The sequence below is a fragment of the Emydura macquarii genome, unplaced genomic scaffold (assembly GCF_026122565.2).
Source record: "Emydura macquarii macquarii isolate MOO-44397 ecotype Brisbane River unplaced genomic scaffold, CSIRO-AGI_Emac_v2 contig_1477, whole genome shotgun sequence".
NCBI lineage: Eukaryota > Metazoa > Chordata > Testudines > Chelidae > Emydura > Emydura macquarii.
The window spans coordinates 1970933-3124365 of NW_027131614.1; the positions used below are offsets into that span (position 1 = coordinate 1970933).

Below are 1153433 nucleotides of genomic sequence, written 5' to 3' on the forward strand. Positions count from 1 at the left end.
CCTTTCTCCCATTATGCCTCAGCTGCACTGAGGGTGAACTTGGCACAGCTGAGAATTGCGCACAAAACATTTAAATCAAAGTTTCATCCCCCAAGGCCACTCCAGACAATCTACTGCCCTAGGCAAAACTTCAGCCTGTTACTTCCATCCTACTCCCTGAGAAGTCTGTGGAGGAACTCCAGTGACTCCCATGCAGCTGCCATCCCTACCCCCAAACTTCCGGCAGCCAGCTCTGAGGCTGATGGGGAAGACCCTGGACTGGGGCTGCCAAGGCTGCTGGGTTCTGGTGACAAACCCCATGGGATGGGAACAATCCAACACCGGGGCCCTGGCATGAGTAGCTCCCAGCCTGTGGGGTGCGGGTTAACGGGCAGCACAGAACCTCTGCCTGGCACAAAGCCACCCAAGCTAGGAGCACTGACCCCCCTCACAGAGGGGGCAATAGGTTCCTTCCCACTGAACAGAGGGGGAGGGTCTCCTCACCTTGGCCCCTGAACCCTCAGTCTGGCCATGTCTCACACCTTGGCCCCCCCACCAGCCTCCAGTCTGGCTTCCTGTACTCCACACCCCCAGTCCATCCTAGACTGCATCCTTTGCCCAACCACTTGCACCCCCACTCCATCCTGGCCTGAACTCCTCATTCAGCGACCCAGACTCCACCCCCCCAGCCCAGCCAGCACCTCTCACCTAGCCCCCCGCACTCTGCAACCCAGCTCGCACCTGCAGCCCAGCCCACCCCCCCCCGACATTCCACACTTCCAGCCTGCACCCCCTTACCCCCATCAGGCTGGTGGCTGTCCCTTCCTGCAGGGAGTTCTGCCAGCCTCATCCCTTACCACCACTAATCAACCACCCTGGACAGCTGCTTAGTCTGTCTATAGCTGGAGCAGCCTCTGCTCCTCCCTCCGCCCCTCTACCAAACTATGGTTCTATTTGAGAACTTCATCCTGCACTTTTCATAGATTCATTGATTCCAAGGCCAGAAGGGACCATTGAGTCGTCTAGTCTGACCTCCTGTATATAAGAGGCCACAGAACTTCCCCAACATAATCCTGAGAGCAGATCTATTAGAAAAACATCTACTCTAACAAAGCCACGGATAAGAGGCAGAGGAGGTCTATGTTTTAGCATTGCCTGTTCAATTGCAGCAAGTCTCAGCAATTAATTGGGCACCACAATATTTTCGACCCATTGTACTAAAATAAAGTGTACTAACTATTGGATGACCTAGATTGCCCAAGACATTTCACTTAGAACCTGCTAACAATATCTACTCCAGACTTATTTTCAACTTCTTTGTCTTCAGATAGATTGCAAACTAGAGTTGAAAAGCAAATGCTAAAACTGAACCACAAGCTTGGATGTAGGCATCTAGGCAAATCTGTAGGCAAACTCCAGTCTAGTCAGTGGAAAATACAAGACACATTTATAATATCTGTTTTTATTTGATAAAATCCTTACAAATATCAAACAACTCTATCATCTCCACTATTCATTTTCAATGCAGGAAAAACATCTAAAACTTTTTTTAATTTCTAATATGAACACACACAGCAGTAACCTCATTATTCTTGTCCTCAGGCAAATCAATTCTTTAGAGCCGTACACACTATGTGTAAACGTTTCATTCGTGACATTCTGGGTCAAAAAAAGGAAGTGAAAATACACACACACCAGCAATTATATTCTACACACATACATGGCAAAAGTCCACATTTGAACAGGACCAACCTAAAGTCTTTTTATATCTGAGCTGGGTCCTCCTGCCTATCCTGGTTAGCTGGGACTGGAAAAAAAAAGTGCCTGCAGGTTTTACATTTGATCATTCTTGTCCGCAGCTCCTGGTGCTGCTGTACTGCCTCTCTTGCTTCTCCCATGCCAGTTTTCTTTCTCTCACTGCTCAGAATACTGTATTGCAGTGAGAGGACCTGCCGCAACAGAAGCAACTTACGTTCCCCTTGGGAAGAGACACTACTGGAGCTGAGGAGAGGACAATGAGACTTAACTATCTATATTTCTATCTAAACTAAGCTAAACAATCTATTTCTTTATAGAGGAGTACAAGGGATTCGGGAATCCCTGGGTATGTCTACACTGACAGCAGCAATGTCGCCGCCGTCAGATCTGACCTTTCTGGATCGATTGAGCGGTCAGTGAAGACCCGCTCAATTGATGCAGAAGTCAATACTGTAAAGCCACCCCCTCAAATGGCATAGCACTGCATCGACAGGAATGCGGTTCCCGTTGGCGCAGTGCAGTGAAGACGCCACGCAGAAGCGAAGCACAGCAGTTGACAGGAGTTACGCAAGCTACTTTGCGTAGCTTGCATGAGGTTGACCTTGCTTGTGTGGTATCCCCTCAATTTTCCCCTCCAGAGGATTGGTCAAAGGACCAATGCAGGAGACAAGAGGTGCAGCCTACAAAACCCACAGTCCTAGGAATCTCAGAGAAAGAAATACTTAGTCCCATGGAATGGTGGCTTTTCCTCCAGGTGCTGCTCTGGCCACTGGCTGATTCTCCCTTGGCTTCACATTTGCAACCCTGGAGAGAGCCTGGGGAAGCTATCACCATTTCAAATGGCATTAAATCCTGATGGGATATTTTAGCAGAAATCCACAAGCTCAGGAGAGAGGTTGCTGTAGAGAGTGGCTGGTCCCTTGCTCCGCTCCCTTCAACATCTAGCTCTGTTCTGAAAACCATGCAGAGCACCAACTCCACAGAAAACCAGTGGAGAAGTTTCAACAGGGTGCTGAAGGAAAAGGAGAGGAGAGGAGAGAGCTACTGGCTTTTCAGCTCCTTTTGCCTGAAGAAGAGGAAGCGCCAGTTTAGGCCATTATTTTCATATTTTGAGGGCAATTGTATATAAACTGCATTCTACAGCCAGTTCATTAAAAGCAAAAGAAGAAAATTGACATAATAATGAAAAGCATCTGAGAGAAACACAAGCTCAAGTTAATTTACACGTAAAAGCCTAAACTTCCAATACATGGGCATTATGGGACATCACCCTAATGTATCCTGTTACTGGAGGGCTAATTTTTAACTGGGAATTGCCTTGATTTTGTGAAGGCAGGGTTTTTTTTGTCATGTGAATTAAATGTAACTTTGTAGGGCTCCTCTGTGTCTGACAGAGAGCCCTGAGCAGGGGCATGCACAGGAATTTAAATTCCAGAACTTTTGGAGGGGCACATTCTGTGCCCCTGCCAGGGCTTGGAGGCCAGAGGAGCATGCACTCCTCACGCCTGGGCCCTAGGGGCTGGAGGAGCTCTATGCCCCTCCCTCCCTGCTGGAGCCCCAGGAGCCAGAGGAGCATGTGCCCTCTCTGACGGGACCTAGAGGAGCTCTGTGCCCCCCCACCCAGATTATTGGGGGGAGGGGTTCCCCTGCTTGCCCCCTCCCCCTTTTGGACAGCCCTGTCCCTGAGCAGGGAGCAATTACACATCAGAGAAGCACAGAGTCTTCTGCATGGGAAAGCACAGGGTGTTCTCCTCTCTAATAAGGGTATATAGTACGCTCTGTGTCCCTGGCCCAGAGAGCTAGCTAGTACGAAGCGAGGTGGGGCAAGAGGCGGCACTGCATCTTTTGAAGTGGCTAGCGCACGTACAAGTGTTAGGAGCGCACTCAGTGAGCAATGTGGAATCATGTTAAATCGATTCTACAGACTTGCATTCCAGACCATGATCACCTGCTGGGTGAGGGAAGCAAGGGAGGGAAACTTCATGGGTCCTTCACCCTTGCACGCCCCTTAGATGCCAGAAATTGTCTGTCCTACATGAGATGGAATTTGGGCATACAGAATCCATATGATATGATCACATATTGCTTACTAGCATGGTATTTCTAAACCATGGTGCAATATATTAGCACTCCTATGACACAGTCCAAACAAAGGGATTGTAACACATTTGTATACCTTATGGGTTAAATGTCATTAGCAGATACTATATTTTTAGTAAATCTATCATGGCCTCCTGGCTTAAACTGGATCACTCTGCTTATGGTCAGCAATGAAATCCTACCAGCTTTGAAATATTAATTTATCCTTGAAAATGAAAGGGAAGAGGCCAGTCTATCCTAAAGAAAGAGTAATGATGTTAATAAAATGGGCTTAGTCCTGCAGGGGGCAATGTAGCCTCGACTCCCACTAACATCAAAGAGAGTTGAGGGTGTCTAGTACCTTGCAGGAATTGCTCAGCACTTTGTAGGAGCAGACTCAATATGTCGGATTCCATTCACATGCATAGACTGAAACGAAATTGTTCGGTAAGTTCTGCTGCAAACATTACCACCACAATGCACACATACCAACAAGGCCAAAACTCACTCAAGCCTGTTAAAATTGGCCCAACTGCTACAAGTTCGAATATCTTTGTCTTCTTGAAATGACTGCATTGTAACTGAATGATAAAATAATACCTATTCATTAGGCACAAAGCATATTATTATTATTAATTATTATTATTATTATTAAAAACTAATTCAGCCTCCTAAATGGTCTCAGCAACGGCCGATTCTTGCTTTACTCCTTTAATTCCTTCTGACTTCCCGTCCCTTTAAAGGCTGTGGTGGGCGGAAGTTTCTCAGCATGCAGCAGGCTGCCTCCCCCTCGGCAGTACACAGAAGGCTGCGGAATTTGGCTAGCTGCAGATGAAAAGAGGTATAAGTTCAGCAGAGAAATGTCATGCTAATACTAAATGAAGAATTCTAAATAATAAACATGAACATACTTGCCACCTTCATTTCGCCAAGAAGTATGGGGCTCATATTTTCTAGGACATGCGTGGAATGGCAATTTGGCCATTTCAGCCCTTATTCCTGTTAGCTACTGTTTTTCATTTGCACTTTGTAAGTGCTGTTTCAGGCATTGTCTGGATATAGCCTGGTGTTCACACTTGATCTTTCCTAACCTGAAGCCTAAAAAGAATTCTCTTTTAAGATTTCTGCACTTGATTTTGCAGTCCGAAGGCCACTATAATTCCCACTAATTATTTTGTCCCATATGGATTGCCTGGGAACCAACATAAGCAGGCAAACAAAATCTAATTGTATGCCCTCATAGTGCAGAAATATCACCATTAGCGAAGAATGATGGCCCCTATGCTACAAAACACTCCTCTAGCTACCATTTTTATATCATCCACCTAGCACATGATACAAAGCCAGTAATAATTACTGGAGATGAGCTCAAACCAAAATATCTGATCCAAACTTTCTTTCTCACACACACACACACACACACACACACACACACACACACACACACACACACACACACACACACACACACACACTTGGAATTAGGAAACATTTAAATCTCAATCCAAACTTCACAACTTGGATTTATCGCAATAAGATGACAAACTGGAATGCCCAGCACAAATAACCATGAGCGGTGAGGACATTTAGATCTGGATTCAATTTCAGATCTGATCTTTGCTACTCTGACCCATTGGGAATAGATATTAGTTTTATACACTAGCTTGCTTCAGATTTATTCCCTTTATTTAGTTAACATTAGTAGGGCAGCACAAAAGTCATGATTCTGATTGTGGACATATAATACATTATGGCATGGTCACTGTCCAGGGGCAAAAACAAGCTTCTTTCCAAAAACCAACATCCAGAATAAAGTGGTTATTAAGATAGTTATCTGGGAAAAACAGCAGATGGTAGGAAATCACTGATGATAGGATTCTGTCACCTTTCCTCGGACCTTATTCATCAAGCACTCCCATTGATTTTAGTGGGCTACTGTCCTTTGCTTTGGGCTGTGCCTCAGTAGTACGATTTAGCCCTAAGACAGTGGAGAATCATGCCCACAATCAGAGCCCATAAGGCTTTGCAACTGGACAGGAGAATCCCATTCTTAGGGTATATCTACACTACTGAAACTACACCAGTCTAGCCATGTCGTCAAAGCTCTGTTGGCATAACCCCTTGGTGTAGACGCAGCCTTACACCAACGGAAAAGGTGTTTCCATTGCTGTAGAAATACCACCTCTCTGCATGATGGCAGCATATCTGAGAATAAATGAAGTTTCATTAAGCAATTAATTACCAAAATATTAAAATACAAAATAACCCTCCCTATGAAGTTATTATTTAAAAAAATATGGCATTTTTTCCATATTGATGTTTCTGGTAACTCACTGGAAGCTTGAAAATGACATTTGTTTCTTTATTTTTAAAATATTTCCCAAGTGGAAAAGGATAAAATCAATACAGGAAGAAACTGTATTTTAAGCTTCTAAGAAGAAAATATAAAAATGAAGAGTTAACAATCAAATTGCAAAGTAATACCAGTCAAGGCACGAATTCTGGCTTCCCTTATGTTTGTACAGCACATAATACATTGTGGGTACTACTGGAAACAAATAATAGGCAATAATATATTTTTTTGTATTTAATTATAGAATACATAAAATATCACACTGAACAGGATAGATAGAATTTGAAATAATACGTAGTAAGAAATGAAGTAATGTGTTGCATCATACACTGATATTTCATTACCTAAAATTGGTATACATGTTCCCTGTTCCATGCAGCATCTCACTTTTAAAATATCTTAACTAGAGATTATGCCAAAGCAAAACTTTGGATCTGGGAAGTTTTGACCTAGATGTGAACTTTGGACAGCAGTAATAATCATTATACTGAATACTTATATAACACCTTTTCATTTTAAAGAGCTTTGCAAAGCCCAGTAAGTATTATGCCTATTTTACAGATGGGGAAGTAGAAGTACTGGGTGGGTAAGTGACTTGTTTCCAATGCCAGCTGTTCCCAGAGTTCAGCATTCTTGACTGCCTCATAGGTGCCCAATCAACTGAACCACATGGTTTGCATTTTGAGCAAAGATTCAAGCCAGTTCTTATTTCTTCTGAACTGGTTCTTTCATTCCTAGTAAAATGCTACTCAAAGAAAATGCTACACATAAAAAGAAGGCTACTCTCCACATGACCTTTAGACTTCCCAGCTCTTCTTTTGAATACTTGAACTCCCCTGAGAGACAATGCTTCTAGGTTGAAATCCTGGCCCATTGACGTCAATGGGAGTTTTGCGTCTGACTTCAGCAGGACCAAGATTTCACCCCTAGAATCCTCCAGCAAAGATATTCCAATTGAATTACAACATTAAAACCTTAGCAGCTACTAATTATAGCAGGCCAGATTCTACCCATCTTAATCATACTGAATAGCAGAATCGCTTAGTGGGACAATCTTATTCCCCCCTTAAACTCCTGCTGGGGATTTAGGCTAAGTTTCAGTCTGACTCAGTGAGGCTATTCATTGGCAAGGTTTGCAATGATAGCAAGAGTGGCATTATCTGGCCCAGAACAATTAATGTTACTGAGCTGTTTATAACATAGAACAGGTAAATTATGAGGTGTGATAAGTCCCAAGTTTTTAATGTGCCGACTGGAGCAATGATACTCACCAACGGTAGCACTGGTTAAATTTCTAATGGTAGAACCTGGAAAATCATATTACTTTTAGCATCTCGACTGCATAAGAAAGGATTAACTGCGGTAACCATTGGATGTCACTGTTGGTCTACATTTATACAGCCAGAAGCTTAATTTTTCATTTGTAAATAACATGAGAAATGTAACGGGCAGGTCCAAGTGATGTGCTCATCCCTCTTTTACATTCATTTAGCCTGACTGATAGAAACTATTTTTTAGTAGTAACTAAAGTATTCAGATTCACCAAATTTCATACTCTTGGTATCTCGAAAAGGATCTGTATTTATTTGGCCATTTGATGAACTGGAATTCTATAATGAATAATGAATGGGCATGTGTTAAATACAAAGAAATAATTGAATAGTGGTGATTTGGAGATGGTAAAATCTATGGAATAAAACTCAAGTGGTTTTTATCATCACCAGAACCCTCAAACGAATTAACTATCAGTTTCTTTCTTGTGTCTTTCCCAACTTGTAGCTCCCAAGCCATTTTTCAAAATTTCAAAACATTTTAATAATAATATAAGATTATTCTGATGCTCAAAGGAAGTCAACAAAAATTCATGTTAATTTCAAATTTCTCTAGAAACTCAAAACAAAAATGTAAAGCATAAAATTTGGTAGGATAAGAAATTGCACAATTAATTAAATATATAAAGCTATAAATAAAATATTATTGGGAGCCCCATTTTAAATTGTAGTTCATTTTAAAAAACATTACAGTTGAAGGGTTGGGGAGGCAGATCAAAGTGTACCTGCTCAGAGGAAACACTTATAGGCTCTCTGAGAATTATCCAGATGACACTTTCAAGAAGAGGTGGAACTGTAAGAGAGCCAAGATAAGTCCAGTAGTCCAGAGAGTGAGGAAGCAAACAGGAAGGGTCAAAGTCTGTGAACAGTGCTTGTTTACCCTGCAAAAAGAAGCATGCACATTCTAACCTAGAACCACTACATTTAGCAACCAATTATTGTGCAGTCTAGTTAATTTCTTTATGGTGTCATAATATTTTGCTTATTAAAAAGCAACAAGTAGGATCTCCCCCACAAATCAGGTCAAAGGAGAATTATGGGGAGAAAAACTGTAAGAGATTGTTCCACTCGTGGAGGCAAAGTTTGCATGGTTTTGAAGGATCGTGGGGACATATCTACACAGCGCAGGACAGTGAGCCTCCCAGACTGGGTCAACAGACTTGGCTGGCGCTAGCATGCTAAAAATAGCTGTGTAGATGTTGCAGCTCCGGCTGGTGTTCAGGCTCTAAAATCTAGGGAGGGGGATGGGCCAGAGCCACCCAGGGGCGGTCCTATGCCTCTGTAGCAGATCTGCACGCAGGGTTCCTTCTGGCAACAGCAGGATTCCCCATGCTATTAGGCACTCCTGTTGCCTGTGAATAGCCTAATGATGGAGGACCTGATGTAAAAATAATATATCATTTGGATGTATTTTCCTTTACTTGTAATATCTGTAATGCTGGTGGGATGGCAGTGTGTGTTTTCTCCGGCCTTACACCAGACATTCACTCCTCCCTGGCCTCCCCTCCCCACGTCGATTTTTGGACCAACAAATAGGCCTCTCCAGGGTTTGGTGTCACAGAGATAAACTGCTCCCCTCATAAATGAAGGGCCGATCAATGCATGCAAAGCCACCCCATGTGTTGATCGAAGGTGAACATGATCATCCTCTCCCCCAATAAAACAAGTGAGAAAAGATGTAGAATCTCCATATTCTTGAAAAGAAATCCCACAAAAATAAAATGGGCAATTATTCAGCGTCATTGATCTTGATGATAATGGGATCTGTCAGGGATTAAATTGTTGCGGCTAATTAATGATCTTCTCCCCTCCCCCCACATTGTACAACGGAATAATTATAATGTGCTGGCTTGCTTCGGACTTTTTTATCCAACAAGAGTGCCCCTGAACTGCCCCAAATCAGAGCTAATCCTTGTTGACCAGCTATAAATACCTAAGGAATGTGAATATGAAGCATGGAAGAAAAAGAACAGCAGCAGAAGTACTGGAGAATTTTAGGAGAATTACATTACCTTGGCTCTAATTGCATCCAAACGGTCAGTAATTTTCTTCAGCTGAGAGTTACATTCCCCAATCTGTAAAGGCAAATAGTCAAAGATCAGGCTCTTGAGGAAAGAATATGCATTCACTTTCCACTTATTAATGCTTATTTTAAAGTTATTCACATACAGCCTGATCCTGCACTCAGTGAAGTTAATGGTAAAACTCTGATAAACATCAATGGATGCAATATCAGACCATTATTAGTTAAAAAAACCTGGAGCAAATGCTGATTATTCAGAAAGAGGGATATCACTCACTTGTTGAGGCTATTTTTTCATTAGCCGTGTCAGGCTGAGGAATTGATTTTACTTTTAATTCACTTTTTATAGCAGTAGAATAAAAGTTATTTTTCTTAACAGTGCTTTATAGAGAAACTGTAAGAACTGCAGGCTGAATACATGTGAATAAGTCTACACCCTTTTTAAGCTTAAGTTCCTTAAAGCACACTGGAAAATTCACCAAATGACTTCTGTGTAACTCATGCAGAATCAGGTTTCTCAGCACACATAAGATGTCCACTGGTCAGGCGGATGTAAACTGGGAAGGTGACGAGAAGTATAAAGGAGTGGCTCATTAAAAGAGTACTTTGTAATTAGCTGGCAAGAGTGGGATAAGTTCAACATGAACAAGCAGCACAACATGTCAAAGACCCCGATGACACTGATCTCCAGAGGTGTAATATAGTCACAGAGGTGAAATTCACCAGTCAGCACGGGGACAGAAGGCTCCAGGTGAGCAGAACCATTGTAGTTACACAGTGTGGGAAGAAAGTGAGGAGAAGGCAGCTATGCAGCAGGCCTTCAGGCACACTATCAAGCAAAGCCTGGTGTGCATTTGCTGTGCAGAGTGAGCTTGGGTGTGTGTCTATTGCATAGCCATGGGACCTGCAATTATGTAGATGCACAGGCCACAAAATCCAGTGGACGTGCAAGGGTCACACTACACCAGACCAAGACATTAGCATTTCTAAAGTGGCCATCATCATATTAACATGACACCGAATTAGGGTCACAGAGCTGCTCAGCATCCTGTCCTCTAATCACAAGTTAGATTTTGTGTCTTCTCTCTGGTTCCTTGCACAAAGTCAGTGAGGCTGTGGGAAGGGGTGATTTTTTTATGCTAGAATGAGCAGGTTATCAAATGTATGAGGCATTATCTTGTTCAGAGATTTTAAGAAATCTCTAATGTTTGTTTTCCTTTTTAGACAAAAAAGAAGCAATTAATTTGTAATTAACTATTGGAACATGCAATAATTCTCCATCTCTTGAAGTCTTCAAATCAAAACTGGTGCTTTCTGGAGGATATGCTTTAGAAAAACACAAGTTATTGGGTCAAAAAGGAGTGAATGTATGAAATGTAATGGCCTGTGATATGCAGGAGGTCAGATTAGATGATCTAATGGTCCTGTCTGGTCTTAAAATCTATGAATTTTTATGTCTTCCAGGTGGCACAACAATCTATTATTACAAACACATTAAAAAATTAGGCATGTGTTTTTTGCCTTCATATTTTTGCTGCTGCAGAATTATGGATAAAGAGATATTTGCTACAGAATAACAGTTTGTTGTTTAAGCTTATAACATAGATTTATTAAAAGGGATAAAGCAATCTTTTCTTACCTTTAGAAATACTGCCATGACAGCTAATCCATCCCGCTGCCGAGCAGCCTCAACAAAAGTGGAATATTTGTCCGAGTTCCAGTGAACCACATGTAGCTGAAAGGCAAAAGCGCAAGTACTGTCAATTCCCACTGAACTGGAGCAGTTACAATTAACATACAATTGTACTAGTGTTGAGTTTTCTACTTCACCTGTTTATATTCAGACGCATTCAATTTTCCAGCGGCAAATATTTATGTTTATTGATATCTGGAAATATATAATAATACAAAGGCCGACAACAAGCACTGAGTGTGGCTGGGTTTTGAATAGATACAAAAATGACACAATTAACAGTATTGTCACCTTCCAGGTACAGCAATTATTATTAAAATCAAAATTTAGCAACAGTTACCACCCAGTTACTCACTGTTCTAAACACTGGGAAATACTGCAATTTCTTAGGCCAAAGTTTTCAAACATCAAAGGCTAAAGTTAGGCTCTTGAATCCACATTTAGCTGAGCCAGTAAAAATAAGTGGTGGAATAAAATCATGAAAATTTCATCAGCATTTTCCCTATCCTTGCCCCTATTTCCTCAGTCAAAATTTCAACAAAAACATTGATCAGCTGTACAAATTTAAAATGTTTATGAAAATTTTCAAAGAAAATTTGAAACTTGGAAATTTTTAACAACTTTTTTATTTAGGCACCAAAATAAAAGTGGCCTGATCTTCAGAGGTGCTGAGCACCTGCATTTCCAATTGATTTCTGACTAGCAATGTTTTGTGGTAGATTTGTAATGAGCAACTCAATAACACCTCCCTTGTTTGATGTGTAATTGCTTCGCAGCTCCACGTAGACTGATCCAAAGCTTGGAAGATCCACTCTGGCCAGTCCTAGGATTGTCACAGTTTGGCCAGGTAAAAAACCAAGTGAGTTCTGCCCCACTCCAGCACCTCCCACCAAACCATGCTCTCTAAAGTCATGCTCTTATTCCCCTGTCAGGAGTCCTCAAGTCTCTATAGAAGGAGCTAAGTCACAGAGTCAGATGTCTCTCCTGCCTTCTGCAGAGTACTGCTGTTCTCTGCATTGCTATGCTGTTGAGAGTACATAAAATAATTCTTAAATAGCACTTAATATTTTCAAAGTACTGTACTGTACAAACATTATCTAATTAATCTCAAAGACTCTGGGTGAGTTAATAAGTCTTATCATCCCTATTTTTCAGAAAAGGAAACAGAGTAATTGTAGAGCAAATTTTTCAAAAGAGGCTTCTAACTTTGGGTCCATCTTCAGATTTCAGAACCTGATTTTTAGAGGTGCTGAGAATCTGTCACTTGCAGTGACTTCACTTGGAGTGCATGTTGAGCACCTTTGAAAATAAGGCTCCAGGTGGACACAAAAACCGGGGACCCCAAAAATAAAAGGCCTCCTTAGAAAACATGGGCCTTAATGACTCTCCTGAATGAACCGCATGGGAGGCTGTGTGGTCTTGTGGATAAAACAGGGATCTGGGAGATCTTGGTTCTAGATCCTGCCTCAGACATGGATGTGGCCTTTGGCAAGCTGCTTAATCTCTATGGCCATAAGGTTTCCCTATCTGTAAAGTGGGGATAATAATACTTGGTGCTGTGAGGCATAATTCATGTTTGTTAAGCTCTTAGGCCCTAAATTGCAAAGTACATAAGCATGTGTTTACCTGTAAGCATATGAAAAGCCCCACTAAAGTCAATGGAAATACCCTCATGCTTACAGTTAAACACATGCTTAAGTGCATCACTGGATTGTGGCCTTATGACTTGTCTACACGGGGAAATAGCCCAGAATAGGTACTGCAGAATAGCTCCTGTGTGGCCAATCTTATTCCACACTAAGGGTGTCCTAGAGTCGTGAAGCTTAATCCATTTTGGAAGTAAAGCTAAATTGCACCAAGGTATTCTCTCAGTGCAGAGTAAGAGTGTCCATTTGGGGAGTTAATACAGAATAGCTATTACTCTTTAAATTCATACCCTAGTTTATATAGCAATAGCTTCCCTGCATAGACAAGCCCTTAGATATCCACATAAGTCCAAAGTATTATTATTAAGACCAGAAATAGAATATAGGAGTTCATACCTCACTGCTCAGTCCAATAGACCATTCTGTGTGCACGTGAATGCATATTAGTATTCTGGAGCTTACAGTGTCTGCATCGGACCATTCACAATTTTAGGTTCACAAAAGCTAGATTGAATAACTTTTAAAATGTTACATTTTCCATACACAAAGAGGAAACAGATACTCTCAGTCGGAATGACTTTTATTGTGAATTAATAAAAAACAACAAACAAGAAAGGACAAAAAGTAAAATCCCCACAGCTGAATAAACCACACTGCCCCACTGTAATTTTGCAAAAAAAACCAAAACAAAACAAAAAAACAAACAAAAAACAGAGCTGTGAAACATTTTGGGGAAGAGCCCCATTCTCAATGGCTTGTGACTTCTCTTTTAAGGGATGTATCCCATCTTACCACCGCTCCTGCACTGCAGCTTGTTGAAGAGAACTTGGTCCAGTCAATGCGATGCCACAACACAGCAGGACCATGGATCCCTTCTGTTTCCTGCTGTCATCTGACATGGGGCGAGCCATGTAGTCTTCTTTGCTTGTGAACTCTCTTTCTTCTTGCATGTGCCAATTTGGCAGAGGTGCTTTCTTGATTTGTTAGAGCATTTTCTTCAGGGAGTTGAGCACTGAAACTGCATTCACGTCTCCTTCCGGGGCATTTCTTCTGTATGAACAGTGCTCAGCAGCCTCGCTCTTAATTCTGGGTTCCTTATCCCAAAACCAAAATGACGTCTAAAGCGCTTCTTGCAGAAGGTTACCAAAATGACAGGTAGTGGGAAGCTTTTTAGACTGGCTAGAAATTCAGAGATATTTTCTCCTTCCATTTGGTGTCTGAGATGGAACTTATTTTTTTTTTTTTTCAGCTAGAAATTTGGTTTTGGTACATAATGTTTTTAAGCACCTCTATTAATTCTTTATACTCCATCTCACCTGGTTCCTGTGGAAAACATAAGCCTTTAAACACTGCAAATGTCACTTTTCCCACCAGTGGTAGAAAAACTGATTTTTTTTCTTACCACTGTCTTCTATAGCATTTCCAATAAAATACTGATCAGGACTTTGTACATATATTTCAAATTGTTTCTTTTTTGCATTATAGTGAAAATCTTCCATCTTTCCATAAAAATTGATTTTTACCCTTTTCTATTTTCCTTTTTTACCCAGAAAAACTCTCACTTTCTCTGAGCTATTTGTTGTTTGAGATCCCATTTTTCTCACTAAAATACTTATTTTATTTTTCCCATACGCAAAGAGGAAACAGATACTTTCAGTCTGAATTACTTTTATTGTAGGTTAATCAAAAGCAAGGAAGAAAGAGCAAAAGTAAAGACTTCATGAGAGAGCGCACTGTGCGTTTCTCCTCTGTGACATTCTGCACTGAATGGAACACACATAATGGCTGCCTATCTCTGTAGACAGCATAGTCCGTAGAGATTTAAAGGTGCAGTACACAGAAAACAAAGGCATAACTGTAACATTATTACTATACACACCACAAAAATAACCACCCAACTCTTCTGCAAATAGTAGAATGCACAGGTCCTCAGTAAGGCCGATCAAGAAAACAAATCTGCAGTTTCTAGGTCAGGCTTATTCTGAGATATAATGATCCCAAAAGAAAAAGTTAAAAAATAATAATAATTTTTAAAAAGATTAAAACAATTCTCAAACAATTGAATTCTTCTAAATTTTCCACTTATCATATCTTATGTACTTCTTGTCTTATCATTTGCCAAGATTTCCAAATACATTCTCCTTTGGCACAGGATCACACATGAAAAATTTCAGGCAGATTGCTCATGTTTTGATAAAGTTAGGGAGCCAAAATCAGTCTTATAATGGAACTCTAGTTACAGACTTAACTAGAGAGAGACTATAACCTCTATATAATTCAGTGCAATGCCTTACCTCAGCTGCATACTTCATTCCATCCACTGCATGCTCAGAGCCAACATCATCACTGGGCCCCCAATGAAAGTGAATTTGGCGCAGCCTATAGCTTCCAGTGAGTGGTCCCCCTCTCAGCACTGTAATTCAAATAATAAGATATTTTAACTGTGCATTATAATAAAACCTTCTGACCTACACTTTCATGCATCCAGCACATTTCAGGATCCAAACTTCTCTATTTTTCTCCAAAAGGCATCTCAAATAGATTGCTTTATTCTTCTTTTATTATTTTTATCAGTAACCTGGACGCAAATGTAAAATCATCACTGATAAAGTTTGCAGATGGCACAAAGTGGTAAATAATGAAGAGGATAGGTAGTTAATACAGAGCAATCTGGACTACTTGGTAAACTCGCTGTAATGAAACAATATGCATTTCAATACAGTGAAATGTAAGGTTATACACCTAGAAACAGAGAATGTAAGCCATTCTTGCAGAATGGGTGACTCTGTTGTGGGAAGCAAGAGAAGCTTTTGGAGGTTATGGTGGATAATCAACTGAACATGAGCTCCCAGTGCAATGTTGTGGCCAAAAGGATTAATGTGATCCTTGGATGCATAAATGGGAATATCAAGTAGGAGTCATGATGGTGTGTTAGCACTGGTTCAATCATTACTGGAATATTGTGTCAAGTTCTGGTGTCCACACGTCAAGAAGGATGTTGAAAAATTGGAGAGGTTCAGAGAAGAGCCACGAGAATGACTAAAAGATTGGAAAACCTGTTTATAGTGAGAGATACGCAGAGCTCAATCTATTTAGCTTAACAAAGAGAAGGTTAAATAAAGAGTGATTTGATAACAGTCTATAAGACCTATATGGGGAATCAAAATGTGATAATAAAAGGCTCTTCGATCTAGCTGACAAAGGTAAACAAAAATCCAATGGCTGGAAATTTGGATTAGAAAAAACAAATTAGACGAATTCAGATTAGAAACAAAGCACATTTTTTTTAAACAGTGAGGATAATTAAACATTAGAATGATTTACCAAGAGCTGTGCTGGCTTCCCCATTGCTGGAAATTTTTAAATCAAGATAGGATAGGGATTTTGGGTTTTTTTTTGTTTGTTTGTTTGTTTATTTTTAAATATATGCTCTTGTTCAAACACAACTATTGGATTTAAAGCAGGAATTAATTCAGGGACATTCTATGGCCTATGTTATGCAAGAGGTCAGACTAGATGATCACAGTTGTATTATCTGACCTTAAGAGCTATGAATCTATGAATATGGGCCTTGATCCTCAGCTGTGCTGCATATATGCTGAGCGTAGCTGGGGGTGGATGGCATCAAAGGAGAAGCCACAAAAAAACCATGTGCAGCTTCCACACTCTGAGCTGTTTCTATGCCAGCTCAGTCCCTGACCTAATTTAAAATAGCCTCTGGGCTGATCTAAACTATGCCAATTGGCTGTGGCCCCAAGGGGCTGGTTTGTCACAGGGCAGGGATCACCAAAGCACATTGGCACTTCAGCCATGTCCCCGTATAACAGGACCCAAGAGAGGGTATATAATGAAGGAGCTGGTTACATCGGATCCACTTCTAGGATTCCCACACTGAGGGAATTCCCAGCTGGTTGGATTAGCTGACTTTGAGGCCACAGTATTGGAGAAAACCTAGCCCATGGAGTCTGAATACAGGTTCAGATCTCAAGTTTGACTTGGGCCCATTTCTAATTTTTGTCATGACACTTTAAATATGAAACATATTATTTCTATAAATAAGTTAGGTCAAAAGAGTCCATCAGAAGTATTCAGTACAGGAGTACAGCCATCGCTGAACATGTTGAGATATGGACCCTTATATATCTAAATGTATTGTTTGAACACACACCTGTAAACTTTAAAAACACAGTTTTTAAACCAAAAAGAGCAAACTGGAAAAAATGCTTTGTTCAAGGAAATGTTCAATAACACATCAAAAGTTCCCAATAAAATGATCTGTAACCCTTTTTGGATAAAAATGTCTGCTGTGCCAGAACCTTCATATGATTAGAGCATCTGCGTAAGTAATGTAGGCATACACCGCCGTCTGACTACATTGCACATAAGGTAAAGTGTAATAATGTTACAGGAAGTTCAGAGCAGCACTTTCAACAATTTGGAAGATACAGTAAATGCAAGGAAATGAAACAGTTGCCTAAAGCAGTTCCTCATTCCTCGGTAATGTAGGAAGCCAAGAGCCTCCTGCTCAGCTTTTTTTGTAAGTCTTATTTTGTCCAGGCTCATTTTTCCTAGCTAGCCTAAACTTTGTAATACACACAAAAAACCTTTGATCTTACAGCACTTACTAATGCAACTGGATTAGTTACAAAGCAAGGTTTGAGAATATTTACTCATACATCCTGACAAATGGCAAACAGGAAAATCAAAACACTTCCTACTAGCTGGGGTTTATTTTTTCATTTGCTTTTATAACAAAGGCTTCTCTCACCAACCTGCTCCAAGGGATGAGGCAGTATCTGAAATTAACAGATCAAACACAAGTGGCTTTTCAGGCTTCCAAAGGGCTTGGAGTTTTGCTGTTTCAAAGAGAGCTTTCTGCAAGTGCAACCTTGCCTCTCTGCTGTGCAAAGGAAGCATTCTGAAAGCCCAATGTGAAGGCAGTCAATATAACAGAATTTTTTTTGGACAGGACAACCTCTAAGCCTGCATACTTGTTTGTAAAAGGAGAGTCAATGGGAGTTGGGGGGAAAAAAAAAGAATGGAGTAATGATATTTCTTAAAAGGAAAAAGGATCACTTGACATATAGTTTCTGAGTTCTTCATTGATCAACTCTTGACATGAGTTCAGAGCTGTAACATAAATCATGTAATACCCACATTTAAACACAGATAAGAGATTTGAGTGGACCTTATTCATTTGAATGGACCTGAAATGAGAGAGAAAGGCTACACCCATACTGTGGAAAGCAGTGTTTGAAAATGTGTTAAAACACAGTGCAAAGTGAGGATTGGACATTGGCTTGATATCTCATCTGGATGAGACCATAGCATGTGGGAAAAATTAATGGAATGTGAACCCAGGCATTTTCTTAGAACTGTGATTTAGAATTTCTGTAAGAAATAATCTCAGAATTGCAACATATTGAAAGGCAGGAAAAAGTATCTCTTTTGAACTCAGAGAACTACAGTGTTACTGTTCATGTGACAGGATATAATCTCCAGTGAGAAATACCCAAACTGCACTCCATTCGCAAGAGAGGGAAAGAAAGAAAGTACAATACAAACAGAAACAAACCTGATCTACTTTCTGTGTCATCAAATTCCACACTGGTGGAGTGTCCATTGTTGAGGATGACTTTAGCAGAAGTTGGATCATAGCTAGGGCTAATAGGACGCAGAGCAGGGTCATATTTGGTTTCTTCAGTTTTAATATCAATGGGGGACTGACGGTCTCCATTAGCAACAGGGAAAACTTCTTTCCAGTGAGCAGGCCCTAAAATGCATTAAGGGAAAATGGGGAAGAAGGGGAGAGAAGGAGTTTTTAATTATTTATTTAAACTGTGCTTGCTATTTTCACGGAAACAAAGGACTTGTCAAATGAGGAAAATCAATCACAAGAACCCACCTGGATCATCTTAATTAATTTTATTTATTTATTTTAAATTCAGAACAGAAAGATTCACCAAAGAATGGAATTTATCATACAGCTGACTCTGCTGGGTCATGAGACAGCTCTCTGCTCTCAACACAGATCCTTCTCCATTCTAACTGATTAAACACAGATGCAGATTAGAACATTAGTTTGGCACTTTTTGGCCTTTTCCTAGGTACTTCTAGCCAATAGGAATGCAGCAGGCACCTGTACATTCAATAAGCTCAGAGATACGTAACTCTTTATCTGCTGAAATAAAATATGAGCAACACCACTGGAAGTTTCCCTTCCAGTCCATTGTCCTGCCTCTGGGGTACTGTGTGTCTCAGGTTAATTTTCAGGCCAACAAAGACCATGCTTTAGTCCAACAGAGTGTCTCATCTATCTATATCTACTACATTATCTTTCCTCAAGCCCCCCTCTTTAAGGGGTTCCTTCCTGGTAGCCACTGGTGGCAGACGCCCTGACAGCATGACCCCAATGGATTTACACTGTCAGAGAATGGGGGATACCAAGAGAACCATAGGGCTTCCACAGAGAATTTTCATGTTGGGATGCTGGATTTGAGGGCTGCCCCTGAAGCCTGAATACTGCTATCGATTCTAACCCCAAAGCAGCCTTCCCACCTCACTGCATGCACAGACCACCACAATTCTCACATGATGTGTAACAGAAAACACAAGGTGAAAAATGGGTTAGATTCGGTTAAAACGAACACTGCCATCCCCAAACCCACAGTTTGCTACTGACACGGTCAGATACAGGAACAGCAACACCCCTGGCAATTACGGCCTCCCTCCTGTGACTCTGACTGTGTCTACACTTGCCATCAACTTCCTAACGTCTACTTACCACGGTGTCTTCAGTTCGCTGCACCGACAGGAAATGTCCTCCCATCGATGCAGTGTTACTCCACTTGGAGGAGGTGGATTAATGGCGTCGATTTCTGGGTCGATTGAGCAGGTCTCCACTTCCACTCAATCGATCCGGATAAATTGATCTGATGGCGGCGAATTTGCTGCCATCAGTCTAGACATAGCCTCTGACTCCTATCTGACCTCGTTCTTAAAAATAAATAAATAAATAAATAAATAAATAGAGAACAACCGGGAGAGATGAATGCCATCTCCTTGCAGAGGAATTCACCAGAAGTCTAGCAAATATTAAAGAAACTATCACTCGCCGCTAATGATCACCCAAACTAACCTCCCTTTTCTAAGCCAATGAATCAAGAAGTTACCAAAATAAAAGTCAAAATCCCTATATGGAAAGAATGAAAATGGCTAAAAATGAATCCAAGCAAGATTGAGGTGATGATACTTAGAAGAGAAAATCATTTTAAAGAACTTGATTCCGCTATAACCCCATCCTCCTCCAATTATTAAGGGCGTCTGCTCTCAAATTGTTACGTCTGTCTGTTGCTTGGGGTCCTTTAGGACTCCTCAGTGCTACCATAAGCCCAAATAAAAATTAGGGAATGGCTGGGGAGTGGGAGAGGAGAAAGGGGACCAGAATTTTATATCCCATCCTTTCACTCTCAGAATTGGGTACAATAATCCAATCAGTTATAATCTTCAGTTTTGAATATTACAATTTGTTATATAAAGGCATGGCAGAATTTGATGTTATATATAACGTAGATGGATAATATCATTGTTTATTTTTAAGCTTTTTCAATTTGTATTGATTTAAATTTTCAGTTGTGCAAAATTATGGGGTGGGAGGCCAACATCACATGTAAAAATATACAAATAAATATCCTTACATCAAACTCTAATAAATTCTCAACCAGTATTTTTCTTACGGTGTCTATCTGTAAATTTCAATTATTATGGATGAAAATATTTTTTCATCAGTATGTGTGTATATGGTGAAATCAACATTTACTGACATTTAATGATAGAAACATAATTCCTTCCCAAACTAGTTATATACAGGTATAATGTCTCGCACACTGAACAAGGTCCAAATGGTATAAAATGCAGCAACCCATCTATTTAATAACACAGGTCACGATATGCTCTCTACACTGGTTGCCTACTGAATACAGATGAGATCTCTAGCATGAGATCTCTGTCCCAATAGTCAAGTTTCTCTTCAAGACTGGACCTAGCTTCTAGAAACACCCTTTCTTTCAGTCATCAAGACCTGCCATGACAGCAACATTCCAATGAAACAACAAAATGGTTGATCCGTAAGGGCAAGTTCATACGTGCAGGAGACAGTATGTTCCCAGGCGTTGGGACTGGATCACAGAGTTCTTTCCTGTTAATAATAAGACTGACCATGGATCTCACAGCATTCATAACTAAATGCCAAGCTCTTCTCTTTGATTTATCTTTTATTTAATAACATCTTCACACACCTCAATAACAATCACAAACAAATCTATTTCTCATACAGACTGGAAACAAACGCTGCTTTGAATGATTCCTTTAGCTCTTGTTAGGCTGATGGACTCAGATATGGGCATCTGACTTTTGATGTATTTAAACAAGTTCTACTGATTTGTCTCACTCTGCATATTCCCTGGCTTTCCACATGAATAATAATAGTAACAACAATAATTTGTGCTTCCTTCATAAGACTGAATGGATTTCCATTTTATTTTGTTCATACAGGGTTAGAAAATAATGCCAAGCAAAACAAAGAATTTTGGTATAAACCTGTGATAATCAGGAAACAATAGTGCAAGAGATATCCTGAACTGAGTGCAGGATTATCACTTTTAAGAAGACACAAAAGGAATGTATTTGGTATTGGGCAACATTTATTGGTAACAAGTTAGCTATACGGGGCCAGATTCTGATACTTTTGCTTATGTTGAATAGTATTTTATTCTTTGAGTATCCCCATTTGTACTTAATATAAGTAAGAGTATCAGAATTGGCTACATAGATTTTAGGGTATAAACTAAAAGCAGGAACAATATTAGAAGTAATGGTAAATCAGATGCAGATTCTGACACCCTTCTCTTGCTGAGTAGTGTGTCACTGTGCAAGTAGTCCCACTGAAATCAATGGAATCACTCAAGGAGTAAGTTACTACCCAAATGGAGTATGAGAATCTTGCCCATGGTAACTTGTGTTAGCACTACCATTATCCTCTGATAAAAGTGCAATTGACTTGTCACCTCAGAACTAGAAACGTACCAATATCACAGTGTTTGCCCACTGTTACACTACTAAATGCATACTGGGGATGTTATTCAATACTCTTGAAACTTCAACTTCATTCACACCAGGCTTAGTTGCCTCCATCATTCAAACTAGCTATACTCTTTCTTCAGCCATTCTGGCTCCATCTTTCCCTAGCATATTCTGTGCTTTATGACTAACAGCCTAAATCTGAGAGATGTTGAGCACCTTTCACACTCATCGATTTCACGTGGATTGGTTGGCACTCAGCAACTCGCTGGCCTTAAAATAGCTTCAGTATGTCATGTCAGTGTGTCCAAGAAATCTTACATGAGTTTTAGGAAAGCAATTCTCTCAGAAATCTTTCTCCTGTAATCACTTTCATAAAGAGAGTGCAGCTCTCCTGAACAACAGAGGGAAACTGCACTGAACAGGTCTCAGAGAAGAGCAATAAGTTACATGTCAGATAAGAGCTTGGCTGTGCAGCATTGAGGCAGGGGCTTTCAGTCTGTGATTCATCTGAGTGTAATTTTTAGTCACTGAGATGGAAAAAAAAATCTATTAACTGAGCAAATAGCAGGAATACACATTTTACTAGCCTGAAATGTCAGAACAAGAAGTCAGTATAGCTTTATACTTCAAACTCAACCATTTTCAAGTCATAAATTGACCGTCAAAAAAAATCTAATGTTAACAATCTAATCTAATGTTAACAATTTGTAACCACACTAAATATTTTGTAGTCAAATGCCTGAAACACAACAAAACCATATCAATAATTTATTTTCAATTCTTATTGACAACTAGTTCATCCTTAAGTAGGAAAGAATTTTCTTGTGAATTATTGTAACAAAGACAATTTTAGCTTCTCTGAACTTGTGACCGATAAAGTAGGCGTAGAGAGGTCATATTACCTCTGTATTTGGCATGGACTCATTCTAATTGATGGAATATATACATTATGGCCAAATTCAGTTCTGTGCAATCCTATTTAAAATCATTGGGATTTACTGCATTGTTAATTACTACAAAATCTGATCCTTGACATATATGCCTCCACTGTGCCAGGAAGATGCCATTTGCTTCCATCATTCTAATGTTTCTTAAAGGAAAGTAGATACACGCTTTTACAATATGCCCATATGACTTGCCTAGGAAACTCAAAGTAATCTGTAAATGATATACTCATTTATTTCCTTACATTTCTGGATTTGCTGAGAGAACTTTGCTCTAAAAACTGTTCTTTGCACTCATGCCTTTCCTTTCTGGTGAGGGTTAGTGGGAAAAATACTGTGCTCTTTGCTGGTGAAGATTGTCTAAACTTAAGGAAGGGCATAGTGCTGAGTGCTCTAAAAGGAAAATGTGTAACAGTGGCTCAAGAAACTGTCACTTGACACTGACAGTCTGGTGAAATATTGCACTGTATCTACTTTTGCATTTTTGGTTAAGATTATGGATAAGGTTGTAGCAAGATAATTCTCAGAGTACATGAGGAGCATTCAGATCTCCTTGACTCTTGTCTGTCTGACTTCAGACCTTGTTATTGTAATCGGACTGCACTACTGGCATTCGTCACTAATCTCTGACCAATGTAAAAAATGTGAGTTGATGTCCTGGCCCTATTGAAGTAAGTGTCAAACTCCCATTGACTTCACTGGAACCAGGAATTCATCACAGGTGTTCATGATAATATTACTGAATCTATCAGATGCCTTCAAAACCTTGCAGACCTGAGTGCAAGTAGATGGGGCTGCCTTGCAGTTACTGCATTCTTTTCTGAGGTTTGGCCTTGGTCTAAACGAGGAAATTATGGAATCCGCATCGCTGAGTGATGCAGTTATACTGTCTTAGTCCCAGTGCAGACAGCACTATGTCGACGGGTGGGCTTCTCCCATCGACATAGGTACCACCTGTTGGGGACATCGATTAACTGACCCAATGGGAGAAGCTCTCCCATTGGCATAGGTGATGTCTTTTCTAAGTGCTACAGTGGTGCAGTTGCACAGTCACAGTGCTGTAAGTGTAGACAAGCCCTGATAGACAGATTCCAAAGAGTATCTTGTTAAGAATCCCAGGGACTGTTAAATGACCATATAACAATGATGACCAGGATGTTTTTTCTCCATCTGAAGGTCACATTCCTTTATTTTGGATGCAGAGTTCACTACACATCACCCACGTCTTTGTCACTTCAATATCAGACTATTACAATCCATTCCAGATAGGGCTACACCCTGTATCAACTTGGAATCTGAAGCTCATGAAGCAGACAGCAATGCATTTGATAAGAGATGCAATTCGCCATGATGAGCACATGATACCAGTACTCCAAAATCTCTATTGGCTGCCTGCTGATTTTCAGGTGGAGTTAAAGGTGGTGGTATTCACCTATAAAACCCTAAAAGTCTTGGGACCTGACTATCAGAGATATCATATGCATGTGGGGGGCAGGTTTCAAGTGAGGGTGTAGATTTATATTTGTGGAGATGGATTAGTGTTTTGCCAGAGCTAAGTTGAGGACATTTAGTGTGTAGACTGACTTCTTTTATGCATAATAAGGTTGTTGGTTTGCTGTCTGGTTTGTTGTTGGATTACGTCTTTGAGTATTTGTAAAGAGCATGTAAAGCATTGTTTTATCCCACACAAAAAACTTTAAATTGAAGTTAAGGTTGCTGGCACATCACAGTTCTCTGAGTAAATATTACTTCACAAGAATGTTAGTGCTAAATAAAATAAAAATTAGAAATGCAGGAAATGAAGAGTTCAGCTTCTACTTCTCAAACAAGACACTGAAATTATCTATGGAGCACAGGTATGCCTTGAGAAACTCAGACACTCTTATTACTTTATGCACAACAGACAGAGATCAGTGATCATAAAAATAGTTTAATCCTATAGTAGTTGCAACAGCTTTACAACTTTTTTTTTTTTTTTTTACAGTTCATACACAGTACACATATAAGCATTTTCCAGATTCCTTATTAAAGAAATAGCATAGTAAAGGTAACCATTCCCCATTTGTCATTAAGAGCCCAATCATGTCTAAAAGCACCTCTCTCTTTACAGGAAGTTCTCAGCAGCTTACAAGACTGAGCCCTATTCCACATGGCAGCAGTTTTCAAAGCATCACTAGTGTGTCTCTCTATATTAATATCAGATGCCTAGGCCATGAAATAGGAGCACCTATAAGAACAAAGCAAAGATTAGTATGGTGACAAAGTAACACTCTTAGTATTGGTGACATATATGCATTGGACAATCTGTGCTGACCATGTCATCAAGTGGGAACCAGTGAATATAGCATATATCTGTAGTTATATGGCATACCAATGAGTATAGTGTATCTCTATATCTATCTACCTATTTATACACAGGGACAGATACACACAAATACAGTGTGATGCTTGACAAAATTCACTTGCTCTCTCACCAGTGGTAAGCAGAAAGCATTCCCTGGCAGGTGGCATTTAAGCCATCAATTTGTGCAGACATAATTTATGGTTGCAAAGATAACATTCAGAATGTGAACTGAATGTAAATCAATGCAGTTTTACCTTCCTGAATCTGCAGGGAGAAAGCTTTAGTGTCTTTGCTGTTCTTCAAAGAACAGCTTTGCCAAGCAGCAGTGCACTGCTATTTGAAGAACAGCAATGTACTAAGGCTGACTCCTTGCATTCTCAGGAAGTTAAAGCTGCACTGGTTTATAGAAGACACTCAGAATCATGAAGAGCAGTGGAACTGTCAAGAATCACATCAATTTCATACTTCTGCAGCTTGGTAAAGTTCTGAGCAAGAGCAGAGACAGGCAATGGAGAATCCATAAAAAGAGGAGGAATAAAAATAAATATTGCTGGGGAGAGCAGAGTAGCAGATACCACCTCCATCCCCACGGAGGCTAAATGGATGGACCAATGAAGATCTGCCTGCCTAGCAACAACTGGGGACTCTGAAGGGGGGGAGAGAGAGAGAATGTTGATGGGGTTAAAGGGTGTGTAGAGTTTCAAGTTTATCAGTCACTAAGCAGAGCCTGATATGAGAGACTGGGGGCTCAACAGGGTCCAGGGACAGAAACCTGATAGAAATTCCAACACCCTCCCCTTTCCCAGAAACTGGGAGGGTGGCGGGGGAGTGCATCTTATCTGGACCTTGCAGGTGGCGCCCAGAACCCTTGTTTTTCAGGTTTGGTGCTCCAGCAAGGAGGTTCTGTCATACATTATTCAACCTGGGGGAGGGGAGAGGGACAGGGTAGAGTACAATTTATAACAATAGATAACAAATCTAATTATTTCAGCATTGCCAAATTTCAACATCACCCAACCATTCTGAAAATTATATTCTCACAAGTACAGAGAAAACAGAGGGAGGTAGAGAAAGAAGGAAGAGATTTACATAGCTATTCCTTCTGACTCCCAATAGAAAAAAGACAGTCTCCATATAGCTACATATTTACATTTCTCATTTTGCTGCCTATGTGTTATGTTTTCCAGTGGAACAATTTCAGGTATTTTATGTTTTATTTATTTTATTAGGGCTACCTCTCTTCATTAACTGACTAAAAACAAAAGTTTGAATTCTCCTTTCACTTACACTTGTGTCAATCAGAAGTAACTCCACTGACATCATTTGGAGTTATGTCAGTGTAAAATAGATGAGAAGTAAAACAGTCCCCAAGACTAAGAACCAAATAAATAAAACCTAGGAGTTCAAAAAAAAAGAAAGAAGATTGAAGGAAATACGAAAATGTTTGGGGAAAAAAATCACTTGTCCACTCACCAGTCATGAGCAGAAAGAGGTCAAATTCTGCTCTTAGTTACAAAAGTGTAAACCCTGAGTAACTCTGACTTCAATGGAAGTATTTGGGATTTACATCTGTGTAACTGAGAGCAAAATTTGCAGACGTCAGTAAGAAACTCCTTAATACAATAGCTACAATTAACTCAACAATTTAAAAATACAGCTGATGTTGACTGTCCATATGCAAATTAAACAAGCAACATTCTAAAAAGGACATGCCTGAACAGTTTTGTAGGAACAATTATATTATTTAGCCATTAACCAATACAGCTTTCTCACGACCACAGTATACACTAAACACAGCTCTCCAACTTTCAACATTCTGTCATTTATCTAGATGCAGTTCAACCTCCTGCACAGTCTTTTGAGTTATTATACTCCAGATAAACTTTCTTTCAAACACAGCAAAAGTTGCCAAAGTCATTTTTGAGATTTAAAGTCCTCCAAGAGCTCAGGATACATTTTCACTGTTCCTGTATCTACTTTTGACAACGAGCAGTCACTCTCAATCTGTCAGCACATCATCAGGATAACTCTTCTTTTATGAAAGAAACCGTGACTGTCACTGAGTCACCATACAAGATAGTTATTTATTTTTATAAATGTAGGGCCATATTCTTCCATGCCTTACTGCACAAGTAGTCCCATTGATTTTAGTGGAGATATTCACAGAGAAAGGCATCACTCAACTGGGATAAAGGTGGCAGATTCTGGCTCTTAGAATTTTGGTCCTTTGATACTACACTCATTACAAATATGATCAATCGATCGATTGATCGATAGATAGATGGATAGATAGATGCAAAAAGCAGGCTGTGGGGAGCTAATATTTATTTTACAAGCACTCTCTTAGCAGGGTTAAGCAGGAGAAAAAAATTAATACAGCAAAAATAAAAAGAGGGGGAATCAAATTCCTACTGAATAGTTATTGAATTGTTTACCATTTGCTGATATATACTTCGAAGTGCAAACACATTGCCATTAGCAGTGAAGAACTACTGTAATTAAAGCCAGTTGATCTATTTCTCCTAGCAGCTATCACAGAGCTTTGTGAACAACAGAATAGTTCTCATCAAGGGGTGAAGTCCCTTATCCCCCAAGAGCACAAATGTTCTAAGGGCGAACTATTTGGCTGCGTTGAGAGAAAAATACGACCTATTTCACAGCTCAATCTTTGACCCAAAGGCTCTGCCGCAGCGTTGACACTCGGTGGCACCAGGATGCCCCCTCCGGGGAAATGGGCAGGATCCACCTCACTCACCCGGCATGAAAGAAAACCCTCCCAGGCTGTCTCCTCCTGCAAGGGACTCCCTGGCATGACACCTGTTTGCTCAAACCGGTTCAATAACCGGAGGAGCGAAAGACCCAAGGCCCATTACTAGGGCAGCAGCCAGCTCCAGCGGGGAAAAGCTCTTTCACCTGCCTACTCGGCTCAGGCGTGAGATTTCCCCTGCTCTGCACGGCAGCCCCCCACTCCGCTGCGCCCGGCGAGCAGCTCCCTCGCTGGAGAGGGCGAAAAGTTGGAACCAACTCTGGGGCACCCCCTGCCGCTGCCCAGGCTGGCTCCTCCGGCCGGGGCTCGCCCCCCCGGAGCTGCCCCTCACCGTTGTGCTCGTCGTATCCCCAGTGCAGCATGGTCACTCCCCGGCGGGCTGGAGACAGGAGCGGAACGCGGGCTTGCCGAGCGGAGCAAAGCACGGGGCGCTCTGAAGAAGGCAGGCGGGCGGGCGGCGCCCAGATGCGCAGGGACAGATACAATCTGGCGGAGCCCCCGGGGGCGGCTCGGCGCCCCTTGTCGTTCCCACCTTCCGCCAGCAGGGGGACACGGCCGCCCGCCCGCCCTCTCTCCGGCGCGGAGTTTCACTTGGAGCAGATGACATCGCTCGGGGAGCACCGGCCAGGGCTGGGACCCCAGCTGCTGGCGGGCTCATTTGTTCCTATTCAGCGGAGATGAGCCTGAACACAACCCTGCCGGTCCCGAAAGGCCGAGGCTGTGACGAGCTCAGATCCGAGTCCAAACTTGCGCTACTCCCATCCCGGTCGGTTATTAGCAGTGACATTTTTACCAGGGGAGGTTTGTTTTGCGGCTCAGTGTTGCAAGGGGGTGGAGTAGCAGCTGAGCTTGCTCAGCATTTTGCAGGATCAGGCTCCTCCGCCCATGTATCTAGATAAGCCCCACTCCTGCAACTGGATCCAGGCAGGTGCAGAGGTCTAATAGCTCCTATGGCACCGCTGGGATTCAAACAGCACAGGCTGTGCAGCAAATTGATGTCATGGCAGTTAAAGGGTTCAAAGCCTCTCCCCTCAAAAAGAAGAGAGAGAATCAAGAAAACACCTAAGTTTTATACCACCAGGGAAAAGACCTTGTCAATATCTATGTATTTCTATGGCCCTGATCTCCAGAGTAGCTGAACATATCCCAAATATTTAACAATAGAAATAATTTGTCCTTTCTTTCCAGGCCTGTAGGGGAATAAAAAGTTTGATTATCTTATAGGGTTTTTTGTTTGCTTTTAGCGTGTGTGTGCGTGTGTGTGCGTGCGTGCGTGCATGTCTTGGTATTGCCAAAACAAAGCATTAAAAATTATGAGTTAGGTTCAAATATAATGAAATTGGCCTAAAAAGCAGGAATTGTGCTTTTGTTTGTTTTAAATAGGGGTTATTTCTCTTTTCTTTTTGAGAGTACACTTCATTGTGCACAACTGTGGTAATGATATGCACAAATTACCAGTTCCATGGTTAAATGTAATTTGCACAAACTATTTCTGCAACAGTACATGTACAATACTGAAAAATTGGGCCTAAAAGTAAGTAGTTTTTTATATTTTGTTTCTTGTTTTCATTGTAATAATTTTTAAAACAAAATAAAATTATTATCTAGACATCCAGCTAAATGCTTTCAAGTTTTATGGGAATATTTCACATATATTTTAAAAAATTAGAAAACAAAATTAAACCTAAATCTATTCCTGGAGATTAAGTGACTTCTTTCCAATGTAGAACAAAATGCACATATTTTACTAATGACTCTAAGTTCTACAAACACTCTAATTATGAATTATGCATGCCATTTATTTATATACTACTCCATTTCCTTTTTCTTGCTGGTTTTGTTTACCTGGTTTACTGCAAAGAGATCCCTTGAAGATGATCTTCTTGTAAGGATAATTATTAAAGATCAATGTTTTTAACTGGATTCAAGAAGGAACATGTTTCCAAACAAACAACCCAAAGAAAACCTAGAAAGTACTTTTATAAATTAGTTTTAACCTTGTATTTAAGCATGTTACAGTCCATAAATATCCATAATTTAAGAAGAAAGCTGATTTTTCCAGTATTTACATAAAAGACTGAAAAATAAGAGCCACAGATTATATAGAATTTAAAAGAACCCACTTGATACTTTGATGTGTAGCATAATCAGAAACCCCTCAAGCTGATGTCCTGAGTAAAACAAAGTGCTGTCAAATGCAAATTGAACAGAGAAAAATGTTTTTTCTTCAATCTTTCAGTTATAGTTTTTCTCTAGTAATTCAAGGGGTTGCTTGTAAGAATGATAGGTACAAAATTTTCAGATGAAAGTGAGATTTTCAAGTTGATGGCGTCCCTGTAAATTACTCATTTGGGCCTGTATCCTGCAAAAAACTTTTGTGTGTGCTAAACTTTACATGCTGTATGACCATATGACTGCTCACTGTGCACGAAGTTAAGCACCTGTTAATCTTTGCAGTATTGCCTTGTATTTGAAAATCAACCTTATCCTGTTTTCTACTGTAAGAAAAGCTGTAGTTCTTTTCTAATGAACAAAGAGTTTGAGACACTGAAAAAAACTTGCTTTTGGTACCTATGGCACAGCAAAACAAAGCACTGTTTGATGATATTGCACTTTAAAAAAAAAATTAAATGCATCCATAATGCTATCATTGGTTTACCCTGCAAAATATTTTTCCATCTTTTTCTTATTTGGTATTTCTAAATGACTTGTGAATGATTTGTTTTTCCACAGAGATGGAGAACAAATACATGCTCTCCAAGCTGTATGTAATATACATATTGTCTTTTTTCTATTCATAGTACTACGCATTTTTAATTCATATTTAATTAATGCCACATTGAGTGGGAACATGTCTTGATTTTGCCCCTCTCTAAAATAAGGATAGCAGTAAACCTTACCTACCACAAAGGGGGATTGTAAAGCTTAATTTATTAATTTCTATACAGCATTCAGAGATCTTTACGTGCTACAGACAGCACTTATAAAATAAAGGAGCAGTGGATATTGACAGCAGATATTTGCTTTTATATGCTAATGTCTTTTGGATATCCCTGATGGGTGTGTGATGGTATCAGATGATTCATGATCAGTATAGATCCATGACCATTAGTATCAGAAACTAGGACCTGATCCAAAGACTATTAAAGTCAAAGGCGGTCTCTCCACTGACTTCAAAGGGAATTTAAATCAGGCCCCTAATAACAAACACATGGTTAAACACAGGTTTAAAATGTCTACAACTTTTTCCATTTTCTTCCATCCGGTTCTTTTACACAGTTTTTAATATATTGTTTTAAAAAGGCTAACAAATTAGCTATAACATAGAGCTATTGAGATATACATATATAGTACCTTATTTTCAGTGCTGTCCTGCTGAGGAGAAGAAGAATGATGCAGCAGCTTTTAATAAAAATATGTTGTAGACATTTCTAAGCTAAGGACCAAAATATGCTATTACCAAATCTGAGAGCATGTTCCCAAGTTTTCAGAAATCTATGCTTTCATATAACATACCATGCACAACATGCCATCCTCCATTGTGTTCTGCTATTCAGTCTCACATCTTAACTGTCACCTCCACAGTTCAAGACAATGAAAGAAATAAAATTGCTGAATAAATCAAGGATAAATCTCAAAAAGATTACCTAATCATTTCCCAAAAATATGCATAAGCACACACTGGCTATACCCATGAATTACAAAATGTACTGAAAACATTGTTCTAGTCTTATGGCAGTGTTGACTGGACTGATAACTGCCAGACTTGTATATTAGAATATTGTTTTAGGAAATAACTGTGCAGGGTGCAATGATGCCTGAAATGCAACACACGGAACATAAGTATATTGCTCCAACTGTTCTCCAGACAGTGAACCCAGCCATTCTCACATAAAATTCCCATTAACAGGAGTCAGTGGGAGTTTTGAGTGAGTGAGGATTGTAGAATCAAGCCCAGGAACCATAGAAACATAGAAGATTAGGGTTGGAAGGGACCTTATGAGGTTATCTAGTCCAACTCCCTGCTCAAAGCAGGACCAACCCCAACTAAATCATCCCAGCCAGGGCTTTGTCAAGCTGCACTTTAAAAACCTCTAAGAATGGAGATTCCACCACCTCCCTAGGTAACCCATTCCACTGCTTCACCACCCTCCTAGTGAAAAACGTTTTCCTAATATCCAACCTAGACCTCTCCCACTGCAACTTGAGACCATTGCTCCTAGTTCTGCAATCTACTACCACTGAGAACAGCCTAGTTCCATTCCTCCTGGACCCCCCTTTCAGGTAGTTAAAGGCTGCAATCAAATTCCCCCTCATTCTTCTCTTCTGCAGACTAAACAAGCCAAGTTCCCTCAGCCTCTTCTCATAAGTCTTGTGCTCCAGCCCCCTAATCATTTTGGTTGTCCTCCGCTGGACTCTTTCCAATTTGTCCACATCCTTTATGTAGTGGGGGGCACAAAACTGGACACAATGCTCCAAATGTGGCCCCACCAGTGCCGAATAAGAGGAGAATAATCACTTCCCTCGATCTGCTGGCAATGCTCCTACTAATGCAGCCCAATATGCCATTAGCCTTCTTGGCAATAAGGGCACACTGTTGACTCATATCCAGGTTCTTGTCCACTGTAATCATCAGGTCCTTTTCTGCCTCGTAAGTCAGTCCACAGTCCGTAGCTGTGCATGGGATTCTTCCGTCCTAAGTGGAGGATTCTGCACTTGTCCTTGTTGAACCTCATCAGATTTCATTAGCAGAGGTATTAGCCTGAGCTCTGGCCCCATTATCAGCACAGTGGCAAGTATGACTACTATTATGCTATGAAGACTGAGAGAGGCTTCATTAGCAATGGTAGTGGACATCCACTATGGTTTGTAATAGTGTGGATGTGCTGGTGCTAAACTGTTTTTTCCACAGAGATCATCATTTATTTTACAGCACCCAAAAATATGTGAGCCATTTTACAACACATAAAAATTAGAAGATCTCAGCCCTGAAGAGCTTACATTATAACAGAAATCTTATTGCTACATTGCACGTTTCTGCCAAATGCTGTGTTATGAAGGAGGTGGCACTCTGTGGTAGGTGTCATTGTAGAATATTCTGCAGCCTTTACCATAAACAAACTTTTTCAAGGGCCTGCTGGAGTAACTGCTCAGGTGCTATACACAGGTAAGGTGGGGAATAAGGAGGACAAAGAAGGGATATGCCCACTCTCTACCCGAATCCTGCCCATTTTGTAGCTTGTCCAACCCACACCACTCGGCTTTTTTTAAGTGGTTATACCTGTGGCTCTGCAGGCTGCTACTAAATATAGAATTGCTTTTTACACCACACAACACAGCTGATTTGCTACAAGAAGCATTGCACATCTTCGCCTAGAGATTTTACAGCTACCACTGCTGCATAAATGGGGCTAGATTAGGCCCAGAAATATGGCCCAATCCTGAGAGGTGATGCAAACACCTCACAACTCAACATTCAGGTCAATGGGAGCTGAGGAATGCTGGGTGCCAGGAAGTGCTCAGCATTTTAAGCAAGCTGTAAATTCCTGTCCATACACTTAATCATACACTTAGCTAGAACAGGTGATAAATACCCAATATAAACTGGGAAAGGAGAACAAAATCATGTCCATGACATGACATGTGAGTATTGCTGTTAATGTTTTTAAAGTCTTCAAGAGAAAGGTTCATTTTTGAAAAAAAAAAAAACCATACACCAAAAGTGAGGGCCTGATCCTGCAAAACACCAAGCCCTGGTTGCAATGGGAGTTAAGAAGGTGCAGAAGACCCTAATCTCAGGCCCTTTATTTAGCCTTGTGTGATGTTTCATTTCAAAACAGACACGGACCTTTGTAAAACCAGTCAAAAGCCTATTTCCCTTCCCTTTGATTGATAACATTCTTAAACCTAAAACCCTTTCATCTAGGAAGTAACAAAAAGCATGAGAATCACACCAGTGAGGCAGGGAGATGTCCTGTACGTCGGTATCAACGTGTCTAAAGCCATGTGCAGTTACAGAGTGGGCAGGGAGGCAGAGAAAAAGCACTGATCAGCTGGATAGACTCAGCAGGCAGCACTGTCTGCTACCGTATGTTTGCAGGACAAGGGGGGATTTGCATGACCGCAGGCGGTGCCTCCAGGCGTTGGGTGTGATTCAAATAAGGTGTTAACATCCTCGCTGCAACAAACGCCGACTTCAAACACACCAGGCCAATGGCGCCCCCTAGAGCTTGCTCCCGGAATGGCGGGTTGTAGCATTGTTAATAATCTCCGGCCGGGCCACTAGAACCACTGATCTCCTTCTGCCGCCTCGGCCTGCGTTAGCCAGCCCCTCACACCAGCCCGTCCTCCCTCCTTTCCACGCCCCGCGCCACTTGCAACTCCTGGAAGAGCCAGTGGGCACCTGGCTGCTCTTTGCCGAGCAGCCCCAGCAGCGCCTTTGTTTTCTCTCCAGCTCGCCCTGCAGGAGCCTGACAGCGGCCCAGGCCGGGGGCAGAAGGAGCAGGACGCGCCAGGAAGGCGGCCCCGTCGCCCCGGCCGGGGTGCTTCCGCTGACCGCCCTGCAGGCGCAGCCCAGCCACCGGGAAATGCGCAGGTTGCGCGCGGCGGAGTCCCCGCGCCAGCCACCCTCCCCCCGCGCCGCGCGGCGGGGTTGACGGGCTGAATGAGGGCGCTCCTGCTGTCTCGCGCCCGGCTGCAACCGTAGCCTGGGAAAACCGGGGGCGGAGCCTCGAAACCAGGGTTTCCCTCCCTCCCTCCGGGACACACGCACGGCGGGCGCGCGCGGGGATTTCCCACAAGGCGCGCTCCTCCGATGACGCTCGCGCGCAGGCGCCCGCGATCATCTGACGTACCGCCAGCCACAGCCAGGCCCACAGCGGTGAGTGGTGCGCGAACCGGGCGGGGGGAGACGGAGCCCCCCGTGCGCGTGCCGGGGCTTGGCCCGGGGAGGGGGAGAGCGTGCGTGTTGGGAGGGGTGCAATGCCTGCTGTGGAAGCGGGGAGCAGGAGCAGCCCGGCCTCCCCGGCGCTTTGGCTGATGGCGGGTGTTTGCCCTGGCCGGCGCCCGGCAGCGCTGCGCTGGGTGGGAGGGATTCTGGCTCGATCCTGGCCACAGTCACTTGCAGGCGGCTGGCTGCCGGGAGAATGGTGGGGGTGGGGAGCAGGGGCAAGCGCTCAGTCCACCAGCTACTCAGCAGGCAAACATCATTGTCTTACCGCATTTCTAGGCCATGGGCAAGAACAAAGCAAAAGGGCCAAAGCCGAAGAGCGTGTTCCACGTGGCCAGCTCCAGACTCCTGAAGGCTAAGAATAAAGCTAAGCCCGTCACCACTAATCTGAAGAAGGTTCGTACCGCTCCAGTCAGCCAGGCGGCGGGGAGGGGGGACATTGGGATGCTGTTCTTGAAATCTCTTCCCACCACACACCGTTTAGTAAAGAAACCAGGGCCTGGACCACGGGGGCGATTTAGTGTCACTCACCAAAGACTGGCCAAAAGCCTTGAGTTTCTCACTGTGTAAAACATGAATGACAGTGAAGCTGGAGAACTAAAAGCAACACTAGCCCTTTCCTGATAGAAATAAGGGACCTCTTTGGAACTGGTTGCCTCTTCATAATGGCCAAAATAAACTGAATGTGTGACTGATTTTTCTATTACGTGTTCCATATCCAGAAGGAAATCTTTCTTCGCTTTTGAGCCCCAACATAATTAGTAGCTTTAACATCTTTGTTAGATTTCTTTACTAGTGACCATTTATATGAAATTTCTATTAAAGATTCACTATTTATAATATTTACACATTCAAACAGTAGTACAATTAAAGTATAATTTAAAGTATGTGCCCCATTCCAAGTAATTTTAAAAGATAGCCTATTTAATATACATATTTATAATGGTTCTATGAATAAGCTTTAGCATCATATTAAGATATCTTACTGCCTTTAACTAACTTCTGCATTTTTTCTCCTCTAAAGATAAACATTGTGAATGATGAAAAAGTTAGAACGATAAATAAAGCATTTACTGAAGTACAAAAAGAGGTCAAACAACTATCAAAAGGCATTTCTTCAAAATCTCAAAAGAGGCATCAGGTAATAATTTTATGAGTCCTATTTAATACATCTCTTTGGTAATGAGGGTAGCTGCAACTTCAGATTAGCGAGATTCCAAATTTAAGGTTTAATTTTAGTAAGTTTTTAGCTCTTGACTGAAAAAACAGTTGTGGCCCCATGCAGACGTGTCTCAGGTTTGCAGGCAACTTTAACAATTGTTCTAAGGGGGTAAACTCTCTTAGTCAGAAGAGAGGAAAGAGTTGAGCCTCTCTAGTTTGTTTCCAGAATGGATTTTTCATTTAATATCTGGATGTTTTAGTTGATTTTTACTGGTGAGCTTTAAAAAAGAAATAAAATAGATTTCTAACTGGAGACTAATTCTTCAAGGGTTGACCCTTAACACGAATAGGCACAGAAAATAAAGCTGGTTGCTTTTGTCAAGGCATCCTGGATCTCTTGGCTGAAGTGTTTGATGACAGTGTCGATATGAAAAGATTGACTATTTTTTCTAAAAACTGTGCCATTGCAGGTTACTCATCAAAATATAACATTTTGAAACAAAATTTCTCTCTTTTTGGAGCTCTTGTAGGGCCCTAGTAATAATTCAAGTGGTCTCCCTGGAACAATATAGACAATGTGTTAGTCTCTTGAATGCTCTAGTAATCCCCTTAACAATTTTATGTTTTGTTGACTAGAGCATTCAAGCCTATCTCCATTTTGGCCATGTATGTTATGGGCAGTTTTTCTGGCATTCCTCTGAAGCACAAAAGTATTGACCACTGGTTCATTTAGTCTAGCAAATCACTTATTTCCATAAAGTGAATAAGTTATAAGGAATGTAGAATGTTTTGTAGTCTAGTATACCAAGCTAATCAATCTTTCATTCAGCAAGTATTTGTTAGCTTTATATCTTCCATCAGTGAAACATTTTATACACAATCAGCTTCCTACTTTATGTAATTTTAAAAAAAATTATTTTCAGGTTTCCAAGCTTCTGGAAGGTGAACCAGCTAATGTGGATGCAGCTGCAAGCTTATTATCTCAGTTGTAATGCACAATGAAATATCCATGAATTCCAAAAGCAACATTTACTGGCAAATCAGTGGATGGCACATACTTAATACTTTGTTTGTACAGTTTTATTAAAAAAATCTTGTTAATATACAAGCATTGGCACACTTTAATACAAACTACAAACAGACCTTTCCTATAATCTAGGAAAGTGGAATGTCAGAAGTCAAAATGTGAGAAACTTAAAGTGCTAAAACAGAAGGCACTTCACAAAATTGGTTCACTGAAACAATTTAACATAACTCATTTAATGTCCTTCACTTAAAAATTTGGCAGTGAAATTTTTTTAAAAAATTGGAGTGAAAGTTATAAAAATACAGAAAGCTTTTTGGCAGTAAAGCTTCAGAAAGAAAATTTTGCTAAGTGATAAACCTGGGTCTCCCCCTTTTTTTCTAAGCAATTAGAAGGTTACAAAATATTTTTCACTTTTCTTCCAAGAGAAAAACGGGGGGGGGGGGGGGAGGGGAGGACAGGACAGGACTGGACTTGGGATCCCAAATCTCTGAATTACATGAATGTAACTTGTGGAAAAAATACCAGAGAACATTTTGATAAAAGCCCTTTCTTCTGGTTTTGAATTTAAGGTGTTTTGTGAAGTAGTTAAGGAAGCAAAAGGAAATACACTTCCAGAGTCAGTGAACTAAGAGGTTATACATTCATTATTTAAAATACTTAGATTATGAAGAAGTCTAGAATGTTATAAAGTTAGAGGTAGATATGACAGTCTGGTTGCCACAGAATCTAATAATTTAGTATCTGCACATCAAAAAGATCACAGACTCCTTCATTATCATCCAGATTAAAGTTGTAGTCATCTCCGGGAGTAGGAGAGAGTCGTAGAAGAGGAAAAACTGTAAAACAAGAACAGCTTAGTTAATCATAGAATCACAGAAATCTATTACAACTGAAATTTTGCCTTGTAACATCCAGTAAATTTCAGATCATTTCCTGCAGAAGGTAAATAAGTTTTGATGTCCAGTCTCAGTAGTCCAAATGTTACAACTACTTCGCTTTGGCAGTAGTTGTCTGCAAGCACTGGACTATGCATGGGAGATCCTGTGCAACTCCACTAAAATAAGATTTAAAATAATTTAAATCTGTAGATGCAATTAATTTACTATGGATTTCCTTTGCCATTTTACCTGCAGCAGAGCCAGTGCAATATAACAGATTAGTTGTCTCTGCTGCAGCAAAGCAACACTAAAGCAGCCTTTGTGGTTGGTCCTAGTAGTGGTCTATTGTATTATATGACCTACGTTACTGTAGTATCTCTGTGCCTCACAGTTTTCAAATGTATTTGTCCTGTGAGGTAGAGATGTGCTATTATCCCACTTTACAGACTGGAAACTGAGGCACAGAGAGACTAAGTGACTTGCCCAAATTCTCACAGGAAGCCTGCATCAGAGCAGGAAATTAAACCCAGGTCTTGCCAAGTTAGTATTGAATTAGGCCCTGAGCTTGAAAAAAAATTAAACACTAGCATCACTTCATGCAAGTGAGTAGTGTCACTGAATCTAAACATATTATGCATGTATAACATTACTCTCACATGTAAGTGTTTTCAGGATTTGGGCCTTAATATCTTCACAGTGACAGCCAGTCAGGAAGGGAAAACAGAATAAGGGTGGAAAGAGGGAGTTGCAGCAGGAAAGAGGTGGGACTGAAATAGGTCATGCTTAAAATGGTGCTGGCAGCTGTTTTAAGATCAGATATTTGTAATGAATTTTGGAATCAGATTTGAACAAACATCTAGCAAACTGATTAATTCAGATACAAATGATAATTGACTGCAGCAGCAGAGGACTAGACTCAATTAGTGAGGAGGTCCCTTCTAGTCCTATGTCCTATGAATGAGTCACATTCTTAAAATATAACCCTGCTTTAAAAAAAAAAATCAAAATGGGAATGCTAAATCCTTACCATCTGAAGACATCAGTTCGTCAATGATATCACTACTAATAGTTCCTGTTAAACACAAAAGCATTTATTTGTGAAAGTCTGTGCATTAAACAGCTACTGAAATGGAGAGTGTTAACTCTTAACTGCTACATTTGTAACTTAATGCTTGCAATAGCAGTAGAGATAGTCAACCAGACCAATATCCTACTGGGCTAAAAATAACCAAGCCCCTTAATTTTTAATTCTAAACAGTTTCTGGTGCTATTCTTAGGTTGCACAAACACTTATAACTACAAAGGGAACACAACCATAAGCAAGGTATCAGGATGGAGCAGCTTTGTGAGGGATGCACTTTACTCAAGACCAGATAGTAACCACAGAGCTGCATAAGGGAGAAGGCTGGCCTCTTCTCCTATGAGAAATCTGCTTCTAGCTTTGTCAGGAAGGGTTAAACTAAAGAGAGTCTTCTTACCTGTGGGCTCATCCATCTTTGCTGTATCAAATGAGTTTGGCTTGAGAATACAATTAACATCCAATGGAAGCAAGGTCTGATAGTCATTTGAGCTAGCCGTAGTTTGTGTTGCATCTGTTGTAAGGCTCGTGTACAGCAAGGAATCTGGGAGGCTAGAGTAAGGGATTGCTGGGGTTGTATTGTTCTTCTGCAAACTTTTGTCTACAAAGGCAGGAAAGTGCATATTACAGAGTTTGTTATTGTAAACTACATGCAGTGTCCTCTCTATCTGGCTAAGACTTACTAGTAGAACATGGCTGGTATTTGAGATGAGTCATTTCCTCTCAAAAACCAGGCACAGCTTTTGAGGCCCTTCAGAGATTTAGTTCACAATGTCTGTAGTATGTTGCTAAACAGCATTTGATTATCCTAAAATTTGTGATAAAAACAAGTTCAGGTTATCTCCCTCAGTGAGCCTGCCTTCTCCCATAAAACTACCTTTTGCAACAATAGCAGGGACTCCTAGTACAATCTTGTCAAAGGTAATGTTCAAGCTTTATATTCCACTAGAGGTTTGCAACTTTTTTCATACACCATGGGCAATCACCTTGAAAAACAGCCTAGGACCCTTTTGTGGGCTAGTTCCCAGAACATTGCACAGGATCACTGCTGATATGTTTCTGGTATAGGATGATAAATTGCAAGTGGAAAAATCCATTTTAGAAGAAGTCTGAACACAGAGCAGGAACAGGCTAGTCACCTCCCCCTGCAACCTCCAGCCAGTTGCTAGTAACCCCACTGGGGTCAGGTCTCAGGCTGGCAGCTGCTACGTTATGCAAACTATTGATTCCCTTTCTGTACCCCATCTTCTTTAAACATCTCTTTTGGGAGTCGGAACAAACCAGGGACCCACCTGATGGCGTATCTGCAACTGGGGTATGTGGTAAATGCTGCCCCTGGTTAATGCCATGATGCTCTGATAGATTCTCAGGAGGTGCAGTAGGTTTTGGGGGCGTCACTGGAGTTGCAGGTTGAGATGGTGGCTGTGCAAGGTCATCAGGTGGAGGAACTGGAAACACCACAGGTGTGGAGGAACTTGATTCTTTATTAATAAGCAGCACATGGATAGGTCCTGAACTACTCTTTAGACTGATCTGGTATTTCTTTTGTCCATTTTGTCCCTTTAAAAGTGGCACATTATAACAACAGTTACAATTCCTTGTGACTGACAATTAAGCCAAATAACTGCATACAGTGATTACCATAGAAAGTAATGGAAATGCATAATAGCATGGGTAGAATACTTTTATTTAAGAATAAAATTCCCAAGGTGCAACTGCAAAAGGTGATGTCAGTTTACATATCAGGCAGAAAAAGTGATTTAAAACTAATACAAAAGACCCCATTACAATATTATAACCCTTCTACATTCTCACATGATCAAGAGCTGTCACATGGCACTCAGATACAGAATTCTGTGCAATGCTCATGTAATTGAATTCAAGCTTAGCTCCTTTAAAATAATTCTCTCATCTGCAAAATGGCCTTAATTGGAACTAACAGTTCCCCCATAGCTGAACCCACCTCCTCACCCAATTCAGTGAACACAGGACAATTAGTCTTAATGGGGACAATTTCCCAGCAGAACTGTCAACATGAAGTCTTCATGTTAAAGAGCTAGTTCTTGTGATTCAATCTAGGGAGTGTAGTGCCACTATCTCTGGCTAGTTCATGGGATTAAATAATCATCTTTCTATTTTGGGGACAAGCGAGAAGGAGAAAGATGAGGAAAAGTCCAGTCTGAAGTTATAGATTAAGTGAGTTTTATAAAACTGAGCTAAACCCAATTTAGAAGAAATCCAGAAATTAAAAAACACCCCAAAATATACTTAGTATCTGGCACATATTTTAGTCACAGAGACAACTCTAATACAAGTTATCTGTGTCCACCAGTACCAAGTACAGAATCACTAGATTAGCATTGCAGTTCACATCATGGCACTTTTTAGAACCTTATTTAGTTACTTTTTTAGTGCTTTTACTTATTCCTTGCTCAGGTTAAAATATGAAACTTGTCAAATGGAATCACTATCCTTCTACAAGTACAACTGCAAAAAAAATGTTTGTCACTCTTTCCCCACCAATGTTGGCTGCATGAAAAGCATTGCATCATAGAAATTAGAGATGACAAGGTAAAAACAAGAAGCCAAACTGTGTTGCCTATTCACCTCTCTTGGCCAAAGCAAGATTGTTCTCTCTATTCTCTGTTGCTCTATCTGGTCTAGTTCTTAATGAAATCTGTTTTTCTATCACTTCCTCTGAAAGACTATTCAATAGTCGAACAGACGCACTGTTCTATGGGGATCTGATCTGGGTTTCCAAATTCCTTGGCCCAGCAGGGGTTGGGAAGAGAGGAGCTTGCCACTGAAAGACCAGCCCTGACAAACTCTGAAGGAAGCACCATTGCTTTTTACCTAGAGGGAAACAGCAGCTATTGGGCCTTTGCAAATGGGAGAGAGAAGTGGGAAGGAGAAAACCAATGCATCTTGTTTTAATGGAAAGGTCAAATCACTTTTAGTCTGTCTAGATGTGCAAAAATGCTATTTATCCAATGTCACTCCACATCCAATTAGGTGAATCCTAATTTTTTTCTCTCACACAGACAAAGAGACAAACATTCCCAGCTGCAACACAGGCATGCTTTCCCCTCCCTCACCACACATATGTAAACAAGCAGTTCGAACATACCATTTCAGGTATAGGTACTTCTAATTGTGTACCACAAGGTGCTTGAATTGCTAGAAGTGTGTCTCCTGGGGAAGTAGTAATTTAAGAAAGTGTTAACAATATATAATTTTACACATTCTCAGGTTGTGTACACTCAAATGGAATACTGTTCTTCTCTAATGCCACTTCAGCATCAACTTGATACAAATCCTGCACGTTTTGATGTACTTCAGGAACTAATTCTAATATGAATTATAGCAAGTTTGAAGAAAACCTGTCTATCTATGTATTCATAGCCATCATAGCCCCACACTTAGCTTATATGTCCCCAGAATTCCAGCCTCTAGCATGTACAATTTGGCTGTAGTTGCCTTGCATAGTGCACTTGGACATCACTGTTCTTTCTGTAGCTTACTGACTATTTGAAATGCCCTGGGAAAGTCAGTTGACTTCTCCATGCCTTGGTTTCCCATGTATAAAATTTGGATAATGCTTCTTTCTCTCATAGGGTATTGTGAAATATAATGTATGTAAAGTACTGTGGGAGCTGACAAAGAAGTGCTAAGTATTTCCATATTTTGTAATTAGTGCACTCTTGTAATATTTTTTTTTTGTTAAACTCTATAGTACATGGTAACAAAGAACCTTATCTTGAAGTCCTTCCTCAGGAAAAATCCCTAGAGAAGTTAAATAAAATAAAGACATTTTATGTAATCTAGCATTGCTTCTAAACTTTGGACAATATTGTCCCCTCTCATGGAAAAACCAGAAGGGAAACTTGAGGGGGGTGGAGGGGCGTGAAATCTCTGCTAGAGGTCTTTGCAGAGTCCCCCACATCCTCCTGTGGGGGAGAGGTCCCAGTTTTTCACCATCCTCAAACTTGGTGGAAGTGAGGAATCCATGGAAAGACAACAGCCATCTGTGCAGATGTTCTGTGCTTATCCCCCAGCTCTTGGCTTCAGCTACCCCCAGTAGCATGACTCTACGGGAACTGTACTATCAGGGATTCCCCCTGGCTACAGCGGTCCCCAAAAAAGATATGATGCCTGGGCCTGTGTTGTCTTTTCTGGTGGGTCAGACCAACATGTCCTACCCTGCCCACGCCCCACCACAGTCTCCTACCAGAGAACTTGGGCAGGTCCTGCTGAGTCTGCATTATAAAAATCAATGCCCAAAGGCAACCAAGTTCCCTTTCCATACATCCATAACTGCAGGTGGAAAAGACATCAAATAGCTCGTGTCACTTCTGCCAAAGCATGTAGTTTCAAAGCATCAAGCAGCCATGTATTGTAAGTTCCATTTCTTATAAACATGATTACACTGCAAACATTTTCTAAATTCAAAGTAACTATGGGAAAAAAAACAGGTCTAATGTTATAGTGAGGTTAACGTAACAGTATAATTAAATACAAATAATGATCAGCCTCATGTTATAAGAGCTCTGCTCAAGACTAAATCTTCATAAAATAGCTATTTTGTATTGTAGGATGTGTGTTTTAGGGAACGGGGTGAGGTATTTGAAAAGATCCCATTTCTAGAAGTTTCAAACAGCAAACAGAGAACCGTTTTCTTTCTAGTCTGATGGTTAATGCATGAGAACATAAGAATCGTCATACTGGGTCAGACTAATGGTCCATCTAGCTCAGTATTATGTCTTCTGACAGTGGCTGGTGCCAGGTGCTTCCGAGGGAAGGAACAGAACAAGGCAATTATTGAGAGTTCCGTCCCATCATCCAGTCCAAGCTTCTGGCAGTCTGAGGTTTTGGAATACCCAGAGCATGGGGTTGTGTCCCTGACCATCTTGCGGATCGTCTCTCATAGCCCATGACTCCTTACTTTGCTTAAGAGCCTTTGGTGAAGAACCCTGTCAAAGGCTTTCTGAAACTCCAAGTACACTATATCCACTGGGTCACCCTTCTCCACATGCTTGGTGTCCCCCTCAAAGAATTATGAAACATGATTTCCCTTTTTGAAAGCCATGTTGACTCTTCCTCAACATATCGTGTTCATCTCTGTGTTTGATAATTCTGTTCTTTACTATAGTTTCAACTGATTTTCCTGGTACTGAAGTTAGGCTTACTGGCCTGTAATTGCCAGGGTTGCCTCTGGAGCCTTTTTTAAAAATTCACATTACGTGAGCTATCATCCAATCATCGGGTACAGCGGCTGATTTAAGTGATAGGTTATATACCACAGTTAGTAGTTCTGCAATTTCATATTTGAGTTCCTTCAGAACTCTTGGATGAATACCACCTGGTCCTGGTGACTTATTACTGCTTAATTTATCATTTTGTGCCAAAAACGCCTCTATTGCACCTCAATCTGGGACAGTTCCTTAGATCTGTCACCAACAAAGAATGGTTCAGGTATGGGAATCTCCCTCACATCCTTTGCTGTGAAGGCCATTGCGAAGAATTCATTTAGCTTCTCCACTATGGCCTTGTCTTCCTTGGTTTAACCACCTGCTCCAAACACCTTACAAAAATACAGTCTAGCAGCAACTTACCATTGAAGCAATTACAGATGTCTTCATGAGTGACATATGAAAATGTGATTTATGTCAAGGAAATTTTCAAGACGTGACAAGCTGACATTTTTGCTTAAGCAAATGTGAAGTTGATATTTAGTGCAGTTTACAAAAGAAGTTTGTGTTCCTACCATGTGTTGTTTAGGCCAGGTCTACACTATAAACTTTTGCTGACATAGCTAATGTTAGTTAACAGTGGGATCTATGACTGACATAACAATGCCAGCAAAAGGCCTTATGCTGGATGCAGTTATAAAAACAAATGCAGAATTTTGCCAACGTCAGTTATGACCACATTATAAGTGCTTTGCCAATACTGTATACCGATATAAATAAGTCAACAAAGGCTTTCAAGCGTAGGCTTGGCCTTAGACTACCATTAGAAAGTTTCCAAAATGTTACTTAGACGTATTTCACATATACTACTATCCTCTCCCTTTTTTTTTTTTTTTTTAAACTGATAAGTCTGGTTAATATCACATCACTATGATACAGGATGTCCAAAGCCACCATAGATCAGCAGCACTTTTTCAGCATGATTTCCCAGCATGAATTCTGCCAGTGACAGCATACCCATAAAGGAACTAGATACAGACTACAGAATAAGTGAGGCAAGCCACTTTAAAAAGTTTGTCCTAGATTTAATTCATAGTCTATGGGACTTTCTGTGCTACAAATCCTTATGTTCAAGGTTTACTTGTCAACCATAAAAATACACACAGGTCAGCACTGGAGCGTGGAAAGAGAATTTTTTCCTTTACTGAAAAAAAATTCCTTTGGCTGCTTTAAGTATAATTAGGAGAGAAGTCAACAGAACTGAAAGTTATGAGATGTTTTACTGTTTCTGTGTAAAAACTACGGCAAAACCAAGACATTATCATTATTAAGAGACACAAAACTTGTTCCCAGATCATCCTTATTATTACTTAAGTTTTGCTTCTAAACAGTTTAGAAACAAAATGATTTAGTTTTAATAATTTTTTCTGCTGGAATTTGGTGCAATCGAGTGACAGTTGCTAACTCTGCCACCATTAACATACAAGTTATTTTGTAATAAATGTAAATCACTAAAATATAATTTAAAATATCACCACCCAAAGAGGAACCTTGATGTTGAGAAGTAGGACAGAGAGCTGTGAAAATATCTTAATGCAAGGGCATGGTAGGGCTTCCAAAGATGTAAAGCAAGTTCTATTTTAAAAATGTGTGTGTACACCCATATCCTCATCCATTTACAACAACTTTGAAAGCATCTGCTTTCCCTTTCACCTACAAATGAGTCCTAGTCAAAACTGCTCCCAGAAAAAACAATTTTGGGTTTAATCCTGTAATCTCACCACATACAATTAATAATGACTTCAAACTGAGTACTGTACATGACGGTTTTTAGGGCTTGACTTCCCTGAGAGACCATTCTGAGATAGAGAGACAGGGCAGTGTATTTTTATAAATTATTTAAGGTTCATTTAATACATTCTTAGTCAATGTTTCACCCAGGTTATAACTAATCACTGCAGTTTTCTTTCAAACCTACCCTTTTTCAAATGTAAAAACTGTTTTCTGAAAGCCAGTTAGTGTTTAGAAGTAGAGGCCAGGCACTCAGGGTCTTGTTTTGCTTACTAGATATTCAGTTTGCAGTGTTACACAAGACAAAACTTAACCCTAAATTGTTTAGATGTTTAATTACATTCCAATTACTAAATTATTTTGTTAACAAGATTTGGTACACTATTCACTATTAGATCTTCACTAGTTGCTTGGGGTGCTTGATCCCACTCTATTCCCAGCGCTCTCTGCAAACTCACTCCACTCAGAGCTTTGCAAAACTGGACTCAAACTGTGCCTTTTCAATCAATAATTGGTTTAAAAATAGATTGTTGCACATGCAGAGTAATCGCCCTTTATTCAATGGAAAATTTAAAATTTCACAGCTCATTTGGGCCTTAATTCAGCACTGCACTTAAACATATATTTAATTGCTTTGCTGATTAGGGACCTTACCTGTTATGTTAGCTATATTGACCTCAGAACAGCTGTAGTTTATCAGGCTAATGGTCTATGAATTTAAGCAGGCCCTGATGTGATAAAACCTCACTGATTTGATTAGAGCAGTTTTTACTGAATGATCATAATACAGTGATAAGTGCTTTAGAACTACTTACAGATAAGAGGGCACTTTCCCCCTCCCCAAAATCTCTAGTAACCTATTTTGATCAATAGCCTGTAAGAATGCTAAACATGTTACAAAGTAAAGAGCAACCATAGTTTAAACAACATACTTATTACCTGTTTACACACAGGGTAATTTCAGTTCCAGTTCCAAAAAGCCTCAGGAGTTTGTCAACTTACTTATCTTTTCAAAAGATTTAAATAACTAGTCTATGAACAGCCAAAGAAATACAAACCATAAAAGAGTATCCTGGAGTATCCTAAATCTAACTTAAACTCTTGAAAGCAATGAATTTCACAGAGCAAAGTTGCTTTTATTTCTTTAGATCTGACCATGTATTCCACACCCTAATGGATCTTGCTATTGTCTCACAGCACTTGCGTCACAAGGTGAGTTAATTTCACTAACAGTGCAAAAGAAAACTGAAATCACATTTTAACAAAAATATGCTTGAGATGAATTCCATTTCCTCTAGAGTTAGTAAAGCCTTCCAAGGTCATAGTTCAAGTCTCTCTTCCTCGCAGGTCATATTATGTGGGTGATCTTTTAACATATGACAAGTGCTTTAATTCTATTTCACAAATGCACACAATGTATGTCCCAAAGGATATTGGTTGTTTGTGGAGTCATCCTTAACATTTTTGATGCTTTGCTGCAGCCACAATTTCTGCTGATCCAGCTCTTTTTCTTTTAGTTCCAAATCTTCAATTTCTGCTTCAAGATACCTCAGTCTGTCTATGACTTCTTTTGTATTGCAGCCAGCACCTACACCTCTTTAAAAAGGTACAATATTTTATGCAATCAACATGTGCTATGGTAATGTAATATACTACAGGACAACATATAGTTTGAAGCATAGATCTTGCTTTTTTTTTTTTAAACCCATTAAAATAATTATATCATGATATACTAAGAGGTGGTAAAATCCCAGTTGTTTTTTTTTTTTAAATAGAAAATAAATGAACAATAATATTAAATGTGAGGCCAACATTAGGATTCTCCCTGTTAACAGTTTCCATTTTCATTTTCAAGGCAGGCGGTGTTTTCTATGTCAGAGCTAGGTTTCTGTACTCAGCTCAGTTCCCCCAAGCTGGCTCCTCATTAGGAAGATGGGAGGTGAAAGGGGAGAATGTAACTTGTTTTCTTAAAGGCAGAATCCTAGGGTAGGACACTGCCTGCCTGGTCTTTGGCATTGCTCTGTTCAACTCTACCACACTCATCACAGCTCCATCCCCAATCCCAGCCCAAACTCACCTTGAAGTTCAAAGTTTTATTTCTTTTAAGTAGCAAATTATATACATTTTAGTGCTCATGAAAACTGCCAGATAGACAGTCCTGAAAAGTGAACACTTGAATCCAGAAATGGTACAGTATGAAAAACAGCAATGCTAGATTTCCAAATTGCCCCTCCAATATGCTGAAAGCCTCAGATTTCACAGCCCAGAGAACTTCAGTCTCCAACACCATTCAGTTCTTGGCCTTTCTGAAAACAAGGATGCTAATTGCAGTGAGGACACCTATTCATTAGAAACTGGATTGAAACCACTGACATATTCTACACAGGCTACCAAGGATTACAAAATGAATTTTAATTATTGTTGGATATAGCCAAGGAAAAAGAAATAAGGCCAACTTTTTTCCTCCTTGAGAATGTGAAAATATGCAGAATTAACACTTCTTACTTCCACTGGATGCTGTTTTTTGACTTTTTCTCAATTAAATCTATGCCTTCCAAAACATTGGTGATGTCATAGATTCTCCTTTTTTGTCTGACAGCAAGAGTATCCGCAGCCTGTTAAAAGAAGAGAGATAAATGTCAGAAATCTGCACACCAAGGCAAAAGGCGAGGCCTATCAGGCTGTTCACCCGAAGCTCAGCAAGCCTCCTGAGTGCTACAGACTCTAGGTCCATAGTTTCTCCACCTGTATGTCATGACCCAAAAGTGGGTTGCCAGAACGCGTCGAAGAGTCTCAGGGCTGGCTGGGCTTGGCCCCTCGCTCCCTGTGTTGCGACTTGATGAGCAGGATTGCAGTGCCACTTAGGTCTGGCCTCACCGCCCCTCCATCACAACGATGAGTGGCGCTATGACTCCATGCGCCAGCTCCCAATGGCACTCACACAAATTGGGCCCCTCCGGGGGGGTCAGGCTAAACCTGAACAGTACTGCGACCCTAGTGAATGCAACGCACGGGGTGGGGAGCAAGCCCAGCCAACTACGAGGTCAGGAGCTGGGAGGAACAGTTGGTGTCACATTCTCCAGTAAGTATTGGCCTTCTGATATGCACCCAGCCCCACAGCTAAGCAACACTCTGTCTTCCACACATCCTCCTCACTAAGCTTCCCCCCCCCCGCCCCTCCCAATTTACCCCTCTCATTCAGCCAGGTGATTTCCCCGCCGTCATGCTATCTATCCTGGCCCCAGTACCTGAGATCTTCACCCAACTGTATGTCCCTCAACTCCTTCCCTCATTCCCCTCATTTTACCTCCAGGACGTCAAATTCCCCCCACCCCTCTGCTGCCTATGGGTGGTGCGTGAGGCTGTGTTTTTTTGGGCAACTAATGGCTTCCCCCAGACTACTCTGCCCTATATCCTTCCCCCCAATTCCCCATATCCCTCTGCCCCCCAATTCCTTCCCTAGGCTCCCCAGTACATCCCCTCACCTCTGACATAGCCAATATGGGGGGAGGCTGTGTTTTCCGGGGAGTATGTTGGCTCATCTCTGCCCCCCACCCCCCAGATTGCTGGTAGGGGGGTTTCCCAGCTGTTCACATCTGGTTGGAGCATCTGGAATCTTAGTTCTGACCCCACGGGGGGGAAAAGGGAAGCACCCTCTAAATTGCAACAGGACATAAAGGTTTACAAATGACCCTGCACTTAAAAAGATTGAGAACCATTGTTCTAGTCACAATTCTGAAGGGAAAAGGTTCACTATTCAACAGTCACAGCTGCCCAATCACACATTTTTAAGACCCCTAGTTTTCAGTTTTTAACCGATTTTTAATAAAAAAATATTCACAGATTTTACAAAAACTATTATTCAGTTCTCATGGATTTTCACCCACATTTTGGACCATTTAAGTACATGAAAAGTAGGGATTATGTTAAAAACATCTACCTAATAGACTAATTTATTATTAACATAAGAAAATCCAGTACAAGTGTAAATGCAAGGCTGTTAAAGTAAGGCAATGTAGTGGAAGATACACACATACACATGCATATAGAATCAGAAGATTAGGATTGGAAGGGACCTCAGGAGGTCATCTAGTCCAATCCCCTGCTCAAAGCAGGGCCAACTCCAACTAAATCATCCCAACCAGTACTTTAAATCCCAGCATCCTAACATCCCAGCTGGATTTGTCAAGCCGCAATTTAAAAACCTCTAAGGATGGAGATTCCACCACCTCCCTAGATAACCCATTACAGTGCTTCACAACCCTCCAAGTGAAAACGTTTTTCCTAATATCCAACCTAGACCTCCCCCACTGCAACTTGAGACCACTGCTCCTAGTTCTGTCATCTGCCACCACTGAGAATAACCTAGCTGCATCCTTCATGGAACCCCCTTTCAGGTAGTTAAAGTCTGTTATCAAATTCCCACTCATTCTTCTCTTTTGCAGACTAAACAAGCCAAGTTCCCTCAGCCTCTTCTCATAAGTCATGTGCTCCAGTCCCCTAATCATTTTTGTTGCCCTCCTCTGGACTCTCCCCAATTTGTCCACATCCTTTCTGTAGGGGGAAGCACAAAATTGGACACAATACTGCAAATGTGGCCTCACCAGCACCGAATAGAGGGGAGTAATCACTTTTCTCAGTCTGCTAGCAATGCTCCTACTAATGAAGCCCAATATGTTGTTAGCCTTCTTGGCAATTAGGGCACACTGCTGACTCATATCCAGCTTCTTGTCCACTGTAACCACCAGGTCCTTTTCTGCAGAACTGCTGCCTAGCGAGTCAGTCCTGAGTCTGTAGCTGTGCATGGGATTCTTCCATCCTAAGTGCAGGACTCTGCACTTGTCCTTGTTGAACCTCATTAGATTTTTTTTGGCCCAATCCTCCAATTTGTCTAGGTCACTCTGTACCTTATCCCTACCTTCCAATGTATCTACCACTCCCCCGAGCCTAGTGTCATCTGCAAACTGGCTGAGGGTGTAATCCACCCCATCCTCCAGATCAATAATGAATATGTTGAATAAAACTGGCCCCAGCACCAACCCCATGAGCACTCTGCTTGTTTTCAGCTGCCAATTAGACACCGAGCTGTTGATCACTACCCGTTGAGCCCGATGATCTAGCCAGCTTTCTATCCATATTATTATAGTCCATTCATCCAACCCATATTTCTTTAACCTGCTGATAAGAATACTGTGGGAGACCATATCAAAAGCTTTGCTAAAGTCAAGGTATATCACGTCCATCGTTTACCCCACATCCACAGAGCCAGTCATCTCATCATAGAAGGCAATCAGGTTGGTTAGTGATGACTTGCCCTTGGTGAATCCATGCTGGCTGTTCCTGATCACTTTCCTCTCTTCCAAGTGCCTCAAAATGGAGTCCTTGAGGATCTACTTCATGATTTTTCTGGGGACTAAGCTGAGGCTGACCGGTCTGTAATTCCCCGGTTCCTCCTTCTTCCCTTTTTTGAAGAAGGGCACTATACTTGCCTTTTTCCAATCATCGTCAGGAACCTCCCCCAATCGCCACGAGTTTTCAAAGATAATGGCCAATGGCTCTGCAGTAACATCAGCCAACTTCCTCAGCACTCTCGGATGCATTGCATCCAGCCCCCTGCACTTGTGCATGTCCAGACTTTCTAATTAGTCCTGAACCTGTTTTTTCAGCACTGAAGGCTGCTCACCTCCTCCCATTCTGTGCTGCCCAGTGCAGTAGTTTGGGAGCTGACCTTGACGGTGAAGATAGAGGCAAAAAAAGCATTGAGTACTTCAGCTTTTTCCACATTATCTGTCACTAGGTTGCCTCCCCCATTCTGTAAGAGGCCCATGCTTTCCCTGACCTTTTTCTTGTTCCTAACATACCTGTAGAAACTCTTCTTGTTACCCTTCATGTCCCTTACTAGCTGCAACTCCAATTGTGCGTTGGCCATCCTGATTTCACCCCTGCATGCTCAGGCAGTATTTTTATACTCATCCCTAGTCATCTGACCAAGCTTCCACGTCCTGTAAACTTCCTTTTTGTGTTTAAGCTCACCAAAGATGTTTCTGCTTGTCGCCTGCCATATTTGCTATTCTTTCTGCACATCAGGATGGTTTGTCCCTGTGCCCTCAATAAGGTTTCTTTAAAATACAGCCAGCTTCCTTGGACTCTCTTCCCCCTCAGGTTAACTTCCCAAGGGATCCTGCCCATCAGCTCCCTGAGGGAGTCAAAGACTGCTTTTTGAAAATCCTGGGTCTGCACACTGATGTTCTTCTTTCTTCCTTTTGTCACGATCCTGAACTCTACCATCTCATTGCCACTGCTGCCCAGGTTACCACCCACTTCTACTTCCCCTACCAATTCTTCCCTGTTTGTGAGCAGTAGGTCAAGAGGAGCACGGGCCCTAGTAGGTTCCTCCAGCACTTGCACCAGGAAGTTGTGTGCAACAATCTCCAAATTCTTCCTCGATTGTGTGTATGTATTGTTAATGTACAGCTAATGAAATAAACCACATCATTAAACTGCTTTTACTTTCAGTACTCTTCCCTTTCTATCTGTTATGTTTTCTTTCCTTCCGTCTCCTACTGTTAACTGCTATTTAAACAGAAAACAGCGAAGTTTTCTTCACTTTTCACGCATTTTTTAAAGTTTTGTAACAAACAAATTCCTGAGAAATATTAAACAAAATAAAAACCAAACACAAAGAGCCTTCCACATTCTGCACGATTGTCCTTTAAGAGCAGAGTCCCTGCCTAAGTCCAACCAAACTGCATATAAAAATGGCATAGAGGGCTCTACAAATCATGCTCAGAGACTCCCCAGTTACCTCAGCAAAAGGTCCAGTTCTTCCATAGTCAGCTGGGTATATGCCAGGCAGGAAAGAGGACAAAGGTACTGCACATGTCCCAAGTATTAAATAACCAACCCCTCTCCTTTCCCCCACCGCATAAAAAAAGCTTGAAATTTTCTTTTTGGAAGGTGAAGAATGGAAATATGGAAGAAGGAGGACAGCACCTTTCTGCAAAATGAACCAAATAAACTCTCAGAGCAGAGGAGGCTAGAATGAAGTCTAACACCTCTGGTGATTCTGAAAAACGAATCCAGTTTTATGCTGGATTAACTCATGTTCGCTCTAGAACCACACATCACAGACTAGTTAAAGCCTCAATAGCCAAAAAAATGTCAGTGCCTCTTGTGTAATATAAAACAGAGCAGCTACCTTTTGTTAATACATTTCTGGACCCCACCATTGGACCTTCTCTACAAATCATGAAGGAAACACTTACAGAGTGACAAAGCAAATTGATTCTTCATGTGTTCCATTAGAAATCATAAAACAAAGTGTAGTAACTTTATAATTAGCAATGCCTTTAATACAGAATGTAAATACTCAATTAGAATTGGGTGTAGAACTGATTTTGCTTTTATATAGCATGTTCCATACTAAAACTATCCAAACACAAAGAAAGAAATGAGACAGAAACATAGCAAAGCAACTTCAAGAGAAAAGACCATTTCACTCTAACTGAGATCATCTCTCCTTTTGCTCCCTCCAAATTTTTCACATTTGAAATTACTCAATAAAATATATTTAGTGGAAAATAGCTGCACAATAGTCACCATTTCTAGTAATTCCTCACATTTTAAATAAGTATGTAACCACGGCAAATATTACTTGAGATTTTCCTGTAAGAAGGCTCTTGACTGGCAGACAAATACACAGGGTGATGCATGGATTCTATGAGCCATTTAGACTGTGACCCATTTTATGCTTCCAAGGAAGTTTAAAAAAGTGGTTCATTGCTATTTGGTTGAAATTAGAATCCAGGCACATTTATGATATTTATCAAAAGCAGAAGCAGCATCAGCACCCCACTAGTTACGAAAAATAAGGAATATGCTGCTTCCCTACTCCTTAAAAAAATATAAACCTTGTCTTAGGCAACTCAGCCCTGCTCTATTTGCTCCTTGTAGCACACAATGCATGCACTTGCATTTCTGCAAGCATTGCTGTTTACCTGACTGACATGAAGCACCATTTCTGGTGTGATTAATTTTGTTCTCTTTTCTTGTTTCTACTTTTCCAGTGGGATTTTTTTAGTTTAGTGCCTCCTTTCCCTTCACTGATACTTTTATTTCATCTCCTTGACCAGGCTTGTCTTCCAATTATTCTGGAATAACTCCACGTATGGACACTTATTCTGGAATAAGAATGTCCACACATGAAGTGACTGGAAAATAACTGTTGCGCCTTAAATTCACACCCTACCTTAATCCAAATTAACTTTTAAGTGTAAACAAGCTCTCTGTTCTCCTCACACAGTCCATCTACCACTAAATGTTAACAATGTATATGTCTAATGCTAGAACCATTGCCAATGACAGGCATCCAGAGTCAACAGTGCTCCTTGCATCTAAAGAAAGAACTGCTGCTAGTGACCACCAATGGGACAGTACACCAGGACCTCCTGAGGGTGGAAGAAGGAAAAAGAATGATAAGACAACAACTGTGCAACACTGAATCAGTATCACATGCCCCAAACCATAATCCTACAGCCTGTTTAAGAGTCATTTTCAAGCTGTAGTCCATGGATCACGAATGGTCCAAAGGGGCACTTGCTAGTGGACTATGGGTAGATGGACCAGCTCCTCCTACTCTTCATTTTCTGCTGCTAAATAAGGAGCTAAAAACACATTTATTTAATGCTTTCTAAGTATTATTTTCCATGTAAACAACTTTGTCACAGAAATGTTACAGAAATGGTCAGCAATTTTGAATGGGAGGATAGGCAGTTCACAAAGCGATCTATTCTCTCTGCTAAGATGTGGAACTCCTGCCTTATAAGGAGACCTGCTACTGGAAGTAAAATTGATGAGTCACCTGCCTACAGAAATTCTGAATCTGGACTATGCCGCTATAGCTGCCTGAAAATGTAACCATGGTATGCAACCTGGTTTCCATTTTTCTTAACAGAGACGTGTAACTGCTTTACGGTTGATACTGGGCTAATCAGATATTGGTCATGAAAGTACTAAATATTTATTCACTACAGACTGTGCTCTAATAAAGTTTACTACAATCTTCTACTCATACTTAACAGTTCAGCAACCAAAATGTATAACAAACCTGTTTCTGACTTAAATCTAGAAAACTTGCCAGGATGGAATGAAAGAAGAAGTAAGATTTACACCTGAGCCTTAATTTTCATCCTTCACTCAAATTTTCTTTGCTTTTCTAGGTAAAAACAGACAAGCTTTAAATATCAATCATTCATCACTACTTCTATATCACCATGCCACTGAGAGACCCTACATACCCATGAAAAAGTGGACAACACACAGACAACTCAGGACTTGTCTACACATGGAGTTATTCTGGATATCTAATGTGAAATAACTATGTGTGGACATACTTATTCAGGAATAAGAATGTCCACACATGGAGTTATTCCAAAATAGTTATTATGAATTTAACGCAGAATCTACCTTATTTCAGAAAAACTTTATTATGTAGACAAACCCTTAGGTACTATGGTGATAAGTCATAAATACTAAATTAATTAACCCTAATATTTTCCACTTCTCAAACTGTCTCAGTGGATATCAAAGCACATGACAAATAATAAAGTAAACTTCACATCAGCCGCTGAGACACGTATGTTCTATGCTCATTTTACAGATGAAAAAGCTAAAGCACAAAAAGGCTAGTTGACTTGTCCAGGATTACATGACATAGGAAGTCTGTGGTACAACTAGGGACAGTACTAATATCTACTGGCTTCCCTCCAAAGTTCCTCTGAAAAGTTTCATAATGTCAGATCGGCCACTTCAGTCATCAATGCTGATGCACAATACTATAAGCCAGTGTTTCTCAATTGGTGTTCTGCAGAACCCTGGGGTTCCATGGGAACTCTGTTAGGGTTCCGCTAGCAGCTATTCTCCGCGCCGCCGATCGCAGCTGTTCTCCGCGCTGCCGAAAAAGGGACGATGTCCCGGATTTTTCGGCAGAGGGTATCGAGTGTAAGTGTAATTTAATTTATATTTAATGGAGAAATGCTGAGCTAGTTGTTTGTATACAATTTGCTTATTTCGACATTTTTTTTGGCCCCATATGTAAAAATATTGTTAAGAGTTTGGGGGGTTCCGCAATTATTTATCGAGTTCAAAAGGGTTCCGTGGCCAAATTTAATTGAGAAACACTGCTATAAGCTAAGAAAAAGTACGTGTTCTTCATCATAAAACTCCAATAAGAACAGTTAGTGTCTATTATGAAATATTATATAGGAGCACAAAATTTTCAAGCTAACCTTGATTGAATTTTGCATTAGAAACAGTACACGAGATCTCAGTCAACCTGCCAAAATCCATTTTCATTGCACATGTTATTTCCTAATTAGATAGAGAAAGTGGGTGAGGTAATTTTTTTTACTGGACCAACTTCTGTTGGTGAAACAAGAACCTGAAAAACCTTCAGGACCTGAAGGAGAGCTCTGAAAGCCTGTCTCCTTCACAAAGAGAAGTTGGTCCAATAAAAGATATTACCTCACCAGCCTTATTTCGCTAATATCCCAGAGCCAACACTGCTACAACAACACTGCAAACAATTACTTAATTAGGACAGATCCAGCAAAATTATCCATCCTCTTTCAAGAGATTCATCTGTAGGTAATATGAATTTTCCATCATCAATAGTTCTTCTGTGTCCACCTTGCTATAGGGATAAATCCTGTTTCCACTAAAATTCTGTTACTGACTTGAGTAGAATCAAGATTTCATGTCTCTGAATATCCTGGTTCTACTCTCTGAACATTTTCTTCAGTAAGTCTCCAGTTCTGTCAATTCCAAACACTGAATATTCTGGACCATTTAAAAGACCTCATCAAACCCTTAACTCTTGTCCAGCAATGCATCATGCAGCAGACAACTTCTCTGTAGGACATTTAAATTCAGGATCTTGAAAAAACTTCAAGTATGAGATGTCTGGTACTAGTTGGATACATCTGATTGGGTCTCAAGACCACTCCTTTATGTCACACCATTTCAAAATCACTTCAATTTAGGAAGCTCATAATTTACACCCTGAACAAGCATTGAAAGAGTTAAAGGGATATTATCAACTTGAAACTGAATATATATTTTTTTAGTTTCTGATTGAGCACCATTGAAATAGTATGTCCTAAAAAGTTTTTGTTTTTTTGTTTTTTTTTTTTTGTTAAGGAGTCCCTTTGTTTATTTAAATGTAAATGTTTTTCTGCTCCCCTGTTGACATAAGGGTCTTTTCAACAAGGGAAAAACTGTTTATATAGGGCAGTGGTTTTCAACCTGGCGGTCCACAGACTATACCTAAGATGTCCACACTTCCATTTGAAATTTTTGAGGAGTCCGCAAATGAAAAAAGGTTGAAAACCACTGACATAGGGAGATAGTGAAAGTGACAATACACAATTCCGTCAAATGCACATTGTGAGCAAACTAAAAGGAAAAAATGTTCACTAAATACTTTCAGTGCTGGTAATCTTAGATATTACTTATAAAAAAGTTAATACATTTTTAAATGAATTAGATGGAAGTCATCAGATTTTCTTCTGTGCAAATGCAAAAAAAAAAACCCAAACAAACCAAAAGACAGGCAAAGTCAAGAGTTTGCAAGCACAACATAACATTTCAGTGTGCCACACAATATTCCCCTATTTCCAATGGAGGATTTAATTTACAGAATAGAATCTTCCTTTTACACAAAGCTTTCTAGTGTCTCTGTCAGTTATAGGTAGACAACAGGCAAGGAAACTTTAGTCTCTCTTCAGTTCCTGAAGAAATGATGCCAATAACTGCTTTTCTGATGTTCTGTGAACATATAATCTGCACTTGCCGATTAAATTTCAGTCGTTACACAAGTGCTTCCATTAAAATAGCTACAATACAAATGAGATACATAAACTGCCTTTTTTTCTAAAAATGGAAGTTAGAAGCACTAGTAATGCTTAAACATAAACCCAGAGTAGCCAAAGTGTGTTCTGTAGAGCTCTACAACATGGCCCAAACTATGGAGACTAGAGATCCAGTCCATCTTGATCTGGCAGGAGACCTCACCATGCCCTCTTGAGCTGAATGGGAGCTACACCTTATGCAGAGATCTGTCTTCATGAATGCACCTCCAAGGGTAAGATGCCTACAATCTGTTCCCTTCTGTACTTATTAAGAGAGGCCTATGGTCTCCTGAAAAATTAAGACCTCTTGGCTGGTCAAAAAAATAGCCATCCAATCCCTGAAATAAACAGTGCTACAGAGAAAGCCTTACAGGTAGAGGCCAGCACAGACATATCACCATCTCCCATCCCACACCATCCCTTCCCCATTTCATGCCACTGGCTGGGGCTCCACAGACCAAGGCAACCTACAAGCCAACCCCATTATGCTGCAGGGGAACTGGAAAAGAAGAAAACCCATGCCCTTACTTCACTCTCCCTTGGAATACAGAGGATCCTGCTCATGTTCCAGTCCCTGCCAACTGCAACCCTTTCCCACTATGACAGAGAAAAGAGTCTTGTATATACCTTTTAGTTTCTCTTTGGAAAGTGAATGGGGTAAAATGATAGTTTGTATAGGGCTACAGGAAAGAAAGTGTGTGTGTGAGAGAGAAACCTCTTCATTCCTAACACACACATGCTACTTCCAGCTCCAGATCCCTCCATGCCTTTTCCCATGTTCAACACCCTACACACACAGAGACCAGCTCCAAACCCCCAAAAATTTGCCCTCCAATGATGTTCAGCTCCCACCACACGACCTTCATTAGAAAGACCCCCTCCCCCCAGATCCACCACCACACACAGGGACATCCCTCTCACAGATCGGGAGGGTCCTCCCCCAGATACTCCTCATTACAGGTGTGTGCCCCTGCCCACCCACAGGGACCAGCAGCAACACTACACCTCCTTCACATTCACCCCTCCGCTCACACACATGCTACACGGGTTCGACCTCCCCCTCCTCGACCCCTTCCCCACCCGCCACCCTCCTCACGACCCCCTGGCAGGCCAGCCCCCCACATTCACATGGAGAACCGCCCAATCCATCAGCCCCTTCCAGATCCCAGCCTAGCCCAGGAAACCCTTACAGACCCGATCCCCTCCCCCCGCAGACTCCAGCCCCATTCCCCCATCACCCCCGACCCCGCTGGGGCTTTCTTCCAGATCCGACCCCCATAACTCCCCCGCGCAGAGCCCGCCCCCATCACCTCGTCCCCCTGCAGTCAGATCCCCCGCCCCAGGCAGATCCGGCCCGGCCCGGCCCGGCCCCCCCGCGCACGTACCGCTTTCAGGTCCAACACGCCGTCCTTGGCCTCCTGCAGCAGCGACACGAACTTGGTGGTGAGCAGCCCCAGGCTCTTCTCGTGCCGGCTGCTGCCGCTGCCGCCCGCCGGGCCCGCCGCGCTGCTGCTGCTCACCGCCTCGGCCAGAGCGGCCATGCTGCTGCCCGCACTCCCCCGCGGCCGGCCAGCGAGCGGGGCTTCCCCGGCGGCGGCGGCAGCAGCGGCTGCGGTGCGGCACCACGTGTCCCGGGCGGCCCCGGCCACAACAATCAACCCTCCTATCCCAGCCCGCCCGGCAGCAGCCCCAGGGCCGGGGGCGGGGAGGCCGCCGTGCGAGGGAGGAAGTGACGCTGCCCAGCTGCTGTTGCCTGGAGACGGGCTGTTCGCCCCCCGATGTGAGGGGCTCCTCTGGACGGCCCCGCGGCGGGGAGGGGACGCTCCGCCCGCCCCGCTGCCGCCGGGCTGGGGCCATGAGGGTCATCCGTGGGGCCCTCCTAGATCCGCTGGCGGAGGCGGAGGGGGAAGGGTTTGCTTTGAACTCACGCAGCAACCCCTTCGCCTGCCGGGGGGGCTCGTTCCTTAGTCCCTCCCCAAGAGGGGGAGCCCTGTGGACTGAACCACACGTCCCGTGCCCAGTGCCCCACTGTTGAGTGTGTGTGTGTGTGATTTTTTTCGTAGCAGTGAGTGAAGGCCCGGGTGTGGCAGCATGGACACCCACAGTGGGAGTGCAGGTACCAACGTTCAGATTTGTCTCCAGCCGAGGTAAGTGCCCCAGTACAGAAATGCAGCAAAACCACTTCCCGGAACTGTGTGATCAACCTATTGAGGTTAACACGCTGCAAATGTACACAGGGCATGACCTGTGTAAACCCTAACAGTCCTCTGGCAGCTGTCCTGCGCTGCACCACTCCTTCTGGCAGTGACCATTCTGGTCGTAATTCTGCTCAGGAGTCACCCAGACCAGAAGCCATCCCTTTCTCCCCTTTAAATGCTTTTTCCTGTTTGCACAGCTTTGCAAGAATGCTTAGCAGCTCTCCCTTGTTGGGGCAACTGACCATGGTGGCTCCATGTACCTAATGCACTCCTGCATGGTGTACACAGGTGGTATTAAATGTCCTGGGCCTGGCGGAAGAAGATGCTGTGCACACACAGCTAGGGACCAGCAATAGAAATGTGGACATCTATAAACAGATTGTACGGGGGATACAGTTAGGGACCAGCAGAAGTGCCCCGTGAAATGAAAGAACTGGTATACCACAATCAGTCTGGTGTTGAGCCACATTTTTATTAGTTCACAACACATTGCAGAATGCATATCTGTACTCATATTGTTCAAATGTAGAGTACCACACAACTCAGAAAACACCTAGTCATGTTATAACTGTAAAAGAAGCATCACATAATTCATAGCTTCAGTAGTTCTAAATGTATAGCAAGCACTACACAATTCCTAACAACACCTAAAGCTTCAGAGCCAGAGAGCAGTCCAACACACAACACACTGTGGGTAACCATTAGCATGTTATTTTCAAAGTGTCCCTCAACCGCATAGCTCCACATTAGTGCTTGAACATAAGAACAGACATACTGGGTCAGACCAATGGTCCATCTAGCCCAGTATTCTGTCTTCCGACAGCGGCCAGTGCCAGGTGCTTCAGAGGAAATGGACAGAACAGATAATCACCAAGTGATCCATCCCATTGTCCATTCCCAGCTTCTGGCAAACAGCAATCCCTCCCTGTCCTGACTAATAGCCAGACGGACCTATCCTCCATGAATTTATCTAGTTCTTTTTTTTGAGTCTTTGCCTTCACCACATCTTCTGGCAAGAAGTTCCACGGGTTAACTGTGTGTTGTGTGAAGAAATACTTCCTTTTGTTCATTTTAAACCTGCCTATTAATTTCATTTGGTGACCTAGTTCTTGTGTTATGAGAAGTAATAAATAACACTTCCTTATTTACTTTCTCCACACCAGTCATGATTTTATAGACCTCTGTCATATCCCCCCTTAGTCATCTCTTTTCCAAGCTGAAAAGTCCCAGTCTTATTAATCTCTCCTCATATGGAAGCTTTTCCATACCCATAATGATGTTTTGTTGCCCTTTTCTGTATTTTTTTCCAATTCTTATATATCTTTTTTGAGATAGGGCGACCAGATTTCCATGCATAATGTAATGTAATGGCCCTTTTGTCTGGCTGTTGAAAATCAGAAGACAGCCACTCCACCTCTGCCCTCCATTTTGGTGGTAGCTTTTCCCCTTTGCCTCAAGGTATGTCTACTCTGTACACTTCTTTTGATAGTGTGTAGAGTACATATGCTACATGTCCCCCTTGCATAGGTATAAATGGTAGAGTAGATGATGAGGCACTGCTTAGGTGAGTAAAGACATGCCTGAAACCTGTGGGTACCGTACATGGCTCTCTACTTGCCCAAGCAGTACTTCCCCTCTCTACACTACTATTTTTAGCAGGGTAGTGTCCCACTGCTGGAGTCTTTCCTCATTGCAGGTAGAGGCTCCAGCACAGCAGCGGGGAAAGGCTCCTTGCTCTAGCGCCTTTCCCCACCACAGAGAACTGCTAGAGTATTTCCATGCTACAGGAGAAGACTGCCAGCAGGGAAGGGCTCCAGCAGCTCCCTCCTGCCAGACCTTTTCACTCACACTTGTGGCTACACCACACAGGACGCAGCATGCTTTTCACTGTGGCGTGTAGATATACATACCCTCCATGCTCCTGTAAATGGTGTGCAGTGTGCACATAGCCACAGATTATGCAGGACACAACAGGCAACTATAACCATTGGGATATTTTTCTCACTGAGATCCAATCATGTGAGTAGACTGCCAGCATCCCATCAATCTATCAAAAGCACATTCAATTGTCATTCTGCACTTACTGATCCAGTAGCTGAGTATTTTCTTGGTGCTGTCAAGATGGCCAGTGTATGGCTTTATGAGCCAGGGGAGCAAAGGGTAGGCTGAGCCCCTGGGATCACTATTGGCATTTCCATATTGCCAATTGCAATCTGGTGATTGGGAAAGAATGTCCCTGCTTGCAGCTTTCTAAACAGTCTTGTGTTCTTAAACATGTGAACATTGTGCACCTTTCTTGACCAGCCCACACCCCACGCTGATATTGGTGAAGCATCCCCAGTGATCCATCAACACTTGCATAACCATAGAAAAATAGCCCTTTTCATTGAGGTACTCTGTGGCGAGGTGGTTTGGGGCCAAAATAGGAATGTGCATGCCATCTATCACTGCAGCTCAAAAACCACATTGCTGCAAATCCATCCATTATGTCCTGCACATTGCTGAGAGTCACAGTCCTGTGCAGCAGGAAACGATTAATGGTCCTACACACTTGCAGGACAATGGGCCTCACTGTGGATTTTCCAACTCCAAAATGATTTCCCACTGACTGATAGCAATACAGTGTTGCAGGCTTCCCAAGTGTGATTGCCACTCGCTTCTCACTGTCAATTCAGCTCTCATTCTTGTATCCGTGTAGTGGAGCGTTGGGGTGAGCTTGGCACACAGATCCAGGAATATGACTGTTTGGATCCAAAAGTTCTGCAGTCACTGCTCCTCATCCCGAACCTGCATTAGGATGCAATCCCACCAGTCAATGCTCATTTCTCGGACCCAGAAGCTGCACTCCATCATCTATAGCTGCTCTGCGAATACCACCAGCAACCTTGAATTGTTTTTCACTATGTCCCTTAGCAAACTGTCTTCAAAGGAATCGTCATGTGCTCTTAGTTGCAGTACTTCCCATGGGGCTGCAAACACAAACATGCTGTATTTGCAGTACTCATGAGAACAGTGCAAAATACAGCAGACTTCATGCTTCTGCCATTGATAGCAGACATTGAAAAATGACACATGGATCTGTGAAATTTTAAAAGGGCACAAAAATTATGGGATGTAGGATCCCATGCCCCAATGGGATGGAGAATGTTGTATGCTGGGAACTTGATCCCTAGCTCCCAGAGATCCTTGGGCAACTCATTTCTACCCCTACAATGCATTGTGAAATTTCCCATAAGACATTGTGCCCTGGGATACCTTCTCATGGTGCATCGCACTTTGCATCAACACGAGCACTCCTGGTGAATATGTGCAGTGCTGATAAAAGCAGCCAGTTATGCAGGCAAATGAGAAATTAACTACCTTTGGTTGCTGTACAGTGACATAACTTTTAGCAACCAAAGTTTGTAGTGTAGACATGACCCTAGACAAGCCTGGATAGGGCTATATGATGGAATCTTCTCCATCCCTATCCCCTTAATGAGCAAGATTTGAGGTACATAGGATGGAGTCAGCTGATGAGTGATCAGATGTTAAACACAGAAATTCCTCCAAGAGAAGACAAAGTAAACTGTCCTTTTACAGAAAGCATTTCATCCATAACTAACACCAGATGTATAGAATATTTTCTTCTAGTCCAGGGTTTCCCAAAACTTTGCCCAACCAAAGGGTAAATTAAGGGGAGGGAGGGCATGGAGATCACAGCAAATTAGCTTCAAATGAAGCAGATTTTATGTACAGCAGGTCCCATTTATGAATGAGGCAGCCTCCACTAAGATCATGATAAAGCATTAAACACTGGGAAATGTAAGCTCTACAGCTGCATCCCTGCATAAAAAATGACAGCCATAGACTATTATAGAATGCAGTGGGCTTCCCTTTGACCACCCCTTTTTCTGTCCATGATCTTTTTCTTATGACCTCCAATCCTGCCAGAACTTAATCACATGTGTAACTTTACTCACATGAGCAGCCTCATTGAACACTATACATGTTCTTAAGTATTTGCAGGATCTGGGTCAAAGTTTTCTATAGGCTAAGAAGCCAGGTATAAATGCTAACTGCAAGCCTTTGTATGAAATATTGCACCACTAAAAAAAAAAATTGAGGAAATTCAGACTCCCTCTCAAGGTTGTTCACGGCAACCACTTCTCTTTCAGTTACAGTTTAAAGTCCAAATCAAAAGGAGGTGGGGACTATGTCTCCAACAAATCAGGTCACTGTTACCATGCTGTTGGTCCTCTGATTTAACCATTGCTGTTTTGCTTGGGGGAGAGTGTAACTTTTAAAAAAGTAGAGCCTTTTATTATGGATTTAAAAGGATATGAAATAGTTCTTAATCAGAGATAAAATCTTTTAATTATCCTAAATCATTGAATGTTAGATTTATTGCATTAAAACCTAAATATATTTATAATAGTGTGAAAAATCAAGTTATCTTTAAGTTACCTGCCAAGACCAAGTTCTGGGAGTGAAATTTGTTCTTTCCTTTCCGACTTCTTCAATTGGCTCAGTGTAATTTTGGTGATGATAGTACTCAGCCTTTTGTAAAACACTGAGATCTGTGGATCAGGCTTAGACCACAGTTACGATCAGAATTAAGGTTGTGTTTGAGTAACATTATGAGGAATTAGATAGGTATATTGTGATGCGCTTGGGTCTGTCCCATACAGCATTTGTCCCTTTGTTCCCTCATCACACCAGGCAGCAATTGGGAGTGCAGTCAGAGGCTATGTTTCCCACTGTACTGCTGTCTGGTACACTATGGCAACAACACTGTAGGGAGCAGACCCATCATAATGTACATATCCAGTTTCTCATAATTACAGTCCAGGATCCCCCACCTCACAGGTGAGTGCCCTGACCACTGGACTTCAGAATTATTCCCACTCTCTCTCTCTGGCCCAGCTTTAACAGGGGAGATTGAGAGAGCCACTACCACCATCACACATGCATCCAAATAGCCTGATGCTTAGTGGATCGAACATGCTCCAGAGAAGTGGGAGACCCCAGTTCAAATCCTTTCTTTGCTAGAGGGAGAATTGAACTGGGGTCTCCCACATCCCAGGTCAGTGCACTAATGACTGGGCTAAAAGTTATAAGGTGGGTGGTGGCACCTCCTTGATTTTGAATGGGATCTGATCTCATAGGCTTACAGGCCATTTACCAGTCTGGTCCCCAAATGTGACTTAGGCAGCTGAATGCCTATATTCCCACAGTTTGTGACTTGCTCTGGGGCTTAGGCAGAAGGTAGGTGTCCAAAGACTTAGAGTGGAACAGCAGGACACATGCCTCAGGGTCTAAAATTTAGGTGCCTAAGGAATTTTGCTGCAGAAAGTTAAGCTTGAAGTGAGTATAGACACCTACAGGCGTAGGCAGAAGCCAAGTGGGAGTTTCATGGATCAAAGTGGTGCCATGCATGGGGACTTTCATGCCTAAATGGAATTTAGACAGCTAAATTGCTTTGTGGATTGCACTGTAAGTGCCCATGTAATGACCTTAGATGGCCTTTGACTTGTTGCCTCAATCTAAAACAGCAAATCCCTATCAAATATATTTCAAAATGAATTGAGAATGCCTTCTTCACTCTTGGGCCTTCCCTCCCCCTACAATCTCAATCGAGGTATGTCTACACTGCAAAGTGAAGTCGATTTAATTTCAGTTGACATCCAGCTGCTGCACTAATGAAGTCAGTCAGGTGTGATCACATCATGCCTATTGTGTCGGGAGTGCGTCTTTGCCAGCTGCGCTTGTATCGATGAACAGTGCAGTGCATCGTGGGTAGGTATCCCACAGTGCAACTAGCTGGAGTGGCTTTTGGGAAGGGCTTCGGCCACCCATAATGCAGTTTCCTCCATTCCTCTCTCCCCTGATATCAACAGCAACCAAACCAATACTTTTTCACGTCTATTTTTGAAACCCTGCCTCAGCCATTGCGTACACCATTGCCCGAGAAGCATGGAGCCTGCTCAGCTCTGCATTTTCATTATGAGGATTACAAAGTTACCCTGCAGTATTTCCAGGACCAAGAGAGGAGCCGCTGTGCAGAAAATTGCAATGTAACTCAGGCAGCCCTGCTACAAGCCATACAATGAAACAATTCCCAGTTGCTGCTGGCTGTCACACAGCAGCTGAACACAGTGGGGTGCTGTTTCTGGTCCCAGGAAACAAGCATTGACTGGTGGGATCGCATAGTTATGAAGGTATGGGATGACGAGCAGTGACTGCAGAAGTTTTCATGTGTAAAGGCACTTTCCAGAAACTTTGCAAAGAGCTTTCCCCAGGCCTGAAGTACAAGAATATTACCATGAAACCTACTGTGACAGTGGAGAAGCGAGTGGCCATTGCTTTGTGGAAGCTAGCAATGCCAGACAGCTACCAGTCAGTTGGGAATCAGTTCAGAGTCAGTAAATCCACCGTGTGATCTGCTGTGATACAAGTGTGCAGCCCCATTAATAGACTTCTGCTAAGAAGAGTAGTGAGTGCGGGAAACGTGCAGGACATAGTGGATGGATTTGCTGTGATGGGGTTCCCTAACTGCAGTGGGGTGATAGATGGCACACACATCCCCATCTGAGCACTGGGCCACCTTGCCAAAGAGTACATAAACAGAAAGGGATACTTCTCCACAGTGTTGCAAGCACTGGTGGATCATAGGAGCATTTCACAGACATCAATGTGGTGTGCTTGGGAAAGGTGCATGACGTGTGGATCTTTAGGAACTCAGGTCTGTTCAGAATACTGCAAGCAGGGATTTCCTTTTCAGACCAAAAATAACTATTGATGATGTTGAAATGCCAGTAATGATCCTGGGAGAATCAGCCTACCCCTTGCTCCCATGGCTCATGAAGCCATACACCAGGCACCTGGACAGCTATAAGGAGCAGGTCAATAATAGGCTGAGCAAGTGCAGAATGGTGGTGGAATGTGCCTTTGGATGTTTAAAGGCTCGCTGGTGTTGTTTGCTCACTAGGTTAGACCTCAGTGCAAGCAATATCCCTATTATCTCTGTCTGCTGTGTGCTCCATAATATATGCGAGACAAAGGGAGAGAAGTTTCCGCTGGGTTGTATCGTGGAGGTAGATAGGCTGGCCGCACACTTGGAGCAGCCAGATACCAGTGCAACAAGGAGAGCCCAACAAGGAGCTCTGTGTCTCAGGGCCTGTTATGTTTCTGTTATGAACCACAGTGATGTGCTGCACTTATCTGTGCTGTGCTTTCCCATAGCATCCCCCCATTGCATCACTGTCCCTGCACCTCCCCTACCTCCACAACCCCCATGACTGTAATAAATAGAGTACTTCAATACACAAACAGAGTTTTATTGCACAACCGTAACAGTAAAGGGAAAGGAAAATAATTTATCTTTGTAATAAATTTGGAGGGGAGAAACAAATGCAGCTTATCCGTGCTGCTTGCACATTTACAGGTTTTAGAATGGCCTTATCTTCTTACTACCCTCCCCTAGTGTTGAGTGGAGCATATATTGCACCCTGTCCACTCTCCTCCTGGAATGCTTGGAGGTGGGGGCTTGGGAACAGGGCGATTGTTGCTGGCAGTTCGGCAGAGGCTGCAAAGGGAGTCTATCCTGCTGCTGCTGTTCTTGAAGCTCAACCAGACACCTCAACATGTCTGATTGATACCTCATTATCCGCAGCATCTCATCCTGTGTGACATGCTCATTCATGCTCCTGTGCTGCTCTCCACGTCCATGTCCTTGTCCAGTTTTTTGGATAATTAAATCTTCCAGGCTCTTAGATCCGTGTCAGCTGTCTCAGATGCATTCATTAGCTCATTGAACATGTCATCCTGAATTCTCTTTTTATGCCTTCTAATCTGTGACAGCCTCTTCACAGGAGTGGAGGATGCACTGAAGGCCATGCTTTCCACTGTAAGGCATGCAAAGCACAATGGAACCATTGTCAGTACTTACCATGGGTGAAATGCAAGCTTGATATTTATAAATCACTCCCCTTATTATGGCCAAGTGCCCAGTACAACTGATTCACAGTCCCAGCCTATTCCATAAGCTGGTCTGGTGTTCTAGCCATGGTGAGTAGAGGACTAATGCTTCCAGTTTTGGGAAATCAGAATGTCTTGTGGACAAGACCCCGACTCCTCCAGCAACATGAGTAGGGACCAGCAGAAAGCCTCCCAAAATACAGTTTTTATCCGATGCAACTTTGGGAGTGGCTGGGGGAAGAGTCACTCAGGAGAAAACACATTAACACCCATACCCAAATCCATGCCAACCATAACAGCCTGATGTTAGGGAAACTGTTGTTGAGGGGCCCGGAAACCACCCTGGGTTGGGGAGCACATGCATTATTTTTTGCGATGTGAGCACATGTAATGAAAAATTCCACCATCTCCCATAGGTGACCCTATGTGATATTAGCCTGCTGAGGGTAACAAGCAGAAAGGGAGCAGATGCTACAGCTTCTGGGTATAGACCTGGTGTATATGTTGCTATGCTGTGTTTTGCAATTATTCCAACAGATTGAATAATGGAGTGGCATGGGAAAATGTCCTATCATGGTGGAAGAAATAAGTCAGCTCTCCTCAGAAACCTTTTGCAAAGGATTGCAGAGTACCTCCATGAAAGTTTCCTGGAGATCTCCATGGAGGATTCTTGGGCCATCCCTTTGCACATAAACTGTCTTTTCCATAGCTGGAGCATCTACAGAGAAGCTGATACCTAATATTTTATTTCATATTAAACAGAACCCATTAGAGAATGTAACCCAAACTCCTTGAATGAAATTCCATACTCACCAGAGGCACCTTCTCCAGCATCACAGTCAGTCATGATGCTGTCCTGCACCCGGCTGGACTGCTCCGGGGTTAAAAACAGATACTGGCTGTTGGGGAGAATAGATCCCCCACACTGCTGCTCCCCCGTTCTCCTCTTCTTCCTTGTCCACAGTCTCATCTTCAGTGGTCCATGTCCCAAATTCCCCAGAGGTATCCATGCTGCATCTGGGGGCAGTGATGGGGTCGCTGCCGAGAATCACAGACAGCTCATTGTGGAAGTGGCATGTCATTGGTGCCGAACCAGAATGACTGTTCGCCTCCTTTGTCTTTTGGTACACCTGCCTCAGTTCTTTGATTTTCACATGGCACTGCTGAGTGTCCCTGTTGTACCCCTTCTCTAACATGCCCGTGCAAGATCTCTTCGTAGATACCTATGTTTTTTCTGCTGGATCGGAGCTGCGCCAGAACTGACTCTTCTCCTCACAGACCAATAAGATCCAACGTCTCAGGTCTACTTCACACTGAAGCACATTTGGGTCATTCAGTTGCCATGATCAGCTGTGCTGGTGAGCACTCCATTCTGAACAAACAGAAAATGGGAATTCAAAATTTCCCAGAGCTTGACCGGGGAGGGGCTTTTTCCTGTGTACGTGGCCTCGGTGCAGTGGAGTTGAAAATGATCTCCAGAGCAATCATAGAGGAGCATTGTGGGCCTCCTGGAGGCCAATGATGTCGATTTAAGCAACATTCTGCCTACATTGCCACTCAGTCGACCCATCCACTTCGATTTTTGCACTACGCCTCTTGTGGAGGTGGATTAATTAAGTCAACATTTATGGCTAGGTAGCTCAGTGGAAGGGACCTGGCAGTGGAGACGCATACATTATGTGGTTGATGGAAGGTGGTTTCCATCGACCTAGCTTTGCAGTGTAGACCAGGCCTCAAACTCCTTAACCTAAAAATCCTCCCACTCTAGAACACCAGCTTCCCATGGATGCTCGCTGTTTGAAATGAAAACTAAGAACAGAGAAATCTAGTGCTGAGTCCAGCTAACAGAAGTGAACTTTTGGGAGGGGATACAGGTAGAGTAGTAAAATATACTTATCTTGCATCTGTGAAGATGAGATGAAGATGTTCAGATTTGGCTTAGGTGCTCAATGAAGTGTTTTTGATGGTTTCCAGTTGTGATGATGTGTATAAGAAATGTGAGACTATTTATATCACCGTTCTTACCACTGTTACACAATTTCCATCAGTCTTGTACAAAGTATGTCATGTAAGATATCAATAGAAAAGTTATGAATTGTTAAGTATGAGTACCCTGCTTATATGCATATATCATCTAAGTATCTGAAGTTATGAATATTGGCTATGTATTTGTATCTCAAACATTCATTTTGTTCCTTGGTGACACCCCTCCCACCCAGATAACTGTCTAGCCATGATGTAAATCTAAGTGTTGATGACTCCTAAGGACACTCCACTCTCACAGTGGTCCATTGAAGAATCTCATCCTACCCAGTAGGCCTTTCTTGTGGCTGCTTCAGACAGCGCGGAGCCAATGGCCACCCCCTGCAAAACATGTAGGGGCATGTGGTATGTTCATGTGACCCTGGACTCCAGCTTGAGCCAATAACTTTCCATACACAGGGGCTGTGGGCTTTGTTTGGGACAGTAAATTTCCATGCACATGGCAGAGGATATAAAGGACACCTCGCACATCTCCATTTTGCCTCATTCCCACTGTAATTCTCTGGACTGTGGACTTACAACTGAAAGGAGTGTTTTGAACTATGACCTGAGAACCTTCCAAGATTTTGGAAGTTACCAGAGAAACTTTTGTAAGCTAGCAATCTATTCCATTACTGCTACAAACCTGATCTCTGAGGACTTTGCAATCGCTTGTATGTATGATTCCTTAACCATTGATAAGGATAAGATTTTTGTCATGGAGGTCATGGATCCCGTGACTTCCAGGGATCTCTGAAATTATCCTTTTCAGCTTTTGGGGGCTGTGGGGACCAGAGCTCTCAGCTGCCACATGTGGCAACGGTCCCAAAGCTCGGGGGGGCGGGAGAAGGGAGGCAGTCTCTCTCAGCCACAGCTCTGAGCCCCCATGGGCTTCAGGGGCTCCACTGTTGTCCGCCAGAGCAAACGGTGGGGATCTCCAGCAGTGCAGGCAGCAGAGACCCCTGCAGCTCTAAGTCGCAGCAGGAATTCCTGCTGCTGTCCACCAGTATGGTGGTGAGACCCCTGGCTTTGAGCCACTAGCAGCAGCAGAGACCCCGTGGCCCTGAGCTGCAGGCACTGGGGGAACCTTGGAGCTCTGGGGTCTCTCTGCCACCCATGGAGGCTTTGAGTTGCGGGGTTCTTACCACCTGTGGTGGTTGATGGTGGGGGTCTCCAGAGCGCTCAACCGCTGCAGGGAGCCTCACAGCTCCCAGCCATGGGGGGTGGACCCTGCTGCTCCCAGCCATGGCAAGTGGTGGGGGAACCCCGGAGCCCAAGCTGGTGTGGGTGGTGGGCCCCGCAGTTCCAAGTCATGGATAGTGAGGGGATATCAGAGTTCTGGGCTCTGTCTCTGCCCACGGCAGCTCTGAGCTCCAGGGTCCCACCACCCATGGCGGCTGACGGCAGAGGGCCCCAAAGTTCTCAGCCGCTGCGGGTGCTCCCAGTCACAGCTCCTGGCCATGACAGGTGTACCCTGCAAACTCAAGCAACCATGGGGGGGGACCCTGGAGTGGGTGGCAGGCTCCCAGTTGCTGCACACCGCGTCCCTTCTTCCCCACCAACAGCTACCTGTTATTTTTAGTAAAAGTCACAGAGAGGTCACGGGCTTCATTGAATTTGTGTATTGCCCGTAACCTGTCCGTGACTTTTACTAAAAATAACCGTGACAAAATCTTAACCTTAACCATTGAATAACTTTCTTCTTTTCTTTTATTAATAAAATCTTTAGTTAGTTTACTAAGGATTGGCTGACAGCATGATATTTGGGTAAGATCTGAGATAAATATTGACACTGAGGTAAGTGTCTGATCCTTTGGGATTAGTAGAACCTCACATCTGCTGAACTGGGTTTTCAGTAACCTCTCACTATATTAGACCTGTTTGTCTGGATGGCAGTCAGGGGCTACAATTTCTAAGGGGACTATGCTCGGCTTCTGGTTATCTAGTGTGGTACTGCAGAAGCTCTTTCGTTATTGGCTTGGTGAATCTAATTATAGAATAAATCACCAGTTTTGGAATCCCTGCTCTGTTTCTTGCCGTCTGCTCTAAATGTGGCACTCTCAGTGTGGTCCATCCCCTGCAACCATAACCTTTGGTAGCAACTTACTGAAACATAGAGGCTCCTTGGCAAAGAGTCCCCTTTTATTCTTTGCAAACATCTCACTGCAGACTGTTGCAGCATAGTTCCTGCATATGGCCACCCCTCACCATCCATTCGGGCTAACAGTCAACCCACGACCTGACCTTATTAGGGCGTAACCATGGAATCGGCTGTACCTTTGGCTCCCACATCATATATGAGGAATGTAACTGACCATGGGAGACGAAACTCCTAAGCAACCAGGAAAACTGCAAGTGTCCCCCGGCCAATCCGGTGCTGGCACGAAGCCCATATCCCATCCCTTGGCCAATCAGTTAACCCTTCATGTCCCATTTAGTCCACAAAGAGGGGTCTTTCCCAAGCCCCCACTGAGAGCCTCATCGCAACCAGCCTGATCATCTGGGCCCGACTCTCCTGCTCCCGTGTCCCCCCCCCGAGCGCGAAACGTCTTTTTGCTGGCCGAATCGAATAATGCTGTGGATATTAGCCTGTGTGGTGAGGAGTTAACTATCAGTCTATATTCTACAGCTGCGTTGTCTGTTTAACATTCCTTTGTATTAGTCTGTGCCTTAGAGTTAACTGCCCGTTTGTGCCTTGCAGTTAACTGTCTGTGTGAAATCTGTGTGTCTGTGTAAAATCCTTCTGTCGTGCAGTTAACTGCTGGTTTGTGCCTTGCAGTTAACTTTCTGGGTGAAATCTCTGTGTGTCTGTGTAAAAGCATTCCATCTTGTAGTTAACTGTCCTCTGTGCCTTGCAGTTAACTGTCTGTGTGACCCCCCTTCTGTGCCCTGTAATTAACTAATTGTCTGTGTAGTATAGTGGTAAGTGTCCCTGTCTACTACCTGGGAGACCAGAGTTTGATTCCCAGGCAGGGAACCACTGTCTGTTTAATATTAGTTTAGGTCTTTATAGTTAGTTGCCTGTTTAATACTTTCTTATATCAATTTATGTTTTGTGCTTAATTGTTTTTATATTCTTTTATATTAGTCTATATTTTATAGTTAATTGTTTGTTTAGATGAGTATAACTAGTTAAAAATCTATATTACTCCTGTTTTTATAATAAAACTCATTTATTCCCTAACTGACTCATTATTGACTCTGGGGGATCATTAACCTGTCGGAACACAGACCCGATAAACTCAGTAAACCAAACACGGCTTACAGGCCATAAAGAGTAACCTATAAAGTATCTACAGAAAGCTCTTAACTCATCAAGATTCATAATCACTGCGAGATATATGTATGGGTAATATTTAAAGAATAATGTATTTATACTGAATTTATGTTTTATGGATGTGGAGTAGAAATTAGTCATCAGGGGATAATGTGTCTTGGTGAGCCCATTCGGGCAAGAGGCAGTGGTGACCCTGCCCTGTTTGGCCAGTGATGCAATGCAAAGCTTAATAGTTTAGCTTTATGCAATACTAAGATTTTGAATGGGAAACCCTCAGAGGCATTGACAAACAATCAAAACCACTTAAAGGTAAAAAACATTTTACAACTAAGACAGGGGTTTGCCCAGTCTATGAATAAAAACAAAAGATCCTTTTCAGTATAACACAGAGAAGGGAGAAGCACTCTGGTTCTGTTCACTGAGGAAACCCCTTGTAGGGCAAGAGTGCTTTTATGAACATTTGGATCCGGGTTATGGAGAAACTAGCCAGCTCTGCGACATACTGAACTTTGGGGGGTAAATCTACTTTGTAAGATAGAAGTAGTAACTATTGATAAGTATACACTCAAGTTCACATTTGATTACTTTGTTTTGTATTGTAAATCTTCGTTTCCACCACACTTATTTCTTTTAAATCTTTGTTCTTTCTTATAAAGAAAGAAAAGTGGACTTATTTAAGGCTGTGTGGTTTACAGGAGTGGTGGTTTAAGGTAAAACTGGGGTACACCGCACTTTTGGGTGTAGAGCAGTCGTTCTCAACCAAAGGTACGTGTAGCCCTTGGGGCACGCTGAGGTCTTCCAAGGGATACATCAACTCAGCTAGATATTTACCTAGTTTTTCAACAGGCTACATAAAAAGCACTAGCGAAGTCAGTAGAAACTAAAAATCATGCAGACAAAATGAGAAAGTAAGCAATTTTCAGAAATTGTGGGCTGTGACACTTTTGTATTTTTGTCTGATTTTGTAAGCAGGTAGTTTTTAAGTGATGTGAAAGTTAGGGTAACACAAGACAAATCAGACTCCTGAAAGGGGTACAGTAGTCTGGAAAGGTTGAGAACCACTGGCATAGAGCATCTGGAATTTCTCTGAGCAACCATTGTCAGGGGCCGGGTATTGCAGGGGAATGTTTCAAAGGGACACTCAGGGCCTGGGTGCACCTATTGTTACCCTGCAAGGTGAAGTTAAGGCAGGTATAGCCAGAGGACTGAACACGAATGGCTGAAAGGATGGTGATGTTAGGGAGCTAACACCAAGCTCGCATTAAAAAAAAAAGACTCCCTCATGCTGGAGGCGGGGGGTAACAAAGTGACTCTCAGTCCTGGGTACTTTGAGAACAGTCATATTTTCATACATGGGCACTGTAAAATTTGGCACAATTTATCGAAAGGAAAGACTGTCATGGAGAGGCAGGAGCTCTTGCATGTTACTGAAATGCAGCAGCAAAGCTACATTAAGGCTTGTCCAACAGGAAAGTAGTTAGCCTATTTGCAGTTTGAACACACAGCAGATTTCTTTCCCTCCTTTTTCCTGTAGTCACCACACTCATAAGAAAAAGACTGTTCTTGTAACTGTTCTTCAAGATATGTTGCTCATGTCCATTCCATTGTAGGTACATGTGCCCTGTGCACAGTTACCGGAAAACTTTTCCCCTTAGCAGATCCTATAGGGCCAGCTTCAGGACCCCCTGGAGTCCCGCGTGCATGGCGTGGTATATGAGGCGCTGCTGGCTGTACGCCCCCTCAGTTCTTTCTTGCTGTCAATTCCAATAGGGAGGGCGGGAGGTGAGTCATGGAATGGACATGAGCAATACATCTCGAAGAACAACAGTTACAAGGTAAGCAATCATCTTTTCTTCGTCAAATGCTTGCTCATGTCCATTCCATTGTAGGTAACTTGCAAGCAGTACCTTGGAGGCGGGTTCTGACCGAATATGGCATCATCCCTAGCCTGTTGCACAATAGCATAGTGGTACATAAAGGTATGACCCGATGAGCACGTAGCTGCTTTGCATATGTACTGCATAGGCACCCGCACCAAAAATGCTGCAGAAGACGCCTGCACTCTGGTGGAGTGAGCTGTGACATTGCCCAGTAGCGGAACCTTTGCCTGCTCATAGCAGAAGTGTATGCAGGTGGTTATCCAGGAGGGGATTCGTTGCGACGAGACAGGTAAGCCTTTCATCCTTTCAGCCACCACTATGAACAGCTGCATGGACTTACGGAATGACTTCATCCTCTCCAAGTAGAAAGCCAGGGCTCTGCATACATCCAGCGTATACCATCTCTTTTCCTCAAAGCATGCGGCTTTGGGAAAAAGGCTGGCACAAAAATGTCTTGGTTGGTGTGGAATTGTGATACCACCTTGGGCAGGAAGGCCGGGTGAGGCCTCAGCTTGACCATATCCTTATAAAAAATCATATAGGGCGGCTCTGAGGTGAGTACCCTGATTTCAGACACCCTTCTAGCCGACGTGATAGCTACTAGGAAGGCCACCTTCCATGACAGTAGCAGAAGAGGGCAAGTTGCCATAGGCTCGAATGGCGCCTCTGTGAGTCTAGAGAGGACCAAATTCAGGTCCCAGGGCTGGTACAGGATTCCTGACCTGTGGGTAGAGCTTTTCTGTGCCCTTCAGAAATCTCACCGCCATGGCATGAGAAAAAAACGATCTCCCGTGAATCGGGGGATGGAAGGCTGAGACAGTAGCTAGACCCTGAAGCTTGAGGTGCAACAGGTAGTCTAGGACCACCTGGATCGGTGCCTGCGGCCCAACAAGTGAACCTCTTCCACTTGGCAAATATGATGACTTCGTGGAGGGCTTCCTGCTACTCATCAGTATGGTTTGCACTTGAGACGAGCAAGCTTGTTCCTCCAAGCTCAGCCATTCAGCCTCCACGCTGTCAGGAGGGACTCCAGGTCTGGGTGCAGAAGGCACCCTGGTCCTGGGAAAGTAGGTCGTGCCATCTTGGTAGCTCAAGGGGAGGGGCGACCAACAGCTCCAGGAGTGTCGTGCCTGGGCCACGCGGGTGCAATAAGAATGACTCTCGCCTTGTCTTTTTTGATCTTTAATCGGACCTTGTGTATTAACGGAATGGGAGGGAAGGCGTACAGCAGCCCCCCCCCGCCGCCCCACCCAGGGAATGAGGAAGGCGTCTCACATGGCCCCCTCATCCCGCCCTTGAAAGCAGCAGAACTGGATGCACTTCTTGGAGGTGAAGAGATCCACTTGGGGAAACCCCCACCTTCAGAAGATCGTGTCGGCAACTGACGGGTGGAGAGATCACTTGTGAGAAGGTACCTGCTGAGCCGGTCTGCTGTGGCATTTTTAATACCAGGTAGGTGAGAGGCCACCAGGTGAATATTATGGCCTATTGCCAGATTCCAGAAACCCATCGCCTCCAGACAGAGGGCCGAGGAACGACCTCCTGTATGTTGATATAATACGTTGCGGTGGTGTTGTCCATTAGGACCTGAATCGCCTTGCCCTTCAAGAATGGGAGGAACTCAGTGCATGCTAGCCAGATCGCTTGGAGCTGCCTGATATTTATATGGAGACCCTGGTCTTCTTCCAACCAGGTCCTCTGAGTACTGTGACCGGAGCTGATGTGCACCCTCCACCCCAGGTCTGAAGCATCTGATACTAGAGTCAATGCAGGGCCCCTGTCTGCAAAGGGCATTCCCTCCATCACCGTTCAGGGGTCTAACTACTACTCTAGAGGTCAGGACCGTGGAGGCACTGTGACAACCCTGTCCATAGGGTGCCTGCTTGGGACCTAAGCTGAGGCCAGCCATAGCTGAAGCGGTTTGAGCTTCAGGCGGCGTGGCGGAGCACATAGGTGCACACTGCCATATGGCCCAATAGCTGTAGGCAGACTCATGCTGTTGTGAGGGGGAAGGCCCGGAGGTTCCAGATCAGGCCAGACATGGCCTTGAACCATGCCTGTGGCAGGAACGCTCTGGCCTGCATCAAGTCAAGGACTGCCCCGATAAACTCTGTCCTTTGCACAGGCACCAGAGAAGACTTCTGTTCATTTACTAGCAAGCCCAGCCTGTGACAGGTGGCTCACACAAGGTCCAGACTGGCTTGGGCCTGAGCCATCGACCTATCTCTGATTAACCAGTTGTTCAGATACGAGTAGATCTGTACCCCTCAATGCCTGAGATACGCAGCCACCACTGCCATGCACTTTGAGGACACCCTGGGGGCTGACGATAGGCCAAACGGGAGGGCTGTAAACTGGTAGTGGGAACCCCCAACCACGAACCTGAGGAACCTTCTGTGACCTGGAAAGATTGATATGTGAAAATATGTGTCTTTCAAATCGAGGGCAGCATACCAGTCTCCTGGATCCAGCGTGGGGATAATAGAGGCCAGGGAAACCATGCGGAATTTTTGCCTTCTGATGTACCTGTTTAGGCCCTGCAGGTCCAGGATGGGTCTGAGTCTTCCTTTGGCCTTCGGGATGAGGAAATATCAGGAGTAGAAACCTCGTCCTCTCATATCCAGCGGGACCTCCTCTACAGCTCCCAGTATGAGAAGATGTAAGAGGAGTTGCTCATGAGAGGGGTCCCTGAAGAGGGACGGGGACAAGAAGGTGCAGGGAGGAGGAGAGGAAAATTGGAGGGTATAGCCTATTCCAGTGGTGCCCAGGATCTAGCAGTCCGATGTTATATAGGCCCAGGCCAGGAGGAAAGGAGCAAGATTGTTTAGGAAAGTTGGGGATGCAGGATCCAGGTGCAAAGCTGGAATGCTGTCCTCATGCGCACCATCAAAATGGGTGTCGGGAGATAAGAGGCTGCACGGTCAAGGAAGAAAGCGGGCCCTGCCTGCGCTCCTAACATTCCTGTCTCGTCTCCTGTTGGTCCTGAAGCACTGCGCCAGGAACCTGGGCTGCTGCTAGCTCTGCTGGGGCTGAAACTACCTCCTGGAAGTTTGCAGCATGTACAGAACCAACAAGTGCAGAGTTGTCTGAGAGTCCTTAAGCCTGTGGAACTTTACATCCATTTGCTCCGAGAAGAGTGCAGCCCCATTGAACGGTAGGTCCTGTATGGACTGTTGTACCTCCTGGGAGACACCGAACAACTGGAGCAACGAGCAACAGCGCATGGAGATCCCCGATCAGCTGTGTCTGAGATGGCCACTGTCCTGCCCTCCTCTAGGACAATCATATTTTTTCTATTGTCATTACTTACTTAAGCTCCTGAGAGTTGGCAGCCATAAGGGATTTTAATGTCTTGTCGGCTAATGGGCACCCGGAAACACTACGGAAAACAGATGTGAAATATGTTTTCTTCAATACACTAAAATAGAAAATGATTTTTCTAGAAAAGCATTAATTACTGAATGGTCCCCCAAAACAATTGCTTTTGGAAAACAAAACTGTGGAGAAGTCTTGGGCCTGATCCAGAGGTATGGCCTCCCCAAAACACTTGAGGGAGTCCCACATGCTATAACTATACGTCCCTAACAATACTTGTTTGTTGGCGACACAAAACTGGAGGCTGGGGGGGTAGAATAAATTTTTTCTCCCAAACAAGTTCAGTTTCTTGCTTTCCTTGTTTTTGGGAGTTGAGCCAGGCTGACCCTGCCTGCCCCTTTCATTTGCTGCCTCCACCACTAGGGAGCTCCACACAGAGTGGGTGAACAAGTATTTGAACCCGTTCGCGGGAACATAATATTTTTTCTCCACCCTCTTCGAGGTCAGGGGCAGGGAGGATGGAGTTTGCCAGACTCCTTTGACCAACTTTAGGACCCTTTCATGCACTGGCAGGGTGACCTGGGATGGTGCCGCCACTGCCACTACATTAAACAGGTCGTCCGTCTGCTCCTGCAGCTCTTCTCCCTCTAGTTCAGTGTTGGAGGCCACCCTTTTTAGGAGCTACTAGTGTGCCCAAAAGTTGTCCAGGGGAGCCAATGGTCCTGCCACCAGTGCATTGTCTGGGGAGGAAGAGGATGACTGATCTGGTACCGGAGGGGCTGGCACTTCTGCTGAGTGTGTGGGAGCCCCCGCAGATGTACCTTCCATAGGATCCGACTCCTCCCCTGACTCGGAGTCATGGGCCTCCACCAGCAGTGCTGGGGCCCCTGATTGCTTCCCTGACAAGACAACGGAGTAGGGTCCCGAAGTCACCTGTAAACCCCAGGGGTTCCAGTACTGCCACTGGGGTGGCCATTGGCCCTGAGGACGCCCTGGAAGGGCCGGGCAGGGACCTTTCCCTTACCCCTCAAGTCAGAGAGGCTAGGTGGGGGGAGCCACTGGGTCCTTTCCCTCCCTGGAATCACCGGACCCTCCTGCTGGTGACCAGTGTTGCCCGGAGCTCAACCATCTCCCCATCTCATGGTACCGAGGGGATGGGGAGCAGTGTCTGCGCCTCTTATCCCGGCACTCCCTTGACCGACATCTCGAGGACTGGGAGTACGAGTTTGGTGACCAGCAGCATCGCTGCCTGCACCGATTTGGAGAGGAGGACTGCTCACCAAGAAGAGGAGCAGGAACGGCATCTGGGCAACCAGGAGCCATTTGGTACTGAAGCCCGCGGTCAGCGGGATTTTTCTCTGGGTGAGTGCCACGATGTTGGTGACCGAGTTCTGTGTCGCCCATGCGCGGGCGAACTCATCAGTGCCGGTGACCGAGAATAGTGTCGGGCTCCAGACAGGGAGCATCTGCTTGATACCGAGCGGGACCTGCGTTGACTCATCGATGCTGCTTCCCTTGGTGCCGGCAATCGTGAGTGATGCTTCGGGCTGTTTGGGCTCCTCCGGTACTGGTGTTTCAGCCCTGGAGACTGCCTTGGTGCCGGAGAACACACTTCAGGGGATCAGCCTCTCGGTGGGAACAATCTCCTCCACAGTGTCCCGTTTTGCGGAGATGTGCAGCCACGGTGGGCGAACCCATTGGAGGTTTTTCCCTCAGTGCGGGTGCCCTACACCCCTCACCCTTTCCATCCAGACCGACGGGGTGCGTGGGACAGGCAGGGCCAATAGGTCGGCTGCCGCCTGAAGTGCCTCCAGCTTCGACAGTACCGCAGGGTGTAGCGGTCCCCTTCCACACTTCAGAGTCAGGGGGTGCTCTGCGGAGGGGCTTACTGCCCCAGGCAAAACCTGCCCTTGCAGGGGTTGCTCGGTGCACTGGCTCTGAGCTTCCTTGGAACTCGACCTCGCGTCCTTCGCCTTCTTCCACGTGGGGGAGTGGTCGTCTGCTGGACGCTGTTTTCTAAGCTTCTTCCTTTGTGGTGAAGAGGAAGCCCAGTGCCGCGATAGAGTCGGTAGCGGTGGAGCACTTTGCACCAACCTCGTGCTTGATGCCGAAAGGGAGCGGGACGGCTCTGACTCCGGTCTTAAGACCGCCTCCATTAACAAGGCCTTCAGACGGATATCTCAGTCCTTTTGAGTCCTCGGTCTGAATGCCTTGCAGATGCAGCACTTGTCCTTTCGATGAGACGCCCCCAGGCACTTTAAACAGTCTTCGTGGGGGGTCACTAATCAGGAAGGCCTTCCCCACAGGATTTACAAGGCTTAAAGCCCAGAGATCAGAGCATACCCCGATGCTGGGTGGAGGTCCCTAATGGGACTATCTAAACTACTACAACAACAGTAACTAATAACTATCTAAACAACTACTTAACAAGTACTTATAAAAACAAAAGACTACAGCTAAGAGACACTCACCGAAGCAAGCAAGAACTCAGTTCCAGTAATCGTCAGTGGTGGAAAGAAGGAACTGAGGGGGCGTAGGGCCGTCAGTGCCTCATATACTATGCCATGTACGTGGAACTCCAGGGGTTGCCAAAGCCGGCTCTACGGGACCTGCTAAGGGGAAATGTTTTCCGGTAACTGTGCATGGGGCATGCACACACCTACAATGGAATGGACATGAGCAAGCACTTGAAGAACAGGCATGTTACTACATATTCTTATTACATTAATAAATTTGTGAAGTTATCTAAGGAAAGAAGGGCCCAAGTAATTACATTTTAAAAAAAATATTAAAATAGGCAAATATACAAAGGGAAAAACCCAATACAATGACAGAAAAGCAAAGCCAGCTAAGTGGAACTATTAGAAGGTTTCACAGGATGAGGTTATTGGGCTAAATATCAAGAGTAACAAGGAAAACTGGTGAGGAAAACGGGCAGTAAATACATACAATTGAAACTTGGTAGGCAATGGTCGAGTGGAAATTATGGAAGCACAGGAACTTGAAGGCTGCCCATGCAAATAAACTGAAGGCAGGATGACACTGTTGAGTTGCTTAGCTCCCTTAAAGGACTTAACTCTTGTATGCTGCTGCAAGAATTCACCAGGGCTGCAGCTGACTCAAAGTGAAAAAGGGAGATAAAGAAGCAAGGCTCTTCATTTTTGGTTTTTACTTTGTTTAAAATTTTCCAGGAATGTATCAATGTTTATTACAAAAAAATAAAAAATGGGAAAAATTGGTGTAAAGAATTAACTATGCAGTTTTCTTGGTGAATATTAGGGTTAATATTTGGGATGGGCACACAGAAAAAAAAGCAGCAATTCAAGAAAAGTAGAAGTACTGAAAATAAAAGTAGTTTAATGGTATGTTTTATTTCATGAACTGTACATTAATAGTACATACACACGTTCATATGTGTATCTTCTATTACATTAAACAGCCTCACATTTACATTTAGACTATCTTATTAACAAACACATTTATCTAATGGAATGCATCAGATGTTCTTAACAAATCAATTTTCATGTACTTGAGGGTCCAAAGTTCAGATAAAAAACTGGAAATGAAAAGCCATAGAAATATGCCAGGAGAAGTAGAGTTGGCTCGCGATTTTAAATGCCCAATTTGGTGTGCATGTGTTACAGGGTTCAGGGTGCAATCCAGACCAATAAGGGGTTGTGTCACCACTTTCCCTGCAGCCCTGGGTGCCTCACCGTGCTTTGCGCTGCTGTAACATTCACCCTGGGATGCTCAGAACCAGCCTACAAGCATGCAAGTCACATTGTGAGTGTGTACTAGACAGCTCTAGTCAGCAGCTCTGACCCCAGCAGCTTGTCCACAGCCCCACTCTGGCTTCTGTCAGCCTTGATTACTATTTGCAGGGTGAACCCAACAAATTTTCCCCAAACCATGTGCTCTGTAATATCCAGCCCTGTCCTGGACAGTTCAGAGAAATGATAAGGTTCAGTTATTCCTCTAAAACAGGGGTTTTCAAACTTTTTTAGAAACTGTACCCCTACAATCTCAAGGTTTCACCTGAAGTACCTCCTTCATGTTTTTCCCGCCTGGCTCCAGTGGCATACCCTGGGTCTCCGGCACCTGGGGGTCAAGCCTACATTTGCCCCTCAACCAGGCAATGCCCCCTGCCCCCCGCACAGGGCAGGAGGGGTGAGTCAATCGCTTTCAACTTAGGAGGAGAAAGGAGATATACTCACCTCGCCACTCTTCACCCGCACATTCATCCACCAGACCAGGGCCATCTCACCATTTGGGCTCGGAAGCACATAGCTGGTACGGACATCCATGCTATGCCCTTCCCACCACAGGCCTACTGAGCTGCATACAGGGCACAACATCACAAGCCCCCTAGCCCACTAAGATCGAGAGTATGACGCTCCCCATCACCATTCATACCAGGACCTTCAGAACTCCAGGAAGAGGATACTGAGGACACCTCAGACCAGGAAGCCTTACCACTGGCCAACCTATTATCCTCATCACCTGATAAAACAACCGTGCCCCCACCTTGGGAGATGACATCAAACTGTTCCAGGAACTCTTCAAAAGAGAAGCAGAGTCCCTAGACATCTCATTAGAAGAAATAACCAAGTCCAAGCACAAACTGCTGGATATACTTCAGACATCAACCTCATCTAAGACAGAATTACCAATTAATTATGCTGCCATGGAGCCTGCCAAAACCAACTGGCAAACCCCAGCAACAGCACCTCCATCATGTAAAAAAGCTGATAAAAATATGTACCATCTAAGGGAATGGAATTTCTCTTTTCCACACCCCACACTGTAACCTGGTAGTAACCATTTTGTTTTACCATTCTCAATCTTTGTTTGCTTTCTTGTTGTCTTTTTATTCGATTTGGTGCTCTTTTTCCTCTCCTTATCCTTGACTGGATAAAGCATAGCCCTGATGTCTGAAACCCCATGCTGATCTGTCTAGCAACAAGGAAATATCAGGCAGGAAAAACTTAAAATCTGTCTAGTAACTCAGAAGGCCTCACTTGATTCTGCAGATACAGCAGCACACTCCATCGCAACAGCCATAGTCATGTGTCATGCATCATGGCTCCATCTCTCCGACTTCTTGAGAGAAGTCCAGTCAACAGCTGAGGACCTCCACTTTGAAGGCCCAAAACTATTTGTAGCCAAGACAGTATCCTCCAGGATGCATATTTCCACATAACAATATACCCTTCACATAGGAGATTCCTAAGGTTCATCCTGGGAAAATACCACTTCCAGTTACTACCTTTCGGACTATCAACCACCCCAAGCATATTTTCCAAGGTTCTGGCAGTGGTGGCAGCACACCTCTGCAGACACAGGGTCATGATATTCCCATATCTGGACGACTGTATAATCAAAGCACCAATGCCAACCAGAGGCAATAGATGCCACCTAGCACATAGTGACTCTTCACAAATTTAGGGCTACAAAAAAAAACACAAAAATCAACACTCAAACCCATCCAGAAACTGGAATTCATTAGAGTCTACCTCAACTGCCCAAAAGCTACAGCCTCTCTACCTCATCAAACACGGCATGACCCTTATTTAACCTAATATTGACAGTAATGAACAGCCTACAGACATTGGTCAGGACGTGCCTACAGCTATTGGACCACATGTCAGCAACAAAGTTTGTCATCAGACATGCCAGACTACATGAGATGTCTGCAAGCCTGGCTCCAGACAGCGTACATACCACACATTCACCGACTAAAACACCTCACAAAATGCCAGACAAAATAAAGGACTCCCTAAAATGGAGAACACCACCAAACAACATTTGTGCAGGAGTTCCTTTCGTACAAAAATCTTCAAATGATAATCAGTATAGATGCCTCCTTAACAGACTGGGGAGAACATCTGCTCAATCCCACAGTTCAAGGCTGATGGTCCCCATCAGAATCCAATCTACATGTAAATTTACTGGAGCTAAGAGCAGTCCACAACGTATGCATCCATTTTCTATCCCTAATCAAGGACAAAGCAATAAAGATCCTCACAGACAATGCAGCTTGCATGTTGCACATGCAACCAGCAAGGGGATGGAGGGGAGAGAGGTAAGGCACGATCACATTCCTGATGCACAAAAGCCATGCTGCTCTGGAACTGGTACATGAATCACAACATAGACATCTCAGCATCCTACCTTTCAGGATGTCAAAACACTACAGCAGATGCACTAAGCAGAAGATTTTCCAGAATCACAAGTGGAAGATGAACCCCAGAGTCCTACACAGCATATTCAAACAATGGAGGTTCCCAACTATCGACCTCTTTGCAACAGCACAGAACACCAAAGGCCTGCAATTTTATTCCAGAGTGGGATAGGGACCCCGCTCCTTAGGTGACGCTCTACTCACCAAATGAGATGCGCCACTAATGAATGCATTTCCTTTGACCCCTCTCCTAACCTGGGTCATACACAAGGATCAGCGCAGACAACTCCAGAATAATCCTCATAGCTTCTACATGGCCCAGGCAAACACGGTTCCCATACCTATTAAAAATGGCAGTGTGTCCACCTTGCAACCTTCCTCAACTACCTCATCTCCTCTTCCAAGATAAGAGACCAGTCCATCACCCCAACCTGGCAAAACTTCACCTCAAGGCCTGGCTACTCCATGGCTCCAAGAAAATGAAGAACCTGTTTGAAGAAGAAAGAGACATCTTACTAAAATGGAGACGATTCAATACATGATGCCAGAATAAATAAATCAAATCAACATCTCCTCCTTTGCCAATGGTATTGAAATACATATTAGAACTTAAAAAACTGGGACTGTCCACAAGCTCGATCAGAGTACACCTTGCAGCCATTACAGCAATCCACAATAAGATGGAGGAGTTTTCCATATTTGCTCACCCAACAACCAAATGCTTCCTTAAGAGCATCCATAATACTCACCCCGAAATATGGACTCCAGCTTCCACATGAAACCTCAGTCTAGTCCTGCAGGCCTTATCATAACCCCGTTCGAACCACTAGCAATGTGTTTTCTACTCCATCTGTCAATGAAGGTGGCCTTCCTCATCGCCATCATGCCCACTAGATGTGAGGTGGGAACTAGGGGCCCTCATGGCATCCCCCCCATATACAAACATTCTTGAAAGACGAAGTCACTCTAAGGCCACATCTCAGGTTTCTACCCAAGATTGCCTCCCCATTCCATTTAAAAATCAATCCATTCACCTACCTGTCTTCTTTTCAAAATCACATGCAGACAAATGAGAAGCAGCACTCCACACCTTAGATGTTCTGCTAGCCTTCTACATTGAGTTACAAAAAATTTCAAGGGGGAAAAAAATCACCAAAATTATTCTTCTCTATCACAGAATGATCAAAAGGGGAGGTCATATTTAAATAGAGACTATCCAAATAGATATCCGGGTACATCCATTTCTGCTATCAACAACAAGAAGCCCCAATTCAGACCCATACCCATTCTACTAGAGTGCTGTCAATGTAGATAGCTTTCCTCAACAGTGTCCCTATTATGGATATCTGCAAAGCAGCACCTTGGGCATCAGCCTATACATTCATAAAGCATAATGCTATTGAATAGATCATCTGATGAATGTTATTCTGACTTACGGTTTTATCAGCCAACATGACTGCAACTCCAAAGCCCCTTCCTTCCAGTTAGGGGCACTGCTCTAGTGTCATCTAAGGTGGAGCACCCGCAGGGACACTCCTTGAAGAAGAGAAGGTTACTTACCTTGTGCAGTAACTGAGGTTCTTCGAGATGGTTGTCCCTGTGGGTGCTCCACTACCCCCCTTCTCCTCTCTACTTGTTGTTTTTCTACAATTGACACTCTGTAATAGAGAAGCAATCGAGGGAAGGTTGGTCACACAGCACTGTATAGCCACCTGATGTGGTATGAGATGGGGATGGTGCATGTGTGGCCCAACCAGGCACTGCTACCACAAATTTCTGATTATAGGCATGGGGCACATGGATACACTAAAGTGGAGCACCCAGATGGACAACCATCTCGAAGAACCTCAGTTACTGCACAAGGTGAATAACCTTCTTATTTCCGTATCAAGTCTGTCCAAAGTTGCCATTCCCCTCTTCAGGGAGCAGATTTGAAGGCCCTTTCACAAAGAGAAATAGAATCATCTGAGCATGAAGGAGTGGTAATCAAGAGCAGATTTATTACTAAAAGGTTGCACAGTGCCCAGAACAACAGAGCTCCAATTCTCACTGGGACTTCAGGTAGCAATTGCATAGCTATTAATAATAAAAACTAAACAATGGATTTTTAAAGAAATGCAACAGTGTAGTCCAAGTCATATCTGAAGCACATCATTCAGCATGAAGTATGTTTTCAGCACCGCTTGTTTGTTGAGCATCAGTGTGCCTGACCTTACATTAGTAAATTTCTGCAATCAGGAATTTTCTTATTTAGCCCCTGATCCTGCAAGCTGTTCTATAAGGATAGATCCCTGCATGAGAACAGGAGTGGGGCCTTCAAAACAAACAGCTTAGTGCTGTGGTTCCCAACCTTTTTGGCTCGAGGGCCACAAATATCATTTTTTGAAACCCTGAAGGGCCACCAGTTTATCAACTCATAAAAAATGTATTGAGGTATACAGTGTATATACATCATTAAGGACTACAGATCACTACATATTTAAAGGAAACATTTATTTAGTGCAAAGCAAATTAAAAAAATTAAATTGTTAAAAACAGTTACAAAGTTATAACGTATGTGCATTTCATGCAACTGTCATCTAATGCGACTTCTGTGGCTGAAGACCAGGAGCTAACTTGTCGATGTCTGGCTTCAGGTTAGTGGTCGCCAGTAACATCAGACCACTCAAATTTGTGTCTGTAAGGCGGGCACGATTTCTGTTTTTGATCAGTTTCATTGCAGAAAATGCTTGCTCACACTGGTAGGTACTCCCAAAGTGGCAAACATAACACTGAGCAAAAGAAAGCAGATGTCAAAATTCATTCACTGGAAGCATTCGCCAAAATGAAATCATATCTACTGCAGTGGGAATGGCTGGAAGTTCAGTAAATTGGCTCTTCAGAGCAGTGTTGCACTTCAGATTTATAATTTCCAGTTGCAGTTTCTCCTGTAATGAACGGTCTTGTCATTGGGAAACATAAATGGATTTGTAAAGAGAGCCACGTTGTTCTCCTCTGCTTCAAATTGACTAGATGGGACTGAAAAATTTCCAACAGCGCTTCAACTCTACTCTTATACTTGTCTGCGTCAATTCCATTGTCCACTGATCTCTCTCTCCGATACTCAAAATTGTCAAACTTTCTGTAAGCTAGCTGACCAATAAAAGCTGCAGCCGCATTTTAAAGGAAGCAACATCATTACACATATTTGTGAAGAGTTTGTTGCGTCCCTGAAGCTTCAGATTCAAAGTATTGAGGTGAGCAGTAATATCGACTAAGAATGTCAAGTCATTCAGTCAGCCACTGTCTGCAGGACATGCACGTTCCATAGGCAACTCATCAATTTGTGTCAGAAACTGAAGCACATGATTCTTAACTTCCAAGAAGTGAGAAAGAGCTTTATTTTTTGACAGCCATTGGACCTCGCAGTGTAGCAAAATAGCTCACCATACTCTTCTTCCACGTCAAGAAGAAACTGTTTGAATAGTTGCCTATTTAAAGCCCTGGCGTGAATTTTATTCACACATTTCAGCACTATGTCCACCACAGGCTTGAGATTCAAACTTTTCCCACACAATGCCTCTTGATGAATGATGCAATGGTACTTTAACAGTGGTCGTTCAAGAAACTGCTCCAACAGAGAAAGACACCCAACATGTCTGCCTGTCAATGCAGGTGGACCATCTGTGCAGATGCTATTCAGCTTTCGCCAGTCGAGATTATTTCTTTCTACACGATTTCAGGGTAGCAAAGAAATCTGTCCCTTTTACGGTGCCGTGCACTGACTGAAGCCCAAGCAGCTCTTCAATGACCTCAACATTTTCACTGGCAGCTCGAATAAAAATTGTGACCTGTGCTGTGTCAGAGATATTAGATTCATCCATAGCCAGTGAAAAGAACCTGTACTTTGAGGCATGAAAAGCCACTTGATCCTTAACATTCTCAGAAAACTGCTCAACATGTCTTTTCATAGTGTTATTTGACAGAGGTATATCTTTAAATTTGGTCTCGACGTGCTTGTTGCCCAACATTCTGGCTGCTATTTTTAGGGCAGGCTTCACGATTTCCTCTCCATCTGTAAAAGACTTTTTTTTTTTTGGCCAACCATAGAACTACCTCATCGGAAGCAACAATTGGTCTTCTGCTTTGCTCATATTTATTCACAAATGACTGCTGACTGCTCAGTGCACTTTCTTTCCTGGCAACATACTGCCACTGTACATTAGAACCAATTGGATATTTTGCCTCAAGGTCTGTGTGATTAGTGTTGTAGTGCTGTTCCAAGTTGTGCTTTTTCAACACAGAAACACAAAACCCACAAACTAAACAGACTGGTTTTCTGCCACATCCCATCATAAACGTATTTTTCTTTCCACTCACTATTAAATTCACGGCAAGATACATTTCCAGCTGCACGGTCCTCTGACTTTTGCTCTTTTGATGGTACTGTGCTCATTTTTACATTGACTGTTTTATATCTACAGATTATGCACAATATGTCACACACTCACAAAGCACCACTGTAGATGAGTGACTATCACTACAGAAACACAGGCCTGGAAGCTAAGTCCCGGTGCATGGTCTGCTAAGTGCAGGCCAAACTGGAAGGCATGGATTTTTAGAGTCCAGCCCCTCCTCAGGAATGGTGGGTACTGGCTGCTCTGTCAGCAGCCCCCAACTGCAGCCTGAGGGAAGGAGTTGACCAAGGAGGGTGCTTTCTTGCTGACCTCCTGCCCCCTGGCTGCAGCAAGGAACCTGCACCATCTCGTAGCCCTGCAGCAACACACTCCCCTGGGTCCTTAGGTAATGCTCCTTGCTGCAGCCAGGGGACAGGAGTTCAGTGCTCCCCTCCGACTCTGGCAGGGACTCCAGCACCTCAGGACCCAGGCCAAGCACCAGAGCAGTCCGGGAACGGCCAATCAGGGCAAATGTCCAGAGCTCCGCTTTCAGGGGCCCCACGTTTTGTGCCAGGACCAACTAGGAGGCGGGTGGCTGCAGCTCACCTCCCAGCTGTGTTCTGGGACTAGGTGGGTGGCTGGCTGGCAGCTGTAGCCCATCTCCCTACTGGGAATGGACACTGGCGGGAGACACTTGGCTGTCATCAGGATCCCGACTTTGTGCTGGGACTGGCCAGGAGATAGGTAGCTTAGGCTGCCTCCCAGCTATGTGCTGGGACCGGAGAGGTGGCTGGTGGCTGTAGCCTGCCTCCCAGCCAGCGGGAGGGGAGCACGAGCCATTTTGAAAACCCCTGCAGGTCACTTTTGGCCTGCGGGCCAGCGGGGAACCACTGGCTTAGTGTATGAAAGACATCAAGGAAGAGTATCAGGTTTGAATGGTAGTGTCTAGGAGAGCTTATTCAACACATTCAGCAACTGCTGAAGTCAACAAGCTCTCTCTCAGTGAAAAGTCACTGAGTGCTACCTCCAAACCTTAGTGTTAACTCCAGATATGCAAGATAGTCACGTATTATGTGCACTATTAAAGTCCCTGCACTGATTATAGGTGCAATTTATTTTTAATTTATAGGACATGAGATCTATGATTTATTAATTGAAAGAACCCAAGCTCACAGGAAAGGACATCCCCAACCGTTTGTGTGTCCTTACTTCATAGTTTTGCTTGGAATCTGACTCCATCTGCCATGCCCCTCTACCTTTAAGAATAATTCTTAACTTATACAGTGCTTTTTTTCTGTAGATTTGTTTTGACCTATTTCTTTGACAGCTCAGACATAAATATTAACAGACACATACATCAGATAACTAGTATGAAAAGAATGTACATAGCTTTAATACATATTTAATTCTTGAACTCTCAAAATAAGATCACACTAAAATAAAAATTACTCCCTGGGAGTAAGTGTTTTAAAGAAAACCAAAAATCACAGCAATGAGCATAATGAACTATATAAATAAACTATACAGTATCTTTGTTAATGTATGTATTTTACATTATTTCAACAGCTTCTTTTATTAAAAAAAGGAGCAGGATGATCAGATTTAATTCATTACACATTCATCAGAGATCTTGCTGAATGTCACTCAATGCACTTGTGAGTCGTCTTATTTTCTCTTCCATGGCCTTTTTACTGTTTGCGGTTTCTTGCAGAAGCTGACGCATTTCTTCTTCAACATGGTAAACCTGAAATGATAAAAAATTCAACATGCCTATTAGTATAAAGAATAGTAATCTTGCTAATTTTTTTAATCATTCACTGATCCTCCGCCCCCTGAGAAATTATAAGAATAGCAATAAAGAGTACAACTGCTTAACCATTGCTTCATGTTGTACATTTTACATTACATGACAGATAGGGCAACAGCAGTAGTTTGAGGTAAAATAACTTTCATGAGGAATTGTGAAAGCCAGTGATAAAGGAAGACAAGATAGGATAAACAAAGTTCTGAGCTAGGAGAATAGCAAACTATAGAATTTCTCACATCAAATGTTTTTATAGGGACACACTACATGTGGCAGTATTGGAGTCGTAGGGTGATTGGCTCTTTAAAGGGATATGAGTCTCAACCCCACTTGTGACACTGCCAACTCAATTCCCCAGGTGGGGAAAAGAGTTGTGATATTAAATCCAGAGATTGAATCCTTTACCTATCCCACAGGCCTGGGTAGTGTGAAAAGGAAAGACTTTAGGAGAGCCTGGAGAAGGCTGCTGAGGACTGCAGAAAGGAGGAGGGCCTCCTGCAGGAGACCATGAGACACCAGAGGAGAAAAGACTCCAGCTAGGCAGGACTGGGTGTGGCTTGCTAAAACAGGGAGACTCCAGGCACAAAGGCATGGGAGGGAAGGGAGAGAGGGCTGCTTGGGACGGAGCAGTGAGCAACCCAACCGGCTAATGGGAAACAGTGAAATTTAAATTTAATTACTATTGCACAAAACCAGCATTTTAAATTTTTTAAATTAAATATAAAGGCAGAAGAGCGCCTAAGTTATTAAACACAGACAAGATGAGGTCCTCAAAAAGGATGGCCTGGGCTCAGTTTGAAACTGGTATGTGAATTCTGTGTTTTGTTTATTTTTTGACTTGTCTACCCTGGATGGGATGGATTCGTTATTAATGGCTTAGCTGAGGGCCAAGTCACTGAGGACAAATGGAGGCAGAAATGCTGCATGGCCACTCTGTCATGAAGGGGAGATCTGGAGGCAGTGACCCTGTTATAATCTGCAATAGCAGCAGATTTTTGCTAAACAATGGCTCTACAGCTAGTTATTTAATTCTTTGGGAGAAAAGACTATTCCAAAATTGAGAACAGTATCAACAACAAGCATGGAGTTTCAACAGCTCAAAAGAATATTGGTGGGATTTGTCACAGTTCCAGGGTTACCTGCACCTCTGCCCCCCTTTGGGGTCTCCTCCAGCTATCACCTCTCTGTGGGTGAAGATTTAGTGTTCCTCTCACTTCAGACTGGAGATTTAGGCTTGCAATCCCCCTGCAATTCATTGTGATTATTCCAGCAGGTCTGACTCATTTCCAACCCCTGTGATTCTCTCTCTCTCAGGGACAATGACATGATTACCAGAAACCAGCCAGCTTTCATAAAAGTCCAATACATTTATTTTAAAACAAAAGCCATTGGAGAAAATATGTCAAAACCATATACACACAATCTTGACACCTGATAAAGTTATCAGATGTCACCCATCTTCCACATGGAGATCCTGGCAGGTTCTAGGCCTTCAAACCCTTCCATCTGGTTCTGCCCTCTTGGTTACAATCTCATGTCAGTTTTTGGATCAAAATGAACCAGATGGTTTTCAGCTCATTCTGACCTTTTTACCAAAAGCTCTTTCTATGTCTCTTGGGCTTCCTGAATCCAGTCTGAACCAGTATATGAAATTCACCCCAGGATATGGTACTTTTCTGGAGTTGTTCACCTGTCCCAGGATCTGGAGTAATTACTCACAACCAGGGTGGATTTAAAAGTCAATGATTTAAAAAAATCAATCCATCCTGCTCCCAAATGACTTTTGTTCTTGGGGGAAGCTCAGTAACTCTCTGCCATGGAGCCAGAATACAATCCCTAGCTCATGAAGATTTGTACAAACCAAAGTTTATGACTAATCCCATGGCACATCTCTGTATAGAAAAGTTAAGAAAGGTACAGTGTTTCATAAAATATCTTATCACCATTTTTCTTGCTAGTCTAATAATTAAAGGATGTTCATGCACTGGCTAGTGATTGTACTTTCCTTGAACACAACAGACTGAGTCTACCTACTCTCTATGCACTTTTAGTGAATCCATTATTGGGCAAAGATTAAAAGTTCAATGTCAGCAATGCTTTCGTTAATGGTGATTAGCCAACACTCCTCCCCCCCCCCCAAAAAAAAAAAAAAAAAGTCCTTACAGCTGTCAGCATATAACAATGCTGAAAGTAAAAATATAGATTTTAAGGTCTGGCAACATTTTATTAAAATACATTACCTTTTCATTTGCTGCTTCAATTTGCCGTTGTTTTTCATTTGCCACCTGCAGTAATTCTGCCTGATGAGCTGCTAGCATGGATTCAAGCTGTCTTCTAAAAGCATCATCCATTGAATGAAGTTTTTCCATTGCAACCCTAAAATAGGATGCAATATGTTAATTCTTATGTTAATTCATGTTCTAGTTCTGTGCTCTACGGACAAGACTAGCAGGATTCTCCTAGCTTAAGTGTTTAATCACCAGCCAACAGCAAGAAGATTAATGCTTGCCCTTGTTAATGGTGCTAATGATCCCTAAGGCTTTCAACCATTTATTTATGCTAGCAAAAGAAACAACATATAAGGGAGAACAATAAGTATTATTTCCACCATTTCTTTGAAGCAGGTTGGGCGAGTATGGGTCTGTTACAACACATTTTCTGAGAAGTAAAAGGGTAAATCTTGTAGCAGATACTTATCCTGTGGACTCAGTAGCTCCTGTGATGTCCCAATATAAAACTATAATATGCAGTTACAGAGCGCAACAAGTCTTATTTCAGACACTATGACTACACAGCCCTACAAAATTTCACACTTTTTTTTCTAATGATACATTTCAGTAACACTGAATTTCCAGCACTGCTCCCAATGCTTAGCCCTATCATCTATTTCACTTTGTTTTGGAGAATTTGATCATTAAAATATTCCTTTGATCTGCTGGTCAGATGACCAACATGTTCCCCCTCTCTTAAAATAATGGGCGAAATCCTTACCAAAGGAAAGAACAACATTTTACTAGTTTTAGTGGGGGATATGCAAACAAAATCCGTAGCAGAAAGATGTAGTTCATCAGTAGTTATATCTTAGTGAGGAAAACTAACAGAAGAGTCCTAGCAATGAGAAAGGAGAAGGAAATTCAGATACAGCTTACTTATTCTTTTTCTTTCAAAATGTATTAGGCATTAAAGGAAAACCTAAATGCTGGCAATTAATTATAACAGTTGTCTGGTACTGCACCAATACATAAACACAAAGTCATACAATCGGGCGCACACATTTACCCTCTCAATGAATTTACATCAAATGGGCCTTCTATCTGTGGATTACAAATTCGTGTTTTATATAAATATTAACCCTTGTTTAATCTCAATGTGGTCATAAGAGCTAGGCTGGCCAACAGGTAGTAACTGTATTTGTGTACTAAACATTTGGGGGTGAGGACGTGGGAATCTAAAAATATTCAAATAAACTGTAAGTGCAATTAAAAACCATGGGGAAGATCCTGCAAATACCTACTTTGTATAAATAGTCCTTACTCACATAAGAAATATTTGTATACATAAGAGAGTGTGTGGGATTGGACCTATAGACAGTACTTGCATCTTCATTACGCATTCTAGTATTGTGTACCAAAATTTCAACTGTCCTGCATGGTGGAATATGTACAAATTTAACAAGGCCACAAAGGCAAGCCATTATTAGTATTTTGTTTTTACTTCTGAGTTTGAAGACTTTTGTTTCTCTCTTCGATCAGCTTCTTTTCCTTGATATCGAAGTTCTCTTTCATTTGTTTAACTTGTGCCTCCAGGTGGCTTAATAGTTCTCCTTTATCTTGCCACTTCTTATTCATTGCACTGAAAATAAAATACACATTTTCAGAGTGCGTACAGATTCTATCATGTTTTAAAACTGGGGGCAGAGGAGGAGTGATACTTCTATATTTCTCCATTTTCAAGTTTTAACAGTCAAAAGCGAGACTCTAGTCTACCCACGTACTCTTCTCCCAACCAATCTGAACACAAGATCTCACTTGAAATTTCAGTGTGGGTTATAATGTTTCATTATGCTTATAAATTCTATACATCACCTGTATACTTTCCTAATATCTTCCAGTTTTGTTTCTTTTTCTTCTAGCAGTTGTTTTAATTCCTCTTTTCTTTCGTTTTGCCTTTCTAACTTTTCCATTAGCTCTTCCAATTGTGCAGCTTTTTCATCCAATTGTACCTGAAAAGTCTTTTGGATTTCAACATTTTCTTCACGCTGTTTTCTGATCTGTTCATCTCTTTCCTGTAAACCCTATAATGACATCAACATTTGTTTTGGTAGAAACTGGCCATGAATAAATTTAGAAAGAAATTAGAAGATAGTTTCTAGCCATCAGAGCAGTGAAGTTCGGGAACAGACTTCCAATACAAGTAGTGGGGGCAAACCACCCAACTAGTTTTAAGATGGAGCCTGATACATTTATGAACAGGATGTGACAGTGTTGCTAGTGATAGCAGGTTACTGCACTTGAGGACCCGCAAGGTCCTTCTAATCCTGTGTAAGGTCCTAGTCCTTCTTAACATAATTGCAAGGAAGTTTGATGTTATCTTATAGGATACACTAGTTGCAAAAAATAAATTAATTAATTAAATAAAATAAAAAAGCAACAACTGGTTAATTCTCTTTTTTTAGGCAAAGGAACCTCAATTACTTTCAAAGCTAACTTTATATTGCTTTACTACCAGAAGTATCCTTAAATAGATTAATACATTGATTATATAATTTGATGGAAAAATTGTAATGAAAGAACACTGGAGAGTTCAAACTCTGCTATTTTAAAAATATACTGTATATAGTTAGTGGATAATTTGTCTATATTAATCTACACTAAAAGCTTGTTTGCAGCAACACCTTGTAAGAGCAACTGCTGCTTATGGAGCAACATTTCCCCTCAGAACACTTTCCCTACTGTGAATTGTTAACACTCCCCATAACAGCAACAGCCCTTTAGAAGCAATATAGCAAACTGCATCAATATGTTGCTACTAATGAGTGTCTACTGTACTTAGACAAAACTCCTCCAAAAGTAACTGGGAGTTTGGCTATGATAAATGAGGTAAAGGTTTGAGGCCAACTGGAATTTATATTACTAGTTTAACTGTACGTGTGTTACCCTATTGCTTCCTGAATGCAAAAAGAACAGAATAAAGGAGAAAATATTTTATACTTGAATATAAAATTTCAAGCAAATTCAACTGATAGTGAAGCAAAACACTATAAATTAGAATAAAATAAGTGAAACCTTGTCCTATATTTTTCTTCTACATTTCAGGTAATGATTTTTATGTGGGGTAAATGGAAGTAAGCCTGTACTTAAATGCACAGATAAGTTTCAATGATATGATAATCATATATGGCCTAGTCCTGCACCCAATGAAGTCAATGGGAATGAATTTTCATTAGACAGACATGGCACTGTCTTCCTAATTTTATTCAAGTCACTGCCACAATTTTCACTCCAAATCTATTTACTTTAAGCGTGTGCACATGCACATATCCACCCCCACCCCCCCACCCCCACCCCACTTACTTCTTTTAATTTCCTAATTGTTTCTGTTTGATCTTCCACTATTTTGGTCTTAATTCTTAGAGCATCATTGTCACGTTCATTTTGCTTTTTCAGAATCTCACTTTCATTAGTCAGAACCTCAATTTTTGCCTCCAGTTTTCCACGATCTTGAGCAAGAGAAGCTCCTGGATAATAACATATCAACATTACAGCACTGCAGATCTTGAAAGCATTTTTCTAGCAAATTTCAGAAAAGTCAACATTTTATGTAAGTGTGGACATGTTTATAAGGCCTGCATGGAACCAACTGCAGGACTGGGACCTTAATTTGTAACAAATTAATTTTTTTGGAAAAAGTGTTATCAGTGGCAATTTAATGGTATTAAACATCACTTGCTGTTTAGATCTTCGGGCAATTCTATAACAAATGATCAATAATAATTCTTTTAGATCTAAGCAATCTCAAAGAGACCACCAGATGGTGCTAAATCTGTGCTACTAGTTATGGTGCAGCAGAACAAGGAAGACACTAAAAGCCACAACAAAACACTTTTCACTCCAACATTTAAGTTAGTCATTTTCAATGACATCTGCAATTTGATTCTCACTTTGGATGTTAAAGGTGGACAAGTGGCATTATGTGATGCAGATATTAATACCACTAGGAAATGCAGTAAATAATGCTATTTATTTAGTACTGATGGAATACTCTCAAACTTGAACCTTCTTGCAATACTTTATATAGCTTTTTATGTACTACCCCTCCTTCTGGTACAAGCAGTAAGAGTCAATAAAAGTATAAGATTGCACATTTGTTCTCTATAATTTGATCTAGCTACCACACAAGGGGAGATATATATATATATTACTCAATACATTAGGAGTACTAGAGGACCAATTTTGGTACATCCCACCTGTTCCACAAAAATGCTTCTGGCCTTGTGTTTGAAACTCAATTAAATAGATTTTAAAAAAGCCTCAATTTTAATATGGCAAGCATAACATTTTGCCAAATCTAGAAAAACACCTGAATGAAAAATGAAGGTATAAAACCTCTACTGCAGAGTCAGAACAGGGTATATACAGAAAATTCTTTTAAGAGTACCACCTTTTAATATACTGTGATACTATTTCTTTTCTGAATAGCTTTACACCACTATTTTTCTAGACACTATTCAACTCTCAGTGACTCCAAGTAGTTGCTTGTACAAAGTAATGGCCACATCCCAGCAAATCATCTCCACCACTGGGTAAAACGAAGTGACAGTAAATTGTGACACTATTTCCTTTATCCTGTTGCAATTCATATCAATATATATGGATGAACTGTATAAAAAAGGATGACAGTAAATAGCAGTATCCCTCCTAACCAGTCATCCGTAAGTAAAAACCAAAATGAAGTCGCAAGGTCAGGTGTTCTGAAGTGTCCCTTATTGGGCCCACACACCAAGAAATATTTTCCTTGCATAAATAATCGAATGAAGTATTAAAAAGCAAGTCAGTTCATTGAGTTAACAGAATACCACACAAAATTATAATCAATAAAAAAATAAGCTGTTATTCACGGTCTTCAGCTCTCTTACATTCTAATGCATTTTGACATTTAACTATGGTAACCTGATATTATAAACCTATTTTTCACTTAATGACCAAAATAAGCAGCATTGTGTTTAGTGAAACGTATGAGCTCAGAAAGTTAAACTGTGTATGGTTTTTCTCACAAGATTTTTCTCCTTGGGATTTTATTACTCGTTTTTGCAGATCTTCAACCTCTCTCTCTATTTAAAAAAAACTAAATATTTATTCCTTTGTGACAGGATGACAATACCTTTTAAGTGGGGTTTGGGCAGAAATATTTTAGCTTCAATGTGAATTTCCATCCACTGCTTATTGACATGGCTCTCAAAAAGAAAATGACATGAAGTGCTATGAAGAGATGGTCATGTAACAAAATACTACCTCTTTCAAATTTCTTAAATATATAGCAGGTAGTGTAGGCTAATTTTTAATAATACGCCACTTCTATAAAAAGTAGTCCTTTCTGTCAAATAAAAGAAACTAGGGTTCGAGATTATTTGTCTCAGACAGCACTATGGTGCATTCTGGCACTACAACTGGCGAGGGAAGAAATGCAAGTGAAATATCTATTTAATTGTTCTTTATGTTATCAATCATATTCTACCACAAAAATGTTGAATTTTACCCTGTTGCGCCAACTCTTGTCCCCATATTTTTCTTTCCACTTTTAATCCATCAATTACAGATTCTTGGGCTGTCAACTGAGAAATAAGTTTTGATTTTTCCTGTTTCAGGAGTTCAATTTGAATAGTCTTTTGTTTATCCTCCTCAACCATGGTTTCAAGTGCTCGGATTCGACTCTGTATACATGAATGAATAGCAAAAAAAACCCACACACACACACACACACACCCACACACACACACACAGTTAAGATTCTGTACAACAAATTTTCAGGAATTCAGTATAATTAACACCACTTTAACTTTGACAGTTAATACTAACTAGCTATTTAAGTGACTATTCCACTTACACACAAGGTTTTGTCTGATAAAAATTGGCATCTTTTACCAGTAACAAAGCACAAGCACTTGTTTCATCAGTAAACACAGTGTATGCATTTTATTCACAGCCAAACCTAATTTTAATAAAGTTTGTTTGCATACAGGTATGCACAATTTAAGAGGAAGTTAGTATAAACTTTGTAATTAAAAGAAGTGCAAAAAAGTCTAAAAAGTCTAAAATGAGGAAATGGAGAATTTAGGTTGCACAGCTGAGTTAATCCAAAGGAAACAAATGGAGGCTGAGCTGGGGTCGGCTGCCACCCCTCGAGACATTGGGTCTAACCTGAAACATACAAAGTTAATTTTTCTTATATCTTATAAATAAAAAAAGCCTATTTTGTACTTTTAAAAATAGTTTTAAGGAATAATCAAATTTCCAACAGTTATTCTCTGACAGATTCCATTTGGTTTAATAATATATTAAACATTATGCCCTTGAAAACTTATTTTCTTCTTGCAAAGCTGACTTGACATTAAAAAAAGTAACTTGCTTTTAGAGACTGCAGATTTCTACGCATACATTTCCACTGGCCTCTTGGAAAAAGCTACAAGATAAATATAAGTCCAGCTAGAACTTGTTTAACAGCTAGAAAACTTGTTAAATGTGATTATGTTCCTAATATTTAAATGGTCATTTGTGGATATTATAATATTGTAGATAGTATCTACAGAAAATGTGCTGCATACCAGCTAATGCAAATTATATCTAATTACTGCAATAATGCTTATTATATAAATTTCAGTAAGAGTACTTTGTACAGTATTGTATACACGTTAATCAATTAATCCATGTACAATCATTTTAAAATAACTGTTCTGCAGCTAAAGTACTGTCATTTCTGAGTTTACAAAAGATCAGAGTCTTTAATACTCAATCTTAGTTTCAAGCAGTTACTATCATGTACAGCTTACTAACATCATATAATAGGAGTGCAATTGTGAGGAACTGTATGTGTGTGTATTTGGCTAAACTGTGCATCTGAAAAGTCTCAAAGTGTTTGAGTAGTTAAGACATGAGAATTGAGATTGCTGTGAATATTAACATGGACTTAAAATGTGATAAGGAAATGCACAATGTTAACTTTAAGATGAAATATATTGAGTGGGTATTGTTAATGTTGCAACTTCTTGTCTAAACTAAAGTAGTGTATAATTAAAAAAAATATACACACACACACCTTTAGATTTGCTGTTGTTTCTTGTTTTGATTTTACTACTTCTGTAATCCTTACTTTCTGTTCTTTCACCATGGATGTCAGCTCTTGAATCAGAGCTGCTGACTGCTTTTCCTTTTGCTGAGCTTGAAAAAGGGCACACTTATGTTCTGTTAACTCAGCAGTAACATTTTCAAAACCATCCTTAACCTGTAAGATAAGCACAAGTTAATAAAAAGAAAATTAGCTCTCTAAGTGCATGTGTGTAGGGTACAGTGGAATTACAATCTGGTAATTTGAAATAATGGAAGCGAGATTAATTCCATCCATTCCAAATGCATTTTATATCACCTGAAGTTATTGTTTTCCATTTATTAAATTATGAATGCATGGAATTTACTCAGTCAAACCATATTTGAAATAGGATCTCAAAAGTTTAAATTAATTTAAGGCCAACTGTTACTTTAACACTTAAAATAGTCATTTTTGATTAACAAGCACGGAAAGAAAAATATTTTTAAGCACAGAGTTTGACAACTTCCTCAACTCCACACATTTTGCAAGATACTGTCTTAATCTTACCTCTTTATACCTTTTGGCTTCGATAGTTAAAGCAATACGAAATTCATTTTCTAACTCCATATATTGCTGGTTTAACATATTAATTTTCTCCTGAAATTCTTTAATACGTTCTTCATGCCTCTGCTCTTCTTTAGCAATTTCTTTTGACAAAGCTTCTTGGAATTCAGATCCATTCAAAGCAACTCGGGTTTCAAGTTCACTCCTGGAGTTAACAATCAGATGTACATTAAATTCAGAATGGCAGTATCTTTCAATACTATATCACTAGCTTTATTTAAAAAAAATTAAAAACAGCCTAATTCAAAGAGCAAGATAGGAACCATGTATTTACAACATTGCTCTTCAAGTGATATTTAGTTTTTGTGAGGGTCAAGGAGAACAGTGGATAGACAATCAATGTATAATTCCAACAAAGAAGGAAAAACAAAATCTATTTAGTGAAAAACCAGTTATGATTGCTTAAGGGAAATACCCATCTGAACCCTTTAGCAGCAAGCATTAATTAATATATACCTTCATCCTCACACTCCATATTCACTAATAATCATTCAACCAACTATAAATAAGTCCCACGCACATCACATCCCCTACTCGTTTAGTAACACAAACACACACCACAGACTCCTTGTCATCATACAAATATGTAAAATCTTAATCCCAACCTTGTATTTCTTTGTGTGAGAACATCACATCACAGAATTCACAGTACAAGGATCCGATCAGATGTGCTTCTTGATGTTGCCAAGGTCAATGTTAAGGTTTTGCACTATAGTGCAATGGCAAGGAATAAATTATGGTTATATATTCTCTCTCCCACCTTCAAAGAACGTTATGTTGACATTGCTGAAAACCAACAGCTCTGTTTTGATGTCATTTTCAGTTGAGTGGAAATTGTCAATTTTAAGACTAAAAGATTTAAGAAATATGGTGTTTGCAGTTCAAATGAGGGGGATGTTTACATTCGTGAATTTAGCAATTGGTTATCTAGAGTTTTTTGTTTGTTTGTTTGTTTTTTTCATAAAAAAGGTCCAAAAATTTGGAGAGATTCACTTGGCAAAAAATTTCAGGTGAGTGAAAATTCTGGTCACTGGCAAATAAATAAATGGTCAAAATATCCTAAAAAATTCATATACTTCTCTTATTTACACCCTTCTATTGGTTGTTTTTCCCACTACAAACCCACACCTGCATCTGTAAGTTACACATGAATGTAAAAAACTTACAGAACCTCTGAATTTGTCCTCTATACATATAATCCATAATATTGTTTTTTAAAAAGATAGCAATAGAAGGGAGAAGAAGTGTGTGTAAAGCATGAAATGGTAATGTAAATAAGACATTGTCAGGAAGACACAGATTAGGAATATTAGTCCACTACTTGAATATTCTAGGGTTATGAAAATTTTCAAAAATGTTATTTTAAGAAATTCTGCCAGGATAGACCAAATTGCAATATTGATAGCACATGATAACATTAAGCTCATTTCCACCGAGAGTCCTGCACTATTTTGTTTGTATTTTACTGAAGTAGGCTTATTCTTATAAGATTATATGACTGTATCCCTCTAAAAGGCCATTTTATAAGACTCTGCTATTCAGCAAAAGTTTCTTGCCCATAATTTGTCTTGTTTGCTGTGCTGAGCTATCCAAACTGCACACGTGTTAAAACCTGTTTTCTCAAAAGCCAGCCCAACCATAATCACTGACAAAAGGACAGTCTGCTTGGATTTACCTAGAAGTGAGATGCTGCAGGACTTAACTAACTTTTAATGCTTTAGAGTATGAAAGATAAATTGCTTTTAATGCAAAGAAATTTTGTGTAAGTTTTGATATGCTTTTATCCAGGAAAGAATATAAGGTATCTTTCATTCAAGACTTTGATAGTTTTGAACAAATGTCAATCATTGCCTTACCAGATGAAGAAAACCAAATCAAAGAAAGATCTGAGGAACAAGTTTATCTGCATGGAAGTCTCAGAGGAGGGAAAGTTGCTGCCACATACTTCCTTCTCAGAGTCTACTCTGGAGCGAATGAGAGAATGGCTATCTACTATCCTCCCCCCCAAAAAAAACCCTCAAATCTGTCATTTTAGCAAAAGGCAGAAAAACAAGGTAGAACTTCTCAAAATTATATTTTTTTATATTATATATATATTTTCAAATACATTGGCTCAGATTCTAACAATGGCAGAACATCCTCAAATAAACAAAGCTTTTGTAGATTCTGCAGTGTTAACACACCCTCTCTGGATTGTCATAAAGGAACACACCTGTGCTCTTGCTCTCTTAACACGAGAAGTTCATGTAGTTGTTGCACCTTCTCTTTCTGTTGTCGAAGGGATACTCGAAGTAACTGTACTTCTCTCTCAGTTGCTGAAGCTTTAAGTTCTGCCTCTTGAATCCGCTTCATCTGTATAAAGTTTATAAAATGAGAGGAATTAGTCTTAAAACTGATGCCCTCTCCTAAAACTTTCAATTAGGATAAAAATCAACAACAGTTATTAAAGCAGTGTATTTGTCAGGGCCATTATTTCTGTGGCAAACACCATGACTGTTAGGATATTTTAATAAAAGGTCACAGTTTTGATTACCTCACCAGCTCTATGAAATATTGATTAGAGAGCCAAATTTGCAACAATCTAATTTATCCCATATTAAGTGAAACCGTGTTAACTGAAAATCTTCAAAGCGTTTTGGCACTTTTTATAAAAAACAAGGGATATTTATTTACTCATTTACAGAGTAAGGATTCAGAAAGAAGTATCTTTACAGAATTATTTCCCTCAATTATAAAGTTAAAATTTCAGACAGAACTTTGGAGAAGCAATGCCACCTAATCTTTAGAACACTTGTTGCAGTCTATAATGTGGACCAATAAAGTCTATAGCTTACTGATTTTGAGTTAAAGTTATTGTCACCAAAAAAGCAACTACATTCCACTGTGGATAAATAAGTAAAGAGTCAGTAGGCCAGAAAGAGAACAAGCATAAAAATAACTGTACCCTGGTGGTTAGAGCACTCATCCAAGGTGTAGGAGACCAGGATCCAGTCCTCCTGCTCCAATGACTCTTTAGTTATTGATCCACAGCAGAACAACTTCAGTGGGAGAAAATGAGGGCCATATGAGACTATGCCACAGCTCAGTGGTTAGGTCACTTATCTGAGAGGCAGCGAATCCTTGTTCAAATCCCTCAGGCAGGGGGGTACGAGGGTGCTTGAATCAGGCATCTCCCACATCCCAGGTGAGCAGCCTAATCACTGGGAATTTTGAGGGGGAGCACCCACCCACAAAGACAAAATAGGTCCCTAACTCCAAATGAAGGTTTGTAGATAAGACTCTAAAGTAGAGAGAGGCGCTTCCCTGCAGCCCAGACTTAGGCACTTATTTTGGTGAAGGAGCGGAGCTTAGGAGCATCCCCTAATACATAGCATTTCCTATTGGGGTAGTTTAGGCAGGGAGTCACCTAAACTTGCTGGCTTTTGTGAATCCTATTCTGAGGCATCTACTTCCCTACATTCATTGTATAGGGAGCCTGAGCACCTAACTCAGGCTTTGAGAATACAGTGATTTCCTAGGCACCTAGAAGTTGGGTATGGCAAAGCTGAGTCAGGAGTACTAGAACTAGGAGTGCTGGGGGGTACAGCAGCACCACTTTTGTTTGACATAATAATAGCAACCGAAGACCCAGCTTACATCACATGCAGGGCTTACAGTTTTGTTCAGTGGCTTTCAGCACCCCCACAATAAAAATTGTCCCTGTGCCCCTGTGCTGAGCGTTGCCATGCCTAAGCTCCTTTATAAATCTAGCCCAACATGGCAAATTTATTTCATTTGACACCATAAGCTTTGTGGTGAATTCCATTTTACTAGTTGAAAAAAAGACTAACCTTCCGTATTGTTGTTCTTCGAGATGTGTTACTCATGTCCATTCCATGCTAGGTGTGTGCACACGCACACCACATGCACTGGTGCTGGAGATTTTTCCCTTAGTGGTGTCTGCAGGGCTGGGCTCTAGCTCCTTCTGAAGTGGCATGGGTATGCACTGATATAAGGATGCTGCCGGCTCCCCCGTCTCAGTTCCTGCTTCCCAGAACTCCAACAGAGGGGAAGGAGGGTGGGTCATGGAATGGACATGAGCAATACATCTCGAAGATCAACATTACGGAAGGTTAATAACAGTCTTTTCTTCTTCAAGTGCTTGCACATGTCCATTCCATTCCAAATGACTCACAAGCAGTACCTCTGGAGGTGGGCCAGGAGTTCACAGATGTGCCGACTGCAATACCACCCTGCCAAAGCCTGCATCGTCTCGAGCTTGTTACATGATGGTATGGTACAGTGAGACATGAAGGTGTGAACCAAAGACCAGGTTGCAGCCCTGTAAAATGTCCTGTATCGGGACCTGGGCTAGGAAAACCGCTGAAGAGCCCTGTGCTCTCGTCGACTGGACTGTTAAAGAGGCAGGAGATATGACCTTTGCCTGTTCATAACAAGTATGGATGCAGGAGATGACCCAAGAGGAAATCCTCTGCAATTAAACTGGCAGACCTTTCATTCGTTCAGCCACCGCAATGAAGAGCTGGGTGGTTTTCTTGAAGGGCTTTGTTCTTTCTACATACAAAGCTAGCGTTCATCTGACATCCAAGGTGTGTAGGTGTCTTTCCTCACAAGAGCTATGTGGTTTTGGGAAGAACACTGGTAGGAAGATGTCCTGGTTGACATGAAAATCTGATACTACCTTCGGTAGAAATGCAGGGCGAGGCTGCAGCTGAACCTTATCTTTGAAGAATACAGCATAGGTAGGCTCTGACGTTAGTCTTGACTTCAGAGACACACTTCGTTGATGTAATTGCCACCAGTAAGGTGACTTTCCAAGGCAAGTGGAGAAGGGAGCAGGATGCCATGGGCTCAAAGGGGGGCCCCGTGAGACTGGACAGAATAAGGTTGAGGTCCCATGGAGGAACTGGGTCTCTGACTTGCGGGAAGCATTTCAGGAATCTACACTGTCATCTCATGAGAGAAGATTGGACTGCCTTGGCTATGCGGGTGAAATGCCAAGATAGCCACTAGGTGTACCTTGACTGATGATAGCACTGGGCCTTGGTGCTTTAAGTGGAGTAAATATTCCAAAATAAGAGGTATCAGTACCTGGGATAGGAAGAGACTACATTCCATCACTCAGCAGAAGCATTTTCACTTTGCCAGGTAAGTCGCTATAGTAGAAAGTTTCCTGCTCTCCAGAAGGACTTTCTGGAGCTGGGCGGAACAAGCTTGTTCTTTCTGGTTTAGCAATGCAGCATCCATGCTGTCAGATGCGAGGAGACAGGTGTAACAACCAACATGATCCTGTGAGACCAAATCTGAACGGACTGGGAGTGTCCAAGGGGCTGCCACTGCCAGGTTCAACAGCATGCTGAACCAGTATTCGTGACAAGAATAGAAAGACCTGCTGAGGAGATCTGCTAATGTGTTCTTGGTCCCAGGGAGACACGATGCTTCCAGGTGGATCACATGTCCCACGCAGAAGTCCTACAGGCTGAGCGCTTCTAGGCACAGAGCTGAGGATCTTGCTCCCCCTTGCTTGCTGACATAGTGCATTGCTGCAAAGTTATCTGTCAGCACTCACACTACCTTTCCAGACATCTGGCAGCTAGTGAAACAATACGGAACTTCAGTTTCTTGGGCTATTTGTTGAGGCAATGCAGGTTCAGTATGGGTCGCAGGCCCCCTTTGGCTTTCAGGATTAGAAAGTAACAGGAGTAAAACCCTTTTCCTCTCAGGTGCAGCGGAACTTCCTCTATGGCACCTACCTGCAGGAAGGCTTGTACCTCCTGGGCGAGGAGTTGCTTGTGAGAAGGGTCTTTGAAGAGGGACAGGGATGGGGGTGGGTGGGAAGGAGGAATCTAAGTAATTGAAGGGTGTACCCCACTGCAACAGTATTTAGAACCCACCTGTCTGATGTTATAGCTGCCCATGCAAGAAGGAAGGGGGAGAGGCGGTTTGAAAGGAAAGACAAGGTTGGATCCTGGGTCGAGACTGGTAGGTCACCTCAGGGCACACCCTCAAAAGGTCTGCCTGCCGCTTGGTGAATAGTGGCCTGGGCTCAACTGGGCCGTGACAGCAATAGGTTGACCCAGATGGTACTTATAGCTCCTGTTTCTCCTCTTCTGGGGCTCACTCCTAGCCTGGCCCACAAACCGTTGTGTTTGGGCCTGAAATATTTCCTGGAACCCAATGAGGTGTATAAACCTAAGTGGAGTGTGGCCCTGGAATTCTTAAGGCCGTGCAGCCTGGCATCTGTTTGGTCAGAGAATAGACATGCACCATCAACGAGGGGGTCCTGGATGGACTGTTTGGACCTCCGCCGATAAGCCAGATGACTGCAGCCATGAGGCTCTTTGCATCAACACTGTGGATGCCATTTTTCTGACCGCTGAGTCTGCCGTGTCAGAGACTGCCTAGAGTGAAGCCTGGGCCACTGATTCGCCCTCCTTCAGAATGTCCCGAAACTCCTGCTTAGGCTCCTGGGACAAGGAATCAGCAAATTTGGCCATGGAATGCCACACATTAAAATCATATCTCCCCAGCAAAGCTTGCTGGTTTGATATGCAGAGTTGGAGACTCGTGGTTGAATACATTTTTTGCCCCAAAAGGTCCAGCTTTTTCACCTTATTTTTAGGGGTTGAGCTTGACTGCCCTTTGTCTACCTTTCTCGTTGGCTGCCGACACTACTAAGGACCCCAGGGATGAATGGGAATAGAGATACTCGAACCCCTTGGTGGGCACATAATATTTTTTCTCTACCCTTTTAATGTAGGGGGCAGAGAGAAGAGGTTTTACCATAAGGCCTTGACCAGCTTGATGACTCCCTCATGGATGGGAAGGGCCATTCTGAAAGGGGCTGCTGCTGCCAGAATATCAAAGAGCAAGTCAGCTGGCTCCTTGAAGGCCTCTGCTTCCAGGCCTAGATCTGCTGCTACTCTCTTGAGCAGCTCTTGGTGTGTCCTATAGTTGTCCTGTGAAACTGTGGCAGACTGGCCTGTTGCTGCCTCATAAGGTGATGATGACGAAGAGGCCGGTAGAGGAGGAGTGGCTGACTGTTCCCCCATGGCTGTGATAGCCTCTTCTTGGGGGATCCCTGAAGCCCCTTCTACTTGGCCCAGTTCCTCATCTGAATCTGGATGTGTGTGTGATACCGTCGCTGAGCGTCTCTTGGCACCTCTTGGATGTCTCCGAGACAGACTGGAGATACTGCGACCTTGAGACAGTAGAGAATCCCCATGGGTTCCAGAATAGCCATGGTAAGGGCTATTGCATTGGTGGCCATGAACCTGATGGTAGAGCGGGGTGGGAGGGGATCACGCAGCTGTAGTACCCAGGGGTACTTAGGTAAGGTGCTCTCCTCTCCCTACAAATCCGAGCCTGATGACTACAGTAGTGCTGACCTTGTTTCCAGCTCCTTAGAACACCAGTGGGTGCGGCGTTCCAGTGCCCCACCAATCAGTGCCAGGGCTCCCTAGGTTCCTGTTCTGGTGACCAGTAATAATGCTCCAGAGATTGATGCCTCGAACCCAGGGATCGGTGCCGAGACCCTCGAGCCCTACATCAAGGCTCTGGTGACCAGTTTTGAGGGTCCAGAGAGTGGTACTGGGAGTCTGAATGAGGATGGCGGTGCCTCAGGGACCAATGGGGGACTGGCGCCTGCTCTCAAGGCATAGGCTAATTTGTTCCGAATGTGTATCTCACCCAGGCACTTCAAGCAGCTCTGGTGACGACTGTTCAAGGGCATAGGCTTTTCACAAGAACTGCATGGCTTAAAACCTGGGGACCGAGGCATGCCCGTCTCTGGGGCTAAGTCCCATGTCAACAAATTCTACTTAGGGTATGTCTATACTGACGGCGGCAAAGTTGCTGCCATCAGATCGACCTTTCTGGATCAATTGAGCGGTCAGTGAAGACCCGCACAATCGATCCAGAAGTTGACACTGTAGCACCACCCCCACAAGTGGTGTAGCACTGTGTCGACGGGAACATGGTTCCTGTTGGCGCAGTGCAGTGAAGACGCCGTGCAAAAGAGAAGCACAGCAGTCGACAAGAGTTACGTAAGCTACTCTGCGTAGCTTGCGTAACTCCTGTTGACTGCCGCCAAATCGCCATGTAAGTGTAAACCAGGCCTTAAACTACTAATTCTAACTAAATGAACTTGATTAACAACTATATACACTACTACACAAAAAACCACTGGTTAAAGGCTTGCCACGGCAAGGACCATCACTGGCGGTAAGAAGGAACAGAGGGAGGGGGAGCCGGCACATATGCCCACTACTTATATCTTATATCGGCACATATGCCCACTACTGCAGAGGGTACTAGAGCAGGCCCTACGGATACCACTGAAGGAAAAAAATCTCCAACATTTGTGCATGTGGTGCACACACACACCTAACATGGAAGAGACATGAGCAAGCACTCAAAGAAGAATAAATTTTTCCACACACCAAAGTATCTCCTCTGTACCCTTTGATATGAGAGAGAAAAAAAGATCAGGATATACTAAAATGTATCCCAACTTGATTTTGCATAACTAATTCACTCTAAACCAATATATCTACCTAGAAATCTCTCAATGAAAAAGTTTCAGGTCAGGATATGGAGGAGGCTGCACAGGTGGTGTTGACAGATCTCATTGTTTATCACTGGTCTAATGTGGTGCATCTTCCATGATATACAGTAGTATAGACTTCTACACTGCCCCCTTCCACTTTTTTTTGGTTTTGTTTTTAATTCTCTCTCCAAGTCACCTCCTACACTATCCAGCAGCAGCAGCTTCTCAATCCTTCCGTCTCTCTACAGAGCAGGACACTCTGACAGATCGCTCTTCAGCTTTTATATTTTATTCAACTCTAATCTCTGACATTTTGCTTTCCTGGGAATGCCAACATTGTTAATAGTTGTTGATTTACAGACAGAGCACTTTCTCTGAGTATCATTCTAAAGGAACAACAATTACAACATTGACTTAAAAGTGAAAGCTGGAAGTGAAACAAAATCAAGCAGTTTACTTTCCTGCTCTCAGAAAAGCAAAACAGAGAGCAGTTTTCTCTGGAGTTATTTCACCATCTTCCCAATGAAGACTGGATTATCAATCAGAAGGTCAAGGGACATTTCTGATATTGCAATGCTGCAATCTGAAACTTGTAGTTTTGGGGAAGATAATCTCAATACCGGATGTCCTGTGTCAATATATAAAAAGCCCTGCATTTTCAATGGTACATCATCTCCTGCATGAACATTTAAAAAAAAAAAAAAAAAAAAAAAAAAAAAGGAGGTACAGGGGCATCCTCAGTTAAGGTTTTATTTTAAATGGCAATGCATTCCAAAGCTACCTAGGATAGCGTCTACAGACCAAGTAGCTCAGGCTAACCAAGTTCTTTGGATCTATTTATTCTCCACAATAAAGGCATTATTTCTAGTTCTTCATTTTAGAAAGGACATGCCTCCCCATGAGTCACATCTAACAATCTATTTATTCCAATTGTCATTGGGGCTGAAATGGGGCACAATCAAAGGTTTTTTTGGTTGTTTTTTTTAAATTTTCATTAAACCTGGTGACTTATTTCAGAGTAAAAGCCTCAATAAAGACTCTACAATCTAAATGGGGATATATACTTTAAGATGAAAATTAGTCACACAGTGAAAGTACAAAATTAGATTAATTTATAGTATGTCACAAATATCTCATGTTCATATTAATAGAATAAACACGCACTATTCATGAACCAATACCAAACTAATACCCTTTATCAGTGATTCTCAACCATCATGTTAACCACCTCAAAAATCAAGCCAACTCCCCACTGCATTAAGGAAAAGAATTCTATAAGTATTCTAGAAAATATCTATTCCTTGAACTGAAAGACAGGGCAGAATAATAATAAAGCTGAACTGCTGAGAAGATAATGGATAGGATGACTTTGAAACTAAATTATCTGAAATATACAATTATTAAAAAATGCAGGTCTATAAAACTTTTAAGAACCAAACAGATAGGTATTCACCTAATAAACTGTTCTTTTTGTAGGCAGTAAAATGATGTCACCACTGCTGCCAGATGGTAAAGGATTTATTCAAGGATCTTCCCACCAATTAAAAAAATAAATAAATAAAATCAAGGATTTATGCACCACTAAATAATTACCTATCCAAGCCAAACAAACAACCCACCCCTCCCCAAACCAGACCCCAAATCTGTACATATGGGCGAGTATCACTGGCTTTAGTTCTTTCCCTTTGTAAGTGAAAGGCAGGATACATACTTTGGATTTGAAGGTCACTTCCAGACTCTCAGTAATCCCAGACTACTTGTAGAATAATTTAATGAACAATACAAGTCTTACATCTACTCTTTGTGCTGTATAAAAACCAAAAAGATCCAATGCCTCTTTTGGCCATAGCATCAGCATGCTTTTCTACTTAAAAAAATCAATACATTTATTTAATACACTATTGCCTATTTCTATTTTGTTCTGTATAAACTTACAGGCATGCAATCCATTTCTTCTGTCAAACAGACACAGGAGAATTACAAAAATTGTTTAAATTTTGCAGTATAACCACTAAGGCCTGTTTTATCAATTTAAAGGACATATTTTTAGATTTACAAGCCTCTTTTCATTAATATATATTGTTGAAAAATCCCACTGACTCAAGAAGTGATTACCCAGGTTTCTTACAATTCAAGTTTAATACTTTATTGCCTGCCCATTCTTTAAATTTGAAAGAATAGTAATTAAAATGCATATTTAATCAAAGGTTTATTTTCACAGTAAAGACAAATTAAAAACAAAGTTGGGCTTATGACATTTTAAGGGCTCATCAGTATTTATAGGTGCTTATTAAATGTCATTCCATTATTATACCATTATTATAAGCAACCAATGCGAAACATACCTCTGTTGCTTGTTGCTGTACTCTTTGTAGCTCCATCTTGGATAATGTTTCTTCTAAGGTTTGTAGAGCCTTTCGTTGATCATTCTCTTTATTTCTTGCTTGATTTAACTCATTGGTAACTTTTTTGGTTTCATCTTTCAAATGCTGGACATCAGCTTGCAGTTTCGTTTTTGTATTTCTCTCTCTCAAAATCAGTTCCTTTAACCTAAGCATTAGTGCAATAATGCAAATACATTTTACGGTTACTAAAATATATATTTATAATACTTATCCCATCCCAAACAAACAGATTTAAAAGATTTTAAGAAGTTTAATTGTGGCAAAGAACAAAATGCTTTGGTCAGCTTTATTAGGCATGTTGATAAGATTCAGCGTGGTAATGTTACATGTTCATATATTAAATACAGATGCATGAATATAAGACTATGTAGTGTTTGGTGCCACCATATTGAGACATTATTAATTTGAAGACAATCATGAAAACTAAGGCCTTCAAGGAAATGTTCCCTCCAATTTGATCTGTAAATCTTACTCCACCTAGCATTGGTTGCTATGTAGAACAAGTGTTTGGGTTGGTTTTTTTTAAACAAGCATGGTAAGTAGGCATTTAGAGAGCACTGATATGCAATCTCCAACTTGAGTTTTCTTTAGGTTATTTTAAAAGAAAGGACAACAACAACATCTCACATTGAAGTTCTGGAATCAGGGTTATAGGCAAGTTTGTATTAGGGTGACAGTCTAATTAGTGGAAAGGAGAACTGCTCCTGTAGTCAAAAGACAAGGGAGAAAATCTTCCTAACCAAACACGGATGTTCCAATTTCAGCAAATCTTTTTGCCTCATTTTTCTTGTGAAGCATGGAAATGGGCCTATTGGGGGGGGGGGGGGGGGGGGGGGGGGGGGGAGTATCCAATGAGTGACAAAAATCCCAACCAACTATAGAAGAACAATCTTCACACAACTGTGATAGCACTCAAGATTCCATTAGGAAACAGAATTTATGAAGATAAGTCCAACAAGAAACCCAAAGTCTTACTGATGAGATGACCTATTCTAGTCTAGATGTTCAATGTTAAACTGTTCAATTTGAAGTAGCTAGGTGTTTTCTTTCATTCAGGACTAGCACAGGGAGGAAAGAACTGAATGCATATAACTCAGAATTACTTTGTCCATTTGGAGGACAGAAAAGACTGAGTAATACACTTTCAAAGAGGGGATTTCATTGTAAACCATTAATTGAAGTCCTGAGATCACCATTTTTATCCTATATTTTATATTATTTTGAAAGTTTACTGCTTAACTCTTTCCTCATTTCTCTAAGCCACATAAGTAGCATGCCTTGGATTAAAAGTCTTTCCTTTACCTATCTGTAGTATACACAGCCATGCTCTGAATATCCTTTTCTTCTTTTGACTGTTTCTGCAGTTCTTTGATATATTCTCTCAGTTTCTTTTCAGCTTGTTCAGCTTTCCATCTCTTCTCTTTCTCCTGATCCAGTTCTTGAACTAGTGCCTGAACAAAAATATATTAAAAACTCACATTCTGAAACCTTCAAGTTTAATGAACTGTTTGGCTCCTCGAGTTAATTATGTTAATAGTTCTTAAAAAAATTACTTGTACTTTCCGGAAGCTGATGAAGACCAGGTTGAGTAAAAGAATATGGGGTAAACAGAACACAGTAAAACATCTAGCCCAGCCAGCCAGATGAGTTGCATTCAACTGCTCGAGGTAGGAAAGCTTAACAGAATCACCTGCCAATTCAGCTGACTTAGGCCTGGTCTACACTGCTGGTGAAATTCGGCAGCAGTCGACGGGAGATACGCAAGCTATGTAGAGTAGCTTGCGTATCTCCCCTCGACCTCCTAGATTCTAAATAGCGCAGCATCCCCACTACGCTGCACCGACAGGAAATGCCTTCCCGTTGACTCAGCGTTAATCTTTTTGTGGGGGTGGATTTATTCAGTTGACTTCCTGATCAATTAAATGGGTCTCTACTGCTGCTCACTCGATCCTGCAAAAATCAATTCGGCAATGCCGACAGTGCTGCTGTCAGTGTGCACATACCCTTATAAAAAAAGGAGGGTTAGATCATTAAAGCTTTGCTTTTTCTTGTCTTCTACTTAGCTGTACAAGATTTATACTCAATATCTTTGTTAATCGTCACCTCTGCCAGCAATGTGTGTTGCAACACCAAATGCATAGTAATCTATTGTTAAAAAGTTTGTTTTGAGTTTTTGGGTTTTTTTTTAACATTACTGTTATAAAACAGTTTAGCAAAATTATCCTATCTTCATCTCATTTTAGAATTTTCCTTGGGCAACCTTTGTATTCACACTTGTTCTACTGCAGATGAAGATTACATTTTCTTATTTACTTTATTGCAAGTAAAAACATACCCTGTAAGTGGATTCCTCTGCAGTACTTGAATTCATGTCTTCTGTTTTTCTTATTTGTCTTTTTGGTCTTCCCATCAATTTCTTGGCTGATTTGCCCACTACTTCCAAATCTGGAGTTTCTGAAGCTGAATTTACACAAGAAGAGTTCTCTTTCATTTCAGAATGCAGATGCTTCGACTTTAAGAAATTCTGCTCCTCTCCCCTGAAGTGATAAAAAAGTTAATGTACATAAGAAGTGTACAAAGTTAAATATCTCTTTACATATTAATGACATCAAGTGTTGGAAACTCCTATATCGGAAATTGGAAGAATTAACTATGTTGAACTGCACATCTAAATTTAGGAGAACAAGTTGTAAACAGAGCTGGAATGACAATTATAATTAGAAGGTTAACTTAAAAACATGCAGTACCCAGGGAGATGTTATTCTGAAAGACATTTAATGGTTGGCTATAGAAACTCGGTCATTATCTAAATGTAACATGGGAATTTCAGGGGTTTGACTTTAAGGTCAGAACTTTGGTATTAACTACCTTCTAAATTTAACGTTTTGTATCTCACAGTTAGCAAGCATGTAACTGAAACAAAGACATAATTAAAAAGCCCACAAGCACAACCATAAAGTAATGTGATCATCTGACATGAAAGATAGTTATTATCCAAGAAGACAGGCACATACTCTGGGCAGTATGCACCTGTCGCTGCTCCCACTACTGGTGCTACACTCTTCTTTTAGTGTGCTAGCTCAGAGCTAGCATGGGTGAATTTCCTCAGGCTGGGAATTACACCCTGAGCTTGAAGCGTGGGCATACTGTTAGACAGGTGCTTCAATCCAGCAGCTGAAAGTGGAAGTGTCATTCACTCAGGGTGGAAACAACTGGGCAAGGACCACAGCAGCAGCTCAGCAGCCTTCCATTCCATAAAGGTATAATGGATGTTTGGGTTAAATGCAGTTCAAGCAGGGGATACAAGAATCTTTTGGGATTGACCATGGTCCTATAATGGGGATACTCAATGGGCAAGGAAGAGAAAGTTTAGTAATTGACAAGGACAGAAAGACCAAAAAAGTGAATGGTGTCCTAAATGAAAGAATCACATGAAGGAGTCTAATAATTTGTTTCTTCATTCACAAAGATAAGGAGGTGAAGTTAGAAAAAAATCCACATTTCTATTTTGTAGAGTGACCCAAGGAAAGGTTTTGACACAGTAGCAATGTGGGTGTTTTTGGTTTGTTTTAAAAACAAAAAAGAAAAGAAAAACAAAACAAAACAAAAAACAAAAACAAACATCTCCTCTTCCTTGGGAAGGAAAGAAAAAGCAAAAACATAGGATTGAAATGTGTGATGATAAAGAAAAACTAAGGACCACAAAGTGTAAATAAATTTAAGTACACATATATAAAGGTATACAAGCAGTCCACTTGAAAGCTCAGTAGATAGATAAAATGTTAGGAATTGAGTTATTACAGAATATTGATTAGGTTCTCTGTGACCTTTTGGTTAGTCAGTATTCTGGAAAGAGTTTTGAAATAATCTATTCTTAGTCTCCAAAATAAGAATGTATTGATTTTTAATGAAATCCAAAGAATTAACAACTGTGGAAGTTATATTATTCATAAGCCAAAGATGAATCAATAACCAATTTTGTTTTCAAGATGTGGATATGCAAATACCATGGACTAAGAGAATATGCTCTCTTTTAAAAAAAAGTAAATTATATAAATTAAAACATGTTGTTCAAATGAACCAGCTTACTAAACCATATAGGCTGTTCTGTATAACTGATTAGTAAATAAGAACTAATTTTCGTATCATCTGCAAATTTCACGAGCAGTTTTCTTCCAAATAACTGATATACTAAACAACACAGACAAGAAACAAGTCTGTGGGAGACCTTGCTAGTAACACATCCACTGGATGATTTTTCTCCATTTACTTTCTTTTTGAGATTTCAGTTAGGCCAATTTAATTGATTTTCTATAGTAATAATTACCCCTACACAGACATCAGAATGTTGCATAATATAAAGTTAAATTTTTCACAGTTTGTCAGCAGTTACATTTATCAAACTTGTAGATACATAAAAATGCTGTGAAGTTTGAGAAGACCTCTTCTCCATAAGGCTATATTGACTAGCATTAATCATGATGCCATCCTTTATCTATCTTTATAAATTGACTGCAACCTATACCAATCTTTCCCTGGGTTTTGCCTGGGATCAAGCATCAGACACATTAAAATCTACACCAATCAACCTTATCATTTCTTAAAGTGGAGTGGCGGAGTGGGGGGGCATGAAAGACTAATACTCAGGAAAAAAGAGGCAGAAGATTTTTTTTTTTAAATTTCACACACAAACTCCAACAAAAACCAAACCAAACTCCAACCATGGTGGTGTTACAGAAAGAACACAAAATTGGTTGCATTTTCCTGAAGAGGAAAAACTTTTAAAAGTTTAGGAAACACTGTACTAAATCAATAAAGATAATACAAATGCAATTTCTAAAAACTGGGAACTTCATTAATGCTACAAAAATCATCACAGGTATCAAACAGCTTTATCACCTCCAATACAAAATTTCAAGCTAAAGCTGAAATAATTCAGCAAGTATTCAACTTTCTAATATGACTTTGGGTTTTTACTGTGGCAGAACTGAAAGTACCTGTCAGTTATTTTGCCTTTCAGATGATTAGCATGATACTTAGTAGACAAAGTAGCTTTACAATAATTAGGAATCTTGCTTCTCTTAGCCACCTTTCTGTTCTCTTTTCCACTATCACACTCACTCTCAGAAGTCAGATCCGTGTCTCTCTTTGCTTTGAGAACTTTCAGAGGAGTGCCTGTTCTTGAACCATTAGACACCTAAGAACCAAAACAAAGTAGTCAAAGGAAAAAAAAAGCAATTTCTAAAATGTTTTTTTCAAATGTTATCTTTGAAGGATTACGTTTATGAAACGGCTTTGATAGAAGTAGATTATCTAATGAAAATTCTACAGACTGTGGCTAATTAGCTACATTTCTCCCTGCTTCTCAGCCAACCATTTCATTATTTTAAGATTTCAGCCTACCGCCATGCAGGAAACCTAGCTATGTTGGCAGAACAACACGTATAATTGCTTACTCATTACTCTTTGAAGCTTCTGCAGTTACCAAGTTAAACTTTTGTTAAAAAGTTGTTTATCTTAAGAGTTTTTAACTATTCCTTAGGTATAGCGAAAGGATTTCCAGTTCACATCAAAGGAAACAAAAATTAATTCCCCAGTATAAAGTTATTTCAGAACAAGGTACAAGGTTATGAACATGGGAATAAATTATACTAATAATTTGCCCCCACAAGAGGATGGAGGCTCTGCAAAGCTGAAGACCCTCTACCGTAGCCCAGCCCATCTTCTGAGGATTAGGGCTCACCTTGTACAATAGTGTGCACTCCCAAATCATGCCCCCTCCCATCCAGTGAAACTATACTGATTCAACTCTACACAGATGTAGGTGTCAGAGAGCACTTCAAGTATAAAATTTTAAAATTAGAAAGACGTATTTATTTCTTTTACCAAATTTGTTAATAACGAGATATCATAGAAATGTAAGGCTATAAGGAACCTCAAAAGGTAACCTAGTCCATCCCCCCCACACTGAGGCGGGATTAAATATACCTAGACCATCCCAGACAAAATGTTTGTCTAACTTATTCTTAAAAACCACCAATGATGAGGATTCCACAACCTCCGTTAGCAGCCCGTTCCATTGCTAAATTATCTTTATAGTTAGGAAGGCTTTCCCAACATCTACTGTTAATCTCCCTTGCCGCAAATTAGGCCGATTACTTCTAGTCCCACTCTTGGTGGATGTAGAGAATAATTGCATCTATTATTTGTGTGCATTTAGTGAAGACCCTGTAAATATGTTAGGCACACCATGTACTGCCACTAAAAACACACTGGGAAATGTGGCCAATAAATAAATAAATAAAAAGGTAAATTCACACTGATTAGGCCATTATTTTGTAACATTAACTTCCATAATGCTAGATGTTACAAATTTTCATATTTCTTTCTGGTTTATGGCATGTGCCAAGGAATTAAAGAAAAAATATTAATAACTTTATACCCAATACAACAGAATCGGATAACAGACTGTATAATGGACTAGATGAACCAGAGTTTGATCCAGTAAGCCAATTCCTATTATCTGTTGTAAGTACTGTCTACAGGTTTTTCAAGTTTACCAGTATTCTTATGTGGTCCCTTCTCACATGTGGTGTCTGATTACCTCCCAAATTAGTGCACACATTAATATATACATTTCTCTCCTCACACTGTCACACCCTCACAAGCCAGCAAGAACTGGATTTTTCCAGTATCATCACAGATGCACAACATAAAAAAGCCTGTTTGTGTAAATCTGATGAATGTTAAGACGAGTTACCTTCTGCAAGAGCTGTGAAATTTGATCCTCTAGTTTTTTTATCCTTATCTCACTGTGTACATCATTATCACGCTTAGCCCTTTCTGGTTCTGAAGAGGAGACTGCCTCTGAAGAATCGAAGGTGCTTTGTGTTGGTATACTTGCATGTTGTCGAAACTGAGCTAACACCTTATCAATATGAGGTGTAATCACTCGCAAGTTAACACAACTCTTTAAAAAAGAAAAAGACATTCCCAAATCATATCCAACATAGCAAAAATGAAATTAGTACATTGATTTTACACTTGAAAATAGCAGTCAGAGCACCTGTTCTTCATGGCAGGGGGGACTGGATGAAACCAAACCATCCAGAAGACCTTCTAAACACTGCAAATCTGATGAATCCTCTTCTGTCAAGTTTACTGGTTCACCAAATATATTCCTTCCATCTAGGACCGTTAGCTGAGGCAAAGTCTGAAGAATGATCTCTCTGTAACCTTTAGGGATGAATTATTCATAAATTTATTTCAATTTAAAGAATACCGCAAAAGATGCCTGCCAAATTCTACCTTCCATTAGAAGTAAAATATAACATTAAAAGCAAGAAGAGCCACAAATGCCTTCCCCCAGTATAAAGCAGCCAGTCAGCAGGAAACATTACAGAACAAAATATTTTAGGAGGCTGATAGTTGAAACCTTTTAAGTACACCGGGCTTTTTTTTTTTTTGCACCGTGATGTAGCTGCACTGGACGAGCCCCCAGTGTACACATGCTACACCAATGTTTTCATGAGGATTGAAAAACTCTCTCGTATGGATACATAAGAATTTTTTTTTAAATACAAGACATGTTTGATAAACCAACTGATTTATTAAACAAAAGGAAGTATTATCTGTAGTTAGAAAACTGAAGTGATGGTGACAAAAAACAGTCTCCTTCAAGATTTCAGACCTAGTGAATCTCATCCTCTCACATCTAGTTTTTATTCATACATTGGAAGAGGAAAACAAGCTTTCCTGCTTGTTCAACTCCCAATACATTTCTTAACTTTCAATAAATCAGTCATTGACTTGAACTAGTTGAATAAACTGAAATGAAGAAAATATTCTGTGTGATGGATACTGCAACCACATATGGTATCTATTAGTTTATATTAAGTTTGTGACTATTCTTTAAGTGTCAGAGTTTCAAAGAGTAACTCCACCTTCCTTTTGGATTCAGCTATCGGACCTGATCTGTAGTCCAAGGGATGACCCAATCCTGCTGAAGAGTTGGAAGAATTAAACCTGCCATGGTCCCCATAAGACTGATGTATGACATCTGGTATGGTTAGTATTAGTCTACATCTCTTATTGTTTTGTATCTTTTCTCTGTAGGCTTTTGTTCTTAAATAAATGCATTCTGCTTTGAAAGAGCTGTTTTACTAGTAACCAATCACGGTCATTGTCCTGGGAGAGAAACTAAGAGCAGGTGCTGGATGTTTGTCAAGCCTGTGTGGAATAAACACAGTGAAGTGAAAGGGGACAGCAGCCCAAAATCCCTGCTCAGAAAGGCGTGGGACGTGGGTTCCTGCCCAAAGAGAAGTGACAGAAAGAGACCTCAGAAGCATTCCTGGAGCAGACCACAGGAGGTGGAGTTACTCTTTGAAACTCTGACACTTAAAGAATAGAAGAAACTACAGAAGAAGAAGAAGAAACTACTGCAGAAGAAACTACTGCTGAGCTGGTTTAGCACTTGAACAAACTGGTTCCAGGTGCTTAGCACCCAAATACAGTTCTATTAAGGAGCTGAAGAGGAATTTTTTCAATTCTCAAATTTTGTCCAGTGTGATCCACATTTTAATACAGCTGTTTCACAGACCAACTCCATGCCCATTTGAAACTGACTAAAATGCCTACCACAGCAATTAATGTGTTTAGATGTCTTAATGCTATTTAGCAGCTGAAAACAAAAAAGACAATACCAGATGACTAGCCAGTTCTCAGTTGACCACCAGTCAACCTGGAACAGTTTGACAACCACTACTCTTGAAAAGCAACAGTTTACCTTGAATCAGGCTTTAATGTTTAAATGTAGGAAAAAAAGACAACTTTCAGCACATATGGCACATTGCATGAATAGAAAGGAAGAAAAACTTCAACAGTTTTGACAGCATGAATCAGGAGTAGAAAGATTTTATCAGAGGTCACCACAGTACGAGACAATTTAAGTTTCTGATGGCTGGCCAATTTATGAATCAAGCTATTAGTTGCAGAAACTAGATTGCAGGTTTACAAGACGCAGAAGCCATTGATATTTGGACAGTAAAGAGTTCAAAGTAATTATCTAGTATATTATTCAGACCTGTTGTGTCACAGACTGGATTGCCCTTTCCATTTTTTTCTAAAGACAGATTGGTCAAGTAGTGCAGTCCCATCATGCACTGGAGTAAATGGTTAATACTGCTAATGCAGTTGCTGTGGAGATCAATGTTACTAATTTTATGACTGGTTCCATGAAGGTCCAGAAATCCTGTAAAAATTTAGAAAAATACAAAGCGGTGACTTCCATTATGGACATGTATTTAAGAACAAACATTTCCTAGGTTGGTAAAAGCTTTCCTGGAAAATGCCAATCAAACAACAAAAATACATTAAAATATTTTACATCCTGAAATTATCCAACAACATTTGCTCCACTCCCCTCCCAATGTGTATCCATTATAAGACAATACTGCATCAATGTTAATTTTGAGAAGTAACTTCAAAAAGGGATTATATTGTCAGTAGGTTTAAAAAAAAATCAGTTGTTTAAACTTAGAGCATGTTTTGCTTGAAGATTTATTTTAGTAAATGCAAAGTGCATTACCAAGACTGCAGTTTACATTCTAGTCACCTTTCCCTTTATGAATCCCTCCAGTTCTGTTGCATAAAAATTTAGTTAAGGCCAGCATTTAAAATAAAAGTTACATTTATTATGGAAATGAATCCTTAAAGAGATATACAGATTAAAAATGTATCTAAAAAGACAAAAAAAGGAGTTCTTGAAAAATCAAGCAGAGGATATAGACCCTTGAAAAAGCCTAATCACATCTTTTATTTTGGAAATAGTTCACTGAGAACGTTTTTGTTTTAAAAAGCTTATTGTACTTTTATGGACATTGTAAATGGTACAATAATAGAGCAGCTCCAAAGAGGCTACTTCAGCGGATGTTATCCTTCATGGGAATTTACATAGCCATCTCCAGAAGACAGGTAGAATCCACATAGTCGTAGATCCCCTTTTTCCACCTCAACCTACTCCTCCTCCTCCTCCCTCCCCTGCAAGCACTGCCACACAGGGAACTTACATAAAACAAGGCTCAGCACTGTGCAAAGGGTGCTTGCTCCCTCCTGTCTAGTTCCCACCACCTCGAATTCTGCTGCACGTGTATCCTCTGCAGCCACTAAGAAGTCTGTATTTGCCTCACAGTTGTCAAAATTATGTCATGATCCTGCAAAGTGCTTATGGGATTAAACCCTGAGTCAACTGACTGCATATTAATTCATGGCTCCATCACTGGACTATATATTTCAGTATTCATGGCCAAATCAAGTGTGAGGATTACAAATCTATAGACTTAATTAAAAAGAGAGAGACAGTAAAACTGATAAGAAGTTCATTAAAAGAATGTTAAGCATCTGACAGAAGACTACAAAGCTATTTCTATAGTTATTTGCTATACTGGTAAATTTCACAATAAGATGAAATATTCTCCAGTGGGATATAGATTTGTAAACAGAATAAAAGTGAATGTTGCTAATGAAGCAAATATACACAATTTACATAAATGCAATATCTTAGACTTCGGATCTCAGTGTCTAAATACTGCTCACTGATACAAGCACACAATGCAGATAATCACCTACTGTGCTTATGTTCCTGCCTAGTAATATCTCAGTTGCTGTGGGCCTGCTGAAAAGAGGACAAAACTATCCCTAGCTGTTGAAAGCTGTTGAAAATCACTACAGCACGGTGATGGGAAGGCCAGTTCAATTGACAGGGCTGCAATGTCTGCAATTTCCATATACAATGGCATTGCATCGCATAGATTACATCACTGCAGACAAAAGTAAGTGCAAAGATTTCATGATGGTGCTTTCACAACAGTAATGGCAACACACATAACATGTGTAAGTGCATTCGTGTGTTGATGTCACGCTTGGAAGCTCTGTAAATGATAAACTTTGCAAGCACCACTGGGAATATTTCCTCTACTTAGTGCCATGACTGCTTGATATGACTCATTAAATCGCTGTGTATTACTGCTGATAGCAAATACTTTGAATTTGCTGCCTACATGTTGTGACCAAAAGTAAAATGTGACTAATGTTTCAGGAAGCTAGCCTAAAAATTCATTTGCAGAGAGGCTTCTCCCTTCTACTGTTCAAAAAGTACATATAATCCATAAAACGAAGGACACCTACCTCACAGGAGTGTTGTGAGGACAAGTGATTAAGAGAAGTTATTTGTGAATCTCAGATGAAAGGTTTTACATAACAGAATTATTTCTATAGTAATCCCCTTGTAATAATATTCTGTATTTGGATAAAACAATTCAGAGTACCTTGAAGCACTTTACCAAGTTGAGAAGAATTTGTATTTTAGAGATGAAATTAACACAGCAAGACTGTGGCAGAATTGAATATAAAGCCCAGGCCTCCTTCCTGCTGGAATATTTCTGAACTCTCCCTTGTTTAAAACATTTTGAATTTGTTTTTCTAAAAGTGAATATAGTGCTTATTTTACGTGACAGATTGACAGCACAATTACAGCACTAAGCAATTCAAGATTCCCATTCTACTTCAGCAAAAATATCTAAACATCTCTACGATTTCTCTTCTGATACTACTAACAAGAAGAACATACGCCCATTGCAAATGATGGTTCATGTGACCATGCATCCTTCTTTTAAGGCTATTAATACATTTCAAATTAGACGCCTAACTGTTAAATGGTAATTAATTTCAGCCAGTAGTGACCTGCTCAGGAACTGAACCTGTGATCTAACGATTAAAAGCTTCATATTCTGGTACTAAATTCCTGAACTATCCAATGGCCTGCATTTCTTATCTTTAGTTCTTTGCAAATACATTTGGTCAGATATTTTATACTGTGACAAATCAATGCCAGATCCACTTACCAGTAAGATCATGTATGCGGTTGTATGACAAATTCAATTTAGTTAAATTATGTAGCTTTTTCAGTCCTAAATAAAGAGGGGAGGAGGGAAGTTAGTGCAAGAGCTTAAAAAAAATACTCAGCGATAAGCATATTTGACTGGTATAATAAGGAAGACTGTCAGACTAAATACTATAAATGACAATTACAAACTATGTTTATTATGATACAAACACTGTGGTTGCTATAATTGAAAAGGAATGCAGATCTAAGTTTTAAAATTAACCTTTTAAACCCATTTTAAACTGCTGGGAAATATTGCTATGCTGTCCTTTAGAATGATTTGGGTACTATTTCTTCAATGTAATCCAGTATGTAATATGGAATTTTGACTTCAATGGGGTTTAAGCACTTGCTTAATTTCAAGCACATGCTTAAGATCTTTCTTGAATCAAACAGAACACAACTTTCAGAAGAGATTCATAAAAGTATTCAAGGGAAAGAAAAAAAACACACACATACTAACCCTCTACTTTTGTTATTAAATTACAGGATAAATTTAAAGTGCGCAGATTAGTCAGGGTACTTAGTCCTTCCATTTGACTTATTTGATTAGATGACAGGTCTAAATGCTGCAAATTCTGGATATGGCCAAGCCCTTCAATCTTGGATATTTGGTTACAATGCAAGTTGATTGTGTGAAGTTCTGTATTTAGAGTTATCTCCAACAAACTATAAATAAAAATACCTAATATTAATTAAGATGTCTTAAGACAGACATGTTTTATAACTTAATTAAACCTCAAATTAACCAACATTTTAAGGGGTGCAAATCACAAACTTTACATATCACCATTTAAAAAATAATATTTTTATTCACGTAGAATAGTGTACTATAGCAAATCAAAATAAGCTGCCTTACATTTCAGGTTCTCAATATTTAAATTTGAAAATACTCCACTATACTTACCAGTATCTTTAGCCTTCCTTCCCACAAAAAACTAAAAATAAGTAGGCCTTCTTTGCATCTCTGACTAGGAGTGTCAGTTTTCACACTGAACACTGAGAGTATCACACCAGACAGACAAGAGCACATAACAAAAATACTTCAGAACTATAACTAACAGACAAGACCTTTTGGAAAGCATATTTATCAGAGGACACTTGTGATAACATCTGGCAAATGCAACACCAAAGAAGACATAACCACAGTCTAAGGGCTTTTCTACATTTAAAATACTAAGTGTAGACACCACCCATGCCAACAGGAGTGATTCAGCATAGGTAATCCACCTCCCTGAAAGCAGTAGTTAGGTCAACAGAAGAATCCTGTGTCGACCTAGCACTGTTTATACAAAGACATAACTCAACTTAACTACACTGATCGGGGTGTGAATTTTTCACACCCAACCAATGTGGTTAAATCAACCTACTTTTTTCATGTAGACCAAGTCTACTGCTCACACCCTCTCTCTCATAAAATCCACGCTTAAAACAAACATTTTCTTCTATCCAGCTACATTAACTATAACGCTGTCATCTTAAATGTGGGGGACAATTAGGAAAACTGCAGGGTTTAATTAAGGTACACTTGCCATCTTGGTTTTTGTCCTCAAAGAGCAAGTTTCTGTCTCTGTTCAAAAGCTTCTGTTTGAAAACCAGGTTATTGCCCATGCTCAAGGAAGTACAAGGATTTAGGTCTTTTTATACTGAGCATTTTTTTCTAAAAAGGTTTTAAAAAGACCAAGAAGTCTGAGAAGAAATATGCTATTATTTAGGATATTTAATATGCACTTTATGCCCATCTTTGTAGGCAAAGTGATTTAAGAATTGCTGATCTATTTAAAACAAAAACAAAAACGAGAGTCCAGTAGCACCTTAAAGACTAACAAATTTCTGAAGGCATAAGTTTTCGTGGGCTGCAACCCATGTCAGATGCAGCCCACAAAAGCTTATGCTTGCAGAAATTTGTTAAATCTTTAAGGTGCTACAGGACTCTCGTTGTTTTTGCTGTACACAGACTAACACGACTACCCTCAGCGTGAGGGAGACCCTGGTGCACGTCTATCCTTTTCTGGCTCCTCCAGAACCTCCTGCTGAGGTTCTGGCTGCACTTCTCCCTGCACATGTTCATTTATGCACACCCCATCCGTGGCCTCACGAAGTCGCGGGACCTCCTCGTCAACCTCCTCCTAACCCTGGCCAAACTGGCCATCTACAAGACCAGGGAGAGGAGGTTGGCCGGGCGGGGGGGAGGGTTGCTCTGCGACTGCAGGGCCTACTTCCATTCCCTTGTGTATTCACGCATCCGGGCAGAGTTCCTCTGGGCAGCGTCCACTGGCTCCCTTGACACCTTCTGGGAGCAGTGGGTGCTGTCCGGAGTTCTCTGCTCGGTGTCCCCTTCTGGCTCCCTTCGTTTAAACCTGTAACCCTCACGTCCCTTCCTGTTTTTTTCATTAGTTGTCCCAAATAATCAGTTGCGTTCCAGGCTCAGTGGCTCCTCCCCTTAGGCTGGGGAAGGGGTTCTGGTTTGCAAATAAATGGAACTGATCTATTTTAGAATCTAATTTAGTTGAATACCCCACTATAAAAGATTATGGAGTAGTTTGGGTAACCCTGACAACAGTATCTAAGTGAGAGCACAGATCAACTGGAGTTAAAGCATTCAACTGAAAGTGCAGCATTTCTGATACACGGCCTTAGTTTCTGGAGGTCACACAATGAGTACTACGGAAAACTCTTTAAAATACTGTCCAGGAAAATTGATCACATCATCGCTATAAGTCACAGACCACATGTAGTCACAGTAAAGGGCAAGGGGATGTGAAAGGGATGCATGAAGAACTGGAAGGGCAAACTGAAATAGGGCTCTTCACAGCCCTGCCCCTGCCTAACCCCGCTCTGAGTAAAAAGCTTGTAGAGAGAGCTCTGAAAATGGGGGGAGAAGGGGTCGTACATATTCAGTGGGGTCCTGGGTCCTCCCACACCCCGCCCCGCCCCTTCTTCGTACTGAACGCTAAGTACTTCTAAGGAAGGCGCAGCGGACCCGTCCTTGTACGCAGCACCGTGTCTGTCTCCGCTCTCCTCTTTCCGAGCCCCCTTTGCCGAAACAGCGACATCGCTCCCGCTTCTCGTACGATCCCCTCCCCCCCGCTCCTGGGGGGTGCCCCCCGCCCCGCCCCAGTGACTGCTTCTGACTCTCTCCCTTCCCTTCGGGCAGGTGCCCCCGACCCCGCATCCCACAAGCAGCGGCGGACCGACCCTCCCCCACAGCCCGCGCACTCCTCCCCGCCCCCGCCCCCCCAGCGGCGGACTCTCCCTCACATCCCCCCGGCTCCTCCCGCTCACCCGCCCGGCAGCGGGGAAAACACAACCCCCGCCCGGGCGGCCGGGCTCCCCACGCAGAGCAGCGCCCCCCGCCACTCCCTCACCTCCCAATGCCTTTGTCCATGAGGCTGAGCTCCCCGGGCAAGGCGCCGGCCCTCGCCATGTTCCCCAGCAGCTCCCCCGCGCCACAGGACAGGAGTCAGGGCGGCGAGCGGGCGGGAGCCAGTAACGGATTATTTTAATTTCTGGCGCCTTTCACTTTAAATCGCCCAAGTCCAACGACATCGCTGGGGGTTGGGGCGGCGCCCGCGAGTTCCATTCTTTACGGCTGGGTCAGAGGCTGTTACGACATATAGAGCCGTAAAGCAAAGCAAAGCAAACCTTCACCCCGAGCCATGGAGCTTCCCCTCACAGAGAGAGGTCAGCTGCGCGCCCGCAGCACGTTCCGCTCCCGCTGCCTTGTGTAGCTTCTGAGCATGCGCATTAACAAGTGGCTCAGCTAGCTATTGCTATCGGTCTCCGTCTTCCCCCTTTGTCTAGCTGTCTTGGACTGCGGTGCTGGCGCTGCCTGTTGGGCGGGTCCGCGCTGACCCGTAGGCTGCAGCGTGACTGGGCGCTCTTTCGCCCTGAACGCCAGCGGCGCCCCCGGTTGGCATGGCGGCTACACGCCTCTGTAATCAGGCTCGTGCAAGGCTGTGCTGTGGTGCTCGCAATGCAGGAGGTCAGCATTGCCAACCCGCAGAGTTAACTTCAAACACCAGGGATCGGACCCCACATCAGATGGGTTTTCTTAGTGACTTTGGAGAATTTTTCCATTTGCCTTTTGTATCTTGGGACATTTTCTAGCTTTCCTGCACAATCACTAGCACAGAAGCTTACCCCCACCCCATGCCAGTTCAATTTTCATGTAATCACATGCATCCAAGAGCTGAGGCTTTAGGAAAAACACCAAACTTTATGAGGTTTGTAATAACATTATGAGAACTCGCACCCCAGCTGAGTTATGCCCCAATACAAATATTTGCACATTCAAAAAAAGACTGAATGCTCACAGAGGTTTTTGCATTCTCAAGGCTTGTACTCTGAAATGCTTGATACAGTCACACATCTAAACAAAGAGTTCCCTAGCAACCCACAAAACTATCAGAAAATTCCCTGACCTCCGGTATGCTGCTGGCCAGCTCCACCTACTTCTATGGATCTGGATGGCCTTGTTCAAGCCTGGTCATACCTGGAGGCCGGGATGCATGTTGGGGATCCTGGAGTGCAGTGAAAAGCACTGGTCATTATAGCATAACTCAGGTGTAGGGAGAACTTTGGTTAAAGATGAGTTTTGATTAACTATGAGTTCAGCAAGTCTGGGTTGTAGTTGCTACCAGATTTTTTATTGAGCCACAGCCCTGCAACTTTTCTGTTCACAATACCATTGCCTTGTTAGTGCCCTTTTAAAATACTTTCTTGGCAGATGCTAGACCACAAATGGTTCTTCACTTTGAAAATTTCAATATCTCGATATCCTTACTGTGCAACATAGAAATATCTGATGCAGGAAGTGTACATCTCCCATCAGATTTATGGGGCAGGTTCACAAGTCACCAGTTTTGTGGATAGTACCACAAGAGGGTGCCTCATTTTTCTACTGGCTTTACACAGTGTGGCATAGCAGGAATTTATGGGATAGCTCTTCTTTACAGCAGCTCATGCAAACTTTCATTAATATTGTACATAATCTGAAGGCATATGCTTCAGAATGACAAACCTGCAGAGCTATCCTGTAGGATTGGGTATGTGTGTCAATTTTGTTTGAACTCTGTAGGATGTTGGCTTTGCAGATGTTCCCTGATTTATCCATTAGCTAAGTACCTTGATGTCATATTTCCTTCACAGCAATACGTATAGAAAGACCCACCTGACATCTGCCAAGAAAACATAATGTTTTTTAAGTCACTTAGTAAAAAGGCAGATGTGCAGTAATTTTGGCAGAGCTCCAAGAAAAGAAGCAAATTGCCAATACATTGGCTTAAATGGCATGTGCCCTCATGATACCATTCAATTTTTTAAATAAAACAGTTTTGAACATACTACAGAGAACAATGTGGCAGATGGTAAACTGACTTCTTTACAATGGAGAGCTGTGGAAATCCTGGAGGTGCTAGTGAGTTGCTTTGAGGTCACTCACTGAATCAGAAAGGAGATTGTAAAGCTTTAGCATTGTATATTACATATAAGAAATGAGCTGAAAATGGCAGGGGGTGGGGGGGAAATGAGAGGGATGTAAATATTTATTCCTTTCTGACAGGTTTCTGGAGAAAACTAACCGCCCATGATTCTGCACTGAAGACCGAACATTTTCTTCTACATACCCTTTTCAGTCCTTCCTCATTCCTTGTGCTCTTGTATCCTTGCTGAATTACAATAGCAGCAAACTTATTTACAATCACTGTACAGAAATAAATATTCATTAGACCTTGGAGCTGGATTCTGTGTTGATTTACATCCCATCCACTCCCATTAAAATCAGTGGGATTGCTCAGAAGATAAGTCATCACAAAATTTAGCCAATACTATTGTTAGCTGAAGATGAATATGTAGATTAAAAAGCATATATTCTGCATAGGCAACAACTTGTGTTTTTCACATGCCTCGTCTATGTAACCCCACTAAGCAGAGCTTGGACCGGAATGTCCAATTTAGTACATATAAAAATGCCATGAAAAGCTCTAAAGTGAGAGAGAAAACTGTTGGTCTGAGTAGATTGAAACACAAGTACTTAAAACTAAGGCACAGTATCCATGCTTCTCTTTGGGTGACAGGAATAGTTACCTCCCCCAAAATTTAAGATAGATAGATAAGATAGAGTAAGGCCAGTATATTAAATTAATTAAAACTATACTATTAGAAGGGTACAGTTATAACAAGAAACTAGAATTTGATAGTAAGGAATTTCAAATTTAAGCTTAAAATGTTTGAAGGTCAGGAATTGAGAAGTCTAGTTCAAAAAACTTAAAAGCCAGGAAAACTGAAATTGCTCAGTTAAGGTTCCAGTATAAATCTTAACTCTACTACATAAAACTCCCATGACCTAGTTGGCACTCAAAGAAATGTAATTGTTCCCTGTTGAGTATAACAATTGCAATAGTCTGGCACTTTGTTTCAATGATGATGCATCCTTTCAGCCCACACAAAATACTAAGGGATACTCAGGCTTGTATTGCAAACATGTAGTAGGTTATTGTAGTTGTTTATCTTTGTCCTGTATCTGGGGTGTGAAGTCTTTGGGCAGTGCTGAAAAGGTGAATGTGATAGAGCTGTATATCCAGTGCATAGCTGAGTGATAGCCAGGTTCAGGATTTTGTGGGCATCATCTGGGAAGAGGAACGTGAGATCTTGGATTAATGTTACAGACAATCACTTTTGACAGTCAGGGTTATTTTCTCAGCCAGGGCAAGATGTTGCTGTAGAAACTGGAATCTTGGCATAAATAACTACTCTCTTTAATAGGTAATGATTTTTGCTTCTATAAACACTGAAAAAAAAGGGGAATTTGGTTGCTTGATCCTTTTAAAAAGAATGTTTTTTATAACCTATTGTACACTCACTGAGCTCCACCAGTAGTTATGGTTTGTGTCTTCTGAAGTCAGCAGTTTCCAGAATTTCAATTTTCATTGATTTTGTAGACACATTCTCATTATCTTACCCCTTACTCTCCATCTCCTACTATGACAACACACTAAAAAAAATCACACACTTTCCGTGAAACTTGAAAAAGTTTCATTAAAAATTTAGTAACAAGCATTTATCTGAGTTAAACAGAAAAAACAAACAAACCATGAAACAAGATGATCTCAGTGCAGTTTTCTGAAGCCAGTTAGGGGGATATGTTAATAAATAAAATTCAAATTTTTGCTAGTATAAAATGTCATTAAAGAATTCACGCCACTGACCGATATTACTATACAAACAAACATTTCTTAACATACTCACAAAGGATTTCTCTGTCTGTGGATACATATCCCAGGTGGATGTCTCTCTCCTTCAAACCAGTCAGTCCAGTTCCATGGGCCTCACAACTGCAACTTCAAATATGGTCTGTAAAATTCATGCTCAGCTATTGATGTAGTGGTTTTGATAATGCCTGGACCATTATGTTTTAATGGCTGTATTCAGTGTGTTTGGGAAATATGTTTACCCCATGTGTCTAGTCTGTCTGGGTTTAGTTACATTCTAAAACAAACTTCACTCCATTAGCTATCATTTGTAGTGGGGCTGGTAGCACTGCCTATTACTGAGGTTGCCTGACACTTTCCATTATAAGACCCCATAATTTTTGCTAAATTTAAACTGTTTGTGTTGAAATTTTCCATGCAGGGTGTCTGCCCCATGCTGAATTTTTTGGGAAAATTTCAGCTAAGATGTTTCAGCCATTTCCACGAACAAGGCCAGGGAAAAAATATGTTGTTTTGTCCATGTCAAGATATTTTGGCAATCTTTTCTTTGCCAAGCTCTTGCATCTGCTCCTGCTTTAGAGCAGTGACTTGAAATTGGCAGATAGGTGGCCTTTGTGTCAGTGATGTGTCTTTTGAAGTCCCCTTGAAAAATCTGCAGAAATTTAGCCAAGTTATAAAAATTGAAGTGCATATATCCTAAGTAGAGACTATGCACTAAATGAGGCAGGGAAAAAAAAGTAAGGGATGATATAATTAAAGACTATCGTAATGCACATGCACAAGGTGGCTGAACTAAGGTTCCACAGGCAACCTTAATTCTGGAATTTATTAACTTTGGAGTGCTTGACTTTGCAACCTTAATACTGTTTTTAAATGTGGTTGATGTGTAATAGATTTTATGAATGAAGGACAGACTTTCATATTGTTATAGGAACACTTCACATGTGACACTGGGTAATTTATTTAACTTCTCTATGTTTCATTTTTCCCATCCAGAAAAAAACAATTATTTACCTACCACACAGAGTAGTTTTAATAGCGATAAAATGTTCTGAGACCCTTTGATGGAAGCCACTTTACAAAAAACCTAACAATCTGTGAAGTACGGGTTATACTGACATTTGATACGAGTTGTTCTTGCAATACTTGGTTAATCATCTTCACACATTAAATATCAGAAAACCAAAGAAGGCTTTGTCTTCTGAATGATTAAGCCAATATTCCTGAAGTGTTTCACTAGCGAGTAAGGTCAGGTCAACTTACTAACAACACAACCATGGAATAAGGGAAATGAATGCTTCTCAAGCCCCTACAATCATAGATCTTAGCTGAGAACAGATAGAGAAAATGGGGAAAGGAAAGCATAACCATCTCAAAGAAGAAGTGAGAAGTAATGAAAATGACAGGATGCAGCTCAAAAGAACTATAGGGTATTTTAATGGTGTAAATTTTATTATAGGCACCATAGTAGGTGCAGGAATATTTGTGTCTCCCACAGGAGTGCTAAAATATTCCTTACTTAATGTGGGTGTTGCACTAATCATCTGGACTGCTTGTGGAGTAATATCACTGATGGGATCCCTCTGTTATGCAGAGCTCGGGACTTCTCTACCATTATCTGGAGGAGAATACAGTCACATAAAAAGAGCTTTTGGATCCCTACCTGCTTTTATCTTTATCTGGACGTCAATGTTCACCAAACCAGCATCAAATGCTACTCGAGCCTTGTTGTTTGCTGAATACGCTACCCAACCTTTCTATGGCATATGCCCTGCACCAGAGCTGCTAAAGAAATGCTTGGCTTTGGCAGTTCTTTGGTCTCTGGGGATTCTGAATGGCCGAAGTGTAAAAATAGCTACTTGGATTCAAACTGTTTTCACAGTACTGAAGATGATGGCACTATCTGTAATTGCCATAGGTGGCATTGTCCTGCTGGTTAGAGGAAGAAAGGAGAATTTAGCAAGGTTTGAGAATGCATTCAGTTCAGAGATTCCTGATGCTTCACAGACTGCAGAAGCTTTTTTCCAGGGATTATATGCATACGGCGGTTGGTGGTCCCTCAATTACATGGCAGGTATATCTCAGTTTTTTACATTTAATTTTGTGGCCAACATTCTAACATGCTTCAGATAACATTAATAGAGCTTGTCTCTCAATAAGAACAATTTAGTTAGTAAAGACATTTATATTAAGACACTGGCTATATTCAAGGTTGGTGTTTGATTGTGTTCTAAAGGTGCATTGCCCTCTTTCATGCATCTTGTTTGCTTAATGTGCATTTAATGTCTCCAGAACCAGATGCATATTTAAAGAGGACTAATATGGAAAACAAAAGATTTTGTTTAAATCTATATGCAAATAGAATTTGCAGACCTAAAACAGTGATTTTCCTCTCTCTGAATGCTATAGCAATTATTTACAAGAGGGTATGCAGAGCAGAGTGCTGATGTCAAGAGTGAGTGCATTCAGCCACTCAAGGGACATACCAGAAACTTACTAATGCACACCCTTGAATGGCTTATTTTGATGAGTGCATGGACTATTTCATTTTGCATGGCAGTTAAAAAAATACTTTAAAAATATCAATTTTGATTTGTATAAGAGGTAATCATTTTACTGGAAAAATAATTATTAAAGAATAAAGAGCTTAGCTTCAAGACTGAGCGTGATAAGTTTATGGAGGGGATGGTATGATGGGACAGCTTAATTTGGCAATTAACTGATCTTTGACAACAGTACTAGCGATAAATATGCCCAATGGCCTGTGATGGAATGTTAGATGGGTGGATTCTGAGTTACTACAGATAATTCTTTGCGGTTGTCTGGCTGGCGTATCTTGCCCCCATGCTCAGGGTTTAGCTGATCGCCGTATTTGGGGTTGGGAAGGAATTTCCCCCCAAGACAGATTGGCAGGGGCTCTGGTGGTTTTTCACCTTCCTTTGCAGCATGGTGCACGGGTCACTTGCTGGTGGATTTTCTGTACCTTGAACTCTTTAAACCATGATTTAAGGACTTCAGTAATTCAGTAATAGGTTAGAGGTCTATTACAGGAGTGGGTGGGTGAGGTTCTATGGCCTGCGTTGTGCAGGAGGTCAGACTAGATTATCATAATGATCCCTTCTGACCTTAAACTCTATGAGTCTATCAGTAAGAAAAATGTTATAAACATCTTTTCTGTGCCCTTTTTTAATATATTAATTTTTAAATATTAAAGAAGTCCTCCTGGTTTTTGGTTAGTCATTTGGTTATTCCATTTTGTATGTGGTATTTAATAATATGAGCAATTATCGCAAGGTTCCATGATAGCTGCATTATAGGTGTTCATGACAATGTAGCCTGTCATGAACACTGGGACTACTCACATGAATAAGGGTTTTGCAGAATCAAACCATGCACATCAGTTTTTGTCCTTTAGTCTTTAGCATTCCCTGTCACCTTTGTCCTTTCCTATGTGTCAAATGTTAAACAAAACTAAAAGTAACCAAGGGATGGTGGAAAGAAGAACATGAAAAACGAGTTAATGTTTTAAAAAACCACAGTGTCGAAACTGTTACTTCTAGTTTGAGAATATGCTGTAGGCAAAAGCCTTTTTTTTTTTTTTTTTTTTTTTTACCAAAAAAGTTAGTAGAAATTTAATTTAGAAAATTCCATTAGAAGTTTTTTAGCATTACAAAAATCTATACATTTTAACACCAGAAAATGCAATTTTTTTCATACTGTACTAATTTGTTTGGATTCAATTACTACTACTGCAATACAACATATTAGACAACAGTTATAAGCTGGAAATGTGTTCTCTTATTTTTTAACAATGATTTCTACCCATGTCTGTCATGAACCAATGAATTCGATCTAAGATGAATGCCAGGCCTGTTGCTAATGAAACAAACATTGGGAGACAAAAATTAAAATTGGGGGCACCAGGCATTTTGCCCTTCCATAGTTTAAAATATCCAGGGCAATTTCCTACATTTTAGAAGATTTTAAACTAGAGCCTGAATCCTCCGACTGACTGTGCCTGAGATTTGCCCTCAAGATCTTTGAAATCAGTGGAACTATGTGGCTGGCAGAACTTTGTGCAGTATTGGGGTCTAAGATTTTATACAAAAAAAAATCAGGAGAAGGTTTGAGGGTAAAAAAGATAACTTATCCCTCTCCTGCCACTGTCACCAATAGGCCACCTTCACTTCTTTCACCCCTATTTGGTCCTTGTGAGTTGCCTGCTTACATGCTTTTTTGCAGCTCACTTTACTGGGAGTGGACCCTTCTGTCCATGCCCTTTTGACTGAGATGAGAATGAAATGTCTAGATTCCAGAAAGTCTTTACCCTTTAAACCCTTCTTAACAAGGTTGCCTGGGTGGTGCTTATTTCAGAGATGGGACAGGGTGAAATCTGCATACACAGGACAGGTCTTTCAATAAAACAAGATTTATTAAAAATGAATGGTTTTCTCAACATACCCAGATTTACACTTGGGTAGGACTTGGTAAGGCTTTTCAGTTTGTTCACTTTGTGCATTTGACAGCACTTTGTAAATACTGTATTTAAAAGTAGTTACAGGTGTCACCATGTACCTCTGCCAATTTTCATGGTTTCACAGTCAATGTTTCTTTCTCCGCTGTTACCTTATGAAACATTGCCACAAATTTACTCCTTACTCCTATCAAGCTTGCCAGGGAAGCACTCTTTCAAAAGCTATATTGTGAATATGTATGTTTTATTAAATAATTTCCTAAATTATATTTTTTCAGAAGAGATGGTAAACCCTAGTAGAAATATACCCTTGACTGTGATGACTGCGCTTCCTGCAGTGACTTTGTTTTATTTACTGGTAAACATCTCGTACCTGACAGTTCTGACACCTAAGGAAATTATCTCCTCAGGTAAGGATATCTGTCTGTTTGGCTGATGAATCAAAGGAGAGGTAATCATTACAATTATTTATCTGTGTCCTTCCTGTTGGTATCACTTGGGTCCAGCTGAATTCAAGGTTTACATATAGCAAGGCACTGGACTTTCAGTCAGGAGATCTGGCTTCTGTTCTGAGCTCTAAGGATATGTCTACACTGCAACTGGGTGCGAGCCTCCAGTCTGGGCAGAAAGACTTGTGCTAGTGGGGCTCAAGCTAGCACCCTTGAGTTGTGGCTTGGGCCGGGGCTTGAACTCTCAAGCCCAGGGTGGTGGGTGGGCTTGAGACCCTGAGCTCCAGCCTGAGCTGAAATGTCCATACGGCTATTTTAGTGTGCTAGCTTTAGCCCCTATAGTGTGAGTCTGGACTAGGAGGCTTACCTGGGCTGGGAGGCTTGCTTGCAGCTGTAGTGTAGACATGCCCTGACAGAGACTTCCTATGTGATTTTGAGGAAACTCCTTGGGGCTTGTCTATGTATAGAAGTTGCCACAGTTTAATTTAAATCTGTTTTACTAAACTGTTGTTGTAGCCATGTCGGTCCCAGGATATTAGGGAGAAAAGGTGGGTGAGGTAATATCTTTTATTGGACCAACTTCTATTGGTGAAAGAGACAAGGTTTCCAGCTACACAGAGCTCTTCTTCAGGTAAGAAGACCAGGCCTTGTCCCTCCATGCTTTACTCACTACCTTTAATATTAGGACTATACTCTCTACCTCAGAGATGTGTTATGAGGAAAAACTCAGTAATGTTTGTGAGCAACAAGCACCATAGAAAAACCTCTACATAAATAAATAAATGAAACAAAATGGTCTTAATTAACAACAAATGTCCTCGTTCTTTAGGATGCGCTGTACTAAAAGTCCTGTGCAATGGTGCACCTATAGTCTTTCCTCTTCATTTGATTGTAGCTGCTATAGAAAGTCCAGGAAGAACTGTATTCCTCTCTGAGATTGTCCTAACAGTGTGTTTAAGACTGCTTTCCAAATGAGGCTGACCTGTTACTCCTGAAGGGAGGGGCTGACACACTGCATTTGGATGGGGCAGTTATTTTTCCTGGTCTGCAAAAGTAGCTCAGTAATCATGCTGTGGGTGCGATAGATATCACTCAGCAAGTCAGAGCTTCTAATTTACACATTCTTCTGATACTACAGGTTATCTTCTGATAAAGTAGCAAACAACTATAAATCAATTCAAAAACCAAAGAGAGAAATCTGACATTCAAATTTATATACTGAACACCAGATCCTCAGCTGGTGTAAATGGGAGTATGATGTCAATTGAACTGTGCCCATTTACACCAGTTGACGGTCTGTCCCCAAGGTTTTTAGTCCTTCTCTCAAACTTGTCTGTGCATTGCTGCAATTCTCGTGAATACACTAAATGCACTTTTTCTGTGCTGATCAGCTTCTTATGCCATGCACATCACTATAGTATCTGAGCACCTTATGTCCTGTGGTTGGTGACCAAGTAAATAGCAGTTCCTTTGCACTAGCACAGACAGTAGCTGATTTTCAAGAGGTGCTGAGAAGTAGCTCTTCACGTTTCTTTTTGGAATCCTGCCATGGGATAGAGAACTAGAGCATCTGTGCACTGATGAATCAGCTGGCCTGTCCCTGCCCCCACATCCAACCACATAGGGAGCTCCCACTCTCATAGCAGTACATGTCATATAGGGGGTGAACACATTTGTTCTCCCCTTCCTGCCCCAATCCCATCGCCTGCTTCTGCACCCTTGTATACAGTATGATTTTATTATTCATTGCCAGGGAATCCTCCCTACCCTCTAGTTCTTACTCTGACAAAGTAGTTCCATCAGTTCAATAAGACTGTTGGGACACCACACCCACTGTTTTAATGACATTTTGTTTCCTTGCAGTTGCCGTGGCAGTCACTTGGGCTGACAGAGTGATCCCCTCCGTTGCTTGGATCATTCCTCTCTCTGTTGCTGCCTCAATATTTGGTGCCCTCAACAGCAGCGTATTTACATTAGGACGATTAAGTTATGCTGGAAGTCAGTCAGGACACTTGCCTGTTTTAATATCCATGCTTAATGTCCGTTACTGGACTCCGGCCCCGGCCATGATTTTTTCAACCATCATTGCATCCATTTTTATTATCCCCTCCGATCTAATTACTTTAACAAATTACTTTGGATTTTCTGTGTGGCTTATGATTGGACTGACTTGTGCCAGCCTGATTGTACTCCGATACCGGGAACCTAATCTACAGCGACCATACAAGGTAAATGGAAAAAGAGTTAAAATGTGTAACATTTCATCTTGGGTCATGTTTAGCATTGGGAAAAAGTTCCTAAACATCTAGATTATGAATAGCAATTGTAAATGGATAGTTCACAGTTCATTTTTAGATTAAGCTTTGGGTTACTCCTTTTGCTGGCATAACCCCAGGCAAAAGGGGAGATTGTGGCAGCGCATATAATTGTCCTTGCAATATGACAAAGAGTGCTTTTTTATCTTGCATATAATGCACAAAATGACAATTGTCTCTTTTTGTTTCCTCTAAGAGTTTATTTCTTTTACAGGTGTTTTTACCAATTGCATTTGGGATGGTGGCAGTTTCTTTGTTCTTAGTTTTGGCTCCTATAGTCTGGTCTCCCAAGGTGCAGTATATTTACGCTCTTCTCTTTATGGTGGGGGGCCTTCTGGTTTACCTACCTTTTGTACATTTTAAATTACATTTTGATTTTGTTGACAAAATTACTTGTTATTTACAGTTACTTTTGGAAGTTTCTCCTGCTGATGGTAAATATGAGTAACAGCAAATGTTTAAACCCTCTACTGCTGACAGCCAATAGAAGTTCTCTTTTAACTCAAGTTGTTGCAGTCATGAAGTTAAGCATATGCTTAAGACTCTGATTCAGCAAAACACTTAGGCCCATACTTTTAAAGGTATTTGGGCAGTGCTGACTGCATCAATACCTAAATCCCCCCTTTCAAAAAGGATTTAGGCTCTTAAGAGTCTACATACCATGGACTATCAATGAGATTTTGAAAATAAGATTTAGGGCTTGTCTATGTGGTGCATTAGTCCACAGTAGAGGGGTGTAAATTCTAATGGACATTAGTGGGATGTGCACTAACTGGCTGACGTGGACCCTGCAGGCAGGCCTTAAAAGCTCCTTAGTGTTTGTTAACATAGTCTCCTTAGAAATGGAATTTACATGCCTCTACTGCAGACTAACAGTCTAATCAAGCCCTTAGACTCCTAAATCAGCGTGGCCTTGCAACACTGAGTCACGCAGCAACAGCTAACTACTTTTAAAAATCTGAGTTGTAAGCATGTGTTTACATTTAGGATTCTGAATAGTCCCATTGGAATTAAAAATTATACTCTCAGACAAGAAGTAGTCTCACTGGATTTCTCATATTCTTAAAGTTAAATACGTGTCCGAGGGCTTTGCTAAATTGGGATCAGAGCACTCAGCTTCTCACAGGATTAAACCCTATAGGTACAGAGAATCTCTTTCAAAGTGATAAAATCTGTAAAAGCAGGGGAAAGTGTTTATGTTTGCCCACTGTAGCTGTAGTAAATCTGAACTACCCTATTAAGTGTTAATAGTTAACTATTAACATGCCAATATGATCATATACACTTTAGGGTTCCAGTGTAGAGTTAATTGATGTTTTGATTATTTTTGGTATTCTTAAGTACTTTGTATTCTAGAGCTTCTGGGTTTGAAGACTTTGTAGTTTTTTCATCTGTGCTTGTGTGAATTGATAAAAACTTTGAAGAATCTAATCTTCTTGCCCAACACTATTTGTTTTAATCCCAGGAGGAACCCACAAGGAGTGCTTGGCTGTTTTAAAACAATACATACAGATGTACAAATGATATCTTATTAAATATCAGATAAGGCAATAAGAGAGTTGTTTGTATTGTTCAATGAATATAATTTTGGTGTACCAGGTGAAGTCATATTTCATTGGGAAAAAAGGAATACTTTTCTATGATTATTTTTAGACCCCAAGCATATGAGCCCACGAATTACTTTACTCCCATAAATGGGCCGTGATGCACCACAGTCTCCCCTTCTGGTGGAGTGAGGCGGTTGCATTATGAGAGTCCCTGGCTCAGAGTGCTGTAGTTCACAGTGATGATGATGCATCACCTTAGGTGTTGTAGTCCAGTTGGCCCATATGGGAGGATGGGGACGTGAGGAAACCAAAATACAATTCCCATGAGTCACTGCAGGAGGATATCCAAATCAAAATATTTCAATTTTGGGGAGTTTTGATGACCCTCCCTCCCTCAGTATTTTACCATCAAAAGCGGACCCTTCACAAAAAAATAATTTTGTTGAAAACCAAATGATCTATTGAAAAACAGTTTTGACAGAAAAATTTCAAACAGCTCTAGGCAAAACACATACCACAGCATCTGTAAAACCCAGGTTTAACATCCAAAAAGAGGAAAAAAATTCCAACAGCATGGTATAGATAGCTTAAACATTAATGTAGTTACTGAGAAAGCAACATAGCAAAGGCAATAGTCTCTTTTCTGAGTGGTAACACATTTGGGGGCTTTTAGGTCAGTTTTCCATTGAAGGAGAAATCAATGGTGCAGAATCAGGGTATTTTCTTAGGGCTTGCCTACACTATGGGCTCCGCAGCAATCGATGCAGCATGGTTGATTGAGCAGGTCGTGTAGACCTGCTCAACTGATGGGAGATGGGCTCTCTGGTCGACACCATTAGTCCACCTCCCCGAAAGGAGTAAGGCTGCATTGACAGGAGGGTGTGTCCCATCGACGCAGCGCCATAAAGACGCTGCGGTACATCAAGGTATAATACGTCAACGGGAGATACGCAAGCTACATCATGTAGCTTGCATATCTGCAATCGACGGCTGCCACCAGTGTAGACCAGCCCTTAGTACAGCTTGTTCATTTACAGAATGTTCACACCTCGTATTTCTTGGAACAGAGGTGTTCACGAACGACACACAGGCAGTGCCGATTTACAGAAACCTCATCTAAGGTACCACTGCCAATCACCAAGAAGCAGCTGCCTTGGGTTTCTGTCTCACATGGACTTTATTGGAATCTGCTTGCTTAAATATACAGTTCCCCTTTCCTGCCTCATCTGCTGGTTTTACACCTGGGAAACCCCCCTAATCCAAAGCTCCTGACCTAGGGTCACATGGCTACAAACACTCCTTTTGTGCAGCTCCTCTGCAACACAAGGAAACCTCAGAAAACATTTGTTTGCCCATCCAGAGGGTGCTTTAAACCCACACAATCCCCAGAGTGACCATCTGTGTTTGATTATTGCACAGGGTTCCTTTAATTCTTTCTATGGAGAGTTTAATCGTGAGTGCTTATACATGAATGACTCATATCATGCACATTAGCACCTGTTGTCACAATACTTTTCTTTCTTACATAGAAAATTCAATAAAAATATTCCCTAGACTAGAGAAAGCAAAGTAAAATTTACTTTAAGTATTCAAATTCAAGTCCCACATGAAAGAGGCAGTTGTCAGCATTTTCTGAAAGAAGCTGAGATCTCTGTCTTCCTTGGGCCTCTACCCTCATACCTGATCTCACTAAGGAGATAAAAGACCATGTGTACCTAGAAAATCTAGAAGATTAAACAAGAAGCACACAAACAAATCTGAGCAGGAAAGAAAAAAGATCTATCCCCTGAATATCTGAGAAACTGGGGAAAACAAAATCATTACTTACTTCAGATAAATAGCATTACCTGTTCTTAAAATCAAATGTAATCTTTTAAAATCAGGAAATAATGTTACATTTTTCTATGTTTGGGAGGTTAACCCTAATGTTTGAGATATACAACAGCCATGTTGTCTTTGTCCACCACTGTGCACAAAGACGTTACCACTGACCATTAGGCTTCAGATGACACTGCAGAGATGTCATATCTCCTACTGAATGTTTCACGTGCATCTGCTTCTCTGAATGAACAGGCCCTGTCATTAGACACTTAATTATTAAGTATTATTTCTACAATATCACACGTGCATGGAGTTTTATATTTATATATGAGATATGATTCTTGCCTCATAGAAAAAATTAAGCTTACTTTTCCGTTCAAGCAAAATTCCCTTTTACTTGGATATGACAGGCCTGCTTGGACCTAGTGCAGAAACAAACAGGGTCTCAATAGCAACCTTTCTATTAGAAGGGCTCTCACTATGTTATTGAACACTTCAAGTAACACTGTTTCCTGGATTTTCCTCGTGTGTGTCAAGATACAATAGAACAGGATAAGGATATATAATCTAAATGAATTTTAGTTCTTGCAGAATGGAGTGATTTGTATATTTTTAGTTTTCATCTTCCATTCATTGTTTAATTAAGAGACTAAGTTCTGACACCATAGGGGACCAATATAATAACAACAGCATATCAGTTTAGTAGCTCAATCCATTGAAACAATGGGAACAACAGGTACTCATCGCTTTTGACAATCAGGACTCTTTTTAGGCACCTAAAGATGGATTTAGGAGTCTAAGATTAGGCATACATTTTAAAAAATCTTGGCCATACTTTTTAATAGTGGCAGTAAATTTACTGATGACTTCATAATAGCTAGATAGTAAATTTACTCTCATTATTATAAACTATGTCTTTGCAATGGTTTCCGTGTTCCCTGTTGTTAAAACAAAACAGGTTCTCCTAGTGAAACCAGTAAAACCAAAGATGGCTTCTTTGGGATTCTTTGCTGAATCATATGGCTGTAACTAACAACTCCTTTTGCAGAATTCCTTACTTTGCTTCAGGTGTTAGTGACAAACATCTGCTCTTGCCAAGGAAATACTGAACCCTATACAGGGTCTGAATAAGGAATAAAAAAAGGTTATTTTCAGCTAGATTATATATAGTTTGTTACTGGGGTATATTCAGACCATACACATTCTAGTAATAATTTGGGATTTCAAACCTTTTGAAGAGCATTTCAGAACATATTTAAGTGAATAGATTTTAGGTGTGTATGTGTTTGTGTGCAGTATAGCTGTGTCTTTAATAAGTTTTTATTTTACTCTTAAATAGTTCTCACCAGTGCATCCACTAGATGGCTCCATCCTAACATATCTGTCATTACAGGATGTGTTGGATTACAGAATGTGACATTACCTAAGAGAAATAGCTTTACATAGTATCCTATTACAAAACTTTACACTCAGTTCTCCATCAGATAAAAAAATTTGAAGCCAGAATGAGATAGAATTGGCTCTGTGCAAAGCTACTTAAAATACAAGGAACTGTTTGCTCAATCTAGAAACCATTCAAAGTGGTCTTTGAATAATTTAACTGTGTGCTGACAGAGGCCAAAAATGAAAATGTACGCAGAAAGGCCCCCACTGTTTCCTTATGTAAAGCCCAATGTGTGCACAAGGAGAGGGCATGAGGCATGGGTAGCAGATTTTCAGACATTGTAGGAAGAAAAAATCTCATACAACTAAGAGGTGAGAGAAATCTGTTTGAGGGTAGTGGGACCTGCTGCTGCTTAACAATAAGACAGGAACAAACAATTTCATTCAATGGCAGGCACTAACAGAAGAGTATTTGCTTTCTTATTATTTAATAAAAAAATGTATTTCACTGGCTCATCTAAACTTTATTTGGGGTAATTTTTATTTTAAGGATTGAACCCTGGTGAATATTAAAGGAAAACAAGCATGACCTTGTGGTCAAAGCACTGATGTGGCAGTTTTAAAATGTGGGTTTAGTGCCTGGCTGCGCTACAGACTTCCAGTGTGTCTTTGGGGAAGTCACTTATTTAACTCTGTGCCTCAAATCGCCATCTGTAAATTGGGGCACTGTAAGAAGAAAGAAAAATAATGTTTATGAGGTGCTTTGATGCTATGTCAATGAGAGCCATATAAGTACAAAAATGGAGGTTAAGGCCACGGCTCACCAAGACACTCATGCATATGTGTAATTTTAACATATAAACAGATCTTTCGTAGTCAATGGAGATATTCCTGTGCTTAGATCTTATATGCCTACTTAAATAGCTTAATGAACAGGGAACTAAGCAATTAGATATGCCACCCAGTCTTCTTTCTGGGTGACCATATCATGTATCAGTTAGCATTACAAGCATGAGCCTGGAAGCTGACTGATTTCAACTACCTAAGAAGTACAATACTCATTCTGAAATGCTGTGCCTGAAGTTTATTATTGCTAGTATGAAATAGAAAGCAGACATAAATATAAACGCTTCACCTTCCTGGGCATTCTCAATGCTAGAATCAATTATTGATAGACCTGTGTGTGACTCTCATCACTAACCTCAGCATCCACATAGCCCTAGTACTATAACCACTGCACACCAGGTCCTTCTAATCTAATTGTTGTGTTTTTTACCATCTTTTATTCTGTATTGTCTTACATACTGATCTCGACACTGATTCTGTATAGGTGGATACCTGTGACCATAATAGAATCTGTTGTAGTTGCAAGGTCAGAGCCTTAGATTGTAAATTATTTCTGAGATGGATGTTGTATTTTATTTCTCTTTAGAGCACCATATGGTACTGTAATACTAATAAAAATAGATTTTCATTCACATGTGTCTAATGGGACCAATAATACTTCTCTTCATTGAGACTGCAGGAAACTGCAGCCCACTGATACGTCCATGAAAGGTCTAACAAGAGATTGAGGCTTCTGAGAAGAACAACTGAAGTTATCACTCCCACCTTTGCTTCTTTCAAGATCTCCTGTAAGGTTGCCCCGCATTTCCTGTTATAAGATCTTGCTTTCAGTTGTTTGTAACTTTGCCAAACTTGAACTGTTTGGGCTAAAATTTTCCATGCCAGCTATCTGCTTCAGCCTTATTTATTTATTTTTTTTTTTTGGAAAGCATCAGCCAAAATGGTTCAGTTTTTTCCAAGGATGATACTAGGGATAAAAATACATTGTTTTGCAATGTTAAAAAATTCTGGTAACCTTTTCTTTGAGATGCTCTAGCTCCCCTTTGTTTTGGGGCAGGTACTTAAATTTGGCATCTAGGAGCTGGTTCACACTGACCGCGCGATTCGGCGGCAGTTGACGGGAGTTACGCAAACTACGCAGAGTCGTTTGCGTAACTGACATCGACTGCTCAGCTTCCCTTCTGCGCGCTGTTCACACTGCACTGAGCCTACGGGAACAGCGTTCCCATTGACTCAGCGCTATGCTACTTGAGGGAGTGGACTTACTCAGTCGACTTCCTGATCAATTGAGCGGGTCTCACTGACCGCTCAATCGATCCTGAAAGATCGATCTGGCGGCGGTGATTTTGCCGCCATCAGTGTAAACGTAGCCTGGGTGTCCTTTGTGTCAGAAAAGTGTCTTTTGCTGTGCCTGTAAAAATCCACCCAAATTTGGCCAAGCTATAAGCCTTTGAAAAATCTCAGTTTGCACATGCTGAATAGAGACTTCTTAGAATTCTTTAGCTAAAATCTCAGAAGTCTCTGCTCAGTGAGCACGCTCCATCCCCTCACTACTGCTAACTGGAGCTGGGCAAAATTCTTCAGCTGAAACATATTTTTTGGACAAAAATGCAGATGTAGTGACACTGAAATATTTTGCAAATTCATTTAGGTTATGCAGAATTGTTCATGTAAAAAGAAATCAGAAAAAGATTAAATATTTCATTTAGGATTTTTTTTAAAGTGAAATGTTTCCATTTTTCAGTTCAAAAGGACTTTTGTTCTGAAATGTCCTTCAATTTTATTTTCAAAATTAAAAAACATGTAAAAGCCCAGAAACAACATCCCCCAACTTTTTGGAATTGTGAGCAAATTGAAAAATCCATTGTCTTCACGGCTTTAGTGCTGACCACATTGCACATCAAACATCCCTGGGGTGAGACCCAGTACAGGAACTGAGAGCAGGAAGATAATAGCTCCTATGCTCCTTGTGTTTCTCCCAACCTCAAATACAGATGGGGAAAGAGCTGGTTCGAGAGGAATATTCCTCAGGGAATTCTGCACCACGGCACAATGCAGAATTTGCACAGAATTAATGTTCTGTGCAGAATTTCATTTTTCCTCCACAGAATTGGCACTGCAGAGCTGCTGGCCACCTCTGGGGGACATTGGCCCCATCAGAGCTCGCAGTGTGCCTGTGTGGGAGGCACGGGTGGGCTGTAGTTCCTGGCATGTCCTGAATGAAGGAGGTGGTACATGGGCTGTGGCCCTGCAGTGAGCGGAACACCCAGCCTGGTGGTCATGGAGACCGTATGGTTCTGCATAATCTTGTTGCCAGGTCTGATCCTCATCTGCCTGGAGACAGGAGCGAGCCTGGGAGACCTGGCTCTCACAAAGGATGAGGAAAGGTGGGGCTGCACCACATCTTCCTGCAGCAGAGCAACATGGGGGAGCACATAGGGTCACATGCCCCTCCAGATTTCTGCCAGGGTTTTCTGGTCCTGCTCAGTCACATGCTGAAGCTGTGCCCCCCTCCCTGGATGGCAGCTGCCAGAGCCAGTGAGCTGCGCCCCATGGGGAGAGGCAGGAACAACAGCTTGGAGCTGCAGGGAGGGGCTGCTGCTTTCCAGGATGGGAGACTGAGGGTAAGGGGGGCATTCTGGAGGGGACATGACTCGAGCTGTTCCGGGGGCAGATGACCCTTTAAATTGTGCCCCCCATTATCAACAGGTATGGATCGTCTCTGCCTGGTGGGACAGTAACAAAGCTGTGCGAAGTGGAGCTTGCGGCTGGGCTCTGGGGTGTGTGGGCATCTGGGCTGGGGGCACCCCATGGCTGGGCTTTGCGGGGAGTGGGTGAGGGTGTTTAGTGCCATGGCTGGGCTCTAGGAGGGAGGGGATGTAGGTGTCTGGTTTGAGGGGGAGCCCGTGCAGCTCCCTCCAGCATCCACCAAATGTAGCCCCCTGCTCCAACTCCCTCACCTCCCAGCAGTGTCCTTTATTTGGGAACTTGAAATATGGTAACTATGGGGAGAAAAAATGAGAATAATCTAAAAGACCAGAGGGGCAGAGTTTTCCCCAACATGTGCCCACCTGGCACATGTGTCAGTCCCAGACGGAGGCGCTCGACAAAAGCATAACAGAGAAACAGGAACTGAATTATCATAAGGGTTTGTTTAACTCTCTACTCCTGGGAGAATCTTTTTTGTTCTCTATATTGTTACGACATACTTGCTGACAGGTACTTTGAAATAAATTACCAAAATAATTGAAACCGGCGTGATTATATTGTGTTATTTTGTCCAAAAAAATACACAGAATTTTGCTGAATTTTAATTTTTTGGCATAGAATTTCCCCAGCAGTAGAGGAAGGAAAGGAGTCAATTGGGAAAAGGAGCCTTTTGAGGCTGGGACCGGACCAGTGGTGGTGGTGGTGGGTGACTGGGACTCAGAGCCAGTGGGGGGGGGGGGGGGGGGGGGGGGGGGGGGGGTTGAAATTGACCGAGCAAGGAAACCAGTGGGAATGGGAGAGACTGAAACTGGATGAGAAACCTAGGGACAGGAATTAGGAGTCTGTTGAGGGTGGGTAGGTAATGGGGTAGGGACGGACATCTGCAGAGGAAGGGAGAGACATATTGGACGAGGAGCTGGGAGGAAGGAACTGGGACTGGCTTGGCAAGGAGACTGAGGACATGGAGTTGGGGCAGGGTGAGAACATAGGAACTCTCTGGCAGAGGGATGGAGAAAATCCAATTCTCCAGGACAGCATTCAATTAACCATGAGATTATCCCAGAGGTGGTGCTAGCCCATTGGGGGCCCTAAACAGGAATATTTTTGCCCCTGCCTCCCCCCCAACACATAATAAAAAGCAAATAAGGGGCCCCCTTGATCTGTTCGGGGCCCTAAGCAATTGCTTAGTCTGCTTATGCCTAGCACTGGCTCTGGACCATACTTTATCTTCCTACATTCCCTTGCCTCATTCACTGCACACCTTTCACCTTCTCTAACAAATGAAGCAGGGGTCCTATAGACAACAGTCTCCTTCACAACACAGCTCTAATTCATCCCCAGAGCACTGTTTATCCAGTGTTCCGAATATGGCATGGATCCTGTGTGAAAAAAATAGTGTGGACTCATGTAATAAAAAACTATCATACTGCATATGCACAAGGGAGTTGAATTAAGGTTGCACAAGCCACCTTAGTTCTGGCATTTCGTAACTTTTGCTTGACTTCACAAATTTTATAATATTCTTTTAATGTAGTTCTTGTAAGTAATATGTATATTATGTGTGTACAGGGAAATGGTCTATTATGCTAAAATACAAGGAAACAAATACTGTAGAAGTCTTATTCTCCTAGGCTCATTTTATGTTTCCCAGTACTCAACACAAAGAATGAAATTAAAATTGATAACCTTTTATTAACTACTATGGCTAAGAAGTATTTCCTTTTTTATATTATAGCATTTGTTCAATGACATTAACTGGGCTCAATGAACTCTTTCATACTTCAATTTACTCCCCACAAGTGCAACTGTTTCAGCACTCTGGACATGGCCAGCCCAAAATAGCACAAACAAGTATCTGTACTTTCTTTTTGTCTGTTTACTTTTAGCCTGTACTGCGTATCTATGGAACGCAGCTTTGCAACAATCATCCTCACAAGAACTTTGGCCATGAACTTCCATCATTCCATTGGAATAGGTGTTCCCACATCAAGAAAGCATTTGATTAGCACCATAGTTTGATTTGCTTATTTATTACAATTTCACACTTTTTTATTTAACTTTGATTTTGCAAATATTCTGAAACCCATACATGCTTCAGTAAAAAATCTTCAGACCAATGGGCTTAAATGTTGGTGCTTGATTTCCAATCTTATTCTGTCCACATTTTGCAATATGTAATTTCTCCCCTTGCATTTGTATCTGTGGCTGCATTGCTTATTTTCTGCAAACATCACCATTAACAAATAAAGGCTAACAAAACTGTAAGCAAAGTTTAAAAAAAATTGTGTCACAATAGCACCCAGTCTGTGCTAGATGCTCTCCAAACAATAACACACAATTTAAGCTGAAAAGCAAGAATCGTAGGGTGGGGAAGCGGGATAAAACATACAACCAATTTGTCTTTAGATAAATATATATGTTATCCTCCCAACTAGCTGTCTACCTGGCTATTGGTTGTTACGCCTGTAAGACGTTAACCAACTAATAAGATATTGTAGTACATCTTTGCACTTTTAAGTAAGTGTGGGGATTTTTACTTGCATACATGAGTTTCCTTTGTATGCAGGGGAGGAAATATAAAGAGGCAGCTTTGGGTTAGCTATGGGACTGGATCCCAGAAGATCTGATTTCTGTTCTTGTCTCTAACACGTACTGTGTGTGTGACCTTAGGAAAATCATCCAGTCTTTCTGTATTTATATATATATGTATATGTACATCTATCTATCTATCTAGATAGATAGATAGGCAGACAGACACCCCGAACCTGGACCAGATGTAATCAGAATTACCTGGACTTTTTGTTCTAGATCTATATTTCTGAAAACAAATGGAGATTATCCTCTATCTTAAGTAGTAGGAACATCTAATTCAATTTTGAAATTCTGAAAGTCAAGTCCTCTGTGTATTTGGAATAGGAAGGTTTGAATTCTAACCTTGCTTCCTCAGAACTTCAGAGTGACCAGGGTATGCAGCATAGTAATTGACATGTCTTAGATTGCTCTGGATTTATTTAAGTAATATTACCCACCTCCTAGAGGGGTTGTGAGGCTTACTGTATTAATGTTCTCAAGCTCTGCAAGATCCTTGGGGAAAAGGCACTATATGAATGCAACATGATCATCTACTCTGGTTTTGCAACTGCCCTCAGAGGGCTTGTGGTCACTCTTTGGACTTACTTGATTTAGCTCGTGTGAAGATTGCAATTTTCCTCCTTCGCAAAAGAGGCTGAAATTCTCCTGAATATTTAGCTCTTGAATAGCCATGAAAAAATTGTGAGAGTGGCTGAATTTCTAGGATGTTATTTTGCTGGGCAAAACTTAAATTAATTGAACTACTCCATTTCAGTTTAATATTTTTCCCCCCAAGGGAAGAATGCACAACTTCTATTCCTGTTGCTATTACTTCTGAGTCCCTTTGTGTAATAACAAAGCTGTGGCATTTTCCACACATTCTAGCAGAATTCTCTGTAAAATTAATTCCTATCAGTGTCTCAAGGTTTCCCTTCTAGCTCTTTTTGTGAGTTCTCCCATTTCAAAATCATCTAATCATTTCACACAGTAGTCTTGAGCCCTTTCTAAGCCAAAAATGGTTATGGGCTCATTCTGAATTTATTTCTGAAAACTACTGAAGATAGACAAGACATCTGCCAAAACATGTCAGTTAAATTTTATCATTTTTCTTCCATGCCTTGTAAAGTCTGCCTTCCTTATCTGCAGTTTATCCTTATTGCAATGTCAATGGTTGGATTAGTTTGGCAGAACAGCCCACACCAGTGCTTGTAAATATTCATGAGAAACCGTAACATGTAAAGAGGCATAATCAAATTGTGGTCTTGGGATTTTTCTCAGAGTTCTTATTCCCAACACCAGAAGTTTCCATATAATCGGTTGTCCGAAGCTGCATCTTGTAGCATGTACTACTTGCCACTCCTGTTTACTACCATGTTTTCAAATTTTCTGCATCTGAGCTGCACTCCCCACAATTTAAAAGTCTCCTCCACTTCAGAGAATGGAGAGGAGCACAGTCTCGGCAGTTAGGCTGAGATGGTGAGGGCTGGCTCCTTCAGAAGTTCCACCATGGGAGCTCTGTAGAGACTGGGCAGGGGGAAGCTGGAAGTGGAGCTGGAGTAGGGCCACTCTGAGAAGAATTAATTCCCTCTCCTTAGGTCCAAAAGCCATACTGGTGAAAGTTAATACCAACTGGGCCCCCATTAACTTGTTTCAATCCCAGCACTGTAGGCACTGAAACACCCCCAAAACAAAGGCTTCAGGTCACAGGCAGAAAGGGAGACCATGACATCTTCAGGAGATATGCTGCTATGGAAGCAGGAGGACAGAGGGACCAAGATAGAGACAAGTGCCCCTGTGTAGGTGGATCTGGTCTACTACATATTCCCTAAGATCTGTACAGATCTTTGGGGATCCCTGGGTTGGGAGAGGTGAACCCTTTGACCATATTATGATCCCCAGTGGAATGTAGGAACTTGTTGCGTTTCCATTTACCTCCTTGTAATAAATATTGCAAGGGACAATTTGGCTTCATAGGGTTAGTGAGAGGAACTCTGGTTCCACTTGTTTTTCTAATACCATCTAGGTGTTTTCATGCAGACTTCTTTAGGACTTTTCTTATATCAAGTTGTCCCTATTTGTTTTCAGTGAAGGAACTATTAGATTTCTTCCTTGCTTAATAGTAACTTTATCACAGCCTTTTAAATGCTTTGGCATACTGACTGGAAGATGATTTTGGCAATAGTCACCATGATTGTAATCTAGCTTTGTTAGCACATGTATGGGTGGAAGATAGGAGCCTTCATGTAGTCCACTCTATTAAGTAAGAAATCATGACTAATGCCATCAGCTTGGTGATTGAACATTGATCAACCATCTCCCAGTCTTCAGAGCACCAACTCTTCAGGGCCATGTAACATACCAGATAGGTTCTGGAACAAGGATCCTCCAACTTAGCATTGAGGGACTTTCCCAGGTAAAGTGTGAGTATCTTGCAAATATGTTGAAGATGCACAACACTGGCATCTTTACGCTTCAAGAAACCCATGTCTCCATTGACCAACAGAGTAGCCGCTACCGTATTCATCGTTACAACCTCACGACTAGCCACTACCATTCGAAATATGGCCTGGCCACATACATGAAGAACACCATCACAGATTTTGACATCTTCCCCCCAACTGAAAAAGAAGTCATCTACACCACCACCCTCAGAATAGGGGAGCTGCATATCACCAATGTCTATAGAGCCCCTAATTCAAAATGGCTGAAGCCAATGTTCCCAAGTGCACCAGTCCTGACCTTGTACATTGGTGGCTTTAACAGCCACCACACTATGTGAGGCTATGAAGTAAATGAGGCCAATGGTGAAGACCTCAGAGACTGGATGTCCGCTGAAGATTTGCAATTGGTGCTCGATCCGAAACAGCAAGCTACTTTCCACTCTGCTTACTGGCAAAGTGATTACAACCTAGACCTTATCATTGTTTCCAAAGATCAAAGCGGGAGTATGCGTCATGCATTCCACAGAATACTTCTCAACTTCCCCAACAGCCAACACATGCCCATCATCACCCATGTCGGTATCGAAATCCCTGTGATTTTGTCAAAATGATTCCTATGGTGGAACCTGGCCAGAGTTGATTGGGACTGCTATAGGGAAGCTGTTGAAAAAGTGGTGATCTGAATCCCCACGACACCAGATTATAACCGGTTTGTTGACCTCCTTACTGCTGCTGCCAAGAAGAGTGTCCCCTGAGGCTTCCAGGAAGAACACACTCCCTGCTGTGCAAAAAAGACCTAGGACCTGCACTGGCAGTACAACCAGTTGGGCAATCCACAGGTTGCAAAGGCCCTGGTAGAGTCTCTAGACTCAGCCAGACACCAGCGATGGATTGAATGTGTTGGTCTGAATTTCACACACTCTAGTCGCCATGCCTGGGCCTTACTACGACATCTCAGAGCCACTAATCTGATGGAATATCGGACCTCAAAAGTCCATTTCAAATCCATAGCTTCCAAATTGGTGGAGAGCACAAAAGGACCACTAAAAAAAAAAACCCTTATGAGAAATCTATCAGCTACATTAGACAATGACCTAAGCTGCTCCACAAGACCCCATTGCCATCAGAACAGATGAAGTTGAAAGAAGGTTTAGCCGCAATGAAGAAAGGGAAGGCGGCTGGTGGAGATGGTATTCCCCCTGGAATTTCTTCATCAGCTAGGTCCCAGGCTGATGAAACTATACACCAAAACTATGGAATCCGTATGCATCACAAAAGCCTGATGAGAGGCAATAGGCATTGACGTACTTAAACTGGCCGACCAACGATCCCAGAAGTTATAGGCCAATATCACTCCTGTGTACTACCTATAGACTCCTGTAACATATCATCCTCCAGAGAATCAGTCCCCTTGTCGAGTCAGTGATCCCTGAAGAAAAAGCAGGATTCCAGCCTGAACGCAGTTGTTACGACCAAGTTCTGGCCCTTGTAACGTACATCAAGGCTGAATTCCAGAGGAAATCTAAGGCCAGCGCAGCCTTTGTAGACCTGTCATTGGCCTACAACACAGTCTGTATTAAAGACTTAGTGCTGAAGTTCTCAATCATCATCCCCTGCAACAAAACACTACATCTGCTATGGACAATGCTGAGCAATAGTCAGTTCACTCTGGTTCCTCAACAATGGACTGCCACAAGGCTCAGTACTTGCGCCAAGGCTATTCAATGTTTACATGAGCGACATACCTCCAACTAAGTCATGCAAATTTGCGTATGATCATGCCCTGGCAATGTAAGTAGCCACATTCAGTGACATCGAGTCCACCTTGAACGGGGACCTAAACACCATGGAGGAATATTTCCAGAAATAGAGGCTCAAGCCAAATCCTCACAAAACAACAGGAATGCTTGACAACAGAAACACTAAGCGCACCCTGAAAGTGACCGTCTCTGGCAACTCTGTGGCATGACCCCACTTTGACCTATCTTGGATTGAAGCTGGATCACACGCTAACTGTCCACAACCATCTGAAGAAGGTGGCTGCCAAGATGAAGACAATGGTCAAACTGGTCCAGAAACTGCCAAGCATAAGCAGGGGGGCATCAGCATCAGTGCCATGGACACCAGTAATTGCCCTGGTGAACTCTGTAGCTGAGTACTGTGCACCGGTATGGACCAGAAGTAGCCATACTTGACTTGTTGATGTCCAACTGAACACTGCAATCTGGTACATCACTAGACCCTTCAAGTTAAACCCAACACTTTGACTGCCGGTGCTGTCGCAAATCTCCCCCATCCATTTGCCATGATGCCGCAGGTCTTTGGGAATTCCAGAGTGTAGAAGCGATCGGCATGGGCCAGCTGGGGCGTTGCAACCCTTCCTCGGTCCCAGGCTCGGAGGAAGGCCACAGCGCCTCTGCTGAGAGGAATTAGCAGCCGGTTTAGGAGTCTATAGCCCCGACCTTCCCACGGGCGGGCTGTTTACGCAGTCAATTGCCCCGGCCCTGAGGTGGGGCGGGCAAGCAAGCAGTCGATTGCCCTGGCCCTCAGGCGGGGCGTGCAAGCAAGCAGTCGATTGCCCTGGCCCTCAGGCGGGGCGCGCAAGCAAGCAGTCGATTGCCCCGGCCCTCAGGCGGGGCGCGCAAGCAAGCAGTCGATTGCCCCGGCCCTCAGGCGGGGCGCGCAAGCAAGCAGTGGCTCAGCTGTCAGTAGCGATAAGGGAGAGCACGTTCGCCCGGGGTGGCTAGGGAAGGGGGGAGGGGGACGCAGGCCCACCCGTCTCCACTGCGTCCCAGCCCAGAGCCCCATCAGTGGCAAAGGCGTTTGCCACTGAGTCAGCAGGGCTCCCGCCGCAACACGCTGATGGAAGGGTTTCGCTCTGAACTCAGCCACTGGCTATGGCCATCCCTGGGCCACTTCCTCCCACCCAATCCTGGAGTACCTGCATCCACGTGTCCCCCTCGGGGTCGCGGGTGGAGATGGTGAGCCAGCATCCGGTCAATCCCTTGCCGTTGACTGGCGGCAGGTCCAGGAATACCTGAGGATCGTCAGCGAGGGGTAACTCCTCCAGGTCTCAGGGTCCCAGGGGTTCCTCCAGTCTGGTAGGGCCAGTCCATGCCGGTGGGTCCTCCACGTCAGGCAGCTCTTCCAGGTCAGGGCCAGCCTCCAGGGGTTTTTCCCATCTAGCGGGCGGGGTTAGCTTTTCCCAGCTAGGAGGGTCCGGCGGCCCTTCCCAGTTAACAGAGTCCGGGGGCCCTCTCCAGTTCTCCAGGCCGGGTGACCCTACTCAGTCCACAGGGTCAGGCAGTCACTCGGGTCGGGCAGATCCAGCCAGGGTTGGAGGCTCCGGTCGGCAGGGCCTAGGCTGAAGCCTCCATGAAAATACGTCTGCCTCCTGCGGCAGCCGTCTCCCCACTGAGCTGCTGGGCCTGTCTTTTATACTGCCAGCCCTAGGCCTGGCTCCACCCCTCTGCTTCCGAGTGACTGGGCCTGCAGGGGCTGGTTCTGTCCACCGGGGACAGAGCGACCCTTCCTCGGTCCCAAGCTCCGAAGAAGGCCACAGCGCCTTGCTACACAGAGGATAATGGAAAACGAACATCTTCTATCCACCAGGAACTTAACGACGTCCCTCACCACTGCTTGAAGTCACATAAGCCCTTTTGGACCCACACCTTTAATGATGCAGTTTCAACCCTGATGAAGCTTGGAAAGCCGAATAGAGTTTACAAGAAGTTACAAATAAACACATAAAAGACCTGACACAGAAGATCCCTGGCTTCAATCTCCCACAAAGCATATGGGCAACCCTAAAATGCATCCGCACAAACCATGGCAGATGCAGATACTTGCTGAACAAATGGAAAATTAGACTCTCCAGTGTGCAACTGTGGTCACCTAGAACAGACCATGGAACATAAAACAACTCAATGCCCAATTCACAAATACAAAGGAAGCATCACAGCAATACATTCTGCTATTCCAGACACAATTATCTGGCTTAACCATCTGAATGTAAAATTATAGTGGTTACTCTATGTTTACATCAGCCATATGAAGAAGCAGCACATGTATGATCGATTCATCCATCAATCCACAAAGATAAGCTTGGCCATTCTCTGACTCTCTTTTAAAAAGATGAAGCTAGGGTCCTAAGTCCATATTTCAGTGTCCAGTGTGTGACCTTATTTTCTAAAGTGGTGGGCACCCAGCAGCTCGCACTGAAGTCACTTTAGAAAATCAGGTATTTGGGTGCCTAAATGTGCACATAAGGGCCTAATTTTAGGTACTTTTATTTTGTTTTCTTGTTTTAAATCTTGGTCTGTGTGTAATATAGATAAACAAGTTCACCCACTTCAACAATAGTTTAAGTAAACTAACAACTTAGAGAATTTACATACAAAATAATTAGCCACAACTTGAACTTCTTGAAGTGTGCAACAAATGAAAGAAGACAAAAATCAGGCAGTGTATGTTTCAAGATCAGCTACTTCCAGCAATAACTATTCAATTCCATTACATGTGTCTGGTGTCCTTTTCAGAACTTTCTATAAAATCACGTTAAAACACAGACAAAAAATAATGGAAACAACAAGAAATCCAAACACACACCTTCTTCCCTTCCCTGCCCCCAACTCTAAAAATTAGGACATGAAATCAAACAAAATAATGTGCCACTGCAAATAACTCACCCTACCCAAATAACAGAAATGGGATGACTGCTTATATATTCACTGAAGACCAGCCTGCAGAATAATACAGCTCAAAATACGTCACATGTTAGTATGTACTGTAGATTATATATACATACCAGGATATCCAAGGCGTAAATTAATTGCAGAGCCATGTGGAGAGGAAGATCTTTGGTTGAGACAGTGGCGTGGAACTCAAGTGATGTATTCAGTTCCTGGCCTTGCCACAGACTTCCTGTGTGACATTGGTCAAGTCATCTGGACCCTGATTCAGTAAAACTCTCAAGCATGTACTTAAAGTTGTGTGTGAGTTTAAATGCTTTACTGAATTGGAGCACCCTCTCTTTAATGCCTCTTTGTTTCAGTAATTTAAAAGGTAAGGGCCAGATTCATTCCTGTAGGCACAGGAGGTATAAACAGCACCTCCCTCTGCTATTCCAACCTACTGCATTCTAAAGGGAATTGTTCTAAGGGAGAGCAAGTGGCAGTACTTCCATCTGCCCTTCCTAGGATTTTCTGCCAGGGGCAGGCAGTTTATCCTCCACCAGGACTTTAGGGGAGGCATCTGGGGAAAGGGGTAAGGAACCAGCTGTTATTTATTGGACTAACTTCAGTTGATGAGAGAGACAAGCTTTTGAGCTACACAGAGCTCTTCCTCCAGTCTGGGAAAGGTCTCAGAGTGTCACAGCTAAATAAGAGGTTGAACACATAGTTTAGCATGAAATAATTAGCACATATTCTAAGGGACCATTCAAGGTGAAGTGGCCTGTAAACACTGCTGTTGTCATAGAGAAAAAAGGGAGGTTAGTGGGTTACAGATTGTTGTAATAAGCTATAAATCTAGTGTCTTTACTAAGACCATGATTTTTAGTGTCTGGCAAAGTTAGGAATGTAAGCTCCCAGGCTCATCTTTTGAAAGTGTTGTGCAGGTTTCCTTTGAAGATATAGAGTGCTACAACACTGCATAGTCACAAAGGTTGACAGGTGAAGGGTTAACTCCACAGAAGATAGAAAACTTTTCCACTTTAAGCCAGAGTTGGGGAGCACGGAGTTCAGTACATACTATCAGTACAAATTAGAGAGCCCACAGATTGCAGGAAGAACAGGTGGAAATTAACTACTGGTAATTGAAGTCTAATTATAATCAATTGGAAACTTCCTGTGAGGTGTTCTGAAACACATAAGAAGTGAATGGGAAATCAATGATGGGTGAGACATTGTTTTTGTTTATAGGGTTTGGGGGTGCAATTAGAAATATTTCTTTCTAGGATTGTTTTTAAATTTTAATCAGGGGCTTGAGTCAAACCCTGATGAAGTCAGCAAAATGACTCCCAATGGGTTTATTTCAGGCCCTAATAATATTGACTTGAGCCATGCATAGGATGTATGGATGCTATTTGAAATTTCATTTTGCATCTGCTAATGCATCTTTCTATATTCTACTTCTGGGTTGTCTCGTGGGTACAGTTTTCTCAAGTTGTTAAAGCATATTCAATAAAATATGTATTGTAAAAATAGACTCTTTCCTCATAAGAGCATAAAGCAGCATTTGTACCTTCACACTACAATAATCCAGTACCCTCATTTAAAGTTAGCTTCCTGCAGTCATCTGTATTAATTCTGATTTTCAGTATTTGTTCTATAAACATTTCCTTCAAAGGACATTTTTACTTCTTTTGGGTATAATTGTTCCTTGAGTTTTATTCACTTTATACTCAGTGGAGCAGATTAATCCCCACAGGTACAAGGATCTCATGTCTGGGCAGTGGAATCTTTGAGTGATTGTTTTATTTTTACTCTCCTTCAGGAATAATCATTCTTGAATGCTCATTCACATGTTTTCCTGTCCCCTCTCTCTCTGTTCTTGCAGTTTTTCCATTTCTAAAGTGTCCCTCCGTTAGAGCCTTTAGGACCTTCAATATCTGCTATATATGCCTTCCATTACAGCTTTTACATATTAATCAGCGAGCTAACAGATCCTTTCTTAGTATTCTCAACATCCCCACCCACTATGATTTCTTAGCCATACCCCTTCTCAAAGTAGGACCAACCCCAACTAAATCATCCGAGCCAGAGCTTTCTGAAGCCAGGCCTTAAAAACCTTTAAGGACAAAGATTCCAATATCAATCAGGGAGATCTGTAGTGTAATAGAACATAATAGTTATTAAATAAAACTAATGTCTACATATTGTTCATGGCTACATACTCTGTAATTCACTTCCAAAAACACTCTTTTAGTGCTTCGTATGGGGGAGAAGGAGTAAAATATATTTTGGAATTCTACACATATTTGGCATACTCCATAATTTAATATCCCATTAGTACAAATACACAGAATTGTAAATAATCCCCTCCCTCCAACAGGAGAGTAAAACAATCTACAGCAAATTCTCATATTAGAAGCATAACAATTGTAGTAGAAAGAGAGAGCCTGAGGTATACTATAAAACGCCTAGTGTAAGGCCTGAGGCACAAACAGAGCTAAGTCCTGCTAATACAAAGTAGAGTTAGCAAGAGTCGGGCCAAGTCAGACCCTGCCCTGTTACAAAGCAAATGCCTGCTTGCAGGTTCACTATCCGATACATAAACTTGGCAAGAACAGGGCTGATATTGCAAAATCACAAACATTCCTAAGAAGTACTAGGCACAGGACACTCCCACAAACACATTCCAGAAGCATGGTAACAGAATACCCTGATACCAAGTATGGCATAAACACACTCCCCGAAGATAACAAGGACACATTGACCCCTCCTAAAGAAAAGGTCAGGATGACAGTACGGATAGAGATGTTTTGATCGAACCAGCATGGACAAGGTTAAAGGTGGCAACCAACCATGTCAAAGGGGGCAAGACATAACTTGTTTGTATCAGTGTATAAAAGATGGTTTCTGAGTGTCTTTGTCCAGCCAAGGGGGGAATGGAAAGTCCTGCCATTCACTGAGCTGGTCCATTGTAACAAGCATTCATGTGTTAGTGGTCCTGTAGAGTCTATGGGATACTAGGACCGTGCTTCGTTGACAATAAACCTGGCTGAGTGCTTTTGCTTTGGAAACTGAGTCTGTGGTCTTCTTGAGCAGTTCGATCGAAGCCTGCTGTATGGGCTACCTGGCCAGAGCCAGAGCTAGTGCAGCATGCAGAGAGAACACACACAGCTGACACGTGACAACAACAATAAAGTCAGTTTTGTATTTGTGTACTGAGCCATGTCTGTCACTACTCAGTGTACGGAACTGTCTGGATTGTTTCTTGCTCTCTTAACCACATATACACACCAAGTTGCTACCCTTTCACCACATGTGTATTTATTCTTCAATTATATAGTATAACAAAATGCATTGCAGACTGGCAGGCAGAGGAGACTGCCATGCAACCTTCTTTCCTCAGAACATTCATTGTTCCCTCCCACATCCCAGTCACTGAGCCCAGCAATTGACACCTAACTGTGAGTAAAATCCAAAAAACTGATTAATTGACTTGAATTAAGACTGCACTCTTCCCAGTGCTGCAGCAATCTCAGTGACCAGGGTGTTACTAATAGTGCCCTGCCACACACCTCTCCCCTTATTTCATTCATAGCTTTTCTTGCCTCCAGAAGAGGTCTTCTTTGCTGCCTGTGCCCTACCCCTTTTACGGGGTTGGAGTTTTACTGGGGGCTCCTGTGCCCTTCTACAGACCACCAGTGAGGGTCTCCTGTCTTCTACCCAAAAGGAACATTTAGAGGGTGGAGGTTTCCCCCGCAGCCCCATCTCAGCCCATTGGTCACCCCATGATTCACACTCCATGGATCTTTCCTCCAGTTTACTTTGCTTCTGACTTGTACCTACCCATGTGAATTGTCCCTCTAGAGCCACAATCTCAGGATCTCCCACTTCCCTGGCTTATCTTGCCCCTGGTTCATGACTTGAGGTATATTCAGTCATCAAGGCTCCCTTCTTAGGACCCCTCTCTCTCTGTGCTTTATCCTGTGCCTTGTCCATGGCATGCTCCTTCATTTCCTCTAGATGTCCCAGGTCTAGTGCTCCCTGCTATGCTGCCCCCTTCTCAAATTTTCCTCCTCCCCCACAAGTCCTCCAGTGTGTTGGTTCTCACCAAGCTTGTTACACTAGGCCTAGGGTTATTACAAACTGAGCCTGAAGGACTACTGGAGCTTCTACTTTGTGACCACTTCACACAGACCCTCTGGTTGGGGTCTCACCCTCCACTGTCTCCCCTTTTTACTTAAGGGAAATGGGGTCCAGTCAGTTCCTAGCACTACTGAGTAAGGCAAAAACTTTACTACTCCGACTCTCTGCCATTTAAATTTCCTGTTTACTTCTAAGGGAACAACTGCCACTAGATAAGTGCTCTTCTCCCCATGTACACAATAAATTGTTATAATGACCCCTTTTGTCACTACTGCTGACTAATCAAGGTGCTCCATAGAAGGGAACATACTGCTGTTGAGTCCACAATACCTGTTGTTGTTCTTCGGCCTGCTTTGACAGGAATAGTCCTTTTCCCAGGTCCCCCTTTTATACCTGTCCACCTCTGCAAACCCCCTAATCCATCTAGGTGCAGTCCTTCTTTATGTGCCCTTCTCCCCCGGAGGATTCTTTTTCACTGGTGGGTCGATTCGCTCTCTCGAGGTTCCCTCCCTCTCGGCCGTTGGGCTTATGTTAATCACGCTGAATGAGAAGGGAAACTTATCCACAACTACTAAGGGATCCCTTCATGGTCACAATCTCCTCTAAAGGCTCCTTGTCTGCTTTTGGCTTCTCCTTGTCATAGCTCCACTGTGCTGCCTCTAGAGTGGACAGCCCCGAGCCAACTGTCTTTCTACTATATATAGGCTCTTTTTATTAGGCAGACTCCAACTTTTTCCCGCCCTACTTTTCCCATCTCTCACCCAAAAAGAGCGGGAACGGTTCACAGAGAAGGTGTCCAATATGGAGCCTCGGTTGTCCTTTTTACCATACAAGATGGCAATTGACCTTAATTTTAGCAAACCCGTTAACCTGTGTACATTACCAATGGGGGGATATAGGGGGAGGGAAGGATTATTAATAATAACCAAGGCAGGGAATTGGATTGTAAACACAAGCCCTAGCCAGCACCGCCCCCCTCACACTGATGGTAAACCATTGAGCGGGTGGTCAGGGAACCCTTGTTAGTCTTTGCGTCTCATTTCTGGGATTTGATGAATGAGGTTCCTCCACATTCTTTCCCTCCTCTCTGGTGGAAGGGGGTTGGAGAGCTTTCCTTGGAAAGTCCACTTTCACCTATTTCTCGGTCAATTTTACATCAGCTTCTCATGAGTCTGGTTGATGCCTCTGGACCCAGAACCTTATAGTCTCAGGGAGGCTCTGAGTAAACTGTTCAAGAATAATTGAGTCCATTAGGTCCTCAATGTCCTGTCTATCTGGCCTCACCCACCAAGTGGTCCAATCTGTCAATTTATGTGGAGAAGCCCGGGGACATATCCCACTGTTCCAAAAATTGCTGGTTGTACTTCGCCGCCAACAGGGCCCACCCTGCTCAGAACAGTGGCCTTCAGAGTATCATAGTACTTGGCTTGGTGCTCACTCAGGGCCATATAGGCTGCCTGATCCTCACCAGACAGATAAAGGGCTAGCCGAAGTGCCCATGCACCCTTGTTCCGTCCAGCACTAGTGACCACCCTCTCAATGGTTAGTAAAAAGGCACTGGGGTCATCTCTCAGGGCTATCTTACATAGTCCCAGGCCTACCGTCTGATTTCCAGTTCCCTCATTCGACGTCACCAGCCTCTGCAGGAGCTGTTGCTGTAACTGGGCCAGCTCCATGATGGATTCTTGATCCCTTCTTAGCCCACTTAACAGGGAAGACAAATAAAACTGACATCACTTATCAGCATAATGCAAGTGTATGCAGAGGCTAGTCATTATAAAATGGAAACTTTTTTTAATAATCAGACACAATTCTGCCTTGAGAAGCACAAGATTGAATTCTGCTGCTACAATATTTTGTTCTCCCCACTGGTTTTTTTGAATGGGCAATTCTATGGAGTGTCCCCAAATACAAGGGTGCTATTCAAATACATATTTGTTAACATTGTTGTAGCAGTTGGAGAGAGAAGAGATATATATCCAATCCATCTGCCTGCCTGTTCAGGATTATCCCCAAGAGTTTATTTTATGGTTTAGCTTTACATTACATTGTGGTTTGTATTTCAGCTTCAATAAAAGGCTGTTGTATTTCAAGCTGGAGATTCTGTTAAACGCCTACAGTGTCTTACTTAAAAAAGAACATCAGCGCTAAAGAAGTGAACAGAGAGGGACATTCAATGCAATTAAATGGTGGATAATTCAAAACTGATACAAGGAAGGACTTTTCAACACAACGTGAATAAACTGGAACTTGCTATGACAGGAAGTCAGTGATGTCAAGAACCTAACAAGATGTAAAAAGGAATTGGATATTCATATGGCTAGCAAGAATATCCATAATATTCATAATTAATGGCAAGAAATATTTTGTAAGGGTTATTAAGCCTCATGCTTCAGGGCTAAAACCAATCTCTATTAGAGATCAGGATGAAACAATGTGGGAGACAGATTCTCCCACATGTGCCTACTGCAGGGTTCTTGCACTTTCCTTTAAAGTATCTAGTGCTGGCTACTGTCAAAAGGGTTCTGGATTTGATGGATTTGTATCTGATTCGGTCTGGCAATTCCTAGGTCCCTATGATTTTTTATAATATACAATTTCCTCGAGGAGTGAAGCTTATTTATGATATAATTCAGTGTTTTTCACTTGCTGAAAACAAACAGATCCCAAATAACAAGTTTTGTCAATATGTGACCCAGCCAGAAACATCTTCAAAAACTGCTTAGAGGAGAGGTTCATTAAGCTTGATTCTCTTTTCACTTACACCAGTCTGGTTTCAATGGAATTATTCCAAATTCACACTAGTGTAAGTGAAAGGAGAATCAAACCCTTCATTTTCCCTATTTCCAGCTGACCAAGGCCACTAGGGACAATGATGCTAAAAGCTGTTTTAACTACAAGAGCTGGCTTTATCAAAGGCATTCTACAGTCCAATTATTTATTTCACACATAAGCAGTTCTAATCCCTTTTACAAGAATAATTGTAATTGCAATGCTTTTCTTGGCTGCTTCCGGAGCAGCATTTTCCAAGGAAGAAAGGCTGTTTAGATGTTCAGCAAACATTAAAACTGAAACAGATTCTGAGACTGGTTTGATGAACAGAATGAATCCACATGAAAATGAAAGAAGGAAAATAATCTTTACTTTTAGGGAGTTGATTATTTTTTTTTCATTTCACGAAAAGGCCCAATCTCATTTACAACCATGCTAGCTCGTCATTTTCAATTTCCTGGTTGTAAATGAGCTCAGAATTTAACATAGTAGAACGATAAAAAAAAAAAAACAAAAAACCAAAAAACCCCAAAATCCTTTTTTCAGGTAAGTGGAAATGTAACAGGAGAAAGAAGAGGTACAGCATGTTCAGCCCTCTCCAGGAATTCTACAGGCTAAAGGCAATTGTATCTGGAACATTTATTAGGCAAGCTAGGAGAGCAAAGAGAACAAAGTACTGTGCTTTACATTCACACACATACACATAAGTTTTCCTTTATTGAACTCAGGCTGCAAGAAAACTTTAAAGTTAAAAGTTAATAAAGTTGCAGCTTTCCCCCTTAAAAGCCATCCTCTGGCTGTTTCATTCTTCTGTGTCCTCATCAAAATTCTGCATCAAGTTTCTAACTCTCCTTTTCTAGGAAAAACATTAATAATTTATAATATCCAGACTCATATCTATAATGTTAAAAAAGGACAGGAGCTAAGACACACCCCTGTTTCACCCTGTTGTTGATGTCAAAGGCATTTGATTCCATGTTTTCATACACTACAGTTGCCCCCATACATTGATGTAATGAACAAATTATACTCAACAATTTGGGGAGGACAACCGAATTTCTTCAGAACAATAAAAAAGCCCTGTCTGTGACCGCATCGAAGGCCTTTGTCAGATTGATGAAGGTTATGTACAATGGCATTAATTTTTCTCTACACTTCTCTGGCAGCTGCTTGACTGAAAATATCATATCAGTGGTGGAGCGTCATGAGCAAAACCGCATTGACTTTCAGGATAGATTCTTCCCCCTAGAGATTGCAGCCTTGGGAGCATAATGCAAGTGACAACTTTTCCAATGATGTTCAACAGGGAGATACCTCTATAGTTGTCACAGTCACTTCTATCCCCCTTGTTTATGTATAATTGTACAGTCCGAGCATCTTTGAAATCTTGTGGTACTGCTTCCTCTTTCCAAGACCGTAGTATAAGTTCATGGAGCTTTCAGAATAATTCATCATTAGCACATTTATAAATTTCAGCAGGCAAGCAGTTATTGTCACATACCTTGTTCCCAGGAATCAATTCAATGGCTTTCTGCAAATCTTCTAATGTAGGCTTATTGTCCAAATCCGTCATAACTTTGAACTGTGGTAATCTTTCGAGCTTCTTGTGTTTGATTTCAGTCTCACTGAAGTAGAGAATTCCATAGTGTTCAATCCAACGCTCGAGTTGTTTTTGTTTATCATTAATTATATTTCCGTTGATATCTTTCAGTGGAGCTGTTTTCTTCTTGACAGGACCAATTGCTTGTTTGATGTTTTCGGACATTCCACGGCTATCACCTGCATCAGTTGCTTTCTGAATATCATCGCAGAGTTTCAGCCAAAAATCTTGGACACACCTCCTCGTCTCCTTTTGCAGTTCACTTTTTTTTTTTTTTAACATTTACTTTTCATTCCTGCTTTTTCATGCATTTAAAGACAGCAATGATGGCATTTATCCTGGAACCAGATTAGATGGAGGCTTGTACAACATTACAAGGTTTAAAGCGAAAACCAGGGTGAAAGCTGGTTCTTAGAAATTTCCTGTTTGCGGATGATGCAGGCTTGGTGGCCCACAGTGAATCTTCCCTGCAAAATCTCTTGGGTAGGTATTCTGTGTCATGCAAATGCTTCAGGTTGGTAATTAGTTTCAAGAAGACCGTGATCATGTACCAAGAGGTGGAAGAACCAAAGCCTGACATTAATCTGGAGGGTAAATCTTTTGGTATTGTTGACAGCTTTTGCTACTTGGGTTCTATGATCAGCTGGAATCTTGACCATCAGATTGAACTGACTAACAGAATTGGTAAAGCAGCTAAGAATTTTGGGCTATTAGAGATACGTGCATGGAATAACAGCAAACTATCAACTAAAGTGAAGATGTGAATCTATGAGACTTATGTGCTGTCATCCCTGCTTTATGGTTCAGAAATGTGGACTAAAATGGTAGGTACATCAGGAGACAGAACAGCTTCCCCATGAGATGCCTGATCAAGATCCTGAAAATAAAGTGGGAAGACAAAATACCAAACACAAAAGGTGCTAGAGCACTCAAGACTGACACTTAGAAATCACTATCAAGGAGAGGAGGTTGCTATGGTTCGATGTCATGGGGTAAGCCCCCTCTGTCCTCCCAAGTGGGGAGGTTTGGAGGGCGAAGGGGGAGTAGGGCATCCCTGCAGGCACAGTCTACCAGACTGGTTCCTTCCCGAATGTATATCTCAAGGGTCCAAGTCAGGGTGACCACCCTTTGGGCTGGGCAGCACTACCTAATGGTCAAAGTCAATAGTCACCCTTGGGTCAGGGCTGTAAGGCCAAGCAGCCAGAGTCAACACTTGTTCTTGAGTCAGGACTGTGCGGCCTAGCGGCCAGTGCCAATAGCTGCCCTCGGATAAGGGCTGTATGGCCTAGCGACCAGAGTCAATATCATTGCCCAGGAGTGTAAGATAGTATGCAGTCTGTAACCTTGGCACTCAGGCAGGGCGGGGCAAGTAAGCAGTTTATAGTGACGGCAGGGTTTTGTGCACCTCTGTAGTCTGAGGCTCAGGTAGTGGGTGGCTGTCATCCCAAGTGGGGTAGCAAGAGGGGTAGAGAGTCGTGGGCCCACCTGACTCCATCATGTCTCAGTCCAGAAGTCTGTCCATGATGGAGGTGGTCACCACCCTGGCTAGCGGGGATCCCACTGCAACATGTTGACCTGTGTTGGGCAGGAGATAACACTTGCACTGTCCTCCTGGGCCATTTCCTACCATGCCTCTAGATGCCATCGTCCAGGTCTCATCCAGGCCGTCAGGTTCCCTGGTGTCAGTAAATCCCTGGACGTCTGACTCTGGGCAGTCGGCTGTGGGCAGCTGGTCTCCATCTGGGTCTCCAGGGCCTCTGGTTCACTCAGCTGGGGGCTGAAGTAGCTCCCTGCTTGGAGCCTCCACCAAGTATCCTTCCTCCTCAGTGGTCAACCTGGAATGAACTGGGCTGCTCCCTTTTATACTGGAGCAGCACTTGGAGCATGCCCAGAACACCCTAGGGGGCGGGAAGTGTATAATAGTGTCTTTTCCATCTTGAGCAGCTTCAGGTTACAACTGTGTTTGAGAGATTGTATAGCAGGATACACACGAGCATAGCAATTGGTGATATGAGACTAGAGCACAAGTATTTTAATTTTAAATAATCAGTTATCTTCAAAAAATTAAAAACAGTGGGTGAGATTTTGGAGGCCCATTGAAACAGCCTCTAGCTGATTTCACACATCAGCACTTAGAAAGATTCATCTTCCTATTCACTTTATATGATGTTTTTTCTGACTAATGTGGCCTTTTCAACATTCTGAAAAAGGAGATTGGAAGTTCATATTTTATTGCTTCATCCTGGATTCCCATGTTTGAAAAGATTGATCTCATAAGGCAAACAGTCAGTACTCTATTGCACTATAGAATGGCCTTTTCCTTTGCTAAAATTCTGATTAAATGAGTTCTGACCTATATTATTTTTTACATCAGTGCCCTTTCACTGAAAAATGGAAATAGCCATAATTAACCTCAATGAGGCATGACTTAAAATAGGAATAAGATTTTTATAGAATACTGAGTTTAATATTCTTTTAAATATTTAAAATTCTGGTGGCTGCTGCAGTGTGTTGTATACCCAAGGTCTCAGAGTGGAGATTAGATTTAGAAATATGGTTTTTTTTCATGGAGAAAATTGAGGCATATGGGAAAGTATTTTACCCAATAGCTTAAAGATTTATCTTTATGAACCAAATGTTTCAAGCACCTTCGGTTAACTTTTCTTGCACTGTTAGTCTAAAGATACATTCACTATGGGCTGAGCTCATTAAACCACCAGATCTGGCCACCTACAAGTTATGAAGAGTTTGGAAACCAAAGCTGAACTTTGCAAATGCTTCTAATCTTTATCATATAAAAAATCCCACACCTGAACATTGCCAAACTGGATCTGGGGTATTACAAGCCAGCTCTGAATTTTCTGGCTTGGGCCCCATCTCTGGTATTTATGGCTGGCTGGTGAAAGCACCATCTGGAGACAATCAAATTCAGATAATAATGATTTTTTTCTCTCTCTTGTGTTGTTGAAGAATAAGCAGTTGATTTACTGCAGTCAATTTGGCAGCTGGTTCTTGTCAATATATTTTAGAGGAGCTGACTGCTGGGAATGAGTGTATCAAATCAATTCCTGACGCATACTGACTGTGCCATTGATCTGCTGGGTGACCTTTGGCAAGTCATTTCACTTCCCTATGCCTCACTTTCCCCATCTGTACAATAGGCATAATAATTCTGACCTCCTTTGTAAAGTGGTTTGAGATCTATAGAGAAAAAGTTCTATGTACGAATGAGGGTTTATTATAACATGGAAAAGTACAGAAAAGATGGAACTACTCAAGAGTGCTTGTAAAAGACTGACTTTGTCAGTTTTCAGTCTATTGGAAAGGAATTCCTAAAATGAGCCTGGGGACAAATGAACAGGGAACAATGTGAGATTTGGGCATATACCAAAAAGTGACGTATATTGACCTATAAAGAGCCTGGGGGGAAACCAAGGTCAGGGGGAGGGGCAACTGTCCCCCCATAGCAAGTGATGCCCCTGATGTCTAAGCTTGGAATGCGATATAGTGGCAAAGAGAGCCTATGAGAACATTTGTGGATGTATGTGAATCCACATACTACACCTGAGAAGAGGCAATATCTTCACCGGATAAAAATGCTTCCTGCTCATTATTTGAAATCCTAAATACAAAGAAAATCTAGACAATGCAAAAGACAAAAGTCATTCCTTGTACTTAGCAAAAAGGAAATGAAAATATCTTAAGTGTTTCTGGTTGAAATTTGTGGAAGGGGAGGGCTATGCATTTTTGTTTGTTCGGCGTGTACTTTTTTTCCTCTATAAAACAATGGACTAGAATGTTATGTTTTAGTCCATGTCTGGAGAAGTTGATAAGACACAGTTTTGCAAATCTAAACATAAATTCATGTGGGCAAACTTTGGCCTTTGGTAATGGAGTATCCACACGCCGGGCCACAGCAGGAGCCACAGAGGATGGGTTAGGAAAGATTAATCTTTGAACAAAAACAAAATAATAGTACTCCGACCCCAAGTTTGCAGGTATCAAGGAGAAGTCAGCCCCCCAAGTCAGGTACTGATCAGTTTCATTCTTCCCTTGAGTCCATTCTGAGACCTCTCTAAGGGAAAGGGGCAGTCCAGACAGTCTCTCCCTTTCAGCAGGCTTGCAAACAGTGTGCAAAAAGTACACATTCATGTGATGCATGCTGGTTGCATAATTTTGCTCAGGAATGCCATGACTTGTGAATAGTGCTTTTAAGCTTATTAGTCATAGATGCATTTATAGCAATGTGTGTGGTGTCTCTCTACCTCTGATAAACAGCTGGTCAGTGCAACCAAGTCCTGGTTAATTGCACACAGAGTCTATAGAACCCCTACAGATTCTTATTGTGAAATCTCATGTGAAGTTACCAGCTCCTTGCCTTTTTCCAGAACCTTTTGAGGTATGAGAATGATCCTACTAGCTGCTGAACTTGTTTACTCAGGTTGGACAGAAGCAGAATGTCAGAGGCTCTTTTCTTAAAAAATTTAAAGCCCATTTAACTGCCTTTTGGTTTTCTATAGCACTCTTCACCATAGTATCCAATTACATATGACTGGTGTGCACACGTGACAGCCTTTCCTAATGCTGGGCATATGGAATGATTAATTTTCCCTTTTGACATTTTCTATAGGAAAAATTTTCTCTGTGGTTCCAGTATTCAAGAATGCTGTTGGGGTGGTGCATTTTAGCCCCAGCCAACCTGCCAGCACAAACCCCCTTTAATAGCCACTCATGGCCATTGTTGTTAAAGGTAACCTTCTTGTTAAGGCCTGCTCATTTGCTACACCTGGTTATATGACTGCAGTAACAAGAACTGTGTGGGTCAACTCGCCTATACATGGTGCCTGTGATAAAGCAATCTCAGTTACAGGATAAGATCACCTGACTGAGCCTCTGACAGCAATGGCCATCCAGCCAAGGGCTTGGAAACTACATACAAAAGGAGGCATGCATGTGTCATGCTATATGTATGGTTGTGATCATTCTTGGGGTACCCAGGGCGGTGAGTCACTTTATTACCCTCTCTGCTTTTAACGAGAAGGAGACTTGCTTGAGCTTAACTGGGTGTCAGTTCCCTGACACCACCAGCTTGTTAGCTACCTAAAAAATCTCCTCTGAGCTCTGCCAGCCCTTACTTTGTCTTGCAGGTTAACAACAGGTGTACCCCAATCCGCAAGCCCGTTTGAAACGTTTCCCTGTAGTGTCCAGACCCTTATCTACTGAACACTCACAGAAATACAAAGTGTGCTGTCCCCAAGGGAACAGCATATACACTAGCTATGCTTCAGGTCAGGATCAGCTCCTAGTTGAATACCACTCCACTGAGATTTATTGTGGAAACAATAATTTTACTACCAAAGATTAAAGAGTCAGTAAGTAAATATAATGGAAGCAAAAGGGTTACATATAAAACAAAATCATAGCACACTTTCTAGAGACTAATCTTAATTTAACTGGCTAACCTCCTTTCTAAAGAAGTCTTATCTCACCCAGAGTCATTTGGAGCATCTTCCACCACAACAGACAGATTCTGTTTTCATGAATATAAAAGAACTTCTATTTACTTCCTACATGTAGGATAAAGCCCGGGGAGGTGGTCATCTTACCTTCTCTTAATCTCCCCCAAAGATCATTGTCTGTATGCAGAGTCAGGTTAACCCCACATGGCTTATTCCCTGGTCTGTTGCCTCCCTTTTCATTTCAAATCCATTACTTCATATGTAAATAGGACTTCCATTGTGTTGGCTTACAGTGCTTCCTTACATGTTGACAGAGAGACAGGTGAATAAATATATTTTGGTTTGCAGAACCTGTTTGTCAATTCTTCCTTGATACAGACTTTAGGAACATGTTTTTAATGTACACACATAACCTTCTTCATAATATCTGTAGATACCTTTCACAAAATTAATGACCAGTGTGACTCTGGCTTTTATTTAAGACTTCACATGGCATTCTTTGGTGAACCAGAACATACGTACCGGAATCAGGATATTCTTGTAACCTCCTCGTCAGTTGGCATTGAGGGGTTCACAAGTAACAAAACCCTAATTGTACCTTTCTAACATATTTGTCATATGTCTAGGTTCTTCTGGTTATATTTCAATGGGTTGACACAGAGATGAAATATTATTGGCAGCCAATTAGGAATCTCTTAACCTAATTGAGAGTCACCTCTAACTATTACTGTTGCAGTTGTCTCTCCAGTTTCTAATTATCCACAGTGAGCTGTATCATCCTTAGAGTTTGTGCTGCCATGGCAACATTGTGGGAGTGGGAGAGAAGTTTGGATGTCAAACGGTATTCCATTCTCTGGTTATTTAGACACATCACTTGATGATGAACCATTGCAAAATGATGATGAACCATAGACAAAGAGTTTTCATTCTTGCCTGTGAGCTCCTCCTGGCTCTCCCTGTTTGAACGGAACAGTTTATCTGACTCCAAGCTTACTCTGATACATATCTTGTGGCTTTCATCTCTCAAACTTGCTGCAAGAGAAAAGCCTATCTCTGGTCTTCCTTCCTTACTAATCTCTTATGAATTAACTTTCATTAAATAAAAAAGTTGTATTAACAAACATGTTTTTTAGAATGTGAAAACATGCAAAAACATTTCCACAGCTTTCCCCATCCGCTGTTATAAATAAAAAGCAACATTCATCATATATTCATCAAATACTGCTCGAACATGCAGGAATGAAATCAGGAAGGCCAAAGCACAATTAGAGCTGCAGCTAGCAAGGGACGTGAAGGGGAACAAGAAGGGTTTCTACAGGGTTACCAACAAGAGGAAGATTAGGGAAAGAGTGGGCCCCTTACAGAATGGGGGAGGCAACCTAGTGACAGAGGATGTGGAGAAAGCTGAGGTACTAAATGCCTTTTTTCCCTCTGTCTTCACAGATAAGGTCAGCTCCCAGACTGCTGCACTGGGCGGCACAGAATGGGGAGGAGGTGAACATCCCGCAGTGCTAAAGGAACAGGTCCAAGACTATTTAGAAAGATTGGACATACACAAGTCAATGGGGCCGGATGCAATGCACCCGAGGGTGCTGAGGGAGTTGGCTGATGTGATTTCAGAACCATTGGCTATTATCTTTGAAAGCTCGTGGCAATTGGGGGAGGTCCCTGATGACTGGAAAAAAGCAAATATAGTGCCCATCTTCAAGAAAGGGAGGAAAGAGGATCCAGGGAACTACAGACCGGTCAGCCTCACCTCAATCCCTGGAAAAATCATGGAGCAGGTCCTCAAGGTATCCATTTTAAGGCACTTGGAAGAGAGGAAGGTGATCAGGAACAGTCAACACGGATTCACCAAGGGAAAGTCATGCCTGACCAACCTGATTGCTTTCTATGATGAGGTGACTGGCTCTGTGGATGTGGGGAAAGCGGTGGACGTGATATACCTTGACTTTAGCAAAGCTTTCGATACGGTCTCTCACAGTATTCTTATCAGCAAGTTAAGGAAGTATGGGTTGGATGAATGAACTATAAAATGGATAGAGAACTGGCTAAAGCATAGGGCTCAACGAGTAGTGATCAATGGCTCCATGTCTAGCTGGCAGCTGGTCACAAGCGGAGTGCCCCAGGGGTCGGTCCTGGGGCCGGTTTTGTTCAACATCTTCATCAATGATCTGGAGGATGGGGTAGATTGCACCCTCAGCAAGTTTGCAGATGATGCTAAGCTAGGGGGAGTGGTAGATACCCTGGAAGGTAGGGATAGGATACAGAAGGACCTAAACAAACTGGAGGATTGGGCCAAAAGAAATTTCATGAGGTTCAACAAGGACAAGTGCAGAGTCCTGCACCTAGGACGGAAGAATCCCATGCACAGCTACAGACTGGGGACCGATGAGCTAGGCATCAGTTCTGCAGAAAAGGACCTGGGGGTGACAGTGGATAAGAAGCTGGATTTGAGTCAGCAGTGTGCCCTGGTTGCCAAGAAGGCTAATAGCATATTGGGCTGCATTAGTAGGAGCATTGCCAGCAGATCGCGGGAAGTGATCTTTCCCCTCTATTCGGCATTGGTGAGGCCGCATTTGGAGTATTGTGTCCAGTTTTGGGCCCCCCACTACAACAAGGATGTGGAGAAGTTAGAGAGAGTCCAGCAGAGGGCAACAAAAATGATTAGGGGGCTGGAGCACAAGACTTATGAGGAGAGGCTGAAGGAACTAGGCTTGTTCAGTCTACAGAAGAGAAGAATGAGGGGGGATTTGATAGCAGCCTTTAACTACCTGAAAGGGGGTTCCAGGGAGGATGGAGATAGGCTGTTCTCAGTGGTGGCACATGACAGAACAAGGAGCAACGGTCTCAAATTGCAGGGGGGGAGGTCTAGGTTGGACATTAGGAAAATGTTTTTCACTAGGAAGGTGGTGAAGCACTGGAATGGGTTACCTAGGGAGGTGGTGGAATCTCTGTCTTTAGAGGTTTTTAAGCTGCAGCTTGACAAAACCCTCGCTGGGATTATTTAGCTGAGGTTAGTCCTGCTCTGAGCGGGGGGTTGGACTAGATGACCTCCTGAGGTCCCTTCCAACTCTATGATTCTATATTACATCCCATCTGATCGCTATCTACAGCTCTCTATTTAGAGAAAAAAGGGATTATTGTTGTTCTAAAGTTTTGGAAACCAACCAGCCAATCTAAATACAGACACAGACATTACTAATTTCTAGGTATTCAAATAAATAACCTTTCGACAAATAATTAAATGTTAGCATATTTTGAGCAGTTGATTTGCTGAACAGAAGGAAAAATGCATGTGACTGTAGCAAAGCATAAGGCATCAACAGCTTTTTAAAAAATGCCTCAGCAATCAAACATAATCCATTGCCACAATTTCATTTGAATTAGCAATTTAATTAGAAATTATACAATGACCTCTATTATTGTGTTCCACAAGATCCATTTAATTCCCAGTTGTAGAATTTATCTCGCTCCCTGCTCAAATACCAATTAAACATTTAACCTTGTTAACATTTAATCAATAAGATATATATGATACTTCAAAATTGTTATTCAGTGCCTGAGCTGTAGCACTGTGTTGCTCCTATGTACTGTGATGTTCCTTTTTGTTTATGAGGACTCTAAGGTTGAGTTCAGCTGCTCTCATTATAACATGACAATTCAACAATACTAACTGGACTCTTGTATGCTCAACTGTGCAGCTTGCTTGATAGTAGCTAAGGGAGAATAATTTTAATAAATTAAAATAATTACACAAATGTGGTGATTTTTCAGATAAAATATTCATAGTTTTTCCTTCACTATTCCTTAAGCTCTACTTGGTAGGTATTTATTCTTCCCTGGGAGTGAGTATGTCACGTCTTCTGCCTCAGGCTATGTCTAGACTGATGGTGGCAAATTTGCTGCCGTCAGATTGATTTATCCGGATCGATTGAGCGGAAGTGGAGACCCACTCAATCGACCTGGAAATCGATACTATTAATCCACCTCCGTCAGGTAGAGTAATGCTGCGTTGATGGGGACACATTTCCCCTTGGCGCAGCAAACTGAAGACACCGCAGTAAGTAGGAGTTAGGAAGTCGACGGTCCTATATTTGGAAACTGTGATACTATAAATGTGTAATCATTTTACTTCGAATCAATTATAAGTCTGCCTCAGAAAATGTTAGATTAGTGTTTTTAATAGGAATCATAGAAATGTAGGTGTGGAAGGGACCTCAAGAGATCATCTATTTCAGTGGCCTGCACAGAGGCAGGACCAAGTACACCTAGACCATCCCTGACAGACATTTATCCAATCTGCTCTCAAAAACTGCTAATGATGGAGATTTCTTGGAAGGCTATTCCAGGGCTTAGCTATCCTTTATACTTAGAAAGATTTTCCTAAAATCTAACCTAAATTTCCCTTGCTGCAGACTAAGCCCATTGCTTCTTGCCCTACCTTCAATGGACATGGAGAACAATTAATCACTGTCCTCTTTATAACCGCCCTAAATATATTTGAAGGCTATTATCAGGTCCCACCCCCGTCTTCTTCTCCCAAGATTAAACATGCCCAGCTTTTTTAACCTTTCCTCAGAAGTCAGATTTTGTAAACCATTTATCATTTTTGTTGCTGTCTTCTGGATTCTTTCCAATTTGTCCACATCTTTCTTAAAGTGTGGCTGTATGAACCGGACACAGAACTCCAGCTGAATTGTCACCAGTGCCAAGTAGAATGGGCAATCACCTCTTATGTCTTACATACAACTCTCCTGTTAGTGCACCGCAGAATGATATTGGCCTTTTTCACAATTGCATTTCACAGGTGGTTTATACTCTATATACAATCCACTATAAGCCCCCAGATCCTTTTCAGCAGTACTACCACCTAGTCAGTTATTGCTTATTTTGTAGTTGTGCATTTGATTTTTTCCTTCCTGAGTGCAATACTTTGCACCTGTCTTTATTGAATTTCATCTTGTTGATTTCGGACCAATTCTCCGATTTGTCAAAGTCATTTTGAATTCTAATCCTGTCCTCCAAAGTGCTTGCAACCACACCCACCTTGGTGTCATCCACAAATTTTATAAGCACATGCTCCACTCCATTATCCAAGTCACTAACAAAAATATTGAATAGTACCAGACCCAGCAAAGATCTCTGAGGCACTCCACTAGATATGTCTTTCCTGTTTGACAGCTGTTCATTTTGTAGCTATCCTTTTATCAGAGCACATTTTATGAGCTGTGCCTTCTTTAACTGCTTGTGACATCTTCCAATACTAATATTTATCATATTATCCTAGTGCTCCGTCCATCACCATGGTGCCAAAGTGCACTGCTGCTCACATATTTATTGTAAGTTTAGTTTCCCCCTCTACAAAGGTACCTATCTACTTCTGGATCTGCTTGCCTTTAAGGTCTGATCCTGCCAACAATTTTACTGCAATGTAAAACAATAACAGTTCTCTCTTTTTCTCCTGTAGATAGAGGCAGCTTGTTCTCTTTGATGTGATGTTTCACAAATTCTAGTCTGACCTTCTGTATAACACAGGCCACAGAATTTCTCCAAAATAAATCATAGAGTATATCTTTTAGAAAAACATCCAACTTGATTGAAAAATTGTCAGTGATGGAGAATCCACCATGATGCAAGGCAAATTGTTCTAAATGTTAATTACTCTGACTGTTAAAAATGTACACCTTATTTCTAGGCTGAATTTGTCTAGCTTCAGCCATTGCATCATGTTATACCTTTCCTCTGCTAGACTGAAGAGCCCATTATTAAATATTTGTTCCCTGTGTAATTACTTATAGACTAATCAAGTCACCTCTCAACCTTCTCTTTGTTAAGCTAAATAGACTGAGCTCCTTGAATCTATTACTCTAAGATGTCTTCCAATCCTTTAATTATCTCATGGCTCTTCTCTGAACCTTCTTCAATTTATCCACATGTTTCCTGAATTGTGGGCACCAAAACTGGACACAGTATTCCAATAGCAGTTGCACTAGTGCCAGATATAGTAGGTAAAATAACCTCTCTACTCCTACTCGCGATTCACCTGTTTATGCATCCCTGGATCACATTAGCTTTTTTGGCCACAGCATCACACTGGGAGCTCATGTTCAGCTGATTATCCAACACGATCTCCAAATCTTTTTCAGTGTAGCCCACAGAGCTACATTAAAGTACTTTATGTAGCAGCAATGCAAGAAAACCACAGGTCTACATTCTGTAAGATATTTAGCTTCAGCAGTTAACGTAAGGCTTTGAGGCCTTTAAGCCTTAGCATAAGTGAGTTACTCAACAGTGACCCTGAGTTATTGGGGAACTGGGAATATTACATTAGGGGGATTTTTGTAAAAAATGATACCAGGTAACTGCAGGAATATGAACTGATACCATTTTTTGGATATTTTAGGATATGAACATCCACAGATGCATAACCACAGACTTGCCTTGGCAATGAACTGATGTATATGATAATGAATTGAGATCATTAATATACTAACCTATAGGATAAGGATACCCCAACATTATTAGGGTAAGGAAATTAGTTATGGACAAAGGAGGCTGGGCATTTATATGAATGGTCATGGTAGTCATAAAGTCCTATAATAAGCCAAACCATCATGTAAACCTGAAGATTTTGACCATTGTACTCATTTAGCATGCCAAAGGAAGGGTAGGACCCTTGTGGAACACCCCTGTCTCCCACCACTAGGTTTCCATAAGAAGGCATGCATACATGTAAGGAATGATGTTGGACACGATCCTAATAGTACATTATAGCTATATTGTCTTTTGGGATAGCTTATTTGTGTTTTTACTAATTATTCTAATAAAAATATTTAAAGCTTTGGTTTGCTCTCAGTATGAATGTCGTTGGTTTGCACGCCAGGGTTCCCAGTCAGATATTGAACTTAATTCTGTTTTATCTGATTCTGGGATTAGAACCTTTTAAAACCCTCAGAAATGTTAATCCGTGACTAATTGGAAATTCTTACAATCAATGATCAATAACCATTGAATAAATCAGGCAACATTAGAGTCACTGTAGTCTGGCTGCATGTTTGTGTGGCCTTTTAGAATCAGGATTTTCATTTTAATTCTGCTTTGTCTTACTGCTTTTCTCAGCACAGGCTCAATAGTCTCATCACCATTTGTACTGTATAGTGAAAAGTAAATCCAGGCACACACACAGGAGTTGGTTCTAAAATTAACATCCTTACAATTGCTATAGCCATAAACTTCCACTTTTCCCACAGAAAAAACAGTCTTGAGGAGGTCAGGTTTACTTTTATGCTTCAGTCTTTTAAATCAGAATGGCTTCTTTGCAAGACAACACAAACGTGCATGACCTGCATTTAACTTCAAAGTTTTAAGAACGTAATTTCCAATATATACATATCTCCTTGCATATTATCCACACATACATTTGACAATGATTATGATAACCAGTGTGACACAGGCTTTCATTAGAAAACTTACATGACATTCTTTGGTGAACTAGAATGTACGTACCAGACCCAGGAGTTCCCTGTAAACTTAATGCACCCTGGTGTCCTCTGCTAGTTGGCATCAAGAGGACCTTGGGTCACATTCCTGAAAACATTTGGTTTTCTTTACATTACGAGGACAGGATGTCAATGAGCTTTGTGTTAGCAGCAGAAAAGTACTGCCAGATCATTTTGTAAATGGTAGGTAATGAAGTCTAATCATGACAAGACCCTGGTGACTGGCAGGATTTACATACAATACTGTAATATTTTTCCATGAACATATAGATTGCAAAAGCATCATATAGATTCAGCTTTAATCCTATTTGGTGTGCAATGCCTCTAGCAAGGCAAGATAAGGCCTCTTGGCATCATTGTGTAATACAGTTGGCATTAGTTGTCCACTTCAGTGATTTAAATTAGATGTCCCTTTTTTTTGGTTGGGGAGGGGGACCTGGAGGGGAAGAAATCAGCCACACAGCCACAACTCTGCTGTTTTCTGGCCTAGATCTCCGTGTTGCTGAAGCTTGATCTGCTCTTTCATATTAAACAGTTACCTGTGCCAAGTAGAATTTGTGAGTCCTTCCAAAAATATATTTTCCTGCCCTGAAAGGGCCCCTAGGCTTCTGACTGTAGGGAGGGGGATGGGGGATCTGAATACTCTGGTTCTACACATGCCAGAGGAATCTCTAGTTAGGGTGAGGTGGCCACTTTCTGCTCCCTTTGCAATGCTTGAGTGTTGCAATGGAAGTGGAGTGGGGGTGATTGGACAAGGGGCCAGAAATAGGCCCTACAGTCACAGTGCACTTGGAAGATATGTAGGGAATGAGGCAGGGAATTGCAGCAAGAGAAAGAATAATCTCATGGTTAAGGCAGGTGAATTCTGCCTTAGAGAATAATCTTCTATCCCTGCCTCTGCCACAGAAGTCTTGCATTACATTTTTCCCAGGTGAAATCAATGGGAGCTGTGCTTTGAACACAGAAAGTGCTGTATAATGCTAAGTACTCTGAAAAAGTCAGATCCTAAGTGTCTCAAAACTGGGCACCAAAAATTAGTGGACATTTTCAGAGGGGGTCTTGAGAGCACAGGAGAGGCATTCTGTCTGCTCTTAGTTCCTGTGTCTGGCACTGCAGTGTCCCACAGCAGTCAGAACAGCAATTGCAGGGAAAGTCCTGCTCAGTCCCTGCAGCCATGGTTGTAGAATGCTTAATGCAGGCATAACCTCCAGATAATTTAGCTACCAAATTCTAACAAGTGTGACTCTGCACCCGATGTACACCATTAAGGTGTGATTGTGTATCATTCATGTTCACCTTTGTAGTGTAACTGTGTAGTGTTAATGCAAAGTATGTCATGAAAGGTGCTTTTGGAATGCTCATGCCATGCTGAACATTATTGTTATAGTAGTATGTTTGTTGCAATGTCATATGTGTGGTTATGAAGCTCCGCTATGTAGTATTCCCAAATGTGTGTCTCACAGGGCTTGAGGCAGATCTAGGCAAACATGAAAAGCACAGAGGTAGTTCATGCCTTACTTAGGCCTGGTCTATACTTACTGGTAAATTTGGTGGCAGTCTACAGGAGTTACGCAAGCTACATATAGTAGCTTGCATCACTTATGTCGACTTCCTAAAGTCTGCTCTGAGTACCAGCTCTACTACACTGTGCTGATGGGAAATGCGTACCTGTTGACGCAGCATTACTCTTTTTTCGGCGGTGGTTTTATTGAATCGACTTCTGGATTGATTGAGCAGGTCTCCACTTCCGCTCAATCAATCCGAATAAATTGATCTGACGGTGGCGAATTTGCTGCCATCAGTGAAGACATACCCTAAGGCATGCATAAAACAATCCATCTCTTCCAGGAACAATGGACTAGCCTAAGCAATTGATAAGGTGATGCTCATTGACTCAGGACATGGAGAAGACCATGCAGATATACGTTGGTCACCTTACCCTGAAGGAGGGAGGTGAGGCCCTAGAGGGGAGTGCAAAGACATTTGAAAAGGGGGGACATTTTGGCCCCTCTCTCACTTTCTCTTGCAACCCAGCTACGAACATGAAGCAACTGAAGCATTGACCACTAGGGAGAGCCTGGTTGGAGATCGACCAACCAGTCTGTGATGAGAATCATCTAAGACTTTAAGACTATTGAAAAAGTTAAGTTTAGTTTAGAATGTGATTTGCTTTTTGTTTACTTTTGGTTAAATCTGACCTGCCTTCCTCTGGCTTATAATCACTAAAAAATCTTTCTGTCCTTAATAGACGTATTTGTTTGTTTTATCTAAAGCAGTGCATGTGGTTTGAGTGTGTGTAGAGACTTTATTTAGAATGACAGAGCTGGTGCATATAAATTTCTTTGATAAATTGACGAATACATGAGCTTGCAGAGTTCAGTGGGCAGCACTGACCTCTGTAAAATGGCAGTTCCTAGGGTTGCATCAGGGTTTGAGGGTGTTTACTGGGGTCATTCTATTGCATAATCCCATGAGTGGCTGGTCAGAAGCACTCACTCACTAAAATAAGAGCTGCTGGCTTGCAGGACGCTGTGCATGGGCTGACCCAGGACTGGGGTGTTCACATAGTGGAGCAAGTGCTAGTAGGTCTCTAGGAGTGAGGGATTGGGGTGACACAACTACACACCAGTCCAGATTACAGAGGGGAACATCACAACAAGTCTCTACTCAGTAGAGACTGAGATTTTTCATAGGTGCATAACTTGGCCAAATTTGGACTATTTTTTACCAGAACAACAAATGGCACATCCCTGACCAAAAACCAACCAAACAAAAAGTTTCAAGTCCGTGCTTCAAGCATAGAGATGATAAACCTTCTCAATTAAATGGCTGCAGGTTTGTTTTTTTTAAGCATGGGAAAATTTCATTCACCTAATTTCATTCTTGATCACTGAGGAACTATTTGTTGAAACACTCCAAAAATAAATGCAGCCCGAGGCAGACACCCGGTATGGAAAAATTCACCCGAAATGGTTAAAGTTTGGCAAAGTGACAAGCAGCTGAAAAAAAGGTCTTGTAATGGGAAGTGTAGTAGGGGGTGGAAGCTCCCTGTGACTAGGGGGGCGTAGAGATAGGAGGAGGAACAAGGAGAAGTACTGTAACTAGTGGGAGGTAGGAAGGGCAGCTGGCTCCAAGCTGGTAGGGGCACACCAGTAGTTCCTTCTGCCATTCCTGGGTGGCTGGTGCTTGGTACTCTGTGTTCCCCCTCCCACCCTTTGGCGGCTGGTGCCATGTGTGCTGACATTCCCTTCCCTCTGCCCAAGTGACGGTGCTCTCTCCTATCCCCCACCCACAGTGTCACATGTTTGTGCTCTGCCCCTCTCTCAGGCTGCATGTCTTTTCTAGGAACAATGGTGGCTGGAAGGTGGGACCAGTTTGGGCCAGGGAGTCTTACCTGCTCCTAGGTGGTCAGCCTGATCTTGTGAACTGTGGCAGCTTCTCCAGCCTCTCCCCTGTGTCCCATTCTGGTTCCCTCCTTACCCCAGGCATGTGCACATGGGAGGGAGCCCAGTTGGGTCCCACTCTCATCTCTGTGAGATACTGTGGGAAAGGAAAACGTGGACAGGAGGGAAGAATCATAGATCTGTCTCCCCAATATTTCCATTGTGGCGGTGCTACTCCCCCCTGCCCCAGTTCTGCCACCCCAGAATGTCAGGCAATTTTAACTACAGGCATCATTACAAGCTCCACTGGGGGGTTGGACTAGCTCACATCCTGAGGTCCCTTCTATGATCTGCATGTGCTTGTCTGAGGTGGGGTTTACTGCTATTTCATTTATTATAGGATTCATTTCCCTAAAGACCATTCTGAACAAAAAGAAAAACAATGCAGCAAAAAATAAAATAAATCACACTGGGAACTGGAAGATGGGATGGACATACAAGTTGGTACATGTAAGGCCCTGATCTGAAGCCCTTTGACCTCAATGGGAGAGTGTCTGTTAACTACAGTTGGCTTTAGAACAGGCCGTTAGATTTGGGGACTGACTGGCTGAAGTTCAAGCAGCTCAGGAGAATTTTGCCCTGTTAATTCTAGTTTCCACTAGAATTTCACAACTTTGAAAATATTCACTCATGTTTTACTTTCCAGAAATACAACAGAAGTGTAATTTGTAAGGCAGATAATAAAACTCCATGATTCAAGTGTAAATACAAATGCTACATATGTTAACTTCTGCACAAGGCTTTTCTCATTTTACTATGGATTTGTACATTTATAATGTTATGTACTAGGAACAACATCAATCAATCAATCCTCTTTTTCCCCAAATAGTTTGAAACTAAAGTACTTCAAATCCCAGAGAATCTGCCTCTTGCAGAAGAGACACACACAAAGACATGTTCCTTCCACTCAGGGATTTACTTTTCTCACCAGCCTTCCTAAATATGCTATATCACATTCTCAAAACATAAACCAGCACTTGTTTATGGTGGCCATAACAGATAGAGAACCCAAAGGTGGCTAGAGTTGTTCCCTTCAGCACTCCCCATTGTAAACATTTCCACTAGTAATAGCTTTTAGTTTGGAATAGGTGCTGTAGTAATTCCAAATGATAGGACACTCTTTTCCTGGTATAAAATAGCTGGTTACTTGTCTCTGTCCTGCTCAAATTTTGATCTAGGCATTTATTGGTATTCATCGTTTTATTATACCATCACCTGGAATATAGAGGTATTCTGCAATATAAAGGCTTTAATGAAATACTCTAATAAAGGTTCCTTCTTGTATGAAAAATGCATACAGACAATGGAGTTATGGGTTTATTGTTGTATAAACTGTGAGCAATATTAATTTTATCAACATTTGGTTTCTTTTAAAAAGCTGTGTAAGTCTGCAGGTACATAGGTTAAAGGCGCAGTTGGCAAATGAACTAGAGGATCTGATGATTACAACCTGTATTAGGCATTCTTCAAAGCCAGACGGATGGCATATATGAATTTACTAGAGAGGGATTCAGCTTGCTGTCCCTTAAGTTCTGTACTGTGTTTGAGTTTCTGCTTAAGGCGTAGCATTTAATTTTATAAAGCCACTGATACTGGATGACCTCAAAATTTCAGTCAGAACTATTGATGGGTCATATGATAACGACTAATGACTTTGTTGTAATGATGTAGGATATAAATAATTTGCCCTTTAATAAAGTTGCTGCCTCTTGACAAAAACAGTACGTATTTCTTTGGTAAATAGTGTATCTTGTGTCAGAGTTGCCAGTACTATAGTGAGCAACTCATGACATGTTTATTCTCTGTCTCTTCATATGTTGCTAAGAATCATTTTATAAAAGAACAAATTTTGTTCATGGTGATTCTTGATCTTTTGCAGAGAAACCACTCCAGTAGAAATATATATATTTCTTATATATATATAAGAAATCATTGTTACAAACTACAGTGTACAATTTACAGGAGATAGTACATGAAATCCATTATTAAGTAATAAAGCATGTCTAAAAGCTGTCATGAGCTAGCAATATATTGTGGTATTTTTTTTATACATTTATCTAAAATGCTGACAAGAGCTAACTTGATAACCCATCTTCAGATGGTGTTGGTGTCACTGTAGTGGAGCTAAGCATTTATTCCAGTCTCCAACACTTAGGTTTTGACATCTTCCATTACCTTATTTTAAAAGGATGATACTTTTTGAATTAAGCCCATTTTAAAAATCTACTTTTATGCCTTTATGAATTTTGGGGAAGAGACATTTCCCTTTAAAATATGGAAGCAACATCACTCAGGCAAAGCATAGTATGTGCAGTAAGACAAGAAGCAGAAACTTTAATAAGATCACAGTGTTCATCTTATATTGGATACAAGTGCTACGTATTTTAGGAACTTGGCTTTCACTGCCAGCATTTTATATTTACTGTATACGGCACCTTTTCTGGGTGAAATACTTCTGGAAGAGGAGCAGCTAGATTGCCATTGTACCTCACAACATATAGCATAGCGGTGAGGGGAAGAGGACATTTTGTTAAGAGCACAAATCCTGACTCTTTTGAACAGCGATAGCTACACAGAGCAAACCGGACAATGCGTTTTAAGATCTCATCCAAAGAATCTGTATACAGAGCTACATGGAGCTCATTTAATCTGCCTCATAACTAGTAATTAGGGGTAGTTTTAGCCTCACAATGGAGTGAGGGTATCACATTTTGGGGCTGCCATGTCTCTCTGGGAAATGCCCCTATAGGAAGAAGCTATCCAAGTCATAAGGTCACCTCCCATTCACCCAACTGTTCTAAGATCCAGAGCTGTAGGCAGAATTTACAGGAGCTGGGACTAGAAGTAGGGTTGCCACCTTTGAGTTATAAAAAAAACCAGGACAATCAGGATGATCCTGAGCCCATAAAACTGGACAGCTGGCAGTGTAATCTGAGCAGTTTTCCTGGGGCAGCTACCTCAAAAAAGGGATGATGCTGGGAAAACCTGGAAAGATGACACCCCTACATGGAAGTGCTACTTTATTCTCAAATCCCCAAGAGAGCCATCCTGGGGACAGCTTTATTTTTCACACATTCCACCTTCCTCTGTCCTCTACTGACTTGTGTTCAACTATCCTCTTTTCCCACCTTCCAGTGGTTCTCTCAGGCTCTCCAGCCTTCACTGTTTTACCAAGGCTTGTGGTTTTTTCCCCCTCACAATGAGAACTCTTACAGTTTTCCATCTGTTCTTTAGTCTGTTTTTAAACCCACTTGTTATATATTCCATTTTGACATATTTTATCTTACACCTCTGAAGTGACATGAATGAGGCAGTCAGCAGGATAGGTTCACATAGTTCAGGGGTATGCCTCCTGGTTGCCAGGAAAAAGGGAAACAGCAGCATCAAGCCCATAGGGGAAAATAGTTCTGGAAACAGGCACAATGACGTCTTAGCAGAGGTTTCCATAACTAGCAGTCACCTTGGGTGAAATCCTGGACACACTGAAGTCAACAAAACGTTTTCCATTGAAATCATTGCCAGAACTCCCATTGATTTTAGTGGGTCCAAGACGTCACTCCTTCTGCATAACCTTGTTGTTTTTGCCATTACTGCTCAAGGCAAACAAAGCTTGTGTACATATTGTGAATAAAGCAGACCAGAAATATCCTGAGTCTTTGTGTCAATAATGTCTCTTCCAGAAAGAAATGGGCCCACTCCAAACTGCCATAACTCTTGCTCAGCAAACAGGCAATAGAGGCAATGCAGTGAGAGGTAGCACACAGGCCTGTGTTTTTATTCACAATTCTTTTCTTTTCTTTTTAAGAGACCATTTTAGCATACATTATTTATTTGTTATTGCTAGCTTTTTTTTATAGATTGGTTTATTATATTCCAGTTTTAATAGGGTTCATGTTTGTTTGAACAACACTTTCAAAAGTCCCCATTAAAATATATGAATGATGCTCTATCCAGAGCTAAATTATGGACCAGAGAATGTCAATTAAACAGAATCACTTGACAGCTGACGGGCACTTTTGAAACTAATTGCTGAAATATAAACTATTCAGAACATGCTTCTGAGCAGCAAACTTCACCATGGTTTTCATATGAGAAATCAATCAATCATTTAAAAAAAACAAACAGAGATCATTCTTGCAGGGTCTTAATCTGCCAGCTATATTATGCACTATAATTGCAATTGAATATTGCAGTACCTTGAGTCAAGAATATTGAAAAGTTTTTTGTCATATATACCCCAGTTACTATTCTATTATCGCTCCCATTCATTAAGTGTTGCCAACAATTGTGATTTTATTGTGAGTCTGTTGTTTAATGTTTTAATTATATCCCCAAGTCCTGGAGAAAAAAAAAAGAGATTATGTGGGAATCTCAGCTTTGAGTCTTGATTTATTTTTAAAGGTAAGTTACTAGACCTCAGAGTTGCAAAGAAAAGTTTGCAAATGGGCCTGAGCGCACTCTAATCGCTCAGGAAACCAGAAGTCAAATAACATTCTCCCCATTTTTTTAAAATTAGAATTTTCAAGTCAACCTCATGATTTCTGGGGACTCAAGTCATGATTTCTGAACATTTGGGGCTGACAATTCTGTGTACAGCTTGAACCACCTCTCTTCTCTTTGAATCCTGATACTGGGTCACCCTCACCTACTAATGCAAATTGAAGATGCATGTCCTCGTTTTCAAAGCTCTGAAGAACTGCCCCCTTAACCTAATGCTCTTGTTTCTTACTGAATCCTGCCTCACCTTCTTTACTCACATAGTAACAGCTGCCTAACCTTTATCTGTCTTGGGAGCCAGCCCAGGACTGTGGAATGAATGACCACAGGAACTAAGGGCTATCACAAACCTTCTCACCTTCTGTTCTAAGTGCAAGGTGCATTTCTTTGATCTCACCTTCTCTAATAAACTTATAGCTTGGTGTGTGTACGTATTACAAAAAGAGTTCCAAACCAAAACAGTTCATTGCACAAACTTCTCCCCCAGGGTGAGGAGGAGGCAACAAAGATGGGACAGATGTTAGTCATGTTGGTTCCTGCACTACTGGAAGGTGCTTGGATGTGCTGCATTTTCAAATTTCATAGCAATATGAGATCTCAGATAACAGGCTCAAGAGAAATTTAATAAAATATTATTAGTCAAAGATTAATACAACACAATACAGAACATAGAAGGCTATACATACCAGTCTGGACATTGGAGAAGTGACCTTGTAGCTTGATCGACTCCTAACTTAACTCCCCAAAACTTGTTCCTTATATTGTGTTTTCAGCAAAAATTCTTTTTCTGTGATTGATCTGAGTTCTGTCTTAGATGTCTCAACTTACCTAACTGATAAGTGAAAGACATCTGTAAGTAACCATTATTACCAAAACCATTCATGAAAACAATTTAACCCTTATTGACTTATATCCCAGTTACTATTGGCTCATTATTCAATCAATTACAGAACACATGTGGAGGATTAAGGAACCTTGTCAATCACCAGTATTTGTCAACCTCAATGCATATCTGTAGCAACAGGCATCTTTTGTTAATTACCAGTGTTTCAATCACAGAACACCTGTGTCATAACGAACATCTCTTGTCAGTTACCAGTGGTCCCTCTGTGGACACAATTCTCCACAGGTCAGGATCAGAGTAAAAGATTATACCCATTCCATTATGATTACATACAGTTCTTCATTTGGTCACTCTCTAACTTTCAACCAAAGTACAAAGAACTTTTCAGTTTAATAGGTACAGAACACTAGAATTGTAGACACTAACAGGATTTTTATAAATATATTTAAGAATTGTAGGGGTTTTAATATCTTCTAACAGATGCTATAGTGATAAGTGTGGTATAAGAACTTATATAGAATCAAATATTCCCACTCTAGCTTTTGTACCTTCTTTCATGTTGTCCTCAACGGTTGGAGTGACTTTTCTATCCCAGTTTGCCAACCACCCATTGTTTTTTCATTCACATTCCTCTTGCAAAACTCATTTCTTCTATGTCACTGAGCTGAGATTTTGAAATTTTTTTTATTCCATAGGGGGAACTAACCACCCAGCTCCCCAAGGAGCTGGAGAGGCAGGCAACCAACTACCTGCTCCCTGTGGAGCAAGGGGTCTCTGGTAGCCCCTTCTCTGGCAGGCCACCAAAAGAGCTACTGGAGTACTGGGTTTTGCTCCATGGGCTGCCCCAAAGCCAGAGACCCTGGTAACCCTGGGATCTTACCTTTTTGTGCACTGTTGAATCTGGCTCTGTGTTTTTCTTCTTTCTTGAAAAGACCTGTTTGAAAGATAGTAGAAAAAACTATGGGTGTAAAATAGCTGAGGAAATATGTGTGTTCTATGGGCTTAATCTAAATCCCACTCAATCCAAAGGGAAATTTTCTGTTGACTTCAGATGGCTTTGGATCAGCCTACTCTATCATTTCTCATTTAAACCATCAATTTGCTGCTGTTTTGGGAGAACAGAAGAGTGACTAAGAACGTTATATAAACTCAGGCATAAATGCCATTTCATGATCAAACAGCCAATCCCTTTTAATAACCTCAAAGGTAAAGAACAAGAAGGCAGGTCCTTTCAGTTGTAATCATGAAATAATGTCTCGATTTTTAAAGGCAGAAAACAATCTCGCTTTTGAGTGCTACTTGGCTGCAAGTAAATACTTTTACAGTTTGTAGGAATTGTACCTAGAGCTTAATTATGATTGACCTGCCTTAGCATTAAAATGATTACACGAATTTGCTTTGCCCTTTGTTAGGGGGAGAATTTGATACACATTTGTATGATATGAGCAGTTCATTCTTTTATGGATTTGTACATAGCAATTATTAAGATGTAATGATCAAAATGGAAGTTGCCAGAATCAGTGGATTCCACTCTGCTCAAATTTCTTATTGACCCTCTATGCTCAATCATTTTTAAGGACTTAGAAGCCAGTACTTTCAGAAACAAAAGTCCAGTGTGATGATGGCTGTGATAGTTTAAATAGATTTCTTCTTGACGAGGCAGGGCACCCATCTGAGAGAAAAATCAGATTGCCAAACTGCAAGTGCTTCATTCATATTTACAACTTGCAAACATTTTGCAGCCTCTTTTCGTATTGCATTTCAATACAGTACTTTTACTATCATTACAACAAAAGCAGCCTTGGTATAAAGTACAAGGCAAGCTGTAACAAAGAAGTCATGAATAATGATTGACTCAGCCATTTCAGTGAACTTTGGACACATTAGAACCTGAGGGCACCTGCAGGCTCCTGGGAATGACTACTTTATATCTTTCACTCAACCACTTAGGTTAGCTAGTTTAGAGCAGTTGTATAATTTCTCTGAATTGGACATGGATGAATTATCATGGGGGGGGGGGGGGGATAATGCTCAAATAAATGCTTTCTAAAATGCTATCTTAGTTTTTACTTTGCTGTAACTATTTGAGCAAACAACTTCCTGATGGTCAAATGAAATGGTTTTGAAATACTAAAAATAAACAAATCAACCCTAATAATTATCAAACATACTGAAGAAGATTTTAAGGTGGTCAATTGTATTGGGAAAGAGGGGGTTCTATAGAGGACAGGGAGTCAGTTCTCCAGGGTTCTTTGACTGACTCATGGTACCAGACAATAAAGTCATTTAATTTCTACCTCCATTTACCCATCTTTAGAATGGGAATAATATTTATCATCTTGTGCCTCTATAGGTTGTTGATGCTTAATGTTTATAAAGTGCTTTCATGAAAAGTACCAAGAGTTCCAACATGATTTCTAGCTCGTGCTATTTATAATTTATAGTTATTTCACAATTTAAAGAAAGGATACCGTATTCAGTAAGGTAATACAATGTGGGAAGTACTAAAAAAAATAATAGATCAAATGATAGGTATGTCTAAGAGAGGAAATATATTATTTTAAAGTAAAATATATTTTAATAGTGTATTTGTAAGGAATAAGAGTTGTCAATATTACGTATTCATCTGTTTTAAAAGTTTGAAAGCAGAAATAGTATAATGTGATTTTGGTGATTCATCACACACCATAGTCAATTCAGATCGAGCACCACCATACCATAACATTGTTTGTCCAAACTATTTGGTACAAGAAATTAATACTTTCACCAAGATCGACATCTATTTATGTATGATACCTGAATAACAAAAGGGCTAAATTTATCAGTTTACTCACAATTAATATTTAAACTAGTGCTATTGTGTACTTCTTTATTCTGTAACCTCCTTTAAATTACAACCAAGTGCAATAGTTCATTGACTAAATATAATGTTGGATACTGCAGGTTGAAATAGGAAGAAGATGTCATCCACTGTAATGAAAAATCAAGTGATCTGTTCCTTTGTCACTGTTTGGGAGAAGGTTTCAGATAAAGAGAGCTCTTAACTTTAATGGCGCAATTGAGAAATATGACTGAATATCAGTTTGGAGACACGTCTTCTCATAAGAAAAGAGCAAGTACAATAGCATGAAGCTTCCTGAGTGTGTCCTCCTGATATATGACATTATTTATATATATTTGGAAGGAATCACTTCTGTGGGTGAGAGGTTAATTCATTCTCTGTCCAGTCCTGGATGATCACAAGTTCCTTCAACTCCCTCTTATGGGTGAGAATGCTCATCACATCACAGGATCAGGCCCCAAGAAAGTACTTCAGGATTGGACCCAAGTTATTGTGTAATGAAACATACTATTGAAATATACTGAGGCTTCAATGAATTGAAACAATTGCTAGATTAACAAATTTCTTGATTCAAAATTCCTTAATAAATGAATGATTTTCCTTTTACTCAAATGCCTCAAGTGCTTTATAATTGAATGCCTGATTTTAGAAAAAAGGAATTACAAATGTATTATTAATTATACAGCTTCAGTATTTTTAAACCAGCGAACAATGGCTTTTTTCAGTGTCCATATTGCAATATGATCTCGTACAAGACAGTGGATAATCTGACAACAGATAATCCACAGCATCAGTGAGTTTTGCAAATAATTTTAGGTAGCATACAATTAAAATTACAGCTAATTTACCACTGTTATTCAGTTCATTTTCTACTCCTTGTTCTAATGATCTCTTGTTTCACTGTGCTATATTGACAGCATTCTACAGAAATTGAAGTATCAACAAGGAGTCCATAATGCAGGAGGAAATCATTGTTCTCCAATTTGTTTTTCTTCCCTGTGCTTCACAGATGTATTACATTATTTGTGGAATATAAAACATGCCTTACAGAAGAAAATTCTGTAGCATTGCTAACCAATGTGAGCAAAATTAATTGGTCATCAAAAGGCAAAAACAGACTTTTTTCCCATTCAAAAGCAAAAATATCAATATATAAATGTATTGGCTTGTTCCTTGTTATGTTGAAAACATTCAATGTAAAAGATTTGAATTCCTAACGTTCTTGATTTTATAGGAAACCCACCCAAGGGAGAATTTAGTCGAATATAAAGTGACATTCATTTTATTTTTTCTTATGTATCAAATTATGTAAAGCTTTTATGACACTGTAGCTTAATCGAGATTAAATAAGAACCTCACTAAATGGTCTTTTTTATGTCTGTTTCTTTCCAGCCATTGATATACCTGGTAAAAGCTAAAATAGGCTGAAGGAAGAAGCTATTCTTTCACTAAAGTTACTCAAAAGTGTTATAGCAGTAGCAACAGCTTACTAGGTGGTAAGACATGGATTTAGTTGGAAAAAAGTTCAGCCCAATTTTTGTCTTTGATTTGCTTTAAAATGAAGTTATAGGCAACAAAACATATTTGCTTTATTTTTCAGTATCATTTTTAATGAAGTTACATACATTTTGAAGACTGCTTCCAGGGGTAAGACAAGTGTGCAGGGAAGTGATTAAAACAGAAGTATGAAGTACCCTGCATAACAGAGAGCTGTACACAATTCAGACAACTACAGAGCAGCTGCCCAAAATTCCCTGGCCATGTTCTATTTTTAATCATATTATAGTCCATAACCTAAGCAGGGACAGTGAGACATGAAGATTTAAAGCTTGTCCCTCTTGTGATGCTGCTGTATTGCTCAGTGATGGACATTCTATGTGACCCTTCTGCCTTTGCAATGGACATATTCCTGATTAATCACCAATCTGCTGCTCCTTTTCCAAAAGGATACATAAAGACTGGGAAGCCCATCTCAACTCTTCCTTCTGGATTGCTCAGTGAGAGCTTCAGAGTCTGAGGTTAAAAATCCCACCATGGCAGCTCAATTATTTGCCACTAGTGCTCCAGGAAGCCCTGGCTCTATACTGGACTCTTGGGCTTGTTCTTCATGAGAGACCAAACCCTTCGACTAGTGAATCAGGCACCCCAGCCACCTACCCATAATCAGAAATAGGTAGGAAGAAATATTGTTCCTGGGGTGAGCTATTCAAAGGTCATCTTCCCTGTGCCCAGTAAGATAAGACAGAAGACCCATCGTATCTCAGTACCATTTCATGCCCCGCAGCCAAAAGACAGTTCATGGTCCTGATTAAGTTCCTCTGAAGCTTTAGTACTGTCTGATCACCAAGTAGTCACGTTACCACCTGGAGCTGGTGTGCACTTCCCCAGTACTGACTCCTCAGTACTGATGTCAGCACCAGCCCACTTTGTACTCATAACCTCATGACCGCGGTAGGTCTCCATGGTGCAGATGTTTCCAGAACCAACTTTTCTCAGTGCCCAAGACATTCTGATACCAAATGATCTCTGTGACTGCACAATAACAGTCAACCTTACTTTCTTCATCTGCTTTCTAGGTGCTACTGCCTCAGTATCAATTACTAATACTATCACAGTACCCATAATCCCTCCTATTAAGACTATTACAGAGTTTTGGGAGCTCTCTAGGACACCTGACAGGGTAGCTTCTCCCACCTTTGAGGAATACTATTCATTTTCTTTCCTCCCCCATCCAAGCATAGCATGGAGATATCCCCTGTCCATACACCTCCCTCTTACGAGCTACACTGGTTTGATAAGGGGTCCAGTGGCCACCCTTACAAGCACAGACCCTGAGGAATCTTGTGGGGAACATTCTTCTTGGTTTCCACAGTCATGGTTTCCAGATCCATACCCTTACAGCATGCAATCTTGGCCATCTTGGACTTCCTGGGGTATGCCATCATCTTGAAAGCCTTCCTCAAATGCACCTCCTCCAGAGTTAGATGTCCCTGCCCTATAAGGCTCCGTAGATATACCCAAGAGGTTCAGTTAGTACAGTCCCACAGCAGATGCCAATAAGAACATGATATCAAGGAAAAACAAGTGGGAGATGGGAAATCAATTGTTTCCAACAGTAAATTTGCAGTGAGGAAAAACAGACAAGATTCAGCCTCAGTGACCCTGGTAGGCCCAGCTTGGCCCAGACAGTTCTGGTACTCTGATCTGCTGAACCTGTCGACTCAGCCTTGTTCCTTAGCTGAGGCTTCAAGATCTGACATCCCCTTGGGCAGCACTGTCCTGCAATCATTGTTTAAATAGGACTCCTAGTACCCACCTCCAGATGATGAGGTCCTGGCTTGCTAGATACCAGAAGTGGAATCCTTGCGGATAACACATCTCAAAGACCTACGGATACCAAAGAGTAAGTAACCATTCTTTAGTTATTGAAGTTAAGACAGAAAAGGCCTATTAGCCAATGACAGACTTTTCGTTATAATAATATCTTCTCCAGAGATTTGTCCAGTCTAGTTTTAAAGGAGTCAAACTATGGGGCTTCCACTCTCCCCTTTGACAATTATTCAGTAGTCTAGAAGGCCACATCAGTAGAGGAAAATGCTCATTCACCTTAAATGTAACATGGCTCAGTTTCATCTCATTTACTACTAATTATACCTCTACATCAGAAGGCAAGCTCGTTAGGGCAAAGACCATGCCTTTCTGCATAGTCAGCACCTAACTTGTTGTGGGCTCTATTTTAATTTAAATAAATAATAAAAACACCACCACCACAATTCCCCTTCCTTGCTTACACCCTTCTAATACTTGTGTAACTTGAAAATGGCAGCACTAACCAGAAAGATAGAGAATATGGTAGTACAGGTAATGGCTGGCTTGCCATTTCTTTGTGATCAATAGATGGAGACTTATCAACAGTTATTGCTAAGGTTGCCTAAGGGTTTCCATTCGCTCATAATTTTCTGAAATTTTCACCTTTCAGGCTAAAATTTTTCCAGATTGGTCTTTGCCTAAATACTTTTTATTCTGAAAGTTTGAGCAAAGATGTAGGATTTTCTTTACAGCCCTATACTATACATGATACAATTCAATCAGTAGGCATGCGAACATACCTCAATGAAAGTAAAGAAGCCTACATAAAGCAGCATACCTTTCAATGCCATAGATTTTGAGTCATCTCACTCTTTCCTCAGAAATAAATATACTCTGACTTGGAGCTAATTGAATAATGGGAGTTATTCATGAATAATTATTGAATGAGAAATTGCCAAACTTCGTAATAAATTTTATTCACAATGGATTATTAGACCAGCTCTGCTGTGCACTGCTGTGAATAAATTTTTGCAGGCAGTTAGATCACCTCATATATGAAATACACATCTCAATGTTATTAAATTAAATTAAGCATTTCTGCAATATTGTTCATGAGTCACAGTAGCGAAAGAAATACTTTATCTGAAGCAGCTTTTTATGGTGATATAAAATATTTTGAACACCTTTAAAACTATCAAAGGGTTGCCTTGGGATTTGTCTGCCATTAAATCCTCTCTTTTCTGCATTTTCAGTGCTTGTGTTTTACGGTGTTCAAATGACAGTAGTCAATATATTGCTTGATCTATAAATCATTTAGTTTGTGTATTGCTTCCTGATTGAATATCTTTTGGAATCAGGGCTTTTGTTTTACTTTAGACATATATGTAGTATATCTTCATTATTTACTAATATGTTCTAACACCTTTCAGTCTGGAGAATTCTAAAGTATTCTGCTAATGAGTGAAAGGATTTCAGTCCATATAATATAGTGTGGGCTTTTCAAAAGCACTTATGTGACTTAAAAGAGCTAGTCCCACTGAAAGTCAATGAAACAGAATTGGAGGTAGAAATTGGGTAATTTTAAGGACCAAATTCAGATAAACTTACTGACACCGCATAGCTCCTTTCTCTGCAAACAGACCTCTTTAAGTCAATGATACTACTCCTGGAGTTAGGTGCTCTTAAATCCACCTAAAGGATATTACATTCCAAGCCCTCAGTTGGAAGTTTCCCAGGACAGTAAAACTAAAACATGGACTCTTGTGAAAAGAGTGCCATCAACTGTTCAATAACACATATGATCAGAATCTTGGTTTTAGTGCAATCTGAAAGAAGACGTGACCTCTCCTCAGGGAAGCCCAGAACTGTAAGTCACTGTATTTCCTCTCTGCCTTAGCAAGAGTGAGTTTTGCTGGAGGTTAGACTGTCTGTCTGCTTCCCTAGTAAACTTCTCAAGACTCTGCCAGTCTTTACTTTGCCTTGCAGGAACCAATCAGTCAACCCCAGTTCCCTAGTTCCCCTGAGATGTCGCTCTGTAGTGTCTAAATCCTCTCACTGGACACTCACACAAATGATTAAATATGCTGCCTCTAATGCGACAGTACACACACCAGTTAGTTGGTTTAACTGAGGACTCACACATAGCTCAATATAACAGCACTGACATGGCTTACATCACACAATGATATTCCTGACCAGTCCATCACTAGTTTACATACAATACCTTACAAGATACCTTTTGGATATCTATTATGATGACAGTGTGTTGGGGACAGTACATGTGGCAGGCCTGAGATGAGTTACGGTGTAGTGGGCCCTCTACCACTGGGCACTGGGGTACTGTTAGGGTCATTCCTCCCATCTTACAATATTGCAGTAGAGTCAGCCACTGGAACTGTAGAAGAGGTTCAAAATCATCTTTCCTGAACAGTGCATCTGCCATTAGATTTTCTTTCCCTTTAACATGCACAATTTCAAAGTCATATTTCTGCAGCGTCACTCCCTGTATGCGAGGCATAGTTTGATCCAACTGGGTGTCTTTTGGGGCGGATTGATTACTGCTTGAAGATTTTCTATTTTTTGTTCCCATATTTTGAGGTCATGCTGGCATTGCTTCTCTTTCTCTTCTTGTTATAGTTTGATTGAAAGGGTTTCCAGCTGCAGTTTCTCGGTCTCTAGCTGCATCTGTTCTGGGATCATCTGGAAGCAGGAGGTTCTGTCTCCTCTCATCGCTGGAGCCTCTGGGACCTCAGATATACTCTGGGGAGGCAGCTGCACTCCATAGAGTCTGTCATGCTCCATGATGAGAGTTTTCAGCTCATCCATCTCTTTTCCTGCAGAGAATATGCAGTGCTCTGCGCACAGGTCTCCTAACTGCTTTCTGGTGTATTTGGCATGTTTCTTTGTTCATCCTACCATTGCTACCATTGTTCCATTTACCTTATGGTTTCATTTGTTCTCTTTTCTTTACCCAAAATAAACAAACAGAAGCCAGCAAACTGTAACCTTTTCTGACTATTCCCAGCTTTCTTACTCTGAATCACTTAAAAAACTAGTTTACCAATGCTTGAGGTGTGAACCTCTGTCAGCCAGCCAACTGTGTGTAAATCCTGCCAACTACATCGCTGTGACATGCTCCTCAGGGCAGCCCAGAACTGTATGCCACAGTGTTACTGCTCTGCCTTAGCAAAAGTGAGCTTTGCTGGAGATTAGACTGTGTGTCTGCACCGTGCCACACCAGTCTGTCTGCTTCACCAGCAAACTTTGCCTTCCAGGTAACCTTTACTTTGCCTTGCAAGTAACGACCAATGAACCCCAGTCTCTGAGTTCCCCTGAGACATCTCAATAGTCTCCACTCCCTCTTTAAGATCACAGAAGGTACTTCAACAGTATAGAGTCCTGAACAGCATGCTGGGAGTTACAAGGAAAGGAAACTATTTTCTGTTGAATATACATGGGTTTCCTTAATGCTGGCATGCTTTTCTGGGATAATGGGTGTTTGAAGATATATGGTCCTATGTCACTTTCCTAAAGTGGCATGAGATGATGTGTATACAGCAGGACAAGCCACCTGGGAAGAGATGTTGCTAATGTTTTGCATCTGCTTTTCTCTGTCCACTAGTTGGCAGTCAGAACAAAACTCAAATAACCGAGACACAGAGAAGCACAGCCTTGATCGAATAATTATAGACATAATTACCTGCACCACTTATAGTTTAGGTTGCCTGATATTTATTATAAGACCCTGTTTTTAGTTGCTTATAACTTTGCCAAACTAACTGTTTGGGTTGAAATTTTCCATACCAGGTGATATGCTAGTCTGAGCGTTTTTTGGAAAATTTAAGTACAAACAATCCAGCTGTTTCTCAGAATGAGGTTAGGGCGGAAAAACATTGTTTGTGTGTGTTTAAAAAGTTCTTACAATCATTTCATTGAGAAGCTCTAATGCCTCATTGCTTTGGCACAAGGAATTGAAATTTGACAATGGGGGTTTGGTCTGGTGTCAGGGATGTGCCTTTTGCCATTCCTGTAAAAATCCTTCCAAATTTGGCTAAGCTATAAGCCTTTCTAGTTTCCACATGTTCAGTAGAGACATGTTAGAGTTCGGCAGTTAAAGTCACCAAATTGTCCATTTACACTGAGCAACTGGAGCTTTTCTAATAAAAGGAAAAAAAAAAAAAGGATTTGGAGGATTGTTTCTATGTTTTCTCATATTATTCAAACAATATTCTCTTGTTTTGGAGTTCCCAGGTTTTGATTTTTTATGTTCAAATTGCACTCCCAATATATAGGAGTAACTGGGTAAAATTCTATGGCCTGTGTTATGCAAGAGGTCAGACTAAATGATCCAATGGTTCCTTCTGATCTTAGAATCTATAATAGCTTGTGTCTCTTTTTTTCTTTAATCGTCTATGAAGCAGAATACCCATCTGGCAGTGAAAAACAAAAAAAATTAAGAGATGCAAGGAGGAAGAAAGTCAGTTGAAAGCCTCTAACTTAGCGCCCAACCTAGTTGATAAAAAGAGTTTCAGATGGCGAATTGCTGTTCAGAACCTGCTGATGTGCTATTGTGATGAGGCTGTGTCCTGGAGGAAAAGCTAATGAACTGCTGTCCTGCTGTGCCTGGATGCTAGAGTAACTCTAAAGTCTCATTTATTAGAAGACAAGAGAACTTCTTTTGGGGTGCACTATAATTATCTGTGTATTTCCTATTATTAGTTTGTTCCACTGAGGAAACTCCATCGCGTGCACTTCTTGCTGTGAAATATTTTCCTATAAGCTCCACTCCCACAAAAATAAGTCTGGACTATGAAACAGAAGTACCTTTTCCCCAAAGGCAATAGAACATACAAATGTATTTATGGGAGCATAGGAAGTGTCACCCAGAAGCAGTCCAGTGGTCCATCTAGCCCAATATTCTGTCTCCAACATTAGACAGAACCAGGAATAAACTGTCCCACCCCCCACTGTTAGTGGCTGTCTTAGATCCTGAAGCATAACATTCTTTTTTTATCTTATCTAGTTTTAGCCCAAAGAGCTAGCTTTAGCAATTATTTTATTTAGCAGTAACACAAGGAACCTACAGGTCTGTATCTTGTAAGACATTGGCTTCAGCAATTGGCATGAGGCTTCTGAACTTTGGCACAGATAAATGGCCAGACGGTCACCCCTAAGTTTTGGGGCACTGGGAATAGAGTTTTTAAGGGATAAGTTTGTCCATAATGACACCAGCCAACCACAAGAACATGAGCTAACACCAGCTTTTGGATATTTTAGGATGGGAACCTCTGCAGATGTCTGACCACAAGAGCACCATGGCAATTAGCTGGTGTATAAATCATTATATAATAACCTATAGGAGAAGGGCACTTCAACATTAGTAAGGTAAGATCAGGGGAGAAACCTCTATTGAATAGGCATTAGGCATGGTGGCATCAGTGTAACATATTATTAAAGTTTTATCCCAGCCTGTGGGCAGAGACAGAGAGAGAGATGTAGCCCCCTGGGACGTGCCAGAATGATGGCCATTAGTGATGATGGTGGTGATGAGGAAGATAAAGGCTAACATTTCAGGCTGCTCTGCATGATGAGTACATGGCTGGTCAGATATACATTCTGTATGATCTCTATCTACCTTGATGAATTACAGTATTTGGGACTTTGCTAATGTATTAATAAACTATTATAAATTCAGAATGGTTCCTCAAGTGTCAGTGTTGCAACTGTGCACATTGGGGTTCACCAAATGAATAGGAACTTTAATAATGTTTGGCCTGATATTAGGACAAGAACCAGTCCACCCTCAGCGTGATAACTGGGAATTCTTAAGTAATCAATATAATTAATACACAATCTATAGATCTGGCTATATAGTGTAACTGTCTACTCTTTTTTTTGGAATCTCATTAAGATATTGGACTTGATACCTTGTGGCAGCAAGTTCCACGGGTTAATACATTTTATGTAAAACCTGTTCTGTTGTGAAATGTATGTAGTTTATATATGTGAGTAATTGAAGTGGTCTATTATGATGGTTTCATTAGATTTGCTTATCTCTGATCTCCTCAACATTTTGTGGACGCATTAGTCTTTCCCTGATCAGAGGGTTGGCTGTATGTCCCTATTATTATATACGTATTCTTAGGATTTATGTTCATATAGATACAAATCCTACAGTCCTTTCCACTCAATATTTATCCCATTGGGTAAGTTACAAAATTCTTGTCAACATCTCTGAGTTCTGCACTCTCCTCATCTACTTTAGATGTTGGATTATTAAAAAAAAGCTGCAGCAATTAATAGGAGGAACAATGTTGCCAGATCTCATGGTTCCTATCAAGAGTTTTATAGTATCTACTATTTTTCTTAAAATTCCAGTTCCTGGAATTATGTGATTACAACAGAATCTCAGCTTTCATTTGTTAAAAAAATGTACACTTCTAGCACTCCTTGTTGCAGGACAAAGCTTGAAAACATGTCTGGACTCATAAAGGCTCATAAAAACAAAAGATAAAGAACAGGAAACTTTTTTTTAAGTGCACATTTTTAAAGTAATTCTAATATTTTTGGGAGACTGCCTCATGATTTTTGAAGACTCTGACTTAACACTACTGGAACAACGAAATGGTAAATCAAATTAATTCATTGCAAGAGGATCAGATTCCTCCAGGGATCAGAAATCTGAAAAATATTTTTCAGAAGTAACTGAAAATGAAGAAATTGTTCTTATGAAAAGAACAACTGGGTACCATGATGTAATAGTGAGATATTCCAACACACTAAATCTGAAAGATAAATGAGTCTCTGCGAAAAATAAAATAAGAATTAGAAATCCCAGAATGGGGAGGGTCCCTTCCTCTTTGACCCTAGAATCCGTACAAGTTATTTGAAATACTGGGCTGATGGAGACTCTTTTGCATCTCAAGAGATCTCAAGAATGATTCAGAAAGAACAAGCTGAGATATATCTCTTTGTATATAAAAAAAGGTGGTGAATTTCAAATAAAATATTAGGCTAGATGATCCTTAGATTGTGTAAATTGACCCAGATCCATGGAAATCACTAGCTATACTGACTTAAACCATCTACGGATTTGGTCCATGAGACTTTAACTGTTCATACAATAGAGCTGGGCAAAAATTTTTGGCCAAAATGTTTTTCACTAGAATATACAGATTCAGGTTGACTAAAACGTTTCATGAATTCCATTTTTGGCAAATTATTAGTAAAAGAAAATTAAAAATTTTTGGAAGTGTCAAAACAGTCCATTTAAACATTTCTGAAATGACATATTTTGATTTTTCTGGCTAGATTCACAAAGGCATTTAGGTGCTAGTCACAAAATCAGAGGAGGTTATGGTGTTTCCCCCACTTTTACCCAATAACTCAGTGGTTAGGGCATTCATATGGGGGAGGGGAGGATATAGATTCAAGTCCCTGCTCTGGAGCAAGGATTTAAACCTGTGCCTTTCAAGTCCCAGGGAATGGCTTGCCACTAGGCTATTGGGTAAAAGGAGGGTGACCTCCTCCAGTTTTGCGAATCTACTCAAATTGCCAAAAACACCAAAAACGTTAAGTTTTGTTTTGGCCCAACCATTTTTTTTTAATTTCTCAAAACTGACAAAGAAACAAAAAACTAGTTATTCATACAGCTTTAGAGTACAACCAAATTTGCCCAGGACACTTTTCTGCAACAGATATAAAATAATCTGCTGTGTCAAAACACCAAGACTCTGATTCAGCAAAGCACTGAAAGACATTCTTAAATCCCACTGATTAAGTGCTTTCCTGAATGGGGGTCCAATATGCTTTTTAAAAATCTTGATTATAATTCTTCTTTCCTTAAATCCTTCCACAATCTTAAAAGTGGCTGAGAGATTTAAAACAGGATTATGCTAGATTTCACTCAGGAATGCTTCCAATTAGCTTTTAAGGCAAATACTCATATTTTTAGTGTCCCAGAGAAAGCAGCAAAATTTATAGATTAGGCCAGCAAAGCCAAGTCGGAAATAGTAGCAGATACTTTGGACTACGACTGAATATTTACTCAGTTAATGTTCTGTGTTTATTATTTGCCACTGTTTTAATAATCCTGAAAAATAACTCTTATTTTGTCATTTAATCTTATTCCTGTATTAAATCTCTGATATTGTATGAAAAACGTGGATCATTACACACAGGATAATGAAGGAAGGATCACTTTATTTTTCTAGGTTTTCATACCATACACTTTATCTGAGCACCCATCTTAAATAGGGCTATTTGCCAGAAGGCATAAAATCAGCCTGGCAGAATTTATTATTATTTATTTATTTACTATTATAATTATGGTCATGGGTGCCTCACAAGCATGCATTAAATTATATTTCCACCTTTGCATTCTCTTGAGGAATGATGAATTATACGCAATTGTGGAGAGACCATATGAATGAGATAATATATTTTACTGGACCAGCTTCTGCTGGTGAGAGAGATGCTGTCAGTTGGCTTGTGCATGTGTGTTTTTTCCATGTGCTTTCCAAGATCTGTGCAGACAATTGGTTTAGCAGACCTCAATAATACTACCCAGAGTGGTTAAGTGCTGGAGGCTGGAATGTTGTTGCCTCGGTAGCGCTGATTAGGCTGCTCAGTGCTCCTGTACTTGAAGTTTCAATGTTATTAGTAGATAGTGCAACGTATTAGTTCAGCGGGCTTCAGTGTTATTCATAAAAGGCATGGCTCAGTGACAAAGGCACTTGGCAACCCTAGATACAATCTCAGCGCCCTGGCTCCGTGGTTAAAGGTATACTGACACATGAGTGCCTAGTAGCAAGGAATGGCTCAGTTGGCAGCAGGAGCTTCTATCGTCTCCGAGGCCATGCAAAGAATTAAGGTGAAATACTCTGACATGTATAGGCTAAAACAAACAAATAAAATACACAATTTACACACCACTTTACATATTTCATGACATCTATTTGTTATTTCCCCTTGTTCCTGATATCTTGGACAAAACATCCCTATTCATTATGTTGTCAAACCATCTTATGGTTGTATTAGACTGGGATATATCTATACTAGCTAGAATATATTTACGTAAATATCTAGTGCCTAGTACACTAGCAACAACTTTGCCAAGTTAATGTAGTGGACATGTGCTTTAATACATGGCCTGACTTTGGTTCATAGCCTTGGGTTCAGGCCTCAGATATTGCACCAGGCCCAGTGTTCCAGGTTCTCTCTCTACTACAAGAGACAAGCTCTGAAGGGCTCAATATAAGCTGGAAAGCTTGTCTCTCTCACCCACAGAAATTGGTCCAATAAAGGATATTACCTCATCCTTACCTTACTTCTAATATCCTGGGACCAACATGGCTACAACACTGCATATGTGCAACTGTAGGAAGTTGTATTCACTCCATTGATTTTACATTTCATAAGTCTGATTAAGATCTGGATATGCATTACTAGTTATCCAAATTGCGAGAACTAACTATAGACGTTTTTTTACTTGATAATGTATAATTGATGAACTCATCTTGGATTTTACTGTTTCCTATATTCAATGATTGTGAAATTGATTCCAACTGACTACACCAATTTTATACCTTTGTGAGGTCTTGGGCCATGATCTTGGAAACCTTTATATACATGCTACATGTTAGTATCTTGAGTAATCCATTTGACATCATTGGGACTATTCAGGGTGGTAAAACTGAGCATGTGCTTAAGTGTGTGCAGGATCAGGGCCTTGAAAATTATTATTGTGGGTTGCGTTAAACCTTCTTGTTATGGGCTGGGTGTAACTGCTGGCTTTCATTCAGGACAAATATAAAGAAGCCATTGTAACTGAGTGACTGAAACAGCGGTATCACCCAAAACAGAGGCACAGCCTACTCACATGCTTCCCTTAATGAAAACATAGCTGTCAAGATGCATTTTACAAAGACTGGTAGCCTTTGCTAGTGGGTTTAATACACAACAAAATACTCTTCTTTTGGATCTCCCTGTGTGTACTATCATATGCTCCTGTTCTCAGGATATGTGAAAGCTCTATGAAGAAGCATAAGTTAATGTATATACCAAGATGAGAAGGAAAAGTGCTGAGGCCTAAGATATGGTAATGCAGTAGTAGAAGATTACACACTATTTAAAACCTTCTTCTGTAGGACCATCAATAGCAATATCATCTGTTAGTGTAGGTAGTGGACACTAAGATTTTTACCTCTACATATTACACTGTCTCTACAGCATCTCTAAAATACCTGGGACCATCCATAGTAGTAGTCAGTCAGTCAATCATGCAGTCAGACACGTGAGCACACACCAGTTTCCATCATTGATTTCAGTATAGTGCTGGTCTGTTCAGGCTTCTGATTGTCATGTTGATTTATTTGACTTATCTCTATTGTTCCACATGTTTCTCTAAGTTGCCCTTGTTTCTCATGGCAGGTGGTGTCCATATTATCACTTGATAATAGAAGTTGAGTTGGTGGCATTCTTAAAACATGTCCTAGATACATCCATTATTGCTTTCTTATCATGTTTGATGCTTTGGGTTGGTTTGCTCTCCTTAGAATTTTTGCTATTTCCAATAAACTCTGAAGATCTTTCATAGCCATTTACTTTGGAATGAGTTGGTCTTAACAATTTCTGTTATGGATTTCCGTGACTCTGCTCCCTTAAAAAGGAGGTCAGATGCTATCACTGTTAAAAATTAATATTTTTTTTGTCAGTGTCAATTATGCTACTTTCAAAATCTTCAAGTCTAAGAAAGTTCCTTGCTGCTTTTAATATTCATTGTTTGACAGCTAGCATAGTATCACCATCATTGCACATCTTATTCCAAAGGAAAGCAAAATGGCTTACTTATACTAGTGCTTCTCCATCTACTCTGATGGCTGCTTTTTGGGGTATATATATATATCCACCAATGGTTGATGAAAATCCCAGCTTATTTTGCTGAGTCTGCCAAAAGTTGGGTCTTTTCTTCGATTAAGTTGAGTGTTGAACTAAGCAGGACAATATCATCAACAAAAACATGGTAATCCAATTGTGCTTTATCATTTCTCCATAAAATTAATTGGTTACCTTCTATGGTTACTTTCCTCATGACATTATCAATGATCAGTGCAAACAATAGTGGGAACATAATACACCTTTGCCTTATTCCAGTTGTCACTGAAAGCCATTGGCTTATGTTGTCACCATCTTGGACTGCACATTCAGCATTGTTACAGAGATCTTTCATGATTCTGATTATTTTTCCTGTAATTCTGTAGTATGCCCTAATTTTCAGAAGTCAGCCTTTGTGTACACTCTCAAAAGCCTTCTGGAAATCTATAAAATTTATCAGAAGAAGTGCTTGCCACTCAACACTTTGTTCTATTCATTATAGAACAATGTACATTCTTCAATGGACTATAACTTGTTTGTTCCTCTCTAAATTGGTATTGTGTTTCTTGATATGTTCCAGGATGATTTCATATATGATTTTCCCAGGGACTGAGAGGAATATGATTCCTCTCCAGTTATTGCAATTAGTAAGGTCACCCTTCTTTGGCAATTTTACTATAAGGAGTCTTTTCCATAGGGTTGAGTTGTTTTCTTTACTCCATATTCTACCCAAAATCTCAAGGAAAGTCTGGAGAGCTGTTTGTCACTTATGTTAAGCATTTCAATAATGTTATCCACTCCAGCTGAATTCCCATATTTAAGTGTGCTGATGACTTTTCTATCTTATTCCATGGTAATATTTCCTAAATCAATATCAAGTTCTGGTAGTAGGCCTTTATCATGCATTTTTAGTAGTTTGCTTGGCCTTGATCTATTTAAAAATGAGCCTGAAAATGTTCTGCTCATCTTTTCTTTTGTTTTTCTTCTGTACTAAGAGACTTTCCATTTGCACTTATAATAGGGCCCTCAACACTGTTACAGTTTCTTATTAGCTGTTTGATTGCCTTACATAAGGTTATAAGGTCACAGCTTTGGCTAGTATCTTCAGCCTCTCAGCATTTTCTAACAATATATACCTTTATCTCTCTTCTAGCACTCCTTTTCACCTCTCATTGTAGAGCTCTGTTTTCTTGCTACTAGCTTGTCTCTTCATGTTTTAGCATTAATGATCTTGTACTTTCTCTTGTACTCTTTTTCACAGTTGCCCAAGTATCATTGCTAATCCATTCTTCCCTTCTAGATTTCATTAGTATTACTCTCTTCACACTTTCTAGTTAGCACTTTCTGATGTTTTCCTACAGAATGTCACTATCTTGATTTTCTTCTGTTGTTGCCATCAGGCCACTGAACCTGTTTTCCAATTTAAGTTGAAAAGCTCTTTTTTGTATCTTGGACTTTCAATTGTGTGCAGTTGATGCACAGCCTATTTTTAACTTTATTCATCCTTTTTATTTTGATCTTCAATTTAGCGATAGAAAGGTTATGGCCACTGCCCACATTTGCTTCCTGTATATATGTACTTCTGCCAATGAGCTTTAAATCTTTTTTGAAATTCAGAAGTGATCTAGCTAGTTCTTTGTAGGATCATCTGGGGAGTTCCATGTCACTTGATGGATTTCTATACAACGGAATATTGTTCCACCTATCACTAGATTGTTCACATTGCAAATTTCTACTAATTTTCACTATTCTGATTCATGTCCAAACCCTTGCTGCACTGGCTCATAACTTTATCCAACCTTTGCGTTAAACTCACCAACGGTCACTATGATATCATGTTTTGGGACATTGGTTAGCACATCTTGTAACAAATCATAAAGAGCATCTTTTTCCTCATCTGGCTTTCCATTGGTTGTTGCACAGAGTTGTCTGAGTGTTAGTCTAAAGTATCTGAAGAAAGAGCGCTCTTATATAATTCTTTCATGGACTGATTCCCAGTCAGAGCTTGCTCTGCATTTGCCATTAGAATTACTATGCCAGCTTCATGTCTACCGTCCACATCCCAGAGTAGGTGATGCTCTTATTTGTTTCTCTGAAGTGTAGTTTGTTTGAATCTGTCCATCTATACTCACTGTCTACACAAGGATATCAAGATGTCCCATTTATTTAATTATTGGAGAAGTTTTATGGTTTCGTACATTGTTCTTACTTACCAAAATTCCGATTTTCTTTACTGATCTGGCCTTGAGCAAGGGACTTTTCAGAACATGGACTTCCTGCTGGGTTTGACCAATATCCATCATATTCTTCATATGAAGTTGATCCCTTTTTCAAGCTTGCTGCACACCAATATGACTTTTGGTGTTCATTTCTACAGTCAGTTTGTTTTACATGATGGGGTTACCAATACTATGCACAACCTTAGGTCCAAGACCCTTATTCATTATTTGGAGCTGTACACGTGGACACTCCCCCATCCACTACCTGGGGGACATGCTTGAAAGACACTCATTACTTCAAACTAATTGGACACAACATAATAAGTTGGCCAGGTTTGACCATGCTGCTTGGTTTATACACACTATTAAATAGATTTGGTTGGAAAATTTTAATACCAAAAGAAAACCTAGAAAGTTTTGCATATTCAGGTTCACCAACACTACTTTACTTCACACAAGACCTTATTTTATTCTACAATATTGGATTTCTGTGCTCTAGCAAATTTCTGAGCTATGGAAGTATCTGTAAAGGATAAATTTACAATATAGTGTCAGCCATGCAGAAAAACATATCAATAACCCAATAACTCAAATAACCCAAATGTTATAATCCTTTATAAAATGAGACCCTGTGTATAATTAAATCCTTAATTTCTGTGAATTGAATATATTTACTGGGAGAAGGAGTAACTACAGGTTTTTATCATTTCTCATAAAGCGCCCTACTACAAATTAACAATTTAAGAAGCGGACTTCAGTATGATGAAAATCACTGACTTTGATAGCAGCCTTTAACAGCCTGAAAGGGGATTCCAGGGAAGATGGTGCTAGGCTGTTCTCAGTCATACTGAATGACAGAACTAGGAGCAGTGGTCTCAAGTTGCAGTGGGGGAGGTCTAGGTTGGATATTAGGAAAACTTTTTACTAGGAGGGTGGTGAAGCACTGGAATGAGTTACCTAGAGAGGTGGTAGAATCTCCATCCTTAGAGGTTGTTAAGGTGCGGCTTGACAAAGCCCGGGCTGAGATGATTTCATTTGGGTTCGTCCTGCTGTGATCAGGGAGTTGGACTAGATGGCCTCCTGAGGTCCCTTCCAACCCTAATCTTCTATGATTCTATGACATGCCTGTGAAACTTGGTCACCTTGATATGTCTCTTGTCACTTTGTTTCAAAGCTCTTGCAACTGGTCATAACCATCAAATGTTTGTTTTATAAGAAAAAAAAATCAAGGTAGAATTATGTTTCTAGTTTTCTCCTGACTATTTCTTTACATTTTATTTTCTAACTTAACATTATGTATGCAATATTTTTAAAATCTAGAGGCCAGTTCATGACCTAGGTTACACAGAGTCATCTAGGCAAGTACAAGCCCCCTCCACCCTGACCCAGCTGATACCATTCCCTTCCCTCCTATCCCCCTGTGCACTGGCTTTCTGAAGCTGGGGTCTGGCCACGTAGGAGTAAGCAATCTCTATGCATGTGGTATTCCCACCCTCATCTCCTCTAAGTAGATGGGTGACGAGGGGTGGAATTTAGACTCCACCAGTATGGGTATGGAGGTATGATCCTCTACTGGTTGAGGCCAGCAGCACACCACTACTCGTTGGGAGCAAGAAGCAGAACCATGAGACAACTCCCTCCCTGTACTGTCCCTGTGGTTAATTCAGCTAAGCACTGCCCTCTGAACAGGAGAGATTTTAAGTGCCAATGTAGCCTTATAAAGATAAAATATCAAGAACAAAGGCTATTTCACTTCAAATAATTTTGAGCATGTATCTTTGTTCTCCTTTGTTTTGTTTTTGTTTTTAGTAGATATTGGTTCAAGGAAAGCCATTCACTACAAAATGAATATTTTGTGTCTGCCTTTGTGAGAGATTTGGATGCGCTATCTGGAATGTCCTAGCACTGAATAGAAAGGCCTATTTCCTCCTATGAGATCTCTGTGGAGGGTGTAAAGCAATAGAAGAGCTGGTGTGTCTTAGGGCCTGGACAAGAGCCAAGTTCAAACATGGTTTCAACAAAACCCTTTTTATATGGCACTTTGAATCAACACCACATGCATAAACATATTACTATGCAAGGTGCTAGCTAGTCTGTAAGACTCAGACCTGCCTGGCATGCAGGAGGAGAATCTGGAATTGCTTGTCTAACCCTACTGGTGTGCAGTGATTTGCTGACTAGTGAGATATCTGCACACACATTTCCATGACAGGAGCATATATTGCAAAATATAGTATAGTACAAGCTTACTAAGATAGTTCCACCACTGCACTTCAGTTCTTGCAATCTCTGCTATTCCAACACTTGGCCTAGCTTGGACAGAGGTTGTCAACAGAGCACAACTGTATGCGTGTGTTTTGAGATAGACAAGACGTTTGGTTGAAACCAAACAGATTTCACTTTTGAATTGAATAGATACCAGTAACTAACTCTGACCCAAAATATAGCCACTTAGTTTCAGTGCAATACAAACCATGACCTGCAATGTGGTTAAACATCATACCAAATCTACTGTACAACATAACATATCCATCATTCAGAGTAATTTTGGGTTGATGGGCCTCAAGAGAATATTGTCTGTCTGCATGATGTATGATTAACATGGCTCAAAGAAAAGTGAGTACCATGACCAAATAACTCAAAAATGAATAAATTCATATACACTTGAAAGTATGCTATAAATATCTCTTCCAGACAAGACCATGCACCTGTGGAGCCAAGGATTTTAATAAGAAAGCTTCATCCTTTTAAAAATAGTCAAATGCAATCCAGTACTAGCAAGGGGGATTGGATTACTTGAACTTTGATGCTGATGATTTTCTGAAGGTCAACATTTATTTCTGTCATATCATCTTTTAAAATTAACTATCTTGTTTAAATAGGCTTATTTCATTTCCCCTCTCTGCGCTATGAGTTTATTTGAAAATGAATTAGTCATATTATGGAAGAAGTTATTTATTAAATTGAAGGAATCAGAATGTTTTAGACTTTGACATATATTTTATTATGTGTTTTATAGTCAGGCAGTTACCTTTGCTATGTGCTCTGTTTGGAGCTTCATGAGCTGCAAGTAATGCAGCATTTTAAAGAAACTGGAAAAGAAAAATAAGACAAAACAAAAAATCCCCAAACCTTTTCCCCCGTAACACCTGACACAGAGGATTGGAGTTGCTATTTTAAATGTTTACATTTCAGATTACAGTTAAGTGAATAATTAATTATTCACCTAGGGAGTCAAAACAAAAAATCAGGGGGAAAAAATTCATTCAGTTCAACCCCATGCATTCCCCCCATTCCCTGTTTTTGTCATTTAGTTTTGTTTTGTCTGGGAGTATTTTATATCCTTCTGTATTTTTTTAAAGAAATAGTCAGCTAAATTTCAAAATAAAGAAGGGACAAGACAAAACTGTTTTTATTTTTCAAATTTTTTTCTTCTAATTTTTCTTTTTGGCTGAAATCATTCACTGAATTCAAATTGCGCTTGCAAATAGTATCAGTGCCACTGCCCCGCAAAAATGCATTTTTGGCAACTGTACTATTTGCTGAAATTTTTGTCACCTGACTGTTACAGATATTATTTACAATACATTGTTACCATATGAACACTGTGAAACTTCCCGGTTCATTTGAATACTGTTTTCTCATTTACTTCGGAGCTCCCAAATGTTCACCTTCAAATCTAGCGCTTCAGGGGGAAATGGGTGTGGTGACTTTACAGGACTAAGGCTGCTAACAATACCAGCCTCAGAAGACTTGGTGAAGTCAACCTTCCCAGACACTGACACTGGTTTATTGGACTGGAAAATGATGATGTAGGAATGGGTGAGGTGACACAGAAGTGGTCACTTAATACAAAAACCCTGGTGGCTCATTGAATGTTGGACTGCATTGACATCAAATTATGTGCTTGTAGGAAGGCGCAGTGGCCTTCCTCTGAGCCTGGGCCTGCGGAAGGGCCGCAGGCACCCAATCAGACGCTAGACTGGCCGGCAGCCCAGTCTGCCCGGCAACCAGGCCGCTGGGCCCCGATAGGCCCTGCCGAGCGGCCAACTCGACAGCAGAGGGGCGGAGCCTTGGGGAGGGCGGCAGCCATAAAGAGCAGGCCCTGCAGCTCAGAAGGAAAAAGGCTGCCGGCAGAGACAGACGCGCTGCCTCGCCGGCTGCGGCAAGGGGCTGAACCACGCCCGACTACTGCCGCAGGTAACCCCCTCCCGGCCTTGCGGCCCCGGCGACCCGCCTCTAAGGCCTGGGTTGGGCCTCCGGGCCCTCTGGACTGGCCGAGGTCTCCAGGCCCAAGGCACCGGGCCCAGCCTCAGGCCCGTAGCGGCTGGGACGAGCCACCTGAACCAGAGGGCTGGGAGTTCCGCCCAGAAGCTGGTCCGGACCTGGAGGAGCTGCCAGAAGCCCAACCCCAGGAGGCGGGATCTGACCTGGAGGAGTTGCCGGAGGCTGAACCGTACCCACAAACCTGCGATCTGGAGGAGCTGCCCCTCGCTGAGGAGCTTCCCAGTCTGCCCCCCGTGGACGCGGAGGGACTGACTGGACTACCCCGTGCAGTGTACCCCGACGACCCCGAGGAACCAACGGACATAGGTACCGGGGAACCAGGGGAGGAAGGAGCCCAGGGACAGCCGGAGGCGTGGCTGTATTAGGGGCAATGCCCAGTCGGCGTGTTGCGGCAGGAGCCCCGCCGACTGACTGGCAACACCCGTGCCACTGCTAGGGCCCTGGGCTGGGACGCAGTGGAGTTGGGTGGGCCTGCGTCCCCCTCCCCTCCCCCAGGATCCTTGCCGATCCCCAAAAGGGAAATAGCCTCTACCGCCCGCTAAACTCGAGCCACTGCTCATTGCTTGCCCGCCCTGCCTGAGGGCCGGGGCGAAAGACTCCTTGCTCGCCCGCCCTGCCTGAGGGCCGGGGCGAAAGACTCCTTGCTCGCCCGCCCTGCCTGAGGGCCGGGGCGAAAGACTAAAAGAATAAGATTCCCCTGTTGTGTAGGAAGGCGCAGTGGCCTTCCTCTGAGCCTGGGCCCGCGGAAGGGCCGCCAGGACTGGACCGGGCAAGAGCCCGTCCTACAGTGCTCCATAACTGATCCCATTGACTTTCTGCCCTCTTGCACCAGACTCCTGTAGGGATCTAATGGACAGCAGTGGAGACAGCTGGAGAAACTTTAAGGTCCTCATGGCCTCCCAGCCCCACATGAGGCAGAAATTCCAAAGAGGAGGAAAGGGCTTGCATAAAGAGAAGAAGCCAGCAGCCTGAGAGAGTGGTGGGGACTGTGTGTATAGAGAAAGGGGAAAAAAATAAGAATTTTGCTCACTTAAAATAAGTTTACAAGTGAGTGCAAATAATTCTGAATAATTAACAAATTGAAGGAAAACTCAATCTGTCCACAGCTATTCTGCAAGCAAAAAAGAAGGCTCAATTCACTGGATAAGTTATTCACTTTGGATTATTACTCATGCTTAGCTCATCTACACATTGAACATGAGTGAGAAGATGGAAATCTGAAGGAATTTGCATGTGGCAGAACTCAGAAGGGATGAGCAGTTGCCCATCTCAGCTCTTCAGGTTCTCCCTGGAAGGCACAACTGGAGATTACAGGAAAGCAACCCTAGCCATGGCAGGTCCTACAGGTAGATCAATAGCACCTCATGATTAACTGTAAAGACAACTCAAATATCTGATGAAATAATCATAGGTAAGTGACCATCGTGGGCAAGGACATAATCAACCAACAACAAAAGTGCAGTCTCCACACACCTTCACCTGAAGCATCTGGTCATCATCAAACACAGGATGCCAAACTAGAGGGACCACTGGACCGACCCAATATAGTAATTGTACCTACCAGACCTCACTGTACCACAGATAGGTGAAGGATTACAGGTTCTTATTTTTTTTCTGAAGAGTTTCATTCATCTTAGTTTATATAAAATCACACTTTTAATAAAGCACTTCAGGAAATCTATTCTTAAAATTGATTGCATAAGGACAGAGCACAGGAAAAGTTCACTCACTTAAAGAATAAAACAGACTCAGACTGTCTTAACACCTGCTCCTTGCTATCCAGTAAGTTACAGGAGTATTTTTCCTTCTTCTAAAGGTTCTCTAAAAGCTCAATGGTGGAGACATCACTCATCCAATGCAGATATAAATACAGGGTGAGTCAGTTTCCACAATCTCTTGATTTTTCCTAGTTGAAGTTCAACTTTTAAAATTGATGCAGGTTGTGGAGGGATAAATATACCAAAGGAAAAGAAACCCTGGAGTGTCTGTCTGAATGGGCAAATGGCTTGGGCAGCCATTTTACTGAGAAAGCTCCAAACTTTCTAAATTAACTCTTTACTGTAAGTGCTGGCACAGTCTATCTTGCACACCAAAAAGTCACACTTTTATACGTTTGTATTTATCTTATAAGCACTCACCACATAGGCTCTGGTTTAAAATGAGGCATAGCCTGTGCTCATGTTAGTTGATGCAGCTCCATTGAAATCTATGGATTTGTGTCAATCTGCACCTGCAAAGATTTGGCCCAGCAAACGCTGAAAATTGATCTGCTTCCCCTTTGAAGGCTGGGTCACCACTGAACTGTATTGCACACCCACAATCAGCCCCATGAGGCAAAGATCTTATGTTGAACCCTGAAGGTCAACAGTCTAAGGCTATAGGTACATGACAGAGCTTCCAGTGCTGTTGTAGTGCTGCTAGTGCAGATGCACTAAGCTGACAGGAGAGAGCTCTCCCATCAACTTAATTACTCCAGCCCCCACAAACGGCAGTAGCTATGTTGGTGGGAGCACTTCTCCCACCAATATAGCGCTGTCCGCACTGGCACGTAGGTCAGTGTAACTTACATTGCTCAGGGGGTGGCTTATTCACAAAGTATCATGTAGACACTGCGCTTGGTTATGTCACTGTAAATGGCCTCTGGAAGGTGTCCCAGAATGCCCATCCTGACTTCTCTGGTCAGCAATTTGAAATCCGCTGCCCTGCACCAAGGTACACAGCCTTCCGCCCCTCCCCCTTTAAAGGCCCAGGAATTTTTGAAATTCCACTTCCTGTTAGATTGCTGTGGAGAGCTCACATCACATCTTCCCAGCTGACCATGGCAACTCCATGCAGCCAACGCTCTCCCGCTTGGAGCACACGGAGCTGTTGGATCTGCTGAGTATATGGGGAGAGGAGGCTGAAGAGTCCCAGCTCCGCTCCAGCCGTAGGCACTTCAATACCTACAATCAGATTTCTTGTGGCATATTGGAGAAGGGCTACAAATGGGACATGCACCAATGTCGTGCAAAGATAAAGGACTTCAGGCAGGCGTACCAGAGGGCAAGGAGTCAAATTGTCGCTCTGGTGCTGCACTGAAGATCTGTCGCTTCTATAAGGAGCTGGGCACCATCTTCGGCAGTGACTCCACCTCTAATTGCCAAGAGCCCGGTGGATACTTCAGCAGATCTGGAGAAAGTGGACAGCTGGACTCAAACCCGAGGATGAAGTTGTGGATGATGAGGTCAAGTGGGAGGACAAGATGGGATAAGCAACAGGGTTGTCCAGTACTGTGGTGAGCCAGGAGGGTTCGAGCCGGTCCCAGTACTCCATCTCTGGCGTACATGATGCAGGAGAGGGGAGCTCTGGTAAGTGATCTTTTTGAGTTGATGCTGCTCAGTTGTGGGAGGGAGAGCTGTCTTTTGCTGTGTTATATTCTACAAATGGGTGAAGGGATAGAAATGTATAAGACCAGCTGTATTTTCATGTGCTTCACATTCCCTGTGCAGCTGAATGTGCAGCAGAACAGTATGTTCATGCACACTGAGATTTCACAGGATTCCTCCAGAGAGATCTCTAGAAAACTTTCCTGGAGTTACTCACCAATCCTCTGCCAAAGATTTCTTGGCAGAGCTGCTTTGGTCCTTCCCCTGTTATAGGAAACTTTCCCACGCCAATTGGCAATCACTTGTGCAGGGGCCAAAGCGGCACACAGGTGAGCAGCATAGGAACTTGGTCTGAAGCTGCCTACATGCAGGAGATGCAAACTTGACTCCTTGCTTACCCTCAGAAGTGACATATCTGCTTTTATGACCCCTCACCTGTGTAAAATGGCGGCAGAATTTACAATTTTGTCCCTAGTCGGTAAAACACCATCTAGACCCTTTCCACCATCATGAGCGAGCCTCCCCTTCTACCCCTGGGGCTGAACTCACTATGTTTCTGGTGTTTGCCAAGCTGTGTACTTGCCAAGGGACAGTGAGAAACTGGTTCGTATTTAAAAAGGTGTCTTTTACTATAATGATTTGATGCTGTGAGTGCACTAACAATCATGCTTCTGTTTGTTGTTTCTTGTGCTTCTGCAGATGTGACCTTCAGGGGAACCCCCCTACACACTGCTGGAGTGCCTCCACTAGATAAGGAAATAACTGAGGAGAAGCAACGAGGACATGTTTCGAGAGGTGCTCCAATCCTCAAAGGCCGAAAAACAAGAACGCAGGGCATGGAGAGAGACTTTAAATGAAAATTATAAAATGAACAGGCAGGACAGACAGCAGAGCCAGGTGTGAATTTTAATGGGCCAGGAGCCAATGATAAAAGTGATGGATGAAGATGTTGAAAGAGATGTTGAAGTCCCAAATCCCACTGCAGGCAGAATATATGCATGCTCGCCCCCCCTGCAGCCTATATAGAACTGTTTGCCATACCCTCTCCAATCTCCTCCCACACATTCCTTGCAACCTCCCAGCCTCTCTTGGTACCCTGTTCACTCCACCCTTTTGGATAACTTCCCAAATGATAGCTGGACTTACACACAGCTATGAGAGCCTACACTGCCCTTCACTGTTTTCTTTCTTCCCCGAAGCGTTTTGTGTGTGTTGTTAATTGGTATTTAATAAAAACATATGCTCTGAAACATAATCAATCTTTGTCTCCTACACCCAGTGGTTGCTGCTGAAATTAATGTACAGTGGCAATTGGATCATTTGCAGAGTACAAATCACAGTCAGGAATCATCAACATTTTCATGTAAGGCAGCAAATTAAAGCATGACAGAGTGCTGCATTGAAAGACACATTATTGGTGTTTATTGTCAAAACGGTGCCTCAAGGCCTCCCTGATTCAAATAGTCCCTGTTGTGCCTCTCTAATAGCTCTGGTATCTGGCTGTTCAAAATTAGTTGCCAGGCGAGCTGCCTCCACGCTCCACTATTTCAAGCACATTTCCAAGAGTCACAGTCCTCCACAGAATGCGATTAATGGCCCTGTATGCTTACGTTAACGTAGCCCCAATGGTGGGCTTTCCAACTCCAAACTGATTCACAACCAACTGGTAGCAGTGAGAAGTTGCCAGCTTCCACACGGTGATCGCCATGAGCTTCTCCACCAAGAAGGCAGGTCTTCGAGTCTCCTCTCATATGGCAGGTTTTCCATTTTTTGGATCATCGTAGTAGCCCTTCTCTGCACCTGTTCCAGTTTGAGTTCATCTTTCTTAAACCTGGAGGACCAGAACTGCACACAGTATTTCAGATGAGGTCTCACCAGTGCCTTATATAACGATACTAACACCTCTATCTGTACTGGAAATACTTCGCCTGATACATCCAAGGACCTCATTAGCTTTTTTCATGGCCACATTACATTGGCGGTTCATAGTCATCCTGTGATCAGCCAATACGCCCAGGTCGTTCTCTTCCTCTGTCACTTCCAAGTGATGAGTCCCCAGCTTATAGCAGAAATTCTTGTTATTAGTTCCTAAATGCATGACCTTGCACTTTCCACTATTAAATTTCATCCTATTTCTATTACTCCAGTTTAGAAGGTCATCCAGATCTTGTTGTATGATATCCCAGTCTTTCTCCGTATTAGCAATACCTCCCGACTTTGTATCATCTGCAAACTTCATTAGCACACTCACACTTTTTGTGCCAAGGTCAGTAATAAAAAGGTTAAATAAAATCGGTCCCAGACCAATTCCTGAGGAACTCCACTAGTAACATCCCTCCGGCTTGACAGTTCACCTTTCAGCATGACCTGTTGTAGTATCCCCTCTAACCAGTTCCTTATCCACCATTCAATTTTCATATTAATCCCCATCCTTTCCAATTTAACTAATAATTTCCTATGTGGAACCATATCAAAAATATCTAGGTAAATTAGATCCACTGTGTTTCCTTTGTCTAAAAAGTCTGTTATCTTCTCTAAAAAGGAGATCAGGTTGGTCTGACACGATCTACCTTTTGTAAAGCCATGTTGTATGTTTATCCCAATTACCGTTAACTTCAATGTCCTTAACTACTTTCTCTTTCAAATTTTTTTCCAAGACCTTGCATATTACTGAGGTCAAACTAACAGGCCTGTAGTTACCCAGATCACTTTTTCCCCTTTCTTAAAAATAGGAACTATGTTAGCAATTCTCCAGTCATATAGTACAGCCCCTGAGTTTACAGATTCATTAAAAAATCCTTGCTAATGGGCTTGCAATTACACATACTAGTTCCTTTAATATTCATGGATGGAGATTATCAGCTCCCCCCCCACCCCTGATTTAGTCCCATTAAACTGTTTGAGTTTGGCTTCTACACCTTGGAATGTAGTAATTTCTACTTCCATATCCTCATTCCCATTAGCCACTCTACCACTATCCCCAAGCTCATCATTAGCCTAATTAAAAATGGAGACAAAGTATTTGTTTAGATATTCGGCCAAGCCTAGATTATCCTTAACCTCCACCCCAGCCTCAGTGCTTAGCGGTCCCACTTCTTTCTTTGTTTTCTTCCTATTTATATGATTATAGAACCGTTTACTATCGATTTTAATTCCCTCTGCAAGGTCCAACTCTACTTGGCTTCTGGTCTTTCTCACTTTATCTCTACATGTTCTGACCTGCAAGAGGTAACTTTCCTTGCTGATCCCCCTTCTTCTACTCTTTGTAGGCTTTCTGCTTTCTCTTAATCACCTGTCTGAGCTGCTTACTCATCCAGCTTGGTCTGCAACTCTTGCCTATCAATTTTTTCCCCTTCCTTGGGATGCAGGCTTCAGATCGTTCCTGCAACTTTGACTTGAAGTAATTCCAAGCCTCCTCCACCTTTAGATCCAAGAGTTCTTCAGTCCAGTCCACTTCCCCAACTAATTCCCTTAATTTTTTAAAGTTAGCCCTTTTGAAGTCAAAGACCCTAGTCACAGATCTATTTTTGTTTATCCTTCCATTTAGTTTGAACTAAATTAGCTCATGGTTGCTCGAACCAAGGTTGTCCTCCACAACCAGTTCTTGTATGAGGTGTTCACTACTCATCAATACCAAATCTAAAATGGCATTCCCTCTTGTTGGTTCTGTAACTATTTGGTGAAGGAATCTGTCAGCTATCACAGCCAGGAAAATCTGGACCCTATTATTACTACTTGCACTTGTTCTCCAGTCTATATCTGAGAAGTTAAAGTCTCCCATAATCACAGTTTCCACTAGTATTTACTTCATTAAAAGTCTTAAAGAGGTCTCTCTATCCATGTCCAAATCAGATCCTGGTGGTCTGTAACACACCCTAAGCACTATCCCAGGGGAAGTTCTAGTAGCTATCTTCCCTAATGTGATTTTTGCCCAGACAGACCCTATCTTATCAATTTCATCACTTCTAATTTCTTTATATTCTACTTCATCATTGATATACAATGCTACTCCACCACCTTTGTTTGTTATTCCTATAATATCTGGTTTCACTTCCTCTACCAGTAGCTCTAGTTCCTCCATTTTGTTACCCAGGTTTCTCACATTGGTATACAAATATCTTAATTTTTGCTGTTTGGCTTCATTCACGTTCCTTACCTGATTTGGCAGTCATTCTACTGCCAATATCGCCTATTAGACTGGTATCTACACTACCCTTCCTTTTAATGTCCATTCTGCTCCCCACTGCTGTGTCCTTTCTTACTTCATTTTCCTCCCTCTCAATGCTAAAATCAGTCGTGGAGATTACCTGGGCATCTCCCAACCATCTCCCCCAACTCCCTAGTTGAAAGCTCTCTTAATAAGTTGTGCCAGCCTCCACACTAGAAGTGCATTTCCCTCCCTATTCAGGTGAAGTCCATCCCAAGAGAAAAGTCCTCTGTCCATGAATGCCTCCCAGTGACCATACATCCCAAAGCCCTCCTTATAGCACCACTGCCTGAGCCATCTGTTGATCATCAGAATCTTGTTATGCCTTTGTTCTCCTCCTCTAGGGACAGGCAGAATTCCACTGAAGATCACCTGAACATTGATTTCCTTAAGAGTCTTCCCCAGCCTGGCATAGTCTCCTTTGATTTTTTCCAGTGAGAATCTAGCTATATCATTTGTACCCACATGGAGGACAATCAGTGGATTCTTTCCCACTCCCATTAAGATCTTCTTCAGCCTCAGGTGCACATCCCGTATCTTAGCACCCAGCAGACAGCACACCCTTCTGTTCTCCAGGTCAGTTCTGGTTACAGGCCTGTCTGTTCTTCTCAGCAGGGAGCCCCCAATCATGTAGACCTGCCTTTTCCTGGTAACAATGCTATTCTCCGGCCTATCACCTGTTCTTTCTGGCTGCAAGTCATCTCGTCTACTATTCTCCTTTGCAATCCACTGCAACAGTTCCTGTATCGTCCTGGGGCTCTTATTTGATGGTATCTCCATTGGCTCATCCACTTTTTGTATAGGACTAGCTGCTCTTCTCTTCTTTCTTGCCCTCCCACCTTCAGCAACCACCTGCTGTGCCCCTTCCTCATTTTCCAATCCTGCAAACCTATTTCTCCTTCACTACCCCATCTTTTCCTCTGCTGGGTTCTTGAAGTCCCATGCTTCCACTGGCCATTTTCCTCACCGAGCATTCTTCCTTCAGAGTTCTTTGGTCCTGCTTCCATCGGCAGTTCTGGGTTTTTCCCTCCCTAAACTCCCACTCAAACTCCCCTGTTTTCAGCTCTGTTTGCTGGCTCCTGTGCTGCTGCAGCTATACCAGTGCCTGACTGAGTGGCTGCCTTTAGAGGGCCCCTAATTAGGGACGCTCTAGGTCACAAACGGTGATGGGTGATCAGCACTATTCAAAGTAAAACACCTTGGGATAATGAATTTTTCTAGCTGGGAGAAGACTCTCCCTTCTCTTGCCTGAAGAGAGATGTGTTTGGAGGTAATGGACCACAGAAGAGGCAGGTGACCCAAGCAAGCATCTATAAAGGGGCTGGGGATGGAGGAGGAAACTGGGGAGAGAGACTGTTAGGCTGAGAAAATGGGTATGTAGTAATTTTCTTTTAATTGGGAGCCCTACAGTGCAAGGATAAGAGAACTTGGGATGTATTTTGAAATAGCCTGCTGCAGATTCCACTGTTGCAATAATTGAGTCTAGGTGTGACTAAGAAATAGGTCCTTTCATGGCAATAATAGGTGCCAAAGTCTGAATTTTTTCTTGGGTGATAAAAGAATAATTTAGCACATGCTATATATATATATATATATATATATATATATATATATATATATATATTTCAATAGGTAACAGTAGATGAAACCTTCAAATGTTCTTTTAGCAAGTTCCCAATTTTGTTCACTGTTAGACGACTCTCAAAGCTTGGATTCCTGTTGTTGCTAACTTGCTTTCTCATCTGCTTTGTCTCAATCTGCTTTTTCCAGTTTGCTATTAATTTCTTTAGGGAAGTGCTCAGTTACTGTGTCAGACTGTAGAAGACTCTTGCTGACATGAATGAGAATCACATTGCTAATGCCCCATGCTATATTTTGAAAAAATTACTCCCTGAAATATGGGTTTGTGTTGTGTGGTCCACTATTACACTAGCCATGCCAAAAGGTTAAAGCCAAAACTTTCAGGAGTCTTCACTAATTTTAGTATCTCCATTTTTTGATGCGTTGCTGGAGACACCTACAATCTGATGTTCAGAGGCGTTAAACACCCTCATCTTCCTTTGATTTCAGCTGGACTTGTGCTTAGCACCTCTGCAAACCAGGACCCGAATGTCTCAGTAGGACATCAGACTGAAACGCTCCAAGTTAGTAGACACTTGACAATTTGTGCCTAATTGTGTAGCTAAAATGGCCACAGATTTTATGCATCAAATCTAACGTTTACAAGTAAATTATAAGAACATAAGAACAGCCATACTGAGTCAGACCAACGGTCCATCTAGCCCAATATCCTGTCTTCCAACAGTGGCCATTTCCAGGTGCTTCAGAGGGAATGAATAGAACAGGTAATCATCAGGTGATCCATGCTTTTAAGAGACTACTGAGCAAGGAACAGAGAAGATACACCTGTGCCTAGAGGCATTTTAGAGACAGGATTAGGGCTAATATCAATATCAACATATATTTCCTCTAGGGCAAGATCCTGGCCAAAATTTGATTCTTACAGAAAACTTTAACATTTCCATTACTAATGATTATGGATACAATTTTTTCACGGTAAAATTAAGCAAAATTCACAGAACAGTCATGGTAAAAATGCACAAAATCAGGGGATGGTCTTGGTGGGGCAGAAGCTGAAGTTTGAGCCCCGCCACCTGGGGACAAAGCCTGAGCCGAAGAAATTGCAGACATCTGTTAAAGTCGTGGAATTTGTGACCAAATCATATCCTTATTGATGATATTGTCTTACTTCAAACAAATGCACTAGGATTCTGATACAACCTACACCTGTATTCTGCCATGTGCACTCATTCATTTAACCATGGCTTACTTCCTTCTGTGTAAATCATAAAGTATTTATTAGTCCCCGGTTCTGTTTTCTGGCATTTCCTAACTTTTGTGGGTTTGTGTGATAGGGTGCACTCACCTCTCATGAACATGCCCTGTCAGCTGAGTGTGGTGATGATGCAATTTTCTCTTCTTCCTGGTGCCCCCTGCAGGTTATTGACCACACCAGGTTCATCTTCAGTGGCACAGTCCCCAGCTAAGAAACACAGTCAACAAGGAATGAACCCCTTCCAGGGTAACAAGGTCCAAAAGTTACCTATCCTTGTGCCCTTGTTAATGTCTTTAGCCCTATCTCTGGGCTCAGTTCCCAGCCCCTTCTGTGTTAGCTTTATGTCCATCCCTACCCTGTCATAGAGCACTGCCCCCAGGACTTTCTCCCTCAAGACTTTGTTTTCACCTGTTCTCACTGCCCCAGCTCTCCATCCAAGTCACCCCTCAAGCTCAGTCCTCTTCCAGGGCAGCACATTTCAACAAATGGTTGGTCCCACACCAGGGTCTTTAGCCCCATCTCTGGGCCTGTTTCAACTCCAGCCCCTTTCTCAGACTTTTAGTGAAAAGACTTATCTCCTTCTTGGGGCTTAGGCCACTTCCACAGTGGCCAGTGGGGGAATGCAGGGCCACACACTACTCCGGGTCCCAACTTAGGGACCCTGTAAACAGCAGTTACATATTGCTTCCCTTAATAGCTGCTGCTGCACTGCCTGGGCTACTTCCCACTTTGTCCCATCACCCTCATCAATTACCTTAGGTTCTCTCCATCTGCTCCCTGTTTGAACAGGGTGTCTCCTAGGCCTCCTTGCCTGGGGAGTTTCACAGTCTTCCAGCCTTTCCTCACCTTTCTGGTCCCAGACAGGAACTGACCTGCTTAGTTCCTGCAGCTCCTTTTAACTGAGTCTGCTAGGCTCTGATTGGCTGCTTCACTGAAGCCTTTCTAGGCAGGCCTGGAGGATTCATCCTCTCTGATCCTTTCCTGGGGTGGGGTATGGTAGGACCATGAAGCCTCCAGCACGGGGCCTCAAAGGGCCTGGTATACCCCATCAATGTTTGACTTTGAAACATTAACATTCTTTTCATGTTGATTTTTGGATGTAGGTGCACTGTATTATACTACACTTAGGGCCATATCCTGTAGCTCTTCCTCACACAAGAAGCCATATTGGAACCAATGCAACTGATCTCTTTAGTAAGGCCAGAGGGACCAGTCTTAAAGTAAGTATTTTTCAAACCTAAATCATTTTAAAAAACCCATATTCTTTAGTTCACACTAAAGACTTTCTCCAACAATTCATTAAAAACAAAATAAAGACTTTTCAGGGTACAGCTTGGCAATATAGTGTTGAAAAGATATTTTTAATTACTAAAAAAGAATCTTAACATTTTATAACAAGAGGATACAATAATTCCCTCCATTACAGGAATTAGTAGGTGAAATTCTATGTCCTGTGTTATGCAGAAGGTTAGATTAAATTATCATAATGAGACCTTCTGGCCTTGGAATCTCTGAAGCTGTAAACTGTTTTGTGTGTGTGTGTGTGTTTTTTTTTAATAAAATAAAACTATTTCATGTTGGCTCCAGGACAACTTGTTTTCCACGTTTTGGCCCCCATATGATTTGGCTTACATCATTTATAGAGATATACCAGTGATGACTAGAATAAGGAAGCAAATCTTTTTTTTTAATACTAATGTTGTATTTTTTGTATGCATCATGTTGCCAAAAAAAAAAAAAAAGGACATTGATATTTCCTCACTGAGGTTACCTGCAATATAATAGCTGATCCTTATTAAATTATAGCTATATGATTTACAAGCACAATGTCCTATTCTTTTCAGTACCAAACAAATAGTTACTTCACTATTCTCAGCTTTTCTAAAAACCAAGCCTCAGTGGGATACATTTATAAATAATACATGCGTTTGCTCTTGGATGCCTTTGTGACTTTTTAAAATTTTACCGGCCTCTCTGCAGAGATCAGTAACATTTTAGTTTGGTTGGTAAGGTTGCTATTGTATATTATCATTGTCAGTTTGGGGAATTAAATTATTTTGGTATTGTAAACCACAGTGAGTCAAAAACCTGGCAACAATTTGTCAGCCTGAAATCCAGATGAAACTATTTTATTTCAATGAGAAGTTTAGGTTAAAAAAAAAATCAGTGGTGCAAAAAGGTAATTCAGTCTGTATTACCATGCTGAGACTATCAGGTAATGGGGGGGAAGGAGGCAATTTATACCCAACATGATGGCAGAATATGTGCTATGGACATATGTCCATTAGAGATTAACTCTTTCTTGGCCTATATCACTAGCCTTACACCAGTTGAAGTCAAAAGGGAGTTTTGCTCACTACCAACTGACAATTACTTCATCTCTTTGTATCTCAGTTTCGCCATCTATAAGCAAAGGATAATGATATCCTCCTTTGTAAAGTGTTTGAAGATCTACAGACAAAAAGCACCATATAAAAGCAAAGTATTCATTACTATTATTCAGCAGGAGGGACATTTAACCCAAATTCAGCACTGGTGCAACTCAATATAAATCAATGAAAGTTCACCCTCAAGGTCTGAATTTGACCCTGGCGAATAGAGGTGGGACGCTCTATACCCTGGTATCAGCTGTTTGACAAATGCTTAATAAGAAAATGCTCTGAAAAACCTCATACTTAAGAAACCACCAAGCAAATGGTGATGAAGATGATGAGAAAAAATGGTTTAGTTTGTCCTCTAAGAATAAAACATCTTTGAGAAGTTTTTTCTGAAAAAGCAACTGGAAATCTTACATCTATTCAAGCTTTGTTCCACTAAGAAGCCAAGAGAATTATTCTCCTTGAGTTCAAATATTGTGTAGGTTTTTTCACAGCCATGCTACACTTAAATTCTACATTTGCTAGAGCAGTTAGCATTGTGATTTGTCTACATGACTGCCCAAATGTAATTATATGGATAGTGATTTTTTAACATATTTTTTATTGATTGTCACTCTCGTGTTACATTGTGACATCTCTGGGCCCTCTGAAACGAACTTTGAACAAATTGTTCAGAATGAGCAGAATTTAAATTGGTAGCAATGCTGGATTATTGTTTTTCCACCTTGTCAGTCTAGCACCAAAAAATCACTGAGAATGCACAATTCACTTACAAACAATCTTCAAGTAGATGGAGAGGTATCCAAATCTAAAAGGCCAGTCATCCTTGAAATCGCCACAATTGATTTTATGTAGCTTGCTGTCAAAAACTGCTTTTGTGTTCCCAAGACGTGATCTGATACAATTGCTCTCTGAAGCCTTGTCCTTTAAGTAACGGTGCTTGATTAAATAGATATGCAAAACAGCATTGCATAAAATGATTGATATTACATTACTTAAAATCAGTGTACACAGGACCAAGGAGATAGTAGTGGTTTGGGTATATATTTGCCTTGTCTGTCTAGTATCACAGGCTGTAGGATTTTAATCTCTTGTGAGTTAGGAGAATACTAATGATGAACAGAATTATAACTGTTGATGAAAAAATTCCATATTTCCTTGCAGACACTATGTCAGTTTTATGTAGACGATAACATCACAGAAGCTGATATGTATGTTTTATGTAGTCATGTTAGTCTAACTATTACAAAAGTCAGAGTTTTTACTGACTGAACATGATGTGGTTCCATCCCCTGAATGGGGGAGCATAACTCTGAGAATTTGGTTTTCAGCGAATATTTGTTTTCATGAGCTAAAAATTCTCTTTCTGCAATACTCCCCAAATATTGTATTTGCTTAAAACTAACTCATCTGGTGCCAATTTAACACATTTTTGAGAGGAAAAGTGGCTACAGATGAGGTGAAAGCACATTCAATGAGTTTGTTTACAAGTCAAAAGTATGTTTGCAGAGAAATCTTTATAGCAGAGGTCCCCAAACTGTGATGCGCACCCCGCCTGGGGGGGCTGAAGGAACATTCGGGAGGGGGTGGTGGTGGGGGAGCACCACTCAGCCCTGCTCTGCCCTGAGCTCTGCTCCGTCCCCGTCCCCCAGCTGCGGCCCCAGCTCGGCCACAGTCTTGGCTGCTGGCCCCTGGCTCCCAGCTCAGCCTTGGCTTGGATCTCGGACTCACCCCCCCACTTCACCTTGGCCCTGGTCCCCCACCTCCTAGCCCTACCTCCCGGCCCAGAGTTACGGTGCCCGGCCCTCAGCCACGTTGCCTGGCTGCAGTCTTGGTGCCTGGCCCCCGCCTCGGTCCCTGGGGCCCCTGGCCACTGCGGCTCACTCCTGTCCTTGGCCCTGCTCCCAGTCACAACCCCGACTGTAGCTCCCGACCATGGCACCACACCCAGCCCCAGCTAGGACAGGGCGGAGAGACAAGGATGTGGGGGGGGAGGGGTTTAAAAGTTTGGGGACCACTGGTTTATAATGTTCACCCCAGCTCTCTCAATCCAAGACAGAGAACACATTAGGCCTTTAGAGGAATGAGTAAAATAATTTGTGCTTCTACATAACAATGGACCAAGTTCTTTGCTGGTCTAAATTGATACCACTTTATTGACTTCAATAGAATTTCATTCATTTACACCACCAGAAAATATGGTCCTGTAACTTTCACCAGTAAGTGACTTTAACTGATATAGATAGGCTTAGCAAAATTTGATATTTTTTTAAAAAAATATTTGATTTATAGTAGCTGTTTATTTTTAATTTTTTTTTAATTTTCATTGATTTAAATGTTCACAGTTGTGCAAAATTATGAGTTTTAATCTTTTTTTCATTTTTTATCAATTTAAATGTTCACAATTGTGGGAAATTATGAGGGAGAGGTGAGACAATATTTAATAACAGCAGATATTGAGATTTAAAAAGTTAAAGCTTTATAACCAGTAAAACACCAATTGGCAACGTCACAGGTCAAAATATGTAAAGTAAATACCCTTAAATCAAACTCTAATAGGTTCTCAAGCATCATTGTTCTTTCTTTGCTCAACTGTACATTTAGATTATTATTTTTGGAAACAATTTTTCATTGGTTTGTGTGTGTGTGGTGAAATCAACATTTGTCAATGTTTACAGATAAAAGTATAATCCTTCCAAACCTAGATATATATTTTGCTCGTTGTGCTTCTTTCACCTAGTAATAATTTTAAAAACGCTCTACGAAAAATAAAATAACTTCAGGGAGTTAGGCAATATCTACCTACTGAGGAAGGATGGTCCATTGGTGAGGCCCTTAGCCTAGGACTTCAAAGACCCAGAGTCAGTTCCCCAGATCTGTCACAGACTTCTTGTGTGGCTTTGAACAAGGAAGAAAAGTGGGTAAGCCTCCTGATAAATATAATAGAAATAGAAAATATGCTGGGAGAAAAGCTAAATTTAGATTCTATCAAACCCTCTTTGAAAAAGATAAGAAAAGGTTGGCTAGGATCATTATGGGAGAACCTGATAAAGCGACATGTAAGATAGCAGTTAAGGAGATTGAAACCTATTATAAAGAAATTTTGGGTAGAGAAGGATATGGGAATACCAGAGGATGGCCAAAAGTAAAAGAAGTGGTAGATAATGAAATTTTAAATTGGCCTTTATCAATTGATGAAATTAGAGAAGCCTTAAGAGAGATTGATAATAATAGTGCTCCTGGACCAGATGGAATTAAGGTTAAGGATTTATGGGATATTTATAATTTAGACAGTAGGATTTTAGTAAGGATTTTTAATATTTGGTTTTTAAATAGACAGATTCCAGAGTGTTTTAAAGGCAATCGTACAATCCTAATTCCTAAAGTCAAGGATCCACAAGAGTTGAAGAAAATATCATCTTGGAGGCCATTGACTATTGGTTCGATTTGGATTAGGTTGTATACAAAAATTTTAGCTAAAAGATTATCAAGTGCTGTTAAATTATGCCCCAGACAAAAAGGTTTTATCACAGCCTCTGGCTGTGAGGAAAATATATCGATTTTAGAAAAGTTAATTAAAGGGGCCAAGAAAAATAAAGACGAAATAGCTGTTGTTTTTATTGATCTTGCTAAGGCATTTGATTCGGATGGCCATGGTCACATTTTAAAGGGGTTAAAGAGATTTGGGATATCAGAGAATTTTATTGATATTGTAAAGGATTTGTATACAGATTGCTACACTGAAATTAGTGTTGGTGAGGATAAGACAGAACCTATTTTAATTAAGAGTGGAGTTAAGCAAGATGACCCGCTCTCCCCTATTTTATTTAATATAGCCATGGACCCTCTTTTATATAAATTGGAAGATGAAGGAGATGGTTTTATAGTGCAGGGTAGAAAGATAACTTCATTGGCCTTTGCCGACGACATCACTATATTAAGTAGGTCCTATAAGGGGATGGTTAAGAATTTAAAAATTCTTAATCAGTTTTGTAAAAATTCAAGTTTAAAAGTAAATGTTAAAAAGACAAAGGGCTTTCATATTTTCCCAAGCATGGGAACATATGTTATCAACCCAAAAGATAAATGGGGATTAGGTGATGAATTAATTGATTATATTCAACCTGGTGCGTCTGAAAGATATCTAGGTGCAAGAATAGATCCATGGGTGGGAGTGGCTAATAATTCCCCTAAGGAAAAATTAATTGATTGGTGTGAAAGTTTATGTAAGGCTCCGTTAAAACCTGCGCAGAAATTGATCATTTTTAAAGTTTACATTTTAAGGAGAGTTTTTTATGAATTACTTTTAATCGAGCCGCCACTTTATATGTTAAATGAATTAGATGTTTTAGTTAGGAACACTCTTAAAAAGATTTTACATCTTCCCCAGTGTACAACTAATGGGCTATTCTATGCTAGAACTAGAGATGGGGGTTTAGCAGTTACAAAATTTAGTACCCAAATTCCAAACATGTTAATTCGTAAATGGAGGAGACATATTGTCTCCAATGATGATTGGATAGATTTCTCGTTTTTATATGCTGTGGAAAATTTAGTGGAGAAAATTTTAACATATAGTGCTAAAACGGCTAATCCTAAAACATGGAGAGATGAAGAGTTTTTAAAATGGAGTAATTTAAGATGTCAGGGAATTGGTATTAAATATTTTAAAAATGATTGTATTAGTAATTCGTTTTTAAAATATCCTTGCTTGGCCAGGTCCTCCTCTCTGATTGCGGCATTGCAAACAAGAGCGAATGTTTTTCCCACCAGGGAAGCTCTAGCAAGAGGACGGAAGATGGAGGAAGGGTTATGTAGATGGTGTGGTAAGGTCAAAGAGACAATTCCTCATATCTCTGGTCAGTGCATAAAAATGAAAGAAGCAAGAATTAAAAGACATAATAGAATAGTTAAAGCACTAATTGATAAAGTAGGAAATAAAGGATGTAAAATTTGGATTGAACCTTACCTTCATAATAAAGAAGGGAAGTTGAGAAAACCAGACCTCATTATTGAAAAGGAAGGAGTGGTAGCCGTTGTGGATGTCACAGTTAGATGGGAAGACAACGCTGACAGTGTGGAGGCAGCCCACATTGAGAAGGAGGCATACTACTCTGAGTTGGAGGAGGAGGTGCTGCAGCTCACTGGTGGGAAGATCATCCACTTCTTTGGATTTGTGGTTGGGGCGAGAGGTAAATGGAGTGAAAGAAATGATGAAATTTTTAAAATTTTAGGTATTGATAAATTTAAAAGTTTTAAAGAAAGTGTGTGCAGACTTGCTATGTATGCTACGATGGATATGTTGCCTCTTTTTAGCGATAAACAGTGAACCCGAACATTCATTTCGTGTATCCTGTGGATTTTAGATATATTTTAGATATATTTATTCTCCATATTTTAAATTTTATCAATGGGCTTTAGTTTTCATACTATTGACCTGTTGACTATGTTTAACTGTCCTTTCATGTAATTTAATTTAATTTTAAAATTAATTGAATAATAAATATTACTTATAGGTTAGATCTTGATTTTAGATTACCTTAGCTACTGAATACTAGATTGGACGGCGGACTGGCCGCATAGTAACCAGGAAAGGGCAGGTATTTACGCCTGTACAAAATATGTCTATGCTGCACACTCCCTATGGGTATATAACAGCAGTGTACACAGTGAGGCAATGCTTAGGCAAGTAAAGGCATGCTTGAACCGTTAGGGTATGTACCCTACACATCTCTCTATATGCCCAAACAGTGCCTGTTTTGTCTACACTGCTATTTTTAATATGGTGTAGTGTCCCTGCCTCCTATTACTGAAGTCTTTCTCTGCTGCAGGAAAAGGCTCCAGTAATAGGGAAAGGCTTTATCAGTGGGGACTTTCCCCACCACAGGGAGCTGTCAGGGCCTTTCCCCAGTGCAGTGAAAGACTCCAGCAGCAGGAAAAGACCTCTCGCAGTGGGAGGCAGTGGCGAAGTCTCCAGCTGGATCTCCGCTCCAGAACCTTTCATTCACCCGTGTTGCTACACATCGCAGTGTGGAAGCAGCTTGCTTTTCACTGTGGGATGTAACTGCACATTGTAGACTTAGACTTAGTCTCTCTGTGCCTCAGTCCCCATCCGTGAAGTGGGGATAACAGTATTTCTCTACCTCACCAGTGTGTTGTGAGGATAAACATGTTAAAGATTGTGAGGAGCTTAGACACTATAGTAGTGGGGGCCATAATAATTACCTAAGAAAGAACCCAAAGTAATGCAAAGAAAAACATGAAGGTAATCATCCCACCAAAGCCTGTTCATGGAGGGAATATTTATGTGCTGATGCAGGGGCATTAACTATCTCCCTTTTTCTCAGGACCACAAGAGAACCACTCTTCAGAGCTGGAATTTGTACATGGAAATGGGAGTGGGATTGGTTGGGATGTGTGTGGCCTAACATTGAGTGAAGAGAACATACATCATCCCACCACTAGCCTCATAACCTTTGTGAAGCAAAAAGAACACATCAAGCTGGTTGTATTTTCTGTGGCTTGTTTCTGCAATAAAGATTCCTCTATAAGGGAGTCTGAGAAGGGGAAGTAGTCACAACCGGCGGATCCTTGCCAACATAGCTCCACATCACTGGGAAGGGGTGCCAGAGATCATGGATATCCCAGCTAATCCACAGACTTTCTGAGTTGGCCTGGCTGCCTATTCAGAAAAGAACATACCCCACCCATTTAGGGAATAATTGGGGAAGAACTTCCTCTGTTGGGGATCATTATGCAGCTTCTTGTGAGTTTCCCAGATCATAGAATATTAGGGTGGGAAGGATCCTCAGGAGGACATCTAGTCCAACCCCCTGCTCAAAGTAGGGCCAACCCCAACTAAATCATCCCAGCCAGGGCTTTGTCAAGCCAGGCCTTAAAAGCCTCTAAGGTTGGAGATTCCACCACCTCCCTAGGTAACCCATTCCAGTGCTTCACCACCCTACTAGTGAAAAAGTTTTTCCTAATATCTAACCTAGACCTCCCCCACTACAACTTGAGACCATTGCTCCTTGCTCTGTCATCTACTACCACTGAGAAAAACCTAGCTCCAGCCTCTTTGGGTGCCCCCTTCAGGTAGCTGAAGGCTGCTATCAAATCCCCCCTCACTCTTCTCTTCTGCAGATTAAATAAGCCCAGTTCTCTCAGCATCAACTTGTAAGTCATATGCTCCAGCCCCCTAATCATTTTTGTTGCCCTCTGCGGTTCTCTCTCCAATTTGTCTACCTCCTTTCTGTAGTGAGGGGCCTAAAACTGGATACAGTACTCCAGATATGACCTCACCAGTGCTGAATAGAGGGGAATAATCACTTCCCTCGACATACTGGCAATGCTTCTACTAATGCAGCCCAATATACCATTAACCTTCTTGGCAACAAGGGCACACTGTTGACTCACTTCCAGCTTCTTGTTCACTGTAACCCCCAGGTCCTTTTCTGCAGAACTGCTACTTAGCCAGTTGGTCCCCAGTCTGTAGCAGTGCATGATATTCTTCCATTCTAAGTGCAGGACTCTGCATTTGTTCTTGTTGAACCACATCAGATTTCTTTTGGTCCAATCCTCTGATTTGTCTAGGTCACTCTGTATCCTAACCCTACTCTCCAGCATATCTACACTCCCCCCAGCTTAGTGTCATCCGTGAATTTGCTGAGGATGCAATCCATCCCATCATCCAGATCCTTAATGAAATTATTGAAGAAAACTTGCCTAGGATCGACTCCTGGGGCACTCTGCTTGATACCAGCTGCCAACGAGACATCGAGCCATTGATCACTACCAGTTGAGCCCGATGATCTATCCAGCTTTCTATCCATCTTATAGTCCATTCATCCAACCGCATACTTCTTTAACTTGCTGGCAAGAATTCTGTGGGAGACCATATCAAAAGCTTTGCTAAAGTCAAGGTATATCACATCCACCACTTTCCACCCAGATCCACAGAGCCAGTCACCTCATTATAGAAGGCAATCAGATTGGTCAGGAATAAATTATCCATGGTGAATCCATGCTGACTGTTCCTGATAACCTTCCTCTCCTCCGAGTGCTTCAAAATAAATTCCTTAAAGACTTGCTCCATGATTTTTCTGGGGGATGAGGTGAGGCTGACTGGTCTGTAGTTCCCTGTAGTTCCTCCTTCTTTCCTTTTTTAAAGATGAGCTGTATTTGCCTTTTTTCAATTGTCCAGGATCTCTCCTGATTGCCACGAGTTTTCAAAGATAATGGACAATGGCTCTGCAGTAACATCAGCCAACTCCCTCAGCACCCTTGGATACATTGCATCCAGACCCATGCACTTGTGCATGTCCATATTTTGTAAATATTCCTGAACTTGCTCTTTCATCACTGAGGCCTACTCACCTCCTCTTCATTCTGTGGTGCCCAGTGCAGTAGTCTGGGAGCTGATCTTGTCTGTGAAGACAGAGGCAAAAAAAGCATTGAGTACTTCAGTTTTTCCACATCATCTGTCACTAAGTTGCCTCCCCCATTTAGTAAGGGGCCCACACTTTCCTTGACCTTCTTCTTGTTGCTTACATACCTATAGAAACCCTTCTCATTACCCTTCATATCCTTTGCTAGCTGCAACTCCAATTGTATTTTGGCCTTCCTGATTTCACCCCTGCATGCTCAAGCAATATTTTTATACTCCTCCCTAGTCACCTGTCCAAGTTTCCACTTCTTATAAGCTTCCTTTTTGTGTTTATGCTCACCGAAGATAACTCTGTTAAGCCAAGCTGGTCACCTGCCATATTTGCTATTCTTTCTGCACATCAGGATGGTTTGTTCCTGTGCCCTCAGTAAGGTTTCTTTAAAACACAGCCGGCTTTCCTGGACTCCTTTCCCCCTTCATATTAGCCTCCAAGAGGATCCTACCCAACAATTCCTTGAAGGAGTCAAAGCCTGTTTTTCTGAAGTCCAGGGTCCATATTCTGCTGCTATCCTTTCTTCCTTCTGTCAGGATCCTGAACTCAACAATCTCATGGTCATTGCTGCCCAGGTTGCCACCCACTTCTACTTCCCCTACCAATTCTTCCGTGTTTGCGAGCAGAAGATCAAGAGGAGCACAGCCCCTACTCGGTTTCTCCAGCACTTACACCAGGAAGTTGTCCGCAACACTCTCCAAAAACTTCCTGGATTGTCTGTGCTCTGATGTATTGCTTTCCCAGCAGATGTCAGGATGATTGTAGTCCCTCATGAGAACCAGGGCCTGGGATCTGGAAACTTTTGTTAGTTGTCTGAAGAAAGCCTCCTCTACTTCATCCTCCTATAGCAGATGTCCACCATGACATCACCTTTTTCCTCTCACCTCTAAACTTAAGCCAGAGACTCTCAACAGGCTTTTCTCCAATTTCATATTGGAGCTCTGAGCAATCACACTGCTCTCTTAAATACATTGCAACTCCTTCAGCTTTTCTCCTCTGCCTGTCCTTCCTGAACAGTTTGTACCCATCCATTACAGTGCTCTGGTCATGTGAGTTACCCCACCAAGTCTCAGTTATTCCAATCGTATCATAGTTTCTTGACTATGCGAGGACTTCCAATTCCTCTTGCTTGTTTCCCAGGTTTCTTGAATTCTTGTACAGGCACCTAAGATAACTAGCTGATTGCCCTACTTTCTCAGTAAGACTCAGGAGGTCTCCCCTGCAGCACCCTCCTCCTTGTGCTTCCTTGCTGTATCCCACTTCCCTCTGGGCTTAGGTCCCCATCCCCCTGCAAACCTAGTTTAAAGCCCTCCTCACTAGGTTAGCAAGCCTGTCTGCGAAGATGCTCTTCCCTCTCTTCGTTAGATGGATCCCGTCTCTCTTCCTAGAAATCTGTCTTCCTGTAACAACATCCTATGGTTGAAGAATCCAAAGCCCTGTCTCCAACATCACCTGGGTAACCATGCATTTACTTCCACAATTCGATGGTCTCTACCTGGGCCTTTTCCTTCAACAGGGAGGATGGATGAAAACACCAGTAGCGCCTCAAACTCCTTTATCCTTCTTCCCATAGCCACATAGTTTGCAGTGATCAAGGTTATTCTTGGCAGTATTATTGGTGCCCATGCAGAGAAATAGTAAGAGGTAGCAGTCTGAGGGCTTGATGAGTCTCAGTAGACTCTCCGTCACATCCTAAATTCTAGCTCCAGGCAAGCAGCATACTTCTCGAGTTTCTGGGTCTGGACAACACCCCGATCATCACCACCCATATCCTCCTCTTGAGAATGGTGGTCATGAAACCCCCATCCCTAGGACAATGCATCTCATTGATTGGGTCTCCTTCTGATCCCTTCCCTCAGATGATAAATGAATACAGTAGTAAAGCTTTAGCTCACCAACTGGTGTTACAGTCTCCAAGTGGATCTTGCTGGCCAGTCAAGGTTCTGCTCCTAAGGGGCCTTCTGCTCTGCACCTTCTTTCAGTACAGGATGAGGTCAGTCTTTGGACTTCAGGAGGCTCTTACTCCACAATCAGACTGGCCCATATTTATATCCTATCTTTTCACTAACACTTGCAGTAGCAGTGCAATTGCAAGCGGGTCATCGGTAAAGGGAGTGGGGAGGAAGGAGACAGCAAACCCTGACCACCTGCTGCCTTTTTCGATTGTTCTTAAAAGTCACCCACAACTTGTTAACATGGCACCTATCATATTCACATTTTTGTGGTTAAGCTATTGTTCAGGCTGGAACATCTTGTGGTTAAGGTTCTTCAGACAGTTTTACTATATTTTTCAGACACCCACAAAAGGTCATTTTCCAGGTCCCAAAAGGTCATGCCATATGTCACATCTGTTTTTCTTTTGCTCTCTGCCCGATTGCTGGTGGAAGCTGCCAATACCCTCCTCAACTCCAATAAAGACATAGCAGCAGGGAATGCTACTGAGCCTGAATCTCATGCTTCTGGTGGGTTCAGCCTCATCTGACGTTTCTCTGATCCTAGGGGAAACACAACTGAAAGTGAAATTGGGGCATAAATCTGAACTCCACTCCATAGCACTGTGGCAACAAAATTAATAACAACAACACTTTCATAGTAATCATAATACTTTTCAGTTGGCATGGTGTCTGCTGCTGCACTCACAAACAGGGTTAGCAAAGACTCCAGTTTGTGTTAAAAATTCTGTTAGTGAAAATACTGAAGCCACTCTGTCTTGATACCAGCGGAGTTATCCCTGGGATGAGTTTTGTCTCTTGTTTCTGCAACATTAGTTGCCTCTCACCAAGGAGAAAAAGTCCATAATTCTCCAGTGTATAAAGGCAATGGAGGAATAATCATGTGGTTATAAATACATACACATACACACAAAGGGCATACAGATACACTCACGCACAATCATACATACATAGTGAATTGACAATTTTGTCAATTGCCTTAGTATCTAAATACATTTATCTTAGAAGTTACTTAAGTAACACTATCCGAGAAAATACTGGAATGTTTTTAACATGATCATTGTAAGCAAAATGATTTTGGTGGATAATTCTGTTGCTCACCGTGGCAGGCTTACTACCCTCAGCCACTGCCTCTCTTTCACAGCCATTTACATTTCTCTGTCCACCTCCCCATAGGCTAGCCACAAAGGTCTTTCAAAATAAATTACCTGAAGCATAAAACCTTTGACAGCAAAAATCCTTCTTCCTGGGTATCTCTGTTGGGATGCAGTCTTCCCGCCAGCCTTCCTCCACAACCTGATGGTTAGGTCTCACTACTACAGCCTTTCTCATTTTGTCTGGGTCAGATCAACAGGTAAGCAATACTTCAACTACTAGTGCCTTCTCTCAAAATGAGAACAGGAAGCTTTATGTGCTGTTTCTTCTCTTCCCCTCCACCCCTTCCCCAGCTGCTCCACAACAGGTTTTCTTCTTGATAGATTGGATGAGAAAGGAGCCTTTCCCCACCCTATACTCTAAGGCTCCTGGGTCCAGTCCTTACAGAAACAGCAATCTTCTCCCCACAACTCAGCCTTTCCCCCAGACCGTTTACTCTCTACCCACATCTGCCCCTACTGTTCCCCAGGGTCTTTGCTCAGTTGGGACTACTTAGAATGGGGGTAGCCCTCCTTTCCCACTCTTTTCTTTTCCTTAAAAGGCCAGTATACCTCATTAAACTTATTAAAAAGGAATATGGAACCAGCCATTTTTCTTTGAATGTGTAAGTGGATAGGTAATCACTACAGCAACCCTGCAATACATCAATGAAAATCATTCAGCTTTTTTGTGTCTAACAAATTACCATGACCAGAACCAAAATCCACAAATGTTTATTTTCTGACACTTTTGCTGATTTTTTTGAGCATTTTTCTCAAGGGGTTTTCTTTACAGTTTTCCAGAACTGCTTATTATGAAGGCAAGGATCAGTGGCATTAAATGTATTGCTGCAGGCATTCTGCATTTTTCAGTTTCCCTCCTGTCTACGGAACTCAAATATACATGGGGAAGAAATGCTCAGAATTGCACTATTTTGTACAGTGCTGATAAATAATCAAACTGTGGTGGTTTTACTTTGTGTGTGAAACCATTTCTCAGCACTAATGAGATCCTTGACCATGGGATCGAATGGCTGAGACATAGACCAGATGCTATGCTGCAAAAACAGGGCAAAGCAGACATACATCCTTGAAAGTGAAGGTAGCTAACTATCTCTCATCTCACTCATGGACAGGAAGACAGGCCCCCTCCTCCCCACTGCAGGAAAACAATCACATCAAATGCTGTTTTTGGTGCATAGTACTGGTCGTTATGGCTGCTGTGTGTGTGTGTGCAGGTGACGTTGCTAGGCCTCTCCTATGGACAAGTCCTATAAAATTCAGCAGAGATGAAACCAATAAGGTTCTATAGAAACTTAATCACATCAGAAATGACTTTAAAACTATATAGAATGTAAGAGAGACTGAAGTCCTTTCAATAAATTTCAATAAGCCACTTTATAGAATTCTACAGCTAGGGTTCTCTCTATTTCTATTACATTCTCTAGGAGAGCTCTGAAAGATTATAATTTTCCTACTATAGGCTGTTTCCACAAAGATCAGGGATCCAAAATGTTTTTTCCATTGAAGTCAATGAGTATTATTGGTTCAGGGCCAAAATGTTTCTTTTGCCAAGCAAGTCACAAAAGATTGGACTTTAAAGCCTGGTCATCATTTTAAAAAGATGTTTTCATTATTTTTGTTATTAAAGTTTAATTATATAAACGTTCAATCATTTCACACATCTTAATATTAATATTTAGCTGCAATGGTTCACTGATAACTTGCTTTCAGTGGGACTACAGATGGTGTCAGGAATAATTCAGTGTAGCGTGTAATGTATGATAATACATTCCTTGGTCAGACATGGAGTATATGAACATGATAGACAGACAAAATTATGTGACTTTATTATCCTTCCCACCCTGACCTCTGTCTATTTTTTCTGTTTAAATTCAGTAGGCCATTGTAGGTTCTCTTGAACAGGAAAACAAGACATTATTGTGGGGTGAAATTCTAACCTCACTGAACAAGAGTTTTGAAATTGCCTTCAGTACGGCTATTATTTAACCTATGTTATTTGTAACAGAATGGGACTCAAAGAGTCTTTTTGGCTTGATAGGAGGGGGAATGACAGTCAAGATACAAATATTAACATTTTTGTAAATTTTGTGAAACTATTGGGAAATTTTACATGGTTATAACATTCAATAAGAACAACAGTTTTGAAAATAATAGTAAATTGGATGTCGTAAACAAATCATGTCATTCTGACTACAATCTTGCTTCCCATCTTGTCCTCCCTATTGCTTGCTCCTAAATTCCAGTATAATTTTAACAATATTCTCACTGGCTCCTGGGATCAAATTTTCATCTTGCCCTCATGGACATGTCCTAAGAATATAATAAGGCCCTCTGAATAGAAAAATGTCTCTGAATATTGAATAGAAAAAATAACCTTGCCTATCATTTTTTGACCATCATTCTATAGAATTCATAGTAAACCATATCCCTGCTATTATAATAAATAATATTAATAATACTTAATTCTTATACAGTGCTTAGAAATCTATAACATGATAAAAAAACTGAAAGGTTAATATTTCCTACTGAAATTAATAGATTTTTTGAGCCATTTCTGTAGAAATATATTGCTTTCATCCCTAGACATTTAGTAGAACTTTTCATAATTGGACTTCTCATTTTTGCTGATGCAAATAATGGTAGGTAGGCCTTGAGTAAGATAATGACTTTTTTCACAGTCACTTTTCAGCACAGAACTTCACTTTAAACTATTGAAGCTGATAGGTGGTGTACAGGCATTTCATGTGGTTAACACTGGTCTTCTGCCTCTGGTTCATTTATTAAATATAATCCTTCTTACAGTTGATGTTTGGTCTTGTTTTTAGCACACTGTAAAATATAGTAATATTTTACAAAATTATAAGATTTTTCCTTTAAGAAATAAAATAGATTAATTGCATCTGTCAATGTTTTTTTTACCTAGACTTACAATTTAGCAGCAGAAATTACAAAACTGAATTAGTGCATAAATCAGAGAAAATATTTATTTACAGACATGTAGAAACTATATTACAGCATTTTAAAGAAAAAGGTCATGTACCATTACACAGGTGTACATGGGCACAATGTTGAACACTTTTAACTCTAGTTACCATTCAATACTGGCTATTAAAAATACCACTGCTTACAAGGTTGGAGCTCTCTACATAATTTTAATACGATTATTTTTTCAGAACTAAATAATATGATTCTACACAAAACCCCTCCAGCAATGGTACTTAATATAAGAATTTACAAAAGTAAAATTTTTTTCCTCTGGATCAAACTGTAAAATTAACATTCAGCAAATCTTTTCCATTCATGCAATTGCACAGGTTGAAATAGCAATTTTTTGGACAGATTGAGAGTGGAAGCCTATGTAGAAAATTATTTTAGTATCCTAATTCAGAATCGTAGATACATGAGCTGAGAAAGCTGAATATTCACTAGCCAAATTGATTTTGACTCACACTATTAAACAACAGAAGTATGTACTGCAGCTTCCCTCACCCCCAGTTACCATAAATGATCACTGGATGTTACTGAGGCTCTATAGAACTACAGCTACAAATGTCTTTTTTTATGACTATTAAGTACTGCCTATAATATAATTTTAAATGTTAAAAATGATGGTTTTGGGTACTTAGTAAAGTGATGCTTAGGTTGAATATTATGGATCTGATTCTAATCTACACTGAAGTCCCTGGACAGTACTTTGACAGTGTAGAGGTTCCATAAAATGTTTGTCATTACTTTGACACCCACTTTTACACTGCCAGAGTGGTGTAAAGGGTAAATGAGAATTAGGTCCTAAAATGTTTACTGATTCCTCTGTGGTGCAAAAAATAAGTAATGCAAAGAAAGCTAGTAAACCAAGTGTATGTGACATTGGCAAGCAATGCCTAGTGTACTATATGTGTGACAGGGAATGAAGCATCAAGTTCTATTTAAATTACCAACATTTCTTCAGTGATTTGAATCTAATGTACCATTAAGCAAGTTAGAATAATATATTTTATACGGTACAGCAAATCCATAGCTTTCAAATGGAATAGTATCAATAGGCCCCAGCACAGATGTTGTATCAGAAAAAATACTTTCAGGAATAATATCGCAGTGTGGAACAGTGTTGACTGTTGAGACTGTGACATCATTCCTGAAAACACCAAATAAAAATGACGGCACATTAAAGAATAATGTAAAAACTTGGTGTGGCACTTTACAGTTCATAGTACCCACTTCATGGTGGTTTAGTTGGCGCTGAACTGGATTATCACACAGTTACCATAATTGATCTACTAAGAGGGCAGTCTCCATGATTTCAAAAAGTCATTGGCTCAAATCTTTTAAGCCCTTACTCCCTCCTTACTGAGGCAAAACTCCCTCTGAATGGATAGGATTTGAATTTATTATTTATTTTTAGTATACATCAAATAGGAACCATGGAAATGGTGAACATTGTTAATTTATGCATTTATAAAAGTGGCATAATTTATATGAGTGGATAGAAAATGATGAAGTATTTCTCTCCAGTTTTTAGTAAGCTTAGAGAACAACAACAAAAAGGACAATTATATCTTTAAAATATTCCGCTCTGGATTTCAGGGATTACCAGATTAGTGGTACTATTTGGGTTAATATTACTGATTGTAGCATTTTGTTTTGGTCTGCTGTGATTGTTACCCAAAATGGGCCCAGTTTGCATCCCTTATGTTGAGCAACAGCTACTCATACTACTGTTTTCATTAAAGTAAATAGGCAAAACTCTGCTGTCAAACTGGTATAACTCCACTGATTTCAGTGACATTATCCTGAATTTACACCAGTGTAACTGAGAGCTGAAATGTCTTGTTTTCTCTATTCTACTATAGACTTACGTTCACCACACAGTCACATTCAACCAAAGCTGGTGCACACTCTCCCTCACCTATCTTTGAAGGGTCTCTCTCCTTTTCTATAACTGACCCCTACCTGAAGCCATTCTGGATATGGTCTTGGGTCTTCTCCCATTTTCTTCTTTGGGAGGTCACCATCATCTACTCTCCACCTCTTCAACACATGCAGCCAGTATCACTGGGTCTAATTCAAAGCTCATTGAACTATAATGAGAGTCTTCAGTATGCTTTGGATCAGGTCCCATGGAAAATGGTTGAGAGGACGGGACATAAGGTCATCTTTAGAAATGCCGTCAGTTTTATTCAATGAAACATCAAGTACTATAGCACAAACATGTCAATGCAAGTCACATCTCTGTTATCCAGTATTTTGAAACATACTGTGTCAGAGCTCCATTTACTTGGATGAGATCTCTCTCCTGGCAACATGTGCTAAATGTGGCTACTTCTAAGCGATCCAGCCAGTTAGACTTTCCTTTCTAACTCCAGATGTGCCTTGTAATGACTCAGCTACAAGACATGTCTCTCTCTTGCATAAAACGTTTTCTATCTGAGTGTCTCTCATATAGAGATGTGGAGATCTCTTTCCTGTTATGAGTGTCATCTGAACTGGTTCTTTGGAACTGGGAACAGCCCTGTCATCAGAACTGGGAACAAGTTGGCACTTTCATTCGAGAAGAAACAGTCACACCAATGGTTAATATAGATGAAGTGTATTAAAACACATTTGAGGATCACATACGAAAAATAATCAATCAATTTTGTTTGAAAAGAAACATGATTTATTAAGAAATTATATGCTGAATTCCCCTACCGGCTCTGTGTGAATAGATTATTCCAACTTCAAGCATGTGGATAGTGCTTGAAAGGAAAATGGAATGATCCTATTGACTGAAAATGAAACAAAACAATTTATAATCTAATTTAAGGTTTCAAATATTGGCAATATATAAAACATTCACCTGTCTGGAATACAGTTTGGATAGGACATTCACTGGCATGTAAACTTTCCCATAATAAACCACAACTGCTTCGAGATAGTAACAGATACAGATGAAATAACTGTGCTAGTCTATGGCATTACAGAGAGTGCTTGTTTGAAAAAAGGGATTAACAAGTGGGTCCAATTTACAGTTTATCAACTGATCTGATAGTTGACATATTTGCACTTTTTAGCAGTTACAGTGAAATAGTGCATGAACAGAGCAGAACTATTACTTTGCCTTTCAGTATTATCCCTATTAGTAAACATAAGTATTTTAAACTATGAATAGAATGAAAAGTAATGAAAAATACCATACAACGTGTTTGATCATAAATCTTTGATCGTAACATGACCTTGTTTGAATTAAGCTGTCAACATAGAAGTGCAATATCAACTGACTTTAAATATGATAAACAGTAAAACATGCTAATCATAAAAATAGCTTTTACAAATATACATTTGTATACAGTGTCTCTCACGCCTGTTAAATATGTCCTTCATATTATTATTATCATACAGTACATTGGCCTTTAAGACATCAAAATTAAAAAAATAATACCAATAATTAGCCAGAGAAAAACACATTTACAATCTAAACCATAAAAATCTGACAATTGTACAGCTTAGAACATATAAGAAATGCAATTTCTAAGATTTGAACAGTAATGTCCATTTTAATAAGTAAAGTGAGTTTTCATACAAATTGAATCAAAGGTGTTGCTAGCCAGTAAGAAACAGCAGTTCACATTTCTGTGGGGGAAGCGGAAGGGGAAAGTCACAGTTTCTCTTCTCAGCCTCCCAGGGCCTCACACGTGACACCTCATCACTTGATCTGTAGAAACTGAAAAATGAAATGCTTGCTTTAGTATGAAAACATGAGCTTTGTTTCAGCAGCACATGGAAAAGGCGTCAGGATAAACTGGAGGGGAAAGGGAACAGGGCAGCTTTATTTGCATTACATGGTTAAATCACTCAGTGCAAATCTAACTTTGACATCTAATTGATTACGCTTTTAGGCTAAAAGTAATGTCATGTAACTGCTACAATGGACAGCCAGTACCATAAATAACCCCTAAATTAGAATGCACTATCTAGAATTAACTACACCAATTCAAATCACAACCCAGCTACTCCGTGATGTATACCTCTCATCAGTAGTTTATATTTGTAATAACAAGAAATGCAAGACTGTATCTCAGCTATTTTGTGAGATAAGGTAGAGCACTGACCTGCATAATTACATTTATTCTAAATATACTGCATGTGGCTCTCTGTGTTTTGGGTTTCATAACATTATTCTCCTACCTTATTCCATGCCATTTATGTTGACCATTTGCTTCAACCCTGGTGAAGAGGGGAGGGAATTTCCTGTTCTCTGGGTCTTGAAACCTTCTCCAGTTGCTTTCTTTTTAGCAGTTTTAATATTATTATTGTGTGCATGCATTAGGCCTGTCCTGTTTAATAAGGATTAGATTTTCTTTGTTTTAATGAAATACCATCACTCTTTGGCTTCTATTGTGACTTTTTCAGCGTCACTTTTTTAGAGTGGGAATGCAGTGCAACTTCCTAAGGACATTATGCCTGCAGATACCTGCCTCTGCAGATACTGGGATCCTGGTATAAATACCCACTGAAGGTCATGGGAAGCTTTTCAGTTACTTCAAATTGGCATTTGATCCCTATGGGAGCACCGAGCCATTAAACAGCTGGAACACCCATTAAAAGAACACAGCAAGTGCTCCCTCTACAAGGGTTGGAGGATGGAAGACCCCTCAACAGTGCAGAAAATATTTATAAAAACCAAGTATTTTTCATTTTATTGAAATTTTCAGCAGAAATTTTTGGGTATTCTTTGAAAAACCAAAAATCCTGAAACTCTATTTTTTTTTTCAGTTTTTGACAACTAAAACTGAAAACTTTTGACCAAAACCTGAAAAATTCAGACAAAAACTGAATATTTTTCAGCCAATCTCTTTGGTTTACAGCAGAAAAGTTTCAGGGTTTGGGTTTTCTATTGAAAAATTTTTTTAAAAATGAATGAAATGTAGGTACTTCCTGCAAAAATGTATGAGGTATTGAAAAAAAACCCAATTTTTCTCTTCAAAAGAAGTTCAGATGGAAATGTTTTGACTGGTCCCACTGCCAACAGTGCTGACCTAGTTTTCTTAGAAGTGTGTAGCAGTCCAGAGATACTATAAATTTTCACTCCCCCCTTACCCCCATAGAGCACCAACATTCTGGTTGTACCCACAAAGTCCCCATGCTCTCCCATCCTTGTAAATGAGTACAAGAGCACCTACCATCTGTCGCTCTGTTTTAAGTTAAAATTATATTTTAAAATATTATTCTCCACATGCATGGAGAAATTTTACGTTATCTCCCTATTTTTAGCGCTGTATCCCTAGACAGACTTAACTACATGAAAAGGATTTTCAATCCTCCCCTTAAGTCAGAGAGAGGCCTCATGGTTGTTAAGTAGCTATTCATCTTGTGAGAGGAAAAAAGCCAGCTGTTCCACTGTGCACCCCATTAGCTCCAGAGACAGTTCTCCTTTTTTTAGCCTTTTCTTCACCTTTGCATCATTGCTACATTATGTATGCAGAAAAGACAATAATTACCCAAGGAAGGAGAGAGACAGATTTTCAAAATTATCTATTAATGCTTTTTCCTTGCCATAACCTTCTAGGCATTACCTGTCGCTAGTACTACAAAGCTTCATTAGGTTACTATTATGCAGCAGTGCTGCTAACCATCTGGATCCAAATTGTGAATGTTGCTTTGTTGTCATTTAGAAACAATGGTAAAAATTTACCAATCCCACAAGCAAAAAATCTTGCATTTCTTTTCAGTACATGGGCTTTTTATTTGTCTCTTATTCTTAAAGGCTGGGAAGAAAGGTTAAAATGTTAGATATTCAAGCTTCTATTTTCTCCAGAATGACAGTCACCCAGGGCTACAATTAATCTAGTGTAATATAATACTAATTTTATTCTACTTCTTTCAGCTGAATAGTGTGTAATTTATCTACCGGCTTTATGGTAGCTCTGATGATATTAAAAACACTCATGATGATTAATGTTTTTTTAAATCTTTTAATTTCCTTCCAGTTATGTATAAAAACCCCCACCCTGACACAATAAAGAGGAAAATGAATTACATTCGAGCAAGCAATATGGCTTTCATTTGGTGTGGTTATAAGGGAACATATCAACCTAAAAAGCAAGATTCAAATGTATTGCATTAAAAAATTGGATAACTCAACTGAACATTGAGCAGCTACAGTAATAAATAATATCAAACAAACAGTGAATGCAGTGCTAGTCGTGATAACATCCCTTGGGAAAATGCAGGGTTGTTATTGACTATTTAGTCATTCATTTTCCACCTGAAATAATTTGTCTTTGCTATTCTTTTTCTGTATTGCTGACTTTTTGAGCATTGGATACTGGAGGAACTCTAGTTCTAGTATCTTAGTTTTCCAGCACTATTGTTGCTCCTACAGTTCCAATATGAGCCCTCTCTGGCTTTTGCACATGACCAATACAAAACTATATCCAATTAATTTAAACTTTGCAGCGCTATAATATCATATGTACAGATTTGCAAGACCTAAATTAAATGTTAAAGCAAAAATGCATGGATAATGTGAGACTGATTTGCATGGCAGGATTTACTGGCCCTACACTATACTCAACTAAAAACTTTGGAATCAACCATATAGTGGAGTGGAAACTCCATGAGATTCACTTGATTCTTCCATGGGAATAGCATTTAGCTATTGAATATAGAATAGCATTGCCCCTAACCTTCCAGAAAAAATAAGGGATTCCATTCCCTAAATCAATAGATATCTGTGAATCTGTCAGAAGCTAGACACATTAGTGTGAAATTTCTTTGCCTTCACACTATCAATTGATCTACTCCTAGTTCTTTGCTATCCATGGACCAATAGGCTGCCAAGTGATCTTCCTGCAGTTTGCACTATTGCATGATCAGAGGTTTTTTTTTTTTTTTTTTTTTTTAAGCAGGCAGCATTAAAATATGATTTATAGCACTATTGGTGGAAGAGGCTCTATGGAAGTGGTGCTGAATCAGCAAATCTTTTGTGTGTAGTGGCCACACGCCATCTCCAGCACTATTTGATGCTGTATTGGTCATCCCTGTGCTTATATAGCAGAGCAGGTGTTGTGGATCACTTTGAACTGCTTCACCTCTTGCTCCTCACTAGCTCCTTTTCTGGTTAGACTTTCTGCTGTTGAAGGCCTGAAGTCTTGGTTTCTGCTAGCAGAACTGTGAATGAATCCTGCACTCTACCTGAACTAACTTACTGTGTTGTACTCCACAGGTTTGGGAGAGGGAGAATACAGTGGAGAGAACCCAGTCAGCATTATCTCTCCAGTTCCCTTCAAAAGCACAGAGTTCCTGTCTGGTGGGACTCCCACAGACCCGAGGGAAAGTCATGCTGCAAAAGCTGCACTCCCTCTTCTTTGCCCATCCTTCAAGCCTAGATCTGCAGGTGACAAACTTCTCTGTGAAAGCATACTCACTAAGCATATGCCTTTGTTTAGAGTGTTAAAATTGTGACATGAAAAAAAGACTGCAAAGATGTTCACTGTTACGCTTATATGGGACATGTCTTCCACCATCTAGTCAGGCACAATGGGTGCATTAAGAGAGTGAATATAGGGATATTTTGTAGTGTGCAGATGTTGGAAAAATTATTGTATGTTCTTCCCTAAATCACTGCCTGGGATAAATGTTTCTAACAAGCACAAGCACAGAATTCACCTGCTAAAATACGACATCAAATTTTTGAGCAATCCATTCCATGAACAATCGATCCTGCATTACCATGGTGATATACGTCTAGAAATACGTAGCATAGCCAGATAAATGGATACATGTGTGAAGTACTCAGGAGTAATTTAAGACAAAAATGAGGCACAAAACTTCAAATGTCAGGGCCTTCCAAAAATCCTAGCCTAATTCTTAATCTTACTCTTTCCCTATCATTTCCTTCCGACCTCACCACACTACCATTCTCAGAGCTGGTCTCCTGGCTGTAATGGGTTTTGTGGAGCTGACATCAGCCCTCGCTAACACTGGATGATATCTCAGAGTGGGTAAGTCTGATCCCCCGCCCTCATGTTTCTGCTCCCATCTGCTGGGCGTTAGACTAGATGACCCTTGAGGTCCCTTCTATCCCTATTGTTCTATGATTCCTTGTGGGCAGTGCCTGACTCTTCATCCACTTGCTATTGCTCTTACCACTGGCTAAATATTGCTTGTGGTGAACAGGTCTCTCACCTGCTGCTTCCTTCCACTTCCTCGCACAAGTCACATCAATGGTATGCTCTATTGGGTTGTTCCACCTCGGTTGGCAAAATCAGCTATGAGGTGTATCCCCTTCTGCAGCTCTCTCCTGTTTTGTTCTCTAGCCTCTGTGGAAGGGCCTCCGAGAATGCACATCCTCAGGCCCCATTGTTATCCCCTCCAGCAAAACATAGCATATTTCTTTTTTTTTCTTCTTAAATAACTGTTACCAATTATGAAATATATTGTATTAAAAGCCCCAAACCTGTGCCTATCTACTGAACAGATAAAGCATCAGTTTACTCTAGTCTAACCAGGAATGGTCCAGAAACTCCTCTCCCTCAAGTCCCTAAAACAGAAAAAACCAGGACACAAGCATTATACAATAAAGTGAGCCTCCACACTATTTATTTGCAGCGTCTCATACTCCAGTGTAAGATTATAGGTAGACAAAATGGACAATCCCTCTCTCACCACCAGTACATGCTCGTCTCAGAAACCCTTGTAGGTAGAAACCATGTGCCTTTTTTGCTAAAGTTACATTTAAAATGGGAAAACGCCAGTTCCTAACACAAGAAGCACCTCAAACATATCTCACTCTATTAATAATTTTCAATCTATGATGTTACAGTGGATTTCAAATTAGGCAAAACACATTTGTGTATTACTAATTATCATTGTTTATAATTTATATAGCATCGCACAATCTGGCTTTGCTAGATGTATCAAAAGGCATCCCATGATTATAATGATTACAAATGGGTTAAACAGCATCTAGCCCAGTTATTTAAATACTACAATATCTCAAATGAAGTAACCAAGTTTTATTGGTGATTTAATAGGGTGTCTCTATGGATACCATGAACTGGAAAAGCCCAGCTCAGTTGCTGTGAGCAAGAGAATGTGAAAAGGCTCAGTTACAGGCTCATTATTGTCATTTGTAAAACAGTATATAGAAAGTGAAAAAATGATGGAACTTCCTAAAGTAAAATCTTTCATAATAAGGTTGTGAGAGAATATTGACTGCATGTGCTGAAGAGGAAGGATTATGCAGTTTGTTAAATGTTGATAAAGAAAAATGAAATGAAGAATACGGTATATATTTTCTTTACACTTACCCTCATATGATGAAAGCCAGTGAATACAGTGTACACTCTGTACTGTGTCAGTCATACATAAGTAATATTGAAAACATCTACATGAAATGGGTGTTTTACTCCCTGAGGAAAACAAATATCTGCTCTTTCAAAACGATTTTTTAAACTGAAATGATGTGTTCATTTTACTTGGATGTGGTTGTTCTGTCACCAATAAAGATGAGATAGTGTGAGGCACGTCACCATCTTTATCATAAGAAAGACCAAACAGGGTCAGACCATTGGTCCATCTAGCCCTGTGTGCTGTCTGTCAACAGTGGCCATTGCCAGATGCTTCAGAGGTTCTGTACAGAAGAAGGCAATTATCAAGAGTTCCATCCCTTGTCGTCCAGTCCCATCACCTGGCAGTCAGAGGCTTATGGACACTCAGAGCATGGGGTTGCATCCTTGACCCTCTTGGATAATAGACATTGATGGACCTATCCTCCATGAACTTATCTAATTCTGTTTTGATCTCTGTTATACTTTTGTTCTGCACAATATCCCTGGAAATGAGTTCCACAGGTTGTCTGTGCATTGGGTGAAGAAGTACTTCCTTTTGTTTGTTTTAAACCTGCTGCTTATTAATTTCATCAGGTGACCCGTGGTTCTTGGGTTATGTGAAGGGGTAAATAAAATGTCCTTATTACTTTCTCCACACCAGTCATGATTTTATAGACCTCTATCTTATTACCCCTTAGTCATCTCTTTTCCAAGCCGAACAGTCCCAGTCATTTTAATCTCTCCTCATACGGAAGCTGTTCCATACCCCTACTAATTTTTGTTGCCCTTCTCTGTACTTTTTCCAATCTATCTTTTTTGAGATGGGGCAACCAGAAATGCATGCCGTATTCAAGGAATGGGCATACCATGGATTTATATAGTGGCATTATGATCATTACTGTATTGTTATCTATCTTTTCTTAATGATTCCTAACATCATATTAACTTTTTTGATTGATGTTGCACATTGAGCGGATGTTTTCAGAGAACCATCCACAATGACTACCAAGATCTCTTTCTTGAATGGTAACAGCTAACTTAGACCCCATCATTTTGTGTGTTTAGTCGGGATGATGTTTTCCAATGTGCATTACTTTGCATTTATTAACATTGAATTTCATCCAAAATTTTCTTGCCCCGTCACTCAGTTTTGCAAGAGTCTTTTGTAACTCTTCACAGTCTGATTTGGACTTAACTACCCTGAGTAATTTTGTATCGTCTTCAAACTTGACCATCTCACTGTTTCCCCATTTTCCCAGATCATTTATGAATATGTTAAACAGCACTGATCCCAGGACAGATCCTTTGGGGACACGGCAATTTACCTCTCTCCATTCTAAAAAACTGATCGTTTATTCCTACCCTTTGTTTACTGATTTCAAACTAATTACTGATCCATTAGAGGACCTTCCCTCCTATTCCATGACTGCTTACTTTGCTTAAGAGCATTTGGTGAGGCTTGTCAAAGGCTTTCTGAGAGACCAAGTACACTATAGAATCACAGAAGATTAGGGTTGGAAGGGACTTCATGAGGTTATCTAGTCCAACCCTCTGCTCAAAGCAGGACCAACCCCAACTAAATCATCCTATCCAGTGCTTTGTCAAGCCACATCTTAAAAACCTCTAAGGATGGAGATTCCACCACCTCCCTAGGTAACCCATTCCAGTGCTTCACCACCCTCCTAGTGAAAATGTTTTTCCTAATATCCAACCTAAACCTCCCCCAGTGCAACTTGAGACCATTACTCCTAGTTCTGTCATCCACTACCACTGAGAACAGCCTAGTTCCATCCTCCCTGGAACCCTCTTTCAGGTGGTTAAAGGCTGCTATCAAATCCCCCCTCATTCTTCTCTTCTGCAGACTAAACAAGCCTAGTTCCCTCAGCCTCTCCTCATAAGTCATGTACTCCAGCCCCCTAATCATTTTAGTTGCCCTCCTCTGGACTATTTCCAATTTATCCACATCCTTTCTGTAGTGGGGGCCCAAAACTGGACATAATACTCCAAATGTGGCCTCACCAGTGCCGAATAGAGGGGAATAATCACTTCCCTCGATCTGCTGGCAATGCGCCTACTAATGCAGTTCAATATGCCGTTAGCTTTCTTGGCAATAAGGACACATTGTTGACTTATATCCAGCTTCTTGTCCACTGTAAACTCCAGGTCCTTTATATTCACTATATCCACTGAATCACCCTTATCCACGTTTGTTGACCCTGTCAAAGAATTCTAATAGATTGGTGAGGCATGATTTCCCTTTACAAAAGCTGTGTTGACTCTTCTCCAACAAATCGTGTTTATCTTTCTGTCTGATCATTCTGTTCTTTACTATAGTTTCAGCCAATTGGCCAGATATTGAAGTAAGGCTTAATGGCCTGTAATTGCCAGGATTGCCCCTGAGCCTTTTTATGTTAGTTATCCCCTGAACATCTAGTACAGAGGTTGATTTAAGTGATAGGTTACATAACACAGTTAGTAGTTCTGCAATTTTAAATTTGAATTCCTTCAAAACTCTTGAGTGAATACCATCTGGTCCTGATGACTGTTTAATTTATTGATTTGTTCCAAAACCTCCTCAATAGACTCCTTAACCTGAGACAGTTTCTCAGATGTGTCCCTTAAAAAGAATGGCTCAGGTGTGGGAATGTCCCTCACATCCTCTGCAGTGAAGACTGATGCAAAGAATTAATTTAGCTTCTCTGCAACGGCCTTGTCTTCATTGAGCACTCTTTTAGCCTCTCAATTGTCCCCTGGCCTCAGGGATTGTTTGAAAGGCTTCCCACTTCTGATGTACTTACAAACATTTTTGTTGTTACTTTCTGTGTCTTTAGCTAGTTGCTCTTCAAATTCTTTTTTTGCCTACCTAATTATACTTTTACACTTGACGTGCCAGAGTTTATGCTCCTTTCTATTTTCCTCAGTAGGGTTTGACTTCCAACTTTTACAGGATACCTTTTTGTCTCTAGCTGCCTCTTTTACTCTGTTTAGCTCTGTTGGCATTATTTGGGTCCTCTTACTATTTTTTTTTATCTAGGGTATAGATTTAATTTGAGTCTCTATTATAGTGTTTTTATCAGTATACCTATTTACTGGTTTAGAAGTTGGGATATTAGTTTCCATCCATTGGCACAGAAACATTTTAGCAAGTGCTGTGTTAGCATCTTTGTTGAATAGAGTCCTATGAAAACATCCACACATATAAAACCCTGAGCAGTAGCTTGCTGATCTAAACCTCAGGTTTGAAATAGCATATCCAATTCTCTGGATGACAGATTCAAATCCTGGCAGGGTCCACTCAGCCCTTCATCTTTCCCAGCAATATACCATGAAATTTGCTGCCTTTGGCTTTTTTGCATAAGACCTTAACAACTGAGGCCTGGTCTGCTTTGTATAGATCCTATAGTTCTTTATATCAATATAGGGGTTTGCCCCATTGTTGCTGGCCAAATTTTCTGGGATCTAGCCAAATATCTTTGGCAATACATATGCATAGTTACACCTGCATTTCATTTAGTTATGATGTCTAAATAGTTTCTATAGTTATTTTGAGTCACCTCTTTCTTTATGCCTGAATGCATGAATTATGGGCCAGATTCTTGGCTGGTATAAATTGACATATCTCTATTGACTTCAGAGCATCTACACCAGCTGAGGATGTGGCCCACAGTCCAGAAAACGTATGTTTGTGTTTTACCACTTGTGATATTACAATATAATGTACATAAATTATTACATTTTTCTTTTCTTTTTTTAAAAGACTTTTTTTTTCTTGAGAAAAGTGAAGTCAAGAAGTGGGAGACATAAGAATTTGTCTTGCACACACCAAATTCAGTGCAATATGGGCTCAATCCTGCAATGTGCTAACTGTGCTGAACTCTTATTGAAACAAGCAGAGGTGAAGAATGCTCAGCTCATGTCAGGATGCAGCTCTACTGGAGCAGTAACTGTGCCAATGTCTTTGTGTTTCTTGAACCCCAAATATGAGCAAATGTGCCAAATGCTAAGAGGTGCTGCAACTTGTGCTGAAAGCAATGGTAATCCCATTTCAACACCTGCTCTTTCATGCCATTAATTCTCTTCTCTGGCACATTCTAATGGCGTGAAATGTAATTCAGTCTTTCTATTAGTGTTCAAACAGCTCACTTTTAACCATGAGCCCCAATAATGCTGTTGGTGCAGATGAGATCCTTTTGGAATTCAGAGTGCTGTCAAAAAGTTGTAAAAAAAATTTTTTAGCTGATTTAACCTCTGCTTGACATGAGGAGTGGGGATTCCCCAGTGTGAATGCGTAATCCAATTAGCATTAATGCTAATGGCAAGAATCCTTGTCCTACCAGTGCCAAGACAGCAGGACTGAATGTAGATTTTAAACTTTAAAGAACTGCTGAAACTTCTACCCTAAGGCCACTCAACATGTCTAAGCTTTTAATTTTATTTGATAATGTTTGACTAATGTATGGTTTAGGAAAGTGAAAGACTGAGAGAACTAGTTATAATTAAGGAAATGTCTGTTAAAGTGGCACAGTTTTGTCCAGAGTTGAGGAAGGAATCAGAGAGAATAAAAATGTAGATACCGTAAAGAGCAAAGCACCGTAAAGGCAAACCAAATGATATGAGAAACCAAGGAGTGTTAATTGGAACAGGTAGTTGAAAGAGGCTGAGATGATGTTACAGAGTCCAAGATAGGCCCAAGGAAGGGGAGAAGGAACGAGCGGGGATGGAGAGAAATGGGACAGTAACAGTAATGAACAGTGGGAAGGTATTGCAGGTTGTCGTGATATGGTGCTAAATGAAGGCAATCCAAAAAAGAGAGAAGTAGATTGTTTTGACACTTGACTTGGAAAAAGCTGGGTTTGAGAGTGTGATCCTGGTGGCCAGAGAAGAGAATTAATGGCATGACAGAGCAAGCAAGGCTTACCAGAACATTTGGAAATGGGAATAGAAGCAGGACAAAATGTTAATAGTATGCTTTTAAATAGCTTCCCTTAGGCACCTTCCCCATGACTACTTATTTACCTGTGCATGGCAGTGCATAATAGCATCTATCAATTTTATTCTATGAGATTTTCAAGAGATTTTTCTTTTAAAAATAAATTACAAAAAAATGAAATGCTTTATTAACGATTGCATAGTGCTATGTAAATAATGTAGAATCACCCAATATTTGGATGCACTCGCTTAGCTCTCTGTTCTCATCTTCTGCAGCTCCCCCCTCACATCCTGTGCACCCCTATTCCTCTCTCTTTCTTGCAAATGCAGCCTTCTTCTCCCTCTGCTACTCAGTTTTGATTTTTTGTATCTTATTAATTATAATTTGATTAATTCTGGCAGTGTGCTAGATATTTTTCAGAATTTAGAAGAAAGCCTGATCCTTGTCACAGTAGTCACTGGAGTCAGTGTGTATCAACCTTTGTCATGTGAAACGGGTATTGACCTTTATTACCCTGAACCCATCCAAACGTGCTTTTATTCTAAGAACCCAAACTTGCTCTCTTTGAGACTAATGGGAAAAAATTCCATTGAATTCAACGGAAGCAGGGTTGGGTTCTACGATAAGTTTATACTGCCTTTAGTACTTGGAATAGTCTTTCATTTCTTGTCTGACAAGTCCTTTGTCCTTCAAACACACGTCTTCCAGGAACTGACCCATCTTTCCCTCATAACTAATAATTTCTAGAGAGAACTTTACTGGCCAGAAAGAGGCATTTCTTCCTATGGTGGCAAAATGACTCAACAGGGCAGTAGGATAGTATTTCCTTAGTGTGAGGAGGAGCAGAATTTGGCTCCTATATTTTATGTTCTTTGGGGTAGATAGTATGTCTTACTCTATGTTTGAAAAGTGCTGCGAAAATTTAGTGTATGTAATGGTCAACAATAACAGCATACCTGGAGATCATTGCTGTGCATACAAACAGAGCAGGCCAGGTTAAGAGGGAACTTCGTTGACCTCCAAAATCTTGTTATCTGGCAGGTTGGGCCAGTAATTTTGTTTCTAACGGGTTATTTGTTTTGTAGTTACAGGAATTAGATTTCTACCATCTTAATAATTATTTCCCTTTCCTGAGATCCATAAATAGCTGTATACTAATAAATTCAATTAGACTTTCACTTTATGGTGTTAGCCAGTCAGAAAAACTTCTAAATAGCATTTATATTTTCTCAGTAAATAAGACCTTTGGAACTGATATAGACAGAAATAAAAATAATGCTTACAATTGTTGTCAATTTAAACAGAGAAAAGAACAGCTACCTTTTGACTCTTCAGCATTCGCCCCACTTTACTTCCATAAAGACACTCTCTGACTCTCTGAAATGGTTTGAAGGAAAATGTTCCCTCTGATGGTTTTATTATTCATCATTCCTAAATCTCAAGCATTTTGATAAAGCCTGTGAAATGAATATTTTCCAGGGGAACTAAAGCTATTTATTTTCAAAGAACTGGCAGGCCAGGAGAAATGTCTGATGTATGGCAGTTGCTCGACTACAGTTAAATCAAAGAATTGCAGGGTTAAATTGATAGGCTTAATCCTTAGTTCAATGTACAGCCTGATTGGCTTGGCTGTGCCCTTAGGAACTTCTCAATGTTAGGTAGAAACTACTGAGACTGTAGAGCCATACCATGGTCCCCTGACACTGCTCCTCCAGTGTCAGGGCTGGAGCTTCTTTTGTTATACCTGTCCCCCTCTACATGCAGGTGGGGAAGAACATCCACAGATAAGCAGTGGAAGAATTCAAAAACATCTTTGGGTATGATACAATGCCTAGTGAAGTCAACTGAAAGTAACTCCACTGAATTCAAAGAAGTTACACCAGTGTAAAACCAGTGAGTAGAGAATTAGGTTTTAATATTTAAAGTCATTTTTCCTAAGATTAGCACATTTTTTAAAGTTTCTGTAACTTTCCCAAGTTAAAGCTACAAACTCAGAATCTATTTTTCATGAGAACATAAAAATCTAGTTTGGGATTTAGGTTGGATTTTTGCAGCTAAAAAGTGTTAATTGCCCACTTCTGCACAACAGTCAGACAGGCAGCATTCGACTCTGCTCTCGGTAGTTTCACAACTGTGTAATTCCACTGACCTGTATGGCGTTATTCCTGATTTACACCGGGAGAGAAATCAGCAGAATCATGCCAGTAGTATCAGACATTAAAGTCAAGTTATATCAGAAATGAATTTGGCCTTTTCAGTGTAGTATTTTGTGTGTGCGCATCTGAGAGAAATATTTGACCTGACCTGGCAGTTGGTTTATGAGAGAGACAAGGTGGGGTGAGATAATATTTTTTACTGGACCAACTTCTGTTAGTGAGAGAGACAAGCTTTCAAGAAGTTGGTCTAATAAAATATATTACCTCACCTGCCTTGTCTCCCTTATATCCTTAGACTGATACGGCTACAACTGTACTATATACAGTAGTTGGTCTATGAGACTATTTTGTTTCTGAATCAATCTGCCACAGTAACAATTGTGGGTATGGTAGTGAGATGATTTCATGTTTTGGTGGTTTTAAAAATGGGAAATTAAAAATAAATATTTTCATGTTCCAAAATATTAAATACCATGACAGGCTAGAGACCATTTGTTATTTTTTAAAAGCGTAAGGTAAAAATAGAGACCTGTCAAAAAGTCAAAACAAAACAAAAATGGATCCAAGCATCTGAATAAACTTGCTCAGTGATGATGAATTTGCTGGTGACTAACTGGCAGGCTAACACACAGCACAAGAAGATAACAGATCTATCCTTCTCAACCACAATCCACAAAAGAGCAATAAAAGAGCTAGGCACAAGCTATTTAGACAACTCCTGAAAAACATTAATAACATGCTGAAACAGCACAGAGTAATAAGAAATGCTTTTACTTATCAAATATATTCTCAAAATGTCATCCATACTAATGTTTCAAAACAGGCTCATAGCCAAAACTCTGTCAGGCTATAGTTCCTGTTAACATTTGGTATACAAGTGTTTTCCCCAAAGCAGGCTTTATATATTGACAGTATAATTGGTAATTGAGAGTATTTTTACTTTGGTTTGCTCTAGCATGGTGTTGGGTTTTAGCAGTTCATTCATGCTTTTCAGAAGTGGTATACATATCAGTAGGTTGTACCAAGTTCTTTCATTATTCTTCTCTGGCAAAACACTAATTCAACCTTAATTGTAAATTTATTCTCTCAGAAACTAGATGTCCTCTGCAAAACACACGTGACTTCTGTGACTTCAGTGGGACTCAGATCTTGCAGTAGGAGAATAGGGCTCAGTATGTCCCCTGATTCTGTTACACAAGGCTAGGCCTTTCACTATAAATCACTAGTGGAGATTACAGTTGTTAGTCCGACTGGGTGTTACAGGATGTGTCCAGCAATTTCACTTCACAGGAACATACTTCAAAAAGAGATTAGATACTAAAGGGTCTGATTTTTTCCTCATTGAATTTCTGGCATTAATTTTATAAACTCAGGGCCTGATGCTGCACTTATATGGGCCATATCCCCATCTGGTGTAAATCACCATAGCTCCAATAACTTCAACAGAGTTATACTGAGAATCTGGCACAGACAGATTTAAAGCAGGAGTAACTTCAGTGGTGTCAAGAGAAGTGTAAGTGAGAGGAGAATCAGGTTCTGAGAACTCAGACTAGCTCATGGCTAATTTTCTATACATCTTTGTGGACCATTCCAGAAAGTAAATGATTGCTGAAAGTTCAGGAGGGCCAGGATTGGTGGATAAAGAATTTCTGAGAAACGAAACTAAAAGCTAAGGACAATTTTTTTCAGTCTTGTTGAAGGGTACAGCTGTTCTGCTGGCAATGACTTCTTAAAAAATTTTCCTCCCACCCAGAAAGATTTAGTTTTATGACATCTTGGGGGGTCCTCCTGACAAAGTTTGTAATTATCCAGAATACACTGCTTGGGGTAAAGATGTGTTTTTCATATGTGTGTGGAGGAGGCAAGTATACACATGCACAGTTTTGCATATGCACAAGTGGAGACTAAGAAATTTGCATCACATATTGAATCAGCAGCACGACTGGGAATAGAACCCAAGAGAATCCTGACTAGAACTGAGTGAATAGTTGATTTTTTGTTTGGTGGTTCAACTGTAAAATAAAAAAAAAAATGTTCTGGGCTTATCTGAAATAGAAATTCTCCAGTTTTACTCACTGAAAGGAAAACAAAAACAAACAAAACAACCCCCTCCCCCCATTGGTCGGGGTCAAACTAAATGTGTCATTCAATCTGAAATTATTTTTTTTTGCTTTTGCTTCATTATTGTTTTTTTAACCCTTAAAACAATAAATCTAGCTAAATTTCTAAGTAAATCCTTGTTTTGAAATGAGAAGTTGAACAGTTTTGTTTAGAAAATGTTGAATTACAACATTTTGACTTTTCAACATTTAAAAATTTAAAAACTTTAAAAAAATTTTTCCTGGCCAAAACTATTTGCTGAGTTTGACCCAAATTCATGGATAATTTTGGTCAACCCAAAATTGCATGTTTCAGCGAATATGTACTATTCCTCTGAAAAGTTTTGCCCACTTCTATACCTAACTAACCAACTCTCTGCTAGAACCACTAGATCTGAACAACAAAGAGCTCATGCTCATATACACTCAATGTTTTAAGATTCGAGATCCCTGTAAATTTAAGTCATGTAAGTTGTTTTAAAAATTTGATGTTGTAAAAGAGTTTTGTTGTTGGATACTAAATTGTGGAGCAGGTTAAGAGGGGTAAATATGTGAAAGATGATGGGCAACTTCTTTTTCCTGTCTAGTATATTTTTCAAATGAGCAATTTCAGATATCCAGAAAAGTAACTGAATTGCTAAAGGATTTATTGGACATGAAGTGAGTGATGGAAATGTTCTCATCTTGTTGTGCAAATTTCTCAAGCAATAGTGGGTTTAGATGTTAAAAAAAATCACATTACAGTCAGTGAGAGCAACATGTTTAAAACCCTGCACAGTGCTTAGGATGTCTAGTCTACCTCTGAGTAACTGACTGCCAGAAAAATGTGGATGGCAATGCCTATCCAATGACTCATTAATACAACATTGTGAAAAATAAACGAGTCTACTGTAAGACTGCATATATTAAATATAAAAAAGGGCATGTCAGAAAGTTTCTTGCAATTTCTGATTTCATGACATGCTTTTATTACTTTTTCCATTTTTTCAGTCACAGGTTATTAGATTCACTGCAGCTTTAGAAAGTACAAAACATTCGTATCTGTCAGGTATGCTTCCGCTAATGACTTTCTTAGTTTGCTCAAGTATAAGTACCTTGCACTGATATTCATCAAGTGAACACAACCTTTTACCTATTCATTTGTCTTAGGAATGAAAAACTGCACGTTTTCGCTGCAATTGAGAAAGAGTTCAGTGAAGTCCAAAGTGTTCAGTATGCCAGGGAAATTGTCCAACTGTATTTCCCTTGACATTAAAAAATCCAGACGCATCAAAACAAGATTTTGGCCCAGCATCACTTCAGCCGATAAAATATTTATACCATCAGGTATAAGGTTCAGTTTCTTTTATGTAAACTTGTACAATCTAAAAATGTGCAATATACAAAACATATTGCAAGCTACTAATTTTGGAGGGCCAAATCAGACTAACTGTATTGATTAGAGTGGAATCATTCTGTCTTATGTTGATACAACTGACAGCAGAATTTGGTTTATAATCTTTAAAGAAAATATGGTGTTAGAAATCCAATTTAGATGACTGAAATGTGAAATACCCTAAATAAAATTCATCATATATTGCTTGAGATATGTAAACACAGGACTTGGCTACAACAGTACTGTAGCCTGTTTGGTCCAGAAGAATGATTCTTTTATTTCTCTTCAGTACAGTTTACTTTACTACCTGTTGAATATTTGTCATTTTTATTAAAAAATGCAAGTAAATTTAAACCTTCTTGTTCCATGCACATTTGCTATTTTACAGGAAGTAATTCCTTATTACTTACTAATAGGGACAAAAATTTTCACAATGGGCCTGTTCAAAGTTAACTGCAATCATTCCATTGACTTAAACAGGGTTTGCATCAGGCTCTATTGTGCTAGGAAATGTATGGAGTATGTATTTTTTTAAAATGGAATTTGTATGTATGTTTATATTTGTAGATACTAACTGGTTAGAAAGTTGAAATTCAGTAGTAGAAATATGGTCTTGTCTGTATAGTCCAAGATATGTGGTATGTTCTAGTGTGCTGTGATGAAGGTAGAGAAGATATGTTGATATTAATGAATCACATGGCAGCGATTTTGTTTTTGCATAATAAAACTGAATGCAGCAAGAAAACTAACCCTGAACTCTGTATGTTTCAGTTATCGGTGTCCTTTATGGCTGACACATGATTCTCCATCTAAAGAGTGTAAAAGCATGAAAAATGACAAGAAAATAGACTAGGCTGGATACATACAATACAGAAAGCTATAAAAAGGACAATGTAGAAAAATGAAATATCTCTGTGAGGCAAATGTAACAGAAATGTAGTTAATAGATAGGGATTAAACTCTTATCTCAGCTGCACCAGTATACATGGGAAATAACTGCACTGAATCAATGCAGTAACATAGTGTAAAATCAGTGAGAGATCAGATTAAGGCCCAATACATTTTCTCTATTTCTTATAGTTCATATAGTTCAATAAAAATACCTCTCAAAGACATCACATTAAAGGCTTGATTCACAACTGCATTACTTGCATCTTATGCTAATATAACTCCATTTACATCCATGGAGTCAGACCAGTACAAAACTGGTAGGTTTATTCTTGAAATTCTGAGGAGGTACCAGGTTAGATACTGATCTCAGTTATACCAACGTAAATCTGTAGTACATGAAGTCAGTGGCATTAGTGGTATAACTGAGATCACAATCTGGTCTAGTGACTGCATAACTACTGAACCATCACACTATTATTAGTAACTATTGTTAGTTTGTTATGAGTATTTATTATGAATGGTATCCAAATTGATGGACATTATTCTTCTCAGTCAATATAATACAGATGTGTATGTGCATATAATTTATGTGGATATTTTGTTAAGCATTACCAGAAAGTGCCTTTTTAAAAATCTACAATACCCGAGGCTGTCAGCTAATTAATTGGAAAATCATCCTTGCTATTTACAAGGGGATTGTGATGATAAATCATGGTTCCTTTTGAGTCCTTGCTCCTTAATGCACCATTTGAAACTCCAATTCAGAGAAGTCATGGAAGATGCCCTGTATAGGCCTGTATTTGGTGCTTCAGCTACTAAATCAATGAAGTGTTAAGAAACACTACATATGCTACTTTGGGAACACTTTTCCAAAACCCATATGCTCCCAACTACTACATAGACTTAGTTCTAAGGGTACTTGGAACAAATATAATGCAATTATCGTGTGGCACAGTTGAACTAAAATATCTGTATTTTTACGAACAGAATGTTTTCTTTCTTATCACTAAAAATAAATACTGACTACCACAGGGAATCCCTCAGTTGCCACCATAGTATTTTAATTGTGGTATCTTTTCAATTCCAAGCAAAATACAAAAGAAGCAGTTATTTTAATGAACAAGACAATTTAAAAAATTATGCTCAGGCCCAATTGAGCAAAACACTTCAGCATGTGCTCAAGTTTCACTGAAGACAAAAATTTAAGCATGGGTTTAAGTGCTTTGCTGATTTGAGGCCTAAATCTGTAAAAACTGCACTGTCCTATGGTGAAAAATTAAAATGCCTCTCCCTATTTTAGATGGGGGGATGTTTGGTCAGAGCAGCAGAGCTAATTCCTGGTAGGCGGGAAGGAGGAGCGTAGGTCCAGTCATGCTGGAGCCAAGTTTCTCCTTGTGCCTCTAAGCCAGTGTTTCTCAATTGGGGTTCCGCGGGAACACTGTTAGGGTTCCGCGAGCAGCTGTTTTCTGCGCCGCCGATCAGCTGTTTTCCGCTGCCAAAAGCAGCTGTTCTCCGCGCCGCCGAAAAAGGGAAGATGTCTCGGATTTTCCGGCGGAGGGTATCCAGTGTAAGTGTAATTTAAGTGAGAAATGCTGACCTTTGCTTATTTCGACATTTGAAGACTGTTAAGTGTTTGGGGGGTTCCGCAATTATTTATGGAGTTCAAAAGGGTTCCGTGGCCAAATTTAAGTGAGAAACACTGCTCTAAGCGCATGAGGGAGTGTGCAGGGGTAGCGGCTTCTCTGCTTCCTAGTGGCCAGCCAGATTAAGGGCGCTGATTGGCTATCCTGGGCCTTCCTCAATCTAAAGCTTTCCCAGGCAGATGGGGATCAAATCTTGCCATCATTTCTGCCCTGCCCATTGTCCCTGTAGTTGAGGCATATTACGCTGTGTTTCCATAATGCTGTAGATCTGATTGATTACCTGGTTTAAGGATCAGGAAGAAATTTTTTACCTTATTGGGCCAAATTGCAGGGGGCCAGAGAGTGGGGGTTGGGTTTTTTTTGCCTTCCTTGCAGCATGATGGAGGCACAGTTTAGGTTAAACTGAGTAAGAACAGGCAAATGAATGATATGAGTTAATATAGGAATGTTTAATTTATTACAAATTGTAATGAATATCCAGTGCAGATAAAAGCTAAAAGGAGCAGATCCAGGATATGGCTGGTGGACTTTTTGTTTGTTAGGAAAAGGGGAGACCTGAAGTCTTTGCAGATTGAGGTCCCTCTTTGGACTCTCTACCCCTTCTTACTGGGGGGTGGAGAGGGGATATATGGGAATGGGGGAAGATTCAGAAGTGAGCTGAGTCCTAGCATTTAGGCTGAAGAGGGTTTACCGGGTAGGAGCCCTGTAACCCTGCACTGGACCCAGCAGATATGTGCCTGGTATGTGAGAGGAGTGGACAGAGAGCGCCCCTCGCCATTGTTCAATTAATAAAGTTGTGAAATGCTGATTAATTCATCCCTGTGTCTGTCTTTCATTCACCTACATGTCCTGATCAATCTCCCTGTTACAGGAATCATCATTTTAAGAAATTTCCAATATGCTAAAGGCAAGTGCTTAATGCTTCTGAATATTAAGTCTCTTTAAGGCTCTTCCAGCTGGACACCCAAAGGTTCAGACATCCAACTAGTCACTTTTGAAGATTATAGACCAAATCCTTTAGTTTGGAATCGGACTTTCCCAACAGATGGAATGTAATGACTATTGCAGATCCATTAAATGTAATAATGGGTGGCATTAACATGTATGTGGACAAAGACACCTAAATGGGCAATATGGAGAACTGATAGTTCATTGTCTGATATCCAAGGGAATACGCCAGAATTTATTGTTTCAAAGCACTCATTGTTTTCTGCAAAATGTAGATATTTAGAAAAATGGGCATCTTTTGAATTGGAAATGTCTTTCTCTAATTCAGCAGAGCAGATTCAGACATACAGTATCAAGCCAGTTCAGAGGGGCCTAGAATGACATCTTTACCATCATGAAAAAGAGTGACTGTGACTGATAGCATTAACACCCGATTATAGCAAAAAATGTAATGAGTTGAGAGTGAGGTAAAATGAGTCCTGCAGCAGTTAGTTGTAAACAGTTTGGCTGTGGATTTCAACATAATTAATTCTGAAACTCCATGAGGTGAGCCGAAGCAACCTTGAAACCATCAGTGATTATCTTTAGGAACTCGTGGAGGATGGATAAGGTCCCAGATGACTAGAGAAGGGCAAACATAGTACCTGTCTTTAAAAAGGGGAGCAAAGATAAACCAGGGAATTATGGACCAGTCAGCCTAACTTCTGTACCTGAAAAGATACTGGAACAAATAATTAAACAACCAATTTGTAAGCACCTAGAGGATAACAGGGTTATACAGAATAGCCAAGATGGATTTATTAAGAACAAACCATGCCAAATCAACCTAATTTCCTTCTTTGACAGGGTTACCAGCCTAATGCATAGGGAGGAAGCTGTAGATATGTTATACCTTGATTTTAATAATGCCTTTAACACAGTCCTACGTGACATTCTCATGGGCAAATTAGGGAAATATGGTCTAGATGAAATTACTTGATGTGGAATAACTGGTTGAAAGAGCATACGCAAACAGTAGTTATCAATGGTTCACTGTCAGAGTGGGAGGATATATCTAGTGGGGTCCTGCAGAGGTCTGTCTGGGGTCTGGTACTATTCAATATTTTCATTAATGACTTGGATAGGAGCGTATGCTTACAAAATTTGAGGATGATATTAAGCTTGGAGGGGTTGCAAGCACTTTGGAGGAGAGGATGAGAATTCAAAATGATCTAGACAAATTGGAGAATTGGTCTGAAATCAACAAGATGAAATTCAATACAAACAAGTGCCAAGTACTACACTGGGGAAGGAAAAATTCAAATGCTCAACTACAAGGGGGATTAACTGGCTAGGTGATAGTACTGCTGAAAAGGATCTGTGGTTACAGTGGATCACAAACTGAATATGAAGCAACGAATGATGCAGCTGTGAAAAAGGCTAATATCATTCTGGGGTGTATTAACAGAAGTGTTACATGTAAGACATGGGAGTTAACTGTTCTGCTCTACTCAACACTGGTGAGGCCTCAGCTGGTGTACTGTGTTCAGTTCTGGGAGCCACACTTTAGAAAAGATATGGACAAACTGGAGTTAGTACTGAGGAGAGCAACAAAAACTATAAAAGGTTTGGAAAACCTGATCTATGAGGAAGATTAAAAAAATTGGGCATGTTTAGCCTTGAGAACAGAAGTCTGAGAGTGGGGGGACCTGATAATAGTCTTCAAAATGTTAAGGGCTGTTACAGAGAACAATTGATCACCATTATCTTCATATCCACTGAAGATAGGACAAGAAGTAGTGGGCTTATGGTTTAGCAAGGGAGATTTAGGTTAGATATTAGGCAAAACTTTCTAATGATAAGGGTAGTTAAGCTCTGGAATGGACTTCCAAGGGAAGTTGTGGAATCCTCACCATTGGAGGTTTTTAAGACTCCATTGGACAAATGCCTGTCAGGGATGGTCTAGGAGGTAAAATTGATTCTCAGCATGGGGTGATGGACTTGCTCACTTCGTGAGGTCCCGTCCAGACCTAAATTTCTATGATTCTATTATCTAAAATTAATCTGCATTGCTTTCACTTTCTAACATTGCTTTTCAAAATGTGTGTATTATAAATAAATTACACTAGGATAAAGCATCAATTGTGTGCTTTTTCTCATTCTTCCTCCACAAGGAAATAATCTAATCCCTCAATTCAAATCGTCTTGATTGCTTGGAAGTCATAACATTAGCATTGCACTTTTAAAAATATTTTTGTATATGCTCTCAGTTATTCTGATATATGTGATGCAGTGGAAAAGATACTTTTCCCATCTTGACTTTACATCCCTGTTTTTCAGAGTATAAATTACAGAAAATTGCCCTGTGGGCTGAAATCTTTCATGCTTGTTTCCAGCCCCAATTTTTATATGTGGAAAGTTTCATGAAATTGTGTTTGTGTGAAACTTCTTTTTTATATTAAAAACTGATTGTGTTTTTTTCTGCTTGAATATCTCACAAACACTTCATTTTCAAAATTAAAAATTTGCTATGCACCAAGTGTTCTTTGAGTTCTAGTGCCTTCAACAGGTACTAAGAAACTTGGAGAACAATGGTTAAGTTTTCTTGTTTTGTAATAAGCATATCTGTCTTACTTTCACAAAGTAGAACCTGTGTGTCAAGATGTAGATTCTTCTACTTCTGAAAAAATAGTTTGTCTTGCTAAGGAATAGGACAAATCTTACTAAAAAGCAGTTTATTCAGCCACCCTACTCTTAAAGGGAACAATCCTCATCGTTCACTAGAGCAGCAATCAATTGATGTATGAGTCAGTTTGAGTCTGGGAGCTAGAGAATGAGTTTACAAACCAATGAGAAGCAACTTGAATTAGCAAGCTCCACATAACTTTAGAATTTAAATAAATTATACTAGGGAAAAAAAGATAAGGAACAAATACATAGACAAACACACTCAAGATCCACATCTGCAAGGTGCAAATTGACTTTTCAGTCATTGAAGTATCATTGACTTAAATGGGAGTTGAGAGGATGCACAAGACTTCATATGACTTGACCCTCATTTTTATATATCTCATCTTCTATTAAGTTTACATCAATGTCTCTAGGCATCTTAACAAAATTAAATATATAATAGAATAGGTAAAATTGACAACAGACATAATGAACTGCCCATACCATATCACAATAGTACTTGTCCAAGCAGCTGAGTATCTGAATGAGAACTGCTGAAGAAATATACATAGGTCAATTAAACCAAAAAAGCCACCCTAAGAGACCTACCCATTGCTCAGTTATGCTCTAAAGCAATCTTGCATAGAGCAATTCCTTCTTGCAAGCTTCTTTCTGACTGTGTAGCTCTTTCACTTCCACACATAGTTAAAGTCAGTAATGCTTTAAGTCATCACTGGACAGGGTACTGATGAAGAAGAAAAACAACTTGCTGCCAACAGGATGGCAGAGAGCACCAGTAAAGGATCTACTCTACCAATCATCTGAATCCTCAGATCTAACAGTGAATTTAAGGGCACTCATTTATTATTGGTGGAGAAATAGTAAACAAAGAAAACTAGCAGCCTTCATTACTTGAAGTTGAATTATTCTTGCAAACCAAGAGTGGTCTCACTGACTGCAACAGAGTCACCAGTTCCCCAGCATTCTCCCAGGAAGCTCTAAAAATACTTCTAAACATGTAAAATGAACACAGTTGTGCACTGTTTATACAGTAAGACTAGGAGAGGAACTAAACCGTGGAAGAAATTTCTTTAGTGGGCATTTCATGTTCTCTCTGCTTCACAACCTAAATTACACTATATGAAGCAATCTACTTGTCTTCTGGAGATGGCTGAACTTCTTTACACGTGTATATTATATATTGTAGAAGAACAGTTTTGTTCCCATATAACAGATGGGAAAACAGAGGCCCAGAAAGGGGAAGAGACTTGCTCAAAAGAATGAGGTAATTAACAAGCGGACACGAAAATACAAGGATTTCATAACCACAACAAACACTGGCTCTGATTTCTAAGATATACAACACAGACCATGTCCACATTAGGGAATCTGAATTCTGGTTAATCAGTACAGTGGTAAAAATACCAGAAACCAGCACTCTTGTCTACACAATGGCTCCCACTGGTGTTAACACCAATTCCCTTGAATAGCTGTTAGCACTAGAACTGGTCAGCAATTTTCTAACAAAACGGGTTTTCATCAGAAAATTCAGTTTAGTCAAAACCAAAATGTTTGGAAGAAATGTTTTGGTTTTGAATAACTTTCACCAAGCTCGCATGGTGAGCTGCAGGGGACCTTGGGTTTCCAGGGTCTGAAGCTTTGGTGCAGCCCTGCCATGCAGAGCTGGGAGCCTGGAGGCCCGGGGAGACGTGCCTGGAAACAGGATTCTCAGGACTTCTAGGTTCCCCACTCTGCAGTGAGGGACTTCCCAGGCTCCTGGGGACTCAGGGGCAACCTGGGGAGTCTCTCGGAGGTGGAGGCAGCATCAAAGTGTCATTATTAACATTTTTTGTTAATCCTGATCCTAAAAGATTATTATTGGGCTTCCATGGTTATTCATAATAACTGTATACATAGCCATGGCATGTTAATTTCTTACCAGCTCATTGCTGCAATCCTCATCAAAATCCTCCTCTATTCCATCAGTCATCTCTTCTCCATCCCCATCTGCATCTGGCCCTACTTCAATAGGCTCTTCTGTAGAGTTATCTGCATTCTCTGATATGCATTCCTCTTGGATCAGCTCAGCATTATCTTCCATTTGCTTCTTTTGAGCTTCTGTAAGGAAAGCATACTCTGTAGAGATTCAGTAACCTTTTCTGTCGCTCATAATGAATAGTGCTCTCAGACAGAGTTCGTGCCTCCATTCTCTAGATGAAGCTAGGTTTATGAAATATGGTATGTTACTATTCACCAGGTAAATACTATCAAATTCCATGACTCCTAAAATTACCGAATAACTAATCTGTAACACTGGCACACTCAGCCAATCAAAGTGAAAGCACTGAGTACAGTTACTGGTGTAAAAATACAGTTTTTCTCCATTCATGCAATTCTCTGGAATCTGCTATGTTGTGGGAATCCAGTTTGCAAAATCACTGTGCAATTATGTATCAACGTAAATCCTTGTGTTCTCACTGGCTAATGGATGATCATGGCAAATAAGTGTGCAGGGATTTGCATAATAATGGTGTGATTATTTCTCAATAAGTATACAGCTAATAAATAAATTCTACTAGTTGAACTGGCCCCATTACTGTGGGCTGAAGTAGCAGCTGCAGCACCTCCTCACTCTCTCCGTTTGCACCATGTGCTGAGATAACTGGAACAATTTCTGACCCCTGCTCTTGGCTCAAACTCGTTGCTGCCTTCCATTCCTGCCAATGTGGGGGTGAATATAAAGACAGTTTCCAAGGTACTCAGGGCTCCCAGAGCCCTGCATGGTCCACTCTGCTCAGCTTCAGTATGGGACTTAAGTGATGCATATGGCCTTGAATTTGTCCTCCATACCTTGAAGAATTTCACCCAGGCAGCAGAAGTCTGCAGCAGGGATGGGAGAAGACTGACAGATTGGTTTATATAGAGTGATTGGAGGAGCAGCAGAGCAGGGGGCTTGGAGGGACCACAGACTCACTCCTGTGCACTTTAGGAGCTCAAGATGGAAAACTTTATGCACGCAAAATGACAGCAGGCCAGGGGACTATTTGCCTGTGGCTGAGATAGCAATATCATTTCAGTCTGGAAGTAACAACACCTACCAGTGACGGAACTTACAAAACAAAAGAAACGTTTCTTTCTTTTTTAAACCGACTGTTTTATATTACCAGCAAGCTCATCTCATTTCTTGTTAGATAGTGAATGAATCTGAAATTGGCTGTGAAATTATATATCTTACAGCTTTATGAATACATTATGTTTTCTATTTTAAATTATTACATGCAGTAGCTAGTACTCAAAACTGCTGACACTGTTCTGTATCATGTAATCTTAAGCAAAGCCAATTCTAGGTTCTCCCTCTATATATAGATTTTTTTTTTGCTGGACACTTTCATCTCTGTAGTCTTGTTAGCCTTTGACCCCCTCCTTCTCGAATCGTGTTCGCTAAAGCCTCAGAATGAATACGGCTTTATTCCCTTAGTCCTAACGTCTTTACAGAAAGAATCTGGGACTCAAAGAATCAAAGACCATCATAGGCGTTCTCTTTGAAATCAATGTGGTAGTACAGATTGTTAGTGCAAAATTCAGCCCATGGAGTCTTATCTTAAAATATTCAACATTTATCTGTATGACAGCTTCAGAGTTATAACCAGTGATGTTAGCATAAGCTATAGTATCAACCCAATTTCTGCTATAGCATTTGACTCAACAGTCTTTTGATATACACTTGTAGTGCTACCAACCAAAGGTAGCCATTTAAAACCTTTTTACTTTGCTTAAGCATCGCTTCTGCTCTTCCTCATTTCAAGGTCTGTGCTAAGGAGGAAAATGTCTTGAAAGGTTGGAAATTTTGGAAGACAAACTTTTTGAACAAGATATTAAACAGCATGAACAAGCAACATGATCTCCTGCTCAGAGTGAACAATAGGAATCATAAAGACAAATAGCAGCTAAGAAGCAGTGGAAATTTTAATCATTTTTATATGCAGCACTGCACTTTTCTCAATGCCTTTATGGAAGTGATATTGAACGTCTTCTCTGCTTATTTAATTTAGTGTCTTAAAATTATAAACAGAAATATAAGGTGAGGGAAATATAAAAAGTGTATTCTTAAATCTAACATAAAATCTATTGGATAAGTACGTAAAAGAAGGACAGGAGATTATAAAATAAAGAGTTGAAGGGAAATATAAAAAGCGTATTCTTAAATCTAACATAAAATCTATTGGATAAGTACGTAAAAGAAGGACAGGAGATTATAAAATAAAGAGTTGAACTACAATATACATTCAATAAAAGAGATAGGAAAACCACAATTTGGTCAAGACTTTCAATGATGGATGCTAAAGTTATATTCCTGATATATTTTGATAAGAGTTGTTGGGGACTTAGCACTTTTGAAAATCAGGCCACTTTTTTAAGAGTGTAAAGGAAGAAGTTAGGGTTATTATTTTCAAAGGTGCCTAAGGAGTTAGATGTCCAGCTCCCATTAGATTGGATACCTAAAACTTTTAGGATCCTTTGAAAATCCACACCTTGGAGCCGAATTTAAGACACCCATTGTTGAAAATCTTGGTCTTTGTATAAACAGAAAAAAATACTCTCCTGCTGCCATCTTACTGAATCAAAGCAGCCAACCACTGCTCTTTTGAGGCTTCCTGCTCCAAATGTCCACCAACAAATTAGACACACCAAACATCCTAAGAATCCAGTTTTCCTCTCTATAAACTCTAGCTACTGAGCTTTCAGAGTTATTTGCTCTACTTAATAGATCCAGCTTCATAAAAGCTTCCAATAACTATTAGTTATTAGGGACACAATTTGCAGCTGTCCACAGTATTAAAACATTTATCACTTCTAAAATTTGAGTTTCCAACCTGAGCCCATAGCTGAGACTGACAAGCCTGAACTACAATACACTGATTCTTGATTGAAAGACTAACGTAAAAACACTTCCTTCTCTCTTACTTCTTCTCTCTTAAATTTGTATTTAAAGTGAATCTAAAGACCTTGTACAAAAGGGATCATAAACTGTGCACAACCATTAGGGACATAAAACCACAAGGCAATCTTTTACTCTCAAGTTCTCTTTTCATCCTAGTAAAAATTTCAGGGTATTGGTAGCAATAAAGAAAAGAACACTAGCAAAAATTGCAAGTTGAGTTTCTCCCCCGAGATTTTACTGGCTAGTCAGTGAAAAACTTCATAAAACCACTGAGTTCAGATTCTAACATGTATCATTCCCCAAAAGGAATAACTCCTTGTCCTTCTGAATGCAATATAAGTTCATGAAAAAAAAATTAAAATTAAAAATTGCAACCAGATGCACATGATCTTTCTTTTCTTTTCTTTTCTTTCCTTTTCTTTCCTATAACAAATTTATGCCCCTATCCTCACCCCAGCAGACAGCCAGGAGACACCATCTTTGTACTGGACAGTTCTCCAGGGGACAGTGGAAGGAATTCTCTCAATGGACCACAGAATAGCAATGGAACCACTGGGCACATCCTTTGTGTAGGCTCCAAGAATCTTTCTCCCCTCCCACTTTCCTGGTGGGAGGAAGGAAGAGCAAGGAGACAGGATCTGCATCTCAGTGTTTTAAAATATTTAAAATTATTGGGCCAACTTGTGAAATTAGTTACACCCATGTAAATCCAAAATAATTCCACTGCATTTAATATAAAATCTGAACCACTATATCCACTTCCTCCCCTTTTATCAACTGAAATCTGTGAAGGATATTCACTGCAGTACTTTGGGAGATATAATAGTATGATTCAATATGAATCAACATTTTCTCTTTGAGCTGATTTATATTTAAATAATTACATGACAATCATTTTAGCAAAAGTGCAAATTGGTTATCAAAGTACAATGACATGTGGCTTGTTTTGTACAGGAATGGGTTTTATGGAAAAGCTCCCTGAAGTGGGGATATGCCATTTCAGTAGACGAGTGATTCATTTGGGTGCTCCATGACTACATGCTCTTTGACTATATTTTATTTTATATTTTACTAACTTTTGTCATGCTCAAAATTTTAAGGAGACCAGGTGGGTGAGATAATATCTTTTATTGGACCAATTTCTGTTGGTGAGAGAGACAAGCTTTCAAGCTTACACAGAGCTCTTCTTCAGGTGTGAGAAATGTATTTGTGTCACAGCTAAATACAAGGTGGAACAGATTGTTTAGCATAAGTAGGTAACACATATTTCAAGTGACCATTCAAGGTAAAGTCGTCTGTTAATATCTATACAGTCACAGGTACAGGGCAAGGAGAAAAAAGGCTGGGGGTGGAGGTTAAGTAGTCTATAGATTGTTGCAATAAGCCATAAATCCAGTATCTCTATTCAGTCCATGATTTTTAGTATCTAGCAAAGTTATGAATTTAAGCTCCCAGGTTTGTCTTTTGAAGGTGGTATGCAGCTATCCTTAAAGGATGAGGACTGATAGGTCATATATAGAGTGATCGCTTTGTCAAAAGTGTTCACCCACAGGTGATATGGTGTTTTTGTTTTTTATCATTTTTCTGTGTGAGTTCATTCGAGAGCATTATGATTGCCTGGTTTCACCTACATACTTGTTATTGGGGGCATTTAGTGCACTGGATAAGGTACATTGCATCAAGTATGGATTGTAATTATTGGATGATACCCTATATGGCATCAACATAGCCACCACCCACCCATGAAACTCTCTAGAACATTCCCACACTAGCATCAACTGTCTGGACACCATGATCAGCTTCAAAATGGAACCCTACAGACAATTATGTACAAGAAACACACAGATCACCACACATGCCTTCAAAGTTCCAGTAACCACCCTAAACACACCAAGAAATCTCTTATCTTAGCCAGGCATTCAAATACCACAGAAGATACTCCAAGGAGGAAGTCTAGGACATACACCTTTACATACTTTAATCAGCCTTCACCAAACAAGGACACCATAGCACAGAAATAGATCGCATCATGGAATGAGCCACCCAAATACCCAGAGAATCTGCTTCAATACAGAACTAAAACTCCTCTCTGATTGCACACCTCTACTTGTCACCTGCCACCTCACACTGGAACCCATACAGGGTCTCATCAAACAACTACAACCCATAGTCAGTGGAGATCACATCTGAAAAGAAATCTTTCCTGAACTCCCTCTTTTGGCCTTCAACTAACCCCTTAACCCTGCCAAGATCATCATCAGAAGCAAGCTCTCTACAGACCAGGACACACCAACTCAAAGTGGCACCAGATCCCAATAGAACAGATGCAAAACCTGCAGACATAGCTCCACCATTACAGTGAACACCCCTATGACACACGTTTCAAGATCCATGGATCCTCCCCATGCCTACCACAACATGTGGTGTACCTCATCCAGTGCACTAAATGCCCCAATAACAAGTATGTGAGTGAAACAAGACAATCACTACCTTCTTGAATAAACCCACAGAAAAAAACAATAAAAGACAAAAACACCATACCATCTCTGAGTGAACACTTTTGATCAAGTGATGACTCTATATCTGACCTCTCAGGCCTCATCCTCAGATGAAACCTGCACAACACCTTCAAAAGACGAACATTGCAGCTTAAATATATAACTTTGCTAGACACTAAAATCCATGGACTGAATAGAGACATTGGATTTATGGCTTATTACAACAATCTATATCCTACTTAATCCCCCCTCTCCAAATTTTCCCTCCTTCTCCCCCTGCCTTATCCCTCTATGACTGGAGAGGTGCTCAACAGTCATTTCACCTTTAATGGTCCTTTGAAATATGTGTGAATTACTTATGCTAAACAATCTGTTTTAGTTTGAATTTAACACTGTGACACTCTGAGCACATTCCCAGACCCAAAGAAGAGCTCTGTGTAAACTTGAAAGCTTGTCTCTCTCACTAAAAGAAGTAAATCCAAAATAAAGATAATACCTCACTTACCTTGTCCCTCTAATATCCTGGGACCAACATGGCTACAAGAACACTGCATACTTTAAATTTTAATATAAAACATAATGAATATATGTTGTGCACACTTCTTGTATATCAAGCTCTATATGTATCATCTGCCATAGGCTAGAAAAAAACACTTATTTTTATGGGCCAAATTATGGATCTACACCAGCTGCGGAACAGAGCATATATGTAGAGTTCTTTATGATTGGTTATAACCAGCTTCTAATTGACAAAGACTGTGATGTATACACAATATACAGCTATTTGGTGTGATATGTTAGGAATTAGCTAAGGAAGTATTATTGGTGTTGATAGGAATTATGAGGCTACTTTTTGATTCATCACCATGAAAATATGACTAACTTTCTTATGACACATCATTACTGTACTAACAGTGTAATAAACAGATCATTAAACTACAGGCTTGACCACTGAAATTATATGAATGAGGAATTTGGCTATATCGATAATGGAACAGAATGAGCTTTTGTAAATCTAAAGGTTTGTCTCAAACTGGGGTAAGCTGACTCTGAACTAGAACATTCCCTGCTTTACACTGATACAGTACATCTATGTAGAGGATTTGCACTGTGTAACTACATCAGTGCGATATTTTCTAACATAGACAAAATTACTTTTGTAAATTCAGGAATATATTTGTCATTCTAAAAATGCTTTTCTATAATGCATTGTTGGTTCCTGAACAGCTAGTAGGAAAATCTTTTCCTTTTTTTTGCTACTATACTATAGAACACATATTCTTGAAATTATTTTGTTGTAAGCACCGAAAGTTATTGAAATCTTATTCCATCAGTTCAAATTGAGGTTTAATTTATCTTAATTCTGACCCTATATTATGTACCAAAATGTTTGGAAAGCTTCTTTCTCTCTGATTTGTCAGTTTGACTAATAACTATGTCCTGTTTTAATTAATCTCTTAATGAGCTGTCTGTGGCTAAAAATCATTTTCACCTACCTGCTTCAGCCTTCTGCTGTTTTTCAATCTTCTCCAGTCTCCCTAGCAAGGAATCAATTTTTGTTTTGATTTGGGTTAATTCCTTCTTGATTGTTTGCAACTCATCTGATTTCACTGAGGAAGCAGGACAAAAAAAAAAAAAAGCAGAAAACATGAAAGAAACAACAATTTCAACCCAAAGATGCATCTGAACATATTCTGTCCCTTTCCCTGGTAAATGTAGTTCAAAGTATACTTCTAAATATCACTACACTCTGATTTCTTTCAGTTCTTTTAGTGAATGAGCATTTACAACCAATTGAGTCAGTTACAAATATGGAATCTCAGTAGAATGCCTGGTACTAAATCTTGAGTGACAGCAGGTCATGCTAGGGGTGTAGCTCAGTAATACATGTTTGAGACAAAACATTTAAGGCCATAACAGATTCAATCTTGGCAAATGCAAGTAATGTTTAGTGACAATAAACCTATGATGTGAGGTGGATTCAAATGCTGGGAATGATTCAAACATGACAGGCAATATACAGTTTTGTAATGGTATTTTGCAGTGCAATTTTCTAATAAAATAATAATAATAATAATAAAAAAGTCCCTCCACAGCAGTAGATATTTTTCAACAAGTGTAAATAGTAACAAATGCTGGAGCAGCCAGCAACATAATGTTTTGTCCTAGTCAACAACTTCATTGCAAAAGAAGGTGTTAAGTATTATTGCTTTTTAAACCTTTCAATTCAGAGTAACTTCTTGTACTTTTTCCAACTGTAGATCAAATACAGAAATACTATTTTCATGATCATGTCTAGGGACAGGCAAGCCAGTTCCAATAAATTAAGATCTCAAATGAAGTTCCAAGTTGTTTGCTGTACTTTATATTTCATTTATGTGCATGCTTGCACTCCCTGCTTCCAGCTTGGAAGAAATACTGATCTAATAGAAAGGACCATTCACAGAGGTATTCTGGCTTCATTAGAAACAGGAAGTACTGGAGAGCTCATAAACAAGTCTATTCTCATGGAATTTCCATCCTAGTTTTGTAGACTCAGGAGAATCTCCAAACTGTGGGTTCAATTGTCCGCCTCATGTAGGAAGAAATCATATGGGATATCTACAAAGACCTCATCCTTCCATGCCAGCACTGGGTCTCTGGTGACCTTTCCCCACCTCTGCTACATAGCTCCGAAGGAGTCACTCTGTTAAGGTTTCTGCAGGCAAAAGGAGGTCCTTACCCCAAACAGTGATGGGTGGAAGTACAGAGCAGTCATAGTCATTGGGCTGTATTACCCTTCCACCCTTAGCTTCATGATGTGCATCTCTCTGACTCTGCCCCTTCTCCACACATAGATTCTGAACCAATGGAGAGCCCATTGTGGGTCTGGAGAGTGGGGGGGAATACTGTCATGGAGGAGGAGCTAACCTTCTGTGCAAACCCTCCTCTCCCTGACTGGATCTTGGGAGAACAATCAGGCCATATTACTATTGGGTACCTATCTGATCTAAACCTCTGAGCCTTTTGAGCTTTGTTCATCAATCAATTAAATCCCAATGACAAGGATAGAATATATCATATTACTATTATGATAGAGGCTTTAGCAGCCTCTGTGACCTTGTTGTAATCTAGGGGTTTTCAGGCAATGCTATTAAACCAGCTGAAAATGCAACAGTTACCCCAATAGTGGTCCTTCCCATTACTCTGCAGCATTTTTCGCTATGTTAATGGAGCCAGAGCTTACAACATTCTCAAAGAAACATTGAGTCTTGCGTTTGTCTTTGCCCAATGACCAAAGGTTACAACAAAATGTTCAGGTTATGACAACTTGTATAAATACATGTAGAATGCTACTGCTTCCCTGCAGGGAGAAGGGTCATGTTTCCATTCATAATGGACTGAAGAAGCAGCATGTATTCCAAGGTGAAATGGTGTGCATTTTCCCAACAGGGAATGCTGTGCATCTGCAGCAGCCTACTTAGAAGCCTCCTGGGGATGGACCTAATGTGTCCAAGAAGCAGTTTTGAGGTGCTTCCTCACTGGTAAGTGACAGGCGTGAGAAACCTTAGAATGAAAAGGTCAGAATAGAGACCACAAGAAACCCATGATGTTTATTTCCAATTTAAAAGACACACACATGCCATTCCCGTTGTGCCGGAAAGAGGCTGGTGCAGGATGAAAGGGTGTGCACATGGGGTCACCACTCAATGCATGCTACAGAACTCAGCTCTGCAGGGGCTTCCTGTGTACTACCATAGGGGACCGGTTTGGGAGGAAGGATGGGGTGGGAGGCAGGCCCAGACAACAATGAGAATCTAGCTGTGAAACGCTGAATAGCAGCCATGGAGGAGCCCTATGGCCTCTTGTTGCCTGGAGTGGAAAGTTCCTTCTCTTCAGCCTTACACGACTCCCCTGTGCGAAACCCATTTTTTCAAACTTTGACTGAGGCAATGGAGCTGAATCTAAATGTTCCATTACAACAGCACTCATTTCAGGTCAATACTAAACAAAAAAGGGCAAGATAATAGAAAAAGAAAAGGGGCCACATTTTCAAATGCTCATATAAAAAAGCATACAGCAACATTTGCCATACAACCACTCCTGCGGGGTGGGGAGGGGGTGAGAAGGAGGGGTAGGGGGAATAGGTATTTGATTTGCATGGACTTCTGATTTGCAGGGATTTGTGCAGGCCTTTGATAGTGTGATCTTCATGATCAAATTCTGTTCTCAATTACATTTCACTAGTGTATACCTGGAGTAATTCTGTAGAAACCAATGGAATTACAGTGTTATAAAAACTGGTGTGAGAGAAAACAGGCCAAGTGTTCAGATGTAGAAGAAAAAGTAATTCATTAAAGCACTACAGTTAAGATTTGTGTTACAGCTATCATAGATTGCTGATCCCTTTTTAAACTCTCCAGTAAAACATCCCTTTCTTTCTAATAAGGTCTCATCCAAGCAACAAAGTTTCTTACAAACATAAGATACTGTGATTATGATTACATATTTCCAAACATATTTATCTGTTCTCAAATATTAGGATAGAAAAATAATAGAATAGCTTACTGGATTTTTATGTTAGTCTGTGTTTGTTCAAAACACTATTAAAACAGTTCCTTTCCTCTGCAATAAGGGGTAGTGCCTTCTGATATTTATTTTTCCTTATAAAAATGTGGAGATAAAAATGGCAACCTGCACTCAGTTCAAAACAGAGAATTAAGCTGGATGTCAACTACATTTTTAGAAATGGAAGTGCTATGGTTGAATTGCTCAATATTTGGAAAACATTATCTACCATAAATACAAATTGATTCACCTGCAAAATATGTTTCAGATTTCTTTGTATAGGAATATATCATATATTGTTATGTAAACCCCTCCAGATTAATATCGAACATTTTATCTTATTACAGTACTTCAAATTGCAGTGCAAAAATGGCTTAGCTGATGAAGCCAAACATGAACTATACTAGTCAAAATGAATTCATCTATTTAAAGGTACAGCTTGATTTATGAGGTCTCCTCTTAAACACCTATTATCCATTCATAAACACAATAGATAGAAATTTGTTTAGTATTTTCTTCCTGTTTGCAATTTTAGAAAAAAGAAATACCATGCTTGAAAAGCTTCTGCATCTATTTTTCTGTCAGAAAAAAAAAGTTTGCCATTTAGTGTCAATAGAACAATCTCTATCATACTTCATACTGTTCATACTGTTAACATCCATGGGAAACTACCATTTTATGAGCACCCTCTTGCTAAGAGGGAACAATTTTAAATAAAAAAGCTAGAAAAATAAAAAAGAAAAATGTGGTCAACTAAATTTATGTCCAATATATTCAGAAAAGGATGCAAATCCACCCATCCTATTTTGTGTTATAAAAGCAATCTGGGAGCATATACTTCTAATACTTGCTAGAGAAGAATTTACTGCCATTACAAATGGCCTTGTTTCAATTATTTTTGCAGATATGCTGATTAATGGGCAAGACAGCCCCTTGTGGTCACTACAGGAATTTGTGTTTATGACTATTACATCATTTATTTATAATGTTACTGCTGCATTCCAGGAGTTTCTCTGTAGGGTTCATTGTTGTTCAGAAACAGCTCTAAACCAGGCCTAATCCAAAGTTCTTTGAATTTCAGAGAGGGGTCTTCTGAAGCCTTGATGTGAACACACCCTTAGTGTTATTGGTATGGGCCTGTATGATGGGGTGTCTAAACCCCCCACTGGAACTGAAGGGGTTAAGGAGCAGTTCTGGGTGCTGGTGACTCTGCACCCCAAAAACCTGCTCTACCTTAAGGAGGAGCTTAAAAAGGAGCCAGGCAGCTCAGAAGGGGACAGGGAGGGTAGGAGGACAGACTTATTCTGACAGCACTTGAACAGGAGTACTGCTGTCAGGAAGTGGGTCCAGCTGAAGGCTCAGTCATTTTCTTTTACTTTCTTATGTTGGCCTTTGAGACTTTGTGGGGAGGCAAATGGTAGGAAGTGTCCCAGGGAAGCAGCCTTGAGGCACTCCAGAGTGCTTGTTATTGTTGCCTCTCCTAGGGCCTTGGTTGGGAGCCTGGCAGAGCAGAAGGCACCAAGCTCCCCTGCCACCCACCCTTTTTGCAGAGGTGGCATAAACCTCCCTTCCACAATCCCCCTTTAGGAGTAAGGGGAAGATAGAGATCCTGAAAGCCCTGTGGAAAGGGCAAGCCACCTATAGGTGTCTGGAGGTGAACTTAAGACCCTCCCTGTTGTGGACGTGGGACAGTTTTGTTATCCCATAAGGGAGCAAACTGAATTGGTGACCCAGCTGGAAGGCTAAGGGATCGCCCATCAAGATGCAGTCCATCACAGTGTTGGAGTGCTTGCTGACAAGAGGCATTGGAAATAGGGGAAAATAGAAGCCCAGCGGCCGAACTGCTAGGTTATACTATCAGTAAGCCCAGCCCCTGAAAGAGCCTGTTTTCTGGTTCCACTTCTAGTGTGGCTGAAATCTGGCAGGAATAGTTTTTCCTTTGAGATTTTTGCCCAAGATGGTGAAAGTCTATTAGGAAGCTGATTTAATGAGATTTCTGCCATTATGCAATGAACCCTCACAAGAACAGCTGATATGATTTTGACATCGATTCTGCACCTTAGCCCTGACTTGGGCAAAAAAATGGAAAATGATGTTGCTCACTAGTAAAGAGATCTGCCACTTAAATAATAATAACATACAATATATAATACAATTAGGAATAATAAATTAATTCAAGGAGTGTGGATTAAAGTACTAGAACTAGTGGAAATAAAGCAATGAAGTGCTTTATCCTACGTGTCAGTATAACAAAATTTTTCTGTACTGTAGGGGAAAAAAAGCAACAGAATACATTCTCTGATTTCAAACTTGCAGCTCCTGAGGGAACTGCTTGAATATTTTTCTGATAAACACCTTACAATAAGCTGATTACATTCCTGTCCAAGTCAACAACATCATGTCTCCATCTTTATGATGCGCTGTTGGACCTGAAAAAAGGGAAGTAATTCTAAGGGGAAATCAAGCGTGAAAGTCTATATACTGTACACGTATCTCCTTTTTAAAAACTTTTGATTTCCCTTGTTTATTTTCACGTGTGCTGCATGCAAAAAGAATGTTTTTCTGTAATTTATTCAAGCATATGAATGGGATTTTGCAACTGTAATCCATATGCAACTGCAAGAGTGTTTGCAAATCTAATGCAGGGGTTGCAAAAATGTGGCCTAGTACTTTTAATAAGGCAGCCTACTACTCCCTTCATGATTAAGGACCCAATGCAAAGCTCATTAAAATCAGTGGAAGTCTTTTCACTGACTCTTGTGGGATTTGGATCATGCCTTAATACATAAGTATAGGCCTCTGAAGACCACTTGAATCAAGATGGAGCACTGCATGTTGGGATCCTTGAAGTGCGCCTCTGTATTAAAAATAAGAGTGCTGCAGCTTCCTCCATTTTATACATATGTGGCATAGCCCTCAGGCTCATAGCAAATTGCCAATGTGGCCCATAATTGGGCAAAGTTTGGGTGCCCGTGAACTACACTGGGAGCTATTAAAATCTTGATTTTTGCCACAATGCACTATTTCCTGGAATGGAATTTTTTGTAAAGGGGAATATGACAATGTTGTAGTGACTAACTACTATGAGTGGTAGATATCAAGGTCTTAATGATGCACATTGTACCATATGCATTACAATGAAAATCCATATTTATGAGTGAGGAAGCTAGTCAGCAATCTGATGGGAACTGCTAAGCTCTTCACCTCTCTGGAATGAGTTTCAGTGCAAACATAAGATTGTGTTTTGGGATATTCCTGTTCTACCTATACTAGCAAAAAAACAACACGTAGAAAAAAACTCAGCTAAAGTAGTTTATCCTCTTGAGGCAAAGCAAACCCAAGAAGCCCATTCATATTAGACCAGCAGTGCAGACAAGTAATGAATTGCATGCTCTTATACTCACTTCTCATAATGTACACTACAGCAATGAAAAATGAGGAAAACACTAGAGGAGATCTGCTCTATCTATACTTTGATTCATTACAGAAAAACCCATAGATTCAAGAACTGAAAAAGACAGACTACAAAACAAACAAACAAAACCCAATCACGCTTAATTGGGAGCTTCCCTTATGTGCTCAATCTCAATAAATAAAAAGATTCTTAACAGTGCTAAAGTGAAAAAGAAAATCATGGAGCCTGTGCTGTTTTTCAAAAATGATATTAGGAGTCTTGGTACATTGAGGAGAGGCCTGAACAAATAAAAATAGAACGTTCAGGGAGATGGGGAATATTTAAAAGAGGATACACAAGTGTCCAAGAAGTGCAACCCTGTTTGTATCCATTCTCAGGGAAACACAGAGATGAAAAGGGACATCTCCAGAGATACAGTAAGAAAACACTTAATGATTGTGATAGAATCACAGAATCATAGAAATGTAGGGCTGGAAGGCACCTCATAAAGTCATCAGGTTCACCCCTCCCATGCAGAGGCAGGACCAAATAAATCTAGACCACCCTGTGGATGGCTGGGTAAAGTACAGCACCTGCCAGAGATCTCTGGCTTGTTACAGCATCACAGTGTGAGAGGGAGCCCAGGCTGGTAAAACAGAGGGCTCAATGGTACCACAGTTCCGGGTGGGACCCCGGGGGAGTTCTTCATACTGTCACATCCTTATCACCCTATCATCTTCCAGATGCTTACAAATTGATTGTTGAATAATTTGTTCCAGTATCTTTCCAGGAATCCAAGTTAGGCTGACTGGTCTATAATTCCCTGTGCCTGCTTTGTTCTCCTTTTTAAATATCGGTACTATGTTTGCCCTTCTCCACTCTTCTGGGACCTCACCTGACTTCCATGAGTTTTTAAAGATAATTGCTAATGGTTCCAAGATTGCTTCAGCTTCTTCCTTAAGTACTCTGGGATGAATTTCCTCAGACCTTGCCAACTTGAATAACGTAACTTATCTAAAGGCTCTTTAATCTTTCTTTCCCTACTTTGGCTTGCAGTCCTTCCCCCTTTTCGTTAACATTAATTAGGTTGAGCATCTGGTCACCATTAAACTTTTAAGTGAAAACTGAAGCAAAATAGACATTAAACACCTCAGCTTTCTTGATGTCAACAGTCATTAGCTCTACTTCCCCACTAAGTGGAGGACCCACACTTTCCTTCATCTTTCTCTTGCTGCTGATGTGTTTAAAGACTCTCTTCTTGTTACCTTTTACGTGCCTTGCTAGGTGTGCCTCATTTTGTGCCACCGTCTTTCTGATTTTGTCCCTAACATACTTTTTCTGTACTCCTCTTTAGCAATCTGTCCACGTTTCCACTTTTTGCAGAATTCTTTTTTGATTCTCAGGTCATTAAAGAACTCCTGATGGAGTCATATTACTGTCTTACTATTCTTCTTATCTTTCCTTTGTATCAGGATACTTTGCAGTTGTGCCTTTAATATTGTCTTTGAGAAACTGCTAACTCTCCTGAACTCCTTTTCCCCTTAGATTTTCTTCCATGGGACCTTACCTGCCATTTCTCTTCATTTGTTAAAGTCTGGTTTTTTGAAGTTCATTGTGATTATTCTGCTCACTCCTTCCTTTCTTTAGAATCATGAAACCTATAATTTCAGGATCACCTTCACTCAAATTGCCTTCCACCTTCAGATTCACTATCAATTCCTTCCTGTTGTTCAGAATCAAATCTAAAATGCCTGTCCATCTGGTAATGTCCTAAAATTTCTGGCACAAACTGTTATCCCCAATACATTCCAAGAACTTACTGGAAATTTTGTGTTTTGCCATATTACTTTTCTGACAGATGTCTGGGTAAATAAAGTCCCCCAGAAAACCAGGTTTTGTGTTTTGGATATTTCTCATATTTGTTCTAGGAATGCCTCATCAACATCCTCTTCCTGATTTGGTGGTTTATAGTAGATATGTATTATGGTATCACCCCTATTTTTAACCCTTTTCTCCTTTACCCAGAGACTCTCAACCTGTCTGCCTGCCACCTCCTCCTGGATCTCAGTGGGGGAAAATGGAGTCCTGGAGACCTAACAACTAGGTGACGCCACTGGAATCCCAATCCCCGTCACATTGCCTGATACACAAAGTGCTGCTTCTATACAGGAATTGTTCTGGACATTGCAGTGGCAATTGCAAACTGGAGGATTGAGCCAAAAGAAATCTGATGAGGTTCGACAAGGACAAGTGTAGAGCCCTGCACTTAGGATGGAAGAATCCCATGCACAGTTACAGACTGGGACCGATGAGCTAGGCAGCAGTTCTGCAGAAAAGGACCAGGGGGTAACAGTGGATAAAAAGCTGGATATGAGTCAGCAGTGTGCCCTGGTTGCCAAGAAGGCTAATAGCATATTGGACTGCATTAGGAGGAGCATTGCCAGCAGGACGTGGGAAGTGATTATTCCCCTCTATTCGGCATTGGTGTGGCCGCATTTGGAGTATTGTGTCCAGTTTTGGGCCCCCCACTACAACAAGGATGTGGAGACGTTAGAGAGAGTCCAGAGGAGGGCAACAAAAATGATTAGGGGGCTGGAGCACAAGACTTATGAGGAGAGGCTGAGGGAACTAGGCTTGTTTAATCTGCAGAAGAGAAGAATGAGAGGGGATTTGATAGCAGCCTTTAACTACCTGAAAGGGGGTTCCAGGGAGGATGGAGCTAGGCTGTTCTCAATGGTAGTAGATGACAGAACAAGGAGCAACGGTCTCAAATTGAAGTGGGGGAGGTCTAGGTTGGACATTAGGAAAAAGTTTTTCACTAGGAGGGTGGTGAAGCACTGGAATGGGTTACCTAGGGAGATGGTGGAATCTCCATCTTTGGAGGTTTTTAAACTGCGGCTTGACAAAGCCCTGGCTGGGATTATTTAGCTGAGGTTAGTCCTGGTTAGTCCTGCTTTGAGCAGGGGGTTGGACTAGATGACCTCCTGAGGTCCCTTCCAACTCTATGATTCTATGGGGAGGAGAACCCCAGGAAGGAGCAGAAGAGAAAGGGCAGTCTCTCACTGGGTGGGTCATGGTATTTGAGCAATCAGGAATGAACACAGTTTGGGGACAGAACTTGAGAAGTTCCTGCTCTTACTATTCACCACCTCGGACTGTCCTTGCACAATCACTCCAATTACTCTGCAAGCCTATCTCAGGCTGGGGCAATGCCTGTGGCTTATTTCTCTCCGGTTTTACTTCATAAGGCCCAGAATCTGCAGAATATACATTTTCCTGTTCACATGACTGGTTTCTACTATTACCTGCCTCCAATGGTTCTGTCCTGCACAAGGAACTACACCTGTGCTGTGAGAGACATTTGGAGTGCCCTGCCCTGTTCCGTTTATGCTTTCACACACAAGGACACCATGTTGGCAAGACAGGTATTTCTTTCTAAGCCTCTGTATCTGTCAAACTCCACCACCCTGGGATGGAGCTGTTCAAGCAGGGAGAACTCTCTATGTTATCTCATTATGATGATGTCACATTTGAAACCCTTTTCCTGTTTTACTTTACAGTCATGTGTACTATTGTTGAATTTATGTTTTTTCATACTTTGTTTTCCTGTGGATGTTTTGTTGTTAAGGGGTGTCCAAATCTGCTCAGAGGATCTTTCTCTAGGTCCCTCCATGCTGCCTAGTGCTTGACTCCCATCCCCCTTTTCCACCTCCTTCAGTGAAGTTCCCAGGTGATGCATTATTCCACAGGAAGGATAGGGGAAGATAGGTGGGTGCTGAAGAGACATGGGGAGGTAAGTCAATTTCCTGTGATATATTTTGGGAAGTGGTGATGAGAAGGGAAGTGGGTCAAGTATATGTTTCCTCATCTATGTCCCTGATCTGAGTGAAACTAATGGGCTACCTTGAATATTCTCTGAATGCCCAGCCCTGCTTCATGCCCCCACTTGAACACCAACAAGACAGTTTTTCCCCTCCCCCCAGCGAAATCAACAGCTAACAAAATCCTGTCGATATCAATGAGAACAAGACTGGGCCCATAATTCCCATTGAAATCCATGGGAGAAGGATTGGGCCTCAAACTGTCTATAACAAAATAATTCATGATGTAGCTTAATTACAACCTATTTCCTTCATGTATCGCAGGTGCATGAGGTTTTTAAGAAAAGGTTAGACAAACACCTGTTAGGGATGGTCTAGGCATACTCAGTCCTGCCTTAGTATGGGGGTGACCTCTTGAGGTCCTTTCCAGCCCCTAGATTTCTATGATTCTATGAGATGCCACGGAGATCTCATTGCTCTGAATGTTCAAACAAGCCACTTTTGAGATAGAAGAAGACAAATATTAGACAAAAGTCAACATTTCAAATCAGGATAATTTTTAAGTGACCTGTAACTGAAATGCCATTGAATAGATTTCCTTCAAACTTTGCAGAAATGTTTTCCTTGGCTTTCAGAGTAAGTGTGGCAATTTTTGAAGCCAATCCAATTTTCCAAGCCAAAGTAATAAAGGGACAAATACAAAGGGATTGCAATGGAAGATAGTAGCAGTCTTAACCAGGGTAACAGTTACAAAGACGTTCCCCTTATCAAAGCCAGTATATAGTTTCCAAGATAAATAACTGATATAAGCAACTTACATTTAGATCCTGAAGAAGACGCCCCACTAGACGTTGATCGTGATCCTCCTTTCATGGAAAAAACCCCTTTCCCTCTGCGAGTTGCTGTCATGGCCACCCGAGGGCGCTTCAATGGTATCACTGCACGAGGTGGTGGTGGAACACGACCATGATAATCAAACAACCTTGCAAAAAATGAAAACAGGGTGTTACAAATGCTGAGATGTGATTTCATGTCATGGGGATCCTGTCAACTAAATTTTCATGTTATTTTAGAGAAAATTTCTCTTTGAAATCAATCACTTTATATCACAGTCAAATTAGATTTCAAGGATCTCTGCACATTAAGCATCATATTTGGATTTCAGTCACAGCCCAGTGTGCATAGCTCAGATTTTGTGTAATATAAATGAGGGATATTTTATGGAGCTCTGTTATTTGTGGCATGGAAGATCTATCTCCTGCTCTTTGCAGATCCACTGCATTTCATTGCACAAAAATAACTGCTGCACATTTTGTCGTGATGACATTTTAGCTCCTTTATTACATTCATGGTTTAGATTTTAGTTTTCCAAATCCAGACTGCACATACATTAAAGGGGATGAACAGTCCTGAGACCAAACGTGTTAAAGAAATATAGTGCAACAGTGTCATTCTGCCAAATGATGGATTTCACCACCCATGCAATTGCATAAGGGATATTTCACTGAGAGAGGTGTGCATCCTTCAGAGGAGACCAGGAAGGCATTAAAAGAGTGGAACGTGTCCAAGAGAGAGTGACATGTATTCTTTTTAATAAACGATGGAACAATTTGGAACCACCAAAACTTCTGGGACTACTTTAATGGATGCCCATAGTCTGTGTCCTCTGAATTACGGCAATTATGAATTTTAAAAACTTCCATTGAAGTCAATTAAAATACTCCCTAAATCCCCAAGATAGAGTGTTCCACAACTGAATTCCTTAAATCCTAAACACAGTAGATCAATACCAGTTTACTAATCTGTGCATAAGTCAGGAGATAAGGGGAGAGAGATAATAAGGTGATGAAAATCTTAGAAAACACATTTAGAAGATAAAAGCTGTGGGCTAGGGAAGGGATAAAAACCTGGAGGATCTGGACAGGGAGACTTCACCACCTCATTGACATTAACCCCCCCCCCTTTCTTTCAAATCTCCTTGCAGCTCTATGGTGATCCGTTTCTGTAGGTGAGAAGGGGCAGCAAGGGATGGTGCTGAATAGACATTTCCACCCCTCAAACACCAACGTCAAGGAAGGTCTGAGACTTCCTGAGCACTGTAATGCCCCTGGGCAGGGTTTTGGGTCTAGTACTTCTGCTAGGGGAGCCAGGCTGCCAAAGGCCCAGAGGGAGATGAAGGGAGTGATCAGGAGGTGGAATGGAGGCATAGTTTTCATATAGGCATGGTGTCTGGTGGATCTCAGGGTATATATGGGTTTTTGTGCTGAACTTTCTTCCTGTTCCTCAGGGAGGTGAACACCAAACCTGATGAAACAATGAGGAGGAAGCTCCACAAATGAAAACTCAGAATTTCCAAACCTCTGTGCAAAAGTGGGAAGGAAGGACATTTGCTCTGTGTGTGCAATCCCTTCAAACTTTCATGATACCTTATAAATAATAAATAAATAATAATAATATTTATATAGTTCATCACTGAAAGGTTAACACTATTTTCTACTGTACATATGGTATAGTTTATTATCAATCATATGAATTGCCACATTGGATTCTTCCAGTATCCTGACAGACAGTGAACAGTACACAATGTTTCAAAAGAGGCGTAAGATATCCTGTAGTGGACCATTCTGTAATTATTTGTCCACAGTGGAATTTTCTTCCTAACCTCCAACAGTCAGTATTTGGGTGTAGCACAGAAGCTCCTTGGAGAAGGGTCGCCTGTTCTTTGCAAACAACTCTCACCTCAGACTTGACAAACTCACTACACCAAGCATGTCTGACAGGATATTTATCAATAAAGAATAAGGTCTACAGAAAGCTCATAACTTGTCAAGATTCATAATCATTGTGAGATGTAGCATGAGTAATATTTAAGGAATAATGTAATTATATTGAAAATATGCTTTCTGGACTTGCAGTAAAAGTTAGTCACCAGAGATCATATGTGTAAGTGATGGCCTATTGAAGCAGGGTTAGTTGGTGATGTAATGCAAGGCTCAGTTGTCTAGCCTTGCTCCATCCCAAGAATATGAATGGAAAACCATCACAGACAACTGCAAGCAATTGAAACCATTTGGAGGTAAAAAAGGAACAGAGAGAGAATCACCCTGTTTATGAATAAAGATAAAAAACCCTTGTGGTATGACATAAAGTGGAGAAATGCACTCTCTATCCTTTCACTGAGGTGACGTCTTGGGGAACAGGGATGTTTTCATGAAAAATTGGATCCTGGTTCCTGTGAAGCCAGCCAGCTCTGCAACAGACTGAAATTTGGGGCCAAAAACCTACTATTAGATATGAAAGGTATCTCTTAATAAGAGTAGACCCAGCTTTGCATTTTATGAGTTTGTTTTATATCATAACCATTTGATTGCACCACTCTCTCTTGTTTCTAGCTAACACTCCATTCTTTCTTAAATAAACCTTCTATTACAAGTGGTGTGTATTATATAGGAGTGGCGTTTCATGTTAAACTGGGGTATAATGCTTCTTTGGGACAGAGGATCTGGGATTTCTGTGAGTAACCAGTGTCAGGGGCTGGATATCACACAGGAATGATTCAAAGGGACTCTGTAGTTAATCTGCAAGGCAATGACAGGACTGGAATAGCCCAGATGAGAGTGTTTTATTGGCTAATAGCCTGGCTGTGTTAGGAAGCTAACACTCAGCCACCATGGGCAAGACTGTAGACTGTCCCTTGTTCTTGTATTATGAGAAATAGTAAATAGAAGTGCCAAATTCTAAACATGCTTTCTCTCTCTACTAGTCACTATTTTGTATACCTCTATCACATCCCCTCTCATTCATCTTTTCTCTGAATTACACAGTCCCAATCTTTTCAATCTGTCTTCATATGGAATTTATCTTACCGCTAATCATTCTTGTTGCTCTTCTCTGACTTCCCCGTCCCTCCACCCCCCACATTACCGCTATATCCTGTTTGAGATAGGATGACCAGAACAGAAAATAATATTCCAGATGAAGGTGAACACTTCATTTATATTAGAAATCAAAAACTATAGTTAGTATCAATTAAGGTGATGGCAGGACACACCCCACTCCACCCAAAACCTTAAATGCATAGATATATCAAGTTAAGAGAGAAATTTTGCTTTCCTTTCAACCTTCGTATTGCCTACAACACTGTTGATTACACACACCAATGCTCCACAAGGTTTTTATTTCAAATAAACAAATACCAAAAAGCAATACATACCCCAGCTTTCTCAAACTAGCCCCTCACGCGAAACCTTGACTGTGACATCATGTGCTTTCATTTCAACAGATCAGCACATCTGACTCAAACATTCCATGATTTGGGAGTTATTTTCCCTTAACACTGCTGGTTGTTTAATGTGATGTTCACTGGTAAGGTTTCTAATTCAGACATGTTCTTTACCAATGAGGTCTCTGGTGCTTTTCATCTTTAGCTGCTCTCCTTGCTTAATAAGTTAAACACCATCTTAAAGATTCCATTGAAACAATTTTTGTTGGCCATAAGAAAATAATTTTAACCCAAATTTCTCAAATTCTATCACCTTAGAGATAGGAATTGTCCACTTGCATTACACCTGTATTACTGAATCTTAAGACAGACTTTAGGGCAGAACTCACATAACTTTTACGCTTGGGGAGAATCAATTAAGAAAAGTACTTTGTGCAATGCTCGTAGCATCATAGCAATTCCAATGAAGAAATTCAGAGCAAGAAACAAGGGAAGGGGAAAACACAGAAATTAACCTATTTTAGGATATGGTCACTATACTACTGTCAGGATCTGATAAAGTGGGAGTACAATGAGATGTACAATGCTGGCTCTCAGTTCCACATGTCCGCCATCTTCAGTGCTGCCTGAGGTGCTCAAGGTCATTTAGAAATGGATGCAAAACAAATGGCCCCAAAGGAACCATGACAGGTAGCTTATTGAATGAAAATTCTTTGTTTCTAAAATGCTTCTAAGTAGAAATTTACCGGACATACTATCACTTCATTTGTTTTCTCCCTAAAATTTCAGGGTCCAGTTCTGTCTCCTGCTATGGTCCCTTTGCCCTGACTAAAAGGGTTCCCCTGCTGGCATATGCTGGCAGAGCAGCACCTCACTACCCTCCTTTGTAGCCCCTAGTGTAGGAGTGTGCTGGAGGCAGGTTCATAAATGGAAGGGAAGGGATGTAGTCACTGTTGGTTTGTTCCTTTTTCAAGGTTCTGTTAAAATATGGCCCTCTTCTGTTCTGCACACACTATCTGAATCTATACTTCTACAGTTGCTGCAAAGCAATGTATACAAATGATTACATGATGGCAGATCTGTTCAGGGAGACCTGAAAAAACACATTCCTCAGGAGACATTCCACAGCATTTCACAAATAAAAACATCAAGACAAACACTTTCTCAAACACCCATATTTAAAAAACTTCCACATCTGCAATGTCTCCCAATGAAATCATACTGGGGAAGAACTCCACAGGAAAAAGAAACTATAGGCTTTTCTTTTTATATTCATTAATTTTTCAGTAAAGGAAAAGTTCAAAAAGGGCTTTCAGAGAGTCAGGACACCGACAGAACAGTTTAACATGTAGAGGTGGGAGGACACGTGTGTGGAGGGGTGAGTCATCAAGGTTTTCTGTAAATCTCATTCTACACTGAGTCTATTCCTAAAGAGATTTTTCCATCCCAATATGCAATAAGGATAATTAAATACAAATATTGTGTAAAATTAAAACCAAAACCCCTTCTCAGTAAATTATGTGACAACATTATAAATAAATAGTGAAAATTGTGTAGGATCTATAGAAAGTAAAACCATACATACCGATTGTAAAAATCATCTCTGTAGTAATCATAATCAAAGACATAACCTCTGTGAAAAGAACACAAAAAGCAATAATGAAATGGCATATAGAAAAATTATATCCATTAAAATCTCTGTGATATTATTGTAATACTAATTTATTTTCATACTCAAACCCATTTGAAGACTGTTTCCAGCCCCACCAAATTTCTATATTTGTTAATGAATGAAAAGGATTTAACAAGGTTATTTCTAAATCTGATATGATGCCATTTTTCATACTGCCATTCTATGGTAGATTTGGGAACGTGAATTATTATTAATAGCCCCTACACACAGCAATGAAAGAAACTGAGAGCACATACAGAAATATATTAATACAGCATAACAGCTCTGTGATTAGATGACTATTAAAATAATTCTCAGGGATCAAATGAGGCAAGGATTCTAAATGTGTGGCCTTCCTATTCCCTCTTTCTGTGCTTATCTAGATTAGCCAGCGTCCTGGGAAAGTAAGAAAACAAGTGAGAGAATCAAAAAGGCCTGAAATTAAGAATAAGAATCAGGGGGATGAAAACATTTGACCCATGAGAAATGTGAAGTAGTGGGGACTGTTGCTGCCTCAGTCTTCTGACTGAAAAAAGCCTAAACATATACAAGGAGAAAGAGAAGAGATTCTAGAAAAAGAAATGATGTATCTTACAAACACTAACTAACACTGAGGTTTGTTTCAATGCTGGTTCCTTTAGGTTTGGAAAGGGGCATGCATGTCATCTTCAGAAAGATGGAAAGAAACTGTCTGGAGGCATATTTAGAAAAGAGACACCAAGGGAAATGAATGCAGGTGGGAACTGGAAAGGCCATGTTTGATATGGGAAATGCAAAGTAAATTTAGCATGGGCATTCCTGAGTGTCTCAGTGACAATAATCACCTCTTGTCACTGTAGCGAGTGCTAGTAATGAAGTCCATCACAGTGGACAGATGGGCTGGTAAAAGGTCTGCACAGAACAAAATGGGCTGCAGGTAGTTGGTCAAGGTCAGGGAAAACAAACTGTACATTGCTTCAGCCGCCTGAGAGGATAAACTATTGCAAGTAAGTGGGGGTAGAACTCGTTATGAAATGAGCCAGGAGAGCAGGAATAAAAGGGACAGAGAAAATATCAAAGGAAAAATGAGAGCATTTAGACAAGAAACTAAACAAGAAAAAGGAGAGAGGGTGGAATTTAGAAAGGATGACATAATAGAAGAAAATGTGTGCAGAAAAAACCAACAGTGGAAACACACAACAGTAGGTGTGTATCAGGGGTGTTTTTTTCCCCAATAGGGGAATGTGTTTTGGACAATCCTTGTTCACAGAGCTGGTCAGAAAAAAACAGATTTTTTTCTTCAACATCTCATTTTGAAGTTTTTGAAAAGAACATGTTTTTGTTTCTTTTAATTTTTCTAAAATGTGTGTGCGATTTAACTGAAAATGTTTGGCTTTTCCTCCTCACATCCTGTCTCTTTTTTCCTTTTTTTTTTTTTTCTTTTTGTAAGGCCCAGAGCTAGGGAGATTAAAGGGAAAATAAATTCTCTTGTAGGAGAAAGGGGAAAAAGGTAGCTCTGACAGGTGTAATTTAGATCAATTATAATGTCACCTGAATACAGTTCTGTATCAATGTTTTGTTTTATTGCTGGCGGAGAGGGTGGCTGTTTGTGTGCTGGTTTTTAGTAAATATGTTAAATGGTGAATGCAATTGTATTCATGAAAGGGGGCAGAAATCACAAAAGATATACCCTGGAGAAGGTGTATCACCCTGAGCTAACAGGCTGTGGTTTTAGATTAGGTAATGCGCTTCAAACTGCTCAAAAGGAGCAGGTGTTCTGTCTCAGAAAGGGGCAGCCATGCTGATGTTGCTGACTTCACTGAACCAGAACTTGGAAGTAGCAGGCCTGACAGAGGCTGACTGCGGAACCATACCTAGCAACCATTGATTGGCGTGGAACTAGACATCATGGGACTGAAGCAGACAGGCGGAAGTGAACCACTACTTGGCACCCCATTTGACAACTCCTGAGTCTAATTGTGAGCGAGTTTATGAGGATGAGGGTTGTTTTGTGAAAAAGGAATTTTGAGCCCCAACACATTGCTTAATTAATAACTGAGACTAAGGGGTTGCCATACTCCTTAAACGTTTCAGGTTTTATGTTTAGGTTTTATAATTTCATTTTATTGTGTAAATAGATGTTTATCTGGTTTTCCCCAAGAGAGAGATTTTATATTCCTAAAACCCAGGAGTGGATAAGTTGCTGGGGGCTCGATCCAAACATTTTAAACAGGATCCGCAGACATATTATTGTACCTGGCCCTTGTTGCTGCCAATGACACCTAGCAAAGGGTTAGATTCTGCCCCTCCTCCCTCTTTTTCCATTTTGCCACTGAAAAGGGGATAATGGCGGGAGGAGTAAAAATGGGGGAAAATAAAATGAAAACCTGAAGCAATGAAAACCAAAACATGCCAGGGGCTGATGTCGTGAGTTATTCACCCAACCCTAAGGAAAGATCATACATGGGACTCCACAGATCCCTTGCGCAACACAGGGCCAAGCTCCTCATAAGGAGAACTTGGAAAGCCATAGTAGTGGCCATAATCTAATTGTAAAAGTGCCCCATGATCAGAATATGGGTTGAGGGTAGGAATCTTCTCTCTAGCCCCTGTGATGGCCTTCTGTGCAAATTTATTCAGGCTTTGTACAGAGACCCAGGCTCCATCTTTTACCATTCTTATGTGAAACAACAGCTGCTGGTTTTGCTACTGAATGCCAGCCAGCCAGCCAAACATCATCATCATTATTATTATTTACAATACAGCTAATGCAAATAATTTTTAATAGGATTTTCAAATACTTTGCTGTGAGGAGGGATCACATTGTTTAAGCTTTCCTTTGCAATAAAAGCCACTACCCTGCAAGGCCTTGCACTAGCTTTTCTAAACACAACCATCATCTTTTGTCTTTCCGTCTCTAGCCATTCTACAAGATTAAGGGTACAAAGGAATCAGTGGCAGCAAAGCTATTGGTTTATTTACAGCCTTTCTCAGCGTGCTAATATTTTTATTTGGCTAAATGATTAACAGCTGCAATAAACCTGAAATTAATATTTAATTGTGTTGTGGTTTTATGTGGAGGACAAAAGATTATTTAATATGAGAAAGAGAGAGAGAGAGAGAGAGAGATTTAAATTTAAAAAGCCTGTCCAGAATGTCATGAAAACCTGTCACTTGGGGTGAAATTTACTTTACCTGCATAAAGGTTTTACATGGATGAAGTGCAATGGAGCTGATGAGGCAAAATCCATTCCCACAAACCAAGGCAAGGGTCAGGATTTAGAGCTCTGCTTCCCTGAGGCAGTTACTGCTCTAGACTGTGGGGATGGAATAGAGGCTGCAGTCCCTCCATGCTACTTGTGTGGGGTGGGATGGCTACTGACTTCTCAGAAAGATAGATCGTTTTTGGAGCTGGTCAGAAAATTTCCAGCAGAACCTCGTGACTATTGGAAAATACCGATTTGTCAAAATCAAAACATTTTGCGGGAACATGGTTGAATTTATTGAATCTCCTGATGGAAACTTGAAGGAACCTGCCTGGTTTCCTACCAGCTTCCTCACCTCCTGGGCTGCTGCACATCCAAGTCCCTGAAAGCCCTGGGGTCCCAGCTCGAGCCAGGGCTATCAGGCCTTCCCAGTCCTCAGGCAGGCAGCCACAGGACTGGGTGCCTCATCAATCTCATTTTGAAAATGCCAAAAGGGGAATGTTGATCTGTTTTTGTTTTTTTTAAATGAAAATTGCAGACTCCTCCTATTCCATGGGAAATTTCAAAATCATGCAAAACCAACGAGAGTCTTGTAGCGCTTTAAAGACTAACAAATTTAATTTCTGCAGGCATAAGCTTTCGTGGGCTGTAACCCACTTCGTCAGATGTATGGAATAGAAATCAGATAGGAGGTATATATATCTGATTTCTATTCCTTACATCTGATGAAGTGGGTTACAGCCCACAAAAACTTATGCCTGCAGAAATTAAATTTGTTAGTCTTTAAAGTGCTACAAGACTCTCATTGGTTTTGCTGTATACAGACTAACATGGCTACCCCTCTGGAACTTTTCAAAATAATGAGTTTTTGTTTTGACGCAGAACAAATATTTTTTAAATTTCAGATTTTCCATTGGAATGTGAAATCCAGGTTCTGACGCAGGGCTCTGCCTGGTTCTCTCCATCACCACCATCCACGGTAGCATGGAGAGACCTGCATATTCTCTCTGACAGTGATTCTCCCCTGCACAGCCTTATCATGCGACTGAGGCCCTGATCTAGCAAAACACTTACATTTTTCCTTTACTTGAAGCATGTAAGACTTCAATGGGCTACTTCATATGCTTAAAGTTAAGGAGAGGCTTAAGAGCTTTGCTGGATTGGTGTAGAGGGTACTTTGAACTGACAGTGCACACCCATGTGAATTTCAGCCAACCAGAATTCCTCCTATTGTTTTAAATATTCTTTACATGTTAGCATCTAAGTAGATGGTTTATTTCAATTTAGTGAGCAATCTGAGATGACCATTCACATCTTTGCCTTTGGGAAAACTGGTTTTACACAACAAATTCGCTATCTGAAAATACTATACTTTTGCTCTGTTCCATGGTCAGATGACCATTGGGTTTGAAATAAAATCTTAATTCCCATGTTTCTTAGTTTATAAACAAAGAGATCAATATTCCATTTTTTAGGCAGTACCCCCAATCTTCAGAAATATAATTTTGAAATTCCAAAATAGTTACTATATATTGAAATAATCAAACTGCTAATTTTTGTTGGCTATTGCATGAGCTCTTAGTTTAGTTGTTTAGAAGAAAAACCTGTTTAATTATCTCAAAAGATTTTTAGACTGTCACACTGTGGTCTTACTGCCCAAAATACCATATGGGTTATAATCATCCTTACTTGGATTTATAACAACTGCAATGAAATCAGACAGAAAGAGGGATAAATTTTTTTCTCTAGTTTTAATCTTCAGCAGCAGTTTTAATTTAATTTTAATCTTCTCCAGCTCACTAGTTGTAATGTTCACCAGCAGCTGGCTTAAGAAATAGAGGCGTTCTCTAAAATGAGGGTAGATAAAACTAATTTGGTAAAATATCTGCTACTGACAATAGCTGTTTTAAGGCTCAGTCCAACTGAGGTGCCTGCCCTGCATTCTTGCAAGCAACTGAGTGTCTTCAATTCCTTCTGAAGTAAGAGTGAGGTAAGGAAGCCCTGCCCCTTGCCGGATCGAGTCCCTTGTCAGGTTACCAGTTTCCATAGCAAGAAATGTTTGGATATTCTGAGTGAAATTCACCCTAAAACAGAAGGCTCATTCAAGGCCCTTCATGCTAAGTAAATCCCATGGCACGGGTGTGTGGAGAAGGGCACAAGTGCAGCAGTTGTGCAGGAGGTCTCTGCACACCCTGCATGCTGCTGAAGGAGACTCTACACTGGCAACAGACAGATAAACTCGGAAGGGCCATTGGGATGGACCAAAGGAGGCCATTTGATCCACACATCTGGCAGTTCAGTAGCTGTGATCATTGGCATACTGGGTATAGCCAACTGCAGCTGCTATTTCAGTTCACAGGCCGGAACAGTGGAGATGGAAAGGATACAATGCAGCTCTTTGGGCCATCCCCAAGAGGAGGGAATGAATTGTTTTTCCCCCTTGACCTATGATTAGTTTCCTGGAGAAAGCTTGTTTAACTCAGGCTTCGTTCAGGGAGGTATGAATGCCATATTATGACCTTTATGTTCCTCTCCTATGTATTAAAAATTTACAGTAGAAATACAGTTACCCAAAAATGTCTATGGCATTTTAAGAGCGATATCTATATGCTATCATCATCCTCTGTTCTTTGTGGATCATTTCCTGGGCACATACTCTTGGTCTGCTACCCCATCTCAGAAATGGGGTTCCTCAGTCCTCAGCTCCAGGACCAGTGCTGACCTCCAAGATATCCCAGTTACTGTCCTGTCCCAGAACTCCACCCCAGAGGTGTGAAGCTTCCGGTTTACAGTTTAACTCTTTCAGGGGCACACAGACACTGTGAAGCACACTTTGTCCAGGGTCTAACATTAATGCTCTTTTACTTAATCACATAAGGCACAGGAGAGTACAGATCAGATAAAACAATAAACGTCTTAAGCTGCTATGTCCTCATTAACTCGCCCTTCCTTTGTGAGTCTTTGGGGGGACATCTGGGTCCAAAGAAGGCAGGCAGGATGCCCCAATTCATGCAGGCTGTTACACGTGGGATAACTTCTCTCCCTCATGAAGTCCCTTCCCCAGCTTGCGTGACTTTGCTCTCTCCTGACCCATGTTTGCTTTTTCTGTCTGGCTTCCTCCATTCCTGTGTGGCTTGCTATTTAAACTCCTCCTGACCGCCTTTCTTCTGTCTTTTGGGTAACTTTCCACAGCTCTTTCCTTCCCCTGTCACTTCAGAGGAGTCAGCTAGATTGGTTTTCTAAGGATGTAGCTCACCCATCATTCAGGTGTTTGCACCTGAGACCAAAGCACCCCATTGTATCTCTGTCTGGGGTGCACCTGCTATAGCATCTGTCAGTGTTGGTGGATCCACATGCATATAGGCACGTGTCATACAGAAGTTTGTCATCATACCACTTCAGATTATCAATCAGAATTCAGAAGTTGTACCAAGATAGCCTCAGCTCATCACAGTAAATTTCTAGCCCTCGTGGTTGTGGAGAAGAGTCTAAAAACATGAACCATGTGAAACTGAAAGGCTCAAGAACAAATAAAAAAAGAATACAAAATGTGTTCTTTAAAACACTCTCATGATTTTCAAAGCAATCACATGATTTCTTGGGGAGGAGCCTGATTAATGATTTTTCAATGCTTAACTGTGGTGATGAGATGACACTGTAAGAGACCTATATATTCTCTCCAGCTACAGCCTTAATTGCTCATGCTTTTCTATGCCAACAGTCAGTCACAATGATTTAGTCACTGCTACACAATAGAACATGAAACTGCAAATTAGTAGATGATCATTGGCCCAAACATCAAGGTGACTGCAGGGCTCTTAACCTCTTGAGAGTTCTTCCTTAGCAACCTACTAAGCTGTGTTACAGACGTTGCAGGTATCTACTTGTACTGTTGAGTATACCAAATATAAGTAAGATGGAAGCAGAGAGACAATCCTGTGGATTGGTGGAATCAGCAGTTTCATAATGGCATTGAAAACTGGCTATTACCTACCCACAAATATATGTCATCTCTGCAGCATTAACAACAGCACTGCGTACATGATGCTATTAATAAAATGAAAGAAACAGTAAAACACTCTGTAATGCTCACTCTGAGCCCACAGAAAACTCATAAATGAAAAAGTAAGATGAATTCCTGTTAAGCTCAATGTCACTAAAAGAATTCCTGCTGGAGTTGATTGGTTCCTGCTGAAGATGCTGTATCTGCTTAACCAGATTTCACTACATATTAAGCCTACATTAAATTCTATAGTCCTTAAGAATAAGATTCCCTCGGGGCCAGGTTTTCAGAGGTATAATTTTGAACATAGGCATTAAAAGTTGAGTATCAGGAGTTCTGTTTGTGTGTCAGTCAGGCAACTGCAAAATTGTGCCTTTCCATGTATCTTTGAAATAAGACTAGCTATATTCATTATTAAGCTCTTATTTATGTTAGGACATTGCTCTTTCAATGTTCTGTGGCAGCAAAACATTTTATAAACTAAGGATCAAATTCTGCTCTCGTTTACTTTAAAATTTAGATAACGCAATTGACTTCAGTAGAATAAAGGAGAGCAGAATTTGTTTTCAGTATATTTATTGCAGTAGGAGATTAAATCTTGCCTGTGATTTACCTTGTAGCTAATATTTCATTGCTTTCTTCAGTACAGGGATTTATTTGAAAATCAAGTAAATGTTTATAAACCAGGCACAATGCATCTTAATTCAATTGACACCATCTTTTGCTTCTTTGTTTTCAATGCTGGATAAAAATATTCAATACCAAAGCAATATTCTTTCAATCCAACTCTCTTTAGGAGGCACTTGTCAACATAATGATTTAAACTACTAATCCAGTCATTTGTAAAATCATTTCTCCCCTCACATAGAACGGATGCAAAAAGCATATCCTTTTCAATACAAATGGGATTGAGCCTTAGTTAAACTGAAATCTAAATATTAAAAAATGCAGAGTCAAAAATTTAGAGTTAGGGAACTGTTTTGATCTATGTAGGGAATTAACAATAAGATATGGATCCTTTCTCCCCTAAACTATCAAGCTGAATCCATTTTTGGTTGGTAGTTTCTAAAAGTCATTGCCATCTGATTTTCTGTGATCTATTTGAAATAAATTGGAGATCTCAGTCCAATTCTTAGTGGACAGGGGTCCACATCCCACAAAAACAATACAACAATTGGCACTTATTAGCACATTAGTTGACAAATTCACTACTGAGGCCACAGACTGAAGGAGCATGGGGACTCAACTACCATCTCTACAATAAAGATGCTCCCATTTAAGTCAGGGTTGAGACACATTGGGATAAACTTATTTTGTAGCCAATGCTACATCTGTTCTGGAGACAAACAGAAAACAGTCTTCAGAGTCTGCTTTTTGATGACATGCTTACTGTCAAGGGATAAATGTCATTAATGATTTCTCAGACTAACACATTCTGGAAGGTTTCTAGTAAACCAGAAATTGCCAGAGGGCAAAAGAGAATTATAGAAAATATAAGTTTTAACTTATTACTGTGGTGCAGTTCATCATTTCAAGTAGGCTAGGGCCCCAGCTTTTTTCAGTAAAAATGCTTTGAGATGGTAAAGTCTCAGATTAGTTGGTTTCCTGGACATTTCAATTATTGGTCAATTTTAATTGTGTTTGTGCACATTTAGACAAATCAAAGGGCCCAATATGTAAGTACTGATCTATGTATATAAAATGAAGGTTTGAAAGGCCCATGTCATTATTTCAATGCTTCTAAGATTTCTTTGTGAGTCTAGATTAGGAAAAGAATGAAGGGGATAATTAGAATGTCTGGAAGGCAAATTCTTACAAGGGATATTGACAAGATCAGCTTGGTTTGTTTCACAAAGGAACACACTTTCTTGAAATATAGTCATTTACATAGATTATTTGTGATTTCTGAGGGGTAATTAAAAGGATTTCTGGAAAGTCCAACACATAGCAACTACACCCTGTCTGTAATAATAAAGCTAATTTCTCTCTTGCCTTCATATCTGTAGGCACAATTCAGTCAGCACTACTTTTCAGATAAACAGCTGCCATAGTAATCCATAGCTATGTCTACACTACAGAAATTTGTCGACATAAGATATGTTGATTTTCAGCCACTGCTATAATTATAGAGGTGGCTGATGTCTACACTGCTCTCCTTGGGTCGGTGGAGTGTGTCCTTACAAAGACCATTTCCACCAACCTGAGGGACAGTGTGGGGGGAGCTGAGAGAGCCATCTCCCACAGGCTCCCAGCTGCCTCCCCACCACTATTGATCCCAGCTATGGTGCAGGGACTTCCCTGCTCCCAGGAAGGAGCCGGCTGAAGCCCCGCCCTCTAGCTTGCCCGGTCCCAGCTTGCAGCCAGGAGCTGGGAGGCAGCCGCCCAAGCCCTGGCTACTAGCAGGGCTGCAGCCGCCTGCGCCAGGGGTTGCAGCCGGGCAGCAGCCACACATGGTTTGCCAACTGGGCTGCTAGTCTGGCTTCAGCCACCTGACTGTGAGCCCAGGTGCAAGTGGCTGCAGCCCCGCTGGCACCCAGGATGCTGGTAAGCCCCAGGCGGCTGTCGACTGGCTGCAAGCCTGCCCGCAGCTTGCCGGCATCTTGGGGTGGCAGCCACCCATGGCTTGTCCTGGATGGGAGCTCGGGTTTCCCGGGACCCGCAGCCAGAGCCCAGCAGCTTGTGGTACTGGGATCCATCTCCCCCCTCCCTCTGCAAGTATGACAGTTCCTCCACTGCTCTAAGGGGACACAGTGTCTACACTGACACTGTGTCGCCCTACCTCTGCTGACAAAAGCCCTACTTGGGTATGTCTTCACTGACGGCGGCAAATTGGCTGCTGTCAGATTGATCTATCCGGATCAATTGAGTGGTCAGTGAAGACCTGCTCAATCGAGCCAAAAGTCTATGCATTAAAACCACCCTCGCAAGTGGCGTAGTGCTGCATCGATGGGAACACATTTCCCATCAGCGCAGTGCAGTGGAGACAGCGCACTAAAGGGAAATTACAAAGTCGACGGGAGTTATGCAAGCTGCTCTGTGTAGCTTGCGTAACTCCCATCGACTGCCGCCAAATTTCCAGTGTAGACCTGGCCTTTGTCAAGGTGGTTTTATTTTGTCGACAAAATAGGGCAGTTTTGTCGACAAAAGGGTGGTTGCAGTGTGTACACCAGGATTGTTTTGTTGATAAAAGTCACCTTTTGTCGACAAAACTCTCTAGTGTAGACCAGGCCCATGTATAAATTTAATAAGGGCCTTATTCTTGCACCTAGGAAAGTGAAAGAAATGTTCCCACTAACTTCATGGGAGCTGGCTTGGATCTGTTGGTTGTATGTACCATTAGAAAATATTTGTACTCCATATTCAAATACATATTCACAAGATGAAAGTCGTTTGCCAATAAAATGTGATTGGGGTAAATCCTAAGCCTCATGACCAGCCTGACTATTGGGCAAGCCCTTTAGGCCCCATTTTTCAAAGCTGAGTATGTGATGTTAGGCACTTCCCTGGGATTTGTCAGGATCAGTGTAAGATCGTAAAGTACACTGAGGGACAGATTCTCTCCAGCAGAGGAGCTCCACTAAGGACAAGAGAGGGTATCAAGGACATTAGGGATAAGCTCTCTGATTCTGAGCAACAACTAGCCCTGCTGTCAGAGCAGCACAGGGGACATGAGTCGTGCAAAGGCTGGCTCAAATGGAAATGTAACCCAGAGAATGTCACATGCTGTATAAGTGTTAAGTATTACTATTATTCCTGCTCAAAAATGCCTGTTGTGGGGGTGCGCGCAATGCATGCAACTATGGCGGCTCAGTGCTTTTAGAAACCAATTGGTGCATCATTACATTTCTAGTTCAAGAATCCTAAATAAATATACTTAATGTTTCCATGTCTTTGCCCCCTTGCCCTCCCGTTAAACTATTTTTCTGTCATCTAATGTCATCTCCAATTTCTTACATTTCCCCCAAGAGAACATTAGACTAAGGACTTAAAAATGCTTTGCAGTGGCAAGTGGCCTCACCATTTCCCAAGGTGTCCTTTAATTGTATAGCGTAAGTAAGGTCAGCCTTGATGCCTCTACAGTATTTTTTGAGCTTAAGAGTAATGAGCTTCAGCCTCTTAAAAATCTGTTCTGAATCCAATGTATTCAAGGCACTCCTGTCAAACTGTACACATATATGACTGATTATCCAATTTATTGGTAATATTGTACATGTTGCAAGAGTGCCGTTTAACTTGATTTGACAAGTGCAGAAGAGTGATATTGACAGGTGTAGGGATAAGTGATGGGTTTAAGCTTTTCAAGTGTTTCTACAGCATTTCACTGAATGGCAGATTGATAAATTAAAATTACAGTTGTAGCATCAGACCTGAAAGAATAATCACTTTAGATTACAAAAATAGAGCTCTGAAAACTTTATGTTCTCTCAGGAGAAGTACCCTGAGGAACACTGAATGCAACAAAAAAGCACAGTACATAAAGGATTCATTAATTACAAGGTGACAATTTCAGAGTTTATAAAAATAACAACAACAATAACAACAAATTCCCTTTACTCAAAGTCAGAAAATGCTGAAGCCAAACCATTGAAATTAAGTGGATTTGATTTTGATCTCTGTTACACAATATTTACACCAGTGTAAATCTGTTGACCTTGATGGAGTTACTTCTGATTTAAATCGGTGTAATGGAGAGTGGAAACAGGCCTATTATTTCTGGACAATCAAAAGACAATATAATTGATTGCCAATATTTTGTCCTATACTACAGCACTTGTTTTTTCAAAAGTGCAGTTGGCAATCAGCATACAAAATATCAGTATTTATCAAGATAAGTCATGGCCATAATTGAAATACTATATCTATGTCCTAGTCTATGTATAAGGAGACACTATTTTATTTCTGATCCACTGTATAGTAACTGTTGGCAAATGCTGACATTTTAATGGCAACCACTGTACCTGTCAACTTCTCATAAAGTCAAATTGTATAGGAAGTGGGAGAAGAGTCTCCCTTATAAAATAATTCTTCCATATTCTGAAGGAGAAGGATGTGCTCCTTCATGTCTTATATACACAGAAAATAAAATAAAAGAAAAGAAGTGGTATCAGAGAAAGAAGAGGGGAGGCAAGTCAGAAGATAAAAAGAGGGAAAATACTCACCTTTATCCCCTTCTCGGTATCATCTCCTCTTCTCCATTGCAGGCATGCATGTATGCCTTGTCCAATTACATTTTATTCTTGATCAATCACACTTTTTTTGGGTAAAGATAGGTTATCTGCTCACTACTTGCATTGGGTAACTGATAGTCAACATTTTCCACCTGTTATGGTTATTCAGATAGAGCTTGAGTTTCCAAGATACTGAGCACTTTGTTTCAATTTTTGCAAAGCATTTAAGCACTTCATGAGTGATCCTGTCTACAGAGAGACCAGTTAAAATGTGAGCATGGAAGCAGAAAGAGAAGCCAATATGGATTGACCATGCTGTGTCTATGAGTGAGTGAAGATGATCATTTTCAGGAGCTGTGTCAGACATATCAAAAGATAGCATCAGAAAAAATGATCTCTCTCCAACCCTATAGCTAAGTCTGTCATCCATGCCTTCATCAGTCTCCTGTCTTGATTACTGTAACAACCTGCTTTCTGGTCTCTCTGAAAAGCAAATTGCCCCAATCTTGTCCATACAAAATGCAGCTGCCAAGCTCTTCCTTATTGGACCAACTTCTGTTGGTGAGAGAGACAAGCTTTAGAATTTACACAGAGCTCTTCAGGTCTGGGAAATATATTCAGTGTTTCACAGCTAAATACAAGGTGGAACAATTGTTTAGCATAAGTAGTTAAGAAATATTTCAAGAGACCATTCAAGATGAAGTGGCCATTTAACACTTCTCCAGTCATAGGAGGAAAGGGGGGGAAAGATGGGGGTTAGTGGGTTATAGATTGTTGTAATAAGCCATAAATCCAGTGTCTTTGTTGAGATGTTTTTAGTGTCTAGCAAAATTATGAATTTAAGTTCCCAGGATTGTAGGAACTTAAATTCATAATTGCAGGTGTTGTACAGGTTTCCTTTGAGGATGAGGACTAAAAGGTCAGATACAGAGTGGTCGCCTTGTAAAAAATGTTCACCCACAGGTAATATGGTGTTTTTGTCTTTTATCATTTTTCTCTGTGAGTCTTCAAGAGCATACTGTTTGTCTCATTTCACCCCAAACACATCACCAAACTCATCCACTTCATCTTCACCCATAACAATTTTACATTCGACAACAAACACTTTGTCCAAACATTGGGAGCAGCCTTGGGTACTAGGGTACCTCTTCATGCATTACCTTGAAAAAGAATTTTTGAACAAATGCACCACAAAACCAATAATATACATCAATTATATTTTCATCCTCTGGACAGATGACCTAAACTCCCTCATAGATTTCCACCACAACTTCAACAACCACCAGACATCCTTTAAACGGTCTCTAGAACATTCCCACACTAGCATCAATTTCCTGGACACCATGATCAGCTTAAACAATGGAACCCCACACACAACTATATACAAAAAAGCCACATATCAGCACACGCAACTTCAAAGATCCAGTATCCACCCCAAACACTAAGAAATCTGTTATCTACAGCCAGATACCACAGAATATCTCCAAGAAGAAAGCCTGGGATATACACCTTTTATAAACAGCCTTCACTAAACAAGGACACCCCACCAGAAAAGTAAATTGCATCATGGAATTGGCCACAAAAATACCCTGTAAGAACCTGCTTCAGTACGAAATAAAACCCCCTCTGACTGTACACCTCTAGTTGTCACATGCCACCCCACACTGGAACCCCTACCGGGTATTATCAAACAATTATGACGCATAGTCGATGGAGACCACATCATGAAAAAAATATTTCCTGAACCTCCTCTTCTGGCCTTGGCAATGCCCCAACCTTTCCCAAACTCATCACCAGCACAGACCAGGACCCACCAACTCAAAGAGGCACCAGGTCCTACCAGAATAACCGATATAAAACTTGTAGACATATCCCCACTGTTACAATGATCAACACCCACCATGACACACCTTTCAAGATCCATGGGTCTTACACATGCCTATCACAACATGTGAAGTACATCATCCAGTGCACTAAATGCCTGAATAACAACTATGTGGGTGAAACAATACAGTCACTACACTCTCAAATGAACACACAGAAAAATGATAAAAGACAAAAACAGAATATCACCTGTGAGTGACCATTTTTCACAAAGTGATGACTTTATATCTGACTTCTCAGTCCTCATCCTCAAAGGAAACCCAACACTAACCCTAACCCTAAATGTATATGTTTGTAACAACAATGAATTAATTGATGGTGCTTAATAAGTAATTAATAATACATAATAGCCACACTCCATTCTCAGCTACCTCTGTGGAAATCCAGAATAACTCCATTGAAGTTAATGGACCAAATCCTGTTATTTACCTCAGTGTAAACTGGGATTATCTCCATTTCTGTCAATGGATTTACTCCAGTTTTTAATAGGTATAACTCAGAGCAGATTTTGGCCCAATATTCTCAGCTGGAGGTAACATGGGGCATTAGAATGCAACAATATTGTGTGAAATACAGACATTCCATTGGGATACTGTCCTTTTTGCTAGTCTGTACATACACTAGCAGATATGTGTGCCAGCCCTGCTAATCCGCATTGCCCCATGTAACCAGTACATTAAGCTCCAATGAAGCAGTAAAACAGATGCACATATCGTTTTAGCAAAATACTCCGGGGGAGGAATATTTCATTATATCTTATCATTCTCATCCCTTAAGAACATAATATTAATGCACTTTTATAATGTTCTTTACACAACAGCTGATATACCTACTGAGGTTTTATTAAATATTTTATTCATTTTAATACAGCATTCATAAATGATGCCTGAGTACACAGTGTTACCTGCTCCAGAAAAAGTGAAGATATGTCAATGAGAGCTGAATGCTAGTAAATTCAGTCCCACAAGTGGAAAGACACATTTCTCACTGCTATTAGCTGAGATACATTAATCATCATGTTCCTTAGACAATCAGCCCTTCCTTGCCTGAGAAACATAAAATTACATTAAATTTATAAAGTTGCAAACTACCGCTTGAGAAGTTTAATGTACTAATATGTATAAGACAGTATAACTAAATATTTAGAGAAGATTTCATTTACAATGTTTATATCACTGCAGGTAAACCAAACTAGACTTCAGCAGTACAAAAATATCAGAGTAAATTTGCTTTTGTATAGTCTATTGAATTAAGCTATTATAATAATTTACTTCTCAATTTTGCCTACAGCATTTTGTCCTATATCCACAAGACTTTGTGAAGGAATCAAAACTGTTAAGTGTCTCTGTATCTCTTTCTTTTTAACATGCTTGCTGACCTTACCTTCAGTATTTTCTGTTTTCTCCCTGGAAAAACACTTTACCGTCACTCATCAATATTGGATGTACATGATGGTTAAGTTATTTTTCTATGAATGCTCCACACAGCAGGACAGTTTTATAGCCTATAAAGTATCAGCCAGAACATGAAATGTGTCTACCTATTGATGCCTCAATAAGGTCTGGTTGAAACCAAACGGTATTTGAGCACAGATTTAAAGTATGACTATGTTTAATATTTTCTATTGACTATACAGGAGGGATTCATTTTACAAGAAACAAAGCTTTACATAATACCCAGCAACTGCCTCCATCAGGTGCAGTAGAGATGGGAACAGTTTGACTCAGTATGATGCAAAGGATCTGTGTTAATGAAGTCTGGATCTTTCTGCTGAATTGACTTCAGTATCTCAAAACTACAGTTTCTATTTCTCCTGCTCCAGATCCTCCAGTAACACAAAGTCCAATAGTACTGGTGAAATTATTAATTTCAAATTAATTATCTAACATTTTTTTTCCGGTTTGGGAATAAATCCTTGTATCTGTGAATGTATTCCTAGATTTTTGACATAGTTCATGCGAACAAATTTCAGCCTCTGGGTTGTTTGTGAACTTTTGATTGTTGGCTATTTGCTATTCATAAGGTGTCTGTGGTTTGTGCTCAATGATAGCAGAATAATGAAGAGCAACTGGCACTATTCCAGTAGGAAGTTTTTGACAAATTATTACTTGTGCTAAAACTCATGAAAATGTTGGAATCTACCAACACTTTCACAAATAGCTGGTGGTTGTTTGAATAATATGAGTAGCCTTTGAATGAACTTGCCAAATTTATTTCTTAAAAAAGCTACACTACACCTCTTTTAAGAATGATTCAACCAGTTCTAAAACCCAATTTCAGTCCACTATAAAAGGAAATGCTAGAACTAGGCCTTGGCTAATTATGACCTTAAATACTTTAATGAAAAAGGATGAACTTAATGGTCTGTGGTCACTAAACAGTATCTGCTTATGATACTGGAGATTAAATTGGAAGGGGTCTTGAAAAATGATCTGTATTCTGCCTGTCGCTAGAAGATTGATCCTGCATCCCTTAATTGCCTATGTGAATAAGAGATGTGTGATCACTGTGATGAAGTTGAGAAATCTCACAGTAGCATAAAAAGAATTCAAGAGAGCCACCAATCTATACCTACAGCCAATGCCAGGCCTGGAGGGAGAAGAAAAGAAGAGAACCTGGCTCAGTTCAGGGCTGACTGGCCAAGAGGCAGGAGCTAGCTACCTCCCTACATGAGGGGAGCATCACTAGGAGCCTGACAGCCAGGACAGCCCCAGGGAAGAAGCACTGAGTCCTTGACTGAGGTAAACTGCTAAGGAGATAGAGGTGCACTCAGGATCCGAGTGAACCATGTGATTGAACTACAGATACATTGTGGGGTTACACCCCATCAATCTTATAGCTGCCCCACCCAGAGGTACCTGAAGCACAGCAGGACGCTGCAAAAAGTTCACAAGGGGGCACTACTTGAATTGAGCCACTACAGACTGTGTGGACTAAAGGGGCCATGCCCCAAACTGAAAGACAGAGATAGGAGGTAGCCCAGGGCAACGGACTTAGACTCTCTGATGGGAGGTCCCTGGTCAGGCATTGCTTCACATAGGGCCCTGGGCTGGGACTGGGTGGAGAGGGAGAGCCCAGGTCTTCCTCCCACACCTCCTTAAGGATTGAGGCACCTCTGCCAGAGAAGCAAGGGTCTGAAAGTTAGACGTACAGACCACTAGATCACCTGGCCCTCTGAGGACCCTGTTACAATCACATTGTGAGAAATGTTTCGAAAGGGTTTTTTATGTTTGCACGACAATTAATAATCAAGGAAAGCAGATTGAAAAACAAACCAAAACAAGTGGTTGATACTTGATGAAGAACTGAATGTTTATGTTAGAAATAGGTATGGTGACACGCTGTACCCCATGTTCACCCTTACAGTGTAACTGTGTATTGTCTAATGCAAAGTATGCCATATAAAGTGTTTTTGGAATGCTCATGACATACTGAACATTATTGTTATTGTAGCATGTTTCCTGCAATGTCATACATATGTACAGATATAAAACTCTGCTATGTCATATCCCCAAATGTGTCTCTCACATGGCTTGACTAGATGCAGACAAACACAACGCTGAGGTTCTATACACCGCAGAGGCATGCATACAGGATATGCATGAGCACTTTGGCTCATGTGGAAGAAATCATGCCCATTTCTGGACATGGCCAATCACCTGACCCCAGAGAGTTGAGGAAACTTGTTAAAAGAGAGAGGCATCTTTGTCTTGGGCTCTCCCCTGGAATCCATCTTCTAAGCAACATCAAGGACGCTGACAACTGCCCACAAGGGAGGGGCCTGGCTGCAAGGGGCATCATAGCCAGCTGTAGGTAAGCTAACATCAAGGATTGAAAAGCTATTAAAATATTAAGCTTAGGTTAGGATGTGAGTTTCCTTTTAATTAATTGTGACCAACTCCTTGATTCATATTCATCTCTTAATTTATATTAATCTGATTTACAATCACTTAAAATCTTGCTTTAGTCAATAAACTTATTTGTTTGTTTTATCTAAAACAGGGCATGTGGATTGAGTGTGTGTAGAGACTTCACTTATAGTAACAGAGCTGGTGCATATCAATTTCTTTGATAAATTGATGGACAAATGTAAATGAGTTTTCAAGGTGCACTGTATAGCACTGAACCCTGTAAGATGACAGTTTCTGGGGTTGCATCTGCGACTGAGCGTGTTTGCTAGGGGTCAATCCCATGAGCGGCTGGCCAGAAGCATTCCTTCACTGGGCCAGGGACCCATTACTTGCAGGAGGCTGGGCGTGTGCTGACCCAGGAGTGGGTGGTTCACACAGCAAAGCAGAGTAAGTCAGGGCCCAGAAGTGAAGAATTGGGGTGACATAGCTACTCACCTGTCCAGATTGCAGGAGGGAGAATGTCACAGGTATATATTTTGAAGAGGGCAACTTTCAAAGAAAAAATTCTGCTTTAACATTGGCCAGTCAATTACTGCTATGTAAGCATATATTGACACAAACTGACATCTGCAGTATGTGCATGTGTAACAGAGTGCTGGGCAGTAATCCCTTAGCCAGCCCTCTGTCATGCCAGCCCCAACTGAGAGATGTAGATTGGAGCTAGCTGGGAACACCTGCACCTGATTGGGGAAAGGGAAACAGCTGTGCGCCTGATTAACCAAGGGCTGTAAACAGGCCAACGGGAAAGAAATGGGAGGAAGGAAGAAGCCAGGGAGTGGAAGCGAAGCGGCACAGCACAGCGGCTCTACCTGCCTGGCAGAAGCTCCTGAAGCAGCTAGCTAAGCTGTATGTGATAAGAAAGTGGTGGGACTGCACATTGTAAATAAACTGCACTGGATTGTTGAACAAGAGAGTCTTGGAGTCTTTTGTGACAAAGAAGGTGGCTGAAGCAGAAGGGTGGCGGTGGAGAACCCTTACAGCATGACAGTTCAACCCTGATTTTCCCTCTTACCCTTTTAGGACATCTACTTGGAATTTCAGTTCTACTCTGAAAAGTGACTATGCAAAAATGGCACCTGTTTACTCAACAGATATGCTGCCTATGTGTACCAGTGTTATGTTTGCTGACTTCAGTGACCAAACACCTTTTCCCGCCTCTTACTACCAAGACAGCCAACAGAGAGTGTGAGGTGGATTCTGTTTTTTTTTTAACAATTAACAGAATTGTTCATTAAATTCCAATCAGTTGAAGCCCATTGCAAGCAAGAGATTTGTACAGGTGTCACCGCGGGTCTAATTTGGCCCGCAGAACCCTGGTTACTGATGATGGTGATACAAGACAAGACAAGACAAAAATCCAACTTGACTCTTAGAGCCCAGGCAGAGTGGCTTGTCAGAGCAGAACTGAGTGTTAAACAAAATATTCTTCCCTCCTTCCCTCTTTATTTGAAGAGTTTACAATTATTTGTAACTGCCTGGCATTGCTGCCGAAGCATGGGTGTCAGTGAACCTGAAAAGCTAAAAGGATATTTGTCCACATGCATGGCAGCTGCTGCTGAGATGGATGTAAGAGAAAGAAAGGAAGAAAACAGAAACTCAGTGGATAACTGGAGACTGCGTCTGAGCTTCATCCTGCAGTTCTTTCTTAGAAAAAAAAAACCCTCTTATTAAAATGACTGAGAGTTTTGCCTCAGCAAGGACTATGTGACAGAGCTCTAAATCTAATTGCTGTTGCTTGTTCAATAAGGTAGTGGGTGGGGTTATGTATGTTAATTAAATTGTAAAATATTCTATTGCTGTGATTTCAATTTCCCTTGAACTCGGACTGATCACTCAAATAAGCGACACTCCACCTCATTACTTAAAATACTGCCTGGCATCATAGCATTCCCTAATTGTTTTTTTATTTGTAATGACGGCCATGTTGCAGTGTGTTTAGTTACTATAATTATACAATAAGATAAGGCAGGACGTGAGTTATTGTGTGGTGTTCTCAATGTTAGTCATGAGGCCACTGACAGAGTGTAATTAAATGCACAAGGTGCAAATTATTACACCAGAACTCTCAACCGACAGTTTACAAAATGGCACAGCAAATTTCATAAAAATGGTTCTTTTAAAGATGCAACACATTTTACAAAGAGGAACTGTTCAGAATGTAATGATCTGGCTAATCAGCAACACAAGTTGCCAACTACCCATCACTCCAACATATCACTCTCCGCACTGCTCCTCATTCAGCACACAGTCCAGTTCCAGGTCACTGTCCTGATTTTCAAAGCCCTCCATGGATCTGGTCCTGAGAGATCATCTGTCCCCTACAACCACAATCTCCCATGACGGCTACATTCCACTGCTGACCAACTGGAGCGGGCTGCTGCTTGAGAGAGACAAAACCTTCATAGCAGCTGGCCCCAGAATATGGAACTCAAGGTCAGAGTAAATAAATAACCTAACCGCATCAGGTTCAGAACAGAAATCAAACCCCACTGCTTTGTGCAGATTTTCCAACATCTAAAGGGATAGGACATCACAAGGAGGAGAAGCTATACTTTGGAGGCATTAGGACATTTTCTTCGTATTTCACCTCTGTATAGAATGAGCACTATTTTTTTTTCACTCACTGCAATTTGAGCCCAACCATCGAAACTTTGTTTGAAATGTGAGTTAGTTTTTTCACAAAGGCTTTGAGTAGCCTTGCAAAACCTGCCTGGCTGATCTTTGTCTCCTGAATTCTCATGTCATGCTTCTGTATCAGAAAATAATCCAGGAATTCAGGCCCCAAAACTTTTCAGCTCTGTGGCAGCACTGTAGGCAACCAACATTTAGACTCAGTACAGCAATGCTGGTGGGCTGTTGCACCTGCTATGCCCAAACTCTCATCAACTCAAAGAAATTTGCATATCACTAGCATGGACATCAACAAAGAAACCGCTAAGGATGATGTGTTTTCTCTTGTGAAGGGAATGGTACTAGAGGGTACAGTTTTGGGTCACAAAAATCTCCAGTTTACACAATTTGTCATATCAACCTGAATTATCTGCAAACCACTGTTGTGTTATATGGGGAATGTGAGTGGTCATTCCAAAATCACTTCAATTGCAGGTTGTGGAAGTTCTTCACAAATGTTATTTTGGCATTATATGGATGAAGGCTATAGCCTGGAGTCATGTCCAGTGGCCAAGGATCAACAAAGACATCAAGAGGAAGACAAAGTGTTGTACTACATGTCAGCGAATTCAGCATAATCCTGGCCCAACTCATCTACACCTTTGGTCATTGTCTCAGACTTCATAGACACGTATTCACGTGGATGTCGCCGGACCATTAGACAATTATTTGTTTTTGGTTTTAGTCAATGTCCATTCAAAATGGCCAGAAGTTTTTAGAATGACTTCTATTATAGCTACCATACCCACTGCACATCTTTGTACCTGGTTTAGCCAAATTGGTTTACCATTGTATTTGGTGTGTGATAATGGATCTCAATTCTGTTCTGAAGAATTTCAGAGGTTCCCAGCTTTAAATCAGCAGATACATTCTGCTCCATACCATCCTTCTACAAAAAAACTTCAAAAACAGACTTCAGAGAGAAACTGCAGAGCTGGAACTCCTATGCAAACTTGACACAATCAGACTGGGTCTGAACAGGGACTTGGAATGGTTATCACATTACAAAAAGTAATTGTCACTGTTCACACATTCTCACCTTCTAATCAACATTTGTGACTAGGTCTCATCTACTCTAACTGAATTAACTTTGTTAACACTTGCCTTCCCCATTGTTGTTTCCTCCCTTGGATGGGAAGAAATATATATATGGGATGGTATATATATATCTCCTATCTGTGATTTCCACTTCATGCATCTCACGACGTGGGTTGCAGCCCATGAAAACCTATGCCCGCAGAAATTTGTTAGTCTTTAAGGTGCTACAGGGTTCTCGTTTTTGCTGTATACAGACTAACATGGCTACCCCTCTGGAACTTTTCAAAATAGCATGATTGAATTTATAAATTGTTTAGCTAGTGAGGAGTTATTCCAGAGGAGAATAATTCCTTGCAATTTAAGAGTCTGCAGTAGTCCACCCACAACTTTTAGTTAGGTTATATCATGTTTTTTGTTAGCCATGTAAACAATAATGTATATATATTTGGAAAGTATTTTAAAGTAGGATGGAGGAATGTGATGTCTTGTCCATTTATATGTTTGGTCACTCTGTCCTCTCCATTTCCCCATGGAAAGTCTCACTTCGGTTTTAGTTTCTGTTTTGCTGCCAGAAAATAAAGTCTCCACAGCAGACTGTTTTGCTCACATCTGCTCCCCACTGTGTCTATCTCTGGACAGTCCAAATATAATCCTCCTCAAAAGCAGATACTAAAAAACTCAGTTTGCACCTCCCAAGGTCTTTCCTTTTTATCCTCACCCTCCTGGCTGTTCCTTTTCATTTCCTCCTCCTGAGCAGAGGTGCCTCCAAACATTTTTGGTATGCACAACTAAACCACTTTCAATTAATTTAGCATGGCCTCTACATATACACCTTTTTTGTCTTAGCGTCAAACAAACAATTAAAAAACTAAAATGATAACACAATTTGTAATTTAATCTTGAAGTCACAGCACCATTCAGGTATGGCCTGGCAGTCCCGCTATTGTGACAGAGGGGCCAATTTCAGTGAGGGGTGCTGTGACCTCACCTGCCAGGTTGCAACATTACTTGGTTTGGGGGCCTGGGGAAAACTGCTCTTCAACTAGCACCTTTGCCAATGGTACATAGCATGAGTATGGCTAAGGGCACCGTAGTGGTCTTGAGTTCTCTTCTCCCCTGTGTTTTCCTGAAGGAACTCCTCACATAGCCATTTCTCCTCCCCGAAGTCCTTTCCATGCCTCAGCTCCCCCGTCCCACCACTGCACTCATCTTGTGGTATATGTTTATGGATTAATATCAGACACTGCCAATAATGGGTCTCTGTGTCCTGTGCAACTGTGTTCCTCGAGCTACTGTGTTTATGGTATCTGTCTATACATCTGGTGAACCCTGTGTAAGGGAGTATTTGCCAACCCTGCATCATGTATGTTGAAAAGAAACCTGCTTCTAGAACAGCAGAGAACTCTGAAGAAAACAGTGTCGTCCTCTCCACGCTCCAGGTCCCAGGCTACAACCTTTTTTTGTCTTGAATTGAGTAAGCCCTGTTTTGGCAAGGTACCACTACTTGCTCTGCTTTGCCATCCAATTGCTGCTAGAGGGAGCAGCTCTTGTCTCTAGCATTGTCTGTTATTGTACTCAGGAAGGCTGTGGATGAGGAGGTCTAAAAGGTGTTAGAGCCCTGAAGAAACTTTACTTCTTTTGAAGCACAAGAAGCCTGATAGGCAGCAGGACAAATTGAACATGTTTTCCGATGACCACAACACAATAGGATTTTTGTCAAGGCCAACAAACAGCAAAGATGGAGCAAGGTGGGACCAGGATCCTTATGGGCAGAGGGATAATCTGCTACCAATTCGACATTAACCCAGAGTATAAAAATGCTACCTACATATTGCTTCCAGAGAAACAGTAATGGAAAGGTAGTCTTGGGTAACAGAAGTGAAGGAGACAGGAAAAAAGAAGGGCAAATGGAATAACCAGGAGAGGGAAAAGTGATCTCATGCTCCATTGCCTCTCTCAGTTATGAAGTTTAACATAACTAATGATTTTAAGATCAGAGAGCTGAAGAGGAATTTGTTAGGGTATATATTTGATGAGTTTGTTGCTAATAAAAGTTAATGGAATTAGAAAAAGCTTTCCTTGCCAAAAGTGTTAGTAATTATTTTATATGTATGGAATAATGAAGGAAACATTGAGGTAATACTACAGTTATTTAGACAGCAGCTGATTGTAACAATAAATAAGATAGTGCCTCTTTGCAGAGAGAGACAAGACAAGCGAATGCCAGCAGATGGAAAGAGGCAGCAATTGGAAATGGAGCTGCACCCTTTCTAACTGACTCTCAGTATTCTCAATTTTTCAGGATGATCCTTAACCAAAACCAGGACGATAGCCCATGCTGTGGGTGGATGAGGTGATTATTTAATAATCTTAATTAGCCTGACAGGAAACAGAGGATATTAAATCTTAAATCTTGTGGAAAGCTACTGGGAAAAGATGTGTATCCAGTAAAGCTCTTAAAAGTATAGCACAGAGTTTCGCAAACTTTTCCATATGAATACCCTTCTTCCATGTTAACCCTCTTACTGTAGCTCCCTGCCCAGCTATCTGGGATCTAGCTACATCTCCCTCCCATTTAGCAATAAGGGAAATGCCAGGCCATTGTGACCCTCTGACATCTGAATGTGACCTCCCCCAGGTTGCTGCTATAAAAACGCAAAACCCAACCTCTTCCTCTTTTGGGGAATGCGCTCTATATTTAAGGTAATGGCTGTTTCCTGGGCAGAATAAACTCTAAGCACAGAACCTGAAGTGTTTTTCAGCCAAAGATCCAGTTGTTACCTTGCCAACAGGGAGTGCTTGTTAGAATGATTATATTCAAGTGTGTGCTACCTCCTCGCTCCACAACTGGTCCTGAGAACACCACTCACACTGAGCGGCTGGCCCACGTGTGGGAATGTGACGAAAGGCTGCAGAATTTGTACGTTTGTAATTCAGTTTTTAAGATGCCCTCTTCCTCACTCTTGTTATCCTCCATTTTCTTCCCTCTTATCAAGGACAATATTTTCCCCATTCACAGTTCTTTAAAAGCTTAAGTGGATCATCAGAGATAATGGACTCCCCCTTCCCATCAGCACTTTGCAGATCCTCTCAGCCAGTCAGGGGTTAAGGCTTTGTGATATAGTTATCAAAATAATTTTGCTATACTGCCAGACATTCTGATTCTGATTCATGCTGTGTGTATTAAAAGCTAGTTTAAAGAATTAATGAACTTGAACAGAAGAATCTCTGCTAAGTACCTTAGAACCTGGTTGGAGTATTAATCAAAGAAAATTGTTAATTCACATTGGTCTTGATTGGTCCTTCAGATGGGAATTAAAAATATGCAAAGCTTCCTCTGGAAGAGTTTTCTCCAAATAGTACTGAGGGGTGAGATGTGCACTGCTCTCCAACCTTGAAATCAACAGGAGGTTTTTCCCCCCAAAACTCAAAAATCCATGTGATTCCTATATGATCTACCTCAGAACTGGCTCTTGGACTCTCCTTTTTTAACTCCACTGTAAAATGGTTCCATTTGGGCTGCAATGCAGCCAGAGCTTCCTCTACCGGTAGTCCATAGTATAGAGGCAAGGAGCAAGTTAATGTAGACTCAGGCTCAGGGTGCATTAATTCTTACCTGAATTCCCAGTGGGACTCAAATGGGGGTAGGATGCGGGTTTGAGAAGGTGGGGATAATTCACATATCCTGCAGCCTTCTCTTTTCCTGTTCCCTTCCCACATGTAGTTCCCTGGATTCTTGGAGCTTCCTTCATGGGCTATTGGACAGGAAGGAACGGTGCAGGAGAGAAAAATCTAATCCCTGCACCATAAAGCTAGGAGCAGATCTGCACCAAAATACTAGTGAGACATTCCCTATTATTTTTTTTTGATTGGCAGTCATGAGGGATATTTGCAAAAGTCACTAGAGAAGGGAATGCAAAATTAAAATAAAGATTATTTAGGGAGGACTGGCCATTGATACAGTAAATGAATAAACAGGTTACATTTAGCCAACATTAAACATGCTATTTACGTTTCAGAACTGATTATTATATATCCTCTAAGACAAATGAACAGGGACTATAATTCCATTTCTGAACTGTGTCCTATATGTATACTAGAGATGGGGGATGAAATACCTATGTCTTAGATATGTGCAAAAATGGCAAAGGTTTGGTTTCAAATTACGCTATACGTGCAAGATTTGTTGGGTGTTTATGTAATCCGGAAGCTTGCATTATAAATTATGTTGAAAGACTTTATATTAAGCAAGCAACAAATAAAACTTACAGAAATAGCATTGTCAGTAGCAAGAATAAGGATTTTATCTTGTTAAAATGTGCTGTAGGGAAATTTAGATATCTGAGGCAGCAAGCTTATGGCAGGAATTGGCATTGTCTGTTGAAATGACCTGAAAATTATTCCAATTTTTGTAGCATAAATTCTTCCAAAATTTAGGTCACATGCACTTCTATCCATAGCATGCAGCTCTGCAAGTTTCATCACGCCATACAATCAAAGCTCCCCCCCATGATTCTAGAAGGACCTCCCCTAGAAAGCACCTCTTTTCAGGACAGCACCTAACCATGTGCTTTCCTGAACTGGCATCCTACTGTGCATAGGGTGGCTCATTCAGATGATGGTCTCTCTGCTGAGATTGTCCATTATTGCCAACTTGGTTTGTGATTTTTCATATGAGGACAACTGTTCACTGTGTAAGGTCTCATCTGCACATGGAATTGTTCCAGAATAGCTTTCAAGGGGGATTATGCTAAAGTGGAACAAGACCCTCTTTTTCCATACTAAGAGTGTCCACACATGGAGTTATTCAAGAATAAGTATTGTGCATTAAACTCAGACACATATCTTAATCCGAATTAACTTTCAGCTGTAGACAAGACCTAACAGACTCTGACCACCAACTCATTTCACATCTGGCTCCATCCCCCCCCAGGCCACTTTCTCCATCCCCAGATCATCCACCCCTCTTCCAAATTCGTAATGTTTTTTGCAAATGATTAAGCTTGAAAAAAGATCTGAAAAATCAGCAGTTTGGATTTGATTTTTTTTAAACATCTACACAAAAGAAGGAGAAATAGTTTGAATCTCAGCTGACAATGAGATGTTTAAAGCCAATAGTTTTTCAAAGCCAATCACATTGAAGAGATACTGCCTGCTTATCAAGCAGTAAACCTATTCTGTGCAGCTGGCAGGGGTTGAATCCTAAATTTTGACTGGCTGAAAGCCATACAAAAAACTTCAGCTGTATTTCTCACTCTTCTTTTCATGCTCCTTCTGAATGGAACACAAATGTGATATATTAAATGGCAGCAAATAAGGCACACATTTTTAGCAGTGAGGGTAATTAATCATTGTGATAATTTACCCAGGGTTGTGGTGGATTCTTCATCACTAGAAATTTTTAAATAAAGACTGGATGTTTTTCTAAAAAGATATGCTCTAGTTCAAGCAGGAATTAATTCAGAGAAGTTCTATGGCCTGTGTTATAAAGGAGGTCAGGCTAGATGATCACAATGGTCCCTTCTGGCTGGGGATAATCCCAGTTCCTTTGTCTTTAGGGACTATGATCGCTCCAGGAGTGAAAATTGCCCCAACAAAGGTGGTGAGGGGCAAGGAGGAAATGGGCATATTTTCCATACACACAGTCTGTGGAAATGGCCTCCCTTGGAAAGGTGAATAAACACCACACCATTCTATGGGCTTGTCTGCATGGAGACTAAGAAAAGTTAATGTGAATTAACTTTCAAAGTGGATTAAGCTAAACAGAATAAAGGGCTTGTCTATGTGGTGGGGTAATGTGCACTACAGGGGTGTCATTTCTAAAGCACGCTAATGTGTTGTGCACTAATTGGTCTATGTAGACGCTGCTGGCGCACTCTAAAATTTCTCTGGTGCTATGCTAAAGTCCACCATTGAACTTCTAGTGTGTGCCAGCAGGGTCTACACAGACCAATTAATGCACAACACATTAGCGCGCTTTAGAAATCTCACATTGCTGCACTATGTAAAAAGCCCCATAGCCACTGTTATTCTGCATAAGGCCTCATCTACACTAGGAAATGAGACCAGTATAACTACTGGGAAGCTGGGAATGGGCAACGGGATGGATCACTTGATGATTACCTGTGCTGTTGTTTCCCTCTGAAGCAACTGGCATTGGCCACTGTCGGAAGACAGAATACTGGGCTAGATGGACCATTGGTCTGACCCAGTAAGGCCGTTCTTATGTTGTACGTCTCTCAGGGGTGTGAAAAATCCTCACTCCAAACGACGCAGTTAAACTGACCTAACCCCAAGTGCAGACAGCACTAGGATGATAAGAGAATTCTCCCATTGACCTAGCTGCTGCCTCTTGGGGAGGTTGATTACCTTTGCTGACAGGAGAAGCCCTCCCGCCAGCATGGGAAGTGTCTTCCCTGAAGCACTCCAGTGACGCAGCTGCAGCATTTTACATGTAGACAAGCCTTAACAGTGTCCACACTGGGGCTTAATATGGTTTAAGGAAATCTCTTTAAATTCACACCTTTAGTGTATTCAGATGATTTTTTCTGGGTGTTCCTGCGTAGACAAGCCCCGAGTCTCTCCCTGTGCTCACTGGAGCTCCCATTGGGCAGTGCAGCTCCTCATCACCTCTACTCACATCTCAGGCAAAGTGCCACAAATGAGCTTTTGGCATTTAGGTTGTTACACTTAACATTGCTTTGCACTAACACACACACACACACAATCAGTCAGGAAGAATCCTATTGGTCATTAGCCTATATGCTGCAACAATAATAATAATAATATAATAATGTATAATTATCATTCGCTAGCAGTAACATAAGAAGGTGCAAGCAAGTCTCCACTGCAGAGAGAAGATAAATGAAAAATGGACCTGCAGAACCAAATCATCTGTAGGCAACCAAAATTAATTTAGATAGGTGCTTTGGCCTATGCTGAAAGTAAGGGACATCATTGTAGTGTACATGGGCTATTCTAATTAAGCTAGAGTCAGCAGCTCTGTTACAAGCACTTAATGTAACTTTAGGGGTTTATGGTTTCAACTCTATTCTGAGCTGAAACTTGCAATCCAACATCTCAGCATGGGAGCAAAGTCTCTGAACAAATTAAAACAAAAATCAGTTTGCAATTAGGTGGAGTAAATCCCTGACTCAGCACTAAAAATGAGACCTGTTTGCTGAGGCCTATGACTCAGCAAGTCTGCTTCTTCCTCCTGGCTAGATAGGGAGTGGCAAAAGGCAAGTATATAGGCAAGAAGAACAGATAAGGGAAGTTTTTGCATTTTGACATATTAGACAAACTTCTGCGCAGGTCTGCATAGAACCTGGGTTTCACTGTTCAGATTATCCCTCTTGGGAAGAGCCTAGTTTGGGAAGCCAAATCACAGAGTTGTTATGTTGTGTGGGGGTAAATTGATGCCACATAGTGGTGGCTAAAAACAAATACAGTATTATCAACCCCAAACATTTAAAAATCATAAAATAGGTCCCCAAAATCATGGGATAAACATAATTAATTATGGGGTATTTTTCTTTATCTATAGCTTTCTGGTTTTTGAGCCTCTATGGTGTACTGGTGCCAAGTTTTGAGTATTTTCTACAACCAAAAGGGAAATAAATATATTTTTTAAAATGAAAATAGAGATATTCATAGAATCACCTGCCTTCAGAAGCTGGGGCTTTGAGAAAAACTCCAAATACCATGAGCATTGTAATTAAATTGTGAGAATTAGCAACACAAATTTGTGAAATAATTAATTTGGTCATTTCAAATTACACCAATGCAGGAGCAACAACAAAGTTAAGCAAGCATTTTATTCTCGTTAGACATTTTTTAGTTCCTAAAAATAAAAAAACCAAATGTAATTATATGTCAAAAGAAAAAAAAAAGATATGCAATTAATTCAAGATATGACCAAACAAATCTTAGTTACTCTATACTGCAGAAATGAAGAAAGATTAGATATAATCTATCATATACCGATGTATATAACTTTATTCACACAATAGTCCCATTTTCATCACTGAGACAACTCACATGAGTTTAGTTATTTGTGGACAGAAATGTTTGCAGAATCTGGTCCCTTTTTCACTAATTTTTTACTCCATAACTGACATGTTTCTCTTGTTAGCTTTTATTTTATATACACAGTTCATGTTATGGAGCATTTCTTCAATCCTTGGCTTTATACTATGATTTGGAAGTTATGGATCATGTATGTGCTCAGATTAACTCTTACCTGACTACTTTGCATCAAGACTCTTTGCCTGTGGTATATATTCTTAGCAGTATACAATACTACAGTTTTGAGGACTGAGAAACGAGGAGAAAGCATGAGAGAACGAGAAGAGACCAAGAAGACAGGATTGGATAGAAAAAAACAAGAAGAGTGAAGAAAGAGAGAAAACAGTGAGTTAGAGGAGATTTAGGGAAAAGTGATACTGATACAGGGAAGACAGACTCAGAAGAGTGCAGCTGTGAAACACAATACAAATACTTACCTTTATGATAGAAAGACATGGGTGCATTTACCAAGTGAGTATTGTTTTCCAGAATAAAACATATTTAAAAATAATGTTTTAAACAGATGAATTAATTGCTTGAATTAACAAAGTACGAAAATTGGTGACAGTGCATGTGAGGTTACAAGGTTTATAACTGTTTTATACCAATATAGATATGGTTCATAAGCTTGAAAAGATCTGATTTTATATTTTACAAATTTGAATGAAAAAACCCATTATTTACAAATATTTGTATCAACTTAATTTTTTGCACTAGTAGTGACATTTTAAAAATACCATGTTAATTGTATTCAAAATACTGTCAAAATTCATACTAAATTAATAAAAAGAATATTTGATAACATGAAATTCATTAACTCATGGAAAGAACAAAATCAAAACAAATAATGCAACAGTTATCTACAAGTGAAACATATAATACATATTTAAATTTTCCTCTCTTTATTTCAGTTAATCAATAAAAACAAAACATTTTTTGTCATGTTTGGGTGGAAGGAGAAATCAGTGATTGCTGACATTTACTGACTAAAATCTATGCTTTCCAAGCTTAGGTATAGTAATGAATTACTATTTTACATGAGAGAGCTTAACATTTCAAAAGGACTTTGATGTTCTATGGAATCCAATGGGGTCAACAATATTGTATAATGGTTTAAATATATATATATATACACACACACACACACAAACACATACACACATATATAAACATACTTACCCAACAGACAGGAAAGGCTCCTTTGAATCAAGTCTGTTAAGTAAATAACAGATATCTTTTAAAAATATATACACACATCTTATATTTTATAGCATTTAAATTATAGACTTAAAAGTCTTCAGTGGGTCTAATGCACTTTATTTGGTGATAATGCACAATTTGGCAGGAATAGCAGAGAATGAAGGACCTGATCCAACACCAACAGAAATCCATTCCAAGACTCCCAATGACTTCAATGTTCCAAATTTTAAGCTTAAAATTAAGCATATATCCTCCTGAATCGACACCTTGCACAATATCTCCCTGCTTTCCTGTTATGCCACATATCATCCATTGTAGAATGTCATCATCCTTTTAATCTGGCCCTTCTTGCAGATGTGTCATGATAGTTTTGGAGTCCATAACATTAATTGGGTGTGAGGACCATTAGAACAAGAGTGAAGGACCTTGTGCAGAGAGGTTAAAAGAAAAAACCTATAGACCTATTTTGAGGCTTAGGTGGAATGTAAATGGTGCATAGACTACATGCAGGCCCTCAGTACATGGGTGAATTTCACTTGTAAGAGAGTATAAACAATAGAAGGTAAAAAACAGAACAAACTCTACTAAAACATTTGTCAGGATCTTTTTTATAACAATGGTAGCCAAAGAGAAATGGTGGCATGTCTCTGGAATTGAACACCTTAACTACTACAAAACTACATTAAAAAAAATTCAACCACACTAAACAAAAATACTACAAAATAATATATTTCTCAAAATTTACTCTCTCCTCACCTCATAATTTTATAATGTAGATGATACAGTAAAGATTTATTCAGAAAAAAATTAAGTTTAATACAAACATTTATAATAATCTAGGTAGAAGATTGTTTTCAAAGATGCATTTATCATAGCACATTGTAAAGAGAGACAACCTCAAATATTACAAGATAACTTTTAAAAATGCTTATCGACTTTTGCAAAGCATTTAATTCTCAGGAAGAGGGTAATGAGATTACTGGTGGGAATGCTTAAGTGCCGGTCTTGCTCTTGACTATTGGATGCAACATACCTGAAATTTAGTTTCCTGGGACTGAAATGTGATATTTTTATGCAATTTTTACCCATATGTCTTGAGTAAGGGTTGAGTAAACACCAGAAAACCTCCACAATATACTTTCTGTGCGCCTTTCTCCCTCCTCTTCAGCACACAAGCATAGAGTCATCTGTCTCCATAGCAGCATCTACCCTTTCAATTTCCTGTGAAGTGGGGATCCATGTAGTGGGAGAAGAAAAGAAGTGGGTGATCCCGTGTTCATGTGTATATGAACTGATATACATCATATCCCAGGAAATGTACTACAGCCTAAGGCTGCATTACCTTTATGACAGAACTCCTTGGACAGTCACTCGTGACATAGTTCCATGCCAAGCTAACAGGAAGCACTGGGGGCTTCCATATAGATGGCCTTGGCTTGCTCCCCAAGGATCTGTATTTTGGGGGTGGGCCCTATGGTTCCATCTGTGAGGTGCAAGTCCTAATCCCATTATGATTAAATAGGTAGATACTCTGTGATGATCCTCATCCCTTACGATCTCTCCAGTGGGTTTTACCACATGAAGGGGTGATCCAGCCCTCATAAGAATCTCAAGATTTGGCCTCTGCTATCTTCTTCATAACAACAAAGATGAGAGAGAATTGAAAACATGCTGGTATTTTTGTGCAGTCTTACAGCAACAATTTTGCTCTGGAGAGCTCTGGGACCTCAGTGTTTTGATGACAGACATAATCTGATGGGTATAATACACAAAGGAAATGTGTGATGTAACACCTTGTGAACAAAATACTGCAATTAAAAACCTATGTGAAATTCATTCTCAAGATGGAATTCAATTTGCTTTAAACTGTGCTGCCATAAGTCTGACCCCCTTTAAACATTTGACTAAATGTTTTTAGATAATATGCAGCATTATTTTAAATTAGTTCAAGTGTTCCAGGTAATGAGGGAATACAATTATCCATTGGCCTTTTATTTAAACTGGTAATTCAGTGCATACCAAATTAATAGTAAGGGATCTAAAATTGCAACTCCATGTAAAAGAGTATACTACATTTATTTTAGTGTCAGTATCTATCTATCTGTGTTATAAATTATTACCTCCTTCCCAGCCACTCAGTATCCAAAATTCCCCAGAGTTTTAAAGCATTCTTATATAGCGAAGAGTGACACCTCCTAAAGGGTAATCTTGGTTGGCCACATAAAAAATTGGGATATTTCTTCAGCAGAAAAACTATTAGAAGAGGAATGTTTTCTCTTAAGAAGGGGGGGGGGGGGAAAGGATAAAAATCTAAATGAATGTAGGAATACTAGATTTACAATAAATTAATAAATACAATAATATTTATAAAATAATGCAGTAATAGTAATAACACAACAAAATGATGTATTTTATAATAAATGAACACAGGCAAGCAAATCACCTATGACAGGTTGCTATGTCTAAAATCTGGGTGCCAAAACCTCTCTGATTTGCAATGTTTTTATCACCCATAACCTGCAGTGCTCATGGGAGAAAAGGTCTTCTGAAATATAATCTCAACAGCTCATATACACTTTAAAAACACTTTGTATGATCCTTGTGTCCCTAGATATGTACTGAAAATAGGGCAACTAACTTGATCCTGTGTACATCCTCTACCTTTGTCATGCAGTAGAAGACATTAATTTTTCAAAGTTTCTAAAAAATCATATACATTATACCATAAAAACTAGAATCATGCAATATAGGTCAACAGATTCTACAACTATTTCCACAATCTGTCAACAAATCATATATAGGGGACTGGAAAAGTCTGAGGTATACTCTAAACCTTTAACCTTCTTGCATAATTGTTCTAGTTAAGATTACAGGCAAGATGCCTTTTTATATCTGGGACACAAACCAACATACATAAATCAATTTCATTTCAGGTTAAACCATCCCATCTTTCTTTCCCAAAAATCTATTTACAGGAAATTTGGATACATCATTATTGTACATAGGCAAACAGAATTCAGTTAAATGGTCCTATTAGGTTACTCATTTGGAATCAATATATGCTTGGTGCTGAGGATCCAACATTAACATGTAGCTAAGGAATAGATGATGTATTTCTGTTTGCTACCTTATTCTGCTATCTCAAGTGTGACAAGACTGGACCAAACAAAGCAAAGTTCAGAAACTAAAACCAAGATTTCCAAAAATGACGCCTGATTTTGTGTGCGAAGCTTGAGAACAAATTTCAGAGAGTAGGTAATTTATCACTTTCTGAAAATAAGGCCTCTTCAGGGTCTCATGAAATGGCATTTGACTCTATTGCTGATGTCAGCTTGCCTGGATTTACAGCCTGAAAATACTGATTCCACTATACCTAGCACCAGCAGCTACATTGCAGTTGGCATGCCTAGCTTTCAACTGAGTTAGTGGAGTCAGCTATGTCCTTGAGTTGGCCAAAAAGCTTCCGAAAGGCTTTTCATGCTATTTCTATGGAATGTACGGCAATATAGGAAGTGGTATAGTACCCAAGGAGAACATAAAACTGTACAAGAGCTTCTTTCAAAACCATGGAGGATACTTCAAAAGACATCATTCAATGGAACATACTTACACTTACATCATGTTCCAATTGGGACACTGACTTTGCAAATAATTATATGCAAACTGATCAAAAGAGAGCTAAAAATGTATGTCACTTGCTGATTCAAGGTGGCTGTTGATGTGCAGAACCAGCCTAGTGGCTCTTAGCTGTGTGATAAACAATATAGGGTTTGAACTTAGTTCTTCCTTTAAGGCAACTGCAACAGTACTGTATTCTGGAGGATCTGAACAGTTAATTCCGCAGATAGGAATCTAAGAGTTTAGCTTTACATTCTAGTAATGTAAGAAAGCTTGGTAGTTGAAAAGCATTTTGAAGTTCAGTCACTTGATGGATTGGCTGTGTAGTTTTATACGATATTTCTTACAATTGATTTGGTTGACTTATTTACCTGTCGAACACATCAGTCTTTGTGCACTCTGTTTTAGAAACAGAGATTTAACAAAAATACATCTTAAATCACGGAAGATTGACCTTTGCAATTATCATTGTTTGCTCATCAATGACCCTTTAAGTTGATGGACACAGACAAGTTACACAAGAGCAGGTTGGAAATTTTTCATCTAAACTTTTTTTAAAATGAAAAATGCAATTTTTGTCAAAATTAACACATTTAGAAAAACTTGTTGTCTTTGATAAAAAATTTCCAAAGCAAAAAGAGTTTTGAAGAAAAAGATTTTGGTTTTAGAAAATTTTCATGTTGAAAAGGTTTGAAATTTCAATTCACATTTATTTTATTTGGGGGTTATCATTTTTAGACTATTTTTATTATTTTACATTATTTCAGGTAGATATTGCACTACTACTAGTGACGTGACATAATGTAAAAAAATAAAAATAATATAAAAAGTTTTTAAAAATTGAAATTAAATTTGAAACTGAGAAACTTAAATTCTAAACTGAATTTCTGAAATTTTCCAGAATGAAGATTTTCTGAAATGGAAATTTTTCAGAAATTGTTTTACAGGACATTTTGAAAATCGTTTCCTCCCCTTCCCCTTATATCTATTTGGAACAAAAGCAAATTTCCAAAAGTCAAAATTCCCTGCAAAATGGAGATTCCAAGTTTCGGCCAGCTCTAGTTACCAGTCAGATGACCACTCAGGATAAACTTTGAATTACTGCACCATTCATGGTTACTAATTTGGATTGTACCCTGGAGCCAAGATCTCTCCCACCCCTGGGTCCTGGAGTTGAGAAATCTTTCCAATGAAAGTTTTGTCAAACTTGATACTTTTCTTCAAAAAGTATTATTTTTGACAAATAGGCATTTTCTGCCAAAAAAAAAAACTGAATTGAAAAATTCCTGACCAGCCCTAGTCTGGAGGGTAATTCCCTCTGTTGTTCCCATAAACAGCAAATAATATTTGCAATTTGTAATTCAGAGCATATTTTATTTCATATTCTTTGAAGCATTAACTACTGGTCTGTACTAGAAGTAGAACACTGAACTAGCTGCATGAAAGCTTCGATCTAGTATGGCTATCTACGTTTTTCAGTATGAAGATGAAAGGCGTATGTGGAATGTTGGAAGTCACAACATTTTTTACCAACATTTAAAATCATTTTTACCCTTAGTGTTATGGGTAAAATTCTTGAAGAATTAAACGAGTGCAGCATTTCACCTCTTTTCATTTTTCTCTCTGCTGTGTCACTAGGGTGAAATTTAAGGGATTGACAGTTGTTTTAAAACAACAGAGAAATGAAGTATAATATTCTTTTTCCCCATTAGCATAATAGAACAAATATTTTATTTGCATACACACATATCAAACATAAAAAAGCACCTTTCCAGGGATCTAGGTACCTTTGCCATATGTTGAAAATACAAATGCTAATGCAAACTAAAGTAAACCCAACAGCTTTCCTAAAACAGGAAAGAAAACATTTATTAATTAAAATTTTAATCCTTGCAAGCCTATATAAGTTCAGCAAAAGGAAACACACACTGTATATATTTTGCACACATAGGGCTAATTTTATCCAAAGTTTAATTCTCATTGATGCCAGAGGAGTTAGATAATGGAAACATTTGGCCCATAGGCTGGTGATGAACTGTCACCTAAAGGAAGTGGATGTTCTTTTAATGGCCAGTGCCACTGTGTGATGGGGTCCCTGTAGTGCAACCTGGGTTGTGGGACTGCTGAGCACTTCAAACACACCAACCTGGGATTCCTCTCACACTGTGATGCTGATGTCAAGCTACAAACCTCTGATAAGCACTGCGCTTACACGGACATCCACAGGCAGGGGCACTCCCAACTGTGTTACATGAATGATCTCCCAGCCACTCATGAGCCATCAATAAAGAGGCTTCAGCCAATTCCCCCCAGCTCCAGCCCTACCTCTAGGACTGTACCGTCTTACACTGCTCAAGGCCCCCCTGGACAGTGCAAGTTCACCATTCCCTCAGTGTGGAATGGACACAATCTATCCTTTGTAAATTGAGCTGAGATTTCTCAAGCAGTTCAACAAAAACCACACTATTTTAGGTAAAATATAAAACAGATTTATTAACTACATAAAGTTAGATTTTAAGTGATTATAATTGGTAGGCATAAAGGTCAGAGATAGTTACCTCAAGAAAATAAAAAGTAAATACGCATTTTAAATCCTAAACTTTTAGTCTAAGCAAGAATTGAATCAAATAGCTTGTCTCATCCTGACAGATGGTACAAGCAAGCAACAGTTCCTCAGTTCAGGCTGGAATTCTTTTCCAGCCTATGGGACAGAGTTGTGCTGTGACCTGGGGTTCAGGCAGTCCCCAGTGGTCAGGCAGTCTCCATTGCGTATGTGTCTTCTCCGAGAAGTCTCTGGGATAGTGGATTGTGTGTTGATGTGCCATTAACCTCCTGTCCGGCTATTGATGGTTACTTCTTAGTTGTAACAGAAAGAATGGCTGTGAGTGTTCCTAACCTCACTACATATTTCAGTAACACATATAGGCTATATGTCATAACTTCACATGTAATAATAGCACATAGAATCCAACAGGATATTGATGTTCAACAGACTAAGACTTTAAAAATGATATCTCACCTCACAAGGCATACTTTGTACAAAACATATAATTATATGGCAGTGGTGAATATGGGGGGTCCAGGATGCTATCGTGAGTGTCATACACTGCAATCTTGCATTTGTCAGTACAACCAGGAGTTAAAAGGGCACATTTTTAACAGTGAGGATAATGCACCACAGGTGTGGTGGATTCTTCATCACTTGAGATCTTTAAATTAAGACTGTGTGTCTTTCTAAGATGCACTATAACTCAAACCAAAGTTATGGGCTTGGTGCAGAAATTACTGGGGAGGTTCTATGGCCTATGTTATTCAGGAGGTCAGGTGAGATGATCATAGCAGTCCTTTTTGGCCTTAAAATCTATGAATAAAGAAAGCGGGAGTGGAGGGGAAATGCAGCTCTTCCTTTTCTCTTGGGTTGAGAAGAGCAGTTTTCTCCCAACATGTCCCCTTCCTCTTTGGCCAATGTAGTTAGAACTCCACTTCCTGTTTCAACCTACTTTAACTATGGAGTGCAACTAATGTGTTCCAAAACAGGCTAAGGGTAGGTAGAACAGGAGTAATTATGTGAGGAACACTGAACTTGAGGTTGCATGTGTTATTGCACTTTACATAGCATAAGATGGCAGATGCTTCATCTTACATGGAAATAATAAATTGTTGTCTTAGGTTCTGCCACTTGTTCACTATCCCTAGATACATTTTAAAATAACAAAGTTATCCTTTCACTGCCAGATACTCCTTACATGGATTTATAGTATTTCCAGAAGGTGATTAATTATGGTACATTGTTATCTAGTCTCTGACTGGCGAGGAGTAATAATTATATATTTACCATTATCATCTGATTCCTGACACACTAAAGTAAATTATTTAAAAGAAATAATACTTAGGTTGTTTGCTTTCTAGAGCATGAAGTTGATATCAATTTTCTCCTCAGTTCTTGGGAAAAATCTTGCCCACAAGAGAATAGTCTTACATTATATTCTAAATTTTCAAGTCTCAAGCTTAGACTGATATTTTGGTGATAGTAAACACAGTGATAGAGAGCATTAGAGACTGATAATGGCCTAGTTATGTCCCACATGGGGAAGCAAACAACATCCCCATTTGCTCTATTAGCAAATCTCCATTTGCTCTATTAGCAACTCCCCATTTATTGCAGCCACAATGCTGGGAGGCAGAGTGAGAAGATGTAGGTAGGCCCTTTCCACTTTAGAGATTTGAAGATAATAGGCAGAGAGATAGGTGAATACATAACATTCTTCAAATAACCCATTACAAAAAGGACAGGACATTTTCTTAAAACACTCTTGGTGAACATACATGCCTATAATAAGCCAGCTCATACAGCTGGGTGAATAAATGAAAAAAACATCACAAAATTCACTGACTAAATTATTCAACAAATGTTATTTAACCAGGTCTATCCGGCTGCCTATCTTAGGGTTTTCTATAGGACTTTCTCTTTGTGGTAACTAAGCACACAGCAGGGCCAAGATTTTAAAACAGATATTACAGTATTTATATAATGTACTTTGTCAGGCTGTTTTGAACTGGATGTAGTGTCCTGGATTTTCAGAGATCAGGCTAGGATAAAGCCTGTTATATGTCCTTTCTAGTATCTCCTGTCACATTTTATAAATGTATGTTTGTGACAGATATAAAAAACATATACCCAGCTTAGTTTCCTATTGAACCTCTGAACCTAGTTATACCATTTGTAAACATCAAATCCTTGACATCAGTATAAGTTGCAGGCACCCAGCTCCTCTAACGACTTTTTTCAATAGGAATAAATTGTGGCTGTTATGAACACAGTTTGTCCAGAATTCTCTCCAGACATATGGATTGAGAGCTGTGAAGCTGAAAACAACACTAATGACTGTGCATGTGATATTGGAAGGAGGTAGTTAGAGGATACTTCTTTCTGTTCATACCAATTTTCATATCAGCTAGGAGTTGGGATGATGCATGAATCAGACAAAACTGGTTTTGATAAATCAACAATGTATAACCTGTCTTGTTGGATAGAAGGGTGGACTTTTGGTATAACAAAAGGAAGGCATGTCCTATAAAAGAAGAGGGGATGAACTACCCCTTGTCTCTCCCTTCCCTGCCCCCAGTTCACTAAAGATGTGACCTGAATATTTGGCAGGTAGAAAGGCTAAAAAAACAAAAAAGATCTGGGTCATATAAAGTTCATTTAATGATGTAACACAGAGGTAGAATAAAACATAGCTATGTTAAATAGTTACTTAGAAGAGCTTTCTGTACTATTTGACTAGGTGAGTATATTTTGTACCTGGTCTTTAATGTTATTTGCTTTATATATCTATATATTATCAATAAAATTTGCTTTTATTTAAGACAACCTGAACTGGGAGATGGATTCTGTTAGGTGAAGATGAGTATTGACAGAAAACAGAAAAACAGAACTCTGAACTCAGGGAAGGCAAGCTCAGATTTTATGGGTGATGACCTGGTTACGGGGACATGGTTGAAGGAGGATTACCATCCACCTAACCTGCCAGAAAGGAATGTCCTGAAACTTAGTGTGACTGGGGAGAGACAAAGGACCAAACCTGAATTTGCTCTGCATACCACAAATGTACAGTATTCTACTCCACCCATGGCAAAATGTGTTTCTAGCTCTGTTACAAAAGGCATTCATGAACTAGAAGGTCATTCTTTTCTTTCTGAAGATGACACCCTCCACTTCAGTTCCTTTCTGTAAATAGAAGATTTGCTCATTTCAGTGTTTTCATGCATGTAGCTAAAGGAAGCAAACTCTAGAGGAAAAAGGCAACCTGTGCCACTGCTTTCATTTTCACTCTGCTTATCTTGTCTGCCAATAGTTGCTAAATTCTGCAAAAATTATCTTCCCGCCAACAATATTGTGGAAATAAATATACTCAGCTATCTTTCTTAGGATTCTGTCTCTTGACCACTTTCAATCATTCTTTGGAGAAAGTGGATGTTGATTGACCACCTCCTACACTGAATCAGAGTATGATAAAGTCAACATGCACTGGTCTAAAAATGTCTGGAATTAGTTCATCAGAGCAGGCTGAACAAAATAGTGGTTGACTGATCGAATGCAAACAAGCAATAGTACTTTGTTGCATGCCTATTTATAGTCACAGAGAGAGGAAGGTTAATGCCTACATGCCTTTCAAGAATCCTCGGGATAGAGGGTTAATCATCTTTTCCCTCAATTACACTGACAGATACTAGGGGCCCAGGAATATTCAAACACTATTATATCCATTTTATATATATCCTTAGTAGTTGTATTCCTGATTCAGTGTGGAGGGTGTCAATGTGTCACAGCATTTCTTGCTGGAACTAAAATCACTCGGGGTTAATAATTTCAGCAGGGGATTGGAGTAGATGAGGGGGTTGGACGAGATGTGCTCCTGGGGTCCCTTCCAAACCTAATGTTCTGTGATTCTATTATTTCAAATCCCAAGGCAGGTAACAAGTGTAGAGAAGTCTCACCACCTGGGGGAAATGGCATATACTGGTCTAACCTCATTGAAGAGGTGCAGCAAACAAAGAACTGAAAAGTGTATATCATGACTATCATGATGTTCGGAGAGAGGTCACTCTCTAGAATCCAAAAACTGACTGAACTATGACCAAGAGAGTCAGACCCTATGAATAGGGCTGTAATGTTTGGAACAAGATTCCATGTGTAAGATCAGTGACACCTGGTAAGATAGACATGTGTAGGAGATGTTGACTGTTTGCAATATGCTTTCTCTATAATGCTTTTGTTCTGAATAAGTGGTACTTTGCTTTAAGTGAGCTGGCTGGTCACTGGTTAATCCTGCCATTGCTCCTGAGAGAACAGGACTGCAGCTGCTGAACTAAAGTCAGACCTACTGAGATAAACACAGTGAATTGCAGGCATCTGTGATCTAAATCCCTTGTCTGCAGGGAGAGGATTGCAGGATCCTGCCCCTAGAAAGGTGATGCTAAAGTGAGATGCCCTCCAGGAGGCTGTGCAGGAGTCAGAAGGTGCAGTTACCTCAGGACCTGCAACAGACACTACCAATAAAATAACTGGTGATGTGCTGCACTGTAAAAATATGATTCACGTTTATTATGCTATGCCCTTGAATAATCTCACTTTGTAGAACTGGATTAGATAATACACACATTTTGACACCAGTAGATATTTTTAAACTGTTCATTTCCCAGAAGCCCTAAAACCACAGCATTCATCTTTATGAATCCACTTCTTACACCTGTTAGTAAATATTAATCTTTTATGATTCTTTTTATATTAATCTCTCAGGATTTCTTGACCAGACATCCCTGAGTCTTTTCTGTGTTAGCCAGAGATGCTGACTAACTTCTAATATTAAAGAAGGTTTTGTTCCGGAGAAATTAATGTCTTTGACCTAGTATGCTTGTATTTTATTATCCACCCTGTTTTACTCTGAACTTTAGCTGAACCTAGTGTGTTATAAATAAACTGAATTTTAGCTGGATCGTAGTGTGCTTTTAAATAATGGATTCTGTGTCCTTTTGTGATCGAATGCACCCCTGTATTCAAACACTACACACTACTGTAATAATCTCTGTATAATATATGCCTTGTGAGGTATCATTTGAAAACTAACAACTAATCATGGCGAAATGTGTAGCAAAAATATCAAGGTGAAATGTGTGTAGCAACAGTATATGTACAATTATAAACATACACTGAAATTAGTTTTCAAATGTATTCACCAGACAAGTCTGAGTAAATTAGTTTCTCAAAGACAAAGGACAAACTGACAGCTCTAGCCAGGTGTCATCACAATTGATGGACAATCACCTATTAAATGGCTATTCTTTGGCAAAGAAGGGACAAAGGCAGGAACAAAAAGATCTGCATCTTAACAAACAATAGCATGAAACCTCTTTCACATGAGACTCCATGACTCCAACCTCACAGTGGAAATGAGCTTTATCTGGAGGTAAACTTTATGAAAATCCAGTTCAAAGGAAGATTGGACTATAAAGTGAGGGGCCAAAATCCAAGGTATCCCTCCCCATTCATTTCTCTCTCTTTCACCTAAAAAAAACTAAAGAAACCAGCCCATTTGACTTTGGGAGAGATCTTGACCTGAAATTTGGTCAGCTCTCTTGCTGAGAGCATGTGGTATGAATTTTATCTTGAACCAAGTCTAGTTGTTAAAATATAGCACTAGAGAGTGTTTTATCTTTATTTCTCTTGTAGCCATGTCTGACTTTAATGCCTTATACTTGTACTCACTTAAAGTAACTTAAAATCTCTCTTTGTAGTTAAATAAACTTGTTGTATTCTTTAATCAAAACTAATCCAGTGTTGTGGTTAAACTAGACTGCGTGGATAACTCCCTTTTGTGTAGCAAACTGTTGTACATCCGCAAGAGTTCTGCGGTACCTTAAAGACTAACACATTTATTTGAGCATAAACTTTCGTGGGCAGAAACGCACTTCATCAGATGCATTGTATTTTGTTATATATTAATCCACTTAGAAGGGCAGTGGACCTTGTAGTAAGAAGTGACAGCTTAAGGCCTGTAAAACAGGCTAAGGCCTAAATGGAAAAAGCCCAAGTGAACAGAAGTATAAGGGGTCACTCAAGTTAACTGAGACTGGTATAGGAAAGTGCTGATTCTGCAAGGCTGTAAGACTGCCAAAATATTACTAAAATATGTAGTGGGTATAAGAGGTACCAAGATACTAACTCTCTGAAATGACACTTTGATGGGTAGAAATGATACATGGAGTGGCAGTGCCCAAATCAGCCAATCAACGGAAAAAGGTGGTATTAGACTACGTCAGGAGGGTGGCAACTACCTACGTGAAAGGGGGCAGACCGAAAGTGTATGTAACAGTGTATAAAAGAGGATGTCAGAGGGAATACCGGTGTCCGGTCTAGGGGATAACGGAAAGTCCCGCCGTTGGGCCGAGACCATTGTAACGCCGCCAATATGAAACTGACCCAGAGATACTCTGTAAGTCATTTCTCATTGTGCCGCACGCAATAAACCTCGCTTGGGTGCCTTCGTTACTCAGCTAATCTGTGGTCGTGTCGAATCATTCGATCGTGAGAGCCGTCTCAGTTTTCCTGCGCAGAGCTGGGACAGCATCTACACAGGGACACACGCACGCAGCCTACACTGATAAATACCGGTGACAGCATCCACCAACACACCGAGTACAACAGACCTAATATATCTGGATTACCCAGGAGAGAGCTAGTCAGCATAGAACACACATTTTGGGGGAAAATCTGGGACTGGGAGTGTGTTGGGGTCACCCTGCAAGTGGTAATCAAGGCTGGTGCAAGCCAGACTGTGACTGATATGTAGCTGGAAGACTGCAACTACACAAAGACATTCAAGGTGTTAACTGAATGCTGGAAGGCTGTTTGTGAGTTGCTCACATGGGAGCTACAGCAGCAAAGCATTGGGAGGCACCCAACTTTGCAGTGTAGTAGTGACACAGCCCCTCAATGGTCTGGATTGCAGTTTGGAATGTCATATCTTTTTAATCTAAACTCTAGACCTTTAGGGAAATATCCTGAAAGGACCCATTTGTAACATATATGGAGCAGATGTTTTCTGTAATTAATAAAATAAACTCTGAAGAATGCTTTTATCCTATCAGAAATTAATCAAACAAATGATTTCTATCATAATGACTTGGTTTTAAATATCCTTTAATTGATAAAATAGTGGATGGGTGAACAGATGACTTTAGTTTATCAATTATGTAAACCTGACACCATGAAAAGAAGTCTGTACAAAACATTCAATTTGCAAGTACCTGGAAGATGAAGGGATAATCATTAGCAGCCAGCATAGATTTACCAAGAACAAATCATGCCAAACTAGCTTGATTTCCTTCTTTGACAGGGTAACTTATTTGGTGGATAAGGAGAATGAGGTAAGCATAATAAACTGGGACTTCAGCAAGGTTTTTGACATAGTCCTACATGACATTCTGATAAGTAAACTGGAGAAATGTGGGCTCGGAAGAACTACCATTAAGTGCATATATAATTGGTTAAACAACCACAAACAAACAGTAACCATTAACGAAATTATGTCGGATTGGAGGGAGGTCTGAAATGGGGTTCCATAGGGATATATTCTGGGACTGGTGTTGTTTAACATCTTTATTAATGACCTGGATGTAGGAATAGAGAGCATACTGTTCAAGTTTGCAGATGACACAATGCAGGGGAGGGTGGTGGTGGTAGTTGCCAATACTTTGGAGGATAAAGCTAAAATTCAGAGGGATCTTGATAAATTGGAGAACTGGAATATAGAAAACAAAATGAAATTCAACAAAGACATATGTAAGATGCGACATTTAGGGAATTAAAACCAAATGCATGAATACAAAGAACGGGGAAAAACTGGCTTGGTAGCAGCAGTGCTCAGAATGATCTGGGAGTTGTGGTGGATTAAACCTCAATATGAGTCAGCATGCAATGCTGTTGCAAAAAAAGCAAACGCAATTTTAGCTTACATTAACAGAGACATAGCATGCAAGTCAATGGAGGTGATAGTACCACTCTACTCAGCTCTGGTTAGACCTCAGTGGGAGTACTGCGTGCAGTTTTGGTCACCAATGTATAGAAAGGATGTAGAGAAACTGGAAAGGATCCAGAGGTGAGTGATAAAGATGATCAAAGGGATAGAATCCAAGCCATACGAGCAAAGGCTGAAGGAACTGAGTATGTTTAGTTTGGAAAAAAGGATATTAAGAGGGGATGTGATAGCAGTTTTCAAACACTTGAAAGGCTTTGGAAGAAAAATGGGGAAAAATCGTTCTCTTTTACCACTTAAGACAGGACAAAAGGCAATGGGTTCAACTACAGCATACCAGATTTAGATTAAATTTCTGGAAAAATTAACTGTAAGGACTGTAGGACAATGGAACAGACTGCATAGGAAATTTGTGGAAGCTCCTTCATTGGAGGTTTTCAAAAGGAGACTGGATAGCCATCTATCTTGGATGGTTTAGACACAACAAATCCTGCATCTTGGCAGGAGGTTAGATTAGATGATCCTTGCAGTCCACTCAAACCCTACGATTCTGTCCACAATCAATAGTTTATTTTCTTTGTCTCCTTTGTGTGAACACACATAGTATATAAAGAAATGCCTGCTGTTATAAATGAGTGCTGTAATGCACAAAATCATGTAATTAATAAGGGATACTTATAAATGCTCTGTAATTGATAAACTTACTAATTGAGAAAATGGACAAGGAACATGTGGTATAGTGGGTGTGATCTATAATCAATGTATCAGCAAAATATAAATGTATGGGTTAATGTCTAAGTATTAAGAGCTAATTGTGGTCACAATTGGTCCTAGTAGTGATAAATTAGTTACCAATATAAGCTTATTGATTCAAAATAAGATCAAACATGAGAGAGGATTTTTCTTTGTTTTCAATAGTGAGTTTTATGGAGTTAGTCAGAAGTGAATTCAAGTAGGATGCCTCACTTTCCACATTTTTTCCACTTTTTCTGTTAGTGTTTCCCCCCTCATTGAGTAACAGGCCTACCCTGTCCTTGATCTTCCTCTTGCTTCTAATGTATTTGTAGAGTGTTTTCTTATTACCCTTTATGTCTCTAACTAGTTTAATCTCATTTTGTGCCTGGGCCCTTCTAATTTTCTCCCTACATACCTGTGTTATTTGTTTATATTCATCCTTTGTAATTTGACCTACTTTCCACTTTTTGAAGGACTCTTTTTTGAATTTCAGATCATTGAAGATGTCCCGGTTAAGCCAGGGTGGTCTCTTGCCATGCTTCCTATCTTTCCTATGCAGTGGATAGTTTGCTCTTGTTCCCTTAATAATGTCTCTTTGAAAATTGCCAGCTCTCTTGATCTGTTTTTCCCCTTAGACTTGCTTCCCATGGCATCTTACCTACCAACTCCCTGAGTTTGCTAAGTTTGTCTTCTTGAAATCCATTATCTTTATTGTGCTGTTTTCCCTCCTACCATTTCTTAGCATCATGTGGAAATGGCAGAAGTACTAAATGTTTTTATTTCAGTTTTCATCAAAAAGGTTAGTAGCGATTGGACACCTAACATTGTGAATGCCAATGAAAATGAGCTAGGATATGAGGTTAAAATAGGGAAAGAACAAGTTAAAAATTACTTAGACAAGTTAGATGTCTTCAAGTCACCAGGGCCTGATAAAATGCATCCTAGAATACACAAGGAGCTGACTGAGGAGATATCTGAGCCATTAGCAATTATCTTTCAAAAGTCCTGGAAGAGAGGAGAGATTCCAGAGAACTGGAAAAGTGCAAATATACTGTCAATCTATAAAAGGGGAAATAAGGACAACTTGGGGAATTACAGACCCGTTAAGTTAACTTCAGTACCTGGAAAGATAATGGAGCAAAATTAAGCAATCAATTTGCAAACAGCTAGAAGACAACAAGGTGATAAGTAACAGCATGGATCTGTCGAGAACAAATCTTGTCAAATCAATGTGATAGCTTTCTTTGAAAGGGTAACAAGCCTTGTGGATAGTGGGAAAGCAGTATATGTGGTATATCTAAGGCATTTCGAGTGGGGTCCCACAGGAATCAGTTCTGGATCTGGTTCTGTTCTAATATCTTCATCAATAATTTAGATACCAAGCTGGGAGGGGTCACAAGTGCTCTGGAGGATAGGATTAAAGTTCAAAATGATCTGGACAAAACTGGAGAAATGGTCTGAAGTAAATAGGATGAAATTAAACAAGGACAAATGCAAAGTACTCCACTTAGGAAGGAACAAACGGTTACACACATATAAAATGGGAAATGACTCCCAAAGAAAGAGTATTGCAGAAAGGATCTGGGGGTCATAGTGGATCACAAGCTGAATATGAGTTAATAGTGTAACACTGTTGCAAAAAAAGCAAACATCATTCTGGGATGTATTAGCAGGGGGGTTATAAGCAAGACATGAGAAGTAATTCTTCTGCTCTCCTCCATACTGATTAGGCCTCAACTGGAGTATTGTGTCCAGTTCCAGGTGCCACATTTCAGGAAAGATGGACAAATTGGAGAAAATCCAGAGAAGAGCAACAAAAATGATTAAAGGTCTAGAAACATGACCTATGAGGGAAGATAGAAAAAATTGGGTTTGTTTAGTCTGGAGAAGAGAAGACTGAGGGTGGACATGATAACAGTTTTCAAGTACATTAAAGGTTGTTACAAGGAGAAGGGAGAAAAATTGTTCTTCTTAACCTCTGTGGATAGAACAAGAAGCAGTGGGCTTAAGTTCCATCAAGGGCGGTTTAGGTTGGACATTAGGACAAACTTCCTAACTGTCAGGGTTGTTAAGCACTGCAATAAATTGTCTAGGGAGGTTGTGGAATCTCCATCATTGGAGATTTTTAAGAGCAGGTTAGATAAACACCTGTCATGGATTAGATAATGCCTGCCATAAGTCCCTTCCAATCCTACGATTCTATGACTCACTTCTCCAGTGTGCAGTGTAGTTGTAACATGTCGGTCCCAGGATATTAGAGAGACAAGGTGGCTGAGGTAATATCTTCTATTGGACCAATTTCTGTTGGGAGAGACAAGCTTACCTCATCCATCTTGTCTCACTTCTCCAGTCTCAGATTTGATACATAAATTTCCTTTTCTTTATAGTGCTGTATTAAGTATTGCTTCATTGTCTGACTTAAATGAAACTTCAACTGAGTTAGTTATTTGACATCATGACTTATTAAATCTGAACACACAACATGAAAAACAGTCATTGCTCAATCAAAAGTTTTGGCATGGCCAACAAATTGAAATATACCTCTGGACATTTGGAGAACTTGCTACAGTTTTAACTGGACTTAATTTGTCTTCTGCTGATTGGCTGTTTGCTCCAACTCTCTCTCTTCCTCTTCCCTCACAGCCCTCTCAATCCACACCTGCTCCTCTTATCCCCTTGTCCCCTGCACTGTACCCCTCACTCCATTCTCTTCCCTTCCCTGTTTTTCAGTTTAGCCTATCCCTTCCAAAGAAAACCTCTGTTGTGTTCACTCTCCTTCCCCCAAAAAAAAGAAATTGTGGCACTAACATGATATTTGATGTATCCCATTGTTCACTCTGTATGTGTGTTATGCCCCTTCCCTGACCCTGTGTCTATTTAAATTGTAAGCTCCTCAGGGCAGGGACTGTCTACTTACTCTGTGTGTGTGTATACAGTGCCAAGCACAATGGGGCCCCATTCTTGACTTTGCAATACCATAAGAAATATCATTCATAAAAAATCTAAAGCATTTATTGAATAAACTAACATCAGTATTGAAACATATCTCGATAGTTAGTGCATGTGAGAATGGTCTAGACTGTATCCAAAAACATTCATCAGATAATACACTTATGGGAGTATTTCACGACTAATACTGAACTGTGAAGGGAGTCACTTTTTTATACGTCCTCCTGCACCACCCAGAGTCTAGCCTCTCTTCTTCTGTACATCTATTTTCAGTCATTTTCTGTAGTCCATTTCCTCTTTCACTCTGTGTATTTTAAATCTTCTCCTTCAGTATTATTCATCGGATTATTAAATATGATATCCAACTGCTGGTTGAAAAGTAGCAACCTCACACTCATTTAGCCTTCCCAGTTTTTTTAATCTTTGGTTAGTCACAAAATACCAACGCTTTGGATCTCATGTTTCTGCTGCCTTCTGCAGGCCCTTTAAACTGTGCTCTTACAGTGCCACCTCAGCAACTTCAAGGCTGAATTACAGCCTGGTATACAATTAGGGAAGGTTACTGTTATGGGGGATCCAGTATCTAATTATGGACCACATATCTATGCTCAGAAGCACAGCACTCCCTTGCATCTCTGATGCCCTTGATTGCACTGAAGGATTCATACATTTTAACTTTTCCAATTTCAAGGCAAGGCATCAATGTGTGTTTCACACGTTAGCACAAGCATTCATTTTTTTGTTCCAAAGGTCCTCTATACACCTCTATGTTTTTAAGGTTCCCACAACACAAGTATTACTAATCTACTGTAAATACAGTTTCTAGCAATGAAGCCTTACTATTACGCTAATATAAATGCATGACAGAAAGATAAGTACCTGTCACGTGGGCTGGCTTGAGTGTGGGGGGGCATTTAGTATATTGTGTGACATCATTATGGCAGAATCATGATAATGCGCGAGATATATCATGTCAGGTACTGTTAGGAGGGATATATCGTCCGGAGTAAGATAATAATACTCATGTTCATGTATCATATGTGAAATGGAAGTTATGAATGTATTTGATATTTCTGTATGTCAATTTGGGCTGGCTGGGATACTCCCCAGACAGAGAGGCGGCAGGAAAATAGCCCGCTTAATGGCCCATTAAGACACTCACAGAGGCAAGGGGCCCAGGGAGAAACTAAAGACACACCTGAAGAGTTACCAGGATTGGCCCATGCGACTCTGGACTCCATTTTAGTTCTTGTGACTTTCTGCAGGCCACATGGCCAGGGAGAAGATATGTAAAATCAAACCACAGAATCCATTCTCTCTTTGCTCCTGGCCAGCTACAGACACACACCTACCTCTGGATCAACTCATTTTACAATTGAACCGAAGGACTTGGACCCATCCAGATACTGGATGCACTCCAGAGGAACTGTACAAGCCTGCAAATCCACATTTCTTCCAGAAACCTGATGTATATGGACTTTTAATCATTTGTATATCTGTGATTGCTCTAATCCTCTAACATTGCTTTCATGGTTTATTTCTTTCTTTTTACAATAAACCTTTAGTTTTAGTTACTAAAGGGTTGGCTGGCAGCGTGATATTTTAGGTAAGATCCAAACTTATACTGAACTGATTCTGTGGCTGACCCTTTGGGGTCAGAGGGAACCTTTTTAGTAAAGAGCATAGAATTTAAATAACTGGTCTCTTTACTGGACCTAGTGTGGATTTGGGAGCCAGGAACTGGAATGAAGTAAAGGGGGCTGCGGGCATTTGTGGACTAGCTTCTTGATAACCAGTGTGGGGGAATCAGAAGCAGTTCGTGGATGGCTGGGAAGTCGGGCTTCAGTGTCACCCACCAGCGCTGGGAGAATCTGCTCTCCTTTTGCAGCCTGCCCTGATCTTGGCATTCTCAGGTGGCTGCCCTGGGCACGGATGGGTCACAGTACGTGCTTCTGATTTTGCTTTATGCATGTTGTAGATGCTACGCTTTCATTTAACCTCGCAAAAGCACTGCTGAAGAACTACTGAATGTGTCAACTTTACTGCTAGGATTCCAAGTTCTCATTTTTTTATTATTTTTTATTATTTTATTTCTTGAGGGAGTAGTGGAAAAATCAGGAAGTAAAGATAATTGGCATTTTTATTGGGGAAATATACCTTATCATACTCTTCCTTCTCTAATATCACTAAATGAGATTGTTTATATAAAATACTAGCTCAACTTTGGGGCCTGATTCTGCCAAAAATTAACATTCAGAACTCCCATTGTAATCCATGTGAATTCCATGTACACAGGGCTTATAGGGTTGGACCCTCCTACTGACTCGGAAGGAAAAGATTGTTGGCCTGTCTATCTATATGACTACTGCTTATGGGTGGAAATCTAAGGACATCAATTATGTGTAATTCACTTGTCCAAATACTTCAGATCTTTCCAGAATTTGTGGCTTAGAAGCCAAAGAAGGCTTCTTGGAAATTTAATATCCTTCATTCTCATTATTAGCACGAATTTGAAAAAGAAAGGAGCCAGATCTTATTTCAATGGAATCAGAAGGTATTTTTTCTGTTCCATTTAGTTATAAACAACCAAAGACATAAAAAAGTAATTATTTGTACTTTCTCAGCTGTTTTTAAAAACAGATATTGTATTCTGCTTTAGAATCTGTAGAAGACAAAAATGGGAGAACTATCAGGGTATAAAATTAAAGAAAGCAGCTGGAGAAGGAAAGATTATAAGCAAACAGGATGTATTCTTTCATTAAACATGTTTATAAAGTACCTAATCTCTCTGCATATCTGTGACATGGAGTCCAGGCTCTAGGATCTTGTAGGAAAAAAATTCTCAGTCATGAAATACTACAAGTCTTCTATAAGGTGGAAAAAGCATCAACACCTGGGTGGAGGAGCAGATCTATTCTACGGACTCTCATAGGAGAGTCTCATTGGCTCTCATTCAGGACAACTAAAAGGCTCAGACTTCCCCTATCTGGAAGGTGAAAAATAGAATGTCCAAGATTCTGCAAGTTTTAAAGAATAACTAGTTCAGGGTGAGCTATGTCTAAGTCTAGTCCTGTTTCAAGGCGTTTTGGAGTAAGTCACTTTTGAAGCTCAATAAATGCAAACACTAAAAATGGGGGACAAGGGAAAGCTGTGTAAGAACATAACTTGCACATGGTGAGTTGTAAAGAAATGCAGAACCACATTTTATAATGGGTGTTATTTAATTCTTAAAAGGGATTTTATATTAATTTAAAATAGTGAAATACAAGAAGATTGCATCAACAACAAATGTCAAAAATACGAGGAACCAACATATTATTTTAGCTGCTACATTAGAGATTAGAAACAATAGGGCTGGGTGAATAATTCAGGGTGAAGAATTTATTTGAAAAATTTAGAGCTTTCTTTTGTTTGTGAATATTCAGCAAACACATCCTGGTTAACTGTTTATGTAAATTGTCACAGCACTATTGAAATCAATTATGTCAATTAATGTAAATCTATTTCTATCAGCATAGAATCTGGTCTTTTGATTTTTATGAATTAATTTGTTAATTGACAGGCATTTCACAAGGAGCTACGCCTTTAAAGGCAAAATAGCGCCACTAGCAAATAGTTATTATTTAAAATGGTTTATATGTGAACATTTTCTAATTCAATATACTGTAGAGCTAGTCTCTACTACATCTTTATGGCTGTACCATTTTTGATCACTGTGGAGACAGCACTTTCTGACACAGGCAAAACTCACATTGCATCCAATGTGAATTTTGCTTGCATAAGAATTGCAAGATTGATGGCAATTTTTGAGTGCAAGGTTCAACAACTCCCATTAATGCTCATTGAAAAGAAGGGCTTAAATCGCTGCCCACTGCACTTATGATATACCCCCATCTAAACATTTTTTAAGAATGTTGTTTTCTGACCACTTTCAATATGACACTAGATATCTCATTGCAATGAGATCCAAAAAGCAGTGTCCTTAGATTTATGTCAATGTTGTTGGAAATCAAATAGCTCATCTCATGGTGAAGTTCAGTCAAAGGCTACAGCAGAATATGCGTCTGTAAAATATAATACTTTCATCTGAGTCAGGAGGAGTATCACGCTACCTGAGTATTCTGGGGTTAATGAGAGCCTGTGAGCACAATCAGTCTCACTTTGCTACAGCTGTAGTAAGCATCAAGCCTGAAGGAAGGAGTTTAAAGAGTTGAACCTGACTCATTTAGGGCCTCACCAGGATCTCTGCTGGTCATGCAGTGAGAGAAGCCTGGCTATTAGGAAGGAGTGGCAGAAAGGAAGCCCACCCAGGACTCTTTGTGATGGTGGAGGGGCTTGTAGGGGGCAGGCCTGCCTTGTGAAGGGAGTGGAGAAAACTCTTCATCAGAATTGATGGATAGCAGAAAGGGCTAAGAAGCCATCTAGTGAGCCAGTGGAAGAGGCATAATAGAAGTGAAGTTGATACACTGGGAATCCAGGAAGAGGCTGAGGCAAAGGTACAAAACAAGGGAAGGCAGGAAGTGGTCCATGGAAGAAGCAAGGAATTTGTGTAGTCATGCCCTGGCTGCCTATTCAAGGGTCCCTGGACCAGAACCCAGTGAGAGGGAGGGCCTCAGTTCCCCTATCAGCCCACCAAGGAAAGTGGAGTAGAACCCCCTGATACTAGGGTAAGGACTAGTGAGGATCCAACGTGAAGGTGAAAGGACTAGCTGTTAGACTGCTGGTTTGCCCCAGAAGAGGTGGGCATATATGTGACTCAGCCAGGCGGCCAAGCCGCAAGGAGCAGAAGGCCACTTCAGGGCAGGAACTGCTGACAGCAGGGGATGCTGAAGGAGATCTTGCTTTGCTACACCCAGCCACCAGGGGTGCACTGACCAGTGAGTCACATGCTTACAGTGATCTTAAAATAATATATCATAGTCCTTGATAAGAAAATGTTCAAAGGAGTAAATGAAAAAAAAATTCAGTTCTGTATATAAATGGGAAGAATATGGCACTGTCAAATGGTTGTTTTTTTAAAAAGTCATGGCAATTTAAGATATTTGGAAAAAGTGAGCAAACAGATTTAATTTATATTTTGCTAAGTTAATACCTAGAGTCTCTTGTAGACCAGCAATAAAAAGAAAAAACACTTGTGTAATGGAAAAAAGAGAAAAGAAGAGAAGTGCTCAGATAGTTTGAGATATTCAATCGAGAGAGACAAATCTGAAATAATCCTTCGCTGTCTCCTTTTTCCTGGATAGCTGGGGTTGGGTTGCCGGATCAGTCTTTTCCAGACTTGCCAGTCCAACACTGTCTCCTCATCCACTCAATCCTCCTGTACACAATCCATGCACTGTTTTCTTGGCCATTCTCTTGTTCTCTGCTCTGCCCACAAACTCTCATCTGCAATGGTATCCTAACAGAATTCCCTTCATCCATCTTTCATACATGCATATGCCATCTCAGCCTCCTCTCTTGCAGCTTCTCTCTGATACTGCATGTCCTGGTCTCACTCATCATTCTGCATGTGTTGCATCATTGTCACCCCTCTCATTGCCTCAAACATCTCATGTTCTCAACTGCCTCTATTTGGCCACCCATGTCTCTGATCCATACAGATGATTTGAGCTTACCTGTGCTGCTTTGAATAATAGTCCCTTAAGTAGTCTGGCATCTGTTTATCATAAATCACTCCACTTATCTTGCATCATACTTCCCCTGTGCTCAGCTGCCTTGTTTGCAGTTCTCTGTCATTGTCTCCATTTGCTGCTAATCAGTCCCAAAGGTACAGAAACCTGATTTAGGCACTGGCATTCACTGCTGATATTCATCTGTCTTGGTTCCATACAACTCACCCAATGACTTCAGTCTTCTTTTTACTCATGTTGAGGTAACAGTTTTAATTACCTGTTCCAGGCATCAATCATCAGGACCAAATTATCCTCACTATCTGCCATTAGCATGGTCATGTCTGCCCAGATCAACTTTATACCACCTTCCATTTGGATGTATTTACTTATGCAGTCCACCACAATCATGGATAATAATGGACCTAATGCTGATCCATGGTGGAGCCCAATCTTCACCACAAAATCCTCTATTGCACTGAAAGGAGTCCACATTTTTGCCTTGAACCATCATACAAACCCATTGTCATCTGGAAAAAGTCCTCTGGTACCCCATAGAATCATAGCAGAGGCACCCTAATTACTCTATTGAATGCTTTCTCCAACTTGAGAAAAGCTGAACCATGCTTGATGGGTGTCCCTCAAACCTCTTTTCCACCAATTGTCACCCTTTTTCCTTTTCTGAGACTAAACTGCTTCTTTCCTCAAATGGGCTGTAACTACTTGGTGAAATGTAACTATCTATGATTCTTTTAAACAGATTCATGCAGCAGGACAGCAGCTAATTTCTCAATACTTTGAACAGGCATGTATGTCACCTTTTTGTTTGGATGTCAGTACTGATATGGACTTCTCCATTCTCTTGGGATTTTCTTTGTTTCCCAAACTGTGCACAGAACTTATGTGAGCCAGTGTATACCAACCTACCTCAAGGCTTTGATCATTCTACTGGGACTTTGTCCAGACATGCTGCTTGTCCAGGTACCGTCTTCAGCAATGCAGCCTTGAAGTCTAAATCTGACAGGTTACTGACATCTGTAATTATTGGTTCCCACAATGGTAGTCTAGTATATAAAGGGTTCTTCTCATTAAATAGAATCTCAGAGTATTCTTACTATTGGCTGCAGACCTTGTCTCCTTTCACAAGCAGACTGCCCCCAGCATCCTTTATGAGTGATGTGCTCACTTTGTCTTCCTTCCTTCTTTTTATTTCTTGTCTGCACAATTTCATATATTTTCTTTCTGGCAAGTTAAGGGCATTTGGTCAGCTCATTATACAGCTTATTTAAGACTAGATTTTTTGCTTTTCTGACTTCTTGTTTTGCTAGTCACTTGGAGACTCTATAGGTGGCAACTGCTTCTTCCAATGGCTTATTTTTCCATCCCCTTTGTGGCTTCTCTCATTCCTTATGGTTTTCTGCACTTCCACCACCATTCTTCATGAGATCATGGTCTAGCCAGCTTAATGCATCCACATAGCACCTTACCTTTTTGGATCAATACATTCTTGAAGACACACTTTTCTTCTGCTGTTCTAATCTACATACCTCTTGGCTCAAAGCTTGTGATTGTCTCTCTAAACTTGCCTGCATTCACACTATGCAGTCCCCACATCATGATGTGTGTCTTGTTGGAGAAAAGCTCACTTCCGGTCTAATTGCCAGTCATGATTTTTACCACCAATGGCTTGTGTTAGGCATGTGATTGCTTCACTCAGGATAACCTTACAATCCTTAATCATCTTCTTCTAGTTTACTAGGGTTAGCAAGACATTTATTTGTGTGCTTATTCTGCTGTTTTGGTATGTGTATGATGATTTTCTCTTTTCTTAAACCAAGTAGTGGTAATCACCCTGTCATGCCCAAGACATGGGTGGTCAGACCTAGTAGTCAGAGCAGGAGTTGCGAGTTAGGCTGAGTCAGATACCAGGAGGCAAGAGTCAAAGATGGAGCAAAGGGCAAACCGAGAGTCACACTTCAGGCAGGGTCAGGTTACCAGTAGGTTAATCAAATAGTGAAGTCAAGGACAAACCAGGATTGGAAGCCAGAGTCTTGGCTCTTTCGCAAGCAAAGTCTGGAGCAGAGGAAGTCTGTGTTGTGGCTCAGAGACCTCACTTTCATGGCTTCCTGGTTTAAATACTGGTACCAGCCAATCAGTTTGTTGTGAGGGGGCTCCTACTGGGTGGTACTTCTTGCCAAGCCCAGCCTCACAGAGTCCTCCCATGGGAGCCCAGCCTAAGACTCCCATGGTAATTTGGAGGCATCAGTGGCCAAAAAACCCCCATGGTCCCAGATTCAAGCCCTGGAGGTTCTAACAAACCCTATATTTGCCTAGGCACATGTCAAGCAGTTCAGCACCCCCTGCAATCCCAGTATGTAGTGCCCAAAGTTGGTCACGAATCACCACTCCTATGCCATTTCGCCTTCCCCTACTAGCTGTGTACTACAATTCTCAGGCTGCCTTTCCTAACTATGTGGTCTCCTGCATCCAGAATACATTGATGTTCCTTTGGACCATCACTTGGCCAGTTCCATGCCCTTACCTGTTAAGGATGACACGATGAGAGGAGCAACTCGCAAAGATCAGACAGACATTTGTTTCACGAGCCTGAATTTTTCATCTGGTGATTCACCTTTGGAGAGACCACCAGATGCTAGCCACCAGGAATCCTATTGGCTCAGGGCTACTAGGCTTGAGGTGGTTGAACTCCCAGTATAGAGCTAAACAGCTTTCCCAGCATTTGCAAAGGTCCCTGACAGGCCAATATGTAGAATGGATTAGCCACTCCTTACAACTGGTAAGTATTGCCATCCTTTCAGCGTAAGCTGAAGAAGAACAAAGATCCAACTTGTCATCTAGTGCCATGATCTATGTCTCTGGCTGGTGATGACTGACAAGACCTGCAGCCTGGGTACTGCTTCTCTTTTGTGGGGTACTATGCCATCCAGTTGGGTCTCAGCAGTATATCTTTGGCTTCAATTTGTCTCTGCAGAGATGCCCAGTATTCTAAAAGTTTTCCGTCACCTCAAAAGGGCTTAATTTGGAGTTTTCCTTCTTCTAGGGGAGTTTTCTATCACTGCAAAGGGCCTCATCTTGCCTGAAATTATTTTCACTAAATAACTGCAGGGTTGTAACATACTATTAATATATAGCCAATGATACACTAAAGAAGGAATTATCCAGGATGCTGCAACTTTCAAATGGAATAAAAGTACTAGTTTTGAGCTGAAATGGTTGAGCTCCCATTATTCTTTTTATACAGTGGAGTGACCTCAAGAATCTTTTTACAGTAAAAGTGATCACTATGCTTTCCATGCTCTTTCCTGAGATGAACAAGAATCCCCAGACTGTGCAGAACAACAATTCAAAAATAATGGATGTCTGTGAGAACTGGAAAGCAAAACACAGCAAAACAAATTCCATAACAGATCTCTCTAAATAAATCTCAGGAGCAGATGGCAAGTAGAGAAGGAATATAAGTAGTGGTTTAAGCCTGATCTATAGTATAAAGCTACGAAACCAAAAGGAAACGTGATGGGAAACATAATCCAATCAACCCTGGGGTGGATACTAAGATCAATTAAGTATTTGGTCAAAGAAAAATAAATAAATCTTCAATATAAAAGTATAACCATGTGAGAGAACAATCTGAGAATAATGTATAACAAAGGACACCCCACCAATTACATAGCTAACTGTGGGCTTTTGAAATCAATTGATTTCATCTTGTTTTTGTAAATATCTATTTAACAGTTTTGAATTTTAACACATTATAATGCACTTGCTGTTTAATGTGGATAATTTTACATGATAAATCAAGTATCCTAAATATGCCTCACAAAATACATATCAATTGGATTATGTAGAATAACTACTGTAGATTTAGGAAGTTGATGGGAAGTTGCTATGGAATCTCATGATAGTCAAATGGCACCAATATATAGATTTTCAAATTTTAAAATGTTGTCTTGGAGAGTGGAAAAATGGCTAGTCTGACTCAGAGAGAAACTTTTGGTACAACTACAATTTGTTATAACACCAGTCCAGACAGGCTGTGCTGTAAATACCATGATAGGGTTGTGTGGCAGACACACTAGCTAAGGATGTAGAGCAAGCTTATGGTCTCATAGTGATGGATCTCACTGAGTAGTTCAAGACCCTATTTCCTCTTAGTCTAGTTGGTTTGTTATTTGTCTCACTCTAAATCCCAGTCTCTCACTGACACAGGTTAGATATAATATGCTGGCATCATGTGAGCCACTGGGTGGAAAGAGTAGGAGAAATATGGGCTGCATAACTCAGGATCAGGCAATTAAGGAGTGACAGTGAAGTGAGTCCATCCTACCTATCTTGGCAAACCTGAAGGGCTCTGAAGGTAAATTAGGATGTAAAATGGTGAGCTCCTCTGGGTACTGCCAGGGATGGAGGAAAATACACATGGGAGGGAGAACATGTAATGTGCAATATGTCTCTCATTGCATCATTGTTTGGGACACTTACCTTAAAAGCCAACTAATAGTAATGTGTATACAACAAAGAATGGCAACAAGCAACTTGCAGAATTGAAAAACAACACCACAAGAGAACCTGGCCTTATTTGTTCTTTTAAAAAAAAACTAATAGAGCCACAGTTGATAGGAACCTTTTAGTTCTTAGATTCACTGCCTAGTAGCAAGTTACAGAAAACTTTATCATCAGCAGAAAACAGATTGCAATCCCATCAAAATTCTTTGGGGTTGATTCTACTTTCTTAAGCCAATGCATGTTTCTGATATCAAAGAAATTCACAAATGCACTTTCACATGCATCTGAGGCCTGGTCTACACTTACCTTCAAATTTGGTGGCAGTCGACGGGAGTTACGCAAGCTACTCTGAGTAGCTTGCGTAACTCCCGTCAACTTCGTAACTCCTCCTCTACGTGGCATCTTCACTGTGCTGTGCCACTTGAGGGGGTGGTTTTAACGCGTCGACTTCTGGATCAATTGAGCAGGTCTTCACTGACCGCTCAATCAATCTAGATAGATCCATCTGATGGCGGCGAATTTGCCACTGTCAGTGAAGACATACCCTGAGCAGTTGATTTAATGAGATACACACTGAAGAACTGGTAGAATGAAAATCCAGCATGAAACTATTTTGCCAAGCCAGTGCTCCCAAAAGCTGCTTTTGTATAGTTGTGTCAGTACCTTGTAGCTCAAAGATCTAAAAGTTAGCTATTAAAATTAAGATTTGCTTGAGGCTGGAACGAGGTAAAAAGCTATTGTCTAATTTTGTTTTTGGTAAGTTTAAACTATGTAAGTTTACACCAGTTTTGGACACTCTGGGGTTTGAGTTCCTCTCACTCACTGAACACCTATGTCAACCAATTCCATCGGCTCCAGGAGTTACACCAGGCGTAAAAGTCAAGTCGCTATCGTACTTACGCACATGCCTAGTTTTAAGCATGTGAGTGCTTCTAGTATATGGGATTACTTACATGTTTAAAATTAGGTATGTCTTTAATACCTTCCTGAATCAAAGCCTAAGCCTTTTATTGTTCTCATCATGGTTTTAGGGCCCAAGCAACACAAGGAAGTTCTATCAACAGGGAGTTCCACGCTTGCAGTGCTGTGATCAGGCACTTAATATGGAATGAGATACCAGGAATATGTTTAGTCACTGATGTACATTTGGGACTTTTAAGAGTTAAATGTCTCTGTTTTTCACACTTTGTAAAAAAACATTTACTTGGCATGTCACAAAATACGTTATTTTCATATGAATGGTTTCCATTCATCCTTTACCATTCAGGACCTGACCCTGAGCTGTGTTGAGCACCCTAAATCCCTACTGTTATCAATGGGTGTGGAACATGCTCAACACCTCATGGGGTTAGACCCTAACTTAGGGCTAGAATTAAGCATAGCCCATACTAAGGAGAGGTGCAGAGCTGCCCCGCCCAGGAGGATCTGATGCAGATATTCTGTCTCAGGGCAGTAGAATGCCTTCTAGAGCTAAGGCAGCAAGCCCCCTCCTACACTTCTTAGTAAAGTGATATTTACTTCCCCATGCATGGCTGGACAGCTATGCTGTCTGTGGAGTGCGTGTCTGGAGTGCAATCATGGCCTCACCTCTTTAGAGTGCTGTGTGTGCCCCAGGGGAAAAGGGATGAAGCACAGAGGCTGCAGTTCTGCCTAGTTTTTATATAGTGGGTGCAAGCAATGGGGGGCAACTCCCTCCTTCATGTCATTGTGCATCCACATAAGGGCCAGACAGAGAATCTGGCCCTTAGAAATTAAAGACTAATTCCTGCTTCCTTTAAAGTACATGGCAAAACTCCCATTAACTCCAATGGCAGCAGAACCAAGGCCAATATAGTGGGGAGATTTATTAGAATCTATTTATTTGTGTGTGTTCTACACTGAACAGCAACATGCAATATTTATTATCTTGTCTCTGTCCTTTAGATATATTGTGAATTCATAAATTGTGACTTGTATCATGGGCCCCAGTGCAGAGCTAAAGGAAATAGCAGCAGAGAGGACATATAACTCACTGTGAAAGTGCTCTTCATAAAATCCACGGGATATGTTCTTTCTTTGCATTCATCACTTGTCCCTCACCAAGCCAACCTCTGAGCTTTTAATTGTCAGCAAATTTTGATTAGACACATTTGAAGTGAGCAGCATACAGTCTAAGGGACTCAGATGTCTAGTTCCAGAGTTTAAAGCTGATTTGGTTACCAAAACAAATGCCTTTCTACCTAACTTCGGATAGGTGGGCAGTCTGTGTCTCTTGCAACTTGCTCAGCACAAATGGAAACAGCAATTCTCAAAATACCAGCAAGAGTTGCTGCGTAGAGGAGTGTCATAAAATGGAAGCTTTTGATAAATTATTAAACTGCATGTGGAGAGGATTGAGTAAGGAAAAGAGGCAGTAAAGAGTAAATAAGGTACAGGGAGCAGAAGCAGAGGAGAGAAATAGAAAATAACCTAGAGGTTCAGCAGTGGTAAACAGTATCGTGAGCTGGCAGTAGTTAGAATCATTGAAGAGATTGTATCTCAGCTCCTAGAGGAAGGAGATTTGTGTTATTTAACAATATTTGCTGGCTTATCCGAGCTCAGTTATTGCTGTTTCTGAAGATGGATGAACAGTTAAGTTCCCTCTTCCAACCAGACAGCAGCCATCCTGAAAGGAAGCATGCTTATAGAGAAGGAAAATAAAGTATTCTCGAAGAGAGAGGATGAAATTCTGGCCCCACAGAAATCAATGGCAAAACTCCCATTGACTTCAGTGAGGCCAGGATTTTACCTGGTCCTCTAAATTTTGGCCTTCTCAAGCAGTACTGCCAGATAGGTGGTGTGTGAAAAATGGGGAGGAGGGTTAGTGCAGCAGAATGGCAAAATATAGTAATACAGATGTGTGTGTGTGTGTGTGTGAGAGAGAGTGAGAGAGAGAGAGAGAGAGAGAGAGAGAGAAATGACATACCCATTGTCTAGGAATCTTCTATGTAATTATTTCCGTGACTGAGAAGACTTTATGCTCACTATTATGATTGCTGGTTATTATCTCCTGTCTCTTACCAAAACTGAATTAAGTGGAAAATATGTCTGAAAGTGAATATCTCCTTGTTAGAGAAAAAAAATAAAAATACATATGGTATAATTACAGAAACATCTATATACAGTTTGCTTTTTATATAGTAAGAAGTGGAGTCATGGTTTCTTACATCATTCTTAAATTTTGCATATGAATCCTTCTTGAGTGGAAAAAATAAAGCAAATGAGATACCAGTGTGTGTACACATAATATATCATCATAATAGTGTGATAAAATGATGACCACCATTACACGTTTCATAATGCATTGAATATACTGGTTGTCAAGTCCGTGAAAAGTTCACTTTAACCTTTAAAGCACAACAGCCATACATTCCAACCTAAAGGTCTTTGCCTTCAAAATAAAATGCTAGACACCAGAATGCCTTGTTGCATTTAGGTACACAGTTTCTTCAGTTTAGCTTCTTTTTGAAACAATAACACAGAGATGTAACAATTCCATAGCTGCACAGCACTATACCAACAACCATAGTGTTAGAACTCAGGACCTTGTGCTCCAAAAATAGAATCCTCTACCACTTGATCTCAAGGGGAATTTATAATGCTTAGCACTTAAACTGTGTGATTTTTTTTTTATGTTCACAAGGCCCTAACGCTAGCAGCCACAATAATTCAGAGCATATTCATACAATGGAGCATCAAAATTTGAAATAAAAGCAGCAGCCAAGCTTTTAAAAATCATTACTGATTTGGGTTGCCTCAATTTTTGGGTGTCTAACTTGAGACACATTAAAGCAGCCTGGTTTTTGGAGGAAAGTGCTCTGCGTTTTCTGAAGGTCACACCTCTTCAAAGTGTCTCCAAATTGAGCATCTCGAAACAGAAGCATCCAAAATCAATAGTCTCTTTTGAACATGTTGGCCAGCATGTTTATTAAATTACCAATATATAACTTTATCTTTCTCATGCACACGTGCGCACACTCACACAATTTTGTTAGATAATGCATCTTAAAATATGTTTTAAATTATTTTCTGTCATGCACTGCCATTTCCATTACTGCTAATATCACACAAAAAAAAACCCACACACCAGAACACAAAAAAGCCCTACCAAATAAATAAATCAAATGTAAGGATCTGGTTTAAATGTATTAAAAGTAAAGCAATCTAGTGGGAAAGGTAAAATTCCAGACTGTGCATCTGAGTCTCATGTCACTTACACTAAGGACACATCTGCACTGCAGCTGGGAATGTGCTTCTCAGCTCAAGTAGATAGACACAGGCTAGCTCTGCTCCAGCAAGCATGTTAAAAAGAGCTGTGTAACTGGGGCTAGCATGGCTGGTGCTCAGGCTAGCCACCTCAGTACATACCCAGGGTCAGGGTGGGCTTGACACTGACAAATGACTTTTTAAATAGCTTGTTAGTATCTGAATGCTCTCTGTGTATGTAATGCCCTCTTACAAAGCTGATGATAATTTTATTTTCTCTGCAGCTATTTTTTATGTTCCAGCTGGCATGCCAAAAGATATGTGCTGTGAATATTAGAAGTGGCATTGAAGTCAATGGTAGCTTTCCCACTGACATCAGTCAGGCCACCATTTCATCCAATGTGCTGATTTTATTTTTCTGAGTCTCTGCACAACCATCACTGATGTGAGAAGCTATTTGAACACCTCCGGGGATTATTTATCAGAGGGGAAAGTCCTACTGTTTGGTTTTTGTTTTCATATCAAATCAGAGCTGTCATTTGTATGTTTTTGCCAGTGCATGTAAATCAGGAATTCTTTCTTCACCTGCTTCTGTGTTTGTGTCAATTAAGTGCTCAATAAAGACTCTAGATGGGCAGCATTAACCTATGAAGTCAAAGATAATTGTTCTGGAGTGAATCTCTTGACAAGTATAAAATCTAACAGGACAGTTCTCACCCTTTTCTCATGTTCTAAAAGTTTTAGTTCCCAGAACACTTTACATTTTTGCCACTCAACATCCCCTTTGTGTAATGTAGCAACAAGAACTCTAGTTACACAGGGAAAAATATTGACTTCATTTAACTAATGTGAGCTATTTACTGCCATTTGGTTGGAAATATTCTTAAAATGGGTACAAGGCCTTCAAGCTAGTACAATTTTCTCAATAAAAATGCAGCTAGTTCCACCTATTGTAATAAACACCAACCTACCTGTAAAGGGCTGAAAGCGGCCGCTTGTTTCCAAGTTTTGGTCTGTATGGTTTTGGTTCTCCTGCCATGTTGATATCTGAAAGCAAACATTTGGTACACATAAGCTAAAGCTTAGCAGCTAAGAGTTAGTCTGCACACACATAAGACACTGAAAATAAATAATAAAAAGTAGAATGGGAAAGTATACCTAACAATCTGATCAAGTTTCAACTACTTTTAAATTAATACTATAAAAGTGCCCCTTTAAAAAAAATCTTGCTAACTTGTATGTGGTTTTAAGCATCATACCAGTCAAGGATAATATCTAAAATTCATATTTTTTATAATTTAATGTTGTGATTCATGGATATACTCTTAAGTTTGGGCTAATAATGACTCTTTGTTTTAGAAATGATTTGAACAGAGACTTAAACAAAGAGGCAGATAGTGATTTAAAAGCACTTTACCATTGTTCAGAGAAGCGGCTGTCACATGCTGTTGTGAAACCCCATGGTGACTCAGCCAGAATTCCTCCTTGAGATCAAACTAATGTTTGAAGGAGTGCAGCACCAGCAGCTCCCACTATATACAGGCAACAAGAGCTCACAGCATTTAATATGGTAGTACCCTGACAGATAATGGGTCCATGTCCCCCAATCCTGGTGTCCCTTTTAGGTTAGAAAAATACATTTATGGTGCTAGCTTGAAGTGGATCTTACACTCAAGGAGGACAAGGTGCGTGATTCGGACTAGTCCCTATGCAGCCACAATCTGGTCCATAGATTACCTTCATCTTTGCCTTCCTCAAAAAATAAATTGAAATGAGATGTAAAACTACTTTTCCCAAACACAATCCTTTGGAGGAAGTAGACAAAGTTCTGAGGACAAGTTATCTTCATAAAATGTATATTATTGTTTTAAATATTTGTAATTGACACAGAAGGAAATACATTGCAACTTCTATATATAATTTTATCCTAAACAGTTACTTTCTCAGACATCCTCTGTGCAATTCACTGAAATGCTAGAAGCCTTGTATACTTCATATTGTATCTCCATTCCCTTACCCCAAGAGTGTACATTGGTCCCAAAAATATACTAACATCTGACATGTGAATAGTCATAACCCACCATGGAGCTATTTACTGTACTCTCTTTGCCCTTCCTTGGAGTTGTGCACAAGGACAGAGCTAATCTGATGAGGGCACAATAGAAAATGTTCATAATCCATTTTTAGCTCTAGTGACAGTTACCAATGAAGAAAAATCACAGCCAATTCTGTTGAGAATGACTTGACTCAAATGGTTATACCCATACTTACAAAATAGCTGTGGAAATAGAGGGCTACTGCAATTTCATGCAGAGTCTTTAACTCTGCTTTAATCAAAAAGCAGTTTGGGCTATCTTAAATAAATAAGGTACTTTTGCAGGAAATTGAATGTTATAGTGTCTACACTGTGAAAGCCATGTGGAGAAGTAACCCTTTCACCTCAGCAAAGAAATTTCATGACAACTTTATAGACATTGTGATTAATTCTCCTGGTATCTATACCAATGTAAATCAGGAATAATACCAATGAATTCAGTGGAGTTACAGCAGTTTTATACTGCAGTGACAAATCTTTCAAGGACTCACATTGTCCTGTTAAGGACTTTGCTGTCTATTTAATCTGAAGCAGAGCGGAAAGTAGTAGTATGGGAAGACCACCTGTAGAGTGAGCAGACTTGGTCTCTGGCACATAGCCCAGAAAATGTTAGGCATCAAATTCTCCTTGGTAAATTCAAAAGTTAAAATAAAACTCTTTATATCTTTGACCATTTTCCACACAGAGATTTGTTTAGTTTCAGAGTAAGGTGGTCAGAAAACTGATATTTTCTCCCCAAGAGAAACTGTGAATGAAAAATCTTTGAGTTTTTTTAGTTGAAAAATGTTGGATTTCCCACTGGAAGTTGCATATCATTTCTATAATTTCTTAGCAAATGAATATTTTTATTTCATTTTCACTTTAAATATTGTTTTATTTTAAAATAGTGATTTAAGATAAAAAATTTCATTTCAAAATCTGCAATAGGAAAACTGACATTTTTTTGTCTGGAACAGACAGTTTCCCATAAAGAAAAAAAAATCAGTTTGATTGGTAAAAATTTCCAAATGAAAGATTTCAATCAGATCTAGTTTCAAACAATATTATTGTGCTAGACTTGGCATTACACAAAATCATCATTTTCCGGTAAGTGACATTTACTTTTTTTCTTGCTGGTGTCTGAAATTTGCATGAATATTGGAGTCAGTTTTCATTTGTCCTGCTAATTGCTTTCCTACCTATAATTTTCAGGCAATTTTGTTTAAGGTCATTGATGTTGCTGACTTTCACCATCTGCTCCTAAAACTCAGTCAGATTTTGGGGAAAAAAATGCAACAATTATAGTCTGCTGTTGAAAAACATCTAAGCTTGTAGCATTAATCTTCATATATTTCTCATGTCTGTAATGCACTTTCATTTCTTTATGCATTTATTTTTCCAGAATTTTGACCAAGGTCACTGTTCGTAGACCTTTGAACATTAAATGATTCTCAGACTTTTTCCATGTCCTTTGGGTACACAGTAGTATTATCTTTGTAGCTTAATTGTAGACCTTTGTTCATAAAGTTGAACAAATTTATCCAATGCAGATAAATGTTTTTGTTTTAACCAAATACTACCAGAAAAATAACATTCTAAGAAAACAGCAGAAGAGCTGCTCAGGCTCAGTTAAGATACCATCAGGTCCAAATAAATCCCTGAAGGCACTACCTGGAAAAACGTAATTGGATTATTGTATCAACATCAAGAGTGAGAATTGCTCTTTAACACAGGGAATATTTTGTAGAAAAGGCACATCCATGAGGCTTTCCCATTTGTTATTTCTGTTAACAATTTTCTTTTGAATCAATCAGTTTAACTGGCCACCTTCAATGGTCCCTTGAGATGTGTGTGAATTCCTTATGCTAAACAATCTGTTCCAGCTTTTGTTTAGCTGTAACACCGGTACATTTCCCCGTCCTGAAGAAGAGCTCTCTGTAAACTCAAAAGCTTGTCACTTTCACCAAACAGAAGACTGTCCAATAAAAGATATCACCTCACTCACCTTCTGTCTCAAAAGAAAATTGACATTCAAAATTCACTAATTTCTATAATATATTCTTATTGTGTTAGGTGTTGTGCAAACACAGGACAAACCAATGCTCTTTGCTCCACAGAGTTTACAATCTAAGCAAATCATATATATACATATATACACACACACATACAGATAAATACACATATGTACATCTATATTAGTATTGTGAGCTAATGATACCACGAGGTATGACTCTTAGCAGATCAGCAGTGATTACAGTGCTCTGGGAGCAGGAAAGGATGAGTGAGAGGCACAGACTGTGTTCTTGTCCATCCTCCTGGTTGAGGGCAATGGCCAAGACAGTGTGACACACATCCTGGGGATGAATGCATGGATGCACAGATAGTGTTGATGGAAGGGGTTTGGCTTCCTTGACCATGGGATGCTGCTCTGGGAATAAGGTCTGCTGGGAAGAGATGGGATCCACCTGACCAAGAAGAGAAATAGCATCTTCAAGCACAGGCTCATCAATCTAGTGAGGAGGGATTAAAACTAGGGTCAAAGGGGGGCAGGTGACAAAAACCCACAGGTAAACCTAAAAAAGGGCTAGATGATGAGGGGGGGGAGTTGAGACATGAAATTACAATAGGATCATAGGACCAATGAGATGGAAATTAGTGAGGGAATCTGCTCAATGTTTTAGATAGCTACACACAAAGGCAAGGAGCATGGAGAATAAACAGGAAGAACTGGAAGTATTAGTACATAAGCTAAATTATGACTTAATTGGAGTCACAGAGACTTGGTGGGATAAATCTTATGACTGGAATATGGTATAGACCACTATACACTTGTTCAGGAAGGACAGCAGGATAAAAAGGGAAGTGGTGTTGCATTATACAGCAAGAATAGATATACTTGTTCTGAAATCCAAAAGGAGGTGAAAGGCTGACTAGTTGAAAGGCCCTTGGTTAAGATAAAAGAGGTAGAAAATAGGGGTGATGTCATGGTCATGGTATATTATAGACCACGAAAATAGGAAAATGAGGAGGAGGAGGCATTTCTAGAAGAAATAAAAGAAATATTCAAAATACAAGACCTAGTAGTAATGGGGAACTTTAATTACCCAGATATCTGCTGGAAAAATAATACAGCAAAACTAAATTTCAAATAAGTGCTTGAAACATATCAGCTTTTGTTTTAGAAAGAGGAGGAAGTAATGAGGGGGACATCTATTTTAGACTTGATTCTGACCAACAGGAAGGAATTGGAAGTGCATATGAAGGTGAAAGGCAATTTGGGTTATAGTGAAAATGATAGATTTCATGATTCTAAGGAAAAGGAGTGCAAGCAGCAGAATAAGGACAATGAATTTAAAAAATGAAGACTTTAAGAGACTCAGAACTGGTAGGTAAGGGCCCATGGGAAGAAAAAGTAAGGGAAAAAGGAGATCTGGAGAGCTAGCAGTTTCTCAAGAATACAATATTAAAGGCACAATTGCAAACTATCCTGATGTGAAGATAAGCTAGGAAGATGTGTAAAAGCCCTTTTTGGCTCCATCAGTAGCTCTTTAATGGCCTGAAAATCAAAAAGGAATCCAACAAAAAATGGAAACATGGACAAATTGCTAAGGAGGAGTACAAAAGAATAGTACAAGCATGTAGGGACAAAATGAGAGGCTGAGGCACAAAACGAGTTACACCTAGCCGAGGACATAAAAGGCTATAAGAAGATGTTCTTAAAATGTATTAGGAACAAGAGAAAGAAAAAGGAAAGTGTAGGTCCTCTGCTTAGTGGGGAAGATGTAAGAGGGGGATATTTTTGGTAGTCTAGAGCACAGTAACATTCCTAGAACACTGCCTACAGTTGGAATATTAATTGTTATACTTATTGCAGAAAACAGCTAAAAGGAGGTCATTTTCTGAAACCTTAGAACAACTAACAGAACAGGAGGGGAGTGGAAACTGAGTGATCATGAGGAGTAAACATGAACCTCTAACCTTCTGACTTGATCTTTCTGCTAAAGCAGGCAGTTGTGCAAGATGGAAAGTCTGGCAATAGTTAACTATTGCTATGTGAAATACATCTGGTTAGCTGATGGAAAATTCCCTGCCTGACAGGCTGGAACACTCCACACTACATGCTTGAAAACTCCACATTTAACTTAGTTTCTACTCAGTAGGGTTGGGGTTTTTTTGTTTTTGGATGATGAACAAGCTATCGAATACTAACAAATTGGGTATAAAAAGAGGAAAAGATCTGAGCTTGGTAGACACAAACACTTGGGACACCTCAGACATTTCTTGAATACCTCTCTAGTCCCCCTGCAGATGGAAAGCTGGCCACTGAATGTCTACAGATATCCACTCGAGATCTCCTCAAAACCTTGGATAAATATTAGTCTGGGGTTAATTTGGGGTGCGCTACTAATCTATTGCAGATGTGTGTAAATGCTGGAGACTAAATAAGTAGAAGCTTTGAGTGAAAGCACTTTTGTTTGCCTGCCTGAATCAACTATCTATTAGCTGGATGGGCCGTGTCCCCATTGATTTATTTCTTTCCACCACCTCGCAAAGAGTAAAGTTGCCAAGAGCTTTGGGTAAGAAGGAAAGCTAGTAATTGATGACATCATGAAAGTTGAGATATTTAATGCCTATTTTGCTTCAGTATTCACTAAAATGGTTAATGGTAACCAGATACTTAACAAAATTAATATTTCAACGAGGGGGAAGAAAACAAGCCAAAATAGGGAAAGGACAGGTTTAATAATATTTAGATAAGTTAGATACATTCAAGTGATCAGGGCCTGATGAAATTCAGCCTAGCATACTTAAAGAACTAGCTGAAACAGTCTCAGCACCATTAACAATTATCTTTGAGAACTCTTGGAGGATGGGTGTGGTCCCATAGTACTAGAGAAGGGTAAACTACTCAAAGTACTTATTCTTTAAATATTGGAACAAAGAGGACCTAGGGACTGGTCAGCCGAACTTCGACAGGAATGATACTGAAACAAATTATTAAACAATCATTTTGTAAACACCTAGAGGATAGCAGGGTTATAATGAACAGCCAGCATGGATTTGTCATGAACAAATGCCAAACCAACCTAATTTTCTTCTTTGAAAGGTGGATGGGGGGGAAAACCAGTAAATGTGTTATATCTTGATTTTAGTAAGGCTTTTGACACAGTCCCATATGACATTCTCATAATCAAAGTAGGGAAAAGTGGTCTAAATGAAGTTACTATAAAGTGAGTGCACAACTACTTTAAAAACTGCACTCAAACAATTGTTATCAATGGGTTGCTCTCAAACTGAGAGGGTATATCTACTGAGGTCCTGCATGAGTCAGTCCTGTGTCTGGTACTAGTCAAAAGTCTCATTAATGAGTTGGATAATGGAGTGAAGAGTATGTTTATAAAATTGCCAGATGACACCAAGCTGGGAGGGGTTACAAGCACTTTGGAGGACAGGATTAGAATTGAAAATGGCCTGACAAATTGGAGAATTTGTCTGAAGTCAACAAGATGAACTCAATAAAGATAGGTGGAAAATATTACACTTAGGAAGGAAAAATCAAATGCACAACTACAAAATGGGGAATAACTGACTAGGTGGTAGTATTATTGAAAAGGATCTGGTGGTTATAATGGATCACAAATTGAATGAGTCAACAATGTGATGCAGTTGCAAAAAAGGCTCATATAATTATCTGGTGTATTAATAGGAGTGTCGTATGTAACATATAGGTGGTAATTGTCCCACTCTACTTGGCACTGGTGAGGCCTCAGCTGAAATGCTGTGTCCATTTATGGGCATCACACTTCAGGAAGAATGTGGACAAATTGGAAAGAATCCAGAGAAAGGCAACAAAAATGATAAGAGGTTTAGAAAACCTGACCTTGTGAGGGAAATTTAAAAAAAAACTGGGCATGTTAAGTCTAGAGAAAAGAAGACTGAAGGGGGACCTAATAGTCTTCAAATTTGTTAAAGGCTGTTATACAGAGAACTGGGATCAATTGTTTGGCATGTGCACTGAAGACAGGACAAGTAATGGTCTTAATCTGCAGCAAAGGAGATTTTGGTTAGATATTAGGAAAATCCTTTTAACTGTCAAAGTAATTAAACTCTGTAATAAGTTACTAAGGTATGCTCTGGAATCCCCATCACTAGAGGTTTTTAAGAACAGGTTAGACAAGCACCTGTCAGGGTTGTTCTAATTTTAGCTGGTCTAGTTAGATGGTCTACTTGGTCCTTTGTCAGCTCAGGGGGCTGACTTCATGACCTCTTGAGGTCCCTGGCAGGCCTCCATTTCTAGAATTCTATAGTTTCCAACACTGCTCAGCAGCACATGAATAAATAAGCAGGTTAAAAGGTGTGGGAGATAAAAATTTGTTATTGATGATTCAAAGGTCCCATGCCCCTTCAACAGTGTTTGAATTAGAACATTGTATAGAGATATGCTTATGAAGAAAAGTAAAATCATCCTATTCTCTCTCTGAGGACTGCTGCTTCCACTACAGACCAATCAAAATCAAAGTCCAATGGACATAAAATGAAACTTCCTTGTTCTTATAAATACATGATAAAACGATAATGCTAGCAAGAAAAGATCAAGCCAACTGTGAATCATTTGTATACTGTTTGTATACTGTTAGGATCCACAGTAGGTCAGGTACTGTCTGCAGATAGAGGAACACCCAATAGACTTACAAAGTGTCATTTAAGTAGTTTTATGGTATCTTTAAATACTTTTTAACTGAAATCTGTGCAGCACCTTAAGTACCTCACTATGGGTTGAGAATAGAGCTTGGCAAAAGGTCTGAGTAAGTTAGTGTAGTTTTTTGACATCCCATTATTTTCCAGTTACGTATGCTTTGACTTCCTTTTATGACTAAGATTGGAAGTGAATTTGTTAATATTTCTCAGGAAAGATGATTTCATACTGTTTCTAGACCAACTGGAAATCTTGTGAGATAACATGGTTCACTCATCATTAGTTTCATAGTAGCCATTTACATTTATTAGGTCATAAACTTTCTATCAAATAAAGTTTTTGGCAACAGTGTGAAGACATACATACTGTCAAAGATTCTACCCTCAGGAATTCAGATAAACCCTGATTACACTAAAATTAACTGACACACTTGCATTTTAAAATATGAAGAAGACAACTTGACCAGAGACACAGTGATGAATGTTTGCTTTCCTGGGGGAATGATCAAGACCATAGACTCTTGAATCATTATGACTCATCATATAGTATATAGTTTTAGTACTAGTATTTAACATTATTACCACAATGGCATTAAGGTACTACTATATTTAGAAAAGTGACTATGCAAAAAAGGCACATCATTACTCAACAAAATCTCTGTGTATTCAAACTCATATTTGATTACTTTTCTGAATAAAATATTTGTTTACTACTTTCTACTGTTAGAACAGTGGAACCAATAAAGCTATGAGACAAGGACCTAGATTATTTTCTGTGTTATGCACTATCAACAGAATTGGTAACTAATTTTGAATATGGAATCTTTGTTGCTAATAATGTTGCCCAGACTCCAGAGGTTGCAGGACTAGCAAATTACATACAAACTAAGTAAATCTGATGTGTAATTAACTGAGAAGCAACATACGTGGAATTCCACAATGATGCCCACATGGCATATCCACTTCAAAACAATATTTAATTACAGTGCATGAAATCAATGATGTGCCATGAAAACCAGAATGCTCAAAATGTGGGGAACTTTAACCAACGTCTATACTATATCAGAGGGAATTGTAACCAAGCCACAGAATAGTTAGTAGTTATCTACCTTATAAAAGTGTCTCTCCTTTAGACAGTACATCAGCCGCTTGTCCCGCTTAGCAATGAGTAAACTATTTACGTGACTTCAGTAAGAAAGCAATTGTTATTTTAAAAGGAGGGAAATGCCAAATGCTTTGAGTAGGTCTAGGTTTTGTTCTAGTTCGTGTCAAATGTTTGGAGCTGTGAAGAAAGAAACTTCCCAGAAACTTAATTACAAACTCAAATAAACTTTGATTGCTAGTAAAATATTAAACAAACATGCTACTCACCTAGAGTAGTGTTAAAAATAATTTGGTCACATTTCTCTGCTGCATTTGCATTTTCTCTGAGCATGCAAATAACTGGACTAAGATGACAACTATTGTAACTGCTTCAACCAGAAAGAGCTGCCTTTTTTAATAGTACATGAAAGTGCTTTGTTCAACTCTCTCTTCTTAACACCATTGATTAATTAAAGTGGCAGGCATGCTGTTGCTTGATATCCTTTCCCAATTCCACATCCCCAAAAACCTTATTCAGTTCTACAGTTAAAGGGGAAAATCCTGACCCTTATAAACACACTTAGCAAACCGACCTTGTACAGAGTTGGCTCTCTGGGGGCGCAGGAGAGAAATGGAATCCTCTCCTTAGGTTGCAGAAGAAGAGCAAGGCTGCTTCATGGAAGATACTGCAGTCCTGGTGCTTCTATAGCTTTCATAACTCCTGTGCTACCCTTTACCCATGTAGATGCACTTTTCCTAGCCATGACATACCCAGCCCTCCTGAAACACTCTATGTTGTGGGGCTAAGACAGTCATTGCGCAGGGGTTGTTTGCAGTGTGAAGAAGCAGAGACCTCCTTCCTCTTACCCCAAAAGGGAAGAGCACTGGTTCACTGCCTTTGAGGCTCTTACTTTTCCACAAGATTTAGTTCAGGGTGCAGAATGTCCAGTTGCACCTCAATGGCCAAACTACAGTATGGGGCAAGTATAATCACCTCCCCTCTAATGGGGTCCTTTTCATCTGAAGCTGTGTTGTGGGGTTTTGTCCATTCCCCACATAGTGTGAGCCCAGCCAAGTTCTCTGCAGAGTAATGCTCAAGGATAGTAGAGATCGGAGCATAGAAAGGCTAGGGCTGGGAGATCTACTACTACATGGATCCGTCACACAGGAATCTGCCATTGGGCTGGAGTAGCATTTGGTGTAACAATTTTGGAGCTGCTCCATCATCCAGAGAGCAGGATTTCTTTCCCACATGCATGTGTGCAGAGCCTAGCCTGGCTATCTCTAAAATGTATACGTATAAAAAATCTAATAAGATGGCAGAGTTGTTTTTCTGGGGGGAAGTGCGGAGAAATAGTAAAATGTCACATGAATTTTACTTATTTATTTATTTTTGCCTTTAGGAGAGCAACAAAACTGCCTTGGATGTCAGGATAATCAGTCCTAAAAAAAAAGGTCATGTGGGGATTGTCACATATTGTTAATGCACCCTTTGCATTATGATTTTACATTGCTATCGTTAATAGGAAGCATATAGTTGGTTTTTGTGATGTGACTGATGTGTCACAACAGTGGTTACATACTCCATCTTATACAAGGAATTTGTAGAATAGCTGTGGGCATTATCTTTATCTCACAGAAGGTGCAAGCCAAGTTGCAGCTTTTTCATAGAGTGAGGAGCTGAATGAACACCTTTATTTCTTTGCCTTCTCTTGACAGCAGAAAAGATGCTGTTTACAAAAAAAAGATAGAGTGTCTGTCTTTCAGATCAAGAACAATTGTTATATAGTCTCTTTGGTAATCAAAGATAGTTATTTTCATGAGCCTCTGATAAATCTTAATGTTGAGTAGATATCTAAGTGTCTCAGCAATGCACTTAGCCTCAAGCAGTGACTTTCAGCATTGCAGTAAGGATGCAGTAGGAGATTCATTTAACTCCTTCAGACCTATCAATATGACAAATTTTAGCCAACATGGCTATGTACATCAGCCATTTTTTCCTATACCTTCCATTTTTTCCCTCTCTTTTCAGCACTGATATAGATGCCTTGCCTGCCACACATTATGTCCTTTAACTCCCCATTCTGCTAGGCTTATTCTCCATGCCAAGCTCGAGTACTGAGACTTGGTGAAAGGGGGTTCTACTGAGTCTTAAGGTCTCCTTGCCTCATAATGCCCCACACGTCTAGCCTGGCATTTCTTTTTATTATTAGAGACAGCCAACATCATTCATGCAAGAAGTTCTTCCCAAAATATGTCGCAAAAAACTGTTGACATCCACTTTTTTTGCAAACTTTTCCTCTGACATTTTAAATTGATATTTTTAATCAAAATTTTAATCTAAGTTTCCAACATTATTGAAATTTTTTATTTACTGGAATATCGTATTGAAAACTAGTTTTTCAGTTAAAAAAGTCACAGAGAATTTCATAAAACAAAAACAAACAAGTCTGTTTTGAACCCTGCTCAAGAGAAACAACTTCAATTTTTTTCCACAAAATTGTTTTCCTGATTTTCAACCACTGATTGGTATTTCAATAGAACTTACAGATGGCACATTAAATTGAGGTCCAATTGTTCTTGATGTCATACAAACACCTAGGAAGAGAATCCCTGCCTCAAGGAGTTTCCTTCTTAAACAGTTAGCCAGTAGAGACATGGGAATTGTCATCCTGATTTTCACTTCCCTTTGCTTGTTTTCATAGTATCAGAGGTTTATCAATTTTAGATTTTATATGTATATGTATATATAAATCAAGCACACATAATGGACAGTAACAGCATAATATTAAAGTATATAATATTATTTGCCGTATAATGCTATATGAGATCCAGCTATTATTTCCTGTTTCAAGTATATGGAAATATTACACTATTCCAGATACTATGTGGTAGCTGTTGGCAAATTTTGTCTGTAATGTGATTGCTATAAAATATTTATGACGCACTGTCATAGTATTAGAGGGGCCCATATTTTTACATAAAATTTTAAAATACCCATTTTCTCTAGCATATGTAAGTATTTCAGAGGAGAATATCCCATGGCATTCAGTGACCTAATGTCTGCCATTTTCTTTAACACTTCATGGTTGAACAAAATGACAGCTCAGGGAGGTATAATCCCACCAAAGACTGACACAATGGAGAGAGCATTATTCAGGAGCTGATTTACAAATAAACAATGTGCCAAAACACCTATTGAAGTCCCCCACCCACAGCTAAAGGTCCCTTCCCCTAAATGAAGGAGCTACTGAACCCAGGGCTCAAGCAATTCCAGGGGACAAGTAATGAAAAAACAGGAATGGGAGTGAGGGTTACAGATTCGAAATCAGAGATCTAGAAGGGGATACTGAGCAAAGAACCCCTGACAGTGCCCACTTCTCCTCAAAGGTGTCTAGGGAGCCAGTAAATGCGGCCTGCAGGGCGCAAACAAGTGTGCCTGCACTCTGATCACTCTAGTCAGACTGCCCAGCTGACCCGATCACCCCATTAGCCCTGGCCTGATAAGAGGCGGCACAAGAAGGAAGTGGAGGGAGAAGGAAGGAAGGAGAGAAGGAGGAACAGGAAGAGCTGAACCTAGTCAGTCAGAGGCTCAGAACAGGAGTCTTCTGTTACCCTCAGGCTCTGGTGAGAGGGTCAAAAGCTAGCTGAATAATGTAAGTAGGCTATTGCATGGGACTGTTGTGAAATTGGGGGAGGAAACACAAAATAAAAAGACCTGGTGAAGGACAGCCATGGGAGTCTGGGCAGTTTTTGTGGGGAGAAGGCAAGAGAGGAGCCACGCCCTGTGACAAGCAACTTGAAGTGTATTCGGTGTTACTAGCAGTAGTTTGCATATATTTTGAATCTACAATAGCAAATGTTATGCAAAAATCAGTTTGTAAAATAAACCAACTGTTTTAAACCTGATTTAAGCTCAGTTTAAAAATCAAATATAATAGAAAAATGGAGACCATATAAATAGTTTGCCAAATTTATTTTTTTTTAAATCAAAGCAGTTTTAAGAAACAAATGTAAAAAATCATTATCCCTGAAAACCCTTTCTTTACGGTTGCCTTGTAATTTAAAGTAAAAGTACTATATACTTTTGAAAAAAAAAAAAATATATATATATAGTGTGTGTGTTTCTTACTTAATTTAACTCCAGGTTTAGTAGGTTGGTATCTAGGACATCGGTAGGTCAAGATTTCTCAGTGATTGTATTTTAACTTTGTATTTTCAGAGGAATAGGAGTCAGAAGTAAAAACTAATTCCAGGACTTGGCAAAAATGGCCTTTTTTAATTTAATATTTTATTTATTTTTACATATATGCACACACACACTTTTCTATATGCAATATATACAAAATATATACACAGTGTACATAGATATAAAATACACACACTATATATAAATGTGTGTGTGTGTGTGTAAAATCATAAACTGGAACCATTTTTGCCAAATCATGGAATTAATTTTTACTACTGACTCCTAATTCTTTGAAAATACAGATTTATAACGCAAACGTGAGAACTTGAGTTAGAGATGGCCTAGACACAAAACCAGAGTTAAATTAATATTATTTAAATTGATATAGGAATGAATTGCTTGAATATAAAGTAAATAAACATTCATAAATCATGGACATTTTCTTTCTGAAAACTGCTATTTATCAAAATTTTTAAAGTGGTGACATAAATCTTATCTGGAACTTCTACCTGCAGCTTTCAAAACAGTCAGATTTTCTGCAGTGCAATGAAAACTTCCAGTGGCTAGCCAAATGAAACAGTTCCCTGAGGTCATCTGGAAGCATTAATCTTTTGGACACACACAGAATCAACTGCTAATCTCATGTCTGTCATTTTAAGGGGAAAAAAGGGTTTTAAAGCCTTCAAGTTCTGTACAATTTTAGTCAAAAGATGATAGTCTGTTTTTTATAATTTATTTTTTACAGTCAGTTTTAAGACTGACTAAATATCCACTAAATATAAGTGGATAAACTCTGACAATGTCAGAACAACATATAAACTAATGCTTTGAATGCTAATGTGTAGAACCCATTCAGCAACATTCTAACGTCAGGAAACAATTTGTACTCAAAGTGTATTCCTTGAAAATGCTAAATTCTAAATATATTGTTTCTGAACTGATAGCCATATTACTATTGGCTGGAATCCTAGAAGCTCAATACCCATACTTACATTATGTCGTGACATAAAATTATAAGCCTCTTCTTAAATAGCCCATACTGCTGCTTTACTAAACTCTATATTTATAATCCTGTGAATAGAAATATTTGTGCTATTGTTTCATTAGCGATTGTTCTGAAGTGGCAAAAGTAGTGGGGGTTATTTTCTGATGAAGAATTTTGAGTGACATCTTCAAATGTGCTCAGTGTTAGTGTAACTCTGCTCTCGTGAAACTCAAAGGCAAAGTTGACTTCAGTGACAGCAGATTTAAGTCAATGCTGATGGCTTCGGAAAGTCCCACCCTGTAGGCTTAAATCATATAGTATGGTAAGTTCTATCTGGTTTAAATCTCTTGAATAAGAGCCTTCAGAAGAAGGTGTTAACTTTTTTGGAAAGTAATGAGAGTAAATTTGGGAATATGCAGTAAGTAGCTAAAATAGGTGCAGCGTTGAATACTCTTGTCTACCTCACTCATCACTTCATGGTCACTGTCATCTTGAGGATGCCAGCTTTTTTTAATCAAAAGGAACAAACAATGGATGCAAATGAGCCCACAATCCCTGAGTACTTTTGGTCCTGGGTATATTGCTGCCATTGCCTATTATAAAGATAACACATATAAGCCCCTGCAAAAGTGATCCAAACAGTAATGAGAAATTACAGCTGGGTTTGCATGTTCTCGGCTGTGCATGTTCATAGTACATGTGATAAATAGAGCATTGCCCTTTATTTTAGTATGTAGTATCTGTAACTGAGCTAGGTTTTACTCCAGATCTCCTAACTGCAAGTCCACTGCCTTACTCACTGGACTGCATTGCTCCACATACTGTATTTATTGTAAGAAACTTTCCATTGCCACTGTATACAATGATTCCATGAAGAAATAAAAATAAGACTACTGTTACACTGAACAGTAGATCTTAGTAAACATATTCATTCACTTTTATCTTCTTATTCCATGTAGAGTCATTAGAAGCAACCTCCATAACTACTACCAGATCAACAAGAGCAATTATATTCTCATTTTTCCTGTGCCTTTTTCTCTGCCTCTTGTTTTTGTTGCTCCCTGGAAGCTTTTGTTTTAGCAATAGAAATCATTCCAAAACCTGAGGTTAATAAAAAGAGATCATAAACTGCAACCCAAAGATTTTCTTGATTTCAAGTTGACAAAAATGGACAATTGCCAAGACCAAATCTCAGAAAACTGAGTGGAAACAAATGTTTACTGCAGGATATTTACAAGCTGTAATCTTGGAGGAATCAGTTGCTCCATTTTGAGGGTGTTTTGTTTTATTTCCAGGTTTGCCTGGAAAAAAAATTACACAATAACTGTAATCCCATATATGGCATGAAGCCCAGATGACTCCATCTCTGTTTTATGCTTATATTCAGACGACAAATGAATTTGTCTGAAAACTTACGCTAAGTGGAAGTGTTACTCAAACTTTCTGCCCTTACGTGACATGAAAATAGCTCACCAAATCCTGTGTAAATATTGAAAAGTGTGTACACTCTTTACCAAAACAAAATAAATAAAATAAATACACACCAAGAGTATACTCTGAGGAGCTATCATCATTTGGCTCTATACATAGACTGTGCAACATATTCCTGCATAAACAAATTCCTGTACTAAATGTATCAAAAATATCTTTCTCCCAGCTTTTGTTGGTATAAATTGCTAGTCATTATTTTCTAAATTAAAACAAATATATTTTCCTTTTATGAGGTATCTGTACAAAGGTCAGACTACAATTATAGAAGAGCAAATAATATGGTATAATATAAACCATTCTCAAAATGGATACAGAACCTACTTACAGACAGTGAGTTAGATTCAGCCTTTGGTTATAAAAGCTTCTGCTGGAGTAACCCAGAATGTAAAACTCCTGATGGTAAAAGGTACCCATTAGCTCCTCTCCACCAGGTTCCAGCAGGTCTCTAGTCACATCTTAACGGCTTCCCTCCCATGATGGGACAGGCACTGCAACTATTTCTTGCCTTATTAGAGGCAACCTCTCTAGTTAGGCCTGGTCTATACTGGCAATGGAGGTCAACGTAACGTCGCTTACGTCAAACTCCTAAAGTATGTGTCTACACTGGCATGTTACTTCCGTCAATTCAAAGCGCGGTAAAAGTCAACTTAATAAAACCATCTCTGCAAGTGGCGTAGTGTGTAAATTGAATTTCATGGGTCGAATTTGCGTCAGTGTAGGCAGAGTGTAACATAAGTTGACATTACTGGCTTCTGGGAGCTTTCCCATTATGCCCCATTGTGACTGCTCTGGACATTCGCGGTCTACTTCTCTGTGGCCACTGTGCTCCTCCCCTCAATTCCCAGGAAATTTTGAATTTTCATTTCCTTTGTAGCCAGTGTGGAGGGAGCTCTGTAGATGAACTCATCATGGCTACTGCATGGCCCAAACATGCTCCAGCATGGAATCGACCAGAGATCTTGTATCTCATCGGTCTGTGGGGCAAAGAGTCTGTTCTGGCTCAGCTCAGAACCAGCAAAAGAAATTTAGATATATACGGGAAGATATCCCAGGGCATGTTGGAGAAGAGGCATAACAGGGACACGCAGCAGTGCTGCGTGAAGATCAAAGAGGTACTTCAGGCATATCAGAAAGCTAGGGAAGCTACCAGCCGTTCTGGCTCCTCACCCAAAACATGCCACTTCTATGAGAAGCTGCCTGCAATTCTCAGTGGTGACCCCACCACAGTGCCACCATGAAGCATCAATGCCTCCGCTGAATCCCAGTGCAGGGAGAAGGATGAGGATTCTGTGGACGAGGAGGATGAGAAGAGAAGGGTGCACGAGAGCAGGGTGTCCATTCTCGCAGAGAGCCAGGATGTATTCCTGACCCCAGAGCAGTCGAGAAACACACAGGACAGCAGGAATGATCATGATCCTGAGGAAGGCACATCCAGTGAGTTTCTTTTTTTTTTTTTAGAGGTTATGTCCCTGATCCAACTTCTAAAATGGCTTCTTTATTTGGAGGGAATGGTATTTCTGGTTGTCACTGGAGGATTACTCCTGGAACAGATTATTTATGTGCAGAGATATTCTCTGAGAATCATCCATTGATATCTCCAGGAAACTCTCATGCAGGTAACCTGTTACCCTTTGCACAAGGTTTCTCGGGAAGGCAGCCTTGTTTCTTCTGCCACGGTAGGATACTTTTCCATGCCACACTGCAATGAAATGGGCCGGAATCATGGCAAACACAGCATAGCAGTATAAAGGCCAGGACTGTACCCCGATGCTTGCAGCAACTCTTCCCTTTCCTCCTGCGTTACCCTCAGGAGACTGATATCACTCATGGTCATCTAGGTAAGACTGCGCACATTTAAAGTACCCGAGCTATACAGTCAATCAGTATAGTGTCTGTTCAATAGTTGTCCTATGGTTTCTGATGCCACAATTCACCCGCAGTGGTGTCCTCTGATCATCTCTGCCCACCTCTTTCCAAACCATTCCTCTGCATGTAACCAGGGAGCCCAATGATCCCTTTCATAGATTAATTTTGGACTGTAGTTTTTACCACCAATTAAGCCTCTCTGTATCAGATGAAAGGCCATCTCCGTAATGGCAGTCCGACCTGACCCTTCTGAATGGGACACCTTGGCCTTGCTCCCCCCCCCACCAGAACTACTGCTGAAAGACTTTCCCAGATCAGAAAGAGGAAAAAATAATCATGGAATGACATGTTCGGCGAGCTCATGAATGCCTCCGCGGCCGCTGAGACAGATCTCAGAGCATAGAGAATGTCCTTGTCCCAGAAACGGGACATGGACATGGAGCATAGAAGATCTGCACAGAAGCAGGAGTGCAGTACACAGAGGGAGATGTTGTGTATGATGAGGGATTAGTCGGACATTCTCAAGCGTATTGTGGAGCTCCCAGAAGAATGGTGGCAGGACAGAGTCCCTCTGTAGCCCCTCCAGAACACTCCTTCATCTAATGCTTTGTTACCCTCCCTCACTCCCAAGCAGTCTAGGAGGATACTGGGCAGGCTACAGTATGTAGTGCACTCCACCCAGTCGAGACAAGCATAAGGACGCGGCAGCTCTATTAAGAAGTGCAAGCAACCACACTTGCTTACATGTCATTTGAAACTCTGATTTCACCCACATTTCACCCCACAGCAATGTTAATAAATAACACTTTTGAGCATTAAAAAACATATCTAATTATTAATTCATAGCTTGGCTGGGGTTAGAAGTGGAGAGTGCTGATATTGATGGTAGGGGGGATGGGAAGGAAAGGCACAAAACATACAGACAGTACTGTGGGTCATTGCAGAACTGGTTTTTCAATGCTTCCCGAAGGCAAAGCGCTCCACAGTTGGCTCTAAGCGTATTGCTGGCATCTGGCTGCTCAAAATTTGCAGCCAGCCTTTCAGCCTCCACAGCCCAACCCTGGGGGAACTTTTCCCCCTTCGCTTCACACACATTGTGAAGAACACAGCACGCATATATAACTGATGGGATGTTCTTTTCACTGATGTCTAGCCTAGTAAGGAGACATCTCCATCTGGCCTTTAAACGGCCAAATGCACATTACACCACCATTCTGTAAGTGCTAAGCCTGTTATTAAAATGCTCCTTCTCGCTGTAGAAGTGCCTGGTATAGGGCTTCATTAGCCAACGCAGCAAGGGGTAGGCAGGATCCCTCAGGATCACTATTGGTATTTCCACATCCCTGATGTTTATTTTTTGGTCTGGGAAGAAAGTGCCCACCTGCATCTTCTTGAACAGCCCCGAGTTCCTAAATATGTGCGTGTCATGCACCTTTCCAAACCACCCCACGTTGATGTCGGTTATACGATCCCTGTGATCCACAAGGGCCTGTAACACCATGGAAAAATATCCCTTATGGTTTATGTACTCTGTTACAAGGTGGTCAGGTGCTAAAATTGGGATATGCGTGCCATCAATAGCCCCCCCACAGTTGGGGAACCCCATCACGGCAAACCCATCCAGTATATCCTACACGTTTCCCAAAGTCACTACACTTCGAAGCAGAAGCCTATTGATGGCCCTGCACACTTGCATCACAGCAGCTCCCACTGTAGATTTACTGACTCCGAATTGATTCCCAGCTGACCGGTAGCAGTCGGGGGTTGCCAGCTTCCACAGAGCGATGGCAACTCGCTTTTCCACCTTCAGAGCTGGACTCAAGCGAGTATTCACGTGCTTCAGGGCTGGGGACAGCTCTGCGCAGAGCTCAGAGAAAGTGGCCTTTTGCATATGAAAGTTCTGCTGCCACTGGTCATCATCCTACAGCTTCATAATGATTCAATCCCACCAGTCTGTGCTTGTTTCCTGGGACTAGAACCAGCGCTCCACCAACTGCAGCTGATGTGTGACAGCCTGCAGCAATCGGGAATTGTTCTGCTCTATGGCTTGTAACAGGGCAGCCTCGGTGACATCGCTCTTTTCTTTGGGTCCTCTCTCACCTTTGAAAATACTCCAGGATAAGCCGCAAGGTATTTGTGATGCTCACAATGATAGTGCAGAGCTGAGCAGGCTCCATGTCTCTGCAGCAATATGCGGCATACACAATGGCGCAAAAACTAATTTCCTGTTTGGGGCAGGAAGGGAGGGGAAAGGAGCATTGCATCAAGGGACGATGATAATCTTCCCAACAGCCTCCAGCGCTAGCTGCACTGTGGGATAGCTACACACAGTGCACTGCTTTGAATGTCGACCCAAGTGTGGTGTGTGGGGACGTATGAGCCCAGTGCAAGGAGCATGATCACACCCCTGCGACTTCTAAAATTCGATTTAAAGTAAATAGACTTCACTCTGCAGTGTAGACATACCCTTAACTCAAAGAGTTGCAACTTGCAGCCTGTTGTATGAATCAAGGTCAACTTGTTAAAAGTTTTGGGACCAAATCAAGCAGCTGATTTTCAAAATGTGTTCAACCCAACTTTCTGTTCTATGCACATAGTTTTGCACCTACAAATATCTAAATACACACATTTCAAGTGCCAACCCACAGTTGATGGCACTTACACATGGAAAACCTGTCCCAAAACGATGTGTGGATAGTGCCATTTTCCAAGGTTTTCTAATCTGTGGTGGTGTACTACCCAACATGTCTCTGGTTAAATTTAACTCTTTTTAGTTCTATTTAATTTGAAAGGATAAACAGTCACTATACCAAAAGGACTAGATCTATTCCATGGCCATGCCTTTTGGCAGGAAGTAATTTTTCCTGCCATGTATTGTTATAAAATTATAGAAGTTGAAAATAGTAAATAAATACTCAACAGTATTTATTAATAAAAAGTATCTCTTAAAAAACCTATTGTATCTTCAACAATGTTATCGGTTACACAGATTGTTTTTGGGGTGTGACGTGAGAAAGGACGGATCCTGAAGTTTGGTCACTGCTTTCACCATTCCTACTAAAGGCTGTATGAGATAACATTAATTTTGATATATGAAGATATGTAGAGAAAAGTCATTCATGGAGATCTTGCTCATTTATTCAACTAAAGGCTAATTCAAGCCCTGCTAGTCTGGGAACAAGGACGAACCATCCAAGAACCAACCATAAGTGTCATACGAGTTAGGCCAGAAGAGTACTCCTTAGTCAAGATTCTCTAATTAGCACTAAATACACAATATTTATGCTAAAGGCTTTACTCTACTTGATATCTGAAATACATATGGGGACTAACAGCTAAACAATTTAAAATCAGGATTATTAAACTTATATATATGTATTTTATTTTGTAATATGTAACAGTCACCATCTTGGCTGACACTAAGGGCTGGGGACCTCCACAGATGAAAGCATTGGTCTCTCTATAGCTTGAACGAACAAGCCAGGCTCTAGAATTGACAGCTGAAACAGGCCATATCCTTGGTGTATGAGGCCAAGTGAGGGACATGTACCATACATTAACTAGTGGGTGACATACACTTAAAAACAAAAAGATTTTCACTGAGCATTTTCTCCATTTCATTCATACCTTGGATAACCTGGTTAACGATAATTTACACCGTGGTATTAAAATAGATACAGAATTGGATAGATTTTCAAAAGAGCTCAGTACACTATAGTCCAAGGTTGGCACCCATATAAATGGCCAGATTTTCAAAAGAGCTCATCTTATAACTTAGGGACCAAAATTAAATGGCCAGTTTTCAAAAAAATGCTCAGTGCCGGACATGGTTCTCAAGAACACTGAAAATAATTGGAGCTGAGCTTTTCTGATGCTCTGTCAACTTAATTTAAATGCCTCAATAAAAGCTAAGCTCTCTCGACAATCTGGCCCCAGTTGTGGGTGCCAAAGACTTTTAACAATTTGGTCTGTAAGTGTCTGTATCCGAACAAGTTGTGGTCAGGTATTCTGAACAATATGGGTTGGTTCATCAGACAAAGTGTTTGTACTATGATGTTTTGACATTACTTCACCACGTAATACCATTGCTCTCCATAAATACATCACGGCGCTAAAGACCAGGGAGAATAAAGAGCTATTTAAGGTCAGAGACAATGTTGGCACTAGAACAAATGGATATAAACTGGCCATGAAAACATTGCCTGTCATCTAAGAGTTCAGAAAGATTACAGAGATAGGCTTCTCCAGTATGAACTGAGCATTGGCTTAATGGCATAGTGTGAACACATGATACAGTTCTATAGTAAAAGTAGCATTTTTTCTTACAGATCAGTTACAAAACCTGATTTTAAGTTGCCATATCTGCATTATAATTAGCCTACTGCTGAGTAACTTTAAGAAGAATGGGAAATGAAACTTTAGGCAATTTCAATTAAAGAGTATACCAGAGCTGTCTCTCCACAGCAAGTCTGTCAGAAATCTGTCTGATAAAAATAATTTTGCTGGTGCATATTTTCTAAATGAAGACAATGATTATGGCTTCATTCACAGAGCAATCAAAAATAACTTTCAATTGTGCTTAATAAAAATATGCTTATCTTTAACCTAATTAGTTCTGTTAAAAGAACACCTATTACTCACTACTGCTTTATGGCTTGATATAAAGCAGGAATAATAAACCATGACAAGAGACAACTGCAGAAGTTTGAATACTAAAAATAAAAATAAAGTCAATTATGCATAGCCATAATCTTTCCTCATGCTAGAATAATTTTAGGTGATGGAAAGTAAATAGAATTACAGTAGTCACTAACAGGCAGTTGAAAAGATTTTGGCTTCACACTAGTGGTTCTCCTTCACCATGTTTATAAGTAGAGCAGAATTATGCTTGCAAGACTAGTTCTTCCACAATAAACCAAAGGAAATGAAAACTATCAAGGACAACTTCTAACTGAATGTAAAAATGCATGTGCATTTGTTGCTGTTATTAATAGTTATTACTGAATTCTGTTATGAACTCTACGTACATCCTCTTTATTGCTGTTCATTACTCTATTGTTAGAGTCCCAGCAATAATTAAAAAAACAGAGTGACAATTTCTAATTTTTCTTAATGTGTTTAATTTTCCACACTCAAGACATAGATTTGAATTTGTGGATTTCTCTTCTTATCAGATCAGAAATAAAAATAAGTAACCAGATTTTCCTTCCTTTTTATCCTGGCTCCATTCAAAATAAATAAATAAATAAATAAATAAATAAATAAAAAATTAAAAAAAAAACAGATTGCAACAGCACCTTAAATTTCTTTTGGGTTATGGTTGAACCAAATCTGGATTTGAAAATAAAGGTCTGGAAGGTAAACAGACTGTGGGAGCCCAATGGTGGCTTGGATTACAGATGATTGAAGAAGCATTAATCAGAAAATCAATGTGATTAATTTTATGAAAGATATAAATAGATATACATTCGGCAAATAATTTCTTCCATTATTCACCTCGTACTAGTAAGGGTCTTGAGTAAGAGACCTTCTATTGTGTAAGGGATTGACAGAGACTCATCTCAAAGAGGGCCCAGTTGGTATTTGAATTTAACCTTCCTGATGGTAGGACTCTGAGGCAGATCCAGAAATAGACCTACTTAGAAATGCATTAGAAACAAAACCACAGGCAGAGGGGCTTTCCAGGAACGGAATAAAGATGTACAAATACAGTTAAAATGACTGGCCTGAGCAGACACCCCCGAAGTACACTGGATCTGATTTATCAACGTTGCACTGACTTGCTCTCAAGTCTAGTCATAGCAGTTTTGTTACTGATATTAGATATTTTTACCCTCTTGATTATGATGGTCTCTGCTTTGTGTGCCATCTGTATTTTTCACTTTACCTGTAATGGTAGATAAGTGTGGCAAGCACTGTTGGTGAGTGATAGGACAGTAGAAATCACAAATTCTTGGTGTGAATTGGAAAAATCTAGGTATTAGTGCTATATTAACTGTGGGGAAAAATACATTTAAGATTGGAAGCTTGGATTCTGGGTTGGAATTCAGTTGGATTAAAGGCACAGGAAGAACATCTCCAGGTCTACCGCTTGTATCTAAAGCGTCAGTATTTATAAAACAGATTCTACCACTAGGAAGCTTGCTGTTGCTTTAGTTAGTCAAATCTAGACATTTGCATTTGTTCCTGTTTTAATCATACCAGTACTTCATTTTAAAACAGGGGTAGTGGCATGACAACTTGTGGTAATACCACTGTGCTATATAACTGACACTTAACTAAGACTTCTGTAGTTGTTTGCAATGTTGTTGTAGCCGTGTTGGTTCCAGGATATGAGAGACCCAAAGTGGGTGAGGTAATATTTTATTAGACCAACTTCTGCTGACGAAAGAGACAAGTTTTTGCACTCCACAAAAAGCTTGTCTCTTTCGCCAGCAGAAGTTGGTCCAATAAAAGATAACTTCATTCTTAGTCACATGAGAGAGACAAGGTGGGTGAGGTATCTTAAGCATCAAGAAAAAATCAGACTGATCCACGATTCAAAATCTGCAACGAAATGCAAAAAAAAAGGCAGCAGCGGAACTCTAAATCCAGACGTGTCTACTCTACTGAATGCCCAAGAAAATAAATACAGAATAACAATCATTCTGATAAACATTAGTCCAAAAAAAAATCACAGTATAGCTACAGCTTTACACAATTTTAACGGCATCTTACATACATTTTGCTTAATAGACAGCAAAATGTCATGCTGATGAAAAGAGTGATCCTTTTAATTCTTTGTATTCACCATAAGTAGAATATTTGTTGTCCTGTCATACATTGTTCTTTTCAGAGCAAGTGATTAAATTAAGTAGATTACAAATTCAGTCAATAAAAATGGTTTAAGATTAGAACAAAATTCACTTTGTAAGAAAGATGAAATGGTTGGGATTGCAATGTTCCACGGTAGGAGAGACATATGGGGAAATTGGGTCAGAGTGTAGGTTTACATATCAGAACATTCTGGGTTTTAAATCTGATTATTGAAGTCTAGCTGCTTATTCACAAGAGTATGCAATGGATGTTTAATCTTTTAAGAAACAGTTGAATATTTAAAATTGTATTTGCATGAGGCATTTTTCAGGCTACATTTTCTTTGCTCATTTTCATCCCATTCCCCTTTATTATACACCCTGCAGCACCTTAAACAAGTCCCCTCTCACTTTAATATTATTTATTAGTATTGTTTATTATTTGTATTATTTCACCTGTGCTAAGTGCTTCAGCAAATCCATCCCTATTCAAAATTTAAGCACATTCTGAATTGGGATGGACTTGCTTTTAGTGCTTTCCTGAATAGGGATGCTTTCCTAAGGCAGAGCTTAAATAGACAATGTAGACAAAGGGTAAGAGAAAGGAAGTATTATTCCTATTTTACAGATGGAGAACTGAGGCACAGAGGGATTAAATGATTCACCCAAAATAACTCAGGAAATCTGTTGTAGAGCTAAACTAGAGCCCTGTTTTCCTGAGTCCCCGGTCTAATTCCTCAGCACCAGAGCACTAACTTTTATCTCCAGTGACACTCAAATCTAGAATCACTATGCTCTGACACAATGTTTCCTACCTGGAGGGGCACAGCCCTCAGCTGAATCATGATGAGGCAGTTGGAAGGTCATCCAAATGGCTGAGGAAAAAACTGGCACAATCTCCTGGTCACTGATATTCCACAGAAACCAGGAGAGGGCAAGGAAATTAGTGTTGCCAACTCTTGTGATTTTATTGAGAATTTTACAATACTTGGAGGTTTTCTGATTCACGCCTGTGCTCCTGGAGTCATGTGTGTAAATGAGAATTTCAGCTTTCATTTAAAAAAACAGTGCATTAGTAGCCATTATATATGTGAAGAAAAGCTTGAAAATGTGAACCCAGAGACTCAAAGACCAGAAGAGGCAAATAAAAAGAACCTAATGTTTATTATGCTTTTTAAAAAATCTCATGATCTTTTGTGGATGGATTAATGACTATTGAATGCTTGAAACTGGCCATACTAGATCATTTACCCTGTCCCTCTTCTACTCCTTTTTGTTCCTGAACACAGTAACAATCATTCCCGCCTCCCAAGCCTACACTGTGCTCAGTGTAGCTTCACAGCCTCTTGAAGCAGTACAACCCCAGAGTCGAGCAGCGTGCCTGTGCCAGGTCAGGTGGAGGTGTAGGGGAAGAGAAGCATCCCCAGAAGCCAACATTAGCCACCACAGCAGGTTTGGATTTGATGGTGCTGAGAGTTTGTGAACCATTTTTGCAAGATGTTTGCACCAAATATGAAAACTTCACAAGATCTTGCAAGAAGTCACTGCGGTCATGGTGGATTGCAGCTGAAGTGGACCTGGAAAATATACCCGTTCTTGTTTTGGATCTAACGCAAAACCATTGAATCCTTCCTCCCACCTCGCTCCTGCAAAAAGTTGGTGTTCAAATTTGAGTTTCTGATTCATATCCACCTCTACCTGCAAAGTGCGAGGGAATGAGAAATGAGGAGGGCCTGATGTTACACATTGATTCCCTAATCATCTGTGTGTTTGGGGCAGATTCCTTAGGCTTTTTACAGTTGAAAGGCCACACCCATGAATGCCTTATATGCCTTTATTCCTGTCCCAAATGAGGATTGTGCACATTTTCATTTTCTGAAACCAGTACTTTTTGAATATTAACTTTTTCCTCAGAAGAGATGAACACAAAACAAAGTGGGCAAACAATGAAGTAAATCTGTAATAGCACCTAAGTACCATAGTGACTATATGCTTAAAAATATAAATATTTCATTAATGGAGGAAGGTGATCTCTATCTCAGGAGAAAAATAGAAGTCAGTAGGTTATAATTTGTATTGTAGAAGCCCCCATGACTTGCTAGGTGCTGTCTAGCCAACAGGAAGAAAGAGCAAACAGCTGAAGATGACAAGCAACTTACTAAGAATGAGGGGGGAAAGGGATATGATCAAAATATGCACAGCTTTTATTAGATACAAATAAATGATTCCCTCAACTGTCCCTCAAACTTTGAGTTATTTGTTGACCAATTTGTTGCAGACAAAATGGAAGCTGGGGGTGTTGGTGAGAAATCTGGATAAGAGTAAGGTAGCGACTTTACAGATAAATTCAGGGAGGGCATTCAGGGGAGCCCAGAAAAAGACACAATGAAGCTGGGTAAGAAACAGGTAATATCGCTCCACTCTTCTTTGTGCTGTGACAGAGGATCTCTGTCTTAGTTCATTTCAAACTCTGCCCATGTGATACTCACTGAAGAAAATGGATACCATTAATCCTGCAGTCGGATTCATCCAGAGTTAGGACAGTCAGGCTACAATTCTGAATTGTCAAAAAAGCTAAGAAATAATGGAATTGCCTCTTCTTGTCCTGCCCACCAACATTTACTGTAATTGTATACGACTATACAATTATAGATGATTGCAATTACCTTACAAAACCCTGTAATACTGCTAATTAGCACAGTAACGACCGAGGTGCAACAAAAGAAAAGGAAGATAGTACATTTTGTAAATAGGAAATTTTTTGCCTTCCAACAATGCTTGTTTCATAACCAGGTATAGAGTATAAGGGATGATAATAGCTAATGAATCCAACTTTTCTCACAGCTACTCATTGCACCTTTCACAAAATCACTGCTACCTCTAAATGATGCCTCCTACTGTAACCAGCAAAAAATGCACAGCTATTTCTAAATGAGTGGGCAGAGGCTTGACTTAGACAAGTCCTTAAAAAAATACTTCAAGGTGCCTGAGTGACAAGCATTCATGCAAATGCAGTCATTTAGCTAACAACAGAATAGGTACAGCACATTCTCTCGCAGCATGCCTCAAACCTTGAGCACAAGGAACCACCTCAAGCGATTATTGGAAAATTCACTGTTCAGACACAATCAGTATATTAAAACTGTCAAACAGGGTTCCAACTAGAGTCATTGTCCATTAGACTAAGACCATGAACTCATTTCTTATAGACCATGGAACTCATTTCTTATAGACCATGAAATGACGACTCTAAGTTACTCTTAACCTGGACCAGAATTGGCTCAGTAAGCCATGATGAAAGATTCTGTATCCTGCAAAGCGTGCCCTGGGTCAACCAGTCTACCTTACATCCTAACTTTTTATTATTTAATTGATGATATTTTAATTCAAAGTGTAAAAATGCATTAACGATGCTGTGTGGAGCTCTATTGTGCTCCATGCAACTGGAATCCTGAAAGACAGAACTCCCCACAGGGATGCTGTGTAACAGCTACTTGGTAGCTTGTCTCTAATCTCTCTTTTGGAAACAGAGTCCATTACTCTGATCCACTTTCAAGTCTCTGGGCCTCTCCCACTGTCGTGTGTGCATGTGCATGTGTGCAGGGCCCCCATATGGGGTAGAAAGGGTACATTTTACCGGGGCCCGGAGGCCCTGGGGGGCATGGCCCAGGCTGCAACCCCCATTACCATGAGGAAAAAAATGTTCATGGCTCATGAAATTGTATGTATGGGATGAGAGATTGTGGTATGTGTGTAGGAGGGGACCCATGTTACAAATTTGTACTGGGCCTGAAAAAATTATGCTTGGGCCCTGCGTGTGTGATGTAACCCTGTGGAATAGGTTAGGTTAAGAAATAAGTAAAAATTAGGCTAATTTACGCCCAAAACCTAAGTGTAGAGGAGTATGGGAATTTGAAGTTGTTAGTGTGAGAGGAGTTTGAGAGTCATGGGAAAGTAGGAGTTAGCAAGGACATGACCCAGGCCTATGTTACCATTGTGCTTTGGTTATAATTAGTTTAAGCAGGGTTTTTAATGAACGTTTTTGAGAATTGTAAAGGTTTTATTAAAATGCTATCTATATTGATAGTATGGGAAAGACATTGATGTAGGTGTTAATTCAAATGTGTAATGTTAAAAAAGCCAATAAGGAGGTGGCAGAAATATAATTATGGCACGGACAGTTTAATGTTAATTAGTATTATAATGGAGCACAAAAGGAGTAGTTTTGCTGTCTTGGGGAGAGCTCCAATTAACATCAAATGGGTACTGTTAGGTTCCAGATGTCCAAGTGATTCAGACACTATTTCATCTTTGAGTGTAAGTCTAGTTGTATTATTGTGTAAGTGGCCATTGCATGCCTGTTTGCTTAATTAATCATTTTTCTTTTGAATCAAGTTTGGTTTCGTCATTCTAAGTGTCACCCAGTGGTCCTTTATTAAATATATTTTATGTAACTGACCTAGAGGCTTGAACCTGAAAAGTAGGTTGGGCTTCATTGCATCCTTATCTTTCACAACTTAATATTCATTGGGAACATTTCAACATAAAGGTTATAACAGGTTATAGTGTGCATCAGAGAGCATTAAAGGGGACACACAACCCACAGAGTAGTTTAGATGAGGAGCTCTGGCTGAACTATACTTTGCGCAGAGCCCAGCGAGAGATGGAAGCAAAACTGTCTGTGACCCACTTTAATGCCACTCCTCACTCTGATGCCTCAACACTGCTCCCAGCCACACCCTCTCTTCTCTTGACATAACCCCTACAACAATAGGATTGGAAGGGGAGAGAGAGTGGTATAGACTCAGATAGGTGATCCTACCCATTTGGGGAAAGCCCTGTGTGGTAGAATCCTCAAGTAACTAGCTAATCTAGTATTGCAGCCTCTTTGTGCTGGTGCAAAAGCAGCCATAGGAAGGCTCAGGAGCTGATCCTGTATACGTGCCTATCTATTCTCTAGCTGTTGCTAAAATAGCTGTTATTAGATATAATAAAAGTATAGTGATTGCAAAAATGAAGCATTTTCATTTGTAAACAAGTATCCTTCATATGCATATTGAATAATATTGAGCTCAGTGAACAATTTAAAATAAATAATAGATACACCAATGCCACCTTTTACTGTTTGGGAACTGTCCATACTTGGGCACCATCTGTACTCCTGTCCTGCCCACTGCCATCAGTGCTCAGTTCACAGATTTGTTCTCGTTGCCATGCACATTCCTCCTCACCACATAGAAGCCTCTCCGTGCAGGTACTGAGCAAATGATTGGTGCTGAACTCTAATGCTTTCACGTTCTATTCTTCTTTCAGCAGCATTCAGGATTGAGCCACAAAATAAACATGAATTATGTTCTCATGAATGAGATGCCACTGAATTTTATATTGGCCAGTAATACTCTAGTAGTACATGGATAATCAATTCCTTCACTCTTGCATGTACTGCCATTGATGTTAGTAAGAAGCACAATAAATATATGCAAAATGCATAAAAATGCAAAGTAATTTCATACTGTACTATATACATAACAATTATGACATATTTAATACTTGTTTGTATCAACTTTTTTCTGCAGTAATTTCATGTTAGCATGTTTTTGTAATTTTGCTTGAAGAATCTTTACGTTAGTTAATTTTCTCATGGCTAGTGATGGTAGCATGTGTGAATGTTCCATTAAGCATTAGTGACTCAGATAGTTGTTCATCTGTCAATGATTCATTTCTAAACATAGAGTACAATAAAGTTAAGGGATAAATGTCAGGGAGGGAGAGGAATTATTTAAGCTCAGCACCTATGTGGACATAATAACAAATGGATATAAACTGGCCATCAGGAAGTTTAAACTTGAAATTAGATGAAAGTTTCTAACCATCAGAGAAGTGAAGTTCTGGAATAGCCTTCCGAGGGGTAAAATACCTAGCTAGTTTCAAAACTGATCTTGATAAATTTATGGAGGGGATGGTTTGATGGGACAGCCTAATTTGGCAATTAACCGATCTTTGACTACTAGCAGTAAATATGTCCATGGCCTGTGATGGGATGTTTGGTGGGGTGGGTTCTCAGTTACAACAGAGAATTCTTTCTTAGTTGTCTGGCTGGTGAGTCTTGCCCACGTGCTCAGGGTTTAGCTGATTGCCATATTTGGGGTCAGGAAGGAATTTTCCCCCAGGGCAGATTGACAGAGGCCTTAGGTTTTTTTGCCTTCCTCTGCAGCATGGGGCACAGGTCACTTGCTGATGGATTCTCTGTACTTTGAAGTCTTTAAACCATGATTTGAGGACTTCAATAACTCAGTCATATGTTAGGGGTCTATCGCAGGAGAGGATGGGTGAGATTCTGTGGTCTGCGTTGTACAGGAGGTCAGACTAGATAAACATATTGGTTCCTTCTGACCTTAAAGTCTATGAGTCTATATTTTCACCACGAGTGTCATACAATGGTAAATCATGTCTTGTCTATACAACAGTGATTGCTGTTGCTACTACTAGTGGCGTTGCATTGGTGTATAGCCAAGGCCTATGGTATGAAAATAAATCTGGCCCTAACAATATACCCTTTAATTATGTTTACATATTAAAAACATATAACATTTCTGAAAACCTACAAAAACCACTTTTTTTGAGCTTGAATTTCAGACATAGTGGTTAATTATAAAAATTTTATTTTACTACTATGTACATAAAATTGTAATTGTGAAATAGACCTATAATCCATCTAATCCAGTATACTGATTGCAGAAGTGGTTATTGCGTGATACATCAAATGAAGGTATACATTCTCATGACTCCAAAATTTGTAATACTATACCATGGGGTAGTGATATGCTGGAGAGGAATGTCAAGGAGGTGCCCACAAGTCCCTTGTTAAAATTCTGCCATCAAAGTAAAGAAAGGGTGTGGGTTAATTAATTAATTTATTTTGCCTGCAATGAAGAGCATCCTTTCTATGCCTAAATTCATGCCGATTACACTAAACACATCTCTATAGTTCATTAAAAATACTTCTAAAAAACAGCACATTTATTGTTTTTGGAATGGAGAAGATTACACCAAAAAGCAAGTAACTTAAAAGAAAAATTGCCAGGGAGGATTCTCAGGGTGCCAGCCGCCCCCCTTATAATTATGCAGGCAGATCACTGTACTATCCCACACATGCAGTATATATTTCCAGGAATATCTAAAGTTTTCTAGTCAATGTACTTCACAAAGATGTTTGTCAGGTGACATTGCCTCATGCCGTGGTTATGTTTATTGAGAAAGTGATTGTATTTATAAAGGAAAATAAAACGACCCCCCATCCCTCCTTCCTTGTGATTGACAAATGCCTTGTACCACAAAGGTAAGAGGGACATCTTATGTAAGCCACTTCTGAAGATACTGGTAGCACAAGACTTCTGTGATGGAGATTTCTTTCTGCTCCACAGCTAGTGATCATCTTTTATCCTGATGCAGGAGGATCCTGACAAAAGGAAGAAAGGAGAGCTGCAGAATATGGACCCTGGACTTCTGAAAAGCAGACTTTGACTCCCTCAGGGAGCTGATGGGCAGGATCACCTAGGAGGCTAATCTGAGGGGGAAAAGTGTCCAAGGAAGCTGGCTGTATTTTAAAGAAACTTTATTGAGGGCACAGGAACAAACCATCCCAACTTGCAGAAAGAATAGCAAATATGGCAGGCGACCAGCTTGGCTTAAAGAAATCTTCAGTGAACTTCAACACAAAAGAGAAGTTCACAAGAGGTGGAAGCTTGGTCAGATGACTAGGGAGGAGTATAAAAATACTGCTTGAGCATGCAGGAGTGAAATCAGGAAGGCCAAAGCACAACTGGAGTTGCAACTAGCAAGGGATGCAATAGAATAACAAGAAGGGTTTCTACAAGAAGGTCAGATAAAGTGTGGGCCCTTTAATCAATGGGGGAGGCAACCTAGTGACAGATGATGTGGAAAAAGCTGAAGTACGCAATGCTTTTTTGCCTCTGTCTACACAAAAGATCAGCTCCCAGACTACTGTACCAGGCAGCACAAAATGGTGAGGAGGTGAAAGTACAGATTCAAGGGTTCAGGACTCTTTAGAAAAGCTGGACATGCACAAGCCCATGGGGCCAAATGCAATGCAACCGAGGATGCTGAGGGAGTTACAGAAGTAGAAGGTGGATAGATGGACTATAAGGCAGATAGAAAGTTGGCTAGATCACTGTGCTTAACAGGCAGTGATCAACAGTTTGTTGTCTAGTTGGCAGCCGGTAACAAGCAGAGTGCCCCAGGGGTCGGTCCTGGGGCCAATTTTGTTCAACATCTTCATTAATAATCTGGAGGATGGAGTAGACTGCACCCTCAACAAGTTTTCAGATGACACTAGGCTAGGGAGAATTATAGATATGCTGGAGGATAGGGATAAAATACAGAGTGACCTTGACAAATTAGAGGATTGGGCCAAAAGAAATCTGATGAGGTTCAACAAGGAGAAGTCCAGAGTCCTGCACTTAGAATGGAAGAATCCCATGCACTGTTACGGACTGGGTATCGATGGGCTAGGCAGCAGTTCAGCAGATAAGGACCTGGGGGTTACAGTGGACAAGAAGTTGAATATGAGTCAACAGTGTGCCCTTGTTACCAGGAAGGTTAACGACATTTTGGGCTGCCTTAGTAGGACCATTCCTAGCAGATCGAGGGAAGTGATTATTCCCCTCTATTCGGCATTGGTGAGGCCGCATTTGGAGTATCGTGTCCAGTTTTGGGGCCCCCACTACAAAAAGGATGTGGACAAATTGGAGTCCAGAGGAGGGCAACCAAAATGATTAGGGGGCTGGAGCACATGTCTTATAAGGAGAGGCTGAGGGAACTAGGCTTGATTAGTCTGCAGAAGAGAAGAGTGAAGGGGGAATTGATAGCGGTCTTTAACTACCTTACTGGGGGTTACACGGAGGATGAAGCTAGGCCAGTGGTTCCCAACCGTGGCCCATGGGGGCTTTCAAAATGATCTACACTCCCCTCCCACTGACTGTAGAAGGGAGCTGCTGCCGCCTGAGGACCTGGGCAGAGTGCATTGTCGCAGGGCTGAAAGATGGTGCAGGCTCCTTGCTGTAGCCAAGGGGAAGGGAGATCAGCACTCTGCCTGGGTCCTTAGGTGCTGTGTCACTGCTGGAGTCAGAGGGAGAGGAGCACTATCTCCCATCCCGCTGGCTGCAGAAGGGAGCCACGGCCTAGGGATCCAGTTGGAGTGCAGGGTTCCCTGCTGCAGCCAGGGGGATGGGAGATTCTCCTCACTGAACTCCTTTCCTCTGGCTGCAGTTGGGGAGAGGGAAGGGGGCTGCTGGCAGAGACTCGTGGCCCTTCAGGGTTATAAAAATCTTATTGGCCCTTGAGCCACAAAGATTGGGAACCACTGAGATAGGCTGTTCTCAGTGGTGGCAGATGACAGAAATGGTCTCAAGTTGCATTGGGTGAGGTCTAGGTAGGTAGGCTATTAGGAAACACTTTTTCATTAGGAACAATAAACATTAAATTGATTGATTTATTAATATATTCACAGTTAAATTCATTTGAAGATGTAAAAAAGAAACAAAGTACTGAATATTTTCTTTTGTATTACCCAACATGCAGATCTGTTGGTTTTAAAATATCATCTGAAATTTGCTTTAGGACAGTTTTAAGATGCATGAAATCATTTAGAAGTTAGAACAAAGAATTCCTTCAGCAACCTCAAGAGGTTTTAGACATTAATCCCAGTTGTTTTTAGTTATCCAGGTGTCAGTTCCTTGAAGAGGATAGTTTAGTGTGAACCAATAACTCTAAGCACTGAATACAGATTTCAAAAATCTCTTCCAATTTACACTGAGCTACAGCAATGTCATACTTATGTTGTTTAAGTTTAAGACTGTTACCTATGATAATTTTTACAACCAGGAAAGGCTTAAATAATGTTTATGTGGGCTGTTTATCAAGCAGATTAGGCTTTTCCTCACAGCTAATGTTTATGGATCCAACACACAAGCATCAGCAACATTCGTTATAAGCTTCACGTATTTAGGGTCTGACAGTTTTATGATCCATCACAGTGACTTGCATTACTAAATCTAGGGGACTCACCCTTACATTTCAGTGAGAATTTAATAGCCACACTCATCAGGATTATGGTAAGCATCAAAATTACACTTCTTAGAGGAGTTTGAAATTAAAATTGTTGAAGCAGCATATTTCTTTTGTGCATGAGCAGAAGTAGGCCACATGCAGCTTTGATTAAAAATGCATCAAACTAATTACTCTTTCACACAGACACATTCCAACCTTATCAACATCCTTGTTTAACACATTCCATTTTCCTTGGTGAACTGACTGGGCTGAGAAGATTCATTGATCAAAATAATTAACTGGCATTGTTGCAAATCAAATTTGCACAGTTGTTCAAATGAAACAGGTGTGACCTGCATGCATTCTTGGTTAGTCTTTTGTCATGGGATTGCAGTCTCATTTTTTATTTAAGGACCTTGCCAGTAGTTATACATCACAAAACAAAGCTAAACTATGCATGCCACATGCAGGGGGGAAATGATGCCTGTGATGCATCACACCTGAATAGCAGCAGCAGCACAGACAATGAAAGGAATGTGCCAGAAGGAATACCTTATGTGCAGCAATGAAATAAAGGAGCATTAATTCGACACACACTATTTAAGACTATGAAGCAGCCTAACATGCCATAAAATTAAAGGGCTCATACACAGCAGGTTTATTGCACATCAGGAAACATTGACAAAGCTATGCTCCATAATTAATGGATGCCTTCAGAATACAATGTTCTTAGGGCTTTTAATATCACCTGAATTACTGAAATAATTTGCAATGGTTCCCTGGGGGAAATTAATTTAATTTAATGAAATACATAGAGGAGCTAGGACTATCTCCAGTATTTCTGGCCTCATAGTAATATGTTGAGCTTCCAGCTGCTTGAACTGAATTTCAGTTCAGAGAGAGAATTTCTGGTCCTTTCAGGTAAAGTTATGGTGTCAAAAAAGAAGGATCCATCTGTACTACTGTTTTAGTATCTTTCATTTAATAATCTATCAGGATGTACTGGTATAAATTCTGGAAAGATCCAGAACTGTTTTTCTACATAGAAATAATAGGATGGGGGCAATTACAGCTTTTAAACAAGGGATGAATGAGTTGCTCCAAAATCCCCAGACTGGTGAAATTTAGATGGCTATGAGCATGAGAGACTTCTCCAAAATAAGGTTATGATTACTGCTTATCCTACCATGAATGGGGTCATTCTGATTCTGCATCTTCACATACTGATAAAAGGAAGGAGAATGTTTGGTATTTTTAAAGCAGGTTCAATACAAGACACCACATGAAAATGCTTTCACTGTTGTCTATAAATGAACAGAACACCATTCCCATGCATTATTTTTGTCTATATTTCCCTTTTACCTAGGGCTATTTATTATAAAACAAACAAAAAAATGTAAGGTAAGGAATACAAAACCAAGAAGAATGTAATTATGCAGAAGTTTGTGAAGAAATGTGAGTGATATAGAAGGTGTATGGTTAAAATAATACAATAGAGACAGGTTATTATAAAAGAAAGTATGCCTGTGAGATTATGAAATTTATCATGCTGGAATTACAGAGAAGCCGAGAATAATGCAATTCAAGTAGCATAGCACCAGTTTCCTCTGATAATTTTTTAATTAGTTCTTGTACAATCATCATCGACAAAAAAAAAAAAAAAAGGGTTAAAGCCAAGCCAGAGATCACAGCATAGTACCCCATCATGGTTATCTGACAAATCACACTGAAAGTTAATAATCTAAGACTACTTATAAAACAGTTTACCTTTAACAGGTTAATAAACACATCATGAGAACCCTACCACACTTGGAATTTCCACTAATACTTCACGGATGCTTCAGTATATCATACCATTGATGATGAACTCAATGATGAAAGCATTAAATGGAAAACAAAAGTCATTATCACAATTTGACTCTCAGGGTCCCAATAATAAAAGGCTACTAAGTCTTCCTTTTAAAAACCGTGAATCTTAATATGATTGTAACAGATCTTTTGGTCTTCCTCAGTACAGACAAGCTCATAAGAGAATGCTAACATTCCTGTCTTGTGTTTCCGAGAGGGCACAGTAGCACATTCACAGGAGTAGGTCATGTGAAGTGTTAAATTACATTCTTGTTCCAGAGGTTTTGAATTATTTAAATCTGGAAGATTATACTAACACTGAGCAGTATGAGTATATTCAAGAAGGGTGATGGCTTCACTTGCAAAGCCTGTTATTGCAGGGCTTATAAATTAGCTGCTTAATTTGCATTCTGTTGAAGTTTGGCCAAATATGTGGTTAGTTAAAAAAACATTTATTTTACAAAATGTCATTTAAATTGGTCTGGCTGATGATTCCTTTCTGATCAGGAAGAATTAGAAACAGAAGAAAAGGTTTTTGTTGCTTTTTAATGCTCCACTAATAAAGGACATATCTCAGGGACTTGCCAGTTTTGTCTTCCATCAGGAGAGAAGGGAGGGGGCCATATCGTCAAAGACACAGATGTTATTTAGGTGCCTAACAGCTATTTGTGCCTTTTAAAAAATCCCCCAAAATTATCTCAGTGTCAGTATTACCTGATTTTATTTATCCTTACTAGAGGAAATACCTAAAATACCTAAAAAATAAAACCAAGAGATAAAGTTCTTTGATTAGCAATGGAATTGTCAAAGGAAGTTGGCAAGTTTTTAAGGGTGATCTCTGAAAGACCCAACCTTATACCTACTGATGTTAGTAGCAAATCACCTATTGACTTCAATGGGACTACATTCAAGTACATAGTATTTTTTTAAAAAAGCAATGATATACTGAAGAAATGTTAACATGTAATATGGATTCAGTTCTTCTGGGAATAGAGTAAAGCAAAATAAAAGTAGACTAATTGTGGGACACATACTTGCCGTGTTGGCAACCATCAGCTCAAAAAAGTCATCCTTCACTGGGGTCTCTTTCAGAGCCAATGCCACAAACTCTAGCTTTGGGCCAGTTCTCTGTACTCCGCCGAGACGGAGGGTTCGTGGTTGGAGATCTCGGTGACGAGAAAGAGCAGCCAGATGAGGAAATGCCCACAGAGTTAGTTTATTTGTGCTAGTATTACAACACTCAAGCTGCTAGAGGTACAAATCAGTCTAAGCTGCTGTTACAACACTCAAGCTTTAGAGGTACAATCAGGCGCTTACCACAATAAGGGAGGGGAAGCCCATTTTCCTCCCAATAAGCAAGCTGCACCAGAAGCGGGTCTGCTTCACATAGCACCATCCGTGCACACAACAGGTCTACGGAGAGCTTCGTGGCAAGGCATTACCCCTGGTCCTAATATAATCCTTTCTTTTATTTTAGCAATATGCTTATCGGTTACTTCTCAATCCATTTGGGGATTGGGTATTAACACTTGTTATTTTCTTTATTATTGGTAGTTTCCTAAAAGCCAATCCACAATAAGCTGCGGTTACTTGTTTACTGCTTTAGCTGCTCTTTAGCTAGTCCAAACTGGTTCTGTGATTAACATACTTCTGCTTTTTCTTAGGTTCATGTCTAGGTCACTTTGGGCCTAGCCGTTATTACTTATGCTAACTCAGGCCTAGCCATTGCCACTTAAGAAATCCTCGCATCACAATATTCTTCCGTGGCCTACATTTTCAATATGCTGAATTTCAAGATAGAGGGGATATTGGCAGTGAAAAGGGACACCTAGCTACCGCTAATTTCATGGCCTAGAGTCATGACCCCAGGGTGTCAAAACTGTGTCTGCAGGATTTATAAGAGCAGTCATGCTCCAACCATCTATCCAGCAGCCTGCTGATGCTTGCTTACCAGGGATCTATGGAGCCCAGCCCCAGTTTGAGGCTCCATCCCTGTTGGCAGAGTCCCAGAGCACCTGATTGGCCTGCTGCCTTAGTTAAGCCAGCAGCAGGAACAAGAAGCTGTCTGAAAATCTGGGCTCCTCTATGCTCTGGACCGTGTGGCTCATGCTCCCGCTCCAGCAGGTTGGTTTCCTGGCATTCTGACCCAGCGTGACTCCTGGCATCTGATCCATGGTTCTTACCTCCAGTTTGTCTCCTGACTCTGATCCCTTGGTGTCCTTACTCAGCTGACTCCTGACTCGTGACTGCAGACTCTGGCTCTCACTACTAGGTCTGGCTGCCCAAGACCCAGCTGTGACATCTAGGTCATGATCAATCCCTAGATTCATATAACATTACCTAATAAAAAACAAGGGCAGCAGGGGGAATATTCAAAGGCAGAAATTGCAGTTAGGCTCCTAACTCCCATTCAAAGTGCCTTTCATTTGGGCCTTTGAAATCCCACTTCCCCTTCACTGTATATAAATACACACATGCACGTACATACACAACATTGAATGTTCTCAAGTGGATATTACTTGCATATAATTAAATATATGCACAAGAACCCACTGGTTTCAATTGCTTTGTGTTTGCAAAGAATCAAATGATAATGGGAAAACTTATATATCAACCACTTTCTAGGGATTTTAAATACTCCCCATAAAGCGGATAGCTTTTATGTACCTAAGATGTAAATTCCTCACAGGAGGAATATTATGTGATAGAAATGGGAACCACTGAGATGCTAATGAAAGAACTTCCAGCCCTCCTATAAGGTCAATTAAATGCATTTTTTCCGTTTTCTTCCAATTGTGTTTCTCTTTATGCAACAGTGTCTCCATTTGACCATCACAGGGTGTCTAGCAATGTTGTTTAGAAGCTAGTACCCAATTTTCAAATCAAGCTACCATGCTTTTTGGACACTAGTTGGCCATATGGCTGAATATAGATAAATCCTTGGTGGATCTCTTTATTTATACGTACTGTATAGCCTACAGGAATATGCTTCAAATGCTGATGCCACTTTATGTGCAACCGTAATAATGGCATTTTTGCTATATAAATATTTTTATTATTAAATACTACATGCAATTCTGAGCTGGGACAAGAATGTGAATGTATTTTGAGTGGAATTAGGGGAACTATTCATAGCAAACTAATTCTTTAAAAGGCTGTTACTTCCCCATCTTTCTTTTTACATCTTCATAATGATTTAAAACAAACAGTTTATATGAATTTGTTTGTTGCTTCAATTGGTCAATAAACACTTTTCAGTCTATTCATTTTGGCTACGTTTATTAATCTTGTGTCTTCAACTATTAGTGACTAGTCACGCAAGTCAGTTATTTTATCTGTTTTGTTCCCTTCTAGGATGACAAACTTTTATAGACAAGAGGAGAGAATTCAAAGATTTTGAGATTGATATAGGAATATTTTTAACATGGGATGTTCACATGTGGTGTTTATAGTATTTATAAACATATAGTCAAACTAGTATTCATGACATGATGCTTTTTCCTCATTCTTAAAATAAATCTCAAACCCCTCAAACAAACAAAAAATTACTAACAACTTAAAATCACTTGCGTAAATATTCTCAGAAAACAAATATAAGATTGTGAATGTTGTGGGGATGTGTAAGTAGTCTTTACTCCAATGAATATTTGTAAAATCACAATTGCATTATTACCCTAGTGTTATTTTTGAGTAAGGAAGTTGTAATTAAACTCAACAGCGCTTAATTTGTAACATTTCATTGAAAAGAATTACAATACAATATGAAGACAGCTAATTTTCTTGTGACCAGTTTTTCCTCCACATTCTCACCTCTGCATACCAGGAAGAAATTTGTAGGTCAGATATAGGCAAAAATTTATATGACTCTCAATATAATATTCCTTTTATGTCTGAAGTAGAATATAGCTGAATTGAGCTGCTCCCTAGAAATGTAATTCTGAAAAAACCTTACTATGCTCATTATAAAAATCACAAATTCACAGCAGTTTGTCTGTGATAATCAAAATAAAAAATAAATGTGAAATATTTTCAGTATGTATCATATTTCTTTTTTGCAATCAATGAACTCTTTAGCTCAGAATATGACAAAAAAGCATAACATGGCAGATTTTTTTCATAAGTACACATCACTGCACATGCATGCCTTCTTATGAAAGATGATCATAAAGAGAATTATTTGTTGTGTACTTCTACTTCATCATGCAAGGTAAATGAGTCCTTTTTTAAAAAAGGAGAGAGGTTTCTCTCTGGACAGTTTTTTCTGCATTAACTGCTCAAGGTCAAGGAACACATACGGTGCAGTATATATCAAATAGCTTGGATGTCAAGGAGTAGGTTATTGTAGACTCAGTCTTTGAATAATCTCTCTTTTTCAAAGAGCTCATGATGGGGATAATTGGGAATATGAAGCTTAGATATTATGATGATAGTGAGTGACAAAACAAGAACCTCAACCGACAGACAGATCTGGTAATTCAGCAATTGGAATTTATGGAGAAACATGCTCTTAATGCTTTAAAGCAATTTGAATTCCAGGAAATATAGAGTAATAAGAGGTTTCTAGGATAGAGCTAGGTGAAATTTTTCAGACAAATATTTGACTCACTAAAAAAATGCAATTTTGGTCTACCCAAAACTATTCACAAATTTGACACAGATTATTTTTCTGGAATTTAAGTGATGACACTGCTGTTAACTTTATACCAGTGGTTAGGGTGCTTATCTAGAGTTCAATACCTTCCTTTGTCCAATATGGAGAAGGAATTTTAACCTGAGTCTCTTACTTCTCAGGAGAATGCCCCAGCCTATTTGGGAGTCAGTTTCTCTCAGTCTCTCCCCTTGAAGCAGTTCCACTGTATAAATAATTAAACAGTCATTGGAGCAGCGGGACTGGAACCTGGGTCTCCCACATCCTGTGTGAGTGTTCTAATCACTAGGCTAAATGTTACCAGGGAAGCAGCACCTGTTTCTCCAGTCCTTTTGTGACTCCAGCCTGGGTTGAACAAAATGTTTCATTTGTCTGAAATGAAATGTATTGACTTTTTCAATTTGCCAATATTTTTTTCAGAATTTTCAGTTTTGGTTCAATCCATTTTTTTTTTTAAACTGCCAGCAAACCAAGAAGTCAGTTATCTGCCCAGCTCTGCTCTAGCTCCAGTCTTTAGTGTGGATGAATCTGTGCCCACTTTAGAAATACCCAGTACAGATGAAGAACACTGAAAGGCAGATACATAGAATGACCCCCACTAGGAAGGCTAATCAGGGAAACATCACTGGAGTTTCAGTCATCATGTCTCAATTTGCTGCATGGAGCAGAGATCACATTTTACAATGCTAATATGCTGCTATTTTCCTATGATCTAAGACCACTCATGGAGGCCAAACAAAATTCTTCCCTCCTGCCCCCACCATTTCAGTCTGTTTTTGATAATGGATTGGAGGTTTTTAATGCTTTTTTACTGATAAATAAAGACTAGCACATAAAGTAGCTGTTTTTAGACAATCAGGATTGCTGTTTGTAAGAGAACTGCTACAGTGGCTCCAATTTTGTCCTGAAATAATATATTTCCCTGCAATAAGACAACAAAACACAATATTGTTTTTACAAATACGTATGCAAAATCTTCAAGAACAGAAGTGATTACCAAGAAAATATAATCCAAGCACAAAATATCATCAAAGCATCAAGGCACGCACAGACCTAGCTACATGATGGAACCAGAAGTGATTCCAAAGACAGCAATACGATTGCCTTTGGAACTCATTAATCAGGCAGATACCAGGAATTTGAAGAACAATATGTATTTTATTTAAAGCATTATGTCTGGGTGTTTTTCTAATGCAGTTTCCAACTCACCAGGGGTCTAAACAAACCTTAGAATACAATATATATTTATAAAGTGCTTTATGTAATAAGCAGCCCTAGGCGCTCCCTAGAAAACAAACAAAAACACAAAATAAAGAACAGCTTGTATAGATCGCTGCAGGCTTGGAGAAAAAAAGGAGACATCTTTTTAGTGTTAAGCAAGGGCAGAAAATTTCATGACCTTGAGCCACAATTAACATAAGCACACAGTCTATGAGAATGCTTAATACACTTCTAACTCCAAGGAGTGAGATGGAACAGAGAGAAGAAGTAGTTTAGATGAATAATAGGACCAAAAATGTGCAAGATGTTCAAAAATAAAAGGTGGAATAGGGAAAGAAATTTTAGTGACTGAAGCTGAGAACAAAATGTTGACAGTTTGTATCATAATTATAGTTGCGATGGCATTCTAGACAAGATGAGGTTTTCTTAGGGTCAGATCCTGCTCTTAACTCAGTCCTTCAATGGGAGTTTTGCCTGACAATCACTGAGAAATAACTTCTGGATACTGCTCCTGAAGAATAGACAGAATTACATCTTTGCAATACAGGAAAGCAGGCCTCATGTTATGTAGCATTAGATTCTGACTGATGCTTTAAAATCAGTAAATGACTGTTTAATAGCTTTTCAGATTTTAGATCAGAATCTGAGAGATTTGGGAATGTATTTTTAAACTCTTTATGTTTTTTAATGAAATTGTTAGTATGCAAGAAATGTTCATAGTCCTCTCTTTAGTTATGGCTTGATATATGTCATGTTTATGGATTTATTAGACCACGTCTTTAATATTACACTTTTTATTATGTTTAATTTCTCAGGGATAACTCTTAGAAATATATTAAGAAAGTATTGTATGAGTAGTGTCTGGAAGACTGAAGGGATTTCATTCTGCCAATATATTTTTTTTTTGATTGTGGCAAGAGTGGGATTGGTTCTGTTCTAAGTTAAGGATTTGAAGAAAAAAGATGGTTGTGTTTAATTCTTTGAACTATTTTTATAGAGTATATTTGTGGACAAGAGCAGAAAAGGTTTGTGTGAATAAGAGAATATGTGTATAAAGCATGAAATGCAGAAAGTGTTAGAAAAAACAGAAAAACCCCTCATTAGGTTATAAAAAGTATATTGGTCAAATGTCACCTGCATAAGGGAGCATACAACTCCCACTGATTTCCCTGTGACTTGTATAAAAGTAAACAAGGATAGCATGTACTCTTAGAGCATGGGTTTTTAATTTGTGATTCAACTAGAGCATATTCTTAGAAAGACATCCAATCTCAATTTAAAGATTCCAAGCCATGCAGAATCTACCACATTCCTAGGTAAGTTGTTCCAATGGTTAATTAGCCTCACTGTTAAAAATTTGCACTTTATCTCTACCCTGAATTTACCTAACTTCAGTTTCCAGCCATTGGATCTTTTTATGCTTTTGTCTTCTTAATTAAAGAGCATCATAAATCTACCATAAATTTTTTTGCCCCATGTAGGTACTGTTAGATTGTGATTAAATCACCTCTTAACCTTCTTTTGGATGAACTAAGCAGACTGAGTTTTCTAAGGGCAGTTCTACACTACTGCTTAAGTCGATCTAACTTATGTCACTCAGGGGTGTGAAAAAGATACCTCCCTGAGCGACTCAAGTTACAGTGACCATACTGGTGCTATGTTGGCCAACATAGCATCCACCTCTTGCAGAGATGGAGTGATTATGCCGATGGGAGAGTGCTCTTCTGTCGGCATAGAGCGTCTTCACCAGACGCAGTACACTGGCACAGCTGCACTGACACAGCTGTGCCGATGTAGCACTTCTAGTGTAGACCTGTCCTTAGTCTTTTACTATAAAGCAGGTTTTCCAGACCTCCACTCATTCTTGACTTTGTGTTTTAGTCCTAAGCTTTGTAAACTTGAGGCCAGTCTAGTTTTCTGTCAGTGGGCAGAATGTCCAAGGTGGAAAATATGTTGTTTCACTCATGATAAGCTGTTCTTCAGGTGAACACTGTAAATCTTTGATCTGAGCAAATTTCAGAAAGATGGTTTAAAATTGTATTTTCTCTACAAATGATTGTAAAGCCAAGTGGGGATATTCCACAGTTCTAGTTGCAGCTTCCCAGTTCTCACAAGCAGACATACCCTTTCCTTACATGGAACTGAGAGCCATTTTTAGGGAAAGGTCTTTGTTACATTTCCAGTAAGTCACAAGAGACCCTGTACATTTATTTTAGTGTTCAACTTCTGGGTGACCCTATTGCCATGGTACATTGATATGACTGAAATCTGTTCTCCTGTAAGTATAGAGAAACATATTTGAGACTTTTCAAGTGTACAGGAAAGATACCTGCTGATTTTTTCTCTTTTATTTTTAAGTTGAGAGGACTTAAAATCAAATGTCCTGTCTAAATTATTATTATTTTAGGGGAGGCCCATTGCCTGTGTCAGAGGTCAGACTAGATGATCACAATGGTCTCTTTTCACTTTGGAATCTCTGAATAGAATTAAGTGTCCTGTCTAAGAATTATGTTAGAGTCACCCCCTCTAGCCTCCATCTTCAGTATGAGTGAATATACTAGGTGAGTTAAAGAATTTTCTGCCAAAAGAAACTTTGACCTCATGCTCATAGAGCACTCAGTCTGCCTTTCCTTGCCCATAATGGTAGACACTTCAGCATTCAAGTTGTTTAAATGTAGTTTAATAGCAAGAGTCATTCTCCATGAATTCTCTTATTTACTCCCCTCACCCTCCAGTTATATGAAATGTGTAACAATGAGTCTCAATATTCCAAGGATCAGAAGTAGCTGATCCCTGATGTAGAAACTCAACCATATTTTTTTTCTTAATACTTCTTCTATTATTTCACTTGGAATAGAAATTAGATGTATAGAAGGGTATTTTTAAGAAACATCATTATATTTGTGTTTCGGTACATTCTCAGTTTTCTGTGACCTTTTAAATATAAATTCTCATTGGTACAAAACATTTATTTGCTAATCTCCCTGGCACTCTAGAAGTCATATAATCTAAACAAGATGATTTGTATATGTTCACATTTTACAATCATTTCCTTTTTCTGATCTCTGACAAGAGCTACTCTACTTTTATAAAGGTCTTCCTCATGCTCTAATTGTTCTTATGTATTTAGTTTTCTTGAGGTCACCAGATCTAAAAGAGAGGTTCATTATTACCTGAGGCATTTTAGAGTCATCATTAACTTCATCTCCCTTCTCAACTATGAATGGACATACTGCTTCACCAGTACTCTGAACTCCTGATATAGTTATATAAAATAAAACCCCTTCGTTAGTCTCTTAACCTTTCTGGCAAACAGGTTTGTTCTGAGTTTTTTGCTGCCCTGGTCTTTTCTTCTGTAAATCTGACATGTCTGTGTATTCGTGTTTGATTTCCCTTCCCTTTTCTCCATTTACAGTACAAGGCCTTTCTTTCTTTCTTTCTTTCTTTCTTTCTTTCTTTCTTTCTTTCTTTCTTTCTTTCTTTCTTTCTTGTTGTTGTTGTCAAACCTCATTTCTTTGTGACATCTTTTCTGAAGCTGTACTGGCTGCTGCTTTTTGCTCCTTGCATTCATCTGTTCCAGAAAAATTGTAGCCTGTTGGGACTCTCCAGATGTCTTCGTCACTAATTTCCTTTTAACCAAATTTTCTCCATAAGGGTCAAATCCTACTCTTCATATTCAGGCAAAACTCACAATGACATAATAAGATGCATTCCCTGGGTAAGGATTGCAGGAATTGGTCATCAAACTCTTAATTTCTTAAAATTGGACTTTGTGAAATCTTCCTTCTTATATCACAGTGTGATCAGAGTGCCCTCAAAGCCATTCCTTATTATACTGACTTTGAGTTGCTCACAGTGCTCTTCCAAGCTAAGCAGTAGATCCAGGATGCTGTCTTCTTCAACTGTAATTTCTAACATTGGAATCATAAACATTGTTTACTTTGTAACTTGGGAATCTTTGTAGTTGTATTAAGTTGTATTTGTTACCAGACAGCTACCTGGGCAGCTAAATATCCATGAGTATGGCTTTCTGTGTTTTCACATACCCTAAGAGTCATGAATTTTTTATACAGACCTCTTTCCCATACTTTCTGCATTTGTGTATACACACAATAGGACATAAAAGTGGCTCTGATCCCCTTAATTACTCATCTTTGTACTTTTGATAGACAGCATACCCATTATCTTTTTCTATCGCCTCATTCCTAATATACTACAGACACAAAGAAGACCTTGAAATCAATCTGTAGCTCATCGACTATGTACAAACTATACACTTTGGCAATACAACTTCATTTTACATAGGTCATGACATTTGTAATAAGTAGATGGGTTTGTGCCTGGTGAACATTCTCTGTACTAGTGCAACTACTCAGTTTACTTGGGTTTCCAAACTACTTTATTCTCTACCTCTCCTGTATTTAGGATTTAAAAAATACCAAAAATACCATTGGAGTCACAATGGGTTGTCTCTTTTCTGATGTCAGATGCTCAGGAAATGAAAATGTGGCACGAGAAAGAGGTCTAGCTTATTTTTCTTCTGCATTGCTTTGAAACTTATGTTTCAAGTTTTATTGTCAGTGACAGTGGGAAACGAGTAATTTGAAAGGAGTACTTACACTGAGCCTTCTCGGGTTAAAAAATGAATTCCTACCTTCCATCCCCTCCAAGTTGTGCCAAGAATACATTCTATTCCAGAAGCATAAGCCCCTGTGCTGTTGAGTGGTATATTCTTTGAATAAAGGTTTTATCTATGTGATGTGAATATTCAATAGCTTTTGTATTCATGTGGGTGATCAATGTCTTCCTGCTCACCCTCATTGCTGATCCACCTAATTGCACAGACCTCCATTTCCTCAAATGGTGTTCAGGAAATGGAAATATCATGTGGTTATATCATATTCTACCTAAGGAAGCTTTACATGAAGAGAGCTGTCTATATGTCTTGCTGAAGATATATTCTCTTATTCTTTAGGTCTCTGATGTTCTATGGAATGGGGCAGAGGTTTCTGATATATATCTGGTCAGTGATTCTCCAATCAGCGTTAGTTTTCTAGTCATCTTATACTTGAACTTCTTAGCATCTCTTGTATTAGAGCTTTACTTTGATGGGAGTTTCCTGTCTATTTATAGCTAGGTGCTTCAATCACACTGAGAGACAAAGAAGAGATGGAAGTAGCCAAGATCTGATCACACTAAGGTATAATAAGGCATAGTTGGTACCAGGTTGGTTGACAGAGAAGAGACTATGCTATCCATAGAAATGTACAAATAGCAGAAGCAGCTAATTTGGTGTGAACAAGAGGAGCAGAAGGATAGCAGCATGTAAATACAGCGCAGGACATGCCATAGGATAGACAAAGAGTATTGGTACACAATATTCATTCAAACTGGAAGTTTATACAACCTCTCAGTATGTTTTATCAGCATGAGAATTTCTTCTCTCTCCAACAAGACAAGGATACTTGACAGTGGATAACAAATACACATATTAGTTAACACATGCTAGCAACATACCTTTAAATCCTAATCTAGACTAAGACATAAATATGATGGTATTTTATGACTTCATCATTTTATATTGCTAAAGGTAATGAGGTAATATATGAAGATAACTTGTATTTCTCAAAACTTTGCAGTAAGTATACTTCCCCGTAGAACTCTGCATGAATGGAATTCCACAACTGGACAATGGAACTTGGGGCCTAAAAGCAAAGTGAGACAAAATGAATTTGACTGATGTCATGAAAGAGGTAGTGCATGTGCCCTCAGGATAGAACAAACAGCAGAACAGAGAGAAATCTAAGGGTTTTTTCCCCATAAGGTTCAATTCCAAAAGAAAGACTGCAAGTATTAAACAAATCAGAACCTTCAGAAAATCAGCCCTAGTTAGCCCCAGTGATATTGAAAGGTAAGGACACGTAGGACAGATAATCTTTTCCTTGCCTGTCACTTGTTCAATTATTCCTACAGGTTTAGGCCACCTGGAAAGGCCTTTGTTTAAAGTGGAGACATGCATAAGATAGGACACTGTGCGTTTCCCAATAGTCAATCTGTATTATGGGCACTGCCTGTCAGCGTCTCAGCAGTCCTCTTACATCAGCTATTCAACTGTAATCTCATCTTGATCATTCTGATTTTATCATTGTGGATAACAGTCCGTACAGTATGTAGATAATATTTAGGAAGGGAAGACTTCTTGCTCTGCAACTGTCAAAGAACAAGGATCCTGAACAAAGACTAGAGAGTCTGGGAACTTGTCTGAATCTTGTACAAAGCTTCAGGCACGAAGACAGGTGATATGTACAGAAGCCTCATGAAAACACAAAACACAGGGATGATATTAATATTAGTATTAATCATGAGTATTAATAACTGCTTATATCACATCAAACATTATTATAATGGATATTCCATTATTATTTTAAGTAAGCAACCTATAATATATGGTGGGAGACTAGATATTTTCCAGGGAGTTGGTAGCCAATGCATGATAAAAGGTATTAATTCAGTTAGGGTCCAATTCCAGGCCCATTTAAATCAATAGGAAGACCTATTGACATTGATGAGTTTTGGCCATTAATGTCCTGGAAATGGCTGGTATACAAGGTTGCTGTTACGAATCAAATAAGTGGATATATTTTCTAATATTTAAAGGCAACTTTTTTGACTTTGCCTGCTATTGATTCATATGTTGACATTGTCATTAGTGATGGACATGAAAGAACGCTTCACAGACAAAGAAAAGAAAGCTGTTGAGGGCAACAGACAAGCCTTTGACCTCCAACTGCACAATCCTTAAAATTTGGGTAGGTTTTAGCTACGATATAGTTTAACTCCTGAGGAATATCACTGTTTTCAAGGAAGAAGCCAGTCTTAATCCCTGTAATGTGGTCAAGTATGACCACTGTCCATAGACCCAGAGCAGCAGAGTCTTCATGAAGAAAGCCTGCATCTGCACAAGCAATATGCAGGTAGGTCCATAAAGACCGTTTCCATCAACAGCAGCTTCAGAGGTGGACAATTTAAGATTTAATCCCTTTCCTCCAGAGCACTTATCTTCAATGGAGACATGGTCAGAAAAATTTCGGCGTTTATATTGTAATATATTGTAGTATAATGGTCCAGATTCATCAATATATTCAGTCAGAGGCAACAAAAGTGAGACAGAGTGTGAATCCAGCCTAATTGTTACTCAGTATCCTTACTGTAGTACAGATAATGCACGTTATACATTTATGCATATATATCATACATATACAAATGTGCATAATATTCCCAAATAATTTTGATATTTAGTGAATTTATGGTACCAGTTTACTGCCGTATTTTGTCCCATTTATTACCTTTAGCTTTAATCTACATATGAAATGAGAAAAATGTATAATTTACAAAATTATACATACACTGTTTCATTCTATTATGTTGTGTCTCAGACATTCACTCTTACAATTGCAAACAGTATGCTATTATATGCAGTTAGCGTAAAATCCAGAATTAAGATAATGTACTCTGATTTTCATTTGAATCTCTACCGGGTTGTTTCCAAAAGTTTAATGTAACAAAATTCAACAACAAAAGCTACCCTAATACAGAATTTCATACTGGTATGTGGGTTAAAATTAAGTAAACAAATGTTGCATCCAAAATGAGGTATAAATAAGCTTAAAAGTGAACAGTTATATACAAGCACCAGAGAGGTGAAACAGCTACACCTTGCAAATGGCTACATTTTTCTAAGTCTCTCTTTCTGAACAAAAGTGCTTTCAAATTGATTATACCAAACAATTTTTACACGATTGCACTCTTTCTTCATACTTTGTAAAGCCTTTGACAAAGCAATGCTGAAAACTATGTGCAGCATTTAGCACACAGGTAAGCTGGAGTGTAATGAATAAGAAAGTCCCAAAGCTCATTTGCCTTTTATGCCAGATGTTCCAAAAATTGTCATAAGAAAACACCAACCGTTTTTTCCAACTTGTATTAGAGAGCCTATTCTGAGTATATCTCATTATTGTCCTTTTAGTGCTACCAAGAATAACATCTATGTTTTGTTTGCTTGAAAATGTTCTCCAAGAGCAACTGATAGAAAATTTAATCCTTGATTTATCCTCTGTAACCTAGTTAGCACTGATATCTGTCTGTGATATTTCAGAATAACCATCATTTATGTGAATTGTATCCTTTAAATAGTTGTTGAGTTGTAAGATTAGGAAGAGTATCAAAAAATTCCTCAAATTACACACACACAGTCTCTGCTGAGATTTATTATTGACATTTTGCAGATTCTAATTAAATATACAGTATTAAAAAGTGCCAGCTATATTATAGTTATAACACTGCATTAACATTTATTAAAATTACAGACCAATTATTACTTTCGTTATCCTGAAAAATCATTCCAACAGCCATTATTGTAATTATTCTTCTGATTCCTCTCATTTGCAAATCACAATTTCCTCCTATTGGTAAATCAGACTCTCCTTTATCAAAAAGAAAGATGAGTCCGCTTCATAAAAACATCCTTACTTGGGTCTCTTACAATGTTTCCACGAATACTCTGGGATATCTTCCTCTCCATCTCCATACTACCTTCCCCTCCTATTTTTTGACTATACCCATAGAAAAATGAAAACCTGTCCACTCATACAAACTCATTCACATGGACAGTGTCCAGTTATGTACTGAAATTAAACTGGAGCACAAGGGAACACAGGACAATGACTTTGGCCAGAGAAGGACTTCTCAGCTGTTACTGTTAGAATTTGCACCAGTCTTTACATAATAACTAAGCTGTAGCCATCATTACTCGTCCACAGCAAAAATAAAACAATGTCAAAGGAAAAGAGCTTTGTCAAAGACACTCGGTCTGTTCCCTGCATCCGCTACTTCTTGCTTCCTTTAACATAATCATCCTTTTTTTAAATTTCTGTCATAAAATACACCCCTGTTCAAGCTATACGAGAAGAGAATGAAAGAAAAGATTCATTTTGTTAAAAAATAGTCCTGTTTCTTTTATAAGATAAGCCTTGTAAAAGCACAAGTCTCATCTGACATATTTGGAGGCATTGCATTTTTATGAAAGCGTTCCTGATCTTGTGATAAGCATATTTGTGTTTAATTGGCACACTAAACAAGAGAAGAAAGAAACTGGAAACTATGCTATGGTTGCAGTAAACCAGACTCAGTTATACACAGGTGAGTTATATATTTTGTTATTTGTGAAAATCCCAGGATAAAGTTTAAGGTGCAGAGGTTCTGGAACAATTTTTATAGTGGGGGTGCTGAGAGCCATTGAACCCAACTGTAAACCTTGTATATAATGGAATCCACCCCCAGCACCCCAAGCTCCAGCACATATGTTAAGGTGGATCTTTTCATGTGAACGTGAAAAGGGGAAGAGGGATATCTATGTCAGAGGTTTTAGCAGCCACAGACAGGTGTCTCACTGAAACTCTTTTACACACAGCATGTCACTTTGGCTATGGTTACAAGAAAAACTACACAAGGCCTGTACAGAGCTTAAGTTCAAAGGGCCAAAAAATGGTCGCTCTAAGGTCAGTGGAAAACTGGACATAGCCCTAAATGCTCAACAATGCTCCTTTTAACAATGATCCTGTTTGAGTTGCCTCCGTATCTGCCTTATTTTTTGTTGCTGCTTTTTCCAAACCCCCTCTGTGCAGGTTTTCTAAATGGAATATCTTTCCCCCAAACTACCTCCCCACCTATTTTTTGATCTCACTTTACTCATACTTACAGTAGTACATACTTTATGGCCTGACCCATGACATCCCATTTTGACTTGGCTCAGCTCCTCCAGAACATTATGCAAAGGTGTCTAATATTGTTACTAAAATTCCTTAGCTAATGCCATATTTTAAGAAGCCAAACAGACTCTGAAATGGAAAATTTGATCTTTAGCATGCTGATGAGAATTCAGGATGTTTTTACTTTTAAACATATTATACATAGAGACACCTATCAACCTTCCTACCCTCCTCCCTCCCCAGTAGGTGTTGTTTAAGCTACACTAGCTTCTTCCCTATAAAAACTGTAATTGTGGAAAATGACCGCTATTTAAGTTTTAGCACTTTTAACCTCCCAAAGATTGTCAAGTCAATCTCCATAAAGAATTTTCACAAGGTGAAAATGTGGTAACCCTGTCAAGGTAGAGGATATAACTATCCAATCATTATGCCCTGAATAAAAGATGCTGAAGCTAGACTGAATTTACATTTAATCTCTATTTCTTTGTTGATTTCATAAAGCAGTCACTTAGAGTGTTTCCATAGTAACAAGTGAGTTAATTTTTCATTTCTAAAATCCTTCATGCACTTAACAAATAGATACTGAAGCATAAAGAGTAGCAAATACCACTCTTGCTGTTCTGGTGTTATTTAACTACTGTGGGGAAAAGTAATACGTAGTTTTCAGTAAAATTGGAGATCTTTTTCCTCTCCCTTCAATGGTCATATATATATATATATATATAAAAAGAGTTTGGGTTTTACTTACATCTTTGGTTTCTGCGTTTGCTCTTGTACATAGTCATTGTGAAGAAATCCCACTCTCTAAGAAGTAACTGCCTTGAACACAGACACAAAAGAAAGGAGAATGTGCTTCTGCTTTGCAGTGAGACAGTTGCTCACTGACAGAAGGTAACCAGCAATGTCTCAGTGAAAGCCAGGGTAATACCATTTTTGTAAAATCCAGGGGAGATGCAACTGGCTCTAACTATTTTCTCTGATACAAATCCTAGAGAGAAAATGAATTTCTTCCTTTATTTTCCCTAACATTGGAGAACCTCTAATACAGTCCATACAGGATAAGGTGTCATACTACATGATGTTACATTAAGAATGGAATAATTTATGATGATTTAATTGTTTGACACCAGAGATTCCGTGAAACAGATGAAGTAAATGGAAAATATCTTGCATAGGTACCTGTATGCATAATTAAAAACTAACTTTCCATCGAGAGGCTGCAAAAATATGCATGTAAAGACACTAAAAATATTATGGACCCAAACTTCAACTGCTGACTCAGCAAAACTACCATTAGGCTAAATTAACAGAAGTTTTGCTTAAGGAATACGGACTATAAAACCGTGCCCTTCATGAACAAAAAAATGTTTTGGACCCTGAGCATATTGACAAGAGTGACTGGTCAGACACCTGGGAAAGAATTCACTGTCGTAACGCAGAGCCCTATCCATCTATAGCCCCGTCTATGGCCCCTGGAGGTATTTACTGCTAGGAGTCGCAGATGGGCCACATGCCATTGTAGGCAATCTTATCATACCATCCCCTCCATAAACTTATCAAACTCAGTCTTGAAGCCAGTTAAGCTTTTTGACCCCACTGCTCTCTTTGGAAGGCTGTTCCAGAGCTTCACTCCTCAGGTGATTAAAAACCTTCATCTAATTTCAAGCCTAAACTTGTTGATGGCCAGTTTATATCCATTTGTTCTTGTGTCAGCATTGGTGCTTAATTTAAGCAACTCCTTGCCTTCCCAGGTATTTATCCCTGGGATGTATTTATAGATAGCAATCATACTTCCCTTCAGCCTTTGTTTGGTTAGGCTAGCCAAGCTTCTCAAGTCTCCTCTAGTAAGGTAGATTTTCCATTTCTCTAATCATCCTAGTAGCCCTTTTCTGCACTTTCTTTAGTTTGAATTCATCTCTCTTAAACATGGGAAACCAGAACTGCACACAGTACTCCACATGAGGTTTACCAGTTCCTTGAATAATGGCACTAACACTTCGCTATCTATACTGGAAATACCTTGCCTGATGCATCCCATAATTGCATTAGCCTTTTCAAGACCACATCACATTGGCAATTCATAGTCATTGTGTGATCAACCAGTACCCCCTGGTTTTTCTCCTCCTCTGTTGCTTCCAACTGATACGTTACCAGTTTATAGCAAAAATTCTTGTTATTAGTCCTAAGTGCATGACTTTGCACTATTACATTTCATCCCATTTCTATTACTCCATTTTTCAATGTCCTCCAGACCTTCTTGTATGATATTCTGGTCCTCCTCTGTATTGACAATACCTTCCAACTTTGTGTCATCCGCAAATTTTATTAGCACACTTCCACTTTTTGGGCCAACGTCACAAGTAAAAATATTAAATAAGATTGGTTCCAAAACTGATCCCTGAGGAACTCCACTAGCAACCTCCCTCCATCCCTGACAGTTTACCTTTCAGTATGACCTGTTGAAGTCTCCCCTTTAACCAGCTCCTTATCCACTTTTCAATTCTGATATTAATCCCCATCTTCTCCAATTTAACTAATACTATCCCTTGTGAAACTGTATCAAATGCATTACTGAAATCCATTTAGATTAGATCTACTGCATTACCTTTGTCTAAAAAATTCAGTCGTCTTCTCAAAGGAAGATATCATGTTGGTCTGACATGATCTACCTTTTCTAAAACCATGTTGTATTTTATCCCAATTACCGCTTACCTCTATATCCTTAACTACTTTCTTTTTCAAAATTTGTTCTACAACTTGCATACCATTGAGGTCAAACTAATGGGCCTGTAGTTTCCTGGATCACTTTTTTTTTCCCCCTTTTGTAAAAATATGTATAGGTACTATATTAGCAATTCTCTAGTCATAGGGTATGACCCCCAAGTTTACAGTTTCATTAAAATCCTTGATATTGGGTTTACAATTTCCTGTGTCAGTTCCTTTAATATTTTTGCATGGAAATTATCCAGGTTCCCGGGACTTGGTCCCAATAAACTGTCTGAGTTTGACTTCCACCTCGGATGTGGTAATTGCTACTTCCATATCCTCATTTCCACTAACCACCCTGCCATTGCCCCTAAGCTCCTCATTACCCTCATTAAAACTGAGGCAAATATTTGCTTGGGTGTTGGGCCATGCCTAGATTATCTTTAATCTCCACTCCATACTCAATGCTTACCGGTCCCATTTCTTCTTTCCTTGTTTTTTTTTTTTTTTTTTTTTTGGATATATATGGCAATAGTACCTTTTACTATTTGTTTTAATTTCCTTTGAAAGGTCTAGTTCTTCTTGGCTTTTGCAGTTCTTTCTTTTTTCCTATACTGTCTGACCTCCAAGAGGCAGCTTTCCTTGCTGATTCTTCCCATGTTCCATTCTTTGTAGGCTTTCTGCTTTTCTCTGAATAACCTGTTTGAGATGCTTGCTCATCCAATTTGGTCTTCTATCACGATAATCATATGGGACTAGGGAAGGGAGGAAGAAGAACTATACGATATTTTAGATATATGGTATGCTTTTCAAACATTCAGGCATTTTCCTAACAGGAGAACTTGGTTTCAAAAATCATACTTTGCCAGATGAGGCATGATCATTGCTGCCAGAGGCAGCACAATGGGAGTGATTATGTGCTTTGGAAATAGACATACATTCCACTTTGGAGTTCACACATAAGCAATCTTTTCTTCAACATAATCCTTGACTTGAATAGGATTACTCACATGAGTAGGGGTTCCAGAATCAACCCCTTGAAGGTTGGAGACAATATCACAAATGCAAAGGCATCAAGGAATTGGAGACGGATAATACCATCAGCAAGAATGATGTGCTGTCACTAAACACAGAGAGCCTAAAACAGTTTGGAAAACTCCAGCCACACCAATGTAGCCTTAGCAAATGTTGTTAAAAACAAATGATTTTAGCCAAATGAATCAACAGTAGATCAAGGAAAATCAAACCCAACTTAAAATATAATGATCAGAATTTTCAAACACAAGTGCCTAAAGTTTATCCATATTTTGGTAAATAAATTACATCATTTCCAAAAGTGGTAACCATGACTAGCATCCATTGTCTAAAAATGTTGGCCTATAATCATGTTTTCTTATTTTCTGCTCAAAGAAACCAAAAATACGTAAAATTTAAACCCACGTGTGTGAGACTATGTTGTTGCCTAGAATTTTACTTTCCTCATTACTTTCCATCACACTCAAAGGTTTGTTTATATCTCCATTAAAACCATTTTATAGTTCCTTATGATATTCCCCTAACATTTTCTCTTTTCCTGTTCTTTTTTAAAATATTTCACTTAGTCTCAGTGGGAAAGAACTCTACTGACTGAGGACATTCTTGAATTCCACTGAATTCACTGTCAAAATGTCCATTGACTTCACCTCTTGTCTATGCCTAAAAGAGTTGCAAGAGAGAATTGCTAAGCTTGTTACTCATGCTAGGCTTGTCAATTTTGACCCAGACAGTCTGGCTTTTGATTCTTCTATTTTCTTCTCTGTTGGGGCCTGACCAAAAGAGTATTTTAGGTTTTAGCTTTCAGTATTGGGCTATGATACAGCTTACTCCAAGAGGTGAGAGAGAAGGATTCTGGGATAGCTTCTTGACACAGCTGAAAAGAAAAACAGAAAGCAGGTAATGTGTATTTTTTCTGGCATCTGATAACTTAGAAATCATTAAGGAGATAAAGGGTGGTTAGCAGCAAAGTGGAAAACTGTCAAGCACAATAACAAGGAGTCAAAGGGGAAAGTTCAGGCAAGGAAACTGTCAAAAATTATAAGAATGCCACAGGAAATTATTGCATACACAGAGTAAAAAGGCACCGAAGGCCAGACACACAGCTGATGTAAATCAGCTAACTTTCACTAACTCACCAGAGCTAAGAGTTCATATTCTGTACACACTCTGTTTGGCCAATTTTGTTTGGTTCCCAATTCCAAAATGATGGATTAATGTGCCTACAAATGTTTGATAGCCCTTCCTGCCTGCTTCTAATAACTGCTGTGCACAATAAGTGCTGCTTCTTTAAGATTGGAAATCTACTCCTGGTGGAAGGATTGGGGGGAAAGCAGTAACCCAGGAGCCAATGTCATGGCCTCTCCTCTCATTTTCTCTGAATTAGCTCAAGACTTGTTTTCAACAACTGGTAAAACTCAGAACACTAAACGAGAAAGGAGGGGAGACAAAAGATTGGGGACAAAATCTTGGCCCAGAATCAAAAGATAGTACTTATGTGTAAGTGGTCTCATCCAACAGACAGGCAAGTAACTCAGATAGTTACCAAACCTGAGGTGGGGCACAGTTCCACAGAGACAAATCCTGAGGGTAAAACTGAAATAGATCCACTTGAGTTTGGACCCTCTTAAGAATTTTGTGCAAGACCAGGCCAATGATTCTCTGTACCCGAATATTAGAAAAGTAATAGTTAAAATAAATAGGATCCCAGTAGAGGGGAAAACCAAAGCTCCAGGGCTTTATTTTGTTATAAATAAGGACATTTTATATAGAATAGTTCAGCTCAGCAGCAAGAACTGGAGCAGTGTCTAGTACCCCATGGACACAGAAAGGCAGTGTTAGATCTGGCCCATAGTCATTTGTTCGTGGGGCATTTGGAGGTGAACAAAACACTAGACAGAATCCTATGAAGGTTCTTTTGGCTGTGAATATATATGGAGGCTGGATGCTACTGGACCTCCTCCCCTGAATGCCAATTGCACAGTCCACAACCTCAATTAAGGAACCCTGTAGCACTGCTACCAATTATCCAAGTCCTATTTGAAAGGATAGTGACAGATCTGATAGGTCTGTTGGAGAAATCAGCCCAAGGTCATTAGTGTGGTACTGATGTGGTTCTGAACTACTCTACCTGGTATCCGGAAGCCATACCCCCTGTGAAACAGTATTCAAGACTATAGCAAAGAAAATACTTCAGATTTTCCCTTGATGTGAACCCAAAGAGATTGACCAATCAGGGGCTCCATTCATGTCAATGTTGATGAAGGACCTGTGTGCAATGCTTTGAATATGGGCCTATGCATCTCAGTTTATCATCCAAGATTGATGGCCTGGTTGAATGCTTCACTGAAGAGCATGATACAGAAAGTAGTGACTCAAGATGGGAAAAATTGGGATACCTTACTACGCTATCTGATGTTGGGAAAATCCCAGACTTCCATGAGTTTTCCTCTTTCGAGCTGTTGCCACCTTGGCATATTGGACATTGCCAAGGAAGACTGGTGTGGGAAACAGCCTAATCAAGAAAGGAACCTCATTGTACATGTGATGCAGATGTGGGACAGAATATCCCAAGTCACCCCAATAGTGGGAAAACACATGGAAAAAGCACAGAAGACCCAACAAGCCTATTATAATCAGCAAGCAAGGGGGCTTGGAAATTTCAGGTTGATAATCAGGCAACAGTGCTGGTGCCGACAGCAGAAAGCAAGCTCTTGGCCAGATGGCAGCAGCCATACAAAGTAATAGAGGTCATTGGGAAGCTTGACCATAAGATTTGACATCCTTATCTCCAAAAGCAGAAACAAATCCACCACATCACCCTATTAAAGTCCTACCAAGACAGAGAAGCTTATATAGTCACCCTAGACACACCACTCCAGGAAGATAAACCTCCGGGACAAGTAAAAATATCTCCATATTTGACCCCAAACAGATCACAGAAGTTGTTAAGATGACCAAGCAAGACAGAGATTTGTTTTTATGGAAGCCAGGTAAAGCCACAGAAGCCCATCATCGCAGTGAATCCAGGGGTGACTCTGAAGATTAAACCATACAGGACCCCTGAGGCTAAAAGGGAAGACATCAGTAAAGAAATGAAAGTGATGCTATAGCTGAGAGTCATCAAAGAGTCCCCTAGTTAGTGGTCTAATCCAATTGTTCTGGTACCTAAATCAATGAGGTTCTGCAGTGACATCTAAAAATTAAATGAGGTGTCTCAATTCAGTGCCTACTCCATGCTTTGGATAGATGAGCTAATCGACCAGCTGGGAAAAAGGAAGATTCTTATCTACCCTCAATCCTTCTGGCAGAGGCTGTCAAAGAGAAAACTGCTTTTTCTATGCCAGAAGGCTTATATCAATACACAGTCCTCCCTTTAGGATTTCATGGGTTACTGCAACTTTCCAAAGCCTCATCAATAAGCTATTATGCCCACATGCCAAGTACACAGCTGCTTACTTGGATGATATGATCATACACAGCTAAGACTAGGGGGGATACACTTGGAAAAGGTGGAAGCAGTACTGAATACCCTGAGGAAAGCAGGTCTCACAGCCAACCCATCCAAATGGGAAATAGCGTTAGGTAAAGCTAAATACCTCAGATACATCATAGAGAGAGATGTATTGAAACCCCAACTTAACAAGCTGGGGACAATACAAAGTTGGCCTTGGCTTGTAAGAAGCAGGTCAGAGCATTTGCTGGGACAGTGGGGTATGACACATGATTTATTCCCCATATCACCACCAGGGCTGACCCTTTCACAGATCTGACAAATGCCAGAGGCCCAGATGTAGTAAAAAGGTCTGATGTGGCTGATGAAGCTTTTCTGAGTCTAAGGACAGCCCTCTGCAGTAACCCAGTGCAGTAGACCCGGATTCAAGGGGTTCATACTTCAAATGGATGTCACTGAAGTAGGTCTGGGGGATGTACTCTCTCAAATGGTATGAGAAGATGACCCAGTTGTATACCAGGTCTTTCCAGAGAACACAAATATCCCATAGCGGAGAAGGAAGCCCCTCAGGAAAGTGGGCCATGGAAACCTTCCGGTACTACTTACTTGGAGGTAGGTTTTACCCTCATTATGAACCATGCTCCCCTGAAATGGATGCATCAAACAAAGAAAAAAATACAAGGGTAATAAAATAGTTCCTGTTGCTACAACACTTCCACTTCAAGGTGCAGCATAAGGCTGGAATTAGGCCTGGCAACACTGACGGTCTATCGAGGATACACCATTTCTCAGCCCAAGTAGCCCAACCCCATACAATTGAGTGGGGGTGAATGGGAGGAGTGATACGTGACAAAGTCACACCTAACCATTCTGGAAGGGTGGAATATCAGTCTTAGAATGCATTAAAGCTATTTTTCCTATGAACTGAAAGAAATTATAGATTAATTAATTATAGATACCCGAGTTTAATTAATGGCAGCCTATAACCTTTAAAAACCTCTTCTAATGAGTGGGAGAGAAGAGAGAAGGGATAAAAAGCAACCTGCATAAGGGTTGCGTCCAGCCATGGGGAAAGGTTCTCTTAGGTAAAGAGCTGTTTTTCTCTAAAAGGGAAATATTGTGTTTATTTCTGTTTGGGGAATGGGCCTTGGTTCACCATAGCGGGGCTCAGAGTGAGTTAGGGAGGATATTTGGAGATTAGTAACCAGCATAAGATGAGGCAGCATATCCAGTGGGAGTTAGGAAATGTACTTTTTGTTTTTGTTTAAAGAAGCCCCTCAGACCAAACTGTAAATAAACCAATGTAACTAAACCTTTGGAGTAGGGACTGATTTTCCCCAAAACCTCTCTCCCTCCTCCCCTCCAGGCCAGAGGGAGAAACGCTGAGCCCTGACATGACAAAAGAGGTGCATTGTCACAATTTGAAAAGCTCCCTTTGTCAGATTCTAATTCAAAATGGGATACAGCTGGATCTTTTTTTTTTTAAATCTGTCTTCCATGCTGAACTTTGGTTGTTTAGATTAAATAGGCCCCAAATTCAAACCAGGAAAAATCCTATCCCCTACAGAACTTTTAAAACCAAATACATGATGATTGGTTTATTTTACAGACATAGCCTGAAGCTTTTTCCTGAAGCTGCCTGAATACAGACAGTTACAATAGAAAAGCACTCAGATCCAAACTAAACCACATTTCCTTTTGCAAAACCAGACAGACACTATTTTACAAAACCAAAATCCAGCCTCCTCTCCCCACGTCTAAATAAAATAAACTAGATAAGCCTTGGAACATTTGCTTTATTGTGAAAATTCTGAGACTGAAGCATAATGAATTAGGAAAATCCAATGTTGCTCAAAAGTTTGTGCTTGGAAAATACTTATCATATGTAAAAGGAATCAGTTTGGTGATTTTAGCAGGGTATGTAGATGAACACACAGTCCTGCACTGCAGGAATGACACTGGTTCTGTTGTCTGTGGCCACAAATCCATGGGAAAGAGAGGAACAGGTGAGTCTTTTTCTCTTTGATGACATCATGCTGGATGCTGCTGCAGTTCTGATCATCCTCCTCCCCCAGAGCTGACCCACTGGGAACGCATATACATCATCTCTCACTGGTTTGACATTTGTTCTCTCCTCTATGTTGATTATAAGGTGAATTATCTTTCCCACACAAAAGAGAATACCAGTGACTGAAATGCCAGCATTTTTGCCAGAAGAATAGCTCTTCACAGTTAGATAAGATGGCTGCAGGGTGGATATGGTGGAGTTTCGATAGGAAAGCAAGCAGCAATGTCACCACTCTGCAGAAAACAGCTGTAGTAGCCTCAAGAGATGGGATGGTAAATGCACAAATGCACACACAGAACACCTGCAGCAGCACATTTAACTCAACTCAAGCCTTGATCATACAACATCAGTGATTCAAATGAACTAGCAGCAATACAAGAGTAACACAGCTTCTTCTTTGTCCTTTCCTTGCTTACTACTGCCTCACTGTGATCATGGATGGAATCCCTGCTTGCCTTCCAAGCGGGGGTGGGAGCGGAGGAAGAACTTGTCGGGATGAGGTGGGTTTTCATCAGTCCTCATCACTAATATTTGTTCACTGCCACTCATCACTGCCACTCACTGCCTATTGTCCTCTCTGCTTTCACCACTGAAGGGGCTGCTCTTTTTGGGAGTGACACATCAGAAGAATTCTCCATTATAAATCTAGCCTCTCTGGGGTGAAATGTACTGTAGTTCTGATGGAGGAAATGAACTCATTTTAAAGGAAAATCAATCTTCTGCTCAAACAGGGGAGGATAGAAACCTAACCCTCACTTTCCAGAAAGCCCTTTGGGATCTGATACTGTTATTAGTTATCACCGGGAATCCAGAGATTTGAGCAAGTGAGGTTTAGCTAGTCAAGGTTCTGGAGTATTTAGAATCTTTATTCCAGGAAAAGTAAGAAACACATACAGGTTTTTTTTTGTTTGTTTTTTTTTCTCCCCTGATTCGCTCAGAGACTCAGGGCTTCTCACACTGGTTTTACACTTTCACTTTGACTTCAATGGATTTACCTCAGATTACACAGGGCTAAGTGAGAGCAAAATCAATCCCATAGATTTTCCCACTGAGTTAATGTGACAAAATAAGTCTCTGCTGACCTTCCTGGGTACATGGAAGCAGAGAACCAGAAGAAATGCCAGGCAGTTTCAACCATATGATAAAATCCAATTGACCCAGCTTGAAACTCAAACACACACAGTGAAAAGTGGTATTGAAATTAGTGACTTCCAATAAAAGAAAAATAAAACTGTGTGCTAATTTGCTGAGGTGAAAATTGTCATAGTAACACTGCATTTTCGCTGAAATGCCCTGAAAATATGAAGTGGCAAATCTGAAGTATTTTTAATGCTGAATTAATTTTTTTTGCACAACTCTAGTCATAAACAGTCAGCCAGAGAGTTTAAGGCCAGAAGGGACTACCAGATTATCTAGTCTGACCTCCTGTATATCACAAGCCAATACCACCACCCACGACTCTCACAATAAATCCATCAACTGAAATTAGACCGAAGTATTACAGCCCACAGGAGACTAACTATTACGTGCCACAAGCAGAGAATAGGAGGGACTGAGGTGCATGAGTGCAATGGTAGGGAAATGATTAGGTGAGATATACCATGTTAACCCTAGCAAGTGACCCATACCCACACGCTGCAGAGGAAGATGAAAAACCCCAATGATACAGCCAATCCAACCTGGGGGAAAATTCCTTCCCTAACCACATACAGCAATCAGGCCCTGAGCTTGGGAGCAAGAACCAGCCAGCCAACCATCTGAGAGAGAGAATGCTCAGTGCCACCTCAAAGTTCTGGGCCACCCCACCCAACATACCATCTCAAGTCCTGGCCATCCCTGGTGCTTTAGAGGAAGAAGATAAAAACAAACAAACACACAGAATACTTCGGGGGGGGAAGGAGAATCCCTTCCTTAACCCTTGAGATGTCCAGCTGGAACCCTAAGGCATGGGTTTTTAAGAACATAACACAAACTGGAAGTCCAGAGTTGCTGAGCCCTCCCCTCTACCATCACAAGCAATCCCGTCATACAATCATCTCCATTTTTAAAATAAAAATAAAAATTCTAATAATATACATACTCAATTAGGATAAATCAATCAAGAAACTGGATCCTCTCATCTGAGTCCAATATAGAAACGTGATGCTATCAACTGGACTTTGTGATTTAGATAAGCATTTTTTATGCAGTCATAGTGCCACCTGCAGAACAGTGCTACAACTCTATGATGTGTGCTTTGAGTATTCAAATTCCTTATAGTGATACAATGTGTGCATTGAACCTTAAAATTTTGTTTACAGAATATTAGGAAGACATTTTTTTTCTTCTTTCTTATTAACTGATACTAAAAAAGATCTTGGCGTTCATGAACCCAACTCTTACATTGGTCATGGGTTATGAGATTAAGAAAATATAAGGCCAGATCTTCAGCTAATGTAAACTGGCATTAATCCATGGAAGTCAATGGAACTATTCTAATTTAAACCAGTTGAATATTTAGCCCTCAATTTCTCAGTTTTCAGGTTAGTAGATACAACAACTTAATCTCTGAACTAAAGACAAGATAGACAAAACTGATCTGGAGATGGTACCACTGGTTGAATACAGGATCTCTGAGTACCCACAATCCAATCACTTTCTTGAGTGGTGATTATCACCGTGTTGGAAGTAGCCATTCCTGAAAATATACATGAAATCAGTACTTCCAAGAATGACTGTATTGGATGATGACCAATTGGCATGATTCCTGAAAGTAACACCCTATATTGATCCACAGAGGGTTGGGTATGTCCATAGTTTAGTACGTAAAGCTTCTGGGAATCCCCTTAATAACTACAAAACAGATATCCTTAAACTAGAAGGGATCAGTGGATTGAGAAACTAGCAATGTTGACAATGGAGGATCATTAGTTAAAAAAGAGGAAAATATGAAAAATACTATAAAATATTCACAAAGGAAATGGAATCATTTTAGCATAATGACTAACTCACAGTTTTAAAACTCCTTTGAAAATGCAAACATGCTTTCTCTTTTTGTAAAATTATAGATAATTTAAAATAAAAAATGGATTTTTGGCATTTTAGAGGAAATAATGCCTATTGATGCATCAGCAATGTCTCTCTTATTGTGCATTAAGAGTGTTTCATTCCAGCTAAATTGATATGTCTTTGCATTTTAATATCTCACCACTCTAGAAGCTTCTACCACTCTAGAAGCTTCTACCATTTCATTATAATCCTGTTTTAAGATATAGCAATTTTAAAAATATCTAAATGAGCCTACAAAGACATGCTGCAAAAAATCAAATATAGTTGTATTCAGCTTCCTGACAGTAAATGTTAAAACTTAGTAATTTAAACAAAGGAAACATCACTAGTTAAGAGTATTCTCCATTTTTATACACACTATCAGAGTAATGTCTGAATGGCCTGTTATCCAATAACAAAAAGAATGTGTTACCTCTCAGTGGAGCTAGTTCTGATCTTGGCTTCCCAAGTATAGATCTAGCCTAACTCAGATTTCAGTGGGCTGCACAGGGAGTAATTGTATGCAGAATTTGGCCAATAATGTTTATGCATAAAGAGACAATTATTCATAGACAGAACATACATGGAATGATCCAACCTCCGCACTGACTGCCCTAATCCTCCAGTTGAAGTAGTTTAATCCCATGATGGGAAGGAGGCAATGTCGGATGGAGGGACAAATTGCCTTAGTTGGGCCACACCTTTTAACAAAGGTAGTATTCAAGAAAGGATTAGACATTTATATGAATAATAAGAACAGTCACAATTATAATAGATAGGATTATTATTTTTTTAAGAAGGAATATGAACCTCATGCTTCAGAAGATCACAGCCATGATTCCAATTAAATCCAATCTGGCAATTCTCCGGTTCAATTTAAAATTCTTTTTTTTTTTTTTTGACAGATTGCAGACTATTACACCATTTCTCACTATGTTGTTGATCGTTTTCTCCTCAAATCAAAAGATCATCCATCAGCAATTATTTGCACCCCAGTGAGATCCCCAGTCAAAGATGTGGGATATGATGCTTTTGCACACCTCTTACAATTGCAAAGGGAAATCACTTAAATAGCTATCTATGAAAATGGGAGTTTAAGGTGCAGAATATTGCATTTTCTGTATCAAGAAAACCTTTGGCTTGCATCCAAGATGAAAATAAGTTTGCATTTTGAAATGTAGACATAGACACATCAACCGTTCTTATGGTCTAGTGCTTATTTTTGATGGCTATGTTCAAATCTTTTGGATCTGTACAAATGTAAGGTTTTATGTGGTGACCATATTATCAACCCAGTCAGCTGGTGACCCCAGTTTACTCAACAAAACATCTACAATTTTATTATTTGGTCAGTTTCAGTTTCTTCTTTATTTCTTAGCACTATATTGAGATTTCACATGGCACATATATCCTTGGGGGCTGTAGCAGGTTCACACTGGCTCCCTTGCTGCTCAGTTCCCCTGTCCCACAAATCATGTGCAGATCACAGCTTCATGCTCCCACTAGCACTCTTTATTCTCAGGCTTTTTTTCCACCAACAGCTATTTACAAGTACAGTCCAGGCTCAGGGGCCCCAGGCTCAACCACTCACTCAGGGCAGCTCCCCTTTAACTGAAGCTTTTCCCTTCCAGGCCAACCACTCACCCCTTCCTTGCTCCTGCCACCTCCCTGCTGTCTCTGATAAGTCCCACACTTGAGTACCTTCCAGAGAGCCTTTATAGGGCCGGTCTAATGAGCATAATAGCTGCTCCCTGGCTCACTCCCCGTTTGATTAGGGCTCCAGGGACAGAGGACTGGCTTATCCTTCAGTTCTCAGTCAGCACCTTGTCACAGTGGCACACTGGGATCTCTCTCATGAAATATCCTTATTGTATCTCTCTGTTAAATGTGTCAGATTCTTAACAAAAATATATTTTACATCCTATTCAGTAGAGAAGTTATACACCTGTTTAATCATCTGCATTTACAGGCTGCACTTCAATCCTAGTATACAAGGGACTTCCTGTTCCATTATTTCACTCTCTCACTGATATCCGTTATACTGCCATGCCAATGTAGGTTAGCCACGAGTTCATTTGTGCCCATTACCTGAAACAAGTTTAGTTTCTGGTTTTAACATTGGGCAGTCTTTTTGTAGGGTTGCAGGATTAGGTTTTACTCAGCTTGAATAAAGATTTTAAAATTCACTTTTTGTTAATTTATTTCTAATATGAAAAAACAAATTTGCTGCAGAATCTTGGTTTGTAAATATATAAAGAAATCCAAAAAAACTGCTTCGACATTTTCAATGAATTGTCTGCCAGCTGGATGTTCATAAGTATATTTAGCTTTCCTGTTTCTTTGCAATTTGTGTTGCAAGGGGCAATTTTGCAAAAGGATTGCTTTTATTATTGTCTGAAGGGTGATGTATTCTTTGTGCTAGACACCTTTGTGTCATATTTATTGCAAACACTTCTGGTGTCTACCATTTGTTTACTCCTGTCTACTGTGCTTTAATATGTATTTCACTTCTTTCATGTCTTACAAACACTTTCATCTGGGAAGCAGTTGTCAGTAGCCCTGCACATATCAACTGTCAACTCAATTTCTCACAATAAACTTGTTTGAACCTAATTATCAGTTATGGCACAAATAATTCAGTCTCTAATCAGTCTGTCTGTTAACTAATCAAATTCACATTACTTGGTTCTGTTACATAATGGTCAATACTTGTTTAGAAAGCATATGTGCCTTTCCCAAGTGTCGAACTTGAAGGGATCAAAGCATTCTGGAAGTTTTAAATGACTGTCTTATGCTCCCACTGGAATGTAATGTAGAGCTCCAGGGTCCACGGACTGGCTACTGATAGCAGCATGGAGGATTTTGCCCTTTTGCTTACAGGAAAACATGCACACACTGCAATCACTTCTGCAGTTCTCCACCAGGCTTCCTTCCAAATGGAGGGATTTGGGTGTCTTCAGTTGTTCACTTTTTGCCATAGATTTTGTTTTATTCTAACTGCACATAAAGAGAAGCAGCACACTTGAGGGCTGGCTGGAGAACGGTTTTTACTTCTGAGTTCCAAGCACTTGATGTAGGGTAGGTTAATAATAGGCTAATACCCCTATCATATGACAGGAGTCTACCCAGTGGCTACCGGTACATTGAATTTCACCTATGAAATAAAATTAAGAATAGTAATAATAATAAATAATAAAATTGTAGAACTGCATCAGTTATTCCTATAATGGTGCTGATCTAATATCACAGAGACATAGATCTCATGTGAGATGGGATGACTTGACATGATATTCACATTCATCATTAAAAACTTTACAAGAAGCAACACCTATTCTCTTTTATCTGGAAGAAAATAGAAACGAATTTATGTATATTAACATAGCCTTTAACTGAACAGCTGTTATGTATGAAGCTTCATATGTTGTGACAGCTGTCTCTCTAGTGCCACCTTCTGACTGCACTGCTTCAATTTCAAAACCACATTTGAAACTAAAGAAATAGGTGTTTTTAGTTTCTGATGACAAGACAGCTTGAGCTGTGTACCTGTAGCTGGTGATTTTACTAAAACCTCTCAACAGAATTCTATCCTGATGACTATATCTATTTTTAAATTTCTCTTTCCCCTTCTCTCTGTGTAGCACTTCACTGGAATTGCTTAAGTTACACTGCCTTTTTCACACCTTATCAAAGAGTTTGTATTTCTTTATCTATTTATAGTTCTTTCATTTCATTCCACGTACTTGAATGGTAAAACAAACAAAGAGACAAGCTATGTTAAATAAAAAGTTCAAATGTTTCTACACACACATGCTGGAGTTAACTTATAGAGCTAAACACAGCTATACATTTAATTTACTGTAAAGTCATATTTTTTAAAAATTCCATTCATAGAATACTCAGCTGTGGATTCAAAGTTATCAATTAGCAAAAACTCTAATGATTATGCAGTGCCCTTGCCCCTGGGCTCAGTTTAGCACCACAGGAGGGGAGAAGTAATGTTTTCCTAGTCCTGCTACCCGCTGGGATGAGGTACTTCCTGTTTGTCTGAGCACCTTATGCTGCTAAGGGACAGTGGCTCTTCCTTATAACAAATGGCAGCCTGAAGTTGAAAGATACAATGGGCAACCATTCAGTTCCTTCTGAAGACCAAGAGGGAAGCCACCAAGCCCCAAGAGGGAGCAAGTGTGTGGTGGGAGGAACAAATGTAGGCAGTAAGTGCTTCTCTGTCAAAGTGAAGAGGAGGAGGAGAGAAATCTGGGGTCAAAGGTGCTGGGGCTTTTCTGGTATTATCAAATTCGAGCTCTAGAGGGATTTCGGGTATTTGTCTGGTGCCAATGCCTGCAAAGGGTTAGGTTTGTCTGATCCCCTTAAAACACACGAGGAGAGGTTTGGCCCAGTTAATCATACTATAAATGAATAATGAGAGTTTATTCATCAGAAATTCCATCAGAGAGTGTTTTCTTAAATCATTTTAAAACTGTTTCATCATCAGAAGCTGAAGAGGCAATCATCATCGTATTTTGGGGTATATCTGAACATGACACAAGCATTCTTTTCCTCCTTTCATTTGAAATAAAAGCAGGATTTCCATTATTTATATTATGGCTTTTTCTAGCAGCACTGATCAAAAGCAGGGTCGTGTTGTGTTAGGCATTGTACAGAGGTAAATATAGATATGGTCACTGAACTTAAGACCTGACAATCTAAGACTATGAGCAGCAGGCCAATAATGGAAAAATAGGGAGAGAATTAAATAAACACAGATTTATACAGCTTTTGCATTGATATGTATATTCACCGATCAAAAAGAGACTTAGAGGAAACAGTTGAATTTATAGTGCAAAGTGCAGTGCTAGTGTGTTGCAAAGGCCTCTCCCAAAATTTCCTAGGATATTCCTAAGAGTATCTACCACTCTGCTGTTTCAAACCGCTTAGTGATCCATCAGCACTGTGGGAGGATTTCTGGTGAACTTCTAGAAGTGCAGCACTCTGGTAATCTCATTAACATAATTGGAAGTGAAACTGGTTTAGTGCTAGTCAATGTGTTTCAAAGGTATGGTGCTATGGTTAAACTGAAGATTTTTATTTTATTTGGAAAATATTTTCATTGCTGCAGAGAGTCTTGAATGAGGTACTGAAATAGCACTGCCACTGTATCGAGGAATGAAGGATAATACCCATGATAAGACATACAGAAAGAGTGATGAAGACTGGTAAATAATGCAGACCTTTTAAGCAGGAGTTCACAATGAAGAGCAAATCCCTGCTGCCTTTTAAGAACGCTATGTCTCTTTGAACTATGTAACAGTGACCGCTTTGATCTCCATTTTGACTCTGCACGGTATTGTGTGGGGATCAGCAGCACCCTATGGATACATTTTCAATGTGATGTGCAGATCATTTAGAGAGTTAGTGTGAGTTAAGAAATCGCTCAGTAAAGTCCAAGAAATGTTCACAGCTTGGATCAGTGGCACAGAGAAAGGCTGCCATGTAAGTGACCCCTTAAAGGAGACAGAAAGAGGTGCAGGGTTGAAGAATAGAAATGACATTCCTACATTCCATGATACAGCCAAGCAAATTGTGGAGGTAATGCAGCACCAGCTTCACTGATCAAGAAGTATCCCTTCTTTAACCATTCTATAATTTACATTGCCATTAGCTGGGAACCGAGTTTTTTTCTCTCAGCCTAGTCAATACAAGTCAATTGTAGCTGTGAGAAGGTGATGGAAACCAATAAGAAGTCTGCACAGAGTATCTTTTCAATAAGATCTAAGGTTAACATTATGCAGTATTTTCAAAATTCAGTGCACCAACGTCTCCAATATTGATTTCAATAGAAATTGCATATGAACAACTGCTGGTATAATCAAAGCCTGTTGCCCTAGAATTCAGCCAAACTTCTTAGTAAAAACAGTGAGGCAGAAGTCACTATAGCCAGGATTGGATTCCCTAAACAGGTAATGCTCATCGAACATTACGATGGAGAATATGGCTCTAGGAGAGCTGCTACCTAATGATAGCACCAACTCTTGCCTCACCGAATCCTTTATCGCTGGCCAGTCTGATAAAGTTTAGAGATAGTTCAGTAGAAAAAATACATTGTAATTTCTTTCACACTCTTTTGTTATTTCTGATTATGCAGCTATGGTGAGCAGCACAAGTTTATCTTCCCATGTTCAAAAACCCATCTGGTTCCTATTATCAGCTGATCTTTTTTATCAAAACTTTATAATAGAAAACACACATTTCAGCTGCATACAATAGTCCTGACTGAAGGAAATATCCTCTGACAAGGCAAATGATAAGAAAGGACAATAATCCAGGAATGAGCCTACAGAGCTCTAAAATACTAGGAGGGTATTATATAAACCAGAAAAATGGCCCATCAGCAATGAACTGAGAAATTATGGCATTTAAAATCTAAATCCCCAGTTCTTAAAGTGTGTGGTCTAAAATAACTGCAGTCAACCTGGTCTACCTCATATATATTTGTGAAAATACTGTTCACTATGAATGAAAAATGTGATGTATTTCACGAGGCATGCAAAAAACTGTATTCTTGAAATAGTTCCATCTTTGTCTGTTACTTATTTGTGTTGTCAAGCTTGTGGAACAGGAAATTGGTCCCCAACTTATCCACTTAATAGAAACAGCCCCATATATTTTATTTGTATTTGTTTTCCCCAAGAGTGCTCTCCAAAAAAGCTCTATTTGTCAAATCTTTACAAGAAATAACCTCTATTGTGATACCGCTATTGAAAGAGTCTTGCTATTATTTACTTTTAGCCAGCAAAGCACTTAAGCATCTGCATGAGTAAGCATGTGAATAGTCTCGTTGACTTGCTTGTTATTGTAATAACAAAAGGTTTTAATTTTGGTCATTGCTCCATATTGTCACTATCAACAATTCAAAGTCAGACAAGTATGTGCATTATTTTGGATTTCCCTCCTCCCCCATTATTGCCTGTTTGGCTTCTGTACAGATGACCCAGTCAGAGTTTTCCATTAATTCTTTATGATGGATTTTGTTTTTTGATATGCAAGGTACATTAGTGAGTAAAATGGACCAAGTATTCAATGTTTTGTAGATGTATTTAAACAAGTTGTCCATGGGCAGTTCATGAACTGTCTGTTTGGGGATGCTAGCCTCCGGCCCTCCCCCTTCCGCCTGAAGCCCTGCCTCTTCCACACCCTCTCCCATCAGAGCCCCCTCTGGTGGACTGAGCACCAGCCTGTCTGGCTGGGTGCTCCCAGTCAGTGCCGGAGCACCCCAGCACCAGTGCCTGGGGGCAGCCTGAGCACACCCGGAGCCCATATCCCAGCACTGCCCCAAAAACCCACCCTGGCCCCAGGCTTTCTGGCCCATGCCCCAGCCCATCCTCCCTTTCCCATGCTGGAATACCGCCAGCCAACCATCACCAACACCAACCCACCTGGCCCCAGGCTGGCTGGTCCGCCCAAGCCCCTGGAGCAGCCCCAGCCACACGCCTGAGCCTTGGGACCTAGCGGTGCAGTGCCGACATGTCCTGGCTGGCCCCAGCGCTGGCCTGCGCAGCACTCCAGCCCACCCCGCCCTCACTTCTGGCCACCCCCTTCATCAGAGAGGGCCTCCGCTACCAGACCCATCTGAGCAGGATGCAGCAGGAGGGAGCGGAACCACACCTGGCTGTCAAGGAAGGCTAAGCCTTCCCTGTCCTTACACACCTGGCACCCATGAAGCTGTCAGAGTCACATGGGAAATTATTAGTTAAATTGGAGAAATGGGGGATTAATATGAGAATTGAAAAGTGGATAAGAAACTGGTTAAAGGGGAGAGTACAACGGGTCATACAGAAAGGTAAACTGTCAGACTGGAGGGAGGTGCTAGTGGAGTTCCTCAGAGATTGGTCTTGGGATCAGTCTTATTTATTTAACATTTTTATTACTGACTGTGGCCCAAGAAGTGGGAGTGTACTAATAAAATTTCTGGATGACAGAAAGTTGGGAGGAATTGCCAATACAGGATGACCAGAATATCATACAAAAAGATCTGGAGGACCTTGAAAACTGGAGTAATGGAAATGGGATGAAATTTAATACTGCAAACTGCAAGGTCATGTACTTAAAGACTAACAACAAGAATTTTTGCTATAAACTGGGGATTTATCAGTTGGAAGCAACAGAGGAGGAGAAAGACCTGGGTATATTGGTTGAACACAAGATGACTATGAGCTGCCAGTGTGATGTGGCTATGAAAAAGGCTAATGCAGTCCTTGGATGTATCAGGTGAGATATTTCCAGTAGACAGAGAGAAGTGTAAATACCATTATACAAGGCACTGGTGAGACCTAATCTGGAATACTGTTTGCAGTTCTGGTCCTCCGAGAAAAAGATTAATTCAAACTGGAACAGGTGCAGAGAAGGGCTAATAGAATGATCCGAGGAATGGAAAACCTGCCTTATAAGAGGAGACTCAAAGAGCTTGGCTTGTTTAACCTAACCAAAAGAAAGTTGAGGGGAGATATGATTGCTTTCTATAAATACATCAGAGAGAGAAATACTGGGGAAGGAGAGGAATTATTTAAATTCAGTGCCAATGCACACACAAGAACTAATGGATATAAACTGGCCATGGGAAGTTTAGACTTGAAATTAAATGAAGATTTCTAACCATCAGAGAGGAGTGAAGTTCTGGAACAGTTTTCCAAGGGGAGCAGTGGGGACAAAAAGAAAAACTGGAATCAAGACTGAGCTTGATAAGTTTATGGAGGGAATGGTTTAATGAGACTGCCTACAATGGCATGTAGCCAACCTGTGACTGCTAGCCATAAATATCTCCAGTGGCTGATGATGGGACACTAGATGGGGGAGGGTTCTGAGTTACTACAGAGAATTCTTTCCCAGGTATCTGGCTGGTTGGTCTTGACCACATACTCAGGGTCTAATGGATTGCCATGTTTAGGGTTGGGAAGGAATTTCCCCCTGGGTAAGATTGGCAGAAACCCTGGGTGGTGGGGGGGAGGAGGAGGAGGAGCAGGGTTGGGGGACTGCCTTCCTGTGCAGAATGGGACATGGGTCACTTGTAGGTTTAAACTAGAGTAAATGGTGGATTCTCTTTAACTTGAAGTCTTTAAATCATGATTTGAGGACTTCAGTAATGCAGCCAGAAGTTATGGGTCTATTAACAGGAGTGAGTGGGTGAGGTTCTGCGGTCTGCAATGTGCAAGAGGTCAGATTAGATGATCATGGTAGTCCCTTTTCACCTTGAAGTCTATAAGAGTCCTATGTTTTTGTTATATTGTATACAAAATACACAGCAGCATATTTTGTATACAATAAATTTGTATACAATACAAAATACAATAATTTTGCATACATCAGTATTTTGTATACTGTATACTGCTGTTGATTTTTAAAGATACCTACTGCTGTGCATGCCAGAGAAAATATCTCTGGTTGAACAGAAAATGAATTTTTTTTTTTTTTGGAGTACTGAAAAAGTTTGAAAAAAAAAATCATTCCAGGTTAAATGAAACCTTTTGTTTCAACAAATGAAAATGTTAAATTTCAATTTCAACCACTTAAAAACATTTTTGTTAAGAAAATAAAATCAAAGGAAACTTGGAAATGAAAAATGATTTCAAACCAAAAACGCCAAAACTTTTGTTTTGAAAATGTCAAAGTGAAGAGTTTCAACTTTTTTTGAATTTTTTGGGGACCAAAACAAGTTTGCAAAACTGACGCAAGTTTGCAAAACCTTTTGGTGTCACCGAATGAGTATTTCTTTTTTTCTGAAAAAAGTTTCAACTGAAAAAAATTCACCCAACTCAATCTGGGGAATAGTCAGGCATCACAGTAAACCAGAGAAGTGCCTGATTTAGACAATAGCTTTCTCCCAGGTGTACTGCCTTGGTGGCTACAGGAGAGCACTTAACAAAGGAGACTTATGTTAACTTAAAAGTCTAGGGGGCAAGAACATCAGCTTTATGGACTATAGTCCAGATCCATAGACTATTCAAATTAGTGGGAAACTTTTCATCAACTTCAGAGAACTTTGGAGCAAGCCCTATACCAATGGGTTTTAATTATATCTTTTTAGGATGGAATCAGGAACATGCTGACAAAAGTGTAATAGTATTTGAAAAATGAAAATCAATAGAGATAATATATTGCAGGGACATAATGGGATTCTTATTGAAAGTGCTCTGAAACATAACATGGCAAAATAGAGAAGGAACTTTGATCACCACAACTGCAGCACAAACAGGGCTGTAATAACCACTTGCCACACCCTCTGCTCCAAAGTTAATCACACAGGAATAGAGAATGAGTTTAAAGATATTTTTCCAATGTAACATCCTTCAGACAGCTCAAAATATTTTTAACTGGAATGAAAATAGTTGATCAATAGATGCACAGAGAAAAGAGGACAGGGGGTAAAAGCCTAAGGAACTGAGAGGCATTTGAGAAGTAAAGCATTAGAATCAACAGTGAAATGTAAGAGAGGGGCAACATATTTATTTAATTGAAGAATGCCAGTCAAGACAGATTCTAGTTCGGAAGTTTGAGATAGAAACTAACAATAGCAGTGCGAAGAATAGTCATGACAGAATTTTAACAGGATCAGACTAGTTTTTATTCAATTAGATATTTTCATGTATATTTACACACACACACACACACACACACACATACACACACACCCCTATTGTACACTGTTCTCTTTATGCAACCCACATCAAATACTTTTTTATAACTGTAAGCTTTCTTTAGTTCCTTTTGACTTTCTTTGTAAGAAAGTTTGCTAGAAATGGATGCATTTTGTGCAGGCATTTAAACCTGACATAGATACATGACAGCTGAAAATTCATATTCCATTAGTTTACGATTAATTCTGCTGTATATGATTCTGGTGCAGTTATAAAACTTGTATGTTTTAAAGAGAAAACAGAAATATAAAAACTATCACAAATCCACAGAGCTGTAACACAGCTTTGATAATGTATTTTCTTCTCTGATTAGTTCTACAAACACTGGATTACCTGTTTTCATGAAAATCAAGAGGTCTCCCACTGTTGAGATGCAATATATTACAGGAAGGACAATAAAATACGTGATACATCCCAAACCATTTTTTATCACTTGTCTTTACATCTCTTTATCTAGGAACTGGTTATATTTTTATACATGTTCATCAGCCGATAAGACCAATAAAGGGTTAAGATTTCCTGATAATTTAATCACAATTGTTTATCAGTAAAATATATTTAATCTCTAACTGATTGGTGACATTTAATTATGTAAATTTGTTTTGTTCATCTTCATTTATTCACCAATGAGTGAGACAGGAAGACAAGGTGTGAGAGAGAAATTTCAGACTCTGTTTTGTAAATATCTTCCCTCCTTTAATTCTCTATATTTCTACATGGTTGGACTTTTTTCCCCTAAAATAAGCCTCATTTGATATCAATGTGAAGAAACACCACCATCTTGTGGTCAGATGCATACATTACAGTGAAAGACAGAAGTCTGGTTAAGTAGAATGCCTGCATCACAGAAATTGCAGATATACACTGCTGTTGGAGATGTAGCTCAGGTGAACTTAAAGAAAAATAGATGAAACATATACAAAAATGTTGTTTCTTGTCTGAATATTAACACTTGAAAATTTGTTTTTTTTTACCTTAGATAATACTTCCTCAATATCTGTAATTTCACTGTTTACTAAAGGAAATATCTGGAATACTGCAAATAAGGAGGTAATTATTTAATTATCCAGGAAAACTGACAATTTTTGAAGGGTGTCAGTAGTATAATTTCAGGATATTCTTATAGATATTTCAAAACCAAGCCAGATCTTCTCTTCCCAAACTTTGAACCTATGCAAGCTGAGATAAACCATAGAATCATAGAAGATTAGGATTGGAATGGACCTCAGGAGGACATCTAGTCCAACCCCCTGCTCAAAGTAGGACCGATCCCAACTAAATCATGCAGCCAGGATTTTGTGAAGCTAGGACTTAAAAATTTCTAAGGATGGAGATTCTACCACCGGACTAGGTAACCCATTCCAGTACTTCACCACCTTCCGAGTGCAAAAGTTTTTCTTAATATCCAATCTAGACCTCCCCCACAGCAACTTGAAGCTACTGCTTCTTGTTCTGTCATATGCCACCAATGAGAACAGCCTAGCTCCATCCTCCCTGGATCCCCCTTTCAGTTAGTTAAAGGCTGTTATCAAATCCACCCCCACTCTTCTCTTCTATAGACTAAATAACCAGCCTCTCCTCATAAATCATGTGCCTCAACCCCCCTAATCATTTTTGTTGTCCTCCACTGGACGCTCTCCAATTTGTCCAGATCCTTCCTGTAGTGGGGAGGCTCAAAACTGGACACAGTACTCCAAATGTGGCCTCATCAGTGCCGAATAGAGGGAAATACTCACTTCCCTCAATCTGCTGACAATGCTCCTACTAATGCAGTCAAATATGCCATTAGCCTTCTTGGAAACAAGGGCACACAGTTGACAAATATGCAGCTTCTTGTCCACTGTAACCCACAGGTCCTTTTCTGCAGAACTGCTGTATAGCCTGTCAGTCCCCAATCTGTAGCAGTGCATGGGATTCTTCTGTCCTAAGTACAGGACTCTGTACTTGTCCTTGTTGAACATCACTGGCCCTATCCTCCAATTTGTCTAGGTCACTCTGTATCCTATCACTACCCTCCAGCGTATTTACTACTACCCCCTGCTTATTGTCATCTGCGAATTGCTGAGGGTGCAATCCACCTCATCCTCCAGATCATTAATGAAGATGTTGAACAAAACTTGCCCCAGGACTGACCTCTGAGGCACTCCACCTGATACTGGCTGCCAACTAGACATCAAGCCATTGATCACTACCCATTGAGCCCAATGATCTAACCAGCTTTCTATCCATCTTATAATCCATTCATCCAACCCATACTTCTGTAACTTGCTGGCAAGAATACTGTGGGAGACTATACCAAAAGCTTTGTTAAAGTCAAGGTATATCACATCCACCGCTTTCCCCACATCCACAGAGCCAGTTATCTCATCATAGAAGGCAACCTGTTAAGGTTGCTAAGCAACAATAATATATTTATCTGTCACATCATTTGCAATCCCAAACATTTACAAGAAAGAAACTAACAGTTAAGGCCACCACAAATAGGAACATTTCAAATTTTGTTACACACACACACACACACACACACACACTCTTACTTTAGTAAGGTTTTTGATACTATCTCACATGACCTTTTCATAAATGAACTAAGGAAATATAACTTAGTGGTTCCCAATCTTTTTGGCTCGAGGGCAACAGATATAATTTTTACAACCCTAAAGGGCCACCAGTCTCTGACAGCAGCCCCCCCTTCCTTCCTCTGCAGCCAGATGGAAGTAGTTCAGTGAGCAACCTCCTCACTGATCTCCCATTCCCCTGACTGCAGCAGGGAAACCGCACCTGCCCAATAGCCCCGTGTGCTCCACCTGGCAGTGGCTCCCTTCTGCAGCTAGGGGGATGGGAGATCAGTGATCCCCTCCCTCTGGCTTCAGCACGGACCCCAGCACCTAGGGACCCAGGGAGAGCGCTTTGCTGTGCTACCTGCTACAGCCAAGGGGAGGGGAGCGCTGATATCACATTCCCTTGGCTGCAGCAAAAAGCCTGCACCGGTCTTTTACCCTGTGGCAATGCGCTCCACCTGGGTCCATAGGCAGTGTCTCCCAAGGCAGTGTCTCCCTAGACCTTATGCAGCCAGCAGGAGGGGAACGGTGGGCCACTTTGAAAGCTCCCACGGGCCATGGGTTGGGAACCACTGAAGTAGACAAATCTACTATAAGGTCAATGTACAACTGGTCGTGTACTCAGAGATAAGTTATCAATGGTTCACAGTCAAGCTGGAAGGGCAGCTCAAGTGGAGTCCTGGATGGATCTGTCTTGGATCAGGTTTTATTCCATATCTTCATAAATGATTCACATAATGGCATAGAGAGTACATTTATAAAGTGTGTGGACTATCTCAAGCTGGATTAAGTTCAGAATGATCTTGAGAAACTGGAGAAATGGTCTGAAATAAATAGGATGAAATTCAATAAGGACAAATGCAAAGAACTCCACTTGGGAAGGAATAATCAATTGCACAAATACATAACAGGAAATGATTGCCTGGGAAGGAGCACTGCAGAGAAGGATCTCGGAGTTAGAGTGGCTCATAAGCTATATATGAGTCAGCAATGTAATTCTTCCACTTTACTCAGACTGATAAGGCCTCAGCTGGAATACAGTTCCGAACAACACACTTTGCGAAAGATGTAGACAAACTGGAGAAAGTCCTATGGAGAGCAACAAAAATGATTAATGGTCCAAAAACATGGAAAGATTGAAAATATTGAGTTTCTTTAATCTGGAGAAGAGAAGACTGAGGAGGGACGTCATAACAGTCTTCAAGTAAGTAAAAGGTTGTTATATAGGGGAGGGTGATAAATTGCTCTCCTTATCCATTGAGGACATGGCAAGAAGTAACGGGCTTAAATTGCAACAAGGGAGGTTTAGGTTAGACATTAGGAAAAAATTCCTAACTGCCAGGGTAGTTAAGCACTGGAACAAATTACCTAGGGAGGTTGTGGAATCTCCATCGTTGGAGGTTTTTTAAGAACAGGTTAGACAAACACCTGGCAAGGATGGTCTAGATAATACTTAATCAGTACAAGGAACTGGACTAGATGACCATCGAGATCCCTTCCTGTCCTACATTTCTGTGATTGTATGCATATTGAGGTCACTGTGGGTCAAATTCTGATCTCTGCTGCAATTGCTTTGCATGGTGATCCCTGGCTGCTGCTGGAGAAGGAATGTAAATTCATGTTTGTGTTGTTCACACAGAGCCCAGTTATTAGAAGTTATTTTCATTATTGCATAGGTGAGACATTGTGGTTGGCTAGTATCTCTGTTGACAATCTCAGATAGTCGGCCAAAGGCTGAAAGAGCATGGAGATTGAACAGCTCTCTCATGTAGAGAGGTGCTCAAGTTTGCACTTTGCAACCATGACCTATGTGTGGGAATTATTATGAGTTGTTCCTTTTCATGAAGAGAAGATTTTTGTCTCCAGTTTTGTCATTCTGGCACTTTTTTTGAGCCTTGCAACAGAGTCACATTTTTAAAACATCCTATTTCCGTTGTTTATTTGTTTTCTGCGTACTATTACTTTGCTATTTTTTCTCTGTTCTATCAAAGGATGATAATCTGCTCAAGGAAATTTCAGAGCAATTGTCATGCAGTGTTCATATAACAGTCACGTGCAACTGACAGGCTCTCATCTAAACCCTGAGAAGTAACAATTCTCATTGACTTCCCTGGGAGCTGATGGGCAAATAATATTTCAGTTCAACCAGTAAACAAAGATCCGAAAATAAATATCTTTTTTCAGTTCTGAACATTTTTGTAATTTGTCAGCAAATTGGAAAAGTCTATTTTGTGTCAGGTGTGAGTCTTTATAATCTTTAGCTAAGAGAGTAGGATACTCCCCTGGGATGTGGGATGACATTCTGGTTGAAAATCCCCCCTTTGTAGCAGGGACTTGTTCTCAGTTCTGTCCCCTCCCAGCTGAGTATCCTAAGCATCAAACTATTGGCTATTCTGGTGTGAGTTGCTCTCATTCTCTCATGTTGAAGCAGGTTCTCTTTATATCAATATTTAAATATTCAAGGGGCCAAAAAGAACTCCATAGCTTTGTGATTAAGGCACTCATTGGGGGGGGGGGGAGGAGGGGGAGGTAGGAGATATGGATTCAAGTCCCTTCCGTGACTCAGGCAGAGAGAACCTTTCAAAATCCAGACATATATTTAGGTTCTGAAAGATGCATTTAGAAGCCAAAATTTCAGCAACCATTTTTGAAAATCCTGACCTAGGTTCTGAACTTTAGGCACTCAGGTCTGAACCTTGAATGTGCCAAAAGGCATCATGGCTATTACAAATAGGGAAAAGGTACAATCAGATGGATTCTCTGACCCACCAAGTTTGCTTTGCACCACTGCACATGCTGTTTCCTCCACACTGGCATAAAGGGAGGAAAAGCAGGGTATGTCAGGGTGGACTGAGAGACTGTCAGAGGTAATACAACTGAACTGCACCATACCTGATCCTCTGCTGGCATTATGGAGCTTACACCAGTGGTGTTAGAGCAGCCTTCTTGCTGATCCAATTTCTACCCTGGATGAGCAGTTGAGGATCAGGAGGCAGCAGTCTGTGGCTGGCACACTCTGTATCTGAGCTGTGCTCAGTGTCAGTGGAAAATCAGGGCCAATGCATCCAGTAAGTAATCTCAATACAGAACCTTCTGAAGTTGTAAATGATAGGAAAGATGATGCACTGGTGAGAAAACATTCAGATCCTTACAAATGAAAACAAGACATGTTCTTCAAGTCTATGTGAAGGCAGTGACATTCAAGGAAGTTCAATAGATTTATTACTCTGCAGTGCGCGTGATTCATGTAAAGCTATGACAAATAGAAAGTGCATCCATTTTTCTAAGAATTCACTGCAATGCCGTAGAGATTGAGGTGTAATTAATAATTCCATGACCAGTCAAAGGCAAAATCAGTTACAATACATATGCTATACATATAAGAAGCATGCTTTTTGGTCTCTGTACAGTGCATATAATTTAATTTCTACCCTAGCATTTAGCTGATTTATGAGAGTATTAAATTCAAGTAGATGGTCTCAACCTTCTGTGACACAGAGGCCCATTTGTGGTTCATTATTCTGTTTTATTATTCAGCAACTCGTCAGGCCTGACGTGCTCAATACCACCCAACACACTATTGTCATGATATACTGTATACCCAAAAAGTAGCATGTAACATATCCTTGGAAAGCTAATACCTCACTGATCATTTATATTGCGTGATGTATATATGGGTTGTGTAGAAAGAGTTATGGATATGTGCTAGAATTATGTCCTTAAGATGTGTTTGGAAGCAATACATAAGCCTGCCTTAGAAAAAGGAATGTGTATTTGTTTGTCTGACGAGCCTGGTCATCAGGCAGAGACAATGAAGGTACCTTTATATAAGAGGTAAACAAAGCCATCAAGGTAATAAAGGGAGGAAGAAATGACTCAACTATCACTAGTTGGAAAGGAACCAACAGGAAATCTTCAGGAGATCTCATGGCATCTCCTCTCTGCAGGAGAAAAGGAACTTTATCCAAGAATCTATTTTAAAGGTTTATTGGTCTATCTATGAAGACTGAATCCCAAAGAATATGCAATTGAGTCAACAGATTGTATACAATATTACTGGATTACAAAAGTGTATTAAGTAACATTTTATGAAGGCCTGTGACACACTGCTGATTAAGATCATTGTGAAATGTACATATTAACATTATACAAGGAATTATGGATACTTACTAATATTATGCTTTAAACCTTGTGACTAAACAAAGAAAGAAACAGGTTCTCTCTCAGACGGAGGGAAGGTAACATTGTAGAATCATAACAATTGAAGCCAGATTTATATATGGATCAGCGAGGGTATGGGAAGCCCACAGGAAGGAAAGGACAGCATAAGGTCATCCTGCATCTTGAAGCAGGGTCAATGAACTCAGAGATATAAGGGGAAAGAGCCATTTTGCATCTTTCACTTAGGAAGAAAAAGACAACAGCATATTGTGCTTTTGTGGAAGGTCCTACCTGGGAGAAAGTCAGCTATGGCTGGAAAGAAATATCCCTTGAATAAAGGCTGTAGCTTCTTGAGTGAAGTATTAGCCACTAGAAAAAAAAACTTTATTTTTTGTTTGTAACCATTTTTGTCTTTATCCCTTGTACCTGGATTTACTTAAAACCTCTTTTTCCTAATTAACTTGTTTTATTTTTGAACTAAAGCAACTCAGTGCCCGTGCTGTGTTTGAATTGAAGCAATAAGCTGGGCTTTTGTCTTTTTAAAGGAGCAACAAACTTTATTACTTCTCTGAGTTTTCCAGGAGAGGGCTGGACACTACAGGACAGACAGTTTTGGGGAAATTTGCAACTTGGAGTGAGTTGGGGTCACCCCTGAAAGTAGTAACCAAGGCTGGTGGAGACCAGGGTGTGACTGTTTTGTTATAGGCAGGTGGCTGAAGTCAGAGTGCTGACTGAACCAGGGTTGCACAGCACACACTCAAGTAACTGCATGCTTGTCTGTGAGACACAGCAGCAGAGCATTTAAGGCATTGAGAGTTACAGGGTAAGCGGTGACACAGCCTCTCCCTGGCCTGGGTTGGACCCCAAACATCACAGACACCCTCTAGTACTTGAGCTCAAAAACCTATTACAGCTGAGATCCATTTAATAATATATCAGCAGATTTCATCGGCAAGTCATGCAGGGTTGCTCTAAAATAAAAATAAACCCTAATAACTTTACAAGTATACTTCCAGTTAAGATCACTTTCTTAATTTTGATCTGCTGCTGCATATGTATATGTTCATCCTGTAAAATACATATTTTGTTATCACTATATACTGTGGACCAACCATGGTCCACATAACATGGCAGTGCAGAGGCTTCCTGCACCAGAGGCAGCAGTGGCCAAGGAGAAGTTTCTACAAAGCTGCTACTCTCCTACTACTGTCTCAACTGCATGAGAAGAGATGGAATGGGCCAGAGTGTCTGTAGAACCTGACTCTGGCCTCATCCCTCCCTCACGTTGCCAGGTAGCTTAGCTGCACGGGTGCATCCAGCAGCATACACTGCATCTGGTTTATACCCAGTTCAATTGATTCCCTCATCGGAGCAATTATCATCTCCCACCCAAGCTGCTACAAGTGCAGCAAAATGGCTGACCATTTATTCATGGTAAATTACTATCTCAGAATTCAGCCTGAGTTGTAATTAAAAGGCACTCATGGTACCACAATATATTTTTTTTTAATTATTCCCCTACATTGGTGTTGATCCTGCAGGACTTGAAGAAAATATCCAATTTCAATGAGTGGCAGCTGGTTAAAGATAGCAAGATCAGTCCCCACATCATTAAGCCATTTTGAATATCTCTGGTTTCACAGACCTTTTTTGGCACAATGGATTAACAAGTATTTACAAACTGTTACTTTTTTCAGTATTCAGTATGGTATTCATTTTGTTGTAAATAAATCAGCATGTGCACAGGGATGTTTTACAAAACTTATAACACTCAAAAACATATATTGTAGCAGCCATTTTTATCTCCTCAGGATTTGCTTCCAAATAGATTGACCAGATCTCAAATGGAAAATAGTAAAATAGTTCATTATTGTTAAGAATTTATAAATTTATCTTATTTCCATAAATTAGGAAAGTCACTACACACCCAGAAGTTATCAGCCAGGATGAGTATTTTTATTATTGCTGAAAGTATTTGGATTGAATTCTTGATTAAAATCTAAAGGAAAATAAGATTTTGTTGGTTTCATATTTTCCTGTCTCCTTCCAAACAAACATTGACCACTGGAGCTAAAACATCAGGAACCAAGTGATTCCTTTCTGCTGATGCCTTCTGCTATATTGGAAGTAACTTCTTTTGATACACCTAAGGAGAGATTTTCAAAGGCACAAATGGGAGTTGGGTATCCAAACACAAGTTAACTCTTCCAGGAAGTTCAGGGCCTACCTGCCTTTTCTGCTTTGAAAATCATGCTGAAATTCAGTATTTTATACTAAATAAGGGGTCAAACTCTCTGGATCTCAATGGTGGAACAGTCTTGTATGGGATTTCCTATGGACTCCAAATGATTGGTTTGGTTTTGGAGGGTCCGGACTTGCAATTCTATTTTCTCAGATAATCTGGTTCACATTCTGTACATTTCCATTCAGATTGTACTTTGTTTTTCATTTCTTCCTATAGAATTTCTGGTCTCTTTCATGTTTAGACCATGACTTGTTTAATACACTGTCTCTTTTATGATCTTTCCTTTAAATTTTTCTTCTGATTTCATCTCATTCACCCCCTGGATCATTGTTTTGGCTACTCCAGTGCCAAGCTCCAGTGCTATGTTTTGCTAGTTGTTAAACAAACATATCTGTTGATCATATTAATAAAATGGTGCCTAGTACGGTGATGTGTTTTGAAGATCACAACTGCTTCCTTTTTTAGAAGGCAAGAGAGACAATGAAGAGTATTGTCCAGTTTTCAGAGAAAGCTTTTCTGTGGAGTTCCACAAGGACCAATTTTCTCTCCCCTCCTTTTTAACATCTACATCCAACCACTACATGAAACAGTCACATAACATGGACTCAAGTGCCAGCAACATGCCGATGATACACAGCTATACCTACCATTTCCCTCATACAAACAGCACTACCACTGAGATAGCCCATGGGTTGGATGATGAGATGATATTAGCTCACAGATGAAGAACAGTTGGCTGAAGCTGAAGCCAAGCAAGATAGAGGTGATGCTGGTGGGCATAAGAAAGTATCTTGAAGAGTTTGCAGCTACAGTGAAGTCTCTGTTGGAGGCCTAGCTTGGCCTGAGTTGCCTGACCACTGGTGAGTTGCTTGACCATTGTTTGAGGCCTAGCCTCAGCAGCCTGACTACTTTTTACAATTGGCAGAGACCAATACAGTGCTGAGTAACCTTGTGGTATCTCAGTTTCTGCGCACCAGAGCAGATAATAAATAGTGTGGCTTTTGTACAACACAGCAAATAGTTTGTTAGTTTATAGTTACATATAAAGAGGAACAATAACAAAAGTTTATATATTTTACATTAAAGCACATTCTTTCCCACCGCCTCGCCCACTACCAGATGTTGTTTTGCTTCAATCATGGTAAGAACATAAATATGTAGTTAGCATTAACAATGAAGTATAGAGAAAGTGAAGGACATAAGAATGTCATCCAAGAAAAGTGAATAAAAGTGCACAGAAAAGTATAAAAAGACACCACTTAGGCAAGGGGATGCGCTTCATTGCCTCCTAATTCCACAGGAGATGCTATCAGCCTGATCCCCTGGCAGGGCTCCTGAAGCAAGTTGTTCCTGTATACAGCCTCTTGAGTGAATACATAACTCTTTGGGTCTAGTGAGTATGATATGTTGTAGTTAATTTTTGGCTTTGTATTGAACTAACTATCTAAGAAATCCTTACACATTAAACCTTAATGATCCGCAAACTGGGTGTACCGTTTTTCACTGGTACCTTCACACTGATCATAAAGAATGCCCTGAAACAGTCTCCATTGGCTGAAAATACACACACAATTGGTCAATTCAGTCATAGTCCAGGGATACTCTTAGATTCCTCACTGATGCTGGAGTTTTCACATAGCAGCATCCACAAGTAATGCTTTCTACCATTTCTGCTTTGCTAGGAAACTGTCCCATTCTGGCAGACAAAGAATGGATCTAAGTTATTCATGCATTCTTTTCCTCTTGGCTAGATTACAGCTTTATAAGGCATGAAGCTTTACACACTTAGGAAATTCCAAGAAATTCAGAATGCTGCAGCGCATCTCCTCAGCAACACAGGTTACTGTGAGCAAAACATACCTGTCCTCTACTCCCTATGCTGTCTTCCCACAGAATTCCAAATCAAGTTGAAGGTCTCAGTCCTTATCCTCAAAGTGCTCCTTGACTTGGGACCAGGATATCTAAAAGATCATCTAAAGCTCTGAGATGAAGACTATGTTCGACAAATTCGCTACTCTGACCAACGGAACCCTCTGCAACAACAAGAAAGCTCATCTGCATAGGAAGGGGCGTGGTTTGAGTCTGTGGAATGAACTCACCCAGGAACTAAGGACCCTGACAAACCTCACTACTTTCTGCTCCAAACTCAAGGCATGTAGCTTTGCCTTTGCCTGCTCTAATATAAATACATAGCAACAGGTATATTTATACTAAAAAAAGGGAAAGAAACCCACACACTACCAAAAAACAATATATTCCACTGCACGTTTCTCCCTCTGGGGAGAAGATAAGGGAAAATACAGCAGTCACATCATTCAATGAACTACTGGAAGGCGCTCAGATACTATGGTGGTGAGTGTGGTATAAAAGCGCTCTATAGAATAGAATAAAGTTCCACTTGGATCCCCATAGTACTTAAGTTTCAGAATCAACACCATCTCCCAGACAGCTTGGTCTTAACCCCTCCAGGGAGAGACACGATTTCTGGTGGAGTGGGGGTTGCAAACAGCTTGCACAGATGTGCCCAGTGCTGCTGAAGACCCGTCATGGGGTGTACCTGGCTCTTTGTGGCTCCCTGCTGAAAGCCCACAGTCCTGCTACACCCCTTCACAAGAAGGTGTAGCAGAGGTGGGTCCTCCAGGTCTGCCTAGAGAGGCCTCTTGAAAGTTGCCAATCAGAGCTCAGCAGGCTCAGATAAAAGGAGCAGGTCAGTTCTTGGCTAGGGCCAGAGGGTCAAGGAAGGGGTTTCTGGTCTGGCCAAAGGATCTTAACAGGCTGCATTTGCTAAACCTAGGAGTGAGAGGACCTGAGAGATCTAGCCCCAAGATAACAGACAGAGATAGAAGAGACCTTGGTGTGGGCTGATACACAATGTGTTGAACTCTTTGCTATTTGGAAGGGTTTTATTCTGAGTGTTTAACTTGGCTGAAGTGCCAATCCACTGAAGACCCACCAAGTGAGGTCGACAACTTACCAAGGGCAGGAAAAGACCTCAGTACCAGACACAGCAGCAGGGGGCGTTCAAGAGGTGAGCATTCCCCATCACAGGGCCTCAAGTCTGGCTTCTGCTGGCTCACTGTCAGGACCCCAGTACTGAAACGAGGCCTGCCAACTGCTTGGTAGCCTTAGCTGCTGTGCCACTGAGATGCACTGAAGATCAACAAGATCTTCGGTGTTAAAGACCCCCAGCAACAATGCCTCAGGCCCCTGATTGGATGAACCAGCAACATGCTCATTGGATACCTGGACTATAGAAAGGCCCCAACAGGAAGAGGAAGCTGTCTGAGCAAGATAACTTTGCCTGCTGGTTGCTCCTTAGACCACCTTGCCTTGCTGCCTCTCCTGATCCTGCCTTGTTGTCCTGCTGCCTCACCTGATCCTGCCTCACCTTCTCCCGGCCCTTGGATTGGATCTTCTGGTAACTGACCTCTGGAAAAATTCAGACCATTGCCCTGGACTGCCTCTGATATGGACTGACCTGCCAAATACACACACTTGACTATTCCTGTGTACTGCCTCCAAGCCTGCCTCAGCCACCAGACATTACACTCACTCATGGCCCATGGTCAACATTTGTTTCAATACTCAGATGCTTTTAGCCCTTTGGTTCTGTCATGTACACCTTGTACACAGTAGGTTGCAGATCAGGCTCTTGTACTGTATATGGACTGGCTGTAGAGCTTTCTTTGTAGACAGAGATACCTCAGATGTATTCACTATAAGATCCTATGATGCACTGCCCAGAATGGCTGTTGAGAGCTTAAATAAGGTATGTTAGTTACACATTACATCACTTAGTGGATGATCAGTATAACACAGTTTAGAATTCCATTACATCTCCTCCTTTAAGTGTTATGTTCCTACCACTTAACAAGTTTACACTATCACGCTCTTTAAGGCTCAGTACATATCAGTGTGTTAAGTGGCTGAATCATACTGGTTTTCTAATTCCACAAACCAAACGCATAACAACTTCATCCTCTGGGTGTCCATTATTTGCAATGACTGGTTGTGATCAGTTTGGAATCTTTGAATCTTCTTTTTGTTCTGCATCTGCCATCTGTAGAGTTTATTCAGTTGATTGTTCTTTCTGATGAACAAACTGTAGATATAAATGGTTTCTGTTGAACTCTCCACTGTTGATTTCAATCACATACGATCTGGGCAGTAAATTCTTTTTCATTATGATAGCTGGAGTTGTCAGCTCTTTTTCTCCATCCACTTTGACATGGACATGGTCATCAGGTTTTAGACCCAGCAGTTCTCTACCTGAGTGACAACTGTAGTACAAGTTTTCATAAGCTCTTTTTGCCTTCTTATTCAATTTTGCTACTCTCTTCATATCTGGCCACTTTGGAGAATAGATCCTTTTCTAAAGTTGGAACAGTAGTTCTGAGTTGTCTTCCCATCAGGAGTTGTGCTGGATTATATCCAGTAGCAGTTACAGATCAGAAGAGCAAGGAATGGATCTTGTTGCTGTAAGATTTTCTTGGCTGTCTGAACAGCTCTCTCAGCATCTCCATTCACTTATGGGTAACATGGGCTGCTGGTAATATATCAAAATTGTATTTCATTTGGATGACAAATTCTGCTGCAGCAAATTGTGGTCTGTCGTCTGTCAATAGTTGTTCCAGAATACTGAAATGAACAAATGTGCATTTCAGTTTCTCAGTAACACTGCCCCATGTTATATCTTTCAAGTACATTATTTCTGTATACCCAGAAAAATAGTCCATGGTAATCAGGCAATGGTGTCTGAATTTGCATAAATCTGTCTTCTGAGGTCTGTCTGATAGAAGAGTTTGTACAGTATGTCTCTTGAGGTTATTTGTACTGGGTCTCCTTTCAAAAAATTCAGTACGACCAAATTCACAAGTTCTCCCAGCTGTCTCACTAGGCCCATCGTGTCTGTCCCGCTGCAGCTGAGAAGGCTGTTGGTCTCTGATCCTTTGATCACATACTAAGGCAAAAGCTTTGCATTGAGAATGTAAATTGTTTCTGTGGTGAACTGGCCCATGCAGTTCAGAATACTCCTTGGGCTAAATCAGTGTTGTGTCAGATAATTTCAGCTCAGGGAAGGGTTGAAGGTGATTGTAAGCCCCTTCTGAGATGATGATCACATCTGCTCCTGAGTCAAATTTTAAAGTCAGAAAGCTTTCCATGAATATTAATATTCAGTTTCACTCTTCAGGCAGGCTCTGTGTTATCATACTGTAGACCATGAAATTTCAGCTAGGCTGGGCCTACTTATAAAATTAAGCTACCAAATATTAATAAGTTGCATATTGCAGAGTATGTGAAATGGTGGCTGGAGTCCCTTTTGAAAAGGGGTGGTTGTTTCTCATTGCAACATACCCATTCTGACTTTCCATTCTCAAAGTATGTCTGGTATTTCATTAAGATAACTGTTTAGTAATTGCCTCTCTTGTCTGGACCATCTTCCCTAATGAATTTATCCTCTGGAAGTAACTCATCTATGCAGTAAACAGAAATGTGTTAAATGCAGAGCGTGCTAGACCTCCACGGATCCAGATCTCTCAAAATACCTTATGATCAAAGCCCATGGCTGGATGCCACCTCAGGTATTGCTCAATTTAATCACAACAATCCCAATACCCCTTTGTTTGAAGGGTGGAACACTGAAACTAAACAACAAATCTAGGTGGATAGCGCCTTTTAACTAAGTAAAACACGTGGTTCTCTCCCTCTTGTATTGTTTTCAGGAATTCCTGTGTTTACTCATGTAAATTACCAAAATGCTTTGAAACACATTGAATTTAAGAATATAAAAGAGAAGCAATGGAAATAAGCAAGACAAGCAAGCTTCAAGAGTGAAGAGTCACTATAGACAAGAAACTGACAAGACCTGCCATTTTGTCCAGTTGTCTTCTGAGACCACGGATCCAGGCTCTCAGGGGAAGCTGCTAAGAAACCATCACCGCCTCTTGCCTGCATTGGTGAGGATAATTGCTTTTGCAGCTAAAATATACTGGACTTTTGGTTTGGGGGCTCATTTTATATGTTTATAAGTATAGTAATTAAAGCCTTTCTGTTATTATCGAAAGAGAGTCATGTAAATTCCTGAGCACACTAATAGCAGATCCCAGTCTGTGAGTTAACAACATGTGATAGATTCCAGAAACAAGGGCTCTCTATTGTCTGTAATATTAGTCTACTCCCTGAATGTTTTGGTATGGCTAACAGCTAGAAAAAATCCATGTTTTGTGCATTTGGCTGGACATACACCTGTTGAGCTGTGACTTTTCTTACATTTTGTACAAGTCTGGAAGGCTTTTTAGCTTGCCTGGAATTTGTCACTTTTAGTCTGAGAGCTTTTAAGGTAATGACTTTTAGCACTGAAGCTGCATCCATTTATAGCTTCTACACTAGTTTCTGTTTTTTCAGGTTTATCGAGTTTTGTTTTGCTGTTTCACAAATTCAGACTGCTTTGCTATTTGGATAGCGATGGCTAGGGTTAGATTTGTCTTAAATTGGAGTTGCTATGAAGGGCCCTATACCCAGCCTGTGTCTGATATTTTCATGTTTTACAGTTCCCAAAAATGACAGTTTTCAGCCAATGCATACAGAGCTCTTATAAAGCAGTCAACATTTTTTCCTGGTTCATGAATTCTCTGTTAAAAACATGCTCTTTCATAAGCCATATTTCTCTGAGGTATAACGTATGCATATAAGATTGCCAGAAACCTGTCATAGTCATCTTTGTGACTGTCTTCAGTAAAGTCAAAGGATTTAAAGATATAATCTGCCTATTTCCTCATAGCATAAATTAAAGAAGATATCTGGGTATCTCCAGTTTCTTGATGGAGTTTTGCAGAAATGTGAAATCTTGCAAATTATTGCCTCCCTTCTGTCCATTCAAAGCTGAAGTTCTTTGGGGCTCTGAAGAGTCACATGTTGAGATCCTGCAAACTTTGTTGCTATTTTCATTCTGTTTCTGTTCTTCTCTGGCAATAGTTTACTCCTGACACCATGTCATGTACACAGTAGGTAAAGTTCTTGTACAGAAAATGAACTGGCCACAGAGCTTCCTTTGTAGAGATACACCAGATGTATTCACTATAAGATCCTATAATGCACTGCCTGCAATGCCTGTGTGAGTTTAAGGTATGTTACATGTGACGCCAGCTAGTGCCTGAACAATATAACATAGTTTAGCATGCCCTTACAAGTTCTGAAGATATTGGACCATTATGTCCATCTGTACATTAGGGTAGCTAAGATGCAGCATTTGAATTGCCTTGCTACTTAAAGATAAAATCTTCTAAATCCAGAGAATTTTTTGGATTGTTTTGAAAATTTTCATAGCTGTTACACACACTAAAGTTGCTTTAGCAAAGGGCTTGGGAGAGGTAAAAGCTGAATTCCAGTTTATTTGAGAAGTTGAATGTACTATATATGCTGATTACTATTAAACATTTCTAGGAGATTTCTTCATTCTGATATAGTGTATGCTGCAGACCACTAGTGGAATCTTAAATAGCCTTTTTAACATGCTGTCTTGTAGCTGGCCAAGAAAATTGAACATAAGAATGGTCATATTGGGTCAGACCAATAGCCTAGTACCTTGTTTTCTGACAGTGGCTAGTGCCAGATGCTTTAGAGGGAATGAACAGAGCAGGGCAATTATCAAGTGATCCAACTCCTGTCATCCAGTCCTAGCTTCTGGCAGTCAGACATTTAGGGTCACCTAAAGCATGACTCTCTTAGCTATTAGCTATCCTCCATGAACTTATCTAATTCTTTTTTGAACCCAGTTGCGCTTTTTGCTTTCACAACATCCCTGGTAACTAATTCTACAGGTTGAAGGTGCTATGTGAAGAAGTACTTTTTATGTTTGTTTTTAGCCTGCTACCTATTAGTGTCATTGGGGGACCCCTGGTTCTTGTATTATGAGAAGGGGCAAATAACAGTTCCCTGTTCACCTTCTCCACACCATTCGTGATTTTGCAGGCCTAATATTTTCTAATCTTTTCTAAACTGCACAGTTCCAGTCTTTTTAATCTCACCTCATATACATGAACTCCTGAATTATACCAGGATTACAGAAAAGGCTGATTTTGATTTAAACCATGTATGTCTTATCATCAGATATGCAGAATATGATGTAATTATCAAACCATTAGATTATTGAGCACAAATCAATTAGCTAAGACATAATCATGCAACCTAAAATATATTTGTCTGCTATTTGACTAGCCAGTCAATAGACTAAGTTAGCCATTAACTCTCCAAGGTTACACAATCCTGTCTCAGCCAAATGGATTGTGTTTGTCCATTTCAAATGTGGGACCTTTCCCTTCTTTACCCATTGGTTTTAACATATGCCATATTCTCCCCAACCTGTTTCTTTACCTCTATAGGACACACATTAAAATGGATTTTTCCCCCCCCCATGTTCAGTACATGTTCTTCAGGGCTCACATATGCCAAGCCCCCAGAATCTTCTCTGGGACCTTCACTGCAATGCCTCCAAGAAAACACCATGTGTATTAATTATAATTATTTGTTTATGGTAGTGTGCACTATGTACTAGGTGTTTTCCAGACATTAAAGAAGAGCTGGGCCCTGAGTTCACAGTTTAAGGAAATACAGACAAGTAGATAGAGTTTAGGGAAGGGGAAACAAAAATTGAGGATTTTTATACAAAAACTTAGAATCGTTGCTGGAAGGACAGTACACAGGGATTCAACCATGGACAGAGCAGGCATTGTGGGCGGTCATAGCAGGGATGGTTATCACAGTTTTTCAAAGGAGACAGCACAGTCACCAACACAAAAAATCATCAAACGTGTTTAATCCCCAAAGTGCTGGTAGATCTGTTGCTTCCCTGGGGGTGCCTCTCTCTGAAGGGTCCTTCACTCTGAAATGTGCTTCCCCCTGGCAGGTAGTTTGTTCAAATCTGTTAATCCTCAGGACAAAGTGAGCAACCAATCTGCTTTTTCAGACTTTGTAAGAGGGTGTGAACAGATTAAGAGTAGAGAAAATAATGTCAAAGTTATAAACTCTGTCAGGCAGGGTGGGTAGAAATGACATAGGAATTTTGTGACTGATACTGGCCCAGTCTGTCCCATTAGAACTAAATTGTTTGTTCTTTCTCATAGGGGATGGAATAGGTGCATTTTATAAATTTAAAGCAATAAAAAAATAATCTCAGCACAAAGTGCATTGGCTGGCTGAGGCTAGTATGACTCAGTAAACCCAACACAACTGGAGTGGTAGGTAAAAGATGAGGGAAAGACAAAAGGCCAAACACATCATAGAATGGAGAGATACTAGGGATATTTCATGCTAAATTGTATGTCAGAGAGGCCACCACGAAGAGAAAGAACAGATGAGTTCAGCAAAATGGCAGTTGGCCTGAGGGCCTAAAATAGAATATTGACCTTTTCGTTTTCAGGACAAAGAGTTTAGAGTGTGGAGGATGTTTTCTTGTATCTGTGACTATCCCTATTGTGATTAAAAAAAAACACAACTTGAGTTCTGTAGCACTTTAAAGACTAACAATTTTAGTTTCAGTAGGCATAAGCTTTCGTGAGCCTCAGCTCACTTCCTAGGATGCAGTTGGTAGAAATGATACAGCAAAATAGAAAGCTTAGAAAATATATAGAAGGCAACTTTTACATATTCAAGGGCATAGATAACAATGGGGTAGCCGGGTACTTGAGGCTTGATGACAACCATCGAGTAGGAGATGAGAATGGGTCATCAAAGCAAATTACTTCTTGTAATGAGATAGCCATTCCAAATCCCTGTTTAAACCCAGTTTGAATATGTCAAGTTTGCAGATAATTTCTAACTCAGCAGTTTCTCTTTCAAGTCTGTTTTTGAAGTTTTTTTGGAGAAGTACAGCAACATTCAGGTCAGCGACAGAATGCCCTGGGAGACTGAAGTGTTCTCCAACTGGTTTATGGATGTTATTATTTTTTATGTCTGATTTGTGTCCATTTATCCTTTTGCGTAGCGATAGTCCAATGTACATGGCCAATGGCAGAGGGGCAGTGCTGGCACATGATGGCATATATAACATTAGTGGATATGCAGGTGAATGAGCCCCTTATGGTGTGATTGATGTGGTTAGGACCAGTGATGCTGTCACTAGAGTCGATGTGTGGGCAGAGTTGGCAACGGGGTTTGTTGCAGGGATAGGTTCCTGGATTGGATTTTATGTAGGGTGCATGGTTGCTGGTGAGTATTTGCTTCAGTTTGGGGGGCTGTCTGTAAGCCAGAATGGGTCTGCTGCCCACTGCCTGAGCGAGAGACGGATCATCTGTTAGGATAGGTTGTAGCTCTTTAATGATGTGTTGGAGAGATTTTAGCTGGGGACTGTAGGTGATGACCAGTGGTATTTTTTTGTTTTCTTTGTTGGGTCTGTCCTGTAGTAGGTGACTTCTGGGTACCCGTCTGGCTCTGTCAATTTGTTTCTTCACTTTTCCAGGTGGGTATTGTAGTTTTAAGAATGTTTTATAGAGATCCTGTAGGTGTTTGTCTTTGTCTGAGGGATCGGAGCAAATCCAGTTGTATCTTAAAGCTTGGCTGTAGACAATGGATCGTGTAATGTGTGCAAGGTGGAAGCTGGAGGCATGAATGTACGTATTGCGGTACTCAAATTATTTTTGCTGTATACAGACTAACACGGCTACCCCTCTGGAACCCTATTGTGATTGTAATTTCTGTTTCTTGTTTTGAAGCAGCAGGGGAAGGGGTTGCTGATGTGGGTTAAAGAAAGAATTGATAAGGAAATGGTTAATTTTCTCTCTTCTCCAGTTTGTTAAAGGTTGCACTCAGGGTCTCCTATATTCTGTGGTTGTGGGATTTTCCACAGAATTTCTAGCATTATAGTTGTAAAGGAAACCTTGAAAGCATGAACTGACTCTTACTGATGCCCACCTGAGTCTGCAAGGAGCTTGAAACAATTCTCAGAGGCGTAAATTGTCTCAGTCACCTTACACAGGGCTTCATGGACCCCAGGATTCTGCAGCTTAGGAGTTGGGTATTTTTCCAAAATGACATTTAATTCAGTAATTTTACTGAAGCCAGGCACCCAACAGTTTGTTGTGTCTCCCTGACCTGCTGGGACCTGTCTGCAGTTGCTGTATGATCTGCACCAGGGGCAAATAATTGAATATGCCCAATGGCCTGTAATAGGATGTTACATGGGGTGAGTTCTTAGTTACTATAGAGAGTTCTTTCTGGGTGTCTGGATGGTGAGTATTGCCCACATGCTTGGGGTTTAGCTGATTGCCATATCTGGGGTTGGGAAGGAATTTCCCCCCCAGGGCAGATTGGCAGAGGCCCTGGGGGTTTTTTGCCTTCCTCTGAAGCATGGGGCATGGGTCACTTGCTGGTGGATTCTCTGTACCTTGAACTCTTTAAACCATTATTTGAGGACTTCAATAACTCAGTCATAGGTTAGAGGTCTATTACAGCAGTGGGTGGGTGAAGTTCTGTGGCCAGTGTTATGCAGTAAGTCAGACTAGATTATCATAATAGTCCCTTCTGACCTGATAGTCTATGAGCCTATAATTACAGTTCATTCTCCCTTCACTCTTCTACAGAACCCGGCAAAAGTGTGCGGGCAGGGAGCAAGAACTAGAATACAGCTTACAGACAAGGGGCAGGAGGAGCCAGAAGTACAGGCCAGGCAGATTGGCTGCCTAGGGAATAGAGCAGCAGCCGAGGCCCAGGGAGCTGAGAAGATCAACTGAAGATGATTAAAACCTCTCTGCTTCTCTGGCATGCACGAAGCAGGGTAAGGAGATACTATCATAGAACCTGAACACATTGTGTTGTGGGCTACACGGGGCCCTGGTTGTAATAGAATATACATTTGCTGGAAATGTGAAGTTTACAGAGAAAACTCTTGCCATTTGAACTGAAAAAATAACCTCTGGTGGGCAATAATGCTATCCAGTGTGGGTATTACAGTGCACTACTGGGCACAACCCACAGAGTGACTAGTAGTCAGCAGCTGCTACTTGTACACACACGTCAAGCTAATTCCCAGCTCTGAAAATTGGAATTCTGAGTAAAATCAAAACTAAGATTGGATTTTCAAAAGTACTCAAGTGTTAGCACTGACTTAAATGAGAACAGTTAGCCAACACGAATGGATATTGAACATCCCACCATAACTGGAGTTAGGCACATCACTGAAACACAAAGACCAAAATTTTAAAATATCAAGGCCAAGTCAGCCTCCTAAATCCATATTTAGACACCTAAATAAATGCTAAGCACCCAACTGCTCTCAGTAACCTCAGTGGGAGCTCTTGGGTGCTCAGCAATTTTGAAAAGTAGATCACTTATTTAGTGCCTAATATATATTTAGGAGCCTACAGCAGGCTCTTACTTTTGAAAGTCACAGCCTATAGCCTTAATCTGAGTGTTGGATTTTTAGAATGGGTTTCAAACAAGATCTCAATGCAAAAAAATAATACCTGTCCTACACTAGTCCGGGTAAAATGAAGTGTGAGCAAATGTACTTCGGGTTTGTACCACATGGTGGCAGCAGAACTCTGACATTCAACAGCCTCCACACACTAAGTTTACTGCTCACAGTGTGTTTTCCTTTATAGTATCAAATATGATTAGGAGTAAACATTACACTGCATTTTGTTTGGAATGAGGAAATTGTGAGCACAGGTTTTACAGGTTGTTTCTGGCAAAATGTGCTGAAAATGGATGGAGCCCTCAAAACGTGGACAAAATAAAGGTGGAGGAGGGGGGGAAGCTCCAATCTGAAGAAAAAAATGAATAAAAGACATCTGAAATCCCAACGATTCCTCTCTTGGATGTGTTTGCCTAGGAATTATACATCAAATGAACACACTGTACCAAACAGGAGGAGTGTGCCTTCCTAGAAAGGTGCCTTCACTAGTGCACTGTGCCCATCTCACAAGTGCAGGGAGATACTCCTTGGTTCAAGTTGGCATCACGTGCAGCAGTGCAAATCTAACAAGGGTACTAGGAGAGCGGCCTGATGTGTATTATTGTGTGTCAATCAACCACACTCTTTCCATTTATGGCTGACTTCTGCCCTCAGTCCTGAAGCTCCTGTGTCTCTATCTGCTGTTTTAGAGTCACTGGAGTTGCTGTGTTAAAGGAATAAAACAGGGAAAATGGAAACAGAAGGTTTGATTGACACAATAAGCATTGGGCCTCTCTTAATGCACTTGTCAGGTTTCCACTGCAACTTATGAATCAAGAACTTGTAAGGCATGGAAGATTTTCATTATTCATAGGTGTGCCTTCAAATTTTAAAAGGTTGAAGAGGGACTGCCCTATCCAGTAGCATTGTGCTTCATTGTGGTATAGCTTTGTCAGCATAACCTGAATAATTAAAGATGGGAACATTCATTTTCCCTGATTTTGAACCCACCAGAACATTAGGAGTTGAAATGCTGAACTCAGAATGTGCTTGGGTCACATTCCACTTCTGAGAAACTGGGGAAAAATAAAACAAAAACAAAGGGGGTTGATTAAAAAAAGCTAATGGAATACAGGGTTAAAATAGAGGAGAGAGAGGATAGAAAGAAAAAAATGCACGTAGACTAAGAAAAAGGGGGAGAAAATGGGGGATAGAAAAAAGTTAAATGGAAAAATAAACAGACTGTGCATAAGGCTGTGAGTCTGTCATGGAGGTTGCAGAAGTCACGGATTCCATTCCTTTCCACACCCCCTGTGACTTCCGCAGCTGCAGCAGCTGGTGTGGCTGACCTCAGAGACTCGGGCGGCTCTAGGGCCAGCCACACCAAGACAGCCACACCAGATGCTGCTGGAGCAGCCGGTGCAGTTGGCCTTGGGGAACACGCGAGCAGCAGTCCTGGAGGAGGGGTGGCTCTAGGGATTTCCGGGGCAGCAGCAATTCTGGGGTGACTCCAGAGGCCATTGGAGAGTGGTACCCGGGCGCGTCAGAGCAGCGGGCAGCCAAGGTCAGTCAGTGCCTACCGCTGGAGCAGAGGCCAACCGTCAGTCCCTGAGGCCTCCCACAGCTGCGGCGCCCCGGAAGCAGCTAAGATTTAGTCACGGGTATTTTTCGTAAAAGTCATGGACAGGTCACGGGCCATGAATTTGTGTTTATGGTCCGTGACCTGTCCATGACTTTTACTAAAAATAACCATGACTAAATCTTAGCCTTAACTATACACGAGAGTGCATCCTCTTGTGCCAAACTAGATTTGAGTGATGTTTTCCAACTACTAACACAGATCACTGATTTCCCTATAGCTGAAAAAAAAAATCTATTTTTAATTGACTCTCCATTGGGGAAAGCCTGGGTTTAAACTTCAGAGGACAAAGTTTGCAAAGTCAAATTGAAGCCCTGTTCCTGCAAACTTCTTGCCTGTGGGTGGACAGATGTGCCAGCATGAAGCCTTACTGCCTTCAGTGAGACATTGCATGGGTGCAGCCGTCTGCCCACACACAAGAAGTTGCAGGATAAAGGTTAGCATGCCGCGAAGTCCATGGTTTATATTCATCCTTCCCAGTTATAAGGGACATGCCTATGTACTGTGTCAAATTCTGCACTCATTTACAACTAAAGAGTCAGACACTTGGAGCATATTGCAAACCCCCGCGGCTCCTTGCATCCCTCCATCCCACACCAAGATCCCATTGGGTCATTCTCTCATCCCCTTTTATTTCAGGGGCTCCTAGCAACCACCCCAACTGCTTCCCTCAAGCCAGGTCCTCTGTGAGCCCCTATACACCCGTGCCCTACATTCTTCCTCCAACGTAGGGGCTCTGTGTGCCATCCTGTTACACTCCACCCCATTGCACCTTCTCCCCATGTTAAGGACTTTGTATGCAACCCTATTCCCCTCTCCATCACAAACCAGAGTCTCTGTGTGGTCCTCCTTTCCACACTTCCCCAAGACCTCGGGTCCCCCATTATGCCTCCCTCTGCCAGAGTTTCTGTACACCCGCCTAATTCCTCTCTTACCCGCCTCCCCCCAATTCACAATTCTTTTTCTTTCTGTCATGCAGGATGTCGCACTTAAAACCATATTGGATGGGCAGAGCTGAGAGGGGGGATGGTGTTATACTAGAAGATGTTAATAGTTTCCATTAACTGCTTCGTTGATTGCTAGACAGTTACAGAGGTGCTTGAAGCGTCTAGGTCTGCTAACCAGACACAAGATGTTCTGTGTACCTGCCCCCACCTTTCCCCTTTCTAGTTTATTGATTTTCACCAAAAATCAATAGGGTTCTGGTAAATGAGGCCTAGAACATTCCCTGGAGTTTTGAAATTGATCAGATGAGATGTTCATAAACTACCGCATTACTTCCAAATGGAGAAATGTCATTGAGCTGAATGTAGGATCTTGTTTCTTTCGGCCCGTGATGCAACCCTAGCATGTGTGTGTGTATGTATAAAACTGAAGAGGGCTAGATTCCATCACTATCTTAGTCCATTATTTTGGACTGGATTAGACAATGCAGCGCACCCCAAATAATGGTGGTTTGGAGTTGTGGTACCCAAGAACAAGCACTTCCCTCATGGGGAAGTAGGCTGTACAAGCCCTTTTCCCCCCAGTGTCGCTTATCAACTCCTCCACAATGACTCAGATGCACTGGCCAGTGGTTGGAGACTGGCTCCATCCACTTCCCTGCCCCTCTTCTCCCACTTGCACAGGAAGAGTAGTATCAGCCTGGCGGCTGCTCTGTCCATGTTTGGTGCAGAGGTGTGGAGGCTGGCTCATAACCAAACCTTCTGTGAGCAGTCCCTCTAAAATCAACAGGCCTGAGCATGGAATTCAGTGGGAACAAGAGTGGTGGAGTCAGGGCCATGATGATGTGATGTGACAGCTCTTCCTTTATTACAGTTATGCACATGTTTGAGTGCGACTTTTTAAAAATACATTTCTAATCCACTGACTTAACCCAGGGTCTAAAGAAAACTACCTCCTCCTTGTGTAATAAATATTACACAATCATATCCACAGGCGCTTTATTTATTAAGAAAGTTAAATAGCAAATGTTAAATACCATTCAATAACATCAAGATTGTGATGCAAACTTACGAAACCAAGGAAACACCAAGTAATAGCTGATAGTTTGGTTTTAAACTCAGTTGAACAGAATGAAATGGCAGAATCCAGAACATCTTTCAGCTGAACGCTGGGTTGGGTCAGTTAGTGTTAGGAACCATGCGGTTTCTTCAGTTCTAACTGCAGCATATGCTTATTTACTACATACAATCCAAACACAAAGTTCAAATTCACTACACAAGGGCTAAAGCAAATCTTCCTGGTAATCTTCTGAAACAGAAAGAAGCAACAGCATGTAATACAGACAAGCCAAAAATGGAAAGGGGCGGGGGGGGGGAGGGTTGGCACATCCAGCCCCTGGAACAGCTCAAACACAAAAGAACCAATGTGATTCAGATGGCTACAGCTGAAACACTTCACATCCTCTGGAGAAATCCACACAACACAGTCCCAGTTAATGGGGGCCCAATGATGCAATTTCACATGGTTCAGAAAAAATGTCACATTTAGGGATCTCTGAGATCTCACACTCATAGAGCAGGAGGCAGTGTGACCCATTACTCCACTAGCATTTTTATTTATCATAGGAGGAAAATGATGTTTTGAAGCTAATAGAAATCTAAATATAGAGCTAATCTAGAGTGTTTAAATTAGGCCATATGGCTTTTAGAAATAATTAGGTCAAATGGTGTCATAAACCCCATAGGAAACATACAAGTCTCTGTGTGCCACTAAGAATTATCAACAGAAATTGGCAAAGATTTTCAAGTTAACAATTAAATTCCAATCCGAGAATGACCTGCACATCACTAAACTCTCCAAAACTGCAGACTGCCGAGAGCCTTTGAAGGTGGTGACTAATGTGAGGGGAGAGGAGAGGACAACTCTGCAAAAATCTATGCAGCACATGACATGAGAGAGGAACAAAGGAACAGTTTCATTTTTGAATACTCTTATGGTCTCATGAAACAACTTTCTTTCTGGGGTCTGAATACACCTTATTTCTAAAGTCTACTGAACATTACTGCCAGGTCAATACAAAAATGGTTTTCTTCACATAAAGATTTATTTGCTCTGGGGAAAGACAAATCATTCAGCAGTACCTCTTGAATAAAACCTGACCACTCTACTGTAGAAAGTTGAAAGGTCAATACTGACTATTGTTGTAGGTTCATGGCAGATTTCCCACTGGTGTATACGGAATATGCTCACATGACTCTTAAGTGTTACCCACCAAATCCTGCCCAGGGTGCCCAGGTCATATGATCTTAGCCACATCTTCTATTGTGCATTTAACACAATACTAAAGAAGTAGGATTCATATACTCAGTTGTATCTATGTCTTCATAAATAATACCGCCCAGATCCTATACAACAGTTGTCATCAGTAGATCTCAAAGAACTTTTAAAAGTTCAGTATCATTAGGCAGAATTATTAAAATCTGGTGAGTCAAAATACTTGTCTAGTATTCTTTGCTGAGGGGTTGAAAAGAGTGTATATTACTCTTTTCAGGGCCTTCACCTCTAGCTCCACCCTACCACTTTATACTTTAGAAAACCAAGACCCAGTTTTGCCAGCTTTTGTAATTTTAGCACAAGTCTCCCAATATTTGGTGTTTTTCTTGAAGCCCAAGCTCTTGGAGTCATGTGATTACAAGAGAGTTTCATCTGTTTCTAGTCCTCCTGGTTGCAGAGAAAAGTTTGAAAATATGAATCCTGAATGCAAATAAAGAGATGCCAACATTTACTATTTTTAAAGTCTTATAAGTTTTCAGAACCTGTCTCCTGATTTTTCCAGTTCCTGGAGTTCACGGTAGTGGAGACCATTTTAAGCTGCCGACCCACTCCCCTGCCTCCTACCAATTGCTGTAACTCCCTCGCTTCACTCAGGCTGGAATAGTAAATCAAAGAGTTACGAAAAATGTAAATGAGAGCTGACAAATGCTGTAACCAAAGTCAGCCTTCCCTATGTTTAATGTAATTTCTATAGAACCAGATTGTGACTGACCTTTATGAGAATGTATGCAGTGTTGCTGTAGCTGTATTGGTCCCAGGATATTAGAGAGACAAGGTAAGTGGCTTGTCTCTCTCCCCAACAGAAGTTGATCCAATAAAAGATATTTCCCTCACCCACATTGTTTCTCTTTATGAGAATGGACAGGATGGTGTGCAGGTATGCAAGGAACTTTCCTCTCCACACAGGGCTTGTGCAGAGGGCTGTCACAACTGCAATCCAGCCACTCCCTATTCAGAGCAAGAAGAGTGACCACATCACTATGGTATCCAGGTGCCAATCTTGTAAATCTGTTTTCTTCTAAACATTAAACACATGTATGAGAAATGTCACAGCATCTTCAGGTCTCCAAGGCAATGTTAATTACAATTTTTAAACCTCACTCTGATTATAAGCACTAAAAGCATTGCATTGTTTTTATTGTTGTGTTTTGTTTTTAAAGAGCTATGTGCTACTTTGTATTGGAACAAAGAAACTAAGCCATGCCACTACAGCTCACAGTATTATGTAATGTGTTGGTGCTGCATATCAGCTGCCTGCGAACTTTATCACACTAGACCATATTTCCCAGCTGTCAATATATCACAGCGCTAGCGAAGTATATTCTGTGTTCTGTGAATTTTTACTCATTGTTTTCATTATACATATTTGAACTTCCTTGTGAACATACAGTGTTGTGTTTGGTGTGTGTATATATATATACAGTGTCCCTCTTATTACACAGTGAGGTTTTCCATTCAGCCCCTATACGGGGGTTTACAACAGAGCAGGGACAAAAGGGAGTCTCTCAGAAAATGCTAATGCTTGGCACAATTAGTCTTTGCACAACTTGAGTGGAAGGACCACATAATACTGAGAAAACTAGCTACCCTAAAGGGGCATGTAGGTTTGGGGAGGAGATGGTTACTCACAGAAGACAGTGCACTGCCCTGAAATGCAAAGCCATGACTAAGTCAGAATAGAAACCTACATTAATAATAATAATTAGTAATGAAAGAGGTCATCCTGATATAAAGTGACAAATTGTTTCATCAGAGTGAGTTAGTTAAAATATATTGTTGTGCATTCATCAGGCTGTGTTTTTATTTTTGGCACTATTAGTTAGGTTAAGCATTGCCATTATTCTAATTAATTAAACAAAAGTCACCACTGTAGCTATTATCCTTGTGGAGAAGAGGGTGGGCAGAAAGTGTGAGAGTATTTTTGAGATTGCTTAATAGAAAGTATTACCGTGGCTCTTCTGAAAGGATGCAATTCTCTCTTGGCCACTACCATATCCTTTTTGCAGCTATGACAAATGCCAATCCTTGGATAGCCAATAAAAAATGAACTTTCCTTGCAGCACGGTACACGTAGGGAATAAAGGAAATGTGCAGTATAATATGTTGTTCCATGCAGTTACTTAATTCAGAATCTACAGAACACACCAAGCTCTTTAGCAGCTAAAGACAAAATTAGAAAACAGCTTCTCTCTTAGAAGTTGAAATTTCCACTCCTAAACTACTTATACTGGAAGGCACCAGTCACTTTGCATTTGGGTGAGAATACTATAATACTGAATTCTACAGACTGAGAAACCTACTGAAGCAAATTTCAAACCAAACCATTTAAAAGTTATATATGAAGTTAATTCTTTTGAATGCATTTTTTACATTAATGTGGTTATTTTAGTTTTGAACATCACTGCTTTTTCAAAACTTTTAAGACTACCCTAAAACTCCTCAACACAGTCACCTGGCTCTGTTCCATTCCTACAACCCTCAAATCTTCTGGGAACCTCCTTTGGGTCCCACAGTTCCCTTCCTGGTCTGCAACCCCCACAACAGTTTCCAAATCTTCTCCCTCTCTGTACAACCTCTTCCCGGCCAACACAGCTTTCAGCGATTGCATTTTGAACAACGGCATGGTCTTGCAGCAGTTTTTCTGGGCCCTACGTACATTCAAATTTCTTGTACTCTGGTGCACCTGTAAGAAGCCCTAAAGCGCAGCATGTGCCACAGAAGGCATGTTTGGAATATAATGGGCCAGCAGTGAAAATATCAGATCTTAATGGACCCTCTGATCAGTTCCTCAAAGCTACAGGGACATATTGGTGTTGTGAGGTGGCACAGAAGAAGCCAAGTGTATGGAAGTACCAAAGTAGGATTCTTCTTACTGGGAAACACAGAAGGAATGGTCTCAGTCCTTATCTTCTAGGCCCCAATGGGTCCAGCATATCTAAAACATTGCCTAAAATGCCACAGTTGATACTCTGCTAACTTTCAACCAGAAGAGTAAAATTTTCCTGTGCAAGACACAGAGCCTTCTCAGGGGCCAATTGAAGACAGTGGAATAAACTCCCACAGGAACTAAGGCCTGTCATAAACGTCACCACTTCCCACTACAGCATTCCCTTCTATAACATAAGCCCACAGCAACATGTATAAAACTAAACAAACCCCCCCACCCAAGAGCGCTCTACTGCACACACACATTTCTGTCCCTGGGGAGATGATGGGAGAAAGAACATGCCACATATAATAGATATTAGTCACATCACTATATGCACTATTGGAAGGCGGTGATATCCTTCAGTGATGATGACAATATAAGAGCCTATAGAACAGAATTATCCAAATCTATAAAGTGACTAATACTGACAACTCCCAATTCCCATTGATTTCAATCAGCATTGTAGGTACCCAGCATAGAATCATACAAGATTAGTGTTGGAAGGGACCTCAAGAGGTCATCTAGTCCAACCCCCTGCTCAAAGAAGGATCAACCCCATCTAAATCATCCCAGTCAGGGCTTTGTCTAGCAACACCTTAAAAACCTGTTAGAATGGAGATTCCACCACCTCCCTAGGTAACCCATTCCAGTACTAAACCAACCTCCTAGTGAAAAAGTTTTCTCTTATATCCAACCTAGACTTTCCCCACTGCAACTTGAGACCATTGCTCCTAGTTCTGTCATCTACTACCACTGAGAACAACCTAGCTCCATCCTCCCTGGAATCCCCTTTCAGGTAGCTGAAGGCTGCTACCAAATCCACCCTCACTCTTTTATTCTGCAGACTAAACAAGCCTAGTTCCTTCAGCCTCTCCTCATAAGTCATGTCCTCCAGACCTCTAAAAATTGTTGTTGCCCTCTGCTAGATTCTCTCCAATTTGTCCACATCCTTTCTGTAATGGGAGGCCCAAAACTGGACACAATGCTCCAAATGTGGCCTCACAAGTGCTGAATAGAGGAAAATAATCACTTCCCTCAATCTGTTGGCAATGCTCCTACATATGTAGCCCAATATGCCTTTCACCTTCTTGGAACAAGGACACACTGTTGACTCATAACCAGCTTCTTGTCCACTGTGACCACCAGGTCCTTTTCTGCAGAACTGCTGCCTAGCTAGTTGGCCCCCATTCTGTAGCAGTGCATGAGTTTCATCTGTCTTAAGTGCAGGACCCTGCAGTTGTCCTTGTTGAACATCATCACATTTTTTTTGGCCCAGTCCTGCAATTTGTCTAGTATCGTATCCCTACTCTCCATGGTATCTACCACTCCCCCCAGCTTTGTGTCATCTGCAAACTTGCTGATGCAGAGTGTTCTAGTCTTACTTCCCATACTATGATTTGGCAGCTGCAGTGTGGGGGAGAGGAGAGGAGGAAGAGGGAAAAGAAAAAAAAATCACACAACATTTTAGGATTTACTTCATTTAGTGAAATGGAAGAGCCAAGTTAGGAGGCTGGTTCTTATTTTGAAAGAAATTGCCCATCCTAATAGGAACCTGAACCTCAAAGTCAAATCACTAACAGAATAATGACACCATTGACACACTATACTCTGGAATCTACAAGAACAATATAGGAAAAATATAGTTACAGGTTGTGAGGTCTGTTTCATATACTAGTTAGTACAACCTCATCATCAATATGTTATTGCCTCAAGCACAACAGAACTTCATTTGACTGGTTTTGACCCTGTTATTTATTTACTCTCCAAATCACTGTGAAGTTGTAAGTGAACATTATTTCAATTATTTTGTTCTTCATACACCATGTTCTCTGTTTGGATTTATTTTAGTTTAGTACTTTTCAAACACACAGAGGCTGATCAAATTTTCACAACTTCTTCCCCGTTGCTATGCTTACTAGCATACAAGAAGCTGATTTCATAAAGATGTCACTCAATATGCTAGTTGTAACAACTGTCCTCTATCTGTAAACATCAAAGGCAATAAAAAGAAGCGTGTATGAAGGCTGACTTTTTCAAACCAGAGAGGGTTTATTCTGTTTGAAAGGATAGTTTCTGGCTCCCATTTCAATGAACTACATCAGTTTCAGTCTAAAATTTTGGATTTTGGAGCGAAATAGCCTGGAAATAGACATATAGTTAATTCTTCGGTGTGACCTGGAAGCCCTATTGGTATCACAGTACCTTGAATAAGTTGGTATCTATGACAGGTCTGGAGATATGTGGTTTTGGTCACAGTGTTATTTTCACCTTCAAACTCTACCCCCATTGACAGATTGGTTTTGGGCTGCTAACTTATAGAGCCATACACACTAAATGCACAGAAAAGTAAAATGTGTTCTTCAATATTAAATGTAAAACTAGGTTACTTACCAGTAACTGATGTTCTTTGAGATGTGTTGCTCATGTCCATTCCACTATAGGTGAGTGCACGCCTCCGTGCTTGGTTCCCGGAACCTTTTTCCCCTTATCAGATGCCATGGTATATGAGGCACTGCCGCCCCTATGCCCCCTCAGTCCCTTCTTTCTGCCAACATCGGCAGCGGGGACGGGGGGTGAATTGTGGAATGGACATGAACAACACATCTCGAAGAACATCAGTTACTGATAAGTAACCTAGTTTTCTTCTTCGAGTGATTGCTCATGTCCATTCTACTATAGGTGACTAACAAGCAATATCTTGGAGGTGGGTAGGAGTTACCAGTGAGCTGCCCTCAGCACCGCTCTGCCGAATCCTGTGTCCTCTCTCGCCTGCTGGACGATGGCATTGTGGGACGTGAAGGTATACACTGACGACCAGGTGGCAGCTTTGCAGATGTCCTGCAGGGGCATTCTCTCCAGGAAGGCTGTAGATGAGGCTTGAGCTCTGGTTGTGTGCGCTATGATGGTTACCGGAAGCGGCACCCTCGTCTGCTCGTAGCAGAACTTGATGCATGATGTAATCCATGAGAAGATGTGTTGGGTGGAGACAGGTAAGCCTTTCATCTGGTCAGCCACTGCGACGAAGAGCTGCATCGATTTCCGGAACAGCTTTCTACACTCGATGTAGAAGGCCAGAGCTCGCCTCAGGTCCAGCGAATGCCATCTCCTCTCCTCCTCAGAACCGTGCGGTTTGGGGAAAAAAACACGGGGAGAAAATTATCTTGGTTACATTGAAATTGGGAAACCACCTTGGGCAGGAAGGCTGGATGCAGCCTTAACTGCACCTTATCCTTATAAAATACTGTATATGGGGGCTCCGAGGTCAAGACCCCAATCTCAGAGACCCTCCTAGCTCAGGTAATGGCCACCAGGAAGGCTACCTTCCATGAAAGGATGAGAAGAGGGCATGAAGTCATGGGTTCAAAGAGGGGCCCCATGAGTCTCGAGAGGACCAGGTTGAGATCCCAGGGAGGCACTGGGTCATGGACCTGGGGATAAAGCCTCTCCACCCCCTTGAGGAACCTGACTGACATGGGGTGGGAGAACAGGGATCTCCCTTCTAGCAGCTGATGGAAGGCCGAAATGGCCACCAGGTGAACTTTCAGCGAGGCCCTGACCCTGGAGCTTTAGCTGGAGTAGGTACTCCAGGATCGCTTGTATAGGTGAGAAGCTGGGTGGAATATCCCAGGACTCTGCCCAACAGGTAAACTGCCTCCACTTAGCCCAATACACAACCTGTGTGGAAGGCTTCCTGCTGCCAAGCAGGACTTGTTGGAACTGCGCTGAGCAGGCTCTCTCTCCCTCCATCAGCCACAGAGCCTCCAGGCCATGAGGCGCATGGAGTCCAGGTCTGGGTTCAACATGGGATTATGGTCCTGGGAGAGAAGGTCTTGCCGTCTCGGGAGCTCCAGGGACAGGGCGATCAAAAGGTCCAGCAGCATGCTGAACCAGTGCTGTTTTGGCCAGACCGGAGCGATGAGTATAACATCTGCCCTGTCCCTCTTTATTTTCAGCAGGACCTTGGGCAGGAGCGGAATTTGCGGAAACACATACGTGAGGGTCCCCTTCCACTCGATGAGGAACGCGCCAGAAATTGACCCAGTTTCGTGACCCTGGAGCGAGCAGAACCTTGGACACTTCGTGTTCCAGGCCGATGTGAATAGGTCCAGTGAATAGGTCCCGGGAGGTGAGAGGCAGTCAAGTGGAAATTGTGCCTCACGGCAAAGTCCCACAGACGGATGGCTTCCTTGCAGAGGGCGGAGGAGCGCGCTTCCCCCTGTTTATGTAAACTTGGCTGTGGTGTTGTCCGTCAGCACCTGCACCACTCTGTCTGTCAGGAATCGGAGGAACACCTTGCAGGCTAGGCTAGGCAAATGGCCCTCAGCTCCTTCACAGTGATGTGCAGGTGCCTCTCCTCCCCCACCCAGAGACTCTGAGTGCCTACGTTGGCGCTGATGTGGGCTCCCCATCCTACATCTGAAGCATTGGAGATTAGAGTGACCAACGGGACCAGATCCCTAAACAGAACACCCTTCATCACTGCCCTGGGAGTCCACCACCAGTTTAGGGAGACTAGGACTGGCGGGGGGAACTGTGACCACCCGGTCCAATGGATGTCTGCTTGGTACATATACCGAGGCCAACCACGCCTGAAGCGGTCTGAGCCTCAGGCGAGCTAGTCTCACTACATACGTGCAGGCTGCCATGTGGCCTAACAGCTGTAGGCAGTGCTTGCCTGTTGTCGTGGGGCATCGATGCAGCTGGGAGATGCTGGGGGGCTGAGGATGAGCTGCGGGGCTGGGGGGCTTATTCCTCCTTCTAAACCCCTTATTTCTGTCTCTATTTCTATATGGTTGAAAGGGCCTAGGCAGAGACTTTGGCTGCTGCTGCGCCTGAGGCCATGACTGATGCCTGGAAGCATGGGGCGTGTACAGACCCAGGGAGTGAAGCATGGCCCTGGAGTCCTTCAGATCATGCAGCTTCGCATTGGTCTGGTTGGAGAATAGGGCCGACCCATCAAAGGGGAGGTCCTGAATCTATTGCTGCACCTCCTGGGACAGGCCCAAGGATTGCAGCCACGAGCATCTTCTCACGGAAATGGCAGAGGCTATGGCCCTACCCATCGAGTCAGCAGCATCACTGGACATCTGGAGCGCTGCCCTAGCCACCGTGATTCCTTCGTGCAGGATGGTGGTAAAGTCTGCGGCCTAGTCCTGGGGCAAGGAGTCCCACAAATTAAAATTATATCTACCCAGGAGGGCCTGATGGTTGGCAATCCTGAACTGCAGGGCTGCCATGGAATAAATCTTTCTCCCAAACAAATCCAGCTTTTTGTTGTCTTTGTTCTTGAGAGTGGAACCTGGCTGACCTTGCCTGTCCCGCTAGTTGGCTACATCTAACACCAGGGTTCACGGGTCAGGTGAGTGAACAGACACTCGAACCCTTTGGCCGGGACATAATATTTTTTCTCAGCCACCTTTGACATAGAGGCGACTGAGGAAGGGGTTTGCCACAGGGCCCTTACAATTTTGAGGACCCTTTCGTGGACTGGTAGGGCCACTCTCGCTGGAGCAGCTGCCACCAGCACATTGAAGATGTTATCATTGGCCTCTTCTAACTCCTTTACCTCCAGCACCAAGTTAGAGGACACCCTCTTGAGCAGCTCCTGGTGTGCCCTGAAATCCTCCAGTGGCGCCATGTGGTCCTGCCTCATCCTGAGAGGAGGAAGAGGACTGCAGAGGCGCATCCTGCAGGTGCCCCCCCTCCTGACGAAGGGTTGCACCCGTAGAGGGTCTCTCCATGGGGTCCGACTCCTCGTCCGAGTAGTGGTGTCTATGGGCCTTCTCTTGTTCTTGAGGCTCAGACTGAACCCCAGATGACAGGATAGATTGGGGCCCCGGCCCCAACTGGATACCTCCTGGAGCCCAATAAGGCCATTGTTGCGGCCGTTGACCTTGAAGCCAACCCGGGGCTGACTGCGCCACAGGCTGTGACGCTTTGTGGGGGTGTCCGCTCTCCCGACGACTGTCCCCCCGGGAGACCCTGAGCCACTGGACCAGCGGTGCTGTGCATGTCCTCGGTCCTGGGCACCCTTCTGTGCTGGGAATCACCCTCTCAACGTCTCCAACCTGGAGGACAATGAGGACTGCCTCCGTCGCCGCAAGCGGTGTTGGCAAGCAGAGGTGCGCTCCAAAGAGCTTGAGGTACTGGAGTGTCGTCTCGGTACTGATGACTTCCGGTGCCGTTTGCCCTTCGGTGACCGAGACCAGCGCTGCTCTGAACTCCGTGGTGCCGAGCCAGACTCCAGCAACCGGGTTCCCATGTCGGGGATTGCAGAGTGCTGGGTCATCCAATGGCAACCGGATTCTGCATCGCCTCGGTGGGGGCAAACTCCTCGGTACTGGGGATCTAGACAGTAGCTGCCCGAGTGCTGCCTGGCAGACCTCGACCGGTGCCGCCTCTTGGCATGCATTGTCTCCGGTGCCAGGGTCCAACGTCGGCGCCTAGAGGGAGACTCCTTGTCCTGTGTCGAAGCAGGCCGGCTCATCCTTGCTCTATCCCTGGTGGCCATCCAGTATTGTACCGGGGGTCTCCACTGCTCTTTGGGGGGACCCAATGCAGGTTTGTCCTGGGACACCGGCCCATTCTCCCTCGGCGGAGGGGGGTGGAGGGGGTGGTGTGGGCAAGGCCAACAAGGCTCTTGCCGCCTGAAAAGCCTCTGGTGTCGATGGTGTCAGCAGGGGCACTCTCCCACTCCCAGGAGTCGGGGGAGGTTCCCTGCATGGAGATGCAGGCACCGGAGAAAACTTGACGGGCTGGGTTCGGTGCATCTCCGCACTCGACCCTGCCCGTTCCGACGGTGCAGGGGAGTGTCCGTGCTCTACGCGCTGCTTCTTCCTCTTTGGCACTGGTGGTGTTGCTCGGTGCCGAGTTGAGGCCGGTGCTGGCGGTGCACTTTGCACCAAGGGCACGCTCGGTGCTGAGGTGGGGGGGGCCAGCTTGGACGCTGGGCGGAGCGCTGCCTCCATGAGCAGGGCTTTTAACTGGATCTCTCAGTCCTTCTGAGTCCTCAGTTTAAAAGCCCTGCAGATCTTGCACTTATCTTTTCTGTGCGCTTCCGCCAAGCACTTAAGACACTGATCGTGGGGGTTGCTGAGCAGGAAGGCCTTCCCGCAGGAGGCACATGGCTTGAATCCTGGTAATCGGGACATAGCCCAGCCGCTCTAAGTCCCCGCAGGGACTTGCTTATCTAACTACACTTATCTATCACTTAACAACTACTTAAAACTAACTAAACTACTTAGAACAACAAAAGGTTCAAAAAAGGGGATAGAACTTGCTGGGAGGAAGGTTAGTTCCAGTAACCATCACGGGCGGAAAGAAGGAACTGAGGGGGCGGACGGTCAGCAGTTCTTCACATACCGCGGCATGTGTGCGGGACTCCAGTGGGGCACCAGAGACGGCCCTACAGGATCTGCTAAGGAGAAAAAAGTTCCAGGAACCATGAATGGAGACATGCACTCACCTATAGTGGAATGGACATGAGCAATCACTCCAAGAAGAAAAACTACATTCATGTGAAATCAAGGTTTCATATTGAGAATTAAGGCTGAGTATGAAACCTTAGCAGTCCAACCATGGCATTTTTAAAATGCCTATAATCCAATTAGTCTGCCTATAGATGCATATTATGCAAGTACATAGCATTTCTCAAACACAATACAGTATTATATAATACAATGGTTTTCTACAACCTTAGACACACGGATATACATCATATATCAAAATGACCATGATGAGAGATTGAAAGTCTGCATCCTAAAACATACTCCCAAAGAAGCAGAATTAAATTTACATATTTTACCTTAATATTAGATGTAAGAAGTTTTGAGCATTGACTGTGTGACATCAACACTACATTATTGTATTTTTGGCATTTAATTTCCTAGGTTGTAAAATGAAAAAAAAAGTACACAGTTTTGTAACTAACACTAACAGATAAACTAGCTAGCTGAAGCCAAATGGTTGTGATCAAGTGGCCATATGCTGCCATTTTTTGTTTTAAAACAGAGCTCCTGTTATGGCCTAAATACCTTTAGTAAACTGTGCAAATTTTAAAAGCCAGGAGAATACTATTTTGGGTTAGTATTCCAGGCAGAAATGTATGTACATGCTGAGTGGACACTGTTAAAAATTCTCAGTAATTTCAATGAGAGCAGGATTAGACCTTAACTCTAAATAGCCAGGGTTATTAAACTTTGTATGAGGCAAACTATTTCAAACTGTTCCTACATCTCACAAAGGATGTCTCATCTAAGTCCCAAATACTGCACCCACATGATGAAGTCCACTAGTAATGGAAACTTTAAAAAAAAATATTATTTTATAAGTCAATGGTGGAAATACTAACTTCAAAAACTGAAGGATCATTCAGTCTGTACTATTGTGATGATTGAGGTATGACCCCAGTGCAGCTGTTGAATGATTAGGCCTTGATACAAGACCTTTATTATTAGTTTAGATTGAAATGTCCTCCCCTCTCCCCCCAATCATGTCGTCTTTGATTTCTCCTCCCACATAAGCGTATTTTGCACTTATTCTTAGGATCCTTATCCCCTTCCCTCAACCTCTCTCTCTCTCTCAATTTTATCTCACAGTTCCACATCTTTCTTGAGTCAGACAACAGGCCAGATTCTATCTGCTGTGCTGATGCTCTGCAAACAAAAAGTGTTAAAGGGCAGGGCAGTTTTTTTTTTTTTTTCATCCTCCATCTCCCTTGGAGACAAAGCGCATCACTATACATCTGGATTCCCCATAAGACTTGTATCAGCAAAACAATCTATGCTTTTAAATCTGAAAAGTAATAGATCAAACCAACTTCTCAGTGCTGAGATGTCATGCTATTTTTGCGTGAATTCTATTGCAATCAATAGGCTCTATCATGACCACCAGTGTTTGCTTCTTTAATTAAGAAAGCTGGATAATGGTGCTTTCCACTTTATGGGATGCAGTCTTGATGTCCTATTTGACCCTTGTACAAATATATTTTTAGATATGGGTATTTTCTTCTAAAACAAGAATCATATCACAATTAGCCACTAACTATAAACTACTATAACATTTCTACACTTTCATACACTTAACACTTTAATTCTTAAACTTGTGTTCTCTAAAGAAGACATTAAATGGGCCTTAAATAGCATACAAAATTCTACTTAGGAGTATAAAAACCAGAGATAAGTAACTGCACATATTTTGGACTAAACATAGCTGATCTTTGTGTGGGAAAAAGAAGAATATTGTGGATATGCTGCAGCATCTTAGGCTTATTGAAAGTAACACATCGGTAATACATCAATGTACTAATAAATGTTTCACTGCTGCAATGTTATAACAGATGAGGTATGAAATATATCAGAAAGACATGGATGAATGGGATGTCTCTGTATCACTGAGATATCCCTTTTAGCCATATGTGGATTCAACTCTCCTATTCTGAAACTTTCTATAAAGTCTGCAATTTATTATGGGAAGCTATGGTAGTGGTACTATAGTTAATATTGTAAATACTAGTTTGCCACTGTCCCCAACCCCCATACACACACCCAACTTCCTTTAAAAAAAAAAAAAGTTTTCACCTGAATTTTTTCATGCATGTTTTCTGGCCAGATAATATTTTTACTTTTTTTCTCCCACCCTCAGCAAAGTTCTTGACTAGTCAGACAAGGTGTCTTGGACATGAGAGTATGAAAAATGAGAGTTCTTTATTTGCTTTTGGAAAGGTCTTTTTTCTCCTCAATGTCATCACTCAAAAATGCCTTGGTCTAGAAACTTCACATTTGTAACTTTCTATTGTCTTCTAGGAGAACCAATGACTTAGAATATTATTTTTTTTAAGGAAAGTCGGGGGATTAATTACCATTTTATTCAGATACTGGAGTTATAAGTGTGGAAGAAGAACCTATCTAGAAAACAATAAAACCTTTGAAAATTCCGTAAAGCATACAATTCAAATGGTTAATCATAGATGACACTACAAGTCTAAGTTGCAATTTAACTAAGGGTTGAGGATGGGGATTGTAAGCTTCTAATTACATTCCTTTTGAAAAACAGCTTTGAAATTATAAACCAACTGCTGGGATTGAAAATTTGTCATAGTAAGTTTTCTTAAAATTCTACATAATGGCAGCAGGCCAGCAATGCTCCTACTTCAGTTTCCTGTTAATGGCTCCCACGCCTCCATGTATATAAACACATAACACTCCCACTAAAAAGCACAGTGATGTCAGAACCTTCACCCACCCAACCCACACAACACCCTGAGATCTCTTATCTTCATCAGAGCATGTGGTTGGGTCCTGCATCCTGGTCAACTAAATGGGGGAACAAACCCTGCCTCCTTGACAAAACAATTAATAGGAACAAAACTCAATGAGGAACACCTTGTCTTGCACAGGCAACGTTTTTTCAGGAATTTTCCAACTTTTAGGTGCTTGACTTTGCAACCTTAACTTTTATCAATTTTTTTAGATGTAATTTCATAGTGGTTTGTTTTGTTTTTGTTAAAGAACAAAAGTAAAAAATAAATCCCATTATGTGCAACTGTAACAAATCTCTTAACATGCATCATCATCAATAAAATTTAAACCCCGAACCTTCAGCACTGCAGCACAGATTGCTACCACTTAAGCAGAATAGCTAGCAGAAGGAGAAGGCTGTTATCCCAGTGGGAGGATGGACCTCTGGGTATAAGTGTTGGGTCCTGGCGTGATTGTTTGGAGCCTAGGCACTGACTCTCTCCCCTTTGTTATGCCTCTGGGGACAATTGGCCAGTGGGTCCAGGTGTTCTTTACAGGGAGGGGAGAAGGCAACCCTGTTTCTGCCCCTTGAGATGCCCCCAGAGCATGCCATGCGCTGCTGTGGTCAAGAACTACATCCAGAGCTGAGGGAGATATACTTGCATAGATGAGACCATAACTAACACTTCTTCCCTTCCAGCTACCTACACACTGAAAAACATCTTGTTTATACTTTTCTCCCCTCACATGTGCACTTCTTCCCTGCTTGGAACTGCCTCTCCTCTCAACATTCACACCTATCCTTCACAACACACTCTTCCATGAGGCTTTTTGAACCCATTCTACTAAACAAAGGGTAATTTATAAAAGAAAACCAAACTCAGCACTGGCTCAAGATTGGATCTTCCTCTCAATCTTTGAGTGCCTTCATTGTTCCATCTGTATCTGATTTTAGATTATAAAACATTCAGGTCAGAGACGTTGTCTTCCTCTATGTTTGTTCAACACACAGTCAACTGGCGATGATCAATAAATAATGCAGGGCCAAATCCTGCAGTCTTTTCTTAGGCATAGCATTTTATGGCCTCAACTACAGGCTGCAAGAATTTCCCCAGTGAGAACATGGAGAAGCATAGATATTTGATTGTATTCACAAAGCCAATGCTGCAGAATCCCACCAGTCCACACTATGCTGAATCACACATTCCTCCTGCACAGAAAACTAATGGCTCCTTTTCAGCTGCAAGTAAAGATTTTCTAGTAGATTCTGTAGTATGACCTTGTATTGCTAAGATTTATTTTATTTTAACAAAACATAACTAGGTACCTATAAAACTGTACTATGGTATATAATCACAAATTACAACAACTCAGCTGTCAGTGGAAAAATAAATGAGCAAAGTACATTTTGTGATACACTATCCTTGCTTTCTATTGTGTTTGCTTGCTTGTGGCTGCTGCTTATTATACTAATTGTGATTGTTTCATTACTACATATTCAACCTCCCATCTTTTGTTTTTGTGTGGTATCTATCCATAGTCTCTCATCAGATATTTAGATTTAAGCTCTTTCAGACAGCTCTCACTTCTTATTCCATGTGTGTACAGCATCTAGTAGTATCAAGTCGTGATTGTAGTCTGGGCCTCTGGGCAAGTAATGCATAATAACTTACAATACTTTTTGTGACTGCAGCTATAATCCACCCCACAATATTAATACATGTATTTTCTGACAAGCTTCATATAGTCTACCTTTCTAACATTTTCCTGCTTTTGAACTGCCATTTTGCTATGGATGAGAAATTAGTGACCTGACCTTTTTCCAAAGCTATGAATGTGGAAAGGCATGTGTACAAATGAACACTGGAGCAGAGACTTTAAAGCCACACAGCGCTTTATATTATTAATGATAACGTATAGCTGCTGGAGCTGAAGCATTTATACTGTATGCCCTCTTCATTTCTCCATGTGATTAGATTCTCTCATTAGAATGAAACCCATTTATCATCCTCACTGTACAGATAATATGATGATTGATGGCTTTGCAACCAGCTGTATAATGTATGACTTTTTAATATTTTTACAAAACATAGCACGCCTGTGTGCTTGTTTTAATCCCCTTAACATTCATATTATACGTATGTCATGTAATACAATCACAGCAGGACCACTGGACCCTCTCATCAGAATGGACACAATTTAAATAGCAATCAGGCTTGCAGCTTTGTGGTATTATCAGAGTACACATGGGTATCAGTTTTTGTAATGCAATTATTTCTCTTCTCTAACACTATCTGATGCAAGACATTGTCTTCACTAGGAGTTGACTCATTAAAATGTCTCATGTTATTAGCACTCTACATATTTAAATTTCCTAGATATTAGAAAAATTACCAGCTGGCAAGGGAGCCTTATTTCCTTCTTATGGGCTTGATCCTGCCTGCATGTACTACTGACTTCAATGGGCCAACTCACAGTAGTAAGCCGTATGCCTAGTGGTCAGTGTTTGCAGGTTTGGGCCACATGAGCAATGTATCTCTCAGCTGGGTGCATAACATTAGAGTCATGAAATGTACTTTTGGAAAGTAAAGGAAATGCCTCAGACATCTTTCATCATGTTTGAGCTGATACAAATCCATATGTAAATGAACTGAAGTCATTTGTAGGCTGGTTGGCTGAGGCATCTCTGACATAACAAGCAAAAACATATGCCTTTCCAGTCCAGGAAACAGCTACACTACTCAGATCCTCCATTTCTCAACCCTTCTCTAGGCACAAGATTGCATAAATATTTCAAGAACAAAATTAAATAAAGATGGAAGTAGTACAAGGACAGGCTACTTCATATGGACACAAGTAAACAAGGCATCCAGGGTGAGCACAAGGAGGCCAAGCAGGGGCACCCCCCAATAATTGGCAAGGAGTCACAGAGATCCTCCGGCCCCCCGGGGGGGACCAGAAATCGCCCCTCCAAAAGTAACAGAATTTAAATTCCTGTGCATGCCACTGATGGCATTAGATGGATAAACTAAATTATTTTAAATCAAATTGGACAGAGTTTGACCAATGGAGCAGTTTCATGTGGATTTCAAATTGGGAATGGCAATTTCCTTTTCTGAGAATAGCAAAATAATCCGACTGATTTTACGTGGGTGGTATTCTACATGGTTCACGGAGCTCTGAGGATTCCCTATATAGTTTTAGTTCTAATAGCACAACCAAACTTTGCTAGCATAGGAAACATATAAACTGGCAATTACAGTATACCCTCGCTAAATGCCCTTCATAATTAAAATCTTCAGGTATAATGAACATGGCCCCTGGAGCCCAAAGGCAGCACTGTTTAAAAAGACAAAAAAAAAGGATGTTGCACATGCGTGAACAATTTTAATCCAATGTCATATGTTTGTTCTGTGCTTCCAAAACGGAAGTGTCACAAAAGTTGCATTGTGCCTCCGAAACAAAAGCGTTACGGAAGTATGAGCCATGCCTTTGAAGCAAAAATCAATTTCTGTTGCAACAAAGCTAGAAATTATTGATCGTTTGAAAAAAGGAGCAACACAGTCAGATCTCTGCCATGAGTAGGGGTTGTCAAAAAGCATGCTTGGAACATTAATAAAAACAGACAACAATCTCTGAGCATTTGTCCATAAAGTCAACACTGACGAAGGACTGTCATGAAAGAAATTAAGAAACTCTGATGACAATGCATTAGATGAAGTGGTCTTGTTGTGGTTCCAGCAGTGCAGAAGCAATTGCAATACTTTTTCTGGAGCAATCATTTGCAAAGAAGCAATCATCCTGGCAAAAGCAAATTAATACTGAAATAACATGCAAAGCACCTGATGGATGACTGTGGAGATTTTAAAAAAGGCACAGAATTCAAGAACTGAAAATTGTTGGCAAGTTCCGTTCATGCAATGATGAGGCTGTAGTAGACAGCTTTCTCCCAAAGCTGAAGCCACTTTTGTTAGAAGGTGGTTTTACACTGGTGCAGATATACAATGTCGATGAAACAGGGTTGATCTGAAAATGTGTGCCTGACAGGACATTGTCCCACAAGGCAGATACGGCAAAGGGATATAAAGTGCCAAAAGAAAGGAAAGGAAAGAATGCTTCTGTTCTGTAGAAATGCAAGTGGAAGTCACAAAATTATCCCACTTTGCGTAGGAAAATCACAACAGCCACAATGCTTTCACCACACTAATATGAAGTCACTTCCAGTGAGTTACAAGAACTGGATGACAGGGGAAATTTTAAAACAGTGGACTATGTCCCTAGAGTTAAGAAACGTCAACGTCAAGTGCATCAAGATAGAAGAGCCCTGTTACTCCGGGACAACTGCCCAGCGCACCCCGCTGTTAACCAGTTAGTGACATCTGATGGAAAAATTAAAGTTGTCTACTTACCTAAAAACACAACATCAAAAATCCAGTCGATGGATGGGGGGATAATTGCAGCATTCAAGAAGCAGTACAGAAAAAGGCTACCAAGGGAAATCCTAGTCACAGGGAATACAGGCTATGTGACTTTCTCTCACATCTTTCACCCTGAAAAGTAGGATCTATCTTGCAGCTGACGCATGGTCCAGTATTCATTCAAGAAATGTCAAAAACATTTGGAAGAAGACGTTAGGACCCTCCCTGCCAAGTGTCAATCAAGATGCTGAAGTGCTCCAACTGGAAAATGATGACAATGAGCAAGTTCTGTCGGATGTCCGAACACTTCATTTGATGGATGGAACAGAAGATCCTGAAGCTATAGTGAATGACAGGCTTTGTGTGGATGATGAGTGTGCAGTGACCGCCCTGCTGACAGATGAAGACATTGTTGGCAAAGCATTGGGGAAGTCAGATGCCCAGGAAAATGAAATTGATGAGGCAGATGAAGCAGCACCCCCTACTCCACTTGCATCTGAGGCAGTAAAAGGGATAGAGACTACTATTGCATGGATGGAAACACAGGATGTTGAGGCAATCAAAATCCTGCAACTCGGTGAAATGCTTCCATTGACTCACATAGCATCTATGGAACCGGTGCAGCAAAGCAAAACTGATGACATTCCAATCAATGTTTGGAATTTTTATTTTTTAAATTGAAACAAAACTGAAAATTTGTTGATGCGCTTTTAAATTTGTCATGTTTGGTTTTGAATGTTCCATTTCAATTTGGGAATTGTGTCTTTTGTACTGTGTTCTTCAATGAATTAACGCAGAATACTTGATGCATGTCACAAATAGTTATTATTAATACTAATTAATTAATTTAGCTAACATGTTTATCTAAGGCGATTTCATTAACTTACTCCAGCAGTTTATTGTTCATTCTCTTTGTCCTTTCGCTATAATGAACCCCTTGCTAAAATGAACAAAAGGCACGGATCCCAACAGGTTAGTTATAGCGAGGGTGTACTGTAGAAGAAAATGGAAGAGAGAGTCTTCTGCATGAAAGAACACGGCCATCAGGCCAACTAACCTATCCCAAGCAATGTACATGTGAAATTATATTCTTGCACAAGCATTTCCACAAGTGTATGTAATGCATAAGAACTTCAATTCCTTCAGCTCAGTGTAAATATGATTTTCAAAACACTGCCGATTACATTGTCAGAAATGCAACAGCATCCACACACTTTGCTGGTGCTGCTGCTAGAACATACGCTGGAGATACAGGAAAAGGATACAGGATTAGATCATCTCATTCCTAGATATAGTTAATCAGACTCCTTCATTCTCTTGTTCTACCCAATGTCTGGGCAGCTGTGTCCCTCCAGATCACTTCCACTGAAAGTGCCCTGGTAGGAGCTGGCAGCAGAGTTCTCTCAGTGGAGGACCTGTGGGTGTGGAATTGGCTTTCGCCAGAGGCTGGGCTGAGACCAATCTTATCACCTTTTAGGCATAGCAAGACTCATTTCTTCATTCAAGCATTTTCCTGATGGCTAGAAAGCCTGAACTTTGAAGAGATGCGTTGCAAAGATTGTTCAAGAACTGTTAGTACGTGTGTGTGTGTGTATGAAATGACTGATCACCCTTGTTTCTCTGACTCGTGGCGTCATAGTCCCTCCCAAATTTGCATCACAGAGAGGAGGAAAGAGGGAGGAAAAAGATGAAAGGAAGGAAAAAAGGAAGGGGTGAAGAGATAAAAAATATTAAGGGGAGGAATATCAGAAATCCAGTCTGAATTATATATATCAGAGCCAGAGATATCCAAGGAGTGCTTTTTCTCCTTCTCCACCCACCATTTAATGTCCTCTTTTTTTTTAAAGAAACTGGTTGATGGCATATGGATATTAACCTTAGACACACTATGTGAAGGATAACTTGGCCTCTATTTTGACCTTTTTATAGAAGTACAGGAGTTATAAATCCCCACCACTGGCTTCCTGATAATCCCTCCTACTTTCCAGAGAGGGCCTTCAGAAAGTTTCCTGTTCTCCACAGCTTCCCCCAGAGACCTCTTCCGGTCTCCTGACTTTTTCTGTCTGACTGTCTCCAGGACTCTTCCCCTCTCAGCTTCCCCTTGTCCTATATAGCGACCAGCTGGTGTCCCACCCTCTTAATTGGCCAAACTGGGAGCACCTGTTCTGGCACAGGGGAGCTAGACTTACTTCTTTCACAGGAGCCAGCCACCCTGTGATAGCTTTGTTACATCTTCTCCAAAAATTTGCTATTTATTACCTAATATCCTGAACTTTTTATTTCTTGACTGATTCTCTAACTGCTCAATATTACAATATAATGTAACATTATATCTAATTAGAACTGCACATTTATTATCTAATGATTGATGGGATTCCTCTAATACAGCTGTCTTCCTCTCTAAAAGCTTTTAGTATGGGTATCAGACATTTCTGGTTCTTCCACCGCCTTTTTTTAAATCCATTTGTGCCTGTGATGAAGCTAGGGTCTTCAAAATGGTGAATCATGAAGAACCTTTCCTTGGTGGATTGAGGTTCTATACAAGAAAAGGATTGCATGACCTCAGTGGACAATGGAGTCTGCTCTGTGTAGAAATGGCTGCAGATCTTAAGCAGGTGTGCAATTGTCACTGAGGCTCCCCAATGGGTTGGCCTATTGTGTCTGTTTCCCATGTGTGTTTTTTTCTCTCTCCATACTGGCTTAGTGTATATGAGAAAAATCTATAATCACAACACCCTGGGACAGAGAAGACTGAATAAAACTCCAGAGGGGAAAAAACATTAAACAGACATCATCTTTCAGTGCATTTTCCCTCCTCATTCCAGAATTTGTGTCCAAAACTCCTTCACAGAAAAACAAACGAAAGGACCTGCATTTAACGTTATCTCTGTTCAAAATAAAATTCAGTTACTTGTTAATATTAGACATTCAGGGAAACAGAAAGAAAGAAAAAGAATCCTATACCTCACAAACAACAAATAAGGAATATTGACAAATCTAACAATGAAGCAAAAGCATCCCATTCTCGAAGGTAACTGAAATAATTCAGGAGTCAATAACTAGTTTGCAGTCCTTGAATACCATTAAAAACAAACAAACAGGAGTGCTGATGAAGCAAGGAGATCTGGGAAAAGCAGCAGGCTTGAAGTTCCATTGTTTTGCACCATTTGAATCCTTTTTTTTTTTTTTTTTTTTTTTTTTTTAAACAGATGGGCAAACTGTGTTTAAAATGTTATTGTGTGATCACCAATGTGAGTGAAAAGTTTGGAACTGGTTGTGTTTCACACCCAGGTTGCGGAGACGTAAACAACTACACAAGATGCAAAGCAGCACAGAATGAGTAGCAAGCTCTCAAGGAAATTGTAATCCCCTTCTTCAATCATATCATCCTCTGATGTGCCACAGAATGGGGTTAGGCAAGAGATTTCAGTGAGCATTGAACATTTAAATTACTTTTAGCAATATACTTTTAGCTAAACTTTGTATTTAATTTCATGCCCCAAACATTAATCAAGAAATCAAAAGAGATCACTACCATTCAGTAGCTCTTATAAGTTGAAGATATGAGGTATAAATCCAAAAACTTTTTTTTTTTTTTAATTTTAACTTTTAGGGTCAAATTCACTAGTATGTTCTGTAGAGTAGAAATTCTATATCCCTACATTCTTATCCCCCCCAACACCATTGATGCTTCCCATGCTCCAGCGGGGAGTGTTCACCTTTCCCAGCAGGAGTATGGCTCCAGTAAGTTAAGTCCATCAAAACAGGACTCCCCTCGGATAAAACAAAGGAGCTAACCAGTGGTCATGGAAACTTTAAAGAGCAGTGACAGTGATGGTCACGTCATCTCCCAAAGAGAATTTTTGACACATTATATATATATAGCCTTCAATGACTGGACAATCAATATAATCATAGCATGCAACCTAGCTGGAGATGGAGGATCATGATTGGTTGAATTATCTCTGATGACATAATAGTACCACTTAGGAGTGACCTGAACTACTGACCTGGGTCCAATGTCTGAGAAGAAGTCTAAATGTCTTAAAGGACCCATGTTAAAATTAGCTTGAAGTCGAACTAATTAACAGATATAATTGTATGTTCTCAGAATATATATTCTGTACTAAAAGAGAAAATGCTATGCATATGGGAAAGATATGCTGTCAAATCCCTGCTCTTAAGTTCAAATGTAACTATGAATTCATGAGCAGTGCCTCCATAATGTTAGGTAAACCATTTCTACTCTTCACCCCTGTTTTAAATTGTACAATCTGAAATCCCCCTTACATCTTTACAGCGAATTATTCCTCTTCAGGCTGTCTCTGTTATCTCAAATTAAGGAAATATACAGTCTCTCTTAGACTGAGGTGCTGCAACCTTACTTACATGAGCAATCATTATAACTAAATTCACTGAAGTCAATGGGATTACTGACATGAATACAGCAGGGTTGCAAGATTAGCCCCCTAAACCGTTGCAGCACAGATAAATTAAGTTACTACTGTAGGATTCAATCGTACATGGTTACACAAATGTTTTATGTATGCTATACATGGTCCTTTCGAATTGGGTCTGTAAAACATATGCAAATCTTTGAAAGTCACAGCACGGTTGCAGCAAGAATGAGCATGGAAAAATATAAGGCTGAAAATAGAATCAAGGATAATGTACATGCATAGACTAATTTCCAGAGGTGCTGAGCACCCACAAATGTCATTGAAGTCAAAAGGAGCTCTGGATGTTCAGAAACATTGAAAACCAGACAAACTATTTACATTATCACCATCCAGACTCATTGGATAAAACACTACAGTCTCTTGAAATCAAGCATGCATCTTTAGCAAAACAGCAAGAGTCCTGTGGCACCTTAAAGACTAACAGATTTATTTGGGCATAAGCATTCATGGGCAGAAACCCATTTCTTTGGATGCATGCCATTGTTAGTCTTTAAGGTGCCACAGGACTCTTGCTGTTTTGCCAACAACAGACTAACAGGGCTACCTCTCTGGAACGTATGTATATTTAGTATACTGAAATACATGCCCACTATGAAACACCAGGGGAAAATCACTTGCTTGCTAACTTGAGCAAATGCAATCCAATTTATCATCCTATAAAAACAAACAGATATTGCTTCCAAAGTTGATCATGTCAACTAGAAAATCAATATAATGTGGTTTGCATTTTCTTCTTGAGAAATTGACAGGACATCTTGTCTTCCAATATATGCTGCATAGCAGAACAATATGCAGAGAGATGGGTAGTGCACCCTAGGCAAATTCCTATGCACTTGCTGTTTAACAGTAAAAAAGTCTGTGTGAAATGTGTGCTCTGCACTAGAAAGGACTATATCTGTTCAGCAGCTCCTCTTTTCGCTTCTCTAACTTTCTCCCATTTGGAAAAGCCAAAGCCCTTGGCTTCTGTTTATTCTGTTTGTCTAATGGTTTTTGTATCTCAGGATGAAGTCACCTTCTGCTAGTGTAACTTGGATCTTCTGTTTAAAAAAAAATGTTTAGACAACAGGGACCCTGTCCCTCTAGAAATAGCACAAAGTTCTAAAAATGTAAATCTTCTTTGTTTTAGGGGAGAAAATAAAACACAGAAACATTTCCATTACTTTTTTAAAAGGATTGTTCTGTTCTCCTGTTTAGAGTACTTCTTGTTTTACATTTTTCTTGCCGGTGTATTTCTATCAACTGACTTGAATGTCTTTCTTTCTTTCATTTTAATTCTTTTAATGCTATTGTCAGTCTTTATTATTTTTCCTAGGTTCAGTTCTGAAAACGTTGTCACACTTCTCTTATGATCAGTTTCCTGATACTTCAGATATGTAACTGAAGGTAACCTTCCTACATCAAACTTTAAAAGAGAGAAACTTCAGTGGAAGAAATGTAGTAAACAAGAACAGATTGTACATATCCCACCCTCTGCAACAATGCACAATTCCTGACACAGCACAAAGTTCTTTAATTTTAAGTAAGTACAACAGTTTAAGATGAGAAAACTGATTATTCTAATGTGAAGTTCAGTATTTTTGTCTTTTCAATGTTAAGATAATTGTGCTCCCTGAAATCAATATTAAAAGCTTAAAAAATAACCTGGACCACCAAACTATTGTTTTTTAAAGACTAACACAATTCCTCCCTTTGCTACCTGCCATTCTTCTGTCATTCTACGTTCTAGACTTCACTCCACTTGCCAGGCTCTTAGAAAACTGCCACAAGTTTAGTGTTAAAAGCCTGACATTTAGCCTTTTCTCCTTAGCTTTAGTCAATCAACAGTATTCCCTGTCTGAACTTTCTGAATGTACTTTGCTAAATAGTTGGATAGTGTCAGGCAGACTAAAACTGTGAGATTGACTGTTTCTTTCCCTTCAGGAAATGTGCAATTCTGCCAAGTGCAACTGTGCTTGCTTGTCTGATAGCCTAGATATCATTTGCTTGGTATGGGGAGACCTGAAAACTGTCAGATAATGGCTGAGCGAGGGAGTTTTTATCACCTCTAGGAAAGCACCTGTCAGCTACTTTGTACAGTCCCAAGTTCAAGAAGCAAGAAGACAACTAAGGCAATAGAATCAAGGAGAGGAAGCTAGTGTGTGGCTGCCTGAGAGCTGATTGGCCAGAAATCATCACTATATATATGCCAATCAGTGTCTCTGTTGGCTGTTGTTTGGTGTTTGGATTGTTCACATGAATCTTGTTGATAGACTGAGATATGTTTTGCAGCTAGACTGACTTCAATCACATTTCTACCGCAGACCTATCATTTGCAGAAATACTGTTTCCGAGGGTGGTATGCAGAGAAATGACAATGCACTACTGGGCAATTTGGAAATACTAATGAGCAGATGGGTGTTTTATCATCTCACATCTCAGTGCTCAGTCTGTTTGCAAAAGTGAAGAGACAATACCTTGGACAAGAATATTTAGTATTGTTATTTCTACTAAACAATAATATTACAGGCTACTTACTCACAGTACTCAAAAGGCACCAGGGAATATTGTTTTCTGGAAAGAAAAATCCCACACTGTATTTACAGACAGCCCAAACCAGACCTAGCAGGTAACAATCGGTGAACTCCAGCCCTTGAGCTCCTCAGAGATGTTTCTCTGCGGTGCACAACCCCTATAACTGTATATTCACAGAAGATATGAAGTTCCCTGCCCTTTAAAAGAGTCATTACATTACAGCTGATTAACTTAACTGGGGTAACACACCCCTCCCTTCAGACACAGCACCTAGTTGGTTTATAGTAAAAATAAGACAAGTTTATTGACAAAAGGACATAGTTTAAGTGATAACAAGCACACGGAATAAAGATAAAAATATTAAAAATAAAAGTGTGATTTCTAATGGCTAAGACCTAACAAACTACAGATTTTGTGCAAGGTCGTTTCCTCACCATCTTCCCTTTCAAGCAATAGCTGGCTAGCTCTTAGCCAGAATTCCCAGAGCCCTTATTTTCCCCAGTGCTTATTTTCCTTGTTTCCTCAGGTGAAGGATAACCCACAATCTTTCTGTGTGTCTTGATATTTTACAGTCTTCCTTTCTTTCAAGGGTCAAATTGATCTCAAGGGGTTCAGTCTCCTGCCTCCTCCAGAGAGCCAACTCCATCTTAATTAAGGTGTCCCTTGGTGTGTTCCAACATGTTCTCTTTCTACAACCTTCTATGCAAATGAATAGCCCACTGAATTTAGCCGCACCTGGTTTGAGTTGTTGTTTCCTTTCCTTTGTCTTACCAATCTCCCTGACATGCCTGGTTTAAACACCTTTTAGTCACGGGCTTTAAAGCATAATATCAGTGAGTACCCATAATTCCAATCTCGGCATTGTCACATACATTACACAATGATAGTAATCACCAGTGTAAGTTTTCAAATGATACCTCACAAGCATAGTTGCTGGAACTAGAGGTGCTGCCAGACCCCCTCGCTTGAAGTGGTTTCCATCAACTACAGTTTTACAGTTTGGTTCAATGGCTCTCAGCACCCCCACTATACAAATTGTTCTAGCACCACTGCTCACAATGCATATTTTGTACAAATATTATTGCAGTAGTGTGCAGTGTGTGTAAATAGGGGAGTCTCAGGTCACACACTACACAATTTTAATCGTTTTCTCCAGGACTCTATCCCAGTATGTGTATAAAGGCTACACACTGAGGAACCAAACTTTCCAGTTCACTGCAAATTGAGGACATCATACACTGCAAAACTGCTTTCATACACAGGCCAATTAAGAAAAGAGAAACTATGTCACTGGTTAATAATTGTTGCACCAGAAGCCACAATTGAGTTAGACAAGAAATCATGCTATGCACCATACAAACACGTAGTTTGAGGTTGTCCTGCACTAGAGGGTTTGCAATCTAGATAGACAAAGGGAAACAAAGGCATAGAAAAGTGAAGTGACCCGTCCAAAGTCACCCAGCAGATTAGAGGCAGAGCGAAGATTAAAACTCAGATTGTCTGACTCCCAGTCCAGTGCCCGAAGCGCTATAATCTAGATCACAATGCCTCCCTAAATGATCCACTACTTTGAAGCAGAACACTAATTAGGGCTTGATTTTCCAGGAAAGTGGATGATAGTTGTGAGGGTAGTGATGAGCTGCTAATAGGGCACCTGAGTACAGTGTTTTCTAGCACACAAACTAATAAGGTGAAGTAAATGAAAAAGAGCAGGTGTTACAGATTGGTTAGCTGGCAAGAAGGCTGTGAGCAATATCAGTCAAGAGGTACTAAGTAGCTCTCTCTTAGCAGTCCTTGCATACAGATATTTAATACTTGGATACCAAAAACAAAACACATTTTAAAAAATTACAAGTTACCAATCCCCAGAAAGGTGAGAGCAGAGATTTACTTTTGTTTTAAATCCTATGCCCTCATCTTAGCATGTGCAGTGTGACATTTGTGATCACTGGGAAAAGTGTTTTAAAGTAAGTTTTCCATATTCTTAGGGATCAGACTAGAAGTAGAAAAAGCTGGAGTCCAATTATCCCACCCATTTGGGGGCAGGGAGGGGGGTAGGAGACACAAAGAACAGCAGCTCCCACAGGTATTTCTGTGGTGCCCAAAATTTTCTTGTTGCGCCCCCTCTTATCATAATGGAATCTGTCCGCACCCGCTTCTGTTACTGCACAATTGACTCAGCAGAGGACTTGGACTGAAGGCGGAGCTGGGGGGCAGAACTGGGGATAGGGCAGGAGCTAAGGCTAGAGGCAGAGCTGGCCTGGGGGCACAGAGGGAAAGAGGGCAGAGCTGGGCTGGGGTCTGAGCTGAGCTGGGGCGGAGCAGAGGACAGAGTGGAGCTGGGGATGGAATTGAGCTGGAGGCAGGGAAGAGGTGGGGGTAGAGCAGGCTGAGTAGTGCTCCCTCCCCATTCTTCACGGGGGTTGGCCCTGGCCCCGTCATGCAAAACATCCCTCCATAACCCCCCCCCCCCCCCCGAGGTGTGCACCCCACAGTTTGGGGACCACTGTTTTAGACCATTTTAAAGACATATCAGTGGAATGGCTATAATCATCATCAATATAAATATTGCATTTAAGGTTTTAAAACACAGGTTAGGTGTCTCGGAATGTAGGCACTTCAAACAGGTGTATAGATGAGCGATGTATTTATCTATCCCTGTGACCAGTTTTCTGTGCATGGCTTTGATTTAACACTTGCCCAGCAGCAATGTGTATAAAACGGCTTGTATTCTTTTTTTGCTTGTTGGTGCATCTTCCAGGCCCAGAGTTATTTTGTGCTGAGCAGCTTCCTGTCTCTACCGAGAGGGAGCTTATTCTTATGAAAAACTAGTACAGATGAAATTCCCAGTGGAAATTTTTGGCACATCAGTACATTAGGAGAGTCGGAAAGCAACAAATTATCTCAGTCAAACACTTGATATCTGATTATCTTATGAAAATGAATTGATACAATGACATCATGTTCATCCCCTTTCAACTGTTTTTTTTCTGATACACCAAACAATCCTTTGCATTGTGTTTTCAATGGAACCAGCACAGTTTCTGAGATGTTTCTCCATCTAAGAAGGCCCATTTGCAAGTGGCTAAGGAAATCCACATCATTATGAGAGTGGAGACAAAGAAGGGTAACAAGCAGCAACAAATGGAGTATCACAATGTAGCTCCTTTTCCCTTGTCCATTCAAGAACTCAATATTTTCTCAGCCTCAGAGAGAGAGAGCCAGCATATTGCAGGCTGCAGAGCTCATTTCACCTTTCCTCAAATGTAAACCTGTGGACAGTCCTGACACAAATTTCCCTGTCAATTCCCGAGATTGATTAATGGGAAGGAGCAGATGTCCAAGTCTTTATCTATTATGCCAGACAGTTTTCTTTGTGATTTACTTATGTGTCAAGAATGACCCTTTCCTTGTACTGAAGAGACCAGCACTAGAAAGGATAGCCTTTTATTGACTGAGCTGTCCACCTACATCTGGGTGTTGAAAGCACACACTTCAGTGCTGCAGTCATGATGTAGTGACTAATTATAGACTAGTGCTAGTGTCGGAAAATGCACAGAGCAACTGCCATCATCATGATAAAGGGTGAGTGGTTTCAGTTGCCCTCTAGAAAGAGATTTAGGTATTGTTGAAAAAGAAGAGAAACAATACATTTAGTGTGTGTGTGTTTCACTGTAAAATGGGCTGTAATATGTGTGTGCCTGCACTTTGTTTCCTGTCTATTAAATAATATGTAGTTGGGAATTTATGGTAAATTGAAGAGGAGAGTGGAAATAGGTGAGTGGGGAGAGGGGCAGATGGAAGTGGCCAAGTAAAGGTGGTGGGGGGAGAGAAGCAAAAAGAAAATGAAGATGGTCGGAGCAAGTAAAAGGGGAAGCAGTCCTGACTCTATTCCCTGTGACTTCACTGCAAACAGGAATAGGCCATTCCATTACCTTTTATTTCTTTACTGCTCTATGCCAATGGAATCCAAGAGAGATTAAAGGCCAGATACTCAGCTGGTATAAATCGGCATAACACCCCTTGTTGGACAAGCAATGGTCAGAAAACACTTACATTTCTCTGTTTGTTTCAATAGCAAAATGTATCTCCAGTGATTTTGTTTTTAAGATGTTTAGTTTTACATTATACAAATATGGTAATTGATTTCCACCACTATAAAAACAGGTGACCCATGAGAGGTAACAATCCCTTCCCTCCGACAAAAGCTCCCAGAACAGTTTTAACATTAGCATCTGCTATCTAGTGATACATGAAGCTATCTATGAGGCTACCCATTCTTCTCCACTGCTGTCTGTCCAGAATAAGATGTTTGACTACATCGTAAATTGCCACATAATGGCAACATCCTTTCCGATCATCCTATTATAGGTCATTCTTTGTCCTCCATGCCTTCTGTTCCCTCCAGGTGGGATGCAGTCTAAGACATACCTTGTGCTTCTGTCATGGGATAGCCTGATGGCATGGCCAAACCATCATAGCCATCTCGGTCTAAATATTGAGTCAGCACTCTGCTCACTCATGCAACACAACACTTTCACATTGGTTACACGATTTCTCAGTGAATTCCCAAGATACTTCTTAAACAATGCTGAGGGAGTGCATTCAGCTTCCTGTTATGTACTTCTCCCATCTGCCATGTTTCTGAGCCACACAATTCTGTTGGAAGATCAACAGAGTTGTATAATTTCCTCACTCTTCCAGAGTTTGACAAATGGAAAAACAATCCAGTAATTTTGCTGATTTCCCTCCTCTTGCATACTCTTCTCCATCAATCACACATTTGCTAGTGTTGACAGCATGCTCTCCTATCTCTATTATCTTGGTCTTCTGCTTACTGATATCCTTACGCTGTTTCCCCTTTTATGCTCATAAAGGGTCTTTTTCATTCTATCCAAGTTGGTATCCAATATGCATCTCCTCTGCAAAATGTAAGTCTCTTGGCTTATTTCTTGCTTAAACAGTACAGGTGTCTTTGGTAGCAACCATTGCTCATCTCGTGATAAAGTCCATGCCAATGCAGAAGAGAAATGGGGATATTACACAATCTTGCCTTACACCAGAAACAACCTGCATATGTAATTCACTATGACTTCCTTCCCAGCTTTTAACATTTCAGCATCTATCTTACCATACTTTGTGCATTACCACTCTTCAGTTGCCTTATAACCTTAGTTTCCTCCTCAAAGGTGATTATTTCTAGTGATATAGGTAAGTCTGCTATTTCTTCACATCTGTCAGTGTGTGTGTTACTGGTTCTGGCTGGTTAAGCACAACCTGAAAATGTTCCATCCACTGGGATCTCTGTCTTTCCCTTATGGTTAAAACTCTATCATCTTGAGCTTTTACAATATTACAACAGTTTGAGAATTGTGATCTCAGTTGTTTAGATATTAGAAAAAGCTTTTTTAGAATCCCTTTTCTTATTTGAAGCAATCTGGGATGAAAAGCTCTGCTCTGAATCAAGCAAGTAGAGACTTCCTTGATATATCACATAACAAGGGAGTGCCCTAACTACCATGATACACAATAAACACAAACACTTTCGTTGTTGTTCCAATGAAGAATAAAAAATTTAAAAAATCACGAAAGTTGTTAAGAAACAATATTGTCACCCTCCCGTCAGCTCTAGTATTATGTTCATTATTTAGGTTTAGAAATTACTGAGAGTCATGTTTGCATCTAGGTTCCCAAATATGTATTTAATTTAGATTAATAAATGCTAGTGTTGCACTGAAAATATGAGGCTATTGAGGTTTAACAACTCCTGTCTCTAGTATGTATATTTAGAACAGTTACTATTGCTACATAAGTCAAAGTAATGAAGTTTTTTTAATGATCAATTATACTTCATAGCAGTTAACAATGACACTTTTATGAGACTTATTTTAAAATTACCTTATTATACTACTAAGGACATTTTGCATTTATAAAATGCAAACCCATTTTTTTGTTTTTAATTGAGATAAACAAAACCACAAAATATGTTTTACAACATCCATTCTGTAAGTATTATAACACAGCAAACCTGGTATAATGGATGTGGCATTATTATTTGTTCTTGGGTTCAGGGTGGAGATGATTGGTTGGCTCATAAGCAAGCTGTTAGTGAAACTGTCCGTTCTTCTGGCTATCGTAGCATAAGCAGCATGATTGATGTTTGCCAATACTGCTGTGTGAACTTGCTGAGTTTTATAGAATTTAGCTCTATCTGTGAAAATGAATAGTTTGTGTATGTACAACCCACTCCTAATAGGCCAGTGCATTCCTGGTCCTTAGACAGGTGAACAATGTGTGTGTGTAGGAGGGAGCAATGCTGGCAGAACACCTCTGCTTCCCTACTGGTGATGAGAATGTTGTTGGTTAATCAACAAGTGAAAGAAAACTGTTTTGCATACATTTGGCAGCTTCTCCATTATTTTCAAGCTGGTGAGTTTTACAGCATTGTTAGCTGCAGAGCTGTGAGCATGAAAAGCAGCAGTCTACCTCACTTTTCCCTTTCATGCCCAGGTTTCCACCTAGGGTGTATTTCTCTTTGCAGTCTCTTTTGAATCCAAGAAATAGCAGTTCCAGTTGCCATCAACAACTGTCTGTTCTCTATGTTGTGGCCCCTTCACAGATTATACACTGAATCCATGCTTGACAGCTATATTTAGGGATGAATGGTCAAAGAGAAAAGAACTTGTAGAGAAGAGATCAACTCTTGCTGCTGCAACTTGACCACATTAAGTGTAGAAAACACTACCTATTCAGTTTCTCTGCTTGCCATTGAAAGAAAATAATTGTTTGCTTGACCACAGTTACTCCATTTTGTTGTTTTTAGTGTTCTGCTTTCGATTGGGGTCACCCTCCCGCTCCTTTTTAATATGTTTATGGTGCTTATCCCTGCCAAGGTTAGAGAGAAAGATTAGCTGAAGAAACAAGGAGTCAGTTATAATTTAGTTTTTGTTTTTTGCAGTCTTGAGACATAGTCTAGACAATGTTGATAGATAAGTTGAAACCTTTTGCCCTTGTTTTTATGTTATGCATATGTTTATAGTTAGAAGAAGTATAAAGTGTAACGTTAACAGTAATAATAATAATAATCTGAGTGTACCAATAAGCATTAAGAATTTATGCATATATAATTTCTTTGTTTGTGTTTGTATAAATATGCAAGAGAGCATGCCTTCGGGGTCTCACACTGACCACTTGTTGGGAAGTGTCCGACCTCTGCAGAAATAAAACTTGGAGACTGCCCAACTACCTGCGTGGATCTCTTTTCCTGGTGCAGGGCAAACGAACCTCATTTGGATAATTTTCCAACAATTCTGGTGGCCCGTACGGGGATTGCCTTGCAAACCGACCCTGAGTTCCTGCGCCAGCCAACGCCCCAGCCGGCAATAGGGTGAGTTCACCCAGAGGGCTTTTGGACAGGGTTTGGAACTCGAGGGAAGGCTGTAAAGCAGTTGAGACCCTTCGCAGTCTCACAGTCTCCAAGGGATTCAGGTACCTGTATGTTTTGTGTTGTGTCTGTCTGGTTTTCTTAAGAGCTTTTCTATTTGTTTTGTTTAGGACCAATTATTGGGTCCCTCTCTGGTCTCTCTGGCAGACTTTGTTTTTCTTTTCCAGCAAAGAGACCATAGCTTATTCTATTCTATCACTTTGAGTTGGCAAAATCCTCCGGAGGTGTGTTTTTTTAAAGAGATAAGCGCATCCCCAATTGTTCTGTGCACAGGTCGTCCACGAGGTATGAACGGGAGAAATAATTGCTAGTTTAAGTACTAGGATAAGGGCTCGGATCAGGTTCACTGACCTGTCCTTAAGAGGACAAAAGCCGAGGCTGTGTTGACACAGAGAGTGTGTGGGTGTGTGTGTGTGGAGTGATAGTGGTGGACGGGAAATGGGGCTCGGAGGAAGTAAAAAAATCCCCGAGGACAGTCCCTTAGGGACGGTGTTAGCAGCATGGGCTGCGGGTAATTTACCGGTACTAAAAGGAATGAAGAAAACTCGAGTCCTAAAACTCCAACACCAGTTATTGTTAGTTACCATTTATTTGCTCATATAGTAAGAAAAATGTTGGTTAGTTACATTTACAGTTTCTAAAACATTTGTAGGTAAACCAAATTTCAAAAGAATGATGAGTAACTAACCACCCCAGCTGAACCTATTTCTTGCATTATTAAAATCAAAGGTGTGAGTTCTGCATACTTATTCTTTGAATTTTGATTATAGTTAGTTCCTACATCAGAACAGGCACATTTGCAGAATTTTTCCATCCCTACTAAAACCTAGTGAGATAGACCCAATCTTTACTGCATTCTGTAGATATTATAATATTCTTCCATGCAGAGGCCTAAAACCTGTTTAAACTAACTGAGGATCATGCTAGTGTCAAGGGGATCCTTCAGTGGACTCATGGTGACACAAGAGCTTTTACTCTACTCACACTCTATCCACTGCTGGTGAGGTAGTAGGGGAAAGAGCATGGTCAGAGGAAAGGGGTGGCTGCATTTTTGGACAAATGAGGCACTGCAGTCTGGCCTAGCTCTAACATGATGTAGGGGACTGGCCTGCACAGAGCTCCAGCCAGGGGTATTTAGCAGTGACCATTGCACCCTGTGCAATGTAGGTCCACCTCAGGACCTAGCCCATATTACCCAATTTCAATGTGATCTTTTGCTTAAGAGTTCAAATGCTACTAATCAGCTTTAAAACTATGGGTCTGTGCTCCTTGGAAAGTCCCCATCAATGGCAAATGGCTTATTTCTTTTTTCTAATAATGCAATGCACAAGTCTACACTAATTTAACCCATTAATTAATTCTTAATGTGTTTGGGGATGTGATTTCAAAGTAATGATTTCACCAGAATGGTTTGTTTAAAATCTTAATTAAGGTCAGACCAAGACTTGGCTTGGCTTGCTAATGTTAAAAATGCTAATACTACTTGTTCCTCTTCTTGCCCCCAAATGCTACTTCTATTCCCAAATTGACCGAGTGCGAGCACCAATATGGTGGAAATTCATCATTCCCGTGTTATGCTGATGCTAGAAGTGAAATTCTTCCTTGACCAGTGTTGAAAAATACTTTTTCCATTATTCCATCGCAGTATTCATAACATGGCTTATGGTACATGCTCTCTCTCTCTGCTACAGTGCAGGGAACAGAGCGGTGATTACAAGAAGCACTTCAGGAGAAGACTCAGTGGCATTAGAACGCCATGAAGAATATCCTCAACACTGAAAGAGTGAGGGGATTTGGATTAGATCTCCTCCTTCCCCTTCCAGGGAAAAAAGAACCACTCCAGTCCCACCATGCTAACACTATGTAACATATACAATGCAATTAAATTTATCAGATAGTCTGCTGTATGTATTGTTGACAGATCGTGAAAGCAAAATGGCTGAACTCTTTAAAGTGACCTTTCTCAATTAACTGATTTGCTGTTCATTGACCAGATACTGATATTTAGTTCATTTAGTTTTCAATCATTTGCTAATCTGTCTATGCCCCTTTAGAAGTTCCTGTGTAATTCAGAATTAGATAACAGGCACTTAGGTGTTACCTTAGTTTGGAAACACTTTAAAATAAGTGGCCAGTCCTCATTAATTCATGTAGTTGTCACTGCAACATTAATCATGATGAATTAATTCACTTTCAGTTAGGTGAATGTGATATGTAATTTAATTTACGAGAATTGCTAAGTAATTTTGCAATTAAAGTACTATTATCTTAAAATGTTACCTACCATTTAATTTCTATGCTTTTTATGCCTTATTTATTACATTTTTAGCATAAGTTATACGCGATCAGCAAAATTTTTAGTAGAAAAACATCATGTAAGCAGAAGTACTTTGTACAATGGAATACTAATCAAGTCCCAAGAGCAGCTGCCAAATAAATAGGCACCCTGGCAAAGGGGCCTCAGTATTAATGCAAGTATAAGAACATTTACAGGAAATTACTCCATCACTACATCTCGCTAGTGCATGCATCTACATTGTAAACCTCTGCTAGGAGGGAAAAAAAGAACACAATCCAGAATGTATCAAAATGTTTCTTGCAAAATATTTCAACTAAGATTCAAGGCTCATCCAAACCCAATGGAGTCAGTGAAAGTCATTCTATTAACTTCAATAGAATGGATTTTCAATCCGGGCATCAGGCCGAGAGTCAACTTTCCATGAAATTCTTCATCTTAATAAAATGAGTATATTAAGAACAGTAAAATGTAATAACAGTCAAAGTTTGTCCTGGATTTACCTTGAATAGTACCAAGCTTGTTGTGGACATTATTAGTGCCTCCTCCAATGCATATATTCCATGCATCTCAACCCTAGCAGAGTAACATAATATGAAAACAGTAAAAAAAGATTCTAATTCTTATTTTGTACTATATATGTATATATCTGTTTGTATGTGTATTTTATCTGTCTCTGTCTACATATGTAGAGATTGTAAATCTTTGTGCATACACAGAATCATAGAGTGATAAAAATGAATACTAACATAATCAGCTTCAAAAGTAAATCAACAGATATCTCTCAAAAAAGAGCAATTCTGTTCAAGTCTTTAAAGAAAAAAAGTTCTTTTCAACTGAAGCAATGTACTCCCACATAAAGCAACAAAGGAAACACACCAAACAATTGTTGTTCATTGAATGAAGGGAATAAAGTGTACACTAATATGAAACAGAGAAACCTACATTGTTCTGTCTCAGACTGACAGCTATTGTCATTGTCACTAACACCAGAGAAATAATCAACTTTTATCAGGGCTGTGAAGACAATGGTTAAAGTCTACAGAAAGGCAAAATTGTGTGTGCATATACACAGAAAACGGAAAGAAGTGATTTCCTACTCAGCTGTTTTCCTACTCAACTGCAAACTTAACTTGGCACTTCTGAGCAGTACTGAGCACTGCGAAGGCTTTATGCTATAGGTTGCTCTGCATGCTGAAATTCCTGTGTGTTCTTCCTGGTAAGTGAAATTCTCTCTTGTGTAGAAGGCTCATACAAGCCTTATGCATCATCTGGGTCCTATTTAAGCTATCACATTAGGGCTCAAGAGGAATTTAAGTGACACATAGGCCTGTACTGGCTCTCTACAGAATGATGAATTTCACCCACTTAGTATTCACAGATTTAAACCCAGGTTTTAAAAAAAAAAAAAAAAAAAACAGTTGGGGAAAAATAGCTCCTCATCGTTCAAATCTGCCTTCATTTAAATAAGGAAATCTTTGAAATCCAAAAGTAACTCACAAACACCAACTAAACAACACAAAACAAAAATTAAAAACAAACAAAAACCCCAAAGGACATGAAATCTAAAGAGAACATTTTCACATGCTAAATGTAGGCTAAATGAGTACAGCTAAATGAGTAATGTATTTAAGCACATACTTGAGTCCATTACTATTCAGAAAGGCCCTTATATAAGGTCTCAAGTCTCCATAAAGTAAATTGGACTTAAACATGTGTTCACATCCTAAGGAGCAATGGACAGCTGAACTGGTGTCTCACTGACCTCTTTTTCAGAGGCATTGAGCACGTCCAACTTCTATAGTCTCCAAGCACCCACATTTGAAAAATTTGGCTTAAAGCTGTACAATCAATTTGCAAGGACCCAGATGACAACATCTGATTCATTTTTTCCAGAAACATACTCTAATTCAGCAGCAATCTAGAAGCCACTAGGCTGCTCAGTCACCAGAGGGTTTTTTGTGAGTTTTTTTATAGTTGTGTGTCTCCTTCTCCGATCAAGAAAAATCCCCTAATTCTTAAATTTTCTGCCCCTACTTTTTGCATTAGTATGTTATGCATTGTCATGACTATGTATTATTGTGAAAACAAACAAGAGCACACACACCTCCATGTCCACCATGCAAAAATAGACATATCTCCAGAAACATGAAAACCCAAAGGACCAGAAATCAGGATCAGTACAAAAGTCCCTCACCAAATCCCACTGCATTCAATAACAAGATTCCATTGACTTCACTGAGAGTTGAATCACACCCTTGACAAAGTGACCCTCCCAGAATGGTCAATTCCCTGGCTTAAGGTGCTTGCTTTCTCGTGTAGGAGGAGATGGGGAGAATTGGTGTTAAGCAAGGAGGTAGTCAGAAGGCCTCACTTCCTTCTATGAGATCTTCAGTGATTGGACAACAGGTTTGCTCCCCTTCTAGCTTGCTTATGGGGCACTTCCCTTTTCATTCAATGTGAAATAAATAAATAGAGCAAATGAACATAGCAGACAAAAGTAAAACTAGATCCAATGGCTGGAAGATGAAGCTAGACAAATTCATAAAATTCATAAATGTAAGGTGTGAATTTTTAAACAATGAAGGCAGGCTGACCAGGTCTACACCAGTATGTCAGAGACTTCTGTTTGCAACCAAAAAACTCTAACTTCATCTTCTTGGCTGTTAATAGACCCCAGTTTGATTCTGTAATTTCTGCTTTCAGCAGAACCCTAAAATCTCCAGGAAATTACTGTAATTCACTCATACTTAGCAAGTATTTTATCATTTATATGAAAGATAACAATGGGATGCAAAATTCTACAGGAAATAGAAAAACTGCTGAGTGTCTCACTGTACATCTGTAGCTAAATTAGCTATGCCATGAAAGAACAAATATGTTTGCATCTCTGATTACTCATGAAAGTATTACAGGATACGCTTTTCATCAAGCTGAGAAAGTAATTCCCAACACATAATTTATTCAAATAATTGAATCTCTTTTTCTGATAGTGGAATATTCATGAACAGATTGTGATTTTTGATCACCAATAACTTTTTTGAGATTTTTCATTGTATGGATTTTATTACAAACATTTCAAATTCAAGACTTGTTGCTTAGTTTTTGGTCATATAAATCACATGGTTTGTTTATGTTCACCCTTATGCAAAAAGCCAATTCAAGGTTTTATGGACCACTTAAGATGTAGTTTGATGGTTAATGTGCGTTATTGAAATATTAATGGCCCGATGCGGCTGTAACTGATGTGAATGACAAAACTCAAATTTACTGCAAAGGGAGCAGGGTCAAGGCACGTTAAATTGCCCAAGTTCATACAGAACTGAAAACAGAACTCAGACCTCTTGACTGTCATGTTCTAACCACAAGATTGTCTTCCCCCATTTATAGTCTGTATTATGGGGAATGAGTTGTGGTTTAAATTTAATTGATCTTCAGCCACATCCTGTAGTCCTTACTTGGGCCTCTCTAATGCCTAATTCTTATTGATGCCTAAGAGAGAATACTGAACGTGGCCCAGTGGAGGAGTAGACTCATTGCTGGAGTTACCCTTGTGGCTGGGTGTGGCATAGCAGGCTCTGTCTTCTCTAATGCCCTCCCACCCCTCCAGTTACTTGAGATTTGTGGAGACGTGGCTCTTCTTGTGACTCTGTCCTTCAACCAGGTCATGATTTAGATCCACTCCTTCCAGGATAACAAAAGTACAATTAAAAATTCAAAAAACATCCCAACACAAAAGATTCTTCTACTCTCTGTTGGGCTATTCATCAGCTCATCTTTGAGGCTTTGTTTTCATCCCCAGCCTAAAATCATCAGTCCTTCACTGTGGCTGGTAGGGGAAACCCAGGCCTACCCTGTGCTCTGGGTTCTGGCCCAGGCTGTATTACACTGCTAAGTTTGCTCCTGCAGACATGCTGTTGTTTGCCTACGCCACTTCCTACCTCCAAGCACCTTTTGCTGCTACCCTGAAGCCTGTGCTTAACCCAGCCCCCTCCTCTTGTTCCCAGGCCATTGGTTTCTTCCTAGGTCCTGCCAGCTCATTCTCTGCTGGAATAGTGACACTTCCTGACTGCTTCTCTGTACTTTACACCCTTTCCCAGGCTCAACATAAAAATTAATTCCATGCCTATAGCCTTCTTCAGTCTGCCTTCCCAGAGTGTGTGAACACCCTACCTCCTTTCTCCTGGATTTCTCTGTTTTGAGTTCCTCTCCTGGACCCTGGATCCAGCTTTCACTTCCCAGCTGGGTTTATGAAGAAATCAAGCTTCACACCTCTTCCAGATGCACTAAGGTGGGCTAACTGAGTTCCCAGACTCCTGTTAACTCTTTGTTCAGCTATGTGGGATAGACATACTGTCACAGGCCCCTGCTAAATAACTTTACATATTGCAATTAGCTTGCAACTCTGTTGCCTCTTGTGCACATCTGTCCATTTCTGTTTTCTCTGTTAGTATTTTGATTTTATCTTTTCATCTTCTGTCTCATTTGTTCACATTCAAATAGCTAAACAGAACTAGAATTAAAGGAGAAATGTATTTCTCTGAGTAGCATAGAAAGTACTCTATTATTTCAACGGTATTCAAAATCACATGACATGTGTCCTCTCTTCTATCTTAAATCCCTAAAAACTACTATTTTTTAAAGTCATTGACTGACTAGAAATAAAATAAGTACTATCATCTGCAATGGATTAGTTTCCTCTCCTCATAGGAGAGAAACAACAACACATTAATCCTAGAGTTTCTAGCATCTTTCAGGATTTTGCAATGCATGCACTGATAGAACAGATGGACAGAGAAAGAGATTTGGACAACACATTTCCCACTCCCCCCGCAAATGTCCTACTAATTGGTAGATAATTATCTGGTATCTAAATTCCTGCTTTTCCCAATTAACACAGGAGATAAATTTGTACTAATTATTCTCTTTTTGCCTGCTCCAGAGATATTACATCTTTAAATGTGAACGTTTTTGCAAGTTAAGGGATATATAGTATTATCCCTTTTTTTTTTTTGCAGTTGTAAATGCCATTAGCATTAATGGGAGTTGGGTGCATGTATAACTAATAGAAAGGAATCTTTAGTGTTGTGTGGAGACAAACTGTAATATCTATGCACTTGCAAAAATGATGATGTTATTTGACTTTCCTCTGAGTTTCCTCCTCTTCTTCCTTCACATTTTAACATCCATCAGGCCCATTCCATTTCTATTTCTTTAAGATGCTGAGCAACTTCACTGAAACCAATGGAAGCTGAGGGTGTTAAGCACCTTATAAGATCACACCCTAAATGAAGAAGCTTACTTTGATGACAAGTGAGAAAGATGGAAAATGCCATCTCAGAGCTTCCCTATAAATGGTCTTGAAATGTAAGGTATCATGGCCACAGCTAATAAGGAGTGTCTCATTGCGCTACTTCAGTAGGAAAAAAAATAGTAATGTGGTTTTGTTCTCTATTGTACTCTCACACTGGATGGTTCTTTGTTGCTCCTAGGACTGTCTCAAAAACAAAAATTCTCTTTCATGAAAAATTTTGAGGGTTTGAAATTTGTTTTTGTTCTGACGACCTTTTTGAATTTTTTCATAAAAAATATGACACCCACCCACCTCAGAACAGTCAACGAACTGGTGGTTAAGGCACTCTTCTAGGGTGTGAGAAAGTCCATTTCAAGTCCCTGCTCAGCCTGATTCTGTGCAGGAATTTGAACCCAGGTTTTCCATGTCCCAGGAGAGTGCTCTAACCACCAGGCTATTTTCTACTCTGGGGAGGGGTGTCTCTCATTTGGCCAATTTTTTTCTAGACTCAACAAACCTTACCAACAAAAGTTCAGTCAAAACCAATCTGTCTCAGTGACAAGTTTTGGTTTGGATGAATTTGTATTTTTTTTTTTTTTTAAACAAAAAAATGTTTTTGCTGAAAAGTCTCTGACCTACTCTAGTTGCAACTTCTGCCTTTGAAGGAGGCTGATGCTTCAGATAGCATTGTAATGACAACCTGATCCCTGGGCTAATGGATATTAGAAGAAAACCAGTAAATGCTAAAAGAAATGACAGAAGAGACTTTGCGCTATAACATACGCTGAGCGTTTGCAGCCCCTAATTCCCCCTAATTATATTCTGCTTGGTTGGGATCATCATCCACTGTTCCTGCACTTTTAAAAACCATTTTTATGGTAAATATAGGTCAGTCTGAAAATATATAAGGAACAAGCAACTGCTACTTGATTTAGAAATCAAATGTTTTAATATTTAAATAACAAAATTTTAGGTCCACAAAGAAATAAAAGTCCAACTGGAAAGTTCTCTATTTCCCCTGCCCTATCAACTTGTGAACAACTTAACTATTATAATATTTGGCAATTTCCCAATCAACTGCTACAATAAAAAAAATCCATAAGTAGTCTGACTGGCAACCCATTTTCCCTGCATCCTAGCAAATAGCTGCTTGGCACCATTTAAATATGAGTCTTGCAGAGTAGTGGCTTTTAGTACAGAAAGAAAATGCTGAGCAGCAGCAGCAGTCAATTTCAGACTAAATGAGATATAAAGGTCAGCAGGAATGAAAAAATGTAAAGCTGCTTTTATCTAAATAAAGATCTGAGTCAATTGTAATCAAATGACATATTGTTCAGCTGTATAGGTGCATTAAGCAGTTTCTCAAAGAATTACTTTGGCAAGTATTTGCTTTAACTGTAAAGACTGTCATTATTTTGGCCTAATTGTGTCCAAAAAAAGTTTCAGGTCCATGTCTCCATTTAACTATAATAGCCTATTGAAAACTAACCTCTACTCAGTCGTGGCATCATTTTGTATACCACACACTAAGGCTATGTCTACCATCAGATCGACTTCTCTGGATCGACTGAGTGGTCAATGAAGACCTGCTCAGTCGATCCAGAAATCGACATATTAAGACCACCTTCTCAAGTGGCGTAGCGCTGCATCGACAGGAATGCGGTTCCCGTCGGTGCAGTGCAGTGAAGACAGAGCGCTGAACAGAAGCAGAGAAGTCGACGGGAGTTACGCAAGTTTTTTGCGTAGCTTGCGTAACTCCGGTCGACTGCTGCCGAATCTCCAAGGTAAGTGTAGACAAGCCCTAAGAAATGTGTGTGCATAATAATTGAGCTACTAACTCTTGACTACAAATAGTATATGGCTGAAGCTTAAGAAATATATTTCTGTATTAATATTGTTAATGCTTACTTTAAGAAACAGCTAGCCTACAAAACTCTGTACATTTGTCTCTTTTTTGGTTAGAAGCAACAGAACAAGAACAATTTCAACAAGATTCACAGATGTGTACAGACTAGGAATAGTATATACCACTGTATGAACATTAGTACAGTAGAAGAACTAACTCTTGAGACAAAATTCCCTGACAATGGGCTTAGGCTATTTAGGCACAGACATGCACTGCTAATTTTTATTGGTGTTGTTTTATTTGCATTTTTTTTAAGCAGAAGAGCTAACACTATCCACTGGAGTCAGTTGAAATTGATCTCTGCCATGAGAAAGAAGTATTTTAATTACTAATGTATTATTATTCTATTAACTGGGACATGCTGGCAACAGTAATGGAGAAGACAGGAAAAAGGGTTTCAGACTAAGCAGGAGGATCTATATTTTTGTTGGGTTCCATTTGACCTGCTGGTGGGACATCCATGGTATGTCAGAAAGACAGTCAGAGATGGTAGACTGGACAGCAGGAAAGAGATCAGGGATGAAGTGATTGATTTATGACAAGGGAAACATTACAAGCAGATGGTGGGTATGCCATTTGACCAATGGGGAGGGAAGAGAGAAGACCACTGAAACAGAGTCTGAAGAAACACCAGCACCAGAAAGGAAGCCATCCAAGGAAACACTGAAAGAATGGTCAGAGAGCTAAGGAGGGGAGCCAGGAAAATATGACATTACCAAAACTTAAAGCACATTGGGTTGCAGATCTAGACAGATAATTAGAGTCCTCTGATGAGAGGGTTGAGTTGCTTCAGTTTCTGGGGAGGGTGCATTTTAAGCGTAATCCAGTTGAGGACAAATGAGGGAATGATGTAGTGAACACCCCTGCCAAAAGCTGAGAGTCAGACTGGATGATCTAAATGGTCTTTTCTGCCCTGTAATCTCTGATTTCTATTAAAGCTTTTCTGTTTACCTAGGTTTCTAAGCATCTTACATAGTTTTGAGATGGAACACACATTTCTGTTTCTCTCTTTCTCTCCACCCCTCAATTAATACAAATATTTTCTATTCTTTGACTTAAATTTTACACAAGGGTTTTACATTTTGTTCTGATGGTGTTGAGAATTGTGGTCATTCTTATCTTCTCTGTAAGTGAGTTTCACAATCGCTGAAAAAACTGTCCCCAAAATATACATATCTGGCTCTTGAAGCTGACAGTTCCATTATTTCAGCAGAATGTAGCTATCATGGGAGGTAATGATTACATGAAGTGTGATAGTTCCTGAGATGAAACTCAGGACAATCCCATGGAGGGCCCTGGAGATTCATACATTCGAAGACCAGAAGGGACCATTGTGATCATCTAGTCCGACCTCTTGTATAACACAAGCTATATAACTTCCCAAAATAATTCCTAGACCATACTTTTTAGGGATAAAAATCTTGATTTAAAATTGAAAGTGATGGAGAATCCACTTCTACCCTTAGTAAATTGTTCCACTGGTTGATTATTCTCACTGTTGAAAAGTTACGACTTATTTTCACTCTGAATTTGTCAGCTTCAACTTCCAGCCATTAGATCGTGACATACCTTTCTCTGCTAGATCGAAGAGCCCATTATTAAATATTTGTTTCTCATTTAGGTGCTTATACCTTATAATCAAAGTCATTCTGTAATGCAGGTGCCACCTACTGTGAGCACGTTTCCTTGCACCTATATCAGGGAATGTAGTTCTCTTTGCATTGAGCGTCCCTCTGCTGCTCACTCTGTGATAGTCTTTCTTCTGGTAACTTGGCCCTTCAGCCAGGTCACCTTTTAACCCGTGCCTTCCAGGGATACAAAGTGTACTATGACAATTGTCCAAGAATAGTTCAGTCCAGTATACAGCCCAGTATACAATTCAGTGTTCAGTCCCAGCTCATGCTCTGTGCCACCATACCAGTGGTTGGCAGAAGAACCTGGCCCCTGGTCCATCCCAGGGACCATATAACCAGCAGTTCAGGTCCTCATTGCTCATCCTATTTCCGTTTCCTTGGACTTCTTCCCATCAAGCCTCCCTCCCACTCTTTCCTGGTTCTTGTTTTACCACTGGAGCTTACTTTACTCCCCTGTGGCTATTTCACCCCTCCTAGCCTCTTGCCAGACTTCTTACTCCAGGACAGGATTCCAAGGGCTTACTCTCCCCTGGACTTCCTCCTTGTCCTGGCAGCCTCCCTCCCCCCAGGAAGTGACTGCAGACTTCTTCCTCTATAGCCCCTTTTTGCATTCTGCTTCTTGACTGGCAAAGCCCTTCCCCAGCTGGGCTTTACTCTCAGTTAACCCTGCCCCTCCTCCTTTCCGGTGGGACCAGGTGACCTATCTGGCCTCTGAAACCCTCATTAACCCTCTCAGGGATGGTGTGGGGCATACATCCGGTCATACACCCCTAGACCTTCTCTTTGTTAAGCTAAATAGATTGAGGTCCTTGAGTCATGCTAAGGTGTTTTCTAATCCTTTAATCATTCTCATAGCTCTTCTCTGAGCCTCTCCAATTTATCATCCTTATCCAATTGTGGACACCAGAACTGGACATAATATTCCAGCAGTTGCACCAATGCCAAATAAAGAGGTAAAATAACTTTTCTACTTCTACTCAAGATTCCCCTGTTTTTGCATCCAACGACAGCATTAGCCCTTTTGGCCAGAGCATTGTACTGGGAGCTCATGTTCCACTGATTATGTACGAGGACCCCCAAATCTCCTTCAGTCACTGCATCCTGTCAGCATGGCCTACATTCTTTGATTCCAGATGTATACATTTACACTGAGGCATACTAAAATGCATATTGTTTATTTGTGCCCATCTTACCAAACAATCCAAATCTCTCCCTATCAGTGACCTGTGCTCTTCATTATTTACCATTCCCCCAATTTTTGTGTCATCTTCAAACTTCATCAGTCATGATTTTATGTTTTCTTACAGGTAAATTTATAAAAATGTGAAATAGCACAGGGCCAAGAACTAATCCCTGTGGACCTGACTAGTAACACATTCAGTGGTGATTTCCTATTTAGAATTACATTTTGAGACCTATCAGTAAATCATCTTTTAATCCATTTAATATGTGCCATGTTAATTTTGTATCATTCTAGTTTTGTTTTTTTTAACCAAAATCAAGTCAAATGCCTTACAGAAGTCTATTATGTCAACACTTCTACCTTTATCAATCAAACTTGTAATCACATTTAAAAAAATCAAGTTAGTTTAATAGGCTCGATTTTCCATAAATCCACACTGATTGGCATTAATTAAATTACTCTCCCTTAATACTTTATTAATCAAGACCCATATCAGCTTCTCCATTATCTTGTCAGGGATTGATGGGCCCCTAATTACCCAGGTCATCTCGTTTGCATTTTTAAAATATTGGCACAACATTAGCTTTCTTCCTGTCTTCTGGAACTTCCCTAGTGCTCCAAGTTTTATTGAAAATTAACATTAAATGTCAAATAAGTTCTTCAACCTGCTCTTTTAAAACTCTTGGATGCAAATTACCTGGACCTGCTGATTCTATCCTTTCCATCAAGTAATGGACCACAATTGTTAGTATTCTTTTTGCTCCTAATATATGAAAAAATTTCTTATTGTCCTTTGACATTACTGGCCATAGATTTTTCATTGTGTCCCTTTGCTACTCTTATCAATTTTCTACAAGTTCTAGCTTCTGGCTTATATTCATTACAATAAATTTCCCCTTTCTTCCACTGTTATATATATTTATTTTTTATAGCTGCCTCCAATTCCCCTCTAAGCCAGGTCAACTTTTTAACCAATATGTCCGTCTTTCTCAACTGTGGCTTTTGGGCATCTAAGTAAAGTTTTCTTAAAAATTTCCACTTATCATTCAAATTTTTCTGATTAAATTCTTTCTCCCTGCTGATTTGTCTCAGAATTGTTTTCAGCTTGTGAAATTGGGCCTTTTAAAGCACCAAGTGTGTGTATATATGTAGATCTCACTGGTTTGTACTTTATTTTGTTTGCACATTACATGTGTGAACAAGTCATTATCATTTGTACTTAAGTTCTGTGATCCATTTTTAGTTCTGTGATCCATTAATTTTTAGTTCTGTGATCCATTTCTCTTCATTTGTTAAGACAAGGTCTAATACAGAATTCCACTATGTTGGATGCAACATTTTTGAGTTAGGAAATTGTCATTTATAATATTTAGAAATTCTAAGGATGTTTTACTACTGGCATCATGAGACCTCCAGCATATATGTGTCGCAAATTGAAGTTCCTTATGATCATGCAGCTTTTTTTCCGACATGCTATAGGTAGGTGCTTCAGTAGACTGTCATTCTATCCTCTAGTGTGATTTCGTGGTCTGAAGCAGACACCAATTGAACCCCATTTTACGCTTTATCTGTAAGGATATTGATCCATAAGCACTCAAGATCATTTTCCTCCGAGTTATCACTGTCTCAGGCTTGGTCTACACTTACCTCAGCGATTCGGCGGCAGTCAACAGGAGTTATACAAAATACGCAGAGAACTTGCGTAACTCCCGTCGACTTCTGTGCTTTTCTTCTGTGCATCGTCTTCACTACACTGCTCCAACGGAAACCGTGTTCCTATCGACGCAGCGCTATGCCACTTGAGGAGGTGGTTTTAGTATGTCGACTTCTGGATCAACTGAGTGGGTCTTCACTGACCACTCAGATGATCTAGATAAGTCGATCTGACGGTGGCGACTTTGCCGCCGTCAGTGTAGACATAGCCTCAGAAACAGTAATGTCATTTTTAACAGAGTACCACTCCCCCACCCCTTTGCCCACTTGATCCTTCCTAAATAGGTTATAACCATTTATTTTAACTTTCCAATAATGGGAATCATCCCATCAGGTTTCAGTTATACCAACTAGATCAGATTTACTTCATAAGTGAGCCATTCCAATTCCTCTTGTTTGTTATCCAGGCTCCTAACTTTGGTGTATATGCAATTAAAGAATTTCTTTTCTTCACGTCTTTGGTTCCTTAATTTATTTTGTTCTCAAGATCCCTCTTTTTAACCCTCCCTTTTTGTTATTAGTCTAACACCCTTAAGACTACTCTAGCCAACCTGTCTCAGAAGATTGGTCTCCCTTCTACTGAGGTGGAGGCCACCCAACTACATATTCCCTTCTCCCTTGAGAAAGTGGACCAATGTCCACAAAACCAAAACCCTATACTCCTACACCCACTTACCTAGACATTGGTTCACTTCCATAATCTTCTGTCTTCTTTCTTCCTTTGCTTGTGGGACAGGAAGGAGTTTAGAGAAGACTGCTTCGACATTCTTCTTCGGCATGCTTCAGAGTTCCTTGAAGTCATCTATTATCTGTGTGGTATCCAATGATGTGGTGTCATTAGTGATATGAAACATTATCAATGGATCCCTACAAATTGACTTCAAATGCATATCTGATCTTAGAGTGATGTCTTGTGTCTTGGCTCCAGAAAGGCAACCTGTCGTCAGTCTGTCCCTTGCAGAATGTTCTTTTAATTCTTTTGAATATTGAATCCCAACAAGGATCATCTGTCTTCTTTGGATGATTGGAAAACTCTTTGTGAGCAAGCTTGATTCTTACAGGTTGGGCTGAGCTTCCATCCACAGTTGGCAGCAGGTTTAAAAGAAACACAAGGGAGTACTTCTCAAACAACAAACAGTCAACTGGTGGAACTCATTGATAGGGAATGTTGTGAAGGCCAAAAGAATACATAGGTTTAAAAAATAATTATATAAGTTCATGGAGGATATTAATGACTATTAATGACCATTAGCCAAGATGGTCAGGGATGCAATCCTATGTTCTGAGTGTTCCTAAACATCTGACTACCAGAAGCCAGGACTGGATCACAGGGGATAGATAACTTGATAATGATACTTTGCTGTTCATTCCTTCTGAAGCATCTAGCACTGCTCACTCTTGGAAGACAAGATAGTGAACTAGATGAATCATCGATCTGTCCCAGTATGGCCATATAACCCTCTGTTCTCTTCGATCAGCTAGATCACGAGAAATATCTTCCACAGTTTCCACATGGAGGACCTGGTATCGACTGGAAATTTCTAACTGTGATGAATTCTTCCTGGTCCTTTTCTCTCTGACGGACACAGTCTGTCTATCCTCATTTAGCTACAGCCGTGTAGAATGCCATTGTGACCTCTTGCATCTCGTTGTTACAAACTGCCAGATCTCCTCTCTGACTTCCTCTCTCTCTCCATCTCCTTGTTGGCCAGCTTCTTTCTTTCTTGAACTTGGAATACTGATGTTTCCTGAGCCTGCCTGTCTAGGAACCCCTTAGCTTCTCTAATTCTCAGTAGTATTTCTACTTGCCTCTCCAATCCAACAATCTTTTCCTCCAGTACAGCCACCAACTTCCACTTCATGCACAGGAGATGCCTTCTAGTTTCACCCAGGAAAGAAAACATGGGTCACCATTACTATTTCATCACTGGCCATCTTGAAATGACCTGTAGAGCTGAACCTGGAAAGAAAGCCGCTCACACTCCCTCTCTAAAACTCCCTCCAAAACTCTTCTGTTAGCTGCCTCTGTTCATAGCTCTCAGGCTCACCTAGGAAAAGATTTTCTATGCCAAGTCTCCCTATTTAGCTCAGTTCCACTCCTCACCACCAGGGAGCAATTAGCCACTCAGAGACTTCAAACAGACGAAGAACGAAATGTTGACTTTCACTTACTTTCAACACAAAGCAAGTGGAGAGAGCAGAGCAGTGTTATGATGTGCCCTTGGTGTTGTGTTGTTCAGAAGATGTCCTGCTGTGTTCTGAACCAGCTGGGACATATATTTTAGCTTGGTGGTTTCATTCTTAAGTGCAGCACTTTATAGTAGTAGTGCCTGCAAGTCACAAATGTGTGGATCACTGTGAATAAGTGTAAATCTGATATGTTGGGGCAGTGTCTTTCCAAGCACAGTTGGAAATAAGTGGTTTTCGGAGTCCTGACTATCTGAGTATCCAGAAACAGCAAGAAGCCCAGCAGAACAGCAAGACTGTGGATCATCTTTGTGACATGAGGGCAGATGCTGTCAGTGTAGAGTGAAATTATAGAGGTGGTGATTTTTTTCCCCAACAGTCTTCTCTCTCTGCCAACCTCACCTTTGTCTTTCCTATATTCAGGCCCAGAAAGTTTCTCTTCATCCAGTTGCTGATCTTGGCCTTGAATCATTGAAATATGGTTCTATTGGCATTTGACTGGGTACTGTCAAGTGTGTAGCTGACATTTTAATCCATCCTGTCTCAATTTCCCTTAGCGTTTTCACACAGATTTAGAGTGAGGTGGGAGCAGGACAGAAGAGGAGGACAGATCCACATTCAAAAAAAGGTAGAGTGAAGGTTTTGGAGGTAGACAAACAGATGCCCATCACAGTTCCTTTGGTGCAGTGAAAGAGGACTGTTTGAAGGAATCTCAGTAGTCTCACTAAATGCTGGCACATTCCTGAGGAGGGACAGCAGTATTCCTGGTACAAAAGGATCAAATATTGCAGAAGTGTCCAAAAGTGTGGATATGTGGTCAATAAGACAGCATGTGGTGACTATAGTGCTGTCTTTGACCCTACCCTTGCCTGAAACCCAAAAGAGAAAGGACAAAGATAAAGACACTATCTAGATACTGTTAGAGGTAATTCCTGGAAAGCTTTTCAATTAGCTTTCTCAGGAATGGGAGGTTACATACCAGGTAGTAGTTAGGCAGGTCAGTTACAACAAATGCTTTAAGTACTGGCTGTTGATTATCTGTTAGCAGGTGACCCAGATGCTTGTGAATTTTTTCCCCAGTTGGTAGGGCAGATGGTAGTTTGATAGGATTTGTGAAGCTAAGATTCACATCACTGAATCCCACTTTTTTTTTTTTATTGTAACTACTGCTGCAAAGCATCAAATACAAAAACACTTTTTAGTCAAAATATCTGTTGATACTCAGAAATCTGAGGAACAGCTTAAATGTTTGAGACTGTCGTGGGCAGCTGAAATCAGTGCAGTGTTGCTGCACTGAGTAACATTAATGATGCTGAAATACCTGAATATTCAGATTTACATGTCATTGTATGTTATGCCTTTTCGCTGTGTGTTGTATAAATTGTTGTACTGGAAAGTAAGTAGGGTGAAGAAGAAGAAATGAAGAGACAGACTGAGGTAGAACAATCTACATTTTTCCAGGCTTGTCTGGGCTACAGTTTTTAATATGTACTTTTATTCATCTTTAAAATAACTATTTCTGTCATCTGTTCCAATAGCTCACGCTACAACCAAATACGGCCCTGCTCCTGCTGTGCTATATCAGTGCCTATGGAAGAAATATGTCTTTTCTCTAGGACTGACAGAGGAGTGCTCTGAAGCTGCTGATTCAGCCATGGAGGCATAAGGGCAATGTAATAATGATAGGTGGTGGCTAATAAAAACCTGGCTAGACCAGATTAGATTTTTTTTTTTAAATCCGAGTTTATAGTCACAAGGGGACCCTTACCAGAACTGCCCTTTTTATGTTAGAAGAAGCATAAATAACCAATACAAGAGGCACTTAACATTAAATAGTATGGCAAAGAGATCTGCTGAAAATGCTTTGCACAGCCTGAGATCCAAAAGATTTAAAACGACGCATATTCCCCCAATGAACACTTAAAATCTATGACTACTATTTACCATGTATATTTTACATTTAAAGAAGAGGACTGAAGGATGATATAAAGGGCCACATAAGTGGCATTTGTGTAATGTATGCCATGCAGAAGGATTTAAAGACATTCAAGATGGTAAGTAAAGAGGGAGGTAAAGAGAGAATCCAACATTAGATTAGGTCAGATGTCTCCCTCTAGTTTGCTGACCACTTTGTAGGCTGGTGTGAAGGGATCAGCACAATAGTCTCTCACCTGTCTTCCTACTTTTTTTCTGAGACAGAATGGTCCCTGCTCACCTAGACTGCTAATGTACTTGGCCCTAATGTAGGCTGTACAGAAAAGGGGAGGATCTTTGCATACTCATCTTCCCTGTCTGCCTGCTCAAGGACTGATCACTATCTCCAAAAATCTCTAATCCAGACAGATGATATTATGATGAATGTCTCTGAGATGAACATCTGCTTCCACCAGATCCATCTAACTGAAACAAAGGGTTCAGTTTCACATAACTCAAGGAATGCATTTTATTTAGACACAGTCGGCTCTTAATAAGGTTCTATTTGTCTGTACCACATGCACCAACTACAGTATCTCATGTATTTTTCCCTTTTATTTCCTTTCCTTTACACAAATAGATATAGTATCAAAAGGCTGAGCTGCTGGATATCCATCTCAAAGCAGGCACATCCTGATTCTGGGAATACCTATAAGAGAATACCTGATATAAATCACTTGGAGACCTGTCAACTCTACCAGCTACAGGTTTTCAGATGCTCCTATGGGTCTGTGGGGGTACAATTTTTATAAGAGGGGAAAAGGAAAGAGCCCAGAAGTTCAGGGAGAATCTACTCTCTCTTCCCACACTGGTTCAGCTCCTCTCTACCCCCTCCTCCTAGCAACTCCAGGCCTATGAAGGGGGAGAAGATGGGAAGGGTGACAAGTCCATGGAGCTGCCACTGAGAGAGAGGTCTGCAAAACCTCCACAGCTGCAAGAGGAGCACACATAGGCAGGTTGTGCCTCTTGCACAGGGGGAAGCTGGCTCCACCTCAAGGCCTCACCCCCACTCAATCTCCTCCCCCAAGGCCCACCCATGCTCTGCCCCAGGCCCTGCCCCTGCTCAGCCTCCACCCCCAAGGTCCCTTCACCCACCACTAACTCCTCTCGGCTCCCTGCCCACACCACTCACTCCTCTTGGCCCCCCTGCTTCTGTCCCTCCATCCCCTGCTTGTGCCTCTTGGCGCCGTCTGCCCTCCATCACTGGCCTTACCTGAGTTGCTCCATCATCAGCAGTATGCACAGCAATCTCAGGGGAGGGGACTGAGTGGCATGGGTGGGAGGGGCCAAAAGGTTAGTGGTGTAGGCTGGGGGACCTGAGAGGTGCGGGCCTCAGGGGAAGAGGCAGAGCGGGGTCAGAAAGAGGTGGTGTGAGGACAGGCCCACAGGGGCAGAGGCCAAGCAGGAGCTTCTGGCGGCAGCTGTTTGGGAGGCTTAGCCACCCCAAGCCTCTTATACTCAATGCCCATGGGAGCACAGATGTGCCAGGGGTCAAGATATGGGGCTGAGAGGGGTACAGAATTGATATGCGGCAGATATGAGAATTGGGGGAAAGCAGAAAATATATGGTTTGGGGTTGTGGGTGCAGAACGGATTTGAGACTGAGGATGCAGCATTGACATGTAGCTGGAGGGAAGAGGATTGATGTGGGGCTGATGGGGCCAGCATGAATTGACAAGAGGCTGGTAGGTACATAATTAATTGGTGTTTGGATATTAAGGATGCATAATAAATTGATGGGGGTCTGGAAGACAGACAGCTATAGGGCAAGAGGGGTACAACATTCATTAACTGAGGTTTGGGGAGGGACTGGAGCCTTTAATACTATAGGGCAATAATTAATGCAAATTTGTGTAGTGTTATGCAAATTCAAATCTAGAGGGATTTTTTGTCACAAGATATTGGCAGGCATGCACTTGTACTGAAAAATAAATTCCCCTCCCTGCTATATCCTAACTAGAATTGGGTGAATAATGGAAAATTCGTGTGTATTAAAATGCTATTTACCCACCTTTAAAAACTGGGCAAATCATTTAGACAGAAAAATAACACACACGAAAGAATTGTTTGAAAAAAATATAGTGTAATTTGTCAAATAAATTATTTGATGAACATTGTTTAACTAAGCTCCCGTTCGGATATTCTGGGAGATCCATTGCATGTGAAAAGAAATTACAAGGTGCCCAAGAGGGAAGTAGCATATCATGGTGATGTGAGAAGGACCATAATTGCTGCACTTTAATATAAGGGACAGAGAAAGAGTCCTGGTTGCAACTACTAAATATGAGGGTAGTAAAATACTAATATTTATAACCTGACCTGACCTAAGTCCAGACACACAGTAAAGAACTGGTGGAAATTAAACAATCATTTGTAGAAGAAATTGTAGACCAGCTGTTCCTTAAGCTGGTATGTTTTGCAGGCTTTTATAAAGGTAATACATTTGGAGTAGAATTGGATGTGGAATCAGCTACTAATGTACTGAGAGAATGTAAAGTAGAGAATAGTTACAGAAGTGGGAGGGGATGACTAACGGACACCAATAAGCAGTGATCTGAGCTAGACAAGTGTATTTTCTGCAAGGAAATTTATTCAGGGTGTATGTCACCCAAGAGCAAATGTTCATGGCACTGAGTTAATGACAATATTGTTGTTTTATTTTTAAAAAGGAAAAGCTAAGCCAGAAACTTGGCACAGCTATGGATCTATGGATCTGAGGTAAAAGAGCATAATATTAAAGAGATGTCATGAGTTTGATGCAGAAATGATTAGGTGAAGTTCTTTTGTCTGCGTTATGCAGGAAGTCAGAGTAGATGATCACAATGGTCCCTTCTGGTCTTTTTTTAAAAAAAGCGGGCGGTTAGAAAGATACTGGTATCATTATTATTATTGAGCTGTAACAAGCCAGCATATTGACTTCCCTTATCCCCACTTCGCTCTAAATTCCACTGAAACAGCATTTGCAGCAGAGGACTGAATTTAGCCAGTTTTGCTCCCATATGGATATTGCTAATATAATTTGAAAAGGTGCTGACATAAGACATTTGTGTAAAATTTGCAGATTTCTTCATTGCTAATATGATGCTGAAGTCATTTGTGGCCTTAATGGGATTAATGACCTTTATTTTGTTCTTAATTTGTTATATTGCTTCTGCAACAATTTAGTGATAAGAAAGCAATCATGACTTTATAAAAAAGCCAATTTTCTATAACACCATATACAGGTCATTTCATGTTCTGATACTTCCTCTTAGTGCTCATGACCTTATTATAAAAAGAAATCAAATATATGTCATTAATTTTACTTTTAAAAAGATATAACCTAAAAGATAAAACAGTAGAGCTACTCATAGAATGATGTCAATTTTACCAAATACACTGGTGTAAATGGAGTACCTCCACTGATCTTAATGGAGTCATTTTGGATTTACCCCTGTATAACTGGAAGCAGAATTTAGTTATCTGGATACATCATAAAGTATCAGAAAAGAGACAGGTATTACTAGTATCTATTTTGTTCATGTGTGTCTATTAAGTAAGCAAATTCAGATACCACAAACAGCTTATGAAATAAAGGAGAACAAATTCCTAATTCATAGGCCCTGATTCTGAAATTGGGCATATGGCAGACTCCAATGCTTGTGCGGAGCCTCACCAAAGTTGCTACAGGATTGGAATTTGAAAGTGTCAAAATAAATTCAGATTTCAAGATCAGAATTTCCCCTCCCCCCCAAAGTGCTTGTATTACCTTGGCTAAATCAGTAAAATAGAAATCTTTTTTTTCTTCTGTACAATTTATAGTTTGAATTTGTTGCTATGAAAAATGTTGTATCATGAATATCCCGTTCATGTGTGTTGTGACAAAGCTCTTCCTCTATCTTGGTGGGTCTAGCACTTCCTTCTAGCGATAGGTCAGGGAACTGTTTCACCCTTTAGTGTTCCCCACCCCTCTAGTGGTGGGGGAGGGTAATATAGCCTCTGTAAGATGGCCACTCCCTGCTGGTTCCCGATCCTGTCTCTGGTTCTCAGAGGCCCTTACCTCTTCGCTGAGGCCCTTACCCCTCCAGTGAATGGCCGGTAGAGGGACCCAGACCCACCCTCAACTCTGGACCCTAACCCAGGGACCCTACAAGTAGCAGCCTCGCACTGTGGCTTCAGGAAAGCTGCTAGCTTCCCTGTGTTACTTCCCTGTGCCCTTTGACTTAATGTCCGTACCTTGTTTGGACAGGGGTCCTTCCCGGCCTCTTGCCAGGGAAGGCTCTTGACCATGACAGCCCCACTGGGCTTGGTAGTGCCCAAACCAAATGTCCAGTTCAATCTTTCCCTTCTAGCAGGGTCTCTTCCCTTAGGCTTCTAGGCCTAGGAAAGGTTATTTGCCCTCTTCAGGCAGGGTTTTTCCCTCCCCCAGTCTTTGTACCTGTAGGGTTCTCTCCTGCCACTGTTCTGCTCCTTCTCCTAAACCCTCCTGGTTCTTGACAGTGTCTCATCTGCTCACACACTCTCTGGTAGCTTCCTTCACTCTCACAACTCCAGCCACACCCTTTCTGTGGAAGGATGGCTTTTAATGAATCCTAGGTGGGGCCTTGATTGGCCCAGGTTAACTAACCTGGAGTAACTCCTGCTCAGCTACCAGGGGAAAAGGGACTTTCTGAGCCTGGGGCTGATATATTGGTCTTCTAGCACTCTCTGGTAGCCATCTAGTCTGACCCTGTCACAGTATCCACCAGAGGCTGGCTGAGTTGCATGACATCCCTGCCAGACTAGGGACAATGGTGGGTCACTGGAACTCAGTGATCACCTATTCAGGGTAAAGTATCTTGAACAATGAGTTTGCTCAACATAGGGGAAGATATTGCCCCCGCCTTCAGTCTATAGAAAGGGGGTAGTTGAAATCAGTGGAAAGTTACCAAAGCACAACAAAAGAGACAGGTAGCCAAAGCAAAAAATTATGACAGGATTTGCAGGGGGAAAGACCCACAGAAAGTTTGGGCAGGAAGAAGGAAGGGGATGGACTGACCAAATTCAGAGTAGCTGATCCAGGGGAGAAGGTTCCAAGCTCCAGAAACAAGCAATGCACTACAACAGAAAGATGCTGGATGGCCCCTGATGATAATCCATTAGGGGTCTTCAGCTGTTTTCAACAGTTCAACAGAGGGAAGTTGGAGGAGGTTGGCGGGGGGGGGGGGGGGATGGATTGGGGGTAGAGACACCCTACCTGCCTGAACACAGATGTTCTTCCAAGGACTCACTAGAGAAGGCTAAATTAGAGTGAGGGGCTCTGTGATCAGAATGTTTGTTCTTTCTGTGTATCTCATGACTAAGTAAAAAGAAATAGTATTGTAGAACCTTATGCAAAGTGTCTGTGTCTTACATATATTACACCCACCACATGCCCCTTGAAGAAGTAAATGAGAAAGCTTGCACCTTTGGGTGGAGTTCTGAGAGATGGTATGTTTAAACTACCAGTAACCTGAGGGGTCAGCACTGGTTTTAAGGACTGTGCGGTGGGCTACATGGTTTAAACTCTCAGGAGGTGACCCAAATAGAGGATCTTCATCCCAAGAGTGTGTATAGGAACGCCAAGAAAGGGACATGACCTGAGTTCTGTTTAGACTCTGAGGACTTTAAAGGCATGGCATCCAGCAACTGAATCTCCTCACAGGAATCTGCTACAAGAGCTACAAGAAAGGGGAACCCAACCAGATGTGTGACACCCTCCTACTTTAGATTATCTTTCCACCTGCAAACTGTTTGCATAATTCTTTTGTCATCAACAATTGATATAAGGTTACAATTAAGGTTGCATAAACAGCAGAAGACTTACGTAAACCAGTTAAGTTTAATGTATTTTCACTTTTTACCCCTCCCTTTCTTGTTACCTTCCTTGCACTCCATAACTACTTAACTTATTTGCTATATATTAAAAAAGAAAGTAATCAGTGAAGCATCTAGATAAAATTAAACAAGGACAAAAGGCTATTTTGCTTGCTCCAATGCCTTAGGGCATACATTCTGGAGAAAGGTTTTATCCAAGTGAATATACCATGATCTGAACACCCTGTTGGTCTCTGTCTCATCCATGTCATGTACGTCTTGGTCCCTCTTTCTCTCTCATCCAATTTTAAAGATGCTAATGATGACGCCAAACTACCATTAATCATCTGTGTCCAAATCCCTTGAGTTTCCTGAAATGTTGATTGAGAAGGAGGTTGGGCTGACCAGCTTTCACTCTTGTAGGCACTGGAAACATAACATGAAAATGTGCATTATGAACTATGTGGCAGCCATAATTTTATTTTGTCTGAGGTTTTTACTGTCTCAGCTGATTAATTTGATAAACTCTGATAAATTTTTAAGGCAATTTGACACTTTTTGCTAATATCGCACAGTACAGTGGTTTCCAATGAACTTTTACTGGAATAAATGTATGAATAGTGTATAGTGATGATGCAAGTTCTCTGTCAAGGTAACTGAGTATGGATATATTGTGTGTCATTAAGATTTACACTGGGTGGTTTGGAGTACTGTTGGTAGTTGTACACAGCCACAAAAAATGATGATACCTCCTAACGATTAATATTACTGGTCTGTCCTTTCATAGAATTCATGGTGAACATGCACCTGGATCCTGCAAACACTTCAGCATGCATAACTTTATTCTTGTGACCATTGACATCAAAAAGACTTTGTGCAACAAATCTAGAAACAGACTCCCATTGGCTTCTAATGGGCTTTGCGTCAGGCCCTGAATATGTCTCCCTCTATTTGTATTCTTTCCCACATGGTGTACAATTTCAGAGGAACAGCCATGAAATTACAGTAAATTATGACGTTTCAAATTTCTGAACTGTGCACTATACTAATTAACTGAATGTGAATCATTGCTGAGATGAACCCTTCATAGTTAAGCTTCTTACAAAACATTCCTGCCTACAAGCATATCAGGTTTTAGTCTCCTTCCCACACCATCCTGTAGTGATTCATTGATTTAACATTTTATCATGAGACTACAGCACTTATAATACAGTTTCTAAAAATACACAAAGAAATTTTCAATTAATGTTTCTTTTGTCATATTTTAGGTGAATGTTGGTGCCAGTGAACATAAGGGACTGCAAGCCCTTGTTCTGCATGCGTATCTCACTTAGGGTGACCACCATTGTTGGATGGAAATAAGGGGAAAACACACACAAAATATGGGATTACACTTTATTTTCAGTGACATTTTAGGGAACACCTTTTCCCTGGGCATAACAGGTATTTTTCTCTCTTTTTACTGCCCTCAAGTTTACAATGCAATTATCATAAACTTCAATTTAGTGTTTAAAATGGTATCGATGGTAAGTTTTAATACATTTAAAAATGCTATCCTAAGGGACAAATGAATGAAATAAGGGATGGTCCCTTACAATAAGGGATGGGTGGTCACCCGAGTCTCATAGCAGAGAATGCAAGGGAAGCCCAGATCAGAGCTCCAGCTCCACACACAGCCTGAGATCAGGCCAGCAGTCCCTATCCCTCCCTTCAGCATGGGACAGCAGCAACCCCTCTGTCACAGACCTGGTCAGGCTGCCCCTGCTGGCAGCTCACCAAACTGCTCATGTGCTCTAAACTTCCCTGAGTCTCAGCAGGCTGCATCATGGCTTCATTCTCTGGCCTCTCTGGAACATTTCCTGGGCACTCAAACTCTCAGTTGGTTATCCCCTTCTAGGAAATGGAGACCTGCAGATAACCTGCCTCAGACCTCCAGGTCCAGCACTGATCCTTAATATATACGAGTATCATAAACACACCCTGAACGTCACTCAAAGATGTGAGCCTTCTCATTCCCCTCTTCAAGGGGCTGCCTGAAGGTGTAGCATATAAAATATACAGACACTTTGCACAGTGTATTGCTCTTTAGACACAATAAATACTCAAAATCTATAGAAAAATAAACACTACATGCATTTCCCTGCCTCCATTTCTGCACCACTGCAAGGCATTCTTTGGACTGGAGTCAGAGTCCTAGGGGATTGTCAAGAATCCTCCTGCTTCAGTGAAACATGAAGCCTTTTCTCCCTAGGTCAGCTTGCTTCCTCTGGCTTTGGCCAATCTATTCCTTTTCTTCCCCCTGCCCATACTTCCTCTATCTTCCTCTCTGTCTGTCTTGCCTCCCTACAAGTCCTTTTATAGACTCCTGCTTGGTCAGTTGGCTTCCCACTCTTCCACTTCCCTCCTCCAGCAGAGGGGCAGAATAAAATAGATTTTCCTAGGCTTCAGGTCACTCATTGTTCTGAGGTGTTCTCGCCTGAGAAGATGGACACTGAATTATAACGACCCCCCCGTCTGGTCTAGGAGGATGTGACATAGCTCATGCCAGCATGGGTGGAATTCACATACACAGGAATTCAAAATAATACAGTAATTTTGTCATTATAACTTCATAACATCAACCAGAATTCATAAATTGTAAAGACAGATTCTAAAATAGTCTCACTATCCGAGTGAGTGGGACCTGTTTGGTGATCCTAGTGGTGCTACCTGCGGAGGAGGGGAAGATGCTCCTGCATTCCCCAATAAAGGTGGGAGAGGAGGAGTGAAGATCCGTATGGTGGCGCCTCACCATGGAATGAAGAGGAACAGTCCAAGAAGTATGGAAAGGAAAGGGGGTGAAGTGATTGATTAGATGAGTATGGGTGTGATGGTGGTTGAAAGAATATGATGTGGGGAAGAGGATCAAATTAAATTAATTAATTAAGGTGGTTTGATTCGATGTGAGGAGTACATGAGTATTGGTGAGGGAGTGAGATTTGACGGAAGGGTTGAGCTGATTGTAAAAGAGTGAGTTGGTGATGAGGGGCAACATGAGACAAGAAGACCCCAGAGTGAGGAGAGGTAGTGATGGGTCACCACCAGCATGTGCATGGAGAGTTATTTGCAGCATCGTTGCAGCTGTGTTTGACTCAGGATATTAGAGAGACAAAGTGGGTGAGGTAATATATTTTATTGGACCAATTTCTATTGGCGAAGGAGAAGATTTTGAGTTACACAGAGCTTCTCTTCCTCTAAAGATCTGAAGAAGAGCTCTGTGTAGCTTTCACCAACAGAAATAGGTCCAATAAAAGATATTACCTCACCCACCCTGTCTCCCATGGAGAATTAGTGAGACAGAATGAAAGATGACAGTGTAAATGGGAGTAGGAGAGGAGAGAGCGTATGAGTATTTATTCCATCCTTATTTAGTTTCTTCTTTATTTACCGTGTATGATGTCTGTGGGCATATACATTACTGAAGGTAAGGGTCCAAGACACTCTGTGGAAGGATTCATTATTGTCTCCACTCGTTGGTAAGGAAGTTGAGCTCCCTCAGGAATTTCTTGTTAATTCTGAAAATTTGTAGGAATGACAATATACTGAAAACACACTTTTGTGCACAAAGTACAAATTCTGGTGCAAAGTAGCCTTCAACCCCTGTAAAGTAGTGTGACAGTGCACACTCACCTCTTGTGATCCCCTCTTTTTCGCTGGGTGCAAACCAGCATCCTCTGCTCATGGTGGCTCCTGCTGGCTGCTGCCCTCATCAGGTGGGTCTTCTGTGACTCAGCCCTCTGGCTAAGTCACACAGTCTAAAATGGATGAACCCCTTCCAGGGTAACAAAGGTCCAGCAAGGACTATCACTGTGCCCTTGTTGGTATCTGTAGCCCTGCCTCTGGGCTCAGTTCTCAGCCCCTCCTGCACTAGCTTTAAGTCTGTCCTTGCCCTGTTATAGAGCAGCACCCTCAGGGCTTTCTCCCTGGAGACTCCTTGCCTAGCTGTCCAGCCAGGTCATTCCTTAACTTCAGTCCTTTTCATGGGGGGAAGAGGGACAACAAAGTTCAACAAAGGGTTGGGCCTCTCTGGGGGCTTCAGCCCATCCCTGGGCCTTTTTAAACTCCTAGCTGCTTTCCTGGACTTTTAATACAGAGTTGTATCCCCTTCTTGGGGCTTAGGCCACTCTTCCAGAGGCCAGTAGGGGGACCCAGTTCCATCCACTACTCTGGGTCCCAAACCAGGGACCCAATTCGTAGTAGTCATGTACTGCTTTCCTTTGTTTAGTTGCTAGCGCTATTCCCTGGACCGCTTCCCACTCAGTTGCATCACCTTCACGTTAACTTAGGTTATAGTCCTTGGATTCTATTTGTCTCATTCCCTGCTTGTGTAGGGTCTCTCCCAAGCCTCCTTGCCTGGAGAGTTTCTCTATCTGCCATGACCTCACCTTTCTGGTCCCAGCCAGAAACTGAGCTGCTCAGACCCTGCAGCTCCTTTTAACTGAGCCTGCTGTGCTCTGATTGGCTGCTTTTCTGCAGCCTTTCTAGGCAGGCCTGGAGGGCCCACCTTCATTGCTCCTTTTCAGGAGTGGGTTGTGATAGGACTACCAGGCTTCCAGCAGAGGGTGTCAAAGGACCCAGTACACCCTCTCGGAATTAGATTCCATGAGGATCACCTGAGAGGAGATTTTATCAAGGTTGCCAGATTTACCTTGCACTTCAGGAGCCTAATTTTTTTTATTCTGAATATTGCTTAATTTTCAGAATTTTTCCCTACTTTGCCGAGGACTCTAAATGTCTCAGACCCAAAATTTAAGAGATGGAAACCAAATAAAACAACAGCAAATGCCAATTAACAGAAAATAAACACATTTAAAGTCAGAGCTATATAAATTCATGACTGTTCTCCAGCTGGTGCCTTGCTATAGTATGAATCTTAATTGTACCATTGCTATAATCTGGTGGTTTGTGTTTAACTTTCCTTTGAATATTAATGTTAGTTCAAAATTTTAAAAAACGGAGGGGAGGAGGACCATTTCTCTCAGGCTTCCCTGGAAAACTACATTTTTTACTGGAATCCACTTTTTCCCTGGGATCAGAATGGCTCAGACTTCAGTTCATATTATATCAGGACCTTCATACCTAATAACACTTCAGTGTAAGGGTCAGAGTTAATGTTATCAAATATACTGTTTTAAATCTCAAGAGTGCCTTCAATAGATTGTTAGGGCTTTAACATATTGTCACCATCGTTTGTGCTGAGAACCTTTAGAAAAGTGGTTACTTCACAAACTCCAATAAGAAATTTAGATTTGTACGAAAAATGGCATTTCAGATTTGAATAAGCATCTGGAAAAGGTTTTTTTTGTTTTTTTTTTTTTTTTAATTTCACTCCCCTCCAGCTCACATATCTGCGAAAGACCTAAGACCTGGTTCTGGTCTCACTCCCACTGGTGTAAATCAAGAATAACTCCATTGAATTCAACGGTTTTACACTGGTTTAAGTGAAGTTAGAATCATGCCCATCCAATTTGGAAAGCAAAATAAAGCTCAAAATTTTGCACTATTTTAGATCTTGTACTAAATGAAATTCTGCTCCCTATCTCATCAGAGGACAACATGAAAAATATTTGGAGTTAGTCAGTCATCTAAGGGTAAATTCTCACTGATTTACACCTTGTGCAATCTTAATGAAGTGCATAGGGCTAACCAGGGTGTAAGTCAGGAAAGAATTTGGCATTCAGATACTGTAGGCTGTGTGTTCAAAGAGCGAAACAATTCAAAGTAGTCAAGGAATAAACTGGCTACTTGGAATAGTGCATGACATAACTTTTCTCCAATCAAGCTGTAACAATACATTCAGAATTGTGTAACATTACATTTCCATAGCATTTGATTTGAAGCATTCTTAAAAGAGAATAATAATCATGTCATTCACTGGGGCTAGTACAGAACAACATCAGAATAGTAAAGAGGCTAAGAAAATTCTGTAAAGCACCTTCTAATGCTGTGAAATGAATCAGTGCAAGTGACACAGATTAATGCATTTCATCTTTAGTTAGTGGGTTATCAAAATGCTGGAATATACTTCCCTATATTTCCAAAATAATGCACATAGTCCCTAGTTTTGTGGTTCCCATTAAAAATCAACAGGAGTCGCTCATCTAAAAATGCAGAGTTCTTTAAAATATGCCCTCCAAAATCAGGCATTTTTTGTAAAGTACTGTTTTGATTACAAGAGTTTTAAACAATTTCTTTTGAGCAACCTCTCATATGAATATGTAGCCATACAGTGTATTCTCTACCACTAGGACCTTCTTCTCAGGGTTTCTTTCTTTTGGATCACAGTGTAATCCTCAGCATTGCATGTTCCAGCCCTGCCTCCATATGCTCTCTCAATGCTAGCATTTAAGTTTGACTTCTCCCTATATATAGTCACTCTGACTCTCTGGCTGTGGCTTTTCCTTTGCTCTGTCACTTCATCTTTGGAGTTCCACTGGCCTGAATTTTCAGTGCCCTCCTTCTTTAACCTTAGTTTATTACATAAATTGTGATATACTGAATGACATCTCACTGTCACTATTCCTCCTCTGTGTTTTACCCACACAAATACAGCTGGTGTATTTGCTTTCCTGGTGTAAGAGGAGCACTCCCTAAAATAGTTGCTTCTCTATACCTTTCCTCATCTCACACCCACTATTTGCCTCCAGTTTGTTTTTTTAAAACACCATGAATCTCTCACCTCCTTCTATGCCTACAAATCTTCTAACCAATGTTTTCTGTGTACATCATTGCCTTGATTCTACTTCTGATGAATGCCTCATCCATTCCTCCTTGACTGGGCTCTTGTGGCTTCCGTTTATACAACTTCCCCAAATCCGAGCTCTCCAGATTCTTGCCTGCTCAGAATGTCGATGCTCACCTTTTGGTAGTGGCCAAATTATTCCCACATTCAAAAAATACCTCTAGCAATTCATTCACTTTAGGACCACTTAAAAATTGCCCTTCGGTTTAAAACCATGGCCCTAGAATCCTTGCCGAGCCTGATTTTCATATTCAGACACAGGCAAATAATTGCATGTATTCTAGGCATGAAACATATGATGTGCACTTCTTGTCACTTTATTTGCACATTTAGCAAGCTAGGTGTGCTATCTAGCTATGTGCAAACACAAATATAGGATTTCCATGTGCCCAGCAAGTATTTGAGTAAGTTGGGCATGTTCAGTGATTTGCTAATTAAAAACTTTAAAAAGCTGCCCCATAATGGACTTTCACTTCAAGTGTGAATCAGTGTTTTTAATACTGAAGGAATTTTCAAACAATTTCTAAGATCGTTAACAGGATGTGAAAGGTTAATCCCATCCCATTACCTTGCGTGGCTCTGGAATAGACCCTTTGATTATTGATTTGATTTGTGACTCTTTACCTCCAATGCTATAAATTAGTTTCATGGGCTATTGGAACCAACCCCAGAAATAAGAGAGAGAAAAATATAGCACAAACTCCATAAATGCTTTGAAGAGTCTCTTTAAATAAATACATCCGAAATTCAAACTTCTGGTGTTTTCTCCTCAGACCGGATTCTGTTCTCATACCTATTTTACATCAGCAGTTTAATTCTACAGACATCAATGAATTTACTCTTGATTTATGTGAGTGTAAGTGAGAGCATAATTAGACCCACAGGTTTTAAAACACCACAGAAATTCCAAAATAACCACATCATCCCTGATTCTTAAAAGGTGGGCAGGAAAGGGAAGGCTTAAAAGCACAAAGAGCCCTCCTTATTTGCATTCTAAAGACAATACCAGTCCTTGATACATTCTTGCTAAATAGGTACATTTCCAAGTCTCATGCTAATAAATTATTGTAGTCCATCACTGTCTTAATGAGCTCTCTTTACCATGTTGTTTTTATGGGCCAGATTCTCAACTGATGTGTTCACTAGAAATTACTCTTAAAGATTTTGGGAGAGAAGGGAACTTCCAATATTGGTGAATCCATTCCAATCTCCCTATCTCCCATTAAAGACAGGTTGAATTTCCAAAACAAAATAATGGTTAAGGGTTTTCTATGCAGAAATTACACCAAAATGCAAAAGCTAACTTACATTTTAAAAGGACCAATTTCATTTCAAAAAAGCTTTCATTTTCCCTAAATGTTTTTTCTCCAAACCATATTCTAATTCCTTCAGCCCAGAAAGTGACTGCTTCCAGAATACAATGTGTCTGCCTCCTTCAGCCCAGTTCCTCACTTGCTATGTTTTATGATCAGGAAAAGTAACATTCCATCTAATACAACTTAGGTTTAAAGAACATTTTTTCCTTCTATATTTTTGAGTGTCCAAAGTGCTGCTCCTTAGAACACACAACAGATCCTTGACTGAACTTGAATGCAAGATAACTGAGGCTTTTAAAAACACAAACAAAAATATCACTCTGCCTCCCTGTACTGAATTCTATGGTCCTGAAAACTCCAGTGTTACCACCTCTGTTGGTTTTCCCCTCTCATCAAATTATCCCTATCTCTTCACACATGTTCACCACTGTTGGCAAGAAAACCTTCACCTCTACAGCTGCCATCTGAAAGTTTCCTGTGTCCCTCCACCTCATCAACTCTCTGTCATTCACTTTTCCATTAGTGACTGTACTTCCTCTTCACGATGTGTCAGTTCAGGGGTGTCAGCTCACAACATTGATACTATAACCCACTTCTTCCCTCAAAACCTTGCCAACCAAGAAAAAAAAAAAGGGTGGTGATGATGGAGAGAAAGAAAATCTAAAATTAAGTTTAAAAATAAAAAATACCAACCTTCTCCAACCAAAATGTTGACCTAAAAGAGGAAGAAGTGCCAGAGACTACATTAAGCCCACTAGGGACTTTGCTATTGATTTTCACATGGAAGGCACTCAGCTACTATGGGAACGGGCAGCACTATAAATGCTAAAATAAAGAGTGTTAAAAACAAAGACAAACCATAACCTTTCCTAGAAATATATTTTCATCCTTCCTTATATCTTTTAATTTCTCTCCCGCTGTGATGTTATTTAACCCTTGAACTCTAATGATCTAATTGTTTAAAATGTTTTGAGATGCAATTTGTACGAAACGTGCAGTTGTATTGGATACACTCTCTTCAGTGGCTCAAGCCCATCAAATAGAAAACACACATGGAGCTGGCTAGTAGATAGTACGGTAAATCCTGTTTGTTTTTCTTTTTAAAAAGATCATGTGGTTTTCCAAGTTTCTGTATTAGTATTTTTAGAGAGAGAGAGAGAATGCATACTGCATCAAATAAAGTTTCTGTAAGTCAGTTGCTAGGTAACTGCTAATACTAGCAACAACAACAATTGGGCTTGATTCAGGAAATATTCAGCCAAATAGCTACCTACACAATGAGTCAATATCAATGACATCTCGCAGTTCTTGTGGTTTATGTGGTGCAGCAAGCTCTGGATGATTCTGCCGTTTCAGGCCCTTAACCATTTTTAGTTTTACTTGGCAGTTGAGCTCTGCTGATGCTGACTAGCGGCTTTAAAAAATTGTTTGGTTGGGGGCAAAGAGTGATGTTCAGCAATCCCCTCCCCGGCACCCCACAGCACCCATATGGAGACAGGAATCTGTGCAGCCTCTCTAAAACTTCATCTGAAGCATACAGGTTAGCAGGTTGCATAGTTCATAGATCCAGTGGCCATACACTCATTCACTCCTGTGGAGTGGAGCTTGCTTTAGCAGCTTTTTCAGGCCTGCAAACTTCTCTTATTTTCTAGGTAACTATATAGCCACCATAGCCGTAATATCTGACCACCTGTTCAGTCATTCCACTTTCTGGCCCATCAGTACAGCAATTTCACCACATGTCAATGCTTTTATGGCATCATATTGAGAGAGAGAGAGATTTAACAAATAATGTTAAAGTAAAATTCCTGGAAAACTTTATTATTATTATACCTATATGTACCTAGCACTATAGGGAACTAATTTCTGATTTGGCCTCTCAGTGGTACTGTAATGTAAAGGATAACTAATACAGTTGATCATACTAATAGTGGGGAACCATTAAGAACTGGTCATTCAAATCCCTAGGTACCTACACAAACTACTGTAACTTCCTATAACTTTAACAGAAGATACCAATGCACCAGAATCACTAGAGTAGCTAATGCGGAATTTTAAAATGATACCTACTGTATGTTAGTACTGTAGATGTGAAAAGAGATTTCCATTAGTTTCCTATGACAAGATTAAGGAGTAAATTTTCAAATCCCCAGATCCATATATGAGCATGTGCCTAAACTGTGTGCACATAAACACATGCCCTCACTTTGCGGGTACAAATACCTATATGAGAGTACTTTCAATTGTCTAATGCCAATAGGCACATGAGTATTAGAATTTCTACCTGCATAATCCATTGAGGTCCAATTAATTTTATTCTGTATCACTTCTTCAGGTAGTACAACTTATGAGTCAGTAATCCAAATGTATTAAAAAGAAACCTTAATGAGAGGAAATAATATATGTGGAAATTAAATAGTTTATTAATATGCCTCATTAAAATATATCTGGGAACGTTTTAGAATTTCAATATATATATTCATTAGGAACAAGCAATCCCTGAGGTTTCAGTGAGTCTGTCATTCTGCATAGTTTAGATTGATTTTATCATGGGTTCAAAACAAAGGCTTCACTGATTTAAACTTAACCAAAACGTGAGAAAGTATCTCCTAGTTAATGCACTCCTAATAAGTTACTACCAATGTTTATAAAATGATCATGCAGATTTCCTAATTTAAGGCTTAATCCTGTACACTTGCAAAACTGTTACTGAATTCAATGGGAGATAGATAGACAAGAGTAGCAAGGTCAGTACCACAGTACAATCATAAACCGTGATTCTGCATTTGATAGAGTACATGCAAACTGCTTTTCTGACATGCTATCATTTGCAGGACTGAGGCCAAAGGTAGGATGTTGATTGACCAGTAATCAGTTTTAGATTTCCTTTCAGAATCTATCACTGGGATAAACACCCTTCTGATTTAAAGAAAAAAAAAAGAGCTTTAAGTTATTAAACTATTGGTACGTTTCTAAGGGCATACAACTCATTTTTCATAAAAGTTAACATCCCTGCTGCAGAAGTGGAGAAGTAACTTTTATAAACATTTACAACATTACTAATGTTGTTTAAGATATACAGGCTGTGGTGAATAATTGACTCACTTGGAAGATTACTGGCTCGATGGACATGGTTAAGAGAATCTCACTTTTGTGAGGTATTAAAAAATACATAATACCAAAGATGTGTTTTGAGCAAAGGCACAAGAAGAGAAGGGATAAACAGTTATATTGTCACATCAATTCAATTACAACAAAGGTGTATGTCAAAGGCTCTATAAAGGTACTCTTTATTACCTGCTCTACTCTTTGGATGTTTTCTACTCCATTGCCATGATTTAGAAAGGCCCTGCGGGGCTTCTGTACTTCTCAAGAGGTTGTGCAATAGAGTATGTTGTCCAAAATAATTATCTGTAACCACCACCTTACCTGAGGCTATATGTCAGTCTCTGCTCACTAGGTACTGAGAGACTGCATCTAATTTGGACCCGAAGGCAGATGCAAGTGAATAATACTTACAGAATGAAACAGGATTGAAGCCACAGTGAAGCTAATTTATTAGTTAAAGAGGAAATCAACCAAAAAAGCTTTAGCACTTTCTTACTTTAACAAGTATAAGCTTTTGGTATCATACATCTTAGCATTTTTTTCTTGTAGCATCCAGTAATGAATGTCCACAATGGCATTTGAAAAACAAATATAGGCATGGAAATTATTGAAATGTTATTGGGAAATGTTGGTAAACACTGATTTCACAAACCAACAAAAATATATTTCCATCGATAATGAAAAATGTACAGATAGGCAAAGAAAGAAAAATGCTGCTTGAGAACTTAAAGTCCAAGTGCAGTGGTTTTGATTTCTGAATAAGATTTGTTACAAATGGATGAGTAAATGAATAGTAAAAACAGGCATGATTTGTTGATTTAAGGATATTTACTTCATATACTTTGACATGGGATGTTAAAAATTTGTGTAAACAGCTTGTAAAGCTTTTTGAATCTCCTCATCGACTGTCATTAAATAATTGTCTGACCCTCCTCCCCCAAATTCCTGCAACTGTGAAAATGTAACACAATTAAAAAACAAACGCTTGAAAATAAACATAGATATTATCTGTCAAGACTACAAAAATTGAACTCTGCCCAGTCTAATCATGTACTTAATATTTTTTCTCTGTGTATCCATACGGAGGTGTTCACCAAGTCTGATTTTACCCCAGTGTAAATCAGGAGTAGCCACTGACAGGGTTGCATCAGTGTAGGAATAATGTGATGCAGTGGAAAATCAGACCTCATAACTCAAACCCTCTCCCCACTTCACCCCAAATACACTGTGATGTAGGAGCTGCCATGATAACTCTACCTGCCTTAAAAGTGATATTCACCCCGCCATATACCCTATTTAAGGCCTAATTGTGGGGCTGAAGCCGCCTTTCATGAGTTAGCAGGCTTTGCACTGACCCTCTGCACTGTGATAAATAGGACCCCAATTAAATGACAGAGGAACAGATTGTCTCCACTCTTGTGTGGGTTTGCAAGGGTGGGAGAAAGCACTAATGGAAGAATTGTACTCCTTAGCACATAGGGACAGCTCCCGCATTAGGGCAGCGTGCTCCCCACCCTTGAACCACTCAGCTCCATAGGACGGCACCGAGGAAGGTCAGGTACATGCTCCAAGTCCCCTACACTCCCCATGGAACAAATGGAGGAATTCCTGTGCTGTCCCAAGTGCAAGAATCTGTGACTGTCTCTAGCCCTTCTACAAAGTGCATGGAAAGAAGAGAGATGGCAGTTGTTGCAGTACAGTGCATCCCCAACTCTTCCTGACCTAAATGCCATAGAGATGAGTAAACCCAATTGTTTGTTGCCCTAAAGATGCATCTCGATGGACAAAAATGAAGCTGCGCGATACTATGATAATGTGGGGTTCAATGGCTAGGTTTATGCTATATTTACTGGTTCTTGAGTTTTTCCCCTAGATAAACTTGTACATTTCCTCCATTCCCAGCCTGCAGTCATTCACACATTAAACATCACAAAACATATTGCTGTGCTTGGCATTTTGCTGCCCTATGGCCTATTTTGTGTGTACAGCAGAGCTGGTCCTTCCTGGAAAAAATCATAATAGTATTTCAAGGAAACTGTACTGAAACTTCGCGGCAGTAATAATACCTCTTTTCACCTACTCTTTCTCTCTCATTTATATAGACTGCAAGTTCTGATCTCAGTTTAAGTCCACAACACAAATACATAAATTACATGGTAACATCATTAATAACTCTAATGTTTCTTCAATAATTTCAGATAATTATATAAACACCTCATGGCACCTTGTACAGTTAAAATGGCCAATCTCTGATCTCAATTATATTAATGTAGTTCCAGTAACACCGTTGATTTCAATTATGCTCCTGTAAATGAGAGCAGAATTTAGCGCAAAGTGCACAAGGAAATCCATAAAGTCAGGAGCTGGCATAAATTGTCAATCTTTAGCATGTAAATAATTCAATAGGATTTATGAATACAGTACAACATAATTTTTAAAAGTGTTGTTTACTAGTCCCAGAATGTCATACACACGTTTTAGTCAGCTGACAAAAAAATCCATCCAGCTCTCATTCCTCCTCAAATATCACTTTGTTTGGTTAGTCTTCCACCACTGACCTTCATCCATCCTTCATTCCATTGTTCACATATTTTAATTTTGTTTAAAAAGAATAATTAACAATGCTAACCTGATGTGGATGTGACAGTCACACTCAAACCACATCTTGTTTATTGGTATGGTGTGTTTAATTTAGATTCTAAGGGCAGGGACTTGTAATAATTTTTTTGTCTGTAAAACATCGCATACCTCTTCATGGTACTAGCTATTGCTCCATTAACTTTCTTCCCTTCAAATGCACAGTTTACAACTATTGTCTCAAATTCTTCTCCAGCTCCACCTGGATCTTCTCCATGCTGACTTCTCCTCTCACTGAAGTCTCTAATGACTTTTTTCTTTTGGCCATGTCTCAGATCCTCTTCTAACCCCTCATCCTCCTTCATTTCCCCACTGCTTTGACACTATGCTATCTAACATTTTTATCAGTGATCTGGAACAATACATAAAATCATCTGTGATGAAGTTTGCAAATGATACAAAAAATTGAGGGAGTGATAAAGAGTGAAGAGGACAGATAACTGATTTAGAGTGACCTGGATTGCTTGGTAAAATGGGCGGAAGCAAATAATGCGTGTTTTACTATGCCTAAATGTTAATGTATACATTTAAAAATAAAGAATGCAGGCCATACTTATAGGATGAGTGACTATCCTGGGATGCAGTGACTCTGAAAAAGATTTCGGGCTTGTGATGGATAATCTCGGATACATAAACGGGAATCTTGAGTAGGAGCAGAGAGGTTATTTTTCCTCTGTATTTGGCACTGGTGCGACTACAGCTGGACAACTGTGTTTAGTTCTGGTGCCCACAATTCAAGAAGAATGTTGAAAAATTGGAAAAGGTTCAGAGTAAACCCATGAAAACAATTAAAAACCATGTCATAATGATAGACTCAAGGAGCTCAATCTATTTAGCTTAACAAAAAGAAGGTTAAGGGGTGACTTGATTGCAGTCTATGTGTATCCACTTGGGGAACAAATATTTAATAATAGGTCTTCAGTCTAGCACAGAAAGGCATAACATGATCCTTCTTCTTCTTCTTACAGCTTTTCCCGCACTAAGCAGGGTCGCCAAAAAGGTTCATTATGATCCTTCTCCATCCGATATGATCTTGTGCATCTTCTATCTTAAGTCCAACACTTTCCATGTCTTTCTTCAGCACATCCTTCCAACGGGTCTTTGGCCTTCCTCTCTTCTGTGGTCCAGGGGGCTCCATTTCCAACACTCTTCTCTCAAATGGTCCTCATCTCTTCGCATTACATGTCCATACCATCTCAATCTTCTCTCCTTCAACTTTTTTGCTACCTCTATCACTTTCAGAGTCCCTCGAATTTACTCATTCCTTATCTTATCCTTCTTTGTTACACCACAAATCCATCGCAACATCCTCATTTAATTCACATTCAGCCTAGTCTTCTCTTTTAACGTTGTTGCCCACATTTCTGCACCATATGTTAGTGCTGGTCGCACAACAGTTTTATATATCTTCCCTTTCAGTTTAACTGGTATTTTCCTGTCACAAAGCACACCTTTACATTTTCTCCAGTCGTTCCATGCTGATTGTACTCTTTGCTTTATTTCTGCACCCATACCACCATCCTCTTGTACCACAGATCCAAGGTACTTGAAGATTTCTATCTGTTTGATTTCTCCTCCTTCAATTTTCACTGGTGCCTCCCATTCCCTAAGAGTTCCACTAAATTTACAGTTCAGCAACTGGGTCTTTGTTCTGCTGATCCTTATTCCTCTGTCCTCTAGTACTTTTCTCCAATGCTCTAGATTTTCCTCCATGTTTTCTTCTTCTTCTTCTGAACCTCTACACAGCACAATGTCACACCCTTGGTAACCACATCCATTACTATCAGAAATAGGAATGGATTCAAGGCAGATCCTTTTACCTCAAAGTTCTTCCCTCTTCCTGCTGAGCATCTTACCGAAGTCTTGGTTTCAGAGTACATATCTTGAATCAATCTGATGTACTTCTCAAGAACCCCTCGCTTTCTTGCACACCTCCACACTTCCTCTCTTGGCACGTGGTCATAGGTTTTTTCGATATCTATAAACATCATTCTCAAATCCCTTTGTCCTTCTCGGTGCTTCTCCATTGTCATTCTTAGTGCAAAGATAGCATCCATTGTGCTTCGGCCTGGCATGAATCCAAACTGACACTGATCAAAGGCATAACATGATCCAATGGCTAGAAATTGAAGCGACATGAATTCAGACTAGAAATAAATTGTAAATTTTTTACAGTGATGGTAATTAACCATTGGAACAATTTACCAAAGATCATGGTGAATTCTCCATCACAGGCAGTGGCAATTTTTAAATCAAGATTGGATTTTTTTTTCTATAAAATGTACTCTAGGAATTATTTTGGGGAAGTTCTATGCCCTGTTTTATACAGGAGGTCAGACTAGATGCTCACAATGATCCCTGCTGACCTTGGAATCTATAAATCAATTAATCCTTTTCTTCACATCTTATCCACTTTGACTTTTATGATAACATTTTCCTTTTTCTCCTGCCACCTTTCTGGATACAGCATCTTTTTGAGTGGATCCTCCTCTTCTGAATTCAAATCCTATTGCTTCTTCCTGTAAAGATTTCTGGGTAGTATATGTTTCTTTCCATCCTCATAGTAATTTCATTTAGACCATCATCTTTTATCTTGATTATGGTAACCTCCTCTTTGCCACCAATTTTGCTTCCTCCAGCGAATGAAAGCTACTGCCCCCCCAAATTATCTTCTTCCTCTATTAATCTCACCATATCACCCTCTCTTTGAATCCCTCTATTTATTCCATCTTCTTTATCATATCAAATTTAAGCTTCATGTGATGGCTTTGAAAGCCCTACATATCTTTGCCCTACACAACTTAGCCAACTCGTATCTTAAGTTACTACCCTGTTCCTGTCCTCTCCACTCCCCTAATGATGTCAATCTTGTTGTTCTACTTATCCACTTGTCCCACAAACATTTCTGCACTTTCTTTCATGTTGAGGAACATGATTAAATGATTAGTTTTCTTGCTACTGCAGGAAGCTGGACTCAATGACTCAGAAGATCCTTTCCATTACTGTAACTTATGGCACCCCTATTCACAGAATGTCAAGACAACTACTGCCTCCATCTTAAAATCCCTTTAAGAAACCCACTTCTCACACATACAAGAAATTAACTGGCAAATTATGGTTAGATTGTGGTTACTGAAATTATCTACAGTCTAAAAAAACTACATAGCGTTATTAACATATTTTATTATATAGAATGGTGCTTGACCAATTTATTTCCTTTACATCCCTTTCACCTGACCTTTGTCCATCTTCCAGATTGTGAGCTCTTCAGGACAGGAACCTTACCTTTTTATGAGAGTGTCTCGTATACAATGGACATTCTCAAAAACAATAAAAAAAATAGCAGCAGCAATGATGGTAGTGATATTGGACCATTAACTTAGAAAGGTACCATTTCAAAAACATCTCTGTGCCTGGGTAGTTGTATGCAATGCACTGATTATATTCCTTACTTACTGCAGAAATATTACAGATTCAAGAGACAGTCTCTAAAACTGTCACCCCAGTGTAGCCCAGAGAGATTTTGCAGATAAGCACCCATGGCAACAGACTTCTGCTCACTACAAGCCTGTGGCTTTTTGTCATGCTTTATTTACACATAACCATCCGATTCTCTCTCTCTCTTCTCTGCTTTTTTTCTCATCGTTTTTATATAAAATAAGCAAAAACTTAAACTGTATTTTATATTGGCTGTTTTCCGTACTTCTTTTGTAGACTAAGTATATCAATCCTACTCTATAAAGTTGCTGCAAACCAGTTGCTCTATACAGTAGTTGCCAATAAATACATCACAAAAGTCAGTTGTACTAATATTCAGTAAAGTAGCTACCAGAGGATTAAGAAATTTGTGATGTATTCGTTAGCTAGCCAACTATTTTCCACAGTATCTCATAATCGCTTCAGGTTTATGTAGTGCAGCAGGCTATAGATAATTTCTGCTGAATCAGGCCATTGGTGGCTTCATTTACTTGGGTGTTATTTAACTGTCACTCTTTAAAGTAGTATATAGCTTTTAAAATATCTTTCAGATGCTAAGAGAAATGTCTTATGCTTTGTGTCAACAGCTGAGTTTTCACACAAAATTAGCAGGAATCCACAAAGATCTATGTAGACTACTAAAAGTAGTCAAGGTTAGGTCAACGTTAGCCAGTACACTGCAGCTGGTCTTGACATTTTTCCTAGCCTAGACATATTTACTGTGGATTCAGCAAAACCATTATGAAGTTCTAATTAAAGCTCTCCAGATTCAACCAAAGTATTGTGTAATATTTTCCAGTTTTCCCAAACGTCTCAAAAACTGCATGACTGAGTCCTCCAAGTGATTTTATTGAGATTCATTTTACCTAAAAGCAGCTAACTTTGACTGTTGGATAAGAGCTTCCATGAGAAATATCCAGACTCTGTATAAAATATCCAGACTCTATATAAAAATAAAGTAAATAAAAATCCATTTCTGTTTATATTCCATTCAAAAGGGCCACATTATTTTTTTTCAGATAAGCAAGTGCAGTTCCCACTGATGTTAAGTGGAATTGCACACCTCTGCATGAGGGAAGAACGTAAGCCTACATTTTCAATATCATTTCTCTCGAGACAAAGGATAGTTTTTCCACATGACTTGGCACCATTTAAACCATTAACAAAGCTCATCCTCTTGCTTCTGCTAAGATATGCCACTGAAGTATGAACTGGGTAGGCACAGCTTTAGAATTTGATAAATGCAGTTTCTACACCTGTACTAAAACTTAGTTGTGAAAGTCAAATATTAACACCATTTGTTGATGTTGAACAGCCCATATGTACCCTGTGTGGCTGTTGCCAGCATAGAAGCAACAAATATACATTGATAGCATGACTCTGGTCCTGGGTTCAGTGCATCATGTTCCTAACCTTGTTCCCGAAAAAAAGTAAGATTTTCCACAGAAATAATGCATGGTTGGGGCTCCAGGCAATTGCAAGACGCATAACCATGTGAAAAGTGAGGAGGCACAGCTGGGGAAAAGCTATTCTGTACAGCATGCGTCCCTAGGAAGTTTGCATGATATGCAGTGAATCACCTTCTTTCATGCAGCATTAAGTTCTTGACCTGTGAATTTTGGGGCTTGGCTGCAAGAAAGGAGTGCATAGCCACTATGTTGTCCAACCATGTGGGGTGAAAGTGACCTGGAAATCATTTCAAATGGACCTTATGGAGGAATTGGCCATCCAGGCAGATACACCAGATCTGCTGGATTGATGCCAGGAGATCCCATTGGTACATGTGGTTAATAGTTCATGCACTGCGTCCCCTACACACAACCATTAATCCTTCTCCTTACAGCCTCAGTGTGGTCACATGCCCAGAGATTCTGTGCAACTCACCACTGCCCCATGTTGTTCTGCACAAGAGCACTATAGGGCCCATGCAAATTATAATATAACATATAATATTTACCAACTAGGGTCTGATCCTGCAAGCACGTGTAATTTTTCTCAAATGCATAGTCCTACTGACTTCAATAGGACAGCACAAGTGTTTCAAATTAAGCATGTGCATAAATGTTAGGCAACAAATAAGACAAGATTGGGGCCTTATTTGTTATTACTTATTAACTGGGATGTAACAATTATAAATATTCAGAAGAAAAGTATATAACAACATTGTACCTAATAGCATTCAACAGCCATCTTATTAAAACTAGCTAATATTTAAAAGACACTTTCCCCAGTTCAGTTTCCTAGGGCTATGCTTGAAACAAACAGACAACAAACAAACCATCAAACGCAACTAAAACCAGCCTTCAGCACGGAAGATAATTAATAAACAGGGGAAAGAGAAGAGGAATTAATACAACCAAACAATTTCTTCCATTAAAAATAGCCTGTAAACACTTACCGAGTGGTTGTCCTGCAATGATCCTGGCATTCTCTCCTGCCACCGCAGCCCTTGCATGCCTCTCACTCATATACTGTACAAATGCATAACCTTTGTGCACCGAGCAGCCAACTATTTTTCCGTACTTTGCAAAGATTGCTTCTATGTCACCTTTTTTGACAATGGCTGTGTTCAGATTACCAATGAAGACTCTGGAATTGATGGACTTGGGGTCATTCTTATTGGTGACATTGCTGGTCTGTGTTTTCCCCGTCATGGTTGGCTCACTTAGCTTTAACCCTTAAAACAAAGAAGAGAAAGAAGTATATTTCATAGGACACAGTTACCATTGACTTCAGAGAGCTTTTCAGTGATGATAACCCATTTAGGCTAAATCCAAATTAAGCAGTATTCTATTTTCTAAAAATGATTAGCAATAAAACTGGCACTGTGCGTTTTTAAATATTATCAAGAAACCAATTTTAAATCTTTCATTTTTATGGATTTAAAATATACCCATAAATCAGGTAATATAATGCTCTGATGTTCATCAGTGGAGTTCTACTGTAATCATATGGGAATTTGGGCTTGGAAATTCAGCATTGACTTGTTAAATACCTAGCTATCTAGAGCTGCAAAGAAAGAGAATGAACCATTATCTTGTGTTAATGAAATGAGCATTCAAGGCCAGGACTATAACAATGAAAGACTTCTCTGCCTTTGTTTGGGAAGTGTCAGCCAACGCACATTATCTTTTCTATCCCATTAAATACCATTGACCATTGTGAGGAGAACAGAGCAGGCTACATACAGTTTCTTACCATAATCAATATATTTATTAGAAACTAACAATTTTCTCCCATTAGAAATTGTGCAGGACAAAAAAAAAGTATGCAGAGAAAGTATAAATGGCTAATGACAAAGTATGAAAACAGACCTCCTTTGAGGAATAAAAACAGTTTGTTTTTTTCTGAAGAGGCTATAAGCCAAATTTCCCTTTGTGTAATGTGTCTGTGGAGATGTGCTAGGGAAGGATTTGGCTTCAGACTGTAGACTTATGCTTTTATTTTTACAAATCACATAGCTGATGAGGCTTTATCAATATACTGCATGATCTACTCCCATCAAAACAGCAGCTATGACTTCCTGAGTTCATGCTGCCCTACGCTTATAAATAAGGTCCACCTAGCTTTGATAATATTCATAAAGTAAGAAGCTAATAAGTACGTTATGCAAATCATATCTGCCCGAAAACACTTTCCTTGCATTTACACCTGCTATCACTTAGGTGGATGTCGAATGAGCAACATAAGCATTCCACATGGTTGCTGGGATTTCTCCAGCTACACTAAGCAATGGTCAAAAACTTCCATACACACTAAATACCAATTTTAATAAATATGAGGTAATTTATACAGTAATTAAGTATATACCATGTCTTACAACTATTTCTTATTGCTCTGATCTGCTTTAATTTGTAATCTGTATTTTAATTTAGATCATATCACAACAGCAGCTCAAACAAGGCCTAACGTGAGAAGGTACACTAGTTAAAAACTGCTTACAGTTAAAGCACTGTTCTCAAGATAAAAAAGAATACTGATCTCCATTCTGGACTCCTAAAGACTGACAGTAACTAGCACAAGTGTCATTTTTAAAAATCAATAGCTACCATACATTAAGCTAGAGCTAGAAGAAAGGAAACCATTGTTATTGGATTCAGTACAGTTCCTAGGGCACAAAAATGTCCTCATCAGAAGAATCATTACCACAACTAGCACTATTTTTGGCACTCTTAGCAAAAACCGATCAAGTCCCATGCACCAAGGAAGTCTTATAGATTAATTCATAGATTCCAAGGTCAGAAGGGACCATTATGATTATCTAGTCTGACATCTTGCATTACAGATGCTATAGAATTCCACCCTGCTGCCTGCAAAACAAAAACAAAAACAAAAAAAACATATCTTTTAGAACTGTGGTTCTCAACTAAGGATACATGTACCCCAAGGGGTATGCAAAGGTCTTCCGGGGGTACATCAGCTCATCTAGATATTTGCCTAGTTTTACAACAGGCTACATTAAAAAGCACTTGTGAAGTCACTACAAAATACAGTTTCATATAGACAATGGCTTGTTTATATTGCTCTATATACTATACACTGATTATATGATAAAAATGAGAAAGTAAACAATTATTCAGTAATAGTATGCTGTGACACCTTTGTATTTTTATGTCTGATTTTGTAAGCAAATAATATTAAAGTGATGTGAAACTTGGGGTACGCAAGACAAATCAGACTCTTGAAAGGACTACAATAGTCTGGAAAAGTTGAGCGCCACTGTTTTAGAAGAAAATCCAATCTTGATTTTAAAATGGTCAGTTATGGAGAATCCACTACCAACCTTGGTAAATTGTTCTAAAAGTTAATTACCCTTACTGGGTGATCACAGTTGAGGCATGCTAGCAAGCTTGAACGTTCAAAGTAATGGAAAACGAAGTCCTCAATTTATCGAAAGAACACACACAGTATAGGCAATCAATCAGTCAGCCAACTTTCACCAGCATTAAACTTACTTAATACAACAACATTCAAAAAACTTACTGTAAGATAAAAGCCTGTTATTTATTATAACCTCATCCATTCCAAATGGCACCTTGCCTGAAGGCACACAAAAACACCACACAACTTTCAGCCTTCAAAAGCCAATGAAATAGCCTTCACCAAAGAAGCCTCAGATTTATTATATGGCAAGATTAGCAACAGAGTAACTACCCTTCTCTCCACACTGCAGCACCCAAACAAACCCAGCAATCCAAGTGGAAATCCATGTGGAACAGTGGTTAGGCAGGATCAGCTAAGGGGTCTGTGAAAACACCATTAAATTTGCAATAACTAATTACAATGGTTTTGGTAAAGGCACTGGGAGGCAGTATGGTCTAGTGGGTAGGGTAACGGCCTGGGTTCTATGTCTGCCTCTTCTCCTAACTTACTGTATGTATTTGAGCAGTCCCTTCATTTCAATATGACTCTGGTTTCCCTCTCATTCTTTGTCTGTTTAGATTATAAGGTTTTCAGGCAGAACCTATTTCTCATTATGTTTATATAGCACCTAGCACAAAGGTACATGATCTAGGTGGAGGTCTCTAGGCACTTCCATCAAGTAAATAAATAATAAAACTGGCTGTAAAAAAAAGGATAAAATTAAAAAGAAAACAGACATTAAATTATGGCTCTAGCAGTTAAAATATATTATGCTCTAACTGCCCTCTATCGTATTGCTATTTGATATGGGACTTTGTTATCATTCATTTGTTATTTGATAAAAAATTCCTATTTCATTTTTACACCCAATTTTGCTCTGCAATAGTTTAAATAGAGTTTGAATAGGACATTGTATCTTTCTCTCCTATAACCAGAATTTGCATTGCAAAGTATACTATATTTTTTTATCAGAAAGAAAAGTGTTTGTCTGGTGGTTTCTCTCATATTCAAATAAACAGTCAGGAAAATGTGTTCCTGAAATTCAAAGAGTAAGAATAATATTAACATTCGTATAATTGAGATTGGATTGCCTTGCTGGGCTGTATATAATAAAACTGTGCATATTTTACAAAATCAAAGACACACAGGATTCTCCATTACAATGATAAAGAACTTATGGTAAGTTTTACATCCTACTAACAATATGCATTTGTGAATACTGAATTGTACTCAGCACATCTGTATTTTTATATACAGAATCGCAAACATGATATGCCTAAACTTTGACAACTGAAAAAAATAGAAAACTATTTATTTTTTGCAATTATTGAGGAACCTAAGATAGTATTTGATCTAATTTCCTTGCAGCCTTTAATAAGATATAACCCAATCATCTTGTTAATTTCTCACCATATCAGTTTTACAAGTATCTCCTGTGCATACCAGCTGTGCTTATATATATGTCTGGCATATCAAAGATATATATTTGAAAGGACTGTTTTACAATAAGCATGCAACTTTTTATGAAGTTCATTGTTTTATTTTATGTTGAAACTAATTCAGAGTTTTATCAGTAATAAAAAACCCTAAATCATGTTATACTTGATTTAAGAACTAAAATTGATCATCACCGTGCAGATTACTAATGTTTTGGAATATTGAAATCACAACCTTATTTAATTTAGTGGTTTTCAACATTGCTTCTAATAGACTACCAGAATTTTATTTTTATGTAGATATGAATGCAATCTCCTTTGCTTTATCTTCTGCTATTAAGGTTCTTAAAACTGAATGCCCAGTTCCCAGCTGTAGGTGCAATGAAACCAGGAAGTATAAACAGAAGGGCTACTACCTCTCTCCCTTTTCAGTGACTTGATGCTTCTGGAAATTGCATCCAATATGACATTCGCTTTTTTGTTGTCATACCACTTGGCAAACTCTCATAGAATTTGCTGTTTTAATTTGTTGGTCTCTTTTGACATTGCTGCTTTCCTTTCAATTAAACATCTGTATTTAGGGTTAATTGTCCTAGTATATGGTAGCATGAATAGGGCAAGGCTCAGTCTCATTCTATTTTCATATTTCTAACTTTCTAAGACCTTTTACATGATTTCAGTTTAGCATCAAATGCAAATTTGAATCCTTCAAATAATTAAAGACACTAAATAAAAACAGATCTAATGAGGATTCCTGTGTCACCCAACGTGATAACTCTCCCACAGCTCAATAGCTTGTCATTCCGCATTGCTTTCATTTATCATGTCCTACAGCTAGTTGTCAGTCTATGTGACAATGTTCATACTCAAGCCAATTTGAATGCATTCTTCAACTAACGTTTTCTAAGACATTGCATCAAATAGAAATCACAATTTGCCTGGCAAAATTTGTTTCTTATAAGAACCTGTTTTATTTTTTTTTGATTGTTCATGGCTCAGTTATCTATTCGCTCATTACAGAGTGTTTAATGAGGGCAATTTCATCCCACTGAAGTCAAAGGCAAAATTTCCAGTAGCTATAATTGGAGCAGAATTTGGTCCTTAATATTTGCTATTTTATTTTACTACGGACTGAAGTTAGATTTGAGAGTCATCATGCTCCATAGTGCCAAGCAGGAAGTTAGGAGCTTCTGCGTTCCAGTTCTAGCTCTGGCATTGACTTACTGTATGGCCTTTGCCTCAACCTCTCCATCTGTAAAGTGGGAGTAAATACTATCACCTATCTAACAAGGCTATTGTGAAAATTAACTACTTGCCTGTAAAGCAAAATGCTTTGGCTCTAGTAGGTTGATGGATAATAAATAGCCAGCGTTCCTTTTTGAGGCTAAGTGTAAGGATGCCTTGATCTTAACCACAGCCAGCTTAGAAGGTTTTTGAACTGCTTCCAATAAACCTTTAATGTACCCCCCATTTTTAAGAGGTACCGAATGAAGTGAGGTAACCCCTATTAGTCCAAGAATCAAGATAGTCATGAACTACTCCAAATGCATAGCGGCTGTCTGTGTAAATGGTAACAGCCTGGCCTTCAACCAGAAGGCAGGCCTGTGTTAATGCCATTAATTCAGCTAGTTGAGCCGAGCAGGAAGGCGGCAAGGAACCCGAGCGCAGGCATGTACCTGACAGGTCACAAACTGCCCAGCCGGAACAAGGTTGACTGGCAACATAGTATCTGGATCTGTCAACAAACAAAACAAGATCAGAAGAGGGGAGTGGCTGTTCAGACACAAGTCGGTCCTGTATAATGGTGTCCTCAGAAAGAGGGCACTGATGAGGTTCCCCTGTTGTTGGCATTAAGGTAGCAGGATTAAGCAGGTTAGAATGTGCAATTGTAATGTGTGGGCTTAGAAGTGTGCATTCCCACTTGGACCATCATGCTGAGGTGACCTTTGAGAAGTGGCCCCCGTCCAAGATTTTGTGAACTGCATGAGGCACGAAAATTGTAAGGGGGGCTTCAGAAACCAAAGGTGAGGAAACAGTAGCAGCCCAGGAGGCTGCCTCTACGGCTTGAAGACAGTGATTAAAAGCCAGTTACTGGATCAAGACGGGTGGAATAGTAGGTCACAGGGTGGTGCCTGTCGCGGTGGTTCTGAGTGAGTACAGCAATAGCATGACCATCCTGTACATTGGTCCAGAACTCGAATGGTACTGACAGGTGGGGGAACCCGAGTGCTGGAGCTGAAAGGAGGGCTGTTTTAAGGTCATGCTCTGGTGCCCAAGAGATGGGGTCCGAGGAGGCTTGGGCCCCTTTAAGAAGGTCATTGAGGGATTGTGCTAAGGTGCAAAACGATGGGATATATTGTCTACAAAAGTTAAGGAGGCCCATTAACTTATGTAATTCCTGAACTGTTGTCGGTCGCGGTGCTGCAGCAATTGCGATCCGGCGGTCTGAAGTGAGGGCTTTGGAGTCCTGGGAGACCGTGTAACCCAGATATTGAACTGTAGGTAGAGCTATCTGAGCTTTCTGAGGGTTGGCCTTTAAGCCTGCATTGGCTAAGGCCTGGAGTAGCATTTGAAGGGCATGTAAGTGGTCAGAGACAGTGGAGGAAGCAAGCAATAAATCATCAACATATTGCAAACATGTAGAATTGGCAGAAGTCCAGTCTACCGAAGAAAGGGCCTTTGCCATAATCCGGTAAAAGAGGGTGGGATAATTATGATGTCCTATGAATCCAACTGAACTGGGTGGGGCCAAAGGTAAACGCAAACCAGTGTTGTGACTCTGGATGCATGGGGAGGCTCCCAAAGCCGTTTGCAATGTTTAAACACAGTGAAGATGCAGTAAGCATGATCAAGGGCTGAAAGGGCGACTGATGGGTCAGCTACAATGGGGACAAGTTTATCTGCATATTGATTAACGGTGCAGTAGTCAATGGTAAGGCGCCATGAGCCATTAGGTTTTTTAACTGTCCAGATAGGAGAGTTGGTGGGGGAGGAACAGGGAACAAGTATGCCTCGTTGGTGTAAAGAATGAATAATGTCACCTACCGCATTTAAGGCCTCAGGCTTCAGAGGATATTGTTTGGTAGGTGGGGGAAGTTGACCGGTAACCTGGATGGGTGGGCAGAGATGAGCAGGCACCAAGCCGCAAGATAACTTGTCCTCAGCCAAGACGGAAGGAAACCTGAAACATAATTCTTGAAAAGGGTTAGAGGATTCCAGGTGGGAGTCACAGATTTAGCAGTGTCAATAGAAGAAAGAAATTTGTTGCCGCGAGTGGAATGGTATGAGTGCACATGAGTTTATCAGTAAATATAACTGTGCTCTGAGTGAGATTAAGGGTAGCTGCAAGATCTCAGAGGGCATCCATGCCCAAAATAGTTCACTCGGCATTTGTAGCTACATAGAAAGATTGGGTCCAGAAAAATAGATTGGATTCTATAAGAATGGGGTGGCTCCTGTAGGCTGTGATGTGTGTGCCTCTTACCCCTGAAATAGTAATGTATTGTTTAGTAATGGGGAGGGGGAGGTCAGTAAGGGAAACGGATGCTCCCGTGTCCACAAGAATTGTACATGGCCGGCCCCTTATCCATGCTTGCAAGTGTGGTCTCGAGAGGTTTATATCTGCCTCCATAGCACTGACAGATAAGGGGGCCGCTGAATCCTAGCAGGTCATGGAGTTCAAAAGTCTAGCCATTTCTTCCCTGCTCAGTGTGAGTAGGGATTGGCAATGGGCTGTGCTGCCAGCTGGGGTTGGTTACCCAGGCCCGTCCGGATTGGGCATCCAGTTGCCCAATGTCCAGTCCGCCCACAGATAAAACATGGCAAAGCAGGAGGTAGGTAGGAGCGGGGCCAGGACCGGATTGAAAAGGCAGAGTACTGCGGGGGTTCAATTGGCCGTGGTCCCGTCCCTGACTAGGGTTTTGGGCTTTATGCCTACAGGTTTTCTGGGTATGCCCAACACCCCCACAGTTATGACAAGTTATTTTACTTTTTGCTGTTACCACAGATATGCAGGCAGGTTTTTCTTTCTTATCTTTGGCTTGTGTAGCTTCACATTCAGAAGTCCACAGGTAGATAGATTCATAATCGGAGCCTGGATTTTCTCCCAAATTAAGGATGGTTTGCAGATGGGAGCTGAAACCTTCCTTCAACATTTTTAAGAATGCCTGAAGGGTCTTTTTGGGGTCCGAGATGCCTGCATTACTTGAATACACTTCCCATTTTTGCTCATAGTACTTGTCAGCGTGTTCATCGTTGCCTTGTACGCAGCCCACTATCAGTCCCCAGTTACCAGCTCCATTACCCAGGGCATTTTGAATGGCTTCTTTAAAATCAGTGCAAGCATGGGTCATATCAACTTCTGATTCAAACTTAACAGAGGCCCAATTGCCATATTGATGTTCCTCTAAAAGGTCGGGGCATTTAGCATCAGTCAGGATATGGAGCTCCCTAGGATGTAACATATATGTTGTAACCATCTAATTTATCTTTTTCCAAAATATCAAGTTTGCGTCTTTGTGCTTTAGATCCGGGAGATCCTTTAATAAGCCCCTCATTTCCTCAGTATTGAGAGGAGTATACTTATAAGTATGCTGAGCTGTTCTGTTATCTTCCTGTCCTGTCCATCGCATGATTACTTGGAATGGGGCCAGAGGAGCGCTGGCATCAGGTTCCGGGTTAAATGGAGAAGGAGGAAGAAGCCAATTATCCCGAGTTCCCTTTGTGTGTGCCAGCTTCCATTTTTGTATTTGTTTTGTGAGCTGTTTCCAATTAATTTCTTTCTGGTTATTTTCACTATCATTATCTGAACCAAAATCGGTGTGATCCTCCTGTTGCATGATATTAGTAATATGATGTGTGGAGGAGTTACATTCTTTCATTTTAACTTTAAAGCACTGTTCTCTGTTTGGAGTTCATTTAATTTATGGTTCAGAGCTGCCTTTTGGCTCTGCACTGATGTGAAAGCCTTTTGAAGTTCCTCTAACTTCTTTCATATTCACAGTAAAGTATCACAACTCCTTTTCCTAGCTTTCCTTTCGTCGGACGAGACCACCACAACAAACTGTCTTTTACACTTACACCGGTCCATCCACCTTTTACCATAGATTTCTGAACCTTTGCATGCTTTTCTTTTAGAAATTCAATGGTTTTTCCTCCCGTTGAGGGCATCATTGTAGCACCCTGGGGCAATTCGTAGGACATTGTCACCCAGCTTCCTAAAACCCACTTAAATGGTGTTTCGGGGGAATCAGCCAAGCACACCCTTGTACTCAGCACTACTGAAGCACCCTCTGGTGTTCAGTACTTGGCGTTACAGCCTTCGCTGGAGTGATCTCTGCAACCCGGAAACCCTGGCAGTGCAGCCTTCGCCAAAGCAATCCCTGAACCCTGAAAACGTGGCCAAAACTACAACCCCAAAACACAATCCCTGTTCAGTCCTCTTGTCTATGTACCTTATGCGTGGTTTGTTTTATAAAAAAAAAGGTGCGAAGGGGTACATCAGGGAGTCCCAGACCAAGGTGCACTCCAGAGGAGGTAACTATAAAAGGTACTCACCTCTGTCCTTGATCGTGGGAAGCACTCCAAGGATCCCAGTCACATCCTGCTCGCTGCGCCAAATTGTAAAGCACGAAGGATTCTGTCTCCAAGAATCAGGCAGCACAGACAATACTGAAGAGGTTTATTCAGGGTACCGGGAAGTCTGATAAATCAGCTTCAACTTCATGGTGTTACATTGGTCAATTGTATGCACTTTCTTATTGATTACATAGTATATTTTAAATTCTTTATCCATTCACTTACAAATGCAGACATTGTCCCATCCAGAGAGAACAACAGTGATAATGGTCATTACATACATGCAGAAACACTTTTAATCACTCTACTTACACCAAGAATGCTAGGGCTACATTCGGGGTGCGGGATAGGGTGGAGGATGAAGGGGGGGGGTCCTTACATATAACTGGCAGATGAGACAAATTCTAAAAGCAAATGTGCTGTTCTCATTAGAATTAGAATCACTAAGAGGACATCTGGCTTCCTGAGCCATTGGATGCTTCCACTAGCCATTGTCCTTAAGGATCAGGTATGCTCGTTAGCCATTTACATGAGTTTTGACTTACAACTTGTTAGCTGAAAACAACCTCAACCCTTACAGGCTGAAATGTCCTGTATCATGGATTTACTATACAATGGCAGTAATATTTTACGAGCCGAATTCAGTGTTCATGTTAATTCACTTAATGAGTCATTAAAATAGTTTATATCAGCTAAAGTCAGTCAATGATAAAGCACTATAAAATTTTATGCTCTTGCTGAAAGTAAGAATTTTAGATTTATTTGGACAAAATAAAAATATCTACCATATTTGGCTTGGGAAATCCATGCTTCTTGGTTTAAGTTCATTTAAAATAAATTATATCTATGGTACACAATACTCAGGAGAGGGTAACTGTTGTTAAATCACTAAGGATATGTCTACACAGAAGAGAAAAAACCCTAGCAGGCCCATGCCAGTCAATTCAGGCTCTCAGAGCTTGATCTGTGTGGCTGTTTCATGGCTGTGTAGACTTCCAGTCTTAGGCACGGTCTACACTGTCGCTGGTGATCGACAAGAGATATGTAAGGTACATAACGTAGCTTGTGTATCTCCTGTTGACATACTTACATTTTCATATCGGGGCATCTGCATGGCGCTGTGTCAATGGGAGACATCCTCTTGTCGATTCAGCCTTACTCCTTTCAGGGAGGTAGATTACTGGTGTTCTCCGGAGAGGCCATCTGAGATTGATCGCCGTGGAGCCCGAAGTGTAGACATATCCTCAGACTAGAGCCTGAGCTCTGGGACCCTCCCACCTCACAGGGTCCTAGAGTCCAGGTGCCACCCCAAGCCTGGAAGCCCACACAGCAATGGAACAGCTTTGTAGTCTGAGCCCCACAAGCCCAAGTTGGCTGGTACGGGCCAGCCGTGTGTTTTTCTTTGCTGTGTAGACATGCCTTTAGTGTCAAAACATTTTGGGCCTGATATAATGTTTATTAAAAACAGTGAAAAGCCTCCCAATGAGTTCAATGATCTTTGGATCAGGCCCTTTAAGAACAGGTTGTTTGTTTTGCTTTTACAGCTTTTTCTTTCAATTATTTTTAAGAAGAGTTTGACACATTGTGTCTGTAACATGGACAAAGCTCCCTTCCTACTGACAGTTCTGAGAATCATACCAATACAAAATATGTCAACTCTTGCCAAGCCTGAAAGAAAATGAAGGGGTATAAAAGACTTAGTAGATTGCAATTCCTTGTCTCTGCTGCTGCTGCTGTTGTTCTCAAGGAGATAAAAAGTTTATCATTTTCTGGATAAGGTGAATAAAAACATCTATTCTAATAAATCCTGGTTTTATGTAATAAAGGCTGCTTTGCCATAGTGAACAGAAAAATATTCTAGGCTACTTCTGTGAATACATTTATTTTAAAATAATGTAAATGATCCAAAAAATGAAAGAGGACAAAGAAAAAGCTTTCTTGGGGAGTCAACCCTGAAGGGCCAGAGAGTATAGCAAGCAGGAACAGTGGGCTGCGAAGGGCCAGCAGGATAGGGGAAAGTAGACTCCTGCTTGACATATTCCTGGACTCAGATATCAGCACGCTCCTCTTTCCCCAGCCACACAACACATAATAAGAAGCAAATAGAACTGGTGAGAAAGAGAGGCACTTATGCAGGGGCAGTCATCAACTGTCGATTTGAAGTAGTAAGGTCACCACACTGTTTTTTTCCAATTTGGAGTCAGAACATTCATTCTCCCCTGGTGATTGGTTGTTTGTTCCATCTCCTCCCACCCTTTTTTCCAGAGGTGCTGATAGCCCATTGGAGCCCTAAGCAGAAATATTCCCCCCAACATGTAATAATAAGCAAATAGAGGGCCACCTTGAGCTGCTTGGGACCATAAGCAATTGCTTAGTCTGCTTATGTCTAGTGATAGCTCTGTCCTTTTCTCATAGTCCCTCCAATGTCAAACTTTCACCCTTTGTCCTCCATACTCCTTTCCCAGTTCTTTCAACCTCTTTCTCTTCACCATCCGTTCCTTCCTTTCCTGGTCCATTTCTTTATTAGTTCCTCTTCTCCTACCTTCATCACACCCAACACTCCTACAATATGAAAACCAACAAACACACCAAATGACTATTGTGACACTTGCCAACCACAGCCCTGAAAACTTTCCTGGTACATTGCACCTCTTCCCCCCACCCTTTGGTGCTCTTGTTTATTTAGACTGTAAACACCTCCAAGGGAGGAATCATCTCTTCCTAGGAATGTGTACAGTACCTAGAACAATGGAACCCTGGTCCTGACTGGAGCCTTTGGGTTCTACCCAGTAAAATAAAGTTAATGAATAATAAAAACACAATACAGCTCTGTAAGTAGTACAACCCCACATAAACTCAATCAAGGCCAGAAAACCTGACCACTGGGGCTTGTTGGTCACAACATAAAACCATACAACATTTTTAATTAAATAGTCACAGAAATTACAGTGAGAAGAGATCTAACAGGTCACCTAGTTGTCCGACCCTGTGAGGTGCAACATACCTTCCCAGGATACCTGAGTGCCTTGAAAGTTGAAGGCACTTAGCAACTTGAGGGTTTAGCCCTCAGTCCATATTTGACTTTTGTGCATTTCTCACTCAATTTGAGAAAATCTTTGCCATTAAGGTTCTTAAAACTGAATGCCCAGTTCCCAGCTGTAGGTGCAGTGAAACCAGGAAGTATAAACAGAAGGGTCATTCATAGAATTTGAATTTGTTGGCCTTTTGACATTGCTGCTTTCCTTTCAATTAAACATCTGTATTTAGGGTTAATAGCATGTAGGGCAAGGCTAGTCTCATTCTATTTTCATATTTCTAACTTTCTGCAGATTTGAATCCTTCAAATAATTAAAGACACTAAATAAAAACAGATCTAATGAGGATTCCTGTGTCACCCAACGTGATAACTCTCCCACAGCTCAATAGCTTGTCATTCCGCATTGCTTTCATTTATCATGTCCTACAGCTAGTTGTCAGTCTATGTGACAATGTTCATACTCAAGCCAATTTGAATGCATTCTTCAACTAACGTTTTCTAAGACATTGCATCAAATAGAAATCACAATTTGCCTGGCAAAATTTGTTTCTTATAAGAACCTGTTTTATTTTTTTTTTAATTGTTCATGGCTCAGTTATCTATTCACTCATTACAGAGTGTTTAATGAGGGCAATTTCATCCCACTGAAGTCAAAGGCAAAATTTCCAGTAGCTATAATTGGAGCAGAATTTGGTCCTTAATATTTGCTATTTTATTTTACTAGGGACTGAAGTTAGATTTGAGAGTCATCATGGTCCATAGTGCCAAGGAGGAGGTTAGGAGCTTCTGTGTTCCAGTTCTAACTCTGGCATGGATGTAATGTACAGCCTTTGCCTCAACCTCTCCATCTGTAAAGTGGGAGTAAATACTATCACCTATCTAACAAGGCTATTGTGAAAATTAACTACTTGCCTGTAAAGCAAAATGCTTTGGCTCTAGTAGGTTGATGGATAATAAATAGCCAGCATTCCTTTTTGAGGCTAAGTGTAATGATGCAGAGACTAGAACCCAGGTTTGCCAAGCCTGATTCCCAAAGTGCCACCATAAATCCTTGCAGAGCCACAGTCAGGGAGCACTGTAAAGAATAGACACTGCAGGAAGTACCACACAAGGGACCCAACATAAGAATACCCTGCAGCCCTCTGATCGGAAAAGCACTGTATTTAATCTTAAAGGGTGCCCCAGGAAGCTGACTGTGCAACAACACTGATTTTCTTCTTCAGCTGTCTATTGCAAACAATGATGACCGTAGAGAGGAACTAGCACTTTCCCACACGCTGATGAGATGCAAGTCCAGCTCTTGAACAGAAACATTGGCCACACTGAGGGCAGGAAATGTATCTCTGTCAGTCTCGAACCATATTGTGTCGTAGCTGATGTTGATCAGTTGCTAATCGTTTCTCTTCTACCTTTTCAATGGCCTCAGATACAGCATTTCTCCACTGTACATGGTTTTGTGCCAATGATTTCCATGTGTCCACATCAACGTCCACTGTCTTGAGATGTCACTTAAGGATGTCTTTGTAGCGTAGCTTCTGATCACCCCTAGATCAATTACCTTCCTTTAGTTCACCATAAAAGAAGATTTCCGGAAGCCGGTGTTCTGGCATACAGGTGACATATCCTGATCACCTCAACTGTGAGGAAGTAACTATTGCTTCTACACTGGGCATTTCAACTCTTGCTAATACTTCAGGGTTAGGAATTCGGTCTTGCCACTTGATGTTCATGATTCATACGACTCCCAACTTCACATCATCTCCTGATCTCTGGTCTCTGATCACAGCCTGACCCTGACCCCTGCTCCCTGATTCCAGCTTAGTACTACCTCCATTTTCTGGTCTCTGATCCCAGCTTGGTTTTGACCCCAACTCTTGCTTATTGAACTGGCTGTAATGATTCCTCAGATCCCTGCTCATCAACTACTGTCCCTGACATGGACCGCAGGTCAGACCACCTGCACCGAGTCCCTTATACTTAGTGCCATATTTACTTTCCTCTTATCCACTCTTATCCTCAGATCTTCACAACTCTTCAAAAATAATTGTCATTAGCTTCTTTAATATATTAACCTGCATATGAGCCCCGCACCCCATGATTTACATATGTACAATTGTTCCAAGTATTTTGCATGGTTTGTATCTATAGCTGTATTTACAAAGTCTTCTTCATAGATTCATTGTCCTAACTTTTTATTTTATTGTTCATATTAAATACTGTACAGATATTTAAAAGTACTTCAACGTCACAGACAGTTTAGAATCAACAGTAATGTCATCCCTCTCCTTGTTTACCCTCTTTCCCTTGGTCCTATTTTCTCTCCGTATTTTGTTTTCACCTGATATATTTGGAACTGTCCTCGGTTCCCTCAATCCCGTTGGCTAAGAACTTCTTGACACAAGATATAGTCTAAAAGGTGACACAGTGCTGGGAGCCAAGCACTTCTGAGTCCTAATCCCAGTTCTACCACCTATTTACTGCATGATTTTGGAATAGTTACTAAATGCTGGATTGTTTCATTGTTTTACTCCACTGAGTTGAGGAGTAAGGCCTTCGCCACCATCTCCTCATTAAACCTATCTTGATCTTGGATCTGTGGTGTATTGGAAACAGGTTAAAAATGACAAGCTATCATTTAAATGTGAGGGATTTTCTGGTGCTGCTTGTAGTCTGGGGGGCTCTAAGGGAAACCATGTGATCTAGGTTGTCTCACCAGTCTGGAGAGAGATAGAGCTTAAAGCAAGCTGGGATGAGCTGTGCTTCTCTGCCATAGGAGCAGACTGTTTTCTCCCTCTGTGTTTTGGGGTTCTTGTGGGTTATCATTCTGAATTCTAAGAAAAATAAAGGATTGTTATGTTGTAACTTTCCAGCAACAATATTTGTTTTCCCTGAATTTATGTATACTGTGAACATACAGGGTACAGGTCTGGTGTGGACTGCAGTTCTTTACACTTTGGACACATTCTTTGTAAGCAACGGGATAGGAATAGTCACAAAGGGACAGAATCGTGGCTCCACCCCCTACTAACTGGTCAGAGTAGACAGTCATATGAGGAAGAAAGCAAGTGACACCCTTTTGAGAGCTATAACAACTTACTTCTACCCCAGAGCAAGAGGGGAGGAAAAAGAGTACCAATTGCAAACTTTAGCTCCTGCTCTATTCAGTATCTTATACCACATCTCTGTAGCATATGAGTGTTTGAGACTACAACCCAATTCAGCTGCTGCTGAAGGAATAAGTAAATTCTTCACCACAAGTTTCTTTGAATGGCATTTCCTCACCAATAATTATATACAGTAGCCATCTGCAATTGTTCACCCACAGAAACTATTGCAAATTGCACATTTCACTGGGCCTATCTTACCCATCCTTAGAGAATTTGCTGCTTGGTCACACAAGATAACCATTATCACCGACAAATGTAACACGAAGCCTGCTGGTGACAGAAAAAAAAAAAAGGCAGCAAGAAATGTAAGATGGATGATGGATCTGATAGGATTTTAAAAGAGCTAAATAGATTTCATCAAACTGAAATCCAGTTAGAGAGGAAGAATGCTCTAGTGGTAGGGTTCTAGCATGAACTTCAGAAGACCTGACTTCACATCCCTGCACCCCCACAGATTTCCAGTGTGATTTTAACAACAGATTTTTAAAGGTATTTTGGTGTTTAAAGATTTCAGATTTGAAAATCCCAGTAGACACTTATGTGCCTAACTCCCATTGATTTCAAAGCAGTTAGGTGCTTTTGAAAATTCTGCTAGGCATTTATCTGCATTATTAGGCACCTAAATACCTTTACAAATCTGGCCCTTAGTCTCTCAATTTCCCACCTGTAAAATGGAGATAATAGCACTTCCCTACCTCACAGGGATGTTGAGAGGATAAATACATTAAAGACTGTGAGAGATTCAGAATTTACAGTAATAGATATATGATATAATGACCCAAGATAACTAGATTAACTTCAAACAAGCTGTTAAAAGCAGTTTCAGGTATTACACATTCTCTAAGCCCCTTGAAATATGTATGGTTTTATAATCATTTTCCTACTTTAAAAAAAAAATGTTTCTCTCCCCTGTTGCCTTGGGAGACCCACACAAGCAAAAAGTAAAAAATGCTATATAGACATACAAGAAAATAGTGATAACTGACCATAGACAAAGTGATGTTGCCAGATGCAAAAAGCAAGCAAACTGACAAAGAAGATTTATTTTGCACAAATTTCCTTAAGTCTCCATAATCTTAGCCATTACATCTACGTAGAGCAGGTACATTTTTTTTCAATACAGGTGTGATTTTTAATTTAAGGGTATGCCTTTATGAAAACTCTATCATAAGGTTCAATGAAGCTGGAATTTCACATAGATTTTAGATTTCCCCAACTATTTGGTGCATCTCTCATGCCACAACATAATGACTGAAGTCACTTCTATAATTATATGCTTTGTAATCATTCCAGCTACTTGGCAGAAACAAAGTAGCTAGAAACTGACTTTCCTAAGGCTATTCAGTTATAGTAGAATATCCAAGTTAATAAACACAGCAGCATTACTTTTAAACATTAATAAACCTTTGGTACAGATTTTATTAAAACAGTGTTGTCAGTTTGGATTCGGGTTTTTTTGTCTGAATCCATATTTAATGCAGATAGAATATGCTGGACAAAAAGTAGAAAGAGGCAGTGTCTTACATTCTATATTTGAAAGAGATGCACATTTTTCCTGAAGAATATTAAAGATTCTGATCTTGCAGTTCTAATGAAGGCAAAACGTCTACTAAAACAGAGGAGGGAAGGGGGGAAATGTCTGTATTGGAATTAATGGATGTGGTTCAAAGTGGATACTAATTCCATTAAAAGTGAGTCTATTGCATCTAAGAGCACAGTTGTCTCTGAGGACAAAATTCCACTCATATTACACAGACAAGCAGGTCCACTGAAGTGAAAAGATCAGTTCAGCTAAGTAAGGCCAGGTCTACACTGAAGACCTCTGCCAGCAGAGCTATGTTAGTCAGGGGTGTGAAGTGAAGAGGTGTGATTCTGACCAACTAAGCTGTGCTGGGGTAAGTGTCGAGTGTACATGCAGCTATATGGGCACAATTGCACTTTTACAGTTTTGCTCGTGGGGCGTGGTTTTATTGTACCAGTACAAAGGGCAGCTTTGCCTGTATAGTTGTGTCCACACTAGGACTACTTTGTCAGTGTAGCATAACAGTTTTCCTATACCGGTAACATGCTCCTAGAATAGTCATGGCCTAAGTCTAAGCAGTATTTGGTCCTTCATTTGTAACTCCCACTAACGTTACCAGGCTGTAACATACCAGTCATTCTCTCCTCTGTGCTAAATGGGTGCCTCACCAAGACCCTCAGAACTACTTTGTCACAGTCTTTTTACCTTAGCCACCTGGTCTTCATCCCCTCCCCCTTCTCCACTGCTCTGTTTCAAACATAAAAGGGTGTCCCTTCCATGTCTCCTCTCTCTTTTGTCTGTTTAGTTAATCCTCTTCTAACAAAACGCAATCCCCTCCCCCCACACACACACTAAAAGAGCTGTGGCACTAACATGCCACATGTTTCACTGTCATCCCACTGTTCACTCTGCTGGTATGGTTTGCCTCTACACAGTGTCCATCTTGACTATTTAGACTGTAAACTCTTTGGGGCATGGACTATCTATTACTCTGTGTCTGTACATAACAGTACCATTCATGCTCTGTAGGCACTACCACACTAAGCATAATAAATAATGGCATTGATTCTTAAGCAGAGCTCCTCATTAAAGTCAATAGGGAATTCTGTTAAAAAACAGATGGCACAATTTGGTTTATTTTATTTAGTTTTGATCCTGCTCCCAATGAAGTCAATTGGGGTAAAGTCCTGGCACCACTTAACTTAATGGCAAAAGTCCCATTGACTTCACAGCTTCAGGATTTCACTCTTGGAGGTTTTCTCTCTCCCTCTCCCCATTTGCATCAGTGGGAACAGGATTGGGACCTTATTATATTATATTTTTAAAGCTTGGAAAGTAATTTGAACCTGTAATACTGCTATAGTTTGTGCTACATTCCATCCCTCCTCCCCTGAATAGCAATCTTTAAAAAAAGCATTTCCACAGCAATTCTAAAGTACAAAGTGGATTTTGATTTATTTTGAAGGGAAAAAAATACACCCAGAAATAAAGCTCTGTTGGCAAGATTTTACAAGCAGCAATAGAAAACAAAACATTAAAATCCAGCACAATTTATATGCACCCCGCAAGGTTTTTAAAACTAAACTTATTTATTAGATATTTTAAAAAGGTACTGTTGTCCTCGTAGGTTTATGCATTTAGAAGACACTTATTCATCTGATCTCCTTGTGCTGCAGCAGTTCTGACAATCTGATAGTAAAGAAAAGTCCCAAAGAATTTTATTTTGATATCAGTCACTTTATTGATTACTCTGAATCTTGTACATCACAGTGAAGGGACATAAAATGTCCAATTAGAATACAGTAGAAACTGTTAGCAAATAATTTGCAATGAATAATTTATCCCAATAATTGTTATTTTATTTTTTCTGTAACACCCATTACCATAATATTTAAGCTCTAATTTAGTGGGTGGGATATCTGAAAGGATCCACTATGGTCCTAACTCTCCTCTCACTGTCCATAATAAGACTCTCACTGATTTCAGTGGGACCACTATTAGGTAAGCCCTTTCAAAAATTCCAGTCATCATCCTTTTCTGTTTGTGAATTATACAACAGCAGACTGTGGCTTCCTCAACATTTATTATTTGAAACTATTCAGTGAGCATTTGAGAATTTTTGCCAATACAACTCAATCATTAAAAGCTGCATTTGATTTTCAATATTCACTGTTCAATAGCTTGCCTAATTGTACCTGGTGAGGTGTCAATAGAGGAGATTTTGGAACAAACTGACAAACAAAATAGTAATAAGTCACCAGGATCAGATGGTATTCACCCAAGAATTCTGAAGGAACTGAAATATGAAATTGCAGAACTACAAATGGTGGTATGTAAGCTATCACTTAAATCAGCTTGTGTATCAGATGACTGGAAGATAGCTAATGTGATGCCAATTTTTAGAAAAGGCTCCAAAGATGATCCTGACAATTACAGCTCAGTAAGCCTAAACTTCAGTATCAGGCAAATTGGTTGAAACTATCATAAAGAACAGAATTATCAAACACTGATGAGCATGATATGTTGGGGGAAGAGTCAACACTGCTTTCATAAAGGGAAATCATACCTCACCAATATATTTAAATTCTTTCAGGGGGTCAACAAACATATGAACAAGTATGATCAAGTGCATATAGTGTACTTGGACTTTAAGAAAGTCTTTAACAATTGTATGTAGCTCTGTCACCCGATCTTTTAAAAAAAAAAAAAATTAGAAATGGAAAAGGTACACAGAAGGGAGAAAAAAAAAATCAAACAAACCACCTCCAAAAAACCCCATTAAGGGTATGGAACAGCTTCTGTATGAGGAGATATTTTTAGCTTGGAAAACAGATGACCAAAAGGGGATATGATGGAAATTTATAAAATTTTGAACGGTGTGGAGAAGGTGAATAAGGAAGTATTATCTACTCCCTCACGAAACACAAGAACCAGGGATCACCCAATGAAATTAGTAGGCAGCAGTTTTAAAACAAACACAAGGAAGTACAATAGAACCTCAGAGATACAAACACCAGAGTTACGAACTGACCAGTCAAGCACACACCTCATCTGGAACCAGAAGTACACAATCAGGCAGGCACAGAGAGAAGAAAAAAAAGGCAAATACAGTATAGTACTGTGTTAACGGTAAACTACTAAAAAAATAAATTAACAGCATTTTTCTTCTGCATAGTAATGTTTCAAAGCTGTATTAAGTCAATGTTCAGTTGTAAACTTGTGAAAGAACAACCATAACATTTTGTTCAGAGTTATGAACATTTCAGAGTTACGAACAACCTCCATTCCTGAGGTGTTTGTAACTCTGAGGTTCTGCTGTACTTCTTCACACAACACAGAGTCAATCTGTGGAACTCATTGCCAGGGAATGTTGTGAAGGCCAAAACTTAACTGGATTAAAAAATAATTAAATAAATTCATGGAGGATAAGTCTATCAATGGCTGTAAGCCAGATTGGTCAGGGATACAACCCCATGTTAAACTTCTGACTGCCAGATGCTGGGAGTGGACGGCAGGGGATGGATCACTTGATAATTGTCCCATTCTGTTCATTCCCTTTGAAGTATGTGGCACTGGCCATTGTTGGAAGACAGGATATGGGGATAGATGGATCATTGATCTGAGTTGTATGTCACATGTTACTATTTGTTCCTTCACTGGATAAGTGTGCAAGTGCTTTAAAATTTGTTTTCTGTGACTATTCCTTCAGGTATCTTTGAAGTTTACTTTCCAGAAACATTTATGCTAGTAAAACTTGGTCCTCACAGACAGCAAACATAAAAGGGTGTCAGAAAAGAGACAGAGGGTCTGGCCTAGTGCCATGGTGGGAGCAGGCCAGGAACTTGAGTCAGAACTGAGATCTGGAATTAGGAGTCAAAAGTGGGTTTGGAACAAAGCATGAGTAGGGCTAGGAGCCAGCCTGGAGCAAGGGCACAACTGGAACAGGACTGGGAACAAAGCTGGAGTCAGAGCTGGGTTACACCAGGAGCAGGAGGAGGGCTGGATCAGGCTGAGGTCTGTGGAGCCTGTCACCACCTCAGGAAGGGGAGAGTTCCAAACAGACTGAGCTGCCATTTCTCCTGTGAGGCTTTGTGATGTTCCTCTCTACAATGTGGACTAGTATATCATTGTGTCACCCCAATCCCCCCACTCCTGGGGCCCATCTTGCACTTGCCTTGCTGTGTGAATCCCTGCTCCTGGGTCAGCCCACGTACAGCACCCTGCAAGCAAGCGGTCCCTGATCTAGTGAATGAGTGCTTCTGGCCAGCCACTCACAGGATTATGCAGTGGTGTGACCCCCAGCCATCATCCCCAGTCCCAGATGCAACCCTAGGAACTACCATTTTATAGAGTTCAGTGCTGCCCACTTGACTCTGCAAGCTCATTGGTTAGTCAGTTTATCAAAGAAATTGACATGCACCAGCTATGTCACTCTAAACTAAGTCTCTACATGCACCCAAACCACATGCACTGCTTTAGATAAAACAATTACAATTTTTATGTACTTAATAAATGTAAGTGATTATAAGACAGAAGAATATAAGGTCAGATTTGATCAGAAAGAAATAAAAGCAAATAGCATTTTAAACTAAGCTTCACACTTTCAGTAGCCTTACAGCCTTAAATGGTTCTCACCACAGACTGGTTGGGTGTTGGCCCCCAACCAGGCTCCCCCCATGTAGGCAGTCTGTCTTGATGTTGTCTTGTAGATGGATTGCAAAAGAGAGCTCCAGAGACCAAAATGTCTCCACCTTTAAAATATTTCCTTGTCACCCCCTAGGGTCAGGTGATCGGAATGTCCAGCATAGTTTCCTTCACTTGAGTCAAATGAGCATCACCTTATCAGATGCTTAGGCCAGCCTATTGTTTCTGGAAGAGATAGGTTTGTTTTATGCATGCCTTTGTGAAGCCTGAATTACCTTCTTTGCCTTTAGTGTTTGCCTGGATCTATTCAAGCAATGTGAGACACATATCTGGGAATATTACATAGCAGAGCTTCACAACTATACATATGACATTGCAAGAAACATGCTACCATAATAATAATGTTCAGTATGTCATGAGCATTCCAAAAACACCTTACATGACACACTTTGCATTAAACAATACACAGTTACACTATAAGGGTGAACATGTATGATACACAAATCACACCCGAAGAGTCTACATGGGGTACAGTGTGTCACAGGTTTATATACCTGCATTGAGAGTCATCCGATTATTGCCTGGCTTGTGGATTGACTCATCACTTCATATGATTCAATCAGGCTCTGGTTCAGGGATAGGGTGACCAGATAGCAAGTGTGAAAAATTGGGAGGGAATGAGAGGTAATAGGCACCTATATAAGACAAAACCCTGAATATCAGGACTGTCCTTGTAAAATCAGGACATCTGGTCACCCTATCTAGTAGTTTCAAAAACAAGGCCAAAGCTAATTCCTTTACAAGTCTGCATAAACATTCATGAAAGAAGTGCATTATTCACTCAGCCCATCTCATAAACTATGGCAGTCTGAATTGATTATTTTAATTTCATATCATATCATATCTCAACTAATTATAATACATGTGATGTTGTATGCTCTCAACTTGGCCTTGTCAACAAAAATTAATTATCTGACAGAAATAATTATTTCAAGACTTCTGAACATACTCAGCAGAGATCAATGTTGCATTTTTAACATGAAAATATCAGTTCCCCAATCACACTGTATGCAACATGCAATATTTGATTTCCACTAGTACCACTAGTTACTGCTCTAATGTGATTACATTCTTCTTAAATCTCCCCTTTGAAAAATAATCATTTTCCTTTCCATTTAAAGAATTTCATTCTTTCTAAAAATTGTATCTTCTATATTTTTTATAGAAAGAACACATTCTGCTTGCCTTCCTTATGCCAGTAATGCCACTGATATCAAGAACTCTTGTGTAACATGGGCAAGATATGACTAATTTATGTTAAGAGAAAGCATTGTTGCAATGATTTGAGTTCTAAGACTAACACAGAATAACACAGAAGCAGTAGCTTAAGAATGCCAATATCTGCACCATTAAGTGGCAGCATTTAAAATATTTTTTGCCCGGGAAATACATGAAGCATATCTGAATGTTTCTACTGAATTTGATTACATGCTGATTGCAGATGTTCTTGTAAGTTATTCAACTCTTGATTATCAGAAAGTTTACCATGTCATGCAGTAAGAAACTAGAATGCTATAGCTCTAAGAAATTGAAATGCACCCACTTATGAATTTTATAAATTAGATCTTTTAAATTATCTGGGTTTCAATTTATGGAAGAGGCTGCTTCTCAAATTATCTGCATATCTGTAGCAAAAAGATACTTTGATTGCTTTCTATTTTTATAAGCTAGTTTCAAAGTACAAAGTGCCATGTCCTTGTGAAAAATAGGACAGGGTGATCTAAGAAAGTGACCATTAGTATCCCATTTCTTCTAGTTTTAGCACTATTCAGTAGGAGCTCAGGCTGAAATTCACTCCTATTTTGAGGACTTAAAATGGTGCAAAAGCCTCCTGCTGTCCCCTTCTGTAGAGGGACAAATTTCATCCCAAGAAGACAAAGTACAAACAGCAATGGCTCAAACACAGACCACAGAAGTGTGTTAAAGACAAAATTAAATTTTCACACTGCCGTTACCCTAGTGCTCTGCAACGTTGCCACAGCAGTAGGAATGAATCCTGTCTCTGTAATACTGTTATTGAGGACTGGTGTGTCCAAGTGCTCCCTCCCACCCTTGATATTAATGGAAGAGCTACAGTGGGGCAAGCAGGGATTTTTTTTTAAACAGATATGCCTACTATAAAAGGTGTACATTTTTAATAGAGGGAGTAATTGACCATTGGAACTGTCACAATTCAGGGCAACTGCACTTGTATTCTCCATCATGGTCCCTCAAGGGTATCCACCCTAGGCTGGGGAGCCAGGAGCCGTCACCTCTCTTGGGTGGAGACCTGCATCTCTCTCCTTCCTGTCAAGGGGTTTTCAAGGCTGGACAATTTCCTGCCTACTCTAAATGACCAGTGTCTGCAAGACCATCTAAAAGGTCAGTGTCAGCACTTTGCTTTCTCTTCAGAGGTTATCAGCACTCACAAGTTACCACAGAGCTCTTTAGAAGCAAGCACCTTTGTTCTTAAGGTAAAAGCATTACAGAAAATGTAGTCAGAACAATACAAGAACCTTCACACGTTACAAGGTTTAACAAGGGTCACCACAATTCCAATCTCGAGCTCTGGGAGGTATCAGTCCTTCAAAACCCAACACTGGGTTATCCCAAGCTCATAACTGTCTAAGATTCACAAACAGAACCACCATGAACAGTTCAGTCTTTCCTTTGTACAGCTTGGGCCTTAGATTTGGCCTCATAGATAAGATGAGCCACAGACAGTGGCCCTCTCCCCATGGCGCAGCTTCAATAGGCTGGATTTTTGCATATCCAGAGGTGGGGAATTTGCATTCGTGCCTCCCTAGATATTCCCCAGGAAAACCACTTAACACTTTTTGTTCTAAAGGTCCATTCTTCTCTGGCACATCCTTCAATACAGTCCTTTCAACACACAGGTCTCACATCGGTCACATCTCTTCACTCAAGAGGTTACATGCAATCCTGATCCATAATACATAAATCATTCATTTAATACAATGTGGCCCAAAGATATTTAAACTTAATTCAGTAAGGTCTCCCAAGGATATGCAAGAGGACAGGTTAGCTGATCACAGTGGTTCCTTCTTGCCTTAGAAGCTATGAAAAGGAGTGTTTACTCCTTGACGTGTTTTCATCCCTTTTGAACACTTAGGAAATACTTTAAGCACAATACACAATTTAAAGTGCTGAGGAGTTCTTCACTGGATGCTCCTCTTAGGGAACTGTTGCCCTATCTACTTTTGGGGGAGTGCAGTGTTGTGTGTGCAAGACAGAATCATTATACAAAAAGGCTCTAGCCCAGCACTTTCTTCCTTCACTTCTTTCTGCCACATTGCAGCAGTACCTCAGAAACAGAACTGTGAAATGCTGTGACTGATACTGAAAGCAGAGTGAGACTGTAGAATCTGAAGAGTAAAAATGTCTTAGAGCTTAAAAAAAAATCTTGTTCTCCTTTTGGCTATTACCACTTCACCAATAAATCGTCATATGTGCAACATATAAGTTTGGGCTGGTGGATGTGAGTATATAGGGATGCAATTAATCTGCACAGAGTTGTGAGTAATACAGGCAGTCTAGTTACAATAGCTAAAACAGGAAATTGAAATAACCTTGTCCAAAAGAACAATTGCTTTCCAAAGCATAAACATTTACCCGTGTTCCTGCACAGTTCAATCTCACAGAAAGTGCTAATAGTTACCTCAACAAGTGCAGTCCTATAACAAGAATATAACTAATGTATATCTAATGTAACAATGTTGATGTATTAATATCTCCGAATGTGTGCATTCTCTCCAGGTAAGATTTTGCTTGGGCTGGAGGTATGGGGCAGTGAGGGAAGGTTTACTTTATTTTTTACAGGGGATACAATAATGCAATTTACTCAGCGTGGTCATGGTATATTGTCTTATCCTTTGCAATAATCTGCTGGAAAATATGTTCTCATTTTGATATGATGCAAAAGGCACTTAGAGTAAATATTGTGGATCAGAAAAAAGTCTTTATGACATGCTCACAGAAACTATATTTCTAGTCCTACTACCCCTACCCCACCACTTTAGTTTCCTTGGCCAGCAGAAACAGAGAGCTTCAGATAAAGTGCACTCAGTCACAGTTAGAGAGTGCTAGATAATCCTCAACAATGACTCCTGTGGCTTAGTAAAAAGTGGGGCACTGACAGACTCAGACAGGATGGTTATCCAGTCCTTGTTTCAAAGGATGATGATTGCAACAGGGAGCCTCAAGACTAAAATATCATTGGACTAATTAAAAAGGTGTTAATCTCAAAGCATGGTATTTCATCAGTTAATATAAAATAAGTTTGTTGGCATAAAGGTCTTGCTGTAAATTCTACTTTTGTGGAGGGATACTAAATTGTTATTAGTGCCATGTGTATTTTTGTATGTGTTTTCGTATTATTTATGCACCTAGAGAATAAAATAGGTACAGTTTTAAAATAAAAAATATAAACATTGTTTTAAATGTTAGCGTTTGCCTTGGGCAACACCACTTCAGTAATAAAACAGGAGTGAAGAGGCACAGACTACAAAACAAGAGGTTATAGTATTAGATCACCTCTTAGATCACGACATGCTATGTGCAGTGCTAATTCTGTACCACAAAGAGAATACTTTCTCACTAGAGAGGGTGAGGCCTACAGCAGCACAGATAGTGAAGGACAGTTATGGTAATTGAGTTTATTTTCATTTGAGAAGAGGAGACTTCAAAGTCACTCATTTTATGCTGCCAAGGGTTCAAAAACCAGGAGATACAGGCCTGGTCTACACTGCCACTGGCGGTTGATGGGAGATACACAAATTACATGATATGGTTTGTGTATCTCCTATCGACTTACTTATGTTGCCGTACTGCAGTGTCTCCACTACTCTGCGTTGATGGGAGACACCCTCTGGTTGACACAGACTTACTTCTTTCGGGAAGGTGGATTAATGGCATCGACCAGAGAGCACTTCCGGGATCGACTGAGCAGGTGTCCACAGCCCACTCAATCAATCCCACTGCATCGATCAATGCAGCCTCGGCAGTGTAGACATACCCATAGTTTTGAAATTAAGGAGTCATGAAATTAAAGGAAATGGAAAAGGAAATACAGGCAGAACTACTTTATGTTAAGTTTAATAAAAATATTTAATAATTTACTGGAGAAATGACTGAAGCAAGAAGAATGGGTGTGTAGCAAAGTTACCTAGATTTGTTTCTGTAAAATTGAGGGTGGAAGGATATGACAGAAATGAAGGAAAATGAGATAAAAATAAGTCAGAAAAAAGCAGGATCAATGGGCTTCTTGCTTTAAAAATATATTCTAAAATATAGTTCATTTTAATACAGTGACATCTGCCTACCAAAGCTTTCTACCAAATAAAGTTAAATATGTTTTGTCATATTATTCCTAAGGAAGAAGTATTTACACATTAATCTGTTCAGTGATTATTGGGAAATTGTTTGGAATAAAATATGGCATTAAAAATTGCAAGTGGGAGCCACTCTACTTTTTCCTTAAACACTTCAACAAATAGAGAAGGAAAAATATATCTTTGATCTGGGGAGGGGGTGGGGGGTGTTGCAGACCTTTATTTTGTCATAAAAGAACCAGGCCCAAGATGCAAAGTCCAGGAAATGTTTTGGCTTTTGTATAATATCAAATTGAATTTTCAAGCTGAAATACGTGCAAACACACACACAGAGTAGTAATCTGTATTAATTAGAAAGTCCAGACAAACTATAAAATGATTTTTTGGGGAAAAAAACTGATTTCACTTATTTTGTTAGTGGGGTGGGGGTGGGGGTGGGAGAGAAATTTCCAAAGCCTTCATGATCCACCACTAAATTTGAGCACTTACAAACTACCTTTCCATTGATCTTTTGCACACAACCCATACATCTTCTTGCTGCTCATCCCCACTATAATGAGCCTCTACTATTTCTTCCATAATAATTTCCTCCAGGTTATTTCCATCTCTACACCTGTGACCAAAGTACATAAGTTTGCCTATGTAATTTTCCAACATCAGGGTCTGCTTCTCTCCAATAGTAGTCTAACACAGGCATTCCTTTTTTTTAAAAAAAAAACATCCAGGAGATACACAAGATTCTTCATCAGCACCACATTTCAAAAGCTTCAGTTTTCTTCTTGTCAGGAACATTCACCTCCTGTGATTCACATCCATAAATCACTGCAGGGAAAAAAAAAATCAGGCTTTTCACCAGTCACATTCTTGTACATTGAGAGGCCACTTTTTCCCACACTTTCTTAAGGGAGGTCAAAGCTGAATGAGCCATCCATAGTTGTCTTCTGATTTCTTTAGAACAATCTCTTCGGTTGAATATATGATATTAGATAATTTAATTTATCTACTGCCTCTTCAGCTTGCCCATTAATGGTAATGGCCACTTTCAGCCTGTTTGTGTTAGTTGTGTCAATATACATATATTTTGTTTTTGTTGCATTTGAGAATAATCCACGTTCCTCATTGTTTTAACAGACTCCAACATTTGTTGCATTGTGTTGTTGGTTGTAGCAAAGAGCATCATATCATCAGCCTATCTGAGGTCAGTTAAGAGGTGTTGACCAATGGAAATTCCACCTCCTTCCACTTTGTCAAAAAATCTTCCAAGGTTTGTCTCATATTAAATTCTGTGAAAATGTTAAAGAGGCTTGGGAACAAAATACACACTTGTCTCACACCAGTGGAAAACCATTCATTGTCACCTATTGCTGTTTAAATTGTTGGTAGAAACTTGCAATGAGTTCAATGAGCTGCTTTGGAATCCCCACGTCTGCCAGTATCCTCCAAAGATAGTCATATCAGATGGTATCAAATGCTTCTATGTAGTCAATGAAGCACATGATCAATGGGTGATTGTACTCTCTGCATTTGTTAATAGCGTGATGACATTTGTGATTTGGTCATGTCTGCCTTAATCCTCTCTAAAATCAGCATTTTGCGTTAGCAGTTCTGCTTCTATCATTCGTTTCATGTGATCCTGGATTATACACAGCAGAACTTTGCTCGCATGCAATATCTGGCAGATGGTATGATATTTACTACACTCATGTCTTCCTTCTTCAGTAAGGACAAAAAAATTCCCTTCATCCTCTGGCCAATTTCTAGTTACCTACATATCATTACAAGTTTTCCATATACGATCAGTATGGCATTTGCCAATTCCTTCTGATAATTCTGCAGGTTATATACCCCTCCTGCTCTCCGAGGCTTCATTTTCATAATAGCATACACCACATTCTCTCCAGAATTGATGGCTCTGGCTCCATGCTTGCTTTTTTTCCCTTCCCTGTATCATGTGTGCCTCTGCTGAGGCATACAGATTGACACATTAATCTTTTAGTGAGGACTTTGCCATTACAATATTTTATTATGTTTTATTGCGGGGAAACACCTTTTGGTAAGAAATCTGACCACTCTGAACATACCTTTTATGTTATTAATCTATAATTCTCAAGTTCCATACATTTTGTCACTATATATTTGCTTTTGTCTCATCTACTGTGCCTTTAAATCTGCCTGCTCAGCTCCTTATATTCTTCTAAATTCTTCGGTCTCCAACCCATTCTTTCTTATTGTGTTGTTTTTCTGCCAGCTCAAACACCTTCTCACTTAAACATGGTCGGTCCAACACTGACTTTCCAGAACGTGTCCTTTGGCAATTTCTAACAGAATAGTTTTCATCTGATTCTTAAATGTATTAGGATTGTTCTCCTCTTTCACCTAAATCAATGACTCAAACCCATTTTGGAGAGAAACTATATCTTCATTAAAACAACAACAAGAGTTCTGTAGCACTTTAAAGACTAACAAATTTAATTTCTGCAGGCATAAGCTTTCGTGGGCTGTAACCCACTTCGTCAGATGTAAGGAACAGAAGTCAGATAGGGGGTGTATATATACATCCAAGAGTAAGGAACAACAATGGGGAGGGTAGGTGTTAGCAAAGTCCATTCAGTTAGAGTAGATGAGGCCTATTCACAACCGTTGATTAGGAGGTGAGAATGTGTGAACAACTGACAATTACTTCTTGTAATGAGATAACCATTCCAAGTCCCTATTTAGACCCAGTTTGATTGTGTCAAGTTTGCAGATAAGTTCCAATTCTGCAGTTTCTCTTTGAAATCTGTTTTTGAAGTTTTTTTTGTAGAAGTATAGCAACTTTCAAATCAGCTACAGAGTGTCCTGGGAGGTTGAAGTGCTCTCTAACTGGTTTATGGATGTTACCATTTTTTATGTCGGATTTGTGTCCATTTATTCTTTTGCGTAGTGACAGTCCGGTTTGGCCAATGTACATGGCAGAGGGGCATTGCTGGCACATGATGGCATATATAACATTAGTAGATATGCAGGAAAGTGAGTTTCTTATGGTGTGGCTGATGTGGTTAGGACCATTGATGGTGTTACTAGAGTCGATGTGTGGGCAGAGCTGGCAACAGGGTTTGTTGCAGGGGTATGTTCCTGGGTTAGTGATCTTCTTGTATTGTGTATGGTTGCTGGTGAGTATTTGCTTCAGGTTGGAACAGGCCTCAACTACTCTAACTGAATGGACTTTGCTTATATCTAATTTCCCCATTGTTGTACCTTAACCTTATATGTATATATATACCCCTATCTGATTTCTATTCCTTACATCCAACGAAGTGGGTTACAGCCCACGAAGGCTTATGCCTGCAGAAATTAAATTTGTTAGTCTTTAAGGTGCTACAGAACTCTCGTTGTTTTTGCTGTATACAGACTAACATGGCTACCCCTCTATATCTTCATTGATTCTAGACAAGTTTAACGCAGTGGACCTGTTGAATGCTGTATCTTTTTAAGTTTTAATTTTATGTTTGAGGTTAACAGCTCAACTAGCGTGATAAAATCAGGCTAATGCATGTAACAGTGTATATAATGCAAGATGAGACTTACTATGAAGAATTCAGGGCCCATTTAACCAAAGTTTATGAAATATTTTATAGAACTCAAAGGGAGTCTTTTTAAATGTACATTTATTACATTACATTAGGGTTATTAGATTACATTACAGAGTTACCTTTTTACCCTTGAATTTTTGTGCAAGCCAGAAACACACTGTAGGTATTCCTAAAAAGTATTTTGTATTCATTCCAGATGTGCTGATGCCAAAAATTATTCCTTGAATTTATGTACCACCATTGTACATCTTTCATTGATGAATTCTTGACTTTTGACCGATAGCTGAGTTGGGTTATCACACTGTTGATCATTGTTAATATATTTCCTTATTTTCCTAATGTAAAGTTTGCTAGTTAACACTAAATTGAGAGATATCTTAATTATAATATTCCTGATATACATAACTAAAAAGGTAAAAGGACAGAAATGAACAAGGGATGGTACATGAACATACAATCTATTTAAAACATGTGTATGTGTGTAAATCATCACATTCCAAAAACCAACCTTAACTCTGCCCCAACATTCCTTTATAGCTCTGGTTTATAGTCCATAAAAATTCCCACACATACACACCCACTCTGTATCATAAACATTTTAAATAGGAACTTCAGACTCTTACAAATGACCACCATCCATCACAGGCCCAACCACCCACTATCCTCCTCCCAAATACCCATCTTTGATAGGGATTTGCCTTTAACCTACACTTTAAGACACTTAACAAAGGCCTGAGGCAGGACTGTACTCTCAAGTAGTTTTCCATAATCCCACTTGCAACCTCTGTCCAAAAATGGTTTATTCCCAGGGCGTCTCCTTCTACCTGTCACCTCAGAAAGCCATTCAGCCTTTTCCTTGCCAATTTTTTTCTGATGAAACTAATGCCCCTATTCCAGCTACCAGGGCAAATCAGCAGAAGAGCTCTGTGCCTCAACACAGGATCCTAAAAACCTGGCATCCTCTCACACTCTCAAATTGTAATGATCATAGAACAACTGTTAACAGCTTGTTCAATTACAATCTAATTTCAAATATAGTTTATGCACATTTTTAAAGGAGATTTAACTATATGGCAAATTTTAAAGGGAATGTAACAAGCTGCTTTTCAACAGAACAAACCAAAGAAACATTAGGCATTGTGACAGATTTCAAATCTGTGTAATTTTTAAATGAACTATAACTACATTTCAAGTGGTTGATCCCAAGAAGTGCTGTGCACCCACCACGCCCATTAAAGTCAAAGAACTGAGATGTGTCTAAGACCCTCCTCAAGTACACAGATGCTTCACAAATAATACTGAATTTGCCCTCAACACCCCTTTGAGTACCATTTACCCTAACCATGGAGAGCTGAAGGATTATGTGACTTGCTCAAGATCATACATGAAGTGTGTGGCAGAGCCAGGAACTGACCTGGGATCTCCTGTGTCCCAGTCCAGGGCCTTCAACACAAGACTACCTTAAAAATTAATTCAGTGAATTTTCTTCAAATATTTCAGGAAAAAATTGTCTTTGGGATAAGTATGGCAATTTTCAGCTCAACAGTTATACTAGCAATAGAGCCACGGGATTGCTAAAAATGAGACTTACAATAGAGCATGGTGGCTACTCAAACTATGGAGCAGTGGCCATTGTTCCATTAGGTTTTCCTATTGCAACACTTTTACTGTATTTTGTTTTTCTTTCATTCCACTTTTAAATTAATAATCCACAATATTTCTTGTTCATTTCATTTTTCCTCTCACTTTAATATACGCTTAACTAAAGCTCTGCAAGTTTTTTAAAAAGCAAAAACCAAAAAGCAAGTGGGGATATGGGGAGGGATGTATGATATTACTTTAAAAAGATGCACCACAATGTAACCCACCTTATTCCATTTTATTCTTGCCTCTTATGCCTGGTTCAACAAATAAACTATTTTATATAAATGTCAATTCTATCCTCCCTGCCATTTCTATAGTTTTTAGCCGCACAATATGTACTGTGGGTATTTTCAGACATTGTGATATTATACAGTATTTCACAATAAGCGGTTAGACTGCAGGATCCATACCAAGTGGAAGTTTACAGATGGCTGTTTGTGAAAACCCATTAGAAAGTCTGAGTACATGTGGCAGCAGCTTCATACTGCAATAGTGTAATGAATTGTATCTACTGCTTCCAATCTCATTTTTATAAAATCTTATTTATGATTTTTTTTTTCTTTTGATGGTATTCACCACAGCAAACAAATCAACAACTGCAAGGGGAACGAGAGGGGAAAAAAAATCACACATCTTACCAGAGAAGGACGAAAGTATGCATGTATTTTATTTCTATAAATTGAACCTAAGGCTAAGTTCTAAGACTATGTCTACACTACAAATTACTCTGGTATAAAACTTCCGCCGCTTAAGTGGTGTGAATAATCTGAAGCGACGTAAGTTATACCAACCTAAGCACCGGTGTGGACAGCGCTATGTCAGCGGCAGAGCTTCTCCCGCTGACACAGCTATTGCCTCTCATGGAGGCAGGAGTTTAGATGATGGGAGAGCTCTCATCCATCGGATTAGAATGTCTTTACTAGAAGCACTACAGCAGTGCAGCTGTGCCGCTGTAGCTATTGTAGAGTGGACATAGCCTAAGTTTAATTATTTACAAGTCAATCATCCTGCTAGTGCATTCAGTGAATGTTTACGTGCAATTTACAGTAGCATTAGAATGATAATACAGTGAAGCACCGGCCATTAAAAATATGGAAAACAATGGTGAAAATGAGTCAAATCACCTCACCGCACCTTTATGCAGGAGGGATGTTGTCTGCCTGGCTGAGGGAAAGGAAATAGTATTTTATGGGGGTGGGGGTGGGGGGGGTCAGAAGATGCTGCAAAAGGGGGGAAAAGGTCAGCATGGTGACGCTGACTAATCCCTTGAGACTGGGAGGGAGGAAAAGTTGAAAAGGGGCAAGGTTGGGTGGGAGAAGCCCTTTTCCATGGAGTAGGTGAGGCAGCATCCGCCCACCCTCCCATTTTGTCAGGACCTGCTGTGTGCGCGGGGAGGGGGGTTCGGAAGGAATTTCCCCTCACCACCAGATTGGCTTTGGTGGAGCGGGTTTTTTTTTGCCTTCCCTACTGTGGGGTTTAAAGGAGTGCTTTGTTCATGCGTGGCACGAAGGGAGGTAGGCTATATGTCAAAACTCATTCCACAGGGAATTTATACAGTGACCAGATAAATGGCTTGATAAAGGACTTAAAAAGGAGGTGTTGGTTAAAGAAAATGAATGTGACGGGGGGTTCGGGGTTTCTATGACTGCTACGGCAGGGAGCCAACCCCCCTTTCTTATAGCCCACCTTAACCCTCCTATGGGGGGTGCAGATGCCAAAGTCCCAGCAGTTGATTTGGCTAGGGGACCTAAATATAAAAGGGGGGGGCTAGCATAAGCCCCCCCCAGGTAGTTATTAAATGAACATGGGGTTACCTGCACTGTATACTTTCATCTACTAAGTAGTTCCAGATATCTAACAACAACATTGCAGCCTGATGAAAACCATATCAAGTGTCTCCTGTTCTTCTTTCGGTATAGCCAGATAAAGGAAAGTATATTTAAAGGGACTTTAGAAGGAAGAAGCAGCAAAATTCTATCAGATTTCACCACTGACATCTTCCTTCTCTAGCTTCTTCCATGCAATGTACTTCCATTTTATATCAGTGGGAGTTCTTCACATTTTTGGAAGAACAAAATATCAGTCAAGATCAGCTGTGGGCATCTGAAAAGATAAATTTGCCCTTTGAGATCCTGATCTTGCATTCCTTTCACACCCAAAACTTCTAATGATTTCCATGAGAGTTTGGGGTCTGAAAGGAATCCAGGATACTTGATTCTAAGAGTCTAAAAGTAAAAGAGTGAACACGGACATGTAGAGATCATATTTTAAATACTAGACTCTAGGAGACTCTAAGAGAAACATTTCAATTTTTAAACCAGTCATTTATTCTGACCCTCTTTTCCCCACATTTGCAATAGATGATGGCATCTTTGCCTAGATTTCCTTCTTAAGTATTACCCTGATAGTTTCTAATAACAGTGCCCTCCATAATTATATACACTTAACTCTTTAGTTGACTATCATTCCAGCAGCCAATGAAATCATGTAAATAGCAAGAAGGGGAGCAACATCTACAGAAATGAACTGCAGCCCAATGGTTGTTTTTACTAACTAGCAGATTGGTGCCATTAAAGCGCTCATTAAACTTGAACTGCTGCTTATGAAAGCTGTACAAGACTCAGTAGGTCAATCAGCAACTTCACTGGTTGCCATGTTATGAATGCCAGCAGTAATAACTCTGCACCTCAAGCAAGTCATTGTAATAACACAATACACTGAGTACAAGCTTTGAAACACTAAGAATCTAACTTTGTAAAGAAAAAAGACAAAATCAAGTTCTTTCAAGTTCTTCAAATACCAGAATTAAGGTTGCTTGTGGTCGCATTGGAGCATTTAAATATGAGTAGATCAAAGTGCACTAGTGAAATTTTAATATACGGCAGCTGGGTCCACCTGGACACTTAGTGCCCGGAAGGCTTACACTCTAGCTTGCTGTGAATTAAGAGTTTATATAGAGAAGCCTTGAGTCAGCCCTGTTGACAAGAAACAGCTCCCTTGTTTTCTGCCCTGCACTTTTCACCTGTGAAACCATTCATCTCAAAGGTCCTAGCCCTGGACCACACGGAACAGTGGAATGAACATAATTTCCTGTTGTGCAGTTTCTCTGCAACACAATGGAATGGTGTGCATAGAGATTAAAGCCCAAATAAATTAAAATTATTAAATAAAAATTAAATTAAAATCAATAAATAAAATATATTTATTTATTTTAATTATTTTAAAAATAAATAATATTTTAAATAAATAAAATAAAATAAATTAAAATAAAAATAGGTTTGAATCAATAACTGAACAGACCCTGACCAATATCCACTGCAGCAAGCTCCTCAGCAAAAACTGTTTCTGCACCATAGAAGTCAAATGAAGTATTGCCATCAACTTCACTGATGCAGGAATAGTTCTTCAGTCCTCATTCAGATAAAAGAGTGCAGTGCTGTGAACACCAAGAACCCAGAAATCTTGAATATGCCTTCAAAAAATCATGAGACTTTAAAAATAATACATTTGTATTTGCTTTCTGGATTTTGACTCCTTCATGTTTCAAGCTTTTCTTCGTAACCAAGACATCTAGAGACTTAGTTTTATTATATAAAAAATGTGAAAGTGTAGATTGTCACATAATCACATGACTCTAGAAGGTGAGGATTTTAGAAAAAGGACTGTGAGATCTGAAATAAAATTGTAATAGTTGGTGACACTGATTTATTGGAATACTCAACTCAATCTGCCTTGTCACTGTGTTAGTGCAATTACTGAAGCTGGCTCTATGGAATCTCTAGGACAACGCCTACATAGAATAATTTCACTCTATGAAAAGATTAATACTGAATACTTACATGTCAATAATTCATAATATGCATTTCATTAGCACCTTTCATACAACAATAACGCAAAGTAGAGGGAATAATCATGAAACTTCTAATGGAATACAAAGTTTTTTACCTCTAGATCAGTGATTTTTAACCATTTACGTTTGCAGTCCCCTAAAAAAGTTCAAATGGAGGTTTCAACCCCTTTGGAAAATCTTAGTCTCTGGACCACAGGTTGAAAACCACTGTTTAGAAAAATGGATCCAACCTGGTCTAGGTCAGAAGGGACCAAATGTGTTTAGCAGCTTCTGTAACAGGAGCTGCAGATCTCATTTAATTTCCTAAGGAAGAAGTTACCACATTTTAAAACCCAACGTACCAAAGCTTGGCAGTTTTAGCCAAAGTTAAGCATTCATTGATTCATGGAGAATGAATCTTCCAGATCAAAGTTTAGTCATATTGGCGAAGAAGTTTTCACTCTTATTGAAGTTCTATCTGTTCGGTGGATATACAAAGGACTTCATAAAAAAAAGATTTCTAAAAATCATCACCCCCTAAAAATGAGTGAAATTTTGTGAAGAGATTGTTGTGCACACTCTCTAACATAATTGGAATACCTGCTGCCTGGAGTTCTGCTGCTTTTTCCGGGGAGCCCTCAGTATGGAACATGTGTTCTAGAATCTAAAGCACTACAGAAGATTCTCTCTCATGGATCTATCACATTAAAGTTACAGTTTGAACCATGACAGTTCAGTAACAGTAACAGTTTAGAATAATGCATATTTATTTAATTCAGGATTTTATTCTTCTCTGAGCAGAGTGTTGCTGTAGATCACCCTGTTGGTAGAACTGCCAGCAGTACTCAATTACAATCATTGAGGCAATAATGCATTTCACAAACAGCCATACAAGTTTGTTTTAAACAGCACAAATTTGAAACACAGAGCAAAAACCAAATTAAAAAAAAGAATGTACCAGGCTAAAATGTGTGTGCTAATACACAAGTGGGGAAGGCCAAATTCTGCTAGCTTTATGTTGAACAGTTCCTTTCTCTAAAAGTAGCCCCTCTGCCATCGAAACGACTACTTGTGGAGTAAGCTGCTACTCTGTCAGAGAGATGGAATCAGCATCAAGCCCATAGTCTTTTGCGCATCTTAATTTCAAAATGCTATGAAAAAGCATGTCACGTCATAGCAGAATTTTTTAAAGAGCAACCTTTAGGTGGGGTACTGACTGATTGCTTTGATGTTTTGCCCAGATATTTGGGCTTAGGCCAGAGAGTGGCTCTTTGAAAGGCTATGTTTTCTAAAATGATGATTAAGGTAATTCTTTTCAGAGTTCAGATCCCATTTTTGTTTGCATTTTTAAGTTTTAGCAAAATGAAAAATAAGATATTGCATTTGAGGCCTACTTCTGCAACCCTTACTCATGCCTTGTAACACTTAGGGAAGTGATTAATTATAGCTGACTTCAAAAGGTGCTGATCAACATGATTAAGAGTTGCAAACTCAGATCCAAAATTAGTATCCCATTTGTAATTCAGGCACAAACATGTTTTGTTCTCTTAATGTATTTCTCATTTGTTACTTATAAAATCTGACCTTTTTTAAATTACTCAGTTTCACTTCCCAAGCTTGCTTCTCTCTTGCCTGGAAGCTTATTCTGTATGCTGTTACAATTAATAAAATACAATGTTAGTTTTAGAACAGAACACCACGTGGGCACCGCAGGGCACTACTTATTATGGACCTGGGGTTCTAGTGTGGGCATTTGAAGAACTTCCACTTATTATTCCTATAATCCTGTGCCTTTGTATTTTAAATTATGCAAAGCTCATATTTATTTAGCTTGATGGTAAAATAAAAACTACCCAGGCATTCTCAAGCATCAAAAGAGATGTTGTTCCCTGTCATCACTATGGATTTTTTTCCATTTCTTCTCTCCTAAACTCATATTCCAAAGGGGATGGAGAGTAAAATATTTTTCATTATTTATATGGATAAAATACTGGGAATGGCCATACAAAAATAATCTGCTTTTAAATTAATGTATTAAAATTATTAATCAACAAACACACACACACACACACACACACACACACACGTAATACACAGAGAGGTGCTTGTGGAGATTATTCTCACTCATTACAATGGATCCTTACTATTCTTGCATCAAGTTTTCATAGAGTACTGAAAATAAATCACACAATCACTCTGTAATACAGTTGCCGATGTGGAACAGAAGCTGGGCAGAAAACAGAATTCTATGGCTCAGAAGTTTTGTTTTGGTCAAGTTTTTCAGTCAGCTTTGTTTGCAATGGAAGTTTCCTTAAATGGCTATTATACCAGGTGATGATATATGACAATCACTAACCCCACTGGTTCCCAGCTGCCACTCATTCACTTGATTTAGCTTAGCTTTCCCACAAGAATTATGGGTTCAGTTCCACCATCCTTACTCACACTGAGTGCTTCACAAGTAATTGTGGTTATTTCAAGGAGACTGCTTGTGGAATGTGACACTAATTAACATGAATAAGGGCAACAGAATCTGATCATAGATTATTTTAAAATCTAAAGAACAGGGGGAACTGGAGGGAGGGCAGGGTGAAGAATAAAAAACCCAGTTATATCATCCACCTATAAGATGCTCTGATAGCATGGTGAAGCACTGTAGCCTTCACCATGAAATGGTGATTATGGAATATCATGAATATGGAAATTAGAGAGAGATGGATATATATAACATCACAAAAGGACAAAGTTGAAAGGAATAAATTATGTCTAGTGATTAATGAAGTCTACCAAAATTAAGTTGCAAACATTTGTTTTTATAACAAACATAAGAATTCACTACTCTGTTTATTTGCTTTCTATGAAACTTATGAGAGCAAGTTTTGTTTGGCAGACATAATCAGGGAAAGAGATAGTTTCATGAATATATGTGAATGTAAAGTAGGATGAGTATCTGTGCTGGAAATGCACAGCAGCTATCCTAAAAAACATTTATGGGTTTGGGAGTCATCTACTCAGGAGCAAAAATAATTTGTGTGGAGAACATGGGAAATGTCTGTATTTTATGAAAAGTGTGTGTGACTTAGTTTCCCCACTCACTTCATACTACTTGGTACAAAGGAGTTAATCTCTTTGCAGAAAAAAAGGAAATAAGCGATTAACTGAGAGGGTGTGGGTCACCTAGATCCATCTGGGTTGATATTAATGGATCAGAACATGTGAACGGACCTACCTTTGAGATCAATGACCAGACCATTAGCATTTAATAACTGCCTGCCAAGGAAACCTGTTGGATGTGCATGGGCAATTACCTGTCTGAGCAAAACCCCTCCTCTCCCTGGGCAGTACACATCAAAACTGTGTGACTAGGTATTGAGACAAAGTACTAAGGAGTTAGGAAAGAAGGATAAGACTCTTGCTCACCCAGTGCCAGCCCAAGCTACAGTCTGACCGGACAACAGCCTGGGGCGCCTGATTGTATGGGGCGCCAAAATGACTGGCCGGCTTACATAGGCGCAGGGCTCGAGATACTGGTGGAAGGTTTTCCGGTGGCAGGAAATGACGTGATGCGAGCTGCCACCGAAAATAAGGACGCTGTCAGTTTTTTCGGCGGCGGGGAAGGACGCGGCGCGCGATGCGAGTTGCCACAGATCATCAGGACGCTGGTACTTTTTACGGTGGCAGGTAGGACATGTGCACACCCTAATGAAATGTTCTGCGCACGCCTATGCCAGCTTATCAGGGACAGGTAGCAGCAGCGGAGACACGTCCTGAACCTGACGCAATTATAATGTCTGCCTGGGGCACAAGAATGGCTCAGGCCGGCCCTGTGCTCCCCCAATGGATGGGGTAATTCCAGCCAGGGCAGCTGGGCAAGGCCAGAGAGGTTTGCTGTAAGGATGCGGTCTGTCTTGCAGGTCAGGGCAAAGAGGGACCTGACCAATTAAACAAGGAGAGCTGGTATGTTAAATGAGAGACGTGTTTAGGCCTTGCTTTACCCTTTTAACCCAATATCCCTTAACACTGCATTTCAACAGAGTAATAAATGATGTCTTGTTTTGAAAAGTCTGTCCTGTGTCACTGCAAACATCTGCTGGTTGGCTAGCTCCCAGAAGGGTAAATTTCCAACAGGGGTCCAAGCTCATTCGGACCCGTTGAAGTAACCACACTTAGAAACAGATGTGGAAGCCAGGGACCTAGTCTCTGAATAGCGGAGTCGCAAGGCTCCACCTTGAGCAAAGCGGAGGCCCATGGCCTATCACGAAGAAGAGTACACTCCCAGAGAGACTGCATACTGGTTGGAGGTGTAGTACATCTTGTGGATCTGTGACAATATAACTCAGGGGACCAATACACAGAGCCCGTAGTGAATTCCAAATAATCAAACAACTGAAGCAACAGTAACAGTGAACGGTTCAGAAGCAATCCATGGGCTGAAATATGTTCACAAACACTATTCATCAAATAATGTATTCACTGAAAATAATTTGACGAGCTCTAATTATGTCATATGTTACCACAGGTCACTGGAAATCACAAATTGATTCTATGGTGAAACTGCTATATTTATTAAAGTTACTTTTTGGACCTACTAGTAGTCAATTTGTAGAAAAATAAAAGTCTTCACACTGGATCAGAGTTGTACTTGATAGTGAACTGAGAGAGCTATACAAGATATCTAATTGACACACACCTCTGAAAAGAGTTGTCAATTTGGCATGTGCGGTTTCTGCCCCGTTTTTGTCAGAAGGCTACTTTTGTCAAGCAGCCCACGTGTATTAATTTCCTGATTGGTTGCTTAAAACAGATTTCACTGAGTTTCATTACAAGATTCTGATTTCCATACAAGTTGTTACGTATAACAACTCTGGAACATATTCTAAACTCTATCACTATGCTCAGTGCTGACACAAGTTGTTTTTTGATGTGATATATCACAATATATTGTGACATAGTAGAAGTGATTTCATTGAACTTCTATTTGATAAAGCTTTTCTATTACGACCAGAATGGCATTCATAGAATCAAATTTTCTCCCTAATCCGCACAGAGACCCTAACCCAAAAACAGCTTTCGATAACCACAAATGGGTGAAAAGCTAGAGATTCAAGTGGAACAGGAACTAATCTATTTTACAAGATCTAATCTATGTCACATGGAATGTGCTGATGGGCACATGGTAATGAGCAGCAATACAAAACCAATATACAATACAACAGAACTTCTATGCTACCTACAAGATATGCTGAGGGAACTTGGAAGAGAGCTGGTTGGAAAATGGTCATCAAAACAGTTTTCCATAGTAAAATGTTGTTTTGATTAAATAGACATTTTCATGATATTGTTTCTCTTTCAATGAAATGTCATTTTAAAAATGGTTTGAAAATGTTGAAACATCCCATTTTGATATTTTTGGAACAAAAAGTTTTGATTTATAGTTAAACCATTTTGTTTTGAAATTTGCTTTACTTTCTCTACAAAAGATTAAAACAGTTCAAAACAAACCAAAAATTTCAGTTAACCCGAAACAATTTGTTTGGAGTTTAGTTTTTGCAAAGATAACTCAGATCATATATGTAGATAAATTGTATATGAACGTACCTTTTGGTTTTCTATGGGATATTAACTCTAAGAGTTGTCAGGACTCCCATAAGAGTGATATTTTATAGCTTCATATAACTTGGCATTCTTCATGTAAAAGTATTTTGTTAATTTTGTACTTTCATGTTGGTATGAGATGGAACATGTATTGCTACTACTATCATCTGTTTTACTCTGTGTATACTCTTTCACCAAGAGGCCTCATTTATAACTTCACTTCCAAATGCATATATCCTTGCTAGACTGGCACAATCTTAATCCCCTGTCACTGAAGATAGCTTTATTATTACAGCAAAACAAACAAAAGACTAAAACAAAAAACCCCTCCTGTTCCAAAACAATTCAAGGCATTATTCCTGAAGCTAGGGCTACTAACATAACTATATTTCAGCTTGGTGCCCCAGTCTCTGACCTGTATTTTAGGAATCATCAGAAAATATAGTTGAAACACTGCATCTGAAAGCTTACATTTATCCAACAATTGCAGTGAAATAGTATATAGCAAAAATTCAGATCATCATTATCATCTTGACATCTTCTCTCATGTTGCCCAGTTTCTCTCTCTACACCTCAATAATCCTGGTTTTGAACACAGTCAAACTGAGAATCTTGTGGGTTGTGGCTACAGGCATTCCTCACTAAGAACTATTTCTGCTTTCTAGTTATATCATCATTAGAAAATAACCAATAGCATGTCTTCTGGGGGCGGGGAGGGTTCATTCATTGATGCAGACAGATAAGACTCCATTCCATTGAAAGTAATGAAGTGGAAACATCTATATTAGTTGTAAAACTCTTGAGACAATGCCCACAACATCCTCCAGAGTCACAAAGCACCGTTGGCCACCTATTACCCTAATCACGTGTCATGTAAGTGAAACAATTATCTGCACAGTTTGAGACCATTCGGTTTTATTGGGTAGGAAAATAAACTTGCACTTGTGTTATCTACTATCCTTAAAACTTCTAAACTACTTTCCTCCACCCCCATTAAGAGTTCTCTCTCTCCTCAAGACTTTTACTCATGAGATTTCTTTAACCTCTATGTAGACTTATTATTTTGTGTATTACAGCAGCACAAAGTGCCACCAATAAGGATAGATATCCTGTTGTGTTAATTGCTGTACAAATCTAAGGACAGACTCTACCCTAAAGAGCTTACAATCTAATTGAAAATAAAATACTACTGGGTGTAACTATTGAAGAGAATGGAAATGGGTACATGAGGGTCAGGGTACAACAGGACTGTGTGTTTACAGTTAGTTATTTTTGAAGCACAATTATGTGTGTGCTTTGTTTTTTAATGAGATACATTACTAGCCATCTAACTAGCTATTATCATATTTCATAATGCCTTCCAAAACTAATGGCCCAATCCTGCAAACCCTCCTTACTTTCAGAAATAATCCTATTAACCTGAAATGATTATAAGACTGCTCATATGACTAATGGTTTGGATCAGTCCCTATGTTATTAGTATAACATAGCCCCTATATAGTTCCTCATTTCAAAATAGACTTGAATATATCCTGAAAAAAATAAACATCTCCTCTGAATCAACATTCCTAGTGATTCAATTTCCAGTGCTTTTAAAGTTTTCTGAGAGCAAGGGCACTTTTCTTTTGCAGGCCATGATGAATTTATAGTCATGAATGGTGCCTTTTTTGCTACTAAATAAAAATATCTGTAATTGTTGTAACAGTCTGCTGAACTTGAAAGGTGGCTATAATGTAACTGTTCCAGCACTATAGATGTAAACTTTCTATCAAGCTTCCACATGTTTGAGTGCATAATTACAAGTACACATGGGGGTGATTTCACACTGAAAAAGGGAGGCTGGCTTTTGAGAATTTTGCTTCAATGCCTTGCACTAGCTAAAGATTCACATACCAAAATCTAATTTGGTAGCAATGTTTTACTTATTTGCCAAAGAAAAACTACAGTTTGTAACAAATTAAAACACCTTTTTATTAAGTAAAATAATCTATTCCCCTCCCCCCCAAAAAAAATAATCAACCCCAAAACAACTAAGTATCAAGATGGAAAAGGCTTTCTTTATATATATTATGGAAGCACAAGGATTTTGACAATTTGCTGCAAACAACAACATGACCTTTTACAGTCACAACTGACACAACTGACACTATTGAGGTAGGAAAGCTGCATATACTGTTAACATTCTGTTCCCACCTGAGCTAAAATTTCCTCATTGATATTATCTTTAGCTAAAAGCTCATTTCACTACCAACCAGAATTTTTTCTGGCTCCAGCTCTATTACTGAACCTTGTGGTTACATTGGTAGAGTGGACAATAATCCAATTAGCCAAAAAGAAAGTAAAGCCATCTTTCATTTTGCTTAAGTCACTCACAATGAAGCATATCTCACCGATACACCCCCTTGATGTATCAGAACATTAAATTGCCTGAAATAGGTTAGTCACCTGTAATGACAGCAACAAGAATTTTTTGTGACAAGATCCAATTCTGTTTCATTCTGCCTGACATCAGTCTTTGCATTATCTTTTTTGCTTAATATATTTTAAAAAAGCCCACCAAGTTTCCTGGAGAACAGACTAGTTTGCATAATATGCAGATTATTTCAGCTGCTTGATCACTGTAATAAATGCCAGAGAAGACAAACAAACATTGCTTGCAAATGAAGCACTGCAGCAAATTTCATTTTTATTGGAATGACATTTGGTGACCTCCTCTGGAACTTTACATTGATGAGATTTCCCTAAAGAGACATGGTTTGCAATATTCAGTTAATGAACACCGAAAAGACATGATATTTGTTTAAAAACAAAATACATATATAAGAAACTATTAAAAATGTAGGATGGAGAATGTCTTATTGAAAATGCTGGAATAGACAGGGGCCATTTTAAAGCACAGGAGAGCAACATTTCATGAATAAATAAGAAGGTATTAAGATTAAACAAACATAAAATTTGAAAATTAATCTAAAGGAGGTCGATTACTGAAAGCAACAAATTAATTTAATTTGCATTTGAACATTTCACATTATACTTGCTGCCGTTTGCATAAACTCAATTTCCAAGAGTTTGGTGGTACAAACACATATTGTTAAAAGGTCAGAAAATAGCCCAGAACTTTAATTCCCTAAGAGTGAGTACTAAGCATGTTATAGAATGAGATGTGCCTTTGCTACTTGCTAGTGGTAAAGTGCTAGATTTACAGACGTTTAATTCAGAGGGAGAAAATTGCTCCTCTTCCCAGACAAAAGAAAATGTGATGAGCTAAATCGACAGATTAAAGTGAGAGAAAGAAAATGCCTTCTCACACATGGTTAGAAAGGCTTTTGTGCCTAACACTAGCTACGCCTTTCCCAGATCTACTTGTGATGATGGTACCAATTTGTAGATCCCTACAAATCTGAAGATATCCGCTTTATATCTGTGGATATCTGCATCTGTGGACCATGTTTGTGGATCGCTGATCGGATGAGGATAAAAATTTTGTATCCACCAGTGCTCTACCAATTTGAGGTTCAATTGTACCTTTGAGACTTAGCCTGTAATTGGGAATAGTGTATAAGTGCATCAACTGAGGGGAAGCATTAGAAGGCATTTCACTGTTATGAGGTACAGAATATTACCTTCTTGAGACAGTCCTGCCTTGGCTACCCCTTCTCTGCCACAGTAGGATTCCAGGCACCCTTCAAGGGGTATGGAGGGAGCAGCCTTTGTGCTTTGGGAAGCACAGAGACTGCAGAAGTGCCAGACCCTTACATCCTCCTCCAAATGCACCCTCTTGAAAGGCCAGGCACAATTTGGTCCTAATTAACAACAGTCTTTTAATTTGAGACCCGTGTTACATTTTTCAGAACACTAATTCATTCTCACATCTTGTGCATAAGGCAAGCAAGCATTTTTATCTCCATTTTACAGATGGGAAAGTTGTGGCAGGAAGAATAAGCATCCTGTCCACGGCCATACAATGAATCAGTGACACAACCAGGGTTCGAAATGAAATGTAACAATCCATCCTTTCTGCATTTACACAGTTAATATCCTTGCCACAGTAATGTTTTTGAGTAATGCAGGATGTTCTGAAGTGGATTGTAGTGCTGTATCATGTATATCATCATTCTTATTAAACATCCTTGCTTAAGGGCTTGACACTGATGCTATGATTTGTTCTAGTGCTTGATGTACAGTAGCTGGGTTTTATTTAGGTCAGTAACATTGAAAAAGACAACAGGCAGCTACTTGTTTTATGGCATACTGAAAATCACCAGACCTTAGCATTCTCAAAGGTCCCATATCTCAGCATGAGGACGTGGGACCTTTTCAAACTCTCATTACCAATCAAGCTTCAAAAAGGCTTTCTACAGTCAAATATGCACATATTTTAACATACTTTTTTAGTGATTGTAATCAATGTAAACAGGAAGTGATCTTGATTGTTCTACTGTACATTATTTCTTTTTTATCTGGGCTGTTTGGTTAGACTCATTTCATATCCTGTGAAAAAAATATGCATTTCTATCTTAATGTGATATTACAGATGTACTATATTCGCATGTTTATCCTAAGTGTCTAAGAGGCTATCAAACCCAACAGATATTATTCAGTGTTACAGAAGAGAAGCAGTACTGAAACACATAACAGAAAAGTCCTCTTTGGAATACGTCAACAGTGTCTGAAATGGGTAGCTCTAAATGATAACAACATGCCATCTGTGTTTTAGTGAGGGTTAGCTACTGCTTAAATGATTGTGATTAACAACCAGAGCTTTACACACTAACAAGCCAAGTTTGATTGTAATTCTTTGGAATGTAATCATCTCTCTACCCTGCAATTATACACAATGAATGTTGAATTAGAAGCAAAGAAAAAGAATGTGAAATAACTTTCAGACTTGGAGAAGCAGGCTATTGAACACAAGCCAAAGGTGACTTGATTGGTGAGAACTGTAATAGGTTGGAATACTGCTTGTATGCCATAAGAAACCAAAGAAAATGATAATTTGAAGAGTCACTGGTAAAAAATAAGCAACATTCACACTAATGTACCTCACATCAGGCAGGCAGGCAGGCAATAATAGCAGTAAAACATCAAACATTTGATGTTGCCACAGAAATCTGAACCATGTTATTATTTTAATTTCATACCATTCTTGTTTTATTTTGCTGACAGGAAATAACCACACAACCAATACCTCTGCCCTTTCTCCCAAAGGCTTTGCTTTCAATTTGATCAGAAGTTACAATGTAATCCAGCAGGGTTTAAAACTTTTGCAAGAGTGTGCTGCACATCCATCTGCAGGAAGCTTTTAAATAAAAAGGGGTTATGGTACTGCAGAAAAAGTGATAATATGTGGGTGATGGATGAAAATTTACAGTGTACTGATAAACTAAATCAATATATGCATATGTAATCTTAAAAAATAAGCAAATTGAATAATAGCCTACATAGCTGTTACTAACTCATTGTCCTCCGAGGCAAAAACTTGCTCTATTTCATTCTTTCCCTTCTTTCTCTTCCTCCATGTCTTGTCTACTCTCTACTTTCCATATTCCCTTTTTTTCCCTCCTTTTCACAGTGTTCTCAGATTCTATTTTCTCAATCTACTTGATCTACCCTGAGTTCTGTGCTGCAGGCACCCTACTCATCTCCAGATACACACTCCGTTACAGTTACTCACAGCCTATTTGCTCTTCACTTCAGAAGGAGGGGAGTAGGAGTACTAACCATTCACATGCCCCTTCTCATCTGTCCCAACCTTCTCCAGCAAAATAACGTGCACCTGCCTATGTCCCCATAGCCCTTTCTCCTCCCAGAACCTTCAGCTTCTGCTCCTGCCAGCATCAGGCTTCTCCCAGGCATTCACTCCTCCTAATGCCTTTGCTCCTGTATGGTCTTCTGCTCCTCCAGCAGCCTGTGGAGGAAGGAAGGGACTTGCACTGTTCTGTGCCAACAAGAGAGAAGCAGGTCTGTGGTTCACCCACCTGTTCAAATTCTCCATTTCTCCTGGGTAAGTGGGATAATGAAGTGCTGACCATATTTCCAGAACACAATCCACTGTTTCACAAAATGCCCACATACTTGCCCAGTAACATAAAGCAAAGTCAAACAACTTGCCCCTGTTGATGACCAGAATACACCTTGGCATGTATTCACAGGAAGAACATTCCAGAGTCATATGACCTTGATAGAGAAGGCCCTGACTTCTCCTCCTTTCAAGTTTATGACATGGGATAGGCAACAATTCCAATTCTGCCAATCGTAATTACTCTGACTGGACAAAGAGCAAGAGATGATCCCACAATAAGACAGAATGGTCATATATAAAAGACATACTGAAACATACTGGTGTTTGGGGCATATTTCATTCACACAATAGTTTACATGTAGTAGCCAGATTTTTTAAAAGGGCTGTCTGGCTACATGTGATTTTTACACATCTGTCAGTAACTCAGAAATTCACACACAAAATCCACTACCTGGCTTTGGGAATAGATTATGCACATTCATATGCCGAACACATTGAGCCAGGGCACTCCATTGGAGCTATGCTGCCTGGGAAGCCTCTGTTTACTGCTGCCCCTTGATACCACTCAAAGGAGGGTGAAGAATGTTGACAAGGCAATGAAGTTGCAGAGCAGACTCCCTGGTACATGTAGAGCTCTCCTACTGCCACCCACCTCTCCCCTCATGCGTACCTCATATCCCCAAAGAGAGTCCCTTTCATGTGTATATCTGAGGGGCACAACAGAGGTCATCATTATTCACCTTTGACAGCTATATCATAGATAGAAAGAATAACAAATCCAAGCACAACTGAATAAAAGCCATTGCTATACTTCGAAACTATTCATCTCATTTAACTGTTTCAGAACATTATGTGCAGGAGAAAAGAAGTGAATGGAAATGTGACTGCAGCTTTCAGTGACACACACTTTCAGTTCTACACTTATTTGGCTCTGACATTAGAGCACAGTCCTCTATCCTGATGCTCTATTGTATTTTCCTCACAATATCTAGGGTCATTGTCAACAATGAGCATTTGGAATTTTTTAAATCCAGCCACAATAGGTAAAGGAGAAACTGACAAAAATATCCTGACAAGTTTCTCTATTGAAGAATTTACCTGAGTCTCTAAAAACCATGTATTGAAAATGACATGCTTTTACTCTATTATCATTATTTATTTTTATTACTGTAGTATGTAGGAGCCCCGTACATGGACCAGAAGCACCTGTGCTAGGAGCTGTACAAAAACAGAACAAAAAGATGGACTCTGTCCCAAGCAGCTTACAATCTAAGGAGGAGACAAAAGACAAGAGATGGATACTGACAGATGAGGGAAACAATGAAACAATATTGGTCAATGTGATACGCAGAGGTATCAGCACACCAGCAACTCAACTGTTAAGTGGTTTTCATAGGCTTGACAGCTAGACAGTTAACAGAAATATTTGCAACAGTGTTTGCAAAACATTTGTCAATGTTGTTTTTATTATTGTTTTTAATTTCACTTAGTAAAAGACATGATTGTGATGAATGTGTTAAGCAGGGGATTGCAATTAGTATCAGTCTCCTCCCTCTGCACTTCCCTTTCCCCAGGCCAGTGGTCAGGCAGGAGAAAGAACTGTGAAGCAGAAGTGGCTGGGCTTTTTTAGGGAAGCAGCTGCTGCATGGGAAGCCAGGAGCTGCAGAGAAGCAAGAGGCAGAGAGGAACCGCCAACACTGTGCATGGAGCTGCATGTGGAACAGGCTATGACTGCCAAACATTTCAGGTGGGTGCAGATCTGTCCGAGATTTATTGGAGAGCAACAGCAGCCAGTGCAGAGGCGCCCCAGTGAGTGACATATTACTAAGTGATCCTGGCCTGGAAATATGCAAGCTCCTACTTACTTTAATTGAGAATGGACTGGAGAGGGCACCCCAGGCACTAGGCCTGAAGAGCCCTGACCCCTAACTGGACTGCTTCAGTGATCCAAACAAGAACTGTTGTTGTTCACTTTGAAATGTAACTGTTTGAGCCCATGCACCTTGGATATTAGCAACCTTTCCCTTTCCTGCCTGTCCAAGTGAAATATCCTTTCATTTACCCATGTGTCTCAGTGGTTATGGGGACCCACCCGAACTAGCTTCTGAAGCACCAGTGCTTGCCTCTAAGTTGTGGTATACTGGGCATGCTACTTGTACCGTAGGATCTGGTATACTCCAGCACTGAGCAGCTCTAATAACTATGAGATCTTCCACAATTAACTTCTCTCCTGAAAGAAGCAGGATTTTCTTAGGCACTACAAAAACAGAGGGTTCAAGTAAGAAAAGCTCTTGCATCTATCTCTGTTCAAGAAAGTACTTAACTCTAAATACATGCTTAAGTTCCACTGAAGTAAACAGGACTTAAGAACATACTTACAAATCTTCCTGAGTAAAAAAGCTTTCCTGAATCACTACTTTTGAGGAAAGTCTCATTCCATATCTCCAGTCTGGAGGTGTTTCTTTTCTGAAGTAGATTTACTTCATCCCAACCCATCTGCTATAAAATATAATTTATGAATTAGGGATGGGGATTCAGATTCTCAGTCACAAATCCTATTACATTTGTATAGAACCCTACTGGCTTCATTGTTATTCAATTCTCTAGGGAAATCATTTTTATTTTTAGTAGAAGCTAGAGGATCTGAGGTCTATGACCTAGTGAACAGATTAGAGTAGAAAAAATATAGCATTTTCATCTACGACATAGATCATCTATAAAGTTATTTTGAGAAGGTGGTGACCTTTTTAAACTGTAGTTTAGGGTTTGAGTATGAGGCTGTATTAGAGTTAGTTTTGAATATCAATGGCATGGAAATCTCACGAGAACCCCAAATAGCACATGGTCATGCAATCAGCTGCTCCCATGAAATTCTGGGCATCCAAAACAGAGCAGAAGATGATAAACCCCCTTCCTATGTGGTCCAGATCCAAACACTGAAAGCCAGTCCAGTTGCCTGAAATTTTCAAGTCTTTGAATTTGAGCTTCTGATCAGGGCCAGACTAAGAAAAAGGAAGGCTGGATTTAAAAGTCCAAAATACGAAAAGGACTTACGGGATAGGAATAGACCATGAAAGTAAGATTATTATAGTAATTGGCATTCAAAACTATTTTCAAAGATAGTATATTTCATGTTCTTTTTGTACTAAAGAGCACGACTGTTCTTTTTAACTTTCAGATTATTGAGCTGAGTAAAATGGGCACACGTTTTCTTTAGCTGTTTCAGAATAATGTGTGTTCAGGAAGTCATCAGAACAAAACATTTCAAAATAAGAGAGGGGTATAAAGCATTTTATGGCATGTATACTTGGAATCAATCAATCAATCAATATCTATCTATCGAATCTCTGGAAATAGATACACAAGACTTGACTGAAAAACTTCCATTGATTTCAAGAGGCTTTGGATCGTCCCCTTAAACCATTTGCATAAGTTACAGAATGTTAAATAAGAAAAGAAATGAAGACAGGAAAATAGAGGGGAATAAAATAAAAAGGTGTGAAGACAAGACAACACTGTTTTCCTCTTAAGCTTTTTTTTGTTACCCTTCACCAATGACTTTGAGCCACTAGCACAAACATTAGGGAACTGCAGTTAGCCTTTGATACACTTTACCTCTTATTTTACTTTTGAGCAGTGATACTCAGACTGAGGCTCATGAGTGACAAGTGGCTCTTGAATGTGTCTCCTATGGTTTATTGCAGCACACCATATTAAAACACAGTGTGATTTAATTATTAACCAGTCTAAATTTATGATGTTATTAGCCAATTGTAGTTAATAAAATAATACTTGGCCAGCCATTTTGCTGTGAAAATAATATAAATACACACACACATATATATATATATATATGAAAATAGTAAATCAAACAATGAATTCAGGCTCTTTTGGGTAATGTTGATCTCTAATTGACTCCTGAACCACTGGGGTTTGAGTATCACTGCTTTAGAGGCATACCACAAAAAAGTCAAGTTACAATGAGAACAATTTAAGTTGTGCAGATTTAAAGAAGAGTCACATTACAAAAGACTCAACTATTTAAAGGGTCAAATTAAACAAGGCACAACTGCACTCAAAGCTCAAGTAAAACAGCTTTGTGCAGGAGACCAAAGCAGAGGTTGGGAGGAGGGAGGGGAGAATAATCCCCAGTCCCAATGCAGGGCATTGTCAGGTGCCTGTGCACCAAGGCTATGATGACTAGTTACAATCCATGGGCAACAGTAATGACCCCAGGTCTCTGGAATGCTCCAAACAGGGCGAACGAGCTATTCACAAAACTAGCTTAGCATGCACAATGCATGTGTCTAAGCACACATGCAGACTTGAAACATTTTCTACTGCCTGTGCTCATAAAGCAATTTTCAAAGTGTTATCCTTGTTCAGTCAAAAGCAGTATTTTTCAAGCCCAGCAAAGACACTAGTCTTTAATGAGAAATCTTTATGCCCAGCTTCACACATCAGCCATTTTGCTATAGTTATGTCTAAAAGCAATATGCCTTAAACAGTATTAGCACCGACAAGTGTTCCAAAATCATGAGTCAAAACGCACAGAAATCATGAGGTTGGCTTAAAAATCATGAGATTCAGAAAAATAGTTTTGGTTATTTACTCTAGTTTTCTAACCTTTTGAGTGCACTCAGATCACATTTTCAAGCTTTTCTCTGCAATTATGAAGACAAGAAACAGTCTTTTTTAAAAAAAAGATGACAGCTCAGACCCTCATGTCTTCACGATTCCAGTAGCTATAGTTTTATGAAACACACGAAATGTTGCGAGATTCTCAATAAAATCATGGGAGTTGGAAAGACTACTAGAATTTTATTAACTGGCAATTTCACCAACTCTGATGAATTCCTTCATGACTGATGGAATTTTGTTCTAACTTTTCTAATAAGTTAACTTCTAAGCAGTAAATAAGCACCAAAAAAAATCCTGTCCCAAACATGAACATTTTGGGAAAGTTATGATAAGGTGGAAACAAGAGGTCTATCATTAAATTGTGTTGTAGGCTTAACATCAGTGGACACTCCCAAACATTGGAAATAATACTGACAGAGATCAATTAAAATTTGCTTCAGTGATTAGACAATCTATTTAATGTACAGTAAGTGCCCTTAAAAACTTGAGAATTAGATGGAAGAGATACTTTTCCAGTTTGCATCTAAAATGTATACCAATACTATTGGCTTGGTATCTGACAATTAATATCCAGTAATCAATATCCAACCTAAAGTATAGCCTTCTTGCTATAATACAGCTTTGCCTTCCTTTTTCAGATTTCTCCATATCACTAATTCAGCATAAGCACACTGCATGATTATTTTGAAATCAAAAAGTAATCATTTTATCTTTGCTCCTGGAATTTATTTGCAAAAATTAAAAACATTACCCCTTTTGTATGCTTCATCAGTAAAATATACACAAAATAAATTGCATCTACACAAACAAAGCCACACATTCCTGCACACAGGCATTTGGCAAATGAGTCACTGGGTTTGGAATGCAACCTTTGAACAGGATAGCAGAACACATGGAGACTTGAAATTGTTACATTTTCTGCTAATGCAATTCCATTTTTTTTCCAAGTTGTGAAGGGGAAGACTTAGAGTTAACAAAAACAAAAATTCCCAGAGATTGTCAATGACACATGAAGCCTTTCTCCACTATGTTGTTAACTGTAATCTGGCCCAAATCTGTAGCCCCGAAAGTCATTGCAATCTGAAGGGTGTTAAGAGACATACTGTATGTGAAATGAGTTTGTGGTCTCAGTCCAATGCCCAGTCGACAGATTTCCACATCAGAATTTGTATTAATGGACACCCTTGTAGGAGTCTCAGCAGAGAGGCCAAGGACTGATCAGACAAGCAAGTCACAATGAATTGTGGTCTTGTCAGACGTTATAAGCCAAGAGGGTTTGGCAGGCTAATACTTGCCTAGACTTCCAATAAAACTTCAGGATGCTATAGCAAGTGGTGCTGGTGATTCAGCTGAGTGACCCTGTGTTCCTCTGACGACAGTGCAAGGGGACAGAGTGCTGCTTTGTGCAGCATTAATGCTCATACAGATTTCATCCTAAAAACCCACTAAATTTGGAGGGGAACATGCTGAGCTCTGCCTTCACTACATCTGGCCTGGCACCCTCCCCCAAACCTTATGATCTTTAACTCTATAGTTTTTGCCCACAGCTTCTGCGATGGGGTAGAATTACATCCCGTGGATCTGTTGCTTCCCTCTTACAATGCTTTTGTGATCTTCCTCACTCCCACCCACCCTCTCACTTTTGCTCCTTTACACGAGTTATGTAGAATAAGGGTAAACAGTGCTAATTAATCCACAACATCCAGTGTCACATCAAAATGTGCTTGTAATTGAACTCACTTATCCAGTAAATAATTCCTACTAATTTAAAATAGTTCTGCTTTTTATTTCAAACAGGGTTGTTCTGCTTTTTCTAGCAAAGCTCCTTTCACAAAATGTCACTGCACAGTAGCTTCTCTGTCTGTCTGTCTGTCTCTCTTTCTCACGCACGCACACACACACACACACACACACACACACACACAAACTATCACTGGCCATAAACTGTGCAGTAAAGACGTAACAAAGATAAAGGCAAAATCCTCTCCCCACTGCACCTTTCATTTTTCCAAAAGGCTGGCCTACTGACAGACTGACTTACTAAGAGATTTTATTTGACATCATAAATAACTTGTATTCACTGATCTAAATTAAATGAATATTGTACAGATAGTGTGACAAGTAAAATATAATGAAGAATAATGTAAGGGGAACAAAAACAGGTTTGAAATATTCATGGTGTAAAAAGAATTATTTCATTTTGTATTCTCAGCATAATTGACACTGAAAAACAAATGCCCTTAAGAGTTGTGCTTAGTGAATCAAATCTTTGGATCATTCTTAAAAGTACCCCTGTCGTAACTGTTCAGAGGTTACATAATAAGCAGAAAGCACATTGTGTTTTGTCTCTAACAAAAGCATCAATTAATTTCTCAGATTTCTTTATTGTTATTGCATTGCTCTGACACACAGCCTCAACTGAATCTGCATGATTCCAAGGTCGGTGGGAATAATAAGAACCAAAGAGGATAGTGTAAAGGGATGGAAAAGTGTATTACCACTGGTGAATATAGCCATCCTTTGCAACTCAGAAGCCTTTTTTGTCATCAGTCATTTTCCACCTATTTTCAGCATATTGTAGAACAAAGGTTCTGTCCTTCAGGCCTTACAGAGAATTATTTCTTTGAACAAAGAATGAAACATGCATTAATTCAGCACTGAAGTGACGTAAGAAAGGGTCTCTTTAGATGGGCTTTTGATGCTAAAGGGTCCATGTCTTTGGAATTAAACAGGACACATTTCCATTTTCTCTTTCACCCATTTTTTTTAACTTTATTTCCTACCTTCTTTCTCCTCAGGCCCTGATCTTTTTCTAGTCCAACAATTGGCCTGCTGCTTTTAGCGATCAGGTAGTGGGTTGAGATGCTCTAGATATACTAAGCAAGGCCATTAAAAGGAGCTCTAGCTCATGTTACTGGCAGGCAGTTACATGACCTAAGAAAGAGAAATAGAGCTCCAAGCATTACTCCTTTAAAAACTCTTTTCTCTGACTTTGTGCATTACTTATAAAACAATCCCAAAACAAAAGCAAGGCAACTGAAAAACACAAGGCAACATTCCCCAGAGGCTTTCCCAGCTTTCAATCAGACAGGAAGAAGAGAACATACCTTTCCCCTTTGACCGAGCATCCCTTTCCTTTTATACTCTGCTTGAGCAGCCATGTGACCAACTTTGCCGCATATACATCTTAAATTGTCTGCTTCAAAGATGTACCATGAAAGGCTGGAAAACAGTCTATTTTCTGGTTTTGCAGCCTCACAGAGCATTTAGCTATTATGGGGATTAGATAAAGACAGGTCAGCAAGTTCCTAGCTCTAGATACCAGTCTTTGCATCACAATTACGAGTAATCAGGTACGGGCAAAGTATTTCCACACGATACCAATTTAAAACATTTGCAATATATTGATTTAACATAGACAAGCTAGCATAATGGGACAATCTATATTAACCCTTTCAGTATTTGTCTGGCTTTTCCTTTTCACACCTGGCAAGGGACCCAGTCTAAAAATCAACACTACATTCGCCAGACTTAGCTTCCTTAAAAAATAAAATGTCTTATTCCATCTCCTACTGTAAATAAAGCAACAACAGGTAAAATAAAGTGATTATTTTAAATCTGTGTGTTCTCTATTTCTCTGCACTCTGGTTCCTGCCATTTCATTAGTGAAATGTGTATGTCACATGTAGGCATCACGGTGTCATTTTAGAATTCATGTTTGATTTTTCCAAAACAAATGCTTCAGTGTCTTTTCTTTTTTCTTTTTTTTTGGCTGGGGATGGTGGTGGTTCCATAAAAAAAGTAATGCCACAGTCCGATACTCTCATGCAATTCTCAATTAAGTGTGTGTATATTAGGGAACAGATAATTAGGGAAATGAAATTTCACTTTCTAGCCTTGATAAGGTTCACGTAAGTGACAGGGATCAAAAGCTTACATTTACAAAAGAGAAAAAAATATATTGTGAGGCTATAGTGAAAGAAGGACAGGAGATGCTTGATATGGTTTTAATCAGGCTGCAAATTTATTATTAGATGACTGGGACTACTGGGCAAATAAAAGTGTACAGTGCAGGTAACTCCATGTACATTCAATAGCGACCTAGGGGGCTTCCGCCAGCTCCCTCTTTTTCCATCCAAGTTCCCCAGCCAACCCACTGCTGGGACCTTATCATTCCGCCCACCCCTGAATGAGGGTTAAGATGGGTTACACAACTGGGCTATTAGACAGGGGGGTTGACTCCCTGCCGTACCAGTCATAAGAGCCCCAAACCTCCCACCCCCTTCCACTCCTTTAACAAACAACTCCTTTTTAAGTCCTTTACCAAGCCATTTACATGGTCACTGTAGTTCTTCCCTATGGAGTACATGCACTGGACATCTGCCCCACACTTACATAATGAGTCGTGACATCATAGCCTAACTCCCTTCATCCTCACCATAGCAAAGCCTCCCCTGAACCCGCAGTGCGGAAGCTGAACCCCCCCTCTCCCACTCCCACTGTACCTAGGTCAATCTGGTGGTGAGGGCAAAATTCCTTCCCAGCTCACCCTAGAAAGGAGCAGCTAGCGCAATGCCCACAGCAAGTCCTAACCAAACCTAGCATTTTGCCACCTATAGGGGAGAGAAGGTGGGTGCTGTTCTGCCTGGTCCAGGGAAAAGGGGTTTCATCCTCTGAGCTTGCCCCTTTTCAACTCTCTAGCCCTTCCAGTCCCTGGCGATGAGTCAGCGTCGTCACTCCCTCTTTTGCAACAGCTTCTGAACCTCTCTCCTCCACCACACCTGTAAAGCACTATTCCCTCTCTCCCTGCTTAAACATGCAGTGTGGTCATTCTCAGTTTTCCTACCAGGAAAATATTGGACATGTTAGATTTTTATTAATCTAATAATCAAAACTATTAATAGAGAAAGTCCTACTACAAATCTGGGTAACTGTTAGAATTTAAAAGTAATTTATATGACAATTTTAGCCCTTTTAATGTTCTTGAATTACCCATGAAGAGACTGGTTTTTGCTAATTATTCCTTTCCTCCCCCCCCCCCCATTTTTTAAAATAGTTTAACAATTGTCAGCTTACAGCTTGATTACAAAGTGCTACCATTGCTATTTGTAACATGTTATCATTTCAGTTCCCTGGCTGGATAACCTAGCCTCTTGTAATCAGAAGAAAACAAATGAACTTCTGATACAAATTTTTCAGACACAAAATCTCGTGCCCTGTAAATGTGACTGTCAAGATTTATCACAGGAGAACACAGACTGTTCAGCTACAGAGAGATCCCGGAAAGCAAAAAATGTTTACCATCACAGGCAACACTTTCAGATGACTCACTAAGAATTTGTGAATGTCCACAAATGATGGACATTTTATACTGGCTGAATCAATATTTTTGCTATTCAGCAGGATATACTGAAAATATACTGGCCAGATCCTTGGATCTAGCCAACGACCACAAACACAGCTTTAACAATGCTTTAACATTCCCTTATTTGGGGCTTGCTGTGCACCAGTCTGGTCCCTTAGTATAATTTAGAGAATCCTGAAGGGGGCTAAATCCCACTGAATGCTAGTGGCTCCCAAAGTGGTTGATACAACAGCTGAGGACTGCAAGAGCACACGGAAAGCTCAACCATACACTTTTCCCAGACCGTATCTCCCTATAACATGCACTGAGTGTGGAGGCCTGGCAAGCCTGCTGCTATGAAATCTCAGGGTCACTGGAAAATCCCCTGCTCTGGGGTGATCCTTCTGTGGCTGGATACACTGGCTTTAGGGTTAGTTTTGCTTTGACAGCATGGAGCAGAGCAGTCCAAATATAGGAGACAATCGGAGCCACTTGTGTATATGTTTATTCTTCTACAGTATTCATTAGTAGTAAAGAAACTCAATAAATTAAGGGGGGAGGGAAGGAATAGGTAGCTGGGTGGTTACAGATTCAGAAGTATAAATCTCTGCCAGTGATCCAGTTAGCAGATAAAAAATACCCAAACCTGTCACTCTGAACGAAGTTGGAAAGGTCAAGTTGAGGCTTAGATATCTTGCCTAATGGGGACCAGTGTGTTTTGACGTGTGTATGTACTAAAGGAGAAGAGTCACTGCAGACAACCAGTAGGGAAACATTTATTAAATGGGTCAAAGAAGACATATTTCAAGCAAGACTGTTGGCTATAAAGGGCATAGTTTCATTCTGTAATAAACACAAGTGTGATGTTCACAGAAATAACACTGTCAGGTTTGCCCTTTAGAACATTGATCCAAGGCTGGTAAATATTGGGTGAGAGGACAGTACAGCTTGCTGCAAGCACAAACCATGGGCATTATGATGTTATTGGATTGCAGTGGAAACAAAACAAGCTTGATAAACTCATAATAGCAGATATTTTTCACAGTAAGACAGCACCTCCAAACAATCTGCTCTGTTGCCCATAAGGAAAAACTCATTTCGATAATCTAAATATTTGCCTGCTAGTCCCAACAGATTTGTAAGCAGCAGTGTTAATGTGGTAGGAATGGTAATGCAAAGATTTGGAGAGCTCTTATTCTTACTTTGATATTCCAAGCATCTCTGTTGCTATCCCTGAACAAGAAGATTACATAATTACTTCTGCAAAGAGGCTTGTCATAATCTAACATTCAGTGCAGTCCTCTTCTTTCTTTGGAATATGAAATCTGAAATGCTAATCTCTGTAGGAGATATACATTGTTTAATTCTTTGGCTTTTTAAGGAAAAATTGCTTCATGCTTATAGTGCCTGAGGCTTTTAATTGGTCTTTTAGGATGATAGATGGTAAATATGAGTACAAGAGAGTGCCACCTTCCTACAGACTCATGGCTACTTGTTCATGTACATAAGTTACCCAAGATTTGAAAGTGCTTTGTCTCTTATCAGTGCTTTTTGCAATCCACAATACCCCATTCTTGAACGTCTGTTTTCACAGTTTCTTTCAGAACCCTCAGCCTGATAAAGCCCAACTATGGTGCAGTGATGAGTGACCTTGGCATTGTAGGAGAGAGAAAACAGGAAAGGCTCACACAAAAAGGAAACCAGGCGAGGAGGAAGCTTGAAATGATGTGGGATGAATTTGTTTCTCTCACATTCTTCCCACGATTCAACAATTTGCACTAAGAAAAGCTGAGAGGCAGTATAGCAGGTCTCTATGGGACACAGGCAGTGGAGAAACAGGGGGTGAAAAGTTCAGCTATGCAAAACTAAAGTTAGGTTTCCCACCCCCCACACATTTTTTTTAAACAAGGAATGTAGCATTCCCACTTACTCCCTTCCATCACAGGATACAGGTAAATTGAGAACCGGGAGACTGAAGCGAAAGTCATTTCTCATACAGGTACAAAGGGACAGGTACGTGTTGAAACAAACAGGACTGAAGAACATCCCATATTTTCATATACCTGAAAAACGTATTGGTAAATCCAGCTAGGAAAGTTTTCATTTGGGCAAATTTACCTGTGTGTGTCGGGATAATGGGTGCAGAAGATAAACAAAGTGCTTCTTATTTTGTATTTATTTTTCTTTTTGTCCAAGTTCTCTGAGAACTACCTCAAGGATCAGCTAATTTTGCTAACAGGCCCTAATGTTGCCAACTTTACTCATAGCAAGGCCAACCTGACTTCCTCAGTAGTCCCATTAAAAGCCCTAACCTTAAATAAATGGGACTTAAAGGAGCAAGGGACTCCTCAAAGTGAGTGAGAATCTGTCCCTAAAAGATGGCTCCAACGTTGGGTCCAGAGACAAGGATCACCGATCTCCCTGATATATGGGGAAACATGCAAGCTGCTGCATCATTTAAAAGGTGCAGCAATTACCCTGTCACTCACCAAAGGACGGTGAGGTGCACAGGTGAAACACTAATAGTTCGGTGCAATTTTTTTGTTTGTTTGATTGTTTTTTGTGTTTTTTTCTTTTATACTGTGCCAAAACTGGATAGCTGGAAGGACAGACAAATAGGGAGACAGCATCAGTTAAATAGCTTGGGCTCTTTTTTTTTTTTTTTTTTAAAGCAGTAATTCAGGCATAAGAGCATAAACTATGATCCAAATGAGCTCTCACCTGCTATCTAGTAATGAACTAAAGGACACGACCTCAGGAGCAGACCATATTTGTATCGACACTCCTACTTTACCCAGGAGACCAGCAGACGGACCTGCTTTGCCACAGTGATCATTTTTGGCAGTATTGGGTGAAAATTCACTTTAGTCTTGAACACAGGGGTAATTAAACGTTGTTATCTTTACTGGATGACTAAAGGACAGCAGACCTGTACTTAATATGCCCTGATTGAGGGAGTCGCCCTAAATGTAACCTCAATTCTAAGTAGAGGACACTGATACCAAATCCAACTCCCCATTAGGGACACATGTTCCTACCTGTTGGCATGGATTCCATTAAGAGTTCTAGATACACTATGACCCCTTCCCTTTCCTCAGTGTTTAAAGCTGATCAGACTCAATTGAGAGTCCATGTTTTTGATCAGTGACCATTAGAGGTGAAGTCACTGATAAGCAGGTCTAGAGGGTTGAACCTTAGACCTGGTGTGGGTAGTCATGTTGCACTGAAAGACAACACTGAGGATGCATCAACAGTGAGGTTCCCCACTACTCAAAATCCCTTAGCTGAAATCATTAAGAACTGGGCTAAATGGTGGAACCTCAGAACACGGGATCACAGCTAGAAGGTGGCAGCCAGCAGCGGCAGAGATAACAACAGCGATCAACTGCAGTGAGTGCCAGAAAAGGCATTGCTTGCCCCATTCTTCAGAGGTGGGAGGTGAATGCATCTCTGAATGCTGGTTCTTGGCTGACTTCAGACAACCAGCTGTGTGTGGGATGCAGCAGAGGGAAAAGGCACTGTCATAATAAAGGGACATTCATCCATCAGATTTTCATAGCTCAAGGTTGGAAACTGAGGGCCAGGTATTCTAGGGTGGGTGTTTACTTATGGTTTGCATACTTTTGAATTATTGTTACAGTGTTTTCCCAATTTAATGCTGAGTTCCTTCTTCCTTTTATTAAAAGTATTCTTTTGTTATACACACGCATGCACTGCTTGCACGTGGAGAAGTATTGTCTGTTTGAGGCACCCAGCAATGGTGTTTAGTTTCCCCAGACTTCTGGGTGGGAGCTGAAGCCAATTCTGTTTTGTAATGTTAAGAACTCCCCCCAGCTACTGAACCTTGCGCTGCTGTCGACTCCACTGTACAGAAGTGTTACAATAGTTTAGTTACATGGATTACTTCAAGCTATTGTATAGTTTGTAAGACTACCTGAAATAATAGCTCTCATGCCTACATAGTGCTTTCCATCCAATGATCTTCAGGCACTTTACAAACTTTAGTTAATTAAATTTCACAAGACATCCTGTGTAGGTTCTTATATTGCACCAATCTCCATTGTGTAAAGCACTTTAGTACTGCCCATATTCATTTAGTGTGGAGAAGCCTCCAGTACTGACTCCATATTAATAAGAGTGCTGTCATTCATTATATGTGTCCTCCCTCTTCCATACTGCATGTCCATACAACAGTCTGCTAGGATTCCATTCCCAGTCCTCAATAAAACACCAAGACATCTCCCTTCTTTCTTCCCTGGAAGCAAATAGTGACCCAAAGGAACAGGAAGTGGCAGAACCAAAATTCTATATCCCCATAACATTTATAATAGATAATTTTGGAAAAAGGACAGTTTCTCCAGCATTAGTCATACGGAGAAATAAAATATGGAAAAATCTTTTCAACGGAAGACATAACCTTCTGTCATGTTGAAATAGATTGTATAATGAACAGTTGCCATTACTGGAATCTGAACATGAATGATAAAAAGTTGACCAAACAGTAAAGAGGGTATTTTAAAAGGGAACAAATATAAGATGTGAAAAGATCTGTTAGTAATTATATGGAAGATCATGTATATTAATAATGACATAAGACAAAGTAAAAAAAAAAAAAAGTAATAAAATAAAATAAAATAAAGTTGAGATTGAAGGTTTACAGCACTGTATATTTAAAACTATAAATGACAATAATGGCTTCCAGAAATCAGGGAAGACCACAGTGAAGTTTCTCTTGGGGTCAAAAGGTTGATTTAAAGAAAAATTGTCAATATTTACCAAATTAAGGTGGTCCAGACTTGGAAGAAAGAAGCTTTTAATTTCAGTTTTTTAAATCTGACCCTTTAACTAATGCAAAGTAAGGATTGGTAAAAAATTTGGTTACAAGAAGAAATGACCCAAAGTTTCACCCAGGACTCAAACTGTGCCCTGCACTGATCCAGAATGCAGATTCAAAAATGTTTGAATGTGGTTTCCATTATTTGTGGGCCTCCGCATCTCCTAGTTCAAGCTGGGCCTAGTGATAGAGGAGCTAAAATACTGCAAGGAAGTTGTTTCTAGGTAAAATTTCCAGCCCAGTTTTACAAATTCAGGAGATTTAGCTAGTTTGGATATGATTCAATACACACCCACCTTTTCATGCTTACACAAACAGAACCAAATATTAAAATCCTCTGAGGTTTACCCACCACTAATTCAGAATATTGTACCAAATTGGCAATGCTGTGCATTGTTCAAATTGCTCAAACTACCAGGCTGCAACTTTTTACAGAATTTGGCTCTCAAATATACATCTCTGGTTAACTTGTAAAATTATCTCATGCTTTGCTCACTCAAGCCTGATAGCTGATTTTCCAGCCAATACAAGACCTGATCCTGAGATGTGCTCAGTGCCACTGTTCAGCACCTTCCAAAAGGATCTCAACACCCCCCCACAACATTGAGCTCACTGTTACAGACTCCTGCATGTGAGCAGGATCAGTCTCTACATATGGAATCATAGTGTCAGTGAGTGCAGAGAAACATCTGTACAATTATACAAACAATCCAAAAAACAAACTATTAATTTGCCACAACGGTACAATCTAGAAACACATACGTGACTAACTTTAGTCAAGTGACTAGTCCTAGTACAGGCACTGTGAATACTCACTGGTGTAAAATTACTCACGCGAATAAAGGTTTGCAGGATCAGGTCTCAAATCTGTAAAGTAATCATAGTAAAAGTGGAACGTAAAGACGTTTGCTACCTTTGTATGTTTTAGTTTGAATAAAATTACATAAAAGTGCATAATTTAACATTAAAGCTATGATAGAAAATTAAAAGAATTGCTGATTTTTTCCATAGGCTATCAAAAAAGCAATTTAAAACTGAATAAAAAAGGGAAGGTATTATCTGAACTGTAGGTGTTGTGAAAATTGTGCAGTGAAAATTAAAATACTAGTTTGTGCTGCAGCCATAAATTACTAAACTAATTATCTAGTAGCAGGCATAACCGAATCATTCAAAGGGGTAATTAGCAATCAGACATAATGAGTACTGCTACTATTTCTTGTCATACCGTATTTAGCTTCCGTGCAGCCTAGAGGAACTGAATTATTTCCTATCCTTCTCGGAGGGCATTACTGCTATATTGAGTGCAACAGCCCATATTATTACTCCCAGTAGTTTAATTCTTCACTGGACTGAACACTTCTGATTTCTCCTGTCAAAGTGTCCCCAGATCTCCTGGGCCCATTTAAGCAGACATCTTCTTAGCAGTCTTCTTTTGGTGTAAATGTAAACTGCAGCATAATCAAATTATGAAGCCCTTTTGTTAGTTTTATTGTATTTCTGGCCATTAACATATGCTGTATGCTATAGACAGTTATTGTTTTCTATAGCACTTTTGATATTATATACACTATGAAACAGAGTGCCTGCTGTACTTCACCACCAGGGATCCTACTTTTCCATGATAAAAAAAAAATGAAATTCTCAGGTACAAAAAACCCCATAAAAATCCATGTTTTTCCACAATTAAAATGAAACACTGAACTCCAGTTTCCCTGGCCACAATAAGTAGCTTGGGGTTGACAGGGGCTGTCAGTCACGGTTTGTTTAACATGGAGGGCTGAATAATGGAGGCTCAGATAAATGGAGTTCTACTGTATATGTTGTTGCTTTTTCACAAAATGTAAAACCTAAAGATTCTCTGTAAAAACGCAAATTCCATTTTTTTTGTGGCAAACTGATTTCTAGGATCCCTGCTCACTATAGTCTTTAGATGTAGAGGAGTTACACTGTTCACACTGAGCTGTTAGAAATGTGCAACACTGAAAAAGTTTGCTGCTCAGGTGCAACTTGGATGAAAACCCAGAGTCAGATTCTTCTAAAGAGCATTCAACAGCTGCTACTGAAAACAGTGGGGGAAAATGGGTGCTGCCATCTTTTGAAAACTTGGCTTCCAGTCTTTGGATTATTGGTTTCACAAGTCACCATTGAGTCTTGTGATAAAAGCTAGTTTATTTTCAACTACTGTTTTTTTTTTAAAGATTGTTGTGACTTCTGATTCTGATGACCACAGTACTCTTCATTCTGTTCTATCTTCTTTATTTTTATCATGGAGTTCAACAAAATATATATTTGTAAAGAGCCAGATACCATGAATACCTTTGTACATATGTGATGAAATACAAGAGTAATCCAATCTTATGCTTCAGGGCAAAAAAAGAGATCACCTACAAGGATCAGGAAGGCTATCGACAGAAACAGAATTCCTCACATGAGGAAGCAATGTGATGATCCAGTGTAAAAAAACTCTATGCTCTCATTTCATAATAAATAAATGAGTCAATGTCAAAAGTGCTGAATGACAAGGTAGGTGAGGTAATACCATCTATTTTTCATCTTTAACTAGTTGGGGAAAATCTGACCTTGTTCTCAGTGACTGCAAACAGTGTCCTGGATGTTTATCTTTATGGACATCGTTTAAGCAACACAGAGCTCTTTTTTTTTTTTTTTTTTTTTTTTTAAAGAAAGGCTAAGGAGTTGAGCTAATGCCAAGCTACTGAGATAAAGAAGTACCTTGCAGCATTATTACACCACACAGTATGGTACAAAGATTTAGGCCTGAAAAGAAACCTTAAAAAATGTAGCATAACCCCATAGTACATAACTCCACTAGTACATTATGGAAAGAATGAAGGAGGTGTGAAATTGCATGAACAGGTGCCATGGAATGTTAAACTGATTGCATGCTGTTAGGAAAAAAATTTGCAAGGGAGTTGGAGGACAGTAGGCGGAGACAAGGACAGGAAAAAATGCAAGCACACAGGTCTGCTAAGCCATTTCTCCTGTGGAGCAAAGACTTTCCAGCACATAGATTATTTACCTGGCTTTGTGGAAGAGTAAGGATTTGAAACATAATTTGTCCCACTGTCTCAGAAACAGATTAACATAATTTAGCACCAAATTAGCTTGCATGGCTGACCAAACAACACTGACTGAAATGCCAGGGCTAATGATTTTAAAATGGAAAATGTGGGATAGACTTTAAGATTCACATTCCTGTTTCTCAGATAATATTCAACTGCTAATAGCGTTCTCTTTCTAGGCATACTAGTGTACTAGCCATTGACAATTAATGTAAAGAACAGAGTCCAAATTTGAAACAATGTTGTCTCATCACTTCTCAGGGACTACTGATAGTCCCTTCATTTACGTAGATATTATGTATTATATTTGTAGGTTATACTTGAAAGAAAAGAGACCCCAAACTATCTAGCTGTGAACATAACATAAGAATGGCCATACTTGGTCAGACCAAAGGTCCATCTAGCCCTGTTCCCTTTCTTCTGACAGTGACCAATACCAGATGCTTCAGAAGGAATGAACAGAACAGAACAATTATCAAGTAATCCATCCCCTGTCATACAAGCCCAGTATCTGAGAGTCAGAGGCTTAGGGAAACCCAGAGAATGAGGTTGCATCCTTAATCATCTTAGCTTATAGCCAGTGATGAACTTATCCTCTATGAACTTATCTAATTCTTTTTTGAACCGTTACATTTTTGGCCTTCACAACATCCCCTGGCAATGAGTTCCACAGGTTGACTATGGTTGTCTTCACTTACCTCAGAGATTCGGCAGCAGTTGACCAAAGTTACGCAAATGACGCAAAAAACTTGCGGAACTCCCATCGACTTCTGTGCTTCTGTTCTGCACGCCGTCTTCACTACACTGCACCTACAGGAACTGTGTTCCCGTCAACGCAGCACTACTCCACTTGAGAAGGTGGTCTTAATACATCAATTTCTGGATTGACTGAGTGGGTCTTCACTGACCGCTCAGTCAATCCAGATAAGTCAATCTGTCGGGGGTGAATATGCCGCCATCAGTGAAGACATAGCCTGTGTGCTGGATGAAGAATTACTTGGTTTAAATGGATTCTCATTAGTGACTGAACACTGTCTCACTTTAATTTCAATAATTTTCTTTATCATCATTCAACAAAGGTACCAATATGGAGTTTTCAGCAAATTATCTTTTTTGAGATGGGGTGATCAGATTGCATGCAGTATTCAGGGCATGGGCAAACCATAGATTTATATAGTAGAATCATGATATTTTCTGTTTTATTATCTATCAGTTTCCTAATGGTTCCTAAGATTGTTAGCTTTTTCTGACTGCCACTGCACATTGAGCAAATATTTTCAGAGAACTATCTGCAATGACTCCAAGATCTCTTTCTTGAGTGGTAAGAACTAATTCAGACCCCATCATTTTTTTCTATGTGTAGTTGGGATTATGTTTTACAATACACATTACTTTGCATTTATCACCATTGAATTTCATCAGCCATTTTGTTGTACAGTCACACAGTTTTGTGAGATTCCTTATCACTCTTCACAGTCTGCTTTGGACTTAACTATCTTGAGTAATTTTTTATCACCTGCAAATTTTGCCACCTCACTACCTTTTTTCCAGATAATTTAGGAATATGGTGAACAGCACTGGTCCCAGTACTGATTCTTGGGGGACACCACTATTTACATCTCTCCTCTGACTATTTATTCCTACCCTTTATTTCCTATCTTTTAACCAGTTACTGATCCATGAGAGAACCTTCCCCCTCAAGTGCATATAGTTGGTCTATATTACAAGAGTTCCTATTGTCATATTCTTCATCCTCCCTGTTCCCTCTTCTCTCTTGTTGTAATGCCAGTTACATCCTGCAAGTAACTCCCCAAAGGCTCCTGTATCTGTGCAGTACAACCTGCAATATCAGGGCTTTAGACTATAAATTCTTTAGCATAGGGATTGTGTCATTTCTGTGTTTATACTGCACCTAGCACAATGGGGCCCTGATACTGATTATATTCTCAGGAGATAATATAATACAATAATAAATTATAAATATATGTAGAGAGTCTGAAGAAGATCTGATTCTGAATACTAGTTATCTTCCTGATTGATTGATTACATTTTATGGATTTTACGAAGCAGTTAGATTTAATAGTTGGTTTAAATAGATTCTCATTAGTGACTGAACACTGTCTCACTTTAATTCCAATAATTTTCTTTAGCATCATTCAACACAGGTACCAATATGGAGTTTTCAGCAAATTAATGAGATGACACTTCAGTTGTCTATAAGAGGTTGCATTAGTAAATTATACCTTTGGCTGTATACTTAACCTCATGCAGTACTAGTACTGTAAGTGCCACCTTCATTTAGAATAATATTTTGATTCATTGTGATAAATGCCATGCACTTCTTTAGGGGGCACTGAGAATTTGATTTTTAAATCTAACACGTTTTTTGATGTTTGAATTTCCCAAACAACATCCAAATCCTGCTCAACCATATGAAAGAAATATTAACAAGGTAGAGTTAGTAATTGGTGGATTAAAGGTGGATTTATTTATAAATATGATATTCTGTTTATATTCATTATCCACATTGACTACATCTGTATTAACAACTGGGTTCTTAGTGTCCAGATTATTTACAAAGAGAAGCTTCAAATTAAGTTTTTGATTACACTTGTAACAACCCACTTTACAGGACATTTTGCTGGATTTCTAGGTGTCTAAAAAAGGTCAAGCCTTTATTCATAACTTCAATATCATCTTTAGATAATTCTCACATGGAATATTTACAGCATTTATCCCTTATGTCAAATGGTCACTATGTAGTATATTCCTTTAAGGAATATGGAACTCCCTGTTTTCCTCTTTCTTCACCCCTTATCACTGTATTTTCCTTTTGTTGTGATAAGTGGAATTAAAACATGTTGGTTCTTAGGAAGCACACACAAGGCTTGGGGATAAAGCTTTTCTCCTTTAATCTCTTGAAAGACTCTTGAATCTCCTGATGAAAAAAACAAAAAAACAAAAAACAACCCCCACCTTCCAGAGATTCCAGTCCCGCAGCCATTTCTCTTGTACGCAGTACCAATGAGACTATTCACGTAAGGGCTACTCATGGAAGTAAGTCTTGTGAGACTGGGCCTTGTGTAAGCAGAGGAAGAGGGTTGCCTTTAATTTACCTCAGCCATATATTTCTCATCCTTGGCAGTTTGTTATTTCTATATCTTTTAACACTTAATCAGTTCATTATACCACTTAATGACTGCATGTTTTCACATTCAGTGTCTGATGTTTTTCATAATTAAGGCTTTATATTTGATCAGTTTCTACCTGTGTATTTTTATATTTTGGTCTGTTTAACACAGAACCCATCAATCATTTATTCAGCATGCTTTTCCATTCATGATTCTATTTTCCATGTCAAATGCTTGTGGCTGTCACGTTCTGAAACTGCTATAGAATTTGTTTCTTTCTCCCTGCAACAGTCAGATCTTCTTTGGGTGGTAGCGCCTATGATACACTAGGCACTTTCTAGACACCTAAGAAGAAACCTACCTGAAGGAGTTCACATTCTAAATCCACAAAGATGGACAACTACAGGTCAGAGAAGGGGTGGAGGGGTGAAATAGTGACTTTATATACATCAATAGGATTCACTAATAGGCAGCATGACAAAAGCAGGTTTTTAAGAGATTTTAAAGTCCTGCCAGTCTTCTCTAGTACAAAATTGTTTGGCAAATATTCCATAATATTAAACATGTAAACCCGTTACCTGATTTCAATGGAGCTTTATGGGCAGTGTAAGACAAGACCACATACTAGGGCCAAGCAAAGGCCCGCCTGGCCCCAGGTGCAAGTTAGACCAGCTTCAGGGCTACTCTAATTTACATACTTTAAAACAGAGGTCTCCCTGCTAATTCTGGGAAGCACAGAACTAATTCGGTGCATACACTCTGGACACACCTCCAGTAGCCCCCATGTTGAATGCTGGGAACCAAGATATTGTACAGCTATTACACCAGCTATACACCCAAGCCAGGGAGAGCCTCTGCACAGAGTATTTTGAGGGGGACATTTCTACCCACTTCAAGGCATTAATAATTGCACATATCTTTGAGGGGGCTATACCCGATGATACCTAAACAAAGCATCTTATGTACTCAGGTTTCTTGGACAATTATGCATGACATGATCAGTTGCCATAAATCTTCCACATCGGGCCACCATTATTGGTTATCAGCTGCTGTGACCAATTAGTCTGGTGAGTGTAACATCTGTGCTAGCATGTAGTACAGTCACTGTATGTGCCCTTGAATGGAGCTGGTTGAAAGCTGTTCCTTGGGAAAAAGAAGGTTACTTACCTTGTAACTGTTGTTCTTTGAGATGTGTTGCTCATGACCATTCCATTGTAGGTGTGTGCATGTCTCCATGCACGGTTACTGGAACTTTTTTCCCTTTAGCAGTACCTGTAGGACCAGCTCCCGTACACATGTCACAGTTATCTGAGGCGCTGCTGGCCCTATGGCCCCTCAGTTCCTTCTTGCCGCCAATTCGGGAAGCGGGGACAGGGGCTTGGTCATGGAATGGACATGAGCAACACATCTCAAAGAACAACAGTTACAAAGTAAGTAACTGTCTTTTCTATTTTAAGTGCTTGCTCATGTCTATTCCATTGTAGGTGACTTACAAGCAATACCCTGGAGGTGGGCTGGAGTTACGGATGAGCTGCCTGCAGCACCGCTCTGCCGAAGCCCGCATCGTCCCACACCTGCTAGACAATGGCATAGTGGGACGTGAGGGTGTGTACAGATGACCAAGTGGAAGTCCTGCAGATGTCTTGCACAGGCACTCTCGCTAGAAGGTTGTGGACTAAGCTTGAGCTCTGCTTGAGTGGGCTGTAATTATCCCTGGAAGTGGCATCTTCACCTGCTCATAGCAGAACTTGATGCACGAAGTTATCCATGATGAGATGCGCTGGGCAGAAACAGGTAAGTCTTGCATCCGATCAGCCACCACGACAAAGAGTTGTGTAGATCTCCGGAATGGTCTCGTACACTCGATGTAGAATGCTAACGCCCGTCTAACATCTAGCGGTGTCCCATCTCCTCTCCTCCTCCGAACCGTGTGGTTTTAGAAAAAAAAACATGGGGAGAAAAATATCTTCGTTATAATGAAATTGGGAAACCACCTGAGGTAGGAAGGCCGGGTGTGGCTGCAACTGAACTTTGTCTTTATAGAACACAGTATAAGGAGGCTTAGAGGTCAGCGCCCTAATCTTGGAGACCCTCCTTGCCTAGGTAATGGCCACCAGGAAGGCCATCTTCGGTGACAGCAGCAAAGGACATGTATCCATGGGCTTGAAGGGGGGCCCCGGGAGCCGTGAGAGGACCAGGTTGAGATCCCAGGGAGGCACTGGGTCACAGATGTGTGAATAGAGCCTCTCCACCCCTTTCAGGAACCTAATTGTCATTGGGTGGGAGAAAACTGATCTCCCTTCCAAAAGTTGGTGGACACTGATATAGCTGCTAGGTGGACCATCAGGGAGGCCACAGCTAGTCCCTAGAGTTTTAATTGCAACAAGTACTCCAGGATTGCCTGTATCAGCAACAACCAAGGAGAAATTCCCTGGGACTCTGCCCAACAGGTAAATCGCTTCCATTTTACCCGATATGCGACCTGTGTGGAAGGTTTCCTGCTACCTAGAAGGATTTGCTGAACTTGCGCTGAACAGGCTCACTCGTCTGTGCTCAACCATGGAGCCTCCATCCTACGAAGTGTAGGAAGTCTAGGTCCGGGTGTAACAAGCGACCGTGGTCCTGGGACAGGAGATCATGCCGTCTCGTTAGCTCCAATGGGGGGGGGGCAGTGCTGGTGAGCCTATGCTAGTGCAATTAAGATAATGTCCGCCATGTGCCTCTTGATTTTCAGCAGAACTTTGTGAAGAAGAGGAATGGATGGAAACGCGTACATGAAACTCCCCGACCACTGCAGCAGGAAGGCGTTGGAGAGTGGCCTGGCCTCCAGACCATGGAGTGAGCAGCACTGTTGGCATTTCCTGTTCTATGCTAATGAAAATAGGTCCACCTGGGGAGAGCCCCACCGTTGGAAAATCACAGAGATCACATCTGGATGAAGCGACCAGTCGTGGCAGGGTAAGAATGACCTTCTGAGGCGCTCTGCCTCATCGTTCCTCACTCCAGGGAGGTGAGAGACTATTATGTGAAAATTGTGCCTCACCCCCAGGTCCTACGGACAAATTGCTTCCTTACAAAGGGCTAAGGAATGGGCTCCCCCCATCTGTTGATGTAATACATGGCCACTGTATTGTCTGTCAGTACCTGCACCAGCTTGCCCGCAATAAAGCGGAGAAATACTCCACAAGCTAGGCGAATAGCCCATAAGTCTCTCATGTTGATGTGCATGTGCCTCACCTCCCTGGAGAAGACCCCTTGTGTGCAAAAGTTGGCACTAATATGGGCCCCCCACCCTAAGTCTGATGCATCCGATACCAGAGTGACTGAGGGGACCAGCTCCTCGAACAGCACACCCCTCAAAACTACCCGGGGGCTCCGCCACCAGTTTAATGGGGCCAGGATCTGGGACGGACTGTGACCACCCAGTCCAGGGAATGTCTGCTTTGAGCATAAAGCGAGGCGAGCCACGACTGGAGTGGTCTGAGTCTTAGCCTCACCATGTAAGTGCAGGCCACCATGTGGCCTAACAACTGTAGACAGTGGCTGGCTGTTGTCGTAGGGTGAGGTACAGGTGAGTGATGATGGTGGACATCACCTCGAAGAGTGGCTGGGGCAGGAAAGTTCTGGCTTGGGAAGCATCCAGGACCGCCCCGATAAACTCTATCTGCTGCATCGGAGTTAATGTGGACTTCTGCTCATTTATTAGCAGATCCAGCTGGCAGCAGGTGGCGCATGTGAGATTTACACTGTTCTGGACCTGGGCCATGGACCAGCCCCTGATTAGCCAATCGTCCAGGTGAGGGAAAATTTGTACCCCCTTACACCTCAGGTATGCTGCCACTACCACCACACATTTTGTAAATACCCTTGGGGACAAGAAAAGGCCAAAGGACAATGCTGCAAACTGGTAGTGGGAACCAGCCACCACGAAATGGAGGAAACATCTGTGGCTGGGGGAAAACAGAAATGAGGAAGTATGCGTCCTTTAGGTCAAGGGTGGCATACCAGTCTCCTGGATCCAGGGAAGGAATGATGGAGGCAAGGGAGAGCATTCGAAATTTCAGTCTCTTGAGATATTTGTTGAGACTACGCAGGTCTAGAATAGGCCTTAGACCCCTTTTTGCTTTGGGAATGAGGAAGTACCTCGAGTAAAAACCCTTTCCTCTCATGTCCGGTGGAACCCCTTCTACGGCTCCCAGGCTGAGAAGGGTCTCTACCTCTTGCATGAGAAGTTGCTTGTGAGAGGGGTCCCTGAAGAGGGATGAGGAGGAAGAGTTGTTGGGAGGGATAGAAGCAAACTGGAGGGCATAGCTTGCCGAAACTATGCCAAGAACTCAGTGGTCTGAAGTGACGTTGGCCCATTTGGATAGGAAGGGAGCTAGGTGGTTCAAGAAGGGTCAGGAGGATCCAAGGAACAGGCTGGAACGCCACCTTCAGGCGAATCTTCAAAATGACCAACTTTGATTACCAGATCACATAGATGACCCTTGCTGGGGGGGGGGGGGGGGGGGGGGGGGGGCGGCGGCGGAGGACCCTGGCATTGGTCAATGTCTCCTAGACCCCCTATTTCTGTCTCTTTGCCTGTAGTGCGTGAATTGCTATGGTTGGTATTTCTGCTGTTGCTGGCCCTGAGGATGGAACTGGCACCTAGAGGCCTGAGAAGCATAAAGACCCAAGGAGTGGAGCGTGGCCCTCGAGTCTTTCAGACCATGCAACTTCGCATCTGTCTGGTCCGAAAACAAGGCCGACCCTTTGAAGGGGAGGTCCTGGATGGACTGTTGGACCTCCTGGGATAGACCTGAGGATTGCAGCCATGAGCACCTGCCCAACAAGTCTGCTGCATCCAAAGATGCCTGTAATGCTACTCTGGCCTCAGTAATACCCTCCTCCAGGATGGTGCTAAAGTCCAGCGCCTGGTCCTGGTGCAAAGCATCCACACAGCACTTTAGAGAGTCCCAGAGATTGAAATTGTACCTGCCCAAGAGAGCCTGCTGATTGGCAATTTGAAACTGCAGGCTTGCCATCCAATAAACCTTTCTCCTGAATAGGTCCAATTTCTTGTTGTCTTTATTTTTGGGCAAGCAACCGAGCTGTCCCTGCCTATCCCACTGGTTGGCAGCATCAACCACCAAGGTACCGGGAGACGGGTGGGTGAAAAGGTACTCAAATCCTTTGGCTGGGACATAATATTTCTTCTTGCCTCCTTTAGAGGTTGGAGCCACTGATGAAAGGATCTGCCACAGGGCCTTCACTATCTTTATTACCCCCTCATGCACGGAAAGGGCAACCCAGGCTGCAGCGGCCACTGCCAGGACATCACAGAGACTGTCTGATGCCTCCTTCAACTCCTCCACCTCCAACTCCAAGTTGGAAGCCACCCTCTTGAGAAACTCTTGATGCACCCTGAAATCATCCAGGGGCGCCAATGGTCCCTGGGTGACCACCTCATCTGGGGAAGAGGAGAAGGACTGGAGGGTCATGGTGGGTGATGGCATCCCTTCCCGCCAATGAAGGGCCCCAACAGAGATCCTTTAATGGGGGTACGAATTGTCGTTGGAGGCCAAATGATGGCCCTTCTCCAGCACTGGTGGTGTGGACTGCACCCCAGATAACCTGAACAATTGCGAACTTGGCCTCACCGGAAACCCCCAAGGTCACCAATATGGCCATTGGGGTGGCCACTGCCCCTAAGGCCATCCCGGGTCTGCCTGAGCAGAGGGGTACTCCGGCATCTTTTGCTGGAGGCAACAACTCTCCCGGTGGCCATCCTCTCGAGAGCATACCGACTCACTGTCAGATGACCACGGTGGAGCTGTATCGGAGGCTCCTGCTGTACGGTGCTGAGTGGAGAGAGAGCAATGACCCGATCAGTAGGTGCTCCGGTGCTCTGGAGAAAGACCTCTCAGCATAGTCAATCATGACGACGAGGAGCCCTGGTGCCAGTGCTGCAACCAGTGCCGACACGGGGAATTGTGCTCTGACCGTGAACTGGAATGCCCAGAGCGGTACCTGGGCACCAATGACTTACGGTGCCACTTCCCCCTCGGTGCCGAGTCTGCTTCCAGCAACCAGGTTCTGTGCTGTGCTGGTGCAGGTGAACTCCTCGGTGCCGGGGGAAGGACTTACTTCTGGGGAGCGGCCTATTGCAGGCGACCCAGACAGGCACCGTGTCCTAGAACAAGATTCACCCGGAGCACCATGCATCAGCAGGACACAGAGTGAGGTCACCCACAGAGAAAAAGCCTTCCTACAGGAGGCACAAAGTTTGAAGCCCGGTGACTGGGGCATGCCCCACTCCCGGCAAAGGGAGCGTAGGGCTGGCAGTGCCTCACATACCGTGGCATGTGCACTGGGCTCAAGGGGGTGCTGGAGCCGGCCCTATAAGTACTGCTAAAGGGAAAGAAGTTCAGTTAACCGTGCTTGGAGGCGCGCGCACACACCTACAATGGAATGGACATGAACAAGCACTCAAAGAAAAATCCCAAATTTCTGGAAACAAATTGTTCCATTTTGGAAAAAAAAAAAAAAGAAATTTAGAAGTGTCCCATGGAAGGGAATTGGGCCAGAGTCCACACTCTAAGGCTCCTAAGGCTTTCAGGCTTCCCAGCAGCCTGCCAGGTGAACTGGCAGGAAATCAAGAAGGATTCACATAGAATCCTGCCTTTGTTTTATTGGAAGTTTTCTGAAACCAATACATTTCTGTGAAATATTTTTATTTCAACAAACTGGTATTTTCTGATGAAAACCTGTTGTGTCAGAAAATTCCTGACACACACTATAACCCTGAGCAATTTTTTTTCCCAAATATATGTTTGGGATCCAATTGTGTGTTGCTAATTTGATCTGAAATTACTGCTGCTTAAGGAAGCTTTAGCATATGCTACTTTACTTCTGTTGATCTGTACCATTTTCTTTTGATGTAATGATGCTTAACTGTTTCCTCCTCCAACTTGCACTTCCAACTTTTGGATTAAGCACCTTCTCTAAAATATATAGTACAAATACGAACATCAAATCAGTGGTTCCTCATTCCAACTGAGAATTCCTAACTCCCAGATCTGTCCTCAATACACTTTACCAGGCTGCCTGTCTATGATATTAGGCTCATCCTCCATAGCATCTGAATAATGACTTTTACCATAGGTTTCTTGGCATGGTATCAGAGTATGTACACTCCCTTCCCCTTCAATGATTTTGCATGCCTCTTGTAATTTATTTTGATGTATAGTACATCAACAACACAAGTACTTATCACAGGTGTGACAGAGGTGCTGCTGATATGTAATAAGGTTTTGAGTGCTGTATGGATTTCTATATATTAATCTATGAATACTGAGATGCAGTAATGGTATGACAACATATATGGACAGGTCCATGTGGGGAAGTTATTTTATACTGGATTATTAGACTTTCCTGTCTGAATACATTGATTTAACATGTATTGGGGTTAGTTAAATGTCTAATAGACACCTACGATGCTTGAATTCAATGGTAAACTGTACAGGAAGGCAACACAATGGCTTTCCATGTAATAACTACTACCTAGGTACACACAAGGCAATTGGGACCCACTGTAAGCCTCAAAGATCCTGTAACTTGTAACACAGACATGCCCTGGCAGATATAATAGATCTGTGTCTTCTGGACATTTCATCAAAGATGGAGGTGTCATGTATGGTCTCTATCAAAAGCTAACAACAACTGGTTATCACAGTTATTGCAGGATGTTTGTTCAGGAAACATTTTTAGAATTATGTAGCATGTGGAATAGTGGTTTTCAAAACTGATGGAGGTGAAACACGTCACCAGAGGTCAGGTGGGTCTCAGAGATGACTCAAGCAACACTGAGAACAATCAACATCCATTGATTCAGCCCATCTCTGTGTGTGCAGTCAGAGTCAAATGAAGATTTGAGCATTAACAGAGACAAAACGTCTGGGACTGTATAAGAACAGAAAAGATGGCACAAATATTATCCATTACAGAAGCAACATTCTGCCAGCAGGAGTGCCTTATAAAAAGTGGATTCCAGCCCTCTGGACTGGACATGCTCTATAAGGACTGACCAGTGGGTAAGAAATCTCTTATTAGTTAGGAAAGTAACTTGTTCGTAAGTACAGACTATAGAATGGGTCATATATTTTTCTTTGACCTGTAACCTGATGTTTCCAAATCCTTTTACTTGCTTTTATGTGACTCTTTAACTCATGCTGTGTTAAATAAACTTCAATTTGGTTGTGCTATAGACACATCTAAGTGCTTTGTGCCGTAGAGATGTAGAATTGAGGTGAAACCGGTAACCTGGGGTGCACTGCTTCCGCAGAGGTGTACACTGCGGGTGTCCAGAAGAGAAGGGTCTGGGAACTTGAGTGTAACAATTGTATAAAATTGCTATACTGCAAAGAGAAAGAGTGGGCTTGTGGAGTTCAGAGCACAGTGGTTGTGCTGCCGGCAGCCCGCAGAGTTGGGAGGATTTATCCCAGTAGGCACAGACAAGGCTCTCTCACACTGTGAGCAGGTAGAAGTGATTCACCCCAGACACCTTGGATAACCTTGAAGAGTGTTGAAGAGGGTTGCACTTGTCTCCAACATGCTGTAAACCTTGTTTTGCCAGGATGTGAACTAGAGATCAAAAGAAGACTGAAAAGTTAAAAAGCCTCTCGGGGGCAGCTGTGAGCAGCTGGCCAGGCAGACACCCTGGCACAGAAAGCCCCTGGGGAGGAGTCTAAAGAAACTGGGCCTTCCAAATCCAAGGAATGGTAAGCTTTAGGGCAGAACTAGATATGAATGAAGTATTCCTTATTGCTTTTAAGAAATGTTTCCTCTGACAGGCTTTTGTTCTAAATAAATAATAGTTTGGTCACTAATTATCACTGTCATTGCCCCAGAGGGAATAGAACTGCAGGATCTGAGGTGATCACAGTGGAAACAGAGGTCACTGCCACCCAGGGCCAGCCCTAGACCAAATGGCACTTCAGGTGAGGAGCATCTTCAGTACGCCTCTCCCATTTTTTAAACTTTTGAATACCTTATTTTTATTGCATTTGTAGCTCATTTCACAACTTCGATGCACAGTGCGCACGCATGATTTATCCCTGTCATAAGATGATAAATTTACACCTGAAACATTTTACTTCAAACAGTCTATTTTCCTTTTTGTCACTAACAACAAAAATGGCCCCCTGAGCCCAGAGCCTCCATAGCCCAGTAAACTAGGCCGTTGCCTAGGTCACCTGCCTCTAAATCAGGCCCTACTACCACCCAGCACCTGATCTCAGCGTGGGAAAAACAGCTGCTTCCAATGCAAGAAAGAGATGACAACCCGAGGCCTTGAGAGAGTGTGCTCAGAGGGTATGTCCACACAGCCTGCAGCAGCAAGCCTCCAAGCCCAGGTTGACAGACTTGGTACAGTGTGACTTGCACTAGTGCTCTAAAAATAACTCTGTAAATAGTGCCTTGACGTTGCAGGTTAGGCTAGAGCTCAGATTCTGAGTCTCACCCCTCTGCGGAGGCTTCAGAGTCTGAGCCAGACCGTCTGCACAGCTATATTTAGAATGGTAGCATGAGCCCCATTAGCCCAAGTCTGTCAGTTTGGACTGGGAGTCTTGCTTCCATGGGCTGTGTAGACATACCCAGAGAGCCAGAAGGTGCACTTAGACCCGTAACTCTGATGCCCCTTTACAATCTCTAACACACACTTACATAGTCTCCCTCATTTTACTTAACCCCAAACACAATATCTCTACATCAGCCAAAAACTAGTAAAAAAGGTAAGTATCCCAACAGAGCCCTACCTCCATTATGCAGCTTCACCAATCTCACACCTCTCTGTAATGAGCATCTTCTCTATGTGCCACACGTTGCACAGCAACGCACTCTATGAATATCTGCCACAGTCATGGAAACTAATAGCCCAGATTATGTGTAGCAGGCAACCATAAAGGGTATACATGTAAAGAAATGTTGGGTTTTCCTAAATTTGGGCTTACTACTTTATATACTCTGATTTAAAATAGCTATAACTCTGCCCAAACTTTCAATTGACCTTCCCCCCCCCCCCCCCCAAAAACTCACATAAGTTTGAACACTACAGCCTCTCCTTAGGTTTCATTTTCACACACCTCTCTGCTTCTTTGTTCTGGAAGTAGAAGTGCTGAAATTTCATGAGAAAGCTTGAGACGTCTATTCCAAAAGTTCTTCTCTTGTTCTTATCAAGTTTTGGATGCACATTTGCATCTAACCCACTGAATCTCCAGACGTCTTGAGATTCACCCATTTTCATTTTTACCTACTTCACATTAAATACTTTGAGCATGGCCAATCTGTAGTTCCACTGCCCTAGGAGCAACATGAAGAATGCAGACACCTGTGAAACACATTTGCTGCTGAGCTCCCTTTTTCTGCTAAGGGAATACACTGTCAGTCCTGTGCAAGATGCAACATCTCTCTGCTTCCCGCATCCAGCCAGATCTGCTTGCTGGCATATGTTGGAGACAAAAAAGAAGGAGAAGAAATGAAGCCATAACATCACCCACTCTCCAGCAGCGAGTGGCTGGAGCACTGATGGAGACAGAGCCTTGCTTTCCCTATACCCATGCATGGACTCAGACCCAGGAAGACTCTACATAACAGGAAAAGGAAGTGGAGGAAAGAGCTTCATTCCCTTGAATGTACCCTGGAGCTATGCAGGCAAATAAGAACCAATTGTCTCTCTCTTTTTTTTTTTTTTTTTTGAAAGCTAAAATTATTCCAAAACTATTCATTTTGCTTGTATTTTTTGTTTTTCAAATACCATTTCCAAACACATTTTCCAAAAATCCTTTTGTGAAAAATATTTGCCATTAATCTTTTTCTAAATCTAGCCCAGGGTCTGTTACTGGTATATGTCATGTCTACTTAATCCTAAAGCATAACGAAACAGACAACGAAAGCAACATAAATGTACTTTAAAAAACAAAACCAAACCAAAACACATGTGACTGCCTGGTAAAAGCAGCTGCAGTCCTAAAGTCCTTCTGAGAGTTACACTTCTCTTAGTTACACCAGTGTAACTGAAAGCAGAATTCCTTCCTCTCTTTTTAAATTTATAATTGCAGTGACAAACACATAAAGCCAATCTATGTCCTCAGGTGCACTCATGCATCTGGCATCCTCTGCCAGTATTTGAGCACAGAATTTGCCCCTTAGAGATAAATGAAGGACTTCTCAGAATCTGTGACCATGGGACCACACTCGGACCTGGTGTAATGGTGGGGATATTCTACTGAAGTCAAGAGAACTGCTTCTTCATAAACTAGATCTGAATCTCGCTTATTAAAGGATCAAGATTAAACATGTATCCATAAGTGCATGTAAACAGCAAAGAAAAAGAACCTGTTTTTCTCAAATTTTCTAGAAAAATCAGTGCCATTTTAACATAACCAACTCAGGAGGGAGAAAAAATTGCATTTCTGCTGTCATACTGTATTATTGTATATTTTTATGAGCCTCTGCAGAGGAACAAAGATGAAAACTAGATCTGTGATATCTCAAAAGCTGAACACTATTGCTGATCATTTTTGTCTGTGATGCTTATTTTGTAAGCAACAAACAGCATGTTACAACACATTTCTTCTCTTCTGCTCTTCTCCCATTCTCTTCTGCTATGATTTGCTTTTGAATGATTTAAGCAGCCTATTTTCAAAAAGAAATACCAAGAAATCCAATTACTACCACCTTAGAATGCTTTTGAATCTCTAACATTGGAGTACAATATACTATATGCTAAGATTCTGAAGATTCTGTACCTTTTGCACACAAGCACAATATTATGACATGCCCCCTTTTAGGCCAGTGTTAAAATAAATCAACTCCTGCTACTTACTCCAGTAATATTTGCATTAGAAATAGATTCAGGCACACAAATAAATCATAAGAAACCTCTCAGTTAGGTGCTAAGGCAAGAAAGACCAATTTGACTTGTAGAACTTCTACCTATAGTTTAATTTACAGATGACAGCTATGCAAAATTGTAAGCGTCTCTACGTTAATTTTGAATTACCACATTAGATGCCTGATTTCTCCACTGCCTTGTACCTTATGTAATCATATATGCATGTGTGTAGTGGGCAGAAGACATTACCATTATCTTGTTTGGTAACATTTTATACTCACTTTGTACTGGTAAAATGTACTATATTAGGTGCCAAGCTACCGCTAATCAGACCCATAACTCTTACACTATAATGCCACTTTATGACAGACACTCTATTTTATCCACTTTAGAATTTATCTGAATCTAACCTTGAATTATGGCAGTATGTTCGCAATAAATGTTAAGATTAAAGCAGTGTTTGAGAGATTACTAAATTTTCAAAGGGCTTCAACATTTGCATGCAATTCATTTGCCCAGACAGCTATTTGCACTGATAAAGTAGCTATGTGTGCAGTTAGCTAGTTTGTCCTCTAAAGAAGTTATGTATGTATGTAAACAGTTACATGCACTTATTGTGAACACACACAAAACCAGTCCTTTGAAATTAGGCCTTCACTATCTTTTGACTTCAGAACGTCTTTTGTCATGTCATGACGATTTCTGTAGCTTGCGCTCTCTATTTTGAAATTGACATATTTTCAAGTTTTTTTAAAAATAGAAATGCAGTATTTAGATCTCTGAGGTATACAACATCTTGTATACAAGATTCTTTGTAGGTTTTCTATAGAACTAAACATATATGAAGATGAGCTCTGTGTAAACTTGAGAGCTCATCTTTTTCACCAACAGAGGTTGGTTCAACAACATATTACGTTGCCCTCCTTGTCTCTCTAATATCTGGTCCAAGATGTCTACAACACTGCAAATAAACATGCCACGGGAATTTTGCAGAGTCTGCAGTGCAAACATACACAATTAGCCTAATTTTGTCAAGTGTCTCAGTTCTGAATACATATTTATAAAAATTTTTATATTACAGGAGTGTCTTGGGGCTCACTGAACTAGGTAAATGCTGACTTCAAGATATCATTGTAACATTATTGCTGTTTTTCAATATACTTTGTAAAGCAAGAATAAATTCCAGTTAAATTCTGACTCACTGTGGAAGGCTGGGTGGCAGATGCATGTTTCAAAAGTAAGAATCTTCTTAGATCTAAAACTAATGATAAAGGGTGAAATCTTGGCTCTGTTGAAGTCAATAAGAATTTTGCCACTGTCTTCTTTAGTGCCAGCATTTCATGGAAAGCTTCCTACTACATAGGGAGGAAGAAGTCAGGACTAACATAAAAATAGTCTTAAACTTCTGAGCCACATAAATTCTGCAAGTCTTATGCTCCTGCACTGCCTAAGTAATTTCATGATGGATCATGACTAACGTTTGATACCCTAGTGATATATTTGTCATGCTTCTGCATTGCTGTCTTTCATTAAGAATCTTAAATACAGGGAACCGTTGGTGCCAATGGGAAGAGGGTTTTACAGCGATCCCCTGGGTCAGATATATGCATAATGGTTCAGTGAGGGGCAACATGTGAAGCATCTACTGAGAACCTATCATCTTTGCAAATGTATGTACAGAAAATATTTAAGAAGTTATGTATCTATACTGAAAAGTATGTTCTAAAGGTTCTGGAGTTAAGTCGAGTCACTAGGAGGTACCTTCCAGGCAGGAGGTAACAGACACAAATCTCCCTGTCCGGCCAGTTGGGTATTTTGGGTCTCACAATGTATATGTATTTGCATACAGAGCGGGGATAAAATAAGAAATAGCAAAATCTAAAAGAAAGAAAATAATAATAGGCATTATTAAATAATAATAAATTAAACAAACAAACAGCAAGGGGTGCCCTGATCATGAATAATGACAAAGGATTGTTCTGGTATATCTTGGGGGACAAAGAAACACACTGAATCCTTCACCTGGGAGGTAAGATGAAAGCATGCTTGTCTCATGAAAGGAGGATCACAGCCAGTCTGGCGGTAAAGCACTGAGAGGATTTGGGGTAAACAATACTCTACAAGACATGAGAATAGCTTATGACTTCAGTCTCGGCTCTAGAATGCATGGTAGGATTTTGTTTTATATGCAACCATTTGTTTCCAGTATTCCTACTCGCTACTATTTGAATCTCTATGCTTCATTAAAGAAACTTCTTAGATACGTTTATAGTGAAATCAAAGTGCTGTGTGTTAAGCAGAATGGTGATCTGAGGTGGAACTAATAAAGTGGGATATACTGAACCAATGGCCGGACACTCCAGGGCAATGCTCAGAGGGCTCACAGGTTGGAGTGTGGATGTCACACAAGCCTTCCTCATGTTAAAAGCAGGTGATAATGAGGTGCTTCGTAATTCTGGGTACCCCCAGGAAGCACCTCATCATCCACTTCCATGGGATCTGTGATTTAAACTATATAAAATTCGGTGGTTTGGGAAAATTTAAAATCTCTCGTCCAAACTTTGACATTCTCTGTCTCTATTGAGAAGTGTCTCTCCATACTGCTTCCCTCTCACTGTGCCAGTGGCATTCCCAGCAGTAACATTTGCACAGGCAAACTAGTTCCAGAAATGCCAATGCCAGAAATGCCATAATCATAGAAGATTAGGGTTGGAAGGGACCTCAGAAGGTTATCTAGTCCAACCCCCTGCTCAAAGCAATCATAATCAAGAAACAAGATACACGGAGTAATAGCCTTCCTGGCAGGAACAACAATCTCTTCTTATAGCTGGTATATAACAGAAAATACTTATCTGTTTGGAGTTTTATTTGGATGATCTATTTGGATGATCTCTTTGGTGTTTTTCTCCAAGCCTCAGCTTCTGGAGACAAGTAATTGTGAAATCTCAGCTCTCATCAAAAAATAATGCTCCTGGTAGCAGAGAATAGCTTGAAAATGTGACCAAAGTGCATCATGAAAGCTCAGAAACCAGAATGCAAAGAAAACAGAACTCGACATGTATTATTTAAAAAAACAAACAAACATATTTATAACAATTGTGTGTCTTGACTCAAAATTCATAAGGACGGCAACACTGCAGTTGATTTTCCTGTATTAATCAAACTGCAGTGGGATTTTGGGGATTCAGGGTCCTTCCTGCAACCATCAGACACACCCCTGTGTGTTCAGATATAAACATGTATCTAAATAGATCAATATGCCACAACTCATCTTTTGACTCTTCACGGGGAAGTAGGTTGCTAAGGTCAAAGACAAGTTCAAGGTAACTGTAAAATACCAATAGAAAATAAAATATCTTTGTAGCTCCCAAATACGTCAGGTTGGGATGAAAGAGAGAATTAGCAAACATCTCTTTGCCACTCCCCCACCAGGAGACCATATTGCAAGCCCCCGCTGACAAGTTGAAAAGTATTCAGGTCACTTCGCCTGGTCCAAAGGGAAAAAAAAAATTCATATTCAACTTTGCCTCTCTCAATCCCTGGGGATGTTACATCTCCCTGTCCAGATGTCTGAAATCTGCAGTGCTGCTTATGTTTGAAGGTTGCATAAGCCATAATAAATGGCTGTTACTGTAGAACTAGTGTTAATTTATGTGGTTTTTTTTTTTAAACTGTAGCTTCAGCTTAACCTTCCAGAAAGTTGATGTATTAGGTTCAATAACTCAAAGAAAGATGATGTATTAAACTCAATTAGCTGGATCTTCCAGTGCTTTTGGAGGTGAAATTCCCAATGACATCAGTGAGAGTATAGCCTGCAAAGGGACTGAAGGGCTGGATATAGTAATTGCACGTGTTTCAATAGCCACTGTCAATAAGGAATGAGCATGAGTTACTATAGGGCTACATAAAAAATAGTTTGAAAAAAGATATTGAAAATTAACATCACAGAATTTTCAGAGCTACAGTTCAAGCTGCAAAAAGGGTTTATAACATTGTCAGCCTGGAGACATGAAAAATCATGAGCCCAACCCCACAAAAGCATGAGAATTTTTTTTAAAAACATAAGTTTTTAGAGAGTCTTGAACTTTTTTAAATATCCTCAACTCCCCTGCCAGTGTGTGAGAGACATTTTCAGGTTTTTTTAAAAAAAATCAACCTTTAAAGTACACAAATATGCATGCCTGTCCTTGGCTGTTCAGATGGAAAATTCACTCATCCTGGCCGCACTTCTAAGATAGGGAAACTGCCATTCATTTCCCTTTACTGTATTGACCCAGCAGCACTTCTCTGCCTGGGACCAGTGGCACCACTTCCCCAACTCCCCATTCCCTTGCCTCCCCCTGCTCCAGGATCCTCTCTCTACATGAATGAAGGCAATGCAGTTCTGCTTCCTTAGTCCTCAGGCTCTCACAGAGCTCTGCCCATGAGTCTAGCCTGAAGACCACGGGATCAGAGGAGATTCTTGCATCATCACAACAGCTTCCCCTACAGACACCAAAAATCCCATAACACACAATCTATTTGTGACAATTGGCAATACTACCTTCTTGGAGGCGACCCCCTTCCTACCTCCAGGCTAGGGAAGCTGCAATTTTATCCCCCATCTCCCACCCCCAACACTGTCCCCATCAGCCTCTTGCACCCCCCAGCCTCCCTCCTGACTACACGTCTCTGCATGAAACAACCTCCTGCACGCCTTAAATCTGACTCCTGCTCCCCATCACTCTCCCCATCCAGCCTGCACAGCATGTCTGCTACTCCTCACAGTCCATGTGTCCTGTCCAGCCCCCTGAACAATAAAGTGGCAGATATTTTGCCTGTAGGGCAGGCCTTGAATTTCACTGAAAACAGTGGGAGGTGGCTGCCAATTTTATTAGAGACATCCTCACTTTCACAGGCAGATAGGCTACAGGGCAGTGGTTCTCAAAGTTATTTGATCACACTCCCCTTCTTTGTGTCTGTAATAGTTTACGCCCCTCCCCCCTTCACCACAGAAGTACATATACCAATTAAAAAATCAACATGCAACTCTCACTAAATATTAAATACAGTAAGGCATTGATTCAAACGGAGCCAACAATTCATTGTAATCAGAGCAAAATCAAAACTGTGATTGTGGTCGATGCTTACAATTAAATTTGCACACCGCGTCGTAACAAACGGATTAATTTACAGATGGCAGCGACTTTGTATAATGTGATGCAAGCTTAACAGAAATCTGTCAAAATGCACAACGCCATCTAGAGTCAAATGCACAGTGCCATTTGAGAACCTGATATGTCTGGAGTGATCAGCTTTGCTAGTTATTCACTGCTGTGGGTAAAACATTTATTTCCCCCTAAAGCTTCTGACGCGCCCCCCGAATACATTCTGTGTCTTCCCCAGGGGTTTGAGAACCTCTGCAATAGAGAAATGGTGGCCATCTTGCTGGCTTTAGCCCCATTGATGGTAATAGGAAATGGTGTCATTCTGAATAAGGGAAAATTCACCAAATGGCACATTTCATCATGTTTTCATAGGACATTTAAAAAAACCCACCCCAAAATTGGTAGAATCATGACAAAAAAAATCACAATTGTGGGTCTCAAAACACTTGGTATTTTTCTTAAAGTCCCAGCTCGTGGAGTCAAATGATTATCTCAATTTTTTTCCTTTAAAAATGTAAGTGTCTGGCCCCCGTCACTGCAGAGCAAAAAAAAAAAAAAAAAAACAAACCCTGAAAATATGAACCCTAAAGGTTCAAACACCAGAAGAAAAATAAGAATTTCATACTGATCATTTAAAAAAGCAAGCATGATTTTTTTGAGTTGCAGTTAGGCTCTCTATACTACGGAGGCATCTTTCTAGAGAGATCAGTATGAACAATAGCACCGGTGTATTTTTACAAAAATACTACATGTCTAAAATAGGGTTGTGCAAAATGTGAGATTTATACAACACATGATGGTGCCAGGTGTTAAAGGTTTTATTGACTCATATAGTTTATTTGTTACTTCAACATTTGTGAGCCCTGATAAACCTTTATTTTATGTTACATCATCAGTGTGTGTTATTGAACAAACACACATGCACACACACTATGATGAAGCAATCTTAAGGTTGCAAAATAAAATGTGTTTAATGGGTATATTTTTATTACTATTTTATTTCTTCTCACTGGAGGATTTATCTATTTCTCTATGAATGGAAAAATTCCATCTTATTATCTATTTTTATTTTAATATATATAGTGCAATCTGCCATTAACACCTATCTCAGTGCAAGATTCATATGGCATGTTTCTGAATTTTGTACTGAACTGTACTTTGATTAATATTAGTGGGTACTGCATCTAGAAATTGGATATTCCAAGTAGGAGGTGAAACATAATTGATAGCCTGTGGCTGGGCTAAATGAAAAGGAAATGTACAAACAACTACAGCAGCTGAATCTGATCATTAAAATATTGTTTAATTAGGAAACCTTCTGTAGTAATCATAATTATAAAAGGAAACAGTTATAAAGGCCAATTCAAATATTTACATATTATTTTAAACACTACAATATCTCTTAGTTCAAAAAATGTCTGGCAGTCATCAAATCTCTTTTCTTCAAAATATATTTCAGCATCATGGCTACAAGAGAAACCCATGATGCTAAGACTGGCCTACATATTCATCCTGTTTCCAAAGGAACTGTAGCACTACATGCTAAAAATACATTTTGTGTATTTCATTGTAGAGATTCTGTGGATTTGGTCATGATTCATTCAGTCATGTACGTGTATGTGGGCTTTCTACACGGCTCTCAACAGAACATATACGCACACTGAATAGAATCCAGAATAACCCCTTTTCTGTCGCTTTATTGACCATTCAAACCATTTTTTCCCCCAAATACAAGATCTATGTTTACACCCAGGACTTACATTGCCAGAAACAATGGACCAAATTACACCCTTATTTATCCCACTGAAGTGAATAGGATTGCAAGAGTATCACAGGGCAGAATGTGACCTTTATATCTGTTTTTATAACTGCTGATTTTGAGCAGATGTGGGAAGAAACACTCAGCTCTAGGTGTGGAAATAAGTGCAATAAAAAGTTCTTATAAACACCAGATGTAGAAATACTGCATGTGTACACTTCATCCACTACAGGATTTCAGCTCATTCTCCTGCTAACATCCTTTTAACCTGAGAACAGATGGCACCAGAAAGACAGAGGACCAGATCCTCAGCTGGTGTAAATCAGCATAATTTATTAATTTAAATGGAGTTACATGTATTTATATCAGCTGAGGATCTGGCTCAAACTTACTTGCTCACATGTAAAGTCTCATTGCTTACAATGGAACGACTTGGGTGAGTAACTAGTCACCACTATGAGAAAGGGGGATATAGTCTGGCCCTTATAAATTCTGTTTATTGAAATCAGATATATGCAATCAGAAGACTTCAATTTGGGGGGTCTGTTCCCCCAGCAAAGACTGCCTAACCTCTATTTATATTTATATTAACATTAGCATGAAATATGCATGAACATCAAGAGAGACTAGGCTTGTTATTCAAGTAGAGTTGAGTGAATACTTTGGAATCTAATTTAGTTAGTTTAGCATCATTAGAGAGACAAGGTGGGAGAGGTAATATCTTTTATTGGACCAAACTTCTGTTGGTGAAAGAGACAAGCTTTCAAGCTTACACAGAGCTCTTCTTCAGGTCTGGGAAACTAACTCAAAGTGTCACTGATAAAAATCTGATCATGGCATAGGTGGAAGCAGATTTCAAATTTCCTAAAATTTTGTAATGTATTTGATGAATTACTTCTGGATACTCAGAACTGATGTGATGTTGCTTAGTTGTGATCAGTCAGACACAGTAATGGGTCTGTATTCTTGCTGGAGCAGCACACAAATACTTCTGGAGCAAATATGCACACAGCTATGAAATTTTTTTCTGTAAATATTTGATCACTTTAATGTTAATGGGAAGTGAACACAAAAGCAGCACGATTATGGCCAAAGCAAACGGAGTAAGATATTTGGGTGAACAGTCACACAGCTTCTCTCTCTCTCTCTTTTTTTTCCTGGCATTATTCACCCTCGTCTATATTAAAAAGATAAAATATGGTGAAAATATGGTATGAAAGAACCACTTTCCCTTGAGATTCAACACAAAATACCTTTGCCAAAGTGGAAATGAATATTCTATAATAACCACAGCAAGTCAGAGCAGAACTGAAACCTTAATTATTAAAAGCCTTTTACTTAGATTCTGACAAATAACATTTTTCAATATATACATTTTTAGCAAGGAACTGGATCCCGATCTCACTTGCACTAGGATAAATCAGAAGTAGCTCCACTACAGTCACAGTTAAACTAATGTAAAAGCTATATACGTGACATCAGAATTAGACTTACAGAGCATTAGGAAGGTGTTTTTTTGTTGTTAATTTCAAAAAATTTGTCTCAAACCTTTAAAAAACAGAATAAAAACAACCCATAAGCAGATGAATTCTCTTTAACTTAGGGGGTCCAATGATTTATTTTACAGAAGAGAGAAAACTACCAACCCTTTCAAAGCAGAGCTTCTAGAGGAAGAAGCCTTTCTTTGTCCACACAAAATGTTTGCTAGGAAAATACAAGATTGAAAATGTCAAAAAGCAACAGCCTGGAATAAGACCTCTGGATGCACAAGGTGATAAGTATTGAAGTCAAGTTATACAAGCCTTTCCTAATGAAATCCAAAACTTTGGGATTATTTATGACTCCAAAACTCAGCCAGGGTCACTGAAAAGTTTGCAGAGATTCACAAACCTTTTGGGCAAATGTGGGGTAATTGTCATGGAGTACTCTTTCCCCCAAATATACTAAGAGGAGACTTTTTTACCTAATGACGTGAAACTTTGCAGAATGTAGGAGAAATTCTGTGTTTTGGGCTTAATTCAACTGAGTTTCCTGGAGGGGCAAGAATCCCCATGAACTGTGACAAACATAAGAAAGTTTTCTGAACCACATGGGAAAGACAACGATTAAGTTTACACAGCACTTCATAGAAGTAGGAGGAGGATCCAGCCTAGAAAGTACTGTAAAATGCACAATTCTATAGAGATTATTTGCAAGACAGCATGGAGGTTCACATAAGACAATAGCCTTGAAATTAAAAATGTAGTCTGAACAAGTTGTATGTCTAAGAAAATACATGCATGTGGTACAGAGATCAGGAATAGGATCATCAGGTCCAACATGCAGTAGCAGATAGCAAAAAATATTATGAATTTTTTCAATTTTTCATAATATAATTTTCCTGTGAAAAATTGCTGGCAGGCAGTTAGATTTTAGCTGCAGCTGCTGAGTATTAAAGGAGAGACAAAGTAGAAAATATGGCTTGCTTCTACAGATGGTGCTACTGGCTACCTCCTCTGCCATTTCTATATTCCAGTATGGAGAACCAGTATGAAGCAAGTCTTCACACTGTGCTGGGATTAGGGAGGTAGTAGCAATAACCTGTGTTTCTGCTGTATTTTGTGCTTTCTGAAGCTATGCAATGCTGCTCAGGAGATGACCCATAATGCATCCCATGATGTGATTAGAGTTCCATTGCCCTCGCTGCAATATCAGTCTCATTCTTCTCCAAAATGGAATCAGGGTGGCCTTACAGGTGGGTGACATGGGTGACCGCCAACGGCACCATTGTCAGGGGAGGCGCTGTAGTGAAGAGGCTGCAGAAGGGCTGTGCCCACTTGGGGGAGAGGATCAAGAGGGCTGCAGGGTGGGAGCCAGGTGTTCACAAACATCCCCTCTCTGCCCTCTTGGCAGCATGACACCTTCAGAACTGCCACAGCTCCCCCTGCTGCTATTCTGCCAGCTTAGCCACTGCCCAGGGAGCAGTACTTAATGGGTGACCAAAAATGTTCACCCAGGGCACCATTTTCCCTAAGGCTGGCCCTGACAGAGATGCTATTAAAATGTTCACATTGAATGGGTTAATGTAGGCAGAGCAGGTCAAGGATGGAGTGGATATCCAGAGGAGAGCTCTTCTAGAACAAGCAGATGTTAGCACATAAGGAGACAATAGAACAAACAATAGAATAGAAGCTTCTGTGCAGCCTCTACTTATCAATGTAGAGCAATGCGTACCTACATACAGTGTAAATACCTGCCACAAATGTCAACCTTTGCTCCCTCCTTTAAAAAGGCTAATGCCAATGGAAAAGTGTATTTGTAAAAACATTTGTATCCACAAATCGCACACTAATACTTCCGGTCGATCACATGGCCTAATGAGAGGAATTAAAAATAAAACCGGATTAATACTATCTAGATTATATCACCATATTGCCACTCTCACTCCAATGGAATTTAAGGAGTATCATTGTGCAATAAGAGAAATGCTACATCAAAGACATTTTCCAAATCACTTTTAATGACAAAATCCCATTACCAACCAAATGAAACAATTCTACTCATAACAAACAAATGCATGCTGATGAATTGTTCTGTTATCTTGCAGAGCAACATAATTTAGGAACCTGCCAAGAAGGTAGGACCGTATTCTAAAGATTTTAGCAAACTGGTACGTTAAAGGGCTGACTATTCTATCCATTGATTTTCTTTAGTGGGTATTAAAGAAAAAACAAATTGATCCAATTTAAATGATCTCTATCCATTTATTGCTGTTTTTCAGCTTTGGCTGAAAAATAAACAAACAAACAAATAAATAAAAAAGCCCCCTCCCGCAGAGGTATCCACTGCTGCAGAAGGACAGCTGACCTTCAAACCTCCTTTCCATGTGCTAAACTTAGCTAACACACTGTTCATAATTTCAGCAGATGGTTATAGGCTTAATATGCACATTTGAACTTTATAGAATCTGTTCTCATCTATTCAGAAGAGATCTGAAAATGTAACAAGGTCACTGGAAACCTTCCCTTCTCTCTCCTCAACCTGAGGGGGAAAAATACTTGGCATGGTATTCCAGAGAGCCTTTCTGTAGCTAGCATAGACATAACACTGCACCCAGCTAGTAGCAGCTGGTAGCTCTAAACCACACTCAGTCCAGCTCACAGCATATTCTCCACATTGGTTTCAATTCCCTCTCACTTGTCTCTTGCATTTGAGGCTATTTTCTTTTTCCCCATGATAGCTAGTTTCTAGGTTTGATCATGAAAACTGAATAATATATAATGATGATCTTTGCTGCAGGCCATTATTATCAATAACTGTTCCCCTCCCTACTACTCAATAAAGGATTCCTTTGATCTAGCATATATAAACACTGCAGCTCACATCTCAGGCTGATGTGGTTTACATTCTTTACAGGTAAAAACATTTTTAAAGGGATTTATTCCCCCCCCCCCCGACAGAATAGCTTTTCCAATGATTTTTAAAAATAAAAGGAACTATTTCATTTGTTCACTAACTTTTTCCCACTCATGGAGAGGTTACAATATGAATCTATGAATATACTAATGAATACAAATCACTCATTACACCAGATAATGAGCATTGTACTGACTACTGCAATGTGCCTCATCATTATGGTGAATGATTAAATACCCACTTACTGTCAGTGTTAATGTTTCTTGATTTTTCCCTCCATTTGAAAGCTCTGTGAAACAGAATCTATCCTGTGCATGATGCCTCCCACCAACAAGTTTAGGAAACCAAAGACAAGTTTGAAGCGGGTGATATTCTGAGCTATACTTCGGTGTCAAGTGCAAATGAAGACAAGAAAGGACTGACACTGCACTGATGTGCAGTGGTGTGTAATGATGTAGACAGAATAGAAGTAGATTCATGGAGGAACACAGAAATTGTCATGGTGGATTGACCCATGGTATATCAACTCTGGTTATTCCTCTCCTCCAGAGTGGCTAGTATTAGGTGCTTCAAGACATTTAAAACTTCCATACTGGACAATTTTACAATAATGCACCTATTAGAGAAGTGTGTTCCTAATCCCAGACAGTTATCAGATGCCCAGACGTATGAGAGACGATATTGCTTTCAAGTTTTGAATCCTATTTAGTGTCGTTGAATTCAACTTTTTAAGGAATGAGAGTTAATAGAAAACATCAATGTGAGGGCATTAATTTTTTTTAACAAAACGTTTTGGGAATTTAAAAACCTAGTGGTTGTGGTGAAACAGGAGAAAATATTAAATTCTTGTGGAATCCTAAAAGGGACAGCATAATTAATGCATAACAGAACACAGTCTAACTGAACAAGAAAAATGCAAGTCACAAGAAGAGACTAATGTGGCTTCACAGGGAGTTGTTCACACCTCTGAAGATAAAAGTACCTAAACGGGAATGAGGAGGAGGGAGGAATCCATAAGAATATATAGTCACTTAAGACTTGCATGTGGAAAAAAAAGCAGAAAAAAAAAGAATGAAGAAGTTACAGGGCTTTTACAAATATATTAGGGAGTAAAGAAATAATGGACAAGACAAACTCCCTGATAAATCAGTAAGAAGAGAGTATCCACACAGTCTTATCCTCAACTCAATCACTGGTGGAGAGCCAAGTTAACACAGGCTGCTTCAACTCAGTTATAGGACTTGTCTACTTAGGGCAGCAACTTGCACAGTAGGTGCTTGATTTCTAAACTGCACTAACAAGTTGTGCACTAATTGGTCCATATAGACCCTGTCGAAGTGTACTAAAAATACCTTAGTGTGCTTTAACATAGTACTGTTTCAAAAAGCTCTATGTGAGTGAGTTATAGAAATCACGCCCCTTTAGTGCACATTGCCACATGACAAGCACACAGTTTCAAAATATTCTTTTTTGGACAAGAATGAGTTATCCTGGTACCAGGAAAAATGAAATGTCTCATTGAGGGGACAAATGAGGATGGAAACGGAAGCAAATGGAAGATCTAGTAATTGTATCAGCACCATCAAATGAGGGAGTGCACCTTCTATTTGCAAATCGAATCCACAGGATGTTTCCTCAGATCCCAAGTTGCCCCTGGCTAACCACATAACAGTGGCTACGCAGAATTTTTCCATTTGTGCTTGGCAAGAAGACTTCAACTTTTCCTGTGCGATATGGAAACTGCCTTGGTTATCTGGTCTTTTTCACTCTTTGAGATTAGTTTACTGCAAAATAGTCTACATGGGGCTACACATCAAAACCATTCAGAAAATGAAACTAGTGCATAATATGGCTTCCTGCTCATTAAACAGTACTCTGTGCAGAGAGCACATCACACCAGTGCTCCATGCTCTGTCTTGGCTGCCAGTACATTTCAGATAGACTTTGAAGTGTTCATTTTAATCTGCAAAGCCCTAAATTGTTTTGACATCCAGTTACTTAAGAGATTTCACTCTCAATTTGTGTGATGTTGTCATAGTTGAGATAACGGAAGTGTCAGAGCGGAATCACCACAACTGAAAGTGAGAAGATGCTCCTGGCAGGGCAGTCTCCATGGAGCTCCTTTGGCTTTCTAACTTGTTTCCCACCTGGTTCACCAGAATTTTTGTTTCTTACCCTTCCCTGACATGCTGCAAAGCCTATTTTTGTTTTGTGGATTATGGGAAGAGGTGGGTGATGGGTTGAGGAGGTGGATGTTGGACTGTGCAGTTAAAGTGTCATGTTAGCAGCTTTGTAGCAGACACTGTTTTTATACATTGTGAATTGACAAGTGTTTGCAATGGAGACTGTAAAAATGAATCACATAAAAATGAAACAACATGGATGACAGGCTGACATGATGGCTACTGAGAAGAGTTCCCTCCTCCACTTTGGAACTGATCCCAATATATACCCAGCTCTGGGTACTGAGGGGTTTTTTTTTTTGTTTTTTTTTTGGAAGTATTATTTTGATAAATGAGTTTTTTCCCCCTAAACATAAGGTGCAGAATCTTTACAGTTGCTATTGGATAGGCCATTCACACCACTAAGGCACCTCTGGTAACTGGACAGGAGTTTAGGTACATAAAACACTTCCATTTTTATGGCATCTTACCTATTCAAAGTTTTCCTATCCCTTAAACATCTATATCTCAAGAAACAAATTTATCATTTAGTGCAGTTGGAGAAGCAGTGAATATTTTGGTCATTTTTATGACAAACTGCCTATGAGAGGGCTGATGTGGCTATGTTGCCTGTCACTAAGAGCTGCAATGCTCAATGTAGATTATTAAAAATGTTGGGTGCTGTAGCTGTGGTAACATTCTGTAGCCTCTATTTTCCTTTTTACATGAAATCTAGCATTCTAAAAATCTACTGACAGGCCATTAAATATGTTTATGGAAGTTTGGCACCAAAATACTATGCACAAACTCAAAGCCAGCAATATGGCAGATTTGTTGAAAAAAATCTCTTGACAGCTGCTGGCTTCTTCACTCTGTAATATTGTTTAATAAACAAGTGGACCAGATGTGCATAACCCCCTTCAGAATAGTTAGTTTACACTATTCGCTGACTCATGGGGAAGACAAGTCTATCTGTGGGGATTTACACATGAGAAATCTCTTGTACTATGACAACAACCACCATAAATCATTGTACCGTTATTCCTCCCATATTTTCTTTTTTCTCTCATTTTGTAAATATGGCACAAGATGGGAATTCACGCACAAAAATACCTCACAGTCTTTCTTTATCCTTTATTTTACACTTACCAACCACTGGTGCTGGAACTAGGGGGACTGCCACACTAGCTGGCTTGAACTGGTTTCCATCATATACAGAGTTTACAGTTTGGTTCAGTGGCTCTCAGCACCCACACTATACAAACTGATCCAGCACCACTGTTACCAACACTTTCATCTGTTTTTTTTTTTTTAAAGCCTTAAGTGAAACATTTAAGTGATGTTCTATAATGGCATGGTACTAGAAGGAAAGTAAAAAAGCAATAATGAAGAGGCGTTTGTTTTAGGTGACAAGAAACATTAGTTTAATAAATAAGTCTGTTATCTTTGAGCTCATTTTGAAAGATTATATAGAAAGTGAGAGATTCTACCATGATGTGCAATTGAAGATGGATTTTTTTTCGATTTGGAAAGGTTGTTCCAGAAAAAAAACAAACATACACACATTAAAAAAGATAGTGGGGGGACAACCATTAAAAATAATTACTTCTGATGCCATTATGATCAGTTACAGCAACAGTAGCTTAGATGAGAGAGGTTTTAAACAAGACCAGGCAAGGAAAAGAGAACCCTGCTGTGCTGTACAATGGCAAATACAATAAAATAGAATTGCTACTTTTCAATGAAAAAGTGTCTCCTGACTTTGGAAAGGTGAGGAAAACAAAACTGATGTAATGCTACATTAAAACTAAAGAACAACAAAACTACCAAGTGATTTGTTATCAGGACAAGCTTACTAATAGTCAAGACAATTCAGTGCTCTAGCATATGCTAATATGGTATATCTACATAGCGGGCAGCAGTGAGCCTCTGAACCCAGGGTGGCAAACTTGTGCTAAAATAAACTGTGTAGACTTTGAGGCTTGGGTGGAGCTGGGGCTCTGACGTCTAGGGATACTGAGCTGCAACTTAAAAGTGGGTCTACATAGCTTTTTAGCTTGGTAATGTGAACCCAGATCTGTCAGCTAAGGCTCAGAAGTTTGCTGCCATGGGCTGCCACTGGCTGTGTAGACGTACTCATAAAGGAATTGCTATATTAGATTGGACCAGTGGTTAATCTAATCCAATAGCCTGTATCTGAGAGTGGCTGGTCCCAGATGCTTCAAAGGCAGGTGCAAAATGCCTTACAGTGGACAACTCTGAACTAACCTTCTTAATCCTCACGAGTGAGTGGTTGGCTCGTAGCCTGAACATCTCTTTTCAAAAAAGTCTATCTATTCTAATTATGGATATTCTCAATATCTCTATAAAGCACTTCATATTTTTTTTAACTAATTTATTTATTTTAAAGCCTCAAAAAGCTCCTGGATTCAATGCACTCTTGTGACAGTGAATTACACAACTTAATTATGTGCCATCTAAAACATTAATTCCTTTTATGAGTCCTTAATTCACTGTCTTTCAATTAAAGATGAATGTGAATCTCTCTCTTATTATGACAGATGGTAAATAAGACAACTTGATTTATTTTTGTTGTGCTAGTTATTTTCTAGCTCTCTATCATTTCTATCTATCTTCTCTGAAAAAAAACAACAACAATCGCAACCTTTTCCATCTCTTCCCATGACTCTAGTAATTTCCGTAGCTCACCTCTGGACCCACTCCATTTCTGCTATATCTTTCTGAAATAGGATGACCTAATCTGAGCATGATACTATAAATGAGGTTATGCCATGAGGGTATATAAATATCATTATATTAACTTTAGTATTTTCTACCCCATTTTTATGCCTTTTAATATTTCATTTGCTTTTTTTTTTTTTTGTCAATCACAGTGCATTCAGCAGAGTTCGTCACTGAAACATCAACTAGAGTGCCCAGATCTTTTTTGTGCATGGTTACAGTTGATTTATAATATATTAATATGCAGAATTAGTTCAAATAATTCTTTCCACTTGCACTAATTTTTGCATTTGCCACAGCACTGTCCATTCACCTAGCTTTGTGGTCCCTCTGAAATGCCATACAGTCTTCTTTAGTGTCGATTAACCACTCAGATTATTTATTAATTAAATTGTGCTCCCTCCCAGATGTCCTAAATAGGATTAGTGCTCTGTTGTGCCCAGCACTGTACAAGGGCATACATGGTCCTTGCCCCAAAGATTTATCTGCCTCTTATGTTCATCTAGGTGTTTTATTATTCTATTTCTAATTATTTATTGACTTCACTTAGGCTTTGTTTGCATTTTCTGAAAGATCTCTCCAAATAATGTCTTGAACCTTGCCATTTAAATCACACTGTTCCCACTCCCCTCCCAGCCCCGTTGTCTTCCTGCCCCGCCCCCCCCCCCCCTTTTTTTTTTTTTAAAGAAGTAGTTATACCTCCCATTATGGTGAGTTTACATAGCCACTAGGCCGAGTCTAAGGTTTTTTAATTACCTCCCCTTTTGCCTAGTTTCCTCAACATGGCACTAGCAGTATCTTCCTCCTGAGCAGCAGGCCTGAGACCAGTCACATTCACAATTTGTGAAGCCTTATCCTTCAAACAGTGAGTAATCCAGTGACTTCAAACATTCACTTGAGTGAGTTGCCTCACTGAAGGGTCAGGCTTTAATTCTGTTGTTTTGCCAGCAACACAGACAGGAAAATACAAGGGAAGGCACAAATAATCAGATGAAATGCCTGAAAAATCCTCAGTTGAGTCCGATGAGCCAGGATGGGCACTGAAGACATGTGGCATGGGGGCTCGGGAGGAAGACTGAGTGGAGTACCCTCCCTGTGGGAGACGGAGCTACATGCAACCAGACATGCTCAGATTGAAATTATATAAAGACAAGTGCAAATTACTAAATTTAGGAAGAAAAATCAAATACACAAATACAAAATGGGGAAATAACTGGCTAGGAAGTAATACCATTTTTTTAAGGATCTGGGGGTTATTAGCTCACAAATTGAATATGAGCCAACAGCGTAACCACGCAGTTGCAAAAGAAGGTGAATATCATTCTAAGGTGTATTAACAGAAATGTTGTATGTAAGACAAGGAGAGGTTAAAAACCGGGCATGTTTAGACTTGAGAAAAGATGACGGAGAGGGGACCTAAGTCTCCAAATATTTTAAGGGCTGGTATAAAGAAAACAGTGGTCAGTTCTCCATGTCCACTGAAGGTAGGACAAAAAGTATTTGGCTTAATCTGCAGCAAAGGAGATTAAGATTAGATATTAGGAAAAAATTCTGGAATAGGCTTCTAAGGGAGGTTGTGGAGTTCCAATCAATGCAGGTTTTTTACGAACAGGTTGGACAAACACCTGTCAGAATGGTCTAAGTTCATTTGGTCCTGCCTTAGCTCAAGGAGCTGGATTTGATGACCAGTTGAGGTCCCTTCCAGCCCTACATTTCAAAGATTCTGTGTTGCTCTTGCCTGGCACATATTTCTGCACAGAAGGCAGGCTCTCCAGCATCCAGGTCTGCCCCCTTCCTTCATATAAAGAATGACCAGTTCAATTATGCAAAGATCTTTTGCAGCAGTGGATATTGATAGATTTGCTATTCTATATTTATATTTTGGCCTTAACACTCAGAGTTAATACTAGAGCTGGTCAAAATTTTTCTGACAGAACAATTTTCTGTTGGAAAATGCTGATTGAACAAAATCTAAATATTGTGGGAACATACTGATTTTATCAAAATTGTATGGGAAATAATAAAAAGTTTTGTTTTGACTTTTATATTAATGTAATATTAGTCAAAAGGAAACATTTTTACTTTATTGAAATTAAATATTTTCAATATATTTCATTTCACCAAAAATTCTAAGATTTTGACTTTTCATCCCAATTTGGCATGAAACCAGATTTTGAAATCTTGGACTTTGACACAGGACAGAAATTCAAAATGTCCAGCACTTTAATTAGTATTGTGCTTTACTGTAAATAATTCCTTTCTGGCAAAGCTCTGCTGTCAGACCCACATAGAACTTTTTAGCTACAATATTCTATGATCCTTACTAAGGCAAGTCATCTTGCTCGTCATTAAAAGATACCAGCCCTTTTGTCATCACCATTACATCTCTGCAATAACAAGAGGGAATGAAAAAGGGAAGTAACAGGAGAAAAGATAAAAAGAGAACATTGAGTGGAGGGGGAGAGGGGACCTTTAAGAATGCAGTAGCCTCCTACTGACACAGGGCAATGGATCAGACAGAAAATTTAAATATAGCCAGAGTGATTTCCCCTTACATGACAAACGGGCAAGTAATCATACATACAAGTGTACAAAGCCATCACCAGAGCTGTGAGAAACTGTCAGTTTTTCCTTCCCAAGTAGTTATAAACTACAGAATAAAAACCTGAGATTTTTGTATTTGTGCATTTGATCCAGGATGAGGCATCACTATTTCTGCCAATAAATGTAGCTTTTTGCTAATCTTTAGGTTTTGTGTAGGATCCATTGCTTTAGTAAATAAGTGCTTCCAAGGTAAATTAGATCAGCCTAGCGAGATCCCAGTGAAGTTGTCTGTTTTTCTGCCGTCCCTGGTTATAGGACAATTGACACCTTGCTGAATTGGAATCCAAGTTCTTATTTTTAAGGTCATGAGTACAGAAGTCAATAAAAACTACTCATTTTTGTCAAATTAAGGACAAGCTTAAGAACTTTTCCATAGTGAGACTGAGGCACTTCATAAGGAGCACATAAAACTATTTTTTCTTGTCCATTTCATTTAGGTAAAATTTCAACATTTTTAGAGATAATCTGGATATTTAAAGCAAAGTGGCAGTTTGCACCAGTGGAAAATCTTTCATTGCTATTTAGTTGCTAGATGAAAAATGAGAGGTACCTAATTCAGGTTTTGTCATCTATTGAGATGTTTTAGTATTTCTAGAGTATAAAATTCATATGTCAGCACCACAACTGCATGTATATTAGGTAAGATTTTATTAAAATCAACACTGAGACATCGAACATGGAAAATGAAACTCTCTGCATCAGAAAGACAGTTCCCTTTCAATTTGCCCCATTCAGCAATTGCCTGGGCAAATAGGCCTTTTAGCATGCTTTGAAGATCAACAAGTATTACAATGATGAACACTAAAGTACCTATAAATACATAAATAAATCCTCTTGTACCTCTGGGAAAAATAAATTCCAGTGTCAAGGGCCTTCCTATGGAATTGCCCAACAAGCACCCATGATGTACAAATCTAGGGATTATTAATTCTATTTCCCATCTGACATCAATTTCTGCACTACCACATGAAAAGGGTGATTAATGTAGACAGGACCCAAACCACATAGGGCTTTATATATTATGCTCAAATATTTTGATTTGTACCCAGAAATTAACTGGAAGATAGTGCACTCCAGAGAACAGTAGTGTAGTGAAATACCACTACGCAAGTGGGCAGCTGCCTATGGTTTTTTAGTGTACTCTATTGAGAGTACATTACAGTCTGGAAGTTACAAAGTAATATTACCATGTGAAAGGAAATATTTTCCTAAAAACACATATACACATCTCTCCCCTCTTGCTTACTGCTGCTATTCTGGGATCCCAGGAGCAGCGTAGGGTTTTATATGCCTCCCAGATTTCAGATGTGAACAGAAGGCAGGCACATCCCCTAAACTGAAGTAGATGCCAATATCAACAGACCAAAACTGGTGGATAGGCAGGTGAGTAGGGGTTGGGATGGGCGAGTTCTACTTTAGGCTCTGATGATCAGTGAGCCGCAGGAAGACGACTACTCTTCTCAGCACCAGTTTATCCTATAAATTGGCTATATGAATATAGCTGCTGTCTGCCTCAGAGATGTCCTGTGAAGTTTCATGTTTGCAGTATTATTATCTTATTAAAATAAAAACCCCAACCAATGTGTTTTTAAATTGGTTTCACCCATGACAGTCTATCACCCTTGCCCCTGAGCCCTAGCTACAACCAGCAAGTAATACTGTAAGAGGGGGCCCGGATAACTTAATCATTAATGCACAGTGGAACTGCCTTATAGACTATAGTGTAGTTCTGAAAGGAAAAGTAGAATGAAAGTGAATCATTGGATGTAGTCTTTGTTCATCCCAGCTTTCTGGGCTCAGTAGTACTTTGTGAATACAAGTCAAAGCTCTGTCATACACTACAATTGCATGGCTGTATAGACATGATAGTTAGGAACTATTGTGCATGCTCCGGTTCACAGTTGTCAATACAGATAGAACAAGATATTCTCTTCCAAGATTGCAGTTCTTTATTTCTTGAGAGAAAGGAAAAATCTTAGTTAGTTGCAGCAGTACAGTCCTTGCAGGTCAGGCAAGAGAATAACATTTTACGAAAAATGTATCTATCCATTTGTCAAGGAGCAGTAATACAGACAAATACTAACAAGTAGAGTGCAATCCATACCAGCTTTTCTGGACCATATAATGAATTCCTAAAGGACAAATATCAGAATCATGATATTTGAATAAAAGGCAGGTTTCACAAAATATTTGGTAAAAATTACACAAAAATTCAAAGTACATGGGACATAAGTTAATAGGTCCAAATAGAACACCAAAAGGAGACTTAACAAGGGCTCTGTTGAGAAAGAAGATGCATAGTATCTTAGGTACAAGTGATCATGATTATATTTATAACATGCAAACAGAATAAAGTCAAGATCAGTGATATAGTGCTTTAAAAGGGCCAATTTCATAAAGCTGGAAAAAAATTATGAGCCAAATCAACTGGAAGAAAGAATTTAATCAAGGAAAAAATGTGACTGATAATTGCTTAAGAATACTTTAAAAGATGCACAAAAAAAGCCACAATCAAGGAAAAAGGCTATATTGGTTTAAAAAAAAAAAAAAAAAAAAGAAGAAGAAGCTGGTTTAGAGGGGAAATGAAGAAAGCTATAAAAATAAAATTTATATTTATATGTAGGGTAAGGTATGAAATTAAAGAATTAAAGTTAGCTTATTGGTTAAAGAAACGTGTGTTGTAAAGAAAGACCCTGACTAGCAAGTAGAAGGAAGGCCTTGAAATGAATGAGTTATAAGGCCAAAATGAATTAAGTAGGGAGGATGTCTGATTCAAAGAATAACTAATGAGATAAGGAAAATTTTCTAAAAAGAAGGCCTCTGACCTATAGAGGTGACTGCAGATAGTTTTAAATCAAAAAGAGAATCTGTCTTAAAATAAGCTAACATACTAGTGTTAAAGCCTATGTGAACCCAGGAGCAATGAGAAAACTGTGGGCCAGCGCAGAGGAGGGGAGGAAAGGCCTTGGAAGAAAGGAGGTTGTAAATCTTATCTGGATTAAGACTAGAAAAAAAATGATGAACTGTCTCAAGATGGTTTTGAGCTGAAGTCAGTAACTGGCAATGACATCACTTGTTTGTTAAAGTATATAAAAAGTAAACTCTTAAGGGGTTCATTGTTAACACCTGCCTGACCACTCTAGAGCCGATCAATATGGGTTTAAGCACTCCTGGGTTTAGCCCGTTTGTAAGTATCTTGATCAAATGCTTATAAATGTTTTGTTACTGTTTGGAGGTAGTAAATTGCTTATTAGTTAGGCTTTTTAGGCATGTTTAGAGCAACTGCATGAAGTACCATTTGGCCTTTGGATTTAGTAAAGGAATTTATGGTTAAATTGGTATTTGGTGATTTCTCATATTAACAATTTAAATTATTAATAATTCCAACAATATATATACACACATTTATTCATATATATACACATGCAAACACAACTGTAAGAACAGGGAAGTTGATAATAATGAATATTAATCTGAAACTAGGTTTTGTAAAAAGATCGATAAGGGAAGAAAAAAGACACAAGGAGAAATCTATAACCAGCAGACTTAAAGACAATAAGATGTTTAAAAAATTATCCTAACAATGGTACTGGTCCTTTACTAGATGGAAATGGCAGAATTATTAACAACACAGAAAACCAAAATCTTTAACACATATTGTGGTTCTGTGTTTGGAGAAAAAAAAACTAGATTGTGGTGTCATCTCATAGAATAATACTGTTTCCATTCCACTAGTATCTCTGGAGGATGTTAAACAGCAGCTATTTAAGTTAGATATTTTTAAATCAGCAGGTCTGGATAATTTGCTTTCAAATGTTTTAAATGACTTGGCTGTGGAGCTTGCTGGGCAATTAATGTTGATTTTCAATAAGTCTTGGAACACTGGGGAGGTTTGAGAAGACAAGAAGAAAGCTAATATTTGTACCAATATGTAAAAGAGTACAGGGGATGCGCAGGAAAATTATGGGTCTGCCAGTCTGACATCGCTCCCAGGCAAGATAATGGAGCAGTTGATATGAGATACAATTATTAAAGAATTAAAGGAGGGTAATATAAGTAATGCCAATCAACATGAGTTTATGGCAAATAGATCCTATCAAACTAACTTGATATCTCTTTTGGTGAGATTATAAGATTGGTTGATTTGGGTAATAATGTTGACATAATATACTTAGACTTTGTAAGGTAGACTTGGTACCTCATGACATTTGATTAAAAAACTAGAGAGACATAAAATTAACATGGGACAGATTAAATGTATTAAAAACTGGGTAGCAGAAGTCTCAAAATGTAATTGTAAATGGGGAATAAAAAAAAACAGGTGCATTTCTATCCCTGCAGCGACAAGTTCTTGGCCCTAAGCTATTAAACATTTTTATCCATGGCCTGTAAGAAAACATAAAATCATCAGTGATAAAGTTTGCAGAAGATAAAAAATTGAGAGAGTGGTAAATAATGAAGTGGACAGGACACTGACACAGAGTGAAAAAGATCCCTTGGTAGGCTGGGTGAAGCAAACAATGTGGTTTTTTTAATATGACTAAATATAAGCATATATATCTAGGAACATAGCATGCAGGCCCTACTCACAGGTTTGTGGACTCTATCCTGGGAAGCAGTGGCTGAAAAAGATTTGGGGATTGTGATGGATAATCAACTGAAAATGAGCCCCCAGTACAAAACTGTGGCCAAAAGTGCTAATACGATCCTTGGATGCACAAACACGGAAATCTTAAATAGGAGTTGAGTGGTTACTTTATCTCTGTATTTGGCACTGATGCCATTGCAAGCTGGAATACTGTGTACGGTTCTGGTGCCCACAATTCAAGAAGGATATTGATAAATTGAAGAGGGTTCAGAGAAGAGCCACAAGAATGATTAAAGGATTAGAAAATTTGCCTTATAGTGATAGACTCATGGAACTCAATCTATTTAGCTTAAGAAAAAGGTTATGGGGTGACTTGATTATAGTCTATAAGTACCTACATGGGGAATAAATATTTAATAATGGGCTCTTTAATCTTTAAGCAGAGAAAAATATAACATGATCCAATGGCTGAAAGTTGAAATTGGAAATATTCAGACTAGAAATAAGTTGTAAATTTTTTAAGTGAGGATAATTAGGGATGTTTTTCTAAAAGGAATTATTTGGGGTAAATTCTATGGCCTATGTTATATAGGATATCAGATTAGATTATCACAACTATCACTTTTGGCCTTGTAATCTATACATACTTTCAAAGAAAAAAATAGTTAGTTTTACTTTATATTGAACATTAATAATAAGTTTCATGATTAAAAAGAGAACTATAACAATTATATGAAGAAAAAAGAGAGCTTGTTTAAAACTATTAGTAGAGTCATTTAAAACATCTTTACGGTTAGCATTATCAATGCACATGGCTGCAAGTTATTTTTCCTAGCACTAGAACATTGGGGAAAGGAGAAAAGGCCATGCAGATTAAAATATCTTCCAAGTTTTGGCTAATTTTAATCCTTTGTATTTGCTTTTTCATGAAAACCCCCAATCTAAAAGGTCACTGTGTATTTACTGAATAAATATTTTTGCTAAGAATACATACTTTGATTTTGATGGGCAGATATTTAAATTAATAGCAGCTGTACAAATTGTAAAGATAACTTTTGTGCTCAGTATTTTACCTCACTGGATGAGATTCAAATTGCTCAATACTCTGCTTCCAGAATTACTCTGTTTTAATTTCAAAAGGGGGAAGAGGAAGCCAGTCTCTGGTCTCTGTCTGTCTGCCAGTCAGACACACATTTGATAATTTATCAAACCAAAATTGATCCGTGAAAATGTAGTTATTGGCTAGTGCTACTTCAAGAGCCCTTTACTCTCCCCTTCAATAAGCAAAGGAGAAATAAAAAAAGAGACCAGGGAAAATTTCAGTATAAAAGTTTCCTATGTATTTCTTTTTTTGTAATGCTGAGAGTCTTTAATGAATTTTTAAACAGATATCTGTAATAAACTGAATCATACCATGGAAAAGAGTTAGGAAATGTTGAACAAAGGAGCATAAAAACCCATATTGACAGTTCCAAGACAGTCACTGTGTGAGTCTAAGATTTTCTATTTTAATAAAAGCTTATGGTCTGATGGTTCAAACGCACAGCATGACCTAAAATGAGAAGTTAAGTAGCAAGCTTTAAAAGCAGACAGGGAAATGATGAGGTACTAGAGAAAATAGCCTGTAACCACATAATCTTGGGCTGTGAGCTCATTAGATCTCATAAACTAAGCAGAGGTAGAACTTATCAATACTGGGGCAGAAGACCTATAATGAAAAATAATTCAGGTCCTGCAGAAGTGGTACTGGCAATTCAGAAAGAGGCTGAATGTCTTTTGATGAGAGAAATGGAAGACCTAACTGTAATGTAAATGTTCTACTAAGAGCAACAGAACTAGATGAGATTCCATATTTTAAGCCAGTGCTCACAAATCTTTTACTTATTTTCTATAAATATGGCATTCCCCCTCTCCTCTGCCAAAACTCAACCCACCACTTCTGCTTCTCTTTACACAGTTTATTCTGGATGAATGATAGGTTTAAGGTCTGATACCTCACAAAGCAAAACAACGAGGGGAGATTTATACTACTGGAAAGGAGATTTCTAAATTCCCAGTGGGACACACAGCAAGTGTTTCTATCCTTTGGAAGATCCTGAGACATCAGATCAGCAACTAGTGATACTTATATACACAGAAAAGTTATTTTTTAGGTAATATTTAAGATTTATAAGTTAGAATTTTTCATTCTATGTGTGGCATGTACAGATGGACTCATAGAAACTAAGGAAACCTACTTTCATACGAAGGATATGAAAAATAAGAACATTCTAATTTTTTTCCTGAAAAATGTGACATACACAAGTTACATGATGGTGCAGAGTAGTACAGAATGTAACAAAGATGTGTGAGAGAGGAGTACTGGTAAGAGAGAAACTTGTTTTCTGACCCTAGCCACATGAGTCAGGGTTACAAAAGTTAATTCCCCTATTACATAGTAGGGGTCAGTATCTATTGACTCCAAGTAGCTAGTGTTCCATAAAGATTTTATCAGAATTTGTGACTCTCTGAGCAAGCTATGCAGGTGATCCCAAGCCACCCATGAATAACGTGGCCAGCAGACTCATGCCAATGGGACATGCATATCACGCTGATATGGATATAATTTATACAGCATATTCCTACACTAATCATTTGCATTATTGTAGAGCCTAGCAGCCCTAGTCATAGACCAGGATCCCATTGTACTAGGTGTGGTACAGACAGAAAAAAAAGACGACTCCTGCCCCATAAGTGAATATATGCACGCATGCATGTTCGTGCGCGTGCACACACAAATCCATCCATCCTACATGCTAATTTTAAAAGGCAAATCTGACTTGAATTTGAAAAAAATCAAACACCACCTTTTACTAAAGTATGTGGTTTGATCTTCATTCATTAATTTCATAGTTCTAAAGAAAAAAACCACCAAAACTACAAGCAAGTAAATAAGTCACTTTGCGGTAACACTGATGTCTATTTGTTAACATGACAATGCTGCAGTTTCTTATGAACAACATGATACACTATAATTCAACTAGACAGAAAACACAAATGATAAAAAACCCAATTACTAGCTGTTGGGTATGATAAAAATATGTAAATATTCTCTTCATACTGACAGTCCATAAAACTGCATTACAGCTAACCCCCAAGAGAAAGCTTAGGTCTCAGACATCTGAAGAATTTTAGAAACTTTCTTGTCATGTAGCAAGGCTGAGCCTGATAATGATTTCTCCAAGGCTGCAGCCTTTACACCTGACATGACATTGTTCCAGATTCACATTAAACGGTAGCAAATTTCTTCCAGCGGAGCAGTAAATAAACAAACAAAACAATAAACAAATACTGCTAGAGGCATGTAATAGTACACAAATTTCACGTTTGCATACTTTGTTATAATCATGTGTACTGGGCTTAATTGTGCCTATAGCAGAGTTGTCCAACCCCAGGTGAAACACATATAAGCAGCCTCCTTAGTCCCCATTCCTCCCACCCCTTTTGCATAAAAGCCAAGCTACCTCTGTACTCATGGGAATGTAAGACCTGTTCACAGTGTCCCAAATGGAACAGGAAGTAGGCCATGCTTGACTCAGCCCCCTGCCCTCACAAAGTGGAGGAAGCAAGCTGTGTCCAATAAAGAGGTGTAGTGATAGGCATTCTGACTTTTCAAGCAAGACTTAGTCCTTTGAATGGGGACAGAGAATCATGGGGATGTAGTAGAAAGTGAGAACCTAAGACACAAGTCGTAGTATGACAGGCCAGGGCCTGAGGCCTGAGCTGAGGCAGCAGTTAAGACCTGTTATTATGCAGCAAAGTTATCAGAAATCAAAAATCACAAGAACAGAGCTAGTATTGCAAAAATAGACATTCCTAAAGAAATGTTAGGCACAAAACATACAAGCACACACCAGAACATCCTAATACCAAGAATGGTACAAGCACATTCCTTAAAGATAACAAGGATATATTGCTCCCTCTAAAGTCAAAATAACAATGTAATAGAAATGTTTTATTCAAACCATTCTCTACAAAGTAAAGGGTGGTATCTTGCCACATCAGACTGTGGCAACTACACACATCAGAAAGACAATATAAAACTTGTGTGTATCAGTGTATAAAAGAGGGTTTCAAAGGAAGCATTTTTGTCTGGCCGAATAAGGAACAGAAAGTCCCTCCATTTACTGAGCCAGTCCATTGTCACACACACTAAAAATATCCACACACATGCAGCCAATACCTGACAACACTGGTGACCTCAACTAGTTAATCTAATAAATTAATCTAGTAAATAAACAAACTGTCCTCTGTAGAAATTATACTCCAACATGGCAGAAAACCACAATATAAGGCAATATACAACGTGTGTGTATAAAAGAGGGTCCCAAAAGGAGTGACTTGTCAGGCCAAGTAAAGAACGGAAAGTCCCACCATTTACTAAGCCAATCCATTGTCACAAGAATACATGTATTAAGCATACTTGTAACACATATAGGATGCTTTTTGCCATGCTTCATCAGCAATAAACGTGGCCTAGTGCCTTCGTTACTAAAAGAAATCTCGAGTTTTATTAAGTAATCCTATCATGGCCTGCAGTATCGGCTATCTGAGCCGAGCTAAAACAGCATACAAACTAAAAAAAACATACACACAGCCAACACCTAACATGTCCTACATAGGAGTAAATGAGCACATTGGGCCAGATTCTTAAGCCTTTGTGAGGCCAAAAAATGGCTACAGATCACCAGTAGAGAATTACAATGAATAGGGAAGCCCCCTTCTGAATCTGGGCCCTTTTCTTACTACCCCTTCTCTTCACCTTCTTGGGAGTCAGAAGTTGGGAAGGTTCATGGCAAAGATCTGTTCTCTTGCTAATTTTCCAAAGGCATATGGTCCATGAAGGACACTAAGCTAGTGGCAGAGCTTGGAACTTAGGTGCTGTCAGCTCTAAGTGGCATCCAGGCTGAAGTTGGCCCTGAGAATCAGAGAGCCAAAACTGGTTCCCTGACACAGCTTTGGCCCAGGGCAGAAACTTCCTCATTATTTCTTATCACAATGAAGAACTTGGTTCCAATCCTACAAGAGATTCTACATGGCACAAGGATCTGTCTGTGTGAGGTTACTTGCAAGACTGGGGCCTTTGATAGGTCACCTTTGCTAGGGCAAAGAAGTTATTGGGTTCAGATTGAGCAACAGCTGGGTAGAGAAATACTTTCAGGAGGAATAATCTGGTTTTAAAAAAAACAAACTATAAAAATAAATGATACAAATAAAGAGTCTGATCCCCATCCATGCTCAGCAGTATTAGGCACTGGGGATTTTCCATCAGGGAAGGTAGAGAGTGTTCTGGGAAGTGATAGTGAGTACTGAGAGATTTGTGTTTGCCCTTAAGTAAGGAGGGTGGCTCCCATTAGCTCATTTCAAACAGAAATTAGAATATTTCCTATTTTTCTAATATAGGAAACTATCATTATTGCACAAAATATAAAACTTGTGACAACCGCACACTTAAGGAAATGGAAAAGTTAACATTTAATTCCAATTACAATATATGAGACGACCAATTCCCATACCCTAAATGATTCAGAAGTAGAGGATAAAGAAGGTTATATGAAGACATAAGGAAAATTCTAAGCCAACCAATAAGAATTCAAACCTGCAAGCGTACCATGCACACAGCTCCCACTGACATCTGTGGGAGATGTATACACAGAGTTAAAAGGGGATTCTGTTCTTAGCTTGGATTAATGTCATGAGAGGTAAGAGGCTGATTTGGATCCCATATATACAGGTTGTATACTAATGTAATTCCCATTGATTCAAATGGAGTTATCCTTGAATCAGACATTTTAAGTGCCACACTTTCTGTGGTGTTCTCCAGATTCCTACTCTACTGTTTTCAGATAGGCCATGGAGCTGGGTGAGCTTCAAGAATGTGACCTTTTGTGTTGTCCTCTCCCTTTCCCCATTCAATAAGCAGAGGCCTCTGAAGTAGGAACCTGAATAGCCCCTAGGAGTCTTTAGTTGCTTATGAAGGGAGGAAGGAGAGAGGGGAAGAAGGAGGGAGCAGCTGGAGCCACTGTATTTTCCTAGGAGGGTGCAGAGCAGGCTGTTTACGATGGATCTTTTCACAGGCTGGCACTGAGGGAGCATTGTCTCCACTACATTGACTGAGTCCTGCACTAAGAACCACATAGGAAGCCCCACAATGAGTCCTGTTGACTTGGAGGGAGAGAAGGAAGAGGCTTAGTACAGGGGTTGGCTCACATTTCTCACTGTAGGCTCGGAGCCTGCAATGGTATATGTAGAGCCTACACAAAACAAGTTTTACATTATACTGAACACATTTCATTGCAGAACAAACTCAGTTCAGCTGCAAAACTATTCAGCAAAATTATTTGTTGTTCAGCCTTTTTAAATGTCTCCTGAAAAAGGGCAGTCAACTAATCCTTTTATTCAAAATCTTACCAGCATTTTAAAATGGAAACAGTCATTACAATTTTGTAGCATTTTCACAGAAACTGTTTTCAAAGATTTTAAGCAAACAAAGCCACTTAAATCCATTTTTGTGTTGTTAAAACTAGCTGATCTCATTTAAGAAGCATGAGCTCAGCAAACGGCAATGTGCTGGTGACTTGCAGAATGTTAAGCACTCAAAAATGCAGTGCTGTAGCTACTCCTCTGGCAGCTTCCAATTTACATATGGTTAATCCTGAATAGGGCATTGTTTTGTAGCAGCAAAAAAGAGAATCTGTGGGCATTACTTCTAGAAATAAAAGAGCATTGGCAATCAAGACCTGCTTCTCTTTTGCTACATTTATAGTCTACAACTTCTGAGAAAAAAATAGCACCATGGACAGAATACAGCAAGTGTGTCAAAACACAGCTCAACTTAAATCTCTCTGGCTGCAGGAGCTTTAAATGGAGTTGCTACTTATAACAAATATGTGCACACAAGCAAAGAGACATGGGGGGGTCTAATTCTTCACTTCACTTTGTGCAGTCATTTCCATTAGTACAAAGTATGTGAACAAACACTAACAAGTATGGTAGCAGAGAATTATGATATCAAAAATATTACAACTACACGAATGGTTAATTATTTTTTCATATTTTCCACAGTTTTCGGTGGTGATAATGACTAATATGGAGCTTATTTGCTCTAAATATCTCCAATAAATCATCACCTGCTAAGAGATATCTAAACCCAAGGCAATTATTGCTTAATTACCATAATACACACTAAAAAGTATAACTTAAAGTGCACGTATCGGAAAAGTAAATAGGTTAAAATGTACTCAACTGGTCTGCTTCCTGTGTATATTCGTAGTTATAGCCACTAACAAAATAAACTTTTGCTACTTTTTACTCCTGTTAGCACAGCAGATCCAAGACAGGTAAGGAGGAGTTAGCTGGGTTCTATTCCTTCTCATGCATTGTATGAAGAATTATCTATGTATTGTTATATCTGTGAAAACCCAGCAAAGAAAATTGAGGTTACATAGCTATCACTGAGAGCATCATTTGAAGAAAATGGGGTTGCAGGTGTAACTGAGAGCCTAATTTTTTCTACAGAATCACAAAAACTGGTTATGATGTTTAAGAAGAAAACCACCCTGCTTGGGTCTCAGAACCAGGGTGAGTTTGCTGGAGCTGTCATTTAGAAAAGACATATTTCCCTTGTATATTAAATACACTCAGTTTACAAGAGCCTTTGAGACACAAGTCACTTATAAGATGAGAACTGCTCTTCTAGAGTCTTCCAAGAAACATCCATTGAACCCTTTCCATGCAGTTAATCAAAGTAGCTCAGTATTTATGTTATATTATAGAATACTAATAACTCTGGAAGAAAAATACTGAACACATTCTGAAATTCAGGGCTCAAGAATGCCACATCAACAGCCCTAAGGAACAAAGTCCTCTGTTTAGCTAAGCAAGTACAGCACAGGTAATGCAAATACAAGGTTCCGACAAGTCTCTGCAATAATTCAGGGAGACCATGTCACTAAGTGGGAAGATAATTTGGGGAATTCAGCCTTCATTAATGACCACACATACATTGGCCTTTTTGCTGTCAGCCAAATAGTAACGACTGTTGTAGTTGCTGTGCGTGTTGTGATGTATATTCTCTAAGAACTGAATTGAGAGCACCACTGAACAGTGACACTTTTCGATCACCACTAATCTGATTTTATTTCAAACTGGTAATCCAAAAATAAAATGTCTATTTCCTGAGCAACACAGTACTTCAGTAAAAAAGTCATTTCCATGCATCTCAAAAAGTATTTTCCAATGCATTTAACTTGATAGGTATAGTTCATCAAATGTTACTCTATGAGCTCACTTTAAATACAGTTTTTCTAACTATAGCAGCCTTGTGACATCTGCAGTGTTTTTACAGTTTTATTGTACCTGAAACAACCCTACAACACTGCTCAGACTTCTCACTCTTTTCTTGGACCCAGTCCTTGCTCTTACTTTCTGATCTCCCTCTAATTTTTCCCTCCATCATTGCATCTGATTTTATGACTTTCAGCATCTCCCTTCCTCTTACTATCCCTTATTCTCTATAACTTTCTTCCCTGTCCTTCCTCCTACAGCTATCTGATAATATCTTGGAAAACTGAAAATATAATTAATAGCTTTCAACATGGTTTCATGAAAAAACAAGTCTTGTCAAATGAACATTATATCATTCTTTGATGAGGTTATGAGTTTCGATGATAAATGTAACAGTATTGATATAACATACGTTTGCTTAGTACCACATGACATTCTGATTTTAAAAAAATAGCACTATACAAGATTCATATGGCACATAGACATCTGAGCCATTTAAGTAATAGATCTCAAAATATAATTCTCAGTGGGAAATTATCCACCAGTGGTGTGTTTCTGGTAGGGTCAGTTAGGGATTGCTGCTTGGCCCAGTTCTACTTAATACTTTTATCACTGGATTTGGAGGAAAATATAAAGTTATTTGCAAAGAACAAAGATAGGTTGCATGGTGAACAACAAATGAGGACAAGTCTCTAATACAAAGCAATTTGGATCTCTTAGTGCTGGTGCAGACAATCATGTGTTTTCAAAGAGTTAAACTCAAGATTATATATCCAGGAAAAAATACATAGTTCATACTGTATCCTGGAAAACAGTGACTCTGAAAATGACTTAACAGCCATTGTTGATAAACACTGAACATGAACTCCCAGTGTGATGATGTGGAGAAAAAGGCTAACTTGATCCTTTGATGTATAAACAGGGTAATATCAAGCAGCAGTAAGATGGTAATATTACTTTTGTATGCTGTATTAGGGAGACCCCTCCAGTAATACTGTGTCTGCTTTAGGTCTCCACACTTCAAAAAGGCTGTTGAAAAAGTGGACAGGAATCAAAGAAGTGCTGCAGGAATGATCTATACTCTGTAAAACATGTTTTACAATGACAGACTAAAATAATTCATTTTATTTAACTTAAGAGAACCTTTAGAGGTGACATGATCATGGTCCATAAAGTATCTAAAGATGGAAGAGATATCTGATGCTAGAGTGTTCTTTAAGCTAGCAGACAAGGTATAATACAGTCTAATGGCTGGAAGTTTAAGTTATCAAAGTTCAAAATTGACTTGTGCCATAAATGTTTAACCAGTCAGGATTAAAGGACATAGTAAATTCTCTATCAATTGGAGATTTAAAGTCAAGATAGGATGTCTTTTTACAATATTTTAGCTTCATACAGAAATTACAGGTGAAATTATATGGTCTGTGTTATACAGGAGGACACTGTAATATCTTAATGATTTTGTCTGGCCTTAAAAACTATGAATCTATAGAGAAAAGTAAAAAGCAGTAGCATAAGTGCAAAAGAGGGCACAGCAAGCTCCTCTTCCACAACCAAAGTGGCTCTCCTGGCAGCACAAAGAATGCAGTTCTGCTGTACAAAGGATGGGGGAGTGTGTGGTTGTGTGGGGGAAGAGAAAAGGGAGAGAGCAGGAGATGGGAGTACACAGAGGGGGTACACAATCTCCACAGTATGGAGTATAGAAGCAAATAGAGTGGAAACTAGCTGGATTATCCACTGTTACACAGACCCACCCTCTATTCAGACTGCTGAGGGACAAATTAATGCCTCAGGGATGCAGCTGTTGAATGTCTTGGTAATGATGATTCCTTTCCCCACAGCTCCTCCAAGAAACTACTCAGTTCACAGTCCTGTATTTGATTAGGTTACATTGATTCAGGTTATAATTAAAAATAAGTAACTATGTAATGTTATCATTGAAACCCATTTTCTTCCCCTCTTCCCATACGCTCACTTTGTTATCTTCACTCATTGCAATGCATCTAAAATAAATGGTAAGCGCTTTGAGCAGGGACTAACTTTTCCCTTTATTAAGTCTTTAAAGTGTCTACCACTTTAGTTTAATGTAAATAGCCAATGACAAGAAAAAAGTAAAATTAAATAGAACTCAACAGTTCAGGAGATTATAATTTCAACTCCATAGTACTATAAAGTTGAAGTGGAAGTTAACACAACATTATACACACCCTATGAAGGTTGAAACCAATCAATGGGTGCATTGCAAAAACAGAGACCAGTTGGATTCAACGAAGTGATGCAGTCTGCAGTTCACACACACAGACACAGAGTTACTGGATTGACCATTTCATTAGAAGACAATAATTTAAAAGCGTTTGTTATGCTATATGGAGCCAATATTGGTTGCGGGACCACTGGACAACCCTAATGACAGTCATATGGAAATAGCTGCTCTCCTACATCCAATTTCCTCTAGTATGCAACACCACAAGGAAGATACATAAAAATAAAATCCAAGGTGGGCAAACACATAGGAAAAAATGGATTCCCACTTAAGAGTATTCAATAATGCCTGTCCAACTGGTCAAGCTGGTAGAAAAAGGCTGAATTTTACTGATTTTTTTTAGTACAGAAAGAATAAAAAAATAATTATTTGTACAGAAACTATTTCCAGTGGAAGATAGAAATGAATCATTGACTTGTATCTCAGTCAATGTCACCACAGCTTTGAAGTAAGCACTGAGAATTGTATTTGGTTATGAGGTGCATAAAAATCTGGAAAATAATAATGATTAATAATACAATGACAGGGCTAAATAGAAAAGGAAACTTTAAAGCTTGTGAAACCAAAAATGTTCTGTTAACTCAGAAGTGGATTAGAATGTTCAAAGTGCTTCAGGACTCGACACCATGTAAAGCCTGATTTATACTCCAGGCATCATAATGCCTACCTACTTCAGAATGACAAATAGCACTGAGCTGAAATCTCAATGGCAGCCCCAGAGCACTAACAGCAAATGTCTTCCATCTTACTAGCTGAGCCTCTGCAATTCTATTCACTTAAAATTCTGAGCATTTAACACTTCTTGTTGCATCTAAATCCAGATACAAAAACCTTCAAATCAAACTATTTACCTCAAGTGAAATCTGCCTTGAATAATTCATAAGCAGCAAGGAAGCTAGAAGAGAAAAAGCTGAAGAGGGTTTTAATGAAGTCTAGAGTTTCAAAAATAATGGTATAAAAGCTATAATGGATCTTTTCTAACCCTATGAAAAGGAATATCAGTCTCTGTAACAATGAAAGATCCTGATGAACAGGAAAAGAAACACAGTTCAAGTTTCTTCTTGTCAGTGACTGATGCTGCTAACAGAATCACACAGATTATTGCAGAGAAAGGGCTCTATTTGAAGATGTAATACCTGATGAAGGATCTGAAGTGCTCAAATTGATTTTTATTCTTCCCGACTCTGAGAAGAAGTATTGATCCTTAAAATTGCTATACTAAGCTGCAATTCAATTCAAATAAAATATGAAATCAAGTAAACACACCAGGATCAAGACTAGTGTTTAGCACCTGTCTGGCAAAGCGACGAGAACTTGCAGAGGTTTAGAATGGAATATTAGACACAATCAGCTATTGTATATCATAACTAGCCATTCCACTAAGAGTGGTGAGGTTCTGTATTTTGATGTTTCAAACAAATCATTTCTGCACAGCAGTTATTTATTTAGTTGATTTCTCTAGGATTTCTACTGAGCTGTTTTGCCAGTGACAATGGAAGAGATTTTGCATGCCAAAAACAATGTGTGATCGGCTGAACTACAATTCAAAATGGAAAGAAAAGAGTTCTGAAGTATTTATATCAGAAAAGTGAAAGGCGATGGAGTTAGAAATTGAGATAATAAAAGTACTAACTTTTGGAAATGTAAGTAACAGAAAAATGTTCCTTTCAATTTTGTCTTAAAGTATTAGAATTGGTATTACTAATACAACATATAGAAGCAGTCTATGGATGATCTGATTACCCTAAACCAACGGAAGCAATCTCACCAAAATACTTCTTTATGTCACTTAAAAATCACATACATAAGGAAAATTGCTACACATAATCTTAAGTAAGACCTTCCATTCATAATATACTTTGGGCTGTAGAGTTAAAATCCACCTCTAGTTGAATAATTAGAGTATAAATCTTGCTTTTGCAGATGGTGAAAGATACAGTTACAAACACCTATTCTCCCAGGCAGTGCTAATGAAACCACAGAAATACTGCACTATTAAATAGGCATATGGGTGAGGAAGAGGAGATTTTTTTTTCAAATTCTAAAACAGATATTAGACTACTTCTCTTTACTGCTGAGTCAAATACAAAATAAACTAACATGAAAACATTTTCTGTAACCTTTTAAATTGTTAGGATTAGCTTTAGAAGCCTCTCTTTGTGCTGATTTGTACCACACCTTGTTTAAAGTCTATTAAAAGTTTAAGTAAAGTATGATCATCTGACACATTCCATCTTACACATTAGAGAGGAAAGATATTCCAGTGGATAGAGCACTCACCTAGGGCTCAGGAGACCAGAATTAATTCCCTGATCTGTCAAGGACTTCCTGTGTTACCTTGGGCAAAATTAACTTATTCTCTCCATGCCTTATTTTCATCCCCAGATATTAGATTGGGAAGATCTATACTTCATTACCTCACAGGAATGTTGTAAGGATAAATGCATTAAAAATTGTGAGGCACTTATACTACAGTTCTGGGGGAAGGGTGGTGTACTTAAAATAATCTCCAGTGTCTGTCTAGTTTCCATGGAAAAGTATACAAGGCATTCTAAATGAAAGAAGCTCCAGGAATGTACAGCTTTCCAGAACGAATCCAGAGGCAGGCTGCCAGACTTGCTCAAGGCTTCATACCTTACAACATGAATATCAGAATTTATAATGGATTGAACAGAGTTCCAAACTAAATTAATTACACAGTGCGGGTGTAGAGAAATTAGGGTAAGGAATGGAAACTGCAAATAGGGAAATAGTTATCCTAATATTCCTAATCCTTTTTTTTTTTTTTTTTTTTAAAGCTTTAGGATTAGTTCACTTGAGAAAATATTTAAGTGCTGAGGTTTGGTATTATTTTGTTTCTCTCTTCAGGGAAAGGCAGATCACAGAACTACTGTACACGCCTGTTAATCTGTACTTGGGAAATAACTAAGACTAAAATAGCAAAGGTGCTATTTCTGCTGGTCAGGAATATTGTACTCGTAATTGTCAGAGCACAGCTAGAAAATGTCTTTCACAGCAATTATTGCTACTGAAAGGTAAGACTCAAGTTCATAAGCACCCAATTTGATCATGGTTTAAAGAGAAATAAACAGGAGAAGCTGCTCTTTTTGCCTACTTTAGTTCCTGCAGCATATTATACATAGGAAACAACAGGCGCTCTCTGAATATGGCACTGCCCACCAGTCTGCAGAAGATGATTGCATTCCTTTGCATCGTACTTGTTATAGGGGTTTTGGTGGGGAACTATTTTAAAGTGATCCCAAGTGGAACCATTGATGAACTGGTGTATCATGCCTCAACAGTGAAATCACAACATTAATTTTAACTGTGAGGTAGTCTCAGTGGAATTACATATTGGGGTTGTAACCCAAAGGATCATTTTTGTTGTTTTGTTTTTTATCACGGGGATGCTCCAGGAAGATAGTGTCAGCTTTTTAAAAAGTTTAGAGGAATTCATGGGTCTGACATGAATCTGACATGACATCCTGTGTTGTAAGGATTGATAAGTTTTAGAATGTCCCCCCAACCTCAAAAAAAGGATAAAAAGACAGAAATAATCGCATAGCCTTATTCTGTGGATAGCGCTGAGCTGCACTGCTTACGAAAGGACAAGGAGACATTCTGCCTCTTGGATGTGTCTGGCACTTAGGTGGAGCACATTCCCTGACACACCCTTTTAAGGGGTGCAGCACTCTCCTTTCTGCATGTTGGGGTTACTTTGCAGGTCAGTGAAGAAGGTGGTAGGGATATGGCCTTAACTTCTCTTACTCCTTTCCTGTCCTCTTTGTGATGCTAGCATCCCCAATAAAATAAAGTGGGATCAGTCCCTGTGCTTCCCTGAGCACAGGAACCACACGGTTCCACAATGGACGGAAAGAGGCTCCTTGCAGTCTCCCCACCCCTCTCTTTCTCTCCCTCTCATCAACCCTCCACCCTGCAGGACATATCAAGGACCAGGCATTTTCTGTCCCTGAATAGCCAAGAACTAAAAATCATGGACTGAAAATTCTCTGCAAGGATTCATTGCATGAATTTACTGAATGGCATTTTACGATAGTTAAGATTAAAATACATAGACAAAGGCTAGAGTGAAGTAAATAAATATAGACTACTGATACTGTACACCCACATTCATGTCTCTTCCTACTTTCCTATTGGGAAACTAAAGGGAAAAATCAAGTTGCAAGGGATGAGAATCGCGAATGCCAGCACTTTCTTGATTACGCTCTACTTTGTCTCTTCGTAAGTGGTTGCATGCTGATGAAATTTTCAACTCTTTCACTAACAAGCTATTTGCAAAGCAGGAGTCCCTTCTTCCACTGAATAACTAAGTACAATTGTCTATAAACCCTGCTGGAATAATTTTGTTGATTGTTAGTACTTACCATTTTCCGCCTTAGTAGTGTTGCTTTTATTGTACGTGCAAAGTTAAAGGCTGCATGGTAGTCAAACTTCCTCTCCTTAGCAAATGTACTTTTGAGGATATTGGCTAACTTAGGCCATAATAAACTACCATTCTTAACTTGGTACTAATAATTTAAAAAAAACCTCAAGTAAATGGCATTTCAAACAGAACTTTGTAAACTTTTCATCGTCACCAATGTAGGAGGAAAAAAGTTTCTTTAGTATCTTATATAATTAGAACAAAAATAAAACCATATTGACATACATATCCCACATAGGTATTATTGATATCCAGGACCACTTCATCTGCACTGCACCCACTAATCTGTCTTCTAAAGAACAACAACAAGAATACCAAGGGTCCAGTCTTACAATACTTATGCCAAATAATCCTTCCTTCTTCATCCATGTGTCTGGCCCCGAAATCTTTGAGAAGCTTCAAGGAGAACAATTTTATTCACACATGGAGACATACTTGGTACCAGCTACTTAGTGGCAGAGCTAATAGCAACTGCCCCTCCATTAGCCTTTAGATGTATGTATGGTGCCTTTTCAGGCATATTCTGCAGTTGACAATAGGAGGTGTACAACATGAATTTTCACATGGGGCTGGAGAGTAATCCTGCCCCTTACTCGCCCAGCATCAGTAGCTCCTATCCTGTGTGACTGGGACTGACTTCCATCTCCAGGCATTCAACATGGCACACGGGGTCTCATAGTGCTGTGTCCCTGAGCCCCGTGTTGCATCACCACTCACTCAAATTTGGCCTGGCCAAAAGATGGGCCAAACCTGAATGGCGCTGCAACCTTATGACCCAAATTGCAATGCCTGGAGTGGGGAGAAGGGCCTAGCCCCACTGGACAGGAGCTGCCACTGACAGATGAGAGTAGAGTGGGGCCACTCTCCAGCTCACCACCAGTGACCCATCATCCCCTGCCCCTGGCTGCAAAACCTTGCTCCACCTCTGGAGCTACTGATTGTAGCTGAACATCCATTTAACAGCAGCATAGGAAAACAAGAGAAACTAGACCCCAGGGTGCTGGCACAGACTTAACGTTTTAAAAGCCAACAAAATGGCAAGAAAGCAAGGATACAGAAATCCTACCCAAATTCTGATAAAAGCCATTTGAGGTTATTTTAGGGAAGGTAAATACCAATACCTGGAAGGATGAGCCAATGTACCAGATAAAAAATTACCCCAATTTCAAATAAAATGTTCTATAATAATATAGCAGAATCTATTTATAAAAATGCACTTATCAGGGATTTCATTGGGTACTGATTTATACACACTACTTATTTCATCAAAAGGCCCTAAAAGGACTTTACAATCATTGAATAAAGTTTCATAATAGCCTGTGAAGGCGGGCATTATCCCATCCATTTTACAGATGGGTAAAGTGAGGCTCAGACATCTAAGTCATTTCCTGCATGGTAATATGGCAGATTAGGTGTTAGAATCCAGGAGTCCTGAATCCCATGCCCCAATCCACACAATCTGCAATTATAAAATAAAAAAATAAAAAATCAATAGAATAAAAAGAGATCCTCAGTATAATCTACCCTGCATCCAAATCCAACAGCCTTCAGAGAACATGACAAATGTTCAAGAAAATTACAACTTGACCAATCTCTTAAATACTAGGAAAATGCAAAATAAATAAGGCATGACTAACACTCTCTTTAAAGGGAAAAGATAAATGCCTAGAAATAAAACATATTGCAAATATAAACAAAATACTAGGATGTCACTATAGGAGATGGTAAATACAAAAAATGTTCCTCTTGTTTTGTCCTGTGTTCATTATCTCATACCTACGAAACACTGCAGATATGTGGTTATTGGTTTTAATATTAAATTCCCTACATATTTTATGTTTCAGCATCATATGATGTAGAGATGTATATATGAACATTAAACATTGTATAGTTGTATATACATGAACATTAAACATTGTATAGTTAGTAGTCCTGATTTTGACTCATTAACTACAACATTAATCTGTTCATATTTTATTGGTTATTTGAACCTACAATCCAGTAAATGCCCACAGATTTTGAAGTAAAAAATGAAAGAATGGAAGAAATTCACCTGATAAATGCATAACATTTTATTTAGGTTAATTTTACCCCAGCTTTTAGTTATTCACTATGGGAACAAAAACTATGCAAATTTTGAATCATACTTCAAATTTGTTCACAGAGATATTGAATTTAACTTGCAAATGCTGATAATTCAATCCATCTCGGAGTGATCTGCCTAATTAATGCATTTACTCTTTGCAGCGGTATATATTACATATGGAGTTTTGCAAATTGAAAACTTCTTTTGAAGTGCTAAATTATGAAATAGCAGAGAATCCTTTGAATCTTGCAAATAGAGCTTTTTAAGATATTTTCAGTCTCAAACTCTTCACCTCCATCTCCTGTTTCCTTAATACTTACTTGCTATTGATAACAATTTATTGCTAATTTAAGCAAGAAAAAAATTAGATAATTAAGCTGTTATTTTGTGCACTGCATGACATTATTACAAATGAGAACCTAATCTCCCAAGAACAATAAAAAGAATGTAGGAGCCCAATTATTTGTAATAAAGCCTTTGATTTTACCAATCATGTTATTTGGTTATATTTTGAACCAGAAGGAGAGCATGCGGCCCATCTGTGTTTGTCTAGTGCTTATACTTTGAGAGGATTTTTCCTCCTTCTAATTGTTGTTTTAACTCCTTAAAGTGTGTTCATGATGGCAGCTTCTATTGCTGCCTTTAATGGCTAATGTATGCCACAGACTAACAAATGTCATAGGAAACATCTCCTAAATTCTCTTAAGTACCTGATCCAAAGCACATTGACATCAAATGGAGTTTTTCCTTTGACTTTAAGGAACTTTGAATCAAGACTGTAAGGCCAGATTTTCAAAAGTACTCAGCACCCAGCCGCTCACTGAGAACAATGGGAGTTCAAAGAAGTGCTGATCGCCAGCCCTCTGAAAATCGGTAGTCTTCACCTAGCCATCCTAAACTTGAGGCCTTGAAAGTTATTAGTCACTTTTGAAAATCTTTGCTATAACACACACACGCACACACACACACACACACTCCATAATTAAAGCAAAAAAAACCCCAACAACAACAACAACGACTGCATGGTTAAAAACTGAAGAGTAAGAGAATGCCCAGACCTATTTCTGCCTCCGTGTATGTGTATGTTGGTGAGACTGAGTGAATCAGAGCTGATTGAAAATTTTTATTCAAGAAGTTGGTTAAAAAGCTGATTTTTTTTTCTGTTAAAGAGAACTGATTTAAATTAATTTATATCATATTTTTCCCCCACCCCTCTCCATCTCTCTCACTTTACGCACCCCCACCTCTTTTCCTGTGGCGAAAGAAAAAGGCAGGAAGTGGGGAGAAGAAAGCTTGTCAGAAACCTACACTATCGTTTTCTTGACAGCCACCGGCACAATCTTTGTTAGGTGCAATTCAGGCAATTGAAGTGTAGCTAGCAGCCTCCATTCCATGTCCACATAGTCCATAGTAAACCATGTGTAGCAACATTAAAACAGGTAGCAAGAGTCAGGGAGAACAAGTGGGACTGTCTCACAATAGTGACCTCGATAAAGAATCTTTGCCTATCCCTAACAATCAGCAGCTTGTCTCTTTTCTACTCCGAGATACATTATGGGAATGAGACAGTTAACTACAAAGCTAACACAGACAGACCACTTAAGTTTTCAGCTATTTCACTATTCATCTGTGCCACTTAGGCCATAACATGTTTCGTCTGTTTGGTTTACTATGCACTTTTCACCTATATGGACACAATGAGTGAAATTCTAGAGCTGAGTGAATAGCTGATTTTTTTTCAGTTCACTGGCCATCCCAAAACGCTGGTTTACAAAAAAAAAAAAAAACAAAAAACAAAAAACCTCACTTTAGGGCAAACAAAACAGTTTCTTCAACCTGACACAAAACATATTAGATTTATTTAAAAAAAAAAGAAAAAGAAAAGAAATTTGGAAATGAATGGCTAGATTAGAGAGACAAATGCAGAAGGAAGAGGGGCACCACCTCTTGGAGAGCATGTGTAGTGGAAAGTATGGGGGAGGGCCAGAAAAAGGGATTTCTTGGGTGGGGAAGCTGGAGTTGTGGGACTAGCAGAGGTGCAGATGGAAGGTTTCCTTCTCCCTTCCTCAGCATCTGGCTTGAAGGCGACAGGGGAGTTGCTATTTTGCAGTGAGGATTATTGGGGACCCCCCTGTGCCCTGAGCTGTCCCTCCATCTTAGTTGCTGGCAGCAGGGTGTAGGAGTGATGTTTTGCAGGTGTGTGTGGGGGGGTTCTTCTCAGTGCCTTCTCCCCTGGGCATTGACTTCTCCATTGCAGGCTGTGCATGGTGCCCTCCCCAACCATCCATCCCTCATCAGGGTGGCACATGAAGCTGCTAGTGAGAGCATCCTCAGCCTGTCCCCAGCAGATGGGCTCACTCAGTCATTTTGATGACTGGGTTCTCCCTTGCCAAACCCAGGGTTCCCGTGCCCATTACCCCTGAACTTGAGGTTCCCCCACCCTATACACTAAACTCCTCCCACAACATGGTTGCCTAATCTTTCTGAAACACCCTTAAATCTTCATATGCCACAGTCCATCCATCCCACACCATCTCCCAATGAGCCATCTATCATCAGTGTCCTCCATCTTGGACCAAACTGGTGTCAGTGTCACTTCCCTCATCCGTCTGTCCCAGGGCCAGCCTGGGGTTCTCTGGGGCTGAACCCCTGCTCTGACTAGGGTAACAAGTTCTGTCTCCTTTCTCTGCGCCCCCCCCCCCCATCTCTCCCCAGTTGGAAGGGGAGCTCTCTCGCCTGCTGCAGAAGAACCAGTCTGAGCTGGTACTGTGGCAGTCTCAGGACCGAGAGGAATGTACCATGCTTGCCACTGATGACAGGCAACACCAAGGGACATCAGCAATCCCTTCACCTCTGGGGGGAGGGGGAGGGCAGAGGCCAAGAGGACTTTGCTTATGATAAAAGGGTGGAAGGGACATTAAGCTTTGGATCAATTTTGGGAGTGAGGTCAGGGCTTTTGCCCTTGGCTCTGCAAGGGAAGGGGTTTGCTGGGCAACAATGGGATGCTCTGCCTTTGGTGAGGAGGAATGACACCTGCCCTCAGGCCACAGCACTGAAGGGCCAGGGTTGGGAGGGGAGTGGAAAGATACACCCTTTGAGTACTGGGCCCCTGCCCCCCAAATATAGAACTCAAAAAAGGCCTATGGCCATAGTGTAAAAGTGGACCACTTCCTCCTTCACCTCCATTTTGTTGATGGCACCTAAGTTGCCTTGTGAATCAAAAAAATGAAATGTTTTGTTCTGAAAATGTGGAAATGAACTTTTTCAACATTTTGGATTGTTATTATTTTCCATTAGTTGGCCGACATACACACAAGTTAGCAAAACGTTTAGGTTGACCTGAATATGCATTTTTCAATCAATAAATATTTCAGCTGAGGAACTCGACCCTGCTCTCATCCTGCTCCCATTGGAGTCAGTGAGACTTTTGCCACTGACTTCACTGGAACTTGGATTTCATCCAGAATGTCTGTTATATATGGAGTAGTGCTGAATATTATAAGATGCTATATACGTATATCTAAAATCGTATGGAAAAATGTGCATCCAAAATGTGCTAGACTGATACTCCCTTTGATGCTCCTCCCAGAGGCCAGAAGAAAGGAGCTAATCTCTTTTGTACAATGGGAGCTTATCAGCTGGAGAAGACCCAGATGCAGAGCTTCCAAAGGAAATCAGTGTGAGGTTCTCTCCTGCAGACATTGCAAAGTTGGTAAGGGTCTTTGTAAAGTTGGAAGGGGCACACAAGTTCCATAGGGGCAGAGTGCAGCTATAGGGGTGACTAGATGGCTGACTACCAATTTATCTTTACTGTGCATTTCATAAGCTTACCAAAATACAGACATTTGATATCAACAGGCCATGTTCAGTAGCTGATTTTCAAAACCTCAAAACTCAAATCAAAGTAACTTTCCTCCAGATCAAGGTCAAACTGTCTTCCTCACAAAACACTTTTTCCACCAAGACATTTCAGTTGTTTAAAAAACAAAAAAGACACCATTTTTTTTTACTAATTAAGGATGTTTCATTTTCCACACTCTTCTTGCTCTCTAAGAACAGCTCAGCAATGTTTACCCAAGCTTTAAAAAAAAAAAAAAAAAAAGCTCCATTTCAGGCAGAGATTAACTGTTTCAGCCCCAAAGATAGAAATGTAAGAAAGTTATGGCTGAGTAAAAACAAGAGGTTAGAATGAAAAGAATTATAATGATTCATGACCAACCCCTCAATATATCGCCCTACATAAAATATCCATTAGAAGTGAATGTCTTCGGTTAAGATATAGATTAACTGTTTCAGGCATAGTAAATAGCAGCCCACATCTTTCTTTATCCACATGAATGAAGCCAGAAAGGACCATTGTCCCACTAAGTAATGGTTAGGATAATCTATCCTTTCAACCTGCAACTATCACCACTTCCCCCCTCGGGTTGCAAGATGCCATGAGCACACCTATCTCTTCCTAGCTGAGAACACCAGGATGAACAAAGAAGGTGACAGCTGGAGCTTGTCAAGTAGAAGATTCTGTCAGAGTGAGGGAGAACACATTATTCAACTACTGAGGGACAAGTAGCCTCCAAAGGTTTCAATGTTTAGAATAAAAAACTTTCCCCAACTTTTGGACGTCTACCTAAAACGTAATGAACTAGAGGTTCACATCCCTCTCTATTTTTGTTGTACAAAACCATAAAATTAGTTTTATACCAGAATCCCAGGATCCTGACTTCATTCTCTGTTAATGTTCCTCAGATACTAATCAAGCATTTTGGCTCAAAGTGGAAAGACCAACGGAATTACATTAGCTTTCTTGTAACTCATCTTTGTGCAGAACTCTAAAAGGCTATGTCGCTGGCATGAATTCTTCAGATTTGCTCGGCATATTCTACTCACTCAGCATGAATTATTTTAACAGGCTAACTTTATTGTGGAATATCTCTTTTTCTCCTTTTGAAAAGCTACAATTTCTTTTATTTTCTTCTCTTAATTAGAGGAAAAAACTACAGAGACATCATCATTATATGCTTCTCTGAATTCCTCTCATTTTATTTTCTTGCATCAGATAGAATCACTATAGGTATCGGATGAAACATAGCGTCAAAGGAGACATGACAAAAGATAAATCCTTCCTTCCTGTATCAGAGTAGAAAGATAATGCTGTAGATAAAATTTATAAAGAAGGGAGAAATCATTTAGATAAGTTTTTGAGTTATGAGAAAAAATATTTTATCTTAATACACATTCTCCTTCAGTCAAAACTTTCAGTTACTTGTTATAAATTGTTCCACAAGAGAGTTAAAAGATTAGAGTACCATAACATATGTGGTGACTGACTAACCCTGTTTGAACATTCTACTGGAATCAATCTACAAAAGGCAGATGAAACCTGAACAGATTAAAATGATTGTCAACTGAATTGTTTTCACATTCTTGTTGTAATGAAATAGGTGTGAGAAGATTGTTAATTAAAAAGTGATGTTGACCTGTGGTCAAAACTATGAAGTCCATAAAGTCAACACCCATGTGGGAAAAAGACAAAAGTCAATACTTGGCTCTCCATAGTTAAAGCTGAAGCTCAGTTTTTATGATAAATCTGATTCTGACCACTAGCCCCACAAGCCTAAGTTTGTTAACGCTAAACCTGAAATTAACTTTAAATCTGAAATTGCACATGTAAAGTCTTATGTAAAGAATTTTTCTGCTAAGTTGAGGCAAGTCAGATAAGCATTTGGGAAGAGGCTTAAGAAATTAGATAGACCAGAAAATCATACAGATGAGCCTGTTAAAACAAATGAACTTCCTGAATGAGAAACTCCAAAATTACAAGTTGGCCTTGGTAAGGACTATCACTTTTCATTAACCAGTTTTTATTTTATTTTTTGGAGGGGAAGTGTTTAATGACAGAATTTAGTAAACGAGATTTTTGTATACATTGGGGGAACATGTATCTCAGCAGACAGGTACAGTTTGCTATAAGAATGATTTGTTGCGACTCAGAATTAGTTGTGAAACACAGTTTCATGAAAAGGCTATATTTTGTTGCAGATAAATATGTTTTAATGGTTACCAATCAGTGAGAATGAATTTGTCTCTAGGGGGGGTTACTAAAAAGTACAAATGCAAAACAAGGTTAAAATCACTTTTTAAAACAAAGTTTTCCTGCTTGCCAATTTAAATCATGATTAAAATGGTGATTTAAATCAATCCACCTTGCAACGGGTGGCTCAGGAGTAAGTGTAAATGGCAATGGCAAATAGTCATATCTCAGACTCGTAGCCATTGTAGAGCTTTACGAACAGTGAAGGCTTGGCTCTGCACTCTCACCCACCCCAGCCACAGAAGCAACAGCAGGAAGAGCGACCAGTTGAGAAGACAAAGAAGAACAGTATGTCAGAGTCCTATTTTGTGGTCTTAATAACTAGGGAGGGATCATATTGTTTCCCCATTGTCCTGATGACTTATAGACATGCCACAACCATGGTGCTCAGTTTCCAAATCTCTCAGATTCTATGGTAGAAAAAATAGAAATCTGAAGCCCTCTTGCTTATTCATTGCAAGTTTACACAAACAACATTATTCTCAGAAACCCGATAACTTTTTTTAAAGAGAAACTAAAATCTCAAAGTGGCAAAATAGGACAAGACACTAAAATCTCCAGGCTTTTGGTTTTCTGTTCTTGTTGTTTTTAAGTTTCAATTGAGTGTATCACTATTGGATTTCATGTGTCCTTATGCAGTTAATGAAAGCTAGAGTTAGAATGAGGAGAGGCTAAACATGAACTCCTGCTGAAGTTGCAGGCTGTGATGAATGCTCAGGATAGAAATGAGCCTCTCTAATCCTTCTGTTTGAAATTGTTCTATTTTCTATCCATTATTTTAATTTATTGAATGCTGAGATCGTTTTCTTGGGGAGGGATTTATTTTTCATGAATTGCTTTGGGTAAAGATACCTTAATGTGAGAGCATTTATCTATACGTACTTAAAGAAAAGCCCTGTTCAAGGAAGATTATTATTTTGTGCTCATCACTTCCATAATATAGAGCCTGACTGTTCCCTTCTGTAGGACAGCCTCTGGGAGGGGAAGTGGAAGAAAAAGATATGGTTACTAACCATTCGTAACTATCCTTCGAGATGTGTTGCTCATGTCCATTCCATGTTAAATATATGTACACCATGTGCACAGTTGCCAGAGATGTTCCCCTTAGTGGTATCCATAAGGCCAGCTCTAGTGCCCTCTGTGGTCGTGCGCATATGCACCAGTATAAGGGACACCACCGACCTCCCGCCCTCTCAGTTCCTTTTTGCCGCTTATTCCAACAGAGTGGTAGGAGGGTGGGTCACGGAATGGACATGAGCAACACACCTCAAAGAACAACAGTTATAAAAGTTTAATAACCGTTTTTTCTTCTTTTTCAAGTGTTTGCTCATGTCCATTCCACGTTAGGTGACTCACAAACAGTACCTCCGGAGGTGAGTTCAGAAATCATGGACATGCTGATTGCAACACTGCTCTCCTGAAACTTTCATTGTCATGGGCCAGTTGGGTGATGGAGTAGTGGGACACAAAAGTATGAACGGATGACCATGTTGTGGCTCTGCAGATAGATTGGTACCTGCGTGAGGTTAACAAAGCCTGTGTTCTCATGGAACGAGCAGTCACGAAGGCAGAACCTTCGCTTACTCGTACCAAGCTTGGATGCAGGTTGTTATCCAAGACAAGATCCTTTGTGATGATGCTGGTAGTCCTTTCACTCTCTCCACTACTGCTACAAAAAATTGTGTACACTTGTGGAAAGACTTAGTCCTTTTGATATAAAAGGCCAGGGCCCGCCTAACATCCAATGTGTGTATCCAATGCTTATCATCAGTGCTGTGAGGCTTTGGAAAGAAGACTGGCAGAAAAAAGTGTCCTTGTTGTTATGGAACTGTGACACCACTTTTGGTAGGAAGGCCAGGTGGGGGCGCAGTTGGACCTTGTCCTTGAAGAACACAGTATAAGAGAGTTCTGATATCAGGGTTTTGATCTCAAAGTTCCTTCTGACTGAAGTGATTGCCACCAGGAAGGTGACCTTCCAAGACAGGAGCAGTAATGAGCATGATGACAATGGCTAGAAAGGGGCCCCATGAGCTTTGACAGAACCAGGTTTAAGTCCCATGGGGGAATTGGGTCATGAACCTGTGGGTAGAGTCTTTCCAAGTCTTTGAGGAACCTGTCCATCATCTTGTAGGAGAAGACTGACCTGCCCTGTTCTGGAGGATGGAAGGCTGAGATGGCTGCCAAGTGAACTTTGACTGATGATAGAGCCAGACTTTGATGTTTCAGGTGGAGCAGAATCTAAGATGGACTGCAGGGAAGACCGAGCTGGAGAAAGATTCCATTCAGAGGCACAACAAGAGAACCGTTTCCACTTAGCCAAGTAGGTGAAGGTTTTCTGCAACCTAACAAGACTCGTTGGACCTGAATTGAGCAGGCCTTCCCATCCATTTTCAGCCACGCAGCAGCCGTGCCATCAAGTGTAGGGAAGAGAGGTTCAGGTGAAGCAACCAGCCATGGTCTTGTGAAATCAAGTCCAGATGGGGAAGGAGTGCTATTGGAGGTGCCATTGCAAGTTCCAGACATTCCAACGTTGGCCTGGCCATGCTGGGGCTATCATGATAAACTTGTCCTTCTTCCTATTGATCTTTAAAAGTACCTTGTGAACCGAGTGGATCAGTGGGAAGGCATACAGCAGGCCATCTGCCAACGAGAGCAGGAAGGCATCAGAAAGAGAGCCCTTGCTGAGCACACATATGAAACCGAACTGATGGCATTTCCTTTTCTGCCTGGTAGTGAACAGGTCCACCTGGGGACATAACAGGTCCACTTCTAGAAGATAATGCTGGTTATCTCTGGGTAAAAAGGTCACTTGTGGCAAGAGGAAAAGGACCAGCTGAGGTGATCCGCCAACACATTCCGGTCTCCTGGTGAGGTGAATGGCACACCTCAAGGTGAATGGCATGCTTACATAGAAATCCCACAAATCAGAGGGCTTCTTGACAGGGCTGAGTATCAAGCTCCCTCTTACTTGTTGATGTAAAACATTGAGGCTGTGTTGTCCATAAAGACCTGCACAACCTTGCCTGAGAGCTGGTGGAGAAACACCTCGCAGGCCAAGCATATCGCCCTGAGTTCCCTGCTGTTTATATGCAGGGAAAGTTCTTCCTAGGACCAGAGACCCTGCGTCCTGACATTGCCAAGGTGGGCTTCTCACTCCAGGTCTGACGTATCCAATGCCAACGTCACTGTCAGATACGGGGCTGTGATGGTATCCTTTTCATCACAGAACACAGGTCTGGCCACCATGTCAGAGAAACTAAGACTGGTGACAGAATCATGAGAACTGAGTCCAAGTGGTGTCTGCACAGGGAATAGACTGACACCAGCCACATCTGTAGGGGTCTGAGGCATAGCTGCACGTACTGCACCATGTAGGTACATGCTGCCACGTATTCTAGTAGCCTGAGGCACACCTAGAAGTCATAAGCAGGTCAGCTGAGACTGGGGTGATTAGCTCCAACATAGTTCGAAACCTCGCCTCCAGTAGGTAGTCCTGGACAGAGAAGAGTCGAGCTCTGCCTGATAAATTCTCGTCTTTGCACCGAGATCAATACTGATTTCTGTTCGTATATTGACAGACCCAGCACCAGGAAGGTGGCTTGTACTATACTTGTGCTGAATCTGAGTCTGCAAGTGGCCTTTGATCAGCCAATCGTCAAGTTACAGGTAGACCTGTATGCCTCAATGTCTGAGGTAAGCTGGAACCACCGCCATGCACTTCATAAAAACCTGTGGGGCTGCTGACAAACCAAAGAGAAGTGTGATGAATTGGTAGTGGCATTGGCCCACTACATAGCTGAGGAACTGCCTGTGTCCATGGAAGATGGAGATGTGGAAATAAGCATCCTTTAAATCAAGGGTGGCATACCAATATTCTGGATCCAGGGAGGTAATGATGGAGGCCACGAAGACCATGCAGAACCTCAATTTCTTGAATTATTTGTTGAAGCGATGCAGGTCCAGGATGGGCCATAGGCCCCCTTTGACCTTCAGGATTAGGAAGTATCAGAAGCAGAACCCCTTCCCTCTCAAATCTTGAGGAACTTCCTCTACAGCCCCCACCCATAGGAAGGCTTGCACCTCATGGATGAGAAGTTGCTCGTGAGAACTCTGAAGAGGAATGGGGTTGGGGGATAAAAAGCAGGGATGAATGCAAACTGGACCAGGTACCCAACTATTACAGTATTGAGTACCCAACAGTCCAATGTTATGCAGGATCATGTAGGGTGGAAGGATGATAGGCAATCCAAAAACAAAAAAGGGGGAGATGAGAAGAATCCTGAGTTGAGTCTGGTAAGCCGTATTCAGGTGCACCTTCAAAAGCCCTGCCTGACCTCATCGGGGTACTGGTTTGAGCCCGACTAGGAAGCGGAGTTTGAAGATAGGGGCTGACAGCATTTATAACCCTTCCCTTTTCTCTTATAGGGTTCCTGCCCAGGAGGCCCTGAAACCTAGGAGGCTGCAGGGGCTTGAAATGCTTTCTGGAGGCGGGGGGCATATACAGGCCTAGGGAGTGAAGTGTGGCCCTAGAGTCTTTGAGGCTGTGCAACTTGGTGGCCATCTATTTAGAGAATAGAAAGGACCTCTAGAAGGGGAGGTCCTGGGCTGATTGTTGCACCTTGTGTGAAAGCCCCAATGACTGGAGCCATGAACAGTGTCTCATGATGACCGCAGATGCCATCATTCTAGCCATTCAGTCGGCTGCACTCAGAGCAACCTGAAGGGAAGCCCTGGCCATCAACTTGCCTTCCTCCAGGATGGCCAAGAACTCCAGTCTCGATTCCTGCAGCAGGGATTCCTTAAACTTGACCATTGAGCCTCAGAGGTTAAAATTGTATCTCCCCACCAATGCCTGCTGGTTAGAGATATGGAACTGTAGACTGCCCACGGAATAAACCGTTCGCCCAAACATATCCAATCTCTTGCCCTCCTTATTCTTTGGGATGGCACTCGATTGCCCCTATCTGTCCCGTGTGTTTGTGACTGACACACACAGGGCCACTCGTGACGTGTGAGTGAGAGAAAGAGAGATAGTGTACAGGTATTCAAATCCAAACACTGTGTACCCAGCATCACAGAATGGTACATAATACTTCTTTTCTCCCCTTTTTTGAGATCAGGGGCATAGAAGAAGGGATCTGCCATAGTGCCAACTGATCTCAACACCGCCTCATGAACTGGTAGGACCACTCTGGAGGGGGCCGCTGCAACCAGGATATCAACCAGGCTGTGCGTGGGCTCCCTTATTTCCTTGGAATCCAGGCCCAAGTTTGTAGCCATCCATTTCAGGAGCTCTTGATGGGTCCTGAAGTCATCTGTTGGAAACAGGTTAGCAGAACCTGCGGCCACCTCATCTGGGGAAAGTGAGGAAAAAGCTAGCACAGAAGGAGGGGCTGGTTCTTCCTCCTGTGCCTAAATCACCTCCACTGGGACCACTTCGGGGTTGAAGCCAGATTCTGGGTCTGGTGCCAGTCAGGAGACCCCAGTGGCTTGCCTCTCAGACACAACCAAGTATGACTGCTGAGAGGAGGGACCCAATACCAGGGAAACCCCAATGGATTCCAATATTGCCGTTGCATTGGCCAATGTCCTGGTGGCGAAGCACCAGTTGCAAGGCTGCTGCTGAAGTCCAGTGCATAAGCCGGCTTCCTGTGGATTCCCCCTCAGATTTTGAAGAGGACTTGTCTCTCGGAGACCATGGCGGAGTTGTTCCCACTTCTGTCTGTAGGTGGTGCCGGGGAATCAGAGACCAGCGCTGGGCAAGGGACCGCTGTGGCAGAGCCATGAAAGGCTTTCCTCTGGAAGGTGCCAGAGCAGATGATGCCCTGGTACAGAATGGACATGAGCAAGCACTCGGAGAAGGTCTCTAGAGTCCCCTCAAAGAGATTACCCCATTTTTTTAGATAAGCTTCAACTCTATAACTATGTTCTATCTTGGGAGGCTATGTTACAGAAACAAAGCTAAGTTTTCCTCCCCCACAGAATAAACAACGGTTCCCTCTTCCAGATCGTACATATCCTCAAAAGGTCAGGGCCTATGTCAGCTTGCTATTAGTTTTTCAGTCACATGAGGTGTCTTTTCTCACATTAGCAGTACTACTGTTGTTACTCACTGGTAAAATACAAAATCTCACATGAGCAATTGTTGAAGAATTGTGTTCGTAATTGTTCAAGGCATTCATAATACTCCCAGGAAAAAAAAATAGGGGAGAAAAAAAATCAATGGATCTTTTCCAAGACTGAAAAGTAATAGAATTTTGTAAAGAGATCACCACCTTAGTCTTGTGCATGGTTAGCACTGTAAAGCATGAAGGATTATTTCTTAAGAATCAGGCATCACAGATGGGACTGAAGATGTTTATTCACGATATCGGGAAGTCTGATAAATCAGCTTCACCTTCATGGTGTTACAAAGATCACTTATATACGGTTTTTTTCCTCACTTAAACAATTCATTTACATTTCTTTTATCTATTTACTTACAAATACATACCTTATTATTCTCGGTAAGAACAGGGGTGATCAAGACAGAGAGAACAGGATTTCTGACTATCCGGGGGGGAGGGGGGGGGGAGATGGGTGGAATCTTTGCAGATAAGAGGGTACACCACGAGGGGGTAGGTGGGGGTGTATGGAATGTGCTGTTCTCATGGAATGGCAGAATCACTAAGTGGGCATCTGGTCTTCGAGTTATCAGGCATTTACACTAGCAATTGTCCTTGAGGTTTTGTTATGCATGCCTGTTAATTATTGTGGGTTTTGGTTGGGCTGAAAACTGTTTTCAGGTCTAACAGCACTTAACCCTTATATTTAACCTGTTCTGATTTTTAAAATGATTTAGTCTTATTATAATCAATGTTTGGATCACAAATATATTTTTGACCATCAAAACATTCTCATCTTTGCAAGGGAAGAGTGTTGCAATGCCTACACCAAGAAAGTAAAGTCAATTTTTCAGAGCAATAAATTTGCTCCAATATGCATCCCTGGGCTAAATCAGGGAAAATAAGAATGATCCTTTCTAGCTGGAAAAACCGGAGAACTTTTATACACTCTGTGTGGGACTAGGAAATATATACAATCAATATTTTAGGTCCTGTGCGTATACAATTTTACTCATGCAAGTACTGCTATTAAATTCAGCCAAAATACTCAGATGAACCAGCTCATGCACATGCTTAAGTATTTGCAGGAATGGGGCCTTATTAGGAAGTCCAGCTTTACTGGAGATCCTCCATCCATTGTTATCAGTGTCTCATATTTGGTGTCAAGGTCAGATTATCTTTAAATGTTTCTCTCTCTAAAACAAGTCACAGGAGCTCCTATTTTTGTAGAGAATTTACTAAATTTTAAGGGTGAGTAGTAAGTGCATTATCCACTTTCGTATGCTGGGGTTAGTGTGGAGGGGTGCTCTACGAAGGACTTGGCCTACCCAAGGCATCTCCCCACCCCAACTCAGGTTCCCACTGTGCAGTGGAGGTGTGTATGCTACATCATCCTTTTTGATGGTGGAGCATGCTCCCTGCTGTATGTCTGGCCAACACATTGGCCAAAGCCCTGCTCCCTTTCTGTTTCATTTGTGATGATTTGGGCTGAAAGGGCATTAGAAGGAAGCAATCCCTACATTCTTCAATGCTAGGATTGCTATTTTGTCTGACCTTGCACAGTGGTACAAACTCCTTATTCCATCTTTTGCCTTACACCCACACTAAAACCAGCCACTATCTAGCCCTGAATCTTGCTATGTAGCAGCACACTCTAATTAGAGTCACTGGCAAAGCCTGTGCAGTAGCAATCTCTGATTGACAAGCATTAGATCCATCTGATACATTTTTCATTTCCCTTCAAATCTCCCCCCCACCTTTGATCAAATCTATGTTGAAGAGAATCTACTTTAGAATCAAGTGTAACTTCTAAAAACTTTAATAGCTTGAAGCAAAGTATTTTGTCCAAAGTATATTGAACTGCTGTTCAAAATTGTACCTAAAATATCAAAAGCTCCTCCTACTGGACTAATGTTTGCAGATTAGGGAATCCTTTCACTGAACAGTGAAGCCCCTCTTCTTTTCATGATCACTACATCATCTTCTGATAAATAAAATAAACATTTCCTGTTCAATCCATTCTTTAGAAAGGCCTCTATCCATTTCATTGTAGAAGCCAGAAGAGTTACATATACATATACATGTAACCGGGTCCTGATTCATGACTAAGGCTCCTACAGAATATGGTAATACAAAATAAATCAATACATAAATAATGTACCATATGCACATAGACATAACATATATAGGTTACAGAGCAATAAATCAAATAATTATACTTGTCTGGTACAAACTGGAGGACTAAGCCCAAACCACTCAGAACTCAAAATAAAATAAAATCAGTGGCACCCTATTAAAAATCAATCACAAATATAAAAAGGCATCTACAATAGTAGTAGCTCAAGAAAAAGCTTCCACTGTTTTAACAAATAAGCAGAAGCCAAATTATATTATGCCTTATCTTCTGTCAAAAGTAGATGCAGAGGAGTCTCGGGGAACTCGTGAATTAACAAAACAAAAACCATGAGGAAAAGAAACATTAGTGCAACATAATACAGAACAACTCAGCAGAAGCTGTAATGTTAAGGTTCTTCAGAGCAGGAACATCAGGGACCAATTCCTCAGCTGGTGTAAATTCAGAGCTCTACTATAATCAATGGCACATTGATTACACCAGCTGAGGATCTGCACCAGGGCTGGGGGTCTTATACTAGACAGAATGCCATCACTAACGTGGCATTCAGAAGGCTCAAACTGAGTTATATTCAAAATTGCTATAGCGCACAGACACAGATTACCTGGAGCAGTGACACAGACCTCAGTGGTTCAGGAGCCAAATTAGTGATCAACATTACCCACAAGAGCCACGCTAGTGTGAATTCATTGTTTCAGTTACTATACTACTATATATTCATATTTAAACAGTATGGCAGAGGAAATATTTAGTTTATATATTTTTCTCACAGCAAAATGACTGACCAAGTATTATTATATCATCAACTACAATTGGTTAATAACATAGTAAAAGCATTCTGATTGGTTAATAATTAAATCAGAGTGTCTTAATATTATGTGCTGCAAAGAGCTGCAGGAAACACATTAAAGAGCCGCTTGAGGCTTGTGAGCCTTAGTCTGAGTATTACTGAGCTGGAGCAAAACCAGAGAGCAAAACCACCCTAGGAACTGAAAACTGCCCTCAGCCAAACACCAACATACTATTCTGTATATTTTGGGGCTGGCCAGCACAGAATCTTTAAGCAACAGCAGCCTAGAGCATTATGAAGATGGCTTTCATCTAAATTGTAGTTATTTTATCCCTTTATCCTTGCTGCTAACAGTGGCTTTGGAAACTTAAAAATGAGTTCTATTTTCACATCACATTGTTCTCCATCTGTGCATCCTCCCTCCAATTCCATTTCCCACTAGGCTGGGAGATTTTTAGAACAGGCAATATGGATGGGGTTAACCCTGCTCTGAGCAGAGGGTTGGACTAGATGACCTCCTGAGGTCCCTTCCAACCCTAATATTCAATGATTCCATGGATTGTCATCCTGTCTAGTACTAGATTGGGCCTGCACACTCTGTACCATATATAATATTCTGCTTTATGAATGTACAGACATTTTATGCTAGCATGAGCAAATAAGCCTCTAGTATTTTTGTTCACTAATGATTTTTAACTGTTTTTATTAGTTAATCGTTTAGCAAAATATTTGGGTCTGTCAACACTAGTGTGTGTCTAAAAGTAGAATCAGGCAACTATACATATAAATGATATTTTCTGATAAAAAGCTAAGGAATGATGTCTACTGTATAGATACTTAATACACATGTGCTTTTCAGCTTGATTCATTGCTCATGTAAGTCAATTTAATGACTTCCATTGATTTCAATTGGGCATTGAACCAGGCCCTTTAAATGGAGAGCTTCTTGTGTGTGATTTTGGCTTCTACTTACTTGTTAGAAAAGTCAAAACTTTTTGTTGAGCCATTATTGTTGTAGACACTTTATATTTGTGACTGATTTTAATATGGTACAGTTTCCTTATAAGGGGAAGTGGTTCTGCCTACTGCATCACTCATGTGCATTGAGATGATGATCATTGAGAATATCTCAGTGGGAATAAATATAGCTGCTATATGCTTTGGATTTTACAATGACTATTTCTGGAGATTATTTGTAAGAAACAGGAAAATACTGGGTAAGATTTTTTTCTTTTTTAATCCAGTGACATTTAAATTTGCCTTGTCACCAGAAAATGTGCTTAGCTAGTCTATTCTCTCCCAAGAAGAATATGCTTTTATTATTTGAGGGAAGAAAAAACAACTTTTCATAGATTTCTTCCATCATCCTCTTCCATACCCAGTATATCAAGAAAAAGTTAAGATCAATGGATGTCATTGAAGAACAGAGAAATAAATAACTAGCAGATATTTGTAAGTGGAGTACGTAGATAATATTAACAATGTCTAGTCACTCACACACCTATAAGTGTGCCCCAGAGTAAATGTTTTCTCTTTTAATTGAAAAGTTACTGTTATTTTAAAAAATAAAAAAAAAAAAATCTAGAAAATAAAAAAAGTTATTTTATAATAGTAAGTGCTAAAGGGTACAGTTATGAATTGGGAAAATCTGTGTGTACTAAATTACACTAGTGAAGATACATGACAAAGTGATCTGTGTTTACAGACATTATCCCCAATAGGATGGTGAGCTATAGACTATTCACTGAATTCAAAAGTGTATCCAAGGTCCCCTTGCAATAAAAGGACTGTCCATTCCTCCCTGCCTGCCTGAAGGGGACATGATGATAAGGCATTTAAGGGAATTCCTCTCAGTTACTGTACCTGAACTTGAGGGACTGTTCATCACTCCATCCCTGACTTGATAAGGACATACTGCAAATGTTGATTTTTATAAGTTTCAAAAGGTCAAGTAAGACTGAGTGATTTATTTCCTTTTTAATTCTGTAAACAATTATTACGGAAAATGCCACTGGCTGTGTTCAGGGGATTATTAGTTTTCCCTCCCTTGTTGTCAAACGGTGAATTGAGAGCTCTCTCTGCTTTATATTGGGGGGAAGACGGGGGATTAAGAACACACTACAATCCATCTCAGGCTGTGCCATTTTTTAAAAACTATGGATTAAGAAACACAGTGTTAAGCTTAAAGAAGCTATTACTTTGTTCCTTTCCTTCCTTACAAAAGGTTCCCTAGAGATAATTGAAGGCAAAGGAACAAAGACATTTATCATTGGAATCAGCACTTTTTGTGAATAGTTTATATGGCATTAACAAGAATAGCCATTCCCTTTTTTAACCCTTTCCTTCACACTTCCCTTTTGCAGCCACTACAAGAGAGGCCATCAGTCATTTTCACTCATCCACCCCACTTCTACCAGAAACCTTTCGTTCACACCTTCTTCCAGGATTGGTCCCATTAAAGGTCTGGTGACCAGACTGGTCTACTGCAGACTCCAAGCCCTGCCTCCTCAGACCTGTCAGTTCAAGCCACAGCTGGATCCTGACGGGCCATTTCATTTTCTTTATATTAGGTGGCTTAAGTCAACTACAGCAATGAGTCAGCACTGTGATAGCTCACATTTCTTATCCAGCTTGACTTGTCTTCAAAGTCACTGCTAACTGGGCAGATATGTTAGGAAACAGTGCCAGTCTATTATATCATCCCCACAACAAGGTTCCTTAATGCTCTAAAGTCATATTGTTTACAGGGTTAAATTAAAGCAATCCAGGGCCCTAGGCATAGAACAAGAATTTTCTCCACTTGGAGTGGAAGCAGAAGGGTGCTTCCCTCCCCTTACAAATACCCAGGGGCAGGTTTTCCTTATCCTCACCACCCACCTTCCAGAAATAACAAGAACCTCCCCCTTGCGCACACACATCCTCAGGAGCAGTAGGGATGACAGCAGCTCTCCAGTACTTCCCCCCAGTAGCAGAAGTGCATCTGTTTGGATGGGTAGGACAGGCTCACTGCACTCTTCTCCTCCCATCCCACACTGTTGGGGTGGTGTTGGCAAGGCCCCCTAGATCAAAGGTTTTGGAGTTACTCCTCCACTGAGAGAGACGGTAGTTTCCACAGATATAAGAACTATTGTTTTATGCTCTCTGCAGACACAGGGAGGAGTCCCTTCATCAGTTACACCTGACAGATGTTTTCAAGTTTTCTCTGCAACCATGAAGAGAAATGAAAGCTGTGATGCTGACAAATATTTTAGGCATAGGATCTACAGTGCCTTTGCTTTAATCCAGCACTATGACATTATCTTGGCTTTGCTAAGTCATTTTGATTCAACTGAGTTGAAGTTTAATTCCAAAATTCTTGATTTTGTTAAAAAGAGACAGAATTTACTGGTGAATATAAAAACAAATTGGAGCACAGTAGCGCAGAACTCCAGACACAGAAGATAGCAGCAGTTTAGGTAATTAAGCTATCACTAAAGATAAGGCTTCCTTTCACAAAACTGAGCAATTTGCAAATAATGCCAAAGAACATTACATTCATGGTTTAGCATTAACTGAAGATCTGGAAATAGATTCTTCTGATAAATTATTGTTTGTTTTTATTAACAGACATAAATTAATTAATTTCTTCCTTTCCAGATTCCTAAACATTTCAAAATCCTGCTGCAGGACAGGCTGCCCATTGCCATGCCGAACTGTTTTATTTGTAGAATTTAATTGTGATTTTTATGCCCATTACTGACGGAGATAAAGCTATGTAAGTAGCATAGAAGAGCAAAGGTATTCTCAAGACTATGGGCGGGGAGGAGGGGGGAAGAGGAGTGGGAACAGTGCTTAATTTGTGCCAGTTACCAGCGCTGAGCCCTGGTATCTTTAGTCTTGCCAGTTCATAGCAACAGCACTTCTGGGCATGCCACATCAGTTATGAAAGTAAAATAATTGCTTGAGCCCCAGAACCTCTTTAATTACAAATTAAAGCTGGGTGGGAAGAAGGGAGTGATCTTGTCTTAGCAGACCTGGCCAATCAGGAAATTTAAAATATTTTTAAGTCTTCCTTCAGAGTTTTTTTTCCACCGGGCATTAAAGTTTTGGTTCTTTCCTCAGCAAATTCCATGTTGAAGACTCTCTCTCTCTCTCTCTTCATATATTATATAACTCCATGTTAAAGACCATATTATATATTTCCATATGAAAGTACTGATTTTGTTTTTTATAGAAAATGAAGGGTTGATACAAGCCTCAATCCTTTAGATGATGCTTTCAGAACATGAATAGTTTAACATCTTGAGCAGTAGTGTGAATATTTAAAATCCTGATCCAAAGCCCACTGAAGTCAGTGGGAATGGTCATATTGACTTCACTGGTCTTTGGATCAGGCCCCATGTCACTATTTCTACATGCATTTTTCTTTTTGTTTTTGCAGTTGTTTAAAAATGGTTCTACAGCTTGGTTATGAGGAGGAAATGTTGATTTTGTGGCAATGCTGTTATTTACCAACAAAATGTTATCTGAAAGTACAGTGTGGATTTGCTTATAGTAATCTTTATTTAATATTGACACCATTCACTGGAGCTATTTAGATGATTTCAGTTTGACAAAATTAATATAGTAAGGGCCTTTTCCCCATTTTTTCCTTTTTAAATGCTTCTGTTTAGTCAGTGATGTATCAATAATTAATTAATGCTACTAATTTCACAAAAAAAATTCTTTTTTTAGTTTGTTGTTGTTTTTTAAGTACTATATATCCACTTCTGATCTCTCTGCTACCATTTGTTGTTAATTTGTATCAAGTAAACAGTGCAACTTATTCCATTTAAAAAGTGATATGTAGACCAGAGGGTAGTGTACATTAATAAAGCAATTCCTAAGGAAACAATACAGAGAATATATTGAGTCTATGTATACCGCTATTTGACATATTATGCAACAAAAGCCTGGATCATTTTTGTCTATTTGCCTCATCTTTGAAATATAGCTGGCACACATGACCTAATACAATTAATAGAGTAGTCAAATATAAAACTAACTGGTTGCAAAAATAATTATATTTATTATTATTATATTATTATTAGTAATATATAATATTATATTATAATAAAAGATTACTCTGAGCTGAACATTCTTCATCTAAACAGAAGGAAGTGGTGAGAAAAATCAAACTTGCAATAAAAGAACCAAAAGGGGATGAATAGGGTAGAAACCGCTGATCACCAGTTGTCAGAAATGCAAGCAGTAATGAAAATGCAAAAGAAGAATTTACAGGATTGTATCCATTACAATTTGTTCACCTATAGGTGCCCCTACTGCAAAACACAATAAGAATGACATTTTTTTCTTGTTGTGGCTTGAAAGACACTTACTAGATTGTCAGCACATAGTGACTCAGGAGTATTATATAGGGTGACCAGATGTCCCAATTTTGGAGGTTTTTTCTAATACAGATGGCTATTGCCCCTCAGCCCCGTACCGATTTTTCATACTTGCTATCTGGCCACCCTAGGAGAATAACAACACTTGAACTAAGTTAACTTGAGGCTTTGACAAGACAAGGCACTACATTGATATACATGAGATCAATTACATAATAGCGAGAGGATAGATGGACGGATGGAAGTTAAAACATTCAAGAAGAATGAGCAACTGAAGGAAATGTTCTTCACACAGTATAATATTGTCCTGGCACAAGTTATTTGCTAAGTTACTCTGAAACACCACCTAACATAAAATAACTAACAACAGCAACAGTATCTCTTTTTTTGTAAAACATATGCAACCAATCCATTAAACACAATGCTCACAATCAAGCATTGAGGTAACAGTACCACATTTTCCTGCATCCTCATTACATATTGTTCTCCTAGCTTCTCTCTCATGTTATGTCATTAGGTGACCAGTGTAATTTAGTTATGGATAAAAACATAGGAAGTTTTGCATTAATTGTACATAAATGCAAATTATACAGGAGAGAGACATCAATCATACCAGTAATGATAACCAAACATTACAAGCGGGCTAATAAGAAAACCAATTGGCAGAGCCTAACCAGCCCTTTCACTGAACAATACTATAATAAACATTAGCATATTGCTAGTCAAACAAGGTTTGCTTGTCTTTCACAGAAAAAGCAGTTAAAGTCTAAATGCCTTAGACTTCAGTAAGATTTTAGACACTAAAAATCTGTGCCTGTGTAAATCACCACTGACTTAAGCAGGCACAGATCCATTGAAATCAGTAGGGCAGCACCTACTTATGCCAGCAGTTAATTTTTCCCATGTTATCTAATGAATAATATGACAAACAAACAATTACAATAAAAGGAGAAAGCAAAACTGCTTCAATATCTATATGGAGAATACAACTCACATGTCCCCTAAAGTACTGCTATTCTTCTATCTTCCACACTTCTAAACTTGCTTGCCTGTCCTGTCTCTCAATTCATACACACTTGTAGTCAGTACCACAGTATCTCACCCCCTCCCAGAGAAAACCACCATGGCAAAGGAGTTGCCATTGGAGAAAAACATTGGAAGAATCCCCTATGGAATTTCTTTCCTATCCTTCCAACGGAGGGGCAGGGATTACTGGTTCATGTCCCTGGTGGTTCTTTCCTTCTATTTCTCAGAGCATATTTCTGAAGAACTGTGTCATTAAAGAATCATTCTTGCTTCCACTGCCCCCAGGATACCTACTATGGAGAGGGTTCTGCAGAAAAAGGTTCTTCCCTGGGCCATATTACCTTTCCTAAGTAATCTCTGTGGAACTAGTGAAGGATGGTTTGTTTCCCCTGCCTTGACACAACATGAGATTGCCAAGGTTGCCCCATCCTTGCCTCTTCCTTCCTCATGGAGCTTCCCCCACATGATCTGGAAGGGGGGCATTGCAAAGACAGCTTTTTTCAAGCAGGATGGAGGTGTGTGCATTAGGGGAGGGGTAGATCTGCATGTGCACATTCCCCTACATGACCGGATCTTGGGTTCAGACTCCGGCCGTCTACTTTTAACCAGAGGCAAAACCAGAGGAAAATATTGAAATCTCAAGATATAACAAAGTTGGGCAGTTCATCTGATAAAAATACACCTCTGTGTATTCAACTACATACAGTCTATAGTATTTTAGGGTTCCCACTGTCTCTATCGCTATACACAGACATTGGTTTCTAAAATTTAGCAGGAAATAATGCAACACTGAAGATCTTCTTTTTTTTAATACACGAATCTAGTTCATAAATGTGCTTTGTGATCTAGTTATTGGAACAAAGAAAGCCAGTGTGTAGCCAATTTTGACATGTCACTGTGAAAACCTTCAACTTGGAACACAAAATAATACTTGGCACTTTTACGCTCTATTAGGTCAACACTCTAGTATGTTAAGAAAATCTCTAAGTGGATAAGAAATACAATATAATTTGTAACAGCGTATAGCATATTGTTTTAAGTTCCCAGGAGATAAAAACTAGGGGCCCAATTCTGATGTCAAACACCTGTTCAAATCAGGAGCAACTCCAGCTAAGTCAGGGGAGTTACCAGTGTAAGTGTGCTCAGAATGAAGCTTTGATATGCATTATCACAAAAATTCACGTGTTGCTACAAAATCTCTAAGTAATTAAAAAACACTTTAAGAAGTTTGGACTGATGATATATAGGGACATGCACAAGGACAAAAAGAACTAAATGTGAGTTGTCAATTTAAGGCTGACACTTAATTCACCCTATTAATATCCACATGACAGGTCTTAATGTCTGTCACACCATCCAACACTCTGCATCTCCCTGATCGAGGATCATAGGAATGGCAATGCACAGACACAACTAAGTAACTTCAAAACATTTATGTGAATGTGTGAGACAGGAGGTCACATATGCATATATAAATTACTATATACATGTTCTCTACTGCAGGAATATCATACATGGCAATTAGGTTACATTCATAAGTGAACAGAAATGCAACTGTGATTATAAAAACTCACATAAATTCTGCAGTGTCTGACTAAGAGGAATGAGGTAATCTCCAGGCAGAGTTAACTACATTAAGAATTTATAAACTTCTGATCCACATTTCAGATGAGTATTTTATTTTATTATAATCAGAATAAATGGGTGTTCACACTTCCCTTCAGTACATTGCACTTTTAAATTTATTCATAAATCTTTCCAAAAGAGGACAACTACCACTTCATTTGTCCAGTATATTGGGTTCACAAGGATATAAGGTTAATATAATGCCTAGTTTTTATGCTGACACAGAAGATCCCTGCAAGAAAGTCACATTAGATTATGGAAATTTTGTAGCAGAGTTTGTTTTCAGCAGCGTCTTAAGAGAATTCAAGCACCTCTGATCTACTGCTTATCTCGAGGGAAAACCCTCACCTCAGAAGAAAACAGCTTTTGATAAAATTAGTAAAAATAATGGAAATATTAAGTTCTGTTGTGCACCAACTAAAGCCAAAACAGCTCTCTTCTCCTCCCCCAATACATAATTTTGCATACAAATTTTTACAGTAGAACAAAGTTAAGGTTACAAAGTGAAATATTCAAAAGTGTGGAAATGGTAATGTTAGTGTCACCTATAATACCTTAACCCCGCCTTCTGTGTGCATGAATTCAGCCTTTAACCACGTACTATTTTTATTATTCACCTGCAACCGCTCTGGCATTCAGTGAATGGGTTGAAAAAAGTGTGCAGTGAGTGACGCACCTATTCAATATTTATATTTTATCCTCACTGTTCAATGTGTGTTCACCAGCTTCATTAGCTGCATCTCCTCCAATCATTATGCTAAATGAGGCAGGAGTTTTCTGGATTCCTACCTCACTAAAAATACTCAGCTTTAAACACACCTACACCATGTATTAACTCTACTTTCACCCAGCCCTTCCTCTATATATCCTGGCCATTCTTCCTCTTGGGCTAGCATGGCAAGGGCTGCTGCAGCCTTTCTCTGTAATTGCCCCCATGGAACTACCTACCCTAGGGAGACAGATGGCTGGGAATCAGGGGTCTCAGAAAGGAGTCTCCTTCTCTAAAAAGAAAAATAGTGAAGCACATGTCAGGAAGGGGAGGAGACAATGTTAAGACATCTGATCCCCAGCCCCTCTGCCTCCCTAGTGTAGGTAGCTCTACAGAGCTAAGGAGGTGGTACAGGATGCATCTCGGATGCTCAGCCGAGTCTACCCTGAACTGTTCTAAAGGGGCTGATGGTGGTGGAGGTGTCTGATGGCCCACTGGACCCCTGTCCAGCCAACTGCTGTGTCTCCAGAATAATGGACCATTTGGCCCCCTCAGTGTTTCCTTGATTGATCTCTGTCCACTTGTGAAGCCCCCACTTAAGGACATCAAGAAGGTAACCCCTCCCCCATCTCTTTCCACTGTACTTCATGAACATTCCATCCCACCTGGATGGCCATCAAGAAGCTCAGGACCAATGCAGAGTGTTTTTAGAAGCCATCAAGAAGCTCAGGACCAATGGATCCCAGAGTGTCTTTAGAACTCAGGCAGGACGCTGCACCTGCTGAGCTTGCGGGTCAGGATTTTGCTCAGTGTAGTCTTGTAAAAGTTTATTGACAGTAACTCAGATAATGAAGAATGCCCTTAAGTGTTTAATTATGTAACAGTTTTTTAACTATGGAAAAAAAAGGGGGGAGGGGGTTCACTAGTCTAAGCAATACTAATCTATGGTAATAAATTCACAGCAAACAACAGAGCAGAAACCAAACCACTAGAGTCCATGTTAAAGCAATGCCCAGTCATGGAACAACATAATGGCATTTAAAACATATTATGAGGAGAAAATACATCTGTGAATACACAGGGCCATATCCTCAGACATGGTGGGACCACTTTGTGTGGCACCGGCAGCAAAATATGGATGTGGAGACTTCTACATCAGATGCAGAATGGAATATGCACACTGACGTTGAAATCTAGGGACTGGTTGCTTAAATATCCCAGACAGTCTCAATTTCCCTAATATCTTAGGGGGGAAAAAGAAAGTCTCACATATAAATAGGAACTCTGCCATTTAAAGTTTTATAGAGCAAGGCGATTCTTGCTGTGATTCTGAAGCCTATCATATCAGGCGATTGAATATTGTACATAAGAAATAAAACTAAAATAAGAATAACTGAGTATTTGATTTCACTACATACACCTGATACAATATATACCATAATCAGAAACTGCATGTCTCCGTCTGTTATACTATTATCTTTACTGACATGGAAACACATTGTATATGTTTCTAAATATCTATGATGATGTATTTATTAAACAAGCTTTACAAATACTTAATTTTTCTATGTTGAACATTTCTTAGAGAAATCTCAAAAGAGTCCTGCTAGCTCTAAATATAAAGGTCACTCCAGCTGTAAATTCTGACGGTGGAAGTTTCCAGATGGCAGTAGCCAATTTCCAATAAATTTTAATTGGTTTAATTGACTTTCTTGTTTACTAATTGATAGGGTGATGTAGTTCATTTAAATTAACCTCAATTACCACCATAATTAAGCAAAGTTAAGCAACCCAAAGAAAATTTTAAAGAAGGGTTGGGAGGAATGTTTCACATTTGACATGCTAGCTCAGCTTGTCTCTGGCACTTTAGGCAGACGTTTTAATTTCTGTTCACTCAAAGGAGAAACAAAAGGTATCCTTGCTGACTAGGTTTAGTAGTGGAAAGATGATGATACATACACAGCACCATTTCATTACTGAATCATGTTAGAAGAGCCAAGAATAGGGTGTGGGATGGTAAAAAGGGATTATAGAGATAGAAATAAGTGGCTGATCCCAATTTGCAGTGCTTTCATGTTCTCTTAAAGTGGGAGGATTGGGAGAGGGAGGCTCAGACAAGGCAGTCCCAACTACATTGCTTGAGGTACTACAAGGAAGAGAATTGACAGCTTCAAGGGTCAGCCTTTCAGTACTGAGGGCCCAATATCCTGCTGTAGCCATCCTTGTGCCGTGCAACAAAGCCACAGAAAAGCTAGTAGTGTCTACCCAATCCTGGCAATACTGTATCTTCCGGAGGATCCATCTTACAATTGTCTTCACCCCCCATCTACACAAAACCTCTCTATACAGTCGACATGAGAGCTCTGTATAATGCACCTATCAACATGATATCTGGGCACTAATTAAACGGGATTAGATGCACTCCCACACCAGCATGTTGCTTCAGACTGGAATTTTTCATTGTCATTTTGGCAAGAAACATTCACACTACTTACAAAAACCAATTGGCGAGGCACCTTCCAGGAGCACCAAACTCGGATATGGCCACACTCTGCTCACCAGGGCTGTGCTCTTTTAACATTCCATCAGAGTCCCAAACCTTAAAGAGAAAGGGCACTGAAAAAAATATAGCCTTGGCATCCCATCAAGTTCTGTGTAAACTAGAGACTTTACAACCCACAAAAAAGCTATGTTGACATTAAAGTATACATAATAACTTCTGAATACTACAAAGTTCAACTGCAGAATTCATTCCAGATTCTGGCTGGTATTGAACTTTTCCAAGTGGGTAGTGGGGGAAGGGAAGAGGGAGTGTTGAGACTCTGAATTTCCTCAACACTCCTCAAAGGATTGACTAGAGGTCTGAGGAACTGTTTGTTGTGTCCTATGCAATGGGAGATAAAGCCTACATAGAGGCTCAAGTTAAAATACCTAGCTTGTTTACAGGTAACAGATTTCAAATATATACTTTTACTTTCTATGGTTTTGTTCTCTTATTTTCAACTAATGTCCCTGTAGCAAAAAATCATAGCTAATATTTAATGTCCTAACTGCCAAGCTGTCATGCAGGAAAAGGACTGCTGGAGTGCATTAATTCACTGTTGAGGGAGAAATGACTGGACACAGCCTAAGGATATTCTTCATCAGTCTCTTTGTATTTACAACATGCACATATTTCCTATCCTTTGAACAAACATGGACAAGACAGCAAAAACAGCAATGAAATGTACAAAGAAAGAGTAACACTTTTAGAGCAACTGTCACACAGTTGTCTGAAACACACACTTACCCTCATAACCTGTATAACTTGTGTGCCTCAACTGCACTCCTAACACATTACAGTTCTTTTTGCTGTCATTCAAGGAGCACGTCTCCCACAAAAACACCTGGGACACGGAATTGGTATGTCGGTACATTGGTTAATACAAACTATAACCAGTTGAATCATATTATTTTGAAAAGAACTTTTGCTTTTGAGTCAAAAATATGAGCTAGTGGTGTAACTTGTTTAGTACTCCACTATATCATTGACTCTAATGAGATGCACATTTCACCCTCAATCATTAAGCTCTGTTTCAGTGATGGTGGCACCTTAGTACATCTTTTTTCAATGTATTATTTTCTCCATTTCTTTACTTTTGTTACATGACAGTTTCATAGGAGAACCTATTATTTAAGGAACATGCCTAACACCTTCTTGCTTGTCTTGCAGAAAAGTGTCCACCTTATGATTGACCTGTGACCAAGAATGCAGGGCACTGAAATTATTCTTCCTAGTTTAAGAAACTAGTACACGTGATGTGTAACCAGGCAGGATGATTTATTGTGGCTTGTGAAGGGGTTTTGTAGGAATTCTCTTGCTATTATTTGATCCAAGATGGTGTAAGTGTAAAACACGCGTCTCAGCATTCTAGGAGATTTTTATCAAATGTCTTCTACTGAGACTTGGAATTCTTCCTTCACTTTTGTATCTAACTGGTCCTATCATAATAGATGCACAAGTCATATAATTTATTGCCAGGAACACCCTTAACATCTCATTTACCTGAATTCCACTAGCAATTTGCATGGAGGAACATAAATGACAAAATTGTCAAAGATGACTTGTGATATTGAGTGTCTCAATTTTTGGGTACCCAACTTGAGATACCTTAACAGGGCCTGAAATGTGCTCAGCACTTTTTAAAATTAAGACTCCTTTAAAGTATTTCATGTTGGGTACTCAAAAATTGAGCCACTCAGAATCTTGAAAAGCATGGTCAGTTTTGTGTGTAATTTTAACTTCTATCCCACTAACAACTAACCTCCAACAACTATGTTTTATGCCTGCCATCTTTGTTCCCCAGTGACAATGTTCAATTTACTCTTTACAATTGTAATTCCCCCCCTCCAATGTTTGTTCTCTTCTCATTCTGTTTCTCTATTCTGCCGCCTTATTCTGAAGTCTCAGACCCCCAGGAGCAGAAACTTTGTTTTATTAATTATTATATATTTGTTAAGCAATAACATTGTACAAGATATGAAAACAAACAGACTCAAAGAAGTCACCACCTATCTGACCCAGAGATTGTCTGAATGCAAATCATAGAATCATAGAAGATGAGAGTTACAAGGGACATCAGGAGGTCATTGACTCTAATAAGACGCTCCAAATGAGTCAAAGTGTCTCAAAATGTCTTGATGTTGATTACAGAGGTAACTCTCCTGGTCTAACTTCTCCCCAGATTCATCTGTTCTTCATCATTTTGACACTATCTGCTCCTACTCTTCCTCATTCTTCAGTTCCCCTCCTTGTACAACTCCCTTCCACAATAATTTTTCCACCTTCTGAACTCTCACACTCAAAACCTTTCTCCTGATCTGCTTGGCTCCTTTTCTATTACTTTTTTCTTTCCTCAGCTCAACCCTTGTTTTCTTATTCTCATACCCTTCTTTGCCTCTAGGATCGCCACAATTCCTTTCAATTCCCTGTCATCCCTTGTTATCTTTCCAAGCTCTTCCCTTGCTAGAAAGAGAAATGGGAATACAAAGCATTGTCTTCATCCCTGACCTCCCTATTCAACAAAGTTTTTCAATACCTCTATCACTCCTCAACCATCCAACAACCCATCATATTCATCTCCCATCCTCCTATTATGTTCTTATGCTCTCCCTTATTTTAACCATTGGTGATTGTTGTGCTATGCTAAACCTCTCTTCCTTGGAGTTCCTTAAGGCTAATTCCTTTGTCCTCTACTCTTTTCTACTGACTTTCCTATTGGACATCTTGAGTGAAATCCTGGTTTTATTGAAATCAATGGCAAAACTCCCATTGACTTCAATAGGGGCCAGGATTTAATCCCTTTAGCCAAGACCTTGCTTATGCCAGGTATTAATTTGGTCCTTCATTTCTAATTTTAATCTCAGTTACCTATACTCCTAAACATCATTTTAGGCAAATAGCAGTCATATGTAAATATCTTTTATAAATGTTTAAAGGAGCCCTGTGTCTACTCTTCCTGGTTTAACTGATCAAGTAAATTTATAGCTTTGTCTCACCTTCTTTCATTTAAATATTTCAAAGATAAAACTGCTTTTCCTGTGAAGAGAAGTTTCACTGAACATGGCAGCTCTTACATCTCCTCCCTTAACTTGGACTCCCTGTTTACCTGCGTGGTTCAGCATTTTGGCAATATCTTGACCCTGAACTCCTCTCTTATTTGCTTTAGCATGCCTTAAAATTTGTCTGTCACAAGCTCTGTGGCTACCTTACATACATACCACTGTTTTCCCAATTAATTGTTTGCTATCTTATGATATTATCCCTCTTCACTCTTCTGCCACCAGAAATGAAGCTGTTAAAAGTTGTGATGACACATCTTTAATGAATCAGCACTTGAATAGTTCAACATACATCCAGGGATGACGATGCAAATACAAATCAGGACATCACTCTCGTGGTATCTGGTACCAAAATGTTTCTACTGTAAGAAGGCTGTCAGATAGCATTCATGAACACAAGTATCCAATTTCCACCTCACTTTTCATCATTTATTGCCTTGTTTGGCTTCCCTAACTAGAATAATAATACTAATAATGATGAAGATAATATTAATTGTATTGACACAGAACCCATCAGGGGCATAAGTGCTTGACAAAAAACAGGCTCTGCTTCTGCTCACACTAATTTTAATAGAAGCAGGACTGAAACTATTAATGACAAAATTCTATTCAGATATCCATGACAGATTATCTCTAATTTCCTGCATGCACCTATGTCCTCCAGTTTGAGAATTTACTCTAACGTATTAAACCTGAGTGTCCCTAGGAGTGGCTCACAGAGTTGTTTAAATAGAGGAGCTCAAGGTTATCAGTTAAAAAAACCTAAACCAAACCCATATCAATCACAAAGCAGGGAATAGACAACTTTTTTTATTTGGGGAGGGGGAGCAGGGTTAAAAATAATAAAACAGCTGTTCAATATCATTTCAAGGAGTAGTTTTGTACTTTAATAAATGTATCTACTCTAAATAGAGTGAGATAAATGAGCTTCTGTTCCAAACTCAGTATTTCCTTTAGTTATTAATGCAATCCCTTTTTTTGGGGGGATGGGGGGTGGGAGGGAGGGAGAAGGACTAAAGCTCTCTCCCCAAATAACCCCTAGTTATCTACAACCATGCAAACCCTTTTTCTAATTTCACTCAATCTTCTTGAAAGAGGATCTACAAAATAGCCCTACAATTTTATTTATACTTTTTTCAGACACTTATTCCATAAGTAAATTTACATCTATCTTGTGGTGAGCTGAGTGAAACCTTGTTGTGGGCCAAGTTAAAACCACAGTGAGGTTGATGGGTGTGAAGGAACCCTTCCATTAACATAACTTTAAGGATAAATTAATCACAACCTAATCAAAGACAAAAGGGTTACGCAAACCCACCCAGGAGTTTTAGACTTGGTGGGCAGAAGGACTTTTGTTAAGTGTCATTTTATGCGTGGGTCGCAGAGAGAGACTTAGAGGCAGCAGAAAAGCCAAGTGTGACCCTGGAAAAGCCTGGGTCACAAGACTGTAACAAAGAAGACAACAAATCGTCATCAATTTCTACTCTCAACTGGAACATACCACAGGCCCCAAATTTTGACTCGCTGCTCAGGTCAAAAAGGGATAATGATATTTTTCAAGCACAGTTACTATTAATTCTTATTATTTATATTGCAGGAGCACCTAGATGCTTTAGTCTGGTTGGGACAGCATTGTGCTAGGCATTGCACAAACATAGTAAATACCATCCCTTCCCTCAAAAGCTGATAGGCTAAAAAAAGAAGACCTGGAGATATCAAGTGGGTGAAACAAACAAGTGGATGAAGGTGCGTGTAGTGAAGAAGGCTAGTGTAAACAAAACTAGGACACTTCAGTGTGGATAGCTGTGTGCACAATTCACATCATTCATCAGTATACTGTATGGAAGATGGTAAAAGTATGTTATTGTTGATTTTTAAGACCTAACCTGAAGCACATGAAAGTCTATGGGAGTCTTTCCATTTACTTCAATGAACTTTGAATCAGGCCCTTAATCATTTCTCATTAGTACAAAGTAACTATGCACAATATCCCCATTAAGACTGTCATAAATTGGCAAGAATAGGAGTATGCCTGGCAACTTGGGAAATAGAGCAATATTCCTGTCCTGTTTGAAATTTACAACCTGCCAAACTGCTAAGCCTTAACATATTGTACTCTGCTGTGTGGGAAAAGCCACTTTTATTTTAAAAGTTGGGGTGATGGAGGTGGTGGATGGTCTGTGAGAAGAGGTGCTGGTATTATCCAAGGAACAAAGTATACTGGACCGCTTCTTCACTCATTCTCTTTAATTACTTTCATTATTTGAACTGTATGAGGTCAGGATCGGACATTTTGAAGTTCTAATATGGAAAAAGAGGAAAAATACATGGCATCAGCATACATTTTTGCAGTTAAGAGACAATACTCCAAAAGCTCCAAGGCCAGGATCTTTACCAACTGAACGGCAAGGCAAAAGTTCATCTGTCATTGCAAGAATTTTTGTTTAACTCACACCACAATGCTTATTCCTGGAGGGACCTTAATAAAAAGTCTGTTCACACTCAAGCAGTAATTGCTAGCATGGATCCAAAATTACACAAGCTAGACTCACAAATGAATAATTTGGAGGCATAAGAGGCAGTGGTGAGTAGATAGAATTAGAAGCCTGTAACAGCAAACAGTCATATATCTCATCTTCCTCAGATGAAGAAGAAAAGAAGTCTATAATTAAAGACCAAGTCTGAAACAATCTCATGCTCACATGTTCACAATATTATAATCCTGGCTCTGCTAATCAATAAAGAGGACAGGGACCCAGTTTTTCTTAGGCTAATGAATGGTGAAAATATTGCAATTATAAAGTAGATAGTTTTCCTGTGTCTAAGAAATTTCTTTCTAGTCCTGTATTTTACATTTGCCACAAAAATAGGTCTCTTGGATAGCAGTACAGTGCACTAGCAATAGACCATTTCGTAGGAAAACCCTGAGGAGAATCCACTTTTCCACAGAAAAAAAAAAAAAACAGGGATTAATTCAAGAAACCAGACGGAGGCAAAAATGAAAGTGAATTTTCATTTTTAAACATCTGCCATAAAAATGGTAAATGGGAAAATAAAGGAACAGAATTTCAGTTCTAGCTACCCTCCCAACATGTGACCCCATTTGAAAAATAGCCAATCAAACCTAAAACTGAACTGGTTTCCAAATTTGTCCCTGCAAAGGTATAGGAAAAATACACTGGCATAATTTTTTTTTGGGACTACGTCAGCAGAATGATGGCAGGATTTGAGAAAGCCACTTACAAAGAAGGGCATGGCAGATTCTGAGTCAGACCTTCCTATAGCTATCTAAGTGTGAGCAGGAGCAGAACTTGTGTTTTTTCAAGCACTTATGCCCCTGATGGGTTCTATGTCAATACAATTAATATTATCTTCATCATGATTATTATTATTATTATTGATTCTATTAAAGTTACTGAGTCTTTTTTGGTTTATTTTTTTATTTATCAGTATAATCAATGCATTTGCATGGATCAGTAAGTTTCAGATTTAGTATGTTGTAGAATGGGAATGTTATTGTTGATTTCTTTGACTAGATATGCAGATGAAGAGTTTCCTTGATAATAATTTGGGTTGTTTATATTTTATATCTGTCAAACTCTGGGATTTGACTTTCACTTCTGCACTTCAAGACGACAGAACATATAACTCTGACGTTTGCGAAAGGATTTACAAAATAAAGGATATTGTTTATTATATTTCTCTATGTATTGCTCTGAGATTTGATTCTGATTCTCTCTTTAAACTTTAAGAAACACAGGAAGAAGAAAGATAAAAGGGTGATCTAACATTGAATGATGGACATTAAGTAACATACCTGTAACATACTATGTGCTCACGTGGAGCCTAGTTCTGCAAGATGTCAAGTGCCTGCAGCCACAGAAATGCTGGCAGGATTGGGTTCACACAGTCTGCTCCAAGGACTGATACCATTTCTTTTACTAAACAGTTCACATAATTCGTTTAGTGTACGTCATAAACAAAGAAGGTTAGTCTTTTATGTACTTTGAAATATCACGCCTTTCAATATGCATAAATGGCTTCAAACATCACTGATTTATGTTTGTAAAAAAGCTATTCAATTACAGAAACTGAACATAGTTATAAACAATGCATGTAGGGAAACTGAACCTGTACCATCCATAGAGCACAATAGCCCTAACAGGAGATTAATTTTAAAGAGAGATTCATGTACTGATAAAGCCTTTAAATATGAAACGCTATGACTATATGCAAGGAATAGGAGAAATCTTTTCTGTATACATAAAATTAATTTAACATACTTTTGGCCTCAAAGATGTTGACATTCTTAAAAGAGCACTATCAGTTTTAGTCATGTTGTCAGTCTTGTTTTAATTCATATCTAGTTTGTATTACACTCTTTGGAAATATTTCTCTTACTAATTTTGACCTTTTCTTAGGATATGAATTGATTTTTTCTGTTGCTAATGGAAGTGAAATCAGTGGGTTTATCATCACTTCCATGTTTGTGTTGCAGCTAAATGTGATGGTACAGCACAGTTGCAAATTTAACACGGGCGATGAAGCCAAAGACAAAACACTTAAGTATTGTAGACCTAACGCCAGTGTTATAAATTAAAACTATTCCTGCATTATGCAGTGTTGGCAACTATTGCAATTTATTGGGATTCTCATGAAATTTCGTGTTTTTCTTAAAACTCCAGCTCATATGGTCAGCAAATTGAAGGAGAATCTGTTTTGGTTTTTTTTAAAAGTACATTTTTAGTCTTTGTGGATGCAGAGAAAAGCTTGGAACCTCGTGTGCACCCTAAAGACTCAGAAACCAGAAGACAGAAAATGTTTTTTTCTAATCATCATTTTTAAACCAATATTATAATTTGTTAGGGGGTAAAACTCATGATTTTTAAATCATTGGGGTTGACAAATAGATTATAAAATTTAGTAGCAGTTTACTCATTAATCCAGTTTACTCATTAATCATTGGAATTCATTAATCCAATGGTGGCAAATCAGGAATATCTTCAGGCCTGGGCATGCACATAAAAACATGCCTCTTGATCTGCATATGTGTACATTCTGAATCCTGCTGAGGTCCCTACACACTAGGCTCAGAAACAGACTATACCCTTGCTGCAGAACCCAGGTTGGATTAACCAATGTGCACTCGGTACATTTGCACAGGTCCCATCTCAGAGGTGGATCCTGTTCACTAGAAAACAAAAAACAACTGACCAATTCTGTGAACCTGCGTGGCACAGAGCTGTGAGAGTGAAGGGTGGGCAATGACCATGAGCAGAGCATGACAGCCATGATAAGGAAGATCCATCTTAACCCGGGACAGGAGCAGAGCACTGAGCTGGGAAGGAGTGCTGGGGAGTGGCCAGGAAGGTTTTGGGAGACATGGATGAGGGGCTGGGGGCCAGGTGTCAGTGGGTATAAGGAGAGTGGGGAATGTTGGGGGGAGGGGAGGTGAGTAGAGGATATTTGCGTCCAGGATGTCATGGGATGTTGGTGGGTAGTGAACTTGGGCACCAGGATGTTGGGGGTCATGGCCAGTGGGGCTGAGATGTTGGGGGCTGTGGCGAGCAGGATGTTCGTCAGAGTTGCTGGGATGTGTGTGAGGGCTGTTTGGATAAGTAGAGGCTGGTGGAAGGTTACTCGGTTGTATGTGGGGTGGGCTATAAATGGGACACAGGCACTTTAAAGATGGGGGAGGCCCAATTTCCATAGTGCACAGGACCCCCAAATTTTTTATTCTGAGACCCACATTTGGTAAGGACAACTACTTTGCTGTCCTCTCTCACCCGTTCGTTCTAAATCTCATTTTTGTCCCACATTTTGGAGATTCAGTTGGAAAGATTTTCACTCCTTCAGCACCTTCCAGATGATGGGTAGGGAAAAAGTAGACCTCCCTGGCTTTGCTACTTATGAAAATATCCACTTACTGGGAATTAGATGAGCTACTTAATCAGCAGGTGATGTAGTTTCTCTGTAATGATTTATCATAGAAGATTAGGGTTGGAAGAGACCTCAGGAGGTCAGCTAGTCCAACCTGCTGCTCAAAGCAGGACCAACCCTGACTAAATCATCCCAGCCAGGGCTTTGTCAAGCCGGGCCCTAAAAACCTCCAAGGATGGAGATTCCACCACCTTCCTAGGTAACCCATTCCAGTGCTTCACCACCGTCCAAGTGAAAAAAGTTTTTCCAGATATCAATCCTAGACTTCCCCACTGCAACTTGAGACCATTGTCCTTGTTCTGTCATCTACCATCACTGAGAACAGCCTAATTCCATCCTCTTTGACCCCCCTTCAGGTAGTTGAATGCTGCTATCAAATCCCACTCACTCTTCTCTTCTGCAGACTAAATAAGCCCAGTTCCCTCAGCCTCTCCTCATAAGTCCTGTGCTCCAGCCCCCTAATAATTTTCATTGCCCTCAGCTGGACTTTCTCCAATTTCTCCACATCCTTCCTTGTAGTGGTGGGCCCAAAACTGAACACAGTACTCCAAATGAGGCCTCATAAGTGCCGAATAGAAGGGAATAATTACTTCTCTTGATTTGCTGGCAATGCTCCTACTAATGCAGCCCAATATGTCGTTAGCTTTCTTGGCATCAAAGGCACACTGTTTACTCACATCCAGCTTCTTGTCCACTGTAACCCCAGGTCCTTTTCTGCAAGACTTGTGTATATCCAGCCTTTCTAAATAGTCCTGAATCTGTTCTTTCAGCACTGAGGGATGTTCACTTCCTCCCCATTCTGTGCTGCCCAGTGCAATAGTCTCGAAGCTGACCTTGTGTGTGAAGACAGAGACCAAAAAAAAAAAAAAAAGCATTGAGTACTTCAGCTTTTTCTACATACTCTGTCTCTAGGTTGCGTCCCCCATTCTGTAAGGGACCCACACTTTCCCTGACCTTCTTCTTGTTGCTAACATATCTGTAGAAACCCTTCACATCCCTTGCTAACTGCAACTCCATTTGTGCTTTGGCCTTCCTGATTTCACTCCTGCATTCTCAAGCAGTATTTTTATACTCCTTCCTAGTCATCTGTCTATGCTTCCACTTCTTGTAAGCTTTATTTTTGTGTTTAAGCTCACCAAAGATTTCTTTGTTAAGCCAAGCTAGTCGCCTGCCATATTTGCTATTCTTTCTGCACATCCAGACGGTTTGTTCCTTAGCCCTCAATAAGTTTTCCTTAAAATACAGCCAATTCCTTTGGACTCTTTCCTCCCTCATATTAGCCTGTCAGGAGATCCTGCCCATCAGTTCCCTGAGAGAGTTAAAATCTGCTTTTCTGAAGTCCAAGGTCCATATTCTGCTGCTCTCCTTCCTTCCTTTTGTCAGGATCCTGAACTTTACCATCTCATGGTCTCTGCTGCCCAGGTCGCCATCCACTTCTACTTCCCCTACCAGTTCTTCCCTGTTTGTGAGAAGAGATCAAGAGGAGTGCGGTCACTCCTTGGTTCCTCCAGCACTTGAACCAGGAAGTTGAACCCAAAACTCTTCAAAAACTTCCTGGATTGTCTTTGCTTTACTGTCTTGCTCTCCCAGCAGATGTCAGGGTGATTGAACTCCCCTATGAGAACCAGGGCCTGTGATCTGGAAACTTCCGTCAGTCATCTGAAGAGAGTCTTGTCTATCTCATCCTCCTGGTTTGGTGTTCTATAGCAGACGACCACCATGACATCACCCTTGTTGCTCTCACCTCTAAACTTCTGGTGAGTTTTGGGCTCTGATTTGGACATGGACTGGAGACAGCACATACCTATTCTCTGCACTAGTAGTAGCCACTTTTCAGGAAAGTACAATTTTTAAATGATTTAAGATGTACTAATAAATCTACGTTGTTTGGGTTTCATAAGAGGGTGAAAACAGTGCATCACAGTTATTCTTGAGAGGCCAAATTGTGCCTTGCTCTTACACTGGTGTATGGGCAAGCAACTTCCTCAGCTCTCAATGGGTTTGGATTTCCCCCTGCATGTCCACTTCACAACTGCCCACTGCCAGCCGCATCATGGAACCACTAATGTTCTGCTGCACAGTATCCCTTCCACAGCCCCAAAACCCTAAGATGCCAGTTCAGCAAAGCACTTAAGTATGTGTTTAACTTTAAACGTGTATAAATCCCACTGAAGTCAATGGGACTAAACAAAGGCTTAAAGTTATGAATGTGCTTACATTCCTTGCTGAACTGGTTCCACTATGAATTTCATTCTAAATTATGAAAATAATTAGTATAATTAGATGTTAATCTATTTTCCATTTAATAGTTAATATATAGAAAAGAATTCACTAAGCTATCAGTAAAACAATTGTACAGTAACTCTTTTTTAGTCCGACCCTGTCTCAGATGCATGATGGTTCAGTAATATATTTAGTTTATCAATTCCAATTAAGTTACAAGAAAGAAAGAAAAAGAAATTTGAACCTACTGATCTGTCTACATAAGCTCCAGGGAAACCAGTTCAAGTCCATCATAATTGTTTTAATAGGTTCAATTTCAGAATATCTATTTATAACAAGCCTAACAGCTTTCCTTTGTACAGTCTCTAATTTATTAATTAGCATCAACTTCACAGGTTCCCACTTGGAAGGATTGTTTTATTATGAAATGAGATATTAAAATGCCAGATTTTTAACCATTTTATAAGCAAATTTACAATCTTATTTTAACTCAAGGAAGCCTTTTGAGACTTATTTTAGGAATGCTGATGCTGATTATTCTAAATCAACTATAAGAATGATCAAATATTTATAGTCCCAGTTTGTACTGCCTCTTCTATTTAAATCTTTAGAGCTTTATCTTTTGTCTAATTAACCTTATTGGGATGGATATTCAGAGATCTCCTCTGTCTTAGTATGAGTCTTAGAAGATGCTAGCATAGAGAAACAATTACTTGCACACATCAACACTTGTAAAAGTTGTAGAGTCCATCAATTTTAGACAACGATGGACTTAAGTCAGGCTCTTATGTGGTGGCACTGTGGCTTGCCTTGGCTCTAAACGTGCTGATTAATTGAAGACATATTGAAAGGTCGCTCTGTGTTTTGTGTAGTGGCCCTGTCCTAGCTTCCACACATTATCTACCCCTGCTTGCACAGCTATGCAGAACTGGGCCAAGGCTCCCCCTACAGCTGACTAAAATTATGTTCCACTCCAGTTAAGGCAATCTAGTTTTTCAAAAAGATGGAAATAAAAATTTGCAAGTGGAAAATGCTTTAGATTTTCAGTAAACAAATCAAAAGCCATAAAATACATGTTTTCCACTTATTGTCACTATCTTCTATGATAGACAGCAAATATTGCAGTCTCTCTCTGTTTGGGTACGTGTGCTATTATATTTTCATCCATGTAACTAGACCTTACATGCATTATAACATGAGAGTCATAAGATACCATGTTCATCTTACAGTTGGGTTCGTGAACATTTTTATTATCCAAGCATTATCCCTGTATTTTATTTTAGAATTTCTACTGATTGTCTGTGAACCAATCTTACATTTTATTGTTCTAGGGGAAAAAAAAAAACGGTGAGGATGAATTCTACTTTTCACACAGAGATATTATTAATCATGTGTGAACAATGTATTTGTTTGTTAAAGTGAGAAAAATAACAGATACTATAGACTGGTGAGAATGGTGCTTATTTATCTGCATTACTGAGGATCAGAAGAAATTACATCATTTTCCTCAAAAAAACAAAAACACAAAAAAAAAACACCCTACATCTGATTTTGGTTCTGCATCAGAAAAAGAACCAAATTTCAAAATCTCAAAGGTTTTTGCAATATGGCCTTATTGTTTTTTGGCTAGCACTATTGCTAATCATCTGAAACCTTTCTAGCTTCAGACAGCTGGGAGGGGAAGTACATACACCATCCTTTGAGTAGCACTTCCTCACTGCTACAGAGACACCCAGACTAGGGCTTCATTGATCATGGATCTCTCGTCTGCTATCTCTGCAGAAGGATCAGGAAGCGGGCTTCTTGACGGTCAAATGCTTCTCCTAGTCATGTGACTACAGCTCCTAATTTCAAAGAGCCCAAGTGCTATAACCAGCATACTGAGATGTGTGCAGGCACCTGAAGGTCCACGAGCAACCAGACAACCTCATGTTCTATACATCACATTTATATTGGAGGTGAAACTTTGGACAACAGAAAAAAATTGCTAGGAGAAATTGCATTCAAAGGCCCCAATCCTGCAACCTCTTATGTAGCTACCATTGAGTAGTCTCTATGAGCTCAATGAGGGTACTCATGAGCCACAGTTACTAGTATTCACTATCAGGGCCTAATTTTTTAATAATAAAAAAAAAGACAAGAAAATTATAAAATCAATAGTGTCACAAACATGTTTTATAATAGGTCCCAGTCATTAAGCAAAGGTGCACCCTGAAGACTTTTTTTTTTAAGTTATTTTGAATAGGTTCATATATGCTTTTCAAATATTTGTTTTGGAGAGCTTTTTATACTCATTCTACATATCTTTTCAAGGATTTTATTCACTGTTAGGGTTAAATATGTGTTTCCAGATTGTTTGGCTTTTTTACCCTCTTATTTCTGTGTTCAGTTTCTCGATGCAAAACCATACTAGCTCATTGTTAGATAGGGAAACTAAGAAATTGTTCTCGTCTTCACAGGTAAATGTATCCATTAACGAGTGCTCTGAAAAATGTATCATGTGCTCATCAAAAAAGTAACTGTCAATTTGATGAAGTACAACTCACATCTCATTAGTGTCGAGTACAGAAGCAATATTCCACATCAAAAATGACTGCTAAAATATTCACAATTACCAGCTGTTCAGAATCCATTTTATATAGATAAACATGTCAGATTTAATTTATCAGATGCTTTCTGCTGTCATACTTTTCTTTCGTTCAATGTACTGAAAAGTTATAAAACAACCTCAGTATTATTCTAGACATGTATCGTATGGGCAAAAAGAATAACAAAATCTATTATGCACCAAGATATAATGAAAACTACATGGATGAATAATCTTCTGTAGGTTTCCTCACTCCGAAGGCTGAATAAATTATCCATTTCATCTTAAATTGTGATGTTTTTGGAACAGGGACTTAGTCTTCCAATATATTCGGACACACTTTGCACATTTTTGATGTTATCATAATATAAATAAGTAAAAATAATTTAAATGTATCTGAATATACAATATATGGCATCTTTTTATAAAACTTTCATATCCGGCATAACCCTAAATAAAATTACTACCCTTATGTCTGTGTGCCGGGTTGCTGTAGCTATGTGGGTCCTAGGATATTAGGAGAACAAGGTGGATGAGGTAATATCAACTTCTTTTGGTGAGAGACAGACTTGTCTGTCTCACCAAAAGAACTTGGTCCAATAAAAGATTATCTCGCCCACCTTGTCTCTTGAATACCCTTATGTCTATAATAACTACAAAACAAAACAATTGAAAATAGAATAAAGTATTAATTCACCTTTACAAAATAAAGTAGACCCTCAAATACTTATGAAGATTAATATCTGGTGATTTTCTGACAATAGAGAAGAACAATGGGATTAACAGCATTAAATATTTGGAGAAAGTCAACTAAGTTGTAAAAGTCAAATTAATGGGTTACTTTTAGATGCTGTGCAACTGATAGGTGATTTCCGAAATCACCTGACCTCATCTGTGACAGACTGCTTATTTCAACACCACTTTGCCTGAGCTGGAGCAAGTGTCAGGAACTTCAGACTTTAGACAGAGTTTTATAAAATGAGTTTGGAGTTAAATACACACTGGGATGGGGAACACTATTTTGAACTGTCGAGCAGTAGTACAAAGCTGCAACATAAAAGTGATCACTCCCCCCGCAGACCCCAGGTTACCCATAGATCAATTAAGAGCATTTAGATGTGGTTTATTAGAGACAATTGATGCTATATAGAAATCTGTTAAATAGTTATCTACGTTTAAGGAACAATAAATATCTAAACTATTCTTCTAATAAAATTTTCAGGTTTTTTAATTTAATTTATATATATAAATAAAAACACATTTTTGAAAGGTGAAATTGCAATCAAAGGCCCCAGTCTTGAAACCATTTATGTAACCCCTCCCACCCAGAATATTTACTTGGCTAACTACTGCATAGTATACACTGTTCCTATTTACCTCTGTAAAACCTGTTTTTTATTAGCAAAGGGACATCAGTCCTAAACTAGAGTAATCTTCATACACAGAGATTATTACAGGAGAAAGATAGGAATAAATGGCATCTGAATCAACACAAATGAGGCTTTTAAAACTAATTATGGAGGTATCTGGAACCTCACCAATTTATCCTGGATATTTTATACAAAGTAAATGAAAAACTGGAGGCAACTAAAAAAATATAAAACTTAGTAAACTGCCAGTTTGTTGCAAACTAGTTGGATGTACTTGAAAGAGCTGGCTGAGAAACACAGTGTCTTTGTTACCTAGTGTCTTCAGTTGTAGCTGATCCAATTTGGGGTGTTGAGGGGGAAGAATTGCGGGCTTCTGATAAATGCATTACATTTGCCATAGTCTTGGGGAATGACCTAATAAATATTTTCAGATATGGGGACATCAGCAACTGATGACATGTTGCCTGTAGCATCTATTTTAACAAGACTGTCATAAACAGCAAATAACGTATGTCCAGCAACAAAACAGAATAAAAAAGAGAGCATGTTTGATCTGGCTATCAAATTCTAGCAGAAAGTATCAAATGTTTACATAAGCTGAATGCACTTCCCTTTTCCATAGACATATGTAGATTATATTCTGGTGATGATACTGAAAAAAAGACTTTCAACAAGAACAATGGACGGTTGCACAAATCTTGCTACATCAAGATTTCCAGGACCAAATTGAAAAGGATTGAGAACAAAAACAAAACAAAACAAAATCCACCCAGCCCCAAAATGCTGTGGCTCACCCTGATGAATTACAGGGGAAATACAAAATACACATGTTTAAGTAACCCACATAAAGAAAAAGGAGCATGCTTTATTTGGGAAATGAACATACCATCAGAAGACCTCCATGAAGCTTCTATCATCAGCATGGATAATAGAGTCCGCAAATATTCACTTCAGCTGCAAAGCTAGTACTTGCTTGCAAAACTGAATGCAGGGGATTTAATGGCCCAAAGGGCAAAGTATCATGCAACATGTTTGGTGTCTCCCTAAAACAAAAGTCAGGGAGAAGAAAATTGAGCAAAGTAACACATACAATGTCACATGGGATTGCCTTTGTTGAGCTCATAGCATAAACTGAAGAGACAAGACTGAACGAAGATGTGGCTCCAGTTTTTAAACCAGCGGACCTCGCAAGGCTCTATATAGCTAGACTAGAAGACCTCAGGATGATATTGGCTAGGTGCATTCACAGCACTAAACTAAAAGCCTTTTACAAATTTCAGATTTCCAAGCACACAAAGGACATGAGGTGCTCCTTGCCTTCAGCCAGGATATTGGACAACTCTCCAAAAAGCATGTGAGGGAGACTAGGATAGGTGAAGTGCTTCTTTGTCACAAACAGTAAAACTTATCTGAAGGGACATGTTTCAAATGAAAACAGTTTACTGCACTGCAAGCAAAAATTGTGCCCATTGGCATTGTCACTATTGGCATTCATGTTCGTGGTATTGGATGATTCAAACATTAATACTCAGTCCGAACAAGTTTCCATTCATCAAGCTATCCTTACTTTGGCATATCTGTTTCAGTAAAACAGTAATATCAGTCGCCATGAAGGAACAGAAAGTTTGTACCACAACAATGCTCGAGAATCACTTTTCCCATTCTACGTTGGTTTGACACTTCATGCAGACATGAAAAAGTGAGTTAGTAGTTATAGTAGAAAGTGAGAATCTGAGACATGAGGCCTAGTATACAGGCCAGGTATGAGGTCTGAGCTAAAGTAACAGTCACACTCTGATGTTATAAAGCAAAGTTATCCTGAGGCCAGAGATAACAGGCCACTATCCCAGATCCACCACAGCAACAGACTCCCTCCACGGAGCTGGGATAAATGACATTTTCAGCATCCCAGTACTCAAGAAGGGGGAGTTGTCTGTGGAATTCCCACTCTTGTCTGTGAGACTGCACATTCATTGAAGAAAACTATATCAGTCTTACAAAATTGTCCTCCTATTGATCTTGAAGCAAACCAATGCTCCCATGCCTGCTGCAAATGTCGAAATGAAGACTAACAGCCAACTGATTACTCAAGTCCTGCAAAACACATGCAGGTGGCTTGAACAAGTAAACCAAGAAGCAAGCCTGAATACTTTCAATGGAGATCATGACATTTCCTGGGCAGCTTACATGCCAGCAAACTGCCAATGCCAGACTTCGCCCCAGATACCACTGTGCTTCTTCCCGTCTTTCCAGATGCCTCCAAGTCTGTGGCAATTATTTGTCACATCCATGGTGTGACAAGGAATGCTGTACACCATCTAAACCCATGTCAAGTGCCAGCAATCACTGTGGATCAGCCCTTTTTCACCATAACCAAACAGATACAGTGGGCCTGGCCTGCTGGATATGGAAAGGACAGACTGTCATTATGCTGGGTGGTCTTCATCTGGAATTGACAATTCTAAAACTGATTGGAGATTGGGTAGAAGATAATGGATGGACAGAAGCCCTTGTTCAGGTCCAAATGGCCCAGGAACAGTCCAGGAACAGCTGATTTCTTCTTGAAAATGTCTCAAATATCACACATACTAGGCATGCCCACTGCTACAGTCAGTAGTACATCTTACTCCAAAACGCATACACAGAGTATACCCAAGGTCTCAGGGAAGAAGAGGCCCCAATGGGGTATGATAAATGGTGCAACAAGTGAAAACTAGAAAACTCCAGCTTCATCTGGATCTACTTATATTGCTATGTGCTATCAATCTACCAGGCAAACTTTACTCTCTACATTGGATACCTTGGAAGGATGCAACTCTGGTTCTTTGCATTAGATCATACTAATTATTATCGTTGGGTGCCTGTTCAGCTCCATTAAATGGAAAGCCTTCACACAGTGCATCCAGACAGAGTTCTGGAAGGGGAATGTCACTGTTCTCAAGACATAGCGTATTCTCTGTGCAGTTGCACTTGACCAAGCTCAAGAGCAAAATAATGCCATAATCAATGTGGAAGACGGAGCTGTTGATTTAACACCCTGGTGACATGCTACAGGGCACATCATTTCTTAATCTTTTTTTTTTTTTTTTTTTTTTTTTTGGGTATAATCACAAGCTATCACAATTCATTGTCTTAGTTTTTTGCACATTTAAGACAATAGGAATATAAATATACAAAAATAAAAAAAAACATTGGGATAGTTTAATACCATAAACAATCAGTATAAAAAATGCTTCAGAATTTAAAATGGCTGCCACAGCTAACATGGCATGAGTTGGTGATGGGCCCACTGAAAGTCTTTATTAGGTCACACCTAAGACTGTGGCAAATGTCATGCTTTTAATTAAAAAACTCAAAAATTTTTCACAAATCTGATCAACTATTGATTATAAAGTGGGATTCAAATATTGACCAATGCTCTTCTTTTTTCTTAATTTGATTGCAATGCAAAGCTGTGGCACAACTACGGACATCCTTGTGATGCTGTCAATTTTTCGCCTTATCTGGAGGTCCTCTGGCACAAGTCTTTCACTCACTATATTTCTTTCTTTAGAGAAGCTGATTTTGTTAAAAATCTGTCTGCCCCTCTCAAATTTATAAAACCCCTCTTACACTATTATTATTTATTCATTATCAATAGTTGCTATGTGCCTTGCATTGTGAGGAAGAGTCCATAACCCACAGACATTACAATCTAAACTATAAAACTGGTTGAATTTTTTTTTTTTGGCAATGAATAATTCAACTATTAACTGACAATGTAACCCTTTTATTCAGTCAATAAAACATTAAACATGTCCCAATTTCTATGTATATTATTTGTTATTAGCTGCATTTCAGTGAATAATGTGGACAAATTTCAATCAAGGAGCTTTTTGGAGGATGTTGAATTCAGCTATTTGCTATTCAGTATTTGTGCTGTGTGATTGGTCACTTTAGTTACATAGCGTTGTTTGTGCCCTGATTAGATTATTTAAACTTTCTGAAAGAAAACAACAACACATGATGAATAGTGAAGAATGAATGGCAAATACTTCGGCTTACACAAATAAATACAAGTATGCATGCTCAATAGGGTATTAATACAAATAGCCATTCCCTAAAGCATACACAAGCCAAATCCCATTTGTATGAATAGCATGGGGAATGAACTCAGCAGACATTTGGCATTCAAATGAATGTTCACAAACATTGTTTTAGCAATAACTAACCTACAACTGAGTGTTATGAGCTTTGAAAAAAAATCATCCCCCTTTATTAAATCTAGTTATTCACACGACACAGTAGAACCTTAGCTCCAAACTCAGTCTTGTAATTGGGCTTGCCCATCTTACCCTGAATTACTATGTTGGATAACTAAAGTCCTTCTGATGACAGATGTAGCCTTGAAAACATCTCAACTTAAAGCCCCTTTCAATCCCCAACAAAAAATTGTGCATCACATTTAGGATTAATAAACATAAAGAGAATATAATTTTCCAATTGAATAATATATTCTTACACATTTAAAACCAGATTCAGAAAAAAATATAGCTGCCAGACACAGTTTATCCAGGACTGGAATGTTGGCGAACCATGCCGTATTTTCAGTTCTTGTCCTTACACTTACAAATAAAAACAAAAAACAAGTAAAACTAAGCTTCATTCATTATACTCTTTCTGAAAATTCTCAGGCCATAAATATTCTGATGAAACATTTTACAGTTTAGACATGTTACCATTTCGACAGGAATTTGATATAAGTACTTCATACCAACAGGCACAAAATAATAAAATGATTCTGGCATGGAAGTATAAAGTTGGCTGCAACAAAATCAATAATGGCATGAATCATCGTGTCCTAGTTATGCTAACTATGCTTCTCACTAACTTAATATTATCTGAATAAAATACAATATAAAAATATATTCTCTACAGCTGCTATTAGTTAAGTGCTGACAACTAATTATCAACCTTTTAAAAAAGTACTAGATGTTTTATTAATGCACTGCATCAGTGGATGATTTTGGTAGATAAAAGTAATTTTTTTTCTTTAAGAATTCCCCCAGAACTTTGAAAACTAAGAAGATATTTGAAAGTTATAAACAGACACACACTAATTATATAAAAATGTTACTATTCATTTTACCTTAAATCGATATTTTGTTCTTTGGTATTTTATAGGTTGAATTGGGTTATTTCGACAGTTTAAATAAGAAGTTGAGAAGTAGCTCATACAGGCTTTTTCACTTGCTCAAACTACACCACTGACAGGTTTCAGACAGATGTGAATAAGCAGGTAGGTTCTATTCCCCAGTGCATAGTTAATTTTTTAATCAAACAGTCTAGGAAAAAGCTTATTCTCTGGCAGCCTTAGACCAAAAAAAAGTTCCACAAAAATTAAGTTTAATTGACTAATTAACACATCAGTCCACATCCAACACGAGACTGAAATGGTAATTGATATGGTCTCTGACCAGGACTTGGAAAAACCAAAGAAGAAACCTTCTCTCCCCAGTGCATTCAGTGTTTTAAACCGATGCCAATATATGCAGGAAAAGAATTTTGGAATTTTAGTTAATATCATAAAATTCAGATAACTTCAAAAAAGCCCATAATTGTGCACCTCAACATTTGATGTCTTAGAGCTTGTACTGAAGAAGTTCACAGTGATCTGTGACAACACTTGTTTGCAGATTTCTTTTAAACTGCCAAATAGCAGTTGCATATTGTCATGTATTTCAGGGTGCAAATGGCTGAGCTGAACATGAGGAGAAGATTAGCAATGTAGGGGGCTGGTGGAGAGAACTGATCCATTTTTTTTTCTTGAAACTGAAGTGGGAAGACTGTTTTCATTTTCAGCCACAAGTCAGCTATACCAGTCAGGATTTTTAAGTGTGGGTCATACTGATATAGGTCTTTCCATTAAGACTAAGCTAACGGATCAATTAAAAAAAAAAAAACCCACAACCAAATTTGCAATCCAGGATGCTCTAGAAAAATGCATCTTAAAAAAACCAGAAAACTCACAAGAAAACCTAACAGAAGGCCAAGAGCTCATAAAATACAAGCTGAAGATATGGTTTTACCTCCTCTGAACCATTTGCCTGGTTGCAGATTAGACAAATTGAATGTACTCTATTGAAAAAGTAACAGAATTCAACAAAATCCATGCAATGTATGAAACCCATTGGTTAATATTCAGACATACTAGAACAAACATTGTGTTAAACATCTAAAAAGTTTCTGTAATGTTTTTCCTAAAGATTAACAAATATCTGCATGCAAATTATTGCGGAAATCAAAAATCCGTTAGCTAGGGGCACAAAATTAACAGGACATTCCATTTCATTAATGTATTTAAGCCTAGGGGACCCCACTACAAACTATTCTGAAGCTTGTGAAGCAAATAAAACTAACAGTATGAAGACATTATCTTTCAAGTACACATTTGCTAAGAGTAACCTTTTTCCATACCTGCAATTATCTTACGCTAAAGTGATTGTTGTTGACATATGTAATTAATGCTTACAAAAGGACAAACCAGGAATTAAGGCAGGCAGCAATTATTTGAAGTGTAATGTCTGCCAGATTAATGTTGGCATAATGAATGCTCATTGTGTATTAACAGTGTATGAGAAGTACATGAAGAGCCCTTGAAAGGCTGGTTTAAAAGAAAATTTAACAGTTTTAATAGAAAACTGATGGGTTCATAGGTCTGAAGATGCTGGACCATCCTGAGAGCCCTGAGGTTTATTTTTAGTTTTGTTGTAAGGGTTAATGAGCCTCAATTACTCAAGATGCCCTTCTGTGGGCATGTTTTCCTTCTCATTGGTTTTCTTGTGCTGCATTAGGATGTGATCCACACCTACTGAAGCCAATGGAAAGACTCATTGACTTCAATGGACGTTTGTTCAGGTTCTTAGTTGATTACTGCTGGTTCCATATAAAGTTATGACCTCGCCTCAATTAGCTCATCTTTCTTGTTTGGTTTAAGTGCACCCTGCCTTTCTCCCTGCTTTTCCCATCTAGGATATTTTTGAAGTTCAGAGAGGTGGCTTCAGGAAGACACTCAAAGATTTAAAAACGAACCCATTCACACACCATGCTTTTATGTAAAGACAAATTAAAAATCAAAAGCTCAAAAGCCCAGGGCATTTTTCTTAATTACAAAACAGGACTCCCACAACAGCCAGAAAAAGAGAGCAACCTTACAGCATATGAAGCCACTATATAGTGTATACATTAAATTTGGTAATTTCAGAAGAACATACTAAAGAGAAGGATAATTATATTGCTGCTGCAGCAAAACTGTAGTCTCTGCAAAAGCTTTCTGGTAATTCACCCTAGTGATTAAACCATAATAGTTACTGTGACATGAGTCATAATCTAGCATTTGTGTCTGGTGGTGGATTGTAAGTGCAACAGTCAAAATTATATTTTATTATGTATTATTCAAATCACAATCCTGAGATTCCAGTTTCCCATTGTAATCAATGTCAAGATCTTTAGGTTGGTACTGACTAGCATTTCTGTTCAGGTGACTCACTGAGGGTCCGAGGCACAAGCCGGGTAAGCCAGTTATTATTTTTATTATTTGTTGGGTGTTAGCAACATACCCGGCTCTATTTACAATGAAAATGGGGACAGCCCCTGCCCTGAGAACACACTGGGGAGGGAGGACACATTGTAGGGGATGCCAAAACATATATGTATCATGTGCAGTGCCTAGCCACCTCTTCCCTGTCCCAATCCTCCCTGTCCATTTCATTCCCTTTCATGGAGCTGGTGGGTACAGTAGGGCTACCTTTGGCCAGACAGCATGGCTGCTTCCCTGCTCCTAGCACCTCTCAAAAGATGTAGCTCAGAACAAAAGAGGTTGGTTTTCTGCCAACTCCTGGTGTTCAGTTTGTGAATCACACATGGTTCACACTCTACAGAGATTGAGCATCTCTACCCAAGGCGTACTCCAGGTCAAGTTCTGCCATAGGAGACCGCAAAATCCCATATCTTATTATAAACATCTAGTTCCAATATTCTCTAGCACTGCCCTAGTACAACATTACTTATTGCAGGAAATACTTATCGGTTGTGTCACAATATAATTAACCACAATCTTGCAAGATCTACATACATTCATACAAATCTGATATAAGGTTTACACTTGCTGATATAAGACTGAAACTTGATATGCTCAAGACATTACATAGCATCAAATAGATCAGTCAGAAAATATTTTTACCTCTTCCAACATATTAAACTCTGACATATTTAATGGAACCAGGGACTCTATTCTGTTTCAAATATTTGCTAAACACAAACAGTATATAAATATACAGAAAATATGTTGTTGATATATACATGACAGAGCAAAACAAATGGCAAAATTAAGGTTGGTGAGCAGTCCAAATCAAGGGGGGTGATTGAGAGTGATGAGGGATTATATTTATGGAAGTGGGGTGATTGAGAGTGATGAGGGATTATATTTATGGAAGTATCTATTTGGATTTATACCTCTGTTATAATGGGCACCATACTCTTAGGTCCTTTGACACAATTTAAAAATACTAAAACAGTGCAGTGGTCCAATGCAATATAACCCATCAGCAGCCAGACACACAACTTAAAGTCTCAAATCATTCTCTCTTCTCAATCATTCATCACTCTTTCAATTCTCCACCATTTTCAAATACCTAGGGAAAATACATACACTTTGCAGCATGTTCTGTAGATCATTGGGTTCAGGCTATTTCAGACAAATTGTGGGAGTGAATTCTAAATCTTTGGGATGCTAGTGAGTGGCTTAACATTGGCCCTTTCTCATTTATACCAATGGTGTTTCAGCTCAGGTACCTACTCTGCCTTCAGCTGGTAGCATGACTCAGGGACCACCTCGGTGGTCTCTCAGACAAATAGGTACTAAGCCACTGAAGGCTTTATAAGTTGAATGCAAAAACACTCACAAGTAGCCATTGCAGATCAAGGATGCTCACAGTAAGATACTTCACTTACCAAGAAGGCAACCAAATTCTGTACCATTTTCAATTTAAGGTGCTGCTTGATGCAACTGCCTCACTTTCAAGCAATGGAAATCTCTTGATCCCTTAATTGTTTCCAGAACTGTTGTTTTGTTGTTTTGTTTTTTTTTAAATCAAGTTGTAGAATTGTAAAGAAGTTATCCTGGGTGATAGCTGGACTCCTCTGAAAAACAATCTTTCAACCTTAACTCTTTTAATGAAGTTTTTCAAGTATATACCTTTTCTTTTATTAAATTGAATACGGTTCGCTCTGTAAAGATGTAACTGAAAGGAAAGCATGTTTGTAGGAGACAGCCTACAGCCTAACAGCCCAACCTTCAAACAACATGCATAGGAATAGTCCAGCAGGACCAATTTACTGAATTAACATTAAAAACCAATGAGAAAAAAATACAAAAAAATAAGAGAAAAGAAAGTGTTTCCATGACAAGAACGTTACCTGTATATTTTTAATATAGTACAGGACCAAATATTTTGGCTGTTACTCAATCTTTACTCTCAAGCAAACTCACACTTAATCAATGTAAGCTTGTCTGAGTAAGGACTATTCGACCCAGGGCTGGAAAATATATCTTAAAAATACAACAGCAAGAAGTAGGCCCTGACAGACACCAGAAATCATTGAGACTAGTGGAAGGTGCTGTCAAGTCACTCATGCTGAGAATGGGAATGATCATTGGTTCCAGGCTGTTCAAATGAAGAGTGTAGATTGGGACAAAAAATTAGAGATGGTGAAAACTTCTAGTCCAGCAACTTCCCCTTTTCTTTTTCAACTATGTTCATTAGCCAAGAGGGAGATTCACAGAAATCAGTAGACAAGAAAATAGAAGATAAAAAGGATGGGGGAAGGGAGGAGGGAAAAATCAATGAAATACCTAAACCCATATTTACAGTTATTTTTTCAGCTATATTTACATTCCATACATAGATAAACAGAAGAGTAATATCCCTGAATTCTGCCAACAAAGCATTATAGCTCCCTTTGAAATATGTATACATTTATGTAGCATTATCTGTACTCTCCTCATGTACCTTCAGCTAGTCACTGTCACACCAAACTCCTTTCCTATGCGTGGTTGTCTCATTGACTCCACTGGAATCAGGACTGAGCCCATTGCATCAGCATGTGCAATAGCAGCAGCCTCCTCTGGCTGAAAGGCTTCCATGTTCCTTCTTCAGAATGCCAGTCATTTCAGAGGTGCTCATCTGTTTGTAACAACATTCCCAGCTGCACTACAAACACTCTTAATAAATACCAAAAAGAGCTTAAATACTTGACACTAGTTATACCATTTCAGAAACCAGCATTCACAGGTTTGTACTTGAATATATCTGCTGGTGTTGTTTCGTAAATTAAGTAGGATTTTACCATAGTGTTAGGTTTGGTTGGGCCACTTACAGTGTGGCAGCTTGTGAGAAGGCTCAGGCTACATGAAATGGGCCTGAAATGGAAGTGGTATAACTATAGTATGATAAACATAGCTTAAGATCCCATGGTTCAGTGTTTTATCCTCACCCAAATGAGGGCTGATATACATGCATATGCAGCTGACAACTACACGACTAAAAGGTGATTGGACGGATACCAGGGTTGCTTTCACTGGTACTTTTTCCTTTAAAGGTGTAACAACTGACATGATTTCATAAATTCCCACTGTTCAAAATCAGAACACATTCCACATCTACCTAGTGTACGCACTTCTCTCTATAAATGAATGTTTTATACTAGGTATTCCGAACTTTCAGACAAGCAAAAATTGGGGTTACATTGAATGTACACTCTCCAGTACCATCTGAAGTTGTGCGTGGGTTAACAGCAGCTTTGTGTTTCTCTGGCTGGAGTCATGGACTGGAATTTAAAAAATTATTATACTCATGACTTTGGAAATATTTGAATGTTTTATACAGCTGGGTGTTTTATCCAGGACTTCATGAGCTGCTAAGCTAAACTAGTTTCCATAGGAGGTTAGCAGAGAGCAGGCATTCAACAAAACCGTTGTGGTGACAGAAATGACCAGACCAATTAATTCTGAGAGAGATCTTAAATTCCTCGGAGATATTTCTCCCTTTACCAAGGTATAAAACAAAGAAATACCCAAATAAATAAATAAATAAGTCATCAAGTTGTGCTTGAGAGGATTGGCTTTGGCATGGCAAACATTCTAATATTAGTAAAACAAAGTACACTTCCAGTTATCTGCCCCATTATAGCAAAAGTAAAGATTATTTGGGGTATCAGACAATGCTCATGCCTTTTTGGGGGACTAGGAGGCTATAATTTCCTGACTTGCCTTGTCAACCTTCCTTTCCCCTCGCCCAATTTTTCCTTAAAACAACCCTCAGAAAACAAAAGCTTGAATTGCAAATATACATGTTTATATTGTGGTTTTCTAAGGCTCCCATTCAGCAAAGCACTTGAACAACTGCTTTGCTTATGTATTCATATTATGTAGTTCAGCATGTGCTTACGTATTTTGCGGAACAGGCCGGGATTATTCATGTACTTAAAGTTAAGCACATATTTACATGCTTTGCTGAATCAGAACTAATGATTTTTGAGGGATTTTGCTTTTACTGAATTATTTCCACCATATGTAGGACACGCCACAAGTCTCTTGGTGGCTAAGAAATTAATAAATAATAATACCTGTCTGAGATAAGCTATGCATCAGTAAATTCAGTATGTAAAAGAAGGTACTGATATGAATTAGCCATCTTACACCACTTATCAATGACCCTCATCATGGACAGTACAAACAGGGAAAAGACTTGAAATGAGGTCTGTGTGAAGCATGCCCATTTTCATTTGCAAAAGAGCTTGGAAATGAAATCCTGCAGTTTGTCTCTCAGGGATTAGAAATGGATTAAACTTCTGCATTTGCACATGAAGTTTTCCTTTCAAGGAATCTGAACCTCAGTTTCCTCACATTTCTCCTGCTGGCACCAGTCTACCCCCTCAGCAAGCAAAGGGGTTACCACTTCCTTTGGGTTCCGGGGAATTGTTCTTTCTACCTATATTATGTTTTTCTATAGCACCTATCAATATAGCATGCAAGTGCTTCTTGTGTGGAGTCAGAAAGCCTAGCAATGGAATGGAAGTTTACTGCCTTCCCAGATGTCTTGATACCTTTATCTCAGGACTGTAAAATCTTCCTATGCCTGAGTAGAAGCTGAAGAACACATTGATAAGATTTATTAGTTTTAGTCTGGGATTTTCAGGGGACTGCAAAGGAGTTAGGTGTGCCACTGACTTTCAGTGGGATTTGGGCATCTAGCTCATTTAAGGCGCTACTGACAAACCCAGTTTCAGAGTTATAACAACTTTATAAGGAGAAGGTGGCTCTCACCTTTCATTACAGAAAGGCAAGTCACCGCTCCATGTACCTTAGGTTTGTGATTTTCATTAACCCTAGAGATTCAGTATATAGCAGTTTATTTTAGAAAATCATTGCAATGACTAAGAGGCATACTTTGCGGAACAATCACCGAGCCGTGACAATAATGCGATCACGTGTTTGTCCACATCCCAATTGTTATTTTGAACATGTCTATGTTTCCTTTGTCGCAAGGGTTGAGCACGGTGCTGACTACAAAATATATGTAAATTGTTAAATTAATACTTTGGAACCAGTGGACTCTGGAGACCCTAATGCTAATACAAAATGTGTTGGTGCACTGTGAAAAGAAACTCTTGATTCCAAAAGGTAAACAATGATTTTACAATGGATATACTTTGAGCTCCAGAGACAGTGGACAGCTATCACAAGTCATATTTTTTACTTCTGCAATGCTGTGCTGTTAGATAGAACAATTATAGAGGCACTTCGCTGTCTTTTTTAGGGTATGTCTCAAAGTAAACTCCATGATATGAATGTGCAACTGACACAGACATAGTCACTTTGATATCATCAAACAGCTTTGGTATCTTCCCAAGCCTTCAGTTCTTTCTTTGTCCTACCGTCAATCAGTGGTAAGCTTCCATAGTCCAATAATTTGTATTCTTCTTGTACAGCCATCACATTCCTTGTGGTGCTCCCCACACTACTATAATCATGTCGTAATAGGTTACAGCCAGATTTTGAAAAGTCACACACTTTAGGTTCCCTTAGAATCCATCTATGCTGCAGTCAGAGGTTTGATTACAGTTCGTGTTGGCACATCCAAGAGATCTTTCATCTAGCTAGCATGGCTCAAAATAGCAGTGCAGCACAAACTCTGGCATAGGCTAGGATGTGAAGACATATCTAGGGCAGGCTTGTACAGCCCCTGCCCACGCACTGTTTTCACTGCTATTTTTAGCTGTGCTCTCTATATTAAAGTGAGTGAAGGAATGCCTACAGAAGCTGCAATCACACTTCCAACATAAACGTACCCTTGGAGACACTATAAGGCCTAAATTTTCAGAAGCTCTAGATGCCTGCGGATTCAAGAGACACACCCAAAACGAGTAGCCACTTTTGAAAACTTTGACCTTAATGTACTGAAAATAAGACATTTGGCTTTGGACTCCACTTTAGCAGGCAGTGTTCTTCTATTGAACTGGAAGTTTCAAACTTGTTGCATGCATTTGCAGTGCAAAACAGCCAAGATTGCCTTTTGTCTGGGAACTGTTCCCTTAGTGGAGATTTCAGCTGCCCCATGATCGGATTCCTCATATATAGTACCCTGGGGTGGAAACCCCTTATTTCTTCATTTAGAAAAGTAACCCTACAACCTCATCCTAATCCTACTTGTCTGGCTAAAGATGAATCTACTCCTCTTGGTTTACGCTTAACTAAGAGAAAAATAGGATATGGTCTTTTAAACTCTGTAAATGCTGAATACAAGAATTGCTAAATCCCAGAATGAGCATCATAAGAAAGGATTGTCCAGTGGTTAGGGCACTAGCCTAGGAAGTGGGAGACGTAGATTAAACTCCCTGCTCTACCACAGACTTCCTGTGTGACCCTGAGCAAGACACAGCCTATCTGAGTCTCAGCTTCCCAGCTGTAAAATAGGGATTCTTAATGCTTCACTACCTCATAGAGGTGTCTGTGAGAACAAATACATTGCTGACTGTAAAGCACTCAGCTACTAAAGTGCTGGGGGCTAGTCAAGTGCCTTAGAGAGATAATGAGTGTTCTAGGAGGCATGATTACTAAGGCACTACTTGATAGTCCTGCATGATTCCATGAATCAAACCTTTAAAAGGAGAGGCTAACTTTCCTCATCACTCTTCACCCACATGCCAATCAGAATCACATATTGTTGGTACAGAGAACTAAAATTAAAAAAAGGAAACAGTACTGGGAAACTCCAAAAATATACATTTCTGGCTAATATTTAGTAATGTCCCAGACTTATCCAGCTACCTTTAAATTAGAGAAAAGTTTCAAATTTTTCTGGATTTATGGAAAGAGATCTGCCCACAAAATAATTTAAATAGATGGAAGAAAACATGCAGAAGTACTCCATGGAAAGGTCTTTAATGTAATTAATGCGAATGCGCCAGTATCTTTGTTCTAAGAGCATCTCCATCCATTCTAATAGATGGTCTTAGATTTAGGTCCAAATTCAAAGAATCGTTCTCCTATGGTTTCTGAGAACTACCTCCTTTTGGCAGATACCACGCCTTGGGTAATGGTCTTAGCAGAAATGTCAAGCTAAATGGTTAATTATCACACAAGGGAGAGAAAGAGCTACTGGCTACCACTGCAAAATACCTTAATGCAAAAGTAACAAAGGAGAATGAAATTATCTCGTGGTACCAACAGCAGAAGTAGCCAGAGGCAAATGAACCCACAGGGAACAAAATATTGTGAGCCATCCACAGAAGCCTGTCATCTCCATAGTTGTTTGGATTTGAACTTGCCATTGGTTCAGAGTCTTATGTCATCTACAGGTGATGGATCAGTGCCCAATTCACAACATTTAAAAACTTTTGAAAAATAATCAAATAAATGTAAAGAGGCAGAGAAAATCTGAGCAATGTAGGTAGGGAGTGGGTTGTCAATGAAGCAGCATTTTTTACTGCCTAATGTAGGTACTTCGTTAACCCTCAGCAGGGAAAAGCACATAGAAGAGCTCCTTCTTATCCAAAAGATAGGGCAAGTTCATGGTTCCAGAAAGCCACAGGATGAGTCAGAATAGTAACTTCCCACTGTAGTCTTTATTCCCATGATATAACAAATTCACTCCGGTACCACCATTGCACCCTTAGCGTGATTCATGCCAGTGGAGTATATTAAAATTCATGTTATTTATTTAGGTCTCACACAAGCTCCAAAATTTTCAGCTCTGAGTAGTTTAGGTATCACAAGTTTACACCTCTATCTTAGAAAGTAATGAGGCAAATCAATAAACAGAATGAGCATGAGTCAATGGAAGCTCTGATAAACATGCATGATTGTAAACCTATAGCTACACAGTAGTCAGCAATTACAAGGCAGCTATTCTATCTATTAAGGTTCTTTAGGATACACTTGTATAGCTATTAAATGTCCATCTACGAATAATTTCTGTTCTACTCATACAGCAGCTTTTCAGCTCTGATCTTACATGGATACACAGGACAACTTCCACTTAATCTTCAGTAAATATCAGATGTACTCAAATACTATTTAAATTTGAAGAATAAACACAATAATTATTTCCTATTCGTATTTTCTGTCAGAAGCTCTGCAATGTGTCCATTTGATTGAAATTTTGACATTTAACAAATAACTTTAATAAAATGCAGATATATTACAGAAATACTAAATCTCTTTCAGTTATCCAGACCATGGCATGGAACACACAGGATCGATGCAGGTAGATCTCTGTCTATGCAGACCCCCTCTGACTTTGATGGGGATTTGGTGGCAGGATTATTGCCTATTTCAGTTTATTTGAAAATATATATATATATATAAAATACTTATTTGTTTCATGATAACAAAACCTGCAGAATTTAGCATGGCATTTAATTCAAATCTTATCAATGATGTTACACTCAATTACAAGGTGCAACAAGGAGGAAAAACAATTTCTTCCTAATTGGATCCCTATTACTAAAGTAATGATAATGATCTCACATTTATATTGTGCCTTTTATCCTGAAGGATATCACAGTGCTTGACAAACTATTATAGCGGTGGTATATAGGCCTGGTAGTGCCTGCTATAGTACATGTTACATTACAATCCCCACTTTCACATGCTCATCCTAATTTTCCCTGAAAGTCACCTCTTTACCTGAAACATTTTAAAGTTTTGTCTCAGCCTAAGGGTGAATTAAAAAAAAAAAAAAAGTTTAAACCATGTCTATTTACCTGCCTTTGAGTCGTGTAATGGTAAGATTTCCTGAGAAATGTTCATCATTCTAACTCTCCTCCCTTGGACGTTAAGTAGAATTTAATCCTAAACTTCAGTAGGAGTAGAATTGGGACAATACTGTGAGCTTTTAAGAACCCCACCTTTTATCTTCACTTGGAAGTTATTTATTTGTGCACACACAACTCAAATTTGAAGTCAGTTGGACTACTCAGATGAGTACAGCTGATACATGTACTTAAGTGTTTGATGGATCAAGGTCTTCAATTTATGTTATTAAATGTGTACCATAATATAGAAAGGAAATGCAATACGACTGAGTTAACATTACTAAGAGAACCCCAAGTTTTTACTTTCCTGAACTAAATATCTAAAATCATAGCCTCAATGTTACACTAAAGTGTTTTTTTATTTTATATCAAAAGTTAATTTGCCACCTCTGGTAAAGAGTGACAACTATTTAACAGGACAGAACAATAGATTAAGGCCCTAATTAAGCATGTGTTTAGCTCTAAGCTCTAAATTAGGCACATGCTTAAGTACCTAAGACAGGAGGTAAAAACCATAACAGTCTGTTGAAATAAGAGTGTGTTGTAATTTTCCAAACTGAAATTTGGCTAACATACTGGGTGCTTTACAACACTACTCTTCCAAAAAAGCATCTGATGCTCTTTAAGGACTACAAGCATTCAGAAGATTGGTTTTATGTCTCATTTGAAAGTTGGCAGTGAGCTCCTATGTACTCTTATTCAAAATCCTACAATTTAAGACATCTCAAATGACCCAAATGTCCTTGTAAGGAATCATCTTTAATCACAAAGACACATATTAATGTAAAACAAAAAGATGTCATACTGCTGGATCTTCAGCCTTGAGAAGTAACACTTTTGCCAACATACTGTCATGGGCGAGTTTCTATCATTTATGTATAACAGCAGTTAAAATTGTTGCTTTTACAGGGTATGACTCCAAATCCACTGGAAAGTACTATTAAAAAACAAATATTTCATTACTGGACTTACATCAGATGAGATTACTAGCCTTCCCATTTTAATACCACTTGAGCTGTTTAACACGACATTTGTCACTACTTTTCACATTTGCTTTTTATTTTTTAAAGATGCGTTACTCTTGCAATTTATAAACCCTCAGATTGCATTTTGCAAATGAAAAGTTGAAAGTTACCTAATTCCTACCCCCTTTTTTGCTTTCCATGCCTTCTTCCCTTTTTCACCCAAATTTCTCATTTTCTCTCCATGACTCAAACTCCTTTTCCTACTCTTCCTCTGTCTTTCCTTGTATTCTCCCCACTCTGCTTCCTTTCTCCCCAACATTCTTCTCCCAGCTTTCTTCCATTGAAGATAATTGTTAACAGGTTTTTCAAAACAATGGAAGAGCAAAAGAGAAAAGGAAATAGAAGTCATTAAGCACTGTTGTAAGGTTCTACTTCCCTAAGATGTTCTAAATTCTGTAGACTATAAGCCCTAAATATAAGCAAATGCTGTGGCTATGTCCAGATTTAATAAGATTGTTATTTTTTACAGTACCTGTAAAAGCATGCTGGATATTTTACAGTATGGATGGAGAACTAAAGGCCTTGTTTATACTGCGCCATAATGAGGACTATAGGGATGTGAACTGCAGAGCACACCAAAGCAGTGTGTGCTAACTGCCTCATGTGGACACTGCTGGTACAAACTACAAGATATCTAGTTCACATTCACGTAGTCCTGTTTGAAAGACGACTAGTTTGCATTAATGTAGGCACCTTGTAGTTTGCAGCATCTACAGATGGCATACGCCGCTTTGGTGTGCTTTGCGCTTCATACCCTCATAGTCCACATTGTGGCACATTGTGGACATAGCTGGATTCTCTTTTTACTTAAATCAGAAGTAACCACTGATGTTGATGGAATAACACTTGTGTAAAACCGGTGCAAGCAAGAAAAAAATCAGGGCCACAATCTTTTTCCTGGAGCACTTTTAATCTAAGGTTCAATCCTGCAAATACGGGTGACTTTATAAATGTCAATAGTCCCATTTAAACCAATTTGACTATTGGTGTGAATAAAGATATTTACATGTGCAAGTATTTGTAAGATCAGGGTCTAATGTTACACATGATATGTTGACTGAGAATAAAAAAATGCGAGTGGGCAGGTGAGTTAAACAGTTACAAAATTGAGCTCCCACAGTTACTCAGTTCACATGTGTGCACAATTTGGTGCATCAATTATTTTAATAAATATAAAAGTATGTATTTTTTATCTTTTTAAAATATCTATATTTGAATATTGTATCTATCTGAACTATTCTGAGTTTGCTCACCTTCTGTGATCTATTTGTGTTTGTGCACCTAACACTAGCATTGTGTGTTGTCAGCTTGGGAACGAAGTCCTCAACCCTGCAAGATGCCGAGCACTCTGGCCTTGATTCTCCAGAGCTTTTGAGCACATGCTTAACATTAAGTGCATGAGTAATTGTATTAAACTCATGCTGTAGATCCTGATTGCTTTCTGCAGAGGGGTGGACTTAATTATACCATGCATAACTTAATGTGAATCACATGCTTTACACCCTTCTTGAATTTGGGCCCAATGGATTTGTGGAATATGGGCCACAATATAAGCATCTGGCAGGATCAAACTCTAAAGGTCTTATCCTGCAGCCTTTACTGAGAAACTGACTAAAGGGCGGATCCAAAACTCATTCAAACCAATGGAAAGACTCCATTACCTTTAAGCAAGCGCCTAAGTCCCACTGGGACTCAAACACATGATTATCTCAATAAACATGCTAAAAGGGCATACCTTCAGTGAATTTAGATCAGGTCCCAAATGAGCAAAGCCCTTAAGTCAATGAGTATTTAGTCCAAATAGCAGAAGGATTGAAGGTCCTATGTTCTGGCCTTCATCTAATATTCTGATGAAGAATATTAGAGATAAAATTAATCTTAAGCATTTAAAGAAAGGAAATAAAAAAACAGAAGGAAAAGTAGATATTCAAATATGAGCACAGTTTAAACAGTCTTAAATATCACCTTGCATATTCTAAACATAATACCCCATATGGCTGCCAATATAGACCAAGAAAAAAATAGGCTTCCATTGTAATTACAATTTCAGATTTTTAGAATCATTATAGAATGTATTCAAATTTTATTTTTAAACATGTTGACAACACACCTCCTATGCTATGAATAAGTAATATCCTAGCTTAATTTGAAGAATGGGTAATCTGAAGTTTATAACCTCTACTGGTATAAATACAATGGATTAGATTAAAGAGCATCTGGATTATGGGACCTTTGAGACAAAATTACTGAAATTCTCTTGCGGAATAGAGTGAAGCTGGTTGGAACATTTTTACCTAAATGAAATTTCAGCAAAACACAGTTTTGTGAAAGCCAAAACATTTTAGATACATACCAGTTTCCACAGTTTTTTTTTTTTAATTATTAAAAATATTGATTGGTTCAGAAAGAGAGTGAGCAAGTGAAACTCTACAGCTGGCTGGTAAGAGTACTCGCCTCATAAATGAGAGACTCAGGCGCAAGTCCACCCGCCTGATTTGGAGTAGTCTGGGATGAAAAATTCTACTATGAATCAGATAGACCAGGGACTTGAACTTAGATCTCCAAGTGCCCTAGCCATCAGGTCAGACACCCACTGCCTTGACACAATTCCGTTTTTGTGAAAACATTCCAAAGGTTTTGTTTTCATTCCAGTGTTGAACAAAAACAAATTTCAAAATTATGAAAATTGCCACAAATCAGAATGGTCATCTTCCAAATAGCCCTAGTTTGGAGGAATAGCACAAGATCCTCTGCACCATGCAAACCAGATATAGCAGCAGTGCCTAAAAATGTTAAATGCTTAGCTTTCCTTAAACAAAGTACTTCTCTCTCTTTCCTTTCTATTTGCTTATGCAGGAACACTGCCAGCTAAAACAAGAAAGCCATTTATTTACCTGGATGTCCTTCTATCGTGAAAAAGGATCAGCGGCAGTTGAGATTTTTATGTTTTGTTAATCTTACTTTGCTTTGAGCTAAACTCATAGCATGCTGAGAAACATCAGATGACAACTGCCATCTTTGATGTAGGCCATGTAGGCTATTTCTGCTGATGTTCTCTTTTTCCCTAAATAACGTTACTTCACTGAGGAGGATACCAAAGTTATTATAAAAAAAATTGACACAGTATTGTAAACGTATGAGGCTTTACTTATAAAATACGGCTAAATTGCCCGTTTCGTTTTGTTTTTTCCTGTGACATTTCTGGAATTTGAGATTCATTTAACTTGGATTAAAAGGGAGTTGCTAGTCTCTGAAAATGGGATATTGTGGGTAAATCTTCAGCATAAAGAGAGGGCTGAGGTTTATTAAAGAAGAGTCTCTCTCATTTAGGAATTAATTGTGCCAAAGTGAAGAATTTTTTATTCTAGTAGTGAGCTCTAGTCAATAGAAGTTAGTACACAATGAGATAGCTTTGCAATGCTTTCCAGTGACAAGTTTAAATCTAAACCCACATATTTATGAGCCAAGTCAGTCTCAGTTCTACAGCTTTTAAAATTGTATTTGTATGAAATCAAGCAATAAGTCATATATCCAGCATGAATTACTCTCAATACCAGAAGGAGGAGGGAGTGATAGTATATAAATCAATAACAACAAACACTTTGAACTTGCTAAACGTTGTGTATGGTCATTAGCTGATTTATCCATACAACACCCCTAGGTGATAGCTAAATAGGAATTATTATCCTCACATGAAAAACAGGGAAACTGAGGCGGGGAGGTGACATGACTCCTCAAAGCTCTAATGCATCAATGGTGCAGTTTAGGATTAGGCCCTGCCCCCCTTCCCCAGTCTTTTTTTCTGAGTAGTTTTCAGAAAGTTCCCTAAAGTTTATACTACATGTTATCCTATTATCATAGTAGACAACAATGTGCATAGCTGCCACCCCTTATTGTTTGAAGATACAATCAATTCGCTAATCAAAATAAATTCTAAATAAAATGAGACAACATAGTTGCATACAGTGTAGCAATGGGGGTAAAGGTCACAAGGAGCCTCTCATGTTGTATCTCCACACAGCCAGGACAATATTTCATTGATGAGCATAGATACTGCTCATTGCTAGTGTCTACAGCTTAAGGTGGGGCTACAGCCCTTCCTTTCTCTCTATTTTGCTGTTCCACCAAGCCAATGTGGAGTTGGAGGTGCATGCCATGCCACTTGCTGTGTCTTCCGTGCTGATTCTGTGGCATGCTTCCCAAAGAGACACCAAGAGGAATTTTTCTGGTTAGCTAAAATTTTTCCTGGGAATTTCTCCTACAGCATGACTCCTCTGAAGACCTCTTCCAGTGTGCCTCTGCTGGTAAACAGCTAGAATCCAGCCTGAAACAGTTCCTCATCAACTTATTCTATTCATCATATCAAAATCCAGAATATTTTGTATCCAGAAAGATTTTTTTACATAAATAGTAATGAAAACAACCCACAATACTTAACATGGAAAAACATGCAGTTTGTGGGGTAGAGTACTGCTCTTTGATAGAGAACTTTTCCGTCAAGCATCAACCATTCAACATCTTCGGATAAGTCACACGAAGTCCAGGAATATATCTACTCTTTGTTCAAGAAGGAAGACCTTTTCCTGTCTAATTATGTTCACAACTAAAATACTTCTATTGTACTGGATAAAAAAGGCCACAACTAAAGTCCTACACTTACCATTTAGTCTTTGGATCCAATTGAATTTCTACCTATGATGTACCTATGATCCTGAATCCCTTCTCCACTAAGACAGGTAGATTAAATATAGGGTAATACAAGTTCACATTCAAAATTGCTCACAACACAAAGAACACACTTGTACAGTTCCATCCTTAATACCCAGTAGTCATATTTGTTTTTCAACATGCTTTAATTTTTCAGATAAAACAAGATGAAACAAATTCCATTGATTCAGCTTCAGTCTTCAATCCTTCATTTAAATAATTCTACTTGTAAGAATTTTTTTTAAAATCAATCAAAATCAGGATTCTCTCTCATAAATTCTTGGCTTGTAAAATTTCATTATTACCTGCAAGTGCTGCTCTCTGGCTGTCACACCTTTAATTACTTGAGTTATAGCAGCTGGCCGCAACAAAACAATGTTTCCTGAAACACTGAGGAGTGCAAAGCTGTTTTACACAATCCACCAGCAGCCATTTTCATGCCATTATCATGCCTCCCCTATTCCACTATTCTGAGGCCAGACCTCAGAAAATAATCATCCTGCTTTTACCTTAACTTCTTTGGGGATTGTTTTTTCATAACATTTGGCAACAACCAAAGATGATCCTCACCCCCAAAAGTATTAAACAAGAAAAGCCACTTCAAATCCGAAAAGAATACTACTGAGAAGAAAGCAATTACTTCTTGTTTATTCCAGTATCGAGGCAGAGCAGCATTCATAATGCAACCAGCCATCTACCAGCTGGCAGTGCTATGTTCATGCATGCATCTGTCTTGCCCTCTATTACAATTTTAGAGTTGGCTAAAGAATTTATGATCTGGAGGTCTTTATAGTCATTAGGAGACAATATAATTATTGTAACTGAACAGCAAAATCTCATCCCTGCCTTAATTCTCACACTTTCAGGAAAATAACAATGTACTGAAAATTAACCACTGAATATGAGAACACCTTCTTTATGCAGACAGCCTGAAAAAGAACCTTTAGGAAAATATGTTCTACATTTTGATGTAGACTTGGTTCTCAAGTACATGGTATATAGCTCAAAAAAAAAAAATCACTACTGGATGTATGTGGACAAATACAATGGCAAGCCTGAAGTCATATTACTTCCAACTGTTTGAACTTGGAAAGTACTTGGATGGGAAACTGTTAAGAAAAAATGAGATTCTGCAGGAAGTGGCCACGGTGATTCATTAGACAGCACTAGGAGACCTTGCTACTAAAGATATGTTCTTTCAGAGGAGATATGAAAGCGACTACTTGGCCACCTGGTAAAAAAAAAAAGCCCTGGGGAATTTTTGCCAGTTTGCCTCCTTGAATGTCTTTTGTAGTTTCAATAGATATTATATTCGCTTCAAGTCCCATAGAACCACAGAGGTACTTAATTTTGTACAAAAGATAGCTGCACTTCAGCAATACATGAAGGGATTCTTATAAATGTTTGTAGACCACATAGTTTGTAGATCTCTTTAGGATCCATCTGGATAAAGGGGTTTTGATTTTCTGGAACGAGTAAGCAATGTTTAAATGGTAAAAATGTTATTAATTGCCTTCCACCTGAAACATGTCTCTGTTCATAACAATGAATCAGTATTGTACAAATTACTCTAACCTTAACTAATAAATAACCTTACCACTGGAGACCTACTTCAAATGAAATTCCATATGTTTTAAACATACCATGTTTCTTTTTATGTAATAGAACTGGGGCTCATATTCAAGTGAAGATTAAGATATTGAGGTCGGTGCTTAAATTTAAATCCTAATTAAGTCTACAAATGTTATCTAAATTCTATGGTCAATTAGTCAAATAAAATCGAATCACTGACTTTCCTTTAAACTGGCAAAAGTGTCCCTTTATAAAGGTGGAGAGTAGCTTACTGATTCCAAAGTGTATTCTGTCTTCCTTTGATTCATACAATCTTGGATTGTCATTCTCTGATTTTTTTTTTTTTTTTTTTTAAAAACAAACCCTATCGAAAGCTCTAACTCATAGCTTCCTGACATTTATACTCTGACTAACTCCACACATACACTTCTCTCAGACGTCTGCACCTGAAATTTTTCTTCCCTCCTCTTAAAAGATGGAGTGCATCCCTGTGCAGAGGGCTAGCACACAATGCCTGATCCAATTCAGTCCTTCTTATTTCCTCAAAATAAGCTTCTAGTGCTGCATAGGCCTTGCTCTGGCCCTCTGCAAACTGCAGCTAAACGAAGGAATAAAAGTGATGCTTATAATGTCTATCATAGAAGCTGGACAAATAGGGTTTTGCCTAGAATATGTTATCACACAAGAATATATTTCCTTCCTCTCATATTATATACAATGGCCATAGAAGGAAAGAAATCTATAAGATTTTTTCCCTCAGTTTTTCCATATTTAGTTTAACCATTGGTGGGACAAAGGAACATGACCAAGAGTCTTTTCCTTCTCTTATTGAAGACCATGGGAGAATGCTCAGGTCCAAAACCTCAAATCAAAGACTCTGAGACAGCAGTTCCCAACCTATTTACTATTGGGGGCTGAATATGCAGCTCTCTGTGTGTTATATGGGCCACATCCACTAAATATATATATACTACCTGTATGGCTCTGAGAATGTCACATGGGCCTCAGCTGCATGCTGATTAGGCCACAAGCGGCCCACGAGCCACAGGTTGAGATCACTGCTTTGGGAACTGTGCTCAACTTTGAGTCCACGAAGGAGGGGAAGCCAAAAGTTCCAGTTGTTATAGAGAAGAAAATGTCATGGAAACCATGATTACAAAGTCAATGCAATAGAGGGCACCACAGTGGTTTTGGGCTATGACTCTAACAACAAAAACCATAAATAGGGCAGAGTTTGCTTTTTGCTACTATAACCAAACAACTGAGGCTACACCAAAAACCCCACCACCCCAGGACATCCCATTTAAAGTGAATTGGTACTTTTTAAAGGCCCAGTCCTGCTCACAAGTCAGTCAGGGGACAAAAATTACCTTTAACTTTAAAAGAAGCAGAATCAGGCCTAACACTCTGCTAGAGACTAAAAGTTGCTGCTGCTTGTACAACACTCTCAGTTTAAAGACCAGCTGCCCTGACTTTGTCTCCTTCACTTTGACCTTGTGGACCCAGTCCTGGGAAAACATGACCATTCACACAAACAACCAACTTCTGAATAGTACACAACTCATAGAACACTCCTTGCCCCTGCCCCCCACACAAACCAGACCTCAATTTATAGTTCTTAAATGGCTGTTTCCCCTTGTGAAGTACTAGGGTACAATCCAGTCCAGCGAGGGGTTGTGTCACTGCCTACCCCATAATGCTTTACTGTTGTAGCTCCCAATCTGGACCTCTCACAAATAGCCTAATAGCATGCAGGTCACACCCTGAGTGTCTGTGTAAAGCTACAGCCCTGGTCCAGCAGCTCTGACCCCAGCAGCCTGTCAGCAACACTCCAGTCATGTTATGGCTTCCACTAGTCTCGATTACTGCTTGCAAGGTGGCCCCAACCCATTCTTAGTCCCAAATTTTAAAAACAAAACCAAAATGTGTGTTCTGCATTGTCCAGCCCTGTTCTGGACAGTTCAGATATTGAAGTTCCATTGCCCCCATAAATGGTCAAATTCAATATTTTTCTACTTTAACTTGAGTTACTGAACAGTTCTGTTCAAACAAAACACTGGCTTCTTTTAGATTAAAAATAAAACAAATTTATTTAACTATAAAAGGATATACTTTTACTCACTTAAAACTAAGGTATTAAAGTCAGAAATGGTTACAAGAGAAAAAGATAAAATGCTTTCTGGTAAATAAGTTTTAACAAGCTAAACTTGGTTCAAGGTAAAATTCTTACCACATGTTCCCAGCAACATGAATGACCAAATTCTCAGGTCAGGATCTCTTCCCAAAAATCAAAGGGCTGGCTCCTTTGTCTTCTTTGGTCATATTGAGCGAGAGAAAAAAAGCTGGGGGTGATTTTGCCCCTCACTTTTTTAGTCAGTCACCCTTTTTTCCTCATGGTTACCTCTAGATAAAGTTCATTCCACATGTGAGGATGGAGATATGAAGTCTTGTAGTGAAAGAGTTTCCACGTTGTTGTTTGCTAACATGCAGATCTATCTGTTCCTGGCCCACTTCCTTGCCAAAGAATAGCCACTTGACAGGTAATTGCCAATCAACTTTGATGACACCTGGCTAGAGGAGTCAGCTTGTCCTCTGACTTTGAGAAACCAGTTTCTCCACTCCCCAGACTTGTCTGGTAAACACATAGTAGTCATAATTTCAGCTTATGTTCATAAGTCTTAATATGCATTTTGTACATACATTACAAAAGAATATTGATGACCAATGTGCTATTAGTTTTTAAATAAACTCAAAAGACATTTTTTGCAAAGATTATTACAATAGTATGTAGGGTGTGAATACAGGAGTGCTTTTGATCAAATCCCTCTAAATTTGCCCACATCAAAAAGGTACATGTGGAGTCAGAACTGGAGTTTAATGTACTACTGTCATGAAAACCAATATGTTTTAGACTTCTACAATATCTTACTGTACTTATATTAATTTAAAAATATTTTAAAACTGTGTGAAATTACAGAGAGCTTTCCTTATACTGTTATTCTCTTGCCTTTTTAACTGATGTGTGATGTCTTGTGGCTGAAGTTTTTACCCATGATATTTTGGTTTGATTAACACCATCATCATGGTCTGCTTTCATCATAAAATCTCCAGTAGCTATCTCTGCTGTCTGTAATAAGATAGAGAGTGTTAGCTGATGTTCTTCAAATGCTATGCAGATGAAATTTTCAGTAGGTGCCTTCATTGCTATACTTCAAGATTCAATTTATAGGATAGCAAACAAAAGGAAAAATTGGAGTTCTTATAACTGGTCCCTCAGTATCACTTCAGAGTTTGTTTCCTTATCTGAACAGTTAATTTACTTTGTTCATTTTTGTTATTGTTAAATGCAGGGGTTGTTTTACAAAATGCCAGGGTCAGTGTTATTATAATAAGAGGAAATGAGCTTTATAGCTTCTAACACCATCTACTTCCCCAGTACTGCAGAGAATGACATTATGAGCTTAAAACATTTCTCATTGAAACAGACTTTTTCTGCTTTAATGCTTGACTTTCTGTGAATGAGTATCCTTTAACATAGTGAAAGTTGTGGCAAATCATATCATTAAATAATGAGATTTTATATTTTATAATACATATATATACACATAGCATGCTACAAAGAGATGGCAACCTGTCCTCAAGTTTTATCATTGCAAAAAAACAAAACAATCAATCTGAAATTTGTTAATGTAGTCCATTTCTCCTACTTATTTGATATTGTATAATCTTATCCCTTTTTTAAGGATCATGATTCCCCTAAATCTGATGCTAATTCACATAGAACACATCTGAAGAGATAAGGAGGTAAGGCCAAGAACCATAAAAAAAAATCAATCAATGATAAAAAATTACATGAGTGCAAGTAATAAAAATGTAAGAACAGTACCCTAAGTGTCTTAAACCTTAAAATGTTCTTATAAGTATTATATCTTTAGCATTTACAGCTTCAATTAAATGGCAAGGAATTAATCTTAAAAAAAAAAAAAAAAAAAAAAATTCTGCAGAGTGAATTTCAATCTACAAAACCTCAAATAGCTCCAAGTTCTGAATTTCTAATAATTGAATCCAATATCTTTCAAATCATAAGCATAAATGGGAATTCAGATTTTTTTGCACTAGCTGTAAAGCACTGTTGCAGGGAACACACTCATAGCAGGAAAGATCCATTCATGCTCTCCATCTGAATTTTAATATAAAATTATTTCAAAGGAAACATGTTCATGACCATAATAGTTGTTTTCCCTTCCCCTTATACACTGGATTGTACGATGGGACTGTTAAATAAATCAGACTGCAGGATTACCAGATCTATCTTTACTAGATGCTAAAAGAGTGTTAATTGCTAACCAAATTAGTCAAGTATTCTATAAAATTCAGTTTTCCTATATTCAGATTGTCTGTAAACTTAACAGGCTACCCTGTACTCATCACAGAAGCAAGCTAAAATAGGGATAGAAGAAGAGGCACAAAATAGCAGTGACATTTTTATTATTGCTTTTATGTGGCCATAAAATTATAATATTACTTCCCTATTAATATGCTTTGCAGTAAATAGCTTCCTCAAATGTGCTGAGTAAGAGCAAAGGCTATTGTGCAACAGCTATTAAAAACTAAATGTAGAGAAAGATACTTTATAACAATTATACACCAGATTTATAACAAAAATCAGACTTTTTCCAGGTGAAACTCCCTGTCGATTCAGATCTATAATGTCTTAAAGTTATTTTCAGATAAACATATCATAAACAACATGCCTCACTTTGTTCTTAGGTAGTGGTTTGATCAAGTCTTTCCATGCAAGCCTCTGCTTACCTAACTCTCAGAAATTAACAAGCTGCAATAAATAATACATCCCTGTAAGCATGCTGACTTTTTATATATCATTCACGTTGATCATGGAAGAGCAGCTTTCCAAATGGTACACAAAACTCTACTGCATGGTAGTCTAATTATTAAAATTAATGTATACTATCACTTATTGACATCAATAAGAGTACGACTGGATTTATATAAAACTTTTAGGCCACAAACCTATACAGATTTTATGCGCGTGCTTAACTTTAAAATTATAGTGGACTACTCACATGCTTAAAATTAAGCACGAGAATAGTCCTATTGAAGTCAACTACTCCCACACAAACTGTTCTTAAAATTAAGCCGGTGAAGTCAGTGCAGATAAAGTTAAGCACATGCATAAACCTTTGTAAGAATGTGAGCAAATCTTTGTAGGATTGGGAGCGTATTTTCTTAATATTTCAACAGCTAGAAAGCCTTGTAATAGCAGTGTGAAACCAGTGTCAGCATTTACTGTATATTAAAAGTCTTTTGTTTTGACTATAATTCCCTCTTAACATAATTTTAAAATGAATATAATTTTACTTTATTAGAACAATGTCTCCACTGCAATCATGTGTTTAAGTTACTTAGTTAAGGATCATCGATAACTGTTTGGAAATTAACAAAAAACATTAGTAGACAGTTGACCATCTATATTTTTCCAAATAATGTTACAAAGATATAAAAATGGTGAAGAACGGGTATTGGTAATTGTAACAGCTTTCTTTTTTTAAAAAAATAAAAATTAGATGGTTTGATAACATTAAGTAGATTAAAAAAGTCACTTTGATGATGTTCATCCACTGCTAATCCGTCTGTGCTATTAATTAAAACTTAATGATCTGGGTCTTTCTGTCATTGACAATATGTGGTTTATAATTACAAAAGAATTTAAATTAACGTGGCTATAGTAATATGGAAAGGGCGGAAACTCAGGAAAAATTGTTTATTCAGACAATGTTTAAAGAAAATTTCATGGCACTACATGTTTTTTTAATAAATAAATAAAATAAGTAAACTTCTCCTTAGCTCAATATGCATTGATCAACACTATGCTGCATTCCATGGCTTTGTCAATCTATCCAGCTACAAATACTTCTGTTGAATTTTTAGTGTGTATAATGCAGATGCTACTAAAGCATTTATAAATATCAATGCATAAGTGGCTACCAGTTCATGAATGCCAAATTAATTAGCTTTTTAACCTAGCAATAGTCAATGCTGCAGTTTTAGTCTTAATAAGCAATAGCATAATTATTTTCTATATTAATTACATTATTTCTACTGGGTCAGAACAGGAGATACTGTCCTTGAAAATGGTGTCACTGTAAAAGTGAAAAGAATCTATAATATCCAAGACTTTCTAAAAATTAGTAATAGCAGCAGTTCCTAACCATAATCTGATTCTGCCATTTAACCTCAAATCTAGTTAATTACTCTATTCTTTCCAATGGATTGATTTAGGAAATGGAAAGGAAGCTCCTATCAAATAATCACCACCATAGCTCTTCAGTTTTACTTTACGGAGTTACAGGTAACAACTTCAAGTAACGCTTTTGTTTTACTGCTATGCTAACTTAAAAAGCAAAGGTTAAAGAAAATTACTTGAACTCTTCCCTCCCCCCCTCTCCCCCCACACACTTTTACTATGTGACACTTTGGTGGGGGCCTAAACCTGTGAGATGTCAAGGTAGCCTTCTTCAAGCTGCTGGGTATCTACAACTACCATTCACTTCAATGTTCAGTGGCTTTCGGGATCAGACATTGCGTGATATTTGCAGGACAAAATATTCATTTTAAGGAAAAAAGTCCAGGTACTGAAGGAGTGGAATTAGGGTGACCAGCTTTTCAAAAGGCAAAAATCCAGACACGTGCAGGAGTCCTGTCCCCCCTCTTCCCCCAAGGTCTCGTTCCCTGGCCAGGCCAGAAGCTGGAGCCAGGCCCCAGTAAGAGCCACCCAGTGAGCCCAGGACCTTCCACCAGCCCCGGGTGGAGGGCTGGAGAGCCCAAGAGCAGCCCCCGGGACATGTGCCCCAGGGCTGGTGGAAGGTCTGGGACTCCAGGGTTCCCAGTGGCAGCCCAGGATCCATGTGTGGCTCTTACCATGGCCTGGCTCTGACTTTTAGCGTGACCAGGGGGCTGGGTCTTGGGGGGAGGGGGGAAGAGCAGGGGCAAGGCTAAAGGGATTAAGGAGTTAAGGCCCACCTCAACCTTCCCCACCAGAAAGAAAATGGTGCCACCCTTCAGCCTCAGGCAGGTGTGGAGCAATACCACAGGGAATGCAGGACAAATACTGTCCTGGAGTCAGTTAGCCTGGGACTGGGACTTGAACTCTGCATTTTGGACTGTCCCACCCAATTTAAGATGGGTGGTCACCTTAAGTGAAGCTGGTAATTCAGTGTGTGTCATTCTTCCCACCCAGTATACTGTCACAGAGGACTGTTGCTAGAGGTTGCATCTTTCAGATGAGCTGTCAAACCAAAATCCTGAACACACTATTAATAATATCTTGGCAATTAGAGTGATATTGCAAATATCTACATTTTCATAGTTCCTTTGGCACATATTTTCCATAATTCCTCTGAACACAGGAAGCCTTTTTGATGTCATCCAGAATGCCTAGCTGCTGACAACTCTGAGATAGACAAGCCGAGAGCTCTGCTACAGAATCAATTTGATAGAGCACTAAAATGGTCACAAGGCCGAACTACAAGTGAATGCTTAGGGACAGTTAGTATGGACACAATTAATCATTTAAGCCACAAATGATGCAGAAACAAATACTGCAGCTCTATTGAAAAGAAAGCCTTCAAAGCACTGTTCTGCCCAAATTACAGTTGGAGTAATTGTGTCTACATTAATTTTCACTGCAGTTTCAATTGGATATGATGATAGTTTGCTTCTGTTCCTCTACCTATTCTCAACTGTTTGGGAGTTTATAAATGTTGCTGTGCATTATGGGTACTGCATTCTATTGCAGCATTGGCTGCACTTCTGTGATTGGTGAAATGATTCCTGTCTATGTTGCATGCAGCTTGTAAAGCAGTAAGTAAGACAATGTTATTGGGCCAGGTTCTTCTTGACAATCCTGTCCCTTTGTATAAACCAATCCACATGATCAGGGAGCTATAAATTGGCTCCCTGGCTCAAAAAGCCATTTTTATAGAAATAAGTTCTTTCTATTTAGGTTCAGTAAGTGGGGCTAAGAAAAAAAAAATAACCAATCCTTTCCATGCCTTAAGAGATGTTTTTAACTCTTTGGATGTCACCAGACTTCAGTCTTTGCCCACTGCTCTAAATGCCACAGTTATGTTAATATGGTTCACTTGCACAGGTAAACTATTGAAGATTCTTTCTAAACAGAAGACAACAAACCTGAACAAAGATATTTTAATATACAAATAATAATACCTACATGCAAAAGCATATAATTATCAGTAGTATTTTATTATTATAAAGAGAGGAGGACCCAAATCATATCCTTGGTTCAGAACACCCTTGAAATTTGTGGATGTCTGAGATGCAGACACAAATCTGGATCCACATTTTACAAATGATACCAAAGTTTATAATAGATTAAACCAAAACTCCAAATTAAAACACCACTGAACCATGAGGGATTAGAGATCTGGAATGGGATCCAGTATTCTGACTCAGATCCAATTCTAGTTAAAAGCAAAATGAGTCAGACTTCCTATATACAAAAAAATAATTGAGAATTTCCCACTGATTTCCTATTGCTAACAAGGAAATCCAAGCTATCCCGTTTATATTTTCTTAAAAAAAAAAAAAAAAAAAAAAAAAAAAAAGTTTGAGAGGGGACCAGTCTTCCCTATGTTTCAGGATAGATTTTTTTTTTTTTTTTAAACTTTTCATTACACGCTTCACAATCTAACAAAAAATTCAAGTTGTAAATTTAAGTTACCATCTGTAACATACAACACAGCATTAACAGTCTTATGCAAAAATCATGTTTAACAACCTTAATATTAACACTATAAAATCCAATAAATCAATACCTTATTACTAGTGAAGGGACAGCACGGACAAGTCAGGGAAGGGAAGTGTGAAAACAGAGGGGAACACAAAGGGAGGGAAAGAGTCCAGGGGGATGGAGGAAGGAAGTCTGGCTTGGCTACCAGATTTTGAGTGCTGCTTAGTAAAACGTTTCTAAAAATGGAGCCTATATTTCTTCAGATTTATGTACTCGATTCCTGTAACAGAACTTTATCCTTTCTTCAGGCACTACGTCAGAATACCACTGTTGTATTCTGTGAATTGATTTACTTTTCCACCTTCATAAATTCATTTGCTTCACAATCATGGCTGCTCTCAGAAACCAGGAAGGCCGAGCTGATGAAAGGCTTGTGGCATCATCCAGAGCCCCATATACAGGTCTTGATAATCTTTTTAAAATCTCTTAAAAGTAGGATGGAGAACTGATCGAGGTAAGATGTTCATCTTAACTGTTCATTTCCCCCAGAGGGATCAGACAAAACTTGCCACAAATTAGTATTATCTTCCATCTATACAAGGAGGGTTCTAAATTTTTTTAGAAGTTTTTCAACATTCCTTGATATTTTTATGTCTTAGAATTTAATTGCCTCCATCTCCCCATGAAAGTTCCACTGGGAGAATGCTCCACTACCAGGCAGCCAGGAGATATCAAATAGCTCCTACTTTTCCCAGCTAATCCTATGGCCATAAAGTGAGCCAAAAATCTTGGATTAAAGCTATAAGGGCAGGAAATGGGGTTTGGGGATTTGTTACATACAAAAGAAGTTCATGGGCAAATCTTGATAATCCAACTATTTGGATTAGGTAAGGATCCACGGGATGAGAACATGGGTCTGCAGATCCCGGGACAGCAGATGTTTCTAGCTCGCCATTGGGAGGCCATGCAGAGCTGCATCCAAGGTTCACTGTGGAGATTAGGCACTGCAGGAAGTACCGTCCGAAGGGTCCAATGCGCCAGCACCCTGTGACTTCTTGATTGGGCCGATTTAATGGGGAGTGTTTAATGCACTAATGTTCTAAGAGGTTAAATTAAAGCTTAGTGCCATAGCAGTTTAAATCCCCACCCTAAGAGGCTATTGCCTAAACATAGAAAAGAGTTTCATGGGACTGGTGCACAGAGCAATGTGCACCACTCCCCTCATAGAAACCCATGGGGGGCATAGGGACGGGGGACCCCAGATATCTAATGCAGATGGCTTGATTACCTTGCAGAGAGCACGACAGTATAAAGATCACCAGGTAGCTGGTGTGGGGGGAAACGGCAAGATGAGGCACTGACTGGGATGCACCTTCACCTCACATGTTGGGACCACGTGATGCCAGAAAGACCAAAGCACTCTTCAGGTTACAAGGTCAGGAGGCAGAAGGGGAGCGAAAGAAAGGTGGGGGAGGGTGGAATATACTAACATGTATGTACTTGACAACAGCTAGAATGGCCAGGTCCTCAATGAATCCATTTTAAGGCAGTTGGAAGAGAGGAAGGTGATTAAGAACAGTCAACACGGATTCACCAAGGGAAAGTCATGCCTGACCAACCTGATTGCTTTCTATGATGAGGTGGATGTAGGGAAGGCGGTAGATATGATATACCTTGACTTTAGCAAAGCTTTTGGTACTCTCTCTCACAGTATTCTTATCAGCAAGTTAAAGAAGTACAGGTTGAATGAATGGTCTATAAAATGGATAGAGAGCTAGAGCATAGGGCTCAACGAGTAGTGATCAATGGCTCCATGTCTAGCTGGCAACCAGTCACAAGCGGAGTGCCCCAGGGATCGGTCCTGGGACCGGTTTTGTTCAACATCTTCATTAATGATCTGGAAGATGGGGTAGATTGCACCCTCAGCAAGTTTGCGGATGACACTAAGCTGGGGGGAGTGGTAGATACCCTGCAAGGTAGGGATAGGATACAGAAGGACCTAAACAAACTGGAGGATTGGGCCAAAAGAAATCTAATGAGGTTCAACAAAGAAAAGTGAGAGTCCTCCACTTAGGAAGGAAGAATCCCATGCACAGCTATAGAGTGGGGACCGACGAGCTAGGCAGCAGTTCTGCAGAAAAGGACCTGGGGGTAACAGTGGATAAGAAGCTGGATATGAGTCAGCAGTGTGCCCTGGTTGTCAAGAAGGCTAATAGCATATTGGGCTGCATTAGGAGGAGCATTGCCAGCAGGTCGTGGGAAGTGATTATTCCCCTCTATTCGGCATTGGTAAGGCCGCATTTAGAGTATTGTGTCCAGTTTTGGGCCCCCCACTACAAAATGAATGTAGACAAGTTGGAGAGAGTATAGCGGAGGGCAACTAAAATGATTAGGGGGCTGGAGCACAGAACGTATGAGGAGAGGCTAAGGAAACTGGGCTTGTTTAGTCTTCAAAAGAGAAGGATGAGGGGGGATTTGATAGCAGCCTTTAACTACTTGAAAGAGGGTTCCAAGGAGGATGGGGCTAGGCTGTTATCAGTGGTGGCACATGACAGAACAAGGAGCAATGGTCTCAAGTTGCAGTTGGGGAGGTCTAGGTTTGACATTAGGAAAAAGTTTTTCACTAGGAGGGTGGTGAAGCACTGGAATGGGTTACCTATGGAGGTGGTGGAATCTCCATCCTTAGAGGCTTTTAAGCTGAGGCTTGACAAAGCCCTGGCTGGCATGATATAGCTGAGGTTAGTCCTGCTTTGAGCAGGGGGTTGGACTAGATGACCTCCTGAGGTCCCTTCCAACTCTAATATTCTATGATTCTATGTTAGCAGGGGTTAAAAAGAACACATAACTAAATGTAGCAGGTACATCCCCAACACAGAGGGTTTGGGAAGTCTGCAGTTCATATTCCATGTTATAACAGGAGTCCTTCAGTCTCAGAGAGTATAGGTTGCATTGGCTTACAGCATTCTGGATTAGGGACTCAGCATTTTATGCATGTAGTCCCCTGTAATGTCAGAGTTCCTATGTGGGGTAATTTTCATCCCCCATCCTTCAAACAATGGACAATTAATCCAAAAACTATTACCTTGACCTGTAAGCACACGAGCATATAGCAGCGTCTCCAGAGATGCAGTTTCTGTGCTTAACATGTTTGATTTTTGCACTATAGCCTTACAGCAAAATGATGAGGTGAACAAAAGCAATCCTCCATACTGCAGCAGGAAAGCATTGCCTGCAGGGCTGCCGTAAGAAGGGCCAGCTTCCTGTGCACAGAGCCACCTAGGAAGTGGTTCAGATTGGAATTGCGTTGCCCACTGGTGCAGGATTTGGGTGGAAAGGTCATGTGCTGCTACTCCCTCAGCATCAGGCTGCTTATAAGGCAATGAAAGCTACAGCAAGACAGCATGGAAGGGCATGACACTGAGTATTCAGTAGTGAGACAGTCCATGCATATCCATGGTATAGAGTTGTTGCAGTCATTCCAGACTTCTGTGTGGAGAACACAGCAGCCTGACTATACCCAGACTCCATCTTCCCCATACGTAACCAAAGCCCAGATGGTCAAAGGACCGAACATAGTGGGGTCCAGCCGGATCCACATGGTTAAGGCAAACAAAATGCCAATGGTTAAAGTAATCAGGAACAGCAGCTTTATAGATTGTTTATGAAGCTCTTGACCTCTGACGACTCTTGGAATGAATGGGTTATGTCTCGAGATATTACATGAAACATCATGTAAATATTCTAGCCCCTTTTGATTTGCTACTGCCCTGGCCCTGCCAAAAGCCACTCTCTACTCTGCAACCTCCCTTGCACAGTCATGAAAAGGAGCTTAAGATAGGAGACTACTCAAGTGAAGCTTTTTCCCATTGTCTTTTGTAGAATAGTTTCTTCAGCTATGAACTTGAAAGATTTGATTGAGGCTCTGGGTTTAGTCCAAGGGGCATTGAAGTCAGGGACCTATGGGCTCTGTCAATATCAAATATAGTCCTCAGGCAGATCAACTACTGCCATTAAAATTCTGAGGATAAATTCTAGAGAATTTCCTTGTTCTGTTCCCTCAGGGACTCCTATGATTATAAGATTGTTTCTGAGTGACCTGCCTTTCATTTTGACCAATTTAGATTGAATTAATTTTATATCCCTGAGGTGTTTCTTAGTTTGAGCAGCCATGCCCTGTATTTGCTCCTTTATTGAAGAAACACGACCTTCTGATTCTAACATGCTGCCTTATAGCAGCTGCAATGATTCAGTACCAGACACAGTTTGGAGAGGGTAGCTTTATGTAAAAAACATTGGCCACATTGGGATTTAGGCCTGAGTAACTTTGGTGGACCTGCATTTAAGTTAGTGTTGCTAAGAGATCCTTGAAGCAGCTTTCTGGTATGTAGGCAAAAGGCCATTAGGATAAGACCTAAACCCTGCCTCTGTCTTCTTAGGCCACTTTTCCAGTGTCATAATTAAGTCATTGTCATGAGAATGTATGGAAATGAGCTGATACGTAATGCTGACTAGCCATGAATTATATTTAAACAATCACGACACTTATGTCTGGGGGCCTACCAGCTCCTTATCAAATGACACCTTCTTGCATTCTGTTGTTGAGACATATTTATTTTCAGTTAGCAATGATGTGGTTTCTCTCTCTCTCTCTCTCTCTCTCTCTCACACACACACACACACACAAATGCGCGCACGCGCGACCGGAATCTTCTATGTGACTTCAAGATCAAGGTTCCAAGTCATTGCTCCACAAGGAGCTATAGCCAACATGCCAGAACCTCTAATTGGACAAGAATGTCTCCTGGGGTTGGAGTAGAGGAGTCACTGATCCCTACAAAAGATGCCAATCATGTGAAGAAAAGGGGGACCCTCTTTCACATCAGCACAACACTCGAAGTTGTATTCTGCTCTTTTCCTTCCTGGACTGCCCAACCAGAGAGAGAGAAAGGCAAAAAGATTCCAAACACCAGGTGAGCCAAGCCTGAACAACAACAAAAGAGTTAAAAAGACCACTGGCCTTCCACACTGGTAAAAGGACTTAAATTACATCTTATCAACAAAGATGCCAGTAAACAGCTCACGTGATTGGGCTTAGTTTGGATCTAAATGGCTAAAGACTTTGAGAAGTTGCAAAAATCCTTCCATCGATCATTTGGCATCTGCACTAAACTGCCAGAAAAATGCAGGCATTGTGTTAGATTGGGGAAGGAAATACATTAAACAAACCAAGTTTAATGTATTCTTTGTAGACTGTTAAGTTTACATGGGAAAAAAGTAGTCCAAAAAAGAGCAACCAACCAAGAAATTATTTTGAGAGCTTTACTTCCTTAAAATTAAAGCATGTAACAGCCTCCGCCTTTGATGAATTCTTAACTAAATGGCTTAAATTAAAAACGGAATGGATTCTCCCCCTCACCTTCCTGTACGATCTTAAAAACTGTTTTCCTTAAACTTGCTCATCATAATTAATGCTAATGGGCAAGCTAGATAAACTGAACCATTCACTTATTGATTATATTTTAGCTGTTACCTCAATTTGACCATTGCATTATACCTCTGTAAATTACATTAGGAAAACTGTAAGTTAACGTAGCTAGTGACATTTCACTTAAACACATTTATTTTTATAATTGCTTGTTTAAGCTTTTTTTTTTTTTAAATGTATAAAGGAGTTATGCTGAACTGGTTTGTCCCTCTCTCTCTCTCCCCTCCCCTCCCTCTCCCCCCGCTGGTTGAAGAGAAGTTCTCCATTCCTGCTGAGCATCCAGTCAACTCCAGCACAGTTTCAGGTGCGAGTGTTTTGGCTTGAGGAGTGAGAGGGAAGGAGCAGCAGCCAATAGGGCTAAATGCTGGTAGAGTGCCTCAAACCTCTCAGGAGTCCATTCTATCAATATTCCATGGCCCCTGGTGGTCCTCTTGCAGGACAATCTCACTGGCTTTTACTGTCATATCTGCAACTTTCCTGTATTTATGCTAATACTAACACTTGCAGATTTAAAAATCAATATTAACATTGGTAAATCTACATTAATTTTTGTATTTCATAGAGCTTTGTGAATCTCATTGGTGTATTTTCACAGTAGTGTATGCAAACATTTCATTCTCTGTTAATTACCACAGGTTTGCATCATACGAACATAGCTGGAAAATTTCAGTGAAACCCAAAACCAGATGGGTTTCACAGGGCTTAGGGTTTTCAATTCAAAACAGTTTAGACAGTTCTAATATTTTAAGAATTTGCGCTATCACAAAAAGGTAGAGGACATAAGTTACCAATGACAACCTCATGTGATAAGGAAGTATCATACTTGGCTAACTCTGGCCAGAGCATTTTAACAGTTGCTCACATCACTCTCACAGTATGCAACAAAGACAAAGCATAGCCACAGAATGATCAATATTATGTAGATTTCTCCATATCTCATTTTAACCCCCTAAATTAAAAAAAAAAAAGACATTATTTCCAATGTTTTATACCAGTGGTTCCCAACCTTTTTGAGTGAAAGCCCCACTGGTTAACACTAGGTAAAACACATGCCTCCTCCCCATTATACCCCCGACCCGGCCATAAACACAAACATATATAATGATAATAATACCACTAAATTATATAAAATAATAATAAATTACTCTTACCTGAGTAAGAAGCTAAGCCTTCTCTGGCGCAGCCGCCACCATATGCCGCGTGTGGCCCTGCTTCTTCCCAGCCCCCATGGACGGAGGGTAACGGAGGTGGCTGGTGGTGGCAAGGGATACTCCAGGCCCCCATCAGTGCGGAGCTGCTCTGCTTTAGCTGGGCACCCAGCCAGCTTGGGACTGAGGGGCTGTTCCTCTGCTTTGGCCAGCACAGGACTTGAGGCTGCTGTATCCAGCTGACGTGGGGGCTAAATGACCTCAACACTACTGAAGCCTCACTGACCCCCTGTGATCTTTGGCACCCCCCTAAGGTGGTCTGGCATCCCAGGTTGGGAACCGCTGTTTTATACAATCATGCTAGCAAAGGAACATGTTTTGAGTTTAAAATATAAGTAATTGAGGTATCATAAGCAGGTCAGTTTAGAATGTAAGCATTTACCAAGATACTGATGAGATTATTCAAGTTTGAATATACCAATGATCATTCTTAAAAACCAGAAAAAAAAAAAATTCTGGCTAAAGCGGTTGCTAAATCTAAAATGTTGCCTCCTTGGAAAATGGCATAATCTGAAAAGGTCTTATCTTTACAATTGCAAAACTTACTTTTGTCGACCAATCAGGAATTGGAATAAGAAAACAAATGTCTATCTCAGATGCAATTTACTGAACAAACTTGTGTCCTCAATCCACATCTCTTAAATGTCCTTTTCAAACACATTATGTTAGACCCATATACAGTACATACTGTGTCCTTTAGCATGAAGCAGTCTGGACAGTATACTGTATATGTAGTGTGGAACTCTTAGTACACTACAGGTCTCAATGTTACCATTTAAAACTGCAGGAGTACCCAGAGGCTCAGTCAGGATCAGATCCCATTCTGCTAGGTGTTGTACAAACACATATTGTATTTAATTTGTAGGGATCATGTATGTGGGAGTTCTATACTTTATTCAGAATACGGTTAAAAATCTAGGATGAAATTCTAGCCCCAACTGAAGTCAAGGGGAATTTTAACAGTGAGTTCAAATGACCAGGATTTTACCACCAGTGTTAAAGTAGAGTTCAGTAAAAGTAGAATGCTGATCACAGGTTGCACATAAAAATAGGCTGCACTCTAGATTCCCTGGCTAGGAGCATGTTGGTCCCAGTATCTGGCACAGAAGTTGTTTACATTTTCAATTGCCCGTCCCATCAGAGAGTAATGGAAGTCAGTTAGACACACCTTTGCATGATACTACATCTCTTCTAGCAAAAAAAGGTGTGGGAATGTTCCAGTCACGAACACTGACTGGCAGGACATCACCAGGTACGTCACAAAGCTTGCCTATGCAGAAGTCAGAATTTTCTCAGGGGTCAGTCCAAGAGTGTGGAATGAACTCCCCCGGGAACTAAGGACCATCAAACCTCATCACTTTGTGCTTCAAGTGCAAGGTGCACGTCTTCAGCCTGGCCTTTCTTAAATAAACACATAGCAATGCATACTTAAATAAATAAACAAACAAACAAACAAACAAACCCCACAACAACCCAAAATCCTTCTAAAAGAAAATACTTCACTGCATATACACAATGAGAAAGAAAGAAGACAAGTCACACATGACTGATGTTAGACACGTTGCTCAATGTATTCATGGAAAGAACTCAGATGTTACCAGGATGAAGACAGTGACCCTGTGCCAATTTTCAAGTCCTTGCTCCAAAGTGTGGAGGCACTAAGTCATTAAAAAAAGTGAACTTGAGCGAAAACAATGCAACTTTTCCTACCTCAGCTTAAGAACAGGCTAAACAGTTTTAATCAAACCTTTCAGAAATTAAAAAAAGTTCAGCCTGAGGCAGAGAACTAACTGGCTTGTGAAATTTCAGTCATAGTGGTTTACATCTTGCAAAGTTACAAGCAACTGAAACAAAGCCTTTTAATGAAAAGTGTGGGGCAACTTTAACTTTTATCATCAGTACCTGCACCACCTATAATACACAGAAATGCACTCTATAGGAGTTTCCATTAATTAAAATACTACTTAATCTTTAATCAACATGATAGATATAAAAAATGTATTTAAAAATAGCCCTCAAAGTACTTCTTTTAATTGTTTTACATAAATTCAAGTTTAATGGGTAATACTGATGCATTTTCATCAGTATAATAAAATTCAGTGGATACTTCGTATGTGGTATATATAGAAAATGTCAAGCAGGAAATAGAAAAAAATAGATATTGTTTAATCAGACAAATAAATCATATGTAATTCAGTGAAGCGTCACAAAATGAGGAAATCTATATTATAAATGAGAAGCAGAAAAAGCATCATTATGCCATAGACAATGATAACAGCTTTAATGCAGGCAACTACTTTGACATGTACATTATTAAAAGAAATGCTTAAAATTGAGTTTGAATCTCCTCTCATTTACACTAGTGTAAATCAAGAGCGAGGCCAATAAAGTCCATGGAGATTCACTTCCCCCAGGATAAAAATCAGTATAAGAAGAATCAGGCCTTACACATTTAAATAAAAGAACATTGAAAAGAAAGACAACATTTTGGGCAAAGTCCCACTATGAAAGCTCACCATATGCTAGCATTGCAAAAATCGGTCATTGGGTAGGTTACCAAAATAGCAATGTAAATCTTGACTTGAAAGGTGATTCTTATAAAAGTAAAATAAGAGTAAATTATATTATGTATAAATAAATAAAATAGGATGTTCTCTAAAAGTCCTCTCAAGCCCTGTACTAATGCCCATATCAAAAAGTCGCACTCTTTTTTGGACAGCATTAAGAGTTCAACTGCTGTTGCACAGTCCACCATACAGCCACATAACACATCTGTTCTGTTACTGAATGAACCTAGTATGCCCAAACATGCCACTGATTTAAGGGACTAGTGGATCCCAGGGAACACAAGAGGTACAGAGGGTAGAGTAATGGCAAAAAGCTTAATGATATACAGACTTGCAGTAAGGTTCCTAGTTCTTGTCTTTTTTGTTAAGAGTAAGATTGTTCAGTCTAAAATGCTTTTTCTTTTGCTCTCTTATCAAAAGCATCTATACATACTTGAAGATCTTACAGGCTGAACTCTGCTGAATGAGGACTATTAGACTGACAACATATAATATAGAGCCACTGTATTGTTCCTTTTTTCCACAAATTATTTCCTCCCCAAACTTATAAATGTGTCAATATAAAAAGACCTTGGACTTTATAGGTCTTTAGTTAAAGATTACAAATCCACTGAAATGCTAAAAGGTGAAAGGAAGGACAAGTGAAAATAATCATTTTCCAGAATGTGCCTTTCAAGTGCTTACTTTCCCATGTCCAAAGGTAATAACTGGAATGGTTCGTGTAGTATTCAGTATAGTCTTTACCTCCAGAGTAAAAATAAATAGAAAAGGGTACAGTAAGGTTATGTCTACACTGCAGCGCATTGTGCACTACAGGGGTATGAACTGCAGTGTGCAATAAAATGTTGCACGGGTAACTTCCCCGTGCAGACTCCGCTGGCACAAACTAAAAGATAACAACTTTGCGTTAACAGTGTTCACAAAAGGGTAGTTACAGCACAGGATTTTAGCACATGCTCCAATCCACTCTCCGGTAGTCCAAACTCTGGGGTTGTGCAGAAAAACCCTAAACTGTGTTTGAAAATTGCTTCCTGACATTGCAGATATGCATATTATCTATCATGCCCCACACTTGTCCATCAGACAGCCCAATAGAAATTCAATTGTTTTGTGACCCTTCACCAACCATTTGTTCCTTCTTAACCCAATACCCAGGCAGTGTTTTGACTCTGTTGTTAATGTCTGCATGCAGGGATGGCACTAGGCTTTGTGATGCTCTGTGTGAAACAGATCTGCTTCCCTCCACACTTATGGTCTTGTTCTCCACCGCTAGATTGTGGCATTTATGCCACAGCCCTGAGTACTGGACAGTGGATATGCACTGGAGAAATGTGTGTCTCAAGCAATGTGGTCCATCCTCTGTGTTAGCCACCAGACTATCCTTCCTCTCTAAAATCATCCTTTCATAACATCCTTTGCTTCCCCTAAGGCCCTGTCCACTCAATTCCAGAGAAAGAGTTCAAGTAGCCAGGTTTAAGAGGGGTACCAGGGGGACTGTTCATAAGTATGAGAAGGGCTTCCATGGTAGAGCTCTGGATACTTACACCTAAATCAGGGTTTAATAATTATAAATATATATTTAATCTACCTTCGCAATTACTGTTTCCTTGTTTTCCTTATTCTATCCACCATTAAAGAGTCAAATTACCCAGAATTTTCAATAATTACAGCTATTAGTGAAAAAAATCTCTTTAGTGTAACTACATGGCAGAGAATAAAAAACCCTCTATTTTTACAGAAAAGCAAACAAAACAGTATCTTACCACTTTCTACCTTTTATGCTCATTTTAAATATTTTTTGCAATTATCTTTGCTTGATAGTTTTACTGATTTAAATGATTTTTTTTAATTCCAGCTTTTTTCTTTTCCTAAAGTAATTATTTGACAAGTTAAAGATTAAATTGTAATGCATATAGATCTAGTTTGACAATTAGCAGAACAGTGCTGCTGCAAGCTCTCTGTCAAACACACCTAAGCTTAGCAATTATTTCTACTGATGAGCCAGCTAAATGATACCAAGGTGCTATTTTCTTATATCATATCCTCTGCTCCACTCCTATACTGCTCTAGAAAACAAGTCCCTCTAAAAGATGTTAATATAATTAACACAAATCTTCTTATATTAAAATAAATCTAAGGTTGTGATGACAAACAAACCCACAGAAGCTAATGAGCTAATGGTGGAATTTGAACTTTAACTATGATTTTCCTTGCTCTGAATATTTATACTGTATTAGTGAATCTGATACAAAGAAGGACTGACTTTACATACTACACTGTGCATCATCTCACCACTAACATTTTCAAATAAAGTCTCCCTACTAAAATTTTGGAGTTTCCCCACCACATTTACAATATAGTGAGGAGATTCCTTCTCTGACTAGACAAATGGATTTAATTAAGATTTCATTAGGTGTGGTCAGTCTCTCTTGATTGAGAGCTTCTATCATCAGTCTTTTCAATGGCCTATCTAAAATGCTAGCAGTGTTATTTCAATTGCTAACAACACTCCTTAAATCACACTGCCAGACTGGCCTGGGCAGGATTCCACCCGCCACCCCCAATGTCCTCCACAGCAGCTCCAGGACCCAGCTGGGTAGATCAAGGGATATGGGTCAAGTTGTCGATATTCAACCAGTGGTAAGTATCCAGCACAGATAATCCTTCCATAGGGGGATCTGGTTCCCTGCTAAACCAGAGTTTGAACAGGACTCAGAGGAAGGCATCCCCTAAAGAAGTTGGGGAGCAGGTTTAGGACACCTAAAGTCTGGTACAGTGAGGAGAAAACCCACCTTTCCCAAGGCCCTCCAACTTCATATGAGGGGAGGGAGGTGGAATCCCAGAAAATGGCTGAGGGACCAGGTTTGGAGGAGCAGGGGACTGACAGCAGCCCTCCAGCAGATGTAAATGATTAAGAAAGGAATGCTGACCTACACTGTAGGACTTAGTGCTGATTAGTTCCCAGATAGCGTAATAAAATTATGGCCTAATTAAACCACATCCTTTGCATCTAGCCTTCCTTCCTGCATGTCTGGGACAATGGTATCTATCTGGATCATAGGAACACACAACACAATTGACATCTTTGCTGGTAGACTCAGTAGAAAAATCAAGGATTGACTGGTGATCTAAGCTAAAAAGTGCTATCCTCAAAATGACCGCACCGCACCTTAAGCAGGGGATGGCAAGGGGAGTGTTGTCTGGATTGCCAGAGAAAGGAAATAGCACTTTATGGGTAAAGGGTGGGAGAGAGACTCAGAAGCTGCTGTAAAAGGGAGTAGGTCAGCATGGTGACACTGACTCCTCCCCCATGGATTGGAAGGGCTGGGGAATTGAAAATGGCATTCCCGGTGGGAGAAGCCCCCTTTCCCTGAAGCAGGTGGAACAGCTGGGATCAGAGGGCCCTGGCACATGAGTCAGTATGGCTCCACAGGGATGCAGGATGGTGAGGATCAGTAAGCTTGTACCTGAGTCCTGTAGGCACTCTACGGGAAGGGCTTTGGAACTGTGGGAAGTACACTGGCAGGGGCAAGCAGTGATACTAAACTTGTGAAGGTCAAAGACTGATCAAGGAGGCTGGGGTGCCTCTGTTACCCTAAGGGATAGTGGTGAACCTGGGGTCTGCTCCGTGGAGGCTTTGAGGGAACACATGGCAATACAACTGGGGAGGTATGGGCCCCTCATTATGCATGGTGTGGGAGTTCCCTCACAACATACCAGTTTGTTATGGTGTTGATGGGGACTAATGAAGTTGGGAATTTGGTTCCCACTCATTCAGGATCGGGGCAGCAACAGCAGTAGCACAGCTGTGTATGGGGACAGAGGCAATTCAGGCACATGGAAACGTTCAGAACATATGTGAGACCTCAGGTGGTGAGTCAGCATTCATTTGTTGTGTTTTTTGTCCAGCTCTGGGAAAACCAACCCTGCAGATTGTGCTGTGGGTCTGTGGGCACAGCACTGTCCATTGGCTTTGTAGGTGGGGTTCAGCGCTGAAGTAATCCTGAGTCGGCACGGAGGGAGAGGCAGGCTATGGGACCAGCTGATGCCACTGCTGTAAGCTGTGGGGTCTCCTCAGCTGTCACCAGATATAATTGTGGGGCACAGTGGGGGAAACGATTTGGGAATGCATCTAGGGGTGAACTTAATGCTCAGAGTGAAGAGGGATTTGAGGCAGATCCTGGAACTTTTTCCAGGAGTAAAAATTGTGTGGTCAGACACACTCCAACACAAGGCCTGGTGGACTGTGAAGCCCTTCTGGGTGGAGAAGGTGAGGAGGTATGTGATCAGGGAGGTGGCCAAATTCCTGGGGGCCATGGAAGGGTCAGTAATTTCACATCCTGGCATATCGTATGAGGCACCAGAGTTCTTTCAGGAGGATGGGGTTCACCTCTCAGACTTGGATGCAGACACACTTTTGACCGATATAAAAGGGGGCATTAGATGTCTGGGAACCTGACTGGGTTTAGATTTAGGCAGCCGACCTAATTGTTGGTGCCTTCTTGTGGTGAATGCCCAGCATAGGTACTGCATTTGGAAAGGATACAGCGACCAGATAAATAACTTGGTAAAGAACTTAAAAAGGAGGTGTTTGTTAAAGGAGCAGCACATGGGGCAAGAGGGGGTTAGGGTGCCTCTGACTGGCAAGACATGGAGCCAACCCCCCCTTCATCCTCATTTGGGGTGGGGGAATGGTAATGTCCCAGCAATGGGTTGGCTGGTCCCCAGGATGGGAAAAAAAGGAGGGAGGGACTAGCAGAAGCCACTACAGGTAGATATTGAATGATCATGGAGTTACCTGCACTGTACTCTTTTATCTGCTAGGTAATCCCAGACACCTAATAATAAAGTTGCGACCGGATTAAAACCATATCAAGTGTCTCCTGTCCTTCTTTCAGTATAGCCAAACAGGTTATGATAGCAGTATAGAGAAGGCTGCAGTAGCTCTGAATGTACAGCAGCTTTTCTGAAGGTAAAAGATGACTTCAGTTTCCAGTGTGTTGTCAATCTGACTTTTCACAAGCACTAAATTAACTCAGAACAAAACCTTAAAACAAAAAAAAAAAAAAAAAAGCCACAGTGACCTTGTTTGACAGGTTTCAGCTTGAAACAATATATTTTATAGCTGAAAGTGGCAGAAGCACGGACTGGTACAAAGAATACTATACAATATGGACTGTAAGAAGAAAACATTTTAATTAACTTTTTAAAAAATGGAAATACAATACTTGACATAGGATAGAGAAGCAGCATAATCCACAAGGGAAAGAAAATCTAACCCCCAGTAATTCTATTTAATATAGTTACACGCCTTTTCTCGACAGACCTACAGAGATATCCTCTTTCAGAGGCTCACTGATAAAGTTGCCAGGATATAAACCAGGATAGAATCCACCACATTTTGTCATTCACAAATTGTTTCATTGTGATTTATTTAATAATTAATCTGAAATGTCCTTTCTGGATTTAAGGTTTCCAAATGGCAAAGTTACAGGGACAAAATGTTCCATAATGAAATATCTGAACAAAAGGCCTTTGTTCATTACAGATCAATCTGTGACCCTATTAGGTAGCTGTAGTATTGCCTCACAATACACGAATCTTGCTTATTAACAAGAAAATCCAATAGTCAACACATAGGAATAAAGACAAGTGTAGCAATTAAATGTAGATAAAATTGATAAGGACAAGTGTCAAAGTATAATTAGCCAGGCCAAAAAAGAACTGGAAAAGCACCTAGCAAGACACAAAAACTAAAATTATCTCAGAATTATGTTGCAAGCAATTAGTGGGGCCATGGAATGATCAAGGTGCTAAAGGAGCACTCAAGAAAAACAAAGCCATCGTGGAGAAGCTAAACGAATTCTTTGCATCAGTCTTCACTGCAGAGGATGTGAGGGAGATTCCCACACCCATGCCATTCTTTTTAGGTGACAAATCTCAGGAACTGTCCCAGATTGTACAGATAGAGGTGGTTTTGGAATAAATTGGAATACAAATACAAATTGGAATAAAAAGTAATAAGTCACCAGGACCAGATGGTATTCACCCAAGAATTCTGAAGGAACTAAAATATGAAATTGCAGAACTACTAACTGTGGCATGTAACCTATCACTTAAATCAGACTTTGTACCAGATAACTAGTAGATAGTTAATGTAATGCCAATTTTTAAAAAAAATAAAGGTCCCAGAGGCTACCCTGGCAATTACAAGCTGGTAAACCTAACTTCAGCACCAGGAAAGTTGGTTGAAACTATAGTAAAGAACAGAATTAGACATATTGATGAACACAGTTTGTTGGGGAAGAGTCAACACATCTGTAAAATCTGTAAAATCTTTGAGGGAGTCAACAAGCATGCTGACAAGGGTGACCCAGTGGATATAGTGTACTTGGACATCCAGAAAGTCTTTGACAGGTTTCCTCACCAGACTTTTAAGCAAAGTAAGCAGTCATGGCATAAAAGGGAAGGTCCTCTCATGGATCACTAACTGGTTAAAAGACAAGAAACAAAGGGTAGGAATAAATGGTTAGTTTTCACAATGGAGAGGGGTAAATAGTGGGATCCTCCTACGATCTGTCCTAGGACCAGTGCTGTTCAACATATTCATAAATGATCTAGAAAGGCAGGTGAACAGTACGGTGGCAAAGTTTGCAAATGATACAAAATTCCTCAAGATAATTAAGTCAAAAGCTGACTACAAAGAAATAAAAAAGGATTTCACAAAAGTGAAAGACTGGGCAAGAAAATGGCAGATGCGATTCAATGTTGATAAATGCAAAGTAATGCACATTGGAAAACAATCCCAATTATACATACAAAATGATGTCTAAATTAGTTGTTACCATTCAAGAAAGATCATGGAGTTATTGTGGATAGTTCTCTGAAAACACCAGCTCAGTGTGCAGCAGCAGTCAAAAAACCAAAAAAAAAAAAACCCTAACAAAATGTTAGGAACCATTAGGAAAGAGACCGATAATAAGACAGAAAAATGTAATACTGCTACTATATAAATCCATGGGAATCCCACTCCTTGAATATTGCATTCAGTTCTGATCACCCCATCTCAAAAAAGATACATGTTAAAATTGGAAAAGGTACACAGAAGGGCAACAAAAGTGATTAGGGTATGGAACAGCTTCCATTTGAGGACAGATTAAAACAACTGTTAAGCTTGGAAAATAGACAACTAAGGGGGGGGTATGATAAAGGTCTATCAAATCACGAACAGCGGGAAGAAAGTGAATAAGGAAGTGTTATTTACTACCCCTTCAGCTAATACAAGAATCAGGCATCACCCAATTAAATTAATTGGCAGCAGATTTAAAAAAAACATAGGGAAGTACTTCTTCATACAATGCAAAGTCGACCTGGGGAACTTGTTGCCATTGGATATTGTGAAGACCAGAAGTATAACTGGATTCAAAAAAGAATTAGGTAAGTTCATGGAGTATATGTTCATCAATAGCTACTAGCCATGATGGTTAGGGATAAACCCATTCTCTGCATGTCCCTAAATCTCTGACTGCCAGAAGCTAGCTTTGGGTGACAGTGGATGAATTGCTTGACAAATTGCTCTGTTCTGTTCATTCCTACTGAAGCATCAGACATTAGCCACTGTCAGAAGACAGTAGAGTGGGCTAAATGAACCATTGGTCTGACCAACATGGCCATTCTTATGAAATTTTATTGAAAAGGAAAGGCAGAGGAATTGTACCAGTAAACCTAAAAAAAAAAAGGAACATCAGTAATCAGTTAGAGGTACAGCATGTTTACTGTAATGAGAAGTTGAAAAATACAGCAGGTTTGGGATTTTCATTGTTTCTGTATATAACGGGGAGGCTGGGTTCCTCCATTGGCCAACCTTCAAGGAAGGTATTGATACCCAGCAGGGAGATGGTAATCCTAAGTACTCATTAGGTTTGTCTTGAGTAGGATAAAATGATATTTTTCTAAAATTTGTTAGCTAGCATATTTTAAGAGTCCAGTGTTGACAAGGCAAGTTGTACTTTAGCATGTGCTAACTGCTAGACTTCAGCGTGACCAGCTAGCATGTGTCCAAGTAAGAACTGCTTTATCCACACTAACATTTCAGAATGTGTTTGTTAGAACATGCTGGCTAACAATGTAAAAACCCCACCATCTTTAAACCCAATCTTGGCTTAATGATTGTGGCAGGGGACTCATTAACTCTATCCTGCACATAAGTAAGGTTGGAGCACCTGTCTGCAGGGAGAGATCTAAGAACGAAAGGTCCAATAAGACGAATCCTAAGGATAGCCAAGCCAGGGAGAGGAAGGACTGAACTAGCATACCTGCTGTTATTGTTTACGTTACCAAAGCCAAGCTGAAGAATGGGTATAGGTTTGGTCTACATATGGAGTGTGTGAACTTTTTTCAGATCTAAGTGAGAAAGCTGCCTGCTTACACTGCCATGGTACAATTTGGGATAAATTCATCTTTTCATTGGAGTACTAGCAGGACAAAAACCAATCACTGAACTCCCCTTAAAATTTTCCATCACTGGAACTATTTCATCAAGCAAAAGAGGCACATACAGATTTCTGCATCTTCTCTTGTCATCATGGGCTGATTCAGAAACACTCACATAAAGCAACATTTAAAGAAATAAAGTGTTCACAAAACACTGAGCAACATCACTGCATCAGAAATTCTATTTTGGAGAGCTCCACATTTTAACTCAGCTCAGATTTCTTGCTATCTTTGAAAGATTAAGCCTCTAGAGAGCCCTTGGATCTGCTAGTTGGCAGGCAGACATTTTCTTCTATTTTATCAAAGAGAGTGTGATAGTCAGGATAAATTACCACTGCAAATCCCTGAAACAGTCTATTTTTTCACGTTCTCTCTGCTTCAAAATCTTGTTGTATTTTGCTTGAGGACAGGGCCCAAGCATAATTTTTTCAGGCTCAGTACAAACTTGTAACACGGGCCCCCTCCCACACACATACCACAATCCCTCATCCCATACATACAATCTCATGAGCCATGAAAAAAGTTTGAATTCTGAAATTACTGTAACATATGCTACATATCTGAAAAAGGTCACCCCCCCTTTGCTATTTTTGTTTCTAAAATATCCTCAGGCATGATCTACAATTTAGCCTCAATTTTTTCCTCATGGTAATGGGGGTTGCAGCCTGGGCCAGGCCCCGGTAAAGTGTACCCTTCCTCTCCCCCTCCCCCCCCCAAATGTGGGGGCCCTACTTGAGGAATCTTGAATATGCCAAGGACTGTATATGGAGTAGGTAATTGGGTCTCCTTCTTCTTAGACTGTCTCCTACTTGGGCCAGCTGTGTAAATCAACAAGCATCCATTGAAAATCAGTGGTGCAATGGTGATTTACACCAGTTGAGAATCTGGTTTCTTACCTTTGTAATTTAAACCGAAAAGATAAATGTAGGGGGCGGGCTAAGGAGGACAATCTAGATTTAGTTCCATTTTCTATGAACTTCTGATTTTGTATTTATGCCTTATTTTCCAGGTTCTCTATGTTATTGGAAGAATTCTTGTTATTTGTTTTATTTTGTTTGTTTAGATGATTCATGCATCTTGCTATCTTAGCCCGAACCTTGAGTGCTGCTCCAGATCTAGTAGTCCAATGTATGAGGTCTAGGACGAGTGGCAAAACACTTTCAAGATCCTGGGACCTGATTATTTCATCTGTTTTGCATATTCGGCTTCCACTAAAATCAGAGGGAGTTGTGCATATACAAATACCAAAGATAATTAGCACCCTGGATCATATATAGTTAGGCCTGGAAAGATCAGATTTTAATCAGTAAGTGTCAATCTCACAATAGACAAAAACAATGAAAAAATATCTCTATCAATAATTATTGAAACTTACAGATAGGCAAAGTAACGAAAATGCTGCTTGAGAACTTAGAGTTTGATTTAAGGCTAAAATGTTGATATACGATGTTGACAGTTTATGTTTTAACCATTATAAAGTTTAACTTGTTGAATTTCTGTGTCTATGGTTGTTAAATAATTGTCTGATTTCCTCACTGTCAGACCATCCGCCCCCACACACAATTTCCTGCAAGTGAGAAAATATAAATCAATAAAAAGTGTTTAACAAATATCAATATCTGTCTATAATAAAAATGAATTCTGTCAAGCCTAAATACAGTAATCCTATGGAATTTACAAATAGGTCACATGACCCAAACTTGCCAACTGGAAGAAGTCTGTAAATAAATTGTCTTTTGAAGAAAGAGGGTTATTTCCAGACATAGTAATTATCACCTTAATTCGGGGATAAAATTTAAAGGTAAATTTGCACCTAGAATTGGGAAAGGAAATGATGGAGGAACAATTAAATGAAAAATCAAGCCATTTTCTTCCATCTGTATCGATCACGTATCCCAACCTCCTAAATCCACCCAATAAGCTAATTGGTAACAAAACTATCATGTTAAAGACTTTTTTAAAAAATCTTGTCCTTCCAGTTAGAAGGAAAGGAGACAAAGGTGAAAAGTTAGACCAGTGAGTGCACAGTCTAAAGTACTTATATGGCTTCCCCAATCACTTTAAAAGCTGAGCACCTCAACATTCTTAACATATTTGTCCTCAAAGCCTGTGCTAGAGCAATGACTTGAACCCAGGTCTGTCTTCTAAATCTGAGACTGTGTTGTGATCAATTCATATTTGTATTCATACTTTGTCATTGAACAGTCAAGTTTTATTTTTCTGTTTTCTTAAGCTATTGTTTCAGAGAAACACACCACATTGTAGAGTGCCAGCAAAAGGCTCAGTATATAACTTTAATGCTCCACTTAAATCCTTAACACAGCATAATTGATCTACAGGGATTTACAGAAGTCCTTTGACTGGGATAAATTTCACCATACGTAAATTTCAGCTTTTTAATTTCAACCGTTACTTGATATTATAAAACAGTATTGATGTCAAACTTACCTGCTACAAAGCCAACCCCAGGTAAATGTATGAACCTGTAGACATCAATTTTCTTTTAAACACAATACTTAATCTACTTTGATTCCCATGTAGAAATCCCTAACTACAAATTCTACAGATAAGTATATTCAGGCAAGTCTTAAAGCCTTTTTTATTGGCTAGAGCGCAAAAAGACATTCAGGTTCACTATGATATATGAATGCAGTATAATTAAATTGTCATAATGCTATTAAACAATTAAATATAGTATCAAAAACAGAATTAACAAATTGGGTGCATCTTGTCGCTTCATAACTAATTTGTTCAAATAGGCTTTAGAATCATGCTTTAGTTTTCTTTTATCCAGTATGAATTGGTCTTATTTCCCATCACATTAGATGGATTAGCATCATTTGACATTTCAGCCAGTAAACCCCAGAGATACATGTTGCTATGACCCCATTTCTATTGCCATTTGTGAACTCAAAAATCTTGCTTCACTGCTAACTTCTTTCCCATACCAGCATTAAGGGACTGATCCCAATCCCATTAGAGTCAACGGGATTCTTTCTACGGACCTCAATGGGTTTTTAGTTCAGGCCATTACGACAGTATGTTAACAGAAAATATGTAAACAACTTACGCTTACGCTGAAAAAATGTAGTGAGAAGCAAGACAGCAAACACATGCATGTGGCATCAAAAGATGTACAGTATTTTTTCTTCTTAGGGAACAAAACCTGCCTGTTCCTCTACACATGTGAACAAGTTATGGTGGTAGAACTGATACATTTCTGCTGAACAGATGGTGCAGGATCTCACAGGTGCCAGTGAGCAAGGTGAGAGGGAGCAAGGCAGGGGAAGAGAGGAAGTGGTGTGGATCTGTTGTTATGCAGATCCTGGTGTTCTATAAACCCTACTAAGGGAGCACATTAGGGCTTTGGAGATAATTTCAACGTTAAGGGTGCAGTGGTAACCACTGAGCAACTGGCTGCTTCGCATCCTCAGAACTAGATATCATTGAAGCACTTATGTCCTGTCCGCACCCTGTCTCCGCCTTTAATTACATCCTCTTCCCCCACTACTCCTGTGCTGATTTCACACTGAGCACAGAGTTTTGCTATCATTGCTAAGTACTATGAACATCCCTCTGCACAGCCCAGAAGCCTCTGCACATACGGAAACAGAAGAGCACTACCACCTTGGCTTTCCACACTTCTCTTAAGAGTGCTCATTAACTGATGGGATTCTGCCCTTGCACTTATTACAGTTTATACTGAATCCTGGTTTATGCCATGCAGTGCTTTTCCAATTACTTTACTTGTGAGTTTGAGTAATTCTAATCCCCGTTGTTATGCAATATGCATTATATAGGCCCCAAATAATTGTAAAGAGACTATTCAGTGGGTCTCCACAGGGGTATAGGGATTCTACCTCTCTCTTGACAGTACTGAACTCATACATTTCACTTGTGTAACTAGGAGACAGTTTATGCAAAAATAATTTAATTTTCTTATTTTTGAAATACTGGAGTCAGCCTTATACTATGTAATTTAATAAAAAAATACAGTGTAAAAGTCTATGTCTTTAAAGCCAGCATTGGACAGAACTCAATACAGCTGATCTGTATAAGAAAAAAAGTACGATCACTATCGAAAACTCCCACCCTCCCCGTTTTACACTCTGAATTACTTTATCCAGATCAATGAAATATTAGGATTTACATCAAATCCACAGAGAGGTTTTGCAGTATTTTACAAAGCTCAGGGGTTTAGTAAGGCTTTTTAATGCAGATTGTCTTGAGGATTCTACTTAATTAATTAATGCAATTAATAATGTTTTATACAGACTTTTAGGCAGTACATGCACTCTGTTTAATTTACTCCACAGATAAGGTTACCATTCTGCAAATTCCTACCACAACTAATGATCAGAAAGACAACACCTGTTGTAATATTAGCTTTTCCTCCATTTCGGCCAACCTGGAACTACAAAATCTATACAGTCCTTGGCCCTAGCCTGGGGAGCCCAGAGAAAGCCACATATCACCTCCACTGCGCAGCCCAAGAAGGGTTGGAGACTTCACACCTTATCTAAATGGTTACTCAATTCCCTGGCCCTTTAAGAGCCAGGCTCTCTACCAGCTGAATCTTGACACTATAATAGTCTGTCCAATACCTCATAACATGGCCCTCCAGAAGTCTGACCCTCTCCTCTCCACCTTGTAGGATATGAGAGAAGGAAACATCCCTTTTGCTACTACCCAGCAGTCTTACCTCACTCCTGTGGCAGGCTTCTACACCCATTCCTTGGGTAGCCCCTTCCAAGGCTACTGCTGAGGAATCTCCTTCACATAGCCCCCAGCCTTTCAGACAGCCACCCTGCTCTGCGTCAGCCTTTTATCCCAGCTGTTGCTATTCAGCCACTTAGTCAGAGCTGGGGAAGTAACTTTTCCATCTATTAACCCCTTTATGGATGCTACAATGTTAGATTTATATATCCCATCACAGGGATGATCACAATCCTTGTATTCAGGACACCTTCCATGCATCTGAAATAGGAACTCCCTCAGGCATGATCCCTCCTGAAGCACGACTGAGAAGGAGTGGTTCCACACCAGCTCAGGACTGTTGCTAAATGATACATTATCATTTATAATGGGACAAAAACCACAGTCTTTTTTTCCTCTCTCTCTCTCTCAACCAAAACGTCCCCTGAAGGCTGTTTGAATAAAATGGCTGGATCAGACCCATCTCACCTTCTGTAGTTTGAACAGATATGGTGCAAAATAGAATACCATTTCTTTATTCAAGAGTTAACTACATTGCCATATAGTCAATAGACACTTGTGTAATATTTAATAAGTGCTCAGGTAGCAGGTTGCTTTAAGAAAGGAATGTTGGTCCAGTAGTTAGGGCACTAACCTACGACTTTGGAGACCTGGGGTCTGGTCCCTACTCTGCCACAGATGATTTCCCACATGACCATGGCCAAGTCACCTAGGGTTACCTCCTCAGAGGTGTTTAGGTGCCTAACTCCCATTGATGTCGCTGTATCTCAGTTCACCTTCTGTAAAATAGTATGGTTATAACAACACTGACTTATCACAAATAGGCTGTTGTGAAAAAAACACATTAAAGATTGTGAGACACTCAGATAATGGAGGTCATACAAGTATTTATGATAATATGCTTTTATTAAAATCCTAATTAAAATTTTCCATTTTGTGCACATCTAGTTGTATAAGTTGTATATTGTGTCAATTCAAACTATATGTCTTTAATACATTCTAAATTCAGCTATACTCAAAATTCAGGCATGTAAAATGTGGATGAGAGGAAATCAAAGACAAACTTGTAAAAAGGTGTTATTTTTATCCAAATTTGGGCTTCCTTCCTTTAGAACTTGCCCAGGAAATTTATTATGTTAGAAAAGGTATTTACTAGCACAATGTTAAACAGGATTTTACTCTTACAGTGGACAAGGACCATCATGTTTAAAAATATACTAGCTGGTTATGCTTAACCCTAGGATCATGACCAGTTAGCATATTTTTAACTTGACTGCCCTTGTACACATGAAAGGCAAAATCATGTTTAACTTCATGCAAGCTAAAATATGCTAGTTAACATTTTTTTAACACTGAGTTTTCCCATTGTAGACAAGGCCTTCGTGCTGAATGTTTCCAACTTCTAGAAGTCAAAATGTTCTACTAACATTCTGTTTGGGATGAGCCTATTCCATGAAAAGAACAACTTCCACATTAGAAGTTTGAAATAACAGAATTATGATTACACCATTAAATAAAATATTTATATTTGATAATTGATAAAAATAGCAAGTTAAATTGAATAATACACATGGACATATACTATAAATGCAGTTAGGATATGAAATGGATACCGATAAGTAGAAATACTTGTATACATTATTAAACTAAGAGTTTACAGTTCAGATATTGAGAGCAGACAAGTTTAATTCTAAATATTTGGTAGTGATACCTTTCTTCAGTGTCTTAATTTAGAATTAAAATTTTAAACTTAAATACATTCAGAACCCAATCCTAAACTCCCATTGAGGTCAGTGAGACTTTTGCTATTCAATGAGAGGAGGATTGGGCTTTCTAGAAGCACATATAACATGAAAAAGTTGATTGTCATTGTATACACTGTTATAAACATTTATATTAGAACACTATGAGCAGGGAACTTAGAGCTCACTTGAAGCTCAAATGATCTCTTAGACTCTGTCTTTAATATGTGTATATTAAATTACCCTTTCATTTAAAATATTTACATAGAACTCAAAATATCAACTCAAAATAAAACTCAAAAAATCCCCTTTCTGCAGAGTCAGCAGAAAGAACTCTCTTTTACATACTTCTAAAGGGTCATTACAATCAGCAAAGACTAAATATATAAAACTACAAAAAAGTATGACTTTTTTAATTCGTGTATGTTAGTCATGTACATATAAAAATTACCTTTTCTTACACGATTTCCAGTATTACTTGTATTTTATATAAATTGTATAAATTGCATTATATATTCCTTACAAGATTAATTTATGAAACCATATTGTGGTTCATGATGGCAGCAGAACCCCGCAATGGAATTAATTAAGGGATAATCTCCATTGCTTTGTAGCATTCAAACCAATAAATGGCTGCTGAGATTAATAGTCTAAGTGAAGCTAAAGTGTTTAATGAATATCAAACCCCGTTTATTACACATACATTACAAAGCAAGAGAGATTATATTTACACAACAAACCAGAACGTGAAAAAGAAAAACAAGGAAACAATTTCTTTCCCTTGTGAGCATCTGAAAATGCCATTGTATACGCATGAACTTGGCTAATATGAAAAAAAACAAGCAGGGATAAAGCTAAAACTGTGTCTTAACTGTTCTGATTGCGGGTTTAAAAATAATACAAGAGCCCAAGGTAATTGTTTAAGTGGAAATGGAGTGTTGTGGATGGACATATATGTATGATTCACATTTTCAATAGCATCTAAGTTGGCAAAACCTCATGTTTTCATGCTCAAATCAGCATTTACACATGCAAATCAGGAACTGAACAGCCTTACTGGATGTTTGAAAATGCCTGACTTATGAGTAGCTTCTAGTGTAGGGTCCTGTGGATGAAGTCACCCCAGTGCCTTCACTGCACCACTTAAAGTGGCTTAATTGGAAGTTAAGTGATGTATAAACCTCGTACTGACCCTTGTGGGAGCAAAAGTTGCACCTGTGTGTGCGCATCAGCTCAACCACTGTGTTCTGCTTGGAAAGTTTGCCCATGTGACATTTAGAGAGTTTCAGTGCCATCTCATAGGGGATGACCAATTCTTCTTTGGCTGAGATTCTCTTCTTGTAAAATTCCAGCTAATTTGTTTTGATTTATATTATAATATCCAAGACTGTTTTTAAGTGTCAAGACACCACTGGATCCTGCATTCCTTGCACACCTAACATTCCCCTATATGGAAAACAAGGGAATCTATTAAATGGTCACTGCAAGCACTTTTGTTTTAACTCTGCTATTCATTGTATTCTTTTGAAAATCAGAGTGAGCATAAAAATCTCCTACCAACTTCAATAATCTCCATTTGAAAGGGGAGTTTTTTCCATTAGATTTTTCTTACAATTTGATTTTATTGAAGTTTGAAATTAATGGGTGGGGTTGTTTGTGCACCTTTATCATTGATATCTCAGCTTCTGGAACATGGCTTATTAATTGACATGCGAGGACAGAGTTGTTTTCAGATAACAATTATATTTAAGAGCAAGAAAAAAAAAAAACAAAAGTAAATATGTCACTGCCTCCTGTTCTAGCATCTTGTCTGGCTTCATGTCCGGTCTGCCTGAGGAAACTGCTTCATGATTGTCTCAGCAACTCCTCACTGTCTCCTCCTCCCTCCCCTTCCATGTGAGAGACTGAGAAGGGGATAGTCTGACAAGATGTGTGGCCACTTTACAGTTTCTGCTGAGCTTAATGCTTTACAGAACAATAGGAATCCATTTTTCTGGTGAAGAAGAAACAGAATCAGAAACACAAAGGGCCTGATTTTCCTCTCATTTACACCAGCAAATAAATCAGGAGTAACTAGTGAAGTCAATTAATTATCTGGTGTTACTAAGAGAAGAATTAACCCCAAAAGCCCAGATGGACAAGAGGGTTTAATTGCCTAAGTCCAAAATTTAGGCACTACTGAGAACCTCAAAAGCCCTACTCAGCCGCTGCCTAACCATATAGGTGCCTAAATTCCTCAGTGCCTTAATTTTCACCACTCAAGTCCCATAGATGCCGAAGTATCTAACTCGGGACATGCACACAACACCTTATTTTAGGCATCTGGACACTTATTTCATGCTAAGACTCGTCATGTTCTCAAACCAGGTGAAGATGGGCATTGTCCCACCCATCTCGCCTGCAGGGTCCAATCAGGTATCCTGTAAGCTGAGTTCCTTTGTGGATATAAGTCACAGTTACTAGAATGGCTTCAACATAAGTGGGCAACTGCTGAGTCAAAATGACTGCTGAATTTGCCTAACTATCCACTGAACTCCCCGTACCAACTCAGAGTTGAATTCATATGCTTCCAGTTCAGTCTACACACAATTACATGAGTGAATCTCTTATATGCACGCCACATGAAGTTAGAGTTCTTTAGATTCTCTTAGACTCACACCTACTCACTGATCATAGCTTAAAACCCTTCTGACCGCCTTGTGAAGGGTTTGGTTAACTGAACCTAAGGGATTCTAATTGGGTGTAATTCAGATGCAGACAGGAAGAAAGAGAGGAGTAATAAGAAAAACAGCCAACGGAAGGTCAGTGTTGGCAACTCACATGATTACATCGTAAGTCTCAAGGTATTTGATGCTTTACTTAAAGTCCAAGCTCCTGGTGTCATTGATTATGCGAGAACCTCAGCTTGCGTTAATTAAAAAAAAAGAGGAAGTTTCTAGGCCTCGTTGTTGTGGAGAAAAAGCTTGAAACTGAGAATCAGGTCTCACGAATATCCACACTAATCATAAAGTGTACAGAATCAACACACCCTGAATACTAAATAAATCAGAAGGTAAATAAAAAACCCAACATTTATTCAGTTGAATTTCATGATTTGTAAGACAGCCTCACGATTTTTGTCTTGCCTCGTGATTGTTAACGCTTGGGGTTGGCAACACTCTGAGGTATGAGAGGCATAAGTTAAAGTTCAGCTTCACTGAATTCAGTAGCAATTGAAGCTTTTAAACAGCTCACAGCGTTGAGGCCTCTACACATACTAAGATCCCATTAGATTCCCTTATCATCACTTAACTTCACATATACCCACTGACCAGTGTCACACTTCAGCTCTGAATTTCATCCCCAGCAATAACTCATTGCTTCATAATGAGGCATTTTTGCATAGCTAAGCTGAAGTATTTAAGGTACTATATAGTACCATATTTCTTCTATGAGCAGAGGTATTTTATTTTAATTATGCTTAAGGCTGTGTATATAAGCAATATCATTGGAACCAGAACTTCAAGATGTTCTTAATCCATTTTTAATATCTGATCAATAGGTTGTAAATGTTTGGTGCTAGAACAACGGTGTATGGGTTACCATAAAACTGTTATCAATATCCTTTATATTTAACACAGTGTTTATAGGGGAGCATCAGGGCTGCAAGGTTCCCATTAATATTAGCTTACTTGCATGTGCAATTGTGAGATGCTGGTGAACTTGATGGGACAGTGGGACGCTGCTTGAATGCAACATTTCTATCCAAAGTCCCAGTGTCCAACCCTAACTTGTGCAGTGTTCTGGAGACAACTGGGATTCATTCCAATTTTATTATTTGTTTAAAAAGAACCTTTACCCTGGCTTAACTAAAGCCCGAACTTGAAAAAAGCCTAATTGTCTCTGAGCAGCTATTGAACATGGCATCTAGAAGAGGCTATTCAGAAGGAGAGAGCTGAACAGTGACATAAAATCCCACGAGATTAATTTGCTGCCTAAGGGCCCATTCCAGTTCAAATTTAACTGGTCTTCAGATGGGCACCACTGTCAGATGTCTATGTAAGCCAGCTATACATGGGTCGGCCTATTCAGAGGGAGTTAATGATAGGAAAAAATAAATGCATTCCACATTTGGGAGGGACAGGGAGCTCATGAGGCAGCACACACATCACTATAGACAGACATTCTCAGATCCCTCATTTCCATGCCTCTAGACTACAGATACGCAATTTAGTACAGCTTCAGAGAGCCTGCACTATATATTGGACTCCAGTGGAAGATAGGAGTCAGACAAGGATCCTAGCAAATGCAAACCTTTAAGTGGGTTGTGGATACTCTCCTACCCCAAATCCTAAATCTGGGAGCAAGGCCCTGACCGCAATTGCTAATCTGAAAGGTTCTCTCCTCCCTTCACTGTTGTGAGATTCTCCCTTCTCCTATAACTTTCCTTCAACCTATTGCCTCTTCTACTTCTCTGACAGGTTCATAGACTATCACTGATTGGCATTTTTTGCACTACATATAGTAAACAACTTGCTTCAGCAATTGGATGAGATGAAGTTGCAGGTTCTACTCCAAGAGTGAATAAAAAAAATATGATTTCATAAAATATCAACAAATTGGATTTTTGTATTTAAATTGGATTTTGTTTCCTATTTAAATTAATTAAAGCTCATTTTTTTTAAAAAATAAGCCTGTTTATAATTAAAATTGAAATTGTCAGCCTATATTAAGGCCTAAACTTATTATAATTTATTAAAACAATTTAAATTAAATACAAAAAATATTAAGCAGCATATGTTGGCTGCCACATTTTAATGAAAGTCAAAGCATTGAACTGGTGGACGTCACTGGCTGAGCACGTGGCACCAGAGTTTGCTGAAGTGCTGAACTAGCTTTTGACAGCAGTAGCCTCCACTGTAGAGGCAGAAAGAATATTTTGTTCATTGCCGTTTACTCAACTAGTTCAGTTCAATGACTAGTTCATTCAAAATTAAGAAACCAACTGGGAGGTGAAAAAGCAGGAAAGCTTGTTTTTCCTCCTCCCATCAAGTTGTGAGAGACTGATATCTACCAGTTCTAAAATCTTGAAGGTGATCAGAAATGCAAAACACTTTTTGTTTAAAAAGCCAGTATTAAAACCAAAACATGTTTTGGTAAACTTTTTTACTTTTCCAGCACATTTAAGGTCATAAACAAACTCATTTATGAAGTAAAATAAATAAAATGCTGTTTTGTGGATTTTTAATTAAATTTTAATTTCCATCCAAATACAGCTAGATACAAATCACCAGTAAGCAATTCATCTAGTAAATAAGAAATGCATCATTCACCATTTTCTAGCACAAAATGTAATATTTAAAAATATGAATAAATGTAAATTAAGTTATATAATTGCTTAAGTGTTTATAGATACAGTGTATCCCCATGGTTAGGATAAAGAAGCACCAAATTTAGTGTAAAGGCTATACTTAATTGCAAATTAACATGAGAATCAAGCTCTCGTTAGGAAAATAACTAAAAAATATGAATACAAAACACAATTAAAATCAAAGATATAAATAAAGGTTTATTGTGTACTGATTTAAATCACTTTCATTTAAATCAATCCACCCTGTCTGCTCCCAAAATACTGAATTTTGTATTAGGAAGCCTCATAAAGCTTCAATAAAGTTTCTACATTACCTATAAGCAGGAAGTATCCTTCCAAAATAATCCCTACCAATAGGCTCATGGAGGCAATTTCTAAACACAGCTGCAACAGTCAGACAAACATAAAAAATAATAGTAAAATATATTTTAAATATGTATTTGTATTATCTATTTTTTCAGCACTCTCATTTACATCACAGTTGTATTAATACCTAGGGCAAATTTCTCAATAAACACTGCAAATCTCTGTAGCATAAAATGCATTTATTCCATGCAAAACTAACAGTGGCCAATAAGAAAACAATTATAGTGGTTTGCACTTTAAAAGCACTTTGCATCTGAAAGTCTCCTCGGGTTTGCAAAAGTGAGTATTCAGTATTATCTCCATTTTACAGGCAGAGAATCCAAAGCCCAGCCAGGATGTGTGACCTGTGCAAGGTCTCACATAGAGATGCATTGGAAAAATGAGAAACAAACATCAGGTCTCCTGAGTTCTAGTTCCCTGCTCTATCAAAGTACTAGACCATGCTAAAATGGGAATTCTGTATACAGAACAAATGGAATGTGTGAAATAGAGACCACTGGTGCAAACGGAGGAGAAATTTGCCCCTCATATGTCAATCTGATTTCACAGGGGTGCTGATATAAAACCAGAGTGTTCATTGCCTCGCACAAATAAGTGCAGATGTGGTTGTTACCCAGAACAGCATACAATCCAGGGACCCAGTCCTGCCCGTTGCTCCATGCTGGCAGAGGCTTGTGCCTGCATGAACCTGCACTGTAGTTCAGTGGGGCTCATTGTGTGTACACAGGGCTTTGGTCATGGAGTAGCTTGTGGGATTTGGGCCTACTTTCTGATTCATCTTTAAGACTGGTGATATCATAGGAACATAAAGCTGGAATATACCTCAAGAGATCATCTAGTCCAACATAACCCATGCTGAGATGGGATTAAGTAACCCTAGACCATCCCTGACGGAGTTTGTCTAATATGTCATATCTGTGTGATTCATGTGGGGATTTAAACACAGAGAGATGACATCAGGAAAAGGCAAAATGACACATCAATATCTGATTTTGGACAATGAAACTCAGATTTTCAGAACTGCACTCTCAGTTAGATATCTCCCATAACTGGCAATTTGCTTGCACAGTTACTGTTTGTGTAACTCCCACTGAATTCAATGGTAAAACTTTTTTTTTTGGTGGTGCAGGATTGGGTTTTAAAGATATAAATATACTTTATTAAATATTACATATTTAGAATACAAAATACTAAACAACTGAATATAATTTAGGCTCACCACATTTAAGAATGATCTTTATGAAGTCTGTGGGAATTTAAGTTTATAAATTAAAGATATATGGTATAATCCCATATTTTTCATATGGGGATAACAGATATAGAGATCTAATTTTTAAATTATCAGTTTTGTATTAGAGAATTTACAATGTTTCTTCTATAGTATTTTAAAGAAATTATTGACCTAAAACAGCACAGCAGGTTTTGAAAATTACAGGTGCACAGTAAATTTGTATGCAGAATAAACCTCCTGGGTAAGATTATTCATAAGGAAACAAGGAAACACTGAATAGATCATAGTTTTAGAAAGAGGAAGAACCCTACAGCAGGTCAGATTTGCATACTAATTACATACAAAGTTTGCTCAGGCTCAGAGGCTAATCAGTCTTCAGTCATGAGCAGGCATCTGTTTTAAAAGAGTCAAACCCTTTTTTAAGCTTTGACTTCTAGTGGTAAAACAGTTAAGATATTTCAGCATTTTCATTGTATTTTTTTGGTTTCAGGGTTGCAATTCAGCCATTGCTTTTTTCTGTGCCTAAAGAAACTCATCTAGAAGTGATTTTATTGTAAATACAATTTCATTGTTTTTCACTTGCATTGCAGGAGAAAAAAAAATACCTACAGGGTGTGATTTGCAAAATGAATACAAATCTAACTAACTTATACAGGCATAAAAACTACCCCAAACCAGTAAGCAGATGTTTATATGTACTTCTGGCGCTTAAAACCACAACTTTAAATATTTGAAAGTCATTAATTCCTACATTTTCAAAAATATTCACTAACTTATGATGCCTCCCAGGGCTACCCTGAGTTGTGAGGAACTTCACCACCAACAACCATCTTTACAATGAGGCAGTCTTGTCTTCCCCTGCTCTGGATCAGGTTCCTGAAAATACCAGCCTCTGCCTATACAAGCACTCCACAGGTCTCGCGCTCTCTCTGTACAGAGTAGCGATAGGCCCACACATGTCCCTTTGATCCCCGAGCATCCCTCCGGAGTGCTTAGGCCACCTCCCTTCCACTAAAGACTCACAGAACTCTTAGTGTATACTATTCATTTGTGAATAGCAGATCTAATTTGTAAGAGTCAACTCAGAATCACCACTTTGCTTAACACACATCACTATATTATATATATATATATATATATATATATATATATATATGAAATAACAATAAGTTTATTATCAAAGAACAACTTGAACTGATTGAGAGTGAGACTCTGGGAAACCAATGGTTACCTATAAAACAAAATCATAACACTTAACTAAGTCATTAATTAATTAAGGGGGTTGGTGGAAACAAAATACTCCCCCTGGCTATAGAAGAACAGCAGTTGCACCAAAACTGCTATAATCCCATGGGCTGCAATAGTAGCTGTTGCCCTTACTCTCCTACTATCTGGGGTATTTTTAGCAAGTGGAAACATGCTAATCATGATCCCCTACCACTTATCTCCTAGCCAAACCACTATACAAAAGTGAAAATTTCTCCCTGTAATCTGCCCTCTCATAACAGTTTAATATCTGCATTGAAGATATTTTGGCCCTCAGTCAAGACTCCTTTAAAGTTAATGGGAGGTTTGCCTGATTAAGGATTTGAGATTAAAGCCCCCATCCTGTACTGAAATAAAAAATGATTACTATAACTGTGTTTATCATTACTTTAAGTAACTGCAACAGTGATAATGCTGGGTTTCAGAAAAGCACATCTGTAAGCAATATGTTTAATTACAATATTAAATAAAATGTCAATTAATTCTGCACAGTGGGCCAAACCCTCCCTCTTCATACACAACCATATGCTGCAATAAAGGCAGGGAGGCTGCAAGCAGCCCATGGCTTTCAGGAGCTCTGTAGAGCACTCTCACATCAAACCTATGGACTCCCGCTTTACACAGGGAAGAATTTGGCCAATGGCGCTATCACTGCATGGAGCCTATGAAAGCGGAGTCAGAAAGAAAGCACCATCGTTGAGGAAGATTTTTGTTAACCATTCTAGGCAAAATCCTGACCCACCTGAAGTTAATGGGAGTTTTGCCATTGATTTCAATTGAGCCCTGGTTTCACCCTCTCTCAAACTATTAATATCACTACCTCTGCAAGACATCTTCTTAATGCTGTGAATATATATTCATTTACATTAGATATATATAGGCCCCAATCCTCAACTACATCATAGCTACTTTGTATTGCGTTATCATCACAACACAGTCCCTCAAACCAGAGCACCAGGCTGTACTCACTGTGGTGTAGCAAGACCCTGCAGAACAGCAAAGAAGATATTACATCAATCTCCCTTCTTGCAGTTAGCACCAGGGCTATGGCCAGGGGAAATGGGATGTAACTCAGACTTCCTAGCACACCTGCACTCTCTCAATGTGGTAATAACCCCTTGGCAATTGAGAGCTGGTGTAATTTCTTGCAGTCTTTAGCACACAGCTGGTTCAGCTTCAGGGAGTACAAAGGTAGCCACGTTTACAACAAAATATACACTGATTGTTCTCCTCAGCAACAGCCAAAGAGCTATCGAGTTATTTCCTTTTCTAAAGAATTAATGTTTTCTCATATATTAGCAGACTGGCCCTTGACTAACCCAAGGGCTTTTTCAGTAAAATAGGAATTAAGTGCAGAAACTGTTTTAATTAAATGAAAATTTGCATTTGTTTCTTCCTTTAGCACATGTTGATATATTTTCAGGAATTCTAGTTCAATTATTCCAAATGTAATGGAGGATTATGTACCACAAACTTAAAATATCTTTAGGAAAATAATATCTATTCATGATGCATAAATCATTTATTTTATAATGATGGTGTTGAAATGTTTAACTAAATCACATTTTTGTCACTGCCATTGACCTTTCAGACCACAGAGTTGCATCATTTCAATCACAACCCAATTTCTCCTCCAAGCATGCAGAGGCTTAGTATTTCCTCTTGGTATGATTTAACTGACACAGTTGTCTGTGTGTGGGTGTAATGTTGATTGCTGTTGTCATTACTATGAATACAAATAATCAACAATGACAAAATTCTATATTTTTCAACTTTTCACAGAATAGTGATAATCTAAAGAAGCAGTAAGAAAAACCACCAGACACAAAACAATCAAACATACATGTTAAAAAACAAAATTAAAATCTCTGGTCATGTTATGTCATTGACTTTTAAATAGAATTCACCGTATCTTTTCATGAATAGGAGAAAAAGGAAATGCACCCTACTACTAATTATTTTTATTTAATTATTCATGTGGATGAAGTCTGACTCAGGATTAGTCACAATGCCAATTCATTCACTAAATTTATCTAAATTCAAGAAAGGACTGAACCTAGGCAGAATATTCTTTATATCACCACAGAAATCTGTCTCAAAAATATAAATGAAGTTTGGCAAAATGTATCTGACTATAGGATACCTTATATGATTATTATAGGAAGTCATGTTGATTACTTGTATGCAAACTGTAGCTGATCATGATTCAAAGTTGATTTGTATGCTGCATAAATTATTTTTCTTTATCTTTTTCACCCAAGGGTAAAAATTGCTATATGACCTAATTTGGTATACTCTGTACAGTAATTGGTGGAGGTATTAGATACAGGTTGTAGCAACTGATAATAAATGAGGTGTCACAGATAGAGTAGAGCAAATTAGCTAAAGACAAAGCGAGGTGCAGAAGTGCTATCTGTTTAAAGAGAAATAAAACAGTATGATCATTCAAGAAACAACAAAAGTCAGATTATTTACCTTAGAAGAAAAAGATACACTAATTGATGATGAAATCCTGCACTTTTTACTCAAGCAAAACTATCATTAGCTTTAATGGGAGTTTTCCCTGAATAAGGACTGCTGGACCAGACTTATACAAGGGCATACACAGTGGGGGTCAAGCAGGGGCACACACCCCCAATAAGTATAGAGGGGTGGGGGAAGAGAGCGAGCTGCTCTTCCTGGGGCTGAGGGAGGGAGAGACAAGCTCCTCCCACGGTGGAGTGGTCAAAGTTAATTTCTGTGCATGCCTCTGGACTGATATATATTAAGTGCAAAAGAATTACATTAATTAAATACAAAGGCTACAATTTCAAATGGAATGAAGTCAGGAACTGAGACAGTAGAGGCTCTCACAGTAACATGAACTTGATAGTATAATGTAAAATATTTTAATTACCCATTTGCAAATCAGGACATAATAGTCTGAGATGCTGAACATCCTAAACTTCAGCTGAAGTCAATAGGAGGTGTAGGTACTCAGCATTTCTGAAAATACAACCCTTAATGTACTCTGGGGAACCTAATCCACACATAACCTAGAGCCTAATTGTGCATCCCGGACAAAGGTTAGCACTTACACAAACAAGTAATTCCACTAACGATAATGAAACTACTTGTATGAGTAAGTACTAGGCATATTGAGTAAGGTTTGGAGAAATGCATCTGATAATTACCACACTCAAAGTAGTGGTCTCCCCCTATTAGCGAAGTTTTAATATCAGAGCCCTGCACTGATGTCTAGTATTACTAAGGCTTACGTACTTAGTACAGAATTACAAAATATTCTACAGAACATTTACCAATACATTATCAAGTGTTATCATAAACCATTAAAACTGAACTACACATTAAATCAATGCATAAAGTATATTTGGGAAGCTAAGTTCTTGCTTTATTTCTTTTCAAGTGATTGTGTGTAGATTCACTAAGGCCTGGTCTACACTAGGAAATTAGGTCGGTATAACTATGTTGCTCAGGGGTGTGAAAAATCCATCTATTGCGATGCAGTTCAACCGACCTAACCCCCAGTGTAGGCAGTGCTAGGTTGATGGGAGATTCTCCTGTTGACCTAGATACCTCCTCTCGGGGAGGTGGATTACCTACATCGATGGAAGAACCCCTCCCACTGGTAGCGGCAGCATCTTCACTAAAGCATTACAGTGGTTCAGCTGTAGTGGTGCTGCACCGCTACAGCATTTTAAGTGTAGACAAACCCAAAGAGTCACCCAGCCAGCAATGCAAATTTGCAGTTGAAACCAGTGATGTTACTGGAGGGATTAATTTGTATTATAATTTGTACATCATGAACAATGGACCCCAATCCTGATCCCATGTCAGTAGGAGATTTATCTAGGACCAGACTCAGGCACATAGTATATGTATGTAAAGAATTCAGTGTACACATGGTCCACTATGGAGCTTTTGAAAAGTGTAATGAAGTTCAGCACCAACACATACATACATGATTGAAACTGGATTACATTTAGTTTCATAGTTTACCAATGCATGTAGTGGGCCAGATTTCCAGCAGGTGTAAAACTGTGTAACTCCATTTAAGCCAATGGATCCATGGTAATGTTCTCCACTCAGGATCTGGCCCACTATGTCTCACTGAAATAATTTTTAAAAAATGATTAAGTGAAGCACTGCACATATAAGATATTGATTTTTATCATTGATTTTCTGCTGGCATTTGGAGTCATGCCTCAAAAAACTTGAACACTTGATGTATTTACAGCTGTCTGTTGGCAAAGGGTCATTCATTCACTCCAAATGAAACATGCTTCTCAAGCTTATAAAAAGTTAACAGCATTTGTGCAGACTAGATTTAAAAACACCATCTTAGAATAAAGAGAAATGTATTTTTAAATCACCCAAATAAAGAGAATTGTGTTCCTTGAAACATACTTTAACTCGTCACACTAATAAGACAGATACAGATTTTGCTCCTCTCCCAGAACAACTGTTCCATAGACAGAGAGCAAAGATCAATGGTGAGTCATCATCTCATAAAGAACTATCTCCAGTGAAAAAATGCAGAGTATTGTTTGTTTAGCAGGTCAGCTTAATTACGTATCTAAGAAAATGTTGATTTCCTGTCATTTTCTTTTCTCTAATCAACCAAATCCATCAATCCTATCAGAGTGGTAGCATCCTCTTTGTGTTGACTGGTGGGTGATCAGAGCCAAACTCAATCACGGATCCAATACCAGACAAATCTACCCTCTGACATTCTGAGTAGAATGATTCATTCCAAACTGTATACTAAACTAAAAACTTTATTCAGAAATATATTCCAGTGTATAATAACTCATTGGCACTTCTCTTAAACATTATCCTCTGTACAAAAGTCAGAATCACTACACCCACTTACAATAACTAATCAGCCCAACCTGGGTCCAGATAGGGGCATATGTTGTTTCAGAGAAAATAAAATGACAAATAGGCAAAAAAAAATTTTTCAAAGTGCATAGTCACTGATGCCAACATGTGGAATACAGCTATCTATGAATACTTTGCTGAACAGAAAGAATGAAGAATGAGAGGATAAGGAAAAAAAGAAAGGTGTCCCTCATCCTCAGAGCATATATTTTCCTCTTCCACTGCCTAGAGTGCCCTTCAGTTGAATACAGCAATCAAAACAGGTTGTAGATATATTTAGTAATGTTCAGTGAATACTGGATTCGGTGGCTACTTTCTAGGTCTTTTTGTACTGAGACAAGTGACAATGGATGAAGCCACAGGTGTTGCAAAGTGTGCTCCTAAGCCCTGAGAAGATGGAAGATAATTAAATATACAAATCATCATCATCATCTTAACTACTCTGAAAATATGAACTGTGACAATAAGTATCTTTATTCCGAGGTCACAGTTGTGGAAACTGAGGCAAAGAGAATGCAGCTCAAGTTCATTGGAAGAACTAGAAAGTTTCATAAACTTGTTCTGAGTTTCAAACCTGGGTCAATCGAGTTTCACAGTTAAACCTAACAAAATTTAGGAAATGTGAATGAGCTGCACTTTGAATTTTTGGGTTTATGGGAACCCAGCATCAAATTGAAACTCTGAGGCTATGAACACGTGCAAATTAGGCCTGAAGAAAATGTCTGTAGGAACTCTTACAAACAAAGAATACCAAGGTTCAGGTTATTCTTTCCAACACTGCTTTTCTTGTGAATAAATTTAACAGTCAGCACTGGAGCTACGTATGTCAGGGACATTTTGTGCATTGTACATCTCATAATCAGGGGAGTGCAAAGCTGGCATACAGACACCTTTGTCTCCACCCCCCAACCTCTTGAGCCCTGCACTAAGCAGAGGTCATCTGGCTCTGAGGACCTTTCAATGCTTATTAATCGAGTTGGATGAAACACACAAAGTGAAAATGTTTCTTAATGCAATTTGCCTGTTTTTCAAGTTCACTGAGTTTCCATTAAACAGGAGCAATTTTATAAGATTTCACACATTTCTTTCATTGTCTGGATGTTTTCAAAAATACTGAAAAGCTGGTTTTTGCTTGAACGTTCATTTTGAATTTTGAAAAAGTTGTCAGAGAAGCAGGTGTCCCCTGAAGAAGTATGAACACTGATATAGGCGGCACGTGGTTTGAGCAGTTTCCACAACTATTCCTTAGCATTAAATATCCTTTACACACAAACAGAACATTATAAATATTATTAATCATGTTGTCCTAATCCAAAAAGAAAGTTCCATTATTCCCATTATACACATGAGAGCACACAGACTCAGGAAGGCTAAGTTACTTGCCCAACCTGACACAACTGATAGCATAGCCAAGGTCTCCTTACTCCCCTGTCCTATACTTCATCCACTAAGTCAGAGGTCACCTCTCCCTTTAAGTAACCTACTTAACCTTGCTGAGACTCATGCATCCTGAATATATTTTCAGTTTTTATCCATGGTAGATAATTTACCTCATTTTACATAATGGAAAGCTGATATTCAAAGAAGGGAAGCAAAATGGTGTACATTTCACCCGGCTCATTGCAGAGGGTAACTGAACAAAAATACTAATTTTAAAACATGGAACAGAAAAAATGTGGTGTTTAATATTATTTCTGCTCTATAATTATCTTTTAAAACTTAATATATGTTAAGTTAATATTCACTTTTAGGTAGTTTTCTGTTTGTTAGTGGAAAGAACCCAGATTTTTTTAATATTAGTAGGATTTAGTATCCTCCAGTTAGGGATACTACTATATGGGGCTTAATCCTTCTGCCCATGCACACAGAAGTTGTTTGTTGGCTTTAAGGCTTACTTATTGTGTGCGCCCTAAGTGTAATCCTTGGGGCAAAGCAGAATAAATGAAAAAATCATTTACGGTTGGATCTCTGGAAATTGGATAATTTTGTTTCCTGTGTTATTTAACCCTTCCTAAGAATTAACATTATAAACTGAGATACTGAAAAAATTAAAATTATACTGTCAAGCGACTAAATAAAACATTTTTCTTTTGTGAAGAAAACGAGACACACAAGTCTTGTGCGTGTCTGTAGCTGGCCTAATCACATGCCAAAAATCTCTAGAATCCATTAATATACTCTCTTTGTCAATGCAGCTCCTGCTAGGGAGGGTAAACCTTAGCCTATGTAAAATGTGTTATTGATTATAATCAATACACCACTCAAGCCTCAAGATGGATTTTTCTGCAATGAAATGTAACAGAATGGACATAAAAAAAAGTGCAATTTGGTGCCCTCTGCCCTCTTCAGAAGCAACTGACACTTTGACCATTCTATCACCATGAATAATGCACTCTCCTGAAACCATTTTCAAACTGCACAAGACAGGCAATGGAGCTGGATGGATTTCATTGCAAAGATGGCTCCCTTGATCCCTATATTCAGCTTTCATGAACATCACATTAATCTCTCTCTCTCTCTCTTTCATTCACAAAGACATGTGTCATGCTAACAGTTGGTATTATATAGCAGCAGTAGCCACTCCATAGTTAAGATGGAAACTAGCTCCCCAATGTAAATCTAAATAACTCACCTCCCAAAACTCCTCCCCCGCCTCAAAAACAACCCTCATGAAATTTCATGTGCATAAGTTATGATGATGGATGAAATTAATAGAGATATGCTGAATTACATCAGCTAAGGATCTGACAATGGTGTTTAAAAATGTCTCATCACCTTGACTTTTGAACGTTTTCCTAATATAGGCTTGGTCAACAAATGTATAATAGTTTTGTTGGCCTTGTTGAGGAGAAGTGCCTTTTAGTATTTTTCAGAGGGGTAGCCATGTTAGTCTGTATAGAGCAAAAACAACGAGAGTTCTGTAGCACTTCAAAGACTAACAAATTTAATTTCAGCAGGCATAAGCTTTCGTGAGCTTCAGCTCACTTCCTCAGATGCAGTTGGTAGAAAAAGTATTAGTATTTGTATTAGTATTTAGTATTTGTTATTGTTGTTGTTTTGTTTTGTTTTGCAGAAATAATGGAAGAATTACAGAGATATCTAAATGGCTATATAAAAGGGGACATGGAGATGGCTCAAGGTAGCAGGGAAAGACAGAGAGTTCTTTATCCATCTTAACCTTTAAATATTAAATGTTGCTAAATATAAAACTTTAAAACACCTAGAGCCTGTTTCTCCACTGTGTTGCACAGGCATAAAACCGGAGTAACTCCACTGATTTTAACCTAAGTGATTTATGTGGAATTACACTGGCCTAAAACTAATAAAAGTGATGAATCAAGCCCTAAATGTTTTCATTGTGCACAAAAGTTTCTCCCTTACAACTTCCATTCACCCCACAGTCCCCTATCTCTGTAACCCACACAGGTGTTATTCCACGATGCAGAATACAACTATGGACTTACTAAAAGTCTACAGGAGGACAGCCCCACTTTAATGGGTCTTTTAATACCTGACAGATCAGATTGGACTTTCTGCCACCAAAGGCCACAGACTGGGTTCCCCCAGTAGAAATGAACTGAGCCCATATCTTGTTTTACTCTAAAAGGGGTTCACTGTAATACCAGGTAGAAGGGGTTAACAGCAATGCATGGCCTAGTTACAATAATGAAACACAACTTTCAGTTTCCTAATTTTGTGTTAAAAGAATCTCAGAGTTGTTGCAGTTGTATTCAATGTACATCCCTTTTGCTTTTTAAATAAAGATAAAAATGGGTGCGAATCTTTGCTTCAAAGTGAAATCATGACCACTTTGAGCCAAAACAGCTTCAAGGAAATAGACTTATAAGAAAGAGTCACCACCAATGAATGAATGAATATATACATATATGAAGAAACAAATGTGGCTGCACCAGATTTCCTGCAGGAATCCAGCAGATGGTGCCTAAGTTCAAGCAACCAAGTGGATCAATGGCCTAGCGGATTTCATGAGAGCTGGGAGAAGTTGGAGTGTGAGCGTTATCTTGGCTGGAGTGTGTGTGGTAGGGCTGTGTGGAACGAAGGGCTGCATTGCTGTGGGAGCAGATGTGCATGAGCCTGCGAAAGGACTGTGTTGGACACAGCTAGACTGGGACTGGGGGTGAGCACTTTGGATTGAGGCTCACATGTATCCCAAGGCCTGGTGAAGGCCGAGTAGATGAGGATCAGCAACTCCATCAGACTGAGGCTCCAGACTGTGCAGCAACCAGGGGAACAGCTACCTCACCTCCCTAGCACATCTCAGCTCTGTGTTCATCATCAATGGGATGAGAGGCCTGCAGGGGGAGGGAGAGGAATAAAGGTTTTGGGCACCTCTGGAGGTGGGAGAAGGGATTGTGCTTTTTTTACACTGTCTTACTGTTGTTATTGAAGTTTCCCATCCCCATTTCAGCCATCTGGTTTGTTCCCATTTCCTTGACTAATATTCTTTTATGTAAATAGTTTGAACACTGTTGTTCAAATAATTGGGACTACAAATTTATCTTAATTGTGAGCTCAACTGTAAAAAGGTGTGTGAAAGTTCATAAAATGTCACAATAACCTGTAATAACGAATGCTGATAGAGAAAGGTCTGAAAAGGAGACAGAAAACTGAATTAGCCTATTGATATAACTCAAGGACGTGTTAAGATCATGCTTGATAAACAAGAAAATGTGGGTCTGCAAATTAATAAACCAAAATTTGGATGTCAAACATTAGGCCTAATTGGTGGATCAAGTAACGAAGGGGTAGTCTATTCCACCCATCACACCCTTTTTGGGTCCTTAAAGAGACTTTGAGGGGAAAATATGAAGAACAGATAGAGGCTACTGAAGCAAACTTCACCATCATGGCTGACACTCCTACCCTAAGGCCTTCATCATCCTAATTCTGAGAAATGTCCTAATCAAACCAGAGAAGGAACCAAACAACATTCCCACTCCTACCACCTCCATCCGAATCCCAAACACCATGTGAGATAAAATTAGATCAGATTTTAACAACAATAGCAACAATAGCTCCACCCCATCTCAACTAACTTCTCTTTTTACCCACAGGACAGTTATTACCATCTTTGATAAGAGACTGTCAGACAAGGGGGTTTTTCTTTCTAAAACTTTTTCCAACTAAAGGGAAAAGTCCAAAAATGTTGTTAAAATTAAAACCTTACTATATATTTCAAATGCTTTAATTCTTTTTCTTTCTTTTCTGTATCTTTAATATTTAAAAGAAATTAATAATACTAAGCAAGTTAAAGTCTGTATACCAAATCCTGAATCTTGTTTAACATTGTTTAATGTTAGATAGTAACTAAATTATATTGCATCTGACTAAGTGGGTTTCTGCCCACGAAAGCTTATGCCCAAATAAATTTGTTAGTCTTTAAGGTGCCACAGAACTCTTGTTGTTTTGCTTAAATTATATTAACATCTTAAGACCATTTATTCCATCTAAATTAACATGACAACACTCCTCTGTGTATAATTGGGTTTTGTGTCAGGAATTTCTGGATCCACATAAACAAAAGGGGCAAAAAACCTGGGGAGGAATAGGTGCAAGCTCACTACCTTAGGATATCTACCAGCACCATGCAGAACACAGGTGGTGAAAGGCTGGTCAGGAATCTGAACTATGTGGACAGATGGATTAACTGGGGGCTTAACTGCAAACATAAGGGCCTGGGCATGGTTTGGGGAAGCTCTGTGTGTGTGGCAGAGAAGCACCAGAAACACCACAGAAGCACACAAGGAAAGCAGAAAGGAAGCAACCAGAGCAAAACTTGTTTGATCCCGAGAAAAAGCTTTTAGGCAGAGTGCTGGCTGAAAGAAGCTTAGAACTATGAACAAAGAAACTGTCTCCCGTTGTTTGATTCCTACTATGTTCAGGGAAACAAGACTTTGTATAAATTGTTAGTAAACAGGATTGCATCAGTATAATACCTGGCTCCATCATCAATTTCTCCTCCTAACAGAAACAACCAGCAAGGCTCCAAATATTGGCAAGTCGCTTGGGTCAAAAAGGATAAAAATCACTTTATTGCACTTTACAATAGCTTAATTTTAAAGCATTGTACACTTCTTACAGTGACTTTTTCATCCCATTATATATACACTACATCACTCCAGATTATTCAAATTATTGAAATGTATGTTTGGTTTTCAACAATGAGATAGGGAAGAGATCTTGTAAGAGGATTTAGCATATGATCACACAGGCTTTTCACATTAGTAAAAAGTTCAGTGAAGGTATTATTATTATTACTTTATTATTGTTTCTTTCGAATAAAACAGCTAATACAACATTTTGGTTTGATTTGTTTTGCAGCATGATTTTGTTTTAAAATGCAGTCTGGATGCTGGGAAATTATAACTATTTCTACCAGAAATTTGCAGGTAAGTGTAGGTAGCCAGGTGGCTATATATACCAACCAATTCTGACTGTAATCTCAAAAGATCTCACCAATATTCAGGGCTGATTTTGGTTAGAAATTGGTTGGGTTGAGTTGGACTACAAGTAGTTATGTTGATTTAGTAGATGTCACTCTTTCTTCTAAATCAGTATTGAACCCATTTACAATACAGAGTTAGTTAGAGAGCATGATATTGTTGGAGAAACTGACTTTCACAGGAGTTTTAAAACCACTTGTATTGAAGTATTCAGCTGGATAGTTATTCTTCACTTCCTTCCCTGAAGTGTGTACTTCTTTGATCTGCTAAATAGTAACCATGTTTCATCCTAGGAAGAGTGGTGATTTGTGTGATCTTTAATTATGTGATCACATGCTTACTACATTCACATCTGCAGCAGGGAGCAATTCTGCTGCACATTTTAGGAGGTTTGCAGGAGAGAACTCCACATCTAGGAACTGAAATTAGTTCACAACTGAAGACAATGTCTTTGTGCCTTTCCAACAGCAGAGTTTCTAAACTGCATAGGCTCAAGGCTTCCTTCATTACACCTTACAAAGTCTGTAGGAGCCCTTTCCCAGTCTCTTTCCAACTCATGAGATCTTGAGGAGTTCTTTTTATATTCCCAGATATCCTGACCAATTTGCAACTTGACTAGATTCTTCATTACGCAGCTGGAATAGGAAAATGTTCCTAACCATTTAGTAAAAAAGTTTTTTTTATTACACGTGCTCAGTATATGCATCTCAAGGCCATATAACTTAGTCAAATCTAAACTCATTTCCTTTTAACAATGACAAGTACTTCTCCATCAGGTTATTCCCCTGCCAAATATCACCTTTCAAACCTCAGTGTAGGTCTACTCGAAAAAAGATTGCAAGTTTACGTTGTTGTTTTTAATAGTGGAGAAAATTGAATACTTTTAATTTTTATTGCACTAAATAATGGCTGATGATGGACCCCTACATTTTTCCAAAAATTCATTTCCAGGATGAGACTCTTAAATGTATCATCCTGAAAGCTGAATGGTTTCACAATGTTATGAACACTGGGAAAGAATGCAAACTATTATGCAATCTTAACTGTAGCTATCACTGTAGCACTCCCTACAATATATATATGTATTGGATTCCAAAGCACTTTGGGATCCTCTGGAGGGAAAGTAGCTATATAAATGAAAGGTATTTTAAGCAAGACATAAACATTTACATAATCCCCTTCTGTGAATTAATATTTCATCATGACACCTATCTAACAAATGTTTGTGCTTTAATTCTCAAACACAAACAATTTACTATAGTTATAGTACACATACAACTGAAATTTGGGTTCACATATTTTTCCTTTTAGATTTGTACCTGAAAACCACATTTGCTGCTAACAAAATGACGATTTTATCCCATCATAGATAACAAAATCTTTACTTATTATTTTCAACTTCTCCTGTAGCTTCTGCTAGCCATTCTATTACTACATGTATAACTACTTCCACCAAACTTGTCTCATTATTTAACAATCTAAATTAGTTACGTCTACTAAACCTTTACCTTCAAAATTTCTGTATGATTTTTCTGCAGACTTCATTCTGATAATTTCACGATTGTCTTTGATATCTGTTTCTGTTCCATCTGCTTTGAAATCTGGTGTTATTATTCTATTAATGAAGAGGCCACTTTTTTTAAAGGTTGTACTGAGCTCAAAGGTATTGGAGAACGAAGCAGCTTGTTTAAAGATGTTTTCCATTAATACTTTAAAAATATATTGGTGTTATTCACGTCTCCATCTACAATGGTTTCTCAACATTTTTATTTGAAGCTTACTATTATGTTGTAAAATTATATTTTGGATTGAGTCTCCACATTTAAGCGCTATAAGTATTTTTTCCATAATTTTTTTATAAAAAAATTGCTTGGAGTTTTTTAATTGAATTTGTCTTTAACTCAAACCTCTATGATTTTTGAACTGCAAAAAATTATTGGAGGTTCTGACACTGGATGCTAATCTCAGTAATTTGGGTAACATTGTTTCTATTCGGTAGCAGTAGAATATCATTTTATATGTCCATTTGAGTTCCCCAATTGGTCTAGCACCACTTTCGTATATAGCATAGTAACCTGGAGACCTGCTATCATGTCCTGATTTAACAAGAACTTACATGCTTAAGATGTACTGAAGAACTCAAAAAAATAGAGACGGGATTTTCTCCTGCCGAGTTACAGGTCCTTTCTTGATATTTTCACCCAAGGACAGATAGTTTTGTAGATAGATATGTTGCCCTAGATCTCATATTGTTGACAGAGATAGAGGCAAATATCTGGCATATATGGCTCTCCTCACTCATGTAAATTAGGATGTAATAAATGTGCATTAAGTAGGCCATTACCATAAGATTTCATAGGAAGTCTTAAGAAGTGAAAATTATGGAACACATTTTTTAAATTTAGGTTCTAATTGCACCTCCAAAAAATGTGCACCTGTGCATGCATAGAGATGACTATGTATACAAAACTTGCATTTTTGCATGGAAAAAGGCAATTGCACATGGAAAGTAATATTTGCACACATAAGTAGCCATAGGTATATGCATAATTTCTTTTAAAGAAATAGTCATCATTAAATCATATGATGATATTATACTGTAGAATTCCCAACATTTATAGTAGACTGTAAGCTCTTTGGGGCCATTCTGTTACATATTTGTAAGGCACCTCGCACAGTGGAGCCCTGCTCCATGACTGGGGCTTCCAGATGCTACTGCAATACAAATAAGTAAATAAAAACAATACTTGATATTTAAAAGACTGTGGTGTCATTAAGCTTAATTAATGTTTGCAAAGGCTTTGAAATTCTTATATGAAAAGGACTATTTACAGTAGGCTCCTATACAAACTTAGCATCTGCTACTCTACAGTTCATATAGTGTCAAAGCATGTCCTATTCTAAATACAGGTTATTACAGATACCTTAGCAGGTGAATGTTGAGTGTTTAATGAAACAACTATATAATTCAATTATATTATTATTATCATATAATTATTTTTATTTAAAAGTGTTGTAAAAAGATTAACTCAAGTCTGCCCACTTATGAGGTACGCACATATATATTACATGTATCTGGAGGATGGGGTAGATTGCACCCTCAGCAAGTTTGCAGATGATGCTAAGCTAGGGGGAGTGGTAGATACCCTGGAAGGTAGGGATAGGATACAGAAGGACCTAAACAAACTGGAGGATTGGGCCAAAAGAAATCTAATGAGGTTCAACAAAGAAAAGTGCAGAGTCCTCCAGTTAGGATGGAAGAATCCCATACACAGCTACAGACTGGGGACTGACGAGCTAGGCAGCAGTTCTGCAGAAAAGGACCTGGGGGTAACAGTGGATAAGAAGCTGGATATGAGTCAGCAGTGTGCCCTGGCTGCCAAGAAGGCTAATAGCATATTGGGCTGCATTAGTAGGAGCATTGCCAGCAGATCGAGGGAAGTGATTATTCCCCTCTATTCAGCATTGGTGAGGACTCACTTCAAGTATTGTGTCCAGTTTTGGGCCCCTACTACAACAAGGATGTGGAGAAGTTGGAGAGAGTCCAGCAGAGCACAACAAAAATGATTAGGGGGTTGGAGCACAAGACTTATGAGGAGAGGCTGAAGGAACTAGGCTTGTTTAGTCTGCAGAAGAGAAGAATGAGGGGGGATTTGATAGCAGCTTTTAACTACCTGAAAGGGGGTTCCAGGGAGGATGGAGCTAGGCTGTTCTCAGTGGTGGCAGATGACAGAACAAGGAGCAACGGTCTCAAGTTGCAGTTGGGGAGGTCTAGGCTGGACAATAGGAAAAAGTTTTTCACTAGGAGGGTGGTGAAGCACTGGAATGGATTACCTAGGGAGGTGGTGGAATCTCCATCTTTAGAGGTTTTTAAGCTGTGGCTAAACAAAACCCTCGCTGGGATTCTTTATCTGAGGTTAGTCCTTCTCTGAGCAGGGGGTTGGACTAGATGACCTCCTGAGATCCCTTCCAACTCTATGATTCTATGATTCTAATTAATATATAGGGAAATTGAGGCACAGAGAAGTTAAGGGACTTCCAAATTCACGCAGTGAGCCAATACACAAAGTTAGTATTAAAATACAGGGCATGCCTGGCTTCCAATTGTCTACCCAATCCATTAACCCATGCTGCCTCCCAGTGATATTGTTACAACTACATTTCATGATACAATCGTGTGATATAAAGATGTCTTTTCATATAAGGTAATATATTAATGGTAATATTTGTAATAATTATGGCAAAACATAAAGAATTGTATTTTAAAATGGCAAGTGACTTATTTGATAAAAACCTATGTTAAAATAACATTAAGGACCTGTAACAAAGTTACAAATGTTAGGAAGCTTAAAATTATATATTCAAAGTTCCTATAGTTAAGAAACACAAGACTTCACATTCAGCCTATTTTAAACTACCTAGGCAATGCCCCGAGAAATTACCATTAATACTGCATTTCTCTCCTTTTGTGAATTTGATTTCAATGTTTAAAGTAATATCATCAACACCAAAATCAAGCCATCCTCACATTTTTTGTGTGTATTTTACAAATACAAACACAAAACTGTTTGACCATTCATAATTACTGCACTGCAAAACAGAAGAGTCCAATTCTGCATTCCATACTCAGATCACACTCCAATGAGATTTTCACATGATACTTGGTTCCAGGAGCTTGGACTTCAGCTAAAACCTCAAATACTGTGAGATTCATGATAAAATTGCAAGAGTTAGCAACACGGCTTGTCCTCTTACCCTATAGTGGATTGTTCCCTTATCCTGTAACTCACAAATGTCTCTGATTTATATAATGAAATTTGGCCAGTGAATGGTCTATAATGTGATTTGATTTCTACTAAAATGAATAAATTGAACTTTGAAAAATAGCTGTTGACCATGCTCACTAACTGCTTTTCACAAAGACTACCACGTCAGGTTCACAATATTTGTCCCAAGCAGCAAGGTAAATATCAGAGTAAGTGTTCATAATCTTAGAAGTTATCTGATATCACATACCAAAAAACAGACCTATCCTCCTGTCAACTCATATTTTTATAAGATTTAGTGCACTTTTGCTATTATTTTAGACCTCTCCTCAAAAAAATTTATATTTGTCAAAGGGAAAAATTCTGTACTCTTTTATACCAATTTATACCATGCAATCTCATTGAAATCAGTGGGATAGCATAGAGTACAAATTCACCCAGAAATAAAAGATAGCATTGTAGTGAAGGCACTGGAGTTCTACTCCCAGTTTTGCTGTAGACTCACTGTGTGAAATCATGGCCCCACTTAAATTAGTGGTAAAACTATTGATTTCAGTGGGGCGAAGTATTCACTCATTGTGTATCTTTGGACAAGTCCTAGTTAATCTTTTGTTTCTCATTTTTCTCTCTTGCTAAATGTGTATGATACTACTTCTCTACCTCTCAGGGGGATTGTGATTAAAGTTTACTTTAAACTACAGTAGAGCATTCCATAAAGAAGTGTATAAATAAATTCAATTTGATAATGTTTAATTATATACCATCTCTCACTGTTTGTTGTAAAATTTGCAGTATATGTGGTCAATATAGATACAGATATTATTTATATATTATACACATAAATATGTTAAAAGGACATTATTAAGGTTGGAAAGTCAAGCCCTCAAAAGTTAGGAAATGCCAGAATGAAGGTTGCCTGTGCAATCTTAATTGGCCCCCTTGTGCATATGCATTACAATACAGTCTTTATTTACACGATCACATGAGAAGAATGGTGAGACTCAGGAATCCTAGGTTTCATTTCAGATTCTGGAGGGGAGTGTGTCTTAGTGGTCATAGACTCTTCTGCTTGTTCCCCCCAAGCTTGATCCTTTCTGGCCTATCCTCTCCAACCAGTTGCTGTCTCAGTCCTGTCTCTCCTTCACCCCGGCTCCTCATCCTGTTCTCCTAACTTAGCCAGTCCCACTCTCCACTCTTCAGGCTTCTTACCCCAGATCCAGTCTCCCTACCCAGCCAGTCCCAGTTCTCCTCTTCCTGGTTTCTTGTGAAATGTTCTTCTTCCAAGCCTCCAGTCATCACCCCCATTTTGTCTCTGTTCCCCATCCCACTCAACTCCCTGGGATCCTTGTCTAGTCTCATTCCCTCCCCTATAAGTTTCTTGTCCCAATCTCTTTCCCCAGACAGTCCAAATTCTTCCCCCACATGCTTGATGCTTGTCAGTCTCTGCTCTCCTCAGTCTCTTCCCATCTGCCACACTGGTTCTGAGTCTCAGTTTCTTGGCCCAGCTAGTCCAGTCTTCCCCACTCCCACACCAACTCCCAGTATCAGTTTCCCTCTTTCCTTGCAAGGCTCCAACCACAGATCCCCCCCTGCTCAGGATCTTTGTCCCAATCTACTTTCCCTACCACCAATAGAGGTCTGACTCTTGTCCCCTCTACATTCAAATAAGGCATCTTCCTGCTGCTGACTCGACCCAGCGAGGGGGGCATTGAGAACACAGGAGAGACACATTCCCTACTCTGAGTTCCAGTGCCTGCCTCCAGCCTGGCTTACAGCAGTGCAAAGCTGCTACTGCAGCACAATTCTGCTGATCCTTGGGCTGAAGCATGCTCTGTAAAGATGGAATCTTCCTTGTTTTTACCCAAGAAGCTCTAGCAAGTCTCCACTTAGCACATGGAAACTGAGATTTTTCAAAATCTTATCAATTTTCATGGGAATAGCAAAAAGACATCCCTGTCACAAAAAGACATGCCTGTGCCATATTTCAAGTCCTTTCTTTGAAGAATGGAGATGCTCATGCTAAAAAAAAAAAAGGCACCAGAATTTTCTGAGATGGGCAAAACAATGTATTTTTCACTAGACTCGTTCTTGGAAATTAACCATTTCCATTTTGGCTGAAATGTTCCAAAAATTTTCAGCCTGAGCCAGACATCTCACAGCCCAAATGATTAATGTTTTGCAAAGTTATAAGTAACTAAAAATGTTATCCCTTTTCACATTATATTGAGACACTGCATGGTAGATTCTTTTCTGTGGCGTTAATCATTATAATTATTGGTAGATATTACTCAGGGTTTGGTAAAACTCTGTGCTTTGTCCCAATATGTATCTTACTGAACAGGGAATTGAGCTCATAATATTAAACAATATTACACTGAACACTCTTGAACCATCATCCTTTACTGTTTTATTGATTAGCAAATAGCACCTATTCATATTGTACTTTTAGCATATTGCACCATATAATTAACTAGCAGCAACAGCAGTATTTATTTTTAATTAAATCCCATTTCTGTTTTTCCAGCTGGGGAACTACTGAGTCACCCAATATCATACTGTCTATTCTACTGAAATAGTACATCATACCATATTTGTATCTGAGTCACATCCTACCATATTGGAAAACTGATGACTGATCTTGTTCCCAGTGCAGTCAATAACAAAATTCTCATAGACTTGTTCAATTTTTATTTGAAATATAACATCAGGAATTTGTTACCACTTCCAATGTAAAGGCTTAAGCCTGCAAGCTTGCTACTGTGGGTTATCTTTGACAGCCTGATGGCTGTCCTATGGCTCCCTTATTCTAGATAGGCTGGTGCAAAGGGGCCATAGGACAGATGTAAGTCCTTCTTTTCCCACTCAGGAAATATCCTTTTAGAAGTCCTCTAGGCCAGTGTTTCTCAACGACCAATCCATGGACTGGCACCAGTCCCTGAGATCTCCCTGACACAGTATAGGAAGCCAGTCCCTAGTATCAAAAAGGTTGAGAAACACTGCTCTAGGTCAAGTACTATCTCCACCAATTCTGTGATCCCTCCTGCAGCAGCCCTACTATGTAGGAGGCATTCCAGATGGGGGTGGGTTTGAAGAGAAAGGGGCATGTGCACATCGAAGGAGGCATGGCTGTGGAAACTTTTCAGCCCAGCTGTTCTACACCCCTACAATGGCAAATAAGTGATGTAAGACAACCCTGCGGGGTGCTGAGACTGTGCCAGGGATTGAGCGAGTCCTAGGCTCTCCCAGAATGGTGACGGCACAACCTAAATCCCTGTGCCAGCCCCACTACTAGTGCAGGGATGAATTGCCTTGTTCTGTTCATTCCCTTTGAAGCATCTGACATCGGGCACAATCTCAAGAGAGGATACTGGGCTAGATGGACCACTGTGTGGCCATTTTTATGAATTGGTCCCTTTGACGTCAGTGGGACTACTCATGCTAGGAAGCAATATGCTAGGTAGTAAATTGCAAAACTGGACCCAGCTTCGCTCACAGAAATAGTTCTTACTCATGCAAGTATGCCTACTGACTTGCCTACTTAAGAAAGTAACAGTTTTCCATTTAAAAAACAACAAAAAATAAAAATAAAAAAACCCCATCACCCTGGAAATTAGGTGTGTGAGTAGAGTGCTGTGTTGTGTAGTTTTTTGTTTGTTGTATTGTTGATAATAGAAAGTGAAAGTTAAAAGTGAGGCTGCTGTGGCTGACAGAAGGTAACAGAGGGGGACAAGGTAATGACCCAGAAGGAAATGTCAGTAGGAGGGGATCTTATAAACAGTCCATTGTTTTGAGCCTTAACTGCACCGCTGTTGAATTTTTCTCCATTTCAATTGCTGCCCTCCTCCTCCTTTTACTCCTCTCCCCTCTTCCATCCCTCTCCTATTGCTTCTTTTTCTTTCATCCTTCTGAGCTGTGCTGACGCCAGGGGAGAGGTCCAGAGCAGGAGGGAAGGTCCAGCAAGTCTGAAATAAAAAAATATTACAAAGAAAAGATAAAATGGGTTCAGAAATGCAGTTAAATAAAACAACAATTTTAATGCATTTTTCCCCTTCTGATAAATGACACTTTATTGCAGGACACATTTTAGACAGAGAAAGTAATTCCTGCTGTAACTCTGTGGTTATGATTAGTGTTACAAGATTCATTATTATTTTTGACCACCTAGCAGAAATTTCTGAACCCATTTTAACATTTCTGTTGTGATATGCCATGCAATACAATACTGTTTGCTGTCTTAAGCCCCAATTCAAGAGAACATCCCATTTCAGGACAGCTCTTAACCTTTTTGCTCTAAATGCTGTCCTGAATCATTAGCACTTTTCCTATAAGATTCTCTGCATAGGCAGATCCCTGCATCCACTTGGAGCCTTATTGAATATCTATTCACACAGAGCAGCTTGCAGAATGGGGACCTTATGACATCTGATGGCAAAGTTTGGCTCAGATGACATACTAGTATGTAGTAGCTCAGTCAGCAATTGTATATTTTTATATATTCAAAGTGCATTATGCCACATGTTCCTTATATTCTAATGACAAACATTCTATTTGTAACTAATGTATGATATCAGATGTGTTAACAATACATATATTAGCATGGTGTCCAGCCATGATGGATTATGACGCCTTAGGTATATAACACAAAAAAGGGAGACAAACCAGAGACTCCATGAATTCCACTAAGGATATCATTATTACCAAGCTATTTTATGTGAGAGTTGCTCGAATACTACAATTTCAATAGGCAGTACAAAACTCTAAGGTAGATATATAGATATACTGTGAGGAATAAATGTGAAGGCCAAGTGCCTCCTAATCTGTGAAGTGTGTACATGATATTGTAACTCTACACCCTATTGCCCTTAGGAAATGGTTATTTGAATGTTTTACACTGTGAGCTCCAACCTATGTCTCTTGAGTCTTATTAATCAATCAGATTTCTGACTTAATGCATGCCATTTCAACATGGCTGTTATAGTATACTAGCTGTGCTTCATTTTAGAATATGAATAATACTATGTTTTTGGGAATTAACTCACACCATGCCATGTTTTGTACTTTTTCATATCATACTGAACTATACATTTTACTGGCTTGATTCAGGTTTCCTCTTCTAGTACTTTGGACTATACAGTGTAATTAAAATTATATAATTACATAATGGCACTGACAGCTGAAATGTGTGGCCAACTCTGGCACCCTAGAGGAATTTGCATTGCGGGGATCCACAAAGCTCTCCATAAACCCCAATCTATTTACATAGTTTTATCACTCTTCTAAAATCCTACAAAGAATTTTGCAGACACCCACATAGCAATAGTCAAACCCCTGTAATCAAACAGGACTCCATATTATCTATGAGCTATAATAGCTCATTATTTTTCGTTACACTTCATCTTACTGCTGATGGGATCTCACCACTATCTCTAATTGGATTCACTTCACAATGTAGTGCAATAGATGATGACGTCATACTATACTAGATACTGGTACTCACAGCAAGGCTCTACAGTTCCCCATTGAGTACTGATCTAAATCTTGCACTTACCAATGGACTTTGAAAGATCATTTGTCAGTAATATTCTAGGAATTGATTTAAATGAGAACTTAATAATAACCAAGTAGAGGGAAGCATTTTTGCCACTTACTTTATCCACTCCTAATTTAAAAATATTGTAAAGGTATATCTGTATATTCAAACTCTACATATTTGATTGTATTCTTCTCCCCACAACTGCACTTTGCTTCTTTTCTCAGGCACCAAGAGCTCCCTATTGATGGACCCTTTGTATCCATCATTATATGAAGTCAGTGGATTTTTGTGCAGACTCTTGGTTGGTGGAACTCATTGCAATATCAGGACCTTAGGTTTAAGCTCTTCAGGGCAGGAACAATGAATAAAATCCTGACTTCAGTGCGGCCAATGTGAGTTTAGTCATTGACTCACTTAGATCAAAGCTCAGCTGATTCCCTCCCTCCCCACATGGAAATTTCCTCTTTTCCTCAAAATTTTCTACAGAAAGAAGACACTTTTTGCAAAAGATTTTGTTTAGTCAAAAATTCAGTTTTCCAAAAAGGGTTTTTCTGGGACTGCACAAGGTATAAATAGCACTCCCCTTCCAATCAGCAGGAAGGATAGTGACACTTCCATCACCACCACCTTGTTTTATCTGCTTCCTATTGCATCCCTGTAAACTTTTCCCCTCCATCCCCTATACTGCCCAATGTAAAGGGATTCCTTAGAGAAGCAACAATCCCTTTTCTTCCAGCCAATCGGATAAGGACCCACCACATAGCGTTTCATGAATACAGATTATATGGAAATTTTTCAGCCTCCTTACCACTGACTTAAATAGGGCTAGGATTTCGCCCAATATCTTTGTATTTACTTGTACAGCACCTAGCACAATGGGGTACCAATCCTGATATTTGGGACCACTGTGTACTACTAAAATTAAATTAAATTAAATTAAACTAAATAATAGCAGCAACTGCTACATCAAAGAATTATCCCCCATCACAAAATGAGACAGTAACTTCAAGACTTAAGGGTAAATTCTCTTTTCAAAGGGCATAACTGTCATTAATAGTTTATAAGATTTACACGTATGCATTTGAAGGAGCCAATCTTGTAGTTGTTCCACGTACAGAACCCCCATTTTAATCAATGGAAGTTTTGCATGCAGAAGGAAAACAGAATCAATAGTGAGGAAAATGATTCCTCTCTCCCACTCCAGCATTTTAAAAGTCTGACCTGAATTTATCCAATTTAGAGAATAGTGAAAACTGACCTCACTACTAGCATTCCTAATTTAGGGTCTAAGCCTACTCCCAATTAAATCAATGGGAATTTCAGGAGCAGAATTGGACCCAAAAAGATGACACAAAAACATGATATAATCTAGCCCTTTCATAGGTACCTGAATATAAGTGTTCTGTTTTTAATTGTACCTACATAGATCCACACAGTATTATACAGCAGTGTTATACAGCCCGTGGGTTGTACACGGCCCATCAGAGCATTTCATAAAGCCAGTGGCCTGCTTTAATACAATATACTAACCGCTGATTCATTAGTATTTTGTCATCATGTTTACATCATTTTAGTTTACACAAGTGTGTAAATAGACAATACTGTGCATAGAAACAATCTATCTAAATACATACGAAAAAAGTTTAACTTAAAATATAAATCAACACAGGTGACTTTAAATCTTATAAAATATGTAGAATCTGTCTGGCCCACACAAGGTTGTGCTTAGGTTTATGTGGCTCTCCTATGTAACAAGGTTGGGCATGACTGTTATACAGCATGTACAATGACTGTTTGCACAGAGCATTTTTCAGAGTTAAACAGCTTCCATCCTCTTAAATATTTAAGTAAAAAGGGTCTTTCAATATTGTAATTAGGCAGAATTCCTTCTTTTCAGTCGTAGGAAGCTTTTTATTTTAGAGACTGAGCACTGGAAAGCAGCAGAAACATGATGCTCCACTTACTATACACCATGGGATTAATCTTAAGAGGTGTAAAAGAGCCACAAATCCCACTGAGTTTGATGACGCTGCAAGTGCTCAATGCTTCTTTGGATGAGGCCATGTGTGATTGCCCAGGCATTCATGAACAGCTTTATCAAACTCATGAATTACTTTTTTCTAGATTTAATTCATCACTATTGCTAAGATAAAAAGTATATGTATATATGGTGCAAGCATTTTTATATTTTAAATACTAAACAACTCTGATATCAAACAACACAGTTAAAACAATTCAAAACAGCTTTCACGAGATTGGGTTCATAAATCTAAACACCTTAAAGCAACATAAAAACTACAGTATATAGTACATAGGATGTCCTCAAAACATAATACCATCACCATTTCGGAGATTACAAGTTCTCTCTTTCATTTGACATGTCACCCACTGAATATCTATGGGAAGCTCCTAGCTGAGACTGACATATCTTTGGCTTCGAGTGTCATTTACATGACATGCTGCTCTACAGACCAAATTCAAACTAGTTATAATCATGTAAAAATCCCACTAACATTTTGGCCAATTATCTCCTTTTTCCTGACCCTACACTATATAGTCCCAATGCCTGACCACAATAATGATCTAGTCGAAAGAAAATGGAACGTGATTCAACCAAATTAAGACTGCAGTAATATTTCTTGGTCACAGAAACATTCAAGGTATGTCTACATGGCAGCTGGAAGTAGACAGGCTTGTGCTAGCAGGGCTCAAGTTAGCATGCTAAAAATAGCAGTATGGCGTTTGGGCTCTGAAGCCCCACTGACACCCTAGGCTTGGGAGCCTAAGTCACAACATCTATATTACTATTTTTGGCATGCTAGCTCAAGCCCTGCTAGTGTGAGTCTGTCTGGATGCTTGCTCCCAGGTGCAGTATAGGCACACCCCCAGACCATCGGACCTGGGGCTTTTCACAAAGCTGGTTAATAGCATCAAGGTTCTATTGGATCCATGTTGCTCCTTGTTCCTCTGGTAAGACATGTACTGCCTTTATGATCTGTGGTTTGCCAAGAGGCTGTGACCATTTTTTCCCTGAGGCAAAGTGTCCTCTGTGCTCAGATTGCTTCACTGACTCATTGGAGTACAATTTAATGGACGTAATAATAATCTTTAAAGCCTAAGTAACATCAGCTCTCTCATTATCTGGTAAAAATTCCTCTATGCAAACCTCATTTAACCAGGACTCCACAGATTTTGGGGGAAAGGCTCATGACTGGCCAGTGCATATCCCAAGGTTAGAGACCTCAGCTCCTGTCCCTGCTGCAATCTGTACAAAACTCTCCAACTAGAGGAAACCACATGGACTAAAGTTTGCAGTTTTCCACTTAACTTTAGCCATCAATCAGCTTTTCACACTGGAGCGTTTGAACTGGGAGATTGCAATCATATAGATACTACTGCTCTAGAAAGAAAAATATTGGCACAATAACTATGTAAACACTAAGGGTTAACTGATTAGCTAAATATTTTACTAACTCTGGAACAGGCTGAAATCACCCATAATTATATACATATACAGTATTTTAAATACATTCCAGTATTTCACAGCTATAAAACAAATTAATTGTATTAGTGCCTAGCAACCTGAAATTTGGTTAGTAATTTGAAAAGGCAATTTGATTATTTGATTTAATTGGTGGTGCATGACTCATCGAATCAGAAAATCACACTCAATTGTGCAAAAATAATGCTTCTCAGAAAAGTGAGCCAAAATCAAAGTCCAAGTCCTTCTAAAAGATTAAATAAATTATTGAAATTAAAACCACATTTCTAAATGGCAAGAAAATAATCATGAGTTAAAATGATGCAATCTATTCAGCTGTACACGAAAGATCAACAAAGAGGTGGATGAGTTTGAAATACTACCTCAACCTTCCTTGGACTAACAAATAATTAGATTTGTTCAAATGTTACTGTACAGCATATCAGTTGGAAAATAACTGAATTTATACAGTGTTCAACAAAAGAACAAGTAGCATCAGTGGTCACTCAAAGCAAAAAACAAAACTAAACTAAAACCACAACTTGAGCAACAATATTTTGGGTCTATATCTGTGACCTAACAAATCTATACAGCTGTCTAACTTCTCATGAGTTTAGCATCACCTTTAATGTGCAGTGTTCTTCATTCTGGATCCTAATCTTGCAAATATTCACACGTGTGTAGCTTCATGCACATGAGTAGTATGATTGACTCCTCACCCCTGTAATGTTACTCTTGAGAGTTTGCAGGATTAGGGCAACAGTGTTCTGGATAATTAGTTGTTTACAGATTCACTGAGCAATAAAAAAGGCATGACCATCCTTTATTTAAGATCTGTTACAAACTCTATTGAGGTTTTATATTTTATATTTTTATTTTATATTTTATAGACCATAACCAAAAAGTTATAGTCTATAAAATATCTCTTGCCAAACTTTCCTCATTTTTTTCACTATTCAGTATCCTTGTTCCTTCACTTTCTTTCTCATCTGAGTTCTTTTCCAAATTCTCACTGATTTTAATATGTTCCTGCTGTGAATGCTACTTTTGCTGTAAGTCTTTCCATGCTCAGTTCTGCAGGGCTGGACTGTCTTAAAGGAAAATTGAGACCATTTTGCTCTGCCTGATCAACAAGGAAGGTTGTAGATTAATAAATAGTTGTGCCCATGAATACATTCTGAAAGCGAAAAGTATTTTTAAGGGTTATCGTTAGCATTTCTGAACCTAGCTCTGGACATTGTTGGGAAAGGGATGCTATTTATGTCACCTAAAGTGCTGAAGCCTAAAAGAATAATTTGGAAACCATCTTAATATAGTGAGTGTTCAAAAATCATTAAAAAAAAATGTCAGCAGATAACAAATTGGTGTCATAATGTTCATGTCCATTCATTTAGATAGTATTTTTCTCTCTTATAAAATGTTGAAGAAGGTTATAAACTGGTTTACAATCTATTCCACTGGGCTCCCACCTTACTAAGGTCACAGATGCCATTGTCGGAAGTCAGAATATTGGTCTGACCCAGTATGGCCATTCTTATGTTCTCACTGTTTTTCATTGCAAACATGCCACTTTGAACCTGAGTTCAGAAAATCCAACTGTAATTAAAAACAAGAAGGACTCATCTATGTCCTTGGGCAGTGTGAGTGCTAACGAGGTCAATGGGAATTATATATGCATATATGAAGGCAGAATTGGGCCCTTAAATATCTTGTACAGTTTATACATAGTGTTATGTTGTTTATCTGGTGAACTTTTCAACTGTTGGACTGAGCTAAATGGGAGAAAAATTGCTGTAAGGCAGAACTCTAGCCTGTTAATGGCTGATAGGAAGTACTGCTTTTAGGATAATGATTTAGAAAAATGGAGTCTAGAAAATAAGCACCTTGCGAAGAAACTGTAATTAGAAAAATGGTTTTAAAAAGTAAGTAGCAAACTTTCATTTTCATGATCATCAGAAGGAGGCTATTATGATAATGTCTACTGGCCAATACAATATCCAAGTGGCCATAAGTGGTATGAAAAGAAAGAAAGGGTGAATGGAAAACCCTTAGATACTAGAAATTGGACAGTTGTGGGGAAAAAACTTCCCCAATGTTGAGATATCTGGAAACAATGAGTGGATTTCCTTCTATCATCCGTTCAGGGCACTGGGATGGCTAATATCCTCTGTATTGCTTATTTATGACTAAGTGCTCATCCTGAGTTGAGGGCACCCAGAATCCTATATAGTCAGGCTGTTCAGTAATGAGACTTCTATTCAGTAGGTATTGAGAACGTATTATTTTGGGGGAGAATGCAAAACAACAACAATTGCTTTCCAGTGTTTTCTGTTTACAAATCTCTGTAAAGGAGATTAACTCTCTTGCTTCCCTTTAAATATCAGAAGAGAAATTTAAAATATAAAGTAGGTACCATTCAAGTCTGGACATATACCACTTGCAGAAGTTATATTTACTATGCTAGTAGCTGTATTTCCCATTCTAAACATAGGAAATGCTGCAAATATTATGTTAAAGGTAATACTACAGTTCAGCAGATGTCCATTTTAATCTTTTCTAGTTTATTTATAAAAGTTTATATCTTGAAAATAACAGAACAATTACTAGTCTTGATACATTATTTATATTGGTGACTTTCCAAACATGAATGCAAATTAAAACACAAAGTCCTGTTTTCAATAAAATTAAATTATGACATAAACCAGCAGAAGCATGGAAATTTCAAGTTGTGCCTTATACAGCATTTTCAATTAAGTCCTAGTGTGCATAGATGTTGCAGCATATACAGAGCCAAATACTGCCCTTCTTATAAAAGTAGCCTTCTTTGGCCCATGTTATTAAAAGTGCATATGTTATTTTGTTCATACCCAAGTCGTACATGCAAAATACTCAATAAAACCTCAACTAGTGCACATGAAAGGTGTGTGCATATCTATTCCTGACTTGTGCCCATGCAAAGGGTATTTTGTACACTCCACTTGGGTGCCCATAATAGTGCACTTCTACAACTTTTTATCATGGACTTCAAGGAAAGATGAAGTGAGCTTGATTTTACTCATAGTCAGCAACTATCTGTACAAATTACTGATATATCATATCTGCCCATAAAAACAGACAAGTTATGAGCCAAAGGAATGTCAGTTTGGAAATTACTTGCCTGTTTTGTTTGTTTAAATACCTTACCAATACTAAGGATTCTGGGTTTATTGTCCATTCTCCTCAACTTTAAGAAAAACTGAAAAACTGTAATTTAAAATTAGGGGGGAAAGTAGTGTATAGGATTCTGATCACTATTTTGTACTAACAGATTTCTTTCCATCTGATTTATGAAAATATAAGTAGATTTAGCAGAAATCAATTTTTAATGTAAATCCAATAGATAATATCAATGTTTATTTTAAAGATTTTTTTAGATTTTTATTCATTTTAATGTTTACAGTTGCAGGAAGTTATGAGAGGGTCAAACAATGGTGGAGATCAGACAGTAATTATTTAATGACAGTAGATGATGAGATTCAAAAAGTTAAAGCTTATAACTATTAAAACACAAATTGTCAACATCACATCTCAAAATATACAAAGTAAATGTCCTTAAATCAAACTAAAAAGTTCTCAAGCAGTATTTTTCTTATCTGTCTGTAAATGCAGATTATTATCAATGGAAATATTTTTTCACTAGTTTGTGTATGTATGGTGAAATAGACACTTACCAACATTTACTGATAAAAATCTAATCCCACCATACTTAAATAAAAGCAGAGGTCTCAGACTTCTTAAAATGTGGATTATTGACCTAGTGGATTGTAACTACTTCAGAGAAGGTATTATAATCTGTCATGCAAATAGTGTCATGTAAATAGAAAATCTGTCATGTAGATAGTGACTTTTTGAAAGATGGATTATTGACCCAATTGCAAATTAACTCTATGTGTTAATTTTTTTTATCACCTTGTTATATAAACCCTCCAGGCATGTATAATGGCTACTTTTCTACACAAGGTAACTAAAGTTTATTGGGTTTTATTTCTTAACATATCCAACAGAATGAGTGTACATAACAGATTTTGGATTAAAATTTTTCAGTTTAAAAGAGCAAAGTATTATGAGCTGCAAGAACGTAAATACATGTCTCAAGCCTGCAACTTCCAAATATATTTGTAGTTCTATAAATAAAAAAAATAGACAAAATGTTTCTCTTTACATCAGGAAAGAAAAAAAAGTATTCCCTAGAAGACACTTTGTTTTCAATTTTTAAATGCAGAGCAAATTTTTATGACCGAGTTATAAATCCCTGAAATGTGTTCGTAGACTATACATTAAACACCATCACAGTAAAGCAAACCCTACGGAACACTGCAGATCCAAGTATTCAACTTTGATAAAATACTCAGCTCTATCTCCTTCTGCAAAAACTGTCAGTTAGAAAAATCTTTCAAAATGATATTTCAGTGCACCAACATCCTGTGTCTAAACCAGGAACCGTTTAGGCGCTGTTAAGCAGCTAAGTACTATTAAAGCTTAGTAACAGTTTCTTCCCCAATCTTGAACTCTCAGTGACCGTCACGGAAAGTAACTGTTCCCTATTCGAGGGCAGACAGTAGCATTAATAATCACCAAAACAAAAGGAAACACCTCAAATAACTATCTGCTCATAATTAATCGCCAGCTCAATGAGCTAAACCTCGCAGAAACGACTTGCTTGCTGCCCCGATTGTTCCTTGTTAACAGGAGCAGAAGTTGGAAATAAGGGGGGTTGTTATCCCTATGGATTTGGAATATGTGTCAGGCTCATATGGCGATGAGCCAGTCCCTCTGAGGGATTGCTGCTGCTGTTTCTCTCACAGCTATCTAAGATTTTCTAATGGGCAGTTTTAAAACACATACACACATCAACCAAACACCTTCTTTCTCATTCACAATCCAGTCCCGTTATCTTTAAGCCCCAGCAGCGTCCTTGCTCATAACTTGCATCTCAAGGTTCCATCTCAGGTTTGTCAGCTGGCTACCCTTATGTCTAGGATAGTACATAAACTATCACACGCAGCTTAACCGACCTGGGCTCAATTAGTACACTGTTTTGGACACATCCGAGCGATCAAGAGGCAGAGGAATTTAGTTGCGTCTTCATTTCACTGAGAACACATATTTAGCTAGGGATTTTCATGATTAATAATAATTATTAATTATTATTGTTATTATTCTCGTAACGTAATTTACAAAGAGTGGAAACGCCTACAAGGAGATGAAGTACCTGCACTGGGGAGATGTTCAGTTGTTCACTTCATCTTCCGTTGACAAGGAAACCAAAACCGCACTTCATTCTCCAGGAAAACCTTCCACTGCCATCATTTGAAAATGTATTTATTTGTATATATGTGCATATCTATCATCATCATCATTATGATAATCATCATCATCATCAAATTATCTCGGTAAAAAAATAAAAAAGTCAAATGTGCAAAATTAACGATCATTGATTTGGCTTTTTGTGTGTATTTGTTTTGCTTTTTTTTTTTTTTTTTTTTTTTTTAAGGAGAAAAAAGTATTTAAAAATGATCAACTCTAACAAGCTGCAAGAAAAGTTTCACGTTATAAACGGGCATCAAAGAAGAAGAAAAAAAACGGATTGCACCGAGTGTCAAAAAAAAGGAAACAACCACCAAAAATAATAAAATTAACATCTTGCTCAGTGGCCTGCACCAGTATTGCAAGATCGCAAACTCTTTGTAAACACTGCTGTAAAATGCATTTGCAATTCACATCTCTCTCTATATATATATTTAAAAAATCAAAATTAAAAAACATCAGAACAACATCTGGAAAAATCGTCTGCAAAAAGAGTTAGAAACATGCCTTTTTTTCCTCATCTTTTAAAAAAAAAACCGCATATTTCACATCGCTTTTCTTTTCTCGTGCCATAACAAAACCAGTTGCATATCTAGATCTAGAGATAGGAAATTTATCTATGTTGCTGCTGGCCTGGTAAGTCTTAATTGCATTGCCTTGCTCAATTCCCAGTGACTCCCAGCCCCCGGCAGCACCTTTTGCTCCCAGTTTAGTAACCATCGCATGCTAAGAAAAAAAAAAACAAAAAACAAAAAACAAAAAAAAACTTGTCATCAGAAAAAGGATCAAATCCATTGAAACAATAATCAAAGAGGAAGAGAAAAAAGGAAGAAGAAAAACAAAAAAAGGAAGAAAAAAACAGGACGCAAAAGGAGGACAAGAATAGCAGCGGAAAGGTACTCACCGAGCGGGAGTAAAAGAGAGGAATAAAAATGAGAGTTACTATAAAATACAGTATGGCGGTGGAAGAAGGAATGAGGCGCTTTTCTTTTTTTTTTTTTTTTTTTTCCTCCTCTCTAGTCTCTGCCTCAGGCAGCGGACACGTGATTCGTAGCCAGGCTGACTCGCAGGCAGGGGGAAGGGGTTAGCCCCGAGGGAGCAGCCCAACACACACGGCGGCGGCAGCGAGCCGGCGGCTGGAGGAGGGAGCCCGCAGCAAGCGCGGCGGCGGGAGCTGGAGCCTCAGCGCGGCGGCGCGAGCCCAGAGCAGGTGCCTCTCGCCCGAGCGCCACGCGCCGCGCACACACGCCAAAGACAGTCAGGGGCGCGGGCGAGAGGCGGCGGGGAGCTAAAGGCGGAGGCAGCGTGTGACCGGGAGCAGCTGCTGCGTGCGTGCGTGCGCCTCGGTGCCACAACTTGCTGCCTCCTTACCTCAAAGTTATTGCTGCTGCTTCCCCTCCCCCCTTGCCACTCCGGGCTACCAAATTAAGGGTCCCCTCTTCTCCCTAAGAATACACCTTCCTGGGTGGCCTCTGGGGCTGGCTAGACTAGGTGGCAAGTGTCAGTGCAACCAGCGCGTCTCCAACGCCTCCCGCCGCTGGCCGGGCGGGGGCAGAGGAGCTAAGGGTTTTGTGGCTATACTTTCTGCTGGGGCTGGATCTGCTTCACCCCGCTTGCACATCCAAAGCCATGCTTGTCCAGGGCGCGCTGGGCAGCACGTGCTCACGTTTTCAGTGGGAGAGAAACTAGAAAGCGCCAAGAGGCAAGTGCATTGTTTTTTCTACTTCCTTTTGCTTTCCCGGCCTCTGCTCGGTGTTTGCCCCGGTGTTGGTGGGGCGGCTGTTTGTACTAAAGTTGTTGGCAGAGGCTTACGTGAAACAAGTGACTCCTGAAGGGGCTGCTCCTGGGAGAGCGCTTTGCAGGCTAGAAGACGGTCTGTTCTAGCCAGAGAGGCAGCAATGCATCATCACGCAGGAGGCTGGTTCCTCGGCAGGTTAACTCTTTCAGCCGGCTGGTAGGTGAGCCTGTAGTTCCCCATCAGCCTTCCTTGATCATGTTTAACATTAGCCTGTATTATCCAGAGAGGGCATTTGCAATCATCAAGGACCCCATCCTGCACCTCTCACTGGCCAGAGGTTTTGTCTGAGCGAAGGGGTACTGGATCTAGCCCCAAATCAGTCAAGAGCAACCCACGGTGATGTTCTGGACTGGACAGCACCATTATAAACTAGGCAAGAAATATCCCAGGCATCTCTCACCTTTATTACTGCATGAGAGTGTGTAGGTTTTGTTTTGCTTTTAGACTCATAGACTTTAAGGTGAGAATGGACCACCGTGATCATCCAGACTTACCTCCTGGACATCACAGACCACAGAACATTACCCACCCACTTCTGTAATAATCTGTGACAGAGTCATAACCAGTGACAGAGTTACTGAAGTCCATACATTTTGATTTAAAGACTTCAAATTATAGGGAATCCACCATTTATTTTAGTTGAAATCAGCAAGTGACCCATGCTGCACACTGCTGAGGAAGGAAAAAACTCTCCAGGGTCTCTGTCAGTCTGACCTGGCTGAAAATTCTTTCCCGACCCCAAATATGGTGATCAATTAGATCCTGTGCATTTCAGCAACACCCACCAGCCAGATGCCTCGGAAAGAATTATCTATAGTAACTCAGAGCCTTCCCCGTCTAGTGTGCCATCTCTGGCCTTCGGAGATACTTACTAATAGTAGTTATGAATGGGCCATATGCCATTATAGGCAACTTCATCATATCATCCCCTCCATAAATTTATTAAGCTCAGTCTTGGAACAAGTCAGGTTTTTTGCCCCCCACTACTCCTCTTGGAAGGCTCTCCAAAACTTGACTCTTCTGATGGTTAGAAACTGACATCTAATTTCAAGCCTAAACATTGGCCTTTATCTTAAATAACTTGTCTCCCTCCAGAGTGTTTATCTCTCTGATGTATTTATAGAGAGCAATCATATTTACCCTCAGCCTTCATTTTGTCTTCAGTCTAAACAAGCCAAACACTTTAAGTCTGCTGTCCTAAGGTAGGTTCTCTATTTCTTTGATCATCCTAGTAGCCCTTGTCTGAATTTGTTCCAGTTTGAATTCATCCTTCTTAAACAAGGAAGACCAGAATTGCACACTGTAGGTAGATGAGGTCTCACCAGTGCCTTGTACAATGGTAATAACACTTCCTTATCTCTCCTGGCAATACCTTGCCTGATGCATCCCTAAGATTGTATTAACCGTTTTCACAGACAAATTGCATTTTTTAATAATCCAGCTCAGCTTTAATGTTCCCGCCACCCCTCCCCCCCCCCCCCCCCACACACACACACACACTAACAAACATTGCAGTTGCATAGACGTCTGATGAAACTAGGGGTAGCTTTTGCTGGGACTACAATTAGAAGTATGACCTTCTCTGAACAGGATTGTCAAGACCACATTGCTATCCAGTTAAACCATCTCATTAGCAAATTCTATGTCTTCAACATTCTGGGTCAAATTTACTGTGTCAGAAAATATTTGTAATTTCATAAACAATGGAAAAATATTTAAAACTAACGATATCACTGAATATTTACCTAATGTATGTGATGCCTTATTGCTTCACATAAAAGAGGAGAAATAATGAGACATTTGTGTGAAATTGATTAATTTAAGACTATAAATACCTCCATTAACAAGGAGCATAAGTGGACTGCGCTATCCAGACAATTCTTCTACCTCCTTTTCCTGTATTCTTTACTCAGCATGCACTTACTATTCTTATTTGATATGATTGAACCTTTCCCCCTCTTTTCTTCTTCTCTCCTTTTGCAACCCTTCATTCACCTGCCCCTCCTCCCACCTTCCTTTGCTATTTCCCAGCTCTAATCAGTTTAAGACAGAGCTGTCGTATTTGTCAACTATTTTTTTCTGTTAAACAGAATAAAGCATTGAAAAACACATCTCCTCTCACAACCTTTCTTTGTTATTGTGCTAGATCTATTTATTGAGAGGGCAACTGCCCAGTTTTTCCATTAGCACACAAGTAGTTCTGCCCTTTCTACAATTCTGTGTAGATTTAATTTGAGCAGCTGATATTTCATCAGGAACTTTAGAAAACATTCTATTTAGTCATACTATACATGAAGTCTCTTAGAGAAGCAGGATGCAGAAGCCTACTGTTAGCATATTACTCAAAATGATGACCCTTCACCCTGTTGAGTAACATGCTGACCTGCTGAATAAAAGATTGATGACATCATCCCACCTTCCTCTCCTCCTTCTTCCAGTACAATAGCTCCTATTCATGTGTAAATCACTCAGATTTCTTTCCTTCCATCCCTGTACCTCTCTCCCAAACTTTTTGGCAAATACAAATAAACTTTCCCTTTGTATATCTTCTCTGCTCTCAACTTGTTTTAATATCCCAGCTCTCCATAAGAAATGAGAAGAAAGATTAAAGGCTGGAGTCCAAAAATGTAAAATAAAATAACTCTTACTTTTTTTTTTTTGCTGCTTTATTTTTATATTGTGCTTTGGATTTGTTCTGGTTTTTCACATTGCATCCAGCAACTCTTTATCACTGAATTTGGCTCTCAGCAGCAGGCCTGTGCATCTCAGAATTCATAGGTAGGTATAAAATGAAAAAATATTAAGGGATCCTTACGGATATAGAAAACCTCCAGGAAACAAAAAATGATTTATATTGTAACTAACAAATCAACCATGGTTGTGGTACAAACTATCAAAAGCCTAGAAAATCTGCGTGTATGAGATATTTTTTCTTGATTCCATACTAAATTCTCATTAGTATTAGGCACTGCATGAAGGATAATGACTGAACAAATTATGGACTAAAGCCCCAATCCTGCATATTTATTCAAGAATGTGTGTCTAGTCCCATTGACTTCCTGTTTGCAGGATCAAGACCTACATTAGAATCTCCCCTTCCTCCCCTCTGTTTCCACCATTGTTTATTAAACAGAAATTTGAATATATATTTCTTTCTGTACAAGTAAGAATAAAATAAATTATTTCATGCAAGAGTATGTATTCATTGTCCAATAAACCGTTACAATTCTCACTGATAAATATGGATCACAAACACATATTTAGGAATTTGGTTAAATAGAGTACATAATTTTTGGAATGTATTGTAGTACACATTATTTATCAGATGGATTACAAAACCTTAGATATCAGGTAAACATGTATTTTGTGCCTATCCTCATTTTGAAATGGTGTATTCATTTGATACACTCTACCCGTTCCAAAAAATCATAGATATGATACATAATGTAGGATCTGTACTTGAGCACTTTAAAAAGCTTTATATTATTAAGGCATGATTTAATGGCCTAGGAACGGTATTGTGCTCTCTTTTGGGAGAGCAAGGTCAAAAATTGTAGCAAGACGTTTCTCAGTGTGGTCAAGGTTGTTAACATTGAGAAAATGAACTTTCAAGTCTCTAAAGGCTTGACCCTGCAGAAGTTTAGAGGAGAGTTAGGAGTGAGTGGCACTGATCCACCAAAAGGATGGTGCTTTTCTGCTCATAATCCAATATGGCGAAGTAAACTATAGGGATTGAATTCTACAGGTGGCCTGACAAGAACAGTATGACCATCATGAGGTACTGAGCAACAGGGCGGTAGAGATCCTGTTTTCTTGGAACCTTGGGAAACCTTTCTATGTCAGTGACTGGACCTCTGGGTTTCCCCTTCTATCAGTTTCTCCTAAGAGCAGTTCTTAAGCACACTCATATAAGCCACTGCTCTTGGGCCAACAGGATACTGAGTGCTACTGAAAAGCGTACAGAGCAGAGTGAGATAGCTCAGGGCGTGCACAAAGGTGTTACAATTTGGTATGGAGAAATGTGTACAGTGCTCAACAATGTGAGCAAGTGTCTACATCTGCAGGGAATATAAAGTGGAAAGAGAAGGAATAGAGAGCATTACTGAAGTCGTGGTCAGGGCACAGGTGCTTAAATGCAATCCACTGGATGCAAATTTTGTGTCTAGTGGCCATTTTTAGGATTTTCATTGACTCTGAACCAGTCATAGAGCCTCACTGAAGTATGATTAAAAGGTGCACTTAAAAGTAACTAAAAGTAGGGACTTGCATAAGCACTTACACACCTATGCTTTGGCCACTGACAGACATACTACCACAGGTTCCCATGAAACATTATTTCTCACCACCAGCTGCCTAGTGCTTTGTGACAAATGTTCTTGTAAACCAACTCAACAATACTGCACGCAGTGGTCCTACTATTGACTCAGTGCAATCTCTCACAGCCTTTATATGTACCCCTGCAGAATCAAGTCCCCTGTTTGAGTACAGAAATAAGTGAAATTAAAGATTGCCACCCTGCCCGTAATCTGTATGCAATGGATTGCGTTTAAGCCTCTGTGCTCTGCCTATGGGCTACTATATATCCACCCTGCCATAACAACTCTCCCCCCTTCCTACTGATGCTACTATGAGTGAGTGCCTAGAGGTTTGCTCACATTGCTCGGCACTGTGCACAATCTTTTTCAACATGCAGAAGCTTCTCTGCACAGGTGCTGAGCGTGCAGCCAGCACTATCAATTAGGCATTTCACATTTCAATCATCTTGACTCAGCATCTTGCAGGACTGAGCCCTAGATGGGAAGACACTGTCTAGCACCCCTGGTGTACAGGCAGAGCTTTCAAAATAAAAAAATGTCTCCCTTTTCAGACAAGATTTTAGGCCTGATCCTGTCTTAGTTGGTAACTTGACATATGCAATGACTATAGCCAGTCAACATAGCTATTCGGCTGCAAGATCAGCCAATATGACTTTGACAGCTTCAGTAAAGATTGGGGATTGGGAATTGACTAAAATGGCAATAAATAAAAAAATTAAAAAGGAATTACCTGAGTAAAACTCTTACAATTGCACGCGTGAGCCAACATTTGAGGACAAGGAATAACAAAGCTTCTCAGAAATCTGCAACATATAACTTTGGGAGCATGAATACATTTCTGAGTTATGTAAGCGTAAGATCATTAGAAAACATTTCTATCTTGTTTTTGTGTTTTGGTTTGTTTTCATTTCATTGCTGTAATTTAGAAACTGCCAAACTGATTTATTTTACATTTTAAATAAAATTCATTCTGACTGGAAGATAACGATGCTTCCTGAGACATTACTCTAGCCTAAAAAACTAAAAATGTTAGTCATCTCCTTGGATTTTTCCTTCTTCCCTGTTATCATTATCTTTTTCACATTATTCTTCTTTTCTAAGATCTTCATTCTGTTTTAATCCCTTTTCCAGTTCTCTTTATGTTCATAGAATTTTTAGCACTTTCCCCTCCTACTTCCTTTCCAATGCTTTTTCAAGACACTATATTTTTATATACAGTGAGACTAACTCACTTCTATCACTTCCCTTTCAACTGCAACTTCCAAGAAGAGTACAATATAGATTAAAAAAAATAATAATCCAATGATAAATGACAGAAGGAATAAAATTTAAAGGTAGCTCTACTGTAAAGTAGGGCAAATGAAATACAGGAATGCTACACCTACAATATGAGTACACTGAATAAAAACATTTTAATAAAATCTTCAATACCCCTTTTCACTTTTAATTTATGTTGTTTCTGGTGGGGGGAAAGGAGTGCGGGAAGGAAAGTGTTATGTCCGGACTGCTTTTTGCTTTCAATCTTTTTACTGCTTGAATATTTTGACCTTTAAGTCAATCACATTACAATCAAAGAACATAGTGTACAACATGCTTTATTATAATTGTATATTGTACATATTATTATTCTACTGTATATCATCTTATAACAAACAAACCAAAACTGACATCTGTATTTAAAAAAAATGAGTCAACTCTTTTTAAACCCTGACAAAAAAGCACATACCCCTGTAGTTTATTAATATTGTCGCAAGTGTTGCAATTCTCTTCCAAAGGTTTTTTTTTTTTTTTTGCTATTTTAAATTGTTCTCTCTATGGAAGAGTTAATTAACAAATAAAGGTAATAAATAAAGATGGCACTTTTTGTGAGTTTTGCAATAAATACATCTCTGCACAGTGTGAGTTATAGCTGCATGTGACAAAATCCACTGGTCTGCACCATCTGTTATTATGCAGTAATTTCCTGCGTGACAACCTCTCCACGTAAAGAGAGTTCAAAAGATGCTTTTTTTTTTTAAATTTTAAAAGCTGCAATGTGTCAAGCAAGAGGTATCTGATGGCTTGATGACTGGATTTGTAAAAATGTGAAGACACCAAGAGAGACACAAGAAAGCATTCAAAGGGCCCAACAGAGACACACTAGAGCATTCAAAGGGCTAGTCAGGCAAAGAACCTGAGAATGCATCTGACAGGACAGAGACTAGCTCAAGAGAGTGCACATCAGTGGGTCCAGAAGACCAGAAAGAATAAAAGATCAACTGAAGATTTTTTCTCCTTAAAGATATTTTCTATTTCAAACATGAATTAATTCAGGGAGGTCCTATGGCCTGTGTTGTACAGGAGCTGAGGCTAGATGATCACAACAGTCCCTTCTGGCCTTGGAATCTATGAATCTGTAAGGAGTCTGGAGACATCTAAGTGAAAGCACTCTGAAATTGGGAGAGAGAAAGAAAACGTGATCAGCCCTTCTGCAAATCAGATCCCAGGGAATCAAGTTGGACACCCAGAAAAAGTGGAACACACAATCAGTGACCACCTGTGTAAAGTTTTGTTTAAGTGACTGCCTAACATCACATAAGAACTCTGTGGCAGAGGTAGGGACAGAAACCAATTCTCCAGCGCAACATTCAACTGACGTCCTTTCATTTACTGCAGTCCCCTGCCTCATTGACTACACAACTTTCAAATTCTGTAGTAAATGAAACAAGGGTCCTACACGCAGCAGCCTCCTTCACCACACACCCTTCGTTCATCCTCAGAGCACTGTACATTCTGTGCACTGAATGTGGCAGGGATCCTATAGAAAAAAATAGCATGAGATCCAGTAATTAAAGATTGTCTCATAATGCAGATGCACAAGGAAGCTAAATTAAAGTTGCACAGGCAAACTGAATTCTGGCATTTCCTAAATTTTGAGAGTTTGAGTTGCAACCTTAATGTTCTTTTAACATAGGTTTGTGTATGTATGATGTACAATCATCCATACACATGTACACACACCTTGTATATAATCACAGAATATTTTCCTTCTAGCTCTCCATTCTAAATGCTGACAAGAGCCAGTCTTGCTTAGTTTATGAGATCTGACATAATCACAACTTATGGCAGTACGGCTTCAGGATTTTTTTATATGTTGTTTAATTCATTTGAAGCCCTGGAAATATTGGGAACACACAGAACAAAGCAGAGCATCAAATCTAGACCATTGGGCCAAATATAGACATAGAAAGTCTTTCAAAGTAAAATGACATTATTATATAATTTAACATAATTATACAATTTTATCTTTCATTAGTGGAAAATATAATTTGTATTTGGCAGACTGAAAAAATAGACAGATACCTGGGTCTGACCGGAGCTTCCCCAGAATAAATCCCAAAGTATTTCCACTCACATGAGTGGATGTACTCCATAATTATGCTAGGGTAGTTGAGATCAGACTCTGCCTCCAGTACTTTAGAATGTATGTGAACTTGCTGAGTAACATCTTTTAAGTCATCTTGTCCCTCTGTACTGAATATCACATTCTCTTTTGTTCCCTCCCTACTCCTCCCAAATGCTAAGTCTTCTGGAACTTCTCACAGTTATGAGAATGGCCAGCTATTGTATCCATAATGTAAACCATTAGTCTACGCCGCTGTGTAGAAAAACAGTAAAAGCTAGATTTCTCCCTTTCCCTGGTACAGCTACACTAGGGCTAACCAGATCTTGGGCTTAGATCTTCAGCAAAGCAAGGCCACTGCACTGCTGCTGCTGCTGCTGCTCCCCCTTGTGAGCAAGCAGGAGTTCCTTGCAGCTTGTAGCTGACTAATGCAGCAAACTTCCCTCCCTCCAGCAGAAAAAAGAGAAAAGCTGGAGGAACTGTGCCTTAGAGGCATCCTGCTAGGGTAGCTTACACACTGCTCCTTATACAAGGGTGTGCCTAAGGGCACAATCTAACCGTAAGGAAACCAAATGCATAGTCAGCACGAATCATAAAAATACATACTAGCCCTAAGCCAAATGCATACTCAGTATTATTTACAATTTAGTTATTTCAACATCAAATCTATTTCAAACGTAGCCTTCGGTGTTTAATTTCGTAATGAAAGAGTTACCAGGGCTCAAGCAATTTCTTTATATTCATAACTGATGCAGCCAGAGGTGCCAGAGCTATGAACTGCCAAATCTAGAGATGATGGAGCTCAGTCCTGGCAAGCTCTGGTACAAATTAAGCACCGGTAGCCTTCATATCTTTACAAACTTTCCCTCCTTTTGGTACATAGGAGTGCCTTCCAACCACAAGTTATTATGCCTGATGCGGGAATTCCTGGGTGAAATTCTATGACCTTGGCTAATCAGGAGGTCAGACTAGATCACAATGGTTCCTTATGAGTTGCCCGCTCATATCCATACCTATTGTTCAACAGATCCACCCTACCATGATAGTACAAGAGAGCAGGCACAAAATAGCCAACCAGTTGTGTTTAGCTTTAAATCAATAAATTTACATGGGCATCCAATACCAAATCAGATTAATAAAAGTGAACAACACTCATGTCTCGAAATGCATGCCATCTCTTTGGAATCTGCATTAGAGGCAGAAGCAGGTGTCTATCTGTCCTTGAGGCTGTACCACGTTAGTTACAAAGAGTACAGAGAGTATCCCAGTTGGGAGCGCCATCTCCTCTTTACTGCATGCAAAGCTATTCCCGCACATTCAAATTCTGAATGAGAAGGTTTGCCTAGGATCAGTTAAAGCAAACATACCAAGTAATAGGAATGGAGCAAAGATGGCCACTGTGTCCACACTGCACACTAAAATGGAAACAGTCTGAGTGCTACCTGCCAATGGTGAGCACCTCACAAGGGGTGACACCTGACACTGCTGCTCACAATGTTGCTGCCAGCTAGGAACAGGCTCTATATCATAGAGAAGGTCCAAGGCAGCCAATACTTATGTGGCCCGGCAATGGGTCAGAACCTCGTTAATGCAGTAACTTGCACTCTATGAATAAGAAAGAGCAGGAGAGAAACAAAGCCATTCCACCTTGTACGCAACGATACATACACTTCCATTGCCAAGATAGAGCGTGCATCATCTCTGCAGGAGTGATGACCAAGCCTTTACTAGTTATTCAATCTTGAAAATCTCAAAAGGAGTTTTATGCAGTCTGCCCCCATTTGTAGATGAATGACCAGCAACATTCCTGGCATGCCAGGCCCATCAGTTCCCATAGCACATCTCTCATATGGAAGGCCCAGAAAAAAATGTAATGGAAAATGCAGTCAGAATAAGGAAACACTCCATGCATGAGATGTCTGTCTTCCATGGGGTGTTCAGGAATTCTCTTAGCAGTGCAAGAGACAGGGTGAAACTCATAACTCCGGCGAGATGTAAATTATCTCAGGCCCCTGGGTTTAGGCAGTAAAGTGGAAATTACATGGCAACATTAAGTGAATAGAAAATCCTTAAATAATGTTTAGTTCTATTAAAAATGCACCATGAAGTGTGAATAGGAGAGGAAGGGAGAAGGTAGGATCTTGCTAGAGGAGGCAACTGGTCCACATTTCACAGGAGAAGAGCCCTTCCTCCAGTGGACCTTAGACATTCTTTAGTTCAGGCATCTTTCCCAATTACAGACCTCATTCAGAGGAGTCGGGGTCTCCTCTTGTGGACCTTGTAAGTTATGTTGGAATTGGAACTGGTCTTGCACACCTTAAGGTGTCCACAGGAAGGAAGACTATGACCAGCCAGGGGCTTTGGAAGGGGTGAATTTTGAATGGCTCTGAATACTAGAGTTTATGACAGGGAACAATGGTAGGTCTCAATGAGAGCTTTGTGTACATAACGCTATAACAAAAAACTAAACTTTCATTTATTATGTTCTACTTTGCACTATTAATGTAAGATTAAACTTAAAAAATTCCAAACACATCACATTTAGATTATGCTTAAGTAGTTTTTTAACATGTATTTCCACAATTTAATGTTAGCTCTTAGCTAATATACACCAAAGGAAGTGAGTCACTCTTGGTGATATTGACAATGCTAACAGCATAGCAGTCCCAGAGTGCTACATTAAATCAATATCAAGGAAACAGTAGTCAGATGACATCAACTATGTAAGAAAGTAATTTAGTGGTTGATTGTAAAGGATGTTAACAAATATGCTTTGGTAGCAATGATATTTATGAGATATACAAGGGATTTTTTTTCTGTTGACATTAGCCTCATATTTTCTCCCTCTATATTCCAAAAGATGATTGCAAGTTGTGGCAAAATGCATTTCTAGTCATATGTTCTTTTAGTTTCTACAATCTATTTATGCATCTGTTCAAAAAGCAGTATATACTTTTTGGTTTATAACGATAGTGGTAGTCAGTTGTGTTGCAGCTCAGAAGGAATAATATAAAACCAGCTGGAATCAGTGGGTTCCAGTGATCATTTCTCTAAATGAGGATGACAAAAAGAAAAAAAAAAAAAAAGAAAGAAAAAATGAACCAGTCTGAACATTGCCAAATTGAGTATTAATGATATTTTAAACATAAAGCTAGAAACCCAAATTGTTGATGGTTTCCAATACTGTAATTAGAACATAACCATTCACATAATTTGTGGCATCAGATAAATTTGTACACTGTAAATATGATGCTAATTTGTCACAACAGAATAACATTTCCACCCCCTGTCAACACACTGTAATTGTCAGCCTATATGGAGCAGACTATGGATATTAGCTGATCTGAAAAGATTTTCCACAATAAAAAAATCACATACTTTTATTATAAGTAAGATATTGCAAGATACATTTTATTTTTACTTCATCAAACAAAAAGCGGATTTAAAAAAGTGAACTTTTACATTTCCACTTTCTTTTATTTTGTACCTTTAAATATAGTGATCATATACATAAAACAACATTTATATTGATCAGATCTGTATGAATGAAAAATTCCTAGCAATAAAACAACCTAAGGGGATCCAATCTTAAAAATACTCATATAGTCTTTATGCAAATAGTACCATTAATTTCTAAGGGAATACACTTGTGAATAAGTACTACTCACCTGAGTAAGGATTTGCAGGAAAGGGTTCTAGACATTGCAGAGGTCATCTTTAGCCCCACAGCCACATCCAGCTTTGTGAGTATTTTTTAAAAAATATGGATTATTATTATTTCTATAAAGCCAAAAGTTTGCTGGTTCATCACTATGCAATATGACAAGTTCCCTGCTTTGAAATGAGCATACATTTTCAACAGAAAAATACCAATGACAGAAGGTGGACAGGGTCAACATAAAAACAATGAATGAGCCATTATGATAGGCACACCTTGTTCATTCCACTTTTTAAAAAACATCTGTTTCTTTGAAAGGGAGGACTAAGGTTTATGGGCTTATGGAATTAATGAATTCCAAGAAGGGATTTGAAGGAAAAAGGTGTGGATGTGTGGCAGAGCTGCTAAGGAAAAGAATGTGTTCAGTGTGGTTGTAGTCATGTCGGTTCCAGGATATTAGAGTGACAAGGTGGATGAGGTAATAACCTTTACTGGACCAACAATCTTGTCTCTCACCAATACAAGTTGGTCCAGTAAAAGATATTACCTTACCCACCATATCTCAGGAAAAGAATGGCAGGCATGGGGAACAGAGTTTGAGTTTGATGTGGAAGGCAAGAAGCAGCTAGCAAAGTGATTTGAACTAGAGGGGTCAACATGGTATAGGGACAAGCAAGGTACATTTTTGCAGCCATGTTCTAGATGTATTTGGAAGGGCAGAATGAGTCAAGTAATGGAGGTCAGAGTAGAAGATGAAGGGTAGAGCCTCAAGGGACACAGATGGAGAGGAAGATCAAGAAGGAGGAGTCACCAGAGCAGACACTGAAGGAACATTTACAATAGTACAGTGAGAACCAAGAAAGCAGAAAGTCTTTGAAGCTTGGAAAGGAAAATATCTCTAGTGGGAGCAGAGAGATTAAGTAAGGTGAGAATGAAAAGGAGGCTTTGTGTCCAAATTTGCAACCACAAAGTTGGAAGGCAAGGGAACCTGTGTGAAAATGTGCAAGACTTGAAGGGTACATCAACTGAATAGTAAAAAGGCAGGGGCATGGTTATGCCTTTGCTTGTTAATTCCCCAAGAACGGTCACTGGTGACTTTAGGAAGGGTGTCTTCTATGCTGTGCAAGGAGTGGAAGTAGAGTGGATAACTGCATGGAAGAGTCCACAGGTAAAAGGAAGTTCATTCAATCTGTTTAATGTATTTGCTTTGTCAATCAATAGCTATCTATAGCTCTCATTCCCATGGCATCTGAATGCCTTAAAATATTACTTAGATTCAGTTTTGCGATCTATATATACACCAGGGTTTTCCCTTCTTTCCACCTTTCCAAGGGCAGATAATATTCATATACTTTATAAAGTGCCTCAAGTACATCTGGAGCTCCCAGAATTTGAGCCTACATAAATGATAATAAAAAAGGCTTCTGCAATTTGGTTGAATTCTCCCTGAATCAGTTGGCGAAATGCGAAGATAGCATGCATGGGAAATGCACCATTCATTAGCTGGTTTCTCTGTGGAGGTGGGGTCTTAGCTTGCACATCTGTTGGCTTCACAAGTAATTTTAGCTATTTATGTACAGATGAATATATCTTTGCAGAGCAGGAGAAATGTACAATTCCCTTATCTGGAGTGAATTTCCCATTTGAGTGAATAAATTCAATAGAGGCCCTTGGTAAATGTGTAATTCTTTAAGATTCTGTTTCTGCACCATATGTTAGGCAACTCTTCAATGCATAGAAAGCTGTGCAATATGTTTCTATACCCTGCCAGTCTATTCTGACAAATATTAGGGTGTACAGAAGCTTGTTTGGCTTTGGTAATTCCCTCCATCTCCACAATTAATCTTCCTTACTCAAATGGGCCAAAATCTCACCTGTGGTAGCTAAGGCTATTGGTTAAAATTAATCCAAGAGCAATTACATAGTCAGGAGCATTGGCAGTGTAAAATGCAACTTTAACAGGAATAAGTTAGAAACATCTTTTTAGGATAGTGGTTCTGCATATAGTACTATTGTAATATTCACTAACAGGGAACAGAGTTTAGGAGACTGCATTCCCCTTTAATTATAAGCATGGTTCTTTGTGACTGATAGCCTTTATATTACTATGTGAGATTCTTGCCTTTAACATTCATGCTTCAGATATATAGAGTACATGGTTCTCTTTCATAAGGACATAGATGAACATACATTTGTATATGTAGTGTACATAGTATTGTTTGTGCTTTCTCTTCAGTGTGAAATTGCGCCCATAGAAAAAGTAATGCCACATTACTTTTTATTTACCAAAAAGTTAAGGAAGACACAAATTTCATAGGAACGTTAGCTTGCAATTAAGGTTGGGCATCAGTAAGCATCATGGAAAAAACTGTGTCAAATGACCAAACCAACACTATCTTTGCGTCCTTTCCTTGAGGAACAAAGCAGTTCAAAGACTATGAACTCTTACCCACCTAAGCAGTTCCCCCAGTGTACTGGCCACAGTCAATGTAAGGTACAGTCATTTATCTGTCTTGTTGACCCAAATCCTGTGAAGTGCAGAGCACCTCCTGGAAGGTATTGTGTGTCCTCAAGTGAGGTCCTCAAGGGACTCTGTGTGATGAAAAAGACTTTCAGCCAACCCCCTACAATCTGACAGTCCTGTAATTCTCATTGGATTATTTTGAGTATTGTCTATAGAATTATATAGTTAGATCACCAGTTGTATAGCACTGTGTACTTACAACTCTGTTTTAGTCACATTAATGTTTCTCTTTACATTGGATAAGATACAGCAATATCTACCTTTGAGACCCCTCCCTCTATATGAGAACCCTAGTTACCCTACAAATTTCCTTTATATGAACTTGTTCATTTGGACCAACATAATGACATCTTCCATATAAGGGAAAAGGAGAAGGTGTCAGATCTGATTCTTCACTAGCCCAATGGTGCTGTCAAAACTTGGAATTTAAGCTCTTGAGATTAGTGCTAAAATCCTACAGCTCCAGAATCAGGGCTTAGGCTCTGCAGCCATTAAACTTTATAATAATTTGAAAGCACAATGGTCAAAATCATAGAACTCTGACTTCAGCTGAACATAGCCTTTAATTATGTGGGCTTATCATATCTACATTAAAAATACAATAATTTAAAATTACAGTTAAACTTTATCTTGGATATTTCCCCCTATAAAGTTAACTGATAAATCAGTTTATAAATTAGCATGGCGTTTGAAACCTCTGAAAGATGGTATTCATGAGGCAACTACTTAGCCTCTGTGTACAGAATATTACTGTGTCATGCAAAAGTGATCAAAGAAAACTCTGATATGTCTAGATCAATGCTTGAAATTCCAGGCTGTGGTAAATAGTCTGTCTGAGAGGAAGCATAGCACAGGAAAACAATTTAGTTTAGGCACATTTGTCTACAGGCACATTCGTTTACATTTATTTTTTGTTAAAAGTCTGATCTGAGTGTGTTTTTATACAAGTTTCTTTTTAAATAAACAACCTTTATTAATAGTTGGGTTTGAAAATGTACAAACATTTCTTCTGAAGAAAAGCGATCCATACTCCTTTGATAATTGGAGCATTTTTTTAAACAGGAGATGCCACAATAAGGGTTTTATTTAAAATTTTTTGATGAGCATTTACAGAAGCTTTTTTGACAATCTTTAGCTTAGGGAAAAAATGACAATTTTAAAGCTAAAAGTTTAAAACTGCAGTCATCTGCTAGCTAATGTGTATATAGAAAACACATAAACCAAGTCTCTCTGCTGATGGATTCAGGTGTGCTGTATGGTACCTTTGTTTGGACTATGCCTGGGGTGACTGGATGAATTCTGAATAAGCACTGTGGTTTAATTCCAATTAAGTCAAGGTAACTGAAGATTTTGAAAAAAAGTATTTCAAATAATTATCAATCAGAGGAAATCATCTGAACTTTCCCTCAGTAAATTTATTTTGACCAAGTTTTGCATACATCGGACTACTCTTAAATCTGAGATGTCGATCAGGAAAAATATGTACTTCTATTTTACAGATTAATTTACATGATTATTATCTCTTTATTTTATCAGCTGAATGAAGTAAGGGATGATCCAAAATGCCATCAGTGTAAACTTGGTCTTTGAATTATTGATTCTTCAGAATGTGGTGTCAAGCGTTCTTCTATGCTGCACCAGGATCTAACTTAGAAATAGAAAAGAAAAAGCTATATATCATAAAGGAACAAAATGAAGTTACTCTGGATTTATATTGGTGTAAATGAAAGCTGAATTTGGGTTATTGCATCCAAACAAGTGTCTTGTTTCAATAATATACATGATTATCTCTTAAATCTCTGTAAAGTATTTATTGTCATCAATATAGAATTCACTTTCACACACTAATATTTACTTACGTACCACTAAATTCTTAGATGGTGGCATTCATGGTGACATTACTGGATACAAAAGGGGAAAATAGCAGGAGAGAAGGAGATCAGCCATAACATTTTCAGTTTGTAGAACATTCTTTGTTTTTGATGTCTTTAGATGTATGTATCTGGGCCACGAGTTACAGAAATAGGGATCTAATGTTAAGGAGCCTAAAAACATATTTAAGTGCCTGAATAAGTGGTCTGATTTACAAAATGCTGATTACCCAGTAGATCCCATTGAATTCAGTTATTTCAGGGGAAGCAGGACTGAGTCCATACCTATTATTAATGCTCTACATTCAGCTGCAAAACTAATCCCCTTCTTGTAGATTGCACTCAGTCTTAATCACTATCACCATCTACAAAATAACAATCATCATTTAACATTGTCCTATTATGTGCTGTTAACGTATAAGAAAATTCTTGTCTTTATCCTTCTCACTCTTCTGTTGAAGGAGTAAATCACAATAAAATAAGGCTTATTTGCATGAATAAGCTTCATTTGAAACCTGTAACCCTTGGCATTAGTTTCTTCTTTGTAATACTCAATGTTTCTGTAGTTAATTTAACATAGACTGTAACCAAAACATTGTGGCTATTGGAATTTTGTACTGGTGGTTTATTCTTCATAATTTTTATTATATATTTCTTATATACATCAACATATAAACCCTCAGTACACAGGAGAAAGGGTATAAGAAAAATAGGACAAAGAAAAGGTGCCAGAAGGCACATAATACTTAGAAATGCTTCTCTCTGACTCAAGTTAAAACATAAACCACATCCAATACTTGCATCACACAAGGCGTGCTGGCATTCGGCCTGGCCCTCTTACCATGATGAGTCTTTCCCAAGAATGAAGTGTCCTTGAATAATTGGAATTATAAAATATTGCTTGATATATTTAAATTCAAAATGGAACCTTAACTTTACACAAATGTATTATCTGCAGGTGAATTAGTGAAAGAATGTCTTTCAGACACTGTGGCCTATGAGAGACCAAGGTATATACAGAGTGTGGGAGAGAGAAATCCACAGATACTCAAGCTAAGTGAAACCTGGCAAACAATTTATAGTGGCTGATATGCCACATTGTGGAGAGGGTCAGCCTCCTAAGTCACTGTGGAACTCTGATCACATCTGTTCTACTGATTAGTGTTCCTATTTTATTTCATTATGTACAGTATACATTTCTCGTGTGCCCATCCCTATCGTATCTGATGGCTTGCCTAATATAGATAACTTGAGATTCACATTTCACAGGAAGGAGCCATGACATTTTTAATCTACCATAAGGAATTGCAATTACAATTCTTTAAGGTGCTATACACTGAATATGTGACATTGCCTAGAATGGCTAAAATGGCATCTGTAATTCATAAATGACACCATTGAGAAAATGATGGAAGCTGAAGTGTAGACACTGCTCAGGCATCATCATAACCATTATAATGTCAACTCTGCTCAAGATTAGAAGACATGTTGGCAAAAATGTTTGAACCCACTTGATTCCTGTCCATGTTACAGCTTCTGCTGTTGCAACTAGGTATGGATCTGAACAGATAGTGAAGTATGGTTCCCATAGATGCAGCCTTCCTGACTAATAACACCAAATCAAAAGATGTACATGCAGACAAGCGACAGTCCTTTTTTTTGCATACAAAAACTTCACATTTCTTTAAATACATTTTAATATGCTTGATACTACCAGTAATTGAAAAAGAACATCTAATTATTTTGATTAATTATAAAGAAATTATGGCCCCAAAGAAGTCAGAAGGCATTGTCCCTTTGATTTCATTGGGACTGCATCCTAAATATGTACATCTCTTGCTTTATAAAGTGTTAAATACCATTGGTCTTTAGAACATGTTGAATCAATTGACAGCATTCATACATAATATTATTACTGACCATCAGTAATTGTCATTAACTTTATATATAAAATATAATTTGTTTAGTCACAAAATTCACACTTGTCCTGTTTCCTGAATCAGGTCTCAACTAACCTCACAACAAATGTGGTCACAACTCCTATTGACTTCAATGGATGCAGAATCGGGTCTCCAAGCAAATCTCTCTTACAGACACCTCAGCTAAAGTGCCTCTGTTCTTTTGTCAAGAAATAGTTGTCTTGGTACCTGTCCCTCTTGAGCTCTGTCTCCAATCTAACTGCTTAAAATACAGTTTCCTCTTCCTGCCCAAGCCCTGAGCTATTAACTTGGAAAAAACAAACTAGTTCAAAATGCCTCACCTGGAACCATACGACCTTGAAAGTTGAGTCTAGGTATCAATCCTTCTGTGTGCAGCTGCTTTACAACACGAAGGGAACATCGGTGGTTTAACTTCCAGCTAAAGGAGAGTGCTTATGCATTTCCTTACTGAAGATCTGGGTGTTTATACATCACTGCCCCCTAATGTGCAAACCAGTACTACCTAACATCCAAGTTTTTTAGTTGTTGCTTTTTCAGATCTATGATAAATAACATAACGTAGGTGATGGAAGAAGCATAAGTAGGTAGCAAACAGTACAAACCTTAGTTTATAGCCCTTACCCCAACTTGATAAATATACAAATCAATGAGAGACAATTCTCGGGATATCCAGGACTGAGGGTCACCTTATTATCCCTGCCACTAGTGAAAGAGAGTCTTGCTTATGTTCAACTGGGTGTCAGTTCCCTATCACATGTCAGCCAGTCAAGCACTCTCCTCTGAGCTCAGCCAGCCTTTACTTTGCCTTGCAAGTTAACAATAGGTGCACCCCAGTTCCTAATACCTTTGTTGTGCCAATGCCTTTATCTACTGAATACTCACAGAAGTAACAAATCTGCTGTCTCTGAAGGAACTGTGTACACACCCACTTGTGAGATTCAGCTCAGGACCGGCTCTTTGCTTAATTCCACAGCACTGAGGTATATTTATACTGAAAACAAGAATAAGTTTCTTATCAAAGACTCAAGATTCAAGTGATTGTGAGTAAGACTATTGGCAACAAATGGTTACATATAAACCAAAATCATAACATGCTTTCTACAGGCTAACCTTAACTAACAGGTTAACCTCCTGTCTAAAGCAGTTTATCTCACACAATGTCCTCTGAAGCATTTTCAGCCAAGGTTTGATGAGATCCCATTTTCATGAATGGAAGTGTGCTGTCCATTTACCCCCTCATTCTGCACCTAGGAAGTATCTTCTTTGCCTTCTACATATACTCCCAAAGTTCATTGTCTGTATTCAGAGACAGGATAACCCCAGGTGACTTTTTACTTGTGTGTGTCTTCCCTGTTGACCCTACATCTCTTCATTATTGTTTGACTTCTTATGTAAATGGCCATCCATTGTGTTAGCTGACAATGCTTAATTTACATCCCAATAGAGAGAGAAACATTTCTTGCTTCTGGTCTGGAGAAAATCCAGTTTTTCATCTCTGCGAGTGACTAATGTCTTGTTACCGACTTTTAAAATATATTTTCAGCATTTATATATAACTTTACATAGTAACCGTAAATACAATTTCACAACAATATTAAAGACCAGCGTGACCATGGCTTTCATTTGAGAACTCACATGAGATTCTTCAGTGAACCCGAATGTCTGTAGCAGAATCAAGGTGTAAGGTAATTCCCCAATGAGAGCCAGTGATTACTTATCCCTCAGTCTGAGATGATTCACCCCTCAGGTGTGCTGCAGCAGCCAATCCATGAGCCAGGGTTTAGTCAGATGACACCCAGGGGCAGGTATTTAATCCCACAGGAAGAGCAACAGGCCAATCTGTGCAATGTTACCACTCATTTGGGAACTCTCCCTTTGCCTCATGGTGGTATAGACTGCCTGGGCTGCAAGCCTGCCCCTGCTCCTGTCTCAAGTCTCCAGCTTGCTACTTCTCCTATTCCCGTGTCATGTATCCAGCTTCCTCCAGCTCCAGCTCCTATTCCTGTCTCAGGCTTCCAGCTGGTCTTGCCAGCCGGTCTTGCACCAGCATCACCTGCACCTGCCTGAAGTAGCTCCACCCTTGCCTTGGTGATTTGCCCAGTGACCCCCCTGACACAAGCTATTTCTGTAACCCAGTTTGGTAGTAAAGGGTTCTTGAGTGTCATACTCTGCCCTCCAGAGAAAGAGAGAGAGTTTGGATCTTAATGCATAGATGATTTTTCAACAAATAATTGTAAATGCACAGTAAATATTGAAGTTAATTTAATGTCATAACATTCATGATAAACAGAGGTTGTGGTATCACCAGGAAATGCTACAGAGGGAGGAGAAGCAGAAAATTAATTCCAGCATGCCTAATGAACCAAAGAAGCTTAGAAGGAATCCCCACCCCATCCCACGCATTTTATTCAGTCAGAATAAGAATAACAAAGGACACAATTATGATTACCAGGAATGTTGGTTGTGTTTTGTATGCTTGTTTATTGTTGTGTGTGTTACTAATACAAAAATTAACCATTGTATTTTAAGATTTTGGATGGGATTTCATTTTTTTGGGGTAAAATTAATGCCTCCCATCACAAAGCCTGAGTAATCTCTCTGCACAAAGCCTTTTCCAGCTTGTCCATTATTTTGACCATCACCTTCTAGAGCACTGGAAAAGTGATTACTGTAAATGTATCTCACTCCACCGCAGTCTTCCAGGGGAACCTTTGTGAAATATTGCTGCGTTCTGAGAGCTCGCAAAGAGATCCAGCTCTCTAATTGCCCACCAGGAACACAATTAAAGTGAACCTCTGGGTTGTGGGAGGCTTCTTCACAGAAGTGACTATCCTAACCATAAGTGGAGCTAGTGCAGGAGGCCTGCTATCTACCTAGTGAAATCTGGCCAAGTAGTCTGGGACAGCTTCTCCAGTTAGATACTTGTTATGTTGCAGTCAATAAACATCCCTTGATGCACCTTTAGTAAAAAATGGCCCTAAGAAAAGGAGGACACTCAGATCAGAGCTACTAGAAATTCCAATACTCTTGCTAAGTATCTCTGGATGATGGTGGGAATAGGCATCTCTTCCTGATATATTTGTTAGACTTCTCTCTGAAGTAAGGTACATTTGGGGTTTGAGCTGTGTGATCCACTTTGAATACCAGAAAATGTAGAGTGTGAGAGGTGGTTAAATTAGATTTTCACCAGAAGCCCTATCTTGCACAAAGCAAGTGCATTTTGGCTATAATTTGTAGGTTTAGGAATTTAACTGACTGTCCTGCAATCAAGATATCATCCACATAAACGAACATTTTTACTCTTAGAAGCCATAGAGGGAATGAATTACTGTTGTAAAAACCCTTGAGGTAATGCACAGATCAAAACCCATTACCCTCCACAGATACAAAACTCCTTTCTAGAACAACTCTTGCTATTCTTTTGTAAATCAGATGCATAAGGATGATGAGAAATTTTTTCATTAAGGGATTTTTTCCCCCTACAAAAATAGACCAGAATTATAAATATATAGGTAGTCACAGCAATAAAGTTCTGTTCCAATGACAATGGAAAGTTAATATTAAAGAATTTTTGCGTATGTCAATCAGCATCATCTTGTGGAGATAGAAAATAAAAAGAAACATTGCAAATAAACCAGGTAATTCTGGATTATCTTTATTAATGAAGTAGAAAGTCTGGTACCTCCAGAGCCCTGAAGTGTTTGTACTGTGATTGTCACACTTAATCTTCAGAAAGATAATTTCTCCTTTCCTCATGATTATTCTGTTGTGTATACAATCCCAGTTATCTAACTTTCCACTCATCAGACAATAAATATCCCAGTTGGATTTTTTGTTGCAAATCAGAAATTTCCTTTTATTCCCATGGTAGACTGTGATTATAAATCTTTAAGACATGAATAGTGCCAGGGATTGTCAGCAATGTTGTCTTCATGTGGCTATGCTACAAATGGAAGCTGGTGTTGCTGTGCAATAGCTGACAGTTCACAGCATGCTCCAACCTGTGTCCTAAAAGCCCTTGAGTCTGTCTATATGGAAATATTTGTTAGGCATTAATTTGTTGTGGGAATTAGAAGGTAATCCTCAGTGGACCTAGACGAAGCAGAAATGGAGTTTATTCTGCCTCCTTCTCCACCCTCCTCAAGATGTATACACAGCTCATGCTACCTCTAAGTCTTTGGGCTCTCAGCCTTCTATGATTTCCTTCTCCAGAGCCAGAGAATTATCATTATCTAAATTTCTAAAATCTTGTTACTGCTATCTGGGGTTATGTCATGAAAGCTGCAGCATGCTTGTGAAGAGATGTACATCACCATTAGCCCACTACACCAGGGCTTCAGGATCTGCTAGCTTCTGGTGGAGCCTAAGATGTTGCTTTTACTTATAAAATCCCTGAGTGTCTTGGAACCTGCTTACATGTAAGATCTCCTCTAACCCCATGTGATAATGGCACAGATGTGATCTTGGAGATGTCTGAGTGAGAGCCCCTTCTGTTAAGACAGGGCACGTAGTTCTCTCTGAGGCCCTCTCATCTCATTGGAATTTACTTCACACATTGGTGCAAAATCGCTCAAATCTGTTGACCTTCAAGGCACTCTGCAAAGACTGTTCCTTCTCCAAGTTGGTGGGAAGTGGGAAGGGGGAGATGTTGGTTAGTAAGATGCAGTATTTTTGTTCACTTTGTTGCTTGGTTATCACCGCTGTGGGGGTTGAAGTGAAATTGCTGGATTTATAATTAATAAAGGATTATATATAAAGCATATGGCAAGGATGCCTAGAGTTTGGGAAAAGTGCCTTTTCATATTCTGAACAAACCAACAGAAAATAAACAGATTAAATTCAACATATCTCAGAATGGAAAGGACTCTTATGCAGGACTGGAAGCAAAATGCAGCTCTAGCTCCTCTGACAGTCACTTCAAGATGATATGTAATTTAATCTTTTCCACTCTTGAATACAAGATTATGATTCCACACGGGGCTGGCATTGGTTCTGAGGCCACTAACATAAACCTTTTCACCTCCCACTGAAGTCAATAGCAGCTGCTTACAGCAAGGCTAACTTGGGGCCACAGCCAGATTCCAGACTTTTGTTAGTGACCTCAGGGTCAGACCTCTAAAGGTCTGAAAGCTTTGGAGTAACTTAATCAAACTGTTTACCTCTGCCACCAGCAGAGGAGAGTGAGTCAGACAATGTGGCCTGTGGTCAGAGCATTGGAACTCAGGAGACCTGGCTCTATTCCCAGCCTGCTGGGGACATTGAGCAAGTCACTGCACCTCTCTGTGCCTCAGTTTCACCATCTGTAAAATAAGACTAATAATGATTGCAAAGAGCTTTGAGCTCCATGAATGAAAACTGAGCTAGGTTTTGTTGTTTGTGCCTGAACTGGAGTTGTGGAACTGATGGGTCTTTTTGACATGAGGAGCCAAGGACATTTCTGTTGGACTTGGTGGTGAAACATCCCAGCGTCAGGTTTATTGATGTCACTTGTTTTCTTTACCTACTCAATGCAGGACTGTAAGCAGGATGGCTGCCTCCTCCACTCCCCCTTGTCCCCAGAGCTGACTCTGCAGATCAGCTCCTGCTTTATGGCTTGCACCCTGACCTGCTCTTGGGAAGAGCACATCTTAGTCTCTTTTTAGCTGGTCTAAATTTACAAATTCTTAGAATACATTAAATTGTATACTTTTATCCAGAGTAAAACGTTAACACAGATGTATATTAATTCCTGGAGGAAGTTATGGATGTTTCAGAGATCCCAATTCCTTTCACTTTATCCTCAATATTTTTGGTTCAGCTTTGCTTACCTATATTAATAATAAATGCAGTCATTGTAGTGTGGAAACTACTGAAATATTTCTATAAGTAGCAATATGGAAATCTTTCCCTGCAACCTTCTTAATTAATTGTAGAAGCCTACATTCACTTTGTTCATTTTCTTGTGTTTTAAAGTTGGCAGTGCCTCCATATTGTCACTGTAAATCTATTGATAACATGTTATAAAGTAAATGTTCTGAGCATGCCAGGGAAGACCATGCTACGGTATCAAAATAGATTGGCAAATCAGTTTCCATACAAGTCTATAACTATTTTGTGACAATGTCAGAATGATCTCACTGCAGCCACGTGGAGGCTTCATTACAATGGATTACTACAATGACAATGATGTAAATGTAAATTTATGGAGACTTCATTGCAGTGAAAGATTACAAAAGAAAATAATGTCACTTGACATCTATGAAAACAACATAACAAGGGCAAATCAATTTTGATGTAAATAGCAAGAATGTATTATCACAAAAATGATTTCAGAATGAGACATTTGGAACCAGTGACATTTTTCAATTGCAATGTAAGTAAAGTGGCAGTGCAGGTCTCAGGGGATCCTTACATCATGTAATTGTAACAAAAACAACCACTGAAAGTTATAGCTTTTAAAAATTATATTGGCTTCCAAGTGGTCAGAAATACTTGAACCCCAGGATGGATTATTTCCTAGTTATGAGAGATATAAATTAATGTAGGCACAAGATGCTATACTATGGTCTAATTTACTTAGAAATATGGACACCTTTGAATAAGGCTATTAGAAGGCCAGAGCAAAGAAAAGCTTATAAATCACTGGACCCTCAACAAATAGCTTGCTCCCACTTCCTAGCCAGACTGATAGGTATTGAAACAATGAGCTGCATTACAATGCCTAACTCCTAGGCACCTAGAAAAATCACAGGAACAACTGTGATCTACAAAGCCTGAAAGAGGTGCCTTAGGATATGATCCACAAAAGACCGGAGGCTAGTCAGGGATCTGCCTAAGCTAGCCAATGGAAAATGCTGACCAGAGGGGTGTATCCTAAGCCTCATCCCTCTCAGGAAGATAGGTGCCTAAATCTGGGCTGGAGGGAAGCACCCTGGACCAGAGACAGACAGTGACTGTAGGACAGTGGTTAGAGCATCCATCTGTGAGTGGGAAACCCTGGGTCCCCACCCCTTGATCCCAGTGACTCTGGTTGGCCACGACTGCACTGGGTCTTTGCACTGATGTCTCCATAGCCAGGTCCACACCTTCTGCCTTGAGGCCATGCAGAGACTCCTTTATAGTGCAGGTATTCTGGCATGGAGCCACTTGTCGTACACCTTCCTCCGCCACCTCTGAGAGCTCCAGTACGACTGGCAGCTCCTTTATCTCCATCCAAGAGATCTTCCACAAGACCTCTCTGAGCTTCCAGTCTTCTACCAGAACCTCATCTGGACATGGAGGTTGGTCTTGGCCTCTAGATCTGTTGTGGTTGCCGAGGGGGAGGACCTCCTCACAGAGCCCCTGATACACAGCCACCAACTCCATGTGCAGGTGGAGGAGGCCCCCTCGGTGTGACAGAGGATAGTCCTGGCACGAATCATCAGAATTGGAGCCCTCCTGGATTACGACGGGGAGGACCGAGGGTCTGGGTGGATCCCCAGGTGCTGGCTCAGCAAATGGGGCTCTCCACCCTTCAAAGCCCCAGCGTGTAATTCAGGAGGTGAGGGCAGCCTTGCCTCCTCCTGCTTGGGTTTACCTCAAGTGGGTCCTGTGAGAGGGTGCTCCCTCCCCCTGTCCTAGCCCTCTGGAGCTTTTCATCGGGCCCCGGCCCCACAAGCCCCCCCAGACGCTCTCTCCTCATGCACCGAGCCAGCTGCTAGATTTGCAGCCAGTCCGTTTCCGAACCACACCGAGGGACCATCTGTACACGCTCGTGTTCCACATCCTTCATTTCCTTGCCCTCGTGTCCTGCCCAGACATCAAATGGCAGGATCTGATACCATCTATGGAGGGCAAGGACCCCTGGTGGACCAGTTTCTATTCCACTCTGACCCTGTGGCCCGCCGAGGACATCAGTTGGTGGCTCCTTCACAGAGTTGTGAGCATGGGTGTGTACTTGGTGTGGTTCACCCCTCGCCCCAACGTCTGCCCCTTCTGCAGCATTAGGGAGATCCTGGTGCTTGTCTACCTCGAGTACACCAGGTTGCAGCCCCTGTTCCGGCTCCTCCAGAACCTCCTGCTGAGGTTCTGGCTGCACTTTTCCCTGCACCTGTTCCTCTATGCACACCCCATCTGGGGCCCCACAAAGTCACAGGACCGCCTCATCAACCTCCTCCTAGAGCTGGCCAAGGTGGCCATCTATAACACCAGGAAGAGGAGGTTGGCTGAGGGGGTGCTCTGCGACTTTTGTGCCTATTTCCGTTCCTCCATCCGTTCATGCATCTGAGCATGGTTCCTCTGGAAGCTGGCTCCCTAGACGCCTTCCTGGAGCAGTGGATGCTGTCCGGGATTCTCTGCTCGGTGTCCCCTTCTGGTTCCCTCCGTTTGACCCTTTGACCTTCACACCCTTTTCTGTTTTCTTATTAGCTGTGCCCCGAAATCAATTGAGTCCCGGGTCCTCCCCTTAGGCTGGGGGAGGGTCCTTTAGCAGTAAGCGGGCACAAACAGTGGGCGGGCACACTTATTAGAATCTGAAATAGTAGCACTCTCTTGTAGCCACCCAGTCTGAACCCTGTCACACAACTCACCCAATAACTTGTGTCTGAACTACAGCATATCTTTTAGAAAGACACCTAGTGTTGATATAAAGACTTCAAGCAATGAGGACTCCACCACATCCCTGTATGAATTGGTCTAATTGTTAAATACTCCATAAGTTTTCATCCTTACCTCTAGTCTGTTTGTCTAGCTTCCGCTTCCATAAACCCTTAGCCATTGAGGTTGTTCCATAAACCCTTAGCCATGTGAGCTCCCATATCAAATATTTAATATCTTCACCATTTCCCCTTTTTTGTGTGCTTACTGCTATTTTGACATTTGACCATTTACCCATCAAAAATGGCACACTGCTCTCACAAGGAAGGACAGCTAGCGTTCTTGATATGTACATACATAATGCACACACTTTTCAAATTTATATTATATTAGTCATTATATCCTTTATTGTGTGGATCTCACATTGTCACTGTTGACAGGTCTTGGCATGAGATGTCTGATAAATCTACACTGACACATCTTAGATCTTTCCAGTACAAACCTCCAATTTCCTTTAAAGGCTTTGTATTTGTCAAATACATTAGCCGTTACTCACTCTGATGTCTCAGGATTCCTCTTATTGTCTAGGACTATAGTAGAGTAATGTCTCAATATCTGCTCTTCTGACTTATTGTAACAGGGAAGGACAACAATAAAGAAAACATTTGTGACCAAAATGTTCGTGTCTGATGGGAAATATTCCAAGAAAGTGTGTTTTTTGTCTGAAAATGTTGATTTGTCAAAGCCAAAACTGTTAATGGGAAAGAGTTGGTTTTGACTAATATTTCCATTTGAAACTTTATTGAACAAAACGTTGTTGAAATGGGCTGTGTCAATATTTTTTTAATGAAAAGTTTCATTTTCAAGTTCAAAATGACATTAAAATTTTAGTTAATTATGGTAAAAAAGTTAATAAAAGTTTAAATCAAAACAAAATCCTTCAAAATTATTGAAATGTTTTGTTTGACCTGATCCATTCCTTCCACCCCTCACCCCGATTACTGATTTGTAAAATTTTTCAGGATTTTGACTTCGTTTTCATTCAGCACAGAAACTTTTTAAAAAAAATCTTAAAAACTCTTGCAGGATGAGAACCAACCAGCTCCACCAAATACAAGTGATGTTTGTTTGTTTTTTTCAAAGGTGCTGAAGCCCATAGCCCTGACTGCCTAAAAATAGCAAAATTGTTAAACCTGAGTGTTAGTCAAGAGATATTTATTTAAAAAACCTAATTTTGGTGATCAAAATTATCGGTTCATATTCTGAGAAATCCCTCTGCAGATGCTACCAAAGAAAATAATTTTCTAGGGAAGTCTTCCTGAGTGCTCACATGTCTAGAGAATTTCTGCATCATATTAGACGAGGATATGTTTGGCTTTCTGAAGAAAATAATGAAAGTTTCATACTTATCACAAGAATCTTTGGAATTCTCGAACATTTTCTTTTCTTTCCCATTATTTAAATTTCCTAACTAACATGTACAACACAGCTGCCAGTCAGTTAAAAAAAAACGAATGAAAAATAAAACAGACAAATGCTAAAACTACTGTCCTTTTTGGTATTTGAATCCATAAGAAGGTAATATCTCAGATTTTACATTTATTATAAATAGAGAGGGCCCCAAACTAAAATTCCAGATCTGAACAGCTTTCAACTTTTGAAAAATTTGGACCTGAACTTTGTGACTGGCTCCCAATGTAGAATAGGCCAAATCAACACTATGAACCTGGCTGCATGGGACTTTTTCAGCACCTATCTTCCATGCTATGGTATTAAAATACCTTACTAAATTATTAATTGTGTATGTACAGATATATGTAGGGTCATTGTTAAAAAGAGGTGTGGTGGCATGTCATGCTACGAAGAGTAGGACAGTCCCTGAGAACTTTGGTCTACTATATACAGGGCTTTGACAGGAAAGACTGAACTCTTGAATTGGAACTTGTGTTTGACAGAGAGCCAGTAAAGAGTGGAGCTCTGATGTGATATACTCTCTGTGGTTTCTGTTGCTGAGACCAACCACACCTCTTTCAGGGTCACTGAATCAAGACTATATTCACAGTGATCCATGCATTTTTCTACTCCAACTCAAACAGGTGAGGGTACAGCCTATTTTCAAGCCATAGATGGAGAAGGACTTTCTTTTTGTGGTTATGACTATATGGCTATCCATCAGCAGTGAGAAGTAGAGAAAAATACTAGAGCTTCTGAAGGGTCTATGGGCAGATGTTATTGAGGTGGATAGTTCTTTGAAGTGCTTCCCTCTCCCCAAAATCATCATCTCAACCTTTCTAGGATCAGTCTTCAGCCAACTACTCTTCCTAAAGTTGCTAACTCAGCTTCCTATAGCTGGGAGATGGTGCTGTCTGCATGTGATATGATGGTGATGTAGAACTGGGTGTGGGCTGCGTATTGCTGTCACTTTTGTCTATGCTGTTTCATAGTCTCACTTTATGGCTTTTTATAGATGTTTTAAAGATGGGGAAAAAGGAGGCTTGGGGCCATTATATCAAAGGCACTGTCAACATGTTGAGACCTCCTAGGACAATACATTTTGGGAAGTTCAGCACCATGTTTCACAGCATCTCTTTCAACTGCTCTAGAAAATCTTTGCTTTTAGGACATCAGAATAAACCAGTGGACCGTGTGCCTCTTTTATAAAGAATATTCCATACTAGGATTTCAGATAAGATGAAAACACCTCCAAGTACAGGGAATATGCAGCTCCAGATCTGAGCATTGTGGTTCAGCTCCATTCAGTATTATAACCCTTCTTTTCCATTTTTGTAATTCTGATATATTAAGAAAAAAACTTAATCCTTTCCCCTCCATAACTATTTTTGGACCTCCTCTTGTAGCCTTTATCTACACAAATAGTCCCACTGAAGTCACTGTAACTGCCTGTGTGAATAAGGACTGTTGTTTTGACTCTGATATATTATTCTTTTGCTGCTCGTTCTGATAGTCTTTTAAATTTCATTTCTGGTCATCTGAATGACCTCTCATCATTATAAACTGTATAAACCATCCATTAGCCGTTGCAGAATTCATAGTTATTTTTCTTGTCCTTGAAAGTGTCATTTTTCTATAAAAATTCCATAATGTATGTCTGAGCTATTTCAGATCATAAATATTTTTCAACCTCTAGAATATGACACAATACTTACATATTTATTTCAATATATTAAAAGCTTCTGTCTGAAAGGCTATGTAGCTGCTACTGTAAGTAATCAATCATTATTACAAAACTGACCTATAACGTTTTTTTTTTACATCCTCATTCAATGTACACTTTTTGATTTTTGGCAATATACTTAACTGCACTGACTGAGATCATACCTCATCTTACTTGTATGTTCTTTCCGGTGATTTTTCTGCAGATCTATACAGAATATCAATTTCCTCTTAGAATTATACAGGTGCATCTTTAAAATTCATTCTGACATGACAGGACTTCTCCCCAACTTCCAAACATACACTGCCACACCCAGCCTCCAGAAGTAGGTTTACTCTCCAAACACAAGCAAATAGAAAGCAAACAGTCCCTCAGTTTACCCTTTGTCCTAAGGTTTCACGGCCTCTGCTCCAAGGTGTCTCTGGTAATCCTGCTTCTTACAGCTTCCCAGCCAGATGACTTCTCAGCCATTTCTTAGTCAGCCAGCTCTGCTCCTCCACTAGAACAGCAGCTCCAAGGCAATCTTCTTGGGCACCTGATGCCTTGCTTCAGGCACTCACCACAGGAGTTAGATCAACTCCTCGGTGTTTCCTTTCTCCAGTCACAACCTGTCCTAATAACTCCTCCTCTTCCTGGCATAGCCCAGCCCCCTTTGAGTGGCTTCATTGGCCACAGATGCTCTGACAGGGGAAGTGGACCAACTCTGCTTGCAGAAGTCAGCAACCCTGTAACATACCTTCCCTCTTGCAGAAAAAAAACCTGCCTCTGTCATAGGTATGTTCCCACCACCACCAGCGAACTCTTCTATTGACCTCTGAGGCTCCACCTGGGTTATTCTCCCCCTCCTAAATCAAAACAACTTAACCATTTCAAACAAACATTTTACACAGCCATTCCATACAGTGTTTTATACAAAACATTCCTTGTAAATTCATGCATTTCACAAGAGAATTCCTCAGTCTCCTCTCTTCCTTACAGTTCTTAAGACAGTCCTTAAGGAGACAAATCCCTAGTCCATGCCACCCTGGGTCCTATGCAGTGTGACTTGTATTATAGTCCAGTTCCTTACAGAGCTTCATCTTCTACTCTGGGACTTTAAGGTCCCTTCACATAGAGGCTTCGAGATCTCTGCCCCCAGAACCTGTCACTCACGTTCTGCTGCCTCTAACTGTCCTGCAGACTTTCCAGCCATCAGGATTAGAGCCATAAAACAGGTGTTCTGTCTCCACGCTTGCAATGCACCAATGGTTTCCACCCCATGCCTCTTATCTGGACTTCAGTTGTTGTCTGGGTCCCCACAACACCTTGTTGTGTGTGAGGCTCAGTCTGCATCCCTGTGGCACTCTGTTGCATTTGGGGCTCTGTTTGGGTCTCTAACACACCTCCTTGAGCTTGTGCTCAGTCTGGGTCTCTGCTGCAGCTTGCTGAGCTTGAAGCTATGTCTGGGTCCCCACTAACCTCCTTTCCCCGGCTTTTTTCCCTACGTGGAGCAAGGCCAATTCTTGCTCCAGCCCTACCAACTGATCAATAATCTTTTCCCAAAGGGTGCTTGTTTCCAACTCTTGTCGATACCTATTTAAGCTGCTCCCACAAGCTTTGGAGCTGGTTGCAAGTTTACTCTAAGCCCCACTCAATCATCCTTACTTGAGCTTCCAGCCCCCTTGCTTCCTGTCCTACTCAACCCTTGGACTTCCCTGTCCTGGGAGGAATTGTTTTACTTTGTCGCATGAGGGCTGAATAACCCACCCAGTCTTCTCCCAGAATTATCAGCCAGGGCAACTTAACCACCTTGATGTGTAACTGAGCTCTCCAGGCCTGGACTTCCAGCTCAACTTCTGCCATGGGGTAGTCATAGGTCTCACCTTGGACACATAAAATGTATACCAGAAGATGTTTATAACTTGTGTACCCTCCCCGCTTCCTTCCGAACAAGGGTGCACTCACAATTGAGCCCACAAGTCCCTTGACCATTGCTTCTCCCAGCCTAACTTGTGCCATGTATAGCTGAGACCCCACATCCTTCCAGTGGACACCCGGCCCTGCTGTAGTAGCTGCCTGGATAATCACACTCCATGACCGGACATTCTCATCTATCACGCATCAGGCTTACCACACTTGAAGCACACCACAGGGCCTCCTCAGTAACCCCCAGGAGTATTTCCACTAGACTGTGGGAATACCTGAGCCCCTTATAGCTCTTGTGTATCCCCTAGTTTTTAGTCATTCAAGGTCTCTCCCCCTTGACAGTTTTCTTTGGCCACCCACTGAGTTTACCATATCACTCAGGCTTTGTTCCCCCTCAGCCTCAAAGAAGGCCTTTACCTTCCCCTACTGAAGATGGCTCAAAGCGCCTTACCCATCTCTGGGCTCCCATGGTTAGAATGTTTAGGAATTGCTCAAGGACAGTTTGGTTGATGAGTCTCTCTTTTGAGCTGGCCTTGGGCAAAGCCTCTGTGACACAAGGTCCTATATATTCCGAGCCACCACCCATGGTCATGTCCTTTGTGGAAAGAGTTCTACTGGAAATCAATGTCTATTGGGCTCTGGAATCAGTCCCTACTAGTCCAGGAAGGCTGCCTTCAACACTGGAGAGGAGCTTGTCTGTTCACCGCTTACTGCTTGATAAGCAGCTTGAGACTCGCCTGCCAGGAACTATGTGGGTCACCCAGGTTGATTTATCTCATCCTACAGCACTCACCAGTCTTCTAAACATCCAGAGAAAGGACTCAATGTTGTCTTTTGGTCCCAGCTTTTCCAGGACTGAGCCAGCCAGCCCACGCTCCTATCACCAACCGTGTTGCCTGGTGTCCCTTGACCCAACTGCTTTTGTATCCTCTCTAGTTATTGGAATGGACCTCTTGTGAGCACTGAATTATGCCTCCTACTGTTTTTGTAGGATCTCCATTTATTGCATAAGCATAGCCTACGTCTGCTGCTGCTGTTCCTGTTGCAACATAGCTGTCTGCTTCTGCTACCTGTTACCAGGAGGTGGATTACCTCCTCCATTTTTCCCATTAACCACCTAAACATGGTGTAAGTCAGTCAATATTATAAGTTCATCTCTTTTTTCTCTGCATCCACATCACCTCACTCCCTCCTAGTGTCAGAGACTGGTCAGCGTGCCCACTTTTTCCACCATGTGTGATGTGGCAGAGCAACTCTACAGCTTCCAAGCATGCACTGCCACACCCAGTCTACTTTTAAATAGGTTTATTGTCCGAATACAAGCACATTAAAAAAAAGAAAAATCAGTCCTTCTGCTCACCTTTTGTCCCTGAGTTTCGCAGCTTCCCCACCCAGCGGTAATTCTGCTTCTTGAAGCTTCCTAGTTCCAACCAGCTCCTTTTTCAGCCAGTCCTCATTCAGTCAGTTCTTCTGGAACCACAGCTCCATGGCAATCTTCCAGGGCACCTGGCCCCTTGCTCCAGGAACTACCATGGGAGTTAGCTCACTTCTCTATGCTTCCTCTCCACAGACATAGTCTGTCCCAATAACTTCCCCTTTTCTTGTCCTCTGACAAGCCTTTACAACTCCATATGTGGCACCTTCCTCCCCCTTTGAATGGCTTAACTGACCACAGCTGCTCTGACACAGAGGCACTGGACCAACTTTGCTTCTAAGGTTCACCTATCCTGTGACACTCACCTTTCTTTTTTAAAAGATTATTGATGTAAAAGCAGATTAAAAACAGTGCCTGTATCTATGTCATACTGCAGCTGAAAGTTAGATGATAGTCCAGCTGCTTAGTAGTATTTAATTTGACATTAACATTGAATATTACACATTTTCACATTAGATCAGCACAAAGCTACTGTGCATAATTCTTCATTTCTGAAACATGACTGGGAAAATTCACTGTCTAACACTGGTGCGGTTTTAAATGTAGTTTCCATTTATGCAATATTAAATATATAGCAATGCTGGATGGTTCAAAACTTGCAAGTTTTTATATTTGTCTAACCACTGTATGTTTGGTCTTCTCGGTTTATCTGCTTCAGCAACAATAATGGGGAATCATCCTTGGGGGTGTTTCTAGTAGAGTCATACCAGAATCTGTTTTTGTCCCACTGCTATTCAATTATTTGTATCAATAATCTGGAAGAAAATATAAAATCATTGCTGATAAAATTTGCTGATGACATAAAAATGGTGGAGTGGTATATAAGGATGGGCACAGTTCAGTTACACAGACTGATCCGGGTCACTTCGTAAAGTGGCCTCATTTGATCACATGCAATTTAATGCAGCCAAATGCAAGGACATACATCTAGAAGCAAAGAATGTAGGGCACACTTACAAGAAGTGAGACATAAGAATGGCCACACTGGATCAGACCAATGGCCAACTAGCCCAGTATCTTGTCTTCCAATAGTGGACAGTGCCAGGTACTTAAGAGGGAATGAATAGAAAGAGAAATCATTGAGTGATCCATCCCCTCTTGTCCAGTCCCACCTTCTGGAAAGCAGAGGTCAGGGACACCCAATGCATGGGGTTGTATACCTGACCATCTTGGCTAATAGCCACTGATGGACCTATCCTCCATGAATTTATCCAGTTCTTTTTTTAACCCCATCACAGTTTTGGTCTTCACAACCTCCGCAATATCCTGGATTTCAGTGACTCTGAAAATGGTATAGGGGCATTGGCTGACAACCAAGTGAACATGAACTCCCAGTGTGATTTTTTTTAGCTAACAAGGTGAACGTGATCCTTGGATATATGAAAAGAGGAATATCAAGGAGAAGTAGGAAAGTGGCATTGTCTCTGTACATGCCATTAGTCAGACCAATCTAGAATACAATGTCCAACTCTAGTGTCCACACTTCAAAAAGGATCTCAGAAAATTGGGAACAGTTAAAAAAATAGCCACAATAATGAGTCAAGATCTGGAAAACATGCCTTTAGATACTTAAGAAGCTCAATCTATTTAGGTTTTTGAAGAGAAGGTTAAGAGAATATTTGATCATAGTCTACAAGTACTTTTGTGGAAAAGAGATTTCTAATAGAAGAATTTCTCTTTAATTCAGCAGGAAAAGGCACACTAAGATCCAGTGCCTGGAAACTGAAACTTGGCAAATTCAGAGTAGAAGTAAAGCTAAACTTTTTAACAGTAAGGGTAATCCATCACTGAAACAACTTATTTAGGGACATGATGAATTCTACACATCAGATGACATTTTTAAGTCAAGAACAGATATCTGTCTAAAAGATATGCTATAGCTTAAATAGAATTTATGGGGCTGATGTGAAATTTACTGGGTGAGATTCTATGGTCTGTGTTATGTAGGAAGTCAGGCATATGATCATTATAGTCACTTCTGGCCTTAAAATCTATGGAAAAAGGAAAATGTAAACTCTTCAGGGTAGGGATGATTTTTAAAATTTGTAAAATGCCCAGCATGCTTTTTGTATTGCATGAATTATAATAAATCACTTTTAACCATGCCTTTTCCATGGAAAGTCTTTCAGAGGTAATTAATTTTTTTTTTCAGTTGAACAGTCTGAACTTTCCCTACCTGCAACATCTTCACATCAGCAACATATATGCCTTCATGACCATAAGGCTTGATTACATAATCTTATAATCTTGGGTGGGAATGTCTTTCCTTGCAGCTTGTTCACAATAAAGCAGGATTTTTGTTCACCACCAATTTGAGCAACCAAGATCATGCTACTTCTGCTCTGTTTCCTCATTAGCTTCATTTTGAGTTGCAAATTCATATATTTTGCTACAGTTGAATTTTAAAGCCTGCAGGGTGTAGGCCCTATTGATATTGGAAACATACTCAGGGGTAAATTATGGAGATAGTGAGTCCTAAGTACATAAGAACAGCCATACTGAGTCAGACCAATAGTCCATCTAGCCCAGTACCCTGTCTTCTCACAGAGGCCAATGCCAGGTGCTTAAGAGGGAATGAACAGAATAGGCAATCATCGAGTGATTCATCCCCTGTTGTCCACTGCCAGCTTCTGGCATTCAGAGGCTTTGGGACACCCAGAGCATGGGGTTGCATCTTGGCTAATAGCCATTGATGGACTTATCCTCCATGAACTTATCCAGTTCTTTTTTGTACCCAGTCATTGTTCTGGCCTTCACAACATCCCCTGACAATGAGTTCCACAGGTTGACTTTGTGTTGTGTGAAGTACTTCCTTTTGTTTGTTTAAAACCTGCTGCCTCCTAATTTCTTTGGCTTACCCTTGGTTCTTGTGTTATGTGAAGGAGTAAATAATGCTTCCTTATCCAATTTTGCCATACCATTCATGATTTTATAGACATCTATCATATCCACCCTTAGTTGTCTCTTTTCCAAGTTCAAAAGTCCCAGTCTTTTTAATCTCTTCTTTGGAAGGGCAGTACATAGCTATATTGCCCTAAGAGCAGAACAGGCATCAAATTGTAACTCTCACAAATCACACTTTGCTTCCTGATTTCCCCTTGCTTTGGCGAGGAAGTAAATTCTGCCAGCCCTATATCTGGCATATTTTACTTCCCCCTTGATGCTAGCTTAGCTGTGCCATCCGGCACACTGTCATAGTAGAACGAAAGCTCCACCAACTCCCTAATCCCATAAAGCCCACATTAGGTGGGAGGGAAGTGGTGACTGCTCTCCTCACTATGCTGAGACCAGCAATTTGGATAACCAGCACAGGACAGCAGTATGTGGGCCTGTAAAGTGTGTCACAATTTGGTCCTCAAAGAACTCTAACCTGACCAGTGCCTCTGCTCTGATACCACCACGATCTATTGTGTCTTTAAGACTGACAAGTGATTGCACTTCTGTTATGGTAGGCTTTAGGATGTGGAACTTGTTGTTCCTCAACATCCTTCTCAGTTCATCTCACTCCACTATTAAAAAGGCACATCTAGCCTTTTCACACCTGGTTTAGATTGTAACCACTACTGTCCCTATATTTATTTTCTCTTCTTTCTATTCTCCCCTTTTTTTTCCTTTGCCCATTGCATACCTTTACCTATTCAGAGGCAGCATGGTACAGAGGACCATACATAAAGTTGGGCGTAAGGAACTGGAGGCCTAAGCCTAGTTCTTCCATTGACTCATATGCAGGACTTTGGTAAGTCACATCAATTCTCCCTGCTTCAGTTTCCTTCTCTAAGGAAAGGGGGTATTGATTACTTACTATACCTATCTCAGAACAGTGTTACAAGAATTAATTAATGTCTGTATAGTGCTTTGAACATGTTAAGTCCTACATAAGTGATACCAGTTTTGTTCTGTTTTTTAAAGGATGAAATTTTATTATGTTTATTTTAATTTATTTTCCTGGGTTGGACCGTGCACTTAGTCTGTGGTCAAAGTTTATAAATAAATTTAGTTGTTAATTATTAATGAAAAAGCATCTGGGTCAGACAAAGCACTAGTGGCTGTGCTGAAGTCATTGGGAAGGGAAGCCATCAAGAATCTTACAAGTCTGTTCCAAGATATTCTTAAGAAAGAAAAAATTCCAGATGAATGGTATAAAAGCCTTGTGGTGCCTATATATTAACATAAGGAGATATTACACTGTGTGCTGATTATCACCCAATTAAGCTGATGTCACATGCTATGAACGTATGAGAGAAGATTACTGAAAAGCATCTGCCTGGAATATTTGAAATTTGGAAGGGTCAGTATGGAATCATGCCAGGAAGGAGCACAACTGATGCTATATTTGCACTACACAGCCTCATCCAGAAGCTCAAAGAAAAGAGATGACAACTGGGTTTGGTCCAGGATGTGTATGATGGAATCTATACCATAGTCAAAACTAATTGAGGCTTCAGTAGAGAATTTCAGCAATGAATCCCTTTTTGTTTGTGGTTGTTTTGGATGTGATAAGTGACACTAGATGAAGGGGGCCACCTTGGACCCTACTGTTTATTGATGACTTAAAGATATGTGCAGAAGATTGTGAGGACCTGCAAGCCAATTTTGAACGGTGGCAGTATAGTTTTGAGCAGACTGAATTTAGAGTAGTATGTTGGTAAGACTGAGGCTATGATAACTGCGGGAGGAGGAGTTATCATAAATAATATCACAGGCAGAAAGCTTAGAGTGAAAATTTAAATACCTGGAATTGGTAGCTGCTGACAAGGGTGACTTGCTAAATGATGGCTGGCACCATACTAACACTGTTTGGTGCAAATGATGGGAGCTAACCCCAGTTCTTTGTGACAAAAAGATGCCAATAAAGCTAAAAGGTAGCTTTGCAGAGATCTTAGAGTTATACTAGTAGACTGTTCTTGCAGTGATCACGGATGGAAGATAACCAAGGTGGAGAGGAAAGACCCAATACATGGACCAGATATCAGCGGATCTCAGAGACCAATCTGCATGATAGCCTGGTGCATGATCATGAATTTTGGAAGAAAGCTATAAAAGTTGCTGACCCCGAATAGGGAAATGGCAAGGAAGAAGAAAGTATTAATAATTATTATTGGCTTCTAGTTCCTTAGGAGGCTGCAATGTCAGTGGAATCTATTTGGGAAACAGTTCTTAACATGTTTATACAATACTATCCCAAGATTTATACCCTATAAACAGGCACAACCATTTCAGTTTAACAATTGCTTTAATTAGTATTTCAGAATGACAACTTAGAATTATCTAATTAATTTTGTTATTGCAGCATTTATAGCCTTTGTAGTATAGAGCCATTTGGATACTATCACCATATAACATTATCCAAAGCAAAGTGTGAAAGGAGATAAATGCACAGGTTTTGGTTCTTTTCATATAAAAATATCCTTTTACATCTTACAAATGCCAATATATGTAGGTAAATTCTTAATAAATGTACTAGTTTTTTAGAGAACACAGTATTATCTATTTATATCCCTGGATATTACTATGGTATTATTAACTAGAAAATTATACCTCTTTATTGCCAAAATAATGTAAAATCTTTATTTTTCAGCTAAATAAAACTGTTTATTAAATTCAAAGTGAAGCCGTGAGATATTTTCCTATTAATTCCCCTTGGCAACACTTATGCAACTATCTCCTCAGCTTTGCCTCGCTATCAAAGCACAATGTCACAAGGAAACAAGAATACATTGGACTTCTGATACACCTTATCAAAATGTAAGATAACAATGTAAAAAAATGACAGCCTCAGACAGATCCTTGAAGCAAATGTAGTTCAGTAGCATCTTTAACTATTGTTGTTTGGTGCCTATGCTTACAGGAAGTGGTTGGAATTACAGGATAAGAATTTATATGCGTAAGAACCCTTTTAAACTGTGGCCAACAGAGGAAATCCCCCTACATAAAAGGCTAGAATTGGCTGAACTATTAATTGCAAATTTATTTATAAAGGTTGGCCCCTTATTTCCCTGAAATTTGTTGACTACTGAGATTTGTTTGGTGAATGGTATTTAGCTTTTATTTATTTATTTATTTTGCACAAAAAGTTGATAGTAAGTACTCTTTAGAGTAGTCAATATTTTGACTTCAGGCAGTGCTATTACTCCCATAAATAGACTGGGATTGCTTCTCTTTTCTCATTAGATTGTGTGTTGAATGTTGCAGGGAGAAGGTGGGAGCACTTTAAGGAGAGATGGAAAGGAGATAGGTTGGCCTAAGAAATTTTACATCTTTCCCTGTTTTTCTTTTGCTCTTGAAAAAGCATTCTATTTGGCTTCGTACATGGAGCCCAGATTTAAGCATAGCTATGTTCCTTTTGGTTAAAAGACTTAAAGCTGTTTGAACTAGATTTATTACGCGTTTAGCCTACTTTACATTTAAATTTCTCTCGCCACGTTCCCACTGTGTAATTGCACAAATGCATATATTACCCACACAAAAATAATAAAAGAACATTAAGGTTACAAAATTAAGTACTCTGAAGTTAAGAAGTGCCAGAATTAAGATTGCCTGTGCAACTTTAATTCAGCCCCTTTGTACACTCCCATTTATCTGAATTCTCTCTATCCAAAAATCCTAGTTACCCGAATCCACAGTGTCCCCACGTAGCCTTTAGAAACCACAAGCAATACATTCACAAGGACAGCATATAGCAGTGATATCCTTTCCCAGCATGTGCAGCAATGGACACACTCACAATGGGACGGACACAGAAAATGCTGCTATTCATTATCTGATTGGCCAAAATGGCAAGAATAGCAGCCAGTAAGGTAAAGCAGTGCTCCTGAAGAGTGATTCTTCAGTACATCATTCCCAGCTGTATCTGAACATTTACCGCCTTCCAGCTGGTAGCTAGAAGCTTGAAATAGTACTTCCATTTGTCCAAATGCATGGTTATCTGAAAGTTTGTTGTCTCCGAGGCCATTTTGCACTGTTTACACTGTATACATTTTGCCACTGTTTTCTAGTCCCCTTTCTCATCCAGTCCTACTTTCTCCTCCCTTTATCCTTACTGGGTCCTTTCCTCCCCAGCTCCCAGTCTCCACCTGACTCCCCAGTCCCAGTTTTTTCCCCATGGACCCCATTGTCTGACCAACCTCCGGTTCTAGCCTCCACTCTCATTCCTCAGTCTCCTTTTCTCAATCTATTATCTTGCCCCAGGTCTTGCTCTTGCCCCTTCTACATTAGGTAAGGCAGCTTCCTCTTAGATGCTCCTACATGCTGCCTGTTTGCCAGCAGGGGAGCACTGAGAGCACAGGAAGACAGTTTTCTTGCTCTCAGTTCTGGTGACACCAGCAGAAGACAAAGCAATTGCAAGGAAAGTCCTTTAGACCCCTCTCTGCCAAATGTCAAGACTCTGTTCCACAGCGTTTGGTAATTAGAGCTTCTCAAATAAAACATTACCAAAGATCTTGTTTTTAAACATGGGCAAAATAACATTCCCTCCCCTCTACTGCAAACAGCTGAATTATTTTAACTGAAACTTAAAAATAAAATTCTGAAGCAGATCCTTGGCAAGGAAAAATTCAGCATGGATGCTTAGTGTTTGGCAAAGTGATAAGCAACTGAAAACTGAAACTTATAATGTGAAGTATCAGGCAGCCTTCATTATCAGTGACACTACCAGCACCTCCTATAATATACAGATACACACACGCATAAAGAGCATATTTCGACAAGCACATCTCTTAATTTCTACAAAAATATCTGTATTCACATGAATAAAAGGTCCTCCTCAAATATTCAGGCAGACAGAAATTGGTCTCTGTCTGTGGAAAACAAATTTTAGAAGAAAGTGTATGAACAAGTTCAGATTGAATCATGATTACATTTTCCTACAGTTCACCTGGCTCTAGGCAAGATAATGTTTTAGATAAAATGGTTCAGACAGAAGTAACTAGAGGAAAACTATCAATGACTGTTGGTGAGGGAACTCTATACAAGTAACACTCACATCTAAAAATTAATTAAAATACAATATAAATATTTTTCGAGTGACACCTCCATTTTCATAGGTGCAATGAACTGCTGGAAAAAAAACAGGAATAAGTTTTGAGTACAATTAATTGCAGGCACAAAAACATGCCTGCAAAACTCAAGGTACCATTTGCAAATCAGGTGTACAGTTATTAAACTGTTTATACGGGCATATTCTGCTCCCATTTATACCAGAGTAATCCTGGAGTAACTGATTTGAATTTATTGAGGTTCCTAGTGTAAACAAAAGTAGAATCTGGGGTAATCAGGTAGCTTGGGTTCTATTCCGATCTTTCTCATCATGGCTACACTTCTAGTGTACTAACTCAATCAGAGCTATCACAGAACGTACATACTTATCCCAATGCGCGATTTAAGCATGTGCTAAAGGGCTTTGATGAATCAGGACCTTAACCCCTGTGTATGTCAATTTCTCTGTTTGTGAAATAGAGCTAATAACTTACACCAAACCTTTTTGTAACATATTGAGATGTGGATGAAAGCACAAGTATAATTACAAAAAAGATATTTGATAAGTAACTATCTTTTTTCAATTCCAAATAAGGAACTTCTTTAGTGTGGAATTACATCCAAGTACATATCAGCGATTTAAGGGTAAAAAAGAAATTAAGCAATGTATAGCTGTCAAAAACCAGCCATCAGTATCCTAAGAAATTCAGGGAGCATGAAGGGTCAGGAAGCAGGTTTGTGAAAGGGCTAAATGGGTAATATAAGTTATTTGTACCAAAATCATTTAAATGAGTCTCAAGGAGAACTGGGGAAATAGAGCCCTGTTGCAGGGCATCTACATGTCTGCTTTCTCCTTTCTTCCTCCTGATTGTCATTATTCTGAATAACAGAGTTGGACATTTTTACCTCTGAGCAATGGATTAGTGAAGTTTTCTTGGAGTTAAGAGAGGCTTCTACAGGGTGTGTTACTAGCTACGAGCCTCCATTTTGGGTTAGGTGGAGGGGGTTGATGGGTCAAAACATATTGGGGATGGGGTTAAAGAACTATAAAGCCTACGCAACCCCAAGGATTTACTTTAGTTTGAGCCTAGTCAGGAATCTACTCCAACTCTGAGAAACTTATTCTAGTTAGGGGGGGCTGGAGGGAAAAAATCTTGGCAAAACTCCCATTGACTTTAAGATACCAAGATTTCCTCCTGAGAGTTTCCCCCAAGGTACCAAGGTTTCCCTCTGGGAGTTTGATATAGCTTAGAAGTTCACTGCAACCCAGGTGTGTGGCATAGCTCTAGTTCAGGAGTTCGATGTAACTCAGAAGCTTATTTCAGCCTGGGAACCTCACTCAGTTCAGCGCACTTGCTCTAAGGTGGGGAACTTATTTCAGTCCTGACTGCCAGTAGATTTAAGTTAGAAACTTCTTTGCCCTTCATGGAAGGAATTCATAAAGGGGTATCACTTTCTCATGAAGTTGTGCAGGAATTTTGCAAGTTAAATAAAAATGCATTTTGTGGGATCTTAAATTAAAATAATGTATTGTGTTAGATTTTTAATGGACTCCTGACTTTTGCTGCTTTCTTTCCTTTCCCTGTATTTATGATTCTGTGACCCACAGCTCACAGGTTAAAATAGTGAAAAAAATGCAAACATTTTAAAAGAGATGCCTTGATAAGGGATTCAAACAACCTCTACCCCAATAGTAGTGCCTCTCCTCCATCCTTCCCTCTGTTCTTTTCATGCCTGCTTTGGGAGATGACTTGTTTTTAGAGAGAGATTTTTTTCCCTAAAATCTTAAATTTGTAAAGTCTTCAGTACAAACTGAGTGAGAGTTCTGCCACCTGCCCCTTGTGTTGTGTGTATGTGCGTGTGTGTATTTGTAAAGATTCTGCCACTTATCTCCTCCAAGAGTGGGTTCAAAGTTTCTACCTCCACTTCTTTTGGCTATTCAGGGCACAACATAGCCCCTGAGGGTGAAGAATTGCTGACTCCTCCAATGGTGGAAGAGTAGAGCAGAATTCATCTCCAAGTCTCTCTAAGGTGACCCCTTTGATACATGGCTGCTTCCAGGAGGAGGAAGAAGCAGGATTCCTCAGAGTCTGAGGTCCAGAAGTAGGGGAGAGAGTTCTTTTTCTTCCCAAATGTGGTATGAAGAGGAGGCTCATTTCCTGCATCAGTTTTAATAATCAGAAATGCTTTGAGGAAGCATCCCTTTCAGGGAAACTTTATTTGCCTAGAAAGCAGTAGGGCTACCTCTGGGTTTCTGCAGGTAGCTCGGATGTGGTATGGACAGTTTCTCTTGGTGGTATGGCTACTGGCATCAAGAGCACAAGAGCAGATATGTTAGAGGGTTGAATAGGAAATGTATAGTGTACTTTTCCCTTTAATGGGGTATGGGGAAGAATATACCAATAGTAGGTAACTGAGTGAGTAGCTCTGGTGGCTGTAGGGTTTCAGGCAGAAGGACAGGTGGGGAGATGCTGTGATTCCCCTCCCCATTTAATTGTGGGTGAAAAATATCACTTCCAGTATGATAAATGTCCCTAGAAATTAGAATATAATTTGAAGCTTGTCTTTGCCAGGATATAGGATTTTTTTTTTAAATGACAACTTTGGTAAACATTGGTCATTTTATGCCCTGTTAAAGTCTGCCTGATCTCAGCTGACATTCTGATGTCCCTAGTTCCGTAGTGAATAACTTCCCAAAGTGGCTATCCCTTTTTCTCTCTCAAAATTGTTCAATATTTCCAAAAAAACCTAATTTAAATTTCCAGGCCATTAAAACATCATACCGCCTATTTTTTCTGAGTGCGATACCTCAAAAACTGCTTTTTCTAAGTCTCCTATAATTTTGAGGGGAAGGAGGAATTCTGGCCATCACCTAAAATTCAAAATTTTGAATGAAGTAGAAATGAACGCTGAGGATTTCAAGAGGTAGGAAATGTAGGGGCAAAATTGAGTTGATTTAGTGAAGAGCTTCTCTGTACAGACTGTCTTTGAATGATCTCCAAAATCCTAAACACACAGGATATGCTTGAGTGCTAATGCACTAAACCCTTACTTATTTGTACTTCACACATCCTCATAGCCCCTAATTCCCATATGAAAACCATTGGACTATCCCCACTTCTGAGGAAAGATTTTATAGCAAAGTGCTGTAGTGGGGTTTCACAGTACTAAGACTTTAGTTTACAAAATGTGCTATGTAACGTTTACTAGTAACCTGTGAAGTATGACTATGAATAATTGAAACGAAGCCACATTTTTTAAAGTAAAAGAAAAAATACATTTTGTGATGTATTATCCTTGCTTTTTATTACTTATTCCAAGGTTCCCTAATGTGCAGAATTTACAGTACATTGGTTGCATTTACAGTTTACTTCATTTTCAGGTATATTATTAGTTGCAGAGATTGTCTCCATTTTGGCTATGTAGAATGTCACTCAAACAGGCAGACTCTTTCCAAACAAAATGAACTGTAGTGATCACCATAGAACTATTGTGATTGCTGTATACCATAATTGTTTCCAGTGGTGTTGTAGTTGTGTTGGTCCCAGGATACGAGAGACAACTTGGACCAACTTCTGTTATCTCTTTCACCAAGAGAAGTTGGTGTGTTAAAAGATACTGCCTCACTCACCTTGTCTTTCTCTTAGACTAGAATTGTCACAATAGGCATTGCACCAGGGCAGTTCAGCAAAATGGCTATCATTTTCATGACCACATTGCTGGATGTTCATTGCTCACTTTACAGTGATAACATTACAAACTCTTTCATTCTGTAGATGCTACTGGTTTGTGAGAGATTCCCTTTGATTAAAATAGGCTATGCTCCAGTAATACTGGTAGAAACCTTTTAAGTTTAACCTCTGTGTGTTTGTAAAATAATTGGTCATTGCTTTGTATCCAAAACACGCACATTTCTTAAGTGTGGAGTGTGTAGCTACGTTTCTTAAAAGGAGATTTGTTATTCTGTTTCCTATGTAATGCACCTTTAAATGTAGAGGTGTCCCCACTCCCAGTTGCTGAGACTTTTGTCATTTGGTGCTTCAGTTCAGAGGCAGAATGTTAGACTAACAGACTGAGTGTTTGTGCACGTGCTTTCTCTCTCTCTTTCTCTCTCTTTCTCATGGAGACATATTTGTACAGTACCTATTTGGCTCTTTGTGTATGCAAAACCTAAGAGTAAGAAAAATTACTTACCCACCATCATCTATAACAAGGCTTGGAAAGATTAGATTTTTATTGGAGAATGCCAGTAAACGTTGATGTCATAAACCAATGAAATATATTTCCATTGATAATAATCAAAATTTACAGATAAGCAAAGTAAGAAATATACCATTTCAGAACATGTTAGAGTTTGATTTAAAGATATTTACTTGTGAAGTTGACAATTTGTGTAATGGTTATATATAACTTTTTGAACCTCAACACTTGCTGCCATTAAATAATTATCTGATTCCCCACTGTCTGACACCTGCCCATAATTTTCTGCAACTGTGAAAATTTAAATTGATTTAAAAAAAAAAAAAGCTTAAAAATAAACATCAATATCTGTTGAAATATTTAAAAATATCAAATTAATGGCAAGCTTATTTATAACTATCTGTATTCTTTGGGGGTTCAAGTGTCTTATTGGAAATGCGTCAATGATCTAATTGATCTTGACTTTGAAAATGAATAAAGCATGGGTTGTGACACCTTATTATCAGACATCTACTCATGTAGTTAATGGTATTTTGTCCATTGCAGAGCTTTGGGAATATCCCTATGATATTACAATATAGGCTCTGTGGCAATACAAATAACTATATAAACTCAGGGACAATATTTTCCTCCTTGAATCAACTGGACACTGTGCACAAATACAGCTGCTTCACCCCCTACTTTCCCCAAACCACAAAATCATTACTTGTCCTCTGAAGGGTGGCTAAATAGAGGATTAAATGACTTTTGGAATAATCATTAATGGTGCATTTATTTCTGCATTGATGCAATCTCTAAAATATATGCTATTAGCATGATTTTCAGCAATTGAACTGGTGTGAATTGTTAGTAAATCAGGCCTGTAATCTTCAAACATACCCCCTAGGCCTTGAATCTAAAACCATCTGGACACTGTGACAGTGTTCTATTTATTACATACAAATGCTTGGATACTGCCGATGCATAAACAGTAATTAAGCACACAAGCCAACCATGCATGCCAGATTTGCTAGAACTATCCTTTGAGTATCTTAGAGTTTCCATGCCAGTGAGCTTATTGAAGCATTGGCTAGTGATTAAACATTAATGATTTATGGTGAAAGCAGGGTTCATTTACTGCTTACAGAAATGTTTGACAGTATCTTTGTGATTTCTCAAGAACTAATACTTCATGGGTAATTTTTTTTCAGAGTCATTTTCTAAATTACTTTCAGTAAAGATATGATGTAGCAACTAATACAATATCTCGTACGTGCAGGTCTAATGTTTTTGTTCATTGATCAGAGTCGTGCAGAGAGAGAAGAAAAGGCAACAAGCCCTTAACAATGGATATGTTAAATAATGAGTGTAAACGTAATTTTGTAAATACTGTTAGGTGTAATTTTCAGGGAAGAGTCTAAACTCAAAATCTCAGGGCAAATACTATCAGACTGAGGGCTTATCCACCTCTCATTGAAGTCAATGTGAGTTATCCATTGACTTCAGTGGTAGTTGGGTCAGGCTAGTAATGTTTGAGTAGTTCCTGATGGGGGCCCTCAATACATTAAAATGTTACATGTATACATTTTGTATTGGTTTACACAGGATTTCATTTATTAATGAAAAAAGTCTGAGGTAACAAGTCTAATGGGCAATTGGCCAAAAGAAAAAATAGCTTTCCCATAAGGTAGACGATGTATCTTCATAGTTGCTATGTAAAAATCTATTTTCCATTACTTAATCACACATTAGGGGCACAAAACCTGTAGCATAAAACATTTCATGTCTGTACACACACATATTTCTATTGGAATGTCAAATCACATGAAAGCAAAAGGGTCTCAGTGACCATGATATTGAATTTCGAATTATACCTATCTGAGATATCTGGCAAGAAATTATGTCAGGCTGGAGAACCATTATTGTAGAGATTCAGTGTTGACACCAAGTGATAATTGCTCATGTTCTGCTCTGTTCATGCTTTGTTCTGATGTTATTTCCCTTCCCCTCAGCAATCTTGATTTACCAGAGTCTCAAAATCCCATTATGGCATCAGGGAAACTAATTTTTCACTGAAAGTAAATCATCAAAGAAAGGCATGATTCATTGGGGTGGTTGGAGGATAGAGTGCAAGCCAGGCATTCCCAAATTTTTAATCTTAGCTGTGGCATCAAAACCATCTGTGGCCTGAATCAAGTCAAACTCCCCATCTGTAAAAATGGACATATTATTTAGTTTCTCACCTCCCACTAAGGTGTTTGGAGGAGCCTTTAAGCATGCTTACTTAGTTTCAATTGTCTTGAGCAAGCTCCAGTTGCTTTACTGCCAACTCCTACAGATTCACTGGTATCCTATTTCAGTATCACTGTTGTCTCTCTCTTTTGAGCTAAGTATCATAAATATGAAGTTCTTAGTGCTATATAAATTACAGAATGTGGTGGCTGCATACAGCTTTCTCCTCCAGAAACCTCTGATTTGCCATTTAGACCCAGGGCAGAGAGCAGGAACAGAATTCAGTCTATCTCCAAGCGTCCCAGTCAGTATAGGAAGGTCATTAGAAGACATGAAGCCTCAACAGATAAGGTAGTTGCAAGCAGAATAAAAGCAATGGGATGTCTAGTCTACACAGAGATGGGAGGACCTAGTCATAAGGGAGTCTGAGTTGAAAGGAGATCTGCCCAATACATTGCACATAGGGTTGGCCTTGTTGGAGGTCCAGTGCAATTTAAGTTGTTTGACCACTGATTTGGAGCCTAGCAGAACTTAAATTGTTATCTTGACCATTCTGGCTTCAGAAGCCTGACATCTTCTGGTTGGCAGAGACAAATAGGAATACTGAGTAACCTTGCAGATGTCTCAGTTTCTGCATACCACGGCACATAATAAGATGAAATACATAACATGTATGCTTACAGCTGCACATAGATAATGGTGATGGGTATAACAAGCTAACCTTGAATGTCTAAGGAACATTTTTCCACTGCCAAGAGGCATTTTTTTTCTGCCCCTCTTATTACCAGATGTTGTTTTGATTACCCCAATTATTATGGTGAGAATGGAATGTGGTTAAGGATGAGAACCCAATGCAGGTGATAGAATGTATTGTAATTAATAGACAGTTAATGAGGTGAAAGTTGTGTATAGAAAGGTATAAAAAGTCACCACTTAGACAAACAGGCACACTCCATTAATGCCTGATTCCAAGGGAGGTGCTGCCGTTTGGGCCAGAGGATCTATGGACTCTCTGGCAGGGGCCCCTGAAGAAAGCCCTTCGTGTATACAGCCTTCTGAGTGACTTAGCTCTCCAGGTTTAGTTAGTATGATATATTGTAGTTAATTTTAGGCTTTGTATTTAACTACAATAGTTATAGAAAACTGTGCACATTAAAACTTATTAATCTGCAAATCAGGCGTACCATGTCTCACTGGTATCCAGCCTGATCACTAAGCGTCCAGTATCAATAGGCCTCAGGTTTCATAAGGACCTAAGTGTGACAAAATTAACTGACAAAATAAGACCATCTGAATGGTCATCTGAGGAGGATAGGAAATGATTTCCCATGGTCTTCTATTCCCTACTGATAATATAGGTGCTCTGGATAATTCTGCTGTTGGAATCTTCCTCATTTCAAAGAAACCATCTTATGATATTGGATGTTGATAGTGATCCTGGATTAGCCTCCTGCCTTTACTTCTCATTCATTTGGGTATTTTCAAAAAAGCGTGTCCTATCTGAGGAAAATATGTAAAACAGCATGTCACACAGTCATTATATAAAAATGAATTTGTGCTTTTGAAACGTTGTATTGACAGTCATGCAGACTGAAGTCTTGGTTTAGCAACATTACATATATAGCACTGATAGCAACAGTACAGGCTTCCCCATGATGTTTTGCCACTGTGCCAATTCATTCCTGATTTGGTGAGACCATCTTGTAGGGTAGGAGGATGGTTCAGTCTCCATATACATCCAGTCCTGGGTCTTTCTGCTGAGACAGCACATTCAGGTTACAGATGGAGAGGTGATTCTGTGGTGCAAATACCTAACCAGTAGAAATTGGACTGGGATCACCAGCTTAATTTCACATAAGCCTCCAAATAGCCTCTAGTAGCAATGAGGTTGGGTTACTATATGCCTGGTATTTCCTCTCCCTCTGTTTTAGCTGATTTGATGCACAGTTCCTTCAGATATATGTAGTTTTCCAGTGACATTTAAACACTGAAGTTTACCCTGTGGGTTATCTGCAGTGATTAGCAGAATTTATGAAAAACACAGCTATGTACAGCAGAGAGATGGAAGAGCACTTCTAACTAAATTCATGTAAATGATTTTGGTCCCCATTTAACATGGTTCCCTCTTCTCTGGTCACCCGTTCCCCTCCCTAGGAAGCCTTTGAGTAAATATTTTCTTCACAAGTCTGTAAATCATCCTATTAGTAAATCATTGTAAAACAGCTAGAGATTAAGGAATAATACTAAATAGCCATACACTAGTTTTTCATCTCTGGCAGAACAAAGTTCACATTTTAGCTCAAAACCCAAATGATAATAAGTTCAGTGGCTTCATTCTATTACTTGTTTGTTCATATCACTAAGGCCAGTCTACACTACAGATTTATATTGGAATACCTATGTCACTCAGGGGAATCCACATCCCTAAGCAACATTGTGATACTGACCTCGCCTCCAGTGTAGACAGTGCTACATCGACAGGAGATGCTCTCTTGTCAGCATAGTAGCGTATTCACTGAAGTGCAATCGTGACGCAGCTGCAGCACTACATGAAGACAAGCCCTTAGCCACCATACGATTTGGCACAACTGACAGACTGGCATAATAGAGGTGTTACAGGTTTGGCCAAGTACTATTGAGAGTTTGAAGAGAACCTGCTCATGCTGTGTCTGCCTCAACTAATGCTTATTAAACGGAGAGATTAATAGCCTTGAATTCAATCACAAATATCTCAAATAGGCATAGATCATTTTCTGAAACAAAATACTTGGATAATTTTCAACCTGGATGCTTCAAATCTGTGTTTTAGAACACCCACAGCATGGAGTTGGTGGTGATGGTTACTGGCTAATAGAACTTTAGCCCTGTATCTATTAGGGATTATTTCCCTAGGTTCATTGGTTTTGCCCTTTACTGTGTAATCTTACAAAACATGCATTGCTTCCTCTATCCAAGTAGACATCAATCTTTTATTTATAAGTAGGGCTAGATCTCACTGGGATTATTTATGTAATGTTTCACAGAAGCTTCCTAACCAAATGGTTCTCCAGCATTTTAAATTCAGAAAATGAGTGATAAATATGAATTGTCAACATGTCTTGTTAAAATACATTTCTAGCATAGTAACATCTTTGCTTGTTTTAAAATATTTGTTACTCTTTCTTATGCTATTATTTTTCAATTTTATTTTTGATCAACCATTTGTCTTCATGCATATGCCGAATTAAAAACCTAAGTCTTTTCCCCTCATTGACTGTTCAAAATGGAATTGGATGGATAGTACAAATATTAAGTTAAGTGATACAGTGATAGATTAGATATTGAATGATTTTACAATAAAAGAAAACACACTTAGGGCCTGACTTTGCCACTCTTCCTTATGACTAGTAGTCTCTTACTCCATAGATAGTCCCACTTATGTCACTGAAGCTATTCGAGGAGTAAATTACTGCTCAGCATGGGTAAACATAGAAGAATCTGCCCCTTGCTGATTTATATGTTAAACCCACTAGAAAATCATTTGACCTAATATAAAACTCTGCATAAATGAGAGCACAGACACAAAGAAAGAATAGAAATCACTGTTAAAGATAGACAGCTTCCAAATCTATAAAGCCACTACATAAAGACTATCAATTATCTTTACTTGGCAAATGAAAGGCAATAACAGTAAAATGTGTATCAGTACCAACTGTGATGTGAAATGTAAAGCTCTAAAACTTCATTAAAATCAGACTGATAATGATGTACCATATGCAATGGTCTGCATTTGCCTCAGGATCTCCAACTTGTGGTTTATTTTTGTCTGTCATACCCCCTCTTTAAAAGGATGACTCAAACCATTTTGGTGAAGTGCTCAGAGGCCAACACGTAGGGGTAAACATCATAGAAATTATCATTTGCTTCACTATATCCTGGTGGATTACAGTCATTTGCTATTTCTATGACAAATTGAGGCTCTTTTTACTAAAATTAACTACAAACGTGAAATGAGGCTGTTAGAATACATATTCAAAAAAATTTATGCTTTCAAAACTATAAACTATGCAGCCGGAAAAGATAAGTTTTTTTAAAACACAATTCTTTGCACAACCCCATTCAAGATGCGCTTCCAGTTTGACGGTGAACCATTGATAATTGAGTACAGTTTTCCAACCAGTTGTGCACCCACCTTTATAGTATGTTCATCTACGCTAGTTTGCTTATGAGAAGGTCATATGACAGTATCAAAAGCCTCAATGAAGATGAGATATGACATTACTGCTTTTCCCTACCCCCTTCCCCCCCCCCCCTTCCACAAGGCTTGTTACCCCGTCAAAGGAGGATATTAAGTTGGTTTGACATGATTTGTTCTGGACACATCTATATATCTACGCTGACTGTTACTTATCACCTTCTAGGTGCTTACCAACTGATTATTTGATTATTTGCTCCATCACCTTTCTGGGTACTGAAGTTAAACTGACTGGTCTACAATTCCCTGGGTTGCTCTTATTCCCCTTTTATACAAATAGGTACTACATTTGCCTTTTTCCAGTCCTCTGGGAACACTCCCATCTTCCACACATTCTCAAAGATAATCGCTAATGGCTCAAAGATGGCTTCAGCCAGTTTCTTAAGTATTCTAGGATGTATTTCATCAGGCCATGATGACTACAAGACATCTAACTTGTCTAAGTAATTCTTAGCTTGTTCTTTCCCTATTTTAGCCTCAGATCCTACCACACTGACACTGATGTTCACTATGTTAATCATCTGATCAGTACTAACCTTTTGGTGAAAACTGAAGCAAAAAAGGCATTGAATACTTCAGTCATTGCTGCATTTTCTGTTAGTCTTTCTCTCCTAATTGAGTAATGGGCCTACCCTGTCCTCAGTCTTCCTCTTGCTTCTAATGTGGCTATAAAATGTTTTCCTGTTACACTGTTACTAGCTAGTTGAACCTCATTTTGTGCCTTGACCTTCCCATTTTTGTGCCTACATGTTGTGTTTTTGTAACAATACAAAATCTTTTGTAATTTGATCTAATTTCCACTTTTTTTATGCCTCCTTTTCTGAGTTTGCAGGTCTTTGACAATCACCCTATTAAGCTAGAGTGGTCTCTTACCATATTTCTCATCTTTCCTCCCCATTGCAATAGTTTGCTCTCTGTGCCCTTACTGTCTCTTTAAGGAACTATCAACTCTTCTGAACTCTTTTTTTCCCTTGGACTTGTTTCCCATGGGACCTTACCTACCACTTCTCTGCGTTTGCTACAGTGTACGTTCTTGAAGCCTGTTGTCTTTTTTTTGCTGTTTTCCATCCTACGGTGTGTGAATGTTTCTCTTGTCAGGATTCCTTACAGCTCTTCCATCCGTGCATGGTACAAAAGGAAACAAAAGATAGTATTGGGGTTCTGGCACATGACTGGTTGTTAGACCAATATTGTCATTCATGGCAAATTATGTACACTGTCTGTGCCACATCTGTAAGTTTTGAGACTAGTCAATTAATTCATGTTTGTAAAGAGCCTTCAGGTTCTCAAGTGGAAGATGACATGAAAAAGGAATGCATTATCAACCACAAGACCATCTTTCCCTTGCTATTATCATAATAATTAATTCCTACTTTGTACTTTTTAGAGCAGTGTCTGAGGCTTTCAAAGCATTTCAGGTATTTAAAAAAAATCACTGTAAGAATAATTTTTTTCCAGGTTGTCTGTGACAGTTTCAGTGAACAAAATCTAACTCCCTTCTCTCAAAATAATTTTCATATCAGGGTTTTGAAGCTTTTTTGTGCATGTAAGAAGTACTGTAGTTATATAAAAATGTCTTAAAGAACAGTGCAATCTGACTGCTATCTGAATTCATTCTTTGAATAGACAACCACCTATTGGTGTAGTAAAATCTTATATTGCAAGATAAAGAATAATCATAAGCTTTGGGGGAAAGAAGCAGCTTCATTCCCAGTTATAGATTTTTTTGCATGTTCCAAAATCTCACTAGAAGGGAATTTATTAAAAATTAATATCATACTCATTCTGAAGCATTTTAATTAAACCTTTTGGGTAGTTTTACACTGTGCTATATGTTCAGTATTAGAGCCTGGTTTGGAAAAAATAATGAAAAGGTCACACAACTTTCATGTTTTATTAAAAAGTGGTTCCAAGCTACGTTAGAACAGATGTTACATTTGACTCTTAACAAGCCAGTAGAAAGTGTAACCAAAATAGTCAAATAAAGAGAAAAATTAGTAATGAACATTTCTGTTTTGACTGGGTACACATCCCTTAGTTCACTTTTTGGGAACTTTCAAGTGACAGAAGTTTTGGCCACAGAAAACAATAGAAAACTTCATCAAAAAGTTCTGCTGGAAGTAGAAATGATCGACAAAGCTTAAATCATCCACTCAGGAAACAAACAACAGTATATGCCTGATGACTAATCACATAGCTAAAGTGCTGAATTGGCAGTATTGACTTATCAAATAAATATTTGCAGTGAATGCCTCAGGAGCAATCCATGGGCCTCAATTTTGTTCACATAAAACATATGAAACAAGTTTGAATGGTCAAATGATCAAATTCGTATAGTCTGCAAACAGAAAGAGGGCTAATGCTAATGGTTCATTCAACAATAGATGTAAGAAGAAACCAATGCAACAGCGAACTTACCATTGATGAACACTCACATACCATAAAGCTAAATGATTAAATATTTTGGGTCCTGACTAGAGAGAGTCTCTAGTGGCCTCTCTTCCTACATGATAGTGCTGTACCTGCAATCATCTCTGGTGCTCAGACTAGCAGCTATTTTGTTTAATTAGATGGGGACTCGTGGGAAGGTGTTCTCAATAAGCAGACATTCTCCTTTCCTGATTTGACATGCTTCCGGACACAGTCATCTATTCCCCCAGCTTTTTCTTCAGTGGTGGATCTGAGTACACACAGAGTGGGGGAAGGAGAGAGATTATTTTGGCTGCCATGAGACTTATTAGGAGGTCTTCTTTTAAATATTTCCAACTCATGGAAATTACTTTATATTTTACTAAGATTTGTGAATTTACTCCGTGAAATGCACATAGGGCTTCTAAATCTAAAACCCCCATTTTTTAAAAACAATAAAATTGCAATATTACAGAAGTGTTCCTTTTTGGGTTTTTCCCTTAATAAGATTGCATAATTGAAATTGAATCTTTTAAAATGTTCTTTTCCTAATGACTTAGCATTATTCAGTTCCTAATAAACTGCATCATGACTCTGCTTCTGTATGCATTAAAAGATAAAAACTTTTATCTTAAGTATAATGGCTGAAAGGACTACCCCTTAAATGGAAAATTACTGGAGACTAGTTTTAATAGTGTCACATTAGGGTGCTTTTCTCCATAATTAATGAATACATGCAAAATGCTTGGTATTTTTTAAATTAAGTACTTTTCAAACATGGGATCTATTCCTGATCAAGTACAGATGGGGTGTTGTAGTGACATTGATCTCATGGCTAAAGATATATTCCTTAAAGCAATTCATTCAGTTATATCATAACTATATTTTACCCTCAGCTGACAATGCATGATAACTTTATTTCCTTGATGAAATCATGCAATCAATGTAACTCATATGTTCACTGCAACACAATGTTTTAGTTTTGACAGTGTAATTCAAATACATAAGTTTAATTCGTTAATGTTTCTTCAGCACTTTGGGAATGTAGAGCATTATATAATGGAAACATTTTTTAAAAAATCTTCTGAAATAGATGCTGCAGTGTCCTATAGTTTTTCCTTTAAATTGGTGTATTGCTGTAGTACATGAAATAGTCTGCTGTGAAGTTCAGTGTAAACCTGTGTTTGAAATTAGGTGACTTGCCTATGTGAGTAAGCAATATGGATTGGTCTGTGGCAATACTTTCTCTATCTCCATGATTGTTCCACTTGTCTGGAAAAACCCCTGCCTGGAGGAGAATATTATTTAATGGTGCAGTCCTCTAACATTAGAGGTGGGCTAAAGCTGCAAAGTTCAGGTCCAGATCTCCATGTCCCCAAAATTTTGAGACCCTCAGCTCAGTGTTTTTGGTTCTATTATAAAGAAAGATACAAGCTGTGAAGCTTGAATGTAAATTCATATTAAAACGTCAAAGTTTTGGGCTGTTTAGATCTAGGCTTTTATGCATGCCCATCAGAAGTATAAAATCAGCAGTCATTACCACTCAGTGAATTAATATCACTTCAGAGCATAGTATGAAATGCTGATGTTGCTCCTGCAGTGCATTACTGTATTTTGAGAGCAGCACAAGTCAGGCAACCAGAGCATCTCTTTTCTGGAATGTGAAGGATAGATTTGCACATTGTGCTAAATATTATTTTTCTGATTGCACAATAGTTTGGATAATAGCTAAGGAAAAGCAAGCATATGCACATTATCTACAACATTTTAGTAAGGATTATCTATGGCCACACAGTTTCAAACTTAAAACTAGACACCAAACAGCAGATATTCAAAAGCAATCATAGTCCTTAAGGGTGGAAGGGACCATTAGATCATCTAGTCTGGCCTCTTATATCACAGGCCATTAAATTTTAGAGAGTTGTCACTGTAGTAAGCCTAATAATGTGATTTCTTTTTGCTAACGCCTCTCTTCCAGAAAGGTATCCAGTCTTGAGTTGAAGACATTAAGAAGGAAAAATCCACCACCTACCTGGTAGTTTTTTTGCAATGATTAATCACCCTCGTGGTTAAAAATGTGCGCCTTATTTCTAATTTGAATTTGTCTGGCTTCAGCTTCCACTGCTTGGTTCTTGCCTTTCTCACCTACATTCAAGAGCCATTTAGTACCCAGTGTCTTCTCCCCATGAAGTTACTTATACACTAATCAAGTCACTCCCCCTCCTTGAGGATATTCTACACAAATTGAGCTCTTCAAGTCTCTCACTGTAAGACATTTCTCCAGCCATCGGATCATTTTTGTGGCTCTTTCCTGCACCCTCTAATTTTTTCAACATCCTTTAAAAACAGTTGGTATCAGAACTGAATGCAGATTCCAGTATCAGTCACACCACTGTTTGTATATAGATCTAAAATCATCTCCCTACTCCTTCTTCCCTGTTTACTTCTCCCAGGATTGGATTAGCTGTACTGTATTAGTACAGCATCACACTGGGAACTCATGTTGAGTTGCATGTCCACTATGACCCTTAGATTGTTTTCTGAGTCACTGTTTTCCAGGACACAGACCCCCAAAACAAGCCCATTTCTGTGAGCAGGAGTCAAACCTCCACAGGAAAACCCTATTGGATTTTAAGTCCAATACCTTAACCACGTGGCAAGCACATCTACAGTTGGGTTCATACTAGTGTCCCTTCTTGACCTCGGCTAGTCAAATTTCAGGGCCCTGGTTATATTCCCATTAAAAGTAGAAATTGAAGGTCTCTCTTATTTTCTTTGAGGTAGTTTAGTTTATTTACAAGGAGTGTACAATGTCTTGCTTCTCCAAACACAGGAAGAACCAAAATGGAGCAGTTTCTTAGCTTACACCCACAAGCCTCATTAGCCAATGGACAAGTGTTCAGTCTAGCTTTCCCTAGAGTCACCCTGTGCTCATAGGCTACTGGTCGGCTTTCTTGCCTTTTTGTCTCTACCTTTCCCTCTATTCTTGTCTGTTCTCAGTTTGGGTGTGTTCTCTAACATGCCCACACTCCTAGTCACCATACCCAGTGCAATTGCCCACTCAAAGCATGCTATTTTCTGGGCAGACCGTTAGGATTTTTTTTTTTTTTTTAAAAAGGTATGGCCCCTTAACCATCTCTTCCAACTGTCTCAAATGAAGGGCACATTCACACACAACTTTGAACAAGGTTTTAACTCACCCATCATTTTTCACCCAGTACATAACAATATAGATGCACCTCCAGCTTGAAACCAGCTCATCTCACATGTGAACAGATTGGGCCAGATCCTCACCTCTGATGAGTGGCATTAAAACAGCCCTGAAGACAGGGACTCCCCAGTACGCCATTCTTTCACCGACCCCATTGCACAGGTAGCTGCTTTAAATTCATGCCACTGGCTGAACCAGTCCCTAGCAGCCTTGGAAGAGTGCTGATGTGACATTCAGCTACTTTTGCCCCTTACCCAAAGGGTGGGGCAACACAGAGTCAGACAAGAGAATTGAGGCCCTAGTCTTTTCCAAGAATAGTGATTCCACTACAGCTCCACTAAAGGCGATGTTCGCTTGCTGAATGAAAAAAAACGAACAAATAATTGGTCTTTGCCAATCTTCTGCTGCTCTTCTTTTCCTCCTGTTTGAGGATCCTGAACAGTTTCACACAATAGAGGGAATGAGACCCTGACAAGCAGTCAAGCCACTTTTCTTAGGATGTGCAAGTGAGACAGGATCTATGCTTTCCAACTCCCTGTGCTCAGGATGGCAGTGGTGGCACAATCATTCTGCATTTTTAATCTTATCTTTCAGGCGGCGTGGCACACCAAGCCTACTTTCCTTCCAAAATTAATTGCACATTTGATGGAATAATATGAGCAAGAGAGTTAAATGCGTGGCTGCAAAAAAAATCAGTATACTGTGTTAATATTTCACTCTTGTGAAAGTACCTAGTATGCTGCATGTAAATGACACAACTCCTTAAAAGCCTGACATTCTCACCCTGAATTTCTTCACACATTCCTCATAAGCGTATCCAAATAGCACTTAAAACAAGCAGAAGAATCACTTACACTCCATTTATTTTGGAAGAAACTGCTTATCTCTTTTTTAAAAGACACAAAAGATGCTATACACAGTTCTAACAAATTCAGTGAACATACTTTTATGGCTAGAAACAAGACCTTTTATAATGTTTTTCAACACAAATTGAATTACTCCCTCTATTGCAACCATTGTTAACAGTTCTATATTTGTCTGTGTTGCTAACCACTAATATTTTGTAGTACCAGCAACTTTGATTCAATTGGCCATTTCCCTCTGAACAGTGCCTAAGACAGCATGGAGAATGAAAACTGTGTGTCCACTAATTTAAACATTTAAATCAATACCCATTTCATCCCTGGGGTGGGTTCACATCTTGATTAAATTTCACAGTGTAAAGCTTCTGACTATTACATATTGAACTATCAATTCACATAGACACAACCTAGAAAAGTTAAAAATATAATCTCCCTCAAGCCCCTTCCCCTCCTCAAAGGGCCTGAGAAAAGACATGGGGTGAGATTCTGCGCAGTGCCAGCTGGGGAAGTTGAAGTGAGGGGATTCTCAGCTGGTAGAACCAGTTACCAGTGCCCTACTACTAATTATGTCAGGGGAAGGAAGCAGTAAATCAGAGGCAGGGAAGACTGCTCTGCTGCACCAGTTCTTAGCTATCGTAAGTCCTGTAGGCTGCACTAACTCATTCTGGATCTAGGGAGAAGGTAAAGGTGAAAACCAGTGCAGACTAGCCCACAAAATCAGGGAATTGTAACCCATTCCCTGAGCCATCACTTCATTGTCCTGCACTGATCAGATTTTGAATGCATGAGAGAATCTACCAAGCAAATTAGACTAGAGAAGGAAAGATAACATGAATTTCTTGTAACACGTAAGTAGGTAAATTCTGGAGGGGTGTTTCATGTCCACCAAATGAATTAATTATCTGGAATGCAGATGTTTAATATAATTTATTCCATTTCAACTCTATGAACAGCTCTGGTGCTCCCACACCACCACAAACATCAGGTTAGCATTTAATTCGTAGATCTCCAGTGATGGGGCTGTTTTATAAGCATCAGAACTGTGAAGTTTATTAGAATCAATCTGAAGAAACCAAAATAAATTAAAAAAAGAGGTGCTGTAAGGAATCAATGGGAAGGATATTTTTCAATAGCCTGTGCTGCTCCATGCTTTTATGTAGGGAAGATGAAAGGTTAGTAACTTAAAGACACATGGTGAAAACGGTATTTTGACCACAAAGCAATCTTTAAACTGTGGATTACACAACATACAAAAACAGTGCCCAAAGTGAGTTCTCGCTTCTTCTGACCTGCAGGAAACACATAAATTGAGCCTCTAGGTGACAAGTTAACAGGGGGCCAGCAAGTTACCAGAGATGTTCCTGGGGAAGTGGCTGCTTGTAAGTGTTGCATACCAGTATTATATAACACAGAGTCAGGAAACTAAGGTCGTTCCCTCACAAGTTTGGGGAGAGGCAGTAGAGTTTTGCCCCTTTTCTCCTCCACCCCAGTCCCATGAAACAGGCAAGGAGCTTCTCCTCCTAAGCTTGTGGATAATGGGACAACCACAAAAGCAAGTGCTTCCACACAGGCTCACAGGACACTTTTCCCATGGCAGCAGGCTTGTTCAGAAGTCAGGCACCTATGAAATCCCTGATTGAAATTGCTCCCAACCTCCTCTTTTAGGGATGAAAATTATGCAAGGGAGTCCCCACAGTTGCTCAGATGGATGATGTAGTGAAGAGCACCCATGTCCCTGCTTTGCCCTCTCAGGACCTCGGATGCCCATCCCCAGCTATGCACCAGTAAAGGCATATGCAGTGGGAGCTGTTCAGGACCTGTGGCAGGTTTTGACATTCTCATTACAAAGCTTCCTTTAAAACATTTGGCAAAGTTTATACAAATGGCGGTTAAAAAAATCATTGCTTAAAGATAGGTGAAAAGGGGGCTTCATGAACCACAGAAAGCCCTGTGAAAATAAGAGAACCATCAAAACTACATAGGGATTTCTGATCCTGGAATCCTTCTTGTCACTTCCAGAGCCCCTTCTCAGGAAACCTGGTAACATTTATTTGGTGTTGAGTTGATATGTTTTGTTGATTCTAGCCTATGTATAATCTGCACTGCAGAAAAATACAGTATAAACTGAGCAAGTAATTTTCTTTAGTTAATCATGTAAATATCCCAGCACATAGTCACTTAGTCACCTCTTCCCCCACATCCTGAGGAGACTTACTTAACTTTAAGAAAGTGGGTAGTAATAAGGATCCCAACCCCAAAATCATCTCATGTAGAAGTTTCTGCAAGGTTGCGGACATACATTCTGTTTACATTCAAGTAAAACAGTCATTTGTTTAATTTGGTTAGGAAAACTGGAATTTTACGAGAACAAACAAACAACAAAACATCTCATCATTTTCTCAACTCTTCCAATGTCATGTTGTCACCTGAACCAGAAAAGTTAAACATCGCCTAAAACTGGCTAAAAATGCACTAAAGGAACAAGCAAAATTGGTATAAAAACTTGGCAGAGCATGGATGGTCAGGAATAATTCAGAAAGGTTTTTGTTGTTAAGAAGAGTTAGTTCCAGGATATTACTGAAACAAGTAATTAAAGTAAAACCAGGATAGACTAAAATTTGCAGTTACTAAGTAGGATGCAGATATTAAGGTTATCAGACCTCATGTTTCAGGGCATAAGCTGATAACCAACTGGGATCTGGTAGGAATCTCATCCCCACAGTATAATACTGAACACTGCATCAGAGAGGCATTGTGTTTGTTCCCACCCACTCACCTTGCTCTCAAGTATACAATATAGGCTTCTCTTGAAGACAAAACACTAAGTTAGAAGGCCCATAGAATATTTTATGCTCCCATATTTCAATAGTTAAGTTCCTGGTAGAACATAATGGTGTCTCACACTATTTTATTCAGAAATGCTGGATAAGAGTTGCTGCAGGCATGAGACTTAACAGGCTGTTCATAATGACTGACAAGTTCCAGCTATAATTCAGGGAAAGGGTAATGGAGCACAAACATAATAAGCCTTGAGTAAATGAATAACTTCCCTTTATAAAGACTGAAGTGTGCAAGGTGGCTAGTACTTTGGAGATGAATGAAAGGGACACATAGGTTCTACTTGAATTTTTACATTTCATGACTAGAATACCTGAAGAAAATGGAATGAAAAAAATAATTACAAGTGTATTACTAGGTCTTTAGACACAAAGACATGACTCTGCTAAGGGTAGGTTCTATTGTTGTTAGTCTTCTCAGACAATCTTTTGCATGCTTTTCTCAAACACATAAGAGTTCTTGGTGATAGAGCATTATACTTACAGTCCTTTGCCTCTCCAAAAAAGGAGTTATCAATTTTTGGGAATTGGGGGGGGCGGGGACAAAAAAAATCTTGCCTTTCATCTAGATTTTGCTGAAAGAAAAAGTTAATGGAATTGATCTATAGGTCCTGCAGAAATGGAGAACTCCTTAGTCAGTGAATGGAGTTGTAGAAAGAATTACAGGGAGGTGTTCAGTTGGATTATGGCATTGTATTATCATGACAGCATCATATGTTAATTACAGCACTATGACAAACACCTAACACATGACATCACAATTTACTTTGTATTGTGGTAGTGCTTAGAGGCTATGGCCCCATTGTGCTAGGCACTGTACAAACATATAGCAAAGACAATGCTTGTCCTGAAGAGCTTCCAATATAAGGTAGCAATCCTGCAAGCATTTATGCACTTGCTTAACTTCATTATCATGGAGTAGCCCCATTGAAGTCATTAGCACTACTAATGTTAAGCACATGTGCAAGTGTTTATAAGATTGGGGCCAAGAAAGAACAGGTGGAGGCAGACGGATATATGGGGAACACATGGAAATGAGATAATATGGGTCAGCATTATGAAGGGATCACGGGACACCAGCTGCTTAACAATAGTCAATATTTTTGTAAGCATCAGTGGAGAAGAGTTTTAATGAAGGATTTGAAAGACAAGAAGGTGGTGTTTTTGTGATAATTTGCAGAGAACTCTGACTAGGGATAAGGAGCAGGACGGGAGAAAGTGGGAGGGTGTGTCTTGGAAAAGCAAAAGAAATAGGAAATACAAAACTGGCATCATTGGCAGAAAGAAGACACTGGTTGATCTCTCAATGATGCATAATAGATAACAGGTAGGATGGGGGTAAGCTGTGAAGGGCCAGAACAGTGAAGATAAGTAGTTTAAGTTTGAAGTGATAAAGAAGGGGGTGCTGTTAGAGAAGAGAGGAGTTTATGGTCAAAACAATGACTCCGAAAAGTGATCTTTGCAGCAGAATTTTGAATGGATATAAGTGAGAGAAAATGTGATTCATCAAGATGCAGCAGTAATAAAGACAAGATTCCTTTGTGTGTCTCTGTGATTCCGACAGATACAATACATCCTCTCTTTTCAAATCCTCCCCTCCTCCTCCTTTCACAGACTCCTGGCTTTTGGGATGGTTTATTTATTGTTTCCCATTTCTGTGGGCTTGCAAAGACAGGGAAGGAGCCTGATGGCTTCATTCTGTTGATTCAGAACCCCCCCGTGAGGCTTAGGGTTAAACTGTTGCTATACTACAAATGCTGTGTAGAGGGCAGCACAGTCTTATTGCCCCAGAAGCAGACCAGGAATCTGATGGGAACCTCCTGGAGTCAAACTCCCATCTTGCTAACTGTGGGAGGACAGTGAGAAGGCAGCAGGGGTGATCTGTCAATTCTGTATCTAGCACAGAGTACTGCCTTAAAGTGCTGGTCAGCTTACTCCCTACTCTTCTCTGCCCACTCCCTGACCTCACCACCTGTGTTCCAAGTGCAAACACTGCAGCTGGTCAGAAAATAGGAAAATGCTTTGTGAAAAGTTTGTTCCTTCTCTCAAAGAAATTTGAAACTATTTTTTTCAGCCAGTTCTGCAGTTCAGCCTTGCTTTCACTAGTACAAACTCACAGCAGAGTGAACACACAAAAGTTATACAAAGAAACCCAAAACTGCTCACACAATTCTTCCCTGGGGAGAAAGGACTGATAGCCATCACGTGTAGTCTGTCTTATCAGTTAATGCATTACTAGACTGCATTCCTACCACAATGAGAAATGTAGTGTAAGAGAAGATCATGACTGAAAAGAACAGAACAGCAGCCCCACAGAGATGACTCTCCATGTTATGGGTAACCAGCACAGGGGAGAAAGGGACATCTTTGCTTTTCTACTCTGCGTAAGTGCATTGACTGGATCACAATCAGGCTCTTAGAGTATTTCAGGCATCATAGGGACTAGTCTAATAAAGCCATGCTCTGCTGGTTCTGATAATCCCAACCCATCTCTGAAATATAGCCACATGCTGTGCCCCAGAGATATAGCCTCAAAGCAACAGGTTGAAGACAAGTTATCTACCATCAAGATAATTTGCAGAGACACACAGGCATCATATTATGGGACTTGAAGATGACAGTTCCTTTACTTGTCTCTGGAAATGCTGCATTCAGTTCTCGGCACCTAAGTATGAGAGAGAAAAATACATTGGGGGAAATTCAGAAAAGAGAAAACATAATTAAGGGATTGGAATGAGTGACTAAAAGGAAAGAGGAAGAGAACTAAGGATGTCTGGCTTTGCTAAATGATGACACAGTGGAGGAACTTCATAATTGCTTTTAAGTGTTTAAAGGGTGTAAACACCACAGAGAAGAAAGAATTGCTGAGAGTATTAAGGGAGCAACACAGTAACAAGGGTTAATGAAGTGGACATAAGAAAAGAAAAAATTAGGCCAAATATAAAGAAAATCTTTCTTTAAGAAGTCTATTAGATTGTGGAATAATCTCCCTAAGGAAGTCATGGAATCACATTACTCATTTAGAACTGGATTATACAAAGCACTGAAAATATCATCAGGAACAAATGGAATTGGCAAGGAGTTAGAAATTTCCCTAGGGATCTTGTCTATCATCTATGATTAATTGGGATAGAGGGAAAAAATCCCAGAAACTACATAAATTTGAAGGAATATTTTTTGCAAAGCTCCAAAGACAAAGGATGAAAAATGCATGCTAATGCTGTTTCTGTAGGTTGTTGTTTTTTTAAAAAACCACCTTTGATCCTTCAAATCATCTGTTGTGTAAATTTCCAAGTGTAGTTAGGAAGGAAGGATTCCAAAATTGAAATGTTTGTTTGTTCCTTATGATCAGACCTATCTTCAACTTCCAAACAGTTGCAGATACCGAAGTGTGCAATGCACCATCTGAACCTACTAGCCTCATGGATGCTGACAGGAGTCTGTCATTATCACATTGTTGAGAAGAAACCAATAGCATAGACCCAGCCAATTTTGATTGTCTGATATTTTTTGGTCTTGTTTTTACTATGTGGGCAATTTGAAGCTCAAAAGGAAAATCAAAGAAAATGCAATAAGTCAAAAAAGCAAGTTAAGGATCCAGTCTTTGCAAAACACTTGCAGATGTAACTTCACTCTCATCTGCAGGAAAGGGCCCTGACAGGAAGGATGTACTACCCAGTTAACAGTGACACATCTTCTGTGGAGTGTCAACCACATCTATGGCACTATTTCTCTTCCTCAAGTCTCCCCCAGACAGTGTACATTTGGGACAAACTGATACACATTGCTTCAGTTGCTCAGGACTGGATCATTGATGTGACCATGAAGAATAAAATACACAACTACAGTAGAACCTCAAAGGTATGAACACCTTGGGAATGGAGGTTGTTCATAACTCTGAAATGTGCGTAACTCTGAACAAAACATTATGGTACAGTACCCTGCAGTCAGTGTCTTCCAGCTGAGACTGGGAGATATCTCTGCAAAGGTGACACCTGGCAGCACTAACTGCTCCCTGCCCTATTCCTGTTTCTTGCCTTTGGGCTGAACTCGGGGGAGGGCGATAGAATCATAGAATCATAGAATATTAGAGTTGGAAGGGACCTCAGGAGGTCATCTAGTCCAACCCCCTGCTCAAAGCAGGACTAACCTCTGCTATATCATCCCAACCAGGGCTTTGTCAAGCCGCAGCTTAAAAACCTCTAAGGATGGAGATTCCACCACCTCCCTAGGTAACCCATTCCAGTGCTTCACCACCCTCCTAGTAAAAAACTTTTTCCTAATGTCCAACCTAGACCTCCCTCCCTGCAACTTGAGACCGTTGCTCCTTGTTCTGTCATCTGCCACCACCGAGAACAGCCTAGCCCCATCCTCCCTAGAACCCCCTTTCAGGTAGTTAAAGGCCGCTATCAAATCCCCCCTCACTCTTCTCTTTTGCAGACTAAACAAGCCCAGTTCCCTCAGCCTCTCCTCATAAGTCCTGTGCTCCAGCCCTCCGCTGGACTCTCTCCAACTTGTCCACATCCTTTTTGTATTGGGGGGCCCAAAACTGGACACAATATTCTAAATGCGGCCTCACCAATGCCGAATAGAGGGGAATAATCACTTCCCGTGACCTGCTAGCAATGCCCCTCCTAATGCAGCCCAATATGCCATTGGCCTTCTTGCCAACCAGGGCACACTGCTGACTCATATCCAGCTTTTTATCCACTGTTACCCCCAGGTCCTTTTCTGCAGAGCTGCTGCCCAGCTCGTCGGTCCCCAGTCTATAACTGTGCATGGGATTCTTTCTTCCTAAGTGGAGGACTCTGCACTTCCTAAGTGGAGGACTCTGCGATGGGGGGGTCTTGCCCCGCACCCTTGGCACTACAAGCCCCATCCCTCAGCCACCTCTCCTCAGGGATCACTCTGCTCTGTGCACTGCTCGCCACACTCCAGAGGCAGCACGTGGCAGAGGGTTGGTGCCAGCCGGCTGCCAGTGCCCCTCCCTCTCCTGCCCCGTGCACTCCCAGAGGTGCTGAAGGATTCAGGAGTGCAGTCTCACTTGCACTGGTTTTACACAGCTGTGATTCCAATAATTTCAATAGAGTTACCTCTGAATTACATTGGTGTTAGTGAGATCAGAATCAGATCCTTGCAACTGAACAAAATAATGATATAGTCTGTATTCCTTGTGTATGAGAAAGACATATTTACAATGTCAACACTGTTGATACTGGACACTTAGTGATCAGTATGAATACCACTTAGACATGGTACACCCAACTTGCAGATCAATAAGGTTTAATATGCAAGGTTTCCTATGGATATACTAACTGAATACAAAGCCTAAAATTAACTACAGTATATCATACTCACTAAGCGTGGAGAGCTAAGCAGTTACTCAGAAGGCTGTATACAGGAACGGCTTTTTTCAGGGGCCTTTGGTCCAACCGGCAGCACCTCCCGCAGAGTCAGGTGTTGAAGGAGCACATCCCTTTGTCTAAGTAGTGACATCTTATGCCCTTCCAGAAACAACTTTCACCTAATTACCTCTACTTATTATTATATATACTAATTACCTACACTGGGTTTTCACCGTTAACTACATTCCATTCTCACCATGATAATTGGGGTCGTCAAAACAACATCTGGTGATAGGAGGGGCTGTGTGAAAATATGCCCCTTGGCAATGAAACAGTGTATCCCCAGACGTTCAAGGATAACTTGTTTCCATCACCGTTATCTATGTGCAGCTGCAAGCATACATGTTGTGTATTTCATCTTGTTACATGCTGTAGTATGCAGAAACTGAGACAACTGCAAGGTTACTCAGAAGTCCTGTTTCTCTCTGCCAACCAGAAGATGTCATGCTACAGGGGTCAGAATAGCCAAGCAAGCAACCGAAGCTATGCTAAGGCCTGTAGGACAGTGGTCAGACAACTCAAATTGTACTAGGCCTCCAACGAACACATTTTTCCACACACTCTAGATCCACTCAGAACAGAAGGGATTATTTTCTTTGCTGGGAAGAATGAAAAGTTTAGGATCAGTGATATCTACTCTTTAATTTACAAAAATAGTGGGACATAAGGGGATTAGGTGTGTCTTGAAATTCTAATGATCTGCCTTTTTAAAAGAGTGCAAATTCACCAGCGAGATTTAACCTGGATTCAAATATTGATGGATTTGGTAATAGTGTTAAGACATGAATATACTAATTAGAATGTTCTATAATTATCTTCTGTTCCTCTCTTTTACTTTGTAGTGTTTCTGTGAACTACAAATATCTAAGAAATTCTAATGTGGAATGGTGGATAATTTGATCATCCTCAGTTGTCATTAACTGAGTAACAGAGATATGTATGCTAATTATTTCTCCCCCAACCCCTTTCCTGTTAATTTATTTCTTAAATTTATTTATGAACATTAGGTTGAAATGGATAGGTATTTCAAGGTTTCTAAAGCTTCTATACTGGTTTTCTTATATGTTGTTTCAAGGACAAATACTGTGTTTTGGCAAATACACAAGTTAGTAAAGAGAAATATATGTAGTTTCAAGACTTGATTTTTTTAAGGCTAAATAAGATGTGTTTTATACATTTAAGTACTAGAGAAAGAGATTGTTTTCATTCAGTTTGTATACGTTTTAGAACATGCTGTTTCTTAATTTTACATCTTTGGCCAATGATCCAATGACCACTGAGCTCAATGGAAAGATTCGCATTGACTTCAGTTTGACCTCGGAACAGGCCCTTAAATGAAAGCTATTTAGCGTCAAATTCACTTCAATGATGTACAACTGTAACAAAAACCTTTAGAGTTTTCTGATCAGATGTTAGTCCCATACCTTCAAAAATCAGCTGTTAATATTCCATGAACATTACTAAAAACTGCAAAAAAACGAACGGTTCAAGTTTGAACATGCTGTTTCTTTCTTAACTATTACATAGCTCCCCCCCATCCAGCCCTACTGAATATCTGCATCAGATTAACTTTATTTATACAGTGGACTCCTGCGGATATCCTACAATGGCCCAAGACATCATTCTGCTTCTGAATTCTCTTATTAGCTATTATCTTTCTGACATCAGAAAACTATTGGATAAATTCACCACAGGCAGAAACAAGTTCACTGAACTCGGTAGAATTGGCTTTGCTTATAGCCCTGCTGAATTCAGTAGTTTGTCCACAAAAGGGCACTAAGTTTCTCCAGAACAGCAAGTGAGTTTCATTTAATTTGATTCACAACAGTTAGAATTCTCCATTTGCAAGTGCAACTCATCTTTTGAGGACAGATTAAAATCCTACCTTACCGAGGTGGTTTATCACCAGTGATGAGGCTGTTGATTATTTATGTCCTTTGCAGTCATTTGAAGAGCAATGTGAAAATGCTATCACATTTTGACTCTATTGTACCAGCTCACACACAGAGCTATGGCGAGGGTTGCATTAGAATTCTTTTTGAAGTCTGTTTTCAAGAAAGTCTCTGTTAAAAGTAAAAGAGTCACTATAGGCTGAACATTGTTACAAAAATCATTTAGTTTCCCCCTGCAAGAAACTGATTTCTTTGCATTTTATATATGTGAAATGCAAAACAAAGTGAAGTTTATTGTATTATGGCTTTCTTGCATCAGGAAAGCTCAGAGGATGAACTCCCACTCCCCCAATTTAGAAAAAGAAATCTGGCAAGCAGTTAGTCCATAACATAGTGTCATCATCATGTGATGTCAAAATGAAAAAAAAAAAAAAAGTGGGTGAAGATGAAACTGAAGCTTAAAATACAATTACACACAGATAAAAATGTCAGGTAACAAAAGTTTCCAAAGGCTAGTTTTCATGTAGATGTAATAGCAGAATGGATAACATGATGGAGAAGGTTTTGGATGCGGAAGCCACTCTGTAACTCTTAAACAGAGAATAGGGTAGTTAAGGCACTTGGGACCGAAGCCACCTTCTCCTGAAGTTCACAGCAAAACTTCTGTTTATTTCAAATGAAGGGAGGATCAGACTCTTAGGGATAAATCCTGTTCTAGTATCTGGCATGAAAAAGGTAGAACACTAGGAACATTTACTGGGGAAAAGTGGAAGGAATCCTGCAGTGCCAGGGTAGCCACTCTACAGATGCTATTTCAGCTTGGCATTAATATCAAGGGAGTCAGTACTGGAGAATCAGAGTATCCTAGCCCAGCCCACTGTTCCCCAAACACCTGTAGAGACAGTCTCATCAGAGCGAGGCTCAATGTCACATGGCCTGCACAAGCTCTGCCCTCTTCACACAACTCAGTCAAGAACCCATCTGCAGCCAGAAAGGTGGGGACAGGATTTGGCCCTTACTGAGCAAATATAAATTAATAGTGTGACAACAGGTGATTTGAATCACTGGGAGATATGTTGAGGATGGAAGCTGGGGGACAAACTAATTGGATTTGTAGTACAAATAAGGGCTACAGAAATGACTAACCACATCAGGAGATTAAGACCCCTTAAAGCGTACATTGCTGCATAAAAGGGACAGACAAGTACAATACTTGACAGATAAGTGGTAGAGAAAAGGAAGACTTTTTTTTTTTTTTTTTTTTTTTTTAAGAAATCATACTGGAAACCCAAAAGCTAACATCACTAAAACTGAATACATATTTTAGAAAGCCACCTTAGTGAAAGAAGGGCAAATGAAAGAATTGAAATGCAGAAAGGAACTGTATAGGAAATGGAAGACAGGGGAGATTGAAAGGAAAAGATAGAAGCTGGCTGTCAAGGAATACAGATATAAAAATAAGGAATGCAAAAATGCAAGATTAAATTATGCCAGATAATGGAGTTGAAGGAAATAAGAAAGGGTTGTATTTAGGGGGAAAAAAAAGTTAGGGAAAGATAGAACTACTAGAAAAATGTGAAAGGTGAGCATGTAAGTAATGACTCCAAAATGGCTGAAATTTAAATAACTATGCTTGGTTTTCTATTTGAAAACATAACAAGAAAATGAGAATGTTATGCAAGAAACAGGGGGAAAATGTTGACAATAATAGCTGAAGAGACTGAGAGCAAAGGATAAACAGAATAATGATCATACACTCTTTGAGTGGTGACTTATTCACCAAACATAATCCTGGTCCCACTGCCTTGAGGTTTGTTGTAGAATCCCTCCCTTGCAATAGGAGTATGCAGTGGTCTCTTATTTTTAAGAGCCAAATTTCTAGTTGTCTTGGTTTTGAGGAAAAGTCTTAAAGATGGGAACAGAGTATACAATCATGCAGACTTGTCTTCCTGAGATAAGTAACCACAAACAATAGATCTTAGAGGTGTGAACTGCCCCGTTCAGCTAGGTGGATTGTTAACACTGAAATTTAACAGAATACTTTGAATACCAACACCTACTATTTTGTTACAGATTGTTTTTACAGAAATATATCCACCTCCCTACTTCACCATGTGCCATACGTTCCCCAATGACCCCTATCCAGCTGCTAAAATGTCCTGTTTCCTCTATTAAAAAAATCGAGGGAAATAATTCTGTATGGCAAATCAGCATGAAAGAGACTGATACTGTGTTTACACGAGGAGCTCTTTGCCATTATAGGTATGTTATGCCAGCAAAGCGCTCCAAGCATGGAGACATCTGTACCGGCAAAACTGCGCTTTGTAACAGTATAGTAAATCCGCCACACATGAGCAAAACAAGCTATTCTGGCATAAGCACAGTTTGCTGGTATAACTGTATCCACACAAGGGGGTTCTGTTGGTAAAGATATGTTGGTCAATGGTGGGAAGAGCTGTGATCTGTCAGCCGCATAGCTTCATCAGAAGGAGTCTGTAGCATAGAGGTTGCTATACTGGCAAAACTATGTAAAGAAGTGCACTCACCACCCTTAGCACCCCCTTGTGTCAGCAATGCTGAAGGGCATTCTCATCTCCAGGACCTTCTATTAGCCATGTACCTCTCCTTTCTCTGCTGGCTTAATACATCTTCCACCCCTCTCAAGGCCAGGCTCCACTGAAGTGCTTTTATTGACATCACCTCTCTGCACAGGAGTCTAACCAGCTTCCTGTGGATCCCCGTACCAGGCTTCTTGCCTTGTTAAGCTCTATCTCAGGGCATCCCCCCATGACTCTAACCCCTTCCCTATGCCTTTCTCTCCACAGGAAAATCCTATCTCCTCTGCAGACTCTTTCCCTGCTGAGTTGCTTCCAGGTGCCAAGCTCTGCCCCCCACTCCCACCTGGCCTGCAGGCAATCAATCAATCAATCAATCACAGGGGCAATAATTGGCTCTTAACCCCCCTGGTCTAACAGGTGATGGAAGTAAGCCCTATCAAACTGTGCTTTTACCAGTATAGTTTGTTTAACTGAAAGGGAGGGGGTGTTATATACCCATACAAAGCACAGCTTTGCCAGTATCTCTGTGCACAACAGGAGTGTTTTGCCAGAATATTATACTGTTAAAGTCATATTGTCAAAGCACTTCTCCTGCGGACATTGCCTGTGCAACAGCATAAGTCATAGAGAAGTGCAATGTATAACAATAGTATTGTACCAGAGTTCTATAAACATTCATGCAAGTCTTCTATCAAAACAAATCCACTCTACCCATAAGGTCTATGTCAGAAGGAAGTCACTTGTGTTTTCTCAGTGTTTGAATGGGAGGGGAAAGGTGAAGTATTTCTATAAATGACCCAGAAGTGTTGATTGCATCACTTTCTGGGACTCTGGGAGGGAGAAGGCAGCTTTAATGTTCCACCTGCACTGTCTGGCCCTTCTAATTAACCAGTTAATGGAGAAGCATTCGTTCTTGTCCTATTCTTATCAATCGTAGAGATTACTATAGGGCCCATCTCCAAAGCATCTAAACAATAAGGAGACAAGAGGCACATCTTTGCACACAGTTGCCTCGTGGTCTACTCCTCTATGGAAAAAAAAAGACAATGTTAAATAAATGCAGAGTATTAGAAATTAATGCTGAATAAAAACAACTACTATGCAGCAGTATGCAGCACAGTGGATGATTACCATTTAATTTGATCTCATTTTAAATAATTCATATAGGTTCATCTGAGTTTCATTCAGAACTGGCCCTTATGCTTGTCATTATAAAAATAGCATGCTGCTTGTCATTCTGCCTAACTAATGAATTCTCATCAGTTCTCTATTCCTTTGAGAGCTGTTTCAGTTATTCTGAAATGCAATCTGTTATGGGAAATATATGTTCCTGATTAAAACACCCACACACAAGACTATGAATTCTCAAAGTTGTGGTAACAATTATTAGAATCAAGTTCTGCAAAACTTTCACTTCCACATGTGTCTAGCCAGAAGCTCACATCCCACCCTATTGGACTCAGACCTAGATACAGTGAGCTGCACATTCATGACCTCTCTTGATTTTTGCAGTGGATTATATCTAGGAATAAAGCCACATGACTTAGAAAGTTCCAGCTGCTATAAAACCAGCAGCCTTTCTGCTTAGCAACTCAAGTTGCTTAAGAGAACATCATTCTAATGCTCTGTTCTCCAGGATAGCTCCTCATTGAATACATCTCATTCAAAGACCTTTTCTAGTATTCCAGGCCCCCACTGGAATGGATCCAGTTATCTCAGGGCCTGTTGACACTTAAATAAAATTGTTACTTCGACACATGATATTTAACAGACTGAAAACTCTAGCATAAATGAGGGCATGATTGTTTAATAGGACATATGCTTAATTATGAACTGCTGATGCAATTGTCTCCTTGTCTTCACTAGAATTTTCAATTGTGTTAGTCAACAATTGTTAATTCAAGAGTCCTCAAGTAATGAGAAAGAGCTTCTCCGTCCAGGAGCAGTCCACCAGAAGGAGGAGAGGCAACTACATGCAGCCCAGTATCAAGTACTCCAGCAGCCTATAGTGGCCAGGGCAAAACATTGTTTCTGAGGAGACAAATTTGCAGCTAGTAGCTGGAAGGCCAGTGGGAAGATCACAGAGCTGTAACTCTGAGCACTACATCCCTTTGTTAATGCAGCAAACTGGGGCGGGGGGCTCAGTCAGAATTTACCAGTTACATCCACCCTGTTTACAACTGCTGAAAATGGGGAAACCCAGAGATCAACTAGGTATCCAGCCAGAATAAAGACCAATTTCAGCAGTGTCCCACATTTGTAAAGTTTTAACAACTTGATTTAGATTTATGAGGTCAAAAATTCTACAAATTAAGAGTGCGGTGAACTGCAGATGCTGAGGTTATTAACAGCTGCCTTTTCATATTACAATCCAGGATCACAGGAATACTGGCAATAAAACTGAGCTTAACCTCTCTCTTTCTTTGATCATTTTAATGCTTCTCATTTTTATTTTGTGTTGTCCAATTCTAGCCTTCTGTTTTCATTGCTTATATCATTCCATGCCCTGTTCTCTGTGTAACAGACACTGTCTCATATCACATACAGACTGAAATACCGAGTATGTTGGGGGAGATTCTCAGCTGGTATAAATCAATATACATACATTCACTGAAGACAGTGGATCTATGCCAATTTACACCAGCTGAGGATTTGGCTCTGTATTCAGGTGACACGAAATATATACTGATTTATGAAATTACTTTAGAATTGAGGACAAAACCAGGATTTAGTGACAACCAGTCAATATTCTATTTATGAGCTAAAGCCCCTATTCTGTCTAAATTCCCAAGATCTGGCTTTATGACTGTAATGTCCAGTACACATACTCTCTTCTTTACATTTATATGTAAATTTAATAAAAGCAAGATGACATTCCAAGCAATGCATTTCATAGTGATTATGTCACTTTTTGGGTGGTTAAATTTACTTGGCTTTCAGCCTGGTGCCTCATATTTGCTAGGTATAATTCTACTGAAATTGTCAGGAATCATGCTGTCTGTTGTATTTTATCAGAATGCAAGACATTTTAGCAGAGGATAAAGGCCATAGGGATCAAGCTGCCTGCTACCTTTTGATTTATCTTAATCTCATCTTTCTGGGTTTTCACCATGCCCCCAAGATCTTCCTTCAAAAGCAAACCCAGGAGTCACTTCCGTAATCATGTAAGCACCGTTTCATTCATGGTTTAATCCTGTTCAGAATGTTACAGATGGGGTTTCAACAAGTGCCATATATAGTAACAGAATATATCACCTTCTTAATTAAGTATTCAGTCCCTCTGTTAATGCAAGCCATTTTTAGCCTTTTCCCACTCATCTTCACGCCTTCCTCCAGCCTATTCTTTAAACCTCAAATTGCCTCTCATTTTTTTAATCAAATTACCTTCCTTTCTCTGTTCCTTCACAGCAGGATCTTGGATTTAGTCCAGGGGGTGAGCTGAGCAGCCCTGAAATAGGAAACATAGAAGCAGACAAATCTAGGGAGAAGGTTTGGACTAGATTATATGTTGTTCATTTGTCTATTAATAATGTCAAACTCCAGGAAGGGGGGAGTTTTGACCTATAAAACATATATGGAGTGTGTTTCACAGCCAGTGCGAAAGTCACCTGCTCATAGACCTGATCATTATCATCAAACACACATAGTCTATTGAGGACTGTTGTGCCAGTCAGAGTAACCACGATTGATGGCATCATAACAGGCATCACAGAGTGAAGTTCCCAGATCTGGCTCAATTCTGCGAATCCACAAATCTCAGAGGCAGCCCCATCAGTGACACCTGGTAGGGTCAGGGTGTGCACCTCTTTGCACATCAACGGAAAGTTTAAGAGCGTGATATGGTGGTATGTTTTTGTCCATCATGGTGACATGGCTGAGGAGCTTGCGATGCTGCTTTTGAACATAGTGGGTGACTGGAGGAAGGCCAAATATCTGTGAGATTATGGTATTTTGCACAAAGTTGTCTCAGAACAGAGTTGTTTTTGCAGCTGTAAGCAAGACATGGACTCATGCAGAAGGAAGCAAGGCCTAATAGTTGGAGGCTATCTGGTTTGCTGCAACCGTATGAACACTGCTTGCAGCTTATATAGATGAACTTGTGAATGCTTTCCATGGTGCTTGATCCCACCTGCACCAGGGGTTCTGGTGGCCCATCTCTGAGGTTCTGGACCTGGCTCTTTTGCCATAAGATGTTCAATCCCATAGTGTGGGCAGTGTCTTGGAAACCTTGAAGGGCAGGGCTGAAATTCTCCAGCTTCTCTGCAAGCCAGGCAATGTCAATCAGCATAATCTTGGTTTTCCTGACCAACCTTCAATAGGGCTAATGAGTGAATAATATTATTTAAGAACAATTGATTCTACTGTACAATATTACCTTCTAAATACTGCCAAGGTCAGTGTCTGTGTGGCCTGTATGCTACACATATGATAGTCATTTGTTTTTGGCATTGTAAAGGTTCAACATATACCAGTGAAATGTTCCTTTTGTATGGTGAATATGTTATTTTGATTAATGCCATTTCTATGGGAGAGTTACATGGCATGATTTTTCTTTTTACTGTAGCTGTTACTTGGGGTTCTGCCAATGCCAAAGCTCCTGGTAACTTTCCTCTGTGCAAGGTGGTATAAGGAAATAAATCAAATGGAGACATGGCAATCCAGCTAATAGAAGGACTGGTAGAAACAGTATAACACAAATACTCTCACTTATGAGCTATACTTTACTTAGTCTCAAGCACTTATATATGTCCACAACAGGTTAATAAAACACCCCCAACTTTCAATAAATACCAACATTTGAGGTGGCTCTCAAGCAGTACAGCAGTGGCTTTCTGATTGGTCAGTTCTTCTAGTTGCCGTTGGGGGACTCCAAAATCTGTGTCCAATTAAGAGATCACAAACAGTCCAGACCTCTCCCCCCTTATCTTTGTTAGTAGACAATAAACATCAAGAAAAAAACGTGTTGAGCAAGCAGTTTCAAAAGCTAATCAAATAGTCACCTCAGAATACTAATTATCTAGATGTGTTCCTGCAGAATCTTCATGGCTTGAGGTCTTGTCAAACATCTCCTAGAGGGCATGCATAGATAAGCTTCTTGCTTTTCTCGTAAAAGACAGATCCCAGCACGTTCACCAGAGACTTCATCGAAGTGGGGTGGGGTTGCAGGGTCAGACAAGGTTGAGCAAGAGGCTCCCTTCCTGGATCACCCAAATGCACTGCTCTTCTGGCTTAGTCATGCTAAGGCTGCACAGGCTTGCAGAAAGGTCTACTGATTTTGGCTGTTCTTAGCAACAATATGATAACCAATATTACACTATCAAGTGGTCTCTGGGCCTCTTAATGGTCTATCAAAATCTCCCCATACAGTGACCTCCTTAAAAGTCACATTTTTATAGAAGGGGGCCTTTATTTAATTGCCAGCATATTTATTCTGGATGCACCGGAGCTGTGATCCAGTGAAAGCTCAAGTCTCTCACTCTTAGCTGAAACTGGGCAAATGATCTTCTTGTTGGCATCTCAAACTCAGCACACCAGACTAGCAACTGACGAGCAGTCATCTCCACCTAACTCCAATTTGAGGGAGGGGTGACAAGTTCGATATGTTCCCTTCCAGGGTAGAAGTGAGGGTGGCAGTAGCCACTGGCTCATCTTTCGGGGGACTTGTAGTTGTCAAATTTTGCACCAGATCCAGCATGCGATTAGCTGGTAAAGAGAACCAATGTTATTTGGACTCCCAAAATCACTACAATGGGTGTAAGGCCAAATTCAAGATTCCTGTGCCTGCATGTTCTAGATCCTGGACAATTCTTGCAAATACCCATTTAATTTCATGGACATTATGAGGCACAATAATCATCACTCTGTGCCCTTCCTGTTTGGCAGTGCAGCTGGTTCTGCAAATCAGGATGTACAAGCAACATTTGTAAAACTGTCACATTCATTCCAAGGGGTACAGGCTTCACAGCAGAATAAAAAGTATACATGACTTTTAACTGATTATATCTAAGTTCAGGCACTTAAAATTCAAAATCACATCCCCTAATCGCAATAACGTGACAAAAACATTTATGAGGATCATGATCTACCATATGCATGTAATTAAAAAGCTTCTGATTACCTATGTACACAAGCATAGAGTTATTATTTATAAACAGGTTAATAGAATAGTGGCATTGTTCATCAGTGGATTTTAAACACACATCCTGTACTTGTAAGGTAATTTTGTGGCATTCATATTCAATTCCACATTTCTTTATACAGGCTTCCAATTTTACTGTTTTTCAGCTCTGGTCAATTTTTTTTCCTCACCACCCATAGTCTACATGTATCAACCCATTGCATTTGTCTTGTTTGCTAGCACTTTTTCATTGACGCTGTTAAGAACCCCTGCCCTCTTTCCAATTGCTCCCCTTAGGTTCCTTCTCATCCTTCTTTTGCCAGATTTTTTCAGCTTCAAATAATGGCTGGACAAACTGCTCACAGTGGAGCTCTGGTGTCAAAATGTTTGCTAGGCTCAGATCTAAGATACCTTTTTGTGTGGTTTTAAAATTCCCACTTCTGTACTTTTTACTCCATTGGGTTCATGGAGGACCTGTTTTCCCATCATATTGGGCTGTATGTTAATAACTATTTTACCAAGGTACCATTTTAACCACACTACTATCCAAACATTCTTTATCCCTATTATAAATTTCTGGAGAACCAGGGCCTCCAAAATGCAGGGCGAAAGAAACTCCTATTCCCCTCCCGGTGTCACTCTTTGTAGCCTTGCCTCCCCCAGACCTCCTTGTCCAGTCTTTAGGGGGGAAAGGGATTGTTTCCACCTAAAATGAACTGGCTTTTCTCTTGGTGCTGTCCGCTTGGGGATGTCAGTCCACAAATAAACACATATGGGCTTACTACAATTAAATAACAGCCTGTCAGTTTCCACCCAGCGACAGCCATATCCACTAGAGTAGCTTTTAATTCTCCCCACTAACAAATTTGTTTCCCCATTACCCACTGGGTACACATGAGATGGTGTGGTTGCCATCAAAGTGGTAGGGATTCCATAGTTCCAGAGTAGAATATTTGCACCCCAAACCATGATACATTGCCAGTTCTCACTCATTCTCATGCTAACATTTACTTTGTCCAAATCCCAGTCCTTCAATTTTACTGAAGTGGGGTCATATCCATCTAAGGGGCCTAAAAGAGTGATTTGTTCTCCTGGGATGTTGGGATCAGTAGTGAGGTCAATGATATTGTTCACCTTACATTTCACTGTCATTCATAGATAGTTTCCCTGTGCTGCAGACACAATGGGCTCCTGATTCACATCACTGAAGAAGCAGGTCTACAAACCAAATGCCAGCAACAGCAGCACATAGAAGTGCATTGCTTTCAAGATCTTCCAGTATTCACATGGTTAATAATCAAAAACTCAAAGCAGAACAAACTTCCCCCTTCCTATCAGGGAGGTATCACTAAAACATTTAAGCGAACATAATTAACTTTTACTCAGACCCAGCCTGGCCTGAGTCCCTCTTCCCCCTCCCCCCTTTTCCCCAGAGGGGACTCCTGAACTTTTATATATGCCTTGAGCATCCCCATGGGTCTCAACAAATTCATCAGCCCTGGTTTGCTTAGGGCTTGCTGAAGCTGCATATATGACTGTTGTTGATCTTGCCAGTGAGTACATGTTTTACTGGAGAGTGGGCAGTTTTCAATAACACAAGGATCAATCTCAACAGATATTCCCAATGCTGCATATCCCAAATTAATGCCAAAACCTTTTCACAGGGAGTAAATCCCCTCTCTACTTCACTTAAAGTTTTGGAGGCATAAACTGCAGGGCAGAGCCCTGATCCAGGGTTCTGACTCAGCACAGCTTTCACGCCCCCCCCCCCACCCCTTTCTGTAATTGCCAACTGCAGCACAAACACTGTTTCACCCTGTTACCTCCTTCAACAATTCATGCAGCGGGGCTGCCTGCTCTGATGATTCCTCTATGAAATCTCAGCTCCCCTCTCTGTTGGTCAGCGGTGTCCCCAAATCACTCCAAAATAATTTACTTGTTGGGAGAACAGTTGGGCTTTCTTTGGGCTCACCTTAAACCCAACTTCCTGAATCTTTTTATAACACTCTGTCCAGAACCGCCAAACTCTCTTCCCCGGTCTAAGTGCAGATCAGTATATCATCCACATAAGAAATCACACTGTTCCTGTCAGGTATCCCTTCCCTCATCTTGACTACATGGACATGGCAGGTAATCGGGGCATTACTCCAGCCCATGGAAACCCTGGGAAAACAGAGCTCTCTTTCCGGAAAGGTGAAAGCAAATTTGTAATAGCTGTCCTGATGTAAAGGGATAGCAAAGAAAACATCGGCAAAATTCAAAACTGAAAACCACTTGGACTCTCCTACAACAGAGACTGATATGTCCTGCTACTTCACCACAACGGGACCAACAGTGGGGTCAAAAAGGGGGCAAAAATCCATCACAAGCCTTCTTGGCTCAAAAGCCCATCAATTGTTCCCTTGAGGCTATTTTCTGCCTCCTTTGCATATGAATACTGTTTCTGGGGCAGGAGATTGGGGCCGGTGACTAGGATTTCTGCATTCATTTTATCATATTCTTTTTTATTTTTAGCCGACACCTTCCAGTGTTTCTCTACAATTCTTAGGACTTCTGGAATCCAAGCAGGGCATTCCAGTTCTTCAGATGCCCCAAAGGCTGCTATTCGATAGCTTGCTGAAATTTCCAGAGATTCCTAAGGTGTGTCAGGAGGCATTTCCCATAGAACTCTGTTAGCAAAAATCAACCAGCATTCTTAATTCTCTCCAGACATCTATTCCCAGGAGCCCTTCTCCCTCTAAATACATTGAACCTAATTGTCCTTTATTTCTCCTCTTTCCTACCTGATACAGGATGTTTCTGTAAATATAGTTACCGTGCTCATTGATTCTTTTCTGCTTAATGCAGTATCCCACCTTTTTTTTAACACAATACACAACAATATTAGCAACAAGACAAACAACTCAAAACACAATCTTTGTTGCAACAGTAGATCCAAAATGTTGCTCTTCAGCTGGCATCAGCTTTTTCTAAAGTTCTGAAAGACAAAAAGAACATTTTTTTTACCCCCTTTGGGGGTGTGTGGGGCAGATTATTGCTTAAAATACCTCTTACTTTTACAAATCTCCTTGCTGATTGCAGGCAAAACAGAGGAATTACCACCATATTTTCCTGTGTTTTTGTTTAATAGGCAGGCCAGGTTTGTAATGTTTTCTACCTTTTGAGGGTTAACCTGTATCAGTATCAGGACTAACTTGCTATCTACCTTCTTTTTTCGAATTGTTGAATTCCGAACCTTTTGGTTTCAAGTGGTTTTTTGCTGCCCAGATATGTCCATTATCTGCAGCTCCTTTGTGCTACTTTGTCACCAAAAAAGGATCCAGAATCTCTCCCCATTCTGGCTGCCTCTGCCACAATCATGGCCACAATTTTTTGGTCCTTAAAAGATAGTGAACTGTATAATGCATGGAAGTACCAAAACAGTTAAATGCTAACAAAATCAATTCATCTTAAACCTATAAAACAGGGTTCTACAAACCAAGGGTATTGGTTTAGGTCCTTATAACCTTACATGATTACACAATATATTTACACACAAATTCTCTTTTTCTTAACATCCCTTGCACTGCTCTAATTGTTTTCACAAAGCTGTACACAAATTACATTCCCTTTTATATAGTTGGAGGCAGTTAAGTTCCAATGGAAACTCCCTTTTTTCCTTTTAGTGATTTTAACTAAATCATCCCTATTCAAATGATTTCAGTCAGGATTATTCACAGACCATTCCTTTGGGAAAAATTCTTTTTCTATAACACTTTTCACAACTTTCAATTGTTTAACTCCCTCCAACCTCTGCAGTGTTAACTTCTCACTCACTCTTCTTAAATCACTTGCTTATCTTCCAAAACAGCACCTCCATCAGCTGAAATATCACCATTCCAAGTATTGTCCCAGTGATCTGAATTCCCTGTGCCTAAACTTATTCCTCCCCCTCTCTGTTCTTCATTCCATTTCTTTCTTGTTGCTCTGTGGTGGTCATTCTGCCAGGTATGTGGTGATCCTTTCTGACAGAAGGCCCAGGTTTTCTGCTAAAATTTATTGTGTTAGGCTCCATCAATTCAGTCCAAACAACCTTAGGTTGCTTGCATTCTCAATCAACAATTTCTGGCTTTAACCCCCCTACCCTATCTTTTGGGTACTGAGGGAGTAAGGGACCCAATTTTACCCAAGTGTATTTGTGGGCTCCGGGATAACACCCATTCCCACTGGACTCAGGGCACTACAAGTCTGCAACACCTTTTCTCAGTGAAAGAGGCTTACTCAACAATATCCTTCCTTTGCTACACTTTTCTCAAGACTGCTTTCCAGGCAGTTGCAAAGTATCAGTAGCAAGGTACAAAATCAGTCAAGCTGTTTCCCAGCATCATTTTCAACTGTTCCTCCTTTCCAGATGTTACCTTTCCTTTGGACACAGTTCCTCCTTTGAGCAGGCATTCAGCCTGAGTTCTAAGTCCCAGTAACAGAATTCATTCATAAATTGACTCACGAACTGCAGCACGGGCACTTGTAGGGAACGACCCCACCCTGCAGTTTTTCACCTCCTATTGCAATAGACAAACTACAATCTGTTTGTACCATCCATCTCCTTCTTCTCCACTGTCCTTGCTGGGGCCTCCAATTCTGTTACCCGGGGTTCTGCCAACCCAGAGCTCTTGGTAACTTTACTCTGTGCGAGGGGGTTTAAGGAAATAAATCAAATGGAGACACAGCCATCCAGCTGATAGATGGACTGGTACAAACAGTATAACACAACAGTGCTCTCACTTAAAAGCTATACTTTACTTGGTCTCAAGCACTTACAAACATACACAACAGGTTAGTAAAACAACCACAACCCTCAATAATTATCGAAGTTTGAGGTGGCTCTCGAGCAGAACAGCAGCGGCTTTCTGATTGGGCAGTTCTTCCAGCTGCCATTGAGGGACCTCAAAATCTGTGTCCCAAAAGAGATCCCAAAGAGTCCAAATCTCTCCTCCTCTATTTATCCTTATTAGTAGAGAATAACACGTCAAGAAAAAACTTGTTGGCCAAGCAGTTTCAAAAGCTAACCAAGATGTCCCCTCAGAGAACTAATTAACTAGATGTGTTCCTGCAGAATCTGTATGACATGAGGCTTTGCCAAACATTTCCTGGAGTGTATGCATAGATAAGCTTCTTGCTTTTCTCCTAAAAGACATATCCCAGCATGTCCACCAGAGACTTCATGGAGTGGGGTAGAAAGGGGGGGGGGGAGGGGAGGGGGTTGGGATGCAGAGTCAGACAAAGGTTGAGCAAGAGACTCCCTTCCTGTTATTGCCCAAACCCCTCCCTTCCTGGCTAAGTCTTGCCAAGGCTGCACAGGTTTGAAGAAAGGCCTACCGATTTTGGCTGCTGTCAGCAACAGGTATGATAATCAATATTACACTATCAAGTGGTCTCTGGCCCTTATACTGGTCAATCAAAATCTCCCCATACATAGCCAACATTAAAATTGAATTTAAACAAGACATTAAATCATGGAATATAAAATGGGATGCTTTTGTATTTTACTGTATCTATCAGATAGGGGATTGACAGCATCAACATTTTTAAAAGGAAATTATCAGAGCCAGAAAAAATTAAATCAAGGATTTTAATTTGAGAATTTGGGGATAGCTAGTGTTTTTGTAAAGAGTCCCTGGATCTAGCATTTACATTGTTGCTTTCATTTCAGCAATTAGAAAGTCATAAGCAGACAGATATATGGATGAAATAGTTCATACGTGTCTTATGCTTTATGCAATTCTATATTTAGCAAAAAATAAAAGGCTATTAATGGATTCCATTTGGTTTCTGTTTCTTTGGCCAAGTATCTGCAACATGATTTAAAATAAAAACCATTTGCAAATGCTTCTTAAAGAAGCAAAAGAAAATGGCTGGGAACCGATCGTAGACACATTCAGACTGGAAATATGGCATAATTTTTTAAGTGAGGGTAATTAGCCACTGGAACAATTTAGCCAGGGTCACAGTGGATTCTCCATCACTGGCAATTATTAAATCAATATTGGATGCTTTTCTAATGAATCTGCTCTAGGAATTATTTTGGGAAAGTTCTGTGGCCTGTGTAATTCAGGAGGTCAAACTAAATGATCACAGTGGTTTCTTCTGGCCTTGGAATCTATGAAAAAACAATTTAATTCACCAAATAAAAACAATGGAAATAACAGTTATTGCCATATTCTATTTTTCTATTCTTTCTTTCAATTAAAAAAAAATTGGACCATCCAGATACAAAAGGAAAAAAATAGGCAGTGAACAATGTTCTTGTTTACTGTCAAGAAAAATGTTCTTTTGGTTCTAAACAGAAGGGGGCAAAATTAGGAATTTAAAAAATTTCCCTTGTTAAAACCAGTTCTGCTAAAAATTTCAGGGCCAAATTCAGCTGCTTTGCATTGGTGTGCTAATGCGGGGTGAGGGAAGCTCTGCCGATGCATAATACCTCCAATCTCTTGGGCACTACACTCTTATCCCTTGTGTTTATACTGCACAAGCCACAATGTCACTCTCAGGGTTGCAAAAAATTATATGCAAATGATTGTGTTTAGATCCCCACTGTATTTAGAAAGCTATCGTTACGTTATCTGAAAAAATCCTTGTGTAGAAATCTGAGTATAATCCACACACAGGTGCAGCAAATGGTCAGTATAAATTAAAGCAAGTGAATGACCACATGCAGCAGTAAACACACTTGCTAACTGATCCAGGAAAACTATCCCATTCCAGTATCATTTGGTTCTCACTAGCCAAGGGCCCTTCCTCAGTGCACTCCATCTGAAATTAAACTGCTGTGCAGGATGATTTGAGAGGGGCTGATGAAAAATAAATAGATATTAAAGCATGCTGCCATAACAGGATTAGTTTTGTTTTCCAATCACAAAACTGGAAAAACCCCATGAACAACAAATGAAGTAGATTTTATTCTGAATTTAAAACGGGAGATTAGCACTGCAGGTGGAAGAAGTTTTTCTGAAGAAGCCATTAGCTTCACACATTGGATTTCTATTGCCTAACAGAGTGAAGTCTAAATGAGAAATACATATGGATAAACTGATGGTTTGATATCTTTATTTCATATAGAAAACAGGTGGACAGAGATATACACTAATTCAAGAGCTTTCAAGAAAGTAATGCTTTATTTTGCTGTTTTGGTGATTGCTGTCAACAATCACAGGTAAGCAATCTGGATGATACTGGTTGTATTAACATTTTTCAGGAACACATTGCAAAGAAAGACCAGGTGAAACACATCCAGCATTTCAGAAACTATGTTTGGGAGTGGCTAAAATGCAGAGATTAAACCTACACAAAAAATTAATTATATAACACAGATATAAGTGGCTCAGTCCTGCAAAGTGCTGAGTACTCTGGTCTAGAGCAAGCAAACCACTTAACGCATGTACTTAACTTTAAAGACCTGAATAGTCCCACTGAAGCCAAAAGCACTATGCCAGAGGCGACAGGTGAGGGTGGGGCACGCAGGGTCACATGCCCCCCACAGAGTTGCTGCTTGGCTTGTACTGAGCATGCTTACAGGGACTGAGCATGCTCAGTAACATCTGCTGATGCTCCTTCCCTCACTCTGTCCCCCCACTAGTGGCAGTGCGGGTCCTCTCTGGACTATGCACAGACTGGAATTTAAGCATGTGCTTTAAGGGCTTTGTCCAGTCAAGAGCAGAGTGCCCAACACTTAGCAGGTTTGTACTCATGGAGCCCAATAACATTAATTAACACCTTTCCTTGAGGTGTTGATTGTCCTCATCTCCTTCTAATTTAATATTTTTGAACAGCATGTAATGGAATACAAGGTAAATAAAGCACAAAGAGCCCACAAACAGATTTAGGCTCCGATTTCCTCAAACTGACCTCTGATTATGCTTTCACAGTTTTGCACCTGTATCAGACTGAGGGCACATTTCAGAACACATGTGTAGGCTTGGAAGGATTAGATTTTATTGGTAAATATCAGCAAACATTGATTTTACCATGCAGACACAAACCAACAGAAAAATATTTCCATAGATGATAGTAGAAATTTACAGATAGGCAACATAAGAAAAATGCTGTTTGAGAACTTATTATAATTTGATTGAAGGATATTTACGTCGTATATTTTGACATATGATGTTGACAATTTTTGTTTTCATAAAACTTTAACTTTTTTAATCGCAGTATCTATTGTCATTAAATAATCATTGATGACACCCCCAAATTCTGACCCCCCCATAATTTCCTGCAACCGTGAAAATTTAAATAGCTAACACATTAAAAATGCTTAAACCCCCTCAGTTTATACAATTATGAATATTTAAATTGATAAAAATAGAAAAATGCTTAAATATAAACAGATATTAGCAGTCAAAATTATAAAAAATAAAAATGGAATTCTGCCAAGCCTGCATGTGGGTGTATAACCACTTGCTTTGAGGATGTGACCAGGCACTTGCACACTTAAGTACTATAAAATGCACAGCAATATTTTGTATGCAGACTATTGGATGCCATTTCTGCAAATCAGTCTTTTATGCACACATTTGCTGTGAAATGCACTTATTTTTCAATGAGCAAGTTTTATTCAACCACCAGAAACAGCCCCTCAGCCAGAGCCACATTCATTTATATATATATTTCACATAACATATTTAAAAGTACTAAAAATACTGTTAAGATATAGGATCATAATTTATTAGGAGTGTAGAAAATAACATATCAACTGATTTCTTTTGCAGGAAGGTAAGTATCAAACTCAGTTTGTAAAGAGGGCTAAAGTATATTGAAAATTATGTTTTGGACAGTTCGCACATGTTTAGGTAGAGTCTACAATGGAAAAGCCCATTCCAGTATGCTTGATTTCATAGTGGTTGTCCCATTGATAACAAAGAGGTTTGATCAGAGATTGAGAGCAAGATATATGATCCTTCCTTGGGGGCTGCTGCTTGGCATGCTGGGGTGGCTTGTGTGTTCTAGTGACCATGAGAGCTATGCTATGGGGAGTTTTAACTCCTGCTAAGATCACTTAAGATGGATAGATTAAAGGGCAGGGACCAGACAAAAAAGCAGCCCACTGGCCCTCTAGGTTGGGGTTGGGAATGATAGACCAACCAATCCTGATAAAAAAGTTGTTACAGAAGCAAGGGATGACACAGACTTGTTGTGCTCTAAGAGATGATTGATGTTGCAGGGAGGATTCAGATTCGGGATATGATTATTAGGTAGAATATTGCCCTTGTGAAGTAACTATACTTTACGTGCTGGATTATACCACCAGAATATAGTCAACTGTAAGGAATGGTGAGTTGCTGCACTGCTGCAGGAACATCCCAGAGAAGGAGTGGTGCTCAGCAAGCCACAGTTCTTGTTCTACTCATCTCTTGTTCCAGGAGGATAGTAATTTGCTACAGACCTATGCCAGTACCCCATGTAATAGAATGCTAAACTGTATTATACTAGGTTGAACTGTGTATAAAATATCTTATTTAAACAAACCTGAGCCATACCTGGGAGAGCATTAAAGGATCTTATGATGAACACGTGGTGTGTATAAGCAATCTCTCTAGCCAGTCCATATCTGGTACTGAAGAACATGAGAAAGTGAGAACAGAAAAAGAAGGAAAACAGCAACTAAGGTTGCAGGATCTCATCATCATGCCAGAGAACTTCAGTTTGAGAAACCTTCACAATGGACAGATTAGAAGCAGTATGTAGCAAGGTTTCGAACTGCAAACAAACTCCACAAAGAAACTGGAGATATACAAGTATCTTCTTTAATTTATGCTATGGGGAAGCAAGCAGAGCATATCTTTAAATCCTTTGATTTTACTGAAGGCAGTCACAAAGATGGCTATGACAAGTTTCTCAGTATGTTTGATGCATACTTTATACCTCAGAGAAATGTGGTTTATGAAAGAGCATGTTTTCACTAGAGAATTCAAGAGCCAGGGGAAAATGTTGAATGTTTTATAAGGGCTCTGAATACATTGGCTGAAAACTGTGATTGTTGGGAACGCAAAACATTAAAGTATAAGAGACAGACTGGTTACTGTGTTAGCAGATAAACACCTTTCACAACAGCTTCAAATGAAGAGAGATTTAACCCTAGCCACAGATATTCAAATAGCAAAACAGTCTGAATTGATGAAACAGAAAAACCTAGAGAAACTTGACAAACTTGAAAAACCTGAAACATTTGAATGTTAAAATGCATTATAATAAAACCTCGGAGACAAGGGGAGTGAATTCCCAGGCTAAGAGGAACAAATTCCAGCCTATATGCCCAAGGTATAGAAAAAGTCATAAACCAAGAGATGATGCATGTCCAGCCAGAAGCATATGGTGTAATAAATGCATGAAATATGGACGTTTTGCAGATGTTTCTGCACCAAAGCAGTCAGGGAGTTGCCTCATATTGCAGACAATCAAGAGCCATTGCTTCTGGGATCTCTCACTTGTGATGGTGCAGAGTCTGTATGGAGAGTGAAACTGAATATTCATGACAAGACTATTAACTTTAAAACTGACTCAGGAGCTGCTGTCACAGTCATCTCAGAAGGGATTTATAATCACCTTCAACCCCTCTCAGAAGTCACCTGACACAACTCTGACAAGCCCTGGAGGTATTTTTAACTGCATGGACCGTGTGATGACATGGTGAAACCACCTGCCAACATAGAAGGGGTTAAAAAGAGCTTTAGCCCTGCCCTATTATATCTGCAGCCATTGCCAGGCCTGGGGGAAGAAAAAGAAATAATCTGGCTCAATTCGGGGCTGACTGGTGACAAGGCAGTAGCTAACTGCTTCTCTAGCAGTGGGGAAGGATCATGAGCCTGCCAGCCATGCCAGCCACCAGGAAATAAGCATGGTTTCCCTGGCTAAAGGAGTCTGTGGAAGAGACTTATGAGCATCTGGCCTAAGAGATAATTGGGTGACTGAAGCACAGAGACCTTGTAGGTTTCTGGCCCCACCAAACCAACAGCTGCCCCATCTGGAGGAACCTAGGACTGCAGCAGGATGCCGCCAAAGGTCCACAAGGGGGCGCTACTAAAAACAAGCCAGTGACTTGTATTATAGGAGTCATGCTCCAAACTGCACAGCAGCGGTAGGAAGTAGCCCAGGTCAATGGATGTAGATTCCCCTCTGGGAGGTCCCTGATTCAGGGTTCTGGGCCAACCCACTGCCTTAAAGATTGAGGCACTTCAACTAGGCAAGCAATGGGCTGGAAGTCAAATGTGTCAACCACTAGACTGCACGGCCCTCCAAGCTCCCTGTTGCAGGCCTGTTCACCACGGAAAAAACTTACAAAGACAAAAGCTACGTATTGTATATGATCAAAGGTTCACAGACCAACAGCCTTCTCAGCCACAGCATGGCAGCCATAATGGGCCTAGTGAAAAAGGTGGAAGAACATGATGGAATATTTAGTGATATAGGACTTTTGAAAGAAGATTCAGTACAAATAACCATAAGAGACAATGCTGTACCATATAGCATACATACAACTCAAAGGTTTCCTATCCCATTACTTCACAAAGTAGAAACTGAAAGAGAATTGAGCAGATTGGCATAATCAAGAAATTTGCTGAGCCAACAGCAGGATGTGCTCCAGTGGTACCAGTTATAAAGAAAAATGGGAAAATACAAACCTGTATAGATCTTAAAAGACTTAAAGAAACAGTTGTGAGAGAAAATATATCCTTCCAACACTGGGTGACTTCCTCTGAAAAGTGAAAGGAGATACAGTATTCTCGAAGCCAGATGCCTTGAGTGGATTCTGGCAAATTCCTTTAGCCAAAGAAAAAGCTAAACTGACTACAGTTATCACACCGTTTGGGAGATTTTGCTTTTGAAGATTACCTTTTGGGATTACCAGTGCACCTGAAATTTTCCAGAGAAAGGTAGCATAACTGTTAACACACACAAATGGAGTTGTAGTTTCCAAGGACGATATTCTGATATATGCATCTTTGATGGAAGAACACAACAAACACCTCAGTGAAATCCTAAACCTAATCGGTCAGAAAGGACTGAAGCTAAACAACGAAAAATGCATTTTCTGCCTACCCCAAATTAAGTTTTTGGGACAGGAAACAAACATACATGGAATCAGCCCTAGCTCTGAGAAAGTAAAAGCAATTTGAGAATTGAATGCACCAACTAATGTACCAGAACTGAAATGTATACCGGGGCTGGTAAATAACCTTTGTCGATACATACAAGACCTTTCTACAGTGACAAAACCACTGAATAAACTATGAAAGTCCAGAGTATGGGGGAGATATAGGGTCATTGCCCCCTAAATTCCAGGGCCATAACCAGAGCAAGGCAGCTGCCCAGTTCAAAAAGCTGGGGGTCGGCTCCACACACTCCCCTCTGGCCTCCTCCTCTCCAACTCCGCTGTAAGGTCCCACCCCCTGGCCAGCTCGGATGCCGGAAGCTGATGTCGGGCAGTGTGGGGTGGCTGCTGCTCTGGCTGGTGCCATGGAGTGAGTGGCCTCAATGCTCTCCCATCTCCTCCCACTTCTGCTACTGGTGCCCAGAGCCCCACGGCTGTGGCTGCTCCTCAGTTCCCTGCTGCCCTTTGACTGCTTGCAGCCAGTAAGAACTGCATGGGCTGGGGGATCCAGGGGCCATTACAAATCCCTCTTCTCAGTGGGCCACACCTGGCCATGTGACAGGTGCCAGCTAGCTGCTTGCCCTTGAGGACTTGGTCCCCAGCCTGATTTTCAGATGTGTTGATCATCCATAATTGCTACTTTTGGAGGCTGCTAGTGTTCAGTGCAGAGCCTCTGAAAATCAGGCATAAAGTGCTCCCAGTTAGGCACCCAGAATCACTGACCACTCTTTAAAGATTTGGTCTGAAACTCTGCCTCAGTTACCCCATCTGTAAAAGGGGAATAATTCTTGAAACTTCTGTCAAGACCTGTGACATCTATCGATGAAAAGTCCTATTTAAGTGCAAGGGCTTGTACACATTTCAGGTTATGTTGGCATAATTTATGTCGCTTAAGAATATAACTTATGAATGAGCCACCCCCCTGAGCAATGTAAGTTACATCAACCTCAACGCCAGTGTGAACAGTGCTATTTTGGTGGGAGAACTTCTCCTGCTGACATAGGTACCGTCTCTCATGGAGGTGGTTTTATTACACCTCTCCCGTTGGCATAGAGCATCTCCAGTGCAACTGTACCACTGTAACACTTCTTATGTAGACTAGCTCCAAATAATAGTATTAGAATTGGGATCTCTACACAAAATGGTTCTTTTTTTAACTGTCTTCCAAGGGCCCAGGGAAAAAAATAATTTGACTACTACAGGTGATCTTTAAATGGTTTTCAAACTTGTCCATATTGTAGACTACTTCTTGAGAGGACCTCTCACAAACACTTTCTATCACAGACTCCCTTTCCAGATCTTTCATCGCCCATTCCCTGCAGCAGCTGTGTAATGTTTGGTTACACGAAGTAGTAATGCAAAGGCATTATTAAAGATACAGGATCAAAATAAACTTGCTTAATTCAGTAGAAGAGTTTGCATAGTTTCCTCTTGTCTGTTGTTTAATTTTAAAATGTTTCTAGTCTTTATAGTTCTGAAGAGTGTTCTAAATATAAACGTGACACCGTGGTGTCATGCTGGTTCTGCAGAAAGCTCCACTGCCCTGCTGCTGCTCATAATTTTCCCAAGCAGTAGCTGAATGAAACTTGGGGAGATTCTGGCCACTGTCACTGAGGCTGTACAGAACACTGTGAATAGTGTGAAAATGAGCTGCATGGGAAAGCTATGAGAAGTCCTAGCTTTGTATTTATTAGTACTAAAACTTTCCCCACAAACCACTGTGATTTCTCCATGCCATTTTGTGGTCTTGAATTAGTCTTCTTGTGTGTTAGAAAACACAAATTGTTCTTTGAAAATTGTCCATAGGGATCCCCATTCTGAGAAAAGTATGCTCCCAGAAACCTCTAGAAAGCAGCAGCTAAGGAGGATCACTAGTGCTCGTTAATCTGCTGAAAAGAGGGATTCACATGAGTAATTGTGCAAAGAAGAACAATAACTCATTCATATGCACTCTCCTTCCCCATTTTTTAAGTCTCCAGTTAAGAATTCATGAACTAATGGAGTAAACTAAGACACAGATGAGACTCCTTCTGTTCTCAAAATCCAGAGTGAGGGAGAAGTCTGAGAACGCACAGGGCCGTAACCAGGGCAGTTGCCCAGAGCACAAAGTTGTGGACTGCAAAGCTGCAGGGGCAGAAAAATGAAAAAAATGGTAGGGGGTGAAAATATGCTTGCTTGCCCTGTGCACTAAAATGCCCACTTACGGCTCTGTCAAACTGTATATATTGGCAGAGTGGTGGCTGGCAATGGTCTTTGCCCAGGGCTGGAGGAGCCCAGCACCCCCAGGGCAGGTGGCAGAGGGTGAAGTGGAGTTGCTGAGCAGCGGGTGGAGGGTGAGGAGGAGGGGCTGACCCTGAGATACAACGACTCCCAGGGCAGTTGGACGAGGCTAGAGGCTTCACACCCATTGCTATGCTGAGCTGCTGCACCCCATCATTCATGGCTGTCGGACCTCCTGGAGTATTGGCCCTGTGCCCTTCCCTCCCCCCCAGGGTCCAGGGCTTGGTGGTGCTTCTCTGTTTCCGCCTGGACAATGCTGTGATCAGGACCATTATATGTAACCGCCGGCCCTGCTTCAAGCCCTTGGAGGCTGGGTGGCTTCCATCCATGGCTTCCAACGGCCCCTGGCTGGGGGCTCCTATGCATTAGACACTCCGTGGCCCTGGTTAATTCCCCCCACTCCTGGTCCCTGTGCAAGACCTGAACAAACACTGGAGTAAGTACCTGGCCCCACGTGCCAGTGGTGACCCCATGTCAGCACCAGCCCTGTAAGCCTCAGGCAGGCACAGAATTTGCCCCACAACTATGGCCCTCTTGGCCTGACTGGAATTTTCTCCCCAAACTATGTCTATGTATGGGGGCCAAATCAAGAAATTACCTTCACAAAGGTAAAAGAAATGATCTCAACTGTTCCAGTTCTCAAGTACTACAATGTGAACAAACCCACAATGGTCAGCGTGGATGCAAGCAGCTATGGACTAGGTGATGTATTGTTGGAACAACATGGTTCTGAGTGGCAGCCAGTTGCCTTCTGCTCTCGCACACTCACAGAAGCAAACAAAATGATGTGCAGAGATTGAAAAGACGTGCCCGGCAAGCGTATGGGCATGTGAGAACTTTTATAAGTATCTGTGTGGACTGGATTTGTTTACACTGATAACAGACCATGAACCGCTTGAAATCCTCATCAAGGAAAAGGACCTGGATCAAGCACAGTTGCGATGCCAATGTCTATTGCTAAAATGTATGTGATTTAACGCAATTGCTAAATATGTTCCTGGGAAAAATCTGGTAGTAGCAGACACTCTGTCATGGAACCCAGCATTACACTCAATGAGCCCATGAGTACGAGGATGACGTGAAGGCATATATGGATGCTGTGGACTCATAGAGACCAGTGACAGAAAAAAGAGACTATACCAGCTACAAAAAAGCAATATTGAGAGACACACAACTTCAGGAAGTTCTAAATTACAACTAGGGGCAGCTGGATCAAGTATCTAAAGTACACTAAAGAAGTGACAAAAGACTACTTTGTTGTGTGTGGACAATTAAGGAAGTCATTATATTATAATTGCATCATATAATTCCAAATACAATTAGAGGAAAATTCCTAAACCTCATCCACGAAGGAAATCAAGGATTAACTAAATGCTGTGAATGGGCCAACCAGTCAGTGTGATGGCTGGGCATCAACAAGGACATAAAATATCTGTATGTGGCGATTGCAGAACCAGCAGACCAACACAACACAAAGAACCTTCAGTAACAACACCTCTACCAGACAGACCTTGGAAGAAACTAGCTGCAGATTTATGAAAATTCAGAAAACATCATTACTTGGCTATCATGGACTATTTTTCCAGCTATATAGAAATAATGTACTTGAAAGACCTAACAGATTGCAATGTTATTCAGAAACTGAAGTGCACTCTTGCTCACTTTGGTATTCAAGAACAATTAGTGACAGAAAATGGACCACAATTCACTTCAGCAGAATTTAAGTCCTTCTGACAGAATATGATTTTCATCATATTACTAGCCACCCACATTATCCATAAGAGAATGGACAGTGTGAGAGAACTGTAAAGCCAGCCAAAAAACATCCTATACCAGGAAGATCGATTCCTTGCTTTTCTGGGTTACAGATCAACACCAATAGCAGCTATTAGATATAGTACAGCACAGCTCCTGATGGGAAGACAATTCAGAACTACTCCTCCAACTTTGGAAAAAGTGACCCGACATGAAGACAGTAGCCAAGTTGGATAAAAAAACTTATGAACATTTTTACAACACACATCACTCAGTTAGAGAACTCTCAGGCATAGAACCTCATGACTATGTTCATGTCAATTGGATAGAGAAAAAGTATTCAGTGCCCAGACCATATGTGACTAAGACTGATAGTGAAACTGTCAACAATTTATTCCTCAGAAAGAACAGTCAACAGAGCAAACTCTATAGTTGGCAGATGCAGAACAAAAAGATGACTCAAGGATTCCAGATTGAGCACAACCAGTCATTGCAAATAACGGATAGACAGATGACCAAGTTGTTACACATTCAGGGCATGTAATTAGGAGACCAGTGCAGTTCAGAGACACTTATCAGACTGATACATACTGAACTTCAACGATACAGTGATAGTGTAAATATTGTAATGTAAATGGTAAGAATGTAGACCTTAAAGTGGGAGATGTAATGGAATTCTAAACTGTGTTATATAGTTCAGCCACTAGGCAGCACTGTGTGTAAAATACCTTATTTAAATGAATCTCAGCCACACTTGTGAGAGAACTAAAGGATCTTATGATGAAAGGTGAGTGTAAGCAAGCTCTGTAGCAGGTCCATATCTGGTACAGAAATACATAACACCTGTGAATTGGCGCTGCCCTTTCCCCTCCTTTCCTATGGGCTCTGGAGGTAGGGGAGGAATAGTAGGCAGTTTGCATCTGATGATCCATTTACATCTGGACTCAGGGCTCAGGTAGAACATATAAGTATGATTCAAAGTCCTCTTGAGCTTTCATGTAGGTGCACATTCAAAGGAAAAATTGAGCCTATAGTTAGTAAATTAAAATACTTTATTCAGCATCACTCAGTGGGGAAACAGAATACAGATCTCTTCAAAAGCCCACTATTATGTCTGTCCTTTGCTGGACATTTATGCATGTAGTTATCTAATTTGTACACACTCCAGCTAGTATATCTTCTTCCTATCTACTAACCAGATCAAGTCAAGTCGTTCCATACTGTGAGATTTTCTGCAGAATAGCAGGTATGTAGGAAAGGTCAGAAGGAAAGGTAAAAGGGTTAAATTTTGAATGAGTTATAGTAATTCAAAAATTGGGTATCCCATGTGCTCTCTTTTTTCTGGTGTTCTCAGCAACTTTTCTTAGGTTTGGGGTTTTTTTTTTTTTTTTTCTTCTGGTCTCTTTTTGCTAATGGGTCTCTGTGGCAGGCTGATCTTTCTGTGAATAGGATGGATTCCTGCACAGCCAGTTTCTATTATTTTTTGGGGGTTCTGGGAAGCGCACAGAAGACATGGGGAAACAATCAATAAATTTAGTTCCTAGACTGCTTAAATATTTAACAACATCTTTATATGAATATACCCAAAGTACTTTGGCCAGAAATAGGACAAGTAGAACAATATGAAGAATATTTGTAACTGCAAATCTAAACAAGATGAACCTATAAAATCTTGACTAAAACCATGTAAATAAAATGAAGCTGCAAAGATATATGTAACTATTTGCTTTATCAATGCAATGTTTAGAGACATTATTCTTTCTTTATTTGGCACCAAGGCTATTTGAACTTTTTCCATCAGTATTAATCATGCTCTTTCTCGTCTTCACCTACTACAAAGATTTGACAAGGACTTACTTTCACCTTGAAACACACTGGTACAAATTCAGCTGGAGCTTTACTGTTCTTGTATGCCATAAATGAGAAGAGCTAAAATATCTTTACTTGTTCTCCAGAGACCAGTTTTACACAAGAAAAGGATTTTATGTCTTGAGTTTTTTCCTGTAACTATGAATACTTTTTATTTATTTATTTTTTTATACCAGTGAGCCCTTATGCAAAGAAACCTAATAAATGGCACAAGTTGTAGTGTAGTGTTAACAGTTTTCACACACAATAACCTTGGAAAGCCTTTGATTGGGAGTAGAGCAGGGAGAGCTGGGGGAAAACTGATCTGATAAGCAAGTGCATTAGGACTGCTGGACTCTAGAGCCAAAGGAGAGCTTCATAAGAATAATCTGCTGTTTCTTTAAACAGGCCTATACCTGGTTTGGGGCTACTGCTAGAGGCTCCCCAGGTGGTTATGAACTCACTGCTTGGTGCTCCTTTGTGTCACCATCAACATATTTTTCTTCCCACAGGACGTGTCCATTCAGTGGGTGGTGTTAGCAGCCATTTCGTTGTTGCATTTTAGGGTACATCTATATTGCAAACTCCTTTTGGTGGTATGTAGAGTACATAAACATAGGCCACACCGTAGCATGGGTGTAGATGGTGAGGCATTACTTAAGTGAACAAAGACACACTTGAACCCTGTGGGTATGTACCCTACGTGGCTTTCAACGCACCCAAACAGTGCCCCCCCATCTACACTGCTAATTTTAGCAGTGTGGTGTCTTGCTGCCTCTCCACTGCCAGAGCCTTTCTCTACTGCAGAGAAAGGCTCCAGCAGAGGGGAGGGAGCAAGGAAAGGCTCCAGCAACTCACTGCCACAGTGAAAGACTCGATCAGTGGCGAAAGGCTCTGGCAGCGGGGAGACAGTGGGGAAAGGCTCCAGCACCTCCCACTCCATTTCCCTACCAGAGCCTTTCACTGCAGCATGTAGATATACACACCACGGTGTGGACAAAGCCTGCTTTTTGTTGATACTGGACACTTTGTGATCAGTGTGGATACCAGTGAGACACGGTACGCCCGATTTGCAGATCAGTAAGGTTTAATGTGCAAGGTTTTCTATAAATATACTAGTTAGATACAAAGCCTAAAATAAACTACAATATATCATACTCACTAAGCCTGGAGAGCTAAGCAGTTACTCAGAAGGCTGTAAACTGCAACGGCTTTCTTCAGGGGCCCCATCAGGGAGTCAGTGGATCCTCTGGTCCAACAGACAGCACCTCTCGCGGAGTCAAGTGTTGATGGGGTGCCCACCTTTGTCTAAGTGGTGACTTCTTATACCCTTCCATGAACACCTAATTATCTTTCTCTCATTATCGTATATACTAATTACCTACATTGGGTTTTCACCCTTTACTACATTCCATTCTCACCATGATAATTGGGGTCGTCAAAACAACATCTGGTGATAGGTGGTGTGAAAATATGCTTCTTGGCAATGAAACAGTGTACCCCCAGACATTCAAGGATAACTTGTTATTCCCATCACCATTATCTATGTGCAGCTGCAAGCACACAATATGTGTATTTTGTCTTATTATCTGCGTGGTATGCAGAAACTGAGACATCTATAAGGTTATTCAGTAATCCTATTAATCTCTGCCAACTGGAAGATGTCATGCTACAGGGGTCAGAATAGCCAAGCAAGCAACTGAAGCTATGCTAGGTCTGTAGGACAGTCTGGGTCAAGCAACTCAGATTGTACTGAGCCTCCAACACTTTTCACTGAGGCACATAGCTACACATATGCTGCCGCCAGTGGTGTGCGGTGTAGATGTACCAATAGTTGAAGTAATCAGATGAACTCAGAAAGAAAGACTTAAAGCAGCGAGCCAGGAAACTGGTTCAAAGAAGTTCTCTCTGAAAAAGAGCTCACTGCAGCTCCAAATTAATCCCTATCTCAATTTGTTTGTCAAGGTGCAAATATTCTGGAATATAAAATTAATTCGTGAAATTCTTAGCACGAGGATCTGTTTCAATTTTTTTTAAAAAGCTTGTAACTTTTCTTTTTCAGACTTTCATGTAATGCAGCCCTTCTTAAAAGGTTTAGCAAAAGCCTGATTTGTGATTCCTGAATTTAGTTAAAGAGAATATTGCAAAATATACAATATTTTGGACAAGACAATCAACAAAAATATACATGATGAATGAATGCAGCATTCAGCTTGGGTCAAAGTGAAAAAAACCAAGTGGATATATAAAAATGGAAAACCTCTTGTAAATGTTCAAAGCAAAATGAAAAAGACAAAATGGATCAGCAAATAAAGAAGCTTATAGAACAAATACAAATATAAGACATTTTTAAATAATAAGTGGGATTTCAGGAGTGCTATCTGAGCTGGCCTTAGTCTTCTCCAACTGAAGTCAATGATAAAACATCTGCTGGTTTCAGTGGAAGCAGAATTAAGCCCACAATGAGCACTTTGGGGGGAAAAAATAATTCCACTCTCTGAGTATGAGCTAAACTTGAGCTAGTACACGTGACAGTCTTGTTACATTATTCTCTGAAAAAACAGTAATGTCAGAGATTATTTTAAAGTACATGTAATGCACAAAGAAACAATTAAATCAATGTTCAAGTGAGTATAGTAGCAGATTTCCATGATATGCTTTTGACCCAGCATTGAAGCAAAGAGTGACTGTGAAAGCATGTGGAATGTGATGGCTGAGACTGATTGAAATCAACCATTATGCCTGGGATTCCGTCCATTGACTATACCTCTTCTATCACTGTCAACACTGGTGGCAGAAATTCTTTCCTGGATGGTTCTGGGTAGGGCACTGGAATTGGAATGAAAATAGATTGTGTACACCGTAAGCCTTCACCTCCTTAACTTAGACAATTAGGAACTATATGTTCCTCATCATTTGGAAAGGTATGTTACCTGGATTTGTAATAAGAGATAATATTTCATTTATAAGTTTGATGCCTAATGTTATTAATGATCACCGCATAGCTACTGTACAGGAAAAGCAATGCACAACCTCTTGCAGATTTGCTAGAACTTATCTATTTACATCAGTGAACACAAATTACTTAAATAACAAACAAACAACCCCCCACCCTTTTCTTGGCAACATATCTTTTCTTTTCTACAACATATCTTTTCTACAACTATACCCATTTCTTTGGCAGGTGTTCCACTACTTAAGAAAGACTGTACAAAATTAAAACAAATGTTTCTACAGCTCAGTAAAGAGTAAAAACACAAGAAAAAATGATTATGGAGAAATATCAGTAGCAAAATTCTGCCTTGTGTGCTAATCTGGGTGTCATTGGACAAATCAGTGAAAATGTTCCTTGATGTGCATCAGCGGTCCAACAAGAAAACAAAATGTTAGAAAAGTGTATGAAGCATGGTGATGAGAATAAAGTTGAAAATACTATGACGACTGTAAAGGGTCATACTGGCCCTTTAAGAATAAACAGGCGTTGGGATCAGGAGCCCTGTAGAGCTTCTGATCCCAACATCTTGGGGCAGTGCTCCCCTTCTTCCAACCAATCAGAAGGAGCTCTCTAGAGGAAAGCAGTATATAGACTATCTTCTGTCTTAGAACAGGGAAGACATTGAAGGAGAAGGCAGTCAGGACCAGAGGGCTGAGCTTCAACCAGAAATTACCAGCATTGGAAGCTTTGGGTGGAGCAGACTGATAGGAGGAAGAGCTCTGGGTGTGTCCGAAGAACTGGAGCTAATGATGAATGGTTGAATTATGGTTATGAGCTTCATGTTGGAGGCTCATTGAGGATTGTTTGGATTATTTTGTGATTAAGGACTTTGTGGACTATTTGAACTTTGCTTGATATTAAACCACCCTGAAAAGAGGTATTGTGAGCCGAAACAGAGACTATCTGAAATGCTTAAGGGGCCCTTAAGAGGGGGTTAACAGGTTCAAGGTGCTTGCAGAGTGATCTTTGGTCATGAGGAGGAGCTCATTAAGCAGCTACGCCACTACAATAACATTAAGGCCATAGATAGTATATCCTTCACCATGAACTCTGTTCAGTATGCTCTCCCCATGTCATAAAGAAATAGAAAGGATCCAAGGAACCTGATCTCACTGACACCAATGGGAATCTTTCCACTGACTTTTGTGGATTTTGTTTGTAATTAGAGGCATATAGAAGAACTTCCATAGTGGGAGATACTGTAAATATTGGGAACATTTAGAGTGGAGATTAGTAAGAGGTGACAGGGTAGAGGTATATAAATAATGAATGCTTTAGAGAAGGTAAATTTGGAAATTGAGTTTCCCCCTCATAGTAAAAGAACAAGACAGTGAATTTAATTGAAAAACAAATTCTTTATTTATACAATACTTAACTGGAATGCAGAACACATTACCACAAGACGCTATCCAGACCAAAGATTAGCAAAATTAACAAGAATAGACATTTCTATGGGTAATATGAACATCCAGAGTTATGGATAGGATAAAAGTTTAGGGTTAACAACTCTCTTGCTTCAAGGCCAAAATCAAGCACTAACGGCTGGGGATTAGGAGGAAACATTCTCTCATAAGTAGTTTACTAGTCCATAGTTACCCATTACTGAAATTGTACCTTCCTCTGAATAGTTTTGTATTGATCACTGTCGGAAACAGCATATTGCACTAGATAGATCTTTGGTCTCATCCATTATAGTAATTACTATGCTCCAAAAGATGGAGATGGAATAAGGAATTACAGCACTCCCCCAATCCACATACCCAGAACAGCAGTAATCCAGAGACCCAAGAGCCTTTACAAGTATTCAACATGGAACTGGACATTGTCATGAATGGCATATCAAGGACAATCATGGAGCAGGTCCTCAATGAATCCATTTTAAGGCACTTGGAAGAGAGGAAGGTGATCAGGAACAGTCAACATGGATTCACCAAGGGCAAGTCATGCCTGACCAACCTGAGTGCCTTCTATGAAGAGGTGACTGGCTCTGTGGATGTGGCAAAAGCGGTGGATGTGATATACCTTGACTTTAGCAAAGCTTTTGATACAGTCTCCCACAATATTCTTATCAGCAAGTTAAAGAAGTATAGGTTGGACAAATGGACTATAATAAGATGGATAGAAAGCTGGCTAGATCATCGGGCTCAACAGGTAGTGATCAATGGTTCCATGTCTAGCTGGCAGTGGGTCACAAGTGGAGTGCCCCAAGGGTCGGTCTTGGGGCCGGTTTTGTTCAACATCTTCATTAGTGATCTGGAGGATGGGGTAGATTGCACGCTCAGCAAGTTTGCAGATGACACTAAGCTGGGGGAATGGTAGATACCCTGGAAGGTAGGGATAGGATACAGAGGGACCTAGACAAATTGGAGGATTGGGTCAAAAGAAATCTAATGAGGTTCAACAAGGACAAGTGCAGAGTCCTGCACTTAGGATGGAAGAATCCCATGCACAGCTACAGATTGGGGACCAATGAGCTAGGCAGAAGTTCTCCAGGAAAGGACCTGGGGGTTACATTGGATAAGAAGCTGGATATGAGTCAGCAGTGTGCCCTGGTTGCCAAGAAGGCTAATAGCATATTGGGCTTCATTAGTAGGAGCATTGCCAGCAGATCGAGGGAAGTGATTATTCCCCTGTATTCGGCATTGGTGAGGCTGCATTTCAAGTATTGTGTCCAGTTTTGGGCCCCCCCACTACAAAAAGGATGTGGACAAGTTGAAGAGAGTCCAGCGGAGGGTAACAAAAATGATTAGGGGGCTGGAGCACAAGACTTATGAGGAGAGGCTCAGGGAACTAGGTTTGTTTAGTCTGCAAAAGAGGAAAATGAGGAGGGATTTGATAGTAGCCTTTAACTACCTGAAAGGGGGTTCCAGGGAGGATGGAACTAGGCTGTTCTCAATAGTAGTAGATGACAGAACAAGGAGCAATGGTCTCAAGTTGCAGTGGGGGAGGTCTAGGTTGGATATAAGGAAAAAGTTTTTCACTAGGAGGATGGTGAAGCACTGGAATGGGTTACCTAGGGAGGTGGTGGAATCTCCATCTTTAGAGGTTTTTAAGCTGCAGCTTGACAAAGCCATGGCTGGGATGATTTAGCTGAGGTTAGTCCTGTTTTGAGCAGGGGTTGGATTAGACGACCTCCTGAGGTCCCTTCCAACTCTAATATTCTAGGATTCTATGACAAAGGAATGTGGCATTTTGGTTTGGAGGGCTAATCAGGATTCTGGGCCCCCTTGAGTCTATGCTGTGCTCAGTATCAAGCAGTAAAAGTATAAGTTGCTTTTTGCAGAGTTCAAATGCACTACAAACTGCCTCCTTGAGCCACCTTGCCATTTAAAAATAGATTGCAGAGCAACTGTCTGAAGCCAGAAACTTCTTTCCACCCCCAGTTTGGCACTGTAATAAGCATAGGACTTCACCCCAAACATCTGATGTATTAATGGATAATGAAAATGGTAAATACTGATATATTCTAAGGGGAATTAAATCTATAATTTAACCAGATTAGAAATACTTCAACTAACAGCACTTTTATATATACAAAGGAAAATAAGAATTACAACTGAGAGTTAGTGAATGGAAATTAGTAAACAGTTGAAAAGTTATGTTGCTTTAACATGAAGTGGGTGTACATTTGTCTAAATGAGAACAAAAATAAATAAAAGTAGACAGAGAAGTTGAAGAAACAGGTGTAGAGATAACACTCTAAAGGAGTATTGAAAATCTTTAGTACACTAGATCAGTGAAAATAAATTTGAGGATGCTGATGTAATAAGGATACAAACTAGATGTAAAGTACTAGATAATTTTAAACAAACTTACTAAATTCAGGGCACACTTTGTATAACTTTTCCCTGGTTAGAAGCATACGTTTGTATGTACTGAAGGTGGAATGGGATGTAGGATACACTGATTGGTTCACAACATTTTTCCTTGTTGCAAAGTTATGTATTGGGTGAGCAAATTATCCTGTGGAAGTCTGCCTGAAATGGTGAAATTGAACCCTCAAATACATTTTTATATTATAGAAATTTTGAATCACCATTTTCAGGTGGAAATAATCATAAGTTATAGTCTAAGTTCTTGGAGGTAGAAACCTTGTCTTATATTTGTTGCTGTACAGGAATAATCCTGTAAATTATAATAAACCAGTACTGTAATATGAGTCCTTCACAGACTCTGTTTCATTAGATAAACCTTTAATGGAGCAGGAGAATTCTCCAACATGTTGAAACTTTTTAAATTGAAAGAAATGTATTACAGTTTGTCACTTTTCCGTCTACAGAAAACAAGCACTTAAAACTATTGCAAATAATCTTATTTATATGGCTTCAACACATTTGTTAAGCTTTCCACAGACAAAGAGTAAAACATGTACTTTGTCTTAATAACATTTGTTTAAGATTAATAGAAACAACAAAGAAAAAATATGAAGTTTCTTGGAGAGAGCAGAGTGTGTGCAACTCACTCTGCAACAGCAGCCATCTTGCAGTAATTCACAAGTACCCAGCACACAAGCTAGAGGGCACCTTTTACTTTTAAAGGTAGCAGTACAGATAATGCTTTACAGTTCCATAGCTACATTCACTGTCCACAGCCTTCATCATGTGGTTCTTGTTCCTGGATTCCATGATATTTCAGATGCACACAGAATAAGGGATTGTGTCTCTAAAATATAGTCAAGAGCAATGGTGAGAGCAAACTAAAATAGTAAAATAAAATAAAATAAAAAAGATCTTAGAGAACATGAGATCACAGATAAGCATATTGCTTTTCCTCACCCAAAACCAAAGATTAATTTCTTAATAATCTTTTCCATAATACCTTACCTCATCCACTAAGAACAAACTTTATCATGTTCCTCCTCCTTTCCCAAAAGTCTGGGTAAATATGTGAATGAGTCCAAAGAGTCTCCCAGAGCAAAAGGTCATCCTTTGAAACTGAACATTCTGAATCCAATTCTGATCTTAACTGCACCAGGATAAATCAGGTACAACCCAACTGACTTGTAAATGAGATCAGAATCTGTCCCACTGACTGTAAAAACTCATTTAGTTTTATGCTCAGTAAAGCAGGTCCTTTACTAAAATTAATCAAAGTTTTGGGGTTTATTTTGCCTGTATACCTTAGTGCTGAAAACATAACATTAAGAACACATTCAGTGACACAGATCCTTTGTCTTTTGCATCTTTAATTTCTATGATACAGTGATCTGAATTAATCTGTGCACTTAACTTCCATGTCTGCAGTAACAGAAAAGAAATAATAAACACAAGTTACAAAAAATGTTTCATCCATTTTTTATCTGGTTATAGATTAGGGTTCTTGAATAACAAATGTACATTGTTAAGACTGACCTTTAACTTCTGAAAGCAAGTGAGAACTGGATTTGGAGTTTTTTAAGTGGATTTTTACTTTCACTTTATAAATATTTTAGCAGGTTTGAGGGAGAACTAAAATGTCACTTTTTGAAGAGAAAAGTATTTGACTTTCCACATGTACAGAATACATTTACTGTTCTACTGAAATCCTATGTCTAGAGAGAAGATTACTTACTACAAGCCATAGAATTTTGAACTTGCAAAAAATAGAGCAGTTATAATGGTAATACAGCCAAATGAAAAATATAAAAAGTTTACTTATTATAAAAGAAAAATTAACACTGCAATGCTTTTGGACATGCTCTGTTAAAGAATCAGTAACCGCATCACTGTTATACACTTTAACTAGTGTACACATTTGTTGTGTCTTTCTGCAAAAACTCAAAATAATAATCAAAATTAAAAAGACAGCTTGACTCATTTAAACACCTGAATAAATCATTTTTTTCTTTTGCTAAGATGGTTTAGTTTTAATGACAGTATGAAAGATTTGGTTGGTTGCTCAGAAAGACTAACTCCTTGCTTTATTATTTTTATAGTAACCACTGAACTCTGAAGGCAACAAAGGAAGCATGCAGCAACATAAAAAATTAGTTACTACTGTTGTACAGTCTGATTCACTTGCCTGATGCCATTGAATTTGCAAGATTACACTGCTTAGCCGTGAGTAAATTAAAGATATATTTTCCTTTCAATGCACATGTGTGATTTCCATTAATTCAAACTGCAGTTACATGTGCATAGCAAGAGAACATCCAACTAAATCTTATACCGCAAGATAACAAATCAATAAACAGTTATATCTGAATAAATCTGCATTTATACCATTTTGTGGCAAGCCTGGAATATTTCATTAAATTTTGTCAGCTGTAAAAATGTATACAGTGAGTAACTGTCATAGATTGTGAGCTCAGAAGGGACCTCTGTGGTCATCTAGTCTGCTCTCCTCTATAACACAAACTACAGGACTTCCCTGAATCAATTCCTGTGAACTAAAGAAGAAAGAATCCATGCTCCTAGACCAGCAGTTCTCTAGACCAGTTTTAAATGGAGCTCCCCCATTGACTTTTGTGTAACAATTGTGCCCCACTTTCCCAGAACTCCTCCCTCCTCTTTCAGAAAACAAAACAGGGCCAACATATATATCAATAATGGCTGACATCAATAACGGCAGATACACAACCTGGGCAAGTGGCGGAGGGTGAGGGGCTTCCTCAGGTGCATGGCTGCAGCTGTTGCCTCTCTGCCATGGAGCTCTTCCCCAGGCGGGAGTCGGCTGTCTTGAGGAATGGGGTAGGGAGGCTGTTTGGCCAGCACAGCATGACATACATGGGTGGAGGGTGGCGTGTCTGCCCTGCCTGTGCCACGCCCCAGTGGCTGGGGTGGGCTTTGTCTGGCAAGGCGGGAGCTGGGGGCAGGAGGGGCAAGACCTCGACCAGGCCGTCTGGAGGGAGGAGGTGCCTCCACCCTGGCTTCCCAGTCTTCACCCTGGATGCACGTGGCCCGCCACCCCCCATTCCGCAGGAGGGGGCAATAAAATAAAGCACCTCCATGCTCTGACCCCCGAGCTCATCTGCCTCCAACCATGCTCCTGGCCCTGCCCCAGGACTGGGGACAATCCCTGTGGCTGCCCGACCCTCCAGACCATTCACCCGGATACACCTCAGCTGCTGCCTCCCGGCTCACTCTGCTGCCCGCTCAACCCCTGAGCTGCCAGGGCTGTCCCCGGGATCCCTGTGCATGCATGAGTCCCAGCCACCTTCCAATCATCCTTCCGTGTAACACCCTGTCCCCACTCACACCCCATATGCATAGCCCCTCCATGCAGCGAACATGATAAATCTGTCAAATGCAGTACACAGAACCATAGATAGGCCTTAGTCACTAGTGCAATAAGTATAAGTACAATTTATGTATTATTGTTTTCTGCAAAAAAACATTTTACAGCCCTCCCACAAACCAGGGGGCGTGCCCCCCAATTTGAGAACTGCTGCCCTAGACCATTAAGCCACTTCCAGATAACAAGTTTTGGCCAGTTTCATTGAATTTCATGAAGCTAATATTATTATATATAGCACTGACAATAATCATCAGACAGTTAGGACGGAGGACAAATCACCCTTTAAAACAGTAAGAGGGCATTATAAGTTTAAGTACAAAAACCATAATATTTGACATATATCCTTCTAAAGAAGAAAAGAAAGAAGATGGTACAGTACACATCAGAGAAAGTGAGGAACTGTCAAATGTAAAAGAGTCCCATTTAAATATAATACATGAAGGCAAGCAATTGAATATTGACAAAATGTACAAGTGCTTATATACAAATATTAGAGGTCTAATACTAAAATGAGTGAACTAGGGTGTCTGGCATTAAATGAGGATCTTAATATAATAAGCATCATGGAAACTTGGTGGAATGAGGATAATTAATGGGACATGGTAATATCAAAGTACATAATATATAGGAATGACAGAGTAGGTCACACTGGTGCGGGAGTGGCACTATATGTGAAAGAAAGCAGAGAGTCAAATAAAGTAAAAATCTTAAATGAATCAAAATGTACTATATAATCTCTATGGACAGAAATTCCATGCTTAAGCAATAAGAGTATAGCAATAAAAATATACTATCGACCACCTGACCAGGATGGTGACAGTGACTGTGAAATGTTTAGGGACATCAGAGAGGCTACAAAGGCAGAAAATGCAATAATAATGGGGGACTTCAACTATCCTTGTATTGATGGGTGTATGTCACTTCAGGATGGAATGCAGAGATAAAGTTTCTGGACACCATAAATGACTGTTTCTTGGAGCAGTTTGTACACAAAGGGAGAGGCAATTCTTGATTTAATCCTAAGTGGGGCACCGGATCTGGTCCAACAGGTGAATATAGCTGAACCACTCAGCATAAGCGACCATAATGTAATTAAATTTAAGATCCTGGTAGGGAAAAAATGCCAAAGAAACCCTCCAAGGTAGAATTTAACTTCAAAAAGGGGAATATAAACTAAAATGAGGAAGTTAGTTAAATGGAAATTAAAAGGAAGAGTCACAAGTGTGAAATGCCTGCAAAACTAAATGGACACTATTTAAAAATACCACAGTAGAGACTCAAAGTAAAAGTATGCCCCAAATTAAAAAAAAAAAAAGTGTAACAGGATAAAAAATTGCCACCAGGGCTAAACAGCAGAGCAAAAGAGGTGGGTAGAGGCAAAATGGCATCCTTTAAAAATTAGAAGTCAAATCCTAGTGAAGAAATTAAAAAGGAGCATAAACTCTGGCAAGTGAAGTATACAAATATAATAAAGAAAGAATGTGAAGAACAACTAGCTAAAGAAACAAAAATTAACAGCAAATTTTTTGTTAAGTACATCAGAAGCAGGAAGTCTGCCAGTCAGTGGGGCACTGGATGATTGAGGTGTTGAAGGACCACTCAAGAAAGACAAGGCCATTGTGGAGAAGCTAAATGAATTATTTGCAACAGTCTTCACTGGAGGATGTAGGGGAAATCCCAAGCCATTCTTTTTAGGAACTGTCATAGATGGAAGTTTCCATAGAGAAGGTTTTGGAAAAAACTGATAAGTTAAACAGTAATAATTCACCAGGACCTATCACCTAACCTATCACTTAAATCACTTAAATCACCTATCACCTATCACCTAACCTATCACTTAAATCTGTACCAAATGACTGTAGGGTAGCTAATGTAACACCGATATTTAAAAAAGGCTTCGGAGGCAATCCTGGCAATTACAGGATTTGCAGACAATACAAAATTACTTAAATAGTTAAGTCCAAAGCAGACTGTGAAAAGTTACAAAGGGATCTCACTGAAGTGAATGACTGGGCAACAAAAAGACAAATGAAATTCAATGTTGATAAATCCAAAGTAATGCACAATGGTAAAAATAATCCCAACTATACATATAAAATGATGTGGTCTAAAATTAGCTGTTGCCACTCAGGAAAAAGATCTTAGAGTCATCAGGGATAGTGCTCTTAAAACATTTGCCCATGGTATGCCCACACTTTGAATACTGGTGCAGTTCTGGTTGCCTTATCTAATAATATATATATATATATATATATATATATATATTAGAATTTGAAAAGTTACAGAAAAGGACAACAGAAATTATTAGGGAGATGGACAAGCTTCCAGATGAGGAGAGATTAAAAGGACTGGATTGTTCATTTTAGAAAAGAGATGACTATGGAGGGATTATGCTTACAGTCTGTAAAATCATGAATGGTGTGGAGAAAATGAACAGGGAAATGTTATTTACCTCTTCACATAATACAAGAACTAGGGGTTGCCTTATTAAATTAATAGGCAGCAATTTTAAAAAAGCACAAAGGAAATACTTTGTCATGTTATCCACAGTCAGCCTGTAGAACTTATTTCCATGGGATTTTGTGAAGGCCAGTAGTATAACTGGCTTCAACAAAGAACTGGGTAATTTCATGGAGAAAAAGTTCAACAGTGGTTATTAGCCAAGATGGTTAGGGATGCAACCCCATGCTCTGACTGTCCCTAAAGCTCCACCAGCCACAAGCTGGGCCTGGATGATAGGGGATGGATCACTTGAAATTGCCCTGTTCTGTTCACTGTCTCTGAAGCATCTGGCTCTGCTCACTTCAATAAGACAGGATACTGGGCTTTATCCTGGGCTAGATGGACCACTGGTATGATCAAGTATGGCCATTCTTATGTTCTTATGGCATTCAGAATATTTGCAGTTAAGTGTCCATTACACTTAACCCTGCCGTCCTTCCACTTGAGTTGGACTCCTCAGTAAATGTTGCACACAAGATTTAAAACTGAAGTGGTGCATTCACAAATTTAAAAGTGGGGTCTTTAGTTGTGTGATCCTACAGCCCACTCAAACTAGTCCAGACTATGTTTAGTACAGGGAGTTCTAGCTAAACATCATGAAGGTTTCTCACCAAATTACAGGCAGATTGATATATTCTTGGTAGATGGATCCCATGTTGGAAAAAGACCCCAAGTATATTTCAGCAGGCAGTGCACAGCTGATTGATGATAGCCAGTTGCCTATTGTGGACTCACACCAAATTGTTAGAGGAACAGGAGAAAGCATATGCAGAGCTACTCCACAACATTAAATGGCTAGTTGCACTGCGGGTGTGGCCAGCGACATGCCGTGTCATACACCTAATAGAATATGGCTGCATGTGTTGGGGGACTGTAAATGGCACCTTTCATTACCATATTTAAAGGAACATTACACAGTGTGCTACATTCCCTATGGTTTATGTCTACTTCTGTCCTGCCTTTCAGCAGGTCACTTGCATCTTCAACTCCTAGGGCTCCTTTCAGGGCGTAGGCCAAAATCCAGTACTCGTTGCACAATATATATTCAGTATACAAAAACATACAGTGTTTCAAATATATGTACTTGCTTCTGTGCCTTAATGCTAGATTCTGCTGTATGTGGCTCCCACAGCCATAGTATGAGTGGCTCCCAAATTATTAAAAATCAGAATTAGTGTTTCACATGTATTAGTACAACATTGCTAAGAAAAGATTGATATTTTAGTGATATGAAATTGGTTAACAGAAGAACCTAGAGACACAAAGACATTACAAATCAGGTAGTTTAACATCACTCAGATGGAAAGTTTTAAAAACTTCAGGTTCAAAGAAGAAGAGATGCATAAGGAAACAGTCTGATTAAGGGTTGTCAGTATGGTTCATGAAAGGATCATGCCTGACTAACTTGATGATATTCTTTGAGACAATTACCACGAGGGTAGACAAGGTGACACAGTGGGAGCTCATGCTCTTAAGTTTTCAGAAAATACTCTGCAGACGCTTCACTGGTATCATATTAAACAACATACTCATTTTAAAATTGCTGCCTAGACGTACAAATAAAGCCAGGGAAGAAATGTGAAAAACACTACAGAAAATTGCAGGAAATTTTGGCAGAACATTGTGCTGGCAGTTCACACAGGGCTTGAGCCTGAGATTTGCTGAGCTCCTTCCACTATCATTCATCAGGTCCTTATTTGGTAATTGATTGTTATATTGGAAGCAAGACTAACATAGCACCTAATACTTTACTACATAACCAGCATAGATGTTCACAAACTAAATGCTGCTGAGATTTTTACCTTCAAAATGGGTTGTTTTCAGCAGATTGACCACTGCAAAAAGCTTCTGAGTCACTACAGGCATTTTGCCTAATATGCCTCTCTTCTTCATCTAAAATCCCTTGCACTCCAGCAACCTATCTGCAATGAACAATGTCTTCTTGGAATATCAAGACGGAAAGAAGGACTTAAAAGACTCAGGCTGAATTCCCTGCTATATCAGAGACTTCCTGTGTGACCTTGGTCAAGTCATGCTAGTTAGGGCGGCAGTGTGGTTTAGTGACTTGACAGAGCGCTGAAGTGGGACTCCAGTCACAGGGTTCCATTCCTGGCTCTGCTACTGACGTGCTGAGTGAGTTTCCCCATCTGTCAAATGGGGATCATGATACTGACTTCATTTGTAAAGTGTTTTGAGATCCATGGCTGAAAAATGCAATAATAAGACTTGTGTATGATTAATCTTTATCTGTAAAATGAGGATATTAATGTTTCCCTACCTCACAAGGCTCTTGTGAAGACAAATAACAGCAACCCGGACAGATAAACAAAAAAACAATGTTGGCCAAGGTACTGTTCTGATTTTGGTTGGAAGGGGAATCGTTTCAAGGAAGAAGGTGCTGGCCCCAACAACCTCTTTCTAATCTTCTTGTAATTGTGGCAGGACTTGGCTGCATAAGAAACGGTGGGCACAGGAAGAGCTCTTTCTGGGTAAAATGACGGAAAAACAAAGACAATGATTTATCCTTCCCAGCGCAGCACTTGGGCATCCTGAAAACACTTCATCTAAAATTCCCTGCACTCCAGTAGCCCACCTGCAATGAGCAAGGAGCTTTATTTCCCACTGCCTTGCACTTGTATAATCATAGTCTGACAGTACAAAGTGGGTATTAAATACCATCCTCCTGATTCAGCAGCATTTTACACTTTGCACTGGGGTAAATGACTACATAAGATGCAGGGTGAATCAGGAAAGAGACTACAGATGCAGCATCTTTCAATGCAACTCTATGGAAGTATCAGACAGAGTCAACAGAGAGCTTAAGAAGTATTGACACGTACACAGATCCTGCCCGCAGCTCAAGCGTTGTCATTCTGACACTTCTAACTCAGCTACCTAGGATTCAGGGATCAAATCAGGGACCTGACTGGTTTAATCCAAAGTCCATTGAAATCAATGGGAGTCTTTCCACTGGTTTCAGTGGGCTTTGGATCAGACATTCAGTTTAATCAATGGCCAGAAAATATATTTCATTAATGCCACAGATTATACCCAGTATAGTGGTTGCCATTAACTACTCACTGTTTGTCAAGTCACAGTTATTTCCTGTTTTTACATGTAGGGAAATGCTGTGGTTAATGGTGAATAATATTTAATTTTAATTATATTATTTATTAATATTTATTCTTATGGTAGGGGTCACCATGTGCCACTGTTACACAGTTTTAAAAGTTCTTTTTGTTAGCATGAGAGCATTGTTTAGTCTTTGAAGGAATGTTTTTCTTAATCATTGCTAGTTTTTGGACGCCATTTCTTTTGGGAGGAGCTGTAGCAAGAATCTCCAGCAGGAGTCAATTTTCAAGTCTGAGTTGCTTCCTGAGTGAATTGGCTGAAATAAATTAAAGAAGGGATTGCCTCTGTACTATTTGTGACCACCTCTGTTCAAGGACTGGTGTATGCAGTGTAATATAAACAAGTTACACTGAGAATGAATTATACCCAGAATCCATGTCACTGATTTCTTCTCCACTGGGAAGCTAGCCTGCAAGTCCCAGACATCTGCTACCACTCAGCAGAAGGGCAACAGTATGTTTAGAAACAATTTCCTTTAGTGCAGGCAGACAAACCAAGCACACTAATAGATACACCGTGGCAAAAACTGCTGCCATGTCACAAACAAATAACTTAACAACGGTAATGTTGCCAGATATATTAGCAACAGCCAATACAATTGGAATAGAAAATAAGTTCAGTTGTATGTAGCTTGCACTGGCTAGACATTATGGAAGTTTTTGAGGGTGCTCAGAACAAATGAGATTGCCATTCCTTGCTTCGTTCCATCTTTACATGTTTTCCTTATCCATTGGAACCACAAAGTAGCTCGAAATACAGGTGCTGGCTGTGCTCTTTCAGTTATTTTGGTGGTGGTGGGGAAATGAAATGAAATTCTACCATCTGTATATGTAGCTATCCAAGTATGGCAAGGATTTACTCAGTCTGGCTTCAGGCCCACCCACTACCCCATTTCTCCTCAGATGACCATCTCACTACCTCTGCCCCCAATATGCATTCCTCCAGCTCCCAGAGCTGTTAGGTCACTGAGATGATTTGGCCCTTTGACCTAAGTCTCAAAAGTACATACTTTCTGGAGTTAAAGTTCAAAAGTAAACAATACCATTCTTCTACCTGAACCTCTTGCCAAGCACAGGCCTCCTTCACAGGCTATGTCCTCTTTCATAACAATCATTAGCATATCTTTTAGGTTCAGTTGCCAGCTGCCCTGGGATTCAGTCCACCCTGTCTTCCCCTGTTAACTGTGGTGGCTATATCACCTCACAACATGGCAGCACAAGGAGAACTTACACTCACATTCTCTACTATAGGTCCTTTGGCGCTGGAATCCTGACAGATAATCCGTCTGCCCTGTAACTCAAAGTGCTCTGTCTTTTCTTCCCAGTACCTCTTTTGATTTACTCTGTCTGCTTATCCTCAGCAGCCTTTCTTACATGCACTTTTACCCTTTAACAAAGAACACTCTCCCTAGACTGCTTAGAGTCTCCCACAGAGTGGCCACAGGCTGCCTTTATGTCTCTCAGCAGGCCCAATTCTTAGTCACATAACCCTTGCATTCCCATTCCCTTCGCCTGAAGAGGTGAGCTAAACCTGGTGTAGGTGAGGCTGATCCCTAGCCAATTTCAAGGCTAGTTAACCCTGTGACATGGAAGATCCTTTAAAAACTCACTGTCTAGCTTAAAATAAGTTGGTCCAAATTTGGTGAAACCAAGGAACTTGGAAAGAATGAATAGAAGTGAAAGGGTTAAAAAGAAATCAGCAAATGCTTGGTTTAGTAGCCTTAGCATTCCTCTGCCTGTGATTTTTCTTCAGCTTGTTTCACAAATAAGTTACTGCATGACTTTTTCTTATTTAAATTATTTACTTTCTCTCTGTGTGTTCCTTCTATTCTTGATTGTAATTTAAAGTCAGGTTGTTAGACAGACCCTTTAATCCTTTTTACTCACTCGCTTTGGAATTCACTGAAGTAAGAAACTCAAGATATTTTTGAACTTTTATACCAAATTTTCGAAGGTGAACAGCTAGATTGATCCATCCCATTGCCAGAAGCTGGATCACTTGACGATTACCTGTTCTGTTCATTCCCTCTGAAGCACCTGGCATTGGAAGACAGGATGGTGGGCTAGATGGACCATAGGTCTGACCCAGTATAGCTGTTATGTTCTTATTCAAATTTGTCCATGCAGCCATTGTGCTTTCAAAATTTGTTTGTGCATATCCAGTTACTCATGTGCATGTATCCTCTGAGTGGCTGTTCAAGAAGTTTGGGAAGAACTCTCAACATTCACCCCCACTCTTTCTTCCTCTAGATAGTTTCAGACAACATGCAGCAACATAGGGCCCCAATATTACCAAGGAGATTTTCATGCTGTTTGCAATCTTTCAGACTAGTTTACTAACCAGCAAGTCAGATCACATGTTTCCAGAATGAAAGGGATCCAGTTCTATATATTTCTCTGTTCAGCTCGAAACTGAACCTGGAGCAGTTGCCACTTAAAAAGGACAAATAAGCCATGTTAGTTCCCTTGGAGATGTTGTTAGATCCTTTTCAGTTTCAGAGAAGAGGACTAATATGCTATATCACAGCTAATTTACAAATGTGTGTTTGCGCACACAAATTAGGTAACTATAATAGGTATGTGTACATCTGTCACAAATCAGTGCTTAAAGTGGTCTGAAAAATGGTGGTGTTTATCATCACCCCCACATCAGCCCATCTGCTGCCCAGCAATTAATTCTGCCCCTGATTCCCTAATCAATCCTGTCCCATGACTTTCCACATCAATTTTTGCCCCCACATCTGTTCTGCCGTGTCTGGTCTGTTCCCCCCACCCCCGTGCTCCTCCTTCACACACACTCCCAGGCCAGGTGGAGCTGCAACAGTGTCTTCTTTTCACTCTTCCATGGCCAGGTATTGCAGGGAGGGAAAAGGCAGAATCAGAGGGGAGAAGCAGGGGAACCATCCGATTGCTCAGAAGCGGGGAGGAGGAAGTAGAATAACCCTGAGGTGCTGGGCTCCTGCTGGGCTCTTTCTGCTCCCTCCTTCTCCTTCCCCCGCTAGGAGATTGGTATTAGATCCTGAGGCCAGAAGGAGAAGAGAGCATTGCCTGTTTCCTGTAGCAGCTTTGATTGGCCGCCTTCCCCACTGCCCTGCGTACTGCATAACAGTAGCAAATCAGATGGAGATTTCACTCATACCAAAACATGTGGGTGTTTCAGGGACCTACCTAGCCTGCTTTTTAGAAATTCTGTTTCTGGAGTCTGTGACGTGGTAAACTTTCAGCACTGTTACCAATACAACTGAGTCACTTGCCTTTAGAAGTTTGGCCCTTAGTATTTTTAAAATGATTCTTTTGTGAACTTTCAATGGTCTTTCAATTGTAATTTTAACTTTCAGCATTGCAGTGCACCCTGAGATGCTAGTATAGATGACATTACAGAAAGGCAGGATATGTTTGTATTGCTTCTTGAAGAAGCATACAAGGTAGATAGAAGATTGCATCTTTCCTAGATATGTGGAACTCTATTGTGCTGCATATACAATTTCTAGGAGTATGCAAGAAAAGCTTGTGCTTGTGATATGATTTAGTGGTTCCTGTAGATCTCAGCCTCAGAGCATCTGAAATGCTGGCCCAGGGGAGTGCTGCAGGCAGCAGGCTGATGCAAGATTGTCTAAACTCAAGGGCTTTCAGGACATTTTCTTAAATGAAAAATAGACTCAAAATTGAGAATTTGCTTGCTCCTTTGATGCACCTGTATTTCTGTTGATGTTATAGCAAATATATTTTTGTTGTCTAAAAAATTATTTGCATGTAATATCACAGAGATTCTATTCTATATACCTTTTAAAAGCTCAGAACAATTACATATTTGTACAGTCAGACAATAATTTCTGAGATGACAAAATATCTGCTTCTGAATTTCATAGGGTTTAGAAACTATGAGAATCAAGTGGCTCAAAGTTCAAAACACTTGGCTCCTCCAACAGATTGTCATTTGTGAGCTAAGCATTACAAAACAAATTACTACTATTAGGACATTTGGATTATGCAGATGTGTTTATTTTCACTGCTGCTTTAAAACTGCCATGCTGTTGTTTTGGCAGTTCATTATTCATCGACGAAAACAAAATTCCTACCACAAGGCAATGTGTATCTGCTTCAGATTTGGTCAGCTATATCTTTCAGATGTTAGGAAGTAGGAGCCCTACTTCTGATGGAATGTAAGGGAACTGCTCAGGTCTCATCTTGGACATGTAAGCTCCACTTCATTTCTTAATCATCAAAAAAGTTGTAGGGCCAGATTCACCCTCCTTACTAAGAACTGCATCTCTGTACTAGCAAGGGTGACTGTGTCCCAGTGCATGAAGAATTTGCCCACAATGGACAATAGGGAATGTTGCACCACTGGGGTTTTGCAGGGGGAGAGAGCTTTAAGTTCTGTAGGGAACTCCATAGAATTCCCATCAATAGAGACATCTCCTTCTCACCATAGCCACACCCAACATTGGTTAGCACCACCCACTTTTGGCTCTACGAAGTACGACGTGAGCCTCCTCGTTGATGAGAGGTTGCAAATGACTCTCTAGCTTACCTCCAAGTCTCTCCTTCTCTTCCTCTACCCATTGTCAGAATGTAAGTCCCCTGTCTCAGTTCCCTCTTCTTCTTTTTCCAGCACTCAGCTAAGAGTAGGTCTTCCTTTTAGTAAAGTACTGAATCATCAATTCTCAGCCTTTACTGAAAGAGTTATTCCCATCACTTAATTTCCCAGTTTAGATTTTTCCTCCTGGTATTTTCCTTTGTAGCTGCATGCAGAATTCAATGGAGCTGGAAGGTTACAGCTTGCTTCCTTAGAGCCTCGTTCATACAGTTTACTTCCCTTTTGACATTTTTTCACTGTGATACAGAATCTTATTTCTGCTTCTTTCTGACTCTTCTTTCTTGAAGATTTTTGAGCTTCTTTCTTCCCCCTCAATATTTTTTATTTTTTTTTAAATATGTATTCTCATTCTGAACACAACTAATTGGTACATACAAATACAGGAATACTTTATCTGACATACATTTTGTTTGTCTATTGTCTCCTCTGGATACTTTTAGCACATATCTTTGTCCTATCTCTGTCCAGATCAATACATTTCTTGTTCTTATGGGGAGTAACAAAGGACTTTCACTATCAAGACCATAGACAAATTCTCTTCAGCTAACACAGCTAGAAGTTACATTAACTCTTATTTTATCAGTTTAAAACATACACTCCTATACAGATATAAAAGTGAGATGTTTTCAATATTCTGGAAAGCCAGTAGTGGTTGTATGAAATATAGTTGGTTTAATATCATGTTTCAGATTTAAATATGGCCTTTTTTTGTGTGTTTCCAACTTGGCATGCACAAATAATCGAGCCTGAATTATTGCATGCACAATTCATTATATGTGCAAATATTTTTCAGGCAAAGAGAGAACTGCCTATGTTGTGCCCACAATTCATATGAGGCACACAAAGATAGGTGCAATTATTTGCAGGTACAAAATTGCATCTTCAAAAGCAAAAGGAAGGTTGTGGCTTATAAATCAGGCCCTGTGTCTAAATAAGATTGTGGTGATTTCTAGACTGTCAGGACTCAAGCCTGCAAGTTGCTAAGCATTCCTAAGAAGTGTTGAGCACCTGCAACTTCAGTTGGAGGCACTGGGGAGTGGAGAGTGCTCAGTCCCTTATGGGATTTCCCAGGAACTATTTTTTGCAAACAGACTTCATTCTAAAGACCCTGTTCAGCAAGGCACTTGAGCACATGTCTGACATTAAGCACACATGTAGTCCAACTGAAGTCAGTGAGTCCACTTATGTAGTTAGCCATGTGCTTAAGTACCTTGCTGAATTAGGGCCTAAACAGGTGGTTAACTAAGACAACTTCCATGGGGGACAAAGTCTATTAACATCCGAAGAGACTCTTCCAAAGAGGAGATATTTGCCCAGAAACCATTTAAAGACTGGTCTACACTGAAAATTTACATTGGCATAACTATGTTTCTTTGGGGTGTGAAAAATCCACACCCCTGAGAGACGTAGCTATGCCGACCCAAACCCCGGTGTAGACAGTGCTAGAATTTTTCCATTGACCTAGCTATTGCTTCTTGGGGAGGTGGATTAATTTAAGTGATGGGAGAACCCTGAAGTACTACAGTGATGCAGCTGTGCCACTGTAGCATTTTAAGTCTAGAGATAGTGTAAGAGTGTGGTAACTTACAAAAGGTGTACAAGATATTAGCAGTTGTCTCACTCAAACATGCTTACCTTTTGAAAAATTCTAGTGGAGTGAGATTCCCTTTAATTAAAATATTGCAGGGACATGTAACCTGGGAGAAACTTTTTAAATGTGACCACTGTTGGATAAATTTATTTAGTTGCATATTCACCAACCACTTACAGAACATCAAAAGAAATCTCTGTAGTAAGCAATAACCTTTGATATGCCCAATATACCCCCAAATGCAAATTGGGATAAATTTCTGGATCAGGAACTTAATTAAAGTTTTGTAACTGGTAATTTTATAAGGATGTTTGAATTAGAGAAATGTCACACTGTCCCTCATTCTAATGATGGGTTTTCACATATGAACCCAGTTCCTTATAAGAGTATAAGTGAAAGTTCTACAATTACACAGAGTGGACTGACAGGTACTCGTTGACCCTGGCTTAGAGACATGCTGAGACAGTGTGCTGCTGGAAAGCAAAATACTGAGCTTTCTGCCATGTAACCTTTTATTCCTGCTTAACAGATTCCTGCTAAGAGATTTGTTCTGGTTTATTATGCGGTTTCACAGTATATAGGCTATCTATGTTTGTATTTTTTGTAGGCTTCTCTCCTTCTTTCTCTAATAAACTGAGTTTTAATTACTGTAAAACCGCCTGAGTTTGTAATTGCTGGTTGTTGATGTTTTTGGAGATGCTCACTCTCAAATACTCCTGGATATAAGAAGTCTAACCTTGTTCTCACTTATACCAATATAATTCAGAAGTAATTTAACTGAAGTCAGTGGAGTAACATCAGTATAAAAACTGGTGTGAGTGAGATGAATAGGAAGGCATAATACATTCTGATCCCCAAGGAGGCAGGAAAAGGTTAGGTTCTTAGGTCCAGATCAAAGGTATTTGGGGTCCTAAATCCCATCAGTTTAAAAGAAGAAAAAGGTTCAATGAAAAATTTCTGACCAGCTCTACTAGTCAGGAATTTTTCATCTAAATGTTTTCTTGTCAGAACATGCAAATTTGTGAAAACTGATTTTTTTTTTTTTTTGGTGGGAACTTATCAGTTTTCAGCAAAATTTTCCCACAAGTTGGAATTTCTCTCTCATCAAAACTAGAGAGACGGAGAAAACCAAAGTTCAAGTCCCTTCTCTGTCTGATTCATATCAAGGATTTGAACCTTGGTCGTCCCATCTCAGGTGAGTATTGTACGACTATTATGCCTGCCTCCCTTGTCATCAGCCTAGCCATTTCCTCATATGCTGCTCTGGCACACTTGAGGTTCTAGGAGTCACAGCTCCAACCAGGCATTCCCTCATGGCCATTCACCACAATGCTGTGAAGGGATCCAGCATTTGAATCTCCTGTTGTTTTAAGCCCCAGATTCTGAATGGAACCCAGGAACTGTCCTTTTTTTAGGGCCTGAGCACACTCTTGGGTGCAAATCTTCTATATGGCAGCCCCTCCTAAGAGTTTAGACCACCCAGTCCCCACTCAGGCCCTAGAACCAGTGCTACACTCTCCCCTTTGCTTAAAGAAACCCTGTTACATGTTTCATTCTCAAAGAGAGAAGCTGAATGCAGGTTAAGTTGAACAAGATTCTAAACGCCACTGCTCTTTCTTTAACAGCACAAGAAATACACAAACATAATAAATCCTAAATGCATTTCCTAGCCTCATTTCCTTACCACTCCAGAGCATTTAGTGGGCTAGGCTCAGGGTCTTCTTGGGCTGTCTGCAGTTCTTCTGTTATAATGTGGGGCTTCAGTTCTGAAATAGGGAGCTTATTCCCCTTAGCTCACCTCCTCTGATCTTGGTTGATCTGCCTCCTTCCTTTCTCCTGCCCAAATTTCCTGTGTGATTCCTTTTGTAATCTTTCAGTCCCTCAGTCAGGTGATTCCTAGATCACCACTTCAGGTGATCCCAGACCTTTACTAGCTGATTTTGTTGCTAGGCAATTTCCCCCCTGACAAACCAGTTATCCTTGCTGGGAGCCAGTCTATTGTTTAGGATTTCTGTATTATTATTATTAAGGACTATCCTGAATTAATGAGCCTTTATTGTCAACCCTGTATCACTACCCATTGGAATTTCAGTCCAATATGGTGGAAGAGAGGCAACAAAGAACATAGCTAGCCACCACAATCAAAATGGAGTTCACAGTTTGGTAAAGACACATACAGAGAATTCATAATTGTACACAGTTCTGTATGATTTTAAAGTAATTGTTATGAAATGCTACGGGTTTAATCCCTATTCAATTCTATAAGAATTTTCCATAGAGATATTTTTGGAGAGGTGGGGAGATTGTGGGTTCCCTCTCCCCTCCCTCATAAATGGAAATATACAGATAATTTGAAAGTTCTGAAGAGCATAAACTGTCCCTGACTTAATTGTTTTTAAAATGTGAACAGTTCATCTGACTATAGATCTATGCTTTGCACTGTTTCTGAGGGACACTAGTACACAAATGAATCTAGGATTATCTATGCCCCGAGGGATGTGGTGGAATGTTAGCATTGATACAAAGGGAAAAATAACCATGGCAAACCACAAAACTAGAATATATGCCTATGTCTAATGTGTTATTTTACAGAAATAAAATCTATAGAAACAGTGCACAACTAAGCCTACACTAGTAGTCATTTAATAGTTTTTGAAGTGCCTATTGCCATGACATTTTAGTGATATTTACAATCATTTGTTTTATCCGTTTCATTGATTTATCGAGTGCCTATCAGTGCAGCAGTTTAATTAAGAAACATAAATTATAGCAAACTGCCTACAATGGATATCATGAATAAAACTAGTGCCAGTTCATGGCAGATTACAGTCAAATATATATAATAGAAATAATAACAAAAACCAAACAAGCCTAATACTATAGTAAGGGATTGTACTTTAGAACATGATAATCACTTTGCTCCATGTTTATAATCTAACTGTCATCCTCATATTCCATATTTATAAATATATTATACACATGCACTCTAGTAAAGTGCAGGCATAGACCCACAACACAAGGTAATTCTGAGTTTAGGTTGACCCTTAGTTGAGCCCTTGTGTTCTTTAGATTACAGCATATATCAAAATCATACTTTTTGTGGTAATTTTGGGAGAAGAGTTAGGACATTGTAGAACACTTTTGAAAATCCCACCTTCTAATCTGCTGAAAACAGTACTACATGATGACATCAGGAAGTGTTATAAACATGTAAAAGCAGGAACATGAATTCAAGGGAAGGGGAGCAGCATAGCCCTTAGTTGGCCAGCAGTGTCAATCCAGTGACTTCAGTTGAACAGCACTCGCAAGAAAGCCACTGAAGATTTAACCCTTTGGTTTTCTATTTCTATATTCAACCCTAACTACATCAAGTACTTTTGGCGGTTTCATAGAACTGATCTTTAATACATTTAAAGTTGCTCACACATTGGAAGCTAAGAGTATTTATTTATGTGAGCAATCCATAGTCATGAAATTAATCCCATTAAAGACAATGGGATTACTGCATAAATAAGGACTACAGGCCATATTTAAAGATATTTACATGCTTTAATAGACACCTACTGGGATTATTCAAAAGTAGCTAGGCATCTAATTTCCATTGATTTCAATGGAATTTAGCCACAGAAACCCCTTTGAAAATCACACTAAGCGCCTATCTGCTTCCTTTAGACACTTAAATACCTTAGAAAATCTTGCCCTACATCCAGGTTGCAGTATATGGTTTGGAAATACAACACAATCATAGAGTTGCACCATTTATTTTCAGTCGTACGAGTTTGTGACTCCTTTGCTTTGTTAGCTATTTTCAGAAAGGTAGAATGTTATTTTCAACATCCATATGGATTGATCTTGGAATGCAATCTGGTGATTGTCTACAAAACATTGAGATTGTCTGTTCCTGATCTCTTTTCTGAAAGAATGTCAGAGTGTGAATTAAATGTTCCAATTTGTTTTAATAGCTGTAAAAGGCTGAATGAAGGTAGGCTTTGTACTCTTTTTATGAGTAATGTAGGAAACTGCCCAAGGTGAGTTCTGAAAGTTTACAATGACTTTGATAGTTTTGATGCCTAATCATGTCAAATAACGTTGGTGTGACAGACAGGTGCTTTACAAATTATTTTATTAAGGAGACTCTACCTTTTTAAAAAACATGATATTTGAAAGATTGAATCTAAAAAATTTCATTGCTCAGTTCATACCATTTAGTTTTCAAAGGGGGATATATCCATTTCATTACTACATTTGGCAAACAGTAACTTTATAGTTATTCTACATGATACAGTATTGGTGAACATCAGCACTAAGCTGGGACTGAATTAATTTTGATTTTGATTTAATTTGACGTGTCGGGAGCCTTGTCTCAACATGTTTTACTTTGTAGTCTATTAACTAGTGTCCGTAGAATGTAAAAAGCAATTTTATACCTCTAGTAAAACCTTGACTACGTAATAGAACTTAAACACTGGTGCAATTATTTCATTTTTGTGTGAGTGACAAATTAAAACTGACAAAGGAGAAAGAAAATTAACAAACTTTGAAATGGAAACATGTACAGGGTAATGGATTAATCTCTATATTCACTTGCCCTCATTCTGTTTCTGACATAATCAGGGGGAAAAAACATAATGAAGTAGGATGAACCCAAAAACTTCTACAGGGCACGAGTACAGTGCTGTCATAATTAAGGCTCTGTCTTTCCAGTATAATCTCATTTTTAGGGGTTTATAGTTCATCCACAAATATTCAGTGTGGGCTGAAATTTGATGTATAAGGACTGAAACCATGGGTAACTTTTTAAAGATTTCTCAACTGGACATGGCTTTTGCTGGATGAACTGTAAGTAAAGTAGGTACACTACATTGTTTTGGGATCACTGCTAGTACTTTCAAAGTTTATTAGGCTTTTAGTTATTATTTATGCTACTTATGATGCTCCTTATGGTTAGTGCTCCTTATGATTACGATGTTCCTTATGGTTAGTGCACAGTTGGTCTCTCATGTAGATGCTCACTATCCACAAAAGATTTTTGGGATGGATTGCCAACTTCTGAAATTCCCACTTTTTGACAGAATTATGTTATTTTTTGCTCCAGGTCTCATTCTTACTTGTCCCTATGGTCACAGACATTTATTGCTCTCGTCTGTTGCTAATGCTTACTGCTCTGACTCAGGAAAACTATTCCATACTTAAGGAAAGCCACTTGATTTTTGCTTTTTTGCCATTTATCCTACATGTAACTAATCTATTCACCTTTTACCTAGGGTTTTCACTTTCATCACATTTATCAGGATTGTTTCTGCTTTAAGGTCAATTCCCTTTCCTCCAACAGGACTTTCACTATTCACTTTATGTATAGACTTGGGCAGACAGGTCTTAATTTGCTTGTGGAAAAATTAACAGTGGCCAGCAGGGGTAAATACCTAAGTGGTTAATTTTCTAGCTTCCTTTCTGGAACTCAAAGCCTCATCTCCATCATACACTCAGGTCCCAAGGGCCTAAAGCAGCCTACGTGGAGTTTTGCTTGACTGTATGATGCTCTAACATTCAGTCACAGGGCTGTTCTCTGACTAACATTATTTTAACATTTGTTTTTATGGTTTAATTATCTTCCAGACAGTGTACTGCTCCACTAGCTATAATCATGCAGATTACAGTCTAGATGATTTAGTGTTTACCTTTCCAAACAGATTTAGGAAAAAATAACTGCATGTTCAATGAAGGAGTAACAAATAGGACAGGTTTCAAAAAAGGAAGGTAATCACTAGGCAAAGGTTATAAACTGTGCGTTGCCTGATGAATCTTAACAGACTATTAAGTGTCTAGTAACCTTACATTTCCACATAATTAAATGTGCACATAAATTTGAGTTTCTGCATTTTGGCCAGATAGATTATAATTGTATATATATTTATTTACGGACCTAATTTAATGTTCTTTTGTTACTACACTGTGGCATCCAGTGAGTGGTTGATTGCTGTTTCAATCAGTGTACCATTTTAAGAGTAATTTTATTGGTATCCCTGAACCTAAGATGTTATATTTTCACTGCACTCTGATTGTCTGATATTTGCTTCTATAGGACAGTATCCTCTTTGGTTAAAAAAAATGAAGTTGAACAAAAACCCAGGTCATTTGTTAGTGCCAAGACCTGTTAAAATTTTTGTTTTGTTTTGATTCTTGATTACACTAAGTATATGATTCAAAATTCATTCTGATAATGGTAACAGTTGATAGTTTTTCATCTAAAACAACAGCATTTTGCCTTAGAGCAAGCTGCACATTTTAATTATGTATCATTCTGGCAACTGAAAATGTGAACAACAAAAATAAATCACACTGCTGCTTAGGCAAGACATTGTCATTTCTTGTAAAAATGCTTGTTAGTTATCTTTGGGTTTGAAATAAAGAAGAAATAATTATGCTAAGCATAACGACCAACTCTCAGGGAATCAAATTCTTTAATAGTGTATTTGTGTGGCTAAGCTTAGAGATCACATGAATGTACTGAATTTTAGGTAGACGTACTTCTGGCCAAGGAGTTGTTCATAGATATTGTAGATCTGATGTTTCCCTTGTCTGACCTACTTCCAAAATGGTAGGTGATCCCATCTTGTTTGTTGTTAACCTAGGAAGTTCCACCTCAGAAAATGGTTCTTTCTAGATTTAGGTTATGTGGTAAGTGGAAATATTTTCTAGAGACAGTAATTCTGTCAATAATATGATATAACACATTGGGTTCCAACTAATTTGGAGCATTCATGGGTATTTAAGAATTTGTCAGAGGTGCCAATATAACAATAATCAATATATCAATAATTCTGCTCACTTCTATTACCATTATGACCTTCAATCCTTTACAGAGACTGAAAATACCAACACCATTAACTTAAAAGTCCTTTTCATCATCACCCCTTTTCTATCATTTGTATAATCATCAATAAGACGGTGGCAAGACTGTGTCAAGTGCCAGTTCAGTCCTATGAATGGTCCACTAGCACCACTATGAGGAAGTCACATTGCTAGAGTGGCTGCCTACTACTTAGCTTCAGAAAAGGAAATCCCACTGGAGATGCACGAGTCTCTTTGTGAAATTGTATGAAGTAAAATGAAACTCTTTTATCATGATCTTTTTCATTTTTCAAATAAGAGAAGTTAGAGCTCGTAGAAGGTGTTGGATTTATGTTCCTGTGCCCTTAATTAATTAATAAGCCAGAGACTAGATATGGGCAAGGGCAGCAGCAAAATTCTCTCAACCTGCCCACTGTCATAATGGAGGGGTATATGTAAAATTAGTGTGCCCCGAGTCCATTTTGAGACCAGGAAGGGAATTCATTTTGTAATACAGGTTATAACCATATGGGAGGATACCGAGCACCAACAAAGCACATGACCAAAAGTTAACCGAGCAAACTCAGAAAAAAGGAACTTGCAAGTGCTTCAGTTCCAATACCAAATAAGGCAATATCTAGGCACAGCAATAAAAGAAAGGCACATCAGCGTAAGCCAATCGCTCCGAACAAACCCAGAAGCGACATGTAAACGTGACCAGGAGAGGCACGTACAACATGCCCATGATTGGCTTGGCAAATGCATACGGAGTGGAGATAAAAGGGGTTGTCAGATGGAAGGAAAACGGAGAGCCCTGAACGCAAGTCCTCTACAGAGGGTCCTTGGTCGGAGGTGCACCAGAATCGCACCGCATGGAGGGTCTGATCAACTGTCTTGCCTCTCTCCAGCTCATTGCCCCAATGCTTCACTGCATAGAATAGTAAGGCATTGAGTTGATAACCCGTAGGATTCTGTCCTATGGACGATATCCTGGGCAAGTAATGGTACCATAACGTAAAGAAACTAAGACCAGGTCATGAAATCTTTATTGTTTTTGTTGGTGTTGGATTGTTGTCCTTTTGTGGTGAGTATTTAGCGTTAATATATATAGTTTATTGTAGTTTTATGTATTTGTTGTATTAATTGTAATTAAGGTTGTAATTAGTGTTGGAGGGGAGTTGAATCATAAATTGTGTAAGTAGTAAGTAATTAACGTAAAATTGTTCGTAACAATTTGATAATAAACACCATCCTGATAAAAGCTGGGTTGATTTTCCTCTCTTCTCTCCACATCACATTAAAAGAACCAAGTAACTGGGTCCCCACCAAATCCTGCAGGTCAAGTTTGAGAGGGGGTCCCCACTTAATTCAAAGTTACATAATATGACGTCACAAACAGGATGTGATGAGAGAACAGAGAAACTAAGTATACAAGAGAAGGATGAATGTCCCTATAACAATAATGATGACAGAAGGTCCCAGATTTTTCAACATGTGGCATACCATCACAGGATAGCATTAACCAAATTACCACCACCTAAAGAAACTTTGTGTCATTTTCAGGACGGGTCTGAACGAAAGACATGGAGTATGTCCCTGACAACATTAGGTTTGTCATGTCTGATAAAAAATCATAAGGACTTTGACTGGGAAACTCTGCAGGATAAAACCCCACAATTAGTAAAGGTCAGGGTTAAAAAGGTGAGGGTGGATTCCGTGCATGATCAATTGAATCAGATTAAAAAAATTCTCACAAAAACATCCAAAAGACCAAAGGTTTCCTTGCACGAAGTGACGTTGTTTAAGACAGGGGATAACGTTGAGCCATTGATAACATCCTTAAGAGATGAACTAGATACGATTAAGCATCCCCACAAACTCGGTCCTCCAACCTGGGCTCCAGACAAAGTAAATCAAACACTCTGGAGGCATTTAATGTTAGCATGGAACACCGTAACGCACTTGGAAGCCAAAACAGCTATGGCTGAGGGATTAGTACAAATAAACGAATCCTTAGGAAAGGAGGGAGAAATAGAGAAGGAGGGAAAAGTTACTTTACCCATCACACCCACGGTTCCCTTTCCACCGCCTGCCGTCTATCCATGGGAAGAGTTAAAAGATATGGGAAAAGAGGACGATAAAATACCACAGGCACTTCCAATCGCCGTGACAAAAAGGGTAGTAAATCACACCACAAGACACACGATAGAAACTACCAACTATAGGGTCAGAACTAGGGCTGAAATGAAAATGCTCTTAGAAGATACAGCTAGAAGGATTGGGGAAGTGCCAGTGGTATGGACGGGCAGGTTAATTATGGAACATGGGCAGGAAACTGTAGATCGAATAGAGTCTAGGGAGCTGTTAAGGAATAGTAAATGGAGCTTGGGGTTAGCGACATCAGAATTGGTGGAAAATACTCCAGTGTGGCCAATTTCCTTATGTGCAATGGCCACGTTAGCCATTGGAAATAGTCTACAATCAATGGCCATGTCCCCAGGAAGTATTACCAGTGGGACAGAGCTAGTCTATGCTTGCGCTGGTCTGTCGTACATTACATGGAGGCCACAGCCTGGGCAGTTCGGACTGAACCAACAGGTGCAACACCCTCACCCATTTATATTTATATTAGATCCTACCCAAATCCCCGTAATGCTTTTTGGTGTAACAGGGGCAGAGGGTGTATTAAGGAAACCACAGCCTGAAGTTGTACTGTGGCTAAAGGCGAATCAAGGCCAACCGATTAGTACCCTGTATGACACCAGAAATCAAATCTCAGTAGAAATGAATAGGACAGCCAAGAGTGATAAGGATATGGAAGAGGGCCAAGGAAGAAAACCGCAGGAACCTACCAAGTATCAAAGGCCATTTTTTGGGTTCCTCTTAAAACAAGGAGTGGATAGGAAACAGCTAGAAAGAATGTCCTGTACGGTGCAGGAGAAGTTAGCGGAAGAAAAAGGATGGGTCAAATGGGGAGGAAACTAACCCTTTTAGGACATCCCACCAACCCCCATCAGAGTCAAAAAGCTAGTAGGGGCCAAATGTCATCTGGCCGCACCATGGGAAAGGAGATAATAGACCACATACTAATGTAATAATAATTGGAGAAGACGGTAAAGAGAAACGTTGTCGATTTTTGTTAGACACTGGGGCACAGGTTAGTGTGATAACCCCAGAAGTATCCCACAAAGTATGGGGTTCAAAGATTACATGAGACCCACCAAATGAATTTGGCCAAAGTAAATATGAAAACTGCAAAGGGGGAAGTGAGGAGTGTCACAGTAATGTTAGGGGATAGAAAATTATTAGGAATAGATCAAATTAGACAATTGGGATTAAAAGACCAGATAACCCAAGTATTAAAGGTGGAGGTGATGTTCGGGGAAATATATCAACCTACACTAATATCGACCCATCAAAATTGGAAGGTGGTAAAAATGCCAACAAAACCTGAGGGTAAAAAACCCATTAGGCAGTTATTGAGAAAATTGCAGGGTCAAAACAAACTAAAACAGGTTCTCAGTTCCAAGTATTTGTCACCCGCATGGGGCATTCCAAGGCCCGGGCACCCGGGAGAACCAAAAAAGTGGAGAATGGTAATTGATTATCAAAAGGCCAATGATCAAGTGGAAACGGTTCAGTGTGTTTCGAGAAGAGACAGGCTAGAGATAGAATGCATACTGGCAAGTAAAGATCTACAGTACACCTGTACTTTGGATCTAAAGGATATGTTTTATCAAATACCAATGAATGATCCGGAAGGTATTTTAAATTTTACATTTGAACTAATGTATAATTGGAAAGTTTAAAAATTCCCCTGCAATTATGAGTCAGTGGTTAGAAAAGGACTTGAGGGAAATAGAAAAAAGGAATAAGGGGCAATTCCGAGGGGTGACTGTACTTAATTATGTGGATGATGTTTTAATGGGGGGCGGGGGAGTGGAAGATGAAGTGAGAAAGGCCACGAAGGTAATAGTAGAAGAACTAACTAAGAGAGGATGGGAAATCAATCAAGATAAATCAGTGATAACGCCATCCACGGAGTTTAGTTTTCTGGGATGTAAAGTTAATCCAAATGAGATAGTGATAGCAACAGAAAAACATGATTGGAATAAATGGGTGGAAAAACCCACACGAACCAAAAAAGAGCTTCAGCAGTTGTTGGGGCAAATTAATTATCACAAACACATGCTGCCAGGGAGGGGAACCTAACTGGCAATTCTCCAACGCAAACTGAGACAGGGTCCAGAAAAACCCTGGATAGAGGTTCAGATGGAGGCACTGAATATGATTTTGAGCAAATTGAATAACCCAACACCACTGATAAGGATGAATCCACTGGAGCCGATTGATGTTACAGTTGATTATACTAGCACCCATTTGTTAGCTGAGGGGAAGCAAGGAGGGAAGCTGGTCTGCACCACATGTGAACTCTGGCTGACCATCAGCATAATTATGGGCCCTATAGTAAAATAATACATAACACCCACAAAGGTGCTTCAACCTAACCTGATGCACCACTTCTTGATACAAGGCAATATTCATTTGCTCCTTAGCGTCTCTGCCAACAAGGATGGTAATTAGTACATTAACAATTGGATTGAGTTCACTAACGTATTCCTCATAACTAAGGGAATAATTTTCAGATGACAGTGACCTTCATATACTGCTGATCTAGGCAGATTTGAACCAGCAACACAAAGCTGATAGGATTTATACCATAAGGCAAGGCAAGGCAAGGCAAGGCAAGGCAAACCTCCTAAGCCATCCAGTCCAAGCCCTCTTTTATTTGCTTGGTTGTTCCCTCTATATATGCCACTTATTTCCCAAACTAATACATGTAATTTGTGCACATACACTTAGTGTAAAGACTGTTCCACTTCAATCCTGAACTCAAATTCACTGGCATCACATACTTCTGTCCATTTTTTGGCAGTTTAGTCCATGTTTATTATTGTTCATGGTGTAAAAAAAAAACCCGAGAGTTGATGGGTTTTTTAAAAACTTTCTTAATTATGTTTGCCTTGGCTTTCTGTACTTCCTAATTCTGAAGAATTCAGATGCATTAAGAAAGCATTAAGCAGCCTTTGCAGCATATAAAAATCTAAAATTAGTTCATCACAATCAAATTCATTTTACAGTGAGAATAGGTCCAATTTCCTCAGTTGCTTTCTAATGGAGTGCCTTTGAGAAACAATACTAGCATTATCATAAAACTATAGACATGTGGGGCTGGAAGGGACATCAAGAATTCGTTAAATCCAGCCCCCTGTACCGAGGCAAGACCAAGTAAACCTAGATCATTATCAGTGACCTTTCTTTATTCTAATGTATTTCTTCTATCTTTAGAGGCAGTTAACTGCTTTACATTTTTCAGTGGAGCTGTGCTGCTGCAAAAAACTTGCATTTGTGGTTTTCATAATATTGGTAACATATTTTGCAAGGCCAGAATGACACTGCATTTTTCCATTTATCTGGCATGACGTCACCATCGCTATCACCTTATTTTGCATTCCACTGCAGCTGTCAGCTGAAAGCAAAAGTACGCTTCAAGAATCCCTTCAAAGCCATTCAGAGTCTGATAGTTATTGTTCTTTATACTGCAGACACAATTTTACTTTGGGTGTTATTTTCCAAATCTTTTATTTGTCTATTTTAAAATAGGTTGCTAATCACAGACCCTGTGTGTGAGTAATGTCATCCTCACCTAAGAAGGTACTATCATTTGTTTCATGTACTGCATAAAGGACCGATCCTTTGAAGCACTGGGTGCCCCCAACTCCCTGTGAAGACAATGCGATATCAGGATTTTCAGCACTTAGTAGGTTTGGGATACTAGTTTGTAATCCACTAATCCAGGGGTGTCAAACTCGCTGATGGTGACGGGCCAAATTCTCATAAACTGCACTTCACAGGGGCCATGCAATACCCTCTGCTGAAAAATTCAGGCCATCTTCCCCTTTTTGGCGGTGCAGCATCAGCCCTTTTCGGCGGCGGGATTTCGCAGGGGACCATGTTGCCGGACTGAGTGCATTGCCGCTTTAAGGGATTTCGCTGCGTCCGGCATCGACGCTTTAAGACATTTCATGGACTCTTAAACCGGCAGTGCCGTAGGCAGAGAAATCTCTTTAAGTGCCAATGCCCTCACTTTGGGCGGCAGCACATCTAAAAAAAAATGGCCGGACACGGGCCGGATCAAAAAGATTCATGGGCCGAATGCGGCCCGCGGGCCATATGTTTGACACCCCTGCACTAATCCATTTTTTTACCTCTGTCCTATAGCATCGCTCCTTCTTAAACAATAGCTTGCCTGGAAAACATTGGGAAATGTATTTTTCACTTCTACAACTATCTCCTCCAAGCATATTAAATGTATGCTCAGACAGTGATAACATTAAACATCATACCAGTTTTCACTATTTGAGTGGACCAATACTGGAACACTTAACCTGCTTGAGGACCCATGATTATTACTAATAGATCAAGAGGGATTTTTGAGTGCATGAGCTGTGAATCAGATGATATTTCTATTCCTTCAGTTTCTTTTAAACACGTTGATGGATAGATATGCTTGTGATGCTTGGGAATGCAGAGGGAAACTTTTGCCACTAATCTAACTGCCAGAATTCTGATGGGAGCAAAAATTACTTTCCAGTCTAATATCTCTGCTTCTTTTTGTTCTAGCTGCTGTTGGACCATTAACTCTCCTTTCTTTTTCTCTTACTCCTGTTCTTTCCCCACCCCAAACATTAATTATACTTTACCCTTGATGTATATGGTACTTTCTATTTTCAAAGTGCTTGCAACTAATTAAACCACATAACCACTTTGTAAAATAGTGCTGTAGATCAGCTATTTGCCTCCAGAAGGTTTTACTCCTGAAGTATTAGAATTCTACAAAACTGGAAATCAAATGGAAAATAAGACAACCAGGACTATAAGCCAGTCCTGTAACCCCTGGAAGTGGATCTCTCTCTCTCTCTCTCTTCTCCAGCAATTCTCTTTAGAAGGGTAACTTTCACCCCTGTGGGCAAGGGGTCAACACCAAGTCTATGCAACTCTTAAGTGGCCAGCACACTAATCTGAGTTCTTAAGTGGTGCACAGGCCTTTTACTGGGTGAGTTTCAGTCCATTGCGTGTAAGGGCTTTTCAATCTGGCCCACACACTTTTATATCCCCCTTAATAGATTGATTGGTCTTTCAGCACCAAGTCTTGGTTCCTTACTTGTCCTTGACCATATGTATGATGTCTGAACAGGGAATTTGCTCCCTGCTGCTGGAAATCTGGTAAGGCTTCTGCAACCATCAAACAATTAAAACCACTTATTATCTCACTTTTACAGGTGGGGAAAGTAAGTCAGAGAGGTTAAGCTACTTTCCCCTGAACCAGTCAGTTAGTTTGTGAGAACCAGGCTTAGAACTGAGCTATTCCTATCTCCAGGTCCTGTATTCATATCATTCAACTAAAGCATAATTAACAACCCAAAGACCTTTTGTGTTTGTTTGAGAAAAATCAACAACTTTGGACCTACATTTCTAAAAGCGACTAGTGAATTGGGATGTCTTTCTAGACCTTGTAAGTTGACTGCTGTTCAGAAAGTGCTGAACACCCACTCTGAAGAGCAGGCCCTTTTAAAGTTGTCTGAATTGGGCACTCCAAATTATTAGCTACTACTGAAAATTTAGGAGTAAAATGTTCAAAAGGACTTAAGTGACTTGGGAACCTAAGTGAAGACTGGCCAGAAAACAATAATTTTGTTTCATGAAAATAATTCTGAGGTTTTGGAATTTGTTTTTGTTCTGCATTAGCATGAAACCAAAATCTTTAAAAATGTTTTGTGAATAAAACAGAAAAAGAGAGAAACACAACTCACAATAGCCAATACTGAGAATTGGCTATCCTGGGGAGGGTCTCACTCTCTTTCTTGCTCTCAGATTTTGACCAGAAATTCCATCCTGGCCCCAAGAAACATTTCCAGATGAATATTTTGTTGAAAACAGATATGGTGCCTAGAAAAGTTTTGGTTTAAACTAATCAATATTTTTTTCAAACAAAAAAGTATTTAGTTGAAAAATTCCTGACCAGCTCTACCTAAGACCATTTTTAATTGTGTCTTAGGCCCTTAGGGTTAGAGTCACAAGGGAGTCTTAGGTGCCTAGTTGTCATTTTAGTTGCCTATGTGGAAAATTTAGACTATCAAGACTCCTGCTCAGCCACGACCTAGCCCTTTTGGTGCCTATATTTCTACTGGTAAAATCCCCGAGGTACCTCAATTTCTGCTGGTTGGTGTGTGCACAGCTGCCTCAATCCTGATATCACTGAGCATCCCAGCTCCTTACTCACATCTAAGCCTTGGTGGGATCCACATATTAGGATCCTATCTTGTCTGCAAGGTCTAACCTTGTCCACATGCTCAAAGCATGCCTTAGAGCATGTCTGCTGGATTAGATCCTGCATAAAAGACAAGTGATGGTGGCCCTCATCCCCTCACTCCTAATAGCCCAATGGTTAGCCCGTTCATCTATGATGTGGGAGATCCAGGTTCAAAATACCCATCTCCCTGATGTAGAGCAGGGACTTTGAGGTCTGCTATGTATTAAGTGAGTGCTGTAATGCCTGGACTTTTGGGTATTCTGGGATGGGTCTCTCTCATTCTCTCCTACTGAAGTTTATTCCACTTTGTATAAAATATTTAAGCAATCATTGGAACAGGAACTTGAAACAGGTCTCCCACATCTCATTATGGAGTGCTCTAACCCCTAGGCTATATCAATCTCTCTCAGCTCCAATGAATATTTCATAACTTTGCTATTCTAGCCTTCTCTAAATACATGCACATGCTTCATTTATATCACTGAGCTGGCTATGACATACTTATCTCTTTTCCAGGAAACTGTTACATCTGTTTTGTTACCAATTTTAATGATATCAGCAAGCCATGTTAGAACTAACAGGATGGCATTCTTTCTTGTATGGAGATGTCATCAAAAGTATAGATAGTGGTTAACAACCAACATGTTTCTGTCTATAAAGAGATAGCAGGAAAACGTTCAAGATAGCGTTTCCATCATCAGATTGAGTTAATATATTTTAGAAGCAGAAGTCTTTAAAAGAATCATGGACAATTTTAATGGGGTTAAGGGTCTCATTGCTTTTAAAAGCTTTACAGACACCTTAATGTCATTTTTCATTTGTGATACATTATGTTCTTGTAGTAAGATGGAAGTTAACACTAAGGCCTTCGGAAAGACATTTCATTTCACTCTGAGGCAAGACATTTCTTTCCTAAATGGTGTCATTTGTTTTCATTTTGAACATATATTTATTGGTTTCTCATAAATAAATTTTGTGTAGGATGGTCTCCTTTTAAGAATATTAACACATTTTCTTTGGAAATTTAGTTATTTGTACTTCCACCCATTCCCACTGTCTACCACCTAAAAAAAGTTCTCTCTATAGACTTTCGAGTTTCTCTACATTAAATAATAAAGTTATTATTTGAAACTATTAAAATTGTTTCAAGGAGTAACCCTTAAGAGCTTTTTAAAAAAACCACAAATCTGGTTGTAATTTAATTTTGAATTCTTAGTAACTATAGGATCATAGTCTATTTCAATGAAAAACGATGGGAAAAGGAATGCAAAATCATAATTTCTATTATTTATTTATGTTTAGTAATTCTACTGCTCCTCCATAGACACTGGAAATATTAAAATGTGTCCGACATCTATTTGCTTTCTGCAATACCGAATTGGCACTTTGGAAAACAACAGACTTCAGACACTTTACGTGCAAAACTTCAGTAATGTGGCATTTAGGTTGTAAATGCTTAACAGTGCTTTGTACTTCTGCCCAATCTGATCCTTGCCTTATGGAGACCCCACGGGAGAACACAGCATCTTATCCCTCCCTCAGACTCCTTGGCCATTCTGTAGCAACTCCCTAGACCAATGGGGATGCTCACACAGAGCCCTTTGGAGTGTACTAATAGGAGCCCTAATTTGGAGCTGAGATGAGTCCATGGGGAAAAGCAGCTCTTGCTAGGGATGGGGAAGATGCTGTGGAGTTTGCATTGTCTCTTGGTATTCCTAAAAGGAAGAGAAGAGAGGTCTCTAAGGGAAAGTGTCCACTTAACTCTGTTCTCCTGATGTGAAATTCCCATTTCAAAAGCAAAATGAATGTTGTTCTAGAATAAAATTGAATTTTTATGAAATTACAGTATGTGCAAACAATTTAAACAACCACATCAGGATGGCTATTTATAGTTGTTTGCATGTTGTTGGGTGCACTCTAATGAATAGTACATAAACTCATATGATAACAGGAGGCTTGAGGTCTCTCAAATATATACCACTGTAGATTTTGAGATGCAGAGAGAGACCATTAAGAAAAGAGACAAGGATTTAGTTACAGCTGTATACATGTTTTCCTGTAAACAAGAGAAGCAGCACTCAGGCTAATCCCCACAAATACAGATTCATAGCTGCTTCCTAGCACAAGGAACTGAAAAAAGGGCTAAGAAACATCTACTAACATGGGCTCCAGCTGTGATTCCATATTCAGGAGTACAGGTGTTGTGTCATGCAGAAAGCATCTACTAGGCCAGCTGTTGCTGCCATTTGGGTGTGAGCTATTGCTCACAAGTACTTGCCCACAGCAGTTATATTTGTTCATTTATGGAAAACGATATGGGACTGATTGCCAAGACTAGATACAGTTCTTACATTCAAGATTTGGGTGACTTCAAGTGAACCATCCCAGGTGTTAGTGACTACAGTGGGCTGAACTGATGCCAGGATATATTTGTTGTGGAGTGCACAGATTTACTGAGTGGGACAGAAAGGAAAGTAAAGGTAACGTTTTTTATATTGGTGAAGGTATATCACTTGTTCTACCCAAATGAGATACCTACTGGGGGAAATATCAAGAGACAACAGACAAGACTGTAGCTGGTTTGGGTTGTTGAAAAATAAATTGAATTCTAAAATTAATAGTTACCAAGCAATGGTTTGCTTTTTGGATAAGAGGATTCCACTAAATGTGGGATCTGATTTTTCTGAGGTGCTGAGCACCTGCAGTTCCCATTGAGTTCAGCTGGAAGTGTGAGTGGCCAACATTTCTGAAAACCAGGCATTTACTATGTTATTTCTATTCCCAGTATCATATAAGGAAAATGAGATTTTTGGGGCGGATGGGACCTCATCAACAATATCCAAGTATCACATGTCTTACAGAGTGCTTGAGAGAGTTACCTGCTTTTTGGAAAAGCCCTACAGACTGATAACCAATAGGATTTTTGTAAAAGGTATGTCAATGAAAATACTCTAAAAACCTATAGGGACAGATCTTTTGGAAATACTGCAGAAGTTTCCTCTTCAAAAATGCCTTTCCTCCGTAAAAGTGACTCTCACAACACTGACACCCCTTTTACCCCCAGAATCCAACCAACTCAAACCTAAAACAAGTCAACTTTAAAAAGCCTCAAGAACCCATTAAAAGAGATCAATAAAATTAGAAAAACCTGACCCATGCAGAACTTTTACATCAAAAAGGAAGAAGTGCCATTACCTCCATGGAGTCCACTAGAGACTTCATTAACGCTCTTTATTTTCAATGGAAGGTGCTTAGATGGTATGTTGATGGTTGGCAATCTAAAACAGAAAATACTTTTCAGGGGCATTTCTAGGTGCTAATGCAGTGTAGTACTGTCACATGGGGATCAACAGAAAGCAGAATATTTCCTTGATGCAGAGGGATCTCTGACACTACTACAATCCTTCATCAGATGCAGCATACTCATCTCTATATGCTGGTCTTACACATGGGCTAATAAAGGAAGGAAGAGAGGCAGTGGTAGATAGAGGAACTTCAGTTCTTTTTGGTCATGCACAAGGAGGGAGGAGAGAGACTCCAGCTGGGAATTTGTCTAAAGGCCAGCCAGAATCTGGCCCTGCATGAAAAAGGATTTCTCAACATTTTTACTCTAATTATGTATGGTCAAGGAGTTGCAATTTTGGCATGGATGTTCCTCCTTGGATGGAACTTGGTATATAGAGTATCCGGTGAAGAGCCAATAGTTTGTAATTTTGGAAGCGAAAAAAATAGTCAAGAAAATCAACTCTGTAGTTCTATGGACAGATTTAAATGTTTTAGTTCGAAGAGAGAAGAATGAACATAAACAACAATGGGCATATTATGAATGGAAATTGCAGTAGAATTTGGGGAAAATGAAACAAATAAATCTTTTTTATTTTTAACTAAGGGCAAACTTTCAGATTTTTTTTCTGCTGAAGGCAAAGTGAAAATAATGGGGGATGAAGGAAAACAGATTTAATAAAATCATAGAAATATATGGCTGGAAAGGACCTTGAGAAGTCACCAACTCCACTGAGGCAGGATTAAGTAAACTGAGGCAGGATCAAGTAAACTTAGATCATCTTTGACAGGTGTTTGTCCAACCTCCAATGACAGGATCTCCACAACATTCCACAACCTGCCTCATATGATACTGGGAAAAGAAATAACATGATAAGTACCTGATTTTCAGAAATGGCCACTCACTCATCCAGCTGAACTCAATGAGAGCTGCAAGTGCTCAGCATCTCATAAAAATTAGATCAGACATTCAGTGTAGTCCCATTATCCAAAAAGCAAATAATTGCTTGTTAACTATTAATTTTAGAATTCAATTTATTTTTCAGCAATCCAAACCAGTTACATTGTTGTCTATTCCAGAGCTTAACAACCCTTAGGGTTAGAAAAGTTTTAACCTAATATCTAACCTAAATCTCCCTGTGACTGACAGAGTGCACCTGTGTATTTACATTCTACACACCTTTGTAATAATCACAAAATGTGCCTTGCTGGTCAATAATATGGTAAAATGTGTGTACCAGCATAATATGTAAAGGTATGAATTTCCCCTGAGTGATGTTGGTGGCACATGTTCAAACCCATGTAGCTCCAATTACACAGAACTGGTCAAACAGGCCTACCTGAAACAAAGGAATGTGTGTTTTTCTCAGTTACATATAAGTAGTAAACAAGATCCTTGAGACAGCAAGAAGAAGACAAGGCAAATCTGCTTCTTAGCAAAAACAGCATGGAACCTCTACCACCACTAGAATCCTTGTCCCTCTCCTCACACTTGGAATGAACTTTATCTAGGGGTAATCCTCAGGAAAATGAATTTCAAAGGGTGACTGAACTATAAAAGTGAGGAGCTAAAACGCGCCAAGTTATCTTTATTTATCCATCTCTCTCTTCTCTGCCTATGAAGATAAAAGAAACAGTCGATCGACTTTGGTCAGCCCTGTTGCTTGGAGCATATTGTATGAACTTTATGAAACTAAGTCTAGTTTGTTAAATTTATCATTAGAAAGCTTTTTATCTTTATTTCTCTCGTAACCATTTCTGACTTTAATGCCTGGTGCTTATACTCACTTAAAACCTCTCTTTGTAGTTAAATAACCCCCCTTCCCTACTCAGTCACAATCTGATTCCTAATTTCCCTCTGCTCCAGGGGGAAGGTTGCTTTCAGGTCAGTGCAGTTGTGCTGGCCAGTACATGGGGATGAGCCAAAGACCTGCCTGTTCCACCCCCACCTGTGTAGATAGGGAAGTAATAGCCCTGGAGATGTTGCTCTCTCTCTCGTCCTCATGACGGGGTCGGCCAATGCAGGAAGCAAGGTGGTCATACTGTGCTCCTTAATTGCCTGTATGGGAATGTTAAGCAGGCCACAATATGGTCTTATGTTATGGATCATAATGATATTCTCTTCCAATTAAAAAAATCCACTCTGACACTAACAGCAGCCAGCTGCAAACAGGAAGTGGCAGACCCATGATCCCTCCAAAAAGAAAATAGAAGCAAAGCTTCCATGGACAAATGTTAATCCTGGAAATAGAATTCAACCCTTAAGTACATTGTCACAACGGGGTGCTATATTTAATACTACCCTACTACCCCACTACACTACCCTATATTTCCATCTATAATAATTGAAATTTACAGATAAGCTAAAAAAGAAAAATGCTGCTTGAGAACTTATTAGAGTCAAAATCCAGTGATTTAGACTTTTGAATTAAGCTAGTTACAAATGAACTAGTGATTGAATAGCAAAAACAGGTATGATTTGTTGATATAGGGATACTGATAGAATTTATAAATCTTTAAATGTTTTAATCTCAGTGTCTGCTATCATTGTCTGACCCTCTAACCCCCATAATTTCCTGCAGCTGTGAAAATTTAAAATCTATAAAAATAGGAAAAAAATCTTTAAAAAACATTAATATTATCCATCAAAATTATAAAAAATCCCATAAAAATCAAATTCTGCCAAACCTACATATATGGTATCTTCTACTAAGCAGAAGCTGTACAGGTTGGTTTCAACATTTTTAGTAGAATATTTATAATACAAATATTAGGACTGTGTTTTAGGGGAAAGATTTACATGTTCTGTGGTAGAGAGTAAATCCTCCAGAAGTGTAGAGAGCCCAAACTTTCTGTCCACTCTAGATGGCAGTGTTTGGTTTCCTGTGACTAACTTCCTGCTGTGCTAGAAACAAAGAAGTTCAGTGCTGGGCAGTCATACCTATAGAACATGTTAGCTCATTGCTGCACATAGTTTCTGTTCATATTCTGTTCATAATTAAGGTTTATCTTGACACCGTTCTGCTGATTAGCAGGATACTACCTGGTACTGGCAGTGGAAGGCACAGCGTGCTGGCAGGCTTAGTGAGAGAGGTGACATTGAAATGGCTGCTAAGGATCCTGTGCAACTTCATATAACTCTAGCACCAGCCCTAAAAGGTTCAAACAACATTTCCAACTTTATATGAAAGCCACAGGGGCAAATAAACTGGAGGATGAGCAAAAGGTTGCTCTGCTCTTAATAGGGGAAGGCACAGGAGCCCCAAGTGTATATAATGCATTCAATGCAGATGGTGGTGGGGAAAGAGAGGAAAGTGTTGCAGAAATAATGAAAATGTTTGAGGATCATTGCCCACATTCTGGTCACTGGCAGTATGGACCTAAGGGGTTAAACGAAAACATAGATGCAACATTTCCACTTCCCACAACAAGTGAACTATCGTCTGATAAGGCAGGAGCCAAATTCTTCAGCAAGTTAGATTCATCTTTGGGATTTTGGCAGAGAGCTCCAACATCTGCACTTTCAACACACTATTGGTGGATACTGATTCCTAAGACTGCCTTTCACAGTATGTTCTGCTCTGGAAGTATTTCACCATACAATTAGCCAGGTACGAAAAGGTCGAGCAGATATGAAAATGTGCATTGATGACATAAAAATTTGGGGCAGCACTGCCACTGAACATCAGGAGCAACCGAGGAGAGTGCTGTAAATTGCAAGAGCTAATATCCTTCAATGGAATAAAACCAAATGTCAATTTCAAATGAGAGAAATAAGGTACATGGGAGAGAGACTGACCTGAAAGGGATTCTTTTCTGAAGAATCAAAGATTCAGGCAATTCTGAACATAACTGAGACCTGAACATAAAAAGGGAATTCAAAGGCTGCTAGGAATGCTGAATTATGTCAGCAAATTCATACCTAATTATACAGCTCACACAATTCACCAAAGAGATCTCCTTCAGAAGGTCACTGAATAGGCATGGATGCAGAGCATAAAAAAGAGTTAAGTGATTTTAAGCACATTCTGACATCTGCTCCAGTGCTGCAGTTTTTTGGCCCACTGCAAAATACCTGATTCTCCACAGATGCCTCCAAAGGAGGGCTGGGAGCAGTACTGTTACAGTGTAATGGAAAGGATTCCTTGTTAGTCTCATAAACATACAGAGCTATGAACAGCTGCAGAGAAGATGTACACGTAAGCTGAAAAAAAGAGACTAAGTTTGGTGTATGAAAGAACAAGATTTTACAACTTTCTCTTGGTCGTAGCTTCAAAGCAGAAACTGATCTCAAACTCAGCTGAACAGAGTAGTAGGAAGTTTTATTACCTTAACTGTATGTAGTTTCTGTTCATAATACAGGATTTATCTTGATACCAGCCTTACTTTTCAGTAAGATAATACATATATTATGGTTTACTTGGTTTCCCCTCTAGTACTCTGTGTTCATTGTTTCTTAGTAACTGCTACATCAGATGTGCTTAGATCACAAAGAAAGAAAAGATTGTGGGCAAGCTCAATTTAGAATCTGACACTGTATTTTATGTCATCACTAGCAATAAGAATGCTACAAAAATAGAATCCAGCTCTCTCTCACCTAGCTGGGTTGGTTCTGCAATGCTGACAGGAATAAGTAGCAGGGCAAGCTTATTTTTATTACAGAACTGAGCAAATAAGTGTCAGTGACTGGGATGTAGGAAGTCATGCCTAGTGGTTAGAGCAGGAGTTAGCCTAGTGGTTAGAGCAATAGTCAGGCATTGGGGCCCAGGATCAGAAACAGGATCAAAGGCCAGATGCCAGAGCCAAGCCTTGGAGCCAAAGGCAGGAATCAGAGTTGATGGCCTGGGCAGGATTACCTGCAGTGGGGCAGAGCTGGAATGAGGCAGCAGGCACTCTGGCAGCCATAAGCAAATGTTTTGAGCAGCCACTGAACTGCTGCTGCTGCTGGGCTTAAGAGCTGGTCAGCTGGCTCTTCCAACCAATCAGGCAGTGTAGCCAATCAGATAGCCCATTACAGATCTGCTGCTTGCATTAGGTTGTCCTGGCTCTATTGCAGCAGGCCCTGATTCCTGACACTAAGACACTGGTGGTGAAATCCTGGCCCCGCTGATGTCAATGGGTGTTTTGTCATCAACTTAAAATAAAACTAGAATTTCACCCAGGAAGTAGATCTGTAGAGTAAACAGGTAGTGTTTCTACATAGTCATTTTTCTGATAATAGCCCCTTTTTAAGTCTAAAAGAGCAAGATGATGCTCAGTTTTTCTTCCATCTGCGACGAGTTCTATAGAAAAAACAAAGAAAATGCCTTCTTCCATTGCCTTTTACATAATTGTCCAAACAATCTGCATCGATCTTTCATGCATAACATCAGATCACGCATCCCCCAGATTTCAGTTAAACACATACATTCCCCATTACTTTGGACAATCTCTAACCCTTCAGCTAGTAAATGATACATAGTTAATAGCTATTCCAGATGGTTTTAGTCATCTAGTGAAAACACTAGAAACTTTTTATTATCATCTGGGTAATTTTGCCTCACCCCTACTTTTTTTTAAGAGTTCATGGTATTTAGAGAAACAGTCAACTGTTACAGAAAGGCTCCCTGTACAAATTAAAGCAGATTGTACCTATATTTTTTTCCACCACAGATATTGAATCTTTCGTGGCCTCAGACACTTTCTATACCTAACTAAATCACAAGTTTTACATGTTTCTGCAATAATTTGAATGTCACTCATAGGACACACCATGCAAATGACTGCTCAAGCCCCAACTGCAGTCCTTCAGACATTCCTACAGCTGTTGTGCAGGTGTTTTAATATTTATTCCCTGGCTGCTCATGGAATAAACACTTTTTCAATCACTAACATTAAGCTATCCTCAAATAATCCCTCACAGGCCAAAATGATCATAGTCTCATCTACCTGTTCATATCTATGATGCTGGTCACTTCTTAGCATCTGTATAACTAAATGCACTGCATCACCTTTTTCTAGTTTCCTTCCTCAGAGTTTCTCTGATCTTTGTGTCAAGTGTTTGTAACCCACACTAAAACCATTTGGCTTTATGTCTCCCTCTAGTGGCTAGACCATGCATAGCTGTTCCAACCAGGGACCATTACATATCTTCATTGTCCCTATCAAATAAACTACTCTTTCCCCAGTCATTGTCTCTAGTACTTGATCAAGAGAATCTACAACTGGTCTGGATAAAGTATAATCTAAAGGCAATTCTTTACCCAGAGTAAATGTTATTTTTTGGTCATAGTTTTGTGCTTCAAACTCATATTAATTAAACTTTTTAGCAATCTAAGATGTTACCCAGGGTTCTGTCAACCCAAAACTCTTGGTAACTACTCTGTGTGAGGTGGTGTCAAGAAATAAATGAAATGGAGACATGGCTGTCCAGCCGATTGATGGACTGGTAGAAACAGTGTAACACAAGAGTTCTCTTACTTTAAAGCTATACTTTATTTAGGCTCAAACACATACACATCCTCAACAGATTTGTAAAACGCCTCAACCTCCAATAATTACTGAAGTTTGGGGCAGCTTTTGAGTGGAAACAGCGATGGCTTTCTGACTGGCCTTATCTTCCAGCTGTCATTGGAGGATCTCAAATCTGTGTCCAAGAAGAAATCCCCAAAGAGTCCAAACCTCTCCCCTCTATTTATCCTTGTTAGTAGACAATAACACATCAAAAAAAACCAAAACAAAAAAAAACAACACAATCTTGTTGGGCCCGACAGTTTCAAAAGCTAGACCTAAGGTCACCAAAGTATTAATTAATTAGATGTGTTCAGGCAGAATCTGCATGTCTTGGGTCCTGGACAAACATCTTCAAGAGGGCATGCATAGATAAGCTTCTTGGTCTTTTCCTGAAACACAGATCCCAGCATGTCCACCAGAGCATCAGGGACGGGTGCAGGGTCAGGCAAAGGTTGAGCAAGAAGCCCCCCCTCCCTTCCTGGCTTAGTCATGCCAAGGCTGCACAGGCTTGAAGAAAGGCCTACCGATTTTGGCTGCTGTTAACAAGTATGATAATCAGTATTACACTATCACATGGTCCCTGGCCCTTTTACAGGTCTATCAAAATCTTTCCATACATAAGTCATTGCTAATAACTTTTGTTTCTATAAGTGCATATTTCTGATCAGTAGACTTAAAGCTCTAAATGCATATTGAGCATCAGATTTGCATAAGGCAGTCCCTTGATCATTACTGGAAGAAGTTGGTTAAAATATTATTGAACTGGTAAATTATTGAAGGTATGTCCTTCACACATGCAGTTGCAATACTTTGCTTCTGTGTAAATAGATGTAGTGATTCCATGCTCATTGAGAATGAATTGGTGGATTAGACATGATCATATCTAGCATTCACAATAGAGCCTTTTTATATGCAGGAGCCAACATTTGAGTTGTAGCTCTAACCTTCATTTTATCATGTCCAATCCTTTGTGAAGTAAATATATCGGCCATGTGCTTTTCCTCAGTTACTTTGTACACGTATCCTCTATATTAAATTTAATGCTTTCATTTCTTGTTTTCCGCATTACATTTCTTAGGGTGCCATCATGCTTAGTCTCATAAGCTGCAACAGTAATCATGTCATCAGCAATTGTATATATTCAAGGAATAACATCACATGTTTCATTTGTGTTTTGTTGGTATAGACCACTGGCGTACTTATTCCCAAATGGTAATCTGCTGGATTGGTAGCATACCTGTTTGGCATTCTATGTACATAACAGGGAGGAGTCTTTAATCATTTTCACTTGTTGGTATCCATCTTTTGCACCTAGAATAATAAAAATATGTCTCCCTGCCAGTGCTGAAGCCTAGTGCTGCTTCTGAATGAATTTAGTTTTCCGGTGCCCCATTTTCTATGTTGCAACCAAATTACTGAATTATTCAACGGGAACATTCACTTTCTTAAAAATGACCAGTGGAAAAAAAATAAATTGTGTTGCTCTCCTTTTCCACTTCGTTATAATTATATAGAGAGAAGGCCTGAAAGGTTTAAATAATGTAAAGGGGAAGCAGTAGCTCTTGAGATTTTGAGCATAAAAATATCAGGAATGTCTAATCTTGTTTTTCCTGCTTTTCTTAAAGGTCTCAGCCATTTTGTCACAGTTTGGAAGCTTTCTAGCCTTTAACTGAAGGAACTAGGATAATGAATCTTTGACAAGAACTTTTCTTCCAGTTGTTTGATAGGCATTAGTGTTAAACAGGTGTCATCAAAAACAAACAGGGAGGTTTAAAACAACAGTCTGAGTAAAAAATGCTTCCCCTTATAGATTAATCAGGTTTCACTTGCTTGGGATCACATGACTGGTGCCATCTAACAACTAGGGTGTGGCTAGACCTGTGCCAGAAGCTGGGACTGGACTTTCAGGGGTTACCACTCTATCTTTCTCCCCTGGGTGTCTTTCATGTGACTTATGACGTAAGAAAGATTCTGATTTCTGTATAACCATAGTTTGGCTTCTCCATCCGTCATACCATAAGATTTGCTCACTTTAAGTTGGTAGAATGCCAAGTATTTTGGCATGCTACCTTCGCCTCAAATCAGGATTCCCTTCTACACATGTACAGACCTATAAAGGTCATCCAACAAATATGTTGATTGAAAGCTTGAGGCTGCACTTACTTTGCTGGCCACATCCTGTTTTGTGCTGTTAGTGCAGCCTACTTTTCCACTTTCCTTTTCTTTTCTTTCCTAATGACTGGGCCTGTCTTAGGTTGCCTCTGTTTTTCAAGGATTTTACACATTGTTAGCTCACCAGTCCTTGAGGGAGGATATTCCATCCATATGGTTATGATTCATTCCAGGTTTTATTTATAATTTGTTTAACTAACTTATAGTTTATTTAACAAGTTCATTTCAATTTTCATTTTCTCTTGAACCCTTTGAAATCTAAAATACATTATTTTGATCCAACAACACATTGAAAGCATAATTAATACATAAACAATTTGTTTACTACATAATACAACTATAGGATGTAACAACAAATTGAAAATTCCCTTTGTGGTAGGTGACAAATCTCAAAATTAATTCCCACCAAATATGCTGTCCAACATTTTTAATAATTTCACCTTGTTTTATAATTTTTCCATTAGCAATATTCATTTTTACTTTAATATCCCCTACTTTATGTTCTAATCCCACATTAAGTCATGTAACATATGTCGTATTTTCCTAATGAGCTAGGACTTGGACAGACAATCCCACATCCACCCTTTCAAGATATTCTGAAATTGTAATGCCATTTCATAATGCAATGATAGGTACACTATCTTTTTGGTCTCCTACTTTCTTGGATACTTTGGTTAGTACACCAGGTACCTGCTATCACACTTCTCACAAAAGTAGTATTTTGAGTTTCAGTTTCAACATCTCTAACATGAAAACATATTTTACCATCTCCCAAATAGTTGAAATGTTTATCTGTTTTGGTGCAATAATCAGTTCACAATTCTCTTGTTGGTTATTACATTTTGGTTTGACAAATTTATCCATTTTGGAGGTGAGACCATACATTAATCCACATAACAGAGAAATTATCCCTTTTAATGGCCCAATGCCAATTCTTAACATACCGTAACATGGAGCTCCATTCCCAACCTATATTAACAACTGGATATAACTGTACCAGTTTACCTTGTGTAGGACTTAAAATATCAATGGTACATTTTTGTGCAAAGCATGAGTTTTATTAATATACCACCATTGCTGGTAATTATTTTCTGTATCCAAATTCTTTGCCACCCTGTTTTGTAGCAACTTTGGCCAGCAGGCATCTTCTAGATGAGTTACTATTTCTTTTATATCATCTATGATAGACTGTACTCCTTGTTGACAAGGCAAAGCCCATGATACCTTTAGTGTAATTGGGCCCTGAATTTTACTTGCCTTGAAGTTATTTGAATTTATTACTGCTTGACTCAATATGAATCCTAGCTTATTGTTTAAAGTATTAGCCCCAAACTGTTATTTAAGAGCAGTGCTGGTGGCATCTGGAGCCAATGCTAAGTTATTCTGTAATGTCTCTGCTTCCAGTATATTAAGTATACCCACTCCTGTGCCAGGTGCTCCTAATACCATACTTTCATCTTGTTGTTTCCTTTTATGTCTACCTGCTATAATTGTCCTATGTACCCATGATACCTGGAGCAAGTGACATTATTTTTTTATGAAAGGGGTGCAATTGGGATAAAAAGCGATGGCAGAGGCATTAACAAAAGTGAGCATAACTCTGGTTAGGGAAAGAGCAGCATCCAACAAAGCCAGATGTTTTGGTCCACTTTGATCTGGAAAGATCATGTTTTTACTAAAGGGAGGTCCCAATTATTTTGTTGTTTAGGTGTCAGGAAACCAGGTCATAGGCGACTATGCCTAATGGTCAGAATGGGAGTCATGCCTAGTGGCTGGAGTCTGAATGCCAGAGATAGGGCCAGAACCAGAGAGCAGGGCCAAAGGTCAGAACTGGAGTCAGAGTCATAATGCCAGAGCCAAGAACTGAGACAGAGTCGGAGTCAGGAATCAGAGCTGAGGGTCAGAACCAGATTACTAGGAGTCAGGGAAGGCAGGAGCAGGGCTGGTTTTGAGGCAGGAGCAAGGCTGAGCCAGGATAGGAACAAGGCTGGGTGCAGGGTTGGATCTGGACTGGAGCTGTGGGGGAGTCAGGTTTGATGAGAGATGAATGCAGGGAGGCGGAGAGTCTATGGGCATATGAGCAGCCAGTGAGCTATTGCTGCTGCTAAGCCTAAGAACTGGACTCATAGCTTCCTCAGCCAATCAGGCAGGGTGGTCCATCAGGCAGCCTAGCTGACTCATTAGGCTGTCAGGAATACTGAGCAGGCACAGCTGGAGGGCTTTACTCCTGACATTGGGTAATTCAGGAGTGGGACTGGGAACGATAATGGAGGTAGGAATTGTTGTTTGAGGAACAAACACTAATTGTCTAATATGTGGGGCACAATAAAATGTATGAAGCAACTCTGGAGATTTCCATGTATTGGACCCACAGCATGAGACACTTATGTCTTGAATAAGAGTCAGTTAACCCAACAAATAAGGCTGGAACTTGCATCCTCAAATGTAGTACATTTATTGTCAGGATATGTGCACTGGGTGCATGCTAAAGGCAAACACCTCCACCTGTGACCCAACAGCCTAATACCAATAAGGTACTATTATGCGACAATGTATTTTGCAAGGAATTCTTTTCCATGTTAGACCCAAGGGATTAATGAAGATAAAATGCTCCAGAATAGTCACTAGAGTCATAGTTACATCACTAAGGGATCTTCCATGTTCTGTAGGCCTTCCAAAGACTCTCTTATCTGACAGTCCATGGCTTACCCATGGCCAATTTACTGCCAAGGTCTGTCTAATTGCCCTTCTCACCTGACTATAAGCAGATACCATTGTCAGACATTCAGATTGCAGAATCTTTCGAACATCAGTAACTAGAGCTGTGATTTGATCCCCATATTGAATTGTACAGCAGTAAAGTCCCACACGTTTACATTCTCAATGAATCCATAGACAATAGTTCTTCCCAAATATTTTGTTGATGAGTGACAGTTCAGTCCGGTGACAGTTCAGTTCAGTCCCAGTGAGGAATCGACTGGATATGCTTATCTGGTTTCACATACATCACTGTGGCAGGGAGCATTTGAAGAATAATATTCCAAGCATGAGTGCCTCCTCTTTTGAATTCCCACATCAGTTGTAAGTCTTTTAAGGGACATGAAATTGATTTAACACAGGATAAATTTATCAAACTATTTGAGGGCAGAGATTTGGTCACAGGCTGGCCCTATCGTCCTCTCACCAACCACCACAGGATTCCAAAAGTGATCATCTTCCACATTCTAGAAGAAAAACAAAGTTATCCGTCTTCATTCATTAATGAGATGCTTACAATGCCAATTTACTTGTCCAGAATGGTACTGTTTATGACCTTGTTTTTGAAGGTCCACTAAATACAGAGATACCATTCTGTCAGAGATCATAAAAGGACCTACCCACTTACCCTTAGGAAAAGGAGGACAATATAACCATAATCTGAGTTCCAGCCAAATGTTCAGTACTATCTCCTTTAGCATCAAACCATTTTTTGATCTGATTTCCAGTCCAGCCACCATCCCATGTATTGCAGTTCTTCAGTAGCTTCTTTTAGTTTTGGGTGGCCACCAGCCTTAGAACCATTACTTCAGTTTAATAAATCTTTACTAGTGTCTCTTGGCACTACCCAATTGGGGTTTGAACCAAGTAGGGCCCAAAGAATGTCCTTTTGCATGACCAGGATAGCACCTTCCCATTTGACTTGTCCTTTCTTGACTTTTTAATATAAGGGTCCCAATTGTGTGCCCTGCATTTGGATTGCCTGCATTCTCTGGGATTTTACCTTAGACCTCACCACCAAGTTACAAGTGACTACAGATATTGAAGTGGCAGTTATTGAACTGCCATCTCAGGGGGTGATACAGCAGCCTCCTTTGCAATGTGTCAGCTAGATTATTGCCCCCTGTTAAAATGTTCTTTCTTTTCCCATGGGCCTTTACTTTAGCTACATCAACTCTGTCAAACTAAGATACGTTCTCAATCCACTGCCAGATATGGGTAAATTTAACGTAACTACTATCAGTAGCCAGATATTTATTTTGGGCCCGCCATGCTAGGAGCACTACCCAACACATAATCAGAATCCCGGACAAAAATGGGACATTTGTCTCCTGGGTCAGCTCTTCCTTTAATATTCCAGCTACTGCTGCCATTTCGACAAATTGTGCTGAGTTAGAACTACATGTTTTATACCTGCCTACCCTGCAATGCTATGTCCTCCTGTATAATGGCTGCTGCCATCCATATAGCAAACTTCCTCATCCCTTTGAACTCTGTCCTGAGCCTTTTCTTTAAAAGTAGTATGTCTGGCACTATATGGTACATCCATGTGATTTACCCTCAATAATAACCCTAGTCAACCACTGCTTGGGTTCTTTAAAATGAACTGCTTGGTTATTTTCTGCACTAAGGGCTAACATCTAATTCAGTATTTACTGGTTACTATCTTGCCCACCAGCCATAAGCTCATCCAACAAGATCTTAAGTGGGGTATGATGACTAACTATAACCTGTTGATTGGTAAGAAGGTATTGGTGTTTCATAACAGCTCAGTGTACGGCTAATATAACTTTTTCACTCCACCCATATTTTATCTCACCTGTTTTGGGTAATCATGAAGCAAAAGCCACAGGTAGGTTCCAACCTCCATAATGCTGACTAATGACAACTCCAGGAGTGTTAAGTGTAGCAATTGGATATAGATGGAAGGTCTGTATGCATCTGGGCTAGCTACTGTAGGAGCACTTCCCAAAGCTGTTTTAATTGATAAGCTGTCTCAGTATGTTCTGTTTCCCATTCCAAATGTGCAGGCTTAACTAAATCATACAAAGGTTGGGCAAGTTCCACATATACAGATGTAAAATCTCTGCAAAACCCTGTAATCCCTAAAAATGACTGTAGAGCCTTGTGATCTGTAGATATAGCTAGAATAACACTTAACACTAGCTCTGTTAGTGGACTTTCCTTCCTGTCCAAGAGTCACTCTGAAAAAGTGACCAGCTTTTGCTAACTGGGCTTTTCACTATTAAGTCTCAGACCTGTGGTTTTGATGAAGAAAATGACTTCACTTAAATCATCACAATGTTCCTTCTCAGTCAGTGATTAAATTAAAACATCATCCATAGAGTGAAGGACTCTACTGGGCTTGCTATACTTCTCCAACTGCATCCTCATATAAGCATAGAAGATAGCAGGACTCCTTATATCCTTGGAGTAGGACTGCCCATACCTATTGGATCCCTTCCTTCATGAAAGCGGTTCTATATTGGCTTTCCTGGCAGTCTCCAAAATCCATTGCTAACATCTAGTGCAGAAAAACATTTCATTTCCAGAGAGAGATTTTAGAGCTTATCTGTGGATAAGCAGCTACCCTTGGGATCGTAGATTTAGCTAAACCATTAACTTTACAGTAATCAATGGTTAATCAAAAAGGACCATTTGGTTTCTTAACAGGCCATGCTGGAGAATTACACTTAAAGGTAGCTATACCTCTGGCTTCCAAAGTTTTCAGAATGTCCTTTACAGTGCTATTATCTCTTTGTGCACTTACTACTGTGTTTGTGGAGGAGGTTCTCTCCCTTCCAGTAAAATTTTAGTATTCATTCATCCACTGTCCAATTTGTTCCTAGCCCACACAGGCAGGAATATAAGGACCATTTCTCTAACCCAAGCTTGATCAGCTGAAGGAGGACCTATCATTATCCACCAGGGTGGAAAGTATGTTTACTTGGATCAGTAGAGAGTATCCTGGGTATCAGCACCAAGAAATGTTGGGGGATACCACTCTATCTTTCCCCTCTGGGTGGTTAGAATCTCCTTAGGCTGCCTCCTACTACCCACCGGGTCTGAGACAACTGACTGTGGAACTTTGGTAAGTACTTAAGAAAGATTTTATTAAGGAAGTGAGGTTACAACACACTGGAGCTCTGCTAATCAGATAGAGTCACGGTGGGGTAACCTGACCAGCAGATAACTCCAACAAAGTGCTAACAGCATACAACATATATTTTGACAATCAACCAATCAATACAGAGCCAATGCATCTATCACACGAGCTGTTGTTAGGTAAGCATGTGCCTTTCACATGAATCATCTCCATAAGAAGGACCCCAAATTCTGCATAACTGTAGTCTGGTTGTAAATGAAGATTAAATAAAGTAAAAATTCCTTCAGTTTTAATAGACTGGAGGCCAAATCACATCTATAAGGAAAACTCTTATAGGATATATCTGCACTGAAAAAAAACCCAACCCCTACCGCAGTGAGCATCAGAGCCCAGGTCAACTGACTTGGGCTTCTGAGGCTCACACTACAGAGCTAAAATAGCAGGCTATCTGTTCTCACTTGGGTTGAAACTTGGGCTTTGAGATCCTCTCCCCTTGCTGGGTTTGATAGCCTGAGCGCCAGCCCATGTGGGAATGCCTACGCTGCTGTTTTTAGCACCATACTGTGAGCCCTGCAAACCCAAGTCAGTTGACCCAGGCTCTGAGACTTGCTGCTGCGGGGTTTTTATTTGCAGTGTAGATGTACTCTTAGTGGCCAGGGAATATGGTGAGGGATTCATAGATTTTAAGGCCAGAAGGAACCTGGGCCAGGGTACTTAACAATTTCACATTGGGTATATAGAAGCCAGCACCTTGGTCACTTAGAATACCCAAGGCAGTGGGTATGATTAAGGTAGAAGGGAGCACTTGCACCTGCTGGTAGCCTGATGAGTTAACGAGATAAATAGCTCACCAGCTGGGGAACCCAGGAAGGAAAGCATGCAGTATAAAAGACTAACCCAGGGAGCAGGAAAGGGTTCCTCATAACTGTTGCTGTATGGTTGTATTGTACCTAGAGTTTAAGAAGACGACAAACAATAAACACGTGTGATGAAGGTACCATGGTGGACCTGTGTGCTGTTTAATTCACCAAGAAGGTTTACCGGCTAGGGTTTTCCTGTAGAGAAAGGGACAGCCTGTTCACAGCTCACTCTGTTCATCTACTCTGTCTTTCTGCATGACACAGGCAATAGAATTTCCTTGTTACATGGGAACTTTATGGAGTTTTCTCCAGATTCTTTCACAGGAGATGGAATTTGCCCATATGTGTGTACACACACTCAGACAAGGGGATTCAACCCACCAGATCTTAGGATTCTGGTCTGATCAGGGCCATTCAAATGTAAGCTGAGTTACTTTGTGCAGCCTCCAAGTCCTCTGCATTTCTCCTCGCATAGGTTGACCATGGAACTCACCTTAAATAGTGTGTGTGTGTGTGTGTATAGGAGAGTGAAGGTGCCTTACCATGTGACAGAGACTGTATTTACTCCTTAGCACATTCCCCATATGGCTGAGATTTAACCTGAGGTTCAGTGTCTCTCTTGAGCTCCCTACTGTCCACCTGCTCCTCAATTCTGGATTTGATCCTGTGGAGAGCCCTTTATGGGATTTATACCACAGAAGTGATATGACATGTCCTTTATGCCTTTTTAGGTCTGTTGGAGTGATTATAGTTGGCACCTTTGATTGGCTCCTTCACATTTTCTGATTATGGGGATTATACTGTGTAGACTGTAAACTCAAACTTGAAGTTTTACTTTTACATAAATGTGTAGTTTGGCTGTGGAAGTTGGATAATTATGGCTTGATATTATATTGCCAATTATTGATCCTGGTTGTAGAATTTATAGTACTGCATCCTCCAAATTATATAGAAATTGATTTGTTATTTCAGCATCATTACTCATTATATGGCAGACTTAATTGGTTTTCTCCTGAATTAAAAAAAACAATATATATTTTTTCACTCTTTTCACATAAAGAATGCTAAAATTATCGTTAATTTTTTAGCTTCTATATTAAGACAACTTGAAAGAAAACACAAATGATATCCTGTCATAGAGCAGAATAGTGAGACTCAATTCATTAATGTTGTAAAACAGATTAAATTTCACAAGTGGAAGGTGTTATGTACATATTATTTTCCATGTCAGGTGAGATACACTCCTGTACAGAGGGACAAATCAAGGTGTATGTACCACTCAGTTGCAATTTGAGCCATCAAAATGGGGTTTATGTGAATCTTAAATTGTACATAGGGCTTGTGCTGGGCCTTTCCATGAGGGTGAATTTCATCCTCTATGTAGAAAAACGTTGTCTCTTGATCAATTCAGATGACAGAACAGTGAAGTGAGCCTCAGTAGTCTCATCTGTGTCTATGATCATGATAATGGCTAATATAAAAATCAGGTTTTACAGAACTTATCACTGTATTTATTAGGGAGTACTGCGAGAATACTCAGGAATAGACTTCTGAAGATACTGTGCAGAAATGAAGCTTCTCTGGCCCTCAAGGGATTTACCATGCTCATTTGGATATCAGGAATCACCAGGATGAGTGAATGTTGCCTTTAGTAAGGAATTATATTTGAAAGTCATTCGGTGCTTTAATGTGATTTGCTTTGTGTTCCAGTATTTTATAGTCAGAAAATAAACTGCAGTGATATATGTGCTTGTAGTCTGGTGTTGGTGGCTGAGACCCTATTAGCAGAGGTGATGTCCTTTGCATTAGCAAGTACTTATTATATGGGAAAATCCTGATGCCAGTACTCAATGAGATAAGGACAATTTGAGAAAATTCTGCCTTTATACATGTTTAAGATTTCAAGCAGTCCTAGTAAATGCCTATGATTGACACCTATTCTATTGTATGTAGATTCTCATCCTGTGGTCATCACTGTAGTAGCTGAGTGCCTTTCAGCAGCGCTTATGTGATGTGACTAATATCTGTCATGTATTTGTTCTCTCATCATCTACTCAGGGAGAGAAATGTGTGCAGTGGAGTGTTTTGTCTTAGCAGGTTGTTTTATGATATAAAATAATTAATATAGGAAATAAAACTCACATTGCTATATGGGGGTTAGAGAAGGCAAGGTCAAAGAAAACCACCTGGCACTTAAAGCAGAAGATGGTGAAGCTTGTAATGGGCCTTAGTTCCTGTGTGAGTTCATTTCCCAGTGTTGGTCTGAAAGCTCTTTCCAAGAAAGCTCTGTCTCCTGCATAGATGAGCTTTACACTTATCATAGGAAGTTCCATTGAGCCAGAGGAGCAAAATTGTCAACAACAGTTTTCATCTCAGAACTTTAGGTGATTTTTAAAATATCCACACCCCAAGCTAGTGAGTGACTTGAAGATAAGGACTGAGATCTGGAATTAGACTAATGTTTGTACACCAACGCAAGGAGCCTGGGTAATAAAATGGAGGAACTAGAACTATTGGTACAGGAAATGAAACCAGGAATATTTATAGGAATTACAGGAATATTACAGGCATAACAGAAACATGGTGGAATAGTAGTATGACTGGAGTACAGGTGTTGCAGGGTATGTGCTGTTCAGGAAGGACAAAAATAAAGGTAAAGGTGGTGGAGTAGCATTGTATATCAATGATGAGGTAGAATGTAAAAAGATTAGAAGTGATGGAATGGATAAAACAGAATCTGTTTGGGTCAAAATGACTTTGGGAAGAAAGCTACCAGAGGCTTCCCTGGGATAGTGCTTGGGGTATGGTACAGACCCCCAGGATCCATTTTGGATATAGCTAGAGGTCTCTTTAATGCTTGTAATGAAATAAATACTACTGGGAATTGTGTGATTATGGATGTTTTAATTTCCCAGTAATAGACTGCAGGACAAGTGCTAGTAATAATAGTAAGGCCCAGATTTCCTAGATCTAATAGCCAACAGATTTCTTCACCAATAGTCCCACCAAACAACAAGAGGTGATGCCAGTTTAGATTTGGGATTGCTGAGTAGTGAGGACCTCAAAGAAGAACTGGTTGTAGTGGACAGCGTTGGTTCAAGTGATCTGAAGCTAATTTAGTTTAAACTAAATAGAAATGAATCAAAAATAGGTCTGATTTCAAAAGGATAAATTTAAAAAAATCAAGGGCATTAGGGAAATGGACTGGACTGAAGGATCTGAATGTGGGGGAGGATTGGAATTATTTTTAGTCTAAGTTGCAGAAACTATTTGAAGCCTGCATCTGAAGCCAGGGGAAAAGATTTGTAGGGAAGTGTTGCAGACCAGGCTGGATGAGCAAGCATCTCAAACAGGTTATTAAGAGAAAGCAGAAAGCCCACAATAAATGGAAGATGGGAGAGACCAGCAAGGAAAACTACCTCCTAGAGGTCACAAAATAGGGAAAAAGTGAGAACTGCCAAAAGAAACTCAGAGTTGGACCTTGCAAAGGAAATTAAAACCAATAGTAAAAAGTTCTATAGCCATATAAATAAAAAGCAAACAAGGAAAGAAGAAGTGGGATCACTGAGGATGGGGTGGAATATAAAGATAAAGTAGTCATGACCCAACACCTAAATCTTTTTCAGTCAAACTCAAATAGCTCAATGGGACCAATTTGGGAGGCCAGGATAATCTGCATTCAAGTATATTAAAGAAACTGGCCCATGAAATTCCAAGCCCAATAGCAAGGATTTTGAATGAATCCATAAACTCAGGGGTTTTACCCTAGGACTGGAGAATTGCTGACATAATACCTATTTTTAAGAAAGGGGGAAAAGTTATCTGGGAAATTACAGGCCTGTTAGTTTGACCAGAGTTGTATGCAAGGTCTTGGAATGAATTTTGAAAGAGAAAGTAGTTAAGGACACAGAGGTAAATGGGATAAATACAGTATGGTTTTATGAAAGATAGATCATGCCAGACCAACCTGATCTTTCTTTGAGAAAATAATGATTTTTAGACAAAGAAAATGCAGTAGATCTAATTACCTGATTTTCATTAAGGCATTTGATACGGTTCCACATAGGAAATTATTAGTTAAATTAGAAAAGGTGGGGATTAATGTGAGAACTGAAATGTGGGTAAGGAACTGGTTAAAGCGGAGACTACAATGGGTCATACTGAAAGGTGAACTGTCAGGTTGGAGGGAGGTTAATAGTGGAGTTACTGAGGGATCAGTCTTTGAACCAACCTCATTTAACATTTTCAACAATGACCTTGGCACAATAAAATTTGTAGATGGCACGAAGTTGGGAGGTATTGCCAATATGGAGAAGGAGTGGAATATCATACAAGAAGATCTGAAGGACCTTAAAAACTGGAGTAATAGAAATAGTATGAAATTTAATAGTGGAAAGTGCAAGGTCATGCATTTAGGGACTAATAAAAAGAATTTCTGCTGTAAGTTAGGGATGCACCAGTTGGAAGTGACAGAGGAAGAGAAGGACCTGGGCGTATTGGTTGATCACAGGATGACTATGAGCCGCCAATGTGATGTAGCTGTGAAAAACTAATGCAGGCCTAGGATGCATTGGACGAGGTATTTCCAGTAGAGATAGGGAGGTGTTTGTACCATTATACAAGGCACTGATGAGACCTCAGCTGGAATACTGTGTGCAATTCTGGTTTCCCATGTTTAAGAGAGATGAATTTCAGCTGGAACAGGTGCAGAGAAGGGCTACTAGGATGATCTGAGGAATGGAAAACCTGCCTTATGAGAGGAGATTCAAGAGTGGTAGATACCCTGGAAGGTAGGGATAGGATACCGAAGGACCTAAACAAACTGGAGGACTGGGCCAAAAGAAATCTGATGAGGTTCAACAAGGACAAGTGCAGAGTCCTGCACTTAGGACGGAAGAATCCCATACACAGCTACAGACTGGGGACCGACGAGCTAGGCAGCAGTTCTGCAGAAAAGGACCTGAGGGTAACAGTGGATAAGAAACTGGATATGAGCCAGCAGTGTGCCCTAGTTGCCAAGAAGGCTAATAGCATATTGGGCTGCATTAGTAGGAGCATTGCCAGCAGATCACGGGAAGTGATTATTCCCCTCTATTCGGCATTGGTGAGGCCGCATTTGGAGTATTGTGTCCAGTTTTGGGCCCCCCACTACAAAAAAGATGTGGAGAAGTTGGAGAGAGTCCAGCGGAGGGCAACAAAAATGATTAGGGGGCTGGAGCACAAGACGTATGAGGAGAGACTGAGGGAACTAGGCTTGTTTAGCCTGCAGAAGAGAAGAATGAGGGGGATTTGATAGCAGCCTTTAACTACCTGAAAGGGGGTTTCAGGAAGGATGGAGCTAAGCTGTTCTCAGTGGTGGCAGATGACAGAACAAGGAGCAACGGTCTCAAGTTGCAGGGGGGGAGGTCTAGGCTGGACATTAGGAAAAAGTTTTTCACTAGGAGGATGGTGAAGCACTGGAATGAGTTACCTAGGGAGGTGGTGGAATCTCCATCTTTAGAGGTTTTTAAGCTGAGGCTTGACAAAACCCTCGCTAGGATTATTTAGCTGAGGTTAGTCCTGCTTTGAGCAGCGGGTTGGACTAGATAACCTCCTGAGGTCCCTTCCAACTCTATGATTCTATGAAATGAAGTCTGAGGGCAGATATGATTGGTCTCTCTAAATACATCAGAGGGATAAATAACAGGGAGGGAGAAGAGTTATTTAAGTTAACTGCCAATACTGATACAAGGACAAATGGATATAAACTGGCCATCAACAAGTTTAGGTTTGAAATTAGATGAAGATTTCTTATCATCAGAACAGCTTTCCAAGGGGAGCAGTGTGGGCAAAATACCTAGATGGCTTCAAGACTGAGTTTGATAAGTTTATGGAGGGGAAGTTATGATGAGACTGCCCACAATGGCATGTAGCCAATATGTGACTGCTAGTAGCAAATATCCCCAATGGCTGGTGATGGTACACTAGATAGGGCGGGCTCTAAGTTACTACAGAGAATTCTTTCCCATGTGTCTGGATGTTGGGTCTTGCCCACATGCTCAGGGTCCAGCTGACTGCCATATTTGGTGTCAGGAAGGAATTTTCCTCCAGATCAGATTGGCAGAAACTCTGTGCATTTTTTGCCTTTCTTTGCAGCACGGTGCACGGGTCAGTTGAAGGTTTAAACTAGAGTAAATAGTGGATTCTCTGTAACTTGGAGTCTTTAAATTATGATTTGAGGATTTCAGTCACTCAGTTAGAGATTATGGGACTATCACAGAAGTAGGTGGGTGACGTTCTGTGGCCTGCAATGTATAGGAGGTCAGAGTAGATGACTATGATAGTCCGTTCTGGCCATAAAGTCTGAGTAGAGAATTCCCTATCATAATCCGTGCATGAGAGAGGGTAGTCTTACAATCTAAAAAGTTGGAAAAATGAGTCTCAATAATGTTCTTTAGGTTCCCTGCTTCCCTGAGAGGGGAAAAACATGGAAATACATCAAGCCTGTTATGATCCAATTCCCTGTTCTTTGTATGCATTGACGGTGCAGCTTGGAGTTCAATCTGAGGCATTTTCCAAGGGTGACAACAATGACTTGGTTAAGTGAAAAGCTGAAGGATGTGAGACATGTTTCCTTGGGGAACCAGTAAAGTTTCTAGGGGAGAGGGTCTCCAGCAAGGTTTGCATAGTTAAGGAAAGGATTTAGCTTTTTAAAGGATTTAGCCTTTTAAAGTTTTAAAGTTTATTCTTTGCTACCACCTTAAGCTTCTTTCCTTTATCTTTAAGCACTGAGGATAATATACACAGTAGTCCATGAGGGACCCCTTGATCCAAATGAAGATCTGAATGAGGGCATTCCAAGGGCTCAATGAGATGAACCTGAACCTCCATGGTACTGTGCATGCAGTAGGAATAAATAACTCTGAGGAAGCATCAGGAGCCTTTTCAGTTATGCAACCAATAGCCTCAGATCTAGGGCAAAGGGTGGATCCATAATACAGTGTTGGCTCTTAATAGCATCCTTTGTTATGGCTCTGACTTCCATGGCCAGAACCCTATGAGTACACATTTGCACGTCAGTGTGTGGAACAGGAAGTACTAGATTCTGAGAAGTACGGTCTCTAGGATTGGCTCTTTCAGCTGAGGCAGAGACCTGTGAGGCCAGGTGATTATCAGGCTGTCAGATCTCATCTTTGCAGATTTAGAGGGACTGATACCTTAGTTTTGCCCCCGCTCAAGGACTTTGCCAGGTTTCTAACCCCCTCAGGGGTTGTAGCTGAGGCTTGTCGCCTAACACTTTTGGTCCTTGTGTTATGGAGCTGCTAATGCTTCTGGCAATCACATAGATAGGAGGCGATTCTGATGCATCTTTCTGGCCCTGTGGAGGAAGGTGCTGCATATGGAGCAATAAAAGGCAAATGACTTTCCCGCAAGCAGGCCAAACAATGCATATGGGTATCCAAAGCAGGAAAAACAGTAGGATGAGAGGCTGAGTTTCTTTGTCTTCTGTTCCCACACAGCAGAACCAAGTACCTGTGCTAGGTCACTAAGATCCTTAGTTAAAAAAAAAAGCCCTAAAAAAAGGATTCACTACAGTAAAAAGGCAGAAGCACTAGAGATGATCCATTCTGACAAATCAGGGTCCAAGGACCTGGTCTACCTGCTACCCTGGTAGGAAGAAAATGAATGCCTCCTTTTGGAGCTTCCTTCTCTGAATGTTCAGAACTGCAAAGAGAGAAGACCAAGGGCATGACAGCATTGCAACTGACACTAATACTGGAAGATTCTACCAGTTCAAGCTGCACTGTCAATGTATCCAAAGAACAGGGATGTGCAGAGGCCACTTGAAGAAATATGAGTTATACATCTTTATTATACATATTCCTGGATGCCTTTCTAAAATATATGTTCTAGTTCAGACAGGAGTTATTTCAGGGAAGTTCTATGGCCTGTGTTATGCAGCGGATCAGACTAAATGATCATACTGGTCCTTTGTGGCCTTTCAATCTCTGTATGAACCATTCGTTTATGGTGGAATATAGCTTTAGAATGCAGAATCAGTGAGAGAAGAGCATGATGACCATATAAGTAATGACCTTAATTATAATGACAACTGCAACGTATGAAGAAACAATAACCTCAGACATTTTTTTTTAAATAAATGGCAATACTGAACTTTATTACAAGACTGAGTAAATCACTAAATAAGAAGTGTGCCTTTTTATGGACGATGAATATTCCAAATAAAAATCACTTGATAGAGTTTAAATGCTGAGTGCCAATTCTCAGAGAACTTGACTATATAACAGTTCATAGGAAAGAAGAACTAAATTAGAATTCATAAATGTAAAGTGCTCAAGAAAATAAAAGTGCTTGCTAGTTTTAAACCTAAAGGGTACAATAAATGTGAGTAAAATATAGCTACCTTTCTTTTTGTGTCAGCGAGGTTGGCTAGCATGTAATCTTGTGGATATACCACACTTTTCTGTCAGATTCTTCTGTCAGACATTTCTGTCATTCTATCATTTCATTTCAGGGACACAGTAATACAGACCAATCCATTTTCTAATATCACAAATCAAATATTGCGATAACAGGAATGCTAAATAGGTACCGGATGCTACCTAAATTCAGCCTGAAACTGGATGCCTACTGTCTGCCACTCCCCTGTTTCTCATGCAAATTAGCGTAATGGAAAAAAAGGACCTAGATTTTCTCCTACAGTAACTCTCGGGAACAATGTTTTAATAATCCTTCTGGATAATAGCCCAAAAAGCAATAACTGGTGCAATATACAGAATGGCTTTCACTTACTATATCACACCACATTCTAAAGCACAACTGGTTTGAAAGTTGTAAATGCACATGGTAAAAGGTAGAGAGATAAATTAACCTAGTCATTCTATCCACCACTTAGAAAGTTTGACAGAAGACACCATTAAGTTGAAAGAGAGACAGCAGAATAATGGTAGCAATAGCAATTAACGGCCCTGATCCTGTAATTTAATGATGCTCCATTTATGCAGCAAGTTGAGGCATTAATGGATGGTTCAAATAGACTTACTGCCAGGTGAATGTATATGTAGAAATTTAGCACAACTGTAGTACAGGGCTGATGCCATATAAAATTAAATCGGATTGAACTTGCTGCTTAGACAATTACAACTTTTTTGGTAATCTTTCTATATTTGAAATGAAATGAAAAAAAATAATGCAAAAACTTAGTTCTGTCTGCTTTTGTTTGTTTAATCCAGTGCTACTACTGAACCATAGAGTGGGGTTGATGACAGCTCATGACAGGATGAACTGCAGTCAGTTCACCTGTTCTGCTCCATGATCCTAACATCCTCAGATCAAAAACTAGTAGACTGCACATTTGTATAAAGGTGTTCACATTTGCATAGCTATTCATATATGAAGCTGAAAGGGTCCGAACATTTAACTCTAACATCCCTCTCCCTCAAAGCTCTCCAGCATTTCATTTTTAACATCATTCCCTTCCCTTTAAGAAGTCCAGGGTGGTGGAAGGCAGTGCACATCTTTTCCACATTCCCATCCTTTCCCCACCCCAGGAGCATCAGGATCCTCATGCCCCCCTATTCCAGGCCTGGAAAAGGGGCATCAGCAAAATCTTCATTCAGCTCGCAGATCTGTGATAGCAACAATGATAGTGGGATCTTAAGCTCATCCTTCCGGGACTGGGAAAGAGGAAACAGTGTAGCTTATAGGACTAGACTGCTTGCTTGCTTATAGATTTAAGTATTGTTGTTTTATAATACTAGAGTCATAGATTCATGCTAACATATTATAGCTGTAATGCAAGGTACCTTACAGGCCACCTCCTGTATGAAAGCTTAGGCAGTTAGCATGCATATGTTCAGGACCTTTGGCCCAGATAAACAGTGATGATGAGTTAAAGGATAAGAGGTATATGGTTATAACCTATATCCTAGATAAGTCAGGAGGCATCAAGAGTGGGGAGCTGCCTCAGTTTATGCTCCAAGTAAACTTCATGGGTACACCACAAAATCCACAAAAAGGGCCGGAAAAAACAAAGGTGAGATGAGCAAACCATCTGGAAAGGATATGGATATGTCATTAATACGCATGGACCTGCCAGCCTATATTCAACTTATTCACCATGATCTGCAATTCATCATGTGCATTAGAGATGAAGCAGTATCATCTGCGACGAGCAGATCCCAAATAGTGAGATGAGTGACATGCCTTTTGTTCTGAAGTTGTCTGATGTTGAACAAGCTGCCATCCATCCTGGATTCAATTAGTATGCCAGACTGATTGGTTCCAAAAGTGTACTTAAGCAGAATAGAGAAAAAGATGCCAAAGCTGGTAAGCACGATGATGCAGCCTTACTTCATGGCGGTATGAATGTTAAACTCAGATGATACTCCACTTTCATACTGGATAGTTGCCTATAGATTGTGGGGATGCTGCTCCCTTGGGAAGGGAGATTTGGCTGAGGCAAGTGTTTGGTGATGTCCCAGGGCTCTGGTTGCTGCTCCCCCTAGCTGCAACCAAGGGAAAGTGGTGTTGCCTGCTGTTGATGCAATTGGAACCCTCAAGCAGCAGCAGGGAGAGTATCTGTACCAATCTGACCTCTGCGGCAACATGTCTCAGCAGCTCCAGTCCCAGCAGACAGGCATTGCATTGGGGAGATATTCTGTAGGCACTTCATCTTGATCACTGACTGAAGGGAGATGGGCCATAGAGAAAGCTCTTCCTGCCTCATCTGGGCTGTCAAAATGAATGCATAACTGGAAGATGTACCCGGGAAGCCACATAGCAAGTCACTGAATCTTTCAAGGCTGCAGACTTAATTATTAACCCAGCTACCACTTTGAAGGAAAAAACAGACCCCAGTGGTTTGGTATTCAGAACGGTTTTCACAGATAACGTGCTGACAATCAAACTGTCTTTGGCTTCAGGATAGGAAAAACCTCATATTAGGTCTCTTGAGAACCTTTCATCATCTCTCCACTAAGCTGTGGACCTGTTTGAAGGGATGAAGGCCTATCGAGGAGTGGATGGTAAAATCTGTCTGTTCCTCCCAACGCTCAACATGGACAGGATGCTGTGGGCAGCAGTGTGAGCAACAGTGCCATGTTTTGATACGGAGGAGCTTCTAGAGTGAATCTGGAAACTTTTGGAAGCAAAAAAGGAGTGGGTCCCACACTCAACATGTGTAATCTTGTATATCCACCCTAGTTTAATTGGAACAGAGTCTTCTCTTGGAGTCAAGAAGCCAACCAGAGCCCTGCTGTACGTTATATTGAGTCCTGTGAGCCCATACTTTGCAAGTGGAAGCTTTGATCCAATAACCTTATGGGAAGATCCCAAATATGTAAGAGCCTGGAAAGAATGAACAGGGGATTGCAAACTGGGAGGTAATTATGGTTCTTCCATTTATGCCCAGTGTGAAGCTCTGGAATTAGGGTGTCAGCAGGTTCTATGGCAGTATGGAGAGGATCATCAAATCACTGAAGTCAGAACAATTAATCTTTTCCTGTACTGGGAAAACAAAGATGAAGAAGAGTAACTGGCAACTCCACCATCTAACTACTGTAAAGTGCATATAAATCAATCAAATGAACATCTAAATGAGTAGTTAGGCATCTAAATAAGGCTCCAATCCACTCTTTACTCATGTAAGTAGACCCATTGAACTTAATGGGATTACTCACATGCATAAATTAGCTCACAAATCTAACTGCCTGAGGGATTGGGACCTAAATTTGTGTGTGCAGTTGTGGTAATGTCACACACAATCTAAGTGCATTTGTATTTATAGCACATTGACTTCTGCCTTCCATTTTTGAATATTTTTCCCATAAAATGTAAATAACTGAATTGTATATAAAATCAAAATCAAAAGAATAAATACAATCATAAATAATAATAACAATGCAGCCAAACCTGTAGGTTTTTCCCTATCATTTATCTAGGCTGGCCTCAAGGAACAACTAAAAACCCTACTATAGTGGAAGTGAAGGGATGAGAAGAGATCTCAATATTACAGTAAATATCCCTAAGTAAATATTTTTCTTTGCATTCAAAGTATATTCCATCTGTTGTTTCCAATTTTTCATTCTCTCACATCTCTCAGTTGCAGAGCACATATGTCTGAAATTACACCCTTTTTTTTGTTTTTGGCAGCAACTAAAAAAGGGTTTTGGATAACAAGACGACAAAAATACTCTTAGCCTGCAGGTGTAATTCATAGTTTTGCTGAGAGCAGTCAGGTCTTTTAAATATTATCATATGCTTTTGGCCCAGATTTTTAAGAGCACATCACCTACAAATGGGACCATATTTTCAGGATAGAGCAGCTCACCCTTACACACCAAAATAAGAGGCAAGATTTTCAAAAGAGCTCAGCAATTTGGGTGTTGTGCACCTTCACAAACCTGACCATAAGTGTCAAATGAGAGAAGCTGGGTGGTGAAAATTTAGTCCTAATTTATGTGACTAGATGGGAGCAGAGCTCTTTTGGAAATCTGACCCCACTGTGGGTATATTTGAAAATATAGCCATGATCTTTTTTAAAAATATGTCCCTTCATAGTTTACATGCTAAACTGAACTCTTTCAAGAAATAAATTCCTTGAATGTATTCCCTTGGTCATTTTTTTCAGTCTCATGAAAATTCCACACTATATGACCTTTCCACCCAAACAATGCTTTTCTTGTTCAATTGTGTGAAAAAAGAATTGTTTTGATCATAGGAGGTGGGGGGAATTCAGCAAAAACCTTCACAGAACCAAAATCCAGCCACTAAGATACAATACCTTAGTCTAACATCACCTACCAGGCTTCATTTTCCATAGAGTTTCTTCAGTCAGAAGCTGATTGCATCTGGTTTCATCTGATAGAAGATTGTAGTCAAAGCTCTTATAGTCATTGCTCTGAGAATTATTACAAACCTCAAAACTGTTTTGATTGAAGTTTGTAATTCCTTCAGTGAGCCAGTGCTGAAATTCAAGTGAACTTGGGCTAATATTTAGTTTCTACTGGAAACCAGACAAAACTCATCACTTCTGGTTGAGTTTCACTGTGAAATTTTGAGTATGAAAGAACCCAAAACTCAAAGCAAAACTCAGCTCATGTGAACTCACTGGAACTGAATTGAAAATAAAGATTCATGCTCTGAGAACCAAACCTATTGGGTTTTTCAATTCTTTGCTTTTACTGCTATTATTCTGGCAAAACCAGTCCAGTTATGGAAGAGCAAGTTGAAGTATCTATAAGTACTGAGAGGGTACAAACACCTAGAAAAGAAGGAGAGCAATTGTTTCAGAATAATAGGATGAAACTGAGCAAAGAAATTTAGACTGAATATTTATTTACTAATAAATATAAACAGAATAGGAGAAAAATTCCTAACAGTATTATCTATTTGACACTTTTGTAGACCACCAAAGGGATTGGTTAGAGAACTTTCATTTCAGTCATTTAAAACTAAACTGGATAAAGCACTAGACAGAGAATATAATGTAAAGGAAAAGTCTGCATTGACAGGGGAATGGAGTGGATGACGTAATATAGATTTATTCCATTTATAATTTATATGATTCCGTTCTTTCTAGCAATGTAGCATGGGATTAATGCTAGCCTGCTATTAGAATTTTTATAATTCTGAATGAAATAGTGCTTCATTTTTTACATTCTAATGCGTGATGTAGCAACTGCAACAAATATAATGTTACAAATATTTTATGATGGTGGAAACACAAGCCAAATCTGTTATTCAGTCCTGTAGCATTTAGGCAAGACTTCCACTTAAACCAAAAGGGGAATGTAGAATCAAGCTCTTTATTAAAAATCAGCTAATGCCTCCAACAGTGCTTGATCTATCAGTGAGTGTTTGCACATGTGCATGTACCTGGTGAGCTGCAATTTGACTATGTTGTACTCTGTTGTTCCTTGCAATATGTCCACTACTTAAGGCTACTGTTTGGGGAGAGAACAAATAACAGGAATAAAAGTTAGTGAATAATATCAATTTGGGAAAGATATGCTATCACTCTTTTGGGGAGATACCATTATGATTCCCCCTTTCCCTCCCCTCTCCCCTCTCCCCCCTCGCTACTCAAAAGTGATATGTTGTAACACTCAAGAAAGGTTTTTAAACATTAAAAAAGTCTTGAAGGCCTCACTGGAGCCCTAGGAAGAGCTGAGACAGAGTGAACCAAAGTAGGCCAGTCCTTGGCAGGATAGTAACATACCAGGTATTAGCTAACCAAGTAAACACATTCCTGACCTGAGAGGATGGAACAAGAACACCCAGAGTTCTCAAGTAACTACATAAACAAACTTCCAAGAGATGGTACAGAAACACATCGACCCCTTGAAAGATAAGAAAATGGAGGAGGATGTTTAGTTCAAATTAGCAGGTACAAGGTACAGAATAGTAACAAAGCATATGAAACACATGTTTGTTTCAGTGTATAAAAGGAGGGTGGAAGGAGAGGCATCTTTGTACTGGTCATGGGGACAGTATCATATTATGTAGATTGAGCTGGTACCTTGTCACGGGCATGCATGCGTTAGTGAATCTCTAGCTTCCTTAAGGCATTAGTACCATACTTTGTCAACAACAAATCTGGCCGAGCATCTTCGTTACAGAACCATGCCTGTGGTCTTTCTGAATGAATAACATTGAGATTTGATGAATCAATACTCTGAACTCTCTGCTACTGCAATTAACTAACAACGGGTCTCTTCAGGAAAAAAAGCCTACTAAATTGGAAAAGTGGCTCGTATCTCAAATAACTAAAGTGTACAAGATGTTTCCAAAGAAAGAAACAGTTGAGCGAAAGGAGTAACCTTTTGTAAACTGCCTAAGTGATTTTGTAACCTAGGCCCCATTTTTAAAAGTTTCTTAGATACTTAAATCCTTGTGATTTAGGTTTCTCTAGTCCAGATTTTAAAAAGGTATTTAGGCATTTAACTCCCATTGAAATTAATGGGAATTAGGCATCTGTCTATCTTCAAACATCTGCCTTATGTGCCTGTGACTTTTGTTAATTGGACTTGGGATATAAAGTCACGACGCTTTTGAATTTTTCCCCCAAAATGACTATGGGGTGAACAAGAGCCTTCTGTTTTTTGTAAGAAAGATATCAACTGTGAAGAAAGTGTAGATATACTGAAGGTTTTAGACTCTTAAGTACCCAGGTGAAGGAATGATAAATATAGTTCAAATAAGATATACATTGAATAATATATTTTACACTCAAAATGCAATGAGAAAAGTAAAGTATCTGTTTTGTGGAAAGATACTTCAGAATACTTATTAGGAAAGGGATTAGGGAGCTATTATAGAAAATACATAAGGCTTTCAACTTAATATTCGCTGTAGTGAAGATGGCAAACAGGATGCTAAATTTTATTAGTAGAGGAAAACAGGATAAATCAAAGGAGAGAATATTACTCCGTGGTTACATCTCATGTCAAATACTATGTAAAATACATTTCAAAATACTTTATGAAGGATAAAAGAAGAGCAGCATAAAACATCCAAAACATTCGGTTTCAAATATGTAAGTTAAGGAAAAAGATTGGGAAACGTAGGGTTGGAAAGAGAAGAATTTAGAGTGCTCTAATGGACACCTTAAGAGATTAAAAACTAGCCTTTGATCCTGCATTCCTTGAACAAAACACCCATGACGTTAAAGACAGTTTTAGGAGCTCAAGGAATAAGGAATACAAAAAAGTTTTAAACTCTTTGTGGGGTCATTTTTTAGACCATGTCCTCTATACATATGTGCTCAAAACTGCATGTGCAAACAGTGGACGTGTATATGTTTTGCAAGAACAAATGGGGGGAATCTAATGTGTCTATAATAATCAGTTTAATCTAGTCTGGGATCAAAGAACATTAAAATGCCATAATCATATAGTTATTGAATGGTGCCACTATAAGGAAGGATTATGGGTATTTGGGTAATTTAGATATGTATTTCCATATCGCATTTGGATTTTGTTTTAGTGTAACCTTAACTTTGAATTTCCTAAGTTTGAAATGCTTGTTTTGAGGATAATTATTTCATGCCAGGAATGTGTTTTACTGTAAATTACAGATACATAATCTCAAACTTAACTCCTTTTTAAAATTGTTTGGGAATATTGAAAATATATGAGCAAGTGTAGAATAATTATAATGTGGATCCATGTCCTGGCACGCACAGTTTTGCTTATCAAAAGGAGATCAGTGGAGATTTTTCTGAAAATATATCTGTATAACAATAAAGGTATATCACAAATTAAAGCTCTGATCCTGCAAACATTTAAGCACATATATTACTTATGTGAGTAGTGCTATTGAACATTATGGGGCTACTCATTTTGTGGAAGGTTATGAATACTCTTAAAAGTTTGAATAATCTAGGCCTATTTAACATTTAAATATTAGAACTTCAGCTAGGAAGTGGGGAAATTCAGGGCAGCAGGTTGTATGGAAGTTATTTTGCAGAAAAGGTTTTTTTAAAATAGCATATTAGATTATACACAGTACCCAGAAGGTCCATGACTGCAAGGTGTATTCGTGAGGCAGAGCGAGAAAAGGAAAATGATGTAGATGAATTCCTAATCAAAGAGACTAAAGAAAGGCATAGGGAGAAAAATGAACAAATGGAACTACGAAAAAGGAGTGAGAGTTCGGGTAGCATATTTTCTTTTTGTTTCCATAATTTTAACTTTTGATTTGTTTAGAGTTATTACATTTTATTAAGATTCTATTTCAGATTCATTATGTGATTAGACTCCCGCAAAATATAAAGAGAACACATATATATCTAAATCAATATATAGACATGGATAGATGCTATTGACATATACTTATTGATAGAAGAAACTGATTTTGAAAGAGAAAACAAAGGAATACTTTAAGTATGAGTTAAATATATTTGTAGATAGTAGGATGAATGAGAAAAAGAGTGATCCATGTGGATCTGAGTCACATTTTTCACATCAGAAGTCAGTAGTTTAACCTTTTTCTGTCTAATCACAAAGGATGAGATTTTTTCATTGGTCCTATATGGCTGTGTAGGGGAGTAATGTCCTCCACATTCAAATCTCCATCCAACTCCAGTGCAGCTGTCTAGGTTCTAAACAGATCTTGGGACTAGACCAGGTGTAGGGGGAAAGAATAAGGACAATACTCTATGCCCAATACTTCCTCCCCCCATCCCCCCCCACATGAGCAAGTGGGTAAGTAGTTGGCAGAGAGTAGATGGAGCAATGGTTTTAATCCAGGGGAGCTGTTTCTGGTAAAGAGCTGATGCAGAATACTTCCCGCACACTATATCTCTGGCGAATTGTGTCTCAGAATGGTGTCTTGGAGGTACAATTATTTATGGTATTATTTTTGGACAGTACAGTGGCACACCACTCTAAAATCAAGGCTGACCCTAAAGGCTCAATATAGCCCTGATAATAATAACATACTTGTTAACATTAAAAACAATTCTCGGTTTGTTTTTTGTTTTTTTGCTAATGATGGTCTGCTTTAACATTTTAAAAAGAGTATTTTGCTTTTAAAAGTTTTTATCTAAGTTTGTTTTTTGCTAATGATGCTGGTTTTGTGTGTGTGTGCTAATGATGTCAGCTTTGTAATAGAATAATATTAGAAAGTATTAATGTCCCTGTCAGCTTGGGTATTATGACTAAACTGACACAGGCCTGCCTGTTACAAAATCAAAATCAAACATCATTTAGATACTTGGCAACTTTACATTCTTTGATCTGAGCCAACGGACAGATGTACTATGTTGCAAGATATTATTTGATTTAGAAGTTGAGATCTTATTTATAATTTTGTCCTAAATTTCTCATTTTCTTGTAAACTCTTGCTGTTGTTAGGAAGCTGAAAAATGCAAATCATCTCATTTAATTTCTTTCTTTAGAAGAAATGATTTAGCCTTGTTTTTAGTTAAAATATCAATTATAGTCTATATTAATGAGTTGCAGAACTATATGCCAATGTACACTGGACCACATTCACATGGCATTTTACATAAAGGCTATTAGACGCTGTAATACAGGGTCTTTCAGTCAGTTTAATGAGCTCTTAAATAAAGAAAATATTGGCTTTCTTCAAACCTCCAGCTGCTTGGTCTGTGACATGAGGAATATAGGGCATAGTGGTGAGCAAATAGATCTCTGCACATTTGAAAAGAGACTTGGTGCAGAATTCATCTATTTTCAATAATTCTATTTATCAAATTTTAATTAGATCCTTTGCAGCTACATGTTCTTTGATCTGAGCTAATTGATCAATGCATTGTATTTTTAATAGGTTTCATAATAATAATACGTGGCACTGATATAGTAATTTACAATTTTCAAAGTGCTATACAAACATTAGCTAATTAATCCACACAACTTCGCTCTGAGGTGGGAACATTAAGTAGTATTATGTGTATTTATAGAAGGGGAATCTGAGGCACAGAAAGGCCAAGTGATCTCTCCCAGACCAGCAAATGAGTCAGTGGAAGAGCCCCAGACAGAATTGAGGAGATGCTAACTCCATTTCAAATCCACTAGACCATCATACCTCTCAAAACAGAGACTGCTTACAGGAATTTGGGAACAATCTAGGGGCCTTTAGATTTTGTATTGTGTTAAACTCACAAAAATTTGCTCTTGCCAAACTGTTTGCTACTTCTTATTTGATTTCTTTAACATAACTTCAGCAGACCACCGAACATACAGATTTCTGAATCAGTTGGTCTTGACAAGACCCATGAAAGTCAATGTGTAGTATCATGTCTATCATGAGGATTCATCAGTAGTTGTGGTTTGTCACTCTGAGGATAGAAGGACTGTTGTCCGCTTAGCTCTATTAGATAGTTAATGTCTCTTACCCTATGTCACATCTTCTGTCATGAAGTAGAATCTACTGGTGCAGAATAAATGTAGAGTATACCACTCCAGAATTAACTAACTATGAATCGTCGCTCTCCTATACCTTATAGGTTAAAATAACCACTCTGCTTTTTAGGAACTTCTGTAGTTTATCTTCAGTTCATGAAGAACTGAAGCCTTCGTGAAGTTCACAGGAACCTCTCTTGCAATTTTATATGAAAATTGCTCAGATAGCGTGATGATGCGTGCCAGTACACAACCCTAAGGAAGACAGATGTATGCCCCAGAGCAAGAAGGATGTAAGGGGAAAAAAGCTCTTTGCTCCCCCAATAGGAGACAGAGGGAAGGCTTAATTTACATTCATTACTGTAGCAGGTTCACACAGTCCCCCCTGCTGATCAGGTCCTCTGCACCCACAAACCACACACAGATGTCAGCTTTGTGCTCCCAACAGTGCTCTTTATTTATAACTTATATCCCACTACCATTTACTAATATACAGGCCAGCCTGCCAGCCCCAGGGGCCTTACTGCTCCAGCCATAGGTCAAGGGAGGCACACCCTCCCATTGCAACTTCTCATTTTGCTGGCTGTTAGCCCTTCTCCCTCCCCCTGCACTTCCTTCCTGGGAGCCTTTACAGTGCCTGGCCTCACAAGCCCCACAGCTGCTCCTCATTAACCCATCCTGTGCAGGGCTTACTCAGCTTTTTCCATTCCCTCTAATTAGGGCACCAGTGGCAGGGGACTGAATCAGCCTGGTCTCTCCCAGCACCCTGTCACACATTCATTACCATAACTTCATTATCAGAACATAAATTTTGTACAGTGTTTTAGCATCAGATTGGATGGAGTTTATTTGTTTGCCATTTTCTGGAAATATTAAATGATGCATGTAGCTGTATTTATGAAAGGGTGTGTGTGAATGTGATGCTGTATGAGTAAAGACAGGGATGGATTTAGGGGCAGGTGATCCACGCGATCACTTGGGGTGCTGGGCTTGGGGGAGGGGGCTGGGCTTGGGGGGCTGTTTTTGTTGTGAAATGTTTCAGGTATTCCATATGTGAAATCATTTTTCAATAACCTGCTAGAATGTTCTGGACCTTTGTACAATCTTGTGGAACCTTCCAGACTTTCTGAGGACTGCATTTTCCTCAAACCTCCTATAATGTTGTCCGCCATGCCCTCACAGGTATATAAGGGGTAGGTTATCGCCAGTCAGTCAGTGAGATAGATATAAGAACGAGGTGAAGTAGAGCCCATCCGCGATATTGTGAACCTTGTTTTATTGTGAAAGTGTATGGGGGAGGGGGCACTGAAATAGAGGGGGTGCCAAAGACACTCCTCTCCTTGCCGCCATTTGGCCTAGGGCTGGCCCTGATTGAAGATGACCATTTAAATCACTGTTGTTACCACTGGTACACAGTTTCCATAAGTCTTGTATGAACTATGTTATATAAGGTATCAATGGAAAAATAATTATTTGCTAAGTATGATTATCCTGATTATATCCATGTATCATCTTTATATCTATATACTAGTAACTAAAAAAAGTGTTGTATTTCTGGGTGACACATCCCAGATAGAATTTACTTTAGGACTAGACGGCCTAGTATTGTATTATTGATGGCCCATCAAGGACACTCCACTCTCACAGTGGGCCATTGAACAAACTCATTCTGTCCAGATAGCTCTTCCTGAGGATGCCTCACACAGCAAGGAGCTGATGGCCACCCCCTGTGATTCAGCAAAACATATAGGGGCATGTGATATGCTCATGTGACCCTGGACTCCATCTTGGGCCAGTAACTTTCCAAGCACCTGGGCTGTAGACGTTGTTTGGGACAGTAAATATCCAGGCACATGGCAAAGGATATAAAATGCCTCTGGGATATCTCCATTTTGCTTCTTTCTTGCTCTAATTCCTTGAACTGTGGGTTTACAACAAAAAGGAGCATCTTGAATTATGGACTGAGGACCTTACAATCCTTTGGAAGTTACCAGAATGACTTTACAAGCCAGCAGTCTATACCTGCTACAAACCTGATATAAGAACTTTGCAATCATTTGTATGTATATAACCTATTAACCATTTATAGCTCTCTTCTTTTCTTTAATTAATAAATCTTTAGTTAGTTTATTAAGGATTGGCTAACAAAGTGATATTTGGGTAAAATCTGAGATTCATATTGACCTGGGAGTATGTTTCTGATCCTTTGGGATTAGTAAGAACCTTACCTATGGTGAAATGGGTTTTCAATAACCTCTCTGAATATTAAATTGTGAGCCAAGGCCTGGAATGACTAAAGAGGACTGCGTTTGACTTCTAGTTAACTAGTGTGGTCTTGCAGAAATTCTTTTGTTACTGGCTTGGTGAATCTAAATATAGAATACACTACCATTTTGGGGGATTGTCTGCCCTATTTCTTGATTGTCTGCACACTGCATTCTCAGTGTGGTCTATCCCAGGCACCCGGTCACAAGGATATTATGAAAGTTAAGCCTGGGAAAATCGAGTCTCCCTGATCTGACAGGTTGTGGACTCTGATTGGCACTGAGCCCAAATGAAATAAGCTATCTGAGAACTTTGTCAGGAAAAGCAGAGGCTGTTTAGAGATCTTGCCTCACTCCAAGTTTCCTGGCTAGAGATTCTAAAACCTGCTTCAGTATGCCTTCCCATGACTGGACCCAGCAGCAGCCAACCTGGAAGCAGGGGGGTAGCTGGTGGAGCTGACTTCTCTGAACCAGGACTGTGAGCAAAAAACCTTCTAGAAATGATTGTGTCAATTGACCTGGCAGCCACAGGTCTGAGTGGTGCCTGAGTAAGGCATACTTCATAGAACAAGAGCAGGAAGGCCGCAGAGAAACATCTCCTGGTGCCAGCCTGACTACTTCTGAGTCCAAGTGGATTGACAAGTGAAGTGGGTGGGGCTTGTTTGTGAATATGTTATGAGTCCACCAAAAAAGCTGAGACTTTTAGGTCATCCGTAGCCATCATCTTGTTCTTCCTAAGTAATAAGTATGTGTGGTTTCATATTCTCAAGGACTCTTGAGTGTTGTGAGTGTGGGAAGAAACATCTATAAAGCTGACTAGGGTGGTTAAATTTAAAGGTCCTAAAACCTGGATGTGGATGAGGTTTTAAGTGTCTTTTAGAACACATGGGATATGTCCACATTGCAGCTGGGAGTGAGCTTCTCAGCTCAGGTGGACAATTTTGCTCAAGCGCCGCTCAAGCAAGTGTGCTAAATAGAGCAGCATGGACATTGCAGCACAGGTGGGAGCTGACGAGCAACCAGCCCGAGTCACCACCCATGTCATAACATCCGCACTGCTATTTTTAGCATGCTATCACAAGTGGGGAGCTAGTGAGAGTCTGTCTATCTGGACTAAGAGGCACACTTCCAGATGCAGGGTAAACATACCCATAGACATAATCTTAACCATCCTGGCCCTTACTACTGCTAATGACTCCTGAGAGAAAGGTTACATATCTAGATATTATACAATGGGTGCTCAGATTGGTGAAATTCACCACTGTGCAGAGGGCCAGCACAAAGACTATGCATCACTTACATCCTCTATGGACATTCACTTTCTGCTTCACTGCAACTCTGAAAGAAAAAAAAAAAACTAAACTACCTATTAAATATTGACACTTATTTTGCTGTTGATTCTGAAGTCTGCAAAACACTCTTTATTCATAAAAATATTAACATTTCATATGTTTCTACCACAATCCTTTATCATTGGAAAGAATAGTACCATTATAATCAGCTTTGTTTCCTTTACCTAGTGGCCAACATATGATTTCACATTACACATCATCTGTTGTTGTGTTTGTCTTTATATCTGACTTCAGGCAGCCTGTAATTAAAGGGAGAAAATCTGTTTGCATTTTAGCCTGAAGCTTGGTAAAATGCTGCAAGACTCTTTAAAGACAAATCACCAAGAAGTGCAAGGATCAACTGATGGGAAGAAAATGGCTTATCTTGCACTTTATCACAGATCTCTTCATGAAGCATGCTGTGAGAATGCTGGTAGGTCATGAAAGATCAGCAGGCTGTATCACATCAATCTGCATGGTAATCCTGATTATTGCTATAGTTAGTTGTTATCCACTAGGTAATGTATATAAAGAAATACAGCACATGGTAATGCTTGCCTTACTTTTCTGGAAGAAACCAAGACTCCATATTCAAGTGTGGTGTTTTAGGCCATCCTTACTAAAATCAGCCAGTAGCTCAGAATGGAAAGCTGTAAGTATATTATACACTTCACATAGTGTATGGGATAAACAAAGCCTTTTATTTGTAAAATCTTGTATCACCAGTGGCCGTCCAATAGAGGTAAGGTTTCATTTAAGAAACAGGAAAGATGACTCTACTTCCAGCCATATCAGTACATCCCATTATTCTTATGTCAAAAAGCACATTCTATAATAGTGCAAGGAGTTACAGAAAATCAGAAATGGCGGCATTATTTCTTGCTAATTCTATAAAAGTCCATATACTTGCCTTCTTCCATAGTTCATACTTTGCTCATGGACACCTTAAATCCTAAATATTTCTAAATGTAAGGAATTGGGGATGTGTGTGTGGGGAAATCAGTGGATATCTGAGTGGGCTTTAGGGGAGTCATAGCTAAGAATCATTTAAAAGGGTGATGCAGATGGGGGAACAGGTATGTGTGGATTTTAATGGTTGGGTGGATGAGGGGACAAAGCAAACAAGTGATCAGAGGAACCAGAATGACTACAAACAAGTTGCAACTGCTTGTAGTAACTAGCTGGTGGGGACAGGGCAGGGAGAGGAGGAGAGAAAAGCCAGAGGCAGAAGCCAGCTCTGTTCAGAGATAAGTGTTTCAGCTGAGCGGTAAATAAATAAATATATTCATAAAATGAAGATCTGATGAAAAACTACCTGCAGAAGTGAAAGCAACAGAGGACCCCACAGTGTTCAATAGCTCTAAGGTACTGAAGCAAAGGCTTCTAAATAGCCAGAAGCAGAAGTTGGAGCTTTGTAGAAGAAGGATGATCTCTGTATTCAATTAAGTTACCTGCTGGTCAAAAGGAAAATACACAGCTCCACCTGGCCAAATTATGCTCCGCAGTGAGAACAAAAGAAATCATGGGGTGAGAATGCTATGGTTTAGGATTGAGAGGGATGGGGGTTACTATTGAGCAAAAATGATGTGCCTGGTTCTCCTTTCAGTTTCACTGAAGTAAATTAAGAATAATAACTTCATTGAAATTAATGAGATTACACTGGTGTGCAGCTGATGTAAGTGAGAGGAGAATTAGGGGTTGTCTACACACAGATTTGCACTGGGTCAATCCCCAAAGTGGTTGCTTTGATTCTAATTTAAGAGTGATTTATTTTTATTTAATTTCATTATCCTGGGTTAGTCTGAAATAAGATTGTCCACTCAGCCTTTTGCGCCAGTTTCACTAAATGCCTGGAGGTGTGAATAAAGAGCTGTTTGTATGGCTTGTTTTGTCTACTGTCTTTATTCAAGAATAAGAATAAATATCTGGGAATCAACTAGGGACTGTGTCTGCTCATTTTCTTTCAACAAGGCATAGGAGTCTGATTCTCCAGTGATGAGACCCTTTAAAGTAGCAAGTTCTTCTTGGTTAGCATAGCTAATTGTCTGAATATTTACATTTAATGGGAGCTGAGCAGTGTGATAAACCCCACCAAGTGCAAATTTTATATGTGCTCAGTCACCATCTGTAGACACAGACTAAAGCAATGAATAACAAACAAATGCTTATAGTAACAGGGCACTGAGATACTGTGATGATATCTCCCTTCTTCCCTTCACCTCCAAGCTCAATTCTGCTGTCTATAACCACTACCTAAAAGAGTCTCTTTCAACTCCATCCTGGATCCTCTTCAGTCTGGTTTTTTTTAATTGTCTTTAGTCCAGTGACACAGTTCTTGCCATGGTCTCTTCCTGGCCATATCTCTGATACTGTACTCCATCCTCATCATCCTTGATCTCTCTGTGGCTTTTTATACCTTTGATCATTCCCTCTTGCTTGATAGCTTGTACTTCCATGGCTTTCAGGCCCCTGTCCTTGTTTGGCTACTTCTCCTATTCCACCAAGTTTTTTGGTGGAGCCTCTTCTCTTCTCATTTTACACTTTCAGTTGGGATCTCATAGGGCTCTGTCCTAGACCTCCCTTTCCTCTTTCTCTACATGCTGTCTGTGGTGTCATCCACCCCATGGTGGCTTTAAACTAACATGTCATCAATGAGGACTCACAAGTCTACTTCTATTCCAAACCTTACTCCTTCTATCTAATCTTGCATTGCCCTCTAGGTTGTCTGATCCTCAGTATAAACTTAGAGTGGCCAAAACTGGATTCCTTACCTTTCCTCCAGAGTCCTTGTAAGCGTTTCGGGTTCCGTGGGAGGCCACAGTGGCTTCCTACAGGGGAATAGCTCGCTCTTGGCGAGAGATCAGTCCATGCAATTCGCCCTCAGGCAGGGCGAGCGGGCAAGGAGTCTATCGCTCTAACCCCTAGGCAGGGTGAGCAGGCGGATCGCTCAGGCCCTCAGGCAGGGTGAGCAAACAAGGAGTCTATCGCTCCAACCCCTAGGCAGGGTGAGCAGGTGGATCGCTCAGGCCCTCAGGCAGGTGGATCCAACCCCTGGGCAGGGTGAGCAGGCAGATCGCTCAGGCCCTCAGGCAGGGCGAGCGAGCAAGGAGTCTATTGCTCCAATCCCTAGGCAGGGTGAGCAGAGGAGGCAACAGCTTCTGACGGGGTCAGGAGAGCAATTCTCCTGGGGTGGCTAGGGCAAAGGGAGGGGGACACAGGCCCACCCGTCTCCACTGCGTCCCAGCCCAGGGCCCTAGCAGTGGCAGAAGCGGCTGCCACTGTGCCGGCGGGGCTCCCGCCGGAACACACCGGTTATAAGGCGGTTTCAGCCACAGGCCGTGGCTGTCCCTGGGCTACTTCCTCCCCACTGACCCTGGTACCTGTCTCCTCCATGTCCCAAGGATAGTCCACCTTTGTTAGTGCTGCTAGTCCTTCCTCGTCGACCGGGGGTAAGGCAGGAAACTCCTCTTCAGGGGGCAGCTCCTCCAGGTCGTTGTAGGTTGGGAGCGGGTCGGCCTCGGGCAGCTCCTCCAAGTCCTGCCCCGCTGCAGGGAGGGGCTCGGCAGCCGGCAGTTCCTCCAAATCCGGCCCGGCCTCCGGGGGTGTCCGCCACTCGGGCTGCTCTGGGGTCTCAGCCCAGTCTGGTGGTCCCAGAGCATGGCCCCAGGCTCGGGGTCGGGGTAACTCGGCCCAGTCGTCCTGGCCGGGTTGCCTTGTCCAGCTCCTCGAGGGCCCTATCCAATCCCCGGGCCCAGGCGGGGCCGGGGCCGGGGCCGGGGCCGGGGCCGGGGCCGGGGTTCGTCGGCGGCGGCTAGGCTCCGGCCTAGGCCTCTGCTGGCGGGGCAGCACGTCTGCCTCTGCCGGCAGTCTGGGCCCTACTGAGCTCAGGGGCCAGGCTTTTGTATTTCCCCTTCCTGTTGGGGCTCCGCCCCGGGGCTGCCAATTGGCCTGGCCGGGTGGCCCTATCACGGCCCGGGTCCCCTGTTGCCGGGCAGACTCTGGGGCAGGGTGTGAGTGGGGCCAATCAGAGCTCTCGGGCCCTTCCCCAGGCTCTGGCTCCGTGGGAGGCCACCGTGGCTTCCTACAGTCCTCTTATCTCCTCTTTTGCTGTCACCCTCTTTCCTGTCACTCAAGCCCATAACATGGGGGCTTTCTTCAGCTTCTTCTTTCTCCTTTATTCCACATATTCAGCCATTGGCCCAATTTTGCAGATTCTTTTACACAATATGTTGAAGATCAAACCTTTTATCTCTGAATATACAGCTAAAATTATCATCCAGGCCCTCCATCCCATCTTAATTACTGTAACCTTTTCCTCACTGGCCATGCTTTCACCCACAACACTCCCCACTCATGTCCATGCAAAACACAGTCATTAAGATTATTTTCCTTGTCTGTTTTTCTGTATATGTCACTCTACCACCAATTTAAATGGACTCTTCCCTGCCTGGGCATGATGGAAGAATATGTGTCTGGCAATGAGCTGACACAACATATTCCTCCTTCCTGCACAACCCAGGAACTCAGTGTGAATTGTGGCTTAGAGGGGTGCTTCTGAGCCAGAATCCCTTTATAGAGCACCTTCTTAGGCAGCACAGCCCAGTGCCACCCTACACTCAGGGCTACAAATAAAGTTGCAGTTTTGCTATAGATGATGATAAATAATAGATCAATTAGTAGAATTCCACAAAGTTAAATTAAGGGTGAAACAGTTGTTATTATTCATAGTTGTAAATATGCAATGGAAGTTTTAGGATAAGCAATTAAATGCTTTTTAGTAAAGGATATCTAACAACTCAACATTAATGGTAAAAAGAAAACTGATGGACTAACTCATAAAATATTTCTGTAATAACTGATACATTCTTTTCCCCAGTAGTAATTTAACAACTAGTGGCTAGATCCTGCAAATTGATCAGTGCAGGGGGATTCCTAAGCAAGCCCCATTGATTCTATGCAGTCTCCACCACTTGCTGTCTTTAAACCAAGATGGGATGTCTTTCTAAAAGATATGCTAGAGCTGAAACAGCGGTAATGGGCTTGTTACAGAAATTTTTAGGGGAGACTGTGTTATGGAGGAGGTCAGACTATAAGATCATAATGGTTCCTTCTGGTCTTAAAATTTATGAATCCATTTGTAGAATCCAGCCTCAATTTTCTAGTAGTATAACAATGTTCGTATATTATAGGGCCTAATCCAATGTCCATTAAAGCCAATGGTTCCCCTTAACTTTAATGGGCATTGGATTAGTCCCATGCTTTCTAAAATTCAGAGACGTTTGTTAGCCCACTTGGGAAAATAATACTACTTTAAGGACAGGTTTATTCTGAGTTCCTAACAATGATTCCTGATTATTTTAAATTAAAAATTATTTGCAAAATATAAGATCATATATTTAAAATTCAGTATTTTTAAAAAATATATTAAAGGAGTATGATGTAAGCAGTTCTAAAGGGTTGACTGCATTGGGTATATTACATTTTCCTACTAAGGTTCCTCTTGATGAATGCGTGAATAAATAGGGGATTTTCTTCTCCAAAAAATTTGCTAATTCATATAAGGAAAAGTAGGAAACAAACATAATATTTGATGATCTGTTCTATATGAATGAAAATTTAAAAAGTTTTTATTAATGATACAGTATTTTGATTGTATAATGTTTTTAAATTTAATAAATTACAGTCCTAATCTTAACTTTATCCAAAACATTGATCCTATATCAGTCAATCTGGGGACATGTGACCATTTTCGAAGATACCAGTAATTTTAGTAATATGACTTATAGAAAATCTCAGTGATATAAATACAATATTAGATTTATTCAAAAAACATATAGTTAAAAATTGCCCTAAGAGGCAGTGTACAGATTGCTCTAATTTAACTGATTTGAAATTCAATCAAATGAAGTGCTTGATAGATTTACCGTATGAGGATATAAGAATGATATAATCAATACAGTATTTAATAAAGCAACATGAGAAAAAACAGTTGTCATTTCAGCCTGCAGCCTTGTAAAATGCTACAATTCACAATGAAGACAAATCACCTGGAAGTGCAAAGATCAATTGATTGTAACAAAATGTCTTATATTCCACATTGTCACAGGCCCTTTCATTACACATGCTGTGAATATGTGCCAAGTCATGAGAGATTATTGCTTTGGACCACATCAAGCTGCATAGTAAATCAGAGTGCAGCACGGACTGCAGACCACTAGGCATTGTCTATCTAGTGGAACATGTGCCACTGTGTAATTCCACTAAATCCAGTCCCCAGTCCCATAACCCCTATTTACATATGTATTATCATTTAATTCAGTGTGATTATTCACATGATTAAAATGATCTACACGAGTAAAGTTTGCATGATCAGACCCTGTTTTCCAAGTTAGTTCCTACTATACAAACCTCTGTGAATGCATTTTACTTTAACTAATAGTAAGTACTAAAATTCACCCAATTCCTGTATTTGCTGCTGCCTAGAAGATGGGGGAGTGATGATAAAGCAGCTTTTGCACTGTTTATTTTATTTTAATTAATTATTTTATTTCTATTTTTCAGTTGTTATTGTGGGGGCGGGGTGTGTATGTGTGTTAGAGAAAGAGAGAGTGGGTTTTTTTTGTGTGTGTACCCTTGTTGTCTTGGCACATTTATTGCCGCCAAAGTGTAACACTAATGGAAAATTATAGCACGCCAAATAGTGAGCTTTTACACAAAACAAAATTATGAAAACAAATCCTTTTGTACCATTAATACAAACACCATGGAGATTTTTATTGCAAAATGGAATATCAGTTTTACAGTGGGCCAACATGAGAACTTAGTCTATTCCTAAATTCATTATAACTGAGATTGTGTGGTCAACATTCACATTCCAGTCTATTGAACTGAATAACAGCTATGGCCACTATCAGGAAGGGTTGATGGTCTGATTTCCATGTGTGTGTGTTTGTGTAATGTTCCAGCAGAAAACTCAAATTATTGTCACTCGTTCCCTTTTATGGTGGTACTTTGTTTCAAGGCAAATGTATCACAGAGTTTCAGTTAATCCTTTGCAGCTTTCCTGGCATTAGTTACATATTTCATGTTTAAAAAAAAAAATTAAAAAGACAAAAACAGTGTGTCTTTCTCTGGTTGTTTTGCACCAGTCAGGCAGTACAAAACAGCATAAAGCTTGTGGATCTAGACACCAGAGGAATAGAAAGAGAATCTGACTATAAAATAAAGTGAAATTGACCAGTATAGGTTTACTCTCCGGGATGGATGAAATGCTAAAAGACTGTTAAATATATGGTTTCTGTCTTGATTGTGTCCTTTTAGATTAACAGTTCTGCAGCTGGTGTCAGAGGGAAAATGATAACTGAACAAGTCTCTGCCAGAGATGAGATAGAGCTCTAAATCCAAGATGAATTAATTGCCCGTGGTGAAAATGTATTTTTCATCTGAGACACTTGTTGGAAATGCCATTCAAAATTCAATTGAAGAGAAGATGTTTTCCTTCGGAAAAAGATAGACCTATATTTCTTAATTGACAAAAAATGTATGCCACATATCTAGAGAAAAACTAAGTACCAAATATATTCAGTAAAACAGAATCAACTATCGGCTGACTGACAATCATTGCAAGTAAAACCTTTTTCATAACCATTCCAATCTAATGCTTTCCTTGCCCAACCTCCTCCTACCTCAACAGTCAGTTTGAAAATTTAAGATGATGATCCTATGGATCAAAGTTTATAACTTGGTCCTCTTTGAAAATCTATTCTGTTAAGGATTTTGGCAGCAAGTGACAGGAGTCTATTTAAAAGATGAATGTCTAAGATCAGATGGAAGATTGTTGGGCTGCAACTGTCCATCAGTGAACATAGATCACCTAATATAGTGAGAAAAAAAAAGATTTTTAATAAAGTAGTCATCATCAGTCATAAAATCCGAGAGCTAAGGTTCTCTTATGGATCAGTAACAGGTTAATAGATAGAAAACGAAGAGGAGGGATAAATGGTCAGTTTTCACAATGGAGAAAGGTAAATAGCAGGGCTCCCCAGGGGTCTGTACTGGAACCAGTGCTATTCAACATATTCATAAATGATCTGGAAAAGGAGACAAGCAGGAAGGTGGCAAAATTTGCAGAATATACAAAATTACTCAAGATATTTAAGTCCAAAGCAGACTGCGAATAATTACAAAGGGATCTAACTGAACTGGGTGACTGGGTAACAAAAAGGTAGATGAAATTCAGTGTTGATAAATGCAAAGTAATGCACTTTGGGAAACATAATCCCAACTATCCATACAAAATGATGGAACCTAAATTAGCTGTTACCACTCAAGAAGGAGATTTTGCAGTCAACATTAGGAAAGGGATAGATAATAAGACAGAAAATATCATAATATCACTATATAAATCCTTGGTACGCTCACACCTTTGACACTGCGTGGAGTTGTGCATGGAGAGTACGTAGAGAGTACGTGGAGTTGTATGTGGAGCGCACACTCACACCTTGAATACTGCATGGAGTTCTGGTCACCCCACCTGAAAGCATATATTTTAGAAGACTGGGACTATTCACATGAAAAAAGAGATGACTGCGGGGTGGGGTGGGGGAGGATAGTATGATAGAAGTCTATAAAATCATGAATGGTGTGGAGAAAGTGAATAGGGAAGTGTTATTTACCTCTTCACATAACACAAGGATCATGGATCACCTGATGAAATTAATAGGCAGTAGGTTTAAAAGAAACATAAGGAATATTTCTTCACATAATGCACAGTTAACCTACAGAACTTGTTGTCAGAGGTTGTTGTGAAGGACTAAAGTACAAGTGGTTTAAAAAAAAGAATTAGGTGAGTCCATAGAGGATTGGGCCATCAATGGCTATTAGCCAAGATGGTCAGGGATGGAACCCCATGCTCTGGGTGTCCCTAAGCCTTTGACTTCCAGAAGCTGGGACTGGTTGACAGGCGACAGTTCACTTGACAGTTGCCCTGTTCTGTTCATTCCCTCTAAAACATCTGGCACTGGCCGCTGCCAGAAGACAGAACACTGGGCTGGATGGACCATTGGTCAGACTCAGTATGCCCATTCTTACGTTCTAAACAAAAACTTTCTTATTAGCATTTGGTTAGACATTCTTTTTATTTCATAGTTAAATGGCTGTGATTTTAAAGGAAGTAGTGTGGTCTAAGTTTCTTAGAAGTGGGAGAGTCACTAAATGGTAAACAACTGTCTATACTAAAATTGTCTCCAAGCTCAGAAATCTCCCAGAGAGCTTAACCTGCTAGGGTTGATGTTCTGATCATCACAGCACTGTAGCCCAAAGTTAGTGTGTCCTCCCCTGGGAGTGACAAGTCTGCTATAGAGGATGAAGAATGGGAAAACCTCAAGATAAAAGAGGCATCCATTCAGAAAAATACTGTTCACAAATTCAATGCCTTTCCCAATTATGTGCTTAAAAATACAATTCCTGTTCTTGCTTTGCCCTGCCAGCTTCAGAAATTGTGATTCCAGCTTTTGCTACTGTGACATACACAATGCGGAAATGGGAGTAATCCAGCTTTACCTTTACAAGCCTTCTCTCATGTGCTGATGCAATTGATCACTCTCATTGGGCCATCTCAAGTGGGGACTTCTCTTGCTAGAATCCCACCACTTGCCTTGGGGAGGACACCCCTCCTATCTTAGTGCCTGTCTCTGCACTGCTGCTGCCTCAGGTTTTCCTTGTTCTTCTTGGGAGACCTTGCCACAGGAAGTTGGTGAAGAGTTTCCTACCAACTTTCTGCCCAGCTCTTGTTGGCTCCTCCCCTTGCCAATCAGGACTTCAGAGCCAGGGCCAGCTTTCACAGTGCTGCTGCTCTTTTGGTGGAGTGGGGCTCCACACCTCCCCAGCATCTAGCAGGGAGCTTAGGAGTTCTCGAATAAAAAATGTGCTGCTGCGTGAAGGTTTATGTAAGGTTTTATTTATGCCTTAAATAAAAATAAATCATTTGTCTTCCAGGCTTTTCTGTGTAAAAGTCTGCAACTGCACAGCAGTAAGTTAAAGGAAATGGAGCATGCAATCTAGAAGAGTTAAGAGTCTGATGCTAATTAAGAGGCCTACTCTGTAATTTAAGAACTGTTCATCCATACTGGACTTTTGGGGACGCACACTTCATTTCCATGCAGTTCTCCTACAGCTCGATGATTATGTGATAACTGCCATCTTGGCTAACAGCAGACTGAGGCAGCTCTCCAGAGCTGAAAGCATACAGCTTGAGCTAAAGAGCCAAGATCTGGAGGTGGGGTGGGTATAAAATATTCTCATACTCTGTGGCTTGGGCACAGAAAGGGACATACAACACACCTGGCCATTGGATTACAAGTACATTATCTATGACTGGGGGTTCTAGTCCCAGCTCTGCCACTGATTCACTGTGTGACTTTGGGCAACTTATTTAACTTCTCTGTGACTCAGTTTACTCCACCTGAAAAATAGATATAATGCTTAACATGCCTTACAGGTAGACTTTATTAATGAATATTTAAAAGTACTTTGAAATACTTTGATGAGAGATGATGCAGAAGGGCAATGTTTTAATTTGTTTTTTAGGATTACTACTATAAGCAAACCATCAAAAGGCTCCAATACACAGCGGCCAACAATTGTTTACCCCGGTCACTTTATCCAGAATGATTTTGAAGCACTTTAGAAACAGTAAGAATTGATTGAACTGTATTTATAGGGCTCACTTCATTCATACACTGAAATGCAGTTACATCTGGAGTGAAACTTGGTAATTGCTTAATGATGTGCACCAGTACCACAGGGAGTGAACATGAGTGAACATTGACTTAAGTAATACCTTATACAGGTGTGAAAATTGGTATCTAAATTAGGCTGGGTGAGATGATTTTTGCAAGGGATTTTAAAACTGAATCTGCCGATTCTGCTAAAGTTAATGGCAACTTTGCCACTGACATCAATGGAACCAAGAGCTGATCCTATAAGGTGAACTGGCTATAGGAGAAGGAGCGGACTAGCCTCCTGCCAAGCACAGCTTTAAAAACATTACCACTGTTGGAAATGAGAGTTCTGTCCCTTTAAAATTGCCAGAAAAACTAACCAATAAACAAACCGAAACCAGATCTCTGCACATTTTTATCTAGCCAGGAGGGTGTCTTGCAACTTCCTCTTCATTTGGCTTCCTTCTTTGGATAGTGCTGCTGCTGCAGATCCCTCCAGAGCACATTGTGGGTGCCAACACCATGAAAGGGAGGCTGGGGCAGCAGCTCACTTCACTAGGTCTGCTACTATGTGAGAGAAAGTGTCCCCAGATAAGGTAGCAAGGCTTTTCTGAGAATAATGTGCTATCATGCTCCACAGCATTCAGCAATCACTAGTGGGGGCTGCATGCAACAAGCATGGCAGGAGAAAGCAGGGGCAGGAGCAGGCATCATTGCAGACCAGACCTGTGGTCCCAGAGAGCAGACAGAGTTATAGATGGCAAGTCTTCAGTCCCAGCCCTGAAACCCTGAAACCATAATTTAGGAACTGACTTCACCAGTCACCGAAAACTTGACTCACGCTTAAACCTCTTCACTGTGCAAAGGCCCAGTAAATGGACTTCTCCCAAGGGAGCTCTGTGTGGGTAGGGGAGATGAACTTTTCCTCCATGGGCCACAGAGTGGCAATGGAACTGCTCCATTGCAGGCTACAGTAGTACCCATGCCTCCCTGTACAGAGGTTAGGGCTGTCAGATCCCAAGGACTGTGCAAACCTAAACTGAGTGTAGAGGGAGAGAACAGACTGGTCCAGTATAAGAAACTGTGGTGTGAGGGTGCTCATATGGTCTCCTCTGAATCCCTCCATAAGACTAGGACCCTTCTGTGGGCCTGAGGTGATGAATCTGAGGAAGGGTGCTTCCAAACTCATATATATCTTCAAATAATTTTGTTTGGGCTGGGTTCTAGGAAAGGGCAAAGTTTTTGTCTAGGCCCAGTTGTATCTAAACTACAGCTGGTCAGAAATTCTGAGGTAAACATTTTTCTGTCAGAAGATGCCATTCAATGGAACAGAAATATTTTTGGTAACGTGTTGATTCCCTCAAAACTTTGAGTGGAGACCTGGCATTTTCCTGCCAGCTTACCCCTCTACCTGCTCACCTCCAGGATCCCCAGGTCCTTGGCAGCCTCCCTGGTCTTCCCAAACAGCTGGTTCCCCAGCTAGCTGCCTTCCTTGGCTCCTGGACAGCCTGGGAAATTGTGGATAGCTGGGGAGATAGCCAGTTTTCCAGGTGAGCCACACACATGGTGTTTTGGGACTTTTTGTCCCAATTCGGGATGGTTTTTTTTTTTTTTTTTCTTCAAAAATAATTTTTTTCCATGGCTTTAGTTTGAACTAATTCACTTTTCACCAACCTGGTTGTAAAAAGCCTCCTTAGCACAAATGATGATATATCAAGACCTTGTGCATCTTTAGCCACTGGAGGAAATGAAGGCTTCTATCTAAGTGCTCCTGTGGCCTCCATCATCTCAGTACACAAACATTAATGAATTTATCCTCATGAGACAAGGAAGTATAATTATTCCCATTTTAAAGTGAGGCAACTAAAGCACAGATCCAAATCCTATTAAAGTCAGTGGAAAGACTCCCATTGAGTTCACTGGGCTTTGGATCATGTCCAAAGAGATTAAGTAATTTGTCTATGGGTAGACAGGAATTCTGTGTCAGAGCCAGAAATTGGAACCTAGATATCATCAGTCCCAACCCAGTGATTTACCCATATAATTATCCTTCTAGTATAACAATTCTTAGGGGGTCTGAACCAATAAATCTTACTTAGGTGAAATTTCTCATTAAAGCCAGTGGGAAATTTTGCCTGAGTAAGAAGTCTACCATTTGGCCCAATGTGTGTTAGTGCTCTTATACATGTTTTGTCCTACCATTGGCTAAGTCCTCCTGATTCACATTATTATATTAGATACTTGCACAGTCTGAGCATCCATCAGTCAATCAGATTTAAAGCCTGTTTCAATCAGGCATACAAATATACTGATTTTAAAATGGTCAAACTGCGGAGTAATAAACTAGTGGCAATTTTTCATCATTGAGTTTGGATTGCTTATATATGCAAATAAAGTCCTATAATATTTGTTGCTCTGCTAAAGATCCAAGTGAATATAAAATACTAACTAAACAGTTATATTTGTAAAACATCTTTGCCTATTGAAAATCTGATAATAGGCTTAGCTAAGATTCATTACAGCACACCTACTGTTTATGACTTAGCTATATAGCTACATTTTAAAATAAATCATCAATTCTTATGACAGTACAATGGCTGCAGGATGTATTTTATCATCACTTAATCATGACAATAAATAAAATGCTACTTTGGTTTACTTTGAAAGTGGGACACAAAACAGATGTAGGGTCCCAGTGATAAATGGCAGAATGTGCATCTGATAGACATGTGTGAAATTTTTCATCTGCACAAATTCCAAATCATACTCTTTAATTTGCTATTACCTTCTTTATTTCTGCCTGAAGATTTATTCCAAGTCACCATTGGCTACTCCTGCAGTTATATACCATTGATACCGTAGGTACTAAAGCTTAGAAGACAATGTTAGTTTTACACACTGAGCTGTTTAATTTTTAGATGATCAGTCTTCAGTGTTTTTTATTTTTGTATTATTGTTTTGGAGTTCATATGCTGACTATCCTGTGGTGCAGGAAATGTAGTGTGCTATTAATTGGCTAGTTGAGTTGTAGAATGTAGTGGAACAAAATCAGCCCAGTGATGGGAAATGTACCCACTTACATTAAGGGTGGATTTGAAATACTTTCTATTTATAAATTACTATGGGGACACGTCCTAAAATTGCAAGTTAACCTGCGTAGATTATTTTAATGTTCACTTCACTGCAATTGTATTTTTAGCGGACCACCTTTGGTGTGAGAAGCAATTCAATTGCTTCCTGAATTGGGATATTGTCTAGGGTTGGGGATAGGATAAAACCTTTCTTCCCTAACATTCAGTTGCGGTAATTCTTTAGGAATAGGCAGGCATACCCCGCACACTTTCCTAAGACTGGAAAGGGCAGTCTTTATATTCCATGTTTAAAATTTAGGTCTTTATGCTTGATACATTTCCTAGTTCATTCCTTACACATTTGCAGTTACAGATGGATAAAGTCTGTTTGGCAGATTTGTAATGCCCATGTCCAGACAGAGAACCCAACTATGGCTGCCTCTACCCAGGGCCTGGTATGGATTTGCAGAGACTGTGGCTTGCACTTCCCCATCTCAGGATCCAGGCTGGGAAGATGATCTAGAGGTGCCTACTGGTATAAACTCTCAGGAAGTAGGAGGGAGAGCTACAGGAGGAAGTGGCTAAGCTAAGGACCATCCATATTTTGTACAAATTTTGTACAGGAGGAATTCATTGACAACATGCATATGGAAACCTCCAAGGCTGAGGAAGCAATCCATCTGAAGAGGATTGCAATAGCACTATTTGGGGGTGGAGGAGCGGGAGAAGAGGAAACAGCTCCTTCACAGGTTGCTGGTTATTTCTGGCAGTATGTAGTGCTCCCGCCCTTCTCCCTACCCACCATCCATAGAGATAAAAAAAGAGTATGGCACTGTGGGATGAGGAGTCTCTCCCAAATGTGGAGGAGGAGAAGCCGTATAACCCCCAAGGCTGGGAGGATCATGCCTCCTCTCCCAAGAGGAAACAAAGGGTGGTGGTGGTTGGTGACTCCCTTCTAAGGGACAAAGAGGCATCCATCTGACCTGGAACCCCAAGAAGTGTGCTGCCTGTCAGGGAACCATATCTGAAACATTCTGGAAGGATTACTGAGGATCATCTGGTCATCTGACTACAACCCCATGCTGCTCATCCATGTGGGCACTACTGATACCTCAAAATATGACCCTGAGCAGATCAGAAGTGACTACAGTGCTCTGTGAGTGAGGGTGAAGGAACTAGGTCACAGCGGTGTTCTCGTTGATCCTTCCAGTCAAGGGTAGGGGCCTATGCAGAGACGGACACATCCTGGAGGTAAATACATGGATGTACAGATGGTGTCACCAGGAGGACTTTGGCTGTCTAAATCATGGGATCCTATTCCAAGAAGGACTCCTGAGCAGAGTTGGGGTTCACCTATAGAATCATAGCATCATAGAATCATAGAGTTGGAAGGGACCTCAGGAGGTCATCTAGTCCAACCCCCTGCTCAAAGCAGGACTAACCTCAGCTAAATAATCCTAGCGAGGGTTTTGTCAAGCCGCAGCTTAAAAACCTCTAAAGATGGAGATTCCACCACCTCCCTAGGTGCTTCATCACCCTCCTAATGAAAAACTTTTTCCTAATGTCCAAACTAGACCGCAGCCCCCCTGCAACTTGAGACCGTTGCTCCTTGTTCTGTTGTCTGCCACCACTGAGAACAGCCTAGTTCCATCCTCCCTGGAACCCCCTTTCAGGTAGTTAAAGGCTGCTATCAAATCCCCCCTCATTCTTCTCTTCTGCAGACTAAACAAGCCTAGTTCTCTCAGCCTCTCCTCATACGTCTTGTGCTCCAGCCCCCTAATCATTTTTGTTGCCCTCCGCTGGACTCTCTCCAACTTCTCCACATCCTTTTTGTAGTGGGGGGCCCAAAACTGGACACAATACTCCAAATGCGGCCTCACCAATGCCGAATAGAGGGGAATGATCACTTCCCGCGATCTGCGGGCAATGGTCCTTCTAATGCAGCCCAATATGCTATTAGCCTTCTTGGCAACCAGGGCACACTGCTGGCTCATATCCAGCTTCTTATCCACTGTTACCCCCAGGTCCTTTTCTGAAGAACTGCTGCCTAGCTCATCAGTCCCCAGTCTGTAGATGTGCATGGGATTCTTCCGTCCTAAGTGCAGGACTGTGCACTTTTCTTTGTTGAACCTCATCAGATTTCTTTTGGCCCAATCCTCCAGTTTGTTTAGGTCCTTCTGTATCCTATCCCTACCTTCCAGGGTATCTACCACCCCCCTATCTTAGTGTCATCTGCAAACTTGCTGAGGGTGCAATCTACCCCATCTTCCAGATCATTAATGAAGATGTTGAACAAAACCAGCCCCAGCACCGACTCCTGGAGAACTCCACTTGTGACCGGCTGCCAGCTAGACATGGAGCCATTGATCACTACTCGTTGAGCCCTATGCTCTAGCCAGTTCTCGATCCATTTTATAGTCCATTCATCCAACCCATACTTTTTTAACTTGCCGATAAGAATACTGTGAGAGACCGTATCAAAAGCTTTGCTAAAGTCAAGGTATAACACGTCCACCGCTTTCCCCATATCCACAGAGCCAGTCACCTCTTCATAGAAAGCAATCAGGTTGGTCAGGCATGACTTTCCCTTTGTGAATCCATGTTGACTGTTCCTGATCACCTTCCTCTCTTCCAAGTGCCTTAAAATGGATTTCTTGAGGACCTGCTCCATGATTTTTCCAGGGATTGAGGTAAGGCTGACAGGTCTGTAGTTCCCCGGCTCCTCTTTCCTCCCTTTCTTAAAGATGGGCACTATATTTGCTTTTTTCCAGTCATCAGGGACCTCCCCCAGTTGCCACGAGCTTTCAAAGATAATAGCCAATGGCTCTGAAATCACATCAGCCAACTCCCTCGGCACCCTCGGGTGCATTGCATCCGGCCCCATGGACTTGTGTATGTCCAATCTTTCTAAATAGTCTTGGACCTGTTCCTTCAGCACTGCGGGATGTTCACCTCCCAGTGCAGCAGTCTGGGAGCTGACCTTGTCTGTGAAGACAGAGGCAAAAAAAGGCATTGAGTACCTCAGCTTTCTCCACATCCTCTGTCACTAGGTTGCCTCCCCCATTCTGTAAGGGGCCCACACTTTCCCTAATCTTCCTCTTGTAGGTAACACACCTGTAGAAACCCTTCTTGTTCCCCTTCACGTCCCTTGCTAGCTGTAACTCTAATTGTGCTTTGGCCTTCCTGATTTCATTCCTGCACATTCGAGCAGTATTTTTATACTCCTCCCTAGTCATCTGACCAAGCTTCCACTTCTTGTAAGCTTCTTTTTTGTGTTTAAGTTCACCAAAGACTTCTTTGTTAAGCCAAGCTGGAAGCCTACCATATTTTCTATTCTTTCTACACATCGGGATGGTTTGTTCCTGTGCACTCAATAAGGTTTCTTTAAAATACAGCCAGCTCTCTTGGATTCCTTTCCCCCTCATATTAGCCTCCCAGTGGATCCTGCCCATCATCTCCCTGAGGGAGTCAAAGTCCGCTTTTCTGAAGTCCATGGTCCGTATCCTGCTGTTCTCCTATCAAAGAAGGAGAAGAGTATCTTCAGTTACAGACTGGCTAACCTAGTGAGGTGGGCTTTTAAGTAGGCTTGACGGGGCAGGAGACAAAAGCCCACAGGCAAGTCCAAAACATGGAGACCTGGGTGAAGAGTAGGGAACTGGGGGAAACATGGGCAATCACAGCAGAAAAAAAGGACAGACATAAGGGAATACAGAGGGGAAAATCTCATAAACATCTTAGATGTCTGTGTACTAATGTAAGAAGTATGGGGAATAAAAAGGAATAACTAGAAAAATTAGTGAATAATTACAATTATAACATAACTGGCATCACAGAAACTTGGTGGAGTAATTCACATGACTGGAATATAGGTATAAAAGGATACAGCTAATTCAGGAAGGATAGGCACGATAAAATGGAGGAGCTATTGCACTGTATATCTAAGATCTATACATTTTGCACTGTTATGAGATAGAAGTTGGAGGCAGACCTGTTGAAAGTCTCTGGGGACAGATAAAAGGGGTAAAAAACAACTGTGATGTCATGGTAGGTGTCTTCCCAACCAGGAAGAAGAGGTGGCTGAGGCTTTTTTTAAACAACTAACAAAATCATTCAGAACACAGGACTTGGTGACAATGAGAGGCCTTCAACTACCCAAACATCTGTTGGGAAAATAATACAATAAGACACAGATTATCCAACAAATTCTCAGAATGTACTGGATAGAACTTTTGATTGCAGAAGGTGGAGAAAGTGACTACGAGAGGGGCTTTCTGGATTTGATTATGACAAATAGGAAGGAGCTAGTTGAGAATCTGAAGATGGAAGGCAGCTTGGGTGAAAGCAATAATGAAATGATAGAGTTCATGATTCTAAGGAATAAATAGAGGGAAAACATGATAATAAACACAATATACTTCAAGAAGACAGACTTTAGCTAATTCAGAGAATTGGTAGATAGGATCCTCAGGGAAGCAAGTCTAAGTGAAAAAAGAGTTCAGGTGAGTTGGCAGTTTTTTTAAAGAGACATTATTATTAGCACAAGAGCAAACTATCCAAAGCAAGATACAAGAAGTAATTATTCTGCTTTAGTCAGCACTGAGAAGTCATCAGCTGAAGTACTGTGTACAGTTCTGGCCACCACACTTTGGAAATTATGTGGACAAATTGGAGAAAGTCCAGAGGAAAGCAACAAAATTGATCAAAGGTCTAGAAAACATGACATATGAAGAAATATTGAAAAAAATTGATTTGTTTAGTCTGGAGAAGAGAACATGATAACAGGCATAAAAGGTTGTTATAAAGAGAAGGGTGATAAATTGTTCTCCTTATCCACTGACGACAGGACAAGAAGTAATGGGCTTAAATTGCAGGAAGGGAGTTTTAGGTTAGACATTACGAAAAACTTCCTAACTTTAAGGGCAGTTAAGCACTGGAACAAATTACCAAGGGAGGTTGTTGAATCTTTGTCATTGGAGGTTTTTAAGAACAGGTTAGACAAACACCTGTCAGGGATGGTCTAGATAATAGTCCTGTCTGAGTGCAGAGGACTGGACTAGATGACTATGACACCCTGCATCCCATGTACACCTTTATAATGTGATTTCTGTATCATTCATGTTCACCCTTATAGTGTAACTGTGTATTGTCTAATGCAAAGTATGACATGTAAGGTGTTTTTGGAATGCTCATGACATACTGAACATTATTGTTATGGTAGCATGTTTCCTGCAATGTCATGCATATGTACAGATATGAAACTCTGCTATGTCTTATCTCCAGATGTGTCTCTCACATGGCTTGAATAGCTGCAGACAAACAGAAAGCTGAGGTTCCACGCCTTGCAGAGGCATGCATACAAGAACGATGTAATGGCATGAGCACCTTTGAGCACTTTGGCTCAAGTGGAAGAAACCATGCCCATTGCCGGACATGGCCGATCATCTGACCCCAGGGGGTCAAGGAAACTTGTTTAAAGAGAGAGGCATCTTTGTCTCAAGGCTCTCCCTTGGAATCCATCTACATAGCAACATCTAGGACACTGAGAAACGGCCCACAGAAGGGGAGCCTGGCTGAAAGATTGCAGCCAGCCTGTGTAGTAAGCTAACATCACAGACTGAAAAGCTACTGAAATACTGAATTTAATTTAGTATGCAAGTTACCTTTTAGTTAATTATGATCTAGTCTCTTGATTCATATTAACCTGACTTATAATAACTTAAAATCTTGCTGTAGTCAATAAACTTATTTGTTTGTTTTATCTAAAACACTGCATGTGGATTGAGTGTGCGCAGAGACTTCACTTAGAGTGACAGAACTGGTGCATGTCAATTTCTTTGATAAATTGATGGACAAATGTAGATGATCTTGCAGGGTGCAGTGTACAGCACTGAACCCTGTAAGATGGCAGTTCATGGGGTTGCATCTGGGACTGGGGGTGTTTGCTGGGGGTCTATCCCATGCATGGCTGGCCAAAAGGGCTCAATAACTAGGTCAGGGACCAATTACTTGCAGGAGGCTGGGTGTGGGTTGACCCCGGAGTGGGTGGTTCACACAGCAAAACAGATTAAGTCGGGGCCCAGGCATGAGGAATTAAAGTGACACAGCCACACACCAGTCCGGATTGTGGGGGCAGAGGGGAATGTCATAATGACCTACCAAGGTCCCTTCATTGCTATGATTCTATGAATTTCATTAATGTAACTGATCCAATGCAAATCCAAAGCTGATGGCTAAGCTCTACCATGTTCTGCTCTCAAGATCTATTGAGGATTCAATGTAAGTAGGACTGACAATATCATAGTCAAGTTGTTCTCATCTCGCTCCCTAGTCATTCTTGTTCATAACACATTTTATGATCTATTAACACTTGTTAACATGCCATTATTCTTTTCTGAATTTTAACGTAGGTTGACCCTGATGTTAGCAAGCTAAAGAATGCCATTAAAGTGAATTCTAGTGAAGATGTTACAGAACGGCAGATGATACACAGCCCAGTTAGGAGCAGAAGCAAAAGCCATCACATTTTACTATCTTTTTAAAAAACACTGCAGTATTTACAACACTCCACTTGGCTTGGAGCATGACCAAAAATGAAGTAAAAAGAAAAATAATAATTTTGGTCATGCTCCAAGCCAAATTACATTAGTAGAGTGCTGTAAATACTGCAATGTGCTTTACAAGAGGTACTTAAAACGTGAATGCTTTAGCTTGTGCTCCTCTCTGAGCTGTGCACCCTCTCTCCTTCTGTAACATCTTGGTTAGGATGTACTGTAACTGCTCACTTTTGGCCTGCCATCCTCAGGGTCAGCTCAAGTTATAGCTCAGATGTGAATATTGAGATTCCAGCAAGTGTTAAGAGGTCATAAAATGTGTTATTAAAAATGGCTAAAAAATGAGCTATGAACAACATGGCTTAACTGTATAGGCCAGTCCTCTTTTTTGAATCCAGCATTTCTCAACCAGTAGAGTGCAACCTGAAATGGTTGAGAAATAAAATGAAAGCTTCTGGCTGGTAGAACCAACCAGGAACTGGGGAGGAGTGGGACAAAGCAAATTTCTCCCTCTTCATGTTAGTTCTGCCCTCTGCTATGCTGACTTGGATCAATGAAGCATTTTATAATTTGCGTCCTTTATATTTTAGAGACCATGGCCCTCATCTGGCTCCCCAGCAAAATCTGTGGCAAAATGCCTATTACCTTAAGTGGGATAACAACAGGTCCTACATATGCATGGTTTAGCTTGTCAGTTGAAAGGAGCTAGGATGCTTCAGGTGGCGGTCACTAGATCCATTCCCCTAGGAGTGAAGCAGGGTATTGTCAGGGTATGTCTACATTTCCGGCTACACAGTGATCGATTGAGCTGTATCAATTGAGAGGGTAGTGGAGACACGCTCAGTTAATCCCAGATGGGCTCTCCAGCCAATGCCAATAATCCAGCTCCCTGAAAGGAGTAAGGTTGTGTTGATGGGAGGGCATTTCCCATTGATGAAGCACCGTGAAACACCATGCTATGTAAATGTAAGTACGTCGACGGGAGATACGCAAGCTATATTATGTATCTTGCATATCTCCTGATGACTGCTGGTGGAAGTATAGAGTTGGCCTCAGTGAAGGGCTCTCAACTGTGGAATTTAACTTCTCTTTCCCTTCTCTTTGGTTTAACAGCTCCTGCTTTGATGAACTTCAGAACATAAAGCCTGTTCATTTATTCATACTTTTCCTTAGAGCTATTTTCAGTGGGTGGTTTGTGATTGGGAGTTCTTTATTATTTCTTAACATTGTATCAGTTGATTAATATATGCATGTAGGTTTTATATCCCTTTGTATTTACGCCTACAGATAAGTGCATTTTTATACATTGGAAAAATAAAATAGATATCTGTACAATTTGTTCAAGAAGCATACTGATATTGATTGGTTCTCTTTATTGTGAGCATGGATGATTTCTTGTAATGATTTTATGTATTCAGCTTTGTTAAGCTTAGTAAAATGTCTAATGTGTGCAGGTCAGGATGGATCTGAAAATTAATATTTCCATGCTACAGTCTGATCTTTTATTAAAATAAGATGCACAACTTTGACATAAAGATTTCTTTACTTCATCTTTAAAATGTGTTTATTGTGCAATAGTTTTGAGTTTAATAAAAATGTGCTTAGATTTATGAATATTGTCCATGCAAGTATTAAAATATGGTCTATTCCAAAGTAAAATATTGGATTATATACGATTTCAATGTGATTTGAAATACAAATGCAATAATTCTGTTATGAAATACTTCAGACACAACAGGAAACTAATATCTAGATAGGGCTTCTATATTTCAAAATGTGATAATGTTTGATTTCATACTTTATAATACTTATCAAGTGGTGGCAGAAAACACATCTCTAGCTATAAATTAGTATTCATTTTTGGGCTGCATTTTCTCAGACTTTTTCCAATCCTGTCAGGTACCAAAATCGGTGGTCGTTTACAGCATTCAGCATCTCAAAGGAGGGGTAGAATATTTCTATCTATCCAATGATTTAGTATGCAGCCAACAGAGTATAGACAGGATTGGGCCTACTGTGAAGAAATGCAAGATGCCTGTACACCATATAAATGCACACCAGGGATTACATTTGTTATTGTTATTGGGTTAAATCTGGACTCAGTTGAAGTGAATGACAAAACTCAATGGAGCAAGGATTTCACCTATTATTTTAGAACCAGTAGAAATTGAAATGGACTATTTTGAATATAAACAATCATAATGAGTGAAGTATGCAGATGGTTGTTACTATATGAAGTACCAGTAAGCATGTACTTGTGTTACAGAAATCTGTGCCCCCCATATGCATCTAATAATGGGGATATCTGGGTGAGAAACATCCCGCCTCTTAATAAGATGGGCAGTAGAAGAAGGTGACCTATTGGACAGTGGATCCTGGCTTTTGAGGAAAAGGCAGTGGAGTGGGAGGGAGCATAGGGAAGGCTTCCTTGCATGTGTTAGCCCTGTCCCCTGGTAAGATTCTTCTCTTCCTACCCAGATTTCCATCCACTATTTCTGCTCCTGACTCACCCCCATTAATAGATACTTAGGGTGAGGGCACAAGTTCTCCTTAACCTTCTTTGCAGTTTGTAGGCTTGATGATGCTATTGGAAGCAGCAGCCAGACTTTGACTCAGGGAGTCTGAGCAGTTTTTTCCATCCACTCCTGCCATAATAAACAACTCCCATATGGGAAGAGATTTTTGTCTCAGAAATAATCATAATCATACCTAACTCTTAAACAGCATGTTACATCAGTAGATGGAAAGACTTCCATTGACTTCAGGAGCTGTTGGATCAGAGATTCAAAATATTTGTGCACCTCCGACATCACTTATATACTTGCCACATTATACATTTTTAAAAAAATAATGTTTTAACTTTCTATTCTTTGGGATCCCTAGCCTCTTTTCAAACGATGTAAATGGCCCAGGCGGTAAATAAAGGGAAGCAATGACTATTCACAAGGGGAAAAAAACCCAATACCCATACATTTCCTTTCCTGCTCTCCTTTCCTGAAATCAGAGGTCACTGCCTAAATACAGCAAACATTGGCCTGGATGTCGGGTAACAAATATTCTCATGAGATCTGCAAAACTTGATGGTTTTGAAATGACTTGCTGTATGATCTTGAGCACCTCATTTAACCACTCTGTGCCTCCGTTTCCCCTGGGGGCTAATGATATTTCCCTACCTCAAGGAATATTATGATGTTTAAATAGTGTTTGTGAATTGCTTGGAGAGCCTTGGTTAAAAGTTGCTAAATGCTGTAAAAACTTGTACTAATCTCACCATATCACTAAACACTCCATTTCTGTTTTTAAATGGTATTTGATTAGAAAACAGTATTCCTACAGTACAGCTATTTTGTTTGACAGACAGTTATTGTCAAAAGTGAATAAGGGATGTTATTACAGACAGAAAATACACTGACAGGGCACAACCACAGCTGGTGTAAATCAGTGCAACTCAAATGACTTTAATGGAGCTATGTCAGTTTACTCCAGTTGAGGATCTGGTCCATCGTATGCTTGTGTGAGTGGTGTGTTCATGCACACGCACATGCACACACAAGTAGATGAGTTTACAGTCTGCCTTTTTTTCAAAAATCTCTGAAAGAAATTAACTGGAAGAGGACAGCATCAGCATGGACTCTAATCTAATGCTACCTTAAACCATCTCCCACTCAGAAAATTAATGTATCTCAATGAAATATTAACATTTCCTTGTTCTTTTTAGAATACAACCTATATATTGCAAGTATTTCCTCTAGATTTTTACTAAGGACAAGAATGAGTTACAAAGTAAAAAAAAAAAGCCCTCAGTCAATGCAAGCAGCAGTGGTAGTGATTAGTTACTGCATTGTTTTGATCAGACTGTTATATAGAATAAAGTAAGGCAATGACATACAATAAATTATGAAAAATGTACATATAATGCATATAGCTAAAGTCTAGTACAGCCTTAGTGTGGTGAGGTTTTATTTTAGTTTTCCCTTTTGGATTCAAAGTGTTGAACTGGGTATCTTTTCTTTCTCTAGTAAAAATATGTTTGTAATCTCAGCATGTATTTTTTCTTAATGTTTTTCTTAAATTTTCATTAAATAAGATTCATTCTTTTGATTTTAAGAACTCTGTTGGTAGCTAAACAGTGGATTCAATAATTAATTGAAAAAATAATTAAAACAACTGATATTTATAAACTGCCTGTTATTCAAAGATCACTGTTCATTTGTTCTTTGTTGTTTCTGCTCTGCTAGTAGCACCCAAACTCAAATTCTGGGGCAGCTGGCATTGGCCCTTCTGTGTCAGGAGCCTGCTACTGCACCCATTGCAATGAATGGAAAAATCCCTACTGATTTCACTGGGTGCTGGATCAAGCCCTGATATTGGCTATGTGGAATTGACACTGTTCTATTACATATTATTTATGGACACCCTTCTTGTGTTGGGGAAACAAGCCAAATACAAATAATTTTATGAAATCTATGTGCTTAGAGTCCAATCTCTATTTCGGTTCTTCTAGCTGGTGAGCTATCTTCCCAGCTAAGCAAGGGTGGTCCCTGCTCCAGACATAATCAGCCATTTTTATTAGGTAAGCAATAACCCGTCAAATTGTTCCATCATTTTGGGGATTTTTTTTCCATAAGTTTCTTTTCTATCTGGTCTCCCATACTTACACTTCCGACAAGGCAGTATATTATTGTGTTTGTTTGCTTTCCACAGAGTAGTAATTTGAGGAAGCAAGGAGAAAGTCTTTCAAAGTTAAGTCACTCTGCAGATTGCAATTTAAAGACCAGATCCTCAGCTGGTGTATGTATTCAAAAGTCAATAGAGCTATGCTGATTTACACCACCGAAGGCCCTAGCTCAGCAATGATAGTTATTTCTAGAATCCATTTGAACTGTGAAGATACATTTCAGACTTTCGCTTTCCAAGCGCTTTAGGTAAATACATATGTATTTTACAGATTACGGCTTTGTTAGACACTAAAAAAAAACTATTGGTTATGTTGATAGTCAGCAGTCTTGCTCTATATTATTCTATCTGAATTATTTTAGACTATTTTCTTGCTAGCTTAAACATTGTAAAGCTAATAAAATGTATAATATATGTAAATAAAGGGCTACCAATATTAACAATAATTATTTATCACATACAACATCTGCTGCTCACATAAATAGTTTAATTGCACATTATTCTTCCCATAAATAGAGTGCTTAGCTATCCTTTAACTTTCCACCAAGCAGGTTTGAAGTCAGCAGGTTAGAGGTCATAAAATATCAACATTAGAAATGATCTCACAGCAGCTGAAAATGTGTAGCCTGCACACCTAATGATTACAACTAATCAGAACAACAAGGACAGCCCTCCTCTGTCAGGCAGGAACAAGATCTCGTTTGTGCACCTAGAAACAACCCTTTCCCCACCCTTTGTAAATAAACCAACAACAACAACCTCTTGCTAAATCTTCCTAACATTTCTTTTAAATTGACAATAAACAAGAGAAAAAGGGTCTATCATGATTCAAAGCCGTTACATAGGTACAATAGAAAACTCCAGGGAATTAAAATAAAGTTAAAGACAGAGCCTCTCTGTAATATGCTTACCTTTTAGTTCACACTTTCATTGCATCTTAAAAATCTCTGTGGTGACTGATCACTTTCAAAAGATTCCTTGTTGCTAACAGCTCAGCTATGCTTTAGCCAACCAAATTCCAAAAGTCAAAGCAGACAACCTGCTAGGACAAAGTTTCAGTGATCTAAGAACATGTACATATGGAAGTGGCTGGACACACACACTTCTGTGTGCTGCTGGCCTGAATGATGGCTCCTTACCTGTCCTGTGATATGTTTAAGTCTATGAAAATTAGGACTAACAAAAATGTGTCCAAGATCTGGGCACGCAAACTATTTGATCTTACATAATTTTCAAGAAATATGTGCTACTTAGTCACACACACAGTGATGCATGGTTATGCCCCAAATGTCACAATAACATATACAAATGAATCATTGACTCATGCTAGTGACTACTGCATACCCAGCATTGGTCAGTGCAAAAATATTCCAGACAATGGATGACTCCAGTGGTGTCTCCAGTGGTCCTCCCTTCTTTTAACCTCAATTCTCCTGCCTACCACATTTCTCTCATGTGCATCAGGGCAAATAGATATGATATTACTTCTTGTTCCTTGCCACCTCCTCCCAGATCCACACTTTTACCCTCCTCTTATGCCCCAAACCCCGTGTGACACCATGACTCAATCAGCAAGGACTCATTCTTCGACTGCTCCAGTATCATGCTCAATCCAGTTAAGGGAAGAAGAGGCAAAGTTTGATATCTTTCCATCTCACCCACTCATGAATCTATTTGAGGCCAAACTGCTGCAAGTTAGAACCGATGAAGTGCTTAAAGGGCTTAAAGTGTAGGCTTCAAGTGACTTTGTGCCATTCTGGAAGCATAAAGAAACCTCAGCAGTGGTGCGGACCTTGTCACAAAGCTTGTAGTTTCCCCAGACAATCACAAGTGATGTCTCAACTGGTGTGTGCTTTGAGTAGGAGTGGCTGACTCGTGCAGCAGTGATTGGAAATTTTCTTTGCCTTTGCCTCCGGTTCACACCCGCTAAAACTTCTCTTAAATCACAGATGTGCAAGAAAGCCTGAATACATTGCGCTCTGTTCTGAAAAGAAAATGACATTCACTTGTCCATGAAGACACACCTTCCCATTTGCAAGCAATAATACATTTCTATAAATATATCTAGTCATGCCCGTTGGAAAGCATACGTGTATGTAACCCCTGCTTGAGCCCCAGGATGTACACATAAAGGAGTCTGACTTATACATATATAAACAAATCTCATGTTGGACTACACCCGGTATACAACAATAATACCGTTCACATTCTTTGATAACATACATTTTAAATTGATACCAAATTGTAATAAACTATTATGGAAGGACAAGTGGATAACTAGGGGCCTCCTCTCTACCCTCCCTCAAAAAAGCAACAAATAACATCCCCCACCCCCTGAAAAACATTTTAAAATACACATGGATCCATTTCCTCCGAAAGGCTGGTCTGTTGAGCTGCTAAGCCTGGCCCCTAACTGTTTCGTCTGTATCCTTTTCCCCTCATTGATTTTATAGATTCCTCTTTTTCCAGTGAAAACTTTAGGCAGAAAGCTGGATGTCTGGGTTTCAGAGCAGTAGCCTGATTGGAGTGAATTCAACTGCAAGAAGTAGTCAGCTGGCCAGAAGACATCTGCACTGCAGGAGCTTATCCCTGGAGTACGAGTTAACTAGATATAAATGATATGCTGTTCTGGGAGTCAACACCAGGGAAAGGTCAGACAGAAGGTTCTGTGCCTGAAGAGGTGAAATACTATTGAAGTCAATGGAAATTTTGGACTCCCCTGTCAGGAACAGCATCTTTAGGCAGAGGGTGAGAAACACGCTCCTTGTTTCAGCAGCGGGAAAGGAAAGAGAGATGAGAAGTCCAATGAAAAAGGGATAATGTACAATGAAAGAGGAGGAAGAAAGAAAATAGGAATAGATGGGAGCTCATTTCTTCCAACTCAGTGTGAGCGCCACAAATATTTATATGATGCCAGTACTTATGGCACTGCTTACCTCTTCTGCCCTGCCAAGTGCTTTTCATGTTTTAAGTCTTAAAAAAATGTTTCACAAAGCTTTTCAATTGTTTAAATCTTCAGTTGCACCTTTGATGTTTGCACCTTTACATTGTATCTGTTTTATGCTGTACTGTATATTGCTGAATTACTTTTAGCTAATCTGGTCTTCTATATGTGCACATAATATCTGTCACTCTTAATGGAGATCCTAATACATGTATTAATAATGATGTTGAATACCCCATTGGCCTGATAGAAAGTTGGGGACGTTCAAAATAAATAAGATTGAACTCATATGGGTGGCAAAATCCCATTCTAGGACAGAGATGAGATTTTCCCAGGAAAATATATAGTTTGGTTTTTTCACCCTCAGGTTCAATTGCTGGAGTATTGTGTAGCTTTTGTGAACCTGATGAAATAGTAATAAATAATTCTGGGAAAGATATGTCCGTGGACTTTCAAAATACTGCATTTTCAAGAGTCATTACAATTATTTAAAGCTGTTTATTTATCCATTAGATAGCCAGATATGTCTTCATATATAAAAGGAAACTTATATCAGTTTCCAGTGGAATTAAACACTTCAGGCAAGGGAACAACTGCAGCATACAAATATTGCTATTTTGGATGCAGAAGAGTTCAGTCAGACTAACAAAGTGCTAAATCTCTAGTCAAAATATGCTCTTTCAAAGGATGAAATTTTGTTGAACATAGGACCCTAGCTGAAAGTAATATAACAGCACATTTGACAAAAATGAATCATTTTGACCACCAGCAATAAGGATTTTGCATTCCACACAAATATCTGTCATGTGAATTTGATACTATGCCCACCAAACATTACAGACACTAGAATAAAGTATAGATATCAAACATCACTAACTCCTAAAGCCATTACATGGGGCAAATCTTCAGTTGCTTATGCTTGGTATAGATGAGGAGATAGCACAGATATAAGGTGGCTTCACATTACCTTTCTTCTCCTACTCATCCTGAAGCTGGTTGAGGACCATCATGGCCCCCAGCATAATTTGGAGACACCTATATGCCGAACTTTCAAATCCAATGAAGAAAAGAGTGGGTTTAAAATGAGGTAAAATGGGCTGCCATCTCCAATCCTAAGCATTAGCTAGACTGTTCCATGACCATGTAAAACCAGGAGGAGGGGAAGGGAAGTGAGAACAATTTACAATAAAATGTGTGATTTTATATTCCTATATTTTATTCGAAATCTTATATCACTATGAAACACTGGAATGGGCTAATAACAAACACAAAAAGGGCACACCTAGAGCATATGGAGTTACCCAATGGTACAGAGACAGATTGCCTTTTTCTTTTCTTTTCCTTTTTACAGCAGACCTGAAGAATATGGTGTGATCAAGTCAGAACACTGCGGTATTTATATTAACTGAAAAGAAAGGCATGAATTATCTCAAGGCCTGTTGTCAGTGTTACATATGGTTTTCACAAAAGTGCTGCTGACCAGACTGCGGGGACTTCTGGACTTTGATGAGCCATTAGAGCAGGCAGGATTCATAAGAAATTTCTCAAAAGTGGATCACTTGCAGACAGTGAATAATGTATTGCCAAGAATAATGAGGAAGAGAAGAACAAAATGGCTAAGAGTGGAAACCAAGGTGGATTACCTTGAAGAATGTGAAAAAACTGAAGTGGCAAGTGTCTGCCTATGTCTCAAAATACGGTTAAAAAAAAAAGTATAGGGTTACAGAATCTGTCCTTGAGCCTCAAGTATTGAAGACTCATCTGAAGGGGTTGATTATCTTGTGAAAAGTGATTAGGCTCCAGATGAACCAAAAGCTAGGGCAAGGTTACAGCCAGCACCAGAATTACAATGATCAGAAGCCCTAATTTGAATGTACCATGTGAGAATTAATTTTAATTCTACTGCAGCCATTGTCATTGACTAATTGCCTGAGCCTGACATTTGCTAAGTGTTGACAACTCCTATTGATGTTCATAGGTGTTGTGGATGTTCAATACCTCTCAGGACCAATATACCTACCACTAATGAAAAGAAACCAACATTATTGTAAATGAACAATGTCTACTTGCACATCCTACACCTTACTAAAGGTCTGGGCAGCCCTTTCTTATTCAACTAAGTCTCATGGACACAACACCACTGTAAGTAACCCTTATACAATCAGGCCATTCATCAGTTCAGGTTCTAGGATGTGAAACATTCTGGTCAAGATTTTCAAAAATAAGGGTCAAATTCTCTTGGTTTCGTCTTCCTTGTTTCATTGTGTTCGCACAGTTCACGCCAGCAGGGAAATTGCCTCTGGCAGTCTAAAGTGAACATTCTAAATCCATAGTTAGTCACTTCAATAAGTGGTCTGATTTTCCCAGAAGACCAGTGAGGTCAATGGAAGCTGTAGGGTGCTCAGCACTTTTAAAAGTCAAATTGCTTATTTAAATGACTAAACATGGGTTTAGGATACCTACTTTAGGCTCCTATTTTTGAAAAATCTTGGCTTATTTTTTGCTTTCTAAAAACACTGGTTTCAATTAAATTAATGGTTGTTTTCAATATTGATTGAATAGGGACAACTTTTGAGTAAAGGTTCACTAGGATGAGGAAAGGTTGTATTGCATAATTGGACCAAAAATAAAACAACAAGGGAGACTAATGCAGTAGTAGGTTTCAGAGTAGACATAGATCCTGGAAAATCATGAAAAGAGAAGGGAGGAATGATATACATCAATAGAAGCTGGTTCTGAAGATACATTTTATTAATAACGGATTCAGTTAGAGTGAATAAATGCTGGCTTGCTGTTAAATTTATTATTTTTGCATTGTGTGGTCTATTATTTTATCTGAATCAGACTTCACTAGCTTCATATTAGCAATGTAACCACCTGAGAAAAATGAGAACCAGTTCAGAATTTTTGGCCCCAGACTCAAATTAAAGCTGAATGCAAACTTTTATTGTGTGTCTAATTGACCTCACACAGAGCTCACTGTGTATAAGACCTTATAAGAGGTCTTATGTATAGACAGAGCTAGTCTCATGGTTACTGGGCAAGCTGTGCCTTTGATACCTTTTTTGTCCCTCTTGAGTGCACACTTGAGGTGAAAAGGCCTGGCTTCCTACACCTTACTCTGGATGAGCCGATCCCTATCTCTGGCTGGCAGAAGCATAGTCTCCTACTTGCAGCATGTTTTCTCTGGGTATATCTACACTGCAGCCGGGTGCGAGCCTCCCAGCTCACGTAGATACCTTCCCCCTTGAATTCTCAATTCTCTTCTGTGTCAGTGTTTTACCTTTCCTGCGGGCTCTTTTAATAACCCCCTTGATTTAACTTTATGCATTCAAAGCAGAACAATATTACACAGATAACCTGAGAGGTATATCATAATTGTACATAAGAGTACCACATATAAGTCCCTCGTTTTCCATACCAATAAATTAAAAAAAAAATCTCTTTCTGTTTTTCCAGGTTCCTCCTTAGCTGGAAAGTGTTAAGATTCTTATGAGAGAAGCTAGTCCTGTGAGGTCTGCAAATCCAGTTTTGCATAACCAAGAGATTTAGATTCATCACCAAATCAGTCTTCTAAGCTTTTTTGAGGTCTGCACATTACCACTTGTTTTAAAATGCACTTAGTTAGGAGTACGTGCTGCAATCAGTCTTTTCGCGTGAGTTAAAATACACATAATTAAAAAGATAAAGATATTTGCCAGCTGCCAGATGTGCTATTTGCCTTATACAATGTATACAGTTTCCATTGGGGTGAGGAGGAGACAACTTTTTTCCTTTCCTAAAAATTCATTTTTTAAAGTTTTGAAAACAGTTAACTTCATCATGATGATCATCTCAGGGGTTGCAGGAATATATGATCCTTTGTCCCCTTACTCATCACATTGTTATGCAGGAAGTGCTATTCAAAATCTTCTTTGCTGTGGTTGCCAAAGCAGTTGCATAAAGGATTTCTCCTTTGAAGAATTAGCAATGGTGGGCTGTGAAAAATTGCATTACTTTGCATGCTGCCTAAATACCAAGGAAAAGCAATGCATACAATCATATGAGACACAGAGTACTTGGCCTGGTCATCAGAAGCAAAAACCATGCTCCTTTTAACTATAAAAGTGGTTAAAAATGTGAGATATAATTAGGCAACATATTTTAAATAATTTTTTTTCTGATTTGAAATGCAGTGTTTCCCTCCTCTCCTGATTATCTTATTTTGATTGTGAATGTACCACTTGCAAGCTTTGTGTGGGGGGCTCTCAGAAATCAAAACTACTTCTTCCTGCACCACTTGAAATCACTTCTAAGTCTTCTTCTGCTTCTGCTTTCCCAGCACCCTCAGTAATGGGTCACACACTCCTTTGCACTTGTTTTTTCTGAATGCTTACTGAGGAAGCATATTCATGTGCTAAGAGGTAAATTCAGCAATATTTTAAAGGCACATTCATCTGTCTCTCTAGTTATGTGCTTTATTTGATCTTTGCTTAAAAAAAAAAAAAAAAAAACCCACGTCAGTGAGATATCTTGGGAGCCTAAATTCAGATGTTAACTTATAAACTAAGAAAGCTTTACATCAGATGCCTTTTCTTTCTAGATTCCTAGATTCTAAGGCCAGAAGGCATCATTTTGATCATCTAATATGACTTCCTGTATGGCACAGGCCATAGAGCTTCCCCAAAATAATTCCTACAGCAGATCTTTTAGAAAATCATCCTGTCTTGATTTAAAACTTCTCAGTGATGAAGAATCCACCATGACCTTTGGTAAATTGTTCCAATGGTTAATTACTCTCACTGTTAAAAAAATATTTATTTAACCTTATTTCCGATCTGAATCCATTTAGCTTCAGCATCCAGCCACTGGATTGTGTTATACCTTTCTGTGCCACACCTAGGAGCCCATTATTAAATATTTGTTCCCCATGTAGGTACTTATAGACTGAAATCAAATCACCCCTTAATCTTCTCTTTGTTAAGCACAATAATCTTATTTCAGTCTAACTCTCATAAATCTGCTGCTGATGGGCTTCCACTTAAACAGGGACTCCCTTCTTCAGAAGGATGGCAACACCTCATAATGTTGTTCATCATCCTGTGTGCAATACAGCAAAGTTTCTCCCAAAAGGTTGATGTTAATCTTCCTGATCCTGTCCATCTGCTCTCATTGACACCCAGGATATGTAATCTATAGCATCTCATCTCTGCTGTGACCTGAGCTAGCTTCCCTATTTCATACATTATTCCTAAGCTCCAAAAATTAAGTTTGGATTTGTTTTGGTACTGAGCACTTCAGTTTTCATGCCAGTGGCTTCCTTTCAGCTTTCATCACTGGCAATAAGGGTCATTGACTCCTGAAGGCCATCACACACAGTAATGCTTGATTTTTCCCCCACTGATTCCATAATGTATTTTGTATTTTACAGGAAAGGGTTGTTAGTCCTGTGTTTAATTCCCAATCTGGAGGAGCAGGGTATCTGTTTTTGTTGGGCTTCTCCTCCACAGACCAATCCGGCATGGTTGAACCTACCAGGAGCAAAAAGCCCCCTGCTGACACGGACTCTGGGGATCATTAGGGCATGCAAGCTGTCCCGCCACGACAAGGCACAGGCACCGGGGCACAGGAAGATGATAAAGTACAGGTAGTATGTGATGACAAACAGTCAAATGAAAAGAAGCCTCTTTTAATTACATCACATAATGGCAGACAGCTAAAAAGTGACATATTTTATAAGTGCTTATGTACAAATGTGAGGAGTCTAAATACTAAGAAGGGTGAACTTCAGTGCCTGGTTTTAAATGAGGATATTAATATAATAGCCATCACTGAAACTTGGTGGAATAATGATAATCAATGGAACATAGAAATACCACAGTAAAATATATATATAGGAATGACAGAATAAGTCGTGCTGGTGAGAAGTGGCACTATATGTGAAAGAAAGCATAGAGTCTAATACAGTGAAAATCTTAAATGAACCAAACTGTACCATAGAATCTCTATGGATTGAAATTCCATGCTTGAATAATAAGAATATAGCAGTAGGGATATATACTGACCACCTGACAAGGATGGTGATGATGACTGTAAAATACTCAAGGAGATTACAGATGATATAAAAATAGAAAACTCAATAATAATGGACGATTTCAACTATCTCCATATTGACTGGGCACAGGTCATCTCAGGACAGGATGCAGAGATAACATTTCTTGACACCATAAATGACTACTTCTTAAAGTAGATAGTCCTGAAACCCACAAGAGGAGAGGCAATTCTTGATTTAGAACCAAGTGAAGCACAGGATGTGGTCCAAGAGGTAAATATATCTGAACTGCTTGGTAGTAGCAACCATAATATAATTACATTTAACATCCCAGTGGGGAAGGGGGCACACCAAAGAAGCCCTCCACAGCAGCATTTAACTTTAGAATGTGGAACTACACAAAAATGAGGAAGCTAGTTAAACAGAAATTAAAAGGTAGAGCCCCAAAAGTGAAATGTCTGCAAGCTGCTTGGAAACTTTTAAAAAATACAATAATAGAGGCTCAAATTAAATGTATACCCCAAATTTAAAAAAAAATAGTAAGAGGACCTAAAAAGCGTCACTTTGGCTAAGCAACAAAGTGAAAGAAGTGTTTTGAGGCAAAAAGACATCCTTTAAAACTTGGAAGTTAAATCATAATGAGGAAAATGGAAAGGAGCATAAGCTCTGGCAAATCAAGTGTAAAAGTATAATTAGACAGGCCAGAAAAGAATGTGAAGAACAACTAGTCAAACACACAAAAACTAAAAGCAATTTTTTTAAGTACATCAGAAGCAGAAAACCTGCTAAACAGCCAGTGGGACCACTGGGTAACTGATGTTCTAAAGGAGTATTGAAGGAAGATAAGTCCATTGCAGAGAAAGTAAATTAATTCTTTGCATTAGTCTTCACTACAGAGAATGTGAGGGAGATTCCCATACCTGAGCCATTGTTTTTAGGTGAGAGATCTGAGGAACTGTCTCAGATTGAGGTGTCATTAGAGGAGATTGTGGATAAAATTGATAAATTAAAGAGTAATAAGTTCTGATGACCAGAAAGTAGCAACCCAAGAGTTCTGAAGGAATTCAAATATGAAATTGCAGAACTACTAACTGTGGCATGTGACTTATCATTTAAATCAGCTTCTGTACCAAATGGCTGGAGGATAGCTAATGTAATGCCAATTTTTAAAAAAGGCTCCAGAGGCAATCAGAGCAAATACAGGCCAGTAAGCCTAACTTCAATGTAGGCAAATTAATTGAAACTATAGTAAAGAACAGAATTATCAGAAACATAGATGAACACGATTGATTGGTTGGGGAAGAGTCAACATAGCTTTTATAACGGAAAATCATGCCTCACCAATCTATTAGAATTCTTTGAGGAGGTCAACAAGCTTGTGAACAAGGGTGATCCAGTGGATATAGTGTACTTAGATTTTCAGAAAAGCCTTTGACAAGGTCCCTCACTAAGGGATGGCCTTTCTTATGTTCTTATGCCCAACATACTGCTCCTGCAAAGACTTACATATGTGCTTAAATTGAAGCTCCATCCTCACAGTTCATATAGTTAAGCATATACGTAAGGTCTGGATGTTAGGGTATGTCTACACAGCAAACCTCTGTGCCCTGGTCAACAGATTTGGGCTTACACTACTGCTCTAAAAATGGCTGTGTAGAAGTTGCGTCTCAGTCTGGAGCTCAAGCTTTGTAGCCTAAGGTTGCAGGTGGCTTCAGAGCCCAAGCTCCAGACTGAGCCACAACTTAAATGTGCTGTCTACACAGCTATTTTTAGTATGATAGTTCACACCCAAGTCTGTTGACCCAGGCTCAGAGGGTATGTTTACACTGCAATAAAACACCCACGGCTGACTTGGGCTCCAGGGTTCACATCATGGGTTCACCAGAGCCTGGGCTTCAGACCAAGCCTGAACATCTACACTACAGTTTTATAGCTCTGCAGCTTGAGCCCCTTGAGCCCAAGTCAGCTGAAACGGGACAGAGTTTTATTGCAGTATAGACACATGCTTAGACTCGCAGTCACAAGTTGCTACTGGCTACGTAGACATATCCTAAGGGGCCTGGTGTTTAAGAGCATTGAGCATTTACAACTCTGTAGGGGCAGTGATTGTGCAACACGTCTGAAAATTAAATCCCTGGAGATACCTAAATGTGACTTTGTATGCCTAATTTTAAGCACTCACTTTTGAATTTTGGCCTACATTTTTATGAGTTGTTTTCTGCTAACTGACTGCATTGCATGAAAATATTATTAATCAAAATAATATCACTTCTTATCTTAGCATGTATATTTATAAAATAAACAGCAGGATCTTATTCAGAGGGACGAGGTAATACTCCACGTTTATTGTGAATACAAAGATTTCAAAAAGCAATTGCCTGCACACACTCTCTCTCTCTCTCTCTCACACACACACACAAAGTTCTACAAAGATAGAGTATAGTTACCAGCCTCTGTTGCTCATGTTAGTCCACTGGCCAGGTGGCTAAGACACGAAGGAGGGAGCAGGGGTCTGCTGGTGCGCACTACTGCTCTTGGCGGATAATTGTAGAATCAAACACAAAGTCCTCATCTTTCTGTCCCCTTTTTACAGGGGTAAGCTCTTATGCTACTCTATGGGTCTTACTTCGTCATGCTGCATCTGCATCCTGGTGTGATTATTAATTATCCATATTTTGCAAGCATGACCATTGTTGTTATCTATCACAGTCCATCTTATTTTTGTCCTTCGAGGTGGATCCCAGGGTCATCAGGGTGGGCAGTCTTCGGCGATCTGGGTTGTAAAAGTTGTTATCTTCACTCCCTTAAGCATCCGAGGCTGTCTCCTTTTCTCCGTCATTCCCTGGTGTCACATACACACATCACTCATTCATCTATTCATACCCTAATCTCTTAACATTTACTTAAAACTAGTAACTGGAAGATGCAAGTGTCCTTCAGAAACAATAACATTTCTTTTTATCTAAAGCATTCACTACTATTATAAAACACCCCCATTTAACATTGAATCTTTCTGTTTCAGAACATTTGCTGATGTTATTTTAAATAGTGATCTTAAATCACATGTACTTCAACAATAGCAACAGTTTCCCAGGATGATCGTTGGTAACTTTACAAACAGGATAATCAATGACCGGATGTTAGTTTCAAATAAAGAGATGGTGGTTTCATACAAACTTATCAATAGAGAACAGATCACCCTTCATGGCGAAAATGTAAAGCCTCGCAGAGACTGCTGTGGTGGTTTGTCACGTACTAAAAGAATAAGGGTATTTCTCATAGAATTAATATAACAGAATCAAGCTTTGGGCCTGCAAGCATGAGGGATTAATGCATTAAAGTATTTACATTTAGACCATAACATAAATGGATTTCCTAGTAAAATATTATAGGAAGTGGTAAGATGAATATATGCAGCTTTTTATTTTTGAAAATATTCATTTTATCGGTTGTACTTGGTCAGTAAATTAAAAGAATATGATTGTCATTCATTGAAGTGCTTATTCTTAGAAAACCAAGATTTTGTCCCAATTCAAAATTGTAAAAAATGATTTTATGTGCACATTTCTTCCTAGCATGCCTGTGCTGAACATACTGTTATAACAAATATAAAGGGGAGCACACGAAAAATAAATGTGCTGTGTGTGCATCACTCAAAGAACAAACCAGGGCCCTGACCCTACAAAAACTTTTGATGCATGTGCTTAATTCTGTGCACTGTGAAGTCAATGGAACTACCCACAGTATGTAAAATTAAGCATACAGATGCATAAATCTTTGTAGGATCTGAGCCCACTTTTTTATCAGTGCTGGAATATCAAATTAACAGGTAATATTTCAAGTTCATTTTAAAGATATATTTTTGAAGAGTTGGCTAGAAAAAATATTTTAAATGTAATTTCATTTTCTAAGTTGTTTTAATGTCTCTTCCCAACAGATAAGGGGAAAAAATCAATTAAAGAGTGTAGCTTCTATAAAACAGGAATATTCATAGCTCCATTCAGGGGCTTGAAAAGGGGAAAAATAAGGGTCATAATTCCTCTCTCTTCTCTGCTACCCCACTTCCCCATTGCTGATGGGTTGCTTTTTGTTTTGGGATGCAACTTTGAGATGCGAAAGGAAATTAAGAAAAGAGAAATACATGGTGGGGAAAAAAATCTGTAAAATTGTTCATAATAGTGGAAAACTTCTTAATGAGCTGTGGAATAGTATAGAAAGCTGTGATAACCTCAGGTCATAGCAAAATAGATTGAATAAGGCCCTGGAGAAAATACTCTAGGGAACAACCATGCACTGGCAGCAAATGGATTATATGACCTAACAAGTATTTTTTCTCTTTAACGTCTATGATATCCAACTACATTAGCTGGATTATTCTGCTACAATGATTAACTGCTATAAACAAGAGGATTGTCACACGCAGGCAAATTCAGAAGAAGATTACAAGGCCACCAGAGGAGTGCTGGACTGGCCTTTCAGCTCAATTCTCCCTCTGTCCCTACCATGCAGCAGGAAAAGACAAAGAATAACTTATATTTTGTGCTTCAATGCAAAGAAAGACCTGTTCTCCATAATTACTCCTGTTTTCATTGTGCACCTAATTATGCCTGTTTCTTTGCTGGTTTCTTCTAATATTTTTAACGTACTTTTTTGATGCTTTTGACAAACTAAATTGACATCGAAAAACATTCTAAGTTTGCATATCTATTTTAATTTTCATTGAGTTCCAAATCTGTATCTTACCTGAACAGTTGCCACATGCCCCTTACACATAAGTAGACACATTTTTCATAAGACTTTGGGGTCAGAGTAGAGAGATAGCCTTCTCCTATCCACATCAACCAGTTATCAAAAATCCTTTTCTGCTGCAGAAAATCCACTGTATTTTCTCCTTGAGGGTTAAATACTACAGATATTCTTAGTTGTAGCATTCTCTTAACATTCAGCACAGGCAAACAGCTTTAAATATGTCAACAGAAGCTTACAGATAAGTTGACCCAAGAGTAATAGAACTTATCCTGTAGCTTTGGTAGTTTCAAAAGAAACAAAGTGCTATTTTTGCTAATAAAAGTTATTATGACAAAATGCTGTGGTGAGAGCACAACATTTGTTGTTTCCAAACTGGTTTATTCATCCATATTGACATTATTAGATAGATTTAAAATTCTATGAAATTATTAAATTAACTTTTGGTAATCCTATTTATAAAGAGATTTAGCGCAAAGAAAAATGAGATCAAAAGTGGAATTTATTGGAGGCCATCTCAATAGTCATTAGTAAAATGTATAAGTAACTAGAATTCCATTGACATAACACTAATTTCTCTATAACTGTATACTGAAAACAATATATCTGGGCATACTAGAGCAATCTCTGATTTCATGGAGTCTTTTACAATTTAGATTCATGTACTGAGAGAAACATACTTGTGTTATATAGGCTCAACAATAGATTCAAAATATGGTCTAGTTATGAAACATACAAAGAGTTCTTGTGTGTATTCTGTGGCATCCCAAAAGAGTTGTCTCAGGTAAGAAGTTTCTTTTCTCCAACATTGTTCATTTAAATGGATCCCAATGAAAATTACAGCAAATAAGTTAGCCCATATCATCCTTAAAGATCTGGGACCCAGGCTTCTTCTGAATGAATTTCAAAGCCAGGGTAAAATTTTCAAAAGCACCTAAATCCCATTGAAAATCAGCTGGGTTTAGACTCCTAAATTGCTTACGTACTTTTGAAAATTTTACCAATAACCTCAAAGACCTCAAAGACCCCAGTCCTGCAACGTGATCTGCTAGCATGGACTACTGTTTGCCCTTGCAGAATTCTACCGCAAATAATCAAGTCTCTGTATTAGTAGATTATATGGTAGGATCACACTCTATAACGCTTATAGATTATAACTAAATTCATAATTTTGCTTATTTACAGCATCCAGCCACTTTCTAGCTTATTTTATATATAAATCTGAGTGTTGTGTCTGTTAAAGTAATTATTTTTAAAGTTAACAAATGTCTACACAGCAGGGATTTTTAACCTTTTTCTTTCTGAGGCTGCCCCCAACAGGCTATTAAAAATTCCACGGCCCACTTGGCCACAACAACTGTTTTTCTGCATACCCTGTAGATTAAAAGCTGTATTAAATTGATGGTTATACAGTTAAACACACATAAATACATAATATAAAAAGAAAAGGAAAATATAGATACAAAAATAAAAAAACCGAAAATTATTTTTGGTTTACTGACTCTGTGTGAAACTTGTTGCTGGTGCTAACCTACAGGCTGGATGGCCTTCTGAGGTGAGTCAGGGAGTGGAGGTGGCGTTCCCTCCCCGAGGCCCAGTACCTGGGGCTGAAGCCCAGTTTATTTTAACGGACCCCTGAAACCTGCTTGTGGCCCTGTGATTGAGAGCCACTGCTCCACAGTACAATATTAATTAAATTAATATTAATTAAAAGTAAAAATATAATATAAAATATTTAAGAACCACTGGATAATGACTGGTCAGGAATTTTCCACTGGAATGATTGGCTGATGGAAAATTAGTTTCTGCCAAATCAAAATTTTCCAAAAGAAAATTATAATTTTACCAACATTTCTCTATTTTCCATGGTGAAAATCAAAACGATATATTTTGTTTTTGTTTGTTAGACTAAAATAAAAATAGTCTGATTGTTGAACTAACTCAAAATGTTTGAATTTTTTTTTTTTTTTGAGTTAGTACAACCTTAAGCCACACTTCCCTTTATGGCATATTGCCTCATGGGAGTTGTAGTTATTCCCCCAATTCTCTTCTGTAGTCTGGCCTTGGATCCCAGCCTATATCTACCATGATGTAATGTGACTTCCCTCTGACTGAGCAGTTTGATGTATCATGGGAGTCACATGGGTGCAGGTGGGAGATGTAGTCCAGCCTATGGGCCTGGTGAATATGTGAGAATGATGGCTTCAGGCAATGTAAACTACAACTCCCATGAGGTAATGCGCCACAACAGAGAAATGCAATTTAATGTTCAACTGAGTAAAAAAAAAAGTGTTTCATGTGAGTTCAACAATTCTAAATGAAACATTTCAATTTGGGCAAGCTGAAGTGTTTAATTTTGCCTGAAGAATGTTGAAAATAATTGTTTCGCCGTTCCTGAGTCAAATTTTTTCAGCCCTTCGTGTTCTTAAAAAAATATTAACTTTTTGTTCCAATTTCGGATAAAATGAAATGTTGAAATATCAGAATTTCCTGCAGGATGGCATTCCAATTTTTGCTGAACTCTACCAAAGAAACATTTAATCTCCCACTCTTGCATTAAAACAACTAAGTTCATATTAATGTAACTATTACCAACCCATAAAAATAGTAAATAGATTATATGATATGCACATAGAGCATATAGAACTTTGGAGAAATTCTAGAAGACTTGGAGAAAACTAATGTTATGGCTATATTTTAAAAGGATAAATGTGATAACCAGGGTCATTATAGGTGTGTCAATCTGACAACGATCCCAGGCAAGATAATGGAGTGGCTGATACCAGACTGGATTGATAAAAATTAAAGGAGGGATATATAATACCAATCCACATGGGTTTATAGAAAATAGATCCTGTCAAACTAATTTGATACCTCTTTTTGAAGAGATTACAAGTTTGAGTGATAAAGATCAGAGTGTTGATGTAATATACTTAGACTTCTGTAATGCATTTGACTTGGTACTGCATTACATTTTGATTTAAAAATGAGAAAGAGATTAAATTAACATGGCATATGTTAAATGGATTAAAATCTAGCTAACTACTAGGACTCAAAATGTTATTGTAAATGGTTAATCATCACAATATAGGTGCATTTCTAATGAGGTTCCACAGGGATTGTTTCTTGGCTCTATGTTATTTAACATTTTTATCAATGACCTGGAAGAAAACAAAATCATCACTGACAAAATTTACAGATGACACAAAAATTGGAGGAGCAGTTAATAATGAAGAGGACAAGTCACTAATACAGAGTGATCTGGATTGCTTGGTAAACTGGGTGCAAACAAATAATATATGTTTTAATAAGGCTAAATGTAAACATATTCATCTAGGAACAAAGACAAGAGGCCATAATTTACAGAATGGCAGTCTCTATCCTGGGAGGCAGTGACTCTGAAAAGGATTTTGGGGTCATGGTGGATAATCAGCTGAACATGAGCTCCCAGCACGATGCTATGGCCAGAAGGGTTAATGCAATAAACAGGGGATGCATAAACAGAGGAATCTCAAGTAGGAGTAGAGGGGTTATTTTATCTTTTTTGGGCTCTGGTCTGACCTGTGCTGGAATACTGTGTCCAGTTCTGGTATCCACAATTCAAGAAGGATGTTGATAAATGGAGAGGTTTCAAAGAAGAGTCATGAGAATGATTAATGGATTTGAAAACCTGCTTTACAGTGATAGACTCAAAGAGCTCAGTGTTTTTAGCTTAACAGAAAGAAGATTAAGGGGTGACTTGATTACAGCCCATAAGAACCTACATGGAAAACAAATATTTAATAATAGGTTCTTCAATCTAGTGTGAAGGACGTAACCCAGTCCAGTGACTGGCTATTTCAAACTGGAAATAAGGCATGCGTTTTTAACAGTCAGAGTAGTTAACTATTCAAACATATGGTTGTGGTGGAGTCTCCATCACTGACAATTCTTAAATCAAGATATTTCTTCTAAAAGATTTGCTCTAGGAATTATTTTGGGGAAGTTTGATGGCCTGTGTTTTACAAGAGGTCAGATTAGACAATCACAGTGGTCACTTCTGGCCTTAAAATCTTTGAATTAACATAGGAAAATCGGCTCTTCAATCTTAATTATTTACATTACAGCAGTGCCTAGAGGATCCAAATTAAAATTGGACCCCATTGTGCTAGATGTATATATCCATATAGGGAGAGACAGTCCCTGTCTCAAGAGTGCTTAGGTTCTAAAAAGGTAAGACAGACAAAATGAGGAAAGAGGTATTATCATCTCCATTTTACAGATGGGGAACTGAGTCACAGAGGATAAAAATTTCAAAAAAATACCAAAATGACTTAAGATTCTAAGTCCCATTTTCAAATAGTGCATAAGACCCAGCTCCTCAAAAGCTATTTAGATGCCTAGCTCCCACAAGAGTTAGGCATCTAAATATCACTGAGTCTCTGGGTCTACTGTAATGTGTCCTTTACAGACCTCAGAACAAAAACTCACACTAACATATGGTTAAAAACCACTTTAAGTTAAAAACACTTTAAAATAAATTGGTGGCAAAACATTGTAGTCCAGCTAGTAATCATTTCTGACCCCTTCTGACTTCCTCCTTGGCTCTCCTACAAGGCCAGAACTAGATGGGAATGAAATAAATTAATATAAATAGATAAACTCTTACAGACCTGAAATCATTTGAACAGCTCCTCCAACAGTGCAACCTTAAAAGATGAGATTTTCATAGAGCTCTTCAATTTTAACAGAAATACAGTGATCTATGTCCAAGTGTGAAAACAAATTGCAAAGATTTCAAAAAGCAGGCAGAGCTAAAAGGCTAATTGGTATTCTCTATGCACCTCTAAAGAGTATAGAAATAGGCAAGTCACAGCACATAAAAGAAAAATAAGACACAGACTTTCAAAGAATGATAGAAGATGACTCCTAGACAGATATTCCCAGAATTCACATACTCTCACCCCTCTCTATCATGGAGCAATTTTCTGTGGAACATAATCACATGTTTCTATATGTCTAGTAATCGCCAGTATAATGAAAACAACCTAGTCCAACATCAGCTAGAGTGGGGGAGGGTAAATAGGTCACCACAAACACCATTTGCTGATGTTAGTTACAGATCCAGCATTTTGGTCACACAAATATATACGTTTATAGGAAACATTTGAAATACATTTAGAACAAATTGATAAACTAAACAGTAATAAGTCACCAGGACCAGATGGTATTCACCCGAGTTCTGAAGGAACTCAAATATGAAATTGCAGAACTACTAACTATAGTATATAACCTATCACTGTAATCAGCCTCTGTACCAGATAACTGGAAGGTAGCTAATGTAACACCAAATTTTAAAAAGGGCTCCAGAGTAGATCCTGGCAATTACAGGACAGTGAGCCTAACTTCAGTACTGGGAAAAACAATAGAAACCATAATAAAGAAGAGAATTATCAAATACCTACATAATCACAATTAGTTGGGGAAGAGTCAACACGTTTTTTGTAAAGGGAAATCATGTCTCACCAATCTATTAGAATTCTGTAACGGAGTCAACAAGCACACCCATGAAGGTGATCCAGTCGATATAATGTACTTGAATTTTCAGAAAGCCTTTGACAAGTTTCCTCACCAAAGGCTGCTAAATAAATTAAGTAGCTGTGGGATAAGAGGGAAGGTCCTCTCATGCATCAGTAACTGGTTGAAAAATAAGAAACAAAGGGTAGGAATAAATGGTCAGTTTTCACAGTGGAGGGAGGTGAACACCAGGGTCTCCCAAAGATCTGCACTGGGACCTTGGCTGTTCAACATATTCTTTAATGATCTGGAAAAGAGATAAACAGTGAGGTGGCAAAGTTTGCAGATGATACAGAATTACTCAAGATAGTTAAATCCAAAGCAGATTGTGAGGAATTACAGCGGGATCTCACAAAACTGGATGACAGGGCAACAAAAGGCGGATGAAATTAAATGTTGATAAATTCAAAATAGTGCGCATTGTATATGTACGTTTGGGATTAATAGTAAGAAGGCTTAATACAAACAAGAGGAAGTACTTTTCACACAATGCACAACTGACCTATGGAACTCATTGCCATGGGATATTTTGATGCCCAAAAGTATAACTGGTTCAAAAGAACTGGACAAGTTCATGGAGGATACGTTCATCAATGGCTATTAGCAATCCCATGCTCTGGGCAACCCTATACCTCTGACTATCAGAAGCTGGGAGTAGAAGAGAAAGTTGGATGACCTCATAATTGCCTTGTTCTATACACTTGTCCTGAAGTTCTAGTATGAGCCACTGTTGGACACAGGATACTGAGAAAGATATACTATGGTCTGACCCAGTATGGCAGCTTTTGTGGTCTTATGATAAATACCCAGCCTATTATGTTCAGGGAGATTTTCCCCTCTTCAACTGCCACCAAAACAAATCTACTATATTGGTAATAGCAAAAAGGGGAAAAAAGCAACACTAGATCATATTCAGCAGAAATTCATACAATGTGGTTAAAAAAAGTATAAGAGAGCGAGATATGGGACAGATCACAATTTTGATTAGACAGCCTCAAACCTGGTTGAAGCTCATGGAACAAAGACAAATAATTACCTCAAGCATAAACTACACTGTACTATGTCTGGTATAGTATAGTAGTACATCTAGCAAGATGTCACTCTCTGAAGAAATAACGTGCAAATTTATGAGTATAGCTATTTTCCCCAAAACTACAAAACAAAATTTACTCAGAGCCTCGATCATCCCTGGGTGATCTATACACACAGCTGATGCTCTGAAAGTGGATTTCCCTCCACCCTCTTGGAAGTACCCCTTCCTCACTCCCTAGCATCCTACAAATGTTGATGTAGTGTGGGACTTATGTACATGTAAGGCACTTTACAAGGTTTGGAAAGTGGGATTAGAGGCAAAGGGGGAGGAGTATTGTGTTTGCAGCCCCATGTCCTTTTAGGTGGCCACATATCTTTGCGCTTCATCACATTCATTTTTCAATTTGTTGGATCTCAGTGCCCGATGCCAAAACAAGGACCATTTCAAATGTCATGTTAGAGAGGCATTAGCTGTCCCCTTCTTTTTAATAATAAACACAGGAATACTGATAAATTGCTGCTTGTGGGCCAGATAATGATTTCAATATTAAATTCAGATGCAGATTTATTACTGGAGCTGAATAAAGTCTCATAGATCATTCAAATTCCAAAGAGAGATTTGATTCAGTTTTCCATGAAACTGAAACTGTGTGAAAATCCTGTTGCCTACAACACCCAAACCTTCTGAAATGCCACAACTGTTGAATTGTGAAACCCTCAAGTCTTTTGCTCAAGTCAGATGTATAGTATATTTAAATCTTGGACCAGACATGGATCTGACAGCTTCTTTATACTCAAGTCAAAGGCTTATTAAATCTAAAGCAAGCAAAACCCTTAAATCAGACTTTCCCACTGTTATTATGAAGAAGTGTGGATCAAGCTCTAGCTTCTCATGTAATTAAAAACAAGAATTCATTTAGATTTTTAGGGCAGTTTTATTAACTCTTTGGAGACTGACTGAAAAATAAATCTGTTTAGGATGTTGTATATCTGTCTGCAGTCTAGAAAATGGCAGTGTGGTAAAGATTAATAAAGCTTGCATGTCCTAGTATGATACCCCCCTTATGGGATTTAACTGTTGCATTAGATTAGCTGGATAAAACTGACAATGATAATTGTTCCTTAAGGGTTTTTACCTAAAAATTAGTTAAATAGCTGCAAACAGATAATGATACTTCAAAAAGAGACTTATTAACATATACCAATATTGTTAAAAATATCCAACTTTACATGGATTTCTGTTGCAAGACAAATGTAAAACACAGTTAAACTGAGAGTCAGATTGAATTTGTTTGCCTTTCAATGGCTTTTTTTAAAAAAACATTACCATTTACTAATTTGTCCAAAACTATTCTTGGTCCAAACTGCAACCTGAGGCATTAGAAAAGACAAAGTACTAAGCAACTTTATAACTATTATGAGTCCATTAAAACCTGTATAAAATAGTATTTTTAATTTCAGTTTTCAAATTTTAAAATTGTTGTTTCTGTTCCCTAATTTCTGAAGACCAATGTCTGCTTTAAAACATTTTTCATATACTTTCTGAACCTTGTTAAGAGGAAAGTGTCAAATTGGCTTCCCTTTCAGCCTAATGTTAACAATTGTTTCAGTATATCTTAAAGAATCAAGGTTGTGTTATAATGGTTGGGTGCAAGACTCCCATTGACTTTGATGGGTTTTGGATCAGGTCTTAAAAATGGGCAGTATCTACAAAGGAGGAAAGTGGATTTATTTATTTATTTAAAGATGTTAGTGATACAGAAATCTGAAACTACCAACTTACTGTAGATAGGCCACCAATCATCTGACCTGGCTACACACTATTTTAAGTTTTTCCCAGTTTACAAAAGAGTCACCTAATGATAAAGATATTCATGAACCAGTCTACCATCAACACAAGCACTTGCTTGATGGCTGTGTATGCAAAGAAGCCAAATACCGAATGACCATGAATACTGAACTCTCTTCTAGCTCTTACAAGTAATCCCTCCCACTCAGGCCTGAGGTAAAGCAAACTAGGAGGTCAGTGTGGGGAAATAATTATTGTGCATGCTTATGTTGTTCCTGTTCTGTGTACTTCATTTCCCTGGATTATCATGAGCACTTTTCACATACATTAAATTCACTTAAAAATGGAATAAATGGGGACTTCCTAGGTGCTACATAATACTAATAAATAATAAAAAAATATTTGTGAAAAGCTAATTCTATTTAACCGAGCTAATAATGAAACTTAATTTCCTTTCATTCCAATTGCTATACATAGGTATTGCTAGTTCCTCCACAGAAACTCTGCTGGAATGATGAGCAGTTAGAGAAAAAGAGGTATGGAACCAGTGGAGGAGCTGAGGAGCTGTCACACTGCTCAGTATGCTCCTTCTCTTCCTGCAGACTAAAGTCAGTGTAAAAAAAAAATCTACATTCGCCAATATTGCCTGAGCCAGCATTGATTTCTCCTATGTGCTCTTTGACTCCCATTGCAGATTTTGGCTATCAGCTAATGGCAGCCTTGCCACAGAGTAGCTGTGTTTTTATTTCTGGAGAGGATCCTGAGAAGATCATGTAGAAAGAGACAGGGAGCCATAGAGTTGGTGCCAGTGTTTTCTAACATTTCCCCAACCACCTCAACTTTTTCTGGCTCATCTCTCGTCTGGTCCACGTAGTAGGTTGAAATATAATGGTGGCCTAATGGCTGCCCTTCAAAACACATGAGAACTATAGATTATTTTGTTCCACTGTCTGTTTATGGGAGGGTAACATGCAGCATATCTCTTGTATTACCACTATTACAATATCGCATAAATTTTGTAAATCTTATATATTTGGGCTAAGATTTTCAAAACTAAAGGATTTAGATTAAGAATTCCCATAATCTTTAATGGGAATATAGTGTCTAAATCCCATCATCATCTTGGAAAATATCCACCATGCTCAAAAGTTATTTTTAACTGAGTCTGCATGGTGTATTTTAGAAGTCTCATACTGTATTCTTCAGTTGAATAAACTGATTCCACTATTATTATGGAATTAAAAATGTAATTCTCAACAAAGGGTTATTTTCCTAAATACATTTCTCACAAATAAACAATGATTATTTAGAATATATGTCCCTCCAGGCTTGCAAACCATGGATGTCAGTATGCATATTAAATATTCTTAGCTTTATATCAATGTGGGCACCAGATGGTGACTATCCATTTTATAAAACAAAAACAGACTCATTTCAGCGACAGAGGGAAACAGACTGACTCCTTAATAAACTCTAGGAAATTTTTGCTATTCATGAACATAATACAAAAAATAGGGCAGAAAATATTCAAGATTTGCATAATAAATTATGTGACCAGTTACTGTATCTGGCTGGCTTTGGGTATTCTGGTAACTATCACAACTTGAAGACTTGTTGACATCATTGTTTTTGTTACAACCTTGAGAATATTTGCTAAGAATTAAATTGTATGAGTTTGGAGGATAAACTTCGAAACTGGACAAATTCTGCTTTTGATTTCACTGCCTGCGATGGAGAACAGAATTTGGTCCTTTGTGCAGAAAAAAGAAGGAACAATTCTTTGAAACAAACTAATGTTCTTTGGAAGAGATACCTTCTCTTTGATCTCTGCGAAATATATATAGACTGAGTGAAAATACATGGTGCAATGGCATGGTATAAAGGATTTATTGGGATGATTTTTGGATCATCAGAAGTTATGGATCATGAAGCCAGCAGTGAATTAAGAAAGACATCCTATATGAAGGCCAATAAACAGAGCTGGCTGGAGAATGACAATTCCACTTAACAAAAACTTCTGAGGTTTTGAAGTTTTATTTTCTTTCTGCATTGGAACCCAAGCAAAATGCAATTGTGTGAAAAACATCTGTTTTCAGATTGAAAAGACTGGTTTCTGATATGATTTTCTCTCTGTCTCTCGTCTCTGCAGAATACACCCTGGACCTCAGAAAACTTCCTGTCAAAAATGTTATTAAATTGATATATCTCCACAAAACATTTTGGTTTCAATGGAATAGAATATTATGATGAAAATAACATTTACTCAAAAATATTCCAACCACGTATATCAATAAATCTTAATGCCACACCACACCACCATGTGTTTTGCTTTTGCACATATTTAGGTAAGTGCCGTATTTTTTAGACCACTTTCTAAAATCAGGATGGGATAACCTTGTCAAAATATAAAAGAAAAGAAATTCTACTGTAAATATAAAATAAGTTTTTATACTGGATGCGATTTCCTGGCTTCTTGGAAGTAATGGGAGAGTTTTGCTATTGATTTCAAGGCAGTCAAAATTTCACCCAGGGTCTTTTCTAATATATTGCAGCATCAGAATCACCCAATGCTAAGGTTTTTCTATTTTCAATTAGACATTAAAGTTAACTGCTCGCAGCCATTAACTAACAGTCAATAATTTTAAAAACTAACAACTGACCAGATAAAAAGGCAATATTACAGAAGTGTTTCAGGTCACAAGAAAGTGTGAGAAACTGCAATGTTTTTGTTTGTTTGTATGTAACAAATATCAGTGATAGTACACATACTGGGGTAGCACATCCTATCCCTTCTTAGAAATGCACCTCAAGCCAGCTCATACCCAGGGTATGGCTTACAGCCTAAACCCAAGCCACTATACACTTAATATGAGTTTGCAACGTACACTCACACATATATATTATATAAACACACACAGACGACCAAACTGTCCCTGTGCATACTTACATATAGCTCACATTCACTTCAGTGGTAGCCATACATACATCTAAGATATTGGTCCAGGTGTTCCCTAACTATATGCAAACACTTCTCAAAATTTAACCCTTAACCACCAAGGTTTTACATTTAATCTACCAAATCTAGACCTCTGTGGGTCAGTTGTATTTAGCACAGCATTGCTGCTGTTAGTTTTGCTTTTTATGTTTCTTATTGTCGCTCTGCATGCCACACAGCAGAAAACTAAAATTTAAAATATTCTTTTTGTTTTATTGAACCACACAATGAAACAGCAACACATAATATGAATGCTCAGGAAAAACGCTCTGGCTCAGTGAAACAAGCAAATCAGAAGTGACTGTTGCTTGAGTTCAGCTTCCAATGCATTGATGTTGCCGTGGATCTGTGAGGCACTGCAAGCTGCCAGGGAGAATCATTTGCCTCATAGATCAATGAGGGAGCTGCAGTAAGATGGATTGTATGCAAAAGAGTAGGCATAAAATAAGAATCAACAATACACAATATACTGAAGTAATGAAAACTCGGCAGAACTTCATGAGTATGAGAGTCATGGGAAATTTAAAAAGGGCAGGTCCGATGCAGACGCACGATAGTTTATGTGATAAAATGAGCTTAGATGACAAATAAATTAACCCTCTGATACTTGGATAGAGGAGAGTGCTCATCACTTACAGCATAAATGGAAACAGCTGTTAATACTAAAAAGTCAGTGGTAGCTGAAGGAGTTCCTTTCAAAACATTTTCACTGTGTCATTTCTGTTCATATCCATTTAAAACCTTGTTTGCCAGCTGTAGGACATACGTTGAACAAAATTTACTAATATTCATATACTGAAGATGGACATAAAGCAGGGGGAACTTGTTGTTGAAATCTGAAACACCCACAACTCTGGTGGCAAAGTTCAGAATAAAATATTGGGCCCTGATCCAGCAAAGGATTTAAACATGTTTCAATGGGACTACTCACATTCTTACAATTATTATTATTATTATTGTTATTATTATTATTATAATTATTAGGAGTAGTAAATACTCATATTAAGATGGTGTTCAAAGGCTTCTGTTAGGATTGTACAAAGAGAGTAAAAGGACAATCCCTGAATACTGTCTAAAGTTAAGCAATAAGCTTAATTGTTTTGCTGGAATTGGACAGGAGCCAACTATTTATGGCTAAGTAGAAAGGCTGATGGGGATAGTTGACAGTTATATATAATATATATTCCTTCTGCAGGTTTGTAGAATTGCTTATCTTTGTATTCTTCAAGGAAATTTGCTGGTCATACTTATCTGGATACGTAGGCCCACATTTTCTGAAGTGACTGCACTTACAGAAACTCTGTCATTCACATGCATGTAACATATCATGGGCATGTCAGATGGTCTGCACAATTGCACATGCCTAAATCCTAACTATCTTGTAAAAAAAATCAAGTCCACATTTCAAAATTTGGTCCATGATTTAATGTCCTGTCTCCATAAATAAAAGTGAATTGTTATGATGGGGGTTGGGTGAAACCTCGTTGAAACTGGATGAGCATAACAGGAGTCCTTCACTCAGAATAAATGTAAAAACACAATTAAGATCCTTTATAGAAGGAGTTGAAACACTTGGAGTCACCATCCAGAACATTGGCCACATGCAAGGAATCTAAGCAACATGAAAGTCGGGGTATGACAAGTGGATAGATGCAAATACAAGAGGGTTGGGTGTTGTCTGAGGGGACTGTGTGTGAGAGAGACAGAAGCAGAAGAAATATCTCAGAAGCAGACAGAAAGGGCAACAGGGAAGCCCCATGGACAGCTAGAGAAGCACTTGTAGTGTGACTCTGAGAAAAAAATAAGAGAAATTTTGGGCTGCATGCTGTCTGGAAAAAGGCTTGGACCTGAGAGCAATGAAACTTGTCTCCTATTTGATTCCTATTATGTTAGGGAAACATTCTCTGTAAATAAACAAACTGTAATGGAAATGACTCACAAGACCCCTAATCTTGGCTCAGCATTTGGGCCAGAATTATGATTAGGCATGGCGGAGGGAAGAGGGAAGGGCAGTTGTCATATAATAGAGCAATAACTATCAATATGCAACAATAGTTTTGAACCAAAAAGTGAGACTCATTTTGATTCTTTCATATAGTAAATTCTTCTCTGTCCCTGACTCCTGTGGGAGATATTTCCTACTCTAAGGCATGATTCTCCTTTCACTTCTATTTCTGTAAATCCCGAGTAATTCCATGGAAGTCAGTGGACCTACAGCAGTCTGAGATTAGAAGTATGTCTTAATACTGAAAACCCCTGACTCACTGTGAAGGAGTTAACACTTTTTCCCTTTCATAATTTCAGTTTAGATTAAGTCTCTCGGTAGGAAGATCCAAATTAAGCTGTACACTGTGAGAAGTTTAAAATCCCAATGCTCAATAATAGCTTGTGAGTTAGAAGCTTAAAACTTATTTTTCTAAAGAAATCTGTTAGTACAAAGCTTCCACGTTTTTTAGATTAAAGGTAGACTCTGGAAGCTTTAAACATGGAGATAAAGGGAGCACTGAATTGCAGGTGCCTTACCTTGAAGGTTGCACAGAACATCACTCATATTGCTAAAGCGAATGGTTAAGGTCATTACTTTCTGTCCAAAAGTCCTCATGAAATCATTATTCTGTATTATATTTAAATTGGTTAGACACATTTCTAAAAGTGAAGTAATTCAGAATGGACAGTTTGAAAGACTTAAAAATAATTCTCTGTCAAGGAGATTTTATGGCGGAAATAGACCTGAGCTATGTTTTTTTAAGTATATCGATAAATTATTCGTATCAGAAGTTTCACTGGGAAATCACTTTCATGAAAAATAATGTAATGATATTTGGCCTCTCAGCTATCCCAAGGACATTTAGAGAAATATATCACCCTGGATCTGCTCATACAATTTTCACTGAGATCAATGGGATTCATACACAGGTATAAATGGCTGTATATTTCCCTTTGGATGATCACAGGCTAGTAGTGGAATTTATGGTAAAGTAAATGCATTCTTGTTTACATAACCGATAGTAGTTTAAATAAGTCTTTCATGTTACAGAACACATGGTCTTCTTTTAATTCTAGATTTTGTGATAAATTCATGTCTATTCCATTACAGACAATAGAAGTCTGCAAGTCTAGAAAAAAATATCTGAAACTAAATCATTCTGGTGCCATCAGATGTTTCTTAGGGCATGAACAAGACTTTGCCATTACTGGTTACCATGCTATTTGCCAGATTGGCTGCCTTGTTGTGTTTCTATAACTTAATTTGTTATGAGGATAATGTAGTTGGTCTGTTGCTGAACCTCCACTCTGGAGAGCTACTGGACTGCTTCTTGTCTGCTCCATATGCTTTGAGCTGTCTGGCGTGGGCGGTCTTACAAGGAGTTAAAACTCCTGCTGGCCTAGCTCTCAAGGTAGTTGGTACACACAAGCCACCCCACCATGTTAAGATGCAGACCACAGGGAAGGAAGACTTGAGTATAGTCTATTTTAAATATAAATGGCTCAGTTCAACATTCTTCTCCCACCTGGTGAAGAATGCAAACTGAACCATCAGCACAACCTTGCCAGTAGGAACTGGAATCATCCCCAACCATCCCTGACTCCATACACTTTTGGGCTACACTGATGTTTTGTAGTTGGGAGATAGGTGGCTACACGGAGAGAGAGTGCATCCCTGAAAGGCACTTCCCTCTTTACATGCCCCTACCTAAGCTTTGCCCTCCTCTGAACTGCACAGCCAGCGAGTATGCAGGCCTATGTAATACAGGAAAGTCTTCATCCATTGCTCAAATTCAGCAGCGATATAACATCACAAAGAAAAACTGTACAACATATATGAAGGGGAATGAAGTGGATTACCCTGTGCATTTGAAACTACAGAGGGAAATGTGGTAAGATGAATCCAATAACCGAAGTCCAATGATTCAAAATTGCTACCTTTGCAATAAGTACCATATGGTCGCTAGTAATCCAACTGAATAGCTAAATCCACCCCTGTGAGACCTGAATTTGGGAGCCACTAGATCTACCTAATCTTCCCCAACTCCCAGGGCCACGTGAGGTAAAACTGTAGGAGCAACAGCAGCACATCACAAACCCAGTAGCCTGGTGATACCATCAGAAGTCATCTGCACATAAGAATATAAGAATGGCCATATTGGGTCAAACCAATGGTCCATCTAGCCCTGTAGCCTGTCTTCTGACAGTGGCCAGTCCCATATCTTTCAGAGGGAATGAAGAAAACAAGGCAATTTTGAGTGATCCATCCCCTGTCAACCACTCCCAGCTTCTGGCATTTGGAGGTTTAGGACACCCAGAGCATAAGGCTGTGACCCTGACCATCTTGGCTAATAGTCATTGATGGAGTGATCCTCCATGGTACACAACAAGGTTGCGAATCTGGCAAATACCATGAGAGCCAATAATGCCCGACTCCTGTTCATGCCGTAAGAAACATCTGATGCCATGGGAATGATTCCATTTCAGATATAATTCTGTTTTGAACCCAGTTATACTTTTGGCCTTCACAACATCCCCTGGCAATGAGTTCCACAGGTGTATTAAGTATTGTGTGAAGAAGTACTTTGTTTTAAACTGCTGCCTATTAATTTTGTCTGGTGATTCCTAGTTTTTGTATTAAGAGAAGGGATACATAACACTTCCCTATTCACTTTCTCCTCATCATTTATGATTTTATTGCCTTCTATCACAATTCAGCTCTGCTCCATGTGGAGGCTGTATGGTGGGGGGTGGGGAAGGATTCCCCCCTCTGGTCTAGGGAGGGAGAGGCAGGAGCAGTCCTAACTAAGCTCTGCTCCAGGTGGACACAGGATAGTGAGCGGGGAGAGAGAGAGAGAGGGAGGAAGACCCCACTTCCCTCCATCTGGGAAGAGAGAGGCAAGAGCAGATCAGTAGTGGCAGAAAGGGAAGAGGAGTTACCTAGTTAGTCAGCTCAGAGTGACAAACTATCCCTGGGTATAGAGAGGAGGAGGGGGAAGAGAGGAAATGTTGCCGTCTCTCCTCCCCCCCCCCCCCCCCCCCCCCCCCCCCACACACACACACACCACTTGTAGCAACCAAGCTGTGAGAGGAGTTGTAGGGACTTGGCTTTCAGGCTTTTCCTGCTATGGGTAGAGTTTCGCTTCTCCTTTTCTGTCTGGTTCAGCACTAGCACTGGGGACAAGGCAGGGAATATTCAAATACTGCACAGGGCACATGGAGTGGTCAGTGGGAGCCTCACAACTGGGGCATGGGACTGGTACCAGGGTACATGGAGTGGTCAGCAGGAGCCAAGGGTATTGGTTCTCTCAGTGACTGGTACTCGCAATCAGGGCATGGGATTGGTACCTGGGCATATGGAGTGGTCAATGGAAGCCAGGGGTAGGAACTGGTACTAAGATGGGCTGATGGGACTGGGTGTGTGTGTTTAATTACCACAGGCAGCCCCCTAGTTTGCAAATACCCACGCAGGCGAGCTGGCTGCATTTGTTGGGGGCGGAGGGGGAACAGTCAGCAGGGATTTGATGCAAATGGTCAGGACTGTAGTTTCTGAGATTGTCTTCACAGCATTTGGGGCTGTGGGTCACCCAGATCCTTGTTGTTCATCTCAGCTGGTTATGGGAGATGAGGGTGACGCTGATAGCAGGGGCTCATCAGAGCAGCAACAAATGCAGGTTGCATCAGGCAAGGACTATGGGGTGAAGGTGAGTCCCTACTGTATGATGTGTTCACAGGTATAGATTGCAGAGGCTTCAGGGAGATGCGGGGTCCAGGCACTATTTGTTCCTCTGAGTCTTTTCATGGGGAAATTGGAGATGGACTTAGTGGGGTATTAAATGGGCCAGAGCATGGATTGGGAATCATAGTAGCTGCATCAGCCTTCTCTTGGGGGCACACCTCTGGTAAAGAAGCTCATGGTTTTGCACAGCTACTACAAGCTAACTTGTTGTAACAGCTTGGGGCACCCGCAGATGAGTCTGGCTGAGTGGTAACAGATGCATAAGGAGGGCACGAGTTGAATAGATAGGAGATAGGCAGGTGGGGCAGATCCCCTGCACTGGTGTGGGAGTCCTCAACAGGGAGTGGAGCACTGGGAACCATTCTGCTCTTACAGTGCTAAGCTCTGCCCCAGGAGTAGCTGGGGGACTACAGGGCAATGAAGATTCACCAGTGGTTAATCCCAAATAAGGTTGTGCTGGAGTGGCTGACCCTCAGGGAGTTCACCTTCTTAGTACCATGAGGGATAAAATCCTGAGAGGTGAATATGTGGATATATTATCACTGTTGCCCAGGGAGGTGTTGACAGACAGTAAGTTGGGTCAGAGCAAGCAGAACAGAGAAATACCCAAGAAACTAAGAGTAAATAGAACATGGGAAAATCGGGAGGATGCCTTCTTCAGCTATTCACGGTTATAGCAGAGGCTTACCCGCAGAGAAGCCCAGCCATTTTTAAATAGGAGGATATGATCAGGCTGACATACAATATGTTAAAGGGCATGTTGTGGTTTAATTAGGATGAGCTGTTTAGATTGTGAGCATCAACACAAACGGGATCCAGTGGGATATACCACATCATACACTATGGTTGCAGTGGATGACCCAGAGGGGACTTGGTGACCTCACTGATAGAGACTTGAGTCACATAACGATATGTGCTGGGCATTTAATGATAGCAGTTGTTTCTCACAACATCCATAAGGACAGGCATATGTGTGAAATACATGTTAGGGCTCATCCAGCATGTTCATGCCAGATTGGTGAGGGAAGGGTCCCAGGGGGAACAGGATGGGTGTTAAATCAAGTGCCACCCACAGGTTTGGCAAGGGTACCTTTTCCAGTTAAACTGGAGTTCATGTGGGATTACCTTAATAGAGCAGATGACAGTAGCTTACTGTGGGATCCTCTTTATGGGGACTAGGATTAATGTGATGGTCGAAATAAAAATTTGAAGTCATGAGCATAGATGGGCTATGTTGTAAAGAAAATGATTCCACATGGGAATGAATTGAAGGCAGGGTGGCAGGACAGGGTCTTTCATGCAATGGCTTGTACAGAACTAGCTGGTGTTTTCCCCCAAGCTTGGTCCTCAAATAGGCTCCAGGAAAATATCAATTACTTTATCACCTTTTCTGGGGTTGATACTGGCATAGAAGATGCCTTGTCTCATTTTCAGATGCACAGGTTTTGGAAACTGGCAGCAGGAGCCAGCCAGGAACCTGAGCAGATGCCTCTAGTGTTATGGAACCTCGGGGTAAGATGGTTATCAGTGTAGCGTGGAGATCAGCTGGCTCCTTTCACATGGCAGAGCTATGAGACAAGTTTTAATGAATTCATGCAATTAGAGGAGTGAGAAGGCAAGTCACCAAATGGCCCATTACAGAGAAGCGGGTGCTGCAGTACAATTGGCATCCTCCTGGCCATTACGTTCATCAGTAGGTTACATGATTATCCATATTCATGCAGTGGTTTTAACTCAAAGGTGTCTGGCGCGTTGGTCACATTCCAATGGCCCCATGGAGGATTCACCTTGTCCTGTCACAGTTAACATTCTCAGTGATCTAGGCGGTCTTGTTCACAGCAGCATTCTTGGTAGCAATTTTTGGTGCTTTTGGGATCAGCGATCTAGTTCCTGGGTGCTGTACAGGCTCTGCAGGAGGGAACTTGGAACTGCGTAATATTAAACTTGCGAAGGTCAAAGACTGATCAAGGAGGCTGGGGAAAATCTGTTATCCTCCAGGAGTGTGGTGACCCTTGTTCTGCTCCATGGAATTTGGTTCCCACTCATTCAGAATCGGGACCAGTACAGCTGGGTATGGGGACAGAGGCAATATGGGCAATTGAGCATTGGCATTTGGAAGCATACAAAACGTATGTGCGACCTCAGATGGAGCATCAAAGTTAATGTGTTGTGATTTCATTCCAGATATTGGAAGACCAGCCATGCAGGTGGTGGTGTGGATCTGTGGGCACAGGATTGTTTTCAGTAAGCATAGGAAGGTGTCCCAGTTTTCTTAAGGGTTTGCAATTGGGATTTGGTGATATGGCGAGCTTGAGTTGGTATGGAAAAAGATGCATGTTATTGGATCAGCTGATGCCACTGCTGTACGCTGTGGAGGCCCATCAGCAGTCCCTGGTATAATGGTGATGCACCTTGGAAAACACTATTTGGGAATGTCTAAAGGGCTGAATTAATGCTCAGAACAAAGCAGGATTGAAGTTGATCCTTGAATTTTTTCAAGGAGAAAAAATGTTGTGGTCAAACATACATTAACGCAAGGTCTGGCAGGGAGCTATGGGGCACCACCTTGGTGGACAAAGTGAGGAGGATGTGAACAGGGTGGTGGCCAAATTCCTTGACATCATAAGAGAATTGGCAATTTCTCAACCTGGGGCACCAGAATTATTCAGTAAGGATGGGGTTCCCCTGTCCAGCTTTGGCTGATACAAAAGGAGGAAGTGGGAGATGTCTGGGAACCTGACTGGGTTTAGGTGAGAGGCAGTCAAGCTAATTGCTGGTGCCTCCTTGTGGGGGATCTCCAGTCCAGGTACTCCAGAGGGAAGGTATACAGTGACTGGATAAATGGCTTGGAAAAGGACTTATAAAGGAACTGTTCATTAAAGGAACGGAATGGGGTAGGGTGGGGTTTGGGGCTCCAATGAATGGTACGGCAGGGAGCCTACCCCCCTTTCTTATAGACCAACTTAACCCTTCTACAAGGGCAGTAAGATCCTAGCAATGGGTTGGCTGGGGGACCTAGATGGAAAAGGGAGGGGGGGATATGGCGGAAGCCCCTGAGTAATTAATGAATGAACATGGGTTACCTGCACTGTAGACTTCTATCTGCTGGATAGTCCCAGACATCTAATAATAAAGTTGTGGCCTGATTAAAACCATATAAAATGTCTCCTGTCTTTTTGGTATAACTGGCCAATTCTAATATATAATTTTGGAGATAGGGTGACCAGAACTGCATGCGGTATTCAAGGTGTGGCCATACTATAGATTTATATAGTGGTATTATGATATTTTCTGTCTGATTATCTATTCTTTTCTTAATGGTTGCTAACATTCCATTAGCTTTTGTGACTACCACTGTACATTGAGCAGATATTTTCAAAGAACTGTCTACAATGTGTGCATTCTAGATGGTGTTGGTAGAGGTACAGATATATAGTTAATGTTGTATAACAGTCATTGCAGGCACTGAGCCCTGGAGTTTCCCTTGGTGGCCCAGGCTAGAACCATGGTTGTTTCAGTGCCTCAGTTTTCCCTTACAGGTATCAATAAGTTCAATTAGACTTGTATATAGTGAACAGTGCCCCTTCAAGGGTCCAGTTATATAATCAAAGGCCAAATGGGGTACACAAATAAGCCTTCACTCCAGCATCATAGCTGGGGAGGAGGGGAAAAGTTTATTTTAGTCAGTCTATCCCAACCTGAGTCCCTCCTTCTTCTCCTCCAGGCTCTTTACCAGTAAGGCCCTTTAGACCCAGAGCACTCTTCTGGAGTCAGGCATCCTGCCATCACCTGGATAAGGGTGACCCTAACAGCTTCCCAGTGCAAGAAGGCAAGGGGCTCACTGGTATCCGGTAGTGAGTTTCAACTGGCCTGATTATTTCAGGGTACCACAGCTCAGTAATCTAATAATTTATATCTAAAAGATGTCATGTAAGATTTCAATAGGAAGCTAATAACATTAATATTATTGCATAATGAAAAAATGAAGAAATGAAAAATTACAAACATATTGGGAATTATGTTCTTAAAGGGTGTCTGCCAGGCAGGGTTGAAGTTATCCCACCCTAGACAAAGAAATGTGGTTCCTCCATGTGGAAGGAACTTCCAAGGTACATTAAGAGACAATGGGAATGCATTTACATAAAGGGTAAACAAAACCATCAAGCTATCACTGCAGGACTGGAAGAGTTGCATTAAACTGAATTACCAGCTCCACTTCCTGCAGGACAATGATTCTCCCTGGCCCCTAGTTTGTAAATGCACTGCACCTTAAGCAATGATGTGATTTAGTACTCCCTCATCACTCTCTGCTCCCTTCTTCCTACCCACCTTGTTGGAATAATTTCTACTTTTAAAAAAAGTGTCTCCATTTTTGCTTAATTACAGACAGTAATTAGTGAAGAGTAGGTGACCAGACTCATTGCAATCCAGAAATGATCCCTTATACAAAAATGCTAGAGAATTTAATAGGAAGGAAACCAATAGGGTCCTATAGAAATGTAAGAGGGTTTTATAGAAGTTACTGTGTAACTCTATAGAATTTAATACTGACTAATCAATCTCCTTTCTTATGTTTTGTGAACCAACAAATTTTATAGCAGATATACAATTGTCTGATAAATTCTATACAAAGATTCTAAAAGTACTATAGAAAGGTTATCATTTTCTATGAAATTCAACAGGACTTTTCTAGAAGGGATCATTTGGAATTAACCTTTCGGAGAGTGACCATGACACATTCCAGGGATAGCAGGGTACTTCTTCAAGAGTTAAAATGTGTGTGACCAAGGATATGCCAAACATATGCCAAGAGTAGAAGGGCACGGGGAGCTTTCCCTGGAAAAAGGCCAGGCACAATAGCAATCCTTATGCTTAAATGAGCGGAGAGAAGGGGTGAGGTTATGGCTTTTTCCATGCTGGCATACCAAGCCGAGGAACAAGCTGTATCAGCAAAAAGAATGTGGACATTCGTTCTATGAATTCCCATGCTGCCTACTTACTGTGTACCTAAGGCTGTTTCTGCATGCAGGTACATCATACAATTATTAACCAGACCAAATCCTTAGCTTGTGAGAGCATCATTCTCCAACATTCCTATTACCAACCCCTTCAGAGCTAATATGTTTTGAAATCATTTGCACTGTGGTCTTGTCTTACCTAGTATTTTTCTAAAAATGGCTTTTCATTGCCCTACACTGACACAGCTCCATCTCTTGTGCTAACAGTGAGATCATTAATGTTGACAGACTGGCAGTGGCTGGTGTTTTAACCACTATGTCACCTAGACCCCCTTGGAGTAGAGTGAGATACCATGCTTGCTCAATGTCTGATCTATACCAGTGCTCCAACCATTGCCATTACTGGTAGAACTCCAGTGGTGCTATGGCTGTGGTGGGACATATTAAGAAAAACGCTAGTATATATAAAGCCTTTGTGACTGGTTTAATGCAAAAAGCAAGGTGCCTGGACACATCTCAGATGAGTGCCTCAAAGTATGATGATGGTTTTAAGCTCATTCATACTGTCTGTCCTCTTTAGGACCCCTTCTCTATCCCATTAGTCCAACTTCCTCCTATACCCTACAAACTTAGATGTACCCCAGATATTAAGCTTTGGCCAGCCAATCTTTAATCTCTAGGAATGTCCTGCATCACAGATGTTATTGCTTAATTAAATAAAAAAGATATCTTTAAATAATATTAATGATGTGACACAAACCAATAAAAATCAGGAAATCTGAAATTAAAATGAGTTAAGGACATAATGTCACCCTTATGAAAAAGCCTATAGCTGCATGAGTTAAAGATGAAGCAACAACTTTGAAGTTCTTCCCACAAGCTTAAATGCTTAATTTCCTCAGGCTTTGCCAAGTAAAATATCTTTTCATGGGAAGGCATAAAAATGTACATTACTTAACCATGGAAATGGCAGACTTGGCTCCTTTACAATTTTTAACATTGGATTTAACCAGGATTTTTTTTTTTTTTTTTTAGTTAATTATGGATGAATAGAAGAACCCTGTTGAAGTAAGCAGTCCAAAACAAGAGATTCATTTAAATGGAAAATGTGGGTTTTCAAGAAAGGGAAAAAATAATATTGTATATTTGATTGATTCCTTATACAGGAGACTTTTCTCTATTTGCATATTCCTTTAGTGAGAGAACACGGTCTTGTTTTAAAGCAAGACAATGAAAACCTCTAAATCAATTCACACCCCAGTATAAACCCTGGATTAAATCAATATGCATGGCATCAAGTTCTCTTTTCAAAATACAGTCCACTAGACTAATTTCTGTCTGCATACTGTGACTATCCTGGAAATGAGCACAAGTCCTATTGGACGAGTGGGTGGCTCCTGGATTTGATAATGGGATTTGGGGCCATTTCCACTGACTTCTGTGAGTTTTGGATTAGGACCGTGGACACTTTTACTCTACATAACACCATGCCATGTTCAAATAGATCAAGTGATAATTGAAATTATCACCATCTGAGAGGTGGGCATTTATTATCATTATCAATAGTAGTAGTAGTAGTAGTACAGTTGTGCTGAAAAGATGCAACTGAAATTGTGGCCCAGTTGTGCAAGGCACTGTACAAACACATAGTAAGAGACAGTCTCTTCCTCAAGGAGTTTACAATCTAAATAAACAAGATATACAAAAGGTGAGAGAGAAAGCAGAGGCACAGAGAGATAACTTGACTCACTCAAGGTCAGTGGCAGACCTGGAAATGGAACTCAGGTCTCCTCTCCTGTGTCCAAACACTAGACAACACTAGCACTCAGTTTAATGGCCCCGATAAAATATGGTAATTATCTCAGTCCATCGCATACAAGTGTCCACATTGCTAAACTGGCACTAACAGCCTTTGCAGAAAGGCCAAGGTCCGAATGAACATGGAAATTCAAAATGGCTGGGGTAGATTGGTACTGGTGTGACAGTGAAAGAAGCTCCTCAGAGTAAAACTATTTGGTGGATAAATGAAGGATATTTAAGTCTTGTGGGTTGCTGTTTCCTGAGTTCTAAAATTCACCAAAAAATGTTATAAGAAAACTAAAAACACCACTGGCTTTATTTTGGCATAATGATTTATTAGAAATCTGCCTCCTTCCCTCTAATTTTTGTTCATGAGGATTAATTGCAGTTGACTTTTTGCTCTTTCATTATATTTACACTATGAGCAAACTTGGCATTCATTATATAATTCAATTATTTAAATCCATTTCTTCTAGGCAACAAGTCCATATTATATATTAATTGAAAAATTGTACAAGATACTAGAGTCAGCCTTGACATACATGACTCAGACCTCACAGAACATTACAAATTTATTGTATCTCTATAGTGGGAGAAAAAAATAAAAATGCTAAGTAATATTTTTTGTTAGCGTAGCATGAAAGTAGAGCTAACCTAACAATGCATGCACACTAGATTACAGGAGAACATCCTTGTATGATACATCAGTTAAACCTTACTCTAGATAAAAATACCATGTATAAATTCCACAGACAGAAGAAGCCATCTCTATTTATCAGAACTAGTTACAATAGAAGTAAAGTGTTCTGTCTTTATAAATGGAATTCAGTTAAATAAAATTATCGCAGAATGTGATAAATAATGTGAGAGCCATTGTCAGTTAATCTGCACCGTTGGAGATTAAAGGAGTTGAAGTAATTTTGAATTGTAAATGGAAATATTTTTGTGACTTTTTAGCTGTTTAACATTTTAAAATGCCTTTAAAAAAAGTTTCTCTTTTCCCAGGGGAAATTGTTCAGAATACCAAAATCTATTTTCTAGTTAAATAGATTGTTTTTCTTCTTGTGTTGTTAAATACATAACATTCAAATAAGAAAGTCAGACTTTGAATTTTTAAGAGAGAATTCCATAAATACTCCATTAAATATTCACTTGAATTTTGTTATTTATATATTATATCTGTCTGGTCCATGTATTTATATATGGTTTATTTCATTGTGTTCATATTTTATAAAAAACCAATATAAATAAAGTTTTAAAAAAAGATGCACGTTGGTGTCAACTTTCTATATTTATCCTTGGTTATTCTGGAACAAAACCACCGCCATGCTATTCTCTCTTATACACACTCACACGTGCATACATATTCACTCATACTGGTCAGTTTTCAAAGATCTACATTTATTGCTAGATACCACATTGCAGTAACCAAAAATAACTCCCCATTCCTATTCTAAGTGGTGTGTTGTGGTATCTCAGTTACCACAATGAGGTAAATGTTGATAAATATCAACTTATAACACTACTCAACAGTGGAAGACAGGAAGAAAAAGCATGTCATATCCAAACAAAAGGGGAATTTAAGAAAGCAGACTTATTGCATGATCTAGAATTGGCCCTAACATTGTGATTAGTGCTCCTAGTACTTTGAAAAGTATTGTGGGATTCTAATGACCACAAGTGATGAAGACTTTGGTTTTACATCTCAGACAGAAGACAATGAGTGAGATTCTGATTTAATTTACACCAACATGAATCTAGAGTATTCCCAGTGAAGTCAGTGCCTTTACCATAGATTTACACCACTTAAAGTAAAATCACAGTTGGGACCATAATCTCCAGGAGTACAAATCTGGAGAACTTGTATAGGAGAAACTCAGAAAGAAGTGAGCTAATTTCTCCACCAACTCCACCATTTCCTGTAGCACCAATGGTTAGATGTTTTGGGAGATCTTAATCTATCCAAATGTTGCCCTGGTTAAATCTTTTCTAAGCTTGTGTGATCTGACAGGATTGCATGCAAGATGGTATGGTTGAAAAAATTATGGATAATTCTGACATCTGAATTTAGCATCTGTTCCTGCTCCTGTTACTGGAAGTTTTGCCCTCAATTATATGGCAATAGGATCAGGCCTCATGTAAGTATTAGCTGCTCCTGGGCCTCTTATCCGAAATGGATAGTGAAAAAGATGAGATGAGAAAGGTAAGAAAATTGCTACATATAGTAATTCTAACAGTCTTGTTTTATTTAGTATCCAAAGTCCCTGCTGTAGTAACCCCAGTTCTTCCACTAGCAGCCTATTACAAGGTCATTGACAAAAAATGTATAAGATTAAAAAAAGATGAGTAAACCTTTGCTTTTAGGCCATTATATTTGGGGGGGAAAAAACAAAAACAAAAAAAACCCCCAACAACATAGCAATGTTAGTTTTATAGGAAATATATAAGTAATGTTATTTTTCTATGTAATTTACTGTTTTTAAGAGACATCATTTGAAATTATTCAGAATTTATCTTGATTCAGAACTCTTTCAAAACAGAGCAAGAATGTATTTTCTCTACATGCCCATATTTAATACTCATGTATAATTCAACACTCATTTATACTCTGCCCATTGAAGGGAATATTTCTGATTAAATAGGACTTTGTTTATCTTGTACCGTACATAGCATTTTAGGCCCAGAATATACATAAAAAGTCACAGACTTAACAGAACTCAACCATGTAAGGAATTTGTTTTTCTTCAAACGTGGCCCTTAAAATTAGAGTTCACTGATTAATTTTCATGTTTTATGAATTATTCATAATTTAGTCATTAATAACTACGTACAGACAATACTGAATCTAGACCAATATTATTAAACCCATTAACTGATCCAGCAGTGCAATACAAATTCAAAACTAGATGGACTAAGTAACAGATATAGCTATGTCCTTGTTTTTAGCTGGGTTTCTTATTTTGATGATACATTTGCATCATCAAAATAGATAGAAAAGTTGTTATATTGGATTTTATTTCAATAATGTAAGATACATTTTGAATTTCATGTTTCAGACTTCAGTGAACACATATAATTCCTGAATTGATTCCAAAATAGTATCTATTACTTATTTAATTTTTCATTTCTATTTTTGCATATCTTTCACTATCTTTCTTTTTTCACTCAGTCCCTTTAACTCTTCTTTTTATTAAAAACAGTGTTATTTAGGCAGGAAACAGTGGCTGTGATATAGATCTATTTAACATCAATAGTTTCATGTAAGGAATTCAGAGCTCTGATTATAGCCTTAAATCAATACGAGGAATATGCTATCTGAAGAGGGAAATATGACTGGAATATCTGCTATAAGTGGATTTTCAGCAGAGCGCAGAGGGATTTATAGTAGCTATGGAACACCTGCTAACAGCAATGGGAGTTATGTAGTTAACCCACAGTTCATTGTATGGAAAGTTTAGTGCCCAGTTCAACAGCACATACACCTACATTAACATAGTAACACTACATGACACCAATCTTTGGTGAGGCTGGTATCTACTGTGTTATTTTATACGCTATTTCAAGTAAAAGATGACTTTCCTGGGAATTTCCAAAGATGGTGGCTGCATCTGAGTACTCAAACTGGGAGTGTGTGGGGCACTGTTGGAGTGACAGGTGACCAAATGCTGCTTTTAGAATAACCTCGGGAGATACACAGGCAGCTCCAGACTTTTCTCAACAGATTTCACATCAACATGCGGATTACATTTAGTAATGTCTTGTCATAATAACTTTTGGGAAATCAATAATTTTATCATATCATAACTATATGTAGCTCATTAAAATGTAGCATAGATGCTGTGCTTTGTTAGTTAATATATAGTTCAGTTCAACACATAATATCATCACTGTCACTCGTTTGGCCCATAAAGGAGAATCGGGGGTCATCGAAGGAAAAATTATTATTTTTAATGGTTAAACACATGATACAAAATGAAGACAAGTGCTCCCCAAGAGCACAGATGATCTAAGGCAATGAGATCCTGCAAACACTTAAGCACATGGAAAACTTTATGGCGTGAGTAGTTCCATTAGTCCATGGAATACTTGGATCCATAAAATTATGTATGTGCTTATGTGAATGCAGGATTGGGACCTAAAAGACAAAATGGAGAAGACAGAATGCATTGGGAAGCTCAGAGGAAGGATTAACTTTGAAGATTTACTTCTAATTATGTTTTGTGGGAATTAATTTGCAGTTGCTGTAGACATCAATTTAAAGTGTGGGTCTTACTCTGAAAAGTCACTGTGTAAAAATAAAACAAAACCTATTTATTGATCAGATAGGATCCCTCTGGGCATTCAGGGTCAGGTTTGTTTACTTTGATGACAAACTATAAATATGTTTTTACTACTTTTTACTTCTGTTAACACTTCAGAACAAAAACAGCCCCGGGAGAGGCAGTTGGGCTACCAAACTTGTACTGGGTAGATTAACAGTTACCCTTATTAGCAAACTAAATATTATTCTTTGGTATTTGTTTGCTTTGTCCATCAAGTTCTTATGCAATGCTCAGGTTTTAGATTCTTTTCCCTCTGGATATTTTGATCACAGGATTTGGAGAATTCTTCATTCTTGACTTTTACAGATCTTGACAATTTGATCTTCCCTGCCAAATTCACTGGCTCTGGTTTCTGTATACTAGAAGTGGAACTGTCCTTGTCTGTCAGTAACTCAGTAACTATGAACTGATGAGTTCCAGTAACTCAGTAACTATGAATTGATGAGTTCCATTCTTTTAGAAAGTTGGTGTCTTTTATAGACAGATGCATGTACTCTGGTTACATTTGTGCAGTATCTGTCTATAAATGACTTGAACTCTCTCTCTACTGCAATCAAGTACTTCTGTCTCCATAACTTACAGATGTCAGCCCCTTCTTTCTTCTAGTTTCGGCCTGGAATGTATGTAAATATGAATGGGTTTTTTCTGCTGTGTAGGCTTAGCTTCTTGACAAAGCTTATAGTTGACTAGAATTGTTGAGATATCTTCACAAATTTCTGGCCACCAACCAGTCAACCTTATTCATTCAGAACATTTTGTTCCCCAAGTAGACATTGATTTTGGTATCTCGTAGATATTATTTTGCCACATTTCTGATTGGGTAATGCTGATGCAGTATCACTGTTAAACAGCATTCCTCTAGACTGTGGAAAGATTACTCCTCTGCAGGAAGAAAGCCAAGATACTGCTGGGAGACATTCCAATATATTAGCCTGGTCACTCTGTATTACACACTATAATAGTCTGGAGTTTCATATTTTCAGTAGTGACATGTACAATCTATTTCAACAGTTAGACATTGGTTTGGGGGTTTGTATAAACTTCACTTTTCTTAGGATTGCAATGCTTCTGCAGCAGTCACTTTCAAGAGATGTGTAGATATTCTGTTGATAAGTACCAGGGCCACACCAGGCACATGGCTTGTCATCAGATTGTATATCAGAATAAACAGAATTATTTTTAACATCTCCTTTGCTCCTAGTTGGCTCTAGCTATTTATCAGTGGTATAAACAGTTTGGCAGGCAGTCAGACATTTAAAGGAATTGTAACAGGTTCACCTGGAAAACATTGGAAAAGCAGAAATCTTTTTTAGTTGGAAAACAATAAAAAATGTGAAAAGTAGTTTCTCTCTCACTTTCTCAGTTTCATCTTGTCACTTTTTCTATTGGAAAAAGGAGGATAAAATAAAAAAAAGAAAAGAAAAAAGAAAACCCTCCTAGAAAATCCATAAACCAAAAATAGAAAACTATTTTTTTTTCATTTTCCAAAACTAAACCATTTCAAGTAGAAAAAGTATTTTTGTTTAGTTTCAAATGTCAATTCAAAATGAATTTCATTTTTATTTGCCAACAGGATAATTGAAAAAAATCATTAAAAAAATTAACATTTTTCCAGGGAAAATATCAATTTTGATTAATCTAGATTTTTCAACAGGAATTGTTTCTGTTAAAATGAAACTGCCTCTGGTTCTGGTTTAGGGGCATGATGGGAATGCCACTTCCATACACATGGTGTCTAGAGCACAAATGGTTGGAGGAATGTGAGAGGTTCTGAAATAGATATCAGAACAGAGATGTCAGCAGTAAACTCAGACTGCACTAAGATCCGATAGACTGCAAATTATGAAAAGGCAACCGCAACAGTGGAAAGGATCAGCTAGCTGCTTTAGAAGCTCATTAACCTAGCTGCACTACCTAAATTGCCAGTAAGCACTAGCCCTTCCATCTCCACACTAGAAATACTAATGCATCAGTTAATCTAGGGAATATGGCATGTCAGTGTGGGAAGGACACATTCTCTCTCTCAGAGTTGCTTTATTTTGTTGCTTCAAATCAATATATATGTACTGACTGATGCATTATTCATAGGCAGTGTCAGCATAGGTGTGTACCACTCAGTGGGTTCTGTGATTTCTTTTATAACACCACATCTAACTATTCCTTCCAATTACTTCTTAACTTTGAGGCACAATGGGATTGATAATCTCCTGAGTGTGAGGACAGTAAGAATTTGCTTAATCTTTCAATTCCCTTGCTGCAGGATAGGGCTGGAAGAGATTATTCAGATTACTACACACTGATTCACCGACCACAGTTGCAAGAGCCCTAATATCAATTTAAAGTGTGACTTCAGTATAATCGATATTTAGATTCACCTCCTATGGCTCACTAGAATCATGTGGGCAGGCAGCTGACCCGCACCTGAATGATACACTGTCACTTTCCTGTGCCATGATTTCTTCACCTTACAACATGTACAAATTATATGGTTTACGTTCCTGAATTTGCAGCATTTTGCTGTTTGGGTTGCACAGTTAAGACTCTGTCCATGTACCCTATTACAGCTAGGACCTTGTTTTGAGTTTGGTATGCTACAGTTTGTACATTTACTGCACTGCAATCTGTTCTGTTTAACATTCAAGGATCAAGGTTTCAATGCCACTTCATCTAGTCTTTCGTAACACCTGATAACTTGCTTTTAGTGAATTCAGATTTACATGTGAACTATTCCTTTTTCAAAAGTCAGGTCAGAGTCTAACAGCATTTTCTCAGACAGTACTTTATGGAAGAGCTCAGTATGAAGTTTGTGGATGATGCGTTCCTGTTTACTATCTACAGACTCAGAATAGTCTGCTAATGCGTACAAAGTTGTATTCCCTTGCTGCAGGATAGGGCTGGAGGAGATGAGTTTGATTGGTAGCAATGCTTCACCCAGGTCAGGATCACAAGAGGGCTGAATGAGGAAATTGGGAAAGTATAACTCTTCACCCTTTATAAAGAGAGGCAGAACAATATTTGAAAATGATGGTGATGAAAATGATAATTAGTGAAAAGTTCGGTGAGTATTTTATCCTCAAAGTCTAAGAAAAAAGTAACTGCAATGAGAGACATTTATATCCTGTGTTGGGAGATTACGGATCCTGGATGGTTACAATCAAAAGCCTCCAGTGTGTTAAATTATGGAATCCATTCACAGTCAAATACACAATCTCTCTCTCTCTCTCTCTCTTTCTCTCTCTCATGTAGTGTTTCTCTTTATACCATGAAGAATAAAAAAACAGGTATGTGACTGGCGTTAACTTTATTTAACAACCAATAATTGACTGATTACAAAGAAGCAACAACTTGTGTGTCTGTTTTCAACACACAACTTCCCTGCAACTTACAGAAATTATTTTGTTTTTGTTTTGTATTGCAGTAGCATATAAATCATGGACTAGGACTCCATTGTGCAAAGCCCTGTATAAACACAGAACAAAGATAGTTGCATCTTAAAAGAGTATAAAATCTAACTATATGTTAACATACAATAGGTAGATAAAGACAGAGAGGGGAGCATAAGGAAACAATATTGGCCAGCATGATAGGCAGCAATCTCAATGGCTAACAAGTTTTTTTGTGAGGGGGAGAGGTTAGGCATCATGGAAAAGGAGAGTTTTAAGGAGCAATTTGAAGTAGGACAATGAGATAGATTTGTGGATGATTACAGGGAGTTCCTCACATGTGTGAAGAGGGTTTGGACAAAAGCTTGAGGATGCTTGAAAATGTACAAGTGGATAATGAAGGATGGCATCATTGAAAGAGCAGAGACAGGTGTAGACATCTTGATAGCATCTGAGAGATAAATATATAGGGATAGACCATCAATGCAATTGAAAGTGAAGACAAATTGAGAGAGATAGTGAAGGAGTGCAAAGAGAGGGCTCAAAGTGACGAGCTAGGGAAATGACTTTACTACTGTTACATTTCCCCGTTACTAGATATCATTACAAGGTACTTCCTTATTCATACAATTTTAGGAATACCACTTTTCATGGCTTAGGAATCGTGTACACTTGAAATTTGTTACAGGTTGAGTTAATTCTTGTGAAAGTGCCTTGCAGCCACAGACAATTTTTTGTTGTTGTGAATCATCTGGCTTTTTAACTCATGTTATTAAACCCCCTGTGAAAGCATAAGGAAAATAAGCCAATACATGCTGCTTCTCAAAAAGTGTTACATAAATAGGTCTGCGGAAAGCTTCATAATGATGTAGAAATTGCAAGCTCCAGCTTGCAATCATAAAAATGATTCTGGTCTATTATATCTATTTTTTTTCCATATTTGCCACCATGATATCTAAATACTTTGCTAAAACAGAAGTACAAATGTTACCACCACCTATTGCTGATAATAATGAAAATGACTTGCTAATCTGCATAACTTAAAGCCAGGGTAGAATTGAAGACTATCACAAGTTTGGTTTACTGTTTGTTTTGGGTAAAGCTGCGTGAAATATTTTTGGCCAAAACATTTTTTCCCAGACAAAACTCATTATATGAATCAAATGAAACATTTTTAAATTCATGTCTATTTCACTAAATTCTGTTGATTAAAAAACAAAACTTTAAAACATTCTGTAAAAAGTCAAAATATTTCATTTTGGCATTTTCAAAATGAAATGTCTCAATTTTTCTGCTTGAAATTACTTTCTGTTTTGAAATTTCCTTCAATTATTTTTAACTTTATAAAAGCTCAAATAAAATAGGTCTTTGGGGAAAAACAAAATATTATTAGAATCAAAACATTTTTAGAGTTTTTGATTAACTGAAATTAATCAAAATTATATAATTATTATAATTATATAATAAAAAATCTATATATTATATAGTCTTAATCCAAAATAAAATTTCCCCTTCAATTTTCCAGAACTGTTAATGAACTAAAAAGTCAGTTATTTGCAGAACTCAGACCTTTTGAGCATTTAAAGTTCAAACATTTAGAAATGTTGTATGTAGAATTTTCTGGACTTTTCATTTAGACTATTTTGATTCAATGTGTTCACTTAAAATTAGTCACCATAACCTGCAAAGTCCTGTGTTGTTTACAAGCAGGAATATGACTGTGAAATTGGCTATACTAGGCCTGATACTGAGTGGACTGTGATGCTAGCACTAGGTATAATGTTACTGTGAGGCACTAAAACGAAACCTTAGATTGTTAGATATCTGACTGCATAGATTTGCTTGATATTCAACGATCTACTTTACCTGCAGGATATTTTGTGATAAATATTTTTTTTTATATACACAGAACATATCTTCCTGAGACTACTTTGGAAATACAGATACACACACAAGGCATGTTCCACTTACAATGATGCCCTGTGTTAGATTATCTGGGGCCTTTGGATGTAAAAGCATTAGCCTGTTTGGACCAGGTCCATTAGCTAAGAGGCAGTACCAAACTCATAAACCGCTATAATTGGTCAAGCCGCACTGGTCTAGAGACATTACTGTGTTTTGTATTCATATGGAATGGGCTGACACTTGGCCTTCTAGTCTATATGAACTAACCATGAACTTTTAGAAAACAATTTACCTTGCTAAATAAATACATTGAGAATTCTATGTCTTCTCCACACACCTGTCCTTCCTAATCCTGTATGCACTTTTTCCTCCACTCTCAGCGCTGAAGGCCATGCCTCTTTTAACTTCTTCAAACAACAAGTCTTGTGTAGGGATCAAAGTACTGTATTTAATTCCAGCTGCATATGGTATTGCTCCTGGATTCATGGGCTATTTTCCCCTATCTTACCCAAACTCTTTGCTAAAGATATGTGCAGTTTCTAAGTAATAGATATTCTGATCCATTTACTAATAAATAAATAAACAAATAAATAGTCCGCTTTCTTTATCTTCTTTTATATTTAGTAGTTTCCTCATATAATCTTAAGAGAGAGAGCGTTGCTATCACTGGCTTATGTCAATTTTTAAGAAGGATGAAGGAACATGGTTTGAAGTAACAGAAAGCTACATGGACTCTGGGATTGTGGTTTAACACAGGAAAATCTATACTCTGTTTTTCCTGTGATCAGCGGGAGAGTCATTCCCTCATTTTCTCTGCCCAGATATTTAATCAATTGCTGAGACATTCCTCTGTCCGTGATATGTGGAAGGTAGAGGTGACGGATTGTGCCACAAACAATTTGGGCCTCTTTCATTCACTTGCTGAAATCATCTCAACAAGGATTCAGAAGAAACTTGCTGAAATGGCAGCTAAAAGATAATTTGAAAGAAGTCCCTGGTTTGAACCATGGGATACAGTGTTATGAACGACATTTGTTTGTAATTCCTATCAGTGGATGCTCATGAAATATTGCTGAGCCCAACTTCAAAAACCTCAAGTAAGACTGATGAGAAACAGTCTCAGCATCCAGTTTTCATTAAAGAACAGGCAGCAACTCATGCCTTCTTCAAGGAGGGAAAGACCACAAGGCAATCTGATTCCATCTACATAAAAAGGTTGTGAATTTTGTATTAAAATGATATAGGTTGAGTTACATCTGAAAAATTGCAAGGTAAACTTGAACAGATCTGACTATAAACATATGAATGAACATGTTTGACTTGCTGATACTCTAACTGATCCTCTCTTTAATTTACTTTAAGTTAATTTACCAAGGTATAGTACTTCTAATTTGAGTGAGACATAAAACTACCATTAAACAAGCAGAAAAACAGCAAGAGGTCTTATCTCAATGAGGGGAATAAGGGATTAGGCTCAAATTATGTGACAGGGATATGGTCAACTTGTTACTACATTGCTTTTTCTAGTGGCAGAGATTCTTGCTGTAATAAACAACGCTAATCATGGTCCCAGTGCTACAACTCTCACTCACACGAATAGCCTTATTGAGAAAAAAAGGCCAGATCTTACCCCTGTGCTATAATACTCTTGTGGAAAGCAGGCCTGTTGGCAGATTGCCCCCTGGATCTGCAGATAGCCCGCTCTCTGGTCTAGAACAAGTGAGGTTACTGTCAGAGATGCATCTTACTCCACTTTCCATGTGGAGAGGAAGATGCAGTAGATCTGTTCCATGTGGGGAACAGAAGGATACCCTATGTGCCAATGCAGTTTAAAGAATCAAACCTCACACTTGCTGAGTGACAATATCCACTGTGGCAAATACTAGGTTTATATAAAGTCATTTTTCTGAGGTATACCAATTACTCATGTATTCTGGATATGTGGCATCTGGAGTATGTTAACTGTTGATGGGATTGATTCCAAAGTATGCACCCCAGTCTCTAGCTTTTAAGGCTATTTCTTCACTGAGCCTTATGGAACAATAATTTGTTTTGATAGCTTAACATGGGAGCCTCTATTCTCTCAATTCTTGCCTCCTTGAGAATCATGCATGACAACACTCTTTCTTTAGGAAGGACAATGGGTAGAAGGGCCACAATGGAATCTATCCCCATAACCTCAAATTATAACAAAAAGTTATATAACAAAAAGTAGAAAATTTTCATTAGTTTCACTCTGTAGTTACATCTGGTGCTGCTGAGATATCAATATTAGAAGCAAGCATCAGAGCTGTCACCATATCCCTGCCACAGTGGAGTTCAGATGATGGTAGGTGTGAGTGTTGATGATGGAAAGTACCATATTCTGTCAGGAGCTTGTGTTGGCTCTTGGGTTTTTCTGTTTGTTTGTAGTGAATTTACTGCTTGTGAAAGGTAGTGCATGTTTCTCATTCAATTCTTCATCTCTATGCCACTTTAAATAAATAAAAAAATCAGTCCAGTATAATTTCTTGGTCTTTGTGGGTATTTACACCTGGGCCAATCTCTGAAGGGAAGCATTTTTGCACTCACTTAGCACAGACATAAATCACTACACAAGGAGCAAGGCAGTACAAAAATCAGATTCCCCTTTCTTTCTTCCATTTTCAAATCATATTAATCTCTTGTTTTGCTATTGTTACTGATCTGTTTTTCGTTGTCTTTTGCATTGTGTTTCTTTTGTTTCTCCTCTCTCCTCCAACTCTCCATTAAATGCTACAGACACACAGTTAAGTCAAACAAGTTGTTTTATTGTAGCTTTTTTTTTTTAACCTCATCAGATAACTCAGACCTGGCTTCCCTCAACCTGTATCCCAAAAGAAAATCTTCAATCCAAATGTCAGGGGAAAAGTGTCAATGCTATTAAGCAGTTTCCACCTCTAGAATCCAGTGGTGGTTTATAAAGATACAAATGACTCTGAGGAGGGGAAAGTCTATCGTGTAAAACCATTTTCATAAAAAGAATTAAAATACTATTGAGCTTATTCTGTTCTCACCTCAATTATTTGTGCACCAGGGCAATTGTATTGACTTCAGAGGTGTTACTCCAGATTTACACCAGTGTGCTGAAAACTAAATCAGTAGCACTATATCTGAAAATGTTACTGTGAAAGGGAAGAAAGAAAATTAAGGGTGATTATTGGAAGAATGGTCCAGTGCTTAAGACACTAGCCTGCAACTTCAGAAACCCAAGTTCAGTTCTGTCATAAATTTTCCTGTGTGACCTGGGTCAAGAGCCTTAGTCTGTCTGTTTACCTCAGTTTCCCATCTGTAAGTGAGGGAAAGTAGTACTTCTCTACCTCACAGGAGTGGTGTAAAGATAAATACATTAAAAGATTGTGGGCACTTAGATATGATGCTAATGGGAACTATATATACCTGAAATAGATAGTAACTGCAATTTGTTATATGTTGCTTGTGGATAGTCATGCTTGTGGGCTGCCTCTCCTGACATCACTAAGCTTTGAGAACCTAGGGTCCCGTGGGAGTAGAACTCCAAGGAGGAAGGGAAAGTGGACAAGAAGTGTGAATTATCCTGTGTAACAGAGAATGTAATGGAGTTTATTCTGGGAATACATTTGGTCCATAGTTATTAAGCTCAAAACTTAGTCTATGTATATTAAAATGAAAAAGGAGGGCATGGTTTAAATAAACCTGGAGCCTGTTATGACAACTGTGAGTAACAAAGTTTGACATTTATGTTAACAAAAGAAAAACTCATGTTCAGCTGTAATCTATATCTTCATTGTGATTGCAAGCTGTCATCTTGCAAAGTCCTTCTGTCACAGTCTAAAAAATGTGCAGTAATGCATATTTGTGCAATAAAATGTTTAAAAGAGTATTGACTTTTTAAGAGTATGCACAGTGAATACAAAACAAACCTTGGATGTTGCTAGGGCTATTGCCTAGAATTATCTTCTTCATTTTTATTCATTTATATGATTTCCCAGGCACTGCCATTAATTTCCTGCTGCCGAGACTGAATTAGTGTGATTCCCAGGACATTGCCCCTGTTGCCATCCACTAATAGGGATGTGCATCCCTATTGCACATCAGCTAACCCCATGTTGCACAGGCCAGAAGCATGTAGTTAGATTATATGGTCATTGTCAATGTGTATACTTTCCTATCTATTTTTTTCTGCAGGTTTCTCCTTTTCATTTGCAGGACATGAATGGGCCTAGGAATTGTATATTGTAACTGTGACACTAAGCCAGAAATGGTAAAGCACTAGCAGGCTAAATGACCCAAATTAATCTTTTAAAGAAATATTAGAAGAATTTATAAATGGTAATTAGGGCAATTCCTTGTAAATAGCTAGCAAAGCCATGTTAGATAGACTAAGGATTAAACATTTAGACGTGTATTGTTAGAAAACTGGAGGAAGATAATGATTGTATTTGTCTGGGTTTACATATATATTGTTAGTGGTTAACAATGTAACCAAATGGTTCGTGTCACTACATTCTGTTAGTTCAAACATCAAAAGGGGATATTAACATTGAAACTTGGATTGATGAAACTTGGATGTAGTAATATCATTGTCTTTATTTCTTTGAAGTTTGTAATAAACTATCTGTGAATGGCTGAAGATGGGTAGTTACCTTATGCTAATCAATGCAGCTAATTACTGGTGTGTGCATAGGAAATAGCCACAAGTAATCTCCTTTTAATCACCCAAGAAATACCTGCTGTCAAGAGACTATCGATAACCTGCCAGAGGTCTATTCAAGAACTCTAGGGCCCTGATCCTGTCAACTCAGATCTGCTGAAGCTTGGTCAGGAGAAGCTTGAGTCACAAGACTGAGGTCTCCAGCTCCAGTCTGGATTACCCTCCAAATTGTCACGTAAGAATTTGAACAAACTCTATATATGGATTGCTTATTGGATTATAACCTGTGGAACTGATTCTGAAAGAACTTCTTTACAGCTCAGCAGCTTACCATCTCTACTATGAAAAGGACCTAAGAACTTTGTTCATGTCTATATGTATAATGATCTTTTAACCAATATTCTCTTACTCTTTTCTTTTTATTAAATCTTAGTTTAGTTAATAAGAATTGGTTATAAGTATGCATGTATTTGGGTAAGATCTGAAATATTAATTGACCTGGTAGGTAATGTGTCCGATCTCTTGGGATTGGTAGAACTTTATATATGATGAACAAGATTTTCAGTAATCCTCAACATATTTGACTTGGCTGTCTGGGTGGGAGTCCAGTGCTGGATTACTTTAAGGGAGCTGTATTTTTGGCTTCTGGGTAACCAGTAAGGCACTGTAGAAGCTGTTTTGTTGCTGGATTGATTAATCTAATTATTAGAAATAACCACCAGTTTTGGGGCTCATATGCCCCATTCTTTGCAGTTTGCCTGATTAAGCCATCTCAGTGTGGCTCCTACAGCAACCAAGGTCACAGTAACATTCACCAAATTTTATCATTGTGTGTTGCATTCATCAAATTCAGTCAGATATTATTGAATCCTGAGGTAGTAATCTTCATGTCACCACATCATTGCATTGCCTCATGACATAACCTGAGAACCTGATGTTTTGGTTTAAACATTAGGGTGTCATTCTCAGTGAGTTATCCTGCCAAGAAATTTAAGGTAGCTCTCCTAAAATCTAAAAGTTGCAGTATGATAGTTTTATAGGCTGCTGATTTGCAACAAGGGTGGGAACAGGTCTGTAAAGACCAAATTAAACTGAATTAAAACAAATGGGAATTCAGGGCTAGATCCCCAAAGAGAGTTGTGCATCTGTCACTTAAAGTGCATAAAACTGAAATTTAGATCCTCAAAACCCTTGCTAAGCAATTCCTTGACTCTGTAGGTACCTAAATTCCCATGGCACTTAAGTTTATGCTAATAAAGTCCCCTAGGCATTTACATTTCTGTCAGTGAGCCTGCACAAAGCTGCCTTGGTCTTGCTGCCCAGATCTGAGCTCATCCCAGTGGGATTCACAGCTAGGCATTTCCCCACTCATCTTGCCTGTGGGACCTGATTGGATAGATGTGCTCAGATATAGGGCTGGGGGCAATACAAAACAGAGGAGAAGGTGGTGATCCTTTACCCAGTAGCTCACTGACTAGGGGACTCACTGGGATGGTAAAAGACCTGAGTTGAAATCCCTGCTCCATAATAAGCAGAGTAGCGATTTGAAATTGCCTCTTCCACATGTTGGGTGAGTGATCACACTACTAAGGTGGGATAAAAGGCTGACAGCAACACCACTGTTATTTTGTGAAAAGGTTAGACACCTAACTCCAGGAGCAGCTTCACAAATCAAATCAAATTTTGGAAAAATTGTTACAGTTTCCCTTTGTTTGTTAACACTGACAAAGTATTACACTATTATATATATTTGTACTGTTTTTTCTCTAGGCATCCTGAATTCTACATACATACATATATACATACAATCATTCTCTCTTAGGGGAAAGCACCACGGAGTCACATGACATCATGAATTCTACTTTTTCTGCATTTGGGAATCAACGTACCATTATTGACCCTATACAAATATACCAGAAGCAGAAGTTATCATACTTTTACAATACAATTCATTCTTTATTCAGGTCTTCAGGGTGAGTGACAGTAAGTTGGTATTGCCGAACAACCCTCACAACTACAACAAAGACTGCATTTTCACATTAACAAAGGACAGGATCAAGAGGGCAAGTGTTCCCAGGAGTGCTAAGAAATGTAGTTACACGCGGTATAGTTATTAAAACTGATGCTTCTTTCTATGCTTTAGCAACACTGTCTACCAGAGGATCTACAGGAAAGATAGTCAGACTTTGAAAAGCTGGTTGTTAACTAAAATAGCATTTTAAAAAAAAATCTTTTATTTGGTTTGTGTGGTTTTTCCCCTAAAGAAGTGGCAAGAGATTTAACTAGATTTAACTAGAAAATCATCCCAGATCCATGTAGGTCCCACACCATCTCCCACCTCCCCACAAGCTACTCTGTTGTCCTCTGCCCTCCCTATCAACTGCTCCTTCCAAGCCCTCTCCAAGAGAGCTCTATAGCCTGGTTAAGGGCCTCATCCAAAGCCCAATGAAGTCAATGGAAAGATTCAATTGACTTCGGTGGGTATTGAGTCAAGCTCAAAGGACCCAACCCTGTGAGGCGTTGAGCACCTAAAACTCCCATTGGAATCAGTACTTCTGAGGATTGCATCAGGGTTCCTCAACCCAATAACTTTTAGTCTCTGTGAGTTGAGATCAGGAAATAAATCAAAGGAAATGCAGTATCTTCCCCTACTATGTGGCTGGCCACAGACAAGTCAAAACCAAGTGCTTTTAACTTAAAGCTTTACTTAATGGTCTCCAGAAATTCCCATTGGAATATTTTTACCGAAGTCTCACTTATTAGTCTTAAGCACACACAAATAGGTGGTTAGAGTACCCCACACGTCTGAGGCAGTCTTTGGGTGACTCAGTCACAGATTTCCAAACAGCTGGTCTTTCCATCTGCCCTGGAGATCACTTCCAAATGTGTCCATGAAGCAATCTGCCTGACTTAGATTTGCTATCCTCTTCTTATATCCCAAAAGTTACAGAGACATGTCAATCAAAAGAATGCTGACCAAACAAATCAATCACTGGGCAGAAGCAGGAGTTACAGAGACATGTTGCTAAAAAAATATTGTTAAGCAAGTAGTCTTAAGATTTTAGTCCGAGAGTTAAATTTCCATACTGATCATTCTAAAATGTATCCGTACTTCCTGTTTTTCACAGACATTCCCCACTGCATATTCAGAGAGAGAGAACACATGGAGCCAGGCTCACTTCACATGTTCACTGTCTACCCACCCCTCTGACCTCCCGTTTGACTAGTTATGCTAAGTTCCTGCAAAGTCTGAAAATGGCTAAAATCAGCAAGCAAAAGAATTGATAGTCCATCCTGATAATTGGCAGTGGCTTGGACACCTGGCTGGTTGTTAAAATGTCCCTATACAACCCTACCTTCTAGAGTTCTGTGGGAGGAAAAAACAGTGCCATACTTCCATGCCACCACTTCCAAAGCCATGGCATAGATCTTAAACCTGCAGATTCCTCACAGAGGGGCTTTCCCTATAGAAAAGCAATAGAATTAGTCCAGATTTACACTGATGTAACAGGAAGCAGAATTAGGCACAATAGGTATTTGGGAAATTTGTACATATTTCTACAAAGTCAATGCATGCTTTAAAAATGTCATTGATACAACAGTAAGGTAAGATTGGTAAGATTTTGGGGAATGGATTGTAATTTATTATATGTTTTTAACAGATGGGAAAACTTTTTCATCAAATCTTTTTGGATTAAAAATGGTTTTGAACCAGAATTTTTCATTTTAGCTGAAAGTTTCCAGTTTTCCAACAAACAAACTGGAAACTAAAACCTTTTCACTATTTTTCCAGTTTTTAAAAAATCATGTTTGGTTTTCAAAAAGTTCTAAACCAAAAATCAGTACTGAAATTGTACTGTAAGTTTTCAGTTACAGGTTTACATTGAAAAAACAGAACATTTCCATTAGACATTTGAAAAGCATTTTGTAAAAACTTCCCTCTGAAAAAGTAACTGGCACTTTTAAAACCAACTCAGTGCCTATCATAATGGACACCAACTGAGTATAAATACAGTTTAATAATAACAACAACAAGAAGAAAAAAATAAAGTAATATCAATCAATGCAAATATTAGCAAAACATAAGTTAAATGCAAACTATACCTTGACTTTAGCAAAGCTTTTGATACAGTTTCCCACAATATTCTTATCAGCAAATTAAAGAAGTACGGGTTGGATGAACAGACTATAAAATGGATAGAGAGCTGGCTAGATCATCGGGCTCAACGAGTAGTGATCAATGGTTCCATGTCTACCTGGCAGCCAGTCACAAGCAGAATACGCCAGGGGTCGGTCATGGGGCCAATTTTGTTCAATATCTTCATTAATGATCTGGAGGATTGGGTAGATTGCACCCTCACCAAGTTTGCAGATGATACTAAGATAGGGGGGTGGCAGATACCCTATAAGGTAGGGATAGGATACAGAGTGACCTAGACAAATTGGAGGATTGGGCCAAAAGACATTGGATGAGGTTCAGCAAGGACAAGTGCAGAGTCCTCCAGTTAGGATGGAAGAATCCCATGCACAGCTACAGACTGGGGACCGACAGGCTAGGCAGCAGTTCTTCAGAAAAGGACCTGGGGGTTACAGTGGATAAGAAGCTGGATATGAGTCAGCAGTGTGCCCTGATTGACAAGAAGGCTAATAGCATATTGGGCTTTATTAGTGGGAGCATTGCCAGCAAATCGTGGGAAGTGATTATTCCCCTCTATTCGGCATTGGTGAGGCCGCATTTGGAGTATTGTGTCCAGGTTTGGGCCCCCCACTACAAAAAGGATGTGGAGAAGTTAGAGAGAGTCCAGCGAAGCGCGGAACAAAAATGATTAGGGGGCTGAAGAACAAGACTTATGGGGAGAGACTGAGGGAACTAGGTTTGTTTAGTCTTCAAAAGAGAAGAATGAGGGGGTATTTGATAGCAGCCTTTAACTACCTGAAAGGGGGTTCCACGGAGGATGGAGCTAGGCTGTTCTCAATGGTAGTAGATGACAGAACTAGGAGCAATGGTCTCAAGTTGCAGTGGGGGAGGTCTAGGTTGGATATAAGGAAAAAGTTTTTCACTAGGAGGATGGTGAAGCACTGGACTGGGTTGCCTAGGGAGGTGATGGAATCTCTATCTTTAGAGGTTTTTAAGGCCAGGCTTGACAAAGCCCTGGCTGGGATGATTTAGTTGGGGTTGGTCCTACTTTGAGCAGAGGGTGGGACTAGATGACCTCCTGAGGTCCCTTCCAACTCTAATATTCTATGATTCTATGATTCTATTTGGCTCAGCAGAACATTTCACATGGCAAGAAGCCCTTGAATAAACTAGGACTGTATTTTTATAAAGTTATTAATATCACAGAGCTTTTTGCAGCCCAGACTTCTGCTGTGGACAGCCATCTCACTGAAAAGTTATGTCTAAAGCTGGTTGAGAAACAGGGCGGGGGGAAGGTAAATATTTAAATTTTTTCAACAACATTCAAAATTTAATATTTTGATGAAAGTTTTCATCAGAATCTGGATTAATTTTAACAAGCTCTGATTACACTATTTGTGACATTGCAGCTGGAGAATCTTTTTGAAGGAAAGGTTTTTCAGTCTCTAACTTGCTTGAATATTGAAAGGACACTGACAACTTGACAACTAGAAGTTCAAAGTAGTTTTAGGTATTCCAGCTGCCTGCCAGTTCTCTTGCTAATTTTTATAGTTTTTCACCCACATTTTCCTCTTAAACCATTGTTTCATCGTTGTCACTGTGGGAAAAAATATGCACAAATGAGATATGGGATCCTGAGTACCTAAAGGCCAATTTTAAAAGATATTTAGTTGCCTAAAGATTCACAGAAGTGCTTTTGAAAATCTCCCTAGTTGCCTATATTCATCTCTAGTGCCTAAATACCTTTAAAAATCTGATCCTACATCACTATTGTAAGTGGGATTTAGGAGCTTAAGTCATTTTGGGTATCTTTATTCTGGAGCTAGAAGGCGTAACTTGATGACCTAGTATGCTAAAAACAGCAGCGTAGCTGCGGTGGTGTGAGCGCCCCTGAGCATGATCCCATCTGAAACCCTAGGTATGTATTTGGGCAGCTAGCCCCTCCAGACACTTGTGCTGCACAGCTACACTGATATTTTTAGCGTGCTACTCATATCTGCATTTGAAAACTTTGCCCTATGTCTTTCCTTGACTTTATGCAAACAGCCCCAACTTTCTGCTTTCCTGCTGCCCCTGTTTTTTCTGGTCCTGCCAATGGCTTTCCTGTTTGTCTTTATCCTGTATTGAACTTTTGTAGGACATTTTCCCACTAAGACTCTGAATGGAAATGTGGCTTTAATGGAAGAACATTAAGCCCTGGTGTAGAATGATGGTATTGGGCATTAAAAAAAAAACTTTTTTTCTCCAGAAGAAGTAAGATGCAGCTGCAGAAATGAAAAGAGGAATAACAGTGAAAAGGTAAAGAAAGAGAAAAAAAGATATATTTGCAGAGAAGAATAAGAAAAATCTGAATTCTTGGTCATTTTTGAATCTGGGTTTACATAGAAAATTTAAAAACAAATTTATACTGTTGCCTTATGCCACTCTTTAGACAGTGCAGTCCTGCATTGTCTGAATGGGGCCAACTGAGACAGTCATCCCAATCAGCTCTTTCCCTTTCAATGGATCGCAAAAGGACCTTGCACAGGTGTCACCAGAGGGCTAAAAGGGAAGGTAGTAATAACCTAATTTCCTGATCTAGCTACAGCTTTAAGGTTTTATAATGTTTAGCCCATGCCAAAATAACATTAAAAGAATTTATAAACAGACATGCACAGAACATTTTGAATAATGCCAACAATAAATCCAAGAAGAATGTTATAATTAGTCTAACATGTACATGAGTTAGAAGGAACAACAAAAAAACCCAAAAACAAACTTTTATGCAAGTCAAACAGGGCAAATTCCTGATTCTCCCCCTCCCCTTCTATTCTTTCAAGGTAAGTTTAAAACAGAAAAAGACAAAGCAAAATGCTACCTGGCTGTGCCTTTGGTGTTCCTTTCCATTCAAGCTACATAATACAAGCTGTGCTGGGATTGCAAATCAAAGCAAGTGTTTTTAATATATTTAATTTTAAATAAAAGGGCCTGAATTCCTGATCCAGAGATTCCTTGAATTCCATTAGGGCCTTCCCTGTTGCTAATGATTTTACATGGAAGGTTGAAGATACTATGGTGATGAGCAACAATCCAGAGTGGTCCCACTGACTTTGCTGTATTGGGCCTTGTATAAGAAAGTTTCTCCTCTCATTATAAATCATTTTTAAAATAGGTTAGAAACTGAATTTACAGTCTTAAAAGTCATTGGACTATTACATTGCCAGTATCACAAATGGCATCACTGCTCAAAAAGATAACTGCATGTAGCTGGAGGTTCAGAAATCAATTGCAAATCAAATATACATGTCAAAATTTATTTATACTGCAAATTTGATTTAAATCAAAAGTTTTTGGACCCTCCAAAAAGTTCAGGTAATTTTTGCTGCATTCATTCTTTTCATGCCTCTGTGAGGGCCAGGACCAACTCTTATTACAAGTTTATCAGTCTGCCAAAACTAGGAAATAGAAAGTTTGTGAGGAAAAGCTAGAGTGACAAGATTTCTTGACTAACAGAGTCTGCATCAGAATCTGACATTTTGGATAGTTCTATATCTCCAACCTGGAAATCGTCAGAGCTTTGTCAATCCTTATGTTACCCATATGGCTTATCCTTTGAAACTGGTAGGTTAAGCCCTTATGGCTGCGTCCTCCCCAATAACAGATTATTTCTACAGCTGGTCAGAAAAATTCTGACCGAAGATTGTTTTTTTAAATTGGAATTTGCCAGTTTTGTCAAAATCAAACCTTTCATGAAAACAATTCAAATTTGACAAACTTCCAGTGGAACACAAGTAAGGTTCAGACAGAACCCTGCCTGACAGCCAGGTTTCTATCAGAAATATGGCTGGTTTCCTACCATCTCACATGCCTGTTTCCTTAGCAGTCTGCTGAGTTCGGGGGCATGGATCAGTGTTCATGTCACACTCCCCATCAGTACCCAGCTTGGGCCAATGATCCAACCAGTGGACCAAATTTGGTGATGAATCCTGGTCACCTGCCACCTGAGACACATTGCACATACATTGAGAAGAAGAAGAAGAAGAAGAAATCTGTTGAGTCAGGAGCCTCGGAACTTAGGAGCTGGTGCTTCTAGGCTACTGGCTCCCCTCCAGCCTACCAGACAGGCTACAGGGAACTCAGGGATTCCAGGCTCCCTAAATCCTATGTAGACTGCCAGGTGGGCTTCCCATCAAGGGAGGGACCACAGAAATCAGGGCAGCTGTAGGGAGAAATTGACATAATTCTTATCCGTTTCATTGATCCCCCTCCCAACCCCAAATAGCAGTGGGACAGTGGGAAACCAACCAGGCTCTTGTTAACTGGTCAACAGAGGAAGTATTGTAAGATCTCATTTCCACAAAAAGTTTCAATTTTGCTTTTTTAGTCCCAAATTGGGATGGGGTTTATTTATTTATGTATTTATTTTTTAAATTTCAAAAATGTTTCCAGGACAGCAAAAAATGTTTCATGCCCAGCTCTAGTTATTTCTACTGAGGGAAGTGGAAACACCCCAGCTTTCAATTCATAAACCATTCCTGGAATTCATTTATTGGGTATAGGTTTTTTCTCGCTCTACTGCCATACAAGAGGATGTGGATTCAGCACCCTAAATCTGCAGATCTCAGAGGCTTTACCAGAGGTAGATAGGCTACCAATATAGAAGTGTCCTTTGCCTGTGGAGTGTTTCCAGTTCCCCTTTCCCCACCTCCTAACAGGAACCAGGGAGCCCCAGAATCTTTGCTGCCTCTGGAACTACACAAAACGGGAAGACATTTGACATAATATAGGTTGAAGCTGCACATATTACTGAGACCTTAGCTAGAGTTTTTGCACACCTTAGTCCCCAGCTATGCATTTATCCTGTGCACTGGAAGTTAAACTCAGAATGGATGTCAATATTTTATAATTCCTTAAACACATTAATCCATCATAAAAACCTCAGAACAATCAGTGCCCAAATTCCACTCTCACGCTAATGTAAATATAAAGTAACTTCATTTATGTTAGTTGACTTATTTCAGATTAATGCCACTGTAAGTGACAGCAGTATTTGGCCCTTTATTTTGAACAAGTATGCAGGAAATAGAAATTGCTGGATCAAACCTCTGGTCCATTTAGTCCAGTATCCTGTTTCTGATGTTGGCCAGAGGGAAAATGAAAGACACCCCTCCCCCCCCAAAATGAGCAATTATGGAATTAACCTGCCCAGAGGGGAAGTTTCTTCCTAATCCCCTTCCATCATTCCCATTTTTATAATCATCTCCAATGTCACTGTGACTGTTCTCATTATCCATATGCGTCCAATTAAAAAAAAATCTTGCTACAGTCTAGGCCTCAACTATATCTTAGTAAATTTCACAGGTTAATTGTGCATTGTGTGAAAAAGTGTGTCCTTTCATTGGTGTTCAGTTTGCTACTTTTCATTGAATGTGCTCTTTTATTATGGTTAAGGGGAAATAAAAGCACCCAATTACTTTTTCTCTACATTATTCATTATTTTGTCTCCCATTGTTCTTAGTTATTTGTATGGCTGTAGCACTGTAGCACTCAGACTTCAACCAAGACCAGGGCTCCATTATGCAAGATGCTGTGCGAAAATGTAGTAAAACACAGTCCCTGAAGAAGTTATGACCAAACAAAGGGTTTGAAAAAAGAAGGATTCTTAGTCCTCTTTTTACATATGAGCAACTGAGGTATAGAGAGATTTAAAATGTCTTGATCAAGGCCATGCAGAAAGTCTATAACACAGCCAGCAGTTGAACCCTGATTTCCTGATTCCACAAGACCTTTCTGCTATCTCTGCCAGGGGCATGTGCAAGGGGGGAGGGGAAGTAGGGCCAAAGCCCACCCCCCAATAGACAGGTGCACAGAACTCCATGGTGGGCAGAGCCAGCTCCACCAGCTGCGAGGCTGCGTGAAGGCATGGAAGAGCCAGCTCCACTGGCTGCGGGGCCGTGGGGGGACAGCCAGCTCCTCCAGTTGCGGGGGGCGGGGGAGGCACAGAAAGTGTCCCGTCAAAAGTAGCCAAATTTTTATTCCTGTGCATGCCCCTGTCTTCTCTGTAAAGCAAGCCTGATGAGTTCAACTTCTCATATGTAAGGTTTCCCATGCTTCTAATCATTTTCTAATTATCATTGCCTGCTTTCGAGCCCCTCTATTTCCTCTCTCATTTGAGCACACAGTACACTCTGCACTCTCAAGTTAGGAAATCCATAAGTGCAATAATTACAATTATCTGTTTTTGCCAACACCTAAATGTTTTACACATGCAAATCAGTTGTGTGTTCTTGTGTAGACACTTTTGCAATGCCTTGGTAGCAATGGGTAAGCAAATATATAAACCACAAATGATCCATAAAAATGAAGGCAGGAAAAAAGTAATGAAAAACATTATTGAATCAGTCATTCATTCTAAATTTTAGTTATGTTTCATCAGCAACACACACTGAAAATAAATAATCCAGATCTCCTTTGGGGATGATAGTAGCCTTGTATGGACTACATATTTATTGAATAACTTAAAATTGACCAATTTGTATTATTATAGTCATGTAAAGATACTTCTGACCTACATTTAAAAATCACAACCAGTGTGAGTAAGAACTGAAAATACATGTATTTTTACAACAGTCGTTTTTTCTTTCAATATCCCTCTGTTTAACATTGATGCCTTAACATTAGTTTTATATAGGTCATTTTCTTCAGAGTCTGGTCTGTTTTTCAATGCTGCTGTTTATTCCTGTTGATGCCTAATTAGTGTGGGTGTTGCATAACTGACATCAGATAGCAATATTATTCAACAGCACATTAATGTGGCAGCCCAAGCCTAAAACTGAAAGTGTTTCATCATGTATTAGTGTTTTGCTATTTTGAACAGAACAATTCAGCGAGTTAATGGAAAAATGCACACACTTTTTGAAAATGAATAGCAAAATCCTGGCAACAGACTTCCCATTAAAATTACAGCAGCAAGGCAGCAAAATGCTGCCTCTATTCTGAAAAGCTGTAGGGTGATTCCACAGCGCAATAAGTGTTTTTGGAAATCAGTGTTTTTTTAGTCCATCCTCATACAGAAGACAAAGAATCAATCCATGAAGTTGAGGATTTTGGTTTACAGGAGTTTGTAAAAACCATTCTTCATTTACAGTTCATGTGGCTTTGTTGTCGGAGTTTTGCTTTGCATTTGTGGACTTGTTTGAACTCAGAATTTGCTGTCATGCAAACCCACCAAATTATGCCTTTTTGTGTGAGTTAAAAACATTAACTCATGTTCACTCTAAACTAGTTCCAGATTTGTTAACAGGTTTTCAATTCTCTGTGAATGTGACCTGAGTTCTGGATTGGGTGAGAATTTTTCACTACCCTGATTAATAGCTAAGATTTTCAAAAGTGACTAGTAAATGTTGGGTACCTCACTTAGTGGGGGTACAAACTAAGATATCTTAAAGGAGTCTGATTTTTCTAAAGTGCTGAGTGCACATCATCTGAAAATCAGGTCTCTTTAATATGTCTCAAGATGGGCGCCCATAAATGAAGGCACCCAGTTCTTCTGAAAACTGTTAGGCTGATATGTTTGTGGATGGGACACCTAGAAAGCCTCAGATATCAGAGTGAGTAAAATATTGCTGTGAGTGCAATCTTTTTATATGTCAAGCAGATGTCAGTTATTTGGTGGGCACTCTTCAACAAGTCTCCTTCAGTCAAGAAAAGCTTGATCATATTTAAAATATTGGTGGCCAAGAACACCTAACAACGACTCTGATCTTGCTTCCATTGAAGTCAATGGCAAAACTCCCACTGACTCTGGTGTAGTCTTGGGCATCTTGAATATAATACCACCATTGCCAACGAACTTTATAGCAAATTCCTTTTAAAATTAGGAGAAAAATCTGGTCCATTGTGGGACTAGGCATTCAAGGAACAAGAAAGCTGCTTAAAACATGAAGAAAGAACCAGCGACAACTCAAAATGCTCCTTCAACATGAGTTACTCTATATAGATCTTTGTAAGTGAAGTTGGGGGAAGAAAAGGTAGCCAACTCTAGATTTGGACACTAAAGAAAAGCATGTAAACACAAAAAAAGATTAAATTATAGAGTAAAAGAGAGTTTTAAAAATAACCAAATTAAGTGTCAGACTAACTGGATAAATCAACAAAAGTACTTAAAATGGATAGTGCGCAGATTCAAAGGCTGAATCTTGCATTAGGGAAAATACAGTGATGAGCACTATACAAACCCTATGATAAACAGAAAGTCACAGACCACATTCACCAGCTGGAAATAAGTTAATTACAGAACAAATAAATAGTCTGCTTCCTCAATAAAGTGGGTGATTTAGAAAACAGATCAGAGAAGAATAATCTCAATCGGGTGGAACTCCCAGAAGGATTTGAAAAAAGCAAAATAGAAGATTGTTTTGAACACTTACTGCCAGCTCTTTTCCAAGAAAAATTAAGGGAAATAGTGAGAGAGCTCATGGTATTCCTCCTCCAAGCCTACCAACTGGCACTTTGCCAAGGATTTTGATGTTCAGATTCCTGGATTTCAGAGAGAGAGAGAGAAGACGAAGATATTCTGGCTGGCAAGAAAGCAACCAGATCTGCATTACAATGCAGCTACAGCATCCTTCTGCCCTGATTACATTTTAGGCATAGATGGAAGTAAAGAAAACAATATGCTATGGTGATATAAGATGAAGTAGGATATAGGTTTCCAGCAAAAATTGGGATTGAATTAGATATCGAGGTAGAATCTTTACCAGACCTAAGGAAAGATCAATTTTGTTCAAAACCTTCAGACCAAAAAACATTTTGATTATTCCCTATGGCTTTCCTGTTCCTGAATGACTGTAGATACAGAGAACCCCAAAAAAGGAAAAAAGCTACCTATAATTAACTGTTAAGTGTCAGTTATGTGGTTTACACTGTGCAATCCATTAATTAAGACACTACCCCTGCCACAAGGAGCTTAGTATCTAAGAGACAAAGATCAAACAGAAACGCACTGGACAACTCTGAGGAAAGAAATAACAAAACAAAAAAGCCTGGAATCTCTGGTCCAGCTAAACTGGGCTAAGAATAGGAGTAGAAATTGAAGTTAAGGTGGCTTTATGACCACTCTGTGACTCCCTGATCCTGGGATCAGCCAGGAAATGGTTTTGCTTCTTGCAAAACTTAAAGGAGTGTCAGGGCTGCTCTAAGTTGAACTTAAATGTCTATGGCTCTGTGATGGTGTGTACTCCCCACATTGGCCCTGAGAGGGTAAATTAGGTCCAATTAACTTCCCAGACTGCACTTGGAGGAGGATCTAGGGAGAGAGATTGATTAATTAGCTCTGAGGCTCAAGTGGGCAGGGTTAGACATGACCTATATGAGTCAGGATGCTGGCAACACAAATGGGCTGCAGGTTAGTGGGCTGCAGTCAGTCGCTGGGAGAAGAGAGGTGTGTTGGGACTATGGATGGTAGTCCACAGTTGCTCCTTGGGAAGAGGGAGTTGGGAAGCTTGCAAACACAAAGGGGGGGGGGGGGGGAAGGTAGGAGAAGGCTTTGGGGAATGGCAGCAAGGAATAGCAGTTCAAGCCTTGGCTGCTAACTGAAGGGCCCCAAAGCTGGAACCCAGAGTTCCTCTACCAGTCACAGAGGATGTGGCAAATACCAAGCGTAGGATAATGAACTGCCTGGGATGATTTGGTCTAGGAAACACTTTGTTACACTCCTCCCTGGAAGGAGAACCATGAAGTGACCTGGCTGGAGGGCAGAGCCATGAAGAGAAGGCTGCGGTTCCTGGAATGAGAGAAGTCTTCAGGATGAAAGGAGGACAGGGAAAGATGCTGCCGGAGGAGGGCATAATGCCTCCTGGGAGATAATCATAGAATCATAGGTCTGGAAGGGACCTTGAGAGGTCATCTAGTCCAGTCCCCTGCACTCATGGCAAGAATAAGTAATATTTAGACCATCCCTGACAAGTGTTTGTCCAACCTGCTCTTAAAAATTTCCAATGATGGAGATTCCACAACCTCCTTAGGCAATTTATTCCACTGATTAATCACCCTGACAGTTCGGGTGTTCGGAAGCTTTTCCTGAAGTCCAACCAAAACCTCCTGTGCTGCAGTTTAAGCCCATTGCTTCTTGTCCTGTCCTCAGAAGTTAAGAAAACATTTTTTCTCCCTCCCTTTCTCCCTTGTAACAACCTTTTATGTACTCGAAAGCTGTTATCATGTCTCCTCTCAGTCTTCTCTTCTCCAGGCTAAACAAACCCAGTTCTTTCAGTCTTGCCTCATAGGTCATGTTTTCTAGACCTTTAATCATTTTTGTTGCTCTTCTCTGGACTTTCTCCAATTTGTCCACGTTTCCTGAAATGTGGCGCCCAGAACTGGACACAATACTCCAGCTGAGGACTAATCAGAGCGGAGTAGAGCGGAAGAATACTATTTGTGTCTTACTTACAATACTACTAATACATCCCAGAATCATGTTAGCTTTTTTTTGCAACATCCCCAGGATGGCCAGGAGTAGGTGCCACTAATGGTGAGTGCATCATGTCACAGTCTCCCAAGGATCATTTGAGCTGACAAAGATTGGTTGGGTCAGGAAAGGAGTGGGTGGCCACTGCTGACTGTACACCATCAGGGGATTCCACCTATGGTAGGTGAAATCCTCAGGAAGTCATGAAACAGAGAGACCATTCTGGTCCAAGAATCTAGACCAAAAGAGTTTTAATTTTTTTTTTTTTTGGAAGTAAAAAAGCAGTGCTGTGAGAGATGAGAGCCTGAAGTAGGTTAGCATGTGTAGGCCTATAATACTTCAGTTTGTCTAAATTCACAGGGAAAAACACATTAAACTTCGTAAGAAAGAACAAATCAGAAATATTATATACACACAATGTTTGTTTTCCTTAGAGTTAACACAAGGCAAAGGGGTGGGGATGGGGGTGGAGAAACAAAATATAAAGATGTTTTCTTAAAATTAAGTCAAAATAAATCCTCTAATATTTTATTTAAATGTCTTCTTGCTAATTCAAAAACTCACAAATGTGGAACTGTAGTAGTATAAATCTAAATTCTCCAGGGCAAGAGTCTACTCTCAGTTACACTGAAATCAATAGAGTCATTCTGATTTTATATATATCAGTATAACGGAGATTATATTCTTCCTGTTGTACATATTGTATAGTATCTACAAAAAAATGAAGAAACTAATCAGAATAACTAGGTGACTGGCAACTAAAGCAATGATTAAAAATCATTTAATCATTTGCTGAAAGAGTGACCTTCTAATAGAAAAATGTTATATCTTGAAGTGCCTGTGGCTGATCCCACTGAAGTCAATGGAAATTTTGAATCCCATTGTCAGAATTAGGCCTGAAGTATTAAACAGCAAAGATGTGTAACTCTCCAAATCTTTGAGACAGAAAATGTATTTGGATGAAGCAAAATTAGAACTGTTATTTCGTGAAAATATAGATCCAGAGGAGTTCTGAAGAAGGCAAAATAATATGGATAAGGATGGCAGTGTCGAGAAGGACAAAAGTGTTCATTTATTGGCCTGATTGACTCTGCTGGAATCAGTAGGAAGTACAGATAGACAGCTAAGATCTGTGGCCCCTAATCTCTTTGGATCAGCTCTCACACAACCCTCAGAAGAACCATATGAACCAAAAGATCCTTCTTTGTCTCAACAGGATATATTGTAGTCATGGGCAGTTTAACTTAAATCTTTACCACTGGGGCTTCTTGATCTCCCTATCCTACCCCTGTAGAGCTCAAGAACAAACAGTATGCTATCTGTTATGGACTATTCTCTTTGTCATCTTGATGGTAGATTGATGCACTTGAAATCTGTGGATGCTGCTCCTCTAATAGACTGGCTACATCACTTACCCAACATCTAATTCATTGTTTGTGCAGTTAGAATCCTACACTGGAAGGAGTGAGAAGTAGAAACAGAAATAGAACTTGCAGATGGTTCCTTCAAAACAGATGATAGATTTCTGCAATTCTGCAGTATATTACCCTTTATCAAACGAATGCATCCCATGACCTATACAAATTAATAATTATCTGGTGAAACTGGAAACTTCTAGACTTAATGAAGAAATAGCAGAATGGCTAGAAGCAGAGATAATTGGTGAAGCACTGTAGGAGATAATATCCTCATGCAGAATGAGAAAGCCCTCAGCCTGAACAGATATCCCAATAACATTGTCAAATTATTTGTAAATGGTATTCAGACTAATAACAGAAACATCTACTTAACTATGCCTTCCTTTCAGTATCTCTTCTTCATGACTTGGTCTTTCCCAAGTGTCCTAATTTTGCAGACTAGTCAAGGATTCCTTTGACTGCAAATTACAGAGAAAACAATTCTCTCAAATTCTTGTTAGAGGGGCTGAAAGAATAACACCTCCAATAATGTATGCTGATGAGTTTATAAAGTGACAGATACATCTCACACATAGGAATAGTACACCATTTAGTATAGTTTAGGTGTCACAGTCTGATCAGAGGAAGAAGATTAGCCATACTGGTACATCTAATAATAATTTTTAAAAGTTCTGTTGAATAATCTATTGATTTCATTTTATTGAAAAAAAAAATGGGAATGAGCTTTAAATATCTGGGTTAGCTCAAGCTACTTTATTAAAATCCTTAAAATTTTACAAATGAAATACAGTGCACCAGAGTTAAAGGAATTTTAAAGAAAATATAAATTATGTCTATCTAGGAATTTATATGATTCCCTTCACAGTAGTATTTGAGCACCAACTATACATTTAATCTCTCATTTCCTTCTCACATTGATGACCTGATTTACTCTTCCAGATCTAAAGAAGTCCTATAGAAAATGTTCAGCAAGCTCAGGGAATGCCTATGTGCCTCTGAATTCAATGGGGCTATTTGCATGCTTAAAGTTAAAGTATCTTGGAGAATTAGGGCCAAAATCAGCTATGAATGCATTTGCTTAGTTAACTGGATAGACCTGAAAACACTGGTGATAGTGAGTGAGGGTGATTTTGCTTTCCCAGATATGGTATTATTACATACAGTATCAAAATAATTATACATTACAGTGGGACCAATCTTATTTCCCTAAAAGTGAATGGCATAACTCCTGTCAATTCCACAGGAAAAGGATCAGGCACAACATTTTATCGGTGGTTGGACTCAGAACTACCCATGCAAATGAAATACATCAGATAATTCCAAGCAATATACCTCTAAAGGCCATTTTACATATACAGCCTAAAATTCAATGCGCGCGCACACGCACACACACACACAATTAAATATAAAATTAGATTTATGAGCTGGAGGATATAGTACAGGAAAATTCCATCTAGCTGTCATATAACTGCATGCAGATGTAGCATCAGATCTTTAACCTGTAATATGTAAATCACAGGTGGGTGGGAGGAGGAATTCAACTCTTTAATAAAGATTTATTCATAGAAAAATGTATAACTTTTCAGCAGTGCAAAAATTAACTGTAGCTACAAAACCACAAGCTGTTATAAGTACACACAAATTCAGGACATGGGTTTTGATTCCCAGCTGTATTAACCCAGTTTTACAACAGTGAAACTTCCTTGTAGTCAGTGGAAACATGTCAACATAATACTGGCTTAATGCTGGAAAGTACTAGGTCCATGGTGTCTGTCACAATGCGGATTTGGAAGTTCCACTAAACTTCAAGGAGACTTTCAAAAGAGCTTTTCGTGTCCCCATACATCCTAATAAAAATATTTACTTTTTTAAATTCAAAACACAAAACCAACAAGTGACAGTTAGCATGGAACACCAAGTTGAGGGTCAAATGGAATATCAATCAATGGGGAAATTCTGCAGAGCCCTCAAAAGGAATCTCATAAATGTAATACACAGGCAAATATACTACAGTATTCTTTAAAGAGGAATACTTCTCAGCCCAGTTAGTGCCCTATTCACCAAAGACGCTGTACAAAATGACATGATCCATCAGAGCTTCCCTGGACGTCCCAAATGGACATCTAGAGCTTGAGACTTTTTTTTTTTTTTTTTTTTTTTTTAACTTTTTAAATTATTTTTGAAAATAAAATTAAAGGAGATTTTGAAAGAAAGTCATTTTGAATAAAAAATTATAGTGTTTCATTTAAAAAAATTTAGAAACAAAACATTTTATTTTTTTTTTCAAAATCTTGTAATCTCCCTACCTCCTCAGCTGAAACAACTTGGTGAAATTTAGCACGAATTTACAAAATGTTTTGGTGTCATCAAATATACATTTTTGGCTGAGAAGGAGTTTTGGTCAAAAAATTTCATCCAGCTCTACTCCTAATGTCTGTGACAGCAAGGAGATAACCCCTTTTCCCCAGCCCTTTAACCCTCATATGAGGATAGGCCAGTGGGGTCCCACTGTGAAGGCAACTGTGAAAAATTGGGTAATGACGTGGAGGAATAATAGGCACCTGTATAAGAAAAATCTCTGAATATCGGGGCTGTCCCTATAAAATTGGGACATCTGGTCACCCTATGTCTCACCAACAAGCTTGGTTTGGAGGGCTGGCAGTCTTCCCTAAATAGCTGGAGATCAGTGCGGAAAGAATCATTACCTGCACTGTACAAGTTATTGCCAGATAGATCCCAGATCAGTTAAATCGTGGGGCCCTAATTACACCACACCCATTGTGTCTTGTCATGCCTTCTGCATATCTGGGACAATTTGCTTTAAATACCTGAAAAACTTAGTCAGGAAGAGCAACTGAAAATACATAAAAATATTCAAAAATTTTTTTGTACTAGCAAAGCAATTCTTTCAAGTAAAATGAAATGAACAGTATTATTAAACTGTGGTGTTCATTATGAAACTCCATGGTAATTTGCCTTTTTTTGCAGTGTAGGATTAATATTTTTTAGACTAAAGCTCAATTTAAAAAAGAGACAAGATTGTAAGTGAAAGTTAATGAAAGCATTCTTAGCATGGTATTTTTGTTCTGCCACTCACAAACATATTGTTATAGTTTACTCCATCCATCAACTTGCACTGCAGACGATGAGAACAATAAATTATATACCTTAAAACGCAATGAGGAGATAAAGCAAATCATTTTTCATACAAATACAAGTTCTGGATTATCAATATTCTACCTGTCTTGCAGATAAGGAGGTTTGGGGGGTGCGTGGGTTTATACAGAGAACAGGATGGCATTGTACAGAATTTATCCTGCAAGACAGACAATCACTTTAATGACAGCTGGAATTTTTAGGCTGTAGGGCAGTAGCATCATCAAAAAGTAGATTGTTATTAAAGTGACTATTTTTATAAATAGCTGTAAAAATATGGACTTGTTCCCAATATGTGTAAAGCCCTATGGACAAGACAGGAAATGATGCAGGGAGTTAGAATGAGCTATGCTTTCTCCTGTGGAAAAATTCAAAGGTTTGCTTTCCAAACATTGGAGATCCAGAATGAGCTGCTTGAGTACATGGCTGTCAGAGTGGAGACTGCAATAAGACTGTGCCTCTGCAATAAGTCCAGATCCCCTCCCGTCTCCTTCAGCTTTTTGAATCTCCTGCTGGCTGCTACCCTTGAAACTCCCCTGGACCACTGATGGGCTGCATGCAAATGTTACTGCTGACTTTTCGAACACTAACTTTTGTTGGGATCCCATGTGAACCTGGTGGGGGACAATGTGCGTTTCCCAGTCCTGATCCTCACTCTACGACCAGGTCACTGGCTCCAAACCTTCTAGTCTGGGATCCAGGGGGTTTTCATCCTGGCTACCTGTGGAGCTAGAATGGACAATTGGGGCCTTGAAATTTCAAGCAGTTCATTTTCTCTGCCTAAAGTTAGATTACATAAACCTCACACAAGGTTACATTTTTGATCAGTATGACACAAGATTATTCACACATTGTGTCAACCCTGCTAATATGTCTCATAAGAATATTGTTTTCTTCATTACAGTCTAATCGCTGGCTGATTATCTTTTTGTCGTCTCTCTGTGCCTTGTTGTTAGTTTGACCAAGAATGATAGAAAACACCGTTCTTCAATTAGGCACATTAACAATATTTCAATAACAGCTTTTGTTTTTGTTGATTTGTTTTGGTGTTTTTATGGTTAACCTGCCTGCCTTGTTTTAAAGTCATTTGAGTTTCTTTCTATGTAAGTATCAGATCAGTTTTCTACAAAGTATAATTATGTATTTTGATGCTATTTCTACCCTATTAGTAGATAATATGACTCTGTGTTCAGTGATGATGCCCCGTGTTTCAGTGAGAGCGATGCTGAATTCTGCAGCAAATAGGAAATTTGATGGGAGTGTGAGATGCCGAGGAAAAACATTTAGAACACAAGGATTTTTATTGAATTGCAGATTGCAGCATAAATTGTTATTCGTTTTAATAATTTTTTCCTTGTTATGATTGTGTCCTATGCATTTCAGGATGTTGTCTATTTTTCAGGTTGATGAAAAATACAGTATTGGTGTGGCACAAAAAATCAATGACTTAGCTATAGAATTGAGGGTCATTATGATTTAGGAGTTAGACCAAGGGGACAACAGGAATGATTGTTATTATTTGTAATGTACTTAGGGACAGACTTTCCAAAGAACTCAACTCCCATTTGGAAATCTAAATGAAGTGGCCTGACTTTCAGAAGTGCTCAGCAACCAGTGGCTCCTACTGTTCTTAATGGGAGCTGCTGGTTGCTCAGCTCTTTTGAAAATCTGGCCTCAGGTGTGGGTGTTGAGCCATGATGAAAATTCTGGCCTTAGATGCCGCACTCAGGATCAATGCCCACTAGGTGCCGTACACTCATATTGTTTTTTTAAATGTAATCCCTGACCCTGAAAGCTTCAGTCATAGCATATGATGAGAAACAATTGGTACAATAAACCAACAGGTGGAGGGAAGTACAATAAATTGACTGAAATTATTGTATTTAGTACAATAAGCAGCAATCACAGCACCCCCAGTGGACATATAGGACAAAGGTGGAAAGTGGCAATTAGGTCTGTTAAGGGAGATAGCAGATGGGAACATGGGAGAAGAAGACATTGCATTAACAAGGCACTCCCACTTAACTTTGGTGAAATTTTCACCTGTGACCACCTGTACTGCAGTTCATTTACGTGCAGAGAGAGGGTTCATTATGCAGCTTCTCCTTCCTCCTTTAATATTATTTTCATTTATCCAGCACCTAAAATGATGCCATATTTTACTGAAGATAGAAGAGACATGCCTTCTTCTACAAAGAATTTACACTTTAAGGAACAAACTGTAAGCTGGTTGGTGCAGTGGCATAGGGGCATACAGGCCCGCTGACAGGGAGAGGCAAGCAGGGGCAATTGTCCAGGGGCTTGGTGATTTAAAAGGACCCGGGAGGTTGGGAGGATAGATAGGTATCCTCCTCTCTTCCTCCCCCTGCCCCAAGAACCCCGCTGCTCACACTCTCCGCCCCTCCCCTAAGCCAAGCTTATTCATTATGTACCATGCAGGTTCCCAAGCAGCTGAGGAGGTGGTATCTGCTATTCAGCTTCACATGTTCATCAGTAATCTGCCTGGGGAGTCCAAAGGAACTGGGAAGTTGAGCAGTTACCACCTCCTCAGCTGCCCAGGAATCTGCATGCACATAACAAATAAGTAAAAACTTCCATCAGAAGCCCACTTGGACCTCAGCCATCCCTTTCTAGGGGTGCCATTGACTGTTTTGCCCTGGGATACGGAATTGCTGTCAGTGGACCTGGGGCATACAGGACACATCGAGGGTAGCAGCACAGGAAATGAAGCAGGCTCTGCAGAGTCCCTATGTTCTCATCTCCTACAATTGGGAGGGATGATATGGGACTGGGTGAACACTGGAGAAACCTGGGCTCTGCTCCACAATCAGTATAACTGGATCAGTGCACCAGGGAATGGGCACTGTGCTATGTATAGACCAAGTCACCTACTCTTTCCCAGGCTACTTCTAAGATGACCCAATTATGCCATGTCCCTTATTTAGGGCTCTTGAGAAAGCCATGATTGAGTTCTAAACAGACATGACAAAGAATTTTGTTGAGAAATATCTGTACAAGATTGCTCTAATTGTGTGTGAACTTAAAAACATGTGGACTCCCTCCCAAAAAAACTTTTGTGGAAAATATTCATCCCAGTCTTATGTAATCTACACTCTTCCTCTGGACTAGTAGGTATTGACCTCCTACAAATTGTCATTCTGTAAATGTCAAAAATATAGCTTCCTTCCTGGGTTTAAAATACTAGTATGCTAGCACATAGATAATAAGGTTGGGACACCTCAAACACTACATTTTGCCACAGTTCTGCTCCATGTTAGTTCAAATATTTTGGACCTCATTCTATTATACTTAGTAGTGTTGAGAGGTACCTTACTCCACAAGAAGTCCCACCAATTTTAATATGACTATTCATTAGAGTGAGACACTACTAAATGTGAATATGGCCAGACCAATACAGAATTTGCATTTTGTTTAGTTAATTTCCAAACTATTTTGTTTCCAATGTTCATATTTCTATTCTTAATAACTTTGCTGGTACATCCATACTTGTTTTCATTTACAATGACTCAGAAGTAATTAAAGAGTTGTAGAATGCTAGCTAAGAAGAACTCTGTATGTGCAGAGTTTTTGCCATGTTACTATTAAATTGTATAAAGATGTTGATGATGACTTATAATCAAGCTGTTGCCACTGTAACTGAGTAAAGGAGAAGCAATCTAACTTTTAAAAAAATTGCTTGTCAAGTAAATCAGTGATGGATCTCACTATACAGAACTTTAGGGAAAAGAGATATAGTAATCAATGCATTTCAATTCTCATTGCCTTTTTTCCTTTCGTTAGATGGTTCCTGCAACAAAAATTGGCAGTACAAGCAGGAAATTGGCAGTACATCAGTCAAGCCACCAGAGACAAGGGATTAAGTCCAAGGATTTAAGTGGAAAAAACATAGTTAACTATTAAACATTTCCATATGAAAGGTACTGAGCGTCAAGAAATACACTAAATTTGTTCCCTCACAAAAAAGGCAGGAGGACTACAATATTAGGGTTTTACTGCATAAACAATAACAAATTACAAGAAATTGATTTTTTAAGTTTCCTTTTAAAGAATTTGCCTGCAGTTTTTCAGCTGACTTTGCTCCTGTTTCTGAAATAGCATTGCTTTCAAGCATACTTTTAAAAGGAAATTAATGCTTTTAGCTGCGTGCTCTTAGATGAGTCAGCACAAATACTGCTTAGACAATGACACCTGCTGTACCTAGAAATCCAGCACTTAATGAAGTCTTCCCTGTTCTCTTGGCAAGTCAAGGGATAGCAAATTAGGATCACAGGAAACAGAGGGGATATATCTAGTAGCCTAGCACCATATTCGTGCAGATATAGCTAAATTTTGTTCTTATCTCCCATTCCACAGAGATTATAATCCAGCTGTAGACATTTGCTCTAGGCTGAAAGTTGGCATGAAAGTTTTCAACCAAGTACCAATCTCACATGGACATATATTGTGCTGCTTTTGAATGCTTGAGTACAGAAGAAGTTGTGTTTATTACCTGGAGACGTTTCTTCAGCATACATTGCTCACAAATGACTTAGACGTATTAAAAATTAATAAATAAGTATCACAAGAATGTAATCCAGCATGTGGCCTTTTAAACATATTTTGGGAAAAAGTGTCACATTTAAAATCATTATGTGAATGTTTGAAATATGGAAATCATGTTTGCATAGTGATTACTTTTCAAATATCTTTTTTAAATAAACCCATACACTAGAAAATAATTCCATTATATTTTTTTTACAATGAGTATTCACTATTTGCTTTTAAAGTGTCCAGAGCAGGCTAAGAGATCTTGGATAACATTTTCAAAAGTACCTAAGTGACTTAAGGGCTTAAATACCATTTTCAAAAGTGACTTACGCACTCAGGCTACTAAATCTCATTGAAAGTCAGAGGATTTAGGCTCCTCAGTGCTTAAACAACTTTGAAAACGGGATTTATGTCCTTTTGAAAATTTTACCCCTTTTCTGGTTTTGAGCTCTCATACAAGGGACTTAATTCCAGTGACAAACTGTTTTCCTCACCTGAATATGAATTTATGCAAATACTCTAGTCTTTGCTGTTACCAACCCCCTACTTTCTTTCTGTCTGTTAATGTACTTGCGGCGAATTGTTTAAATCCCAGACTGCGAGTCCTCTTCAAAAAGGACCATCTTTGTGCAATTTGGTTGTACAGGACTTAGTAATGGGGGGCCCTTCTTAGCCACAATTGCAATAGAAATGCTACATATTAATAATAAAATAATAGCACACGGCTTTTGCAAGGGTTCCTCCTCCAACCTCACAATATTTCTATTTGGCATAAAGTGTTTGCCTTCATGTTTGGTCCTGACTCATTTGCAATATAGCTATCAGCTGCATTCTCAGCAGCAAGGCAGCACAACTTCCACAGACAGACAGACGGCCGCAATTCCACCAGACCTGGTACCTTCCAATCATCTCCCATCTCAGGATCACAGGAAAAGGTGAACTACAGGAGAGGGGCAGCAGACAGCACATTTTTATGGGAACCCTGAAGTAGACCCAGTAGAAATTTTTCAACCAAAACTTTTTTCAGAAAAAAAATGCAGATTCAGCAGCGCAAACATTTTGCAAATTTATGTCAGTTTTGCTAGTTTTGTTGATTTAGTTGGGGGAAGGGAAGATTCTGAAAAACCAAAATGCTTTGTTCTGACATTTTCAAGATAAAATGTTCTGATTTCAGTTTGAAATAACTTCTTGTTTCAAGATTTCCTTTAATTTTATTAAAAATGTTAAAAAGTGGTTGAAATAACAATGAAATATTTAGTTTGACCTGAAATAATTTTGACTTTTTGATTTGCCAAAAATTTAATATTTTGAACTAATCCAAAGTCCCTCTCCCCCCCGGTCCACGTTTCCAAAATTGCCAACAAACCAAAATTCCATTATTTGTACAGCTGAACACAAAAACTCATTATTCACACAGCTGTATCCTGGAATGCATCTGACCTTCGCTGGGAGATTTCTATTCATGATATTATTGGGGCCTGAGGATGAGAAATATTGAGTTCCTGACTATGTGAATGTTTCTTGTCATCTACCCTGCTAGGCCATGACACCTAAGCAGCAGTCTCCCTAGAATGCTCAGATCATAGCCCTAAAGAGTTCTCCACCAGATGTTGTGACCATTGTACAACCTACTAAATGGTGGGAGATTGAGACCTCCTCTCGACCTATCCTCAGTGGCAAAACGAAAACCATCGGCCGTCTTTCTTGATTGCATAGGATCTCCTTGAATGGGCCTCACTTCAGGAAAGGAAATAGATCAGTGGCACAACATGAAGGAACTCATGGGTAATGAAGGAACCCTGCCCATCATCTTTGGAAATCAGATTCTAGATCAACATGAGAGGGGAAAAAAAGATAGGAGAAAGACTTGTATGCCATTGTGGACACCTCAGTAAAAACCTCTGCTCAGTGATCAGCAGAGATTCAAAGTTATAACAATGTTATAGAATAGATAGAAAATAAAACTGTAAACTTTATAATGCCATTTTTCAAAAGGCTTGACAAATCACAGTTAATTACCTTATCAGCATCAGCATTTACTATAAAGTAAATATTACCAATTTACAAATGGGAAACCTGGTTAAGGTATTAGGTGACTTGCCAAAGGCCACAGAGTGAATCAGGTCCAGAGCCATGATAAGAGTTTGAGATTTCCTAACTCTCTGACTTCTTGCCAGACCAGTAATCCAGTTCTCCCTCATACAGTGATTTTTTTTTTTTTTTAAAAAACATGGAGCACTATGAGAATATAGCTTCTTTTCCTGTTGCATTATGCCATTTTATGTTTTCATCTTGACTTTAATTAAATGTATGTGGTTAGATTTTTTTTTAGTTGGTACCAGTGGCTGGATATGATTTAAACATTCAATTAGATATTTACATGATTTAAATTTTTCTTTATTTCAGCACTTCCTTTGCAAATTACTTTTGAAAAATAGTGCATTGCTTAATCCTATTCCAGAAGTGCAAACATTTAAGGGTGGTAGAAAATAGTGTTTCTACTACATTACTATTTTTTCCTCTTTGGAACTGAAACCCTGCAAGAGCCAATCTTAGCTGCAGGGATCTGGTAGAATTAAAATGCCTGCTATCTGCATATCTACTATGAAAATACTGAGGTTTAATATATGGGTGGGAGAGCAGATAGAAGGAAAAAATAATGGTGAAATCCTTTAAAAATTATGTTCTCCTAAGAATCTTTTCCCCCTACGTACAAATATACTTATTTAAAAATAGTCTATTTTATTTTTAAAGCATTGGTCATACATTTTTCTAATAAATGCTGTATCTGCAAGATTTATAGTCTACTTAGGAAATATCCCCTTGCTGGGGGGTTAGATCCTACCTTTTCTATATGTTTCTGAGTGTAGAAGAATTGTACAGCTACACTGCACAGGGGGAAGAACCCAGGGAATTTACACAGAAGGTTTATAACCCCTATGCACCCACCACCAAATTGCATGGTAGGGTGGAGGTCAGGATGGTAGGTCTCTGACTACATGGACCCACTGGTCACAACCCCTGCAAGACCATTTCATGACCTCAGGAGGATGATCCTGTCCTCCAGACCACACAGACTTCCCCTGTGCATAGCCCTTTTACTAAGGCTCTATGTAGGTTCAGCCTTGCTCCTCATTATTGTTGGAGGCCCACTCCAATTTGAGTTGCTTGACCACTGTCCTACAGGCCTAGCATAGCTTCATTTGCTCGCTTGGCTATTCTGACCCCTGTAGCATGACATCTTCCAGTTGGCAGAGATGAATAGGACTACTGAGTAACCTTGTAGATGTCTCAGTTTCTGCATACCACGGCCCATATCAAAACAAAATACACAACATGTATTGCTTGCAGCTGCACATAGATAATGGTGATGGGAACAACAAGTTATCCTTGAACGTCTGGGGCTATACTGTTTCATTGCCAAGGGGCATATTTTTATTCCACCCCTCCTATCACCAGACATTGTTTTGATGTCCCCAATTATTATGGTGAGAATGGAATGTAGTAAAGGGTGAAAACCCAATGTAGGTAATTAGTATATATAATAATGAGTAGAGAGATAATTAGGTGAAGGCCGTTTATGGAAGGGTATAAGAAGTCACCACTTAGACAAAGGGGTGCGCTTCATCAACATCTGACTCCGCGGGAGGTGCTGCCGGTTGGACCAGAGGATCCACTGGCTCCCTGGCGGGGCCCCTGAAGAAAGCCGTTCCTGTATACAGCCTTCTGTGTGACTGCTTAGCTCTCCAGGCTTAGTAAGTATGATATAGTGTAGTTAATTTTGGGCTTTGTATTTAACTAGTATATTTATAGAAAAGCTTGCACATTAAACCTCATTGATCTGCAAATCGGGTGTGCCGTGTCTCACTGGTATCCATATTGATCACAAAGTGTCCAATATCAACAATTATTTAACATAAAAAGTCACAATATATTCAATTTTAGTGGCTAAGATGCATGCAATCTATAGGCTGTATTACATGGAACTCATTAGTAATTAGTGTAATAAACACTACAGCATCAAGTGCAAGAACAAACCCTAAAATTATGGAAACTAACACTTTAAATAAAGCTTGTTGTGTGTAGCATTGACATACATATTTATTTGGGCTCAGACACTACAGAAATGTGTGATGGACATGGAGCTGCTCTGTAATAATTTTACTGTAGGAATATATTGGTTTAGTTTAAATAGGAGTCTGTAAGGAATAGCAAGCAGGAAACTAACAAGAACAAAGTGACTTAAGTGGGTTAAAAGGACTCTCCCGCTCCCTGCCCCAGAGAGGAGGTGTGGCGGAGCTGATCTGGTAAACCACACTGACACACAGGTACATAAAGAAGCTAGGCCTACCTTGGTTACCATCCGGTAATGGCAAGCCTTTATGTAAGACAGACGTGTTTGCCATTTTAAAATAGTTTTTCTCTAAATGCTTTGTTCCCACTATGGGTATGTCTACACAGCCGTTGGATGTGTGTTTCCAGCTCAGGCTAGCTGCCTGAGTACCAAACAGCTCCCTCACCCCCCCGCCCCCCTGGGTGCGTGATCAGGTGGTTAGCCTGAGCCGCCAGCTGTACTATGCGGAGCTACACTGCTATTTTAGCACACTAGCTAGAGCAGAGCTAGTGTGTATCTGTGTCTGCTTGAGCTGGGAAGCACACTCCCAGCTGCAATGCAGGCATGGTGTACAAGAATAAACAAAACTTTGGTTTAAGAAGCTGCCTAATCACTATATTCACTACTAGTGACAGTCACCCAAAGTAGGATTGACACCTTGGAGGTACAAAGTAACCGGAGATAGGAAGGGCAATCTCGACCAGCAGGGGGAGAGAGGGGGTTGATGTTGCTTTCTCCCTCCATGCCCTGAACACTGAGAAACATGAGGAGAGAGCGCCAAGCCATCTATAGGCCCCTCATACTAGGTCCTGTCCCCACTTCCCCCCTGCAAAGCCATCAATGGCCCTGCATCTTCTCCTCAACCCAATCCCAAGGATAATGCCCCGGTCTCCTCATCCCTGGCATCCCCTGCAGGCAGTGCCAACCCAATCGGCTCCCTGCCACCAGGGTCACAGACTCAGCAGGTACCAAACCAAGGGCAGCCCCTTGTATGGAGAGGAAATTTACCATGTGAATCCAACTCTTCTCCTCCAAATGGAGTTTTTCCAGGTATGACATCTTTATTAATAACTGGCAGAATTTTTTGCAAACATTTTGACAACATTTTAAAAACAGCCAAGGGAAAACATAGTCTCAATTCACCATCCACCTCCCCAAAATATTTAATAAATATTAGTATTAATAATATTAAAATTAATAATATTTTAGAGGACTATGTTGAACAATTTATGGCCTAGGTTTTCAGAAGACTGTGTGTACACAGTTGAATATCTGAATTCCATGCACAATCACATTAGCTGTGTGTAGAGATAAGCATCCACATGCATTTATTCTGAAAATGTAGGTTATATATGTTTTAAATATAGAGAACTTTTATATAGAGTACTCCAGGGACTTTTGGTCTTATTGAAGTAAACAGAAAAACTTCCATTGACTTCAATGGGACCAAGATATCACCCTATGTTAATGAAAACCCTTGTTAACTAAACCCCTTAGTTCAGAGGACTCTCAGAAGAGCCAGGAACAAAGAACCTGTGAGTCAGATGTATCACCTTGTTTAGTTTCTTGTATGAAAGGTTTGACTCACTAGCTGACATTCTGTTCTTGTGTGGTGTGCAGTTGTATCCATGTGTACCGGATGTATTACTGCCAAAAAGTAAACAATCTAAACAGCTTCTTTGAGGTGGTTGAACTATTATCCAATCCATGCTAGTTTTTTTATTTCAACTACACTCTTCAGCTTTCTCTTCCTAGCCACCAAAAGTCACACAAGGAGTATGGAGTTTTTGCCCCACTATTACAAACTGCTCTAAGCCTGTCAGCTTTCTTCTTCAATGCTTCCTGCTTCAATGCTTCCTTAAGTTGCCAGGTGCTTTAGAAGGAATGAACAAAACAGGTAACCATCAAGTGATCCATCCCGTCGCCCATTACCAGCTTCTGGCAAACAGCAATCCTTTCCTATCCTGGCTAATAGCCATTGATTCATATCAGTGAATTTCTACCCTTTTGTACATATGATTTCATGGGCAAGATTCTCAGCAGGCAGAAATTAATCTCTCTCTATTGACTTCAGTGAAACACCAATTTACAGGAGCTGAAAATCTGTCCCAATCACATTTGTTATTCTAAATTATTGAAGGCTTGATTGAGTGTTTGCTCAGTGCTGTCAAGTATATCTGATACATAGCTGTGCTGTTTTGGGAGGGACTTGAGGAATATATCAGCACAGAGAAAAAATAGGAGGCAAGGAAAGGTGAGACAAGGGTTAAAATGACTTTAAAACGCGAGTGACATAGCAAGCACATTCTATACATTCTGATATTTTTAGAAGCAACTGAGGCACATCAAGAAGGGAGCAATGAGAGAACTGGCTTCAACAGATTTTAAATGTGCAAGGTAGGCCTTGAAGGTCTGGAACCTTGTATTCTGAGCTAAAGATGACCAGGATATCTCTATTTAGTAGCGGGAAATTCTTGGTTAGTTTGGATTAAAGACTAGAAGACAATAGATATGTATTGTCCAACCAATTTTCCATACCTACCCCAAAAAAGCCATTTCGTTATGTTACCTACTCCAGCTTCCTCCACAACTAGTATCAGAAAAGAAAAATCTTGGGAAAATTAGATCAACCTAGATTTCATGCCAATGATCTTTTTAAAAGTTATGGGGAAAAAAGCTTACTGTTCTGAACAGCTGTTCTCATGAATGTATCATTGCCCTTGCAAACATAAAGGGATAGCACTTTTTATACATATTCATTAATTTCAAAAGAGTCATGTTTCTGATAGCTCACACTTTAAATTTCATACACAGATTTTTAAAAAATCCTTTTTGAACTTTTCATTGGGGTTTTTCTGCTCCCCTGCTGTTGTTTATAAGAGTCTATCTAGCGAGGAAAAATGGTTAAGTCTGTTAGTAATAACACCGAGCATGTTTGGACCTATCCCTTCTCCTTTTTCAATCTTTCTGAGCACACATATGTCTGCTTATTGCCTGCTGTCTTTTCAGTTTCATTTCTGCTACTTCTGTTACAGATAATAAACATCTTCTAGGATTTAGGGATGAGTGTGCATGTGTATTCTTCTCAGAATTGTGTCTGAGTGTAATATCAAAATGGTTCATGAGAGAAAAAGTGCTACTAGCTATTACCATTATTTATATTTTAGCACAAAGATCCCACCCAGGATTAGGCCTCCATTTTTCTGGACAATGCACTGATACCCAGATAGATCTGGTCCCTGCACCAAAGAACATATGCTTTATTTGCATCAACAAAAAAACAGTGAAACTGACTATATGCAATGTAGTATTAAATACACAAAGAAAAACTCAAGAACGGAGACTTTTTTCTCTCCGGCTTGTAAATCATATTCATCTGAGATACTGTTTGCAATGGTAAATACAAAATTTGGAGATGGAAATAAGGGTCAAATTATGAGCTGATCTAAATGCTATATATAGCCTTGTATATGTCAATAGAATTGCACTAGATGTAAGGCAGTGCATAATTTGGAATATGTTTTTCAAGTTGACTATGTCTTGTTATAGAGGGAAAATACTTTAGCTACTTTCTCTAATTTTTTGAAGCATTAGCTCAGGAAATTTTGAGTCTAAAAATAAGTTGCATTTTGTCCAACAAATGTACATTGCTCTGGAACTTTTAGCAACTTACTGAAAAATGAACTGAAAAAGCATCTGAGGGGCCTATCCAACTCCCACTGAAATCAATAGAAAACATGTCTTACACCCTGTAATTTTATGGAAATTCAATGCAAGACAATTTAGTTTACTTCCATACAATATAAATTATGCATAATCTCAGATTCAGCCTTCAATCAATGCTGGAGGAACTGTGGGGAATGTTATATCATGGGTTGTGGTCATGCCTAGCAATCATTACATGCCAGAAATACATACTACTGCAAATAAAAATAATGTCAAAGAAAAACCATGTACTGGTGAATGCTACACTAGACTCGAACCTTTGAAACCTTTATTTAAATTGATATTAGCTCTCCTTCTAGTTGAACCATATATGATCACCAGATTCATAGATTCCAAGACGAGATGGGACCATTGTGATCAATGAGTCTGACTCGTATATAACACAGTTCACAGAACTTCTCCAAAATAATTCCTAGAGAAAATCTTTTAAAAAAACATCCAATCTTGATTTTAAAATTTTCAGTGATGGCGAATCCACCACAATCCTGGGTAAGTTGTTCCAATAGTTAATTCCCCTCAGTTAACAATTTACACTTTATTTTCAATGTGAATTTTTCTAGCTTCAACATCGATCCATTGGATCATGTCATACCTTTCTCTGCTAAACTGAAGAGTCCATTATGAAATATTTGTTCCTCATGTAGGTACTTATAGAGAGTGATCAAATCATACCTTAAACTTCTTTGTTGCAAAGCTAAATAGTTTGAACTTCTGGAGTCTGTCATTTTGAGGAAGGTTTTCTAATCCTTTAATCATTTTTGAGACTCTTCTCTTAACCCTCTTCAATTTACCAACATCTTTCTTGAATTGTGGATATGAGAACTGGACACAGTATTCCAGCAGCAGTCACACCAGTGCCAAATACAATGGTAAAATAACCTCTCTACTCCTACTTGAGAGTCCCCTGTTTTGTGTATCCCAGGATTGCATTAACTCTTTTTGTTTCACAGTGGGACCTCAAGTTCAGTTGTTTACCAGCCATGACTCCCAAATCTTTTTCAAAGTCACTGCTTCCTAGGATAAAGCTTCCATCATGTGTGTATAGCCTACATTCTTTGTTCCTACATGTATATATTTACATATAGCCATATTAAAAACACATTGTTTGCTTGTTTACCAAGAGATCCAGGTCACTCTGAATCAGTGACCAAACTTCCTCACTATTTGCCACTCCCCCAATTTTTATGTCACTTCCAAACTTTATCAATGATGATTTCATTTTCTTCCAGTTCATTCATAAAAATGTTAAATGCTTTAGGATCAAGAACCAATCCCCATGGGACTACACTGGCAACACACCTGCGCAATGACAGTTGCCAATTCTCCAATAATGGAGAATAATAGGACCAACTGTGTCCATGTGTTATAGCTGGTGGTGACATTTTATGTTGAAAAAAAAGTCTATTTTTATTGATTGTTAGACGAGTTCTCAGTTTTCTCACTCTGAATCTTGTACAGGATAGTTACTCATATTAACACAGGCACCTTGACTTAACGTGGGAGAGACACAAAAATAGTCCCAATAGCATTTTTAAAGGGTGAGATTTCTAAAGAAGTGGTGGTATTCCTCTAAGATCCATCTATAAATTAGCTCCACCCAGATGACACCACTCAAAAAGATTGTGCGGTTTTTCAAAATATGGTCACTCATGCTCTTTGGACTCCAAAGGCTTGGGCTCTAGGGTGACCAGGCAGCAAGTATGAAAAATCAGGAGAGGGCATGGGAGGTAATAGGCACATATATAAGAAAAAGCCAAAAATATCAGGACTGTCCCTATAAAACCCTATTGAGTTCCCATTCATTGTGTATCAGGGCATGGGGGAAAGAGTGGCAGCATCTCTCAAGTCTAATTACTGAAGTGCCAAATTGTATCACTCCGAGTATGGGTTCTTCCTCTCCTTTCTTACACGCTTCAATAGCAGTAAAATAGTTAATACAATAAATGTCAATATTGTTATCACTAGGCATCTGAGTTAGCACATATTGAGCAGAGTTGGACATTTCACACTGTTCAGAGCTATGGTCACTATCAGCCTCAAAAATGTGAGCTGGGTATATCTTCTTGACCACTTCACAGCTAAAGTCCTACTTTATCTTTCAAATGAATGAGATGCCAGTATAATGCCTTGCTGAATAGTGTTTGAATCCAAGCCTGGCTAAAATATATCAGTTATAAATTATGCAGAATAAACAAAGTTCATAACGGTATGGAATTATTTTTTGTACTACCTGTATAATTTACGATTGGTTTTGTCACTGTTGAAAAATCTGATCCCCTCCAAAGTCCAACAGACAAAGCCTTTATATCACACCATCATGTATTCTATGAGACTATGCAAAAATAATGGTATGGTTTAGTAAAAATAAAGGTTTAATTGGCATATAAGCCATATGCCAAGCCAGAGCACAAATTATATGTATCACAAACATTCCACATAGATTAATATGAATGACGTTTAGTAATAATAATAAGTTCATGACTCCAGAATTATTTAATTTAAATTGCAAATCTTTGATTAAGAGTGGGCTTTTTTTAAGTTAAGTTATCACACTATTAACACCTTAGGCTTATAATGGATAAATATGCACATTGTGGGATGAATACCTTATATATGTGAGTAAGTGTGATAGCGTGCTTGAGTGAGATCACTCACCTGAGAAAAGACAAATGACTAGACTGATGGCAAGGATGTGTTTTGTGGGGCAAAGAGGAGGGAGATGATCACATGTGGCAACCACAGCAGAACAAGATGGTGATATAATGCCTGTAAAATCTTTTATATTTTTATGTTAGTCTTGAGATTGTGAACTCTTTTGTGAAGGGAGCATATGTTCCTCTATGCTGAACAGTGCTGAGCACAATGTCGTTGCTCAACAAGTCAATAATACAAAAATATCACCCATTTTGAACGGAGTTTTGGGCAGTTTCTGACAGGAGCTGAAACTGACAGAGACAGATATTTCTGTGTGTACATTCTTTGTATATTTGTACAAGTACAAGTTTGTACAAGTTAGCATCAAAGTCCCGTTTCCCCGAACAGAGTAGAAGTCGAACAGGAGACTATTTCCTTGCTTAATATCCCAAGTCTATCTTCCCAGACACAATGCTACCTGAAAACTCTCTCTCTCTAAGCATTCTCTCAGTGCTTCTCTCTTTCTCTCATATACACACACAGCTCCATCAATCAATACCCTGTTCCTCCTACATTTATATTCAGCCCAAAGTGAACCCCTCTGCCCAGACAGGTCAGATTCCTGACCAGCCTTTCAAGTGGCCTGTGTTTTGGTTGATGGTGGCTTCTGTTGATTCAGCTATCTTATTCCACAAAGATGGTTAGTTGGGTTGGGTTTGTTTTTCATTTATCATGAAAGAAGGATGGCTGTTGCACCTACCAGCTTCAACAAGGTTTCACCAGCAAAGTTTCTTCTCACCCCCAGCTTCCAGTGTAATGCAGTAACCAAAAGGGCTAATGCAATCCGTGGATGTATAAACAGGGGAATATCAAGTAGGAATAGGGAGGTTATAAAATTAGAAAATGTTCAGTGAAGAGCCAGAAGAAGGATGAAAGGATTGGAAAACGTGCCTTATAGTGAGAGACTCAAGGAGGTCAATCTGTTTAGCTTAACAAAGAGAAGGTGAAGGGGTGATGCCATCACAGTCTCTGAGCATCCTTAAGGGGAAGAGAAATATAGTAAGAGGACTCTGATCTAGCATAGAAATAAGTAAGAAAGTCCAATGGCTGAAAGTTGAAGCCAGACAAATTCAGACTAGAAATAGGACACACATTTTTAACGAGGGTAATTAACTTTGGTACATTTTTGGACACTTGTAAAGGCTTGTTGGACACTCCTTCCATCTTTGTTCCAAGTTAAAAATATTTGTTCTTTATTTTAGGGTGATCTCTGGAGTTCAGAACAAATGTCTCTAGATTTGATCAAATGACTGGACTTTAGAAAATATTAAATACCTGGAGCTAAATGGCAATTAACTAAAGATTTTTTAAAAAGAGTCTGGTGAAGATGAGGCCACAGTAAGTCGCAGTTAAAAAATGTTTTAGTTTTCTTTCAGCATTTGTGAAAGGTACCAGAAAAATGAAGTTCTCTAAGAAGCCAAAGAGTTCTGGCTTGGCCTTCAGTTTCCCTGCCTCTGACTTCCAAATGCGTTTGAACCCTCACCTCCAAAAGCATAGTTCAAGCTTGGAGGTCAATTAGTTTTTACCTCTTTGCTTATATTACTAATAAATGTGCCAACTTTGAGTGGGATTCTGAGAGATGCCGGATATTCACAACTCCCAGTTTTCTTCGTGCTGTTACAAGTATTCAGAACCTTTTAAGATCAGGCCCTGCAGTAGTTTTTTGTGCTAAAGGAACTGTTCCACTATGAACTCAACTGAGAAACTCATTTTCCATTGGATGCTGAATAGCTGTAATACAGGAACAAATGTTTTACTGCTCACCTTCGCTGAACCTCACTGAGAAGTGGGGAATTATCCAAGCATTCAATAAAACTAAACGTAGTAAAAGAAAATTACTAATTGTGGAGAAAATTTTAATACAGTTTTAAATTCTATGTTTCTCTCTCTATCTCCTCAGTTGAAGTAACAATACTTGAGATCAAATCTTTAAGTAACATGGCTGTGTAGTGGGGAGTTCTGAGAGGACACCATTACATGCAAACTGCATCATTCAAGGTCTGTTAATGTTCATAGAGCTGGACTGGTTGACTAAGAGTATGGCTAGATTCAGAATTAACCCTGATTTTGAGTGAGTTCTATCTGAATTGTTCACACAACTGTAATTTATACCATTATGAAATATCCTTTCTAATTTTGAATTCCATATATTCATCATTCATCTTAATTCTTTATATATTGGAATTAACCCCTACTTGCCTCAGGCAGGCAAGGTAAAATTTAATTTGTCTTTAAAACAGCCCTTAATGGAAGCATGAAATATACCAGTTGTGTTAATTTCATATTTTACAGCATGGATTTAAATGTTGTAATCATCCACTGCACTGTGTAATTAAAAAACATTTTGTTCACATATTTGAACTTGCAGCGCATATTTTATCTGACAGTCTCTAGAAATGTATGCAGTGTTGTTGTAGCCTTGTTGGTCTCAGGATATTAGAGAGACAAGGCGGGTGAGGTATTATATTTTATTGGACCAACTTGGGAAGACCTCTGTGTAGCTCAAAAGCTTGAAGTTGGTCCAATAAAAGATATTACCTCATCCACCTTGTCTTTCTGATTTCTAGAAAGAAACTTTAAAAAGTTTGGACACTCCCATCAGATATATACCAGCTCTAGTGAAGGATCTGGGTGGGAATTTTTCAACAAAATGATATTTTGTCAGAATTTTTTGAAAACTTATCAAAATCAGATCTTTTCACAGGAAAAGGTTGATTTCAAGTTTTGAGTTGAGAAATAATTTTTAAAAACGTTTTGAAGTTGTCAGAATGAAATGTTTTGACAACATTTTCAAAATAAAACTATTGTTTTTCTAGTTTAAAATTAATTTTCATTTCTAAATTTCAACTAATTATAATACAAAAATAAAAAAAAAGATTAAAATAAAAATGACACATTTTGATTGACCCAAATAAAAGTTTTCCATATTGATTTTTCATCCCAATTGATATGGGAAAAGTTTTCAAAATCACAACATTTTTCATGGGTCAAAAACACTCTCTTGTCCTGATACCTCTCACCCCACTATGGGCCAAAAAGTGGGATGTAATTTGCGACAAACACTAAATGAGGAACACAAGAATTATTCCTGCAGGAACAACATGCTGTTAATTAATAATAATGTCATGTTCATTATTCTTCATCTCTTAAGTAAGTAGTTTTCAACAGTACAAGTAAGGGGACATCACATTCATGTGGGACATAGATAACCTTGAGAAAAAATGAGTGATGCCCCTCAAAATACAAGTAACTGATTTTTTAATTCTATTTTTGTTTGCTGGTTAATCAAAAATGTGTTGGGGAAGAGTTAACATGGTTTTTGTAAAGGGAGAGCATACCTTACCCAATCTATTATAATTCTTTGAGGGGATCAACAAGCATGTGGACAAGAATGATCTAGTATACTTGGAGATAGTGTGCTTGGACTTTCAGAAAGCCTTTGACAAGGTCCTGCACAAAAAGCTCTTAAGTGAAGTAAGCAGACATAAGAGGGAAGGTCCCTGGATCAGTAAGTGTTTAAAAGATAGGAAACAAAGGGTATTAATAAATAGTCAGCTTTCACAATGGAAAGAGGTGAATAGCAGTGTCCCCAAGGACTGTACTGGGACCTGTGCTCTTCAACGTATTCATAAATGATCTGAAATATGGGGTAAACAGTGAGGTGGCAAAGTTTGCAGATGATACAAAATTACCCAAGACAGTTAAGTCCAAAGCTGACTGTAAAGCTTTACAAAGGGATCTCACAAAATGCAGTGACTTGGCCTCAAAATGACAGAGGAAATTCAATGTTGATAAATGCAAAATAATGCACATTGGGAAATATTATTGCAACTATACATATAAAATGATGGAATCTAAATTAGCTGTTACCACTCAAGAAGTGATCTTGCAGTTGTTGTGGATAGTTCTCCTAAAACATTTGGTTAATGCGCAGGGGCGGTCAAAAAAGCTAACAGAATGTTAGATGCCATTAGAAAAGAGATAGATAGTAAATAGCATAATGCCGCTCTATAAATCCACGATACACCCACATCTTGAATACTGCGTGTAATTCTGGTCACCCCATTTCAAAAAAAGTATATTAGAATTGGAAAAAGTACAAAAATGGGCAACAAAATGTTTAGGGGTATGGAACAGCTTCCATATGAGGAGAAAAATTTAAAAAAAAATGGAAGTGTTCAAGTTAGAAATGATCAGGGTGGGCTATGATAGAAGTCTATAAAAACATGAATGGAGTGGAGAAAGTCAATAAAGAAGAGTTATTTACCCCTGTCACATAACACAAGAACCAGGGTTCATCCAATGAAATTAATAGGCAGCAAGTTTAAAACAAACATAAGGAAGTATGTCTTCTGACATCACACAGTGGAACTTGTTGCCATGGGATGTTGTGAAATCCAAAAGTATATATGGGTTCAAAATAGAATTTGGTAAGTTCATGGAGGATAAGTCCATCAATGGTTAGCTGAGTTGGTCAGGGATGCAACATCATGTCCTGGCTATCCCTAAGTCTCTGATTGCCAGAAGCTGAGACTTGGTAACAGGGGATGGATCACTCAATAATTGTCCTGTTCTGTTCATTCTCTCTGGAGCATCCAGCACTGGCCACCATCGGAAGACAGGATATTGGGTTAGATATACCATTGGTCTATGGACATTCTTACATTCCTCTGACCGAAATCTACATTTTCCAGTGAAAAAAATTCAGGCAAGAAGCTTCACCCTGCTCTTTTTGTAAGCACCCAAATGTTGATATTTATACAAAAAACATTCTGAGTTATTTTAACCTTTTAAATCTCATATTAGGAGAGAAATTTCCTATGGGAAAGCTGTTGTAGTGATGTTTCAGCACTTCCACTCATGATCTCAGTTGGAAAAAGCACGTGAAGAGCTAAGGGAAAATGGGACTTGTAAAAAGTTTGCCAAGTTTTATCAAATAAAAGAGCTTCACTTTGAAAATGGATCAATATTCAGGGTTTGTATGTTTAAGTATGTTTTGAAATGTAAGCCTTTAAGCTAGATTAACTCCCATACTGCAAGTTAAATAACCATTACAGCATATTCAAGAGGCAAGAGGTTAAAAAAATTGCATATTTGGAAGATCTCACTTTTCAGATTCAGAGTCAGATTCTCAGGTACTGTAAATTAGTGGGGCAACACCAATTCACAGCAGCAGAATAAGCTGTACTTTAGAATCTTAGTATAAGCTCTCTATATAATCTTTTAATGTATGACAGCACTAAAGATCATCCAATGTCACTTGAAGCTGCTTTTCTTGTCTAACCAAGGAAGTGTATGCCTTTCTCTGAGAGACTTCCCCAGGTAGATACGTACAGGCTAATCAGCTCACCCCTTAACATTCTCTTTATTGAGCTAAATAGATTGAGCTCTTTCAGCCTATCACTATAAAGCATGTTTTCTAATCCTTTAATCATTCTCATGGCTCTTCCCTGAACCACCTCCAATTTATCAAAAGACATATGATTGCCGTGCTGCTTGTATTTGGATACACGTGTTTTAGTACTTTAATACTGTTGTGTTTGTGTAAACCAGCATAGTGCCATTAAAGTCAGTGGAACGACATCAATTTCCTCCAGCTCAGGATCTTATGCTTAATTTTTCTTCCGAACAATCGTCTTCTGCCTTAAATTTATACATTGGAATTATCAGATAAATTGTGTTTTAAGAAAAAAATTCTACCTAGTTTAGCTCATATTCTAACAAAGCCTGTCAATTTTGAAGCTACAAGACTGGTATCTCAATTCAAGCCATTTGATCTAAATTAATTCTCATCACTGAAAACATTTCAGTGTTCCATGAAAACAAACACCACTATTTTACACTGTCACCTTGTATGTTGGTTGAACTTCAGCATCAGTCTTCTCCTTTCATTGTTCATGCTGGACACATGAATGATCTCTGCACTAACCTCATTTTCCTCTCTCTTCTCAGGTCCCTAAAATTATTCCAAATCATACCAAACTGTCCTTCACCGGAAGTGTTTGTTCTCACATGAAATTCCCTAATTTTTCAGTCTTCTTTAAACTGACACTTTTTGTGATCCAAACCTAGAGGCTGGACATGAAACTATATCTCTAAGCATTGAGCTTACCTACTTCTAACCTGCACTAGGAGTGAATTGCAATGGAGTCATAGATACTAGGTATTTTTTGAAAATGTTACCTAACTGAATCAGAAGTCTAAGTCACATTTAAAATCAATGAAACTTAAGTCCTTAAATCACTCAAGTATTTAAAATTTTACCCACTAAAATTCACTATCGATATGGATACACATGCCAAATGCTGACTTGGAGAGATCATTCTCTAGTTATGGACAGATTCAGGCATGCCACAAAAATGCACATTCTGACCAGGGGCAATCTTAATAATTTCCCCTTAATGTTTTTTTCAATAAAGATTTAACAGCACTAGTTGAAGGAAGTTTACTAGCATGGGCCTCATTCTTCATTATTGTTCAGGGAAGTAATTTAAGAATTACCATTCTTTTTTAAAAGTGCAATAAAATCATTGCTTTTGTTATTCTACCTGACTAACTGCAGTTTGGTCATTTAAAAAAGTATTCACTTACATCTTCTGTTATATAGTCTGTTTTATAAAGCATCTCTTGTGGAACCTAAGCAGGCAAATGCAATTTATATGCCATTTCCCTTTATTAATAATAATGATAAGATAATAAGATATTCCAGAAATCAATTACACTTCTACACTATGTATCCTGTAATTCTTATTATTGAATCTCATAACATAATCAAAAGAAACTATACATTGTATGTTTTCACATTTGTCTTTTGTCCTACATATTCTCTGTTTGTAAGTGTCTAACCCTCTGTACTGTATAAACATAGCTTTTTCAAAGTATAAAAGGGGAAGCAATAAGAAGAGTGGATGGGCATTTTCTACTGAGGCTGAGCAATTTTCGATCTAAGTGTTGAATCTTTCACCTTGACTGTAAGTAACTTGGAAATGACACTCTCACAAAGTACATGTCCTAACAAAGACAGACATTTCTGTACTTTCTTTTTGTTGCTAGCTGTAGTAACAACGTACCTTTGCAGAGAAGACACCCATAACTAAATGAAAATGTATGAGTAGCCCAATTTATTTACACCATGTTAGGTGCCTCTTTAATATGTGTTCTCTGTTAATGGGAACATTAATTACTGTAATACAAGTATACTGAGAAATATATCCATCATTGCTTTTAGTTTACACTAATCAATTTCAATAAAGTATAAAACAATCTTCTGTTTACTTCTCAAAGTGATTGTATTCCAATTGTTTCTAATTTTGAAAACACATTGTAGACACAGGTTAGACTTTAAGGGCTTGATTCTTTAAGCTGCATGCTTAGGCCCTGATCCAGCAAAGAACTTAAAGTGAAACATGTGCTTAAGTTTGCTGGATCAGTGCCACCATGCTCAGTATCTTGCAGGAGAGAGCCCTTGAACCCTCAGCCTGCAAAATACTTACGTGCATGCTTAAATTCACACACAAGAAGCCCATTTAATTCAATGAGACTATTCATGTACATAAAGTTAAGTACACACTTAAGTCTTTGCAGGGCCTGAAGATTACTTCTTATCGTAAAGAAAGTTAGCTTCCACTTGTTAAAAAATAAGAATAAAAAGCATTGGGCAAAAGTTTCAGGTTTGTTTAATGTATATAGTAATTGTACAGTATTAATATGCAAGTAGTATGCTGCTAGATAAACAGTGAAAATTGTTGATGGATATTTTTAGCTGCATCTGCTGGTTGTTATTTATTGCAGCTGCAAGTTCTGTCAAAGGCTTTTAGGACATGAAATATTCTGTAAATCTGACAATATGTATTTTATTAAGAAACATTTCTGGGGAAAAAAGCACACAAAGAAGGGTATTTATAGATGTGATCTTGCATGACAACCCCATCTCTTGGAATCTTTGGTATTCTTAGCCACTTCCTTTTCCTCTTGCATTTTTCAACAATACTGTTTTTATTTTTAGGCCATTCTATGCTAAATGGATACTATAACCTCTAATCTTAAACAAGGTGACTTTTACTATCGTCAGCACAATAGTACATGTGGGAACTCATGATTGTCAATTTACTGGGAAAATTTATTCTTCCTGATTGTAAGAGGAATGCAGCATGGAGAGCTGCATGCCACAAAATCTTAGGTTTATACTCTCCTGATTTTGTTGTTAATCTATCAAGGCATAATTGTAATTTGCACAATTCTGCTGCCACGCTTGAAAGTGGCATTGCTTAATATTGCCCACGTGGGGTGCCATAGAATGATCTCTGTGGTAATTAACATGAGTAATCTGTAGTCACCACCGGAATTGTGGAAAGTTTTGTTTATTGCACTTGATAAAAAGAAAGCCTAATGGTTCTTGATGCACTTTCCTACCGTGAAATTCATGCCATTTGCTCTTTGAAGCTGTAGTGGCAGATTTGCCAGTAAGTGTGCTTGTAATTACCTGCTCCTGGTGCACTTCTACTTCACTGGACTTTTTTGGGGTCTGGGGCAGAGTTTCACAGGAAACCAATATGAAAAATATTTTATTTAAAAACAGTCTTAACAGGACCCTTTGTCTGTCAGGAAAGTTAGGTCCTCAAGTACTTAACTGTGTGTTCAGGGGTGTGATGCAAAACCCATTGAAGTCAATGGGAGCCTTCATAGACTTCATGGCTATATCCAGGCCATCGGCCATGCATGCATTAAGGTTCAAACGCTGCAGGTCTTGCTTAGTTGTTATGAAGACAAGACTCAAATGTTACTCAGGCATAACTTCTACTGGAGCTCATGTGAGTAGAGACATTTGGCTTCAGTTTCCTTCTTTGCACTTTTTTTGCCTGAGAAGGGAGAAGTGGCTTATCTAGAACTCTGTTTATTCAGTCACAGGTACAGTAAAGGAGAGGGGGATTACTTTATGCTTAATCATTACATTTTTTATTTTCTAGTCATTCATGTTTGATATTTAAGGCTCAAACCCTATTATCTTAGTTTCTGACCTTTGCAGTCTGAATTTAAGATAATGCCATCCCAATTTACACAGAAAATATTCTGCTACAACAGGTTTGTAGACGACCTTTTTAAAAACAAAAACAAAACAAATCACACTGCTTATTCATTATGATAAGGAAATGAAACAACCACTAGAACAAAAATTCATTAATATTTATTTGCAAAGTTCATTTCCTTTAATACCTGTGATTAGAAAAAGAATACTCTACAAGAGAGGAGAAACTGGCTTTCTGCTTTGAATTACCCTTTCAATCTCATTCTCAAATAAAAGAAGGAAAAACAATTTAGCCTTACTCTCACAACAGAAACCTGGGGGGATATGTGGCTGAATCTGAAAGATCCTTGAAATTTTGTGTTTCTTCCACAACAAGATATTAAACTGGTACTACTGGACTTCAGAATGCTTAAGGCCAGATTGCATCTCCAACATTCACTGTGTGTTGCCAAAACGCCACATGCCAACCTTTCACACATCCTCTACGCCTGTCAAAAAACGCACGAGTTCTGGAACACCATATTCAGTGCTCTCTCAAAAACTTTAAGTATTGCTGTCTTTGCTTCTCCAAACTTGTGTATTTTAAGGGTGCTGGATGAGATGGCATTACCAGTTAACATTAAGAAATGGATTGCAGCAACTATTTCAGTGGCCAGCAGAGTTATTTTGAGAAAATGGAAATCTGCAATTCCTCCCTTATATATAGAATGACTTAGTGAGAACTCTGCTACTGCATTAATGGGAAAAATGACTTAAAGAAACACTTGGAAAAAATATGAGGCTGTCGGGTCACACCTGACGCTACTGCATTATTTTTTTTGCAGGTTAGCTATATTATTCCAATACTCATAGGATATGTTACCTATTTACTTATTTAGTCATTTTAATAATTGAAACCCTGCCTGACCTCTACAGAGTCATGGGGTTTTTTGTTTGTTTTTCTCCGGAATTTTTAAATAACATTGAATTGTTGTTTATATGCTATTTCCATCTTGTGCATGTATTTATATATGACTTGTTTCATTGTGTTTATATTTTATAATAATAAATGTTTTAAAAAAAGAAGATAAACTTTAGTCAAAACTAAAACATCATGTTTCTGGTCTTTTTAAACTATTACTTTCGAGTGATTAGAGCACTCTTCTGGGTGGAGGGTGTCATGCTCTGTGAAGTGACTCACAACCAAGAGTGCCAACCTCAGGGCAGACTGTCCAAAGCAGGGCAGACACCCCAAACTGGTCGTATGTTCTAGAATTAGTTTTCACCAACCCAGTAACAAATGTGAACACCTGGATCACTATAACTGTTACCATGGAGTCACAGACAGTCCCCTTGGTTCTCCAGTCTATCTTGCCAACCAAGCAAACTGGACTTAGTGATAAATGGTCATGTACAAACAAAAAAAATCACAAAATATTCAAGTTGCTCCCAGACCTCAGAGACCAGTCACTTGCCCCAATTGATCTGGAGTCTTAGATCTCAAATCAATGAAAACACCTGTAGCCAATCCTGTAATAAACTCGCTAAGGGTTTATTAAATAGGAAAAATAAATATTTAAAGGTTAAAGCAGGCAACATATGCACAAATGAGTTCAGTCTATGGCTCTAAAAAGGTGACAGATGTAGTAATCTGTCAGTGTTGAATGATTTTTCAGATCTTAAATCAGGTTCACTGTAGGGATCTCTGCTTTAGCTTCAGACCTTTCAAGAATTCAAACAGAAAAGAAATGAAAAGTTCTCTTGTGACCCTGTTTTATTTTTTATATTTAGCCTTCCAGTCAATGAGAGGCACATGCATGTAGCATTTTCAACATGTGATAGGGACATTCACCAATCTTTGTATCATGATGTTCCTTAATGGCATGTTTAATCTTGATAGGCTTTGATATTGGGGAGGGGAACAATACCCATGCCTGGGTTCACATGTTCAGAGCAAACATTTGCAAAGTTTGCAAGCCATACATACATATACCAGCTCTTTCATAAGTTAAATGAACTTCACAGAATAAAGTTTAATCATGTATATAATTAACATTTATTCTTTTTTTTGTAATAAACAATTTATCCAAATCTAAAGGGAATCCTCATTTTAAATCCTAGGCATCCAAAGTGATTCCTCTTCTCTCTCCCCCCCTCGCCCACTGATACTAGATTAAATGAATCTACAGCAATGCAATTATTGCTGTAATATAATCTTATTCCACCATGCACTCTGATTGTTGTCTGGTCCCCGTTATGGTAAGAAATGTCTGAAGTGTATGTAGTTAGGGGAGTGCTACAATTTTGCTTTCAGTGCGCTATACTTTTATATTTCTAAAGGTGTATACCTCTCTATACAGGCTGGTGAATTTATGAAGCAGAGTTGATGGAGCATGAACCCAATGTTCCCAAAGAATAATGCTCACCCTATACATCACCTGAACTGTGGGTGCTATTAACAAGGTCAGACAAGCTACTTTCACTCTAAAAACATAATTTCATATCATGTGAAAACAAAGTTTGTAGTTGTTTAATGCTTACTATTTGAGTACCACTTTCCTCCACGGTCTCACCCCCCTTTCTCCTTAAATTTTGACTTAGGGGTAAGGATAGGTAAAAAGGATCAGCATATGTTCCTGGACAGTGCATACTGCACACCTCAAGATACACATTAGACAGCTGGACTGTGGCTATATTGACCCTTGTGACTGTGGTGTGCAAGCCAACCCGTTAATCAGATCATAACACTCTAGAGTGCCTTAGCTTGAAATTCTGTCTTGCTGTTATTTGGGTGCTCTGTGTGGGGAGAGACAGTGGCTCCCACACCCTCATCCTCTCCTTTTTAATGCTCCCCCATATTACAAGCTGGATTTCATCTAAAGTTTAGTATTTAGCAGTTTAAAGTTTGTACATGCATATTTAAATCTTTCACATCGAACAAGAAAAAGAAATCCTTGTACTTTATTCTATGCCACTTTTCTTTTCTTTCTGCTATCTGGCTATCTGCCATTCATGGTACTCTCATCATTCTGAACACCTATACTATTCAATATCCTAAAGAGGATTGGATTCATGCCACATGTAGGAGCTTATGCTGGCTTGTTGAAAGTCAGTTTAGAATCATGATCTTCACTTAGTTGTTACTTTGAATTTGATCCTGCCTCACAGGCATTGGCTATACTTAACTTATTGGCCTCTTAGAAATGTAAAAAGATACTACCACTGAATGTGAGAGTTTGCATTAGAAAAAAAGCTATTGCTATTGTGAACTTGAGTCTTTTTTTTCTAGAGTTCAGAAAGGAGTCTAGTGCATATTGTAGGGGGGAAAGATGATGCAGAAAAGGTAACAAACTGTTACCAGCTATGTTGACATATACAAATATCTCAGTAGTGAGGTCTTAAGGGCTACATTCTTAATTCCTGTCAATGTCTAAAGACAGACTTCGGCCACTATGAAAGGGCCAACAGATTCCATGTCATGCATAGGAGGATGAATGAGTCATCAAATCATCTCCTCCTCCTCCTCCCCTCAATACATTCTGAGGCCACAGGAATGAGTCTGAGATTGAGAACATAGTGAGTGTGTCCAGTATACCCTTAAAAGTTTACTGGCTACTTATTCTCCATTGATTATACTATACTTCAACAGTTAGAAGTAAAAGCTTGTAGGAGAAATAGCACAGCTATATAGGTAATATGAACTATGTATGGTTTATTTAAAACTCCAGTGCTTATGTTGTGTTACTTCCAAACTCCTACTTCAAACCTGTAAATCCAGTAGTTACTATCTCAGCAAACAAGACAACCAGTTTAAGCACTAACGAAAACAAGTTGTTATAATTATAGACTTCATTATCACCCAGATATAATATAATCTAGTAAAAGAATAAGGAAAATTTACAGCATCTTCAAGATGTAAGTCTTGTTAGTACCTACTGCTCAATTATTTTACATGATCTGGATGAAGAGCCTTAGGCTTAGTTCAAGATCCTGACAATGAAGCTGTCACACAGGAACAATTCAAATTACTGAGTAACAGAATCATGCTTTCTGTAGTGCCTTAGGAGACGAGGATTATTTATAATTACTTTGACGCTCATCTAGCCAACATCATCCATGAAAAGAATCAAAGCTACTAATGAACTGAGCTGGTTCAGTATTACACCCTATCTGCTCATCAGAGCTAGTGGGATGGAAATAAAAGCTTTTGTAGATGTAGGGGTCATACCATATCATTTCTGAAAGAATAAAACAGCTAGAAATCTTTCATATTTAATACAGAGCCAATTCCTACTGATTCACAATTCCAGCATATTACTGATTCTAGCAAAGATTAAGCAGTAAGAAATCTTGAATTCAAGCAGTCACTTGTACAAGACTTTTTAATCAGAATCTGATTTTTGGTTGTGTGTACTAGTTAGAACAGGGGCCTGAGAATCAGGAATCCTGGTTTCTATTCATGGTTCAGTCACAGATTCCCTCCATGGATTCACACTCTGGCCTTGCGCAAATCATTTTAGTAGTCACCATTAAAGTGTTTTCATTTCCCGTTCTAAAGAAATTCCTGTGATACAGTTTACTCATCAATATGGTTAAGATTCTGTCATGGGTATTTTTACTAAAAGTCAGGGATAGGTCACAGGCAATAAACAAAAACTCATGGAAGCTCATGATCTCCCCCTGACTTTTAGTAAAAATATCCTGGGTGTGGGGAGGGGGTGAACAACAGTGAGAGCGCTGACAGGGGCTGACCTCAGGCAGCTGCTCTACTCCAGGAGGGCTGACTCAACCCTGGCTGCTGCTCTGGGGGCTCAGGACCATTTTCCCAGGGGTCAGCTCACCATCCAGCTGCTCTGGAGGCCTTGGGGGCTGGCTGCTAACCACTGCTTCAGCCCCAGTGGGGCTGTCCCGACCCCAGCTGCTGCTTCAGCCCTAGGGCCACTGCTCTAGAAACCATGGGACTGACAGCTGCTCCTCTCCCACTGTGGAGGAAGTCACAGAGGTCCTGGAAAGTCATGGAATCCGTGACAGAATTGTATCCTTATTCATCAATAATGCCTCCTCAGAGAATTGTTTGCAGAACACTGAGACCAGTTACAGGAAAGGTACTAATGAAGCTCAACATTTTATTACTAGTGATTTCATAGTGGCCTTTGTTTAAGATGCTATTATCTGCCAAGTCCATCTCAAGATTGCTGTAAGATTTCACAAATACACCCTGTCTTTTTTTAATAAGAGGAAAAGTTGTTTGGCGCACTAACGTAAGCCATTCAGAAAATGTACTGCAGACGTGGACCAGAGATTCTTGTTTCAGAAGCCAATTTTAAAAACAAAACGCTCCTCGATTTCTGTATTTTTGGATCTCTCAATCCAGAAGTGACTTGTTTGCCATTAGGATAAACAAGAATCCCTTCTCTACCCACCAGGAGTGGATTCATACACAAAATTTGTTCCTGAAGTCTAAAAACAAAAATTTTTGCAACAGTGCAAACACCATCAACAAGAATATGCTTCAAAATGGTTCCTAGAGTGTACAGTTATTTGTATTCCATTAATTACATATTTGCAGTACTTAACATTCAGTGTACACCATGCAGGGAAAGATCAAACTGTTCATAATCTAAGAAATATTGATTCACTAATCAACTTTGTATTGTTTCTCTGTCTGGTGTATGCTATGTTAAGAAGGTAGGACTGCCGAGGTATGAGGCAGGTAATGGGGAGTTTCAGAGGGAGTAGTTGCAGACAGTGCTTGGAGGTAGTGGGATTTGATGAGTGGTGCATTTGGTCTGTCTTTGGGTTGTTTGGTTGGCTGTTTGTTTGCTATCTATGTGCAGGTTCCATAGCTGGGTCTTGGGCCCCTGAGTAAGAAGGGTGCCTTGCTGATGGCCGAAAGGCTTTAACCCTTGGAGGCTTGCTCAGCCCAGCTATTTGAAGTCTGAGTGGTTAATGGCTCCCTGGTGATGGGGGATGAAGCAGAACTGATCCAAGCTAAGAAGGAAAGACTTGACAGAGGCAGCGAACAGGGACATTTCAGAGGGAGTGTGACAAGCTTTCCTTTCAGGTTCAACACTATAGGTGATATCAAGATGGTCAGCAATAGAACTGTGGTGACTGGCAACAGATGTACCATGTTCTTTTTCTTACCTGAAGACAGAAGGGATTTTATGTGCATGATGTGCAAGTTGGTGCTGTGCTGGACGAAAAGATTATTAGATTGGAGGGAAAGTAGACATGCTACTAGGATTCAGAAAAGTGGAGGAATTCCTAGACAGTCAGGTCTGGGAAACTCCAGTACCCCAGGTACAAGGAAGAATAGAGCTGGTCACCAAGGAATCAGATAGTGGAATTCAGAGGGGGCCTGGCAGTTCATAACCACCAAATGCAAGAGGTCACAGCAGCATTTTAAAAGGCTGGAGACAGATGAGAAATGCAGACTGTGTCCACCAGAGACAAGAGGACTCTGATAGCTAGAAATTTTGAGTTGAAACCAGGTCCTCAATGTGGAAATTTTGAAAGATATCTCTCAAGAGCCAGCAGATCCAAGGGAACAGAGAGACATACAGGATACATGGGGATGTTAGTTTGGCCCAAACTGTAAGAAAATAAAGCTTTCTTGCAAAGAGTTCTACAATCCCCAAGAAAGACAGTTGATCCTTGCTGGAGATTCAATACTCAGAAGAATTGAAAGAATGTTCTGCAAGGGACAGGCACACAACAGGACAGTGTGCTGCCTTTCAGAAGCCAAGACATGTGACAACTGTAAGATTGACTTCAGATGCCTATCCAACGGGCAAGGATCTGTTGGTTATGGTTCACATTTCCACTAATGACTCTACGTCGTGAGATACCTCACAGATAGAGGACTTCAGGGAACTCAGAAGCATGCTGAAGAAGAGGAACATTCAAATAATCTTCTCTGAGATCCTTCCTGTCCTATGGGAAAAGGAAGACAGAATGCAAAAGATTCTTTAAGTGAACTATTGGCTAGGTAACTGGTAGCATAGGGTGTTCGGTGGAACATTGGTCCCCCTTCCACTGAAGTGAATGCCATCTAAATTACAAAGCCCTCTCTTTCTAGAGAAAGTGGCCCAATCTTCTCAGGGACACATTGATTAGAGTAGTCAGAAGGGGGTTAAACTAACAGCAAAAGGGGAGTGTTAAAAGAGGGATGATATGAGCACTCGGTTAGCAGAAAATTGAGATGCTGAGAACAAAAAAACAAAAAACACCACCAATCTAGGAACCAAATGACATGAAGAGAAGAAATTCTTCAGTTGCCTATACACTAATGCTGGGAGTCTGGGTAACAAAGACGAATTCGAATTGCTCATTTAGAGCATAAATACAATCTAGTTGCTATTACTGAAACTTAGTGGAATGAGCTGCATGACTAGAATGTTAAAATCAGTTGTCATAAGCTATTTAAGAAGTCTCAAGTGGGCAAAAAAAGAGGAGAGGCACTGTCAAAAATAGTATCGCCTGTCTGAGTCACTGATAACTTGGAAAAAAATCCTCTTAAATGCTTATGGATCAATGTGCTAACAGATAAAGTACAAAATGAGGTATTAGGTGGTGTCTGCTACAGATCGTCAAATCACAGTAGGAACCGGATGACCACCTCCTTACGCACATATCTATAATGTGTAGGAAAAAAACATGGGTGATCCTCAGAGAGTTCAATCTGAGTGATGTATGCTGCAGGTGCCAATACTAAAACATCCTTGGAATTTCTAAACATTATCGAGGACAATTTCCTAACTCAAAAAGTGTTGCAGCCTAGATGGGGGAATTCTAAAATAGACCTTGTCCTAACATATATATATATAAATATAAAATGTATTACTGGTCTGGACTTTATTCTGCTTGCACATTGTGATTCATATATAATACATACACACATTGATTTGAAAGTGATAATTTCACAAATCAGAAAAATGACAATTGGGAATTACTTAAGGACACCTTACTAGATGACCAGAAAGCCACAACTGAGGAAAAACATTGAGGGTTTTTAAAATCTGGTTGAGAAAGGAAGTGAAGGCTGCTAGAAAAAATAAAAATATATTATAAATGCAAAAAAGGAGAAGTTGGCAGTAAAGAATATAAATCAGAAATTAGGAATTACAGAAAATGAGTAGGGAGAAATACATGGCCAGCAAAGTTAAGGACAATTAGAAGGAGCTTTTTAAATTATATTAGGAACATAAAGAATCCTAACAATGGTATTGGTCCATTACTACATGGTAGAATTATCAATAATAATGCAAAAGAGGCAGGAAAATATTTCTGTTCTGTATTTAGGGAAAAAAACAGTCTCCTCATATAGTGATAACACTTTTTTCACTCCACTAGTATCTCTGGAGGATGTAAAACAGCAGGTCCAGATAACTTGCATCCAAGAGTTTTTAAAAGAGCTGGCTGAGAAGCTCGGTGAACCTTAATGGTGATTTTCAATAAGTTTTGTAGCCCTGGTGAAGTTTCAGAAGCCTGGAAGAAAGCTAAAGTTGTGCCAATTTGTAAAAAGGGTAAACAGGATTATCTAGGTAATTATAGGCTTGTCAGCCTGACATCAATCCCAGTCAAGATAATGAAGTAGCTGATATAGGATTTGATTAATAAAGAACTAAAGGAGTATTATTTAATTTATGCAAATCAACTTGGGTTTATGGGAAATAGATCCTGTCAAACTATCTTGATTTTTTTTGGATAGGATTACAAGTCTGAGTGATAAAGTAACATAGTATTGATACAATACACTTTGATTTCTGTTAGATGTTTAAATTGATTTCACATGACATTTTGATTAAAAAACTAGCAAAATATAAAATATATATGGCAGACATTAAATAGATTAAAACTGGTTAATTGATAGGTTTTAACATGGAGTTCTAGATGGCAAATCATCATCGAGTGGGTGTTTCCAATGGGAGTCTGCAGGGACCAGTTCTGGACCCCATGCTCTGTTACATTTTTAACAATGACCTGGAAAAAACAATATCACTGATAAAGTTTGCAGACATCACAAAAATTGTGGTGGAGCGGTAAATAATTAAGAGAACAGGTAACGGATAGAAAGTTATCTGGATTGCTTAATACACTGTCACAAGCAAACCATAGGCATTTTAGTGTGGCTAAATGTAAACGTAAAGATTTAGGAACAAAGAACATAGGCCATACTCACAGGATGAGGGCACTCTATCCTGGGAAATAGTGTCTCTGAAAAAGATTTGGGGGGCTGTGGTGGATAATCAGCTGAACAGAAACTCCCAATGTGATGCTATGGCTAAAATGTGATCCTTGGATGCATAAACCAGGGAATCTTCATCAAGAACAGAGAGAGATTATTTTACCTCAGTATTCCAGCATTGGTCACACCAGTGCTAAATACAGTGTGCAGTTCTGGTGCCCACAATTGGAGGAGGTTCAGAGAAGAACCCTGAGAATGATTAAAGGATTAGAAAACATGTCTTATAGTGATTGAGCTTCTTGAATCCATCTATTTAGTTTAACAGAGAAAGTTAAGAGGTGACTTGTTAGTCTATAAGTTTCTACATGGAGAATAACTATTTAATAACAGGCTGTTCAGTCTAGCAGAGAAAGATATAACATGATCTAATGGCTGGGCGTTGAAGCTAGACAAATTCAGACTGGAAATCAGTATACATTTGTAATGGTGAGTAACCATTGGAACAATTTACCAAGGGTCATGGTGGATTATTCATCATTGACAATGTTTACATCAAGACTGGATGTTTCTCTATAAAATATGCTCTAGGAATTATTTTGGGGAAGTTAAATGGCCTGTTATGCAGGGGGGTCAGACTAGTTGATCACAGTCATCTCTTCTGGTCTTGGAATCTGATTATAATTATCACAAAATTATTAATTAATGAGACATTGGAAGGTTAGAGTTAAAATTACACATGAGTTTTTACACAAGGAATTTTCAGTCCTTTGATGTGCATACAGAGGGTGATAGTACAGATAAAATTAAACTGGGCGTGTTACAGAGCGCATTGTTGTGGCTGAGTATCATGAGGAGAGTGAGTTAATGCCACACACCTGCCTCACAGATGGGAAACTCGATGTGGACAGTAGTGGTTGGGACAGCCCCAGTTAGATGGGGGAGGGGACCACATGCTGAGGAGATGCAGTGGTGCCCCTCCCCTTCAGTCTCTAGACACTCATTGGCTATCTTGGTGAGGAAGGGATCTCATTGGTCCCTCACCCTCCCCTTTCATTCATTAAAAGCATAGGCTGGGCCACATGGAGCTTCTTTTTGCTCTGTTACAGCAGCCCCATCCTCCCAACCCTGTACTGGCAGACTCCGTTGTGTTTTACCGATTCTGCGAGTCTGACAGATAGCCTGTTTTGGGGTCAGGAAGGAATTATTTCCTCCCATAGGGACAAACTTGACAGAGGTCAGGGGAGTTTTTCCACATTCCTAATGTAATACTTAATGATAGTAGTACTTGATTAGGATGTTAGTTCGTCACAACTTGCGGCTGGTTTCTACTTTGGTTAAAAGGATAAAGGAACTAATCCCAGAAATAAAAATTCCCTGAGATTTTACTGAAGGACATTGTGCTCATAGGGCAAGGGAAGACCTTGTAGACTTCATGGGATGAGGTCCCTAATTTTAATAAATACTCTTTGTTCCTCTTGCAGTGCGGTGGGTGATAGGACTCAGAAGAGTGAATTCCATCATATGCGTAAACTGAGGAGAGTTTACCCCAAGCTATGGGTTATACGATGGGAACCCTGTAACCCAGGCTGAAACCACTTAAAATGCATGGTAGATAAAAGTATGGCAGGTCATCCCTCCCATCACCCCTTCCCTGTGTTAAGTTTAATGAAGTTGCAGCCTGACACTTAAAATCCATCCCTGTGTTGTCCTCATTCACTGGCATGTTTACATCAATGCTTTGCAAATGGATGTGATTGTTGCCTTGACCTAGAATCTTCTTGCTTGAGTGTCCAGTGTTATGAGAAAATATACCAGGCAATCCTTAACTCTACATTAAGGATACATGTCTGGATTAATATAGTCAAAGAAAGTGTTTCCATTTCCTTGTTATTTGCCTCTCTTTTACCTAGTTTTAGTATGTTGTTCTTTTTAATGAAAGTAGCTCTAAATGCCACTGAGACAGTACTTGGTCTAAACCAGGCTGTCATTTTCATGTTATAAAACTGATACCCAACTATTTAACAACATTTTCCAGTTGCTAGTTAAGTGAATTGCTCCATCAAGTGACAGGTATTGTGGTGGCAAGTGAGAGTGATGCGGGAACCTTAGAAGCTTTTCATATTCTGTTCAGACATATTCCACAAAAAAACCAATGCCTCTCTGAAGATTATCTGACTTTAAGCCCAAGTCGAGTTGAGTGGAGGGAAAATGCTAGAAGGCAATACTTCACAAGAAGAAAATATCAAAGCTGTGTAGGAGCTGAGAGGTGGGGAATTTAAATCAATTCTCATTTTCTTCTGATCTAAGGGATGGTCAGGCTGAGGACCTGTTCTGTCTAGTCATTTCCCTTGCCAGCAGGTGGATATGTGGTGGGATAATTTGATTTAAGGGTGGGTTTTTTTCAGCACTGATTTACATAATGGTAATTATGAGGGTTTAAAAACATGAAAGAATTGTTCTGCCATAGCCAGTTGTGCAGAATGGAAAACATAGTACATAATGTATTCCTTATGATCGCTGCCTTTTGTTTGGAACAAGTTCAGTCACATAATAAGTGGTGTTAGGCAAAATTAAAAAAGATTCAGAAACAGTCTGAATTAAGCTCCCAAAAGTACTGGGGCCAGATCCTTAGTCCTGCTAAGGCCTTTTGTGCCTTTGGTGTGTAAATTGAGTTTAAAACAGGCTTAACTGATTTCCTAAAGACTCCGCCTATCTCAGAGAAATCTCAGCTGGGGCAGCAGCAATATAGCAGAGACCCAGTGTAGGGGGCATGGCCAGGGATAAGGGGTAGTGCCAGAGAAGTGTTACACTTTGGCTAACCTCAGCTGTGTCTTCTAAATTGGATTGGGGACTTATGTGGTGCCTTCTGACTCCAGAATTGGGGAGCTAGGAAGATGGCATCATTCTCCCTCCCTGTCTCCCATTGCCTGCCACTGTTTCACACAGAAAAACAGAGTTATTTACCCACCATTTTAAAAAGTGATAGTGAAATGGAGGAACTATTTGTCTTCTGTGTCTCTAGAAGAGGTACAGGACCAAATTTAAACACTAAGGTTGGCAGATGCAACTCCCACTGTCAACTACATTGTTTACACCAGGCTAAATTCATCCTAGAAATCAACACATATTCAGATTTTAAGGTGAGAAGGTAAAAAAGCAAAATAGAAACAAGTCTAAAATAAAGAGATCCTTTTCCTAACGTGGAGGATAGAAAATACTTGTTGCCATGTAAAAGTAGTAACATCACAGCTGTTCTGTGTGTGTCTGTTTTGTTTGTGAATTTTATTTTTCTTTTATCAACATTAGGGTTTCTTTGGCCCCTTTTATATCACCTGTCCCATCAAGTAGATGCAGCAATCTATCAATCTAAGGTAGTTATATGAGCCCTTCCCCATCACCATATTATCTGAGTGTCTCTGATTGCTATTTTCCCTCTTTTTACAGATAGGAAAGAGAAGCATGGACAGGTCCAAGCTCACACAAGAAGTCTGTGTCAGAGACTTCTCCCAAGCCCTAGGCTAGAGCCCAAGCCCCTAGACAATCTTTCCTCTTTAGTATCTATCCCCATTTTCCAGATGGGGAAACTGAGGCACAAGGACATGAGGACTTGCCTTAGGTCACCCATCTATGGCAGATCTAGAAATAGAACCCAGATCTCCAACTCCCAGATTGGTGCTTTATCCACTAGTCCACACTGCCTCCAGCCTCTTATTTTCCTCATCTTTAACAAAAGAAAGAAAACTGATTTTTAGTTTTCTATTCATACTAAAAATTTCACTAAGTCCCAGACTCCTGAAAATTTTCCAGGACATAGATTTTTGATCAAGTTGAAGGTAGAATATGGTTTTCAGAAACATGCAGCACTTGTATATGTGAACTATCTATATTTGTAGCCAGAAGTATAGGGCTGGCTTATCTTATTTTATAAAATTATATACATCAGTTATGGAGTTTGCCAGATTAGATAGCAGGAGACTGATGTTGGCTATTCATCCAGAGAATAAAGCAGTGACAGCTTCACCTTCCCCAACTAACATGCCATTGTGACTGTCAGACCAGGACAAGGGCAGTTGTGCCTAGTGGCTGGAGCAGGAGTCAGCCAGGAATAGGAGCCCAGGGTGAGAACCGGAGTCAGAGACCAGAGCCATTGATCAGATCCAAAATCAGGAAGTAGAGCCAAGAGTCTGGGTCAGGTTATCTGGAGCAAGACAGAGTAGAAACAGGGCTTGGAGCTAGGCAGGACCAGGTACTGACACAGCCATGAGCAAAAGCTTTGGGTAACTAGCAAACTGCTGGGCTTAAGAGCAAGCCTGCTAGCTTCCTCGTCCAATCAAGTGGGACATTCAGTCAGGTGGTTTAGCTGATGTAGCCCAACTGTGCTAATTAGGTGGCCAGGAAACTGAGCAGGCACAGCTGCAGGGCCTTATGCCTGACAATGTCTTAACACTGACTTGTAGGTGCCACCTCTACAGGTAGGAGCAATCTTTGTGGGCATTAATTCCTCACATACTGCTGGATGCTAATTATTACAGTTTCTCAGAGATACACAGCTGTCACATGCAACTATTCTTAGGCAAATAGCTCATTATTTAAATTTGGGTTATGTTCCTATTATGAGTCCCATGGATAACAATATTTGGCCACTGAATTTGAGTATCTTCTGATCCGACAGTTTCCCTGTTCTTGAATCAGTTCACTCACCCCATGGTTAAAATGCTGCCTCTAAGATGATATGGGCATTGTCGAACACTTTGCACTTCAACAGTACACAATAATAATGAGAAAATGTGAAAGTATAGTGAGTAATCTAAATGAAGCTGTATAGGAAATTATATGTAGGGAGAATATAGTTACTTAAACTGGAATTTGGCCATGACACTGACTACATAGTTGTACATTTTGGAAGTGGTACATTGTAAAAGAGATGGAAAACCTCTGGATAAGTCTTCATAAGAAGTGAACTGCTTTCACAGACCTCTAGAGTATAAAAAGCTCCTCTTTTCTCTACATGAAAAATTACTCAGAATATATTTTCAGATTTTAGTATGTCTTTTTATGCTCAAATAGGATGCACTAGGTATGAAGCATTAGATCATGTTTAATGCAAACTGGCAAAAATAGGTTGGAATTAATAATCTATACAGACTGAATCTTGTCTGCAGCAGAAAGACAATGCCTCTGACAATGAAGGAATGCATCACAACTAAATGGGCATTTATGCATTACAGAATCTGTTTAGAAGGAGTTAAATGTAGTCATCATTGATCAGATTAGATTCCATCAATAGACTGGTCAGGAAAATGAGACTTTTGCAAAGCAAAAACATTGATTTTATCTGAAGTTCACAAACCAGAAAAATATCCATGATTGTCCATTGGGAAACTATGGAAAATATTGAATCTCATCCCTACTAGAATTTAAAATGCGGTACAAAACACTGCAACCTTTATGTAAGGCAAATGGTTATAAAATCTCACCCTGATACATAAATAGTTCTGGTCCAAATACCATTTTATCTACCCATGTTATTATTCACCTCACTAAAATATGCTAATTCTTTGACTCTCATGTAGGCCTGGGACTTAACTCAACCCCCATATTAAACCTGCCTTGGGCAAAACTCGAGGATTTCACCACTAAAATGTTCCACTATTGGTAAAGCATCCCCACCTCAGGAATACCCCTAACAAGAGTTATAACACCAAAGGTTGTAAAGTAGAAACACCCAGGCACTGGGAAATTTAGAGATGACACAGAAAGACAGAGCAAATGGTAAAATAGATAAGCTCTGACCAGCAAATTTATGCTGACCAGCTGCAGAAACAAAGATCATAAATAAGTTACAATTTGGGCATAAAAGATAAAATGCAAAATGACTTAAGGAGGGAGGGAAAAATATAGGTGCCAATACATGACTGGTTAAATTTGGTTACGTAGGGGTATTGAGTAATGGGATAGGTTTAGTAAATTTAAAGGAGGTAGCTAGTTTTACCTATATAATGTAAATGAAAAACAGCGCTCTTTGGGAACCATCACTGGTCTTCAGTTCAGCATCAAGCTACTAGAATTCTTACCCTTCTGCATGACCATGACATGCAGAGGCATTGCCAGCAACCCCAGATGAGTGGATCCTGACTAGCTGTCAGGTGAAGTTTGTCTGTATATTGAGAGTAGTGAACATAACAGATTTGCTTAGCATATGTATTCTGTGTGTATTGCTAATAAATAGATGTTTAGAGCACAGAACCCTGAGCCCCGTGCGTAGGAGGTGGGTACTTAAGTTGACCAGGTTTTTCTCTGAGCCCCGTGGGTAAGGGTAGATGCCTTACACTCATTGCCCTCGGTAGGGAAAGAGTGGGAGTACCTAAATTAACTGGGTCACATCTTGAGCCCTCGGTAATGTATAGACAAGGTATCCTAGATTTTTGCAGGTAACACTCTAGAATAGAAATGGCATGCTGCATATAATATTAGATACCACAAAACTAAATGGAAGACGGATGCAGTGTTGTAAAATTAGGACTATATTCCATTTTCTGAGAATAAAGACTTCTTGTATTAATATTTTAAAATAAAATATGCCATAGAAAAAAGAAAAATCACACTAATTAAGTACAACCAAATATCAGCATAAAGAATGCCTGGCTACTCAATATATCCCTGGATTTTTAAAACATGTCCGTCAACATCTCCTCCCAATAAGCCATCAGAGTTGCAATTGTATGAGGATATTTATTTATAGAGTATTATTTCTTTTAGAATCTAATCATTTGAGAACCTTCCATTTTATGAAAGTGATTTGCAGAGTTGAAGTTGGCTTTTGCTGGAAAGGGATCTTTCCTTTAGCTAGAAAAATAGATTAAAAAGTTAAGTTATCTTTGGATGGGAAAATGAGTTAGAATTTGTAATTGAGCCTCTCACCTTCAGAGTGCCTCTTAGTGTCTAGGAGCAGTGTTGCAAGGATTCTGTCAGTATAGCACCCCCTTTAGTCATTTGTGTGCCACAACAGTTTGTTGTATGGGGCCTCACCCTCCATATGTCTCACTTCATTCCCCTTTTGGGAATAACAGAAGTACAAAACAAGAAAATCTAAAGTCTACTGACATCTAAGCCTGGCCCTCAACCCCTTCTGGAGATGATAGTTTCAGCCTCCTTCACTTCTGCTCATCCCTCCCGTCTTAGTCTAGGGAAGGGCAAGGAAGCCTAGATCCACCCTCTCCTCTGGATTCCAAACCAGGGTCCCTGTTTTAGGCAGGGAAGGACTGTGTCTTCTGCCCCTCCACCACTTCCATGGGCTACCCCTAACTTTGACCTATTTCTCAACATCTTCCTGAGGTCATAAGACATTGCTATCCCCACCTGGATCTATGGTTTTACAGCTTCTTCTTAGCCAGCTACGAAGGAGCCTCCTATGCATCCACCTGCCCCAGGGAACTCAATAGGCACAGAGACGTCTCCTAGCCCCTCTCCATAGCAGCTAGGCTGTGGTTTGAGTAATCCATCTGTTTCTCATCTTTAGGACAATCAATATCTCCCTCCTTCAAATGGCAGCTCCTCCTCAGCCCTCTTCCTGGAGCTGTGGTTTCTGTCTGAGACCTTTTGCCTTGGAATAATTAGCCACAAGGCTTTGCCAGTTCCCTTCAGCTGAACACCCTCTTCTAATCTTATGGGTTTAGCTATCCAGCCTTCTCCGGTCAGCAGCTGCCCTGTTGAGAAAGAGGTGGCAGTCTTTATGCTGGTCCCCTTTTCCCAACTCCTTCCCAGTTGGTTAGGTGGGTGAGAAGGCAGCCTTGCCTCACCCTCTTGGCAAGGTTCCTGGCCCTGGGCTCTTAAAGGTACAGTAACAGGATACCCTCTTCAAGCACTATGCATCCCCAGGGCCATTTCCTCTCTATAGATTTTCAGAACTTTTGCAATATTGGAAAAGTTACAGAGTGGTAAGAGGAAAACTGAAGAAAAAACCCTAGATATTCATTCTATTGCATTCAGTGACAAAAGGGGAAAAACCAAACCAATAACATTTCAAGAGTATAGGATTTCAAAAACCAAAATGAAAATTTCAAATTAAAAATAAACTTTGCTTTTTATTTTTGAAATTTCCTATTAAAAATTGAAAATGATATTTTCCCCACAAACAATTCCTCTTGGAGGAAACTCAAGATTTTTGGCTCAAAAATTTCAACCAGCTTTAATCATGTCCTTAAATTCTTTTGATGAGTAATAGTTAAGAAAAAGATGCTGAGCTGTTTTGGAAGAAAAAAGAGAGAATATTCAAAATGCCCTTTATCTTAATACAAAGAGTCTCCAACTTGCTAATTATAGGATACAATGAGCTCAAAATACTTGTGGTGCAATAGAAGTTTTAGCTCTAAACATTTTCAGCTGTACCCTAGGCATTTCTAATAACCTCCAAGCCACAAAGCACAATGTGCACTAACGAGTACGTAAGTGAACAAATTAATTGATATAACAGAACATGAGGCTACAGATAGTCCTCTTTGAACAAAGAATATTGAAATCAATCCTAAACCTCACTGGAAGCCAATACTGAGACCACAGTAACTGTGAAACATGCTGAGTTGATGTTACTGAATTCTAGAGAAATTGGAGTTTATTCAATACATTACTAGGAAAATCTGTACAAATGAATTAAAATAATTGTACCTTGGGATAATGAAATCATGGATGGATGATCCTGCTGATGATTGTAAGTACATTTACTATTATTATAATAGTTATCAATTGCTGGGTTTCCCAGTTATGTTAAAACTTGCAGGAGAGGGCTAAGGGAAGGGGAGACTTGTATGGATCTCCTCATGAAGTTCCTCTCATATTGTTCTGTTGGGGAGGTTGTGTTTTCTCAATCCCAGGAATACTGAAGAATACCAGCCTCTTTGAAAGTTCATATTGCTCCATGCCAGTTTACTCCAATGAAGCCATGCTACCAGTGTCTATCCTGGCTGCAGCTGCTTCTGGAAACCTTTAGAGGAGGCCTCCCTCACCACAGAGATGGTTCTGTAGAAAAGCCAAAGGCAGTATCGTCTCTCTGAAGTCATCTCTGTAGGTCTTGTCAATGAAGTGCCCTTTTGACACAACTCTCATGCCAGTCTGCATAATCCTTTTCCCACCTCATGTGGTCCCATCTTTATACAGAATCTTCTTCTTTGAGTGCTTGCTCATGTCGATTTCAAGCAGGTGTGCACGCTCTGCGTGCACAATCATCGGAAGGCTTTTCCCCCAGCGATATCCATCGGGTCGGTGCAGGCACCACCTGGAGTGGTGCCTTCAATGGCGCTGTATATAGGGGCCCGCCGACCCACCACCTCTCCAGTTCCTTCTTACCGCCAGTGATGGTCATTGGAGCTTCGGTCTTCTTGCTTCTGCAAGTTCTCCCCATTGTCCTTAGCGTTCCTTAAATAGTTAGAAAATTAGTTAGTCTGTTGTTGTAGTCATAGATAAGTGTTAATTGACTGTAAGGTGTCTCCTCATTTCTGGGACTCCCCTACCCGGGGCCCAGAGGTATGCCTCAGGCCCAAGGCTTGAAACCCTACGGATCCTGCCACAAATCTGTGCTGAAAGGTGACCCACACGACTCTTGCTTGAAGTGTTTGGGAGAGTCGCACCAAACAGATCGCTGCAAGATCTGTAAAGGGTTTCGCCTTAGGAGCTGTAAGGAGAGGAGTGCACGCCTAAAGTAGATCCTCTTGGAGGCAGCTCTTCAGCCACAACCCCCGGACCCGGCACTGGGCATGTTGGTGTGCAGTGCCCTGGTGTCAGTAAAAGACCCAGCACCAAAGAAGTCCTCAGCACAGAGGGAGCCCCGGCACCAACACTCGCCAGTGGCAAAGACTGTGCAGCATCGATCCCATTCACCAGTGCCCCAGAAGAAGCACAGGGCAGACAAGGGGCACTTGTCTCCAGTGCAGCCCTGGGATAAGGGTGCTGGCCCATCGCATCCACAGGAGTCTTCTGCGCCAGGGTCCCCGGAGCCGTCAACAGCGTCTCTGCAGCGAGTGCCTCCAAGCCCGGTGAGCGCAGGTTCCCCAATGAGGGAGAGCGAGGTGGAAGAGATGGACCTCCTCTCCACACCGCATATGTCTGAGGCGGCATGGGACCTGATTGCCATGATGGCGCAGCTGTCCCCCATCTCGTGAGAGAAGGTGCTAGATCAGAGACCTCCAGCACCGCTAACCATGGCACAGTCTAGAGCAGCGGTTCTCAACCTTTTTTTCCCGAGTACCACTCGGGTCAGGTACAGTCAGGTAAAGTACCACTTGACCTGACTGTACCTGACCCGAGTACCACTTGGGAAAAAAAGGGTGGGAGACTTTCGGCAGCGGCGGGGTTACATGGGGGGAACAATGCCCTCTGCCGAAACCCTGCCACTGTTTGTCCCTTTTCGGCGGCAGGGTTTCGCGGGGGTGGGTGGGTGGGGGGGACTTTCGGCGGCAGCGGGGTTTCGCGGCGGTGGGGGCGGGAACTTTCAGCGGCGGATTCGGTGGCGTGGTACGGCTTGCGTACCACCCAGCCTTCTTCGAAGTACCACCGGTGGTACGTATACCACCGGTTGAGAACCACTGGTCTAGAGGCAAGCCTCTCATGATGTGGCGCAGGTCACCTTCACCCAGACATCAGCCGTTGCCTCGGCGCTGGTCACCCCAGCATCTCTGTTTGCCTTCTTTGCGTCACTGGCACCGATCAGCCTCCCTGCACCAGTCAGCCGCATCTAGACACCGGTCAACCTCGCCTCAGCACCAATCACCCTCTTGGCACCAATCGCCCTCTTGGCCACCTCAGGGAGCCATGAGGCTGGCACTCTGGCATGCAGCTCGAGTCTGTGCAAAACTGAAGCCAGTGGGTGAAGGGAGGTGGTGCCGCCAAGGGCAGTTTGTGCGGCACGTGGTACCGGAGAGGAGGTGGATCCAAGTACCGAGGTGGAACCAGACACCTGTAGGGAGGTCCTGGGTAAAGAAGACTTGATGGCCCAGGATGTTCCCGAAGCGGAAGGAGGATCCAGGGCCTCATCGTCTTCCTCCCCTGACGAAGCGGTAGTGGGGACATTGACCACTATGCTTCCCATGGACAATAGGAATCACAGGGAGCTCTTGAGAAGGGTGGCCCAAAACCTGGGTCTACAGGCGGAGTAGGTTCAAGGGTCCATAGACCCTATGGTGAACATTTTGGCTCCAGAGGGCCTCAAAAGTAGCCCTGCCACTGATTAAAAAGGTGCAGTCCATGATGAAGACACTGTGGCAGACGCCAGCCTCTATCCCACCTACAGCAAAAGGGATAGAGAGGAAATATTGGGAAAAAAAGGAAAAAATATTGGGAAAAAAAGGGATGGAGAGGAAAGACTCGTTCGCTCGTCGTGTCTGCAGCGAATGAAAAAGAGAGGCAGGGGCAGCAGGGCCCGACACCAAAGGCGAAGGAGCCTAAAAGACTAGACCTGTTCGGGAGGAAGGTCTACTACACTGGGGGCCTGCAGCTGAGAATTGCCAACCAGCAGGCGATCCTCAGCAGATATAACTTCAACTCATGGGATATGCTGGTAAATTTTAAAGACCACCTTCCGGCAGAGTCCAAAACGGAGCTTGAAGCTATGGTGGAGGAGAGAAAAGCTGTAGCCAGGACATCATTATAAGCTGCACTAGACACCACTGACTCTGCAGCAAGGACTATGGCTTCAGGACTGGCCATGAGAAGAAGTTCTTGGCTGCAGGTGTCAGGCTTCCCTTCCGAGGTCCAGTCCACCATCCAGGACCTTCCCTTCGAAGGAGCGGGGCTATTTTCAGAGCAAACGAACTCTAAACTCCACAACCTCAAGGACTCTAGGGTGACCCTGAAATCCTTGGGGCTACATATGCCCTCCACGCAGATGAAGCACTTTAAGTCCAAGTCTGGGCAAAGGCTTTTTCCTCAGCATCTTCAGCAGGACTTTTCCAGGAGAAGGGGCAGGAGCAATAGGCGCAGGATGCCCCACCTGCCCAAGGCAAAGGTTCAGGGAAGCAGCCGCCAGGGCCAAAACAAAACTTTTGAAGGCATGCCCGAGGGCGACATTCCAGGACAGTTACCGGATCCAGCCCCACCTTTCCGTGACAGATTATCCCATTTTCATCATGCCTGGGACCAAATAACCTCGGACAGATGGCTGTTGCGCATGATAGAAGTAGGATACTCCCTCCAATTTTGCTCTACTCCCCCATTCCCACCCCCTTTTCCAGTCCCTCTTCAGGGACCCCTCTCACGAGCAACTTCTCATAGGCCCGGTGCAGAAACTGCTTCGCACTGGAGTGGTTGAAGAGGTCCCTCAGGACCTAAGGGGAAAGAGGTTTTACTCCAGATATTTCCTAATCCTGAAGGCAAAAGGAGGGCTTAGGCCTATTCTCGATCTGTGGAATCTCAACAAGTTCATAAGGAAACTGAAATTCTGCATGGTCTCACTAGCCTTGATCATTACCTCTCTGGGTCGGAGGACTGGTATGCCGCCCTCGATCTAAAAAGATGCTTATTTCTAAATCTCAATAATACCCTCCCACCAGAGGTTTCTCAGGTTCATAGCAGGACACAACCACTACTAATTCGCTGTCCTCCCATTTGGCATATTGGTAGTTCCGAGAGTCTTTACCAAATGCATGGCCATGCTCGCTGCATTCCTGAGGAAGCACAGTGCCCAGGTATACCATATCTGGATGATTGGCTAGTCAAGGGTACTCCGAGGAGCAAGTGAAAGCTCACATTGCTCTAATACAGGCAACATTCCTCAACCTGGGTTTGCAACTAAACGTGAGCAAATCAACTCTCGTGCCCACGCAAAAAATAGAATTTATAGGAGCGGTCCTGGATTCAGTTCAAGCCAGAGCTGTGCTGCCAGAGTCTCGTTTCTGGACTATGGGCTCCATAATATGGACCCTCAACAACTTTCCTACTACCACAGCTCGAAGCTGCCTGACACTTCTAGGCCACATGGCCTCCTCCACATATGTGGTCCAGCACATGAGGCTGCAACTCAGACCTCTCCAGTTGTGTGCCAAGGGGTCCCTTTTGCCAGGCTGCAACCATCACTGGTGCTGGTGATGGACGCTTTGGCCTGGGGGTGGAGAGCGCACCTTGGTGAATGGAGGACCCAAGGGCTTTGGTCCTCAGAGGAACTGTCACTCCACATAAATGTCAGAGAGCTACAGTTGGTCAGATTGGCCTGCCAGGCATTCCTATCTTGCCTGACAGGCAAAGAGATGTCAGTATTGACAGACAACACCATGGCGATGTTCTATATGAACAGACAGGAGGCTCACGTTCCTCTCCCCTGTGCAGGAGGCCATCAAACTCTTGAACTTTTGCATCACCGCTCCCATAAACTTGGAAGTGTCCTATCTTCCCGGTGCCCAGAACAAGCTAGTGGATCACTTCAGCTGCTCCTTCCACACCCATGAGTGGTCTCTTTGCGTGGATATTATGAGACACATTTTCCAGAGGTGGGGGTTTCCCCAAGTGGACCTATTCATGATGCAGTCCAACAGAAAGAGCCACCCCATTTTGCTCCTATCGGGGGCACAGCCTGGGTTCCATGGCAGATGCATTCCTCCTTCCCTGGGTTCATCACCTGCTTTATGCGTTCCCGCCATTTCCGCTCATCCACAAAGTCCTCCTGAAAATCAGGGGAGACAGGGCCTTGGTTATTTTTATTGCCCCAGTGTGTCCGAGGCAACACTGGTACACAACGCTGCTGCAGCTCTCGGTAGACACCCCAATCACCCTGCCGCTGGTTCTGGACCTGATCGTGTAGAACCATGGTCGGTTGTGTCACCCCAGCCTAGAGTCACTTCACCTCACAGCATGGCAGCTGTGTGGTTAAACCCGATGGAGGCAGTGTGCTCAAATCAGGTGCAGGAGGTTCTCCTCGGTAGTAGGAAGCCATCCACCAGAGCTGCATACTTGGCTAAATGGAAGAGGTTCTCGGTATGGTCTCTACAAAAGGGCACTCTTCCAATGCAGGCATCGCTGCCTCTTGTACTAGACTACCTACTGCACCTAAAGCAGTCAGGTTTGGCGGTTGAATCTGTGAAGGTGCACTTGACTGCTATCTCTGCCTTCCATCTGGGAGAAAGGGGCCATTTGATATTTGCCAATCCTATGGTGTCCCATTTCCTTAAAGGCTTAGAGAGACTTTACCCTCCAGTACATCATCCAGTTCTGGCATTGGACCTTAACTTGGTGCTCAATAGGGTGATGGGCACCCCTTTTGAGCCCCTAGCTTCGAATTCTCTGTTGTACCTCTCGTGGAAGGTAGATTTCCTTATCGCTATCACCTCGGCAAGGAGAGTGTCTGAACTCAAGTCATTAACCTCAGAGCCTTCATATACAATATTCCATAAGGACAAGGTGCAGTTGCGCCCGCACCTGGCTTTCCTGCCCAAAGTGGTATCTCAATTTCACACTAGTAAGGAGATTTTCTCACCAGTGTTCCTTCCAAAGCCGCAGGCCAACAGCAGGGAAAGTAGTCTCCACTCCTTGGATGTCAGACGGGCGCTGGCTTTTTACATAGAAAGAACTAATCCCTTTCGTAAATCAACTCAGTTCTTCATTGCTATAGCAGAAAGGATGAAAGGACTTCCAGTGTCCTTTCAGAGGATTTCATCCTGTATTACCTCATGTATAAGGGTGTGTTATGAGCTAGCCAATGTGCCAGCCCTGGTTTTCATGGCGCACTCCACGAGAGCTCAGGCCTCATCAGCAACGTTCCCACACAGGAGATCTGTAGGGCCGCAACCTGATCCTCTATACACACATTCACTTTGCATTATGCTATTATCCAGAGATGATGTGGCATTTGGTAGAGCAGTGCTCCAGTCGGCAATCTCATGAGCTCTGACTCCTCCTCTATTAGTCTGCTTGGAAATCACCTGTTTGGAATTGACATGAGCAAGCATTCATAGAAGAAAAAATGGTTACTTATTTTCTGTAACTGTTGTTCTTCAAGATGTGTTCCTCATGTCCATTCCAAGATCCACCCGCCTACCCCTCTTGTCGGAGCTGATCGGCAAGAAGGAACTGGAGAGGCGGTGGGTTGGTGGGCCCCTATATACAGTGCCATGGAGGCGCCACTTCAGGGGGTGACTGCACTGACCTGACGGATACCTCTGGGGGAAAAACCTTCCAACGACAGTACACGCGGCACATGCACATCTTCTTGGAATGGACATGAGCAACACATCTCAAAGAATAACAGTTACAGAAGGTAAGTAACCATTTTTTTCTGAAGAGTAAGGGAGAAAGGGGACAGTGCAGATTATGGGAGCATAATTTAGACCCAAATGTGGCAAACCAAAATTGCCACACAGTGTGAGTGTTAAAACTAAATACACAAAAGAGTGAAAACTGGAAGGCTGATATAACTGCTAGAGAACATTGAAGACCAAGCAAAGTCAAAATTAAACATTAATTAAAACAACGACATCTAAGACTAGAGAGATTGAAATTAATCAGAAATTATTCAACTGTGTTTATGGAGCCCCTAAACAAAAGAAAGTCTATCCATGTTCCATCAATATGACAGTGATAAATTAGATTTGCCATAACTGAACCCAACAAAAATATATAAATTCTGAAAAGTGAGGGGTACAAAAAAGAACCTTTTGAGGCCTTCACCATACTATCTGGAATAATGGAAAATAAATCTACAGGAAAAAAGTTAACTATGAAAGAGTTATAGAAACTTTCAGACTGATCCTGCAATGTCTTATAGTCCACAGCTTTCCCATCACTGATATCATTTAGTAAACAGTGCGTCTCTCTGAGCTTGAGTATGTTTCTAAGCGACTGTTACACTATTCTCTGAGAATACACTAATTTAGAGTTTTATGTTCTGTACACTGCACCTTTACGTTACTAAGAACTCTATATGAGTGAAAAGGCAGCAGCCATTTTGTTCTCAGAACTGCAGCAGGCTGTGTAGAGCACACAGTGCTCCCTCCTTGAGATTTTACTTTTGTGGTAGGTCCTTATTTTTGGAGACACAAGAGGTTACACAGAATCAATATATTTCCGTTTTGTAAAAGGCATCTTATGGAGTTCTAATTAAGCTCCTATCTTACTAGAGACAAACAGCTTGAGTTCCAGTTCTGTCTCCTTTGTTTACTAGGGACTTCAGCATCTCTGGAAGACTATACAACACAAAGATGTCCAGTGGCTGAATAATACACTGCAAGTAAATGTATTACACCTATGTCCCAGTTAAAGCTAACCAGTGTTTAATACTGCAAGATCTTTCCTGGAAATACATGAGCATGTCCACACTGTTCACCAGGCCAGTAGGTGCCAATTTGCCTACTCAACTCAGTGTTGTGTCTCATATAAAATGAGGTAGAAAAATGTAATTTTTTATTAAATAAAGTGTAATTTTTTATTAAATAGTGATCTGATCCTGAATGTCTCAGAGATCTGAGACAAAAGTATTCTCTTTCAAAAACTAAACTATTATTAAAAAGAGGTGACTTGATCATGTTTTATAAGTAGAGGGAGAAGATTCCTTATACAGGACTTTTTTTCTGTCTAGCAGACAAGGACTTAAATTTACAGTAGTTAGGTCTTTTTAAGTTAAAACAAAAATAGTGAGGGCAATTAATCACTGGAACAACTTAGTTAGGATATAATGGATTCTCCATTACAGGAAATCTTTAAATCTAGATTGGCTTGTCTTTCAAAAAACAGCTGGTTTACTTCAGTCAGAAGTTAGGGATTTCATTCAGGAATTACTGAGTGAAATTTTATGACCTTCTGTTATTACAGGAAGTCAAATTAGATAATTATAATGTTCTCTTTGGGTCTTAAATTGTATGAATTCAGTTAAGGATGGATTAACATATGAGGACAAAATCAGAATGTGAACCCATACATCAAATACAACTTGATTTTTTTTTTCAAAGTTTCAATTGCTTTGATCAATCCCAACAGGAATGACACTTTTATAGATTTGGAAGTCTCAGCTGGGTCTTGGTTAGGTTCAGAGGCAGAACAATCAAATGCTGGGGAACCTCTGCACCTGGAAAGACACAGAATACCCAAGATCTGTCTAGGATAGTGAGCAAAATACATCAGAGAAAATAATTATCTTAAGACATTAATTATATGTCCTATGAAATATAGGGTATCAACGGTAGGGAGAAGGGAGGAGGATATGACTGGGTTGTAGAGAGAGAGGAAAAAAAGGAATACATTTCAATTAGTTTGTATAAAACTCAGATTCTTATTTGCAGCTTATCTGAATCTAATCAAGAACCACTTGCAAGTTCACCTTTTACTAAACCAAATGTCAGGACTTGTGTTTACCCACAGCAGTTTACATAGTAAATATCTTTGAGGTTTATAAATTATAAAGAATAAAGTAACCTTACAATTCAGTGTACTCATGCTCATAAAATTGTTTGTTGTTAGTAATACAGTTTGAACCAAATAATCAAGACTAGATCTTCCTAACTGCATGCATATATCTGAGTGTGCTTTGCGTGCACAAATCTCTGACGTGCATGAACAGATCAGGTATTTGCACATGCACATGGCCAGAAATGCACCTAATTAGCACATGCACAAGCAGCAATCTGATGTGTGCACACAATGAGTGTGTGGTTAGATATGCTCAAGTGTAAGCATACCTGTGCCTAACTTGGACTATTCATTTTCATCATTGTCAATAAAGAGTCGTGGAGAAGTAAGATATTTCCAAACTATGAACATCACCATGCTCATTTATACCATGCTGATTTAGTACCTTTGTGAATGAATGTTATTGCTTCTTACAATGAGAGCACCAAGCAGAGCCAGGTAGAACATAACTGATAATAAACTAACTGTTTCACATAGCAGCACCCACTCTATCTGGTAGGATATTATTATTATTAACTTCCATAGGTAACTTTACTGGGGTATTTGTGTTCTTCTCTGCTTTTAATATATGGAATACCACAAGTACCTTTGCAAAGGTAAATGTCAGAGTATGGTAAATATCAGGATTTTAACAGTAATCACAGTACCTCAATCCTACTGTTTTTCACCTGTATTTCCAGGCATGGGCTTCTTCTGCTTTCAGCTTACTATTTGTGTTCAAAGGACAATGAATTCTGCTTTGAATAAAGGATTCACACCAGCTGGTGATTTAGGACCACTAAACTCGGTTTAGATGTCCAGTGATTAAACTACAGGCTCCCATCCCAATACTCTATACTTCTAAAGTACAAGACAGTTTGAAATGTATCTTAGTATGCCTTTATATTTTCTGTCAGCTTTATTTCCTTCATTACTACTCGATGCTACAAGTTGCTTCTCTTGGAAAGTGCATGTGCCCTTTAAGATTATTACTTCTACCCTCCCACACACTTTTTAAAAAATGAACAATTATGTTTGAAATTGAATGAGAGGAGAAATGAGTTGGGTACTAAGCTTCAGTTGTAAACATCAGTATTTTCACTTCCTATTTTAATGGAAATTAGTTAGTATACAATTAAATCCTCTTTTTTACAGATTTATGATTATAAAAGATGGATAGTGGGTGTAAATCTTTAGACAGTTAAGCACCATTTTCTATGAACAAAGATGAAATTAAAGGACAAGAATAATGTTTGAATCAATTTTTTATACCCCACTATTAATCATTGTTAGTGAGAGACTATAACACTTTAAATGGGTCATATATATTGAATAAAATGCTTTGAAGTATTGAATTAATCTATTAGATTTCAAGAATTGAATCCTCAATTGGAAGAGTTCTCTAAACCTCTGTAACAGCTATAAAAGCAATAAAACTAACAATTTCTTCTTTTAAAGAACTATTTTCATGCAGTTTTGAAGATTTGGTCACAGCTCAGAACATGATCATGATGTCTTTTACATCTGTATGCATATAGTAATCCTTAAAAGCATCTCTGTTAAATTAGATCAAACAACTCTAATGTATGTAGGAAACAGTCTTATTAATTTGAACAGTCTGGAGGGAATGGCAGCAAGGCAATAGTTAACTATTTAAAACCCACTAGGGTTTGAAAGGGGGAAAAAGATAATAAAATAGAACATTAAAAATAAAATTCAAGCACACTAAAATCTCCAAAATCTTTTTCTATAGTCCAGATAGGGAGCAAAGGCACCAAGAGGTATTGAGGCCATGGGAAACACAGGCACACAGCTGATAAGAGTCTACTTTAATTTTAAAAGATCTGTTAGAAAAGGGCATTAGGATGACCCACATCAAAATCAACAACCAGTGGCAGAGTTGGTGGGCTGGTCAAGTTCTGAAGGCAGTGTGAGTTGCACAACACAGGCAGGTGACACAGTTGCAGCAGGGATCTCCTTCACCATGAGTAGTTAGAATGGAAGTAACCAGTACAGACAGCAGAAGTTGACAGACCTATTAATAAGGGCACCTGCATGCTGACTCGTTATTGGCACATGGGCAAAGGCATAGTGATGGGACTCCTCCCACTCATAAATAGAGGCGTGAACCTCCATCATGTCACAGGCCACCACTGAATAAGAGCTACTAGTAATTTTCTTTTGTATTCCTTCTCTCTTTGTATAGTGCAGGAACATGTCACAGAGAGTATTTTAACTATGTCATTTTTTCTGGGTCTCTGAAAACTATGCCACAAGAGTATTTTATTTTCTTTAAAAGATAAAGAAATATGATTAAGCTGTGGGGTTGGCCTTGGGAATATCTTTATCTCCTTCTTCATGAAACATCTTTGGTTTCTTTAATTCTTTAGCCTCTTCTCATTCAAATATTTTTGGGTCATAATCAGGCTGGTTCCCAATTATAGAATATAATAAATATTAACCAACATAAATAAAAGGCATAAAACTCCCAAAAGACGTTGGGTAACATTTTCAAAAAAGGCCTATGTAACTTAAGACCCTAACTCTCAGTGAAAGCCAATGAGACTTAGGCACTTCCCAAAGTTTCAACAATTTACAACAATTAACCGATACTATGGTTGTTTAAAAGACACTCAGGCATTTACAAGAGGCTGCCAAAAAAAAGTAAATACACATGTATATTCATAATGGTCCACCTCTTGTGATTTTAAAACCAGTTGAAGACAGACAAAAAAGGAGGAAGGTATTCAAACAGGATGTTGATCTGTGTCTTTCTTTAAATATTGAGGTGCATCTTATTACATAACTTGATTTGTTGCCCAGTTTTGTACCCCATTTCTTACAAGAAAGATTACTGCAAAAATGACATTATCTATTACAATTTATTATTGGCCAGGTTTTACATTTTAGGCACAGGATCCACATTTTGGGTGGTACAGGGCTACACTGTCCCCCTTTGAGTCAACAGTGTGCCCTTATTGACAAGAAGGCTAATGGCATATTGGGCTACATTAGTAGGAGCACTGCCAGCGGATGGCGGGAAGTGATTATTCCCCTCTATTTGGCACTGGTAAGGCCTCATTTGGAGTACTGTGTCCAGTTCTGGGCCCCCCACTACAGAAAGGAGGTGGACAAATTGAAAAGAGTCCAGCGGAGGGCAACAAAAATTATTAGGGGTCTGGAGCACATGCCTTATGAAGAGAGGCTGAGGGAACTAGGCTTGTTTAGTCTGCAGAAGAAAAGAATGAGGAGGGATTTGATAGCCTCCTTTAACTACCTGAAAGGGGGTTCCAGGGAGGATGGAACTAGGCTGTTTTCAATGGACAGCAGAACTAGGAGCAATGGTTTCAAGTTGTAGTGGGGGAGGTCTACGTTGGGTATTAGGAAAAGCTTTTTCACTAGGAGGGTGGTGAAGCACTGGATTGGGTTACCTAGAGAGGTGGTGGAATAGAGGTGGTGGAATAGAGATTTTTAAGGTGCAGCTTGACAAAGCCCTGTCTGGGATGGTTTAGTTGGGATTGGTCCTGCTTTGAGCAGGGGGTTGGACTAGATGATCTCCTGAGGTCCCTTCCAATCCTAATCTTCTATGATTCTATGCACTTTAGCATTAAAAGAGAATGTGCATACTTCATTATCTTTGGGGTGGTGTAGCCTGCTCTTCCCAAAACCTCTGGGCAGCACCTCAGCTGGTGTAAATTGCTATTGCTCTGCTTAAGTCCAGGGAGTTCTGACAATTTATACCAGATGAGGAGATGCTTGACCTGCTCTTCCATATGTTGTGGCGGAGGAGCAGTTGCATGACTGTGACTCTCTGGTCCTGGAACAGAGGCCGCTACGGGTACGTGTTTGCACCAGGGTGCAAGAGTTGGAGAAAGTGTAAGTCCCAGTGACAGTCCGGGCCATCTATCTCCCTTCCTATGTGCTGAAGATATGTTAAAAATGCCAGAGGCTCAGAAATTGCACGATGCTATATTTATTGTTAATTCCATATGGTAAGTGAGTTGTGGAACAGGCAGAAGACTTAACTACAAATAAAGGACATTATATCTGATCCTGTTTACTCCACATTATGCTTTTCCTCCCAGTCTGGAATGTTCTCTCACTACAGTGTCCTTCTACTTGTTCAGTTTAGGTTTATGCACAAGTTTTTCACTCATCTGATATTTCTCAGGCTGTAGCATTGATTTTATGTATACATTTGGACACTTATGATGCATTTTCCATCATATGTTGCTGTGAGTTTAAGAGTGCACTGCAACATGGGATTGAGCATGCCAAACTTTATCCTTCACATGTCCCTGCTTCAGGACTTACACTCTATTCCAGAACAGTACTTCCAGACACGTCCTTGTGACAGGGGGGTCTGTTGCTTATTGGAATGGTATACATTAGGGGAGGTTTTCTCATACTTACCTTTTAGAAGTTTCTATAGTTTCTAAAAATTCTTACATTGTATGTGGCAAGATTATGTGAGTGAATGTGATACAAATGGAGTATGAAAGATCTGGTTTCTCCCCCTTTCCCCACCGAGCCAAATATGGACCACCAGAAACTTGAATGGACCACAAAATCTTTTTATTTTCTTATTATTATCGTTATTGTTATTGTGGTATGGAAAATGTTTCTCTGGAGTCTGGACCTTGAGTATACCTTGACCAAGAAATTTGGACCTTGACAAAAAATAGTTGATTACCCCTGACCTAGAGAGTGCTAACACTTGGGAATCAGTTGGGTTACCTTGACAACTGGCCAGGAAAGACATAAGCTTAATTGTCATAGTTCAATCCTGAAAGGCCAGGTGAGGCTTCTTGAAGAAAGCAGAGCCTGGGGATAATCAGTAAAGGAGAAACATCAGATGACGACCACTCTTCTGAGCTAAGGGTGACCAGTTTTAAATGTGTGAACAACGGGCATCCTGAACCTGAATGTTGGGGGTAATCAAGCTTTTGTGGTCAAAAGTGGGGGTCAAACCTTGGACGTCTGCAGGCTGAAAATCCCACTTGGGAAACTGGAATTTTGACCCTGGGTCTTTGTGTTTGGAAAGTTTGTGCATGTCCTTTCCCATCTTAGAGAAAGATAAATAAAATATTGAATTAACCCTCCTGGGAGAAAGCATCTGTTTTAATTAAAGGCAACCCTACCGCTCAAGACCCCCCTGTGCCAGTATTGATGGAACCAGGTAACCAACTTGTAGCCTCTTTTACTAGCAATTTCCTACCTATCTCTACAGTGTTTAAACAATAGTAGAATAGAGCTTTACATTTTTTAACAATGATAATAATTAAACAATAAAGTGTAATCATTTTCTCAACACGCCTTCTCTCCTTCTGCGCAAAACATGGTGCTCATAACTTCTAGTTGGCAAAGGGAACATTATCCTGATAACAAAAGGTCTGAAGTTTATGGGAAATCCCTAGTATTGACAAGTGCTAGACTATAATTATTTCTATGTAGGACAGACACACTCAACTCATTCTGTCTACTAAAATCACGCTCAAAATCATTTGATTAGATTTGCTAATGGTAGTGAAACAGACAAAAACAGTAGGAATTATTTCTTGTTCAAGTAACCTAACAAACTGTAAATTAGATCTAGTCTACATGCTGTTGGGGCACTGTGTGAACACTATTAGTTGATTTTTCTTAATCGAATGCAGTATGATTTTATTATATTTGATTGTTTCCATACTAGAGGTGTGCCCACATATAGTGTTATATTTATACAGTCCATACTTGTGTGCAGATATAAAAAATGGAGAGCTGCTGATTTATTTTCCCCCCAGAATAAGAAACAACAGATTGTTTTATGTGCAGCCTCCAATAGTGTCTGGCAATCTTATTCTTTCTTCACAGTGTGATGTTTATCTTGGCAGCTTAATTCACAGATGTCATCCAACCTGGGTTCATTGTCCCTGCATTTCAAGTAAAAATATAAACAATCCACATTTATTAATAAATCTCAGCTAATTATGTGTTGATTGAAACAATATATTTTTAAAGATTGTTGTATTGAATTGTTTTACTTTACTATCCAATGGAAAGAATTAAAATTGGCAGTAGTTAATTGCTTTTATGTTAGAGATTTGCAGCTAGCAGGTCAAGTCAGAATTTGCAGTGGCACTGCATTTCCAATATTTCCGAGGTTTAAAATAGCTCATGAAATGTCATCCTGGGGCTATTTGTATCCTTTGGCAAAGGAAGCTCATTTAATGAAATTACTTATCTCACACATTCAGAGAGAGACAGACAGATAGAGAAACATCCGTTTCCAAATTATGTCTTTAAAAAAAAAAGCAAGGCCAGATTGCATAAAGAAGGCCTTCCTTATGAGGAACTGCCAAAGGAGGTCTTTGTGATTAGCGAGAGGCCACAGAGACATCCTCTCTAGTGTATTAGTTGTCAAATCTTCAGCACCCAAACTCTGTAAAGGTCACAGTTTCTGGGTTAATAAACTAAAAAATGTCATCAGCGTGCAGTAGCTTTGAAGTCATTCGGATTGTTAAGGGTCATAGTAAATTAATCTAACAGATGATCAAACCAACAAACAAATAACCTTTATAACACTATTTTATTTTTCTAAAACAGCCATTAAAACATAGCAGTCTTATGTTTTATGTCTTATGTTATGCTGTGTTCACTCTGCGTACGCTAGGCTGAATGGATATTTGCTGTTTATTTTGGATTACATTGAAATTGACTGTAGCAGGTGCCCACCCACATCTGGCCAGTTTCATTCTTTGGAGCATGCCATCTATTCTAGTCAGGATCAGTTGTAGGGGGTAGGAAGCAAGGCAATTGGCCAGGGCCCTATACCACAGCGGGCCCCACACAGTAGGGTGCAGGCTTCAGCCCCATGTGGCAGGGTTTGGGCTTTGGCTTCAGATATATTGCAGAAATCCAGTGGGTGATGAGGTGAGGTAAGGGAGGTGGGAGGGGGTGGTGGGAACGACCCACTCCTTAATTTCCTCCCTGGACCCCAGCAAGTCTAACGCTGGTCCTGATTCTAGTGAAGTTACATCAGGGATTAATTTCATCCCTAAATCACTGGTCAGTTTTTGTAGAATCCAGCAGTAAAAGTCTCTTCTGTGTCAATTCATAGTGGTTTTCTGCTATCACTTTCTTCACCTTTAATATTTGTCAGATTGCATTCCATGAGTTTTACTTTGTGTGAACCACCTTGAGGTCTGAAAGCAAAACTCAGATGAAACCACTGAACTTCACTCAATTCTGTTTCACACAAAGCACTAGCAAAGTTCACATGGTTTTGATGTGAAACCAAAAATTGGCCCTAATTTGCTTAAAATTGGGCTCAAGTTCAGACTTCAGGAAATCTTTTGGTGGACCTGGGTACAGTTTGGTGTGGGGAGGATGTTGTTTTGAAAAGAAACATCAAACCAGTTAAGTTTCATGTCATTTTTGAATTACTATGAGCATTTCACACAGGTATAGGTGAAAATTTAGGCAACCTTCTGTAACTATGGCGTTTTCATAGCCAAGATGGAGTCTGCTCTGCAGGTGGCTCTGGCCACGAAAAGGCGTGCACAGGAATGCAGCAGGGAAACTCCTTTCCACTCCAAGGGCATGCGTTCCAAATGCCCCGGAGTAAAAACACACATACCAGAATAGTACAATGCATATAGGAAAGGGAAATATTTATTTACAGAGGGATGAATGGAGAAAAGTAACCAGGGGAGAAGATAGGAGTTACATCCAACATGAGGACCACAGGCCCAGGGGTACCACAATATAAAAGGAGAGATGCTGAACACTGTGTAGAAACCCAGAGTTCAGGAATCCTGGACAGCATTCCAGCACGGCAGTGAGTCTTGGGTGCTCCTGGTTTTCTTCACTACCAATAAACTTTCCCCAAAAAAACCCCTCCAGCTCCTTCTTCTGTTGCTCTCTGCAAACCCACAGAGTGACAACCTCCCCACTTAACTAGCTATAACTTCCCTCCTTATTTCTAATGCAAGGTCAAAAGCCCCATACTCGTAGCCCCATGCAGCTCTGGGGAACAATGGGTCCATCTCCAGTTTGTCTTTTTAAGGTGATTCCTTCTTGGCATGGTGATTCTCTTGGCATCTGTCCTGGGACATTCCTGGCCGGTTGCTCTGTTCCTCCCGGGCTTTGGGCTGGTTCTCAATTACATCACTGTAGGCCCTCTTGTCTAGAGTTACAGACACAAACGCTCTGATGCTCTCCCTCTCACTGCTGATTCTGGACACTTTGTGATCAGTGTGGATACCAGTGAGACATGGTACACCCATTTTGCAGATCAATAGGGTTTAATGTGCAAGGTTTTCTATAAATATACTAATTAGATACAAAGCCTAAAATTAACTACAATATATCATACTCACTAAGCCTGGAGAGCTAAGCAGTTACTCAGAAGGCTGTATACAGGAACGGCTTTCTTCAGGGGCCCCGCTGGGGAGTCAGTGGATCCTCTGGTCCAACTGGCAGCAGCTCTCGTGGAGTCAGGTGTTGATGGAGAGCCCACCTTTGTCTAAGTGGTGACTTCTTATACCCTTTCATAAACAACTTTCACCTAATTATCTCTTTCTCATTATCACATATTCTAATTACCTACATTGAGTTTCCACCCTTAACTACATTTCATTCTTACCATGATAATTGGGGTCATTAAAACAGCATCTGGTGATAGGAGGGGGCGGAGTAAAAAAATGCCCCTTGACAATAAAACAGTGTACCCCAGATGTTCAAGGATAACTTGTTGTTCCCATCACCGTTATCTATGTGCAGCAGCAAGCATACAGTATCTGTATTTTGCCTTATTATGTGCTGTGGTATGCAGAAACTGAGACATCTATAAGGTTATTCAGTCTCTGCCAACTGGAAGATGTCATGCTACAGGGGTCAGAATAGCCAAGCAAGCAACTGAAGCTATGCTAGGCCTGTAGGATAGTGGTCAAGCAACTCAAATCGTACTGGGCCTCCAACACTCACCACTCCCCTCCCCCTAGAACAACCAGCACTTCCTCTTCCTGGAACAATCAGCCTTACTCTCAGGACCTCAAAGCGAGATATTAAAAGGGATCATATTCTCTAAACTTCTCTAAACACTTGCTCCCCCTGGCCCCCACCACCCCTGCAAAAGAAATATTCCCTGATGTCTCCAGCAAGGTGGGCAACCCTAGGCCGTAGATCTCCAGCAGGAGACCAGGGCCCCTACTGGTCCATAGCATCCCCAGCATCCAAGCCACAGGTCCTGGGAGTGAAACAGGTTTCCATGAGGCAACTCACCACCCATAGTACCCCAGAGATCTGTAAGTCACTGGGTTCTCCCAAAGAACCATAAGATAGCACTTATCTGAGCTGCCCTTCCCTGGAGGAATTTCTAGGCTGGCTGTTGGACATAGCCGAAGTGACACCACTGAACACGTAGGCAAGATGATGGGTCCTTGAGACATGAAATTAAGTGTGTCCATGTTTAAAGTAGCCATTTGGAGTACAGGGTTCTCCTCCCATGCTGTCTCTTCCTCATTGGGCTCTCATGGGGTCCCTGCAGCTTCAGCCAGTGGAGCCCCTGGGATGCTCACTGTGGATTCTCCCTCTCCACCATCCCTTTGTATTGTGTGGGCCTCCAAGACAGGATGTCTGCCATACCCTGCTTTATTCTCACTCTGAGGAGAGGGCCATTCACACAGACTGAGTAGATCTCTGTCATTGGGACTGTGTCCGACATAGGGGCGGTAGGCTCAGAAACTGTGGAAACATCCTAATGAGGAAATAATACCTGTCCCACAGGTAAGAGATGAGTCATGTGGTGGGTTTTGGTGGGGCTGTGATTTCCCTCCAGGTGTATCTGATATACTGGTAGAACCCCTAGTTTCTCCTGTATAATGTATGGGTGCAACTCCCAATGATCAGAAATTTTGTGTTTTCCCTGTAATCTGAGATTCCAGACCTAGACTCAACTGACAGTCTGGAGCTCCTGTTGCTTCACTTGCTCATCATATCGGGTTTTGTTCAGTTGATTCTGGTGATCTGAGGCTTGCATCACTATCTGATATACCTCCTTCAGTTGACCCCTGAGGCAAATTACATACTCCTAATACATTTCTGGGAGCTTCCCATCTAAAGACATTCTGAAACAGAAATTGACCAGCAACCAGGCTTCTCAATCGAACATCAGCATATACAGTGTGTACCAGTTGCATCATGCCAAATACAGTTATAGGCATATCCCAGTTACTCCACATGCTGGCTTCTTCTGCTGAGGCTTCGGGGTTCCCAGCATACTGAGCAACATATGGCTCAGTGAGTGCATGCATGATATGGGAAACATTCTTTATTAATCTGTGGTAATAGCTGCGGAATCCTAGAAATGCTGCAATTCCTTGAGGATTTTGAGCCTCGCTCAGATGATTAACACATTCACCTTACCTTCTCTGGGTCCATAGCTACACCATCTTGTGGTCCATCGAGACGGAGGGTCCGTGGTTTGATATCCCGGTAGCGAGGAAGAGCAGCCGGACGAGGAAGTACCTTACACTGTTAGTTTATTTAAGCAGCACTCAAACTGTGAAAGTTACAAATTTTAGGCTATCATTACAACACTCAGCTACTGGGGATATAAATCAGGTGCTTACCACAATAAGGGAAGGGAAGGCCATTTCCCCCTGTAAGCGGTCTGCAACCAGGGAGCAAACCTCCCACGCAGCACCCGCTGGATCCTCTACAGGATTGCAGAGAGCTTCGGGGTCGGGCAGCACCTGGGGGTTCCAATATACTTTTTCTCCCCACTTTTAGCAATAAGCTCATTGTTTATGTCTCAATCCACTTGGGGATTGGGTCCTAACATTTGTTATTTTCTCTGCTATTGGCACTTAGCTAGGGACCAAGCCGCTATAAGCTGTGGTTACTTGTGTTCATCTTTAGCTGCTCTATTTCAAGCTCATATCTAGGTCATGGTGTGGTTAACATATTTCCTGAGTTTATGCCCAGGTCATGAGGCACCTAGCTTTGCTTGGGAGGCCTACCTTTGCTCATGGGGCCTAAATATTATTACTTATGCTAACTCAGACCTATCCTTGTCACTATGATATTATATCCACGTCACAATATTCTTCCGCTCCTTACATATCTGTAGACCCTACTTGTCCCATATACATTACAGACGTCTGACAGAAGATCTTTGAGGAGGGGCATCACTTTCAGCAAATTTACTCATTACCAGCAGGTAAATCACTAGTGGACAAATCAAACAATAGTTCCACATGAGGCCTACTATCTCTCAGAGATTCTTTGAGAGGCAGCAGGCAACAATCTCTTAAACTATTCCTGGTTCCAGCCAGGCCTCATTTGCAATGTGATAGCTGTTCTCCTTCCTAGTCAGCAGTCAGTTGAGCTGTGGTGTCTCCTTTTAATATCTCCCTCCAACTCTGACACCTATTGCAGGTTTCATAGGCAGTGTTAATTAAGTGCAGAGCAGCTCCTTAATCCTTTCCTGGCCAGTGTGGGGGATTGTATACCCCATCACAAAATAACATAACAATTGTTAAAAAAAGCAAGATCACATTATCAAAATACGGTACTGATCTGTCATCTTTTGTTCAATTGGATATGCTCTAACTCACTACATTGCTCATCAATGATGAATGTATATTTACCTGCTTCCCAGAAGTATAAATTGACCCACAATGGAGTGAAGAGAATTAAATTTTTTTATAATCAGCATGAGTTGTAAATGTTAAAGAGTTGTTGTTGCTTATGTCAGCTCTTTACAAGATCTTTTAATAAATATGGGGAGACATAACACTAATTGCCACACAGATAAATATATTCTGAGTAATGGGGGGGGGGGGGGAGAGGAGAAAGAGGGACCATTTAAAGCCAGAAACCTTTGATGATTAAAAGGAATTGTGGAATCAATCAGTCGTCACTTGGAATAACAGATTGCATTACAAATCTATGGGCAAAATAATGTATTAAGGTAAATTTACCTGTAATCCCTAATCCATAAAAGTTAAATTGTGTGCAATCCATCAATTTTTAATTGAGTTGTGAATTTAAATAACTTGCCTTAGGAATAATTAAATGCCTAAATAATTAAGTGGTATGCCGAATTATCTAAACATATTGTTTCCTTGCTGTAGTGATGATAAACTCTGAATAATTAATTGTGATGTAAACTGTTAAAGAAAATACAGCTCTTAACCCACAGGAAACTAAATAGCATGTAGGTACTAAACACTGATTGACTACAGCATTGAGTGTCTGCTGGGGAGTCCAAGGCCTGAGAGCAGGGTAGATTTCTGACTGTGGGATTTGAGATGCTAGGGTTAAGCAAGACAATTCTTGCCTCCTCAGTGATAGAATGTTCTTTGCTCTGTCAAAGTACCACATCTACCCATACTGGCTTTTTTCCATGGTCTCCCTTAGATTGGGCACTGGCAGTGTAGGAGCATTGAAAAAGAAAGATCATTAAAGGAGCAGAGTTCTAGTGCTGGAAAGGATTGACATGGAACCTAGAATGGGTAAATGCAGGGAAATGGGGTATTGGCTAACAGGAGATGGGCTGGCAACTTGAAACTGGCCTGGCTACTCCAGCATATGGAGCTGAATCCAAAATAAGTTCAACTCAATGAGAATCTTTAACATGACTTCAGTGGACTGTGGATCAGACCCTGGGTGTGTAGACTGTCAGCTAGAGAGGTAGCACTTGGGAGACGCCTCACTGTGGGCCAGAATTTGACATCCTTAATCATGTTGAGTAGTACCTTACTCCACAAGCATGGCGTGAATGAGACTACTGGTGGATTAAAATGCTCAGCGAGAGTAAGGGTGGCAGAATCCAGCTGTGTTTGGGGTGGATGGGTGAAAGGGTCACATATGAAGGAGAGTTAATTGGGCTATTACAAATGAAAAAGACATATAGACATTGTTTAGCTATGCACCAAGTGTCGCAGTGCCTGAACTGACTCACAGCTAAGAATGTCCAAACTCAGGGCAGATTGTCAGAAAATTAGGCAGACACCCCCAAGTTGGTGGTATAGAATCACAAAACTAGTAATAGAGAATACTCCTGGATTACCATACTAGTTTTACCATGGAATATAGACAATTCCCTTGGCATTCCAGCCACTATTTATCACGCAGGCAAACTAGATTTTATGGTGTATAGTTATTAAAACCAAAAACACCACACATTAGGTTCTTCCAGTCCCAAAAGACTAGTCGCTTACCCCATGTCACTGGACTTTCAGGATCTCACAAAAAATAATGTTGTAGCCAAATCCTCTGGTAACTAAACTATAAATTTATTAGCTAAGAAAAGAATTGAAAGTTTTTAAAAGTTCAAACAGAATATATGAGTCCATTGTTAGCAAAGCTATATCTGCTAATTCTCCATGTTTCTTAGAGTCCTTCCATGAATCTTTCAGGGCATCCCAAAATGTTTTTTGGGGGGGAATCTCAGTCCAGTGATTCAACTCCCCCAGTTTAGAGTTCGGCAGGTCAGAGATGTTGGATCAGTTCCCTGAACTTGTATTTATAGCTCTCTGGTACAGCCAGGAAGCTCATAGGTGTCCTCCTAGAACACCCATCACAGCATGTGTGTTTCTCTGACAGAATAGATGCCTGAGTCTGTGAAAAGTCCTAATGGCACTTGCTTTAAAGATCTAATGATTCAGCCCTAAGGTTTTGGTCTCATAAACACAATGTGATAGCCGAACAATTCTTCTTTAAGCAAATTCACATCTAAATGCTAAATACATGCCTTTTGATCTAATGAAAATTGAGTATAGTTGCATATATATTGTAAAGGCAATATAGAGTTACAAGACATGAAAAGGATTTAGCAACTACAGGTTAATTTGGTTACACTGGTATACACATTTAACAGGATGTAGGTAAATACAATTAACATCTATTCTTGATTTTTATCAGAACAAGTGAATGGGTTTGTGTCTGCTAACCTATTTATATTCCTTTGTTACCCATAGACAGTGAATTAACACCTCTTTGAGGTCAGGCCCTGAGCTGGCTAGCTGTCAGTGCCAAACAAGTTAGGCTGATAGCATGCGCATATAGAGCTGGATCCAAAGCTCATTGAAATCGATAGGAGTTTTTCCACAGACCATACTAGGCTTTGGATCAGACCCTTAATGACTTTAATTATTAGAGTTTTTCTGTACATCTGACTTAAAAGCTACAGAACAACCAATGAAACCAATGAAGCAGGACAACGGGAGTTCTGTGGCACCTTAAAGACTAACACATTTATTTGGGCATATGCTTTCGTGGGTAGAAACCCACTTCATCAGATGCAATATCAGTAGGATTTTCAGTAGGATTTTCTGTTATATGCATTCCCTTCCACCCCACCTGCCCCTAAAAGAACTGTAATTCAAAACTTCAGAGAACACTAGTCTTTTCAATTAGAGTACTTCTTGGGCACAACAGCGCAAGTTTTCATGGCATTGGCAGTAAGCTACTTGTTGCTATCTCTCTATCTTTGTGAGATTGCTAAAAATCTAATCATAGTGCTGTCCAATCCCTCATGAGTGCCACTTTGTCCCTATTATCAGGATGTTGTATGAGTTACACACTCATCCAGAGCAGAATGAAGTAAACAAAAGCTGGTTTAGCATTAAACCAGCTCTTTATTTTTTTGATGTATGTGATCTGGTCAAACCAAGCTACAGTGTTCTTATCAGTGATGCTCAAGGCACGAAGACCTCCAGCAAGTTGAGTCATTTTGCAGTCCTCAACAATATGTGTCATGGTTTTTGGCTGCCCACATCGACACAGAGGACTGTCTCTTGAACGCCACCAAAATTCCACTGCAGCACACATTTCATGTCCAATATGAAACCAGTTCAGAAAGCTCCATTGCCTTTGTAATAAATCCAACCTGGGTTGACATTGAGTGGGGTCCGAGACAAGATAATTATTTCTTTCTTTCTGTGTGGACCATGAAGCTTGCCACATGTCCTCTACTGTAAATCCCTCACCCAGAAACTTAATCACAATGGATACATGAGGGCAGATGACTATGTAGTGAATTAAACAAGTCTTACTTAATGGTAGATGTGGCATATGCTAGGGTTTCCTCTTTACAAACACTGGGTGGAGCAATATTGCAGAGAACCGGTAACCATAGTAGAGGAGTAGATTTAAGTGTGCTTGAAATAATATGCATGGTGAAATTTAGTTGTACATCAATCACCTTTGTCTGAGATGAGCGAACCCATACTAGAGTGCAGTACTCTGCAGCTGAGTGTCAGGGCTGAAGTGCATAACGTTTGGCAATTGACACTCCATGTCATTCCAGCCAGTTTTCCAAACAGATTGTTGCATGTTTTGACCTTAGTAGCTATCTTTGTAAGATGGTCACGATATGCAAGAGTTCTGTCCAATGTGATGCTTAGATAGACTGGGTGTGAATCATGCTTTATATGCTGCTCATTGAGAATTATATTCAGTGCTCTGTCCACTTGTGGAAGACACTCAACACAGTCTTACTTCCACTTGGTACCAAGCTCCACCAATAACAATAATTTGCCCTAGCACCATATCTGCATTCCGAACACTCTCAAGTATGTCAAAGGAGTGTGACTGAGTGCCAAGGCATATGTCAACTGCATAAACAAACTTGCGAGACCCAGTATATGGTAGGTCATTTGAATATAAATTGAATAATATTGGAGATAATACTGATCCTTGCAGTACTCTGTTCTTCTGTGCCTCTAAGCACTTATTCGATCACCAATATTCACACAGAAATGGCAATTCCTCAAAAAATAGAGCCATTGCACATACTACCCAACATGGCTTAGTTCTAGACAATTTCACCAATATTTCAGTGCATGCCAAACCATATTGTATGCCACAGTCAGATTAAGAAAACTGAACCAGTCTTCATCTTATGTTGTAATCCATTTTCGATGTAGGTTGCAAGTGCCATCATTTGATCACATGTACTATGACCACGGTGAAAACCAGCTTGCTCTAGTGCCAGCATGCCTTTCACAGATAGTGAAATTCTTCGCGAATACAGTTGGTCAAGCACCTTAAAGCAGACACTTAGAAGTGAAATTGATCTGTAGCTCAAAGACAAGTGTGGATCTTTCCCAGGTTTCAGCAAGGCAATAACCTTCGCTTGGCACCAGGTTCTAGGCAGTCTGGATTCCTGCAGAACTCTGTTGAAAAACCGAATGAGCCATTCCCGAGTGCGAGGAGCCAGCTGTTTCATGAATTCAGTTGCAATTCTCAGGAGCTGTACCTGTTTTTAAATCATTCAGTACTTTATCCAATTCCAGGCTAGTGAATGGCTCACCATCTCACTATTGGCTGGATTATTCCTTAAGAAATGCTGCCACTCATCATGTCCCTGTCATTTGACAACTCTGTCAATAGGAGGTTTGGCAACCTTCAACAGATGGCCGGCAATCTGATTTGGAGTAACTGCCAGCCTACTTTGTGCACATGGACATTGAGCTGCAACTAGTCAACAAATGAAGCTCCAGCTTTTCCAGATTGACCATGTAAAGTCAGGCGCCACTGTTGCTTTCTTCCATCAAGCCTAGCGACCAGCATCCAATGATTCTAGAGAAGCCAACTATCAATACAAGCAGCTTCATAACAAAGTAGTCAGTCTCCAAGCCATGAAGTCACAGGTGAATTTACTGTTAGAACACCCTGGTACACAGAGCAGTCAATATCAAGCCTCCAAAAAGATTAATTTTCTAATCTCCATCCCATACTCTGAAAGTTACAAAAGTGGCAGTCCCCAGCAGTAGGTTCCAATAGTGAACAGATATTCAGTGACAAACAATGAATAAGAACATTGTTTTTGATACGTCCAGCTGAACACCGGAGACATGGTCGACTCGGAATCACATAGCTCAACTTCTGCACATTTTAGGGGTTCTGATAAAATGGGACCTGAATCCAAATCAACGCTGGAATCTGCAATACCTGACCAAAAAGCTTGTTTCAAAATCATAACAAAGCCCCTTCTGGATTTTGCCTACCTCTTGAGAGAATGATTACCTAGCAGTAATATAAAACTGCAGTGTTTGGTGTCACAGTTCTGCAGCTCTGCTCCCTCTATAGCCTGCTCAAGGGGGCCCCCTTATGTGTCTGGCCTCCAGCCATTACCTCTCTGTGGGCAGGGACCCACATCCCTCTCCCTCCCTCCCATTAGGCTTGCAGTTCTCTGGATATTCACTATGGGCTAGATTCACAAAAGAATGTAGGTGCCTAAATCACAGAATCAGGCCCCAGTGGGTTTAAAAAATCCTCCCGCTCAGCTGTTGCCAAATTTTGTAAGCACCTAAATTCACTTAGTGCCTAAATGTTTGCAATAAAAGTGCCTTTGTTTCTGCCTCTGGGCATGTGCACTACTAAGCCTGAGTGTGATTCATGAACTGGAAGAAGATAAGTGTGTGTCTACCTAAATTACCTACAGGGCCCATTCTGTTAAGCATTCTCTGAGCTCACCTGCTGGATTTAGCCCCTATAGTCAAGTTTACACAAAGCAGCTCTGGAATTATGAGGCCCTCTCTCATAACTTTAGGATTTGAACAGGGATCTGCCATCTCTTGGAGAGGCGGGGGATACAGTAACCCCTGGGCTATGGGATAGTTTGATCTGGTGCTTTTTCAATCAGTGCTGGCGAAGCTGCTCTGCTGTGAATTCACTAATGAAAGAACCAGTGGACCAGAAAGAGAGAGAGAATGACTCTGCAGCTGGGTGGTAAGAATACTCACATGGAAGACCCAGGATGTAATCCTCCTGCTCCAACAACTTTTAAAAATGATTTATCCACAGTGTGTCAGCTTCAGCCGGATAGACTCCGGTACATCAGGGCTCAGGCATTCACCTGAAAGATGGCAGATCCCTCTTTGAATCCCTTTTCCTCAGCAGAGGGAGGAATTAAACCAGAGTCTCCCATCTCTCACATGAGTACGCTAACCACTGGGCTAGAAGTTATGAGGGCGGGCTCTAACGTGGGCATCTGATCCTACGAGAGGGTATCCACCTACTGAGTTTCTGGGGAGGAGCCACTAGACCCACGACTCAAGTGAATGTGGGGCACAACAAATGATAAAACAAGGACAGAAGTGAGGGTCACATGGTTAAAATCAGGGAGCCAGAGGGGGACAGTGAGCAGAGAACCCTGGACAGTGCAAACTGCTCCTCGTGGCTTCCTGGGGGCCAGTGGAGAAGAGAGTTTGCAGCTGAGACTACAAACCCCAGAGATGGCTACCTATTTCCAAGATGGGGCAGGGCTTAACACATATCCCTCACCTTGACATCTCCCATTGGCTAGCTTAGGCGGCTCACCACCCAGCATGCTGGCTTTTGTGAATCCCATTCTAAGGCACTCATATTTCCCTATTCATTGTATAGGAAGCCTTATAACTCAGTATACGAAAGCCGTATAACTCAGTCTTTGTGAATACGAATGATTTTTCTAGGCTTAACATTACCACACCAAGTTTCTTTCTGAATCTAGCTGCCCTATGACTATCCCAGAAGGCCTGTCCTTATAATTCCTAGCTGATACAGATACATGTAACATTTATAGATACAAACATTTATGAATAATCCCCACACCGTTAGCATCAAGCACATCTCAATATAATAGTCTTTTCAATTTTCCATGTTTCCGAGGTCTTGCATCTGTCACATTTAGAACTGCTGGACTGACAGTGACACATTAGATTGGAGGAGTGTAACAAACTGGCAGATTTTTCTCTGAAATAAATCATCCTATTAAGTGGTTTCTCTTTTTGTCTGAGCAAGGCAGGTGGCTCATAATCCAGGTGGAATAAAAGGAGGTGGAGAGTGATGACTAGAGAGAGGATCTAGGATGTAAGCTGGGAAGTTAGGAGGGAGAACTCTAGGAGCAGCCAGTCCTGGGTAGAAGACTTGAGCTGACCATTATTAATAAAGATATTAACAATAGAACAACAAAGTAAGACTGCAAGAACAGGTGAACTTTGGGTTCTACAATGGACTTTGTTTTCCCAGCCTGATCTAAAACACATGCTCATAATGTATATCCAATCTATGATAATGACTCACGCCTGAGAAATATTTCACCATTGTCAATTATCCTGATAATTTTTAAGGGAAGTGGCAGTGTTGCTATGATTTGTGAATAGTGACTCTCATTACTGTATTGCATTACTAGTAGGGTGAAATGAATAAGCTAAATATAAAAGGAATAGAATAGATTAAAAATTAATGGAAACAAATAATTGGAGAAATTCTAGCATCATCTTCCCATCACTAAGCAATATCTGTGCTTGGAGTTTTGAACAGTGTAATGATTATCTGGGTCAGGATCTCATAAATGGAAATGTTAATACAGCAAGAATGAATATTTATGTAATTGCACTTTTGAAAGGATGCTTTGAAAACTATAGCAATAAAAGTTGGAGAGACACTGAGTTACTATGGATTTGTTCCAAGTGTTTTGAATTAAGACTGTATTTCTCTCTCTTTCTTTTCCTGCTTGATATTTCAAGGCACAAACAGTAAAATCATGTTGGGCAAAGTGACATAAAATACAGAATATTTTTAATGTACAGCCAGGGCCACACTGAAAAAGGATCAGCTGGTTAAATAACATCCCAAACATCTCATTTGGTGTAATGTCTGTCAAACATATTCAGTTCCATTGCATTTATGATGGCATGGAAAGTGTGATTCATTTTTTGCCCCCTAAAAGGGGTTAACATCCTGGATTAGAATTGTTAAAAAATCATAAATAAAATATATGTGTACTTGAAATACTAGAAGCCCACTTTCCTTTTCTCCCTCAACAGTCAGTCATGAAACCGTGTGCCTTTGTAGTTCTTCATTCACATGTTTTAATCATTTAATGGAAAATTCCACTTTTTAATAATGTTTGTATAGATAAATATGCATTCCAAAAAGAACGTATGCTCAGATTGTATGCTCCTTGAGGCAGGAAACGTCATTTTGTTCTGTGTTTGTACAGTGCCTTGCAAAATTGGAGTCATTGTCCACTACTAGGGCTCCTGAGTGCTATCATCATACAAATAATAGATAGTAAACAATAGTAATAACAATTACATGGCAAAACATGAAATACTTGCCAAGAAATCCCTATGTGTGTTTCATTTTTTCTATAGTTCTAATATTAGCTTTATGAGCAGCTATGATAGTAGTTTCCTAAATGTGTGTAGTTCTGAGCATATATCCTGACAGCTGCCATCTTGAATTTTGTATTGAACTGACATTGAGGATGGGAACATCCTCTGAATACACTCGTCAGTAGAATCAGATGATGGATGCAATGGGAAAATGTTGTTCCTGATCTGCAGCTGGAAGCGATAGTAATGAGAGCAATTTATAGTAAATACTCCAGAGAGCAGGACTGGTGACAGTAATAGCAATTCCAGGGAAGGAGGTTCCTTATATGAGGCAAGGTTTAGAATGATGTCCTTATGAGTGACAGGAGAAAGAAGTACAGTATACAATATATACAGTATACATATATATCATTAGAAATAAATATGTGATGGTGGATAATAGAAGGGTTCTGTTCAACTATTCAGGCTTTTTGAGGGTTTTGCCTGTTTATTTCTCATAAATGTTCTTACACATTGTGTACCAAATCCTCAGCTGGTATCAGTGGGTATAACTCCATCAAAGTCAGTGGAGCTTTGCCCATTTACACTAGCTGGGGATCAGGTACTATATCTGTTGCTCTTCAGTGAGGCAGAGGAGAATGTCTTTTTTTTTTTGTCCACTTTATTAGCTAAATTACCTCAAAAGAAGAAATGGTTTCTAGCCATTTATTCTCAGCATTGAATTAATATGGTCCTTGGTCTGGTATGACAAATGAGAACAGTCTTGAGCCAATCTCTGATTAGAGGAAGATAAAATTAACAGTTTAACCTATTTGAGCAGCAATTAGTAATCTGGCACTAGACCTTTTCTCATTTTAGCTTCAGTGCTTTTTAACTTAATAAAATGAAATAAAATCTAGACTTTTTATCTGTCATTGGGGCTTTTCAGTTACAATAGCCTATGAATAAAACACTAATATGCTGCCTAGGTGAAATGGCTGCTTATCCAAACTGCAATTGGTAATAATAGAACATCATAACATACTGTTAAAACTACTTATTTCAGCCAAAGTTCCTGCAGCAAAGAACTACAAAACTACATGACTAGAGATAGCACACTCAATCTATATAAATGGAGCATGGTATGAATATTTCAGTTGTTAGATCTACTATACAGAAGGAAACTGGTAAGTATGTGGTCAAATGAATTACGAAATTCTGACTTAGTATATGAAAAGCCACCATCAGTGACTAATGTATTCAGATAAGGTACACAGATACTAGCTTTTCCACTTTAAACTTTTTGTTCTAAGATTTAATTATGATCTTGCCTTCGCACATCATCAAATCATGCATCACCATATCATCATATTGTATAAGGCCAGTATTTGTTAAGACGTTAAAATTCAGTCCATAAACTTGTGACAAAATATTAGTGACTAAATTAGAGAATCCTACCACACCACCTTACTCATTGTAAGAGACAATGCCACTTTAAAAATGCCACTGCCATTTTCCATAATAGCTCTTTTTCCCTCTATGTCCCTTCAGGAGAGTTAAGAGCTGCTTAGCCGGTCTCTTGGACATGTGAAAAGGAAGACAAGATACAAGGGATGTGATTTAATTAGGCCATAACTTTATTAACTTAAGTCTTCTCGGAACTATCTGGCAACAACTCATACAACACAGGTCATCTTTCTTTCCTTAATGGTTTCCACCTGGTGGAGGGCTGCCATCAACCCTCAATCAGACCACAGCTTGTCCCCAACCTGTTGCTGGGACCTTGCCACTCTCCCCTTATATCAGGGTTAACAGGGGTTGTCTCCTCAATGTATCAGACATTAGGACCCTCAAACCCCTAACCCAGCTTCTTCAGGGGATGCCTTCCCCTAAGTCAACTACCAGCTCTGGGGTGTCAGGGAACCAGACCTCTTATGGGACAAATACCTACACTGTCACCTACCACAAGGAGGTGCCTGCGATTAGTTTGCCAGCAATTAGCCCCTCACTACGAACAACCAGGTTCCCAGATAGTTAGCAGGTCCCTCCCTAACATTGTCCAAAGATAGATTCATTCCCCCATTTGAGAAGTGTACCTCATTGTCCCTGAATAACTCATATTTAGCCACAGCAACCCTCCACTTTGCCTCAGTTTCCCAATTAAAAGAGAAGGAAGTTGGCGCTCCTCTGTGGGGATTTGGTTAGGCTTCTTCCTACAAAGTGATCTGCATAAAGCAGCCACTCCTATTTAATCATGCCTGACTGAGGACTGAGACTGTTACTTACAGGGACACACACCACAACATACAGCCCCTCCATTCCAGAGGAGCTCTCTCAATGGCCCTTGGCCCCTGTCCTTTCATTTCCTCTATGAATTGATCAAAGGTGTTGGATATGTAATATGCTGCCTGCTGGGGAGATGCACACTCTGCCTACTGCCTACAACCCAATCCCACACCCGTGCATGATCTGTGGGGTGCTGATGGTTGCTTGTCTACTCCTTAATATCTAGGTTCTGGAAACCTCAGGCCAGTGATTCCAAATTCTGTCATATGAGGAACAGCCCTCCCCACTCCGCAAGAGCCACTCAAAAAGGTCGGAGCATATTGATTTCCACCATCCAATCAAGGTTCATCATAGCTATATATATCATAACACATAACAGCTAGCTAGTCTTTTTCTTTATGACATTGCCTGGTAGTTTTCTAAAATAACTCCAGGATAATATTTCTATTTCACTGTGATGTTAGAACAAAGCAAATACAAATTTAACCAGGATGAATACTATTTTACAGTATGTGAATTACAGTACACAGAGTTTAGATTTATGTTCACTTGAGCAGAAGTATAGATTAGAACTTGGATTTATATAGCACCTTTCATATTCAGGGTATTTTAAAGCATTTTACAGTTGAAGAAAATAGCAATGCAATCACAGTAGAAACAGATATGCATTCAGCAAGAGCTCACATACATCTTCAAAGTTATTTTTATTGTGAGAAAGATATTGGAGTTATCCTCTACTTTAAAAAAAATCTTTATTATCTTTAATAATTAAAGAATCTTTAACTGGCACCTGAAGAATCACAAGAGATGAGCAAAAGATAATTAATCAGATTACATAACAGCACATAAGCAGTTTTTGAATTACAAAGCACTACACAAACTCCAGGCCTGTTCATGTAAAACCTTACTCACATGAATAGTTGGTCTGACTTCAAGAGGACTTCTTGGGTGAGTAAGGGTTTGTAGGATCAGCCTTTCTGTTCCTACTCTTGCTCGCATTAATAAACAATGCAACTATAAACGGGAAATCATTGTGTGCGTGTGTTTCTACTGGAATCCCACAGAAAATGGCTTGTGGCCCTACACTATTTAACTTTTCATCAATGACATTGAAGAAAATAGAAAATCATCACTGATAAAGTTTGCAAATAACATAAAAATTGGGGAAGTGGTAAATACTCAAAGGAACAGATCACTAATACAGAGCAATCTGGATCCCTTGGTAAGCTAGAAGCAAGCAAACCATATTTTAATACAGCTAAATGTAAATGTATATATCTAGGGACAAAGAATGTAGGCCATACTTATATGATGGGGGACTCTATCCTGGGAAGAATATATTTCAGAAGTGATTCTGAAAAAGATTGGAGGGTTTTGGTGGATAATCAACTAAACCTAAGCTTCCAGTGTGACACTGAAACCAAATGGGATACCGCGATCCTTGAATTCCTAAACATGGGAATCTCAAGTAGGAGTAGAGAGATTATTTTACATCTGTATTTGGCACCGGTGCAACCGCTGGAATACTGTACAGAGTTATGGTGTCTACTATTCAAGATTGATGTTGATTTATTGAAAGGGGTTCAGAGAATAGCCACAAGAATAATTAAAGAATTAGAAAACATGCCTTATAGTGATAGACTTAAGAAGCTCAATTTATTTAGCTTAACAAAGAGAAAATTAAGAAGTGACTTGACCAGTCAAAAAGTTCCAACACAGGGAACAAACATTTGTTAATGGACTCTTCAGTCTAACAGAGAAAAATATAATATGATCCAATAACTGGAAGTTAAAGCTAGATAAATTCAGAATCAAAATAAGGTGTACTTTTTTAACAATTTACCAAGGGTCATAACTTGCAATTTTTTATATCAAGACTACATGTTTTTCTAAAAAGTTATGCTCTAGTTCAACAGGAAATACTTTGGTGAAAATCTCTGGCTTGTATTCTACAGGAGGTCAGACTATATGGTCACAATTGTCCCTTCTAGCCTTGGAATTTATAAATCAATGGCAAAATTCAGTGGAAAGCTCTGCATCTCAAAGGGCCATCTGACATGTTCCAGGTCTAAGTCCTTACTTTGGCATTAAAATGTCCAATTTTCACAAAAGTACTGCAACGTTTAAAAAGGGCAGATTTTAAGGTGAAAGTTTTGCACAGTCCTAAAGATATTCCTCCCCCATTGATTTCCTCACCATCATTTCTAAAGCTTCTTGTGTTTGTTTTTATTTAAATTCTACTGTTTCTTCCCCCTCTTCTGTTTTCATCCCCCTTCTCTCCTCTGCATCCCAGCTACTCTCCAAAATGGCAGCGTGTTATAGAAAGGAGTTTACAAAAGTTGGAAATCCGATGGGAGAAGAGTACTAATGAAACTTCCAACCTGGAAAGGTGCTTATTGACTGTGAGTCTCAGCAAATTGCTGAAATGTTTCAGACATTCATAATCTGTCCTGAAAGCAGAGAAACAGCATTTTGTCCTGATGTTTGTAACTCTTGCAGCCTTTGGCCACCTGAAGAGGTGAACCAGTGAAAAATTATTACATGCCTCAGGGATCACTCGTTAAAGTCTATCATATATAGTCATATCCCCACCACACAGCCCCAGTGAGCCTACCACCACTACACAAATTACTGAGCCATCCCTTCACTGAGTAGCTGGGAAGGAGAAGGAAGGAGGTAGGTAACTTGGGAAAGAAGGAGTCACTAGCTCTTTCCTTCCCCTCTTCCCACTAGTTGCCAAAATAACCTCTGTGCAGATCTCCTTGATATCCAACAAAACATGGAAGCCTATCCCCTGTGACACCAATCCAAGTTTTAAAGTCTTGTCACCCTAGAAAGTAATGGTGCCTTGACAGTGAGTGTTTTGAACCAGGATACAGATGAATTATCAGGACATAACCTGTGTGCTGTTGAAACCATAAAGAATGTCAGCATCAAGTGGCTTTTGAATGTCCTATAATTCTGACTCCACCAACCTCAGGTGGTAACTATGCGTTGTTCATTCATCCATGCTCACCTCTAACTGTGTAACACATACATGCTTCTGGTACTACACTGATTTGTAATGTATTACTACTTCAAGCTGTTGCATGTAACTGCAACCCACAATTATCTGAACCAGAAGTATGCATGCCTTTGAGGGACATGTGGCATTTGTTTATACATTTAGCTGCCATGTTTGTTTGATTTTTAATGTGTGATTAGATTAAAAATATAGAAGACAATTTTTGAATAATTTCATGCTTTAATAGTTCAGAAGTATCCTAGGGCAATTGAGAAGGATGTGTTTTTGGTAAGAAATGGAAATTAACATTGACACTATTATTGCTATTCAGTATTGTGTACCTGTAATGTAGAATGGCCATAACTTCTTCAGAGCTAATCTTCTCCATTCCTGACATTAAATTTAATACCCAATGTACGTTTTTTTATTTTGCAGTCTTTAATTTTTAATTTAGAAGCCACAATTAGCCATTGATACCAGATTACAATTCCTTTTAAGATATTTTGTCATCAGATTGTACTTTCAGGTGCATATTTGTTACACTTGTTATGGTTACAGAGAACAACTGGATAATTCAGTGACAAAGATGAATTGTCCAAGCGCAGATTTGTGAAAATTAAAACAAAGCCCTTTTCACAATGTGTTACAAATTTGCATTTAAATCACATCCTGGGGTGCATAATCTACTATTCACCCTCTTGTAATACAAATTTTAACAAACTCTCGTCAGGAAGTATTGCATTGTATGTGCTATCTTGTGATTTAGTTACCCATGAAAGAATGATGAATGAATTTTATACAAGTTCCCAGTACTTCTAATAAATACATAGCATGGCCATTAATTAAAGTTTGACCATTCCACTCTAATGCATCACTTCTACCACACTGACATCTGTTGCAAAGGGAGTTGGAGATTAAAAAATAAGAATGGCCATACTGGCTCAGACCAATGATTCATCTAGCCAAGTATCCGGTCTTCTGACAGTGGCCAATGCCAGATGCTTCAAAGAGAATGAACAGAACAGGGCAGTTACCAAGTGATCCATCCCCTGTCTTCCAGTTTCAGTATTTGCCAGTACAGTACAGAGGTATAAGTATATCCAGACCATGGGCTTACATCCCTGACCACCTAAGCTAATAGCCATTAATGGATCTATCCTCCATGAATTTATCTAAATCTTTTTTGAGCCCAGTTAAGAATAGAGTGATAAAGGTACTCTTCACTCTACCAAAATATGTACATAATAAAAATAACACTTTTTTTTACAAAAATAGCTAGAATTCCTGTAATATGAAGGGAGAATGGCAAACAATGTGTGAAAATTATTCTTATGAGGTTTCACAGGTAAACATATAATTATTATCAGTCCTATTTAGAAGTAAGAAGTAATGGGCAGCTCATGTTTGGAAAGACAGTGTGTATAAATGTTTATCACATTTTATAGTTAATTGATACTATTTTTTACCTAAAAAAAATTAAATAAAAATATAGGTATGCAAAAACTCATCATATAAACAAAAAGATTGCCCACAATGAAGCTATCTTAGTCCACATCCATCTCCACAGCCTTCACAAAGAGAGTGAGGAAAGGGGGAGAGGGAGGGCGAAGGTAGCGGAGGGAGATTAACTGAGCTGCATGCCTGGTAGGTCAACAATTCTGAGTTCTGGTGAGCCAACATCTAAAATCAAGGATCCCTTGCAGAGAATACTCTGCCAGCTTTTTCTTTATCTTCTTTATCTTTCTTTTTCTTTTCTTTATACTGAAAGAGCTCCAACTTGAGTGCCTCTGCTGATCTCAACTATGGGGGTGTATCATCGGGAGAGAAGCACTCTTTCAAGCAAAGAGGTCTCCAACCTTTTCAGGGGTTTCTAAATTTAAACCAACAAATTGAATTCCACTAATATGGAGTAATCCAGGCAGCCAATGATACTGCAAATATTATTTCTGTGTGGAAGCTACAGAATATCGGGGAGGGGGGACGGGGATGAAGCAAAATTACCCAACACCCACAAAAAAAAATTAACTCAGAAAACCACTAATAAATGCAGAGGAAGTAGATTTTGAATGTACATACTGATCAATAATTCAGTTGAATAGTTCAGTAAATCTAGGAAGAGGAGCTGCAATGGTGAAGAATTCCATTTCTGTTAGAATTCTCTTAAATTCAAAAGAAACTACAAACGAATAAAATCCCAAATTCTAATCACCTGAAATTCAGATCTGATAATACAGTTTAATCTGCTCCATGAGTGGATAATTATCCTGGTAACTCTGATGTTCTTTCTAGGGTTTAAAATTAGTCATGCAAATATCATAGAGCGAGTCCAGCAATTTTAGGACTTTAGAACTACATATTTTTCTCAGTTTACTCCTAACTGGTTAAAAGGAATATTTTATTGCTGTACTAAATTGTTCGTTTCAGTGATAAAGGTCTGAAACTGAAAGCAAAGTACAGTTTCATGTCAGAGAATATGAATGCTTTATTGCATTTTAGCTCTGTGAATGTTAATAACAACTACAACTATGTACTGTGCTAACAAAAATGAGAGAGACTCGAATATGAATATTGAGCATTATTTTAAATATCTTCTTCTTCTTTAAAATGTGTATTTCCAATAAAAAAAGTTAAGTGAGTGTTAACATATTTGGCATTCCAAAGTGCAGTAGATCTTGGTTATAAAGGCTAGTATTAGATCTTAATTAGTGATGTGGAAATTAAAATTTTTGGCTCACCACCAAAAAAAGTCCACATATTCTGATGCTTATTCTGACCTCTTTGGCCTAGGGCTTGAAACTTCTTAAAATCAAAATTTCATATGGGAACAGTAACAGAGGCAATGATACAGAAAAAAAATGCTGATATATTTAATTTTGTATCTAATTTCTACAAAGTACTCATGCCTGCATTTAATATAGCACTTTTATGAAGCTTTATACCGAGTTGGATTATATATGTATGGATGCTGAAATTTTTCTATTTTTCATTATTCAACTGATTTGAAGTGTTTGTGAGCCATTCCCAGTAAAATTACATATCATGCTAACCAATCCTACCAGATGATGAGATACTGTGGTAAGGTTTCCTTATAAAATCAACTAAAAATATTATGACTTGCCTTTTGGAATACTTGCTATCTACAGTACCATATCAAATGGAGCTTTGTAAGTCCCATGCAGCAATGCCTTTTTTAATATTCTGTTTATAAACCTTAAGAGACTAAGTGTTTGAAGTTACAATGCAAACTGTAACAATTTCTTCATCTCATACACAGTTTCATACTTCCAAAAGCAATCAGATAAAATGTGTGACATTTCATCTTGCTTTAAAGTAATGGAACACGATTGAAACAATTATATATTATACACTCTTTAGATAAACCTTGAAGATAAACACAACTTCTTTTAGAGATTTTTGCACAGAACTAAAATTGATGTGATTTTCAGCACTGAACTTTACATTTTATTTTTACCAAAACAGTAATTTAATATAAAGCTTCATAGAAATAAGATGCACTAAAACATACTTGTCATGTATGCACTTGAAGTCTGATCACACTGCAGAAAAAATAACAAGATTTAGGATATTAGTTGTATGTTTAATTATACTTAAAGTTATTTGACATTTTACACTTCATAGTTCCTTTGATCCAAGGATCTCCTTACGATCTACAGACTTGTATTAAGCATTTAAATATTTCTGGGACTGTTCTGCAAAAGTGTACATACCTAATCTCTGACACGTGTTCACAACCATTGATTTCTGCTCACACATCTATATGCACGTACACAAATTTTGTGTGTGTATTTCTTTGAAAGCTGAGCACTGGTGAAAAGTCTGCATGCTTCTGAAAGGTCCCTCTTGCAGAAGTGAGTACCTGTGGTTCTGTCTATTCCATACATAGATAAACTAACAGAATGAGGGCCAATGTTCTCAAAGTTTGGAGCCTAAATTTAAGCATGTAAATAATGGCCTGATCCCAAGTCTTTTATAGTTACTGGGGAGATTCCCCTGGGCTTTGGATTAGATTCATAGGTGTGATTCTCATAGGCGACCAGATCCTCAAAGGTATTTAGGATTCTAATTCCAGTTGAATCAGTGGAAGTTAGGCACCTAAATAATTTGAGGATCTGGTGTCATAATTTTCAGAAATGTTAAGCATCCCAGGCTCCCATTTCTCAGCACATCTAAAAATCTGGGCAATTATTTGGATGTGCCACATAGATTTAATCATCTAACTGCACTGTACCCAGGTCTGGTCATTTTGGTTAAGTAACTCACCCAAAGTCATTCACAGAGCTTGGTGAAATCCTGTTCCATTGAAATCTATGGCAAAACACCTATTGATTTCAAAAGGGCTAAGATTTCACCCCAACTCTAATTTCTCTGATAAATATAATGAAGAATGAATAAACAATGTTGTGATTCTGGCAAATCTGATGCCAGCTCTTGACAAGACTTAGACCTCAGCTGAGCACTGATGAATTTATTTCTGAAAACCAGTTTCTTTCACTTGTGCATTAATATGGTTAAGATGGGTATTGGATTTATAAACAATGTATTTAATGTTTAGACCTTATGAATCCTTGTAATTGCTGCATGCATTAATCTCAGTTATAATATCTTTTGTCACATGCGATAAGGTAATATTTAAGTTTTTGCTTTATAACTATAAAAAAATGTTTGCTCTGAAACTGTGAACCTGTCAGAAGGGATCATCTCCAGCTCATCAAGAAGGCCAATCAAAACTAAATGGGCTATTGTAGGACATCAGAATACACAGACTTTGTTAATTGCCCCTTCACACCCACAAAAAGGCTACATGCACAAGGGTTCATCTGATCATCTGAATTCTGGAAGAAGGAAATAAAGATGGTGAACAAGAAAATTTTTCATCTCTTTTGCTGTTTTGATTCTCACAGGGCTGGAACTACAAAACAGAAGCAAAGATCCCCAGGGTCAACATGGATTAGCCCTAAAATATATTCAGTGCTGACTGACTACTACAACTCTGTCACCTTTTGGAACCACAGACTATAATTCATTTATGTGTATATGTGTGCTTGCTTTAACCTATCAATAACTCCCTCATTTCTTTTTCCTAGTTAGTGTAGACCCGCTCAATTGATCAGGAAGTCGACGCTGGTAAACCACCCCTTCAAGCAGCGTAGCACTGCGTCAACAGGAATGCTGTTCCCGTCAGCACAGCACAGTGTAGACAGTGCACAGAAGGAAAGCACAGCAGTCGATGTGAGTTACTTCCGTTGACTGCCGCCGAACCTCCAGGTAAGTGTAGACTAGGGCTAGGGTAGCCAGGTGCCCGGTTTTCAACCAGAAAATCCAGTTGATCTACTGACTGGACACCAAAAGTCTGGTTACTATGGGTGGGCGAGGTGTCAGATCATCACCTGTGCCAGCCCCTACTCAGCCAGGACTGCGTCCTACTTGTGTTGGGTGGCTGCAGCTCCCACTCCCAGCTCAGCAGGTGAGTCTCACTTGACCCAGGCAGGGTGGGGGGGAGGAGAGGGGAAGAGCTGCTTACAACAGGGGGAGAGGGGAAGAGGAGCAAACAGGGGAGCAGAGTCTTGGGGGGAAGAGGTGGGAGAAAGAGTGGGGCCTCGGAGGAGGGGGGGCAGAGCAGGGGTGGGGCCTTGGCGGGTAAGAAGTAGGGCAGGGGAGTTTCTGGCACTCCTGCTGGAGTGTCTGATTTTTAAATATTAGAGTTGACAACCCTACTTGTTACTTGGTGAAATATGATTATAGAACATACAACCAGTTTGGGGTGTCTGCCCTACTTCTTGACAGTCTGCCTTGAGGCTGGCACTCATGTTTGTTAACCCCTCCAGACAGCATGACAAATGCATTTTAAAATCCCTATGCAGGAACATTAATTGAATATAAAAATATCTAACACTATTTTTGGAACACAGATAGTCCTTTAATAGATAAATAACAGCAGTAATAATTCTTCCTTTTACACGATATTGTCTTTCACTAAGTACATAATGTTCCAGAGATTCCATAATGCAAAAAAATGTTAAACTTCGTTCTTATTAGTGTTTGAATTTATTTATCTAAATGAAGTAGAGTGGAGGCAGGTTGCCATAGCTACAGAAGAACTCTGGAATATTTTTTTCTTCTTAATTGCTGCATATTTGTATACAAACAGTTTAACCATATCTTTCAGTTTCAGTCTGAGACTTTGAAGTCACAAGAATAACTTTGAATTTGAATCCCCTGCTGATAGAAGGAAGTCTATAAAGAGAGTCATGAAAAATGAAAACTTACTTGTCACTGTATAATTCCCAATACAGAAGCAATGATTTCTTCTTTAAAATATTCCTATCAAGAATCTTGCAGTGTTTTAGTGCCTCAGTCTTTCTAACAGTGCCAGATTTGTGAGATTACGATGTACATTTAGAATATTATTTCAAGGGAAACAATGTCAGAAATTAACTCAGAAACAAGAATTTTAAATGACCTGAAATAGTGCTAGTTGCAAAGGTCATCATTGTTTTCAAAGCCTTCCATGATATAATTTTTCCTCCAAATTTTATTTTTTCTAAGCCTCACAACTTCCTATGAGGTCACTATTATTAAACTTATTTTACATAAGGGTGAACTCAAGCACAAAGAATTTAATGCCAATATTTTCCAACCTGATCTCTTAAAGTTAAGTCCTTTGTGACAGGGTTGCATCTGCAATGGCTACTTTTGGCCTGTCGGGGTATGACTCACCCAGCTGTAGGTCTTCACTGGTAGGTTACTGTCTCTCTGAAGTCCGAGGCAACAGTGTGTTGGCCATTTGGCCAATAAACACTTCAGTCCTACCCCTTTTATGGTATTCAGATCTGAAGGGAATCAGGGATACAAAACAACCACAACTCAAAATGAACCTTTGGTAGGATCCCGCCCTTCTATTCAGACTTGTCTTCAAACAGTTCATGCTATCACCAAGTGCCCAAAATCTGGTTGTCCCTTCTAGCAGGGGGTTATCCAGATGGCAAGTCAGTTCAGTATCCATGTTGCAATCAGGCTTCTCTCCTATCAGGCATTCCATTTGCTGCAAATGTAGCAGGGCAGAGCCAACTGGGTCCACGGGCTCCCCTTAACCTTTTTGTTGGCAGTGTGGGACTTAGCTGCCTCACTAACCCCCTCATTTCCACTGTAGGGCCTCTCTGGCCCATCACACACCATATTTAGATACCTAAATTAAAGTGGTCAGATTTTTAGAGGACCTGAACACGTGTTAAATGCAGTGGGATCTCTGTGTGCTCATCACCTCTGAAAAACAAGTCACTTTAATTTACGTGCCTAAACATGGACTTAGGTGATTAACTTTTAAGTCTTCAGATTGGAATACATTGGCTTTAATGATTTACTCAAGGCCAAATAGAGAGTCTGTGGCAGATGTGGAAACACAACACAAGAATCCTGGGTCCCAGTCCTCTGCTTTAGCCAAGGCTGAATAACAATGCAATATAAATGTATTGAGTTACTCTTCATTTCTGTTTATGTAAACTGGAGGGGGCATAAAGAGACACATACTATACTTCGGCTTGTTTTGTGGTCCAAAGACTATTTCCCTTTATTTCTTCCCTTTTGCAGATAGAAGATCCTTGCCTAGATAGTTTTGAATATTGTCAATAAGAGACAGCAAGCAACAGCAAACCACAACAAACTGCCTCTGCTGCTTCTTACAACATCCAGATGAGATCATCCTGATCTTCTGACCCTCCTGCTTTCCTATTCCCCCTCCCTCATAAGTCCCCATCCAAGCAATCTTCTGGCCTGGAAGTGAAAGGAAAAGCACCCTGTTTGCCTTCTCCTTCCCCAAATTAAAAAAAAAAAAAAGCCATCAGCAGCAGGACTAACTTCTAACTAACATAACTAACATATCATAAAAATAAGACTAACATAAGAAGTATGGGTTGGATGAATGGATTATAAAATTGATAGAAAAGTGGCTAGATCATCAGGCACAATAGGTAGTGATCAATGGCTCAGTGTCTAGTTGGCAGCCAGTAACAAGCGGAGTGCCCCAGGGGTCGGTGTTGGGGCCAGTTTTGTTCAACATCTTCATTAATGATTTGGAGGATGGGATGGATTGCACCCTCAGCAAATTTGCAGATGACACTAAGCTGGGGAGAGTGGTAGATATGCTGGAGGGGGGATCTGATAGCAGCCTTTAACTACCTGAAAGGGGGTTCCAGGGAGGATGGAGCTAGGCTGTTCTCAGTTATAGTAGATGACAGAAAAAGGAGCAATGGTTTCAAGTTGCAGTGGGGGAGGTCTAGGTTGGACTTTAGGAAAACCTTTTCACTAGGAGTATGGTGAAGCACTGGAATGGGTTACCTAGGGAGGTGATGGAATCTCTATCCTTAGAGGTTTTTAAGGTGTGGCTTGACAAAGGCCTGTCTGGAATGGTTTAGTTGGGGTTGGTCCTGCTTTGAGCAGGAGGTTGGACTAGATGACCTCCTGAGATCCCTTCCAACCCTAATCTTCCATGATGCTATGATTAACTTGCAGGCTCTGCTCTTCTCCCAGCAGCCTGGTGCCAGGATGGTCTTTCTCTGGCGCCTCCTTCAGCATCCTTCTCTGAACTTGAGATTTGCACTCCTAGAGAGATGAAATGGAAGATAGCCGAATAAACTCTGCCTGTTGATATTATGCTCCTCATGCTGGTATCTGAGCTGAGATCACAACAAATAAACATAGAAACAAATAAAATTTTGATTCTTTACCTTATTTTTTAATTTGGGAAAGCTAAGTTTAGCCTGATGGTGAGAGCTCCCTCCCAGACAGACACAAGGAAAGAAAGGAAGAAAACAGAGCCTGACTAGAAACTGCTATTATTTTCACAAGGTAAGTTGAAGGGCACTCTGGGGTTGGTTAGAGTTACTGGCTTCCAGTTAATCACCCCTTCTCCTCAGCACAGTTATTCCTAAATTCACCACCCTCACCTTAATTGTTGCTGCCTCTTCTTGCTCAATTCAGCTGATCCTTTCCATCAATTTATCACTGATTTGTGGGATGCCATGGTGCTTTTGCCCCTGATTCGAAAGATAATAGATATTTGTCTGTTTGCGTATGCATGTATAACAAGCCATATTCTCCTCTCCCTCTCTGTTGTCTTCTTCAGGCTGTTTGAAGCCATTTTTTTACACAGAAATGTTTGAATGCTGATTAATGGAGATTGATGTTAAAAAGAGACCTACATTAGAAAATCCACATGTTTACAACAAATCCTTAAAAGTAGATCATATATCAAATTAAGAGATTCCAAATAGAGCCACCACCAAATTTAAAACAGATTTGAGGTCACTGGATCATTAGGCAAGCTACTAACTTCCTTTGGATTCTTCCTTATGTGATATCCCTTCATCTTTTCAAGGCTGGGCTATTTACAGGTGTCTGGCATGAATCAGTGCTATACGTTTCCCTTCTGCTCTTTCTATTCAATATTTTCATTTAAACTACATTCTGACCTCACCCTTCATTTTATGGATCTATCTGAAAGGTTTCAATCTCCCCTAACAATCCTGCCAGTTTTTACCCTTGGGAAGGAGGCATACACACCATACAATATATCAGATACAAAAGATGATACTGTACACACTTGCTTACCCAGTAGCAGTTTGAGGTGGCACATTGTACACCCCAAGCAGGAACAGGTCACAGTTGCAGTCCTTGTGCAGTGACAATGTGAGGCTAGCATTGCCAGCCACCCCAAAAGGCACATGGAAGAGGCAGGGCTAGCTAGAGATAGAGGGAAGCTTTTGTTATACTTCTGGAAAGTAGCAAGAGACATGTTTACTCTGCACTCTGGGGAGTTCAAGGAAGCACTGTGCTTAGTGCCTTCCAAAGTTCCTACTAGGGTGATACAAAACTGCCCTAAGGCACAAATGAACTCTCAGTGTTTACTTCTTCAATAAGTATATTTCCAGAGTAAGTACTATAAGATTTGGTCCATAATGAATTATGCAGATAGAAAACTACTAGTGATGAACAATCATATTTCAGCATTTCCATTTTACAAATAACTCTTGGCACAAACAGATATCTGGTTCTGGCTTTTATGTAGTCACACAAAGAGAAGCTTAAGCAAGACCCCACTTTCTAGAGTTTAAAATATCCAATTACCGCAATTATAAACAACTTGGAGATTGGCGGACTTCCAGGGAGTTGTTTGTTGCCATATCAAACAGAACCAACATTTTACAAACCCAAGAAGACCCAGATTAGCTTTAAGGGGCAAACTACTAATTTACTCTCTTCTTTCTGCCTCACAGAACATCTCAGCTCTACCAAAAATAACATACACCTTCCAAAGAGATTTTTATGATTTAATTTTGTACCGATACTTGACATCTGCTATAATATATTAATATATAGGGTTTGTTATAATTGAAATTTTATATCTAAATAGGACCACAGTCTAAAATTCTATTACAAGGAATAATATTCTTCATTTCATACTTACTGATTTTGATCTTATTGAGGAAAATTCACTCATTATTTTATTTGCTCATGGATCTAATCATTCATTTACTGGCAGTGCGGTTTAAACAAATTGAAATGAGATATTCAAACACATCTGTCTCAGATGATAATTTATAATATTTCTGAATCTGGATGATTTGCTCTTTAATAGCGCTGTTCTCCTCATGAATACCATATTTATGACACAAAAGCTGATATCTTAGAGCTCAAGAATAATAAGATTAATAAGTAGTAATTCTTTACAGGTAGACTACTTTTCTTTCTTAATTAATTATTTTGGGCTCTTGCAGTTGTGAAAATAAACACCCAAGAAAACTGACTAATTTGAGACAGTGCAAACACACACTGTGCAAGCTACAGCTCTTCCAGTGCAACCCACTCTAGAGCTGTGTCACCATAGCTAGATAGCCCTCTCCCGGGATATGCATTACTCTTGCCAGAAGCATCACAGTCATCGCTCATCCCTGAAACTGGAAAAGTTACTCTTGCAGTCTGTTACTCCAAATCTTTATGCAAAGCCAAGTGAGAGATGGGGAGGAGCAAGTGAGAGATCAAAGAAAATAATGGACAGCATCAGAGCAGGACTTTGAGGGAACCAGGGAAGGCAAAATACAAAGGGAACATTCTGTAGCATCCCCAATCCATGATCTTTCCCCTACCTGGGGAGAGAAAAGAAAGCAAAGCCTTTAGAGGCATGAACTGCCTTGTGTGTTTTGAACTGGATCAACTCTTTCAGTCAATGGCTTTGCCTTGACTACTGACAGAGATAATCATTCATAGTTAAGGCAGTGCTTAATATTGTAAGGGCCTGAGTGCCTTCAACTTGCATTGAAGGCAGCAGGCACTGAGGGCGCTCAGCAACACTTGTAGGATTGAGGCCAGAGTGAGGACTCTTTTAATTATTATGATAAATTGGAGTGCACTTCCTGTGGTCTGATCTGTATATTCCTATTCCCAGTCAAGACTCCTCTGCATTGTATATTTTCTACTAAATCTGATGGCCTACTGTGTCATTTTGACATAGTCCTGTATACTATCAACATCACTGATATGCATTACAGTAGTGCCACAGGCCCCAGTCTAAGGATAGAGTCCCATTATGCTGCGTTCTGTAGAAACCAAAACAAAAGACAGCTTTTGCCCCAAGCCACATGCTGTCTAAACAGGAAACAATGTGGCAGGTGGGTGCAGAGCACAATGGAAGAGGATATGGGAAGACAAAGATGACCACAATAAGAATACAGTGTTGCACATATTAGCCTAGGTTTCATAGTTTAAGTAAGTGAACGAAAGCTAATAATCAATCATTATCCGCCTGGTTGCAGATCTATTACATGTAGAGAGTGGTCTGCAGCCAGATACCCTCAGATGCAGGCATAATCTCTCCTGGTGCTACTCATTGCACCTGCTGGCCATCATCATTAGGATGATGGCCCATTGTTCCCCCCTTCCCCGTGCACTGTCTTCACCCCCTGGGCCAGTGAGGAGGAGGCCAGACTGCACCTTCTTCCTCAACCCTGTTAGGGAACTGGAGAGAAAGAGTCAGAGGTTTTGAGAATCTGAATAGTCTGATGTCACATTAGGGGCTTAGGTATCCAACCAGAGGCTATGCCGCTGACAAACAAGCTCTAGAGCCTTTGCCTGTAACACTGGCATGTTCAATCCTTTTCCTACAACTCTGCCGGCTCGCCATATCACTTATTGCTAACAAAGCACCGCTATTTTCACATCCTGCATTCAGAGGCCAGAGACTAATGTTGTGAGCAATACATAAACTGCTCTGGAAGTGAGGAATATGAGGCTTTCTGTCTGTCCCTGCCCTGTGCAGCCCAGAAAAGACCATTGTGATCTGGCATTATACATATATATATATACCTATATATTTAGAATACTTTTTTTAGAAAACCTTTTAAAGTTTCTATGCACCCCTATGTCTTAATCCCGGTTAAATTCCACAGGACTTTCCTATGAGAACTGGATATGGGCTGAGTGAGTTTGGAAGTGTTCAGGAAACTCTGAAAAGCAAGGTATTTGAGAAGCAGGCTCCCATTGAACCACCCAATATATATAGATTCTGACAAATCAGGAGCTGCTGCCCTCTTTAATTATCTCATTTTTGAAGCGCCATGCTCCCAGCAGCTGTACCTCTGGGAATGGCACTACAGTGGCAGACACTGTTGATTTGATGGCAGTTTGATGCTTTTTCAATGAGCACCCTCTTTTAGGCAGAGAAATCATGGCCACTCAGTCATAAGAAGATGAGAATGGCCATACTGGGTCAGTCTATCTAGACTAGTATCCTGTCTGGTATCCAGAGCCAGAGCCAGATGCAGAGGGAAGGAACAGAACAGGGAAAATATTGAGGGATCCATCCCCTGTTTCCCAGGTCCAGCTTCTGGTAATTGGAGGTTTAGGGATACCGGGAGCATGGGGTTGCATCCCTGACCAACTTGGCTAATAGCCACTGATGGAGCGATCCTCCATGAACTTTCCAGGGTTTTTTTAACCCAGTTATACTTTTGGCCTTCACAACTTCTCCTGGCAATGAGTTCCACAGATTGACTGCGCGTTGTGTGAAGAAATACTTCCTTATGTTTGTTTTCAACCTGCTCCCTATTAATTTCATCACATAACCCTTAGTTCTTGTGTAAATAACTTTCTCATTCACTTTCTCAACATCTATCATATCCCCTTTTAGTTGTCTCTTTTTTGGCTGACCAGTTCCAGTCTTTTGAATCTCTCTCCTCCTGTGGAATCTATTCTACACTCCTAATCATTTTTGTTGCCCTTCTCTGTTACTTTTTCCAATTCTAATATATCTTTTTTCAGATAGGTGACCAGAACTACATGCAATATTCAATGTGTGAGCATACCATGGATTTAAATAGTGGCATTATGATATTTTCCATCTTATTATCTATCACTTTTAAAATGGTACCGAACATTCTGTTAGCTTTTTTAACTGTTGCTGCACATTGAGCATATGTTTTCAGAGAACTAGCCATGATGCCTGCAAGATCTCTTTCTTGAACGGTAACAATTAATTTAGACCTCATCATTTTGTATATATAGTCGGGATTATTTTTTCAATATGCATTACTTTTTACTTAACATTGGGAATTTCATCTGCCATTTTGTTGCCCAGTCACCCAATTTAGTGAGACCCATTTGTTACTCTTCATAATCAACTTTGGATTTAATTATCTTGAGTAATTTTGTATCATCTGAACATTTTGCAACCTCACAGCTCACCCCTTTTTTCAGATCATTTATGAATATGTTTAACAGCACTGGTCCCAGTACAGATCCTCCACTGTGAAAACTGACCATTTATTCCTACCCTTTGCTTCCTGTCTTTTAACCAGTTACTTGATCCATTAGAATCCCATGAGTCCTTGCTTAGCTTGAGAGCCTTTTGTGCAGGACCTTGTCAAAGGATTTCTGAAAGTTCAAGTACACTATATCCACATGAGCACCCTTGTCCACATGCTTGTTGACACCCTCAGAGAATTCTAATAGATAGGAGAGGTGTGATTGTCCTTTACAAAAGTGATTTTTTGGAGGCTTCCTGCTTTCGATGTACTTAAAATTATTTTGCTGTTTGTTTTTGTGTTCTTAGCTCATTGCTCATCAAATTCTTTCTTGGCCTGTCTTATACTTTTACACTTGACTTTCCAGAGTTTATGGTCCTTTCTATTTTCCTAAAAGAAAAATAGATTTTTAATTTCTAAAGGATGCTTTTTTGCTTTATCCATCAAGTTTCCTCCATGCCTATCATATCAATATCCTCATTTAATGCCAGAAACTCTAGTTCACCCCCTTAGTTTTTAGTCCTCTAGCTTTTGTAAATAAGTACTTGTACATTTTGTCAATATTCAATTGCTTGACTTTATATAATTAAATGCGACTCTTTTATGTTTGACTGTTCCTCAAGAACTCCTATGTTACTTTACCATCTTCTTTCCTATCCTCTTTATTAGGATATAGAGGATCCTTTTTAATAAATCCTCCCCTAAGGGATGTTTCATCTGAACTGGGTGTTTCTCAGCACCGTCAGCTTTCCCTCAGCCCTTAGTTTAAAAATCTTCTACAACCTTTTTAATTTGATAGTCTGGTTTCATTTTTGGTATAGATGGAGCCAATCTCTCCTGTATAGGCTCCTCCTTTCCCCAAAGGCTCCTCAGTTCCTAATAAACCTAAACCCCTCTTCCGAGCACCATTGTCTCATCCACTAATTGTGACTTTACAGTTCCATCTGTCTTCTTGGCCCTGTGCATGGAACTGGTAGCATTTCAGAGGAGGTCCTGGACTTTAATCACATACCTAGCAGCCTAAACTTAGCCTCCAAGACCTCTCTCCTGTTCTTCCCTATATCATTGGTACCTACGGGTCCTTCCCAGAACTGCACATAAGTGATTTTAGATTTCTCATATGATCCACAACTTTCATATCCAGCAGGCAATTTACTGTATAGTTCTCCCCTTCTCTATCCTATAGTTCTCAACACAAACCCAGCTATTTATGTTTCTAATAATCAAATCTTCCATTAATTAATAATTAATCTTCATTTCTAATAATCAGTCCTCAAGAGGGGTATTCTAAGTGAGATAGTATTCTAAGAGGATAGCATGAAATTGTGTGAAAGGAGGGTTCCAACTATGGGAGTGTTTTCCTCTACTCCATCATGATGTTCTCCTTTTCCAAGATTTTCCTCCTTCGTAACAGCACAGAGGCTGTCGGACTGGGGGTGGAACCATATTATTATGTCCCTAAAACTTTTATTTATGTATTTCTCTGACTCCCTTAACTTTTTATGTTGAGCCACTCTGACCTCAAGAGCTCCTAGTGTGTCATTGAGTGCCATGAGCTGCTTGCATTGCATGCACGCATACACCATCTGCCTACAAGGGAGGTAATTGTACTTGCTGCATTCACTGAAATAAACTGGATAGCCCCCGCTCTGCTGCTGGACTTCTGTCTGCATTATTTTTACTCTTGCTGGACTTTTGTTTGTTTGTTCTTTGAGGGGGAGAGTGTGTTAATGGCCTAAGTTTAGAGTATGTTTGTTAGGTGTATCTGCCTCTCACTTGCCCTCTGTAAACTGCCTTGCAAAACCCCTGTTTACTGCTCCTGTTCACTACTTCGGTGTATCACTATCTCCCTAGATCACTATCCAATGTATCAATTGCAATGCCTTAAACTGGCTTCATTCACTAACAGGATGTGCATTGAATATTTCTCTGCCCACCTCTCTGTTTAAACACCATCTTCTCATTGCACTGCATTTTTCTGAAAGAAAATTATTGTTTGCCATATTTTATTAAGATTGGTTGTTTGTCTTGCAGAAAAATATATTGTAATGGTTTCCTAGAAGAATTAAGCACCTTAAATTAAGCAATTATCTTTTTGAAAAACAAAAATGTAGTGATTAAATGGAGCAAAGTAACTTAGAGTTAAATCAGATGGTTAATAAGCCATTCAATTTAGCACCTTATAAGTGTTAATTATATTCCCAAACTTAATTTCATAAATGTTGTCATAGACTTTAGTCAGAAATTAAAAGTAGCCACATAGTTATAAATCAAATGGTGGATTCTAATGTCAAGGCTTGAACTGTTAAACTGTTTCACAAGAAGTCAGGAAAGAAACGAAGATTCAGGTTACTGTTCTGATTGTATTGAATTGTCAAATGTAATTACTGCAAACATAGGATTTTATTTCAGAAAACTTATTAGAATAGATCCATCAATAGGTATTAGCCAAGATGGCTAGGGATATAACACCATGCTCATGGCAACCCAAGACCTCTGACTGCCAGAAACGCTAGACAGGGATGGATCTCTCCAAATTGCCCTGTTCTATACAATCCCCCTGAAGCTCTAGTACTAGCTGCTGTTGGAGACACAATACTGGGCTAATGGACCATTGATCTGAACTCATTCTTATGTTCTTATGATTAGTTCTAAATTTAGTTTAATAAAATAGGCTGGGCACCACCAATAATCTATAAAGCAAGAAGAGAAATCCTAATGTCATTACTTAGGGAATGAGATAACTACCACTGACCTGCCTAACTCAAAAATGAAAATGAACAAGTCTTATTCCAGCTGAGAGCAAATTAACACATCTCTAGCCTGAGCCTTGCTGGATTTTATATATGTCATGAAATTCAGCTGAGAAAAAGTCATATGAAAATCTTGTAAGCCAGAGTCTAAATGAGCTCTCCCCTGTCAGCTATTGATGAACCTGGGAGCGGGGGAAGAATCTCAGGAGCTGACAGCATTTGTATAGACATACCTACCTTGCTGAGGTGATCAGTAGACAAACCAGCTTTGTGAAAGTGATTAATTTTGGCTGTTTTGGGTTAAAATTCACTTTGGCCTTGAAAGTAGACCAAATGAAATGTCCGTATCCTTGTTGTCTGACTAATGGGCAGAAGAACTGTACTTAATATGCCCTAAATGAGGGAGTCACCCTAAATGTAATCTCACTTGCTAAGCAGGGGATACTGATGCCATTCCAAACCCTTGTGAAAGTCAGAGGAGGTGAAGATATGTATTCCTACCTGGGGGGTGAGAACTCTGTTGGCAAATTTTAGATACTATTTGATTCTCTTCCTCTGGTGTTTAAAGACAGAGCTGTTTACACTCCATTTAGAGCCTTTGTTTCTGCTCAGTGATCGCTATTGCTGAAATGACCAAGGAGCAGCTCTACAAAGCTGAACCTTAGACCTACAGTAGAGTTGCAGTGAAAAACAATCCAAAGGATGTAGTTGCTTTGATAGTTACTCTATCTGGTGAAATCATTAAAAGCTGAAATCACTTAGAACTGGACTAAGTGGTGAGACTTCAGAACACAGCATCACAGCTAGAGGCATTGGTGGCAACTGCAGAGATGGCAGGGGTGAGCGGCAGCAGAAACAATGGCAAGAGTGGTAAGCAAAAGCAGAGACCTCAGCAAGAGCAGTGAGCTGTGGCAGTAGAGGAGGCATTGCTCAGCCCATCTTCGGAGGTGGGAAGTGAACCCACAGCTGAATTCTGGGACTTTGTTGATTTTGGACATCCAACTGTGAGCGGGGTGCAACAGAGAGAAAAAAACATTCATCTGCTGGACTTTCACATTGCAGGGTGGGAAACTGAGGCAAAGAACTACTGTGCAACTTAGTATGGGACAGGTGTTTACCTATGGGTTGCATCCCTTAGAATAATTATTGCAGTATTTTTCCAAATAATGCTGAGTTCCCTCTCCCTTTTATTAGAAGTTTTGTTATACACAGACTCAGGGCTTACAGCTGGGGAAGTATGGTCTATTAGAGGCACCCAGAGGCCATGTTTAATTTTCCCAGATTTCTGGATGGGCATGAGCTGGCTCTGTCTTGCAATGTTAAGATGAATCCTTAGAAACTGAACCTGGCCCTTGTTGCTGCTGTCACCACCTGACAGAAGGGTTACGTGTACAAGGAAGAGCCTGATCCTGTCTCCATCGAAATCAATGGGACAACTCCCACTGACTTCAAAGGGAGCAGGTCCATTATTTTTATGCAATTAGAGCTGTGCTAGAAAGTTATTGGATAAGGAGAAAACAATGAATTCACCCTTTCACAGTGTTCATTACTGAGTGGTTACAAAAAAGATCACATTTCATCCAACCACCACTTAAAAGTGAGAACTGCAGTTTTGTTAGAGATACTGGAAGCAGAGTGGGAGCTGCTGATAACAAAATAATGAAATAGTTTAAAGTCAGATTCAGGCTGTTATCTGATTTCCCAACTCTCCCATTTCCAGTGACATCTATATCCAAGCAGGCCATGTTTCCAGTAGAGTCGGAGGAAGGACTGGAAGAAGAGGGAGGTAAAATGAGTGACACATAACAAAAATCATTACAAATTAGGGGGGGAAATCACATCCTTTTTGAAGTTGTTCTTGTGGGGTTGTTTTTGGATTTGTTTTAAACTAAAATCACCTTTATTTCTTGGTGGGAGATGGTGGAGGAAAAGGGATGGGGTGAAAATAAAGAAGAAAAGAAAAACCACCATATGTCAATGCCCCCATTTCTTCACTCAACTTCCTACTCTGCCTATTAACAACAATAATAAAAACATTACATTTATGTAGTGTCTTTCTTTCCAAAAGATCCCAAACCACTTTACATATCACAGTATATACTTCAAACTGCTGAAATGCAGTCACTTCTGGGGTGAAAGGCAAAAGTCCTTTGGTGCGTAGTATGATAAACATTAGTAGCCAGAGGAGAAATTTTGACCAATGAAAGAAGACAAACCCCTACTCTTAAGGAAAATGCCATGGGATCAAGATCTGGGAGCACTGTGAAGTTATTTAACTGGAGACCACATCTTCAAGGTCAAAGAA

The 1153433-nt window shown here is 39.9% G+C and overlaps 6 protein-coding genes, 1 long non-coding RNA gene and 1 pseudogene across 22 annotated transcripts; 3 read left to right on the forward strand and 5 right to left on the reverse strand.

The window, feature by feature from the left end:
- Nucleotides 1–1431: 1431 nt before the first annotated feature.
- On the reverse strand, nucleotides 1432–28567 carry LOC137156660 (carbonic anhydrase 13-like). Of its 2 annotated transcripts, XM_067553528.1 has the most exons (8): nucleotides 28330–28567; nucleotides 18438–18635; nucleotides 15157–15275; nucleotides 14150–14185; nucleotides 11163–11258; nucleotides 9513–9575; nucleotides 8226–8381; nucleotides 1432–4641 (listed from the first exon to the last, which is right to left on the reverse strand). In XM_067553528.1, the coding sequence occupies exons 1-8, from the start codon at nucleotides 28358–28360 to the stop codon at nucleotides 4528–4530; spliced, it is 813 nt and encodes a 270-aa protein (XP_067409629.1). In that variant the 5' UTR covers nucleotides 28361–28567; the 3' UTR covers nucleotides 1432–4527. The 2 variants fall into 2 exon arrangements, with proteins under 2 accessions (XP_067409629.1, XP_067409630.1); XM_067553529.1 differs by lacking the exon at nucleotides 14150–14185.
- A 5792-nt stretch (nucleotides 28568–34359) lies between these two features.
- On the forward strand, nucleotides 34360–37216 carry RBIS (ribosomal biogenesis factor). Its single transcript, XM_067553530.1, has 4 exons — nucleotides 34360–34878; nucleotides 35227–35343; nucleotides 35972–36088; nucleotides 37032–37216. The coding sequence occupies exons 1-4, from the start codon at nucleotides 34813–34815 to the stop codon at nucleotides 37098–37100; spliced, it is 369 nt and encodes a 122-aa protein (XP_067409631.1). The 5' UTR covers nucleotides 34360–34812; the 3' UTR covers nucleotides 37101–37216.
- Nucleotides 37217–37277: 61 nt separating this feature from the next.
- On the reverse strand, nucleotides 37278–59651 carry E2F5 (E2F transcription factor 5). Its single transcript, XM_067553527.1, has 9 exons — nucleotides 59363–59651; nucleotides 48577–48686; nucleotides 47504–47667; nucleotides 44704–44745; nucleotides 42219–42283; nucleotides 40384–40651; nucleotides 39492–39692; nucleotides 39041–39085; nucleotides 37278–37971 (listed from the first exon to the last, which is right to left on the reverse strand). Exons 1-9 carry the CDS (start codon nucleotides 59516–59518, stop codon nucleotides 37862–37864), a joined length of 1161 nt encoding a protein of 386 aa, XP_067409628.1. The 5' UTR covers nucleotides 59519–59651; the 3' UTR covers nucleotides 37278–37861.
- A 30900-nt stretch (nucleotides 59652–90551) lies between these two features.
- On the reverse strand, nucleotides 90552–156499 carry LRRCC1 (leucine rich repeat and coiled-coil centrosomal protein 1). Of its 3 annotated transcripts, none has more exons than XM_067553535.1 (19): nucleotides 156385–156499; nucleotides 124274–124479; nucleotides 123770–123835; nucleotides 120952–121119; nucleotides 118936–119105; nucleotides 118630–118839; nucleotides 116867–117066; nucleotides 114205–114406; nucleotides 113172–113320; nucleotides 111810–112014; nucleotides 103129–103268; nucleotides 100860–101061; nucleotides 100302–100487; nucleotides 98745–98919; nucleotides 96563–96726; nucleotides 95075–95283; nucleotides 94704–94841; nucleotides 93230–93365; nucleotides 90552–90929 (listed from the first exon to the last, which is right to left on the reverse strand). In XM_067553535.1, exons 2-19 carry the CDS (start codon nucleotides 124344–124346, stop codon nucleotides 90807–90809), a joined length of 2916 nt encoding a protein of 971 aa, XP_067409636.1. In that variant the 5' UTR covers nucleotides 124347–124479; nucleotides 156385–156499; the 3' UTR covers nucleotides 90552–90806. The 3 variants fall into 3 exon arrangements, with proteins under 3 accessions (XP_067409636.1, XP_067409635.1, XP_067409637.1); XM_067553534.1 differs by lacking the exon at nucleotides 156385–156499 and adding an exon at nucleotides 127179–127608; XM_067553536.1 differs by lacking the exons at nucleotides 124274–124479; nucleotides 156385–156499 and adding an exon at nucleotides 127179–127320.
- Nucleotides 132313–144783, forward strand: SLC7A13 (solute carrier family 7 member 13). 3 transcript variants are annotated; one of them, XM_067553533.1, is made up of 5 exons: nucleotides 132313–133095; nucleotides 135774–135905; nucleotides 137808–138172; nucleotides 138474–138551; nucleotides 144536–144783. In XM_067553533.1, the coding sequence occupies exons 1-5, from the start codon at nucleotides 132369–132371 to the stop codon at nucleotides 144551–144553; spliced, it is 1320 nt and encodes a 439-aa protein (XP_067409634.1). In that variant the 5' UTR covers nucleotides 132313–132368; the 3' UTR covers nucleotides 144554–144783. The 3 variants fall into 3 exon arrangements, with proteins under 3 accessions (XP_067409634.1, XP_067409633.1, XP_067409632.1); XM_067553532.1 differs by having other exon boundaries at nucleotides 139725–144782; XM_067553531.1 differs by having other exon boundaries at nucleotides 138474–144778.
- An 80842-nt stretch (nucleotides 156500–237341) lies between the features above and the next one.
- Nucleotides 237342–789402, reverse strand: RALYL (RALY RNA binding protein like). Of its 11 annotated transcripts, XM_067553539.1 has the most exons (11): nucleotides 788603–789402; nucleotides 787604–787691; nucleotides 677148–677251; nucleotides 529490–529768; nucleotides 352769–352844; nucleotides 319580–319612; nucleotides 288388–288435; nucleotides 283399–283562; nucleotides 272314–272427; nucleotides 265317–265495; nucleotides 237342–241075 (listed from the first exon to the last, which is right to left on the reverse strand). In XM_067553539.1, the coding sequence occupies exons 4-11, from the start codon at nucleotides 529743–529745 to the stop codon at nucleotides 241058–241060; spliced, it is 888 nt and encodes a 295-aa protein (XP_067409640.1). In that variant the 5' UTR covers nucleotides 529746–529768; nucleotides 677148–677251; nucleotides 787604–787691; nucleotides 788603–789402; the 3' UTR covers nucleotides 237342–241057. The 11 variants fall into 11 exon arrangements, with proteins under 11 accessions (XP_067409640.1, XP_067409642.1, XP_067409641.1 ...); XM_067553541.1 differs by lacking the exon at nucleotides 677148–677251; XM_067553540.1 differs by lacking the exons at nucleotides 787604–787691; nucleotides 788603–789402 and adding an exon at nucleotides 758197–758292.
- A 15294-nt stretch (nucleotides 789403–804696) lies between these two features.
- Nucleotides 804697–808850, reverse strand: LOC137156789 (uncharacterized). Its single transcript, XR_010920892.1, has 3 exons — nucleotides 808823–808850; nucleotides 808070–808178; nucleotides 804697–805020 (listed from the first exon to the last, which is right to left on the reverse strand). It is a non-coding gene; the product is annotated as an uncharacterized lncRNA (long non-coding RNA).
- A 107785-nt stretch (nucleotides 808851–916635) lies between these two features.
- LOC137156643 (branched-chain-amino-acid aminotransferase, cytosolic-like) lies at nucleotides 916636–951690 on the forward strand (annotated as a pseudogene).
- Nucleotides 951691–1153433: the final 201743 nt, after the last annotated feature.

Excerpts from the sequence above, each read along its gene's own strand:
- LOC137156660 (XM_067553528.1), bottom strand. The coding sequence starts at position 28,360 with ATGCTGCACTGGGGATACGACGAGCACAACG. Across the intron at positions 9,576-11,162 it reads TCATGGCAGTATTTCTAAAG|ATTGGGGAATGTAACTCTCA; the intron begins GTAAGAAAAGAT and ends TTGCCTTTACAG. Across the intron at positions 8,382-9,512 it reads TGGATGCAATTAGAGCCAAG|GGTAAACAAGCACTGTTCAC; the intron begins GTAATGTAATTC and ends TTCTTTTTGCAG.
- RBIS (XM_067553530.1), top strand. The coding sequence starts at position 34,813 with ATGACGCTCGCGCGCAGGCGCCCGCGATCATCTGACGTACCGCCAGCC. Across the intron at positions 35,344-35,971 it reads TCACCACTAATCTGAAGAAG|ATAAACATTGTGAATGATGA; the intron begins GTTCGTACCGCT and ends TCTCCTCTAAAG. Across the intron at positions 36,089-37,031 it reads AATCTCAAAAGAGGCATCAG|GTTTCCAAGCTTCTGGAAGG; the intron begins GTAATAATTTTA and ends AATTATTTTCAG.
- E2F5 (XM_067553527.1), bottom strand. The coding sequence starts at position 59,518 with ATGGCCGCTCTGGCCGAGGCGGTGAGCAGCAGCAGCGCGGCGGGCCCG. Across the intron at positions 47,668-48,576 it reads AAAAACAGCATCCAGTGGAA|AGGTGTAGGTGCTGGCTGCA; the intron begins GTAAGAAGTGTT and ends ACCTTTTTAAAG. Across the intron at positions 44,746-47,503 it reads TGACTCCACAAACAACCAAT|TTTCATATGTCACTCATGAA; the intron begins ATCCTTTGGGAC and ends CATAAATCACAT.
- LRRCC1 (XM_067553534.1), bottom strand. The coding sequence starts at position 127,237 with ATGGCGAGGGCCGGCGCCTTGCCCGGGGAGCTCAGCCTCATGGACAAA. Across the intron at positions 119,106-120,951 it reads TCCAGTCTGTGACACAACAG|GTTACAGAGAGATCATTCTT; the intron begins GTCTGAATAATA and ends TCATCCCTAAAG. Across the intron at positions 96,727-98,744 it reads ACAAGAGTTGGCGCAACAGG|GAGCTTCTCTTGCTCAAGAT; the intron begins GTAAAATTCAAC and ends GTTATTATCCAG.
- SLC7A13 (XM_067553531.1), top strand. The coding sequence starts at position 132,369 with ATGGGGAAAGGAAAGCATAACCATCTCAAAGAAGAAGTGAGAAGTAAT. Across the intron at positions 133,096-135,773 it reads GTCCCTCAATTACATGGCAG|AAGAGATGGTAAACCCTAGT; the intron begins GTATATCTCAGT and ends ATATTTTTTCAG. Across the intron at positions 138,173-138,473 it reads ATCTACAGCGACCATACAAG|GTGTTTTTACCAATTGCATT; the intron begins GTAAATGGAAAA and ends TTTCTTTTACAG.
- RALYL (XM_067553537.1), bottom strand. The coding sequence starts at position 566,424 with ATGTTCCATACTGAGGGCTCCCCGGAAAAAGCAGCAGAACTCCAGGCA. Across the intron at positions 283,563-288,387 it reads AGAGATGATTTTTACAATCG|GTTGTTTGATTATCATGGTC; the intron begins GTATGTATGGTT and ends ATTTTTTGCAAG. Across the intron at positions 272,428-283,398 it reads GTCTTCTTCAGGATCTAAAT|TGAAATCAGATGAGTTGCAA; the intron begins GTAAGTTGCTTA and ends CTGCTTCCTCAG.